The 1,012,771-nt window shown below is 46.3% G+C and overlaps 4 protein-coding genes across 6 annotated transcripts in view; 1 reads left to right on the top strand and 3 right to left on the bottom strand.

Moving 5' to 3' along the window:
• Positions 1-72,606, top strand: part of LOC136577297 (zinc transporter ZIP10-like) — a 130,601-nt gene extending 57,995 nt beyond the window's left edge. The window contains exons 6-10 of the mRNA XM_066577155.1: positions 13,716-13,839; positions 60,395-60,733; positions 67,455-67,535; positions 67,989-68,179; positions 71,777-72,606. Of these exons, the coding sequence (XP_066433252.1) occupies positions 13,716-13,839; positions 60,395-60,733; positions 67,455-67,535; positions 67,989-68,179; positions 71,777-71,935 (894 nt within the window). The 3' untranslated portion in view covers positions 71,936-72,606. The remainder of the gene's footprint in view (positions 1-13,715; positions 13,840-60,394; positions 60,734-67,454; positions 67,536-67,988; positions 68,180-71,776) is intronic.
• Positions 72,607-97,550: 24,944 nt separating this feature from the next.
• DNAH7 (dynein axonemal heavy chain 7) lies at positions 97,551-597,335 on the bottom strand. The gene is made up of 64 exons (XM_066577151.1): positions 597,202-597,335; positions 592,067-592,132; positions 589,871-589,976; positions 576,856-577,030; positions 555,998-556,085; positions 530,536-530,716; positions 528,311-528,383; positions 496,221-496,346; positions 491,877-491,996; positions 488,227-488,410; positions 483,191-483,370; positions 475,589-475,858; positions 473,226-473,353; positions 469,414-469,492; positions 459,071-459,295; positions 453,915-454,061; positions 439,714-440,399; positions 428,895-429,081; positions 412,885-413,078; positions 411,055-411,253; positions 408,468-408,608; positions 398,454-398,666; positions 377,083-377,192; positions 375,541-375,709; positions 364,323-364,425; positions 364,112-364,239; positions 355,413-355,625; positions 352,013-352,111; positions 349,463-349,711; positions 345,400-345,549; positions 341,439-341,621; positions 339,817-339,993; positions 339,140-339,271; positions 337,900-338,121; positions 333,090-333,287; positions 301,980-302,135; positions 295,900-296,068; positions 288,833-288,959; positions 283,217-283,436; positions 281,471-282,343; positions 280,054-280,283; positions 278,408-278,738; positions 273,810-274,156; positions 271,163-271,343; positions 268,788-268,973; positions 237,844-238,007; positions 217,538-217,692; positions 211,654-211,844; positions 211,078-211,211; positions 206,153-206,488; positions 201,813-201,939; positions 194,918-195,112; positions 189,573-189,665; positions 186,398-186,574; positions 175,419-175,580; positions 149,034-149,234; positions 139,806-139,967; positions 136,478-136,663; positions 132,933-133,070; positions 125,275-125,505; positions 123,858-124,010; positions 106,563-106,740; positions 100,821-100,924; positions 97,551-97,854 (listed from the first exon to the last, which is right to left on the bottom strand). Exons 1-64 carry the CDS (start codon positions 597,286-597,288, stop codon positions 97,648-97,650), a joined length of 12,102 nt encoding a protein of 4,033 aa, XP_066433248.1. The 5' UTR covers positions 597,289-597,335; the 3' UTR covers positions 97,551-97,647.
• A 17,657-nt stretch (positions 597,336-614,992) lies between these two features.
• On the bottom strand, positions 614,993-664,907 carry STK17B (serine/threonine kinase 17b). The gene is made up of 8 exons (XM_066577150.1): positions 664,823-664,907; positions 661,246-661,415; positions 655,060-655,272; positions 651,439-651,583; positions 638,305-638,428; positions 636,843-636,891; positions 630,701-630,880; positions 614,993-618,537 (listed from the first exon to the last, which is right to left on the bottom strand). Exons 2-8 carry the CDS (start codon positions 661,365-661,367, stop codon positions 618,294-618,296), a joined length of 1,077 nt encoding a protein of 358 aa, XP_066433247.1. The 5' UTR covers positions 661,368-661,415; positions 664,823-664,907; the 3' UTR covers positions 614,993-618,293.
• A 27,488-nt stretch (positions 664,908-692,395) lies between these two features.
• Positions 692,396-935,710, bottom strand: HECW2 (HECT, C2 and WW domain containing E3 ubiquitin protein ligase 2). 3 transcript variants are annotated; one of them, XM_066577152.1, is made up of 30 exons: positions 935,597-935,710; positions 901,154-901,249; positions 885,641-885,956; positions 841,239-841,346; positions 837,525-837,619; positions 835,570-835,642; positions 822,548-822,717; positions 821,440-821,582; positions 809,275-809,375; positions 806,898-808,223; positions 787,756-787,851; positions 783,676-783,826; positions 781,230-781,339; positions 771,577-771,701; positions 770,501-770,686; positions 768,656-768,790; positions 761,844-761,946; positions 759,838-759,934; positions 752,359-752,442; positions 751,794-751,903; positions 750,082-750,202; positions 747,447-747,560; positions 733,430-733,582; positions 717,030-717,128; positions 716,470-716,599; positions 704,397-704,543; positions 701,678-701,792; positions 701,270-701,355; positions 699,748-699,860; positions 692,396-698,481 (listed from the first exon to the last, which is right to left on the bottom strand). In XM_066577152.1, the coding sequence occupies exons 3-30, from the start codon at positions 885,933-885,935 to the stop codon at positions 698,370-698,372; spliced, it is 4,698 nt and encodes a 1,565-aa protein (XP_066433249.1). In that variant the 5' UTR covers positions 885,936-885,956; positions 901,154-901,249; positions 935,597-935,710; the 3' UTR covers positions 692,396-698,369. The 3 variants fall into 3 exon arrangements, with proteins under 3 accessions (XP_066433249.1, XP_066433250.1, XP_066433251.1); XM_066577153.1 differs by lacking the exon at positions 787,756-787,851; XM_066577154.1 differs by lacking the exons at positions 885,641-885,956; positions 901,154-901,249; positions 935,597-935,710 and adding an exon at positions 863,785-863,884.
• Between the last annotated feature and the right edge of the window lie 77,061 nt (positions 935,711-1,012,771).

Raw genomic sequence — 1,012,771 nt, 5'->3', positions numbered from 1 at the left:
ATCCGTCCGCGTCTATCCGTCCGCATCTATCCGTCCGCGTCTATCCGTCCGCGTCTATCCGTCCGCGTCTATCCGCCCGCGTCTATCCGTCCGCGTCTATCCGTCCGCGTCTATCCGTCCGCGTCTATCCGTCCGCGTCTATCCGTCCGCGTCTATCCGTCTGCATTTATCCATCTGCGTCTATCCGTCTATCTGTCTGCGTCTGTCCGTCTGTATTAATCCGTCTATCCGTCTATATTTATCCATCAGTCTATTCGTCCAACTCTATCCGTCCGCATTTATCCGTCTATCTTCTGTGTGCGTCTATCTGTGTGCGTCTATCTGTGTGCGTCTATCTGTGTGCGTCTATCCGTCTATCTGTCTGCGTCTATGTTTATCCAACTGCATTTATCCGCATGCATCTATCCGTCTGTATTTATCCGTCTGTGTTTATCCGTCTATCCATCTGCGTCTATCCGTCTGTGTTTATCCGTCTTTCCGTCTGTGTTTATCCGTCTTTCCGTCTGCGTCTAATCGTCTGCGTCTATCCGTCTTTCCGTCTGCGTCTATCCGCCTGCGTCTTATCGTCTGCGTCTAACCATCTGTATTTATCCGTCTATCCGTCTGCGTCTATCTGTCTGCGCCTATCCGTCTGTCCGTCTGCGTTTATCCGTCTGTCTGCATTTATCTGTCTCTCGGTCCGCGCCTATCCGTCTGTGGTCATCCGTCTATCCTTCTGTGTCTGTCCGTCTGTGTTTGTCCGTCTGTGTTTGTGCGTCTGTGTTTGTGCGTCTGTGTTTGTGCGTCTGTGTTTGTGCGTCTGTGTTTGTGCGTCTATCCGTCTGTATTAATCCGTCTATCCATCTGTATTTATCCGTCTATCCGTCTGTATTTATCCATCTGTGTCTATCCGTCTGTATTTATCCGTCTGTGTCTATCTGTCTGCATCTATCCGTCTGCATTCATCCTTCTATCAGTCTGCACTTATCCATCTGCGTCTATCCGTCCGCGTCTATCCGTCTGCTTCTATTCGTCTGTCCGTCTGCATTTATCCATCTGCATTTATCCGTCTGCGTCTATCCGTCTATCTGTCTGCGTCTGTCCGTCTGTATTAATCCGTCTATGTTTATCCGTCAGTCTATTCGTCCAACTCTATCCGTCTGCATTTATCCGTCTATCTTCTGTGTGCGTCTATCTGTGTGCGTCTATCTGTGTGCGTCTATCTGTGTGCGTCTATCTGTGTGCGTCTATCCGTCTTTCCGTCTGCGTCTATCCGCCTGCGTCTTATCGTCTGCGTCTAACCATCTGTATTTATCCGTCTATCCGTCTGCGTCTATCTGTCTGCGTTTATCTGTCTGTCCGTCTGCGTTTATCCGTCTCTCCGTCTGCGTCTATCCATCTGTGGTCATCCGTCTGCGTCTATCCATCTGTGGTCATCCGTCTATCCTTCTGTGTTTGTCCGTCTGTGTTTGTCCGTCTATCCGTCTGCGTCTATCCGTCTGCGTCTATCCGTCTGTCCATCTGTATTTATCCGTCTGCGTTTATCCGTCTATCTGTCTGCGTCTATGTTTATCCGACTGCATTTATCCGCATGCGTCTATCCGTCTGTATTTATCCGTCTGCGTCTATCCGTCTGTGTTTATCCGTCTTTCCGTCTGTGTTTATCCGTCTTTCCGTCTGCGTCTAATTGTCTGCGTCTATCCGTCTATCTGTCTGCGTCTATCCGTCTGTATTTATCCGTCTGTCCATCTGCATTTATCCATCTTTCCGTCTTTGTTTATCCGTCTTTCCGTTTGCATCTATCCGTTTTTCCGTCTGCGTCTATCCGCCTGCATCTAATCGTCTGCGTCTATCCGACTATCTGTCTGCGTCTATCCATCTGTATTTATCCGTCTGCGTCTATCCGTCTGCGTCTATTCGTCTATATACATATATATACATGCATGGAAATATATGTATATCTATATATATGTATATTTTTATACGTCTGCATCTATACGTCTGCGTCTATCCGTCTGCATTTATCCATCTATTAGTCTGCATTTATCCATCTGCATTTATCTGTCTGCGTCTATCCGTCTGCATTTATCCATCTGCGTCTATCCGTCTGCATTTATCCATCTGCATCTATCCGTCTGTGTCTATCCCCCTGTGTCTGATCGGCTGCGTCTATCCGTCTATCTGTCTGCGTCTGTCCGTCTGTATTAATCCGTCTATCCGTCAGTATTTATCCATCTGCGTCTATCCGTCTGTATTTATCCTTCTATCCGTCTGCATTTATCCATCTGCATTTATCCGTCTATCAGTCTGCACTTATCTGTCTGTGTCTATCCGTCTGCGTCTATCCGTCTGCGTCTATCCGTCTGCGTCTATCCGTCTGCGTCTATCCGTCTGCGTCTATCCGTCTGCGTCTATCCGTCTGCGTCTATCCGTCTGCGTCTATCCGTCTGCTTCTATCCGTCTGCTTCTATCCGTCTATCTGTCTGCATTTATCCATCTGCATCTATCCGTCTGCTTCTATCCATCTATCCGTCTGCTTCTAACCGTCTGCTTCTAAGCGTCTATCCATCTGCTTCTATCCATCTGCATTTATCTATCTCTCCGTCTGCGTCTCTCCGTCTGCGTCTATCCATCTATCCGTCTGCGTCTATCTGTCTGGCAGACACACTCGCATATTTGAGATGCGAGATATTGGTCTGAGTTTCTCGGGCTGATATAGTGCTCACTTGTGTAAAATCAGCCACAGAGAATGAATTTAACATCACCAAAGACATAAAGCTATACATTGCCCTCTATTGTCAGCATGCTGTTATCCTGACCCCCAAGTGTCAATGCATAATGCATCCCAAGTGGCAGCGTGCCCACCCATATCACGTCTTGTATCCAAGCTAGAGGCGCTACAACAGGGTCCTAGAACCTCCATGCCCCCCGTATCACATCTTGTATCCAAGCTAGAGGTGGACCAACAGGGTACTAGAGCCTCCATGCTGTCCGTATCACATCTTGTATCCAAGCTAGAGGCGGTACAACGGCATACTAGAGCCTTCATGCCTGCCTGTATAACATCTTGTATCCAAGCTAGAGGCGGTACATTGAGGTACTAGAGCCTCCATGCCCCCGTATCATGTCTTGTATCCAAGCTAGAGGCAGTAAAACAGAGTACTAGAGCCCCCATGCTCCCTGTATCACATCTTGTATCCAAGCTAGAGGCAGTACAAAAGGGTACTAGAAGCTCCATGCCCCCCGTATCACATCTTGTATCCAAGCTTGAAGCGGTACAACAGGGTACTGGAGCCTCCATGTCCATCCATATCACATCTTTTATCCAAGCTAGAGGCGGTACAACAGGGTACTAGAGCCTCCATGCCCTCCTGTATCACATCTTGTATCCAAGCTAGAGGCGGTACAATAGGGTACTAGAGCCTCCATGCCTCCCGTATCACATTTTGTATCCAAGCTAGAGGTGATACAACAGTGTACTAGAGCCTCCATGCTGTCCGTATCACAGCTTGTATCCAAGCTAGAGACGGTACAACAGGACATACATAAAATAAGACCAGCTTTACACAGATGTATGTAAGTGCAGTTGCGCACACTTTTGTGAACTTTTTGTCTCTTTGAGGGCAGCCGCACACGGGTGTAAGTGTATGTACGATCGCTATCATAGAGTGTACATGTCCTATGCGGTGTGTGTATAAATATTATACATATGATATGGGTGTATATATAGTTATATATTTATATGCATCTTGATATATATACACGTATTGATAAATGTATATATATATATACACTCATACAATACATTGCATGGGGAATATTCCTGTTTTTACCATGAGGAGTGACTACTGTGAAGGGCTACCGTGAGTGATTATTGTGAATAGCTGCTGTGAGATGGCAAGGAAGATCTGGAGGCCCTTGGGAAACGTTGGGTGTTCAGGACTGGGGGGAACTTACCCTCTAAAACCTCTCCCCATTAAACAAAAGACCAATACAAGTATATGCTGGCTTGTTGTGGGTAGGCCACAGCCTTTATTTAACCGTATAAAATTAAACCGATAATCCTTTCTCTTCTCTCCTTCCATGCCAAATAATAAATGTCCAATTTTAACCGAAAATTAACTGTAAAAAACGAGGCATAAGAAGGCCCATAACGGCCTGACATTCCTGGCATGGAAGTCCTAAAATTCCGCCTACCGGCTGTGACGACTTCCTGAAACCACTTTTCACCCCACCGTATTCTCTCCCCCCCCCCCCCTCAGCTCAGAGGGCGGGTGGGCGGGCGTCTTCACTCTTCTTTTCCACGGTCCAGACTGATCCTCCTCTTCCTTCTTCTTCCCCTCCACTTAATTAACCCCTCCCCTTCCCCCTGGTCGCTTCCTCTCTTCCTAGCTCCCCCCCCCCCCCCCAGTCCTCAGCATCATCACTAGTACGTTTTGCTGCTATCTAGACTGGGGGGAATTTACTCTCTAAAACCGCTCCCCATTAAACAAAAGACCAATACAAGTATATGCTGGCTTGTTGTGGGTAGGCCACAGCCTTTATTTAACCGTATAAAATTAAACCGATAATCCTTTCTCTTCTCTCCTTCCATGCCAAATACTAAATGTCCAATTTTAACCGAAAATTAACTGTAAAAAACGAGGCGTAAGAAGGCCCATAACGGCCTGACAAGCCCTTCCATTCCTCTGCTGGCATGGAAGTCCTAAAATTCCGCCACGAAGGATCCAGCATATTGCTATGCTGCACTCCGCCCCCCACATGCCAGCAAAAGAGCCGACTCTACCGCAACCTGGACAAAAAGGTGTCTAGCCCTATGTCACTAAGATGCACCCCGTCACCTCGCATCATCCCGCGCTCTCGCCTTTCCAACTCCCAATGACGTATGGCCACTCCTCCTAAAGCTTGTACGTGCTTTGACAATCTAAAATTAACGTTCTTCCGAACTCGCTCGATTGCTTCGTTGTCTCTTGCTTCCCTCCAAATTCTTCTGGCCACGATATCCGACCACACTATTATCACTCTCTTAAAAAATTGTTTGAAACGGTATATGTCTTCCTTCATCAACGCAATGAGCTCAGCTACTTTAATCTTTCCAAGATCATTTCCTCCTGCGTGTATCACCAGAATCACTCTATCTTTTGTCCAGCTGCTGATTTTTAAGACCTCCTGAAGCAGCCTGGGCCATTGTAGGCCTCTGATTCCGTGCCACCTTACTTGAACATTTAGGCCTAAATTCGCACCGATCGGCCTATTTCTGGCTCTTCTTTCAGCCCAGTATACATGAGTGGCCTACCACCCATACTGTCCAATCCGATACTGCAAATAAAATAAGAAAGAAAACAACGGAACACAAATCACAACACATTTACAACTTTTCATAAAACTCTCAGATCCGGTCAAACGTATGACCAGTACGCATCCGATCTCCAACGACCCACCTTTTTAACTCCCTCAATACCCATACCGCACTAATCGTTAGAGGGAGGCAAGACGCGTGTCTCAAAAACGTGCCCGTCCCACAATGCCGCGCTAAAAATTCTTTTATAAGTGAAACCGGGCACCACTTTGTCCCCAATTTTCCTATCCTGATCCAGTCTCCCATCCCGTATATATCAGTTTTTGATCTTCTAATACAAATCTTGATACAGTCTCCGTCAGCTACCATGTCTGCGAAAAGAAGTCCTCCGTGTCTTGCTTTACACGCCGACACTAACTCCCCTATTCGCAATGCTGCGAAAAAGGCAAGTGAAAAGGCCACGTGGAAGAGCTCCGTTTCGGAGCCCTCCGTGCAGACTGCTTCTAGCACGTCGAGTATAGCATTTAATAATTCAAAAGTAATCGGTCGCCTGCCGTCCTTGCTCGCCTTATCCTTCTTCCATCCTTTGATAATTTGACCAAAAACGAAATCCTTAGTCCCATCTCTGGAGCCAGGCAATCGTAACAAAAAGGCTATAGCCGACAGCTGTTTTTTCGCCGCGTCTGCCGACGCCCCTTTTTTCCGCATCGCCGACAGGATATCTAATGTTACCGCCCTCGCTCTCTCTTCCGCTGGAAAAGTTCCTCCCGCCGCCGCTAACCAGTCCCTCCATACGTTGCTATAAAGTTTCCATGTGGCACTAGTTACTGACGCCTTTACGAGAGCTAAGAGCTCTCCTCTATCGTCTCCCACAAGAAAGCAGGGCAACATACCCCCTCGACATCCGCTGTCGGGTGCAGCTCCCTGAAATTCGACATCTGAAAACGAGAAAGAGCGTCAGCCGTAACATTCAAATATCCCGGGACATATCTCGCTTTAAACTTAACGTTGTGCTGTAAACATCGTAAGATCAGGTGGCGTAATGCTGCCAGCACCAACGTCGACGAAGATGATTGTTTGTTGACCGCTTGTACTACCGTTTGATTGTCAGACCAAAAACAAATATTACTGTTGGCCAGCATGGGACCCCATATTTCCATAGCCACCATCAATGGGAAAATCTCCAATAATGCCGTGTTCTTTATCCATTGTCTCATTACCCATGTTCCCAGCCATGCGGCACAACACCACCGGTTACCAAAGATCACTCCAAATCCATATGAGCCAGCTGCATCCGATAGCAAACCGATCTCCTCATTTTGCCTTTCTTTATCCAGACATATAACCTGCCCGTTGAATGAACTAAGAAAAACTTTCCAGATGTGCAGGTCCAACCTCATCCCCTTCGTCACTCTGACGAAATGATGAGGTTCCCGTGCCCCTTTTGTCGCTAGTGACAACCGACGGGAAAACGCACGCCCCATAGGGATGACCCTGCACGCAAAGTTAAGTAAGCCTAACAAAACTTGTAGTTGATGCAGTGTGACCTTTCGCGAACTGCCGATCAACTCCACAACTTGCCGCAAACGTGCAACCTTGTCATCAGGCAAGCGGAAAATCATTTCCTCTGTGTCAATTTCTATTCCTAAAAAACCTAACTGGGATACGGGTCCCACCGTTTTTTCGTCCGATAGTGGAACCCCCGCTTTTTGCATTAGCGCTCGAAAAGACGAAAGTAGGAACTCACAGACCATCGAATTCGCCTGTCCAACAAACAAAAAGTCATCTAAAAGTGCAAAACCGATGAGATGCCCGTCTCAACTCTTAACATCCACTCCAAAAAGGAGCTGAAAACTTCTAAATAAAAACACGAGTATGGAGCAACCCATCGATAAGCACATATCAACAAAAAACTGACCCCCGATGCTGCATCCCAGCAGATGAAAACACTGCGGATGCACTGGCAACAGCCGGAAAGCCGATTCGATATCGGCTTTCGCCAACCAAGCGCCTCTGCCCGCCTGTCTAACCAGTTCAACCGTGCAATCGAACGACGCGTATGACACCGCAGCTTGCTCTTTCGATATGCCGTCATTGACTGATTCACCCGACGAATAGGATAAGTGATCTATAAGCCTGAACTTGCCAGTTTCCTTCTTTGGTACTAATCCCAAAGGGGAAACCCGCAAGTTCCCAAATGGCGGCTCCTGGAAGGGGCCCGCCATTCGTCCCAATTCCACCTCCTTGAGCAACTTCTCCACCACTAACTCTTTATTATCTCGCTCGGATTTTAAATTGTGACAGAAAGACACCGAGGAAGACGGGGAATGTGGAATAAAGAAGCCCTCGGCAAAACCTGCTGTAAGCAGGTTTGCTTCCGGTCTCCGGGAGTACCTGTCGAGCCACGGCTCCAGGTACCGGACGTTCACTGGCGTTCGCTCCTGCGCTGGGAACCCCGGGTGTCGCCGATGCTCGTTGACGCCGGAAACAACGCAGCCCTGCGTGCGAACCTCCGCAGATTGAACACTCGTGCCGAAATTTGCACGAGGCATAAAAACGGCAGTGGCCCTCGTTAAAGGCCCAGCATGAACCGGAGGGTTTTGGGGCCACAGGGGCCTGCTGTCCGCTGGCGCCTGTGGGCGTCCCTTGAAAAAATGGTTTTGTCGATTTCTGCGCCAATATCAGCTGGATCCACACGTCCGTCGCTTTCGACGCCCAGCTAATGTTTTTGGAACCCGAAATCCTGCGACGAAAATCTTCGTCGTATCTCCACCAAGCCGATCCACCATGCAGTTTATATGCACTGTGGATTGTGTTGATGTACACGAGTAACTCCGGGCCCTTGTGCGGATGCTGTTTGCATACCACGTGTGCTAAAATCAGGAATGCCTGAAGCCACTTCCCAAAAGTTTTTGCTACCTTAGGTTTCTTATCGCCTCCACGCTCCGCGAAACGTTCCTTATCGACTGACACGTGATCGACGGATAGTAGAGACCATATATCTACATAACATCCGCTTGTTATTTTACCCAACACCTCATCCTCCAGACCCGCGTCCAACGGGGCCACACCACAAAACAGCAAGTCTGCTAGTTTTAGAGCCTCATTCGCTCCTGCCCCCGAAGGCAGGCACCTTTGTCCTTGTAGTGGACCACCAACCTCGGGCGAGCCCGAACTCCCCGGTTGAGTATAGGACACTAGTAGTCCTTTATCCTTATCATAACACACTCCTGCCCCCGAAGGCAGGCACCTTTGTCCTTGTAGCGGACCACCAACCTCGGGCGAGCCCAAACTCCCCGGTTGAGTATAACCTTCCACCAGGGCTCTGAGAGCCGCCATAAAATCATCCTTCCGGCTAGCGCCGGGCATATTATCCCAAACTTTGTCATATTGTACCGACTCACCCGCCTCGTTGACCTCCGGCATAGCCAAGGGCAAATTGGGGGCAGGCAGTGACGATTGGCCGTAGACTCCTCCTGCCGTGTGTCGTTCCGTGCGACCATCTTGGGTGACACCCCGGCGTCTCGGACTCCTCGGTCTCGCAGCCCCGTAGGCTGAAACCCCGGCATTAGGTCTGCTCCCACTCACTCCTTCTCTAAAATCTGCGGAAGAAGCCGGTGAATGTGAAAAGCGGTGCCTTGAAAACCGAGTCTCCGACCCTCAGCTGCTCTGCCTGGCACTACGCGACACCGCTTCTGCCCGACCGCACGCAGCGAGGCCTCTCGGGACATTGCTCCTCCTACTCTCCCCTCCTTCCTCTGGGGATGATGAGCTGCTACGCTCCTCTCTCTGGCTATCCGTGTGCCTCCATTCCATTGCTGCTTGCCGCCTAAAACTAGCCTGAGCGTAATCTCTATGGCCTACGCTGCGATCGCTGGGGTGTGCTGCGCCATCCTTTAGGTGGGCCCTCTCTACACTGCTGCTAGTTGACTCCCTGTCCTCCCTGCGCCTTGCAGTAGCCCCCCCCCCCCGGAGTGCCTTGGGCCCCCCCTCGCTATGGCACGAAAATTCGCTGCCTCCGCCACCCTATCTGCATGGCCCCCCTTTTCACCCCTGGCCCGCTGCTGTCCCCCACTCCTTTGCCCCTTATTTAGGAATAAATTGCTCGTTTCCCTCCCACCCCGCCCGCTGTCCCCCCCGCTGCTGTCTTCCCACGAGGAGGGAGACGCACGTTGCGGCATCTCTCTCCTAACGGCCGCCGCAGATCTGCGGCCGGATCTACTTTCGCTGCGCATATCCCTAGGCGTGCCTGCCACTCCACGAGGGGAGCGTTCTGGGACCTCGCTCTGCTGTCAGCCGCGGGGATACCTCCCCCCGCGCCGGACTTACCCGACCTGGACCCCGCCGGACCTCCGCAGGTTGGTGCCGCTCTCCCAGCTACCTCTGTCTCCCCAACACACGTGCGACCTGCCGGCTCCGCTTCCTCCCTGCCGCGCTGCGACCGCGCAGCGCCGCTCCTCACTGGTCGTTCCGTCCTGGGGCTGCCGATACGTCCGCCTCTCTTGGCCACCGGGCTGGGGCTCAGACGAGCTGGTGGGTTTCTTCTCCGGGTCGGTCTTCCGCGGGGCTCTCCACTGCTGGGCACATCTGGCAGGCTGCTACCTGCCCCGGCTTCCACCGCTGTCGTCCCCGATAGATCTTCAGCCATCTTCACGAGCCAGTTAGTGCCCTGGGTGGCCACCACGTCCTTGATCTTCTGCATAAGCTCCTCCATTCTTCAGTTCTTCTGGGTCCGTCTTCACTCTTCTTTTCCACGGTCCAGACTGATCCTCCTCTTCCTTTTTCTTCCCCTCCACTTAATTAACCCCTCCCCTTCCCCCTGGTCGCTTCCTCTCTTCTTAGCTCCTCCCCCCCAATCCTCAGCATCATCACTAGTACGTTTTGCTGCTATCTAGGACTGAGGCAGGGAGAGACACTAGCAGATTTTGGTAGACTGCAGGCAGGACTGCAAGCTGTATTCACAGCACTGGATGGGTGGAAGTAGCTTTGTGAGGGCAGAAGTGGTCAGCACAGCAAGGGGTGCTGGGAGATGACCTTCTAGCAGGAGGGGCTGAAGATGTAAACAGAGCATGGAGGTAAAAAATGGAGCCTAGGTAAGTACTACTTCTGAAAAAAACGTTTTGTATGTGTTATTTACAGCAGGCTGTGCCGGCAGGGCGGGTTTATTGGAAAAAAATACAGATTGTAATGACAGAACCCCTTTAACCCCTTCAGTTGAATTTAATTAAGGGGGTGAAATCTGCTGTAGATCTTCACCAAAATCTGCAGGTTTGCTGTGGATTTTTTCAGCTGTGGAAAATCTGCATCAAATCTGCTGCATGTGGATTTGCTCTAAGCCCTCAAACACATGGCTAGAGGCACAACTAGGCTTGGCGGACGGAGCGTGGTGGCACCTGAACGAGGGAAATCTCTTCTCCCTCGCCAGCAGCTCAGATGGAGCCAGAGTGAAAAGGATCGCGGGGAGACCTCAGGTCTGGCCATCTGTTCTGAAGATGTGATGTTCTTCTACGGTTCATCACATTTAGGCCTCATTCGCACAATATGTTTCAGAGTTTTTTTTGAGCCAAGATCAGGACTGCGTTCAAGAAAGATAAGACCTAGAAAAGTTTCCATCATCTACGTGGATTGAGGAAGGAGCTCTTTGCTCTGAAGCACATCTCCATGACCTACGTGATTAGAAGATAGTTGTTCTGTATCCGTGTCCAGTGGGGGGGGAATTAACTGGATACTGTCAATCGTTGCAGAGGACAATCTGAGTTTTCGGTCATCTAAGAGGATATTTCAGGCTGACCTGCGTTGGGGTCTAATGAATGAGCAGACCTTAGATTGTTAGATGGCATGTTGGCTGTTGCACGCATGGCCCAGTGCACACTTGCCATGTGTGCAGGTTGCGCCTGAGGGGTTCATGCACAACTCTCATCAGAGACCACACGGACTGCTGCCCACAGGCTGTCTAATACACGGATGGCCCACACATTGACAATGCATATGCATGTCCTAATTCTCTTCCGTGATGCAGACAAAACTAGCAAAATTCTATCTCAGTACCGGATGGGAAAGGGAGTGTATTACCTGCAGTCGTTCTTCTGTCCCTCTCATTTTCTGGTTCCAGGTCTTGTTTTCAGTCATCCTAAATGGCCAAAATAATCTTCAGACTATCTAATCCCCACATTAGTTTTACAACTACTGCGGCTCTATACCTGCTCTCTGATTGGCCAGAGCTGCTCATGTGATCAGCACTAGCCAATCAGAGAGCAGTGTACAGTGTTCATTAGCTAAATAAAAAAACTGCTGAAGCTATCCAGATATCTTAAAGCAAGGCCTGATACAGATAGACTGCAGGTAATATACTCTTCTGCCCCTCCTGTCTCGGGACAAGGTTGTGTCCCAAAACCAGGGATTCATCTTAAATAATGCCTGAAAATTACAGATGAAACATTGCAGTGTGACTAAGGCCTCCTCAAACAACCCTTTTTATAGGAATGTCCCAAAGAAATAACAATTTCAGACCTGCGCGGCGAGCTTCTGCACATCATGTCCGTGAACATTAACTCCTTCCCGCTCCTGGACGTACCTGGTACGTCATGGCAGCCTGGTACTTCCCGCAACATGACGTACCTGGTACGTCCTGGAGATAGCACGGGATCACATGTGATCCCGCGCTATCCCGCAGCGGGAGCCGGCTGTCAGTCACAGCCGGCGTCCCGCTCCAACAGCCGGGGGACATCGGAGATGCGCCCGCCGCTGTTAACCCCTTCCCTGCCGCGATCTAAGTAGATCGCGGCAGGGAAAGAGTTCACAGAGGGATCGCGATCCCTGTGTGTCTCCGGCCGGAACTCGCGATGTTATCGCGAGAGCCCGGCCTGTCACCATGGCAACAGGACGCCAGACACTGGCGTCCTGTATTGCCTGTGCCTATAATCGCTGTACAAGCGATAAGGCATGGCAGAGCAGTAGCTCTGCCATGCCTTATGACAGCGATCATAGGCACAGTGATGTAAGTCCCTCAGAGGGACTCAAATAGTATAAAAAAAAAAGAAAAGAAAAGTGTAAAAAAAAGAAAAATGTAAAAAAAAAATGTAAAAAACCCCTTTTTTATGCTTTTTCTAATATTAGCATAAAAAAAGGGAAAAAAAACTAAAACCCCACATATTGGGTATTGACGCGTCCGTAACGACGTGTACAAAAAGTTGAACACGCTTTTTATTTTGTACGACAAAAAGCGTAAAAAAAAACGCTAAAAAACAGAGGCAAAATGCTAATTTTTTGCATTTTGCCTCACAAAAAATGCAATAAAAGTGATCAAAAAACCCGTACATTTCCCAAAATGGTACCAATAAAAACTACAGCTCGTCTCGCAAAAAATAAGCCCTTAAAGAGCTCCGTACATAGAAAAATAAAAAAGTTACAGGACTTTGAATGCAGCTATAGAGAAAAAAAAAAATTTCCAAAAAAAGGGGGTTTTATTGCAAAAAAGTGTAAAAACCTAAAAAAAAATATAACAATTTTGGTATCGTTGTTACCGTACCGACCCGCAGAAAAATTTTAGTGTGTCATTTATGCTGCATGATTAACGCTGTAAAAAAAAAAAAAAATCTATGGCAGAATTGATGCGTTTTCTCTCCCTGTTATCATTAAAAAAAAAAAAAAAAAAATTTACGATATTGTCTATATACCCAAAAGTGGCACCGATAAAAACTACAGATCGCCACGCAAAAAACAAGCCCTTACACGGCCGCGTCCACGGAAAAATAAAAAAGTTATGGCTTTTGAAAAATGGAGATGGAAAAATACCAAAAAATCGCTTGGTCCTCAACGCCAAAATAGGCCATGTCATTAAGGGGTTAAACAGTTACCTGACTGGCGGCGACATTCATGGCTGAAAAGTAAAAGTTTTCAAGACAGTGTTTTACGGCATCCTAATCCTGCACAAACAGGCCAGAAAGAATCGCTTGTGTATTTGGCTTCTATCTCTAAAAATTTAGGAGCCAATTAATTTTTGGGCAGCAAATTTAAAAAAAAAGGTGCTACATGAAAGTGTTTACACTAGACGGTGAACTGGGTGACAGCGGAGTTTGCAGGAAACAATAGGCTTTCCATTCTGTCTGCAGCCTCCCCTGGCAGAGCCTTAGGAGCTTACTGCCATACATGGAACACTGTATGCAGTGAGCTCACATGCTCCCCCTAGTGGCAGCTGCAGACAAGCAGAATATCATGTTTGCAGGCTGTCTATGCAGTAGTTTACAGACTCAAGAAAAAACATCAGTTAGAAGCCATTAGCTCCTAAATATGTTAGGTTATGAGCTAAATAACTAAAATAGTTGGAAATTTGTCCAAATTTCTCCAACTGGAGCCTTATGGCGTAAATCAAACAAGAACAGGCCATTTATGGTTGTATGAGACCAGATTCGCTTATGTGCTGTTTCATTTTGTTTAGGAAAGAGCAAGCGGGTTGAAATGGAAACAGAAAGTGGAGGAGTCCGCCGGGGGAAGAAAACTATCTGACCACAAACTAAATCAGCAATCAGATTCTGAATGGCTGCAATTAAATCCTTCGGCAGGTGATCTTATTTATTTTGGATTTCTGCAGGGTTACATGAATGGTTGTTGGTCTTACCCAATGCTGATGGGGAAAGAACATTTTACGATCAGATGACTGGCGTATAGCCCACATGTATGCAGCTTAATGGTAATGACTCCCAACGTAAAAGTTGTATGCCTTGGTATGTATTAGAAAGCGTGGCTGACTTCTACTACAGTCGGAGAAACACATACTACCAAGGGAACGCTCTTCCATCCAGCCTACTATAGGCTGTAGGTACTAAATGCACAACATTGCTTTATGGCTTTATGTCTGAGTTTTCATGGGGCAAAAATCAATATAAGACAGGGTCTTATTTTCAGGGAAACACAGTAGTAACATAGTATGTTAGGCTGAAGGGAGACAATGTCCCTCTAGTTCAGCCTGTTTCCACCCACCTTGTTGATCCAGAGGAAGGCAAAAAAAAACCCAATGAGGCAGAAGCCAATTAGCCCATTTGGGGGAAATAAATCCTTCCTGACTCCATAATGGAAGTCAGAATAATCCCTGGATCAACTGTTTTGATAGTTCCTACCTGACTCCAAGACCCGAATCAACAATCCAGATGGTTATTTAATGTTTATATCCTGTAATATCATAGCGTTCTTAAACTCCTCTAAGGATTTTGCCATCATTACGTCCTCCGGCAGAGAGTTCCACAGTCTCACTGCTCTTACAGTAAAGAACCCCCTTCTGTGTTGGTGATGAAACCTGCTTTCTTCTAGACGTAGCGGATGCCCTCTTGTTACCGTCGTAGTCCTGGGTATAAACAGATCATGGGAGAGATCCTTGTATTGCCCCCTCATGTATTTATACATAGTTATTTGATCACCCCTTAGCCATCTTTTTTCCAGGGTGAATAATGCCAATTTTGATGCCTCTCTGGGTATTCCAGTCCTCCCATTCCGTTTATTAATTTAGTTCCCCTTCTTTGAACCCCCTCAAGCACTGCAACATCTTTCCTGAGCACCGGTGACCAGAACTGTACACAATATTCCATGTGGGGCCTGGCAAGTGCCTTATATAGCGCTTCACAGGTATAGACTAAAAGAATATAGTTTATTAGAAACTCTTAAAAACATATACGGGCTGACTAACAGTACTAACATACATTAACACAAAAAAGAGGAGAAGATATATTTCGGTGCAAGTTTGAATTATGCATCCAATGTCTCCAATGTAGATAATGGTCACAATAGCATGGTCAGTATAAGTGGATAACTTTAGTGCATATACAGAGTTCCTGCACTGAATGACTGGTGACAGTCGTATGTAGAGGTCGCAGAGAACTACGGCTCTGAATGACTGGTGAAGTCACAGAGAAATACGGCTCAACGCGTTTCTCCGCTCGCTTTAGAGCGGTTCATCAGGAGCCACAGATGTATATTTGACCAAAAAATCTTTAGTGGGATTAATAGCGTCAATCATTTAATTGACTAAGCTATCTTCCTCTTTTAGGATATATAATCAGTAGGATTAAATTGGCAAGAAAGTAGGTTGTCTGCGAAGATGTCGCCAACAGGTATATATATATACCAGACACCGTTAGACAAAAAGCCAGCAGGGTACGATGGTATAGTGGCTACGTTGGTAAAGAAGGAAGGAGGACTCGGATAAAGAACTTATGCACTGACAGTAGTCACAAGTCAGATGCGTGTTTAGATATGTCAGCTATAAGGATCCTGTATTTAGCGCTGTATACCTATCCTCCTACAAGTGTTGCAATGTTAGCAGCACTAATGTAGAATTTCTAGTCATATGCACTGACATTAATAGAAAGTCAGGTGCATGTTCAGATAGGTCAGCTAAAGAGGATCCTGTATTTAAAGCTGCATACCTATCCTCCTAAAAGTGTTGCAATGTCAGCAACACTAATGTAGAAATGCTAGACTCCTATCAAAAGTTCAGACAACCAATCTAATATTCAAGCAGGCAGCCAAAAATAGGCTTCAACAAATTTTTCTGCTCAAACAATAGGTCCCCAAGATAAGGCTACCTAGTGTGCCAAACATAGAGTAAAATAACAAACAGATAAAGCCTGTGGCCCTGATGGTGAGCGGTAGAATAATGTTCTTGTCCCTCACCCCTATGCCTCTTTTAATGCAGCCCCAGACTTTATTAGCTTTTGCAGCAGCTGACTGGCATTGATTGCACCAGTTAAATATACAATCCACTAGTACCCCCAGGTCCCTTTCTATCTCACTTATCCCTACCAGTACCCCATTTAGTGTGTATTGGTGACGCTGTCCTAATTAATGATACCGATTAGTAGTTCTAAGCTGATCAAATTTTGCTTTACTGAAGTCTACTTTTATGGTCGCTCCCTGATAAGGCTTCTTATTGAATAACAGCTGGGAATAAACTATATTGTAGTCACTATTTCCCAAGTGTCCCTCCACCTGCACCCCCATGATTCAGTCTGGTTTGTTAGTTAATAATAAGTCCAGAGTTAATAAGTCCAGAGTGGCCCTCCCTCTGGTTGGCTCCCATACAAGTTGGGTAAGGTAGTTATCTTTAATTGTTCTCAATAATTTATCGCCCTTGAGAGATTTGCAGGTTTTGTCTTTTCATGTTATATCCAGATAATTAAAGTCTCCCATGATAATTACTTCATTGTGGTTTGACACCTCTTCTATTGCCTTAATAATAAGTTTTCAGTTTTTTCTTTTATTTTTGGTGGACTATAGAAAACCCCTATCAGAATTTCGTTATTTTTCCTGCCCTGTATTTCTACCCACAGAGATTCCACGCCTTCATCTCCTGCACCTATATCTTCCCGTAGCCTTGGCAATAAGTGGGATTTAACATACAGACATACCCCTCCCCCTTTCTGGTAACCACGGTCTCTTCTGAAAAGATTGTAACCCTGTAAATTCACTGCCCAATCGCGCTTATCATCAAGCCATGTTTCCGTTATTCCTACTATGTCGTAATTGTCTTCAAATATTCCTGCATTAAGCTCACCCACTTTACTGATCAGACTTCTTGCAATTGTTGCCTTACAATTTATCTGGTTGTTTATAATATTCTTTATATTAATTATGCTACTTATGGTCCTATTAGCTGCCCTATCTGGTCTGTCTGCACTAATACCACCCCCTACTTGACCCCCATTCCCAATACTTGGTCCCAGGTCACTGTCTACACTGTTTTCCCCCTTATTACTCTTTTTGCCCTCCCCCAGTCCATAGTTTAAACACTTTCCAACCTTCTACCCATCTTCTCCCCAGCACAGCTGCTTCCTTCCTATTGAAATGCAGCCCATCCCTACTGTAGAACCTGTAGCCGACAACAAAGTCCACCCAGTTCTCCAAAAACCCATCTTCTCTGTGAGGCTGGGTATACGTGATCCTTTTCTGTAGTTTTTATCTGAATCCTATTATGTCTGCTCAGTTCACTTCTTGAGGTTTTGTTAGCCCTGAGAGAACTCTTCCAGTGTGAAATGCTTCTCGTTCCAGTTTCACAGCATCAGGAGAGACTCATGAGATGTTGGGAAAAAATGAAGCATTTAAGAGAACAGACATTGGAGCTGCAGGAAGATCATTTGTATATTCTGTGTGCATTCTAGGAAGAGAAAAAGAATCATTGCAAGTGGGAAGATTGCTGGGATTAGCCAGGTCTAGCTGCTCGGAGGACATAGCAGACCTGTACAATTAGTAGTATCTTATAGGTTGTATATCTTTACTACAATTCTTGACTTTTAGAAGTTTGGAAGTGGACATCAACTGACAACATGGAAAAGGAGAGGAGCCATATGGTGAGCTGCAATGTATGCTATGTGTTTACAGACCTGCCAGAGGAAAAGCCAAACTTCACCATCCAGAAATGTAAGCTTGTCTCTCTACTGGAGGAAAAGGTGCAAAGTCTTCAGGACAGAATAGGTACATTGAAACGTGTTAAGGAAGGTGAAGATTTACTTGACAGAGTAGAAAAAAGTATTCAAAATGTTGAAGGAAAAGAAATGTCCAGTGTAGCTGCAGAAGCCGAGGAATGGAAGCATGTGACCCAAAGAAGCAGGAGACTCAGGAGTCAGCCAGCACCCATACTGCTTGGGAAGCGGTACCAGGTTCTCACGCAGTGGGGCCTGGTACTGGTTCCTGAGCAGGAGTAAAAGGTACAGCAAGAAATGACTCTACCCACAAAGAGCAGAGGAGAAAGAGGTACAGCAAGGAATAACTCCACCCACAAAGAACTGTGTAGTAAGCACAGAGTCCTCTGGAATGGAGAAAAAAAAGTGTTGTTGTGAAGAAGAAAAGGAAAGTGATGGTTATGGGGGATTTCCTATTGAGAGGAACAGAGGCCGCTGTCTGCAGACCTGACACCTCTCGAGAGGTGTGCTGTCTTCCAGGGGCACAAATAAAAGATGTGGCTGTCAAGACTCTTCAGTCCTACAGAACACCACCCATTCCTACGAATACATGTACGGACAAATGACACTGCAAAAAAGGACCTTACACCTATCTGCAGAGACTTTGAAGACCTCAGAAAGAAGGTGAAGGAACTAGGAGCACAGGTGCTCTACTCATCCATCCTTCCAGTGGATGGCCATTGAATAAGAAGATGGAACAGGATTCTAGAGGTGAACAATTGGCTATGTCGATGGTGCCGTCAGCAAAGATTTTGATTTCTAGACCATGGAGTGAATTACCTATACGATGGACTGATTGCTAGAGATGGGTTGCACCTTACAAAAACAGGTAGGCCGCCTGCAGACGAGCGGGTCGGATCCGGCAGCGAGAAATCTCGCCGCGCGATCCGACCCCAGAGCCTGCAGGGGCGAGCGCGTACTCACCCGCGCCTGGCGGCCCCGGCTCTTTGATGTGCCGGCTGCCGCGCAGCCGGCGCATGCGCAGACCGGAGCCGGCGGCCAGGTGAGTGCGTGCTCCGCACAAAATTAGAACATGCCGCGGTTTGTTTGCCGCGCGAGATTTCGCGCGGCCAAACCGCGGCCGTCTGCATAGGAGTGCGTATTGTAATGCACTCCTATGCAGACTTTCAGCGGCGGAAAACCCGCGGGAAATCCCGCGGCGGGATTTCCGCTCGTCTGCAGGCGGCCGTAAGCTTATATTTGGTGGGCGCCTTGCTTCATTCATTAGAAGAGCTTTAAACTACAACAATATGGGAAGGGAAGTGAAAGGCCAGGTAAAAATATACAGCTAAGTAATAAATTTGAGAACTTTGCTATTAGAAGTGGACAGAAAGAACCAAAACAAAAAAAATCAGAAGGAAAGTAGAGGAACAAGAGACACCGATCACAAACTAAAATGTTTTATAAACAAATGCACAGAGCATGGGAAACAAACAAGGAGAATTCGAGCTCCTAACACAGGAAGAGAAATATGATGTCATAGGTATCACGCAAACTTGGTGGAATGATACACATGATTTGGAATACAAGGCTTTAAGGATGCAGCATATTTATAAGAAATAGACCTAAAAAATGTGAGGTTGTATTGCGTTGTATGTTAGGAAAACATTAATCTCCACAGAGATTCAAGCTTCAGATCATGGGAGTTCTGTAGAAACTGTTTGGGTAAGAATACAAGGAGAGAACAACAGAAAGGACAGCATTGTAGGCATTTACTATATGGATGAACTCTTTCTATATCAGATGGCCAAGCTCTCAAAAAGCACAACATAGTGATCATGGGAGATTTTACCTATCCAGACATTTGTTGGGAATCTTTCTCAAGCAAAAGTAATGGATCCAACAAATTCTTATCCGCTCTTGCTGGCAACTTTATCTTCCAAAAGCTCGAAGAGAAAACAAGAGGATCTACTATCTTGGACTTAATTCTTACCAACAGGGAGGAAATGGTTGAGGAAGAGTGACTGGGACCTTAGGAGGCAGTGATCATGCTATCCTTGGATGTTGGATAAAAAGGGGAGCAAGATCTGAGAAAACTCAGACGTCAAGGATGGATTTCAAAAAGGCAGATTTTAATAAACTCAGAAAGGATAGGAAGGATCCAATGGCTGGATGTTCTTAAGGACAGAAATGTCCAAGAAGGTTGGGAAATATTTCGAAATGAGATTCTCAAAGCACATTTTTTAACAATCCCTAAAAGAAGGGAGAATGGGAAGCATTTAAAGAGACCAGGATGGATGAACACAGAACTTGCACACATGTTAAAGAGGAAGAAAAATATGTTTATCAAATGGAAAGAGGGGGGATATCTAAAGAAGAATATACTGTGGTCTGCAGAAACTGTAGCGCAAGTGTCAGAAAAGCTAAAACTGATAATGAATTGAGGCTTGCAACAGAGGCCAAAAGCAATAAAAAAGGAATTTGGGAGGGAAGGCAGGGGTTCAAAAGCAAAAGAAAAGTCAAAGATGCTATTGGATTATTACAAGATGAAAATGGTGAATTGGTTAAGAATGATGTTGAGAAGGCTGAACTTTTAAATTCCTATTTTAGATCTGTTTTCTCTCAGATGGAACACCAACTGATCTTCCCCGTGCTATTGGGGGAATAAAAGAATGCAGGCCATCTATAAGCAGAAAGATGGTGAGAGAACACTTGAATAACTCAAATGAATTCAAGTCTCAAGGTCCAGATGAATTCCATCCTAGGATACTAAAGGAAGCAGCGGAGGTAATTGCTGAGCCACTCGCCATAATTCCTGGAGAACAGGAAAAGTCCCAGAAGATTGGAAAAGGGCAAATGTTGTCCCTATGTTTAAAAAAGGGAATAAGGTGGATCCAGGAAACTACAGGCCTGGAAGCCTGACTTCTATATTGGGAAACATCTTTGAACAAATTATTAAACAGCATGTATGCAAGTACTTGGATGAAAATGGAATAATTATCCAGAGCAGCATGGGTTTGTAACAAACAAGTCATGCCAGAATTTAATTTCCTTCTATAACAGAAACACCAACTGGGTTGCTCAGGGAAATGCAGTGGATATAGTATATCTTGACTTTAGTAAAGCATTTGACAAATTATCTCATATCATACTAAGGGCTCACACCCACTTGCGTCTTTTTAAAGCTGCGATATAGCTGTATTTTTTTTTACGCGATTGTGAATCGGACTTTCTAATGTTAAAAACGCATTGCAAGATAGTGCTTTGCAATTTTGGTGCGATGCGTTTTTAATAGAGATGAGCGAGTACCAAAATGCTCGGGTGCTCGGTACTCGAGTCGAGCTTTTCGTTACACTCAAGAGCTCGTTTCGAGTAACGAACCCCATTGAAGTCAATGGGCGACTTGAGTATTTTTCAGGCTGACCGATGCTCCGCATGGGGGATGATTTATGAAACACCGGAAAACCTCAGAAAGTCATAGAAACACTACAGAAACGGATAGGGAATGGCAGGGGCAGCATGCATGGATGCATCTGAGGCTCCTGTTAGCGCAAAATTCGCTATCTTAGATATACTGTGCGTTTCCAAATTAAGATAATATGTACAGGCCTGGAGAGCCTTTCAAAGAAACACACGGCTACATCATGTGCCCCAAAAAAGCAAACTCCTTTTATTCAGCGCGGGTCAAAACTTAAATCATTTCCAACACAGGAAGTCAGGCAATTTAGCAGTTACAGTGAGCTGATAGGCCACTTCTCAGAGGGAGGTATTTGTGAGGTAGCTTGTGATCTCATCCATCTGGGAGGAACTTCAGTGAGCGCGCTCAGTTCATTCTTGAATTGGGTCTCATGAGGAGTACATCCTGTTCTCCTCTCTGTTGTCCAAGACAAAGAACTCCTACTTAGGTTTGGCCAGTTAGAACTGGTTTTTCCAGTTCTTGGGACAATAGGCCCTGCTCCTTAAATTCTTGTGGAGGTGGGGGGGCGATGTTCCTTCTCCCAGAGGTTTAAAACATTATAGACAAAATACAGTATATTCACAGTTGATAACAGAAAATATATACAAAATGGTGAACATATATGATATCTCCCACACTCCCAAGTTGCACTATAAAGCCAAATAGGGGGCACGAGCCTGGCGGTCACCCCCCTAACAATTTAGTTGGGACAGACCATCATTAGCAAGGCACACGCGCTGGCACATCTTAGCTAAGCACCACACTAACTGCAGCCAAGGCCAATCACTGCCTGCGGGGGACACTGCTGCCTCTTCTCCTGGGCTACATGCTGGCATTGCTGTCCAATCCCCTGCATGAGCCAGTGTCCACAGCGTACTCAAATTTTTCCCTGCGCAGCGTACAGCTGCCCTTATGGCACACGCTCGCTTGAAAGCCACACCACCGGAGACACACACTGCAGAGGGTTGGCAGGGTCTGGCAGCCACCCTACTTAAAAGTGTGGGCGATATCCCACAATTTCAGATGAAAATTGATGATAGATTGACGTCCGATCATAATTCCCGTGCCACCTCCGTCACAAAATTGTCAGGAGCCGCTAACGGGGGCATAAAGGGGACTCAGGTGCCAGCACGTCTACACATCTCCACAATGCAGCAATGCAGATTAACACCAAAGAATGGTTTGAAGCAGATGTCGCAAAAGTAGCCACCACATGTGCAGTGAAAGTCTCAATAAATCAGTAACGCTTCCTGTGAATGCTCCAGTCTAGTGTTACCACAGTTATCCGAGATACTAAACACGAGAGATAATACATGTCGCCCAGCGCTGATCCCCAGACCCCAAAGAGTAGGCGGAGGTGGCATAATAAGCCCGAGAAACCATGACCATGCTAGGACCCGCAATACTCCATGTGAGAAGCACGTGAGCAGGCCCAGGGTCAGGATCGGTCCCAGCCACCACCTGGTTGACCCAATGTGCTGTCACTTGTGGTTGCTTTCATCGCTCCAAAGATGGGATGAACCACGAAGAAGTTCCACAGGCTAAACCTGGCACAGTTGCCACTCACCCCACACCCCCAGAACCACGGCCTCTGCCCATACCCTCAGCAATCGTAGGCATAAAGCGGACTCGGATGCTAGTACTGCTGTGAACTTCTCATTAATTCAGTTACGCTTCTTTTGATTGGTCCAAACCAGTGTCTCAGATAACAGTGTCTCTCGTAACACGAGAGCAAATACATGTTGACCAGCGCTGATCCCCAGACCCCAAGCAGGAGGAGGAGGTGGCATAATAAGGCAGAGAAACCATGACTGAGGTAGGACCCGCAATACTCTGTGTGGGAAGCATGTGAGCCTGCCCAGGGCCAGGCTCGGTCCCAGCCTCCACCTGGCTGACCCAATGTGCCGTGAGTTACATAGCAATGGGAAATCCATGTGTCCCCAAACAGTTAATTCGGTGTATGTGTCAGATAGCTGAACAATGCAATGGGAAAGCCGTCTGTGCTCTGCACCCTACCCAAGTCATTCAGTTTATTTGTGCCTGATAGGTAAAACACCGCAATGGGAGATCTTTATGCACCCACAGCATAGGCGAGCCCCTGCAACCCAGGGACAGTACGAAATATGAAGCAACCAGAGTGCCCACACATGGCAGAGTTTCACCCCACCCAGGACCTCGGCCTCTGCCCACACACTCAGCAATCGTGGGCATGAAGCGGACTCAGATGCTAGTACAGCTGTAAACGTCTCCTTTAATCTGTTACACTTCTTTTGATTCATCCAAACCAGTGTCTCAGATAATTGTGGTAACACGACAGCAAATACCTGTCGACCACCCCAGACCCCAAGCAGGAGGAGGAGGTGGCATAATAAGCCCGAGAAACCATGACAGAGGTAGGACACGCAATACTCTGTGTGGAAAACATGTGAGCGGGGTCAGGGTCGGTCCCAGCCTCCACCTGGTTGACCCAAGGTGTCATAGCAAGGTGTCTGTAGCAAGAGTATAGATGAAACCCCTCAAACCTTTCAGTAGCAAGTGTATAGGTGAACCCCTGTAACATTTCTGTAGTAAGAGTAAAGGCGAACCCCTCAAACCTTTTAGTGGCAAGTGTATAGGTGAACCCCTGAAACATTTGTGTAGCAAGAGTAGAGGTAAACCCCTTTCAATAGCAAGAGTATAGGCGAACCCCTCAAACATCTTTGTAGCCAAAGTATAAGCAAACCCCTGTAACATTTCTGTAGCAAGAGTATAGGCGGACCCTTCAAACGTTTCAGTAGCAAGTGTATAGGCGAACCCCTGAAACAATTCTTCTGTCGCAAGACTATAGGCGGACCCTTCAATCCTTTCAGTAGCAAGTGTATAGGCGGACCCCTGTAACATATATGTAGCAAGAGTATAGGCGGACCCCTGTAACATTTATGTAGCAAGAGTATAGGCGGACCCCAGTAACATTTATGTAGCAAGAGTATAGGCGGACCCCTCAAACCTTTAAGTGGCAAGTGTATAGGCGAACCCCTCAAACCTTTCAGTAGCAAGTGTATGGGCGGACCCCTGTAACATTTATGTAGCAAGAGTATAGGCGGACCCCTGTAACATTTATGTAGCAAGAGTATAGGCGGACCCCTGTAGCATTTATGTAGCAAGAGTATAGGCGGACCCCTGTAACATTTATGTAGCAAGAGTATAGGCGGACCCCAGTAACATTTATGTAGCAAGAGTATAGGCGGACCCCTCAAACCTTTAAGTAGCAAGTGTATAGGCGAACCCCTCAAACCTTTCAGTAGCAAGTGTATGGGTGGACCACTGTAACATTTATGTAGCAAGAGTATAGGCGGACCCCTGTAACATTTATGTAGCAAGAGTATAGGCGGACCCCTGTAACATTTATGTAGCAAGAGTATAGGCGGACCCCTGTAACATTTATGTAGCAAGAGTATAGGCGGACCCCAGTAACATTTATGTAGCAAGTGTATAGGCGAACCCCTCAAACCTTTCAGTAGCAAGTGTATAGGCGAACCCCTCAAACCTTTCAGTAGCAAGTGTATAGGCGAACCCCTGAAACATTTCTGTAGCAAGAGTATAGGCGGACCCTTCAAACCTTTCAGTAGCAAGTGTATAGGCGAACCCCTGAAACAATTCTTCTGTCGCAAGACTATAGGCGAACCCTTCAATCCTTTCAGTAGCAAGTGTATAGGCGGACCCCTGTAACATTTATGTAGCAAGAGTATAGGCGGACCCCTGTAACATTTATGTAGCAAGAGTATAGGCGGACCCCTCAAACCTTTAAGTAGCAAGTGTATAGGCGAACCCCCCAAACCTTTCAGTAGCAAGTGTATGGGTGGACCCCTGTAACATTTATGTAGCAAGAGTATAGGCGGACCCCTGTAACATTTATGTAGCAAGAGTATAGGCGGACCCCAGTAACATTTATTAGCAAGAGTATAGGCGGACCCCTCAAACCTTTAAGTAGCAAGTGTATAGGCGAACCCCTCAAACCTTTCAGTAGCAAGAGTATAGGCGGACCATTTATGTAGCAAGAGTATAGGCGGACCCCTCAAACCTTTCAGTAGCAAGTGTATAGGCAAACCCCTCAAACCTTTCAGTAGCAAGTGTATGGGTGGACCCCTGTAACATTTATGTAGCAAGAGTATAGGCGGACCCCTGTAACATTTATGTAGCAAGAGTATAGGCGGACCCCTCAAACCTTTAAGTAGCAAGTGTATAGGAGAACCCCTCAAACCTTTCAGTAACAAGTGTATAGGCGGACCCCTGTAACATTTATGTAGCAATAGTATAGGTGGACCCCTGTAACATTTATGTAGCAAGAGTAGAGGCGGACCCCTGTAATATTTATGTAGCAAGAGTATAGGCGGACCCCTGTAACATTTATGTAGCAAGTGTATAGGCGAACCCCTCAAACCTTTCAGTAGCAAGTGTATGGGTGGACCCCTGTAGCATTTATGTAGCAAGAGTATAGGCGGACCCCTGTAACATTTATATAGCAAGAGTATAGGCGAACCCCTCAAACCTTTCAGTAGCAAGAGTATAGGCGGACCCCTGTAACATTTATGTAGCAAGTATATAGGCGGACCCCTGTAACATTTATGTAGCAAGAGTATAGGCGGACCCCTCAAACCTTTAAGTAGCAAGTCTATAGGCGAACCCCTGAAACAATTCTTCTGTCGCAAGACTATAGGCGAACCGTTCAATCCTTTCAGTAGCAAGTGTATAGGCGGACCCCTGTAACATTTATGTAGCAAGAGTATAGGCGAACCCCTCAAACCTTTCAGTAGCAAGAGTATAGGCGGACTCCTGTAACATTTATGTAGCAAGTGTATAGGCGAACCCCTGTAACATTTATGTAGCAAGAGTATAGGCGGATCCCTCAAACCTTTAAGTAGCAAGTGTATAGGCGAACCCCTCAAACCTTTCAGTAGCAAGAGTATAGGCGGACCCCTGTAACATTTATGTAGCAAGTGTATAGGCGAACCCCTGTAACATTTATGTAGCAAGAGTATAGGCGGACCCCTGTAACATTTATGTAGCAAGAGTATAGGCGGACCCCTGTAACATTTATGTAGCAAGAGTAGAGGCAGACCCCAGTAACATTTATGTAGCAAGAGTATAGGCGGACCCCTCAAACCTTTAAGTAGCAAGTGTATAGGCGAACCCCTCAAACCTTTCAGTAGCAAGAGTATAGGCGGACCCCTGTAACATTTATGTAGCAAGAGTATAGGCAGACCCCAGTAACATTTATGTAGCAAGAGTATAGGCGGACCCCTCAAACCTTTAAGTAGCAAGTGTATAGGCGAACCCCTCAAACCCTTCAGCAGCAAGAGTATAGGCGGACCCCTGTAACATTTATGTAGCAAGAGTATAGACGGACCCCTGTAACATTTCTGTAGCAAGAGTATAGGCGGACCCTTCAAACCTTTCAGTAGCAAGTGTATAGGCGAACCCCTGTAACATTCATGTAGCAAGAGTATAGGCGGACCCCTGTAACATTTATGTAGCAAGAGTATAGGCGGACCCCTCAAACCTTTAAGTAGCAAGTGTATAGGCGAACCCCTCAAACCTTTAAGTAGCAAGTGTATAGGCGAACCCCTCAAACCTTTCAGTAGCAAGAGTATAGGCGGACCCCTGTAACATTTATGTAGCAAGTGTATAGGCGAACCCCTGTAACATTTATGTAGCAAGAGTATAGGCGGACCCCTGTAACATTTATGTAGCAAGAGTATAGGCGGACCCCTGTAACATTTATGTAGCATGAGTATAGGCGGACCCCTGTAACATTTCTGTAGCAAGAGTATAGGCGGACCCTTCAAACCTTTCAGTAGCAAGTGTATAGGCGAACCCCTGAAACAATTCTTCTGTCGCAAGACTATAGGCGAACCCTTCAATCCTTTCAGTAGCAAGTGTATAGGCGGACCCCTGTAACATTTATGTAGCAAGTGTATGGGCGGACCCCTGTAACATTTATGTAGCAAGAGTATAGGCGGACTCCTCAAACCTTTCAGTAGCAAGTGTATAGGCGAACCCCTGAAACAATTCTTCTGTCGCAAGACTATAGGCGAACCCTTCAATCCTTTCAGTAGCAAGTGTATAGGCGGACCCCTGTAACATTTATGTAGCAAGAGTATAGGCGGACCCCTGTAACATTTATGTAGCAAGAGTATAGACGGACCCCTGTAACATTTATGTAGCAAGAGTATAGGTGGACCCCTGTAACATTTATGTAGCAAGAGTATAGGCGGACCCCTGTAACATTTATGTAGCAAGTGTATAGGCGAACCCTTGTAACATTTATGTAGCAAGTGTATAGGCGGACCCCTGTAGCATTTATGTAGCATGAGTATAGGCGGACCTCTGTAACATTTCTGTAGCAAGAGTATAGGCGGACCCTTCAAACCTTTCAGTAGCAAGTGTATAGGCGAACCCCTGAAACAATTCTTCTGTCGCAAGACTATAGGCGAACCCTTCAATCCTTTCAGTAGCAAGTGTATAGGCGAACCATTCAATCGTTTCAGTAGCAAGTGTGTAGGCGGACCCCTGTAACATTCATGTAGCAAGAGTATAGGCGGACCCCTGTAACATTTATGTAGCAAGTGTATGGGTGGACCCCTGTAACATTTATGTAGCAAGAGTATAGGCGGACCCCTGTAGCATTTATGTAGCAAGAGTATAGGCGGACCTCTTTAACATTTATGTAGCAAGAGTATAGGCGGACCCCTGTAACATTTATGTAGCAAGAGTATAGGCGGACCCCTGTAACATTTATGTAGCAAGAGTTTAGGCGGACCCCTGTAACATTTATGTAGCAAGAGTATGGGCGGACCCTTCAAACCTTTCAGTAGCAAGTGTATTGGCGAACCCCTCAAACCTTTAAGTAGCAAGTGTATAGGCGAACCACTCAAACCTTTCACTAGCAAGAGTATAGGCGGACCCCTGTAACATTTCTGTAGCAAGAGTATAGGCGGACCCTTCAAACCTTTCAGTAGCAAGTGTATAGGCGAACCCCTGAAACAATTCTTCTGTCGCAAGACTATAGGCGAACCCTTCAATCCTTTCAGTAGCAAGTGTATAGGCGGACCCCTGTAACATTTATGTAGCAAGTGTATGGGCGGACCCCTGTAACATTTATGTAGCAAGAGTATGGGCGGACCCTTCAAACCTTTCAGTAGCAAGTGTATAGGCGAACCCCTCAAACCTTTCAGTAGCAAGTGTATGGGTGGACCCCTGTAACATTTATATAGCAAGAGTATAGGCGGACCCCAGTAACATTTATGTAGCAAGAGTATAGGCGGACCCCAGTAACATTTATGTAGCAAGAGTATAGGCGGACCCCTCTAACCTTTAAGTAGCAAGTGTATAGGCGAACCCCTCAAACCTTTAAGTAGCAAGTGTATAGGCGAACCCCTCAAACCTTTCAGTAGCAAGAGTATAGGCGGACCCCTGTAACATTTCTGTAGCAAGAGTATAGGTGGACCCCTGTAACATTTATGTAGCAAGAGTAGAGGCGGACCCCTGTAATATTTATGTAGCAAGTGTATAGGCGGACCCCTGTAACATTTATGTAGCAATAGTATAGGTGGACCCCTGTAACATTTATGTAGCAAGAGTAGAGGCGGACCCCTGTAATATTTATGTAGCAAGAGTATAGGCGGACCCCTGTAACATTTATGTAGCAAGTGTATAGGCGAACCCCTCAAACCTTTCAGTAGCAAGTCTATGGGTGGACCCCTGTAGCATTTATGTAGCAAGAGTATAGGCGGACCCCTGTAACATTTATATAGCAAGAGTATAGGCGAACCCCTCAAACCTTTCAGTAGCAAGAGTATAGGCGGACCCCTGTAACATTTATGTAGCAAGTGTATAGGCGGACCCCTGTAACATTTATGTAGCAAGAGTATAGGCGGACCCCTCAAACCTTTAAGTAGCAAGTCTATAGGCGAACCCCTGAAACAATTCTTCTGTCGCAAGACTATAGGCGAACCGTTCAATCCTTTCAGTAGCAAGTGTATAGGCGGACCCCTGTAACATTTATGTAGCAAGAGTATAGGCGAACCCCTCAAACCTTTCAGTAGCAAGAGTATAGGCGGACTCCTGTAACATTTATGTAGCAAGTGTATAGGCGAACCCCTGTAACATTTATGTAGCAAGAGTATAGGCGGATCCCTCAAACCTTTAAGTAGCAAGTGTATAGGCGAACCCCTCAAACCTTTCAGTAGCAAGAGTATAGGCGGACCCCTGTAACATTTATGTAGCAAGTGTATAGGCGAACCCCTGTAACATTTATGTAGCAAGAGTATAGGCGGACCCCTGTAACATTTATGTAGCAAGAGTATAGGCGGACCCCTGTAACATTTATGTAGCAAGAGTAGAGGCAGACCCCAGTAACATTTATGTAGCCAGAGTATAGGCGGACCCCTCAAACCTTTAAGTAGCAAGTGTATAGGCGAACCCCTCAAACCTTTCAGTAGCAAGAGTATAGGCGGACCCCTGTAACATTTATGTAGCAAGAGTATAGGCAGACCCCAGTAACATTTATGTAGCAAGAGTATAGGCGGACCCCTCAAACCTTTAAGTAGCAAGTGTATAGGCGAACCCCTCAAACCTTTCAGCAGCAAGAGTATAGGCGGACCCCTGTAACATTTATGTAGCAAGAGTATAGACGGACCCCTGTAACATTTCTGTAGCAAGAGTATAGGCGGACCCCTGTAACATTTCTGTAGCAAGAGTATAGGCGGACCCTTCAAACCTTTCAGTAGCAAGTGTATAGGCGAACCCCTGTAACATTCATGTAGCAAGAGTATAGGCGGACCCCTGTAACATTTATGTAGCAAGAGTATAGGCGGACCCCTCAAACCTTTAAGTAGCAAGTGTATAGGCGAACCCCTCAAACCTTTCAGTAGCAAGTGTATGGGTGGACCCCTGTAACATTTATATAGCAAGAGTATAGGCGGACCCCAGTAACATTTATGTAGCAAGAGTATAGGCGGACCCCAGTAACATTTATGTAGCAAGAGTATAGGCGGACCCCTCAAACCTTTAAGTAGCAAGTGTATAGGCGAACCCCTCAAACCTTTAAGTAGCAAGTGTATAGGCGAACCCCTCAAACCTTTCAGTAGCAAGAGTATAGGCGGACCCCTGAAACATTTCTGTAGCAAGAGTATAGGCGGACCCTTCAAACCTTTCAGTAGCAAGTGTATAGGCGAACCCCTGAAACAATTCTTCTGTCGCAAGACTATAGGCGAACCCTTCAATCCTTTCAGTAGCAAGTGTATAGGCGGACCCTTGTAACATTTATGTAGCAAGTGTATGGGCGGACCCCTGTAACATTTATGTAGCAAGAGTATAGGCGGACTCCTCAAACCTTTCAGTAGCAAGTGTATAGGCGAACCCCTGAAACAATTCTTCTGTCGCAAGACTATAGGCGAACCCTTCAATCCTTTCAGTAGCAAGTGTATAGGCGGACCCCTGTAACATTTATGTAGCAAGAGTATAGGCGGACCCCTGTAACATTTATGTAGCAAGAGTATAGACGGACCCCTGTAACATTTATGTAGCAAGAGTATAGGCGGACCCCTGTAACATTTATGTAGCAAGAGTATAGGCGAACCCTTGTAACATTTATGTAGCAAGTGTATAGGCGGACCCCTGTAGCATTTATGTAGCATGAGTATAGGCGGACCTCTGTAACATTTCTGTAGCAAGAGTATAGGCGGACCCTTCAAACCTTTCAGTAGCAAGTGTATAGGCGAACCCCTGAAACAATTCTTCTGTCGCAAGACTATAGGCGAACCCTTCAATCCTTTCAGTAGCAAGTGTATAGGCGAACCATTCAATCGTTTCAGTAGCAAGTGTATAGGCGGACCCCTGTAACATTCATGTAGCAAGAGTATAGGTGGACCCCTGTAACATTTATGTAGCAAGTGTATGGGTGGACCCCTGTAACATTTATGTAGCAAGAGTATAGGCGGACCCCTGTAGCATTTATGTAGCAAGAGTATAGGCGGACCTCTTTAACATTTATGTAGCAAGAGTATAGGCGGACCCCTGTAACATTTATGTAGCAAGAGTATAGGCGGACCCCTGTAACATTTATGTAGCAAGAGTATAGGCGGACCCCTGTAACATTTATGTAGCAAGAGTATAGGCGGACCCCTGTAACATTTATGTAGCAAGAGTATGGGCGGACCCTTCAAACCTTTCAGTAGCAAGTGTATTGGCGAACCCCTCAAACCTTTAAGTAGCAAGTGTATAGGCGAACCACTCAAACCTTTCACTAGCAAGTGTATAGGCGAACCCCTGAAACAATTCTTCTGTCGCAAGACTATAGGCGAACCCTTCAATCCTTTCAGTAGCAAGTGTATAGGCGGACCCCTGTAACATTTATGTAGCAAGTGTATGGGCGGACCCCTGTAACATTTATGTAGCAAGAGTATGGGCGGACCCTTCAAACCTTTCAGTAGCAAGTGTATAGGCGAACCCCTCAAACCTTTCAGTAGCAAGTGTATGGGTGGACCCCTGTAACATTTATATAGCAAGAGTATAGGCGGACCCCAGTAACATTTATGTAGCAAGAGTATAGGCGGACCCCAGTAACATTTATGTAGCAAGAGTATAGGCGGACCCCTCAAACCTTTAAGTAGCAAGTGTATAGGCGAACCCCTCAAACCTTTAAGTAGCAAGTGTATAGGCGAACCCCTCAAACCTTTCAGTAGCAAGAGTATAGGCGGACCCCTGAAACATTTCTGTAGCAAGAGTATAGGCGGACCCTTCAAACCTTTCAGTAGCAAGTGTATAGGCGAACCCCTGAAACAATTCTTCTGTCGCAAGACTATAGGCGAACCCTTCAATCCTTTCAGTAGCAAGTGTATAGGCGGACCCCTGTAACATTTATGTAGCAAGTGTATGGGCGGACCCCTGTAACATTTATGTAGCAAGAGTATAGGCGGACTCCTCAAACCTTTCAGTAGCAAGTGTATAGGCGAACCCCTGAAACAATTCTTCTGTCGCAAGACTATAGGCGAACCCTTCAATCCTTTCAGTAGCAAGTGTATAGGCGGACCCCTGTAACATTTATGTAGCAAGAGTATAGGCGGACCCCTGTAACATTTATGTAGCAAGAGTATAGGCGGACCCCTGTAACATTTATGTAGCAAGAGTATAGGCGGACCCCTGTAACATTTATGTAGCAAGAGTATAGGCGAACCCTTGTAACATTTATGTAGCAAGTGTATAGGCGGACCCCTGTAGCATTTATGTAGCATGAGTATAGGCGGACCTCTGTAACATTTCTGTAGCAAGAGTATAGGCGGACCCTTCAAACCTTTCAGTAGCAAGTGTATAGGCGAGCCCCTGAAACAATTCTTCTGTCGCAAGACTATAGGCGAACCCTTCAATCCTTTCAGTAGCAAGTGTATAGGCGAACCATTCAATCGTTTCAGTAGCAAGTGTATAGGCGGACCCCTGTAACATTCATGTAGCAAGAGTATAGGCGGACCCCTGTAACATTTATGTAGCAAGTGTATGGGTGGACCCCTGTAACATTTATGTAGCAAGAGTATAGGCGGACCCCTGTAGCATTTATGTAGCAAGAGTATAGGCGGACCTCTTTAACATTTATGTAGCAAGAGTATAGGCGGACCCCTGTAACATTTATGTAGCAAGAGTATAGGCGGACCCCTGTAACATTTATGTAGCAAGAGTATAGGTGGACCCCTGTAACATTTATGTAGCAAGAGTATGGGCGGACCCTTCAAACCTTTCAGTAGCAAGTGTATTGGCGAACCCCTCAAACCTTTAAGTAGCAAGTGTATAGGCGAACCACTCAAACCTTTCACTAGCAAGAGTATAGGCGGACCCCTGTAACATTTCTGTAGCAAGAGTATAGGCGGACCCTTCAAACCTTTCAGTAGCAAGTGTATAGGCGAACCCCTGAAACAATTCTTCTGTCGCAAGACTATAGGCGAACCCTTCAATCCTTTCAGTAGCAAGTGTATAGGCGGACCCCTGTAACATTTATGTAGCAAGTGTATGGGCGGACCCCTGTAACATTTATGTAGCAAGAGTATGGGCGGACCCTTCAAACCTTTCAGTAGCAAGTGTATAGGCGAACCCCTCAAACCTTTCAGTAGCAAGTGTATGGGTGGACCCCTGTAACATTTATATAGCAAGAGTATAGGCGGACCCCAGTAACATTTATGTAGCAAGAGTATAGGCGGACCCCAGTAACATTTATGTAGCAAGAGTATAGGCGGACCCCTCTAACCTTTAAGTAGCAAGTGTATAGGCGAACCCCTCAAACCTTAAAGTAGCAAGTGTATAGGCGAACCCCTCAAACCTTTCAGTAGCAAGAGTATAGGCGGACCCCTGTAACATTTCTGTAGCAAGAGTATAGGCGGACCCTTCAAACCTTTCAGTAGCAAGTGTATAGGCGAACCCCTGAAACAATTCTTCTGTCGCAAGACTATAGGCGAACCCTTCAAACCTTTCAGTAGCAAGTCTATAGGCGGACCCCTGTAACATTTATGTAGCAAGTGTATGGGCGGACCCCAGTAACATTTATGTAGCAAGAGTATAGGCGGACTCCTCAAACCTTTCAGTAGCAAGTGTATAGCCGAACCCCTGAAACAATTCTTCTGTCGCAAGACTATAGGCGAACACTTCAATCCTTTCAGTAGCAAGTGTATAGGCGGACCCCTGTAACATTTATGTAGCAAGAGTATAGGCGGACCCCTGTAACATTTATGTAGCAAGAGTATAGGCGGACCCCTGTAACATTTATGTAGCAAGAGTATAGGCGGACCCCTGTAACATTTATGTAGCAAGAGTATAGGCGAACCCTTGTAACATTTATGTAGCAAGAGTATAGGCGGACCCCTGTAGCATTTATGTAGCATGAGTATAGGCGGACCTCTGTAACATTTCTGTAGCAAGAGTATAGGCGGACCCTTCAAACCTTTCAGTAGCAAGTGTATAGCCGAACCCCTGAAACAATTCTTCTGTCGCAAGACTATAGGCGAACCCTTCAATCCTTTCAGTAGCAAGTGTATAGGCGGACCCCTGTAACATTTATGTAGCAAGAGTATAGGTGGACCCCTGTAACATTTATGTAGCAAGAGTATAGGCGGACCCCTGTAACATTTATGTAGCAAGAGTATAGGCGGACCCCTGTAACATTTATGTAGCAGGAGTATAGGCGAACCCTTGTAACATTTATGTAGCAAGAGTATAGGCGGACTCCTGTAGCATTTATGTAGCATGAGTATAGGCGGACCTCTGTAACATTTCTGTAGCAAGAGTATAGGCGGACCCTTCAAACCTTTCAGTAGCAAGAGTATAGGCGGACCCCTGTAACATTCATGTAGCAAGAGTATAGGCGGACCCCTGTAACATTTATGTAGCAAGTGTATGGGTGGACCCCTGGAACATTTATGTAGCAAGAGTATAGGCGGACCCCTGTAGCATTTATGTAGCAAGAGTATAGGCGGACCTCTTTAATATTTATGTAGCAAGAGTATAGGCGGACCCCTGTAACATTTATGTAGCAAGAGTATAGGCGGACCCCTGTAACATTTATGTAGCAAGAGTATAGGCGGACCCCTGTAACATTTATGTAGCAAGAGTATGGGCGGACCCTTCAAACCTTTCTGTAGCAAGTGTATAGGCGAACCCCTCAAACCTTTCAGTAGCAAGTGTATGGGTGGACCACTAACATTTATGTAGCAAGAGTATAGGCGGACCCCTGTAACATTTATGTAGCAAGAGTATAGGCCTACCGCTGTAACATTTATGTAGCAAGTGTATGGGTGGACCCCTGTAACATTTCTATAGCAAGAGTTTAGGCGGACCCTTCAAACTTTTCAATAGCAAGTGTATAGGCGAACCCCTGAAACAATTCTTCTGTCGCAAGACTATAGGCGAACCCTTCAATCCTTTCAGTAGCAAGTGTATAGGCGAACCCTTCAATCCTTACAGGGGTCCGCCTATACACTTGCTACATAAATGTTACAGGGGTCCGTCTATACTCTTGCTACATAAATGTTACAGGGGTCCGCCTATACACTTGCTACTGAAACATTTATGTAGCAAGAGTATAGGCGGACCCCTGTAACATTTATGTAGCAAGAGTATAGGCGGACCCCAGTAACATTTATGTAGCAAGAGTATAGGCGGACCCCTGTAACATTTATGTAGTAAGAGTATAGGCGAACCCTTGTAACATTTATGTAGCAAGAGTATAGGCGGACCCCTGTAACAGTAATGTAGCATGAGTATAGGCGGACCTCTGTAACATTTCTGTAGGAAGAGTATAGGCGGACCCTTCAAACCTTTCAGTAGCAAGTGTATAGGCGAACCCCTGAAACAATTCTTCTGTCGCAAGACTACAGGCGAACCCTTCAATCCTTTCAGTAAAAAGAGTATAGGCGAACCCTTCAATGCTTTCAGTAGCAAGTGTATAGGCGGACCCCTGTAACATTCATGTAGCAAGAGTATAGGCGGACCCCTGTAACATTTATGTAGCAAGTGTATGGGTGGACCCCTGTAACATTTATGTAGCAAGAGTATAGGCGGACCCCTGTAGCATTTATGTAGCAAGAGTATAGGCGGACCTCTTTAACATTTACAGTTAGGGCCAGAAATATTTGGACAGTAACACAATTTTCGCGAGTTGGGCTCTGCATGCCACCGCATTGGATTTGAAATGAAGCCTCTACAACAGAATTCAAGTGCAGATTGTAACGTTTAATTTAAAGGGTTGAACAAAAATATCTGATAGAAAATGTAGGAATTGTACACATTTCTTTACAAACACTCCACATTTTAGGAGCTCAAAAGTAATTGGACAAATAAACATAACCCAAACAAAATATATTTTTTTCAATATTTTGTTGCGAATCCTTTGGAGGCAATCACTGCCTTAAGTCTGGAACCCATGGACATCACCAAACGCTGGGTTTCCTCCTTCTTAATGCTTTGCCAGGCCTTTACAGCCGCAGCCTTCAGGTCTTGCTTGTTTGTGGGTCTTTCCGTCTGAAGTCTGGATTTGAGCAAGTGAAATGCATGCTCAATTGGGTTAAGATCTGGTGATTGACTTGGCCATTGCAGAATGTTCCACTTTTTTGCACTCATGAACTCCTGGGTAGCTTTGGCTGTATGCTTGGGGTCATTGTCCATCTGTACTGTGAAGCGCCGTCCGATCAACTTTGCAGCATTTGGCTGAATCTGGGCTGAAAGTATATCCCGGTACACTTCAGAATTCATCCGGCTACTCTTGTCTGTTGTTGTGTCATCAATAAACACAAGTGACCCAGTGCCATTGAAAGCCATGCATGCCCATGCCATCACGTTGCCTCCACCATGTTTTACAGAGGATGTGGTGTGCCTTGGATCATGTGCCGTTCCCTTTCTTCTCCAAACTTTTTTCTTCCCATCATTCTGGTACAGGTTGATCTTTGTCTCATCTGTCCATAGAATACTTTTCCAGAACTGGGCTGGCTTCTTGAGGTGTTTTTCGGCAAATTTAACTCTGGCCTGTCTATTTTTGGAATTGATGAATGGTTTGCATCTAGATGTGAACCCTTTGTATTTACTTTCATGGAGTCTTCTCTTTACTGTTGACTTAGAGACAGATACACCTACTTCCCTGAGAGTGTTCTGGACTTCAGTTGATGTTGTGAACAGGTTCTTCTTCACCAAAGAAAGTATGCGGCGATCATCCACCACCGTTGTCTTCCGTGGACGCCCAGGCCTTTTTGAGTTCCCAAGCTCACCAGTGAATTCCTTTTTTCTCAGAATGTACCCCGACTGTTGATTTTGCTACTCCAAGCATGTCTGCTATCTCTCTGATGGATTTTTTCCTTTTTTTCAGCCTCAGGATGTTCTGCTTCACCTCAATTGAGAGTTCCTTTGACCGCATGTTGTCTGGTCACAGCAACAGCTTCCAAATCCAAAACCACACACCTGGAATCAACCCCAGACCTTTTAACTACTTTATTGATTACAGGTTAACGAGGGAGACACCTTCTGAGTTAATTGCAGCCCTTAGAGTCCATTGTCCAATTACTTTTGGTCCCTTGAAAAAGAGGAGGCTATGCATTACAGAGCTATGATTCCTAAACCCTTTCTCCGATTTGGATGTGGAAACTCTCATATTGCAGCTGGGAGTGTGCACTTTCAGCCCATATTATATATATAATTGTATTTCTGAACATGTTTTTGTAAACAGCTAAAATAACAAAACTTGTGTCACTGTCCAAATATTTCTGGCCCTAACTGTATGTAGCAAGAGTATAGGCGGACCCCTGTAACATTTATGTAGCAAGAGTATAGGCGGACCCCAGTAACATTTATGTAGCAAGAGTATAGGCAGACCCCTGTAACATTTATGTAGCAAGAGTATGGGCGGACCCTTCAAACCTTTCAGTAGCAAGTGTATAGGCGAACCCCTCAAACCCTTCAGTAGCAAGTGTATGGGTGGACCACTAACATTTATGTAGCAAGAGTATAGGCGGACCCCTGTAACATTTATGTAGCAAGAGTATAGGCGGACCCCTGTAACATTTATGTAGCATGTGTATGGGTGGACCCCTGTAGCATTTCTGTAGCAAGAGTATAGGCGGACCCTTCAAACTTTTCAATAGCAAGTGTATAGGCGAACCCCTGAAACAATTCTTCTGTCGCAAGACTATAGGCGAACCCTTCAATCCTTTCAGTAGCAAGTGTATAGGCGAACCCTTCAATCCTTACAGGGGTCCGCCTATACACTTGCTACATAAATGTTACAGGGGTCCGCCTATACTCTTGCTACATAAATGTTACAGGGGTCCGCCTATACTCTTGCTACTGAAACATTTATGTAGCAAGAGTATAGGCGGACCCCTGTAACATTTATGTAGCAAGAGTATAGGCGGACACCAGTAACATTTATGTAGCAAGAGTATAGGCGGACCCCTGTAACATTTATGTAGCAAGAGTATAAGCGGACCCCTGTAACATTTATGTAGCAAGAGTATAAGTGGACCCCTGTAACATTTATGTAGCAAGACTATAGGCGGACCCCTGTAACATTCCTGTAGCAGGAGTATAGGCGGACCCTTCAATCCTTTCAGTAGCAAGTGTATAGGCGAACCCTTCAATCCTTTCAGTAGCAAGTGTATAGGCGGACCCCTGTAACATTCATGTAGCAAGAGTATAGGCGGACTCCTGTAACATTTATGTAGCAAGAGTGTAGGCAGACCCCTGTAACTTTTATGTAGCAACATTATAGGCAGACCCCTGTAGTATTTATGTAGCAAGAGTATAGGCGGACCTCTGTAACATTTATGTAGCAAGAGTATAGGCGGACCCCTCAAACCTTTAAGTAGCAAGTGTATAGGCGAACCCCTCAAACCTTTCAGTAGCAAGTGTATGGGTGGACCCCTGTAACATTTATATAGCAAGAGTATAGGCGGACCCCTGTAACATTTATGTAGCAAGAGTATAAGCGGACCCCTGTAACATTTATGTAGCAAGAGTATAAGCGGACCCCTGTAACATTTATGTAGTAAGAGTATAAGCGGACCCCTGTAACATTTATGTAGCAAGAGTATAGGCGGACTCCTGTAACATTTATGTAGCAAGTGGATGGGTTGACCCCTGTAGCATTTATGTAGCAAGAGTATAGGCGGACCTCTGTAACATTTATGTAGCAAGAGTATAGGCGGACCCCAGTAACATTTATGTAGCAAGAGTATAGGCGGACCCCTCAAACCTTTAAGTAGCAAGTGTATGGGTGGACCACTGTAACATTTATGTAGCAAGAGTATAGGCGGACCCCTGTAACATTTATGTAGCAAGAGTATAGGCGGCCCCTTGTAGCATTTCTGTCGCAAGACTATAGGCGGACCCTTCAATCCTTTCAGTAGCAAGAGTATAGGCGGACCCCTGTAACATTCATGTAACAAGAGTATAGGCGGCCCCTTGTAGCATTTCTGTCGCAAGACTATAGGCGAACCCTTCAATCCTTTCAGTAGCAAGTGTATAGGCGAACCCTTCAATCCTTTCAGTAGCAAGTGTATAGGCGGACCCCTGTAACATTTATGTAGCAAGAGTATAGGCGGACCCCTGTAACATTTATGTAGCAAGAGTATAGGCGGACTCCTGTAACATTTATGTAGCAAGTGGATGGGTTGACCCCTGTAGCATTTATGTAGCAAGAGTATAGGCGGACCTCTGTAACATTTATGTAGCAAGAGTATAGGCGGACCCCAGTAACATTTATGTAGCAAGAGTATAGGCGGACCCCTCAAACCTTTAAGTAGCAAGTGTATGGGTGGACCACTGTAACATTTATGTAGCAAGAGTATAGGCGGACCCCTGTAACATTTATGTAGCAAGAGTATAGGCGGCCCCTTGTAGCATTTCTGTCGCAAGACTATAGGCGGACCCTTCAATCCTTTCAGTAGCAAGAGTATAGGCGGACCCCTGTAACATTCATGTAACAAGAGTATAGGCGGCCCCTTGTAGCATTTCTGTCGCAAGACTATAGGCGAACCCTTCAATCCTTTCAGTAGCAAGTGTATAGGCGAACCCTTCAATCCTTTCAGTAGCAAGTGTATAGGCGGACCCCTGTAACATTTATGTAGCAAGAGTATAGGCGGACCCCTGTAACATTTATGTAGCAAGAGTATAGGCGGACCCCTGTAACATTTCTGTAGCAAGAGTATAGGCGGACCCCTGTAACATTTCTGTAGCAAGAGTATAGGCGGACCCCTGTAACATTTCTGTAGCAAGAGTATAGGCGGACCCCTGTAACATTTATGTAGCATGAGTATAGGCGGACCCCTGTAACATTTCTGTAGCAAGAGTATAGGCGGATCCTTCAAACCTTTCAGTAGCAAGTGTATAGGCGAACCCCTGAAACAATTCTTCTGTCGCAAGACTATAGGCGAACCCTTCAATCCTTTCAGCAGCAAGTGTATAGGCGAACCCCTGTAACATTTATGTAGCAAGAGTATAGGCGGACCCCTCAAACCATTAAGTAGCAAGTGTATAGGCGAACCCCTCAATCCTTTCAGTAGCAAGTGTATGGGTGGACACTTTTAACATTTATATAGCAAGAGTATAGGCGGACCCCAGTAACATTTATGTAGCAAGAGTATAAGCGGACCCCTCAAACCTTTAAGTAGCAAGAGTATAGGCGAACCCCTCAAACCTTTAAGTAGCAAGTGTATAGGCGAACCCCTCAAACCTTTCAGTAGCAAGTGTATAGGCGAACCCCTGAAACAATTCTTCTGTCGCAAGACTATAGGCGAACCCTTCAATCCTTTCAGTAGCAAGAGTATAGGCGAACCATTCAATCCTTTCAGTAGCAAGTGTATAGGCGGACCCCTGTAACATTCATGTAGCAAGAGTATAGGCGGACCCCTGTAACATTTATGTAGCAAGTGTATGGGTGGACCCCTGTAACATTTATGCAGCAAGAGTATAGGCGGACCCATGTAGCATTTATGTAGCAAGAGTATAGGCGGACCTCTTTAACATTTATGTAGCAAGAGTATAGGCGGACCCCTGTAACATTTATGTAGCAAGAGTATAGGCGGACCCCAGTAACATTTATGTAGCAAGAGTATAGGCAGACCCCTGTAACATTTATGTAGCAAGAGTATGGGCGGACCCTTCAAACCTTTCAGTAGCAAGTGTATAGGCGAACCCCTCAAACCTTTCAGTAGCAAGTGTATGGGTGGACCACTAACATTTATGTAGCAAGAGTATAGGCGGACCCCTGTAACATTTATGTAGCAAGAGTATAGGCGGACCCCTGTAACATTTATGTAGCATGTGTATGGGTGGACCCCTGTAACATTTCTGTAGCAAGAGTATAGGCGGACCCTTCAAACTTTTCAATAGCAAGTGTATAGGCGAACCCCTGAAACAATTCTTCTGTCGCAAGACTATAGGCGAACCCTTCAATCCTTTCAGTTGCAAGTGTATAGGCGAACCCTTCAATCCTTACAGGGGTCCGCCTATACACTTGCTACATAAATGTTACAGGGGTCCGCCTATACTCTTGCTACATAAATGTTACAGGGGTCCGCCTATACACTTGCTACTGAAACATTTATGTAGCAAGAGTATAGGCGGACCCCTGTAACATTTATGTAGCAAGAGTATAGGCGGACCCCAGTAACATTTATGTAGCAAGAGTATAGGCGGACCCCTGTAACATTTATGTAGTAAGAGTATAGGCGGACACCTGTAACACTTATGTAGCAAGAGTATAAGCGGACCCCTGTAACATTTATGTAGCAAGAGTATAAGCGGACCCCTATAACATTTATGTAGCAAGACTATAGGCGGACCCCTGTAACATTTCTGTAGCAGGAGTATAGGCGGACCCTTCAATCCTTTCAGTAGCAAGTGTATAGGCGAACCCTTCAATCCTTTCAGTAGCAAGTGTATAGGCGGACCCCTGTAACATTCATGTAGCAAGAGTATAGGCGGACTCCTGTAACATTTATGTAGCAAGAGTATAGGCAGACCCCTGTAACTTTTATGTAGCAACATTATAGGCAGACCCCTGTAGCATTTATGTAGCAAGAGTATAGGCGGACCTCAGTAACATTTATGTAGCAAGAGTATAGGCGGACCCCTCAAACCTTTAAGTAGCAAGTGTATAGGCGAACACCTCAAACCTTTCAGTAGCAAGTGTATGGGTGGACCCCTGTAACATTTATATAGCAAGAGTATAGGCGGACCCCTGTAACATTTATGTAACAAGAGTATAAGCGGACCCCTGTAACATTTATGTAGCAAGAGTATAAGCGGACCCCTGTAACATTTATGTAGCAAGAGTATAGGCGTACCCCTGTAAAGTTTATGTAGCAAGTGGATGGGTTGACCCCTGTAGCATTTATGTAGCAAGAGTATAGGCGGACCTCTGTAACATTTATGTAGCAAGAGTGTAGGCGGACCCCAGTAACATTTATGTAGCAAGAGTATAGGCGGACCCTCAAACCTTTAAGTAGCAAGTGTATGGGTGGACCACTGTAACATTTATGTAGCAAGAGTATAGGCGGACCCCTGTAACATTTATGTAGCAAGAGTATAGGCGGACCCCTGTAACATTTATGTAGCAAGAGTATAGGCGGACCCCTGTAACATTTATGTAGCAAGAGTATAGGCGGACCCCTGTAACATTTATGTAGCAAGAGTATAGGCGGACCCCTGTAACATTTATGTAGCAAGAGTCTAGGCGGACCCCTGTAACATTTATGTAGCAAGAGTATAGGCGGACCCCTGTAACATTTATGTAACAAGAGTATAGGCGGACCCTTCAATCCTTTCAGTAGCAAGAGTATAGGCGGACCCCTGTAACATTCATGTAACAAGAGTATAGGCGGACCCTTGTAGCATTTCTGTCGCAAGACTATAGGCGAACCCTTCAATCCTTTCAGTAGCAAGTGTATAGGCGAACCCTTCAATCCTTTCAGTAGCAAGTGTATAGGCGGACCCCTGTAACATTTATGTAGCAAGAGTATAGGCGGACCCCTGTAACATTTATGTAGCAAGAGTATAGGCGGACCCCTGTAACATTTATGTAGCAAGAGTATAGGCGGACCCCTGTAACATTTATGTAGCAAGAGTATAGGCGGACCCCTGTAACATTTATGTAGCAAGAGTATAGGCGGACCCCTGTAACATTTCTGTAGCAAGAGTATAGGCGGACCCCTGTAACATTTCTGTAGCAAGAGTATAGGCGGATCCTTCAAACCTTTCAGTAGCAAGTGTATAGGCGAACCCCTGAAACAATTCTTCTGTCGCAAGACTATAGGCGAACCCTTCAATCCTTTCAGCAGCAAGTGTATAGGCGAACCCCTGTAACATTCATGTAGCAAGAGTATAGGCGGACCCCTGTAACATTTATGTAGCAAGAGTATAGGCGAACCCCTCAAACCATTAAAGGAGATGTCCCGAGGCAGCAAGTGGGTCTGTACACTTCTGCATGGCCATAATAATGCACTTTGTAATGTACATTGTGCATTAATTATGAGCCATGCAGAAGTTATAAAAAGTTTTATACTTACCTGTTCCGTTGCTGGCGTCCTCGTCTCCATGGTGCCGACTAATTTTCGCCCTCCGATGGCCAAATTAGCCGCGCTTGCGCAGTCCGGGTCTTCTGCAGTCTTCTATGGGGCTCCGTGTAGCTCCGTGTAGCTCCGCCCCGTCACGTGCCGATTCCAGCCAATCAGGAGGCTGGAATCGGCAGTGGACCGCACAGAAGAGCTGCGGTCCACGGAGGAAGAGGCCATCTTCAGCGGTGAGTAGAGAAGTCACCGGAGCGCGGGGATTCAGGTAAGCGCTCCGGTGAGCTTTCTTTACCTCCCTGCATCGGGGTTGTCTCGCGCCGAACGGGGGGGGGGTTGAAAAAAAAAAAAAACCCGTTTCGGCGCGGGACAACCCCTTTAAGTAGCAAGTGTATAGGCGAACCCCTCAATCCTTTCAGTAGCAAGTGTATGGGTGGACCCCTTTAACATTTATATAGCAAGAGTATAGGCGGACCCCAGTAACATTTATTTAGCAAGAGTATAAGCGGACCCCTCAAACCTTTAAGTAGCAAGTGTATAGGCGAACCCCTCAAACCTTTAAGTAGCAAGTGTATAGGCGAACCCCTCAAACCTTTCAGTAGCAAGTGTATAGGCGAACCCCTGAAACAATTCTTCTGTCGCAAGACTATAGGCGAACCCTTCAATCCTTTCAGTAGCAAGTATATAGGCGGACCCCTGTAACATTTATGTAGCAAGTGTATGGGCGGACCCCTGTAACATTTATGTAGCAAGAGTATAGGCGGACCCCTCAAACCTTTAAGTAGCAAGTGTATAGGCGAACCCCTGAAACAATTCTTCTGTCGCAAGACTATAGGCGAACCCTTCAATCCTTTCAGTAGCAAGTGTATAGGCGGACCCCTGTAACATTTATGTAGCAAGAGTATAGGCAGACCCCTGTAACATTTATGTAGCAAGAGTATAGGCGGACCCCTGTAACATTTATGTAGCAAAAGTATTGGCGGACCCCTGTAACATTTATGTAGCAAGAGTATAGGCGGACCCCTGTAACATTTATGTAGGAAGAGTATAGGCGGACCCCTGCAACATTTATGTAGCAAGACTATAGGCGAACCCTTGTAACATTTATGTAGCAAGAGTATAGGCGGACCCCTGTAACATTTATGTAGCATGAGTATAGGCGGACCTCTGTAACATTTCTGTAGCAAGAGTATAGGCGGACCCTTCAAACCTTTCAGTAGCAAGTGTATAGGCGAACCCCTGAAACAATTCTTCTGTCGCAAGACTATAGGCGAACCCTTCAATCCTTTCAGTAGCAAGTGTATAGGCGAACCCTTCAATCCTTTCAGTAGCAAGTGTATAGGCGGACCCCTGTAACATTTATGTAGCAAGTGTATGGGTGGACCCCTGTAACATTTATGTAGCAAGAGTATAGGCGGACCCCTGTAACATTTATGTAGCAAGTGTATGGGTGGACCCCTGTAACATTTATGTAGCAAGAGTATAGGCGGACCCCTGTAGCATTTATGTAGCAAGAGTATAGGCGGACCTCTTTAACATTTATGTAGCAAGAGTATAGGCGGACCCCTGTAACATTTATGTAGCAAGAGTATAGGCGGACCCCAGTAACATTTATGTAGCAAGAGTATAGGCAGACCCCTGTAACATTTATGTAGCAAGAGTATGGGCGGACCCTTCAAACCTTTCAGTAGCAAGTGTATAGGCGAACCCCTCAAACCTTTCAGTAGCAAGTGTATGGGTGGACCCCTGTAACATTTATATAGCAAGAGTATAGGCGGACCCCTGTAACATTTATGTAGCAAGAGTATAGGCGGACCCCTGTAACATTTATGTAGCATGTGTATGGGTGGACCCCTGTAACATTTCTGTAGCAAGAGTATAGGCGGACCCTTCAAACTTTTCAATAGCAAGTGTATAGGGGAACCCCTGAAACAATTCTTCTGTCGCAAGACTATAGGCGAACCCTTCAATCCTTTCAGTTGCAAGTGTATAGGCGAACCCTTCAATCCTTACAGGGGTCCGCCTATACACTTGCTACATAAATGTTACAGGGGTCCGCCTATACTCTTGCTACATAAATGTTACAGGGGCCTGCCTATACACTTGCTACTGAAACATTTATGTAGCAAGAGTATAGGCGGACCCCTGTAACATTTATGTAGCAAGAGTATAGGCGGACCCCAGTAACATTTATGTAGCAAGAGTATAGGCGGACCCCTGTAACATTTATGTAGTAAGAGTATAGGCGGACCCCTGTAACATTTATGTAGCAAGAGTATAAGCGGACCCCTGTAACATTTATGTAGCAAGAGTATAAGCGGACCCCTGTAACATTTATGTAGCAAGAGTATAAGCGGACCCCTATAACATTTATGTAGCAAGACTATAGGCGGACCCCTGTAACATTTCTGTAGCAGGAGTATAGGCGGACCCTTCAATCCTTTCAGTAGCAAGTGTATAGGCGAACCCTTCAATCCTTTCAGTAGCAAGTGTATAGGCGGACCCCTGTAACATTCATGTAGCAAGAGTATAGGCGGACTCCTGTAACATTTATGTAGCAAGAGTATAGGCAGACCCCTGTAACTTTTACGTAGCAACATTATAGGCAGACCCCTGTAGCATTTATGTAGCAAGAGTATAGGCGGACCTCTGTAACATTTATGTAGCAAGAGTATAGGCGGACCCCTCAAACCTTTAAGTAGCAAGTGTATAGGCGAACGCCTCAAACCTTTCAGTAGCAAGTGTATGGGTGGACCCCTGTAACATTTATATAGCAAGAGTATAGGCGGACCCCTGTAACATTTATGTAGCAAGAGTATAAGCGGACCCCTGTAACATTTATGTAGCAAGTGTATAGGCGGACCCCTATAACATTTATGTAGCAAGACTATAGGCGGACCCCTGTAACATTTATGTAGCAAGAGTATAAGCGGACCCCTGTAACATTTATGTAGCAAGAGTATAGGCGTACCCCTGTAACATTTATGTAGCAAGTGGATGGGTTGACCCCTGTAGCATTTATGTAGCAAGAGTATAGGCGGACCTCTGTAACATTTATGTAGCAAGAGTATAGGCGGACCCCAGTAACATTTATGTAGCAAGAGTATAGGCGGACCCCTCAAACCTTTAAGTAGCAAGTGTATGGGTGGACCACTGTAACATTTATGTAGCAAGAGTATAGGCGGACCCCTGTAACATTTATGTAGCAAGAGTATAGGCGGACCCCAGTAACATTTATGTAGCAAGAGTATAGGCGGACCCCTCAAACCTTTAAGTAGCAAGTGTATGGGTGGACCACTGTAACATTTATGTAGCAAGAGTATAGGCGGACCCCTGTAACATTTATGTAGCAAGAGTATAGGCGGACCCCTGTAACATTTATGTAGCAAGAGTATAGGCGGACCCCTGTAACATTTATGTAGCAAGAGTATAGGCGGACCCCTGTAACATTTATGTAGCAAGAGTATAGGCGGACCCCTGTAACATTTATGTAGCAAGAGTATAGGCGAACCCTTCAAACCTTTAAGTAGCAAGTGTATGGGTGGACCACTGTAACATTTATGTAGCAAGAGTATAGGCGGACCCCTGTAACATTTATGTAGCAAGAGTATAGGCGGACCCCAGTAACATTTATGTAGCAAGAGTATAGGCGGACCCCTCAAACCTTTAAGTAGCAAGTGTATGGGTGGACCACTGTAACATTTATGTAGCAAGAGTATAGGCGGACCCCTGTAACATTTATGTAGCAAGAGTATAGGCGGACCCCTGTAACATTTATGTAGCAAGAGTATAGGCGGACCCCTGTAACATTTCTGTAGCATGAGTATAGGCGGACCCCTGTAACATTTATGTAACAAGAGTATAGGCGAACCCTTCAATCCTTTCAGTAGCAAGAGTATAGGCGGACCCCTGTAACATTCATGTAACAAGAGTATAGGCGGCCCCTTGTAGCATTTCTGTCGCAAGACTATAGGCGAACCCTTCAATCCTTTCAGTAGCAAGTAATAGGCGAACCCTTCAATCCTTTCAGAATCAAGTGTATAGGCGGACCCCTGTAACATTTATGTAGCAAGAGTATAGGCGGACCCCTGTAACATTTCTGTAGCAAGAGTATAGGCGGACCCCTGTAACATTTCTGTAACAAGAGTATAGGCGGACCCCTGTAACATTTCTGTAGCAAGAGTATAGGCGGACCCCTGTAACATTTCTGTAGCAAGAGTATAGGCGGATCCTTCAAACCTTTCAGTAGCAAGTGTATAGGCGAACCCCTGAAACAATTCTTCTGTCGCAAGACTATAGGCGAACCCTTCAATCCTTTCAGCAGCAAGTGTATAGGCGAACCCCTGTAACATTCATGTAGCAAGACTATAGGCGGACCCCTGTAACATTTATGTAGCAAGAGTATAGGCGGACCCCTCAAACCATTAAGTAGCAAGTGTATAGGCGAACCCCTCAATCCTTTCAGTAGCAAGTGTATGGGTGGACCCCTTTAACATTTATATAGCAAGAGTATAGGCGGACCCCAGTAACATTTATTTAGCAAGAGTATAAGCGGACCCCTCAAACCTTTAAGTAGCAAGTGTATAGGCGAACCCCTCAAACCTTTAAGTAGCAAGTGTATAGGCGAACCCCTCAAGCCTTTCAGTAGCAAGTGTATAGGCGAACCCCTGAAACAATTCTTCTGTCGCAAGACTATAGGCGAACCCCTCAAACCTTTCAGTAGCAAGTGTATAGGCGGACCCCTGTAACATTTATGTAGCAAGTGTATGGGCGGACCCCTGTAACATTTATGTAGCAAGAGTATAGGCAGACTCCTCAAACCTTTAAGTAGCAAGTGTATGGGTGGACCCCTGTAACATTTATGTAGCAAGAGTATAGGCGGACCCCTCAAACCTTTAAGTAGCAAGTGTATAGGCGAACCCCTGAAACAATTCTTCTGTCGCAAGACTATAGGCGAACCCTTCAATCCTTTCAGTAGCAAGTGTATAGGCGGACCCCTGTAACATTTATGTAGCAAGAGTATAGGCGGACCCCTGCAACATTTATGTAGCAAGACTATAGGCGAACCCTTGTAACATTTATGTAGCAAGAGTATAGCCGGACCCCTGTAACATTTATGTAGCATGAGTATAGGCGGACCTCTGTAACATTTCTGTAGCAAGAGTATAGGCGGACCCCTGTAACATTTATGTAGCAAGAGTATAGGCGGACCCCTGCAACATTTATGTAGCAAGACTATAGGCGAACCCTTGTAACATTTATTTAGCAAGAGTATAGGCGGACCCCTGTAACATTTATGTAGCATGAGTATAGGCGGACCTCTGTAACATTTCTGTAGCAAGAGTATAGGCGGACCCTTCAAACCTTTCAGTAGCAAGTGTATAGGCGAACCCTTCAATCCTTTCAGTAGCAAGTGTATAGGCGGACCCCTGTAACATTTATGTAGCAAGTGTATGGGTGGACCCCTGTAACATTTATGTAGCAAGAGTATAGGCGGACCTCTTTAACATTTATGTATCAAGAGTATAGGCGGACCCCTGTAACATTTATGTAGCAAGAGTGTAGGCGGACCCCTGTAACATTTATGTAGCAAGAGTATAGGCGGACCCCTGTAACATTTATGTAGCAAGAGTATGGGCGGACTCTTCAAACCTTTCAGTAGCAAGTGAATAGGCGATCCCCTCAAACCTTTCAGTAGCAAGTGTATGGGTGGACCCCTGTAACATTTATATAGCAAGAGTATAGGCGGACCCCAGTAACAGTTATGTAGCAAGAGTATAGGCGGACCCCTCAAACCTTTAAGTAGCAAGTGTATAGGCGGACCCCTCAAACCTTTAAGTAGCAAGTGTATAGGCGAACCCCTCAAACCTTTCAGTAGCAAGTGTATGGGTGGACCCCTGTAACATTTATATAGCAAGAGTATAGGCAGACCCCAGTAACAGTTATGTAGCAAGAGTATAGGCGGACCCCTCAAACCTTTAAGTAGCAAGTGTATAGGCGGACCCCTGAAACCTTTAAGTAGCAAGTGTATAGGCGAACCCCTCAAACCTTTAAGTAGCAAGTGTATAGGCGAACCCCTCAAACCTTTCAGTAGCAAGAGTATAGGCGGACCCCTGTAACATTTCTGTAGCAAGAGTATAGGCGGACCCTTCAAGCCTTTCAGTAGCAAGTGTATAGGCGAACTCCTGAAACAATTCTTCTGTCGCAAGACTATAGGCGAACCCTTCAATCCTTTCAGCAGCAAGTGTATAGGCGAACCCCTGTAACATTCATGTAGCAAGAGTATAGGCGGACCCCTGTAACATTTATGTAGCAAGAGTATAGGCGGACTGCTCAAATCTTTAAGTAGCAAGTGTATAGGCGAACCCATCAAACCTTTCAGTAGCAAGTGTATGGGTGGACCCCTGTAACATTTCTGTAGCAAGAGTATAGGCGGACCCTTCAAACCTTTCAGTAGCAAGTGTATAGGCGAACCCCTGAAACAATTCTTCTGTCGCAAGACTATAGGCGAACCCTTCAATCCTTTCAGTAGCAAGTGTATAGGCGGACCCCTGTAACATTTATGTAGCAAGAGTATAGGCGGACCCCTGTAACATTTATGTAGCAAGAGTATAGGCGGACCCCTGTAACATTTATGTAGCAAGAGTATAGGCGGACCCCTGTAACATTTATGTAGCAAGAGTATAGGCGGACCCCTGCAACATTTATGTAGCAAGACTATAGGCGAACCCTTGTAACATTTATGTAGCAAGAGTATAGGCGGACCCCTGTAACATTTATGTAGCATGAGTATAGGCGGACCTCTGTAACATTTCTGTAGCAAGAGTATAGGCGGATCCTTCAAACCTTTCAGTAGCAAGTGTATAGGCGAACCCCTGAAACAATTCTTCTGTCGCAAGACTATAGGCGAACCCTTCAATCCTTTCAGTAGCAAGTGTATAGTCGAACCCTTCAATCCTTTCAGTAGCAAGTGTATAGGCGGACCCCTGTAACATTCATGTAGCAAGTGTATGGGTGGACCTCTGTAACATTTATGTAGCAAGAGTATAGGCGGACCCCTGTAGCATTTATGTAGCAAGAGTATAGGCGGACCTCTTTAACATTAATGTAGCAAGAGTATAGGCGGACCCCTGTAACATTTATGTAGCAAGAGTATGGGCGGACCCTTCAAACCTTTCAGTAGCAAGTGTATAGGCGAACCCCTCAAACCTTTCAGTAGCAAGTGTATGGGTGGACCACTAACATTTATGTAGCAAGAGTATAGGCGGACCCCTGTAACATTTATGTAGCAAGTGTATGGGTGAACCCCTGTAACATTTATGTAGCAAGAGTTTAGGCGGACCCCTGTAACATTTATGTAGCAAGAGTATAGGCGGACCCCTGTAACATTTATGTAGCAAGAGTATAGGCGGACCCCTGTAACATTTATGTAGCAAGAGTATAGGCGGACCCCTGTAACATTTATGTAGCAAGAGTATAGGCGGACCCCTGTAACATTTATGTAGCAAGAGTATAGGCGGACCCCTGTAACATTTCTGTAGCAAGAGTATAGGCGGACCCCTGTAACATTTCTGTAGCAAGAGTATAGGCGGACCCCTGTAACATTTCTGTAGCAAGAGTATAGGCGGACCCCTGTAACATTTCTGTAGCAAGAGTATAGGCGGACCCCTGTAACATTTCTGTAGCAAGAGTATAGGCGGACCCCTGTAACATTTCTGTAGCAAGAGTATAGGCGGACCCCTGTAACATTTCTGTAGCAAGAGTATAGGCGGACCCCTCAAACCTTTCAGTAGCCAGTGTATAGGCGAACCCCTGAAACAATTCTTCTGTCGCAAGACTATAGGCGAACCCTTCAATCCTTTCAGTAGCAAGTGTATAGGCGAACCCTTCAATCCTTTCAGTAACAAGTGTATAGGCGAACCCTTCAATCCTTTCAGTAGCAAGTGTTAAGGCGGACCCCTGTAACATTCATGTAGCAAGAGTATTGGCGGACCCCTGTAACATTTATGTAGCAAGTGTATGGGTGGACCCCTGTAACATTTCTGTAGCAAGAGTATAGGCGGACCCCTGTAACATTTATGTAGCAAGAGTTTAGGTGGACCCCTGTAGCATTTATGTAGCAAGAGTTTAGGCGGACCCCTGTAACATTTATGTAGCAAAAGTATAGGCGGACCCTTCAAACCTTTCAGTAGCAAGTGTATAGGCGAACCCCTGAAACAATTCTTCTGTCGCAAGACTATAGGCGAACCCTTCAATCCTTTCAGTAGCAAGAGTATAGGCGGACCCCTGTAGCATTTATGTAGCAAGAGTTTAGGCGGACCCCTGTAACATTTATGTAGCAAGAGTATAGGCGGACCCCTGTAGCATTTATGTAGCAAGAGTATAGGCGGACCTCTGTAACATTTATGTAGCAAGAGTACAGGCGGACCTCAGTAACATTTATGTAGCAAGAGTATAGGCGGACCCCTCAAACCTTTAAGTAGCAAGTGTATAGGCGAACCCCTCAAACCTTTCAGTAGCAAGTGTATGGGTGGACCCCTGTAACATTTCTGTAGCAAGAGCATAGGTGACCCCCTGAAACATTGGAGCACCAAGAGTATAGGCGAACATCTGAAAAAATTTGGTTAACAAGAGTATAGACTAAGCCCGGAAAAATTTGTTAGATAATAGTATAGGCGAGTGCCTGAAAAATTCGTGTACCAAGAGTACAAGTGTACCCTTGAAAAATTGCTGAACCCCGAGGACAGGTGAAACCCATAAGCATTTTTTTAAAGATACAGCTCGTTGTTGCTTAATTTGTAACAGAGCCTGGAAGCAGCCCTCTGAAAAATTTGGTTTCAGTTAAAGTGTAAAAACTTTTGAAACTTTAAAAGTTTTAAAATTTTTCAAACAGAGCCTTTTGGGCTGCAGAAAAATTGGCAATTCAGCGTGATGACATGCTGTTTTAGGAGGAGGAGTAGGAGGAGCAATAATATCCGAGAGGGATTGACAATGCTAATTCTCCCCTTTTTTGGGGTGATAGAGGATGCATTTTGCAGTGAAAAGAATCTTTAGGATCCACTGCTTTCCTCCGGTGGAGAAGAGGGGTCTGGGGAAATCCAGCCTTTGTTCATCTTTATGAGGGTAAGCATGTCGGTGCTCTCAGTTGACAGGCGGGTAAACTTATCCGTGATGATCCCACCAGCAGCACTAAATACTCTCTCTGACAAGACACTAGCGGCAGGGCAGGCCAGCACTTCCAGGGCGTACAGCGCAAGTTTGTGCCACTTGTCCAGCTTTGACACCCAATAGTTGTAATGGAGCAGAGGCATCACGGTGGACGGTGGTACAGTCGGCTATGTTCTCCCTTACCATCTTTTTACAGTGCTCCCTCCGACTCAGTCTTGACTGGGGAGTGGCGACACAGTCTTGCTGGGGAGCCATAAAACGGGCAAACGCCTTGGAGAGTGTTCCCCTGGCTGCGCTGGACATGCTGCCTGATTCCCACACCTCCCCTGCTAGTTGGCCCTCTGAACTGCGTCGTCTACCGCTAGCGCTGTCAGATGGGAACTTCAATATCACTTTTTCCACCAGGGCCCTGTGGTATTGCATCACTCTCGTACCCCTTTCCTCTTCGGGAATGAGAGTGTAAAGTTCTCCTTATACCGTGGGTCTAGAAGGGTGTACACCCAGTAATCCGTGTTGGCCAGAATGCGTTGAACGCGCAGGTCACGGGAAAGGCAGCCTAACATGAAGTCAGCCATGTGTGCCAGAGTTTCATTACGCAACACATGGCTGTCCTCACTTGGAGGATGCTCCTCTTCCTCCTCCTCCTCATGCAGCCCATACATGCTGAACAGATGAGAGGCAAGCAGCATGGGTACCCTCTGCAGTGTGGCCAGCAGTCTCTTCCCCCTCCGCCTCCAAAACACGCTGAGATATAGACGTGAGGGTGGTCTGGCTATCAAGCTCATCCGCCATCTCCTGCTTTAACCGCAAAGCGTCGGCCTTTATGCTTAGCAGCAAAGTTCTCAGCAGGCAAAGCAGCGGGATGATAACGCTAATGATGGCCACATCGCCGCTCACCATTTGGGTAGACTCCTCAAAGTTTTCGAGGACCTGGTAGATGTCTGCCATCCATGCCCACTCCTCTGTAAAGAACTGCAGAGGCTGACTACCACTGCGCCGCTCATGTTGCAGCTGGTACTCCACAATTGCTCTACGCTGCTCGTACAGCCTGGCCAACATGTGCAGCGTAGAATTCCATTGCCCGGGCATGTCGCACAGCAGACAGTGCTCTGGCAGCTGAACCGACGTTGCAGTGTCATGAGGGTGGCAGCATCTGTGGTGCACTTGTGAAAATGTGCGCAGACGCGGCGCACCTTGCTGAGCAGGTCAGACAAGTGGGGGTAGTTTTTCAGAAACCACTGAACCACCAGATTGAAGACGTGGGCCAGGCATGGCACGTGTGTGAGGCTGCAGAGCTGCCACCAGGTTACGGCAGTTGTCATACACGACCATGCCCAGTTGGAGGCCCAGAGTTTGGTCTGCTCTGTCAGACCCTGTAACAGCTCGGGGGCTGTGTGTCTCTTGTCACCTAAGCTGATTAGTTTCAGCATGGTTTGCTGACGTTTGCCCACCGCTGTGCGGCCACGTTACGTGCTACTGACTGCTGGCGACATGCTCACACTTCTTAATTGAGAGGTGGAGGTGGCGGAGGAGGAGGAGGGGGGGTTTGGAGGAGGTGGCATAATACGCCGCAGATACCAGCACCGAGGTAGGACCCACTATTCTTGGTGTGGGTAGCACGTGAGCGGTCCCAGGCTCTGACTCGGTCCCAGCCTCCACCAAGTTCACCCAATGTGCCGTCAGGGAGATATAGTGGCCTTGCCCGCCAGTACTTGTCCACGTGTCCGTCATTAAGTGGACCTTCCCAGTAACTGCATTGGTGAGGGCACGGTTAATGTTGCGGAATACGTGCTGGTGTAGGGCGGAGACAGCAAACCGGGAAAAATAGTGGCGACTGTAGACAGAGTAGCGCGGGACCACTGTCGCCATCATGTTTTTGATGGCAGCATCTCCAGGCTGATTAATTTGGCAATGTGCATGTTTAAAGCTTGTGCATGCGGGTGGGTGGCGGCGTATTTCCGCTTTTACTCCAAGACTTGTGTTAGCGACAGCTGAACGCTACACTGAGAGACATTGCTGGATGGAGTGGAGGACCGTGGAGGTGAAGGTGTGAGTGCAGGCCGGGAGGCGCTTGTGCCTGCGTCCTGGGAGGGGGGGTTGGATCTGAGTGCCAGGTTGTGGCACAGGGGAAGAGGCCGGGTGGATTCGACCCGGAGACGGTGAATGTCCTTCGTCCCACCTTGTGGGGTGCTTGGCCATCATATGCCTGCGCATGCTGGTGGTGGTGAGGCTGGTAGTGGTGGCTCACTGGCTGATCTTGGTGCGGCACAGGTTGCACACTATTGTTCGTCGGTCATCCGTGCTACCTTTGAACACCTAGTCCTCTGCACGGAGGCTTGCCGCGAGGGGGTGCTGTGGGAAACAGTTGGGGGATTCTTTGGTCTGGCCCTGCCTCTCCACCTGGCCACCCCACTGCCTCTTTCTACCTGTTCTGGTGCTGCACTTGCCTCCCCCTCTGAAGCTCTGTCTTCAGTTGGCTTAGCAAGGCAGGTGGGGTCAGTCACCTCATCGTTCAGCAGCTTTTCCTCCGAATCCTCTGTGTGCTCCTCCCTCGGACTTACTGCCCTTACTACTACCTCACTGACAGACAACTGTGTCTCATCATCCTCATCCACTAAAAGCTCTTGAGACAGTTGCCGGAAGTCCCCAGCCTCATCACCCGGACTCTGAAAACTTTCCAAATGTTGGGCATCGGTCACGACAAACTCCTCAGGTGAGAGAGGAACCGTTTTTTCCCACTCATGGCAGGGACCCGAGAACAGTTCCTGGGAGTCTGCCTGCTCCTCAGAATGTGTCATTTTCATGGAGTCGCGAGGCTGAGAGGAAGGAGAAGCAGCCAGAGGATTCAGAGCTGCAGTCCCTAGCCCAGAAGTAGAGGACTGCGTAAAAGACTGGGGGGTAGATTCATTGCTGGACGCGTTTTCTGCCATCCACGACAGGACCTGCTCGCACTGCTCTGATTGTAATAAAGGTCTACCACGTGGACCCGCAAATTATGATATGAATCTGGAGACCGTATGGACTTGGTGCTCTCCTAATCCCTCAGCAGCCGGCTGTGATTCACCACGGCCAGGAGCTTGGCCTGTGCCCACACCCTCACTTGGACGCCTGCATCAACGTCCTCGACCCTTACCCATACTCCTTATCATGTCAGATTAAGAATAGAGCAGGGCCCAGATAAATTACCCCACTGTGCAGCACTGCAACTGTGGCTTAATTTACCGCACACAGAGACTTGTAGATAGCGGAGGTTCTATGCTGTGACTTGAAAAAATTAACCCGCTGTCTTGCACTGATACATAGGGGTCATTTACCGCTCACAGAGACTTGTAGAGAAGAGAGGCTGTATGGAGTGGGAGAAAAGTAGAAGGCCAGTGGATAGTGCTGGTAACTGTGGCTACCTCAACCCCCCCAAGAAAAGGGTATTGTGAGACGCTCTGCACAGGGGCAGGAAAACTCTAAAGCCAGTGGACAGTGCTAATAACTGCGGCTATTTCACCGCACCCAAGGACAGGGTATTGTGAGATGCTCTGCACAGGAGCAGAAAACTATAAAGCCAGTGGATAGTCCGAATAACTGCGGCTACTACACCCAACACAGAGAATGGTATCTGTGAAATTCTGTTCTGCAGTGGCACAGGATATATTTGCATACTATTTAGCGATGAAAAAGCCAAAAATACAATACCTGAAGGTCTGCAAAGCAGACACGGTCGCCATAGGCACGATCGCCATAAGGCAGGCACAATCGCCGTAGGGCAGGCGCAATGGCCATAAGCCCTGAAGATATGCAGTCAGCCAGACAATAATGTGGAGGAGCAGCTTGTTCCTGGCAGGCTAATATGCAGTCACCCACTCAACCCAGCCCAGATTGGGGAGGAGTGACAGCATATACTAATAGCCTGCATATGTGAACGATGTCATGTGAACGATGCCTCGGCGCGGCCCATCAGCCTATGCGTTTTGGCCAAAATACAGTACCAACACCCGCATTTTTTCAGTATGCATTAGTACTTTTGTATGTAGTTTGCTAGTTGGTGGGGGAGCCCAAGATGTCAGCCAGTGTGGCCCACTTTAGAGATACAGGGCAACCCGCTGTTATATCAGCCAGGGTTGATATCCTGTATGGTGGGTCACCACCCATCTATGGCTGACATCTTTGGTATCGTTCACATGTGCAGGCTATTAGTATATGCAGTCACTCCTCCCCAATCTGGGCTGGGTTGAGTGGGTGACTGCATATTAGCCTGCCAGGAACAAGCTGCTCCTCCACATTATTGTCTGGCTGACTGCATATCTTCAGGGCTTATGGCCATTGCGCCTGCCCTACGGCGATTGTGCCTGCCTTATGGCGATCGTGCCTATGGCGACCGTGTCTGCTTTGCAGACCTTCATGTATTGTATTTTTGGCTTTTTCTGTGAATAATGTGTTTGTTTGTTTTTTCCTCACCTCTGTGGTTCTATTTAGCGATGAGACCTCTGCCTAAGGCCACCTGCACACGAGCGGGTCGGATCCGGCAGCGAGAATTCTCGCCGCGGGACCCGACCCGAGAGCCTGCAGGGACGAGCGCGTACTCACCCGCGCCTGGCGGCCCCGGCTCTTTCATGTGCCGGCTGCCGCGCAGCCGGCGCATGCGCAGACCGGAGCCAGCGGCCGGGTGAGTGCATGCCCCGCACAAAAATAGGACATGCCGCGGTTTGTTTGCCGCGCGAGATTTCGCGCGGCCAAACCGCGGCCGTCTGCATAGGAGTGCGTATTGTAATGCACTCCTATGCAAACTTTCAGTGGCGGAAATCCCGCGGGAAATCCCGCGGCGGGATTTCCGCCCGTGTGCAGGCGGCCAAAGGCACTGCACACATAGAACAGTATAGCTGCAATGATCTGCAGTGTGATAGGAAATATTTGCGTACTATTTAGCGATGAGACCTCTGCCTAAGGCACTGCACACATAGAACAATATAGCTGCATTGATTTGCAGTGGCACAGGAAGTATTTCCGTACTATTTAGCAATGAGAGTGAGACCTCTGCCTAAGGCACTGCGCACATAGGACCGTAGAGAAGCAATGATCTGCAGTGGCCCAGGAAATATTACAGTACTGTTTAGCATTGAGACCTCTGCCAAATGCACTGCACACACAAAACAATTTGATGCACTACTGCTCCCAGCCAGCCACAACAGTAATGCACACAATGAGGAGTAGCCCTAAGAATGACTGTTGGGGTTCTTGAAGAGAGGATCCTACTCTAACACCTTCCCCATATCAGCATCAGCATTTTCCCTAACCTCTTCCAGCATGTGCCTGAGGCGAGCCGCGGCCCCAGTTTAAGTGCTCGGCAGTCACCTGATCCTGCCAGCCACTCACTGCTGTTGGCGGGCAGAGGGCTGGCACATCACAGCAGGAAGTGGTTATGCCTTCCCCACATGTTTATTGGCTAAGAAATGGGGCTGAACATGCGGGAAGGGAAATGAAATTGACTCGAGTACCGCGTGTTGTTCGTCTCAAGTAACAAGCATCTCGAGTACCCCAATGCTCGAACAAGCATCAAGCTCTAGTTATTAACATTAGAAAGTCCCATTGACAATCGCGTTAAAAAAAATGCAAGTGGCCCTTATTGAAAAAATGACCAAATATGGGACTGACAAGGCAACTGTTTGGTGGATTCACAACTGGCTGAGTGATCGTACTGAAAGACTGGTCATAAATGGCTGCACATCCAAGTGGAAGATAGAATATATCAAGTGGGGTACCCCAAGGCTCTGTCCTAGGCCTAGTGAGAAACTGATCAAATTTGCCGATGACACAAAGCTAGGAGGGATAGCTAACACTAGGGAAGAGAGGGAGTATTCAAAAAGATCTAGAAAAGCTTGAACAGCGGGCGGCAACTCATAGAAGAAATGCAAAGTCCTATATCTGGGCAAGAAAAATGAAAAAAGCACATACAGAATGGGAGAAATTGGGCTAAGCAGCACATCTGAAAAAGACTTGGGTATACTAATAGATCATAGACTGAACATGAGTCAACAAAGTGATGCAGCAGCCAAAAAGGCAAACACAATTCTGCAATGTATTAAGAGAAGCATAGAGTCTAGATCACGTGAGGTCATTATCTCCCTCTACTCTTCCTTAGTCAGACCTCATCTGGAATACTGTGTCCAGTTCTGGGCACCCCACTTTAAAAAAGACATAGCCAAACTGGAGCAAGTTCAGAGAAGAGTTACCAAGATGGTGAGCAGTCTGCAAATCATGTCCTATGAGGAACGGTTAAACGATCTGGGAATGTTTAGCTTGCAGAAGAGAAGGTTGTGAACCTGTCCTTACTTCACAGGAGCCCCCCTACACTCACTCTCTCCTCATATACAGTATGAGCACTGGGTTCCTGACAAGCTATAAGAGATTGGGACACTATAATGTAAGAGCTTTTGTTTTACAACTTAATGATATTAAAGGGGTTGTCTCACCCCTTAAAGGGCCTCTCTGGCAAAAACATATTTTCCCATTCCTGCCCATCTCACCTGATTGCCTGTCACACTCTGAAGGTCTTCGCTATGTATCGCAGTCACTTCCATGCAGTGCAGACTGTCTGATGCGTATCAGATGCCACCTTGAGAGTGAGATTCTTTTACTTTCACATCTATCTGATGATGCATCAACACAGCATTAGCCGGGACTTTACCATTTTTGCCTGCTGAGATATTACCTTCTACAGATATATTTTTCTTCAGCTTGACTCATGATGTGCTATCAGGGTGTTTTATTTTCACTTTGATATAGGTGTATGAGATATAAAAGACGAGGGGATGGGGACATAATTATATTATCCTATTTGGTTAAGAACTGGAAAACAGAAGGAAGTGCTGCATATAGAAAAGGACATAATGGAATAGAGTGCTGTATCTAAAAAGGGTAAATAATAGAGATGAGCGAACGTACTCGGTAAGGCCAATTTTGCAATCGAGCACCGCGATTTTCGAGTACTTCACTACTCGGGTGAAAAGATTCGGGGGGCGCCGTGGGTGAGCGGGGGGTTGCTCCACCACACCACGCCCCGCCCCCTGGCGCCCCCCGAGTACGTTCGCTCATCTCTAGTAAATAACCATCCGGGCATTGGAAAAGGAAATATGTGCTGAAGCTGTGTTAAAAATGAGCCACAGACGCTGGGAGTCTTACCTTAAGGGTGTTTTCGTTGTTGTGTCCCAGCTGATAGAACGGGATTAAAAATGTGGACATGGGGCAGATACGCCTAGGATCCTCGTGTTCTCGCTGGGAGGCGGGGGCGGTCTGCACTAAATATATCGGTGGGCCACCCTACATATTTTAAACTACAGGGGCATTCAATTAAATAAATCAGATAGGATGATCCACAGTTGAGAAATGGTCTATTTTCTTTTTTCCATGTTGGATGTTGTTACAGCATTTACAGTTGCAGATTCCATACTTGTATACCCCTAAGGTGGACCTAGAGCTGGATTTGTACACACAAGGCCGTGGGCATGAGGAAACCAGAATGCTTTTGAGGTTCTGGCCTTTTCGGCATATGATCTTCGATTTGTGGGCTCTTACATTAGGAAGGTATTCCCCTTGAGGATGCCCAAAAGTTTATTTAGAATGTTTGATTCAAACCCTTGCTGTAAGCCGATTGGATCAATACATTTGGGTATCTCTTTTCTTCAAAACATTTAAATGACTTGTGAACATTATTCTGTGGTCAGTACAATTAAAGAGGGAACAAACTGACGTTTTTTTATGTTTAACTGCCTTTAAAAAGTAAATAAACATTTTAAAACAAAACTTGTTTTCCGTCGCCACATTCTGAGACCCAGGACTTTTACATGTTTTCAGTTTATATGACAGCCCTGGGAACCCATCAGCACCCCACAGTTGTCTCCCCATTGACTGGCTGTCTAAATGTGCATCAACTAATAAAAAAAACAGTTCACTGCATTTTTATTCATGTGATTTAATTTTGATCAAGACCTTTTTGTATGTATTTTGCTAAATCTATTAAACTTGATTTCTTTTCTTTTAGTCACTCAAGACCTGAATATATCTGCATCCCAGCCCCGCAGCAAAGCAGAAAGGACTAATGTGGATAGTCTCAATCGATCGCCTGTGAAGGTTGCAGTTGAAGATGCCGCGCCATATGTTAACAAGGACGGATCTTGTCATGAACATCATAGTATGGATGATGAACAGCTTGATAATCATGCAAAATCAAAGATGCCAAAACAACACAATCACAGTAAACACTCTCACCATTCACATGGCCACTCAGGAAAAGACATGAAGGATGCTGGGATTGCCAGTATAGCTTGGATGGTGATAGTGGGGGATGGAATGCATAATTTTAGTGATGGTCTAGCCATAGGTAAGTATTGCTTTACCTTTTTTGTTACTTTGTATCAGATGTCTAAAACATATTTCAAATGAGTTGGAGGACCAATGAGAAGGAAGGCTGTGTATATGGTGTCTGAGCTTTTTATTGGCGATATACATTGGGAAGATGAACATGTGTAATACATAGTTAACTCTTTATAGAGCACTCATTTTTTGGGGTGGTTACTGAGAGGTGTTTTATGGCAGCCTAGTCTAATGCAGGCATGGGTGTTTCATGTTGGGAGAAGTAGGTGCTTGGTTGTCTACTGACAGCTAGGTTCCTGCTCTGATAGCTGGGATCAGAGAAACTGACTACAGCTGTTTAAGCCCTTAGATGCCGAGGTTAATTGTAACCAGGTCATCTAGATGACCTGGTCACAATTAATCTTGGCATTTAAGGGATGAAGTGAAGTGATATAAAAGGCAGTTACCTCTATACAGCATTACCCCCGCCCAATTTACATGGTTAGGAGGTTCTGACAGGCTGCCATGGTAGCTGGAGGTTTAACAGAAGTCTTCTAAGTCTGCTATATGGTGAATTGTGTTACGCCCTGCAGTGTATTATGAACATAATGAAACAATCACATCTTAACCCCTTAGTGACCAAGCCTGTTTGCGCCTTAATGACCAGGCCAAATTTTGCAAATCTGACACGTGTCAATTTAGCATGGAAAAACACCAGAAAGGTTTTGCATATCCAAGTGATTCTGACATTGTTTTATCGCCACATGTTGTACTTCATTTAGGTGGAAAAAAAAGACCGATAGAATTTGTGTTTATTTATTAAAAGCGCCAAAATTGGGAAAATTTCCAACTGCAATATCTCAAATATGTGCAAACATAATATAGGAATTTTTGCTAAGATATATATTTCCATCCGTTTACTTTATTTTGGGCGCACATTGGAAAAACTTTCGTTTTTTTTTAACCATTTAGGAGACGTACAAATTTAACATTACTTTTCAGCATTTTGAGGAGCACTTTGTTTTCCTACACCAAGCCAAGATTGGAAAGGCTCATAGGAGTCAAAATGATAGATACCCCCACAAGTGACCCCATTTTAAAACTACACCCCTTAACGTATTCACTGAGGGGTGTCATGAGTATTTTAACCCCACAGTCAATGCAATTTAGAAGAGAAAAACTAAAATTTCATATTTTTGCAAATATGTCATTTTAAAGACAGGAATTTTTTCTATAGTACACATGAAAATGAGGATTTGCACCCCATAATAGAAACGCCTGTTTGTCCCATGCTCAGAAACATACCCATTGTGGCCCTAGTATTACGTCTGTATACACAATGGGGCCCAAAATGAAAGGAGCAACCGGTGGCTTTCGGAACAGAAATTTTGCTTGAAGGACATTTAGGCCCTATTGCCCACTTGTAGAGCCATTGAGTGACCAAAACGATAGAGAACGCCCACAAGTGACCCCATTTTGAAAAGTAGACCCCTTAATGAATTTATGTAGGGGTACGATGACTTTTTTGACTTCACAGTTTTTGAATGAATCTAAGCCAAGCCGAAGGAAAAAAATTACGATTTTCATTTTTTTGGTAATTCTGTCATTTTAAAAGCAGTTTTTTTGTACAGCACATATATGAATGAAGACTTGCACCCCAAAATAGATACCCCTGTTTGTCCTGTGCTCAAAAACATACCCATTGTGGCCCTAATCTTATGTCTGGATGCACAATGGGGCCCAAAATGAAAGGAGCAACCAGTGGCTTTCGGAACAGAAATTTTGCTTGAAGGACATTTAGGCCCTATTGCACACTTGTAGAGCCATTGAGTGACCAAAACGATAGAGAACGCCCACAAGTGATCCCATTTTGAAAAGTAGACCCCTTAACGAATTTATCTAGGGGTACAATGACTTTTTTGACTTCACAGTTTTTGAATGATTCTAAGCCAAGCAGAAGGAAAAATTTATGATTTTCATTTTTTTGGCAATTGTTTCAATTTAAAAACAGTTTTTTTTGTCCAGTGTACATAGGAATGAAGATGTTCACCTCAAAATGGTTACCCCCATTTGTCCCGTGTTCAGAAACATACCCATTGTGGCCCTAATCTACTTAAAGGAAACATGGCTAGGCCTATAATGGAAGGAGCACCTGTTGGATTTCAGGGTGCAACGGAATAAATTCCAGGCCCCATTGCCCACTTGTAGAGCCATTGAGCGGCCAAAACGATAGAGAACCCCCACAAATGACCCCATTTTGAGAACTAGACCCCTTAGCAAATTCATCTAGGGGTGTATTGCGTATTTTGACCCCACAGTATTTGAATGAATCTAAGCAAAGCAGAAGGAAAAAATTACGATTTTCATTTTTTTGGCAATTTTTTCAATTTAAAAACTGTTTTTTTTGTACAGTGTACATAGGAATGAACACTTTCACCCCAAAATGAATACCCCCGTTTGTCCCGCGTTCAGAAACATACCCATTGTGGCCCTAATCTACTTACAGGACACATGGCTAGGCCCATAATGGAGGGAATGCCCGCTGGATTTCAGGGCAGAACTGAATAAATTCCAGCCCCATTGCCCACTTATACGGAAAAAAAATTGACTTCCTAAAAATAATCCCCCCACCCCCGCCATCCCCATTTTTTGGCATTCCCTAAATATTACCTTTATCTAATAATATAAACTGTGTTTTTATGTCCGAAGACAGGGGTAATTACGGAGGCTGGTTGGGTTGGGCACATGGGGCAATAAAACCGGGTACCCTTTTTGGGGGGTATTTCGTGACCTCAGCGGCGGGGATGGGGTGTAAAAAGTGGCACTCTGTGAGACTTTGTAATCTTGCTGCGGTGCAGCTGTCTCACAGAGAAGGCGCTCAAAAAGCTGCTCCTGGAACTGCAGGAAGGCAAGCGTTCCTAGGAACTTCGTGTAAATTACGGATTACAAGTAGCGGTCTGAATAACGCCGGGCTCACGCAGAATCCGCTTGTGGAGGCCCACAGCGGATCCCAGCTGTGAGCCCGGCTGTGACCCTGCGTACGGCCACGTAATGTACTGCGCATAGCTGTCTATTCACACAGGCGGTCACGCGCAATACTTTTTTTTTTGTTTGCATTTCCCGCGCCGTCGCTTAGAGATGACCCGAGTACCCGCAGCCCGTACACAATGTATTTGCATATGGGCTGCGGGTATATCCGTGGTCATAGAGCACAATGGGCTCTAGGTCGTGGATATCCGCGGTAAAATATAGCATGCCGTGTTCTGTTTCTGCGAGTGGATTACGTAATTCCGACCCGCTAATTGGGGGGAATTGTGTAATCCAATGCATGCGATTGATCCGTGGATAACCGCTGATCAAGCGCATGCAGAACCCGTAATTCCTCTCCGGTCATGTGTGACCGGCCTAATGTTATATCGCTACTTTATCACGTGACCGGGGACCGCTCAGCGAGGCCACTGGTCACTGCTCCAAGCACTCAGCGACCGTTGGTCGCTGGGAGCAAGGAGATTTAAAATTTCCTGGGCTCCCCGGCTCCTGCGAATGTGTCCGGCATTTTGCCGGCGGGCGCATGCGCAGCAGCCGGAAGGGTCCATGGAGGATAATCGCATCTGGATTCAAATGCGGAAGCCTCCGAGAAGATGTTTCATCTCCTCTCACCGATCGCATCGGTGAGGGGAGATGAAACTGCCACTTTTTAAAGAACTTTTACGTGATCGCCATAATGCATTGGATAACGGCGATCACGTGACCAGTAACCGTATACCGCGGCTCCCCGTGACATCTCCAGGCTCTTGGCTACCTTTGGTAGCCAGCAGCAGGGAGATTTTAAATTTCTTGGGCAATATTTCACTTTTGCGCATGCGTCCGCCATCATGCTGACGGGCGCATGCGCAGAAGCTGGGGTAAGGTCCGCAGATGAACATCCCATCAGGGAACAAATCCGGGGACCTTGGGTACGTAATTTCATCCCCCCTTACGGATACGATCCGTAAGGGGAGATGAAACTTTAACTTTTTAAACTTTTAACTTTAACTTTTTAACTATATATGATCACCGTTATCCGATCACCGTTTTTAGAGCACGCCTGAAGTTCTGCGAGTCCTGGATTGCCCGGGTAGCCTTTGGTAGTGCGTTCCAGAGGACGGGTGCTGCTCTGGAGAAGTCTTGGAGGCGGGAATGAAAAGTTTGAATTAAAAAGGTGCTCAGTCTACTTTCGTTAGCAGAGCGGAGAGCCCGGGCTGGGTGATATAGGGGCATGCTGCACTGTGGAGGGCTTTGTGGATGAAGGTAGCGAGTTTAAATTGAATTCTGTATTTAACGGGCAGCCAGTGCAGTGACTGGCACAGGGCCGAGGCGTCCGAGTAGCGGCTGGACAGGAATATGAGCTTGGCTGCTGCATTCAGGATGGATTGGAGAGGGTAGAGTCTGGAGCAGGGGAGGCCAATCAGCAACGAGTTGCAATAATCAACCCGAGAGTGGATGAGGGCAACAGTAAGTGTTTTTAACATGTCTACAGTGAGAAAAGAGCAGATTATTTCGATGTTCTTGAGGTGCAGCTGACATGTTTGGGCGAGAGATTGGATGTAGGGGGTGAATGAGAGATCAGAGTCAAATATGACCCCAAGGCAGCGGGCGTGTTGTCTAGGAGTTATGGTGGCGCCACACACTGAGATGGAGATGTCAGGATGAGGTCAGTTAGTGGAGGGCGGAAATACCAGCAGGTCAGTTTTACATAGGTTTAGTTTAAGGTAGTAATATTAGTGTCTTGTCTGCTTCAAGCTTGCAATAACTGCAAACCAAAGTAATCTCTTGGCAATATACACATCACACTACCAGGAACACTAGTTATGCATAGTAAAAACAAAAGACGAGGAGCACTAGATAGTGACAGTCCCTGCCTAATAGTGGATGGCCCGCCCTGATAAGGATGCATCCACCCTCATTCCTTTGCCACTCACTAACTCTGCAAAAATGACAAATGAAGACTAGGGATGAGCGAGTATACTCGCTAAGGCACTACTCGCTCGAGTAATGTGCCTTAGCCGAGTATCTCCCCGCTCGTCCCGAAAGATTCGGGTGCTGCCGCGGGGCGGGGAGCTGCGGGGGAGAGCAGGGAGGAACGGAGGGGAGATCTCTCTCTCCCTCTCTCCCGCCCGCTCTCCCCTGCTCCCCGCCGCAACTCACCTGTCAGTTGCGGCAGCCCCCGAATCTTTAGAGACGAGCGGGGAGATACTCGTCTAAGGCACATTACTCGAGCAAGTAGTGCCTTAGCGAGTATACTCGCTCATCTCTAATGAAGACCAATTTCGCAGTTTAAAAAAAAAACAAAAAAAAAATGTCAATGGGATTTTCTAATGTTAAAATCGGATCGCACAAAAATCGCAGAAACGCAAACTTGCGACTTTAACATTAGAAAGTCCCATTGACATTTGGGGAAAAAAACGCTGTGAAATTGCAGTGAAAAAAAACCCCTAGTGGGTAAAAGCCTTATGGTCAGGCTCTTTTACTCAGGATGACCTGTTGAGTCGGACAGCCATCCCAGCTTTTACACAGGAGACTCCTCGCTCAGTGAATGGAGGAGAGCCGCCGGGTATCGTTCCCAACCGACTCTGCTGACCATCTCATCACTGGAGTTCCTCTCATGGTTGTCACTACTCTTTTCTGACCACCATTAGTCTCCAGCCCTCTTTCTCCCTAAAGTGTAGCACTTCTTCTGTCTGTTCAGCCCACTCTGCACGCTGATTTTTATGACTTGGTGGTGAGGTCTTGACGTCAACATGATGAAGTGGCATCTTCTGATTTGGCAGTGGCCTATCCAACTGTCTAATCCATCTTTCAGCTGGACGCTTGCGAGTTATCTTAGTCCTGCGATGTACTTGGGTCTGATTGCTGGCATTTTAATATACGGGCAGCCAGTATAAGTCTGGAATACACTTGTGTGTGGCTAAATTAAAGGAATTTTATCTGGATCACAAGTTATCACTTATCCAGAGGATAGCCACAGGATAGGCGATAACTTGCTGATTAGTGGAGATCTGAGACCCCTACTGATCTCACGAATGGGTGTTCCATGTTCCTCTCTTTCTCACTGTGAGCTTACTGCACCCCCCCCCCCCCCCCCCCCCCCCGTAGTGAGGAGGAGACTGAAAGGACCACTGGACACACAAATGTGCTTTCACTCCATTCACTTTCAGTGGGACTGTGGAGATGCCAAGTGTCAAGTCCTCGCATATTTCAGCATATGCACGGCCGGCGCTTCCTTCAGTCTCCTCCTTACTGCGGGTGGGGGGGAGGGGCGCAGAAAACTCACAGCGAGGAGAACCCCCGTTCTCGAGATCTTGGGGGTTTGAGAGGTGAGTCCCCCATCAATCAGCAAGTTATCCTTCATTCTGTGGATATCCTGTGGGTGGGGGAGAACCTGTGACCCCTTTAATACACCTACATACACGTTATAAGCACATTAGAGGTTGAGCCATTGATTTCTATAAAACATTATGATAAATTATGAACTCTGCAGCTGCTTCAGAACCTCTGTGAATAGGAAGATGGATGTCCTGCAGTTTGGGACTGACTTGTAGCCCCCTGGCAATTTCAACAGTAGCACATAGTGCTGAAGGGGGCAACTATATTCCCAGTAATCAGGGAGAGTTCTGGGTAAAGTCTACATTTCCAGATCTATGGGATATAACTTTGTGGATTGGTCCAATTCTTTTTGGCTTCTTCATCTGTATTATGTTTGCTTCTAGGTGCGGCCTTCAGCGCTGGCCTAACAGGTGGCGTTAGCACATCGGTAGCTGTATTCTGCCACGAGCTTCCCCATGAACTAGGTAAGCTGAGAGGCATCTTGTGTCCTTTTTTATGTGTTAAGGGGATGTGGTAACCCAGCTTGTAGGAGGGTCAGAACTCCCTCCAGTATGTGCTGCGTTCAAATGTACAACAGACTTCAAGAGAATCCTCTAAGTGGGAAGTCGGCAGCATTGTTGCACAATTATTGCCAAGTTTGCCAGGCGAGCTAGCACCACTAAGACCTACGAGTGTGCTGGGGGGCTCGCTCGGGACAGCCGGTGTAGCCACATCCTACAGCTCTCGTATAGTGTGAGGTATAGGAGGGATCCTGTCACAAATCATGTATATTACACAACACGGTCTATCATTGTGTACTGGCTGCGTGCCGTATGCTGCAGGATCCGCTCGTGTGCGCCTGGCCTACTGAAAGTAGAGCAATGACCGTTTTAGAGGACGGTAAAAGTGACTTGTAATTTGTTTGTGATCATTTGCAGGAGACTTTGCGGTGCTGCTGAAGGCCGGCATGACTGTGAATCAAGCAATAGTGTGCAATGTCCTGTCCGCAGCAATGGCTTATGTGGGCATGTTGATAGGCACAGCAGTCGGCCAATATTCCAGTAATATTACTTTGTGGATCTTTGCCGTTACGGCCGGCATGTTTCTGTATGTGGCCCTTGTGGACATGGTAAGGGACAATAATTACCTTTACGTTATATATTTGTACTAGCAGAATTATCCGGCTTCGCACGGGTCTATTTCATGTAACTATTTGTTCTGTGTGTGGCTAGGAACTTTGTTGGCTACTGATATGAAGGCAACACAATAAACATAAGCTAGTGTCTATTCACGGCGAGTAGAGACAAATGGCTGGGTTATGTGCAGAAATATGACGTTTGCCAGTGGTGTCCTGGAGATATTTTAGTTAAACGGTTTCTCCAGTTACTGGACAACTCTGCTTCAGTAGGACTCCCTGCAGTAAAATAATGACATGAATTATACTTACTCCTGCTGTGGTCCCAGTGATTGCTGAGATAGATGATGTCACAGGAAATCAGGGGACCGCTGCAGCATCACTGCTTGTTCTCCTGGCATCAACACTGGCATCCTGAGCACCATGATGCCGGGAGTTCAGAAACATGAATATAGGAGCTCCTTTTGAAGCAGGGTCGACCCCTAACCAGACAACACCTTTAATACTCGCTATTGTATTCTAATTTTTTGCAAATATTTTGAGAACAGGTCCTAGAGAGCTGGAACTCAGTCTAAAAGCCACTGGTGCAGATTAGTCCAGTCGTTTGGCCGTGTATGAAGAACAGGCAACAAAAATTTATATATATATATGATATAAACGTGTACAAACTTGCGTGCCATGTACCTTGCGGTACTGCTGCCGTCGTTTGTACTCCTATGTGTCAAATGACCCTTATTAGTAGCCTATACTGGTCTGTGTACAACAAATTGAGTCACCAGAAAGCATTTTAAATCAGTTGGGGATAAATGTTCAAAAATGTGATTTGTTCTGCCATCAGGGCCCGCCAGGCTCATTATAAATTTGATGTTTCCAATATCAAAAATTTTAATTGAACACAGTTTTGATCACTAAACTGTGTTCAATTCCATTTTTTTTGCATGGGAGACATCAAAGGCCCCCCATGCTAAACATCTGCAAGACCCATAACTTGACGATATGGCGTTGCCTTTTCTATGCGATGCCTAGTTCCTGCACTGGGTGGCTTTGTGAGATAATCTATCTATTTAAATACCACCACAAATCAGTCTTTCCAAACTTTCACAATGTCAATTTAATACCTAGGCTAATCTCACAATCCGTATCAAGAGCAATGAGACTAGAATTAGAGATTTCAACCACCAGCTTGCCATTTGTTCAACTGATTATGTCAATACGATGGGTCAAATGCCAGATTTCAGAATGTACAGTTGGGTGATCCAATATCAAGCCATTTTAGTCCCAATATCGATTGCTCATGTGCAAAAATGAAGTCTTTTTATCATACCCTCCTGCTCTTATGATATCATAGTATGGGTTTCCTAGTGTCGGAGCCTAAAAGCTAGAAAACTAGAGGCAGAATGCGGAGGCAGGCTTGTAGACCCCATATAATATATAAGCTGCAAGGCTCTTACTCTGAGGCTCAGTTTACAAAGAATAAGGGTGGTGTTACATGGGACAACCATCATCTGAATGACAGCTGGAAGTAGTTAGCACCCAAACGGTAGTCATTCGTACGCTTTACTTTCATACAGAATAATTGTTGTTCAATTTTGCAATCACTGAATGAACGAATGTTGGGAGCGTTTACACGGGCCAAAATAGATTGGGCTAGTTAGGAGGCACAAGGTACTTTGGCCAGGATGTCTCTTGGAGCATTTTCTGGGACAGAGCGAGCTTTAGGGATCCTGTGGGCTCTATCGGTGGCATATTACAATGAGGATCATGTCGGGAGCAGAGACTGAAGAAACCTGAGCACCTATTGAGGGAGATCTGTTGGAGATCTAGATTCTGCAATACCTTGACATTTGATATTATTTCTCCTTGATCTATCCTCAAGGTTTATAACTTTTTCATGCAGACAGGAAACTTTCTCTTAGAGGATTGGGAGTGTCCACTAATTCGTTATGTTCAGTGGAGAATTCACCCATTTTGGGTTTGACATGGGCTGTGCGGACGCCCAAGTGATCAATACTAAACTGCAGTTGGTGAGAAATCTCTCACATATCTCAAGATATATCTTTAAGTGACAAGGGGTTAACACATTGAGGGAATGGCTCTTAAGTACTATCTGTACCTTAGTAAGACTGCAGGTCATTTCCTGGGCATCAAGTGTGTGAGATCATGTTTTAGAGGAAGGCCACTTAGAGCAAAGGAAAGCCTGTAAGGAGTCAGGAAGACTTCCTTTAGTAACTTCTCTAGAGGCTAGATTGTTTTCCACTGCCCTGGGTGATGAAGAGGTAGTGGTATATTGCTCCGAGGGAGAGTGACGTTCATGGGTTGCCATAATAACTTTCTGTGAGTCAGTGCTACTGTCAGAATTTTCAGTAACTTTTCCAGCATTATTACAGTCAGAGGGGAAAAAGGCCGTAAGCTCTCTCAGAGCTGTAGATTTAATACGTTTTTGACCCATTAATGGTTGGAATGAACAAATTCTGTGTAAATTCATAATGCTTCTGGTGCTGGAACAGGAAAATAGTAATCCTGAGTAAAAGGCTCTTGTGCTCCATGGACCAATGAGGTAGAGGTAATCTCAAAGTACTATATAAAGAGTAGGCAAAGACTGGATTGAATGGTCATGTTGTGGGCCCCTATGGACCTACATGTGATCAGTGTTGCAATGTTTAGGCAACCATGGCTTTATGTAAGTTTGTAGTATTGATATACATAACAGACTGTAATAAATATGAACATCTTCTTGGTAGAAGCAAGAATACAGATGAAGAAGTAATAGTCCCTCGATAATATATTAGTAAATGGTTATAAATGAGTAACTGTATAGCTAGAAGATGGAACTATTAGCAATAACATTGCCTGGGTAAAATATTGCTTGTGGTGAAGACTTTTAACTGTCTAATTGTGTGTACAGCAGCCACCTTGTGTTCTATGACACATGTGGCCATGTGGCTCAATATGGCGACCAAATCCACTTTACTAATAATAATAAAATGGTGGGGGCATTTTTTTCCTGTGAACTCGTTGCTCTCGCTTCTTACAAGTTGAGAGAGGGATTATCTAATGGTACCTGCACATTGGGTCCAGTTATTGAACCTGCTGGGAAAGCACACCGCTTCTCAATGTGTCCTTTTTCAAAAAGCCGTTGTCTCTGAAGTGTGGCCACCACCCAAGAACCCCAAGCATCTTCCTCCGTGAGGGAAGTTAGGCACAGAGAGACTCCAGAGAAGATTTCCACAGTGCTGCAGCACAGCGGACCGTCGGGGATCAAGCCCCGGAGAGGACCACTGAGAGGCCTTAGTAGTCTTCCAAGGGCTGCCGCCGCAGGATGTTCTAGGTTGCAGCTGCTCCAGGAAAGCCAGGCGGTAGACACAGTTAGACACTGCTAGAGAGGTACAGGGGAGCTGGTACAGCTACTCACAGGGGGATCCGCATCTAATAATGGGCAAATGTTACCAAAATTTTCCAAAAAATCCAGGGGAGCTAGGTCTCCATGCGTCCTCTGAGCTCCGTGCCTGGCCATGCCACCATACCTCTGAATGGATTTTGTTATCTATACATTCCTCATTGTAAATGATTTTTTATCTGTTTAATTCACAGCTCCCAGACATGCTGCATGAGGATGCTGAAAATGAAGAACATGGCCATTGCCCAGTAGGTCAATTCTTCCTGCAGAGCTTGGGACTTCTGCTTGGTTTATCCATAATGCTGATCATTGCCCTTTATGAAGATAAAATGGTGCTCGACCTCCATTTCTAATAATATTCTCTTTGGTCGGATGTAAGGTTTGCGTTTGTCCACTAGCTTTCATGGCTGTAAATGAAAACCCAACAAGTGCATCGATACAGACCCAAAAAGAATTTGTAAGGAAATCATCGCTTTGCTTCGTGTTACGTGAAACTGGAGATGTTTGGAATTGTATATTTTATACACAGAGATGTTCCAAAAATTCTGAGTTTTCACTTTTTGGAAATTTGCCGGCTTCTGACACTAGTGTAGAGGTGATGAGATGGAAGGACACCTAATGACTAGAGATGAGCGAGCATACTCGCTCAGGGCAATTACTCGAGCGAGCATTGTCCTTAGCGAGTACCTGCCCGCTCGGAAGAAAAGATTCGGCTGCCGGCGGCGGGCGGGGAGCAGCGGGGAGGAACGGAGGGGAGATCTCTCTCTCCCTCTCTCCCCCCTGCTCACTGCCGCAACTCACCTCTCCCCAGGCCAGCAGCCGAACCTTTTCTTTTTCCGAGCGGGGAGATACTCGCTAAGGACAATGTTCGATCGAGTAATTGTCCTTAGCGAGTATGCTCGCTCATCTCTACTAATGACTTATTCCAGTTTTCATGCATTCTAAATCCTTGCGGTTCTAAAACCCGTAAGTAGTGTTCCTTGCTAACATGATGTATATGTCAATAAACACTACAGATTCTGGAGGTTCTGTCCGTTCTTAAGCTTCATGTGCTTTTTCAGGAACTGAGCGGTTTTCTTCACGCCGGTAGCTACAACCATCTAAATATGAAAATATTCCTGTAAGCTGGCGATATCACCATAGCTACGGAAAGCAAGGCGAACCAAACACTTTCGAAACATTTCAAAGAGCAAATCCTGTTGTCACCTGCTACATAATTGCTCTAGTAATATTGAGCCATTGGGTGGCGGTGCTAATGCAAGTTGTGCCTCAGTATTCAGCAGGACTGCAGGATCTGCTCTGGGCATTTAGGAATTTCTCCATGTGCCAGGGGTTGTGATTTAGCTTGATTAACATTTTTTATAAAGAACTAGCTTACCCGTCGCGCGTTGCTGCAAAGACAGACATACATAATTCGTTTTTATATATCTAGATAACAACCAATCACAGCGCAGCTTTCATGTTACCTCAGTGGTATAATCTATAACAACCAATCACAGCGCAGCTTTCATGTTACCTCAGTATAATATATAACAACCAATCACAGCGCAACCTTTATTCTGCTTCAGCAATATAAAAAAATAGCAACCAATCACAGCGCAGCATGCATTTTACCTCAGCAGTATAATATATAGCAACCAATCAGAACAGCTTTCATGTAGTCTTAGTAGTATAAGAAGTAGCAACCAATCACAGCACAGCTTTCATGTTCCCTCAGCAGTATAAGAAATAGCAACCAATCACAGCACATCTTTCATTTTACCTCAGCATTCTCAATATCCAGCAACTGTCTTGTGAAATGTTCAGCGGATGCATCATTTTGTAGTTGAACACTCATCCCGTTGGTCGTAATGCCTTTTACTTTCGTGCTTGAGATGGAAATCAAACGATCTTTGTCTGGGGGGCATAACTGTCGACGATGCTCGTACACGCGCCACCTATCGTAGGATAGTTGTACTATGCCAGTAATCTTCCCAGGAGTGTACTCAACAACTTCCCAAAGTTTCATGGCGATTGGATGAATGGTGTAGTAATGCATGACAGACAGACAGACAGACATTCATTCATTCTTATATATAGAGGACATCAGGAAGTGAGAGAATTAGATTCCGTACGTAAAATTTGGACGCTAATTCTTTGGCGCTTAGAATTGAATAATCGAGTTGGGACCCATTTGCTTTTCGTATTTATGACATAATCAATGCTCCTGCCAAATTTCAAGTTTCTATGACATTGGAAAGTGAGAGAAGTAGATTCCGTTCGTAAAATTTGACGCTAATTCTTTTGCGCTTAGAATTGAATAATCGAGTTGGGACCCATTAGCTTTTCCTATTCATGACATAATCAATGCTTGTGCCAAATTACAACGGGAAGTGAGAGAATTAGATTCCGGACGTAAAATTTGGACGCTAATTCTTTTGCGCTTAGAATTCAAAAATCAGATTGAGACCCATTAACTTTTCCTATTTATGACATAATCAATGCTCCTGCCAAATTTCATGTTTCTATGACATCGGGAAGTGATAGAATTAGTGGCAATTATGGAAATCGAACGATCTACGTGGGGGGGGGCGGAACTGTCGACGACGCTCGAACACGCGCCATTTATCATAGGATAGATGTACTATGCCTATAATCTTCCCAGGAGTGTACTCAACAACTTCCCAAAGTTTCATGGTGATCGGAAGAATGGTGTAGTAGCGCATAAAGGACGGACAGACAGACATACATTCGTTTTTATATATACAGATAACAACCAATCACAGCGCAGCTTTCATGTTACCTCAACAGTAAGAGAAATAACAACCAATCACAGCGCAACTTTTATTCTGCCTCAGCAATATAAAAAATAGCAACCAATCACAGCGCAGCATTCATTTTACCTCAGCAGTATAAGAATTAGCAACCAATCACAGCACAGCTTTCATGTTACCTCAGCATTCTCAATATCCAGCAATTGTCTTGCGAAACGTTCGGCGGATGCATCATTTTGTAGTTGAACACTAGAGATGAGCGAGCGTACTCGTCCGAGCTTGATGCTCGTTCGAGTATTAGGGTGTTCGAGATGCTCGTTACTCGAGACGAGCACCACGCGATGTTCGAGTTACTTTCACTTTCATCTCTGAGACATTTGCGTGCTTTTCTGGCCAATAGAAAGACATGGAAGGCATTACAACTTCCCCCTGCGACGTTCCAGCCCTATACCACCCCCCTGCAGTGAGTGGCTGGGGAGATCAGGTGTCACCCGAGTATTTAAATCTGCCCCTCCCGCGGCTCGCCACAGATGCATTCTGACAGAGATCAGGGAAAGTGCTGTCTTGCTGTAGCTGCTATAGGGAGAGTGTTGGGGTTCTTGAAGACTAAAATAACACCTAACGGTCCTTCTTAGGGCCACATCTGACCGTGTGCAGTACTGTTGAGGCTGCTTTTAGCAGTGTTGCACAATTATTTATTTTTTTGTATATCGGGCGTGCAGAACATAGCGTCCTCAGTCTGCAGTCCTTGTACATAGTATAGGGCCAGTACTGGTGAGGCAGGGAAAGAGGGAAAGGTGAAAGAGATATACTGGCTATATAGGCAGTGGGATTTTTCAAAAAAATTGGGGAAAAATACTATCTTTAGGCTGCCTGTGACCGTCTTCAGTGTACTGCGTGTCTGCTGGGGGTAGTAGTCCTAATTAATACGCAGCAAAGCGTTACAGCAGGCTTGCGCAAAATTGTTTCCTGGCTCTGCTGTGCCCGTTACATCACCGCCGTCATAGCGCCAGAGGGAAACAGTATACATAATATACGCTGCATGCAGTATCTGTCTGGTGTTTCAGCTCACCATTTAAATAAATTGAAGCAAAATACTTAAGGCCTACCACTGGCCTTTGGCCACTTGACTGCTTCTGCGCTGTGAATTCCACTAGCTCAGTCATACGCACCTACGTCTCACTACAGGCGTGCGCAAAATTGTTTCTTGGCTCTGCTGTGCGTTCCGTAAGCGAAGTCAGCCTCCAACCACAGGCCAATAAGCGGCACATTTAATTACAGTGTTCTGTTTCTGCTCTACTCGTAATACACCATGCTGAGGGGTAGGGGTAGGCCTAGAGGACGTGGATGCGGGCAAGGATGCGGAGGCCCAAGTCAGGGTGTGGGCACAGGCGGAGCTCCTGATCCAGGTGTATCGCAGCCGACTGCTGCAGGATTAGGAGAGAGGCAAGTTTCAGGGGTCCCCAGATTCATCTCACAATTATTGGGTCCACGCGGTAGACCTTTATTAGAAAATGAGCAGTGTGAGCAGGTCCTGTCGTGGATGGCAGAAAGTGCATCCAGCAATCTATCGACCACCCAGTCTTCTACGCCGTCCACAGCTGCAACTCTGAATCCTCTGGCTGCTGCTCCTCCTTCCTCCCAGCCTCCTCACTCCATGACATTCTGAGGAGCAGGCAGACTCCCAGGAACTGTTCTCAGGCCCCTGCCCAGATTGGGCAGCAATGGTTCCTCTCCCACCAGAGGAGTTTATCGTGACCGATGCCCAACCTTGGGAAAGTTCTTGGGGTCCGGGGGATGAGGCTGGGGACTTCCGGCAACTATCTCAAGAGCTTTCAGTGGGTGAGGAGGACGATGACGATGAGACACAGTTGTCTATCAGTGAGGTAGTAGTAAGGGCAGTAAGTCCGAGGGAGGAGCGCACAGAGGATTCGGAGGAAGAGCAGCTGGACAATGAGGTGACTGACCCCACCTGGTTTGCTAAGCCTACTGAGGACAGGTCTTCAGAGGGGGAGGCAAGTGCAGCAGCAGGGCAGGTTGGAAGAGGCAGTGCGGTGGCCAGGGGTAGAGGCAGGGCCAGACTGAATAATCCACCAACTGTTTCCCAAAGCGGCCCCTCGCGCCATGCCACCCTGCAGAGGCCGAGGTGCTCAAAGGTGTGGCAGTTTTTCACTGAGAGTGCAGACGACCGACGAACTGTGGTGTGCAAGGTTTGTCGTGCCAAGATCAGCCGGGGAACCACCACCACCAGCCTCACCACCACCAGCATGCGCAGGCATATGATGGCCAAGCACCCCACCAGGTGGGATGAAGGCCGTTCACCACCTCCGGTTTGCACCACTGACTCTCCCCCTGTGCCCCAACCTGCCACTGAGCTCCAACCCCCCTCCCAGGACACAGGCACGACCGTCTCCCGGCCAGCACCCACACCCTCACCTCCGCTGTCCTCGGCCCCATCCAGCAATGTCTCTCAGCGCAGCGTCCAGCCGTCGATAGCGCAAGTGTTTTTTAGCGCAAGCGCAAGTACGCCGCCACGCACCCGCACGCTCAAGCGTTAAACGTGCACATAGCCAAATTGATCAGCCTGGAGATGCTGCCGTATAGGCTTGTGGAAACGGAGGCTTTCAAAAACATGATGGCGGCGGCCCCGCGCTACTCGGTTCCCAGTCGCGACTACTTTTCCCGATGTGCTGTCCCAGCCCTGCACGACCACGTCTCCCGCAACATTGTATGCACCCTCACCAACGCGGTTACAGCCAAGGTCCACTTAACAACGGACACGTGGACAAGCACAGGCGGGCAGGGCCACTATATCTCCCTGACGGCACATTGGGTGAATTTAGTGGAGGCTGGGACAGAGTCAGAGCCTGGGACCGCTCACGTCCTACCCACCCCCAGAATTGCGGGCCCCAGCTCGGTGGTGGTATCTGCAGTGGTGTATGCTTCCTCCACTAATCCACCCTCCTCCTCCTCCTACGCAACCTCTGTCTCGCAATCAAGATGTGTCAGCAGCAGCACGTCGCCAGCAGTCGGTGTCGCGCGGCGTGGCAGCACAGCGGTGGACAAGCGTCAGCAGGCCGTGCTGAAACTACTCAGCTTAGGAGAGAAGAGGCACACGGCCCACAAACTGCTGCAGGATCTGACAGAGCAGACCGACTGCTGGCTTTCGCCGCTGAGCCTCCAACCGGGCATGGTCGTGTGTGACAACGGCCGTAACCTGGTGGCGGCTCTGCAGCTCGGCAGCCTCACGCACGTGCCATGCCTGGCCCACATCTTTAATTTGGTGGTTCAGTGCTTTCTGAAAAACTACCCACGCTTGTCAGACTTGCTTGGAAAGGTGCGCCGCCTCAGCGCAAGTCCAAGACGGGCGCCGCCACCCTGTGGACCCTGCAACATCGGTTTAATCTGCCAGTGCACAGACTGCTGTGCGACGTGCCCACACGGTGGAACTCTATGCTCCACATGTTGGCCAGGCTCTATGAGCAGCGTAGAGCTATAGTGGAATACCAACTCCAACATGGGCGGCGTAGTGGGAGTCAGCCTCCTTAATTCTTTACAGAAGAGTGGGCCTGGTTGGCAGACATCTGCCAGGTCCTTGGAAACTTTGAGGAGTCTACCCAGGTGGTGAGCGGCGATGCTGCAATCATTAGCGTTACCATTCCTCTGCTATGCCTCTTGAGAAGTTCCCTGCAAAGCATAAAGGCAGACGCTTTGCGCTCGGAAACGGAGGCTGGGGAAGACAGTATGTCGCTGGATAGTTAGAGCACCCTCATGTCTATATCTCAGCACATTGAGGAGGAGGAGGGGGAGGAGCATGAGGAGGAGGGGGAAGAGACAGCTTGGCCCACTGCTGAGGGTACCCATGCTGCTTGCCTGTCATCCTTTCAGCAAGTATGGCCTGAGGAGGAGGAGGAGGAGGAAGAGGAGGATCCTGAAAGTGATCTTCCTAATGAGGACAGCCATGTGTTGCGTACAGGTACCCTGGCACACATGGCTGACTTCATGTTAGGATGCCTTTCTCATGACCCTCACGTTACATGCATTCTGGCCACTACGGATTACTGGGTGTACACACCGCTCGACCCACGGTACCTTTCCACTCTCATACCCGAAGAGGAAAGGGGTTTCGAGAGTGATGCTATACCACAGGACCCTGGCGGACAAACTGATGGTAAAATTCCCATCCGACAGTGAGTGCTAGTGGCAGAAGGCGCAGTTCCGAGGGCCAGGTAGCAGGGGAGGTGCGGAGATCAGGCAGCATGTACAGCACAGGCAGGGGAACACTCTCCAAGACCTTTGACAGCTTTATGGCCCCCCAGCAAGACTGTGTCACCGCTCCCCAGTCAAGGCTGAGTCGGCGGGAGCACTGTAAAAGGATGGTGAGGGAGTACGTAGCCGATCGCACGACCGTCCTCCGTGACGCCTCTGCCCCCTACAACTACTGGGTGTCGAAGCTGGACACGTGGCCTGAACTCGTGCTGTATACCCTGGAGGTGCTTGCTTGTGCTGCGACTAGCGTCTTGTCAGAGAGGCTGTTTAGTGCGGCTGGGGGAATCATCACGGATAAGCGTACCCGCCTGTCAACCGACAGTGCCGACAGGCTAACACTCATCAAGATGAACAAAGGCTGGATTTCCCCAGACTTCTTTTCTCCACCAGCGGACAGCAGCGGTACCTAAACAATACGTAGGCAGCACCCGCGGATGGAAGCATCGTTCTCTATCACCATCAAAAACCGGGACCTTTTAGCTTCATCAATCTGTGTATAATATTCATCCTCCTCCTCCTGCTCCTCCTCCTGAAACCTCACGTAATCACGCCAAACGGGCAATTTTTCTTAGGCCCACAAGGCTCAGTCATATGACTTTTGTAAACAATGTTTATACGTTTCAATTCTCATTAAAGCGTTGAAACTTGCACCTGAACCAATTTTTATTTTAACTGGGCTGCCTCCAGGCCTAGTTACAAATTAAGCCACATTAACCAAAGCGATTAATGGGTTTCACCTGCCCTCTTGGTTGGGCATGGACAATTTTTCTGAGGTACATTAGTACTGTTGGTACACCAATTTTTTTGCGCCCTCGCCTACAGTGTAATCCTAGTAATTTTTATGGGCTTCGCCTCCACTCATGCTACAGCAAGGTGTGTGGGGTTGGCCCACACTTTTGCTACATAAATGTAACTGGGGCCTTGTCTATACTGCAACTACTGAAATGTGAAAGAGACTGTTATCTCCCTAAACTGCTGCAACGGGAATGTTACTGTGGCCTGTCTTGACTGCTACTACTACTGAAATGGAACTAATACTGTGCTCCCCCTATACTGCTGCTTCGGAATTGTTACTGGGGCCTGTCTTGACTGCTACTATTACTGAAATGGAACTAAGACTGTGCTCCCCCTATACTGCTGCTTCGGAATTGTTACTGGGGCCTGTCTGGACTGCTACTACTACTGAAATGGAACTAATACTGTGCTCCCCCTATAATGCTGCTAGTGATATATTACTGGGGCCTGTCCCTAATGCTACCGCTGAAATGTTACTAATTCTGGGCTCTGCCTATACCGCTGCTAATGCTATGTCACTGGGGTGTGGAAACGGAGGCTTCCCAAAGACATGATGGTGGCGAGGCCATTTCCCACCAACGCAGTTACTGTTAAGGTGCATATAACCACGGACAGGTGGAGAGGACACGTAGTGCCTCAAAAACATCCCCCTCCTCCTCCAACAATGAAAACATTCTTGCCAAATACCTTTGCTTTGGTCCGTCTGGTGGCAGTCCAAGAATTTCACCTTTACCGACACAACAAGAGAGCCCACCCACCATCCCCTTGCCACGGCCCACTTAATCCTGGCCACATTCCGAAAACCAACTAAATAAAACCACGCTACTAGGTCCGCAGTCCCCACCACATTCCCACCAACGTGGTTACTGTTAAGGTACATATTACCACTCTGACTGGGGCATGCACTGTGGGCCGAAGCACACCTGTATTGTATGTGACGTTAGCTCTGCTGAGCAGGGCACTGCAATGGGATACGTTTATGTACCGCCTATGGGTTCCAGGGAGCCACCCATGCTGTCAGTGCACAGGGACTTCACATTAGAGATTTGTACCTGCCAGTGTCTATGTATTAAAAACCCCGGTCAGACTGGGGCATGCAGTGTGGGCCGAAGACCACCTGCATTTAATCGGACGTTACCTCAGCTGTGATGGGCAAAGCAATGGGATATATTTATGTACCGCCGGTGGCTTCCTGGGACCTACTCATGCTGTCGGTCCACACAGACTTCACAATAGGGAGTTGTCCCTGCCTGTGTCTACTTATAAAAAACCCCAGTCTGACTGGGGCATGCAATGTGGGCCGAAGCCCACCTGCATTTAATCTGACGTTAGCTCTGCTGTCCAGGGCACTGCAATGGGATTGTCAGGAAACCAGGGAAAGCAGGAGTCAGGGGTCCCTGCAATGTAGCCCACAACTCCTGTCCCTGCCTACTTGCCTCCACTCCTGGCTAACCCCTGGCGGGCAACTGGGCGACGGTCCCTACACTGGCTAAGGGGATGCTGAGGAAATCCACAATCCCTGGAAACAGAAAACAAATGGACAGACAAACAGACAACCACAGCGAAGCACAAAGGGAAAACCGCAAACCAGTCCAGGAGCAAGCCAAGGTCAAGCATTAAAAGTCAGTCCGGAGAAACACAGTACAGAAGGAGGAGACAAAGTCAGGTCAGGGGAAAAGCCGAGGTCAATACACTAGAAAACAGGATTCCAAGGTAATGCTGGTGAGTGCAAGGAAGCCTAAACAAACACTGGCAGTGTCAGGAAGCCACTGCAGGGTTTAAAAGCTGTCAGAGCTCCGGCCCCAGCAGCTGATTGGGGCGGAGCACCTGACAGCAGCAGGATAATCAGAAATGCTGGGAGAACCTCCCTCAGCACTAGCAGACCAGGGTAGGTCAGTAGGGATGCAGCAGGCTGCCATGGAAACAGGGACACGGCGCCGGGCAGCAGCCGCCATGCTCCTAGCACCTCTGCGCCGTGTAGGAGTCGGGCGGCCAGGAGTGATGACCAGCGTAGGAGTCCCCCTGCGACGCGCACTCGCAGCAGGGGCGACAGCATCCACTGTGCGGGCACGGCGACCCAGATAGCCACTCATCCTGACAGGGATACATTTATGTACAGCCGGTGGGTTCCAGGGAGCCACCCATGCTGTGGGTGCACACGGAATTCCCATTGCGGAGTTGTACCTGCCTGTGACTATTTATAAAAAACCCCGGTCTGACTGGGGCATGCAGACCCCTTGACAGAATGAATAGTGTGTGGCACATGGGTTCCCCATTGCTATGCCCACGTGTGCAGCTCCTGATGGAGGTGGCACAGGATTGGATTTCTCATTGCTTCTGTACAGCATTGTGGGCTATTGCCCCGCACCTTTTAAAGAGGGTCGCTGCCTGGCCCTGCCAACCCTCTGCAGTGTGTGCCTCCGGTTCCTCCTCATGGCAGACGCACTTATAAATAGACATGAGGGTGGTGTGGCTATGAGGCCAGCGTGTGGCATGAGGCAGCTGAAGGCTGCGCAGGGACACTTTGGTGTGCGCTGTGGACACTGGATCGTGGGGGGTTGGGCAGCATGTAACCCAGGAGAAGTGGCAGCGGAGTGTCATGCAGGCAGTGATTGTGCTTTGTTGGAGGTAGTGTGGTGCTTAGCTAAGGTATGCCTTGCTAATGAGGGTTTTTCAGAAGCAAAAATTGTTGGGGGGGGCACTCTTGCTGCTATTGTGGCTTAATAGTGGGACCTGGGAACTTGAGATGCAGCCCAACATGTAGCCCCTCGCCTGCCCTATCCGTTTCTGTGTCGTTTCCAGCACTTTCTCGGGTTTTGCAGATTTTCACAAATAAAAACCTTAGCGAGCATCGGCGATATACAAAAATGCCTGGGTCGCCAATTGACTTCAATGGGGTTCGTTACTCGAAACGAACCCTCGAGCATCGCGAAAAGTTCGTCTCGAGTAACGAGCACCCGAGCATTTTGGTGCTCGCTCATCTCTATTGAACACGCATCCCGTTGCTTGTAATGCCTTTTGCTTTCGTGCTTGAGACGGAAATCAAACGATCTTTGTCTGGGGGGCATAACTGTCAACGATGCTCGCACGTGCGCCACCTATAGTAGGATAGATTTACTATGCCAGTAATCTTCCCAGGAGTGTACTCAACAACTTCCCAAAGTTTCATGGCGATTGGATGAATGGTGTAGTAATGCAGACATTAGACAGACATTCATTTTTATATATATAGATGGCATCAGGAAGTGAGAGAATTAGATTCCGTACGTAAAATTTGGACGCTAATTCTTTTGTGCTTAGAATTGAATAATCAAGTTGGGACCCATGAGCTTTTCCTATTTATGACATAATCTGCTCGTGCCAAATTTCAAGTTTCTATGACATTGGGAAGTGATGGAATTAGATTCTGTACGTAAAATTTGGACGCTAATTTTTTTGCAATAGAATTGAATAATCGAGTTGGGACCTATTAACTTTTCCTATTTATGACATAATCAATGCTCATGACAAACTTCAAGTTTCTATGATATTGGAAAGTGAGAAAATTAGATTCCGTACGTAAAATTTGGACGCTAATTCTTTTGCACTTTTGAATTGAATAATCAAGTTGAGACCCATTAACTTTTCCTATTTATGACGAAATTTGGCATGAGCATTGATTATATGTTTCTACGACATCGGGAAGTGAGAGAATTGGTGGCAATGATGTAAATCAAACGATCTACGTGGGGGTGGGGCGTAACTGTCGACGCTCACACGCGCGCCATTTATCATAGGATAGTTGTACTATGCCTATAATCTTCCCAGGAGTGTACTCAACAACTTCCCAAAGTTTCATGGCGATCGGATGAATGGTGTAGTAGCGCATAAAGGACAAACAGACACACAGACACGCATACATTCAATTTTATGTATATAGATAACACCCAATCACAGCGCAGCATTCATTTTACCTCAGCAGTATAATATATAGCAACCAATCACAGCACAGCTTTCATGTAATCTCAGTAGTATAAGAAGTAGCAACCAATCACAGCACAGCTTTCATTTTACCTCAGCATTCTCAATATCCAGCAATTGTCTTGCGAAACGTTCAGCAGACGCATCATTTTGTAGTTGAACACGTTTGCTCGTAATGCCTTTTGCTTTCGTGCTTGAGATGGAAATCAAACGATCTTTGTCTGGGGGGCATAACTGTCGGCGATGCTCGCACGCGCTCCACCTATCATAGGATAGATGTACTATGCCAGTAATCTTCCCAGGAGTGTACTGGACAACTTCCCAAAGTCTCATGGCGATTGGATGAATGGTGTAGTAATGCATAAAGGACAAAACAGACAGACAGACATACATTGCTTTTTATATATATAGATGACATCAGGAAGTGAGAGAATTAAATTCGGTACGTAAAATTTGGACGCTAATTCTTTTGCGCTTAGAATTGAATAATCGAGTTGGGACCCATTAACCCTTTCCAATCCAATTATTTTTTCTCAGCCATTCTCCCCAGCTCCAAATAAATTGGAGCTGGTGAGAATGGATGAGAAAAAAAATACATTTCCCTGCACCCTCCTGTACTGACAGAGTTCAGGAGGGTGCAGGTGCTCACTGCACCATGGGAGGGCCTGCTTACCTGACCGGCGTCTTCCACATTCTCCCTTCTGCCTCCCAGTACGGCGATCATGTGACCGCTGGGGTCAGGTAGCACCCAGCCGTCACATGATCGCCGAGCCGGGAGACAGAAGAGAGATTGCGGAAGACGCCGGACAGGTAAGCAGCCCCCTTCCCCACCCCCCCACGGTGCAGGCTCCCGGCTCCCGTCTCGGCGTTCATGTGACAGCTGGGGGTCTGGTGACACCGGCGGTCACATGATCGCCGGCCGGAATCTCCGTGCATTACATAGCGCTAATTGAGCGATATGTAATGTGTAAAGGAGAAGGCAGAAAGGGTTAAAAACCCTTTCTGCCTTCTCCTTGGGGGTCCTCAATGAGGACCAGTGCAGGAGTGTATCTGCACCCGATGTGTCTGACGATCGGGTGCAGATGCACTCCTGCACTGCAGTGTTGGGCCTGCCCCGACATCGGAGTTATGAAGGGAAATTATGATGTGGGGGCAGGTCCGACATTGGATTGGAAAGGGTTAACTTTTTCTATTTATGACATAATCAATGCTCGTGCCAAATTTCAAGTTTCCATGACATTGGGAAGTGAGAGAATTAGATTCCATACGTAAAATTTGGACGCTAATTCTTTGGTGCTTAGAATTGAATAATCGAGCTGAGACCCATTAACTTTTCCTATTTATGACATAATCAATGCTTGTGCCAAATTTCATGTTTCTATGACATCGGGAAGTGAGAGAATTAGTGGCAATGATGGAAATCGAACGATCTACGTGGGGGGGCATAACTGTCGACGACGCTCGAACGCGCGCAATTTATCATAGCATAAATGTACTATGCCAGTAATCTTCCCAGGAGTGTACTCAACAACTTCCCAAAGTTTCATGGTGATCGGATGAATGGTGTAGTAGCACAAAGGACAAACAGACAGACATACACACACTCACACGTTCAATTTTATATAGATAGATAATAGAGTCCCAGAAATGGGGGTAATGGGATAATAGACTGAGCAGAGTCCAGCGGTAATAGAGACCTCAGTACAGAAATGAACAATCCCTGAGAAATGGGAGAAACCAGCAAGCTGCTAGAAAAAGATAACAAACATCCAGAGAAAAGTTTGGGGAGTTTATTTTCAATTATGCAAACACATCTCTCAAAGCATTGATTTTCCTTGAGCTGGGATGAGTTCATGGGAAGGGGATACATGCGGGATTAGGCAGCTGATAATACATGCACTACCACTGGCCGTAAAGTTCTGGGAAGCTCAGGTCTGTCGGCATTCAAAAGGGCAGACTAGGGAGAAAGCTTAAAGGGGTTGTCCCGCGCCGAAATGGTTTTTTTTTTTTTTTTTTGCACAGGCCCCCCGTTCAGCGCAGGACAAACCCAAGGGATGTGTTGAAATTTAAAAAAAAAATTTTACTTACCCGAATCCCCTCTCTGCAACTTCTTCCTTCTTTTCCTCCAAGATGGCCGTCGGGATCTTCACCCACGATGCACCGCGGGTCTTCTCCCATGGTGCACCGTGGGCTCTGTGCGGTCCATTGCCGATTCCAGACTCCTGATTGGCTGGAATCGGCACACGTGACGGGGCGGAGCTACACGATGACGCGTAGAAGGGGCGGAGCCAGAACGCCGCTCGTGCCCAGACCGACCAGAAGGGAGAAGACCCTTCTGCGCAAGCGCGTCTAATCGGGCGATTAGACGCTGAAATTAGTCGGCACCATGGAGACGGGGACGCCAGCGCAGGGAAGGTGAGTATATAACTTCTGTATGGCACATATTTCATGCACGATGTATATTACAAAGTGCATGTATATGGCTATACAGAAGTGCTTAACTTAACTTGTCATCGCGGGACAACCCCTTTAATCTTGGTTCCAAGTTTAGAGGGATTTAGTCAATAAAACAAAACCCCACAGCTGGGCCCTGAGGAATAAATGGGTATACTCTTCCTAGAATGGTACATTTGGAAGGGACCACCAGGATCATCTGGTCCAACCCCCTGCTCAGTGCAGGATCACTAAATCATCCCAGACAGATATTTGTCCAGCCTTTGTTTGAGCACTTCCATTGAAGGAGAACTCCCCACCTCCTGTGGTAACCTGTTCCACTCATTGATCCCCCTCACTGTCTAATATCTAATCTGTCTCTCCTCCCTTTCAGTTTCATCCCATTGCTTCTAGTCTTTCCTTGTGCAAATGAGAATAGGGCTGATCCCTCTGCACTGTGACAGCCCTTCAGATATTTGTAGACCGCTATTAAGTCTCCTCTCAGTCGTCTCTTCTGTGAGCTAACTATTCCCAGATCCTTTAACCGTTCCTCATAGGACATGATTTGCAGATCGCTCACAATCCTGACAGCTCTTCTCTGAACTCACACTAGTTTGTCTTTTTTTAAAGTGGGGTGCCCAGAACATGACACAGTATTCCAGATGAGGTCTGACTAAGGAAGAGTAGAGGGGAATAATGACCTCACGTGATCTAGACTCTATGCCTCTCTTAATACATCTCAGGATTGTGTGTTGCCTTTTTGGCTGCTGCATCACATTGTTGACTCATGTTCAGTCTATTTACCCAAGTCTTTTTCACATGTGCTGCTCCTTAGCCCAATTCCTCCCATTCTGTATGTGCTTTTTTCATTTTTATTGTTCAGATGTAGGGCATTGTATTTCTCCTTGTTAAATACCATTTTGTTAGTCGCTGCCCACTGTTCAAGCTTTTCTAGATCTTTTTGAATACCCTCTCTCTCTCTTCCCTAGTGTTAGCTATCCCTCCTAGCTTTGTGTCGGCGGCAAATTTGATCAGTTTCCCATCAATTCCCTCCTCAAGATCATTAATAAAAATGTTGACTAACATTGGGTGTAGGACAGAGCCTTGTGGTTCCCCACTTGATACATTCTTCCACTTGGATGTGCAGCCATTTATGACCACTCTTTGAGTACGATCACTCAGCCAGTTGTGAATCAGTTGCCTTGTCAGACCCAGATTTGGTCATTTTTCAATAAACAATTAGATACTTGTCAAATGCTATACTAAAGTCAAGAAATACTTTATGTACTGCATTTCCCTGAACAACCCAGTCAGTGATTCTAACATAACATACTATGTTAAGCCGAATGAAGACAATGTCCATCTAGTTCAGCCTGTTTCAGTCTCCTTGTTGATCCAGAGGAAGGCAAAAAACCCCAAGAGGCAGAAGCCAATTAGCCCTTTCAGGGAAAAAATTTCTTCCCGACTCCCTAATGGCAGTCAGAATAATCCCTGGATCAACCTCAAATAGATCCTACCCGTCTGTAAGACCCGGAACAATAACCCTGCTGGTCATCTAATGTCTATATCCTGCAATATCATTGCGCTCTAGAAAGACATCTAGTCCTTCTTAAACTCCTCTATGGATTTTGCCTTCACCATGTCCTCAGGCAGAGAGTTCCACAGTCTCACTGCTCTTACAGTAAAGAACCCCCTTCTGTGTTGGTGATGAAACCCGCTTTCTTCTTGACATAGAGGATGTCCTCTCGTTACCGTCGTAGTCCTGGGTATAAACAGATCATGGGAGAGATCCTTGTATTGCCCCCTCATGTATTTATACATAGTTATTTGATCGCCCCATAGCCGCCTTTTTTCCAGGGTGAATAATCCCAGTTTTGGTGCCTCTCTAGGTATTCCAGTCCTCTCATTGCATTTATTAATTTAGTTGTCCTTCTTTGGACCCCTCCAGCACTGTAACATCTTTCCTGAGCACCGGTGACCAGAACTGTGCGCAGTATTCCATGTGAGGCCTGACAAGTGCCTTATATAGTGGGAGGATAATGTTCTCATCCCTCACCCCTATACCTCTTTTAATACACCCCAAGAGTTTATATGCTTTTGCAGCAGCTGACTGGCATTGGTTACTCCAGTTAAGTCTAGAATCCACTAGTACCCCCAGGTCTTTTTCCATCTCACTTTTCCCTAGCAGTACCCCATTTAGTGTATATTGGTGACATCCGTTTCTCCTGCCCATGTGCATAACCTTACATTTATCAACATTGAACTTCATTTGCCATTTTTTTGCCCAAGCGCCCAGCTTATCTAGGTCCGTCTGTAGCCGTACCTTGTCCTCCGTTGCATTGATTATATTGTATAATTTTGTGTCATCTGCAAATATTGATATTTTGCTGTGCAGCCCCTCTATCAGGTCATTGATAAATATATTGAACAGAATGGGGCCTAATACTGAACCCTGTGGCACCCCACTAGCGACTGTGGCCCAATCAGAGTATGAACCATATATTACCACCCTCTGCTTTCTGTCATAGAAGGAAATTAGATTTGTCTGGCATGACTTGTTTAAAAGTTCGGCGTTCTCAACACCATTCTCAACCAATTCACCATTTGCATCCTGCAAACATCCTATAGCAGCTTTGACTTTTCTTTTGCTTTTGACCCCCACAATCCTTTTTTATTGCTTTTGGCCTCTGTTGCAAGCCTCAATTAATTATCAGCTTTAGCTTTTCTGACACTTGCCCTATAGCTTCTGCAGACCGCATTATATTCTTCTTTAGATATTCCCCTCTCTTTCCATAAAGAGAGGGGAATGATACACACATGTTAAAATGGAAGAAAAATATGTTTAAGTTCTGTGTTCATCCATCCTGGTCTCTTTAAATGCTTCCCATTCTTCCTTCTTTTAGGGATTGTTAACGATTGTGCTTTGAGAATCTCATTTTGCAATATTTCCCAACTTTCTTGGACATTTCTGTCCTTAAGAACATCCAACAATTGGATTCTTCCTACCCTCTTTCTGATTTCATTAAAATCTGCCTTTCTGTAATCCTCTCTTGGGGCCCCAGCTAACAGCCAGTGCTGCCATCTACGGTGATGCCGGATAGAGGCGAGTATACCCTCATTTGTTATTTTAGGCAGAGCCTAGCTGGGAATGGGTTTTTTAATGACAAAGCCCCTTTAAGAGATGTTCTGATGTTCCAATGTGACTAAACTACTGAACCATAGGATATGCGGTGAGGATCCCACACTCCCGCAGTGGCAGAAACATGAATTAGAGTGGGAAGGGAAGCATTTGGCAAGCCTCTCCGGGGTAAGACACCATCTCATGAGGATTTTAAAGGAGATTTCTTTAATGGTATTTAAGCGAGCGATTGTATTTGTCATATCAAAAGTCTGCTGCCAAGAACAGTCTCCTGGTATGGAACCTAGTTCTTTCTCCAAGGACGTCATGTAGACGGTAGGTCTGGAGAAGAGGAGAGCCATAAAGTAAGGAAATTATGGTCTTACTTCTAGGAGAGTTATGACAGAAGACCTCAAAACTTGTGATGATGGATCCTTTGGAATATATTTAAGTGTAGACAGTATGTGGTGGATCGGCCTACACCGAGGTATTCGCTTTGGTGTATCTGAGTCCTTACACCCAGACTATTAAAGGAATGGCGTATAACATTTTCTGAGTGAATGCCATTATAAAGTAATACAGGATGTATTTGTACTATGTCCTAGTGGTAACGTGTCTCCACTTTACATAGTTCATCATTCATTGTAACATAGTTCATCATTCATTGTAACATACAAACACACAACATTAGTTTTTCTGATTTTGCCAATAAGACTCCTCAGGTTTCAACAAAGTTGTGCGCTTTAGCAGAATCCTCTTACAATTCTGTACCTTGCAGGGCTGCAAATCCTTCTGCTGTCTGCAGAAAAATGGTTCTGACATGCTGAATTCAAGCTGTCCAATCCTATTGTTTTATACAGAGATTAGTGGCGCCAGACTTTAAACAGCCAGTGGGGGATGAGTAGCTGTCATAACAGTCCTAACATTTAGCAAAACTAGACATGTTTTATATGGGGACTCGGAATGGACAGCTTTTATACTTTGCTGGAGAAAAAAAATTGATTAGCATACACAAACAAGAGAATCTCCACTGCAGCTTCTGAACAGAAATGTAGAAATTTCTGCTAAATAATGTACATCTGACAAAACTGCTGAAGATGCACACCGCAGAGTTGTGCTATTTACTGTATTTTAGCTGATTTGAAGGCATTTTGTCATGTTTTACTATTGACGATCTGTCCTCAGGACGGGTCATTCAATAGCAAATTGGCAGGGATCCCGCTGATCGCCAGGCCCACTGAACGTCCGCATTGGTGGTCAGGGTTGGAAGTGTAATAGACGGCTTCATTCTCATTGAAATCATTGTCAGTGAAGCTGTATGTTACACTTCTGCCCTAACCACCTATGTGGATGGTCAGCCCAACTGGTCAAAGGCAAAAGTGTAATAGATGGTTTCTGTCCCGTTGATTTCAATGGGAGTGAAGCCATGTATTACACTTCTAGCTCTGACCATAGATGCGGACATTGGACCCGCTGATTATTAACTATTCTCCCAGTACCTAACTGTACTATCCCTCCCACCACTTCACTCTCATTCTCTCTATTTACTCCCACGTCATTGTCACTGTCTTTCCCTCTAACTCCCAGTTGCCCTTTCCCCCAGTTCCAAGTTAAAATAATTTAAATGTTAGCTACGTTTTATTTTATTGTCGGTACTTGATGATTGGGGAGGTCTTCTCATCGGCCATAAAGACAATGGACAGGAGCAGGACCACAGACGTCTATGGGAAACTACAATAGATTTTATAGATTACATATTATTAATGCTTGATTTGACCTTTCTGCACAATATACAATCTCTTAAAGGGAATGCAGCATGAGAAAATTACATATTTTTTTTAATTTTCATTTTTATGACCAAAATATAAAATCCTAAAATCACACACTTTCAAACTGACCACTAAAACTAATCTGATACTTCCTGTTCTGTAGGGAGAACTTTTCAGCAGTCATCTCACAGACACCACAGGCAGGTCTACACTGATCATGCACAATAGGCGATGGTCACAGCTTATCTACGTCTCCTCTCTGCTCATGTTCTGTGACCTGTGCAGAGACAGGGAATTTATATAATATGATTATTACACATTGTGAATGGTAGATACTGTGTAATCTATATATGTGTTTATCTTTCATTGTAATTCCTGCCTGTGTTAATGAGATGACTGCTGAAAAGTCCTCTCTATAGATTCCAGAGTGTCAAACTACCATGAGGCTTTGTTGATCAGTTTGAAAACATAAAAAAATGTTTAACAAAAAGGTAATTTTCTGATGACACGATCCCTTTAAAAGCGTGTATTGTCACGTCCATGCGGCACACAAGCACTACGCTCAGCACGGACACAGGGTGACGTTCACACTACTGCAGTTGTAACACTATGCATTGTAGAACAGTGTGCGCCACACCAAAAATCTGAAAGCCAGTGTGCAAAGCCTGTGCAGCACAAGAGCCCCACGCTCAGCATGGCGCAGAATATCGTACACACTGCAGGAAAATAAGAAAAACCCCACACTAGATCAGTAGCACCACTCCAGGGAGGAAGGAAGCCTGACCCTAACCTAGCAGGGAGGTGACAGGTCCCTGTCTAAAGTGAAATCATCACCTCAATAGAGGCAGCCCCACAGTTTTCTTCCTGGGCCCTGATTGTCCCTATAGGAGCCCCTGGACAGATAAACTGACACAGCAAAGAAATAACAAAGAGAGAACCCAAAATACAACAGATAGCAAACAACAGCACTTATCTGTATATGTAGCAATTCACCCAGCCTAGAGGAACATCAAACTCCAGCCTTTATTCTAGGGAACTGAATAAGCAGCTCTGAGCAAAGGGAGGGTAAGAATATAAAGCTACTTAAAGGAGATGTCTCGAGGAAGCAGTGAATTTTTTTTTTTGCCCAGTCCCCCTAATTAAGCATACATTACTAATTACCCCTGTAAATGACTTTTCTAGCTGGTTTCTACTTACCGTTCCAGCGTTTCAGCAACTTATAAAAGTTTCCCCAAGATGGCCGCCGGCTTTTTTCCCGTCGCTTGCTGTAGCCCGACGTGCGCGCTCCCGAGACGCTGCCAGCTGTGTCTCCATGACACACGACGCCCCGCAGCCGCCGACCGGACCCCTGCAGTGAACACGGCCGACCAGTCACCCACCGCCAGGCAGCAGACAACCGGCGCAGCCCCCGGCTCCCCAGCGCTAGACCCTGACAGACGAAGGCCCCCTCGGCCCAGCGCTAGGTTCCGGAGCCCAGCGCTAGGTTCCGGAGCCCAGGTGAAGGCCCCGGAGCCCAGCGCTAGGTTCCGGAGCCCAGGTGAAGGCCCCGGAGCCCAGCGCTAGGCTCCGGAGCCCAGCGCTAGGCTCCGGAGCCCAGCGCTAGGTTCCGGAGCCCAGCGCTAGGTTCCGGAGCCCAGGTGAAGGCCCCGGAGCCCAGCGCTAGGCTCCGGAGCCCAGCGCTGGGCTCCGGAACCTAGCGCTGGGCTCCGGGGCCTACCGCTGTGGCCCGGGACCTTCACCTGTTAGTGAAGATCACCCCCCGACCCATCACTTACCTGGGCGGCTTCTCGGGACAGCTGGGCTGCTGGGCTGGGCTTCTCCGCTGGGCAGCTCCAGTTTCTGCACCTTCCTCTAACAGAGGATGGTACAGAATGGCCGCTCCAGCGCGCTCCCGAGCAGTGACAGCTCGTCTGCGCATGCGCAGAAGAGCTGTAGCGGGGAGCACACTGAAGCGGCTCGTGCTGAAAGGAGAAGACCGGACTGTGCAAGCGCGTCTAAAAAAGCAAGCTGCCAGCGAATTTAGACGGAACCATGGAGACGAGGACGCTAGCAACGGAGCAGGTAAGTGAATAACTTCTGTATGGCTCATATTTAATGCACGATGTATATTACAAAGTGCATTAATATGGCCATACAGAAGTGTATACCCCCACTTGCTTTCGCGAGACCTCCCCTTTAACACCTGAGCACTGGCAGAGCAATTAGAGAAGCACACCTTCAACCTTCTCCCAGGCATGACTAATCCAGCATGTATCCATGCAGCAAAGAGAGACAGCAACAGCAGACACATGGTGCATTAACCCTTGTCCTGCATGACTAGGCAACAGGACTTGGCCTGCGTCAAGGCCACCATGCGACGATGCTGTCGCGACCAACACACCGCGACATGTATATTGCATAGAGAGCTTAAAAGAAGTGTTATATAATACATTCTTGATATTATTATCTTTAGATATATACGGGGCTTTTCACTTGAAGTTCAATTCAGTAATTGAGGTATCAACTTCTGTTCTCAGAGAAGAACTGTGCAAACTCGGCCACGATTTTTTTCAGCATCACTAATGAGGATGCCATTCTGGGATGAGATTATTGAAACAAAACTATGGAGCCTCTGCTCTCTTAAAGATCTTGCTAGGGTCCTGCTACATTTATTTCTGAACTTGAAAAAATGACAACGTTGTCTAGCCAAGAGGGATTTAGTTTGAAAGGCTTGTGTATCTTTTAGTAGTTTAGGAGCCGTGATGAGTGTGAAGTGAGCAGAAGCTCCGTGGGAACATCATATAAAAGCTGCTGTATCACAGAATCTTTATTGTTTATGCTGAGTCCCAGGCCACACGAACAACCCCTGTACTACACACGTGTTAACTGCCCATACTGTGAGAGGAGAAGTATGCCCCGGTGGGGGTTCTCATCAAAGTAGTGGATTAGGTCTGCACGAATGGCCTTACTGACAACTGCATCATGATGCAAAGACTCATTCAGAAGCCAGTGCCAAGGTCTAGATAAAGTTTTGGGGGATGCCAGCTAGGTATGCAGCATCAGGAGGTCAGCATAAGTAATGGGATCAATTGTAGAGGAACAGATCTGAGAGAGATAAGCATGTTTAATTTAAAAAAAAGTAGTCAATCCTTGAAAAAATGTAATGATCTGGGGAATAATACATGTATTCTCTTTCATTTGAGTGGGCTGTACGTCAGGCATCCATTAGCTGATGTGACTGGAGGAGGTGTTTAACACAGCAAAGGCAGGGGGAAGCTGTATGAGATGTTCCTCTCAAAATATCTGAAAAGGAATCTAGTGCTAGGTTGAAGTCTCCTGCAACCAACAGGTTGCCTTCCAAGATGGCCACTGGCCAGCTGCTTGGAATTTGGTAGGTATACATTCGCAAAGGTGAAGGTACAACTCGCCAATTTTCTCTTAACAAATAAGAATTGTCCCTCCTTATCAGTGCAATAAGCTTTCAGTTTCCATGGCACCCCTGGAAAATGGAAATACTAACAGCTCTGAACCTTATTGTATGGTAACAGCTGTGGGATAGAATGCGGAGGTCGATTCCAGTTGTTCCGAGTAGGGCATCAGGGTCTGGAGGTCAAGCCGTTCCTTTTTCATTGGGGCAAAGAGTGTTGCTGCATAGAAGGTAGTGGAAAAGTCAGCCAGTCTGGTAAAGACAAGTCCTCCAAACCCAGGAATTAGGCCAGAACTGTCCGCTTGGTCTGGGGAGTGAAGATGGAATGTAGATCCATTTTTCTGTATGATAAGACGAAAAGGATGTCTCCATCCATAGGTCGCACCCAATTCAAACAGCTGATTCAGGAGGGGTTTTAACAGGTGCCTCATCCCCAAGATGCATGGGGAAACATCCAGTAGTAGTTGGACGAAGTGTTCTGAAAGGCCGTGAGACCCTGTCTCCAGGCTTGTTGCAAGATTTCTTCTTTTTCTTTGTAGAAGTGGACATCTCTTGGCATAGAAGACTTAGAGCGACGAGGGCCCATAATTCTGTGGACTCGATCTTTGGATCTTTGTGGGTGCAGATCAGGCCATGATTTTGTTGAAAATGATTGTTACAATGGTCAGAAGGAGGAATGAGCAGCGGGATTAGCGGCTGTATGTGCCCCGGCCTCGGTAGGTAGCTGCCGGTGAGTGCCACGGTGGCGGCATATTGGATTCTGTTGCCTGTCGTAGCGGGTTGTGAGGGGAGCAAAGGTACCTTGAAATACCACTGTCGGTCATAGCAGAGGCTGGCCCCACATGTCCTGTCCTTCACCCCATCGCTCTCTCACCGTGGAAGATTGCTGGAAGTGAGGAATGGCTGTGGTGATAGCAGAGCGCCCAGTTCAAAAACTTATGGTTCCATGAGGAAGCTCAATGTATGTCTAAGCCACGCTCTTTATGACCATTTGGTAAGAACTATACACACCTGTAAACCCGCTGGAGGTCATTTTGTATGGCACTATCTGTGAAACTTGACTGGGCTGGAGGTATTGACTATAAGAACAGCAGCAAAATGCAGAACGAGGGAACGTTTGGGGCCTTCTGACTCCCCATCCTAGCTGTGCATGCCTGTCATTTGCAGCATATCCTGATGTTGTCTGGTCAGGTGGGGAGAGCATGTGGGGCTTTGGGGCACTCTGGGCTGGAGAAGGAGGCAGAGCCAAAAGAGGTCTGCACCTTGGCTATACATACTGGAGCCTGCCTGGAGGGAGGGATGCCCATCCCACCCCCAGCAGCATACACAGGGCCCAACACAGCCAGCGAGGGACTAAGTAAGCATCTGCAAGCATGATGTCCTCCTTTTGTCCTCACCTCTGCAGATCCCCGGTCTGTGTGCCTGCTGCTGCTGGATTCCAGAGACGCCTGCCACTGCGTGGCTGCTGAATCATGGCACACACTGTGACAGTCAGTATCAGTAGGTAATGAGCACTGTAGCTGGCAGCACCAATAGTAGCAGTAACAGTATATTATTAGTAGCAGCCAGCACTGCCAGGCAAGCATGAGGGTTCTAGGCAATTGCCCAGTTTGCCTCACCCTAATGGCAGCACTGGCTGCAGCCAATAACAGAATTCAGTGATTGAGAGCTGAGCTCTGTCATTGGCTGCAGCAGACTGTCACATCTCATAAACAGGCTGCTGTGGTGCCAGGAGAGGTAACATAGTAACATAGTATGTTAGGCTGAATGAAGACAATGTCCATCTACTTCAGTCTGTTTCAACCCCCTAGTTGATCCAGGGAAAGGCAAAAGCCCCAAGAGGCAGAAGCCAATTAGCCTATTCGAGGGAAAAATTCCATTCTGACTCCATAATAGCAGTCAGAATAATCCCTGGATCAACGTTTGATAGTTTCTACCTGACTGTAAGACCCGCATCAACAACCCGCAGGTCACCTAATGTCTAGATCCTGTAATATCCTCCCGCTCTAGAAAGACATCTAGTCCCCTCTTAAACTCCTCTATGGATCCTGCCACCACCACGTCCTCAGGCAGAGAGTTCACAAGCCTCTGATTGGGGAGAGTGGAGCTAATTCTGGGCAGGCGGGTGCAGGTTCTGTATTATTCTCCTGTAGGTTGGGTCAGGACTAATACATACCTGCACAGTTCTATCTGGCGGGCTGCGCTCTGTCTCCGGCCCTCTTCTGGACAGTTCTATCTGGCGGGCTGCGCTCTGTCTCCGGCCCTCTTCTGCACAGTTCTATCTAGCGGGCTGCACTCAGTCTCCGGCCCTCTTCTGCACAGTTCTATCTGGCGGGCTGCGCTCTGTCTCCGGCCCTCTTCTGCACAGTTCTATCTAGCAGGCTGCGCTCTGTCTCCGGCCCTCTTCTGCACAGTTCTATCTAGCAGGCTGCGCTCTGTCTCCGGCCCTCTTCTGCACAGTTCTATCTAGCAGGCTGCGCTCTGTCTCCGGCCCTCTTCTGCACAGTTCTATCTAGCAGGCTGCGCTCTGTCTCCGGCCCTCTTCTGCACAGTTCTATCTAGCAGGCTGCGCTCTGTCTCCGGCCCTCTTCTGCACAGTTCTATCTGGCGGGCTGCGCTCTGTCTCTGGCCCTCTTCTGCACAGTTCTATCTGGCGGGCTGCGCTCTGTCTCTGGCCCTCTTCTGCACAGTTCTATCTGGCGGGCTGCGCTCTGTCTCTGGCCCTCTTCTGCACAGTTCTATCTGGCGGGCTGCGCTCTGTCTCTGGCCCTCTTCTGCACAGTTCTATCTGGCGGGCTGCGCTCTGTCTCTGGCCCTCTTCTGCACAGTTCTATCTGGCGGGCTGCGCTCTGTCTCCGGCCCTCTTCTGCACAGTTCTATCTGGCGGGCTGCGCTCTGTCTCCGGCCCTCTTCTGCACAGTTCTATCTGGCGGGCTGCGCTCTGTCTCCGGCCCTCTTCTGCACAGTTCTATCTGGCGGGCTGCGCTCTGTCTCCGGCCCTCTTCTGCACAGTTCTATCTGGCGGGCTGCGCTCTGTCTCCGGCCCTCTTCTGCACAGTTCTATCTGGCGGGCTGCGCTCTGTCTCCGGCCCTCTTCTGCACAGTTCTATCTGGCGGGCTGCGCTCTGTCTCTGGCCCTCTTCTGCACAGTTCTATCTGGCGGGCTGCGCTCTGTCTCCGGCCCTCTTCTGCACAGTTCTATCTAGTGGGCTGCGCTCTGTCTCCGGCCCTCTTCTGCACAGTTCTATCTGGCGGGCTGTGCTCTCTCTCCAGCCCTCTTCGCCATTGCAGTGAATGACACACTAAGAAGGGTTTGAGACACTCAGTACATTTCATTGTCAATAATTTTGTTGTCTTCATTATCTGTGATCAGCAAGTGACCTGTAAATCTGGTTGCTGAATGGAACATAAATCCGTCCTGCTGGTCACATGGATTATTGATGCACTCAGAGACGCCAAAAAAAATATCTTAAAAAAAAACTCATTTATTATTTTTTTCTGCAATATTTTAATGTTTGTCTGTTTACACAACCGGATAGATATGTTACTGATATTAGATGTTTTAGGAGTTCAGCTGGCAGAGCAGCGCCACGCCTCGCCCTATCCAGTGCTCCTCAGGCTCGTCGGACGGAAGGGTCATTGCAATGACAAAGTTGGTTGAATGCCCGGTGGTGGATAATATGCCTCTCCGTTCACTGGTCTTATAGACTGGGGCCAGATAGCTTGGTCGTGGGGGGATTTCTGACTTCTTACAAGGTTTGAGCCACATCTGTAACACAAGCAGAAGGGGGCAATACATGATAAATTCTGGCTTGTACGAAGGTAATAGAGGTTATGAGAAACCAGAGTCGACGACCGTTCTAGAACAACTGAGCTCAGCATCACATTGTAGTAAATGCCCCACTGCAGGCCCTACAACAGGCAGCTGCTGAACATGTGTCCCAGGTGTTATATAATACTGTAGCGCACCATACGGGGACATTAACGACAGCTAAGCTCCACTGTGTAATGGATATATATAGAGTAGGATCACCTCCTTCTCACCATCCACAGAGGAGATGTGTCCTATGCCACAGGACACAATCTCATAAAGGGGTTGTCCAGGGTTCGAAAAGCATGGCTGCTTTCTTCCAAGCACAGTGCCATCCTCGCTTCATGGTTTGTGTGTGGTATTGCAGCTCAGCTCCCATTCACTTCAAAGTAGCTGAGCTGCAATAAGAAACACAACCCGTGGACAGAAGTGGGGCATATTTCTCTAATCTTGAACAACGCTTTATGTTGTAATTTCCAAGTGGGCCGGGAATAGGACCATGTGATTGGAACTTGTTTGGAATTTAAGTATTTTAATGGGCTTAATTATTGCAATGCTGCAATTTAGCTTTATGCAAATAAGGAAGATGAAACAATACCTCTGCAGCGCCACCTATTGGATGGCTGCATTCCTTCAAATGTATGACTTTTTAACAAGTCTGTAAATGAATGATTGGGAATAGGAAACTAAGCCAGAGTCCATCCACAGACAGCTGTTTTGGGCTGCTTGCCCCTCAGCAGTGTTCAGTGGGTTTCTGGCCTGCGACGTGGGTCAGAAGGGGTCTCTCTTTGTTCCATCTTCCTTGTTTGCATATATTACCCATAGGAGCATGCATGGCCTTGTAAGTCTCCTCACCCATCTACTAGGTGTCTCCACACCCCTTCTGGATGAGAGACGACACCCCTTCTGACCCAATTTAGTTTTACTCATGTCCGGACATTTGAATAATATTTTTAGAATGTATTTTCTGTACGTTATTACACGTGTAGATATTTATGGTTAGTGCATGTCACTGTGCCCCCAGGAGTCGTCTTTTGGGAAAGCCCGGGGCTGGGTGGATTGTGACATGTTTTCAGCTGTAGCATTTTGCTTGTATATGCCATTTGTGTCCGTGAGTATGATCATTAAAGGGGTTGTTCAAGTTATCAAAGTTCATCTCACCGGATCCCTCATGCTTCGAAATAACAAACAGCTGATACTCCCCGCTCATCCCCCGCCGGGTCTCCGCTGTGTTGTTTATAGGCTGCAGTCAGCCTATGACGTCTCGTAAACCTGCCACTGCAGCCAATGACCGTGATAATCACTGAGCGCTGTCATTGGCTGCAGCAGCTTGCTTGTCGACGGCTCAGGCTGACTGAAGCCTGTAAAGATGATGTCAGCAAGCCGATGGGAGCCGCCAGTGGGGGACAAGCAGGAACAGGGGAGTACCAGATGTTCAAACTACATTCTAGGACTTCAAGCCGAAGGAACGGGGAGTCTGGGATGCTGTGCTTCATACTCCCTATGTGCCCTGTTTCAGCGCTGTGTGCATGAAGTTGGCGCATGCGCACAGTGTGACTCCTTCAGGTGGCTCTGGGCGCATGTTCTTCCATAGAGATGAATAGCAGAGCATGCACAGAGCCTTCTGGCGAGTGCCGGCTAACGGGGACACAGGAGCGCGCCACTCGATGAGTATGAAATGCTGCTCCCTGGACTCCCTGCTCTGTGATGACCGGTTCCCCTTACCGGTTCCCTTGTAGACAAAATGACTGCAGTGTATTCCTGAGAAAGTGCCTGAGACCATTCCAACTGTTGTGTTGGACGAATCTCCAAGGTGTTTCCTATGGATGGTGAGGTGATCCTGGGACTTGTAGTGCTTCTGCTTTCCATGTTGAGCAGTGAAGTGTAATTTATATAGCTTCTAGAAGAACTGACTCCAGTTTCTGACGCCACCTGTTCTGCTCCAGTATTTATATATATACTGTGTAATGGATACCTAGGTCCCACTCCTGTATCATGAAAGCCCCAAATTACTGCCCCCCCCCATAAACTTTATATAGAAGACCACAGAGGTCATTTTACAAAGTATAAGTTTGGCCTTCTCCGTCACACGTCGTACTATGAGCTACGCTCTCCATAGACTCCTTGCATTCCAGATGCCACATATAACATCCACGCTTCGTGTTCGCATCAGAGGTTCAGTTTGTTTAACAGAAATCAGAGACAGAAGTTCCAAACAGGACAAAATGACGCAGCATGCCGCACTACTTCATCCTGTAGAACTACTAATGGACGGCTGGACACCAGGTGGACCCCATGATAGTCAGTGTGGTCCATTCGGCACGGTTTGTCTCCGTCATAAGACTAATCCGTTCAGCCAGGGGTTTTTCGTTTCCTGGAATGCAGCAGGATCCCTTAGCACTGATGTAAATGAGCTCCAACCTGTATATCCTCTGGGTGCCACCGGCACATGGCCAGAATACACACAGTTTCTTCTCTAAGACCCTGCAAGCAGTTATATATTTTGAAGCGCGTGCGGTCGCGTTAATCCACGGACTTGGCCCCATTATAGGCCTATGAAGCGCTGTGCTCTGACCTTCTTTCACATTGAGTGATGGTCTGCATGAAAAATACTCGTGGCACGCCCTATTCCACTTCGTCTCAAGGCTAAAAAAAATAGGACATGTCACAGCATGCCAATGTGCTGCCCCTGCATAGACCGGACAGCATGTGGTCTTGTCCTCATGTGCTGACCAATGCCAGTTGTACCTCAGCCTCTCGGGCATGGGGTAGTGGGCACAAAGCCTTACTGGGCAGACACATAGGTTTGCACATGACCTGCATACAGAAAAACACAGGAATATCTTTTTAACCCGAGTAAAAATTCTTTCTTTTTTCTTTTTCCCCACTTTGGTGCATTATTAGCTCTACATAATTGTACTAACCACAGGAACAGAATCATAAAGTATCTTCGGGTAAGACTCTCCTAACTTCTTCTTCTTCCTGTCCCAGCGAGCGCCATCCAGGAACAAGCCATGAATATACACACCTATGAAGAGAAGATACTCGGATTATCAGGTGGCTGTAATAACTGGTGGGGTTGTCTGTAGATGTGCTGTAATACCACCAGAGTCAATGACTCTCAGAGACCTCTAACACTCTCTGGCAGTGCGGCTGCATGACGGATTTTTTGGGGGACGAGTTGCACCCTATAATGGTACCATTTGGTGATTCATGTGATTTTCTCATCACCTTCTATTTCATTTTTGTTGTGAGGCAAAATATGCAAAATTAGTGTTATGTTCAAGCAGGGTGCAAGGTGTCCCTCATAGATGTCAGCAACACGTCAGACCAATGTAATCAATGTCCGCAGTGGACCTAAATGCAAGAAACACAAGATAGGACAAATAACGGTAACAGAAATACAGAGATATGAATAATATGGGAGACGCAGCCAGAAGCAGGACAATCGTTCCGATAGGGGCGGCCCCACGTCAGGAACCTAGGCGACCTAGTCTGTGCCTAGATAGGGAACATGTTTAATGCAGATGAAGAGAACAATGTGTACAACATAATATTTGGAAAAAGTGAATTAGCCCCACACAGAATAAATAGGCACAAGTAACATAGTATGTAAGGCCGAAAAAAGCCCCATGTTGATCCAGATGGAGCCAAAAAAAAAGCAACAATAAGGTAGAAGCCAAGTTTCCCCATTTAAAGGGGTTGTCCCGCGAAAGCAAGTGGGGTTAAGCACTTCAATGCGCTTGCGCTGTCTGCTTCTTCTGTCCCGCTAAAGGGGCCGCTCGCGCCGCGCTCGCGCCGCACAGGTCTTCTGCGCATGTGCAGAAGACGTCTGCGGCGCAAGCATGCCGGAGCGGGACAGAAGAGGGCAGACAGCGCAAGCGCGTCTAATCCAGGCAGAAGAAGGCTTCGGTCAGCGCTATGGAGACGGGGACGCCAACACCGGAGGGGGTAAGTATATAACTTCTGTATGGCCAATATTTAATGCACGATGTATATTACAAAGTGCATTTATATGGCCATACATAAGTGCTTAATCCCACTTGCTTTCGCGGGTCAACCCCTTTAAGGAGAAATATTTCTTCATGGCTCCAATCTGGCAATCAGAATAATCCCTGTATCCCTGACCCTTCTGAGGCACATAGGTGACAGGAGACCGCTGCTTCACCAAACACCTTATAACTGGTGCCCAGGTAGAGGCGGGCCTGAAATACATTTTGGTTATGACTGACCAGCAAAGGGAAACACTGGAGCAATCAATGCCAGTCAGCTGCTGCAAAGGCAAATAAATTCTTGGGGTGCATTAAAAGTGGTATAGAGGTGAAGGATGAGAACATTATCCTCCCACTATATAAGGCACTTGTCAGGCCTCACATGGAATACTGCGTACAGTTCTGGTCACCGATGCTCAGGAAAGATGTTACAGTGCTGGAGGGGGTTCAAAGACGGGTAACTAAACTAATACATGGAATGAGAGGACTGGAATACCCAGAGAGGCACCAAAATAGGGATAATTTACCCTGGAAAAAAGACGGCTAAGGGGTGATCAAATAACTATGTATAAATACATGAGGGGACAATACAAGGATCTCTCCCATGAGCTGTTTATACCCAGGACTGTGTAGGTAACAAGAGGGCATCCGCTATGTCTAGAAGAAAGAAGGTTTTATCACCAACACAGAAGGGGGTTCTTTACTGTAAGAGCAGTGAGACTGTGGAACTCTCTGGGTAACCAATAATTCAGTGACCAGCAGCAGATACCCTTACATCCGATATCAGGAGCAGCGGGTGGCGTTCACTGCCTAGAAAAAGGCCGGGAGTGCAAAATGCAGAGCCAAGATGGAGGTTGGATCACATGCAACAGGAAAATAAATGTAGTCTTGGCAGCATCCAAAGTGATAAAATTAAGTCTTCCTTATTCCTCCATAAAAGTACAGTAATGAGCAACGTTTTGGCTGTTTACAGAAAGAAATACAGTCTTTGTCAAGTTTTTATGGAGGAATAAAGAAGACTTAATTTTATCACTTTGGATGCAACCAAGACTATAATTATTTTACTGTGGAACTCTGCCTGAGGACGTGGTGATGGCAAAATCCCTAGAGGAGTTTAAGAGGGACTAGATGTCTTTGTAGAGTGCTATGACATTGCAGGATATAGACATTACGGTCTTAGAGTCAGGTAGGAACTATCAAACATTGATCCAAGGATTATTCTGACTGCCATTATGGAGTCGGGAAGAAATTTTTTCCCCAAAATGCGGTAAATTGGATTCTGCCTCATTGAGGGTTTCTTGCCTTCCTCTAAACAGGCTGAACTAGATGGACATTTGTCTTTTTCAGCCTAGCATACTATGTTACCTCCCTGTCGGCTAATCAGTCCATACACCATAGAAAGCGCAGTAGCAGGGTTGTGAAGAAGGGCACATTATAAAGTCAACTGAGGAATGTCCGGCAGACGACACCTGCAATGACAGGAAGAAAGTACAAGCCAAATCCCTATCCAGACTTTCGGCTGCGTGTCTCCAACGAGACTGAGGAAGAAGCGTGTTTGCCTCGAAACGTTTTGCGTTCAAAAAAAGGCGTGCCTGCCTCAGAACGCTGTGCGCTTTTTTTGCTGGCTTCCACTTAAAGAAAATAAATCTTCCCTCAAAACTTCAAGCTCACGTACGCCTGTCCGAAAAGGTTGCATCATTACATCAGTACTTTTTCTTCTTTTCTTCTCCACGTCTACACTGGCCAACTCTAACAGGTTGCACAGTCATCGATCCAGCAGCACTAGGACTAGAAACTTACGCAACTTTTTTCACTAATTACTAAAAGACATCACCCACTGGAATCTACACTCGGCTCTTCTCCACACCGGATCATCATCAGAGTAGCTCCACCCCCTTCTTTTTTTCACCACTACATCTATTTAAGTCTGCAACGGGGTGGATAGATGCATCCTTCTTGGGAAAAATGAAAAGGTTTGAATAAAAACCTGTGAAATGCTCTGCGAGGGCAGTTGACGAACTCTATGGCATACCGTGAAGACATGACCTCCCAGGCACAGGCGTTGGAGATTTGGAAAACAAGATGAAGAGTGGTTCCCCCCACTGTTTAAGCGTAGGATTTTGTTAAGGAAGGCTTAGGAGCCTGTGGATGGGGAAGGGTTGCAGTCAGGGGGGTCGCGGTCTGAAGAAAGGTTTTTTTTCTACTGATCTTGTGTGGTGTTCTTGGTATCCATGGTACGCATCCTGGAGCGCTGAAAGGAACGAAATCAAGGACCCCTCTTTTAAGAAGACCTCGTTCGGCTAAACTTGTTCTGAGGTAGGCGAGAGCTCTTACCACTCGTGGTTTCCAAAGTAATTTTGTAAAGCCGAGCCCCGAAGAGGCGAGAACTTACAAAGGGAAGTCCAGTTAGGGACCTTTTAAACGCTGCTTTACCATCCCAGGATTTCAGCCACAAGGTCCTTTGTGTTGCTATGGAGGCCACCAAAGCCTGAGCCACTAGTGTGGCCCTATTCAGGAAGGCCTCACAGAGGTATTTGCCTACATGGCCAATTTGTTGTGCATCATCTGCAAGTTCTTCTAGGGAAGAATTAGATAAAATGCCTTGGCCCATTTGGAAGTAGCCCTGCTGACCCAAAAAGAAGCCAGAGAAGCAAAGAGGTCGAAGGGCCAAATCTACTGCCTCAAGAGATGTTTTGGACAGCAATTCTAGTTTCTTATGGTGGGCATCTGCAAAGGAAGAGTGGTGTCTTTTGCCGAGCGTGACACTGGAGGGTCTACCAATGGAGATGATGCACATTGCTTTATGGACTTCTTGGGAAAGGGGTACATGATGTCTAAGCGTTTTGGTTTAGGTAAACGCTTGTCAGGAGGATTCCATTCCCTGGTCAGGATGTCTTCAAATTCCTCGTGGGAAGGAAAGACCTTAGGAGAACGTCTTGGATGTCTGAAAGACACTTTTCCTGCAGATGCTGATGGCTAGAGGCAGTAGCTATAGCCATGGTCCAAGCTGTGTCCTCCAATTACGCAGACAAGAAAACATATTTTTATGTGTTCCTTATTTCATCCACCTTTGTTTTTACATGTAAATTAGGTTCATGTATTGATTATTTTTTTGTAGTCTGATGAACAGTTCCTATCCCCGATACATGACACGTCTCAGCTCCAGGGGGGTTCTTTGGCTATAATAAAATCATTCCAAGCTGTTCTGTGCATTGCTTGGTTGGGCAGCGCTCATCACACACATCCTGCCAGAATGAATTGTGTTGCCTGAATCTCCCCTATTGGTATCAGAAAATGAGACAGCTATAAAGATGAGAAAAATCCCCAAAATGATGTCCAAGAGTGGACGTTTGTTTGAGAAGTACTTGCAACACTTAGTAATGAAAACCCACTGAGTTCCAGAGCCCTCTTAAAGGGGCCAATCACTTCCCACAGCAGTGTCCTTCTATAGCCAGTGATTGGCTGCAGCAGTCACATGTCCTGTCAGCAGCTACCAATGAGGAAAGAGTGGCTGTGAAGCAAATTTAGGTAATGGGAAAACCCCTTTAATGTTAAATTTAGCAGAGTACCATAAGGAGGGTAAATTAGCTCACATACATGCTGAGAAGTCTAAGTGGGAGACCGCTCATTTGGTTCGCCCTACAAATATAATTTACATGTTCTAATCCATATGTGGATTCCCGTTAAAGATTTGGGCAGAAGCAGAAAAAGATTTACTTTATAAGCGAATGGAAGTGAGTAGTACGACCCCCGAGGACCCCTTATAATTATTTATAGGGGTCTTACTTCTCTGACATTGTTAGGGGGTCTCACAGCCGCGCTCTCTCTGCCTTGGATAGATGTGCGCATCTCCCTCTACTCTTTGACACTCCATTTCTCTGCTGTGGAGGGTCCTATTTGAACACTCTTCCACTGACCTCCTTCTGCACTGCTTGGGGGGACAATTGGGTGTGACATGTGATACCTCTGATTGGTCAAAATGCTTCACAATAACTCAGATTGTAAATCAATGGTAGCTACAAAAGTAGAGAGAACACCATGTAAGATGTCTCTCGTTGTACAGAGTGACCTCAGCACCACATCATGGATGGTAGCCTGCAGTGTGATGTTGTGGGTAGGAAGGGGGGGCTATGTCCCATACATGGTGAAGCTGTGCCCTAACTGGGCAGTCCTGGACCCAAGTACTTAAATTGATAGAAGCAACAACAATCAGTTTTCCTAATACATTGGTGTCTTTTCTCCTGTAAATCCTACATGTCAGTTTCCTCTGTCCCAGCACTGCAGCTCCGCCATCCTCCCGGTCTTTGCTGTGGAGCGAAAACCCTTTGACCACTGCAGCCAATCAGAGGTGATGTCCTTTTGGGAGCCATGATGCCAGGAGAACGACACTTCACTGCTGGGGCCTCTGATTGGCTACAGTGGTCAGGTGGTTTCCGCTCCACAACAAAGACTGGTAAAATGGCAGGGCTGCAGTTGCGGATCACCGGTGAGGATGGATAGCAACCCTGCTTTTATTGTTTCAACAGGCCTGGATTGATTCGTAAAAGGTTGGCTCACACTTGGACATCCCCTTTAAATACTTTAGAGATATCACAGGAGCGTGGTGACCTAGCCGTGAGCTCCGAGGCCTTCACTCAGCGCACGTGGAGATGTAGATAGAATGTTGTTCCTCACCATCTTCTGGTGCGTGGTTGTAGTTTTTATCTTCTAAAACCTCAAAGTCAAAGCCCAGCAGGTCGATGGGAATGGTGTACTTGCGGGCAAAATTCTGCTGCGCTCCGGTCAGGAATGCTTGTGTGAAAAAGAAGCCAGAGAGCCAAAACGTTGGTGGAGTCCCGTCTTCATACCAGTCCTGCAAACATGAAAGGTATATACATTATACAGAGGTCACATCGCAGGACAGACGAGCTGCAAAACTACATACATCAAAGAGAAAACACAACACAAAGTGACATCTAACAGGACTGCGACATCTGGGCGTGACTAGTCACCGCCATTAACAGGACTGCGACATCTGGGCGCGACCAGTCACCACCGTTAACATGACATCTAACAGGACTGCGACATCTGGGAGTGACTAGTCACCGCCATTAACAGGACTACGACATATGGGCGCGACCAGTCACCACCGTTAACATGACATCTAACAGGACTGCGACATCTGGGACTGACTAGTCACCGCCATTAACAGGACTGCGACATCTGGGCGTGACTAGTCACCGCCTTAAACAGGACTGCGCCATCTGGGCGAGACCAGTCACCGCTGTTAACAGGACTGCGACATCTGGGCGCGACCAGTCACCACCGTTAACATGACATCTAACAGGACTGCGACATCTGGGCGTGACTAGTCACAGCTGTTAACAGGACTGCGGCATCTGGGCGCGACCAGTCACCGCCGTTAAGAGAACTGCGGCATCTGGGCGTGACCAGTCACCGCCGTTAACATGACATCTAACAGGACTGCGACATCTGGGCGTGACTAGTCACAGCTGTTAACAGGACTGCGGCATCTGGGCGTGACCAGTCACCACCGTTAAGAGGACTGCGGCATCTGGGCGTGACCAGTCACCGCCGTTAACATGACATCTAACAGGACTGCGACATCTGGGCGCGACCAGTCACTGCCGTTAACATGACATCTAACAGGACTGCGACATCTGGGCACGGCCAGTCACCGCCGTTAACAGGACTGCGGCATCTGGGCGTGACCAGTCACCGCCGTTAACATGACATCTAACAGGACTGCGACATCTGGGCGTGACTAGTCACCGCCATTAACAGGACTGCGACATCTGGGTGTGACTAGTCACAGCCGCTAATATGACATGTCCCCATAACTGGAACACAGTCGGGTTTACAGATCTCACATCTGGGCCGCACGCACACATGCCGGATTTTTCTGTATGATTTTCAGACTAAAAAAAATCGGAATGCGGAAATAGCCGGCATTCTTGTTAATGGAGTCTGACCGCGGCGGACGAAAAGTAAATACACGATTTGTTCTTGTCTGATTTTCTGACGAAAATAGTACCTGCCAACTTGCGGCGTCCAACACATCACCAATGTGACCGTGGGTGTTCGCCACTTGGGTCCCCTTCGATCAGCTGATTACCAGCACTGCACAGGAAGCATATGGCGCTGACCATCGCGCAGCCCCGGGTTGAAGTTGCATTGAATTTAAAGGGAGCTGCACTGACAATACCAACCTGAGCTGCTGTGCTATGGTCAGAGTCATGCGCTTTCTATAGTTTTAGTTGTGCCAGTAATCCGCTGATCGGCAGGGATTCAAGTGGTGGATCCCACCAATCGTCTATACAAAAAAAGGCCCAGACAACCCATTTAAAGTCTGTAAGCACAATAGTATTATGGCCAGGGACATAACTAGAATGGGTGCAGTCAGCTTAGGCCCCGGAGGCTTAGGGCCCATATAAGGAGGCCACTACTATCAATGAAGCATTATAGTTGAGGAACCCTGTTACAGATTTACCATAAGGGCCCATCAACCCATTACACAGGTCTGCAAAAAATGTTATATAATCTATATATTGTTCGGTACGCTGAATCCGAAAATGACCTCCGCTTTGTCATAAGACATCACGTTTCCTGACAATTCAGTTATCTATGTTAAATAGGGCAATACCTCAAAATAAATGAAAATAGACTTGTAATTAAAATTAATTTTATAAGTTTTAAATGAAAATCATTTTTGAACTGAAATGAGCCACTAAAACACACTAAAATGTGGAAACTCGGTGACCAAATATGTGAAGCATTCTCCATGTCTTGGAAGTGAGTTCACCAATTTTTTCATCAATCCTAATATTATATGGAGAGGTTGTAGAAGAACTTTATGTGGAGGTCCCAGAGTTTCTCGGAGGACATTTTTTTGACCGACTATCCGCACCTTCGGCTGCCAACTCTTCTTGGTCCTGTGATTTTGTCGGTCTCGACTGTCCCATAGACACAGAAAACAAGGTATTTGGTATATCCAGCTTGTTGCCTGAGCAGCATGCACAAGACCTTTAAATCCCCACACACTTGCCAACCGTGGTCTTCATATATAAGTTTACGAAGAACCCATTCCAAGTTCTCGTAGGTTTCCCTCAAATGTACGGAATGACCTACAGGGATGGAAAAACCGCCGTTGTGGAGCAAAACGGTGTTGAGACTTCTTTTTGAAGAATCTATGAAAAGACGCCATTGTGTTGAATCATATTGGATTTTGAATTGACCCATCAAACCTTCGACATTGATGCAATAAACCCACTTGACTTCCTGGGCAAAGTAAGGAACGAACTCCTTTTCACGATGTCTGAACCATGAAAAAGACACTCCTGGCAATAATAAGTTCCTGCTTTTGAGCCTTGAACCGAGTGACTCAGTGGCATCTTTAGGAAGATTCAAGTCTCTTACAAGACCAACATCTTTTCCCAGAAGGAGATAAATGGTTTGTTATCATCTTCAAAGTCAGAACTTGATTTGTCATCTGGTTCAAGTATGACTCCACCTTCATTGGAGCTAGGTATCTCTTCCAAGGTAGCAGGGGGCTTGGGTACTGGTATATCTTTGCCATGGGGGATGGGACAAATTGCTGAGTGAAGATTGGGGTATGAAATGGAATGCTTCGTGTCACTATGGTTCTTTTCTCTCACCATACCATAGGAATCCCATAACGGAAAGCTTTTTTCTTCCCCTTGAACCAATTTCAGAGGTCCTCAACACACCATTTGCACACTTTATGAGTCGCCCAAACTTTATCCTGATCTCCAAGTTTTAGTCCTAAGTATGCGAAGTATACTTTTTCACAAAGTCTGTAATATTCAGCTGTTTCTTCAACACTGTATATTCACCACAAATGAAACAGAAACTGTCAGGCGAATTAATACACTTCTGCGGAGCCAAAACACTAACTTGGGGAAACACGATTTAAGAATGACTAGCTAACCCGAAGAGATTGTGGGAGTTACTCCCTCTCTTTCCGTTTGTCAGCGGCCACAGCAGCAGGGAGCTGCCATCACTGGCAGTGGCGGAAGATACTGAGCGGGGAAGCGAGCTATCCGCGGCCACAGCAGCAGAGAGCCGGTGTCACTGGCAGCAGTGGCAGACACTGAGCGGGGAAGCGAGCTGTCAGTGGCCACAGCAGCAGAGAGCCGGCGTCACTGGCAGCAGACACTGAGCGGGGGAGCAAGCTGTCAGCGGCCACAGCAGCAGAGAGGCGGCACAGCGGCACAAACGCGTCTTAGGAGGGAGCTGTGAGGGAGCAGATGGCCAGGGGAGATGCTCTGCGGCTTCGTAAGTCACAGTGCAAGGGCTTCGCCAGGGGAGATGGGAGGGCACAGCCTAACAGCAGGGGGATTCCTAGAGCGGCTACAGTATCACACTGTCAGCGCAGCTGCCGCCTAGCGGTTGCCACGGGGAGAGGAAGGGTGACAGCTGTTCCGGGGAGAATAATTGCTATGGCGTGCTAGGACCTTGCTCATGGCAGCCAATCAGCTCCTGGGGGCGTCAGCGCCCTGTCAAGCACACTGTATCCTGTCTCCACCCATACTTCCGGTGGCGTCAAGATACAATAGTACCACAGGCGAGAACCAAGAAAAAAAATTGAATCAAGCCCATGCGTGTCAGAGCCAGGGCGGTCAGCTTGCAGCATGTTGATGCTGGTTTCCATTAGCTCACTCTGGAAGTTCTTTTCTTTGAAACATATGTTTTTTGGCACTGTATATCTTAGATGCACTGATGGGAATTAATTAATGGTAATTTTGACTTTAAATTTAGTTAAAAACCCTAAGATAAAAAAAATACCAAAAATTGAGAAAAATTTGCAAAATTTGAAGAGAATTTTGCATTTAGTGGTAAATCCTGACGTCTAGGATTTTTTAAATTTCGTTTTGTTTTCAGCACCCCAAAATACATGGAAATTAGTAGAAAATAATCAAACAGCTTTTTAGTCAGAGATCTGTGTTATGGCCACTTGTACAAAACCATTTTTAGGCACCCATTAACACATCCCCCCCCCTCCCCAAATCCAGAGAGCCGTGAGTTCTGTTTGTGGTTGCTGTGGCTGGACGACAGCTTGTTTGGGAAGGAACTAGCTGTATGACCCCACAATGTAATCGGCTGCAGAACTTGGAGTAGTTTTCTTTAGAAGAACAAAAATATTAAAAAAAAACAAAAAAAAAAAACTACTTTGACATAATTTTTGGGGGTTCTTAACGGTGCTCATTGTGCACAATGGATGCCTTAATGACGCGGCCCATTTTTTCCCCCATTTTTGTTTTTTCCTCTCTTATATCTCCTTTATTTATCCATCGCCGTCGCTGTATAAGGACTTGTTTTTTGCGGGACGAGTTGTAGTTTTCAATGGTGCCATTTAATGTACCATATAATGTACTGAAAAACGTATAAAAAATTCTAAGTGCAGTAGAATGAAAAAAAAAAAAAACAACTACATTCTGCCATCTTTGGGTGCATCCTGTTACTACGGCGCACAAACTGCAACAAAAATGACCTGATAACTGTATTCTATGGGTCAGTGCGATTACTGTGAAACCAAACATATAGTTTTTTTTCGTTGTACTGCTTGTATTTTTTTTTCAACGATATTTGATTTTTTTAAAATTATTTTCTGCTGCCATCTTCTGAGCGCATAACTTTTTAAATTTTCTGTCGACATACTTGTGCGAGGGCTCATATCTTGCGGGACGTCCTGTAGTTTGAGATGGTCCATTTTGGAGTACATACGACTTTTTGATCATTTTTTATTGCATTTTTTCTTGGAGTCAGGGTAACCAAAAAAGCGCCTTTTTGGGGATATTTTTTTTCTGATGTTCACCGTGTGGGGTAAATAATGCGTTACTTTGATAGATCAGACTTTTACGAACAATACCAGCGATACCAATTATGTATTTTTGTTTTATTATTTATTTTATTATAAATATGGGAAAAGGTTGCTTTTTTTTATACTTTTATTTTTTTTTTATTTTAATAATTAGTAAAACTTTATTGTTCTTATTTTTCCTTAGAGCCCAGAGGGGACAACAACTTGCAATGCTTTGATCGCTGCTGCAGTATGATGTAATGCCATAGCATTACATCATACTGCGATCGGGCAGGCAGTCTATCAAGCCACCCACGGGGTTGACTTGGTAGGCATTCTGCCAAGACAGCTATGGGTCTTTTTAGAAGGCCCCCAGCTGCTATGACACCCACACAGCTCCCTGTGATCCCATTGGCCGGGGAATATAAATGTGGCTGTCAGAATTGACGCGTGGCTTATCAGAGCTGTTGCCGCTGGGTGTCGGCTGTAAGAAACAGCAGGCGCCTGCATTGTATGGGAGAAGACAGCCCCTCAAACTCCCTTCATACATACCCTGACGCCGCATGACGTAAATGTACGTCCAATAGCGTTAAAGGGTTAATCTGCACATTGTCATGGCTATTTAATATCATGGTGATATCCAATATGTAGAGGGTTTTTTAAGGTTATTACATTTTTGGCTGGAATCTTATTTGAAGGTTTTGATTTAGTTCTTTAAGCCAAAGCCGGGAGTAGATACAAGAATGCAGACAAGTATAAGATAGCCGGGAGTAGACACAAGAACGCGGACAAGTATAAGATAGCCGGGGGTAGACACAAGAACGCGGACAAGTATAAGACAGCCAGACATTTCCCCTTTATCCACCCCTGTGTTCGGTTCATAAAACTGCCACAAAAACGATGTAATTCCAGCATCCCATTTCAAGGGCATAACGATTTGATGCATCCGCCAATACAGCCTCAATCAGCTTCCGGGTTTTTCCTGGATCAGCTGTAGTTTTCAGCTTGCTAATTCTGAGCTGCACAGAACTTATTGATTCTTATTCAGGTTTTTGGTGGGTGTAGGGAGTGGGGCGGAGCGCGCGCAGAAGGGTGTAACCTTGGTTCTGCCCGTCTCTATACATCATTCAATATGCAAGATAAGTAGATTTAGTTAAAGGGATGTTCCATCTCAGTGAAACATGGCTAAGATTTAGGTAGGCGAACAGTGACAACAGTGCCGGAATTATGGAAACAGCGGGCATCCTACGCTCTTGTTGTACTTCCAGAGGCAGCACAGCGGGCTATGCTATACAGAAACAGAGTAGTTTTCGCCGCTATGCTGTTTGCTCAGCTCCCATTCACTTCTATGAGGGCTATGGAAACTTTCTAGAAAGGCCAAGTAGGAAGATGTGAGACAGCGTAGTGGTACAAGGGGGCCCCTCCTGAATGCTGTGTATGCTCAGTGTCTTTTATGTTGCAAGAATGGTGTGCATTGCATAGCTGCGGCACTGAAAGTGTTAAATGGCTGGTATGTGGATGACTGGTTTTGTATCTTTTTGTCTGTCACATGATCATGCTTGAGATATGTGTTCTGAGTGCGCGGGAAAGAAAGAGTCTGTTCTGAGTTCTGCTAGAAAGAGGAGTGCAAGGCAGCTGTCTGTGGGTACCTTCAACCCGCAGACACAGAATGGAGGAGGCCAAGAGGATGGTCTAGCAAATATGGGAACTTCTACTCCCTAGCGGTTCTAGCAAATATGGGGACTTCTACTCCCCAGCGGTTCAGCAGCGCGCTCCCGTTTGAGAATGTGAAATCGGTAGAGAGATTGAGAGAAAAGAGGAGTAGGTGCTCTTCTCTCCCCGGAATGCACCTACCAAGTTATCCCCTCTGTACCCTCACTCACTTTCCCATCATTTGAGGTACATACACTACGGCTTTTCTGCCCGCTGTCCATGCGAGTAGCAGTTATCTACCGCCCCCCCAGGTGTTCCTCGCCTGTTTCTGGACCACTTTGCTGCCTGGCTCCCCGACTTCCTATCCTGCAAAATTCCAACCCTCATCCTAGGGGATTTTAACATCCCTACTAATGACCCCATCTCCCCATCTGCCTCTCAGCTTCTATCGCTCACCTCCTCCCTCGGTCTCTCACAACTCACAGCCTCTTCCACTCACAAGCATGGCAATACTCTTGATCTGGTCTTCCTCCGTCTCTGCTCTACTTCCAACTTCACTAACTCCCCTCTCCTGCTCCCTTGCATCTCTCCAGATCCTCCTACCTACCGCACTTACAGGAACCTTCAGGCCATTCACACCCAGGACTTTGCTGAGTCCCTACAGTCCTCTCTGTCTCCTATCTCTCTCCTCTCCTGCCCCAACTGGCTGCCGCTCACTACAACAGCGCTCTCAAACACGCCCTGGATGAAGCGGCACCCCCCGTGACCCAAGCCATCCGATGCAGACCGTGGCAACCCTGGCTCACATCTCAAACGCGTTTCATCTGGCGGTACTCAAGAAGTGCTGAACAGCTCAGAACTTATAACCTTATCTTCCACCACGCCAAACAAGTTAATTTCACCTCTCTCGTCTCCTCCCTATCGCACAACCCTAAAAGACTCTTTGATACTTTCCACTCCCTTCTCAGCCCTAAACTGCAGCCCCCGGTGATGGATCTCACTGCTGTAGAGTTGGCTGCTTACTTCAAAAAGAAAATTGATGACATCTGTCGGGAAATAACTTCCCAATCTCAGACTAGCACTAACCCTAGTCTCATCAGTACTGCATCTAGTTCCTGCTCACTGCCTGTACTCAGACCAATGACAGAGGAAGAAGTCTCCAAATTGCTTTCCTCTGCTTTCCTTCATCTTGAAACTATTGGAACGCCTAGTTTACACCCGCCTTGTAAGCTATCTATCAGAAAACTCTTTTCTCGACCTCCAACAGTCCGGCTTCCGACCCCTACACTCTACAGAAACTGCCCTTACAAGGGTATCAAACAACCTCCTGGCAGCCAAATCGAGGGGAGATTACTCCCTTGTGATCCTCCTCGGCTTCTCCGCAGAATTCAACACTGTTGACCACAAACTCCTCCTCAGTATGCTTCGCTCCATCGGCCTAAAGGACACTGCTCTCTCCTGGTTCTCCTCCTACCTATCTGACTGCTCATTCAGTGTCTCATTTGCTGGCTCTACCTAACCTCCTCCTCCCTTTGCTGTTGGGGTCCCCCAGGGCTTGGTCCTCGGCCCCCTCCTTTTCTACATCTACACAGCCCCTATTGGACAAACCATCAGGAGATTTGGCCTCCAATACCTCCTCTACGCTGACAACACCCAGCTATACACCTATTCCCATGAGATCCCTGTACATTTCCTCTAAAACATCACCAACTGTCTGTCCACTGTCTCTAACACTTTGTCCTCTCTCTACCTAAAACTAAACCTCTCTAAAACTGACCTACTGGAATTTCCGCCCTCCACTAACCGACCTCATCCTGACATCTCCATCTGTGGCATCACAATAACTCCCAAACAGCACACCCGCTGCCTTGGGGTCATATGCAACGCTGATTTCTCCTTTACCCCCTACATCCAATTTATAGCCCGAACATGTCAGCTGCACCTCAAGAACATCGCAAGAATCCGCTCTTTTATCTCCGTGGACACTCTAAAAATGCTCACTGTTGCCCTCATCCACTCTCGGCTCGATTATTGCAACTCGTTGCTGATCAGCCTCCCCTGCACCAGACTCTACCCTCTCCAATCCATCCTGAATGCGGCAGCCAAGCTCATCTTCCTGTCCAGCCACTACTTGGATGCCTCTGCCCTGTGCCGGTCACTGCACTGGCTGCCTGTTAAATACAGAATTCAATTTAAACTCGCTACCTTCATCCATAAAGCCCTCCACAGCGCAGCGCCACTCTACATTGCCTCCCTTATCTCAATTCATCACCCAGCCAGGGCTCCCCACTCTGCTAACGAAACCAGATTGAACGCCCTTTTAATTCGAACCTCTCATTCCCGCCTTCAAGACTTCACCAGAGCAGCACCAGTCCTCTGGAACGCACTACAAAAGGCTAACTGGGCAATCCATGACTCACAAAACTGCAGGCGTGCTCTAAAAACGTACCTCTTCAGGGAGGCATACCATATCTCCTAAACCCCTCTGTATGCCATCTGATAACATTGCTGCCTGATCTATGGACTGCAATCCCTGCTAGCCACCATCAACTGCCCCCTGCAGTCACACCATTTCTGCCATCACACGGCTAAATGTGTGACCATTGTTAATGTGTATAGCATCCCTCACTCTCCACCTCGCCATACCGTGCACCTCTCCAGCCCCTTCACTTTATGTATCACCCCATTACTTGTAGTATGTAAGCTCGTTGGAGCAGGACGCTCACCCCTATTGTTTCCATCAACTGATTACTATGTAACCATGGTTCTGTAATTTTTGTACTTTTGTCTTTCTGTATTCCCCCTGTCTTTGTAATAGTTGCGGAATATTTTAGCACTATCAAATAAAAATTATTATTATTATCTTCCTTTTCACTCAGTTGGAAGTATTTACATAAGGTTACTACTCTTCATGAGATAGACTTCCGGGAAAGTGACAATCACTCCACTTATCTTGTGTTAATACTACCAGTCAACCCTTTATCAGTTTTGTGACTAGTAGCGGTGTGATGCTCATTTCTCTTTTCTACTAGTCCTTGGGGAGAAGAATTATGTAAGTGCCCCATGGAAATGTTAGTGTATCCTGGATCTGTCCAGCCTAACAGATTCTTGTGGTAATGGCCATACCACTTTTCCGTACACGCCGTCATATAAAAATGAATGCCAGACACAAAACGTGACGTTATAAGTAGTCTCAGTACACTTTGACGAGTAAGCTCTGAGTAGCACCGGAGGGTGAGTGGTGTTTATAGGTTTCACTTTGCACACTCAGCGACTGTGTAGGTGGTGCTTTAGAGGTCATTGTATAGGACACTGAAAACTAGTACAATTGCACTCTGATTAAGAGGTGCCTGGGTCGGCTTGTTTTTTTAATAAGGGGGGAACTGTAGTGGCCAAGTACAACAGGGCCCCTTCTTTAATGGTGTCTATGCTCAGTCTTGTGTTGTCAGTGTCTTTCATGTAGCAAGAATTGTGAGCATTGCATAGCTGCGGCACTGAAAGAGTTAAGTGTCTGGTATATGGATGACTGTCTGGTTTTGTATCTTTTTGTCTCTCACATGATCATGCTTGAGATATGTGTTCTGAGTCTGTGCGGGAAATAGAGAGTCTGTTCTGAGTTCTGCTAGAGAGACGAGTGCAATGCAGCTGTCTGTGGGTACCTTCAACCCACAGACACAGAATGGAGGAGGCCAGGAGGATGGTCTAGCAAATGTGGGGATTTCTACTCCCCAGCGGTTCTGCAGCATGTTCCCGTCTGAGAATGTGGAACCGGTAGAGAGAGTGAGAGAAAGAGAAATGTTATGACGGGCCAGGACCTATAGACAACTGTGGCTGTGGTTTCTCTCAGTGCGACACATTAACCGAGCAGCGGGTTAAAGTAGCATGCGTTGACACTGCTGCATCTGTACCTGGGTTGTCACATTTTCACAAGCAGCCCAAGTCTTCATTGGCTGCTGCTTTGCTGCTGTTTGCTCCCAGATGGAACTATCAATTCAGTTTTCCATGTAGATTTTCCTATTTTTCTGCTATCCTTCCCATTCTGTTTTGCATAGCCTTGCTCCCATCATCTGTAAGCCAGCATCTGAATGCCCATGCCTCTGTTGCATGTAGTAATTAGCAATGTCCACATGTCCCTGTTACTAGAGAAGCCAAATGTCTAATGACAGGCAGTCGATTGCAGTCCACTGTATTCTGTCTTAACGGCTATTAACACAATTTAATTTTATGCTACTTGGATTGATGGCTTATTGGACCTTCCCTTTAATGCAGGCAATTACTGTCTCCGTATAAACGGCTACATTCTGTATTAAGGCTGGCCGCAGCAAAAACCGTGAGATTTCCGCCGGGAGAAGCGCCGCGGAAAAAGCCGCGGCGGCTTTGAAGTGGCCCGGCCGCTCGCTTTTCCGTTGCGGCCGGCGCTCCCATAGAGGAGAGCGCGGCCGCGACGGAAAGAAAAGATAAACAGACATGCTGCATATTCTGAAACCGCGGCTGCGGTGGCCGCAGCTGCGGTTTCAGCCGGACTTACCGCAGCGGATTGGCCGTCCCGTGTGGACAAGATTTCTGAGAAATCTCGTCCACATGGCTGGCTAATCCCGAGATTAGCGGCCACGGGCGGATTTGCCGCAGCGAAATTCCGCGTGGCAAAACCGCGGCAAATCCGCCCTGTGTGAACCCAGCCTAAATGTCACAAGGCCTTAATATTCTGGCTTGTTTGTTTAGCAAAACCCCACTGGGCTGTGTTTTGCTTGTCAGTCATGTACAATATTATTTTCCAAAAAGACAGGCTAGCCGCCTGGTTTGCAGAAGCATAGGGACGTGGGTTTGCCTTGTCTAACTTTTAGACGCATTTATGACAGTTTTAAGTTTGTTTCTGGCCCCCCCAAAAAAGTTCTCAAACACTTAGTTGATCTGCGCTGAGACCATGCTGACCCACTCTAGAGAAGGAAGTGAATGTTCCAATGTGCCAAATTAATTTGCTGGCACGCACCAGGATAATTAATTAGTTACATATGAAAACAGCTTTTGACAATTTAAAGGGGCTGTCCGAGATGTTAAAACCATGTTCCCCATGGCAGAAAATAATAAATCCGTTAATACTCACCTCTCCCAGGCCCCTGCTTGACCCTTGCTGACAGCTCCAGGTCCCCCCTGTGACAAACTGTTTATAGGCACCAGAGCTAAGCGGCTGAGCAATGGGACCCGTGATTGGCTGCAGTAGTCTATAAATAGTACAAAAACAAAATGTTCCCCATGCACCACCTGGTTCTCCATGGTGCTCCACGTGGTCTTTTCCCCAGCTTATAGTAAGATATGGAGAAAAACTCTGGTGTCTTGGATTTTTCTCCATCTGTAAACGGAACGTCATAGGGGAACCTGGAACTGCTGAGGGATTTGTGTGTGTGTGTGGGGGGGGGGGGGGGGAACATGTTTTTAGCCTAAACACATCATCTCAGACCGTTTAAGTGAAGCAGAAACAAACCAGTAATAGTGAATCTGCCCCGCAATACGACATGCAGTATATGGAGGTAAAACTATAAATATTCCTCATCGTATTTAGATATTAAAAGCTTCTATTTTTCTCTCTGCCACAATATGTGAATTCGCACATTTTACAGGAAGAATAAGCTGAACAAATGGCCACCAAATCTCTGCTCTGGGCTGTTAATATGTGTGCCTCATTTATCCTCCTCAGCCCGGACTTCAGTTTGTGGTGGGGCGCAGTGGAGGAGATGTGACACAAGTTATTACACTGCTAATATTCATCATCTCAGCCGTGCTTTCTACCATCAGTGTGAGTAACACAGATCACCATCTGCCTTGTGTTTGGGCTTCAGCTGTTCTGTTGGTAGGCTGAAGCCCAAACAGTAAGAGCTAACTGATACTTTCATGCATCGCTAAACAAACTACTGCAGGCAACAGATGTATCAGTCAACCTCAAATATTAATACACAAAGCTATGCAGCAGCCCACATTCAGTTTCTTAAATGTAGAACTCTCTAGGCGGCACTTCACTGGGCAGCTCCAAATAAAACGTCTGTGAGGTAATAAGTTATTAAAGGATTGTAGACGAGATAGAATTCAAAATGTATCATGATAGGACAATATTACAAAATAAAAGAGTTGTCGTAGAATCCATCCATATCACCTATCCATGTCCATCCAGGTTAGCCTATTACCCCCCAAGGTTTTTGCCTTCCCCAATCCAGACAAAGGCAAAAACCCCAATGAGGTAGAAGCCAATTTTTCTCATTTAACCCCTTGAGTGGCACATCCGTAAATTTTCCGGGACGAGCTCAACTGCCCATAGTGATATAGCTGAGGAGATTTCTGGGCCATGTTTCACTATGGGACCTGCAGAGCACAATCCCATAAGCTGTGGTAGTGTGCTCTGCCTGCACAGTCCCATAGAGAACAGTGCAGGACTTTAAAAAAAGAAGCGGAAGATGGAACCGATCTGCCGGCAACTTCCTGCCTTTTAAACTCCTGCACTGCTTTGTTTACAGGTTGCCACAGAGATCATCGGCTTGACAGAAGCTGGCACATGGTCTCTGTGGCAGGGAGAGCTGGTGCTCAGCTGTCAGAGGATAGCCGGGCACCAGCTCTTACAGCAGGGAATGGAGAAAAATGATCTCTGCTGTTTAACCCTTTACATGCCGCGGTCTATGTGACCGCAGCATGTAAAAGGCTGACAGAGGGAGGGGGCTCCCACTTTCTGAAGATAACTGGACACCAAGCTCTTACAGCAGAGAACAGAGAACACCTCCGATCTCTGCTGTTTAACCTTTTACATGCCGCAGCCTATGCGAACGCAGCATGTACAGGGCTGACACCATCAGACCCCTGCAATGTGATAAAGGGGTTATGATGGGTCTCTGTGGAAGTCCCCTAAAGGGACAAAAATTTTAAAAAAGTAAAAAAAAAAAACAAAATAGTACAAAAATTATAAAAAAATTAAAATAAAAATGCCAAAACACCACCTTTCTCCTTTTACTTTGTAAAAAATTAAAAATGAAAAACAAAATTACACATGTGGTATCCCTGTGTTCGTAATGACCCAGAGAAGGAAGTTAGTACATTATTTAACCCCTTAATCACGCGGACCCCCTTTTAGTTTTTTCCACCTCTAATTTAAAAAATCGTAACTCCTTTATTTATCCATCGACGTCGCTGTATGAGGGCTTGTTGTTTTTTGCGGGACGAGTTGCATTTTTCAATGGTGCTATTTAAAGTACCATATAATGTACTGAAAAGCTTTTACAAAATTCTAAGTGGAGTAAAAAAAAAGAAAAATGACATTCTGCCATCTTTCAGTGCGTTTTGTTTTCTACAGTGCAGAAACTGCAACAAAAACGACATGATAACTTTATTCTATGGGTCAGTGCGATTACTACGATGCCAAACTTGTATAGTTTTTTTTTGCTGTAGTACTTGTTTTTTTTTGTCAAAACATTTAATTTTTTTAAATTATTTTCTGCTGCATCTTCTGCGCACAATAACTTTTTTTTATTTTTCCGTTAACGTAGTTGTGCGAGGGCTCATTTTTTGTGGGACGTCCCGTAGTTTGCGTTAGTGTCAATTCTGAATACACTCGACTTTTTGATTGCTTTTTATTGCATTTTTTTCTGGGAGACAGGGTGACTGAAAAAGTGCATTTCTGTCATTCTTAATTTTTTTTTTTTGGTACTACTTTCACCATCTTTTATGATTTAGATTTTTTTTATTATAGGTATGGTAAAAGGAGGTGATTTAAACTTTTATGACTTTTTTTTTTTTTTTTTTACAATTAATAAAATTTGATTGATCTTATTTTTACTCTTTTTTTGAGCCCCCCTGGCAGACCACAACTAGCTATGCTTTGATCGCTCCTGCAGTATGATGTAATGCTGTACGATCATAGCTATTGCCCGCTGACGCCCGTGTTGTATGAAGAGAGGTTGTGCCGCCCCTGTCCCACCACCCCCCCATTGTAAACAGTGGCGAAGGGCAGAGGGCAGAGAAGGGGCGGGAGCTCAGTGCACTGCTCCCGGCCCAACCCGCCTCCTCTCCCTGCAGAAAGGGACACCGTATATTGGCCGGGCGTGAAAACACGGCCGATATACGGACGTGAGAATAAGCCCGAAAGAAAAAAAAAATGTTTTAAATGTACAAAAATAGCAAAACATAAAAAAACTGTATAAACTTGGTATCACCGGAATAATAGATGGTAGGAGAGATCTCTGCACTGTCCCCTGATATATCTATACATAGTTATTAGAGCGCACCCCCTTGTTACAGTCCTGGGTATAATAGATGATAGGAGAGATCTCTGTTCTGACCCCTGATATATCTATACATAGTTATTAGAGCACTCCCTTGTTACAGTCCTGAGTAGAGATGAGCGAACGTGCTCGGCCACGCCCCTTTTTCGCCCGAATACCACGATTTTCGAGTACTTCACTACTCGGGTGAAAAGTACTCGGGTGCGCCGGGGGGGGGGGGAGCCCTCTCTCTCTCCCTCTCCCCCCCACTCCCCGCTGCAACCCCCCGCGCCGCCACGGCGACCCCCGAATTTTTTCACCCGAGTACGGAAGTACTCGAAAATCGCGGTATTCGGGCGAAAAAGGGGCGTGGCCGAGCACGTTCGCTCATCTCTAGTCCTGAGTATAATAGATGATGGGAGAGATCTCTGCACTGACACCTGATATATCTAAACATAGCTATTAGAGCATACCCTTGTTACAGGCCTGGGTATAATAGATGATGGGAGAGATCTCTGTACTGACCCCTAATATATCTATACATAGCTATTAGAGCGCCCCCTTGTTACAGTCCTGGGTATAATAGATGATAGGAGATCTCTGTACTGACCTCTGATGTATCTATACATAGTTATTAGATCGACCCCTTGTTATAGTCCTGAGTATAATAGATGATTGGAGAGATCTCTGCACTGACACCTGATATCTCTATACATAGTTATTAAAGCGCCCCCAGAGTATTTATTAATCCAAGTGAAAACCGTTTAGCCTGTAGAAACCTCATGTGGAGTCCTAAATGCTCTTGTGAGCGGCAGGATACAATGTTGTGCAGGTGCTGTGATCACCTTTTACCCCTATTTTGCACTTATCCCATGAGCACTGATCACTTTTTTATATATTAATACTATTGTTGTTTCCTGGATTGCTCAGCTTCTTTGTCCACCCGGTGCACCGCCGATCCCCCTCTGCCTTTTGGTGGATTTGGGAGATATTGGGTTGGTAATTCCGCTTTTTCTGTGTACACGTTATGTACGATTTTGTATATTCGTTATGGTGAGCTCTATTGTAGCTCCCTAGTATTATTCCTATTCCAGTCATTACTCAGAGCGCTGCCCTTTAACTTCTCCTTAATCATAAATCTACAATGCACACAAACAAGTGGACTTACCGACACCTGGGGACTTCTGGGAATGTGCAGATGGAGTTACTGACTGCCACTAGAATGGGTGGTGATGGAGGAAGACTTAGAGTGGATCTATAGATTAAACTCATTACTGCTGTGGGTTTAAACATAGACTTCCACGTCCCACATAAGCTGAGCTATGGTTCTGTTAGGGGACCGTCGGGGAGCTGGGGGTCTAGTTTTCATATCGCTCCCACAATCCAGTGCTATGACCTGCGGATGTAACCACGCAGCATGTCCCGTGTGCACCATAGACTTCTATAGGAGGATAAACAAAGCATCAGTTTGACAGAGCGGACTATTCCGGATGCAGCGATACAAATATGTTTTCATTTTCTTTGTTTGGAAAGTTTCGTTGTTAATACGGTAAAAAGGGGGTTAAATGTTTATATTTTCTCTAATAATTTATTTTTTTTTAACAACCATTACATTTTTTTTAGTTTCCATAGGGAACTTGGACTTGCTCATAGTAGTACATTATGCTACGTTCTGACAGGCATGTCTTGATAGGCAGTCAGTCATGGCAGCCCTAGGGGCTTTCAGAAGGCCCCAGCTGCCATGGCAACCAAACAGCAGCTTGCAATTTCATTGTGGGGGTGGGGGGGCACGTTTGGGACTCTCAAACAGTGATAGTGACATTTAAAAGGTTAGCTGTGATCAGCAGTTGTTGCAGGTGAGGGTCAGTGGACACCCACCATGTATGAAGCCGGATCAGCTGCCAGCCCTCCCCCAGCCAAAGCCTGAGTGCCCAGGATATACCGGTACACCCTGGTGCGTGAAGAGCCTAGGCATGGAGGACCCGGGAAGGACATGGCATCTGCCCATGAAGGATCTCAAGGCCTTCTAGCCCACCATGCTCTTTACATCGGAGCAGCTTTATATAACGGATGATGTGCTTCTTCTCTTACAGAGAAATTAATGATAACATTGAAATCAACGAATAAATGAAATTAATAAAAGCCGACAATCTTCCACGTTGCTTACATTCCAGTCATTCTGTATGACAAGGAACAAAGCCCCCTAGAGGACATTGGGAATCTTGAGAAGATAGAACTTAGAGCCCAAGGACTTACCTGTAAAAACTTCAGTCTGGCAAGGAAGTCATTAACGTAGCTGCCGAGAGGCTTGAGGCTCGGATAAGACTTTTTCATCCACATGGCCGGGATCTTTCCTGTGAGGATGCTCACCACCACCTCCTCCAGGTCGGCAGACATAACCACCAAGCCCTGAGTCCAACAATACGAGAAAGCATTAGTTTCACCAGCCGTAGAAAACGCTTCTAGTCTATGGACTCTGTGAGCATGACTGCAGACAGTGTGACGACATACTGCATCCCCCGCAGTATTATGGAGACGGTACTTGCTGATGAGGGCCAGCTTCACACCAATGTATTATGGCTGCCTCCATGCGTCCGTAATACACGAGGGTCCCGGCCTGAACTCAGAGCCACCTAGATTCCAATGCTGATCAGGGTTCCTGTGGACAGGCTGGGACACATGGATGCAGCAATAATATGTTCCTCTGAAGCGGGCCTAAATGGGGGAGAAGCCTCGGCTACATGGAGGTGAAGTCACTTGTCCAACAACTCCTTGTCATTGCTTGACTGAAATGGTGAACACCCAGACAGGAAGTACTCAGAAACGTGGACTATCATCTTGGCACAATGTAGAGGGAGCCTCAATAGTCTGCCAGATGGGGATGCAACTTTGCAGACAAGCTGTGAGGAAGTGGGGGAAACCTGTTAGGCCATATCACAAACATGACGGCCATTTTGAATGCCTTGGATTCAAGTCTTTCCATTGGGATGGTCGGTGTCTGATGTATCCGACTGGCAGAGAATTTCACCAGAAAAACAAGGCTGCACTTCATTTAATGTAACTTTATGTGCTATCATGTTAACATTGGGGATTGTTCTTCATTATAGGCAATGTGAATGATGGTGTTATCTCAAGCAGAATGTGTTTAAATCCCCCTTATGTCAGGTGAGTGAAGCACATGTCATCACCGCAGATTGTAATCAACGCCCCCCAACAAGACCCCCCATTACCTACAGGGCAAGGGACAAACTTTCTTCCAAATTCTGAGAAACAAGTTCTGTTGCTGATAAACCAGAATCTGCTGAATGCGGCCCGGACGGCGGTTATGACGCTTCATCACAAACTGGTTTTGGTCATCAAGATTTTGGTTTATCAATTGACAGAACTGGGAATTTGGAAAGAAGTTTGTCCCCCGCACTGTGGGTAACGGGAGGTCTGGTTGGGGGGCACTGATTACAATCTGCGGTGATGACATGTGCTTCACTCACCTAACATAAGGGGGATTTAAACACGTTCTGCTTGAGATAACTCCATCACTCACATCGTGCCGATACAATAGAGATATTTAAAATGTGTCTCACATATATGTATATAAGAAAGCTGTGTGCATCCCCAGTCTGTAAGTGGCTAAAGCTGACCAATCATACTGTAACATGTAGCCAGTGCGACTTACCTTTATTGCTTTTTGTATGTTGAGACAAGAATCTCTTATGGTGGAGATCAATCTGTTAAAGCGCCCCATCTCCTGCACTAGCACAGTGTTCATGCTCTGTGTGTAGGCGGTCGGGTATCTTCGTAGTGCCGCCTCGGTGTCAAAGTTCATGGGCAGCTTACTCAAGATGTCGCCAGATACTTCATACACGGTTTCATCGGACGATCTGCCCCCGCCTCCTGATGTTCGTGACTACACATAACCAGACAACACTTGTAGCTTAATATACATGTATGTGCAGAGAGCCGATCTCAAAATACAATACTACTCCGGCTAGTTATGGAAGACTAATAGAGATGAGCGAGCACCAAAATGCTCGGGTGCTCGTTACTCGTGACAAAATTTTCGCGATGTTCGAGGGTTCGTTTCGAGTAACGAATCCCATTGAAGTCAATCGGCGACTCGAGCATTTTTGTATATCGCCGATGCTCGCTAAGGTTTCCATTTGTGAAAATCGGGGCAATTCAAGAAAGTGATGGGAACGACACAGCAACGGATAGGGCAGGCGAGGGGCTATATGTTGGGCTGCATCTCAAGTTCCCAGGTCCCACTATTAAGCCACAATAGCGGCAAGAGTGCCCCCCCCCAACAACTTTTACTTCTGAAAAGCCCTCATTAGCAATGCATACCTTAGCTAAGCACCACACTACCTCCAACAAAGCACAATCACTGCCTGCATGACACTCCGCTGCCACTTCTCCTGGATTACATGCTGCCCAACCCCCCCCCCGCACGACCCAGTGTCCACAGCGCACACCAAAGTATCCCTGCGCAGCCTTCAGCTGCACTCATGCCACACCACCCTCATGTCTATTTATAAGTGCGTCTGCCATGAGGAGGAACCGCAGGCACACACTGCAGAGGGTTGGCACGGCTAGGCAGCGACCCTCTTTAAAAGGGGCGGGGCGATAGCCCACAATGCTGTACAGAAGCAATGAGAAATATAATCCTGTGCCACCGCCATCAGGAGCTGCACACGTGGGCATAGCAATGGGGAACCTATGTGCCACATACTATTCATTCTGTCAAGGTGTCTGCATGCCCCAGTCAGACCGAGGTTTTTTATAAATAGTCACAGGCAGGTACAACTCCGCAATGGGAATTCCGTGTGCACCCACAGCATAGGTGGCTCCCTGGAACCCACCGGCTGTACATAAATGTATCCCATTGCAGTGCCCATCACACCTGAGGTAACGTCCGATTAAATGCAGGTGGTCTTCGGCCCACACTGCATGCCCCAGTCAGACTGGGGTTCTTTAGAAGTGTACACATGGAGTTACAACTCCGTGTGGACCGACAGCATGGGTGGGTGCCAGGAAGCCACCGGCGGTACATAAATATATCCCATTGCATTGCCCATCACAGCTGAGTTAATGTCATGTTTAATGCAGGTGGGCTTCGGCGCACACTGCATGCCCCAGTCAGACTGGGGTTCTTTAGAAGTGGACACATGCAGTTACAACTCCCTGTGGACCCACAGCATGGGTGACTCCCTGGAACCCACCCGCTGTACATAAATGTATCCCATTGCAGTGCCCATCACAGCTGAGGTAATGTCATGTTTAATGCAAGTGGGCTTCGGCCCACACTTCATGCCCCAGTCAGACTGGGGTTCTTTAGAAGTGTACACATGGAGTTACAACTCCGTGTGGACCGACAGCATGGGTGGGTGCCAGGAAGCCACCGGCGGTACATAAATATATCCCGTTTCATCACAGCTGATGTAACGTCAGCTTTAATGCAGGTGGGCAAAAAATTAATTGGATTACACTGTAGGCGAGGGCCCCAAAAAATTGGTGTACCAACAGTACTAATGTACCTCAGAAAAATTGCCCATGCCCAACCAAGAGGGCAGGTGAAACCCATTAATCGCTTTGGTTAATGTGGCTTAATTGGTAACTAGGCCTGGAGGCAGCCCAGTTAAAATAAAAATTGGTTCAGGTGAAAGTTTCAACGCTTTAATGAGCATTGAAATGTATAAAAATTGTTTACAAAAATTATATGACTGAGTGTTGTGGGCCTCAGAAAAATTGCCCGTTCGGCGTGATTATGTGAGGTTTCAGGAGGAGGAGGATGAATAGAATACACAGATTGATGAAGCAAAAATGTCCCCGTTTTTGATGGTGATAGAGAACGATGCTTCCATCCGTGGGTGCAGCCTACGTATTGCTTAGGTATCGCTGCTGTCCGCTGGTGGAGAAGAGAAGTCTGGGGAAATCCAGGCTTTGTTCATCTTGATGAGTGTAAGCCTGTCGGCACTGTCGGTTGACAGGCGGGTACGCTTATCCGTGATGATTCCCCCAGCCGCACTAAACACCCTCTCTGACAAGACGCTAGCCGCAGGACAAGCAAGCACCTCCAGGGCATACAGCGCGAGTTCAGGCCACGTGTCCAGCTTCGACACCCAGTAGTTGTAGGGGGCAGAGGCATCACCGAGGACGGTCGTGCGATCGGCTACGTACTCCCTCACCATCCTTTTACAGTGCTCCCGCCAACTCAGCCTTGACTGGGGAGCGGTGACACAGTCTTGCTGGGGAGCCATAAAGCTGGCAAAGGCCTTGGAGAATGTTCCCCTGCCTGCGCTGTACATGCTGCCTGATCTCTGCACCTCCCCTGCTACCTGGCCCTCGGAACTGCGCCTTCTGCCACTAGCGCTGTCGGATGGGAATGTTACCATCAGTTTGTCCGCCAGGGTCCTGTGGTATAGCATCACTCTCGAACCCCTTTCCTCTTCGGGTATGAGAGTGGAAAGGTTGTCCTTATACCGTGGGTCGAGCAGTGTGTACACCCAGTAATCCGTAGTGGCCAGAATGCGTGTAACGCGAGGGTCTCGAGAAAGGCATCCTAACGTGAAGTCAGCCATGTGTGCCAGGGTACCTGTACGCAACACATGGCTGTCCTCACTAGGAAGATCACTTTCAGGATCCTCCTCCTCCTCCTCCGGCCATACACGCTGAAAGGATGACAGGCAAGCAGCATGGGTACCCTCAGCAGTGGGCCAAGCTGTCTCTTCCCCCTCCTCCTCATGCTCCTCCCCCTCCTCCTCAACGCGCTGAGATATAGACATGAGGGTGCTCTGACTATCCAGCGACATACTGTCTTCCCCCGCCTCCGTTTCCAAGCGCAAAGCGTCTGCCTTTATGCTTTGCAGGGAACTTCTCAAGAGGCATAGCAGAGGAATGGTGACGCTAATGATTGCAGCATCCCCGCTCACCATCTGGGTAGACTCCTCAAAGTTTCCAAGGACCTGGCAGATGGCTGCCAACCAGGCCCACTCTTCTGTAAAGAATTGAGGAGGCTGACTCCCACTACGCTGCCCATGTTGGAGTTGGTATTCCACTATAGCTCTACGCTGCTCATAGAGTCTGGCCAACATGTGGAGCGTAGAGTTCCACCGTGTGGGCACGTCGCACAGCAATCGGTGCACTGGCAGATTAAACCGATGTTGCAGGGTCCGCAGGGTGGCAGCGTCCGTCTTGGACTTGCGGAAATGTGCGCTGACCCGGCGCACCTTTCCGAGCAGGTATGACAAGTGTGGGTAGCTTTTCAGAAAGCGCTGAACCACCAAATTAAAGACATGGGCCAGGCATGGCACGTGCGTGAGGCTGCCGAGCTGCAGAGCCGCCACCAGGTTACGTCCGTTGTCACACACGACCATGCCCGGTTGGAGGCTCAGCGGTCGGTCTGCTCTGTCAGACCCTGCAGCAGTTCGTGGGCCGTGTGCCTCTTCTCTCCTAAGCTGAGTAGTTTCAGCACGGCCTGCTGACGCTTGCCCACCACTGTGCTGCCACGCCGCGCGACACCGACTGCTGGCGACGTGCTGCTGCTGCTCACACATCTTGATTGCGAGACAGAGGTTGCGTTGGAGGAGGAGGAAGAGGGTGGTTTAGTGGAGGAAGCATACACCGCCGCAGATACCAGCACCGAGCTGGGGCCCACAATTCTGGGGGTGGGTAGGATGTGAGCGGTCCCAGGCTCTGACTCGGTCCCAGCCTCCACTAAATTCACCCAATGTGCCGTCAGGGAGATATAGTGGCCCTGCCCGCCTGTGCTTGTCCACGTGTCCGTTGTTAAGTGGACCTTGGCAGTAACCGCGTTGGTGAGGGCGCGTACAATGTTGCGGGAGACGTGGTCGTGCAGGGCTGGGACGGCACATCGGGAAAAGTAGTGGCGACTGGGAACCGAGTAGCGCGGGGCCGCCGCCATCATGCTTTTGAAAGCCTCCGTTTCCACAAGCCTATACGGCAGCATCTCCAGGCTGATCAATTTGGCTATGTGCACGTTTAACGCTTGAGCGTGCGGGTGCGTGGCGGCGTACTTGCGCTTGCGCTCAAACAGTTGCGCTAGCGACGTCTGGACGCTGCGCTGAGAGACATTGCTGGATGGGGCCGAGGACAGCAGAGGTGAGGGTGTGGGTGCAGGCCGGTAGGCACTCGTGCCTGTGTCCTCAGAGGGGGGTTGGATCTCAGTGGCAGGTTGGGGCACAGGGGGAGAGGCAGTGGTGCAAACCGGAGGCGGTGAACGGCCTTCGTCCCACCTTGTGGGGTGCTTGGCCATCATATGCCTGTGCATGCTGGTGGTGGTGGCTCCCCAGCTGATCTTGGCGCGACAAAGGTTGCACACCACTGTTCGTCGGTCGTCAGGCGTCTCTGTGAAAAACTGCCACACCTTAGAGCACCTTGGCCTCTGCAGGGTGGCATGGCGCGAGGGGGCGCTTTGGGAAACAGTTGGTGGATTATTCGGTCTGGCCCTGCCTCTACCCCTGGCCACCGCACTGGCTCGGCCTGTGCCCACACCCTGACTTGGGCCTCCGCATCCTCGCCCGCGTCCACGTCCTCTAGGCCTACCCCTACACCTCAGCATGCTGTATTACCAGTAGTGCAGTAACAGAACGCTGTAATTAAATGTGCCGCTTATTGGCCTGTGGTTGGAGGCTGACTTCGCTTACGGAACGCACAGCAGAGGCAGGAAAGAATTTTGCGCAAGCCTGCTGTAACACTTAGCTGGCTGCATATGAATTAGGACAACTACCCCCAGCAGAGACCCAGTACACTTGTGGACAGGAATACAGCGGTGATGTAAGAGGCAAGACAGAGGCAGGAAAGAATTTTGCGCAAGCCTGCTGTAACACTTAGCTGGCTGCGTATGAATTAGGACAACTACCCCCAGCAGAGACCCAGTACACTGAGGACGGTCACAGGCAGCCCAAATAGATTTTTTTCCCCAAATGTTTTTGGAAAGGCCCACTGCCTATATACACTAAATATGTCTTCTGTCCCTGCCTCACCACTACTGGCCCTGGACAATGTAAAATTACTGCAGGACGCAATGCTCTGCACGGCCGATATACAAAAAAAAAAAAAAAGTGCAACAGTGCAAAAAGCAGCCTCCACAGTACTGCACACGGTTAGATGTGGCCCTAAGAAGGACCGTTGGGGTTCTTGAAGCCTAAAATAACTCCTAACGTTCTCCCTATAGCAGCTCCGGCACCAGCAGCACTGTCCCTGATCTCTGTCAGAATGCATCTGTGGCGAGCCGCGGGAGGGGCCGATTTATATACTCGGGTGACACCTGATCTCGCCAGCCACTCACTGCAGGGGGGTGGTATAGGGCTTGAATGTCGCAGGGGGAAGTTGTAATGCCTTCCCTGTCTTTCTATTGGCCAGAAAAGCGCGCTAACGTCTCAGAGATGAAAGTGAAAGTAACCCGAACATCGCGTGGTGCTCGCCTCGAGTAACGAGCATCTCGAACACGCTAATACTCGAACGAGTATCAAGCTCGGACGAGTACGTTCGCTCATCTCTAAAGACTAAATATCTAAGGTGTGCAAAATGATCATGAATGATCATCCAGTTGGATTACATGAACAGACAGAAGGATCGGAGCGAGCCGACATCCACAAAAGATCTGGGTTTAGTTCTCCAAGATGTCTGGAACAACTTCCCTGCTGAGTGCCTTCAAAAACTGTGTGCAAGTGCACGGAGAAGAATTGATGAAGGTGAAGGCCGGTCACACCAAATACTGATGAGTTACATTTCTCTGTTGTTCAGTCACTTTGTATTTTTTGTATTAACAAAATACAATTAACCCTTCAATTTCTGAAAGCATTCTGCACAGTCCTGGACATCGATAATAATAAACTCAATGGTACTTACCCATCCTCTGCCCCAGAGATCCAGCACTGCACGCCCAGTCCTCCCAGCCTTTGTTGTGGAATGGTCACTGCAGCCAATCAGAAGCCCTGGTGGTCAGGTGCTGTTCTCCTGGCATCATGACTCCCAGCATCTGAGCAGTGCTACCAGGAGAAAGGCATGTGACTGTTGTGGCCTCTGATTGGTTACAGTGGTCAGGTGCTAGTCACTCCACAACAAAGACCAGGAGGATTGCCAGATCCGAGGACGGGTCAGCACCCTGCTTTTATTTTAACACATTTGGACCTATAATTTAAAAAATCGCCAGCAATCACACAGCCCTTTTAATGGAGTCCTTCCACATCAGACATTCTACATGCTTGGCTATCCCTCTATTTATGGGACTCAGGAGCCCCATGCTCATGACCGGTGATCAGATATTGATGCCTATTCTGGCCTTCAACAATTATCACATATAATGAAGATAGTTCACCCCCCATGACTGCAGACTTATGGCCTAAAGCAGGGGGGAATCTGAATATCAAGATGGTGCCGCAACAGGCAGGAGGCTGACTGCAATACACCAAGGAGACCTGCAGAGTGCGACAGAGAAGCAGTGAGGGAAAAATGTATCTTCACTGGAGCGTTTATGGAAAGAGTTTTTGGTTTAACCCATTTTCAAATCTCCTACTGAGGCGGTCTGAGTTAGTGGAGAGAAGACCCTCATGTGGAGTGAGGAATCAGCATGTGCATGCACTACACAGATGGCACATTGTTTTCCATCAGCCCTGAGGTGGCGCTAGAGTGCAGGGTTGGTGGCGTTACAGAAGAACCGAACACTTACTGCCATCACTGGGAAAACCAACAGCCAAACACCCTGGGATTGTTTTGATTGCATCACAACCAATAAATTGTCAAAAGTGGACAATTCCCTTATTATTGCAAGTCCTGTCAAGTGCATATAAGGAAGGTTACCTGCGGATGGCGCTGCGTGGACACAAACAGTTGATGACAATCAAACTGCCTGAAGCATTTATGGAAGACGTATAACTAACACACTGCAGGGGAGGAGCCACCTCATTAATTCGCTAATGTTTAATGAGAAGGCGGAGCCACAATTAATTCATACGGAAAATGTTTAAAGTCGGAGTGTGAAGCTGATGTAACTCGGACCTGAGTCATTGTAAGGACTCACATAGGCGCTTTTATCACAGACTGTTGGTCCACGTATAAAAATTGCAGCATGTCCTAGTCTGGTGAACATCCCAGTCCAGAACCGGGCATGCAATGCAATGTCCACTGCCCGCGGGTATCGGCCAGCACACGGGTCCGTCCAATGCAACTCACCCGCTCGCATCAAAGGGGCCCAAATCCGATTTCAACTGCAGTGCGATACAATTACAGAATTTGTGACAAAGTAGAAATAACGAGCCAGAAGCTTTGCCGCTGCTAGATGTGAGCCCAGTCCTGTATCTTACAGCGCCATACCTGCGTCAGGAGAATGCTATCAAACAGGTGCTGGGTCTCCGACTGATCCTTGGTAATGTCAGCATTAGCATTCATGCCAAAGATCTCCGGGGAAGAGTTCAGAGGGAGGGTCTTCGTATATTCAATGTAATGGTTGTACTGGAAGAAAAAAGGGTCAGAACTTCAATTTATATTTATGAGACTTAAACTGTCTTTGAAGCATTATCATCATCCCATTATCTACAAGACACGGCAAAGACACATAGTCTACGGCGCTGAAGGATGAGCATTACCATACGGAGGAGTCGCCGCTGAAGCTGGGTAATTGATCTAAATAATTGAATGGAAGTCACTAGATTTGGTAATGGGATCCAGTCACGGGGCGTAAATCATGAAATAACAGAGCTGTACCATCTACTGACAGACTACGTCTCTGGGCGTTCCATCCGCCGGCAATATCATTATCTCTGTACGGCTAAAAGCTTCTTGGTTGAGTGGATCAAATGGTTAATATGACTTGTGGGCCGGTAAGGAGATGTCAGTGACGGCTGCCAGCGCACACGGCCCCCGCAGCGCTGCACAGGATACAAGAGCTGATACTCTGCACTTGTTAAAACTTTTAGCATTCTGGCCTTGTAAGTTTTCAGGAAGTCAGAAAATGACCAATTGTATAAATCACATTTTCGTGTTAAACACACTTTTTAAGAGTTTTTGGTGATATTTTTACCTTTTGGTTAAAATCTGTACTTTTTTTAAAACCCTAAAATCCTGCCTTGTTCACAATGACCACACGGCCCAATACTAGTCTGATACTTCCTGTAGACAAAGCTTTACAGCAGTCTAACATGACAGGCAGGATTACACTGAGAGGTGGACCCCTATATGCAGATAATACAGGACCCACCATTCACAATAGAGGATCAACTGTGACTACGCCCTCCCTGCACAGGTCATGCCTACAACAGTCTCCTATACAAGTCCATAGGTCCTAGGGTTGCCACCTTTGTCACGAAAAAATACCAGCCATGGTTTTAAAAAGGGGCGTGTCAGGGTAGGGGTGGGGGGTTGGGGTGTGGCTTATCACTGCATTTTTTCCCCTCCTTTATCTCCTGGATCCCGTGCAGCGTTTGTGCACATGTGCGGGATCCCATCCAGCGTGTTCTCACGACTAGATGTTTAGTGTGATTCACACGCCATCTACTCGCAAGAACATGCTGCAGGCGCTCGCATCGCATACAATCTACACATATATAATTATATACATGAGATACCCAGGTTACCCCAGCATGGGGTATATAGTGATGCTGATGTAACCTGGATGTGTCCTGTACGTAATTGTATGTACAGCTGGTATAACGTATACCACCTAAACATACAAGATTACATTCAGTACATGGTACATACCTCGTGTCGCATGTACTGCTCCTCCGCTCTCCTCCTTGGGTCCCGACACTGTCACTGCAGCGCGGGCCGGACATCCATCCTGACCCCCACACATCCATTCTGCCCCCACACACACATAGCTACGTCTATTATGGCCCCCACACACATCACACACAGCTGTACTACATCCATCCTGACCCCCACACATATCGCACACACACATAACTCCACTACATCCATCTTGATCCCCAGACATCACACAGACAGCTCCACTACATCCATTCTGACTCCCACACACATCGCGCACACACAGCTCTACTACATCCATTCTGACCCCCACACACATCGCACACACAGCTCTGCTACATCCATTCTGACCCCCACACACATCGCACACACACAACTCTGCTACATCCATCCTGATCCCCAGACATCACACAACAGCTCCACTACATCCATTCTGACCCCCACACACACATCGCACACACAGCACTGCTACATCTTTTCTGACCCCCACACACATCGCACACACAGCTCCGCTACATCCATTCTGACCCCCACACACATCGCACACACAGCTCCACTACATTTATTCAGACCCGCACACACATCACACACACAGCTCTACTACATCCATCCTGACCCGCACACACATCACACACACACAGCTCAGCTACATCCATCTTGACCCCCACACACGTCACACACAGCTCTGCTTCACTCACTCACTTACTCAATCCATCCATCCATCCATCCATCCAGAACCCCACAGCTCTGCTACATCCATTCTGACCCCCACACACATAGCACACACAGCTGCAGAGTCCTACATTTTCTTACCCTGTGTGGGAGGAGTCAGGGGCTATCACATGACATGACATCATCGGAGGCCCTGGAAGCTGTCAGCTCTGCAGGTATGGGTCTCCCCTGAGGTCAGGAGGGTTTCCCCTGCCGGAGGAGAGTTAACCGGCGCTAGGGGACAGTGCAGGCTCTGAAAATACCTGTAATAGGGCTGGTAAAAAAAAAAAATACCGGCACTGGCCTGACAGAAAAAATACCGGCCAGGCCAGTGGTTTACCGGCCGGGTGGCAACCCTAATAGGTCGCCTTCTGTCCATCGTGCAGATGGCCCATGAGGCTGCTGTAAAGAATTTCTCTAAATGCTGTTAAATGAAGCTCAGGTAAGAAGGCCGCCCCCTTAGTCATGTGCAGACAAGATGGCCGCCCCCTTAGTCATGTGCAGACAAGATGGCCGCCCCCTTAGTCATGTGCAGACAAGATGGCCGCCCCCTTAGTCATGTGCAGACAAGATGGCCACCCCCTTAGTCATGTGCAGACAAGATGGCTGCCCCCTTAGTCATGTGCAGACAGCAGAATTAAAAGTTCTACAAATCAGAAAATAAGAACAGATTAGAAAAACAGAAAATATTTCTCTGTCTGGTTTTAATTGCTAACAAATGGTGATAGGAAGTCCTCCTGTTAAGGACCATATTCTCAGCTCCCCCCTTCCACCTCGGCCCTAGCACTCCAGTTATTAGTATTACACGCTGTGCTTCTTCTCTCAGCGCCTCATTAGTTGTACATGCACATGAGCGGCCCAGTGACTCGGCTCCTGGTGTCCGTGATGAAGAAGCCACAAAAGCTTGCACATATACTCTTCTTAAGCTAGCCGATGACTGTATGGCATCACCTCTACATACATGTTACAGAAGAGTAGCTTGCACACACACCCTTCTACAGTTAGCTGTGACGGTGCGGCATCACCTCTACATACATGTTATACAAGAGTAGCTTGCACATACACCCTTCTACAGTTAGCTGTGACGGTGCGGCATCACCTCTACATACATGTTATACAAGAGTAGCTTGCACACACACCCTTCTACAGTTAGCCGATGACTGTATGGCATCACCTCTACATACATGTTACAGAAGAGTAGCTTGCACACACACCCTTCTACAGTTAGCTGTGACGGTGCGGCATCACCTCTACATACATGTTATACAAGAGTAGCTTGCACATATACCCTTCTACAGCTAGCCATGACGGTGCGGCATCACCTCTACATACATGTTATACAAGAGTAGCTTGCACACACACCCTTCTACAGCTAGCCATGACGGTGCGGCATCACCTCTACATACATGTTATACAAGAGTACTAATATCACACAAAAGGCTCACATCTCCATCCGAGGGCACGTAGTACACGCCGCTTGCATCAAACTTGTAATTGTCATTTGTAATTATCTGGGAGTCGTAGAACTTATTAAGGATGCTACGAAGCGTCCGGCGGTCCCAGTCATCCGTCACTCGTCCTCCATAGTTACACTCCCCGGTCATGTATCTCAGAGCGGCATACGGCACCTCCTGCAAGAAGAAGAGTTATTATTGCAAGAACCCTAGCAGCAGGTCATGGCAGATCTTATGACTCTATCCTGCCTGGGGTATCTCTAATATTGTGCTTGTGTCCTGCAGCCATGGAAGAAGCCTGTGATTGGCTGAGCAGTCACATGCACAATCAGTGTCACGTGACCACCCGCCGTCGTCTTCCAGGACCGGGCGCAAGCGTCGGACAGAGCAGGTGAGCATGTCATTGTTTTCTTTTATACCAGTTTAAGATGTTTTTACGTTTTGGAACCCCTTTAACTCTTTCTATCATGTAGAAGAAAAAGACTTGATAAAACTCCCTCAATCCCCCAAAAGTTACTAAAGGTTCACACCAAGGACCGTGCAACAGAAAGGCCTGCAACCTCCACTAATCCCTTCTGCTAGCACAGAACAGTATGAGCAGCTTGCACCCTCACATAGTGCCTCCTGTCGCAGTAGTTCCTGTATATGGCACTTGTTATTGCCATCTTATGCCATGTACTTAGTCTGATGACTTGTCGTTGGAATGAGCTAACGACGCCAGAGTTCGCTCGTTCGCTGGCGCAGCCTGTTTATACGGCAGAAACATTGTTGGGTCGCTCACACAAGAAATCGCTCAGTCGTCACATTCCTGTATACGTGAGAGGACTGAGTGAGCCGTATATAAACCCAACGATTAGTGAACGAGCCAACGGTGAGGTTTATGCTTTAATGAAAGGAATGATGAATGAAAAGCAAACGGTTCTCGTTCGCCGCTGCGTTTACACTGAACGAAGCCGCCAGTATGAACAACACCTTGGAACTAATGGCGCTTCTACACAAACCAATCAGAGTACAAGTTGGCAGAGTTCTGGCAATATAAAATGTATAATGTACGGTTTTTGTTAATGAAGCGATGGAATTCGAGCGGTTTTAGTATTCAGCTGGATTATGGATAACAAGTGTCACCCGCTTCTAAGCCCACAACGGCCAGCCTCCGCCCTCCGCCTGCCACCACTGGGAGTAGATACAATCACTGTGTAACTTTTATTACCGATGGAATGAAAACAGCAACATCACTTCCACCGCTGTCATTGTGGCTCTCTCCACCCCACGCACCGCGGCATCCAAGTATTGTGTTACCAATCCTTAAGGGGGAGGAATCGTACCAATAACTAAAAGGCCGTATTAAATGTTATTAAACTCACTTATCTGTCCCTCTAGCGGACTACAAGCTGCAATCGTTTGGTCGCTTACATGAGGATATTGTCTATCAGTTAAAACAGACAGGGGAAACTATTAGGCCTCCCCTGGCTCCTGCACCCCCCGGCTCCTGCGCTCGTGCCGCCACCCTGGCTCCTGCACTCCTGCCGCCCCCCTAGCTCTGGTGCCCGCGTCGCCCCCCCCCCCCCCCCCCCTTTGCTCCTGCACCCCCCTCTGGCTCCTGCGCCCATGCGGCTCCCTCGCTCCTGCGGCCCCCTGGCTCCTGCACCCACGCCGCCCCCTGGCTGTGCCATTATCTTCTACTGCAGTAAGAACACTCCAATCAGGATGATATGGTGCATCTATTTGCAAGACAGCGTTCAGTGTACTCGGGGAAGGAGAAGACAGAAAGGGTTAAATCCCTGCGGTAAATTTACAGTGCCTGGTCCTAAATGGGTTAATAGGACATGTAAACCCCTCATATATGACACCTGTCTGTGCTGCGTAGAATAATCACAGTTCATGCCTAAATTTCTGTGCAGGCTTAGAAATAAAAGCTGAACTGCAATTGGTCCAAACTAAAGTCCATTTCTTGACACTGACACGTTAAAGTGTGGCTAATTAATGGAAATATGCTGTAACAAATGTATGATTGCGTGCACCATGTCTGACAGAACTGGCCTGACATACATCACTATGGCGCGGCTCGGGAAGCAGGCTGGCCGTTGATTACTGCATGCTTTAATGACAAGTTGAACGGAACTAGGTGTTTCAGGCGGTACCGCTACCACAGAACTTGGAATAAGACTCAACTTGCCCTTAAAGCACTGCGGCATCCAATAACTGATTCCTGGGTAGGGTCACATGAAAGCTGGTTTGTCTATTGATGCAGTGTTCACCACCCATTGAACGATCCCAGAAGAGACCCCCCGGTATGCAGCCAGGCCTGTAGCTGTATGAAGTCAGGACCGGCTGAGCTCATCCTAACGAGGCGAGTGTCCAACCAGACGCGCTCTGTTCATCTAGTGGCCACCTTTCTGTGCGGGGGTCTGTGTTGGGTACAGATGCAGGTGTTCTTTTCTCCTTTGGACCTTTTTTCCATAAATGTGTCTGGCCAAGCGGTAAGCATACCCACTCTTTACTCTACTTGTACACACTGACATCCCCTAGCGCTCACGTTTTCCCAACAATCGCTGGGCGGCATCTGTAAGCGCAGCTTCTGTTAGCAACTAGCGCTATTACAGCTAATAAAAGTGCTAATTTCCAGGCGGTTCCTGTGCTCACAGGTGCTGCCCAGCAATTGTCGGGAAACCGCGAACGCTAGAGGCTGCTACTAGTGTTCGTGTAATAGCCCTAAGCTGTGCGCTCTGGAACTGACAGAGTGGGAAGTTCAAAACCCTGCAGACAAGTAAGGCTAAAAGACTTGCTAATCCTCATTACAATGCTACTTTAACTCTTGCCTTTCCAGAGTGCACAGATCAGTGAGAACGGTGCTGTACTACGTTAGACATTGATACATGTGTTTGACGTTAGTGGTGTAAGAGGCTCTTCATGCTTCACTATGTGACCCCAGACTAATGGGGACACAGTCTCTTTTACAAGAATGGCATATTTTTTGTCAGTTTTGACTCAATTGCGTTTTTTGTGGAAAAACATTTCTCCATCCCCATGTTTTCTGTAGGTCGACAGTAAAATATGAAAAGTCCTACAAACATTGCGGTTTTATGTTGTTTTTTTGCCACTGGTTTCTTTATAGAGAAAAAAAAGCCTAACGAGAAAAAAAGCCCGTCTGACCAAAGAAAGCCGCTCAAAAACCTGTAAAACACACAAGGAATTATCCGAACTGCTGCACTTTTTGTGGCTTTTTTCTGTCAGCAAAAACAGCCCAACAAAACCGTGAAGAAGAAGAAAGTGTTGGAGAGTAACGAGGCTGCCGGGACCGCACATGCTCACTCCTTACATCATATTGATTTAGAAACATCTGTAACTGTTGGACACTAATTCTCAGATCTGTCTCGTTAAATTCATAAGGAATGTTCCATCCCAGGGGGCCAAATTTCCTTCTTTCTTGCACCAACGCATGGAAGAAACACAGTCCGTAAAGCAGTTTCTTGAACTGCGCCTGAAACAGAAAGACACATTTGAAAAGAAGCTCTTTGATATAACAGTAAATACACTTGGCTTTCAATTCCCAGTCATTGTTACAAGGCCTGTATAAAGAGTCTAACATTGACTTGCAGGAATGCTGCCTTCCACTAGGTGGCACTGCAGAGGTATTGTTTAACCTCCCTTAGGCTTCTTTCACACGAGCGCATATTGTTAGTGAAAAATCTGGTGAACGGGCACACAAATTAAACGTTTGTACGCCAGTTCATATGGCCTGGAGAGGCCGGCGCAAATGCGCCAAACTCACCAGGCTATCGTCCATTTCCCCTCCCTCTCCATCGCAGGCTCACCTCTTGTTCCTCCCCGCTCGTTCTGTACATAGGAGGGGGCGGGACAGGCAGAGCTAAGCAGCGGTCTGTCACACCTCCTCCCATTGATGGCTATGGACAGGGGGCGGGGAGAGGGTGGGCACTTAGCTTCGCCCCGTCCCCTCCCATTGCACAGAACGAGCGGGGAGGAACAGAGGTGAGCCTGCACCGGGGGGGGGGGGGGGAGGAAAACAGAGGGAGGGAGTTTAGCAGCCATGCTGCTAAACTCCCTCCCACCTAGGGCTGCTGCCACAGGCTCCCATAGGAGCCCATGCAGCAGCCGACGTATTCTCGGCCCAAAACATAGTTCCAGGACTATGTTTTGGGCTTGGCGTAAAAATGCCCGGCGCTATATTGGCTTGCCCGGGTGTTTTTACGTCTCAGAAATACGCCCATGTGATCTGATGCATTGGAATCCACTGCATGAGATCACAACACATATCAGCCGATATGCGCTCATGTGAAAGAAGCCTTACTTGTAAATACATGAAAACACGATCCCGATGTAACGCTGCTCAGCGCTGTCACACACTGGAGATTACCCAAACCTGAGGATTTTAGCAGTACTTTTGATGGCGACACTCTTTATGGACCTCTCACGCAGGACAGAAGTAGTCGGCTCAGACATTTCTGCGTCACAATGTTATTTCGATGGGGCCTGACTTCTGCATCTGTTAAAATCCACAAGACTTCTCACTTCAAAACCACAAGATTAAATTCTGCAGTGGAAAAACTTTCTGCTTCAGAATTAAGAAAGTCTTGTAGAATTGTAGCAGACTTCACATTCTGCAGCTACAAACAAAATCAGCATCTGTGCTGCGTCTTGCGGGCGGTTTTGTAGGGTGTGAAGGGTTCCTTATAGATCACATAAACAAAAACACTTGGCATGCTTCAAAAACATCACTGTTAATTGCAGCACTCCTGTGGATATATGTGAATACCCCATAAGGGAGCTTTCACACAGGAGGAATGTTTCCGTATTCCACACCATAAATATGCACCGTTGTGAATTCCATACCAAAACATGTAAGTCCCGCTGCAGCTATTGATAAGGAATTGTTAGCAAAACTCAGACATTTTCATTCCGCATCAAAATCTGGTTACAACCATGCAGATTTTGGTGCAGAATTTTCTACAGCCTACAGTGCGGAATGCATAATAATTCCAGTCATGTGAAAGGTCCTTTAGGGGTGCATTACTTCATTCTCAGCAATAGACTGACGATGGTGATAAAGGGATTGTCCAGCGGGTGTCTGGAAGGACCTCTGATCCTCTGTTCTCTGGGCTTAAGTGCTTGTGCACAGAGCTGATTGCTGCAGGATCAGATAACGTAGTTTCCACTACAATGTCCAGTCTGGGTATTGCAGGCAAAGTTCCCATTCACTTTAATGCCTGCAAAACTGAGTCTGGCCACTGCAGTGGGAACGGAGCTGTCTACTTCCAGCAGAAATCAGCTTCCAGCCCAGGGAACAGCTTTTTGGTGAGGGTCCTGTGCAGTGGATCCTCAAACATCTACTGCTGGTGAACTATCTTGAGGATATACTATCAATAGTTTATAGGGCCCACTGAATATTTGCCCAGGTTTGGGAGAGGGTACATAGGCCTTCTAGTTTTTAGTAGACAACCACACCTTTTCTCCAACCCAAAAGCTAGGAGCTGCTTGGCTGTGTCAGTCGGTTGCTTTTTCATAAGCATTCTGGGCTTCCCCCGCAAGGCTTATTTTAATTCCTTCTGGTTTTCTGCTAACGCCGTCAGTCTGTGACTGACAGTCGGGACAGGGGTGTTGATAGGAAGGCCAGGAAGGAAAATCGGGTGAATCCCGTAGTTGGCATAGAATGGGCTTTAGGTGGTAGAACTGTGTTGGGAGTTACTATAAGTGAACTCCGCCAGCGATAAATAATCCAGCCAGTCGTCCTGCAGATGGGAAATGAAGCAACGGAGATACTGCTCCAGAGTCTGGTTTGTTCTTCCAGTCTGGCCGTGAGGATGAAAGGCAGATGAGAGATTCACGGTAGTTCCCAGGGCTGTGCAGAAGTGTTTCCAGAACTTTGACATGAACTGTACCCCTCTGTCAGAGACCACATCATCAGGAATGCCATGTAGGTGGAAAACGTCTTGGATCATCAACTCCGCAGTGTACTCAGCAATGGGAATTTCTTTGATGGGGATGAAGTGAGCCATCTTCATAAGTTGGTCGGTCCACAACAACAAGAATGGCAGTCATCCCTTTCAAGGAAGGTAGCTCTACAAAGAAGTCCACAGATATAGACCCCCATGGCCTGGATGGACTGGAAGGGGTTGCAGGAAACCCAGAGGGCAAGCTCGTGGCATCTTATTCTGAGCACATACCTCGCAAAAGGTGACATACCCCTTCACATCTTTCCTGCAGTCGGGCCACCGGAAGGAACAAAGCAGGAGTTCCAGAGTCTTTGTGACTCCAAGGTGACCGGTCTGCTTGGAATCGTGGGCCCGTTTGAGGATTTTGAGTTGACCAGCATCCGGAACATATAGTTGATGTTTCTTGCAACCAAAGTCCATTCTTGAAAGAACATATAGTTGATGTTTCTTGCAACCAAAGTCCATTCTTGAAAGAGAGCTTCACATCCTTAGAAGGACGACTTAGGAAAGAGTCACTTTCGTAGCTTCTTTTGAACTTTGTTAAGAAGTCCGCAGAATGCAGGATACCCAAAAGATTTTAGAGGGATAGAATTGTGTAGTCTGTATTTGACTTCTACATCCTGCACAATGCATCTGCCTTGCTGTTTCTGGCACCAGGGCAGTAGGACACAAAAAAATTGAACCTGGAGAAGAGCAGGGCCCATCGTGCTTGTCTCGCAGATAACCTCTTGGCAGTACGGAGTAATTCTAAATTTTTATGGTCAGTAAGAAACATTACTGGATGATAGGCTCCTTCCAAGAGGTGCCTCCATTCGGTAAAAGCCACTGTCAGGTTGTGCTACTGGAGTCTGTTGTTCTACAGGGTTCCAGGAGCACACCTTCACAGGGGAGGGATAGTTTAGCTGGCTGGCTGTGGTTTGCTCTTGCCAGCCAATCCCCAGGGTCTGAGCTTATATATAAATACACGTCTCTTTCAGTGTCTGTTTGGTGTCCAGGGTGAGCAGTCATGTTCCCTTCTGTGTGCAGCTTCCTGTGTGATTTGTGCCCTGTTACCTTGGTGTTGCAGCTTGCGGTGTAAACTGTGTCCTGTGCTGCTGGATCATGTGTCTCGTTAGAGTAAAGACCGTGAGACACAAGGACCCTTGATCACTGGGCTCGTGGCTTAAGTGCCTTGGCTAGTTCACAAACTAATCTCTCGTTTTTATATTTCAGCTATTCCATCTGCTCTAGTGTGTGGGGATGTTTGGCGAGTGTTATAGTTGTTTGTCCTAGGTTATGGCTGTTCTCATGCTCATACAACATACTACATAGCAAGTAATATATAGTCTCAATATCATTAGCAACTACCAATCGCATTGATACATACGTCCCAACAAATCACCTGTAGGTTAACCTGCATCCTGATGACAATCCACGTGTACCCCGTACACCACATGTCTGTGTAGTAGCGGCGTCTCTATAGAGCTACTGCGCATGTGTAAAGTAATCCTCACAACACTTTCGCTCGAAAATCGCTACGGCGCATGCGAGGCACCATTTTTTTGGAGACCAACTTGGAACAGACGCCATATAATCGATGTCACAATGTATAAATGGCAAATGTGTAGAGTAATCCCCACGACACATTCGCTCAAAAATCGCTACAGCGCATGCGTAGCGCCATTTTCTTGAAGACCAATTTGGAACAAATGCCATATAGTCGATGTCCCAATGTATGAATAGCAAATGTGTACAGATAGAGCGCCATACCAACAATGTGTGGCCATTTTTTTGAAGACCAATTTGAATCAGACACCATATTACTGGTGTCTGAATGAGTCACTGATGCATGTGCAGAATCTAAGCTCCATATCATCAATACATTTTAAACCCTTATAATTATGGAAAATATGGGAATATGGAGAAGAATCGTGTCCAACAAAATGACCTCCACACACAAGGGGGGAGTATTATAAAAATATACTCACTTACCACCTCTCATAAGAATCCATAATGAAAATATAAAAAAACAGCTAATTTAATGTGCTGTGTATATAAGGGTTTAAAATTTATTGATGATATGGAGCTTAGATTCTGCACATGCATCACTGACTCATTTAGACACCAGCAATATGGTGTCTGATTCAAATTGGTCTTCAAAAAAATGGCCACACATTGTTGGTATGGAGCTCTATCTGTACACATTTGTTATTCATACATTGGGACATCGACTATATGGCATTTGTTCCAAATTGGTCTTCAAGAAAATGGCGCTACGCATGCGCTGTAGCGATTTTTGAGCGAATGTGTTGTGGGGATTACTCTACACATTTGCCATTTATACATTGTGACATCGATTATATGGCGTCTGTTCCGAGTTGGTCTCCAAAAAAATGGTGCCTCGCATGCGCCGTAGCGATTTTCGAGCGAAAGCGTTGTGAGGATTACTTTACACATGCGCAGTAGCTCTATAGAGACGCCGCTACTACACGGACATGTGGTGTACGGGGTACACGTGGATTGTCATCAGGATGCAGGTTAACCTACAGGTGATTTTTTGGGACGTATATATCAATGCGATTGGTAGTTGCTAATGATATTGAGACTATATATTACTTGCTATGTAGTATGTTGTATGAGCATGAGGAAGGCTTCACAGCCGAAACGTCGCTGACGTGGTGATGGGCTAAATAAAGACCACTTATTATACTGCACCCGGTTATGCTGCCAGTTTTCTTTGGATGATTGCATTATACCCTGGAAGCGTTGGTTTGGAGCTTCTTCTCTGGCGACTGCATACAGGTCTGTCCCCGAATAAGGGTGGAATATTGGTGCTGCTGATGCACCTTCTATATTGAGGTTATGGCTGTCTGTGAGTCCAGTACACAGTTTGCAGTTCTCTGTCCTGTTTGGCGTTTCTGCCAGTATATCCAGTCTCTTTTCGTTTTTGGTCCCTTGGTCCTAACCCGTGTCTTTGGGTCATGTTCGTGTAGGCCCGTTGCCTATTTGCCCACATGAACGTAACAGCCACCGTGATGGCCAGAAGTTCCCTGTTCCAGACGTTGTTTTTCTCCGCAGGAGGATGCACCGGCGCTGAAGTAAATAGTCTTTAGTTTCTCCAACATGAATTTTGCCTCCGGGAGCAGAAAAACATGTGTTTTTTCTTTGCGAGGAAGGTGATGGGTGATGGGAGACTTTTGATAAGTCCTTGATCAATCCTCTGTAGAGGTTCATGATCAGACGCTGTACTTCCTTCACGTTTCTTGGAGTTGGCCAATCCAGGATGGTTTTAATCTTGCTGGGATCCATCCTTAAGCCGTTAGAGAAGATAATATATCCCAGCAATTGCATTTAAGTCTGTTCATACTCACACGTCTTCAGCTTGATGTGGAGGCTATTCTTCTGGAACACTGCCCTCACAGACATGCTGACTTCAACAGTTTGTCTCTTGAGCATGAAAATGTTTTCTGTAGAAGTTACCACTTATTTGTTACATCCTTCTGCCAGTGCTGTGAGCCAAGACTCCAGTGTATTTATGAGATGCCGACTCCCCCTGCTCATTTGCAGCTGATCACCAACTTCCTTCCTATCCACCGTAGTAGGGAGAAATCTGTCAATCACTGCTGGTTGTCCAGGGAGGGCCTGCAGCTCATGAATACACCATTGTCCTGCCTCCCAGCGCTCTCACCATGCTGCAATGCATATATAGAAGTTCTATAAATCTAAACAATATTCTTGTAGAAGTGACTGCTGTAGTTAGCATGTCTGTCACTGCTCACATAAATAATCTGACAGGTTACCTTTAAAGGGGTTGTCCCGTTGTGAGAAGTGCATGTCAGCACGTCTGTATGGCCATGACAATGGACTTTTTAATATACATTGTGCATTGTATATGAGTCATACAGAAGTTATATACTTACCTACGGGGTAGCCCCCCCCCCCGGGTAGCCCCCCCCCCCCCCCTGACAAAAGCTTGCTGCCTGCTTCTCCACTCGTCGGGCATGCGCAGAAAAGATTGTCGGTCCGTGGATGAGCCTGTTGCAGTTCGTGCATGCACAGTATCGTGCTTGATTCCTGGACAGCCACGGCGAGGATCAGAAGCGTCCAGCAGTGACTCTGAAGCGGCGGAGGGTAACTGTAGCGCTGGCGGGAGGTGGTGGTGGTTGGTGCTGTCAATGTACTGGCCAGAGGGTGAGGGGGGGGGGGGCTGTCAATTTACTAGCCGGGAAGGGGGGGCTGTTTGGGGGTGCTAGCAGGGGTGACGCTGATGTATTGGCTGGGAGGGGGGGTTGGTGCTGTCAATGTACTGGCCGGGGGTGGGAGGGTCTGTCAACGTACTGGCTGGGGGGTGTGTGTGCTGTCAACATACTGCCGGGGGGAGGGGGTGTATGTGTGCTGTCAATGTACTGGCCGGGGGAAGCATATTACCACTTTCTGCCGCAGTTCTCCGGCGCGGCCGATTCACCCAATCAGCTGGCTGGAATCGGCACCACGTGACTACACACCGTGCACGCGGATTGCCTGCAGCAGCCGTGTGCACTACACAGTACAGTTAAGCAGCCGTGCACTACACACTACACTTAAGCAGCACGGGATTAGGTTTAGGGTTAGGTTTAAGGTTAGGGTTAACTAACCCCAACCCTAAACCTAACCCTAAACACTAACCCTAAACCTTAACCCTAAACCTTAACCCTAACCCCAACCCTAACCCTAAACACTAACCCTAAACCTAACCCTAAACCTAACCCTAAACCCTAACCCCGTGCTGCTTAAGTGTAGTGTGTAGTGCACGGCTGCTTAACTGTACTGTGTAGTGCACACGGCTGCTGCAGGCAATCCGCGTGCACGCTGTGTAGTCACGTGATGCCGATTCCAGCCAGCTGATTGGGTGAATCGGCCGCGCCGGAGAACTGCGGCAGAAAGTGGTAATATGCCCGGGGGAAGGGGGGAGGAAAAAGTCTGTCATAACTTGTTGCACAAAGGTGGAGGGGAGGGGTGGCTATCATAACTTGTCGCACGGAGGGGGAGAGGGGGCTGTCGTAATTTTTCGCAGGGGAAGGTCAGTCATAGCTTGACACATGAGGGTGTGGGGAGGGGTGGCTGTCAATGTACTGGCCGGGAACGGGGGGGGGGGGGGGGGGGTTCTGTCAATGTACTGATGGGGAAGGGGGGAGAAGATGCTGTCAATGTACTGGCCGGGGGAAGGAGATCTACTGGCGCTGCGACCAACCGACCCAGCCACCCACCCACCTAGGAATAGTGGATCCTGGGTTATCTATATATGGGTGTCACCTCTCAGTGTAATCCTGCCTGTGCAGAGAGGGGAAATAGGAAAGTCCCGCAGCACACCTAACACATGCACTTCAGTGCAGAGGTTCCAGTCTGTATATGCCAAGCCACCTGTGGGGTCATGAACCAAACCCCAAATAAATGCAATGGTATCCAAGGAGGCGGCAGCATCAACGGTGTAGAGATTATAAAAAAAAGGGTTTTATTGCTCCATAAAATGGCGACGTTTCGACTTAATCTAAGTCTTTTTCAAGCCTTGAAAAAGACTTAGATTAAGTCGAAACGTCGCCATTTTATGGAGCAATAAAACCCTTTTTTTTATAATCTCTACACCGTTGATGCTGCCGCCTCCTTGGATACCTGTGCAGAGAGGGGAGGAGGTGAGCTGTGACTATTGTGAATGGTTGGGGTGCCAACAACTGGTCGCCGCCTGGGGGTTGGGGTGCCGCATGGGGGTTGGGGTGTCAACAACTAGTCGCCGCACGGGGCTGTCAGTGTTACTTGTCGCCCTGGTGGGAGGGCTGTCAGCGTTACATGCTGCACTGGGGAGGAGGGGGGGGGCTGTCAGTGTTACTTGTCACGGGGGGGGGGGGGATGGGGGGGTATCCTTGTTTCACAGCGAGGCGGCTGCAGGAGATTTCTCTCCCTGCTCTCCCCCGCCCCTCTCCATTCACTTTACAGAGCGGCTGCTGTTTACACTGAACTCTCATTCTGAACCATGAGTGTGTATAGACAGTCTCTCCTGGCCCCGCCCCCTCTAAGTACACTGTACAGCGAGAGAACATGCCCTACTGTAGAGGGACTTAGAGGGGGCGGGGCCTGGGTAGGGAGAGACTAGACCAGTTCAATAGAGGAGGCCGTGTTGTGGGTGGGGCTAGGACGGGAGCTGAGCGGGGCCAGGGAACCCTGCTTTTTCATTTCCATTGCTGCCATTGGTAGCCCGCACACAGACAGGGAGAGCACAACGGGCATTGTGGGAAGCCAGGACAGTGGCGCCATCTTTGAAAGTTGCATTGAACATCAGATATCAGCGTAATAAACGACATTCCAGCTGCTCTGCCGGCGGTCTGACCCCTGTACGCCGTGTGTTACCATGCTTGTGAGAGGGAAGCAGCATTCTTATATAAACATTTCCCCTGCGTAGCGGACCACCCCTTTAACCCCTTTTAGGTTTTCCCCCGGGTTTCTATTTCATAAACACGCAGTGGTTAGCGGCTGTAAATGACATGTAATTACAGGAGGGGCGTGTAATGCATCTCAGGCACATATAGCAAATCACCTACAACTGCTGCCGGCCGGATCCTATAAATCTCATACAGATTACTAACCATCTTCTTGCAGCCACTGAAAAACTCGGGATCAGAGATCGGATCCATCAGGTACGAGCGCATGATGTTGGAGCGCAAGCCTTTGGGGGCCTCGTTTGTCATCTTCACTCCATTCTGCAGCACAGAGACAGGGAAATTTGGTGATGGATAGCTTGTAAGCCAGAGGCGAAAATCTGGATGTGTGGTCTCTGGATTCAGCTCCTGCGAAGTGACAACACGGTCAACGAAAACACACACTGGAATCTACATTCAACATGTCCTGAATACTTAATGCCAGTCCTGCACTAACGGCACCCGGTGAGGTCCTGATTAGCTGGCACTGCCCTCACTCACTCACAGAAGTACATAAATAAGATTATCTCTGTTAGGCTACAGTCACACGGGCGAGGATCTCGACCCGATACGGCACTGCCAGTGTGCCATCTTCACGAGTGTGATAGGATCAGATGTGTTCCCACGGCATGCGAGTGCCGCGCCATGTCCTTCAAGGTCCCATTGAATACAAGAAGGGAACGCTGAAAGATCCTGGACCCACACCGTCCCTCCTGGCTGTCAGTAGCCGACACAGTCACGTCATACGGAGCTCAGGGGAGACGACGGCTCCTACACGCACACACACTCACACACACGCACACAGCTGTATAAGGCCGAATGCACACGGGCGGATTTTTGCTGTAGAATCCGCGGTGAGCATCTGCCCACTGGTTCAGCAGCAATGTCTGTTCATAGAACGCAATGTAAAAATAATTCTTCCACACACGACCGGAAAGCACTTGTGATCTCCACGAGCGGAGGAAAAATCGCAGCATGCTCCATTGCGGTGCGTTTTTCGCATGGGCGGCTTCCATTGACGTCAATGGAAGCCGTCCGACCCGCATCCTTTCCAAAATGACGCGGGTCCTGTGACCTTTCCGGAATTGACATCACCTAGCCATGGCGTGGGGAAATCTGTACTGCACATGTGCGCTGGCAGGCCCATATACAATACAGACAAGGAAGAAAAATGTAAATGTGATTGTTCCCAGCAAGAGAAACCAGGTAATCTTGTAGATACGATACCTTTTAACCCCTTAAGGACATGGCATATTTTGGGCTTAAGGACGCAACGATTTTTGGCGGCTTTTCTTCTCCATTTATAAAAAGCCATAACTTTATTATTTTTCCGCTGTCGCGGCCGTATGAGGGCTTGTTTTTTGCGTGGCAAACTGTAGTTTTTATCGGCGTCATTTTTGGGTACATTGACTATATTGTAAAACTTTTTTTTTTTTTTTTATGATAGCAGGGAGAGAAAACGCATCAATTCTGCCATAGATTTTTTTTTTTACAGTGTTAATCATGCAGCATAAATAAGACAATCCTTTTTCTGCGGGCCGGTACGGTTACAACGATACCAAAATTCTTACATTTGTTTTAGGTTTTTCCACTTTTCTGCAATAAAATTGGAAATCCTTTTTTTTCTCTAAATCGCTGCATTCAAAGTCCTGTAACTTTTTTATTTTTTGATGTACGGAGCTCTATGAGGGCTTATCTTTTGCGAGACGAGCTGTAGTTTTCATTGGTACCATTTTGGGGTACATATGGCTTTTTTGATCACTTTTATTGTGTTTTTAGTGAGGCAAAATGCTAAAAACTAGCATTTTGGCTCAGTTTTTTAGCATTTGTTTTTACGCTTTTTTCCGTGCACAGTCAAATGCATGTGCATCTTATTTTATGCGTCGTTCCGGACACTACAATACCAAATATGTAGGGTTTTCATTTTTTTTTTTATGCTAAACTTTTTTTAACATTTTTTTTTAATTCATTTTTTTAATCTTTTTTTTTTTACAACATTTGTCTCCCTCTGGGGGACTTTCACCACAGCCCTGATGATAGCTGTGATAAGGCATGGCAGGGCAGTAGCCTCGCCATGCCTTATCGCTTATACAGCGATCCCAGGCATTGGCACTACATGACTGTTGCCATGGCGAAAGGCCGGGCTCTGGCGATAACATCGTGAGAGCCAGCCGAAGACACAGAGGGAGCGCGCTTAGATTGCGGCAGGGAAGGGGTTAACAGCAGGGGGGGGCTGATGCCGCCCCCCCCCCCCCCCCCCGCTGTTGCAGCGGGACGCCAGCTGTGACTGACAGCCGGCTCCCACTGTGGGATAGCGCGGGATCATATGTGATCTTGCGCTATCCCCAGGACGTAGGTTTACGCCCTGTTGCGGGAAGTACCCAGCTCCCAGGACTTAACTTACGCCATGGAGCGGGAAGGGGTTAATGGCTAACAAAAATACACGATGTTACAGTAAGCTTGCGAGCCGCTCGGGTTCTTCTTCAGGCTTAAATGGAATAGATCCGAAGAGGCATGAATACTTATACACATGTATGACAAGGCACAGACAAATGAAGAAGAACTTGGGAATATAAATTTATAACAACTTTTGACACCTTCAGTGGAGGATTAAACTATTGCCGAGGTTCTATGGGTGAATGGCAGGTATAAGACATTTATAGCACAGATAAGACTGCTGGCCTGACGACCCCAAACAGTAATTCAGGGACCATAAAACCTTCACTCCCTTATTAGTGCCTAGTTAACAATGTTTATGTCCCTGTTGCAGTATTCCTTATAAATGCAAACCAATCACAGCCATATCTGTGCCTTGTTATAAGTATGTATGTCATAAGTGTGTATAAATATTCCTGCCTCTTCGGATCTATTCCATTTTAGCCTGAAGAAGAACCTGAGAGGCTCGCAAGCTTGCTATAACATCATGTATTTTTGTTAGCCATTAAAAGTTATCATATCTACAAGATCACATGGTTTCTCTTGCTGGGGACAGTCACACTTGACTCTACTGGCGACACCGGACCAAGCCTTTGTTTTCATTACAGGAAAAATGCAAGTACGCAGGCATTACCGGCCGCGGTCACGGCCAGATTCTGTGCGGGATTCGCCATGCGGAATCAGTGCATGCCATGTGCATAAGGCCTATCTCCATATCGGCATGGGTTTATGAGAGATCGCTCCTGTCAAACCAACCTGATCATCTTCTACGTACATAGATAAGTTCTAGACCGGACCATGGAGAGTCACAGGATCTTGTTTATCTGGACTCTTCCAAAGTGTGTGACACTGTGCCGCATAAAAGGTTGGTATATAAAATGAGAAGGCTTGGTCTGAGGGAGAATGTGTGTAAGTGGATAAATAACTGGTCAGTGATAGAAAGCAGAGGAGGTTATAAACGGTACATACTCTGATTAGGTCATGGTTACTAGTTGGGTACCAAAGGGGGCAGTATTGGAGGAGTCAATATTACTAGTGGGGTACCACAGGGAGTAGTACTGGAGGGGTCACCGTTACTAGAATACAGAGATCTCTCGCATCATTTATTATACCGAGGACTGTAACAAGGGGGCACTCTAATAACTGTGTATAGATATATCAGGGGTCAGTACAGAGATCTCTCCCATCATCTATTATACCAAGGACTGTAACAAGGGGGCGCTCTAATAATTATGTATAGATATATCATGGGTCAGTACAGAGATCTCTCCCATCATCTATTCTACCCAGGACTGCAACAAGGGGGCTGGAGTAGGTTGGGAGTAGGTGGAGCCTTGCATTCTGAGCAGAGCTGAGCTACTGAGCAGACGTGTCTGGAGCCCTTTCCCTCTCCCTCTCCCTGGAGAGGTGAGAGGGCCTCCATGAGTGTGCAATCTAGCACATCCTCCACCGTTCCCCGGGTGAGACCAGCGGGGAATGACGGTGTGTTACTGGTCTCAGGAGGGGAGAGACTTAGAAGATCCCAGAGGCTGATGCAGCAAGACTCCATGGAGAGCGCAGGTCAACCTGGAAAGAAAGGTGAGTCTTCCCAAGGACGGGATGGTGGCGATTCCCTTATCCAGTACAAGGGGTGGGGTGAGCGCCGTCCCGGGGAGACCACCAACAAGTATAGTACCAGAATTCATCTATGTACAAATGAATTTGAGGCATGCGGTCAGAAGCTTAAAAAGCTGCAGATGGAGCTGAAATCTTTGAAGGCTCGGGCAGAGACTGCTACAAGGAGAGAGGACCGTGTCACTATATCAGAAGAGATGGGGAAGGTGAGAGAGGCCATTAAGCTTTATTCCACTAGAAAAGAATACATTTTACAGAATGCTGGTGGATTTAAAGAAAGACTGAGCAACCAAGAGAGGTTCGACAGCATGAGGAACCTCTCTGGGAAGGAGTTAGCAGTAACCTCTGTGTCTGACAGTGAGGAGGATGAGGCAGGTGTAATGGCGTCTCCAGGTGTGATGTCCTGCAGGGCGTCTCCAGATCTATCACCTGTGGAGATTTCCCAGCCCATCCCCCCAAGGCAGCCCAGCCCAAGGCTGAGTGCTTCTTACTCCTCAGATGAGGAGGAAAGGGAGGGAGAAGGTGGTTATTTAATGGCAGAAATTAAAAGAATGGAATCACCTACTAATATGTCTAATCTTTCTTTTGGGGACGACCTACCTGAGGAGGGCAAAGAAAGATCAGGAAAAGGCAAGCAGAAGAAAAACAAGAAGAAGAAGCAGTTACAGGTCGTATGCACCCGTTTTGTACCATTTCCTAGCCCCTCTGGTCAAACAAACTCGGCATCTGTGGTGGTCCCGGGAATGGATCAGAGGGAGAGAATCTTTCCCAGCGACACCCAGGGGGAGGATGGGAAAGACCCCCCCCCTGCTCAGCCGACCCCAGTACCAGTAATGGTGTTGGATGCTGAGCAGGGAGGGAAAGGTATGGCATCCGTTTTTAGTCAGGCACCTGCGGTGGGTGTTGAGACTCCCATGGACTGCACGCTCGCGGGTGGTGTGCCGTCTTCCGAGATAGCCTGCACCCCCTCCCCGGATGCCTGCGTGCTCCGGGGGGCGGGGTCTATCACCTTGTCAGAGGTGAATCCTGATGCCCGGAGCAGGCAGACATCAGCGGCGGTGTCAGAGTCTGGGCGCGGGATCGCAGCTGCTTCGGCAGCACGGGACGCTATAGTGGCAAAATCGGTGACATCAGGTCATGAAGGTCAAATAGCAGTTGGAGTGAAGAAGGCTTCTCCTGTTTCAGGGGTACTAGTGTCAACAGGGATGCAGGTGGTGGGACGTGAAAGTGCGAAGGAGGTCCAGCGGAAGGGGCTACATAAGGATGGGTATAGCATATCTACTGTGGTTGCAGAGGAGGAGGGTGGTAGTAGGAATGCTGGTAGGAGCACTGAGGATGGTAGTGGATCCGAAGTCACAGGAGGGGAGAAGAGGATGTCTGGGATAGTAGTGGCAGATGCAGTGGGAAGGGAAACCGTGAGTGATGTAAAGAGTGTGAGTGATATAAAGAGTGTTTCTTCTGGATTAGGAAAGTCAGGAGGGTGTCCGGCTGTGCAGACTAGCCCGGCCATTATAAGGGTGACCGGGGGGTCCATGCAGGGTGTAGTTGGTCCTAGATTGTGGAGAGAGGCTCAAAAACTGGTCACCTCCTCTGCCGACGTACAACAGCAGGAGTCAAGGGATGGGAGGGCGGCTTGTCCAGAAAGGGATGCTGTGGGGATGATTGCCCACCCATCTGGTGCTATGGTTAGTGGTGCTGCGTCTTCAGATGGTTTTGGTGGAGATGCTGCATTATCTACAGATAATAGGACTGGTGCCCAGGAACAGGCCAGGTCTAATGTTGCCGTAGTGGGGGGTGCGGTAGGGTGTCTGACCCATCTCCCCTCCGGGTGGTGCCTGGCCCCAAAAGTTATGCTGGAGCGGTTACCGGGGGGGGGGGAGGGCAGAGAGGCCTTTTTCCCGTGGGGCTGGACAGGGAAATTTACGGCGGCGTCTCTTGGAGGCCCTGAGGCGGGGAGAAAAGACGGCCAATATAGAGGGTGAGCAGGTTAACCTCGACTTCTGGACCCAGCGGCATGGACTTGAGGCCTTCCGAGAGAATAGAGGGAATTGGTTGCTCCCAACAAGCGGGCCATCGGGGGCCAGAAGGAATGTAGTCAGCCTTCGGCATATAGGTAGCAGAGATACATGCCCAAAACGGGGGAAGGTGGTTGAGCTCCTGCTGAATATGGGCTTCAGGGCATATGACATCTTTGCCCTGATCCATCTGTTTGGCACCTCAGAGTTTGATATCAGCTTTGTTCGGTCAGAAGGTCTTGAACCTTTCTGGTCGAATTATGAGCTGGTTCAGACTAGGCCCGACTGGCGGGATTTCGAGGTGATTCCCGTTTCCCGCCAGGACACGGTGAAGTCAGTGACCATTTTAACCCGTAATGAGTCACTGTCGTTCATTGACATCATGACCTGGATATCTCGTTACGGGGAAGTGCAGGGCAACCCCACAAAGAACCGTGACGAGTACGACATCTGGTCTGGAGCCTGGACTTTCCTGGTGAAATTGAGGCGGTCCGGAAACTCTGTTACCCACATTCCCTCCTCTGCTTTCTTGGGAAGAGATAGGATCCTGGCCTTTTACCAGGGGCAGCCGAAGGTCTGTCACAAGTGTGGTGACCCCACACATTTCAGTGCGGCATGTACCAAAGTGATGTGTACATTATGTGGGGGAGAGGGTCACCATGCCGCCTCGTGTACAGACATTCGCTGCAACCTGTGTGGTGTCCTAGGACACCCCTTCAGTCGCTGTCCTCAGCGTGCCCGTGCTGATGTTGCTCCTGATCCGACTGGGGTACCCCGGGGCAGCGGGGCCTCAGCTGGAGAGGGGGAGGGCGGAAGTAGGGGGTCTGGAGGTCCGGTGATGGAAAAAGGTGGAAGAGTGAGTAAGACCAGACAGCAGATGTCCCAAAAGGAGGCAGGGGAAGGGGGAGAATCCAGTAGGATGACCCTGGTCCCTGTTTCCCAAGGGCCAGTGACCACCTCTGAGGACATAAGGGGCAGCGATTTGGAGGAAGAGGTCAGGAGACTGGCGAGAGAGGAGGAGGAAAGGTCCAGTTCCCTATCAAGTTCCCATCCAGAAGACAGTTTGGATGAGGAGAGTAGGGAATGGCAAAAGGAAAAACGTAAAAAGGGTAAACAGAATAAAAAGAAGGGGAAAAAGAAATCTTCTCCTCCTCCAGGTCAGATGCTAAAGGAGGGCTAAACCGGCTCCCCTCTGGTCATCTTAACAAACCGCTTTCAGACTCTGGAAGGAGGCGACCCTGAATCCTCCTCATTAGAGGAGGAGGAGGGGGAGCCAAGGAATAGAGTAGTGCAGGTGGGGGACGTCGCTCCCCTCCCCCCTGGGGGGCCACAAGTTCCTCCGGGGGTTAGGGGAGACTCAGTGCCACAGGACAAAGGTGAGGGCTCCTTTCCGAATCTGGAGAGGGGTTCGCAAAAAGAAATAAACAATCATGTAAAAAATATAAATATTGTAAAAATGGATATGTCGGAGTGTTTAAAAAGGGGTGGTAGGGATTCTGGTGGGGAATCCGGTAATGTAAAGAAGAGAGCTGTCCAACTCGATCACCCTTGATGGTGGCACTCACCCCATTTACGTTGGCGACCATTAATGGCGCTAGCATTAAGTCTGATATGGCTCGCTTTATGATTTTTTATTTTTTCAGCCGCAATGAAGCTGATATTTTGTTTTTGCAAGAGACCAGGCTAACAGACCTGGCCAGCATCCATAAAGCAAAGAGGGAGTGGACTCATGGGCCCTCCTATTGGTCTCTTGCGGCCGAACCATATAGCGGGGTGGCAGTTCTTTTTAAAACCGCAGCGGTTGAATGCAGACGGGTAATCGAGGTGGAAATGGGGAGGTGCTTGGTCTTGGACGTCCTTATGAGAGGTCAAGAGCTTCGGCTCATAAATATTTATGGTCCTCAGAGCAAGAACGAGAGAAAGGACCTCTTCATAAGGATCAAGCCCTTTCTTTTTACGAGTCGACTGGTGATGTTTGGCGGAGACTTCAATAATGTCTCGAGGCTCTGTGATAGGGGAGGTGCCAGAGACAAGTTGGCTTATGACAGCATTGCTTTGAATAATATAGTGAGTGAGGCTCGCCTGGTGGATGTCCACGTTCGGCACACCACAGGCGACACGGGGTTCACTTTTTATCGAGGTAGTTGTAGATCTAGAATAGATAGCCTCCTCCTTTAAATAAAACCTGTCTCCTCACCAATTCTGGTGGTGGAGGTGGAATTCTCCGATCACTGTTTAATTATGTTTTCTCTGAATGTTTCAGAAACCCCTCGGATGGGAAGAGGTTTATGGAAGTTAAATTCGGCACTCCTGGAGGAGGTGGAAATAAGACAGTCCTTCCAGGATTTTCTGCAGAGCCAGCTTCCACTGATGGGCCTTTGTAACAGTAAGTCAGAGTGGTGGGAGATCTTCAAGAAACGGGTTGCAAAATATTTCCGTGAGCTCTCAAACCTCAGAAGTTTGACCCAGTACCGTTTATATCAAGCTTTGAGGAGGAAACTCGAGCAAATTGTCTCGACTGGGGGCAGCCGTGAGGAGGCCTCCAGGGTGAAAGCCTTGCTGAAGGGATGTCGGTATGATAGGCACACATCTTTAGTTTTTGAGAGGGATTTCGAGAAATTCCGCTCGCCCGACCCCTACAGAAACTGTAAGTTGTCAGTGAATAGTAGGTTGGTAGCGGGTCTGGTTGATAGTACAGGATCTCTGAAAAGGTCCAGTTCAGGGATCCTGGAGGTCGTCAGATCTTTCTACTCACACCTTTTGGCAAGGAAGGATCTAGATCGAGTCAAGATGTCGGCTTTCCTGGCTGATACCATCCCTGAGCAGGGGGTGGCGTCGTCGCTTGACGGAACCGATCAGGGAAGAGGAAGTGAGACTGGCCTTTGATGGGCTTGCGCTCAAGAAAACGCCAGGTCCGGATGGCTTAACATCCGAGTTTTATAAGACCTTTAAGGAGCTGTTGGCTCCCCTGTTGACTGAGATATTTAATGAATGTCTATCCTCGGGCATTCTGCCAGAGTCAATGAGGAGGTCGGCCCTGATCATTTTGTCAAAGGGTAAAGATCCATCCCGGATTGAGAATTGGCGTCCCATAGCGCTTCTCAATACGGACCGGAAGGTTCTTGCAAAGATCATTTTTAACAGGCTGGTGCATTTTGCACCCAAACTACTTTCGGGGGACCAGCACTGCTCTGTTCCTGGCCGAAGTACTTTCAGTGCTGTACTGGGTGTCCAGGAGGCTGTGGAACAGGGTAGGGCCGGTAATTGGAAAGGGTTCTTTCTGTCCTTGGATCAGGCCAAGGCCTTTGATAGGGTTGACCATGAGTACCTCTGGTCAGTCCTTCTGAGATACGGTTTACCAATAGGGTTTATTGATTGGCTTAAAGTTTTGTATGCAGGGGCTGAGAGTTTCCCGCTGGTGAACGGTTGGGTCGGGCGCCCCTTTGGGGTGGGGTCCGGTGTCCGCCAGGGTTGTCCTTTGAGCCCATTGCTATATGTGTTCGCAATTGACCCCTTTTTAAGGCGGTTGAGTGGCGGACCATTGGCGGGGGTCGGGATGGGCCTGGAGGGGCTGGAGTCTGTACTTAGGGCGGTGGCCTACGCTGACGATGTCATTGTCTTTGTCTCGTCCAAGGAGGAGGCTGGATGAGTGATGTCGGAGGTGGTTAGGTATTCGGAGGCTTCCGGATCCCGAGTCAATTGGGACAAGTGTGAAAGTCTCTGGCTGGGGGGAGGAGATCCTGATTTCAGTCTCCCGGACACTCTCACGGAGCCTCAAGAATTTGCAAAAGTTTTAGGCCTCCAATTTGGCCAGGGTGATTACCCAGAGAGAAATTGGGACGGTAAACTGAAAGATGCCAGTCAGAAGGTTAACCAGTGGAAGGGATGGTCTTTGTCCCTGAGAGAAAGGGTTAGCCTTATCAAGACTTTCCTGCTCCCGTTGTTAATCTATTTGGGCAGTGTATGTATCTTGCCGGAGCCTCTCTGGACACGGGTCTATAGTCTGTTCTTCCAGCTGTTGTGGGGGAACCGACTGAACCTAGTGAAGAGGGAGGTCACATACCGCACAAGGAGACTATGGGGGTTGTGTATGGTCAACCCCGTGGTATTCCTAGTGAATACCTTTCTTAAAACCAATATAGCAAACTTCTGGAATACAGGAAGGGCTCCTTTGTGGGTAGTCTCCTCTAAGGCATGGTTTCAGCCTTTCTTCCAGGAATGGGAGACAGGAGGGCGTGTGAAAGATTTTCGTTCAATCCATGGATATCTCCCGGCTTATGTTGCGCCGGTTCTGAAGGTCATCCGTCGCTGGGGCTTGGGGGCTGAGGAGATTAGGACTCTGTCAAGGAGGTTCCTTGACAATAGGGTTCTGGTCACCCGCTTCCAAAATCCACTGGCCCTCAGGGACTGCCCAGGTGAGGACCTAGAGGTAGGGTTAGTTTTGTTAAATTCAGTAAGGGTCCCATTGAAGTTTTGGGATTTGGCCTGGCGCTCCTTCCATGGTAAGTTGTATGTGAGGGATAACTTGAAGTACAGAAAGGTGGAAGAGAGGGACTGTCCCCGGGAGGAGTGTGGCTCTGTAGTGGAAACTATGGAGCATTTCTTACTTCAGTGTCCCTTTAATACAGAGGTCTACAGAAGGGTAGGGGCTTCCATCGGTTGGCCTAGGCTGGCTGTCCTCTCCTATCCTGAGTGGGCCTATGGGGCATTCAGAGATCTGGGTGGACGGGACAGGTGCACATTATATCTAGTTAGTCTAGTGGTTAGGTACTACACGTGGCATGCGCGGTGTTTAGTTTTGACGCGTCAAAAAATCCTCCCTGTGGATGTGGTGTGTAGGGACACCCTCGGTGACCTGGTGAAGGTGCGTTCTTTGGAGTTCAACAGGTCTTTCTTTTGCAGCGCCCTAGCCTGGGGTCTCCTTTCCCGGTGACTGGCTAATTTTATTCTATTCATTTGATAGCTTTTTGTTTTAGTAAATAGAGGAAGAAAAGAGGGCTTGTGAGCACTGAACTTGAGCTTCTTAATGGTATAAGGTGTATGGTATGTAGGGTATAACGTGTGGTATTAGTATCAACTAAGAAGAAAGACAAAAAAAATGTGTATATAAATAAAAATAAAATAAAATAAATCAAGAGGGGGAAAAAAAGGTTTATATTTCTGTGCATTATGTCTGTATGCGGGTATTTGGGTTATTGAGATATGGTTTTGTTTTTAGGTTTTATATTTAGGCTACATGGGGGAGAGAGCGGGGGGGGGAGAAGAAGAGGGGAAAAAATAAATAAATTTAAAAAATCTATATATACTGTGTACGGCAAAGTGTATTATGGTATTATGGGGAGTATAATGATCACAAATGATGTATATATTCACGGTGTAAGAGAGATGGGTCAGTGCAGCTTCTGCCGTGGCTTCTGCTACAATTTCTGTAAAACATCTTTGTGCAGCATCGGTCTTGGTGAAATATGACCTTGTTAGTAATTGTATCCTTTTCTATTCTGTTTCCGGACTAATGGTAAATACCTGAGGAACACCTGGAGTCCGAACAAAACGTCTCTAACCGGAAAAGATCTGGCTTACAAGGAAGTCTGAAGTGGGCGCATACTGGAAGTCTGATGGATACAGTTTGAAGCAAACCTGTTTCTGTTGTTTTGGACATTTCTGTTGTTTTCTTGGCTTAGTCCAAAAGGCTTGTTTTGTTATGTTTTTCATTTTTCTAATAAAATAGAGTTACAGAGACCTCTCCCATCATCTATTATACCCAGGACTGTAACAAGGGGCGCTCTAATAACTATGCACAGATATATCTGGGGTCAGTGCAGAGATCTCTCCCATCATCTATTATACCCAGGACTGTAACAAGGGGGTGCTCTAATAACTATGTACAGATATATTAAGGGGCAGTGCAGAGATCTCTTTCATCACCTTTTTTACACAGGTCTGTAACAAGGGGGCTGTGTTGATCCTCTGGATCAACAACACAGGAGGATAGACAGGCTGGGCTAGATGGACATTGTCTTCCTTGGGCCTTACAAACTATGTTACTATGTTACAAAACACTAGCAGCACACTTGTCCTGTCTCACCTGTCTGTATGCCGTTCCTGGACACAGAAGGTGTCGTCTGTGGGTGAGACCCTGTGTCTCCCGTTCTGCTCTAAGCTAGAGCTCATCACTGACGTCAGCTGGACTCCCATTGGCTGACAGTCAGGTTTAATCCCCCTAGTGAAGAACCCCAAGGGCGGGAAACAAACATACAAGTCCATATGCAAATGGGCGGGTAGAGAGAGAGATGATAAAAGGAAGTGACGCAGGGCAGTTAGCAGACTCAGCCAGGAGAGCGTAAAGAGAAGGTTGCAGTTCCGTGGCCAGAGAGGAGGAGTGTTCAGCGAGTTATTTCTAGCCAGTGAGTTACAGTTACCCGGTGAAACCAAAGCCAGGATCAGCATGTAGTCACTAGTCTCTGCTTCACAAATACACATTCAGTTAAAGCAAACATAAATCTGTTCATCTAACTGCACTAGTGGGGAAATTGTCTAATAAATCAGTCTTCAGCTAAATAATAGAGAGAGCGTTGAAAATAGATATAGGACAGGTCAGTACAGAGATCTCTCCCATCATCTATTATACCCAGAACTGTGACAAGGTGGCGCTCTAATAACTATGTACAGATATATCAGAGGTCAGTACATAGATCTCTCTCATCATCTATTATACCCAGGAGTGTAACAAGATACCCTCTAATAACTATGTACAGATATATGACAAGTCAGTACAGAGATCTCTCCTATCATCTATTATACCCAGGACTGTAACAAGGGGCCCTCTAATAACTATGTATAGATATATCAGGGGTCAGTACAGAGATCTCTCTCATCATCTTTTATACCCAGGACTCTAACAAGGGGGCGCTCTAATAACTATGTATAAATATATCAGGGGTCAGTACAGAGATCCCTTCCCATCATCTATTTATATGCAGTACTGTAACAAGGTGGTGCTCTACTAACTATGTATACATATATCAGGAGTAAGTACAGAGATCTCTCCTATTATCTGTTACAATCAGGACTGTAACAAGAAGGTACTCTAATAACTATGTATAGATATATGACAGGTCAGTACAGAGATCTCTCCTATCATCTATTGTACCCAGGACTGTAACAATGGGGGGCTCTAATAACTATACGAAGAAATATCAGGGGACAGTACAGAGATCTGTGCCATCATCTATTATACCCAGAACTGTAACAAGGGGGCGCTCTACTAACTATGTATAGATATATCAGGGGTCAGTACAGAGATCTCTCCTATCATTTATTATACCCAGGAGTGTAACAAGGGGCCCTCCAATAACTATGTATAGATATATCAGGGGTCAGTGCAGAGATCTGTCCCATCATCTATTTATACCCAGGACTGTAACAAGGGGGCGCTCTAATAACTATGTATAGATATATCCGGGTCAGTACAGAGATCTGTCCCATCATCTATTATACCCAGAACTTTAACAAGGCGGTGCTCTACTAACTATGTATAGATATATCAGAGGTCAGTACAGAGATCTCTCCCATCATCTATGATACCCAGGACTGTAACAAGGGGGCGCCCTAATAACTATGTATAGATATATCAGGGGTCAGTACAGAGATCTCTCCTATCATTTATTATACCCAGGAGTGTAACAAGGGGCCCTCCAATAACTATGTATAGATATATCAGGGGTCAGTGCAGAGATCTGTCCCATCATCTATTTATACCCAGGACTGTAACAAGGGGGCGCTCTAATAACTATGTATAGATATATCCGGGTCAGTACAGAGATCTGTCCCATCATCTATTATACCCAGAACTTTAACAAGGCGGTGCTCTACTAACTATGTATAGATATATCAGAGGTCAGTACAGAGATCTCTCCCATCATCTATGATACCCAGTACTGTAACAATGGGGCGCTCTAAGAATTATGTATAGATATATTAGGGGTCAGTACAGAGATCTCTCCCATCATCTATGATACCCAGTACTGTAACAATGGGGCGCTCTAAGAACTATGTATAGATATATCAGGGGTCAGTACAGAGATCTCTCCCATCATCTATGATACCCAGTACTGTAACAAGGGGGCGCTCTAATAACTATGTATAGATATATTAGGAGTCAGTACAGAGATCTCTCCTATTATCTGTTATAATCAGGACTGTAACAAGGTGGCGCTCTCTCTGTCTAGAGGAAAGAAGGTTTCTACATGACATGGAAGGTGTTCTTTACTGTAAAAGCAGTGAGACTATGGAACTCTCTCCTGAGCATGCGGTGACGGTGATACGATATAAGAGTCGGTGATCCGGGGATTATTCTGATTGCCAGATTGAAGTTGGGAAGGAATTTTGTTTTCAGCTTAAAATGAGGAAAATTAGCTTCTGCCTCAATGGGGTTTATTTCATCCTCTGGATCAACATTGTCTGACCTGGATGGACATACAAGTCTTTTTTCAGCCTTCCCCACTATGTTTTTATGTAAGGACACACGTGTTGTGGTCATTGGTTCACACAGTTGCATTGCACTATGCCAATCTTTGGCCATGTTCCTCCTGTCTAGATGCAATTTATCTTCTAAGAAATTATCTGTCCTCATGTGATTGGACTTAAGTTGTCCATGGTTGCACCATTGCAATGGTAATGGCTCCCAGGGCTGCCACACATACAAGCTTATTATACCCTGCCTGTGGGAGGGATTAATAGGCAACATGACCGAGTACTGAATATTGCAGTATATAGTACATGCGATCAAGTGATGACAAGTTCAAGCCAAAATTTGTAAAAATAATAAAAAAGAAATATATTAACTAAGGTTTAGTATTTCTTGTTTGCAAAAGTACAAACTGTTAAAATATTTCACTATTTCTCCTGCACAGTGAACACTGTAAAACAAGTACATAATGCAACAATTGTATTTTTTCATTTTCTTAGCCCCCTCAAAAATTGAATAAAAAAAAAAATTAAAAAAAATCGCACAAAAATATAAATGTACCCCAAAATACTACTGATAAAAACTACAGCTCATCTCATAAGACCGACCTCGCACAGTCCCGTTGGTAAAAAATACAAAAAAACTTCTGGGTGTTGGAATATGGAGATGGAAAGCAACATGATGTTTTAATAAATTATTGATAATTTTTCCAACAAGAAGTGAAAACTGAATGTGGAGGGAAACTATTTGTGATGTAGAAAAAGGTTTGTTGCTTTTTAAAAGTAGTAAAACAAAAAGCAGTAAAACAGAAACAAAAGAAGAGTTTTATAAATGTTGTACAACTAAAACAAAGGGCAGCGCGGGATGAACAGAAGAACTCCTGGTGTGACGGTCTACCCACAGCAAGGGCAGACCGACACACCGGAAGTCAGCAGCCCTCAGCAAAGATCACCGAACACAGTGAGGCGAGAGCAGACGCACGCCAAGATAGGATCTGATATAGTAGATATAAACCCCATGCAGGCGGCATAAAGGGTGCGTAGACATCTAGCGAGAGGCGTCTCCCTCCCCGGCACATAGACAGTCGCTGTCTGCCTGGGACTTATATCTACACCTGAAGTCCAAGGTAGGTTGTCAAATACTAAGATAGGCTTGTCTCTCAAGAGTTCCGATCCAGAATGGGGGTATACAGAGGACTTGACTTATTAACCTTATAAGAATACGCAGAATAACCCTAAACTAATCATAAATTCTATGACATCATACTTTTACAGCTCCTGGATTTCCTGCGCACAGACTCCCTTCCGATCAGCAGAGAATTTTTTTTTTTTTTTCATTTTTAAAGCGATGCTGACAGAAAGTAAAACAGTGCCCCCTCTGGTCAAGGACAAAAGAACGGAAATAAAACAAATCTTTGGTCTTGAAGGGATTTTTGTTCCTGGAGATGCGATGACCAAAAACTGATTATTAGCACAAATACGGTGTTGTGTATTATCTTCCCTAACGGCGCTCACCACGCAGGATAAGTACTTTAACAGGTCAGATGACTGCAGACGTGGCGACACCATAGATGGCTGTTTTTTTTATTTTTCCATGATAAAAATAGGAAAAAGGCATTTTACGAAGGACTCCAAGGGGTATTCCGGTAATTCAATGTGAAATTTATATAGTGCCGTCACTTTCTGTAATGACGACTCAATTGGTGTATTGCATTATACCACTAAATCAATCTAACATTCACAGGTTTAAGTCCCCTGTGATGACAAATAGAAAAAGTAAAATAAAATAGAGATAAAATAAATATTAAAAAAAACAAAAAAAAAAACTTTTCCCAGTTGTCACATTTAAAAAAATAAAAAAGAAAGCTAAAAATTGTTATTGTTGCATCTGTAAACGTCCATTTAAAAAAAACAACAGAAAACACATTATTAATCCTGCATGATTAACTGCGTCAGAAAAAAAAGATGCAATGGCTGGATCGTGCTTTTTTGATCATTTCATATCCACGAAAAAAATGAATACAAGCTTTCAAAAAGCTGTATGTTCCTAAAATGGTACTAGTACAACTACAGATCACCCCACAAAACACGAGCCCTTACAAAGCCCTATCGAATGAAACATATAAACATTAGGGGGGACAAAAGATGGCGACAGAAAGTAAAAAACTATATTATTGTACCTTGTCACCACCGAAAGTTAGGGGTGGTGACAAGGTAGCAGCTGTCAAATTATTTAGTAACACCCCCAGCTTCTGATTGGCTGGGGGGTGTTACTAAATGCATACAGGGCAGGAGGACAGCGGGGAGGCAGGGACTGGTGGCACAGGCAGAGCCGCCGGAGGACAAGAGGGACTGCCATTCAGCAATACCGTGTGGAGGCTGGGTGCGGCAGCAGAAACACAGGCTCCACAGCTGGCGGAGGAAATACAGCGTGGAGGCTGCAAGCGGCGGCAGAGGCGCCAGAGGACACCATCAAGTGTACCAGAGCTGGCCAGTGTAATCCTCCAACTGCCATCCTGACACCCTAGGAGGTGGACTGGGCAAGGACAGCAACAGACAGTGAGTGGGGCAATTGACGGTTGAGACGCAGGTCACAGCCGCCACAGCGGCAGCAAAAAAACTGCCTGGACAGAGCACTCACAGAGAGCAGGGGTAGGTGCAGCGTCGGTAGTGATTTTTGGCAGCCGTGGATGGTTAGGGTTAGGGGTTAGTTCACCAGTTATGCTTACATTATTAGCTGTAAATGCTGAAGCCTTACTGTAAGCCTAACTGGAAAACTAACCCCTAACCCCAACCAATCACTACCGACTCTGCTGCTAGGACCTTCAAGGACCTTACTGAAGTCACCCAATAAGGGCTAGGGGTATGACAGGAGTGTTCCTCCATGCAAGCCCTGTCAAACCCCTAGCTTCCTGGTGGTGACAAGATACAATAATACCGTAAACTATTTAAAACTACGTAATTTTGGTATCGCTGTAATCACACTGACCCACAGAATAAAGGTAACAGGTCACTTTTACTGCACCATAAAGTTAAAAAATACATAAAAATGGCTCAATTATGTTTTATTCCCCTCTTTGCCCCAATTCGTCCTGTGGAAAATAAATCATCATGTAGCACGCAATGCCTCACACTCCCTCATCATCACCATAGCATCTACACTTTCTTATGACAGCTGCCTAAAGGAAGATTCGTCTTCATTGTCCAAGGCAACCAATCAGTGCAGCTCCATTTCTTATACTGCTGAGGTAAGAGGAAAGCTACGTTGTGATTGGTTGTTGTGGACAATAAAGATTTTCTTGTAGACAGCTCTCATGAGTGCGGTGCCGGGCTGCTTTTCCGTGGCCTCCTGTACAACAAACCTCATTGGAATGTTGGTTACCAGGAAATATTTTACTTAGATCAGAATAAGAGAGAAGCCTGCGGAGGCTTGTGGTAAACTCTACAACAGTAGGCCGGCGGGGCAAGATGTAAAGGGACCTCCATGTTGGTTGGCCCTGGGTATTCTGTGTATTGGCGTTAGCCGACGTCTTTGTATTATAACGATTGTTGCTCACTTTCCTGAGCCTGGGGGGTTATATCCCTGGATCGGCCGTCTACTGGTATACTGGGACATGTGTACTTCTGGGTGTAAGACTTTATGCTTATATACAGACATTTGTATACAAGCCATTCAGACTCTTTAGAAATGTCTTTTATACTGCAAAAATAATTTCGGGGAACAAATACCCCGGCCCAAAACCTTTAATCTCTAGATAATGATACTTCTGAATGAATACAGTTGACTTTTTAACTATATTTTCCATTTCTTGGCTTACTCCGAATACACATTAAATATGAAAATCCCATTCACCTCGGATGTGGCTTAGATGTTATCAGACCCGACTCACACAAAACCAATCAATGAGAATGTTTTCAAGGACAGAGATGTGTGAAATAAGGTGAGACTTCATTAACGCCTTACACCATACAGAACCTGTATACCTCCATGCCCACCCCTATTACATCTTGTATTCAAACTAGAGGCAGTACACTGGGGTACTAGAGCCTCCATGCCTGCCCATATCACATCTTGTATCCAAGCTAGACGTGGTACAACAGGGTACTAGAGCCTCCATGCCTGCCCATATCACATCTTGTTTGCAAGCTAGAGGAGGTACAACAGGGTACTAGAGCCTCCATGCCCGCCTGTATCACATCTTGTATCCAAGCTAGACGTGGTACAACAGGGTACTAGAGCCTCCATGCCTGCCCATATCACATCTTGTTTGCAAGCTAGAGGAGGTACAACAGGGTACTAGAGCCTCCATGCTCGCCCGTATCATGTCTTGCATCCAAGGTAGAGGCAGTACAACAGGGTACTAGAGCCTCCATGCTCACCCATTTCACATCTTGTTTGCAAGCTAGAGGTGGTACAACAGGGTACTAGAGCCTCCATGCCCGCCTGTATCACATCTTGTATCCAAGCTAGAGGCGGTACAACAGGGTACTGGAGGCTCCATGCCTCACGAATCACATCTTGTATCCAAGCTAGATGCAGTACAACAGGGTACTAGAGCCTCAATACCCACCAGTATCATGTCTTGCATCCAAGGAAGAGGCAGTACAACAGGGTACTAGAGCCTCAATGCCCACCCACTAGGTCCCCTCAGCGCAGGGGCCTGGTCGCAATTGCAACCCCTGCATCCCCTGGTGGTACACCTAAGGAACATACCCCAGGGCTATAGTCACACTGCGGTTTCCTCCTTGAAAATTTCTGCACGGAATCTACCTGTATAATCGTGGCAAAAGTCTATGGTTGCTGCGCCGAAGTTTTTGTTGCAGATGTAAACACAGATTTAGCCCTGTCAATGTGCACAATCCATGTGTGGAATAAAATGTTTCTGTGCGCATCTGCATGAAGAAATGGCATGGCACGTCTTCAAGTGGATCAGCACATAAACGCTTTAAAAATTCAGCCAGCGGACTTTGCCCATTGACAGGAATAATTCCGTAATTGGATCTGCGAAAAAAGGAGCAGCGGAAGAGCCAAAATACAAAGCCGTACCAGTAAAAACACAAACCGAGGGAAAAAACGCTAAAATGGGCGAAAATGGAGCAGACAGCGCTCAAAAATCACAGCATTAGAAACGCTGAATTCGATCGCAGATCTGCAAAGCTCCATTGAAATCAATGGAGGCCTTGTACCGCGGTTTGAAAACGCCACGCTAAATCGCAATAAAAAGCGGGCTGTGTGAGAGCAGCCCAAGAGTCGCCTTGATTTCTAACAGATCTTTTCCGCACGTAAGTCCCCCTTTTCGTATCTGCTGTCAAAATTTGCGTAACAAAAATACCGTACCCAAAAAGAGCAATCCTAGGTTTAAAAGCGCAAGTCTTCAGAAAACACTGCACAAGCCCCGCTCCAGTGTATGAGTGGTGCGCAAAAAACCCACCGCCGAAATACTTCCAGCAATAATCAGCAGAAAATCCCCAGAAATTCTCTCATTCATTCATAATCTCTTTCTCATTCATATTCTCTCATCATTCTTTCTCTTTCATTGTTTTATTCTCTCATTCTTCCCCTCTTATATTCTCTCTCTCTCTCATTCATATTCTCTCATTTTCTTTTTTAAAGGCCCCTAAGGCTGCTTTACATTTTTGGCTATTAAAGGGATATTTTGGTTTGATGTCATTTTTTCAGGTTTTAACTAGAGATGAGCGAGCGTACTCGGTTCGGGTGTTTTTGCACTCAAGCACCGCTTTTTCCGAGTAACTGACTATTCGGACGAAAAGATTCGGGGGGCGCCAGGGGGCGGCTTGGTGGAGCAGGGGGAAGCAGTGGGGAACACGGGGGAGCGCTCTCTCTCTCTCCCCCCCCCACTCCCCTCTGCAACCCCCCGCATTTTTTCGTCTGAGTAGTCAGTTACTCGGAAAAAGAGGTGCGCGGGTGCAAAAACACCTGAACCAAGTACGCTCGCTCATCTCTAGTTTTCACCTATACAGTAGATGTGTGAAAACGGATAAATAAGTGGAGTTCCGACCGCTGTGACCCCCAGTGATCCCAAGAATAAGGGATCTGTGCGCCCCTTATTTCACTGTTGAGGATACAGGCTCCCATTTCTGTATTGTAGTGGGGAAATGGAGCCAGTGGTTGCACATGCGCAGCATTCCTCTCAATGAAGCAGCTGCTGCGCATGTGTAACCAGCTGTTCCTTTTCCCTACTACAATACAGAAATGGAAGCCTGCATCTTCAAGAGTGAAATATGGGGGACACAGGTCCCCCATTCTTAAGATCATTGGGGGTCCCAGCGGTTGGACCTCCACTGATCTAACATTTTTGACACATCCAGCGGATAGTTAAAAACTTGAAAAAATGACTTATGATCGGAATTCCCCCTTAGGATGTGGATATAGATATGTTTAACATGTGCTGGGAACTTTCCCGATGGATACAGAACACATGCACTGCAAACACAATGTGAAAGCGGCCTTATTGGGTCCCTCAATTTAACTGCAATTTGTCTCCAATATAGATGTGGTACAATATTTAGATATTGCATGATGTGATTAGTGTACTTTATCGCAGTATTATGTGGACCAGGGGCGTCGCTGGAGGGGGCAGGTGGGGCATGTAGGGGTAGATTCTCCTCAGTATATCCACAGAGAGGGGAGGTAGATTCTTCTCAGTATATACGCATAGAGGTGAAGTAGATTCTCCTCAGTATATACACACAGAGATGAGGTAGATTCTCTTTAGTATACACACAGGAAGGTGGGGTAAATTCTCCTCTGTATATACACAGAGGTGGGGTAAATTCTCCTCAGTATATACACACAGAGGTGAGGTAGATTCTCCTCAGTATATACACAGAGAGGTGAAGTAGATTCTCCTCAGTATATACACACAGAGGTGAGATGGATTCTCCTCAGTATATACTCAGAGGGGAGGTAGATTCTTCTCAGTATATACACACAGAGGTGAGGTACATTCTTCTCAGTATATGACTAGATTCTAGTTAGTATATACACATAAATGTGAGGTAGATTCTCCTCAGTGTATGCACGTAGACGTAAGGTGGATTCTCCTCAGTATATATAAATATAGAGGTGAAGTAGGTTTTCCTCGATATGTACACAAAGAGATCAGCTAGATTCTTCTCAGTATATACACATAGAGGTGAGGTAGATTCTCTTAAGTATATACACGTAGAGGTTAGGTAGATTCTACTCAGTATATACACACAGGTGTGAGGTAGATTCTTCTCAGTATATACACACAGAGGTCAGTTAGATTCTCCTCAGTATATACACATAGAGGTGAGGTAGATTCTCCTCAGTATATACATAGAGAGGTGAGGTAGATTCTCTTTAGTATAGATACAGAGAGTTGAGGTAGATTCTCCTCAGTATATATACACAGAGATCAGTCAGATTCTCCTCAGTATATACACACAGAGGAAAGGTAGATTCTCCTCAGTATATGCACATAGAGGTGAGGTAGATTCTCCATAGTAAATACACATAGAGTTGAGGTAGATTCTCGTCAGTATATACACATAGATGTGAGCTAGATTCTCCTCAGTGTATACACGTAGAGGTAAGGTGGATTCTCCTCAGTATATATAAACATAGAGTTGAGGTAGATTTTCCTCAGTATGCACACACAGAGATCAGTTAGATTTTCCTCAGTATATACACAAAGAGGTGAGGTAGATTCTCCTCAGTATGTACACATAGAGGTGAGGTAAATTCTCCTAAGTATATACACACAGAGGTGAAGTACATTCTCCTTAGTATAGACACATAGGGGTGAGGTAAATTCTCCTCAGTGTATACACACAGAGGTCAGTTATATTCTCTTCAGCATATACCCATAGAGGTCAGTAAGATTCTCCTCAGTATATACACATAGAGGTGAGGTAGATTCTCCTCAGTATATGCACAAAGAGGTGAGGTAGATTTTTATCAGTATATACACACAGAGGTGAGGTAGATTCTCCTCAGTATATACATAGAGAGGTGAGGTAGATTCTACTTAGTATATATACAGAGAGTTGAGGTAGATTCTCCGCAGTATATATACACAGAGAAGTGAGGTAGATTCTTCTCAGTATATATACATATAAATGTGAGGTTGATTCTCCTCAGTATATACACATAGAGGTGAGGTAGATTCTCCTCAGTAGATATACAGAGCGGGGAGGTAGATTCTCCTCAGTATATACACATAGGGGTGAGGTAGATTCTCCTCAGTATATACACACAGAGGTGAGGTAGATTCTTATCAGTATATACACACAGAGGTGAGGTAGATTCTCCTCAGTATATATATAGAGAGATGAGGTAGATTCTCCTTAACTCTCTGTATATATACTAAGGAGAATCTACCTCAACTCTCTGTATATATACTGAGGTAGATTCTCCTCAGTATACATACACAGAGAAGTGAGGTAGATTCTTCTCAGTATATATACATAGAGGTGAGGTAGATTCTCCTCAGTATATACACATAGAGGTGAGGTAAATTATCCTCAGTATATACACATAGAGGTAAGGAAGATTCTCCTCAGTATATACACAAAGAGGTAAGGTAGATTCTCCTCAGTATATACATACATAGAAGGAGGTAGATTCTCCTCAGTATATACATACATAGAGGGAGGTAGATTCTCCTCAGTATATACATGTAGAGGTGAAGTAGATTCTCCTTAGTATATACACATAAAGGTGAGGTAGATTCTCCACAGTATATACACATAGAGGTGACGTAGATTCTCCTCAGTATATACACAGAGGTGAGATGGATTCTCCTCAGTATATACTCATAGAGGGGAGGTATTCTTCTCAGTATATACATACAGAGGTGACGTAGATTCTCCTCAGTATGTACACACAGAGATCAGTCAGATTCTCCTCAGTATATACACATTGAGGTGAGGTAGATTCCCCTCAGTATATACACAGAGAGGTGAGGTAGATTCTCCTCAGTATATGCACATAGAAGTGAGGTAGATTCTCCTTAGTATATACACATAGAGGTGAGGTAGATTCTAGTCAGTATATACACATAGATGTGAGCTAGATTCTCCTCAGTGTATACACGTGGAGGTAAGGTGGATTCTCCTCAGTGTATACACGTAGAGGTAAGGTGGATTCTCCTCAGTATATATAAACATAGAGATGAGGTAGAGAAATATGTGAGAGGAGAGCGCCAAGGAAAAAATTAGCAGTAATCAATTGTGGTGGAGTAAAACAATCAATCACCGGGTGCTCAGGTGAGACCAAGCTGGAAACATAAGTCTCACCGGCACCAAAATCCTAAAAGGCGTGTATAAATATAAAACTGTATCCCTTATCCGTAGAGAGCCACACAGCAATTTTACGAGCAACACCCAAAATTATTGGGGCTCGTTATATAATCATTGACAGAAATAAAGAAAAACAATGCTTGCGCTCACGGGAAAACAGGAAAAATGATCAATTGATTATATTATAATCAATTTATTTAACATATACAATACATACGATATATCGCACATTGACTAGTAAGCCAGCCTTTTTAATCTATGTATAAATAGATCGTCTTATATTGTGTTACTTGAGCTTGAAAAAGGCGACAGAATGGTAGCAGAAACTCGTAGCTCAGTATATCGTATGTATTGTATATGTTAAATAAATTGATTATAATATAATTAATTGATCATTTTTCCTGTTTTCCCGTGAGTGCAAGCATTGTTTTTCTTTATTTCTGTCATAGAGATGAGGTAGATTTTCCTCGGTATGTACACACAGAGATCAGTTAGATTTTCCTCAGTATATACACAAAGAGGTCAGTCAGATTCTCCTCAGTATATACACATAGAGGTGAGGTAGATTCTCCTCAGTATATACACACAGAGGTGAGGTAGATTTTTATCAGTATATACACACAGAGGTGAGGTAGATTCTCCTCAGTATATACATAGAGAGGTGAGGTAGATTCTCCTTAGTATATATACAGAGAGTTGAGGTAGATTCTCCTCAGTATATATACACAGAGAAGTGAGGTAGATTCTTCTCAGTATATATACATAGAGGTGAGGTAGATTCTCCTCAGTATATACACATAGTGGTGAGGTAGATTTTCCTCAGTACATACACGGAGAGGGGAGGTAGATTCTCCTCAGTATATACACATAGAGGTGAGGTAGATTCTCTTCAGTATATACACACAGAGGTGAGGTAGATTCTTATCAGTATATACACACAGAGGTGAGGTAGATTCTCCTCTGTATATATATAGACAGACGAATCTAACTCTCTGTATATATACTAAGGTAGATTCTCCTTAGTATATATACAGAGAGTTGAGGTAGATTCTCCTCAGTATATATACACAGAGAAGTGAGGTAGATTCTTCTCAGTAAATATACATGGAGGTGACGTAGATTCTCCTCAGTATATACACAGAGAGGTGAGGTAGATTCTCCTCAGTACATACATAGAGAGGGGAGGTAGATTCTCCTCAGTATATACACATAGAGGGGAGGTAGATTCTCCTCAATACATACAGAGAGAGAGGAGGTAGATTCTCCTCAGTATATACACAGAGAGGTGAGGTAGATTCTCCTCAGTATATACACACAGAGGTGAGGTAGATTCTCCTCAGTATATACACATAGAGGGGAGGTAGATTCTCCTCAGTACATACAGAGAGAGGGGAGGTAGATTCTCCTCAGCATATACACATAGAGGGGAGGTAGATTCTCCTCAGTATATACACTCATTTTCCTAGGCATTATCGTTTTCACGCCTAGAATTGAATATTGAAGTTGCGACCCCTTTACTTTTCCTATTTATGACATAAAGAATAGTCGTCGCAAATTTCACGTTTGTGTGTTACAGATGTGTGTTATTAGTTGCATTACATAGAGGGTCACTTACTTTTGCACTTAACATTGAATAATCAAGTTGTGACCCTTTTACTTTTCCTATTTAAGACCTAAAGAATGGTCGTGCAAAATTTCACATTTGTATGACACTGGGGAGTTAGAGAATTAGTGGCGAGTCTGTCAGTCGGTGAAAATAAGGGAGATGGAATAAATCCTCCACAGTGCCACCTATTGAAAGGCAGCATTCCTTCAAGCCAAAGTCAGACTTTTTATACAAGCCTTGTTACAATGACTGGGAATTACAAGCAAAGCCAGACTCCATGTACATACAGCTGTTTCAGGGTTTTTGCCCTTCATCAGTATACAGTAGGAGTCTGGCTTTGCTAGTGAGAGGCCTGGGATGGGGGTCAAAAACACTATCTTTTCTCCTTAGGGAGAGCAACTATAAACTAAGTAAGGAGACTCAAATGGCCATGCACGCTCCTCTGGGTAATATGCAAATAAGGGAGATGGAATAAATCCTCCACAGTGCCACCTATTGAAAGGTAGCAGTCCTTCAAGCCAAAGTCAGACTTGGGTTTGCTTGTAATTCCCAGTCATTGTAACAAGGCTTGTATAAAAAGTCTGACTTTGGCTTGAAGGAATGCTGCCTTTCAATAGGTGGCACTGTGGAGGATTTATTCCATATCCCTTATTTGCATATTACCCAGAGGAGCGTGCATAGCCATTTGAGTCTCCTTACTTAGTTTATAGTTGCTCTCCCTAAGGAGAAAATATAGCGTTTTTGACCTCAGACAGTGAATGAATGAATAAGTGAGTCAGTGAGGGCTTTCACCTTTATATATATAATATCTCTGCACATTTTTACATAATGGTCCAGTGGGCGGAGCTATCAGTGATTGACCGCTGTCTGTGTATGACTGTACATGCAGGGGTAGCGGTCAATCACTGATACCTCCGCCCACTTGACTGTTCAGCTCAGAATGAACAAAGATATAAATGAATAAAGCACAAGCTCTACTGAATCTTCCCCCATAAAACCTCCTGTCCTATAACATGCTGCCTGCCATTTGGACAGTATACTCAAACTGGCAGGTTCCCTGCAAGCTTACGCCCACCCATCTACCATCTAGCAGTATACTACAGATCGAATAGTTTAAAAGTAACTTACCTCACAAAGTTTTTCCAATGTTGACATCCAGGAGGTAGCCAGGTGGCAGTTTTGAAGGACTACCCAACTCCCTTCCTTTATAGCCTTTTCTGTCATACGAAGCGCTATCGGACCTTGCCCTTGCCCAAGAGATAAAGAGCTGAGCTTTGAGCCACCAAAACCCTGAAAAGACAGCAGGTTTGTTTTTGTAATACAGGCATTATCATATATGTCTAAATTAACATTCGTGTCTTGAAAACAAAACAGCATAAAAGTGAACATTGTGTTTTGCAATGCAAGTAGAAGTAAGGCTGCGCTCACAGCAGTGTTAGAGCTCCATTCAGGGTTTCCATCTCTCTGTTCTGTTTTTCGAGGAGAAATACTGAAATCGAACAGAAAAAAAAACATCTTTTCCCCCATTGATTGAAATGAGGTTTCAAAAACCAGAATTCAATGTGCTTCTATTCTGTCAGAATTCCATTATTTTGGATGGAAAAATAGCGGTCTGCAGCATTATTAGAGAAATTTGGTGCAGAGATAACACACTGGCCTGGTGACCCCCTAACACCAATTTAGAAATCATAATACTTTCACATCCCTTATCAGTGAAATAATTATGTATTTGCTCCTCTGCTCATCCTGTATAGAACTCAGAAGCCCCTGTGCTCCAAGCGGCTGCTCTCCCTGCTGAGCCATCCAGCCTTCTGGCCAGCTCCCATGCTGAATTTTAGCCTTGTTCCTTGCTCCTGATCCAGTTCCTGTTTTTTCTCCATCCTGTTTGCTAATTGAACATGCTATAAAAGCCTGCCCCTTCCTCCAATTCCTTGCAAGATTATTGAGCTCCCAGCCTGTAGTCAAGCTCTTCTAACAGGCTGCTCCTCCTTCTGCAAATAGCTACTACCTATGTACAGACCTCTGGCTTCCCTGACTATGCTACCCGCCTGCTCCTCTATACCGCAAACTGATACCTCCCCGTCAATCTTTGGCTTCTCTGAGTACACTACTCACCCGCTCCTCTGTACTGTAAACTGATACCTACTATGCGCACCGACATCTGCTCCTTTGTACTACAAATTGATACCTATCTGAATACTGACCTCTGGCTTTCCCCGGATCGCTACATCCTGGTCTAGTATTGTTTTAAGTGCAAATTAATCCCACCATGTTGTCATGTCTGTGATTTTATATATACACATACATACATACATACACACACACACACACACACACAAATACTAAAATACTAGTATGCCTGATGAAGAATCCTAAGTAGATTTGAAAGCTTGTATCATCATCTCTGCATCATATCTACAAGGTGACCTGCTTTTTCTTCCTGAGGACAGCCACATATTGCTCTACTAACTAACCGTGTGCCAAACCTTTTTCTTTAGACTGAATCCAGCTCTTAGGGTAACATTCTCTCTTTCTGTAATATGTTGAAAACACGTGATCTCACAGCGAAGAACACATGTCCGCATGATCCAGAGAAGGCAGAAACCCCAACGACACAGAGACCAATTATACTCATTCTAGGGGGAAAAATCAACTCCAATCGGTAATCAGAATGATCCCTGAATCAACACCCATCTCCACTAATCTAGTGACTATAACATGTAATATTACTACACTCAAAAAACATATCCACATTATTTTTAGTGAATACAACATCACCACTTCCTCAGGTCTGACTCTTCTCACAGTATAGTACAGTGAAGTGTTGTTGTTCTACCCTGGTGGGCCAACCTGGATCCCCAGGAAGCCAGTACTATTGAATCCTATGGTAGAGCAGGGAATAGTGGGGTTTCCTGCCCCTCTATTCACCATTCTCCAACCTTAAAGCCATAGGCCACTTCTGGCTTCTGATTTACAGGAAGAAAAGACTACAAATGGGGCATCAGCATCCTATCGCTGGTGCAGATGCGTTCAGCAAGTGAGACTCAAAGGCTTTGCCCTCTTCAGGGTTAGGCAACTGTAGTTAAAGGGGCCCCTCAATAATGTTAAGTGTTTGTCTTATGCCATTTGTATTGCCAGTGTCTCCAATGTGTATGCATTTGATGTGTATTGCACCTCTGCAGCACTGAATGGGTTAATATCTGGGTTAGGTCTGAGAAATGTATCTTGTTGTGTGTCAGGTGATCATGCTAGATATATGTGTTTGCAAGGTGAATGCAAGTGGAGTTGTTGTAAGGTCTTCTTGCAAAAGAAAGTGTGGAGTGAAGTCAGTCTGCAAGTTCAGGAGTGACACTGTGCCTTGTGTTAGGAGGACCCCAAGATGGAAGAGGCTGAGTGATGGCCGACTACTTGCCCTGGGCCCACTTCATCCAGGAAGCATTGGTATGACTAAGCCATACTTAGAGTGAGAGAGGAGTCACCACACAACGCTGAATGCAACTTCTAAATGTGAGTGTGTACTGGTAGAGAGCTTGAGAGAGAGAGAGTGAAGAGAGTCACGGGGAGCAGAACCCCACAGATAACTGGGACTGTGGCTTCTTCTGTCATCCTGAGAATCCTCCCTGTCACACCACTATTATGATTGGAACCGGTGTTATGTTGGCTGATGTAAAGTTTATGGACTGTTCATTACTTTATACAAGTAAACCAACTCTACCAGCCTTTCCCGCAGAGGGCAGAACAGAGGTGTCATTGCGGATTGTTTTTCTCCTGTGAAACTCCCCCAGCAGTAACTTGGTTGGGTCCCATGCTACCCCCAGGGGAGGAGATAGTAGGGCCCCGTGACAAGGCCTTATCTACCCCGTTATCTCCTCGGCTATGGGTCCGCTCCTCGGACGCTGCACAGATATAGGCATTTTCTTCCCTATTGCTTAAAGGGGTTGTCCCGCGCCGAAACGGGTTTTTGTTTTTTTTTTAACCCCCCCCCCCGTTCGGCGCGAGACAATCCCGATGCAGGGGTTAAAAAAACAACCCGCACAGCGCTTACCTGAATCCCGGCGGTCCGGCGTCTTCATACTTACCTGCTGAAGATGGCCGCCGGGATCCTCTGTCTCCGTGGACCGCAGGGCTTCTGTGCGGTCCATTGCCGATTCCAGCCTCCTGATTGGCTGGAATCGGCACGTGACGGGGCGGAGCTACACGGAGCCGGCATTCTACACGAGCGGCCCCATAGAAGACTGCAGAAGACCCGGACTGCGCAAGCGCGGCTAATTTGGCCATCGGAGGGCGAAAATTAGTCGGCTCCATGGGAACGAGGACGCCAGCAACGGAGCAGGTAAGTATAAAACTTTTTATAACTTCTGTATGGCTCATAATTAATGCACAATATACATTACAAAGTGCATTATTATGGCCATACAGAAGTGTATAGACCCACTTGCTGCCGCGGGACAACCCCTTTAAGTTACTGTTTGAGGGCCCTATAATTTTTAAGGGGAAACTCAGAGCATAATTACCATCAAAAAGGCACTCAGGAGCCATTATCACTTCCAAGGGAGCATTATTATTTTGTAATAATTGCTATCATTGTGTTGTTACAATGTGAAAGCACAAAAGGGTTATTACTACAGAGTGGGCACACAAAGAGCAATGTGAAGTTGTGCAGTATTAACCCTTTCCAATCCAATTTGTATCCTGGTTTTCCTAGGGGGCTTACTCCTTTTCTGCCATTATACAACCGCGCTTTATGCTGGCTAAAGCCAGTACTGCATGAGGTGACACAATGGATAGGCTCTGACAGCAGAGAGGCTGGCAATATATAGTAAGAGAACCCCAACGGATATCTTCCAACATCAGAACTGTACAGCCTTAACCCTTTCCTATCCAATTTGTATCCTGGTTTTCCTGGGGGGCTTACTTCTTTTTCTGCCATTATACAACAGCACTATAGGCTGGCTAAAGCCACTACTGTATTAGGTAACACATTGGATAGGCTCCGACAGCAGAGAGGCTGGCAATATACAGTAAGAGAACCCCGATGGCCGTCTTCCAACATCTGAGCTGTACAGCTTTAAATCATAATTAGAGATGAGCGAACGTACTCGGATAAGCACTACTCGTCCGAGTAATGTGCTTTATCCGAGTACCGCTGTACTCGTCTTGAAAGATTCGGGGCGCTCCGCTGCTGACAGGTGAGTCGCAGCGGGGAGCGGGGCAGAGCGGGCGGGAGAGGAGAGAAAGATCTCCCCTCCGTTCCTCCCCGCTCTCCCCTGCAGCTCCCCGCTCCGCAGCGCGTCCCGAATCTTTCAGGACGAGCGGAGAGGTACTCGGATAAAGCACATTACTCGGACGAGTAGTGCTTATCCGAGTACGTTCGCTCATCTCTAATCATAATGTCTTCAGAGGTCAGACAGTGGATTGAAAAGGGTTAAGAAGCAGACTATTACTGTGTGGGGTACTGAGAAGATCACTATTACTCTGGGGTACAAAGATAGCACTATTACTGGGTGGTGAACTATTACAATTTGCGGTACAATCTGAAGCAGTGTTTGGCATTATTATGATTAGGGGCACTAGCTATCTGATACTATTGTTTTCAGAGATGCTGTCTGTTTGGCAGCATTCTTTTGGAGTGTGGTAATTATAGTCCTACCAGCATTATTTCTGAATGGCAGTATTTGAGGGCACCATGCTACACAGCAGGTACAGTAATAGGGCAAGATTAACAGCATTGGGCACATAATTGGTGGGTGGGCTGGCAGCCAGATGCAGACTTTCCATAGGTTGGGAGAAAGTAAGGGTGAGTGAAAAGTAAGGCGCCAAAAATGTCTATGTTGCAAATTTTTCATAGAGAAGTCGTGGCTGGAATAAGTCATCATGGTGGCCTGGGCTGGATGGTAAAGACAGGAAAATTGAATAATTTCAGTCACAGCGATCACCGCCTTTGGGTTACTGCATACTGTATTGTTTAATATGGTCTGTGGATTGCCTGTCTAGTATTTGCATAGTAATTGGCATCTACTGCTATAAGGTCACTGTATGCTGGTAATATTGGTCTTTGTATAACCACTTTTATTGGTATGCACCTCTGCAGTTGTGAACATGCATCACCTGGATTGGGGGTCGACTCAAGATGTTTTACCTCCCCCCCCCCCCCCCCCCAATTCACTGAATTTCTACCTATACTTCTGGAATAAATGGATTTTGGATTCTGAATTGACCAATCATTGATTTGTTGTATGACATCATAATAATAGTGCCTTGATTTGTAATATAGCGTGCTTTAATAAGTGGTGCGTTACATGCAGAGACAGATATACTGGAGATCCAGATCTCTCTTCACATATTCTGGCTGCCTGGACAAGTGCGGTATATGGAGATAATAAATACTCGTTACAACATTAGCCGAGTTATAGCACACAATTCCTTACAGAGCGAGAGCTTCACCTTTATTTTAGGGTGTATATATATATATATATATATATATATATATATATATATATATACACACGGTTTAAAGCCGTAGTAGATCGCAGCACTCAAGCACCAAAAATTATTCAGAACATTAAAACAGCAAGTGCACAAGCTGGAAGCCTTTAGGCCAGGCAGTTGGCCCTTACAGGGAGCCCGTCGCTATCAGACATGGCCAGCAGCTAAGTTATGGTGCTGTTTGGGGGTGACAGGGAGCTGGGGATGTACTGTACACTCACCTTATTCCGCGTTCCTGCGGTGTCTGCGCCTTCAGATTGCTGTGCCCACGCACTCCCATTGAAGTGCTGGTATTTATCTTTCTTCTACTGGTTAGTGACCTGTTGCCAACATGGTATTCTGTATTTTCGTGCACCCAGTGAATAGAGTGAACACCTATAGACTAGTGGGGTGAGCTGATTCACTATACAATGCATTCGGAAAATGTTCTCACTTTTTATATACTTTCTTTCTATTTTTTTCTAACTTAAAACCTTCCATCTAGTATTCGCACCTTCTACGCAGTACTGGCTGTAACTACTTATGGCACCTTTGGCACTAATTCCAGCCTCCAGTCTTCTTGGGGATGATGCTACAAGGTTTGCACATTTGGATTTGGGGATTTTGATATATCATGTTGGATGGGGGCCGTCTGTGGACAGGTCTCTGAAGGGATGCTCCATTGAGTTCAAGGCTCTGGCCGGGCCCCTCAAGGACATTCACAGAGTTGTCCCCCCTCCTGTGTTATCTTGGCGGTGTGCTTAGGGTCATTGCCTTGTTGGGCTCTGAGCCTTTAGCCCAGTCTGATCAGGTTTACATCAAGAATATCTCTGGATTTTGCTTCATTCAGATTTCCAGAAACCTTGATCAGTCTTGCTGTCCCCCCCCCGGACCCCCCCCCCCCCCCCCCCACACACAGCAAAATGACGCCACTGCCGTGCATCTCGGTTGGGATGCTGTTAGGCAGTTCCATCATCGGAGCTGTTAGCCCTTTAAATGCCGCTGTCAGTTCTGACAGCAGTATTTTAATCCCCTGAACGATGTTCCTGGGTCCCATACGCACCCCCGTGATCAGCTTGCAGGGAGCTGTGCAGGTGTCATGGTAGCTGGGTGGCTTGATAGACTGCCTGTAAGATAGCAGTATGATGTAATGCTATGGCATTATATCATACTGCAGCAGCAATCAAAGCACCACACGTTTTTGTCCCCTTTGGGGACTAAGAAAAAAGTGAACACAAGAACAATAAAGTTTTACTAATTATTAAAGAAAAAAAAGTAATAAAAGTCAACCTGTTTACTTTTTATTTATTTATTTATTTATTTTTTAATCAGAAAGTCGTAGGGTTTCCAAAATGGTACCAATGGAAACTACAGGGCATCCTGCAAAAAATGAGCCCTCACACAACTATATCGAAGGAAAAATAAAAAAGGTTAGTGCGCTCAGAAGACGGCGGCAGAAAATAATTTAAAAAAATTAAATATCTTTGAAAAAAAATAAAGTAGTACAGCAAAAAAAAATAAATAAAACAATATACATTTGGTATCGTAGTAATCGTACTGACCAGTAGAATGAAGTTATCAGATCATTTTTGTTACAGTTTATGCGCTATAGAAACAAGACGCACCAAAAAATGGCAGAATTTCGGGAATTTTGTATTTTACTCCCCTTGGAATTTTTTTAAAGCTTTCAGCACATTATATGCTACATTAAATAGCACCACAAAACACAAGTGACTTTTTAAAAGGGGGGGGGGGGGGGGGGGGAATGGAAAAACAGAAAAAAAGCTTGGTCACTAAGGGGTTAAGCCAGGATCAACTAGACTCAGTTAATGCCCCAATCACCAACCAAGAAATTTTGAAGAAAATTAATGCCACCAAGAAGACAAACCGCAGGCCCTGACGGGTTTACAGAAGAATATAATCGCATTTTTAGAATGATCTGTCCCCAGACCTATCTGAGGTCCTTAATGAAGCCATGACCCGGGAATACCTCCCATATGAAATGCTGCAGGCCACAATAATGGAATCCCCAAACCGGACACAGATCCCACTTCCCTGGCAAATTTCAGGCCCATCTCCCTAATAAATAGTGACACCAAAATACACACAAAAATCCGAGCCCAAAGTTTACTCAAAATAACACCAACAGTGGTACGCAGTGATCAAGTGGGTTTCACAGAGGGTCGACGGGCCTCAGGCGGCACAAGAAGGATCATAGATTTGATGAATCAGGCCAGGGACCTTCGGTTGCCTTCTCTGCTCCCCCCGTTGGATGCGGAGTAGGCATTCCACTGGATTCATTGGTCCTGTAAAGAGCTGGTGTTCACTGTAATATTTTCAGAGCGATTAAAGCCCTCTACTGTACCCCATCTGCTAGAGTATCAGTGGATGATGTTCTGTCCAGCCATTTTAACATCACACATGGCACCCCTCCTATTTGTACTGACAATGAAACCATTCGCTGAAACAATACAAACTGATGCTGATTAGGGGAGTGCCCCTGCCCTTTCACCAACATACGTAGGTCTCTTTGCAGATGATTTTGTACTGTTACTAACCTATCCTCTACCTCCTCTACCCTCAAAGAACTTATAAAAAAGAATGCCCTTACTCATGGGAAGCAGGGAGGTATTGTATTTGGGTATACAACTTCCCCTTCCTCTCAGTGGTATGCCTGCAGCTAACCTAATCTCTATATTCAACACACTTCAGGCAGAATTCACTAAGTTTGCCAGAGAAGAACCCTCGTGGTTGGGCAGAGTAGTTCCATATAAAATGATGCTACTCTGACACTACTATGAGCCTACCTTGCCCGCAGAGCTACCTAAAAGCACTTTAAAACCAAATGCTGTCCTTCACTTGGAAAGCCAAGAAACCAAGGATAGCAGCTTCAATATTATACTCCTTGAGAAGGAAAGGAGGAATGGGAGTCCCAAACCTCACAGCTTACTATAGAGCCAACTTAGTACAACTTTTTTCTTTAAACTTCACCAGTTGGCCAATGATTGAACAGCGTTTAGGAGGAGACCGATGTCTTCGGACGCTGTTACTAGTGCCTCACTTAACCCAAAATTACAACTTCCATCTTGCTCTACTATTAGGGCGTCACAAGAAGCTTGGATCCACTTAGTGTATTTATCTCAATTTCACTCCCCTAGACATCAAGGTCCTCTCCCAATATGAGCTCTAGAGTTCCTCATCTCTAATCTTTCAACTAAACATTGGAAGAAGAAGGGAATTCTTCTCATCTGGCATATACTCGTACAAGTCACTTCTAAATGAAAATCCTTTGAAACAGTACGCAAAGAAACACACATCTCTAGCTGTGACCTATTGCTTTATGTCAACCCAAGCACCACTGGTACTGTCCTTACCTACCTACTTATATACTCTTCTTTAAGCAGAATATACATGAAATGTGATTGAAGTTGCTATGGGACATATTTAATGGGGAAGCCAAAGAGGAGGAAAACAAATTTGAAAAAGTCCACCTCATTAATTGGGAAAAAGATCTGAAAACAAGGCATGACCCGTCACAATGGTCCAAAGCATTTACATGGGTGCACAAGAGCACCTCCTGCGCAGGCTCACTGGAAGGTCACCATAAAGTGGCAACTACCGGTAGATAGACTCTTCCCAGGGTCCTCCAGCTCTTGTTGGAGAGCATGCGGACACAGATAGGTTCCCTTTTCCACATTTTTTGGGAATGCCCCCCTATCCTCTCTTCGGTCTGTGTTCACACTAATTCACAAGATGACAGGAATAAGGATCAAACCCAACTCACAACTCACCATTGTACTGTTAGGTACAGAAAACATTCCTCTCCAGTTATTCCACATACCCTGCTTATTGTAAAGCTTTTGGAGTTCCCCCAACCCTCCCTTCGTAACATTATCACTAGGACCTCGGAACATGGCTCATGTGAAAAATGATTTGCTTTTTGGCAGGACAGATTGCTTTATTTCAGGGAAGCATGGCAACCTTGGTAAAATTACATAAGGGGTTAATATACCCATCAGGCTTAAGATTCATTCATCCTTAAGGTATTTATCCTTAAGGTTTCCCCCAGGCCTGATAGCCATTTCCTTCCTCTGTATAACTTACAATGGTTCTGAAATGGAATATCGTATCCCTCCATCCCCTTTATTTCCCATCTCCCCGATTCAAGTCATAATTGCATAGGAAAAGAACTGCTATAGACATTGTACCTTACTGATTCTTCGCATGTATTAATGTTTTGTACAAACTTACATTTCTATGACAATTCATACAAAAAAGAGAAAGTTGCTATATGTAACTGTTGCAGCATTTTCCCCAATTCCAAAGGGTTACTATAAAAGAGACCTTCAACAGTGTAAAGAGCCCAAACGATTCCTCAGGTGAGCACACGTATACATAGCAGCATAGAGTTGGGATGAGAGTGTTTGCATTGCAGCTCTTCATGATGCCAGCCTTGTGGGAGGCCGGCGCAGCAGGAGAGATCACAACTCTGGTTGTTTATGCCAAGGGAGAGTTATGGGAGACTCGTGGACCAGAGGAACAAGCGGGCGCTGCATGAAGAGCCCCACACACAACATCTGTGACAACCTTGTAGACACTCACAAAACATGCAAGTCATTAGCCTATTAGTAGGAATTTGGTTTCTAGAAAAAGTTTTTACTTCTTTTATAGTAACCTTGTATAAATGATAACAGGTAGAGATTTAAAGGGCCACTTCAGTCCATTTTTATCTAGTCCCCCAGTATATATAAATCAGCTTGTATTTCCTTTCCATCTGAATCTCCCGGCCTCCTCCTCAGGTGGGTCATGTGATCTCATTTTGACTACTTAAAGGATTACTTGGCTTCAAATTAGTCAGTTTTTCAGTCAATATAATTCCTGTGTGATGGACCCTACCACACAAGCTCTTTAAAGGGGGGATACAAAACCCTATCACAGTTACAACTTATGATTAGAGACTTCTGCACACAGTTATAATGAGAAAAGATGACAGCTCATCCTCCGGGCTGTATACTTATTTAATAATATTCACAATGTCCTCTCTGTAGGTAGAGATGGTACTGGCTCTAGCTGGTCATGTAATATTGTGCTGGGATAGATAGCCCTGAAGAGTGAAAGAGAAAGCAGGGGGAAATCTACAAATGAAGATGTTCCTTGATAAGCATCAGACAGGAGGCTGCACTGCCTGGCAGTGCAATATACAGAGGAGACTTCCAGAGTGTGACAGTCACGTGACGAGTGCAGGAATGGAGAGGCCCTTTAAGATATCATAAGGTTCAAACTGAAAACGTGCTGAAATTGGTTGGCACTTGCTTTATAAATATGGTGGACGTGTTGCAACATTTTCAAGTTGTCATATGTTTTTATAGGTATGCTGCATAAAATCAGTTTTGGTCCCTTCTGTGTTAGGCAGAAACTAAACCAGCATTTCGAGAATGACAGGAAGAAGTCGGCTTATTTTTCACAGCGAGCGCCAAACTCCCAACGGTCTCCTCACCGCTTATATGAAGATGTATACATGCGCACATCTCACCCATCCGAAGCGCTCCACACCAGTCACTTTGGAGAGCTTGTGCTACCGGACGCCCTCCAATAGAACTAACTTTATTGGTATATACAGTATGATGCAGATTCTGTCCTACCTGATCATCTGCAAACTTCAGTAATGCAGCCATTGGATCGGCACCAGGAGACAAAACAAAGATCAGCGTGGCGCAGCAGTGGCTATCACCAAAGGCCTTGGACAGATCAAATGGAGGGGGTTCAATAAACGGACGCCCCAAATTCTCCGTTACGAATTCTTGAATCATTGGAATGACCTAGATAGAGAGATGTGTGTTACTGTTCTCATTCGGTGCGGTGACCTGGGAGCATGCCTTTCTGTACAACACAACTAGCGGACAGTTATTCTTTAGCAGAAGCAGATTTACGGTATTTCTACAAAATGTTACAACTTCTGAGCCAAGCTGGAACTACGGCAATCATTCCACAGATCCCATCTATAGTGACTATTCCTGCTTCAATGCCCCTCAGTGCTATAAGCTAGGCTAACTTCACACGGGTGAGGGCGCTATCGGGCTGTGAATCACGGCCCAATATCGCACTTGCCAGCAAGTGAAAGCCTCGTGGATGCAAGTAGTTTCATGTGGAAACAGCCTGGCATCTCTTCGGAGATGAAGGGGATCCCCCGCCGTTGCTGTCACAGCCGCAGCAGAGGATTGTGGAGTTCTCCCATTGCTTTCTGAGGGGCAGGCGCTGCTGCCGCCGCTACCCCTGTAAACACTGGACTGCGATGCGAGAGCATGCAGCCAGACAGAAAACATGGCTCCTGTGTATGACCCCAAGGATGGGGTTCTTGTTTGTGTGAGATCTTCTCGGTGGTGTGAAGCCGGCCTAAGACAACACCAAGTAAAGCGGAATGCCTATCCCTGGGGCAACAGCAAGGCTTTACACAACAGATCTGTCAGGAAGGCTTAGCCTAGATGTGACTGGTGTTGGTAATCACGGGCATTAAGCATCGTGGCCCTCTTTCCAGCCGGTTGTGGCCGTGTGCTTTAGGAGCCAACAGGCGCACATCATAGTCTAGCGCGGCAATCGAATGATCGTCTCGTTTTTTCTTACAAAATCTCCGTATACAAGCGAGGCTAGTGTAGTTGGTGAGATGACAGCGATTGCTAAGAGCAGCTTGCATGCACACAACCCTGCGGAGCGAGCACCCGCATAAACAATGTCTAGCCAGCCACTTAATATTAGCAATACTCAAACGTCATTTTTGCAATGTGTATAAATTGCACCATCCTGTGGGAGAAATAGTGCAATATTTCAATAGTTCAGACTTTTACCAGCATGGTGATACCAAGTGATTTTTTTTTTCCATTTTTCAAAATTTTTATGGGAAATATGGGAAAAGTTTTTTTTTAAATAACTTTTAATAGCTTTTTCTTTTTACCATTTAAAATGTTTTACTAAAACCCTTTTCTACATTTTGTTATTTCCCATAGGGGACTTTGTAGTCACTTGATCGCTTGTACAGTATACTGCAATACTTCAGTATACTTCAGCATTGCAGTACACAGGGGATGAGGGGTAATGTTTCCATAGCCCTGTCCCCTCAGATATAAGTTATCACATTATATTCTAGGGGGGAGCTGTAGCATCCCAGTGTGTACGGTTTCTTCCTTTGGCATCTTGTTTTAAGAGGTGGGGGGTGGCGGCTCATATCGACCCTAGTCTAGTTCCATTTGGAGCACATACAGAATATATCTGGTGGTATTGACTATACTACCCTTGTTCAAGGCTTGTGTGGACTACGAGCGATACCATCCAGTGCTGCTGCCCTGGGGGTAATATTCTGTGTTCTGCTCCAGATTTCTGTGGCGCTTTCCCTTAGTATTATACAGCACCTTTTTATTGTAGTGGATACAAATAATACTTGAGGTATCTGGAAGTCTGAAAGTGAATATATCACAGAAAACGATGTCACATCACTAGGATATACCAACATCACTTTCTGATCAAGGGGGCCAACTCCTAGGACCCCAAAAAATATGGGGTCCTAGGAGTTGGCCCCCTTGCTGTCCACTAGGGGTCTCCCTTCTAATTTGCTGTCTGCTGCCTGTTGGCAAGTGACCCCTGTCTCTAGTAACAGAGATAACAAGATGGAATAGAGGAATTGGAGGTGATGCCCGTATTGAGAGGGAAGAATAAGCTGCTGGAGGGAGAGTCACGCAGATGTGTCTGCAGTTAGTATTAAAGGGGTATTCTGAGACCCCATCATGCGACAGATGTAGTGGCCAAATAAAGCTGTTCACTGTTCATGCTGTAGCTTATTCAACTCCGATCCCTGCTTCTGAGTGCCCATCCCCTGGTCCCCATCCACATAGCACCGCCGCGTCTGCTGACGTCAGGTTATTGCTGTCCGTATCCTCTCACTTGCGGCCTGCCAGCTTGTTAGATGGGCAGGACCAGATAGGTCATTGATTCTTGAGCATGCGCAGTCACATCTGCCACAGTGTCAACCAAAGAGAGTGATGTAAACAGATGAGGCGTGTGATGACCGCAGCATGAGCACTCGGGAGCAGGTGAACCAGTCAGACAACATGGCGGGCATATGTATTATTGTCATAAGTAATTATATATAGTGATCACCTTTAAGTGCCTGGAATCAAATCTGCACTGCTCTACTATTCTCCATCATGCTGTGTGACAAGGAGCAGAATCTGCAGTGTCCCTGTATGCAGTGCCTAACTGACTCCTATCACTAGCTCAGAGAGAAATGAAGATCAGAGATGCAGCCTGCAGAGGAGGAAAACTGGTGGAAAACGCAGGACACAAGTCACATAATGGCTAGAGATGGTGCTATTCCTTATGTGCACACACATAGCAGCTTATTCGGAATAGTTAGTTGTGCTTTGTGCGCAGAGCATACAATACTGGGCTCCTATGGAACCCATCAGACTGGAAGAAAGCAGCTTGTCCCTGGGCACATCTTTCCTGCTTAGATACACTGCACTGTGTGTACAGATAACAGCATCATTATCCTGCTGCTGGCATGTCCAGGGTAAATGATTATGGCTTCTGAGAGACAACGAGTGCCCCTATGTATTAAATTCATGCTCCGACTTGTGAGCTTTGCTGAGCTTAAACTAATATATTCTAGTAATAAGGAAGGGAAAACAAGTGTTGCATATTTGCCGTTCTAGCTTTCCGTCATGCTCCATTACATTCAATATGCAATGTTGGTTGTTTATCTGATTTCAAGGCACTAAGTCATCAAAGCCGAGGATGATAAGACTGTTAAATTGCCACCATACTTACTTTGTCAGGCCTCAGGCACCGGATGAGGAGCATCCTTTGGAACTGACCCACTTTTTCTTGCCATTCAGAAGGGAAAGCCTGGTGGTGCGGTTCCTACACGTGCGGACACAGAAGGCTGACTTTATTTAATTTGTCACTTTTCATACCAGCTACAATCGTTAGAGCCGACATGGCGGCACGTCTGTAAATAATGCCTCAAATAAACAGTTATTTCACAAAGAGGAAGGAAATAGAAAATATCCGTTATCAAATTAAGATGGGCCTTTTCACAGAAAACACAGAGCCTTCGTATCATAATGAATAATAAACGGCCATCTTTAACCCTTTAGTGATGCGGCCATTTTGGTCCTGAAGGTGCAACAATTTTTTTAGTATTTTCATCTCCATTTTTTTAGAAAGCCATAACTTTTTTATTTTCTGGCGCCGCGGCCGTATGGGTGCTTGTTTTTTGTATGGCAAGCTGTAGTTTTCATTGGTACCATTTTAGGGTACATGTGGCTTTTTTGGGAGGAGGTAAAATGAACCAAAAAGCATTTGGGCCTTTTCTTTTACTTTTTTTATAACGTTTGCCATGTGTTCAACCTATTTTAGGGGTTGTTACGGATTCAGCGATAAAAAACATTGGATTTTTATTTACCTTTTTAAACAAAAGAGTGGAAGTGCATTAAATAGTTTTTTTAAAAATATTTCTGTAAATTTTTTTCACTGTTTTTATTTTATATTTTTTATGTCCCTGTGGGGACTTGAACTTGTGTTGCTATGATGACTGATATTTGATAATACTCGTATATAGCAGTACTTCTGTACAGTGTTGTATTATTGCTTACCCTAGCGATTACATGCCATGGCGGACCCAGATGCCATTTACTGGCTTCCAGTTGTCATGGCAACCCATCAGCCATACATAATTACATATAGTTACAATAACATTGCAGAGAGAGCTACCTCGCTGTGTGAACTTTTTGATCATAGCATGTAAGGAGTTAACAGCAGGGATTGGCGTTGCAGCAGGAGGCCAGCTGTCAGTCACAGCCGACTCCCGATGCATATTGAAGTGAATAGGGCTCAGCCTGCAGTAACAGTCTGGGCCACAGTGCAGTGTCTGGAGCTGTGTGCTTCTTGCAGCAAAACTGCTAGAAGTGGAACAACCCATCTAATCCCTTCCCGATGACGCACATCGGATGTCATTGTATGGAGTGAGCACATTCAATACACGGTAGGTGTCAGCCATCCTTCACAGCCAACATCACCTCACAACAGCTGTGATCGGTGATAATACTGATTGCTGCGGTCAACCCTTTAAATGCCCCAATTAGCATTTGGGGGTCCCAAATGGCCCCTACTGGGTTAAGACTGCAGGGACTGGTTTGGGTGTCATGGCAATCGGGGGGCCTTTTAAAGGCCTCCGGGACTGCCATAAATGATCGCCTATCAAGACATGCCTGTGGCACGGTCTTAATAGCTTTGTCAGACAGAATACGCATGGGAGTAATCTTGCAGGCAATGAGGAAGACACTATGCTAGAGTAAAACAGGAGGTCTTGCAAGCACTAGAGATTAAGAGCTTTTTCCAGGGAAATACTATTAATGACCTATCTTCATCAATAGCTGATATGCTGGGGTCCACCCCTGACCCCAGCCGATCAGGCGCCCGCTGCCATCGCCACTAAGCACAGGGGTACAGAGCAGAAGCTGCTTCTTCATCTCCTGTGTATAAGTCAGTGCTTATAGGTGTAGTGGTCATTGATTTTAATGAGACCCTAGCTTGCAGTTACAAGTGTCGGCCACTACATAGGTCAGAGCAGCAGCTTCTGTTCTGAACCTGTTTGTTGCAGTAATGATAGTGGGCGCCTGATCAGATGATCGACTGGGGTCTCGAGCAGCTCACCCAAGTCCATCAACTATTGACCACCTATCTTTATCAGTATTTCATTGGAAGATGTGGGGAGGGATCAGATTCTACCATATATTGCAAGCAAGACTTGTGCTGCTAGAAAACTGAACACCTACTGCCAGTTCCCTCATAGATTACACATGGTCTCTCGGGAAGGGGGCATCTTATTATTAGGGGACCCTTCTAGGAAAAAAGATTCTCCAAAGAGGATATTCGCATTATAAGGGCTTCCCAGATAGGTCATCGATATTATATTATTTGGGTTCAGACACCCACTACCCCAACCTATAAGCTAACAGAAAGGGTTGCTCCAGCGAATGCTGTATCCCCTTCATGGTTTACTGGGCACATCACTATACATTTCACTGCAGCTCTTGCCTGCTCAGTCCTATTCAAGTGGATGAACACACGGAGCCATGCCTGGTAAACAATGAAAGAAATGTGGAGCGTCTCTAAGCATTGCCGATTGGTGGGGGTGGCCGGAGTTAGACCCCTATTGACCTGATATTGATGACCTATCCTACAGATGGACCATAAGGATCAAAGTCCCAGAATACCCCTTTAATGTCAATTTATTAATGAAGTTAAATCTGTAGTGTAAAGGTAAAGCTTCTAAATAGACAATGGATGTTTGTAGCAAGCTTGTATTCGAGAGACCCAAGGCCAGAAAAGGGTATATTTTTTGATTTGCTCTTGTTTTTTCGAGGTGGACAAAAGCTTTTAAGAACTCCTTTCTGCCTCAATCAGGTTTGACGGATACAAAAATAATACAGAGAATGATTCCTTCCTGATGAAACCAGAGAGGGTCTGTCTACTAATCGCTCGTCTGCTAATAAACATGCAGCATGAAAAAGTGGCAGGAAGTTACTAGAAGCTGGTTTATTGTAGTGGCAAAATCCTAACTTCATGAATTATAAAGTACTCTGTACGAAAATGCTGGAATCTTCAAAATATCCTCTAAAATCTGTTCTGGGAGGGAAGAACTCTAAACAAAGAGGTATACGAGTCGTCTGCAAAGATGGAGGAAATGTCTTCAGCATTTACAGTGGGAGACATGAAGAGCTTCACGCTGGGTGTATGAACATACCTGATGAGCTGCTGGCAGGTAATGACAAACATGGCGCCATCCGGAGGCAGAAGAAAAGAAACTACAAATCATTCTGTGTGTAAGTGTTAGCCGGCCACAGGCGGCGGCCGCAGATGACACCATCTGACGTCTACACAATTATACAATATTTTCACCATTATATAGATTTTGTTAAATATAACATGTCAGAGGAGAAAATGAGGGAACATTCCACATACCTGGTAATAAATCCTAGTAGTTGTAAAAGACAAACCCGCCAGAGACATGAAACGTGTGACAAACCAGCCAGGGACATGGAACGTGTGACAAACCAGCCAGGGACATGGAACGTGTGACAAACCAGCCAGGGACATGGAACGTGTGACAAACCAGCCAGGGACATGGAACGTGTGACAAACCAGCCAGGGACATGGAACGTGTGACAAACCAGCCAGGGACATGGAACATGTGACAAACCAGCCAGGGACATGGAACGTGTGACAAACCAGCCAGGGACATGGAACGTGTGACAAACCAGCCAGGGACATGGAGAGTGTCCTCCAGCCAGGGACATGGAACGTGTCCCCCAGCCAGGGACATGGAACGTGTGACAAACCAGCCAGGGACATGGAACGTGTGACAAACCAGCCAGGGACAGGGAACGTGTGACAAACCAGCCAGGGACATGGAACGTGTGACAAACCAGCCAGGGACATGGAACGTGTGACAAACCAGCCAGGGACATGGAACATGTGACAAACCAGCCAGGGACATGGAGAGTCTCCTCCAGCCAGGGACATGGAACGTGTCCCCCAGCCAGGGACATGGAACGTGTGACAAACCAGCCAGGGACATGGAACGTGTGACAAACCAGCCAGGGACATGGAACGTGTGACAAATCAGCCAGGGACATGGAACATGTGACAAACCAGCCAGGGACATGGAAAGTGTCCTCCAGCCAGGGACATGGAACGCGTCCTCCAGCCAGGGACATGGAACGTGTGACAAACCAGCCAGGGACATGGAACATGTGACAAACCAGCCAGGGACATGGAACGTGTGACAAACCAGCCAGGGACATGGAAAGTGTCCTCCAGCCAGGGACATGGAACGTGTGACAAACCAGCCAGGGACATGGAACGTGTCCTCCAGCCAGGGACATGGAACGTGTGACAAACCAGCCAGGGACATGGAACGTGTGACAAACCAGCCAGGGACATGGAACGTGTCCTCCAGCCAGGCACATGGAACGTATCCTCCAGCCAGGGACAGGAACGTGTGACAAACCAGCCAGGGACATGGAACGTGTCCTCCAGCCAGGGACATGGAACGTGTGACAAACCAGCCAGGGACATGGAACGTGTCCTTCAGCCAGGGACATGGAACGTGTCCACTAGCCAGGGACATGGAACGTGTGACAAATCAGCCAGGGACATGGAATGTGTTCTCCAGCCAGGGATATGGAACATGTGACAAACCAGCCAGGGACATGGAACGTGTCCTCCAGCCAGGGACATGGAACGTGTCCACTAGCCAGGGACATGGAACGTGTGACAAACCAGCCAGGGACATGGAATATGTCGTCCAGCCAGGGACATGGAACGTGTCCACTAGCCAGGGACATGGAACGTGTGACAAACCAGCCAGGGACATGGAATGTGTCATCCAGCCAGGGACATGGAACGTGTGACAAACCAGCCAGGGACATGGAGCGTGTGACAAACCAGCCAGGGACATGGAGCGTGTGACAAACCAGCCAGGGACATGAAACGTGTGACAAACCAGCCAGGGACATGGAACGTGTGACAAACCAGCCAGGGACATGTGTTATGAAGACACATAACACTTTGTACTCTAATATATAATCATATCTAACGGTTCACCATGAATCCACTTACCTATACGACCCCTTCATGCTGCCCAGAAGAAATAACTGTGCAGCGCCAGCTGGTGGCCAGGCTGGGAGCTACAGAGATCCCGGCCACCCTGAAGGTCACATAGGGAGGTACACCGGCCACCTCCGCTCCACAGCAGAGTCGGTCAGTTCCTCTAGCGACGAGCATTAAACAACTGGAAGGAAGCGTGACGCATTGCAGGAAAATGTCGCATTTTCAAAAGAAGAATGTGGTTAGTAAGCGCTTTACTTTCACATTTCCAATGCATTGAAAGGTGATTCCTGAGAGGAGAATGGCCCTTTAAGGACTAGAAACTGCTACAGTATCTGTAGACACAGACGCTACTTACAAACAGATTGTTGGTAGCAGCATTCTGACTTCAATACATTTCAAGTCCAGTAATAATATTATTCTTCATATATTTGTATTATATTGCACTACTGGCCAACCTCCTGTACACCTCCTGTACACCTCTCACAATGGAAGCTTACCATGCTATCATATACGGTTTTCCATCCGTCCTTAAGTCTCATAAAATCCTTCCGAATTCCTTTGAACCTAGGAACAGAATCAAGGCGGCATATTTCATCCCATGACTTCTGGGGTAACCATGTGCATGGGTTGGAGTGTGGATTGTCCAGTCCCAGGCCACCGGTCAGCAAGAACATCCACTCTACGTCATCAACCTAAAACATCAAGAACATTACTGAGGGCTCTTCATAGAAGTAAGTGTTCTGCTGCTGGACCCTTTAGGTTCGCTGACATCTGCACTAAGGGGTTCCGTTAGGGGAGCGGTAAACCAGACCCCCCGTACTGATGGCACTGAACGCTGAAGGAACCTCACTGGTTAATGGGGTAGCTCGGTTTGCATCCGGCTGTCTGGCATTTTACAGGATGACCATTTTGGCCTGTATTTTAGCAGAATTCAGCAGCAGAGGCTCTGAATGAAGTGGACTGACCCTGAAGCCGGCTTCACATTGGTGTATAGTGTGCACAATACACAGTAAGTACAACCCATTGATTTCTATGGGTCCATTCACATGTGTATTTATCCTGTGCAGCATGCTCTATTCTCCTGCACATTTGCGCACAAAACTTCCACCGTATAAGTCAATGGGGATATGCAAATGCGCACGTAAAAAGCTAAGAAATGCGTGATACACTGTAATTGCAGGAGAAAGAACACATCTCAAACTCATTACAGGTAACAGATAGAAAAAGGCAATAATTATAGTGCAAAAAAGGAGGTAAAAGAGCAAAGAAGAGAAAGAAAAACAGGGAAAATCAGTCAGTCGTACAATAAAGCGTGACGCCCTGTAATAGGAGACAGCAATACAGTAACAATGTAATATCAGAACGTGTGCTATTACTTTAGTGAGGCCGGCTGCACACCAACGGTGCGGGGTCCGAGCCTGCGCCCGGCCGGTGACTCCGCGTAACCTGTCTTCTTTAACTCTACTGTGAATGGTCCGCACGGCTCGCCATCGGACATGCACAGTACAGATTTTCCAGCTCTGTCGTTCGGTAATGATGCAAATCTCCGCAACGTTAGCGGCAATGGAAGCCGTCCATGCAAACACCTCACAAAAATAGAGCAAGCTGCGATTTTACCTCCACAAGCGGAAAATCACAGTTGATTTCCATTCATGTGCAGGAAAAAGCACTTTCCCATTGCATGCTATGGGCGGTATTTGCTGCGGAACGCAGAGACGGACACCCGCACCGGGTGCCATAATGCAAGTATATCCGTGTGCAGACGGCATTAGAGAACAATCAGACCACATTTTTTAGTAATTAGTGTAGAAATCCAGGTAATTCCACGGTGTTCAGTGACTTTTTCTTTTAGTCAGGGTTTTGAAATCTACATATTTTGACTGAAGAAACACAAAATACAAAACGGACATTATTCTGCGGTATTATTCTCACAAAACGGAATTGTTTTTAGCCAAATCTAGAAGTGGATCCAACAATTGTTTTGCTGATCTTTTCCTTATGATCGACTTCTGGCTTTACCTACCAACAAACTGCATCAACAGCCAGAATGAAGCCAGAATGAAGTGCTTGTACAGTGCAGCCTCTGCCTTTACCTCCGCGGTGGAGCGCCGTCTAGTTAAGGCTTCCGCACCGCCATCTAGTTGGGACTTCCGCACCGCCATCCAGTTAAGGCTTCCGCACCGCCATCCAGTTAAGGCTTCCGCACCGCCATCCAGTTAAGGCTTCCGCACCGCCATCCAGTTAAGGCTTCCGCACCGCCATCTAGTTAAGGCTTCCGCACCACCATCCAGTTAAGGCTTCCGCACCGCCATCCAGTTAAGGCTTCCGCACCGCCATCTAGTTAAGGCTTCCGCAAGGCCATCTAGTTAAGGCTTCCGCAAGGCCATCTAGTTAAGGCTTCCGCAAGGCCATCTAGTTAAGCCTTCCGCACCGCCATCTAGTTAAGGCTTCCGCACCGCCATCTAGTTAAGGCTTCCGCACCGCCATCTAGTTAAGGCTTCCGCACCGCCATCTAGTTAAGGCTTCCGCATCGCCATCTAGTTAAGGCTTCCGCACCGCCATCTAGTTAGGGCTTCCGCACCGCCATCCAGTTAAGGCTTCCGCACCGCCATCCAGTTAAGGCTTCCGCACCGCCATCCAGTTAAGGCTTCCGCACCGCCATCTAGTTAGGGCTTCCGCACCGCCATCTAGGTAAGGCTTCCGCACCGCCATCTAGTTAGGGCTTCCTTCAGTTGTGCTTCTGGTTTATTTTATAAAATCGCCCGTGGTTTCCTAATGGTACACGTTGTGATGTTTCGTGTCGGGGTTGAGTGTGTGGCGTCTAAAAGGAGATTTCTTTAATGGCGTCTTTCACATGAAAAGTCTTGTGATTTAAGGATCATGTAACTCATATTCCTCTTTGAATCACATGATGCTGAATGTGGAGGAACCACAAAAAACAAAATATACATTTAGGCGTGAGGAACAAAGAAAAAGCCTGGGTAGTTCTACGGGAAGATAAACACAAAATACCTTATAAGTTGGGAAAAAATGCCAAAGAGAGCAAAACAAGCAAGACGAGTGAAGGAAGATGCCAGAGAGGAAAAAATGTGCAGTTTGAAGAGTTTTAATAAGTATTTCTCTCTTGACTTGGACCCAACACATGACTAAGAAAATGCAGCGGAAAAAAAAGTTAAAAACACTGCAAAAAAAATGTGGAGCTTTGACACAGAACACAGTGTGTGACACCATCCTTAGAGGTAACACAGTAGGTTAGGCTGAATGCAGGCAATGTCCATCTAGTTCTACCTATTTCAACCTTCCCCGTTGGTCCAGAGCAAGGAAGAAAAAAACATCAAGCCAATTGAGCTCATTTGGAGGAAAAAAATTCCTTCCCGACTGCCTAATGGCAGCTAGAATAATCCCTGGATCAACCTCTGATAGATCCTACCTGACTGTAATACCCGGATCAACAACCCGCTGGTCACCTAATATCTCTTGAAATAGCTCTTGAAAGACATCTACTCCCCTCTTAAACTCCTCTATGGATTTTGCCATCACCACATCCTCAGGCAGAGAGTTCCACAGTCTCACTGCTCTTACAGTAAAGAACTCTGTTTCTAGACGTAGCGGATGCCCTATCGTTACCATCGCAGTCCTGGGTATAAACAGATCCTGGGAGAGATCCTTGTATTGTCCCCTCATGTATTTATACATAGTTATTTGGTCGCCCCTTAGCCGTCTTTTTTCTAGAGTAAATAATCCTAATTTTGATGCCTCTCTGGGTATTCCAGTCCCGTCATTCCATGTATTAGTTTAGTCGCTCTTCTTTGAACCCCCTCAAGCGCTGCCACATCTTTCCTGAGCACCGGTGACCAGAACTGTGCGCAGTATTCCCCGTGAGGCCTGACAAGTCCCTTATATAGTGGGAGGATAATGTTCTCGCCCCCCGCCCCTATACCTCTTTTAATGCACCCCAAGACTTTATTAGCTTTTGCAGCAGCTGACTGGCATTGGTTACTCCAGTTTAGTCTACAATCCACTAATACCCCCAGGTCTTTTTCCATCTCACTTTTCCCTAGCGGTACCCCATTAAGCGAATATTGGTAACATCCATTCTTGCTGCCCATGTGCAGAACCTTACATTTATCAACATTGAACTTCATTTGCCATTTTTCTGCCCAAGCCCCCAGCTTATCTAGGTCCATTTGTAGCTGCACATTGTCCTCCCTTGCATTAATTATATTGTATAGTTTTGTGTCATCTGCAAATATTAATCTTTTGCTGTGCAGCCCCTCTATCAGGTCATTGATAAATATATTGAACAGAATGGGGCCTAATACTGAGCCCTGTGGCCCCCCACTAGTGACTGTGGTCCAATCAGAGTACGAACCATTTATTACCACCCTCTGCTTTCTATCTCTGAGCCAATTCTTTACCCAGATACAGATGTTTTCACCCAATCCGAGCTGTCTCATTTTATACGTCAGCCTATTATGTGGCACGGTGTCAAAGGCTTTAGAGAAGTCCAGATATACGAGATCAATAGATTCTCCCAGGTCCAGCCTAGAACTTACCTCATCGTAGAAACTGATCAGATTGGTAAAACGAAAAAAGGTTTGGTACGGTGTTAGCCAGTAGAGCAAAGCGTGATTGTTCTCAGTGAGAGAAACCAAGTCATCTTGTAGATATGATACCTTTTAATGGCTAAAATACATCATGCTACAGCTAGCTTTCGGGTCTTCTATCGACCTTTCATCAGGCTCAAAAGAAACTGGTTTGGATGGGGCACATATATTATATATAAAGCAGAGAGGACACCCCTCTTGATTGAAATACAAATGTTCACGCACAGAAATTTGAGATTGTTTTGCATTCAAAAATTAAAAGAACAGCGAAACTGGGCTGAGAGATAAATACCATCAGGAATGTGATGGTTTTATGATGTGTCTTATCTCTCCTTCAACCTGCACATGGAAGGAAATACAGCACCACCTATTGGATGGCGACATTCCCAGGGATGTTCCGTTAAATCAAACTTTATCCTTACATAAAAGGCAAGGTGTATTGGTGATGATGTATGCAGGAGTATGTGTGTATCACTCCTAATAATGCTTTGATACTGTAAAAGATTCAATTGTCCATGAACCAGAGCAAAGAAAATAACTAAAAATTTTTTTACAAAAAACGACATACAAACAAATGGAAAGGTAAAAAAGCACTCGAGGGTCCAGTGTCAGTCACTGTACACGGATAACGAAATAAAAGGGGGTGTGGACCTGGTAGAAAGATTATACAGTAAAATATCAATATTTGCAGATGATATAAAACTATGTAATGTACTTAGAGAGGACACAAGGCAGTTGCAAGAGGATCTCGTTAAGTTTGGGGTTTGGATAGAAAAGTGCCAAATGAGGTTTAACACTGATAAATGTAAGGTTCCGCGCACGGGCAGGGAAATACATGTCACCATTACCACAATGGGAAACCACTGGGGAACACTGACATGGAAATGGACTTGGGGATTCTAGTTAACTGTAAGCTTAACTGGAGCACCCACTGTCAGGCAGCTGCTGCCAAGGTAAATAGCATCATGGGGTGCATCAAAAGTGGTCTAGGGGCAGATGAGGAGAACATTGTTCTTCCTCTTTACAAGTCACTAGTCAGACCAAACATGGAATATTGTGGACAGATTTGGGCACCGGTACTCAAGAAGGACATATCAGAGCTTCAGTGGGTACAAAGATGGGCAATTAAAGTAATAAATGAATTTGGCGGACTACAATACCCAGAGAGGTTATCAAAATTGGGATTATTTAGTTTTAAAAAAGACAGCTGAGGGGTGACCTAAAAACTGTGTATACATATATCAAGGGTCAATACAGAGAACTCTCCCATCATCTATTTATACCCAGGACTATAACAAGGGGGCGCTCTAATAACTATGTATAGATATATAAAGAGTCAGTACAGAGATCTCTCCCATCATCTATTTATACCCAGGACTATAACAAGGGGGCGCTCTAATAACTATGTATAATATATCAGGGGTCAGTACAGAGATGTCTACCATCATCTATTATACCCAGGACTATAACAAGGGGGCATTCTAATACCTATGTATAGATATATCAGGGGTCAGTAGAGAGATCTCTCCCATCATCTATTATACCCAGGACTGTAACAAGGGGCGCTCTAATAACTATGTATAGATATATCAGGGGTCAGTGCAGAGATCTCTCCCATCATCTATTATACCCAGGACTGTAACAAGGGGGTGCTCTAATAGCTATGTATAGATATATCAGGGGTCAGTACAGAGATCTCTCCCATCATCTATTATACCCAGGACTGTAACAAGGGGCGCTCTAATAACTATGTATAGATATCAGGGGACAGTACAGAGATCTCTCCCATCATCTATTATACCCAGGACTGTAACAAGGGGCGCTCTAATAACTATGTATAGATATATCAGGGGACAGTACAGAGATCTCTCCCATCATCTATTATACCCAGGACTGTAACAAGGGGGCGCTCTAATAACTATGTACAGATATATCAGGGGTCAGTACAGGGATCTCTACCATCATCTATTATACCCAGAACTATAACAAGGGGGCGTTCTAATACCTATGTATAGATATATCAGGGGTCAGTACACAGATCTCTCCCATCATCTATTATACCCACGACTGTAACAAGGGGGCGCTCTAATAACTATGTATAGATATATCAGGGGTCAGTACAGAGATCTCTCCCATCATCTATTATACCCAGGACTGTAACAAGGGGGGGGGGGGGCGCTGTAATAACTATATATAGATATATCAGGGGACAATACAGAGATCTCTCCTATCATCTATTATACCCAGGACTGTAACAAGGGGGCGCTCTAATAACTATGTATAGATATATCAGGGGTCAGTACAGAGATCTCTCCCATCATCTATTTATACCCAGAACTGTAACTAGGGGGTGCGCTTTATATCTAGACCAAATAAGATTTCTACACAAGATAGAAGGGGGGTCTTTACTGTAAGAGCAGTGAGACTATGGAACCTTCTGCCTGAGGACGTGGTGATGGCAAATTCAATAAAAGGGTATAAGAGGCGTCTGGATGCCTTTCTTGAGTGTTGCAATATTACATGTTATACCACTGATTACTTCAAAAGGGTTGGTGATCCAGGGATCATTCTGATTGCCAGATTGCCTGCTCTTAGTTTCAGACTTTTGTCATGTGGGCGTGGCCCTCCCAGTAACACGTGTCGAATGTCAGTTCCGTGCGTCCAGAAAGCTGCTGTCTCCTCTCCCTTGTTCTGACACATTGATGCTGACTGATTCCAACCCCCTACCCCCCACCCACCCAAGTGTCCTCTCCTCCCGCTGCACACTCTCATAAATATTGCTTACCAACTTTTCATGCTTCAACAGGTTCACTGTTAAGCAGAAAGAAAAGAGAAGCTTGTCCTTTTCCAACAGAGAACGGCATACATTTGTGTACAGAGAATACGTGAAGTGATCCTTCAGTATCTGCAACCTTGAAAAAAGAAGAAATTCAGTTTACTATAGAGATGGTACAATGGTGGGATTATAAGCAGAAGGTATTGTCTGTCTGATGGGAGAGTGCAGCTGTAGAAGTACGGCCATTTGTGGTTGGGGCTGGCCGCCTATCCTCCGCTCTACAGAGATGGTCACGTGACTGATACTAGTGACAGATACTGCATTCTCTTCTTGAGACATTTCATTTCCGTATTTAAAGGAGTTGTCAAGCCTTAAAGTATTAATGGCCTAACCTGAGAATAGGCCATCGATAGTACTGCAGATTGTCCCAGGTCTGCCGCCAGGGACCCCCACTAATCGGCTACCTGCTGGCCAAGTGCACTCGTACATGGAACTGATATCTGCAGGAAGCACACAACTCCATTCTCAATGTCCCAGCTTGGTATTTTCAGGCCAAGTTTCCATTCACTTCATTGTAACACTAAGTCGGGCTACTTGCACAAGGACATCAGCCTGGAGAACAGCTGATCATCGAAAGTTCTGCGTGGTGGATGCCAGTCTACCTACCATTGACAAAGGCTAACATTCCCATAAGCCAACAGCCATGAAGTAAGAGACCATTTGCACTGCCTAGTTGCTGGGATAGGATCCAGCCATTCTCCACAACAACAGCTGGTTCACAGAATTGGGAAAAGCCAGGATGCTGATCTAGCGCTCCTTGTCTGAAGTCTATTGTATCTGCATCCTTAAGACAGAAGTACAATTGACTATGGCAATGATGTTACATGTTCATCGCCTGCTCCTTCGCATGGCACCTTCTCTGTGATGTAATGATGTCATTGTGCCACCAGCATCATTCTGCAGCTTCTGGTCGAGTACTAACAAGATGCCAGGATGGTGGATGAAGGATGACCTGGGAGCATGAGGGAGGCGGGCCTATTAATTACTTTAAGAAGTCAGCCTCCCCCATTAATTACAGTCTAGCTTATTCATTATTTTAATTACTCAATGGCACAGTATGACTTGTTACATATTGAGGGGCACAGTGGAGCTTGTTAAACATTCAGGGGCAGTGTGTACTATAACACTATTACATCCAGGGGGCACTGCATGTGGCACTACTAAAGGTCTTAATATAGGAGTTAAGGATATGAAAAAGCAAGTCAAAAAGCAAAGAACCAAAGACATTTATGTGGTAACTTCTGAAAAGACAAGTCACTGCTGGGAGAACTTATGGTGGTCTGGCCCAGAAAGAGAAGAAAAGGGGAGTGATTCCAATTAGGGATGACACTGCCTGTGAGTCACTCAATGTCATTGTTTATCCTGCCATTAAATATGTCCGATCAGGTCTGTAGTCACAGTATGGGCAGCAGAATAATAATGGGGGTGGGGGGTGGGGGTGTCTGGTGGGTGAATCAGACTATTTTGGCACTCCAGCCTTATTGCTGGCAATCTGGTTGTATGTATCTACGTGGGTGTTGTGTAAAGCTTAGGTACATATTGGATACACATATGTGGTTCACCCACTGACTTGTATCTGCAGTGTCTCATATGGTTTTTATGAAGGATGCACCTATAAAGATGGATTGTTTAGAATCATTTTAGTGTGACACAAGAGGTCTACTGGTTGTCTGATCGGTGATATAGACTTGCTACATTACAGCCTGGGCTATCCCTATTAATTTGGGATATGATCCAAGTAGTTTGGGGTCATTGGGGTAGGACTACAGGAATGGTTTGAGTTCACTGCAACGCCTTGTTTTATTGCACTGTATTTTACTTTTGGGTAAGGGCTAGAGATGAGTGAACGTGCTCGGCCACGCCCCTTTTTCGCCCGAATACCGCGATTTCCGAGTACTTCCGTACTCGGGCGAAAAAATTCGGGGGGGGCGCCGTGGCGGCACGGGGGGGAGCAGTGGGGAGTGGGGGGGGAGAGGGAGAGAGAGAGGGCTCCCCCCTGTTCCCCGCTGCTACCCCCCGCACCGCCACGCCTCCCCCCGCCCCCCGAATCTTTTCACCCGAGTACTGAAGTACTCGAAAATGGCGGTACTCGGGTGCGTAAGTACTCGAAACGAGTACGTTCGCTCATCTCTAGTAAGGGCGCATGACCGATGCGATATGGTAAGGGAGCATAACTGATGCGATATGGTAAGGGGGCATGACTGATGCGATATGGTAAGGGGGCATGACTGATGCGATATGGTAAGGGGGCATGACTGATGCGATATGGTAAGGGGGCATGACCGATGCGATATGGTAAGGGTGCATGACTGATGCGATATGGTAAGGGCGCATGACCGATGCAATATGGCAAGGGCGCATGACCGATGCGATATGGTAAGGCCGCATGACCGATGCGATATGGTAAGGCCGCATGACCGATGCGATATGGTAAGGGAGCATAACTGATGCGATATGGTAAGGGCGCATGACCGATGCGATATGGTAAGGGCGCATGACCGATGCGATATGGTAAGGGAGCATGACCGATGCGATATGGTAAGGGAGCATAACCGATGCGATATGGTAAGGGGGCATGACTGATGCTATATGGTAAGGGTGCATGACTGATGCGATATGGTAAGGGCGCATGACCGATGCGATATGGTAAGGGCGCATGACCGATGCGATATGGTAAGGCCGCATGACCGATGCGATATGGTAAGGGCGCATGACCGATGCGATATGGTAAGGGCGCATGACCGATGCGATATGGTAAGGCCGCATGACCGATGCGATATGGTAAGGGGGCATGACCGATGCGATATGGTAAGGCCGCATGACCGATGCGATATGGTAAGGCCACATGACCGATGCGATATGGTAAGGGAGCATAACTGATGCGATATGGTAAGGGGGCATGACCGATGCGATATGGTAAGGGCGCATGACACATGCGATATGGTAAGGGAGCATAACCGATGCAATATGGTAAGGGGGCATGACCGATGCGATATGGTAAGGGTGCATGACCGATGCGATATGGTAAGGGCGCATGACCGATGCGATATGGTAAGGCCGCATGACCGATGCGATATGGTAAGGGAGCATAACCGATGCAATATGGTAAGGGGGCATGACCGATGCGATATGGTAAGGGTGCATGACCGATGCGATATGGTAAGGGCGCATGACCGATGCGATATGGTAAGGCCGCATGACCGATGCGATATGGTAAGGGCGCATGACCGATGCGATATGGTAAGGGCGCATGACCGATGCGATATGGTAAGGGTGCATGACCGATGCGATATGGTAAGGGAGCATAACTGATGCGATATGGTAAGGCCGCATGACCGATGCGATATGGTAAGGCCGCATGACCGATGCGATATGGTAAGGGCGCATGACCGATGCGATATGGTAAGGGCGCATGACCGATGCGATATGGTAAGGGCGCATGACCGATGCGATATGGTAAGGGTGCATGACCGATGCGATATGGTAAGGGAGCATAACTGATGCGATATGGTAAGGCCGCATGACCGATGCGATATGGTAAGGGTGCATGACCGATGCGATATGGTAAGGGCGCATGACCGATCCGATATGGTAAGGGTGCATGACCGATGCGATATGGTAAGGGTGCATGACCGATGCGATATGGTAAGGGTGCATGACCGATGCGATATGGTAAGGGAGCATAACTGATGCGATATGGTAAGGGGGCATGACTGATGCGATATGGTAAGGGAGCATGACCGATGCGATATGGTAAGGGCGCATGACCGATGTGATTGTCAGATATTGCACCTGAAAAGAATAAATTGCTTTTAATGTCTTAAATCACATGAGTGATTTTTCTTGCAGACTGATGATCCAAGATTGAAAACTCACTGCATATGTTATTATTTCCTATGGCGGCAAGAAAAAAATGACATGAGTGAACAATCATGGCTTCTGTGTGAAAGCACTGAAGTGATAATGATTAGAACGGCTGTTGGGCCCTTAAATCCCCAATAGTCATCCCGTGTAAAAGTCCCCTGAAACTGATCAACCCCCAACAAATCCCAGGAACAGGAGGGATAAAGTCAGTATTATTCAGGGTCGTGCATATAAAGGACAGAAGCTCCCCCGCTTTGTATCCCGTCTGCGCGGTTGTCAGTGTTAAACCTGCAGGATCCATTGGCTATGAGGCAGTGTTATGTGGCAGGGCGCCTACCCTGTGCCCTCCCGGAGGGTAGCCAAGAGGCGCTGCACCACACATCTCTCTTCAGTAATACAGAGGCGATGCACAGACGGTAACCTACCTCATCTGCAAGTGTTCGGACTTCTCCGAGTTGTCTATTGACATAATGAACAGAGTAATAAACCAGGCCAGAGAGTACTGGTACATGGGCTCAATGTTGGCTAAGTCAGCAATGGAAAAGAACAGAATTGAAGAATGGATGGAGATGGGGCGGTAGCCCATCCTTGTGGAATCAATCTTCTTCTCTGTTGCCTCAGCAACTGTTTGCTTCTCAGAAATCTCATTTGCTAGAGCCTTGGAGGAAGACAATATTTTAATGGCAGTTTCATCTTCTAATATGTTGCCTTCTGAAGTTGAAAGTACTTCTAAGATCTTGTCCTCAATTTCTTTTAGCTGCCTAGAAAAATAAAAAGCACAAGAGCAGAATTAATGCTGCGAGACGTGAAACAGCATGAACAAGTCTATAGAAGCGACTAATTGTAACGCATATGATAAGACTGCCTCTATGCTGCCTGAGGCGAAGTGTGAAATAGTGCCCCCCCAACAAAACACTGATTGTACAGGTATTGAAAGCACCAACACATATTTCAACTATTGAGACCTGTCTAAAGTGACAGTGCAACAGTGACCCCAATAGTAATAGTGACTCCCATAGTAGCCTCAGAAATAATGGCCCAAGTAATAAAATGACCATCATATTGGCCCCAGTAGTAGTGTTCCCACAGCGGCCCCAGTATTAATCGTGTCCTCCATAGTGGTGGCCAGAGGCATAAAACGTCACCGATTTATTTTTTATACGCCGCAATAGAGGTGCAAAGCCCTTGATAAATTCCCCCTATACATCTAACCAGTCACTGAGTTCACAGGATAAGGATAGGTTCACATCTGCATCAAAGGTTCTGCTTGGAGCAAACAATCCTAGACAGAATAGCGCAGCATGGGGAAAATGCTGGAAGCGGGAGGAACGCCATCATAGTCAATGGGGTCCATGTGGTGCTGCCCGGGCTGGCCAGGTGTGAGTGTGCCCTACAGCTACGGCCTGTTCCTCAGTGTACTGCTGCTCTACACAGACATTAATTGTTGAAGACCAATCTGCCTACCAAGCACAAACTCACTGAAACTATTCGTTTGGGTGTCTGGAAGTGAATGTAGCAAAGTTTAACGTGACTGAGTAGAACGGCTTTCTGTGCCACGCGGTTTACTCTTTCAATTGGTTTACACTGGATTTGGTGTGTTAAATTAATAAAAAAAATGTTTTTTCAATGACTTGAGGCCGCCTGCACACAGCAGAGCCGCGTGTTCCTGCCTCTTTTCTTCTTCACCTGTATTGCGGATGGCCGCGGTGAGCCGCCGGCAGACATGTGCAGCACAGATTTTTTTTTCAAATCTTTTTTTTTTCCCCCATGCCGTGGCTAGGCAATAATGCGAGTACCCATGACCTATCTGCAATGCCAAACGGCTTCGATTGACTTCCATGGAAGGCGTCTGTGTGCAGCCCGCACACAAATAGAACATGCCGTGATTTTGTCTCCACTTGCAGACGCCACAATTGGTTTCCGGGTGTGTGCAGGGAGCAGCGATTTTCCATAGAATGTAATGAACGGTATTTGGTGCGGACGCCGACCGCGGATTCTGCAATGCAGATCCGTTTGTGTGCAGCCAGCTTAAAATAACATTTAACTGTTTTTACTGAAAAATAGTAAGTAAATCATAAAGGATGATAAGAGCTTCCCAACACGTAAAGATACAGCTACTGGTCCGCAGATGTTAAACTTCACTTCCTCTTCAGCATCTCTCTTACCTTCCTTCAGCCCCCTGAGTCTTCTGTACGGCCACGTGGGTAAGGCAGGAGACCTTCATGGAGTTTTACACGACACTCAGAAATCTGTCAGCTGAAGCTCCGAATCTGTCCACCGCCCCCCACAATGTATGCTAGAAATGATTTAGAGGTCCAGCTGCGAGACGTCCGAATACTCTTCGGCACATTTAGGGGTTGTGTCAAGTTCTAAAGTTATCCCCTATCCTCAAGATAGGGGGTAACATTATAATCGGTGAGGGTTCGACTACTGGTACCCCCACTTATCCTGAGAATCGGGGTCCAGTGGGTCCCCGGGTGAATAGAGCTGAGATTGCATAGACGCACCACTGCTCCATTTACTTCAATGACAGTGCTGGAGGTTGCCGAAGCGCTTGAACTCAGTAATCTCCAATGCTGTCATTGAAGTGAAGGGAGTGGTGGCGTACCTGTGCTACCTTTACTCCATTCCCTACAGAACCAACTGGACCCCTTTTCTCATTATAGGTGGGAGTCGCAGGGGTTGGATCCCCACCAATCATATATCCCATGGTCAGGGAAAAACTTTATAACTTTGCACAACCCCTTTAAAGGGATTCATCCAAAGCTTTAAACTTTTCATATGAGATAAGTGTCTGATTGGTGGGAGTCTAACCAGTGGCAATCTCACGAGAATGGGGGTCCCATATCCTTTCACAGGAATGGAGTGGTTTCCAAGCAAGTGCAATGTTGCTCCATTCATCTCTGTTGCTTTGCCGAATGAAAGCTGAGTACAGCAAAGGTCAATCTCTAGCAGTCCAATAAAGAATGAATCAGCAATGCAGATGCTCAGTCGCTACTCCTTTCATGGGGGATGGGGGGGGAGAACCCCCTTTCTTGAGATTTATGTTGGTATCCGTGGTCGGTCTCCCATTAATTTAAGGTAGCCTTACAGCACCACTAAGAAGAGCTGACTGCAGGAGGACATCTGCAGCTTCCACCCAACAGTAAGATGCACTTAGCACTATGGTTGGAAGGAGGGACACAGGGGATCGATAACAGAACACTAGAGCTCTAAATCCTACAAACATATATTATGAGATTTCATGCAGAAGCATTTTAAGGTTTTATCTGCTGGATCGCATACAAATTATGACACGCACCACGGGATTTCACTTCTACAAGCATTGCTTCTTGGGAAGACTAGCTTTGTACATAGCGCTCCCAACGTAACAGGATACACACGGAGGCAGGCGGATCTGTCTGTGATGGCTCGGTGGATGCGGTCCTGGCACACGGCTCTTGACAAGTTTATACAATTATGACTTTCACACAAATAAATAAATTACACTAAATATCTGGGTTTTGTACATGTACGTCCACATCCTTCCTGTACTGTGAAATGGTGCCTGCTTGTTAACCCCTTGAAGCTGCATCCAGTTTTGGTTTTCATGACATGGCCATTTTTTAAAACTGTTTTCATCCCTGCCGAAACACCTATTTCTGGCCCCTCCATAATTGTCATACATGCCATGTATTTAATGTGGATGCACTGTGCAAAGTGTCTTGTCTGCTGTTATATGTATTGCACAGCTGCAGCATGCAAGAGGTTAATGTCTGAAAGTGGCTGGGATATGTCTGGGAAAGTATCAAAATCTGTCTTGTCACATGATGTCTGTACCCTATAAATGTGAGTGACTGAGAGCAAGGTGTGGTCTTCTGTCATCTTCAATGGTTGTGAAAGGACAGAGAGTGTCGGCCACATGGGGGTACCTTTAACCCTCATGTTGTGAAGTGATGGAGGAGGAAAGGTATCCCGAGTCCTTCCATGCCAGGAACCACCTCTGAGGAGAGAAAGGAGTAAGCAGTCTGCTGTGCAGAGTCGTCTTCAAGCGTTCTGAGTGAGTGTCAGCGGAGTGTCGTGTTTCTCCTCCGAAGTAATTCAGAGTCCCGGAGAGTGTGTGTCCAGGAGTTCTTCTCCCTGGCCGATCACCAATAAGCTGACTTTCCAGCACGTGCAAGTAACCTTATTTGTATGCAAATTATACAGTAAAGTACGCTGGTCAGTAAAGATTGCCTGTTCCCAGTGACTGAGTTATCAAGTTACAATCGTGTGTGTGGACTCTCTTTATTGAACCACCAGATACTCAACGGTGTGAAGGAACGGTGGTGTCATGCGTGACAACTTCAACTTCACCACACTTATACAGGTAACCGCTGTCCCAGTGTTGCCTGGTAGAGGTCTAGCGGTGCCTTGGCGGAGGTTCCATACTTCCCCCCAGGGAGGACTCTGCTAAGAGTCACCGTGACAAGCGACACCCCTGCCAGATCCTCAATGTGGGCCTCATGTCTTGCTCACCGTGGGGTACCACACCTGCCTTGTAAGAGCCAAAACTTTTCTTATTTTCAGCTGCCATCTTTTACCCCCAGGTCTTTTACTTTTCCAGTCATGGGGTTGTGTGAGGTCTTGTTTTTGCAAGTTGTGTTATTATTGATTTTTGGGGTACCTACAAATTTGCTAACTCTTTATTTCATTTTTTCTTAGGGTGATCAGAAAGCCACAATTCTGGCATTGCAATGTTTTCTGATAGCGTTCGTCACACAGGATTACTGATGAGAGATGTCAGATGCAGCAATACCAGTTTCAAAATTGCTTCTATTTTGTTTTTCAGTGGAACAATGGCTTCACTGGAAGCGGGATGATTGTCTATGAATGCCTTTTTCACTTTTTTCGACAGACTTTGGCACTTGTGGGTGAAATGGCATAATACTATTATAGTTGGGTTTACTGTGGATGGGGTGACACAATTATATATAGGGTTTTTTTTGGGGGGGGGGGGGGTCATTATTTTTCCAATAATAAAGGACTCCCTGTCAAAAAAGGTTGATTTTTGCTTTACTTACATTTTTCCCAAACTCTTTTTCTTTACATTAATTAACTTTTTTCTCTGACGGCTCCTGTATCGTTGTGTATTATGCCTGTCAGGCATACTATTGGGGGTCTCCAATGTTGGCAGCTTTTGTAGATTGTCAGTTGTAGTATACACAGCCCCTGAGCCATCCCAACACGTACCTTTACAGCGGATGTGAGACGTACCTCCCAGCAGTGCTGTATATATGAGGTGGATGTCAGGGCGTAAATGAAAGCATGAAATATTGATATTATATGCATGACTAATCAGAGATTATCACGAGGATATCATTATGGCCACCTCTTGTTCTCGGCTCCCTGCAGAATAAGCGCCTGCTTCTCTTCCTCCAGATCTGGTCTTTCTCGAGCGACCACAATGCCCAGCAGCTGATCCTGCATTCCTTCAGGGGTGATCATAAAATTCAGCAAGGTGACCTACACGATAGAAATGGCGCTGGAATGTAAATATTCGCACATATTTTCCAATTTAATGAAGCAACACAATCAACCCTTTGTTTTGGGAGAAGGCGCGATGTCTGACCTTTCAGTAGCGATATTTCTAATTTGTTCACAAAGAGCACAGCATTTAAATGTGAACTTTAAGGCGAGATAAGCATCAGGCAAACATACATCAGCAATAGGGAGATATCTGAGGAAACATCAACCCAAAGCCGTTTACTACAGCAAAACCGTCTACAAAGAATAACTCAAAAACAGGATTTCTGCCAGACCACTAATCTGCCAGAAATATCACATTAGAGAATGTAAACAGTAAATCAGATAGTTCATCTGAAGCCATTAGTGTAACGGAGATGGTTGGGGGCCAGGAAACAGAACAAAGTTTGGGGGGTTTGTTCAGAGCCCCCTCTTAACTGACCTTGACAGACGTCTCCGGCAAGTAGTGAGGATTTCTTAGTTTGGTTGTAATGTAGAATCGGAAATCAGGAGCGTATTCAATTGTGGAGTCCCCGAGACGAATACACATGCTACCTCCTTGCTTGAAGGTTTGCTTCAGGAGAAGAGGCTCCAGGATGGGATCTAGTTCTTCGCCAACATTTTCCAGTAATACTAAGAGAGATGAAGCAGTAATATGAGATGGGCAGATGTATCACATACAATGAGCGCAGTAGTATATCATTGTAGACGTGATGCTATGTCTTTAAGAAACAAAGCGTGGAGCTGAGAGTGGAGGTCTTGTTGTGAGGGGGGGGATCTCCCCAGGTTTTCTTGTACTTCCAGTGGAGTGGCCTAAGGCCACTGAAGACAAAGGGACAGAGAGTAGGATGCTGACGCTCTTCTACGGGGCCCACGCAGATACTCTGAATCAGTGCCTGGTGGGCAGCTTCGCATCTGAAGAGGGGCCCAGTTTCCTAGGGGGTATCTGTCAAGAGAAATGCTGAGAGGAGGAGCGCTTGGTGGGACGCTCAGAACACTGACTCAATGCAATGTAAGCCTGAGGAAACAAGACCCTGTAAATCCATTGAGACGGTCTCTCTTGCCACAGTCAGGAGTGAAGTGTAACTTGCCAAGTGGACCACTGCCATGTAACCACTGCCCAGTCCTGGTACTTCCAGTAGGAAGATGTTGTGTAGCTGAATTGTAGCTGTGTAACACGTGGAACCCACCGGGGCACCCAATTACTACATTCTTTATCGGGGCATAACATGCTAAACTGACGGGGTAACCCTGACGCCCTGCCCTTGGCCTGCTGTCCACATCACCTTCCCCACCAGGCCAGTCCATTGCCTCTTATATAATCAGGAATACACCCAAACAAAGACATGCTGGAGGCATACTCGCAGTAAAGGGGACCGTGGTTGAAGACCTGGGGGGGGGGGGGGGTGCATTTGGATATTGCACAGCTTCTGCTCATTCAACTTGCTGGCTCCCGCCCCACCAATCACGTCATACAAAAGCCCCAGTCCCAAAGCTCCTAACCCGACCCAATTTCCAGCTTCAGTAGAGCCAGCCCCGCCCCTCGCAGGTCCTTCAACCACGGTCCCCTATACTGCCAGTAAGCCCATGCTGGATGCTTCAAATCCCATTTGGTGCTTTACAAGATGCGTGTATTTAATGTAAAAAAAATAGATTAAAGCGCTGAGGAATAAGTTGTGGCTATACAAACAAAGATTATTATTATTAACCCCTTAGTGACCAAGCCTGTTTGCGCCTTAATGACCAGGCCAAATTTGGGAAATCTGACATGTGTCACTTTAACATGAAATAACTCCGTAAAGGCTGACATTTTTTCGCCACATATTATACTTCATTTAGGTGGCAAAAATAGAGCGATAGAACTTGTGTATATTAATTAAAAGCGCCAAAATTGGGGAAATTTTTATTTTTATTTTTTTTCACATTTTCAATTGTAATATCTCAAATATGTGCAAACATACTGTACAAATTGTTGATGAGATATACATTTCCATTTGTTTACTTTATTCTGGAAGCACATTTGAAAAACTTTTTTTTTTTTTTAACCATTTAGGAGATGTACAAATTTAACATTGATTATCAACATTTTAAGGAACACTTTGTTTTCGTACACCAAGCCAAGATTGAAAAGGCTCATGGGTGTTAGAATGATAGATACCCCCACAAATGACCACATTTTAAAAACTGCACCCCTTAATGTATTCACTGAGGGGGTCAGGAGTGTTTTGAACCCACAGTTTTTTTTTTCATGAATTAATGCAATTTAGAGAAGAAAAAAATAAAATTTCAAATTTTTGCAAATATGTCATTTTAAAGACATGTTTTTGGTTTTTTTCCTATAGTGCACATGAAAATGAGGATTTACACCCTAAAATGGATCCCCCTGTTTGCCCTGTGTTCAGAAACACAGCCATTGTGACCCTAATCGTCTGTCCTTATGCACAACGGGGTAGAGATGAGCGAGCACGCTCGGATAAGTCAGTTACTCGAGCAAGCCTCGCTCTTCTCGAATAACTGCATCCTTGTCCGAGCGTGCTCAGGAGGAGGAGGAGGAGCAGCGGCGGGGGTCACTCTCTGCGCCGCTACCCCCCTGCCGCCCCCCCCCCCTTCCCCCGAGCACGCTTGTACAAAAATGCAGTTACTCGAGAAAAGCGAGGCTCGCTCGAGTAACTGACTTATCCGAGCGTGCTCGCTCATCTCTACAACGGGGCCCAAACTAAAGGAGCCGCCGGTGGCTTTCAGAACAGACATTTTGCTTGAAGGTGATTTAGGCCCAAAGTTTTTTTTTGTACAGCACACATATCAATGAAGACTTTCACCCCAAAAAGGATTCCCCTGTTTGTCTGTGTTTAAAGACATACCCATTGTAGCCCTAATCTTATGCCTGTATGTACAATGGGGCCTAAACTGAAAGGAGCATTACACTTCAACTGTTTTTAACTATTACGTGATCGCCATTATCGATTGGATAATGGCAATCATGTGACCTCAGACCACTCACCACGGCGCTCGGTTACTGCTCCAGGCTCTCGGCTACCTTTAGTAGCCAGGAGATTTTAATCTCCCGAGCCCTCCCAAGCTTCTGCGCTTACGTCTGCCATTTTGGTGATAGCGCATGTGCCGAAGCTGGGGAAAGGTCCGTGGATAAATATGTGGGAAAAAAATCGCTGGAGGCCTTAGGTAATTTCTCCTCCCCTCACGGATCGGATCCGTGACAGTAGGTGAAAGTTTTTTCTTTTATTTTTACGTGATCGCTGTTATCCATTGGATAATGGCGATCCCATGACCAAGAACCGCGTACAGCGGCCCCCGTGAGATCTCCAGGCTCTCGGCTATGTTTAGTAGCCAGATGCGGGGAGATTTTAAACTACTCTGGCAATCTGCGGCTATTGCGAATGCGTCTGCCAAGTCAGCAACAGATGGGTGCGCTGAAACCGGGGAGAGGATCATGAATAAATCAGTGGGTCTTAGGTGAGTAATTTCATGAAACTTAAACTTTTTTTTTTTACTTTAAATGATTGCTGTTCTCCATTGGATATCTCCCTGTTCTCAGCTACACATGCTAGCCGGCAGCAGAGGAATTTTAAATTTCCTGGGCTGCGAGTCCTTACACGTACACGTCTGACATCTGGCTCGCATGCGCAGAAGGCGACATCAGGTCCGGAAAGGACCAGAACGTCGCAGGGCATTGCGGAGGACTGGGGTAAGTACTTTTTAAACTTTTATTAGCTTTTTTTTTAACACTTGTATGCAATTGCGTGACCGGAGGTGGTGGGGAACTTTTTGCGGCCACTCATGACAGATCCATGTTGTCGGCTACCTCTGGTAACCCAACAACATGGAGCTGTCACGTCCACAGCCCACAGGGCTTTAATGCCCAGAGTGAGCGTGTTTTTACGGTCCTGGGGATTAAAGCCCACTAAATCAGGATGTAAAAAGTTTATGGGGTGGTCACTTAGGGGTTAAATTTTCAAAATGTGAAAAAAGTACAACTACGCCCCTTCCCCTCATCCACACTCTCTCGCCCATTACTTAGCTGAACTTGAGGACATCGTGTGTGTCTGTTATCAACCATATTATCGAACAATGCATATCAGAATCAGGTTTTCTCTCCTAAACGCTTTAACAAGTTTTTATGTACACAAAGAAAATGCAGATTCATCAGATATAAAAGATTCTAATAGAGCAGAGATGGTTTACTGGTTTACTGAGGAGGAAGACGTCTGAGCATTAAGGTGCACTGTGATAGAAGAAACCCCAACTGGAAGATCGGCAGAATTAGAAGGAAATAAAACTGTTACAAAGGTAGAAGAACATCGGGAAACACTGAAGCCAAGGCTGCCACACTGGATGCTAGTTGTGTACTTTCATAGACCCGCTGTTCAGAGATTACATGTATTACAGCACTTATGGAAGGAGACGTGGGAGGCCTCCGATTCCTGGCTAGTAGGAGCTTGGAAGATAATAGAAGGTCAGAGGTCCTGCATGACAGGGTTGTTAGGAAGTGGAATAGGCAGGATAGGGTTAACAAGTTGCTAATGTAAACTAGAAAGAAGCGGGGGGTGTAGGGTGAGTGGGTTATTTACGTTTAAGTTGATTGGTAGGGGTTTAAGTAATGGGAAGGGTTATTGAGCCCATAAAAAGGGGAGTTTGGGCGGGAGCGCCATTTTAGAACCTGTGAGAACTGAGTCCCACCCACCCTCCCTTGATATATTTAGTTATACAGAAGTAATTATAGTAGTATCTAAGCTTAGGTAGTACAACGGTGAATTGGTGCAAGAGGATAAGTATATGACATGTCGTGGCAGCCGTTGGCGGACAGGGGGGGGTCCTTGGAGGCTGAGTTGGTATTTTGGGTGAAAGGAAGTCTTGGTGGGGACGGCCTCACCGGTATGATCACCCTGGTGTTATAGTGTTTGGGGCTGGTGTGTGGGAGAAGGCCAGGGAAGGGATCCCGGGTGGCCTTAATCTATTTTGTTTTCTAGCATCCCAGTGGGGGGGCTAGTGGTGTCTCCGAGCCAGGTTACGGTTGGAGGCAAGGTACGGTTTTAATTTGATTAACACCAGACCCCTTGGTATTTTTTGGTTGTCTCCAAGGGCCTCCTCTCGTATATAAAAGGTTAAAAGAATAAAATTCTATGTGGTTTTTGTTAAATAAAGTTGGCTGCTGTGGCCAAAAATTTCCAAAGAGTTTGGTCTCAGTGGATTATTTTAGATAAGTAATGGGAGGGGCATGGGTAGCAATATGGGAGCGAGTCTAACATACCCGGGTCAAGGAGGGAGGACAAGACTGAAGCGCATCCTCTCCGAGGTCCCTGGGGTGACTGTTCTGGACAGCCGCATATTGTGGACTGTATCTTAGAGGAAAGGAAGCAGCAGGGAAGATATCTCAAGCCGCAGACCTCAAACCTGTATTCTACTGCCCCCGTTAGTGTTACGCTGATCAGTAAAGACATGTTTGCAGCACCGATGCGTTATATAGCTATTCCTGATTAACTCCATCCCAGCTGGGAGTCTATTACAGCCTGCAGCCCCTGAACCCATTCCCGCTCTCAGACCCTGGGGATAAAACGCTACAGGTGGGACACATTCAGGAGGGGGTTGGCGGTTTAGTAAAAGGCTTTGATAGGTTGCCAGACACATAGTATGTACAACCGATAAGACACCTGTCTATCCAGTTCAGCCTATTACCCCCCAAATGATTACACCTGGTTACGGACCCCGGACCCCCCAGCCAGACTGCTTCCTGATGACCACGTGTGACGATAACCTCAGTCTTCTGAGATTCTTCCCTGCTGGATGTATAGTGATGACATCACAATACACACTTCTGGACGGTTTCTTGAAGACCCTCTAACAGCTCAAGAAAGCATCCAATAAGAGCCCGGAGCGCCGGCCCCCCGTAATGATGTCACTGTAACAATTCTAGGTTCTTTCATCTCGATTTCATTGTAGTTTGTATTCTGGATTTATTTGGACAAGGAAGTGAAATAAATCAGGGATATCACCACTGTCCTGCCACATTTATCTCTCTGCCATTGTAGAAAGTAGCATTTTTTTTCAGCCAAAAACTAAGCTCAGAAAAATCAGCTTTTTAATGACTACATAAATATGCCGCGCCGCACAACTAGAGGAGCTCATTAAACACCAATGAATCCCTCAACCTGCTGGCAATACAGCAATTACAGATATAATGTGATTAATGATCAGTAGAGAACGAAATGCAAGAAAGACCCCCCGTCATTGTGGGGGACTCCGGGCTTAACTCTTTACTGTCTGAATACAAGCTAGCAATTCATATTCATTTATCATGGTTGATATCTTACCTGGAGTCCCAAATTGGATGCAATTTTCCAAAGTCCGCACAAAATCAGGATCACTTAGCTTGATAATATGTAAGCTGTTGGCCTTCTCCATGTTCTTCACCCATTTATTTGCCTGACCCTGAGGATCAATCATCAAAGGCCAGCGTCTTGCATTTCTGAAATGACAGTTGTGTACATATTTAATGCTCATTATATAATGCATACTGTATATGTTTAGTACGAAGTCATCCTACGAGCCCCGGGAGCAGTGTGCTGCAGCGCAGCTTGCCCCAGTGTACCGCACGGTCTGCTGACTTTGGTCATGGGGAAGGGAAGGCAGGTCTGGTTGGAGTGAGAACTCGGAGGGCGTCAGTCACTCAGTGTTACTGAATACAAAGAAGATACAGAAAATGTGCAGAAAGCAGGGAAGGAAACCGAGGCTCTGAGCTCCGCCCCTAATCACATGACAGTGGCATCATCACAGCTCCTGTAAGCACAGGGCTGCTGTCAGGCTCTGCATGTTTTAGAACCTGTGATGACGTCACCGACGTGATCAGGGGCGGAGCTCAGAGCCCCGGTGACTGATCACATGAAGGTGACATCATCGCATGTAACTCACACATTCACTCACAGACAAGTGGTCATTAGTATTTTGTTTTATTTGTGGTGTGACGGTGAAAAAGTTTCAACTGGTTGTCTGCGTTGTAGGTTTTCACTAAAACCCCTTTCCATGTAGGAAAATAACCATCACATATCCCCCTCCCCTGGCTGTGTCCCGCACCGCTGCTCAGGACCTCCCCTCTGACATCACAGTTACAGGCCGCTCCAGCCTCTTTATGGGATGTCACAGACATTGCAGGCAATGGACGAACTCTGTTATTGGCTGCAGCGCCTGTGACATCCCTTCAACCAGGCAGGACTGCAGGTGTAAAAACAGCATCGGATGACCACACGGGACACAGCAGCAGCGGGGAGAGGTGAGTATATGCCAGAGAGAGGTTTTACTGCACGGGGAACGGGGTTTTGGTGAGAACCTACAATTCTGACAGGACTGGGGTGGTCCTGGGCCTTAAAGTGGTTTTTGAAGACACCAACAAATTTAAGCTAGAAATTGTTACAAAATAAGTCTGAAGTCTAACTGACTCTGCCATCGCTCCAGTGCTGTACGATGTATGGCACACCGCAGATTACAGGTCCTCTTCTTTTGCAAGACTTACACAAAAATAGGACACGCAGCAATTTTTCATAGGAGTGAAAAATCCCTCATGTACATAAAGCCATTCAAATTAAGGGGTTACTTTCCGTGCAAGCTCCTGACATATCACATGTGGATATCACCTGTACTACAGCCGCAGTAAAACCTCATCCACTGGGCTGCTACTATAAAGGTCGCCGATTATTCACATGCAATGTTAATGTGGAAAATCCACCCCGTTTACGCTGCATGTGAACCGACCATTAACCCCTAACAGTCACTTTAAAATGAGAAAAACCTCCTGAAAACGACACTTTTTTATTGTAGACTAGCTTACCCGTCGCGCGTTGCTGCGAAGACAGACATACATACATACATTCGTTTTTATATATCTAGATAACAATCAATCACAGCGCAGCTTTCAAGTTACTTCAGCGGTATAATGTATAACAACCAATCACAGCACAGCAGCTTTCATGTTACCCCAGCAGTATAATATATAGCAACCAATCACAGCACAGCTTTCATGTTACCTCAGCGGTATAATATATAGCAACCAATCACAGCACAGGTTTCATGTTGCCTCAGCAGTATAATATATAGCAACCAATCACAGCACAGCTTTGATGTTACCTCAGCAGTATAAGAAACAGCAACCAATCACAGCATAGCTTTCATTTTACCTCAGCAGTATAAGAAATTGCAACCAATCACAGCACAGCTTTCATTTTACCTCAGCATTCTCAATATCCAGCAATTGTCTTGCGAAACGTTCGGCGGATGCATCATTTTGTAGTTGAACACGCATCCCGTTGGTCGTAATGCCTTTTGCTTTCGTGCTTGAGATGGAAATCAAACGATCTTTGTCTGGGGGGCATAACTGTCGACGATGCTCGCACGCGCGCCACATATCGTAGGATAAATGTACTATGCCAGTAATCTTCCCAGGAGTGTACTCAACAACTTCCCAAAGTTTCATGGCGATTGGATGAATGATGTAGTAGCGCAAAAGAGACAGACAGACAGACATACATTCCTTTTTATATATATAGATGACATCAGGAAGTGAGAGAATTAGATTCCGTACATAAAATTTGGACGCTAATTCTTTTGCGCTTAGAATTGAATCATCGAGTTGGGACCCATTAACTTTTCCTATTTTTGACATAAAATTTGGCACGAGCATTGATTATGTCAAAAATAGAAAAAGTTAATGGGTCTCAACTCGATTATTCAATTCTAAGCGCAAAAGAATTAGCGTCCAAATTGTACGCACGGAATCTAATTCTCTCACTTCCCAATGTAATAGAAACTTGAAATTTGGGACGGGCATTGATTATGTCATAAATAGGAAAAGTTAATGGGTCCCAACTTGATTATTCAATTCTAAGCGCCAAAGAATTAGCGTCCAAATTTTACGTATGGAATCTAATTTTCTCACTTCCCAATGTCATAGAAACTTAAAATTTGGCACGAGCATTGATTAAGTTTCTATGACATTGGGAAGTGAGAAAATTAGATTCCATGCGTAAAATTTGGACGCTAATTCTTTGGCGCTTAGAATTGAATAATCAAGTTGGGACCCATTAACTTTTCCTATTTATGACATAATCAATGCTCGTGCCAAATTTCACGATTCTATTACATTGGGAAGTGAGAGAATTAGATTCCGTGCGTACAATTTGGACGCTAATTCTTTTGCGCTTAGAATTGAATAATCGAGTTGAGACCCATTAACTTTTTCTATTTTTGACATAATCAATGCTCGTGCCAAATTTCAAGTTTCTATGACATTGGGAAGTGAGAAAATTAAATTCCGTATGTAAAATTTGGACGCTAATTCTTTTGCGCTTAGAATTGAATAATTGAGTTGGGACCCATTAGCTTTTCCTATTTATGACATAATAAATGCTCGTGCTGAATTTCAAGTTTCTATTACATTGGGAAGTGAGAGAATTAGATTCCGTACGTAAAATTTGGACGCTAATTCTTTTGCGCTTAGAATTGAGTCATCGAGTTGGGACCTATTAGCTTTTCCTATTTATGACATAATGAATGCCTGTGCCAAATTTCATGTTTCTACGACATCGGGAAGTGAGAGAATTAGTGGCGATGATGGAAATCAAACGATCTATGTGGGGGGGGGGCGTAACTGTCGACGACGCTCGCACATGCGCCATTTATCATAGCATAAATGTACTATGCCTATAATCGTCCCAGGAGTGTACTCAACAACTTCTCAAAGTTTCATGGCGATCGGATGAATGGTGTAGTAGCGCATAAAGGACAAACAGACAGACAGACACACAGACATTCAATTTTATATACATAGATTTTGAATTTATGTCTTAACTAAAAATATTTGGAGTAGAACTCCGTCATCTTAAAGGGTTGTCAAGCTGCAAACTATTGATGGTGTAGCTTCTGAGCTCTGCTTCCTGCCAATATCAGCTCACTGAATGAACACACTGGCTGTGGCGGGCAGTTGTTTGGTCGTGCGTGACCAACCCACACCGATCCAGTATGGATTACCTGTCCATTAAGTGTATTTTTAATCCCTTTAGTGGCATAACATAGTAATGTAGTGGCCCGAAGGGTCCTCCAGAAGAGTCATCATCAACTTTAGTCCTGTCACACCTGTCCATGCGTTTCCCTTACAAATTGAAGGTGTCACGCGTCAGAGAGACCCTGTTTCTCCCATTCCTAAGCTCAGAGTTTAGCGCTGACAATATCTGGTTGCCTATTGGCTTTATGTCATGACTCCTCTGATTGGTGAGCGTGTCCGGAGCGGGAAAACCTAATCATGAGTCCCTATGCAGAGTGGGTGGAGAGGAGAAAAAATGCAGGAAGCAAGGGAGGAAGTGAAGGAGGAGTCAGTTTAGAGGAGACAGAATAAGGAGGAGAGCAGTCGGAGGAGAAAGGTGTGTGCAGCAAGTTGTGGTCGGAGAGGAGGTGTGTTAAACACAAGTCAGCCGTGGGTGCAGTGAGGAGATCTGAGTTAGAGGCCGGCGTTCCACAAAACAGTGAATAAAACTACCCGGTGAATTCAAAGCCAGGATTAGTTCAGCGGCCATTTTCAACTAACATCCAACACCTGCATCGCACACGCCCAGTAAGCCCACCAGCTATTCAATACTGAGGAAAGACATTACTGAGTAACTTCTAGGATAGTAGAGGGAGAGCGTTGAAGAAATTGTTGTCCAAAATACAAATCTACTGTTTTCAACGTGTTCAATTACTGCTTCATTGCCGGCTCTGCTACATCCTTAATGCTGCAAAGGTGAACAGTATTTCATCTGTATTGACCAAAGCTTCAGCACACCTGCATGCTCACAGTTTACTAGAACAAGCTACTGCACTCGTCTCAAGTTATTTCACCACCTCTACACTTGGGAGTTCAGGCTGGAGCACTGGCGTCACCAGTGACAAAACAATTGTTTATTTCAAACGTATCGTCACGTTTTTCTTGCCACTGTGCAACCACTGAGCAGAGCCCTGTTATTGCCACTGTCGGGACGAATTACAGAGCCACCTATGACAACCATTTTATAATCCCTGTGGTCTCACCCACTTTGGCGTGCTCAGCTTGGCCGTTGCAGTAACATAATATGGAAAGCCGAAAAAAGTTCATCCAGGTCATCAGCCTATTACCCCCAAATGTTGATTCAGAGAAAGACAAAAAAAACACCCAATGAAGTAGAAGCCATTTTTCCCCATTTAAGGAACGAAATTCCTTCTCGACTCCAGTCTGGTAATCAGAATAATCCCCGAATCACGGACCCTTCTGAAGTTAATAATGATTATAACCTATAATATTGTAACATTGACGAAAGGCTTCCAGACCCTCTTATACTCTTTTATCGAGTTCACCATCACCATGTCCTCAGGCAGAGAGTTTCATAGTCTCACTGCTCTTACAGTAAAGAACCCCTTCTATGTTTTGTACAAACCTTCTTTCCTGTAGACACAGATAGTGCCACCTTGTTACAATCCTGATTTGATTCCTTAAAACATAACATTTAGGCCCCCTGTCCACGGGCGTTCCGGTATCCCGCGGCGAATCTCAGCCGCGGGAGCCGCCGCCCGGTAGCAGGAGCCAGCAGATGGTTCTCCGCAGGTCAGCCTATCTTACAGATAGGCTGACCGCGGAGAATAGGGGCAATTCACAGCATGCTGCGAATTGCTGGCCGCGAGCGGAGAATTGCAATTATTCTCATGGACACAGGGCTGGCGCTTTCCATAGCAACGCTATGGAAAGCTTTAACCGGCGTGATTCGCCAGCGATTTACCGCTGGCAAAATCACTGCCCTGGACAGGGGGCCTAAATATAGTCATTTAAAATAGACGGCTTCAAGACGGACAAACACAAAGAAATACAAAAAACCACCCTTCCCCGAGGAGGGATTTATGAATGGATTAATTCCCACTTTTTCCTGTTAGGTCTGGACCATAAAACCAATTGCCCAACCAAGATAGTATGTTCTCCAGTGTATGTTCTCCTAACCCTAAACCTAACCCTAACCCTAAACCTAACCCGTAACCCTAAACCCTAACCCCCCGCGGGTCTCGTGAAGTGGCACTCGTGCACATCTTCAAAGGGAGGTCTGTGCACGGCTGCTTAACTGTAGTATGTAGTGCATGGCTGCTTAACTGTAGTGTGTAGTGCACGGCTGCTTAAGGCAATCCGCGTGCACGCAGTGTAGTCACGTGGTGCCGAAGAGCCAATCAGGTGGCTCTAATCAGCTTAAGTGTGGCTGAAATACCAAATATGCCTCCAGGACAGCATCTCTTAGAAACTTTTCAAACATTTTACCCACAATAGAAGTAAGACTTACCGGCCTGTAGTTTCCAGGCTCACGTTTTGAATGTCGGCACCACATTGACTATGCGACAGTCCGGTGGAGTAGACCCTGTCACTGTAGCGTACTTAAGTATACAAAACAACGGTCTGTCTATCACATTACTTAATTCCCTTAGAACCTGGGGGTTTATCCAATCAGGGCCCGGCGATTTGTCTATTTTGATCTGCACTTCTTCCTGAGTTAATGCCCATTTAGACGGGACGAATGTTGGGCAAACACGCGTACCTGCACGTACTTGATCCTGTGCTGCTGCATGGAAGCTAGTATCGCCTCTTCACAACAGGGAGGCTGTAGGAGATTTCCACCCTCTTTCCTCTGCCCCTCTCCATTGACTTAACATAGCGGCTGTTCAATACTGAATGCTGCTATTTACACTGAACACTCATTGTTCAGCTGATCATCCATCGCTTATGCTGCATAGGGAGCTGGATGAGGAGCTCATCACTGACCATTCAGTGTAAATAGCATCTGTTCAGTATTGAACGGCCACTATGTTAAGTCAATGGAGAGGGGCGGGGGAGAGTGAGGAATGAAATCTCCTGCAGCCTCTCTGAACCCTGCTGGCCGCTTTGTGAGTGTGCCAGTGATACCAGCTCCCATGCTGTTGTGGGACAAGTGTCTGGCATTGTTTGCCCACAACATTCGTCGCATCTAAATGGGCCTTCAGACTGTCGATATTTAGTGAAGAGCTTACTTTATCACTCTGCACCTGATCTAACATTTTATTTTCCTCCTCTCCACTGGAAAAAAGCAAATCTATTAAACAGTTTTTCTCCTCATCACCCTCTACAATTTTTCCTTCATTATTTATTAAAGGGCCAACACTTTCAGCATTAGTCTTTTTACTATTTATATAATCGAATAACAGTTTTGGGTTAGTTTTATTCTCTTTGGCAATAAGTATTTTTGTCTCCATCTTTGATGCTTTTATCTGATTTTTACATTATTTATTTTTTCCTTATAGGTTTATAGTGCTTCTTCGCTGCCTTCTTGTTTTAGTAGTTTAAACGCTTTCTTTTTACTATTTATTGTCCCCTTTACGTCTTTATTAAGCCACATTGGTTAGCCTTTTACTCCTGCAAGGTATGAACTGCTCACAGTAAGTAATTAGGATGTTTGTAAACATTTCCCATCTGTTGTTTGTAGTCTTATTTTTGAGCACTTTGTCCCATTCAATAAGGTTAAAGGCATCACTAAGCTGATTGGACTTCCTAAAGTTTAGTATTTTCGTAGCTCACCTTTAAAACTCTCTCCTGAAGGACAAGTTGAAATGTATTATATTATAGTCATTATTTCCCAGGTGACCCCCGACCTGCACCCCCATTATTCGGTCAGGTCTGTTGGATAATATTAAGTCCACAATGGCCGCCCCTCTAGTTGGGTCCTGTACACGTTGGGTAAGGTAATTATCTTTATTAATTGTGACAGGACAGGAAGTTGTCACCGTTATGAGATCCGCAGTTTTCAGCTTCCCAGTTTACATCTGGATAGTTAAAGTCCCCCATAATAATTACCCCATTGAGATTTGCTGCTTCATCTATTTGCTTCAGTAATAGATTTCCGTTGGTTTCTGTTATATTTGGTGGCCTACGGAAAACCCCTATGACAGTGATTCCCAACAAGGGTGCTGCAGCTCTCTGGCTGGGAATCACATCGGTAGTGGTGTGTCAGGGAACAGAGTATACCCCGGCTCCCAGGGGACATGCAAGACACTGATAAAGCAGCTGGAGGAATGCTTCCAGGAGCAGAGACTGAGCAGAGGCACAGCCCCGCTCCCAGGGGACATGGAAGATGCAGCTAAAGTTCCTTCAAGGACCTGGAGGAATGCAGCCAATGGGGAGCTAGTGGCGTTCCTACATCCCTGCCCTGTCAAACCCCGATCTTCCTGGTGACGTCTAGATACACCAGTACCAGGAGGAGGTAAGTATATGGGTCGGGGGTATTAATGTTATTACTGGGGAAGGGGGGGGGGTTAATGTTATTACTGGTAGGGGGGGGGGTTAATGTTGTTACTGGGGGAGTAATGTTACTACTGGGGGGGGGGTACTGTTATTACTAGGGTGGGTTAATGTTATTGCTGGGGGGAGGTTAATGTTATTACTGAGGTGGGGGTAATGTTGTTACTGGGGGGTGTAATATTATTACTGGGGGGGAGGGTAATGTTATTACTGGGGGGGCGGGTTGATGTTATTACTGGGAGGTTGATGTTATTACTGGGGGGTGGTTGATGTTATTACTGGGGGGAGGTTGTTGGTTCTACTGGGGGATTGATATTATTACAGGAGGGTTGATGTTATTACTGGGGGGCTGATATTATTACTGGGGGAGGGTTAGTGTTATTACTGGGGGGGCGTTGATGTTATTACTGGGGGAGTGTTATTACTGGGGGGTTAATGTTATTACTGGGGGGGTTAATATTTTTGCTGGGGCTACTGGGGGTTAATATTACTACTGGGGCCGCAACAGGGGTCACTATAACTACTGGGGTCGCTACTACTACGGGTGGCTGCAATAGGGGTCGCTATTACTACTGGGGCAGCAATGGGGGTTGCTATAACTACTGGGGTCGCTATTACTACTGGGGCCGCAATAGGGGTCACTATTACTACTGGGGCCACAATAGGGGTCGCTATAATTACTGGGGCCACAATAGGGTTCACTATTACTACTGGGTTCACCTATTACTACTGGGGCCGCTATTACTGCCGGGGATGCAAAAAGGGTCACCTATTACTGCCGGGGACGTTCTAGGAGTCATCTATTTACTGCCGGGGATGCAATAGGGGTCACCTAGTACTGCCGGGGACGCAATAGGGGTCACCTATTACTGTTGGGGACACAATAATTACTACCGAGGAAACTGAGGGGGTCACTATTATTAACGGGGCCACCAATATAGGGGGTTGCCATTACTACCAGGGCCACCAATATAGGGGGTCGCTATTACTACTCGGGCAGCAATAGAGGTTGCGATAACTACTGGTGTCGCTATTACTACTGGGGCCTCAATAGGGGGTTGCCATTACTACAGGGGTCACTGATATAGGGGATCGCTATTATTACCGGGCCACCAATATAGGGGGTCGCTATTACTACCGGGGCCACCAATATAGGGGGTCGCTATTACTACTCGGGCAGCAATAGGGGTTGCTATAACTACTGGGGTCGCAATAGGGGTCGCTATTACTACTGGGACCACAATAGGGGTCGCTATAATTACTGGGGCCGCAATAGAGTTCACTATTACTACTGGGGTCACCTATTACTACCGGGGCCGCTATTACTGCTGGGGCCGCAATAGGGGTCACCTATTACTGCCAGGGACGCAATAGGGGTCACCTATTACTGCAGGGGACGCAATAGGAGTCACCTATTACTGCCGGGGACACAATAATTACTACCGAGGACACTTTGGGGGTCCCCATTACTACCGGGGCCACCAATATAGGGGGTGGCCATTACTACCGGGACCACAAATATAGCGGGTCGCTATTACTACCGGGGCCACCAATATAGGGGTTCGCTATTACTACTGAGGCCACCAATACAGGGGGTCGCTTGTACTAGTGGGGTGTCCAATATAGGGGGTTACTATTACTACTGGGGCCAGCAATATAGGGGGTCGCTATTACTACTGGGGCCACTGACATGGGGGGACACTATTACTACACGGGGCGGATTAGTTGTGAAATTTAGAGTAGCTGTAGCAGAAAAAAGGATGAGATTTTGAAAATCATCCACTCTGTGTGAAAACAATCTGCACAAAACCCGTGTGGACGCTGACATGAGGGGCGGGATTTAATTCTACCACATGTTAATTTTAAATATAAAGTATATCAATAGCCCACCCAGCGCTCTTCCCTGTGAGTATTTTTAAACAGCCCTGTCCTTTTTATAATGAGGGAGGTAACAATTATATGTCGTAATAAGCCACACCCCAGCCACGACCCCTGACCACACCCTTTACCACCACCCCTATTTAGTAGGGGTGCCGCGCCATAAATAAATTTTAACAGGGGTGCCCCAAGGCTGAAAAGGTTGGGAAACACTGCCCTATGAGGATTTTATTACTGTTTTTCCTTCCATGTACTAGGGAAAAGTGATATGGAAAAGGACCTCGGCGTACTAGTGGATAGTAGACTAAACTGGAGTAACCAATGCCAGTCAGCTGATGCAAAGGCAAATAAAGTCTTGGGGTGTATTAAAAGAGGTATAGGGGTGAGGGACGAGAACATTATCCTTCTACTATATAAGGCACTTGTCAGGCCTCACATGGAATACTGTGTACAGTTCTGGTCACCGGTGCTCAGGAAAGATGTTACAGTACTGGAGGGGGTTCAAAGAAGAGTGACTAAACTAATACATGGAATGAGAGGACTGGAATACCCAGAGAGGCATCAAAACTGGGATTATTTACTCTAGAAAAAAGGGGCGATCAAATAACTACGTATAAATACATGAGGGGACAACACATGGATCTCTCCCAGGATCTGTTTACACCCAGGACTACAACGGTAACAAGAGGGCATCCGCTACATCTAGAGGAAAGCAGGTTTCATCACCAACATAGAAAAGGGTTCTTTACTGTAAGAGCAGGTAGACTGTGGAACTGTCTGCCTGAGGACGTAGTGATGGCAAAATCCATAGAGGAGTTTAAAAGGGGACTTGATGTCTTTCTGGAGGGGAAGGATATTACAGGATATAAATCTTAGGTTAATTGTTAATCCGGGTATACAGGCAGGTAGGAACTATTAGGGGGTTGATTCAGGGAACAGTCTGATTGCCTAGGGAGTCGGGAAGGAATTTTTTTCTCCAAAAGGGCTAATTGGCTTCTGCTATTGGTTTTTTTTTTTTGCCTTCCTCTGGATCAACACAGGAGGATAGACAGGCTGGACTAGATGGGCATTGTCTTCATTCAGCGTAATGAACTATGTTACTATGTTACATCCACCCATAAAACTCCACAAGTTCATCTCCCTCACATATATCTTCCCGTAATGTGAGATTTTACATAGGGACAAGCCCCTGCCTGCTTGTCCCCCGCTGTTACTCCACTGGTCTGCGGACTGACATGGCAGCTGTAAATTCAGTATTCCCCACCCCACTTCAGAAGGCTGTAGCTCCAGTTCTATCAGTGATACTGAAATGCCCAAGATTGTGGGCTTTAAAAAGACACCAGAAGCATGTTGCTAGCACTGATAGAACCAGAGCTGAACAAGCTCAATATGTCTATAAGTGTAATGTCCTTTTCCTGCAGAATGAGCTGTGTTCCTGGTAAAATGTAAAGGTGTTGAAGGGGTCGTCCCACTTCTAGATGTTTTGCTGCAGGAAGCAGACAGCTCTGTACATTGCACAGTGGCCCAGTCTGGTACTGCAGGCTGAGTACTATTGAAGTGAATGGGATTCAGCCTGCAGTACCAACGGGGGCCTCTGTGCAACGTATGGAGCTGTCTGCTTCCTGGAAAAAAACAGCTAGAAGTGGGACAACCCCTAATTAAATATTCAGATGAAACCTACGTAGTTGGGGAAATCAACATAGACGCATATTGCAGTGTTCACCATAAATACCTTATTTCCACTGCTTTCCATTGACATTACTTCTGTCCGTAGCAATAAATTAATGAATGCAATAAAAAGCTACGAATAATGAGGGCAGTAGAAAAAGTAAATGAAATGCTACTATAATTCTGTAATCACAAACTAAATATAAAATGATAATTGCTGTTTGCTTTATGATTTTAATATCCATTTGTGTCACTGCGGTGGCTAGAAGTGAGTGCATGAACCTGTTTCAGAAGGATAATAGGACTGGCTAGCGCCAAATCTGTGACTGATCTGCTACTTGCCTGCATCTGAATCTGGCTTTATTGCTTGATTAGTTCCACGGTCTCTCGTTTGTGCTATAAGGAAGCTCATTTGCAATAATATGAAAATGAGGAGTCCAATGTATTTTCCAGCACTGCCAAGTTATATCAAGTAGTTTTCCATGAGCCCCGAGGTTCCCGATACAATGGTGAAACATTTGTAAGGATGCTATTATGTGAGCAGTTCAGGGCCAATTGCTGGGCTACACCTGCGGGCGCTAGTGACACCCGATCGTGTATGACATCACTTCAGTAGTTAGGTCTAAGGCTTGAATCAGACACACAGTGGCTTATTTACTAATACTGTCTGAGGGACCTTTCACACAGGACGGAATATTCGGCAACAGCGTTAAAGAATACGCCCTCCTGTGGAAGATTCAGCCTCACAATCTGCATGGCTAATGTCTACATTTTGGTGCGAAATTGAAAACAGCAGAGGTACAATTGTATTATGTCTTCCCCACAAGTATGGGTGCAGACCTAGTAATAGGCTGTATCCACCCACGAGCTACTGATTGGCTGGCTGGAGCAAGGTCCTAGCAGCGTGGGGACTGAGGTTTGCCTTGGATGGAGGGTTAGGGTTAGTTTAGGTGTTAGGCTTACATTATTAGCTGTAAATAGTCTCACATGGAAGTATTTACAGCTAATAATGTAAGGGGCTCCCACACACTTGCATTGCGTTTTTTGTTAACGTGATTGTCAATGGGACTTTCTAATGTTAAAAACACAGTGCACCAAAAATGCAGTTGCGTGCGTTGCGTTTTTTTACAATAGAAAGTCCCATTGACAATCGCGTTAACAAAAAACGCAATCGCAAGTGTGTGGGAGCCCTAACACTTAAACCAACCCTAACCGCTGGACTATTTAGTCCAAAACACTTTCTCCAAGCTGCACGCACACGCTGTTTCTCGGGACCCTGCTATCGTGAAGGCAGCCGCCTGCTACTATGGAGGAGGCCACTCCCCTCTACTCTCCGCCAATGCTCTTCCTCCGGACCCTGCTGTCTGGACACTGCCCGCCTACCACTGTGGAGGAGGCCGCTCCCCACTGTGTCCAAGTTAGGAGCGCCATAAAGCGCGGGGCGACCTAGACATGTCACAGCCAGCGGGGGACAGGAAGAGAGACAGAGCGTGTCAGCCTTCAGCCGCAGTGTACTACCGCCAGCACAAACAGCTTTTATGGCATTCCGCGGAGTGGGCAGGGCCATGACCCGGGAGGGGAGAACAGAGAGTGGCTGCAGGGGTCACTGTCAGAGCTGGAGCCAGGAGAGTAGAATGGAGACTGGTTGCAGGGATCACTGTCAGCACTGGAGACGGGAAGGGAGAATGGAGACTGGCTGCGGGGGTCACTGTCAGCGCTGGAGCCGGGAGGGGAGAATAGAGACTGGCTGCGGGGGTCACTGTCAGCGCTGGAATCGGGAGGGGAGAATGGAGACTGGCTGCGGGGTTCACTGTCAGCGCTGGAGTCGGGAGGGGAGAATGGAGACTGGCTACAGGGGTCACTGTCAGCGCTAGAGCTTGGGAGGGGAGAATAGAGACTGGCTGCGGGGGTCACTGTCAGCGCTGGAGCCAGGAGGGGAGAATGGAGACTGGCTGCGGGGGTCAATGTCAGCGTTGAAGCCGGGAGGGGAGAATAGAGACTGGCTGTGGGGGTCACTGTCAGCACTGGAGCTGGGAGGGGAGAATAGAGACTGGCTGCGGGGGTAACTGTCAGCGCTGGAGCCAGGAGGGGAGAATAGAGACTGGCTGTGGGGGTCACTGTCAGCACTGGAGCCGGGAGGGGAGAATAGAGACTGGCTGCGGGGGTAACTGTCAGCGCTGAAGCCGGGAGGGGAGAATAGAGACTGGCTGTGGAGGTCACTGTCAGCGCTGAAGCCGGGGGGAACAACAGAGACTGGCTGTGGGGGTCACTGTCAGCGCGGGAGCCAGGAGTGGAGAATGGAGACTAGCTGCAGGGGTCACTGTCAGCGCTGGAGCCGTGGGTAGAGAAAGGAGACTGGCTGCGGGGGTCACTGTCAGTGCTGGAGCCGGGAGGGGAGAATAAAGACTGGCTGTGGGGGTCACTGTCAGCGCTGGAGCTGGGAGGGGAGAATGGAGACTGGCTGCGGGGATCACTGTCAGCGCTGAAGCTGGGAGGGGAGAATAGAAAATGGCTGTGGGGGTCACTGTCAGCGCTGGAGCCGGGAGGGGAGAATAGAGACTGGCTGTGGGGGTCACTGTCAGCGCTGGAGCCAGGAGTGCAGAATGGAGCCTGGCTGCAGGGGTCACTGTCAGTGCTGGAGCCGGGAGTGGAGAATGGACACTGGCTGCGGGGGTCACTGTCAGCGCTGAAGCCGGGAGGGGAGAATAGAGACTGGCTGTGGGGGTCACTGTCAGCGCTGAAGCCGGGAGGGGAGAATGGAGACTGGCTGCGGGGGTCACTGTCAGCGCTGGAGCCGGGAGGGGAGAATAGAGACTGGCTGTGGGGGACACTGTCAGCGCTGGAGCTGGGAGGGGAGAATGGAGACTGGCTGCGGGGGTCACTGTCAGCGCTGGAGCCAGGAGTGGAGAATGGAGACTGGCTGCGGGGGTCACTGTCAGCGCTGGAGCCAGGAGTGGAGAATGGAGACTGGCTGCGGGGGTCACTGTCAGCACTGGAGCTGGGAGGGGAGAATAGAGACTGGCTGCGGGGTTCATTGTCAGCTCTGGAGCAGGGACGGGAGAATGGAGACTGGCTGCGGGGGGTCACTGTCAGCGCTGAAGCAGGGAGGGGAGAATGGAGACTGGCTGTGGGGGTTACTGTCAGCGCTGGAGCCTGGGAGGGGAGAATAGAGACTGGCTGCGGGGGCCAATGTCAGCGCTGGAGCCGGGATCGGAGAATGGAGACTGGCTGCGGGTTCACTGTCAGTGCTGGAGTCGGGAGGGGGGAATGGAGACTGGCTGCGGGGGTCACTGTCAGCGCTGGAGCCAGGAGGGGAGAATGGAGACTGGCTGTGGCGGTCACTGTCAGCTCTGAAGCCGGTAGGGGAAAATAGAGACTGGCCATGGGGTACACTGTCAGCGCTGGAGCCGGGAGGGGAGAATAGAGACTGGCTGCGGGGGTCACTGCCAGCACTGGAGCCGGGAGGGGGTAATAGAGACTGGCTGCGGGGGTCACTGTCAGCGCTGAAGCCGGGGGGGACACATTAGAGACTGGCTGTGGGGGTCACTGTCAGCGCTGGAGCCAGGAGTGGAGAATAGAGACTAGCTGCGGGGGTCAATGTCAGCGCTGGAGCCAGGAGTAGAGAATGGAGACTGGCTGCGTGGGTCACTGTCAGCGCTGGAGCCAGGAGGGGAGAATGGAGACTAGCTGCGTGGGTCAATGTCAGCGCTGGAGCCAGGAGTGGAGAATGGAGACTAGCTGCGGGGGTCAATGTCAGCGCTGGAGTCGGGAGTAGAGAATGGAGACTGGCTGCGTGGGTCACTTTCAGTGCTGGAGCCAGGAGGGGAGAATAGAGACTGGCTGTGGGGGTCACTGTCAGCGCTGGAGCCAGGAGTGCAGAATGGAGCCTGGCTGCAGGGGTCACTGTCAGTGCTGGAGCCGGGAGTGGAGAATGGACACTGGCTGCGGGGGTCACTGTCAGCGCTGAAGCCGGGAGGGGAGAATAGAGACTGGCTGTGGGGGTCACTGTCAGCGCTGAAGCCGGGAGGGGAGAATGGAGACTGGCTGTGGGGGTCACTGTCAGCGCTGGAGCTGGGAGGGGAGAATGGAGACTGGCTGCAGGGGGTCACTGTCAGCGCTTAAGCCAGGAGGGGAGAATAGAGACTGGCTGCGGGGGTCACTGTCAGTGCTGGAGCCGGGAGTGGAGAATGGAGACTGGCTGCGGGGGTCACTGTCAGCTCTGGAGCAGGGAGGGGAGAATGGAGACTGGCTGCGGGGGGTCACTGTCAGCGCTGGAGCCGGGAGGGGAGAATGGAGACTGCCTGTGGGGGTCACTGTCAGCGCTGGAGCCTGGTAGGGGAGAATGGAGACTGGCTAAGGGAGTCACTGTCAGCACTAGAGCCTGGGAGGGGAGAATAGAGACTGGCTGCGGGGGTCAATGTCAGCGCTGCAGCCGGGATCGGAGAATGGAGACTGGCTGCGGGTTCACTGTCAGCGCTAGAGCCTGGGAGGGGAAAATAGAGACTGGCTGCGGGGGTCACTGTCAGCGCTGGAGCCAGGAGGGGAGAATGGAGACTGGCTGCGGGGGTCACTGTCAGCGCAGAAGCCGGGGGGGGGGGGGGGGGAGACACAATAGAGACTGGCTGCGGGGGTCACTGTCAGCGCTGGAGCCGGGAGTGGAGAGTGGAGACTGGCTGCGGAGGTCACTGTCAGTGCTGGAGTCGGAAGTGGAGAATGGAGACTGGCTGCGGGGGTCACTGTCAGCGCTGGAGCCGGGAGGGGAGAATGGAGACTGGCTGCAGGGGTCACTGTCAGCTCTGGAGCAGGGAGGGGAGAATGGAGACTGGCTGCGGGGGGGGGGGGGTCACTGTCAGCGCTGGAGCAGGGAGGGGACAGTGGAGACTGCCTGTGGGGGTCACTGTCAGTGCTGGAGCCTGGCAGGGGAGAATGGAGACTGGCTAAGGGAGTCACTGTCAGCACTAGAGCCTGGGAGGGGAGAATAGAGACTGGCTGCGGGGGTCACTGTCAGCGCTGGAGCCGGGAGGGGAGAATGGAGACTGGCTACAGGGGTTACTGTCAGCGCTAGAGCCTGGGAGAGGAAAATAGCGACTGGCTGCGGGGGTCACTGTCAGCGCTGGAGCCAGGAGGGGAGAATGGAGACTGGCTGCGGGGGTCACTGTCAGCGCTGGAGCCAGGAGGGGAGAATAGAGACTGGCTGTGGGGGTCACTGTCAGCGCTGGAGCCAGGAGTGCAGAATGGAGACTGGCTGCGGGGGTCACTGTCAGTGCTGGAGCGGGGAGGGGAGAATGGAGACTGGCTGCGGGGGTCACTGTCAGCGCTGGAGCCGGGAGGGGAGAATAGAGACTGGCTGTGGGGGTCACTGTCAGCGCTGGAGCCAGGAGTGCAGAATGGAGACTGGCTGCGGGGGTCACTGTCAGTGCTGGAGCCGGGAGGGGAGAATGGAGACTGGCTGCGGGGGTCACTGTCAGCGCTGGAACCGGGAAGGGAGAATGGAGACTGGCTGCGGGGGTCACTGTCAGCTCTGGAGCAGGGAGGGGAGAATGGAGACTGGCTGCGGGGGGTCACTGTCAGCGCTGGAGCAGGGAGGGGAGAATGGAGACTGGCTGTGGGGGTCACTGTCAGCGCTGGAGCCTGGTAGGGGAGAATGGAGACTGGCTAAGGGAGTCACTGTCAGCACTAGAGCCTGTGAGGGGAGAATAGAGACTGGCTGCGGGGGGTCACTGTCAGCACTGGAGCCGGGAGGGGAGAATGGAGACTGGCTGCGGGGGTCACTGTCAGCGCTGGAGTCGGAGCGGAGAATGGAGGCTGGCTGCAGGGGTCACTGTCAGCGCTGGACCCTTTTAGGGGAGAATGGAGACTGGCTACGGGGGTCACTGTCAACGCTAGAGCCTGGGAGGGGAAAATAGAGACTGGCTGCGGGGGTCACTGTCAGCGCTGGAGCTGGGAGTGGAGAATGGAGACTGGCTGCGGGGGTCACTCTTATTGCACAGGGATAAATCCATACAGGACATTTACCAAGACCATCAGCCAATCATAAGCTAGGGGCGTAACAGGGGGTGTCAACTCCAGCTAAGGCCGGTCAGCCGCTAGCTTTCGGTGTCTACAAGGTACACCAGTACCAACTGCAGAATCTTGCTGGCAATTCCGCATCAAACCTGCAGTTAGCGGTTTGCGTTTTGGTGCGGCATTCCTGGACTGCATGTTATACAACGCTGTTGCGAAATATTCCGACCCATATGAAAGGCTCGTCTGGGTACATTTACAAGGGAGAGTGCAATATCAGTCTATGAAACTCGCTCTAATGTGACAAAATCCTATTGCACTCACATCACTGCCCATCACTTACAGCGTAAAACGCCTCCATTGATTTCAATGGGGCTTTTCAGATGAGCGTTTGATCTTGGAGTTACTAACACCATGATTTGTGAATGCTGTCTGCTCGATTTTATTGTGTTTCAGCGATTTTCAGAGCACCTCATCACCCATTGCAATATTGGTATGTGTTAAAAAAGCGCTGTAGAACGTGGTGGTTTTACAGACGCCTGTGAGAGCGCAGCCTCAGACCGCTTTCACATAGCCGTGAAACTCACAAGAGTTTTGTGCATTGCGAGACGCACGAATCTCCCAAATATGTACCCCATTCATTGAATGAAGCCATATACCGGCTCTATCTCTTTACCTTCCTCGGGGGTCATCGCCCATTGTTTTCAGTGGGACAGTAAGGCACATCGTGCGGTGTACGAGGCACACGTGAGTGCGATGCGAGGTTTCCCATTGAAAACAATAGGAAGCACTTGCCGATCCTCCGACGCGGCTGATAGCCTTACTGGACGATCGCTACTTCACACAAGTGATGGGAGGCGTTGTTGTCCAAAAAACACCTTGCATCGCTGTGAAAATGCAAGATGGCAAGTGCGATAGTCGGCCTCATCTCTCGGCACGATATCGCATTCGCCCGTGTGGAGGAAGTCTTAACCCTTTCCAATCCAATTTGTATCCTGGTTTTCCTAGGGGGCTTACTCTGTTTCTGCCGTTATACAATGGTGCTATATGCTGGCTACAGCCAGTACTGCATGAGGTGACACGTTGGATAGGCTCCGACAGCAGAGAGGCTGGCAATATACAGTAAGAGAACCCCGACAGACGTCTTCCAACATCGGAGCTGTACAGCCTTAAAGGGGTTGTCCCGCGAAAGCAAGTGGGGTTATACACTTCTGTATGGCCATATTAATGCACTTTGTAATGTACATCATGCATTAATTATGAGCCATACAGAAGTTATTCACTTACCTGTTCCGTTGCTAGCGTTCTCGTCTCCATGGTGCCGTCTAATTTCAGCGTTTAATCGCCTGATTAGACGTGCTTGCGCAGTCCGGTCTTCTCCCTGGTGAATGGGGCCGCTCGTGCCGGAGAGCTGGTACTCGTAGCTCCGCCCCGTCACGTGTGCCGATTCCAGCCAATCAGGAGGCTGGAATCGGCAATGGACCGCACAGAGCCCACGGTGCACCATGGGAGAAGACCCGCGGTGCATCGTGGGTGAAGATCCCGGCGGCCATCTTGGTAAGGTAAGTAAGAAGTCGCCGCAGCGCGGGGATTCGGGTAAGTACTAAACGTTTTGTTTTTTTTTAACCCATGCATTGGGTTTGTCTCGCGCCGAACGGGGGGCCTATTGAATTTTAAAAAAAACCGTTTCGGCGCGGGACAACCCCTTTAAATCATAATGTCTTTAGAGGTCAGACAGTGGATTGGAAAGGGTTAAAGTGACTCTCCAATCTGAAGACAGAATTTTGTCCCTTAATAGGGGATATTGGGAGTTTATTACCTGGACTTGTAATTTTCTATCGGTATTCAAAGACCCCTGACATTGTTGTTTCTTTGCCAGCGGTGCTGTGGAAGGTTTTTTTTGAGGGATGAGTTGTACTTTTTAAAAGCACCATTTGTTGATCCGTGCAGCATACTGATCCCTTTCTATTCCATTTTTCACCATTTTTTTTCATGATGTGCATTGTGCGGGTTTACTTTTTTTTCGGTCACTATGAATGCAGTGATACCTTATATGTGATTTTTAGCGGTTGCACTGATCACGGCATGCAAAAGGTTAAACACTCAAAGGTTCCTTCAGTCCCGGCTGTTAGAGCAAGTGCCAGGCTTTCATCTGACAGCCGAGCCCTCGCTCCCTGGCACAGGAGACCCGCACCAGGCATCTGATGAAGCTGCGGTCAAATGATGTATGGACAGTGTTTAAGGGCTTTCTGGTTTATATAAACTCTATGAAATTTTCTGACTGTACAGCTTGTGAAACTCACAATCACCATCTCCTTTTATTAGCATGTAAATAGGGGATGGGAAAGTACCTTTTCATCACTTATTTGCATACTTTTCCCAGGGAGCATTGCACGGCCTGCGTAAGACTCCTCATGCCAACTGGGCACTCAACAAGGAGAAACTTTAACTCCCCAGATCCTTCTATAAGCTAGAATGTTCTAGCATACGATGCGCCTCACAGAGGTCACTGGGAGTTGGGCTGGTGTAGAGGCTTCCCCCAGGTAATGGCTAATTCACAGATTCCAGCACCACACCCTCCCACCCACCCCAAGCAATCAGTTTTATCTACAGACAAAGATGGTCCAAACTAGTCATGTGCCCCAAAACCCGGGGCAAGCCTAATGCTATACAGTGTATAAGTGCCATCACGGAGGGCCAGGGTCACAGAGACGCAGGGTTACAAAGTCTTCTGTGCTTAACAGGGTAAAGACAAAAACTTACGAAATGATGATTCCATTGTCAATGGAGAAGCTGTCGGAGGGCAGACCGGCGATGTTCCACGCTCTCACTTTCACAGGCTCGCCCAGAGTGCCGGCGAGGGAGTAGTCGTCGGAGCAGGGGATGTCTTTCTGCTTGCACATTAGGCTCCATTCTTTTGTTTGCATCTACAATATCAAATGGTAAACAGTCACTAAACTCAATACACGTTGCAGAGATCAGCAGCGAATACATCCATATATATGACCTCAGAAGAACGCTTCTCTCTCCACCTAGGGTAACTTCACATGGGCGAAGGCGTTATGCAGCCGTGAAGCCCACCCCCATATCGCTCTCGCCATCCGAGGATGCCGGGAGTGTTCATGTTTAAATAGCCTCGCTTCATTTCGGGGATGAAGGGATCCCCCATATAGGCCGCGCTAGGGGATCACAGAATTTCTCCCATTGCTTTCAATGGGAGACCTCGCATCACCTTGTGTGCACCTAGCATGTGGCATCCATTGAAAATAATGGGCGGTGCGATGCGAGAGCATGCAGCATAATAGAACTAAGCAGTCTCAAGATCTCAAGCCTATGGAAAACCTTTGGATGGAGTTGAAAGTCCGTGTTGTCCAGCGACAGCCCCAAAACATCACTGCTCTTGAGGAGATCTGCATGGAGGAATGGGCCAACATACCAGCCACAGTGTGTGCCAACCTTGTGAGGACTTACAGTAAACGTTTGACCTCTGTCATTGCCAATAAATGGATATATAAGTGTTGAGATGAACTTTTGTTATTGACCAAATATTTATTTTCCACCATAATTTGCAAATAAATTTGTTAAAAATCAGACAATATGATTTTCTGGATGTGTTTTCTCATGTTGTCTCTCATAGTTGAGGTCTACCTATGATGTCAATTACAGGCCTCTATTATCTTTGTAAGTGGGAGAACTTGTACAATTGGTATCTGACTAAATACTTTTTTCCCCACTGTATACCAAGAACCCTGCATTATTTAATGACGTTACAGTATGGATTATAGGCATGTATACTCTGATAGTAAATATATTATGAGTGCTGTTGCCGTTTTTTGGTTTTGCTTTTATGAGAGATATATTTCCATTTGTTCACTTTATTCTGGAAGCACATTCAGAAAACTTCTTTTTTTTTTAACCATTTAGGAGACGTACACATTTAACATTGATTATTAACATTTTGAGGAATATTTTGTTTTCCTTAGCCAACATTGCAAAGACTCATAGGTGTTAGAATGATAGATACCCCCACAAATGACCCCATTTTAAAAACTACACCCTTTAATATATTCACTGAGGGGTCAGGAGTATTTTGACCCCACAGATTTTTTCAGGAGTTTATGCAATTTAGAGGGAAAAAAATTACATTTCATATATTTGCAAATAAGTCATTTTAAAAACAGTTTGTTTTCCTATAGTGCACATGAAAATGAGGATTTGCACCCTAAAATTGATCCCCGTTTGTCCCGTGTTCAGAAATATACCCATTGTGGCTCTAATCTACTTACAGGACACATGGTTAGGCCTGTAATCGAGGGAACACCCGTTGGATTTCAGGGCACAACTGAATAAATTCCAGGCCCCAGTGCTCACTGGTGCAAAAAAAAAAATGGACTCCCTAGAAATAACCCCCCCCCCCCTCCTCTACGCCCTTTTTGGCGTTCCCTAAAACTTAGATAAAAGTAAACTGTGTGGTATGTCTGAAAACAGGGGTATGTACGGGGCCTGGTTGGGATGGCCACATGGGGCAATAAAACGGGGTATCCCTCTCCTTCCATGTTTTTTTTGGGGGTATTTCCTTCTTGACCTCAGCGGCAGGGATGGGGTGTAAAGTGGCGCTCAGTGAGTCTTCGTAAGCTTGCTGAGGTGCGGCGGTCTCATACAGAAGGCACTCAACAAACCGCTCCTGGAACTGCAGGGAGGCGAACGTTCCCGGGGCTTCTTGTAACTTACGTATTACAGGTAGTGGTCTGAATAACGTCCGGATGTTGAATCCGCTTGCAGAGGCTGCAGCGGATCCCAGCTGTGAGCCCGGCTGTGAACCGGTGTACGGCTGTGTAATGTACTGCGCATACATAGTAACATAGCAACATAGTATGTAAGGCCGAATGAAGACATTGTCCATCTAGTCCAGCCTGTCTATCCTAACTGCGTACTCACACAGGCGGTCATGTGCAGTACACTTTTTTTTTTTTTTGCATATGGGCTATAGGTATATCAGCAACCAGCGAGCACAATGACAACGCATTTTTCTTGGTGGAAGAGAGCAGCAGAGCTACCATGAAAGCCCTAATCTTTTTCGCTGCTCCCCACCTAGGTCTGGCCCAGCTCACCACACTTATCACTCTATTGGCTCCATAGCAGGCGAGCCGCCTGTACGAACAGCTGATGGCTGAGCACACGGCTGCTCCCCCACCTTCACCAATCAGTTGTCCGTATGGGCTGCTCTGCTCTCCTGCTACTCCTGTGATGGATGCGTCTATGGCTGGCAGCTGTGTTAGAAGGTCTTTTCAGCTGCCGGCCGAGTCCGAATTTCGGCACGTTCGCTTTATAAGTCGCACTGACTCTTCCCCGCGCACACACGCACACAGTTTGGGAGGAGAAAAAGTGTGTCCTATAAAGTGAAGAATATGGTAAGTAAAAAAATATATATATATAGAAAACACTTCTAGTCATGCTGCAATAGTATCTAATTTACTGTTTAACCCCTTAAGGACACAGCCTGTTTCCCACCCGGCTTTTGTTTTTTCCTCCACCCTTTAAAAAAAATCCTAAGTCTTTCATTTATCCATTGACATCGCTGTCTGTGGGCTTTTTGTTGTTTAGGGGGACGGGTTGTATTTTTCAATGTTACTATCTAATGTACCGTATAATGTAATGACCAAAGTACGGTGCGGACAGCGCCTCCTTTGGTTGTAGGCAGGAGATTGGCAGAGAAAACCTAGAACAGTCTCTTGCGTAAAGGCCGAAGAGTGAGAGCAGAGGATGTGTCATAGGTGAGGAAACCCTGTCCCAAAGGGACATCCAAGTGGAGTGAAATGAAAAAAAAAAATGAAATTCCGCCATCTTTGGGGGTGTCTTGTTTCTACGGCGTACAAACTCCGACAAAAATGATCTGATAACTTTATTCTATGGGTCAGTTCGATTACTACGATACCAAATTCATATAGTTTTTTTTTTTTTTATTCCTTTTTTTAAATTATTTTCTGCCATCTTCTGACCATCATAACTTTTTTATATTTCCATCGACATAGTTTTCAGATAGCTCATTCTGTGCGGGACGTCCTGTAGTTTACTTACTACCATTTTGGAATACATACGGCGTTTTGTTCGGTTTTTATTCCATTTTTTTTTGGAGATTGAGTGACCAAAAAAAGCGCAATTCTGGCGTTCTTTATTTTTTTTCACAACGTTCCTCGTACAGGGTAAATAATGCGTTACTTTGATAAATTGGACTTTTACGGACGCAGCGATACCAACGATGTATTTTTGTTTTATTATTTAGATTCTTTTATTATAAATATGATAAGTGTTTTTTCAAACTTTTATTACTTTTTTATTTAAATAATTAGCACAACGTTTTTAAACTTCTTTTTACTGGGTTTTTTTTTAACCCCATGACAACTGCACGGCAACCTGCGATTTCATCGCAGGGGGCATATGACACCCCCGAACATCGGTCGGGGAATTTAAAGGCTGTTGTCAGAATTGATAGCAGCATTTAAAGGGTTAATAGCTCCAATGAGCGGCACAGCTTATGGGAGCTGTTGCGGGCGGGTGCTGGCTGTAAGAAACAGCCGGCACCTGCATTGTATGGAGTGGACTTGACTCGCGATCCCCCTCTATAAATACCTTGAACCTGCAGGACTAAACTGTACGCCCTGTAGCATTAAAGGGTTGATACTATGCCTCTGACAGCAAGGCAATACCAACTCTCTATACATACCAAAGTGTATCTGGAAACCATAGAAACAAGCACAGAAACACAGTAAAATGACCATTGTTCCATCTAGCTGCCATTCTATCATCCCTCTCTTAGATCTATGCTCACCCTAGCCAGCTTGCATTCATTTACATCTTTCAACCACGTCTGCTCGCAGTTAGTTTCAAATATCTTCTAGTACTTCAGTAAATTAAAGATATGGGCCAAGATTAAAAATTCTCCCCATCCACAGGATATCCACAGGCTAGGAGGTAATTTGCTGATCCCTGGAAGTCTCACCGCTGATACCCCCACTGACCTCAAAACAGGGGTCCCATGTCCAGTTGCTGCCTCTCCCCGCAGTGACGTCAGAATGAATGAGCTGGCCGAGCATGCGCGGTCGGTGCTCTGTTTAATTCAAAGGGACTGAGTGAAATATCCAAATGCTTGCATCTCGGGTATCTCAGTAGTCCCACTGACAGTGAAGAGCGTCAGCACACTTGTGCAACCAGCATTTCGTTCAGTCTTCTCCTCGCTGCAGGGGATGAAGTAACTCCTGAAGAGGACGGGGGCACAGTACCTGTTTTCGAGATCGTCAGAGCATCCCGGAGGTGAGACCTCCACTGATTAGCAAGTTATCTCCTATCCTGTGAATATTTTGTAGATAGGGGAGAACAAATAATCTTGGTACAACTCCTATAATATATATAATAAGATTTCCATCATCTACCCCTTTCCCTCCTCCCCTGTCAGATATACAAGGGTTTCCATTATATTCCCCTCTCCCTTCTCTCCTCCGGTTACATATATAAAGGTTATTATCATGTCCCCCTCTCCCTTCTCAATTTCTGTAACATATATAAAAGGTTTCCATCATGTCCTTCCTCTCCCTTCTCTCCTACTGTAACATATATAAAGGTTTCCATCATGTTCTTCTCTCCCTTCTCTATTTCTGTAACATATATAAAAGTTTCCACCATGTCCCTCTCTCCCTTCTCTCCTCCTGTAACATATATACAGGTTTCCATCATGTCCCTCTCTCCCCCTGTAACATATATAAAGGTTTCCATCATGTCCCTCCTCTCCCCTCTCTCCTCCTGTAACATATATAAAGGTTTCCATCATGTCTTCACTTCTGTAACATATATAAAGGTTTCCATCATGTCCACCTGTCCCTTTTCTCCACCTGTAACATATATAAAGGTTTCCATCATGTCCTCCTCTCCATTCTCTCCTCCTGTACCATATATAAAGGTTTCCATCATGTCCTCCTCTCCCTTCTCTGTTTCTGTAACATATATAAAGGTTTCCATCGTGTTTCCCTCTCTTTTCTCCTCCTGTAACATATATAAAGGTTTCCATCATGTCTCCCTCTCCCTTCTCTCTTCCTTTACATATATAAAGGTTTCCATCATGTCCTCCTCTCCCTTCTCTCCTCCTGTAACATATATAAAGGTTTACATCATGTCCCCCTCTCTTCTCTCCTCCTGTAACATATATAATGGTTTCCATCATCTCCTCCTCTCCCTTCTCTCCTCCTGTAACATATACAAAGGTTTCCATCATGTCCCTCCTCTTCTCCTGTAACATATATATGGGTTTCCATCATGCCCCCCCCCCCTCTCCCTTCTCTCCTCCTGTAACATATATAAAGGTTTACATCATGTCCTCCTCTCCATTTTCTCCTCCTGTAACATATATACATGTTTCCATCATGCCCCCCTCTCCCTTCTCTCCTCCTGTAACATATACAAAGGTTTCCATCATGTCCTACTCTCACTTCTCTCCTCTTGTAACATATATAAGGTTTCATCATGTCTCCCTCTCTCTTCTCTCCTCCTGCAACATATATAAAGATTTCTATCATGTCTTTCTCTACCTTCTCTCCTCCGGTTACATATATAAAGGTTTCCACCATGTCCCTCTCTCCATTCTCTCTGCCTGTAACATATATAAAGGTTTCCATCATGTCCCCCTCTCTTTTTCACTCTTGTAATACATGTAAAGGCTTTCATCATGTTCCACTCTCCATTTTCTCCTCCTGTACCATATATAAAGGTTTCAGTCATGTCCTTCCTCTCCCTTCTCTCCTCTAGTAACATATATAAGGTTTCCATTATGTCCCCCTCTCTCTTCTCTCCTCCTGTAACATATATAAAGGTTTCCATCATGTCCTCCTCTCTCTTCTCTCCTTCTGTAACATATATAAGGTTTCCATCATGTCCTTCTCTACCTTCTCTCCTCCAGTTACATATATAAAGGTTTCCACCATGTCCCTCTCTCCATTCTCTCCTCCTGTAACATATATAAAGGTTTCCATCAGGTCTCCCTCTCTCTTCTCTCCTCCTGTAACATATATAAAGGTTTTCCTCATGTCCTCCTCTCTCTTCTTTCCTCCTGTAACATATATAAAGGTTTCCATCAGGTCTCCCTCTCTCTTCTCTCCTCCTGTAACATATATAAAGGTTTTCATCGTGTCCTCCTCTCCCTTGTCTCCTCCTGTAACATATATAAGGTTTCCATCATGTCTCCCTCTCTCTTCTCTCCTCCTGCAACATATATAAAGGTTTTTTATCATGTCCTTCTCTACCTTCTCTCCTCCGGTTACATATATAAAGGTTTCCACCGTGTCCCTCTCTCCATTCTCTCCTGTAACATATATAAAGGTTTCCATCATGTCCCCCTCTCTTCTTCACTCCTGTAATATATGTAAAGGCTTTCATCATGTTCCCCTCTCCATTCTCTCCTCCTGTACCATATATAAAGGTTTCCATCATGTCCTCCTCTCCCTTCTCTCCTCCTGTAACATATATAAAGGTTTCCATCAAGTGTCTCCTCCTGTAACATATATAAAGGTTTCCATCATGTGTCTCTCTCTCTTCTCTCCTCCTTTAACATATATAATGGTTTCCATCATGTACCCCCTCTCTCTTCTCTCCTCCTGCAACATATATAAAGGTTTCCATCATGTCCTCCTCTCCCTTCTCTCCTCCGGTTACATATATAAAGGTTTCCACCATGTCCCCCTTTCCCTTCTCTCCTCCTGTAACATATATAAAGGTTTCCATCATGTCCTCCTCTCCCTTCTCTCCTCCGGTTACATATATAAAGGTTTCCACTATGTCCCCCTCTTCTTTCTCTCCTCCTGTAACATATATAAAGGTTTCCATCATGTCCTCCTCTCCCTTCTCTCCTCCGGTTACATATATAATGGTTTCCAGCATGTCCTTCTCTACCTTCTCTCCTCTGGTTACATATATAAAGGTTTCCATTGTGTCCTCCTCTCCCTTCTCTTCTTCTATAACATATATAAAGGTTTCCATCATGTCCCTCCCTCTCCCTTCTCTCCTCTTGTAACATATATTAAGGTTTCCATCATGTCCTCCTCTCCCTTCTCTCCTCCGGTTACATATATAAAGGTTTCCATCGTGTACCCTTCCTATTCTGTCCATGTAATATATAAAGAGGGGCTCCTGTTCTAATGGATGTTGCATGTGCATTTCATTGTAAGCCTATTATGACTGCTGGGGTTTTTTCAATGGTACTACATAATGCCAAACATATAACAATCAGGGCATCAGATGTTTTGTAGCAAGGTTGTCCAGATGGGACAACGCTTTAAAACCGATGAAAGCCATTGAAGTGGACAATGGCTAACTATTAAGCCCCATTTAGACACAACGATTATCGCTCAAAATTCGCTCAAAAGCCATCTTTTGAGTGATAATCGTTGGGTGTACCTGCACTGACATCGTGCAGTTTTCATCATGCCGCCGCTCATCCTGGTGTTTCAGTGTGCTGAAAGACAACGATGAGCCTCATCAGGAATTCACAGCTGGATACACCTGATACTATTGTTTCAGCTGTATCCCGCTCCCTGAACACAGGCTGGGTATGAAGAACAGAGCGGTCCAGCTGTGTTCTCCATACCCCGCTCAGAGCGCCTGGCTGTATAACAGCCGGGCACTCCTTGCAGAGAACAGCTGGATGCAGAAGACAAGCGGCCCGCTTGTCTTCTGCATCCCCCGGTCGGAGAGCAAGGTGATCGCTCAGCGTTTGAGCAATCACCTTGCGCTGTAAATGGACACAACGATTATCACTTAAAAGACATCTTTAGAGCGGTGATCGTTGTGTCTAAATGGGCCTTTAATTCCAGGTTAGTTTGGTTGGTTCCGACCTCTCTGTCCGTTAATGTAAAAATAGAAATGGACAGGAAAAACCAAGGCAATCCATGCAATCTAAATGTTTAGAAGCTCTGAGAACCGCTGAATCACACCTCATAAGGAAGAAGTAGGATTTTAGAAATAAAGCCAGGCAATTCTATCTCTATGCAGATAATTACTGCTTGTAAAACACTGATCTCGCAGTCATGTGATCATATAATAAGATTGGGTCAATCTCTTGAGGTGACTGTAAAAGGAAAATCAAGGGAACTGTAATTTATATATTCATAAACCAAAAGAGATAAGACTGTAATCATTCCAGACACGGACGTAATGTGATTACGGCACCAACTGGGATAAATTAATTTAATGTTTAATTATAAGGTACCTGATTATTTTTTATGTTCTCCTTGCTTGTTAATTACCCATGTATTTTCTAACAGAAATCTTGCATTATAGGGCTAATGTTGCCAATTTGCTTGCAGTTAGAATCAATGTACAGATGTAGCAAATATTAACTTGGCATTTAAGGGAATATAACTGAACTACAATGTACAATAATGATGTCATTCAGGTTATCACTATGTGCAGGTCATGGTAATGATTACTACAACTGCCCATACGGTATACATGTGCAATTACAGGGAATTCTAGCGCTAAAATTTGCTCAAAAGCCATCTTTTGAGTGATAATCACATCTAAGGGCGCTGTCATTGTGCGCTGTTCGTTCAGGCTAGAAATCAACGATGACTCTTATCAGCGCTGCATGCTGATTTTCTCAGTGGGCGGCACTGATAGCATTCTTTCAGCATGTATCCCGTAGCAACTTCCTTGTGGGATACCAGCTGATAGCTCCGAGAACAAAGGAGCCATAAGCATTCCTGCTGCATCTAGGAGCTGTCAGCTTAGCGGGACACAAAACAGCTGCTTTGTTCTCGGAGCTATTGCGACGATATCCCGCTGCGCTTGCTTTGATTCTTAAGTAGCTAATTAGCTTCTTAAAGTAATGCAAAGATGATCGCTCAAAACTGTCACTCAAACGATCAGTCTAAATCCCCCTTAAAATGAAGCTCCTCATTTGCAGTCACTTGCATAAAAAAGAATTCCATTGTTATAGTAACTACTCATTTAGCCAATAGGTCAAGAACTGTGGAGGGTCTTCAAATTCTTCTTTAAGCAACTAGAATACATATTGTTTTACAACTCATCAAAAGAAAACCTTACATATCACAGACATGGCTAGAAGGTCTTGGGCCCCAATTCAACATCTTTTAACACGGCCCCCACCATGTGCCATTTATAATACTGGGACTTCTTATGTGATAGAGGGAGCTATGAGTCTCCTAGGGCTCCAGGGCCTGGAAACAACTACTACCTCTAAAACCCCTATAGCTACACTCCTGTCAGACAGTACAACTACACTACATGGGACTGGAGTTCAGCAGCTGCTCCATATATTTTGTATATACTTATGCTCCCTATATTGGCATCTCAAAAACATCTGCAGAATCTGCCCTTTTCAAAAACTCTTATTGCTGCTCTTATCCGCTCTCTGGTTGCTGTAACTCACTACTGATCCACTCAATAAACTGTCCACTCCATCCAGAATGCAGGAAACAGGTTTATATTATTGTCCAACTGTTACACTGATGGCTCCACCCTGTGCCAGTCACTACACTCATGGCTCCACCCTGTGCCAGTCACTACACTCATGGCTCCACCCTGTGCCAGTCACTACACTCATGGCTCCACCCTGAGCCAGTCACTACACTCATGGTTCCACCGTGTGCCAGACACTAAACTGATGGCTCCACCCTGTGCCAGTCACTACACTGATGGCTCCACCCTGTGCCAGTCACTACACTGACGCCTCCACCCTGTGCCAATTACTAGACTGATGGCTCCACCCTGTGCCAGTCACTACACTGATGCCTCCACCCTGTGCCATTCACTACACTGATGCCTCCACCCTGTGCCAGTCACTACACTGATGCCTCCACCCTGTGCCAGTCACTACACTGATGCCTCCACCCTGTGCCAGTCACCACACTTATGCCTTCACCCTGTGCCAGTCACTACACTGATGACTCTAACCTCTGCCAGTCACTACACTGATGACTCTACCCTGTGCCAGTCACAACACCAATACTTCCACCCTGTGCCAGTCACTACACTGATGACTCTACCCTGTGCCAGTCACTAACTACACCAATACCTCCACCCTGTGCCAGTAACTACACTGATGGCTCCACCCTATGCCAGTCACTAAACTGATGCCTCCACCCTGTTCCAGTCACTACACTGATGACTCTACCCTGTGCCAGTCACTACAACAATACTTCCACCCTGTGCCAGTCACTACACTGATGACTCTACCCTGTGCCAGTCACTACACCAATACTTTGACCCTGTGCCAGTCACTACACTGATGACCCTAACCTGTGACAGTCACTAATTACACCAATACTTCCACCCTGTGCCAGTCACTACACTGATGACTCCACCCTGTGCCAGTTACTAACTACACCAATACCTCCACCCTGTGCCAGTCACTACACTGATAGCTCCACCCTGTGCAAGTCACTACACTGATGGCTCCACCCTGTGCCAGTCACTACACTGATGCCTCCACCCTGTGCCAGTCACTACACTGATGGCTCTACCCTGTGCTAGTCAGTACACTGATGCCTCCACCCTGTGCCAGTCACTACACCAATACTTCCAACCTGTGCCAGTCACTACACTGATGACTCCACCCTGTGCCAGTCACTAACTACACCAATACCTCCACCTTGTGCCAGTCACTACACTGACGACTCTACCCTGTGCCAGTCACTACACCAATACTTCCAACCTGTGCCAGTCACTTCACTGATGACTCCACCCTGTGCCAGTCACTAACTACACCAATACCTCCACCCTGTGCCAGTCACTATACTGATGCCTCCACCCTGTGCCAGTCACTACACTGATGCCGGCACCCTGTGCCAGTCACTAACTTCACCAATACCTCCACCCTGTGCCAGTCACTACACTGATGACTCTAACCTGTGCCAGTCACTATCTACACCAATACCTCCACCCTGTGCCAGTCACTACACTGATAGCTCCACCCTGTGCCAGTCACTACACTGATGGCTCCACCCTGTGCCAGTCCCTACACTGATGGCTCCACCCTGTGCCAGTCCCCACACTGATGGCTCCACCCTGTGCCATTCACTACATTGATGCCTCTACCCAGTGCCAGTCACTACACTGATGCCTCCACCCTGTGCCAGTCACTACACTGATGACTCTACCCTGTGCCAGTCACTTCACTGATGACTCTACCCTGTGCCAGTCATTACACCAATACTTCCATCCTGTGCCAGTCACTACACTGATAACTCTACCCTGTGCCAGTCACTACACCAATACTTCCAACCTGTGCCAGTCACTACACTGATGACTCCACCCTGTGCCAGTCACTAACTACACCAATACCTCCACCCTGTGCCAGTCACTATACTGATGCCTCCACCCTGTGCCAGTCACTATACTGATGCCTCCACCCTGTGCCAGTCACTACACTGATGCCGGCACCCTGTGCCAGTCACTAACTTCACCAATACCTCCACCCTGTGCCAGTCACTACACTGATGACTCTAACCTGTGCCAGTCACTATCTACACCAATACCTCCACCCTGTGCCAGTCACTACACTGCTAGCTCCACCCTGTGCCAGTCACTACACTGATGGCTCCACCCTGTGCCAGTCCCTACACTGATGGCTCCACCCTGTGCCAGTTCCTACACTGATGCCTCCACCCTGTGCCATTCACTACATCGATGCCTCTACCGAGTGCCAGTCACTACACTGATGCCTCCACCCTGTGCCAGTCACTACACTGATGACTCTACCCTGTGCCAGTCACTTCACTGATGACTCTACCCTGTGCCAGTCACTACACCAATACTTCCATCCTGTGCCAGTCACTACACTGATGACTCTACCCTGTGCCAGTCACTACACCAATACCTCCACCCTGTGCCAGTCACTACACTGATGCCTCCACACTGTGTCAGTCACTACACCAATGGCATCACCCTGTGCCAGTCACTGCACTGATGACTCTAACCTGTGTTACTCACTACACCGATGGCTCCACCCTCTGCCAGTCACTACACCGATGACTCTACCCTGTGCCAATCACTGCACTGATATCTCTACCTTGTGCCAGTCACTAAACTGATGACTCTAACCTGTGTCACTAACTACACCAATACCTCTACCCTGTTCCAGTCACTATACTAATGCCTCCACCCTGTGCCAGTCACTACACTGATGACTCTAACCTGCGCCAGTCACTACACTGATGACTCTAACCTGCGCCAGTCACTACACTGATGACTCTAACCTGCGCCAGTCACTACACTGATGCCTATAACCTGTACCAGTCACTGCACTGATGAATCTACCCTGTGCCAGTCACTACACTGATGCCTCCACCCTGTGCCAGTCACTACACTAATGACTCTACCCTGTGCCAGTCACTACATTGATGACTCTACCCTGTGCCGGCCATTACACCAATGGCTCCACACTGTTCCAGTCACAACACTGATGCCTCCACCCTGTGCCAGTCACTACACCAATGGCTCCACCATGTGCCAGTCACAACACTGATGACTCTGCCCTGTGTCAGTCACTACACCAATACTTCCAACCTGTGCCAGTCACTTCACTGATGACTCCACCCTGTGCCAGTCACTAACTACACCAATACCTCCACCCTGTGCCAGTCACTATACTGATGCCTCCACCCTGTGCCAGTCACTACACTGATGCCGGCACCCTGTGCCAGTCACTAACTTCACCAATACCTCCACCCTGTGCCAGTCACTACACTGATGACTCTAACCTGTGCCAGTCACTATCTACACCAATACCTCCACCCTGTGCCAGTCACTACACTGATAGCTCCACCCTGTGCCAGTCACTACACTGATGGCTCCACCCTGTGCCAGTCCCTACACTGATGGCTCCACCCTGTGCCAGTCCCCACACTGATGGCTCCACCCTGTGCCATTCACTACATTGATGCCTCTACCCAGTGCCAGTCACTACACTGATGCCTCCACCCTGTGCCAGTCACTACACTGATGACTCTACCCTGTGCCAGTCACTTCACTGATGACTCTACCCTGTGCCAGTCATTACACCAATACTTCCATCCTGTGCCAGTCACTACACTGATAACTCTACCCTGTGCCAGTCACTACACCAATACTTCCAACCTGTGCCAGTCACTACACTGATGACTCCACCCTGTGCCAGTCACTAACTACACCAATACCTCCACCCTGTGCCAGTCACTATACTGATGCCTCCACCCTGTGCCAGTCACTATACTGATGCCTCCACCCTGTGCCAGTCACTACACTGATGCCGGCACCCTGTGCCAGTCACTAACTTCACCAATACCTCCACCCTGTGCCAGTCACTACACTGATGACTCTAACCTGTGCCAGTCACTATCTACACCAATACCTCCACCCTGTGCCAGTCACTACACTGCTAGCTCCACCCTGTGCCAGTCACTACACTGATGGCTCCACCCTGTGCCAGTCCCTACACTGATGGCTCCACCCTGTGCCAGTTCCTACACTGATGCCTCCACCCTGTGCCATTCACTACATCGATGCCTCTACCGAGTGCCAGTCACTACACTGATGCCTCCACCCTGTGCCAGTCACTACACTGATGACTCTACCCTGTGCCAGTCACTTCACTGATGACTCTACCCTGTGCCAGTCACTACACCAATACTTCCATCCTGTGCCAGTCACTACACTGATGACTCTACCCTGTGCCAGTCACTACACCAATACCTCCACCCTGTGCCAGTCACTACACTGATGCCTCCACACTGTGTCAGTCACTACACCAATGGCATCACCCTGTGCCAGTCACTGCACTGATGACTCTAACCTGTGTTACTCACTACACCGATGGCTCCACCCTCTGCCAGTCACTACACCGATGACTCTACCCTGTGCCAATCACTGCACTGATATCTCTACCTTGTGCCAGTCACTAAACTGATGACTCTAACCTGTGTCACTAACTACACCAATACCTCTACCCTGTTCCAGTCACTATACTAATGCCTCCACCCTGTGCCAGTCACTACACTGATGACTCTAACCTGCGCCAGTCACTACACTGATGACTCTAACCTGCGCCAGTCACTACACTGATGACTCTAACCTGCGCCAGTCACTACACTGATGCCTATAACCTGTACCAGTCACTGCACTGATGAATCTACCCTGTGCCAGTCACTACACTGATGCCTCCACCCTGTGCCAGTCACTACACTAATGACTCTACCCTGTGCCAGTCACTACATTGATGACTCTACCCTGTGCCGGCCATTACACCAATGGCTCCACACTGTTCCAGTCACAACACTGATGCCTCCACCCTGTGCCAGTCACTACACCAATGGCTCCACCATGTGCCAGTCACAACACTGATGACTCTGCCCTGTGTCAGTCACTACACCAATGGCTCCACCCTGTGCTAGTCACTACACTGATGCCTTTAGTCTGTGCCAGTCACTACACCAATACCTCCACCCTGTGCCAATTACTACACTGGTGGCTCCACCCTGTGCCAGTCACTACACTGATGACTCCACTCTGTGCCAGTAACTACACTGATGACTCCCCCCTGTGCCAATCACTGCGTTGGTTGCAGGTTAAATAAAGAATCCAATTCAAAAACATCACTCTCATCCTTAAAGCTCTCCACAGTGCTGTGCCACCCTCCATCTCCTCCCTTGTCTCTGCCTACCACACTACCTGTGCTCTGCACTCTGCTAATGACTTTACACTATGTATCCCTTTAATTCAAACCTTCCACTTCCATCTCCAAGATTTCTCCAGAGTGGCACCAGTTCTGCAAAGTTTTACCCCTGCCAATAAGCTTAATCACATAACCTACAGTTTTAAGCATGCCCTCGAAACACATCTACAAGAGGCTTCTCCCCGCATATCATTACGTTATTATTTAGTGGTGTAATTTATTACTTGTTAGACTGTTCAACACAATTGTTGTATCCGATAAGCAGATAGGCGGCTCATAGTAACTTTACTGCGCTGCATTCAATTATGATATCAGTTTTCACCTGCCTGTTATGGAAAATAATGTAATCCAATTGTCGCTGTACTTTATTTTTGGGAAATCGGCCTATACAATTATTCCAGTCGGCTCGCCATTAACCTGCTTAATAAAAGGAATAACAAAAGTGATTGAGCAACTATTTTGCAATCATTGTTACACACCGCGCACCGACTGATTACTAGAAGGTCTCCTGCACACTGGCAAGAGAGATATCACCCTCGCAATCCTTCTGAACTCCCCTGGATGTGAGATGTTTTGACATGGAAAAAGCCTCCCATCACTCATCCTCATATACCAATATATTACACAGACGACCTCCTCCTCATATACTAATATATTACACAGACGACCTCCTCCTCATATACTAATATATTACACAGACTACCTTTCTCCTCATATACTAATATATTACACAGACAACCCCCTCCTCATATACTAATATATTACACAGACGACCTCCTCCTCCTCATATACTAATAAATTACACAGACGACATCCTCCTCCTTATATACTAATATATTACACAAACGACCTCCTCCTCATATACTAATATAACACAGACGACCTCCTCCTCCTCATATACTAATAAATTACATAGACGACATCCTCCTCCTTATATACTAATATATTAAACAGACGACCTCCTCCTCATATACTAATATATTACACAGACTACCTTTCTCCTCATATACTCATATATTACACAGACAACCTCCTCCTCATATACTAATATATTACACAGACGACCTCCTCCTCCGCATATACTAATAAATTACATAGACGACATCCTCCTCCTTATATACTAATATATTACACAGATGACCTCCTCCTCATATACCAATATATTACATAGACGACCTCCTCCTCCTCATATACTAATAAATTACACAGATGACATCCTCCTCCTTATATACTAATATATTACACAGACGACCTCCTCCTCATATACTAATATATTACACAGACGACCTCCTCCTCATATACTAATATATTGCACAGACTGCCTCCTCCTCATATACCAATATATTACACAGACGACCTTCCTCCTCATATACTAATATATTACACAGACGACGTCCCTCTTCATATACTAATATATTACACAGACGACCTCCTTCTCATATACTAATATATTACACAGACGACCTCCTCCTCATATACTAATATATTACACAGACGACCTCCTCCTCATATACTAATATATTACACAGACGACCTCCTCCTCATATACTAATATATTACACAGACGACCTCCTCCTCATATACTAATATATTACACAGACGACCTCCTCCTCATATACTAATACATTACACAGACGACCTCCTCCTCATATACTAATACATTACACAGACGACCTCCTCCTCATATACTAATATATTACACAGACGACCTCCTCCTCATATACTAATATATTACACAGACGACCTCCTCCTCATATACTAATATATTACACAGACGACCTCCTCCTCATATACTAATATATTACACAGACGACCTCCTCCTCATATACTAATATATTACACAGACGACCTCCTCCTCATATACTAATATATTACACAGGCGACCTCCTCCTCATATACTAATATATTACACAGACGACCTCCTCCTCATATACTAATATATTACACAGACGACATTCTCCTCATATACTAATATATTACACAGACGACCTCCTCCTCATATACTAATATATTACACAGACGACATTCTCCTCATATACTAATATATTACACAGACGACCTCCTCCTCATATACTAATATATTACACAGACAACATTCTCCTCATTTACTAATATATTACACAGACGACCTCCTCCTCATATACTAATATATTACATAGACGATCTCCTCCTCATATACTAAAATATAACATAGACGATCTCCTCCTCATATACTAACATATGACAGATACGACCTCCTCCTCATATACTAATACTAGCTGATATACCCGGCTTCGCCCGAGTTAATTTGGTACTGGTATTTATCTGGTGTTTACACGGAAAATCTTATGAAGTCGTGGTTACTTTAGAGATACCGAGGAAAACACTACGTTACCCAGGAAACACTACGTAGAGGTAACCATGCAATGTTTCCTTTATACAAAATGACATCAGGAAGTGAGAGAATTAGATTCCGTACGTAAAATTTGGACGCTAATTCTTTTGCGCTTAGAATTGAATAATCGAGTTGGGACCCATTAGCTTTTCCTATTTTGGACACAATCAATGCTTGTGCCAAATTTCAAGTTTCTATTACACCAAGAAGTGAGAGAATTAGATTCCATACGTAAAATTTGGACGCTAGTTCTTTTGCGCTTAGAATTGAATAATCAAGTTGGGACCCATTACCTTTTCCTATTTCTGACATATTCAATGCTCGCACCAAATTTCAAGTTTCTATGACACCGGGAAGTGAAAGATTTAGATTACGTTCGTAAAATTTGGACGCTAATTCTTTTGCGCTAAAATTAAATAATCGAGTTGGGACCTATTAGCTTTTCCTATTTATGACATAATCAATGCTCATACCAAATTTCAAGTTTCTACGTCATCGGGAAGTGAGAGATTTAGATTCCGTATGTAAAATTTGGAAGATAATTCTTTTGCGCTTAGAATTGAATAATCGAGTTGGGACCTATTAGCGTTTTCTATTTATGACATAATCAATGCTCGTGCCAAATTTTACATTTCTATGACATCGGGAAATGAGAGAATTAGATTATGTACGTGAGAGAATTAGATTCCGTACGTAAAATTTTGCTGATTCTTTTGCGCTAGAATTCAATAATCCAGTTGGGACCCAAATTCTTTTCCTATTTTTGAGCCCCTATTCATATTTTTTTAAGTTAAAAAGTTATCTACTATTGTGCTCTCTCTGTTAAAGTTGGCATTTTCTTAAAGTCAATGTATATATTATAAGTATTGTCTAGTCATATAGAAGTAGTGTTTAATATAGAGCAGTCAGTGTTAATGATAAGTTAATGTGAAATAATTTAGTACAAATAGTTAATATAATAATTTAATATAATGTAAAGTTATAATAATAAGTAATGCTAATGGATAATAAGTAATGCAAAGTAGTTACATAGTAATATTATGCAAATTGTAGTAATATAATAGAAAAAATAAGTAATTCAAAATAGTTACTTAAATATAGGTACAATCGCCTCATCAGCCCGTGTGACAAAGTATATATATATATATATATTGCCCATTGCAAGCAGTGGCGTCCCCGGACAGGATTCATTTATCTGTAACTTGCCCGTTGCACATTAGTTACTTGTGTCAGCATAGAGGTTTCATCCCCGCCATGTGTCTCAGTGAGCAGCATCCACCTCTCTCCAGTCACCTCCATAACCCAGTCCAACATGTTTCCATCTAACCCATTACAGACGTCTATAACGTCATGCTCTAGTGGTCACTTTGATATCTGCTCTCCTACAACAGATTATCCCCCAGCTATAGCATCACCACATTATCTTGTTCTGTACTCGCATCGGCATTCAGTTTTTGTCTTCTTCTCGGTATTACTGTATGTTCCTGGCTAACAAGGTCCAGAGACTCGTTTGTTGGCACCGGTGTGATTTTCACAAATACTGTATCAAGATTTATTAATAGTATACAATTAATGAATGCAAATGCTTAAACCAATAACAATGTGTGATTTTTAAAAGCCCGTTACAGGGTGATCCGGGACCGTCCTAACAGCAGGACTTCCATCATAGCAGACTGAATCCCTTCCGCCACCGTCGTGAATTACACAAATGAATTCCACTCACAGCAACACAGCAGACATCCAGCGGGGCACGGGGCATTAGTGGGGCGCTGCCTCAGCTCAACCTCGTCTGGTGCAAAGAACCATATACCAAATTTAATGTCATATTTACAGGTTTAATTTGAAGTTGCTACGGGAAAGCACCCCAGCTTCTGGCTAGATAAAGATTATATACAGGGTGCCTCAAAAGTGGAAGCCATATCGAATGAAAACGGTTAGGCAGATGGGGATCTAAGTTTACATAAAAGCTGCAGGACATTGGGGAGGCCATCTCACCAATATGACGGCCATCTTGAATTTTGGATTTAAGTCTAATTTTCCCAATGGGAAGGACGGTGTGTCGGTATCAAACCGGCAGACAATTTCACCAATGGTGCGCTTCCAATCCAACTTGTATCCTGGTTTTCCTAGGGGGCTTACTCTTTTTCTGCCATTATATAACGTCGCTATATGTTGGCTAAAGCCAGTACTGCATGAGGTGACACGTTGGATAGGCTTCGACAGCAGAGAGGCTTGCAATATACAGTAAGAGAACCCCGAAGGACGTCTTCCAACATCGAAGATGTACAGCCTTAAATCATAATGTCTTTAGACGTCAGACAGTAGATCGGAAAGGGTTAATATAACTATTTATTCTCAAGCAACACAGTGATTTTTCTTCATTACAGGCAATGTGAATGATGGTGTTATCTCAAGTCAGGTGAATGAAGCACATGTGTCATCACCGCAGATTTCAGTCAACGCCCCCAAGCAGACCTCCCGTCAGCCGCCACGCAGCTGCTAATTTTCTTTCCAAATTCAAAAAAAACGCTCATATCGCTGGTAAACCACTAAACCATTATTCATGAAGCATCAGCAGCGTTTCTGGTCCTTCAGATTTTGTTTTGTCAGAAATTGAAAAGACGTTTGGCGGCTGCTCTGTGGATAGAAACTAGTGTGAATCACATCAGAGATCCTCGTCAGTTCTTCTCTGCCGTAGATTAGTCCGTGGGGGCCGAGCTGCACCTAACAGATAAAGAGGCTCCTCATTAAATGCATTGTGTGCCGATGCTGGGGATATTAGGGCAGTGGATGGAGCTCTTCATATATCCATTGTGTGCCGATGCTGGGGATATTAGGGCAGTGGATGAAGCTCTTCATATATCCATTGTGTGCCGATGCTGGGGATATTAGGGCAGTGGATGGAGCTCTTCATATATCCATTGTGTGCCGATGCTGGGGATGTTAGGGCAGTGGATGAAGCTCTTCATATATCCATTGTGTGCCGATGCTGGGGATGTTAGGGCAGTGGATGAAGCTCTTCATATATCCATTGTGCGCCGATGCTGGGGATGTTAGGGCAGTGGATAAAGCTCTTCATATATCCATTGTGTGCCGGTGCTGGGGATATTAGGGCAGTGGATGAAGCTCTTCATATATCCATTGTGTGCCGATGCTGGGGATGTTAGGGCAGTGGATGAAGCTCTTCATATATCCATTGTGCGCCGATGCTGGGGATAATAGGGCAGTGGATAAAGCTTTTCATGTATCCATTGTGTGCCGATGCTGGGGACATTAGGGCAGTGAATGAAGCTCTTCATATATCCATTGTGTGCCGATGCTGGGGATATTAGGGCAGTGGATGAAGCTCTTCATATATCCATTGTGTGCCGATGCTGGGCATATTAGGGCAGTGGATGAAGCTCTTCATATATCCATTGTGTGCTAATGCTGGGGATGTTAGGGCAGTGGATGAAGCTCTTCATATATCTATTGTGTGCCGATGCTGGGGATATTAGGGCAGTGGATGAAGCTCTTCATATATCCATTGTGTGCCCGTGCTGGGGATGTTAGGGCAGTGGATGAAGCTCTTCATATATCCATTGTGTGCCGATGCTAGGGATATTAGGGCAATGGATGAAGCTCTTCATACATTCATTGTGTGCCAATGCTGGGGATGTTAGGGCAGTGGATGAAGTTCTTCACAAATGCATTGTGTGCCAATGCTGGGGATGTTAGGGCAGTGGATGAAGCTCTTCACGAATGCATTGTGTGCCGATGCTGGAGATATTATGGCAGAGGATGAAGCTCTTCATATATCCTTTGTGTGCCGATGCTGGGGATATTAGGGCAGTGGATGAAGCTCTTCATACATCCATCGTGTGCCGGTGCTGGGAATATTAGGGCAGTGGATGAAGCTCTTCATATATCCATTGTGTGCCGATGCTGGGGATATTAGGGCAGTGGATGAAGTTCTTCACAAATGCATTGTGTGCCAATGCTGGGGATGTTAGGGCAGTGGATGAAGCTCTTCACGAATGCATTGTGTGCCGATGCTGGAGATATTATGGCAGAGGATGAAGCTCTTCATATATCCTTTGTGTGCCGATGCTGGGGATATTAGGGCAGTGGATGAAGCTCTTCATACATCCATCGTGTGCCGGTGCTGGGAATATTAGGGCAGTGGATGAAGCTCTTCATATATCCATTGTGTGCCGATGCTGGGGATATTAGGGCAGTGAATGAAGCTCTTCATATATCTATTGTGTGCCGATGCTGGGGATATTAGGGCAGTGGATGAAGCTCTTCATATATCCATTGTGTGCCAATGCTGGGGATGTTAGGGCAGTGAATGAAGCTCTTCATATATCCATTGTGTGCCGATGCTGGGGATGTTAGGGCAGTGGATGAAGCTCTTCATATATCCATTGTGTGCCGATGCTGGGGATGTTAGGGCAGTGAATGAAGCTCTTCATACATCCATCGTGTGCCGGTGCTGGGAATATTAGGGCAGTGGATGAAGCTCTTCATATATCCATTGTGTGCCGATGCTGGGGATATTAGGGCAGTGAATGAAGCTCTTCATACATCCATTGTGTGCCGATGCTGGGGATATTCCATAGTTGAAACACATTCCTATATTCAGGAACCGTGTAAGTGATGGATGTGCATGTAAATGAGGTTTTCAGAAGTAATTAACCCCCGCTTTGTCTGCTTGCACAATTCCACATCAATGTCTGCACATCTATGACAAGATAACACATGATCTTATCTAATAAATCTCTTCACTTTGGCTTATTTTGCTGAGGTACACGGAAGATCAGTGAAGACACAGATCAAAGAATGAACTGAAACTTAAACTCTGGAGCTATTTCTATGCCTGGATAAGTCACTCCTCAGTCAGGACCAACAGTGACATCTAGAGGAAATCAGCAGAAACTGCACACATCTACTCGCTTCAAAGACGCACTGAAAACATTAGCGCATACCCGCACTTGCTGATGACTTTCTGCATAAATTACCACGAGAGGCAGCAGTATTTCTGGCCATCCTATGACTTGTAGCCTTCATTTTCATATGCTCTAGCTGCATATCTAGGTGGGGTGACTTTCCCTCCCCTCTACTCTCCATAGACTTCACAGGGCTGCATATGTCATCGCCCTTCATATATCCATTGTGTGCCGATGCTGGGGATATTAGGGCAGTGGATTAAGCTCTTCATATATCCATTGTGTGCCGATGCTGGGGATATTAGGGCAGTGGATGAAGCTCTTCATATATCCATTGTGTACCGATGCTGGGGATATTAGGGCAGTGAATGAAGCTCTTCATACATCCATTGTGTGCCGATGCTGGGGATATTAGGGCAGCGGATGAAGCTCTTCATACATCCATTGTGTGCCGATGCTGGGGATATTAGGGCAGTGAATGAAGCTCTTCATATATCCATTGTGTGCCGATGCTGGGGATATTAGGGCAGCGGATGAAGCTCTTCATACATCCATTGTGTGCCGATGCTGGGGATGTTAGGGCAGTGGATGAAGCTCTTCATATATCCATTGTGTACCGATGCTGGGGATGTTAGGGCAGTGGATGAAGCTCTTCATATATCCATTGTGTGCCGATGCTGGGGATATTAGGGCAGTGGATGAAGCTCTTCATATATCCATTGTGTGCCGATGCTGGGGATATTAGGGCAGTGAATGACGCTCTTCATATATCCATTGTGTGCCGATGCTGGGGATATTAGGGCAGTGGATGAAGCTCTTCATATATCCATTGTGTGCCGATGCTGGGGATATTAGGGCAGTGGATGACGCTCTTCATATATCCATTGTGTGCCGATGCTGGGGATATTAGGGCAGTGAATGAAGCTCTTCATATATCTATTGTGTGCCGATGCTGGGGATATTAGGGCAGTGGATGAAGCTCTTCATATATCCATTGTGTGCCGATGCTGGGGATATTAGGGCAGTGGATGAAGCTCTTCATATATCCATTGTGTGCCGATGCTGGGGATGTTAGGGCAGTGAATGAAGCTCTTCATATATCCATTGTGTGCCGATGCTGGGGATATTAGGGCAGTGGATGAAGCTCTTCATATATCCATTGTGTGCCGATGCTGGGGATATTAGGGCAGTGGATGAAGCTCTTCATATATCCATTGTGTGCCGATGCTGGGGATATTAGGGCAGTGAATGACGCTCTTCATATATCCATTGTGTGCCGATGCTGGGGATGTTAGGGCAGTGGATGAAGCTCTTCATATATCCATTGTGTACCGATGCTGGGGATGTTAGGGCAGCGGATGAAGCTCTTCATATATCCATTGTGTGCCGATGCTGGGGATATTAGGGCAGTAGATGAAGCTCTTCATATATCCATTGTGTACCGACGCTGGGGATGTTAGGGCAGTGGATGAAGCTCTTCATGTTTCTTCATCTAGTTTTATTCTTTCTTTTCCAATCTTCTGTGTTTTTTCAGCATAAACTGCCACATGCAGACATTTGCTCCGATTATGTTGTGGCCTGGTTTTCTCCCTTTGGTGTGTTTTTTGGGTCCACGGTGTTTGTTTTTAATTGTAACATGTTCTGGTATTTCCCAGACTTCTCTATATAACAAAGATAGTAGACAAAATATCTATGTATGACCAAAGGGGGCCACAAGAACGTGCAGAAGAGCAGAGCGTCCAAAAATCTCACGTAACTTCTATTGTTGGTTTTTTTTATAAAAGGAAAATGCTATAAAAGAGCCTAAAGAATGCTTGAATAAGACCGAAAACATACATTTTGGCAACAAGCCTATTAGTCTGTCCCAGCCTCTGCATTCATATTAGAGTACATCTACCCGTATCAATGAGATAATCAGCGGTAACATCCAGCGCCGCGCCGCGATCCTAAGTGGGAATGACATTCCTTTTCTTCAAATGATTGCAATGCAATGAACAGTAAAATCTGTCATCTTTATTTGAACTGTCAGATTTGATCCCCTATTAAACAGAGCAGTGTTTTCAGCGCTCCACAGCAACAGGTCGATTCCGGGAGAAGACACAAAGCTGCACGGCTCTTCTGTTAATGCCGATTATAAGGAATTCCATAGTAGAAACACATTCCTATATTCAGGAACCCTGTAAGTGATGGATGTGCATGTAAATGAGGTTTTCAGAAGTAATTAACCCCCGCTTTGTCTGCTTGCACAATTCCACATCAATGTCTGCACATCTATGACAAGATAACACATGATCTTATCTAATAAATCTCTTCACTTTGGCTTATTTTGCTGAGGTACACGGAAGATCAGTGAAGACACAGATCAAAGAATGAACTGAAACTTAAACTCTGGAGCTATTTCTATGCCTGGATAAGTCGCTCCTCAGTCAGGACCAACAGTGACATCTAGAGGAAATCAGCAGAAACTGCACACATCTACTCGCTTCAAAGACGCACTGAAAACATTAGCGCATACCCGCACTTGCTGATGACTTTCTGCATAAATTACCACGAGAGGCAGCAGTATTTCTGGCCATCCTATGACTTGCAGCCTTCATTTTCATATGTTTTCCACTATGCAAACTGTAGTTGTAATTTTCAGGTAGCTCTAGCTGCATATCTAGGTGGGGTGACTTTCCCTCCCCTCTACTCTCCATAGACTTCACAGGGCTGCATATGTCATCGCCCTTCCTGTGTTCCGTCTAGCCAGCACTTAAAAGATTTTTCAGCAGAGAATGTCATCTTAGGTTATAAAGTGAACTTCCCTTTTGCTAGTTATCACACTGACGTCGCATCGGCACAAGTTGTCTCACAGTACAGTGACCATTTACATGTCAAGCTAGAATTAGAAAACAAATCAGCAATGTACGTCACACAAAAGGAATAACTGTTTTTATGGCTTTTTCATTGGTGTTTTAAACTGTGTTTTAGTGGAATGTTGAACTTCATAGAATAAGTATTTAAAAATGACAAAAAAATTGGAATCAGGCATATGTCAAAGCCAAGTGCACAGAATATGGGGACAATACAGAGATCTCTCCCATCATCTATTATACCCAGGACTGTAACAAGGGGAACACTCTATTAACTATGTATAATATATCTGGGGTCAGTACAGAGATCTCTCCCATCATATATTATACTAAGGACTGTAACAAGGGGGCGCTCTAATAACTATGTATAACATATCTGGGGTCAGTACAGAGATCTCTCCCATCATATATTATACTAAGGACTGTAACAAAGGGGCACTCTAATAACTATGTATAGATATATCAGGGGTCAGTACAGAGATCTCTCCCATCATCTATTATACCCAGGACTGTAACAAGGGTGTGCTCTAATAACTATGTATAGATATATCTGGGGTCAGTACAGAGATCTCTCCCATCATCAGTTATCAAATCAAAAATCAAATCATGGTATTTGTATAGCGCCAACTTATTCCGCAGCGCTTTCAGGTAATTATTATTTATTACCCCCCACCAAGCTGGGTTCTCATTTTACCGACCTCGGAAGGATGGAAGGCTGAGTCAACCTTGAGCCGGCTACCTGACGCATGTGGGGATCGAACTTGCAACCTTCAGGTCGTAGGCGAGAGCTTACACTCTGCACCACACGAGGCTCCGTATACCCAGAACTGTAACAAGAGGGCACTCTAATAACTATGTATACATATATCAGGGGTCAGTACAGAGATCTCTCCATCATCTATTATACCCAGGACTGTAACCAGGGGGCGCTCTAATAACTATGTATAATATATCAGGGGTCAGTACAGAGATCTCTCCATCATCTATTTATACCCAGGACTGTAACAAGGGGGCACTCTAATAACTATGTATAGATATATCAGGGGTCAGTACAGAGATCTCTCCTATCATCTAGTATACCCAGGACTGTAACAAGGGGGCACACTAATAACTATGTATAGATATATCAGGGGTCAGTACAGAGATCTCTCCCATCATCATTTATACTCAGGACTGTAACAAGGGGTGCTCTTATTACTATGTAAATATAACAGGGGTCAGTATTCCTTTTGGCTTTATGACTGGATTCAATCTTTTTGGGTCGGTGTCTATCAGTATGGCACCTCTTGACTTGACAATATTTGCCCACTCTTCCTTGCAACAGCATTTCAAATCTGTCAGATTGTGAGAGCATCTCGTGTGTAGCGCCCTCTACAGATCAACCCACAGCTGTTCAAAAAGATTCAGGTCTGGGCTCTGGTTGGGCCATTTCAAAACTTTGACCATCTTCTGGTGAAGCCATTCTCTTGGTGATTTGGGGGTCTGCTTTGGGTTGTTGTTGTGCTGAAAAGTGAAATTCCTCTTCATCTTCAGCTTTTCAGCAGAGGCCTGAAAGTTTGGGGCCAAAATGCACTGATATAGGGAAATGTTCATAATACCATCCACCTTGATTAAAGCCCCAGTTCCAGCAGCAGAACAGCCCCCCACATAATGCTACCTCCACGATCTTCACTGCGGGTATGGTGGTCTGTTGGTGACCATAACACATTCTTCAAAAGACTTCTGGCAGACTTGATGGAGGTTTTGGTAAAACATAGTTGGGCTTGGATGTTCTTGTTGGATAAGGTTTCCTCCCTCAGCCCAGACATATGGAGAACACGGGGGATGGTTGTCACATGCCCTACATAACAAGTACTTGCCAGAAATTCCTGCAGCTCCTTTAATGTTGATGTTGGCCTCTTGGAGCCTCCGAGAACAATTTTCTTGTGATCCTTTTATTAATTTTGAGGGCCGTCCAGTTCTTGGCAATGTCACTGTTGTGTCATTAATCTCCTTCTTGCTGACAGTCAAATGTAATGCCTTGGACATGTCTTGACCTCTTCCCCTGACTGACACCTGCCAACAATCAGCCCCCTTTGATGGGCTGTAAGATCAACAAAGAAAATGTCCGGAAAATCCTCTTAGAAGAGTCGAACCTTTTATGGGGAACCGAGAATCCCTGTAATATCGGCAGCGGAGTGCTGACTACTACTTGCTTTGCGTGTGTTGCTACTGCACAAAATATGCTGCAAAGGCTCACAATCGCTGTACAATGCTGCATTCCTACAAGGGCTTGTGTGAGAGAGGCCTTAAAGATGGGCTTATTTTCCAATGGGATTGTACAGATAACGGGTCACGTGGAAAGTAATCAGAAATTATTCAGTTTTGTCATATTTTTTAGCATGACACAAGCCTGGCATCTGATCCGCGGTGTGCAGAGTGTTTATATCCGCTGTACTTGATGGAAAGACGTTTGGTGACACCACCGCAGATACTGTATGAACCTTTGATCTCCGAGACAACAGCTCATTAGCAGGGAGAGCAGATAATAGAAGGAGCACAAATAAGGCAAGATAAAAGACACAAAAAAAGAAAAATGAAGTTCTTCCTAACATTCCTTTCTGAAAAAGATCCTCTGTCTTAAAAGAACAAGTACCGATGAAAAATGATTTCAGCACTAAGAGTGAAAAGAAACCTTCCTTCACAGCACACGCAAATGAAACTATGACCGACCAATAGCATTTGCTGCAATGGTTTGCCATTTTGGGCAATTATAATGAACTAAAGGAATCATTCTACAACCACTCCTATGTTCAAAAAGAAGATGGGACAATACCTCTGGAGCGCCACCTATTGGAAGGCAACATTCCTGCAATACAACATCAAACCTTTTTACAGGCCTTATGATATGGCAGGAAATATGAGACAAAGCCAGAGTCTTCTCCAGAAGGAAAAGATAACCGTGTACAGACTGTGCATGTATGGCTTATCTTTTCCCTTTGTAGAAGACCCTTGTTATAGTAAGGATATATGTATTATTTTCCTGTGTTTCTCATATCAACCTATGTGAACACGTATATATATGTCTTCCTTCTTTGTAAATAGCAGCAGCTAAATGGTTAACTTGTGCAAAATTATACACCAGTATGTATTAAATTCTTGTTCTCTCTCTCCTAGGTATGGTTCCTGAAAACAAAGGGTTGGGAGGAGCTGCTCACCCCCCACCTTTGCATTCCTTAAGCCAAGCAGTGATCGTAATAAGTTTATTCTCCGTTAGTTTTGTTTCTCTTTGCTTCTTGGAAATCACACGTTTTAATAGCAACATACACCTTAAGGTGTTAACATATGTTAATAGATAGAAACTAGAATGTATCCTGAGTTCATATGACTTTAAGAGTATGTATCTCTAATGATACGTCACTTTGTGCATGTAAGGTAACCAATTAGACGTAAATACGATTACCCTTCTGTACACGCCTCTCTTGTGATACAATGCTTTGTCTGTAAAAAGCTATGTTTTTTACCTGATAACGAACAGAAGTATATTGCCTTTTGATACTACAGGTTGGGGTCTCATGGAAATCAACGCGAGCCATGCCTGCAGTTTCAAGCACTGGCCAAGACACAGAGGTCGGCGCAAGAACATCTGCTGCTTCCGCTCTGTGTATTTGTGGCGCTGACAGTATGCGTTCGCTCAGCTGATCGGTCGGGGTCCCAAGTGAGAGACCCCAGCTGATCAACTATTGATGACCCATCCTGAGTTGCCTTAAGTTGCCAAATGAAAATCAAATAATACAGAAAATATACAAATAAAAAAAAATTACAAAGTTGGATGTCACTGGTCCTTAAACTGAAGCATTTAGAATACAATTATGGGGGGATTTGCTCTCCATTATCACCAAAAATGGAAGGGATTCACAAGCTGCTGGTTTATTGCAGACACTTTGTGAGTTCTAGGATAAGTTATTTTAAAGATTCCTGCAGAGATATCCTATAAAACATTGAGTAAAATGTTAAGTTGCATCATGTTAGGGACTGTCAGCACAGACTCTGAACACCAAGAGCTACATAAGCCCAAGCGATACGGCAGAGCAAACAGAGGAAGCTGTCAATCAGTGGCTGAAGTGTGGGAGAAGCCTGCGTCTCATGAACACATTGGAGCCCTCATTCACAGCACTAAGGTTTAGCCAGAAAACACATACTGATTGCACAAAACCCATCGGGCTGCATCCGGCGTACCGGATAATACTCAGAGGGCAGCAGAAATATCCTGGCAGGTTTCCTTTAAAAGTCTGAGGAAGTATAAGAAGATACATATGATGAAAGAGTGGAACAGCTCTAGGAGGCGTAAACTGACTATGAGCACAAAACTGGAGGGAGGAGCCGTAGTGGCAGGCAGCAGCGCTCATCCTGCTTGCTAGCCAGAGATGAGTTGCTGTGGGCCACGACAGTCTGGTGGGAGCGTTATAACTGCGGAAGCACAATAGCTTTGTAACAACACAGGAGGACGCTATAACTTTGTAAGACAATATCGTTTTGTTTGGGCGTAGAGAAAGGCACTATAACTTTGGGTCATGGATGAGGCACTACGGCTTTTTCAGGGCACATACTGGGCTCTATAGCTCTGTAGGGGCACATACAGGGCACTATAACTTTGTGGTAGCATAGATGGGTACTAATCTTTTTTGGAGACACAGAGAGGCACTATAAATTTTTGGGGCACAAAGTGCAAACTATAACTTTGTGGGGGCACAGAGGAGTACTGTTACTTTGTGGGGGCACAGAGGAGTACTGTTACTTTGTGGGGGCACAGAGGAGTACTGTTACTTTGTGGGGGCACAGAGGAGTACTGTTACTTTGTGGGGGCACAGAGGAGTACTGTTACTTTGTGGGGGCACAGAGGAGTACTGTTACCTTGTGGGGGCACAGAGGAGTACTGTTACCTTGTGGGGGCATGTTAGGAATATTCCAACTATGTAGAGGCACAGAGAGGCAATATTATTTTATGAGGAAAAAAATGCTCATTATCTCCTTGTGTGGGGCACAGAGGGAAGCACTCTTCGCAAGCGGGGCACTGAAAGCCACATTGGAGGTAGCAGTAGAATGGGGAGACTACACAGAGATGAGTCATGAAGAAGTCTTCATGCTGATCTTTGCTTGAATAGAGAAGAAAAAGGTAAGGAAATGACTAATCAGAGGACACATCATCTGTGATCACTGGAGGTAACTGCACTGCAATCACTATCACTGTGTAGAACTGGTATCTGACCAATATATGGTGACTGCAGTATATAAAGGTAAACTATCAAACATAGAGCGGAGCCACTGAATCTAAGTCTGCTGTGTTATAAAGGTGGTCTAATAAATAAGCGGTCTCTTGTATATAGATTGATTTATTGGGGGGGGGGGGGGGGGCATAATGCATGTATGTTGAGGCTTCTGCCCCATATCTTTCAAGACTCTAGCGATGTTCCTGGCTGGTAGTGCTGCATCAATGCACCTCTTAAGAGACTCATCAACGCAGCAGAAAGTTCCAGGCGGGCCACGGCCGGCAGCCATAAACAGTAGTTGGGGGGCCCTAAGCTGAACTTTCACATGGGGCCCGTGAGCCTTTAGCTTCACCCCTGCTCTGAAATCTATACATCATATCTTATTTTCAGCTTACTTGTAAATGCTGAGAACTTAGAGACTGAAAGAAACCATTAGGTTATCCACAATGAGATCGATCACCGGTGATATTGGTTTTACCTGCAGTCTTTAGTACCCAGCTGAGGCGCCTCACCAGTAAATCAAGGAAATGAGGACCATTATATGTTTTTGGTAAAGTTGGCGGTCAAAAATATTTTTAATTTTAGGGGCACCTGTCGGTAGCTTGATGTGAAGGCTCCTTGGTAAGCCACGATTCCTGAAGATACAAGGATATCTCCTGTCAGGTTGATGTAAAGTACCCCAAGTTCTAGAGCGGTTTGACTCCATCTTGTTTTTTCTCCGCCTAGTCCTCCAATCAGCTGCTCTGCTCGATCCAGTTTTTTGCTGCATAGATCAACCTGAAAACAATTAGATCCTTAATGTACAGATCAATAATTAGATCATTAATGCCTGATTATATTACTGAACTGTGTGCTGCATACTGTCATTTACAGCGATGAGCGCCTCGCATTATAGGGCGCCGTCAGACCGGAATATTCCGCAAGACGCGGATTTATCAGATGGACTTATAATGACTTCATCCTGCCAACATCCGCATGTAGACATGTGGCTTTTGGTGCAGACTTTGATATTGGATTATTCCGCTGTGTCTTGTGGAATATTTGGGTGTGTGAAGGCGGCCCAGTAATGCTCAGTTCTTGAAGCTCTCTGGGGGATAGGCACAGGGGCGCAATCTGCATGGAATAATTGGGTGGTGGATTTGCCTCCTAGTCCCCGGCTTAGTTGTGGTTTTCTACCTAGAATTTGCAGATGTTGCCACAGATCCTCATGCAGATTAGCTACTTTCAATGGGGTCGATCCGCATATGGATTTCCTGATGTGAAACCTGTTTTTAAAAGGGCTGTACCAGAATCAACTTGTATCACCTATTCCTAGGATAGGTGATAAAAGTCTCATCGCTGGGGGTTCCTGTCTCCTCGTCTCCTAACTGCAGTGAGAAGGAGATTGAACGCAGCGACAGTCACACATGACCGCTGCCGCTCCATCCATGTTCATTGGAACTGATAGCCAAGTACAAAGGCTCAGCTATTTCCATCAGCCCCATTTAAATGTACTGAGCGGTGGATCCTGCATCAAGAAATGTCACTGTAGGTGGGAGAAGAGACCCCATAGTGATGAGAAAAGGCTGATCTAGTTCTTGGGATTGGTTGAGGTCTTGGTAGTGAGGCCCCCAGCCATCAGTCTTTTCTCACCTATCCTATGGTAAATCATACAAGTTCATTCTATTACAATGCACGCTGTCTACACTATGGCACAGATTTCCATTCAGATAAATGGTGCACTTATGAATGTGGATTTTGGCGCAGATGTGATGTAGAATGCGGCAAAATCTCATCATTAACGTTAAAGCAAAGTTGCATTGCAAAAAAAAAATGTCCTAATTTCTTGACGCATCAGAAAACCCGCATGTGGATTTGTTCCATTGAACTGCGGTGGGACCGCATAGGGATCATGGCTGCAATAAGTGCAGATACCCAGCGGTGATCTGCATGGAGCGCGCAGAAAACCCCAGGAGCCACACGGCTAAATGCAGATATTGATGCAGAATTGAAAATGGCAGGACTCTGGCAGCATTTCCACGACTATGTCTTCCCATGTGAAGGCGCCCTTACACACCAGGTTCAGCATTTACAACACATTATTTTCTGCATCAGCCTGGTGCCAACGTGTGTGAGGCTCCCAAAATGTGGAATAGCTTCAACATTGTATTCATTCATCAGCGGTAAAACCATGCAGTATTCTGGTATGAAAGAGTACAACAGTAGGAAGCACCGGCAATGAGAACGAACCCCCCGGCACAAATAAATATTCCCCTTTATTGAAGCTCGCCAATCGCTCCACGCAGAGGAACATAATTGATGTGCTGCTGTCAGAAGGTGATGCGGTGCTCATCATGTCGTAGAGGAAGGCCGCTACTCATCATGTAGAACAGACAGCGCTATTATATCGTCCTCGCTACACTAGGGGGGGGTCACATCATCTCAGGGCCCCCAGTGTGCTGCTATGGCAGTGTTCACACCTCCGCTTTCACAGGGACGGGGCATCTGGTCTGCCCTGAGGAGCGGGGAGTGTACAGCAGGAGCTCCCTGACGAGAGTGACGCCACTATGACACTTCCGGGCCTAACGGCCGATGACGACGTCCGGCTGCACTGACAGCTGGCGGACGATCAGCTGATCGTCAGGGATCCCAAGCTGTGGATATCCATCAATCAACTATCTAGAGGGGAATTCATCATTTGTAAAAGCCTGGAATACTCTTTAATGGACATTTCACACGAGACGGAATAAGCCGCATGCCGCACCGCAAACCGCAGTGAATTCCGCACCAAAAGCCTCAGGCGACCTGCAGATTGTGATGTGAAATTGAAAATGGCTTCAAACTTGCCTGCAATTCTGCATCATAATCAGTTAGACCTGCAGATATGGTGCAGAATTCAGCAGCTTTGGATTTCCCTGCGTCCCGCGACGTAAATCCCTCCTGAGTGAAACACCCCTTCAAAGCTTAAATTCCCAGCTTAGACTCACCTGGTTCTCAAGATCGGCTTTTCTTTGCTTGTTCTTCTCCAGCTGCTCCTCCAGTTTGGCCAGTTTGTCTTGCACCTCTTTCAAAGCCGCTTGCTTCTTCCTCAGACCATCCATAGCGATCTTCAGCTCACTTTCTGCTTGGTTCAACTTCACTTTTTTAGGAGCCACAATCTTGGCGACCCTAGCCAAACAGCAAGATGTCCTATCAGTGTCACGTGAACACCTACCTTGGGGGGAAGCCATAGTCGGCGACTACACAGCAGGCGCTTTACCAACCGGTAAATGAGCTGTTCTACTGTGCATCCTGGATGATTATGGCCCACATAGCTGAACGCCTCTTGGCGGAAGAGTCTTGATACACGCCATGTCATTGACAGGTGTGAAGCCGTCTTGTAGCAGCCAATCACAGTTGTTGTGCCTTAACCCCTTTAGTGGCACGCCCAGAAAATTTTCCGGGGCTTGCTGCACTGACCATGCAGTTAAAGTTGTTATAATGAATTCTTTCAATACAAAACAATGTTGCAATGTGATTGTTGTGTTCCTTAATAAATACTTGCGACATTCAATTGCATTGTTGACTCATTTAAAAAACCAGGCCTGTGAGGCGTGACATGGTGATAATAAACCTGCCACTGAAGGGGTTAAGGACCAAGCGATTGTCATTGTCACGCTGTCACAATATACTCACTGTATATTGTAATGACACCACTCTGCGGTCCACATACTGTTATGGGGGGCTTGTATTACATTTTTGGAGGGGAGAGGGATAGGGATAGGGATTTTGGGTTTCGTTTTTACAGCGTTCACCATTCGGTAAAAACAACCTGATAACTTTATCTGATCGGCACGATTTCGGCCACAGCAGGTTACAGAGATTGATTTTTATTTTTTACTACTTTTACATATTAAAAACATGTTTTTAAAGAAAAACAATTGACTCTGCATCGCCGCATTCTGAACATTGTTATTTCCCGGCAGCGGAGCTCTGAGGGGGCTTGCTTCTTGCAGGAAGACTTGTAGTTTTCATTGGTACTGTTTGGAGTTACATGGGTCTTCTGGATTGCTTTTTATTGTGGTTTTCAGAAGGTGAAAAAAATAAAAATAGTCATTCTGGAATTACTTTTTTAAACTATTTTTGCAGCATTGACCATGCAAGAGAAATAACAAAATATTTTCATTGTTTGGGTTGCTATAAATGCAGTAATACCTATAATGTGCTGCTATTCAAAGCATTTTTGTGGTATTTTATCCATTTAAAATGGGTTTTGTGGGGAAAATGGCTATTTTTTATAGATTTTTTTTTACATCAAATTAAACTTTATTGAACTTTTTTGACACTAGGTTTTAGTCCCTTAGGGGGGGTTGAAGATGTGAACACTCGATCGCTTGCATAGTACACTACTTTACTTATGTAGTGCATTCTACTAGACCTATGAACACCACCTATTAAATTCTGTTGGAGGCGGACATGGAGGACTTTGTCAGGCTGCCATAGGAATCCAGTGGTACCTTGCAAACGCACATATAGAGATAGATATGAGCGAGACATAGATAGATAGTAGATAGATAGATAGATAGATAGTAGATAGATAGATAGATAGATAGATAGATAGATAGATATGCAATAGATAGGTAGATAGATAAATAGATATATATTAGATGTGAGATAGATAGATAGATATGAGAGAGATATGAGAGAGATAGATGAGAGAAAGATGAGAGATAGATGAGAGATAGAGGTGAGAGAGGTGAGATAGAGGTGAGATAGAGGTGAGATAGAGGTGAGATAGATAGATGTGAGATAGATAGATGTGAGATAGATAGATGTGAGACAGAGGTGAGATAGATAGATGTGAGATAGATAGATGTGAGAGAGATAGATGTGAGATAGATAGATGTGAGAGAGATAGATGTGAGATAGATGTGAGATAGATAGATGTGAGATAGATAGATGTGAGAGAGATAGATGTGAGATAGATAGATGTGAGAGAGATAGATGTGAGATAGATAGATGTGAGAGAGATAGATGTGAGACAGAGGTGAGATAGATAGATGTGAGATAGATAGATGTGAGAGAGATAGATGTGAGATAGATAGATGTGAGAGAGATAGATGTGAGATAGATAGATGTGAGAGAGATAGATGTGAGATAGATGTGAGATAGATAGATAGATGTGAGATAGATAGATGTGAGATAGATAGATGTGAGATAGATAGATGTGAGAGAGATAGATGTGAGAGAGATAGATGTGAGAGAGATAGATGTGAGACAGAGGTGAGATAGATAGATGTGAGATAGATAGATGTGAGAGAGATAGATGTGAGATAGATAGATGTGAGAGAGATAGATGTGAGATAGATAGATGTGAGAGAGATAGATGTGAGATAGATAGATGTGAGAGAGATAGATGTGAGATAGATGTGAGATAGATAGATAGATGTGAGATAGATAGATGTGAGATAGATAGATGTGAGATAGATAGATGTGAGAGAGATAGATGTGAGAGAGATAGATGTGAGAGAGATAGATGTGAGATAGATGTGAGAGAGATAGATGTGAGAGAGATAGATGTGAGATAGATAGATAGATAGATAGATAGATAGATAGATAGATAGATAGATAGCATCATACATAATATTTTCTTACTTATCATAGGAATCCATGGCAATCACCCATTTACACAAGCCCTCAGCAGCTGTAGATGCATTGCGGACTTTGTCTGGAACAAACTCAGCACTGGTAATATATTGCTTCCTTATGATACTCATGTAAGCAGATGGAATATTGTCCTTATCATAGTCATGTAGAGACTGAAGAAATTTCATATCACCGAGTACTCTTTTTGCTGGCCCCCAGAAATCTTCAATTTTTCGTCCAGAACCAGTGGGATCAGGAATTTTGTCAGGTTTAACTCCTTTCAAAATGCAAATGGCCTCCATGACAAGCTTTACTCCAGCAGGGGGGCTTTTCATAGATTTCACCACTGTAATATCCTGTTACATGACAAAACATAACATAATATAGATACCAGTAGACAGACAGATCGATAGATAGATAGATATGAGATAGATAGATAGATCTGAGATAGATAGATAGATAGATAGATAGATAGATAGATAGATAGATAGATAGATAGATAGATAGAAAAAGGGAAGGAAAACGTAAGCAAACTGAGACCTTAAAGTTGGTTTTGCAGAAAGGCAGATTTTAATGGCTGGATGTTCTTAAAGGGGTTGTCCCGCGGCAGCAAGTGGGTCTATACACTTCTGTATGGCCATATTAATGCACTTTGTAATGTACATTGTGCATTAATTATGAGCCATACAGAAGTTATAAAAAGTTTTATACTTACCTGCTCCGTTGCTGGCGTCCTCGTCTCCATGGTGCCGACTAATTTTCGCCCTCCGATGGCCAAATTAGCCGCGCTTGCGCAGTCCGGGTCTTCTGCAGTCTTCTATGGAGCCGCTCGTGCAGAATGCAGGCTCCGTGTAGCTCCGCCCCGTCACGTGCCGATTCCAGCCAATCAGGAGGCTGGAATCGGCAATGGACCGCACAGAAGAGCTGCGGTCCACGGAGACAGAGGATCCCGGTGGCCATCTTCAGCGGTAAGTATTGAAGTCACCGGAGCGCGGGGATTAAGGTAAGCGCTCCGGTAAGCTTTCTTTACCTCCCTGCATCGGGGTTGTCTCGCGCCGACCGGGGGGGGGGGGGGGTTGAAAAAAAAAAAAAAACCCGTTTCGGCGCGGGACAACCCCTTTAAGGATAGAAACGTCCAAGAAGGTTGGGAAATATTGTGAAATGAGATTCTCAAAGCACAATCGTTAACAATCCCTAAAAGAAGGAAGAATGGAAAGCATTTAAAGAGACTAGGATGGATGAACACAGAACTTGTACACCTGTTAAAATGGAAGAAAAATATGTTTATCAAATGGAAAGAGGGGGGAAATATCTAAAGGAGCATATAATGGGGTCTGCAGAAACTGTAGGGCAAATGTCAGAATAGCTAAAGCTGATAATGAATTGAGGCTTGTAAGAGAGGCCAAAAACAATAAAAAAGGATTGTGGGGGTCAAAAGCAAAAGAAAAGTCAAAGATGCTATTGGATGCTTACAAGATGAAAATGGTGAATTGGTTAAGAATGATGGCCGAACTTTTAAATTCCTATTTTGTATCTGTTTTCTCTCAGAAAGTATATGGAACATCAGCCGATCTTCCCTGTACTATTGGGGGAATATAAAAAGCAGACTATCTGTAAGCAGAGAGATGGTGAGGGAACACTTAGCTAACTTACATGAATTCAAGTCTCAAGGTCCAGATGAATTACATCCTAGGATACTAAAGGAAGCAGTGGAGGTAATTGCTGAACCACTCGCCATAATCTTTGAAAATTACTGGAGAACAGGAGAAAATTGGAAAAGGGCAAATGTTGCCCCTATCTTCAAGAAAGGGAAAAAGATGGATCCAGGAAACTACAGACCTGTGGGCTTGACTTCTAGACTGGGAAAGATCTTGAACAATTTATTAAACGGCATGTATGCAAGTACTTGGATGAAAATGGAGTAATTAACCAGAGCCAGCATGGGTTTGTAACAAACAAGTCATGCCAGACAAACCTAATTTCTTTCTATGACAGAATCACCGACTGGGTTGATCAGGGAAATGCGGTGGATATAGTATATCTTGACTTTAGTAAAGCATTTGACAAAGTATCTTATACCATACTTATTGAAAAAATTACCAAATATGGGACTGACAAGGCAACTGTTAGGTGGATTCACAACTGGCTGAGTGATCGTACTCAAAGAGTGGTCATAAATGGCTGCACATCCAAGTGGAAGAATGTATCAAGTGGGATACACAAGGCTCTGTCCTAGGCCCAGTGTTGGTCAACATTGTTATAAATGATCTGGAGGAGGGTATTAATGGGAAACTGATCAGATTCGCCGATGACACAAAGCTAGGAGGGATAGCTAACACTAGGAAAGAGAGAGCATTCAAAAAGATCTAGAAAAGCTTGCACAGTGGGCGGCGACTAACAGAATGGTATTTAACAAGGAGAAATGCAAAGTCCTACATCTAGGCAAGAAAAATGAAAAAAGCACATACAGAATGGGAGGAATTGGGCTAAGGAGCAGCACATGTGAAAAAGACTTGGGTATACTTATAGATCATAGACTGAACATGAGTCAACAGTGTGACGCAGCAGCCAAAAAGGCAAACATAATTCTGGGATGTATTAAGAGAAGCATAGAGTCTAGATCACGTGAGGTCATTATTCCCCTCTACTCTTCCTTAGTCAGACCTCATCTGGAATACTGTGTCCAGTTCTGGGCACATTACTTTAAAAAAAGACATAGATAAACTGAAGCAAGTTCAGAGAAGATTTACCAAGATGGTGAGCAGTCTGCAAATCATGTCCTATGAGGAACGGTTAAAGGATCTGGGAATGTTTAGCTCACAGAAGAGAAGGCTGAGGGGAGACTTAATAGCTGCCTACAAATATCTGAAGGGCTGTCACAGTGCAGAGGAATCAGCCCTATTCTCATTTGCACAAGGAAAGACTAGAAGCAATGGGATGAAACTGAAAGGGAGGAGACACAAATTAGATATTAGAAAAAACTTTTTGACAGTGAGGGGGATCAATGAGTGGAACAGGTTATCACGGGAGGTGGGGAGTTCTCCTTCAATGGAAGTGTTCAAACAAAGGCTAATTCTGCAGTGAACAGGGGGTTTGGCTCAATGACCCTGGAGGAATATATAATGGTCCCTTCCAGCTCTACTATTCTATGAAAAAGATCATCTGGTCCAACCCCCTGCTCAGTGCAGGATTCACTAAATCACCCCAGAAAAAAATAGATAGATAGACAGAAAGAAATAGATAGATAGACAGACAGTAGAGATAGGCCGCCTGCAGACGAGCGGAAATCCCGCCGCGGGATTTCCCGCGGGATTTCCGCAGCTGAAAGTTTGCATAGGAGTGCATTAAAATACGCACTCCTATGCAGACAGCCGCGGTTTGGCCGCGCGAAATCTCGCGCGGCAAACAAACCGCGGCATGTTCTAATTTTCTGCGGGGCACGCACTCACCCGGCCGCCGGCTCCGGTCTGCGCATGCGCCGGCTGCGCGGCAGCCGGCACATGAAAGAGCCGGGGCCGCCAGGCGCGGGTGAGTACGCGCTCGTCCCTGCAGGCGCTCGGGTCGGATCGCGCAGCAAGAATTCTCGCTGCCGGATCCGACCCGCTCGTCTGCAGGCGGCCATAGATAGATAGATAGACAGACAGTAGAGATAGATGGATAGATAGATAGATAGATAGATAGATAGATAGATAGATAGATAGATAGATAGATAGATAGGAGAAAGTTATATAGATATGAGATAGATAAGATAGATATGAGATTGATATATATGAGACAGTTAGAAAGAGATGAGATATATAGATAGATTGATATGAGATGGAGAGATTGATAGATATAAGACAAATGTGTTAACTATCATGTATATATCTATCTCTCTCATATCTATCTATCCATCTCATATTTATCCATCCATCTATCTATCGCTTCTGGTCTAAGCAATATATAAATGAGTTGGTCTGGGCTGATCACACCCCTCCTGATCAAAATCAGGCATAAACTGCTTGAATTTTCCCATAGATCCTCATTAGCTCCATATTACAGCCCACAAATTAAAATACACTCATCTGGACCAGGCCTAAAGATCACGCCCCATGTTATATCGCTAATATTGCAAAATGGTTCAATATTAGGACTTTTTCTTTTAAATAACTGAAGCCCAGTGGTTGGTGGGACGAGTCTGTACGTGTCTCCACATTATGGCTTCTGTGTATAGAATAGAGAAGGAGTGAAGGAAAGAAGGTCACTGAACCCGGCCAAAGGCCATAAAGGGGCTTCATATTAGAGCGTGTTTGATAAAAACAAATTCTTCACGGTGACAACGGCTTCCTACAATACCAATGTGAGTCTTTGTACCAAAATCCAACTCATGTGACTGATTGCTACACTACATACAGTGCAAATATCCCACTTATTGGATATAGCAGTAGAGAAACTGGGAAGGAGCCGATGTGGCAGCTGACAAACGCCTGGCTGTTGGTGATCTGAAGACTAGTACAAGCAGTGTCGGCTGTGGCTTCCAGCCCTGCGGCGACAAGCCATGAGGTGTTGTGTGCTTGCTGGCATTAATGTTGGCGCATCTGAGGAACCAGGAGGTAGAATTAACATACCTGGGGAGTAAGAGTGTCCAATGCAGCCAGAGCGGATTCCAATATGGGCAAGGCTTGAGCCAGATCGCTATCACATTCATCCTTGATTGCTTTAGCAGCCATTGCTTGTTCATTTGCCACAGCTTCATCGGCTTTGACTATCTTCTCTGTCTTGGCCACCTCGACTGACTCTCTCTCGATGACAACCATCATCTCATCCACCTCTCTGCTAGCAACCTTCAACTGTGGCTGAAGAGCCTCTAGCTCACTTTGCATGGTGGCGACTTGTGACGATGCGGACTGCAGTTTCTCTAATCCCACTTCATACCTTCTTTTCATTTTCATCACTTCTCTGTTAAGGAGAACAATGTATCCTCATATTGTGTGGAACGTCACTACATACCTATGTACCATGATTGCAAGCTGAATGTTCTACTGACGCAGAGATGACATCAGCCAAGCATGGAGTGCTTCGTCAGAACCTTGATGGAAAGTGCAGTGAAGAGCAACTATAGAAGGGATTCTAACTTTATTGGGTCTGTTACTTAAGAAACAAGCGTGGCCTAGTGCACAGAAATACTACTGCACATGCAGGTGATAAATGAGTAAAAGGGGAAAATAAGGGCCATGAAGGCGCTTTCACATATCGGCACAACCCGCACCTAATGACGCAGCTTCATCTGCTGCTGCTGCTGATTTCCGCTCCACAACCCGCTTGCCTACGTGTGGATTTTGGTGCAGAATGTTCTGCGTCTTTATGTGCGGATTGCGGCAATGTTCCAGTCATGACAGCAGCCAAGGGAATGTTCACAGGTAGCGCATTAGTCTGTGTTCTCCTTCTAGATTACTGAGCTGATAATCTGCAGCGTATTACAGTAGCCACAAAGCTAATGAGATGGTAACAAATCTCATCCGGAAACGATGAAAAAACCCAGCACAGAAACTGACTGAGGCGTGGGCGGGATCATAAATCCTTCTGCAGATTTCACTCATTGCAATCCTGAAGCTCTGCGGCATTTCACAAACAATACACTTAGAAGTTTGGAGCGAGCGGTCAGTCTTCATGCTGCGGCGGGGAGAGAGAGACCCTGCACTGAGCAGGCGGTCAGACCTGATGACCCTGGAGGTCCCGAGTCACAAAGGCGGCCACGCTACATTGTCCCAGCATGCACCATGCAGACTGATAACTCAGAGTCAAACCTCATAAACCCGGTGACAGTATCCCTTTAAGGCGGTTTTATACTATATGCTAGCAGTGTTAAATAGGGGCAGGGTGCTCCTCCCAATATGCTTCTATACAGATAGGGATAATACTTCCAATTCAGGAACTGTTCACCTCCTGCAAACACAAACTTGTCCCCAAAGATCACTGTGCAGACAGAACAGGAGCGTGTGTGCATTAAATGACAGGATCTAGAATCTGTTTGGAAAATCTGTCTGTGCTAAAATATTTAGAAATAGACATTCCTGAAGACGCCATGAATCTTACTGATGCATCATTAGAACAGCTCCAACAATTCCATATAGCTTCAGACGTTACTGATCATATGATGGAAAGCGTTGGGGACCACTAGGAAGTGCTATGATATGATGGTCCGGTATACTGCAGCCGCCATTGGCATTGACAGGACATTCGTAGGATTAAACATGAACAGTAAGACACTTACGACCGCTTCTTCTTCAGTAAAGTTTTAAAGGTGGAGATGAGTTCCAAATAAGATGTAGGTGTTACATAATTATATCTTTGTAGCTCGGTGCCAAACTTCTCAGACAAGGCTATGGTTGATGTGTGGAAGCTCTTACACATATCAATACATCCATTTCGGATTTCTTCTGACACTTCAATATCTTCTAGGAATCGTGTAGCAACAGCTTGGAGAGCGTCTTCGGGCCATGACTGGTTGGGATGTTTAAAAAACAGAAGAAAATGAAAGAACTTCAGCCCAATTCTGAACATTTACAGAAATATTCATAGGATTCTGGCAAACAAAATAATTTATGGTTCAGGAAGTCAAAGACAGACAAGTATAGAAACACGTCCGTCATACGAAGCGCTATGAGGGGTGCGTTACAAAAGACGTGACATCCACATGGCATCAATTTGTCCTCCTTATTTGTGTCCATATTATTATTATGTTCTACAGGGCAAATATTGATGCACAGAAAAAATACAAATACGGGGGCAAATAATAGATTATGCTGAGTTTTCAAAAAACAGCCATAAAAATACAGCCAAGTGATTATCCCTATTTACATCCGTATAGATTTATAGCCCTATAGATTTACAGCCCTATAGATTTATAGCCCTATAGATGTGTAGCCCTATAGATTTACAGCCCTATAGATGTGTAGCCCTATAGATTTACAGCCCTATAGATTTGTAGCCCTATAGTTTTACAGCCCTATAGTTTTGTAGCCCTATAGATTTGTAGCCCTATAGATCTACAGCCCTATAGATTTGTAGCCCTATAGATCTACAGCCCTATAGATTTGTAGCCCTATAGATCTACAGCCCTATAGATTTGTAGCCCTATAGATCTACAGCCCTATAGATTTGTAGCCCTATAGATCTACAGCCCTATAGATTTGTAGCCCTATAGATTTAAAGCCCTATAGATTTGTTGCCCTGTAGATTTGTAGCCCTATAGATTTGTAGCCCTATAGATTTGCAGCCCTATAGATCTACAGCCCTATAAATTTGTAGCCCTATAGATTTACAGCCCTATAGATTTGTAGCCCTATAGATTTATAGCCCTATAGATTTGCAGCCCTATAGATTTATAGCCCTATAGATTTATAGCCCCATAGATTTATAGCCCCATAGATTTATAGCCCCATAGATTTACATTTCCTCTGTATTACAATCAAAACATAGTCCTAAAGCAGAGCAAAAATGCACTTGCCTGAAAAGGGCCCGACTCCAAGCGGCCACTGAAGCTTCAGCCGATGCGGTTTATGCCCCACACTGGGTGGTAGTGCCAGGCTAACTTACTCATCATGTTTTATTATATAATATAGTAAACATTGTATGAACAATCTGAAGAAGTGACAAGCTCCTGTATTTAATAATAATATAAATATTACCTGGAACCAATCAATAGTGCAGCAATTAACAAGTGCTGGGAATTTTCTAAGGCGATTCCGGAAAGCGTCTCCGATAGGACTCATAGCAAGTACAATATGGAGCTGATCTCGGCATCGGTCGATAAACAAGTTGAAAAGAGCAAGGGGACTGCCATCAGTCTGTTTAGATTTATCCCGCTGTCTGTCTATTTGTCGCATTCTTTCACATATTTCCTGCCTTTCATCGGGTGCAAACAGATTTGGAACCTCTCCTGCATTGAGTAAATTGTTGATGTCTTCAAGGAAGGATTCCTTCTTAATCTGGGTATCCGTAAAGAGAAAGACTCCTTGCATTTCCCCCTCAGTAGACCGACGTAGAATTTGTTTCAAGTCTTCACGCCACTCGGAAGTACCATAACTCTTTGAAATTTCCACCTGAAAGAGTCCTTGGTCAGCCATGTGAACAGCCAATCGAGTGACAGACTGACGGCCGCTTCCACCAACACCAACAAGCAGGGCATGGCTACGCGGCTGTTTCAGAATCCGAGAGATTCTGCATATGTGTTCAATTGCAAATCTGAACAAAACTAAGTTCATAGGTTTTTTACTGATGTTGTTGAATTCTTCTAAATGACCTTCCACAACTAAACGCAGCTTATCAACATCACGTATCTCTTTATAATTTCTGTCTTCCCTTTTAGGGTCATGAAAATCACAGAACATTAAACTACGTAAGTCATCCTCCTCTACTTTGCCATCACCATTGAAGTCTAGATGTTGAAAAAGGTGATGGAAGTCTTCTCTCATGTGACTCTTCACGACCTCCTCAATACAGTCCAGAAGCCAAGATTGATCTTCATTGTCTACAAGGCGATCATAGTAAACTCGAAGAACCTGAAGGAGCACACAGACAGCCCATATGAAAACTACAGATGGAGGAACGGTGCAGCTATTAACATCATTCTTACCTTGTTAGAAGTAAATCATTTACAATCTGTAGTTTACAAGTCATAGGAAAGTCTACGAAGAGATTCAGTAGGACTTACATTCCATAAGCTGGTCTAACACTGAAGATTCTTCTAGTGAAATGCACCAAATTTATGAAGATGTGCACACTTTGTAATACATTTAGCGTACCTTAGGCCGCACTTACACCACAAGATTAAATCTATGTCTCCCATGAGCGGGCGTAAATTTGCGTGACAATTAGCACAAATTGGTAGCATAGATAATGGTAGATCTTCAAGTCCACGGGAGACTCTTCTCCTCCTAAGCCTTACTCACTTCTCCATATTTTTTTTAAAAATGGCAAGAGGTGTGAAAAATTGATTATTATAGCTTAAATACAGTATATATGCCGTATGACTTTTCTACACCACAAAAATATTGAAAGTCTTTGCTGAAACCCATCCTATTTATATATGGTTTTTCTTTGTTTTTTATATATATATATATATATATATATATATATATATATATATATATATATATATATATATATATATATATGCACTGAACAGACACTGTGCAAACAGCCTTAGTCCATCGGGGTACAGCTTGTTAGGGTTTGTTCCCTAGTTGTGGACGATCCGTTCCTTCCATCTGACCGTGGCTGTTCTGCCGCCGGTGCGTGGGATGTTTTTAAAGAAATTTGAGCAGCAGAAATGTACTGATCTGTAGATAAGAGTGGACCCCCAGTAGGCCTGCAAATGGTTCAATGTTGCTGAAAAAAACCAAACAGTCGTGTATTTGATAAAACGTGCGTACCTCATGAACCCACAGGCGCTTTATCAAGAGGGGAGAATCTGACGTCTCGGGACGCGATAAACAAATGCCTTGAATCACGCGAGAGAAATCCCGAAGGTTGAATAAGTAGTGAGATTTGGTTGGAGTTGGCAGCAGGTTTTTCATTGCTTCTTTGTACACAGCCATGGTGCTGTGTACTATCTGCGGGGTTAATACGGCATATTCACTTGGGAAGTTATACCTAAAGAGTAAAACAACCAGTAATACGTCAGTGAATGTAATCCATAAAACATACAAATTGGGTCTAGATTTTCACCACAGGTAACTTTTTGCAGAGCTGTACACAGAGCGGACGGCTAGTAACCTGCAGGTCATGATCACGCGTTCTCATACTGTGAGAGTTTATGTACAGCACTGTTAAATGTAGGCTCTGTTCTGTATTGGTAGTCTCCTCCTCAGCCATTACTAGTCTCTACTCCACCATTTTATGGAATTGTAGTTTTAATTTCAGTTAGTGAATTTAGCTTACAATCTTCTAAGTAAAGTTTAGATAAGGATTTTCCAGGCGTCCAGCAAAGGTCGCCAAAATGTAACAAAACCAAGCCGTCAATATGTTCTCATGAAATACATACATAACTGTCAGCAATTTATAGTTTAATTATAATTTCTTGTTATGATTTCTTTGTATTATTACCTTGAAACTTTGCAATTGTGTATATGATAAGATGTTATGGTCAGTGCTTGTCAGCAACTATCACTCACAGTGAACAGCATGACTTATGTAAGCTTTTTGGAGTAAAGCCATAATGCTCCCTTTTCTTTCTATAAAAACCCTGTGTTTGTATAACAAATTTAGAATGCGTTACACATAGCATCATGGTCTGTGAGTGTCTGCATCCTCCTGACCGGTCAGTTACCTCTATAATTTGGAGCCCGACAGCATACCAGGAAACCGTTGAATTTTCTTAACAAGCACCCCTTCCTAAACGACTTATTCTGCTGACTAAAGTTAACCCAACTTCTGCAAGCAGCACAATTAACATGGTTTTCCAGTCAGCATCCACTGTCAGTGCTGGGATACCCCAGGAGTGAAAGCTGCTGCTTCAACCATTGTGTAGCGGCCAGCATTCAGAATTGCAGGCTGGGATCCTATTGATTTCAATGAGAAATGCACCTGCAATTATGATCGCCGGTCCCTACACAGGGGTTAAAGCAGTGACTTCCACTCCGACTCAGGTGCATCCCGGCATTGACAGCGGGCGCTGATGTCTTCATGCATGTCAGTGGAATTGGCACAAAGGAAAGATATTTGAAGAGCAAAGCAGACTAATATTGCTCAAAAGTAGGGATTACTCCATCAGAATATACATCAGTAATAAAGTAGAATCATAGTACTATCAATCAAGTACTATGCAAAAGTCAGAAACCATCAATGTCACACCACCATTGCAGGCAGACCATGCCGCTGCTGTGGAGCCTGTAGGACAGGGGGGCCTGGGGCCATTCCACCTCCTCTCCCAAGTGAAAGGGTAGGCGAGTAAGTGAAGGTCTGGCCGGCAGCACGACACTACGCAGTACATCTCTAATACTAACATTCTAACTAGTCGGTGCTGTTCAGCGGTCAGTGTAGCAGGCTCCCCCCTTCTCTCCAGCACTAGTACAGCGAGAGCAGGAGAGGGAGGTGGCAGCCGCCGAAGCACCAGCACCAGCTAGTTACCGAGAGGCGGCAGCTGGCACAGCACCCGCACCAGCTAGTTACCGAGAGGCTTAGTGTTAGAGGCCGACTGCTTAGCGTGATGCTGTTTGCTGGACAGTAGAAGAAGAGGAAACACAAAGAAGGAACTAAAAGCTTCAGGTGCCACAGAGGGGATGCCAGTAGTATGTGGGGGTAGCAGTAAGATGGGGAGAGAGAAGAATAAAGCTCTTTTTTACATTTTTGTTTTTCTTCTCCACTTTTAAAAAATCCTAATTCTTTTATTTATCTTCCAAGGTAACTGTCTGAGAGATTCTTGTTCTTGGCATTTAAAGGGTTGTTGCCGGTGGGTGTCAGCTGTCAAAGACAGCTGGTACCCACCATTTATGGAGTGGGAACGGCTCCCAATCCCACTCCATACAGACCTCGACACTGGAGGGCTGTCCTAATTCATGGTGGCATTTAAAGGCTATGTTCACACAGGGCGGATTTGCTGCAGAAATTCGCTGTGGCAAATCCACCTGCGGCCGCTAATTCTGAGTTTAGCCAGCCACGTGGACAAGAATTTGCAAAAATCTCATCCACACGGGGCGGCCAATCCATTGCGGCAAAGCCGGGCAGAACCGGCGTTGCGGCGCGGATTTAGAATATGCAGCATGTCTATTTTTTTATTACGCTGCGGCTTCGCTCCTCTCTATGGGGATTGAAAGCTGCAGCAGAATGCCAGCGGCCGAACAGCTCCAAAGCCTGCGGTGAAATGCAGCGGCTTTTGAAGCTACGCTTTTCCAGCGGAATTCCTGTGTTTTTTCGGTGCAGCCAAACTGTGGGAATTCCGCTGGAAATCTGCCTTGGGTGAACCTAGCCAAAGAGTTAAACAGCTGCGATCAGTTGGAATGCTGATTGCAGCTGTTGTGGGCGGGTTTTGGCGGTAAGAAACAGACGGCATCTGCACTGTATGACCCCCAATCCCCCTCCATACAAACCCCGAACCTCCATGGCGTAGCTCTACATCATGGAGTGTTAAGGGGTTAAAGGAGTTTTCCAGACAAATATATTATTGATGACGTGTCCTCAGGATAAGTCATCAATAGTTGATCCGTCGGGGTTTGACGCTCGAGATCCCGGGCAATCACCTGAGTGGGTGCATGCTGTCAGATCAGCTACACACAGGGGTTGGAGTGGAAGCTTAGCTTTGCTTGGACAACCCCTTTAAGCTTCATGGCAGCACTTTGGAGTGGTTCAGTATGACAATGCGGCCCTCGGCCCAGTAAGAGTTGTGCATCCCTGCTTGATAACATGCAGGTGGTAATTCGTTAGGAGAAGCAAGATGCCCGTCATCTAGACACCCAACACTGATTCCCAGCAACCGCTGGAATGCATCAACAATCCACTTGACATTTACATTCATTAAAGCAATTTTAATATATTACTAGGAGATCGTTAAAAGTAATGATGGTGCTGATGAGACTGATTACAAAACATACACTTACATTAAAAAATAATTTCCTGGTTCACAAAAATATACTCAATTAATGATGCCTAAATTAATGGGATGCAAAGTGTATCTGGAGATAAAACCAGGAAACACTTTCATCTAAAAACTCTAATGTAGCTTGAGAACTGTTTACGGATGGGGTGGGCTGCACACAGAGGCAGCGGTGAGTCCCAGGGTGGGCTGTAGACAGAGGCAGCGGTGAGTCCCAGGGTGGGCTGTAGACCGAGGCAGCGGTGAGTCCCAGGGTGGGCTGTAGACCGAGGCAGCGGTGAGTCCCAGGGTGGGCTGCACACAGAGGCAGCGGTGAGTCCCAGGGTGGGCTGTAGACAGAGGCAGCGGTGAGTCCCAGGGTGGGCTGTAGACAGAGGCAGCGGTGAGTCCCAGGGTGGGCTGTAGACAGAGGCAGCGGTGAGTCCCAGGGTGGGCTGTAGACCGAGGCAGCGGTGAGTCCCAGGGTGGGCTGTAGACCGAGGCAGCGGTGAGTCCCAGGGTGGGCTGTAGACCGAGGCAGCGGTGAGTCCCAGGGTGGGCTGTAGACCGAGGCAGCGGTGAGTCCCAGGGTGGGCTGTAGACCGAGGCAGCGGTGAGTCCCAGGGTGGGCTGTAGACCGAGGCAGCGGTGAGTCCCAGGGTGGGCTGTAGACCGAGGCAGCGGTGAGTCCCAGGGTGGGCTGTAGACCGAGGCAGCGGTGAGTCCCAGGGTGGGCTGTAGACCGAGGCAGCGGTGAGTCCCAGGGTGGGCTGTAGACCGAGGCAGCGGTGAGTCCCAGGGTGGGCTGTAGACCGAGGCAGCGGTGAGTCCCAGGGTGGGCTGTAGACCGAGGCAGCGGTGAGTCCCAGGGTGGGCTGTAGACAGAGGCAGCAGTGATTCCCAGGGTGGGCAGTAGACAGAGGTAGCGTTGACTCCCAGGGTGGGCTGTAGACCAAGGCAGCGGTGAGTCCCAGGGTGCGCTGTAGACCGAGGCAGCGGTGAGTCCCAGGGTGGGCTGTAGACCGAGGCAGCGGTGAGTCCCAGGGTGGGCTGTAGACCGAGGCAGCGGTGAGTCCCAGGGTGGGCTGTAGACAGAGGCAGTGGTGAGTCCCAGGGTGGGCTGTAGACAGAGGCAGCGGTGAGTCCCAAGGTGGGCTGTAGACCGAGGCAGTGGTGAGTCCCAGGGTGGGCAGTAGACAGAGGCAGCGGTGGGTCCCAGGGTGGGCTGTAGACAGAGCCAGCGGTGAGTCCCAGGGTGGGCTGTAGACAGAGGCAGCGGTGAGTCCCAGGGTGGTCCCAGAGCCAGGAGTGTCCTCTCACCCCCCCATCGTACTAGTGGCACACGGCACAGCGCACTCACGGCACTACATACAGAAGGCTCCCCAGAGTTAGGGATCTCCCGCACGGTTGAAGTGACACAAAAACTACTCCGATACCCAGCTTTACCACATACTGGCATGACTTCCAGAAGGACTGCTGATGAGCTGACAGTTATGGGGGTAAAATTGCGGCTCACTCACAGAATTATGCAGCCATTATAAATTAATTGACTTGCAGGAATGCTGACTTCCATTAGGTGGCGCTGTAGAAGCATCCTTCCATCTTCCCACTTGCCTGAATGCAGTTTTAGCAAATTTTAGGCTTAAACAAAAGTAGATCTTAAAAGAAGAGATTTCTACTTCTCCTCTTTAGTCCCCTCAGTCCCAGTAGAGTCACAAACAAATGCATAAAGCCCGCACGGCGGGGTCATATAGTGCAGACGCTACTGACAAATAGTGGAATGCTGTGGCACCTCTTTTATGCATTACTGCTTACTGAAGCCGTTGTATGATCAATAAGACCTTGTAATATTATTTGTTGAAGGGACACTCCAGCAAAAACCAATTTTTCCATCCCTGCATCCCTCACCTAACTGCCTGTCACACTCTGGATGCCTATTACATACTGCAGTCACTTCCAGGCAATGCAGCATCCTGTCCTAACATATTAGGCACCATCTTTGAATTTCTCCCTACATTCTCTTCCTCTGTGCTAGTAATCCCCTGATGCCTCAATAACATAAAATATGAGCAGCTAGAGATAAGACCATCTCTGCCTGCTGGGAGGAAAGTGTAATCATTACCTTCCACTTAAATAAGCTGTAGACCATAAGTATACACTCATGTTTGAAGAGTCTGTATAGTACAGGTCATGTAATATCAAACAGGAATCCTGGTATCTGAAAAACTGATTTCTTGAGAGAACATGAAGCTAAGTAATTGTCAGATGGTCAGAATGAGATCACATGACCCACCTGAGGAGAAGGACTCCGGGGATTTCCAGACAGAATACACACATATATATATATATATACACACATACATACACACACACATCCATACATACCTAGGGGCCTCGTTACATGGTTAAAAAACATTTCAGCGGAGTGGCCCTGTAAATAAATACATGTGTTTTGAGATGGCAGATGGACGGTGCCTACCTTATGGAGAAATGCCATTCCAGTATCCTGGAGAATATGGTGTACATTGAGTTGTCATCAAATTCATTAATTGTTATAGTATTAAAATGCCGGAGGAATCGTGGGGTTATGACATTTCTTCCACCACCTAAATAGCAAGAAAATATGATCATTTTAGTATCTGTAGGCTAAAGCACTGAGCCAATGACTTCGGCCAACATGAGAGGAGAAAACTGACAGTTTTGGGCTCAGAGTGTCAAGGGGATTTGTAGATTTCTTTTCTGTAATATCCTATGTAACGAGTATGCTGCCTCCATTCACTCTCAGTGGGACTGCCAGAGATAGCCGAGCGCCAAGTGCAATGAATGGAGCAGCAAGCAGGCCTGCTCGGCCAGCGCTTCCTTCATCCTGACAGTGATGTGTGGGCATGGGGAATGCGGTGGGGGGCAACCCCGCAGTAACAAGCAGAGGGGACACAGGACTCCCTGGTAAGGCTCATGTCTATAGGTGATAATTTGTGATCCTGGTACAACCAGATTGTCAGTATTACAATACTAGTAATTATTAGGAAATCATAGTCACAGTGTTTCTGGTGGTGCAATGTGCCACTTACTAATACAATATAGTGAAAGGGATTGGCGTTCTAAGCACACAGAAGCTGTTTAAGGACCTGTGATGATGTCACCATCCCTACGTCTCTAGGGTGTTTAAAATATAATAGACAACTCTGCTACATGCACGTTACACACACACACAGCTCTGCTACATGCACATCACACACACAGCTTTGCTACATGCACTGTCCAACCGCCCATACACTTTAGAAAGCCGGTGATTACACACTTGTGCAGACAGCTTATACTCCCAATATCCATTGCTCTGCTCTTTTGAGTGTGTGTTTATTATAGTAAGGAGAGAAGAATAATCCACTGTCAGAGGAGTCTTATCTGCCACAGGAACAAAGAAGATGAAAGAAGGCTGAAATGTAAGACCCTTCTTACCCCCCCAACATCTCCCATCAGAGTTGGAAGGCCTCCATGCACATTAGATTGAACTCAGTCAGTTAGTCTGATGGCTCAACAGCTGCGACAGGGATGTAGTATACCAGCTCCGATGCAGAAACAAACTGGCGGTACAAGGTAACCCCTTTGTTACGTCAGCCTGGACCACTAAAGAGCCACTCCTTCGAACGAATGTAAGCATGTCCTTACTAATCAGGGAACGTGGGGCACCCCTGTCTAAAAGCGGGGTGATTGTCCCGATAAGGTCGGCCCCACTGTCTTTATCTGGGACCTAGCTATCCCTGATTAGGAACCTTGAAAGATGCACCAAAAACACAGGACACGACACTGTTCACACACTCTGAACAGGACTGCACATAATGCACGTGTCTAGTCACCTGCACAGACATAACACACGCCTCTGCTCACACCAACATACCAGGTTGTGCATACAACATAGAGCACAGAACAGGACTGCACATAGAGCACATCTGGCCACTTGCGCAGACATACCACACACGTTGCTGCTCATACCAACATACCAGATTGTGCATACAACATAAAAATGGAACCCCACCCAGAGCTCACATGCATACAGATGGTAACCATAGCCAGTCCATGTGTCCTCACACCAGGGGAATAGAGAGTCCGCCACCGTGCTGACATAGGGAACAGTGTCAGGCATCACCCATTTGACACACACACACACAGGACATTAGACGTATGGAGGCCGCACCTGCCCAGGGGTAGAGAGAAACCTGCGGGCTGCTTACACCTGTATGGTCACTGTACCAGACACTACACAATGCACGCACCCCATAACACAAGGAGGGGAGGGACAGCAGTGCCCAGACCGTCTTCAGGGGAGGAAAGACGGACACTACAGACAAGCATGCAAACACCAGCTCTGAGCGGGATTTGTACAGAGATACAATAAAGCACTAAAATGACCAGCAATCTCTCTCAAGAGCTTGCTGGTACTTATCTGCTGCAGACAAGGGGGATTGGCTGGTGGAGAATACCACACCCAGCCACCGCAACTAACCCCTACCTGTGAAGGTGTGCACAAGGAAGCCTGTAGAACCACAGGTCCCAGATGCACAGCCCTAACACCCTTGGGTTTCCCCGTCAATGATAAACGGTCATTGGGAATATAGTAACATAGTAACATAGTTCGTAAGGCTGAATGAAGACAATGTCCATCCAGTCCAGCCTGTCTAGCCTCCTGTTTTGTTGATCCAGAGGAAGGCAAAAAACCCCAAGAGCAGAAGCCATGTTGAATTTCCTCAAGGTGGCTTGTCTTTTCCTAGGCTGGCCAATCTAGTTGAGAGGGGGGTTTATATTTCTACCCCGACTTTTAGAAGTTACGGATTATGCCGGTGAAGTTGGTTTACTCCTTTTTTCCTTGGTGCTGCTGTCCGGGTGAAGCTCGTAGTTGGTATATTGATTATGTATATCTTAGTGTTGTTCCTGCCATTGCTCCTACTACCATTAGTTTTTACCACCTAACTGACATGTAAATGTCTTTCTCTCGGGTCAGTATAGGTGCCGTAGGTTCGGGTGGATCGCCCCACTATAGGCAGGGGTATGTTCACCCCGTGGGCTGGTAGGACTAGATGTCCCATCTTTTCCCCTCCTTTGTATTTGGTGGTGGTTTTAGTGTTTTACGTGGGAATTTCTGGATTTTATTTGCCCCATGTGAACACTGTCTTGCATCCGTGTTGGGCTCGGTGCGTTACTGCTCTTCATGGATGTAACATGGCCACATATAGGGTTGATGGATGCAAGGAGACCACTACCTAAAGGAATGCATAGTGTCTACTGTAAAATTGGGTTTGGTCCCTTATTTTGTGTGACATGCAATATTAAAGGGATGTTCACATCCCAGACTTTTACAGCTTGTACTCAGAATACGCCATAAACGCTCTATGAGGGCTCATTTTTGCATGATAAGCTGTGGTTTCTAGTGGTACCATTTTGGGGTACATAAGGCTTTTCTGATCTCTTTTATTGCCTTGTTTTGGGAGGCGAAATGAACAAAATAGCATTTTGGTTCCATTTTTTAGTTTTTGAGTTTTTTTTTACAGTGTTTGCCATGCAGGATAAAAGTTTGTTCAGCTCAATCTATGGCGTGCTACCGATGCAACAATACCAAGCGGGGTGTTGGTTTTTTTTTTTAAATAAAATAAAGGAAAGTGTACTAACAGCATTTTTTTAACCCCCTTAGTGATCGCCCCATAGTCTTTTTACATCCTGGCTTTGTGGGCTTTAATCCTGCTGCGGGGGCTGTGGATGTGACAGCTCTCTAAGGCCAGTTGCCGGAGCAGTCATTGGGGGCCGCGGGGAGCGATCCCCGATCACGTGATCGCCGTTATCCAGTAGATAACGAAGATTGCATGGAAGTAAATAAAAGTTAAAAAAAGTTAAAGTTTTAGCTCCCGTCACGGATCGGATCTGAAAACAGGAGCTGAAACTACTCACCTCCAGCCTCCGTGATGTCCCGCGGTGCTCTGGTCCTTCCATGCTCACCAGACGTAAAATATGAGGTGCATGCACAGAAGGCCGGGCAGCCCGGAAGATTTAAAATCTGCTTGCTCCCAGCTAGCATGCATAGCTAAGAGCAGGGAGATGTTAACGGGAACCGCTATATGTGGTTCCCGGTCACATGACTGCCGTTATCCAATGGATAATGACGATCACGTAAAAGTTAAAAAAAGCTGTTTTATTCTCCCCTCACCGATGCGATCGGTGAGAGGAGATGAAACTTCTTACCGTAGGCCTCTGCATTTGAACCCCGAAGCTATCCTCCTCCACGGACCTTCCCCAGCTTCTGTGCATGCGCCTGCCGGCAAAATGCTGGACGCATGCGCAGAAGCCAGGGAGGAGTCAGAAAATTTAAAATCTCCTTGATCCCGGCGATCGAAGGTAGCGGAGAGCCTGGAGCAGTGACCGGTGGCTTAGTTGAGTGGTCCCTGGTCACGTGATAAAAAGGTAGCGATCTAACTTGGGACGGTCTCACGCGATCAGATAGAAATTGCAGATTCCACATGCGTTTGATCCGTGGTAATATGTGGATCAATCAATCGCACTGGATTACACAATTCTGCTCACATGAGTGGGTTGGAATTACGTAATCCACTTGCAGAAAACAGAACGCAGCAGGTTCTATTTTACCACTGATATTCGCGACATAGAGCCCATTGTGCTCTGTGGTTGCAGATATACCCGCAGCCCATATGTAAGTACAGTGTGTACGGGCTGCGGGTACCTGGGTCATCTCTAAGCGACGGTGTGGGAAATAAAACAAAAAAGGGTGTACTGCTCATGACCACCTGTGTGAGTAGGCAGTTATGTGCAGTACATTACGTGGCCGTACGCAGGGCCACGGCCGGGCTCACAGCTGAGATCCGCTACAGGCCCCCACAAGCAGACTCCGCATACGGCCGTGTGAGCCCAGCGTTATTCAGATCACTACCTGTAATACAGCACAGTTTACATTATTACTTTTATATATGATTTAGGGAACTCCGAAAAGGGCAGGTGGGGGGGGGGGGGTTATTTTTAGGGAGTCAATTTTTTTTCTGGACAAGTAAGCAATGGGGCCTGGAATTTATTCAGTTGTGCCCTGAAATCCAACGGGCGTTTCCGCCATTATAGGCCTAACCATGTGTCCTGTAAGTAGACTGGGGCCACAATGGGTATGTTTATGAACACAAAACAAATCAGGGTATCCATTTTAGGGCTAACTCTTCAGTCATATGTGTGCTGTACAAAAAAAACTGTTTTTAAATTGAAAAAATTGCAAAAAAAATGAAAATTGTAATTTTTTCCTTCTGCTTCGCTTAAATTCATTCAAAAACTGTGGGGTCAAAATACGCAATACACCCCTAGAGGAATGTGTTAAGGGGTCTAGTTTTCAAAATGGGGTCATCTGTGGGGGTTCTCTATCGTTTTGGCCGCTCAAGGGCTCTACAAGTGGGCAATGGGGCCTAAATGCCTTCAAGCAAAATCTCTGTTCTGAAAGCCACCGGCTGCTCCTTTCGGTTTGGGCCCCGTTGTGCATACGGACAGAAGATTAGGGCCACAATGGTATGTTTCTGAACACAGGACAAACAGGTGAATCCATTTTGGGGTGTAAATCCTAATTTTCATGTGCACTATAGAAAAAAAATCCTGTCTTTAAAAAATGACATATTTGCAAAAATATGAAATTTTATTTTTTCTCCTCTAAATTGTATTAACTCCTGAAAAAAAAAACTGTTAAAATCCTCCTGACCCCCTCAGTGAATACATTAAGGGGTGCAGTTTTTAAAATGGGGTCATTTGTGGGGGTATCTATCATGCTGACACCTATGAGCCTTTACAATCTTGGCTTGGTGTCACCTAAAATGTTACATATCATTTTAGGCTGAAGGGAGGCAATGTCCATCCAGTTCAGCCTGTTTCCAACCCCCATCCCCACCCCACCCCACCTTGTTGATCCAGAGGAAGGCAAAAAAGAAACAACGAGGCAGAAGCCAATTAGCCCACTTGGGGAGAAAAAAATCCTTGTAGACTCCAAAATGGCAGTCAGAACAATCCCTGGATCAACATTTATGTTGATAATTAATGTTAAATTTCTACCTCTCTTAGGCCCCCTGCAGACGGGCGGAATTTCCGCCCCTGGAGGCTGCCATAGGACTGCGTTAACAAACGCAATCCTATGCAGACGGCCGTGAAAATAATGTAAGCAGATGAAAATATTTACCTTCTGAAAACTGTGTACAATATGTTTGCACATATTTGAGATATTGCAGTTGAAAATGTGAAAAAAATATTACATCTTTTCAGGATTTTCCCAATTTCGGCACTTTTAATAAATATACACAGGTTCTATCGGTCTATTTTCACCACCTAAATGAGGTACAACATGTGACGAAAAAACAACGTCAGAATCACTGGGATCTGCAGAGCCTTTACGGAGTCAGAATCATTGGGATCTGCAGAACCTTTACGGAGTTAGGGCTCACACACACACTTGCGTTTTTTAACACTGCAGTATCACTGCATTTTTTTCATGCGATTGCCAATGGGACTTTCTAATGTTAAAAACACATCGCACAAAATCCACAGAGCACCAACTTGTGATGCGTTTAACATTAGAAAGTCTCATTGACAATTGCGTTTTAAAAAATGCAGCGAAATCGCAGCGTTAAAAAAGTGGCTAAGAGCCCTTATTCTATGTTAAAGTGACACGTCAGATTTCCAAAACTTGGCCCGGTCATTAAGGCACAAACATGCTTGGTCACTAAGGGGTTATTGCTTTTTTCTTACATTATTTATGTCCCTGCATGGGACCTGAACTTATGATGCTATGATCACTGATAATATACTGAAGTACTTCTGTACTGCAATGTTTTATCACTAATAATAGCGATCATAGGTCATGGCAGACCTGGACGCCATTGTCTGGTGTCTGGTAGCTATGGCAACACATCAGCCTTCCACAACTACATAGTAGAGGGTCAATGATGTCACAGAAGGAGCGGCTTCCTTTTGTGAACCCTTTACATGCTGTGATCAACAATCATTACGATGTTGGTGTTCTGAACACTGCAGGGGTTGGTGTACTCACCGATCCCCGTTTTGGCAGCGGAGGCCGGTTGTGGATGGCACAAGATCAGCTTCTAAGCTGTTGCTATTCATAGAACAAAAGCAGTTAAGACCACGACCATTCTAATGGACTCCTCAGGATAACATACAATGTCATGGGTTTCTTAATTAACCGCCCACCTAAGAAACAATTTCCCTCTTGCTTTTTGAAGTCTTTATTAGCCCTTTCCTGATGGCCCCTCCACCTCCTGGTAATTAACCTCTGGTTTGACAGGCTCTCTGGGTAATCTACGGATTTATTGATGGCACAACAAGAGATTAAAAATAGCTTCTTGTTCCAATTTGCTCTTAATGCGGGAAGGGGAGGAGCAGTTCTACTTACGTGTTTTATCACTTTGTTAGGATGTAATATCCTTTTACTGTAATTGTCTATTCTGTTATATTATAAAGGAATCTGTAGCAGATCTACATGTAGTGTTCGGAGTAGGACATTACCTGCTGGCCCCATAGCGCAGACGATCTGTATATCAATTAACTTGATCATGGAGCAGTCCTTCAGATCATACCAGTTCCAATGATCCAACCACTGGCGAAGTAATTCTACGGGGGGTTGAGCACCATAAACTTCTCTGGCAGGCATGTTCACGTCATCTACAAAAACCACCTAGAAACAAATAGCATGTGATTGCTGAATGGGTGCGACTCAACACATTCATTATGAGGAAGGAGAGGACCTGAACAGTTTTTAAAGTGCATTTCTACTTTCTAAACCCATTTCAGAGTTAGCAGCTGGATACTTTCTGTCTCTTAATGGATTCGGAGCCATGTACAGAACTGACTGCCATTAAGATACACAGCTGTAAGAAAAGGAACCGTTTGGTATAAATATGCATTGATTACTAATAAAATAATGCTCTGATTGTTAACTAAGTCACAATTAAGTGGCTCGGTGAACAAAATGTTGAATTTTGGGTCCATATCCATGAAATTCCCCAGATCCCAATACCATGAAGAACCTGCAGTCAATCCTCATAAAGTGGGTGGACAAACAAAAACACGGAAATTGAGATAAACTGCAAGCCACATTATAGAAGAGCCACACCCTGTAACAAGAGAGCTACAAAGTCCCCGTTATGTAGAACATCCCAGACATATGGGATCAACAACAGGGACTGCAGCATAAACTCCCTTATAGGAATTAAACCAAATTGTAAGTGGAAAATCCAACATGCTTCATGGTTTGGCAGCGCCTCTCTGCAATCTACACCTCCTCTACGATTAGCATCACCTGAAGCTGAAGAAATGGGTGATGCAACAAGACAACGCCATAAAATATACAAGTAAATCAACTGAAGAATGGTTTAAAAGTATTATTTGCAGTTTGGAACCCCAAGTCAAAGTCCTGATCTGAACGCTATTGAGATTCTGTGACATACCCTGAAGAAGGCTGTGCACACAAGGCATTCCAGAAATACTGATGAACTGAAATACATTTGCATAGAGGAATGGTCAAAAATTCCTCATCAACATGAGCTACTGGAACCGTCTGATGGAGGTAATCACTACTACAGTGGATCTAGAGCTTATTAATTCAAGGGTTCACTTGCTTTTTATCCCTGCACTGTGGATTCTGCACTCCATGTGCTCAATAAACTGCACAACTGTTTGTGTATTATGAGTGCGGTAAGATTGTTTATCTATAGCTGTGACTGAAATAACAGACCACATTATATTAGAAATAAATGCAGATATCTAGATAGGTCTGAAGGGTTCACTTACTTTTAAGGCTCTTTTACACACAAAGACAAATCTTTCAAATGATTGAAAGATTGACAGTTCTAGGGATCATTTTGCTTAAAGTGCTAATGGGCACTGATCCCATTAGCACTTTATTACCTTAATTTGCATATGAATGAGCCTCCAAGAGCTGCTTGCATAACACAGCAGGTGGTCTGAGCACTGCAATCAGCTTCTTTGTTCTTGCATGGGCTGTTAGCTGAATACAATGTAATCAACTGCTACCATGTGGTCTGTGTTATCTACTCTCCATCTGAACAATGGATTTTAGGCTCACATGTGGTCGTTTGAATACATTTTGAGCGATAATTGTTGTGTGTAAATGGGGCTTTACTTGCAACTGCATTACCAAATAATAGAGCACAACATGGTGTTGATGGGTCGACATTTAGTCTAAGACTTCTGGGAATTACTATCCCATTCTGCAGCCTTATTATTGCCAGATCATCTCCCATTTATAAAGTACTGGCAAGAAAGTAGTCAAAGAATTCAGACAAATAAACTCTAAAGACTGGTTTACTATTTACATTAGGCTCTGTTCACGTCCTGTTTGAGCCTCCTATTAGGTGCGCATGTAAGTACCTTAAACAAAATAGCTGTACAGTGGCATAAATCACCTTTGGTCCCAGTCTTAACCCTTTCGCGACTGCCAACGGTAAATTTATGCCGCTGCTGCCTGGGCTCTGTGCAGCGGTGACGTAAATTTATTTCAGCCCCTCCATCAGCAATTGCCTAAAATCTTTAAGCACTTTTGATCTGACTTTTCTGTAAGGAATAAATACAAACGGATACACTTTAGTTCTAGGTTTAGAAACCAGTAACTAAACTGGACTGTTAACCCTTTCCTGACCGAGGCCCTTGATGCATAATGTCCGCATCAACATTTCATATTTTTAAAGCAATACAGTCTAAAGGTTAATATGTTTTATTTGATGCCTAATTTTTTTGTGGCATGGTTTGGGCTTTATGGTACCAAGACAGGGCCAGCACTCTATAGAGAGAAGAATGGCAGAAATACAATTCAAATTTTCTTCATTTTTTAAAATGTATAATTTAGTGTAATAAATTGAAGAAAAAAAAAACCAAACAAACAGATTATAGATTCCTAAAAACCTTCTCACAATCCTGAGTATATACCAAATAGGTGCACTGTGATCAGCTTCACTGGAATACTTGCAAACAGGCGTTGTGGGTATGTCCTGCCATTAGATGGAAATTTGACTTGCTTTGCCTACTACATGTTTCACTGCTCAAGAAGGCTAATACCTATTCCTGAAAATTGCAGTGGGTACTAAAATTTACACTTTTCCTAATACTTATTTTTCCAATCAAGCCCAGTTCTTCTTTGGAACCCGACTGCTGGAAGCACTGATGTAATTCGCTGCAGGCTCAGGCATAATCCTTGGAGGGCACTTCACCCTGTGCCTAGAGCCGCTGTTGGATTCATCCATGGGCAAGTCTGGTGTCTCCTCTGCCGCAACACTAAAACTGAAGAGAGATCTCTCGACACTGAAACTCCTTGACCTCTAGAGGGGGTTTACATCCCGGGGCAAGGATTTTAGCCATCACTCAGTGGCGCACAATAGTTACAGTTGAATAGACTACTTGTTTATTTCACACAACCTACTAGACTACAACCCCTCCTGCTCCATAGGCGTTTTCTTGTGGTCTGACCGTGCCCTGGTCTGTAGCACCCTAAATAATGCTCCAGGATTTAGGGGGTACAATCCATGGCGACTCAATGACAACTTACTAAATGACACACTAGCCCCCCCCCCATCCCACCCCCACACTCCCCCAGCCTACAGAAGCTGGGAAAGATCCTTCGTCGTGTGGCAATTTCCAGCCCATATCCCTGCTCAAAGTAGACACACAACTATACGCCAAGATATTTGCCCCTCGTTTGACACACATCATCCTGTCCTTGATCAGCAGAGAGCAGGTAGGCCATGTCTCAGGCCGTGAGACAAGAGACGACACTTTAAAATCGATAGCACTGATTTTGCAGGCTTGAATCTCTAGGGATCCCCTTTGTTTACTGTCAATAGACGCAGAGAAATCCCCCCATCTGATAGGGTCCATAGAGGTTCTTGGAGGCAACCCTGCAAGAGACAGGCATGGGCCCCCGATTCCACAGCTGGAATCAGCAAGGATCTGAATTAACGGAGCTCTTTTGTCACAACTAGAAATCAAAAACAGAACCAGACAGGGATGACCCCTGTAACCCTTACAATGGAATTACTAGCGAATGCACTTAGGAAAAACCCCAACATCCAGGGAATTAAATGTGGACTGCATGAACACAAACAGCCACAATTTGGCTGTTGACAAAGGCTACTACAGCCGAAACGCGTTCAGCACGAACCTGTGAGCTGTATGCTTTTTTTATTCAATAAAGAAAGAAATTTTTTTTAACGGTAGCAGCTCCTCTCCACTCCTATTTTTGTTTATATGAACACAAATGAGCTCTACTTGTGGACGACTTGTTAATGTATGTATCCAACCCGAGGATCGCACTGCCAACCGTCCGGAAAGAATCGGAAAAGTTCGGTAGAATTAGTAATTTTACAGTAGAAATCCAGAAATCTGAAATACTTAATAAAACCCTCCCTAAAAATGAAGCATCTCAATTCAAATCCATATTCCACTACACCGATGCGAAGAAGCCATTAAATACTTAGGGATTTCTCTATTGGCCGACCCAAAACAACCATTCGCCCTGAAATACAAAGAGATGCTCTTGGCATTCGAAGCAGATTTACAAACGTGGCGCCCCCTTACGCTTTCCGGGTTCAGCAGGATTAATGTGCTAAAAACGGATTCCCTCTTCCACTCATCCCTGACCTTTTCACCAGAATTGGCTCTTCTTTTATTGCTTCCAGGTTCTATGGCGCAGACTTAAAAAAGCCCACTCAGTTTTGTTCCTCCTAGCCATGTGCGAGCTTATTCCCAAATGATGAAAAACTACTTCACCTGCCACACGGTTATCATAGATAGAGGCATTATATGAAATAATGGCATGGAGGAGCTTGGTTCGAATGTCCACAATAAACATGCTTCTAACACTTGGGCAGCTTGGATAACATTTTGCGGCTCCTCTAGGCGGGTACTGGTGTATCCTGGACGCCCCAGTCACAGCCCTAGCTCCTGATTGGCTGAATAGCTGAAGGTCCTAGAAGCTGGGACAGTGGATTTCCCTGTCTGTTAGCCGGTGCTCTGCTCCACCGCAGTTACCCACCTGTCCCTCGGCCCTGTGGTGTCCCTGCAGTCCTCATCCTTCTGTCTGCACTATCGGTGACATTCCCTCAGCTACCCGCCTGTCCCTCGGCCCTGTGGTGTCCCTGCAGTCCTCATCCTGTCTGCACTATCGGTGACATTCCCTCAGCTACCCACCTGTCCCTCGGCCCTGTGGTGTCCCTGCAGTTCTCATCCTGCTGTCTGCACTATCGGTGACATTCCCTCAGCTACCCACCTGTCCCTCGGCCCTGTGGTGTCCCTGCAGTCCTCATCCTTCTGTCTGCACTATCGGTGACATTCCCTCAGCTACCCGCCTGTCCCTCGGCCCTGTGGTGTCCCTGCAGTCCTCATCCTTCTGTCTGCACTATCGGTGACATTCCCTCAGCTACCCGCCTGTCCCTCGGCCCTGTGGCGTCCCAGCAGTCCTCATCCTGCTGTCTGCACTATCGGTGACATTCCCTCAGCTACCCGCCTGTCCCTCGGCCCTGTGGTGTCCCTGCAGTCCTCATCCTTCTGTCTGTACTATCGGTGACATTCCCTCAGCTACCCGCCTGTCCCTCGGCCCCGTCGCTGTGGCGTCCCTGCTCTCCTTTTCCTGCTGTCAGCGTTATCACTCACAATGCCCCGCTCGGTATAGGCTCCCTGGTGTCCTCATGCAATGTGCGGGGTCCGCATGTAACAACGTGTCCTGCTCCGCTGCCGGCTCCCTGTGCGGCCGCCATCTTGCAGTGAATGTCCGGCCGCCATTGTGTCCTCCCTGCTGCTGACCGCGCTATTGGCCACTGGTGGCAATGCCGCTTCACGGCAGTACACTGAGGGGGATGCCGCCTTCTGTTCCGCCGGCGGGAAAGGGACTTTAAGGTGGAGCAATGCACGGCTGCTGCAGGGTGCCATTCGTGGCAAGTCATGGAGGTGCAGGTCATTTCACCTGGGGCAACGCGCGGCTTAGCTTAGTGCCCTGCCAGGATCTGCTGCCGAGCAAACTTTGCACCCAATCACGTACAGGGGGCGTCACCCCCCTGTCAATCTTGTCTCCACCAGTACTTCCTGGTGGCATCAAGATACACCAGTACCACCTAGACGTTTGGTTGGTATTGGGTATTGTGGCTATATAAACACAAAATTAATGTATTCTCCATACTTCATACTTCTCAAAATATTACTATAAGACGCTTAGGGACTCCAGGCTGTCGGGCGATTCCCCCTTCCCTTCCACCTCCTATTAAGCCATGTCATAGGGTTAAGGTCTGGACGCGCCTGGCTATTTTGTTGTTAATGCTGCTCACGCTTCATAAAACAGAGGAATAATATAGGGTGAACCTAATAAGGAATTGTATCACTCAATTGTATCACTCATATAATGAAAGTACCATGTAAGTTATCCAATAAAATACCTTTGGACCATAAAGAGGAGGACTTTACATATATTATATATCCTAGCTGCATGGTGCATCAACAATTTGGACTTACATATACAGATGGTGGACATGATGGGGTTAAGCTACATGGACATTGGTATAAGTGAACGATGTAATAGTTACCGTTTTCTTTCCTAGCGGAGGACCAAACACTCCTTTCCTTCTTTTGTCAAGCTTGGACATGATGATGTTCTGAGTTTGAGCTGCTGAAGTCTGAGCTGAGAAGTTGATCATCAACGGTTTGTAGGTCTCTTTATCCAAATTATTTAACAAGAAATCCTAGAAATTAATAAGAATTACAAAAAGCATTTTTATTTATTTCAAAATTTTGCAAAACGGAGACGCCTGCGTTACACTTCAGTTGAACAGTGTAAGGATTAGGAAGGCTCACAGATTTGGGGGGAACTTTTCTTGCATCCCCTTGTTACTTAAAGTGGTTTTCCTATGACTTAAGATTGCTTCACAACCATTCTGTCCTTCCTGGTTGCTGCTGATCTGGACATGTGACTGCTGCAGCCAATCACTGGCCACAGCAGTGACCTTCTATAGCCAATGATTGGCTGCAGCAGCGACAGGCCCTGGTCAGCAGCAACAAGGAAGGACAGAAAAGCTGTGAAGCAATTAAAAGGGTTGAGCAGTTGTAAACTATGGATGGGACATACTTAGGATTGATCATCAATAATAGATTGACAGACCCTTGCCAATCAGTTGATCTCTTGACTGGGGTGCTTGTGCACTGAGCTACTACAGTGGTCAAGCTCGGTATTGCAGGCCAGGTTCTTATTCATTTCAAGGGTAACAGTACATGCAGTACCAAGACTGGCCACTACAGTGTGAATAGAGCTTCCTGCAGAAATCAGCTCAGCGCAGGAGCACACCAGCCCAGAGAACAGCTGATTGGTGGGGACACTGGTCAATGAACCCCTGCCCATAGGCGTATCGTGAGGGGGAGCAGGGGTCGCCGTTGCAACCCGGCCCTTGCTCTGCAGGGGGCCCAGAAGCCCCGCCATATTCAAAATGCACACTTGTGCATTCTATAGAAGGCGGAGCAGGGCGACCGGCATTACACTGGCAGCCGCGTGATTGGTGCGGCTGGGGTGTGTGGCTGCTGGAGGGGAGGGGCGAGGCGAGGCAAGGCTGACTTTGCCCACGTAGAGAACACTGCAGACGTGGCTCCTCTCGGGTTACTTCTGCTCCCGCAGCGTGTCGGCAGCCACCAGTGAGACGTCCCGGGAACAAACAGGCTTCTCTCTGGGTCTGTAAGCATTCGTTCTTGAAGTAAAGTCCCGATTGGCTCCTCCCACAGGCTGGTCACATGACTGGCCACATGAGTGTGACATCAGAGGTCCTTGACAGACAGCACCCACCCGCACCCGGCTCCTGGGAGGAGGACCCCTCTGTCTGCTGGGAGTCCCCCAAACTATTGCAGATTTACATGCAGTTCACCCAACAACCCTCCATCTGTAACCTCACTGACCAGCAGTGAATGCCCGCAGTTAACTCCTTCATGACTGACCTGGTTTAAGCAATAATGAGCAAACAGTTTTTCAGTCTTTATTTTTGTGCATTATTAGGGTCAGAACTATTTTTTTTTTCTTGTTGACATGTTTGTTTTGAGGACTTGTTTTTGTGTGAAAAGTTGTTTATTTAACCCCTTCCCGCCCCATGACATAAGGGTACGTCCTGGCAGCGAGGTACTTTCCACAAAATGACGTACCCTTACGTCATGGGGATAGCACAAGATCATAGCAGATCTCGCGCTATCCCGCAGCGGGAGACGGCTGTCACTAGTAGCCCGCCTCCCGCTGCGACAGCGGGGAGCATCAGAGATGCGCCCCCCCCCCCCCCCGCGCTGTAAACCCCTTCCCCGCCGCGATCTATGTAGATCGCAGCAGGGAAAGGGTTCACAGAGGGAGCGCGCTCCCTCTGTGACTTCAGCCGGCTCTCGCAATGTTATCGCAGAGCCCTGCTGGTTGTTATGGCAACAGGACGCCAGATACCGGCGTCCTGTATTGCCAGCACCTAAGATCGCTATAGTAAGCATTTTAGCATTTTGCCTCACAAAAAAATGCAATAAAAGTGATTAAAAAAACGTATGTACCCCAAAATGGTACAAATAAAAACTACAGCTCGTCTCGCAAAAATTAAGCCCTCAGAGAGCTCCGTCCATGGAAAAATAAAAAAGTTATAGGACTTTTAATGCAGTGAGTTTAGAAAAAAATAATAATTTCCAAAAAAGGCTTTTTATTGTGGAAAAACCTAAAAAAATATAAGAATTTTGGTATAATTGTAACCGTACCATCCCGCAGAAAAAAATGTAGTGTATCATTTATGCTGCATGATTAACGCTATAAAAAAAAAATCAAAATTCTATGGCAGAATTGATGCGTTTTCTCTCCCTGCGATCATAAAAAAAGATGTGATACGGGCGGGCATGGAGGCTCTAGTACTTTGTTGTACCACCTCTAGCTTGGATACAAGATGTGATACGGACAGGCATGGAGGCTCTAGTACCCTGTTGTACCACCTCTAGCTTGGATACAAGATGTGATACAGGCGGGCATGGAGGCTCTAGTACCCTGTTGTACCATCTCCAGCTTGGATACAAGATGTGATACGGGGGAGCATGGAGGCTCTAGTACCCTGTTGTACCATCTCTAGCTTGGATACAAGATGTGATATGGGGGGCAATTGAGGCATACATGTTCCATATGGTATTATGTGTCCACATTTGCTGTGACTGAGCCTCTAGATCATACAAACTTCTAGGCTGTGGGAGTTGCCGTCCTAAATGCGCAGACCGGTGCCAGCGGCCGGCGAGTGACGTTTCTGTGTGGGGCTCTGCGATCCCCGCACAGAAATAGAGCATGCCGCGGTTTGTTTTCCACGTGTGATTTCGCGCGGACAAAACGCGGCCATCTGCCTAGGATTGCGTTTTCTAACGCAATCCTATGGCAGTTTCCATGGGTGGAAATTCTGCGGGAAATCCGGCAGCGGAATTTCTGCCCGTGTGCACGGGGCCTAAGGCTGCTCTAAGACGTGCGTTCAGAAAACACAGCTTAAAGTCGTGGTTTTTTTACCTCAATTTTGAGCAGCATTTTTGAACGCATGGTAAAGCGGTTTTAATGCACCTCATTATTGTGATGGGTGGGGAGGTGCGTTAGAAAACACAAATACAGGACAGATAGCGCTTAAATATCACTGCTTCCGAGCTCACGTCTGACTAATCGCATTCAAATCAATGGAAGTGGTGTACCGCGATAAAAAGTGATGTGTGTGTGAGAGTGGCCTAAGGGGCTACAAATAAATGTTCATCTAGTGCAGGAAACGCGTTAATAGGGCTAATTCATGTATGGAAATTCGTTTTGCAGCTGTATGCAGCATGATTTAGGTATGGGTACGCAGTGAGAAAGGGAAGGGGGGGGGGGGGGGGGGGGGCTCTGAGCTGAACTTTTGCACCCGGGCCCTTGAGCCTTTAGGTACGCCCCTGACCCTGCCATTCTATTATTGATGACCTATCCTGAGGATAGGTTATCAGAAGTTTAGACAACCATTTTAAGTTGTTGGAAAACCCCTTTAAAGTGTTATCAAGCTGTTTAAACACTTCTGGCATATCATAGTGACATCTCAGTTTTGATTGTTGAGGTCCGGGTGCTGAGTCCGCCACTGACTGCTAAAATGAAAGGGGAGACGCTCGTTTGAAGCACCATAAAAAACCTCAAAGTGCTTTCTCGAGCCTTGTAAATCTTGTTACAGTCACAGAGCTCCTCATATGGGTTACCTGATGCAAGCAGTCCTAAAGCACTAAGGCCATGTTCACACATATATAGCAGATAGGTGTGTGGCCATCACCTCTAATCTGAGCTCACACTGCTTTTGGGTTCTTGTGTTTTGGCATTTTCCACTGCCTTTTCTCCATATACTCTTGAACCTGATGCTGTTTTTGTAATGCACCATGAGTTTTCAGTCCTATTGTTCCCAGAACCCATTTTTTTTCAATTTTAAACAATTCAAACTATTGATTAACAGAAAAATATCAGGCAGTGGAACAAAACGTACAGGTTACACATCGACCTAATAAATGCGCAGGGCACATAAACGATGGCTGTGACAATAAGTACAAGCAGAAACACATGGCAACAGCGCTCATACACACCGAATAAAGCTGCATAACTCGTGTATGTGCTAACCACATAATAATGCAACTTTATTAGCACATGTTTGATGTGGGCCCATCCACCACATCCAGGTGACCATGCTTACGGACGGGTCCGAACACTAACAAATACCTCTCTTTTCAGCTTGAGCCTCCAATTGACTCTTGGTAGTAGGATACTAATCCAGCCACATGGTTGTGTTATCAACTAAACACAGCATTCGTAACACAGGGGGTGGAGAAAGGCGTGGTGACCTACCCCACCATATACCACCAACATACTTCATGGATTTTATCGAAAACACGTTTGAAGATGTGCAGGAAGGTGGCCCGCCAGGCTGGAAACCATCTACAATGTCACCAGGAAGATCAAGTAACTCAGGGGTTTGTCACACAGACAGAGGAAACCATCCGGGTTTTGGCTCGCTGCTTGCCCGCACTTTACTAAAAACCATAAAATTGGAACCTAGAACGTGCGTGGAATGAAGATCGGCAAACTAGACATTATAAACAATGAAATGCAACGATTAAACATCGACCTTCTGGGGATCCGTGTACTTCACAGGACCGGGACACTTTACCAGCAGCGATTTCACGGTTTACAGCTCAGGAAATCAAAACATCTGATGGAACGGTGTCACCTTCGTCACAAACAAGAAGATTAGTAAAGCTATCCATGGTTTCACTGCCACACGTGACAGAATCATGACCATCCGCACCGACGGAAAACCTCATGCCAATCCGTAATACAAGTTTATGCCCTTCCACTGACGCAACAGATGAACAAATCTTATGAGGGCGTCCAAGAAACCTTGCGGCAAATCCCAAAAAAGGACATTGTTGATGTCATCGGCGATTGCAATTCAAAAATTGGTGTAGAAGAAGAAGCAAAAACAACAGTAGGGAAATTTGGCAGAGGGGTACAAAACAATATATGAAAACATTGTTTACACAACTAAAACGTTGCTTGTACAGCTTGACGTCTGCTAACGGAGTTCACTGCAATCACATCGATCACATATTTTACCCCAGTATACACACTATAGATTCTCCTCAGTATATACACACACAGGTCAGTTAGATTCACCTCAGTACAGACACACAGAGGTAAGGTAGAGTCTCCTTAGTATATAGACAAAGAGGTGAGGTAAATTCTCCTCAGTATATACACACAGAGGTGAGGTAGATTCTCCTCAGTATATACACACAGAGGTGAGATAGATTCTCCTCAGTATATACACACAGAGGTTAGGTAGATTCTCCTTGGTATATACACAGAGAGGTGAGGTAGATTCTCCTCAGTATATATACACAGAGGTGAAGTAGATTCTCAGTATATACATGTAGAGGTGAGGTAAATTCTCCTCAGTATATACACACAGAGGTGAGGTAGATTCTCCTCAATATATACACATAGAGGTGAGGTAGATTCTCCTCAATATATACACATAGAGGGGAGGTAGATTCTCCTCAGTATATACACATAGAGGTGAGGTAGATTCTCCTCAGTATATACACACATAGAGGTGAGGTAGATTCTCCTCAGAATATACACACATAGGTCAGTTAGATTCACCTCAGTATAGACACACAAAGAGGTAAGGTAGATTCTCCTTAGTATATACACAAAGAGGTGAGGTAAATTCTCCTCAGTATATACACAGAGAGGTGAGGTAGATGCTCCTCAGTATATACACAAAAAGGTGAAGTAGATTCTCCTCAGTATATACATAGAGAGATGAGGTAGCTTCTTCTAGGTATATACACATAGAGGTGAGGTAGATTCTCGTTAGGATATACATAGGAAGGTGAGGTAGATTCTCCTCAGTATATATACACAGAGGTGAGGTAGATTCTCCTCTGTATATGCACACAAAGGTGAAGTGAATTCTCCTCAGTATATACACACAGAGGTGAGGTAGATTCTCCTCAGTATATACACACAGAGGTGAGGTTGATTCTCCTCAGTATATATACACGTAGAGGTGAGGTAGATTCTCCTTAGTATATACACATAGAGGTGATGTAGATTCTCCTCAGTATATACACATAGAGGTGAGTTATATTCTCCTTAGGATATACACAGGAAGGTGAGGTAAATTTTTCTCAGTATATACACACGGAGGTGAGGTAGATTCTCCTCAGTATATATACACATGGAGGTGAGGTATATTCACCTCGGTATATACACAGAGGTGAGGTAGATTCTCCTTAGGATATACACAGGAAGGTGAGGTAGATTCTCCTCAGTATATACACATAGAGGGAAGTAGATTCTCCTCAGTATATACACACACAGGTGAGGTAGATTCTCCTCAGTATATACACATAGAGGGAGGTAGATTCTCCACAGTATATATATAAAGGGGAGGTAGATTCTCCTCAGTATATACACATAGAGGTGAGGTAGATTCTCCTCAGTATATACACACACAGAGGTGAGATAGATTCACCTCAGTATATACACACAGAGGTGAGGTAGATTCTCCTCGGTATATATACAGAGAGGTGAGGTGGATTCTCCTCGGTATATACACAGAGAGGTGAGGTGGATTCTTCTCAGTATATATACATAGAGGCGAGGTAGATTCTCCTCAATATATACACATAGAGGTGAGGTAGATTCTCCTTAGTATATAAACATATAGGTGAAGTAGATTCTCCTCAGTATATACACCTAGTGGTGAGGTAGATTCTCCTCAGTATATACACAGCGGTGAGGTAGATTCTCCTCAGTATATATACATAGAGGGAGGTAGATTCTCCTCAGTATATACACACAGAGGTGGGGTAGATTCTCCTCAGTATATACACATAGAGGTAAGGTAGATTCTCCTCAGTATATACACATAGAGGGGAGGTAGATTCTCCTCAGTATATATACATAGAGGTGAGGTAGATTCTCCTAAGTATATACACATAGAGGAGAGGTAGATTCTCCTCAGTATATACACATAGAGGTGAGGTAGATTCTCCTCAGTATATACACAGCGGTGAGGTAGATTCTCCTCTGTATATGCACAAAAAGGTGAAGTGGATTCTCCTCAGTATATACACACAGAGGTGAGGTAGATTCTCCTCAGTATATACACACAGAGGTGAGGTAGATTCTCCTCAGTATATATACACGTAGAGGTGAGGTAGATTCTCCTAAGTATATACACATAGAGGTGAGGTAGATTCTACTCAGTATATACACATAGAGGTGAGTTATATTCTCCTTAGGATATACACAGGAAGGTGAGGTAAATTTTTCTCAGTATATACACACAGAGGTGAGGTAGATTCTCCTCAGTATATATACATGGAGGTGAGGTATATTCACCTCGGTAAATACACAGAGGTGAGGTAGATTCTCCTTAGGATATACACAGGAAGGTGAGGTAGATTCTCCTCAGTATATACACATAGAGGGAGGTAGATTCTCCTCAGTATATACACACAGAGGTGGGGTAGATTCTCCTCAGTATATACACATAGAGGTAAGGTAGATTCTCCTCAGTATATATACATAGAGGTGAGGTAGATTCTCCTCAGTATATATACATAGAGGTGAGGTAGATTCTCCTCAGTATATACACATAGAGGTAAGGTATATTCTCCTCAGTATATACACATAGAGATGAGGTAGATTCTCCTCAGTATATAAACACAGAGGTGAGGTAGATTCTCCTCAGTATATATACATGGAGGTGAGGTATATTCACCTCGGTATATACACAGAGGTGAGGTAGATTCTCCTTAGGATATACACAGGAAGGTGAGGTAGATTCTCCTCAGTATATACACATAGAGGGAGGTAGATTCTCCTTAGTATATACACAAACTGGTGAGGTAGATTCTCCTCAGTATATACACATAGAGGGAGGTAGATTCTCCCCAGTATATATATATATATATATATATATATATATATATATAGGGGAGGTAGATTCTCCTCAATATATACACATAGAGGGGAGGTAGATTCTCCTCAGTATATATACATAGAGGTGAGGTAGATTCTCCTCAGTATATACACATAGAGGTAAGGTAGATTCTCCTCAGTATATACACATAGAGATGAGGTAGATTCTCCTCAGTATATACACATAGAGGTGAGGTAGATTCTCCTCAGTAAATACACCTAGAGGTGAGGTAGATTCTCCTCAGTATATACACAGCGGTGAGGTAGATTCTCCTCAGTATATATACATAGAGGGAGGTAGATTCTCCTCAGTATATACACACAGAGGTGGGGTAGATTCTCCTCAGTATATTCACATAGAGGTAAGGTAGATTCTCCTCAGTATATACACATAGAGATGAGGTAGATTCTCCTCAGTATATACACATAGAGGTGAGGTCGATTTCTCCTCAGTATATACACATTGAGGTGAGGTAGATTCTCCTCAGTATATACATAGAGAGATGAGGTAGCTTCTTCTAGGTATATACACATAGAGGTGAGTTATATTCTCCTTAGGATATACACAGGAAGGTGAGGTAAATTTTTCTCAGTATATACACACGGAGGTGAGGTAGATTCTCCTCAGTATATATACACATGGAGGTGAGGTATATTCACCTCGGTATATACACAGAGGTGAGGTAGATTCTCCTTAGGATATACACAGGAAGGTGAGGTAGATTCTCCTCAGTATATACACATAGAGGGAAGTAGATTCTCCTCAGTATATACACACAAAGGTGAGGTAGATTCTCCTCAGTATATACACATAGAGGGAGGTAGATTCTCCCCAGTATATATATATAAAGGGGAGGTAGATTCTCCTCAGTATATACACATAGAGGTGAGGTAAATTCTCCTCAGTATATACACATAGAGGTGAGGTAGATTCTCCTCAGTATATACACACACAGAGGTGAGATAGATTCACCTCAGTATATACACAAAGAGGTGAGGTAGATTCTCCTCGGTATATATACAGGGAGGTGAGGTGGATTCTCCTCGGTATATACACAGAGAGGTGAGGTGGATTCTTCTCAGTATATATTCATAGAGGCGAGGTAGATTCTCCTCAATATATACACATAGAGGTGAGGTAGATTCTCCTTAGTATATAAACATAGAGGTGAAGTAGATTCTCCTCAGTATATACACCTAGTGGTGAGGTAGATTCTCCTCAGTATATACACAGCGGTGAGGTAGATTCTCCTCAGTATATATACATAGAGGGAGGTAGATTCTCCTCAGTATATACACACAGAGGTGGGGTAGATTCTCCTCAGTATATACACATAGAGGTAAGGTAGATTCTCCTCAGTATATATACACGTAGAGGTGAGGTAGATTCTCCTAAGTATATACACATAGAGGTGAGGTAGATTCTACTCAGTATATACACATAGAGGTGAGTTATATTCTCCTTAGGATATACACAGGAAGGTGAGGTAAATTTTTCTCAGTATATACACACAGATGTGAGGTAGATTCTCCTCAGTATATATACATGGAGGTGAGGTATATTCACCTCGGTAAATACACAGAGGTGAGGTAGATTCTCCTTAGGATATACACAGGAAGGTGAGGTAGATTCTCCTCAGTATATACACATAGAGGGAGGTAGATTCTCCTCAGTATATACACACAGAGGTGGGGTAGATTCTCCTCAGTATATACACATAGAGGTAAGGTAGATTCTCCTCAGTATATATACATAGAGGTGAGGTAGATTCTCCTCAGTATATATACATAGAGGTGAGGTAGATTCTCCTCAGTATATACACATAGAGGTAAGGTATATTCTCCTCAGTATATACACATAGAGATGAGGTAGATTCTCCTCAGTATATAAACACAGAGGTGAGGTAGATTCTCCTCAGTATATATACATGGAGGTGAGGTATATTCACCTCGGTATATACACAGAGGTGAGGTAGATTCTCCTTAGGATATACACAGGAAGGTGAGGTAGATTCTCCTCAGTATATACACATAGAGGGAGGTAGATTCTCCTTAGTATATACACAAACTGGTGAGGTAGATTCTCCTCAGTATATACACATAGAGGGAGGTAGATTCTCCCCAGTATATATATATATATATATATATATATATATATATATATATATATATAGGGGAGGTAGATTCTCCTCAATATATACACATAGAGGGGAGGTAGATTCTCCTCAGTATATATACATAGAGGTGAGGTAGATTCTCCTCAGTATATACACATAGAGGTAAGGTAGATTCTCCTCAGTATATACACATAGAGATGAGGTAGATTCTCCTCAGTATATACACATAGAGGTGAGGTAGATTCTCCTCAGTAAATACACCTAGAGGTGAGGTAGATTCTCCTCAGTATATACACAGCGGTGAGGTAGATTCTCCTCAGTATATATACATAGAGGGAGGTAGATTCTCCTCAGTATATACACACAGAGGTGGGGTAGATTCTCCTCAGTATATTCACATAGAGGTAAGGTAGATTCTCCTCAGTATATACACATAGAGATGAGGTAGATTCTCCTCAGTATATACACATAGAGGTGAGGTCGATTTCTCCTCAGTATATACACATTGAGGTGAGGTAGATTCTCCTCAGTATATACATAGAGAGATGAGGTAGCTTCTTCTAGGTATATACACATAGAGGTGAGTTATATTCTCCTTAGGATATACACAGGAAGGTGAGGTAAATTTTTCTCAGTATATACACACGGAGGTGAGGTAGATTCTCCTCAGTATATATACACATGGAGGTGAGGTATATTCACCTCGGTATATACACAGAGGTGAGGTAGATTCTCCTTAGGATATACACAGGAAGGTGAGGTAGATTCTCCTCAGTATATACACATAGAGGGAAGTAGATTCTCCTCAGTATATACACACAAAGGTGAGGTAGATTCTCCTCAGTATATACACATAGAGGGAGGTAGATTCTCCCCAGTATATATATATAAAGGGGAGGTAGATTCTCCTCAGTATATACACATAGAGGTGAGGTAAATTCTCCTCAGTATATACACATAGAGGTGAGGTAGATTCTCCTCAGTATATACACACACAGAGGTGAGATAGATTCACCTCAGTATATACACAAAGAGGTGAGGTAGATTCTCCTCGGTATATATACAGGGAGGTGAGGTGGATTCTCCTCGGTATATACACAGAGAGGTGAGGTGGATTCTTCTCAGTATATATTCATAGAGGCGAGGTAGATTCTCCTCAATATATACACATAGAGGTGAGGTAGATTCTCCTTAGTATATAAACATAGAGGTGAAGTAGATTCTCCTCAGTATATACACCTAGTGGTGAGGTAGATTCTCCTCAGTATATACACAGCGGTGAGGTAGATTCTCCTCAGTATATATACATAGAGGGAGGTAGATTCTCCTCAGTATATACACACAGAGGTGGGGTAGATTCTCCTCAGTATATACACATAGAGGTAAGGTAGATTCTCCTCAGTATATATACACGTAGAGGTGAGGTAGATTCTCCTAAGTATATACACATAGAGGTGAGGTAGATTCTACTCAGTATATACACATAGAGGTGAGTTATATTCTCCTTAGGATATACACAGGAAGGTGAGGTAAATTTTTCTCAGTATATACACACAGATGTGAGGTAGATTCTCCTCAGTATATATACATGGAGGTGAGGTATATTCACCTCGGTAAATACACAGAGGTGAGGTAGATTCTCCTTAGGATATACACAGGAAGGTGAGGTAGATTCTCCTCAGTATATACACATAGAGGGAGGTAGATTCTCCTCAGTATATACACACAGAGGTGGGGTAGATTCTCCTCAGTATATACACATAGAGGTAAGGTAGATTCTCCTCAGTATATATACATAGAGGTGAGGTAGATTCTCCTCAGTATATATACATAGAGGTGAGGTAGATTCTCCTCAGTATATACACATAGAGGTAAGGTATATTCTCCTCAGTATATACACATAGAGATGAGGTAGATTCTCCTCAGTATATAAACACAGAGGTGAGGTAGATTCTCCTCAGTATATATACATGGAGGTGAGGTATATTCACCTCGGTATATACACAGAGGTGAGGTAGATTCTCCTTAGGATATACACAGGAAGGTGAGGTAGATTCTCCTCAGTATATACACATAGAGGGAGGTAGATTCTCCTTAGTATATACACAAACTGGTGAGGTAGATTCTCCTCAGTATATACACATAGAGGGAGGTAGATTCTCCCCAGTATATATATATATATATATATATATATATATATATATATATATAGGGGAGGTAGATTCTCCTCAATATATACACATAGAGGGGAGGTAGATTCTCCTCAGTATATATACATAGAGGTGAGGTAGATTCTCCTCAGTATATACACATAGAGGTAAGGTAGATTCTCCTCAGTATATACACATAGAGATGAGGTAGATTCTCCTCAGTATATACACATAGAGGTGAGGTAGATTCTCCTCAGTAAATACACCTAGAGGTGAGGTAGATTCTCCTCAGTATATACACAGCGGTGAGGTAGATTCTCCTCAGTATATATACATAGAGGGAGGTAGATTCTCCTCAGTATATACACACAGAGGTGGGGTAGATTCTCCTCAGTATATTCACATAGAGGTAAGGTAGATTCTCCTCAGTATATACACATAGAGATGAGGTAGATTCTCCTCAGTATATACACATAGAGGTGAGGTCGATTTCTCCTCAGTATATACACATTGAGGTGAGGTAGATTCTCCTCAGTATATACATAGAGAGATGAGGTAGCTTCTTCTAGGTATATACACATAGAGGTGAGTTATATTCTCCTTAGGATATACACAGGAAGGTGAGGTAAATTTTTCTCAGTATATACACACGGAGGTGAGGTAGATTCTCCTCAGTATATATACACATGGAGGTGAGGTATATTCACCTCGGTATATACACAGAGGTGAGGTAGATTCTCCTTAGGATATACACAGGAAGGTGAGGTAGATTCTCCTCAGTATATACACATAGAGGGAAGTAGATTCTCCTCAGTATATACACACAAAGGTGAGGTAGATTCTCCTCAGTATATACACATAGAGGGAGGTAGATTCTCCCCAGTATATATATATAAAGGGGAGGTAGATTCTCCTCAGTATATACACATAGAGGTGAGGTAAATTCTCCTCAGTATATACACATAGAGGTGAGGTAGATTCTCCTCAGTATATACACACACAGAGGTGAGATAGATTCACCTCAGTATATACACAAAGAGGTGAGGTAGATTCTCCTCGGTATATATACAGGGAGGTGAGGTGGATTCTCCTCGGTATATACACAGAGAGGTGAGGTGGATTCTTCTCAGTATATATTCATAGAGGCGAGGTAGATTCTCCTCAATATATACACATAGAGGTGAGGTAGATTCTCCTTAGTATATAAACATAGAGGTGAAGTAGATTCTCCTCAGTATATACACCTAGTGGTGAGGTAGATTCTCCTCAGTATATACACAGCGGTGAGGTAGATTCTCCTCAGTATATATACATAGAGGGAGGTAGATTCTCCTCAGTATATACACACAGAGGTGGGGTAGATTCTCCTCAGTATATACACATAGAGGTAAGGTAGATTCTCCTCAGTATATACACATAGAGGGGAGGTAGATTCTCCTCAGTATATATACATAGAGGTGAGGTAGATTCTCCTAAGTATATACACATAGAGGAGAGGTAGATTCTCCTCAGTATATACACATAGAGGTGAGGTAGATTCTCCTCAGTATATACACCTAGAGGTGAGGTAGATTTTCCTCAGTATATACACAGCGGTGAGGTAGATTCTCCTCTGTATATGCACAAAAAGGTGAAGTGGATTCTCCTCAGTATATACACACAGAGGTGAGGTAGATTCTCCTCAGTATATACACACAGAGGTGAGGTAGATTCTCCTCAGTATATATACACGTAGAGGTGAGGTAGATTCTCCTAAGTATATACACATAGAGGTGAGGTAGATTCTCCTCAGTATATACACATAGAGGTGAGTTATATTCTCCTTAGGATATACACAGGAAGGTGAGGTAAATTTTTCTCAGTATATACACACAGAGGTGAGGTAGATTCTCCTCAGTATATATACATGGAGGTGAGGTATATTCACCTCGGTATATACACAGAGGTGAGGTAGATTCTCCTTAGGATATACACAGGAAGGTGAGGTAGATTCTCCTCAGTATATACACATAGAGGGAGGTAGATTCTCCTTAGTATATACACAAACTGGTGAGGTAGATTCTCCTCAGTATATACACATAGAGGGAGGTAGATTCTCCCCAGTATATATATATATATATATATATATATATATATATATATATATATATAGAGAGAGAGAGAGAGAGAGAGGGGAGGTAGATTCTCCTCAATATATACACATAGAGGTGAGGTAAATTCTCCTCAGTATATACACACAGAGGTGAGGTAGATTCTCCTCAGTATATACACACACAGAGGTGAGGTAGATTCTCCTCGGTATATATACAGAGAGGTGAGGTGGATTCTCCTCGGTAAATACACAGAGAGGTGAGGTGGATTTTTCTCAGTATATACACATAGAGGCGAGGTAGATTCTCCTCAATATATACACATAGAGGTGAGGTAGATTCTCCTCAGTATATACACATAGAGGTGAGGTAGATTCTCCTCAGTATATACACCTAGAGGTGAGGTAGATTCTCCTCAGTATATACACAGCGGTGAGGTAGATTCTCCTCAGTATATATACATAGAGGGAGGTAGATTCTCCTCAGTATATACACACAGAGGTGGGGTAGATTCTCCTCAGTATATACACATAGAGGGGAGGTAGATTCTCCTCAGTATATATACATAGAGGTGAGGTAGATTCTCCTCAGTATATACACATAGAGGTAAGGTAGATTCTCCTCAGTATATACACATAGAGGGGAGGTAGATTCTCCTCAGTATATATACATAGAGGTGAGGTAGATTCTCCTCAGTATATACACATAGAGGTAAGGTAGATTCTCCTCAGTATATACACATAGAGATGAGGTAGATTCTCCTCAGTATATACACATAGAGGTGAGGTAGATTCTCCTCACTATATACACCTAGAGGTGAGGTAGATTCTCCTCAGTATATACACAGCGGTGAGGTAGATTCTCCTCAGTATATATACATAGAGGGAGGTAGATTCTCCTCAGTATATACACACAGAGGTGGGGTAGATTCTCCTCAGTATATACACATAGAGATGAGGTAGATTCTCCTCAGTATATACACATAGAGGTGAGGTCGATTTCTCCTCAGTATATACACATAGAGGTGAGGTAGATTCTCCTCAGTATATACACATAGAGGTGAGGTAGATTCTCCTCAGTATATACACATAGAGGTGAGGTAGATTCTCCTCAGTATATACACATAGAGGGGAGGTAGATTCTCCTCAGTATATACACATAGAGGTGAGGTCGATTTCTCCTCAGTATATACACATAGAGGTGAGGTAGATTCTCCTCAGTATATACACATAGAGGGGAGGTAGATTCTCCTCTGTATATACACATAGAGGAGAGGTAGATTCTCCTCAGTATATATACATAGAGGTGAGGTAGATTCTCCTCAGTATATACACATAGAGGGGAGGTAGATTTCTCCTCAGTATATACACATAGAGGGGAGGTAGATTCTCCTCTGTATATACACATAGAGGAGAGGTAGATTCTCCCTCAGTATATACACATAGAGGTGAGGTAGATTCTCCTCAGTATATACACATAGAGGTGAGGTAGATTCTTCTCAGTATATACACATAGAGGTGAGGTAGATTCTCCTCAGTATATACACACAAAGGTGAGGTAGATTCTCCTCAGTATATACACAGCGGTGAGGTAGATTCTCCTCAGTATATATACATAGAGGGAGGTAGAGTCTCCTCAGTATATATACATAGAGGGAGGTAGATTCTCCTCAGTATATACACACAGAGGTGGGGTAGATTCTCCTCTGTATATACACATAGAGGTAAGGTAGATTCTCCTCAGTATATACACATAGAGGGGAGGTAGATTCTCCTCAGTATATACACATAGAGGAGAGGTATATTCTCCCTCAGTATATACACATAGAGGTGAGGTAGATTCTCCTCAGTATATACACCTAGAGGTGAGGTAGATTCTCCTCAGTATATACACAGCGGTGAGGTAGATTCTCCTCAGTATATATACATAGAGGGAGGTAGATTCTCCTCAGTATATACACACAGAGGTGGGGTAGATTCTCCTCAGTATATACACATAGAGATGAGGTAGATTCTCCTCAGTATATACACATAGAGGTGAGGTCGATTTCTCCTCAGTATATACACATAGAGGTGGGGTAGATTCTCCTCAGTATATACACATAGAGGTGAGGTAGATTCTCCTCAGTATATACACATAGAGGGGAGGTAGATTCTCCTCAGTATATACACATAGTGGTGAGGTCGATTTCTCCTCAGTATATACACATAGAGGTGAGGTAGATTCTCCTCAGTATATACACATAGAGGTGAGGTTGATTCTCCTCTGTATAAACACATAGAGGAGAGGTAGATTCTCCCTCAGTATATACACATAGAGGTGAGGTAGATTCTCCTCAGTATATACACATAGAGGTGAGGTAGATTCTCCTCAGTATATACACATAGAGGAGAGGTAGATTCTCCCTCAGTATATACACATAGAGGTGAGGTAGATTCTCCTCAGTATATACACATAGAGGAGAGGTAGATTCTCCTCAGTATATACACATAGAGGTGAGGTAGATTCTCCTCAGTACATACACCTAGAGGTGAGGTAGATTCTCCTCAGTATATACACAGCGGTGAGGTAGATTCTCCTCAGTATATATACATAGAGGGAGGTAGATTCTCCTCAGTATATACACACAGAGGTGGGGTAGATTCTCCTCAGTATATACACATAGAGGTAAGGTAGATTCTCCTCAGTATATACACATAGAGATGAGGTAGATTCTCCTCAGTATATACACATAGAGATGAGGTAGATTCTCCTCAGTATATACACATAGAGGTGAGGTCGATTTCTCCTCAGTATATACACATAGAGGTGAGGTAGATTCTCCTCAGTATATACACATAGAGGAGAGGTAGATTCTCCTCAGTATATACACATAGAGGAGAGGTAGATTCTCCTCAGTATATATACATAGAGGTGAGGTAGATTCTCCTCAGTATATACACATAGAGGTGAGGCAGATTCTCCTCAGTATATACACATAGAGGAGAGGTAGATTCTCCTCAGTATATACACATACAGGTGAGGTAGATTCTCCTCAGTATATACACATATAGGTGAGGTAGATTCCCCTCAGTATATACACATAGAGGTGAGGCAGATTCTCCTCAGTATATACACATATAGGTGAGGTAGATTCTCCTCAGTATATACACAGCGGTGAGGTAGATTCTCCTCAGTATATACACATAGAGGGGAGGTAGATTCTCCTCAGTATATACACATATAGGTGAGGTAGATTCTCCTCAGTATACACACAGAGAGGGGAGGTAGATTCTCCTCAGTATATACACATAGAGGTGAGGTAGATTCTCCTCAGTATATACACATAGAGGAGAGGTAGATTCTCCCTCAGTATATACACATAAAAGTCAGTTCTATTCTCCCAATGACCTTTTCCTTCTGGAGAGTAATAATCTTTATTTATATAGCACCAACATATTCCGCAGCGCTTACAAAACAGGGGGAACAGAAACAAAAACACAGTTACATGAAGTAATCAACTGATGGAGACAGTAGGATGAGGGGCTCCAACGAGCTTCCATACTACAGATAGTGGGGGGATACAGAAGGTAAAGGGCTGTGGAGGGCTTTATGGATGAAGGTAGCGAGTTTGAATTGAATTCTGTATTTGACCGGCTTTTAGTGCAGTGACTCTGGTTTAGGCTCCTATTCCGAGTCTCCATCTACACAGCCCCTACTGGACAAACCATCAGGAGAATTGGCCTCCAATACCACCTCTATGCTGACGACACCCAGCTATACACCTCTTCCCGTGAGATCACAGCGCTGGTCCTCCAGAACGCCACCGACTGCCTGTCTGCTGTCTCTAACACTATGTCCTCTCTATTCCTAAATCTGAACCTCTCTAAAACTGACCTGCTGGTGTTTCCACCCTCCACTAACCGCCCTCATACTGACATCTCCATCTCGGTGTGTGGCACTACCATAACTCCCAGACATCATGCCCGCTGCCTTGGGGTCATACTTGATTCCAATCTTCCCTTCATCCCCTACATCCAATCTCTCGCCCGAACATGTCAGCTGCACCTCAAGAACATCGCAAGAATCCGCTCTTTTCTCACAGTGGACTCGCTAAAAATGCTCACTGTTGCCCCCATTCACTCTCAGCTTGATTATTACAACTCGTTGCTAATCGGCGTCCCCTGCTCCAGACTCTGCCCCCTCCAATCCATCCTGAATGCAGCAGCCAGGCTCGTCTTTCTGTCCAGCCGCTACTCGGATGCCTCTGCCCTGTGCCAGTCACTGCACTGGCTGCCCGTCAAATACAGAATTCAATTCACACTCACCATCCTCATCCACAGCACCACGCCGCCCTACACTGCATCCGTCATCTCACTACACTACCCAGCCTGCACCCTCCCCTCCACTAACAAAATCAGACTGAGCGCCCCTTTAATTTGAATCTCTCATGACTACATGTAACCGTGGTTTTTGTGTTTTCGTACTTTTGTTATTCTGTATCCCCCGGTTTTTCTAAGCGCTGGGGAATATGTTGGCGCTGCACAAATAAAGATTATTATTAAAGGGCTTGTTAACAGGTCTGACACTGACTTGCAGGAATGCTGCCTTCCAATGGATGGCGCTGTAGACACATTCTCACCGAAAAGAACCTTATTGATTATTTAAAATTTAACCTTTATTTGGTAATCCTTAAGAGAACTAGTATGCACAAACAACAAACGAAAATTTAATGCTAAAAAATACCCCCTCTTCGGATATAAAGGGGAGAGAGTGTTTATGTAAGGACAATGGCGCCCTCTCATTAAACTGTATTTTTTCAAAGCCACAGACTAACGTTTATGAATATTTTTTACGGCGATGAATAATTGCCTCTTTATTATATATTGTCGTGGCTTTGATTTATCACTCTGTATTCATCAAAATATCATTTAGGTCTCAAAGACACTCAAAAGCGGTCATTCAGATGCTCTCCTCTGCCGCTTTACTGATAAACCCACTTAACTAAGTGATGCTTATATATAGACGACACCTTTCGTTAGATTCTCTTAACAAGGCCGTCTATATTGCACTCTGCAAATGTCTAGAATTGCTATTTCGATCGTACACGCATCTGATTTTATTCATATCTGATCCTCATAGAATTGAGGTTACTAATTCTCATACTTCATTTATTTTATTTATGCCTTCTCAATTATCCCATCGACGCGTTTCCATGACACCCATCAGTGTGTCACTTCATCAGGATGGATGTCTATTGTGGCACTTCCAACCACATTACATGAAGTCCCATACACCGCGTTAATAGCCCTTTATTTATTTGGGCTATAACACGTTCCTTCACTATGAGTACAGAGTGTCTATATTAATCTAAATAGACACCAACTATGTGCTTCAATCCGCCCCAGTGTGATCTCCCAGGCAATCTATTTGAAATGACTGCCAAGACGTCACACAGCTAGGCTCTTGTTTACAAATGAGCTTGACTCTTGGTTAGCACATGATTACCATTCCGCTCTTGTTATCCTGAGCTGGATGGATAGATAAGTAACGTGTCTATGCTGATATAGATAGACAACAAACATGTGCTCAAATTTACCTCAGTGTGACCTGTCAGGCAATCCGTGGTAATAAATTGCCAGCATGTCAAAACACCTCGGTTGTTATTTAGTTACAGAGTCTAACTTTTTTATAGCACATATTAACCTATGGCCCTTGAGTTTGGGCAAAAGGTTAAAGAGAAACTACTTAGAGACCCCGTTTTTTTAGGGGGACAGATGCAGGTAACGGCTTTCTTAGTTGCCGCTTTGATAAATCAGCAGCCAACCTGGCCGCAACCATATGGACAGAGCTGGTCAGTGGGTCTGCCGCTCGTTCTTTTGTATTGATAGCTCCTCCCATTCACTCACTGGGGATTGATCCCATCGCTCCAATCAGCTGGCCGTCTCTCTTCACACCCCCAGCATAATCTCGCGATTTCGTGACGTCACCACGTCGTGACGTCACCGCGTTGTTACGTGCCGCTGTCACATGACTCCATCCCGGTCATGTGATGCTTACTCGTCATCCTTTCGTTGTTTTACCGATTGCTATAGCAACCGGGATGCTTTGAGCCCACGCCTGCGCACTCCTAGTAATTAACTGACTCTCGCTCCATACACATTCAGGCTCAAAAGAGCCCTCCAGACCCGATTTCTACATACAACGGATCGGTGTGGATATACCGAATGCTCGAGTCAAGAAATTGTAGTTACAACCATATGATGATTTATAATCGCTATTAAAGGGGTTGTCCCGCGCCGAAACGGGTTTTTTTTTTTTCAATAGCCCCCCCGTTCGGCGCGAGACAAACCCGATGCAGGGACCTAAAAAAAAATCTGCACAGTGCTTACCTGAATCCCCGCGCTCCGGTGACTTCTCACTTACCGGCTGAAGATGGCCGCCGGGATCTTCTCCCTCGGTGGACCGCAGGGCTTCTGTGCGGTCCATTGCCGATTCCAGCCTCCTGATTGGCTGGAATCGGCACGTGACGGGGCGGAGCTACACGGAGCCGCTCTCCGGCACGAGTGGCCCCATTAGGAAAAGAAGAAGACCGGACTGCGCAAGCGCGTCTAATTGGGCGATTAGACGCTGAAAATTAGACGGCACCATGGAGACGGGAACGCTAGCAACGGAACAGGTAAGTGAATAACTTCTGTATGGCTCATAATTAATGCACAATGTACATTACAAAGTGCATTAATATGGCCATACAGAAGTGTATAACCCCACTTGCTTTCGCGGGACAACCCCTTTAAGCTCAGTGCATTATATTAGCAGCATCTCCTAGCCCAGGGTATTCAGGGAGACGGTTTTTATGGAGATTTCATGATGTATCCCCTAGGTGCTGATAAGGACAGCAAAGTCAGGTAAGTAACCAGGCACTGTATTAGGTCAACACATCCACACACAGTGGGGTATATAACAGTCAAATACTGCTTAGGAAATTTCAGTCATATACGTGACCCCTTTGGAGTGACTAGGGTGGCATCATATATCTATCTGGATACTATACATGGAAATTCCGTTAAGATTGATACGGCGACATATTATGGACTGCTTATTATCCGTATGATATTTTTTACCGTGTATTGCACCTAGGATTCTGGTGATGCGATTGCTTATTTCATTTTACATCATTTCCAAGTTCCCAGGCATGTTATTAATTTAACTTATACCTCTAATTTATTTTTTGAGAAGTCAATCGAGGTAAAGCAGATTGTATATCATAGTATATCATAAGTTCATTTGGAACATTAGATAAAAGATGCAAATGATAAACATTCATTTAATCCTTTAGGTACGCACGTATCCAATCTGTAGATCCAACTACATTCTTTCTGTAGGAGTTTTTTAGCCGTGTCCCCTCGTCTACCATTGTTTCTAATCAACTCAATCCCCCGAAAGGTGACCAACTCGGGGTTGCCACCATGCTTATCTCTCATATGCAGTGCCAAGCTGGTGTGCTCGTTGCGATTGATATTTCCTATGTGCGCAAGTATTCTGTGCCGTAGCTGTTGCCTCGTTTTACCTATATAGTCCTTTGGACAAGGACAAGTCGCCATATAAACCACTCCACATGTTCTACAGTTAATGAAATCTCGTATATCATATTCTTTCCCCGTTGCAGAACTCGTGAAAGTCCTGCAGCGGCGCATGTATTTACATGCCTTGCAGCTTGAACAGGGGTAGGAACCTTTAGTAGGTTCTCTCTGGAGCCACGTGCCTACTGCTGATATTTGTGGCATATGACTATGCACTAGTCGGTCTTTTAGGTTCCTCCCACGTCTATACGTTACCACGTAGACATATTGTTCCATCTTCCCATTTGCATATTTCCCAGAGGAGCATGCGTGGCCTTATAAGTCTCCAGCTGCTCTCCCTAAGGATACCCTTCTTGATTAACAGTGTTCTATAACACAGATCTGGGAGTATAACACTTCACCAGGAGCAGGCTGTGATAGAATGAGGATCTCTCTAAGAGATGTAAATGTGCAGGTTCCAAGCCCCATATCATTAGTCGGTCTGCTATAGCACTGCTCCACAGATAATGTGTGCTACTGTAAGAAATCACATCCAATGATGTCAGTATAACTACCGGACTGGCAAACAAAACTCCCGGTAGCGATAAACTTATTTAAGATGGAAACATAAAAGCCCACACAGGGGATGTAAGATGTCTAACGGTAACAATATGATTGATTGAATTTTTAGAACCCCTCTAATTAAAACAGAAGAAGATAAGCATGTACAATGACACGAGGCACCAGGGACTACTTAGACGATTGTGAGCGAGATCATCGGGGCATTATTGCTCAAATAAACATTTCATTGCTTGACGCTGCTTGAAAGATGAATGAGTGAACCTCCCATCGATGGATCTGGGAATCGTCAGAAATAATAAACAATATGAAGCGATAATAAAAAATAGAAGGAAAGATAGTAAGATTTAACGCATGGCTGAGACTGCAGAATGTATCCATCTTACTAAGTGTGAATGCAAGGGAATAGGACCCATTCATTTCATTTCATTTCTAGGTGGGTGTTGTGCAGTGTAGAAGCCTATTGAAATCAGGCTTCCCCTTCGACCCCGATGTATTCAGGGGGTGCACAACCAGCTGACCGGCGGACCCCAGCTGATCCACTACTAATGACCGATCCCGAGGACAGATCATCAATAGAATTTTCCCCTTTAAGCCCTTTAAGCCATAACCCTAACACTTTGGAGTCCACCAACGTCAAACACCTGAGTTGCATGTATTGCGGCTTGTTGGTCGCGACAACGTCGTGGCATGGTGGCCTCAACACAGGTAAAGACCTGTTGCCTTGTTAAGCAGGTCAAGGGTTAATGCACCGTGTGTCTGCTGGTGCTATCTGCCTTTGCTACATGGTGTGAGACAGTGACTGATAAAATGCTGGAGGGTGGATATGTGCCACCGAGCGGCCTGGGCTCGGTGGAGGAAGCCAGCATTTCTGTGTCAGTAACGCTATGTTACTGACACATTGTAGTTTTGAAAGTGGCTCCAAGCCGCATAGTCCGGGCCGGCTTTTCCTGGAGTGACCAAAGTGAAGGGTGGGATGGTCACTCCCACGTACCAGGAGGGGCTGGTACCAGGCCTTATAAAGCCTGGGCCTGCAGGTTAGAGAGAGAGCGTCTGGCTGAGAGCCAGAGGGAGCATCTGGCTGAGAGCCAGAGAGAGGGCTCTGCAGAGCAAGGAGCCCGGCTAGCCCAGCGTATGGGCTGAGAGAGCCAAAAGGCGAGGTTGACAGGGTGACGCCCCTAACCTCAACACCCCGGAGGGTGTGGTGAGACCTCCACAGGTCTGAGGACCGGACTGGCTGTGTGCAGCAAGCAAGAAGTATTCTGACAGTGAGTAGTCAGAAACAAGCACATGTATAGTGAGTGCTCAGACGAGCAGGTGTTTATTTCCGTTTTGGTTTTGTTTCTGCTGCAATAAACCCAGGCAAAGCCTGGACTAAAGAACGTTGTTGCCCGGTGTCACTGTCTCTGGCCGTGGATGCCCACGCTGCTACTGCCCCTAAACGCTAATCCCTCACATATGGTGTTTGGATGCGGGCAGCGGTCTTAAAGAGACATACACCAATTAATAGACATTTTGCTGCAGCAGCTGGAGAACCGTTGCTAAGGGCAACCGCCCAAAGAGAGATTGTCTGAGCGTGCCATAACCCCATGTCCCGGGTGGACGCTGCAACGGCGCAGCACCCAGATACAGCCAGTATGGAGGAATGGATGAAGCAATGGATGCCAGAGATAGTGCTGCAACAGGAGACCATAGCTCCGCAGCAGAAAGCACAACAGGAGGCCATGGTTCAGCAGCAGGAGGAAAGGCAACGCCTAATAAAGCAGTTGGCTACACTGACAGAGTCACTCAGGACTACAGGGAATGAGCCCCTTATACAACAAACTGAAACGGATCACACGGCTGTGTTGGGAGAACAAGCCCCTAAGTGTGAAAAGTTGAAAACACAGTTTGAGAAAGAAAGTAGTCTTCAAGAGGTGGAACAGCTGAAAACAAAAAGTGCAGCTCTCTTAAAGGAGAAGGAGCATTTTGAGAGGTTGGCTAAGGAGGAAGCTGATCGCCGAGTGTTGCTGCAACAGATGAATGTTCAGTATGAACAGCGCTTAAAAGAGATGAGAAGTAAGAAAGAAAAGTTTAAGGAATATCTTTCATCAGCCCATGAAGAGATACAAGACCTCAGAGATGTAGCCAGAGATGAGGCTGACCGCAGAGTATGTCTGGAGGCACAAGCTGCGCAGTATGAACAGGACTGTAAGAAACTGCAAATGAAAACCCAAGAGTTGAAAATGCAGCTAGCCAAGAAAAATGGTGACTGGGAGGGCCAAGTAAGTCAGCTCAAGGAAGAGCTGGAAATACAGAAATCTGCATGCAGTAAGACCAAAAAGCAAGCAGAGTTCTTGGAAGACTTACTGGGTCACAAGGAAAACCAGGAAGTGCTGCTTGAGAGACTGGTGTCCCAGCTACAGATGAGCTTGGATGAGGAAGCTGAAGTACATGGAACCCAAATCCAGGAGCTGGAACAGAGTCATGCTGTAGCTGTGGGGAAACTGTCCAAGCAGTTGAAGCAACTTGAAAAGGTGAAAGAAACATTGGAAAATGAGTGTCTTGAGCTGTCCCAAAGAGTGAAGGGGTTGTTGGAAGACAAGTATGCATATGAATGCAAGAAAGACATAGTAGAGATGCAGCTTCAAGAGCTACAAATAAAAATAGCCGAAGGTGACAGTGTGCAGACCGCATTGTCTGAGCAGGTGAGCAGGCTGCAGGAGAAGCTGGAAGCTCAGACTGAAGAGTCTCAGAAGTTACTGCAAGAACAGAAGCAGCAGAAGCTTGGTCTCAGTGCACACCTGAAGGCTATGCAAGATGAGAAAAATGTGCTCCTCAAGCAAGTAGGGGAGGATGCAAAAGCTAAGAGAAACCTATCAGAGCAGATTGCAACACTTCAGGCTGAGGTGGTGGATCTGGAAGATAGACTGGAGAAGAGTGCTTTGTGTCTGGTTTCTGTGGAAGAGCAGAAAAGAGAAATACAAGGAGAATTAGAAACTACAAGGCAGCAGTATGTAGAGAAGACAGCTGCTTGTGACAAGCTCGAGAAGGTTAAAGTACATCTTCAGCAAGAGATAGAAGGTGCTTCTGTGAAGCTTGGTCTCCAAAAGGACCTTGTATCCAAACTAAGAAAGACACAGCAACTATGTGAACAGCAGCTCACAGAAGAGAAAATCAGGTCGGCAAGATATGTCACTGAATGTGAGCGTGCTGAAGAAAGGGTCTGCATGAAAGAGGCCGAAGTGTTAACTTTAACGCACACCCTGAAAATGATGTCAGAGAGGGAAGAAAAACTGTATGAGAACCCTGCATGCTGGGTCACGGTTGAAGAGCAAGACAGTGAAATCCTAGAAGTGGAAGCGCTAAATCAGCTGTTTTGTCTTCAAACTGATGTCTATGATGAACTTGAGAAGTTTACAGTGAGTCTTCAGCAGGAAGTAGAAGACATTAGTGTGGAGCTTGGTCACCAATGTCAGATGGCATCCAACTGGGAGAAGAAACAAAAGAGGTGTGAACAGTGGCTTCCTGAGGAGAAGTCAGTGTTTCCTAAAGTTGCAAAAGAAAGGTGTAACAAGCTTGTGCACACTGAAATGCAAGGCTCGATTAGCACCAAGACAGATGCTAAACAAAGAACCCTGATACGAGAAAAGCTAAAAGGTGTGTTCCAACGACCGGTAGCAGAAATGGAGATCCTGCTGGAGAATATTAAGAAAGAGACTGAAGCGCTAACCCTGAAGCGCCCCCTAAAAGTAGTGTCAGAGAAAAGAGCAGAGCTTCAGCAGTTCTCAGAGAAGTTGCGCATGAAGATGAAATGCTGTAAATCAGATAGCCAAGCGGCTGAAAGAAGTGTTCTGAGACCAGACATGTCTAAAACCCAGTTCAGACAGAAAAGAAAAAAGGGGATTTTGTTAAAGAATCTGAAAAAGTTACAAGTAGTAAAGAGTGCCAATTTATGTTTACAAAAGGAGACTACTGAGGCTCAGAAGGTCTCACACGTGGATGCAGAAGTACTGGAAGAACTGCAGCAAAAGAATAGTGTCGTACAAAAGCAAACCCCAAAAGTGAAGAAAGTGTTTGTCCAAGTGGTAGAAGCCTATCACAGGGATGCTGGCTCCAAGGACCAGCTCATCAGTGAACTGAATACTACCAAGAAAAAGGCAGAGTCAGAGGTAAAAGAACTGGAAGAACCCAGAGACAAGGTTCTGGCACTAGAAAGAGACCCCCGAGCCTGGAGCTTTGACCCTGGAGGGCCAAGAAGAAAAGACTTTGAGCGTGGGACCAAGGCCCAACACCCAGGCCTTGTCGAGGACGCATTTCAGGACAGCTAAGTGTTCGAACCCACGGGCTCGAACAGAGGGGGAGGGTATGTGAGACAGTGACTGATAAAATGCTGGAGGGTGGATACGTGCCACCGAGCGGCCTGGGCTCGGTGGAGGAAGCCAGCATTTCTGTGTCAGTAACGCTATGTTACTGACACGTTGTAGTTTTGTAAGTGGCTCCAAGCCGCATAGTCCGGGCCGGCTTTTCCTGGAGTGACCAAAGTGAAGGGTGGGATGGTCACTCCCACGTACCAGGAGGGGCTGGTACCAGGCCTTATAAAGCCTGGGCCTGCAGGTTAGAGAGAGAGCGTCTGGCTGAGAGCCAGAGGGAGCGTCTGGCTGAGAGCCAGAGAGAGGGCTCTGCAGAGCAAGGAGCCCGGCTAGCCCGGAGAGACAGAGAGAGAGCGCCAAAAGGCGAGGTTGACAGGGTGACGCCCCTAACCTCAACACCCCGGAGGGTGTGGTGAGACCTCCACAGGTCTGAGGACCGGACTGGCTGTGTGCAGCAAGCAAGAAGTATTCTGACAGTGAGTAGTCAGAAACAAGCACATGTATAGTGAGTGCTCAGACGAGCAGGTGTTTATTTCCGTTTTGGTTTTGTTTCTGCTGCAATAAACCCAGGCAAAGCCTGGACTAAAGAACGTTGTTGCCCGGTGTCACTGTCTCTGGCCGCGGATGCCCACGCTGCTACTGCCCCTAAACGCTAATCACTCACATAGGATACATGCTAGATTAGTCATGCCTGGGAGTAGGGTGGAGGTGTGGTTTTCTATTCACTCTGCCAGTTTTCAGATGCAGAGTGGCTATATATGGTCACCCCTCTTGGTGATCAGCGCTGCTTATTCCGTTCCATAGGGGAGAACTTGGAGTTTGGAGCTCTGCTGTGCTGGGTGGTTTTTCTACTTGCAGATAAGTTGCTGCGGGTTCCTTTTCAGTTGTATAGTTGCTTTTCATTTCTGTTTTGCTCTGCTGTTCAGTTCATCTCTCTGAGGGTCCCTTCAGGAACAGTCAAGGCCCAGGAAGAAGACCGTGGGCCGTCTCTATTGAAATGAATACACTGCTTCTAGGTAGGGACCCTTCACCTCCCCTGCTAGGTTAGGGCCAGGCTTCCTTCTCCTTGGAGTGGTGCTGCCTTTCAGCATAGCTTGGTGTGCAGCTATTTTCTATCATGTGTACATTCCCTATCAAGGCGCTGAGTGTTGTACTCTGGTGATGCACAGGCCTTGAATCTGGGTTACGTAAGTCAGTTGTGGTGCGCACTGTTCTTCAGTGAAATAGTCTTTCAGCTACTGTAGTTGTTATCATCACCCTGCGTCCGTGCTGAGCGTGGTGCTCATGTGCTGCACGGACGTGACAGCATGAAGTCCACCAACGTCTGACACCTGACTTGCACGGAGGCCACCAACGTCTGACACCTGACTTGCACGGAGGCCACCAACGTCTGACACCTGACTTGCACGGAGGCCACCAACGTCTGACACCTGACTTGCACGGAGGCCACCAACGTCTGACACCTGACTTGCACGGAGGCCACCAACGTCTGACACCTGACTTGCACGGAGGCCACCAACGTCTGACACCTGACTTGCACGGAGGCCACCAACGTCTGACACCTGAGTTAATACATCCGATTCCAGGATGTATTAAGAGAAGCATGGAGTCTAGATCACTGTGGTGCCCAGAACTGGAATACTGTGACCAGTTCTGGGCACCGCACTTTAAAAAAGACATAGACAAACTGGAGCAAGTTCAGAGAAGAGTTACCAAGATGGTGAGTGGTCTGCAAATCATGTCCAATGAGGAACCGTTAAAGGATCTGGGAATGTTTAGCTTGCAGAGGAGAAGGCTGAGAGGAGACTTAATAGCGGTCTACAAATATCTGAAGGGCTGTCACAGTGCAGAGGGATCAGCCCTATTCTCATCTGCACAAGGAAAGACTAGAAGCAATGGGATGAAACTGAAAGGGAGGAGACACAGATTAGATATTAGACAGTGAGGGGGATCAATGAGTGGAACAGGCTGCCACGGGAGGTGGTGAGTTCTCATTCAATGGAAGTCTTCAGAGGCTGGACAGACATCTGTCTGAGATGCTTTAATGATCCTGCACTGTGTGGGGGTTTGGACCCGATGACCCTGGAGGTCTCTTCCAACTGTACTATTTTATGATTCTATGACTTGCATGAAGTCCAGCAACTTCTGACATTTGTGAATAGGTATTCCAGGCCAGGAAGACTGGACTACATCCCACAGCACTGCTGCATGTTTTAGTTTTGCCTCATATACCACATTTTTGAGGTCACCCGACATTTCTTTATGTGGTTGAGGTCAGGGGATCGGGCCAGACACTCCATCACCTCAATCCTGTTTGTCTGTAAACCAGGATGTTCACTTACTGGTGTGTTTTAGTGCATCGTCATGTTGAAACCCCCATTTCAAGGGCATTTTTTCTTCAGCATAGGGCAACGTGATATCTTCAAGTATTTTGATATATTCAAACTGATCCCTGATCCCTGGTATGCGATAAAAAGGTCCAACATCCCGGTATAAGAAACATCCCCATATTGTGATTTTTGTCACCCTCCTCCCTTAAGATTGGCTGCACAAGGGCATGTTTGCATTGCGTAATCCGAGCCTGATGTCCGCCGCTAGGTTCTGCAGCAAATACCGCCAATAACATGCGATGGAAAAGCAAATTTTTTTTTTTTGCATGAGTGGAAATCAATTGCAATTTTCCACTTGTGGAGGAAAAATTGCAGCTCCATTTTAGTGCAGTGTCCCCACGGAAAGCTTCCATTGAAGTCAATGGAAGCCATCCAACCCGCGTCTCATCTGCAATTAACCTTGCGGAAAGGTCAAGGGAACTAGTGTCATCGCCTAGCAATGAAGCAGAAAAATCTGTACTGCGTATGCCCGACGGTGAGCCGTCCGGAGCATACGCAGCACAGAAAGATAAATAAAGGCAAGTCTGTGGGGTCACCTGCTGGGGACAGGAATGGACTGCAGCACGGGATTCCGCTTCCGGAATCCGATCCGGTTGTGTGCAGCCAGCTTAAATAAGGGCCAAAATTAACCCTTGTTGTTCCACAGAACTAATGACTTCACCAACTTAACTGCTCACAGCCCTTTCAGTTACTGATTTGGAGGAGAAAGTGGTGCCGACGTCCGACTCGTTGGCGCTGTTCTCTATTACTCTACTTCACTTACAAGTAAATTACCAGAAATATCACTTCTACCAAAACCAGTGACTTACCCGCTTAGTGATGTTGGACTGCCAGGTTTTGAGCACCACTGTACACTTTAGCACCTTTCAGACAATAGTTGTGTTGTGTAAGGGCTTGTTCGCAGTGATTTACATTGGGGTATTAAGATGAAACCACATATTCACTGTGTGTTTGTGCTCACAACAACGGGCCCTGCTTATTGATGGGCAATAATATCCGCAGACGGGCCAAAATACTCAAGGAATAGGCATTTTTTGATACGTGAATGTGCTGTGTATTCATGGACAACAATATGCTTTCGCCCGTGTGTACTGCCGCCCCAAGGGCTTCTTGACACGGGCGTGAATATGCTCCATGCGGCTCACAGTGCGGAATCCCCATTGATTTGCATTGGGGTATTCAGACCTTTGTAATTACAACACATGAAGAGAAGCAACATGCCCTATGTTGGTCCGTATTACTGAATCATGGGGACAGATGACTACGCAGCGCACGTACAACACATCTGTACTAAATCAATGAACCTGCCTGCATTGTTTTTCTTTTTTTACAAATGTGAAAAACGCTGTAAATACAAGTATAAAATCAATGCAAACAAGGTCAGATACGCAGGGAATATACATTGCTTCCATCTGTGAAAACTGCGCCCACCCGTGTGGTATGAATCCTTTGGGGCGGCTTCACAGGGGTGCATTTTACTGCACTGCTTGCGCTCGCATGGCATGGTAATTTGCGCACAGCAGATGAGCATGCCTCGACTTAAATGGCTATTTAGTCTAATAAGGTCCGCATGTGTTCTTTGTCCAGCGGAGTTGTGCAGCGCTTCACGCATCTCCTTGTGTAATACTCGCACATTGGTGCAGCCCTATAGACTTCTATGGGGACCTTTGGTGCACGCATATGAACAGAAGCAGAGCAGCTTCTATTTTTTTGTGTGTGTGAGAAATGTGAGTGTAAATTCGGTGTGCAAAGCCATTGGCATCAATGAGTTCAATTCTCTGTGTATTGTGCCAGCAAATATGCTCGTGTGAAGCCGCCCTTAGAGTGTCTAGATTACTTGTTCTGCTACCATCTGTGTATAAATAGGATTAGCCATCACAACAAGAAACACAATAATCCCACTATCCACTGCACAAAGGAAAACAAGGTAAAGGAGTAGGATCATGCTTACAATAATGTAAGTACTTTTCCCAGTACCGGTCAGACCCACGAATACAGAAGGCTTCTGGTGTGTCGTCAGCAGCTCCATCAGTGCTGTGTAGCGAATCGTGTCCAAGGTGGGGACAATTATCTCGTTAAACATCATATCGCGTGGTATCGGCGGCACAGAGCTCAGGTCTTCTGTCCACAGCTCCCATCTTCCGACACCCTACAGAGGAATATGTGACATCTTTAAGTCATTCTGTATTCCAGGCTGTGACATTATTGGCTACTGAAGCCCACAAGCAGACTAGATGCACTCGTTAAATATAATAATGCTTATCAATGTAACCCACCAATATATCCCTTTACACAATGTATATAACCTCTAGGAAGAAGAGACAATGTAACACAATGTATGTAACCTCTAGGAAGAAGAGACGATGTAACACAATGTATGTAACCTCTAGGAAGAAGAGACGATGTAACACAATGTATGTAACCTCTAGGAAGAAGAGACGATGTAACACAATGTATATAACCTCTAGGAAGAAGAGACAATGTAACACAATGTATGTAACCTCTAGGAAGAAGAGACAATGTAACACAATGTATGTAACCTCTAGGAAGAAGAGACAATGTAACACAATGTATGTAACCTCTAGGAAGAAGAGACAATGTAACACAATGTATGTAACCTCTAGGAAGAAGAGACAATGTAACACAATGTATGTAACCTCTGGGGAGAAGAGACAATGTAACACAATGTATGTAACCTCTAGGAAGAAGAGACAATGTAACACAATGTATATAACCTCTAGGAAGAAGAGACAATGTAACACAATGTATGTAACCTCTAGGAAGAAGAGACAATGTAACACAATGTATGTAACCTCTAGGAAGAAGAGACAATGTAACACAATGTATGTAACCTCTAGGAAGAAGAGACAATGTAACACAATGTATGTAACCTCTAGGAAGAAGAGACAATGTAACACAATGTATGTAACCTCTAGGAAGAAGAGACAATGTAACACAATGTATGAAACCTCTAGGAAGAAGAGACAATGTAACACAATGTATGTAACCTCTAGGAAGAAGAGACAATGTAACACAATGTATGTAACCTCTAGGAAGAAGAGACAATGTAACACAATGTATGTAACCTCTAGGAAGAAAAGACAATGTAACACAATGTATGTAACCTCTAGGAAGAAGAGACAATGTAACACAATGTATGAAACCTCTAGGAAGAAAAGACAATGTAACACAATGCATGTAACCTATAGGGAGGAGAGACAATGTAACACAATGTATGTAACCTCTAGGGAGGAGAGACGATGTAACACAATGTATGTAACCTCTAGGGAGGAGAGACAATGTAACACAATGTATGTAACCTCTAGGAAGAAGAGACAATGTAACAATGTATGTAACCTCTAGGAAGAAGAGACAATGTAACAATGTATGTAATCTCTAGGAAGAAGAGACAATGTAACACAATGTATGTAACCTCTAGGGAGGAGAGACAATGTAACACAATGTATGTAACCTCTGGGAAGAAGAGACGATGTAACACAATGTATGTAACCTCTAGGGAGGAGAGACGATGTAACACAATGTATGTAACCTCTAGGAAGAAGAGACAATGTAACACAATGTATGTAACCTCTAGGAAGAAGAGACAATGTAACACAATGTATGTAACCTCTGGGGAGAAGAGACGATGTAACACAATGTATGTAACCTCTAGGGAGGAGAGACAATGTAACACAATGTATGTAACCTCTAGGGAGAAGAGACAATGTAACACAATGCATGTAACCTATAGGGAGGAGAGACAATGTAACACAATGTATGTAACCTCTAGGGAGGAGAGACGATGTAACACAATGTATGTAACCTCTAGGAAGAAGAGACAATGTAACACAATGTATGTAACCTCTGGGAAGAAGAGACGATGTAACACAATGTATGTAACTCCTAGGGAGGAGAGACAATGTAACACAATGTATATAACCCTCTACTGCCACAGTGTGCCATCTGTCGCTGGAAGTGCACTTTGGCACTGCCATCCTTGCTCCCATCTTACATGCCGCATTCCTCCTGCTTCTACCTGTAGGGCTCCCTTGCGCTTCTGCTTCTACAGTGTGCGCTCCAGCAAGGTGTCCCCCTCCAATCTGCTCCCAACTATATTAGGCATCTAACCCCCAAGAGTAGATTCCAAAGCAATTGGTTTCATCAGCCATTGTGACAAAGCCCCAGTAAGTGTGTATTGTGGTTCTGACTCCTGCTCTGACTTTTGACTATTCTGACTTCTGTGCTCCCTGACTTTGGCATTGTTTATTGGATGTTGGTATTGCTTGCTGTCTGCCCTGACCATTTGCCTGTTTTCCTGTTACGTACCTGTTCCCACTATCAGGGACCACACCTCGACCCGGTGCAGCGTCAGCAGTCACTCAACCAGGACTGTTGGTGCGAGTAACTGCTTGGGGACCGCGCAAAGGCCATATCCCACTTGGAAAGGTCAAGACTGAAAATTGGAGTTACCCACTCACTGTCCTCTGAGACAGCCCAAAGTCAACCGGTGTGCGGGAAGACAGATCCACATCTGCCTGTCTGACAAAATGTTGCTAGTGATACAGCTGGCACCATGGGAAGTACACAACCATTCTTGCCTCAGTTACTCCAGAAATGCATATAGGTCACTCTGTAAATCATCTCTTTATATAATCCCAATTGTGGCACAGAAAGGTATTTGGAGTACATGACATGAAAGGGATCAAGAGTCTGCAATGTCATGATAGTCGAGTCTAAATCTAAAGTGTATGTAGTATCCCAGAGTTGGAGGCCCTCAGCATTAATATCTGCTACCTCATATTAACTGTGTGTGTGTGTGTATATATATATATATATATGTGGAAAAGGTGTGTGTTTGATTGTAAATGGTTAATAATGGGTTAATGTCTGATGCTCCTACCACCTAACACTGCATGACTGTGCATAGTACACCCTAACCTGCTCTCACCCTTGGCAGTCACCCCTAGCTAGATTGGGGATTGGCTAGTTAGCTTTCCCTTAGCTCAGGATTGGTAGACAGAAAAGGTATAAAAGACAGAGAGTGGGCGGGGTTTGCCAGTCTAGTCCTGGCCTGGAGAAAGTCTAGTCCAGAGGAACCAGAGATAGAGACGAGGGAGAAAAAGGCAACCATCTACTCTAGCCAATGTGGTGGAAAGAAGAACATCAAGTGTGAGTTCTAAAGAGAAAGAGAGAGAACAGAGGAGAAAATTTAAAAAATCAACTTTATCCTGGAGTGTTAGGAGGAAAGAGAAATAGAAACACGTCATCAGTTCACCCTGTCCAGTCATAGCCCACTAACTGAATCTATAGTGAATGATGCACGTGGAGCCTGTGATTTAAGTCCTGACAACGTAATAAGAATAATGTAACTGCTATTGGGACGAAAATACTCACCTAATAAAGCTTGGAATGATTTCATCCAAAGTTTGCTTCCTGAAGTACTTCCCATCACCTACAACAGCTGCACTGAGTTACCACACGCCACTACATGAGTGCAAGGACTACTACCCCCATTTTTGTTTAGTTCTCAACTTTTTGTAGTTTTGATTTTTGTCCAGAATGGTTCCCTACCCATGCACGGATTCGCTTCACGACCAATTAACATCTTACCCTGTCTGCCTCCGTGGGTAGCAGGCCATAACAGCTGCCTATATATTATTTATTTTTATCACTTTATTTTAGTTGTTTTGACCACTCTGGCATGTGGCCCAACGGCACAGAGCACAAATCCCCACGTTGGAGGGAAGCAGCAGAGCCACTGCTGACAACCATCCTATTCCCCACTGCTTTACCTATGTCGTTGATCTGCACTCGGCCTGGGTCACTGCATGTGCCTGTTGGTTCAGATGACTTTTTTGAATAAGATGTAATTTGTTGGTATATGAGGAGTAGCACCATTTCTGGCCATTGTATGAATTAAGTATGGCATTTTTCACCAATCTTCCCCTCTACCAGGCTCCATAGCCAATTGTCAGTGTTCCCTGAGCTGCGTAGAGGCTAGCTAATATGATGCCTTTCACACACTACACACAGAGAGGAGATTCTTATCCTCTTTCTCCTATGCAGAGAAGCAGCAGCTAGGAAGACATTATACAGCGGCACTGCACAGTGTACCACAGATGTCCTTCCAGTAGCTGTGATGCAGTAAAACACTTACTATCAGCTACACTACATGTCTGATTCTCTCTCACATGGTCCCTCCTTCTCTGCAGCTTAGTTTATCAAGATGGATTTTAGCAGATTTTCAAAGTGTGTGAACAGCAGGGGGCGCAAGATACGGTATATTACAAAGCTTCTTACACAGCATGATTCAGACAGAATGGCACAACAGTAAAGCGGACTTCTTCCTCCATGAACTGACATACAGCATCCTGAATGACATGACAAGATGGAAGAACTCAAGTTTTTAATGCACCTTACAGATGTAGGTGGGCGCTGTCGGTGACACTAAACAACCTTAAACAACGCATCTCTGCTGCAGTGGAATCGATAATAGGATACGCCGGGATGGGCAGAGCTGGACTACTGGCGTGACAGCTGCTGTGCCACCAATGGAGCCCGCATGGAACATAAGGCACAATAAAAGAGTTCTGTCCATCTTCTCATGCCAGTCCATGTGTCAAGAAATAATGGACATCACCCATACTGGTTCGCCCGGGGCTGTGGCCAAGTGAAATAAACTTGTATGGGACTGCACTATTACTGATGGCGTCCCCCGGGACTCAGGCAGGTGTGTAATGAACTGTGGATGGAAGAAATACCTCTTTCACAAATCGGTAGTCGTAGACGGTGTTTTCCTTGGGAATCGGAACTGTAAAAGGTTTTTCGGGTGGATCAACAGGCTGTAAAATTTTAAATTGGGTTCTTGTTTCTTCACTAAGTGGCCCTTCTATTATTTCCTTCAGGAGTTTGTCAAACTTCAGCCGATCATCTTCCTTACAGCTTCCTCCAATTGACCAAACCAGAGAAAACAAAAATATGCCCTTGGAGAAGAAAGCAATACTTTAGATTAATAATGGAGGTCCAATATGGTTCTACTTCATCACTATGTAGGGGACAGCCCACAAGGGGATAGCACAGCCTCTATGATGTGGTAAGCCCGCCCCACCACAGATCCTCAGAGTTTCACTAGCAGTTCCACAAGTTATAGGAGACATGGTGACCATGTCACAAGGAGAGACCAGGAGGTGTGGGCCGCTGGGAAGGAACGCCATGTCTGTGCTGGGCCTATATTCTGCAGCATACACAGTCCAGGCGATTGAGGCCCACAGCATTTGCGATAGAGGAACTTCAAGTTGCTGGGTGGCGTCTGCTGGTGTCGCAGAGCACGGATGGTGTCGCAGCCGGCAGATGGGGATACAAGTGCTGGAGCAATCAGGCCCTGGGATAGTGGACTGAGTAAATTAAGATCAACTACGGACTATGTGGACAACCCTTCTTTCTCTTGTACTCTATAAACAGTTAGTAAGGTCGACCTCCATAAAGCTAGTGGATGTGCACATTCATAGGGGCCGAGTCAGTGTAACCGGTCCTGTATATATTTACGTTGCATGCATTATTTCTAAAAAGAACATCGCTTGCAGATCATGGGCAGAGACCAAACGCGGCATAGCAATGAGAGCTATAATAGGAAGGACGCTGAGTGCGGATTATTATACTGTCAGTAGGACCTTTCCTCAGGACTCCTGATACTTAGAACCTGTCCATTATACATTTCTGTGTTATACGTTAATATTGTGTTCCTACTGCCGCCATTGTGCTATTGCCGTGTGAACAGAGATGGTGCGGATGGCATTGGGCCACTACAGAGGGAAATTCACATTGCCTGTTCTCATACGAAGACTTATTCCAATTCTGTCTTCACAAATAAACTCTATACATGAGTTTTGGTGCTCTGCGGTCCGCATTGTATTCCTGTAACCGGAGTCAAATTCACCACCGACGACAACTATGTGGATTGATGAACTATAAAACTCCTGTGCTGCTGAATGGTGTGCGTACCTCTAACCAGGAACAAATGTCCCTCTCACTCATGCTATGAATTACAGATTCATCGGAAAACTCATCCAGCATACAGTCCATCAGATTCATAAGAGATCGGACTAAATTCGTATCAAAAGTTGGTGACAATTCCTAAAATGGAAAAAAATAAGAAAGAAACAATGAAAAATTAACATAATTCTAGTTGCTTCAAGGAGTTTTCCAGGACTATACTATAGAGGACCTACCCTGAGGATTGGTCATCAATACAGGATCGAAGGGCCATGATGCTTGGACACTTAACCCAATCAACTTATTGAAGTGACAGCAGTACTTGGGTGTGTGCAGGCATCACTGCAGTCCATACTAGGCACAGCGCCATACACTGTATAGTGGCTGTACCTGGTATTGCAGCTCAGTCCCATTCACTTGAATAAGCTGTTCTAAGGCCATGTGATGGAAGAGGCTGCAGAACTTTCTATCCACTCACTAGTTGGTATCCTGAGTGGTGGACCCCTGCTGACCAACTATTCATGCTCTATTCTGAGGATAGGCCATCAGTAGTCACAGAAAACCCCTTTAACATTTTTTAATCTAAAATTCCATATAACAATCAGCTATGTAGCAGATGACATCTATCACCAAGTACATACAGTATATGTTGAGAAATGCATCTTGCTTCATGGGTTTATAATTACCTTTGCACATTTTCGAATCATCTGAAGGCATGGAGGAACCATCCTGTCAAACAAGCCTTCAATAAAACTTTTATGCATGTTGCTGAGTCCAGAAGGTAATAGGTTGAGCCAGGATACCATAAGTGGTCTCCAACCAAGCATGGTGGGCTCCATGTAAATCATTCCACATCTAGATACCTGTGGAGAATACAACAATTAAAGCATTTTGCAGCAGTTTGCTTACAGAGTGCAGCCGACAGTGGAATCGCAGAGGTAACATGCTGGCTTACAATCACACCGGGGTCTCTGATGGAGACAAACACTGTTAGGAACAGATACATGTGCTATTGAAACATCCCCTTTAAACCCTTAAGGACCAGGCTGTTTTGGTCCCAGAGGACAAGATACTGTTTAGTGATTTTACCCCATTTTTCTTCAGCCACCAAAATTATTTTTGCGTTATTTCCCCCCCATGAAATATCGGGCTATTTTTAGATATTTTTTCACGGACCTTTTTCTCAGTTTTTTAGTTTTATTAAGAGGTAAATTTCACTGCGGATCCTTCTAAAATATAACTTATTAAGGTGCAGTCCAAAAGGGAAGCACCTGCCTGTATGAACCCCAGAAAAAGAATGAACCAAAGACAAGAATTATTATGAACAAGCAGATGTATAGCGGATCCCAGAGGTACTAATGAATGATCCGCCATATCTTAGAAGAAGCCTCAATGACATCTATACAATAAGATCGGTTCTTCACTGCCACACGGAGGTTAAAAAGATAACAAAAAGGAGGGTTTTTTTTCTATTTATAGTTGTTTATTTTTAAAATTAGTATATTTATAAAGTACAGGAACGGGTTCCTCATTATGCTTTGGGCGTTTTGATATAGAATTTCTTACAGTTTGGGATTACAGACTGCATATTGTGACGGATTTGGTTGGCGTCGGGTCATTTTCTTTTTTATATACACTTTTTATTTTATTCTGTAATTTCTTTTTACTTATATTTGTAACTACGTTTTTACCATCTATGCCCCCATGACATCATATAAGACATTTGGGGGTCATTCACATGTTCTTTTTTTTTTTAATTATTATTTTTTTTTATTTCATACTTTTCTACCGTAGCTGAGGCATCCATAGGAGCCACAGTTACAGGGAAAAACATCCCCCTAGTGTGACAGTAGTTACAAACAGGGCTGGTCAGGGGTCTGCTAGAACCCTGCCGCTCTGCCTTGGCAGGGGGCTACCGGCGGTAAATAGCAGCAGTAATACTTTGCTTTCTCTATTCACTACGAAGTGCTCATTGATTGCTGTGCAGCCTGTCTTCTCTGGGTCCCCATCTGTGACTAAAAGCCGAGGACCCGACCTGTTCCTGCTACATTGCAGGAGCTTTATTTCTGTGCTGTATTTTTTTTTTTACTATCGGCCGGGATTAAAGCCTAAGACCAAGCACCGTAAATTTACTGCGTTTGGTCCTTAAGAGATGAAGTATGATTTAGGTAAATGCATCTCAAAAATGACAGAGGATAACAAAATGTTAAAAACTCCTTCTAATATTATATTGTGGGATAGCATAAACAACACTACCCCCCCCCCCCCCCCAAATAAATAAATAAATAAAATGGCTATGGCTACTTACTGTTGCAGGAGATGCTACTTCTAAATCCATAGGCTCAAATATGAGGCTCATTTGAGGAGACATCTGAATAATCTCTCCACTCATCAAACACAACTTTTTATTGTCATCTAGTACTGTATTCATGTTTTCAATCCAAACAGCATCAACCGGTCCATCAAAAATGAGCCATTTTCTATCTGGGGTCTAAAATGAAAAAAAATATATATATATAAATAAAAAATAAACCCTTAAAACTCCAGTTTTACTGCACAGCAAAATGTAGATAGACAGATATGGACCCGCTGTAGCGGGTATGATCGCGTCCTTTGGTCAGGGGGGACACATCAGGGAAAACCTGATGGTGTGTCACCAGGTCTACCATCTCCTCCCAGTGCATCCAAAACTCTGCTGGCCCAGCCACGGACATGCCCAGCTGCTGGCCCAGTAATAGCAACTGTGCTAAACAAATGTATTACTTAACTGTCAACGTGACGTCAGTGCCTCTTCCAAGTGATTAAACACAATTTTTCCTTTACAACAGACTTCGGCATAACAGTTAAGGCACATTTTTCTTTTTCCGGAATATACCACACATTTGCATCTAGAAGACACTCTTTTCACCCAACATATCAACATCCCCAGTTTCAGTTATCTGGTGAAGGGAAGGGAGGCGAGGGGGGGGACCTGCCATGTATTTTTACATTCATTTTGTTACAGACTCTTATTTCACTGTTACAGTAGCGCTCAATGATCTGGTCGCTTACACCCAACTCGTACTCTGTACTGCAGTAGGTAAGCAGGGAAAATATATAATCACCATTGCCGTCTTCTGCGACAGGATCCAAAACTCAACACTCGATTCCCCAGAGGGGATGTTTTCCATGACAAATGAGATAGGCCTGAGGCAGCAACATCAGAGCTTCAGCCTCCTGCTCCTATGTCCTCCTCCACCGACTACATTTTATACAGACCTCTCTTCCCGCAAAACTCTGCCCCAAAGTTCCTAACCAACCCAACACGTCAAAAACACATTAGGTTGGGAAGATGGTAAATGGTAAACAGTATTGCTGCAAAACCATATTATACATAAAAATTATCTTTATTAACAAACATTTAAAACATGGAGAGGGTGAGTAGCCATATGGTGAGCTGCAATGTATTCTATATGTTAACAGACCGACCAGAGGAAAAGCCAAACTTCACCAGCCAGAAATGCAAGCTTGTGTCGTTACAGGAGGAGAAGGTGCAAAGCCTTCAGGAGAGAATAACTAGATTGTAACTCAGATGCCAAAACACATCAAAGGCAAACACAATCCTGGGATGTATTAAAGGTGTTGTCTCGCGAAAGCAAGTGGGGTTAAGTACTTCTGTATGGCCATATTAATGCACTTTGTAATATACATCGTGCATTAAATATGAGCCATACAGAAGTTATTCACTTACCTTCCCTGCGCTGGCGTCCCCGTCTCCATGGCTCCGTCTAATTTCAGCGTCTAATCTCCCGATTAGACGCGCTTGCGCAGAAGGGTCTTCTCCCATCTGTTCGGTCCGGCACGAGCGGCATTCTGGCTCCGCCCCCTTCTACGCGTCATCGCTTGGCTGATTGGCTGGAATCGGCACATGTGACGGAGGCGGAGCTACGCGATGACGCGTAGAAGGGGGCGGAGCCAGAATGCCGCTCGTGCCGGACCGAACAGATGGGAGAAGACCCTTCTGCGCAAGCGCGTCTAATCGGGAGATTAGACGCTGAAATTAGACGGAGCCATGGAGACGGGGACGCCAGCGCAGGGAAGGTAAGTGAATAACTTCTGTATGGCTCATATTTAATGCACGATGTATATTACAAAGTGCATTAATATGGCCATACAGAAGTACTTAACCCCACTTGCTTTCGCGAGACAACCCCTTTAAGAGAAGCATAGAGTCTAGATCACGTGAGGTCATTATGATCCCCCGCTACTCTTCCTTAGTCAGACCTCATCTGGAATACTGTGTCCAGTTCTGGGCACCCCACTTAAAAAAAAAAAAAACTACCGTGAGTTCAGAGAAGAGCTGTCAGGATTGTGAGTGGTCTGCAAATCATGTCCTATGAGGAACGGTTAAAGGATCTGGGAATGTTTAGCTTGCGGAAGAGAAGGCTGAGAGGAGACTTAATAGCGGTCTACAAATATCTGAAGGGCTGTCACAGTGCAGAGGGATCAGCCCTATTCTCATCTGCACAAGGAAAGACTAGAAGCAATGGGATGAAACTGAAAGGGAGGAGACACAGACTAGATATTAGACAGTAGTATTAGTGTGTCTTGACACCACCAGGAAGCCCTGGTGGAGCCAAGATTGACAAAGGGGTAACGCCCCCTGTAGCTGATTAGATGGAGAGCAGGCTGTGCTGTAGGTCCTGGAAGGCCACTAAAATTAGCAGAAAAGCGCATACCGCAGCCACCCCAAGAGGCTTCCTTGCTTGGGAGGCAGAAGGTGGAACCCCCTTGAGTATGAAGCACCGTCTCCTGCCGCACCAACGCTGCCCCACAAGAGCCCCCCCACCAGCTCTCCCAGCTGATGTCACGTTCAGGGCACAGCAGGGAGGCCACAAGGCCAGCGCCACACACACGTGGAGCCGGCGGCTCCACAGTGCAGGAGTACACGCCGGGAACGAGTGACAACCGGCCACTCCTGGACCTTTTAAATGGGCGCCGCTGCAGGGAGGCCAGAAGGCCGGCACCACACATACGTGGAGCCGGCAGCCATACAGTCCAGGAGCACACGCCGTGGATGGCCGATAAGCTGCCACCCCTCTGGACTCTCGGACCTTTTACATGGGTGCCGCTGCAGCCAGCCCAAATGACCGGCAGGAGACAGTGTCAGAGCCGGGTGACGAACACTCCTGCAGCAGACACAGTGGCCAGGCCAGAAGTGGCTAGACCTTCAGTCCCCCACCCAATGTAAATTTGTCATGGGCGCCGCTGCTGGGAGGCCAGAGGGCTGCCGGCACATGCACTCCCTGCTACCGCGCACAGCGTTCACGAGCAGTGCACCGATTACACTGCTTCGCCGAAGGCACCAAACGGCAGCAGAAGAATAATAGAGAGCCATTCCTGCAGGTTGCAGGACCTTTAGCTATTGCGCCAATAGGGAGCTAGGAGTGTGAGAGGAGCGTTTCCCCTGTCAATCCCCTAGCTTCCTGGTGGCGTCAAGATACACTTATACCTTAGACAGTGAGGGTGATCAATGAGTAGAACAGGTTACCACGGGAGGTGGTGAGTTCTCCTTCAATGGAAGTCTTCAGAGGCTGGACAGACATCTATCTGGGATGATTTAATGACCCTGCACTGAGCAGGGGGTTGGACCTGATAACTTCAGGGGTCCCTTCCAACTCTACTATTCTACGATTGTATAGGTTAAATTGGGTGTTTTTTAAATGTTTAATAAATAATTTTTATATACGATATATCTAGCTCTGCAGTGATATTCAATATAACTGCCTCTATTAGACCTTATCCAGATGGGCACGTGTGATTTTGGTCAATGAAGAACCAACTGATCACACAGTGGATGTACAGGCATGTTATATCACTGTCTGCATGTTTATAACACCGGTGCCATCTGAGTGCAATCTGGTTTTCACATACATGGAAAAAAGTGGAAAGTGGCCCAACTCATGTCACGTAAAACTCCAATTGAAATAAATCGGTGAATGGAAAAACAGTGTATTGCCCTTGTATGCCATGCGAGTGCATTGGTTTTTACCGCACCTATTGACTGGAGTGGGCGATCCCGGGTGCGACAGAATAAGACAGGCTGCCTTGTTGTTGAAACTGAAAGAACTCATACACAACTTGGAAAGTAAAACTGTCCAAGTGAATAAGCCCTCACATCATGTGTGTTCAAAGACAGATAGCAAAGTCATTTCAGAGGACCATTAGCCACGTTTATACTATAATAGGACTGGTTCACATGGGTTGGCCTGATAGTCGCAGTAACTTACCATTGAAGAAGCAAAGGCTCTGAAGCTAACAGCCAGTATTCCATCCGACCATTCGTGGGACACCGGATCAAACTGCCCGTAGAGTTGGCCCATAGTTATAGATTTCGGATTCAATACTGTAATCTGCACTTTATTCTCATCTGAAAGACCCTGCAAAAGTCCCATATTAAAGTGATGGTATAATAACAGCAATGCTATAAACTGTAGGACAAGACACTAATGGTCAGCAGAAAGCGGATGTCTGTAAATACTGTGGGGCAATTATTGAAATAATGGGGTTGGGAGCGACTGGCCCGACTTACAGAAAGTAATTGTCAATCAGGACTCCCAATTCCAACTTCCATGAAAATCAATAGGAGAAATCAGGTTCTCTAGTTTGGCCTCCTTGAACAATAGTGGAGGTGGCGGCAGCGGCCAGAGGTGATCAGACTGCAGTGGTGGGGCCTCAGGCTCACATCTCCATCAAACCCAGAACTCCAGCACTGCAGGACAGCAGCGCTAAACTAGCAAACCGTACTTTCTGCTCCAAACGGAGAGGCACAATTTTTCTTTTTTGCTGAAAACTGAATTGAGATGATATAACCAGAGCAAATACCCAGATTATATGACCAGAGCAAACAGCCATATTATATGACCAGAGCAAATACCCAGATTATATGACCAGAGCAAATACCCAGATTATATGTCCAGAGCAAATACCCAGATTATATGACCAGAGCAAATACCCAGATTATATGACCAGAGCAAATACCCAGATTATATGACCAGAGCAAATACCCAGATTATATGACTAGAGCAAACAGCCATATTATATGACCAGAGCAAATACCCAGATTATATGACCAGAGCAAATACCCAGATTATATGACCAGAGCAAATACCCAGATTATATGACCAGAGCAAATACCCAGATTATATGACCAGAGCAAATACCCAGATTATATGACCAGAGCAAATACCTAGATTATATGACCAGAGCAAACAGCCATATTATACAATATGAGAAAAGCAAGTACCCATATTATATGACCAGAGCAAATACCCATATTATATGACCAGAGCAAACAGCCATATTATATGACCAGAGCAAATACCCAGATTATATGACCAGAGCAAATACCCAGATTATATGACCAGAGCAAATACCCAGATTATATGACCAGAGCAAACAGCCATATTATATGACCAGAGAAAAAAACCCAGATTATATGACCAGAGCAAATACCCAGATTATATGACCAGAGCAAATACCCAGATTATATGACCAGAGCAAACAGCCATATTATATAACCAGAGCAAATACCCAGATTATATGACCAGAGCAAACAGCCATATTATATGACCAAAGCAAATACCCATATTATATGACCCGAGCAATTACCCATATTATATGACCAGAGCAAGTACCCAGATTATATGATGAGAGCAAATACCGAGATTATATGGCCAGAGCAAATAGCCAGATTATATGACCAGAGCAAATACCCAGATTATATGACCAGAGCAAATAGCCAGATTATATGACCAGAGCAAATAGCCAGATTATATGACGAGAGCAAACAGACAGATTATATAACCAGAGCAAATACCCAGATTATATGGCCAGAGGAAATACCCAGATCATATGACGAGAGCAAATACCGAGATTATATAACCAGAGCAAATATCCAGATCATATGACGAGAGCAAACAGCCAGATTATATGACGCAAGTAAACAGCCAGATTATATGACATGAGCAAACAACCAGATTATATGACCAGAGCAAATATTCAGATCATATGATGAGAGCAAACAGCCAGATTATATGACCAGAGCAAATAGCCAGATTATGTGACCAGAGCAAATAGCCAGATTATATGACCAGAGCAAATAGCCAGGTTATATAACCAGAGCAAATAGTCAGATTATATAACCAGAGCAAATACCCAGATTATATGACCAGAGCAAATAGCCATATTATATGACCAGAGCAAACAGCCCGAATATATGACCAGGGCAAATAGCCAGATTATATGACCAGAGCAAACAGCCAGATTATATGACCAGGGCAAATAGCCAGATCATATGACCAGAGCAAACAACCAGATTATACAACCGGAGCAAATACCCAGATTATATGACCACGGCAAATAGCCAGATTATATGACCAGGGCAAATAGCCAGATTATATGACCAGAGCAAATAGCCAGATTATATGACCAGAGCAAATAGCCAGGTTATATAACCAGAGCAAATAGTCAGATTATATAACCAGAGCAAATACCCAGATTATATGACCAGAGCAAATAGCCATATTATATGACCAGAGCAAATACCCAGATTATATGACCAGGGCAAATAGCCAGATTATATGACCAGAGCAAACAGCCAGATTATATGACCAGAGCAAACAGCCAGATTGTATGACCAGAGCAAATACCCGGATCATATGACCAGAGCAAACAGCCAGATCATACAACCGGAGCAAATACCCAGATTATATGACCACGGCAAATAGCCAGATTATATGACCAGAGCAAATAGCCAGATTATATAACCAGGGCAAATAGCCAGATCATATGACCAGAGCAAACAGCCAGATCATACAACCGGAGCAAATACCCAGATTATATGACCACGGCAAATAGCCAGATTATATGACCAGAGCAAATAGCCAGATTATATAACCAGGGCAAATAGCCAGATTATATGACCAGGGCAAATAGCCAGATTATATGACAAGAGCAAATAGCCAGATTATATGACCAGAGCAAACAGCCAGATTATATGACCAGAGCAAATAGCCAGATTATATGACCAGAGCAAATACCCAGATCATATGACCAGGCAAATACCCAGATCATATGACCAGGGCAAATACCCAGATTATATAGCGAGAGTAAAATCTACACTCAGTGGAGATTAAAGGGGTGTCTAGGACTTCGGGTATTTTTTATTTTCTACTGACGATCTATCCCCAAGAGGTCATCAATAGACGATTATCAAGGGTCTGGCGCTTGGAATCCCCACCAGTCTGCTGATTCCTGCAACACTATCAGTACATCGCAGGAAGTGGAACATGTTGGCCATACTGCGCTAGCCCTGGTTGGCACAGCCCTTAATTATTTCAATGCAATACCAACCAGCCGCGATCAGCTACCAGCGTCGTCCATACTGACTCTGATGCCAGGAATCAGCTGATCGGAAAGGGTCCTGAGCAGTGAAGCCTTGCTGATCATCTATTAATGACCTATCCTGAGGGTACATCATCATTAGAAATAGCCTGACATCCCCTTTAATACAAAGTGTAATCTTTAACATATATGTCAGCCAGAGTTGTAGCTCGTGAAGTGTTATCGGTGAGAGGCTTTGTAGATCCACGTTACTAAACACAATATCATCTCCTATTTTCTTGGCTTGACTGGTGAACGTTCAGCAACTTCCCAACATGGGGAATCCATGTTCTGTGGCTTGGTGTAAGTGTACAATTCTACTATATACTGCCTGAATACATATATACTTCTAGATCTATATTATGTCATAATGTATCCTTCTGAAGGTTTGAGTCCTGAGCAGCAGTTACAAAACCTTCCTCCATCAGTCCTCTGCAACTATTGATCCATGGCATTCTTACACAGGCCAAGATTTGGGCATGATGCAACGCGCACCGATCGACGCACGCTGATCAAGCTCATTTCATTGCTGTCTTCTTATTCCTACGGGTCGGCTGTTCATCTGCCTGTTCACACAGTGAAACGTCCGGCTGAGCAGCAAGCGTTTGTCCTGTTCACATAGCGGATCAGCCAACGAACAAGTGTTTGCTCACTCATCGGCTGACCCTTTGCCACTTTATGCATCCCGGTTGTCGGGTGAATTGGCATTTTGAGGAAGAACCATCAAACTATACGGTGCTGCCGTCCGGCTTATCTCTCTAGTAGCAACCCGACGTAAAACAATGGGTTCCACTCCGGCCTTGTCTATGCTACACAGCATCCAGTACAGCACTGAGGGATTACATACAAACCCCCCCAGCTGGCCAAGTGGACACAGTATTGGGGGTAATTGTGGTGTTCTGGCAATACCTTTTCACAAATGTCATTGAGCGCCGCCGCAAGGACTCGGTAGGCTGAAGTCTTGCCACCGAACGGTTCTCCAACAATCATAAAGCCGTGGCGCACGATCATCATTTCATATATCTGCAAAATTTTTTCTGCAAAGAAGTGGGTCATCTGCAGATTCATCCGCTGACAGTTTTCTTGTATTGCATCCATGAATATCTTATAATCGGCTGTAGGGAGTCTTACACCAGGAAACAGATCAGATGTTATGCCCTAAAGACAAAAGTAAGATGTATTCATCATCAAAGACTCACATATTTATTACACATGGCTTCTTCACAAGCCCTTGGACAAACAGATGATGCCGTGTATAGGCACGCCGACATGAACATATCTCCGCAACCGGAGTCCCGAATACATTCTTTCACCTCTTCCATAAAGTGCACTTCAGCTATACAGTGGGCCGTGTGCAGAATGTTCTTCCTGCCCAATCACTATGTCTATAGTAACTAGGGTTGCCACCTTTGTCACAAAAAAATACCGGTCATGGTAAAAAAAAAAAGAGGTGTGTCGGGGGCGTGCCTTGGGGGTGTGGCTTATCACAGCATTCCCCCCCCTTTATCTCCTGGATCCCGTCCAGCATTTGTGCACATGTGTGGGATCCCGTCCAGCGTGTTCTCGCGACTAGATGTTTAGTGTGATTCACATGTCATCTACTCGCGAGAACACGCTGCAGATGCTCGCATCGCATACAATCTACACATATATAATTATATACATGAGATACCCAGGTTACTTCAGCATGGTCCATATCACTGTATACAGGAGATATACCTCCCCTGTATATAGTGATACTGATATAACCTGGATGTGTCCTGTACGTAATTATATGTACAGCTGGTATAACGTATGCCACCTAAACATACAAGATTACATGCAATACATGGTACATACCTCGTGCCGCATGTACTGCTCCTCCGCTCTCATCCTCGGGTCCCGCCACTGTCACTGCAGCACCGGCCGGACATCCATCCTGACCCCCACATCACATACATACAACTCCACTACAGCCATCCTGATCCCCAGACATCACACACACAGCTCCGCTACATCCATCCTGACCCCCACACACATCACACAAACAGCTCCGCTATATCCATCCTGATCCCCAGACATCACACACACAGCTCCGCTACATCAATCCTGACCCCCTCACACATCACACACATAGCTCCACTACATCAATCCTGACCTCCACACACATCACACACACAGCTCCAGTACATCCATTCTGACCCCCACACACATCACACACAGCTCCACTACATCCCTCCTGACCCCCAGACATCACACAAAGCTCCGCTACATCCATCCTGATCCCCACACACATCACACACACACAGCTCCACTACATCTATCCTGACCCCCTCACACATCACACACAGCTCCACTACATCAATCCTGACCCCCAGACATCACACACAGCTCCGCTATATCCATCCTGATCCCCACAAATCACACACACTCTACTACATCCATCCTGACCCACACACATCACACACACACAACTCCACTCACTCAATCAATCCATCCAGAACTCCACAGCTCCAACACACACACAGCTCCACTACATTCATCCTGACACACACACAGCTCCACTGCATTCTTACACACACACACAGCTCCACTACATTCATCCTGACACACGCACTCACACAGCTCCGCTACATCCACCCTGATCCCCACACATCACACACACACAGCTCTGCTACATCCATCCTGTCCCCCACACACATCACACACACACAACTCCATCACTCAATCCATCCATCCAAAACCCTACAGCTTCACACACACACACACACACACACACACACACACAGCTCAACTACATTCATCCTGACACACACACACACAGCTCCACTGCATTCTTCCTGACGCACGCACACAGCTACAAAGTCCTACCACCGCTGCAGTCCTACATTTACTTAGCCCCCGTGGTCATGTGATCCCTGACTCCTCCCACACAGGGTATCACATAACATGACATCATCGGAGGCCCTGGAAGCTGTCGGCTCTGCAGGTCTGTGTTTCCCCTGCCGGGGAGGGCATATATCTTTATTACTCCCCAAATGCACACCATTCGCAACCTGATTGGTTGTTTGGATTTACTCATTCCCGGTTATTGGTTATTTGGGATGCCTGGTTCACGGTGATTGGTTGTTTAGGTTGGCTCGTGTAGAAGTGGGGAGTAATAGGCTAATATGCTGCCGGAGGAGAGTTAACTGGTGCTAGGGGGCAGTGCAGGCACTGAAAATACCGGCCTGTAATAGGGCCGTTAAAAAAAAAAAAAATTACGGCCAGGCCGGTGGTATGCCGGCCGCATATATCTATATTACACTCAAGTTCGGCAGTATGGAGCAATTCCAGCGGCCCACCCCGTGACTTGGAGCTTAGCACTCATGAGGTGAACGGGCGTCTTTGTCATCAGTTTCATACAGCCCGTTGTTCTACCGATGACAGAATCCTAACGTTTGTAAACATAAACACAATGTAACATTTTACAAGTCTTACCTCAAAGAGAGGAAGATCGTGGGACAAGAACTTAGGCAGATTTACATCAATTATGGATCTAAGGAGCAAAATCTCTTCATTTTCATTTGGGTATTTAAGCTGTAAAACATGAATAACATTTAATGCACAGACTGTTACACTGAGGCTGAATGTGAGAGACAGAAAGAGGAATGATTATCTAAGTATATACTCCACATTACTTCTAATAACCGTCAAATCAGTTTAATCCCTAAAAGGGGATGTTTAGGACTAAAATATTCCCAGAAACTTGTGGACTAGTTTAAAGGGCCACTTCAGCGAGAACACGTTTTCCATCCCTGCACCTCTCAGCTGATTGCCTGTCACACTCTGCATGTGTCCTATGTATATTACAGCCACTTCCATGCAGTGCAGCACCCTGTCTGATACTTATCAGGCACCATCTTGATTTGTAAATTTCTCCCTGCTTTCTCATCCTCTATGTTGTGCTGGCAATCCCATGATGCATCAGCGCAGCATCATATGACCAGCTAGAACAATACCATTTCTGTCTGCTGAGAGGACCTTCTATATTCACCTAAATAAGCTACAGATTCTAAGCATACAGTCAGGAGGATGTGCGGTGATCTCTGTTATTATAACCATGTAATAAGGAGCCTCTAGTCATCAGCAGCACTGAAGAGTCTGTGTGGTACAGTCCATATAACTGCATCATGCAGAAGGTCCTGGTGACTGAAGTAGTGACTCCTGGACAATACATAGAGAAAGTAAATCTCAGGTGGTCAGCATGAGATCACATGACCCAAACTACTGTCTGTTGCAGGAAGAACACCATTTCTCTGACACAAAATGCATAGAAGGACTAAATAACAGGGCAGAATAAAGTTGAAACACTGCACACGGGAAGACACAATGTCGCCAGACAGGGTGCAAGGGGCTACTGACTCCTCCCAAGAGTGTAGTGCCAGGATTGCAGGAGGGCTATTTTCTGTGGGGTTGCTTTTCATCCAAGGGAGTAGGTTCACTCACAGCCTAAGAACACAGCCATCAATAAAAACCAGGATATAAACCTCCTCCAACAGCAACGTCTCCAAACCGTCCGGGAGCAACGTCTCCAAACCGTCCGGGAGCAACGTCTCCAAACCGTCCGGGAGCAACGTCTCCAAACCGTCCGGGAGCAACGTCTCCAAACCGTCCGGGAGCAACGTCTCCAAACCGTCCGAGAGAAACTTCTCCCAACCATCCAGGAGCAACTTCTCCCAACCATCCAGGAGCAACTTCTCCCAACCATCCAGGAACATCTTCTCCCAACCATCCAGGAACAACTTCTCCCAACCATCTGAGAGCAACTTCTCACAACCATCCAGGAGCAACTTCTCACAACCATCCAGGAGCAACTTCTCCCAACCATCCAGGAGCAACTTCTCACAACCATCCAGGAGCAACTTCTCCCAACCATCCAGGAACAACTTCTCCCAACCATCCAGGAGCAATTTCTCCCAACCATCCAGGAGCAACTTCTCCCAACCACCCAGGAACAACTTCTCCCAACCATCCAGGAGCAACTTCTCCCAACCATCTGAGAGAAACTTCTCACAACCATCCAGGAGCAACTTCTCACAACCATCCAGGAGCAACTTCTCACAACCATCCAGGAGCAACTTCTCACAACTATCCAGGAGCAACTTCTCACAACCATCCAGGAGAAAATTCTCACAACCATCCAGGTGTAGTTTGTGCTGAACAATGCTTTTTTCAGCATGATGGAGCACCGTGTCAAAAGGCAGAAGTGATTGCTAAGTGGCTCGGTTTACAAAACATTAAAAAATTTGGGTCTAATGTCAGGAAACTCCCCAGATCTCAGTCCTGTTGAGAACCACTAGTCAATTCTCAGAACGTGGGTGGACAAACAAAAGCACAGAAATTGTGATAAACTCCATTAGTCAGGATTTAGCCAAGAAGTTGATATCCAGCATGCCAGGGCGAAGTGCAGACGTCTTGGAGGGTCAGCACTGTAAATTGTGAGTCATTGCCTAAACATGACATATTTGTCAATAAAAGTTAAAAAACTCGTGAAATACTTAAAATTATACTTCAGTAACCATAGAAACATCTGACTAAAGGATCTAAAAACACTGAAGCGGAAAACCGTGAAAACCAAAATTTGTGTCAATCTCAAAAGGTTTGGTCACGACTGTGGAAAGGAATAACTAATCAAGGTAATACTAGCTGAGTTATATATATATACTGAGGGTCTAGTTACATAATTCATTAAAAAGAAAATCACAGGAAGTAGCCCTTTAAGGAAATTAAAGCTCCATTCATTTACAAACAATGGGGAACTCTACTAAGCTCAGGATTTCCTGCACCAGGCTTAAAGTCCATTTAGACACAGATGATCGCTCGAAAGATAGCTTTTGAGCGATCATTTTGCAGAATCTGCTAATTGGTACTAATGCCTATTAGTACCAATTAGCAGCATGTGAGCCGGAGCTGAATTTATTCAGAGGATCATTCACTGTTCTCTGAATAAATTCCTTTTGTTCTGCGCGCGGGGCTGACAGCTGAGAACAGCTCAGACAATGCAATCAGCTGTTATCAGCGCTTCCCGGGCAGAGCACAGCGTGCGGTCTTTCTTATCAGCTGTTCTGCTGAACCATGGATTTCAAGCTGAACTGAGAACCATCGTTTGGCAGACAACTGAAACATGGGCACATTTAGATACAACGTTATCACTCAAAAGATGGCTTTTGAGCGAATTTTGAGCAATAATCGTGGTGTCTAAATGGGCCTTTAGTAAGATTTCCCCCAGTGCACGGTGTGCTGATACATGAAGAGGCGCTCGCTTGTTCTTGCAATCAACGCATCCCCAGCACCTTCATGCGCCTTTACAGAAATGTACGCTCGGTCCTGACCAGGTTACATTTCAGGCATGGTTTACAATGGTTTGTGGCATAAATTATACATAATGGTGGTTTGAAAAACTAACGGGATCGGGGCAGGAGGAAAAAAAATCTCAAAACACATGTAACTTTTCTGCCTACGTATTCTGTAATAGTCAGTAAATCTCCATCTATGTGGTCGACTACATATTCACAATCATCATGCACTTCAGTAGCTTCTTTTGTTCACTTGTCGACATTTTGGGTGCTGCGATGTCATTAATGAGCCGCCGTGTATCTTACTATGTGCCTCTTTATTTTTGCTTTCACTAAATAGCGGACGGAATATCCTGAGATCTTTGGAAAGAGTGCCATACTAATATATTATTGGCCCTCGGGACCGATGACTAACCTTGGAGTTGTCTGCATCACGCTGAGGCGCTTGCAGAGGTCAGCAATTGTCTACTACTTACCTGTATGCATCTTATATCTGTATAGTATGAGGTATGCAGAACAAACCTATCCACACGTATCTGTACCTTTAGATTTCCCGCTGCCGTCAGGACTGATTTAACAGCTCTCATTCCGTAGTCATAGTGATGCTGGGAAGACAGCTGCTCAGAACATAGACGATACGTCGCCACGATTTTCACCGATAATGGTCGGGCTGTTACAAAGCCGCAGGAATATAGGACTATCTCAGCAATCATGGCATAATCGGGTACCATCATGGCAACGGTCCTGAAAAGAGCCTGTTCAAAACACGGAATTAGGACTTTGATTACATGTTTGACGATGTAAAGTACAGTACAGCTTACGATGGCTGCTAGGGGGCGCTATAGATGCACAGACACAAAGGTAGTATCAATGGCTGATATCAGTATCACACGTGACACAACAAACAACGACATTGCTTCTCCTAGGCTCGGTTTCCACGCTACATTAAAGGGGTTGTAACAGAATTTCAGATTATCCCCTGTTCACAGGAAAGGGGATAACTTGCTATCGGTGGGGTCTCACCGCTGAGATCCCCGTTGATCTTAAAAGCGAGGGTTTCCTGTCCCCTTTGGGATCACTAGCGAGGCGGTGACTGGATGGAGTGTTCGCCACACAGTCTTGAGCTGCATTCCGAGTCAAAGAATAACGTGTTTATTCTGAAACGCGGCAGCCATTGATAACATCTACATGCGGACCTGTGCCTATCTCTTCTGGGCTCATGCCGCCTTGGTTCAGGCTGAATGAACCCGGTGACAGGTTCCCTATAAAGTGACTGCGCCTCGTAATAACTCCATTTACAGCACTGTAGTGAAATCATCCTAGCATGTCAAATGCCGAACTAACATTGGCTCCACCAGTACGTCCATCCAGTTCAACCTATTATCCTGTAAAGTTTATATGGGCAACGAGGCCTTTTTATTTTCTATAGGGGTTTCCTCACGGCACAAAGGCCCTTTTTTGGAAACAGAAGCCATCCCTGTGATCAGCTGATCAGTCGCTCTATTTCCTCTAACTTCCGTCAGTTATCGCTGGGCAAATCCTCTCAGTATTATATGGCCAACTATCTGATAGACGAGGGGTTATAGTCATCAGGGCTGCTCTTTGTGAGGGATTTCGAAAGGTTGTTTTAGAAGGCAATGTCCAATCCCATAGACACAGGAGTGTGGGGATACACATTAATGAACATCTCTGATAGCCTGAAGACAGGCCTCAATATCTCTGAGGGGTTTATGGCAGATGTGATGCAGAGATAGTGGGGGCCCCGGGGCTCTGAACTCATCATAATATAGAGACCACTACAGTCCAACGCCTTTATCTGTGGACTAATTAGGGATTCACCCTCCAAGCAATCACCACTCTATTATTCTGTTATCTTATTATTCACGTTTCTTCTGTCTCGTGTGCTTTTTTTAAGGTATATTTTGTTATACCGGCCCGGTATAGTCCAAGTAGACTGAAAAACTATGAAACGACATTAGTTACATAAAGCAATGTGAACATAGGTCAATATGTATCATGTGGATGGGAAAGGGTTGGGGTGTGTGAACAGAGAGGATCGGCTGTAACAAGCTTGGATCTTTGCTATGAGTAAGCGATAAGTTGTCTCAAAATGCTTAAGGGGCCCCTCTTGTTTTTATGTTTCATCCCTCCAGATTGTTTTTATCTTGATGCAATAAACTATTTTTTAATCCAAACCATATGTTGGAGTGCTGGAGAAGGGGTATAGAGAACGGTTATGGGTAAGGGTTATAGGTAAGGGTTATAGAGAAGGGTTATAGAGAAGGGTTACAGAGAAGGGTTACAGAGAAGGGTTACAGAGAAGGGTTACAGAGAAGGGTTACAGAGAAGGGTTACAGAGAAGGGTTACAGAGAAGGGTTACAGAGAAGGGTTACAGAGAACGGTTACAGAGAACGGTTATAGAGAACAGTTATAGAGAACAGTTATAGAGAGCAGTTAAGGAGAACGGTTATAGAGAACGGTTATAGAGAACGGTTATAGAGAACAGTTATAGAGAACAGTTATAGAGAACAGTTATAGAGAACTGTTATAGAGAACTGTTATAGAGAACTGTTATAGAGAACTGTTATAGAGAACTGTTATAGAGAGCTGTTATAGAGAACGGTTATAGAGAACGGTTATAGAGAACGGTTATAGAGAACAGTTATAGAGAACGGTTATAGAGAGCAGTTAAGGGGAATGGTTATAAAGAACCGTTATAGAGAACGGTTATAGAGAACGGTTATAGAGAGCGGTTACAGAGAGCGGTTATAGAGAGCGGTTATAGAGAGCGGTTATAGAGAGCGGTTATAGAGAACGGTTATAGAGAACGGTTATAGAAAACGGTTATAGAAAACGGTTATAGAAAACGGTTATGGAGAACGGTTATAGACAATGGTTATAGAGAACGGTTATAGAGAACGGTTATAGAGAACGGTTATAGAGAACGGTTATAGAGAACGGTTATAGAGAGCGGTTAAGGAGAACGGTTATAGAGAACGGTTATAGAGAACGGTTATAGAGAACGGTTATAGAGAACGGTTATAGAGAACGGTTATAGAAAACGGTTATAGAAAACGGTAAGGAGAACGGTTATAGACAATGGTTATAGAGAACGGTTATAGAGAACGGTTATAAAGAACCGTTATAGAGAACGGTTATAGAGAACGGTTATAGAGAGCGGTTACAGAGAGCGGTTACAGAGAGCGGTTATAGAGAGCGGTTATAGAGAGCGGTTATAGAGAGCGGTTATAGAGAACGGTTATAGAGAACGGTTATAGAGAACGGTTATAGAGAACGGTTATAGAGAACGGTTATAGAAAACGGTTATAGAAAACGGTTATGGAGAACGGTTATAGACAATGGTTATAGAGAACGGTTATAGAGAACGGTTATAGAGAACGGTTATAGAGAACGGTTATAGAGAACGGTTATAGAGAGCAGTTAAGGAGAACGGTTATAGAGAACGGTTATAGAGAACGGTTATAGAGAACGGTTATAGAGAACGGTTATAGAGAACGGTTATAGAAAACGGTTATAGAAAACGGTTATAGAAAATGGTTATGGAGAACGGTTATAGACAATGGTTATAGAGAACGGTTATAGAGAACGGTTATAGAGAACGGTTATAGAGAACGGTTATAGAGAACGGTTATAGAGAACGGTTATAGAGAACGGTTATAGAAAACGGTTATAGAAAACGGTTATAGAAAACGGTTATGGAGAACGGTTATAGACAATGGTTATAGAGAACGGTTATAGAGAACGGTTATAGAGAACGGTTATAGAGAACGGTTATAGAGAACGGTTATAGAGAACGGTTATAGAGAACGGTTATAGAAAACGGTTATAGAAAACGGTTATGGAGAACGGTTATGGAGAACGGTTATAGACAATGGTTATAGAGAACGGTTATAGAGAACGGTTATAGAGAACGGTTATAGAGAACGGTTATAGAGAACGGTTATAGAGAGCAGTTAAGGAGAACGGTTATAGAGAACGGTTATAGAGAACGGTTATAGAGAACGGTTATAGAGAACGGTTATAGAGAGCAGTTAAGGAGAACGGTTATAGAGAACGGTTATAGAGAACGGTTATAGAGAACGGTTATAGAGAACGGTTATAGAAAACGGTTATAGAAAACGGTTATAGAAAACGGTTATGGAGAACGGTTATAGACAATGGTTATAGAGAACGGTTATAGAGAACGGTTATAGAGAACGGTTATAGAGAACGGTTATAGAGAACGGTTATAGAGAACGGTTATAGAGAACGGTTATAGAGAACGGTTATAGAAAACGGTTATAGAAAACGGTTATAGAAAACGGTTATGGAGAACGGTTATAGACAATGGTTATAGACAATGGTTATAGAGAACGGTTATAGAGAACGGTTATAGAGAACGGTTATAGAGAACGGTTATAGAGAACGGTTATAGAGAACGGTTATAGAAAACGGTTATAGAAAACGGTTATGGAGAACGGTTATGGAGAACGGTTATAGACAATGGTTATAGAGAACGGTTATAGAGAACGGTTATAGAGAACGGTTATAGAGAACGGTTATAGAGAACGGTTATAGAGAGCAGTTAAGGAGAACGGTTATAGAGAACGGTTATAGAGAACGGTTATAGAGAACGGTTATAGAGAACGGTTATAGAAAACGGTTATGGAGAACGGTTATAGACAATGGTTATAGAGAACGGTTATAGAGAACGGTTATAGAGAACGGTTATAGAGAACGGTTATAGAGAACAGTTATAGAGAACAGTTATAGAGAACAGTTATAGAGAACGGTTATAGAGAACGGTTATAGAGAACGGTTATAGAGAACAGTTATAGAGAACTGTTATAGAGAACTGTTATAGAGAACTGTTATAGAGAGCTGTTATAGAGAACGGTTATAGAGAACGGTTATAGAGAACGGTTATAGAGAACGGTTATAGAGAACGGTTATAGAGAACAGTTATAGAGAACAGTTATAGAGAACGGTTATAGAGAGCAGTTAAGGGGAATGGTTATAGAGAACGGTTATAGAGAACGGTTATAGAGAACGGTTATAGAGAACGGTTATAGAGAACGGTTATAGAGAACGGTTATAGAGAACGGTTATAGAGAACGGTTATAGAGAACGGTTATAGAGAACAGTTATAGAGAACAGTTATAGAGAACAGTTATAGAGAACGGTTAGAGAACGGTTAGAGAGAACGGTTAGAGAGAACGGTTATAGAGAGCAGTTAAGGAGAACGGTTATAGAGAACGGTTATAGAGAACGGTTTTAGAGAACGGTTATAGAGTACGGTTATAGAGAACGGTTATAGAGAACGGTTATAGAGAACTGTTATAGAGAACTGTTATAGAGAACTGTTATAGAGAACTGTTATAGAGAACTGTTATAGAGAACTGTTATAGAGAACTGTTATAGAGAACTGTTATAGAGAACGGTTATAGAGAACGGTTATAGAGAACGGTTATAGAGAGCAGTTAAGGGGAATGGTTATGAAGAACCGTTATAGAGAACGATTATAGGGAAAGGTTATAGAGAACGGTTATAGAGAACGGTTATAGAGAACCGTTATAGAGAACGGTTATAGAGAACGGTTATAGAGAACGGTTATAGAAAACGGTTATGGAAAACGGTTATGGAGAACGGTTATGGAGAACGGTTATAGAGAACGGTTATAGAGAACGGTTATAGAGAACGGTTATAGAGAACGGTTATAGAGAACGGTTATAGAGAACGGTTATAGAGAACGGTTATAGAGAACAGTTATAGAGAACAGTTATAGAGAACAGTTATAGAGAACTGTTATAGAGAACTGTTATAGAGAACTGTTATAGAGAACTGTTATAGAGAACTGTTATAGAGAGCTGTTATAGAGAGCTGTTATAGAGAACAGTTATAGAGAACAGTTATAGAGAACTGTTATAGAGAACTGTTATAGAGAGCTGTTATAGAGAGCTGTTATAGAGAGCTGTTATAGAGAGCTGTTATAGAGAGCTGTTATAGAGAGCTGTTATAGAGAGCTGTTATAGAGAACGGTTATAGAGAACGGTTATAGAGAACGGTTATAGAGAACAGTTATAGAGAACAGTTATAGAGAACGGTTATAGAGAGCAGTTAAGGGGAATGGTTATAGAGAACCGTTATAGAGAACGGTTATAGAGAACGGTTATAGAGAGCGGTTACAGAGAGCGGTTACAGAGAGCGGTTATAGAGAGCGGTTATAGAGAGCGGTTATAGAGAACGGTTATAGAGAACGGTTATAGAGAACGGTTATAGAGAACGGTTATAGAGAACGGTTATAGAGAACAGTTATAGAGAACGGTTAGAGAACGGTTAGAGAACGGTTAGAGAGAACGGTTAGAGAGAACGGTTAGAGAGAGCAGTTAAGGAGAACGGTTATAGAGAACGGTTATAGAGAACGGTTTTAGAGAACGGTTATAGAGAACGGTTATAGAGAACGGTTATAGAGAACGGTTATAGAGTACGGTTATAGAGAACGGTTATAGAGAACAGTTATAGAGAACGGTTATAGAGAACGGTTATAGAGAACGGTTATAGAGAACGGTTATAGAGAACAGTTATAGAGAACTGTTATAGAGAACTGTTATAGAGAACTGTTATAGAGAACTGTTATAGAGAACTGTTATAGAGAACTGTTATAGAGAACTGTTATAGAGAACTGTTATAGAGAACTGTTATAGAGAACTGTTATAGAGAACGGTTATAGAGAACGGTTATAGAGAACGGTTATAGAGAACGGTTATAGAGAACGGTTATAGAGAACGGTTATAGAGAACGGTTATAGAGAACGGTTATAGAGAGCAGTTAAGGGGAATGGTTATAGAGAACCGTTATAGAGAACGATTATAGGGAAAGGTTATAGAGAACGGTTATAGAGAACGGTTATAGAGAACGGTTATAGAGAACGGTTATAGAGAGCGGTTATAGAGAGCGGTTATAGAGAACGGTTATAGAGAATGGTTATAGAGAGCGGTTATAGAGAGCGGTTATAGAGAGCGGTTATAGAGAGCGGTTATAGAGAGCGGTTATAGAGAACGGTTATAGAGAACGGTTATAGAGAACTGTTATAGAGAACTGTTATAGAGAACTGTTATAGAGAATTGTTATAGAGAACTGTTATAGAGAACTGTTATAGAGAACTGTTATAGAGAACTGTTATAGAGAACGGTTATAGAGAACGGTTATAGAGAACGGTTATAGAGAACGGCTATAGAGAGCAGTTAAGGAGAACGGTTTTAGAGAACGGTTTTAGAGAACGGTTTTAGAGAACGGTTTTAGAGAACGGTTATAGAGAACGGTTATAGAGAACGGTTAGAGAGAACGGTTAGAGAGAACGGTTAGAGAGAACGGTTAGAGAGAACGGTTAGAGAACGGTTAGAGAACGGTTATAGAGAACGGTTATAGAGAACGGTTATAGAGAACTGTTATAGAGAACGGTTAAAGAGAGCGGTTAAGGAGAACGGTTATAGAGAACGGTTATAGAGAACGGTTATAGAGAACGGTTTTAGAGAACGGTTTTAGAGAACGGTTATAGAGAGCGGTTATAGAGAGCGGTTATAGAGAGCGGTTATAGAGAACGGTTATAGAGAACGGTTATAGAGAACGGTTATAGAGAACGGTTATAGAGAACGGTTATAGAGAACGGTTATGGAGAGCGGTTATGGAAAGCGGTTATGGAGAGCGGTTATGGAGAGCGGTTATGGAGAGCGGTTATGGAGAGCGGTTATGGAGAGCGGTTATGGAGAGCGGTTATAGAGAACGGTTATAGAGAACGGTTATAGAGAACGGTTATAGAGAACGGTTATAGAGAGCGGTTATAGAGAGCGGTTATAGAGAGCGGTTATAGAGAGCGGTTATAGAGAGCAGTTATAGGGAGCAGTTATAGAGAGCAGTTATAGAGAGCAGCTATAGAGAACGGTTATAGAGAACGGTTATAGAGAACGGTTATAGGTAGCGGTTATAGGTAGCGGTTATAGGTAGCGGTTATAGGTAACGGTTATAGGTAACGGTTATAGAGAGCGGTTATAGAGAGCGGTTATAGAGAGCAGTTAAGGAGAATGGTTATAGAGAACGGTTATAGAGAACGGTTATAGGTAGCGGTTATAGAGAGCAGTTAAGTGGAATGGTTATAGAGAACAGTTATAGAGAGCAGTTAAGGGGAATGGTTATAGAGAACCGTTATAGAGAAGGGTTATAGAGAAGGGTTATAGAGAACGGTTATGGAGAACGGTTATGGAGAACGGTTATGGAGAACGGTTATGGAGAACGGTTATGGAGAGCGGTTATGGAGAGCGGTTATGGAGAGCGGTTATGGAGAGCGGTTATGGAGAGCGGTTATGGAGAGCGGTTATGGAGAGCGGTTATGGAGAGCGGTTATAGAGAACGGTTATAGAGAACGGTTATAGAGAACGGTTATAGAGAACGGTTATAGAGAACGGTTATAGAGAGCAGTTATAGAGAGCAGTTATAGAGAGCAGTTATAGAGAGCAGTTATAGAGAGCAGTTATAGAGAACTGTTATAGAGAACTGTTATAGAGAACGGTTATAGAGAACGGTTATAGAGAAGGGTTATAGAGAGCAGTTAAGGGGAATGGTTATAGAGAACTGTTATAGAGAACGGTTATAGAGAACGGTTATAGAGAACGGTTATAGAGAACGGTTATGGAGAACGGTTATGGAGAACGGTTATGGAGAACGGTTATGGAGAACGGTTATAGAGAGCGGTTATAGAGAGCGGTTATAGAGAACGGTTATAGAGAACGGTTATAGGTAGCGGTTATAGGTAGCGGTTATAGGTAGCAGTTATAGGTAGCGGTTATAGGTAGCGGTTATAGATAGCGGTTATAGAGAACGGTTATAGAGAACGGTTATAGGGAACGGTTATAGGGAACGGTTATAGGGAACGGTTATAGGGAACGGTTATAGAGAACGGTTATAGAGAACGGTTATAGGGAACGCTTATAGGGAACGGTTATAGGGAACGGTTATAGGGAACGGTTATAGGGAACGGTTATAGGGAACGGTTATAGAGAACGGTTCCATGCACCTATTGTCCTCACTATGGGCCCCTGAGGTGTGACAGCGGGGAGCTGGTCATTATAGATTTCTGAATACCTGGAGGAAATCCACTCCAACAATCGGTAATTACAGCTTTCATTTCCATAAAAATCATTAGATATGAAACAAGCACAATGTGAAGACCAGTCCAGGTGATACCTTCAGGTTGTCCGGGAGCTCCGAGCGCCCAGCGTAGCCGGGATTCATGGTAATAAACACTGCACATGTGGGGTCCAGTTTTAGTTCCGTCCCCTCAAATACTAGACGGTTTGATCCTGTATTGATACCTGAAAATATATCAATCGTTATGTAATAATAATACTCCGCACTTCTGGGATGAAAGCACATGATCAGGTATATGAAGACGTACCTCTTTGTATTGTAAGGATCTGCTGTGCAACCACTGACAGCACTTCTAAATCTATTCTGTTGAACTCATCGAAGCAAGCCCAGGCCCCGCAGGAGAGTAACCCCTGGCAAGAGAGGAAGAACGACACGTTAGATCTACATACACCCAGCCCATTGCCTTAAGGGAAAACCTTAGCCTTAGTCCCGAGTAAGACCTTTTGGGCTCCAACCAATGTATGACTGTGATGGCGGAGGGATGTAGCCCATCTACTCAACCGCAGTATGGACAAGCGGCATGCAGAGAAATCCCACAGCACCCACCATGCCATATAGTGTGATGGGAATCTGAGAAGCACCCCATACAGGACTTCTGATGCCTGGGGCCACATCCCCGCCAGCTTCTCATCACGGCTGCTTCTGATTTTAGTCATAAAGAATGTGCAAATATACAATGCCAAGAATTAGACTCTATTCATATCAGAGACTCCGGCACAGACCCCGCACGAGACGCCGGACAGGCGCAGGAACCGAATGGGCTGCATAATAGTCAGTGGGGTTGGTTCGGCACGCATCCGTCCAACAGCAGGGCAGAACTGACTGCCTAGCGCAGCCGTGAGTTCAGCTGAGAGGGTTCACTCCAGGATAAGAGTAGGCAGGTAACCCCCGCAGCACCGGGACAGTTTCTGTTTTTCTCAGCATTTCATCAACAATCATACATATATATATTGTGAGACGGTGACCGGCAAGGTGCTGGAGGGCAGGTATGTGTCGCCTAGGATGCTCTCCTATGCTGCCTTGGGGAGCGCTTGGGCAGATGCGTGCCACCGAGCAGCCTGGGCTCGGTGGAGGAAGCCGGCAGTATAGTGTTAGTAGCATTAAGCCACTAACACGTTGTAGTCTGTAAGTGGCTCCAAGCCACATAATCCGGGCCGGCTTTTCCTGGAGTGACCAAAGCGAAGGGTGGGATGGTCACTCCCACGTACCAGGTGAGGCTGGTACCAGGCCATATAAAGCCTGGGCCTACAGGGCCAGGAGGAGAGCTGAGACCTCTGCAGGTCTGAGAGTTCTGGCTGGCTGTGTGCAGGAGCCATTTTGTTACCAGTGTGTAGACAGGGACGCTACATGTATAGTAAGTGCTCAGACGAGCAGGAGTTACGTTATGTTTGCCTGATGTTAAGGCCTGTATTTTGCTTTTGTTTGCTTGGAAATAAACCCAGGCAAAGCCTGGCCTAAAGACTTTATCCTATGTGTCACTGTCTCTGACTGCTTATGCCCAGGTTGCTACCGATCCTAAACGCTAATCCCTCACATATGGTGTTTGGATGCGGGCAGCGGTCTTAAAGAGACATACACCAATTAATGGACATTTTGCTGCAGCAGCTGGAGAACCGTTGCTAAGGGCAACTGCCCAAGAGAGATTGACTGGAGAGTGCTGTAACCCCCATGTCCTGGGTGAAAGCTGCAATGGCACAGCCATCAGATACTGCCAAGATGGAGGAACTGATAAAGCAGCTGGTACAAATGAACGTGCAGCAACAGCAAGCGTTGGCCCAGCAGCAACAAGTGACGGCGACCCAGCAAAAGATCCATGAGGAGGCCATGAGAGCTCAGGCCGAGACTAATGCTCTCCTGGCGCAAGGTGTGCAGAGGTCGTCTGGTTCGCTCCCCACCACCCGTACCGCGGTACAGACGGCCTTACAAAAGATGACGGCCACCGATGACATCGAGGCCTATCTCGCGGTCTTTGAGAGAGTGGCCGAGAGGGAGAAGTTACCGGCGCCTCAGTGGGCTGAGGTAGTAGCGCCTTTCCTGACGGGAGAACCCCAAAAGGCCTACTTTGACCTCGGTGAGCAGGATGCCAAGGACTATAATAAGCTCAAAGGTGAGATCCTGGCACGCTTGGGCGTGGACACCCATGTGCGGGCCCGACGCGTACACGCCTGGACTTTCAGGGACGACCTACCAGCTCGCTCCCAGATGTATGACCTGTTCCACCTGGTGAGAAAGTGGCTGCAGCCGGAGGAGTCGTCCCCGGCAGAGATCGTACAGAAAGTGGTTCTGGATAAGTTTATACAATCCAGCAATCCAGCGCTGGGTGGGACAAGTAGGTCCCCAGGACGTGGACCAACTCGTGAGCGTCGTGGAGAGGTATAAAGCCACGGAGGACTTACTGCAAGCCGTGCCTCCTGGACATTCCAACCCCGGGAACAGCAAGTCGGCTGGAGCCCTTGGTAAGACTGTTCCATATGTAAGGGGTGTCAAAAGTGTCCCAAGGGGAGGCGGCTCAGAGGGGGATCGTTTGGGGCAGAGGAGGAGCCCCAAATGGACATTCGGGTCCCGGGTAGAACCCCAAGGAGACCGGGCCCCCATACGATGTTGGCGCTGTCATGAGCCCGGGCATCTTGCTGCCAACTGTCCACTTACCGTGGAACCAATGGACTGTGACTCTGCCCGGCGGAGGTCGATGTTCGCACGGCCAGTGTGTTCTGCAGAGACTGCGTCAGAGACTGATCGACCATTATGTCACCTAAAGGTGAATGACTTTGCGGTGACAGCTCTACTGGACTCAGGGAGCTTGGTTACGCTGGTGCACTCCAGCCTGGTCGATCCCACAACCTTCACCAGCCGTCGCATGGGGGTTGTTTGTGTGCATGGGGACACCAAGGAGTATCCTATTGCCCTTGTACGACTTGATACTCCGTGTGGACTTGCCACCCATGAGGTGGGCGTCGTAAAATCCTTAATGCACACCGTGATCCTCGGGAGAGACTTTCCCCTATTTTGGGACTTGTGGCGACACCGAGGGTCGTCTGCAAATAAGGTTCATGATAATGCAAATGTGTATGATGTGTGTCCAGAACCGTTTGACCCTGAGGGTACAGTTCCAGCAGTAGGGGTGACCCAAGAGAATGGGGATAACTTTCCCTTAACAGTACTAGCGGGTGAGACGGAGGTACAGGACGAAGTGGTTGCTATGCCTGACTTAGAGGTCTCATGTGCCAATTTCGGAACTGAGCAGCTCCGAGACCCCACCTTAGTAAAAGCTAGGGAAAATGTTAAAGTAATAAATGGGGAGCCTCAATTCCCAGGGGCTGATACTGTGTTTCCACACCTTGCAGTCAACCAAGAATTGTTGTATCAGGTTGACAAGGTCCGTGGGGAGGTTGTGGAACAGCTGGTGTACCTCAGTCCTATCGTAGGATGGTCTTAGACCTGGCGCACAAGCATGTGCTGGGAGGTCATCTCGGGAGCGAAAAGACTAAGGAACGCACCCTTCAGCGTTTTTTCTGGCCTGGGGTACATGGTGATGTAAAACGGTACTGTGAGTCGTGCCCAGGGTGTCAAATAACAGCTCCTATGCCCCATTACCGGAACCCCTTAGTGCCCTTGCCCATCATAGAGGTGCCGTTCGAGCGGATCGCTATGGACCTAGTTGGGCCTTTGGTAAAGTCTGCCCGGGGTTACCAACATATATTGGTGGTTGTAGACTACGCCACCCGTTACCCCGAAGCCGTTCCTTTACGCAATACGTCATCCAAGGGTATTGCAAAGGAACTACTTCACATGTTCTCCTGCACGGGCATACCTAAAGAGATCCTAACGGACCAAGGAACCCCCTTTATGTCAAAGGTCATGAAGGAATTGTGTAAGCTGCTGAATATTAAGCACTTACGGACGTCTGTGTACCACCCACAGACGGATGGCCTGGTTGAGAGATTTAATAAGACCCTAAAAAGCATGCTAAAAAAGGTAGTCAATAAGGATGGGAAGGACTGGGACTGTCTGCTGCCATATTTAATGTTCTCAATCCGTGAAGTCCCACAATCCTCCACTGGGTTCTCTCCCTTTGAATTAGTTTATGGTAGACATCCCCGAGGGCTCCTTGATGTAGCTAAGGAGACCTGGGAGCACGAGTCCACCCCCTACAGGAGTGTTATTGAACACATCTCCCTCATGCAAGATCGAATTGCGGCGGTCATGCCCATTTTAAGAGAACATTTACAGCAGGCTCAAGAAGCCCAAAGCCGGGTATATAACTGGTCCGCCAAGGTGAGAACCTTCAACCCTGGGGATCGGGTACTAGTGTTGGTGTCCACCCTAGAAAGTAAATTCCTAGCAAAATGGCAAGGGCCCTATGAAATAATTGAGAAAGTCGGAGAGGTAAATTATAAGGTATACCAGCCAGGTAGGCGGAAACCAGAACAGTTGTACCATGTAAACCTAATTAAGCCATGGAAGGACAGAGAAGCCCTGACTGCAGTGAGCACCCCCCATGGTGGGGTCCCAGAGGTGTGTGTATCAGGGTCCCTGTCCAAATCCCAACAACAAGAGTCGAGTGAATTTATACAACGTAACTCAGATGTGTTCTCTGATATACCAGGGCGTACTGGTGTCATAAAACACGACATTATAACTGAACCAGGGGTAAAGGTTCAGTTGAAACCGTACAGGGTTCCAGAAGCCCGCAGACGAGCCATCTCAGAGGAGTTCAAGAAAATGCTAGACCTCGGAGTAATTGAGGAGTCGAAAAGCGAATGGTCCAGCCCTATCGTGCTGATACCAAAACCTGATGGCTCTCTGCGCTTCTGTAACGACTTCCGGAAGCTAAATGACGTGTCAAAATTTGACGCATACCCAATGCCGAGAGTGGACGAGTTAATCGAGAGACTGGGTCATGCCAGGTACTTTTCCACTCTCGACCTTACTAAAGGCTACTGGCAGGTTCCCCTTACAGAGAGCGCGAAAGAAAAGACTGCGTTTGCCACACCAGAAGGGTTGTTTCAGTACATCTGCCTACCCTTCGGTTTGCATGGAGCCCCAGCAACCTTCCAAAGATTGATGGATATCATACTCAAACCCCATCGTCAATATGCGTCAGCATATTTAGATGATGTCATCATCTTTAGCGAAGACTGGGACAGCCATCTACCCAAGGTACAGGCAGTACTGAACTCCCTTAGAAAAGCAGGGCTCACAGCAAACCCAAAGAAGTGCGCCCTGGGTCTTTAAGAAGCACGATACCTGGGGTATATAATAGGTAGGGGTATTATAAAACCCCAGGTCAATAAAGTTGAAGCCGTTCAGAACTGGCCACAACCCACAACTAAAAAGCAGGTGAGAGCCTTTTTAGGCATTGTAGGGTACTATAGGCGGTTCGTACAAAACTTTGCTAGCATAGCAGCGCCCCTAACAGACTTGACCAAGAACAGTAAGTCAGTCATGGTCAAGTGGAACCCTGACGCAGAAAAGGCGTTCCAAGAATTAAAACGGGCCCTCTGTAGACGTCCAGTGTTAGTCACACCCAATTTTAAAAGGGAATTTATTGTCCAAACAGACGCGTCCGATGTGGGACTGGGAGCAGTTCTGTCCCAAGAAGTAGAGGGAGAGGAACATCCCGTAATTTATCTGAGCAGGAAGCTCACGCCACCGGAAAAAAATTACAGTATCGTTGAGAGGGAGTGCCTAGCCATCAAGTGGGCTCTGGAATCCCTAAAATACTACCTGCTAGGTCGGCACTTCAGGCTGATCACAGACCACTCCCCCTTAACCTGGATGTCACAGGCAAAAGAAAGAAATGCCAGAGTCACTAGATGGTTCCTGACCCTTCAAAATTTTAGCTTTTCGGTAGAGCACAGGGCCGGAAAGCTACAGGGCAATGCCGATGCCTTATCAAGGACGCATTGCATGACGGCGAAAGGTGTCCAACCCCACAGGCTCGAACAGAGGGGGAGGGTATGTGAGACGGTGACCGGAAAGGTGGTGGAGGGCAGGTATGTGTCGCCTAGAATGCTCTCCTATGCTGCCTTGGGGAGCGCTTGGGCAGATGCGTGCCACCGAGCAGCCTGGGCTCGGTGGAGGAAGCCGGCAGTATAGTGTTAGTAGCATTAAGCCACTAACACGTTGTAGTATGTAAGTGGCTCCAAGCCACATAATCCGGGCCGGCTTTTCCTGGAGTGACCAAAGCGAAGGGTGGGATGGTCACTCCCACGTACCAGGTGAGGCTGGTACCAGGCCATATAAAGCCTGGGCCTACAGGGCCAGGAGGAGAGCTGAGACCTCTGCAGGTCTGAGAGTCATGGCTGGCTGTGTGCAGGAGCCATTTTGTTACCAGTGTGTAGACAGGGACGCTACATGTATAGTAAGTGCTCAGACGAGCAGGAGTTACGTTATGTTTGCCTGATGTTAAGGCCTGTATTTTGCTTTTGTTTGCTTGGAAATAAACCCAGGCAAAGCCTGGCCTAAAGACTTTATCCTATGTGTCACTGTCTCTGACTGCTTATGCCCAGGTTGCTACCGATCCTAAACGCTAATCCCTCACAATATATATATATATATATATATATATATATATATATATATATATAAAACATTGCTGTCACTATAACCAGGACCACATATCACCACCTCAGCAATTATATCTAATCAGTATGTGGTTATTAAATAGCATCACTATGTACAGACCAATATTGTCAATGAGACCACCACAAAAGGTTTAAATAGTACCTCCACACCATGACCACTACCTAGTGACTGAATACTACTACCTAGTGACTGAATACTACTACCTACACAAGGGCGAGCGCGATATCGGGCCAGGAAACACAGCCCACTATTGCACTCGTTAACCTGCGTTTTACCGGCAGCTGATATTTCCCTCCATTCATCCTGCAAACATCCGGCTAGTTCTCTCACAGAAGATGCATCAGGCCGTCTACAATGGTACAAGGAGCATCAAAATTGGACAATTGAACAATGGAAGAACGTTCTATGGAGTAACGAATCACAGTTATAGCATCCTTAAATCAGTTGGATGTTCCTGCGTGTGGAGGAGCCTGAGGAACACCTTGTGTCTGAATGTGTTGTGCCAACAGTACGGTAGAGGTTCCTTTATGGTCTGGAGATGCATTACGTGGCATGGTCTCGGAGTGTTGGTTGTAGTGACAAGAACCATAAACAAACACAGAGGTGTACCCTGGCATTCTAGACAGTAATGTGCTGCCAACAGTGTGACAGCGCTCTGGTCAGCCACACTTCAAACAAGACAAGGTGTCTTGTAACACATCTGTGTTACGTTGGTTTGAGGATATGGATCTTCCATGATTGGCCTCGTCTGCACAGAGTCCTGACCTGAACCTAACTAACATCTTTGGGACGAACTGGAACATCAAGTCGGGAAATATGAACAGCGTCCATTTGCTTTGAAAATAATTGCAGGACAGTTGCAGGATGAATGGAGGGAAATACCAGTTAAAGTGTATCAGAGGTTAGTAGAAGTATGCCAATGTCATTAGGCCCCACTAAGTAATAATGTATATTAATACTACTCGCTGAGGTGTCCCATTACCGATATTACCAGCATATGGGCACCATATGGCAGTATATACCAGATCTATACATGTGCTCTGCAGACCATATCACAGTAGTCATATCCAGTAAGGTGACATTCACAGGTTTCATTCTCTTGGACTGGAGTCATTCACTGTTCCCATCTTTTCATCCAGCTGAGACGTTTATCATTACTTCTGCTGGCCATGAGTTGTCTATGCAGACCCTGCACCACTGACATCTTTGTTTCCTCACTCCAGAGGAGTCAGCTACCTGCTGAGCTGTCACTTCACATGCCTGCCAGCAACCACTCTGCACTTTGAGGATTGCTCTTTAAACTGGTAAAGTTTGCCTTTGTTTTTCTGGGTTGGCAGGGTGGGGGAGGGGCTCGGGGTTACTGGTCATCCAGGGCACACGCCCCAAATCCAGGACTTAGTAACGACCCTGTATCAGTTCATATCTTCAGCTTTTTTATCGGCACGGCGGTTTGTTGGACGGTTTATGTGCAGCAAGCTGTAATTTTTATTTGTACCATTTTGGGTAAATTTAATGTATTGTACAACTTTTATAAAAATGTGGGAGCGCTGGGAGAAAAAACACCTCAATTCTGCCATTATTATTTGTTTACAGAGTTAATCATGTAGCATAAAATACATGATGATTTTTGGTGGCTTCATATGCTTACAGCAATACACAATTATTTTTAGTTTTTTTTAAATTTTTAATGTCCATGTAGGGCAGTGGTGGCGAACCTATGGCACGCGTGCCAGAGGCAACACGCAGAGCCCTCCCTGCTGGCACTTGCCGCTGTCAGCCGCTCACCACGTTAGTGAATACCAGCTTCACTCAACAGCGCTGATCCCAGCATGCAGCCGGGATCCTCGCTCCTCTCTCTTGACTTCTACTTGGTTCCGCAAAAGCAGGTGAGCAGGCATTCGGCAGCACACACTGACGTGATAGGGTGCACCTGGAATCAGTGCCAGCAGCAGCGCTGAACAGAGGAGCAGCGGCTCTTCCACGAGGAGCAGGGGGTAAATATATGGGTCTCATGAGGGACACTATTACTACTGGGGCCACAGTGGGATGTCACTATTACTACTAGGGCCACTATGGGGTGTCACTATTTCTGTTGGAGGCCGCTGTGGGATGTCACTATTACTAATGGAGCCGCTATGGAGTGTCACTATTACTACTGGGGTTGCTGTGGGATGTCACTATTTCTACTGGGGCTGCTGTGGGATGTCACTATTTCTACTGGGGCTGCTGTGGGAGGTCACTATTATTACTGGGGCCCGCTGTGGGATGTCTGTCACTATTACTACAGGGACCGCTGTAGGGTGTCACTATTACTACTCGAGGTCACTGTGGGGTGTCACTATTACTACTGGGGCCGCTGTGGAGTGTCACTATTACTATTGGGACCGCTATGGGATGTCACTATTACTACTAGGGCTGTTGTGGGGTGTCACTATTACTACTGGGGGCCGTTGTAGGATGTCACTATTACTACTGGGGGCCACTGTAGGATGTCACTATTACTACTGGGGCCACTGTGGAGTGTCATTATTACTACTGGGGCCACTGCGGGATGTCAGTATTACTACGGGGGCTGCTTCGGGATGTCACTATTACTACTGGGGCTGCTGCGGGATGTCACTATTACTACTGGGGCTGCAGCGGGATGTCATTATTACTACTGGGGCTGCTGTGGAATATCACTATTACTACTGGGGCTGCTGTGGGGTGTCACTATTACTACTGGGGCTGCTGTGGGGTGTCACTATTACTACTGGGGCTGCTGTGGGGTGTCACTATTACTGTTGGGGTACAGTATGTTTACACGTGGCAGAAATGCTGCAGAATGTACTCAGCGGAAATTTCTGTGGAAAATTCTGCAGCATTTCTGCATCCAAAAAGCAGTCAAAATCTGCACCCGGTCTATTTTGAAACAGCCCTTTCCTTTTTGGAACGATGGTGGTAAAATCATACGTCATGATAAGCCCTCCCCCTTGACATGTTGGCACTTTGAGATAAATAAGTGGGTTTTGGGTTGCAGTTTTGGCACTCTTTCGCTAAAAGATTCGCCATCACTGATGTAGGGGATTTGAACATGCAATGGCATGATCTCAGAAGTACTGCAATATGTTACTGTTTATCAAAGCAATCACAGCCCATGGCAGACCCGGATGCTATTGACTGGCGTCTGGTTGCCAGAGCAACCTATAGTAACATAGTTTGCAAGGCCGAATGAAGACAATGTCCATCTAGTCTAGCCTGTTTATAAGCCCTACGTGATGATGTCACAAAGGGAGTGCCCGCCTTTTCTGAACCCTTTACATGCCGCAGTCCACATTGATCATAATGCGTAAGGGGTTAACAGAGTGGATCGGTGTTCTCAGTCATAGACGACTTCCACTGAGGATTGCACGGGCTCAGCTTCAGAGACTACAGCATCCGTAGGACGTCCATTTGCAAGAACCCCTTCCCAGACAAGGCGTAAACTTACATCCTAGGTAGGAAGGGACTAAAGGGGTATTCCCACAAGTGACTTGTATGACCTATCCACAGGATGGTGATAAGTCTGATTGGTGGATGTTACCCTCCCCATCGTTCCCCGCGGTGAGAAGGAGCATGCACGCGATCACTGCGTCCAACTGGATATGAACAGCCAGTGATACTCGGCTATCTCCAGCAGGTCCACCGAAGTGAACGGAGCGACCGCTTGTCTGATCGTCCGCCACTCCATGCAAGCTTCTGCTCACTAAAAGTGGGTGAAGGGGAAAGCCACACAAGACCCCCATTCTTGTATCGCCTATCTTGTGGGTGGGTGATCAGTGTCACCTCTTTAAGGAAGATGGCCTACTGTACCCATAGAACATGTTTATCCACACATGTGTGTTAATATGGATCGGGGACTGGGACCCCACAATATTTCCAGGACAACAAGGGGGGCGCCCTCACACTGGTGATAAAGTCACGCACTTTTTGAGTGATGCGAGAGTGAAAACATAGAATTATGAAACCAATGATTTGCAATGGTTTCCTTTACATTTGCGATGTTTTCACTCATGTGATGTTGCGAGGAAAAAAAATTGTTGCATGCCTGATCTTTGTGCGTTTAGGGTTTTTTTTTATCTCCCATGTTCCCCTATGGAGCCAGGAGCAGCACAGTCTTAATTTGAGCCTGTAATTCCAAGCAATCATTTTCAGCACACAAGTAAAGTAAACATACTTTCACATCTAATGCACAGAATCGGCTAATCCCTTTAAGCCCGCTAGCATATATGGATTTGGCCAATTATGCTTTAATTAAAGAGGCACTCATTTTTTTCTATTTAGGGGAAATCCATCACAATATCAGTGACCTCTGCATCCAGGTGTGTAACTCGTCCCCTCTAGGCTGTGTATAGTGCACCGTACTTCTGGCCTCCAGTCACATGACCAGCACTCTGACAATGCTCTGTGCCCTGCAGTTGATGGGGCAGATTTCTTTCCCATAACACATCACAGTACAGCTTTCATTTTGAATAGCAGAATACAAAAGCAAAAGACATTTTTTTCTTAAGGCAGTTGATACAAATCTGCCCCATTAACTGCAGGATGCAGAGTGTTGTCGGAGTGCTGGTCATGTGACCTGGAAGCCAGAAGAAAAGTGCCAAATGCACAGCCTGGAGGATGAGCTGCAACACTGAATTCTTCACAGTAAAGTTCGGTAATCTGATGGATTTCCCCACAATAAGAAAAATCCAGAGTGCTTCTTAAAAAATAATGCCCATGAGCGAACAGTACTACATACTTGTCACATGATAGTGCTAATCTCATCACTCCATTAGTTCACTGCACTGACATGATTGTACCACATAGTGTATATTGGGTCTGTGTTGGTGGGCTCCTTACAGTAATAGACGTGATACCTTGAAAAACTTTCCTAATGCAAGGTAATCCAATCCATCGGAACAGTTGAAAACAACACATTGCTTAGCCACAGCTTTTGCCAAATCCTTGGTAGTTTCTGTTTTTCCTGTGCCGGCTGGTCCTTCAGGAGCTCCTCCCAAATGAAGATTGAGGGCCCCAAATAAGGTTCTGTTATAAAGACAGAGGTGATTTCTAATAATTGTTTTCATTACAGAAATTATAATCCACAGAGATTGAGTTTAAATACGGAAATACAACGAAAAAAGACAAAATTGTAATGTTAGAAAAACATATATATGTATATTGTAGTAGTGCAGTACACAGAAGGGCCTGTAGAGGGCTGCAGGCAGGACTTCTGGTGCTAGGGTTAACACCAAGGGGTGGAGCAGGAACTATATAAAAGCTCAGTTTCTAACAATCTCAGGGGGAAGTTACAGCTTGGCAGTGCAGGACAGACTGCAAGCTGAGGTCCAGTGTGGACCAGTTGGGTCTGTCACCTGGTCGGACGGAGGAAGATGCCCTCCCGACGCCCCAGGAGGGGTTAGTGACAGAACCCTGTGGGTTGTGAGCTCTAATACTTATTTTTGGACTGTCTATGTTTACGTTGTTATGTGCTGTGAATAAAGGCTGGCAGGAGCCAGATTTAAAGAGAATCCACACCTCTGGAGCATTTCTGCATGGCTGGTGGCCATTCCTGTACCAAAGGTGGGCGATCCCATGGCAAGCAGACCCCAACTTGTTACAATATATAGAATTTGTTAACACTCCACTTGTGGAATCATGAGTACTAAGAGTAGAGTTGGTGCCTCTTGCACCTCTAACAGCCTGTTCTCTTTTTTATTACTCCATGTTACCCCTTTAAGGCAAATGAATGTACAAGTATGTCATTGGTCGCCGGGTGGGCATCGAGTAGGCTAAGACCTGACAATCACCCACAAAGGCCACGATCAGTGCTCGCTCAGATTGGCCATAGGTCCACTTGGAAGCCTTGGTTCCATTCAAACTTGTATATTTGTACATATGTTACGCATGTAAATAAACTGAGCAGGGTCTATGTTACCAAGCATTATGTGCGTACAGCCCTTTTGTTTTCTATGGGTACATTCGGAACGTAGTACATACGCAATATCATCACGTTTGTACGGCATTTGTTACGTATGTTGCTAAGAAACAAGAGAAGAAAGTTAAAGAAAAAAAAAGTAACTAGGAAGCCGGAGCAGGACAGCATGTGGAAAAAAATGTGTTCATGCACAGACAAAACAGCGACAATACGCAGTTCCTTGGGCCGGTAAAATGTATTACTGCACGGTGGTGTGAGGCCGGCCTGATGTGCAGTAGAATAATGTCCTATACACCAGCCCTACTGCAAGGGGTCATCACAGCGCACATTCACCGACTGCTGCAGACATACTACCATACGATGATCTTCCGGCTGGAGAAATGTCTCTTATGTAACACGCAGATTGGGGATTTCCTGCAGGAGATATCTGACCAGACCCCCGGTCACCAACTGCTTCCCCTCATTCTAGATGCTTTATTACCTGTAGCATCTGTCCGTTAGTGGCGTGATCACCAGGCGGGGTGTGTTGCCAAGATACTCATATCCATATTGTAATCCAGCATTGATCATTCTTGTTTGCAGATGTCCTTCCTGCGTAGAAGTGAAACACATGCTTTAGAATATGCAGGGTGACGTTTGTATAAAACCTCATGTGATATTGTAGTTATTGCACTGTGCAGTGTTGGTGGTAGCGCCCCGACTCACACAGACCCTTACTGAATAGACGTGTGACAAACTCGAAAATTCTGATTCCAAATGTCAACTACTTGTTGTCCTCCTGTTGGTAATATAATGCTGAGCTGTTTCGGACCATCATGGTAGATACATCATTATTCGCTGTCTAGCCATGTCCAAGTCACTTACAGCAGGTCCAAAAAGTTTTTACACTTTATTACATTTTATGTTGTGGTCTTGTGCAAAATAAAAACATATTCCAGTTGTTCCCCATCATTCTGCACCTAATACTATATAAAGTGGCTACAGAATGTTAGTTTTTTCCTTTTTTTCAAAAATTCATGAAGATTTCTAACATTTTGCAGTGACCTGAGTACAGGGGTGTGAAGTATTCACACCCCTGTACTCAGGACTTAGTTGAAGTCCCTTTGGCAGAGCTTACGGCCTCCAGTCCTCTTGTAGATAATGCCACAAGGTTTGCACACCTGGATTTGGGGATGTTCTGACATTCCTCTCAAGCTCTGACAGGTTGGATGGGGGCCGTGTGTGGACAGCCATTTTCAATTCTCCTCAGAGATGTTCTATCGGGTACAAGTCAGGGTGGTGGCCGGACCACTCAAGGACATTCACAGAGTTGTCGCCACGTCCTGAGTTGTCTTGGCTGGGGTCCTAGGGTCACTGCCTTGTTAGAAGACAATGCTGCCTTCTACCCAATCTGAGGTCCTTTGCGCTCTGGATCGGGTTTTCATCATCTCTGTACTTTGCTCCATTCAGCTTTCCATCCACCCGACCAGTCCTCCCTCCCCCAGCATGATGTGTCACCACCAAACGTCACCATAGGGATGGTATTGAGCAGGTGATGAGTGGCGCCTGGTTTCCATCCACCCTGACCAGTCTCCCCTCCCTTAGCATGATGCTCCAACTCTAGGCCTCACTGTAGGGATGGTATTGGGCTGATGATGAGCGGCGCCTGGTTTCCATCAACCCTGACCAGTCTTCCCCTCCCCCAGCATTATGCGTCACCACGAGACGTCACTGGTGGAGGGGATGGTATTGGACAGGTGATGAGCGGCACCTGGTTTCCATCCACCCTGACTAGACTCCCCTCCCCCGGCATGATGCTCTACCACCAGGCTTCACTGTAGGAATGGTATTGGGCTGGTGATGAGCGGCAGCTTGTTTCCATCTACCCTGACCCGTCCCCCCTCCCCCACATGATGCTCCACCACCAGGCCTCACTGTAGGGATTGGGCAGGTGATAAGCGGTGCCTGGTTTCTTCCAGACAGAACACTTAGAAGCCTAAAAGTTCCATCTTGGGGTCATTAGACCAGAGAAGCTGGTTTGTCGCAGTCTGAGGGTCTTTTTTCGTAACTCCAGGCAGCTTTCATGTGTCTTTTACTGAGGAGGCTTCTTACTGGCCGCTCCACCATAAAGCCCAGATTAGTAGAGGCTGCAGTGATGGTCGACCTTCTGGATATTTCTCCCATCTGCACACAAGATCTTTGGAGCTCAGCCAGAGTGATCATTGGGCTCTTGGTCACCTCTCTTACCAAACCCCTTCTCCCCCTTAGTTTGGGGGTCGGCAGCTCTAGGAAGAGTCCAGCTTGTTCTTCCATGTAAGTATTATGGGGGCCGCTGGGCTCTTGGGAACTTTCAGGGTAGCAGAAATGTTTTTGTAGCTTCTCCAGATCGGCGCCTCCACACAATTCATTCTCTGAGCTCTGCAGGCAGTTCTGTCCTCCTCACAGCTTGGTTTTGGCTGTGATATGCATTATAAGCTATGAGAACTTCTATAGACTGGGGGAGGGGGGTATTTTAAAATTACATCCAATCAGCTGAATTTCCCACAGGTGACTCCAATCAAGGTGTAGAAACATCTGAGACGATCAAGAGAAATAGGAGACCCCAGGGTGTGGATACTCAGGTCACTGGAAAATGTTAGTTTTTATTAAAAAAAAACCAAAAACACAAAGATTTCTAATATTCTGTTGTTACTTTGTCATTACGGGGTCCTGAGTGCACAATGATGGGGAAAACAAGGCCACAACATAACAACATGTTAAACATAAAAGGGTCTGAAGACTTTCCAGCCCCCCTGTACATTTGTAGCCATTCATGTTCCACCTCCTGCAAGCCTATACCAGACTAAAGAAATAACATTTCAGAACATGAATTTCCCAGCAGCTCCAATACAGACGGGCAACTTTAGTGAACTGCTCCATCTGGACCTGTTTCAGATCCACACACATCTAGCAACCCCATTGTCGCCCTGGTGCTACATTGATACAGATATATGTTAGCTGCTTATAGATACTTGCACTCTACCCATACCTTACTCCCTACCTATCTTTATGTCTCTCGCTTGGTCTGAGATCCCTCCCATGGTGCACCGTGCACCAAATACATTAAAGTATGTTGGGCCGTGTAATAGATTACTCAGTATATTCTGTATAAATCGTGCCCCTGGCCAGGCTCCCATTGTCGATAGTTGGATGCATTTACCTTCTCAAGGTGATTTTATTACCCAAAATTCAATGTTATCCATTAATTCCCTATATACTTCCCTCATGGCGTATTTAAGAAACTTAACTACTGTATTCTACATTAATTTACAAGCAGGCAAAACCAGCTTGGCTAATTTTACAGAACCCATGGGACTATGGGGGTATGGCAGTCCTGGACCCCCAACTTTATTATTTAGACCAACTCAGCCAGATTCTATACCAAGATGAATGACAGAGTTGCAGACAGATGCCTCATATAACTGACCCTAGGTATGACTGTGTCTACCCTTTCCAACAAGCACAACCACCACATGACTCAGGCCTGGCAAATATGGACCAGAATTAGGACCCACTTTGGGGACACCAAACTTTATTCATAACCTCCAATATGGTACAATTCCATACTGTCTGAATTTTGGAACCTGCCCAGTGAAACCCTATGACTGTCATATGGCATTCTCTATCTGGGCCAAATAAAGTCCCTCACTGGACTTAACCCTTTCCAATCCAATTTGTATCCTGGTTTTCCTAGGGGGCTTACTCTTTTTCTGCTGTTATACAACGGCGCTATATGCTGGCTAAAGCCAGTACTGCATGAAGTGACAAGTTGGATAGGCTCCGACAGCAGAGAGGCTGGCAATATACAGTAAGAGAACCCCGACGGACGTCTTCCAACATCAGAGCTGTACAGCCTTAAATTAAAATGTCTTAAAGCAGCAGACAGTGGATTAGAAAGGGTTAAATTGTTCTGATACTGAAAGGATAAAATGCTAAACCCACTCTCTTCCTAACAATATGCTCTTCAGATAGTTCAAGCTTCACCATGCCTGCCGCATGTAATCTAGTCCCTTGTCCACTGAATGCCCAGATTCTTCTGTTCCTACACACATAAGGTACCATGTACAATGTTTTCTTATGTATTGATGGGAGAAGATTGTAGATTGGAGCAAGTCCTGCTGGGAAATGTATACAGGAGCCCTTCTTCAGAAGAGTGGGAGGAGGCCTTGAAGGTTCCTACGCAGCTATCTCCTTGATACCCAACAGGAACTATGCAACTATATCCTTCACCATTCATATGTGTCTATAACGAGTGTAGATAGAGACAATATATGCCTCAAATGCCACGAGGATTTGGGCACTTTGTATTGCTTTATTTGGCTATGCCCTCAGATTCAATGTTTCTCACCCATACCCCCAGCCCCAAGGGCTGTTTACTTGGCATATATTTAATATACCTCATCTGTCATCGGCTCAACACATATTGCTACATGACACTTTTTCAGGCCAGAAAGTTAATAGCTAGATAGTGGATGAACAACCAAAGGCCACATTGGTCCAACGAATCAGTGTTATGAATTCATCCCCCCATATTTAGTTACTGCTATACATGCACCATGGTACCGGCAATAAATTCTGTAAGATTTGGGATCCCTGGCATTCTATCTCAGTACAGAAGGCCTTTTGTCCTCTTTGTGACCCATCATGACATGTAGGCTCTTGCCTTGTCCCATGACCCCACTCATTATATCTGTCCTAGGTCCCATAGGGTCAATGTTTCTATGCAATATCACTACATGAGCTATGTTGTTTCTGTAGTATTTTGTTATAGAACTTGCTACTAATATGGGATACTGTATTCCATTTGAGATGTCTAGTTCCAATCTCTGTCTCAAGCATTTCATTTCTAGTCTGGACTTTATACTACATCACATGAAAGGAGACAAACTGCCAAATGCAACTTCACCGGTGTGAACTGTCCTTTGCATCAGATAAGTTACGGCACACCAGTTTTTGTACGTATTACTACCTTTGCCGGCTCCTGCTCCTGGGCGGCTGAGCGGAGATCAGTTGCAGAATACTGCCACGCCTGTGGACAGGCAGTTACTCTAAAAAAGGCATTTGTTGAAGAAAAAACAAGTGCAGCTCATATAAACAAGAGTGTATTCACACTGATTGTAGGCACGCTGGAGGTATACCTCGCGGGAAACCTCAAATACATGACGGAAGTCACCATTTGGACATACAGTGGAATCCACTGCCCATGTTAAAAACCGAAAACATATAATGTAGCAAGAATAGAGCCCCGAGGCTGCCCACGCTATCCCATCCAGCACAGAGGACGTATATTTGCAGTACTGGCCAGCGGAGTAAAGCTACACCCTTGGCCCACCTTGGCTGAATGGGAGCACGTGGATAAGTTTATCGTATGTGCCAAGAAGAGCATGAGTATACCCTAAGGGCTCCTTCACACGGGCAATCATGATTTTGCGGAGAGAACATCGTGGCAAAATTCTGATTTTTAACCGCGATCTTTGAGCATCAGCGCTGCTTTTCTTGCAAAAACATAGCTGAAACTTGCGAATTTTCTCACACATTTTTCCAAGTGATTTTGCAGCAATTGTTTAGCGAAAAGTCAATAGGACTTTCTAATGTTAAACACAAAAATCATCCCTAGCTGGTGAAAAGAACAAAGAAAAAATCTTTACTCACCTATCCGCCGCTCAGACGCGTCCTCCGGCTGGCTCTCCTGCACTGCTGTCCAGCACTTTCAGCAGGTGGGGATTTAAACACCCCAGCCTCCTGAAAGGGCTGTGCTGATTGGCTGAGTGCTCAGCCAATTACAGGCAGCCCTTAGCTATTCATCAATGAATAGCCAATTACAGGCAGAGCTTAGCTATTATTCATCAATGAATAGCTAAGCGCTGGCTGTAATTGGCTGAACGCTCAGCCAATCAGCACAGCCCTTTCAGGGGGCAGGGATTTATAAATCCCCGCCTGCTGAAAGTGCTAGACAGCAGTGCAGAGGAGCCAGCGGGAGGACACGTCTGAGCGGCGGAGAGGTGAGTAAAGTTCTTTTTTGTTTGTTTGTTTTTTTTTACCAGCTAGGGATGATTTTTAGGGAAGGGCTTATATTTCAAGCCCTTCCCCGAAAATCATGCTGCGGGGGTTGCCTAAAAACCACTGCTTTCACTGGGGGCCGGCAGCAGCAGCACCAACCCCATTGAAAGCAATGGGATAGCATCCTGGACTTCTGCCACAGGGGATTCCTTCAGCCCCGTGGTCCCTGCGGGGATGAAGAAAACGTCTTCCACAGCTGTGGCAGAAGTCCGCGATATATACTCCATGTTTTCGATGGGGCTAGTACTACTGCCGCTGGCCCCATTGAAAACACTGGCGATATTGCAGCGTTTTTTTGGCGCTGTGAGTGTTTTCACTCACTCTCGCAGTGCAAAAAATAAAAACGCCAGTAGGTGTGAGCCCTATTGCAGAATGCTAGGACACACCACCATTTTTTTCCCCCGCAACATCGCATAAGTGAAAACATCGCAAATTTGAAGAAAACCGTTGAAAATCATCGGTTTCATAATTCTGCATTTTCACTCACCATAGCATCGCTTAAAAACGTGCCATTTTCTTGCCAGTGTGAAGGCGCCCTTAGGGTGGACACCCACTTGCATTTTTCTTGCGCGTTTTTTTCACGCGATATCGCTGTGTTTTTTTAATGCGGTTGTCAATGGGACTTTCTACTGTTAAAAACACATCACAAGTTTGTGTTCTGCGATATGTGTGCAATGCGTTTTTAACATTGACAATCAAGTAAAAAACGCGCAGGAAAAACGCAGGTTAGTGTCCACCTAAAAAGAGCATAATATGTGAGATGGTGTAAACAAGGAGCGTATGAGTGAGGCTGCAAGGCGGAGGTATGGGGTCTGCCTTTTGCCCCAAACTTTTAAAAATGTAATAAAATACAACCACGGTTTAATAAAAAAAACAAAAAAAAAAAACATTGTGGCAAAATTGCATCGCAGTCGTTACATGAGGACTCATCCGGAGGCACTACTTATAGTTTACATTAATAGGACTCATCCGGAGGCACTACTTATAGTTTACATTAATAGGACTCATCCGGTGTGACAATGTTGTGGAGGCTTTCTGTGACCCCCTTGTGTGTGCGGCCGAGCATTATCCTGCTGGAAGCCGCCATAAGAGGAACATATGTCACTGCAGGATGTCTTGAACATATATCGCTGAGCTGTCATTGTCCCTCGTACCACTACTAGGGGGGAGTGACTGTTGTAAGCGATGGCCCTCCAGACCATCATGCCAGCAGGGGGCAATGTGCTGCGCCACAGCAAAGGCAGGATTGAGGATGGACCCTGAGGTCTCCAGAGATGACCACGGACGTTGTCAGCGCCCAAATTAACCCTGGATTCATCTCTGAAGATAACCCGTTTCCGCTCCGTAGCGTCCAGTTTCATCGTTCACGTTATCACTGCAAACGGAGGGGACGGTGGGGGTCACAGGCCATACATGTAATGGGGGCGACGGTGGGTGTCAGAGGCCATACATGTAATGGGGGCGACGGTGGGGGTCAGAGGCCGTACATGTAATGGGGGCGACGGTGGGGGTCAGAGGCCGTACATGTAATGGGGGCGACGGTGGGGGTCAGAGGCCGTACATGTAATGGGGGCGACGGTGGGGGTCAGAGGCCGTACATGTAATGGGGCCAGGCAACCAAATGTCCTTCCGCCAAGCACCTGGAAATGGTTCCAACAGACACAGGGGTGTAATGATGGCACCCCCTGTCTCTGGATGGTGCCCCCTATCTCTGGATGGGGGACAAGGAAACAGTCGGAGCTGCTGGTGCTTGTCGGACAATTAGATGCTCCTCTCTACTGGTGGTCAGTCAGGGGGTCCTGAGCCCGGTCACCTTGTGTGCCCTCACACATCCACTGGCCCCAACACTTCGTAACAGTTTGGTCAGACGCTCCTCTCTACTGGTGGTCTGTAAGGGGCGTCCTGAGCCCGGTCACCTTGTGTGCCCTCACGCATCCACTGGCCCCAACACCTCCTAACAGTCTAGTCGGACACTCCTCTCTACTGGTGGTCTGTAGGGGGCGCCCTGAGCCCGGTCACCTTGTGTGCCCCCATCCACTGGTCCCAACACCCCCTAACAGTCTGGTCAGACGGTCCTCTCTACTAGTGGTCTGTAGGGGGTGTCCTGAGCCCAGTCACCTTGCGTGCCCCCATCCGCTGGTCCCAACACCCCCTAACAGTCTGGTCAGACGATCCTCTCTACTGGTGGTCTGTAGGGGGTGTCCTGAGCGCGGTCACCTTGCGTGCCCCCATACGCTGGTCCCAACACCTCCTATCAGTTTGGTCAGAACGGCCCAGTGGGGGACAATTCATGGATACGACCATCCAGCTTCTCCCATCCTAATAATGCGCCCCCCTCTGGTAACGGGGTGAAATTTCTTCTCTGCATTGTAGAGGCGTCTAGTGGTCAACAAGCGGAATAGGAAGTCACTACACACAAGAAGCCTCCGAGAGCCTCTTATAGGCCAAGGAGCCACTTTTAGGGCCTCCGGTGACAAGACCGATCATCTAATCACCACAACTCTCATCCATCTACATATCTGCCTGAGATGGAACTGCAGGACGGGTTTAGCAGCAGGATGACAAAAAGTGTATAAATGATAATAAATTTTGCTAACGTGCTAGAATGTATAGAATCAGCAAATCCTCCAGCTTATTATCCTGTAGTCTAATTAATAATGTATAAATTGCCTTATTAAAAGTATTCCTTTCAGCTGCATCAAAACAAAATCCAGGCTGTCTATGAGTGCTGCGCTGGCTGGATGCGGCATAATGAGCGGTGGCCAGTGACAGGACTGTGACAGCTGGAATAGATTCTGATGCTAATCATACTACACCGTTATCTGAGCTGTTTATATAAGCCCATGCTATAGCGCTTAGTGCGGACGTGATGTCATCAATTACAAGTTTTTTTTAAAGTATATCTATATTTCGGCTTTTATTCCGAAAAGGACGCTTCAGTTTGCAGCAGTTATTTTCTCACTGCTCAGACTCCGGCTGTCAGTATGCGGTTTGCCGAGATACATGGAAAAACTCCAGATAGGCGACTTCACTCATATTCACTGCCACCAACGCCACAGAACTATCTGCAGCTCTTTGCTTCACAATCACAAGCCTGGAACGGGCGCTGGCGCAGTTACGTGAGCATTTGCACTGCGTGTTTGTGCATGCATGTGCGCGCTTTACTGTATTTTTTGCCTGCACCATTCATGCACGTTTGACTGAGCAAAAAACACACAACCGCACCCCATTCACTGGAACGGGCAATTAGGGGTTTCCCCAAAATAAGCCCTAGTTACATTTCAGAAGAAAAAGAAAGTCAATAGGAATACATTACCCAGCAGGCTCAGCCCAGGTCCCCCCGCTGCTCTCCAGGGACCGACGCAGTTCCCACAGTCCTCAGCCGCCCGCACAGAGTCACTTCCTAGTTATGGGATACATAAATCCTGCCTCCCCAAAGCGATGGCTGTGATTGGTTTTTCGGGCACAGCCTTCACTTAGAGGCAGGATTCATGAATTGTGAACTGAGTCAGTTTATAAATCCTGCCCCCACAAAGCGATGGCTGCGATTGGCTGAGTAGTGTTCGAAGTACCAATCACAGCCATTGTTTAGTGTAGGCAGGATTTATGAATCCCATAACCAGGAAGTGATCATGTGTGGGCGGCCGAGGACCATGGTAATCGAGTCAGGGATCTGCAAACCAGCGGAAAGGACCTGGACCAAGCCTGCTGGGTAAGTAAAATAAGACAGTCCAAGAAACCAAGCCTAGTACCTCCTTAAAGGCAAAAATTTATAAAAGACTGTCTTATTTTCAGGAAAATACAGTCGTTTAATATGTGCTAATGCACAGGAAACTAGAGCATGCACAAGTGAAATAGACAATATAAACAAACTCTTTGAAATCAAAGCGCTGTGCAAATACGTTTATGTGACACAGGCCTTAGAGTGATAACAAATGTTCCCTCATGGGTGTGGCCTTCCTTTTTTTTTTCCACTTTTTCCTCCCCACTTTCAAAAAATCATAACTCTTTTACTTTTCTATTGACGTGGGACAGATTGTATTTTTTAGTGGTATTATGTAATGTATCCTATTATATATGGAATAACATTTCTAAATGCAGTGAAATGGTAAAAAATTATTATTTTGGCGTCTTTATGGGGGGGGGGGGGGGTATGGTGAACAAGCTGTAGCAAAAAACCAAATGATAAATTTATTCTGTGGGTCAATGTAACTATGACAATAAAAAATTCAGAATTTATATAGTTCATTTATTTTTTGCTGTGTTACTAATAATATATATATGTTTTTTTCTGTCGCTATCTTCTGATCACCATCAAAATACTAACGACAACCTGTCTGTCCCTGCATGAATGAGTAGGTTTTTATGAGGGTGTAACATGATGGTGACATCATCACAGGTCCTGTACGCACATGGCTGCTGTCAGGCTAGGTGTTCGTTAGTATTCCATAGCAACTGAGGCCGCAGAGGGTGCATATTAGCCTTTTACTCTCCAGCTCAGTATTAACAACCAATCAGGTTGAATCAGAAAACCCAAACAACCAATCAGGTTGCTGGAATTGCTCCATAGTACTGAGCTGGAGAGTAAAAGACTAATATGCACAGGGGGTTTATAGTCCCCCTGTTATCTGCACAAGGAAGCAGGACCTTGGATGATATCACTGTCATGTGATAAGAGGCGGAGCATGTAACTCCCTCACTGGCAATGAAGGACCTTTGATGACATTACCGTCATGTGATCAGGGGGCGAAGCATGCAAGTCATTCACTTGGGGTGAGCATCACCGTCATGTGATGAGGGGTGGAGCATGACAGTGATGTCATCACAGGTCCTTCATCTCCAGTGCTGTGCTGCTTCTGATCCTGTGTGTGTGTGACAAGCAAGTAGCACAGCTGTGTGACACATTGCACCACCAGAAACATAGGTACTATAATTTCCTAATAATTACTAGTCAACGACCACTTGTCCGTGAGTGAGTGAGTTACATGCCCCACTGCTGATCACATGATGGAGCCATCTTTACAGGTCTTTCATTCCAGCCATGATTTCTGCTTAGTGAGCAGCTGAGTCACTGCAGCTCTGAGCTCCGACCCTGATCACATGACAGTGGCGTTATCACAGGTCCTTCCCTATTCTGACCAACTCCAACTGTCAGTGAATTAGATGTGATGATGACATTCACTATATTATATTATAAGTGGTGCATTTTGCCACCAGAAACACTAGTACTATAAATAATACTAAGAACTAGTAACTTGTTTATACTTCAGTTGATAGGGTTGTGTAAGGGCTTGTTTTTTACAGTACATCCTGTAGTTTCCATTCCCACCATTTTGGAATATGTACAATTTTTTGATTGTTTTTTAGAAAAAAAATTTTTGGAGACAGGTGAACAAAAAAAGAGCGCAATTCTGGTGTTGTGTATTGTTTTCTGCACGTACTGTGCAGGATTAATTGTACTTTTTGTTTTCATTTTCTAACTTTTAATAACCTTTTTTAAAATAATAATAAAATACTTCATTTTCCACTTATTTTTACTCTTTTTTTAGTTTATATATATTTAACCTTCAGATTTGCAGCATATGTTATTTCTGCCGGTATTCTACTAGGTAGAAATACATGGCAGCCCTAGGGCCTTTAGGAGGCTGCCATGACAACCAAACAGCAGCTTGCAATTTCATCACGGGGGTGCAGCTCGGAACCCCCAAACTCTCATCAGAGCAATTAAATGCCACTGAAGAAATGACAGCAGCATTTAAAGGGTTGTTGCTGGTGGGTGTCAGTTGTCAAAGTTGTTTGGTCCTGGGCCGATAGTAAAAATATGGTGCAGGATTAAAGCTTCTGCTCCTGTAATCAAGTAGGAGCAGGTCGGGGCTTGGGCTGTCAGACATAGCTGCGTACCTGGAGGGCAAGAGAGAAGAGGTTATTAACAGCTCCTGCTTTCTCCTTCCCAGACTACACAGCGCTCAATGAGTGCTATGTATTAAAGAGTGAAAGTGGACGTGTTACTTTCAGTATGAGCCCCAGTGATCATGTGACCCCTCTCACAGCAGGGCTGCAGGGTCGTAGCAGCCCCTGATTAGCTCTGCTAGTGACCACTGTCACTACAGTTGATGTTTTCCCCTGTAACTGGGACTCCTATGGATGCTCCAGCTACAGAGGAAAAGTATGGAATAAAAAAAAAAGGCCAAGTGAATGACCCCCAGAGGTCTTATATGACGTCATGGGCGTCATAGATGGTAAAAAAAAATGTTACAAAAATAAGTTTAAAAAAATACAGAATAAAATAAAAATATATACGGTACATAAAAAAGGAAATGACCGACGCCGACCAAAGCAGTCGCCATATGCACCCAAACTATACAAATTATATATTGAAACGTCCAAAATAAAATGAGGAACCTATCCCCATACTTTATTTTAGTGTTAAAAAAATATATATATATATTTAGCTTTTTACCCCCAATAAAACCAAAAAGCGAGAAAAAAAGTCAGTGAAAAAAACAGCCCTATGTGTGACAGAAGAAAAAAACTCAGTCTTATTTTCAGGGAAACAGAATTTTGGCTGAGTAAGAATTTCCAGGAGTTTTGAGGACGCAGCATGATTAATCCGGATTTTTAAGGGATGCCTGAAATATAAGCCCTACTCCAACAATGAGCCTTAACTCTTTTGGAGCAAAAATTTATATAAGACCCTGTCTTATTTGGGGAAAACCGGGTCATTTTGGTAGCTGAAGAAAAATAAATAGGGCAGTAAAACCACCGCATGGGTGGTTCCCTAAACAAAGTCTCGTCCTTTAGGACCAAAACACCCAGTCCTTAAGGGTTAAAATGGATCAGGGTAAGCAGTGTATATAAATTGGTGAACTTCATATTAGTAGAGTTCCAATACCTGTAAGAGTATAATAAAAGGGTATTCCTAGGTCATTAATGGCATATCGCTAGCATATGACATCACTCGGTGACCGGTGAGCGTCCAACCTCTGGAAACCCAACAAGCAATGAATTCTCTACACATTGGTACCCCAGCCACCTGATGTCCGGGGGAAGATGGCGATGGTGCCAACAGCACTCATGCCTTTCATTCTCAGGGTCAGTGGGGGACCCCTAGCGATATGCAATCACTTTATAAGATGGTAATGCCTCTATAAGAAAATAATGGCTAAAATCTGATGCCTCTATTTGTGACATGACCATGCAAATGGCAAGTAGACATTTGTGCATAGACGTACCATCAGGGGTCACTGGGGTTGCAGTGGTGACCAGGCCCCTGTGCTTCGGGGGCCCACAGGCCATCCTCCATTATATACATACGCACATTCAATGCATTACCTGCTGGTTGCTCTGTTTGCAGCATCGCACCGATCACGCAGCAGGCAGTGTGGCCAGCCTGAGAGGAAGCAGGGAAGAATGGGGAGGAGGACGGAGGCAGTCACACGGACCAGCAGGGGGTTGAGTGCTGCCCCTGCATCCTGCTGGACAGTGTCTGCCTGTCCTGCCGCTATCACATGGAGAAGTGGTCTGGGGTATGTGTACGTGTGTGTGTGTGTATATATATATATATATATATATATATATATATATATATATATATAAACGAATCATGGCATGTCTTATTTCTTGCTGGAAGGAGGTGAGCCGCGGTGGTCACTGCAGGGGCACGGGTCGGATCTGACCTGGCCGTCTGCAGGAGGCCTATCACTGGTATAAGTTATATATCTCCCTGGATTTACTGTATATAATTTCACACTTTACACACAATTAAAAAACACATCCGAAACCCATGCAGTTATTAATAGTGTCTGCAGATTCTTAATAATGCCTGTGGTGTTTAAGTACCGGATGCAGGTTTTTTAAGTATTTTTCTTATTTGTGGTTCTAAAGTACAACAAAAACATTAAGACACCCAAGGTAGCTCGCATACGTGCGTTCAGAAAACGCAACTTGAAATTGTGGCATTTTTACCGGGAGCAGTTTTTGAATGCACGGTACAGCATTTGACAGCGCTTTTTAATGCACCCCATCATTGTGATGGGCGAGGGGGTGCGTTAAAAAACACAAACACACTAATCGCAGTGTTAGGAACACCACGTTTAAGCGCAGCTTTGAGTAACCTCATTAAAATGAATGGGAGTGTTGTACCGCGATTAGTAAGGTGCTCGGGACGCCGCCATAATAGTGGTCAAAAACGGTGTATGTGAGAGCGGCCTGCGGGGCTACAAATTAATTTTCATGTAGTGCAGGAAATGCGTCATGTTTGGAAAGATTACACCAAGGGGCAGATCATCTATGTAGCATGATCTAGGTATAGGTAGAGGGGGGCCGAGCTGGGCTTTTGCACCCGGGCCCCTGAGCCTTTAGGTACGCCCCTGCATCTGTGCCGTTCCATGCAGAGGATTCATTTGCAGGAATTACTGCAGCTGAGAGCTTTATAAGTAAATGGAAACAGCGATTGCCGCAGTGTGTGTGTTGATCTAAACTGTTTTGTGTTGTAAGTGAGTGACTTGAGATTAACCCCTAAGGACATGGCACCTTTTTTTCCCCCATTTTCATTTTTTCCTCCCCCCTTTTAAAAAACTTTTATGTATCCATAGTTTTTCGCGGTCTGAGTTGTATTTTTTAATATACCGTATAATGTACTGAAAAACCTTTAAAAAAATTCCTAGTTGTGTGAAACGGTAAAAAAAAAAAAAAGAAATTCCGCCATCTTTGAGTGCATCTTGTTCCTATGGCGTACCCAGTGCAACAAAAATGACCTAATAACTTTATTCTATGGGTCAGTACAATTACTGCGATACCCAACATACATCGGCTTGGTTTTTTTGCTGTTATTTTCTGCTGCTCTCCTCTGGCCGCAGTTACTGTTTTATTTTTCCAAGTACATAGCTGTATAGAGGACTCGTTTTGCGCGGGACGTCCTGTAGTTTCCGTTGGTACCCTTTTTTCATCCATACGACTTTTTGAACGCTTTTATAACATTTTTTCTTGAAGATGGGGTGACCAAAAAAGCACAGTTTGGGCCCCACTAATTAGAATGTACCCCATGATTGACAATGCTATCCATGCACGCAGTCCTTGACCGGCCGTCCGAGGGTGCTGCTGCTGTACGAGATGTGTGCTTGTTGTATGTTTGGAGGTCCTGGGTCTAAATGAGCAGCTTGTAACACTGAGAAGATAGAAAGGAGTTTGCTGCCCAGACACTTGTGAGGAAGATGTGGGAATGCATGGTAGTATGGAAGTGCAGCTAGCTGGGTGATAGGAGGAGGGGTAGAGGGAAGAGACCCAGGGGGCCTAGTCCTGAACTGACACACACCAACAAGTTTGTAGAGTTGGCAGATAATAAGATGTCATTTCAGGTTTAGCAGTACTACAGCATGACATGTCCTCTGCTGGCCAGGAGAAGAAGAGTGCAGAGAAGGCTAGACGGGGGCTTATAGTGGGGAAGTTACTAGGGGCCAAGAAAGGGCAATCTATCATGGAGACTGAGATAACTGAGCAATGAATTGTCTTCCTAGAGCTCAAGTTCGATGCATTGTGGATCAGGTTGACAGATTACTGGAAACGGCTGGTGAGGATGCAGTGGTCATAGGGAACACTGGCACTAATGACAAAGTTAGAGGTAGGTGGAAGGTCATAGAATGTATAGATATATCAGGGGTCAGTACAGAGATCTCTCCTATCATCTATTATACCCAGGACTGTAACAAGGGGGCGCTCTAATAACTATGTATAGATATATCAGGTGTCATTACAGAGATCTCCCATCATCTATTATACCCTGGACTGTAACAAGGGGGTGCTCTAATAACTATGTATAGATATATCAGGGGTCAGTACAGAGATCTCTCCTATCATCTATTATACCCAGGATTGTAACAAGGGGCGGTCTAATAACTGTGTATAGATATATCAGGGGACAATACAGAGATCTCTTCTATCATCTATTATACCCAGGACTGTAACAAGGGGGCGCTCTAATAACTATGTATAGATATATCAGGGGACAATACAGAGATCTCTTCCATCATCTATTATACCCAGGATTGTAACAAGGGGCGGTCTAATAACTGTGTATAGATATATCAGGGGACAATACAGAGATCTCTCCTATCATCTATTATACCCAGGACTGTAACAAGGGGGCGCTCTAATAACTATGTATAGATATAGATCGGGGACAATACAGAGATCTATCCCATCATCTATTATACCCAGGACTGTAACAAGGGGCACTCTAATAACTATGTATAGATATATCAGGGGTCAGTACAGAGATCTCTCTTATTCTCTATTATACCCAGGATTATAACAAGGGGGCGCTCTAATAACTATGTATAGATATATCAGGGGTCAGTACAGAGATCTTCCCTATCATCTAAAATACCCAGGACTGTTACAAGAGGGTGCTCTAATAACTATATATAGCTATATCGGGGTCAGTACAGAGATCTCTCCCATCATCTATTTATACCCAGGACTGTAACAAGGGGGCACTCTAATTACTATGTATAAATATATCAGGGGTCAGTACAAAGATCTCTCCCATCATCTACTATACCCAGGACTGTAACAAGGGGCACTCTAATAACTATGTATAGATATATCAGGGGATAGTGCAGAGATCTCTCCCATCATGTATTATAGCCAGGACTGTAACAAAGGGGCGCTTTAATAACTATGTATAATATATCAGGGGTCAGTACAGAGATCTGTCCCATCATCTATTATACCCAGGATGGTAACAAGGGGGCGCTCTAATAGCTATATATAAATATATCAGGGGTCAGTACAGAGATCTCTCCCATCATCTATTATACCCAGGACTTTGACTGTAATAAGAGGGTGCTCTATACGTCTAGAGGGAAAAAAGTTTCTACTCCACATAAAAGGAGGTTCTTTACTGTAAGAGCAGTGAGACTATGGAACTTTCTCCAGTGATGGCAAACTCACAAAAAAGAATTCAAGAGGAGCCTGGACACCTTTTTGAGTATAAGAATATCACATCTTATGGTTGCTAGCTTACTTTAGATGAGTTGTTGATTCACAGATTATTCTGATTGCCTAAAATGAGGATCGGGTTCTACCTCATAGGTATGTTTTGCCTTTCTGTAGATCAAGATTGCAGCATAATAGCCTGAACTGAATGGACATAACACACTATATAGGGCTTAAAAAATCCCCATGTGAATTGGGGGTGGGGATACAGTTTCTCCTTAGGGCTCATGTCCACGGGCAAAATGACATTTAAAATCCGCAGCGGATCTCCCGCGCGCGGATCCGCACCCCATAGGGATGCATTGACCACCCGCGGGTACATAAATACCCGCGGATCGTCAATAAAAGTGATTTTAAAAAAAATGGAGCATGAAAAAATCTGGACCATGCTCCATTTTCATGCGGGTCTCCCGCGGGGACGGCTCCCGCGGGCTTCTATTGAAGCCTATGGAAGCCGTCCGGATCCGCGGGAGACCTAAAATAGGAATTTAAAGCATTTACTCACCCGCAGCGGGCCGCGAAGCTCTGCGCTTCCTCACGGCTGCATCTCCCTTGCTTCGGCTCGGCGGATGTGCCCGGCGCATGCGCGCGGCACGTCGACGACGTGCCGGCGATGTGCCGCCGGCGTCAGGAATTCATCCGCCGGCCGAAAATGAAGATCCGGCCGTGAGGAACAGCTGATCTTCGCCGTCCGCTACGGAAAGGTAAATGCTTTTAAATTGCTATTTTCAGCGCTCATGTCCGCGGGGCAGGAGGGACCCGCTGCAGATTCTACATGTAGAATCTGCAGCGGATCTGATTTTCCCCGTGGACATGAGGCCTTAGGGAGAGCAACTAGGTGTGGGGAGACGTATAAAGCCTTAACTTTTAATGTTTCCGTTATATGAGGGCTTGTTCTTAATAGCATCATTTTTACGTATATACAGGGTGTTGTAGGAGTTTTCTAAAATAATGTTTTAGGGGGATCGGAGAAGCAAAATCCTGCCTTTGGATTTCTATGGTGTAAAATAGGTCACATTATTCCCCAGTCAGCACCATGCTGCCGACACCAAGTTTATATGTTTGGTTATTTTAATGTTTTGCTTTTTTTCGGACACAAAAAAAACCCTTTTTTCATTTTTTTCAGATTTGCTTTTGTGTCGCCGCATTCAGGAGCCGTAGACTTTTTATTTTCCATCTTCGGAGCGCTGTGGGAGTTGCTTTTTGCGGGATGAACTCTAGTCTTCATGTATTCAATTTTTGGGAACATCTAACATTTTGGTTGCCTTTTAGTCCATGTTTTTTCTAGAACCAAAAATCATACAATCTGCAATTCTGGGATGTTTTTTATTTTTATTTTAAACGGCATTCAGCATGCAGTGAATAATACGTTAAATTCATTCTGCCGGCCGACGAGTCCGTCCATACCAAATTTATATAATAACATTTTTCTGCCAACAGTGCTGTGAAAGGGCTTTTTTTTGCAGGATGAGTTTTCCTTTAAATGGTACTATTGTAGATCCATGCGATGTTTTGATCACTTTCTTTTCCGTTTTTTTTGTAAGACAAAATTAACTATTTCCACAGTGTTTTTGTATTTCTGTTCAAGTAAAATAACGTAGTAACTTTTTTCTCTGGGTCATTACGAGCGTAACGATACTACATGTGTGATTGTGTGAGTTTTTTTTCTACATAGTAAGGCCTCGTTCACACGAGCATGTGTTCGCGTGTACATAGGTGCGCAGAAAACCACACATCTATTTGAACCATCAGTTTCCCTATGCTGTGTTCGCATGTCCGTGCTTTACAGGCGTGCAAACGCACACACCTGCGAAAGATGGGACATGCGTGCACCGCATAGGTCCATGGTACGTGTAAATATTCCCGCGGGGAGTCCCCTCAGCACTGAACACTGTGACAGCAGTGGAAGGATCGCAATGTTCTCCCATTGAAAGCAATGGGCTGCCGGCAACCACTGCAGTGAGTTTTCGGAAAAGGGCTTTAAATATAAGCCCTTCCCTGAAAATCATCCATAGCTCGTGTAAAAAAATAAAAACTATATATTACTCACCTCTCCCCCGCTGTGGGGCTCAGCCGCATGTAGCCACTTCGTCCTCCTGAAATTTTCTGAAGCTCTTTTAGCAGGTGTGCATTTAAAATCCCTGCCTGCTAAAAGGGCTGTATCTGATTGGCTGAGCACTCATTCAATGAATGGCTGAGCACTGTCTGTGATTGGCTGAGCATTCAGCCAATCAGATACAGCTCTTACAGCAGGCAGGGATTTTAAATCCCCGCCAGCTGAAAGAGCTTCAGAGCACTGCAGGGAAACAAGTGGCTAGACGCGCCTGAGCCCCAGCAGCAGCGGAGAGGTGAGTAATTTAAAAAAAAAAATTTTTACACATGCTAGAATGATTTTCAGGGAATGGCTTATATTTCAAACCCTTCCCTGAAAAGCACTGCAGTGGTTGCCGGCAGGCCATTCCTTTCAATGGGGCAGCCAGCAGAAGCGGTGGCCCCATTGAAAGCAATGCTATAAGAAGCTTTATTCATGCGGGTTTTTGTACATATGTGGATGTGCAGTTTTGTGCGCACCTATGTACACATGAACACTTGCTCGTGTGAACGAGGCCTAAGGGGAAAAGGTGGGATTTTGATGTTTATATATTTTCTTATACTTTATTTTTGTCCCACTAGGGAACTTGAATATCAGCATCTTTTATCATATTTCTAATACAGTGCTATAGAATATTATAGCAGTGTATTACAAAGCCCATGAAGCTCAAACAGTGATCACATCGCGAGCGGCCGATGAGTGAGAGAGGGAGTCCCCTCACTCTGTCAGTATTTTACACACCATGATCACGCTGACCATGTCATGTAAAGGGTTAAAGAGTAGCTGAGCAAAGTGTAGTGGCCTAGAGTTAGTGGGGCCCCTCCATAATGTTCTATGTCTGTCTCGTACCATCGTCTTGTCAGCGTCTTGTTTGTGGCATGAATTAGATTTATGTGGATTGAATGGTTGCAGGACTGAGAGGGTTAATGTCTGGTATGTTTTGTCCTGTCTGAAAAATGTATCGTTTTTAGTGTATCGTATGTGTGTGTGTTTGCAAAGATGGAATGAAAGGAGAGAGTCGAGAGTCAGGGAGCCGAGTCTAGCAGTCGAGGAGGCTAGGAGAAGTCTGGCCACACAGATATCGAACAGATCGGTCTGTGTGTGGGGCATGGAGACTGAGTGACTTCCACATGCTCCGTCTGGACTCATTCAACCCAGGAGGCCTTGGCGCTTCAGCTGAATGCTGAGAAAAGGACCAACCGCTTTATAGCGAGAAGAAGAGTGAGAGAGAATGTGGAGAGAGAGAGAGAGTTTTGCCAGGAGAGGAATTTCACAGATAACTTGGACTATGGATTATCCGGATGCCCCAAGAATCCTCCTGGTTGCACCACTGCGACTTGCTGTTTCTGTAAAAAAAGACTGTTCATTTGGATCTAAGTTCAATAGTTTTCAGTAAATTAACAGAATTGACTGTTCCCGGCTCTTGTTCAGAAAGTTACCCTGTGTGTGGACTACTTTATTACATCTGAGAGATCCGCTACAGAGGACGGAACGGTGGCGTCACGAGTGACAACTGGACTTAATGTAACCCCTGGTTACAACCCCCGTGATCCCCCCCACCAGTAACGTGGTCGGGTCTCGAACTACCCCCAGGGAAGGAGATGGTAGAGCCACGTGGCAAAGCCTTTCTCTACTTCGATGTCTTCTCGGCTGTGGGCCCCCTCCTCAGACTCTGCAAAAGGTTTCTGCAGTCCCCGTTGTTTGAGCAGGTGTCAGGAGATTAAATAACAGCACTCAAGTTAAACTTTGCTAACTCTGTCATATACACAACAGCCTGCAATCGTCTGGCCAACCCCCAAGGGAAATGCCTTCCCTATTCTATTTTCGAAACGTTTTTGGAGAAGTTCTACAAGTGATGGTGAACAGACATTGTGACTTCTCTATCTACATCAGAAATATGGAGCATTGGCAACTACTTATGGCAATGTCTGAGTGGTTGTAACATTAAAATATATAGGCCCATACATTTTGATGTTTATGTTTTATTTCTTAGGTGGTTTATGATGCGCCGAATAAAATCTGAAAATAACCAATCAGGTAAGGCGAATACAAGACTGCATTGACTTGGTACCTGCGTACTCACAACTGAACATCAGGCCTATTTTTAAGGTCTGGTCATTTGCAGTCTAATGGGCACAGTCCCATTTTCATTTTGTATGTTTTTGTGTAAACCAAAATAAACATCTTCACTTACAAAAAAAATTGTTGACTGAAGTTATGAAAAAGCGGAAACAATAATTGTAATTAAAATGTATCTGCACATTCCTGCATTAATGACTGAACGTGGCGCTGTGTAAATAACAGAGATTGGGTTTTCTCCACATAATTTCTTACAATCTTTCATCATCTATTTTTAAACACCGCTTTCAAATGAAGAAGCGAAGCAGACGAGCGGCGGGCGGGCGAGATGACTTCTGAAATAAATATCACAGCAGATTTGCATTTAATAAAGAATTGTGACAAGAGAAACAAAGTGCCATTTGAAGGCAATTTGGCTTAATTATTTTTTTAATTGGCTTCCTCTGTACTGGATTCTCAGTTCTTGAAATAATCATGCAAGCGATCAAGCTCCAGTTCTGTGTTTTCAGCATTTTACGACGGTACGAGGATCATTACTCCCCGCGAGCACAGAGATTATTGTTTAACTGGAAATACGAATAGAATGATCTGGAATCCTCGTCACTCACCTCCCAGTAGTACCGCAGCTGGCTCAACCACTCAAAGTCATTTCCATCACTAACGTGTTTATTAACGAGAGCTGCCAGAACATCCCTGGCATGGACGTCCAGGACCACCAGGGCCCCCAGAGTCACGCGGTTCTGCTTCGATAATGTCCCACGCACCAGAGTGACGATATCATCAATCTGTTTATTGTTTTGTTCCAGGTAATCTTCAAGTGCCTAAAGACATTGGGGAATAACCAGAATGGGATGTTACAGCATGTCATTGTATTAGACGTGTTCCCACCACAGTAAGTGGGGATAACTTGCTGATGAATGGGGGTCTGGCCGTTGGTACCCCACCAATGCCAAGAATACAACCCTGGTGTGTCCTGAAGTGTGAAGGCACAACACTCTAAGCTAAGGCTAAGGCCTCGTGTCCACCGGCAGATCGGAGCCCACAGAGGTATCCAACCCTGCCTGCGGCCGAGGACACTGCGTACCTGCCCGGGTCTTCTACTTTCTTCACTGCAGATGTGTGCAGAAGTGCCGGCCGCCACGCCGCCGCACATGCGCAGTGGATTTTTTTATTTTTTTTTTAAACTTCTGCTTTCCCGCGAAATCCGCGGCCCATCCACAATTTGAATGGAGCTTGCTGCAATATGTCTTCCTGTCCAAAACATCCGCAGAACGAATCTGCATGCTTTAATTCATGTGGGGACGCCTATGCTTCCCAATGGGCGGCTTGATTTGCAGGTGACCTGTACGGATTCTGCAAATCAGATCCGACCATTGGGCCTTAAGGTCCAAGGTGTGGTAGTGAAAGCACTTCTCCTGAAGCACGTCTTTCCTCCCGGTCTCCTTGTCACATACAGGACTTCTGACACATCCAAATACCTTTTGGAATCGTGTTACCCCCTCACTAACGGCCCGTGCCCGGTCGGTGACCCCTGCATCCCCTTCCGGATCTGTCTTGCAGATGTGCCGGGCAGCACATGCACAATACAAACTATGACGTGCCATCGCTATGTGATGGCGTGGATTCTGCAGCCCGTCTGTAGTGTCAGCTGCAGATAGGCCGTGGATCGGACGCCTTCCATTTTCAATGGAGGCTGCCTGCGCGTCATCTGCGCCAAAATAGAACATGATGCGATTTTCCCACTGTGAGCGGAAAATCACAATTGATTTCCGCTCATGGATAGGGAAAAGCAATTTTCTATAGCATGTTACGGGCGGTATTTGCTGCGGAATCCGGAGGCGGACACCCATGTGCGTTGGGCCGCACTATCCTCCAGTTTTATCCTTCTTCCTCCATGACAGCTAATATACTGGGAGAAGTTTAACATCTGGGGAATTTGTGATGCCTTCTCTAGATCAAAGATGCAACACATGTATCAAATGTTGCATCTTGAGCCATGTCTAGAGATGTGTAGTGTCCCTTGTACATCACCCAGCTACTGCACTGGGATTATGCAAAAATTCTACCACTTTTTAAAAAGTTGCATATCACTAATGCCTCGTAGGCCGCGCTCACACGGAGCAGACATATCTGCAGCGTTTCTGTGGGTAAAAAAATAAAATCTGTGCCGACTGCTGTGGATTAGTCGCATCTGATGCTGTAGATGATTATCTGCGTATGCTTCATGCTGCAGATTGTTGCTTCAACCTGCTATCCGAACGCCCGGCTACTCTGACAGATTTCGGCCACTCCATTGAAGTCTACGGCAGAAATCAACAAGTTTCTTTACTAAACTAAAATAGACATGCTTCGGGCTTTAGTTCCACACTGATGGAGCGCAGAGGTTTTTCTCTACCATGGAAACAAGTTTTTGAAACTCTCATCTACATTGCTGATGATGCAAATATTCTATGTGGACAATCCTCAGTGAATCTGCTCTGTGTGAGCATGTGATAGACATGATGATTATTTATAAAATGTCTATCGTTTAATATAACCCAAATGTATTTTGCTATTGTAATGACTTTTAGCTCAGGAGTTTAAAGGACACACACACAATCTAATCATAGTATTTGCTAGACAATGGATGTCTGATCTAATGTTAGTTAAGTACATAGAAGTTACACAAGTTGCACAACCAGCTTCTAAGAGTTAAGGGCCATAGTCTCTGTGTATATCCTTATATCCTGTGTTTAATACTGAGTGTTTGTCTAGCCCCCTTCCACTCCTCATCCTGAAGCTAGGTAAACAATGAGTCATCACTACACGGAGATGACTTCAGCTAGAGGACGAAGTCCATACCACCTCAACACTTGGAGGGGGTGGGCAGAGAGGTGGGGGATTCTGTATGATCCGACAAATGAGAATCTTATATGTTACTGATGTAATCTGTTGCACGCCCATTGAAGGGCGGTTGTCATGTGTTATAATAAAAAGCCTGAGCCTCTACACATGGTAGAGACTCTCTCCCGGTTTTAGACCAGCATTTGTGTCTGATTCTGGTTCGATGATGTGTGCACACGACACTCAATTCGGAAAGCGACAAAATACCCCAAAGCCTGCTGGAGAAATCATAATCCAGCACAATTGGCGTCTCCTGGGTGGACCGAGTTAAGAGATTTTGATTTCTTTCATTCTGGAAAAATACAGAGATCGGCAGACGGCACGCAGAACTCAGGGGCCCGAAAATCTACAGAACACGGTAAGATTGCTTTATGTAAATCTACCGATGTGATCTGGGTTCTGACTGCTTTTCTGCCTGTTCCTGATCCAGAGTGATAAATCAATGAAAGGCAGGTAATATAGTTCTTTCTTACTCGGAAAAAAGACCACCGTTTTAACCTGCTCAAGGGGTATTTTGTATGCTGTGTATATTATGTCTGAGACGGTTAAAAATTGTGTATACAAGACCAAGAGATAAATTCTGTGAGGGTTAATGTGTCGGGAGGGCGGACTCGGCTGTTTAAGTCTGAGGGAACACGCCAGTGACACGTGCTCCTAGGTAAAACTAGTGTGAGGTTAGGAAGATTTATGATACGTATACTTAACTTTATGATTGAGCGTGTTATGTTCTCATATGTGGAAAGGTATATACTGTGAAGTATAGCCGTGCTTTGTGACGGCTGATTTCTCCAGAATATTATTGAGGTTTTGGTCATTGAAAATAATCGTCAGTCTCTGTGTATAGCTAAATGTCCTGTCTAGGACGTGTACAGGAAGTGCTCTTCGGGATTGCTAGTAGACCTTGGGTTGAAATAAAGGTTGATGAGATATATATATACCTTGAGCCGTTGTGGGTATTCTCCAGTAATCCCGTCTGTCTGGTATTATAGAAAGAATGTGCAGTGTTTATTGTTGGGGGGAGGGCTGCTGATAAGAGTGAGCTGAAAGCTTTTTCCAATTAACCCTTTCTGTTTACTTTGTCGTTCCCTGTGTTTTGTAGAATTAATGTGCATTATAATTCTGAGTGGGAAAGAGGTTATATGGAAAGGATTTGAAGAAAGCAGATTTTACAAGAGAAACACTATTGTGTCCAGAAACTTTGAATAGAATAGAATAAGCAGGTAGCATAAAGTTGAGCAGATTGAGAAGGTTCAGGCATAGACGCAGGTTGTTTAGAGAATGGGGAGCAAAGTGAGCAAGGACAAAGGTCATAGAGCTTGTGATTTGGTTACTGAACAATGGGAAAGGATCAGGAAAAGTTGCAGAAAGAAATGCCAGGTTATAGACAGATAAGATAGACTGTAGAAAGTTTTCAGAAGATGAGCAGGAAGCCTAGCAGAAAGAAATGTGTTTTTAGATTGCTAGAAGGAGGTATAACATAGTTGAGAGATTGAAGAGGGGAAAGCATGTAGGGGGGTATGTGTATTGCTTATGAACAATGTAATGTCTTTGTGTTGACTGCGGCCCCTCCCTGTAATGGCGGCCGTGCTTGCAATGTTTACAATCCAACATAGTGTGACTCTGCAGTAAATGTAGTGAGGCCTGCCCCCACCCTGAAGTTACTTCCCCCCATGTGCTCACTTTCAGGGTGTGTGATGTTACTTCCGGTCCCTCCCCATCCGGGACAGGACCTGGCCCCGCCCCTTCCTCCTCCAGCAGCCATCTTGCCTCACCTGGAAGTGCTGCTGCCCCTGGCCCCGCCCGTTCCTCCGGCAGCCATTTTGCCTCACTTGGGAGATTTGTAGCCCCGCCCCTTTCTGCCTCTGGCGGCCATTTTGCTGCGTTTGGGAAGCCTATATTTCCCAATGCCACTGTATCCAGTGCTAACATCATGATTGTCTGAACAAAGGTTTTGTTTGACCAGACTTTGTTACGCTCCAAGATGTGGCCACTTTGGATGTGTGATAAGTTCAGGGAAACAAACCTTTGTGGAGATGCAGCTTGGGACATAGTAGATGACTAAGCTGGTTTATAGTGCATGGAAGATTGGAGTTGATGCATGGGGGGCAGAGGCCGGGAATACATGACAGGGGACGCTCTCTCATGTTCCCAGGGGCTCTGTTTTCCACTGCCCGCTTCTCCAATGGATACTCAGACAGATGATGTTATGGAAGGCTCCTACAGATGGAATAATTTCACTATAGTCACCCAGCAAACTTTTTCATGCAATTTGGTGAAGTAATTTTACTTTTTATGTGAAGAAAGAGGGACTGAATTGCTCAGAGTAGGATGTTAATTCATCCGTATTCTTTAGTTTTTCTTTAAGTCTTTTGTATATTCTAGTGTCAGTTTACACTGAAGCTATAATTATATTCCGACAGGAGAGTAAAAGCTAAACGCTGGCCATACCCTGAAATACTATTACACTGGGTGACGTAAAATTTTACTTGTGTTGCGCCCCCTTGTGTTAAAAAATGCTAACTGCGACCTGAAATTAAAAAAAAAATTTTTTTTAAGGAGATTTTCGCTCAGACTTCGCTGCATACAATGTCACCTTGACCTACAAAGTGCTTGTTTTTGTGCCTCTTGGTTTACTAGTTTGAACGCAATGACTCTTTTTCCATTGAGTATTGCGGTTCAAAAGGGGGGAGGCATAGGTGATCTGGGTCATAGATGATCTAGGTGTTGTAGATCAGCTATTGGGTTTGAAAAAAAATAAATAAATGATTTTGTGCTACAAGATTCCGAGCCATGTGAAATAGAACATCAGAACGATTATTTAGTACTAATTCAGTAAGAAACTGCAGATATGCAAACAGTTATCAGAACCTCTGTTGATAATGCATATGTTGAGCTTTTTGCAGATGGTACCAGGGTGAGGACTGATGACTCCACATCGGATATGCAGTGGTCACACAACAAGATGTCCTAGAAGCAGAAGCTCTGCCTCCGCATGTCACAGTACAATAAGCGGAATGGAAGGCCCTCACTGAGGCGTGTAGAGTGGCGAGAGGTAAGACCGGCAATCCTTTACACTGACTCCTGGTATGCATTTGGCATAGCTCATGATTACGGCCCAATATGGAAGGCCAGACAGTTTTTTACCTTAGCAGGACAACCAATTGAGAATGGTGCAACGGTACAGAGTCGCATGGAGGCCCTACTTCTACCTGACAAAGTTGAGAGTTCGCACCGATTCCTACACTGGAGAGGCGAGAGACGACACACTCGCTGACAGCGCAGCAAAAGCAGCGGCCCTCAAGCCGTGGAAGAAAGAAGAAAGATACTGACAGCATGAGTCAGTGGTAAAAAAAACTTTGGACATTGACAAAACTTTGGACTTTGATATGCTAAAGACTTTTACAGTTACCAGCCAGCAAGGAAGGAAAGAATAAATGGACTAATATGGGAGCAGCAGAAACAGGACAGCGTGTGGTGAACAGTCAACAGCACTTGCCCACCACAGTTCCTGTATCCCATGATGGCCCAGCTGATGGACGCAAAGACCCACCTAGTAAAGCAGTAATGACGACGACGCTTGAAAGAGGTTGGGCGACTTCTAGGTTCTCTGTAGCTGCTGCATCATTTGTCCGGTTTAGCATGATCTATGCCATGGGTAAGTCAGGGCAGAAGTAAATTTGCCACATCACACTTGCCGGGACCACTCTACCCATTTCAGGGATTGCAAATTGACTACGTTCAGCTCCCACTTGTTGGGAAGTATGACTACGTGCTTGTTGTTGTTGATGTCTTTGCAGGTTGGAGGCCGACCCTGTTACCAAGGTAAACAAGTAGGTAACCGCAAAGAAGCTCATGAACGAGGTAAACTGTGAATATGGGGTACCAGAGGTGATTCAGAGTCAGACAGAGGTATAAAACTTCGCAGGTGAATGTAACATGTCATGTCTGCTCTGGGTGTATCCCAGGCCTTTTACATACTCTACCATCTTTAGAGTAGTGGAAAGGTGGAGAGACGTAGTGGCACGCTAAAAAGTAAGATACTTAAAAAATGACGCCACTTTGGAAAGACTGTCCTCCAATAGCCTTATACAGTGTTAGATATGAACCCAGGGGGGATTATACATTGTCTCCCTACGAGATTGTTTGGGCTAGCCCCAAGGCTAGGTCGTTACTATCCTCAGTGGTTACAATTACAATCTGATGTGTTGACTGAGTATGTGATTTCCGTTGTTAAAGAACTAACCAAAGCCTATGCACAGGTGTTCTCTTCCAGACTCAGAGGCAGACACTGGGACACATATCTTGCAGCCTGGGGATTGGGTGTGCGTCAAGAAGTTCCCCAGGAAGCACCCTCCTGAGCCCCGATTTGATGGCCCCTACCAGGTGCTTCTGACTACTGCCACAGCTGTGAAACTAGCCGAAAGACTTACATGGATCCATGCTTCATACTGTAAGAAAGCTTCAGATCCGGGAGACCAGTCTTAGTTGTGCCAAAGACGTTACTCTGGTTAGGGCTAGTGAGAGAGGAAGGTAGCAACTGGAATCCTTAGTCGGAAGAATATGGGGGTATGGTTACCTTCTAGTATAACTCGTCCAATGCTCAAGTAGCTGCATATTCCTTCGACTATTGTACTGTGGTCCCGTGTCTAGGCGCAAGATCCCACCGCAGGCCAGATTTAGCTCAGTCCAGCTGGTTATATGACTTATATACCCGGGGAATACAATATGTTTGCGCCACTGATAACGTCTGGGGAGAAGACTGCCGTTATTGGGGATTAGTGGGATGGAACGCAGGAACAGACTAGTCCTATAAACCGCGAAGTGCCTTAAATAAGAAAAATAAGAGCGGGGAAATCCCTAATTAGTCGTATAACCCTCCTTGAGAATAATAAGGACAGCAGGTATTGGAAGGCTGAACTTAGTATGCTGCTTGGTTTTAATGCGGTTGTTACACTAACCATGGAAGATCCAAGCCCGGGGGACGGGGAGACTTATAGTCTGGGGACATACCGGTACGGGAGGATAGATCCCTTAGGGAAGTTTAAAATAAGGGATATGGTAGATGCAGCCGAATGGAAGCCTTCACTTAGTCCCGTGCCCATAATTAACCCCCTCCGCCGTAAGATAAAGACCTTGACGAACATGATGATCATAGCCGACCCTACCTTTTGAGGACACCTTGACAGTAGCGACTGGCTACTCTGACCAGAATCTCTGGTTGGAGTTGATGAGGTACAATGCTAACAGGAGCAACAAGTCTAACTGTTGCGTGTGCGGTAGTGCCCGACCACACTCGGGGATGGTCCCCCTAAATCTCCCGGTAGATGCTGAAGAGTGGTTTATTAGTCTCTTCACGAACATTTCCGCTAATTACACTGTCCGTGAGAAATGGAAGAAGGAATACTCTATAACTACTTAAGTGTTTTGCACCGGAGAGAGTATTACTGACTACCCTGGAAACTACACCTGCCAGGCAAATAGGCAGGGTGGAGGGAGATTTTTGGGGAACTCGCCAACGGGTATTGCTCCTCCTACAGTATGATAGGAGGGGAATAGATGCAGAATCAGGTCCAGTCCTTAGGAGACGTTTACTGGCTTTGTGGAGACATGAGGTAGAGGACCCACCTGGAGGGTAATTGGACAGGGGAGTGTGCCTTAGTAAAGCCCTTATGCTCCTCCACATCCTGTCAGACACCAACGTTTCCCTTGTTTGAAAAAGATGAAGAGCCAGTTCCGATAATGCCAAACACATACGCTACCAAAGAAAAAGGAGAAATGTACTAGTACTGTGCCTGCCCCGATCTCCTAAGATGGATTGTCAGTGGAATTCCCATTTGCCTAGGGATAGTGCAGAAGACCTTAGGTTCCGGCGAGGGCACACCCTGTGGGGTGTTAACTTGTACAGATAGAGGGTATGGATGCCCGGAAATGAGCCCAGGGAATCCATGGCCTCCCTCTGAGGTAAGGTAGGGATCCCCCCCCCTCCTAGGAGTAGGGACTTACGGGCAGTGGGAAAGCCCTGACGCAAGGGTGAGGCGACTTGGACGTGTTCACCATTAGGACTATCTCCAGGAGGGACACTGGTGTGGGTGAAGATTAGGGAGTCCCACGCCGTGCGTACCTGTGTACGCTACTAGTATTGTAACATTATGCTAGAGCGAGAAGAGAGACCCCTGGTGGTAGTTTTGATCTACACGTATACATTGACATCATAGGATAGCCAAGGGGGGTACCTGACGAGTTTTAAAAATTAGAGACCAAGTTAAAACTAGATTCGAGTCCATTTTCCTGATCATTAGGGTAAATAAACGTTGACTGGATTAATTATGTTTATTATAATTAGCAGTGGTTTATAAATTATACTAGAGACGCCTTATAGGGACTAGTCGACCAATAGGACCTACCTCGACTATGACTTTTTTAAAAATAGAATGGCCTTAGAGACGACTTTAGCTAAAAAGGGGAGTGTCTGAAAGATGATAGGGGAGACTTGTCATACCTACATCCTAGACGACACGTGACCCGCGGGTAAAGACGCAGTTGCTATTAAGAAGCTGACCACACTAACTAAAAAGAGCCAACTTTTGGGACCAGCACTCGCCATGGATGAGCGGGTGGTAAAGGATCCTGGCACAGACGGGCGTCGCTGTTGTATGTGAACTGATGGTTACCTTTTCTGTTCTAGTCTGCTGTGTTATCCCCTGTGTCAGAGAGACCTGTGAAACTGATGCTGGAAAAGCCGCTCCCACCATGAGTTTGCTGAATGCATCCCCAGAAGGAGTGGACAAGTCCTACACCCCCTTGAAGACCCTAAAACGAACCTTCAACGCGCTCCGGTTATAGGCTCATGCGCAGAAGACTGTGAAAATTAGATAAAGAATTAGAGGATAGACATTTTAAGGGGGGATTGTGATAGACATGATGATTATTTATAAAATGTCTATCGTTTAATATAACCCAAATGTATTTTGCTATTGTAATGACTTTTAGCTCAGGAGTTTAAAGGACACACACACAATCTAATCATAGTATTTGCTAGACAATGGATGTCTGATCTAATGTTAGTTAAGTACATAGAAGTTACACAAGTTGCACAACCAGCTTCTAAGAGTTAAGGGCCATAGTCTCTGTGTATATCCTTATATCCTGTGTTTAATACTGAGTGTTTGTCTAGCCCCCTTCCACTCCTCATCCTGAAGCTAGGTAAACAATGAGTCATCACTACACGGAGATGACTTCAGCTAGAGGACGAAGTCCATACCACCTCAACACTTGGAGGGGGTGGGCAGAGAGGTGGGGGATTCTGTATGATCCGACAAATGAGAATCTTATATGTTACTGATGTAATCTGTTGCACGCCCATTGAAGGGCGGTTGTCATGTGTTATAATAAAAAGCCTGAGCCTCTACACATGGTAGAGACTCTCTCCCGGTTTTAGACCAGCATTTGTGTCTGATTCTGGTTCGATGATGTGTGCACACGACACTCAATTCGGAAAGCGACAAAATACCCCAAAGCCTGCTGGAGAAATCATAATCCAGCACAATCATGGCTCACCTCCCTAAGGAGAAAAGAGAGCGTTTCTGACCCATGGCTTAAGGAAACCAATGTTTTTTTTTGCCTCCCTGCGCCCCCCTAACAGCACCCGGACGTAGTTTATGGTGTTGTGGAGACGGCACAGATTCCCCAATATAAAAAAGACTTCTAGAAGGACATTGGGGAAATGTTGTCACACGTACCTTCTGGCCTTTCTCTATAGACAGCTGCACACAGTTCGTCCAGAAGCATTGGGATGTACACAAGACCGTTTGCCCCGGCCATTCCCTTACCCAATCAGTGCGTTGTGTTTTTGGATAGGCTTCAATAGCTTCACCGATCACCTTAAAGACAGATTTGTTTGATAACAATGTGTTTGTCAGCGCATTCTTCAATGTCATCAGCTAGGCACGGTATTCTGTTCATTACTTGATATCTGCTGCAGGACAATCAGGGGGAATCCAAACATGTGAAGTAGCTGCAGGGCGCTGCTGTGAAGTAGCTGCAGGGCGCGGCTGTGAAGTAGCTGCAGGGCGCGGCTGTGAAGTAGCTGCAGGGCGCGGCTGTGAAGTAGCTGCAGGGCGCGGCTGTGAAGTAGCTGCAGGGCGCGGCTGTGAAGTAGCTGCAGGGCGCGGCTGTGAAGTAGCTGCAGGGCGCGGCTGTGAAGTAGCTGCAGGGCGCGGCTGTGAAGTAGCTGCAGGGCGCGGCTGTGAAGTAGCTGCAGGGCGCGGCTGTGAAGTGCCTGCAGGGCGCGGCTGTGAAGTGCCTGCAGGGCGCGGCTGTGAAGTAGCTGCAGGGCGCGGCTGTGAAGTAGCTGCAGGGCGCGGCTGTAAAGTAGCTGCAGGGCGCGGCTGTAAAGTAGCTGCAGGGCGCGGCTGTAAAGTAGCTGCAGGGCGCGGCTGTAAAGTAGCTGCAGGGCGCGGCTGTAAAGTAGCTGCAGGGCGCGGCTGTAAAGTAGCTGCAGGGCGCGGCTGTAAAGTAGCTGCAGGGCGCGGCTGTAAAGTAGCTGCAGGGCGCGGCTGTAAAGTAGCTGCAGGGCGCGGCTGTGAAGTGCCTGCAGGGCGCGGCTGTGAAGTGCCTGCAGGGCGCGGCTGTGAAGTGCCTGCAGGGCGCGGCTGTGAAGTAGCTGCAGGGCGCGGCTGTGAAGTAGCTGCAGGGCGCGGCTGTGAAGTAGCTGCAGGGCGCGGCTGTGAAGTAGCTGCAGGGCGCGGCTGTGAAGTAGCTGCAGGGCGCGGCTGTGAAGTAGCTGCAGGGCGCGGCTGTGAAGCAGCTGCAGGGCGCGGCTGTGAAGCAGCTGCAGGGCGCGGCTGTGAAGCAGCTGCAGGGCGCGGCTGTGAAGCAGCTGCAGGGCGCGGCTGTGAAGTACCTGCAGGGCGCGGCTCGTTCTAAACACATTGCATAGCTTTTTAGTAATCCTGAGTTACACCCAGTTTTAATGCAGAGCTGCAATCACAATTCTGCTGATTGTAATTGGACAAAGCTAATAATAAAAACACAGCTGATGCCCCTTTAGATGAGCCAATTCTCTTTGAAGGAACGGGCAAGTGAGATACGTCACCGCTAACCCTTTGGCACTCGTACGGCAGATCATCGCTGAGAATCGCTCCACTCTCCTACGTAAACACAAAGCGGGGGTGTTTAAACGTAACGAGAAGTGAGCGATCCAACAAGGACTTGTAGTCCTGCTGAAATTGAACAGCGAATAACAAGTGCACGATTCTCTTTTGTCGCGTGGTCGCTGATTATCAGTCACTTTCACTCAGTGTAGTAACTTCTGTTTGAGCGCTGATCGTTCCATCTGAGCGCAGCACGACAGCTGAGCTCCAGGAATGTGAGGGACATCAGATAATTGTAGAAGTGCCTCATGTAAAGAAACTGCTTTTTGCTTTCCACATACTGTAGCTGGGGCTTATTTCCAGGGTAGGTCTTACTTTTGGAGAACCCCGGTATATGACTGTAAGGGTATGTTCACATGGCAGAATCACTATGGGAGTTTTTGCAGCAATTTCCGCCTCAGAAAACCGTGTTAAAATGTGTGGCTTTCAGCCCCGGTTTTGGTCCGCATACAAACGATTTGCCTTCTCATTGGGTAAAATCCGCCTGCTGACATCTGATCTGGAGAATTGTGCTTCTGCATCAAGAAGTAAGGCTTCCTCTTTGGAATCCCGCACATTATTGCTCATTCACAGGGTGAATCCCACGGTGTGAACGTGCCCTGATAGTTGTTTAGGGCATGCCCGCACGTTGCAGATCTCGTGTAGGTCTACACCAAAAACCTGCACCAAAATCCATTCCATTGGGTGTGGACTTTGATGTTTTGTGCGGCAGACTTCACCCCTTTAATTTAAGGGGTGCATTCTGCTGCGACTCTACACTAGCTGGAGTTGATGCGGTTGGTGTGGATTGTCCGCTGTGTATAACCATACCGTACAGGCGGCTCCTGGGACCGGGCCTGGGGATGGGATGATGTCCTGTGGACCAGTAAATGTCAGAGCTGCAAACTTTTTTTTCTGGACAACTTATTAGAAAAATCATGGGCAACCAACAGTTTTTTATGGATAAGTAAAAAAAAAACCCACAATCAGTGATAAAGGGATATATGTGTACAAGTCAGGATACGGTTATGAACTCATGACTAGTATTAACAGGGACCTGGAAACCGCTGCTCACGGCAATAATAGCAATCTGCACCCCCAGATTCCAATCATGGACTCAGCTTTTTTTTTTTTTTACAGACACTGAAAAGAATCTATTTTTCTGGATTGTCCGGGATTGGAGAGTCAGACATACCTTATGCACAGACTTAATCATTGCAGACTCCAGCTCTAGAAGCCACTTCTCAACCTGGCCTCTGGCTTTGGATGTGGAGATGGTACTGACCAGTTGGACCACCTCTCCTTCGCTGCTGTTCATATGGGTGATGTCTAGAACATCCGTAAATTCTACTTTAGCGATTCCTTCAAAGCATTTCTTCAGGTGAGGTTGCACTCTGGAAGGAGATTGATGCACATGAGCATTAAACCATATCCACCTGTTACAGTATCACTATCAGGGCTCACACCCACTTGTCAGTGGGACTTTCTAATGTTAAAAACACATCGCACAAAAATCGCAGAGCACCAACTTGTGATGCATCCCGCTGACATTCGCATTAAAAAACGGCAAGTGAGTGGGGGCCCTTAGTAAGCACCCTGTTCCTTCTGATTAATGGGGGCAGAGATATGTGCCGGCTGGCACTGAGATAATGGCTTCAATTACAAACGTTACACTTCTGTCAAGTCATGGCATCTATGAAGAGGCGGTGTCTATGTGACCTAATCCTTTTACATATGAGCATCATTCCACTGATCTAGACAACCTAGTCACTAGGGGTCTCACTCTCGGGGTAATTAGCCCTAAACAGCCAAAATATTTTGGTGAAGACCATCCTATCTTTTATCCCCTCCCCAAAATTCACAAAGATCATTTTCCTCCTAAACTTAGACCCGTCATTGCCAGCAGGGGTTCCCTCTTTGAGAAACTATCAGGATGGCTGGATAGCCGGCTCCAACTGCTGGTCACTTGGGTTCTGGGCTTCCTTAAGGACACTACATTTTACAGGTTCTTGACAAATTGCAATGGAACTATTTTTTTCATCAATACTAGCGAAGTCCAGGGCTTCAGGTTTCTCTGTACATCCTTTTGGATTATACATGTCCATCAAACTACTAACGACCCCTTGTCAGTTAGTATGTGAGTGCTTCTCATGCCCCGCCCCTGGTGACATCATTGCAGGTCATACAACATATATAAAACATAGAGCCTGATCGACAGAAGAACAACACAGTTAGGGCTCTTGGAAGGGGAAGACAAAAATAACACAATGAGAAGCCGTTATAAAGCCGTTACTAAGCCGTTATTATCTGGCATAACTCAGCAGTACTGACAGAAGACACCAACCTACCACCAACATAGAGATCGGGTGGGCTGAAGGACATGCGGTGACATCACTACTGTGCGAGGAGCCATTCTGGAGTTTGGTAAAAGAGATATGGTGAGCTGAAGGACCTGCAGTGACATCACTACTGTGGGAGGAACCACTGTGCTGAAAGTACTGTATACTGGATAAACCGACAGCAGCTACTACCAGGACCTGTGATGTCACCATCATGAGATCACCGGCGTGGGGGAAGTCAGGAATCAGATTTACATTCATTCTGACCCCACACATTACACACACAGCTCTGCTACATCCTGACCCCACACATATCACACACAGCTCTGCTACATCCTGATTCACACACATCGCACACACACAGTTCTGTATTCCACACATCACCAGACTCTTGGATACAGTGATCACTCATGGTGTATCCAGGAGTCTGGTGATGTGTGGAATTACAGAGCTGTGTGTGTAATGTGTGGGATTCAAGATGGATGTACTACAGCTGTGTGTGGCATGTAGTAGAGCTGTGTGCGTAATGTGCTGGGTCAGGATGGATGTACCATGTAGCAGAGCTGTGTGGCGCATTGCACCACCAGAAACACTGGTACTATAATTTCCTTATAATTACTAGTTTTCAAAAATATACATGAGCTGAGCTGAACCCTTTTCTGTGTTTCACATTTTTTAACACTTACCTGGTTGGATCTTTGGTTTCTGATAAAATTTCAAGAAGCTCATCATTAGACAAAAAGAAAAATCGAGGAAAAAACAGTCGTTTCTTTTCCAGGTAGTCATTGAGGCCCTTTAAAATAAGCTCCAACAACTCATTTGACTTTTTGAATTTTTCCAGCATTTTTTCTATCATAACCACAGAAAGTACATGCTTGTCCTGGGGAAAAAAAAAAATATATATACTTTTTTTTCTGGTTGTTGTTTACTTTAATTAAATGGTATCTCCAGTGAAAACACGTTGCCCCCATCACCTGATTGCCTGTCACACTCCAGATGCTTCATCTATATATGGTCAGTAGCTTATTTAGGTGAATCTATAGTGTAGTGATAATCATACTGTCTTCTCTGCAGGCAGAGATGGTACTGTCTCTAGCTGGTCATGTGCTGCTATGTTGATGCATCAGAAATAGATAAAATGATGAAACAGCGCTCGGTTAGTTTCAATTTCAATATGAAAAAGGTGATATATAGACTCACAAGGTACCTGGTGGGACACACCTTGCCCAAGGGGATCCACCGGCACCTAACATCCAAGTACGCATATAAACATAATCCCGATCCACGATCCAGTGGGGAACTGGAGAGCCAGCTCGAATCAGTTAAGACTTCACCAGCCGCTAGTCTTCACATAACCAGGGATTAGTTGAGGAAAAAAGGATTCAGCGCTCACGGGATCCGGGGTAGATAATCCAATGGTCCAGTATAGAAATGGTATATAAAAATATAAAAGTTGGTATATTATATACCGTTTCTATGCTGGACTATTGGATTATCTATCCCGGATCCCATGAGCGCTGAATGCTTTTTTCCTCCCCTAACCCCTGTTGATGCATCATGGGATTGATAGCAAAGAATAATGAGAGAGCAGGGATAAATCTCAACCTCAAGATGGTGCCTGGTAAGTATTAGGCAGGAAGAGAAAGAAGGACCGCGGAGGTGGGATTGCGGCTGCTATGTACACTGAACGATCAGTGATCATCTCGCAGTCCAGTGTCATATGCTGCATAAACGATGGACGATGAGCTGATTGCTGATCGCTCAGTGTAAATAGCAGCCAGAAGGTACTGAACGGGCGCTGTGTTATGTCAATGGAGAGGGGCAGGGGAGAGCGGGGAGTGAAATGCCCCCCAGCCGCCCCACTGTGAGCCAGCGATACCAGCTCCCGTACAGCATACTTTTGTGACAAAAGTATACTTCCCATACTTTGGACTAAAACTTGGAGATCAAGATAAAGTTGGGGCGCCTCATAAAGTGTGCAAACGGTGTGTTGAGGACCTCCGAAATTGGTTCTAGGGGAAGAAAAAAGCTTTCCATTATGGGATTCCTATGGTATGGTGAGAGCAAAAGAACCATAGTGACGACTGTTACTTTAGTTCATGCGATGTGAAAGGGTATAATTCCAAATAGAAGCATTCCATTTCATACCCCAATCTTCACTCAGCAATTCGTCCCATCCCCCATGGCACAGATATACCAGTACTAGAGATGAGCGAACGTACTCGTCCGAGCTTGATGCTCGTTCGAGTATTAGCGTGTTCGAGATGCTCGTTACTAGAGGCGAGTACCACGCGATGTTCGAGTTACTTTCACTTTCATCTCTGAGACGTTAGCGCGCTTTTCTGTCCAATAGAAAGACAGGAAGGCATTACAACTTCCTCCTGCGACGTTCAAGCCCTATACCACCCCCCTGCAGTGAGTGGCTGGGGAGATCAGGTGTCACCCGAGTATATAAATCGGCCCCTCCCGCGGCTCGCCACAGATGCATTCTAACATAGATCAGGGACAGTGCTGCTGGTGCCGGAGCTGCTATAGGGAGAGTGTTAGGAGTTATTTTAGGCTTCAAGAACCCCAACGGTCCTTCTTAGGGCCACATCTAACCGTGTGCAGTAGTGTGGAGGCTGCTTTTTGCAGTGTTGCACATTTTTTTTTTTTGTATATCGGCCGTGCAGAGCATTGTGCCCTGCAGTAATTATACATAGTCCAGGGCCAGTAGTGGTGGTGAGGCAAGGACAGAAGACATATATTTATTGAATATAGGCAGTGGGCCTTTCCAAAAACATTTGGGAAAAAAAATCTATTTGGGCTGCCTGTGACTGTCCTCAGTGTAGTGGGTCTGTGCTGGGTGTAGTTGTCCTCCTAATTCATACGCAGCCAGCTAAGTGTTACAGCAGGCTTGCGCAAAATTATTTCCTGGCTCTGTGTTGGCTGTTACATCACCGCTGTATTCCAGTCCACAGTGCAACAGTCTGCAGTTATTTTACATACTGCAGGGCCAGTAGTGGTGAGGCAGGGACAGAGGACATATATTTATTGAATATAGGCAGTGGGCCTTTCCAAAAACATTTGGGGAAAAAAATCTATTTGGGCTGCCTGTGACTGTCCTCAGTGTACTGGGTCTGTGCTGGGTGTAGTTGTCCTCCTAATTCATACGCAGCCAGCTAAGTGCTACAGCAGGCTTGCGCAAAATTATTTCCTGGCTCTGCTGTGCGTTCGGTAAGCGAAGTCAGCCTCCAACCACAGGCCAATAAGCGGCACATTTAATTACAGCGTTCTGTTTCTGCACTACTGGTAATACACCATGCTGAGGGGTAGGGGTAGGCCTAAGGGCGTGGACGCGGGCGAGGACGCGGATGCCCAATTCAGGGTGTGGGCACAGGCCAGGGGTAGAGGCAGGGCCAGACCGAATAATCCACCAACTGTTTCCCAAAGCGCCCCCTCGCGCCATGCCACCCTGCAGAGGTCAAGGTGCTCTACGGTGTGGCAGTTTTTCACAGAGACGCCTGACGACCGACGAACAGTGGTGTGCAACCTTTCTCACGCCAAGATCAGCTGGGGAGCCACCACCACCAGCATGCGCAGGCATATGATGGCCAAGCACCCCACAAGGTGGGACGAAGGCCGTTCACCGCCTCCGGTTTGCACCACTGCCTCTCCCCCTGTGCCCCAACCTGCCACTGAGATCCAACCCCCCTCTGAGGACACAGGCACTACCGTCTCCTGGCCTGCACCCACACCCTCACCTCCGCTGTCCTCGGCCCCATCCAGCAATGTCTCTCAGCGCAGCGTCCAGACGTCGCTAGCGCCACAGTTTGAGCGCAAGCGCAAGTACGCCGCCACGCACCCGCACGCTCAAGCGTTAAACGTGCATATTGCCAAATTGATCAGCTTGGAGATGCTGCCGTATAGGCTTGTGGAAACGGAGGCTTTCAAAAGCATGATGGCGGCGGCGCCCCGCGCTACTCGGTTCCCAGTTGCCACTACTTTTCCCGATGTGCCATCCCAGCCCTGCACGACCACGTCTCCCGCAACATTGTATGTGCCCTCACCAACGCGGTTACTGCCAAGGTCCACTTAACAACGGACACGTGGACAAGCACAGGCGGGCAAGGCCACTATATCTCCCTGACGGCACATTGGGTTAATTTAGTGGAGGCTGGGACCGAGTCAGAGCCTGGGACCACTCACGTCCTACCCACCCCTAGAATTGCGGGCCCCAGCTCGGTGGTGGTATCTGCGGCGGTGTATGCTTCCTCCACTAAACCACCCTCCTCCTCCTCCTCCAACGCAACCTCTGTCTCGCAATCAAGATGTGTCAGCAGCAGCAGCACGTCGCCAGCAGTCAGTGTCGCGCGGCGTGGCAGCACAGCGGTGGGCAAGCGTCAGCAGGCCGTGCTGAAACTACTCAGCTTAGGAGAGAAGAGGCACACGGCCCACGAACTGCTGCAGGGTCTGACAGAGCAGACCGACCGCTGGCCTGCGCCGCTGAGCCTCCAACCGGGCATGGTCGTGTGTGACAACGGCCGTAACCTGGTGGCGGCTCTGCAGCTCGGCAGCCTCACGCACATGCCATGCCTGGCCCATGTCTTTAATTTGGTGGTTCAGTGCTTTCTGAAAAGCTACCCACACTTGTCATACCTGCTCGGAAAGGTGCGCCGACTCAGCGCACATTTCCGCAACTCCAAGACGGACGCTGCCACCCTGCGGACCCTGCAACATCGGTTAGTCTGCCAGTGCACCGACTGCTGTGCGACGTGCCCACACGGTGGAACTCTACGCTCCACATGTTGGCCAGGCTCTACGAGCAGCGTACAGCTATAGTGGAATACCAACTCCAACATGGGCGGCGTAGTGGGAGTCAGCCTCCTCAATTCTTTACAGAAGAGTGGGCCTGGTTGGCAGACATCTGCCAGGTCCTTGGAAACTTTGAGGAGTCTACCCAGATGGTGAGCGGGGATGCTGCAATCATTAGCGTCACCATTCCTCTGCTATGCCTCTTGAGAAGTTCCCTGCAAAGCATAAAGGCAGACGCTTTGCACTCGGAAACGGAGGTGTGGGAAGACAGTATGTCGCTGGATAGTCAGAGCACCCTCATGTCTATATCTCAGCGCGTTGAGGAGGAGGAGGAGGGGGAGGAGCATGAGGAGGAGGGGGAAGAGAGAGCTTGGCCCACTGCTGAGGGTACACATGCTGCTTGCCTGTCATCCTTTCAGCGTGTATGGCCTGAGGAGGAGGAGGAGGATCCTGAAAGTGATCTTCCTAGTGAGGACAGCCATGTGTTGCGTACAGCTACCCTGGCACACATGGCTGACTTCATGTTAGGATGCCTTTCTCGTGACCCTCGCGTTACACACATTCTGGCCACTACGGATTACTGGGTGTACACACTGCTCGACCCACGGTATAAGGAGAACCTTTCCACTCTCATTCCCGAAGAGGAAAGGGGTTCGAGAATGATGCTATACCACAGGGCGCTGGTGGACAAACTGATGGTAAACTTCCCATCCGACAGCGCTAGTGGCAGAAGGCGCAGTTCCGAGGGCCAGGTAGCAGGGGAGGCGCAGAGATCAGGCAGCATGTACAGCGCAGGCAGGGGAACATTCTCCAAGGCCTTTGTCAACTTTATGGCTCCCCAGTCAAGGCTGAGTTGGCGGGAGCACTGTAAAAGGATGGTGAGGGAGTATGTAACCGATCGCACGACCGTCCTCGGTGACGCCTCTGCCCCCTACAACTACTGGGTGTCGAAGCTGGACACTTGGCCTGAACTTGCGCTGTATGCCCTGGAGGTGCTTGCTTGTCCTGCGGCTAGCGTCTTGTCAGAGAGGGTGTTTAGTGCGGCTGGGGGAATCATCACGGATAAGCGTACCCGCCTGTCAACCGACAGTGCCGACAGGCTTACACTCATCAAGATGAACAAAGCCTGGATTTCCCCAGACTTCTCTTCTTCACCAGCGGACAGCAGCGATACCTAAGCAATACGTAGGCTGCACCCGCGGATGGAAGCATCGTTCTCTATCACCATCAAAAACGGGGACATTTTTGCTTCATCAATCTGTGTATAATATTCCTCCTCCTCCTCCTGCTCCTCCTCCTGAAACCTCACATAATCACGCCGAACAGGCAATTTTTCTTAGGCCCACAAGGCTCAGTCATATAATTTTTCTAAACAATTTTTATACGTTTCAATGCTCATTAAAGCGTAGAAACTTGCACCTGAACCAATTTTTATTTTAACTGGGCTGCCTCCAGGCCTAGTTACCAATTAAGCCACATTAACCAAAGCGATTAATGGGTTTCACCTGCCCTCTTGGTTGGGCATGGGCAATTTTTCTGAGGTACATTAGTACTGTTGGTACACCAATTTTTTGGGGCCCTCACCTACAGTGTAATCCAATTAATTTTTTGCCCACCTGCATTACAGCTGACGTTACATCAGCTGTGTTGGGCACTGCAATGGGATATATTTATGTACCGCCGGTGGGTTCCAGGGAGCCACCCATGCCGTGGGTCCACACGGAGTTGTAACTGCATGTGTCCACTTCTAAAGAGCCCCAGTCTGACTGGGGCATGCAGTGTGGGCCGAAGCCCACTTGCATTAACCCCTTGAGTGGCACGCCCGGAAATTTTCCGGGACGAGCTCCACTGCCCATAGTGATATACCCCGGAAGATTTCCGGGCTATGTATCACTATGGGAGCTGCAGAGCACAATGCCACAAGCTGTGACAGTGTGCTCTGCCTGCACAGTCCCACACAGAGCAGTGCAAGGGCTTTGAAAACCAGCGGAAGATATTGCCGACATGTCGGCAATGTCCTGCTTTGTTTACAGGTTGCCATAGAGACCATCGGCTTGTCAGAAGCAAGCCGATGGTCTCTGTGGCAGGGAGAGCTGGTTGTTAGCTGTCAGAGGACAGCTAGGTACCAGCTCTTACAGCAGAGATCAGAGAAAACCTCCGATCTCTGCTGTGTTAACCCTTTACATGCTGCAGTCTATGTGACTGCAGCATGTAAAGAGCTGTCACTGAAGCATGTAAAGGGCTGTCACCATCGGACCCCCGGAATGTGATCAGGGGTCCTGATGGGTCCCTGTGGAAGTCCCCAAAAGGGACAAAAAAAAATAAAAATTAAAAAAAAATTTAAAAAAAAAAAGGAAAAAAATTATTAAAAAAAATAAAAAAAAAACACTTGTCTCCCTTTACTTTGTAAAAAATCAAAAATACAATCACACATGTGGTATCCGTGTGCGTCGTAATGACCCAGAGAAGGAAGTTAATACATTATTTAACCCCTTAATGACATGGCCCCTTTTTTTCTTTTTTCCCCATTTCTTTTTTTCCTCCCCCCTGTTTAAAAAATCACAACTTGTCCCGCAAAAAACAAGCCCTCATATGGCCATGTCAATGGAAAAATGAAAAAGTTATGGCTCTTGAGACGCAACTGCAAAACTAGTTGAAATTCAATGATTAGACCATTTTAAAAAACCTGCCCTGGTGGGCACGACAGGGTGGTAGGAAACCTGCCACTCAAGGGGTTAAACATGACATTACCTCAGCTGTGATGGGCAATGCAATGGGATATATTTATGTACCGCCGGTGGCTTCCTGGCACCCACCCATGCTGTCGGTCCACACGGAGTTGTAACTGCATGTGTCCACTTCTAAAGAACCCCAGTCTGACTGGGCATGCAGTGTGGGCCGAAGCCCACCTGCATTAAACCTGACGTTACCTCAGCTGTGATGGGCAATGCAATGGGATATATTTATGTACCACCGGTGGCTTCCTGGCACCCACCCATGCTGTCGGTCCACACGGAGTTGTAACTACATGTGTCCACTTCTAAAGAACCCCAGTCTGACCGGGGCATGCAGTGTGGGCCGAAGCCCACCTGCATTTAATCGGACGTTACCTCAGCTGTGATGGGCACTGCAATGGGATACATTAATGTACAGCCGGTGGGTTCCAGGGAGCCACCCATGCTGTGGGTGCACATGGAATTCCCATTGCGGAGTTGTACCTGCCTGTGACTATTTGTAAAAAAACGCAGTCTGACTGGGGCATGCAGACACCTTGACAGAATGAATAGTGTGTGGCACATAGGTTCCCCATTGCTATGCCCATGTGTGCAGCTCCTGATGGCGGTGGCACAGGAGTATATTTCTCATTGCTTCTGTACAGCATTGTGGGCTATCGCCCCGCCCCTTTTAAAGAGGGTCGCTGCCTAGCCGTGCCAACCCTCTGCAGTGTGTGCCTGCGGTTCCTCTGGCACACGCACTTATAAATAGACATGAGGGTGGTGTGGCATGAGTGCAGCTGAAGGCTGCGCAGGGACACTTTGGTGTGCGCTGTGGACACTGGGTCGTGCGGGGGGGGGGGGGTTGGGCAGCATGTAACCCAGGAGAAGTGGCAGCGGAGTGTCATGCAGGCAGTGATTGTGCTTTGTTGGAGGTAGTGTGGTGCTTAGCTAAGGTATGCATTGCTAATGAGGGCTTTTCAGAAGTAAAAGTTGTTGGGGGGGGGGCCCACTCTTGCCGCTATTGTGGCTTAATAGTGGGACCTGGGAACTTGAGATGCAGCCCAACATGTAGCCCCTCGCCTGCCCTATCCGTTGCTGTGTCGTTCCCATCACTTTCTTGAATTGCCCCGATTTTCACAAATGGAAACCTTAGCGAGCATCGGCAATATACAAAAATGCTCGAGTCGCCCATTGACTTCAATGGGGTTCGTTACTCGAAATGAACCCTCGAGCATCACGATAATTTTGTCCCGAGTAACGAGCACCCGAGCATTTTGGTGCTCGCTCATCTCTAACCAGTACCCAAGCCCCTTGCTACCTTGGAAGAGATACCTAGCTCCGATGAAGGTGGAGTCATACCTGAACCAGATGACGAATCAAGTTCTGACTGTGAAGATGATACAAAACCAACATTTTTTTCCCAGAAGCACATGAATAATTTGGTAAGAGACTTGAATCTTCCTTAGGATGTTCCTGAGTTACTCGGTTCAAGGCTCAAAAGCAGGAATTTATTATTGCCAGGAGTGTCTTTTTCATGGTTCAGACATCGTGAAAAGGAGTTTGTTCCACACTTTGCCCAGAAAGACAAGCTGGTTTATTGCATCAATGTCGAAGGTTTGATGGGTCAATTCAGAATCCAATATGATTCAACGCAATGGCGTCTTTTCATAGATTCTTCAAAAAGAAGTCTCAACACAGTTTTGCTCCACAACGGCGGTTTTTCCATCCCTGTAGGTCATTCCGTACACCTGAAGGAAACCTATAAGAACTTGGGATTGGTTCTTCGTAAACTTATATATGAAGACCACGATTGGCAAGTGTGTGGGGATTTAAAGGTCTTGTGCATGTTGTTCGGGCAATAAGCTGGATATACCAAACACTTTGTTTTCTGTGTCTATGGGACAGTCAAGACCGACAAAATCACTGGACTAAGAAGAGTTGGCAGCCGAGGGTGCTGACAGTCGGTCAAAAAAATGTCCTCCAAGAAACTCTGGGACCTCCACATAAAGTTCTTCTACAACCTCTCCATATAATATTGGGATTGATGAAGACATTTGTGAAATCCCTTCCAAGAGATGGAGAATGCTTCAAATATTTGGTCACCGAGTTTCCAGGCCTCTTGGAGGTAAAATTGAAGGAAGGTGTGTCGGTCGGACCAGACATTAGAAGGCTTATAGCTGATCAAGAGTTTGTCAATACCAGGACAGATTCTCAAAAAGAAGAGTGGATTGCATTTAAAGAGATCGTAGAGAAACCTATAGGCAATAAGAAAGATCCTGACTACAAAAAGATCGTCGGATGAATGCTGAAGGCATCTCAAGCTTTAGGTTGCCTGGTGAGTTTGAAAGTGCATTTCCTCCAATCCCAGCTTGACTACTTTCCTGAAAACGCAGGAGCTGTGAGTGAAGAAGAAGGTGAACGATTCCACCGAACATTATAGAGATGGACAGAAGATACCAGGGAAGATGGAGCGTTACAATGATGGCAGACTACTGTTGGATGCTTCAGAGAGACATTCCCAATGCTACTCACAAGCGTAAATGTACCAAGAGGAGCCTCACAGGGAGGAAGGAACCATTTTAGTGTGTTTTAGTGGCTCATTTCAGTTCAAAAACGATTTCCATGTAAAATCTGTAATTAAAAATTAATTTTAAAAGTCTAATTTCATTTATTTTGAGGTATTGCCTTAATAAACATAGATAACTGAACTGTCAGGAAACGTGATGTCCTATGACAAAACAGAGGTGATTATCGGATTCAGCGTGCCGAACAACATAAAGATTACGTGGAATAACCAAAACAGCTCTTAACATTCTTTTTTGCAGACCTGTGCTGTCTAACTCCTTTAGATAGAACTTTCTTGCCAGCATTGATGCAGATGCACATGGAGTACAGAGTAAGACTGTTGTGCTCCCGTGCGTGGTCTCATTAATCCTGGGTTTCAGTCATAGTCAGAGTTAGGCGACTCTACAGTAGAAGGTAAACTACGTGCTTAGTAGCGCTTTACTCTTCATAAATAATTATTTTTTAATATTGCCCATTTTTATAACACCTTCTGCACTGTCTCCCGAGTCTGCATCGTCATCGCACCCCCCGCCGCAGTGCAAACATACGGACGAACAATAGATGTATCCTTTTTCTCATATTAGTCTGTAATGACAGTGCAGGGACTCTCCAGAGAATGAGGACCCCTGACGTGGGGTGCGAACTTTGTGTATTTTGGAGAAAACATTGACCAATACCTTGTATTTAATGGCAATAATTGCTATTTGTTCAGAAAGCAGCCTAGGTGTAACATGCTGGGGGAGCCCAGGGTGGCCGCGCCATTGTGGGTCACCTGTGCGGTGCAGGACAGCCAGCCGGACAGACGTATCTGTGAGCCTACATGCAGTACATGTATCGGTGCGAGTGGCACTTTTTCTATTGCTTATCTACATGTATGGCCTCCTGCACAAGGGCGGCAATTCTGCAGTGGGATTTCCTGCAGAATTTCCGCCCGTGCCCGCTGCAATGGGATTGCATTAGATATTGACTGCGTGAAAACTGGCGCGGTAAACAAATCGCGGCATGTGCTATTTGTGTCTGAGCCTCGCAGAGGCCATCACAGAAATGTCACTGCTGGTGTGCTGGCTCTGGTCTGTGCATGTGCGGGTGTGCGCCAGCTGGCACATCGCAGTGCAGAGAGAGAAGACGCCGGGCGGGTGAGTATACCGAATGGTCAATACCAAATGGAGAATTCTCGCAGCGGGATCTGACCCGGCCGTGCAGGCGGCCTAAGTATAATGCTAAGCAGCCCCCCAATACGTGTTTATCGGTATATAGCAGGCTGCCGACCTGCATGCCGCTGCCCTTGTATCAGTATATCAGGAAGGATGGCTGGTGGCAGCGATTTGTTTGTTTTAAACAGACACGTCCTTTTTATGTGATTCCTTTTTTTTTAACTTGGAATTTATTTCTTTTACCTTTTTTCCCTACATCCTGGTGTATTATTGCCTGTTACTGTCTCTGACACATGGACCCCACCCACCCCAGATGACTGTGGCATCTGAGGGGTTAAACAGCTGGGATCAGCGTTATCCACGACATATACTACCTCACAGACAGATCTAGATATACAGCTATATCATATATACTGTGGCAGGGATGGGGGGTATGTGTTGCAGAGTTTGCTCAGTCCGTAGCGGAATGCAGCCCTGGCAGTGGTGGCGTCCACGCGTACCTGCTTCTTTTCTTCGTCTGTTTGCGGATGGTGCGCGCAGCTCGCCGTCGGACATGCACAGTACACATTTTCTTCTTTAAACTCCCGCTTTTCCCACGTCATCGCGTAGTGATCATGCGGAATCCGTGACCTTTCCACAATGTTAATTGACTTCAGTGGAAAGCGTTCGCGTGGAATCTGTGCAAAAATGGCGCATGCTGCGATTTTTTTCTCCGTGAGTGGAAACCGCAGTTGGTTGTTCACTCGTGTACATGAAGAATCACATTTCCATAGCATGCCATGGATGGTATTTGCTGAGGAGCCCAGAGGCCAACGCCCACCTTGGATCCCGCAATGTAAATCTGCCCGTGTGCGCCGGGCCCTAAAAGGAGGCGGTCTGTAGAGGAGAGAGGAGGCCTGGAAGCCTCAGAAGGAAGGTGGTGCCCCCTCTCCCTGCTACCACAGGGCCAAGACGGGGCTGTCTGATCATTGCTGGCTGCTGAGGGTCAATTCTTCCGTTTTCTGGAGTTCCAGTTGCTTACGTTAAACTAAACATGAACGGGATCTCGTTGTTTGCCTGCTATTTAACCCCGGAGGTCTACAACACACTGTAATAGCAGGGCATGGGAGCCGGGACTTACCATTACAGCACCAACGGGTGAAGAAACCTTCCCCTTCTATAGAGGGACTTCTCCAGGCTGTAGACTACCCTGGTTGTCACCCTAGATCTGCTCCGTCCGCTACTTCTAGCCGCAGGGCAAATATACAGCATGGTGGGCTGCAGCGTCCCAGCAATACCAGATGATTGCCAGTAGTTTCTGCTCATGCCCAGGGTGGCTACAAGAAAAATGTGCATGACACATAGCATAGCTGGTAATGTTACACCCATAGCCACATTTTTACAGAGTCACGCCAGCAAAACTCTCTCCCCCCCCCCCCCTCACCCAACTGCCTATCGCACTCTGGAGGTCTCCTCTGTGTATTGCAGTCACTCCCATGCAGTACAGCCCCTTGTCTGATGCTTATCAGGCACCATCTTCACAGTGAGATTTTTTTACTTTCACTTTAAAATCAATCCCATGATGCATCAAGACAGCATTAGCTGAGACTATAGCATTTCTGCCTGCTGGGGGGACAGTTTAATTCCCATTGCCTTCTATATTCACCTACATAAACTACAGACCATAAGTATACGGGGGGCTTTATTATCGGTGCGATTATCACACAGTTTATATGGCGTCGGAGACAGATAATCCCATGTTAGATCCTGGACAGATAATCCCATGTTAGATCCTGGACAGATAATCCCATGTTAGATCCTGGACAGATAATCCCATGTTAGATCCTGGGGCTGCAGTTTTCCATAGGATGAAGATATGTTTCATGGGTTGAATTGTATATTGCAGCACACTGTATATATTGCTTTACTTAAGGGCCTGTTTACTGTAAAAGCTGTTTTCTGTATTCGCCTTTTGAGAACATAACTCCTCTGCCATTACCCACCAAGTTTTCCGCTCTTGTATTTTAGCAAACAGGAAATACACATTTTTAAGTAGCAATTATTCATAATTACCCCAGCAGGTTAGACGCTTGAAAGATCACATTTGCATTACCTTTCATCCCCAAATGCTAAGAGCTAGTCCGCATTATCATGGAAATAGGAGCTAGCGAAGCTCATTCTGTGGATGGGGGGGGGGGGGGGGGGTCGCCGCCGCTGTTTGATGCTCAGATTCTCTTTTCGTTAACAAATTAATTTCTTAGCTGAATGGCAGCGCCATCTTGTGGAGGTTTACAGTAAGAGCGCTGCAGGGAACGGCCATGTATCTATTGGCACTGTAATGTCATCACCTCCTCTCTATCCCTCCCCTGAGTCCCATCATCCAGCTATGTTACATGTCATCTAGTTGAGAGGGTGTGGTGTCCTTATCAGTGCCAGCCCAGGTTGCATGGCATCTTATGCCCCCAATGATCTTATATTGCACTGGTAAGCAGTCTGTCCATATTCGGTTTTTGCAGAAACATACCTGCACCAGAACACCTCATTGAAAGAAACGGTACCAGAATTTATCTCACAACATAAATAAAGCCCCAGATCCAAGCTCAATACATAAATACAGCACCAGAACCAAGCTCAGTACATAAATACAGCACTAGAAACAAGCTAATAACATAAATACAGCACCAAAACCAAGTTCATAACATAAATACGGTCCAGGAACCAAGCTCAGTACACAAATATAGCCCCACGATCCAAGCTCCTAACAAAAATATAGCCTTAAAACAAAGCTCAGTACATAGATTTAGCCACAGAGAAAATATCAGCACATAATTGCAGTCCCAGAACCAAGCTCAGTACAGAGATGTAGCCACAGAACCAAGCTAAGTAAAAAAAAAACGCAGCTGCAGAACCAAGCTCATAACAGTGCAGTTAACACAATAAGGGCTCATGCCCGCAAGTGTCACTGGATACACCACGGGAGTACCGCGATTAAAAACAAAAAGTGCCTGCTGGTGACCGTGGGATTCCGCGTGGATTTCCACGGTCTCCATTAATGCTATATTAATGTAGACCTCCCGTGAGGTAAATCCGCGGCAAATAGAACATGCCACGATTTATTTCCCACTATGGAAATCCGGTGTAGTATTCCGCATGTGAGCATTGTCAGGCAGAAGGCTATAAGGTTCAATAGAGCCTAATGGCTGTGGAATTCAGGCGCAGATTTCCACCGCAGGATACGCAGCAGACATCTGTCCGCGGGTGTTCACCCATAAAAGTAAATAAATGCGATCTATACACACAGTTAACCTGCTAGCAGAAAGCGCTGCGGCGTACGGATGTGGGATGTTGGTAGGTCAGACCTAAATCATGTGGATATGTGGGAGTATCAAAGAAGGGCACAGAAGACCCTCATGTAGCGGGTGCCGGTTGTGAGCCGTAATTGGGATTCTAGACAGTTGGAAAGTAAGCCAGGGGTCCCAGATGTGTGTATATTGAGCGCGTGGTCAGCTCCTCTGGTTGGCTAATTCCTCTACTTGCTGCACTGAGGGCCAATCATGGTTCCTCCAGTGTGATGGGACTAAACATTGTGCTGTAGTCAACATCTGTGTGGCCGCATGTCCCCATTTGGCATGGGGTCTGTGGGGGCACCAAGAAGGATCTGTGAGGAGACTCCGGATGGTAAGTGCCATTAAGGACCTTTCACGCAGGACAGAATATTCCGCAGCGGCCTGGTGAGATATAGCGTGCCTGAGTTCTGCACCAAAATCGGTATGGCTAACTGCAGATTGTGAGGCGGACCTGCTGGCAGAATTACGTTATTTACAATTCTACATCATAATCCCCACATAAGCAGTGCTGAATATTCTGCAGGCCGGTGGGCATATTTCTTTTTTCAGCCGCATTTAAGCAGCGCTGCTGATTAGAGCCTCCTGATTGGCTCTTCGGCACCACGTGACTACACAGTGTGCACGCGGATTGCCTTCAGCAGCCGTGTGCACTACACACTACAGTTAAGCAGCCGTGCACTACACACTACACTTAAGCAGCACAGGGTTAGGGTTAGGGTTACCTAAACCTAACCCTAACCCCAACCCTAAACCTAACCCTAAACCCTAACCCTATACCTAACCCTAAAACTAACCCTAAACCTATACCTAACCCTAAACCCGTGCTGCTTAACTGTAGTGTGTAGTGCACGGCTGCTGAAGGCAATCAGCGTGCATGCTATGTAGTCACGTGGTGCCGAAGAGCCAATCAGGTGGCTCTAATCAGCAGTGCTGCTTAAGTGCGGCTGAAAACAGAAATATGCGGCCGGTGGAGTACCCCAGAGCCGGGTGCTCCAGCCTTTCCTGTGGTGACTACAGTGTTAAATCAGGTGTAATGTCAGAGGTTATGATGTCATGTGTTCATACTTCTCACTAAATGATGTGTTCTGGTAATATTCTCCAGCCCATGGGGTGCACAGGTCACCAAGCAACAGTAAGGGGAGTGGTAAGTCAGGCTTAGCGAAGAATAGAGAGCCTAGGATTGGTAGCTTAGGTCCCCATTACAGGTTAAGCTAATATGGCAGTATAAAAAAGAGGAGTGGGCAGAGGTAAGTCAGTCTTTTAGGTGCAGAGCTAGGCTCAAGCTTGAGAGAGGCCAGGGAGGAACAAGGAGAAAGCCAGTGCAGTGGGAAGTGGAACATCTAAAGTGTGAGTACTCAAGAGCAAGAACATTTTAGTAACAGAGAGGAGAAGGAGATCTAAGTCAGTCATACATAGGCACAGGCAGAAAAGAAACCAAGTTGGACAGAGATAAACCCAACCAGGGAGCGAAGCTATAAGGTAAATCACAGAGGATAAATATAGTTCCCTGTATTAGGCCCCTAGGAAACTGCAGAAGTGCTTAATGCCTGCAATTGTAACGGTCTCTTCTAAAGTCATCCAACGTGAATTGTATGCAAGACGTCAAGTTAAAGCCTCATCTGCTCTTGAAGAACAAAACTGTTTTGGTTTACTCTTACTCCCGACTCCTGGAGTCCCTTCCCACCATTGACGCCATCTACAACATCTGCACTGAGGTATAATACTGCACGCTCCAGAGGCAAGGACTACCAGCGCCAGTTTTGTTCAGTTCTCCACCTTTTTTTTAATTAGTTTTGTCCAAAACGGGTGCCTACCCCTTCCAGACTCTGCGGGCAGCACTCAATAAGAACTGCCAAATTTACCACTGCAGTGGCACCACGTCTAGACCTTCCAGGAGGAGCAGTAGAATACTCTGTGACTACCATCTTATTCCATGCTGCTTAACCCTTCTAGCCCTGGTTCGCTACAATGGCATATTCTGCAACACTGTTGTGGGATATTCTGTCCATGTGAAAGGCTGTCAAAAGGTATTTTAGGGCTGTCAACCCAAATAAGAGACATTATATTACTCAGATGGGAGTAGCCTACTCTCATATAAGTTTGGCACATAATCTGAGGTATGATTCCTGTGGCCACTTACCAACATTACCAGCTTCATCAGGTCTCTCCAGGTCTTATCTACAGTTGAGAAGCGCCTTCCTTCTTCTGGCATCTGGGCCATTATATCTGGAGAACTGAATATGGGTTCCAAGTACAACCATGTAGCCTGGACTTTTAGCCACTCATCCAGAATCTCTTGCAAAAGCAATAATTTTCTTTCCCACTCTCTGTAAAAAAAAAAGCGCAGGGTTAACGGACAGAAAGGAGATATACAGTAATAGGGGAGTAATACCAAGATGAATGATGTCACCCATAGAACCCTCTGGGGCATTATTGTACAAGAGATGACTACAACATAGACAACTTCCAGCATACACTGCAGGACTCTGGGTTATGGTGGCATTCTCTAGTGCCCCATTATTACAGCAGGACTCTGGGTTATGGTGGCATTCTCTAGTGCCCCATTATTACAGCAGGACACTGGGTTATGGTGGCATTCTCTAGTGCCCCATTATTACAGCAGGACTCTGGGTTATGGTGGCATTCTCTAGTGCCCCATTATTACAGCAAGACTCTGGGTTATGGTGGCATTCTCTAGTGCCCCGTTATTACAGCAGGACTCTGGGTTATGGTGGCATTCTCTAGTGCCCCATTATTACAGCAGGACTCTGGGTTATGGTGGCATTCTCTAGTGCCCCATTATTACAGCTGGACTCTGGGTTATGGTGGCATTATCTAGTGCCCCATTATTACAGCAGGACTCTGGCTTATGGTGGCATTCTCTAGTGCCCCATTATTACAGCAGGACTCTGGGTTATGGTGGCATTCTCTAGTGCCCCATTATTACAGCAGGACTGTAGGTTATGGTGGCATTCTCTAGTACCCCGTTATTACAGCAGGACTGTGGGTTATGGTGGCATTCTCTAGTGCCCCGTTATTACAGCAGGACTCTGGGTTATGGTGGCATTCTCTAGTGCCCCATTATTACAGCAGGACTTTGGGTTATGGTGGCATTCTCTAGTGCCCCATTATTAGAGCAGGACTCTGGGTTATGGTGGCATTCTCTAGTGCCCCATTATTACAGCAGGACTTTGGGTTATGGTGGCATTCTCTAGTGCCCCATTATTACAGCAGGACTCTGGGTTATGGTGGCATTCTCTAGTGCCCCATTATTACAGCAGGACTCTGGGTTATGGTGGCATTCTCTAGTGCCCCATTATTACAGCAGGACTTTGGGTTATGGTGGCATTCTCTAGTGCCCCATTATTACAGCAGTGTGATGTAATACTCGCAGAGCTTCTTCATCACTCTCTGCTCTCACTAGAAGCCCCCTTCAGATTGTCATAGGGGCTGAACAACAAAAGCCGACCCACCCTTCTGACACGTGCCATAACAGCCCCAGACGACGCTCTACGTCATCCAAGAAGCTGTGCCAAATCTGTGGCGCCACCAAAACCAAAATGAAGGTGACCTTAGTGTAACATCCATCCTGACCTCACAAGAGAGGCATTGGCTGACAGGAGTATACTTCCCATATACTAATGTAACTAACAGCCACCCTGGGGTATACAGTAGCAGCCGCTCCATTGGCCAAGCCAACATTTCCTCTTGTAATTTATCATTTGTTTCTACTAAAGTATCATTGAAATCGATGAATTCCACAATATAACTGAAGGAAATATGAAATCATGTACTGAAAAAAATAATCAATAGATAGACAGTCAGAGATATCTCTATCTATATATCTATCTCATATCTATCTATCTCATATCTATATTTATCTCATATCTATATCTATCTCATATCTATCTATATCTATCGCATATCTATCTATCTCATATCTATCTCATATCTATCGCATATCTATCGCATATCTCTCTATCGCATAGCTCTCTATCTCATAGCTCTCTATCTCATAGCTCTCTATCTCATAGCTCTCTATCTCATAGCTCTCTATCTCATAGCTCTCTATCTCATAGCTCTCTATCTCATAGCTCTCTATCTCATATCTATCTCATATCTATCTCATATCTATCTGTCTGTCTGTCTATCTATCTATCACATACACACTCATACACTCATTGTCAGTCGCCTAGTAGTCGTAACTTTGATATAACTAAGTGATTACAATTTCACTGCAAAAGAAACATTTATTATGGAGAACTGACCTCTTGTAGGGAGGCTCTAGTACCCTGTTGTACCACGTCTTGCGTGGATACAAGATGTGATACGGGTGGCATAAAGGCTCTAGTACCCTGTTGTACTGCCTGTAGCTTGGATACAAGATGTGATACGGGAGGCATGGAGGCTCTAGTACCCTGTTGTACTGCCTCTAGCTTAGATACTAGATGTGACGGCGCAGGCATGGAGGCTCCAGTACCTGTTGTACCACCTCTAGCGTGGATACAAGATGTGATACGGGTGGCATGGATGTTCTAGTACCCTGTTGTACCACCGCTAGCTTGGATACAAGATGTGATACGGGAGGCATGGAGGCTCTAGTACCCTGTTGTACTGCCTCGAGCTTAGATACTAGATGTGACGGGGCAGGCATGGAGGCTCCAGTACCTGTTGTACCACCTCTAGCTTGGATACAAGATGTGATACGGGGAGCATGGAGGCTCTAGTACCCTGTTGTACTGCCTCGAGCTTGGATACAAGATGTGACGGGGCAGGCATGGAGGCTCTAGTACCCTGTTGTACTGCCTCTAGCTTGGATACAAGATGTGATACAGGGAGCATGGAGGCTCTAGTACCCTGTTGTACCGCCTCTAGCTTGGATACAAGATGTGATACAAGGAGCATGGAGGCTCCAGTACCTGTTGTACCGCCTCTAGCTTGGATACAAGATGTGATACGGGGAGCATGGAGGCTCTAGTTCGGATACAAAATGTGATACGGGGAGCATGGGGGCTCTAATACCTGTTGTACCTCCTCTAGCTTGGATACAAGATGTGATACGGGAGGGCATGGAGGCTCTAGTACCCTGTTGTACCTCCGCTAGCTTGGATAAAAGATGTGATACAAGAAGCATGGAGGCTCTAGTATCCTGTTGTACCGCCTCTAGCTTGGATACAAAATGTGATACAGGGAGCATGGAAGGCTCTAGTACCCTGTTTTACTGCCTCTAGCTTGGATACAAGATGTGATACAGGTGGGCATGGAGGCTCTAATACCTTGTTGTACCAGCTCTAGCTTGGATACAAGATGTGAAATGGGTGATCATGAAGGAACTAGCTGCCCTGCTGTACTGTCTCTAGCTTGGATACAAGATGTGATACGGGCGGCATGGAGGCTCTAGTACCCTGTTGTACCGCATCTAGCTTGGATACAAGATGTGATATGGGGAGCATGGAAGCTCCAGTACCTGTTGCACCGCCTCTAGCTTGGATACAGGATGTGATACAGGGAGCATGGAGGCTCTAGTACCTGTTGTACCTCCTCTAGCTTGGATACAAGATGTGATACGGGGAGCATGGAGGCTCTAGTACCCTGTTGTTCCGCCTCTAGTTCGGATACAACATGTGATACGGGGAGCATGGAGGCTCTAGTACCCTGTTGTACCACCTCTAGCTTAGATACAAGATGTGATACGGGGAGCATAGAGGCTCTAGTACCTGTTGCACCTCCTCTAGCTTGGATACAAGATGTGATACGGGGAGCATGGAGGCTCTACTACCTGTTGTACCTCCTCTAGCTTGGATACAAGATGTGATACGGGAAGCATGGAGGCTCTAGTACCCTGTTGTACCGCCTCTAGCTTGGATACAAAATGTGATACGGGGAGCATGGAGGCTCTAGTACCCGGTTGTACCACCTCTAGCTAGGATACAAGATGTGATACGGGGAGCATGGAGGCTCTAGTTCAGATACAAAATGTGATGCGGGGAGCATGGGGGCTCTAGTACCTGTTGTACCACCTCTAGCTTGGATACAAGATGTGATACGGGCGGCATGGAGGCTCTAGTACCCTGTTGTACCGCATTTAGCTTGGATACAAGATGTGATACGGGGAGCATGAAAGCTCCAGTACCTGTTGCACCGCCTCTAGCTTGGATACAAGATGTGATACAGGGAGCATGGAGGCTCTAGTACCTGTTGTACCTCCTCTAGCTTGGATACAAGATGTGATATGGGGAGCATGGAGGCTCTAGTACCCTGTTGTACCGCCTCTAGCTTGGATACAAAATGTGATACGGGGAGCATGGAGGCTCTAGTACCCGGTTGTACCACCTCTAGCTAGGATACAAAATGTGAGACAGAGGGCATGGAGGCTCTAGTAGCCTCTTGTGCTGCCTCTACATTGGATACAAGATGTGATACGGGTGGGTATGGAGACTCATGTACTGTGTTGCACCACCTCTAGCTTGGATACAAGATGTGATGCAGGCGGACATGGATGCTCTAGTACCCTGTTGCACCGCCTCAAGATTGGATTTAAGATTTGATGCAGGCAGGCATGGAGGCTCATGTACCCCTTTGCATCGCTTCTAGCTTGGATACAAGATGTGATACAGTGGTGATGGAGGCTCTAGCACCGTTGTACCACCTCTAGCTTGGATATAAGATTTGATACAGACAGGCATGGAGGCTCTAGTACCCTCTTGTACTGCCTCTACCTTGGATATAAGATGTGATTCGGGCAGGCATGGGGGCTCTAGTACCCTGATGAGCAGCCTCTAGCTTGGATACAAGATGTGATACGGATGGGCATGGAGGCTCTAGTACGCTGTTGTACCACCTCTAGATTGGATGTAAGATGTGATATAGGTGGGCATGTAGGCTCTAATACCCTGTTGTACCGCCTCTAGCTTGGATACAAGATGTGATACAGGTGGGCATGGAGGCCCTAGTACCCTGTTGGGCCACCTCTAGCTTGGAGACAAGATGTGATATGGGTGAGCATGGAGGCATTAGTACCCTGTTGTACTGCCTCTAGCTTGGATATAAGATGTGATACAGGCGGGTATGGAAGTTCTAGTTTCTGTTGAGTCATCTCTAGTTTGGATACAAGATGTGATACAGGCAGACATGAAGGTTCTAGTACCCTGTTGTACCGCCTCTAGCTTGGATACTGTATGGATCCTGCAGCATATAGATTCACATTTGGTGTAACTGAGTCTATAGATTATACATAACTTGTAGGCTGTGAACGTTGCGTCCCAGATGGCACAGGTTCAATTGGTGATAAATCTGGCAACTGGCCAGCCACAGAAGTGTGACAATATTGTGAGGGCTTCCTGTGACCCCCTTGAGTGTGCGGCCGGACATTATCCTGCTGCCTCTTCAATGCCCAGCTTCTACAGACAGAAAGAGAGAACGATAGAGAGACAGAGATAGTGATAGAGAGACAGAGAGAGAGAGAGCAATGAGACAGAGAAACAGAGAGAGAGAGAGAGAGAGATTGATTGAGATTGAAAGACAGACTGGTCCGTAACTGGTAGAATACAAAGCGACTGATGTATAAGTCACATGATAATAAACAATACGAGCCGTCAGGTGTCACAGTACAAACTGGTAAAGTACAATATGATATATCAACCGGATAAGATGTAAGAAATCACAACATGATACAATGTTGAGTGCAAGATATTAAATCCAAAGCAATTAATACATATCTAATAATGGTAAAATCCCAGATATTACGCAAAACACTAATATGCCACCTAATCAATAACATGCCATAACAAACTACCAGCTCATCAGGGGCAACAGATGACTAGATGCAAGACTTCAATAACATACTGTGATAGAGGTTACCAATAATATTGTACTGCACCAATAACTGAACAATCCCCACCATTACATAATGCCCAGGGTTATTCATACTTATATCATACTGTACAGATACATATTGTACTGCACCAATAACTGAACAATCCCCACCATTACATAATGCCCAGCGATATTCATACTTATATCATACTATACAGATACAAATATACTGAATGAATATTGTACTGCACCAATAACTGAACAATCCCTACCATTACATAATGCCCAGGGTTATTCATACTTATATCATACTGTACAGATACATATCGTACTGCACCAATAACTGAACAATCCCCACCATTACATAATGCCCAGGGTTATTCATACTTATATCATACTGTACAGATACATATTGTACTGCACCAATAACTGAACAATCCCCACCATTACATAATGCCCAGGGTTATTCATACTTATATCATACTGTACAGATACATATTGTACTGCACCAATAACTGAACAATCCCCACCATTACATAATGCCCAGCGATATTCATACTTATATCATACTATACAGATACAAATATACTGAATGAATATTGTGCTGCACCAATAACTGAACAATCCCTACCATTACATAATGCCCAGGGTTATTCATACTTATACCATACTGTACAGATACATATTGTACTGCACCAATAACTGAACAATCCCCACCATTACATAATGCCCAGGGTTATTCATACTTATATCATACTGTACAGATACATATTGTACTGCACCAATAACTGAACAATCCCCACCATTACATAATGCCCAGGGTTATTCATACTTATATCATACTGTACAGATACATATATACATAAGGAATATTGTACGGCATCAATAACTGAACAATCCCCACCATTACATAATGCCCAGGGTTATTCATACTTATATCATACTGTACAGATACATATTGTACTGCACCAATAACTGAACAATCCCCACCATTACATAATGCCCAGGCTTATTCATACTTATATCATACTGTACAGATACATATATACATAAGGAATATTGTACTGCACCAATAACTGAACAATCCCCACCATTACATAATGCTCAGGGTTATTCATACTTATATCATACTGTACAGATACATATATACTGAATGAATATTGTACTGCACCAATAACTGAACAATCCCCACCATTACATCATGTCCAGGGTTATTCATACTTATATCATACTGTACAGATACATATATACTGAATGAATATTGTACTGCACCAATAACTGAACAATCCCCACCATTACATCATGTCCAGGGTTATTCATACTTATATCATACTGTACAGATACATATATACTGAATGAATATTGTACTGCACCAATAACTGAACAATCCCCACCATTACATCATGTCCAGGGTTATTCATACTTATATCATACTGTACAGATACATATTGTACTGCACCAATAACAGAACAATCCCCACCATTACATAATGCTCAGGGTTATTCATACTTATATTATACTGTACAGATACATATTGTACTGCACCAATAACTGAACAATCCCCACCATTACATAATGCCCAGGGATATTCATACTTATATCATACTGTACAGATACATATATACATAATGTATATTGTACTGCACCAATAACTGAACAATCCCCACCATTACATAATGCCCAGGGTTATTCATACTTATATCATACTGTACAGATACATAAATACATAAGGAATATTGTACTGTACCAATAACTGAACAATCCCCACCATTACATAATTCTCAGGTTTATTCATACTTATATCATACTGTACAGATACATATATACATAATGAATATTGTACTGCACCAATAACTGAACAATCCCCTCCATTACATAATGCCCAGGGTTATTCATACTTATATCATACTGTACAGATACATATATACATAAGGAATATTGTACTGCACCAATAACTGAACAATCCCCACCATTACATAATGCTCAGGGTTATTCATACTTATATCATACTGTACAGATACATATATATTGAATGAATATTGTACTGCACCAATAACTGAACAATCCCTACCATTACATAATGATCAGGGTTATTCATACTTATATCATACTGTACAGATACATATATACATAAGGAATATTGTACTGTACCAATAACTGAACAATCCCCACCATTACATAATGCTCAGGGTTATTCATACTTATATCATACTGTACAGATACATATATATTGAATGAATATTGTACTGCACCAATAACTGAACAATCCCTACCATTACATAATGATCAGGGTTATTCATACTTATATCATACTGTACAGATACATATATACTGAATGAATATTGTACTGCACCAATAACTGAACAATCCCCACTATTACATAATGCCCAGGGTTATTCATACTTATATCATACTGTACAGATACATATTGTACTGCACCAATAACTGAACAATCCCCACCATTACATAATGCCCAGGGGTATTCATACTTATATCATACTGTACAGATACATATATACATAACTAGCTGATATACCCGGCTTCGCCCGAGTTAATTTGGTACTGGTGTTTATCTGGTGTTCACACGGAAAAGCTTATGAAGTCGTGGTTACTTTAGAGATACTGAGGAAAAAAAATATGTTCACCATATTGCATAGTTCTCTGCGTTACCCAGGAAACACCACGGGGAGGTAACCATGTGACATTTCCTTTATATAAAATGACATCAGGAAGTGAGAGAATTAGATTACATACATAAAATTTGGACACTAATTCTTTTGCGCTTAGAATTGAATAATCGAGTTGGGACCCATTAGCGTTTCCTATTTTTGACATAATCAATGCTTGTGCCAAATTTCACGTTTCTATCTCACCGGAAAGTGAAAAAATTACATTCCGCACGTAAAATTTTGACGCCAATTCTTTTGCGCTAGAATTGAATAATCGAGTTGGGACCCATTAGCTTTTCCTATTTATGACATAATCAATGCTCGTGCCAAATTTCCTGTTTCTATGACACCGGAAAGGGAAGAAATGACATTCCGTACGTAAAATTTGGACGCTAATTCTTTTGCGCATAGAATTGAATAATTGAGTTGGGACCCATTAGCTTTTCCTATTTACGACATAATCAATGCTCGTGCCAAATTTCACGTTTCTATGACACCGGAAAGTGAAAAAATTACATTACGCACGTAAAATTTTGACGCAATTCTTTTGCGCTAGAATTGAATAATCGAGTTGGAAACCATTAGCTTTTCCTATTTATGACATAATCAATGCTCGTGCCAAATTTGACGTTTCTATGACACCGGAAAGTGAAAAAATTACATTCCGCACGAAAAATTTCGACGCCAATACTTTTGCGCTAGAATTGAATAATCGAGTTGGGACCCATTAGCTTTCCCTATTTATGACATAATCAATGCTCGTGCCAAATTTCCTGTTTCTATGACACCGGAAAGTGAAAAAATTACATTCCGCACGTAAAATTTCGACGCCAATACTTTTGCGCTAGAATTGAATAATCGAGTTGGGACCCATTAGCTTTCCCTATTTATGACATAATCAATGCTCATGCCAAATTTCCCGTTTCTATGACACCGGAAAGTGAAAAAATTACATTCCGCACGTAAAATTTTGACGCCAATTCTTTTGCGCATAGAATTGAATAATCGAGTTGGGACCTATGAACTTTTCCTATTTATGACATAATCAATGCTCGTGCCAAATTTCCTGTTTCTATGACACCGGAAAGGGAAGAAATTACATTCCGTACGTAAAATTTCGACGCTAATTCTTTTGCGCATAGAATTGAATAATTGAGTTGGGACCCATTAGCTTTTCCTATTTATGACATAATCAATGCTTGTGCCAAATTTCCTGTTTCTATGACACCGGAAAGGGAAGAAATTACATTCCGTACGTAAAATTTCGACGCTAATTCTTTTGCGCATAGAATTGAATAATCGAGTTGGGACCCATTAGCGTTTCCTATTTATGACGTAATCAATGCTCGTGCCAAATTTCCCATTTCTATGACACCGGAAAGTGAAAAAATTACATTCCGCACGTAAAATTTTGACGCCAATTCTTTTGCGCTAGAATTGAATAATCGAGTTGGGACCCAATTACTTTTCCTATTTTGGAGATAATCTATGCTCGTGCCAAAATTCATGCTTCTACGATATCGGGAAGTTGGGGAACTTTTGGCGAGTCAGTCAGTCAGTGAGTCAGTGAGGGCTTTCAGCTTTATATATATAGATGTATATTGTACTGCACCAATAACCGAACAATCCCCACCATTACATAATGCCCAGGGTTATTCAGGAATATTGTACTGCATCAAAAAGAACCAAATCATCCAAAAACAAGTGTTTATTGGTACGGTGCAATATGTAATTTATACAGCACACTATTATTAATAACCTCTATAGCAGAAGTATACAAAGGTGAGTCAAAAATTTTCTGCATTCTGGCTGTAAAATTCATTTTAATTGACTTTCAGAAGAGACAAATACATTATTTTTCGCCATAACCTCCCTGCTTCTCACTACACTTTGTCCATCTGCCAACACGCGTTTATATTCCCTCATTAAAAGATGTTTTAGGCTGAGCTGCGAGCCATGGACACACCACTGTGGTTCAACCTCTTCATCAGACGTGATCCTCCATCCTCTTAGGGCTTCTTTCAGGGGAGCAAACAGGTGATAGTCCGATGGGGCAAGATCAGGACTGTGATTGGCTGGCGCTCGATCCAATCACAGTGCTTACTTACACAGCTCTGACAGCGGGGCAATTCAAAGCCGAGCAGGGAGATGACAGTGGGGACAATTCTCAAGCAGCTTGCCACACCGCTGGGGAGAGCGTTGCGCCGGGGACACAGACGCCGGCTGGGAGGTGAGTATTGCTTTCTTTTTACCTAGTATATACTCAAGTGTAGCTCGTCTTATACTCGAGTCAATAGGTTTTACCATTTTTTGTGGTAAAACTTATTGACTCAGCTAATACTCGAGTATATACGGTATATTATATACACACAGTAGAGACGTGAACACACCAGCACCAGTTATATGGCCGTGAATTAGACATTTCCTCCCGATTAGAGCCCACAATAAGGCGCCACACACAACATTGCTCTTTACCTGATTTCATTTTCAAAGGCCTTGATGAACGGGGAGCCTCTCATAGTTTGCGTCTTGACGATGTGATCGTCTAGCAGCATCTGTATGTCATCCACAGATGATAAAATGTAGGTCCCGCTCTCACGATACTGAAGCAACGTGAACTCCATCTGATCCCACTCCGAAATCATCTTCTCTATTGCTTTTTCTAGCGAGTATTCTTTGCTTGCCGATTCACTGATGCCTTCAAATTTGTCCAAATAGGGCTGGAGTTTCATATCTAAGAACTGGCCAACACTGGTGTCCTCCTGGTGCTTGATGGAGTAGCCGACTACAGCAGACATGGCCTCCCAGTGTCTCTCCCGTAACCCTGGATTACAGACTATCTGAATGAGAGGGGTGATTTCTTTAAATTCCCCAACTTTCTGTTTGATTACCAGTGTTAGAGAATGAGCTTTGGGAGAATTAGTGAATGTCCTCTCCAGCTTGTACAGCAATCTCCAGTAATTGCCCACATCTTGCTCTACGAGATCAGGCGTTACTGCAGTATAAGGACCTTCCATCCAACTTGTATACTTGGTGTTAAACTCCACGATAATTTCATAGAGTCTGAGATAAGGATTCAGAGAATCTTGGATCTTCTTCCGTTGTGGATACTGTGAAGCTGTCCAGCCGAAGGCTTCCTCCTCCAAGTTAAGCTGATCAACCTGAAATGTTAAATATCTCAGTAAATGTCAAACTATTAATGTCAAAATCTACCTAACGAATGAACTTCAAAGCGTTAGACTTAATTGTATGGTACTTGAAGGTCCAAGACAACCTAGGGACAGTGGGCGCTGCGAATGAGCTGCGTAATAAAGGAGCTGCAGGCAAATAACAGCAGCGCTCTGGAGAATATAGATAAATATTGTACGCAAAATTGTACTGAAATAAATACCAAAAAGAATCAAACATATGAAAAGCAATAAAGACACACAAATGGATAGGTGACTACTGCAGCCGGGAAAGACCACACAAAAAATAAGTAGTGCATCAATGGTGGCTGCACAAGTAACCCAAAGCATGTAACGAGGTAATAAATATAGTAAATAGCCACTCGCACACATAAAGACTCGCTCAGAGTGCGGGAAGTAGCAGAACGATTGCTGAGGAGGTGCCACCAGAATGAGAGGTGAAGCAAGGGTCTCCCTAAATAGAGGAATAAAGGCTACATGTGGTCAACCCACTCTACGCATAGTGCCAGCAGATGCCTGGCTTCATCAGGGGTGGCATAGAGTGTACAAACAAGAAGGTCCTTAGAAAGGAAGTAAGAGGAAGATACAGCTTGAGAATAATAACCCAATTAAACTTAACCAGTGGACGTGGAGTCCAATGTCGGGGCGCAGGTAGACGACATCAGCAAAGAAGGCACATCACTTAGAGATGATGGAGAGCCAGGGAGGGCACACCAAAAAGGCCTGGGCAAGAATGTATGGAAGTGGGTAAGTAATTGGTCAGTGATAGAAAGCTGATTGGAGAGGAGGGGGCCGCGGACCGAGCCCTGTGGGACCCCGACAACAAGGGGAAGAGGAGGGGAGGGGGCCGCAGACCGAGCACTGTGGGACCCCAACAATGAAAGGAAGGGGGGGGGGGAGACAGCAAAGGAGATGCTGAAGGAGAAGTCAGATAGGTAGGAGGAGAACCAGGAGAGAGCAGTATCCTTTAGGCCGATGGAGCGAAGCATACTGAGGAGAAGTTTGCGGGCCACAGTGTCAAATGCTGCAGAGAGATCGAGGAGGATCAGTAGGGAGTAGTCACCCCCTGATTTGACCATCGGGAGGTCATTTGACACTTTAGTCAGGACGGTTTCTGAGGGGGGAGAGGGACTGGAGGAGGTGTGAGGTAAGAGGGTCACTAGCGCAGGTGGTGGAGCGAGCAGAGGAAAGCAATCTGGAGACTTCTTCCTCTGTCATTGGCCTGAGTACAGAGAGTCAGCAGGAGCCAGATGCAGTACTGACGAGACTAGGGTCAGGAGATTATTTCCAGGCAGATGTCATCGAATTTCTTCCTGAAGTAAGCAGCCAGCTCTTCAGCACTGAGATCCATCACCAGGGGCTGCAGTTTAGGGCTGAGAAAGGAGTGGAAAGTGTCAAAGAGTCGTTTAAGGTTGTGAGAGTGAGGAGACAAGAGAGGTGAAGTAGACTTGTTTGGCGTGGTGAAGGGCGAGGTTGTAGGTTCGGAGCATGAATCTGAAGTAGAGAAAGTCTGCGGACGATTGTGACTCTCTCCACAGCCGATCAGCACATCTAGAGCACCGCCAGATGAAGTACATTGGAGGCGTGAGCCATGGTTGCCATGATCTGCATCAGATGGCTTGGGTCACAGGGGGGAGGGGGGACAGGAAGAACCGGTCAACAGCAGCACAGAGGAATTGAGCAGAAGAGTTTAGTAGAGTAGGTTTCGAAAAAAGATGGCTGAAGGGCGCTCTAATAACTATTGTGAGACGGTGACCGGCAAGGTGCTGGAGGGCAGGTATGTGTCACCTAGGATGCTCTCCTATGAGGCTTTGGGGAGCGCTTGGGCAGATACGTGCCACCGAGCAGCCTGGGCTCGGTGGAGGAAGCCGGCAGTATAGCGTTAGTAGCATTAAGCCACTAACACGTTGTAGTGTGTAAGTGGCTCCAAGCCACATAATCCGGGCCGGCTTTTCCTGGAGTGACCAAAGCGAAGGGTGGGATGGTCACTCCCACGTACCAGGTGGGGCTGGTACCAGGCCTTATAAAGCCTGGGCCTACAGGGCCAGCAGGAGAGCTGAGACCTCTGCAGGTCTAAGAGACCTGGCTTGCTGTGTGCAGGAGCCATTTGTGTTACCAGTGTGTAGACAGGGACGCTACATGTATAGTAAGTGCTCAGACGAGCAGGATTTACTTTATGTTTGCCTGATGTTAAGGCCTGTATTTTGCTTTTGTTTGCTTGGAAATAAACCCAGGCAAAGCCTGGCCTAAAGGCTTTATCCTATGTGTCACTGTCTCTGACTGCTTATGCCCAGGTTGCTACCGATCCTAAACGCTAATCCCTCACATATGGTGTTTGGATGCGGGCAGCGGTCTTAAAGAGACATACACCAATTAATGGACATTTTGCTGCAGCAGCTGGTGAACCATTGCTAAGGGCAACCACCCAAGAGAGATTGACTGGAAAGTGCTGTGACCCCCATGTCCTGGGTGAAAGCTGCAATGGTGCAGAAATCAGACACTGCCAAGATGGAAGAACTGATAAAGCAGCTGGTGCAAATGAACGTACAGCAGCAACAAACGTTGGCTCAGCAGCAACAAATGAACATGCAGCAACAACAAACGTTTGCTCAGCAGCAACAAATGAACGTGCAGCAGCAACAAGTGACGGCGACCCAGCAAAAGGTCCATGAGGAGGCCATGAGAGCTCAGGCCGAGACTAATGCTCTCCTGGCGGAAGCCAATCGGTTAGCCTTGCAGGAGCAACAGCGGGTTAACCAACAGCTGCAAGAGCAACTCCTGGCGGTGGCGCAAAGTGTGCAGAGATCGGCTGGTTCGCTCCCCACCACCCGTACCGCGGTACAGGTGGCCTTACAAAAGATGACACCCACTGATGACATCGAGGCCTGTCTCGCGGTCTTTGAGAGAGTGGCCGAGAGGGAGAAGTTACCGGCGCCTCAGTGGGCTGAGGTAGTAGCGCCTTTCCTGACGGGAGAACCCCAAAAGGCCTATTTTGACCTCGGTGAGCAGGAGGCCAAGGACTACACTAAGCTGAAAGGTGAGATCCTGGCACACTTGGGCGTGGACACCCATGTGTGGGCCCGACGCGTACATGCCTGGACTTTTGCTGACCACCTGCCAGCTCGCTCCCAGATGTACGACCTGTTCCACCTGGTGAGAAAGTGGCTGCAGCCGGAGGAGTCATCCCCGGCAGAGATCGTACAGAAAGTGGTTCTGGATAAGTTTATACGCTCGCTGCCCCCCCGCAATCCAGCGCTGGGTGGGACAAGGAGGTCCCCAGGATGTGGACCAACTCGTGAGCCTCGTCGAGAGGTATAAAGCCACGGAGGACTTACTGCAAGCCATGCCTCCTCGACGTTCCAACCCCGGGAACAGCAAGTCGGCCGGAGCACCGGGTAAGACTGTTCCGTATGTAAGGGGTGTCAAAAATGTCCCAAAGGGAGGCGGCTCAGAGGGGGATCATGTGGGACAGAAGAAGAGTCCCAACTGGACAGTCCGGTCCCGGGTAGAACCCCAAGGGGACCGGGGACCCATACTATGTTGGCGCTGTCGTGAGCCCGGGCATATTGCCGCCAACTGTCCACTTACCGTGGAACGCATGGACTGTGACTCTGCCTGGCGGAGGTCGATGTTCTCACGGCCAGTATGTTCTGCAGAGACTGTGTCAGAGACTGATCGACCATTATGTCACCTAAAGGTGAATGACTTTGCGGTGACAGCTCTACTGGACTCAGGGAGCTTGGTTACGCTGGTGCACTCCAGCCTGGTCGATCCCACAACCTTCACCGGCCGTCGCATGGGGGTTGTGTGTGTGCATGGGGACACCAAGGAGTATCCTATTGCCCTTGTACGACTTGATACTCAGTGTGGACTTGCCACCCATGAGGTGGGCGTCGTAAAATCGCTAATGCACACCGTGATCCTCGGGAGAGACTTTCCCCTATTTTGGGACTTGTGGCGACACCGAGGGTCGTCTGCAAATAAGGTTCATGATAATGCAAATGTGTATGATGTGTGTCCAGAACCGTTTGACCCTGAGGGTACGGTTCCAGCAGTAGGGGTGACCCAAGATAATGGGGATAACTTTCCCTTAACAGTACTAGCGGGTGAGACAGAGGTACAGGACGAAGTGGTTGCTATGCCTGACTTAGAGGTCTCACGTGCCAATTTCGGAACTGAGCAGCTCCGAGACCCCACCTTAGTAAAGGCCAGGGAAAATGTTAAAGTACTAAATGGGGAGCCTCAATTCCTGGGGGCTGATACTGTATTTCCACACCTGGCAGTCAATCAAGAGTTGTTGTATCAGGTTGACAAGGTCCGTGGGGAGGTTGTGGAACAGCTGGTGGTACCTCAGTCCTATCGTAGGATGGTCTTAGACCTGGCGCACAAGCATGTGCTGGGAGGTCATCTCGGGAGCGAAAAGACTAAGGAACGCATCCTTCAGCGTTTTTTCTGGCCGGGGGTACATGATGATGTAAAACGTTACTGTGAGTCGTGCCCGGAGTGTCAGATAACAGCTCCTATGCCCCATTACCGGAGCCCCTTAGTGCCCTTGCCCATCATAGAGGTGCCGTTTGAGCGGATCGCTATGGACCTAGTTGGGCCCTTGGTAAAGTCTGCCCGGGATCACCAACATATATTAGTGGTTGTAGACTATGCCACCCGTTACCCCGAAGCCGTTCCTTTACGCAATACGTCATCCAAGGGTATTGCAAAGGAACTACTTCACATGTTCTCCCGCACGGGCATACCAAAAGAGATCCTGACGGACCAAGGAACCCCCTTTTTGTCAAAGGTCATGAAGGAATTGTGTAAGCTGCTGAATATTAAGCACTTACGGACGTCGGTGTACCACCCACAGACGGATGGTCTGGTTGAGAGATTTAATAAGACCCTAAAAAGCATGCTAAAAAAGGTAGTCAATAAGGATGGGAGGGACAGGGAGCAGTTCTGTCCCAGGAAGTAGAGGGAGAGGAACATCCCGTGATATATCTGAGCAGGAAGCTCATGCCACCGGAAAAAAATTATAGTATCGTTGAGCGGGAGTGCCTAGCCATCAAGTGGGCTCTGGAATCCCTAAAATACTACCTGCTAGGTAGACACTTCAGGCTGATCACAGACCACTCCCCCTTAACCTGGATGTCACAGGCAAAAGAAAGAAATGCCAGAGTCACTAGATGGTTCCTGACCCTTCAAAATTTTAGCTTTTCGGTAGAGCACAGGGCCGGAAAGCTACAGGGCAATGCCGATGCCTTATCAAGGACGCATTGCATGACGGCGAAAGGTGTCCGACCCCACAGGCTCGAACAGAGGGGGAGGGTATGTGAGACGGTGACCGGCAAGGTGCTGGAGGGCAGGTATGTGTCACCTAGGATGCTTTCCTATGAGGCTTTGGGGAGCGCTTGGGCAGATACGTGCCACCGAGCAGCCTGGGCTCGGTGGAGGAAGCCGGCAGTATAGTGTTAATAGCATTAAGCCACTAACACGTTGTAGTGTGTAAGTGGCTCCAAGCCACATAATCCGGGCCGGCTTTTCCTGGAGTGACCAAAGCGAAGGGTGGGATGGTCACTTCCACGTACCAGGTGGGGCTGGTACCAGGCCTTATAAAGCCTGGGCCTACAGGGCCAGCAGGAGAGCTGAGACCTCTGCAGGTCTGAGAGACCTGGCTTGCTGTGTGCAGGAGCCATTTGTGTTACCAGTGTGTAGACAGGGACGCTACATGTATAGTAAGTGCTCAGACGAGCAGGATTTACTTTATGTTTGCCTGATGTTAAGGCCTGTATTTTGCTTTTGTTTGCTTGGAAATAAACCCAGGCAAAGCCTGGCCTAAAGACTTTATCCTATGTGTCACTGTCTCTGACTGCTTATGCCCAGGTTGCTACCGATCCTAAACGCTAATCCCTCACACTATGTATAGATATATCAGAGGTCAATATAGAGATCTGTACCATCATCTATTCTACCCAGGACTGTAACAAGGGATCGCTCTAATAACTATGTATAGATATATCAGGGGACAATACAGAGATCTCTCCAATCATCTATAATACCCAGGACTGTAACAAGGGGGCGCTCTAATAACTATGTATAGATATATCAGAGGACAATACAGAGATCTCTCCAATCATCTATAATACCCAGGACTGTAACAAGGGGGCACTCTAATAACTATGTATAGATATATCAGGGGACAATACAGAGATCTCTCCCATCATCTATAATACCCAGGAATGTAACAAGGGGGCGCTCTAATAACTATGTATAATATATCAGGGGTCAGTACAAAGATCTCTCCCATCATCTATTATACCTAGGACTGTAACAAGGGGGAGCTCTAATAACTATGTATAGATATATCAGGGGTTAGTATAGAGATCTCTTCCATCATCTATTATATCCAGGACTGTAACAAGGGGGCGCTCTAATAACTATGTATAGATATATCAGGGGTTAGTACAGAGATCTCTCCCATCATCTATTTATACCCAGAAATGCAACAAGGGGGTGTGCTCTAATAACTGTGTATAGATATATGAGGGGTCAGTAAGGAGATCTCTCCCACCATCTATTATACCCAGGACTGTAACAGGGGGTGCTCTAATAACTATGTATAGATATATCAGGGGTCAGTACAGAGATCTCTTCCATCATCTATTATACCCAGGACTGTAACAAGGGGAGTCTCTAATAATGATGTATAGATATATCAGGGGACAATACAGATATCTCTCCCATCATCTTCTATACCCAGGACTGTAACAAGGGGGTGCGCTCTAATAACTGTGTATAGATATATCAGGGGTCAGTAAGGAGATCTATCCCATCATCTTGTCATTGAATTTCTTCCTGAAGTAAGCAGCCAGCTCTTCAGCACTGAGATCCATCACCAGGGGCTGCAGTTTAGGGCTGAGAAAGGAGTGGAAAGTGTCAAAGAGTCGTTTAAGGTTGTGAGAGTGAGGAGACAAGAGAGGTGAAGTAGACTTGTTTGGCGTGGTGGAGGGCGAGGTTGTAGGTTCGGAGCATGAATCTGAAGTAGAGAAAGTCTGCGGACGTTTGTGACTCTCTCCACAGCCGATCAGCACATCTAGAGCACCGCCAGATGAAGTACATTGGAGGCGTGAGCCATGGTTGCCATGATCTGCAACAGATGGCTTGGGTCACAGGGGGGAGGGAGGACAGGAAGAACCGGTCAACAGCAGCACAGAGGAATTGAGCAGAGGAGTTTAGTAGAGTAGGTTTCAAAAAAAGATGGCTGAAGGGCGCTCTAATAACTATGTATAGATATATCAGAGGTCAATATAGAGATCTGTACCATCATCTATTCTACCCAGGACTGTAACAAGGGATCGCTCTAATAACTATGTATAGATATATCAGGGGACAATACAGAGATCTCTCCAATCATCTATAATACCCAGGACTGTAACAAGGGGGCACTCTAATAACTATGTATAGATATATCAGGGGACAATACAGAGATCTCTCCCATCATCTATAATACCCAGGACTGTAACAAGGGGGCGCTCTAATAACTATGTATAATATATCAGGGGTCAGTACAGAGATCTCTACCATCATCTATACACAGGACTGTAACAAGGGGGCGCTCTAATAGCTACGTATAATATATCAGGGGTCAGTACAAAGATCTCTCCCATCATCTATTATACCCAGGACTGTAACAAGTGGGCGCTCTAATAACTATGTATAGAAATATCCGGGGTTAGTACAGAGATCTCTTCCATCATCTATTATATCCAGGACTGTAACAAGGGGGTGTGCTCTAATAACTGTGTATAGATATATGAGGGGTCAGTAAGGATATCTCTCCCACCATCTATTATACCCAGGACTGTAACAGGGGGTGCTCTAATAACTATGTATAGATATATCAGGGGTTAGTACAGAGATCTCTTCCATCATCTATTATACCCAGGACTGTAACAAGGGGAGTCTCTAATAATGATGTATAGATCTATCAGGGGACAATACAGATATCTCTCCCATCATCTACTATACCCAGGACTGTAACAAGGGGGTGCGCTCTAATAACTGTGTATAGATATATCAGGGGTCAGTAAGGAGATCTATCCCATCATCTATTTATACACAGGAACGTAACTGTAACAAGGAGGTGCCCTCTACGTCTAGAAGAAAGAAGGTTTCTACACAACACAGAAGCGGGTTCTTTACTGTAAGAGTATTGAGACTATGGTACTCTCTGCCTGAGGATGTGGTGATGGCAAATCCGATAAAAGAGTATAAAAGGGGCCTGAACACCTTTCTTGAGTGATACAATATTACGTGTTATATCACTGATTACACAGAAGGGTCAGTGATCTATGGATTATGCTGATCACCAGATTAGAGTTCGGAAGGAATTTCCCTTAAATGAGGAAACCTGGCTTCTATCTCATTGGGATTTTTTGCCTTCCTCTGTATCCACAATGGGGAGGTAACAGGCTGAACTGGATGGACAAATGTATTTTTCCGGCCTCACATACTATGCTACTGCTAATAATGCACCTCACACTATATCAGTTGAAGGGCAAAAAATACCACCCTTGACTGTATCAAAGGACTGTACCTCACATTCAGGTCAGGGCCAGGTGAAAAGTTGGGCATTCTATATATATTTAAATGGACACTAACTTTTCACACATTGGCTCATCTAATAGCCTAGGTCTCTTGTGTAGTGAAGTAAGGGGTAAAGTCCTGGATGGTGTGTATATACCACGGAGACTACTAAACTCCAGGATATAACTCCGGAGTTTGCATGAGGCAGGGGCTGTCCAGGTCACACGTATATTCCAGTACAGGAAGTACCTGAACCTGGAACTCAGCTGAGACAGAATTGGAAAAGGAGCAGGAAAAGCTCAGTAAGAGAGAGATTGTGGCAGAGTGTGTTCAGCCAGACCAGAGAAAGGACAGACTGCGTGCAGAGTCCCTGGAAAGCCAGGTGAAGAGAACCTGGAGAGCTGAGGGAAGCAAAACCCTGAGGAAAGGGTTGGGTGAGAATCCCTGCATCTGATTACCAAGACTGTTATTTTGGGTGTCTTATGGACATTATATGGCTGGAGAAAGCCTGTGTTTGTTTATGACTGAGAGTTTGGCAATAAACCCCCCTGCTTTACCATCACCGGCCTCTGCTGCCACCTGACCTCCTACAGAGGAAACATACCTGTTGTGGATCCTGCTTACACTTGCAATATACTTGCATATACTTTCTTTTTGTTTTGCCACTGAAAATCTAGTTTTGAGTGCCCACCAGTAGGGGCCTACTTTCTTCTGCAATCCACTGCCTGTCATTAGGCAGTTGGCTTCTCTAGTAACAGGTACATGGGGACACTGCTAGTTACTACATGCAACAGAGGGGCGGGCATTCATATGCTACCTTGCAGCTGATTGCAGCAGGGTTACACAAGACAGCATTGGAGAATAACTGAGGAGAATATACCTCACCTCTGTGTGTATATACTGAAGAGAATCTACCTCACCTCTAATGTGTATATACTGAGGAGAATCTACCTCACCTCTAATGTGTATATACTGAGGAGAATCTACCTCACCTCTAATGTGTATATACTGAGGAGAATCTACCTCACCTCTAATGTGTATATACTGAGGAGAATCTACCTCACCACTAATGTGTGTATACTGAGGAGAATCTACCTCACCTCTATGTGTATATACTGAGGAGAATCTACCTCACCTCTAATGTGTATATACTGAGGAGAATCTACCTCACCTCTAATGTGTGTATACTGAGGAGAATCTACCTCACCTCTATGTTTATATACTGAGGAGAATCTACCTCCCATCTATGTTTATATACTGAGGAGAATCTACCTCCCCTCTATATGTATATACTGAGGAGAATCTACCTCCCCTCTATGTTTATATACTGAGGAGAATCTACCTCCCCTCTATGTGTATATACTGAGGAGAATCTACCTCACCTCTAATGTGTATATACTGAGGAGAATCTACCTGACCTCTAATGTGTATATACTGAGGAGAATCTACCTCATCTCTAATGTGTATATACTGAGAAGAATCTACCTCACCTCTAATGTGTGAATACTGAGGAGAATCTACCTCACCACTAATGTGTGTATACTGAGGAGAATCTACCTCACCTCTAATGCGTGTATACTGAGGAGAATCTACCTCACCTCTAATGTGTGTATACTGAGGAGAATCTACCTCACCTCTAATGTGTGCATACTGAGGAGAATCTACCTCACCACTAATGTGTGTATACTGAGAAGAATCTACCTCGCCTCTAATGCGTATATACTCAGGAGAATCTACCTCGCCTCTAATGTGTATATACTCAGGAGAATCTACCTCGCCTCTAATGTGTATATACTGAGGAGAATCTACCTCGCCTCTAATGTGTATATACTGAGGAGACTCTACCTCGCCTCTAATGTGTATATACTGAGGAGAATCAACCTCACCTCTATGTGTATATACTGAGAAGAATCTACCTCGTCTCTAATGTGTATATACTAAGGAGAATCTACTTCACCTTTATGTGTATATACTGAGGAGAATCTACTTCACCTCTATATGTATATACTTAGGAGAATCTAACTGACCTTTGTGTGTATATACTGAGGAGAATCCACCTCACCTCTGTGTGTATATACTGAGGAGAATCCACCTCACCTCTGTGTGTATATACTAAGGAGAATCCACCTCACCTCTGTGTGTATATACTGAGCAGAATCTAATTCACCTCTATGTGTATATACTGAGGAGAATCCACCTCACCTCTATGTGTATATACTGAGCAGAATCTAATTCACCTCTATGTGTATATACTGAGGAGAATCCACCTCACCTCTGTGTGTATATACTGAGGAGAATCCACCTCACCTCTGTGTGTATATACTAAGGAGAATCCACCTCACCTCTGTGTGTATATACTGAGCAGAATCTAATTCACCTCTATGTGTATATACTGAGGAGAATCCACCTCACCTCTATGTGTATATACTGAGGAGAATCTACCTTTATTCTGTGTGTATATACTGAGGAGAATCTACTGCACTTCTATGTGTATATACTGAGGAGAATCTACCTCAGCTCTGTTTGTATATACTGAGGAGAGTCTGCCTCACCTCTACGTGCATATACTTTGGAGAATCTAACTGACCTGTGTATATACTGAGGAGAATCTACCTCACCTCTGTGTATATACTGAGGAGAATCTAACTGACCTCTCTGTGTATATACTGAAAGGCTGTAAAGTACATAAGGAAGCGACAATGGACTGCTGGGATGTAGCATGCATTTAAGGTTAAGAAGGGGCTGCAGCCTCTAGTCTGGAGTTTTATTTGAATAAAAAGGGAGGAGAATGGGAAGTGTGGTACATTCTGCAGAAGGACATCAGTACATGCAGTCTGAGGATAATCTAACGCTCTATGTGTATACATATTTTATTCCTCAGTTCCTCTGAAGTAAACATGAATTCATAAAATTTTCTACGCGAACAACAGGTAAACACCTGTAGCAAATTAACTTGGATGAAGCCGGGTACATCATCTTGTATAATCATATATTTAACAAAATTAAAAATACTTCTGTAGTGGAGGGTGACATTTACATAACCAGGTTTTTTATGACAGTTTTTGTTTTGAAAGATATTCACACATAGGCATCAACTTCACTATTTTGATTTGCCTGAAAAAACTGCCTATAAAAAGGGGATGATCATACATGATCTTGCAACAAATAAATTCTACTGCATTCCCACAACAAGTAGAGCATGCTGCGGACCTGAACCTCCACAGCACAACTATTTTACTGCTACAATGCTGTGAAATTCCAGCTATCATTCTGTATACATATTTCTGCAGCAATGCCGTTGTGTATGAACTCTATAAATGTCCATACATGCTGTGGATAATCCACAATACCCACATGCAGACTACTGCCTATTGCAGGATAGCTCCTTGCCTACTGAAACAATAATGAGCAATGGTGCAGCCCAACAATTAGCTGTAACCAGCGTGCAGTTATTGTGGCATCCACCGTTGTGTACGGCCACCTTTAAGCATTTAAGTATGAGCCCTTAGCTCAAGAAAGACAGACATTTGGTAAAATGTGTCCCTACTTTGCTCTGTAGAATTGTTGTTTCATTAAAGTGAACTTGAGTTTTCAACAAGTTTTCTAAGATACCCTCAGGTTCTCCTCACCCTCATTTGCTGCAGTTTGCATCCTGTTTCCTGTCTGGGACTTCTGATTTTCAGACGGTCTTCCCCATTTTTCTGTTGCCCTGTTAGTTGTAATGCACTTTCATGCCAGGGGCATGTAGCAAGACTAGCATTCTGCCAGTAGTTCACGGTCCTACACTTCCTTGCCATTACTTCACATGCAGCACTGCACAGTCTGTAGTCCAATCAGCAGGGGGATTTCTAAATTCCTGCTGCAGACAGAACCCCCCCCCCCCCTCCACAGGAGAGGCAGAGATTGTGGAAAGTGTTATCACAGAGTCTGCAGATCTGTCAGCCTGCAGCTTCTGAATGGAGTGCTCTTGTGAAGATAGTTCCTCATTCAATTGATAAGGTACTGTCCCTGTGTCCTTGTTACTACAGAAGCTCTGCACCTAACAACAGACAGTGGATTGTAGAAAAGTGGAAAGGGAGACCTCTAGTGGCAACCATTTCAAATGTGATTTACAGGAGTAAAGCAAGAAAATGTTTAATGCAACTATATTGCAGAAATGATAATACTAACATAAGCTAGTAGATGAGCAGAAGTTGTCTGAAAAGTTAGGACTCTAAAGGAGTTTTCCAACTTTTTTTTTTTTGTGTGTCCCTTCAGTACTCCCCTGCTCCAAACTACAAATGAGCAATGTGCTTACCGTTCTGGTGCTCGGATGCTATGGTGTATGTCCTGTGACTTCACCGGGTCTTCTGGAATGGTGGCGTTCTGTAAACCAATCATGTGGGATTCTAATGTGGAACCTGTCCTGTTTATGGGATGCCAACGATGACATCCTGTGTCAGGGACTCTTCGGGGCTGCAGGGGTCATGTGCATAAACAAAGACTTGAGCACTACAGAGGGATCAGAGGACAGGAGCGGTGGGGAAGCAGTGCTTTAGTGGAGAGCTATTATTTATAATTATTTAATTCCCCTATTGCCACTTATGTATTTATTGGAAACCCCCTTTAGTATTTTACATGTTTGTTTATATGGATTGTGATTGAAAGTACAAAAACCCGTCCCGACATCTGCCGCACTGTAACTATAAAGAACAAGGCTGCACTAAACAGACAATTGTGACACAACAGGTCCGCTGATGACAACACACGTCTATGGGGAAATGACCAGCAGGAAACAGAAGGTGAATTCAGGGAGTGATTGTTCCTATGAAGCACTACTGCACTGTGTCAACGGGAAGGAGACCGGAGCACTAATATGTAACCCGGCAGACGGGGATCCGGGGCTTCACAGGAAACCAACACGCTACTGACCTTCTCAATGGCTTGATCCAACTTGGCATTCAGTGCCTGTGCTTTCTTGAGGTATCTGTTCACCTCCTGGATATCACCATACGCTTGAAATTCTTCAACTTGCTTGCTGAAGCCTTCTAATTCCTCAATAAATCTTTCACAGCGCAACTGCATGATGATTATAGGAAGTGCATAAATGTAAAGCAAGCACTGAGCCCCCCACAAGATGCCCCACAGGGGATGACAACAGAAAACAGTTCATACTAATGTAAACATCGCTGGGGGTCTTACAGAGTGTGGGGGGCTCCCATCATTAACTATGGTGTTCTAGTATAGACATAGGGGGTTAACAGTGAACAGTCAGCTCCTATTGGACCTAGGGTGTCCATTCAAATAATGGTGCAAGCACATAACTTCAGATCTTGCCCATACACAGCACGGCTGCACATACATTGCACATGCACACAGCACATACAGCTCTGCTACTTGCACACACACAGGTTTGCTACATACACTCCCCAGGCTGTATCAGCATACTGCTGGATCATTAAGGCAGCAGTCAGACCCTCTGGATGCTTAAGGGGAAGTCTGTCGCCTTGAGCACACTGTCCAAGCTGCAGAAATGATGTTACAGAGCAGGATGAGCTGAGCAGACTGATATATAGTTTATGGGGAAATTCTCAGTAGAACTTGTATTATAGTCATTTATATCTCTGCACATTTTGAGCTGAACAGTCCAGTGGGCGGAGCTATCAGTGATTGTCACCTACCCCTGTATGTACAGTCATACACAGACAGCTGCCAATCACTGATAGCTCCGCCCACCGGACTGTTCAGCTCAGAATGTGCAGAGATATAAATGAATATAATGCAAGTTCTACTGAATCTTCCCCCATAAACTATATATCAGTCCGCTCGGCTCCTCCTGCTCTACAATATCATGTTTGCAGATTGGACAGCATGTTGCGGCTGACAGACTCTTTAAGTGCTGCTTTATGCCACAAATTTGCACTAAAATCTGCTGAGGATCCACACACAGATCACCCTCATTCCGTGGGGCTAATCCACAGATGGAAAACCCAAAGCAGACTCCATGGGGAACCCACATCAAGGAGCAACAGGTCATTGATTTTTTTACGCATACAGGAAAAATCTGCACAGCAATGATCATCAACATGTTTTTTAGCACAACAGGCTTTATTAGTGGTGCTATTATAATACAATAGGGATTGAAAGTTTGTGAACCCTTTAGAATTTCCCTTATTTCTGCTTATATTTGACTTAAAACTATATTGGATTTTCGCACAAATCCTCAAAGAGAACCAAATCAAACAAATGAGTCAAAAAATGTTAAGGCTGCGTACAGAACTCCCGGAAATACTGTCCTCAATAACGTGAAGAATGCTTCACTATATATAGTCCTTCAGCTTCCTCTCCCATCTCACTGTGGGAAGCACATATGGTTATGCTCCCCGAAGCCCATATCCACATATCGGCCAAGCCCAAGAGAGAACGTCTTGCTCAGCAATTAGAACTAGAACAAAAAGTCCTGCAGTTGGAAAAAGAGGCCAAAAAGCACCCATTGTGGGAAAACCTGAGAGTACTGTCTCAAGGAAGGACACAACTAGATGTATGCATAACGGAGAGTATTGAGTGCAAACTACCATGGTCCCGCAGGTGTTTGTATATATCACACTATAAACCATCTACACCTTTAGCACAGCCCATTTTTGAAACTCTGTACTAAACACGGCGCAGTCATGGCCAACCCATCAACAATAGTATCAGAGTTTAGACAAGTTTTGGCTAAACTCTACTCCCAACCACACCATTCATCTCCGGAGCAGTTACATTTATACTTTTGAGACACTACACTCCCCAAACTCTCTGATACATTTTTGGAGTATCTGGCAGCAAAACTTACCCAGAAGAGGTCACAGGCACAATACAAACACTGAGGCTAATAAATGCCCAGACCCGGGCGGCTTTTCTCCCTCCTATAATAAAAAACTCTCCCCAATCTTACAAACTACTTCAATGCTATCCGAGAGGGACACCAAGTGGGACAAACGTCTGTCATGGCAGCGATTTTAATGATTCCAAAGCCTTAGAGAGTCCCATTGGATAAACAGAGATACCAGCCTATTGCTTTAATTAACGTAGATGTAAAGCTTCTCAATTAAAATATTAGCCTCGCGTTTAACCATTGCTCTACCATTAATGATAGGAAAAGACTAAGTAAGGTTTGCCCCCAGCCGCCAGGCCCCAGACAGTATCCGTCGAATAACTCTCCTCACACACATCTGCCAAACCAGGGGCATCCCTGTGATGTTGCTCTCGCTAGACGTCTAACAAGACCTTCGACACACTAGATTGGTCGTACCTGTTTTCAGCGTTGGAACACTGGAAGTTCCCTGCTGAATTTCTGAGATGTTGTGGATTCTATATACTTCCCCTACGGCCATTGTCCGCTACAAGGGTTTCTGATTTGAGAAATTTCTGATACGGTGGGGAACAAAGGAGGGTTTGCCAACTGTTTCCCTTCCTATTTATCCTAGCCATAGAGCCACTTCTAGCAATAAAAATTCAGAATAACCCCGACATCAAGGGAATCAAAGTTGCTTAGATCATCCACACCTCTCACCACACTACCAACCGCAACCTTATGGTGGAGTTGTCCAGGTTCAGGACACTCTCAGGCCTGACAATTAATAACACAAAGTCACAGGCTTTTAACCTTACACTACCCCCCCCCCCACACACACACACACACACACACACACGGTCTTCCTGCTTCAATCCAACTTCCCATTTACATTAATAAATGGGTTGTAGGACTACATGTGTGTGAAAACTTGACAAACTCATACGCCTCGTTATATGCACAAAACTGCATCCCACTTCTTCGCAAACTCAGACTACTTCTTAAAAGTCGGGACCGATACCACATCTCATGGATTGGAAGAGTGGATTCTCTGAGGATGACATTTCTCCTGTAGCTCCATTACTTCTTTAGAGCTCTTCTGGTACATATACCTGGGCATATCCTGAAGACACTTCAGCAGGTGACCCTTATCAGGAATAACTCCATTCCTAGGATGTCGCTATCCACTTTGTTTAGACAGAAATTGTAAGGCGGATTGGGGGCCCTGACCCTATTAAAATACTACCAAGCAGCCCAGGTAGCCCAGCTAGCCTCCCTCCACTACACAAGTAATGGCCCTCTGTGGCTTGCCCTGGAAGCTATGGAGATACATCTGTTCACCGTAGATCCAATCTTATTGATCACCCAACCTATAGGCCCACAATCTCTAACCCCGTTATAAAGCAATCCCTTAAAGTTTGGGATTCCATTAAATACTCTGGAAAAATGATCTCCCCTCATTTACCCCTCTTACCATTCATGCATAACCCTCTATTTCCACCAGGCCTTGACCCCCCCCCCCCTTTCCTTTAAGATCTGGACAAACAAAGGCATTTCCAAAATATACCACTTACTCATATTGAATGGCATGGTAATATTCCCCACCCTTCAGGAAAAATACGACCTACCGCCTTCCGAAATATTTCATTACCTACAACGTAAGAATTTTGTATCCTCTCTTCTCCGAAATACAAACTCCCCATTAATCATAACCCTCTTCGAAACATTCTGCCTTAAATATCCACTCGAGGCTAGTGCATACCTCATACTGCACACAACTACAATATGTATCTAGATGGGACCAATATATAGGTAATACCTTACAGGAGGATGGGTGGTCCCAGATATGGAGATCGACCAACTGTGGCGCCCGGAATACATTAATGTTGGAAACATCATATAAAATTCTACTGCGTTGACATTTAGTTCCTACTAGAATAGCACATGCGGTTCCTGGCTCCTCCAATGATTGCTTCCAAGGGTGCTTCTCCCCAGGTGACTTGTTCCACATATTGGTGGCCCTGCCCTCGAGTCAAAAGACTCTGGATTAGGACATATTCCTTAATTTATTCAATAACCTATCATAAATTGAGAAAAAGTCCATGGGAAGCCCTGTTAAATAAGAGGATCGAAAATATACCCCCACCCTCCACAAAACGAATCTCGTTTTAAGCCACAAAACAAACTATCGCCTAATCTTGGCGTAAGGTTTCCTTGGACTTCTCTGAGGTTAAGCACTCTATGAACTGGTATGTAATCAATTAAAAACTAACATTGATAATAGAAAACAGATATGATAGAGTATTTGGACCCCATGGATAGATTATGCCCTCCCTGCAATGGGGGTTGGCCCAACAACATCTCTACAAGTCCAAAACCCAAAACATAGTCTTACAGCCCTTTTTCTTTTTAAATTTAGAATTTTTTAAAGGTTTTTTTAGTATATTATATGGTACATTAAATAGCACCAGGAAAAAATACAGCTTGCCCCACAAAAAACAACAAGCCCTCATACAGCGACGTCGATGGATAAATAAAGGAATTATGATTATTTTGAAAGGGGGGAGGAAAAAACGAAAATGGAAAACAAGGGGCTGTGTTATTAAGGGGTTAATAATACACCAACACCATTTTTCATACTGCTATTCTTTTGTATATTGGAAAACTTTCAATTAAATTGTTGCTTAAAGAAAAAAGTTAAAGTTTTGGAATGAGCAAGTCAAAGTCTTGACCTTAATCCAGTAGAACTGTTGTGTACAGAGGAACGGGCTAAAACCCCTCCAAACTGATGTGCAGAACTAATCAGCAACTACTAGAGGGTCACATTACATGCTGAAAACAAAGGTTCACATACTTTTGCACTCAGACGTGATATTAGATCATTTTCTTCAATAAATAAGTGACCCGGTCTAATAGTTTTGACTCATTGATTTAGTTCTCTTTATCCACTTTTAGGACTTGTGTGAAAATCTGATATAGTATAAATATCAAAAATTCTGAAGGGTTCACAAACTTTCAAGTACCACTATATATTGTGAAATAATGAAATAGACTGCCAATAAAGACAACTGGGAAGGAATTTTCCCCCAGAATGGGGTAAATTGGCTTCTGTCTCATTGGAGTTCTTTTTTCCCCTTCCTCTGGATCAACAAGGGGTGGGGCTGGGAGAGGGGTGGAGACAGGCTGAACTGTATGGACATTTGTCTTTTTTCCACCTAGCATACTATGTTAATAAAACCTATATCCGGCTGACCTTTAGTCCTTCCTGATACTGCTCAGTCTTCTCTCTTATTATCTTCCGGTGCTCCTCAAACACTTCTCCCATTCGGCCGTGCCACTGGAAGGTGCTGTTGTTCAAGCGAATGTCTGCAGGGGACAAAGTAACAAAATCCACAAGGAACAGGAGGTGGTTTTTGGCTTCTATAAGCTTGGTCTCCATCTCCATCATATCCTGATCTTCCACTTTCTTAATGTATTCCTGGAGAAGAAACAATAAAACCATTAACATTGCCTATACTAAATTCCAAAAACCAGTGTTCTTCGTTAAGAAGCCTACAGGGGCCGACACTTGGAGGAGGCAGACAACTCTTGGTTAGCCGAAACACTTAAGAGGAAAATGCTGCTCTAGAGAGTTGAACCATGGTCACTGATGACGAATCAGTATAGTATATTCTCACCACCACAGTTCCAAGAAATAATAAAGGTATTGCTACAATCAGCAGGAAACCTCCAGCTAGTTTGTTGTTGGGGCAGTTGTAATGTAGCTGCTGCATAGCTGATCGATAAGATTGAAATAAGGATACTTTCATGCCTACGGGAGCGACCAAACAACATCTTTAGTGTGGGGACTAAAAAAAAATGAAAAAAAATCAGTTTTAAAAAGTTTTGTTAATTATTTGAGATGAGCGAGCATACTCGTCCGAGCTTGATACTCGTTCGAGTATTAGGGTGCTCGAGATGCTCGTTACTCGAGACGAGCACCGCGCGGTGCTCGTCTCGATTAAACGAGCACTGACCATTGAATTCAATGGAGCCGGCAATACAGCCAGCTCCATTGAAAGCAATGGGCTGCCGGCGAGCGCGGGATGAATTTTCAGGAAGGGCTTAAAAATATAAGCCCTTACCTGAAAATCATCCTAAAATGTGTAAAAATAAAAAAAAATATATACTCTCCTTGTCCCAGCAGAACGATGTTAGCCCATTGAATTCAATGGAGCCGGCAATACAGCCGGCTCCATTGAAAGCAATGGGCTGCCGGCGATCGCACAATGAATTTTTGGGAAGGGCTTAAATATATAAGCCCTTCCCTGCAATTCATCCAGAAATGTGTAAAAAAAAAAAATATATATATATACACTCACCTGGTCCTGGCAGACGGAGTTCAGCCGCGTCTGGCCGGCAGTTCTCCTGAACTGCTCTCTGTAGTATTCAGCAGCCGGGGATTTAAAATCCCCGCCTGCTGAATGAGCTGCCTCTGATTGGTCACAGCCTGACCAATCAGAGGCAGCTCTCACTCACACCCATTCATGAATTCATGAATGGGTGAGTGAGTGCTGCCACTGATTGGCTCAGCTCAGCTGTCATTCAGCTGAGAGCTGCCCCTGCGCTGAGCCAATTAGAGGCAGCACATTCAGCAGGCGGGGATTTTAAATCCCCGGCTGCTGAATACTACAGAGAGCAGTTCAGGAGAACTGCCAGCTGGCTGCAGCTGAACTCCGTCTGCCGGGACCAGGTGAGTATATATATTTTTTTTATTTTCACAGATTTCTGGATGAATTGCAGGGAAGGGCTTATATATTTAAGCCCTTCCCGAAAATTCATTGTGCGATCGCCGGCAGCCCATTGCTTTCAATGGAGCCGGCTGTATTGCCGGCTCCATTGAATTCAATGGGCTAACATTGTTCTGCCGGGACAAGGTGAGTATATATTTTTTTTTTACTTTTTACACATTTTAGGATGATTTCAGGTAAGGGCTTATATTTTTAAGCCCTTCCCGAAAATTCATCCCGCGCTCGCCGGCAGCCCATTGCTTTCAATGGAGCCGGCTGTATTGCCGGCTCCATTGAATTCAATGGGCTAACATCGTTCTGCTCTGCCACAGCTGTTACAGCTGTGGCAGAGGAGAACAATCGTTATGCTGACAGTGCGGGGGGGGGGGGTGTCTCACTCTTGCCACTATTGTGGCTTAATAGTGAGACCTCGGAGCCCGAAATGCAGCCCTGCATGTTGCTCCTCGCCTACCCTATCCATTTCTGTGTTTTTTACATGACTTTGGTGATTTGCTAAGATTTTCACAAATGAAAACCTTAGCGGAGCACCTGTCATATACAAAAATGCTCGAGTCGCCCATTGACTTCAATGGGGTTCGTTACTCGAAACGAACTCTCGAGCATCACTGAAAGTTCGACTCGAGTAACGAGCACCCGAGCATTTTGGTGCTCGCTCATCTCTATTAATTATTTTTTTAAAAAAGCCTTTTGTCATATTTATTATAAAACGTTCTAAAAAAAAAAAAAGAACATATTTGGTATCGCTGCATCCACAAAAGTACGATCTATCAAAGTAGCGCATTATTTACCCCGCACAGTGAACATTGTTAGAAAAAAAACACACAACACCAGAAATGCACTTTTTTAGTTACCCTGCCTGCAAGAAACAAATTTAACAAAAAGGAATCCAAAAGTCATATGTACTCCAGAATTGTACCAATAGAAACTGCCGGACACTCTGCAAGGAACAAGCTGCGCACAGCGAGGTCGATAAAAAAATAAAAACGTTGTGGCGGCAGAAAATAATTGTGTTTTTTTTTTTCCCGAAGATATTTTATTTTTTTTAAAGTAGTACAGAAAAAAATACCCTATAAATTTGTTGTTATAGTAATGATACCGTGAGTCATGGGGGTATCAGAGCGCGGACGATACTATTAGTACCTGGGAAACACGCAGGCTGGACCAGGTCCATATAAACTAGTACAAAACGCCAATACCAGATTATCAGATTCTAGTTGCCATGTTTCTATTCTAGTTGCCATGTTTGTAGTGGGTTGAAAATGACACCTTGTTACAAGAGTTATCAAGTTTAAAGAAAACAAAAACTTAAAAAGAGTGCAAATAGGCTAGAAAACACTACTTAACCACTGCCTGTCCTAGAGATACTGTGTGACCACAGCAGCCAGTCACTCTACTGACATCATGGCTCAGTGGTAGCAGCGATTGCAGTATAAACAGCTACATAAAGTGCCCCCCCAACTGTCCAGTATCAATCAGCTGACGTTCAGGACACTAGGAAAGCTGAGCTGACATCCTTTCCCCCTACTAGATATATATTAGATATGTAGATAGATACCAGAGTGATAGATAAAGATATGAGATTGATAGATATGTATTGTGTTGTGGAGGTTGTAGTCTGTCAGTCATTTTGTATAGTTTACAGAAAGAAGGGTCATAAAGTAATGATCCGCGCCACCCAACAGCCAATATTAAAATGGACTCACCTGGTGCATAGCGGGGCCCCTAATGTGAAAGGGGACATCCCGCCTGCACCGATGATCCAGAAGTGTACGTATTCGGCCTAGGTAGTGCAGCGCATGCTCCTTGGATTCACTTTCCTCCGCAGGCGAGGCTCTTTTTGCATTGTAATACAGAACCAGCAATCCTTTTTCTTTGTACAACCTATCGTTGTACAGAAAATACTTATATCTTCCGCATGAACACTTTTTCACCTCATGGCCTGAACGAGGTTTTGGAAAAGGTTTAGTTGCAGCATTTACAATATATGTCCGATATTAGCAATAAAATACCCGCTACATGCTATTATATGTTTAAAAAAAAAAAATTCATATTCAATATGCAAGATTTTAATGAATTTCATATTTATAAGTATTTTTTGTAATAACTATGTTGATATTTATTATAGGAGTTATTTTTATGCCTTTCTAACTCCATCTACGATGTATTTTGTTATAAATGTAGGTGTCAAATAGAAGGTAATCAATTGTGCTTCAAATCTAGATTATCCAAGTAATAGGGTAAAATAACACACATGCTAGAATGTTTTATATATGTGTTTTATCTCTCTCTCTCTATATATATTTAAAATTGATTGTCTGTCTGTTTGTCCTTTACGCGCTACTACACCATTCATCCGATCGCCATGAAACTTTGGGAAGTTGTTGAGTACACTCCTGGGAAGATTACTGGCATAGAACATCTATACTATGATAAATGGCAGGCGTGCGAGCGTCGTCGACAGTTACGCCCCCCCACGTAGATCGTTCGATTTCCATCATTGCCACTAATTCTCTCACTTCCCGGTGTCGTAGAAACATGAGATTAGGCACGAGCATTGATTATGTCATAAATAGAAAAAGTTAATGGGTCCCAACTCGATTATTCAATTCTAAGCGCAAAAGAATTAGCGTCCAAATTTTACGTACGGAATCTAATTCTCTCACTTCCCGATGTCATAGAAACTTGAAATTTGGCAAGAGCATTGATTATATCATAAATAGGAAAAGCTAATGGATCCCAACTCGATTATTTAATTCTAAGCGCCAAAGAATTAGCGTCCAAATTTTACGTATGGCATCTAATTCTCTCACTTCCCCATGTAATTTGGCATGAGCATTGATTATGTCATAAATAGGAAAAGTTAATAGGTCCCAACTCGATTATTCAATTCTAAGCGCAAAAGAATTAGCATCCAAATTTTACGTACGGAATGTAATTCTCTCACTTTCCAATGTCATAGAAACTTGAAATTTCACAAGAGCATTGATTATGTCATACATAGGAAAAGCTAATTGGTCCCAACTCGATAATTCAATTCTAAGTGCAAAAGAATTAGCGTCCAAATTTTATGCATGGAATCTAATTCTCTCACTTCCCAATGTCATAGAAACATGAAATTTGGCAAGAGCATTGATTATGTCATAAATAGGAAAAGCTAATGGGTCCCAACTCGATTATTTAATGCTAAGCGCCAAAGAATTAGCATCCAAATTTTACGTACGGAATCTAATTCTCTCACTTCCTGATGTCATCTATATATATATAAAAATGAATGTATGTTTGTCTGTCTGTCTTTTATGCATTACTACACCATTCATCCAATCGCCATAAAACTTTGGGAAGTTGTTGAGTACACTCCTGGGAAGATTACTGGCATAGTACAACTATACTACGATAGGTGGCGCGCGTGCGAGCATCGTCGACAGTTATGCCCCCTAGACAAAGATCATTTCATTTCCATCTCAAGCCAAAAGCAAAAGGCATTACGAGCAACGGGATGAGTGTTCAACTACAAAATGATGCATCCGCCGAACGTTTCGCAAGACAATTGCTGGATATTGAAAATGCTGAGGTAAAATGAAAGCTGTGCTGTGATTGGTTGCTATTTCTTATATTGCTGAGGTAACATGAAAGCTGTGCTGTGATTGGTTGCTATATATTATACTGCTGAGGCAACATGAAAGTTGTGCTGTGATTGGTTGATACATCTTATACTACTGAGGTTACATGAAAGCTGTGCTGTGATTGGTTGCTACATATTATACCACTGAGGTAAAATGAATGCTGCGCTGTGATTGGTTGCTATTTTTTATATTACTGATGCAGAATAAAAGTTGTGCTGTGATTGGTTGTTATTTCTCTTACTGCTGAGGTAACATGAAAGCTGCGCTGTGATTGGTTGTTATATATTATACTGCTGAGGTAACATGAAAGCTGCGCTGTGATTGGTTGTTAAATATTATACCACTGAGGTAACATGAAAGCTGCGCTGTGATTGGTTGTTATATATTATACTGCTGAGGTAACATGAAAGCTGCGCTGTGATTGGTTGTTATCTAGATATATAAAAACAAATGTATGTCTGTCTGTCTTCGCAGCAATGCGCGACGGGTAAGCTAGTATATATATATTTAACGATAGGTTGTAGAAAGAAAAAGGATTGATGGTTTTGTATTACAATGCAAAAAGAGCCTTGCCTGCGGAGGAAAGTGAATCCAAGGTGCATGCGCTGCACTATACCTACGCCGAATACGTACGCTTCTGGTGTACACATGCGCAGTTCGGTTTGTTGGCTGAGTAACTGTGGCCACCTGATGCTTATGGATGACGTCAGTATAGAATCGACCAGCATCTTGTATGATGTGCCTGGATCATCGGACTCCTACAGGTGAATACTTCTATTTAAAGAGTATCAAGTGAGGGATATACTATACTTGAGGAGGGTGTCTTACAGTACGCCGAAATGCGTTGCATCTATTTAAAGTTGTTTTTGACTTTATGTCAATGTCTTTTATTGCCGTAAGCAAAATAAACGTCTCTTTGGGAATTGATCTGAGAGATTTTGTGGGAACACATCTCCCCTGATATAGTCTACAGCAGGAGCGCGGACATCACATAATTTTTATTTCACCTCTGGTTTGTAGAAAGAAGGGTTAGATGCCTTTCCGCATATAGGAAAGCTGAGTGCTGTAGGAAGCTTTGAGCAGCAGGCTTCAAAGAGCCTGTCACATCCCTCCAGGGGGTCTCTGATGTCCTACAGCCCCTCTGAAGCCAGAGCCAGCAAATGTTTATATTAGGAGATAAGGAGAGGAAACAGGCTTCACCCCCCAGTAGCTCTTTCCCTCCCTTACTGGTCCAAATGGTCATAACTGACCTGATAACGTCTGGAGGCAAAGTTAACAAAAGAACGCGCCCTTAAGATAAAGAAAAATGTAATTTAAAAACTATGAAAGATCTGTATGTCACAGCCCGCTGGCGAGGATACTTTGTGGAACGTGGCATCCCCGCAAATAAGATGCAGGGACTCCCATATTTGCACGACGCTCAGGAACCGAGAATTGCGTATCTTGGACCAGATGCGTCCAAAACTACTCATGTGTGGGCTCAAAACACACGTGAAATCACAACAGAAAAGATTGTTGTCATATTTTCATGGTGGGTCACACCACGGAGCTATAAGGGAAATATGTATTTCAGGGAATTATGTGCCACCAGATAAGCCATCCCACACGGGGGCTGGAAGGAACTAAATGGGAGTCACTCCAGCGAGAGCTTAAAAATTGCACACGGACGGAGGTCACTTGGAGGTCAGTATACGTGAGGTCTGGTCCGCAGTTCTGGCGCGACTCCACGCCACAGAATGGTAACACTCTTGCTTTAATCCCTGTTATTTTACTGTCTGTATTTTTCTGTAAATAAGCACTGCTCTTTTCTTTGAGAATTAAACATTAAATTAATCAGTGCACCTCGTCCGTGTTAACAGGAAACCAGATTCTCTGAAGATTGTATTCATAAATCGGGTTCCAATTTACCGTAACGAAATTGGTGGTGGCAGCTGTATGCATACTGTAGAGCTCTGGAGTGCGTTAGAAGGGATCAGGTGGATGATTTGAGCTTACGCTTCGCATGCGTGCAGAACCCTGGGAAAGCTGGGTACAAATCAGCCTGTATTCTAACAACTGCCAGCTTGCAATACTGCAGAGTGTTTGAGGACCAGAGGCAGGATCGATAGGTATCGTCCCTTCCCCTCTCTCCTCTTGTCCAGTGAGGGACAAATTGTTTTACAGTGCAGGGCCAAGTGGATTGCTGTAAGGTTGTGGCTGTGGCTCTTGGTCACTTTTCAGGAGTCTGGAAAGTTGGGTACCAGGCACTCCACAATCTAAGAGCCTTTCCTCCTCTCCCTCACCCTGCTACGTGACAGCGATGTTGTCATGAGCATGTCATGTGACTGCTAAGGCCACTGCTGGCTACAGAGTAGTGTGGCACCATGGGAGCTGCAATCTTGCTGACCATTGTGTTTGTTTGTCTTTTTTTTTGTTTCAGCCATTACTTTTTAACCAGATAACCCCTTTAGGCCTGCTTGGCTAGCTGACAGCTGTGGACAATGTTTAGTTTGTCACTGCATACCAAGTACCCTACAGGTAAGAGCTGAAAATCCAGTATTTGCCAAGAGCCGATACAAACTCCACCACCTAAGGCTGCCTGTCCACGGGTGTCGCCGCAGGGGAGCAGGAGTCACCTGACAGATCTCTGCGGACTCACCGCGGAGAATCATGGAAATTTGCAGCATGCTGTGATTTGCCGTCCGCTCGTGGACTGGGGGTTGCGCTTTGCATAGCAACACTATCTAAAGCGTGCATTGCGTTCCCCGCGGCCAGAATATCGCTGCGGGGAACGTAATGCAAAAACGCCCACGGACAGGCAGCCTAAAGCTTAACTTTTATCTTTCCTGCTAATTCAGAGATCACACAAGATGGTCTTCCTGCTATTGCAGAAGCACTTGTCATGGTAGCTGGAGAAGATCACTGCTCTGGACCCGACTCCACTAGCAGGCTGTAAAGGCCCATTTAAACAGAGTGAGGATTGCTCAAACGACAGTATGAGTGACAGCTTTGAGCGATCATTTTGCATAAACTATTAAGTAGCTACTTAATAGGAATTTAGTGTGCAAAAGAAGTGCTGCTCTTATCTGCATTCAGCTCCTTTGTTCTCTGATGGGAAGCAATGCTATCACCACTACTCGTGGAGAACTGCTGATAAGGCTGAACGACGATTTTTAGGTTGGCCTGAATTTAACGATCAGCTAGCAGTGCACGAAAAGTGCACGATGGCTGCGCGTTTAGATGCAAAGATGAGCGCACAATCGATCGCTTTTGAGCGATTTTTGAGCGATCATCGCTCTGTATAAATGGGCCTTTAGACAGCCCTTGGATTGGCAGAGTAGACGTTTCTGAACAAAAGCTTTCAAATAGTGACTTGTAAGTAAAGCTGAAGTCAGGGACTATCACATGGGCGATTTTCACGTGCAAATTCTGTGCGATGAGAGATGCTGTTAGATAGAAAGGTCGCACCGGGTCCTATTCTGTTGACGAATCGCCCATTCTTCCCTATGATAGAAAAAGAACGGCACCGCGCTCACTCGTAGATGCGCTTTGCGTGTGAGTGCAATGACATTTTTTATGTTTCCTATTGGAACAACATGTAATTATCACATGAGAAACACGTGAAGATTGCGTGTGCTGCAGGACATCACACTCACATGAAAAACTACTGGTTTGCAAGAGTGATACCGCACTCGCCCATGTGAATGCACCTTTAGGCCCCCCTCACACGGGTGCTTTTTACTGCGTTTAGCGCTGCGCTTTCAGCGATTTTCGAGCGGTGCATGTTCTATTTTGCGGCGTTTCAGCGGTTTTAAACACTGTACGTTGCCCATTGAAATGAATGGGCAGCATTTTCAGCGCTGCTAAAAACAAGGCACAACTCAGTACCACATTTTTGGCAGCACTAAATGCCCTGCTCCCACAAGCCTCCCAAGCACTTGACAGCACCAACAGAGCATCTATTGCTGGTAACGGGGATTGAAAAACCCGCCTCCAGCAAGAGATTGCTCCGATTGGTTCTTGAGCGCCGGCTCAGCCAATCACAGTCATTTATTGTGCAGCGCTGAAAGCGCAGCCAAAACGTTGTCAGAAACGCATGACAATGCTTCTGAAACCGCAGTACACGCAGCATTAAAAAACGCAGTTTCTGCAAATGCTGTGTGAGGGAGGCCTTAGCGCGTCAAATTTAATTAATAATAGATTTTTTATGATTTTTTTTTTTTTTAACTAAGAAATTGCCATGGTTTCCATTCTGTTGCAGAAGAGACAACAGAACAGAATCCAGCGCCATATTTGTTGTCACTCTCGAGTTTAAAGGCTATAAAACGTTTTGTAATTTATTTTTTTTTAATCAATGTGTTTTTGGAAATAAAGACTTTCTGTAATTGTTTTTCATTAAAAAATTCTGATTGCTTTCTATGCTTGGATTATTTTCCAAGGCGCTGCAAGCTGAAGGACTGAAATCTTAGCAAACAGCTCCTCCCCTAGCCTATTCCCTGTTGTGAGCCTGCATACACTGCCTTACCACTGAGCTATTAGAGGGCTGTATGTCAGTGCAGTGGGATGGTGGAGGAGATCAGGAGGACAGAGAGCGGGGAAAGCTACTACTCACTCCTAGTGAGTTTTCTGCATTTATTAGCAGTGAGGGGGAACAGACCAGCAGTTACTGAGAGAGAGAATGAGATATACAGAGATACAGCTGTATAGCATTGAGTGGGAACCAGGAACCAACTTGCAGTCCAAGTATGAGGCTTTCTGAATACATGAGAAGGAAAACGCAATGCAGCAAACAGATAAGTGTATCATTTTTTTTCTGCAAGGACTTAGTAAGATATGTGTGTATTGATTGCCATGCAAAAATGTTTCTATAGCTTTTAGTTCTCAGTTAATGATCACCAAGAGTCACATGCTGCATTCTATCTATAGCGCAATGGTTGGTCATCAGTTATGGAGAACCTATCTGAGGATATCAGTCCATCCGGTGGAGCCTCATGTTTTCATGTGTGAAGAAAAATCTAAGAAACTGTGACTTTGTTCGTAATTCCTCATTTCTGAGGCGTCAGGACTTCTGTTTTATTTCCTATATTTTTAGAGCCAATATGGATATAACGGGTCTATTTTGTAAAAAGATACTGCAGGTCTCATTGCGTTTTAATGGCACTTTCAGGTTTGCGTTCTTGAAAGAAAAGTATAGGTACAGATACCTTTAATTCCATGAGTTCTTGTGTATTCGGAGGAGTGCTGAGAGCCTTCTCTGCAATCTTTTCAAATTCATCACACAGCCTGAAAAATAGATTATATGGTTTACTTAGATGTTGGGGGAAAACAATCTCATAAAGCTATGTAACAGCTCAACATAATGCATGTTATCTGTACATATCACTAATATTAGTTATTGGAGTGCAATCCTCTGGGCCTCACTTCTCTCAGAGCTGTCCGAATCCGGTTGGTGTCCTCTCTGACACTCTGGTACTTCGATGCCATGCAGTATTATACTGCGACATCTTACAGTATTGCATCAGGACAATGCTGAGAGACCCAGGAGGCACAAAATGGTGCTAGGAAGAGGCCTAGGTCAGGTAAATCACTTCTCAGGAGAAAATCCACATGCTATTTGGAGTGCATCTGTGTATAGTGGATTTTCTCTATACCACGATGTGTGAAAATAGCCTTAAAGGGGCAGTGAAGTTCCAGACAACTTCTGCTCATTAACTTGCACTAAACATTTTGTTGCTTTATCACTGTCAATCATGTTTAAAGTGACTTGCACTAGAGGGCATCCCTTCCAACTTCTCTGCAATCCACTCTGTGTTGTTAAGTACAGAGCTTCTGTAGAAACAATGACACATGGATGTTTCCTTAGCAACAGGGTGAGGGACTATCTTCACAGGTAGGTCCTGTGCACTCTGAAGCTGCAGGCTGACAAATCTGCAGGCACTGTGATAACGATCTCCAGTTTCTGCTCCTCCTAATGTTACAGTGTGTGCACACATTACACATGCATTTTAGTGGGTTTACTAACCATTTGACCAAAATGGCTAGGAATGCCTGAATTGCCCTGGGAGAACAGAGGGGCGGGCATTCAGATACTGCATTCCTACTGATTGGACCACAAACAGCAATGCAACATGGAAAGTAAAGACAAGGAAATGCAAATGAAGGGCAGCGCAGTGAACTACTGGCAGAATGTTAGGCTTGCTACGCACTACCTCCCTAAAAGTGGATTATAAACAGCAGAAAAATGAAGACGACCTAAATATCAGAACTTACAGACATGAAAGAGGGTGCAAACAGTAGTGAATCAGAGTGTAAGGGGAACCTGAGGGATTTTAGAAAACTTGTTGAAAAATCAGGTATGCTTTAAATTTAAAGTGAAAGTTTAAGTATATTTTCAGAATTATTACAATGGACCTACTAGGGTCATTTGATACACAGAGCCGATCAGTTTTGTTTGTTTGTGTCAACCAAATGTAAGTTCCCAAGGTGCTCCGTACACTATTGTTCCTTAATACCACATGCAGATAACATATATTGCTGCGGGTTACTCGGCTATACAGGGGGAGTTGCCATAATGATGCCCGCTTCTCTGACATCTCTCAAGACTCTGTAGCTATTGGCTGTAGCGGTTCCTGGCCAACGTCCTGCTCCCCACCCTCTACATGCACTTCACATATGATGATGTTAATACTGGGAGCTCTAAAAAGATATGCATAGAAATACAAGGACTAGAGAGACGACGATTTGAGCTCCTTCCCAACTATCTTCTTTCTTGGATACATCCACGGCCTCCATAGTACATTCACATACTTCAGTGGAAAATTAAATATCCTATAAATATATGAGATCTTGTTCTTGGGAGATCACAGGTAATGCTGCAGGAACTTCAACAGACGCCTACAGGATGAACAATATTCAGCTTAACTCTACGAAATTGTATAAATCTGCTCTCAGAACTAGAATAATTTAGCAAATCTCTGAACAAGAGATGAAGCTCAAGAATGTTCATCTTGGGGCTTATTTACTATTCCACAGCTTTCCATTGCAAGTTGCGCCAGAAAACCGTTGAACATGATTTGCGCCACATTTACTACAACTGCAATTCCAAAAATGTTAGGACGCTGTGTAAAATGTAAACTAATGTAAGAAAAGAAGGATGCAATGATTTGGAAATCTCATCGAAGCATATTTTATTCACAATATAACAGAACACGGATCGGAGGGGGCATGTTTCCATTTGATTAAAACAAAATAACTCATTTAGAAACTGATGGCGGCAACACGTCTCACAAAAGTTGTGTCAGGACTAGGGATGAGCGAGTATACTCGCTAAGGCACTACTCGTCCGAGTAATGTGCTTTAGCGAGTATCTCCCTGCTCGTCCCTAAAGATTCGGGGGCCGCCACAGCTGACAGGTGAGTTGCGGCGGGGAGCGGGGCAGAGCGGGCGGGAGAGAGAGATCTCCCCTCCGCTCCTCCCTGCTCTCCCCCGCAGCTACCCGCCCCACGGCGGCATCCGAGTCTTTCGGGACGAGCGGGGAGATACTTGGCTAAGGCACATTACTCGAGCGAGTAGTGCCTTAGCGAGTATACTCGCTCATCCCTAGTCAGGACTAACAAAAGGCTGGAAAAGTAAAATGGTACTAATGACAACCAGCTGGAGAGTCAATTGTCTACTAAGTCGCATTGATGTGTATAAGAGCACATTAGAGAGGCAGAGTCTCTCAGAGGCAACGATGGTCCGAGGTTCACCAAATCGGGGAAAAACTGTGTTCAACTATTTCAGGAAAATATTCCTCAAGGTAAAATTGTAAAGACTTTGAATATCCCATCATCCACAGTACATAATATCATCAAGACATTCAGAGAATCTGGAGAAATTCATGTGCTCAAGAGACGAGGCTGGCAGTCAATATTAGATGATTTATGGGCCCTCATAGATTTAATAAAGTGGCACTTTATAAAACCAGGCATGATTCTGTACTACAAATCACTGCTTGGGCTCAGGGATCCTTCCAGAAATCCTTGCTTGTGAACATAGGTCACTGTGCAATCTATAAATGCAAGTTGAAGCTATATCATGCAAAGAAGAAGCCATATATCAACACAATCCAGAAACGCCGGCGTCTTCTCTGGGCCAAAGCTCATTTAAAATGGACTGAGGCAAAATGAAAACTGTTCTATGATCGGATGAATCACAATTTGACATTCTTTTCGGGACCGAGGACTGCGGAGCAGCCAGAATCCAACATCAGACAAGAATGGGGCAGCATTCCTCTCCCAAAACTCCAGCAGTTGGTCTCCTCACTTACCAAAAGAGCCGATGCTACACAATGGTGGACATGACCCACCCAACTTTTTTGAGATGTGTTGCTGCCATCAATTTCTGAATTCGGTAATGTTTTAAAAATGAAATGGAAAAATGTCTCCCTTCCCCTTCTGAAATGTTCTATGTTCAACTGGGCATAAAATATGGTTGGATGAGGTCTCTAAATCATTACATTCTTTGTTCTTTACATTTTACAGTGGCCCAACTTTTTTGGAACTGGGGTTTTATGTGTTTAGACACTTTTGTGCTCTTTTGTGGTGTGTCCGATAAAGGGATGTTCCTCTGTAGAAAAGGGCCTAAATGTGACACCGTGTGCCAAAAATTGTGCCAAGAAATTGTGCGATGTTTGTCATGAACTAAATGACCATTTATATGAGATGATTATCACGCAAAAGGCGTTCAAATGAATGAGAATGCACGGTAATCATTACGCATTCTGCACTGTCCGCTAACTGTTGGTTTGTAGCTCAGTTTCAACCAGCATAAAAATCATTACTGGTTCACTTACTTCTAGCAAGGAGGTCGGCCAAGTGAGTGAATCCTAGCGATGATCTGCCTGTCTAACCGTTCTTCCCGAGAGCGGACAACTGGCTATGACGTCATCCCCTCGGTCAGATGGTTTAGACGACAGTTGTCCGGGGTAAATGGGGCATTAGACGGTATTAGTAAATCACTGCAGTCCACAACTCACCTCCTGTTGTTATCCTGGTGTTCCTTAAACATTTTTCCTATTAGTTTTCCACAAATTGACTCCGTCCGTTTGGCCAGTGCTCCCATGAGTTCATCACAGTGCATCTCAAACATTCCTAAACGGATGATCTAACAAAGCATTAAAGTATGAGGTACAAGCTTATACAAAGTGCGCACCTATCACTAATGCCTTCTTAAATATACTGTATACCTTCACACGTTGTTATAGACAGGTTACACGAAGGACTACACACTGGTTTGTGAATAAATCACCAATATTGTAATCGCAGGTCAGTGTCATTCGTGCACCCCAAGCGACCACTAGGGACCCCACGGAGGGTGGTCTGGATACAAGACTGTGGCTTCCCTCCACATGGTTACTAATGTAGAGGTCTGTGCCCAGTGTGTTCACAAGGGAAACTCCGTTACACGTCAGAAGTGTAATAATTGACTTTTATTACCAATCCACAGGATAAACGATAAACGTCTGATCAGTGGGGATCTCACCGCTGAGAAGCCCTCAGATCCTGAGAACGGGGCTCCCGTGTCCCACACCATAGTGACACGGAGACTGAATGTAACAGCGGTCACACTTTCACCGCGCTGCTCTATTCATTTCAATGGGGCTGACGGGAATAGATGAGTACAAGCACTCCGCCATCTCCGACAGAGAACCGCTGAAGCAGAACCATGCATGTGCGACCGCCGCTCCATTCAGTCTCCTTCTCACTGCGACGGTTGCTGTAAGCCCACAGTGCAGACAGGTGGACACAGGACCCTTAGCAATGAGACTCTCACCAATCAGCAAGAGAATAGCTAATAGTCTTGGTAGAACCCCTTTAACCCCCTACAGAAGATGTACGATCAACTAACAATAGAAACTCACCAATGACACTCACATTTCACTTAGGGTTCTCCCCCCCTCCCCCCCGTTATGCCCAATGGTCACATGACTGTAAGACCGCAGCAATTAAAGGGGTTGTCCCGCGCCGAAACGGGTTTTTTTTTTTTTCAACCCCCCCCCCCCGTTCGGCGCGAGACAACCCCGATGCAGGGAAGTAAAGAAAGTTTACCGGAGCGCTTACCTTAATCCCCGCGCTCCGGTGACTTCAATACTTACCGCTGAAGATGGCCACCGGGATCCTCTGTCTTCGTGGACCGCAGCTCTTCTGTGCGGTCCACTGCCGATTCCAGCCTCCTGATTGGCTGGAATCGGCACGTGACGGGGCGGAGCTACACGGAGCCGCTCTCTGGCACGAGCGGCTCCATAGAAGACTGCTGAAGACCCGGACTGCGCAAGCGCGGCTAATTTGGCCATCGGAGGCCAAAAATTAGTCGGCACCATGGGAACGAGGACGCCAGCAACGGAGCAGGTAAGTAAAAAACTTTTTATAACTTCTGTATGGCTCATAATTAATGCACAATGTACATTACAAAGTGCATTATTATGGCCATACAGAAGTGTATAGACCCACTTGCTGCCTCGGGACAACCCCTTTAATAGTTTTGGCAAGACGTCTTGCGATCATGTGATCTCCTCTCTGGTTTGTGCCCCACTCCTTAGATGGAGGATCATTCATGACGCAGCTGTAGGAATCAGGAATGCAGAGGCTTTCCTATAGACAATCTGCCTGCTCGTGTCTATGATGCAAGCGCATACGCCGGCTACAGACATGAACGGGCAGTTAGTCTACGTCATATTGCTTGCTCACTGTTACACCAACTTACCCATACAGGTAGCTGTGGCAGACATACTTCACTCCTCCCTCCACAATACCTGGCTCTGGTGTCTGCTCTGGCCCTGGCAGAAGACGCCTTTCGAAGGTGCCCGAGTATTGTGGTCTTTTGTTTTCGCTCAAGGTGCTATTATTTTGCCCTGCTTCTCTCATTCCCGACAAGTATCCGTCTTCCCTCCTGACCCTGATTACATTTCCGTCAGCCGCCTGCCCTGACTTCTGGCTTGCTTTACCCTGCTTTAAATGTTCTCTGTGACCCAACTCCAGCTTGTTCCTCGTGTTTTGCCCCCCCCCCTCCCACCCCCCCACGATTGTTTTTCACACTCTCAGGTATAACATCTTGGTCTTAAAGTAGCATTACTGACACTACTTCCAGTGTAATGGCCTGGGGACCTCGCAGCTAAGCCCACAGATTAAAGGGTGCAGACCGGGTTCCTCAGGTGTCGCCTCTGGATTTGACCCAAAGCCTATCCAATGTGTGGCACCGCCTCACGGCTGACTCTGACGCTCCCAATATGTAGCTCATGTGTTATCTGCTCACACATTGTGTGTCTGCGCTTCTATTGGACAGACTAGATGCTCATGTATAAAAGGTGTCATGTACAACTCCGTAGTGAACAAGCATTACCTTTCGTGAATTATACTGGATTTCATCTGTCAGTTTTTCATATTTCAGAACCTCTCTCATAATTTCCTCAAACGTGTGTGTCTCCGCTAAGAACTGCTGGACGTCCACCTCGGCCTGCTTGGTTATAATAAGGCTGTACTTATCATACAGCTTCACGTGTTCCTTAGGCAGAAGGCCCTCCCGAGCCACACATTCCTGCACTTTTCTTTTGTGTTCTTCCAGAATCTCTTCAGGAACAATTGGCTTTAAAGTTACATTTGACTGCTGATCCTGTTTTATATAAAGAAGGGACATATAATATATACAATTTAATCTTTAATACATAGAATTCAATTTAAATTCACTACCTTTATCCACAAAGCCCTCCACAGTGCAGCACCCCCCTATATTGCCTCCCTCATCATAATCCATCACCCAGCCCGGACTCTCCACTCTGCTAACAAAACCAGACTGAGCGCCCGTCTTATTCGAACCTCTCATTCCAAAACCTCCAAAACTTCTCCAGAGCAGCACCAGTCCTCTGGAATGCACTACCAAAGGCAACCCGGGCAATCCAGGACTCGCAGAACTTCAGGCGTGCTCTAAAAACACACCTCTTCAGGGAGGTATACCGCATACCCTAAACAAACCCCTCTGTACTCCGCCTGATAACATGCTCCCTGACCTACTGGCTGCAATCCCTGCTAGCCACCATCAACTGCCCCCTGCAGTCATACCGATTCTGCCACACACGGCTTAATGTCTGGCCATTGTCTATGTGTATAGCATCCCTCATTCTCCATCTCGCCATACTGGGCACATCTTCAGCCCCTTCATCTGTAGTATGTAAGCTCGTTGGAGCAGGACCCTCACCCCTATCCCTAATCAACTGATTACTATGTAACTGTGGTTCTGTAATTTTTGTACTTTTGTCTTTCTGTATTCCCCCTGTCTATGTAAGCGCTGCGGAATATGTTGGTGCTATACAAATAAAGATTATTATTATATACAAGTGATATGACTGACACCCCCTGAGGAGCTGCTCTCCAGCTAAAAGGTAGAATAGAAGTACAGCGCTGCAGCAACACTAGAACAATGAAGGGACAACGAGGTACGTGCATATAGGTAATCTGCCTACACGAACGAGGAAATAATGAGCATGCCGGTCAGTGCTTGATCCTTCCATCCACATGGGCAGGTTACTTGTTCTACCGGGACGATCAGCTGCTCACCTCTCTGTTTACACAGGGAGATAAGTAGTCCATTCTTTGCCCACAGAAACTACTTGTTTGTCAGCTGACAGTTGTTGGCTTTACACAGCCGGACTGGACTATAGCAAACACACTGCCAGGGTTCACCACTTTTCTATGTCTGTTCACAACTTACTACTAGAGCCCCCCCGATCCTGGAGAAACAATTGCTTCTCTGACCTCCTGATGTGTTAGAACTAGAGATGAGCGAGTATACTTGTTAAGGCTAACTACTCGAGCGAGTAGTGCCTTAGTCGAGTATCTGCCCGCTCGTCTCTAAAGATTCGGCGGCAGGCGGGGAGCGGCGGGGGAGAGCGGGGAGGAACGGAGGGGAGATCCCTCTCTCCCCCATGCTCACTCCCGCAACTCAGCCGAATCTTTAGAGACGAGCGGGCAGATACACGACTAAGGCACTACTCGCCGAGTAGTTAGCCTTAGCGAGTATGCTCGCTCATCTCTAGTTATTACGCATCGGCAGCCTAAGACCATACATATTGCTAGACACCTCTACGACGCAGAGAAGAGATGTCACCCTGTTACCAGAGTCTGAGAGGGGCGCATTATTGGGATGTTGATTGCTCCGCCTTCCTTCTACTGAATCTGCTGTGAAACCTTTCATTTGTCATAATCTGTGTTCAGTGGTATGTCCCATTGCTTTATATAAACTGCTTTGACTCTATTTGTTACCATATGTATTTTCCTCATCACCTCCCCCAAATAGCTTTCTCCCTGTCTCATCTTAGTGTTGCTGGACACAGTTTGTTTATGTAAGAGGGTAATAAACCCCCCATCTTGTTCATTAGCCATTTAAAGGTGGGTCAGCTGGTTGACTAGTGAAATGTAACAAGCCACTCCCAGCTGAAGTCCTGTAGCCAGAACTTTAGAGCCAGTTCTATCCTCCATGCCTCACCAGAGGCTGCCTCTCCTGATGTGTCCAGCACTAAGTGTCCAGAAACAAGTGTCTTATGCTGTCGAATGATGCAGTTATACAGCACAGTTCGACAGAGCAGGAGACACGTAAAATCCACAACTGTCCAAAGTCTGGAGGAAAATACTCTGCTCTTTGCACTAATCTCCTTCAGTATCCTCTTTTCAAGCCTTAACACTTTCTTCCAACGCCCAGCCCCAACACACTCCATCCACATCAGCCCCTCCCTCCTCTCCTCACCCATGTATGGCTCCCATACACTGTTCAACTTCCTAAGACGCCTCCAACCCCCCAATACCGCAAAGAAACACCTCAGCCACCCACACAAATCCCCTAACCATGCACTCACCCTTGCTACCCTGCTACTCCTAGCCGCAGGGGACATATCCCCCAACCCAGGCCCACCCTGTACTGTTCTCTACCAAAATGCACCCCCTGCCCTATTCAAATGCGCCCTATGGAACTCCCAATTTGCGTGTAACAAACTCACAACTATCCATCACCTCTTCACTAGTAAACACTTGAACCTGCTCGCCCTCACGGAAACCTGGATACAGCAGTCCGATTCTACCTCCCCCGCTGCATTGTCCTATGATGGCCTGCAGTTCTCCCACACCCCTAGATCAGATGACAGACGCGGAGCCGGAGTAGGCATCATCCTCTCCCCAAACTGTACCTTCCAGATCATTCCCTCAGCTCCCTCGCTTACCTTCCCCTCCTTTGAAGTCCACACCCTGCGACTCTTCCGCCCACTGCCTCTGCGTGTCGCAGTTATTTACCGCCCCCAGGTCCCACCCGCCTGTTCCTAGACCACTTCACTGCCTGGCTCCCCCACTTCCTATCCTGTGAAATCCCAACCCTCATCCACCAGGATCGTGGTGGGCGTGCACCGTTATACCAAGGATAATCCTTCCCTTTGATACAAGGTGATGTGTGTGCTGTGACAAATTGGCTATTATCCAACCCTCATCCTTGGTGATTTCAACATCCCTACTAACGACCCCAGCTCCTCATCTGCCTCCTGGCTGTTAACACTTACCTCCTCCCTTGGCTTAGCAGTAATCTCTGACTCCCCCACTCATAGAGATGGTAACACTCTCGATTTAGTTTTCCTCCGTCTCTGCTCTGCTTCTCACTTTACTAACTCCCCACTTCCACTCTCAGATCACAACCTTCTCTCTTTCTCAATCAGGCACCCTAGCATCTCCCCTGACCCTCCTATCTATCGCACCTCTAGGAACCTCCAGTCTGTACGCACTAAACAGTTTGCTGAAACTATTCAGTCCTCCCTATTCCCTATCTCTCTCCTCCCCTGCACTAACCTGGCAGCCGAATACTACCATACCACCCTCAGACTTGCCCTGGATGAAGCGGCACCGCCCCTGACTCGAGCCGTCAAACGCAGACCACAGCAACCTTGGCTCACGTCCCAAACGCGCTTCATCCGGCAGTTCTCTAGGTGCGCCAAGCAGCTGTGGAGAAAGTCAAAGCTGCCAGCAGACTTCCTCCACTTCAAATTCATGCTTAACACTTATAACCTAGCCCTTCACCATGCCAAACAAGTTTATTTCACCTCCCTTGTCTCCTCACTATCCCACAACCCCAAACAACTCTTTGAGACCTTTCACTCCCTCATCAGCCCCAACGAATAGGCCCCTCTGACAGACCTGACTGCTGGAGAACTAGCTGCCTATTTCAAAGAAAAAAATCGACAACATCTGAAAAGTAATCTCTGAAAGCTGCATGGTTAGCCCCGATCCCAGTTTCATCAGCACTGCATCCAGCACCCACTCACTATCTACATTAAAACCAACGACAGAGGAAGAAGTCTCCAGGCTCCTTTCCGCTGCCCGCCCCACTACCTGCGCTAGCGACCTTCTCCCCTCTCACCTCCTCCGTTCCCTTTCCCCAGCTCTCATTACTCACCTCACCACAATCTGCAGCCTCTCCCTAACCTCTGGCACTTTCCCCTCCTCATTCAAACACTCCATCATATCCCCTCTGCTTAAAAAAACAACAACCCTGGACCCAACTGATGCAGCCAACTACCGACCCATCTCAAACCTCCCCTTCATCTCCAAATTACTGGAACGCCTGGTCTACTCCCGCCTTACTCGTTTTCTCTCTGACAACTCATTCCTCGACCCCCTCCAGTCTGGTTTTCGCTCTCTACACTCGACCGAAACTGCCCTCACAAAAGTAACAAATGACCTGATGACTGCAAAGTCGAGAGGGGACTACTCCCTACTAATCCTCCTTGACCTGTCTGCTGCATTTGACACTGTCGACCATACCCTCCTTCTCACTATGCTCCGCTCTCTATTGGCCTAAAGGACACTGCTCTCTCCTGGTTCTCTTCCTACCTCTCTGACCACTCTTTCAGTGTTTCCTTTGCTGGTTCTATCTCCGCTCCTCTTCCTCTTGCTGTTGGGGTACCCCAGGGCTCGGTCCTTGGTCCCCTTCTCTTCTCTATTTATACTGCCCCAATTGGGCAAACCATCCACAAATTTGGCCTCCGATACCATCTCTACACTGACGACACCCAACTATACACCTCCTCCCGTGAGATCTCTGGACCATTCCTCCAAAATATCACCGACTGTCTGTCCGCTATCTTTAACACTATGTCCTCCCTTTTTCTCAAACTAAACCTTTCTAAAACTGACCTCCTTGTCTTTCCACCTTCTAACCGACCTCCCCTCAACATCTCCATTCCAGTGTCTGGCACCATCATAACCCCCAGACGGCATGCCTGATGCCTTGGGGTCACGCTGGACTCTGACCTCTCCTTTACCCCCCATATCCAATCTCTGGCCCAAACATGCCACATGCACCTCAAAAATATTGCTAAAATACATCCATTCCTAACCACGGACACGCTAAAGACACTCGTGGTTGCCCTCATCCACTCCCGGCTTGACTACTGCAACTCTCTACTCATCGGCCTCCCCCGCACTAGACTCGCTCCACTCCAATCCATACTAAATGCAGCAGCTAGGCTCATTTTTCTATCCAGTCGTTACTCAGGCTCCTCTGCATTATGCCAGTCGCTGCATTGGCTGCCCATCCACTGCAGAACTAAATTTAAACTCCTCTACCTCACTCACAAAGCTCTGCATGGTGCTGCGCCACCATACATCGCCTCCCTCCTGTCGGTACACCACCCAGCCCACTCACTCCGATCGGCCAATGCACTCAGACTAAACACCCCTGTAATACGAACCTCACATGCTCGCCTACAGGACTTCACCAGAGCAGCACCCATCCTCTGGAATGCTCCACCCCAAGGCATCCGGACAATTCCCGATGCACGAAATTTCAGACGTGCCTTAAAAACGCACCTCTTCAGGGAAGCATACCAACTCTCCTGACCTAGTCCCTCGCCCCTCCTTGTTTGCTTTCTAATAAACGATATGTACATGAAATTTCCTATTGCCTGTGTTCCCCACCCCCTGCACCTCCTGTACCACCCGCAACCCACTTGTGTCTAACCCAATGTACCTCACATTGTAATTGTTGTATTGTTTTGCATTTATCCATGCCTGAAAGTGCTGTGGAATAAGTTGGCGCTATACAAATAAAGATTATTATTATGTTAGAAGATGGATGGTCAGATCGATGAATTGTCCCCCACTGGGCGGTTCTGACTGTTAGGAGGTGTTGGGACCAGTGGATGTGTGAGGGCACACAAGGCTGCCGGGCTCAAGACGTCCCCTGTAGACCACCAGTAGAGAGTAGCGTCTGATCGTTCAACAAGCACAAGCAGCTCTAACTGTGTCTGTCGGAACTATTTCCAGGTGCTTGGCTGAAGGACAATTTGGTCTCATGGTGCCCATTACATGTACATCTGTTGACATCCACTTTCGCTTCTGTTTGCAGTGGTGTTGTGAACGATGAAACTGGACGCTACGGAATGGAACCGGGTTGTCTTCAGTGATGAATCCAAGGTTAGTTTGGGAACTGACGATGGCCATGTTCATATCTGAAGACCTCGGGGTGAGCACCTCAATACTGTCTTTGCTGTGGAGCGGCACACTGCCCCCTCCTGGTGTGATGGTCTGGGGGCCATCGCTTACAAGAGTCACTCCCCCCTAGTAGTGGTACAAGCGACAATGACAACTCAGCAATATGTTCAGGACATCCTGGAGCCACATGTGTTTCTCTTATGGCGGCTTCTAAGAGGCAGCAGGATAATGCTCAGCCGCACACACAAGAGGGTCCAAGGAAGCCCCCACAACACGGTCACACTTCCATAGCTGCCCGGTCATCAGATGTATCCCCAATAGAATGTTTTAGACCATCTGGGATGCTAACTTCAGCAGCCTACGAGTTTATACGATCTGGAGGCTCAGTTACAGCAAATATAGAGAGATAGGCTGCAGGATACCATATGGAACCTGTATGCCTCCATGTCCCCCGTATTACATCTTGTATCCAAGCTAGAAGCAGTGCAACAAGGTACTAAAGCCTCCATGCCCGCCTGTATCAGAGCTTGTATCCAAGCTAGAGGCAGTACAACGGTGTACTAAAGCCTCCATGCTCGCCTGTATCACAGCTTGTATCCAAGCTAGAGGCGGTACAACAGGGTACTAGAGCCTACATGACTGCCAGTATCACATCTTGTATCCAAGCTAGAGGCAGTACAACAAGTACTAGAGCCTCCATGCCACCTGTATCACATCTTGTAGCTAAGCTAGAGTTGGCACAACAGGCACTAGAGCCTCCATGCCTGCCTGTATCACATCTTGTATCCAAGCTAGAGGTGGTACAACAAGGTACTAGAGCCTCCCTGCCCGCCCAGATGTCATGTTGTATCCAAGCTAGGGGCAGTACAACAGGTACTAGAGTCTCCATGCCACCTGTATCACATCTTGTATCTAAGCTAGAGGTGGCACAACAGCCACTAGAGCCTCCATGCCTGCCTATATCACATCTTGTATCCAAGCTAGAGGTGGTACAAGGTACTAGAGCCTCCCTGCCCGCCCAGATGTCATGTTGTATCCAAGCTAGAGGCAGTACAACAGGTACTAGAGCCTCCATGCCACCTGTATCACATCTTGTATCTAAGCTAGAGGTGGCACAACAGGCACTAGAGCCTCCATGCCTGCCTGTATCACATCTGTTATCCAAGCTAGAGGTGGGACAACAGGGTACTAGAGCCTCCCTGCGATATAACCTTTTTTATGTGTAGGGAACTTCCTTTTAAACATCTGAAGAGTTCTTCTATCTCTTCCGGTCATTCTGGCTGTTTACCGGCTGTGCTTCTGCACCTGCTTTCTGAATCACCCAGCAGAGCTCTTGGGATCTGACTTTTCTCCATCTCTGGCCATAAGTGCACAAGTATGGCTGTCCGTTCCAGAAACTACCTGCGGCCACTATCCTACATGATGTGGGAGGGGTCAGCAGTGTATGACGTGCGGTGTAACACAACTGTAAGACACTCACCGCGTCAGCATACAGCTTTGTTTCCACTCTTGGCACCAGACTGACTGCTTTAACCATCACATCATAAACATTGAGCAGCACAACTTCATAATCATTCAAGTCCGGTTCAAATTTAATGGAAACGTTGTCAAGAATGAGTCTCAGTATAAAGCCTGGATGTTCATAGGTGCGGACCGAATCCTGGAAAATAGGAGATAAAGAACAGGGGTTTAGAAATGGAATACCCAGTTTACTAGAATACATTGTAATACAAGCAGCACACGATTGGTCAGATTCCATGTCCTTTCTGTGCATTATACTCAGATACCCTGAGGCTTTCTAACCCTAAACCCCCACTTGTGTTCCTTACAGGGGGTTTCTGGGGGCTGTAACACTGATGGCCTATCCTTAAGACAGGCCATTAATATTAGATGGGCGGAGCGCTTTACTCCTGGGACCCGGTGGATTAGCGGGCCGGGGCTTCTTCACGCTGCAGGGGCTGCGCTCTAACCTCGTCACATAAACCTACACACCACTAATTACAATGAACCTATTAAGAATTCTGTTTCCGTAGATGAATACAAACATTTGATAATCTATCACTGAATGTAGTAACAGTGCTGCGAACCGCAAATGGCGCTACCCGACCCGGAGGATTAGCACTGGATTTTTATTTAGTTTTTTCATTATTTTATTAGTATTTTGGATATTAGTTTTATTTACACTATTTGATACATTACAGTCATTTCGAACACTCTGTATATATTGACCACCACCATCTTGCACCTTGCGGAGCACGTGGGGCTCACTTTCATATTTGTGGACTTTTACATACCGACTTTAGGTACTTGTAACTTAATATTAGCACACGTTATAATGGCGCTAGCGCTTTGTACTGATCTGTGGGGGTACATTCGCACTTAGGGCTCTTCCACACTTGCGTATTTCTTCACACGATATTGCTGCATTTTTGTAACGTGAATGTCAATGCTAAAAACGCATCACACAAAAATAGTAAGTTTGTGCTTTGTGATTTTTGTGCAATACATTTTTAACCATAGAAAGTCCCACTGACATTAACGCTAAAAAAATAATAAAACGTGCAAGAAAAACGCAAGTGTGCAGGAGCCCTCAGCCCATGTCTAGGTTTGCATTGTATACTCACCTTACACATTACTGCATTGTATTCATGCCCCTAATGGTGTACCACAGGGGGCAGTACTGGTGGGGTCACCGTTACCAGTGGGGTACGACAGGGGCAGTATTGGAGGGGTCATTTTAAGGGGGGGGGGGGGTATTTTAAGGGAGTCATTTTTTTCCCCCCACAAGTGAACAATGGGGCCGGGAATTTATTCAGTTGTGGCCAGCAATCTGACAGGTGTTCCCTCCATTACAGGCCGAGCCATGTGTCCAATAAGTATATTGCGGCTACAGTGGGGTATTGCTGAGCACAGAAGAAATAGTGTTATAAAATTTGGGGTGCGTCTCCCCAGTTTTGTCTGCTTGAAACACAGAAGACGGTCATGAAAATGTCAAATTTATGAAAGAAATTAAATGGTAATAATTTTCTGCAAAAAACCATGGGGTCAGACTGCTCAGTACACACCTAGATAAATGGGATAAGGGGTCTAGATTTCAAAATGGGGTTACTTGTGGGGGGCGTTTTATCGTTTTGTCACCTTGATGGCTACGAGTGAGCAATGGGGCCTGGAATTTATTTAGTTGTGGCCTAAAAGCCAAAGAATGTTCCCTCCATTATAGGCCTAGCCATGTCTCCTGTAAGTAGATTGGTGGTACAACGGGTATGTTTCTGAACACGGGACAAACGGGGGATCCATTTTGGGGTGCAAGTCTCCAGTCATGTATCTGCTGTATAAAAAAACCCTGTTTTTAAAATGACACAATTGCAAAAAATGACAATAGTTTTTGTTTCCTCCTGCTTTGCTTAGATTCATTCAAAAACTGTGGAGTCAAAATACACAGTACACCCCTAGATGAATTCGTTAAGGGGTCTAGTTTTCACAATGAGGTCAATTGTAAGGGTTCTCTATTGTTTTGGCTGCTCAAGGGCTCTAAAAGTGGGCAATGGGGCGTGAAACACCTTTAAGCAAAATTTTTGTTTTGAAAGTTATCGCTGTGCATAGAGACATAAGATTAGGGCCACAATGGCTATGTTTCTGAACTCAGGACAAACAGGGGGATCCATTTTGGGGTGCAAATGCTCATTTTCATGTGCACTAAAAAAAAAACAAAAAAAAACAAACCTTTTTGCATTTTTTTTCTCCATTTCTCTCTAAATTGCATCAACTCTTAAACAAAAACTGTGGGGTCAAAATACTCCTGACCCCCCTCAGTGAGTACATTGAGGGGTGTAGTTTTTAAAATGGGATCATTTTGGGGGGTTTCTATCATTCTGACACCTTTCTTTTCAGGAATTAATGCAATTTAGAGTACAAAAAATAAAGTTTTATATTTTTACAAATACATAATTTTTAACACAGGATTTGTTTTCTATAGTGCACATGAAAATGAGGATTTACACCTCAAAATGCATACCCCCGTTTGTCCTGTGTTCAGAAACATACCCATTGTGGCCCTAATCTTCTGTCCGTATGTACAATGGGGCCAAATCCGAAAGGAGCAGCCGGTGGCTTTCATATGAGACATTTTGCTTGAAGGCGTTTTAGGCCCCATTGTTCACTTGTAGACCCCTCGAGCGGCCAAAACGCGGAGGACCCCCACAAATGACCTCATTTTGGAAACTAGACCTCTTAGCGCATTAATCTAGGGGTGTACTGTGTATTTTGACCCAACAGTTTTTGAATGAATCAAAGCAAAGCAGAAGTAAAAAATTATGATTTTTGTTTTTTTTTATCAATTATGTGATTTTAAAAACTGTTTTTTTTGGACAGCAGACATATGAATGGAGGCTTTCACCCAAAAATAGATACCCCCGTTTGTCCCGTGTTCAGAAACATACCCATTGTGGCCCTAATCTTCTGTCCGTATGCACAATGGGGCCCAAACCGAAAGGAGCAGTGGGGGGTTTTCAGAACAGACATTTAGGTTGAAGGTGTTTTAGGCCCCATAGCCCACTTGTAGAGGTCGTGAGCGGCCAAAACGAGAACGAAACACCACAAATGACCCCATTTTAAAAACTACACCCCTTAACGCATTAATCTAGCGGTGTACTGCGTATTTTGACTCCACCGTTTTTAAATGAATCGAAGCAAAGCAGAATGAAAAAAATTATGATTTTTGCTTTTTTGGCAATTGTGTCATTTTAAAAATAATTTTTTTTGTACAGCAAACATACCCATTGTGGCCCTAATCTTCTGTCTGGATGCACAACCGGGCCCAAACTGAACTGAGCGTCAAACTTTAACTGTCTTTTAACTTTTACGTGATCGCCATTATCCATTGGATAATGGCGATCACGTGACTGAAGACCGCTCACCGCAGCGCCCCGTGACATCTCTAAGCTCTTGGTTACTTTTAGTAGCCAGGAGCAAGGAGATTTTAAATTTCCTCTTGCCCTCCCCAGCTTCTGCGTTTGCGTCCGCCATTTTGGCGACGGGCGCATGCGCCAAAACTGGGGAAAGGTCTGCGGATAAGGATCCCGTCAGGGGACCTCGCTGGTGGCCTTATTTAAGTAATTTCACCGATCCGCTCCCTGACGGGAGGTGAAAATTGAGCTTTTTTTTAACTTTTACGTGATCGCCGTTATCCAATGATTGGGAAACGCGTAGCATGGCACCCCATGAAATCTCCAGGCTCTTGGCTACATTTAGTAGCCAGGTGCGGGGAGATTCTAAATTCCCCTGCCAATCTGCGGCTTTTGCGCCTGCGTCCGCCATTTTGGCGACGGACGCGTGCACAGAAGCCAGCAATGTCCGCAAAAAAAATCTGAGGGCTTTAGGTACCTAATTTCATCTCCCCTCATGGATATGAACGTTTTTTCTTTTTTTTTTAACCCTTTTTCAACTTTTTAAAATTTTTACATTTAAAATTTTTACATTATGTGACCGGGAACCGCAAACAGTGTCTGGCGCGCATGCGCAGATGCCAGCAGCGGGTCCAGGGAGAAGAAGGAGGATGCCGGACAGTGCGGAGGACCGGAGGTGAGTACTCTCAGCTTCCCTTACTGATCTGATCCGTAAGGGGAGCTGAAACTTTTCTAAACTTTTCATTGACTTTAACGCAATCGCTGGTATCCGGTGGATACCGGCGATCACGCAAACGAAGGTGGGGCTCCGTGGCCCTGGATGACAGCTCCATACTGTCGGCTACCTCCGGTAACCGGCAGCATGGAGCCATTACGTCCTGAGCCTGCAGGGCTTTCATTCCCAGAGGAGGCATGTTTTTACGCCCTCTGTGAATTAAGCCCAGCAGGCCAGGACGTAAAAAGGCAATGGGGCCGTCACTAAGGGGTTAATGGACAATTTGTACTGTATTTTTGCGAAAATTTTACCTAATAAAAACAGATTAAACATAAAACGGTGAGCAGCGTTCTATTCATGCATTAAAAGTTTATTCCCGGGGAGGGAGGGGTAAGTGGCTTGGACAAAATCTGATGTGTACCTATACTCTAAATGGCCTCTTCTGCCCTCCATAACTCTTACTGATTAGGTGGGGTTTGTGCAGGGAGGAGAAGCATGAGATAACACCAGTATACCGTTGCTTCAGACCGAGCCCTCCTCTTGTGTGTGCTCTATCCATGTGCGGAAGGCTTTTCACCGTGTGCACTGGGGTTTCCTCTGGTCTTTACTCGAACAAACTGGAATTGGCCCTGGATTTATCGTAGACATTCTTTCTCTATAGTGCACCTACTGCCCGGATGGTCTACATACTGGATCTAAACTTTATAACCAACGCCGGTGAGCTTTTACTATACGTTTCTCAGCCTTGAACATAAAAACGTGATCCGTAGAAGAGGTAATTGTTCGATGACATTCCCTTTAAGAGTGCTAATGTAATCTAAACCAGAGAAGTGATTCCCAGCATAAACCAGTATTAGTACCGTCAGTGGTGGATTAGCAGGTAATGATGCTACTCACTGCGGGTTGTACAATCAGGTCGGTATAATCCTGCATGGACGCTAGAGCGAGGCTCTGCAGCTCTTCTGTCATTAATGTAGCGGCACAATTAAAAAACAATTGGAGTTTCTTATAGTTACTGTTGCTGGGGATCTGCTTTCTCTTGTTTCCTTGGTAATAGATGTTCTGAATTTCTGGAAACCATCTGAGGAAATAAATGGATTGCAACATCATTATTTCTGTTACGCAGAGATCATTCTGTACCGATAGTGGGAGTAGTCAGTAAAAAAACCAGTGTGGTATGGCGGGACCATATTTACCCATCCTAAATAGTGTGGGGGTCACTCCTACTACCAGGACTACTATAGAGGTCACTACTACTACTGGGGCTACTACAGAGGTCACTACTACCGGGCTACTATAGAGGTCACTATTACTATCGGGGCTACTATAGAGGTCACTACTACTACCGGGGCTACTATAGAGGTCACTACTACTACCGGGGCTACTATAGAGGTCACTACTACTACCGGGGCTACTATAGAGGTCACTACTACTACCGGGGCTACTATAGAGGTCACTACTACTACCGGGGCTACTATAGAGGTCACTACTACTACCGGGGCTACTATAGAGGTCACTACTACTACCGGGGCTACTATAGAGGTCACTACTACTACCGGGGCTACTATAGAGGTCACTACTACTACCGGGGCTACTATAGAGGTCACTATTACTACTGGGGCTACTATAGAGGTCACTACTACTACTGGGGCTACTATAGAGGTCACTACTACGACTGGGGCTACTATAGAGGTCACTACTACGACTGGGGCTACTATAGAGGTCACTACTACGACTGGGGCTACTATAGAGGTCACTACTACTACTGGGGCTACTATAGAGGTCATTACTACTACTGGGGCTACTATAGAGGTCATTACTACTACTGGGGCTACTATAGAGGTCACTACTACTACTGGGGCTACTATAGAGGTCACTATTACTACTGGGGCTACTATAGAGGTCACTACTACTATTGGGGCTACTATAGAGGTCACTACTACTACTGGGGCTACTATAGAGGTCACTACTACTACTGGGGCTACTATAGAGGTCACTACTACTACTGGGGCTACTATAGAGGTCACTACTACTACTGGGACTACTATAGAGGTGACTACTACTACTGGGGCTACTATAGAGGTCACTATTACTACTGGGGCTACTATAGAGGTCACTATTACTACTGGGGCTACTATAGAGGTCACTATTACTACTGGGGCTACTATAGAGGTAACTATTACTACTGGGGCTACTATAGAGGTCACTACTACTACTGGGGCCACTATAGAGGTCACTACTACTACTGGGGCCACTATAGAGGTCACTACTACTACTGGGGCCACTATAGAGGTCACTACTACTACTGGGGCCACTATAGAGGTCATTACTACTACTGGAGCTACTGTAGAGGACACTACTACTACTGGGGCTACTGTAGAGGTCACTATTACTACTGGGGCTACTATAGAGGTCACTACTACTACTGGGGCTACTATAGAGGTCACTACTACTACTGGGGCTACTATAGAGGTCACTACTACTACTGGGGCTACTATAGCGGTCACTACTAATACTGGGGCCACTATAGAGGTCACTACTACTACTACTGGGGCCACTATAGAGGTCACTACTACTACTGGGGCCACTATAGAGGTCACTACTACTACTGGGGCTACTATAGAGGTCACTATAGAGGTCACTACTACTACTGGGGCCACTATAGAGGTCACTACTACTACTGGAGCTACTATAGAGGTCACTATTACTACTGGGGCTACTATAGAGGTCACTACTACTACTGGGGCTACTATAGAGGTCACTACTACTACTGGGGCTACTATAGAGGTCACTACTACTACTGGGGCTACTATAGAGGTCACTACTACTACTGGGGCTACTATAGAGGTCACTACTACTACTGGGGCTACTATAGAGGTCACTACTACTACTGGGGCTACTATAGAGGTCACTACTACTACTGGGGCTACTATAGAGGTCACTACTACTACTGGGGCTACTATAGAGGTCACTATTACTACTGGGGCTACTATAGAGGTCACTACTACTACTACTGGGGCCACTATAGAGGTCACTACTACTACTGGGGCCACTATAGAGGTCACTACTACTACTGGGGCCACTATAGAGGTCATTACTACTACTGGAGCTACTATAGAGGACACTACTACGACTGGGGCTACTGTAGAGGTCACTATTACTACTGGGGCTACTATAGAGGTCACTACTACTACTGGGGCTACTATAGAGGTCACTACTACTACTGGGGCTACTATAGAGGTCACTACTACTACTGGGGCTACTATAGCGGTCACTACTACTACTGGGGCCACTATAGAGGTCACTACTACTACTGGGGCCACTATAGAGGTCACTACTACTACTGGGGCCACTATAGAGGTCACTACTACTACTGGGGCCACTATAGAGGTCACTACTACTACTGGGGCCACTATAGAGGTCACTACTACTACTGGGGCTGCTATAGAGGTCACTATTACTACTGGGGCTACTATAGAGGTCACTACTATTACTGGGGCTACTATAGAGGTCACTACTACTACTGGGGCTACTATAGAGGTCACTACTACTACTGGGGCTACTATAGAGGTCACTATTACTACTGGGGCTACTATAGAGGTCACTACTACTACTGGGGCTACTATAGAGGACACTACTACTACTGGGGCTACTATAGAGGTCACTACTACTACTGGGGCTACTATGGTGGTCGCTATTACTACTGGGGCTACTATGGTGGTCACTATTACTACTCAGGCCAATATAAGAGACACTGTTACTACTGGGGCCACTATGGGTGTCACTTACTACTATGGACACTATGGGGGCCACTACGGTATTACTACTGAGGCCACTGTGGGGGTCCCTATTGGCGCTTATTCTCATGGACGTAAGCACATTCCAGTTGTGCAAATGCGATATGTTTTTGTACAACCATAAATTGCTTGCGCCCGTGTTTTTCGCCTGCTCTGGCGTATTTTTAAGTGCACAAATACACTGCATATTGGCTCATGAAAACAAAACGTAGACGGGCTCATTGAAATGGTGTGCAAATAAGCAGGCTTCCTGCGTACTCACTGAGTATCTGTGCCCGCCCATTCACTTCAGTGGCTTATTGCAGTGTGTAATACGCCCCAACAAGGTCATGCTGTGAATTTTATCACGCGATTGTACATCATGCAAAAAAATCGACTCATGTGAACGAACCCGCTGAGGTCAATGGGTTCTATTCACTGCATATTACATACAAGACATGTCAGTCATTGAAGCCCGTTACAAAGGGAAGTACAATCCGAATATGATGGGCGACTTCTGCAGAGGGTAAGTAATGTTTCTTACAGGAGGAAGTCACCAAATCAGTGAATAGTAATATTACGGCGCGCCAGAGCTGCTATCATCTTAAATAAAGGAAACAGTACGTAACTTGAAAGTGAGACGTTTTCATTTTACAGAAACATCAATTACTTTGGGGTAATGAAAATCAAACAATAGCTGCAGAGTGTTTGCATCCAAGGGGCTGGATGAGAACATCTGAGTCACCCCAAATCATTCATATTCCTCCTTACTTCTTAAGCAGTTTCTCTTTGGCTGAGTCAATATGTCTCATGACAAGATTTTGGAAAATGGAGAGCTCCATCGACTCCTGGCGGCTGTGAAACTCATCTGTATCAATGAGGCGTAATTGCCTTTGGAAACAAAAAAGGATAAAGCTTAAAACCGAACAATGAAAACAAAAAGTGAGCACAAAGTATAAAAGTATATACACCTACAAAGATAAGAACTCGCCAACTACCTGCATACTACAGCAAACTTTATGGCCTCATGTCCACAGGTGGATTTTTGCTGCGGAACCCGGAGCATCCGGATGAAAAATTGCAGCATGCTCCATTTTACTGCGGTTCCCATACGGGCGGCTTCCATTGAAGTCAGTGGGGGCCTTACAACCCGCAGCGGACGGGCCACGGATTCCAGAGGAAGAGTAGGACAGCACATGTGCGCTGGAGTGACAGCCAGCACATCCGCACACATCAGCAGTGCAGAAGAAAAAAAGGCACGGACAGGTAAGCAGGGTCGCCAGCCGCGGGTATGGGCGGATTACATGCGGGATGCCCCATGCAGAATCCGAGCATGCCGTGGACATGAGGCCCATTTCATATATAAAGAATACACAAAAAATGGCGTAGATACTCGTGAATAACAGACAGAAATCCACTGCTCAGTATAATGATAGAAATGGTTAATTACAGAAGGTAACCGCCACTAATTATAAATCCATTAAAGAGTAACAGAATTTTCAACAAGTTTTCTAAAATAGCCCAGGTCCTCCTCATCCTCATTTGCTGCTGTTTGCACCCTATTTCATGTCTTTAAGTTCTGATTTTCAGGTGGTCTAACCATTTATCTGATGCTCTGCTGTTTGGAGTCCTGCACAGCGACGCACATTGCTAAGAACTGATGGTTCTTTCTCTCGTCAGTATTACACATTATGTAGTGATCTATAGTACTGGTTTTACTCTAACGAGGTAATTAGCACCCACTGTCTCTATTATGCTGGCTGCCTATGGTAATCTATATATATAAAATTGAATGTATGTCTGTCTGCGTGCGTGCGTGTCTGCGTGCGTGTCTGTTTGTCCTTTATGCGCTACTACACCATTCATCCGATCGCCATGAAACTTTGGGAAGTTGTTAAGTACACTCCTGGGAAGATTATAGGCATAGTACAAATATCCTACGATAAATGGCTCGCGAGCGTCGTCGAAAGTTACGCCCCCCCCCACGTAGATCGAATAAGGAAGCCACCTGCTATTGTGATGTCATCACTGATGTCATCAACATCGGACGCCCTTGAACATGCCCCAACATGTTCTATAAAGCTGCATTGTGATGTCATTAAGGCTCTATTATGACACGTACAGCTTGGAACCACTAGAGCACGCTAGCCAATTACCATTGGAGTTGGAAGTGGGTAAACAAGTACTAGGATATCTTCCTAAGAAGCCACAGCAGCCGGATAAATTGTATGTTCCACCCAACGGCTATTTTATTTAGCCCGCAAGGGGGAAGCAGCGGCCTACAAAATCTCATTCAGGTAGGTAGGTTCAGTTCTTGGAGGTTGGGGAATGCTTATGGGCAAGGCCTTATGTCTCATCCCAACTCGATTATTCAATTCTAAGCGCAAAAGAATTAGCGTCCAAATTTTACGTACGGAATTTAATTCTCTCACTTCCCAATGTCATAGAAACTTGAAATTTGCACGAGCATTGATTATGTCATAAATAGGAAAAGTTAATGGGTCCCAACTCGATTATTCAATTCAAAGCGCCAAAGAATTAGCGTTCAAATTTTACGTACGGAATCTAATTCTCTCATTTCCTGATGTCATAGATAGATAGATAGATAGATAGATAGACTGTACGCAATAACCCAGATAGATAGATAGATAGACTGTATGCAATAACCCTGATAGATAGATAGATAGATAGATAGATAGATAGATAGATAGATAGACTGTATGCAATAACCCTGATAGATAGATAGATAGATAGACTGTATGCAATAACCCTGATAGATAGATAGATAGATAGATAGATAGATAGATAGATAGATAGATAGATAGACTGTATGCAATGACACGTACAGCTTGGAACCATAAATACTAGAGCACGCCAGCCATTTACAGTCAGTCTCCATTGGAGTTGGAAGTGGGCAAACATGTACTAGACTATCTTCCCAAGAAGCCACAGAAGCCGGATAAATTGGATGTTTCACACAACGGCTATTTTATTCAGCCTGCAAGGGGGAAGCAGCGGCCTACAAAACCTCAGTGGTCGCTGCTGCCGTCATCTAGATATATAAAAACGAATGTATGTATGTATGTCTGTCTTCGCAGCAACGCGCGACGGGTACGCTAGTCTATATATATAAAATTGAATGTATGTCTGTGTGTCTGTCTGTCTGTTTGTCCTTTATGCGCTACTACACCATTCATCCGATCGCCATGAAACTTTGGGAAGTTACGGAGTACACTCCTGGGAAGATTATAGGCATAGTAAAACTATCCTACGATAAATGGCGCACGTGCGGGCGTCGTCGACAGTTACGCCCCCCCCCCCCCCCCACGTAGATTGCTTGATTTCCATCACTGCCACTAATTCTCTCACCTTCCGGTGTCGTAGAAACATCAAATTTGGCACGAGCATTGATTATGTCATAAATAGGAAAAGTTAATGGGTCCCAACTCAATTATTCAATTCTAAGCGCCAAAGAATTAGCGTCCAAATTTTACGTACGGAATCTGATTTTCTCGCTTCCCAATGTCATAGAAACTTGAAATTTGGCACGAGCATTGATTATGTCATAAATAGGAAAAGTTAATGGGTCCCAACTCCATTATTCAATTCTAAGCGCCAAAGAATTAGCGTCCAAATTTTACGTACGGAATCTAATTTTTACACTTCCCAATGTCATAGAAACTTGAAATTTGGCACGAGCATTGATTATGTCATGAATAGGAAAAGCTAATGCGTCCCAACTCGATTATTCAATTCTAAGCGCCAAAGAATTAGAGGTCCAAATTTTACGTACGGAATCTAATTTTCTCACTTCCCAATGTAATTTGGCACGAGCATTGATTATATCAAAAATAGGAAAAGGTAATGAGTCCCAACCAATTTATTTAATTCTAAGCGCCAAAGAATTAGCGTCCAAATTTTACGTACGGAATCTAATTCTCTCACTTCCCAATGTCATAGAAACTTGAAATTTGGCACGAGCATTGATTATGTCATAAATAGGAAAAGTTCAAGGGTCCCAACTCGATTATTCAATTCTAAGCGCCAAAGAATTAGCGTCCAAATTTTACGTACGGAATCTAATTTTTACACTTCCCAATGTCATAGAAACTTGAAATTTGGCACGAGCATTGATTATGTCATAAATAGGAAAAGCTAATGGGTCCCAACTCGATTATTCAATTCTAAGCGCCAAAGAATTAGCGTCCAAATTTTACGTACGGAATCTAATTTTCTCACTTCCCAATGTCATAGAAACTTGAAATTTGGCACGAGCATTGATTATGTCATAAATAGGAAAAGTTCAAGGGTCCCAACTCGATTATTCAATTCTAAGCACCAAAGAATTAGCGTCCAAATTTTACGTACGGAATCTAATTTTCTCACTTCCCAATGTCATAGAAACTTGAAATTTGGCACGACCATGGATTATGTCATAAATAGGAAAAGCTAATGGGTCCCAACTCGATTATTCAATTCTAAGCACCAAAGAATGTGTCCAAATTTTACGTACGGAATCTAATTCTCTCACTTCCTGATGTCATCTATATATATATAAAAATGAATGTATGTCTGTCTGTTTTTCCTTTATGCATTACTACACTAGATATATAAAAACGAATGTATGTCTGTCTGTCTTCGCAGCAACGCGCAACGGGTAAGCTAGTGCATTTATAATTTGTGGCATATACCTTTTGTAATGAGGCATTTCTAGCATTATAGCGTCCAATGATACGTTGCCGGTTCTTCACGAGTGCGGCTGCCCGTTTAATGTGTATTAATCATATATGAAATCACCTTTGTTCTATTTTTATGCATATATTGGGTGTGTGTTTATGTTTGTATTGTATATATGTGTATATCTACGTTATGGTAGATACATGTTGTTTATTGAATAAGCCCTGGCCTGCGGATCACATGCGCTGCGGCTGATGCAGTGATGCTGCCCAGGTCCTAATGTAACATATAAGGTAGAACGACAGTATAGAAGATAAGCATACACTATAGTGGGGTGACTCTGTTCACTCGCTGCAGTTTTGGCCAAAATATCAATCTTTTCAATGTATGCCACATAAAAGGAAGGAGCGCCTGAGTGAAGCCTGTGCTGTGACTTACCTGAATGACGAATGCCATAAATCTAAAACAGCGGCCATTGTTGGGTTTATGGTGTTCAAATTCTCCTTGATGAAGTTGCAATTTGCCAGAAATGACTTCTTCCAGGGTTTTGGCACGACTTCCAGTCTAGAACATAAACAGTATTACAAGTTGCGTTAGGCGGGTTCCACATGAGTTTATTATAGTTGGTTGCATTTCCTCCATGACGAGAGTCCCTGAGCAGCGGCAGGTCTATTGGCCGGAGCACAAAGCAGTGGAGACACTTCTAATGCTGGAGTTGGGGTCAGTAGACGCGCCTTCGAGCCGGGACGCTCATCCTTACATAAAGGCAAGCGACTCTTGTGAAGGAGGTTTAACCCCTTCAGCCTCAATGATCAGGCCTGATTTTGGATCTCTGGCATTTGTCACTTAAACAGACAATCACTCTGCAGAAGTTTTACACAGTAAATCCAAGTAATCAGGATAGTGTTTTTGTCACATGTTGTACTTTATTTAGGTGGTGAAAGTGGACTGATAGGATTTATGTAGATTTACTAAAAGCGCTGAAATATGTACGTACATATTGTACTAATGTTTTTTCAGGGATACAGGGGGTAGACACTGTCAAAAAATCAACCAATCCCTCGCCTTGAAGTTGTTGGGACGAAGCTTTCTCTGCGTGATTATAACGTTGATATAAGTCGGTGATTCCCCACCGGGGCGCCGGGGCTCGGTATTATTGTATCTTGCCTTCACCGGTACTACTGGTGGAGACAAGACTGACAGGCCGGTCACATGCCCCCTGCACCTGATTGGTTGGAGAGCTGGGTCCTGTGCAGGTCCTGGCAGGGCACTAAGCGTGTCCTACAGCGTGAAGTCTGCTAGCGCCGGCAGTGGCAGGAGAGCACCAGGATCGAGAGCCAGCAGCAGGGGACGACAGTGGCCTTGGAGCGCCGGAGGCAGCAGGACGTCCACAGCATCCAGAGGCAGCGGCAGCAGATCCAGTGACAGCCGGAGCTAGGAGATCCAGAGGCGGGGGAGCCCGAACTGCAGCGGCAAGCCTAGGAGCGGCAGTGGCGGCAGCAGACTCATCGGCAGCGGTGCCAGCACACCAGAAACAGCGAAAGAGTAGAGGCACTCTCTCACTGCAGGGGGATTCCTCCTGAGGACCTAGGTCAGACAGTGAGCGTAGGTGGCGCCTACCGGTAGCCCAGGGAACATGGAAGGGGAATGGCAGCATCTGTATACATTCAACCAAGAACAGGCAGGTTAGGGTTCATTTTCATGTTAGGCCTAAAATATTAGCTAATAATGCTTCCATGGTAGCGATGTCACTTGGAAGTAGTTACAGCTAATAATGTACGCCTCACATCAAAAAGAACCCTAACCTTGCAGCCGTGGCAAAAATCTCTACACACACTGGTGCTGGGACCTTACTGAAGTCAGCCAATCAGGAGCTAGGAGTGTGACAGGGGAGTTCCTCCATTCAAGCCCTGTCAAATCCTTAGCTTTCAGTTGCGTCAAGATACAATAATACCCCGCGGCTCTCTGGCTGGAAATCACGTCATTGGTACTGTTGTATTATGTCGCCATCAGGAGTTAGGGGTGGCAACATAATGCAGCAGTATTGACAGTGGGTCATGCCCCCCCGCTTCTGATTGGCTGGAGGCATCTCACCTCCCAAGTGCCATCCGGCACGGAGATCTCCCTCATCGGCCGTGGGCAGCAAAGCGCTGCAGCGAGGTCCTCACGTGGCAGTCAGTCAGGTAACACAGCAGCACCCGGAGAATGGTCCTACAGAGCGCACCAAAGCGGGGGACGCAGCATTCAGGGACAGGGCAAAGCCAGCGGCTGGGACACAGTGAGGAGCACACCGAGTGGAGAACGTAGCTGTTAGCGGCGGGACAGAGCCAGCGCCCGGGACAAAGTGAGGAGTGCACCGAGGTGGGGACGCAGTGACAGAGCCGGCGGCCGGGACACAGTGAGCGCAGGACTGCATGGAGGAGGTAAGTATATGGGTTAGGGGTTAATGTTATTACTGGGGGGGAGGATTAATGTTATTACTGGAGGGGGGGTTAATATTGTTATTACTACTACTGGGGCCGCAATAGGGGTCGCTATTACTACTGGGGCCAAGAATACAAGGGGTCGTTATTACTACTGGGGCCAGCAATATAGGGTGTCGCTATTACTACTGGGGCCAGCAACATAGTGGGGGTGGAGGGCACTATTACTACATGGGGTGGATTAGTTGCGGAATTTATAGTAGCTGTAGTAGAAAAGTGGATGAGATTTTGAAAATCATCCACTCGGTATTGAAACAATCTGCACAAAACCCGTGTGGACGCTGACATGAGGGGCGGGATTTAATTCCACCACATGTTAATTTTAAATATAATATATATCAATAGCCCACCCAGCGCTCTTCCCTGTGAGTTTTTTTTAAACAACCCTGTCCTTTTTATAACGATGGAGATAAAAATCATATGTCGTAATAAGCCACACCCCTAACCAAACCCCCTTTTGGTATGGGTGCTGAACAGTAAAAAAATGTTCCCAGGGCTGCCCCAAGGCTGAAAAGGTTGGGAAACACTGATATAAGTGATTACAATATCAGAGCAAAAGTAGCATTTATTGTGAAAAATTGACCCCCTTGTATGGAGGCTCTAGTACCCTGTTGTACCGCCTCTAGCTTGGATACAAGATGTGATACGGGTGGGCATGGAGGCTCTAGTACCATGTTATACCGCCTCTAGCTTGGATACAAGCAGTAGATGTACTTCCTTAAGAGACATCCCATAAACATAAGCCTGTCTGCCCATATAGCCCCAACAGAAGGTTCAAGCTTGATATAACAGTTCCGGATCTGTAGTCATTAGTAATGCCGTCTGTATCAGTTCTGGATCTGTAGTCACTAGCAATGTCGTCTGTATCAGTTCCGGATCTGTAGTCATTAGTAATGCCGTCTGTATCGGTATTCATTAGTAATGTCATCTCTGTCAGTTCTGGATCTGTAGTCATTAATAATGTCGTCTCTGTCAGTTCCGGATCTGTAGTCATTAATAATGTCGTCTCTGTCAGTTCCGTATCTGTAGTCATTAGTAATGTCGTCTCTGCCAGTTCCGGATCTGTAGTCATTAGTAATGTCGTCTCTGCCAGTTCCGGATCTGTAGTCATTAGGAATGTCGGCTGTAACAGTTTCGGATCTGTATTCATTAGTAATGTCGTCTGTATCGGTTCCAGATCTGTATTCATTAGTAATGTTGTCTATATTGTTTCCGGATACGTATTCATTAGTAATGTTGTCTGTAACAGTTCCGGATCTGTAGTCATTAGTAATGTCGTCTGTAACAGTTCCGGATCTGTAGTCATTAGTAATGTCGTCTGTATCAGTTCCGGATCTGTAGTCATTAGTGATGTCATCTGGATCAGTTCCGGATCTGTAATCATTAGGAATGTGGGCTCTAACAGTTCCAGATCTGTATTCATTAGTAATGTTGTCTATATTGTTTCTGGATATGTATTCATTAGTAATGTTGTCTGTAACAGTTCCGGATCTGTAGTCATTAGTGATGTCGTTTGTATCGATTCCGGATCTGTATTCATTAGTAATGTTGTCTGTAACAGTTCCGGATCTGTAGTCATTAGTAATGTCGTCTGTATCAGTTCCAGATCTGTAGTCATTAGTGATGTCATCTGGATCAGTTCCGGATCTGTAGTCATTAGGAATGTCAGCTGTAACAGTTTCGGATCTGTATTCATTATTAATGTCGTCTGTATCGGTTCCAGATCTGTATTCATTAGTAATGTTGTCTATATTGTTTCCGGATACGTATTCATTAGTAATGTTGTCTGTAACAGTTCCGGATCTGTAGTCATTAGGAATGTCGGCTGTAACAGTTCCGGATCTGTAGTCATTAGGAATGTCGGCTGTAACAGTTCCGGATCTGTAGTCATTAGTGATGTCGTCTGTATCGATTCCGGATCTGTAGTCATTAGTAATGTCGTCTGTATCAGTTCCGGATCTGTATTCATTAGTAATGTTGTCTATATTGTTTCCGGATCTGTAGTCATTAGTAATGTCGTATCTGCCAGTTCCGGATCTGTATTCATTAGTAATGTTGTCTATTTTAGTTCCAGATCTGTATTCATTAGTAATGTCGTCTGTAACAGTTCCGGATCTGTATTCATTAGTAATGTCGTCTATATCAGTTCCGGATCTGTAGTCATTAATGATGTCGTCTGCATCAGTTCCGGATCTGTAGTCATTAGTAATGTGGGCTGTGTCAGTTCCGGATCTGTAGTCATTAGTAATGTGGGCTGTAACAGTTCCGGATCTCTAGTCATTAGTGATGACGGCTGTAACAGTTTCGGATCTGTATTCATTAGTAATGTGGGCTGTAAGAGTTCCAGATCTGTAGTCATTAGTAATGTCGTCTATTTCAGTTTCGGATCTGTATTCATTAGTAATGTTGCCTGTATTAGTTTCAAATCCATAATGAATACAGATGACATCACTAATGACTGCAGGTCCGGAACGGTTACAGCCGACATTACTAATAAATACAGATCCAGAAATAATATAGACGATATTACTAATGAATACAGATCCGGAACTAAAATAGACAACATTACTAATGAATACAGATCCGGAACAGTTACAGGCGACATTACTAATGAATACAGACCCGGAACTGTTACAGCCGACATCACTAATGACTACAGATATGGAACTGTTACAGACAACATTACTAATGACTACAGATCCGGAACGGATACACACGACATCACTAATGAATACAGATCCAGAACCGATACAGGCAACATTACTAATGAATACAGATCCAGAACTGTTACAGGCGCCATTACTAATGACTACAGATCTGGAACTGTTACAGACGCCAATACTAATGACTACCGATCTGGAACTGTTACAGACGCCATTACTAATGAATACAGATCCGGAACTGTTACAGACGACATTACTAATAAATACAGATTCCGAAACAATATAGACAACATTACTAATGACTACAGATCCGGAACTGATACAGACGACATTACTAATGACTATAGATCCGGAACTGTTACAGACGCCATTACTAATGAATACAGATCCGGAACGGTTACAGACGCCATTACTAATGAATACAGATCCGTAACTGATACAGACGACATTACTAATAAATACAGATCCCGAAACAATATAGACGACATTACTAATGAATACAGATCCGGAACGGATGCAGACAGCATTACTAATGAATACAGATCGGGAACTGACAGAGACGACATTACTAATGACTACAGATCTGGAACTGATACAGACGACATTACTAATAAATACAGATCCGGAACTGATACAGACGACATTACTAATGAATACAGATCCGGAACTGTTACAGACGACATTACTAATGACTACAGATCCGGAAACAATATAGACGACATTACTAATGAATACAGATCCGGAACTGATGCAGACAGCATTACTAATGAATACAGATCCGGAACTGATACAGATGACATTACTAATGACTACAGATCCGGAACTGTTACAGACGACATTACTAATGAATACAGATCCGGAACTGTTACAGCCGACATTACTAATGACTACAGATCCGGAACTAAAATAGACGACATTGCTAATGAACACAGATCCGGAACTAAAATAGACGACATTACTAATGACTACAGATCCGGAACTGATACAGACGACATTACTAATAAATACAGATCCGGAACTGACAGAGCCGACATTACTAATGACTACAGATCCGGAACTGACAGAGCCGATATTACTAATAGATACAGATCCGGAACTTACAGAGCCGACATTACTAATGAATACAGATCCGGATCTGATCCAGATGACATCACTAATGAATACAGATCCGGAACTGATACAGACGACATTACTAATGAATACAGATCTGGAACTAATACAGACGACATTACTAATGACTACAGATCCGGAACTGGCAGAGACGACATTACTAATGACTACAGATCCGGAACCGATATAGACGACATTACTAATGAATACAGATCCGGAACTAATACAGACGACATTACTAATGACTACAGATCCGGAACTAATACAGATGACATTACTAATGACTACAGATCCGGAACTGATACAGACGACATTACTAATGGATACAGACCCGGAACTGACAGAGACGACATTACTAATGGATACAGATCCGGAACTGACAGAGACGACATTACTAATGACTACAGATCCGGAACCGATATAGACGACATTTCTAATGAATACATAATAATCACGGTCGCAGAAAAGCTCCCTTTTCAAAAATAAATAATATCTCTGTTACCGAAGGGAACCACTAATTGTTAAAACATAACTTTTATTCAAATAAATACTTAATAAAATTTTTGCGTGATATAATTTATGTCTTTAATCTCTCTTATGGGTTACATAAACCGATATTGATGTTTCCCCTGTGTTATCCTTTACTGTCTCCTTTTGATGATTATTATCTGAGATACAGTCCCTTTAACATTATTACTTTCTTTTCATCAGAGTTGTGACTTAAATTAAAATAATAAATTTTATTAGAATTATTTATTTAAAAAATACAACATACACTTGGCACAACACAAACATAACATTAATCCAAGTTGCGGTCTTGTTGGCACAGCTTGGAGTTTTTGACACTCAGCGTGTATTTATGATATTGCTTTCTTGTATAACACTCCACAGGGGGGTTGCTTCAGATGAGAGACTTTTGGAAGCATGACTTTTGGATAGCCCTTGTATTTCCCACCAACATCTCACGTATTCCCTATATACTTTCGTTAATTCTTTGAAAACCGTCTGAATCGAGATGTTACTTAAGTTTGGGGTATAGCCCTCTTCAGAAAAAAACAGTGTTTGCTTCAGATAACCATTCCGTTGTACTAATGTTTCGCGAGAGGAAACCTGCCATTAGTATTCAAATAATGAATTCACAGAGGGGGCAGCTTAAGTCAAACAAGTGTGTAAAAGCCCTATTCACAGACGTGACTTAAATTAAAATAATAAATTTTATTAGAATTATTTATTTAAAAAATACAACATACACTGGGCACAACGCAAACATAACATTAATCCAAGTTGCGGTCTTGTTGGCACAGCTTGGAGTTTTTGACACTCAACGTGTATTTATCATATTGCTTTCTTGTATAACACTCCACAGGGGGGTTGCTTCAGATGAGAGACTTTCGGAAGCATGAATAGTTTACAACATGCCGGAGAATGATACTCCCAGTAATGCCTCTGATTTGCTGATGATTTATCCTGTCTATGATAAATTCAGAACAGGAATATCATACCAAATCTGGAGTGTTATTTCTCAAGTATAAAGAGACAGTGCTCCACCTGAACTGTTCAGTACTTATGATTGTACTTCAAATACGGTAAACCGGAACAATAGTGTCCAGCTTAAGACGGTGCTCCTGCTAATTAGTACTTCTACTCAATTAGTACTTCTACTCTACGCGTTTCACCACTGTGTGTACGTGGATCCTCAGGAGACTCAGTACTTAAGACTTAGATATAGAGATGATAGTATACAGATTGACTATCACTCTAAAAGAGAGAAATCCCAAATGGGAAGTATTTTTCCATACAGGATCAGAAATTGGCAGACGAACTGGGTTTAGCCATCTCTGACATCCCAGCAATAAGGGACCTCCAAAATCTGGAAGATGAGACTGCATTGCCCGTAGCGTTTACCGACTGTAAATTAAGAAACAAATCTAACCCACCGGTTATCAATTGTCCAGAATTGGATCTTTTTGAAAAACTCGTTCTAAAAGATTTGAAGAAAATCCAGCCAAGATATGTGAAAGCTCCAAATATGACAAGACTAGAGAAATCAGCCTTAAGAACTCTTGAAAACAATGAGAACCTCGTTATTAAACCATCTGACAAAGGGGGTAATGTGGTCCTATTGGACAAAAGCAATTACATCCAGATGTGCATGGACCTCCTCAACGATAAAACTACATACGCTATACTTAGGGAAGACCCAACAACTATCTTCCAAACAGCACTAAACAAGATCTTGTGTGCTGCGAAAGAGTCAAAATGTATTAGCGAGTCTGAATTCAAATTTATGACCACAACGACCCCTAGAATAGCAACCTTTTATGCCCTACCTAAAATACATAAGGGCATCAGTCCCTTAAAAGGACGTCCAATTGTGTCCGGCATTAACAATCTTACCCAAAACTCTAGTATCTATTTGGATCGAGTGCTGAGACCATTTGTCTCAGCCCTACCATCATTTGCACAGGACACAATGGACGTCCTACGCCAACTCGAAGGGATCTCAGTAAGCCCAAATACGTGGCTGGCGAGCCTTGACGTCGAGGCTCTTTACAGCTCGATCCCTCATGAAGTAGGATTACGAGCTATTGCGTATTTCTTGTCCCAAAGGGGAACCTTCTATCAGGCACAGAATGAATTCATCCTACAACTCTTGGATTTCATCTTATCACACAACTATTTCCTGTTTAACAGGAAATTCTTCCACCAGCTCAGGGGCACCGTGATGGGGACGTCATGTGCCCCTACTTACGCAAATTTGCTCCTGGGCTGGTGGGAAGAGAAATGTGTATTCTCCACCGAAAATCTGGATCAGTCAAAAAACATCCTGACATGGATCCGATACATTGACGACATCTTGATCCTTTGGACAGGCACTGAACCTCAGTTCCAAGAATTTGTGACCTGGCTTAATATCAATGATCTGAATCTCAAATTCACAGCTGACATTAATAAATCGTCGATGACATTTCTAGACATAAGCATTGAAATTCAACCGGATGGAAGAATTTCTTCTAATCTGTATCGGAAAAAAACGGCAACAAATAGCCTACTCTCCTGGAATAGCTTTCATCCCCAACCACTCAGAAAAGGCATCCCCAAAGGGCAATTTCTAAGAATAAGAAGAAATTGCACAGAAGAGAACACCTTCAATATCGAATGCCAAAAATTACAAGAAAGGTTTCAAAAAAGAGGCTATTCAGCTCAAATCCTTGATCAAGCTGAACAACACGCACGTGCCTGTAGAAGAGATGAGTTACTCATTCCAAAAAAACGTGACGATACAACAGAAATGCGCATTGTAGGAACATACGATACTGGGCAACAGAAGATCCTCGAGATATTGAGATCCTACTGGGACATTCTCCAGAATGACAAAGATGTACGAACCTACATTCCTCCCCATCCGAAAGTTACATACCGACGCGGCCGGAACATTAGGGACCATTTGGTTAAAAGCTTTCTCAAACCTCCAAAACCACAGAGTGATTGGTTATCTCAATCTGTCCCAAATGGGACTTTTGCATGCTCTAACTGTAAGGCGTGTAAGTTTATTAAAAAAGGGAGTACCTTCAAGTCCAACTGTACAGGGAAAGAATATGCAACACGAGATTTCATAAACTGTTTATCTATGAACGTGATCTACCTTATCACCTGTGTGTCAGAAGCAATATATAGGCAAGACCCGCCAACAATTCCGCCGCAGAATCCTTGCACATATTGGCAATGTCGAAAGAAATGAAAGCACCTCAGTAGCCACCCATGTTTGCCAACAACATGGCGGCAATCCAAACTGTTTGGAATTCCAAGGGATGGAAATTATAAGATCTGATGGGAGAAGAGGGGACATGGACACCCTGCTTCTACAAAAAGAAGCTGGGTGGATATTCCGCTGTGAAACCCTTCAACCAACAGGTTTAAATGAACAACTGTCATTCAACTGCTTTCTCTAGGGGCCACTAGAATTTACAGTGTTTTGCGTGAAACTGATGATCTGATGTTTAAATCACTTCTCATTTTAATAATCATCTAGAGACATCAAAGATACTCATATACCTATACTTATGTATTGGCCATTGTTACTAATATCATCAATCAGGTACAGGACTTGGTCCCACTGAAGGACAGGTAAACTATACGTCCAATGTGACCATAGTATTTCAACTTATTGATACTAGATTTCAAACTAGAAATGTACCCCACATTTAATGATGGCTAAATACTTAAATCCAATATAGGTACATCATCAAACACCCTGGACTAACAATCTAAAGAGAACCTATTAGGGTATCACCTTTATGAACTAATCAGCAAAGCGTTATGCTTTTGAATACTTTATAACGTCGTCCAGCGCTTTCAGCTCTTGGAGATGACGACCTTGCCACGCCCCCCGCAGTCATTGGTGTTCAAATTACACCCCCCCCCTATCCATCATTAACGTCCCTCCATCCACAGTTCATCAAGGACACACCCCCGGACTTATGGCATCCGCCCCTGGATATGTCATAACGGCCCTGAAGTGCTGAATGCATGCCGCACATCGGGGAACCTGACGACACATGACGCGGTGACGTCAGACGCACCACGTGTCGGACGCACAGCGTGATGACGTCAGACCGGCTGAAACGCCTGCCTGACGCGCCTCTCTCCGGTAGGGATACGGGACTCTATATTCAATCGAGATCTGCATTTACTCATCGGGAGGTGAGAGTCTGGCAGTCTTACCTCACACATGCAGAGGTAATAGGACTCGGATCTGATCTGCATGTTTAGATCCGGCCCTATAATGCTGTCTGCCCCACATGGCTATTGTTTCCGACTCTAAGGAACACGATTGGTTAATTAAAAGGGCCAACCCATCAGGAGGCGTGGCCAAACGATATATAAGCAGCCCTTTACCTGGCGGCCCTCACTCCCTAGCCTACCATCAAGACGATGGGAACTATATTCTGTCATGCTCTTTCCTTCTGAGCTATCAATTCTCTATGGAGGTTCTTAGGGGTGCACTGATTTAATCTACGCATAGAGGGAAAAGAAAGGAAAAAAGGGGAGAGATAAAAAGAGACGAAAAAACTTTTTGCTAATCGAAACTCCTTTATTGAGCAATAGGAGAGCAAGCTCAAATCTCTGATAAGTCAGTCCGTTCCTAACTAAACACTGCACCTCGGTGCATTGGAACAATTGATCTTGGGTTAAAGACTACACTTATGTCCTTACCCGATCTCAACTGACTTAATTCTGCTATTGGGACATCAAACCAATTCCAGACCCTTGAACTATGCGCCTAACGTGCTCCCCTCCCCCACAGAAAAAGCCTAGTTGACCTATACACTGGATATATTCAAGAGATAGACAAAAAAAAAAATGAGGGTCAGACATCCAGAGTACATTCATCTATGCTACTGACTAACTCTGTCATCTGTACGAATGCTGAGAGCTTACTTCCCATTTGGGATTTCTCTCTTTTAGAGTGATACTCAATCTGTATACTATCATCTCTATATCTAAGTCTTAAGTACTGAGTCTCCTGAGGATCCACGTTCACACAGTGGTGAAACGCGTAGAGTAGAAGTACTAATTGAGTAGAAGTACTAATTAGCAGGCGCATCGTCTTAAGCTGGACACTATTGTTCCGGTTTACCGTATTTGAAGTACAATCATAAGTACTGAAAAGTTCAGGTGGAGCACTGTCTCTTTATACCTGAGAAATAACACTCCAGATTTGGTATGATATTCCTGTTCTGAATTTATCATAGACAGGATAAATCATCAGCGAATCAGAGGCATTACTGGGAGTATCATTCTCCGGCATGTTGTAAACTATTCATGCTTCCGAAAGTCTCTCATCTGAAGCAACCCCCCTGTGGAGTGTTATACAAGAAAGCAATATCATAAATACACGCTGAGTGTCAAAAACTCCAAGCTGTGCCAATAAGACCGCAACTTGGATTAATGTTATGTTTGTGTTGTGCCCAGTGTATGTTGTATTTTTAAAATAAATAATTCTAATAAAATTTATTATTTTAATTTAAAGGGGTTGTCCCGCGAAAGCAAGTGGGCTTATACACTTCTGTATGGCCATATTAATGCACTTTGTAATGTACATCGTGCATTAATTATGAGCCATACAGAAGTTATTCACTTACCTGCTCCGTTGCTAGCGTCCCCGTCTCCATGGTGCCGTCTAATTTCAGCGTCTAATCGCCCGATTAGACGCGCTTGCGCAGTCCGGTCTTCTCCCTTCTGAATGGGGCCGCTCGTGCCGGAGAGCTGCTCCTCGTAGCTCCGCCCCGTCACGTGTGCCGATTCCAGCCAATCAGGAGGCTGGAATCGGCAATGGAACGCACAGAGCCCACGGTGCACCATGGGAGAAGACCTGCGGTCCACCGTGGGTGCAGATCCCGGCGGCCATCTTCGCAAGGTAAGTAAGAAGTCACCGGAGCGTGGGGATTCGGGTAAGTACTATCAGTTGTTTTTTTTTAAACCCCTGCATCGGGTTTGTCTCGCGCCGAACGGGGGGGCTATTGAAAAAAAAAACAACCCGTTTCGGCGCGGGACAACCCCTTTAAGTCACGTCTGTGAATAGGGCTTTTACACACTTGTTTGACTTAAGCTGCCCCCTCTGTGAATTCATCTTTTCATCAGAGTTGATCACTTATATATGTGATTCCTTCCCCCACTGTATTGATAGATGCTTTGTCACAGTGGGATAACCAAGTTCATGTCTTTTGTATATTTTTAGTATACTCGGGTTCAGACACTAAGCTTGGAATATATGATAATTATGGACAGTATGGCTGTTTAATTTTTCTCTCTTTGCAGGTCCTATGAGAACGATTGTCTGGATAGTTGGCCATTCGTTTGTTTTCTGGGCTAAGCAGCGTGCTGCGGAGCGTTGTTATTCCGAGCTCTTGGGACTGAACAATGAACTTTTCGTTATTTATTGGGCCGGACGCCGAGGTATGCGTTGGGGCTCATTGATGTCAGAGCTGATTCAAAAGCAAGCTATTTGGCCTGTACCTGATATTCTGATCATTCATTTGGGAGGTAACGATGTTGGAAAGGGCAGCACATTAGCGCTGTTAAGGGAAATGAAGTTGGGGTGGGGGAGGGTTAGGGATAGGTTCCCTAGTTCGGTTTTGGTTTCTTCAAAAATAATTCCGCGTTTGTTGTGGACATTGCCGGAGTTTAAGTACATTGAGAGGATCCGAAAAAGAGTGAATCATGCCATGGCAAGGTTTTTAGGTAGTTTTTCAGGGTTTTCTTTTAGGCATACAGAGCTTGAGGGATTCATTGCCGGTCTGTTCAGGGACGATTTAGTCCATTTGTCAGACATTGGTTTGGACATTTTTAATGCTGATTTACAGGAAATGGTTGAAAAGGCTGCGCTGTCTGTGGGGGGGGCCTTGTCATTGGTTATGACATGGCCTGTTGGGGATTTGTAGCCCGCATTAGGCGGGTGGGCAAGGGGACTTGGGGATTGTGGTTGGTTTTAGCGCGTCTTAAAGACGGTATTTATTATTAATGGTTTTGATTCATTTGATCCCCAAGTGTTAATAAAATCCCATCAATAAAGACCGCGGCCTTTTTGTTCCAACCTGGTTGTCCGTGTTTTATTTATCTATTATTAAAGGGTTAAGTTGGTGAGGATGTTGTAGCAAAGGTAAGTTAAGGAGAGCGTAAGATTGCATGTACGGATCGAGTGATGCTCAGGAGGGAGATCCGCATGGGATCTGGGAGCGTTCTGGTGTTATACAATAGGTTTATGTGGGACCATAATGTATACTGCTATGGTGATTAAAAGGTTAATGAACTTGGCTCTCAGGTCATTCGGTCAGGTAATAGTTGGTGATGGTCTCCTGCTGTGATTGGCCGGGGTGTCGTTGCCAGGCTGTTTTGAGGTAAAGCTGGCAGCGGGCATTGATTGGTGGCCTAAAAAGAGTGGGAAGCTCTGCCCGTTGCTGGGCAGGAGTGGTGTGGTGGAAGCCTATGTGATTGGATAACGGGAGTGGAGGGGGCAGTGAACAGAGGGCATTTAGGTAATCAGCAAAGAGGTCCCGGGCATCTTTGGCTGTAAAGCAGCTTCCCTCCCACCCTCCCTGTAGGCTGTCGTGGTTGATTGATGGGGATTTGTAGCCCGCATTAGGCGGGTGGGCAAGGGGACTTGGGGATTGTGGTTGGTTTTAGCGCGTCCTAAAGACGGTATTTATTATTAATGGTTTTGTTTCATTTGATCCCCAAGTGTCAATAAAATCCCATCAATAAAGACCGCAGCCTTTTTGTTCCAACCTGGTTGTCCATGTTTTATTTATCTATTATTAAAGGGTTAAGTTGGTGAGGATGTTGTAGCAAAGGTAAGTTAAGGAGAGCGTAAGATTCCATGTGGAGTGTTATACAAGAAAGCAATATCATAAATACACGCTGAGTGTCAAAAACTCCAAGCTGTGTCAACAAGACCGCAACTTGGATTAATGTTATGTTTGTGTTGTGCCCAGTGTATGTTGTATTTTAAAAATAAATAATTCTAATAAAATTTATTATTTTAATTTAAGTCCCGCCTGTGAATAGGGCTTTTACACACTTGTTTGACTTAAGCTGTTTGACTTAAGCTGCCCCCTCTGTGAATTCATCTTTTCATCAGAGTTGATCACTTATATATGTGATTCCTTCCCCCACTGTATTGATAGATGCTTTGTCACAGTGGGATAACCAAGTTTGTGTCTTTTGTATATTTTTAGTATACTCGGGTTCAGACACTAAGCTTGGAATATATGATAATTATGCTTTTCCTTTCATATATTATCCAATTTGTGCAGACCCTTTATATTGTGGTACACTCTGATGAACGTAATATGTATCAGGTTATCTGTACATTCACTTCGGACAGATACCAGAGAAACATATATATTGAGATAGTCCTGGTATGGCTAGATACTGCTGTGTCTTGCTCGAATAATATTGCTGTCTCAGATAGATAGCCACTCTATTATGTGGTACTTAGTCATGCGTGGCTATTTGTTAGCGGGTTTAAGGAGCAAACTAGTTTTCTTTGTTTCAATATTGTTTCCCCTTTGTAGGTATAAAACCCCTTTTCAAGTTCCTGTCACCATCGACGCGTTTCTGCAACATTAGTTGTTAGTGTTGCGTCATCAGGATGGTATATGTCTAAGACAGGTCCGAACAGCTCTGGCGGCTGTGTATAAATGAGCATAGATGGTCAGTTACCCATTCTTCAGGGCTTAAATACCCTAGTCCACGCCTCCCTGGGCTGGGGGATCGTCTCCGTTGCTCCAATGAGCACTCCCTGCTGGTCGCACCTTCTTACTGAGATCTCACGATGGAACAGCGATCCCGCGCATGCGTACTGTCGCCCAGGGTCCGTGCCGCCATCCGCTGCCATCCAACAGCGCTGTCTGATGACGTGGTGGCGTCCAAGTCCCATGGCAACAGTGCCCTGCGGGAGGCTAGTGATTGCAGTTTAGCGGGAAGAAGACTTCAATTACCCCAGATGGGATGATGGTTACGTAACTTTGAAGGCGTCTAATTCTGAGTCTATATAGATGTTTGCATTCTCCTGTTAGTTTTTGATCTTTGATAGCCTCATTAGATATTTACCGGGATTTTAACTGCCATATTTTCAGCTAAAGAACGGACCAGTATCCAGTCTATTATATATGATCCACCATACTGATAATTATGGTAAGTGGATTCTTCTGATGTCAGTATATTTATATAAGTGATATATATAAAGGTGAGTATAGATAAATAAGAAGGTTCTCATCACAATAGTTATTTCACTTCCTTTATGTAAAGTTAACTACAATAGGTTGTTATTATTGCATGTCCCAGGTACTATTATTGATTCCATTTTAGACAGAGTTATCTACCATAGGTTACTGTTATTGCATGTCCCAGGTTAATAATTCCATTTTAGACATGATGGTATGCAATAATGCATGTCACAATTCCTATATGCCTATTTATTTCACCAATTCCCTGATATGAAATTGCCTCTTATTAACCATTAATATTGTAGGTGTTGTTGTTAAATCCATTTTTGGAATAATAGTCTACAATAATACCTTTATCATTTTTTCACATCTAATTCTGTCCTGTCTTATTTATCATTGTTTTTATGTTATTTTCTTCCTGGATTCTGGTCCTGGTGATGGTAGTTAAATAAATCCAGCAAATGAGAGATTCTCGTTTAGACCTTTGGGAGTACAACAATCGAGTCTATAAATCCACCGGACTTCCTTTTGTAACAGTTTGCGGTCCACGTTTCCTCTTCTCCCATTCTCCTTGATTATCTCTATTCCCTGAAAGCTTAATACTTCAGGGTTGTTGTTAGGTTTCTCTCTCACATGTGTCGCTAGACTAGTATGCTCCCCTCGACTAATGTTGCCTATGTGGCCCAGCACTCGTCTACGAAATTGTTGGTCTTTCCAACATAGTCAAGGGGGCAAGGGCATGTTGCTTTGTAAATTACTCCGCTCGACCTACAATTAATGAAGTCCCTTATTTGGTACACTTTGCCTGTTGATGAGCTAGTGAAAGTCGCTCCACGACTCATGAATTTGCAGGCTTTACATCCAGCACATCAGTATGAGCCCTTTGGTCGTTCTGATGTTAACCAGGTATTTACTGATTGTTGTGATGAAAAGTGACTATGTACCAATCGGTCTCGTGGGTTTCTGCCACGCTTGTATGTGATCCGAGGTTTGTCTGGGAGGTGTTTTACGAGGTCCGTGTCCCTCCAAAGGATGTCCCAATATTTATCCAAGAGGTTTCTTACTTCTTTTGCTCTATCGTCATATGTCCCTATCACTCTCATTTTCCCGTCTCCTTTGGTCGTTTGCTTAGTTTTCAGGAATTCCTCTCTTTTTGAGCCTTTTGAAAATTCATTAGCTCTTCCTACCACTTCTCCGGATATCCTCTGCTTTTGAACCTCAGGATCATTTCATGAGATTTCACTAGGAAATCTTCCTCGGCGGAATAATTTCTTCTTGTTCGGATGAGTTGGCCCTTCGGAATACCTCGCTTGAGGGATGTGGGATGATGACTATACCAATGCAGAAGGGTATTGGTAGCCGTGGATTTGCGAAATATTGTTGCCTCTAGGGACCCATCTTCAAGTTTTGATATTTGTAACTCCAAGAATGTGATAGTTTGGGGATCGATTTCTGCTGTAAAGTATAGGCCTAGATCATTGTTGTTTAAGTGGCCTACAAATTTATAGAAATCTTCTGTTTCACCGGTCCACAGTTTTAATACGTCATCTATGAACCGGATCCAGAGATACACAGATGTCGTCCATTTTTCATTTTTCTCAATAAAAACCGATGTCTCCTCCCACCAGCCAACAGGTTGGCATAGGTGGGGGCACAAGGGCTCCCCATCGCTGTACCCCTGAGCTGGTGGAAGTGTTTCCCCTCGAAGAGGAAGTAGTTTCTCGTGAGAACAAATGATAAAAATCTGAGTAACATGTTGTTATGTTCTCTCAGATGTGTACCCCTTTGGTTTAAGAAGAACTCTACAGCTTTCAATCCTCCAGAATGTGGTATTGAACTATACAGTGCCTCCACATCCAAACTAGCTAGTTTGGTGTTGGAGGTCACTGTTACACCATCAAGCCGTTTGAGTACATCAGTGGTGTCCTTTATGTATGCCGGGAGGGCTTCCACAAATGGTCTTAATACCACATCCAAGTACTTACTGATCCCCTGGGTGAGGCTATCGATCCCTGAAACTATTGGATGACCTTTTAAAGGCTAAGGCCTCATGTCCACGGGCAAAATAGGATTTAGGCCTCATGTCCACGGGGAAAATCAGATCCGCTGTGGATTTGGGCTGCGGATGCAGTGCGGATTCACTGTAATTGTCTTTTACTTTTCATGCGGGAGATCAATTGAGCTATGTGCCCTATGAGCTCCCGCACGCGTGAGCCACACTAAAATAGAGCATGTCTTTTATGCTCCAGAAATGTTTTAATTCACTTTTAAGGCCTCATGTCCACGGGCAAAAGAAGAATTAAAATCCGCAGCGGATTTTAACTCTTCTCCTGCCTGCGGATCCGCACCCCATAGGGATGCATTGACCACCCGCGGGGAGACAAAAATCGGAATTTACTCACCCGCTCCGGTTCTTCCCTTCGCCGCGGCTCCATCTCCTCTCCGTCGCGGCCAGATCTTTTTTCTTCGGGCCGGCGCATGCGCGGGGCACGTCACCGACGTGCCCTGCGCATCCGCCGGGCCGAAGAAAGAAGATCTGGCCGCGACGCAGAGAAGATGACGCCGCGGCGAAGGGAAGATCCAGAGCAGGCGAGAGGTGAGTTTATTCTTATTTTTATGCCTCATGTCCGCGGGGCAGGAGGGACCCGCTACGGATTCTCCATGGAGAATCCGGAGCGGGCCTGATTTTCCCCGTGGACATGAGGCCTAAATACCATCCGCGGGTATTTATCTACCCGCGGGTGGTCAATACATTCCTATGGGGCGCGGATCCGCGTGCGGAAAAAACGCTGCAGATTTTAATTCTTATTTTCCCCGTGGACATGAGGCCTTAGAATCTGCAGCGGATCACCCGCATGCGGATCCGCATCCCATAGGGATGCATTGACCACCCGCAGGTAGATAAATACCTGCGGATGGTCAATAAAAGTGATTTAAAAAAAAAATGGAGCATGAAAAAATCCGGACCATGCTCCATTTTCGTGCGGGTCTCCCGCTTCTATTGAAGCCTATGGAAGCCGTCCGGATCCGCGGGAGACCAAAATCAGAATATAATCACCTGCTCCGGATCTTCCCTTCTTCGCGGCTTCATCTTCTCTCCGTCACGGCCGGATCTTTTTTCTCCGGCCCGGCACATGCGCGTGGCACGCTACGACGTGCCGTGCACATTCACTGGGCCGAAGAAAGGAGATCCGGCCGCGACGGAGAGAAGATGAAGCCGCGAAGAAGGGAAGATCCGGGGTGTGCGAGAGTTGAGTTTATTCTTCTTTTCAGCGCTCATGTCCGCGGTGCAGGAGGGACCCGCTACGGATTCTCCATGGAGAATCCGTAGCGGGCCTAATTTTCCCCGTGGACATGAGGCCTAAGGCCTTTGTGGATTTTTGGAACTCTGTAAAATGTCGCCACCTGTGGGGTGGACGGGTACAAATAACGAAATTCTCCGTCATCTATTAGTGAATCCTCTTTGGCTATGAGTAGTATGTTCCTTAATTCACTGGAAAAAGTTTCTGTCGGGTCATATGGAAGAGTCTCATAGCTGGATTTATCGTGCAAGATGGAAAGACACATCTCACGGTACGTGTCACGATCCATCATCACTATATTGCCCCCCTTGTCGGAGGGCTTAATGACTATGCTTTCATCTTTTTCAATGGCCACCAGAGCCCTTTTTTCTGCAAGGGTCAAATTCTGATGCTTTAATTTCTTCTCTTGTGCTAGTTTTTCTAGCTCTCCATTGACCATGGTCTCAAAGATTTCACCTGTAACAGTTCCGGATATGTATTCATTAGTAATGTTGTCTGTATCCGTTCCGGATCTGTATTCATTAGTAATGTCGTCTGCATCCGTTCCGGATCTGCAGTCATTAGTAATGTTGACAGTGTCAGTTACGGATCTGCAGTCATTAGCAATGTCGTCTGTATCCGTTCCCGATCTGTAGTCATTAGTAATGTCGTCTCTGTCAGTTCTGGATCTGTAGTCATTAGTAATGTCGTCTCTGTCAGTTCCGGATCTGTATTCATTAGTAATGTTGTCTGTATCAGTTCCAGATCTGTAGTCATTAGTCATGTCGCCTGTATCGGTATTCATTAGTAATGTCGTCTCTGTCAGTTCCGGATCTGTAGTCATCAGTAATGTCGTCTCTGTCAGTTCCGGATCTGTAGTCATTAGTAATGTCGTCTCTGCCAGTTCCGGATCTGTATTCATTAGTAATGTTGTCTATTTCAGTTCTGGATCTGTAGTCATTAGTAATGTCGTCTCTGTCAGATTCGGATCTGTAGTCATTAGTAATGTCATCTCTGTTAGTTCCGGATCTGTATCCATTAGTAATGTCGTCTCTCTCAGTTCCGGATCAGTAGTCATTAGTAATGTCGTCTCTGCGAGTTCCGGATCTGTATCCATTAGTAATGTTGTCTATTTCAGTTCTGGATCTGCAGTCATTGGTAATGTCGTCTCTGTCAGTTTCGGATCTGTAGTCATTAGTAATGTCCTCTGTATCAGTATTCATTAGTAATGTTGTCTCTGTCAGTTTCGGATCTGTAGTCATTAGTAATGTCCTCTGTATCAGTATTCATTAGTAATGTTGTCTCTGTCAGTTCTGGATCTGTAGTCATCAGTAATGTCCTCTGTATCGGTATTCATTAGTAATGTTGTCTCTGTCAGTTCTGGATCTGTAGTCATTAGTCATGTCGCCTCTGTCAGTTCTGGATCTGTAGTCATTAGTAATGTCGTCTCTGTCAGTTTCGGGTCTGTAGTCATTAGTAATGTCGTCTCTGTCAGTTTCGGATCTGTAGTCATTAGTAATGTCATCTCTGTCAGTTCCGGATCTGTAACCATTAGTAATGTCGTCTCTGTCAGTTTCGGATCTGTAGTCATTAGTAATGTCGTCTGTATCAGTTCCGGATCTGTAGTCATTAGTAATGCCGTCTGTATCGGTATTCATTAGTAATGTCGTCTCTGTCACTTCCGGATCTGTAGTCATTAATAATGTCGTCTCTGTCAGTTCCGTATCTCTAGTCATTAGTAATGTCGTCTCTGTCAGTTCCGGATCTGTAGTCATTAGTAATGTCGTCTCTGCCAGTTCTGGATCTGTAGTCATTAGTAATGTCGTCTCTGCCAGTTCCGGATCTGTAGTCATTAGTAATGTCGTCTCTGCCAGTTCTGGATCTGTAGTCATTAGTAATGTCGTCTCTGCCAGTTCCGGATCTGTATTCATTAGTAATGTCGTCTATTTCAGTTCTGGATCTGTAGTCATTAGTAATGTCGTCTCTGTCAGTTTCGGATCTGTAGTCATTAGTAATGTCCTCTGTATCGGTATTCATTAGTAATGTTGTCTCTGTCAGTTCTGGATCTTTAGTCATCAGTAATGTCGTCTCTGTCAGTTCTGGATCTGTATCCATTAGTAATGTCGTCTCTCTCAGTTCCGGATCTGTAGTCATTAGTAATGTCGTCTCTGCCAGTTCCGGATCTGTATTCATTAGTAATGTTGTCTATTTCAGTTCTGGATCTGTAGTCATTAGTAATGTCGTCTCTGTCAGTTTCGGATCTGTAGTCATTAGTAATGTCCTCTGTATCGGTATTCATTAGTAATGTTGTCTCTGTCAGTTCCGGATCTGTAGTCATCAGTAATGTCGTCTCTGTCAGTTCCGGATCTGTAGTCATTAGTAATGTCGTCTCTGCCAGTTCCGGATCTGTATTCATTAGTAATGTTGTCTATTTCAGTTCTGGATCTGTAGTCATTAGTAATGTCGTCTCTGTCAGTTCCGGATGTGTAGTCATTAGTAATGTCGTCTCTGTCAGTTTCGGATCTGTAGTCATTAGTGATGTCGTCTGTATCGGTATTCATTAGTAATGTCGTCTCTGTCAGTTTCAGATCTGTAGTCATCAGTAATGTCATCTCTGTTAGTTCCGGATCTGTATCCATTATTAATGTCGTCTCTGTCAGTTCCGGATCTGTAGTCATTAATAATGTCGTCTCTGCCAGTTTCGGGTCTGTAGTCATTAGTAATGTCGTCTCTGTCAGTTCCGGATCTGTAGTCATTAGTAATGTCGTCTCTGTCAGTTTCGGATCTGTAGTCATTAGTAATGTCCTCTGTATCGGTATTCATTAGTAATGTCGTCTCTCTCAGTTCCGGATCTGTAGTCATTAGTATTGTCGTCTCTGCCAGTTCCGGATCTGTATCCATTAGTAATGTCGTCTCTCTCAGTTCCGGATCTGTAGTCATTAGTAATGTCGTCTCTGCCAGTTCCGGATCTGTATCCATTAGTAATGTTGTCTATTTCAGTTCTGGATCTGTAGTCATTGGTAATGTCGTCTCTGTCAGTTTCGGATCTGTAGTCATTAGTAATGTCCTCTGTATCAGTATTCATTAGTAATGTTGTCTCTGTCAGTTCTGGATCTGTAGTCATCAGTAATGTCCTCTGTATCGGTATTCATTAGTAATGTTGTCTCTGCCAGTTCCGGATCTGTATCCATTAGTAATGTTGTCTATTTCAATTCTGGATCTGTAGTCATTGGTAATATCGTCTCTGTCAGTTTCGGATCTGTAGTCATTAGTAATGTCCTCTGTATCAGTATTCATTAGTAATGTTGTCTATGTCAGTTCTGGATCTGTAGTCATCAGTAATGTCCTCTGTATCGGTATTCATTAGTAATGTTGTCTCTGTCAGTTCTGGATCTGTAGTCATCAGTAATGTCGCCTCTGTCAGTTCTGGATCTGTAGTCATTAGTAATGTCGTCTCTGTCAGTTTCGGGTCTGTAGTCATTAGTAATGTCGTCTCTGTCAGTTTCGGATCTGTAGTCATTAGTAATGTCCTCTGTATCGGTATTCATTAGTAATGTCGTCTCTGTCAGTTTCGGATCTGTAGTCATTAGTAATGTCATCTCTGTCAGTTCCGGATCAGTATCCATTAGTAATGTCGTCTCTGTCAGTTTCGGATCTGTAGTCATTAGTAATGTCGTCTCTGTCAGTTCCGGATCTGTAGTCATTAGTAATGTCGTCTCTGTCAGTTCCGGATCTGTAGTCACTAGTAATGTTGTCTCTGTCAGTTCCATATCTGTAGTCATTAGTAATGTCGTCTGTATCAGTTCCGGATCTGTAGTCATTAGTAATGCCGTCTGTATCGGTATTCATTAGTAATGTCGTCTCTGCCAATTCCGGATCTGTAGTCATTAGTAAAGTCGTCTCTGCCAGTTCCGGATCTGTAGTCATTAGTAATGTCGTCTCTGCCAGTTCCGGATCTGTATTCATTAGTAATGTCGTCTATTTCAGTTCTGGATATGTAGTCATTAGTAATGTCGTCTCTGTCAGTTTCGGGTCTGTAGTCATTAGTAAAGTCGTCTCTGTCAGTTTCGGATCTGTAGTCATTAGTAATGTCCTTTGTATCGGTATTCATTAGTAATGTTGTCTCTGTCAGTTCTGGATCTGTAGTCATCAGTAATGTCCTCTGTATCGGTATTCATTAGTAATGTCGTCTCTGTCAGTTCTGGATCTGTAGTCATCAGTAATGTCGCCTCTGTCAGTTTCGGTTCTGTATTCTTTAGTAATGTCGTCTCTGTCAGTTTCGGATCTGTAGTAATAACTAATGTTCTCTGTATCGGTATTCATTAGTAATGTCGTCTCTGTCAGTCTCGGATCTGTAGTCATTAGTAATGTCATCTCTGTCAGTTCCGGATCTGTATCCATTACTAATGTCGTCTCTGTCAGTTCCGGATCTGTAGTCATTAGTAATGTCGTCTCTGTCAGTTCCGGATCTGTAGTCATTAGTAATGTCGTCTCTGTCAGTTCCGGATCTGTAGTCACTAGTAATGTCGTCTGTATCAGTTCCGGATCTGTAGTCATTAGTAATGCCGTCTGTATCGGTAGTCATTAGTAATGTCATCTCTGTCAGTTCCAGATCTGTAGTCATTAGTAATGTCGTCTCTGCCAGTTCCGGATCTGTAGTCATTAGTAATGTCGTCTCTGCCAGTTCCGGATCTGTAGTCATTAGTAATGTCGTCTCTGCCCGTTCCGGATCTGTAGTCATTAGTAATGTTGTCTCTGCGAGTTCCGGATCTGTATTCATTAGTAATGTCGTCTATTTCAGTTCTGGATCTGTATTCATTAGTAATGTCCTCTGTATCGGTATTCATTAGTAATGTTGTCTCTGTCAGTTCTGGATCTGTAGACATTAGTAATGTCGTCTCTGTCAGTTTCGGGTCTGTAGTCATTAGTAATGTCGTCTCTGTCAGTTCCAGATCTGTATCCATTAGTAATGTCGTCTCTGCCAGTTCCGGATCTGTAGTCATTAGTAATGTCGTCTCTGCCAGTTCCGGATCTGTAGTCATTAGTAATGTCGTCTCTGCCAGTTCCGTATCTGTATTCATTAGTAATGTTGTCTATTTCAGTTCTGGATCTGTAGTCATTAGTAATGTTGTCTCTGCCAGTTCCGGATCTGTAGTCATTAGTAATGTCGTCTCTGCCAGTTCCGGATCTGTATTCATTAGTAATGTTGTCTATTTTAGTTCTGGATCTGTAGTCATTAGTAATGTCGTCTCTGTCAGTTTCGGATCTGTAGTCATTAGTAATGTCCTCTGTATCGGTATTCATTAGTAATGTTGTCTCTGTCAGTTCTGGATCTGTAGTCATTAGTAATGTCGCCTCTGTCAGTTTCGGGTCTGTAGTCATTAGTAATGTCGTCTCTGTCAGTTTCGGTTTTGTAGTCTTTAGTAATATCGTCTCTGTCAGTTTCGGATCTGTAGTCATTAGTAATGTCCTCTGTATCGGTATTCATTAGTAATGTCGTCTCTGTCAGTCTCGGATCTGTAGTCATTAGTAATGTCATCTCTGTCAGTTCCGGATCTGTATCCATTACTAATGTCGTCTCTGTCAGTTCCGGATCTGTAGTCATTAGTAATGTCGTCTCTGTCAGTTCCGGATCTGTAGTCACTAGTAATGTCGTCTGTATCAGTTCCGGATCTGTAGTCATTAGTAATGCCGTCTGTATCGGTATTCATTAGTAATGTCATCTCTGTCACTTCTAGTTCTGTAGTCATTAGTAATGTTGTCTCTGTCAGTTCCGGATCTGTAGTCATTAATAATGTCGTCTCTGTCAGTTCCGTATCTGTAGTCATTAGTAATGTCGTCTCTCTCAGTTCCGGATCTGTAGTCATTAGTAATGTCGTCTCTGCCAGTTCCGGATCTGTAGTCATTAGTAATGTCGTCTCTGCCAGTTCCGGATCTGTAGTCATTAGTAATGTCGTCTCTGCCAGTTCCGGATCTGTAGTCATTAGTAATGTCGTCTCTGCCAGTTCCGGATCTGTAGTCATTAGTAATGTCTTCTCTGCCCGTTCCGGATCTGTAGTCATTAGTAATGTTGTCTCTGCCAGTTCCGGATCTGTATTCATTAGTAATGTCGTCTATTTCAGTTCTGGATCTGTAGTCATTAGTAATGTCGTCTCTGTCAGTTTCTGATCTGTAGTCATTAGTAATGTCCTCTGTATCGGTATTCATTAGTAATGTTGTCTCTGCCAGTTCCGGATCTGTAGTCATTAGTAATGTCGTCTCTGCCAGTTCCGGATCTGTAGTCATTAGTAATGTCGTCTCTGCCAGTTCCGGATCTGTAGTCATTAGTAATGTCGTCTCTGCCAGTTCCGGATCTGTATTCATTAGTAATGTTGTCTATTTCAGTTCTGGATCTGTAGTCATTAGTAATGTCGTCTCTGTCAGTTCCGGATCTGTAGTCATTAGTAATGTCGTCACTGCCAGTTCCGGATCTGTAGTCATTAGTAATGTCCTCTGTATCGGTATTCATTAGTAATGTTGTCTCTGTCAGTTCTGGATCTGTAGTCATCAGTAATGTCCTCTGTATCGGTATTCATTAGTAATGTCGTCTCTGTCAGTTCTGGATCTGTAGTCATTAGTAATGTCCTCTGTATCAGTATTCATTAGTAATGTCGTCTCTGTCAGTTCTGGATCTGTAGTCATCAGTAATGTAGCCTCTGTCAGTTCTGGATCTGTAGTCATTAGTAATGTCGTCTCTGTCAGTTTCGGATCTGTAGTCATTAGTAATGTCCTCTGTATCGGTATTCATTAGTAATGTTGTCTCTGTTAGTTCTGGATCTGTAGTCATCAGTAATGTCGTCTCTGTCAGTTCTGGATCTGTAGTCATTAGTAATGTCGTCTGTCAGTTTCAGGTCTGTAGTCATTAGTAATGTCGTCTCTGTCAGTTTCGGATCTGTAGTCATTAGTAATGTCCTCTGTATCGGTATTCATTAGTAATGTCGTCTCTGTCAGTTTCGGATCTGTAGTCATTAGTAATGTCATCTCTGTCAGTTCCGGATCTGTATCCATTAGTAATGTCGTCTCTGCCAGTTCCGGATCTGTAGTCATTAGTAATGTCGTCTCTGCCAGTTCTGGATCTCTAGTCATTAGTAATGTCGTCTCTGCCAGTTCCGGATCTCTAGTCATTAGTAATGTCGTCTCTGCCAGTTCCGGATCTGTAGTCATTAGTAATGTCGTCTCTGCCAGTTCCGGATCTGTAGTCATTAGTAATGTCGTCTCTGCCAGTTCCGGATCTGTATTCATTAGTAATGTTGTCTATTTCAGTTCTGGATCTGTAGTCATTAGTAATGTCGTCTCTGTCAGTTCCGGATCTGTAGTCATTAGTAATGTCGTCTCTGCCAGTTTCGGGTCTGTAGTCATAAGTAATGTCGTCTCTGTCAGTTTCGGGTCTGTAGTCATTAGTAAAGTCGTCTGTCAGTTTCGGTTCTGTAGTCATTAGTAATGTCCTCTGTATCGGTATTCATTAGTAATGTCGTCTCTGTCAGTTTTGGATCTGTAGTCATTAGTAAAGTCGTCTCTGTCAGTTCCGGATCTGTAGTCATTAGTAATGTCGTCTTTGTCAGTTCCGGATCTGTAGTCACTAGTAATGTCGTCTGTATCGGTATTCATTAGTAATGTCGTCTTTGTCAGTTCCGGATCTGTAGTCATTAGTAATGTCGTCTCTGTCAGTTCTGGATCTGTAGTCATTAGTAATGTCGTCTCTGTCAGTTTCGGATCTGTAGTCATTAGTAATGTCGTCTCTGCCAGTTCCGGATCTGTATTCATTAGTAATGTCGTCTCGGTCAGTTTCGGGTCTGTAGTCATTAGTAAAGTCGTCTCTGTCAGTTTCGGTTCTGTAGTCATTAGTAATGTCGTCTCTGTCAGTTCCGGTTCTGTAGTCACTAGTAATGTCGTCTCTGTCAGTTCCAGATCTGTAGTCATTAGTAATGCCGTCTGTATCGGTATTCATTAGTAATGTCGTCTCTGTCAGTTCCGGATCTGTAGTCATTAATAATGTCGTCTCTGTCAGTTCCGTATCTGTAGTCATTAGTAATGTCGACTTTGTCAGTTCCGGATCTGTAGTCATTAGTAATGTCGTCTCTGTCAGTTCTGGATCTGTAGTCATTATTAATGTCGTCTCTGTCAGTTCCGGATCTGTAGTCATTAATGATGTCGTCTCTGTCAGTTCCGGATCTGTAGTCATTAGTAATGTCGTCTCTGTCAGTTCCGGATCTGTAGTCATTAGTAATGTCGTCTCTGCCAGTTCCGGATCTGTATTCATTAGTAATGTTGTCTATTTCAGTTCTGGATCTGTAGTCATTAGTAATGTCGTCTCTGTCAGTTCCGGATCTGTAGTCATTAGTAATGTCGTCACTGCCAGTTCCGGATCTGTAGTCATTAGTAATATCCTATGTATCGGTATTCATTAGTAATGTTGTCTCTGTCAGTTCTGGATCTGTAGTCATCAGTAATGTCCTCTGTATCGGTATTCATTAGTAATGTCGTCTCTGTCAGTTCTGGATCTGTAGTCATTAGTAATGTCCTCTGTATCGGTATTCATTAGTAATGTCGTCTCTGTCAGTTCTGGATCTGTAGTCATCAGTAATGTAGCCTCTGTCAGTTCTGGATCTGTAGTCATTAGTAATGTCGTCTCTGTCAGTTTCGGATCTGTAGTCATTAGTAATGTCCTCTGTATCGGTATTCATTAGTAATGTTGTCTCTGTTAGTTCTGGATCTGTAGTCATCAGTAATGTCGTCTCTGTCAGTTCTGGATCTGTAGTCATTAGTAATGTCGTCTGTCAGTTTCAGGTCTGTAGTCATTAGTAATGTCGTCTCTGTCAGTTTCGGATCTGTAGTCATTAGTAATGTCCTCTGTATCGGTATTCATTAGTAATGTCGTCTGTCAGTTTCGGATCTGTAGTCATTAGTAATGTCATCTCTGTCAGTTCCGGATCTGTATCCATTGGTAATGTCGTCTCTGCCAGTTCCGGATCTGTAGTCATTAGTAATGTCGTCTCTGCCAGTTCTGGATCTCTAGTCATTAGTAATGTCGTCTCTGCCAGTTCCGGATCTCTAGTCATTAGTAATGTCGTCTCTGCCAGTTCCGGATCTGTAGTCATTAGTAATGTCGTCTCTGCCAGTTCCGGATCTGTAGTCATTAGTAATGTCGTCTCTGCCAGTTCCGGATCTGTATTCATTAGTAATGTTGTCTATTTCAGTTCTGGATCTGTAGTCATTAGTAATGTCGTCTCTGTCAGTTCCGGATCTGTAGTCATTAGTAATGTCGTCTCTGGCAGTTTCGGGTCTGTAGTCATTAGTAATGTCGTCTCTGTCAGTTTCGGGTCTGTAGTCATTAGTAAAGTCGTCTGTCAGTTTCGGTTCTGTAGTCATTAGTAATGTCCTCTGTATCGGTATTCATTAGTAATGTCGTCTCTGTCAGTTTTGGATCTGTAGTCATTAGTAAAGTCGTCTGTCAGTTTCGGTTCTGTAGTCATTAGTAATGTCCTCTGTATCGGTATTCATTAGTAATGTCGTCTCTGTCAGTTCCGGATCTGTAGTCATTAGTAATGTCGTCTCTGTCAGTTTCGGATCTGTAGTCATTAGTAAAGTCGTCTCTGTCAGTTCCGGATCTGTAGTCACTAGTAATGTCGTCTGTATCGGTATTCATTAGTAATGTCGTCTTTGTCAGTTTCGGATCTGTAGTCATTAGTAATGTCGTCTCTGCCAGTTCCGGATCTGTATTCATTAGTAATGTTGTCTATTTCAGTTCTGGATCTGTAGTCATTAGTAATGTCGTCTCTGTCAGTTCCGGATCTGTAGTCATTAGTAATGTCGTCTCTGCCAGTTTCGGGTCTGTAGTCATTAGTAATGTCGTCTCTGTCAGTTTCGGGTCTGTAGTCATTAGTAAAGTCGTCTGTCAGTTTCGGTTCTGTAGTCATTAGTAATGTCCTCTGTATCGGTATTCATTAGTAATGTCTTCTCTGTCAGTTCCGGATCTGTAGTCATTAGTAATGCCGTCTGTATCGGTATTCATTAGTAATGTCATCTCTGTCTGTTCTGGATCTGTAGTCATTATTAATGTCGTCTCTGTCAGTTCCGGATCTGTAGTCATTAATAATGTCGTCTCTGTCAGTTTCGGATCTGTAGTCATTAGTAATGTCCTCTGTATCGGTATTCATTAGTAATGTTGTCTCTGTTAGTTCTGGATCTGTAGTCATCAGTAATGTTGTCTCTGTCAGTTCTGGATCTGTAGTCATTAGTAATGTCGTCTGTCAGTTTCAGGTCTGTAGTCATTAGTAATGTCGTCTCTGTCAGTTTCGGATCTGTAGTCATTAGTAATGTCCTCTGTATCGGTATTCATTAGTAATGTCGTCTCTGTCCGTTTCGGATCTGTAGTCATTAGTAATGTCATCTCTGTCAGTTCCGGATCTGTATCCATTAGTAATGTCGTCTCTGCCAGTTCCGGATCTGTAGTCATTAGTAATGTCGTCTCTGCCAGTTCTGGATCTCTAGTCATTAGTAATGTCGTCTCTGCCAGTTCCGGATCTGTAGTCATTAGTAATGTCGTCTCTGCCAGTTCCGGATCTGTATTCATTAGTAATGTTGTCTATTTCAGTTCTGGATCTGTAGTCATTAGTAATGTCGTCTCTGTCAGTTCCGGATCTGTAGTCATTAGTAATGTCGTCTCTGCCAGTTTCGGGTCTGTAGTCATTAGTAATGTCGTCTCTGTCAGTTTCGGGTCTGTAGTCATTAGTAAAGTCGTCTGTCAGTTTCGGTTCTGTAGTCATTAGTAATGTCCTCTGTATCGGTATTCATTAGTAATGTCGTCTCTGTCAGTTTTGGATCTGTAGTCATTAGTAATGTCGTCTCTGTCAGTTCCGGATCTGTAGTCATTAGTAATGTCGTCTCTGTCAGTTTCGGATCTGTAGTCATTAGTAATGTCGTCTCTGTCAGTTCCGGATCTGTAGTCATTAGTAATGTCGTCTTTGTCAGTTCCGGATCTGTAGTCACTAGTAATGTCGTCTGTATCGGTATTCATTAGTAATGTCGTCTCTGTCAGTTCAGGATCTGTAGTCATTAGTAATGTCGTCTCTGTCAGTTTCGGGTCTGTAGTCATTAGTAAAGTCGTCTCTGTCAGTTTCGGTTCTGTAGTCATTAGTAATGTCGTCTCTGTCAGTTCCGGATCTGTAGTCATTAATAATGTCGTCTCTGTCAGTTCAGGATCTGTAGTCATTAGTAATGTCGTCTCTGTCAGTTTCGGGTCTGTAGTCATTAGTAAAGTCGTCTCTGTCAGTTTCAGTTCTGTAGTCATTAGTAATGTCGTCTGTATCGGTATTCTTTAGTAATGTCGTCTCTGTCAGTTCCGGATCTGTAGTCATTAGTAATGTCGTCTCGGTCAGTTTCGGGTCTGTAGTCATTAGTAAAGTCGTCTCTGTCAGTTTCGGTTCTGTAGTCATTAGTAATGTCGTCTCTGTCAGTTCCGGTTCTGTAGTCACTAGTAATGTCGTCTCTGTCAGTTCCAGATCTGTAGTCATTAGTAATGCCGTCTGTATCGGTATTCATTAGTAATGTCGTCTCTGTCAGTTCCGGATCTGTAGTCATTAATAATGTCGTCTCTGTCAGTTCCGTATCTGTAGTCATTAGTAATGTCGACTTTGTCAGTTCCGGATCTGTAGTCATTAGTAATGTCGTCTCTGTCAGTTCTGGATCTGTAGTCATTATTAATGTCGTCTCTGTCAGTTCCGGATCTGTAGTCATTAATGATGTCGTCTCTGTCAGTTCCGGATCTGTAGTCATTAGTAATGTCGTCTCTGTCAGTTCTGGATCTGTAGTCATTAGTAATGTCGTCTCTGTGAGTTCCGGATCTGTAGTCATTAGTAATGTCGTCTCTGTCAGTTTCGGGTCTGTAGTCATTAGTAATGTCGTCTCTGTCAGTTTCGGGTCTGTAGTCATTAGTAAAGTCGTCTCTGTCAGTTTCGGATCTGTAGTCATTAGTAATGTCCTCTGTATCGGTATTCATTAGTAATGTCGTCTCTGTCAGTTTTGCATCTGTAGTCATTAGTAATGTCATCTCTGTCAGTTCCGGATCTGTATCCATTAGTAATGTCGTCTCTGTCAGTTCCGGATCTGTAGTCATTAGTAATGTCGTCTCTGTCAGTTTCGGATCTGTAGTCATTAGTAATGTCGTCTCTGTCAGTTCCGGATCTGTAGTCATTAATAATGTCGTCTCTGTCAGTTCCGTATCTGTAGTCATTAGTAATGTCGTCCCTGTCAGTTCCGGATCTGTAGTCATTAATAATGTCGTCTCTGTCAGTTCCGGATCTGTAGTCATTAGTAATGTCGTCCCTGTCAGTTCCGGATCTGTAGTCATTAATAATGTCGTCTCTGTCAGTTCCGTATCTGTAGTCATTAGTAATGTCGTCTTTGTCAGTTCCGGATCTGTAGTCATTAGTAATGCCGTCTGTATCGGTATTCATTAGTAATGTCATCTCTGTCAGTTCTGGATCTGTAGTCATTATTAATGTCGTCTCTGTCAGTTCCGGATCTGTAGTCATTAATAATGTCGTCTCTGTCAGTTCCGGATCTGTAGTCATTAGTAATGTCGTCTCTGTCAGTTCCGGATCTGTAGTCATTAGTAATGTCGTCTCTGTCAGTTCCGGATCTGTAGTCATTAGTAATGTCGTCTCTGTCAGTTCCGGATCTGTAGTCATTAGTAATGTCGTCTCTGTCAGTTCCGGATCTGTAGTCATTAGTAATGTCGTCTCTGTCAGTTCCGGATCTGTATTCATTAGTAATGTCGTCTCTGTCAGTTCCGGATCTGTATTCATTAGTAATGTCGTCTCTGTCAGTTCTGGATCTGTATTCATTAATAATGTCGTCTCTGTCAGTTCCGGATCTGTAGTCATTAGTAATGTTGTCTCTGTCAGTTCCGGATCTGTAGTCATTAGTAATGTCGTCTCTGTCAGTTCCGGATCTGTAGTCATTAACGATGTCGTCTGTTACAGTTCCGGATCTGTAGTCATTACTAATGTTGTTTGTTACAGTTCTGGGTCTGTAGTCATTACTAATGTTGTCTGTATCAGTTCCGGATCTGTACTCATTAGTAATGTCGTCTGTACCAGTATTCATTAGTAATGGTTTCTATTTCTCTACTGGGCAAATAAAACCAGTGAGAGTAAATATGGAGGCACATACCAATGACACGTCTACATTACGGCCGTCGCCTTAGAAAACATGACTTACTCTAAACGATGTGGTTCCAAAACGGCTTCTTTATTCTCACTCTTCTCCCTCGGATCTTGTAAAACAAAGTCGACTACAATAATAAAAGAGAAAGCAGTTTTTCTTACAGAACATAATGTATTTGCTTAGTATTTGGGGCACACGGTGACCGATCTACATCTACAATAGATCCTCCCAATCAGCCATTCTGTAATAGATTCCACGCATCTTGTCTAGTTATGGTCTTCTTTTTATCTCTCCTGTGCCCCTTCCGCCCAAGTAGCTCCGCTTCCTCGGATGTCTTGTTCACACCTACTGCCTCCACCAACCGGCTGTGGGCAGTGCATGATGGGAGGAGAGGGGCGGACAGCGGTAGAAGTCTGCGTTGTACTGCTCACGCACAGGTCAGAGCTCTGGAAGGTTCTGTCTGCCGGCTTTAGTTCTGAGGTCAGCCTCATACCCCATGACCCACAACGCACCAGTCAGAGAGCAGGAGATTATCCCGCATGTCTGTGATTGTTATGCCACTTATGTCCATGAATAAACGTTCTATAACTATAGATAACTTCCTGGATTTCAGCCAATGTTAGGAGTTATTGATGTGGGAGGGAGGGAGGTTGGTGCCAGTAAGTTGTAGGACCTGTGCGCTGTGGGCGGAGCTACAGTGGTGGCTGGGAGACCAGCTCTATGCATGCTGTGTTACTGCGAAGTGATGCATGTAAACATAGACTGCAAGGGATGAAGAAGACAGTCCAGGGCGGCGATAAAAGGTACAGGCTGCCATTACTTCGCTGCACCTCCTAGATTTAAGCATTTTCAGATTTTCAATTTTGGGCCTGGAAAATCCCTTTAACCATCCATTTTTATTACGTCATCACCACCCGTTATTCATGCTGTCGGATATTCCTTCCAGTATAACCAGAAAACATATTTATTGCATTTTAAATAACGTGAAGGGTTCTATTAAAAAGGGGTTTCTGAGAGTTAAAGGAGATGTCCCGCGCCGAAACGGGTTTTTTTTTTTCTCAACCCCCCCCCCCCCGTTCGGCGCGAGACAACCCCGATGCAGGGAAGTAAAGGAAGCTTACCGGAGCGCTTACCTTAATCCCCGCGCTCCGGTGACTTCAATACTTACCGCTGAAGATGGCCGCCGGGATCCTCTGTCTTCGTGGACCGCAGCTCTTCTGTGCGGTCCACTGCCGATTCCAGCCTCCTGATTGGCTGGAATCGGCACGTGACGGGGCGGAGCTACACGGAGCCGCTCTCTGGCACGAGCGGCTCCATAGAAGACTACAGAAGACCCGGACTGCGCAAGCGCGGCTAATTTGGCCATCGGAGGCCGAAAATTAGTCGGCACCATGGAGACGAGGACGCCAGCAACGGAGCAGGTAAGTATAAAACTTTTTATAACTTCTGTATGGCTCATAATTAAAGGAGATGTCCCGAGGCAGCAAGTGGGGTTATACACTTCTGCATGGCCATAATAATGCACTTTGTATTGTACATTGTGCATTAATTATGAGCCATACAGAAGTTATAAAAAGTTTTTTACTTACCTGCTCCGTTGCTAGCGTCCTGGTCTCCATGGTGCCGACTAATTTTTGGCCTCCGATGGCCAAATTAGCCGCGCTTGCGCAGTCCGGGTCTTCTGCTGTTCTCTATGGGGCTCCGTGTAGCTCCGTGTAGCTCCGCCCCGTCACGTGCCGATTCCAGCCAATCAGGAGGCTGGAATCGGCAGTGGACCGCACAGAAGAGCTGCGGTCCACGAAGATAGAGGATCCCGGCGGCCATCTTCAGCGGTAAGTATTGAAGTCACCGGACCGCCGGGATTCAGGTAAGCGCTGTGCGGGTGGTTTTTTTAACCCCTGCATCGGGGTTGTCTCGCGCCGAACGGGGGGGGGGTTTAAAAAAAAAAAAACCCGTTTCGGCGCGGGACATCTCCTTTAATGCACAATGTACATTACAAAGTGCATTATTATGGCCATACAGAAGTGTATAGACCCACTTGCTGCCGCGGGACAACCCCTTTAAAAAATGGGTAAATGCTGCATATAGCTAAAAATAAAATCTAGGCACATCCTCAGCAGCATCCCCACGGCTCCTGCCGTTCCTCCGCCCCCGACTAGTTTTGTGGAGGGGTGGGGTATTTGGAGGGGGACTATGCACCTACACCTACTTCAGTTCTATACTGGGACTATCATACGGATACATTACCAGCCACACTATGGGAAAGAGGACAAGCTCACCGATCGCTTTCTTTACACTAAGGAGATAATCTTCTTTCATTTCATCGGACAGCGTGTGAATACTGTCCGTGTAAACCTTTAAGTGTTCCGGAACCAGATGTAAGACGTTTTCCAGCCATGAATCCTCCATGGATGCTACATGTTCAGTGTCAATCCCATGGCTTATATAGTAATTATACCTCTGATGGGAGAAAAGAAAAAGCTATTAACGAACCATGCTAAATACTACTGTAGGCGGTACTGCAATCACAGCTTACAGCGAGTCTGACCTCATGGCTTCTAGAATGATTGGTGACAGGCAGGGTCATAAGGGTATTGTACAGATGGAACAATACCTCTACAGCGCCCCCTATTGGAAGGCAGCATTGCTGCAAGTCAGTGTCAAGCCTTATAATATGACAGGGGATATGAGCCGGAGTCTTCCCCAGAATGAGATCAGCGGTATTGGCCCCTGATCAGTATGCAGAGAAGCATGCATGGCCTTCTAGGTGTTCTCCCTAAGGAGACATGATCCTCTTCCGGACGCGTCTATAGGCCTCTCACACAGCCAGGAGCTTACTACACACTGATGAGGGGTGAAAGCACCAAAGCAGTCTGTCTGTACCCGGAACACTCGGGCTCATATCCACAGGTATAGTTACAAGGCTGTTAACATGTCTGACACTGACTTGTAGGAATGCTGCCCTCCAATAAGGGGTGCTGTAGAGGCATTGTTCCATCTTCACATCTGCATAAATTTCCCAGAGGCGCGTGTCTGGCCTTATAAGTCTCCTCACACCTCCGAGGTGCTCTCCCTAAGGAGACCCTTCCTGACAGCTGGATCCATGTGAATACACCTTAGGGTTATTTCACACAGGGCACAGAATACAACACAAGGCAAGTGGATGAGGTGGGGGTGCAACGGTAAAAATGACATGTTGTCTTTATTCTGTGGGTCAGTACCTTTATTCTGTGGGCCAGTACCATGGGTCAGTACCTTTATTCTGTGGGTCAGTACCATGGGTCAGTACCTTTATTCTGTGGGTCAGTACCATGCGTCAGTACCTTTATTTTGTGGGTCAGTACCATGCGTCAGTACCTTTATTCTGTGGGTCAGTACCATGCGTCAGTACCTTTATTCTGTGGGTCAGTACCATGGGTCAGTACCTTTATTCTGTGGGTCAGTACCATGGGTCAGTACCTTTATTCTGTGGGTCAGTACCTTTTTTCTGTGGGTCAGTACGATTACAACAAATTTAGAGATTCTTTTTATATAGTAATACCTAAGAAAAAAAACCTGTAAAACAAAATGATCCTGCTGCCATAACTTTATTTTTCCGTTGATGGGGCTGTGTGAGGGCTCATTTTTTTTTGCGGGGTGACTTGAAGTTTGTACTTGCACCAATTTGGGAAACATATGACTTTTTGATAGATATTTAGTCAATATTTGTCATAGAGATAGAGTGACCAAAGAAGTGAAATACCGCCATTGCATTTTTTCTGACAGAATTAAACATGTTGGGTTAATATTTAATAATATCGACTTTTATGGATCTACAAATAACAATTTTTAGATTTATCTTTTTTAATGTCTTTTTTTTTTTTTTTTTGATGCGGCAATCGGGAAATTGGGTTTTTTTCTTACTTTTTAATTATTATAAAAATAGAAACTATAGAAAGTCTTCATTTAACTCCTTTTTATTAGTCTCCATAGAGACTTGAACTTATGACCGGTTGATAGCTTATCTATCTATCTATCTGACGAAATCCCTCACTGACTGACTGACACACTGACTGATCGCCACTAATTCTCCAACTTCCCGATGACCTAGAAACATGAAATTAGGCACAAGCATAGATTATGTCCAAAATAGGAAAAATAATTGGGTTTCAACTCCATTATTCAATTCTAAGCGCAAAAGAATTAGCGTCCAAATTTTATGTACGTAATCTGATTCTCTCACATCCTGGTGTCATAAAAACATGAAATTTGGCACAAGCATTGATTATGTCATAAATAGGAAAAGCTAATGGGTCCCAACTCCATTATTCAATTCTAAGGACCAAAGAATTAGCGTCCAAATTTTACGTACGGAATCTAATTCTCTTACTTCCTGATGTAATTTTATATAAAGGAAACGTTTCCTGGGTAACGTAGAGAACTATGCAAAATGGTGAACATATTTTTTTCCTCGGTATCTCTAAAGTAACCACAACTTTATAAGATTTTCCGTGTGAAGACCAGATAAACACCAGTACCAAATTAACTCGGGCGAAGCCGGGTATATCAACCAGTGCTGTATAAGGTAATACTATGGTGTTGCATAATACTGTATTTTTAACAGGCTGCCTATTAAATACATGCCACAGGCACATCCTTAACCGGCAAGAGATGATTGCATTCCTGGGGGACTTCAGAGGGCCCAGGCTGCTGTGACATGTGGATCTTGGAATCTCAGCATTGGGGGTTGAGGGAAAAGCAGATCAGGACATTCAAATGCCACTGTCAAAACGGACAGTGGCATTTACAGGGTTGACAGATCAGAGTTATCTCAGAGTGGGCTCCCAGGCCTGCTCCATACACGACTATGGATGTCCGCACCACACGGCGTATGTAGCTGCATGGCTGATGTGAAGTGTAAAATGTGACCACCAAAGTACAATGTCTCCACTTGCTGCAGTGCAGAGTGATGAGGACGGCCAGCCGCCGCAGTACTGGTAATGGTCTAGAAGCACATCCTTCCTTCAGCCCTTCTGTCGTTTGTCACAAAGTAGTCGTTAAACACAATGTATGAGAAAGTTCTTCTGGCCATTGGTGCCCTCGCATCCTTCCCTCACAGGTCGACAACTTGTAAAGACCAATGAAATCATGGACCCCAGATGTGCTGGCACTGATCCGGACTGCATCCCAAATCCTTAGGCTCACCTGATTGATAAGGCTACAATACCCGTTATCACCTAATTACTGTAACAGCCTCGCTCTACTACTTGTTGGTGAACGGACTTTATGGTGGCATGCTGTGCCCTACTGGCAATGTGCGTACATGGAGATGGCATGGAGGTGAACTTTTTATGCACCTGTTTGCAATGAGTCTGGCTGAAACACCTGAACTGAATAATTAGGAGGGGTTCACATATTTTGGGCCAATTAGTGTCCATGTGGTAACTTCCCATTGTAAATGTTTGAGATGCTGTCCAGTCAGATGCGCTGGCTGGGCTGCAGGATATCGGGACGGTTGTGCTGATCGGAGCTCTCTGTCACTTATTAGTTTTACAATTCTTACTTTTACAACTTAGCAGGGCTGAGCATATTCATATATGTACGTGCTGCCCTCCAGATGCTGTTTGGCAGGTGCTTCTGTGTTACTGTGTATACCAAACAACCTGCCAATATGCATCTGGAAAGCAGGGGGAGCGTACATATATGGATAATTTGTATGACCTGCATTAACATGCATACATATATGGATATGCATGACGTGCATGTAAGGGCGCACATATATGGCTATACATGACCTGCATGTACGAGCGTACATATATGGATATACATGACCTGCATGTACGAGCGTACATATATGGATATACATGACCTGCATGTACGAGTGTACATATATGGATATACATGACCTGCATCTACGAGCGTACATATATGGATATATGTATGACCTGCATGTACAAGCGTGCATATATGGATACACATGACCTGCATGTACGAGCGTGTATATATGGATACACATGACCTGCATGTACGAGCGTACATGTATGGATACACAGGACCTGCATGTATGAGCGTACATATATGGATACACATGACCTGCATGTACAAGCGTACATATATGGATATATGTATGACCTGCATGTACGAGCGTACATATATGGATATACATGACCTGCATGTACGAGCGTACGGATATGGATATACATGACTTGTATGTACGAGCGTACACATATGGATAAACACGACCTGCATGTACGAGCGTACATATATGGATATACATGACCTGCATGTACGAGCGTACGGATATGGATATACATGACTTGTATGTACGAGCGTACACATATGGATAAACAAGACCTGCATGTACGAGCGTACATATATGGATATACATGACCTGCATGTAGGGGCGTACATATATGGATACATGTAGCACCTGCATGTACGAGCATACATATATGGATATACATGAGCTGCATGTACGAGCATATGTATATGGATATACATGAGCTGCATGTACGAGCGTACATATATGGATACACATGACCTGCATGTACGAGCGTACATATATGGATACACATGACCTGCATGTACAAGCGTACATATATGTATACACATGACCTGTATGTACGAGTGTACATATATGCATATATGTATTACCTGCATGTACGAGCGTACTTATATGGATACACATCACCTGCATGTACGAGCGTGCATATATGGATATACATGACCTGCATGTACGAGCGTACATATATGGATATGCATGAACAGCATGTACGAGCGTACATATATGGATACACATGACCTGCATGTACGAGTGTACATATATGGACATACATGACCTGCATATACGAGCGTACATATATGGATATACATGACCTGCATGTACAAGCGTACATATATGGATATATGTATGACCTGCATATACAAGCGTACATGTATGGATATACATGACCTACATGTACGAACATACATATATGGATACACATGACCTGCATGTACGAGCGTACATATATGGATATACATGACCTGCACGTACGGGTATACATATATGGATATACATGACCTGCACGTACGAGCATACATATATGGATATACATGACCTACATGTACGAGCGTACATATATGGATATACATGACCTGCATGTAAAGGCGTACATATATGGATATACATGACCTACATGTACAAGCGTACATATATGGATATACATGACCTGCATGTAGGGGCGTACATATATGGATATACATGACCTAGATGTACGAGCGTACATATATGGATATACACGACCTGCATGTACGAGCGTACATATACGGATATACATGACCTGCATGTACGAGTGTACATATATGGATATATGTATGACCTGCATGTACAAGCGTGCATATATGGATACACATGACCTGCATGTACGAGCGTACATATATGGACATACATGACCTGCATGTACGAGCGTACATATATGGATATAAGTATGACCTGCATGTACAAGCATACACATATGGATATATATATGACCTGCATATACAAGAGTACATATATGGATATACATGACCTACATGTGCGAACATACATATATGGATACACATGACCTGCATGTACGAGCGTACATATATGGATATGCATGACCTGCACGTACGGGCGTACATATATGGATTCACATACCCTAAATCTACGAGCGTACATATATGGATATACATGACCTGCATGTAGGGGCGTACATATATGGATATGCATGACCTGCACGTACGGGCGTACATATATGGATTCACATGACCTACATCTACGAGCGTACATATATGGATATACATGACCTACATGTACGAGCGTACTTATATGGATATACATGACCTGCATGTACGAGCGTACATATATGGATAAATATGACCTGCATGTACGAGCGTACATATATAGATATATGTATGACCTGCATGTACAAGCGTGCATATATGGATACACATGACCTGCATGTACGAGCCTGCATAAATGGATATACACGACCTGCATGTACGAGCGTGCATATATGGATATACATGACCTGCATGTACGAACGTACATATATGGATATACATGACCTGCATGTACGAAAGTACATATATGGATATACATGACCAGCATATACGAGCGTACATATATGGATATACATGACCAGCATTTACGAGCGTACATATATGGATATACATGACCTGCATGTACGAGCGTACATATATGGATAAACATGACCTGCATGTACGAGCGTACATATATGGATATACATGACCTACATGTACGAGCGTACATTTATGGATATACATGACCTACATGTACGAGCGTACATATATGGATATACATGACCTGCATGTACGAGCGTACATATATGGATATACATGACCTGCATGTACGAGCGTACATATATGGATATATGTATGACCAGCATGTACAAGCGTGCATATATGGATACACATGACCTGCATGTACGAGCATACATATATGGATATATGTATGACCTGCATGTACGAGCGTACATATATGGATACACATGACCTGCATGTACGAGCGTACATATATGGATATACATGACCAGCATGTACGAGCGTACATATATGGATATACATGACCAGCATGTACGAGCGTACATACATGGATATACATGACCTGCATGTACGAGCGTACATATATGAATATACATGACCTGCATGTACGAGCGTACATATATGGATATACATAACCAGCATGTACGAGCGTACATATATGGATATACATGACGTGCATGTATGAGCGTACACATATGGATATACATGATCTGCATGTACGAGCGTACATATATGGATATACATGACCTGCATATACGAGCGTACATATATGGATATATGTATGACCTGCATGTACAAGCGTACATATATGGATACACATGACCCACATGTATGAGCGTACGTATATGGATACACATGACCTGCATGTACGAGCGTACACATATGGATACACATGACCTGCATGTACAAGCGTACATATATGGATATACACGACCTACATGTACGAACGTACATATATGGATATACATGACCTGCATGTACGAACGTACATATATGGATATACATGACCAGCATATACGAGCGTACATATATGGATATACATGACCTGCACGTACGAGCGTACATATATGGATATACATGACCTGCATGTACGAGCGTACATATATGGATACACATGACCTGCATGTACGAGCGTACATAAATGGATATACATGACCTGCACGTACGAGCGTACATATATGGATACACATGAACTGCATGTACGAGCGCACATATATGGATACACATGACCTACATGTACGAGCGTACATATATGGATTTACATGACCTGCATGTAGGGGCGTACATATATGGATATACATGACCTGCATGTAGGGGCGTACATATATGGATATACATGACCTACATGTACGAGTGTACATATATGGATATACATGACCTGCATATACGAGCGTACATATATGGATATATATATATGACCTGCATGTACACGCGTGCATATATGAATACACATGACCTGCATGTACGAGCGTGAATATATGGATACACAAGACCTGCATGTACAAGCGTACATATATGGATATACATGACCTGCATGTACGAGCGTACATATATGGACATACATGACCAGCATGTATGAGCGTACATATATGGATATACATGACCAGCATGTACGAGCGTACATATATGGATATACATGACCAGCATGTACGATCGTACATATATGGATATACATGACCTGCATGTACGAGCGTACATATATGGATATACATGACCTGCATGTACGAGCGTACATATATGGATTTATGTATGACCTGCATGTACGAGCGTACATATATGGATATACATGACCTGCATGTACATGCATACACATATGGATATATGTATGACCTGCATGTACGAGCGTACATATATGGATACACATGACCTGCATGTACGAGCGTACATGTATGGATACACAGGACCTGCATGTATGAGCGTACATATATGGATACACATGACCTGCATGTACAAGCGTACATATATGGATATATGTATGACCTGCATGTACGAGCGTACATATATGGATATACATGACCTGCATGTACGAGCGTACGGATATGGATATACATGACTTGTATGTACGAGCGTACACATATGGATAAACACGACCTGCATGTACGAGCGTACATATATGGATATACATGACCTGCATGTACGAGCGTACGGATATGGATATACATGACTTGTATGTACGAGCGTACACATATGGATAAACAAGACCTGCATGTACGAGCGTACATATATGGATATACATGACCTGCATGTAGGGGCGTACATATATGGATACATGTAGCACCTGCATGTACGAGCATACATATATGGATATACATGAGCTGCATGTACGAGCATATGTATATGGATATACATGAGCTGCATGTACGAGCGTACATATATGGATACAGATGACCTGCATGTACGAGCGTACATATATGGATACACATGACCTGCATGTACAAGCGTACATATATGTATACACATGACCTGTATGTACGAGTGTACATATATGCATATATGTATTACCTGCATGTACGAGCGTACTTATATGGATACACATCACCTGCATGTACGAGCGTGCATATATGGATATACATGACCTGCATGTACGAGCGTACATATATGGATATGCATGAACAGCATGTACGAGCGTACATATATGGATACACATGACCTGCATGTACGAGTGTACATATATGGACATACATGACCTGCATATACGAGCGTACATATATGGATATATGTATGACCTGCATGTACAAGCGTACATATATGGATATATGTATGACCTGCATATACAAGCGTACATGTATGGATATACATGACCTACATGTACGAACATACATATATGGATACACATGACCTGCATGTACGAGCGTACATATATGGATATACATGACCTGCACGTACGGGCATACATATATGGATATACATGACCTGCACGTACGAGCATACATATATGGATATACATGACCTACATGTACGAGCGTACATATATGGATATACATGACCTGCATGTAAAGGCGTACATATATGGATATACATGACCTACATGTACGAGCGTACATATATGGATATACATGACCTGCATGTAGGGGCGTACATATATGGATATACATGACCTAGATGTACGAGCGTACATATATGGATATACACGACCTGCATGTACGAGCGTACATATACGGATAGACATGACCTGCATGTACGAGTGTACATATATGGATATATGTATGACCTGCATGTACAAGCGTGCATATATGGATACACATGACCTGCATGTACGAGCGTACATATATGGACATACATGACCTGCATGTACGAGCGTACATATATGGATATAAGTATGACCTGCATGTACAAGCATACATATATGGATATATATATGACCTGCATATACAAGAGTACATATATGGATATACATGACCTACATGTGCGAACATACATATATGGATACACATGACCTGCATGTACGAGCGTACATATATGGATATGCATGACCTGCACGTACGGGCGTACATATATGGATTCACATGACCTACATCTACGAGCGTACATATATGGATATACATGACCTGCATGTAGGGGCGTACATATATGGATATGCATGACCTGCACGTACGGGCGTACATATATGGATTCACATGACCTACATCTACGAGCGTACATATATGGATATACATGACCTACATGTACGAGCGTACTTATATGGATATACATGACCTGCATGTACGAGCGTACATATATGGATAAATATGACCTGCATGTACGAGCGTACATATATGGATATATGTATGACCTGCATGTACAAGCGTGCATATATGGATACACATGACCTGCATGTACGAGCCTGCATAAATGGATATACACGACCTGCATGTACGAGCGTGCATATATGGATATACATGACCTGCATGTACGAACGTACATATATGGATATACATGACCTGCATGTACGAAAGTACATATATGGATATACATGACCAGCATATACGAGCGTACATATATGGATATACATGACCAGCATTTACGAGCGTACATATATGGATATACATGACCTGCATGTACGAGCGTACATATATGGATAAACATGACCTGCATGTACGAGCGTACATTTATGGATATACATGACCTACATGTACGAGCGTACATATATGGATATACATGACCTGCATGTACGAGCGTACATATATGGATATACATGACCTGCATGTACGAGCGTACATATATGGATATATGTATGACCAGCATGTACAAGCGTGCATATATGGATACACATGACCTGCATGTACGAGCATACATATATGGATATATGTATGACCTGCATGTACGAGCGTACATATATGGATACACATGACCTGCATGTACGAGCGTACATATATGGATATACATGACCAGCATGTACGAGCGTACATATATGGATATACATGACCAGCATGTACGAGCGTACATACATGGATATACATGACCTGCATGTACGAGCGTACATATATGAATATACATGACCTGCATGTACGAGCGTACATATATGGATATACATAACCAGCATGTACGAGCGTACATATATGGATATACATGACGTGCATGTATGAGCGTACACATATGGATATACATGATCTGCATGTACGAGCGTACATATATGGATATACATGACCTGCATATACGAGCGTACATATATGGATATATGTATGACCTGCATGTACAAGCGTACATATATGGATACACATGACCCACATGTATGAGCGTACGTATATGGATACACATGACCTGCATGTACGAGCGTACACATATGGATACACATGACCTGCATGTACGAGCGTACATATATGGATATACACGACCTACATGTACGAACGTACATATATGGATATACATGACCTGCATGTACGAACGTACATATATGGATATACATGACCAGCATATACGAGCGTACATATATGGATATACATGACCTGCACGTACGAGCGTACATATATGGATATACATGACCTGCATGTACGAGCGTACATATATGGATACACATGACCTGCATGTACGAGCGTACATAAATGGATATACATGACCTGCATGTACGAGCGTACATATATAGATACACATGAACTGCACGTACGAGCGCACATATATGGATACACATGACCTACATGTACGAGCGTACATATATGGATTTACATGACCTGCATGTAGGGGCGTACATATATGGATATACATGACCTGCATGTAGGGGCGTACATATATGGATATACATGACCTACATGTACGAGTGTACATATATGGATATACATGACCTGCATATACGAGCGTACATATATGGATATATATATATGACCTGCATGTACACGCGTGCATATATGAATACACATGACCTGCATGTACGAGCGTGAATATATGGATACACAAGACCTGCATGTACAAGCGTACAAATATGGATATACATGACCTGCATGTACGAGCGTACATATATGGACATACATGACCAGCATGTATGAGCGTACATATATGGATATACATGACCAGCATGTACGAGCGTACATATATGGATATACATGACCAGCATGTACGATCGTACATATATGGATATACATGACCTGCATGTACGAGCGTACATATATGGATATACATGACCTGCATGTACGAGCGTACATATATGGATACAGATGACCTGCATGTACGAGCGTACATATATGGATTTATGTATGACCTGCATGTACGAGCGTACATATATGGATATACATGACCTGCATGTACATGCATACACATATGGATATATGTATGACCTGCATGTACGAGCGTACATATATGGATACACATGACCTGCATGTACGAGCGTACATATATGGATATATGTATGACCTGCATGTACGAGCGTACATATATGGATATACATGACCTGCATGTACATGCATACACATATGGATATATGTATGACCTGCATGTACGAGCGTACATATATGGATATACATGACCTGCATGTACGAGCGAACATATATGGATATACATGACCTGCATGTACAAGCGTACATAAATGGATATACATGACCTGCACGTACGAGCGTACATATATGGATACACATGAACTGCATGTACGAGCGCACATATATGGATACACATGACCTACATGTACGAGCGTACATATATGGATTTACATGACCTGCATGTAGGGGCGTACATATATGGATATACATGACCTGCATGTAGGGGCGTACATATATGGATATACATGACCTACATGTACGAGTGTACATATATGGATATACATGACCTGCATATACGAGCGTACATATATGGATATATATATATGACCTGCATGTACACGCGTGCATATATGAATACACATGACCTGCATGTACGAGCGTGAATATATGGATACACAAGACCTGCATGTACAAGCGTACATATATGGATATACATGACCTGCATGTACGAGCGTACATATATGGACATACATGACCAGCATGTATGAGCGTACATATATGGATATACATGACCAGCATGTACGAGCGTACATATATGGATATACATGACCAGCATGTACGATCGTACATATATGGATATACATGACCTGCATGTACGAGCGTACATATATGGATATACATGACCTGCATGTACGAGCGTACATATATGGATTTATGTATGACCTGCATGTACGAGCGTACATATATGGATATACATGACCTGCATGTACATGCATACACATATGGATATATGTATGACCTGCATGTACGAGCGTACATATATGGATACACATGACCTGCATGTACGAGCGTACATGTATGGATACACAGGACCTGCATGTATGAGCGTACATATATGGATACACATGACCTGCATGTACAAGCGTACATATATGGATATATGTATGACCTGCATGTACGAGCGTACATATATGGATATACATGACCTGCATGTACGAGCGTACGGATATGGATATACATGACTTGTATGTACGAGCGTACACATATGGATAAACACGACCTGCATGTACGAGCGTACATATATGGATATACATGACCTGCATGTACGAGCGTACGGATATGGATATACATGACTTGTATGTACGAGCGTACACATATGGATAAACAAGACCTGCATGTACGAGCGTACATATATGGATATACATGACCTGCATGTAGGGGCGTACATATATGGATACATGTAGCACCTGCATGTACGAGCATACATATATGGATATACATGAGCTGCATGTACGAGCATATGTATATGGATATACATGAGCTGCATGTACGAGCGTACATATATGGATACAGATGACCTGCATGTACGAGCGTACATATATGGATACACATGACCTGCATGTACAAGCGTACATATATGTATACACATGACCTGTATGTACGAGTGTACATATATGCATATATGTATTACCTGCATGTACGAGCGTACTTATATGGATACACATCACCTGCATGTACGAGCGTGCATATATGGATATACATGACCTGCATGTACGAGCGTACATATATGGATATGCATGAACAGCATGTACGAGCGTACATATATGGATACACATGACCTGCATGTACGAGTGTACATATATGGACATACATGACCTGCATATACGAGCGTACATATATGGATATATGTATGACCTGCATGTACAAGCGTACATATATGGATATATGTATGACCTGCATATACAAGCGTACATGTATGGATATACATGACCTACATGTACGAACATACATATATGGATACACATGACCTGCATGTACGAGCGTACATATATGGATATACATGACCTGCACGTACGGGCATACATATATGGATATACATGACCTGCACGTACGAGCATACATATATGGATATACATGACCTACATGTACGAGCGTACATATATGGATATACATGACCTGCATGTAAAGGCGTACATATATGGATATACATGACCTACATGTACGAGCGTACATATATGGATATACATGACCTGCATGTAGGGGCGTACATATATGGATATACATGACCTAGATGTACGAGCGTACATATATGGATATACACGACCTGCATGTACGAGCGTACATATACGGATAGACATGACCTGCATGTACGAGTGTACATATATGGATATATGTATGACCTGCATGTACAAGCGTGCATATATGGATACACATGACCTGCATGTACGAGCGTACATATATGGACATACATGACCTGCATGTACGAGCGTACATATATGGATATAAGTATGACCTGCATGTACAAGCATACATATATGGATATATATATGACCTGCATATACAAGAGTACATATATGGATATACATGACCTACATGTGCGAACATACATATATGGATACACATGACCTGCATGTACGAGCGTACATATATGGATATGCATGACCTGCACGTACGGGCGTACATATATGGATTCACATGACCTACATCTACGAGCGTACATATATGGATATACATGACCTGCATGTAGGGGCGTACATATATGGATATGCATGACCTGCACGTACGGGCGTACATATATGGATTCACATGACCTACATCTACGAGCGTACATATATGGATATACATGACCTACATGTACGAGCGTACTTATATGGATATACATGACCTGCATGTACGAGCGTACATATATGGATAAATATGACCTGCATGTACGAGCGTACATATATGGATATATGTATGACCTGCATGTACAAGCGTGCATATATGGATACACATGACCTGCATGTACGAGCCTGCATAAATGGATATACACGACCTGCATGTACGAGCGTGCATATATGGATATACATGACCTGCATGTACGAACGTACATATATGGATATACATGACCTGCATGTACGAAAGTACATATATGGATATACATGACCAGCATATACGAGCGTACATATATGGATATACATGACCAGCATTTACGAGCGTACATATATGGATATACATGACCTGCATGTACGAGCGTACATATATGGATAAACATGACCTGCATGTACGAGCGTACATTTATGGATATACATGACCTACATGTACGAGCGTACATATATGGATATACATGACCTGCATGTACGAGCGTACATATATGGATATACATGACCTGCATGTACGAGCGTACATATATGGATATATGTATGACCAGCATGTACAAGCGTGCATATATGGATACACATGACCTGCATGTACGAGCATACATATATGGATATATGTATGACCTGCATGTACGAGCGTACATATATGGATACACATGACCTGCATGTACGAGCGTACATATATGGATATACATGACCAGCATGTACGAGCGTACATATATGGATATACATGACCAGCATGTACGAGCGTACATACATGGATATACATGACCTGCATGTACGAGCGTACATATATGAATATACATGACCTGCATGTACGAGCGTACATATATGGATATACATAACCAGCATGTACGAGCGTACATATATGGATATACATGACGTGCATGTATGAGCGTACACATATGGATATACATGATCTGCATGTACGAGCGTACATATATGGATATACATGACCTGCATATACGAGCGTACATATATGGATATATGTATGACCTGCATGTACAAGCGTACATATATGGATACACATGACCCACATGTATGAGCGTACGTATATGGATACACATGACCTGCATGTACGAGCGTACACATATGGATACACATGACCTGCATGTACGAGCGTACATATATGGATATACACGACCTACATGTACGAACGTACATATATGGATATACATGACCTGCATGTACGAACGTACATATATGGATATACATGACCAGCATATACGAGCGTACATATATGGATATACATGACCTGCACGTACGAGCGTACATATATGGATATACATGACCTGCATGTACGAGCGTACATATATGGATACACATGACCTGCATGTACGAGCGTACATAAATGGATATACATGACCTGCATGTACGAGCGTACATATATAGATACACATGAACTGCACGTACGAGCGCACATATATGGATACACATGACCTACATGTACGAGCGTACATATATGGATTTACATGACCTGCATGTAGGGGCGTACATATATGGATATACATGACCTGCATGTAGGGGCGTACATATATGGATATACATGACCTACATGTACGAGTGTACATATATGGATATACATGACCTGCATATACGAGCGTACATATATGGATATATATATATGACCTGCATGTACACGCGTGCATATATGAATACACATGACCTGCATGTACGAGCGTGAATATATGGATACACAAGACCTGCATGTACAAGCGTACAAATATGGATATACATGACCTGCATGTACGAGCGTACATATATGGACATACATGACCAGCATGTATGAGCGTACATATATGGATATACATGACCAGCATGTACGAGCGTACATATATGGATATACATGACCAGCATGTACGATCGTACATATATGGATATACATGACCTGCATGTACGAGCGTACATATATGGATATACATGACCTGCATGTACGAGCGTACATATATGGATACAGATGACCTGCATGTACGAGCGTACATATATGGATTTATGTATGACCTGCATGTACGAGCGTACATATATGGATATACATGACCTGCATGTACATGCATACACATATGGATATATGTATGACCTGCATGTACGAGCGTACATATATGGATACACATGACCTGCATGTACGAGCGTACATATATGGATATATGTATGACCTGCATGTACGAGCGTACATATATGGATATACATGACCTGCATGTACATGCATACACATATGGATATATGTATGACCTGCATGTACGAGCGTACATATATGGATATACATGACCTGCATGTACGAGCGAACATATATGGATATACATGACCTGCATGTACGAGCGTACATATATGGATACACATGACCTGCATGTACGAGCGTACATATATGGATATACATGACCTGCATGTACGAGCGTACATATATGGATACACATGACCTGTATGTACGAGCGTACATATACGGATATACATGACCTGCATGTACGAGCGTACATATATGGATATATGTATGACCTCCATGTACGAGTGTACATATATGGATATACATGACCTGCATGTACGAGCGTACAAATATGGATATACATGACCTGCATGTACGAGCGTACATATATGGATACACATGACCTGCATGTACGAGCGTACATATATGGATACACATGACCTGCATATAAAAGCGTACGTATATGGATATACGTATGGCCTGCATGTACGAGCGTACTTATATGGATACACATGACCTGCATGTACGAGCGTACATATATGGATATACATGACCTGCATGTATGAGCGTACATATATGGATACACATGACCTGCATGTACGAGCGTACATATATGGATATACATGACCTGCATGTACGAGCGTACATATATGGATATACATGACCTGCATGTACGAGCGTACATATATGGATATACATGACCTGCATGTACGAGCGTACATATATGGATATACATGACCTGCATGTACGAGCGTACATATATGGATATACATGACCAGCATGTACGATCGTACATATATGTATATACATGACCTGCATGTACGAGCGTACATATATGGATACAGATGACCTGCATGTACGAGCGTACATATATGGATTTATGTATGACCTGCATGTACGAGCGTACATATATGGATATACATGACCTGCATATACAAGCGTACATATATGGATACACATGACCTGCATAAACGAGTGTACATATATGGATACACATGAACTGCATGTACGAGCGTACATATATGGATATACATGACCTGCATGTACGAGCGTAGATTTATGGATATATGTATGACCTGCATGTACAAGCGTGCATATATGGATACACATGACCTGCATAAACGAGCGTACATATATGGATATACATGACCTGCATGTACGAGCGTACATATATGGATATACATGACCTGCATATACGAGCGTACATATATGGATACACATGACCTGTATGTACGAGCGTACATATATGAATATACAAGACCTGCATGTACGAGCGTACATATATTTATACACATGACCTGAATCGAACTTAAAGCCAAGGCTACGGGAAGATATAGCAGTAGGAGAAGAACAGGTGGAATCTCTGTGGGTAGATGTTGCAGTACTGGAGGGGGTTCAAAGAAGAGTGACTAAACTAATACATGGAATGATGGGACTGGAATACCTAGAGAGGCATCAAAACTGGGATTATTCCCCCTGGAAAAAAAACGGCTATGGGGTGATCAAATAACTATGTATAAGTACATGAGGGGACAATACAAGGATCTCTCCCAGGATCTGTTTAGACCCAGGACTGCGACGGTAACAAAAGGGCATCCGCTACATCTAGAAGAAAGCGGGTTTCATCACCAACACAGAAGGGGATTCTTTACTGTAAGAGCAGTTAGACTGTGGAACTCTCTGCCTGAGGATGTAGTGATGGCAAAATCCATAGAGGAGTTTAAAAGGGGACTTGATGTCTTTCTGGAGCTGAAGGATATTACAGGATATAAATCTTAGGTTAATTGCTAATCCGGGTATACAGGCAGGTAGGAACTATTAGGGGTTGATCCAGGGAACAGTCTGATTGCCATTAGGGAGTCGGGAAGGAATTTTTCCCCAAAAGGGCTAATTGGCTTCTGCTCTTGGGGTTTTTTGCCTTCCTTTGGATCAACACAGGAGGATAGACAGGCTGGACTAGATGGACATTGTCTTCATTCGACTTAACAAACTATGTTACTATGTTACGAGCGTACATAAATGGATATATGTATGAACTGTATTTACGAGCGTACATATATGGATATACATGACCTGCATGTACAAGCGTACATATATGGATATACATGACCTGCATGTACGAGCATACATATATGGATATATGTAGGACCTGCATGTAAGAGCGTACATATATGGATATATGTAGGACCTGCATGTACGAGCGTACATATATGGATAAATGTAGGACCTGCATGTACGAGCGTACATATATGGATAAATGTAGGACCTGCATGTATGAGCGTACATATATGGATATACATGACCTGCATGTACGAGCGTACATATATGGATATACATGACCTGCATGTACGAGCGTACATATATGGATATACATGACCTGCATGTACGAGTGTACATATATGGATACACATGACCTGCATGTACGAGCGTACATATATGGATACACATGACCTGCATGTACGAGCGTACATTTATGGATATATGTAGGACCTGCATGTACGAGCGTACATATATGGATATACATGAGCAGCATGTACGAGCGTACATATATGGATATACATGACCTGCATGTACGAGCGTACATATATGGATATACATGACCTGCATGTACGAGCGTACATATATGGATATATGTAGGACCTGCATGTACGGGCGTACATATATGGATATATGTAGGACCTGCATGTACGAGCGTACATATATGGATAAATGTAGGACCTGCATGTACGAGCGTACATATATGGATAAATGTATGACCTGCATGTACGAGCGTACATATATGGATATACATGACCTGCATGTACGAGCGAACATATATGGATATACATGACCTGCATGTACGAGCGTACATATATGGATACACATGACCTGCATGTACGAGCGTACATATATGGATATACATGACCTGCATGTACGAGCGTACATATATGGATACACATGACCTGTATGTACGAGCGTACATATACGGATATACATGACCTGCATGTACGAGCGTACATATATGGATATATGTATGACCTCCATGTACGAGCGTACATATATGGATATACATGACCTGCATGTACGAGCGTACATACATGGATATACATGACCAGCATGTACGAGCGTACATATATGGATACACCTGACCTGCATGTACGAGCGTACATATATGGATATATGTATGACCTGCATGTACGAGCGTACATATATGGATATACATGACCTGCATGTACGAGCGTACATATATGGATACACATGACCTGCATGTACGAGCGTACATATACGAATATACATGACCTGTATGTGTGAGCGTACATATACGGATATATATGACCTGCATGTACGAGCGTACATATATGGATACACATGACCTGCATGTACGAGCGTACATCTACGGATATACATGACCTGCATGTACGAGCGTACATATATGGATATATGTATGACCTCCATGTACGAGTGTACATATATGGATATACATGACCTGCATGTACGAGCGTACAAATATGGATATACATGACCTGCATGTACGAGCGTACATATATGGATACACATGACCTGCATGTACGAGCGTACATATATGGATACACATGACCTGCATGTACGAGCGTACATATATGGATACACATGACCTGCATATAAAAGCGTACGTATATGGATATACGTATGGCCTGCATGTACGAGCGTACTTATATGGATACACATGACCTGCATGTACGAGCGTACATATATGGATATACATGACCTGCATGTATGAGCGTACATATATGGATACACATGACCTGCATGTACGAGCGTACATATATGGATATACATGACCTGCATGTACGAGCGTACATATATGGATATACATGACCTGCATGTACGAGCGTACATATATGGATATACATGACCTGCATGTACGAGCGTACATATATGGATATACATGACCAGCATGTACGATCGTACATATATGTATATACATGACCTGCATGTACGAGCGTACATATATGGATACAGATGACCTGCATGTACGAGCGTACATATATGGATTTATGTATGACCTGCATGTACGAGCGTACATATATGGATATACATGACCTGCATATACAAGCGTACATATATGGATACACATGACCTGCATAAACGAGTGTACATATATGGATACACATGAACTGCATGTACGAGCGTACATATATGGATATACATGACCTGCATGTACGAGCGTAGATTTATGGATATATATTTATGACCTGCATGTACAAGCGTGCATATATGGATACACATGACCTGCATAAACGAGCGTACATATATGGATATACATGACCTGCATGTACGAGCGTACATATATGGATATACATGACCTGCATATACGAGCGTACATATATGGATACACATGACCTGTATGTACGAGCGTACATATATGAATATACAAGACCTGCATGTACGAGCGTACATATATTTATACACATGACCTGAATCGAACTTAAAGCCAAGGCTACGGGAAGATATAGCAGTAGGAGAAGAACAGGTGGAATCTCTGTGGGTAGATGTTGCAGTACTGGAGGGGGTTCAAAGAAGAGTGACTAAACTAATACATGGAATGATGGGACTGGAATACCTAGAGAGGCATCAAAACTGGGATTATTCCCCCTGGAAAAAAAACGGCTATGGGGTGATCAAATAACTATGTATAAGTACATGAGGGGACAATACAAGGATCTCTCCCAGGATCTGTTTAGACCCAGGACTGCGACGGTAACAAGAGGGCATCCGCTACATCTAGAAGAAAGCGGGTTTCATCACCAACACAGAAGGGGATTCTTTACTGTAAGAGCAGTTAGACTGTGGAACTCTCTGCCTGAGGATGTAGTGATGGCAAAATCCATAGAGGAGTTTAAAAGGGGACTTGATGTCTTTCTGGAGCTGAAGGATATTACAGGATATAAATCTTAGGTTAATTGCTAATCCGGGTATACAGGCAGGTAGGAACTATTAGGGGTTGATCCAGGGAACAGTCTGATTGCCATTAGGGAGTCGGGAAGGAATTTTTCCCCAAAAGGGCTAATTGGCTTCTGCTCTTGGGGTTTTTTGCCTTCCTTTGGATCAACACAGGAGGATAGACAGGCTGGACTAGATGGACATTGTCTTCATTCGACTTAACAAACTATGTTACTATGTTACGAGCGTACATAAATGGATATATGTATGAACTGTATTTACGAGCGTACATATATGGATATACATGACCTGCATGTACAAGCGTACATATATGGATATACATGACCTGCATGTACGAGCATACATATATGGATATATGTAGGACCTGCATGTACGAGCGTACATATATGGATATATGTAGGACCTGCATGTACGAGCGTACATATATGGATAAATGTAGGACCTGCATGTACGAGCGTACATATATGGATAAATGTAGGACCTGCATGTATGAGCGTACATATATGGATATACATGACCTGCATGTACGAGCGTACATATATGGATATACATGACCTGCATGTACGAGCGTACATATATGGATATACATGACCTGCATGTACGAGTGTACATATATGGATACACATGACCTGCATGTACGAGCGTACATATATGGATACACATGACCTGCATGTACGAGCGTACATTTATGGATATATGTAGGACCTGCATGTACGAGCGTACATATATGGATATACATGAGCAGCATGTACGAGCGTACATATATGGATATACATGACCTGCATGTACGAGCGTACATATATGGATATACATGACCTGCATGTACGAGCGTACATATATGGATATATGTAGGACCTGCATGTACGGGCGTACATATATGGATATATGTAGGACCTGCATGTACGAGCGTACATATATGGATAAATGTAGGACCTGCATGTACGAGCGTACATATATGGATACACATGACCTGCATGTACGAGCGTACATATATGGATATATGTAGGACCTGCATGTACGAGCGTACATATATGGATATACATGACCTGCATGTACAAGCGTACATATATGGATATACATGACCTGCATGTACGAGCATACATATATGGATATATGTAGGACCTGCATGTACGAGCGTACATATATGGATATATGTAGGACCTGCATGTACGAGCGTACATATATGGATAAATGTAGGACCTGCATGTACGAGCGTACATATATGGATAAATGTAGGACCTGCATGTATGAGCGTACATATATGGATATACATGACCTGCATGTACGAGCGTACATATATGGATATACATGACCTGCATGTACGAGCGTACATATATGGATATACATGACCTGCATGTACGAGTGTACATATATGGATACACATGACCTGCATGTACGAGCGTACATATATGGATACACATGACCTGCATGTACGAGCGTACATTTATGGATATATGTAGGACCTGCATGTACGAGCGTACATATATGGATATACATGAGCAGCATGTACGAGCGTACATATATGGATATACATGACCTGCATGTACGAGCGTACATATATGGATATACATGACCTGCATGTACGAGCGTACATATATGGATATATGTAGGACCTGCATGTACGGGCGTACATATATGGATATATGTAGGACCTGCATGTACGAGCGTACATATATGGATAAATGTAGGACCTGCATGTACGAGCGTACATATATGGATACACATGACCTGCATGTACGAGCGTACATATATGGATATATGTAGGACCTGCATGTACGAGCATACATATATGGATATACATGACCTGCATGTACGAGCGTACATATATGGATACACATGACCAGCATGTATGAGCGTACATATATGGATATACATGACCTGCATGTACGAGCGTACATATATGGATATACATGACCTGCATGTACGAGCGTACATATATGGATATACATGACCTACATGTACGAGCGTACATATATGGATATACATGATCTGCATGTACGAGCATACATATATGGATATGCATGCCCTGCATGTACGAGTGTACATATATGGATACACATGACCTGCATGTACGAGCGTACATATATGGATATACATGACTTGCATGTACGAGCGTACATATATGGATATACATGACCTGCATGTACGAGCGTACATATATGGATATACATGACCTGCATGTACGAGCATACATATATGGATATGCATGCCCTGAATGTACGAGCGTACATATATGGATACACATGACCTGCCCTGCATGTCTCTCCGGTCCGGCCCTGCAAAGTAAGATATCAAACCGACTAAGCCAATAAGTGACACCAGTGGGGCTATTATACTAATAGACAGCACAAGCTTAGACTAGACAGCCTGTAAATGTCGCTCTACTGAATGACTAATCGGTCAAATTATAAGGCTGGGTTTCCACACGGCGTATTCCCAGAGGAAATTTCGCGATTTGGCTGCAGCGAAACAACGTGAAATTTCCACCGGGAAAGCGCTGCTTCAAAACCCGTGGCACCTAGCCAGGGGTTTTGGAGCGGCTTGGCCGCACACTTTTCCATTGCAGCTGGCGCTCCCATAGAGTAGAGTGCGGTCGCAATGGGGGAAAAAAAAAAGATTGGACATGCTGCGGCCGGCGATTTCTGTGAAATCTCGTCCACATGGCCGGCTAATCTCGGGATTAGCAGCCGCAGGCGAATTTGCCATGGCGAAATTCCGGACAGAATTTCCGCGGCAAATCCGCCCTGTGTGAACCCAGCCTAAGACTATTTAGTCTTCTACTTTATACCAACTTTATGTGGCTTAGTTTATGACAAAAAACGCATCACTTTTTGTGCAGTTTTTGGCGCATTGTGTTGCATTTAGGGCTCATGTCCACGGGCAAAATGAGATTTAAAATCCGCAGCGGATCTCCCGCGCGCGGATCCGCACCCCATAGGGATGCATTGACCACCCGCGGGTAGATAAATACCCGCGGATCGTCAATAAAAGTGATTTTTAAAAAAATGGAGCATGAAAAAATCTGGACCATGCTCCATTTTCATGCGGGTCTCCCGCAGGGACGGCTCCCGCGGGCTTCTATTGAAGCCTATGGAAGCCATCCGGATCCGCGGGAGACCTAAAATAGGAATTTAAAGCATTTACTCACCAGCAGCGGGCCGCGAAGCTCTGCTCTTCCTCACGGCCGCATCTCCCTTGCTTCGGCTCGGCGGATGTGCCCGGCGCATGCGCGCGGCACGTCGACGACGTGCCGGCGACGTGCCGCCGGCGTCAGGAATTCATCCGCCGGCCGAAAATGAAGATCCGGCCGTGAGGAAGAGCAGAGCTTCGCCGCCCGCTACGGATAGGTAAATGCTTTTAAATTGCTATTTTCAGCGCTCATGTCCGCGGGGCAGGAGGGACCCGCTGAAGATTCTACATGTAGAATCTGCAGCGGATCTGATTTTCCCCGTGGACATGAGGCCTTAGGCCACGCACCTTTTCTAGAAAGAAATACACCTTCGATAAACACAGCAAAAAAACTGTCCAGATGCCTAAAGGGCGGGTAAATGAGTGTTTGACAGCTTGCTGGCTGATTTGCACCAGAAAACTGTAGAATTTCCAGTAGTAAACCAGCCCCAGGGTGTCTGCCGGCAGCCCGGACAGCTTAGGGGGCCTGACAGCTTCCCTTAGGCCTTTCTCACACATGCGCTTTTTACTGCAATTGAACGCTGGGGTAATCATGGTAAAACGCTCCCATTGATTTCAATGGGGCCTCGCAGACCGGAGCTCCAGCGGGAACTTCCTAATGCAATGATTTTCAAGCGCAGTCTGCTTTTTTTTTTGCACTTTTTGCTTTCTAAAGCACCTCATCAGCCATCACAGTGATGGGCGGCGTTAAAAAAAACCCTTTTGGATGCTGTGCGAAAATGGCGGTAAAAATCGCAGTGTATTTGTGCCAATGTGTAAGAGTGGCCTTAAATATATGACTGCAGTTGTGGGCCAAAGAGGAACACGTGAACTGAATGCATCTTACCTTTTATTTTGCTGAAGTACATAAATATCTCCTTACCAGAATGTCTTTATCTAACGGAGATGAGCCAGAAGATGAGCCGACTTGGTCAAATTGAAAAGATTGCACTGTGGCAGCATCGTTTTTCCTGAAAAAGGTAATAAACAAAAAAAAACACAAATTGATGCAAAGTAGTCTACTTATCACTGGGATATGCCTGAAGGCAAATGGAAAACTTAAAGGGGTTGTCCAGGATTTTGGGGATCTTTGCCATTGCTGATCGGTCCTCATGATCGGGATCTCACCAATCAGCTGATTCCTGGCACCGCACTCTTACAAGCAGCGTAGGAAGCAGATTGTGCCGCCCGTATGGCAGCGGCTCAGGTTCGTATTGCTTTCAATTTAATAAGAGCTATGCCTGTACTACCAAACCGCGTCGCCACAACACAGATGGCGCATCCCTGAAGTCCCGGACCACCTCTTTAATGGGTACCTGGCATTTCATTAAAGGGGTTTTCCTAGTTATTTATTTCCATGAAGTCTGACTGCCATTTCAGCGGTCCAGCACCACCACATCTGTCAAAAGGCCCGGGGACATCCTACGTCTCGGCAGGTTTACGGGACAACATCAGGCCTGTCGGGCCTTCTATTTGCTGCAGTGGTCACATGGGTAAATGACCCACGGGACCACGGCAGTACCTGTTGAACAGAAGACCGGAGTGGTAGTGAGTGGTGGCACATCAAGGCAGCACAAAGTGAGTATGGTGGGGTTTTCATGTCCAGTGCCACCATAAACTGGAAACAAATCCATGGGCTTGTAGTGTAGGGTGATTTGGGACACATAACCGTGTTATTTTCCTCAGAAGTGCCCCACAGCAGCTGTTTTATTTTTCCATCGTTATCGCTGTCGGAGGACTTGTTTTTTTTTTGCGGGACGAGTTGTATTTCTCAATGGTACTACTTAATGTACTATAAAATGTACTGAAAAACTTTTTGGAAATTCTAAGTGGCGTTGTGGTACGAGGGCATAGAAAAATTAATGTACTTTAACTGCTATTGCTTCTCTGTTACCAGCCAGAGAACTGGAGTATATTGGAAGTCTTCTCTGCTCACACTGTTGTAATTGGAAACCAAAATAGCCCAATTCCAAAGCAACCCCCTTATGGAATTCTTTCTGCCTTAGATCTTCCTTAGTGTTAACCAAATCTGTGATTTAAGCCAGCCCACACTGTATAAGGGTGTTAGAAACTTTCTGTATAGTCACTCTGGGTGAAAGATGTGAATCGACCCGGGTCTGTGTGCACATAAAACAAACACCATTTCCTGAGGAGATCCCGGGTTGTCCTGTCAAATGTCATATATCATCTGGGGGACTTGTCCGGGATTTGATGGCTTTTTACCACCTGACTCCCCTGGGAGGCGTTACAGAAATATTTCCGCAGATATGACCGCCATGGCGCCACTCACAGATTTCTCTGGAACAACGGAAAACTCTGCTCAGATATGCCCGTCTACCTCCCAGCGGGGTAATGGAAACTGAGAAGGATCTCAGGAAATGGATGGTGTACGGTGACGTACGTTTGAGGGCAACTACAAAGGATGAGCCAGCATTTTGAGATAGTATATTGTGAGATAGTATGGTAACGATGCTATAGAGGCCATCGCTAGTAAACAACCTGCCCCGTATGGACAGAAGTAGGACCCTGGCCACACCCTAGACAGATAGACCCTAGTAGCTTGATGGGAATTCCAAGTGAAGATGTCTTGAGTAATAATTATGATTGGAGGCCATCGTAATACTGTTCGTAGAAATTTGCTAATGAACTCTGCTGGTCTGAAATAAGTAAGGTTCGTAAATGGGATTTACCAAGGATTTTAATACTATCTTTGGAATGTATGTCGCAGAATTTCAGTAAACGGCATTGTACAGTTAGTGATGTAAACGTAGACAACAAAAGGTAGCCTTTTATCCGTACGGGGTTACGCTGACTCTAAAACTGATGTAGATGGGATGTTCACAGCAGAAGAACTAGTGCCAGCTGTTGCAGGTAGCAGGCATGTGTAGAGAATGAAGAGCTTGACAGAAAATTGCGCACTGTTGTTTAGATGAAAAGGTTTGAAAAAACGTGTTAGATGATAATGGGGGAATTGTGGCTGATAAACGATGGCTGAAATTTGCAGTAATCACAGCTGCAGGGGGATCAGTAAACTTATTCATTAATTTCACAGACTGAAATCCTTTAGAAATTAAAACGTAACTTTTAATTATACTTTCATAAAATATTATGTAAAGGAAGATGGTAATAAAGGTCATTTATTTATTTCTTAATTATGCAATTGCTTAGAGGATGATAATGAAAATCACATCTACTTTTATGCAATTGACTTAGGTCCTTCAAAATGGTGGGATACATGTAAATGTTCCCTAATGGTTATAGTACCCATTGTTGATTAACATGATGCCGTATAAAGGCAATTTGGTATGGGGTGCTTAATGGACGTTTATAGGGTAGTTTATAGATGGTAGCTCAAACACTGGATCTTGAGCCTAGATGAGTACTATAGGGCATTCTTAGTACATCTTCTTAAGGTTGGTTGTACCAACCTCAGGGATCACAGGGTCAGAATATAGAAAGAAATTGAGGTTGAGGCAGGACAACTCTATACCCTGACATACATAACTGTGTTTTATACCCTGAAAAGCCTTTATAATCAAACTGGCAGCATTGGCTTAAGGTATCCGGGTTGCAGATACTTATATCATTTTGTTTCTGTAAGCCGGGATAGCCATTTCTGATAATTACAGATGGTCGTCATCTTATCCAGCATTTTTTCGGTGTACGGTCTAGAGATCTCCATTACGTATAGACACACACCTGAATGCTGTTTTTTTACACTCGTGGTGTATTGTCTATGGATAATTTCCGTATTATATGGACATACACCCGAGCGTTTGATCTCTTATACATCTGGTTCTATCTATGTATATGGCTCCTGATGAATCGCGAAGGCGATAGAAACGCGTTGAGCTGAGTTTATATAGAGCCTAGAAATTGGACGATAAACACATCCCTTCAATTATTTATTCTAACTATACACTAAGGATCATAGATGTTGGTATGCACCATTGTACATTAAAACCGGACAATTAAACTAGCATTATTGCTACGTTAAAACTAGTCTTGGCTATTGACGAAATTCCCTTTTTTTGGGACACTGGGCTAAAGACAGACTCTGTACCTGGTCCTTGAATAGACCCGGTGGGGCGCCTAACCAGATACACGAAGGTGCATAACGGAACGAATCATCTGTAAATCTGAAGTTGTTTTTATGAGGCCCTCTTGCTTTGCACTGAAATTTGCAGAGACCCGGCGAAGAATGTTTAGATAGGGGATGAAAAGTAAAAGATAGCTGAAGTTACAAGATGGCGACTGTCACATGTGCTTTGTGTGAAAGACAAAGAAGGCCAGACCTTCCTCACCATCTGAGAGCTCCGCCCTGGAGTGTCACGGATGATGTTTACTCCCTATTGCCCTGCCCCTGGATGGCCGTGTTGTTGATGTGGCCAGTAGCAGTCTGCATACCTCAATACGTGTTTAGTGTGCAGACCCACCACCTACCATTGCCCAGTCAGGCCATGCCCCCGATGGCCATTTCAGCGCCAGTCATTGCCCAGCAACCATTTTTGAATATGCTGTAACAATACCTTAGACAGCTACCCAAGCGCCATCTTAGCTCCACAGCAGGAACAGGCTGGCTTCTCACCTCTCAGTGATGTACATTTTACCTGGCATCCCAATGCTTCCACTGGTAGTGCAATGATGGGTGCCTTCTCTGAATTGCATAGGAATATTCAGAACCCCCGATTATCTGCCCTGCAGCCTGTGTTAACACCCACCTTATGCCATTCTGCCCAGTATTGTGCTTAAATTGCCCGCACATATAGTTGTTGCTGAAAAGATTGCAAGGATCTTTCCAGCTCCTGAAAGGGGAGGAGAAATGGGGAAAAAGGGGGGAAATGTAGGCTACACTAGAATGGAATGCAGTTGCATTTACAAATGGCTTGATGAGATACAGGCTCTGTATACAAACGGTTAAAAGAATGCTTGATTCTCACAAACCTCTGATAAAGTTGAATTCCACCTTCAACCACCCCTCCTTTACAGCCCAGACAGTTCAGTGAGAGAGAAGGGGTAAGTGTGTGTTGACCTTCTAATGTAAGACTTCTGGCAGCGGTACTCGCTTTCGTGAATGGAATAGAAACTTGTAATGAAGTGAATTACACTGTCTTTATTATAAGCGTATGCAAATAGGAATGTTAATTAAAAATTATCAGAAAGGGGACTGTCCATACCTTCTTCGTATTCTGTTTAGTATTGAGGAATGTTGCTGTATTGACACAAGTTTTTGGGTGTACCTGACAGAGCATAATCACACATGACATAGCAAATACAGCTGCTCACATAGTTGCTATATATCCTGATGTCGACCCGAGCTGGGATGCTAATAGTGACATTAGAAGAAAGTTACAGCGTACAAAGGACTGTTAAACAATGAAAAAAATGGTGGACTTGTTGGCTGCAGCAATCCAGTCAAGATAAGCCCCCACCTCTTTACAGCGCCTGAAACAACCCACATCCTTCATATGTACAGAAGGGTGGCCCCCAACACCGCCCCCTTGATGGAAACCAATGCAGAAGGTGTAGGAAGCATGGTCACTGGTGTAGAGACTGCCCCCTCACTTCCTCTGCTCATACAGGAAGAGAAGGAGGAAGGGGCTAGGCCCAAAATGGCTGCTATAAGAAATGAACACACGACAGAGCCATTCAGGCCCGCCCCCACAACCTCCATCTTGGTTTTGCTGCTATTGTTCCACTGTAGGCAGATAATACTGAATGAGGATGACCAGGTTCCTATCTGCTGGGCCCCCAAGAACCTATGGTCTGAGTAAATGTATGGGGTCATTCTGTGAACTTTATGGTTGATACCAGAGCTGAATATTCAGTTATAACCCAAAGAAGTCACTCATCAATTCCTGTATCCACCAGACTGTCTAATACTAAAATTGGGACAGGATATGATAAGAAAACTACAGACCCAAGTGTCCTTTGAACCGGACGGACAGATGCCTTTGCAACTTGAAAAAGATGCCCCAACTCCCACCCCCATCCTCTCACTCACAGTGCCTCAGGAGGAAGAATGGAGATTGTTTGCTGTCATTCATGAGCCAGATCACTCACGTCTCACTCTAGACCTAGACCTGAAGCTGCTAGGAGTATGGGCGGAAGATAATCCACCAGGACTAGCTCAGAAGTGTATGACACCTTGTGGCTGCTGCTTCTACAGTGATCTCTGTTGCTACTGAACTCCAGTCTGCTGTAGCTATTTGCAACTTGTGTACCTTCCAGGTTCTCTGTTACCTACTCTCACCCTCGACCTCTATTCCTGCTTAGTATGACCAGTTCTAGTGTTAGGGTCATGACAGAGTAAGTCAGCACCCAGGTTCCAGCTCAGGGCCGTCCTTGTCAGGACGATGACCCTGCTCTCTGTTAGGTAGGGATTTCATATTCCTCACCAGTGTAGAGCTGGCTCAGTCCTAGTTTCCACCTCGTACCAAGCTACACGCTTAGGAGTGAGGATCCGGTCTCTGGGTTAGCTGTCAGTTTCACCAAGTTTTTCCTGCCCAGAGGGACGACACAGTGGTTCCACACCAAACTATGTAACAAGAATATATGATCTTGTGCTATACCAAGGACGTAAATGTACGTCCTGTTGCGTTAAGTACCCCTCTGCCAGGACATACATTTATGTCCTGTCGCAAAAGGGGCTAAACTGATCTTTACATGTTTTTTAGTCCCCATAGGGAACGAGCTTATGATGGTTTGATCACTCCTGCATTATGATGTAATGCTATAGTATCATGCCACAGACATTGCTTGATAGGCAGTCTGCAATGGCAGCCCTGGGGGCTTTCAGAAGGCCCCCGGCTGCCATTGCAACCGAACGGCAACCCATGATCTCATCCAAGGAGGTCGTTCAAAACCCCCGAACATCGATCGAGGCATTTAAATGCCACTGTTAGAACTGAAGGTAGCATTTAAAGGGTTAACAACCCAGCTGTGTAGGAGTTATCCATATACACTGGCCCCAAGCCTGGATAAATTCCATAGGATTAAGAAAGGTGCTCCATTGAGAAAATCTGACACCTCTAAAATCCCCCAATTATACACTACTGATGAAAGTCATGGTGGCACCGCTCTGCATCTCTGATGACAGAGCGGCCTGACACAGCATTATACAGTGGTAAATTTAGGCTACACCTTGGCAGTTTTCTCTAAGGTGCTACCCGCGGAGTTGGGTAGGGCAAGATGCTGTTTTGTCATGACGCCAGTCCGTATGTAGGCCAAAACCTACTCCAGACAAAACAATAATAAAAAGGGAAAATAAGATAAAAATGTTCTTTTCCTCCTGGAGTACAGTGCGGTACCCCAGGGCAGATGTTGTAGGTGGTGGAAAGGGACTCCAGGAGGCAGGATTCGGTGGTAAAAACAAAACTATTGGACACTCTACTGGCAGAGAGACAGAGTTCTTTACTGTGCAGCAATTATACAGATGAATAGATTTAAAGAAGGCCACCTGCCCACAGGTATAGCTTTTTCCTGCATCGGATTGCCGCTGCGGGAGAACACTAAAGTCACCGCAATTTACCTATCATTAATGATAGGTTCATCACGGAAAATTGCAGCCAAATTGTGGCGTACCACAATTTTTATACACAAGCGGAAAATCACTGTGATTTTCTGCTTGTGTACATTGGGCTGCGCTTTCCATAGTTATCCTATGGAAAGCGTCCATTGTGATACCAGCAAGCAGATTATCGCCCTGGATAATGCAATGATTTATCGCCAGTGGACAGGAGGCCTAAAAGAATCACTTTTTGTACATTTGAGAGCTTTGGGTTGGAATACCCCTTGATCCACTTTTCTTTCCATTCAAGCTTTACTTTCTGGTATTGATTACAAAGATTCTCTTTCCTCTCCCTTGGTTACTTTCTCTGGCTTCTTGCTGCAATTACTTCCCTCTAGCCCCTCTCCTACTTCTTTCCTCTTCTCTGCAAACTATCTGTCCATGATACATAAACTGAGTTTGGTATTCACACTTTTCTTTTGCTCCTTCCCACCGCACTGGCTTCTTTTTAATCTTCCTTCTTATGCTCACTGCAACTCCTCTCCTAGACTCGACTGACTTAAGCTCCAGCCACACTCCCTTTTTAAACCATCACCCTAGCCCAAGCCATGCAGAGGACTCATCTCCCAATCGCAGGCCCTCTTGCTGCCCGCTACCTGACTAAACATTCCCCAGGCTGTTGCTAGGTGACCTGAAACCCAATGGGGATGGGAAAACCTGTCAGCGTACAATACCCAGTGGTAAATGGAAAAACACAATAAAAGCAGATAATTTAACTTCTGACATACATATTCATAATCATGACTTCAACCATAAGTAGAACAGAGAAAAGGGTTCTTTACTGTAAGAGCAGTTAGACTGTGAAACTCTCTGCCTGAGGATGTGGTGATGGCAAAATCCATAGAGGAGTTTAAAAGGGGACTTGATGTCTTTCTGGAGAGGAAAGATATTATAGGTTATAAATCTTAGGTTAATTGTTAATCTGGGTATACAGGCAGGTAGGAACTATTAGGGGTTGATCCAGGGAACAGTCTGATTGCCATTAGGGAGTCGGGAAGAAATTTCTCCCCCCCCCCCCCCAAAAGGGCTAATTGGCTTCTGCTCTTTTTTTTGCCTTCCTCTGGATCAACAACACCGTAGGATAGACAGGCTGGACTAGATGGACATTGTCTTCATTCGGCCTTACAAACTATGTTACTATGTTAAGCACAGAAGTGCTATAGTGACCCTAATCCATGACCCTAATTACTATATATAGGAGAGGAGGGGGTGGTATACTACTTCACAAGACACAGAGTATAGAATCTGAGGAAAGCAGGAGGGCAGGCTGTATTACACCAAGCCCCCTCATGCTAAGCCCTGCCCTCCACTTCCTGCAATCTGCCTGTGACTAGAGAGACAGGCATCACTTGACAACAGGGAGCGTACAGCATATTAGAAGGAAGGGAGACCCCTAGTGGCCAGCACTTTGAAGTAATTTTTCAGGCAGAAAATGTCAGTTCGTGTAAATACAATGAATTTTCCTAGTTAACACATTGGCTATAAATCCGTAAAGCATTTAGAATATGGCAGATTTCTTAAATATGCGCAAAACTTTTTCTGCATAACATACTGGTGTTCACAAGATTGCACCGACTAAACGTGAAAGGAATATGGCAATGCTGTTACAAGAAACAACAGTCATTAAAGCGGTCGTAGAAACAACGACTTATTACATATCCACCTGATAGATGATAAATATCTGATTGGTGGAGGTCACACTGCTGAGAACTGCACCGATTCCGAAAAGAGGGACCCATTGTCCCCTCTTCTTGTCACTGTGGGCTCACTGAACCCTCTGCATTGGTGAGCATGCACGGCTGGTGCTCAGCTATCTCCTGCAGTCCCATTAAAGATGAATGGAGGGGCACCACGCATGACTAACCACCGCTCCAAACTTTAATGCGGTGAGACCCCACCCATCACACTATCAGCTGTCCTATGGATGGGAGATAAGAGTTGATTTTTTTTTAAAAATTCGTTTTGTTTATTGAAAGATTTGCAGAGTACAGAGTCAAAGAACAACTTTGTTAGGTACATGTCAATAGATACATGGTTATTAAACTGTGTATGATTGAATACAGTAGTTGCTACCGTACACCTTGAATAGGTTGTTTGAGCATTTATTACTGTAAGCTTTCAACTTTTTAACTTTTCTTACAAAAAAACAAACAAAAGAACAAATAAAACCGTTCTGTTCTGTCTAATACTGAGAAAGAAAGAGACATATTACAAGTCTTGAAGCGCTTGTTGGTAAAAAGAGGGGGAGGGAAGTGAGGGGGGAATGGAATTGGGGGCTCAGGGTTTATTCTGTAGACAAGGTGGAATGAGAGTCCAACCAGGCACCCCATACTTTTTGAAATTTGCTCGGGCAGCCTCTGTTCTGAAAAATAATTTTTTCATAGGAGACTCCGGTATTTACTATTTGAATCCAGTGTAGAGTTGTAGGGGGGTTCTGTAGCCATCCATTTCATGGCTATCACCTTACGTGCTAAAAATAGCACCTTCTCGAGAAATGTACGAGTGTAGTATGGCCACTCCTCCTCCTCCAGTAAGCCAAACAACACCATCTTGGGGTCCAGATTAACAGTAAATGGGGGAGGTAGTAGTGAATTTATGAGGTCAATAGTTTTGGACCAGTATTCATTGACAGGGGGCATTCCCACATCAGGTGCCAAAAGTTGGCCTCTGGCTGGCGGCATCTATGGCAGGAGTTTGAGGATATATTGCCCATTTTGTGAAGACGGCTGGGGGTGAGATATGCTTGATGCATTATGTATAACTGAATCAGTTTGTTATTTATGGCAGGGGAGACCGATAGGTGAGATTTAGAGATATCTTGCCAGTCTTCAGGTGTGAGAGATGGAATGGTTTGTTTCCACCTGTCATATCCCAAAAGTGGGTTGTGATCTATTTTGGCCGAGAGAAGATGTGTGTAGAGAGCCGAGATTAGCCCTTTGGGTCCTTGTGATTTAAGGATGCCAATTGTAGGAAATCTGGATATTCGGGTTGAAGTGGGTGGAAATTGGGAATATGGCGCATGTCTCAGATGGAAAAATCTGAATAATTGGAGATGTGGGGATTGTAGCCTATCGCGTAGTTGAGTGAATGTAGGGAGTATCTCGTCCGTATATATATCGTCCAGTGTATTTATCCCCAGAGACACCCAATACTGTGGGTCTGGGACCGATTGTAGTGCAGCGAAACCAGGATTGTTCCATAGGGGAAGATCAGGTATTACGTTTTGGTATCTTTGAAGGGTTTTAACTTCCCTCCACACACCAAGGGCTAGTTTGTGAAGCGGGATTACGTCGGAGGAATTTGTGCATTCTGGAAACTCTAGGTAATTTAGTAAATTATTTCCTTTTACTTGTTTCGCAAGCTGTTTGTCTGCTATGAGCATTTCTTTGTCCAGGACCCAGGCTCGAATATTTCTCAGTTGCCCTGCTAAGTAATAAAGCCGGAGGTCCGGGAGGGCCATTCCGGGTTGCTCTTTAGGTCTTTGTAGTATTGATAAGCTTAGTTTAGAGCGGGAAGAGTTCCATATAAATGAAGTTATGAGGGAGTTTAGGGACTGAAAAAAGCGCTTAGGCACGCTTACTGGTATGTGTTGTAATATGTATAAGCATTTTGGTTGGATGACCATTTTAACAAGATTTATCCGCCCTGCCACAGAGAGCGGCAGCTTGGACCACCTCTTGAGCTTATGTTTTATATCCTCCAGTAATGGGCTGACATTATCCGCTATTGCTCTGCCATGGTCGCAGGACATAATCATCCCCAAGTATTTAAATGTTAAAACCGCTTTTAGTCCATATCTAGCGACACACGGATCATTTTTTGGGTGGAGGTCTGTGTATAGGATTGTGGATTTGGACCAATTAACGTGCAGTCCTGAAAATTGAGAAAATCTGTCTATATGGATCATAGCTTGGGAGTTTAATGGGTCTGATAAGAAAAGAATTGTGTCATCTGCGTATAATCCTAATTTACTCTCAAGGTCTGCCCATCTGATTCTGGTTACGTTGGGGGTGTTTCTCAGACGGATTACCAGTGCTTCAATAGCGATGGCGAATAGGGCTGGGGACAAAGGGCATCCCTGCCGGGTGCCCCTTGCCAGTTGAAACTCCGCTGATGGGATGCCATTTACGATCACGTTTGCGTTCGGGGATTTATATATTGTTTTAACCCATTGCCGAAATTGAGGACCAAATCCGAAACGGATCAGACAGGTCTCTAAAAAGACCCACTCCAAAGAGTCAAAAGCTTTTGTCATGTCTAGCGAGACCAGGGCCCAGGGCATGTTGTATTGTTTTCCCAATTGAATGGCTGTTTGGACTCTACGAATATTTATTGTTGTGGATTTCCCTGGCATAAAACCTGTCTGGTCGGGATGTATTATGGATAAGATTACCTGATTTAGTCTGGTGGCCAGGATTTTAGTTAAAATCTTATAGTCTGCGTTCAACAGTGAAATGGGGCGGTATGAGTCGCATTCTATAGGGTTTTTCCCAGGTTTCAATACCACTACTATGGAGGCTTTGTAAAATGAGGGTGGGAGTGCTTTATCTATTTGGGCCTGGCATAGTGTCTCTAGTAGTTGCGGGGCCAGTTCGCTATATTACGATATGCCTCTATTGGGAGGCCGTCCGGGCCAGGAGATTTGTTAAGAGCCATGTCTTGAATTGTTTGCTGGATCTCTTCCAGAGTGATTGGAGCTTCCAGGAGCTCGACCTGTTCTGCAGAAAGAGTTGGGAAGGTCAAGTCAATTAGGTAGTTTAGAGTATCTGCCACAGTTTTTTGGGAGGAAGAACTGTACAATTTGGTGTAGAATTCCTTGAAGCAGTTTGTAATAGCTGGAGCGTCAGTCAGCTCCGCTTCACATTGGTTTTTAATCTTAAGGACTGTATTGGCTTGATTTTCCCGTCTAATCAAATTGGCGAGTAGGTGGCTGGATTGATTTCCCAGTTCAAAATAATATTGCTTGGTGAAGAATAATTTGCGTTTGGCCTTAGCATGAATTTGGTGTTTATAGAGTCGGAAGAGGCTAAGCCAGGCTATTTTGTTAGCATCTGTGGGATTAGATATGTATAGTTTTTCGGCTTCCATAGTTTGGGTTTCTAGTTCTTTGTCGGCCTGGGATGTTGACTTTTTAATATGTGTAATAGCGGATTTGAGGAATCCTCTAATGTAGGCCTTGAGGGTGTCCCACTTTAGGGCGGGGTGGGTGTTGTTGTTATGAGCGTCTAGGAATAGGGATATATGGAAGGGAGTTTGGTCATCTGTCCCCATAAGCTTGAGCCAGAATGGGTGCAGTTTCCATACAGGTATTATCTCGTGCTGAGGGAACTTTAAGGTTAACAGTATGGGGCTGTGGTCAGATATGCCTCGCAGACAGTGCGTTATATTGGAGAGGAAGATCGCCAGCTCCGTGGAACTGAATATATAATCTATTCTCGCCAAGGCATTATGTCCTGGGGAGTGACAGGTAAATTCTAAAGTTTCGGGGTGATATAATCGCCAGAGATCAACCCAGCCAACACCTTCGATCAATTGCCTCAAGGGGGAGTTTGAAGTGGAGGTAGTGTTAGGGGATGTATGGAATCTGTCCTTGGTTGGATCCATTACTAAGTTAAAAACCCCTAGGCAAATCACCGCCGCCGAAGGGTATTGGTGCGCAAATGCTATGGCCGTTTGTAGAAGATAGAGGTTGTTGTGGGGTGGGTTATAGATAGACAGAATGACATAGGGTTTGGAATCAATTTTCCCGTGTATGAATACGAATCTTCCTTCGGGGTCTCTGCGGATGTTAATGGGGTTCCATCTCAAAGACTTGTGGATAAGCAAAGAAGACGCCTCTAGAGGAGGAGGTGTGGAAGGAGTGGGCCATCCATTGGACCCATGGTTTTCTCAGGGTGTTGACCTTGTCTTTAATTAGGTGGGTCTCCTGCAAACTTATAATGTGTGGATTAATTTGCTTAAAGGGGTTGTCCCGCGCCGAAACGGGTTTTTTTTTTTTCAACCCCCCCCCCCCCGTTCGGCGCGAGACAACCCCGATGCAGGGACTTAAAAAAAAACCGCACAGCGCTTACCTGAATCCCCGCGCTCCAGTGACTTCTTACTTACCGGTTGAAGATGGCCGCCGGGATCTTCTCCCTCGGTGGACCGCAGGGCTTCTGTGCGGTCCATTGCCGATTCCAGCCTCCTGATTGGCTGGAATCGGCACGTGACGGGGCGGAGCTACACGGAGCCGGCATCCTGCACGAGCAGCCCCATTGAGAAAAGAAGAAGCCCCGGACTGCGCAAGCGCGGCTAATTTGGCCATTAGACGCCGAAAATTAGTCGGCTCCATGGAAACGAGGACGCTAGCAACGGAGCAGGTAAGTGAAAAACTTCTTATAACTTCTGTATGGCTCATAATTAATGCACAATGTACATTACAAAGTGCATTAATATGGCCATACAGAAGTGTCTAGACCCACTTGCTGCCGCGGGACAACCCCTTTAATATATGAGAAGACTGCCCCGCACATTCCAACTAAGGCATGTTAGAGACATTGGTATTTACGTAGGCATGGAATTTACCCTTTTTATCTATATCTATCGAGTATAGGAAAGGGGAAAGTATTGACGGGTATTGAAAAACGAGTTGTGTCAACGCAGACTTGTTAAGAATATTGATAAGGAACAGATTAAAACATCTTAAACAATTAACCTTTGACATCTTGCTTAAATTTTCGCGTAGCTGTCAATCGAAAACGGAGTAGAAAGAGAGAAATAGATGAAAAAAGAAAAAATACAAAACAATTTAGCTACAATCTATCTAGAAGTAGCAGATGTTATTAGGAGGGGATATCCCGGTAGCCTATAGAGGGCTCAGTCCGACCGCTAGGCCTTGACTGTGATTTGAGTGCCACAGCCGTTCAGTTCGCCATCTATAAGTCAGAGGGGTATTGGCAATGCAAATTATGACTGGGTTTAGAGTCCCGTCGTAGCTGTAACAGGATCAAACGTCTCTCGGTGACTCTGGATGCATATCAAGCCACTCGAGGGCCTCAGCGGGAGACTGCAGAAAGACCGCCTTTCCTTGTGCCACGATGCGCAAACGGGCCGGGTATGCCATTGAGTAGGGGATATTTCTTTCTTTAAACTTCCTCTTGACTTCCATGAAGGTGGCTCTTTGTTTTTGTAATTCGGCAGAAAAGTCAGGGAATATGGAAATTGTTGTGTTGTTATATTTGAGTGGGCCCTTTAGTCTGGATTGACGTAATGCGGCGTCTCGGTCCCTGCAGTTCAAGATCCTTGCTAGGAATGGGCGCGGGGGGGCTCCCGGTTGTGGCGGTTTTCCTGGGACCCGGTGGGCTATTTCCACTGTGAAGTGAGCGGAGAAGGTATCGTTGCCCAATAGAGATTTCAGCCATGTCTCGGCAAATATTTCTGGGCGGGAGCCTTCTGATTTTTCCGGCAGGCCTATTATGCGCAGATTATTACGGCGTGACCGATTTTCCAGATCATTTGTTTTGGATTGACAAATTTCTGTTATTCTTATGGCTTTTTTTACTGCCGCAGAAAGTGGGCGTAGGGAGTCTTCTGCGTTGGAGATGCGGTCTTCCATCTCCTGCATTCTGCCTCGCATATTCTGTAGGTCTTGTCTTAGCAAGGAGACGTCAGTCTTTATCTCTTCTATTTTGTTGGTGAGAGAGGATTTGCAGGTGTTAATTGCTTCTAGAAGCTGTCGCATGGTTGGTTCCGGGGGTTGCCCCATGTCGTCTTCTAGTTCTCTCATCTGGATAGGTCGCGGCGTTCGCGGGGTATGATCAGAGTTTTCGGTGTGGGCGAATTCTTTTAGTTTCTCTGCTGCAGAGCCGCTTTTGGCACGTGTACTCATGATAGATGGCGTTAGATTAGTATGGTACTTAATAGAGAGAAGGAGTTTTCCTTTGTCTTTTCCCCCTGCAGTAGCCTAGTGTAAGCAGCTTCAGGCTCTGTTACTTGCGGAAGATGTTGGATGGTAGTTCTAAAGATTTGATGCCACTCTCACAGGATTTAGATGCTGTAGACTGTAAAGTCTTTTGTAACTATGCAGTTACAATAGTTGTTAGAGGGTAAGGGTCCAATAGATTGGATCACAATTATACAGGAATTGTCCATATCTTAAACTGGTCGCGGTGGCAAGAGTGGGAGGTGACAGTAGCTTCGCGTGGCGATGGTGCCTGCTAATGGCTATAGATTTCTGTCTTTGGAGCTTCAACGTCGTAATTTGGAGTAAGCAAAGAAATTAATGTTTTCTGTGGGACTAAGAGCCTGTCCGGCAGATAGATCACTGCCCGCGTGGGAGTTATATCTTGGGGCAGTCTCCCGTTCTCTCTCCCGGGCGCTGCTGTCTAGCGGTGTGGGCAGCGAGGGGTGCTTTTCAGGGGTGGTAAGGAGGATTTTACTATGGGCTGTTTGCCCAGGTTTATATTTCCATGAACTGGCTTCGCGGGGCAAATGTGTTGTCCCCCTGCCCCCACTTGTTACTCACAGTTCGTTGCCGGCTCCGCAGGGCCGGGACCGAGAGGGGGAATTTTCCAATTCCAGCGCTCCAGGGGGACGCCGAGTGTCTCTGTCCGTCCGGCTCCAGTGGATCAGCCCAGATGCGGGCCGCAGGCAAGACGGACGGGCCAGCCGCGGCTCCGATCCCCCTGCCTCAGAGAGGGGTCTCTCGCTCTCCTCCTCTTTCAAGCCGCGATCAGCGCTTCACAGGGTGTCTGGCACCGCCGGCGAGCGACAGCAGGATGTTGTGCAGTGGCGGGGCGGGCGAGCGGTACAGTATCCCGCTGGTTCCCCCAGCAGGCCGTCGGCTTCAGAAGCCTGAAGACGGACCGCGCCCCCCGACCGGTGAAGGATCGGATGTTCGGCGGCAGGGGACGGTTCCCAGGTGAGCAGGAGCGTTAGCAGATCGCGGCTCCGGTCGGGACCTTGCCGGAGGTACTTCTTGTGAAGATGGGTGCCGGAGGCTCGCGGTTCTCGAGGTCAGGTCCGGGTCGGCTGCCGCTGGGCGCTGCAGGCAAGCGGCAGCCGAAGGTTTTGAGGTGGCAGAGTGTGGGGTGTCACAGGCAAGTGGCGGCCGGAGGTCTTGAGGCGACCGGAGCGGCAGGCGGACCGCAACACCCGCTCAGGTCCTGCAGCGGCGGCGCGGCTCCAGTGGCGAGGATCTGGAGGGTCCCTCTCCATTCGGGCCACAACCGAACACGGGTCGCCGCCCGGCAGAAGAGGCAGACCAGCAAGCCACAGGTCTCGAAAAGGGGGATTTTTGCCGGGTAAGGGAGGACGGGGCACGCAGACCTCGGTTCAGCCTGCCGGCAGGTGGGTCAGACGAGTTGGCGCCAAATGGGGAGCGGGAGGGAAGCAGGGCGTTGGCGCCGCTTCTCCTCTGCCTCGGCCAGCGGTCCTGCTGTGGGTGTCAGGAGGCTGTTATTGGTCCCAGCTGCGGTTCGATTCTTTCCTCAGGATCTAGAAGTCCTTTAGCGGTGTTATGGGCATCAGGAGTCAGGAAAGGCCAGGATTTTATGCGGTTTCTAGACTTTCCCCTGGGGAGCTCTCCTCACATGCGACTCTCCATGTTGGTCGCTGGCCACGCCCCCGATAAGAGTTGATTTTGGTACAGCCTCTTTAACACAGAGTCTAAACCTAATGTTCAAAGCATTCACACATCAGCCTGTAATTAGTCATCCATTGGAGTACGGTCTATGGAGAAGGCATGAAGCCCCTTATACACGGAACGATGAGCGTTCAGTAAATGCAGCCACCGCCGGAATGACGAATGAGAGATCATTCACTTTCCATTCATTTCCTGCAGGTCTAAACATCGTTGTTGGCTCAATCATTAATCGTTGGGCTTAACCCCTTAACGACTGCCCCATTGGGAAACTACGTCCTCAGCAAGTGGGCTTTAATCCTAGAGGACGCAGTTTTATGCATCCTCTTTGGATTAATGCCCACTTGCCTGAGGACGTGACAGCTCCATGCTGTCGGTGCCTGCAGGTAGCCGACAGCATGGAGCTGTCATCCCAGGATGCGGGCAGTCCCCCCCGGCATTGCAATCGGCGCTATCCAATGGATAGCGCCGATTGCAAGAAAGTAAATAAAACAGTGAAAAAAAAGTAAAGATTCAGCTGCCCTGATGGATCGGATCCATCAGGGCAGCTGAAAATGCTCACCTGCCTTCTCCGCGCTGCCCCCGATGAATCTGGTCCTCCCAGACCCCCCGGCGGTCTTCTGCGCATGCGCGCCTGACGATGACGTCACGCGCATGCGCAGAAGCCCGGGAGCCCCCGGCAAATTTAAAATCTCCTGGCTCCCGACTCCTGAAGGTAGCCGGGAGCCAGGAGGTGTTACCGGGGACCGCGGTGAGCGGTCCCCGGGCCCGCAATCGCCGCTATCCATTGGATAGCGGCGATCGCGAAAAAGTTTTTTAAAAAGTGTCCGTTTCACCTCCCCTCATGGATCCGATCCATGAGGGAAGGTGAAAATACTCACCCCCGGTCCTCAGCGGTATCCCGATGTTCCGGGACCTGAAGTCCCCCTCTGCACATGCGCGCCCGATGATTGACATCGGGCGCGTGCACAGAGGGGCTCGAGCCCCGGGAAATTTAAAATTCCTCTGCTCCAGGCTGCCATGTGTAGCCAGGAGCAGAGAGATGTCACCAGGGATATGATCACTGTCATCCAATGGATGACAGTGATCATGTAAAGTTAAAAAAAAGTGTAAAAAAAGGGTAAAAAGTAAAAAAAAAAAAAAAAGTTAAAAAAAGTTTAAAAAAAAGTTAAAAAATCTTATGTCTCATCACCCCCCACGGATCATATCCGTGAGGGAGGATGAAATGATGTACCTAAGGCCCGCAGATTTATCCGCGGACCTTACCCCAGCTTCTGCGCACGTCGCCAAAGTGGCGGACGCATGCGCAAAAGCTGTGGATTGCCAGGATAATTTAAAATCTCCCTGCTCCTGGCTACAAAATTTAACCGAGAGCCTGGAGATTTCACGGGGGGCCGCGGTAAGCTGTTTCTGGTCACGTGTTCGCCGTTATCCAATGGATAATGGCGATCACGTAAAAGTAAAAAAAAGGTGAAGCTTCATCTCCCCTCACTGATGCGATCGGTGACGGGAGTTGAAACATTTTACCGGAGGCCTTCGTAGGAGACAGGAGATGGGGAGCCCAGGAAACTTAAAATCTAATTGCTCCCAGCGACCAACGGTCACCGAGAGCCTGGAGCAGTGGCGGGTGGCCTCGTTGAGCGGTCCTCTGTCACGTAATAAAAAAGTAGCGATCTACCTTTGGCCAGTCTCACATAACCGGATAGGAATTACGGATTCCGCATGCGTCTGATCCGCGGTAATACGCTGATCAATCGCATTGGATTACACAATTCCGCTCACATTAGTGGGGTCGGAATTGTGTAATCCACTCGCAGAAAAGAGAACGCCGCAGGTTCTATTTTACTGTGGATATCCGCAACATAAAGCCCATTGTGCTCCGTGGTCGCGGATATACCCGCTGCCCATACGCAACTACGTTGTATACGGGCTGCGGGTACCTGTGTCATCGCTAAGCGACGGCGCGGGAAATACAAACAGAAAAAAATGTACTGCGCATGACCGCCTGTGTGAGTAGGCAGTTATGCGCAGTACATTACGCGGCCGTACGCAGGGTCACAGCCGGGCTCACAGCTGGGATCCGCTGCGGGCCTCCGCAAGCGGATTCCACCTACGGCCGTGTGAGCCCGGCGTTATTCAGACCGCTACCTGTAATACGTAATTTACAAGAAGCCCCGGGAACGCTCGCCTTCATGCAGTTCCAGGAGCAGCTTGTTGAGTGTCTTCTGTGTGAGACCGCCGCACCTCAGAAAGCTTACGGAGACTCACAGAGCACCACTTTTTACACCCCATACCCGCTACTGAGGTCACGAAATACCCCCAAAAAGCATGAGAGATGGGGGGATACCCGGTTTTATTGCCCCATGGGCCCATCCCAGTGAGCCTCCGTAGTTACCCCTGTCTTCGGAAATACTACACAGTTCACATTATTACTTTTATCTAAGATTTGGGAAACGCCGAAAAGGGCGTGGAGTGTGTGTGTGTGTGGGGGGGGGGGATTTTTAGGAAGTCAATTTTTATTCCGTACAAGTGGGCAATGGGGCCTGTAATTTATTCAGTTGTGCCCAGAAATCCAACAGGTGTTCCCTCCATTATGGGCCTAGCCATGTGTCCTAAAAGTAGATTAGGGCCACAACGGGGATGTTATGGAACACGGGACAAACGGGGGTATCCATTTTGGGGTGAACGTCTTCATTCCTATGTACACTGTACAAAAAAAACCTGTTTTTAAATTGACAAAATTGCCAAAAAAATGAAAATTGAAAATTTTTCCTTCTGCTTTGCTTAGATTCATTCAAATACTGTGGGGTCAAAATATGCAGTACACCCCTAGATGAATTCATTAAGGGGTCTAGTTTTTTAAATGGGGTCATTTGTGGGGGTTCTTTATCTTTTTAGACGCTCAATGGCTCTATAAGTGGGCAATAGGGCCTGGAATTTATTCCGTTGTACCCTGAAATCCAACGGGTGCTCCTTCCATTATAGGCCTAGCCATGTGTCCTTTAAGTAGATTAGGGCCACAAGGGGTATGGTTTTGAACGCGACAAACAGTGGTATCCATTTTTGGGTGAAAGTCTTCATTCCTATGTGTGCTCTAGAACAAAAAAAAGTTTTTAAATTGATACAACTGCCAAAAAATGAAAATTGTAATTTTCTTCCTACTGCTTTGCTTAGATTTATTCAAAAATTGTAGTGTAAAAATACACAGTACACCCCTAGATAAATTCGTTAAGGGGTCTAGTTTTCAAAATGGGATCATTTGTTGGGGTTCTCTGTCGTTTTGGCCGCTTAAGGACTCTACAAGTGGGCAATGGGGCCTAAATCACCTTCATGCTAAATTTCAGTTCTGAAAGCCACCGACTACTCCTTTCGTTTTGGGCCCCGTTGTGCATCCAGACATAAGATTAGGGCCACAATGGGTATGTCTCTGAACACGGGAGAAACAGGGGTATCCATTTTGGGGGCAAGTCTTCATTCATGCGTGTGCTGTACAAAAAAAGCTGTTTTTAAAATGATTGAATTGCCAAAAAAACGAAAATCACATTTTTTTCCTTTTGCTTTGCTAGAATTCATTCAAAAACTGTGCGGTCAAAATAGGTAGTACACCCCTAGATAAATTCATTAAGGGGTCTAGTTTTCAAAATGGGGTCATTTGTGGGGGTTCTCTATGGTTTTGGCCACTAAAGAGCTCTACAAAAGTGTTATGGGGCCTAAAACGCCTTCAAGCAAAATTTCAGTTCTGAAAGACCACGACTACTCCTTTTATTTTAGGCCCCGTTGTGTATCCAGACATAAGATTAGGGCCACAATGGGTATGTTTCTGAATACAGAACAAACAGGGGGATCCATTTTGGGGTGTAAAATGACGTATTTGCAAAAATATGACATTTTATTTTTTCTCCTCTAAATTTAATTAATTCCTGAAAAAAAACGGTGGGGTCAAAATACTCATGACAGTCCTCAGTGAATACATTACGGGGTGTAGTTTTTAAAATGGGGTCATTTAGGGAGGGTATCTATTATTCTGACACTCATGAGCCTTTGCAAACTTGGCTTGGTGCAGGAAAACAAAGTGTTCCTCAAAATGCTGAAAAGTAATGTTAAATTTGTACGTCCTCTAAATGGTTAAAAAGAACACAAAAGTTTTTCAAGTGTGCATTCAGAATAAAGTAAACAGATGGAAATATATATCTTAGCAAAAATTTGTACAGTATGTTTGGACATATTTGAGATATAAAACAATTTTTTCAAAATTTTCCCAATTTTAGCGCTTTTAATAAATATACACAAATTATATCGGTCTCTTTTTACAACCAAAATGAAGTACAACATGTAGCGAAAAAACAATGTCTGAATCACTTGGATATGTAAAGCGTTTACGGAGTTATGCTACGTTGAACGTCAGATTTCCAAAATTTGGCTCCGTCACTAAGGCGCAAACAGGCCACTTCGTCACTAAGGGGTTAAATACCGGTTGTCAGCGGGGAGGGGGGGGGGGGATGAGCGGACTGACATGGCCCAGAAGATACATGGTCTGTGCAGCCGGACTTACATGATGATGTCCACAAGGGCGCTCCTGAACTGCTCGCGGTCTCTCTTCGGGTGGGAATAGCTGCTTCTCATATTCAGGGGGGCGCCGGATGAGAACTCATCGGATTTTGAAGGTCTTTGCTTTGAACTGGAGTTCAAGACTGTGTTTCTTTTGTGCTTCGGGCCGCCAGGAAAACCTGAAATGTACAACATAATAAACGTGTGACAAACCCTTAAAGGGACGGGGTCGTCAGAGGATGACCTGCTGTGAGAGACAAGTTTTCATGCTAAACATAATTTTATAGTTTTGTTTTTCTTATTTTCCCTTATATTTTTAAAATTCCTAATACCCTGCAGTTCTCAGCAGAGGAAAGTCCAAACCAAACTTTGCACCATTGCCACAAAATATGATGCAGACGCACAGCAAACGCCATGCCTTAGGGCAGTGGTGGCGAACCTGTGGCACACGTGCCAGAGGTGGCACGCAGAGTCCTCCCCACTAGCACACGCCGCCATCGGCCGCCACCACTTGTGAATACCAGCAGGGGCCGCGGCTCCCCTGCCGGCACTAACAAACAGCTAGCCGCGCTGATTCTGGCACACACTGTGACTTCAGTGTGCAGCCGGGATCCTCCTCCCCCCTCCCCCACTACTTGGTTCCACGAGAGCATCCGGGGGAGGAGGCATCCAGCAGAACACTGACGTCACACTGTGTGCCCGGGTGCTTGCTGGATTTACTGAATAGTGCTGAAGTGGGGCTGAAAATAAATATATGCGTGCCCGTAGCATATTAACTTTTTCTTCCCCACTTCTGCCGCAATCAGCAATTCCCAGAAACCTAATTGGTTGTTTAGGTTGGCTGATTCACCAAACAACCAATCAGGTTGCAGGGAATTGCCTATTGATTCAGAAGTGGGGAAGAAAAAGTTAATATGCATGCGCCAACAGAAGAGGAGATGAGCTTCCAGGAGGAGTAGGAGGAGCAGGGGGTGAGTATGTGGGTCTCGGGAGGGGCACTGTGGGGTGTCACTATTGCACTGGGGGCCGCTGTGGGGTGTCACTATTGCACTGGGGGCCAGTGTGGGGTGTCACTATTGCACGGGGGGCCAGTGTGGGGTGTCACTATTGCACGGGGGGCCAGTGTGGGGTGTCCCTATTGCACTGGGGGCCAGTGTGGGGTGTCCCTATTGCACTGGGGGCCAGTGTGGGGTGTCCCTATTGCACTGGGGGCCAGTGTGGGGTGTCCCTATTGCACTGGGGGCCAGTGTGGGGTGTCCCTATTGCACTGGGGGCCAGTGTGGGGTGTCCCTATTGCACTGGGGGCCAGTGTGTGGTGTCCCTATTGCACTGGGGGCCAGTGTGTGGTGTCCCTATTGCACTGGGGGCCAGTGTGTGGTGTCACTATTATACTGGGGGTGTGTCACTATTATCGCTAGGGCCGCTGTGGGGTGAGGGCCACTATTACCACTGGGGACGCTGTGGGGTGGGGGTCACTATTACCGCTGGAGCTGCTGTGGGGGGAGGGTCACTATTACCACGGGGGACGCTGTTGGGTGAGGGTCACTATTATCGCTGTGGGGTGGGGGTCACTATTATTGCTGTGGAGTGGGGGTCACTATTACCGCTGCGGCCGCTATGGAGTGGCGGTCACTATTACCGCTGGGGCCGCTGTGGAGTGGGGGTCACTATCACTGTGGGGTAGGGGTCACTATTATCGCTGGGGGGTGTCACTATTATCACTGGGGGGTGGGGGGTCACTATTACCGCTGGGGCTGCTATGGAGTGGGGGTCACTATCACTGTGGGGTGGGGGTGACTATTATCGCTGGGGCCGCTGGGGGGGGTGTCACTATTATCACTGGGGGGTGGGGGGTCACTATTACCGCTGGGGCCGCTATGGAGTGGGGGTCACTATTACTGTGGGGTGGGGGTGACTATTATCGCTGGGGCCGCTGGGGGGGGGTGTCACTATTATCACTGGGGGGTGGGGGGTCACTATTACCGCTGGGGACTGGGGGTCACTATTACCGCTAGGGCTGCTGTGGGGTGGGGGGCACTATTATCACTGGGGGTCACTATTATCGCTGGGGCCGCTGTGGGGGTCACTATTACCTCTCACATCAGAGGGCTGTCCTGTGTAGTGTAACATTAATATGCAGAACAACCTCCAACATCGGAGCGCTGTCCTGTGTAGTGTAACATTAATATGCAGAACAACCTCCCACATCAGAGCGCTGTCCTGTGTAGTGTAACATTAATATGTAGAACAACCTCCCACATCAGAGGGCTGTCCTGTATAGTGTAACATTAATATGCAGAACAACCTCCCACATCATAGCTCTGTCCTGTGTAGTGTAACATTAATATGCAGAACAACCTCCCACATCAGAGCTCTGTCCTGTGTAGTGTAACATTAATATGTAGAACAACCTCCCACATCAGAGCGCTGTCCTGTATAGTGTAACATTAATATGCAGAACAACCTCCCACATCAGAGCTCTGTCCTGTATAGTGTAACATTAATATGCAGATCAACCTCCCACATCAGAGCGCTGTCCTGTATAGTGTAACATTAATATGCTGAACAACCTCTCACATCAGAGCTCTGTCCTGTATAGTGTAACATTAATATGCAGAACAACCTCCCACATCAGAGGGCTGTCCTGTATAGTGTAACATTAATATGCTGAACAACCTCCGACATCATAGCTCTGTCCTGTATAGTGTAACATTAATATGAAGTATAGTCTCTGACATCGGCATGCTGTCCTATATTGTGTAACATTAATATGCAGTACAGTCTCTGACATCGGCAAGCTGTCCTGTATAGTGTAACATTAATTATGCAGAACAACCTCCAACATTGGAGCTCTGACCTGTATAGTGTAACATTAATATACAGAACAACCTCCAACATCGGAGCGCTGCCCTGTATAGTGTAACATTAATATGCAGAACAACCTCCCACATCAGAGGGCTGTCCTGTATAGTGTAACATTAATATGCAGAACAACCTCTGACATCAGAGCGCTGTCCTGTATAGTGTAACATTAATATGCAGATCAACCTCCAACATTGGAGCGCTGTCCTGTATAGTGTGACATTAATATGCAGAACAACCTCCCACATCAGAGCTCTGTCCTGTATAGTGTAACATTAATATGCAGAACAACCTCTCACATCAGAGCGCTGTCCTGTATAGTGTAACATTAATATGCAGAACAACCTCCCACATCAGAGCGCTGTCCTGTATAGTGTAACATTAATATGCAGAACAACCTCCCACATCAGAGCTCTGTCCTGTATAGTGTAACATTGATATGCAGAACAACCTCTGACATCAGAGCGCTGCCCTGTATAGTGTAACATTAATATGCAGAACAACCTCCCACATCAGAGCTCTGTCCTGTATAGTGTAACATTGATATGCAGAACAACCTCTCACATCAGAGCGCTGTCCTGTATAGTGTAACATTAATATGCAGAACAACCTCCAACATTGGAGCGCTGTCCTGTATAGTGTGACATTAATATGCAGAACAACCTCCCACATCAGAGCTCTGTCCTGTATAGTGTAACATTAATATGCAGAACACCCTCCCACATCAGAGCGCTGTCCTGTATAGTGTAACATTAATATGCAGAACAACCTCCCACATCAGAGCTCTGTCCTGTGTAGTGTAACATTAATATGTAGAACAACCTCCCACATCAGAGCGCTGTCCTGTATAGTGTAACATTAATATGCAGAACAACCTCCCACATCAGAGCTCTGTCCTGTATAGTGTAACATTAATATGCAGATCAACCTCCCACATCAGAGCGCTGTCCTGTATAGTGTAACATTAATATGCTGAACAACCTCTCACATCAGAGCTCTGTCCTGTATAGTGTAACATTAATATGCAGAACAACCTCCCACATCAGAGGGCTGTCCTGTATAGTGTAACATTAATATGCTGAACAACCTCCGACATCATAGCTCTGTCCTGTATAGTGTAACATTAATATGAAGTATAGTCTCTGACATCGGCATGCTGTCCTATATTGTGTAACATTAATATGCAGTACAGTCTCTGACATCGGCAAGCTGTCCTGTATAGTGTAACATTAATTATGCAGAACAACCTCCAACATTGGAGCTCTGACCTGTATAGTGTAACATTAATATACAGAACAACCTCCAACATCGGAGCGCTGCCCTGTATAGTGTAACATTAATATGCAGAACAACCTCCCACATCAGAGGGCTGTCCTGTATAGTGTAACATTAATATGCAGAACAACCTCTGACATCAGAGCGCTGTCCTGTATAGTGTAACATTAATATGCAGATCAACCTCCAACATTGGAGCGCTGTCCTGTATAGTGTGACATTAATATGCAGAACAACCTCCCACATCAGAGCTCTGTCCTGTATAGTGTAACATTAATATGCAGAACAACCTCTCACATCAGAGCGCTGTCCTGTATAGTGTAACATTAATATGCAGAACAACCTCCCACATCAGAGCGCTGTCCTGTATAGTGTAACATTAATATGCAGAACAACCTCCCACATCAGAGCTCTGTCCTGTATAGTGTAACATTGATATGCAGAACAACCTCTGACATCAGAGCGCTGCCCTGTATAGTGTAACATTAATATGCAGAACAACCTCCCACATCAGAGCTCTGTCCTGTATAGTGTAACATTGATATGCAGAACAACCTCTCACATCAGAGCGCTGTCCTGTATAGTGTAACATTAATATGCAGAACAACCTCCAACATTGGAGCGCTGTCCTGTATAGTGTGACATTAATATGCAGAACAACCTCCCACATCAGAGCTCTGTCCTGTATAGTGTAACATTAATATGCAGAACACCCTCCCACATCAGAGCGCTGTCCTGTATAGTGTAACATTAATATGCAGAACAACCTCCCACATCGGAGCGCTGCCCTGTATAGTGTAACATTAATATGCAGAACAACCTCCAACATCGGAGCGCTGCCCTGTATAGTGTAACATTAATATGCAGAACAACCTCCCACATCAGAGGGCTGTCCTGTATAGTGTAACATTAATATGCAGAACAACCTCCAACATCGGAGCGCTGCCCTGTATAGTGTAACATTAATATGCAGAACAACCTCCCACATCAGAGGGCTGTCCTGTATAGTGTAACATTAATATGCAAAACAACCTCTGACATCAGAGCGCTGTCCTGTATAGTGTAACATTAATATGCAGATCAACCTCCAACATTGGAGCGCTGTCCTGTATAGTGTGACATTAATATGCAGAACAACCTCCCACATCAGAGCTCTGTCCTGTATAGTGTAACATTAATATGCAGAACAACCTCTCACATCAGAGCGCTGTTCTGTATAGTGTAACATTAATATGCAGAACAACCTCCCACATCAGAGCGCTGTCCTGTATAGTGTAACATTAATATGCAGAACAACCTCCCACATCGGAGCGCTGCCCTGTATAGTGTAACATTAATATGCAGAACAACCTCCAACATCGGAGCGCTGCCCTGTATAGTGTAACATTAATATGCAGAACAACCTCCCACATCGGAGCGCTGCCCTGTATAGTGTAACATTAATATGCAGAACAACCTCCCACATCGGAGCGCTGCCCTGTATAGTGTAACATTAATATGCAGAACAACCTCCCACATCAAAGGGCTGTCCTGTATAGTGTAACATTAATATGCAGAACAACCTCCCACATCAGAGCTCTGTCCTGTATAGTGTAACATTAATATGCAGAACAACCTCCCACATCAGAGGGCTGTCCTGTATAGTGTAACATTAATATGCAGAACAACCTCCCACATCAGAGCTCTGTCCTGTATAGTGTAACATTAATATGCAGAACAACCTCCCACATCAGAGGGCTGTCCTGTATACTGTAACATTAATATGCAGAACAACCTCCGACATCATACCTCTGTCCTGTATAGTGTAACATTAATATGAAGTATAGTCTCTGACATCGGCACGCTGTCCTATATTGTGTAACATTAATATGCAGTACAGTCTCTGACAGCGGCACGCTGTCCTGTATAGTGTAACATTAATATGCAGTACAGTCTCTGACAGTGGCACGCTGTCCTGTATAGTGTAACATTATTACGCAGAACAACCTCCAACATTGGAGCTCTGACCTGTATAGTGCAACATTAGGTAGAGCAGACTCCAACATCAGAGCGCTACCATGTATAGAAATATACTGTAATATATTAGTAATATAGTGTAACATTAATATGCAGAATAACCTCCCACATCAGAGCGCTGTCCTGTGTAGTGTAACATTAATATGTAGAACAACCTCCCACATCAGAGCTCTGTCCTGTATAGTGTAACATTAATATGCAGAACAACCTCTGACATCACAGCTCTGTCCTGTATAGTGTAACATTAATATGCAGAACAACCTCCCACATCAGAGCGCTGTCCTGTATAGTGTAACATTAATATGCAGAACAACCTCTCACATCAGAGTGCTGTCCTGTATAGTGTAACATTAATATGCAGAACAACCTCCCACATCAGAGGGCTGTCCTGTATAGTGTAACATTGATATGCAGAACAACCTCTGACATCAGAGCGCTGTCCTGTATAGTGTAACATTGATATGCAGAACAACCTCTGACATCAGAGCGCTGTCCTGTATAGTGTAACATTAATATGCAGAACAACCTCTCACATCAGAGCGCTGTCCTGTATAGTGTAACATTAATATGCAGAACAACCTCCCACATCAGAGCGCTGTCCTGTATAGTGTAACATTAATATGCAGAACAACCTCCCACATCAGAGCGCTGTCCTGTATAGTGTAACATTAATATGCAGAACAACCTGTCACATCAGAGCGCTGTCCTGTATAGTGTAACATTAATATGCAGAACAACCTCCCACATCAGAGGGCTGTCCTGTATAGTGTAACATTAATATTCAGAACAACCTCCCACATCAGAGGGCTGTCCTGTATAGTGTAACATTAATATGTAGAACAACCTCCCACATCAGAGCGCTGTCCTGTATAGTGTAACATTGATATGCAGAACAACCTCTGACATCAGAGTGCTGTCCTGTATAGCGTAACATTAATATGCAGAACAACCTCCCACATCAGAGCTCTGTCCTGTATAGTGTAACATTAATATGCAGAACAACCTCCCACATCAGAGCTCTGTCCTGTATAGTGTAACATTAATATGCAGAACAACCTCCGACATCATACCTCTGTCCTGTATAGTGTAACATTAATATGAAGTATAGTCTCTGACATCGGCACGTTGTCCTATATTGTGTAACATTAATATGCAGTACAGTCTCTGACATCGGCACGCTGTCCTGTATAGTGTAACATTAATATGCAGTACAGTCTCTGACAGCGGCACGCTGTCCTGTATAGTGTAACATTATTACGCAGAACAACCTCCAACATTGGAGCTCTGACCTGTATAGTGCAACATTAGGTAGAGCAGACTCCAACATCAGAGCGCTGCCATGTATAGTAATATACTGTAATATATTAGTAATATAGTGTAACATTAATATGCAGAATAACCTCCCACATCAGAGCGCTGTCCTGTGTAGTGTAACATTAATATGCAGAACAACCTCCCACATCAGAGCGCTGTCCTGTATAGTGTAACATTAATATGCAGAACAACCTCTCACATCAGAGGGCTGTCCTGTATAGTGTAACATTAATATGCAGAACAACCTCTCACATCAGAGCGCTGTCCTGTATAGTGTAACATAAATATGCAGAACAACCTCCCACATCAGAGCGCTGTCCTGTATAGTGTAACATTAATATGCAGAACAACCTCCCACATCAGAGGGCTGTCCTGTATAGTGTAACATTGATATGCAGAACAACCTCTGACATCAGAGCGCTGTCCTGTATAGTGTAACATAAATATGCAGAACAACCTCCCACATCGGAGCGCTGTCCTGTATAGTGTAACATTATTACGCAGTACAGTCTCTGACAGCGGCACGCTATCCTGTATAGTGTAACATTATTACGCAGAACAACCTCCAACATTGGAGCTCTGACCTGTATAGTGCAACATTAGGTAGAGCAGACTCCAACATCAGAGCGCTGCCATGTATAGTAATATACTGTAATATATTAGTAATATAGTGTAACATTAATATGCAGAATAACCTCCCACATCAGAGCGCTGTCCTGTGTAGTGTAACATTAATATGCAGAACAACCTCCCACATCAGAGCGCTGTCCTGTATAGTGTAACATTAATATGCAGAACAACCTCTCACATCAGAGGGCTGTCCTGTATAGTGTAACATTAATATGCAGAACAACCTCTCACATCAGAGCGCTGTCCTGTATAGTGTAACATAAATATGCAGAACAACCTCCCACATCAGAGCGCTGTCCTGTATAGTGTAACATTAATATGCAGAACAACCTCCCACATCAGAGGGCTGTCCTGTATAGTGTAACATTGATATGCAGAACAACCTCTGACATCAGAGCGCTGTCCTGTATAGTGTAACATAAATATGCAGAACAACCTCCCACATCGGAGCGCTGTCCTGTATAGTGTAACATTAATATGCAGAACAACCTCCCACATCAGAGGGCTGTCCTGTATAGTGTAACATTAATATGCAGAACAACCTCCCACATCAGAGGGCTGTCCTGTATAGTGTAACATTAATATGCAGAACAACCTCCCACATCAGAGGGCTGTCCTGTATAGTGTAACATTAATATGCAGAACAACCTCTCACTTCAGAGCTCTGTCCTGTATAGTGTAACATTGATATGCAGAACAACCTCTGACATCAGAGCGCTGTCCTGTATAGTGTAACATTAATATGCAGAACAACCTCCCACATCAGAGCTCTGTCCTGTATAGTGTAACATTAATATGCAGAACAACCTCTGACATCAGAGCTCTGTCCTGTATAGTGTAACATTAATATGCAGAACAACCTCCCACATCAGAGCTCTGTCCTGTATAGTGTAACATTAATATGCATAACAACCTCCCACATCAGAGCGCTGTCCTGTATAGTGTAACATTAATATGCAGAACAACCTCTCACATCAGAGCGCTGTCCTGTATAGTGTAACATTAATATGCAGAACAACCTCCCACATCAGAGCTCTGTCCTGTATAGTGTAACATTAATATGCAGAACAACCTCCCACATCAGAGCTCTGTCCTGTATAGTGTAACATTAATATGCAGAACAACCTCCCACATCAGAGCTCTGTCCTGTATAGTGTAACATTAATATGCAGAACAACCTCTCACATCAGAGCCCTGTCCTGTATAGTGTAACATTAATATGCAGAACAACCTCCCACATCAGAGCTCTGTCCTGTATAGTGTAACATTAATATGCAGAACAACCTCTCACATCAGAGCTCTGTCCTGTATAGTGTAACATTGATATGCAGAACAACCTCTGACATCAGAGCGCTGTCCTGTATAGTGTAACATAAATATGCAGAACAACCTCCCACATCGGAGCGCTGTCCTGTATAGTGTAACATTAATATGCAGAACAACCTCCCACATCAGAGCGCTGTCCTGTATAGTGTAACATTAATATGCAGAACAACCTCCCACATCAGAGGGCTGTCCTGTATAGTGTAACATTAATATGCAGAACAACCTCTGACATCAGAGCTCTGTCCTGTATAGTGTAACATTAATATGCAGAACAACCTCCCACATCAGAGCTCTGTCCTGTATAGTGTAACATTAATATGCATAACAACCTCTCACATCAGAGCGCTGTCCTGTATAGTGTAACATTAATATGCAGAACAACCTCTCACATCAGAGCGCTGTCCTGTATAGTGTAACATTAATATGCAGAACAACCTCCCACATCAGAGGGCTGTCCTGTATAGTGTAACATTAATATGCAGAACAACCTCCCACATCAGAGCGCTGTCCTGTATAGTGTAACATTAATATGCAGAACAACCTCTCACATCAGAGCGCTGTCCTGTATAGTGTAACATTAATATGCAGAACAACCTCCCACATCAGAGGACTGTCCTGTATAGTGTAACATTAATATTCAGAACAACCTCCCACATCAGAGGGCTGTCCTGTATAGTGTAACATTAATATGTAGAACAACCTCCCACATCAGAGCGCTGTCCTGTATAGTGTAACATTAATATGCAGAACAACCTCTCACATCAGAGCGCTGTCCTGTATAGTGTAACATTAATATGCAGAACAACCTCCCACATCAGAGCTCTGTCCTGTATAGTGTAACATTAATATGCAGAACAACCTCCCACATCAGAGCTCTGTCCTGTATAGTGTAACATTAATATGCAGAACAACCTCTCACATCAGAGCGCTGTCCTGTATAGTGTAACATTAATATGCAGAACAACCTCCCACATCGGAGCTCTGTCCTGTATAGTGTAACATAAATATGCAGATCAACCTCCAACATTGGAGCGCTGTCCTGTATAGTGTGACATTAATATGCAGAACAACCTCCCACATCAGAGCTCTGTCCTGTATAGTGTAACATTAATATGCAGAACACCCTCCCACATCAGAGCGCTGTCCTGTATAGTGTAACACGGATATGCAGAACAACCTCTGACATCAGAGCTCTGTCCTGTATAGTGTAACATTATGTAAAGCAGCCTCCAACATTTGAGTGCTGTCCTGTATAGTGTAACATTGATATGCAGAACAACCTCTGACATCAGAGCGCTGTCCTGTATAGTGTAACATTAATATGCAGAACAACCTCCCACATTAGAGCGCTGTCCTGTATAGTGTAACATTAATATGCAGAACAACCTCCCACATCAGAGCTCTGCCCTGTATAGTGTAACACTGATATGCAGAACAACCTGACATCAGAGCTCTGTCCTGTATAGTGTAACATTATGTAAAGCAACCTCCAACATTTGAGTGCTGTCCTGTATAGTGTAACATTGATATGCAGAACAACCTCTGACATCAGAGCGCTGTCCTGTATAGTGTAACATTAATATGCAGAACACCCTCCCACATCAGAGCGCTGTCCTGTATAGTGTAACATTAATATGCAGAACAACCTCCCACATCAGAGCGCTGCCCTGTATAGTGTAACATTAATATGCAGAACAACCTGACATCAGAGCTCTGTCCTGTATAGTGTAACATTATGTAAAGCAACCTCCAACATTTGAGTGCTGTCCTGTATAGTGTAACATTGATATGCAGAACAACCTCTGACATCAGAGCTCTGTCCTGTATAGTGTAACAGTAATATGCAGAACAACCTCCCACATCAGAGCGCTGTCCTGTATAGTGTAACACTGATATGCAGAACAACCTCTGACATCAGAGCGCTGTCCTGTATAGTGTAACATTATGTAAAGCAGCCTCCAACATTAGAGCGCTGCCCTGTATAGCGTAACATTGATATGCTGAACAACCTCTGACATCAGAGCTCTGTCCTGTATAGTGTAACATTATGTAGAACAGCCTACAACATCGGAGCTCTGACCTGTATAGTGTAACATTATGCAGAACAACCTCCAACATAAGAGCGCTGTTCTGTGTAGTGTAACATTAATATGCAGAACAGCCTTCAACATCAGAGCGCTGTCCTGTATAGAGAGACATTAATATGTAGAGCAGCCTCCAACATTGGTCCACTGTCCTGCATACTGTTAGAAACACGTGTCGCCCCTCATCTGACATCGGAGCTATGCAGGGAGATCTTAATGTCAGACGAGGACAGACACTGGATTGGAAAGTGTTCAGGGGGTTTTCTGAGATTTTGAAAGAACAGGCATGAGCGGATAAAGGTGGAAAATGCTGAAATCCACTTTCCAAGAGCCTCCCTTCCTCAGCGCCACTGGAACTGACTGCGGCAGTCACATGACATGCCGTACATCGCTCACATGACTACTCACCAATTAAGTGCATCCAGCATAGAGATCACGTTATAAGACTTTATTGCATAGTATTAAAATCCATATAACAATCCTGTGAAATGACGCGGCTTGTGCTTTTCAAATGGAAGAACTCATTCTGCGCTACTTTTTCTGATGAAAAGCCAAACATTACAACGGAATCCAATGGATCCATCCCCGCTATGGTGAAGCCGACCAACAGGGAGGTGGTGGGGATACACGCTGATGTCAACATGGCCTTGATACTGAAATCCAAACTCAGGGGTGTCCCGAGGTTTTATGCTAACTGTGGCAAAATATGAATTGTCCCCTCCTCCGCCCCCTGCTTTGCCACAAAAAAACCCAAATGCATTGAAAGTAGCAATATACAAAATACCCACTACATATTTGAGCTATTGAAACTTCTCTGAAGTGACAGAGTAATCGTACCTCTAGTAGTGGAAATAGTGACCTCCTTGATGGCCCCAGTAATAATAGTGATCCCATTAGAGGCCCCACTTTTAAGAGTGTCCCATAGAGGCCCCAGTAGTGAGTGTCCCTCAGAGTGACCCCGGTATTTATAGTGTCCCCCATAATGGACCTCCAGCTGGACAGTAACCCCACAATCTCTGTCCACAGCTCCCATTTGCTGTAAACAATCTATGACCCCTGATTGCTTTCCCCGGGAACACAGACACTGGGGAAGGGGTCACAGACCGATTACAACAGAGGTGGCTGACAGATGGGAGCTGCGGAAGGAGTAAAGTGCTTGGCAGGTTGCAGCCTGTCAGGCATAGAGCTAGCAACTATTTTTTTTACCTACCATTAAAAAATAAAAATATTCTGGGCCAGTCACATATCAGCCGGATGGCAACCCTAGCATTGCCCCTCTGAGGTCCTGCAGACTGCTGCTTGAGGCGGCAGTCTCAGGGCATCTCATGGTAAGGGCACTCCTGGCAGTCTCACCGCCTCACCACTGTACGCCTTGCCTCCACTTCACCACCTTATCTTGGCACCGGGCACATAATTCTTGCTCCTGGTTTTCCCTCTTGGTAGGCATGACTAAGCATCCCCGTCCGGCCACCTGTATGTAAAGGTTATAGGTGATAACGTTTTGGAACTTACTTTGTGACAAGCTGTAAGGATCATGGACATCTTTGGATTCATCTTCGTTCTCCACATTCAGAAGGAAAGACGGTGGGGCCTTTCTCCACTCAGGTTTGGAGCTAACCTAAAAAATATATTACTTTTAACCTGCGTGTCCTGCTGTTTCGAAGTCCATCGGTGCTGCTGCAAGGTATGTGCTGTCTTACGTATGCAGAGACCTCAGTACCGGGTATGTGGGAGCAGTTTAATTGGATACATTACAATTATATACACAGGTGGAGAAGCAGTTCGAAGACAAACCCTGAGCGCTGGGCTCCCCATATTACATAAACTAAGTGCTGTATAGACCCTCTAGATCGGGATCTCTCCAACTCCAGTCCTCATGACCCCCTACATGCCAGGATTTAGTAAGAACACCAGTGGCAACACCTCATGCACTGCCAACAAGGGCATCACCTGTGCGATACTGAGGAACTCCCCAAAACATGGCCTGTTGGGGAATCCTGAGGACTGGAGATAGGAAACACTGAACTAGATCCAAGGTGCTCAAGCTTTACTGTCCTAAGTGGCCATAAAACCTAATGCCTTCAATGACGCAGACTGTTTTTTTTTTTCGTTAATGTTTTTTGCTTTTCCCCATTTTTAAAAAATCGTAACTCTTTAATTTTTCCATCGACGTCGCTGTCAGAGGGCTTGGTTTTTGTGGGCCGAGCTGTATTTTTCAATGATACCATTTATATGTGAGCCCAGACCCGGGGGTTTGGCTAGCAGGAAGAACCGCACCCAGCCAGCTCAATCATTAACCCTGAAAGTGCTGTGCTGCTGGAAGCACAGTAGTACAACATGTCTCAGCAGCACACGTAACAGTTATTCTCCAGGAAAGTATGAATGTAGTTTATGTTTTGCTATACTGCTTCTAAAAAATAAATTCTTACATTTTTCTCTGAGACAGGGCGACCAAAAAGCGTAATTCTGGCGTTGCATATTGTTCTCCTTACGACGTTCAGGGCTATTTCAGACGACCGTATATCGGCTCGGTTTTCACGCCGAGCCGATACACGGTGTTCTTGTCTGCAGGGGGGAGGAGGATGGAGGAGCCAGGAGCAGGAACTGAGCTCCAGCCCCTTCCCCTTTCCGCCCCTCGCCACTATTTGCAATAGGAGGGGGCTAGACGAGGTGGGGCTAAGTACTGGCGTTTAGCCCCGCCCCTCATATTCAGTTCCTGCTCCTGGCTCTTCCATCCCCCCCCCCCCCCCCTGCAGACAAGGACACCGTATATCGACTCGGCGTGAAAACCGAGCCGATATACGGTCGTCTAAATAAGCCCTCACAGTGTGGAATAAATATTGTGTTACTTTCATGGATTCGACTTCTACAGATGCAGCGACACCAAATATGTTCCTTCTTTTTTTGTTTTGATTTATTTTTGATTATGAATATGGGAGAAGTTTTTTTTTGTTTTTTTTTACTTTTTTTCCAATAATTAATAAAACTCTTTTCTTACTAATTTCTGCAGCCCTTTTTACTCCCCATAGGGGGCTTGAACTTTCAATCATTTGATCGCTCATACAGCATAATACAATACCATAGTATTGCATCCTACTGCAATCTGACAGGCAGACTATCAAGACAAGCCACGGGCAATGAGTCATGGCAGCTCTGGGATCCTTCAGAAGGCCCGAGACTATCATGGCAACCAAACTGCACCTCACAATCTCATGATGGGGAAGCAGAGGGCATTTGGACTCCTGAACACTGATCGAGGCATTTAAATGGTTAATGGCCATGCTGACTGTCATAGGTGGTCTGACCCCGCTGCTCCCAGGACACAACTGTACATCCTGAGGTTGTATTTCCCGCCATGCCGCTTAGAGAAGTTACAGGTGGCTGTAGTCTATACACAATGGTAATTGTGTATGGGCTGCGGGTTGGACGGCTTCCATTGACAACAATGGAGTCCATCCACCCGGATTACGTGGCAAATAGAGCATGCTGTGATCTTTCTTCCACTGGCGAAATACGCAATTCCTATCTGCGAGTGTGAAGGAACAATTGAAAGTTCATGCCTTTCAATGCCTGCGTTTTCTGCGGATCATCTGTGCGCATGGCGATCACGGAATCTGCAATACAAATCCGGTCGCGCGAGACCCGCCTAAAAGAAGTCAAGCAAAAATAACACTAAAACATACAATAATGGTGAAATGCCAGTATTACCTGAGGCAGCTGGGGCAAGAATCTCACGGGAGTCTTTGGGAACCTTCCGGCCTTGTGGGTGGCCGACTGCAGAAATAATAGGATTGTTATAGTCATTCAGTGTTTGCATAAAGCCAAAACATTCCCACAATGAGCTGCCAACGTGTACGAGGAGGGCCGTGATGGGAAGACTGCCCCCCTCAGACATAGGCGGGCTTCTACACACACATGATATTCTCGGCGGCACACATCCCATCCATGGGGCACATGTAGTCCTCACATGGACTGTGTTCATCCCAGATCGGACAAAAATAGGACATGCTGGAACGTTTATTACTCGGACTGTTCATCCTGGTACAAGGGAGCCCGCGCGGCCCCGCCTGTCCCAACGGAGGGAGCCCGCGCGGCCCCGCCCGTCCCAACGGAGGGAGCCCGCGCGACCCCGCCCGTCCCAACGGAGGGAGCCCGCGCGACCCCGCCCGTCCCAACGGAGGGAGCCCGCGCGACCCCGCCCGTCCCAATGGAGGGAGCCCCTACTGTCGTGGATTTACTTTGTGTCCAACAACTTATTCAATTAGGAATGTTTACACCCTTCCATATTAATTCTGAATTGATAATGCGCATAAGAAGTTTTCACACTGACACAGGTTCAGCATGTATAAGCTTCCTCAATTCAGAATTAATATGGAAGGGTGTAAACATTCCTAATTGAATAAGTTGTTGGACACAAAGTAAATCCACGACACTGCGACCACACCCGTCCCAATAGAGAGAGCCCGTGCGACCACACCCGTCCCGATGGAGGGAGCCCGTGCGACCACACCCGTCCCGATGGAGGAAGCCCGTGCGACCACACCCGTCCCGATGGAGGGAGCCCGTGCGTCCACACCCGTCCCGATGGAGGGAGCCCAGGCGTCCACACCCGTCCCGATGGAGGGAGCCCAGGCGTCCACACCCGTCCCGATGGAGGGAGCCCGTGCGACCACACCCGTCCCGATGGAGGGAGCCCGTGCGACCACACCCGTCCCGATGGAGGGAGCCCGTGCGACCACACCCGTCCCGATGGAGGGAGCCCGTGCGACCACACCCGTCCCGATGGAGGGAGCCCGTGCGACCACACCCGTCCCGATGGAGGGAGCCCGTGCGACCACACCCGTGCCGATGGAGGGAGCCCGTGCGACCACACCCGTGCCGATGGAGGGAGCCCGTGCGACCACACCCGTGCCGATGGAGGGAGCCCGTGCGACCACACCGGTCCCGATGGAGGGAGCCCGTGCGACCACACCCGTCCCGATGGAGGGAGCCCGTGCGACCACACCCGTCCCGATGGAGGGAGCCCGTGCGACCACACCCGTCCCGATGGAGGGAGCCCGTGCGACCACACCCGTCCCGATGGAGGGAGCCCGTGCGACCACACCCGTCCCGATGGAGGGAGCCCGTGCGACCACACCCGTCCCGATGGAGGGAGCCCGTGCGACCACACCCGTCCCGATGGAGGGAGCCCGTGCGACCACACATGGAGGGAGCCCGTGCGACCACACCCGTCCCAATGGAGGGAGCCCGTGCGACCACACCCGTCCCAATGGAGGGAGCCCGTGCGACCACACCCGTCCCAATGGAGGGAGCCCGTGCGACCACACCCGTCCCAATGGAGGGAGCCCGTGCGACTACAGCCGTCCCAATGGAGGGAGCCCGTGTGAATACACCATTTAACCGAATTGAGATGCTGCGGTATAACATGAAGAGGGTTGTACATACAAGGCATCCTAGAAATATTGATGAACTCCTCGAAGTACTAGAGCCCCCTGCACCCCCCCTCCTATGTCCCTGTAAAGTATTATATACTGCACTCGTGCCCCTGGAGAGAACTATAGCCCCAACTGTACCATTGTAAAGTATTATAGCCCACCCCTGTGCCCCCGTAAAGTACTAGAGCCCCCCTGTACTCCTGTAAAGTATTAGCGCCCCCCCCCCCCCCCCCCCCCGATGCCCCTGTAAAGTATTATAGCCCACACCTGTGCCCTGTAAAGTATTAGAGGCCCTCAAATCCCTGTAAAGCACTAGAGCCCCCCCCCTGTACCCCCGTAAATTATTATAGCCCTCCTGTACTCCTGTAAAGTGTTATAGCCCACCCTTGTGCCCCTGTAAAGTATTATAGACCCCCTGTAAATTACAAGTCTTCCCTGTATCCCTGTAAAGTATCAGAGCCCCCCCCCCCATGTGCCCCAGTAAAGTATTAGAGCCCACCCTGTGCCCCTGTAAAGTAGTAGAACCCCCCCCGTAAAGTAGTAGAGCCCCCCCCCATACCCCATAAAGTATTATAGCCCACTGCGCCCCTGTAAAGTCTTAGAGCCCCATGTCCCCCTGTAAAGTAATTGAGATCCCCCCCATGTCCTCCAGTAAAGTAATAGAGACCCCTCCCCCCCCATGTACCCCTGCAAAATAATAGCGCCCACCCTTCCTAGATACACTTCCTGCTGCAGTGTCTGACCGCTTGTGTTCTTCGTAGATACACTCGCTGCCGCAGTGTCTGACCGCTTGTGTTCTTCATAGATACACCCTCTGCCGCAGTGTCTGACCGCTTGTGTTATTTGCAGATACACTCCCTGCCGCGGTGTCTGACCGCTTGTGTTATTTGCAGATACACTCCCTGCCGCAGTGTCTGACCGCTTGTGTTCTTCGTAGATACACTCCCTGCTGCGGTGTCTGACCGCTTGTGTTCTTTGCTGAAACACTCCCTTACCGTGGTGTTTCACCGCTTGTGTTCTTCACAGATGCACTCCCTGCCGTTGTGTCTGACCGCTTGTGTTCTTCATAGATGCACTCCCTGCCGCGGTTTCTGACCGCTTGTGTTCTTCATGGATGCACTCCCTGCTTTGGCGCCTGACCGATTGTGTTCTTCATAGATGCACTCCCTGCCGCGGTGTCTGACCGCTTGTGTTCTTCGTAGGTACACTCCCTGCCGCGGTGTCTGACCGCTTGTGTTCTTCGTAGGTACACTTCCTGCCGCGGTGTCTGACCGCTTGTGTTCTTCGTAGGTACACTTCCTGCCGCGGTGTCTGACCGCTTGTGTTCTTCGTAGGTACACTTCCTGCCGCAGTGTCTGACCGCTTGTGTTCTTCATAGATACACCCTCTGCCGCGGTGTCTGACCGCTTGTGTTATTTGCAGATACACTCCCTGCCGCAGTGTCTGACCGCTTGTGTTCTTCGTAGATACACTCCCTGCTGCGGTGTCTGACCGCTTGTGTTCTTTGCTGAAACACTCCCTTACCGTGGTGTTTCACCGCTTGTGTTCTTCACAGATGCACTCCCTGCCGTTGTGTCTGACCGCTTGTGTTCTTCATAGATGCACTCCCTACCGCGGTTTCTGACCGCTTGTGTTCTTCATGGATGCACTCCCTGCTTTGGCGCCTGACCGATTGTGTTCTTCATAGATGCACTCCCTGCCGCGGTGTCTGACCGCTTGTGTTCTTCGTAGGTACACTCCCTGCCGCGGTGTCTGACCGCTTGTGTTCTTCGTAGGTACACTTCCTGCCGCGGTGTCTGACCGCTTGTGTTCTTCGTAGGTACACTTCCTGCCGCGGTGTCTGACCGCTTGTGTTCTTCGTAGGTACACTTCCTGCCGCGGTGTCTGACCGCTTGTGTTCTTCGTAGGTACACTTCCTGCCGCGGTGTCTGACCGCTTGTGTTCTTCGTAGGTACACTTCCTGCCGCGGTGTCTGACCGCTTGTGTTCTTCGTAGGTACACTTCCTGCCGCGGTGTCTGACCGCTTGTGTTCTTCGTAGGTACACTTCCTGCCGCGGTGTCTGACCGCTTGTGTTCTTCGTAGGTACACTTCCTGCCGCGGTGTCTGACCGCTTGTGTACTTCGTAGGTACACTTCCTGCCGCGGTGTCTGACCGCTTGTGTTCTTCGTAGGTACACTTCCTGCCGCGGTGTCTGACCGCTTGTGTTCTTCGTAGATACACTCCCTGCCGCGGTGTCTAACCGCTTGTGTTCTTCGTAGATGCACTCCCTGCTTTGGCGTCTGACCGCTTGTGTTCTTCGTAAATGCACTTCCTGCCGCGGTGTCTGACCGCTGTGTTCTTCGTAGGTACACTTCCTGCCGCGGTGTCTGACCGCTTGTGTTCTTCGTAGATATACCCCCTGCCGCCATGTCTGACCGCTTGTGTTCTTCGTAGATACACTTCCTGCCGCGGTGTCTGACCGCTTGTGTTCTTCGTAGCTACACTTCCTGCCGCGGTGTCTGACCGCTTGTGTTCTTCGTAGGTACACTTCCTGCCGCGGTGTCTGACCGCTTGTGTTCTTCGTAGGTACACTTCCTGCCGCGGTGTCTGACCGCTTGTGTTCTTCGTAGATACACTCCCTGCCGCCATGTTTGACCACTTGTGTTCTTCATAGATGCACTCCCTGCCGCAGTGTCTGACCGCTTGTGTTCTTCGTAGGTACACTCCCTGCCGCGGTGTCTGACCGCTTGTGTTCTTCGTAGATACACTCCCTGCTGCAATGATTGTTCAGTCGAGCCAGTGACAGACCGCAGCAGTAAGCAACTCGGAGATGTAACTACACGCCCCCCCAAGGACCCTCGCGCCCCCCGACTAGTCAATGAATGACATTTCAGCCATGTAAACACTCCCAACAATTCGTTCTATGATGGCGCCCGTGAACAATTGCGCTGTGCACGAGCTTAAGAGTCACTCATTTGCTTCAGCAATGAGGCGGGGAGTACAGAGGGACATGGGGGGAGTAACTGTGACAGGGGAGCATGGGGAAGGTGGGGGGGAAGTACGTGCGGCGGGGGAGCATAGCGGAGGTTGGGGTAATGCGTGCAGCGAGGAAGCACAGGGGGACGTAGGGGGAGTTTATGCGGCGGGCGAGTACGTGCGGCGGGGAAGCATAGGAAGGTGGGGGGAAGTATGTGCAGCGGGGGAAAACAGGGGGACATAGGGGAGGTGCGTCGAGGGAGGACAGGGGGACATGGGGGGAGTGTGTGTGTGGGGGGGTGACAGGGGGACATGGGGGGGGAGTGCGTGGGGGGGTGACAGGGGGACATGGTAGGAGTGCGTGGGGGAGCACAGGGGGACATAGGAGGAGTGCGTGGGGGAGCACAGGGGGACATGAGCGACTTGTGATTGGCTCCCTGCTTCAGACTTACTTCTTTGCCGCCCGCCGTCCCGCTTCTCTCTGCTGACATGGTGATCGCACCGCTAGTGACACGGAGCCGCCGAGCCTCGTCCGCCATTACCGCTCACCTCCTGTCAGCCCCGGTGCAAGTGTTGCCGCGGGAGCCGCGTCTGCTGGTTGCTATGGCAGCACCAATCACCGCTGCGGGGAGGGCTGAGCGGCAGTTGTGGAGCGGTTGCCAGGGGGGACGGGGCGGCCGCAGCATGTTGTGTCCCGCCTGCCCCGCGCAGGAACCCTGGCATGTTGCCGCCGCTCCTTACACCGGGCCGAGGGTCCCTCCTCACACCGGGCTCAGGGTCCCGCAGCGGCGTCACCTCACACCGGGCTCAGGGTCCCGCAGCGGTCCCTCCTCACACCGGGCTCAGGGTCCCGCAGCGGCGTCACCTCACACCGGGCTCAGGGTCCCGCAGCGGTCCCTCCTCACACCGGGCCGAGGGTCCCGCAGCAGCGTCACCTCACACCGGGCTCAGGGTCCCGCAGCGGCGTCACCTCACACCGGGCTCAGGGTCCCGCAGCGGCGTCACCTCACACCGGGCTCAGGGTCCCGCAGCGGCGTCACCTCACACCGGGCTCAGGGTCTTCGCAGCGGTCCCACCTCACACCGGGCTCAGGGTCTTCGCAGCGGTCCCTCCTCACACCGGGTTGAGGGTCCCGCAGCGGCGTCACCTCACACCGGGCTCAGGGTCCCGCAGCGGTCCCTCCTCACACCGGGCTCAGGGTCCCGCAGCGGTCCCTCCTCACACCGGGCTCAGGGTCCCGCAGCGGTCCCTCCTCACACCGGGCTCAGGGTCCCGCAGCGGTCCCTCCTCACACCGGGCTCAGGGTCCCGCAGCGGTCCCTCCTCACACCGGGCTCAGGGTCCCGCAGCGGCGTCCCCTCACACCGGGCTCAGGGTCCCGCAGCGGTCCCTCCTCACACCGGGCTCAGGGACCCGCAGCGGTCCCTCCTCACACCGGGCTCAGGGACCCGCAGCGGTCCCTCCTCACACCGGGCTCAGGGTCCCGCAGCGGCGTCACCTCACACCGGGCTCAGGGTCCCGCAGCGGTCTCTCCTCACACCGGGCTCAGGGTCCCGCAGCGGCGTCGCCTCACACCGGGCTCAGGGTCCCGCAGCGGCGTCGCCTCACACCGGGCTCAGGGTCCCGCAGCGGCGTCGCCTCACACCGGGCTCAGGGTCCCGCAGCGGCGTCGCCTCACACCGGGCTCAGGGTCCCGCAGCGGCGTCGCCTCACACCGGGCTCAGGGTCCCGCAGCGGCGTCGCCTCACACCGGGCTCAGGGTCCCGCAGCGGCGTCGCCTCACACCGGGCTCAGGGTCCCGCAGCGGCGTCGCCTCACACCGGGCTCAGGGTCCTGCAGCGGTCCATCCTCACACCGGGCTCAGGGTCCCGCAGCGGCGTCACCTCACACCGGTCTCAGGGTCCCGCAGCGGCGTCGCCTCACACCGGGCTCAGGGTCCCGCAGCGGTCCCTCCTCACACCGGGCTCAGGGTCCCGCAGCGGTCCCTCCTCACACCGGGCTCAGGGTCCCGCAGCGGCGTCACCTCACACCTCCTCACACCGGGCTCAGGGTCCCGCAGCGGCGTCACCTCACACCGGGCTCAGGGTCCCGCAGCGGCGTCACCTCACACCGGGCTCAGGGTCCCGCAGCGGCGTCACCTCACACCGGGCTCAGGGTCCCGCAGCGGCGTCACCTCACACCGGGCTCAGGGTCCCGCAGCGGCGTCACCTCACACCGGGCTCAGGGTCCCGCAGCGGCGTCACCTCACACCGGGCTCAGGGTCCCGCAGCGGCGTCACCTCACACCGGGCTCAGGGTCCCGCAGCGGCGTCACCTCACACCGGGCTCAGGGTCCCGCAGCAGTCCCTCCTCACACCGGGCTCAGGGTCCTGCAGCAGTCCCTCCTCACACCGGGCTCAGGGTCCCACAGCGGTCCCTCCTCACATGCCATCCCAACGAGCCCAACGCTGCGGGTTTGACTGTATTTGATGCAGACCCGCTGTGGAGACCCGGCAGCTCTTCCACTAGGTGTGAACAAGCCCTAGACTAGAAGGACGCGTGACAACATAACGCAGGCAGGTGAAGCCAGCTCTGAATGGCTCTATGTACATCCAGGGGGTTTACGAGTGTAGGAAATACACGGGTTACACCGCCAAAGTAGGTTGGCGTCAGCCCCCAAGGTGAAAACCAGCCTGGGAAGATGGGGCCTACGGTTTGGGTGTGTGGCTGACCACAAGCGCCCTCTTAGTGGCCCCAAAAATAACAGTACCCCCAGTTGTGGCCCCAATAGTAATATTCCTGATGGTTGACGCAGTAGTAATAGTAGCCCCACTATCAACCCCGGTAGTAATAGTAGCCCCACTATCAACCCCAGTAGTAATAGTAGCCCCACTATCAACCCCGGTAGTAATAATAGACCCACTATCAGCCCCGGTAGTAATGGTGTCCCTGCTATCGGCCCCAGTAGTAACAGTAGCCCCATTATCAGCCCCAGTAGTAATAGTAGCCCCACTATTGACCCCAGTGGTAATAATAGCCCCACTATCAGCCCCAGTAGTAATAGTAGCCCCACTATTGACCCCAGTAGTAATAGTAGCCCCACTATCAACCCCGGTAGTAATGGTGTCCCTTCTATCGGCCCCAGTAGTAACAGTAGCCCCATTATCAGCCCCAGTAGTAATAGTAGCCCCACTATTGACCCCAGTGGTAATAGTGCCCCCGTTAGTTGAGCCAGTAGTAATAGTAGCCCCACTATCAACCCCGGTAGTAATGGTGTCCCTGCTATCGGCCCCAGTAGTAACAGTAGCCCCATTATCAGCTCCAGTAGTAATAGTAGCCCCACTATTGACCCCAGTGGTAAGTGCCCCCGTTAGTTGAGCCAGTAGTAATAGTAGCCCCACTATCAACCCCGGTAGTAATGGTGTCCCTGCTATCGGCCCCAGTAGTAACAGTAGCCCCATTATCAGCACCAGTAGTAATAGTAGCCCCACTATTGACCCCAGTGGTAATAGTGCCCCCGATAGTTGAGCCAGTAGTAATAGTAGCCCCACTATAAACCCTGGTAGAAATGGTGTCCCTGCTATCGGCCCCAGTAATAACAGTAGCCCCACTATCAGCCCCAGTAGTAATAGTAGCCCCGGTAGTAATGGTGTCCCTGCTATCAGCCCCAGTAGTAATAGTAGCCCCACTATTGACCCCAGTGGTAATAGTGCCCCCGTTAGTTGAGCCAGTAGTAATAGTGCCCCCATTACACCAGGGAGATAGTGACGTACCCCAAAATGCAGACCCCAGCCTCACACCTATGACTGAAATTATAGCTCTATTTTCCAGCAACTGTGGTGACATTTCCCAGCACTTCCATCATTACATGCCGTTTTTTATCTTCCTGGAAAATAAGACCCTGTCTTATATTAATGTTTGCCCCCCAAAAGTGCTAGGTCTTATTTTTGAGAATGTCTTATTAGCAGACTCGATCCAGGTCCCTCCCACTGCTCCCTGCAGCTCCAATGCTCTTCTTGTAGTCCTCGGCCGCCCACAGATCACTTCCTAATTACGGGATTCATAAATCCCGCCTCCAGGAAGTGAGCAGCACTTGAGAACCAATCAATGCAGTGCTCGATAACCCAAAGTGATGGCTATGATTGGTTCATTGAATGCTACAATCATTTCCTGAGCAGCGGTCGAAGAACCAATCACAGCCATCACGTTCTGGAGGCGGGATATATGGATTGGCTGCACCATGGCATTGATTGGCCAATTCACAAATTCCGCCTCCACAGTGAGTTCGAGGACCAATCAGAGCCATCGCTTCCTGGAGTTATGAATCTTGTAACCAGGAAGTGATCTCCTGTGGGCGGCCAAGGACTGCAAGAAGTGTGTCAGAGCTTCGGAGAGCAGCGCGAAGGGCCTGGACTGAGTCTGCTAGATAATGTATTCTATTTTTTTTTTCTTTAATGTAATGGTGCTAGGGCTTATTTTCGGAGTAGGGCTTGTATTTTAAACCTCCCCGAAAATCCTAAAAAAAAAAATCAGGGCAGGGCTTATTTTCAGGGAAACAGAGTACTGACGACATCCACAGTTTTGAAGGAGCTCTGGGATACGGCAGAAGGCACAATGTGACATTTGTGGATTTCCCTTAACGAACTTGTCATTAAGCATCACTTTGAGGGCGGAGTTCTTGACAATGGCCTCCAGGAGTAAAGTCCTCGAGTGACTACAGTTATACACATCACAGAAGGGGACAAAGCTATTCCAAAGTCACTGAAAAAGCCCCAGGATACAAGCCTCACCTGTGTGTATCACGCGGGGCTTGAGGGGTTAATTCTAATAAAATCAGTCTGCATGTAAATGTATCAGTCTGGCATGTAGTATGAGGGAAGCTATAAATAGGAGAGATTGAGAGCGGGAAAGGGTCCTGATCTTCAACCTGTGTTCTTCCATTTGGAATTCCACCAAATACAGAGCCATATGGAAGCACCTTCAGCTTCCTTGTGGTGAAGATGGAAGCGGAGGAGAGATTTCCTGTGCTGATTGTGTGCTGGATGTGAGTGGAGTGAGCTCCAAGAATAAGAGAGAGCATTTGTAAATAATCCTTCAAGACGAGGCCATAGCAGAGGTACCAAGCAATTCTTTTACTGTCCGAATTTCCTACGTGGCTATCCGGAGCCAGGATCACCACGTAGAGGTACACCCTTTACTGTTACACCAATGGGGTGGAGGTACTGCAAGAAAATAGTTTTTACTATGTCTGAAAGTCATTTCCCTGTACTGTAATATCTCTGATTAAACTGCCTTGTATGATTAGTTTGAAGTTTACAAGTAAAAGTTTATGCCATGCCCTAATCGTTCCTAGGGACCCGTGGTACTGAGAGACTGTTTCCATCTGTGATTATTCTCCGCTGAAGATCATTCCGGTGTGTGGGAACGGTGGGATCACCGTGACAACTACAACCCCCATCCTCCTGTTTATTGGCATTCCCTATCTTAGGTGACCTGCAGTTATACTCTACACTTGGCTGCGTGTTACCAGACTCCCTGAGGGATAAGTGCCTCCATGACAAGCCATCACTAAACCGTCCCAGCTCCTCACGTATGTCAGGTGTCCAGGGTCTCGTTATGGGATGCTGCAGTAACCTGTTCTACTCATTGATCACCCTCACTGTCTAATATCTAATCTGTGTCTCCTTCCTTTCAGTTTCATCCCATTGCTTCTAGTCTTTCCTTGTACAGATGAGAATAGGGCTGATCCCTCTGCACTGTGACAGCCCTTCACATATATGTAGACAGCTATTAAGTCTCCTCTCAGCCTTCTCTTCTGCAAGCTAAACATTCCCAGATCCTTTAACCATTCCTCATAGGACATGATTTGCAGACCGCTCACCATCTTGGTAACTCTTCTCTGAACTTGCTCCAGTTTGTCTGTCTTTTTTAAAGCGGGGTGCCCAGAACTGGACAAAGTATTCCATATGAGGTCTAACTAAGGAAGAGTAGAGGGGATCATTACCTCACGTGATCTAGACTTTAGGGCTATAGAGGCATTTGTACTAGCTCTTATTTCCATATTAAATGTCTCAGAGGAAGAGCATCTAGGTGTGAGAAGACTTATAATGCCACGCATGCTCCCAATTAAGAACTATACCCTTCCTGACACACACCGCAGGTCTCTCACCCAGCCAAGCCAGAAACCTACTGTGCAGGGATAAGAGAACTTTCAAAAGTTTGGGGTGGCTGGCTCCCTGAATTTCATCAAAAAGTTCCGTTTGGTCTGAATTAGTTTTAACTAGACATGAGCGAACGTACTCGTCCGAGCTTGATGCTCGTTCGAGTATTAGCGTGTTCGAGATGCTCGTTACTCGAGACGAGTACCACGCGATGTTCGAGTTACTTTCACTTTCATCTCTGAGACATTAGCGCGCTTTTCTGGCCAATAGAAAGACAGGGAAGGCATTACAACTTCCTCCTGTGACGTTCCAGCCCTATACCACCCCCCTGCAGTAAGTGGCTGGCGAGATCAGGTGTCACCCGAGTATTTAAATCTGCCCCGCCCGCGGCTCACCACAGATGCATTCTGACAGAGATCAGGGACAGTGCTGCTGATGCTGCTGCTGCTATAGGGAGAGCGTTAGAAGTTATTTTAGGCTTGAAGAACCCCAACGGTCCTTCTTAGGGCCACAACTGCTGTGAGCAGTGTTGCACTTTTTTTTTTTTTTTTTTTTATATATCGGGCGTGCAGAGCATTGCGTCCTCAGTCTGCAGTCCTTGTACATAGTATAGGGCCAGTACTGGTGAGGCAGGGAAAGAGATATACTGTCTATATAGGCAGTGGGCTTTTTCAAACAAATTTGGGAAAAATACTATCTTTGGGCTGCCTGTGATCGTCTTGAGTGTACTGCGTCTCTGCTGGGGGTAGTAGTCCTAATTATTACGCAGCTAAGTGTTACAGCAGGCTTGCGCAAAATTCTTTCCTGGCTCTGCGTTGCCCGTTACATCACCGCCGTCATCCCGTCCAGAGGGAAACAGTATACATATATACGCTGCCTACAGTATCTGTCTGCTGTCTCAGCTCAGCCTTTAAAAAAATAGAAGCAAAATACTTAAGGCCTACTAGTGGCCTTTGGACATTTGACTGCTTCTGCGCTGTGAATTCCACTAGCTCAGTCATACGCACCTACGTCTCACTACAGGCTTGCGCAAAATTCTTTCCTGGCTCTGCTGTGCGTTCCGTAAGCGAAGTCAGCCTCCAACCACAGGCCAATAAGCGGCACGTTTAATTACAGCGTTCTGTTTCTGCACTACTGGTAATACACCATGCTGAGGGGTAGGGGTAGGCCTAGAGGACGTGGACGCGGGCGAGGACGCGGAGGCCCAAGTCAGGGTGTGGGCGCAGGCCGAGCTCCTGGTCCAGGTGTATCGCAGCCGATTGCTGCGGGATTAGGAGAGAGGCACGTTTCTGGCGTCCCCAAATTAATCTCACAATTAATGGGTCCACGAGGTAGACCTTTATTAGAAAATGAGCAGTGTGAGCAGGTCCTGTCGTGGATGGCAGAAAGTGCATCCAGCAATCTATCGACCACCCAGAGTTCTACGCCGTCCACTGCTGCAACTCTGAATCCTCTGGCTGCTGCTCCTCCTTCCTCCCAGCCTCCTCACTCCATTACAATCACACATTCTGAGGAGCAGGCAGACTCCCAGGAACTGTTCTCGGGCCCCTGCCCAGAATGGGCAGCAATGGTTCCTCTCCCACCGGAGGAGTTTGTCGTGACCGATGCCCAACCTTTGGAAAGTTCCCGGGGTCCGGGGGATGAGGCTGGGGACTTCCGGCAACTGTCTCAAGAGCTTTCAGTGGGTGAGGAGGACGACGACGATGAGACACAGTTGTCTATCACTCAGGTAGTAGTAATTGCAGTAAGTCCGAGGGAGCAGCGCACAGAGGATTCGGAGGAAGAGCAGCAGGACGATGAGGTGACTGACCCCACCTGGTTTGCTAAGCCCACTGAGGACAGGTCTTCAGAGGGGGAGGCAAGTGCAGCAGCAGGGCAGGTTGGAAGAGGCAGTGGGGTGGCCAGGGGTAGAGGCAGGGCCAGACCGAATAATCCACCAACTGTTTCCCAAAGCCACCCTGCAGAGGCCGAGGTGCTCAAAGGTGTGGCAGTTTTTCACTGAGTGCAGACGACCGACAAACTGTGGTGTGCAAGGTTTGTCACGCCAAGATCAGCCATGAAGCCACCACCACCAGCCTCACCACCACCAGCATGCGCAGGCATATGATGGCCAAGCACCCCACAAGGTGGGACGAAGGCCGTTCACCGCCTACGGTTTGCACCACTGCCTCTGCCCCTGTGCCCCAACCTGCCACCGAGATCCAACCCCCCTCTCAGGACACAGGCACGACCGTCTCCCGGCCTGCACCCACACCCTCACCTCCGCTGTCCTCGGCCCCATCCACCAATGTCTCTCAGCGCACCGTCCAGCCGTCGCTAGCGCAAGTGTTTGAGCGCAAGCGCAAGTACGCAGCCACGCACCCGCACGCTCAAGCGTTAAACGTGCACATAGCCAAATTGATCAGCCTGGAGATGCTGCCGTATAGGCTTGTGGAAACGGAGGCTTTCAAAAACATGATGGCGGCGGCGGCCCCGCGCTACTCGGTTCCCAGTCGCCACTACTTTTCCCGATATGCCGTCCCAGCCCTGCACGACCACGTCTCCCGCAACATTGTACGCGCCCTCACCAACGCGGTTACTGCCAAGGTCCACTTAACAACGGACACGTGGACAAGCACAGGCGAGCAGGGCCACTATATCTCCCTGACGGCACATTGGGTGAATTTAGTGGAGGCTGGGACCGAGTCAAAGCCTGGGACCGCTCACGTCCTACCGACCCCCAGAATTGCGGGCCCCAGCTCGGTGCTGGTAGCTGCGGCGGTGTATGCTTCCTCCACTAAACCACCCTCCTCCTCCTCCTCCAACGCAACCTCTGTCTCGCAATCAAGATGTGTGAGCAGCAGCACGTCACCAGCAGTCGGTGTCGCGCGGCGTGGCAGCACAGCGGTGGCCAAGCGTCAGCAGGCCGTGCTGAAACTACTCAGCTTAGGAGAGAAGAGGCACACGGCCCACGAACTGCTGCAGGGTCTGACAGAGCAGACCGACCGCTGGCTTTCGCCGCTGAGCCTCCAACCGGGCATGGTCGTGTGTGACAACGGCCGTAACCTGGTGGCGGCTCTGCAGCCTCACGCACGTGCCATGCCTGGCCCACGTCTTTAATTTGGTGGTTCAGCGCTTTCTGAAAAGTTACCCACGCTTGTCAGACCTGTTCGGAAAGGTGCGCCGGGTCAGCGCACATTTCCGCAAGTCCAACACGGACGCTGCCACCCTGCGGACCCTGCAATATCGGTTTAATCTGCCAGTGCACCGACTGCTGTGCGACGTGCCCACACGGTGGAACTCTACGCTCCACATGTTGGCCAGGCTCTATGAGCAGCGTAGAGCTATAGTGGAATACCAACTCCAACATGGGCGGCATAGTGGGAGTCAGCCTCCTCAATTCTTTACAGAAGAGTGGGCCTGGTTGGCAGACATCTGCCAGGTCCTTGGAAATTTTGAGGAGTCTACCCAGATGGTGAGCGGCGATGCTGCAATCATTAGCGTCACCATTCCTCTGCTATGCCTCTTGAGAAGTTCCCTGCAAAGCATAAAGGCAGACGCTTTGCGCTCGGAAACGGAGGCGGGGAAAGACAGTATGTCGCTCGATAGTCAGAGCACCCTCCTGTCTATATGTCAGCGCGTGGAGAAGGAGGAGGGGGAAGAGACAGCTTGGCCCACTGCTGAGGGTACCCATGCTGCTTGCCTGTCATCCTTTCAGCGTATATGGCCTGAGGAGGAGGATCCTGAAAGTGATCTTCCGAGTGAGGACAGCTATGTGTTGCGTACAGGTACCCTGGCACACATGGCTGACTTCATGTTAGGATGCCTTTCTCGTGACCCTCGCGTTACACGCATTCTGGCCACTACGGATTACTGGGTGTACACACTGCTCGACCCACGGTATAAGGAGAACCTTTCCACTCTCATACCTGAAGAGGAAAGGGGTTCAAGAGTGATGCTATACCACAGGACCCTGGCGGACAAACTGATGGTAAAATTCCCATCCGACAGCGCTAGTGGCAGAAGGCGCAGTTCCGAGGGCCAGGTAGCAGGGGAGGCGCAGAGATCAGGCAGCATGTACAGCACAGGCAGGGGAACACTGTCCAAGGCCTTTGACAGCTTTATGGCTCCCCAGCAACACTGTGTCACCGCTCCCCAGTCAAGGCTGAGTCGGCAGGAGCACTGTAAAAGGATGGTGAGGGAGTACGTAGCCAAATCGCACGACCGTCCTCGGTGACGCCTCTACCCCCTACAACTACTGGGTGTCGAAGCTGGACACGTGGCCTGAACTCGCGCTGTATGCCCTGGAGGAGCTTGCTTGTCCTGCGGCTAGCGTCTTGTCAGAGAGGGTGTTTAGTGTGGCTGGGGGAATCATCACGGATAAGCGTACCCACCTGTCAACCGACAGTGCCGACAGGCTTACACTCATCAAGATGAACAAAGCCTGGATTTCCCAGAGTTCTCTTCTCCACCAGCGGACAGCAGCGATACATACAGTAGGCTGCACCCTAAACAATACATAGGCTGCATCCGCGGATGGAAGCATCGTTCTCTATCACCATCAAAAACGCGGACCTTTTAGCTTCATCAATCTGTGTATTATATTCATCCTCCTCCTCCTGCTCCTCCTCCTGAAACCTCACGTAATCACGCCGAACGGGCAATTTTTCTTAGGCCCACAAGGCTCAGTCATATAACTTTTGTAAACAATGTTTATATGTTTCAATTCTCAATTCAATAAAGCGTTGAAACTTGCACCTGAACCAATTTTTATTTGAACTGGGCTGCCTACAGGCCTAGGTACAAATTAAGCCACATTAACCAAAGCGATTAATGGGATTCACCCGCCCTCTTGGTTGGGCATGGGCAATTTTTCTGAAGTACATTTGTACTGTTGGTACACCAATTTTTTGGGCCCTCGCCTACAGTGTAATCCTACTCATTTTTAGCCCACCTGCATTAAAGCTGACGTTACCTCAGCTGTGCTGCGCACTGCAATGGGATATATTTATGTACCGGCGGTGGGTTCCAGGGAGCCACCCATGCTGTGGGTCCACAGGGACTTCACATTAGGGATTTGTACCTGCCCGTGTCTATGTATTAAAAACCCTGGTCAGACTGGGGCATGCAGTGTGGGCCGAAGCCCACCTGCATTAAACCTGACGTTACCTCAGCTGTGATGTGCACTGCAATGGGATATATTTATATACCGCCGGTGGGTTCCAGGGAGCCACCCATGCTGTCGGTCCACACGGAGTTGTAACTCCATGTGTCCACTTCTAAAGAACCCCAGTCTGACTAGGGCATGCAGTGTGGGCCGAAGCCCACCTGCATTAAACCTGATGTTACCTCAGCTGTGATGGGCAATGCAATGGGATTTATTTATGTACCGCCGGTGGGTTCCAGGGAGCCACCCATGCTGTGTGTCCACAGGGACTTGACATTAGGGATTTGTACCTGCCAGTGTCTATGTATTAAAAACCCCGGTCAGACTGGGGCATGCAGTGTGGGCCGAAGACCACCTGCATTTAATCGGACGTTACCTCAGCTGTGATGGGCACTGCAATGGGATACATTTATGTACAGCCGGTGGGTTCCAGGGACCCACCCATGCTGTGGGTGCACATGGAATTCCCATTGCGGAGTTGTACCTGCCTGTGACTATTTATAAAAAACCCCGGTCTGACTGGGGCATGCAGACACCTTGACAGAATGAATAGTGTGTGGCACATGGGTTCCCTATTGCTATGCCCATGTGTGCAGCTCCTGATGGAGGTGGCACAGGATTGGATTTCTCATTGCTTCTGTACAGCATTATGGGCTATCACCCCGCCCCTTTTAAAGAGGGTCGCTGCCTGGCCGTGCCAACCCTCTGCAGTGTGTGCCTGTGGTTCCTCCTCATGGCAGACACACTTATAAATAGACATGAGGGTGGTGTGGCTATGAGGCCAGCGCGTGGCATGAGGGCAGCTGAAGGCTGCGCAGGGACACTTTGGTGTGCGCTGTGGACACTGGGTCGTGCGGGGGGAGGGGGGGGGGGTTGGGCAGCATGTAACCCAGGAGAAGTGGCAGCGGAGTGTCATGCAGGCAGTGATTGTGCTTTGTTGGAGGTAGTGTGGTGCTTAGCTCAGGTATGCATTGCTAATGAGGGCTTTTCAGAAGTAAAAATTGTTGGGAGGGGGGGGGGGCACTCTTGCCGCTATTGTGGCTTTATAGTGGGACCTGGGAACTTGAAATGCAGCCCAACATGTAGCCCCCTCGCCTGCCCTATCCCCGTTGCTGTGTCGTTCCCATCACTTTCTTGAATTTCCCAGATTTTCACAAATGAAAACCTTAGGGAGCATCGGCGATATACAAAAATGCTCGAGTCGCCCATTGACTTCAATGGGGTTCGTTACTCGAAACGAACCCTCGAGCATCACGAAAAGTTCGTCTCGAGTAACGAGCACCCGAGCATTTTGGTGCTCGCTCATCTCTAGTTTTAACCAAACTAAAAGTTCATAAAAGCCCCTAAAACTGGTCTATAACACTGAGAGCCATAAAGTGTTAGATGGAAGACCCTCTTCCCACTTTCAAACACTCACATTTATAACCTCCTCTCACACCGCGTGACATTACACAACCGATACATTTACATGCAGGCTTTGGATTTTATTAAACATTTAACCCTTCTAGCGCTGCAGCTGTGCATCACACATACTGGAATAACAAGACAGGTTTGCACAGTGCATCAACATAGGACAAACATGTATGGCATTTATGGAGAGAACCAGGATGAAGTACAGGGTCACTACAAGCCGACCCCGGAGCCTCCAAAACAGAGTGTATAAATGCGGAGTCGGGGCATATTAAGTGTATTAATTCCATCCCCTTTGAGAAATATCTGCACAGGCACCGACAGGGCAAGGCGAAACCTGTAAACACAACTCCTACCCCTGGTCAACTATATGTGAGGGTGTATCCACTCCCAGTGTACTATGACTAAAAGAAGTGTCATTTCTGTGTGTGGCTTTTTTTATTTATGACAGCATGTAAGGGCTTTGACTTGCAAGTATATTTGTAAGAATCTACTAGGCTGAACTGAATTCAAGGGCACTGGTATTGCTATGGAGCTTCATACATAACTCTTTACTCCAAAGGCTAGTAAGATAAGATCAGTGAAATGAAGACCACTGTCTTTTCAGAGAATAAAACATACTGTTACTAATACAAAAATATGAAACGGTGACTGGCAGTAAAAAGAACAAAAAGATCAGCGGCTCAGGAAGTAGCTTAAGTCAATACCGCTGTCCGTGATTGTGAGAAAGGTGAAAGGAAGGCCCCGCCCCCTGAGACAGGCTAGAACGGGCTGCAAACACGAAGACAGGACTTAGGGGGACACAAGAAACCTCCAGTCATCCACAGGTATCATTCACACCATGCATGCGGTTTCATGCATATGGTGGCATTGGCTACATTAGCATTTTTAAATTAGCATTAACATATTTGAATTAATCATATTTAAACTAGACATATATGCATGGCAAGAATAAATTACTTTTAATAAATTGATTTGAGAGCATGAGCAAATGAGAGAATAACAAACAAACACTATTTTATTCCCCCTGCACATAACGTTGCATCAATATAAAACTTTCCATATGGACAACAGTTAATAACGGGGGAACATACTTTAAAGTCTTTTCTTTATAGGGGCCTAACTGGGGTAAAGAACAAGGTCTCTTACACAAAGTCTATTGTGGCCAACGTCCATTTTGATATTTGCATTGCCGGATTACTTGCGACACATACATTTCTCCTTCCTCTTCTGTGCCTGTGGATTGGCCAGAGAGTGAAGCAGCACTGCTCCAGGAGAATACTCCCAATGACACTACAGAAGAGAGACTATCCGGGCCCCTCGTGTGCCGGGTCACTGTCATGGGCGGCGTGGCAGGGGAAAGTTCCTTTAAAGTAGCTGGCTTGGTAAAGAGAAGGCTCAACTCTTTCCACAGAAGTAGTTCTTTCGGGCACTGAAATAAACCTGCACACAGGGATCCTTAAAGTCCCGTACGTAGGGGTGCAACACCGGGGGCATCGAGTGCGGGCCATCCGATTGTCTCGATGGACCACAATCCAGGGAAGGAGTATCTTTTTCCCTGCATGGCCACAGTTGCGGCGATTACCTGGGCTGCATGGTGTCTCCGGATAGGACTGCTAGCCAAAAATTAGAGAACCCCACCATGTTGCTGGTCCTCCTAGGCCTAGCAGTCTGTAGCGGTCTCAGCTTAAGTCACCACTTAGAGGGCCGTGCATTCTCCCTCTTATCTTCAGGAGGAACGCCTAATCTTTGCAGATTCACCGCATCACCCCCGTAGAACCTGGGGGCTTTCGGCGGGTAGCCATCAGCTACTCCGCGGATCACTGGACTGCTGTAGCTGGCCGGGAGAGACATCTTGTTCTCGGGACAGCTGGTAGTGTTCTGGCCTAAGGAGTCTACAGCAGCAGATAACTCCTCCCCTTTCGGGTTTTTGCAAGTCACTTGAGTGGGGAGTGTCCTCCCCCTACTTTGCACCTTGCCAGGGTGTTGTCTATTTGGCACCAAGGACTTAAGCTGGAACTTCTTGGCAGGAGTGAGTGAGTAAGCTATAGAGAAGCCTTGTGGAATGGGCGCCATTTTGGTTAGCCCAACCAAAATGAAGTAATAGTCCATTAAACATGAGTGGCACAGCAGCTCTGATCCTGTTCCATGTGACACTAGAATTTGGGGGTCCTGCAGTGTTGGCTTGTCACGGTCGCACTTACCAGGCTCCTTCCCGGAGCGACACACATAGCCAAGGCCAGAGTCTCACTGCAGGCCACCTGGCACAACCCCCTAGGATAGGGAATGCGAATTAAACAGTACAGGGAATTAATTGTCACGGGTGACACCACCGTTCCTTTACACACCAGTATGACCCTCGGCGGATAGGAAATTTAGTCACAGACAATTCTTGTGTACCATGGGTCTCTAAGAACAGACTTTAGCACGTACCACCTCACATGGCTCTCATAAGCTCAAAGGCGCACATGTGTGAACAGAGCATATCACCAGGTGTAGAGCTGACAACACGGTCTGGCAGTGGCATGTCACCAGGTGTAGAGCATTTAATATATGAACCTGGTATGCTGTCACTCTTTCCAGATACAGATCTTTGCACATGAGTCTTGGGCTCAGACTCCTCAGTGACGGGCATTCAGGATCTAAATAATCCAGCTATTGAAATACAAGCCAAGGAAGTGCTGCAGGCTAACTATGTTTGGATAACGAGGTGTCGAGCTGACAACGGGGTCTGGCGGTGTGGTGTCACGAGGTGTAGAGCTGACAACGGGGTCTGGCGGTTGGGTGTCACTAGATGTAGAGCTGACAACGGCGTCTGGCGGTGGGGTGTCACTAGGTGTAGAGCTGAAAACAGGGTCTGGCGGTGGGGTGTCACTAGGTGTAGAGCTGAAAACAGGGTCTGGCGGTGGGGTGTCACTAGGTGTAGAGCTGAAAACCGGGTCTGGCGGTGTGGTGTCACGAGGTGTAGAGCTGACAACGAGGTCTGGCGGTGTGGTGTCACGAGGTGTAGAGCTGACAACGGGGTCTGGCGGTTGGGTGTCACTAGATGTAGAGCTGACAACGGGGTCTGGCGGTTGGGTGTCACTAGATGTAGAGCTGACAACGGCGTCTGGCGGTTGGGTGTCACTAGATGTAGAGCTGACAACGGCGTCTGGCGGTGGGGTGTCACGAGGTGTAGAGCTGACAACGAGATCTGGCGGTGTAGAGCTGACAACGAGGTCTGGCGGTGTAGAGCTGACAACGAGGTCTGGCGGTGTAGAGCTGACAACGAGGTCTGGCGGTGGGGTGTCACGAGGTGTAGAGCCGACAATGGGGTCTGGCGGTGGGGTGTCACGAGGTGTAGGTGCTGAAAATGGAGTCTGGTGCGTGGTCACCAACCAATCAGTATGTCCGGCAAACCCTTAGACCCCACAGGAATGCGAGGCTGTTTCCACGTGGAAACGCCTCTCATCTAGGGGTTTCACATGGATTGCAAGGGCAATAATCGGGCTATGAAACATGACCCGATATCACCCACACCAGTATGTAGCTGGCCTTAGGGAGACCTCGTAAACTGACAGAACGTGGACAACGAAGCCTTGTGCGAGCTGTGTAGACATCACACACTGTCTGTCCCCGTTTAGTGGGTCTCACAAGTCGTTGGAACATCCATTTGTTCCAGAACCCTCCGTAGGGAACGGCGTGTGAAGAGTTACCATGGACGAGCGGCGGTACACATCACAGCAGTGAATGCACAGTGGCGCCTGCGATGGGGCTTGGAGCAACAGACTGTAAGTGAGAGGAAGCAAGTGTTGTGTACAGCTGATTCACAGTACACCATCTTCCCATTGGATGGCAGCACTTGGGTGTGGCGGGTGGCTGGGGAGCGGTTTCTACATGAATGCATCGTCCCAACAGTGAGGTTTGGAGGAGGTTCTGTTATGGTGTGTGTGGTTCTGCTGGGAAGAACTAGGACCATTGGTTATAGTGAAGTCCAACCTCCCCACCAATGGGTACAGAGACATCCCAGACAATGTGGCATCACCTCCCCTGTGGTATTACTCTGGTACAGCTCTGTGTCTCTACCAACATGACCAAGTACCATGTGATACGGCATAGTGTGGAGAAGAACAACGTGTGCAAACTTCATTAGCCGGCCCAAAGTCTGGATCTCAAACCCATTGATCATCTTCAGGCAAACTGGAACGCCGTATCCGTGCATGCTGAACACGGCGGCACTTGCCCGTGGCACTAGCTGATGTTCTCCAGGAAAGAAAGCAAATCCCTCCACACATCTATGGGAATTTTGTGGGAGGCAGCCATGGAGAATTACTGCACTTATTGAGGCTAAAAGAGCCAAAATCCGGATGGAAAAATTATAATCCAATCTAATGCCCTCCCTTTCTATGTGCGTTCAATATTTCTGTCAATATAGAACATGTCCTTTAAATTCTAAAGGGTGTTCTATACTTAATACTTTACCGACACAGGATCTAAGGTAACATCCTGCATGTTCAGGGGGGTGTATGAAGGGAGATCATGGGGCAATCTCCCTCTATACAATTCAGGTGTCGGCTGTTTCTTACAGCCAGTGGTCGTCCTCAAGATCACCGATAAACAGCACGGTTCATCGGAGATGTTAACCCTTTAAATGCGCCATAGTCAATTTAAATCCCCCGACAAATGTTGGGGTGAGGGGGGATCCCATACGGCCCCCAACTAATGTAACTGCAGGAAGCCGTGCGGGTGTCATGGCAGCTGGGGGCCTTCTGAAAGGCCCCAAGGCTGGCTTAGCAGCATGCCTATCAAGCCAAGCCCAAGGCATGGCTTTATAGAATGCGTATTAGAACACGATATGATGCAGTATGACGTAATCATACTGCAGTAGCGATCAAGGCATGGCAAGTTCTTGCTCCCTCTGGGGACTAAAGAAAAAAAATTAGGTTTAAGAAAGTTTAACTATTAAAAAAAAAGTAATAAACAACAAAAACCCTTTTGCCATATTCATAATAAAAGAATCTAAATAAAACAAAATTACATATTTGGCATCACTGCGTCCGTAAAAGTCCGACCTATGAAGGTAACGTATTATTTACGTTGCATGGCAAATATCAGAAAAATAAATAAGCGATCGAAAAGTCCATGTACTCCAGAATGGTACCAAACGGAAACTATAGGACGACTCGCACAAAAGGAGACGCTGCACAACTAAGTAAATAACAAAAAACTTATAGCTGTCAGAAGACGGTAGAATAGAATTTTAAAAAAAATGTAATACCTTTGAAAAAAAATTAAAAAGCATCACAGCCAAACCATATAAATGTGTATCATAGTAATCGTACCGACTCATAGGATAAGGTTATCAGGTCACTGTTGTTGCAGTTTGTACGCCGTCTTTTCCATTTCACTCGTCTAGGATTTTTTTTTAAAAGTTTTTCAGAACATTATATAGCACCATTGAAAAACAGCTCGTCCCGCAAAAAAACAAGCCCTCTAACAGCGACGCCGATGAATAAATGAGTTATGATGAAAAGGGTTAAGGACCACAGACTTAAATCTTGAACATACTCTGACAATTTCTTAAATACTTTATTCATTACATATTTTAAATATTCGATATATTGAATTTAGATTGGTCCTGGATCCGTTATCCTGACAATTTACAAATTGCATTAGTACAATATATAACAAACTCAAGCGAGAGCAGCTCTCCTGCGGTAACAATCTACTAGGAACACAAAGTACAGATGTATTTAGTAATGGCAAGCGGTTCAGCAGCAGCTACACGAGAAACAGGATTTATCAACTCCTAGATAAAATTCACAAACAGACATTTAGAGCAGGCAGCTGCAGAGTCACAGCTTTCAGGCACCCACCTGGCCTTAATCATTGCTGGTTACACAGCTGCAGCTGAGTAGCCTGTATACATTGTCTCACTGCCAGCTGAAGGTAATTCCCTTATTCATCATCCCTGATGCTGCAATTCTATCCCATTACCACACAAGTATAACAGCCTAAAACACTGAAATGTGACTTTTACAAATGTTACAGTGAAAGAAATTGTTTCCCTTTACAAACTGCTTAAAGGGGTTGCCCGAGAGGTTTTTTTCTTCTCTCCTAAAACCATGTTCCCCCTGCCATATACTCGCCTCTCCTCGCTGCATCCAGCACTTCCTGGGTCTCCCCCATGATTACAGGCTGCAGCAGCCCATTACAGATCATCACAGGCTGCTGCAGCTGATGACAGAGCTCTGTTTATGATTGCCGAGGCCCGATACAGCCTGACTGCAGCCTGTAAAGAAGCACCAGGCATGGGGCCCGAGCAGCAGGAGATGCGAGTACACTAGTTAGATGGCAAGCGAAACGGCAATTCTCTGAAAGAAAGCAAAATAATATTGGTACATAATGACTTGTGATTTCTGATCTGTAGCCCCACAGAGTATCCTGCAAGCAGATGGGAAATGGTTTAGTAGCTTCCAAGTAGGTGGATTACATTGTGCAGCAATGTGCCTTACATGGTCACTGCACGTTGACAGAACTAGCAAAGGTGCAAACCACTCTCATTTACCTAAAATTACATGCTTGTGTTGAAAACTAGCTGTATGGTGCTGCCCACTAGGGCGCAGGGAGTTAGGGCACTTAGTCTGCTGTATGTAGACCTCATAGCAGCAGGCTCCTCTCAGCAGCTCAGAGAGAACTACAATTAACTGGTGCCAAATACATATGATGGTGAGAAATGGGATTCCTCATATACAGACACAAGGCAGCTTATTCTGGAAGCGCAGGTATGCGGGTTGTCATCTCATTTAAAGGGGTTGTCCCACTTCTAGCCGCTGTGCCGCAGGAAGCAGACGGATCTGTACATTGCACAGTGTTGCTACTGTAGTCTGGGCCCTATTGAAGTGAATGAAACTCAGCTTGCAGTACCAACCCGGGCCACCATGCAATGTATGGAGCCATCTGCTTCCTGCAGCAAGACAGCTAGAAGTAGGACAACCCCTGTTTCTACGCACTAATCAGCTATCTGTTTCTACGACCATTGCCATTCAATTTCAATGGCCAGACGCACTACACAAATGGCATAGCCAGGCTTCGCTCACGCTAACGTGATCTGCGTCATGTTGCTTCATCTGTAGCTAGCATTAAAAAATCCCCCAAAAGAAACAGAACTCCCGGCCTACGTTCCAAGTCCTGCATGACTATTTGGTCCACAAAACAGAACTGTTGATCCATGTTAAGCAAGCAGGGCTAAACACTTGGCGTGCACAATGGGCACGGCTGACGGGGATCATTACTGCTACAACAAAGGCCTGCCGGGTTGGTTTGTTCTCAGACGCGCCGGCACTGCAGTCCGGTATTTCCAGTTCTCCCAATAAATACATCTTTAGACCCGGGCACGAGCCATTGGCAACGACTTAGAAAGTAAATACAAGTAACTTTTTACAATTGGATTTAACGCTTTGAAGAGAAGGTCATTAAAACATACAAACGTTTTGTAGGCATTTCTGTGATTTTCTATCAGTATGTAGTAGGGGAGCGCTCAGCCCTCAGATGACCAGTGATCAGCACAGGGCTGAGATAACCAAACACTGCAGCATACCCCCAGACAGTGCTGTCAGGAACTGCTCCAATGGTCCCTACTGCAGCTTCTTCCAGGAGCAGTGTTGTCACCTTGATGGGATGCCAGATAACCAAGTAATGTTCCACATACACAACTGCTAACACTCAAGCCATTTAAAGGGAACATGGAGTCGGGGGTGTACTTCTTAGCCTTACCCAGCTCCTCATCCCTTGCCGTCACCCCTAAAGATGGGCGCTCGGTCTGTGAGAGTGACAGTGTGAACACCCGGGTGTAAGAAGTAGACTTCAGGACTTCCCCTGCCCCATAACTTAGTTTATGGTGGGAATCAGACGGTCCCTTTGAGTAGAAGATTGTACATGGCAGTTTGTATCCAAACCCAATCTCCATGAAACCACTGCCCTCCACAGAAGAGGCGACTGTGGTCATGGGAAGCTCCCCTTGGGCGGGCTTAGGGTCACTTTTACACAGGATGACCGTCATCGGAGTTCAATAAACTAAACCAAGCCCCGCACTAGAGTTGTTGCCTCCCAAACTTATCTTATCTGTGTTTATAAATACAAACCGGACGAGGAATCCTGGCTTAAAAGGGTCGTGCCCCACCTGCAAACCCGGTAGAGCGATCCGGTGGGCAGATTGGACAGTCTTGCCAAAATTCTTGCCAATCTGATGTGAAAGACATATTCGATGTCATCCATGCAACGCTGCCAAGTCTTATACAGGCACCGCAAGTCTATCTGCCAAGGCTGCTGTTCTGCCATGACACAATCTGCGCCTGCACCACATCAGGAGAGGAGATGGGCGGACCGTTTGGCAAAAACCAGAAGCCAGGCTAGACGGTCTGGCCCACTCTTGTGGCGCAGCACTTCTGGAGTAGGATTCCTCCTCTGCTATGGATTGCTAAACATATAGGTACGTTTGAGAAGGACGGCCACCATTCCAGGCTGGTCTTGGTTTAGTTTGTTGAAATCTGATGACCGGTTCCCTTTAAGCGCCCCCTGTTGGCCGGTATAAAAGAACCCTTGGCGTTCAGCCGGCAACATCACCAAACATACCTCAGTATAAAACCTTTTGACATTGTTAAACGTGCAACAACGGGACGGTTTCTCATTTTATTGTGGCGGGTCTCCTGTAAATCCTCCGTGGTCAGACAGCGTCTGTGTCCCAATATTCATCCCATTGTACCGCAGGAAGGTCACTAAGTAACGCAGCAGGAACAGAAGACATAGTGCAAATAATCCGGATATATTGCTGGACAATACTAAGAGGAGATAAGACGTGCGAGGAGCCGCTTAGTAGTGTTGGGTGTTGTCTAACCGCAATCTCTTGGGGACCGTTTCACTGCCGTCGGGTATGTTCTCTTTGTCCTCCTTACGGCCCCGGCTCAGCCGATGGCACCCACACTTCAGTTTAACATTATGGGACCTATTCACACGTTCTTCTCGAGGTGAATTGGAGCGCCTTGGAGCACAAATATTCGTCTCCACTTGATGAAGCCACGGGTGAGCCAGACAATCCTCAGCTGTAGCTCTGTCCCTGCAAGTAGTTTATCATAACTAGTCACTGGGGCAGAAGGGGTGCAAACACAATGTCACAAGTCTCTACAATATGAGGTGTGTAATCTGATGAGGAAAGTATCCACAGCCACAATACAAACACGTGTCCCATTAGGTTCTCCTCGTCCCCTTGACCTGAAGTTCTTGCTCCGTGGCCACTAAATCTTCTGACTCGGCTCTATGGCACTACCCGTATTGTGTGTCCACCCGTTTTGGTTCTATATAGTGTAGAGGGTATTATGTATTTCTAGGTCTAGTTGTTTTCCTTGTGTATTGCACTTCCTGAAACAGTGATAGTGAAACATGGCTTTTTTTTTCTTTTTAAATAAATAATTTAAAGGGGTTGTCCACTTGGCGGCCATTTTTTTTCAGTCCAGGCTCAAATGCATAAAAAACAACAATGTTGACCCAATGTTTGTTGTGGAGCGGATACCACCTGACCGCTGTAGCCAACGAGAGTCCACAGCAGTCAGGTGACGTTCTCCTGGCATCACCGTTCAGATGATGGAAGCCATGATGCCAGGAAAAGGGCATGTGAAAGCTACGGCCTCTGATTGGCTGCAGCAGTTAGGTGGTATCCATTCCACAACAAGGACCAGGAGTAGAGGACGGGTAAGTGCCCCTGCTTCTGATGGTAATGCATATTTATAAAAAAAAAAAAGTGTTCAACATTAATCTCTATAAACAGCACATTGCAATAAGATGAGCTTTACTTGAACTCCACCTTTACAAAGTCTCCGCAAGTTATGTCTTCGGTTTACTGCATTAGTGGAGCGCACAGCATTCTGGGAGTCGTGGCGATGTAAATGCTTGGAAGGATCTCTCCGGTTAAAGTAACGCCGATGTGTGAACACAATAACAACTCAAACTCTTGCCTCTTTAATTTATTACTAAACTGAAGTTGTTTTCTAGGTTTTAAAAGAGTTGCCCGAATTATATAAAAAGCCCCCTCACCCCCATGGTGTAAGATACTAATCCCCGATCCCCCTCACCCCCATGGTGTAAAATACTAATCCCCTACACCCCCATGGTGTAAGATACTAATCCCCGCGCCCCCTACAGCCCCATGGTGTAAGATACTAATCCCCGCGCCCCCTACAGCCCCATGGTGTAAGATACTAATCCCCACGCCCCCTACAGCCCCATGGTGAAAGATACTAATCCCCGCACCCCTACACCCCCATGGTGTAAAATACTAATCCCCGCACCCCTACACCCCCATGGTGTAAAATACTAATCCCCGCGCCCCCTACACCCCCATGGTGTGAAAATACTAATCCCCGCGCCCCCTCACCCCCATGGTGTAAAACACTAATCCCCGCACGCCCTCACCCCCATGGTGTAAGATACTAATCCCCGCGCGCCCTCATCCCCATGGTGTAAGATACTAATCCCCGCGCGCCCTCACCCCCATGGTGTATAATACTAATCCCCGTGCGCCCTCACCCCCATGGTGTAAGATACTAATCCACGCGCGCCCTCACCCCCATGGTGTAAAATACTAATCCCCGCGCGCCCTCACCCCCATTGTGTAAGAAACTAATCCCCGCGCGCCCTCACCCCCATGGTGTAAAATACTAATCCCCGCGCGCCCTCACCCCCCATGGTGTAAAATACTAATCCCCGCGCGCCCTCACCCCCATGGTGTAAGATACTAATCCCTGCGCGCCCTCACCCCCATGGTGTAAAATACTAATCCCTGCGTGCCCTCACCCCCATGGTGTAAAATACTAATCCCTGCGCGCCCTCACCCCCATGGTGTAAAATACTAATCCCCGCTCCCCCTCACCCCCATGATGTAAGATACTAATCCCCGCGCCCTCTCACCCCCATGGTATAAAATACTAATCCCCGCGCCCCCTCACCCCCATGGTGTAAGATACTAATCCACGCGCGCCCTCACCCCCATGATGTAAGATACTAATCCCCGCGCGCCCTCACCCCCATGATGTAAGATACTAATCCCCGCGCCCTCACCCCCATGATGTAAGATAGTAATCCCCGCGCCCTCACCCCCATGATGTAAGATACTAATCCCCGCACGCCCTCACCCCCATGGTGTAAAATACAACTCCCCGCGCCCCCTCACCCCCATGGTGTAAAATACTAATCCCCGCTCCCCCTCACCCCCATGATGTAAGATACTAATCCCCGCGCCCCCTCACCCCCATGGTGTAAAATACTAATCCCCGCGCCCCCTCACCCCCATGGTGTAAAATACTAATCCCTGCTCCCCCTCACCCCCATGGTGTAAAATACTAATCCCTGCTCCCCCTCACCCCCATGGTGTAAAATACTAATCCCTGCTCCCCCTCACCCCCATGGTGTAAAATACTAATTCCTGCGTCCCCTCACCCCCATGGTGTAAAATACTAATCCCTGCTCCCCCTCACCCCCATGGTGTAAAATACTAATCCCTGCTCCCCCTCACCCCCATGGTGTAAAATACTAATCCCTGCTCCCCCTCACCCCCATGGTGTAAAATACTAATTCCTGCGTCCCCTCACCCCCATGGTGTAAAATACTAATCCCTGCGTCCCCTCACCCCCATGGTGTAAGATACTAATCCCGGCACCCCTACACCCCCATGGTGTAAGATACTAATCCCCGCACGCCCTCACCCCCATGGTGTAAAATACTAATCCCCGCACGCCCTCACCCCCATGGTGTAAGATACTAATCCCCGCGCGCCCTCACCCCCATGGTGTAAGATGCTAATCCCCGCGCGCCCTCACCCCCATGGTGTAAGATGCTAATCCCCGCGCGCCCTCACCCCCATGGTGTAAGATACTAATCCCCGCGCGCCCTCACCCCCATGGTGTAAAATACTAATCCCCCGCGCGCCCTCACCCCCATGGTGTAAGATACTAATCCCCGCACGCCCTCACTCCCATGGTGTAAGATACTACTCCATGTGCGCCCTCACCCCCATGGTGTAAAATACTAATCCCCGCACGCCCTCACCCCCATGGTGTAAGATACTAATCCCCGCGCGCCCTCACCCCCATGGTGTAAAATGCTAATCCCCGCGCGCCCTCACCCCCATGGTGTAAGATGCTAATCCCCGCGCGCCCTCACCCCCATGGTGTAAGATACTAATCCCCGCGCGCCCTCACCCCCATGGTGTAAAATACTAATCCCCGCGCGCCCTCACCCCCATGGTGTAAGATACTAATCCCCGCACGCCCTCACTCCCATGGTGTAAGATACTACTCCCTGTGCGCCCTCACCCCCATGGTGTAAAATACTAATCCCCGCGCCCCCTCACCCCCATGGTGTAAAATACCAATCCCCGCGCCCCCTCACCCCCATGGTGTAAAATACTAATCCCGGCGCCCCCTCACCCCCATGGTGTAAAATACTAATCCCTGTGCACCCTCACCCTCATGGTGTAAAATACTAATCCCCGCGCCCCCTCACCCCCATGGTGTAAAATACTAATCTCGGCGCCCCCTCACCCCCATGGTGTAAAATACTAATCCCGGCGCCCCCTCACCCCCATGGTGTAAAATACTAATCCCGGCGCCCCCTCACCCCCATGGTGTAAAATACTAATCCCTGCTCCCCCTCACCCCCATGGTGTAAAATACTAATCCCTGCGTCCCCTCAGCCCCATGGTGTAAGATACTAATCCCCGCACCCCTACACCCCCATGGTGTAAGATACTAATCCCCGCGCGCCCTCACCACCATGGTGTAAGATACTAATCCCCGCACCCCCACGGTGTATCTTACACCATGGGGGTGAGGGCGCGCGTGGATTAGTATCTTACACCATGGGGGTGAGGGCGCGCGGGGATTAGTATCTTACACCATGGGGGTGAGGGCGCGCGGGGATTAGTATCTTACACCATGGGGGTGTAGGGGTGCGGGGATTAGTATCTTACACCATGGGGCTGAGGGGACGCAGGGATTAGTATTTTACACCATGGGGGTGAGGGGGAGCAGGGATTAGTATTTTACACCATGGGGGTGAGGGGGCGCCGGGATTAGTATTTGACACCATGGGGGTGAGGGGGCGCCGGGATTAGTATTTTACACCATGGGGGTGAGGGGGCGCCGGGATTAGTATTTTACACCATGGGGGTGAGGGGGCGCCGAGATTAGTATTTTACACCATGGGGGTGAGGGGGCGCGGGGATTAGTATTTTACACCATGAGGGTGAGGGTGCACAGGGATTAGTATTTTACACCATGGGGGTGAGGGGGCGCCGGGATTAGTATTTTACACCATGGGGGTGAGGGGGCGCCGGGATTAGTATTTTACACCATGGGGGTGAGGGGGCGCGGGGATTGGTATTTTACACCATGGGGGTGAGGGGGTGCGGGGATTAGTATTTTACACCATGGGGGTGAGGGCGCACAGGGAGTAGTATCTTACACCATGGGAGTGAGGGCGTGCGGGGATTAGTATCTTACACCATGGGGGTGAGGGCGCGCGGGGATTAGTATTTTACACCATGGGGGTGAGGGCACGCGGGGATTAGCATCTTACACCATGGGGGTGAGGGCGCGCGGGGATTAGCATCTTACACCATGGGGGTGTAAAATACTAATCCCTGCTCCCCTTCACCCCCATGATGTAAGATACTAATCCCCGCGCCCTCTCACCCCCATGGTATAAAATACTAATCCCCGCACCCCGTCACTCGCATGGTGTAAAATACTAATCCCTGCTCCCCCTCACCCCCATGGTGTAAAATACTAATCCCTGCTCCCCCTCACCCCCATGGTGTAAAATACTAATCCCTGCGTCCCCTCACCCCCATGGTGTAAAATACTAATCCGCGCACCCCTACACCCCCATGGTGTAAGATACTAATCCCCGCGCGCCCTCACCCCCATAGTGTAAGATACTAATCCACGCGCGCCCTCACCCCCATGATGTAAGATACTAATCCCTGCGCGCCCTCACCCCCATGATGTAAGATACTAATCCCCGCGCGCCCTCACCCCCATGATGTAAGATACTAATCCCCGCACGCCCTCACCCCCATGGTGTAAAATACAACTCCCCGCGCCCCCTCACCCCCATGGTGTAAAATACTACTCCCCGCTCCCCCTCACCCCCATGATGTAAGATACTAATCCCCGCGCCCCCTCACCCCCATGGTGTAAAATACTAATCCCCGCGCCCCCTCACCCCCATGGTGTAAAATACTAATCCCTGCTCCCCCTCACCCCCATGGTGTAAAATACTAATCCCTGCGTCCCCTCACCCCCACGGTGTAAAATACTAATCCCTGCGTCCCCTCACCCCCATGGTGTAAGATACTAATCCCCGCACCCCTACACCCCCATGGTGTAAGATACTAATCCCCGCGCGCCCTCACCCCCATGGTGTAAAATACTAATCCCCGCGCGCCCTCACTCCCATGGTGTAAGATACTAATCCCCGCGCGCCCTCACCCCCATGGTGTAAGATGCTAATCCCCGCGCGCCCTCACCCCCATGGTGTAAAATACTAATCCCCGCGCGCCCTCACCCCCATGGTGTAAGATACTAATCCCCGCACGCCCTCACCCCCATGGTGTAAAATACTAATCCCTGCTCCCCCTCACCCCCATGGTGTAAAATACTAATCCCTGCTCCCCCTCACCCCCATGGTGTAAAATACTAATCCCTGCGTCCCCTCACCCCCATGGTGTAAGATACTAATCCCCGCACTCCTACACCCCCATGGTGTAAGATACTAATCCCCGCGCACCCTCACCCCCATGGTGTAAGATACTAATCCACGCGCGCCCTCACCCCCATGATGTAAGATACTAATCCCCGCGCGCCCTCACCCCCATGATGTAAGATACTAATCCCCGCGCGCCCTCACCCCCATGATGTAAGATACTAATCCCCGCGCGCCCTCACCCCCATGATGTAAGATACTAATCCCCGCGCGCCCTCACCCCCATGATGTAAGATACTAATCCCCGCGCGCCCTCACCCCCATGATGTAAGATACTAATCCCCGCGCGCCCTCACCCCCATGGTGTAAGATGCTAATCCCCGCGCGCCCTCACCCCCATGGTGTAAAATACTAATCCCTGCGCGCCCTCACCCCCATGGTGTAAGATACTAATCCCCGCACGCCCTCACTCCCATGGTGTAAGATACTACTCCCTGTGCGCCCTCACCCCCATGGTGTAAAATACTAATCCCGGCGCCCCCTCACCCCCATGGTGTAAAATACTAATCCCGGCGCCCCCTCACCCCCATGGTGTAAAATACTAATCCCTGTGCACCCTCACCCTCATGGTGTAAAATACTAATCCCCGCGCCCCCTCACCCCCATGGTGTAAAATACTAATCCCGGCGCCCCCTCACCCCCATGGTGTAAAATACTAATCCCGGCGCCCCCTCACCCCCATGGTGTAAAATACTAATCCCGGCGCCCCCTCACCCCCATGGTGTAAAATACTAATCCCGGCGCCCCCTCACCCCCATGGTGTAAAATACTAATCCCGGCGCCCCCTCACCCCCATGGTGTAAAATACTAATCCCGGCGCCTCCTCACCCCCATGGTGTAAAATACTAATCCCGGCGCCCCCTCACCCCCATGGTGTAAAATACTAATCCCGGCGCCTCCTCACCCCCATGGTGTAAAATACTAATCCCGGCGCCTCCTCACCCCCATGGTGTAAAATACTAATCCCGGCGCCTCCTCACCCCCATGCTGCAAAATACTAATCCCTGCGCGCCTCCTCACCCCCATGGTGTAAGATACTAATCCCGGCGCGCCTTCACCCCCATGGTGTAAGATACTAATCCCGGCGCGCCTTTACCCCCATGGTGTAAGATACTAATCCCGGCGCGCCTTTACCCCCATGGTGTAAAATACTAATCCCGGCGCGCCTTTACCCCCATGGTGTAAGATACTAAACGTTCCCCCCTATCACCCCCATGGTGTAAAATACTAATCCCCGCGCCCCCTCACCCCCATGGTGTAAGATACTAATCCCCGCGCCCCCTCACCCCCATGGTGTAAGATACTAATCCCCGCGCCCCCTCACCCCCATGGTGTAAGATACTAATCCCCGCGCCCCCTCACCCCCATGGTGTAAAATACTAATCCCCGCACCCCCTCACCCCCATGGTGTAAAATACTAATCCCTGTGCGCCCTCACCCCCATGGTGTAAGATACTAATCCACGCGCGCCCTCACCCCCATGATGTAAGATACTAATCCCCGCACGCCCTCACCCCCATGGTGTAAGATACAACTCCCCGCGCCCCCTCACCCCCATGGTGTAAAATACTAATCCCTGCGCGCCCTCACCCCCATGGTGTAAAATACTAATCCCCGCGCCCCCTCACCCCCATGGTGCAAAATACTAATCCCGGCGCCCCCTCACCCCCATGGTGTAAGATACTAATCTCGGCGCCCCCTCACCCCCATGGTGCAAAATACTAATCCCGGCGCCCCCTCACTCCCATGGTGTAAGATACTAATCCCGGCGCCCCCTCACCCCCATGGTGTAAGATACTAATCCCGGCGCCCCCTCACCCCCATGGTGTAAAATACTAATCTCGGCGCCCCCTCACCCCCATGGTGTAAAATACTAATCCCAGCGCCCCCTCACCCCCATGGTGCAAAATACTAATCCCGGCGCGCCTTTACCCCCATGGTGTAAGATACTAAATGTTCCCCCCTATCACCCCCATGGTGTAAAATACTAATCCCTGCGCGCCTTTACCCCCATGGTGTAAAATACTAATCCCCGCACCTTTACCCCCATGGCGTAAGATACTACTCCCTGTGCGCCCTCACCCCCATGGTGTAAAATACTAATCCCTGTGCACCCTCACCCTCATGGTGTAAAATACTAATCCCCGCGCCCCCTCACCCCCATGGTGTAAAATACTAATCCCGGCGCCCCCTCACCCCCATGGTGTAAAATACTAATCCCTGTGCACCCTCACCCTCATGGTGTAAAATACTAATCCCCGCACCCCCTCACCCCCATGGTGTAAAATACTAATCCCGGCGCCCCCTCACCCCCATGGTGCAAAATACTAATCCCTGCGCGCCTTCACCCCCATGGTATAAGATACTAATCCCCGCGCCCCTTCACCCCCATGGTGTAAGATACTAATCCCCGCGCGCCTTCACCCCCATGGTGTAAGATACTAATCCCTGCACCCCCTCACCCCCATGGTGCAAAATACTAATCCCTGCGCGCCTTCACCTCCATGGTATAAGATACTAATCCCCGCGCGCCTTCACCCCCATGGTGTAAGATACTAATCCCCGCGCGCCTTCACCCCCATGGTGTAAGATACTAATCCCCGCACCCCCTCACCCCCATGGTGTAAAATACTAATCCCTGCTCCCCCTCACCTCCATGGTGTAAGATACTAAACCCCGCGCACCCCCTCACCCCCATGGTGTAAAATACTAAACCCCGCGCACTCACCCCCATGGTGTAAAATACTAATCCCCGCTCATCCCTTGCCGGCGCTGGTCTCCCTGACAATGCCCAAGTTGCTGCAACCAATGCCAGCCCTCCGTGACCAGCACTGAGCACCATCATTGGTTGCAGCGACGGGTTTACGGGACGTGACTGCAGGCTGTAGACAGAACAACTGCTGTAACCCCTTAGTGACCAAGCCTGCTTCCGCCTTAATAACCAACTCATTTTGCTATTTCTTCCCCATTGCGTTCCCCAGCCATGACCCGACAGCTTGTGGGGGCGGCTGTTTTGCAGGACAAGTTGTATTCTTTAATGCCATCATTTTGGGTACATATGACTTATCACATTTTTAGGGAGAAGAAAGGAAATTCTTGCATTCTGCTTGGATTTCATTTTTACGGTGTTCAGTGTGAAATACCCAACCTTATTCTCGGGGTCGGTATAATTCTGGTGACACCCGGTGTAGAAGGGTTTTTCATGTTCTGTTTTTTTGCTTTTATGACGCACGTTCCAAGCACCAGCGCATTATCATCTCTGGAGCTCTGGGGGCTCAGGGTTTTTGCAGGATGAAATATCCTCTTCATTTATCCAGTTTTTAGGAACACAACATTTTTATCGCTTTCTAGTCTTTTTTTTTTTTAGAGGCAAGATTAACAAATCTGAAATTCTGGCGTTTTTTATTTTTATCGGCATTCACAGCGCCAATGTATATACACGTTACATCAGTTCTGCGAGCCGGTACACGGGGGTGGGGGGGGGGGGGGAGGCCTGTACAATAATGTTTATCGCAGTCAAAGCCCCCCCCCCCCCCCCCCCCCCCCCCCCCCCCCCCACATCTCCTCTTTTCCTCAGTGCTGGGTGCGGTTGCAGGAGATGTACTCTTTAATAGCACAAGTGGTTGATCCATGCGACATTTTGATCACTTTCTCTTCTGGAGAGCGCAGCAAAGATCGGCCTTTTCGCCATGTTTTTTATGCCGTGCATTGTGCAGGTTACACGATATACTAACCTTTTTCTCTGGGCTACAAACGCAGCGATACCACACCTGATTTTCTTTTTTTTTTTTTTACATAGTAAAGGGGTAAATATGGTGCTGCTCTCTCCGTCTATGCATCACAGGCGGCAGCTGTTTATTACAGCTGACACCTGCAGGCAACAGCCCCTGTTGCCAAGAATAAAATCTAATAAAGTGCAATCAAAAAGTCGTATGTATTCCAAAATGGTACCAACGGAAACTACAGGACGTCCCGCACTAAATGAGCCCTCGCACCACTATAGCGACAAAAAGATTTTAAAAAATTTATTGTGTGCAAAGATGGAGACAGAAAATAATTTCAAAAAATTAAAGGGGTTGTCCCATGAAAGCAAGTGGGGTTATGCACTTCTGTATGGCCATATTAATGCACTTTCTAATGTACATCGTGCATTAAATATTGGCCACAGAAGTTATACACTTACCTACTCCGGTGCTGGCGTCCCTGTATCCATGGCGACGATCAAACTTCTTCTCTGGTCGCACGAACAGTCGGGCTTGCGCAGAGAGGAATCCCCTTCTGCAAGGTCCTTGCTCACGAGCTACATCCTGGCTCCTCCCCTTTCTCAGCGTCATCGCGTAGCTCCGCCCCGTCACATGGTGCCGATCAGCCAATGAGGTGGCTGGAATCGGCAATGGAGCTCAGACAGCAGAAGAAGATCCACAGTGCACCATGGGAGAAGACCCGTGGTGCATCGTGGGAGAAGACCAGCGGCAGCCATCTTGGAAAGAAGATTTTTTTTAAAGTTGCTGAACGGGGATTCAGGTAAGGGAATTTTTTTTTTTTAATAACACCTGGCAGCAGTATTCTTTTACAGGTACTGGGGGACTGGACAAAAAAAAATTTCACTTTAGGCGCGGGACAACCCCTTTAAATATCTTCGAAAAAAATAAGTAGTTCAGCAAAAAAGAAAAACAAAAAAAACAAAAACATACAAGTTTGGTATCGTAGTAATCTCACTGACCCATACAATAAAGCCATCATGTCATTTTTATTGTAGTTTGTGCGCTGTAGAAACAAGACGCACTGAAAAATTGCGGAATGTCTTTTTTTCCATTTCTCACCACTTAAAATTTTTAAAACGCTTTTCAGTACATTATACGGTACAATAAATAGCACCAGTGAAAAATACAACTCGTCCCGCAAAGAACAACCCTCATATAGCGACAGCGATGGATAAATAAAGGAGTTACGATTGTTTAAAAGGAGGGTGGGGTGGGAGAAACGAAAATGGAAAAAAGTGTCACTAAGGGGTTAAGGACCGTCAGCCACTTAAGGGCTGTTACCCACCTGGAGGTTTTATGGCCCCATGACTTTTATCTTCAGCTTTCTGCAGCTGTAACATACAGTTACAGGGAAAATATCCCCTAGTAGTGATAGCAGTCACCGGCAGAGCAGATCTAAGACCCTACAGCTCTGCCGTGCCAGGGGGCTCCTGCCATCACATGAAGATATCCCCTAGTAGTGATAGCAGTCACCGGCAGAGCAGATCTAAGACCCTACAGCTGTGCCGTGCCAGGGGGCTCCTGCCCATCACATGAAGATATCCCCTAGTAGTGATAGCAGTCACCGGCAGAGCAGATCTAAGACCCTACAGCTCTGCCGTGCCAGGGGGCTCCTGCCCATCACATGAAGATATCCCCTAGTAGTGATAGCAGTCACCGGCAGAGCAGATCTAAGACCCTACAGCTCTGCCGTGCCAGGGGGCTCCTGCCCATCACATGAAGATATCCCCTAGTAGTGATAGCAGTCACCGGCAGAGCAGATCTAAGTCCTACAGCTCTGCCGTGCCAGGGGGCTCCTGCCCATCACATGAAGATATCCCCTAGTAGTGATAGCAGTCACCGGCAGGGCAGATCTAAGACCCTACAGCTCTGCCGTGCCAAGAGGCTCCTGCCCATCACATGAAGATATCCCCTAGTAGTGATAGCAGTCACCGGCAGGGCAGATCTAAGACCCTACAGCTCTGCCGTGCCAGGGGGCTCCTGCCCATCACATGAAGATATCCCCTAGTAGTGATAGCAGTCACCGGCAGAGCAGATCTAAGACCCTACAGCTCTGCCGTGCCAGGGGGCTCCTGCCCATCACATGAAGAGGCACTTCCATTTTCTCCATTTTCTTCATAGTGCCAAGTAGCTTGCAAAAGAGAAGGCACAAGTGGTTAAAAACCTTTCTCCTCTGAGAACCCAACATACTAGATATCAGGAGCTTCAGTTCTGCGCTGTATTTTTTACCATTGGCCGGGATTAAAGCTCAGAAGCAAGCGTTGTATATTTATGGTGCCTGGTCGTTATTGGGTTAATTACCATCTTTAGCAGGTTTTCATTTGAAAATAGTCTAAAAGGCCATCCTAGTATTATGGGTGATGCAACTCATAGAATGGTAGAGTTGGAAGGGACCTCCAGAGTCCTCTGGTCCAGCCCCCTGCTTAGTGCAGGATTTACTAGCTGACCATTGCCAAGTAGAACTTGTATCCAGCTGCATAGATGCCAAATACAGCAACTCGTTATCAGGGACTGATCCTTCCTAGCGTGCCCACTCCAGACCGCAGCCCAACGCACGGTGCCTCGTTGCATCTGGTATCTCCAGCACAGAAACAATGTATTATGGAGATACTCGATGCAAGAAGAATACATGTGACAGATACTCAGCCGCATATTCCGTGCCCGTTCTAGCCGGACATCATAGGACACAAAACTTACCTCGGATTCTTGACGAATATGGACTTGATAAAATCCACAGCTCCCTGCGATACTGAAGCGAAGGTCTCCTCTGAGTAATCCACCCTCAGCTGGGAAATATTCAGGTAGGTTTCCTGGTTATCTTCACCGGCAAATGGGGACTCCCCGGTAAGCAGCATGTAGCAGATGACGCCGATACTCCTGCAGAGATAGAAGGGCGCCGGAGGGTCATGTGACCCGACCGGCATCAGCATTACTTACATACTTCTGAAGGGAGATGTATCCTTGAGCTGGGGTTCACATACTTTTACTTTGAGGACTTTTACTATTGCAAGTTGAACAGTTTTCTAGCAAAATCTGCCCAAATACTGTTACATACCTTGAACTAACATTTAATGCGTGTTTTAGACACTTTGTGTCTCTTCACAGAGGGGGTGTGGCTTAATGAGAAAGGGGCAGGACCGAAATGAGTCATCATGCGCAAAACGTGTGGCACAAAACTAGCAAAAACTAAGCTGGCGGTGTAAAGCTAGACCCCTGCATACATCCATAGGGGCGCGAAGGGGTTCCTGCAGAACGTCGTACATTCATGACATATAGATGATGTGGTCGTCGGCAGTCAGATACAGGAGCTTGCTGTGACTGACTGCATACGTCCTGCTGTAATGGCGGGGATCGTCGACAACTTCACGGTTAACTCCCTACAGGCCGTGATCAATGTTGATTGCAGCATGTATGGAGTTAACAGAGGGAGGGCGCCCCCCTGACTTCTATGGCCTTCCATAGAACAAGAATTTAAAAAAATAAATAAAAATTGTTCAAATGAGTAAAAGTGAAGGATAATCGTTCAGTCCTAAATACAGCGAACAATCAGGCAGCCAATTATAAATTGTTCGCATATTATTCTAAAATCATTGTTGGCTCCTTCACCAAGGGCCGACCAACGCCCCCCACACCTGTGTACACACACGTACACACACGTACACACACACACACACACACCACACGGTAGGGCCGGCCGACGCCCCCACACACACACACAGCGGGGCAGATGATGCCCCCAACACCTGTACACACACACACACACAGCGGGGCAGATGACGCCCCCACACCTGTACACACACACACACACACACACACACAGACGGGGCAGATGACGCCCCCCACACCTGTACACACACACACACAGCGGGGCAGATGACGCCCCCACACGTGTACACACACACACACACACACACACACACACAGCGGGGCAGATGACGCCCCCACACGTGTACACACACACACACACAGCGGGGCAGATGACGCCCCCACACCTGTACGTACGTACACACACGTACACACACACAGCGGGGGCCGCCCGACGCCCCCACACCTGTACACACACACACAGCGGGGCCGGCCGCCGCCCCCACCCACACACAGCGGGGCAGATGACGCCCCCACCCACACACAGCGGGGCAGATGACGCCCCCACACGTGTATATACACACACACACACACACACACACAGCGGGGCAGATGACGCCCCCACACCTGTACACACACACACACACAGAGCGGGGCAGATGACGCCCACACACCTGTACACACATACACACACAGCGGGGCAGGTGACGCCCCCACACCTGTACACACACACAGCAGGGCCGGCCGACGCCCCCACAACACAACTGTACACACACACACACACACACACACACACAGCAGGGCCGGCCGACGCCCCCACACCTGTACACACACACACAGCAGGGCCGGCCGACGCCCCCACACCTGTACGTACGTACACACACACACAGCGGGGGCCGCGAGACGCCCAGACACCTGTACACACACACAGCGGGGCCGGCCGCCGCCCCCACACACACACACACACAGCGGGGCAGATGACGCCCCCCACACCTGTACACACACACACACAGCGGGGCAGATGACGCCCCCACACGTGTACACACACACACACACACACACAGCGGGGCAGATGACGCCCCCACACGTGTACACACACACACACACAGCGGGGCAGATGACGCCCCCCACACCTGTACACACACACACACACACACACACACAGCGGGGCAGATGACGCCCCCACACCTGTACACACATACACACACAGCGGGGCAGGTGACGCCCCCACACCTGTACACACACACAGCAGGGCCGGCCGACGCCCCCGCACCTGTACACACACACACACACACACACACACAGCAGGGCCGGCCGGCCGACGCCATCACACCTGTACGTACGTACGCACACGTACACACACACACAGCGGGGCCGGCCGCCGCCCCCACACCTCTACGCGCACACACAGCGGGGCCGGCCGCCGCCCCCACACCTCTACGCGCACACACAGCGGGGCCGGCCGCCGCCCCCCACACCTCTACGCGCACACACAGCGGGGCCGGCCGCCGCCCCCACACCTCTACGCGCACACAGAGCGGGGCCGGCCGCCGCCCCCACACCTCTACGCGCACACAGAGCGGGGCCGGCCGCCGCCCCCACACCTGTACGTACGTGTACACACACACACACACACACACACACACACACACACACACACACACACAGCGGGGCCGCCCGCGGCCCCCACACCTGTATACACACACATAGCAGGGCCGCCCGCCGCCCACACACCTGTACACACACAAAAAAGCGGGGCCAGCTGACGCCCCCACACCTGTATACACACACATAGCAGGGCCGACCGACGCCCCCACACCTGTACACACACAAAAAAGCGGGGCCGGCCGACGCCCCCACACCTGTACACACACACACACACACACAGCGGGGCAGATGACGCCCCCACACCTGTACACACATACACACACAGCGGGGCAGGTGACGCCCCCACACCTGTACACACACACAGCAGGGCCGGCCGACGCCCCCGCACCTGTACACACACACACACACACACACACACACAGCAGGGCCGGCCGGCCGACGCCATCACACCTGTACGTACGTACGCACACGTACACACACACACAGCGGGGCCGGCCGCCGCCCCCACACCTCTACGCGCACACACAGCGGGGCCGGCCGCCGCCCCCACACCTCTACGCGCACACACAGCGGGGCCGGCCGCCGCCCCCACACCTCTACGCGCACACACAGCGGGGCCGGCCGCCGCCCCCACACCTCTACGCGCACACACAGCGGGGCCGGCCGCCGCCCCCACACCTCTACGCGCACACACAGCGGGGCCGGCCGCCGCCCCCACACCTCTACGCGCACACACAGCGGGGCCGGCCGCCGCCCCCACAGCTCTACGCGCACACACAGCGGGGCCGGCCGCCGCCCCCACACCTCTACGCGCACACACAGCGGGGCCGGCCGCCGCCAGCACACCTCTACGCGCACACACAGCGGGGCCGGCCGCCGCCCCCACACCTCTACGCGCACACACAGCGGGGCCGGCCGCCGCCCCCACACCTCTACGCGCACACACAGCGGGGCCGGCCGCCGCCCCCACACCTCTACGCGCACACACAGCGGGGCCGGCCGCCGCCCCCACACCTCTACGCGCACACACAGCGGGGCCGGCCGCCGCCCCCACACCTCTACGCGCACACAGAGCGGGGCCGGCCGCCGCCCCCACACCTCTACGCGCACACACAGCGGGGCCGGCCGCCGCCCCCACACCTCTACGCGCACACACAGCGGGGCCGGCCGCCGCCCCCACACCTCTACGCGCACACAGAGCGGGGCCGGCCGCCGCCCCCACACCTCTACGCGCACACAGAGCGGGGCCGGCCGCCGCCCCCACACCTCTACGCGCACACAGAGCGGGGCCGGCCGCCGCCCCCACACCTCTACGCGCACACAGAGCGGGGCCGGCCGCCGCCCCCCCACACCTCTACGCGCACACAGAGCGGGGCCGGCCGCCGCCCCCACACCTGTACGTACGTGTACACACACACACACACACACACACACACACACACACACACACACACACACACACACACACACAGCGGGGCCGCCCGCGGCCCCCCACACCTGTATACACACACATAGCAGGGCCGCCCGCCGCCCACACACCTGTACACACACAAAAAAGCGGGGCCAGCTGACGCCCCCACACCTGTATACACACACATAGCAGGGCCGACCGACGCCCCCACACCTGTACACACACAAAAAAGCGGGGCCGGCCGACGCCCCCACACCTGTACACACACACACACACACACACACACACACACACACAGCAGGGCCGGCCGACGCCCCCACACCTGTACACACACACACACAGCAGGGCCGGCCGACGCCCCCACACCTGTACGTACGTACACACACACACAGCGGGGGCCGCGAGACGCCCAGACACCTGTACACACACACACAGCGGGGCCGGCCGCTGCCCCCACACACACACACAGCGGGGCAGATGACGCCCCCACCCACACACAGCGGGGCAGATGACGCCCCCACACCTGTACACACATACACACACAGCGGGGCAGGTGACGCCCCCACACCTGTACACACACACACAGCAGGGCCGGCCGACGCCCCCACACCTGTACACACACACACACACACACACACACACACACACACAGCAGGGCCGGCCGACGCCCCCACACCTGTACACACACACACACACACACACACACACACAGCAGGGCCGGCCGGCCGACGCCCCCACACCTGTACACACACACACACACACACACACACACACACAGCGCAGGGCCGGCCGACGCCCCCACACCTGTACACACACACAGCAGGGCCGGCCGATGCCCCCACACCTGTACGTACGTACACACACACACAGCGGGGCCGCCCGCCGCCCCCACACCTGTATACACACACAGAGCGGGGGCCGGCCGCCGACCCCCCGCACACACAGAGCGGTGGCCGGCCGCCGCCCCCGACACACGGCCCCGCCCCCACACCTCTACGCACACACAGAGCGGGGGCCGGCCGCCGCCCCCGGCACACGGCCCCGCCCCCACACCTCTACGCGCACACACAGCGGGGGGCCGGCCGGCCGCCCCCACGCACACACAGCGGGGGGGCGGGGGGCCGGCCGGCCGCCCCCGCGCACACACAGCGGGGGCAGATGACGCCCCCACACACACACACAGCGGGGGCAGATGACGCCCCCACACACACACACACAGCGGGGGCAGATGACGCCCCCACACACACACACACACACACACAGCGGGGGCAGATGACGCCCCCACACACACACACACACAGCGGGGGCAGATGACGCCCCCACACACACACACAGCGGGGGCAGATGACGCCCCCACACCTGTACACACACACACACACAGCGGGGCCGGCCGGGACACACACACACACAGCGGGTCGATCGGGACACACACACACACACACACACACACACACACAGCGGGTCGACCGACGCCCCCACACCTGTACACACACACAGCGGGGCAGATGACGCCCCCAACACCTCTATATATTCAGGCTGCATGACACTTGAGCGATACAATATTACATATTATATCACCGATCACTCGAAAGGATGGGTAATCCGGGAATTATTCCGATCGCCAGAATAGATTCAGGAAGGAATTTTTTCCCCTAAAGTCACTTTCAGATTTGAGTGTTGTGAGAGACACAAATCTCACGCAGATATGAACCCCATTCCTTTGCATGCGAGCAATGCAACTTGTAGGGAGGTGGGGGGGGGGGGGAGAATAGGGTTATTGGCCTATCTTTGGGCATTCATCGTAACGCATTGACCAATGATTTCAATCAGACCCTGAAAGCCTTGCACGGCTCTCGCAGGCCGCCTGATGTGCGTGTGAATGCAATGCGAGGTTTGCCATGGAAATCAATGGGAAACACTTCTGATTCGCTCTTGGGCGTGAAAATCGCGCCAGAAGATAAGAATCTTACAAATGTGAGGTGAGGCATTTGTGGGTGACATGCAGGTTGCCGAGTGCAACATTGAGGTGTTGGTGCCCTAAAGTGCGGAAAATTGGCTTCTACCTCATTATGGGTTTTGCCTTCCTCTGGATGAACATTGCAGGATAACAGGCTGAAAAAAGACCTGTCCCTCCAGTTCAGCCTCACATCTTACTATGTAACCACCGACAATAGGAGATGCCCTTATAGGAATACAAATGTTCTACATAACTCAAAATATAGGCCACAGTCTTACCATATATCGGTGGAGGTGGTTATGGGCTCATAGTCCAGAACTTCAGGAGCTAGTTGGAAAAAAGAGATATAATGAACGGAGTACATCCTGCAGCGGGACCCCGGGGACCCCACTGGCAGAACAGTAGAAGAGCGCCAGCGTTTGTCCATTACATGGCAGCACCTCTATCAAACAGGCTGGCACCTTCCAAAGTAGAATGGGTGCCAACTATACAACAAGAGATTTTGCTAACGGTCGCCTAAAAGCGCTAGTTTATGTGTCCATGTCCCATTACATATATGGGTAAAAAACGATTGTGAGTCACATGTGGTTGAAAATTGGCTCTGAAATTCCAGGCGAGAGAAGCCATTACCATGATGAAAGGAGGGTGACTGGCACAGAAAGATATTGCAAGTGGGGAACTCAACCAATGTCTCAAGTCCTTCACCGTATATCCAGAGAGGTTCAACAACTCATTGTCATCCGCACCCCTTTTGTAGACCTCCTTGCGCAGCTGTCCACTCTTACTTGTACAATAGAAATGGACTTGTCTATATTAAGTAGGATATATACTTTGCACCAATGCTTGTTGCTGTATACGGAGGGGGTTGGGGGGAGGGGGGTCCCTTATGTCATGTGAGATGTGTATTTATGCCGCATACATGATTGTATCCTTACCAGTTGAGTGTCAGCTGTCAAGCACACCAGTGAACGCTTCCGGTGGACTACTTGGTCGCACACATATATTAGGTGCATACGAAGCGGTCCTCCCATTCTATTTAGTCGAGTTTTAGAGCTGGCAGAATATAAAGCGCCCATCACTGGACTGAGCACGGCAGCTACTATGAGTCAATAAGATTATCATAAAGCTCTAAGTAGCTGACAGAGTCTCTTTAAAGGGGTGTTCTTACGACTAAAAACTCCTCCAGCAGCTGGAATTTGGGGACGTGATGCTGTGTCTTCCGATTGGCCGCCATTGTCAGGTGCTTCCACCTGGCTGTCCACTTGAAAGCCAAGGCAATGTGAGCCGCTCAGCTCCGCTCCCAGGGTCCGAGGAGGGGCGAGATTGGTCTATCTCATAAAAGACCCAGCTACTAGAGAAGTTTTTATAATCTTGATGGATCCCCATTTAAAGGGATCTGGTCATCACCTATTAGTACCATAGACTTAGGGGCAGCGCCCAGAAGGGGGGCCTTTATTTTTTATACTTACCTGGCTCCCCGGTCCCTCACTGTCAGCGTGCAGTCCATGCCTTGAACTCATCTCTGCGTCCACACACAGACCGAGCGCTGGCTTCCAGGGCTGACCGTAAGAGAACAGGAGGCCAAGTATTAGAAACACAAGGAGATCCGCAGCCTCTGTCCTATAAGCCCATATACATAGTCCGGGGGCTTATAGGTGATGACACGTTCCCTTTAAAGGGCTACAGTCCTTCAATGGTACTCAAAACCAAGTTTATTAGTACAGAATAAAAAATAGTTACCTAAATATTCAGTTGTGCCCATTATTTCTCGGATTTCAGAATTTCCTATTTTTCGTGACATTCCAAAATCAACTATTTTGACGTCACCAGGAGGTTCCAGGCTGCTAAGAAGAATATTCTGGAGCTAGAACATAAAAAAGGGAAAAAACGACATTTAAAAATGTAGATGAACACACTTTTATGCATTCAAAACTGTGAGAAAGTCAATAGTGAGGGCACAAAGAACTATATCAACAATGATATAAATTGTACTTCACAGCATGGAATCTATATGATTGGATGTGCTCCATGCAATCTCCACTATGTGGGGGGTACTACAAGAACACCGAGAACGTCTAAGGCGGAGAACAAACACAGGTCCAGGGAGTTCAGCGGAAAAGCAGGAGGGAAAAAAATCAAGACATTTGAATTCTATGGAATAAAGCAAGTAACTAATAAAAGGAGAATTCAAAAGGTCAAAATATGGCGTTCAGGCGTGAAGCCTGCGGGAGGTTATATGTGGACACAAGATTCCCCAACGACTAAATATCAGAAGTGATTTACTGCATGTATATTGGAGTGTGAGACGGAGGATAAAATAGTATGCATTAGGAAAAAGCGATTAAACACCTAAACCTGAGGATACAAAGGGGGTCAGCATGAGGCAATCCGAAGAGAAGTAACAAATCTATATCCAATAGAGGAGAATATTTATATAAAATAGGAAATGAGAAATAAGATATAGAAAATAATAAAATGTGTGTGAATGAGTCTTATGGTTGTAGACATGAATATGTTATGTATACAATTACCGTATTATTACACATATGAAAAAAAAAAAAATTATATATATATATATATACACACATATACACACACACACACACACACACACACACACACACACACACACTACCGTTCAAAAGTTTGGGGTCACATTGAAATGTCCTTATTTTTGAAGGAAAAGCACTGTACTTTTCAATGAAGATAACTTTAAACTAGTCCTAACTTTAAACAAATGCACTCTATACATTGCTAATGTGGTAAATGACTATTCTAGCTGCAAATGCCTGGTTTTTTGTGCAAAATCTACAAAGGTGAATAGAGGCCCATTTCCAGCAACTATCACTCCAGTGTTCTAATGGTACAATGTGTTTGCTCATTGGCTCAGAAGGCTAATTGATGATTAGAAAACCCTTGTGCAATCATGTTCACACATCTGAAAACAATCTAGCTCGTTACAGAAGAAAACTGACCTTCCTGTGAGCAGATTGAGTTTCTGGAGCATCACATTTGTGGGGTCAATTAAACGCTCAAAATGGCCAGAAAAAGAGAACTTTCATCTGAAACTCGACAGTCTATTCTTGTTCTTAGAAATGAAGGCTATTCCATGCGAGAAATTGCTAAGAAATGGAAGATTTCCTACAACGGTGTGTACTACTCCCTTCAGAAGACAGCACAAACAGGCTCTAACCAGAGTAGAAAAAGAAGTGGGAGGCCGCGTTGCACAACTAAGCAAGAAGATAAGCACATTAGAGTCTCTAGTTTGAGAAACAGACGCCTCACAGGTACCCAACTGGCATCTTCATTAAATAGTACCCGCAAAACACCAGTGTCAACATCTACAGTGAAGAGGCGGCTGCGGGATTTTGGGCTTCAGGGCAGAGTGGCAAAGAAAAAGCCATATCTGAGACTGGCCAATAAAAGAAAAAGATTAAGATGGGCAAAAGAACACAGACATTGGACAGAGGAAGACTGGAAAAAAGTGTTGTGGACGGATGAATCCAAGTTTGAGGTGTTTGGATCACAAAGAAGAACGTTTGTGAGACGCAGAACAAATGAAAAGATGCTGGAAGAATGCCTGACGCCATCTGTTAAGCATGGTGGAGGTAATGTGATGGTCTGGGGTTGCTTTGGTGCTGGTAAGGTGGGAGATTTGTACAGGGTAAAAGGGATTCTGAATAAGGAAGGCTATCACTCCATTTTGCAACGCCATGCCATACCCAGTGGACAGCGCTTGATTGGAACCAATTTCATCCTACAACAGGACAATGACCCTAAACACACCTCCAAATTGTGCAAGAACTATTTACAGCAGAAGCAGGCAGCTGGTATTCTATCGGTAATGGAGTGGCCAGCGCAGTCACCAGATCTGAACCCCATTGAGCTGTTGTGGGAGCAGCTTGACCGTATGGTGCGCCAGAAGTGCCCATCCAACCAATCCAACTTGTGGGAGATGCTTCTAGAAGCGTGGGGTGCAATTTCACAAGCTTACCTCAACAAATTAACAGCTAGAATGTCAAAGGTGTGCAATGCTGGAATTGCTGCAAAAGGAGGATTCTTTGACGAAAGCAAAGTTTGATGTAAAAACAATGTTATTTCAAATACAAATCATTATTTCTAACCTTGTCAATGTCTTGACTCTATTTTCTATTCATTTGACAACGCATGGTGGTGAATAAGGGGGACTTTTCATGGAAAACACAAAATTGTTTGGGTGACCCCAAATTTTTGAACGGTAACACACACACACACGCACGCACACGCACACACGCACGCACGCACACGCACGCACACACACGCACACACACGCACGCACACGCACGCACGCACACACACGCACTCACACGCACGCACACGCACTCACACGCACGCACACGCACGCACACGCACGCACGCACACGCACGCACGCACACACGCTGATATACCCGGCTTCGCCCGAGTTAATTTGGTACTGCTGTTTATCTGGTGTTCACACGGAAAATCTTATGAAGTCGTGGTTACTTTAGAGATACTGAGGAAAAACATATGTGCACCATTTTGCACAGTTCTCTGCGTTACCCAGGAAACACCACGTGGAGGTAACCATGCGACGTTTCCTTTATATAAAACTAGCTTACCCGTCGCGCGTTGCTGCGAAGACAGACATACATACATTCGTTTTTATATATCTGGATAACAACCAATCACAGCGCAGTTTTTTTAGGTTACCTCAGTGGTATAATATATAACAACCAATCACAGCGCAGCTTTCATGTTACCTCAGCTTTATAATATATAACACCCAATCACATTGCAGCTTATATGTTACCTCAGCTGTATAAAATATAACAACCAATCACAGTGCAGCTTTCATGTTACGTCAGCAGTAAGAGAAATAACAACCAATCACAGCCCAACTTTTATTCTGCCTCAGCAATATAAAAAATAGCAACGAATCACAGCGCAGCATTCATTTTACCTCAGCGGTATAATATATAGCAACCAATCACAGCACAGCTTTCATGTTACCTCAGCAGTATAAGAAATAGCAACCAATCACAGCACAGCTTTTATTTTACCTCAGCATTCTCAATATCCAGGAATTGTCTTGTGATACGTTCGGCGGATGCATCATTTTGTAGTTGAGCACGCATCCCGTTGATTGTAATGCCTTTTGCTTTTGTGCTTGAGATGGAAATCAAACGATCTTTGTCTGGGGGGGCATAACTGTCGACGACGCTCGCATGCGCGCGCGCCACCTGTCGTAGGATAGATGTACTATGCCAGTAATCTTCCCAGGAGTGTACTCAACAACTTCCCATTAACTTTTCCTATTTATGACATAATCAATGCTCGTGCCAAATTTCAAGTTTCTATGACATTGGGAAGCGAGAAAATTAGATTCCGTACGTAAAATTTGGACGCCAATTCTTTTGCGCATAGAATTGAATAATCGAGTTGGGACCCATTAACTTTTCCTATTTATGACATAATCAATGCGCGTGCCAAAGTTCGAGTTTCTATTACATTGGGAAGCGAGAGAATTCGATTCCGTACGTAAAATTTGGACGCTAATTCTTTTGCGCATAGAATTAAATAATCGAGTTGGGACCGATTAGCTTTTCCTATTTATGACATATTCAATGCTCGTGCCAAATTTCGAGTTTCTATGACATTGGGAAGCGAGAAAATTAGATTCCGTACGTAAAATTTGGACGCTAATTCTTTTGCGCATAGAATTGAATAATCGAGTTGGGACCCATTAGCGTTTCCTATTTGTGGCATATTCAATGCCCGAGCCAAATTTCAAGTTTCTATGTGAGAAAATTACATTCCGTACGCAAAATTTGGACGCTAACTCTTTTGCGCATAGAATTGAATAATCGAGTTGGGACCCATTAACTTTTCCTATTTATGACAATCAATGCTCCTGCCAAATTTCACGTTTCTATTACATTGGGAAGCGAGAGAATTCGATTCCGTACGTAAAATTTAGACGCTAATTCTTTGGCGCATAGAATTGAATAATCGAGTTGGGACCCATTAGATTTTCCTATTTATGACATAATCAATGCGTGTGCCAAAGTTCGAGTTTCTATTACATTGGGAAGCAAGAGAGTTCGATTCCGTACCTAAATTTGGACGCTAATTCTTTTGCGCATAGAATTAAATAATCGAGTTGGGACCGATTAGCTTTTCCTATTTATGACATAATCAATGCTCCTGCCAAATTTCACGTTTCTATTACATTGGGAAGCGAGAGAATTAGATTCCGTACGTAAAATTTAGATGCTAATTCTTTGGCGCAAAGAATTAAATAATCGAGTTGGGACCCATTAGCTTTTCCTATTTATGACATTCAATGCTCGTGCCAAATTTCAAGTTTCTATGACATTGGGAAGCGAGAAAATTAGATTCTGTACGTAAAATTTGGACGCTAATTCTTTTGCGCATAGAATTGAATAATCGAGTTGGGACCCATTAGCTTTTCCTATTTATGACAATCAATGCTCGTGCCAAATTTCATGTTTCTACGACATTGGGAAGTGAGAGAATTAGTGGCAGTGATGGAAATCGAACGATCTATGTGGGGACTGTCGACGACGCTCGCACGCGCGCCATTTATCGTAGGATAGTTGTACTATGCCTATAATCTTCCCAGGAGTGTACTCAACAACTTCCCAAAGTTTCATGGCGATCGGATGAATGGTGTAGTAGCGCATAAAGGACAAACAGACAGACACACAGAGACACACAGACACGCATACATTCAATTTTATATATATATATAGACTAGCTTGCCCGTGGCGCGTTGCTGCGAAGACAGACAGACATACATTCATTCGTTTTTATATATCTAGATAACCAATCACAGCGCAGCTTTCATGTTACCTCAGTGGTATAATATATAACAACCAATCACAGCGCAGCTTTCATGTTACCTTAGCAGTATAAAATATAACAACCAATCACAGCGCAGCTTTCATGTTACCTCAGCAGTAAGAGAAATAACAACCAATCACAGTGCAACTTTTATTCTGCCTCAGCAATATAAAAAATAGCAACCAATCACAGCGCAGCTTTCATGTTACCTCTGCGGTATTATATATAGCAACCAATCACAGCGCAGCTTACATGTTACACCTCAGTGGTATAATATATAACAACGAATCGCAGCGCAGCTTTCATGCAACCTCAGTAGTATAAGTAGCCACCAATCACAGCACAGCTTTCATGTTACCTCAGCAGTATAAGAAATAGCAACCAATCACAGCACAGCTTTCATTTTACCTCAGCATTCTCAATATCCAGCAATTGTCTTGCGAAACGTTCGGCGGATGCATCATTTTGTGGTTGAACACTCATCCCGTTGCTCGTAATGCCTTTTGCTTTCGTGCTTGAGATGGAAATCAAACGATCTTTGTCTGGGGGGCATAACTGTCGACGACGCTCGCACGCGCGCCACCTATCGTAGGATAGTTGTACTATTCCTATAATCTTCCCAGGAGTGTACTCAGCAACTTCCCAAAGTCTCATGGCAATTGGATGAATGGTGTAGTAATGCATAAAGGACAAACAGACAGACATACATTCATTTATATATATCAGGAAGTGAGAGAATTAGATTGCGTACGTAAAATTTGGACGCTAATTCTTTGGCGCATAGAATTAAATAATCGAGTTGGGACCAATTAGCTTTTCCTATTTATGACATAATCAATGCTCGTGCCAAATTTCAAGTTTCTATGACATTGGGAAGCGAGAAAATTAGATTCCGTACGCAAAATTTGGACGCTAATTCTTTGGCGCTTACAATTGAATAATCGAGTTGGGACCCATTAACTTTTCCTTTTTATGACATAATCAATGCTCCTGCCAAATTTCATGTTTCTACAACATCGGGAAGTGAGAGAATTAGTGGCAATGATGGAAATCGAACGATCTACGTGGGGGGGGGGGGGGGGTCGTAACTGTCGATGACGCACGCACGCCATTTATCATAGCATAAATGTACTATGCCTATAATCTTCCCAGGAGTGTACTCAACAACTTCCCAAAGTTTCATGGCGATCGGATGAATGGTGTAGTAGCGCATAAAGGGCAGACAGACACGCAGGCAGACACGCAGGCAGACACGCAGGCAGACACGCAGGCAGACACGCAGGCAGACACGCAGACATTCAATTTTATATATATAGATGACATCAGGAAGTGAGAGAATTTGATTACGTACATAAAATTTGGACGCTAATTCTTTTGCGCTTAGAATTGAATAAATCGAGTTGGGACCCATTAGCTTTTCCTACTTATGACATAATCAATGCTCGTGCCAAATTTCCCGTTTCTATGACACCGGAAAGTGAAAAAATTACATTCCGCACGTAAAATTTCGACGCCAATTCTTTTGCGCTAGAATTGAATAATCGAGTTGGGACCTATTAATTTTTCCTATTTATGACATAATCAATGCTCGTGCCAAATTTCCCGTTTCTATGACACCGGAAAGTGGAAAAATTACATTCCGCACGTAAAATTTGGACGCTAATTCTTTTGCGCATAGAATTGAATAATCGAGTTGGGACCCATTAGCTTTTCCTACTTATGACATAATCAATGCTCGTGCCAAATTTCACGTTTCTATGACACCGGAAAGTGAGATAATTAGATGCCGTACGTAAAATTTGGACGCTAATTGTTTTGCGCATAGAATTGAATAATCGTGTTGGGACCCATTAACTTTTCCTATTTAGGACATAATCAATGCTCGGGCCAAATTTTAAGTTTCTATGACATTGGAAAGTGACAGATTTAGATTACATACGTAAAATTTCGACGCCAATTCTTTTGCGCTAGAATTGAATAATCGAGTTGGGACCCATTAACTTTTCCTATTTTGGAGATAATGTATGCGTGTGCCAAATTTCATGTTTCTACGACATCGGGAAGTTGGAGAGCTGGAGAGCTAGAGCGCTAGAGAGCTATGGAATGGTGCTTCAATACATAGAGATTGGATATAATAAATTACTGGCATGAAGAAAAAGCAAATAGGAGATTAAACAAATATACGTGGACAATCTATGCAGAGGGACCCTGCATCCGGATCGGCGAGACCCTTCTCTGCTTAGTATATTTTAACCTGTTTGAGAAAATCTAAGAATAAAACATCTGTATTAGGGCTCATGCCCATGGCCGGATTCCCACCGTGTAAAACGCAGCGGGAATCCGCGGCGTTTCACTGCAGTTACAGCCGTGGGCATGAGCCCTCATTTCATACATATTTTTGTGCATACTATTCTCTCGCAATTTCCATACATTTTAGACGCTCTAATGGCGGCATATGAGTAGTTCATTGGTATGTGCTTTAGAGTAACAGGACAAACGTAATATGGTAAAGGGTTAACAATCATGTGTGGAATGTTAGTTTTTAATTAGCTACATGTACGTAAAAGGAAGTGGAAACCGACAGCCTAACAAGGTGATCAAGACTCCGTGCCGGAGTAGAAACGCGTCCTCCTTACATTTTACTCATTTGTATGGCACTTTAAAATAAAGGCTTTGGATTTTATGGCACGACCAGCAGTATCCTTGTGGATTCTTCACTTTTTCTATACCTGCTGGAGCATATCCAAATTAGGGCTTGGATGGATCTCCTGTTTCTTCTGAGGTTAACTCTGTTTGGTTCTATCTCCTCAGGGTAACTGGGAGAGTCCTGCCTCCCTGTATTCCTTGAATCCAATAGACTGTTGAAGACCGGCAACAAGTAGGTCTGCCTCCTACGGAGACTAAGCTGAAACTGGTTGGCTTGGTGCATGCAGGAGGGGTATAACAGGAAGGAGGAGCTAACACTTTGTCTGCATTGTGTCCGCCTCCTAGTGGCAGCAGCTATACCAAGGGTCCAATCTGTGTCCCCCAATGATACAGATAAGAAATCTGTCTTCACCTCACTGCATAGCAGTGGAGGGCACTCCGGCTGTGTCAGTCACAACAGTTACTTTATGCAGTACTAGTATATTAATAAACGTCTCCATTTTATTTTATGTATATGTCTTCCTGTGCCTCCAATCTGTCCCACCACCACTGGTGCTTCATTAATCCCCATCCGCTTCTGTGTTGCAGATAGCTTCTCCCTTCACAGCACCTTTGCTGACAGGGCTCTCAGTGCATCAGGGTGTGACATAGACTACTACACACCCAATGTGCTGAGCCTGTCATCACCCTCTGCTGCTGTGTAGTGAGGTGATGACAGATTCTTCAGCCCTATCTTTACCTCGCTGCACAGCAAAAGAGGGAGGGGTATTGTAAGAAAAACAAACTGCAGCACAGAAAGTAGTCATGTTACACTTTACTGACTTTGTATTCTGTATACAGTGGATATAAAACGTCTACCCACCCGTTACAATGCCAGGTGTTTGTCATGTTAAACAAAGATGAATCATTGCATATTTATTTCCACCCGTTATCTGGACAATTCCATAGAAAAACAAACAAGTCTTTTAGGGTGGAAAACATAAAAACTAACATAATGTGGTTAGATAAGTAAAACACAGCCTTAATTATATTGGGATTTCTCCTGTGAATGTATTGTTCTTTCTGATGCAGCTAATAAGATATTTTTGAACCATAAAATACCCCCTAAACCTAAAGGCCCATTTACACCAGCCTATGATCGCTTCAAAAAAATAAAAATAAAAAAAACGGTAATCATTGCGTGTAAATGTGCGCCTATCGTGCACTTTTCGGGCACTGCTAGCTGATTGTTAAATTCAGTCAACCTAAAAATCGGCATTCACTCTTATCAGCAGTTCTCCACGGGGCGTGCCGATAGCATCGTTTCCCCATGGAGAACAAAGGATCTGAGCGCAGATAAGAGCCCTCGGGCTATTAACTATGTTCAGAGAAGGCTGCATATGCATACCTAATTGCTCTTAAGTAGCTGATTAATTACTTAATAGTTTATGCAAAATGATCGCTCAAAGTTGTCACTCAAACTGTCCTTTGAGCGATCATCAGCCAGTGTAAACCAGCCCCAATACTTTGATGCCCCCTGTGACTTTGTGTCAGCACTCAGTCTTTTTGGGTCGGTGTCTATCGAGATGGCACATCCGCTCTTCTCCTTGCAGCAGCTCTAAATCTGTCAAATTGCGAGGGCATCTGGTGTGTAGCGCCTAGAGCTCTTCAGTGGGGTTCAGGTCTGGGCTCAGGCTGGGCCATTTCAAAAATGATCATCTTCTGGTGAAGCCATTCTTTTATTGATTTGGCGATCCGCTTTGGGTCATCGTGCTGAAAGGTGAAATTCTTCTTCATCTTTTCAGCAGAGGCCTGAAGGTTTTGGGCCAACATGGACCGATATTCGGGACTGTTCATAATCCCCTCTACCTTGACTAAAGGTTTATTTACACGGAACGATGATGGCTTAAAAATTGTCAAACAACAGTACGAGGGACAGCTTTGAGTGATCTTTTTGCATAAACTATGAAGTAGCTACTTAATAGCTTATTAGCATGCAAATGAAGCCTTTAGCTGAATGCAGTTAATAGCCGGAGGGCTTTTATCTGCTTTCAGCTCCTTTGTTCTCCAAAGGGTTAAATAGCTGAAACAATGCTATCAACACTACCTGCTACTCAGCATGCGGTCCTGATAAGACCACAGAATGATTTTTAGGCTGGCCTTAATTTAATGATCAACTAGCAGTGCACGAAAAGCGGACGATGGCCGTGTGTTTAGACGCAACGATTATTGCTCAAACGATCGCTTTTAAGCTATCATTTCTCCGTGTAAATGGGCCTTAACCCATTCCCGCTCCAGGTAAAGTTTACGTCTTGGGAGTGGGGTACTTCCCACAACAGGGCGTAAACTTACGTCCTGGGGATAGCGCGAGATCACATATGATCCCGCACTATCCCGCAGCGGGAGCCGTCTGTCAGTCACAGCCGGCGTCCAGCTGCAACAGCGGGGGGGGCATCGGAGATGCGCCCTCCGCTGTTAACCCCTTCGCAGAGGGAGCGCGCTCCCTCTGTGTCTTCGGCCGGCTCTCGCGATGTTATCGCCAGACACTGGCGTCCTGTGTTACCAGTGCCTGAGATCGCTGTATAAGCAATAAAGCATGGCAGAGCAGTAGCTCTGCCATGCCTTATCACAGCGATCAGCAGGGCTGTGGTCAAAGTCCCTCAGAGGGACACACATGTTGTAAAAAAACAAAGATTAAAAAGATGAATTAAAAAAAAATATGAGTAAAAAACCCATTTTTTAATGCTTTTTCTCAGATTAGCATAAAAAAAAAAAAAGGTAAAAAAATAAAATAAAACCCACATATTTGGTATTGTCGCGTCCGTAACGACGCGCACAATAAGTTGCACATGCTTTTGACTGTGCATGGAAAAAAGCGTTAAAAAAAAAAACGCTAATGCCAATTTTTAGCATTTTGCCTCACTAAAAACGCAATAAAAGTGATTTAAAAAGCCGTATGTACCCCAAAATGGTACCAATAAAAACTACAGCTCGTCTCGCAAAAAATAAGCCCTCATAGAGCTCCGTACATCAAAAAATAAATAAGTTACAGGACTTTGAGGGCAGCGATTTAGAAAAAAAAAAAAATTTCCCAAAAAAGGGTTTTTATTGGACAAAAGTGGAAAAGACTAAAAAATGTAAGAATTTTGGTATCGTTGTAACCGTACCGGTCCGCAGAAAAAATGGAATGTCTTATTTATGCTGCATGATTAACACTGTAAAAAAAGAAGAAAAAAAAAAAATCTACGGCAGAATTGATGCGTTTTCTCTCCCTGCTATCATAACAAAAAAAAATATTAAAGTTTTACAATATAGTTAATGTACCCAAAAATGACGCCGATAACTACAGTTCGCCACGCAAAAAACAAGCCCTTACACAGCTGCGTCGACGGAAAAAAAAAAAAAAAGTTTTGACTTTTGATAAACGGAGAAGAAAATCCGCCAAACATTGTTGCATCCTTAAGCCCAAAATAGGCCGTGTCATGAAGGGGGTAAAGCCCCAGTTCCAGCAGCAGAACAGCCCTCCATATAATGCTGCCCCCACCATCATCACTTAGGTCTGGGGGTCTTCTGCTGATGGCAATGTTGGCTTTACACTAAACATCCCTTCTGGGATTCTAGCCAACAAGTTCCTCTCGGTCTCAGACAACAGGTTCTCAACAGAATCCCTCCAAATACTGGCAACGGAGTGCTGACTACTATTTATCAGGAGGTTACATGTGATTGGCTAATTCTAAACACAATCACACCCCACATGAAGGTATTAATACTTAAAGGGGTTGTCTCGCGGCAGCAAGTGGGGTTATACACTTCTGTATGGCCATATTAATGCACTTTGTAATATACATCGTGCATTAAATATGAGCCATACAGAAGTTATTCACTTACCTGCTCCGTTGCTAGCGTCCCCGTTGCCATGGTTCCGTCTAATTTCGGTGTCTTCTTGCTTTTTTAGACGCGCTTGCGCAGATGCATCTTCTCCCTTCGGCTGGTCTTGGAAGCATTGGCGTTTTGGCTCCGCCCCCTTGTACGCATCATCGCGTAGCTCCGCCCCATGACGTGTGCCGGTTCCAGCCTCCTGATTGGCTGGAATCGGCACATGACGGGGGCGGAGCTACGCGATGACGCGAAAAGGGGGCGGAGCCAAACGCCGATGCTTCCAAGACCAGCCGAAGGGAGAAGATGCATCTGCGCAAGCGCGTCTAAAAAAGCAAGAAGACACCGAAATTAGACGGAACCATGGCAACGGGGACGCTAGCAACGGAGCAGGTAAGTGAATAACTTCTGTATGGCTCATATTTAATGCACGATGTATATTACAAAGTGCATTAATATGGCCATACAGAAGTGTATAGACCCACTTGCTTCCACGAGACAACCCCTTTAAGCAATCACATTGTCTTAGTTATGTTATTTTTGTTTTGCCACCCTAGAAGATTTTAGTTTTTTATTCTTTCTATGGAATTGTACAGATAAAGGGTCACATGGAGGGGGGAGGGGGGGTTAGAATAATAATATTTTTTTTTTTTTAGTATTGCCGCATTGAAAAGACCCATTTTTTATTGCAGTGATAGCTTGTTTTTTTTAGTACCCTTTTGGTCGCATATGATTTTTTTTTACATTTTTTTTTGGAAGGCAAGATTAACAAAAAAATTAAAAAATATATATTTTGGCTCCTTTTTTATGCATACAATGGGGTTTGCCGTATAGGATATAAAACGTGTGTTCAATTCATAATACAGGTTGTTACGGATGTGGCAATACCAAGTATTTTTTATTCATTTTCCCTTAAACAGTGGGCATAAAAAAGGGGGAATTTGACTTATTTTCTTAAAACACACTTCTTTAAAAAAATGGGCCTATAGGGAACTTGAATCTATGATCTCATGGTTACTCAGATAATACACCGCAGTACTTTCACTATTATCACTATTTCTGTCTAAGAAAAGCCATGGCAGACTCAAAAGCAGTTGACTGGCCTTCCCTTTGACCACCTTGCACGTTTTTTGATCAACAATAATTGCAGCATGTAAGGGGTTAACAGCAAGGATTGGTAAACCTGACAGCAAGACCCGGGCGGTCAGTCATAGCCAGCTCCTGCTGCAGATGGCTTGGGCTCAGCCTCAGAGCCATCGCCATTCTACATGCTGTCATGGCATGTCACCTCAATCCCCTCCTTCCGATGACAAGCATGGGCAGGAAGGGGTTACAGAAACATTAGTTAGAAGCTACATATTTGCCAGATTCTACTCCATTCCATTAGGGTATCAGTTGGCAGGTACACATCAGAGAACGGAGCCCCACCCCAGGAAGGAAACGTTAGTGAAGAGCTGGCAGGTAAGTAGCAGTCCATCTCCACTTACCTCCCAGCCTATTACATGTACCTTAAGATCAAGGTGAACAACATTGTTTTCATGCAGGAACTTCACGCCTTCGATGATCTGACGGAGCAGTCCGATGATCTGTCCTTCAGAGATGTTGTCATTTCGGTCTGGTGCACAAAGGTTAAATATCTCTCCGCCTGCCGCACTGCGGTTACAAATACGCAGATATTGTGAACTGAAGATACACAATTTACTAAATAACACTAACGGCTGTTCACACCACTTTTCAGAATTCGTCCCCAGGTCTGTCCGGCATGTCTTCCAGACGGAAACCTGGATGAACCCGTAAGCTTCCATCACCGAATCAGAGACCATTATTCTACACCATGGTCACCGGATGTGAACAGAACCGGCCTCACCTTACTGGGCCACGTTCCACTAATACAAGCCTGTGATGATTTCCAACTGGATGACGTGTTTTGGCGATTTAGGCAGAAGTCTGACAGAACCCGGGGACGGAGCCTGAAACCACGTGTGAACAGTCCTTACAGAACATACAGATATGACAGAACGGGGTGGAGTGTATTTAGAGGCACAAACCGCCAGTGCTAAAGGGGTTAGTTGGCTTCTAAAAACAGATGGCCCATCCTCAGGATCCATGGAATCTTGCCCGGGCCTCCCACTGATCAGCCGGTTGTACAAGTGCCGCGGCTCCTTCCAACTATAGTATGGCGGTCCGAGTATGAACAGGATTGTTCTCACATATAACTGCTGATCGGCGGGGGTCCCGGGTAGCAGATATTCATTGCCCACCCCGAGGCTAGGCCATCAGTCTTTAACAGCTGGATAACCCCAATAACCCCTTAGAGATTAGAGTGCTTTGCTTTACCCCTGTGGTGGTTTTATAACCTGATTATTTTTTCCTGACTTGTCAAAATTATTTCTGCCTCACAAATAGGGACATTTTTTAATACCATTTTTACTAAATTTATTATTATTATTATTTTTTTAATTAGGGGTAAATTGTACAAAAAGTAAAGACCAAAGATTACTTACCGGAAATCAGCTTCGCATGACCCCATGACAACACGGACGAGCCCGCCTTCCCCTGGACAGGAAACAGGGACCTGACCGATCTCTAAACACCCTCCCCCTCCTCAGTTTTGGAGCACGATCCAAGGACTAACGGAGGCCGATTCCTTATTTACATTTATATGTGAAAATTAAGTCAGTCAGTATATATATATATATATATATATATATATATGTGTATGTATGTATGTATGTATGTATGTATGTATGTATGTATGTATGTATGTATGTATGTATGTATGTATGTATATATAAGTATATATATATATATATATCTAAATGCGGCAGCCAGGCTCATCTTCCTGTCCAGCCGATACTCGGACGCCTCTGCCCTGTGCCGGTCACTGCACTGGCTGCCTGTTAAATACAGAATTCAATTTAAACTCACTACCCTCATCCACAAAGCCCTCCACAGTGCAGCGCGCCCCTATATCGCCTCCCTCATCTCAATCCATCACCCAGCCCGGGCTCTCTGCTCTGCTAATGAAACCAAACTGAGCGCCCCGTTAATTCGAACTTCTCATTCCCGCCTCCAAGACTTCTCCAGAGCAGCACCGATCCTCTGGAACGCACTACCAAAGGCTACCCGAGCAATCCAGGACTCGCAGAACTTCAGGCGTGCTCTAAAAACGCACCTCTTCAGGGAGGCACACTGCATTCCCTAAACAAACCCCTCTGTACACCGCCTGATAACATGCTCCCTGACCTACCGACTGTAATCCCTGCTAGCCACCATCAACTGCCCCCTGCAAACATACCGATTCTTCCGTCACATGGCTAAATGTCTGACCATTGTCTATGTGTATAGAATCCCTCACTCTCCACCTCGCCATACTGTGCACATCTCCTGCCCCTTTTGCTTCTGTATCACCCCATTACTTGTAGTATGTAAGCTCGTTGGAGCAGGCCCCTCACCCCTATTGTTTCCATCAATTGATTACTATGTAACCGTGGTTCTGTAATGTTTGTACTTTTGTCTTTCTGTATCCGCCCTGTCTATGTAAGCGCTGCGGAATATGTTGGCGCTATACAAATAAAGTTTCATTTATATATTATATCACACACACACACACACACAAGCCCTGACTCCCTCACTGGCCACTAATTCACTAATTCTAAAACTCCATAATAACCCCCCCCCCCCCAACACTAATTCAGGGACCATAAAACCTTCACTCCCTTAACAGTCACTATTTAAAGAGGTCTGTATTTCTGTTGTGGTATTCTTTCAATTGTAAATTAATCCCACGTGTGTGTGTGTGTGTATATATATTATACATACATACATACATACATATATACACATATACACACACACATATACACAAAAGCCCTGACTGACTCACTACTAATTCTCCAACTTCCCGGTGTCGTACAAACATGAAATTTGGTACGGGCATTGATTATGTCATAAATAGGAAACGTTAATGGGTCCCAACTTGATTATTCAATTCTAAGCGCCAAAGAACTCGGGCGAAGCCGGGTATATCAGCTAGTGTGTACACACACACACACGTACACACACACGCGTACACACACACGCGTGTACACACGCACGCACACACGTACACGCACACACGTACACGCACACACGTACACGCACACACGTACACGCACACACGTACACACACACGCACGTACACACACACGCACGTACACACACACGCACGCACGTACACACGCACGCACACGCACGTACACACGCACGCACACGCACGTACACACACGCACGTACACACACACGCACACGCACGTACACACACACACGTACACACACACACGTACACACACACACGTACACACGTACACACACACGTACACACACACGTACACACACACACACACACACACACACGTACACACACACACACACACACACACACACACACACACACGTACACACACACGTACACACGTACACACGTACACACGTACACACGTACACACGTACACACGTACACACGTACACACGTACACACGTACACACACACACGTACACACACACACGTACACACACACACGTACACACGTACACACGTACACACACACGTACACACACACGTACACACACACGTACACACACACGTACACACACACGTACACACACACGTACACACACACATACACACACACGTACACACACACGTACACACACACGTACACACACACGTACACACACACGTACACACACACGTACACACACACGTACACACACACGTACACACACACGTACACACACACGTACACACACACGTACACACACACGTACACACACACGTACACACACACGTACACACACACGTACACACACACCTTCAGATCTATTCCACAGCCTGAGGAAGGAGGAGAGGTTTGAAAGCTCGCTATAGCATCATGTATTTTTGTTAGCCAATAAAAGGTCTCACATCTACAGGATTACTTGGTTTCCTTTGCTAGGAATAAATAAAAACACATTTTGCTCTACACCGTACTAAACTTTTTTAATTATACCTAAGTGATCATGCATTTACGGTGGTGGATAGGTAATTGTGTTTGTGGACAACCCCTTTAAGGAACAGCTGTAATGTAAATAGAATAATTGGTACTTACTATTCTAAGATGACAATAATCTCATTGGTAGTTTCATAGACGTCATGGAGATCCACGATGTGTGGGTTTGGCTTCGCCATTTCAAGTACAGCAATTTCATGGATGATCTCCGCTCTGCAGTCTTTCCCTCGTCTTCTCTTTTTAAGAAATTTGGCAGCAAACTCTCTCCCGGTGGCCTTCTCCGTGCACCGGCGGACCACGGCAAACCTCCCCCTAAACACCAGACAAGGATGTATCATAACTGACCTACTACAGATGATCGCTCCGCAGGGCAGGGCCTCCGACACGCTGACAGCGCACAGACCCTTACTACTCAATGAGGTTGCGGACTGCATGAGAAACTCATCACACGTCCTATTGTCCATACCAGACGATTATTAGGACATGCCAATGCACATCAATGTGCCGGCCATGTGCTGGTAGGCTTTAGGCTAGTTGCACATTTTATTTTTTTATACCGTGTGCTGCTCCATATTTGGTCTGTGTGTCATGAGAAACAAAAAAAGATCCATGTCTGGTAATTCTTTAGAAGATCCAGAAAGAATACCTCGGCATAGCTGCTAGCCCATTCAGTAGATGCCTTACTGACCCAAGGATACATGATAGCTACACTCCTAAGTTTAGTGACGCTTCATTCCCTGTTCAGGACTTCCTCAAACGCTTCACGATGAGTTTGGACACCTTTGGAGAACACTTTGAACATCTAAATGAAAAAGACACCGCTGATGTAGTCGATTCTGAGACTTCAAAGGTATTCCTTATGGAAACTATCAGACTACCCACCATACTGGAACATTTCAAACCTGTTCTTCATACAGATGAGAATCAGAAGGGGATTTTGTCCTTTAAAAAAAAAAAAGAGAAAATCTATACCCTCCTATTCCTTCCCCCAAGTCTCCTTACCACATCTCCTGGCTGAGCTTCTGCAGTATCCCGGAGTCACCTCACCGCACGCCGGCCGGCTTGTTATGAAGCCTGCATTCCTCACATTCCTCCCAGCTGGGTCAGTGAAGGTCAGGTCCCTGGGCTGTAGCTTCACTGCCTAGGAAGGATGAGCAATCTCTAAAGCAGATAGGCAGTCCCCCTGCGAGCCTGTGAGCTGTGACGTAACGTACATTGCCGGGCAGGCAGAAGACTGCCAACCAATGTAACCTCACAGGAAGGAGAAGAATAAGGCAGCTGGAGGTGAAGTGACCCCACCGGACTGCAGGAAGCAGGAGAAGATGGGGGAGGTGAAGATCTGGTAAGTAGACTGACGGGGGAGGAACAGGGAAGTATAGAATTTTTCTTTTAATGACAGAACCCCTTTAAAGAATTCACCCACAGACTGACTAATTTCTCCAGAGGGAGGCTGGGATTTCAGTTCAGGATTAACTGACCGGGATGGTGATGCAGGAAATGTAGACAACTGCTTTGAATGCGAGGTTCTCGTTCTCTTCCGTGGTCTACCACGGGCAGAGTCCTGCATAACTAAGTTGTCTGCATCTGACGTATAGCGATAAAGGCCCTGCTATGGTCCATGATTGTCTGGGATTGTGCCCATTCTGGTTCAGCAGTTTGTATAGAGTAGGCAGGAGAGATGCCAGTAGTTGGTTCTCCAGTCGCCTGCTGCTATGGAATACAGAACAAAACAGTTTAAACTGATCGCATGTAAACTAAGTATTACAGTGAGCATACACGCATGGCATGTAGTCGGACATGGCGCTAAAACAGCACTTGTACAATTAATGCAATATAGCCTACTGCAAGATGTACTGCAGGAGAGGCAATAGAGCAGGGGAGACCGCCGCCGGGCAGAGCCTACCGGCCCGGAGACCAGCGGACCAGAGACCGCGTGGGATAATGTTGTCAAAACAGCCCAGGAAAAAAGCCTGCGAAGATGTGAATCCAAGATGGATGTGACTGGTAGTAGTCCAGGACAGGAAGGGAGGGGAGATACTAACCTCTATACTAGATAAGAGGAGGGAAGGACAACAACTGGTAGGAGGAGCTAACACTTTTTCCGCTTAGTGCCCGCCTCCCAGTAGAGGTAGCTATACACACGGTCCAAGCCATGTCCCCCAATGATATGGAGGAGACAAAGACATCTGGTCTTTAGAAGGTCTTACAAATAGGTAAATACAACCTCTTATGAACAGCAACACATGACAGATTACACAGTATTAGTATTTAACATAAACTAGGTCAGAAGGCAGAAGCAGCATGTGAAAATCTACGAGGTAAGTAGCAGTCAGATGCTGCTAATCAAATGCCCTCCATTACTTTATCAGCAGCAATTCTGACAACTTCTAATAAAAGGAGACGTTTTGTCAGTTTGCTGGTCTGGAGCACTCAGGCATGTGTTAACACAACAACAAGGGGGAAAGATAACAGCAATGGTCTAAGAGAAGCAATTGTTGCTTCCCATCAATCCGGGAAGGATTAGAAGGACAAACTGTTTAATGTCCAACATTCACAAGTGGAAAACATTCAAGGCAGCTGACAATCTTAACCTCAAGGTCAGACCCTGCAACACTCAGAAACTGCAAAAAGCCCAAGAGCTCCGGCTCTGAAGGTCTCAGTGTGTGAAATGCTCACGTTCATGACAGAATATAGTTAAAGGTATTGTCTCGCGGCAAACCTCAAAATTTTACCTTACCCCATTCCCCCTGTCACCCCCTGACATAAAATAGCAAATTAAAGCGGTTTTTAACCCGCTTGCTACTCACCGATCCGACGAAATAAGGACTTCTCCCAAAGATGGCCGCCGGTCCTTTCCCAGGGATGCACTGCGGTTTTCTCCCATGGTGCACCGCGGGTCTTCTCCCATGGTGCACCATGGGCTCTGTGCGTTCCATTGCCGATTCCAGCCTCCTGATTGGCTGGAATCGGCACACGTGACGGGACGGAGCTACGATGACGACGCGCTGACCAGCTCTCCGGCACGAGCGGCCCCATTCACCAGGCAGAAGACCGCACAGCGCAAGCGCGTCTAAAAAAGCAAGACGACATCAGAATTAGACGGATCCATGGCGACGGGGACGCCAGCAACGGAGCAGGTAAGTGAATAACTTCTGTATGGCTCATATTTAATGCACGATGTATATTACAAAGTGCATTAATATGGCCATACAGAAGTGTATAACCCCACTTGCTGCCGCGAGACAACCCCTTAAAAAGACTGAAGCTTGTTTGGAAGGGATGCCAGGAGAAAAAGAACATGGCAGCACAGCTAAGGTTTACAAAGCTGCATCTGAACAAGTGACAAGGCTTCTGGGACAATGTCCTCAGGATAGAGGAGACCAAAGTGGAGATGTTTGGCCAAAATGCCCAGTGCAACGTTTGGCATAAACCAAACCCAGCATATCAGCACCAACACCTCATGCCAACTGTCAAACACGGTGGGAGATGATTTGGGCTTGTTTTGCACCCCCAAGACCCGGCAGCTTGCAGGTATTGAGTCAAACCATGAACTCCTCTGTATTCCAAAGTATTCTAGAGACAAATGTGAGGCCATCTATCCAGAAGCTTGGCCTAAACTGGATCTTGCAAGGGGCAATGATCCCAAGAACATCAGTAAATCTACATTGAAATGGCTGAAAAACAAAAGGGCCGAGAGGTTACAATGGCCCAAAGCCCAGGCCAAAATCCAATTAAAATGCTGTGACGGGACAGGAGCTGTTGTAAACTATTGATGACCTATTCCTAGGATAGGCGATCAATAGTAGATCGATGGGAGTCTGCCACTTGGGACCCCTACTGGGCCCTTATGCTCATGCACTGAGCTGATTTCTGAAAGAAGCAAACAGCTCCGTTCTCATTGCAGTGGCCAGGCTTGCTACTGCGAGCTAGGCTCCCAATCACTTCAAAGGCTGCCATACCAAGCCTGGCCACTGCAGTGGAAGTGGAGCTGTTTGCTTTCTGCAGAAATCAGATCAGTGCATGAGCACAAAGACCCAGATACAGCTGATTGGCAGGGGGTCCCAGGCGGCAGGCTCTCCCCCTTTAAGAGAGCCGTCCGTAAACTAAAGCCTACAAACCTCAAGGAATTGAAGCAATGTTGTAAAGAGAAGCAGCCTAATATTCCTCCAGAATGAAGCGAGACATACTGCTGCTAACGGTGGTTCTATAAATCCTTATGGGTTGTACTTCCTTTTTCACACACTGCTTCAGCATTTAGGCCAGGTTTCTGTTAATATGACAGTTTAGTTTGTCAAGTGTTCTATTTATCCAAGGGCCAGATTATGTCCTGAAAGGTAAATGATTGAATTTAAAGGGGCTGTACTTTGTTTTTCTCATGACGGTGTGTGCGTGTTGTAGCAACCCGGGAATCATTCACTCACATCACAGGTAGACACCAATGGGTAACACTCCAAATTCCTATTTATTTTCCCCTTCACAGCAGTATCAGTAAATGTCCTTTTGTTTCATAAAGTTCAATAAACAGTCCAACTGTGGTTCTCACCCGCTCTCCAGGGCAGCTTCACCCAGTTGTGTTCAGCTCAGGACTCACTCTGCTTTCCTCAGGAAGGTTTCACCCCAACTTTCCTGAGACACACGAATAGTCTCTTTAGTGTTCAGGTCTCTCCCCAGACCTCTTGTTCCCAGTCCAGGTCTCCCCCTGGACCTGTCTCGGGCTCTCACAGCCCAGGTCCTTCTCACTGGACCTGTCTCCGGCTTGCAGCCCACTTCACCTCTGACTGTAGCAGGAATGAACACCTTTATCCTACTTACTGACCACACCTGTGGGTGTTTTCCCCTTGTCTCAGGCACCAGACTGCCTGTCTGTTGCGCCCTACAGGCCATTCTCTGTAGTGCACCTCTACAGTGTATGTATACTGAAAATAAGCCCTAGCCTAATTTTTTTTTTCAGGATTCTTGAAATGTAAGCCCTACTCCATAAATAGGCCCTAGTTACAGGTTATAAAAAAAATCTATTTAAATAGTGTCCAGGCAGCGATACATGTAAAGACAGAAAATCTTTTGGAGCAAAAATGTAAGACCCTGTCTTATTTTCAGGGAAACCGGGTGTATTGTATTAGATTATACGTATACATATTACATTAATACTGTGTGTGTGCGCGTATGTAGAACTGCCAGAGGCGCTTCTAGGAGCTAGCCGCCCTGGCCTGCAGCGGAACGCCAAGAGTCATTTTAAAAAGCTGCCCTGCCAGGACATGGAGCAATCACAGCACCTAGGAGCAGTTGCGGCCGCTACAGAACTGCCGAAGCCTCTTCAAGTAGCTTGCCAACTGTGAGCTGGATGCAGCAGCCGCCGCTGGGTGCCCATGGGCAGTACCGCCCGCTACTGGACTGCCAGAGGCGCTTCCACTAGCTACGTGGAGCAAAAGCGGCAGCAGCAGAACAGCTGTAGCAGCTTCCAGCAGTATGTCTTCCTTGTCAGCGGCGGTGCTGCTGGAGGAGGCGGAAGGAACCGGAGTTGTGGAGCTAAGGAGGGCACGTCTGCAGCAGCCAATCAGCAGCTGGGGGCATTTCCTTTTACTCAGGACTGCCAACTGATGTCGCCACCCATTATTTTGGTGGAGACATGGTAAACTAATACCCACAACATGTGATACACAGCTGCACTCTACCACTCATCCGCCTGATTATAGCACTTTGTTCGCCTACGCTGATACGACGGGCATGTGAGACTTATCGTCAGCCCTGCGCTACATTTGCAGTATATAATATGACAATAAGTCACAAGTGTCATCTATAGCATCGTTCATCCTACATTCACCAACTGGAAGGTCTCGGCACCCGTCAAACGGCGCCAAATACCACCCTGTAACATAACGTTCCCTAGACGCCAGCAGATTTATTGAGGGAAAATTCAGGTTGCTCACGGAAGGAACGCACAAAAGTGTCACCGACGTATTCGAGAAGCATATTGCAAACAGGCACTGCCATACCAGAGCGTGGCAAGATGGGCAGCAACGTATAAGGAAGGACGTGAAAGGGTCAGAGTGCCACAGCAGGCAAGTTGGAGACGGCCACAGATGAATCTTACAATGCTCAAGCCCTTCTGTTGCGATACTGGCCTGAAGAGGTGAGAAGCTGCTAGCAAATGGGCGCCACACGAGCTCTCCGAGGGTGAAGCGTGGGCACATGGCAGGGATATCTGAGGGGGTGTAAGAGATTCCCTACCATCCAAATACATATATAGTTGCAAACAACTCCCACTGACCCCCGTGTGCGACTTACCTCCCCAGAAGCTTTGTGTCCACAGAGTAGACATAATGGAAATTCTCCGTCTTGATGGATGTGCGACTTGCAGAGTATAGGCCGACTCGGGGACTCTCTGCTTCCAATTTACTCCTCAGCATGGTGACTGCACAAACGGCAGGTGGCGCGTTACCTCAGCCTGGTAGAGCCTGGTAAGACACAAATAAATCCATATTCAAGGAAATCTATCAGCAGGCTGGTGCTACCCCACCCACGGGCAGCAGGAGATCAGGACATGGGTACACAGCGCCCAGTGCTACTCCACCCACGGGCAGCAGGAGATCAGGACAGTGGTACATAGCGCCCAGTGCTACTCCACCCACGGGCAGCAGGAGATCAGGACAGTGGTACATAGCACCCAGTGCTACTCCACCCATAGGCATCAGCAGCTCAGGACAGGGATGCAAAGCCCCCGGTGCTACTCCACCCACAGGCAGCAGGAGATCAGGAAAGGGGTAAATAGCGCCCAGTGCTACTCCACCCATGGGCATCAGCAGCTCAGGACAGGGATGCAAAGCGCCCAGTGCTACTCCACCCATGGGCATCAGCAGCTCAGGACAGGGGTAATAGCACCCAGTGTTATTCCACCCACAGGTAGCAGGAGATCAGGACTGGGGTACATAGCGCCCAGTGCTACTCCACCCACAGGCAGCAGGAGATCAGGACAGGGGTACAGAGCGCCCAGTGCTACCCCACCCACGGGCAGCAGGAGATCAGGACAGGGGTACATAGCGCCCAGTGCTACCCCACCCACGGGCAACAGCAGTTCATGGCAGGGATGCACAGCGCCCAGTGCTACCCCACCCACGGGGAGCAGATCTGGACAGTCGTACATAGCGCCCAGTGATACCCCACACACGGGCAGCAGCTCAGGACAGGGGTACATAGCGCCCAGTGCTACCCCACACACAGGCAGCAGCAGCTCAGGACAGGGGTACATAGCGCCCAGTGCTACCCCACCCACGGGCAGCAGCAGCTCAGGACAGGGGTACATAGCGCCCAGTGCTACCCCACCCACGGGCAGCAGCAGCTCAGGACAGGGGTACATAGCGCCCAGTGCTACCCCACCCACGGGCAGCAGCAGCTCAGGACAGGGGTACATAGCGCCCAGTGCTACCCCACCCACGGGCAACAGCTCAGTTCAGGGGTACATAGCGCCCAGTGCTACCCCACCCACGGGCAGCAGCAGCTCAGTTCAGGGGTACATAGCGCCCAGTGCTACCCCACGCACGGGCAGCAGCTCAGGACAGGGGTACATAGCGCCCAGTGCTACCCCACGCACGGGCAGCAGCTCAGGACATGGGTACATAGCGCCCAGTGCTACCCCACACACGGGCAGCAGCTCAGGACAGGGGTACATAGCGCCTAGTGCTACCCCACACACGGGCAGCAACTGAGGACAGGGGTACATAGCGCCCAGTGCTACCCCACCCACGGGCAGCAGCTCAGGACAGGGGTACATAGCGCCCAGTGCTACCCTACCCACAGGCAGCAGTTCAGGACAGGGGTACATAGCGCCTAGTGCTACCCCACACACGGGCAGCAGCTCAGGACAGGGGTACATAGCGCCCAGTGCTACCCCACCCACGGGCAGCAGCTCAGGACAGGGGTACATAGCGCCCAGTGCTACCCCACCCACGGGCAGCAGCTCAGGACAGGGGTACATAGCGCCCAGTGCTACCCCACACACGGGCAGTAGCAGTTCATGGCAGGGATGCACAGCACCCAGTGCTACCCCACCCACGGGCAACAGCTCAGTTCAGGGGTACATAGCGCCCAGTGCTACCCCACCCACGGGCAGCAGCAGCTCAGGACAGGGGTACATAGCGCCCAGTGCTACCCCACCCACGGGCAGCAGCTCAGGACAGGGGTACATAGCGCCCAGTGCTACCCCACCCACGGGCAGCAGCTCAGGACAGGGGTACATAGCGCCCAGTGCTACCCCACCCACGGGCAGCAGCTCAGGACAGGGGTACATAGCGCCCAGTGCTACCCCACCCACGGGCAGCAGCAGCTCAGGACAGGGGTACATAGCGCCCAGTGCTACCCCACCCACGGGCAGCAGCAGCTCAGGACAGGGGTACATAGCGCCCAGTGCTACCCCACCCACAGGCAGCAGCAGCTCAGTTCAGGGGTACATAGCGCCCAGTGCTACCCCACGCACGGGCAGCAGCTCAGGACAGGGGTACATAGCGCCCAGTGCTACCCCACGCACGGGCAGCAGCTCAGGACATGGGTACATAGCGCCCAGTGCTACCCCACACACGGGCAGCAGCTCAGGACAGGGGTACATAGCGCCTAGTGCTACCCCATACACAGGCAGCAGCTCAGGACAGGGGTACATAGCGCCTAGTGCTACCCCACACACGGGCAGCAGCTCAGGACAGGGGTACATAGCGCCTAGTGCTACCCCACACACGGGCAGCAGCTCAGGACAGGGGTATATAGCGCCCAGTGCTACCCCACCCACGGGCAGCAGCAGCTCAGGACAGGGGTACATAGCGCCTAGTGCTACCCCACACACGGGCAGCAGCTCAGGACAGGGGTACATAGCGCCTAGTGCTACCCCACACACGGGCAGCAGCTCAGGACAGTGGTACATAGCGCCCAGTGCTACCCCACCCACGGGCAGCAGCTCAGGACAGGGGTACATAGCGCCCAGTGCTACCCCACCCACAGGCAGCAGCTCAGGACAGGGGTACATAGCGCCCAGTGCTACCCCACCCACGGGCAGCAGCTCAGGACAGGGGTACATAGCACCCAGTGCTACCCCACCCACGGGCAGCAGCTCAGGACAGGGGTACATAGCGCCCAGTGCTACCCCACCCACGGGCAGCAGCTCAGGACAGGGGTACATAGCGCCCAGTGCTACCCCACCCACGGGCAGCAGCAGCTCAGGACAGGGGTACAGAGCGCCTAGTGCTACCCCACACACGGGCAGCAGCAGCTCAGGACAGGGGTATATAGCGCCCAGTGCTACCCCACACACGGGCAGCAGCAGCTCAGGACAGGGGTAAATAGCGCCCAGTGCTACCCCACACACGGGCAGCAGCAGCTCAGGACAGGGGTAAATAGCGCCCAGTGCTACCCCACACACGGGCAGCAGCAGCTCAGGACAGGGGTAAATAGCGCCCAGTGCTACCCCACACACGGGCAGCAGCAGCTCAGGACAGGGGTAAATAGCGCCCAGTGCTACCCCACACACGGGCAGCAGCAGCTCAGGACAGGGGTAAATAGCGCCCAGTGCTACCCCACCCACAGGCAGCAGCAGCTCAGGACAGGGGTAAATAGCGCCCAGTGCTACCCCACACACGGGCAGCAGCAGCTCAGGACAGGGGTATATAGCGCCCAGTGCTACCCCACCCACGGGCAGCAGCTCAGGACAGGGGTACATAGCGCCCAGTGCTACCCCATACACAGGCAGCAGCTCAGGACAGGGGTACATAGCGCCGCACCGGGGTTTTGAGTTTCATTTGACAACGTTGTATATTTTTTCTCCACTCGGGGTTTTACAAGGAAGCGCAAGGGTTAAGCGGTGTTGTTGCCATGGTGATACCTGTAGAGCGCCGTGCACACCTCCGTCCTCCGCCCGCTGCTCCGGTCACTGGCGCGCCGGTTACAGTTTGAACAGAGCGGCGATGTGACGTCATGGCACGCAGGAATACAACTCCGCCCACAAACACCATGCACCAATCGCTGCTCAGTCCCGGGTCTACCCGGCGCTGATTGGCTTAGCAAAATGCCCATTGCGTCGATAAGCCCGTATCCATGGTAACCGCCCTGTGGAGGAGCTGGGGGGAAACAGTGCTGAATACCTGACTGACTGCGTGTCGGGAGCCTCCTAATACACCGACCGCTCCCGCAGGAGTCCCGTGCACCTGACCGCCCCCTCATGTGTCCCGTGTACCCGACCCGCCCTGCAAGTGTCCAAGCACCTGACACCCCCTGCAGGTGTCTGTGCACCTGACCGCTCGTCGCAAGTGTTCCGTGCACCTGACCCCCTCCCCTCCACCGCAGGTGTCCCGTGCACCTGACCGCCCCCTCATGTGTCCCGTGCACTTGCCCCCCCCCTGCAGGTGTCCTGTGCACCTGACCCCCCCCCCTGCAGGTGTCCTGTGCACCTGACCGCCCCCTCATGTGTCCCATGCACCTGACAGCCCCCCTGCAGGTGTCCCGTGCACCTGCCCCCCCCCCCTGCAGGTGCCCCATGCACCTGTTTGCCCACCGCAGGTGTCCCGTGCACCTGTTTAACGCTCGCAGGTGTCCCGTGCACCTGTCCGCCGTCCCCCCTCGCAGGTGTCCCGTGCACCTGTCCGCCCCCCCCCCCCTCGCAGGTGTCCCGTGCACCTGTCCCCCCACCCCCCCCGCAGGTGTCCCGTGCACCTGCCCCCCCTCCACCACAGGTGTCCCGTGCACCTGTCCGCCCCTCCCGCAGGTGTCCCGACGGCCCCCACAAGTGTACGTGCACGTGACCACCCCTGCGGGTGTCCTCTGACACCTGACTGCCCCTGTACCTCGTTATGTAATTGTACCTGTAGGGGGTCTTTTCAAAGGAGACCAAATGCTAATGTTGCCTGGGTCCAAATTAGTATAAGCAATCAACGAGCGCTCGTCGGAGAAGACATACGCTGACTACACAGACAGAGTGTGTGATCAAAATGACTTCTAGTTTATTCAAGAAAATACATTGGATTATATAGACCATAGACCACTGTCCAGGCAGGATATGCTTATCTCGCGGTCAGCATATAATTGCAAGAATACATTCCTTCTTAATGAGCTATTGAGAAGTGGAAACTGGGGCCCAGGACATCCTGTGAATGTACCACAGATAAGGAAAAAACCTTGAACAACTCAGAGGAGTCTTTTCCCGGCCACCTGGTCCTTATTTTTCTTAACCAAAGCACATTTTGTATTTCAACTATTTATTCGTATTTTGATAGCTTAGCAACTAAATTAACCCCTTACATCTCCCCCATTTTGGACATAGGGTCCACCATCATGCGAGGCACTCCACCCGAGTGGTGCCGGTTCCTGCCAGATTCCCTAGAGTCATGTGGTGGTCCCAAAGTCCATCTGGGTTAGAGTTTAGCCTTTTCACTACATTTGTTAACACATGAGCTTACAATTTTTATGGCTATATACATGCATAATAAAATCATCACAATTTGTAATATACTTTGTAGAATTCCCATGAACCACCCCCCTAAACCAGAGAACCAATTGGCAGGGTTCAAGGAACTAAATGTGTTACCCCACCAGCTATCTCTGGTTTCTGAGTTTTCATTTGTCCATGCAAGCAGTTCTTTCGATGGAACAGGAACAGCCAGGAAAGGAAGACTAGTGGCACCAGGTGTGTGTACAAGTCCAACAGTCTTTCACCTGTGAGGTGTTCAGTCCATCTACCAGTATTTGGTGGTGTCTAACAAAGTGGTTCTGGGCATTGTCTTTTTGCACCCTCTCATAAGGGTGAAGCATGGAGTGAGGAGTCCAAAAAGTCCATCAATAAACAAAATGTCTTTAGTGAGGAGTCCAAAAGTCCATCAATAGACAAAATGTCTTTCATTTTTCCTTCTCATGGGGGGGCAAAGTAGGGCGTGAAAAAGTCCATTAGTCCCAAGACAAGCAACAGTTCCTTCAACTTTCACCGAAGTAGGTGTGGTCAGCAGGACTTGATAGGGCCCCTTGAATCTGGGCCCTAGGGATTTCCGGACACGCCTCTTTACGACCACCCAGTCTCCAGGTTGTAGGGAGTGAGATCCCCCTAGGTTGCCTGGGTCTGGAATGGGAGAAAAAGACTAGATTCTGGGTTACTGTTAGCTGGTCACATAGGTGCTTTACATACCCGGCTACTATGTCATAGCCCTGCTGTAGGGCCTGTGGATGATACAGCCCCAATCTTGGCATAGAGCCAAACAACACTTCTTTTAACTTAAGCGTACCATTTAGTCTTTTAACTTTGTCTAAACTCTGCAGGTGGTATGGAGTGTGAAACGCTTGTTCCACCCCAAGGGCTAACATCACCTCTCGCATCACTTCACCTGTAAAATGTGTACCTCTGTCGCTCTCAATTGTCTCTAGTACCCCGTATCTGCGGATTACCTCATTCATGAGCTTCTGTGCGGTTACCTACTTATTTACTTTGGTAACAGAGTAGGTCTCCAACCTGAAAAGAAATCAACAACAAGCACATATTCACACTTCCCAACAAGTAGGAGCTGAGTGTAGCCAATTTGCAATCCCTGAAATGGGTAGAGTGGCCCCGGCAAGTGTGATGTGGCAAATTTACTTCTGCCCTGCTGCGCAAAGATCATGCAAAATTGGACAAATGATGCAGCAGCTACAGAAAACCCAGGAGCCACCCGTCCTTGTTCAAGCGTCCACGTCATTGCTGCTTTGGGAGGTGCATCTTTCCGTGCGTCAGCTGGGCCATCATGGGGCACAGGGACCGTGGTAGGCAAGTTCTGTTGACTGTTCGCCATACGCCGTCCCATTTCTGCTGCTCCCATATTTAGTCCATTTGTCTTTTTCTTCCTTGCTGGCTTGTAACTGTAAAGTCTTTAGCATATCAAAGTCCAAGTTTATATCAAAGTCCAAGTTCATATCAAAGTCCAAGTTCATATCAAAGTCCAAGTTTATATCAAAGTCCAAGTTTATATCAAAGTCCAAAGTTTTTATCAAAGTCCAAAGTTATTGTTAAATTCTTCTTTTCTTCCACGGCTTGAGGGCCGCTGCTTTTAGGGTGTCGTCTCTCGCTTCTCCATTGTAGAAATCGGTGTGAACTCTCCATTGCCAGGTAGTAGTAGGGCCTCCATGAGACTCTGTACTGCTGCACCACTCTTAATTGGTTGTCCTACTGAGATAACAAGCTGTCTGGCCTTCCATATTGGGCCGTAATCATGAGCTATGCCAAATGCATACCGGGAGTCAGTGTAAATATTTGCCGTCTTGCCTTTTGCCACTCTACACGCCTCAGTGAGGGCCTTCAGTTCCGCTTCTTGTGCTGAGACATGCGGAGGCATTCTGCTTTTAGGACATCTTGTTGTGTGACCACTGCAAAGCCTGATACAAACCTTCCCTCTTCATTTAGGTATCTAGATCCATCCACTAACAGCTCAAACTGGGGGTTCTGCAGGGGCTTGTCTGTGACATGCGCAAACCCAGCCGTTTCCTGGGCCATGAGGGCCACACAGTCATGCTGGTTGCCGATGTCAAATGCCTCCTGTTTGTCAGTCAGGGAGTTGTAAAACAACTGATCCCCTGTACTTACTCCCCCATTTGAATCTACGTCACCTAATGGAAGTAAGGTGGCTGGATTCAAGGCGGTGCACCTTTGGCTTGAGATGTTCGAGGAGGAATGCACTGCGAATTCCATTGTATCTGTCTGGCAAGAGACAGATGTCTACGGCTTACCTGAGTCAGGATACCATGTATGTCATGTGGGGTGTAGATCGCCATGGTGTGATCTAGGACAACGTCAGAACTTTTGTCCAGTAGCGCCTGGACTGCTAGAACCGCTCGGATGCATGATTGAGACCCTCTAGCCACCGCGTCAAGATGGGCACTGTAGTATGCTACAGGTCGCTTTTTTTTTGTCACCATGCATTTGTGTCAGTACAGCGGTGGCGCGTCCCGCCATCTCAGTGACGTACATCTGGAAAGGTTTGTCATAGTCTGGCAGCTCCAGTGCGGGTGCACTGGTTATCTGTACTTTCCCTGCGGGGTCAGGGCAAATGGCCGTGAACCCAAACAGTCGTACAGAGACTGCATGGTCATGGAGGCAGAGCGTGTCCACGACCGCCAGTATGAGTCCAATCCCAAAAAGGTACGCAACTGAGCATGGGAGGTGGGAAGTTGCATGTCACTTACCACCTTCGTGCGCTCCGGCGTCAGGTGTTTAGTACCTGGACCTAGGCAGTGGCCCAGGAACACTACATGAGATTTGCAGAACTGAAATTTGTCTTTGCTAGCTTTGCAGCCATTCTACTCTGATGGAGGAAACACAAAAGGCTTAGTGATGCATTGAGGCAATTATTTGGGTCAGGAGCACACAAAAGTAAGTCATCAACATATTACAAAAGGGCGGTGCCCTCGGGAATTGGCCAGGCGTCTAATACCAGCTTCATGCATCTGGTGAACTGGTTTTAGGCTATTCTGTGCCCCTTATGGCAGTACTGTCCAACAGTACTGCTTTCCTCTGAAAATAAATGCAAACAATTACTGACAGTCTGGCTGGCCCTTTAAACTCTTTCTCTTAATAGGGAACAAAAGGGGTATTGGCTGGGAAGACACATTCCTTAAGGGCCTTAAGTTAACATAAAGGAGAGACAGTGTCTGCAACTGCATCTTCCTGGACATGTGCCAGGGGGTACTGACGGACCAAGGGGCTAAGAGCTTGTTCCTGTGCGTGCGTAAGAGTGAGGACAGGGAGAGGTGTCGCTTGGTCTGCTGCCATCCGACATAAGGTCGGGTGACTTTCAGACCCGGGGTGTATACGAGCCTCACCGGACGGGTGAAGTTTGATACAACATCCCAAGGGTCCCATCACGTCAGTTCCCAATATGCTTTCAGGACCTTCCAGCACAAGGAAGCGCGTGAGCATCGTGGCCCTTTAAACATTACCTCAAGCGGTTCAGTTTCTGCCAGCTGAATTGGCACTCCTGAAACCCCTTGCACCGATTACCGCTAGACAATCAGGCTGGTATTCTATTTCAAAAAGATCAGAACCTTGTTGCAAAAAAAAAAAAAATTAAAAATAGCTGACCTGCAACACCTAGATCACCTATGCCTTCTCCTCCCCCCTTTGAACTAGGGTACTTAACCCCTTAATGACATGGCCTATTTTGGCGTTGAGGACCAAGCGATTTTTTGGTATTTTTCCATCTCCATTTTTCAAAAGCCATAACTTTTTTATTTTTCCGTGGACGCGGCCGTATAAGGGCTTGTTTTTTGCGTGGCGATCTGTAGTTTTTATCGGTGCCACTTTTGGGTATATAGACAATATCGTAAAATTTTTTTTTTTTTTTTTAATGATAACAGGGAGAGAAAACGCATCAATTCTGCCATAGATTTTTTTTTTTTTTTTACAGCGTTAATCATGCAGCATAAATGACCTTCACAGATATAGACAAAATTAAAATAAATAACTTTAATTAATGACTTGTTTAAAATTAGGGCCACATAAATCATATAACAAACACTAACAGACGTGGACTGACAACATGGATCGTACTGTGTGACTCAGTGACCGGATGGAATGAGGGTCTCAATTCCCCTCGGGTATCCAGTCGGGTTAACCCCTATTGACAAAATTAGGGGACTGGGTCACTAGTTTATAGCGGTATGTCACAATAGGAAGTAGGTCAAAAAGATATTAGGTTTCCGATCTAGCGTGGCTGTTGATAGTTCATAGCTGGAAACCCCTCGACCATTATTATCGCTATTTTCAAATAAGGATCATATGGTTAATCAGAAGTCTATGTTACACCATACTGGATAGATCGTCACTCGTGGTTCATATATTTCCACGTTAATGATAGGGGAATTATACCCCACAGTGGATAATCACTCAGATATTAGTGTAAGTGTTCCAACGTTAGTACCCGAGTAGTCACTCAATAATCACTCAAGCATTCTTTTCATGTCTTGAGGGTGAGATAATTACTCAGCAAGTAGGTGACTACTAGGGTGTCTTTCAATGTTTCAGCACTTTTTGACGTATTAACTCAGAGTTGTGTATTGATTTCACACAGTGAGTGACTGCTCAAGTATTTAGTGTACATATTTCGAATAGTCACTCAGTGATCACTCAAACGTTCATCAGTTTGAAGTAGCGGAATAGTCGCTCCAGAAGTAAGTGATCACTTCAGTGGCTATTCGTTCAGATATTAGCTCTATTTCAAAATTAATTTCCTTTAGGGATAGGACATTAGCTCAACGCGTTTCTCCGTCCCTGTCTGGGGCGGTTCTTCAGGAGCAGGGCCGAGAATTGCCCTAAAATCTATGTGATAATCCCTATGAATCCTATTATGGTGAATAAGACCCTTGTTGGTAGTCCTTGTTTTTATTGGAAGGAAATAAAACAAAGTTCTCCTCCTATTACTTCCCCCGTCTCGGCTCAGAGACTTAGTGTGAAGGGTCGCTTTGCTAGATAAAATAGCAGACGGACCGATGAAAGCCTATAAGTATATGGCTAGCAACTTTACTAATTGCAGTGAGACCAGTTGTCATATATGGGTCTCGCGGCAAGTAGGAGAAAGTTAAATATCTCAGCTCCCCGTTCTCAGAAGGAATCTCCAGAGACAATTCCTTCAAAGGCGCGATCTGAGTCGTGCCCCAAAAAAGATAATAAAGGGCTAGGCACATAGACCCGTATGTCCAAGTCTATAGGTACTGGACCGATGCCCTATTACAGCCTGTAGCCTGTAAGGAGTAGTCTAATAGGGTTGGATCAATCATCCAATGCGCCAAAGATAGGTAAGCAGTGTTGCCCCAGATGCCGGACAGGGCTGCGCAGCCCTACTAGTAAGGGGAGGTAAGTTGCGGGAGGAAGAAAGGAGAAGAGGTATAGTGCCTGCGGCTCTGATGGTGAGCGGCTGGCAATGAAGTCCCAGAGCTCACAGCAGGGATTAAGAAGGGATATAGCTCCTCCTAGTTCCGGGGGCCTGTCAATAATTAGCCAATGAGTTCCCTTGTGGGGCGGATTTGCACTTGTCAGGGTAAATGGCAGTGCACTCAATCCGTCACCACACTGCCTGTGTCATCTGTCATAGTGCAAATTGTAGTCCGGATCCTAGCGCTGCTAGCCGAGTATCTGCAGCAACCTAGCGATTCTTTAATATGAGGCCGCGATCGGCAGCATAGGCAAACGTGCAGCACTTCCGCGTTCCACGCTGGAACGCATGCACCGTTGCCTGGTGACGTCATCACGCACCGTACACCCCCATTGGACGGGAGGACGGCGCCACGATGTCGTCAATTGGATGCTGTATCAGTGGGCGGAGCAAGTACTGGGAGAGGTGCGTCACTCAGGCAGCCTGGGAGTGGTAAACCCACTCTGTCGCTGCCTCCACGAACGGTGCAATGACGCTTCCGCGTTCCAAGCTGGAACGCATCCTCCGTTGCGGAATGACGTCATCGCGCTCAATACACACCGCTTACCCGAGGGGGCGGCAGCGCGATGTCGTCATTGGCAGACTGAATCCGTGGATGAAGTATACAGGTAAGAGGTATATTAAAGACACAGGCAACGTGGGAGTGGTTGCACTGCTGTCTCTCCGCCCCCAAATGCTCGGTGTGTAAAACCGGTGGCAAATGGGGCACCGTTCAGATCCAACAGGTAATAAAGATCGCGATGTCCGGAATTAGCCTCCTTAAGAGGGGCAGTGATGGTGAAGTCTGCATTAGGTTGCTATGAGTAACGGACTACTCATGATAGGGAGCTCAAAGTATATATATTTCCCATGTAGTGATAGTTTCTGGGATGTTAATTATATCAAGTATGTAAACCCCAAATATAATAAATTTTAATGGTCAGAGTTGTAATTTCAACATATAGGTAGGGGGAATCAATGTACAACAGCACAATATATCACTACCAGTATGCAAATCTAAGTCAGGCGGGGAGACTGTCATGGCCAAGAATAACATGCGAGAGATTTATCGCATATTGTTCTGGAAGATGCTAGAAATATATAGAAATGATCCCCTGTTTAACCCACGATAGGGCGGGAGTAGATCCGACATGAGTCAGGAGTACCAAGAAAATGCAGAAGAGGCTATCAATTTTAAAGGAAGTTGAGAATCTCGCATCAGCGATACCGAGTCTAGAGGAAACAATTGAAGTTTAGGGTCGCGTTTAGGCCCGCGGGGGTTACCGTATTTAGCCTAAAGATCCAGGCCGCTTCTTTTCTGAGGAGCATCTTGTCAATGTTGCCCCGTCTGGCGTTTGTTCGTAAGTTTTCAATTCCCTGGAATTTCAAGTCAGCCAGATTGCCGTTGTGCACTGCTAGGAAGTGGTCCGCCAATGGTGTTTTTTCCTGGCGTCGAATATTTCCCACATGCCCCAGGATACGACGCCGGAATTCCTGAATAGTCTTACCGACGTAGTTCCTGGGGCACGGGCAAGACGCCATGTAAACGATATTTCGTGTTTTACAGTTAATAAAACTCCTGTTGGAGTAGGTTCTGTTGGTACTGGCACTTGTGAACGTCTTGCTCTTTAATATAAAGGTGCACGCCTCGCAGTCGTGGCAGGGAAATGTCCCACATGGTTTTAGGCTGCCCAACCAGTTTTCCTTTAGACAAGGGGTTAGATGGCTCTTGACAAGATGATCCCTAAGGTTATGACCCCTCCGGAACGTTATCATCGGGTATGTTGGTATAATGTCTCTCAGGTCAGGGTCATTGGAGAGGATGGTCCAGTAGTGTTCCAGGATGTGCCGAACCTCTCTCGTTCCTGTATCAAAGGTCCCGATGATCCTTGAGGATCTCGAGTTGTTACGTTGTCTAGGGACTAAGAGATCTCGTCTCGGCTGTAGTTCTGCATGTTTCAGTGCGTCTTCAATTATATTGCTTGGGTAGTCTCTTTCCAAGAAACGTTGCTTCAGTCCTTCGCTCTCTCTCTGGAAATCTTGCTCCCTCGAGCAGTTCCGTTTAACTCTGAGGAACTGCCCTTTTGGGATTCCTTTCTTTAAGGTAAAGGGGTGGTAACTATCCCATTTAAGGAGGCTATTCGTAGCCGTTGCTTTACGATGCAGTGTCGATGTAATTGATCCATCGATATTTTTCTGAATCGATAAGTCAAGGAAGGCGATTGATTCGCTATTGATTTCCGAGGTGAGTTTGAGATTTAAATTATTGGTATTAAGTGTTTCAACGAATCTATGGAAGGATACCTCAGAACCTCTCCAGAAGACCAAGATATCATCAATAAAGCGCAACCAGAGGGTGATGTTTTCAGACCATTCTTCATTTGGGTATATGTACTTTTCCTCCCACCAGCCCAGGTAGAGATTGGCGTACGATGGGGCACAAGATGTCCCCATCGCAGTCCCCCTGAGCTGGTGGAAGTACTGGGTATCGAACAGAAAGAAATTGTGGGTCAAAATAAATGATAGAAAATTCAGAACGCACTGATTATGTTGCAGAAACTGTGTCCCCCTTTGTTCCAGGAAGAACCGTGTAGCCATTAGACCTCCCTCATGGGGGATGGAACTGTACAAAGATTCCACATCTAGTGTGGCGAGGAGTGTATCAGAGTCGACAGAAATCCCATCAATGATTTTGAGAACATCCATGGTATCTCTAACATGGGATCGCAGGGATGTCACAAAGGGGCGTAGTATCTCATCTACGTAGGTACTCATGTTCTGTGTAAGGTTCCCAATGCCAGACACAATGGGTCTACCACGCAGGGGGTTCGTCCCTTTGTGGACCTTAGGTAAGGCGTAGAAAGTGGCCACAATTGGATGTGTTGGGTTCATATATGTGAATTCATTTCTATCGATGCCTTCTGTCTCTCGGGCCTTATAGAGGAGTTCCCTTAGTTCCCTCTGGAAGTGTGTTGTTGGATCCGTAGTGAGGACTTTATACGTAGCAGGATCACCAAGCAGATGGTGACACATCTGTTTATAATCGTCCCTGTTCATAACAACGACATTACCCCCCTTGTCCGCTGGTTTAATTATTAGGTCTTCATTTGCTTTGAGTCTTTGTAGTGCTTCACTCTCCCCTCGCGATAAATTGGGGTATTTTTTGTGGGGCTTAATAATCTTCAGGTCCGCCGTGACTAGGCGCTCAAAAATATCAATCTCTGGACATGGACATGCCGGAGGATTTGAGGTGTTAGGTGCCTTAAGGTCCGTAAAGGGACCGGTTCCTATTTCTCTCATATTTTCTTCCTCCAGGGCTTGAAGTGTGTCCAGGCCAGGTAGGTCTGTGACAGCGAGCCCCAGTTCTTTAGCGCGCTCTCGGTTTTTAGTGCTGAAGTATTTATGCCACCGCAACTTACAGGTGAAGAGGGAGATGTCCTTCGCCCACACGAACGGATTATATTGCGTCGTGGGGACGAAGGACAGCCCCCTCTCCAAAACTCGTTTTTCGTCCATGGTGAGGTGGTGGTCTGATAGATTCACCACCTGTAGTTTGTTTGTAGGTGTGATCCCCACTGCGTTAGAGCCCAAAGGGGTGGTGGGTCGGTGTTGTGGTGGTTTCCTACCAGTTCTAGATCTATTCGTTACTTTTCTAATCACTGATCTCTCCTCCCTCTCAGGAAGTATTGAGAGATCGGTTGTTCTAAAAAACCGGCAGGTTGTGTTGGTCTCCCACGTCTCCTTGATTGTTGTGCGAATGAGCCTCGTCTTTGTGGTCGTGTGGGTCGTCTGTTGCTGTTTCTCTCACTATCTGATTGCTCAGGCTCTGAAGAGCTAATGTCTGTCTCAGGGAATCTGCCCCTATCCGTATAAACCCGATTTTCACGAAAATCCTGTAAGTCTCTATTAAATTGTACGTGTTTACGTTCTTTAATTTGTAGAGTGAATTTCTCAATATTGGTCTGAAGAGTTCTTTCCTTAACTGGAAAGTCTGGGTCTGAGGAAAATGTTTTGGTTTTAGCTATCAAATCATCCAATTTTTTCTGATTAATTGCTAATGTAGTTTTTTCCTCTTCCAATAATAACTTGATTAGTTGAAGGGAGAATGCAGTGGATTCATTCTCCCATTTCTTAATGAATTCTGGGTTCTTAATACGTTTGGGGGGTATAATTGGATTTCTGAGTCCTCTAGGTATAATTTTATGCTCTTCGTATCGCTGAAGTCCCTGCACCTCCCACCAGTTTCTGGTGAACTCCCGGTACAAGGCCGTCAACTCCTTAAAGCATGAATTAATGGAGTTCTCCTGAGATTGTCGGCTAAGTTCTCCTTCCGAGAACACTGCACCCGCATCTGACAGCCACTGAGTGGCAGTAAGGTCCCTCGAAAGGAAACCAGCCATACCAAGCGCAATTGTAACAGAATTCACAGTGGTATTCCAAATCTATATAACCTTAGAGATGCCCTTCACAGATATAGACAAAATTAAAATAAATAACTTTAATTAATGACTTGTTTAAAATTAGGGCCACACCTGCAACACCTAGATCACCTATGCCTTCTCCTCCCCCCTTTGAACTAGGGTACTTAACCCCTTAATGACATGGCCTATTTTGGCGTTGAGGACCAAGCGATTTTTTGGTATTTTTCCATCTCCATTTTTCAAAAGCCATAACTTTTTTATTTTTCCGTGGACGCGGCCGTATAAGGGCTTGTTTTTTGCGTGGCGATCTGTAGTTTTTATCAGTGCCACTTTTGGGTATATAGACAATATCGTAAAATTTTTTTTTTTTTTTTTAATGATAACAGGGAGAGAAAACGCATCAATTCTGCCATAGATTTTTTTTTTTTTTTTTTACAGCGTTAATCATGCAGCATAAATGACACACTAAGTTTTTTCTGCGGGTCGGTACGGTTACAACGATACCAAAATTGTTATATTTTTTTTAGGTTTTTACACTTTTTTGCAATAAAACCCCCTTTTTTTTGGAAATCTTTTTTTTTTCTCTATAGCTGCATTCAAAGTCATGTAACTTTTTTATTTTTCTATGTACGGAGTTCTTTAAGGGCTTATTTTTTGCGAGACGAGCTGTAGTTTGTATTGGTACCATTTTGGGAAATGTACGGCTTTTTTGATCACTTTTATTGCATTTTTTGTGAGGCAAAATGCTAAAAATTAGCATTTTGCCTCTGTTTTTTAGCGTTTTTTTTTACGCTTTTTGTCGTACGAAATAAAAAGCGTGTTCAACTTTTTGTACACGGCGTTACGGACGCGTCAATATCCAATATGTGGGGTTTTAGTTTTTTTTCCCTTTTTTTATGCTAATATTAGAAAAAGCATAAAAAAGGGTTTTTTTTACATTTTTTTTTGACATTTTTCTTTTTTTTACACTTTTCTTTTCTTTTTTTTATACTATTTGAGTCCCTCTGAGGGACTTACATCACTGTGCCTATGATCGCTGTCATAAGGCATGGCAGAGCTACTACTCTGCCATGCCTTATCGCTTGTACAGCAATTATAGGCACAGGCAATACAGGACGCCAGTGTCTGGCGTCCTGTTGCCATGGTGACAGGCCGGGCTCTCGCGATGACATCGCGAGAGCTGGCCGGAGACACACAGGGATCGCGATCCCTCTGTGAACTCTTTCCCTGCCGCGATCTACTTAGATCGCGGCAGGGAAGGGGTTAACAGCGGCGGGCGCATCTCCGATGTCCCCCCGCTGTTGGAGCGGGACGCCGGCTGTGACTGACAGCCGGCTCCCGCTGCGGGATAGCGCGCGATCTTATGTGATCCCGTGCTATCTCCAGGACGTACCGGTACGTCCTTTTGCGGGAAGTACCAGGCTTCCGGGACGTAACGGTACGTCCTGGAGCGGGAAGGGGTTAATCGGAAGAAGAATAGCCGGGTTCAAGGTAGTAACAACAGTGAAAAGAATGACAAGAGCATATTGTAGCTGGATTTGACGGGCCAGAAATAAGTGCTTGGGTTGCACTTGCGTGTATATGCTCCGGGTGTCATGGGGGGGTGAGGACCACTAGGGGTAGTTCAATACCAACTCCAAAGATTTGTCAACCATTACCTGTACTGCTGCCACTGCACAAAAAAGGTGCGGAGTTTGGCAGCAGGTGTAAGTACAGGTATGGCCGTTTGCGCGTTTCTCCTACAGAACATTCTCTCAAAGATAGTATAATTGTGGCTTGTTGGCAGGCTTCCAAATTATCAGCACACAGCGCCTACATGCGGTGGGTGGCTGACTAACACCTCATCAGCACACAACACCTTCATCACATATTTTACATTCATTACAGTCTGAACACGGGTCATTAACTCTCATCTGTTCATGCGGTCAAGTCTCATTCAAATGTTAGTAAGAGTTCACACAGGACATAACGCGTATGATGCAACTATCCTCATCTTGCAAACAAATGCATTCAATCACTCCCACCTCCCCCTGGAATCAGTCAAACTTTAACTGTTTGTAACACTAGAGAAGTATACCAGATTCCACAACAACCACTTTGTCACTAATATTTTCCAAAAAAAAAAGGAACACACATTTAGCAATCATGCGCACATCCAACCAATCACAGAACTGACATTTACATAAAGAGCAAAAATATACCTTAAAATCCCTATATATTTTCTATTTTTAAAACCATATAATTCACGTAATTCATTACAAGTTTCTTATTTCATCAGCGTCTCTTTCTTCTATGATTTTGAATTTTATCTCTCTATGAAACAGATTTTTGGAAAGCGGCCAGAACATTCAGACTTTACACAACATTAACCATTAGTAATTGTAAGAGGTATATTTCTCTGCACAGACTATCAAACACAGACGGCAGGGGAATAGTTAAACACATAGAAGAGACAACATGCTAAGCGCTTCTAACAGCGCAACATTTTTAACTCTTGTTATTCTTAAAAGCCCCCACCAACGTGAGTGGGGTATAACTTTCTTACACTTTCTTGTAGAAGACTAAGACGTATAACAAAGATTAGATTACATGACATCAAGACATACAAGACAAACAATATTGGTTATTTGTCACATAATTATCCACAGATTCTGTATGAACTTGCTTTATGTCCCAAAGGAACACAAACTATAAAGGATTCCCTTTCTCTGATAACTGCCGTATCTACACTTGCCTCAATCCATCTATCTAACATACTTTTATTCAACCTTTGACTATCTCTGAATCTTTCCCAAACTTCCTAGTTGAAGATACCCAAAATTCTAAAACACCTGCTTTTCTCAACAATTCACTACATTCTTTCCCCACGGCTAACTTGCTTTCTCTGACCTTTGCTATTTCTCTAGCTGTTCCCATATAGGCATACATACCCGACTGCCTATGCAGGTCTCCCGTGTACCAGACCGCCCCCCGCAGGTGTCCCATGCACCTGTCCCCCCCCCGCAGGTGTCCCATGCACCTGTTTGACCCCCGCAGGTGTCCCGTGCACCTGTCCCCCCCCCCCCCGCAGGTGTCCCGACGGCTCCCACAAGTGTACGTGCACGTGACCACCCCTGCGGGTGCACCCCTGGCTGCCCCTGTACCTCGTTATGTAATTGTACCCGACTGCCTATGCAGGTGTCCCGTGTACCAGACCGCCCCCCGCAGGTGTCCCGTGCACCTGACCCCCCCACAGGTGTCCCGTGCACCTGACCCCTCCTGCAGGTGTCCTGTGCACCTGACCGCCCCCTCATGTGTCCCATGTACCTAACCCCCCCGCAGGTGTCCGTGCACCTGACCGCTCGCCGCCGGTGTCCCGTGCACCTGACCGCCCCCCGCAGGTGTCCCGTGCACCTGACCACCCCCGCAAGTGTCCCGTGCACCTGTCCGCCCTCCGCAGGTGTCCTGTGCACCTGTCCGCCTTCCGCAGGTGCCCCGTGCACCTGTCCGCCCTCCGCAGGTGCCCCGTGCACCTGTCCGCCCTCCGCAGGTGCCCCGTGCACCTGTCCGCCCTCCGCAGGTGCCCCGTGCACCTGTCCGCCCTCCGCAGGTGCCCCGTGCACCTGTCCGCCCTCCGCAGGTGCCCCGTGCACCTGTCCGCCCTCCGCAGGTGTCCCGTGCACCTGTCCGCCCTCCGCAGGTGTCCCGTGCACCTGTCCGCCCTCCGCAGGTGTCCCGTGCACTCGACCACCTCCCGCAGGTATACTTGCACGTGACCACCCCTGCAGGTGTCTTGTGTACCTGACTGCCCCTGTACATCCTTATGTAATTGTACTTGACTGCCCATGCAGGTGTCCCGTGTACCAGACTGCTCCTGTACCCTGTTGTGTAGTTATACCTGGTATTAGTGTATCTTGACGCCATCGGAAGCTAGGGGTTTGACAGGAGGAACGCCCCTCTCACATCCCTAGCTCCAGATTGGTGAAATGCTTGAAGGTGCTAGCAGAATCTGGATTTATTTTTGCCTGCCATGGCCGGTTAGGGTGAGGGTCTGTTGTCCACTTAGGCTTACATTATTAGCGAAAAAGCTAAGCTTAACTGCAGAATTAACCCTCAGCTTAAGCGGTGACGGCAGGCAAAATGACATCTGGACGCTGTAGCTGTCACTCACATCCCGCTGCGGATCCGGCTGCTGCCGATTCTGTGGTGCTTGTTGGCCAGCCTCGGTGTAGTCCGTGGCAGCTGTCTCTTCCCTCCCTCCCCTCAGCCAATGTTTCCGCTCACTGAATGTTGGCTGTCGATGTTCCTCTGCCGCCGCTGCTGCGATGTTGCGTGCTCTATCCTCCTCGGCTGTAATAACGGCACGTGTGTGTGTGTTGGGGGGGGGGGGGGGCACTGGCAGCTTTGCCACTCTCCTCCATTCCCTCTGCCTGAGCCAGCAGTCGCGCCGCTCCTATGCTCCGCGCTCTCCTCCGGCAGTCTACTCTCCGTAAGGCACTCTGTGTGCTGTGTGTCCACCGCTCCATCAATGTGCGACGCAGGCAGGCCGCAGGAGAAGGCTCTCTGCCAGCGCCAGTCTCTCTCTGTCCGTTGCAGGTGGCCACTGAAGTGAGTGGGCCGACAGAGAAGAAGGCGCTGTGCCGCTGGTGAAGCCACTTTAGCTGCGGGTAAGCCTCCTTTATTAAATGTGTGCCGCTAGATCCGGCTAATGCTCCTTTACTGACTTGCAAGAGCTGAGAGAAGGGTGTGGCCGGCCCATCAAAAATCCTGTATCTTGTCACCACCCACACTTCTGGTGGTGACAAGATACACTAATACCATAGGTAGGTACATAGGCAGGCAGGTAGGTTCAGTTCTTGTAGGTTGGGGAATGCTTATGGGCAAGGCCTTATGTCTGAACAGTGGCGCATGAAATGGCAGAGAGGCCCGGCCCTGTGCATTCGCTGATTATTGCCGTCAGCGGCTGTCTGCTCTGAAGCATGAATCAGGGGCTTGCTACTTATCAACTGGCTTTGATTGTGGGTCACGCAGGTTGGTTGCAATGCCCTAGCATGAACGATACCTGGAACACAAGCCAGTCCTCAGGATGTGTTCTAACTAAAGAGCACGATGACGTTGTGCTTGACCAGTGTTTCCACCTTGGGTAATAATAGCACAGTCCTAAGCGATATGGAGTGGAGTTGGCATATGAGCTGGTCTGTGGTTTGGCTTCCAATAGTACCTACCGCACGTGGATGCTCGGTGGATACAATGTTGCGCGCTGGGGAAAACCCCTAGAATAATCCACGGCAGGCAGGCAAGCAAAGTGTAAATAAGGGGATTGGTTAGCTGCGCTGGAACTCTTGCTTGTACCCGAAAAAGGTTTTGCCTGCAACCCGGCCTTCTACTGATTGAGGCGATGTGACATTAACCCACAAGGCACAGGCCCCGGCAGCTTTATGCGGGCACCCACAATGCAGCGTTGCATTCTTCAAACCTTTTCATTACCCTTTTTCCTAAAATCAGGAAGATTCGCTTAAACCTCTTGTGGCGTATTATAGCCTTCTCCTGGGAGAACATTAATAGGCATACTGAGAAGAATAAAGAGAAAAAGCTTCACAGGCTGAAGAAAGTCTACACATGGAATGTGTGTTTTCAGCCTTACATGACTATATATCTATATATGTGTACATCCATATATTTGGGTAGATATCCATAAAAATGTATATCGATATTCATATATTTATATAGATATGTATCTATACACAGAGACCCCTAATCTAATTCTCTGACTTCCCATTGTGGTACAAACATGAAATTTGACATTACAATCTAACTTACCTCTGTGTGTATATACTGAGGAGAATCTACCTCGCCTCTGTGTGTATATACTGAGGAGAATCTACCTCACCTCTGTGTGTATATACTGAGGAGAATCTACCTCACCTCTGTGTGTATATACTGAGGAGAATCTACCTCACCTCTGTGTGTATATACTGAAGAGAATCTACCTCACCTCTGTGTGTATATACTGAGGAGAATCTACCTCACCTCTGTGTGTATATACTGAGGAGAAGCTACCTCACCTCTGTGTGTATATACTGAGGAAAATCTACCTCACCTCTGTGTGTATATACTGAGGAAAATCTACCTCACCTCTGTGTGTATATGCTGAGGAAAATCTACCTCACCTCTGTGTGTATATACTGAGGAAAATCTACCTCACCTCTGTGTGTATATGCTGAGGAGAATCTACCTCACCTCTGTGTGTATATGCTGAGGAGAATCTAACTCACCTCTGTGTGTATATACCGAGGAGAATCTACCTCACCTCTGTGTCTATATACTGAGGAGAATCTACCTCACCTCTGTGTGTATATACTGAGGAGAATCTACCTCACCTCTGTGTGTATATACTGAGGAAAATCTACCTCACCTCTGTGTGTATATACTGAGGAGAATCTACCTCACCTCTCTGTGTATATACTGAGGAGAATCTACCTCACCTCTGTGTGTATATACTGAGGAGAATCTACCTCACCTCTGTGTGTATATACTGAGGAGAATCTACCTCACCTCTGTGTGTATATACTGAGGAGAATCTACCCCACCTCTCCGTTGGGGTTTCGGGCCACATGTTCTTCACTTCCCGTCTGTTGCCCGGCCCGGTTCTAACAAAAATTGCCATTTTAGTGGAACCTTGTGTTGATTTGTCTGTGGATTCCGTTCCTGCCGACGTAAAGCCAAAAGCAGTGGAATTTCTATTGCGTGTTGCCCGGCAGCTCTGTCTAGCCGTTTTGATGACATGGGTTCCATCCCTCGTTGTCTGCCAGTTGTACACTCGTCCTTCATCATGGTTATCAAGATCACAATACCATTTCATGCTTTTCGTTGTTTCAATTTCATCCTGGCACTTCTGTAAAGACACCTCCATTTTCTCAAAAACTGTCCCCAATCATCCTGAGACATTTTTGAGTTGATCTGCGTCTCAATGTCCATAGTTTGAGCTGAGGATGCCGTAGCTTCTCCCTATAGATATTCAATGTTCAACAATGTATCCAGCGAGAATCTATTACAGATATTTTCAAATTTATGGCAAAATGCAGAATTATCTGGCAGCAAGGTTGGTCACAGATGGGAACGTAGTCCTCGTGGGATACGCTGTACCTTGAAGCACTCGGAGAAGGGCACCATGTGCAGATTCATGGAGAATGGTGTGGGGTCTTAGCAAGTTGTTGCAGGCCTGTCGCTGGCCCAATGGCGGCGGATTTCTCTGGGTGAGAACAGAGCTCTTCTGAGCAAGTCCTCCAGCTGGTAGGCCACAATTCCATCTCCTACCCGCCTTATTGAAAAAATGACCAAATCTGGGATAGACAAGGGGACTGTTAGGTGGATCCACAACTGGCTGAGTGACCGTACTCAAAGAGTGGTCATAAATGACTGCACATCCAAGTGGAAGAATGTCTTAAAGAGGTTGTCCCAATGTGTGAAGTGGGTGTGTGCATTTCTGTATGGCCATTACAATGCACTTTATAATATACATTGTGCATTGTAAATTGGCCATACAGAAGTTATATACTCACCTTGGGGTGCTGTCACATTGACTTGTCACTGTTGAGTGCTGTCACATAGACTTCTTGCGGGGGGTGGGGATGCTGTCACAAAGACTTGTCGCTGTGGGGTGTGCTGCCACATAGACTTGTCACAGTGGGGTGCTATCACATCGACTTGTCACTGTTTAGTGTTGTCACATAGACTTCTTGCCGGGGGTGGGGGTGCTGTCACATAGACTTGTCGTTGTGAGGTGTGCTGTCACATAGACGTTGCTGTGGAGTGTGCTGTCACATAGACGTGTCACTGTTGAGTGCTGTCACATAGACTTGTTGCCGAGGTGGGGATGCTGTCACATGGACTTGTTGCCGGAGGTGGTGGTGTGCTGTCACATAGACTTGCCACTGCGGGTGTGCTGTCACATAGACTTGTAACTGCGGGTGTGCTGTCACATAGACTTGTAACTGCAGGTGTGCTGTCACATAGACTTGTCACTGTTAAGTGCTGTCACATAGACTTGTTGCCGGGGGTGGGGGTGCTGTCACATAGACTTGTTGCCGGGGGGAGGTGTTGTCACAGTAATTTGTCGCTGTGGTGTGAGGGGGGTCAGTGACAATAATTTGTTGCGGGTGGGCGGGGGCTGTCACAGTAATTTGTCACATGGGGTAATCCTGCCTGTGCAGGGAGGGGAGGAGGTGAGCTGTGTCTATTGTGAATGGTGGGTCCTGTGTTATCTATATATAGGTGTCACTGTACTTGTGGGAGGAGGGGCAGGGGGTGCTGTCAGTGTATTTGTGTGTGGGCACGGTGGGGGGGACTGTGTGGGGGGCACTGTCTGTGGGCACTGTAGGGTGGCACTGTGGAGGGGGATACTGTGCAAGGGGGCACTGTGGAGGGTTTATTGTGGGGGGGAGACTGTGGAGGGGCACTGTGGTGGGGGCACTGAGGGGGAGTACTTGTGGGGGGATGCACTGTGTGTAGGCACTGTGAGGGGCACTGTGGAGGGGGGCACTGTTGGGGAACACTGTGGGGGTTTATTGTGTGGGGGGAGGGCACTGTGTGGGGGCAGTGTGGAGGGGGACACTGAGGAGGGGGCACTGTGGGGGAGCACTGAGGGGGTGTACTGTGGAGGGCACTGTTGGGGGGTCATTGTGGGGGGGTGCACTGTGTGTGGGCACTGTGGAGGGGGACACTGCGGAGGGGGGACACTGGTGGAGGCAAGGGGGACTGCGGGGGGGGGGGGGGGGTACTGTGTAGAGCACTCTAGGGGAGTGAGGTCATTGTGGGGGGCATGTGCATGTGAGGGCATGTTTGGTGCTTTCACTTTCAATTACTTTCAATGACAGAGATCATGATCTCCTGCTACTGCTGTGACAGCTGTAGCAGGAGAGCCCTTCATCCCCACAGCATGTCCCCTCATCACTGGACACTGACAGCACTGTCACATCATTGTCCCAGTGTCCAGTGATGGGGGGACATGCCGGGGAGATGAAGGAATCTCCTGCTACAGCTGTCACAGCAGTAACAGGAGATCACCCTGCTCTCCTATTGCTGTGAATGGCTCCCGCCGGCTGCCGGCTCCACTCAAAGCAGTGAAGAAACTCCCGGAGGGGGAGAGCCATATCAGGCCGTCACTCACAGCCCAATATCGCTCTCCCCATGACAGCGGGCGTCTCCATTATGACGCCGGTCTTCCAGGCATGTGACCGGCGTCATCGGGAGCGTGCATGCTGAGGAGAGAGAGGCAGCAGTGCATCATGGGAACTACCCAGCAGCGCCATCTTTGAAAAACTCTTCAGGCCGGCTTTATAAGGGGAAGAAAAGGAATAAAAAGGTGAGCAAAATATGGATTTTTATATGTAATGCTGTAGTGTGTGATGCTTTTTACTCTACAGGGCATTAATGGGGAAAAACAATTCAGTTTGGGCGGTGGGACAACCCCTTTAAGGACCATAAATGCTTAATGGAAAAGGAGAAAATAATGGACTGTGGGCGCAACCCTTGTAATGCAAAGTGCATAAAAGCAATTCTTTTTTACTGGGTATTCATGTCTTGTACCTCTTTCCTGGCCTGAGTGACACTATAAATGACTTCCTATCACATCACTCTACAGATCCTTCCCCCTTGCCAACTCAATGGGAAGCATTAAACTGCGTTATGTGAAGGGTCCTTATTAAGCATGGGGCCTTCCTCAAAAGAGAGGGATTGGCCAAATTAATGTTCTTGTTATTTAAAATTACAACATTTGAGAAGCGGAAGAACTCAGACGGTCCTGAATGAGCTCCTTAATACGAAGGAGGAGCTGGAAAGTCTTTTAGATCAGATGTATCTGTGCTCCCAAGATGAACTGAAATGTCACTCTTAGGAAGATGCCAACAAGTGTGGTTGTTCTGTTGCTCATTATCTTCACACTGAAGCAGGACATACCTTCATCCCTCATACAAAAGATAAATCAGGCAGGGGGGTGCGAGATCCGAACGCGATAACAAAGGCTTTTCATCATTATTACCATGATCTATATAATCTTAAAAGCCAAATGAGAACCTGTATGCCCGAATGGCCTCTTATACAAAAGGTTAAAGCACTTATTTTCTCCCCTGCCCTCCTGCACACAGGACCTCCGACACATCCAATACATCTTTGGAGTCGTGTCACCCCCAGGCATCCTGTTGTCCTATCCAGCCGAACTGACGAAGGGGTTCTTCCCCGAAACGCGTATTCTATTGCTGGTTTTTAATTTGTGAAAAAATAATAAAAAAGAAGTGCTTTCACCATCACACATTGGACTTTGATCTACATCTTCTAGTAGCTTAGAGGGTTGCGCCTCCATACCAGTTCTTTTCACATCTTTTTCGCTACACTCACGCCCACACTGGTGGAGCGTCATCTGGTTGGCAGCACCTCCACCATTCAAAATACTCAATCATTGAAAACTCTTTGCACTCCATAAATATTCCACCACCCTCACTGGGTCTTGTTCCACCCTCCTTTTTCATTTCTTTTACTCACTCTTATACAAAAGAGACAGCACTGCCTACTGGATCCGGGTCCCTCAGGGGCTCACTGAAAGATGATATTACTGAAGAAGAATTAGCAAAGTCATCAAGACACCTCCGGCGGGTAAATCCCCAGGTCCAGATGGGTTCACGCCCAGGTTCTTTTAAAACCTCCAGCGAGATCCTTACCCCTATATCAACAGCCACTTTTAATCTCACCATCCAGTACGTTCCCACATCAATCTCCCATAGCATCCTTATGCACAAGCTATCATCCCATATATTTGATCCATGTGGAAATTACACTTTTCTCTAAAGTTTTGGCCAATAGCCTTGGATCCATTCTACCAGAGGCTATTTATAAGGATCAGGAGAGCTTTATAAAGGGGAGAGAGGCGAGGGATAATATGAACTCCCAAGCAAAGCTAAAACCTTGAACAAGCCATTCTGCCTTCCTTCAGTAGACACAGAAAAGTCCTTTGATCACATAAATTGGTGTTTCCTCCACTCTTCCCTAAAACAAATTGGTCTGGGTCCTTATACAGTGATCCCTCAGATTTGCGTGAATGGTTGGCCTCCTCCTGTCAGGGTTATTCTGTATTAGGAACAGCACCAGGCAGGGATGCCCATTGTCCCCACTGTGATGGAGCATCTGGCACTGTTGAGGAATAACCCTGACACACATGTTCTACAGGATGGCCCTCAATCATGTAAGTCAGCACGACCCTCTTAATGTACGTGTCTAAGCCCCTGATATCTTTTCGGAGAATTCTCCATCAATTTGTGAGATTTGGGCACCTAATCAATTTTAAAGTGAACCATGGCAAAACTGAAGCCCTAAATGTGTCCCTTACCGCTGGAGAACAGGATAAAATGAGTAAACAATATCCATTGCTCCAGGGAATATGACCGGATGTTTGCAGAAAGTAGAAGTAAGGAAAATTAACTTACTTTGCAGGAGGGTCTCAGTTGAGAGCACCACCTAATCCTGGTAGGCAATGTGCCACAATGGTGTTATCAAGGACTTAGAATCATCGATGCACCGGAGATAAGGTTTCAGGGTTTCTGCATAAAGTAATACCTGAGCCTAAAAGTATTAATTCATTATAAGAATAAGATAAGTAGTTAAGGAAAGTGTGCAACGCGTTTCGGAGGGTAGCTTTACCTCCCTACTCAAGCGCATACCAGAGTGTCCAGCCAGGTGATATATTTATAAGAAAAAAAGACTTTTATCCCACCATTTAATATTGGGACAAAGGATTAATTGATATAATTTTATGTATCCAATCTGCTTATATATGAAGAGATTGAAACTGCATATGGAGATTAATTAGGTTATTGCTCAATTAGTTTATGCAAGTTAGTATATATAGAGGAGGTCAGTTTTAACATTCCTGCCCCTTGGGTATATCTGGTATTCAGCGTTAGTATCCAGAACGCCTCTCTTCTAAACACTCGTGCCTGGCTGACCACACCCCCTCTGTTACCATTAGTAACTTGCTCTATCCCAAAACATGTAAAGCTATTCAAACTCCCTGATGTGTCTCCAGGAAGTGCTTTGCTGCTCCTGAACTATTGGTGTTGCCATTTTTGATGTATCGCACATGTTCCACAATGCGGGTTCTAATTTTGCGTGTCGTACAACCAATGTAGTTCTTATTACATTCTGTGCATGAGATTACATAGATTGCATTACTGGTGTTACAATTCATGTAGGTTTTAATTTTATATTCTTTATATCCCTCACTATCCATGAAGCTAGTTTTTCTGTTATCAGCCAGATGACATATGCTGCATCGAGAGTTACTACACCTAAAAAAAAACCATTGTTTTTCAAATTACAGCCATTGTGTTTTTTTCATTCCTGATTTGAAGGTGCTTGGAGACAGCAAGTCCCCTAAATTCCTGCTTTTTTTAGACACGACCATAAACCCTTCATTTAAAATACTATCTACTGTATCATCTTGACGCAGGATTGGCAAAAATTTGAAAAAAATATTTTTTATTTTATAAAAATCTCGACTATACGCTGTGGAAAAAATTAAACCTTCTTTCTTTATTTTATTTTCATTTCTCTTATTATTGAGTAAGGTCTCCTTTTCCATTGTATCAATTCTGTTACAGGTTTTTTTCAAAGCTGATTTTTTGTAACCTCTTTCCCCTAATCTCTCTATAATCCCATTTTTCGTTTTGTCATATAGATCCTTACTGGTACATGCTCTTTTTGCTCGTATCATTTCCCCTCTTGGAATAGCCCTCAATGTATGTCTGGGATGACTGCTGCTAGAGTGCAAAACAGTATTCCCCGCTGTTTCTTTCCTAAACAAACATGTCTCTATTTTGCCAGTGGAGACATTACCTCTTAGGGTTAAATCTAGAAATGGAATTTCTATATCATTTCGTGTAACCACAAATTGTAGGTTGACCAAATTGTCATTGATGTATTCAACAAATTCTGATATATCAATTGTATCATTACCCAAGTCTGTACTCTTATACCAGATGATAACTAGGTCATCAATAAATCTAGCATACCACACCATGCGGCCCGCATACGGATTTCTGTGGTTGAAAATAAAAAAATGCTCCCACCAGCTCAACATGAGATTTGCTATGGATGGTGAAAATTTGGACCCCATGGGGCTCCAGATATCTGTAAAAAAAAATTCATTATCAAAGGAAAAAAAATTGTGTTTCAACAAAAATTCCGTAGCCAAAACAATGAATTCCTTCAACTCATCGCTGTAATTACTAAAGGACTGTAAATGACATTGAGCAGCTTCCAATGCCGCATGGTGTGGTATGCTAGAATATAAGTCTTTAACATCACATAAGACCCACTGGTAACTACTTCTCCATTCAACCTGTTGCAATTGTTGCATTACATGTTTACTGTCTTTTAAGAAACCCGGGACTCTACAGACTAATGGTTGCAGGGATCGATCCACCCACGAACTAAGACGTTCACAGGGTGAATCGATCCCTGCAACTATGGGGCAAAGGGGTAGTGGAAATACCCCTTTATGAATCTTGGGAAGACCATGGAATACAGCCATAACTGGATGTTCTGGGCATAGATATGATTTTTCCTTCTCATCTAGGATACCTAGTTGTGACCCCGTATGCAACAATCTATTCAGTTCCGCAAGACAATCTAGTGTTGGATTATTTTTGATTACTCTATACACCTTGGTATCATATAATATTTTTCTGATGAGTGTTGCATACAGATCACTGTCCATCAGGACTACATTACCACCTTTATCTGACTTCCTTATTGTCACATTCTTATTTGACATTTGACCTTCAAATCAGGAATGAAAAAAACACAATGGCTGAAAAACAATGGTTTTTTTTAGGTGTGGTAACTCTCGATGCAGCATATGTCATCTGGCTGATAACAGAAAAACTAGCTTCATGGATAGTGAGGGATATAAAGAATATAAAATTAAAACCTACATGAATTGTAACACCAGTAATGCAATCTATGTAATCTCATGCGCAGAATGTAATAAGAACTACATTGGTTGTACGACACGCAAAATTAGAACCCGCATTGTGGAACATGTGCGATACATCAAACATGGCAACACCAATAGTTCAGGAGCAGCAAAGCACTTCCTGGAGACACATCAGGGAGTTTGAATAGCTTTACATGTTTTGGGATAGAGCAAGTTACTAATGGTAACAGAGGGGGTGTGGTCAGCCAGGCACGAGTGTTTAGAAGAGAGGCGTTCTGGATACTAACGCTGAATACCAGATATACCCAAGGGGCAGGAATGTTAAAACTGACCTCCTCTATATATACTAACTTGCATAAACTAATTGAGCACAAACCTAATTAATCTCCATATGCAGTTTCAATCTCTTCATATATAAGCAGATTGTATACATAAAGTTATATCAATTAATCCTTTGTCCCAATATTAAAATATCGATTAATCATTATAAAAATGTTTATGGAATCACATCTGATAAAAATAATGGATGGCTAAAGCGCTTCTGCACATTTATAAATCTGATCTGTTTCCATGTAACAATTAACATGCAGGGATTCTTTTTCTATTATAAGATATTAACCAGTTATCCTACAAATATTTATGGAAACATATGTGTATATTGTAGTGAGGGGGAGGATAGCATTGACTGCTGTCTTGTCAGTTCTTATGGGGAGAGACTGACAGAAAGATTTAGTCTGGCTACTAGGCATATTAAGGGTTAAAATTCACAGTTTGGTTTTAATCAGTTAATTAAGCCTAAGGCTTTTTAAGGCTGCATTCAGACGAACGTATATCGGCTCGGTTTTCACGCCGAGCCAATATACGTTGTCCTTGTGTGCAGGGGGGGGGGGGGGGGAGGATGGAAGAGCCAGGAGCAGGAACTGAGCTCCCGCCCCCTCTCTGCCTCCTCTCCGCCCCTCTGCACTATTTGCAATGGGGAGAGGCAGGGCGGGGCTAAGTTCCGAGAATTAGCCCCACCTCTTCCAATTGCAAATAGTGCAGAGGGGCGGAGAGGAGGCAGAGAGGGGGCGGGAGCTCAGTTCCTGTTCCTGGCTCTTCCATCCTCCCCCCCCCCTGCGCATGACGACAACGTATATCGGCTCGGCGTGAAAACCGAGCCGATATACGTTCGTCTGAATGCAGCCTAGAGGTTTGTGAACAGAGTGCATGTAAAGGTGATCAAGGCTCTTGACAGTTGAAACCGGTCCTTGTTTTTCTGTGAATATGCACAATTTTTAAACAATAAAGCAGCAAGTTTCTCACACCAGTGCCTCCCCGACTATGGAACTTACTTGTGAAATATTTATAAGATTTAGACACCAGGAGGTATGTATTACCGTGTTTCCACGAAAATAAGACACTGTCTTATATTAATTTTTGCCCCAAAGGAGGCACAATGTCTTATTTTCAGGGGGGTTATACTCACCTGGTCTGTGGTGTCCCAATGGTCTCCGGTGGAGCTGCGGCAAACTGCAGAGTCTTCCCCGTCTGCCATCTCAGCTTCTTCTGGTGACGGGCTTTGAATAAGCGAGCGCTGTGACTGGCTGGTCGAGCGCCAGCAGCCAATCACAGCCGGGGCTCGATGAGCCAATCATAGCCACTCAGTGAATGACATCATTTATATTATGAAAGTTACATTTGTAACTATATATAAAAATTAAGATAATGTTAAAAGAAAGGAGAAAACCATTAACACATCCGAAAATAAGCTAAGAAATATATAATAAAAGCCTTAGAGATGGAGGCGCTCGGAGACGGACTGATGAAAACCTCTTCCCGCTTCTGTTACAATGTTTTCCCTATTTGGTTCTAAAGCAATAACTGAATATATATGGCGATCTCATGTTGACGATCCGCTTCCCGGAGGGTTACCTCAAACACAATCCTTCTTCACACACCGCTTACATTCTGGTTTCTGGAAGGATCATACTGGACTCCAAAGGAATTCTCTTTATAGACCATGAGATTGTTGCACAAATCCCGGCTTTACTTTAACTGCACGCAATTGTATTTTTTCTATTTTGTGTCATAAATAACAGATGAAACATAATATCCGTTAATTGAAGAAAAAACCCACCAAATATTAGAGAAAAAAAGCAGATAAAAACCCTTTTTATTGAAGGTGCTAAATAATTGATACAAGCACAATATGCTGTTATAGAAATGAAAACGTCTTCTTAAATGTTTCTTAACATTTCAAATATTCTCTTGTAAATCGTACAGTAGCGTATAAAAATAACCAAATGTGTTTTCTTCGTATGGCAATGCATTTCGTTGTCACGGTAACAGCATACTGTTTACGCTCTACTTTACGGTAATTACACCATTACAGATGAAAGCGGATCATCTTCAGGAAACAGCCACTCAAATGAAGGTTTATAAAATTTTGGAAACAACACTGCTTTGTGCTTCGTGAGAGAAAATGTGTATAAAGTCCAGATAATAAGCAAAATGATTCAAATCATACAAAAACAAAGTCCATCTGCCCTGTCACAGCACCGGACTTAGATAAATAAAGTAAACCTGTCATTTCAGGTAACTTTTCAGAGCGAGCCACCATAGTGTGTCCATGAGGAATAGCAGGATTTATATTACTTCTTTCCTGCATTTATCACCAGTTTTCCCCTCCGCAAGCTTCATGTATAATTGTCAGTTATCCTTGAACTGTGATCCAGAGTGGGCAGGCTAGCTGCTATGATGTTTCCCCTACACTGCACACACAGAGAAGAGGAGAACCTGCTCCCCTTTGCTCTCTGGTGCACACACAGAAGCAGCAGCATGGAGGACATTATACAGCAGCACTGGAGACAGTAAAACATTTACTACAAGCAGTCACAGTGTCTCTGTGCCTCCCTCCTTCTCCTCCTCCTCTTCCCCACTCCATAATCTGTAGACAGCAGCTGTTACTTTAATCATCTGCAAAGCTAAAAGTCTACTTTCTGAAGATGAATTTTAGGAGTGACTTGAGAGTGAATGATCAGCGGCTGACGAGTGGAGGAAGAGGCATTCTTCTGCAATAAGATCAATGATACTTTTTATAGTTGATGGTATTATTTATTGGTGCAGTTTGTTGAAACGACAGTGACTGTTTAGGGTGTCCATACACCTTAGATTGTTGGTTTGTCTGACAGCTATTTCTATTAATTGCGTGTACACAAGCTCGGCCAAGTGGGCATCGTTAATAAACACCGCGGCCTTCTTTATCCAATATTGGTGCATGTGTCGGTTATTTATAAGAGTTTGGTAAGGTTTTAATACAGCGTAAGATCCCATGTCAATAGGCGAATGTGGAATAAGCCTCGATCAGACACTCTGTCAGAGGCTTATCTCCTGAGAACAAAAGATCGGACATGCTGAAATCCAACATGCCCAATCCTTTCTTCCCCCAACATCTATGATTGGGGAAGAGTGGGACATCCCCACACACATAAGATGCCCTGCCAGTGCTGCCAAAATCGGGAGCTTCGGTCAATATTTACCTAATGTGTACGATTACCTTCAGAGTGGTCTTAGATATAGGATAAACCGCCAACCCGTAGTTATCAGTCCTGATTCCAATATAAAAGGGTTATTTCAGGACTTTAATATTGATAGCCAATCTTCAGGTTAGGCCATCAGTAACAAATCAGTTGGGGTCTAACTCCTGACACCCCTGTCAATCAGCTGAGGCACAGCACTTTAGTGAATGAATTGTCCCCTTCATTCACAGTTCTGTACATTTGGTAGTGACTGTGCCTGGTACTATAGTTCAGTCCTATTCATTTGAATTAGACTGAGCTGCAATACCAGGCACAGCCACCACCAAATGTCCAGAGCTATGAAAGGGATGCGGTGCTTGCTGATTGGTGGGGGGATCGCAGAGGTTAGACCCCACTGATCTGATATTGATAGCCTATCAAAGTCCTGGAAAACCTATTCAACATTTACATTTGGCCTAATGTGACTATTTTTTTTCACCTCTGGTGATGCCAACCTCTGGGATAAACAAAAGGAGTGAAAAGTTGGATGCTTGCTCCTTTCCTGGCATCCTCCTGCCTGCTGGCACATATTGTCAAAATCAGTTGGATCTACCAACTAATGCTTGGCCTCACAGAAACAAATGCCAGTGTCTGTTGCAGCATTAGGCGATTTTTGGGTATCTTCAAAGACACAAGTTATGCATTGTTGTAATAGAACTAGCGGATTGAGACAAGCATCACTAAGCACAGATCTACGCAGCTGACAGCATGTAGTACCGGCTTCACAATCCGCAGCTGGCGACATTCTGCAGCACGTATGAAGGAGGCTCCGATGTCAACAATTACACTGGAAGATTGCTAAGGCAGGTTGGCAGTCAAACGGTCTATTGTGAAGAATGCCCCTCACAGTGCGCCATCGTCGTGCATGCTTGGAGTGGTATCTCGGCAGAGCTATCTGGCATGATGAATGCAAAGGGTGGTGTTCATCGAGGGATCAAAATCCTGTCACAGCAATGACGATGGCTGAATGAGGATCTAGAGGTGACAGCAATTGGGCCAATCTTTTCTTTATTTGGAGTGCCACAGAGCTCACCAACGTGGAGTCATGGTTTGGGGTGCCATCAGCATCCACACCCGATCACCTCTTTTACGCACAAGGGCACACTGGCTGCATGCTGTTATGTTAATGAGGTGATCAAGCCCATCTTACTGCTCGGGACTGGATGACATACCCAACATCATTTGTCCACAGGATAACACAAGGCTCCACACACTGACTATCAGCAGGCGGCTCTGCAAGGTGTCCAGGTGATTCCTTGGCCGGCACGATCCGCAGATCTCTCTCCAATGAAGAAACTGTGGGACATGATTGGATGTGGAGTGAATGCTCCCCCACCGCCTTGCAATGAAGATGAGTTGTGGACTACGGTCAACACCGCATAGTCATCACCACCCAAGAACATTATACCAGCACTCAGTCAATACCACGGCAGGTTACCGACTGCACCACCGAACATGGTGGCCCCACTACTTACTAGTCACCCTGTCATCGGGCCACAAGAGACATGCCTTTGTTTAAAGTGTTCAGAACTCAACCCTCTGTGTGATGAGTTTAGTCTCATGTCAAGCATCCTTCATAGTGTGGCGTTTTCACCATAAGCAGGAGTAGGATACTAGCTAATGGTAGTAGTGGAGGCGCAGTTAGTACGGCCTACTGAGGGTCTTTTTTACGACTGTTGGGCACTTTAGCATCTGACAGTCATCCCAGCGGTAATCGCTCGGGTGCTTTGCCACAGTAGTGACGACTGGTCAGTGAATGGAGACGAGGGGGTTAGAGGTCACATCGCCCGCCTCCTTTCACAGCAAACAGGCAGTCGTTCATAGATGAGTGATGACCTGTTTATACTGTCTGATCGTCGTTTCCTTTTTATATCTGCCAAAACTGAACAGTGAAGGAAATATCGTTGGCCATTGGGTCACTGCGGTCATTTTACACTGAAGGTCTATCGCTCAGATCCCGGCGGTCCAGCGAGAATCTGTGTATCATTTGGCCCTTCGCACGGCTCACACGTCTTTGTCACCGTAGAGATCGGCTGCCCTTTACGAACAATGTACAAAGGTTTCGGACACATTCCGGATATCTGCTGAAGCATTCCCCAGTAATTCTGCACTACGATGCGGTGTGCGGACCCCAGAATGAAATGCCTCACAAGCCTCCTGAATGACGTCACGGTCACAGATTTTAATCTCTCAAGTTTTCCTTTTTTCTTAACAATTTTAAAAATATAGTAATAATGCAAAATGTTTTTTTTAATTAATTACAAAATATATTCAGGAAATAAATAAGAACAGAATGAATGTAATGGAAGGACCATCATGGAGTTACATTGTAGTAAAGGGGGTCTCCAGCCTCACAGACCTATATGACACACCCGGCCCCCTTATACTTTGGAGCTGGCAGACTTGTGTAATTGGTGATAAAATGAATCTCTCTATCCACTCCATCCTCGGCCTATGACCAGCAGAGTCTATGGGGAGGCTTGAGAGTTCACCGGCCCAAATGGGCAGTAGGGGATCGCATGTAGCATGACTACTGTCCGGGCGGACCTTACGTCTGCAGACCCTGGTATGGAGTCTCCATCGCTGCCCTGACGCCCATGACAGGTGCCGTTGATGTCCGCCATGTGACAGATCCGTTACATGACCGACATGAAAGGACATAATGCCCAATCCATATGTGACCAATGCTGAACAGAACAACTGCCATCATTGTAACAATCCAGCGCCGCTTGCATTTTACTGCAGAATTTTAAGAAATGAGTGGAGTTCCTACTGGGGCAACACTGCCACTTTTTCTCTTAAAGGGATTGTCCAGGGCTAAGAAAACATGGTTGCTTTGTTCCAAATAAAGCGCCACCCTTGTCTGTGAGTAGTGTGTGGTATTGCAGTTTAGTTCCAATTCAATTCAATAGAGCTGAGCTGCAATACCACACATAACCCTATGGACAAGGGTGGTGCTGTGTTTCGATGACAGTAGCCATGTTTGCCTAACCCTGGACAATCCCTTTAAATGGTTCTTAAATTATCAGGACACATTTACCTAAGAAAATGTGACAGGTTTTTGGCACAAATTGCACCACAAAAATGGTCTTACAAGTATTGCGCCACATTTATGATGTATTTTAGACACTTTTTTTATCACGCTTGAAAAAAGTTTTTTTCAGGAAAAAGGCCACTACTTTGGTGCAAAAAGTGGCTTAAAGGGCCACTCCAGTGAAAACACATTTTCCATCCCTACCGCCTCAACTGATAGCCCGTCACACTCTAGAGTTCTCCTTTGTGTATTGCAGCCATCTCCCAGCAGTGCAGCCCCCTGTCTGATACTTATCAACCACTATTTTGAGGCTGAATTTTTTTTACTTTCCGTTTCACATCTATCCCATGATGCATCAGTACAGCACCAGCTGAAGCTATACTATTTTTGCTTGCTGGGAGAACAGTTCAGTTATCATTAGCTTTAGTAGTCTTCTAAGTAAGCTACAGCCCATAAGTATACAGTCAGGAGGATGAGTTGTGATCTCCTTTATTATAGCTGTCTGACAGGAGTCTCTAATCATCATTAGTAACTGTGAGAGGATGTCTGTGACCCCCTGTAGACAGTTTCTATGGTGGATCCCTGTAACAGCATCACACAGACTGAGAAATTGACTAGAAAATGAATTCATAACCCATTAAGCAATCACCGGAGCGGCCCTCAGCCAACTAAGAGGTGGCATAAAGTTAAGCATAGTTGCCTAATAATGAGCCAGCAGAGTCACTGTGATAAATCTGCTGTGATTCCAGACTGTCTAGCATCTGCCCCAGTATATTCACCGGAAGACCAAGCGTAAGGCTTTCTGTAGCGCCCACTACAATAATACTGCGTCCTTGATCCCGGCTTCTTGATTCATCGCATAATTTAGAATGGCCATAAGATTCAGGACATTAAAAGACATAAAGGGACGGCGTGGCCTTCAGACGCCACGAATAAATAAACTATGGTACAATACATTATTCATAGTGCTGGCATGTGAGTGTAAAAACTGTAGAACAGACTTATGTGTAGAAAGCAAGAACACCGAGGAACGATACTCTGATCTACAGGATGTGCAGGCCTTTTTTGCATGTGTTAGATCAGCTCGATCTGATATTCCACTAGAAGAGGTTGTAGATATAAACATGCATAGGTTTGACACATACTAAGTAGTAAATTAGTCTGACCCTCAAAGAGTGAGCTCGGCTAGTGTAACAAAAAGTAGGATGCGTACCATGCAAGCACCTCAACATTACCTGTAGAAACTGGAATGCATTATATAAGTGTGTGACTTATGTCTTATGTCCATAGATCGCACTGTGCCTTAGATTACATGTAGACTGTAAGGACATTCATCCGGATGCCATCGCTCCTTCTTGGGAGATCGTCTTGGTCAATGGCGTCTTCTACATATTCTTGACACATTCTTGATACATTTGTGGTCATGTCCACAGAAATTAATGTATTTCAACTTAACCCATTTGAAAAGTTCTGTTTTTGTTATAAAATGAGTGTCACGTTGATGTTCATCGTGATTCTGCAACATCTGTAGGACTACTCAAGGCCGAAGGTACTTGTCTCCTCAACAGCTGTTAAAAGCTTCTCATACAGCATAGAAAAGGAAGGATATGGAGGAAGATCGAGGCGATTGAAACACGTATGGGCTCTGCAAAAAGAGAAACAAAGAAATATTCACACCCGCCGGTTTACTGCTGTACGTTGTAATCACCCCCCCCCCCTAGAAAATTAGTTCTTTTAGCAAATTTTGTAACTTTCAGCTGAACCATTTACAGAGCGCAACACAACTAATATAACCGGCGGCTTCTGCAGATTCCCCACAAGATACCGCTGTCACTGACTAGGATTATCCTCCCCCATGACCCGCGTCTTTAGTACTTAGTAGACCGGCTGCAGACGGGATGTATAGACAGACGTTCCTGAGGAGTCTCACCCCCCTCCTCATGGACAACGGTCGTCAGCTCACTAATATTCTTGGTCTTGTATGCTGCAACCTCCTTCACATCCCACCAAAGGTTTTCTATGGGATACAGGTCAGGAGACTGACCGCTACCTCCAGTCCTGGGACAGAACTTGGCCTGAAACTGGAGGGTCACTTCAGGGACTGTAAAGTATTCTGATCTGCGCCTCGCCTCTAAGGGCGCCTACCCACTGGCGATTTTTTTTCCTTTGCGTTTTTTCTGAAGAGCAATTAGTATAGAATATGTTCTTGTCCATTTGCGGGTTTTTTTTCGGTCCGTTGCAATTTTTCACATAGGAACTGTCAGTTGCATATGTGTCCTTATTTTTCTCTTAATGCACCCATGAATGTCAATGGAAATTAACGGAAAACGCGCAAAAAACGCTGCGAAAAACGCGCCAAAAATGCTGCGTTTTTCACGCACGAAAATCGGCAACGCCAGTGGGTAGGCGCCCTCATAGATAAGACGCCTTCACCTCACAAGACCCGACACTATGGCTATAAAATGTCTCATTGGATAATTTAGCAGAAATATCAAGAAATGTGATCCATTGTTTAGAAGTTCACTGCAGACAACGGCGGGGGGTCTACCAACAGTGGTGCTGGTGCCGGCTACTCTCGGCCTCTGGGGCTGCCGAGCATGGACTCCCCCAGACTGATTTCCCACGTACCACGGATACTGAGTATAGCGCTATTCTGCACTATCTGTATATGCTGTTTGTATCTTTTGATCGTACGTGTCTCTTGATGATATCTTGGAGGTCTTCCTGATGTGTCCTGATCACGTTACGTAACCTTTACTGCTATTTGGCATGTGTGTATGTGAACCCATTTGTTCTCGCCATAAAACAACAGCCACACAAGATCTTGGCTGTGAGCCGCGGGACCTGCGGTAGAATCTATTAATGTCCAGTAGGCGCTATTCAGCAAATGCACTTATTCCATAATGTTTACCTGGGAAGAGCTGTTATCTTCCCCCATTTCTCCACACAGAATCGCCGCGGCCCGTTGCTGCCTCTCAGAGATGCGAAGCCTTCATACGGGATACTGGAAGTACCGGTAACAAACTGCCAAAAATGAGGGAAGAATTACAAATCTGTCATAAAAAGGCTAAAAGAAAGCTGATGATTATGTGCAGCAATCAGCCACAACGTGACGAGCCTCGTCTACCTCTCTGTCAGGGTCTACTAGAAAGAAGTGATCCTCACCGATCCTCAACGCCCGTTATTTACATGGTGACACAGGAGAATAAAAAATAATCAGGTGAGATGAATAACCTGGACCGTCTCCAGACACCGGCAAGGGGGGTAGATCCCGGGGTGAAGGCCTGTGGGGGGGAGAGGGTGGTGGTCTCAGTATGCAGCCGTTAGTATCTACAACCAATGAGCCAGCGACAGGATCGTGGACATCCAAGCGTCATCATTGATGTGTATGAGAACAAAGACTGTCTGGTTGATCCTATGAAAGCACTGTAGCACAATTGCTGAAAAAGTGAAAGGAGCTGTCTGGTTACTGAAGACCCTCCTCAATGGGACCCTCTATGAAAATAATAAGCACAGAGCTACTTACCCCTCCGCGGGGCCCGGGATCCACTGCCTGCAATAAGCCATGGAGGCTCTAGTACCCTGTTGTACTGCTTCTAGCTTGGAAACAAGGTGTGATACGGGCGTGCATGGAGGCTCTAGTACCCTATTGTACCGCCTCTAGCTTGGAAACAAGGTGTGATACGGGCAGTCATGGAGGCTCTAGTACCCTGTTGTACCGCCTCTAGCTTGGATACAAGATGTGATACGAACAGCCATAGAGGCTCTAGTACCCCGTTGTACCGCCAATAGCTTGGATACAAGATGTGATATGAGCGGGCATGGAGACTCTAGTACCCTGCTGTACTGCCTCTAGCTTGGATACAAGATGTGATACAGGTGGGCATAGAGGCTCTAGTACCCTGCTGTACTGCCTCTAGCTTGGATACAAGATGTGATACAGGTGAGCATGAAGGCTCTAGTACCCTGTTGTACCGCCTCTAGCTTGGATACAGGATGTGATACGGGGGTAATGGAGGCTCTAATACCCTGTTGTACCGCCTGTACCTTGGATTCAAGATGTGATATGAGCATTATGGATGCTCTAGTACCCTGGAAGCATACAGACTCCGAATGTTATCCTGCGATACCACCATCCAGCTTCTCACATCCCAATAATGCGCCCCCTTCTGGTAATAGGGTAAAATCTCTTCTCTCCGTCGTAGAGGCATCAAGTGGCCAACAAGCTCCACACAAGCGGTACATTACAGACCAGGACTGTAATCACATATCAGCCTGACACATACCTGCAGGCCCAGTTGTGCAGCGATCCAACATTTCTGTCTGGGTGCATTATTTCTTGTTGCCCAATTGTCTATCTGAGTGGCCACCTAATGTCTCCAGTTTACATACAGGTTTACTGAGGACTGTCACTTACTATATAGCAAACTTACCTGCAGCAAACGCAGGCGCTGCTCATTATTAAATCTTTCAACGGCAGCCCAGAACCATCTAATTACAATGTGGTTGTCATGGTAACCTACGGGCAATAAATAGGCAAGATGTCAACATCATCAAGTGCAATTACATCAATGGGCATTTGTAGGTATTTTTCCCCAAAACATCCCTGCGAATGCTGAAGTTACATTTTGTAAGGGCATAAATAGGTGTTCCCAAAGACAATGCTACTATTGGAACGGCTCCATGTGAATAGCAGCAGGCAGAGGGAGGTCTTCCTGCAGCGGCAGGCGTCTGTGCCCCTCCAATTACGGAGACAGTCTGATAGTATCGCCACATTCTAGAAGTGTTATTATACAAGTCCCTGATATAATCTCCAGCACAGCTCCACCAGGACATGTTACCTCCTCTATACTCCGTGTTGTTTCTCCAATCACCCAGATCGATCTCCGCAGTTCCTGCGATAACTAGCTCAAGTTCCCTTGCATCAAAAACAGATACTAGTCGAGCGTCCACAACCTGCAGGAAGCAAGGAAAGGGAAAACGTCATTCGGAGGCCTTTTGAAATCTTGCGTATTTTAAAGGGTAACTAAAAACTTTTTTGAACTTCTGACATATGAAAGTGACATTCGAAAAGTTTTGATTGGTGAGACCCCCACAGAAGCGCTGTGCCCATTCAGCTAGCAGTGCACACACTCACAGACTTTCTATGTAGCGCATACACAGCTTATCGTGGGGGGGGGAGTGCTGAATGAGCCCAGTGCTCAGATGAGCGCTTCTGCCTGTGATTGGTGGGGGGATCAGGCCCGGGAGCGCACTAATCAAAACTTCTGAGAAGTCACTATGACATGTCAGAAGTTTGTCAGAAAGTTAGTTACACTTCAACAAGTGAAATAAATAATTCAGAAGACATTCCCCGCTGTGCGGCATAGAAAGCGTCTCATCACACTCCTGCAAACAGCTGATCATCTGCATACTTCCTTAGAGCACCTACTGCGGGTGCGGAGTTGGGGCTTCTTCCTTAGAGCACCTGCTGCGGGTGCGGAGTTGGGGCTTCTTTCTTAGAGCACCTGCTGCGGGTGCGGCGTTGGGGCTTCTTCCTTAGAGCACCTGCTGCGGGTGCGGCGTTGGGGCTTCTTCCTTAGAGCACCTGCTGCGGGTGCGGCGTTGGGGCTTCTTCCTTAGAGCAGCTGCTGCGGGTGCGGCGTTGGGGCTTCTTTCTTACGCACCTGCTGCGGGTGCGGTGTTGGGGCTTATTCCTGAGAGCACCTGCTGCAGGTGCGGAGTTGGGGTACTTCCTTAAAGCACCTGCTGCGGGTGCGGAGTTGGGGTACTTCCTTAGAGCACCTGCTGCGGGTGTGGAGTTGGTGTTTCTTCCTTCGAGCACCTGCTGCGGCGTTGGGGCTTCTTCCTTAGACACCTGCTGCGGGTGCGGCGTTGGGGCTTCTTCCTGAGAGCACTTGCTGCGGGTGCGGCGTTGGGGCTTCTTCCTTCGAGCACCTGCTGAGGGTGCGGCATTGGGGCTTCTTCCTTAGAGCACCTGCTGCAGGTGCGGAGTTGGGGCTTCTTCCTTCGAGCACCTGCTGCGGAGTTGGGGCTTCTTCCTTCGAGCAGCTGCTACGGGTGCAGCGTTGGGGCTTCTTCCTTAGAACACCTGCTGCGGGTGCGGCGTTGGGGCTTCTTCCTTAGAGCACCTGCTGCGGCGTTGGGGCTTCTTTCTTAGAGCACCAGCTGCGGGTGCGGCGTTGGGGCTTCTTCCTTAGAGCACCTGCTGCGGGTGCGGCGTTGGGGCTCCTTCCTTAGAGCACCTGCTGCAGGTGCGGCGTTATGGCTTCTTCCTTAGAGCACCTGCTGCGGGTGCGGCGTTGGGGCTTCTTCCTTAGAGCACCTGCTGCAGGTGCGGCATTGGGGCTTCTTCCTTAGAGCACCTGCAGCGGGTGCGGCGCTGCGGCTTCCTCCTTAGAGCACCTACTGCGGGTGCGGCGTTGGGGCTTCTTCCTTAGAGCACCTGCTGCTGGTGCGGCGTGGGGCTCCTTCCTTAGAGCACCTGCTGCGGGGGTCGGACATTGTGCAGAAAGGTTTGCAGTTGTCCCGTGTATCTGAACGGGGTTCGCTGAGATCCGGAGGAACGCCATTCAGAAGTATGGAAGGGATATCTAGTCTAACAAATCTGCTGCATGCCGACATACTCTTCCTTCATTATGGATCCCCTCCTAGTGTTGGCTTTAACCCCTTGGTGACTCAACGTTTTTTCGTTCTAAGCACACAACGATTTTTGGGGATTTTAATCTCTATTTTTCAAAATCCATAAGCTTTATCTTTCCGTCGGCCGTATGAGGGCTGTCTTTTGTGTCGGGCTGGAGGGCTCATTGGTGCCATATAATACATTGTGTAACTTTTACAAATTATTTTTGGAGGGCAGAGAGAGAAAACACACGAGGCCCGCCGTTGTTCTTTGCGGGTTTTATTTTACAGCGTTAATCATGCAGCATTGATGACAAGATGATGTTTTTCTTCGAGTCGGTACGATTACGCCGACACCAAAATTGTACGCCTTTTTAGGTTTTTCCGGGTTTGCAGAATAAAAGTTTTTGTTTTCTTTTTTTTTAAATATATAGAGATTTTTTTAGCATTAAAAATCCCCAAACGTTTGTATTTTCCCGGACGGAGCTCTGTGGGGCCTGTGTGTTTCTTGCGTGATGAGCTCCAGTTTTATTGGCACATTTTTGGGTACATATGGTTTTTTTGATCACTTTTGTTGCAATTTTTAGGGAGGCGTAGTGAACAAAAAAGCACGTCAGGAAATAGTCAATGTGTAGCATCCTGCCAATCAGGTAGACATGGACTGTTTGCTGACTCAGTATCTGTATGGGTATCAGACTTCTATCTACATATAGGTTAAACATTATATATATATATATATCTGCCTGTACACATATATGCCCTCCGTTCTCTCCCATCAGTAATCGTTTTATACTTTTCATATTGTAGGTGTGTTGCTTCGCCTGTTTTATGATTGTTTATACACACAATATAATATGTGATTTTAGTCCGGGACGGCGTTCCTTTTTTGTACAACGGTCCATTGTAAGAACTTGAATTTACATATTGAAGCCAATCTACCTCATAGAAGCCGCGCACCAGGCTCTCCGTCTGCTGGACCACTCCTCTTTCTATCCTCCATTTCACCATTTTTTCGATGTACTCCTTCTTATTCTTCTCGGTCACTACGATGTTCGCGCCTCCTGGCTTCAGTTCGCGCTCTGTAATCTTGGGAAAGAAATATTTTGATGACATATTTTGGAATATACATCATATTTACGCAGATTGTATCCCATTACTTGTCACTATATAGACTGTCCATCCAAACTGGGGAAACCAAACAGAGGAAAGAAGTTGTTGGCCAGCAGCTGGGAACTAATATGGCTGACAGCTTCCAGAAGCAGCGGTGACGTACCGGGCGTAGCATTCAGCTGGACAGTAAGGGACCCTACACACCTCCTGGAAATACGCCTTGTGTGAGTCAGTCCAATGGCAGCCATTATATTGTAGACCAGCTTCACACACACTATTTCCACATGCTCTCAATGTATATATATATATCCTACACGCTGCTCTACTGCGTAGTCACAAGACAGCACCGTGTACGAGTTATACTTCTTCCACTATTATACATTTTGATATATACAGAGTCATTCTGTTTCATTCAACGCCATGGCCATCCTCAACTTCACATGACACCCATTGTCACACAGGACGCCGGCCACCAGCTGGTAGTGGGGGACACAGGGCACATGTAGGCTGGATGATGTTTTACCATCATTTTATGGAGCTATGAGTCATCTCCCTTCTAGCATTGCCTCCTTCCCTGTGACGTCCCAAGGTACCACTGTCAGTCCATTACTGTCATCACAACAAAAATGCTTAGTTCAGCTACTCTATGTATGTTGTGTTCTTGGTTCTGGTGCTGTATTTATGTATTGAACTTGGTTCTGGTGCTGTATTTATAACTGAGCATGGTTCTGGTGCTGTATTTATGTAGTGAACTTGGTTCTGGTGCTGTATTTATGTAGTGAACTTGGTTCTGGTGCTGTATTTATGTAGTGAACTTGGTTCTGGTGCTGTATTTATGTAGTGAACTTGGTTCTGGTGCTGTATTTATATACTGAAATTGGTTCTGGTGCTGTATTTATATAATGAAAATGGTTCTGGTGCTGTATTTATATACTGAGCTTGATTCTGGTGCTGTATTTATGTACTGAACTTGGTTCTGGTGCTGTATTTATGTAGTGAACTTGGTTCTGGTGCGGTATTTATGTACTGAACTTGGTTCTGGTGCGGTATTTATGTACTGAACTTGGTTCTGGTGCTGTATTTATGTACTGAACTTGGTTCTGGTGCTGTATTTATGTACTGAACTTGGTTCTGGTGCTGTATTTATGTACTGAACTTGGTTCTGGTGCTGTATTTATGTACTGAACTTGGTTCTGGTGCTGTGTTTATATACTGAGCTTAGTTCTGGTGCTGTATTTATATACTGAGCTTGATTTCGGTGCTGTATTTATGTACTGAAATTGGTTCTGGTGCTGTATTTATGTAGTGAATCTGGTTCTGGTGCTGTATTTATGTACTGAACTTGGTTCTGGTGCTGTATTTGTGTACTGAACTTGGTTCTGGTGCTGTATTTTTGTAGTGAATCTGGTTCTGGTGCTGTATTTATGTACTGAACTTGGTTCTGGTGCTGTATTTGTGTACTGAACTTGGTTCTGGTGCTGTATTTGTGTACTGAACTTGGTTCTGGTGCTGTATTTGTGTACTGAACTTAATTCTCGCGCTGTATTTATATACTGAGCTTAGTTCTGGTGCTGTATTTATGTACTGAACTTGGATCTGGTGCTGTATTTATATACTGAGCTTGGTTCTGGTGCTGTATTTATATACGGAGCTTGGTTATGGTGCTGTATTTATATACTGAGCTTTGTTCTTGGGCTGCATTTATGTACTGAACTTGGTTCTGGTGCTTTATTTATGTACTGAACTTGTTATTGGTGCTGTACTTATATACTGAACTTGGTTCTGGTGCTGTATTTATATACTGAGCTTGGTTCTTGTGCTGTATTTATATACTGAACTTGGTTCTGGTGCTGTACCTCTATACTGAGCTTGGTTCTGGTGCTGTATTTATTTACTGAGCTTGGTTCTTGTGCTTTATTTATGTACTGAACTTGGTTCTGTTGCTGTATTTATGTACTATACTTGGTTCTGTTGCTGTATTTATGTACTGAACATGGTTCAGGTGCTGTATTTATATACTGAACTTGGTTCTGGTGCTGTATTTATATACTGAACTTGGTTCTGGTGCTGTATTTATATACTGAACTTGGTTCTGGTGCTGTATTTATATACTGAACTTGGTTCTGGTGCTGTATATATATATACTGAGCTTGGTTCTGGTGCTGTATATATATATACTGAGCTTGGTTCTGGTGCTGTATTTATGTACTGAACTTGGTTCTGGTGCTGTATTGAGCTTGGTTCTGGTGCTGTATTTATATACTGAGCTTAGTTCTGGTGCTGTATTTATATACTGAGCTTGGTTATGGTGCTGTATTTATATACCGAGCTTGGTTCTGGTGCTGTATTTATGTACTGAGCTTTGTTCTTGTGCTGTATTTATGTATTGAACATGGTCCTGGTGCTGTATTTATGTACTGAACTTGGTTCTGGTGTTGTATTTATATAATGAACTTGGTTCTGGTGCTGTATTTATATACTGAACTTGGGTATGGTGCTGCATTTATATAGTGAGCTTGGTTCTGGTGCTGTATTTATGTATTGAGCTTGGTTCTGGTGCTGTATTTATGTATTGAGCTTGGTTCTGGTGCTGTATTTATGTACTGAACTTGGTTCTGGTGCTGTATTTGTGTATTGAGCTTGGTTCTGGTGCTATAGTTATATACTGAGCTTGGTTATGGTGCTATATTTATATACTGAGCTTGGTTCTGGTGCTGTATTTATGTACTGAGCTTGGTTCTGGTGCTGTATTTATATACTAAACTTGGTTCTGGTGCTGTATTTATGTATTGAGCTTGGTTCTGTTGCTGTATTTATATACTGAACTTGGCTGTGGTGCTGTATTTATGTATTGAGCTTGGTTCTGGTGCTGTATTTATGTACTGAGCTTGGTTCTGGTGCTGTATTTATATACTGAGCTTAGTTCTGTTGCTGTATTTATGTACTGAGCTTGGTTCTGGAGCTGTATTTATATACTGAGCTTGGTTCTGGTGCTGTACTTATATACTGAACTCGGTTTTGGTGCAGTATTTATATACTGAGCTTGGTTCTGGTGCTGTATTTATATACTGAGCTTGGTTCTGGTGCTGTATTTATATACTGAGCTTGGTTCTGGTGCTGTTTTTATGCATTTAACATGGTTCTGGTGCTGTATTTATGTACTGAACTTGGGTATGGTGCTGTATTTATCTACTCAACTTGGTTCTGGTGCTGTATTTATAAACTGAGCTTCGTTCTGGTGCTGTATTTATATACTGAGCTTGGTTCTGGTGCTGTATTTATATACTGAACTTGGTTCTGGTGCTGTATTTATATACTGAGCTTGGTTCTGGTGCTGTATTTATATACTGAACTTGGTTCTGGTGTTGTTTTTATGTATTAAGCTTGGTTCTGGTGCTGTATTTATGTATTGAACATGGTTCTGGTGCTTTCTTTATGTATTGAGCTTGATTCTGGTGCTGTATTTATGTATTGAGCTTGGTTCTGGTGCTGTATTTATGTATTGAGCTTGGTTCTGGTGCTGTATTTATGTATTTAACATGGTTCTGGTGCTGTATTTATGTACTGAACTTGGTTCTGGTGCTGTATTTATATACTGAGCTTGGTTCTGGTGCTGTATTTATGTACTGAACTTGGTTCTGGTGCTGTATTTATGTACTGAACTTGGTTCTGGTGCTGTATTTATGTACTGAACTTGGTTCTGGTGCTGTATTTATGTACTGAACTTGGTTCTGGTGCTGTATTTATGTACTGAACTTGGTTCTGGTGCTGTATTTATGTACTGAACTTGGTTCTGGTGCTGTATTTATGTACTGAACTTGGTTCTGGTGGTGTATTTATATACTGAGCTTGGTTCTGCTGCTGTATTTATGTACTGAACTTGGTTCCGGTGCTGTATTTATGTACTGAACTTGGTTCTGGTGCTGTATTTATATACTAAGCTCAGTTCTGGTACTATTATCACCGTAGCAGTAGAATCCTTTTAAATTTATTGAAACTGTCACCGAAAGGACCACAAATCTTAAGTTTTATTAATTTCTAAATAATTAAAAGGCGTACTCTTATTGTCTCATATGTGTCAAAAGTCACACAATAATTAAAATCAATAGGGCTCAAGTGATGAGGTGGGTATTGCTCTATCACAATAAACAATATAGTAGGACCTCTGTTCTATATTGTTGAGATTCTTTTCTATCTACCACTTTCACATCTCCTGATGTCTTTCCTATCCAGGGGTGATTGAGTGCCTACTGTCAATGACTCACGCCACCAGCGCTTGTTAGAGAGTGGTAAAGCACTTGCTGTCAGTGACTTAAGATCAACAATTGTCACTGATAGTTCTGTATCTAGTTGTGCTCATCTATACATCAATATCCCTATATGTTTCAACACCTCTTATTCTATGTCTAAAGGTAGATCGGACATCTATAGTTGTTCTTATTCTCAAGTTGGTCACGGTACAAAGGTGTTTATTATTTAGGGTCAATAGACCATTGTCCTTATTGTTGTTCCTGGCAAACACATTTATTTTTATTGCCACCTCTAGGTATCATTTATATTGCCACCTCTAGGTATCATTTATAACGGTTGCTCATCAGTAATTGCTGAGGTAATGTATGTTCTTTTTAGGACGGTGTTTAGGTGACTGGTTTTTCTTTCAAAAGTCACCTCGATGTATCACCATTAGGTGTCGAATCTAAAGTGTACTTTCTTACAACTTGATGTATCAAGCTTATGTTCGCTTAATACTCTATGACACTTCCTTATATCTGTAACCCATCACGTGGACTATTCATTTCTTGTAGCTCATGCAATTGTACACAGATGATGAGTGCAACCGAATGAAGCCATTAATGGCTATCAAGGGTACAAATAAGTTTTTCCAGATGATGATGTCCTTTAAATATGTTATCTCTCATACTTATAAGTAGGCGATGTTCAGGAGATGTATCGCTGCCACTTATATAAACAATTAGTATAGAGAGAGCATATATAAGGTGCAGGGGGATAGTAGCTGAATTTAATAGAACAGCCTAATTTTCATTTATAAGCTATATTCATCCCTTTGGGGTTAAAGAGCCGGGGTTGAATACACACAGAAGGTTTGGTAGTAGCCTAGAATTAGTTATAGGCTATCACCTACATCAATGCCCCTTCAGGTAATAGTCTCTGTCTCTATATATGCAGTCTGTTGTGATAGACTAACAGCTGCCAGCTAGATTGATGATGATCGTCTCTATTTTTTATTTTTCATGTATATAGGTAGGTTGCATTATGATAGATACACAACCACCATATAGATTAGTTTTTCAAGAAGAGAATCGGCCCATGGAGCCTATCCCTCCATCTCCATCAACGCGTTTCCACAACCTTGGAGATGGTTGTTTCCTCAGGATGGAGCTAACCTAGCATAACCAGCCTCTCAGGCTGTCAGTGTCAAATGAGCAGAGATGGTATGTATTGCTATTCCAAGGGTTCTTATACCCGAGGCTCCGCCTTCCCATGGGCGGCGCTTGTCTTGTAGGAGCCAATCAAACTGTAGCCTGTCATGTTTCGCATTTGCATAGCGCTCATTTGTATGTGCATGTTTAAACGTTGCCTCCCAGCCGTCTGATCACGTACTCTATTGACGTACCATGGAACGCAGCGTACACCGCTCCGTCCTGGCAGCCCGATCACGTGATACTGTGACGTGCGGGGGGTGTGTTAACCTGACTGTCCGGTCCCATGATCCTGTGAGATACAGAGGGTGTGTATATATTCACCCAACTGTCACACAGGAATATGCCAGGGATCGCAGCGCACAGAGGGTGTGTATGTATTCACCCGACTGTCACATAGGAATATATCAGGGATCGCAGCGCACAAGGATACGTTCTGGCCGTTCAGTCACATGATCCTGTGACGTGCGGGAGGTGTGTACACCCGACTGTCCAGTCACATGATCATGTGACGTGCGGGAGGTTTTTTATGTTTACCCCACTGTTATATTCGTCTCAGAGAAACTTCTAACGAAGTGTGTCATCCCAAGCGGCCGGTCCCTTAGTCCGGTAGCATTCTAGGGGGTATGTCGCGCGAAGCACTCCGATCACATGACTTATTTGTATGTCGAGTTATGTGTTAACATAGCAACTGGCATACTATAGACTACAGCATGAAATTATAATGGATGCTACAAGGCCTTATTAGTCCACCGCCTCATTTCATGTATGGCAAAACATTTTCTCTGTGTTTTTCTATATTTCTCAACATCGCACTTATGACTATACAGGGGATTTTCTCTCCAGGTAGGAACGTTTCATTCATTCATCAGAAGTAGTATTTGGGATCAATGTCTCATATGCATAAGGAGATTTATTTGTGCAATCCCAAGATAGTGTTATGGAAGCACATACCTTATAAATATTGAAGTACATTGCTGTGTTCATGTCATTAATTTTAATGAACAAATAGAATTAAACTTCATGTCAACTCTTTTTTGGAGGTGACTTTGGTCTCCTCTCTCTTCTCCCAAACGGGTCAATGGGAGACATAATAAGATGTATTGCTCATTATTTGGAGGAGAAAAGGTTATTTTGATCTTAATAGAGAATCTGCTTTCTTGCTGGTAATGATTCATATTTTCTATTCCCTATTTGTGAATAGCATGTAAAAATGTCAGTAAATTACTGATTTTGTGGCATGTAATATCACTTAACAGTTAGCCCATAGATTTTCGCAGATCGCTATGATCTTATTTATTACATGATTTTTACAGATTTAATAATAAACTCATTTCCCCTTATTTAATAATTCCATTCCAGTTTCCATTATATTATATCATAAGTCTCCAAACACCACCTGTTCATTATGGCTTCATTTTTATTATATTATATTATAATGGCTCAGACAAAGGATGCGAATGAAAGACATTCATTCATGCCTTTAGGGTGGATGGTTTCCAACCTATATATCCATCCGCACTCTTTTTGTAAAAGCTTTCGGTCCAGGTTTCCTCTCCGTCCATTTGGCTTGATCACTTAAATCGCCCGGAAGGTAAGCGCATCTGGGTTATTTCCATGCTTGTCCCTGATATGGTTTGCCACGCTAGTCTGCTCCCCCCGATTTATGTTCCCTATGTGCGCTAATACCCTCCTGCGCAATTGTTGGGTTGTTTTCCCTACATAATCGAGGGGACAGGGACACGATGCTACATAGACAACACCACTAGTCTTGCAGCTGATGTAATCACGTATGTTGTATACTTTCCTAGTTGCCGAGCTTATAAAAGATGATCCTCTTTGCATATATTTGCATGCCTTACAGCCTGAGCATCTAAAGAAGCCTCTTGGTGGATTACCTGTTATCCATGTTTGAAGTGGGTTTGGTGTTGATAAATGGCTCCTGACCAATCGATCCCTTAAGTTCCTACCCCTTTTAAAGGTTATCAGGGGTCTTTCGGGTAGATATTGCACTAAATCTTTATCTTTCAAAAGAATTCCCCAATGTTTGTTTAGGATTTGTCTAACTTCAGCTGAATGGTCGTCATAAGTACCGATTACCCGTATTTTGCCGTCTCCTTCTTTACTATTCTTCTGTTGTAACAAGGTTTCCCTATCCAGGTTTCTTACGTGATCACTCGCTGTTGAAATCACTTCCCTTGGATAGCCTCTCACTTCGAAGCGACGTGCCATCTGCTGTATCTTTTCCTGAAAGTCTTCCTCCTGGGAACAATTCCTTCGGGTTCTAATCATTTGCCCCTTTGGAATTCCCTTCTTCAGGGGTATTGGATGATGACTGTTGTAATGTAACAAGGCATTCGTTGCGGTGGACTTTCAAAAGATTAGATTGTTTCTAATGTCCCTCTTTCGGTTTTTTCAATGCGTAGATCCAAGAAATTGATGGATGTTGAGTTAATCTCTGCCGTAAAAAACAAGTTCAAGTTGTTACTATTCAGGCGTTGGACGAACTCCAAAACTTTTCTTCGGATCCGGTCCACAGTATAAGGACGTCATCTATGAAGCTAATCCAAAGGTCCACAGATGACGTCCACTCCTCATTCTCTTCGCTGAAGACAGTTGTTTCCTCCCACCAGCCCAGGTACAGATTTGCATAGCTGGGGGCACAAGGGCTCCCCATAGCTGTGCCCCTGAGCTGGTGGAAGTGTCTCCCTTCGAAGAGGAAGAAATTTCTTTGCAGTACGAATGAGAGGAGTTGGAGTAGCAGATGGTTATGAGGTCGGTACTGTATCCCTCTTTGGTCAAGATAGTACTTGGTGGCGTAGAGGCCCCCCTCATGGGGTATCGAGCTGTAGAGTGCCTCTACGTCCAAGCTAGCTAGTTTGGTTTCAGATGATAAGGACAACCCTTGTAATTTTCTGAGGACATCTGTCGTATCCTGAATGTATGTAGGTAAAGCCTCAACGAATGGATTAAGTATCTTATCTAGGTATTTACTTGCTCCCTGTGTGAGGCTATCAATACCTGACACAATCGGTCTACCTTTTAACGGTAATAGGCCCTTATGCACCTTGGGCAAACTGTAAAAGGTAGCCGTTTGAGGGTTTTGAGGGTAGAGGGCCTGGAACTCTTTCTCTCCCAGCAGTCCTTCTTCCTTTGCTGATGTTAAGATGTCCTTCAGTTCGCTTTGGAATCTATCTGTTGGATCCCCTGGTAGAATCTCATAATTTTGTCTGTCCTTTAAGATGTCCATACACATTTTCTTGTACTTCTCCAGGTCCATTATGACAATATTGCCCCCCTTATCGGAGGGCTTAATGATAATCTTCGTGTCACTAGGGCCTTTTTTCACAGGTAGTCAGATTCTGATATTTAAACACCTTCTCCTTACCCAGTCTTGCCAACTCCTCATTGACCATCCCCTCAAATAGATCAATAAAGGGGGTTTCACCTATTGGTGCTGGGTTGCTGTTTTTGGGTCTTAAATCTGTGAAGGGTCCACTACCAGGGATCCTGGTGTTTTCATCCTCAAGAGCTTCCAAAGTCCTAAGGGCTTCCAAATCACTGAAGTTTAACCCTAGCTCTTGACACTTTTTTCCATCTTGTAATGAGAAATACTTCCTCCAACGCAATTTGCGTAGGAATGATGATATACCGCGTGTCCAGATGAATGCATCATATTTATTCGTTGGAATAAACGTTAATCCCTTTTTCAGAACAGACTTCTCGTCCTCCAATAGTTCTCTCGATGACAGATTCATTATTTGTAGTTCTTCCTCCCCTGAGGATACTGGTACTCCTGGTGGGGATATGGTATTTTCATTTGAACCATTAAGTGATGCTACTCTAGTGGTCCCCATATTAATTGCTGTCTCAGTCGGTACGGGTGGTACATTAGATGAGAGTCTTGGCGGTAGTGACGGTCCAGATTTTAAGGGCACTTTGGGCATGTTGTGTATAGTCCTATTTATTGCGGGGGAATGACTCCTGTCCCACCTCTGTTTCTGGTCATATACTGTATTATAGGTTGCCCTAAAAAATGCCTTTCATTGGAACGATTTCTGCCTCTACCGCGTGCCCTTCCTCGACCTCCCCCTCTCGCTTTGCCCCTATTTGAGAAGACACCCCTCATGGAGCGTTCGCTGCCTAATGCCTCCCCTTCGGACGAGCTCATTTCCGATTCTGTATACGTTCTTATTTCAAAGGCTCGATTGTCGGTAAAAGTCTTTTAGATCTCTATTGTACTGAAAGTGTTTTCTCTCTTTCAGGAAGCCCGTATATTTGTCTATCGTTATTTTTAATGTATGTTCCCTCTTTTCAAATTCTGCTTCCCCGCTGAATTTTTGTACCTCCTTAATTTGATCATCCAGACTGCTCTTGTTCTTTTCTAAGTTTAATTTCTCTTCTTCAAGTAGGAGGTTCATCAGTTTTAGCGAGCTCTCCACTGATTCCTTGTGCCACTTCTCCATAAAGGGACCATTTCTCAATCTAGGGGGTGGAGATATTTGAATTTGTAGGCCTCGGGGTACGATTTTATTCTCTATATAATTTGACAGCCCCTGGACTTCCCACCAGGACCTTACAAAGTCCTTATATGTCTTAGTCAAATTCTTAAATGCTTGATTAATGGAGTTCGTGTGTAGATGTGCCTCCATATTTTTGTCAGAGAATACCGTTTTGCCTCCGCAAGCCAGGGGGCGATATCTATGCCTCCTGTCAAAAAGCCTGCCATTATAGATCAAAATTATCACCGTAGCAGTAGAATCCTTTTAAATTTATTGAAACTGTCACCGAAAGGACCACAAATCTTAAAGGAGATGTCTCGAGGAAGCAGTTAAATTTTTTTTTTGCCCAGTCCCCCCCATTAAGTACACATTACTAAGCCCCCCTGTAAATGACATTTCTAGCTGGTTTGTACTTACCGTTCCAGCGTTTCAGCAACTTATAAAAGTTTTCTCAAGATGGCCGCCGGCTCTTTCCCCGTCGCTCGCTGCAGCCCGACGTGCGCGCTCCCGAGACGCCGCCAGCTGTGTCTCCATGGCAACCGGACGCATCGCAGCCGCCGACCAGACGCCCCGCAGCCGCCGACCAGACGCCCACCGCCAGGCAGCAGGTAACCGGCGCTAGCCCCCGGCTCCCCAGCGCTAGACCCTCAGCCCAGGTGAAGGCCCCGGAGCCCAGCGCTAGTTCCCCCGGCCTGGCGGCAGCCCCCCCCGGCCTAGCGGCAGCCCCCCCCGGCCTAGCGACAGCCCCCCCATCGCAGCGACAGCCCCCCCGGCCTAGCGACAGCCCCCCCCATCGCAGCGACAGCCCCCCCGGCCTAGCGGCAGCCCCCCCCGGCCTAGCGCTAGTTCCCCCGGCGCAGCGCTAGTTCCCCCGGCGCAGCGGCAGCCTCCCCCCGACCCATCACTTACCTGGGACGCTTCTCGGGGCTGCTGGGCTGGGCTTCTCCGCTGGGCAGCTCCAGTTTCTGCACCTTCCTCTAACAGAGGAAGGTGCAGAATGGCCGCTGCAGCGCGCTCCCGAGCAGTGACAGCTCGTCTGCGCATGCGCAGAAGAGCTGTAGCGGGGAGCACACTGAAGCGGCTCGTGCTGAATAGAGAAGACCGGACTGCGCAAGCGCGTCTAAAAAAGCAAGCTGCCAGCGAATTTAGACGGAACCATGGAGACGAGGACGCTAGCAACGGAGCAGGTAAGTGGAATAACTTCTGTATGGCTCATATTTAATGCACGATGTACATTACAAAGTGCATTAATATGGCCATACGGAAGTGTATAACCCCACTTGGTTTCGCGAGACCACCCCTTTAAGTTTTATTAATTTCTAAATAATTAAAAGGCGTACTCTTATTGTCTCATATGTGTCAAAAGTCACACAATAATTAAAATCAATAGGGCTCAAGTGATGAGGTGGGTATTGCTCTATCACAATAAACAATATAGTAGGACCTCTGTTCTATATTGTTGAGATTCTTTTCTATCTACCACTTTCACATCTCCTGATGTCTTTCCTATCCAGGGGTGATTGAGTGCCTATTGTCAATGACTCACGCCACCAGCGCTTGTTAGAGAGTGGTAAAGCACTTGCTGTCAGTGACTTAAGATCAACAATTGTCACTGATAGTTCTGTATCTAGTTGTGCTTCATTTGTGTGCTGAGTTCGGTTATGGTGTTGTATTTATGTGCTGAGATTAGTTCCGGTGCCGTGTTTATCTAATGAGCTTGATTCTGGTACAGTATTTATTCACCGAGCTTTTCTCGTGTGGCTGTGCTGTTTTCTTGCTGCTTTCGGCATAAACAGAATACAAGCAGACGGTGTATCACTGTAATATCGTATATAGTTTTCTCTTCTGATAGGGTGCAAACAAAGTTCTGAACGAGACTCCATCGAGCCGACGGCCAGCACCGTGCAACTCCTATATAAAATATCATTAAATAACTATGGATTTTAAGAACTTCTTTACCTGACCAAACACTTCCTCATTTACGGTGAAAGTAAGATCGAGTATATCATGAATATCATTATCCTTCATCCACTGTAGACTCTGATGGAACTCCTCATCAAGATACTCTAAATCACTCAGATCACAAAGTCTGAAATTATAAAAAGTCCCGACAAATAAATGTACCGACTGACAGCAGGAACCCCCTGCCCCCCCATCTTCATCCTAATAAAACCCCTCATGAAAACAGACATGTTCATTTCTATTGCAGGAAAACAACAGATAACCCCCCCTTCCCGGACCTCCCGCCTCTTCTGGATCCACGGACGTAGTTCATGCATTCTCATATACAGTATAAGCATTAGGTTGTATTCAAGCTTTGTGGTAGAAACACTTGTGATCGGTCTCATGTTGGAGAAGGCACGTGCAGTTTCCCTTCCATCAATAGAAGTGTTGCCACCAGCCTTCAGGCTCAGGCTACACAGATCAGCTAACAGAGGGGTTTATTCCAGATGTTAACATTCCTCTGCAGTGAAGCAGAAATTACAGTCATATTACAGAATACCTTGTAGGAAACTTACATTCGAAGAAGGGCTTTATAAAAGGGACGCGTGAAAAAGGCGTCCAACAAGTACTGATGTATAAGAGCGAGTCCCAGGATACGACCACTGAATCGAAACCTGGAACAGAAGCCAATGTAGGGGTTCATTGAAAGGAAGCACATTGTGTAAAGAATCAGGGTAATAAATGAGCAAAACATTCACATGCATCAGATCAGTCTATCTGTTGTAATACCTAAGAGTACTAAATAAATTGCATATTGTAATTTTTTTTTTAATAGGGAAACTCCAGACATACAATTTGAAATTAATCACTCCAACGACCTGAAGACTTAGTGGCTAACCAGAATTTAAATGATATTATAAAGCAGGACAGTTACATTATTTAAAATATTGGGTATCAAATAAACTCTTACCTAATGCTGAACAACATGTGATACTACTCTTCCTCCATCCCTACCTAACAACACTTAATACAACTCTTTCTCCACCCTTCTTCAACCCCTACATAGAAAATAGGGGTCACGGAGAGCGCCAACACACTATGTAAATGTACCACAAAGGTGCTCGTGTGGTAACTCACCTGGTGCAAGGCATATCACCCTCAGGTGATTATGCCTGCACCTGACATCCTGGTGTGCTTATAAAGGTTACTTTATCCAGGGTATACCAAAGACAGATAAACAGGAAAATCCAGAATTTCTGGAGAGCTGCGGGTCACAATGTAACTCCGTTCCTCCTAGGAGGTCGGATGAATTCAAAGAAACTACAGAAAAAAGCTGTGGACCTGCGCTGCTTAAAATGCCAAATCAATTGTGCATGTCTCAATAATCAATGTTTCCAAAAGAGACAAACAAAACACTTTTTATTTTATACGAGTAAAAGAAATGAGGTAACAACCTCCTCAGTTTGATATATAAAAAAATATACTTGCGGGATCCTAATACATGCGACGCGTTTCGGCGCAATATACGCCTTTATCAAGCATACAAAAACATTGACAAACATGGGTATAAATAGGACTAAGCAAATTACATACCTATTGCAAGGTATCATTCATCAAGTGTGGGTGGATTGCAGATCTTGGCGCCGTTTTGGCCAGGAAGGATGACGCATTAAGCATCTCCACGCTCAGTACGGCGCTCCGGATGTGACGTATGCGGCCGGCATCAGAGATCGTAATGTCTCTAATGTTGCTCCGGACCCCGCCTCCCTAGGTCTCATTAAGCTTAGCTCATTTCTAGCTAGGGACGCACGCCGTCATGACGTGGCTCCGTGATTTTCATCATGAAGCACAACGTAGCGCTCCCTAGCTCCAGTACGTGCCGTGATGACGAGGCTCAAGAATTGCCGAGATGGAACGCAACGCTGCGCTCCAGGGGGCGTGGAGACGGCCGATCATGTGACTTGTCGTAGCGCTATGTGTTTAATATATACATGACTATTTAAATAGAGCTACAACTTTTAGAATTAAATGCTTCATGCGGCTGATCATGAAACTTATAATGGCACTATATGCGGAGTATACATGGAGCTATTGGATGAAACTAAAACAATTTAAATTAATTATTTCATGCGTATCTTAATTTAAATCCTTTGTTATAATGATATATCAGGTTAATATGCATGAAACCAAATACCTATATAACTACAAAAAACCTAAATTATCATCATCACTTGGTGAGCATACATTACATATAAATTGTTCATAACTAACATTCATAAGATAATAATTATTATGTACATATTATAAGCCATATATAAATAAGGGTTCCTATTAATATACAAAAAACTAGCAATAATTAATAATCCGATAAAACTAATGGTAATCATTATATCCTATGATAATCTTCTAAATAGTGATATAAAATTAACTCTATACAGTAGGGTATTAATTACATATTCACATAAAATATTAATAACCAATATCATTATCTTCAAGAATAACAATTATTCAGAGCTCATCAAAAAATGCAAATCGAATAAGAAAACTCCCCATTAATATATCTATACAAAAAACATAATTATATATAAAAGTTATATCAAAATATTTTCTCCAAAGATTCATTTAAGCCTTTGGGAAACAAAGTGTCCAGCCGGAAAATCCAGAACATTTCGCGGGCTTTTAGGCGAGCAAAAGAGGCAGAAGTTATCATTTCTAATGGAGTTACTCTCAATAGAGATGCATTCTTATGGTGTCTCTCCATAAAGTGACGAGAAACGCTATGCTTTTGAAAGCCTCTCTTGATATTATATCTATGCTGGTTTATTCTGACTCTCAAAGGTTTTGTAGTCCGCCCTATATATTGTAGGTCACACGGGCATTCCAACAAGTATATCAAGAACGAAGAACTACAATTCAGAAATTGATTAATCCTCATCACCCTATTTTCCCGTTTCAGTACAATATCTTTTTTACCTTGTACCAATAGTGGACAACATTTACACCGAGTTTTCAAACATTTAAAGGTGCCTATCAGCCTATTCGGGTGTATTGGTTTTTGTTCGGCACCCCTTAATCTTTTAGGGTATGAAGGAGCCAGTATATTTTGTAAGGTCTTGTTTTTGCGATAGATGACCCTCGGTTTATCCAGTATATCAAGTTGGAGAAAGGGGTCCTGTTTCAAAATAGACCAATGTTTTCTCATGGCCTTTTCAATCTCCTTATGTTGTGTGTTATACTTTGTGATAAATAAAGGTTCTCCATTTCCAAATGTTTTCTTTGTTTTTTTTATATATATATCACCATTACTTATGTCTGGTGTTGCCCAAGGCAACTCTTGACGATTTTTTTCATATGCTGCCCTAACTAATTCTTGTGGGTAACCTTTTTGTTTAAATTTAGCTGTGAGGATCTTTGACTGTTTTTCGTAGTCTGTCAGTAACGAGCAATTTCTTCTTATTCTCTTAAATTGTCCCTGAGGTATGTTTAATTTCCAGCTTTTCTGGTGGCAACTGCCAAAATTCAGGTAGCTGTTGCAATCAGTAGGCTTAAAATGTGTCTTTGTGCTTATATAGCCATTTTTTGATGATATAACCAAATCTAAAAACACTATCTCTGTGTCATCGATATGATATGTAAAATTTAAATTAAAATCATTCTCATTCAATTCTCTAATAAAAATCTCTAGATCGCTTATTGCACCGTCCCAGATCAGGAGAATATCGTCAATAAAACGTCTATGTAAAACAATGTGATCATTCTTAAAAAATTTTTGCTCAAAATAGCCCATTAATAAATTTGCGTAACTCGGCGCAAACTTAGTACCCATGGCCGTACCGCTCGTTTGTTGGAAAAAAGTCTTATTATACATAAAATAATTGTTAGTTAATATAAAATATATTGCATCTAATAAAAAATTTTTTTGTTGTGGTGGCATCAAGGGATCCTGCTCCAAAAAATATTGTACTGCTTCTATGCCCTGATTATGGCGAATATTTGTGTACAAAGCAGTCACATCCAGACTACACCATATATAGGTACACTTCCACGGTATTTCTTTGATTGTTGCCAAGATATGGCTTGTATCTCTAATATAGGTGGGTAAAGATGTAACAAATTTCTGTAGATGTGAATCTATAAAATGCGACAAATTGCTTGTAATTGAATTAATGCCTGCAATTATTGGACGCCCCGGAGGTGTATTAATGTTCTTATGTACCTTTGGTAAAAAGTAGAAAAAAGGTACTTCGGGATTAGAAACACAAATATAATCCCTCTCTTTTTTCGTTAAGCAATTATTACCCACTGCTGCATCCACAAATGTACGTAATTTAGAAGAAATAAATGACGTGGGGTCTTTGTCCAATTTTCGATAATAAGTACCTAGGGGTCTTCGAGTTAATATAGGACCAGCATTTCAAGGGGATAGTACCTTCTCAGGAGAATGGCAATTGATGTTAGGCACGTTTACTGATTTAATCTTAGCAAAGATTTTGGCGAAAAGAAAAAGTTTGATTATTGATGCCTTACAAAGAGTAGTATTCTTAGCAGATTTCTGTAATGATGAAGATTTTAAGTTTACCTTGAATACACTAGAAGGTTTAGAAAAGAATATTCTTTATAGGAAATTTAACAAACTAGGTCGTGATGCATTTGATTATGCACAAAAAAGATATTTTGCATGGGAATGCAAAAAAATAAAAGCAGATTCTAAACCAAAGAAAAGGCATCATAACTTTAACCAAAATTATAACAAATATCATTACCATAATCCTGCATATAGGAGGGAGGAAAGAAATCAGGGTAATATCCCGGACATATCAGATATTAGGAGTGATACATCACAAAGCAATTCATTTGGGAGGAACTGGTCTGGAAAAACCAGTATTTTCACTAATCGATCACATTCATACACTAGAAAATCTAATAATAGTGGTTTTAAATACCTAACCCCTGATAAGTACAGAAATAAGAACGAGGATAGAAAGAAAAGCCACAATAATCTTATTGATAACAGGCAGACCAAGGATAATAATAATGATAAAGATAAAAACAGTGAGAAAAATCATGATGGGAACCACATTACCATTAATGAGAGTCGGGGGCCTCACCCTACTTCAGCTAGACAGTTGAAGGTGAATAAATCAACTCAGGTTACAAGAGTATCACGACTCTCAAGTATCCCTGAAATGATAGAACCTAATTTGAATCAAGAACTACCATTGATAGATCTATCAAATCAGAGTTCCCTCTGTCTATCACCTATGATGAGGACCCCAATACCCCCCAAAAATTCAAATACAGGGGATGAAAATTTTGGTAAAAAAGAAAAGGTTTACTCTATTGATGCGGTGGACCTCGAAAGAGTCCTCCTAAGATCCCCTTTGGCGGACTCCCCACCAGACTTTATAGATCTGGTGTCAGGGAATCTTTCTACAGAGAACCAAATAGGAGAGATACAAAATAATTCAAAAACCCCTAGTAGAATATATGCAAGTAAAGATTCCCTTTTTCCCTTTCTGGAGCCCATGACACCCCGAGTGGTACACTCCCAACATACGATCGGGGCAAAGAGCAAAATTTTCCAATTTTATCAACCACTTCCAGTTGCCAAGTCTTCGAGGAAACGAAACCTCGAAGACGTAGAGGCAAAAGAGGGGGAAGAAAATCAAAGTCTAAATCAGAAAAATACCTTGAAGAAACCAAGGAAGATCAATATGACCCAGTGATTGATAATGAGCAAGCTAGGTTGTTGGGTATCTTCAATATTTCTAATCACATTTTGAGGATAAAAGAGGCGGAGGTTTTGGCTAAAGGTTTGTCGTTTAGCCCGTCAGTAAATGCAAATTTGTTTGATCTTTTCGTTGATCTCAACCATTTTATAAGGAAATTAACTGTCACTCGTTTCTTCTCCATCCAAAAATTAAAAAATGAATATAACGATAAAGAAAAAGAAAAAGATGCAATTGGAGCCTTTAAATTTGAGGACCCTATATTAACAGATCTGAAAGCACCTAGCAATTTTTTCCCAATAGAGAGCAAAGGGAACCATATAGATTTATTTTACCAAAATGTACTACATGAATTTTCCACACTCTGCGCTAAAGACAAAGGTATGAAATATAATCTGGATAGAAAACACCACATAGCAATAAAGAGTTTGGTAGATAACCCCGATATTGTTATAAAAAAAGCAGATAAAGGGGGGGGTATCGTTATTATGAATTATGATTATTATAACGACGAGTCTCTACGTATCCTAGAAGATTCTACTTATTATCGAAAATTGGACAAAGACCCCACGTCATTTATTTCTTCTAAATTACGTACATTTGTGGATGCAGCAGTGGGTAATAATTGCTTAACGAAAAAAGAGAGGGATTATATTTGTGTTTCTAATCCCGAAGTACCTTTTTTCTACTTTTTACCAAAGGTACATAAGAACATTAATACACCTCCGGGGCGTCCAATAATTGCAGGCATTAATTCAATTACAAGCAATTTGTCGCATTTTATAGATTCACATCTACAGAAATTTGTTACATCTTTACCCACCTATATTAGAGATACAAGCCATATCTTGGCAACAATCAAAGAAATACCGTGGAAGTGTACCTATATATGGTGTAGTCTGGATGTGACTGCTTTGTACACAAATATTCGCCATAATCAGGGCATAGAAGCAGTACAATATTTTTTGGAGCAGGATCCCTTGATGCCACCACAACAAAAAAATTTTTTATTAGATGCAATATATTTTATATTAACTAACAATTATTTTATGTATAATAAGACTTTTTTCCAACAAACGAGCGGTACGGCCATGGGTACTAAGTTTGCGCCGAGTTACGCAAATTTATTAATGGGCTATTTTGAGCAAAAATTTTTTAAGAATGATCACATTGTTTTACATAGACGTTTTATTGACGATATTCTCCTGATCTGGGACGGTGCAATAAGCGATCTAGAGATTTTTATTAGAGAATTGAATGAGAATGATTTTAATTTAAATTTTACATATCATATCGATGACACAGAGATAGTGTTTTTAGATTTGGTTATATCATCAAAAAATGGCTATATAAGCACAAAGACACATTTTAAGCCTACTGATTGCAACAGCTACCTGAATTTTGGCAGTTGCCACCAGAAAAGCTGGAAATTAAACATACCTCAGGGACAATTTAAGAGAATAAGAAGAAATTGCTCGTTACTGACAGACTACGAAAAACAGTCAAAGATCCTCACAGCTAAATTTAAACAAAAAGGTTACCCACAAGAATTAGTTAGGGCAGCATATGAAAAAAATCGTCAAGAGTTGCCTTGGGCAACACCAGACATAAGTAATGGTGATATATATATAAAAAAAACAAAGAAAACATTTGGAAATGGAGAACCTTTATTTATCACAAAGTATAACACACAACATAAGGAGATTGAAAAGGCCATGAGAAAACATTGGTCTATTTTGAAACAGGACCCCTTTCTCCAACTTGATATACTGGATAAACCGAGGGTCATCTATCGCAAAAACAAGACCTTACAAAATATACTGGCTCCTTCATACCCTAAAAGATTAAGGGGTGCCGAACAAAAACCAATACACCCGAATAGGCTGATAGGCACCTTTAAATGTTTGAAAACTCGGTGTAAATGTTGTCCACTATTGGTACAAGGTAAAAAAGATATTGTACTGAAACGGGAAAATAGGGTGATGAGGATTAATCAATTTCTGAATTGTAGTTCTTCGTTCTTGATATACTTGTTGGAATGCCCGTGTGACCTACAATATATAGGGCGGACTACAAAACCTTTGAGAGTCAGAATAAACCAGCATAGATATAATATCAAGAGAGGCTTTCAAAAGCATAGCGTTTCTCGTCACTTTATGGAGAGACACCATAAGAATGCATCTCTATTGAGAGTAACTCCATTAGAAATGATAACTTCTGCCTCTTTTGCTCGCCTAAAAGCCCGCGAAATGTTCTGGATTTTCCGGCTGGACACTTTGTTTCCCAAAGGCTTAAATGAATCTTTGGAGAAAATATTTTGATATAACTTTTATATATAATTATGTTTTTTGTATAGATATATTAATGGGGAGTTTTCTTATTCGATTTGCATTTTTTGATGAGCTCTGAATAATTGTTATTCTTGAAGATAATGATATTGGTTATTAATATTTTATGTGAATATGTAATTAATACCCTACTGTATAGAGTTAATTTTATATCACTATTTAGAAGATTATCATAGGATATAATGATTACCATTAGTTTTATCGGATTATTAATTATTGCTAGTTTTTTGTATATTAATAGGAACCCTTATTTATATATGGCTTATAATATGTACATAATAATTATTATCTTATGAATGTTAGTTATGAACAATTTATATGTAATGTATGCTCACCAAGTGATGATGATAATTTAGGTTTTTTGTAGTTATATAGGTATTTGGTTTCATGCATATTAACCTGATATATCATTATAACAAAGGATTTAAATTAAGATACGCATGAAATAATTAATTTAAATTGTTTTAGTTTCATCCAATAGCTCCATGTATACTCCGCATATAGTGCCATTATAAGTTTCATGATCAGCCGCATGAAGCATTTAATTCTAAAAGTTGTAGCTCTATTTAAATAGTCATGTATATATTAAACACATAGCGCTACGACAAGTCACATGATCGGCCGTCTCCACGCCCCCTGGAGCGCAGCGTTGCGTTCCATCTCGGCAATTCTTGAGCCTCGTCATCACGGCACGTACTGGAGCTAGGGAGCGCTACGTTGTGCTTCATGATGAAAATCACGGAGCCACGTCATGACGGCGTGCGTCCCTAGCTAGAAATGAGCTAAGCTTAATGAGACCTAGGGAGGCGGGGTCCGGAGCAACATTAGAGACATTACGATCTCTGATGCCGGCCGCATACGTCACATCCGGAGCGCCGTACTGAGCGTGGAGATGCTTAATGCGTCATCCTTCCTGGCCAAAACGGCGCCAAGATCTGCAATCCACCCACACTTGATGAATGATACCTTGCAATAGGTATGTAATTTGCTTAGTCCTATTTATACCCATGTTTGTCAATGTTTTTGTATGCTTGATAAAGGCGTATATTGCGCCGAAACGCGTCGCATGTATTAGGATCCCGCAAGTATATTTTTTTATATATCAAACTGAGGAGGTTGTTACCTCATTTCTTTTACTCGTATAAAATAAAAAGTGTTTTGTTTGTCTCTTTTGGAAACATTGATTATTGAGACATGCACAATTGATTTGGCATTTTAAGCAGCGCAGGTCCACAGCTTTTTTCTGTAGTTTCTTTCAACCCCTACATAACAACACTTGATACTACTCTTCCTCCACCCTTCTTCCACAACTAATTAGCAACACTTGATATTACTCTTAATCCACCCCTACATAACAACACTTGATATTACTCTTCCTCAACGCTTCTTCTACCCCTACCTAGCAACACGTGATACTACTCTTCATCCATCCCTACCTAGCAATATTTGATACTACTCATTCTCCACCCTTCCCCTACTTAACAACACTTAATATTACTCTTCCTTCACCCCTACTTAACAACACTTGATACTACTCTTCCTCCACCTTTCTTCCACACCTACCTAACAACACTTCATACTACTCTTACTCCACCCCTACCTAACAACACTTGATATTACTCTTCCTTTACCCCTACAAAACACTTGATATCACTCTTCCTTCATCATTCTTCCACCCCTACTTAACCATACTTGATACTACTCTTCCTCTACCCTTCTTCCACACCTAACCCCAACTAGCAACACGATACTACTTTTCCTCCACCACTACCTAACACTTGATTTAACTCTTCCTCCACGATTCTTCCACCTCTACCTAACCTAACAAAGTTTGGTACTACTCTTTCCCCACCCTTCTTCCATCTCTATCTAACAAAGCTTGATACTACTCTGCCTCCACCCTTACCTAAAAAGACTTGATACTACTCTTCCTCCACGCTTACCTAACCACACTTGATATTACTCTTCCTCCACCCTTCTTCCACCCCTACCTAACAACAATTGATACTACTCTTACTCCATCTCTACCTAACACTTCATAGCACTCTTCCTCCACACCTACCTAACAACACTCAATACTAGTCTTCTGCCACCCCCACCTAACAACACTTGATATTACTTTTCCTCAACGCTTCTTCCAACCCTAACTAGCAACACTTGATACTACTCTTCCTACACCCCTATGTAACAACACTTGATATTACTCTTCCTCAATGCTTCTTCTACCCCTACCTAGTAACACCTGATACTAGTCTTCATCCATCCGTACCTAGCAATATTTGATACAACTCATCCTCCACCCTTCTTCCACCCCTACCTAACAAAACTGAATACTACTCTTCCGCCACCCCTACCTAACAAAACTTGATACCACTCTTCCTCTACCCCTACATAACATCACTTGATATTACTCTTCTTTTACCATTCTTCCACCCCTACTTAACCACACTTGATACTACTCTTCCTCCAGCCCCACCTAAAAACACTTGAAAATATTCTTCCTCCATTCTTCTTCCACCCCTACCTAATAACATTTGATTTTACTCTTAATCCACCCCTACCTAACAACACTAGATATTACTCTCCCTCAATGCTTCTTCCACCCCTACCTAGCAACACTTAATACTTATCTTTTTCCACCTTTCTTTCACTCGTACCTAACAACACTTGATACTACTCTTCCTCCACACATATCTAACAACACTTGATATTACTATTCCTCTAGCCCTAACTAACAGTTGATACTACTCTTCCTCTACACGTACCTAACAACACTTCATACTACTCTTCCTCCACACATATCTAACAAAACTTGATATTACTCTTCCTCCACCCTTACCTAACACTTGATATTAATCTTCCTCCACCCTTACCTAACACTTGATATTACTCTTCCTCTACCCCTACCTGACAAGACTTCATACTACTCTTACTCTATCCCTACCTAACAACACTTCATACTACTCTTCCTCTACCCTTCTTCCACCCCTACCTAACAACACTTGATACTACTCTTACTCCATCCTTCTTCCACACCTACTTAACAACAATTCATACTTTTTCTCCACACATATTTAACAACACTTGATGTTACTCTTCCTCCACCTTTCTTCCACCCCTACCTAACAACACTTGATACTACTCTTCCTCCACCTTTCTTTCACAGCTACCTAACAACACTTTAAACTACTCTTCCTCCACCCCTACTTAAGAACACTTTATATTACTCTTCTTCCACCCTTCTTCCACCCCTACCTAACAACACTTGATACTAGTCTTACGCCATCCCTAACAACACCTCAAAGTACTCTTACTCCACCCTTCTTCCACACCTACCTAACAACACTTCATATTACTCTTCATCCACTCATACCTAACAACACGTGATATTACTCTTCCTCCACCTTCCTTCCATCCCAACCTAACACCACTTGATATTACTCTTAATCCACCCCTACCTAACAGCACTTGATATTACTCTTCCTCAACGCTTCTTTCACCCCTACCTAGCAAAATTTGATACTACTCATTCTCCATCCTTTTTCCACCCCTACCTAACAAAACTGGATACTACTACTCTTCCTCCAACCCATACGTAACAACACTTGATACTACTCTTCCTCTACCCCTACATAACACCACTTGATACTACTGTTCCTCTACCCCTACAAAACACTTAATATCACTCTTCCTTTATCATTCTTCCACCCCTACTTAACCATACTTGATACTACTCTTCCGCCACCCCCACCTAACAACACTTGATATTACTTTTCCTCAACGCTTCTTCCACCCCTACCTAGCAACACTTGATACTACTCTTCCTACACCCCTATGTAACAACACTTGATATCACTCTTCCTCCACTATTCTTCTACCCCTGCCTAACAAAGCTTGATACTACTCTTCCTTCACCCCTACCTGACAACACTTGATAATATGCTTCCTCCATTCTTCTTCGACCCCTACCAAACACGTGATACTACTTTTACTCCATCCCTACCTAGCAACACCTCATACTACTTTTCCTCAACCCTTCTTTCACACCTACCTAACAACACTTTAAACTACTCTTCCTCCACCCCTACCTAACAACACTTGATATTACTCTTCCTCCACCCTTCTGCCACCCCTAACTAACAACACTTGATACTACTCTTCCTCCACCCCTACCTAACAACACTTGATATTACTCTTACTCCATCCCTACCTAACAACACTTGATATTACTCTTACTCCATCCCTACCTAACAACACCTCATACTACTCTTCCTCCACCCTTCTTCCACACCTACCTAGCAAATATTCCAAACACCTTTACATAAATTAGCCATTCAAATATGGGATTTAGCAGTAACAGGAAATCAAGAGCTCCATCTGAAACCCCCTTGTGGAATAATAGAAGCCTTCCTCATATTTTTAATTTTCCCAGCTCTGACTATTGGGCTAAACATGGAGTGATGTCATTATCAAATTTATGTATTCCAGAGACCTTAACCCTTTCCTATCCAATTTGTATCCTGGTTTTCCTAGGGGGCTTACTCTTTTTCTGCTGTTATACAATGGCGCTATATGCTGGCTAAAGCCAGTACTGCATGAGGTGACACAATGAATAGGCTCCAGAAACAGGAATAGATTCCCAGCAGCACTGCAACGATCCTCCAATAGAGTCAGGCAATAGAGATGCAGACGCCAGTAAAGGAGCCCAAACCAGACGGGCTCCACAAATACAGTCCAGACAAAAATAGTAGCAACCAGCAGCAGACAGGAATGTTGAAAGATGCAAAGCGTTTATTTACCCCATTACAGCAAAATGTAGCGACGTTTCGGTCAAAATAGACCTTCCCCAAGCTAATGAGGAAGGTCTTAGCTTGAGGAAGGTCTATTTTGACCGAAACGTCGCTACATTTTGCTGTAATGGGGTAAATAAACGCTTTTGCATCTTTCAACATTCCTGTCTGCTGCCGGTTGCTACTATTTTTGTCTACAACGAATAGGCTCCGACAGCAGAGAGGCTGGCAATATACAGTAAGAGAACCATGACGGGCGTCTTCCAACATCAAAGCTGTACAGCCTTAAATCATAATGTCTTCAGAGGTCAGACAGTGGATTGGAAAGGGTTAATATTCTTCGATCAGATTTACAATATACTTGATCACACCTTTACAGGTTTCCACAACTTTGTCATGCGGCCACCATGTGTGTCACCATTACTACTGGCGTCACTATGGGGATCACTATTACTACTGGGGCAACTATGGAGGTCACTATTACTACTGCGGCCACTATGGTCATCAGTATTATTACTGGAGCCACTATGGGCGTCACTATTAGGGTGGGTTGACACAGGCATAAGCACAATTCCGTTGTGCAAATATGTTCAACCAAAAGTTGCTTGCACCCACTTTTTTGCCAGCTTTAGCGTGTTTCTATGTGTGCAAATTTGCACATACAAAAAAGAACATATACAGGCTCATTGAAATGGTGCAAACACGCCCTGAATATGCAGGTTTCCTGTGTATTTGCTGCATATTTGCCCCAACCCATTCACTTCAATGGCTGCTAGATGAAAATGGAAAGTATTAGGAGGATATTAATGGGGTATTCCAATCATAGCATTATTGATGACATACCAGTAGTAAAAACCATCGTGTGGCATTTTGTTTGCCCAGTGCCACTCTAGTTCACAGGATATGAAATAAATAGGTGCCAGCATCCATTTGTATAGTAAATGCCCCGAATTACCCCCAAATGTTTATCCAGAGGAAGCTAAAAGATCCCAAAAAGGTAGAAGCTAATTATCCTAACTTTTGGGGGAAAAATTAATTCCTGACTCCAATCTGGCAATCGGAATAATCCATGGATCACGGGCCCTTCTGAGTAATAGTGATAGAACATGTAATATTGTATTGCTCAAGAAAGGCATCCAGAACCCTCATATATTATCACTACCACCATGTCTTCAGGAGAGAGTTCCAAAGTCTCACTGCTCTTACAGTAAAGAACCCCTTCTATGTTGTGTAGAAACCTTCTTTCCTCCAGACATAAAGAGTGCCCCCTTGTTACAGTCCTGAGTATAATAGCTGATAGGAGACAGCTCTGTACTGTCCCCTGATATATCTATACATAGTTATTAGAGCGCCCCCTTGTTACAGTCCTGGGTATAATAGCTGATAGGAGACAGCTCTGTACTGACCCCTGATATATCTATACATAGTTATTAGAGCGCCCCCTTGTTACAGTCCAGGGAATAATAGATGATGGGAGAGATCTCTGTACTGACCCATGATATTTCTATACAGATAGTCCCCTACTTGCGAACAGGTTCCGCTCCAGGAGCCCGTTCGCAAGTCCATTTGTTTGCAAGTCTGAACAAATGGTTGTATGGAGGGAATCGCGGGTGGATCCCGCTCCATACAACGTCGGGTGCAGGCTGTTCTTACAGCGGACACCCGACGGCAGCAGTTCCGACGAGCTGCGCCGCTTGTCGGAACTGTTAACACTTTAAATACCGCTGTCAGAGCGGTATTTAAAGTGTTAACTGCTGCCGCCGGGTGCCCGCTGTAAGAAACAGCCTGCACCCGACGTTCAGGGGGCCCGTACAGCATCCCACGATGAGATCACGGGGCACTGTGCGGTTGCTAGGCACCCGGGGGCCTCCTAAAAAGCCTCAGGGCTGCCTATGCAGACTGCCTATCAAGCGCACGGCTTGATAGGCACTCTGCATAGGCAGCCCTGGGGCCTTTCAGAAGCCCCCGGCTGCCTAGCAACCACACAGTGCCCCGTGATCTGACCGGACAGGCTTCTATCAGGCTTGATAGAAGCCTCTCTGGTCCCTGCACAGCATAATGTAATGCCATAGCATCATGCTGTGCAGGACAGATTGTTCGCTTCTTGCAAAGTTCGTAAATCGAACGATCGCAAGTCGGGGACTATCTGTACATAGTTATTAGAGCGCCCCCTTGTTACAGTCCTGGGTGTAATAGATGATGGGAGAGATCTCTGTACTGAACCCTGATATATCTATACATAGTTATTAGAGCGCCCCCTTGTTACAGTCCTGGGTATAATAGATGATGGGAGAGATCTCTGTACTGACCCCCTGATATATCCATACATAGTTATTAGAGCGCCCCCATGTTACAGTCCTGGGTATAAATAGATGATGGGAGAGAGCTCTGTACGGACCCCTGATATTTCTATACATAGTTATTAGAGCGCCCCCTTGTTACAGTCCTGGGTATAATAGCTGATAGGAGACAGCTCTGTACTGTCCCCTGATATATCTACACATAGTTATTAGAGCGCCCCCTTGTAACAGTCCTGGGTATAATAGATGATGGGAGAGATCTCTGTATTGTCCCCTGATATATCTATACATAGTTATTAGAGCGCCCCCTTGTTACAGTTCTGGGTATAAATAGATGATAGGAGAGATCGATGTACTGACCCCTGATATATATCTATGCATAGCTATTAGAGCGCCCCTTGTTACAGTCCTGGGTATAATAAATGATGGGAGAGATCTCTCTACTGACCCCTGATATATAATACATAGCCATTAGAGCGCCCCCTTGTTACAGACCTGGGTAGGCCTTATTCACATGGGCTACAAAATCGTGCTACTTTGTAGCGCTACAAAAACGCATGTATGCGTAAGCCCATAGTTTCCAATGGGTTCTTTCAGGCTACAAAACATCTCTCATGTGAATGAACCTATTGGAAACCATGGGCTTCACATACATGGATTTTTGTAGCGCTACAAAGTAGCGCAATTTTGTAGCCCATGTGAATAAGGCCTAAATGAACGATGGGAGAGATCTCTGTATTGTCCCCTGATATATCTATGCATAGTTATTAGAGTGTCTCCTTGTTACAGTCCTGGGTATAATAGATGATGGGAGAGATCTTTGTACTAACCCCTGATACATCTATACATAGTTATTAGAGTGCCCCCTTGTTACAGTCCTGGGTATAATAGATGATGGGAGAGATCTCTGTACTGACCCCTGATATATCTATACATAGTTATTAGAGTGTCCCCTTGTTACAGTCCTGGGTATAACAGATGATGGGAGAGATCTCTGTATTGTCCCCTGATATATCTATACATAGTTATTAGAGTGTCCCCTTGTTACAGTCCTGGGTATAACAGATGATGGGAGAGATCTCTGTACTAACCCCTGATATATCTATACATAGTTACTAGAGTGTCTCCTTGTTACAGTCCTGGGTATAATAGATGATGGGAGAGATCTCTGTACTAACCCCTGATAAATCTATACATAGTTATTAGAGCATCCCCTTGTTACAGTCCTGGGTATAATAAATGATAGGAGTGATCTCTGTACTGACCCCTGATATATCTGTACATAGTTATTAGAGCGCCCCCTTGGTACAGTCCTGGGTATAATAGATGATGGGAGAGATCTCTGTACTGACCCCTGATATATTATACATAGCTATTAGAGCGCCCCCTTGTTACCAACCTGGATACAATAGATGATGGGAGAGATCTCTGCACTGATCCCTGATAGTTTTATATATAGGTATTAGGTTGCCCCTCAGCCGTCTTTTTTCTAAACTAAATAATCCATACTTTGATAACCTGTATGGGTATTGTAGTCCGCCCATTCCATTTATTACTTTAGTTGTCCGTCTTTCTACCCACTCAAGCTCTGATTTGTCCTTCTTGAGTATCGGTGCCCAAAACTGTGCACAATATTCCATGTGTGGTCTGACCAGTGACTCGTAAAGAGGAAGAACAATGTTCTCATCATGTGCTCCTAGACCTCTTTTGATGCACCCCATGATCCTATTTGCCTTGGCAGCAGCTGCCTGACACTGGTTTGCTCCAGTTAAGTTTACAGTTATAAAATCCCCAACATGAAAGCTTACCATTCGTGGTGATTGTCAACAAATGCAGACATTGGACTTATTTGTACGGTGTAAGTGTCATTTGCAGAATACTCAAATAAACCATAATATGGATTAAAAAGTTCTCTGGACACAAGGAAGAAAAATTCTCTGGATGGTCCGCTATAATCCAACCTGTCATGGAAAAGGAAAAACATTTTAGTTGTTTTGTGTAATGACGGACAGTACAACAGATTTCTCTACCAGCAATAGCGGCTGCATGTAGGATCTCCGCGGGATCTGTGTTACATCTACTTGTGACTAGAATCAATTACAGAAAAATGCCAGAAACCGTGTGGATCCTGAGAGCAGCAGAACTTCTGGAATAATCAAGTAGATTGGTTGCTTTAACTCCTACTCAGCTTCTCCAATAGTTGCTGGTGACAGTCCAATGTTTTTGCACTTAGGTGTTGATTTTGGTTCAACCTCAAAGTCTGATTGGTGTGTTATCAATGCTGAGACCCCCAACGGGGTAGCTGTGCCCCCTCTCCTCCTTACTGTGGGTTCTCTGCATCCCCCATAGCCTGTGCCTCTGCTAGCCACAAGGCCTCACCCTGTGCCTCTACTAACTACAAGGCCTCACCCTGTGCCTCTACTAACTACGAGGCCTCAGCCTCGTACCTTGTACGCAACCCCCCTGAACCAGATCTAATGCGGAGACAAATGTCTGATCGGCTGCTCTCTGTTATTCAGTCCTCCACCGTAGCCCTCACAGGTAAAATAGAGCAAGTAAAAGTGGATGTTGCCCGGCAGCGACAGGATCTCCAAAAGCGGAGAGGAGGGTACACCTATTTTAGTTGACCCTACTCAGGGCTGTGCGACACCCTCAAATCCTATTTATGGGGCTGCCTTAAATCCTCTATCTTCTTTGTAAAGAAGGCCAGGGCCAGATATGAGGGACAGGTGGGCATACGATGTGCTGACCTGGAACGGGCTTTTGTCTCTGACCCAACGGGTGATAATAAAACTCACTGGTTAATGGCAGGCAGGGAATACCTGCAACTATTGAAGAAAAAGGCGCAATGCCGCCTCTTCTTCTGCAAACACTTGTCCTTTGAACTAGGCAACAATCTAGTAAATTATTGGCATATATGGCTTGTCAGCATTCATCTTCCCAGATTACGTATACTATTGAGGAACTGCGAGGTTACCTGGATACTATCAGATTCCCACGACTCCTCGAAAACCATACATCCTTACAAGACTCCCCCATTACCGCAGATGGGATTGAGGAAGCTCTACTGACGCCAGGAGCAGCAGCACGAGACGGAGGCACGAGCGGGGGGCTGAAGGGGACAGCGGAGCAGCTCAGCAGCCGATACCGGCGCCGAAGCAGGTGCGGGGGCAGCAAGGAGAGACCGGAGCGCAGCAGCCGGCGCCAAGAGGCCACCAGGAGTCCAGCGCCAGCAGCAGCGGAGGGGACCAGAACGGAGCAACTGAGACAGGAGGGCAGAGTGAGCGGCCGCCGGGACAGCGGGTGACGTCACCAGGAGGAGTGGAGGAGCTGATAAGTATCTTCTGTGTGTGTTTGTGAGCTAAGTGTGTGTCTTCTGTGTATCTGGTTAGTTGTGTCTTCTGTGTGTGTGTGTGTCTGGGGGTCTAAGTGTTTGTGAGGGGGGTTGCGCGAGAGCGGCAGCGTGTGAGCGCTTCCAGCAGAATGAGCAGTTGAGCGGTTGCAGCAGCGTGTGAGGGGTTGCAGCAGCGTGTGAGGGGTTGCAGCAGCGTGTGAGCGGTTGCAGCAGCGGGTGAGCGGTTGCAGCAGCGGGTGAGCGGTTGCAGCAGCTGGGGTGAGCGGTTGCAGCAGCTGGGGTGAGCGGTTGCAGCAGCTGGGGTGAGCGGTTGCAGCAGCTGGGGTGAGCGGTTGCAGCAGCTGGGGTGAGCGGTTGCAGCAGCTGGGGTGAGCGGTTGCAGCAGCTGGGGTGAGCGGTTGCAGCAGCTGGGGTGAGCGGTTGCAGCAGCTGGGGTGAGCGGTTGCAGCAGCTGGGGTGAGCGGTTGCAGCAGCTGGGGTGAGCGGTTGCAGCAGCTGGGGTGAGCGGTTGCAGCAGCTGGGGTGAGCGGTTGCAGCAGCTGGGGTGAGCGGTTGCAGCAGCTGGGGTGAGCGGTTGCAGCAGCTGGGGTGAGCGGTTGCAGCAGCTGGGGTGAGCGGTTGCAGCAGCTGGGGTGAGCGGTTGCAGCAGCTGGGGTGAGCGGTTGCAGCAGCTGGGGTGAGCGGTTGCAGCAGCTGGGGTGAGCGGTTGCAGCAGCTGGGGTGAGCGGTTGCAGCAGCTGGGGTGAGCGGTTGCAGCAGCTGGGGTGAGCGGTTGCAGCAGCTGGGGTGAGCGGTTGCAGCAGCTGGGGTGAGCGGTTGCAGCAGCTGGGGTGAGCGGTTGCAGCAGCTGGGGTGAGCGGTTGCAGCAGCGGGTCAGCGGTTGCAGCAGTGGGTCAGCGGTTGAGCTGTTGTAGCAGCGTGGGAGCGGAGTGTGAACAAGTCTATCTTCACTACTTCCACAAGTAAATTGTAGATCCCCATTAGGATGAGCTCCATGCCTGGCAATGTCATCCAGTGTGCTACTTGTGCAATGTATGCGGTCCTTGATCAGCTGATCGAGGGTGCATACTGTTGCGCAAGATGCGTGCACGTTGCAAATTTAGAAGCCCAAATTCTGGATCTAAATGAGCAACTAGCAACACTGAGAGCCATTGACAACATGGAAAGGAGTTTGCTGCTCACTGAATTTGCAGGGGTACAATCTCTTCAGAAGAGACCGAAGGAACCAGAAAGGGGGAGGGGTATGTCTGTACGTCAAATCGAACTTGAAGCCGGGGCTACGGGAGGATATAGGGGTAGGAGACGAACAGGTGGAATCTCTGTGGGTAGAAATACAGGGAGGAAAAAATAACAAAATCCTGATAGGGGTCTTCTATAGACCACCAAAAGCAACAGAAGAAACTGAAAACTTACTACTAAGGCAGATAGAAGAGGTGTCAAACCGCAACGAAGTAATTATCATGGGGGACTTTAATTATCCAGATATAACATGGGAGAAGGAAACCTGCAAATCTCACAGGGGTGATAAGTTCTTGAGAGTAATTAAAGACAATTACCTGAACCAACTTGTGCAGGAACCAACAAGAGGGAGAGCCATTCTGGACCTAGTACTAACCAACAAACCGGAACGTATAAAGGGGGTGCAGGTTGAGGGGCACTTGGGGAACAGTGACCACAATATAATCAACTTCCAGCTGTCAATCAATAGGAAGCCTTATCAAGGAGCGACAAAGAAACTAAACTTTAGTAAAGCAAAATTTGATCAGCTTAGAACTACTATCGGTAACATTAATTGGGACAACATCCTCAAAAATAAAGGTACAGAGGACAAATGGGAAAAGTTTAAAAGGATCCTAATAACCTCATGTGAGCAGTTCATTCCCTTTAAAAATAAAAGAAACTCAACTAAAAGGAAACCAATGTGGCTCGACAGGACGGTAAGAGGGGCAATAAATGAAAAAAAGAAAGCGTTCAAACTACTAAAGCAAGATGGCAGCGAAGAAGCGCTAAAATCATACAGGAAAAAAAAAATATGCAAAGATACGATCAAAACTGCCAAGGAGGAAGCAGAAAGACGGATCGCCAAAGAGAGCAAAAACAACCTGAAGCTATTTTTCAACTATATTAACAGCAAAAGGATTTGCAGGAAGAGCACTGGCCCTTTAAAAAACAATGCAGGAGAAATTATTGATGATGACGAAGGGAAAGCAAATCTACTAAACAGTTTCTTCTCAAGTGTATTCACAAACGAAAAGGAAATGCCACACGAGATGCAGGGGAATAAAATAAACCCATCACAAAATATCTCATACCTAACGCAGGAGGAGGTGCGGAAGCGTCTAAAGAAAACTAAAATTGATAAATCGCCGGGCCCAGATGGATTACACCCAAGGATACTAAGGGAACTAAGTGACGAGATAGCTAGGCCGCTATACCTAATATTTCTAGACACTATCAAGACCGGTGTTGTACCATTGGATTGGTGCATTGCCAACGTGGTTCCAATTTACAAAAAAGGGAGCAAAAGTGATGGTAACTACATGTCCATCTAGTCCAGCCTGTCTATCCTACTGTGTTGATCCAGAGGAAGGCAAAAAAAACCCAAGGCCAGAAGCCAATTAGCCCTTTTGGGGGAAAAATTCCTTCCTAACTCCCTAATGGCAATCAGACTGTTCCCTGGATCAACCCCTAATAGTTCCTACCTGCCTATATACCAGGATTGACACTTAACCTAATATTTATATCCTGTAATATCTTTCTTCTCCAGAAAGACATCAAGTCCCCTTTTAAACTCCTCTATGGATTTTGCCATCACCACTTCCTCCGGTAGAGAGTTCCACAGTCTAACTGCTCTTACAGTAAAGAACCCCTTTCTGTGTTGGTGATGAAACCTACTTTCCTCTAATCGTAGCGGATGTCCTCTTGTTACCGTCGTGGTCCTGGGTGTAAACAGATCGCGGGAGAGATCCATGTGTTGCCCCTCATGTACTTATACATGGTTATTTGGTCGCCTCTTAACCTTCTTTTTTCTAGAGTAACTAGTCCCAATTTGGATAGCCTCTCTGGGTATTCCAGTCCCGTCATTCCATGTATTAGTTTAGTTGCCCTTCTTTGAACCCCCTCAAGCACTGTGACATCTTTCCTAAGAACACCGGTGTCCAGAATTGTACGCAGTATTCCATGTGAGGCCTGACAAGTGCCTTATATAATGGAAGGATAATGTTCTCGTCCTTCGCCCCTGGTGGCAGAGTGATTGGGCCCTGGCGTCTCTAGACGTCACTAATGGCCTTACCTGTTGCAGGTGCTGCTCTGTTTCAGGTTTGGTGATTCCTTTATTAAATTGGTTTCCCTTATGTACGGCATGCCAGTTGCTACAGTCTGTGAATGAATTGCTTTCTACGCCTTTCCCCTTGAGCAGCGGTACATGACAGGGTTGTCCCCTTTCACCCTTTTTGTTTGTGATTGTTATGGAGCCCCTTGCTTTAATTGTTTGGTAGGACCCTTCAGGTACTGGCATTGGACCTAGGGAGGACTCCACCAGGCTTTATACAGACGGCAGGATACTATTATTTATCTAACCACAGGAAGTCCATACACCATTTCACTTATTTATAGTTTTGGTAATTTCTCTGGTCTTCAAGATAGTGTCTAGTTTTAAATACCTTGATACATACTATGATACATACGATTCAAATGCCGAAACCACCTGATTATCAGGGCTCAAACCCATGAGCTCTTGCATACACAATTTCAGTTGGCAGCTCTCTCCGCTAGGCTATCCAGGGCTTGGACAATTCTCTTGCTGAAACCTAGCCTTGTTCTGTAACCTTGTTCCTGCCTCCTAGCCCAGGGTTTCCTATATCAATGCAGATATATTTCCAGATGCAGCCCACCTTGTTTACCTCCTCACAAAAAGAGTTTCACAGGAGATACCTAGGGAAACCAGCACCCGGGATGTCCGGAGGCCATTCTCAAAGAGGGGGGCTACTGTCAAGGCTCGAAACCACAACCTCTTGTGTTCCTAGTTCCTGCCTCCTGGTCTTGACCCTGCCCCTGTTCCTGATTGCGCTTACTTTATAAGCCTAGCCCTGCCACTCCTTTAGTGCATGATTATTGTGTTCCGCCACCTTGATCAAACTCCTCTTCCTCCTGCTCCTCCTCAAGCATACCGATACCTCCTGCTGCTAACCATAGGCTTCCATTGACTAGGCTTCTGTCTCATCTATTTGTACTGCATATAACGACTCACGGCTATTCTGACTACTCTCCAGTGACCGGCTCAGCTACTACACCTGTGGCTCTAATACAGCATCGGTAAGACGTGACACTGATGCACTTCCTATCCAAAATATGCTTCGGTCTGTGCTGGAACACCGGATTAGTACACTAGACAACTATATATAACCTATAAGTAACCTAGCTGCCCACATCTGACAATGGGGACAACAGATGAGATGGTATTGAGGCCCCGCTCTCAAGACTCAACTTTGGGGAATAAATTTCTTCCCCAACTGTTAAATCTCCCAAACAAAATACTGGGTGGTTATGGACTCGCCTCTCTAGAACATTTATACGTAAATCGGGGATTCGTCTCTTTTTAGCAATTACAACAAACGCATCAGATTCCCAGATCCGTTTTTTATCGATTTTTGCAGCTTAGACTTCCGCTTCATGCTCAGTTTCGGAGCCCCCGCAGCCCATCTCTACATAGCACTGATGGGTATTCTGCGCACACCGGGGCCTACGGGGCTGATCTCTACTTTGTATAACCATCTTATTCAATGGAAACTGGTTTATATACTGTATGCCTGGGTGTTGTGGACAAATGGAGGGCGCTCACTCCTTCTCCTCACTGATAAGGACTGGACCACTGGACCACAGCTATATTGTTGAGATTGCTAGCTGACAAACAATGGCACCATCATACTCACATACTCCTTAATGAGGTACACCTCATATTCCTTAATGAGGTACACCTCATGGATAGGCGACCTCCTACACTCTTCCACTATGGTGGATACAATACTTCTCTATATAAGAATAGGAGATGTCCTGATAAATTCTCTAAAATATGGGATACTTGGTGCGACTCACCAGCCACGAGCCATAGGCAGAATGCATTCCAGCATTTAATGGACTTACTACAGTCTGCAACTTCCCCCACAGACTCAGCTAGATCAATTTAAACTGAATGTTACTAGAGATGAGCGAACACCAAAATGTTCGGGTGTTCGTTATTCGAAACGAACTTCCCGCGATGTTCGAGGGTTCGTTTCGAATAACGAACCCCATTGAAGTCAATGGGCGACCAGAACATTTTTGTATTTCGCCGATGCTCGCTAAGGTTTTCATGTGTGAAAATCTGGGCAATTCAAGAAAGTGATGGGAACGACACAGCAACGGATAGGGCAGGCGAGGGGCTACATGTTGGGCTGCATCTCAAGTTCACAGGTCCCACTATTAAGCCAGAATACCGGCAAGAGTGGGCCCCCCCCCCTCCCAACAACTTTTACTTCTGAAAAGCCATCATTAGCATGGCATACCTTTGCTAAGCACCACACTACCTCCAACAAAGCACAATCACCGCCTGCATGACACTCCACTGCCACTTCTACTGGGTTACATGCTGCCCAACCGCCCCCCTCCCCCCCACAGCGCACACCAAAGTGTCCCTGCGCAGCCTTCAGCTGCCCTCATGCCACACCACCCTCATGTCTATTTAGAAGTGCGTCTGCCATGACGAGGGACCGCAGGCACACACTGCACAGGGTTGGCACGGCTAGGCAGCGACCCTCTTTAAAAGGGGCGGGGCGATAGCCCACAATGCTGTACAGAAGCAATGAGAAATAGAATCCTGTGCCACCGCCATCAGGAGCTGCACATGTGGGCATAGCAATGGGGAACCTATGTGCCACACACTATTCATTCTGTCAAGGTGTCTGCATGCCCCAGTTAGACCGGGCTTTTTAATTCATAGACACAGGCAGGTACAACTCCCTATTGTGAAGTCCCCGTCGACCGACAGCATGGGTGGCTCCCTGGAACCCACCGGCGGTACACAAAAATATCCCATTGCATTGCCCAACACAGCTGAGGTAGTAATGTCGTGCGTAATACAGGTGGGCTTCGGCCCACACTGCATGCCCCAGTCAGACTGGGGTTCTTTACAAGTGGACACATGTAGGTTACACTCCGTGTGCACCTACAGCATGGGTGGCTCCCTGGAACCCACCGGCGGTACACAAAAATATCCCATTGCATTGCCCAACACAGCTGAGGTAGTAATGTCGTGCGTAATACAGGTGGGCTTCGGCCCACACTGCATGCCCCAGTCTGACTGGGGTTCTTTAGAAGTGGACACATGTAGGTTAAACTCCCTGTGGACCCACAGCATGGGTGGGTGCCAGGAAGCCACCGGCGGTACATAGAAATATCCCATTGCATTGCCCAACACAGCTGAGGTAGTAATGTCGTGCGTAATACAGGTGGGCTTCGGCCCACACTGCATGCCCCAGTCAGACTGGGGTTCTTTACAAGTGGACACATGTAGGTTACACTCCGTGTGCACCTACAGCATGGGTGGCTCCCTGGAACCCACCGGCGGTACACAAAAATATCCCATTGCATTGCCCAACACAGCTGAGGTAGTAATGTCGTGCTTAATGCAGGTGGGCTAAAAATTTATTTGATTACACTGTAGGCGAGGACCCACAAAAATTGCTGTATCAACAGTACTAATGTACATCCCAAAAATTGGCCATGGCCAGCCAAGAGGGCAGGTGAAACCCATTAATCGCTTTGGTTAATGTGGCTTAAGTGGTAACTAGGAATGGAGGCAGCCCAGTGTAACGAAAAATTGGTTCAAGTTACAGTTCCAACGCTTTTAAGCGCATTGAAACTTTTAAAAATTGTTTAGAAAAATTATTTGAGTGAGCCTTGTGGCCCTAAGAAAAATTGCCCGTTCGGCGTGATTACGTGAGGTTTCAGGAGGAGGAGCAGAAGGAGGAGGAGGAATATTATACACAGATTGATGAAGCAGAAATGTCCCCGTTTTGGATGGTGAGAGAGAACGTAGCTTCCATCCGCGGGTGCAGCCTACGTATTGCTTACGTATCGCTGCTGTCCGCTGGTGGAGAAGAGAAGTCTGGCGAAATCCAGCCTTTGTTCATCTTGATGAGTGTTAGCCTGTCGGCACTGTCGGTTGACAGGCGGGTACGCTTATCTGTGATGATTCCCCCAGCCACACTAAACACCCTCTCCGACAAGACGCTAGCCGCAGGACAAGCAAGCACCTCCAGGGCATACAGCGCTAGTTCAGGCCATGTGTCCAGCTTCGACACCCAGTAGTTGTAGGTGGCAGAGGCGTCACGGAGGACGGTCGTGCGATCGGCTACGTACTCCCTCACCATCCTTTTACAGTGCTCCCGCCGACTCAGCCTTGACTGGGGAGCGGTGACACAGTCTTGGTGGGGAGCCATAAAGCTGTCCAGGCCCTTAAAGACTGTTGCACTGCCTGGGATGTACATGCTGCTCGATCTCCGCACCTCCCCTGCTACCTTGCCCTCGGTACTGCGCCTTCTGCCACTAGCGCTGTCGGCTGGGAATTTTACCATCAGCTTGTCCGCAAGGGTCCTGTGGTATAGCAACACTCTCGAACTCCTTTCCTCTTCGGGAATCAGAGTGGGCAGGTTCTCCTTATACCGTGGATCGAGCAGTGTGTACACCCAGTAATCCGTTGTGGCCAGAATGCGTGCAACGCGAGGGTCACGAGAAAGGCATCCTAACATGAAGTCAGCCATGTGTGCCAGGGTACCAGTACGCAACACATGGCTGTCTTCACTAGGAAGATCACTTTCAGGATCCTCCTCCTCCTCCTCCTCCTCAGGCCATACACGCTGAAAGGATGACAGGCAATCAGCCGGTGAACCGTCAGCAGCGGCCCAAGCTGTCTCTTCCCCCTCCTCCTCATCCTCCTCATGCTCCTCCTCCTCCTCCTGTACGCGCTGAGAAATAGACAGGAGGGTGCCCTGACTATCCAGCGGCATACTGTCTTCCCCCGCCCCCGTTTCCGAGCGGAAAGCAGCTGCCTTTATGCTTTGCAGGGAATTTCTCAAGATGCATAGCAGAGGAATGGTGACGCTAATGATTGTAGCATCGCCGCTCACCACCTGGGTAGACTCCTCAAAATTACCAAGGACATGGCAGATGTCTGCCAACCAGGCCCACTCTTCTGAAAGGAATTGAGGAGGCTGACTCCCACTGCGCCGCCCATGTTGGAGTTGGTATTCGACTATAGCTCTACGCTGTTCATAGAGCCTGGCCAACATGTGGAGCGTAGAGTTCCACCGTGTGGGCACGTCGCACAGCAGTCGGTGCACTGGCAGCTTAAAGTGATGTTGCAGGGTGCGCAGGGTGGCAGCGTCCGTGTGGGACTTGCGGAAATGTGCGCAGAGCCGGCGCGCCTTTCCGAGCAGGTCTGACAAGCGTGGGTAGCTTTTCAGAAAGCGCTGAACCACCAAATTAAAGACATGGGCCAGGCATGGCACGTGCGTGAGGCTGCCGAGCTGCAGAGCCGCCACCAGGTTACGGCCGTTGTCACACACGACCATGCCCGGTTGGAGGCTCAGCGGCGCAAGCCAGCGGTCGGTCTGCTGTGTCAGACCCTGCAGCAGTTCGTGGGCCGTGTGCCTCTTATCTCCTAAGCTGAGTAGTTTCAGCACGGCCTGCTGACGCTTGCCCACCGCTGTGCTGCCACACCGCGCGACACCGACTGCTGGCGACATGCTGCTGCTAACACATCTTGATTGCGAGACAGAGGAGGAGGAGGAGGAGGAGGAGGGTGCTTTAGTGGAGGAAGCATACACCTCCGCAGATACAACCACCGAGCTGGGGCCCGCAATTCTGGGGGTGGGTAGGACGTGAGCGGTCCCAGGCTCTGACTCTGTCCCAGCCTCCACTAAATTCACCCAATGTGCCGTCAGGGAGATGTAGTGGCCCTGCCCGCCTGTGCTTGTCCACGTGTCCGTTGTTAAGTGGACCGTGGCAGTAACCGCGTTGGTGAGGGCGCGTACAATGTTGCGGGAGATGTGGTCGTGCAGGGCTGGGACGGCACATCGGGAAAAGTAGTGGCGACTGGGAACTGAGTAGCGCGGGGCCGCCGCCTCCATGATACTTTTGAAGGACTCCGTTTCCACAACCCTATACGGCAGCATCTCAAGGCTGATGAATTTTGCTATGCGGACGGTTAACGCTTGAGCGTGCGGGTGCGTGGCGGCGTACTTGCGCTTGCGCTCAAACACTTGCGCAAGCGACGGCTGGACGGTGCGCTGAACTACACTGGTGGATGGGTCCGAGGACAGCGGAGGTGAGGGTGTGGGTGCAGGCCATGAGGCGGTAGTGCCTGTGTCCTGAGAGGGGGGTTGGATAGCAGTGTCAGGTTGGGGCACAGGGGGAGAGGCAGCGGTGCAAACCGGAGGTGGTGAATGGCCTTCGTCCCACCTTGTGGGGTGCTTGGCCATCATATGTCTGCGCATGGTGGTGGTGGTGAGGCTGTTGGTGTTGGCTCCCCGGCTGAGCTTTGCGCGACAAAGGTTGCACACCACTGCTCGTCGGTCGTCAGGAGTCTCTGTGAAAAACTCCCAGACCTTAGAGCACCTCGGCCTCTGCAGGGTGGCATGGCGCGAGGGGGCGCTTTGGGAAACAGTTGGTGGATTATTCGGTCTGGCCCTGCCTCTACCCCTGGACACCGCACTGCCTCTTGCAACCTGCCCTGCTGCTGCCCCTGCCTCCCCCTCTGAAGACCTGTCCTGAGTAGGCGTTGCACACCAGGTGGGGTCAGTCACCTCATCGTCCTGCTGCTCTTCCTCCGAATCCTCTGTGCGCTGCTCCCTCGGACTTACTGCCCTCACTACTACCTGACTGCAAGACAACTGTGTCTCATCGTCATCGTCCTGCTCACCCACAGAAAGTTCTTGAGACAGTTTGCGGAAGTCCCCAGCCTCATCCCCCGGACCCCGGGAACTTTGCAATGGTTGGGCATCAGTGACGATAAACTCCTCTGGTGGGAGAGGAACCACTGCTGCCCAATCTGAGCAGGGGCCAGAGAACAGTTCCTGGGAGTCTTCACGCAGCTGAGCAGGTGTCATTGTAGTGGAGTGAGGAGGCTGGGAGGAAGGAGGAGCAGCAGACAGAGGATTCTGATTTGCAGCAGTGGACGGCGCAGAACTGCGGTTGGACGATAGGTTGCTCGAAGCACTTTCTGCCATCCAGGACAGGACCTGCTCACACTGCTCATTTTCTAATAACCGTCTCCCGCGTGGACCCATGAATTGTGCGATGACTGTCGGGACGCCAGAAACGTGCCTCTCTACTAATCGCGCCGCAGTCGGCTGCGATACACCTGGATCAGGAGTTTGGCCTGTGCCAACACCCTGACTTGGCCCTCCGCGTCCTCGGCCGCGTCCACGTCCTCTAGGCCTACCACTACCCCTCAGCATGCTGTATTACCAGTGATTTGATTTCACAGGCAGGAAATAAATTGGCGCAAGACTGCAGGCCAAATATAATTTTTTCCCTTTTTTGAAAACGAAAGGCCCCACTGCCTCTAGTGAATGAATAATCTAAGTTTAATAACTGTGCTGTGTCCCTGCTAATGTGTCACAGAACGTGAGGGTAGCAGAGTTATTATAACTCTGGCAGAGCAGGTATTTTTTTCCCAATTAAGGAAAGCAAATGGCGAAGCCAGGAGTAAAACGTAGCTGGGTGCGTCTGATTTTTAAACGTTGCACACGCAGCCGACACGTGTCCACCGCCCTTAGGACGGACAGAGGCAGGACAAATACAATTTTTTTCCACCAAAAGGCAGCACTGCGTATATTCAATGAACATGAGAAGTTTAATAACTGTGCTGTGGCCCTGCTAATGTGGCACAGAACTTGAGGGTAGCAGAGTTATTATAACTCTGGCAGAGCAGGTATTTTTTTTCCAAATTAAGGAAAGCAAATGGCGAAGCCAGGAGTAAAACGTAGCTGGGTGCGTCTGATTTTTAAACGTTGCACACGCAGCCGACACGTGTCCACCGCCCTTAGGACGGACAGAGGCAGGTCAAATAGAATTATTTTCACTTGTTTTACAAGCAAAAGGCCGCACTGCGTATATTCAATGAATAATAACTGTGTTGTGGCCCTGCCTACACAATTCTTTCCCTGCAGTATCAATGGAGGGTGCAATGCTCTGCAGAGGCGATTTTGAGAAGAAAAAAAATAGGCAGCACAGCTAACAGCAGCCAGCACAGTACTGCACACAGTTAAATATGGCCCTAGAAAGGACCGTTGAGGTTCTTGAAGGCTACACTCACTCCTAACACTCTCCCTGCCTATGCAGCACTTCTGTCCCTAATGCCGGGTGCAACGCTCTGCAGAGGCGATTTTGAGAAGAAAAAAAAAAATGCCACTGCTAACAGCAGCCAACACACAGCTATCAGTGGCCCTAATAAGGACCTTTGGGGGTCTTGAAGCCTACACTAACTACCAATTCTTTCCCTACAGCAGCTCCGGTACAAACAGCACTGTCCCTCATCTAACTCACAAGGCATCTGAGGCGAGCCGCGGGAGGGGCCGACTTTTATATTAGGCGGACACCTGATCTCGCCAGCCACTCACAGCAGGGGGGTGGTATAGGGCTGGAACAACACAGGGGGAAGTTGTAATGCCTTCCCTGTTTTTCAATTGGCCAGAAAAGCGCGCTAACGTCTCAGGGAAGGAAGTGAAAGTAACCCGAACACCGCATGGTGTTCGTTACGAATAACGAACATCCCGAACACCCTAATATCCGCACGGATATCAAGTTCGGACGAACACGTTCGCTCATCTCTAAATGTTACTATTAATGCTGGTGTTAATATGAAAATCTCTCTTTGAATGTGATTGCTTTATTCTTAGATTCATATTGTTTTTTATGCTTCTCCACCAACCATTACAAACTTTGTACAAACACATCTGTAATATATTTATTCTTCAAGAGTTTTATTGTATGTGCCATTTTTCAATAAAGCAAGTTAAAAAAAACAAACTATTGATGGCCTTTCTTCATGGTAGGTCATCAATACTAGATCATTGCCTGTAATACTGAGCCCGGCCACTGCAATGAGAATGGAGCTGTCTGCTCAGTGGACAAGCACAAGCACACTGGCCCGACAAACAGCTGATCAGCGGAGGTCCCCGGTGATAGACCCACATAAAGCTACTATCCCAAGGACAAGCCATCAATAGTTCAGAACTGGACAACCCCATTCATATTACCAACATTGCTGGGACACACAGAGTCGTACAGAGCTGTGATGAAAATGCAACCTGTATAAATGTGTATACATTTGGTGTAACCAGAGTCCATTTGGCTTGCTATTTGACCTGGACTGTATCAGCTACATATATTCTGCATGGACACATATGTATTCGGCGGGTGGCACTTACCCCTCCTCCCCAACAAAAGTCACATACAGCTTATTTCTTTGCAGATCTTTTCTTGAATACCCCATGATTTGGTTGAAGGCGTCTTCTAATAAATGATCTCTCCGTATTATTAATCTGTGGAGACAGAAGAGGCCCCGGCTAGAGTCATGCAGGAACAATACTTTCATGTATTCAATAAAGAAACACAATGACATTTTGCAAGTTTTCTTCTCCTTTTTTTGAAAACTGTAGACATAAGTAACATTTTAAGGGGGGTTACACCACAATTACAAGTTAACTACGGGATAGGGAATATCTTGCGGAACGGTGGCCATCTCGCGTCTGAGACCTCCAGCAATCTTGACAACGGGCATGCCATGTCCCACTCTGACTGTCACTGCGGGTATTGCCTCTCCCTGCCCAGTGGCATCACTGTGAACGGAGCGCTGACCAAGCATGTGCAGTTAGCGCTCCATTTATTTCAATAGGGCTGACTGAATCAATCAGTCTCCTCCTCACTGTGTAGCATGCAGTAACCCCGCAGTGAGGAGGATGGGGGGCACAGAACCCTCATTCCTCAGATTGGCATGTGTCTTAGCAGTAAGATACCCACGGATCAGAAAGTTATTCCCTATGCTCTTACCCCAGAGGCTGCTCTGAAGCATAAACAGTAGTGACAGAGAGTGTTGTGTGCATGTGCAGCAGTCACTATGCAAGGAGGGGGAAGAGGTGAGATATACCCATCACCTGTTGCTAATAGTGCAATCCTGTGTTAGCTTCCTGTAGCTTAAGGGCAGAGACATGCAAAGTGACCACAGCATGGCCGAAACGTGACTGAAAATCCCGCTTATATGAGGTTTTACTGCAAATCAATGTGGTTTTCATTTTTATTATTAAAGCACACCTAAAATTTCAGGTGACTCTTTAGAATAAGCTGTCATGTGGACACAAAGAATAATACTATTTCTAGTGTTATATGACTTGTATATGTTAATTATCACCAGATTTTCCCTCTACAGCCTCTACCAGTAGACTGCTGCTCTGATGGCTCCCATACACTGCACACAAAGTATATCTTCTTCTCTTTCCCTCCTCAGCATGGAGGACATTATAGAGAGGCATTGAGCAGTGTAGATGTGAATCCAATACTGAGCTGAAGTAAAACACTTTCTAGAATCTGCAGCAGTGTCTGTGTGAGTCTGCCTGCCTCTCTTTCCCTCCAGCAGCTTTCTTCTTCTCCCCCCCTTCCATCTTCTATAGATACAATGAGACAACAGCAAGCAAAGACCTCCTTATTGCCTGAAATCAGTCTCTGCTGCTAAAGATGCATTCACAAGACAACAGGCAGTGGACAACAAGCTAGAAGGAAGTGAAACCCCTAGTGACCCGCATTGTAAAGCCATTTCTAGAGCACAAAAAGATAATTTTAGATAAATGAACTGATTTGCATTTGTTATTTATGACATGTACTATCACATGAGCACAAAGTTAGTGGCTGTTTAATGTGCACACGGTTAGAGGTAAAATGGATGTTTTCCTGCAAAACCACGGAGACCTTATCAAGGAATTTAAGACCCCCGGAGTTGTGGGAGAACCACATGCGGGCAGGTTCTCTGCTGCCCGCTGGGCACTACGTGTGTCTCTATCCAAATAAAGCTGTATTCTCTCCTGTCTGCTTTCAATGGAGGATGGACACAAACTATTCCGTTTGGACTTCAGGTTATTGGAACTGTTTAAAGGGATCCTCTCACCACCTAGAAGCACCATAAACTAAGTAATGGGCACCATAAACTAAGTGATGGGCTCATAGGGCAGGTCCAGAGGATATACTCCTGCACTGTGGCGTGCGGATAGTGCAGCAAACCCTGTGAGCTGCGTACAGCTATAGAGATGAGCGGGAGTCCGCTGCACTGTCCGCACACGGACTGCCAGGGGTGACAGCGCAGGAAGTGGGAGTCCACCTAACTTTATGGTGCTCATAGGAGGCGGCAGCTTCCCTTTAACGCTAGTGACACGAAGAAACACCAATATGTTTATTGCAAGAAAGCTGCTAAAGTGACAGGTGACTTTCAGATGTGCATTCCCTGCAGGCTGGACGGAGGGTCACGGCTCACTTGTAGATCCGTCAATAACACAACATGCAATGAATGACATCCTCAGCACTAATCACTGTATGATTTTTTCCTTATTAGCTTTTTGCTGCTCTTTTACATTAACCCCTTCAGGACCCGCCTGCTTATGCCTTAATGACAAGACCAAATTTTGGAAATCTGGCCTGTGCCACTTTAACAGAGAATAACGCTGCAGAGGTTTTACACATTCGAGTAATCCTGATATTGTCTTTTCATCATATATCGTAGACTAATGGGACTTGCTTGTATTTATTAAAAACACCAAAATTGAAGAAAAATGTAAAAAATTGTCATTTGTTGACCTGAAAGCGCTGTGGAATAAGTTGGCGCATTACAAATAACAAGAAATGGCACTTTTTTTAGGGTTATCTAATTAGATTATAGTAACAGTCAGCAGACTGTACTAATTAAAGCAGCCAGATAAGACACTGATACTTGGTCATATCCGCCTACATCTCTGTTGATGCGACACAAAACAAATCATTTACTGTCACTCTTCTGATTGTTTAATAGAAACATCTCACTTTAATTTCCCGGGACCTTGACCATAACCTTTAGTCTCCAGTTTGCGGTAGAAATTTCGTAACTTTGCTTCAAAGTCTCTTTTGTAAGGTGCTGGTGCTCTGGCGTTGGCCCGCTGGGTACCTGCAAGAGTCAGATGATTATTCGTCATCCTCCCATCCATCCGTAAATACCCTGTCACTTACAGAGGAGCTCTGACGCCACAGACATCCTCCGCGACCGACTGCAGACCAAAATATACAACCTTTCTCAAGAGTCTACTTTATTAGGAACATTCTCTAGTTTTCGGTCGGCTCACACGCAGCAGATTTTGCCACAGATCCGCAGCAGACTTCGCTTCTTCAACTGAAAGGGCCAAAATCTACAGCAGCTCTGCGCCAAAGACCTGTGTAAACGCACGGATCTACATGCTCAGCGGTTTGCACAATACGCAGTAAACAGAACCCATTGATTTCAACGGGTTTTTTTTATACATAAGTGTATTTTGCGTGCGCATTTTGTTCACGCAGAAAAATACACAGCACATTCTATTTTCCTGCACATTTTCGCACTAAAACAGCACAGATTCACCTAATTAACTTAATTACCCATTTCAATGAATGGGAGCATAATTGGCTGTTTTATTGTAAAATTACACAGTGCAAATGCTGCATAAATGCACTTACGCCCACGTGACACTGACCTAAATCCACACCAAACGCTGCGGATAGTGCTTATCGCTCTGCTTAGGGGGATCCCTCACATGAAGATACCGCTTTTACTTGCCAGAGTGATGGTACTTCACCGCGGACCAACAATCGCCTGAGTAACCAATATAAAGGGTGATTACGGGTGACTGCCGTCCCTTATGAGCTCCGGGCTCCACAAGGCGAGTTGTACTCACTGGGTTTCCAGCTCACCTAAAAACCAAGCGATGGTCGTCCCGTGTAGACAGGTTCATCTATGAGACAGACGGGCCGGTACAACCCCCGACTCGCTCCGCCTCCACTCACTGAGCGATTATCACTTCTGTGATAAGTGTTGGCACGGCCGTCGGGCACTGAAGCACCCAACAGTTGTCTCATGTAGAAGTACCCTAACGTCAGGTTCACACAGGGCGGATTTACCACGGAAATTCCCTGCAGAATTTCACTGCAACAAATCCGCCTGCAGCCGCCAATCCTGAGATTAGTCAGCCATGTGGATGAGCTTTGTCAAAAATCTCGTCCACACGGGATGGGCAATCCGTCGCGGCAAAGCCGGCATTAGCTGGCGCTGCAGCACAGATTCCCAGGACGCAGCATGTCAATTCTTTTTTTTTTCCCGTTGCGGCCTCGCTCCTCTCTATGGGAGAGCAGGCCGCAACAGAAAAGCATGAAGCAAAGCCACTCAAAAACCCGCAGCCAAGTGCCGTGTGTTTTGAAGCTGCACTTGTCCCGCAGAAATCTCGCAGTTTTTTGCTGCGCAAAAGAGCAAGATTTCCCATGGGAATACATCCTGCGTGAGCGCAGCCTAGCAGCTCCAAAGCACTGGTGGCCCGGAGACACAAACCCAGGGAGAGCTACGATCTGAGGTGACGACAAGTGACTTTACACCCAACCGGAAGAGCCGATGCAGGTGAGGACGGGTCCTACAACTCAACCTTTTATTTTAGGAAAAATGTAAATATAAGTAGAACCTGCAGAAGTTTAACATTCAGTCGTTCCTTATTGTATATTAGCAGAAGATACTGTACCAGGAGAGTTCTGCGGAGAGGACACCGGGGACCCACGGGGGGACTGACAGTAGCTGGGATGAAGTAAGGCATGTGGTGGAACGTAGGACATGATTTCTTCTTCAAAAAGGCTGGTTCAAAGAAAAGAAAAAGATATAGCTACTTGAAGAAATTGTTGTAACCACCTAAACCGCCATCGTGCCGCAACAGAGGGCATTACAAAGCTTCTAAACGTGCCGAAATAAGAGGTGATCCAGCAAATGGAAGAAAAAAGCAGCATACATCTGGAAAGGGGCCTTCCATCTATATTCGACTTCTCTATTGCCCATACATTTAGTTCTTGAGCATTGCCTGCTCCACGGCTTTCAGCTTCATCAAGTGGGTGCTGTGAAAATGTTCAGTATTTTAATATGTATCACCCCCCCAATCTCCCTTCCCAATTACTCCCTGCAGGACATGGAGGTTCCTGATAACAATTTTGCAGGAAGCCAAACAAGTCAAACCCATTTTGCATTAAAACGGATAGTAAAAGTTAAATATTTAACAAACAAGCGAAAAATAAATTGTTGCAAAATGCGAAGATTACCTCAGCAGAATAACCAGATCTGCATCACCGGAGAGCCGGACGAGTCCTGAGGGCCCTTCTGCTCGAATAAACTGGATCTTTTCCCTGCATTAGAAAGAAGCTTCACATCAGTACCTTATGTAACATTGGATATAACCATCACTTACTGTACAGCAGCAGCCTTGCTTCACAGACTGGAGCGCCCCCTCTAGAAGTACACCGGCGGTGCAGTCTGGTACACTCACTATTGCAGGACACTGTTGTGTAGTCTGGTAAACTCACTATGGCAGGACACCGGCTGTGTGGTCTGGTACACTCACTATGGCGGGACACTGGTGTATAGTCTGGTTCACTCACTATGGCAGGACAATGGTGTGCAGTCTGGTACACTCACTATTGCAGGACACTGTTGTGTAGTCTGGTAAACTCACTATGGCAGGACACCGGCTGTGTAGTCTGGTACACTCTCTATGACAGGACACTGGTGTATAGTCTGGTTCACTCACTATGGCAGGACACTGGTGTGTAGTCTGGTTCACTCACCATGGCAGGACACTGGTGTGCAGTCTGGTACACTCACTATGTCAAGACACTGGTGTGTAGTCTGGTACACTCACTATGGCAGGACACCGGTGTGTAGTCTGGTACACTCTCTATGACAGGACACTGGTGTGTAGTCTGGTACACTCACTATGGCAGGACACCGCTGTGTAGTCTGGTACACTCTCTATGACAGGACACTGGTGTGTAGTCTGGTACACTCACTATGGCAGGACACCGGCTGTGTGGTCTGGTACACTCGCTATGGCGGGACACTGGTGTGTAGTCTGGTTCACTCACTACGGCAGGACAATGGTGTGCAGTCTGGTACACTCACCAGGGCAGGACACTGGTGTGCAGTCTGGTACACTCACTATGGCAGGACACCGGCTGTGTAGTCTGGTACTCTCGCTATGGCAGGACACCGGTGTGTAGTCTGGTACACTCTCTATGACAGGACACTGGTGTGTAGTCTGGTACACTCACTATGGCAGGACACCGGCTGTGTGGTCTGGAACACTCGCTATGGCGGGACACTGGTGTGTAGTCTGGTTCACTCACTACGGCAGGACAATGGTGTGCAGTCTGGTACACTCACCAGGGCAGGACACTGGTGTGCAGTCTGGTACACTCACTATGGCAGGACACTGGTGTGTAGTCTGGTACACTCACTATGGCAGGACACTGGTGTGTAGTCTGGTACACTCACTATGTCAAGACACTGGTGTGTAGTCTGGTACACTCACTATGGCAGGACACCGGTGTGTAGTCTGGTACACTCTCTATGACAGGACACTGGTGTGTAGTCTGGTACACTCACTATGGCAGGACACCGGCTGTGTGGTCTGGTACACTCGCTATGGCGGGACACTGGTGTGTAGTCTGGTTCACTCACTATGGCAGGACACTGGTGTGTAGTCTGGTACACTCACTATGGCAGGACACCGGCTGTGTAGTCTGGTACTCTCGCTATGACAGGACACCGGCTGTGTAGTCTGGTACACTCACTATGGCAGGACAATGGTGTGTAGTCTGGTACACTCACTATGGCAGGACACCGGCTGTGTAGTCTGGTACTGTCGCTATGACAGGACACTGGTGTGTAGTCTGGTACACTCACTATGGCAGGACACTGGTGTGTAGTCTGGTACACTCACTATGGCAGGACACCGGCTGTGTATTCTGGTACACTCACTATGACAGGACACTGGTGTGTAGTCTGGTACACTCACTATGGCAGGACAATGGTGTGTAGTCTGGTACACTCACTATGGCAGGACACCGGTGTGTAGTCTGGTACACTCACTATGGCAGGACAATGGCTGTGTAGTCTGGTACACTCGCTATGGCAGGACACCGGCTGTGTAGTCTGGTACACTCGCTATGACAGGACATCGGCTGTGTAGTCTGGTACACACCCTAGGACAGGACACTGGTGTGGAGTCTGGTACACTGACTATGGCAGAACAATGGTGTGCAGTCTGGTACACTCACTATGGCAGGACACCGGTGTGTAGTCTGGTACACTCACTAAAGCAGGACACTAGCTGTGTAGTCTGGTACACTCACTATGGCAGGACACTGTTGTGTAGTCTGGTACACTCTCTATGACAGGACACTGGTGTGTAGTCTGGTACACTCGCTATGGCAGGACACCAGGTGTGTGGTCTGGTACACTCACTATGGCGGGACACTGGTGTGTAGTCTGGTACACTCACTATGGCAGGACACTGGTGTGTAGTCTGGTTCACTCACTATGGCAGGACACTGGCTGTGTAGTCTGGTACACTCACTATGGCAGGACACCGGCTGTGTAGTCTGGTACACTCACTATGTCAAGACACTGCTGTGTAGTCTGGTATACTCACTATGGCAGGACACCGGCTGTGTAGTCTGGTACACTCACTATGGCAGGACACCGGCTGTGTAGTCTGGTACACTCACTATGGCAGGACACTGGTGTGTAGTCTGGTACACTCACTATGGCAGGACACTGGTGTGTAGTCTGGTACACTGACTATGGCAGGACACTGGCTGTGTAGTCTGGTACACTGACTATGGCAGGACACCGGCTGTGTAGTCTGGTACATTCACTATGTCAAGACACTGCTGTGTAGTCTGGTATACTCACTATGGCAGGACACCGGCTGTGTAGTCTGGTACACTCACTATGGCAGGACACCGGCTGTGTAGTCTGGTACACTCACTATGGCAGGACACCGGCTGTGTAGTCTGGTACACTCACTATGTCAAGACACTGGTGTGTAGTCTGGTATACTCTCTATGACAGGACAGTGGTGTGTAGTCTGGTACACTCACTATGGCAGGACACCGGCTGTGTAGTCTGGTACACTCACTATGGCAGGACACCCGTGTGTAGTCTGGTAATCTCCCTATGACAGGACACTGGTGTGTAGTCTGGTACACTCACTATGGCAGGACACCACCGGCTGTGTATTCTGGTACACTCACTATGGCAGGACAATGGTGTGTAGTCTGGTACACTCACTATGGCAGGACACTGGCTGTGTAGTCTGGTACACTCACTATGGCAGGACACTGGCTGTGTAGTCTGGTACACTCACTATGGCAGGACACTGGCTGTGTAGTCTGGTACACTCACTATGGTAGGACACCTCCGGCTGTGTATTCTCGTACACTCACTATGGCAGGACAATGGTGTGTAGTCTGGTTCACTCACTATGGCAGGACACAGGTGTGTAGTCTGGTTCACTCACTATGGCAGGACACTGGCTGTGTAGTCTGGTACAATGACTATGGCAGGACACCGGCTGTGTAGTCTGGTACACTCACTATGGCAGGACACCACCGGCTGTGTATTCTGGTACACTCACTATGGCAGGACAATGGTGTGTAGTCTGGTACACTCACTATGGCAGGACACTGGCTGTGTAGTCTGGTACACTCACTATGTCAAGACACTGGTGTGTAGTCTGGTATACTCTCTCTGACAGCACACTGGTGTGTAGTCTGGTACACTCACTATGACAGGACACTGGTGTGTAGTCTGGTACACTCACTATGACAGGACACTGGTGTGTAGTCTGGTACACTCACTATGACAGGACACTGGTGTGTAGTCTGGTACACTCACTATGGCAGGACACCGGCTGTGTAGTCTGGTACACTCACTATGGCAGGACAATGGCTGTGTAGTCTGGTACACTCACTATGGCAGGACACCGGCTGTGTAGTCTGGTACACTCGCTATGACAGGACATCGGCTGTGTAGTCTGGTACACACCCTAGGACAGGACACTGGTGTGGAGTCTGGTACACTCACTATGGCAGAACAATGGTGTGCAGTCTGGTACACTCACTATGGCAGGACACCGGTGTGTAGTCTGGTACACTCACTAAAGCAGGACACTAGCTGTGTAGTCTGGTACACTCACTATGGCAGGACACTGTTGTGTAGTCTGGTACACTCTCTATGACAGGACACTGGTGTGTAGTCTGGTACACTCGCTATGGCAGGACACCAGGTGTGTGGTCTGGTACACTCACTATGGCGGGACACTGGTGTGTAGTCTGGTACACTCACTATGGCAGGACACTGGTGTGTAGTCTGGTACACTCACTATGGTAGGACACCTCCGGCTGTGTATTCTCGTACACTCACTATGGCAGGACAATGGTGTGTAGTCTGGTTCACTCACTATGGCAGGACACAGGTGTGTAGTCTGGTTCACTCACTATGGCAGGACACTGGCTGTGTAGTCTGGTACACTGACTATGGCAGGACACTGGTGTGTAGTCTGGTACACTCACTATGACAGGACACTGGTGTGTAGTCTGGTACACTCACTATGACAGGACACTGGTGTGTAGTCTGGTACACTCACTATGGCAGGACACCGGCTGTGTAGTCTGGTACACTCACTATGGCAGGAGAATGGCTGTGTAGTCTGGTACACTCACTATGGCAGGACACCGGCTGTGTAGTCTGGTACACTCGCTATGACAGGACATCGGCTGTGTAGTCTGGTACACACCCTAGGACAGGACACTGGTGTGGAGTCTGGTACACTCACTATGGCAGAACAATGGTGTGCAGTCTGGTACACTCACTATGGCAGGACACCGGTGTGTAGTCTGGTACACTCACTAAAGCAGGACACTAGCTGTGTAGTCTGGTACACTCACTATGGCAGGACACTGTTGTGTAGTCTGGTACACTTTCTATGACAGGACACTGGTGTGTAGTCTGGTACACTCGCTATGGCAGGACACCAGGTGTGTGGTCTGGTACACTCACTATGGCGGGACACTGGTGTGTAGTCTGGTACACTCACTATGGCAGGACACTGGTGTGTAGTCTGGTTCACTCACTATGGCAGGACACTGGCTGTGTAGTCTGGTACACTCACTATGGCAGGACACCGGCTGTGTAGTCTGGTACACTCACTATGTCAAGACACTGCTGTGTAGTCTGGTATACTCACTATGGCAGGACACCGGCTGTGTAGTCTGGTACACTCACTATGGCAGGACACCGGCTGTGTAGTCTGGTACACTCACTATGGCAGGACACTGGTGTGTAGTCTGGTACACTCACTATGGCAGGACACTGGTGTGTAGTCTGGTACACTGACTATGGCAGGACACTGGCTGTGTAGTCTGGTACACTGACTATGGCAGGACACCGGCTGTGTAGTCTGGTACATTCACTATGTCAAGACACTGCTGTGTAGTCTGGTATACTCACTATGGCAGGACACCGGCTGTGTAGTCTGGTACACTCACTATGGCAGGACACCGGCTGTGTAGTCTGGTACACTCACTATGGCAGGACACCGGCTGTGTAGTCTGGTACACTCACTATGTCAAGACACTGGTGTGTAGTCTGGTATACTCTCTATGACAGGACAGTGGTGTGTAGTCTGGTACACTCACTATGGCAGGACACTGGTGTGTAGTCTGGTACACTCACTATGGCAGGACACCGGCTGTGTAGTCTGGTACACTCACTATGGCAGGACACCCGTGTGTAGTCTGGTAATCTCCCTATGACAGGACACTGGTGTGTAGTCTGGTACACTCACTATGGCAGGACACTGGTGTGTAGTCTGGTACACTCGCTATCGCAGGACACCGGCTGTGTAGTCTGGTACACTCACTATGGCAGGACACTGGCTGTGTAGTCTGGTACACTCACTATGGCAGGACACTGGCTGTGTAGTCTGGTACACTCACTATGGCAGGACACTGGCTGTGTAGTCTGGTACACTCACTATGGCAGGACACCACCGGCTGTGTATTCTGGTACACTCACTATGGCAGGACAATGGTGTGTAGTCTGGTACACTCATTATGGCAGGACACTGGCTGTGTAGTCTGGTACACTCACTATGGCAGGACACCACCGGCTGTGTATTCTGGTACACTCACTATGGCAGGACAATGGTGTGTAGTCTGGTACACTCACTATGGCAGGACACTGGCTGTGTAGTCTGGTACACTCACTATGGCAGGACACCGGCTGTGTAGTCTGGTACACTCACTATGGCAGGACACCACCGGCTGTGTATTCTGGTACACTCACTATGGCAGGACAATGGTGTGTAGTCTGGTACACTCACTATGGCAGGACACTGGCTGTGTAGTCTGGTAAACTCACTATGGCAGGACACTGGCTGTGTAGTCTGGTACACTCACTATGGCAGGACACTGGCTGTGTAGTCTGGTACACTCACTATGGTAGGACACCTCCGGCTGTGTATTCTCGTACACTCACTATGGCAGGACAATGGTGTGTAGTCTGGTTCACTCACTATGGCAGGACACAGGTGTGTAGTCTGGTTCACTCACTATGGCAGGACACTGGCTGTGTAGTCTGGTACACTGACTATGGCAGGACACCGGCTGTGTAGTCTGGTACACTCACTATGGCAGGACACCACCGGCTGTGTATTCTGGTACACTCACTATGGCAGGACAATGGTGTGTAGTCTGGTACACTCACTATGGCAGGACACTGGCTGTGTAGTCTGGTACACTCACTATGTCAAGACACTGGTGTGTAGTCTGGTATACTCTCTCTGACAGCACACTGGTGTGTAGTCTGGTACACTCACTATGACAGGACACTGGTGTGTAGTCTGGTACACTCACTATGACAGGACACTGGTGTGTAGTCTGGTACACTCACTATGACAGGACACTGGTGTGTAGTCTGGTACACTCACTATGGCAGGACACCACCGGCTGTGTATTCTGGTACACTCACTATGGCAGGACACAGGTGTGTAGTCTGGTACACTAACTATGGCAGGACACAGGTGTGTAGTCTGGTACACTCACTATGGCAGGACACAGGTGTGTAGTCTGGTACACTCACTATGGCAGGACACCGGCTGTGTAGTCTGGTACACTCACTATGGCAGGACATCGGCTATGCAGTTTGTAGTCCCCTAAGTGGAACAGACTTTACTGCCATACAGCCATTGTTGGGGAAGAACTGGACTATCCAAACCTAGGGCAGCTTATAATTTGTTTTGCAATCTATATAATATAATATATATATATATATATATATATATATATATATATATATATATATATATATATATATATATATATATATATATATATATATATCAGCAGGCAGATTATCCCAGGTGTTATATAAGGAAGAGAAAACATTTCAGGTTTGTTGTGTCATAAACACCTGGTCTAAAAGTGCTCGAATTAGTGGTTGGTAGCTAATATTCCTGGCACTCCAGAAGGTATTAAAGGTTAGCCCCATCCCATAGTTTTCGTTTTATTCTTCCGCACACACTTGGCCAGCGCTCCATTCGCTCTGACGTCACTGCGAGTGGGAGAAACATCCCCGCAGAGACAAAGAGTGGGGGGACACGGGCCAGCAGCGAGACCCCCAGCGATCTGCAAGTTACTCCTTTAACAAAAATTGTAATTAGAGATGAAAGCAGCGAATACCTGAGTGCATGATTCCTGCAGAGCTCATGCTGGCGCTCCTGGAGAATCTCAAAGATGTTTGGCTGACGCAAAAATGCAACAATTTTCTCATTGTAACCTGTGTAGAAGACAGAAATCCAATGGGAAGAGGGGGTGGCAGAACGGATTCAGTAAAAGCATATGGCTAGAAAGCAGACATTACAACTACCTGAGGGATGCAGTGTAGAGTAGAACTCAATGTAGCCTCTTATACAAGCTACACAGCAGAGAAACCCCCTGGCCTTCAGGCTGGTCACCATTTCATATCTATGGTCACCTTCAGAGTTGCCAGCACAAACAATGCTATAGACAATGGGGGACACTGAGGGTTAATAGGCTTAACTGGATGGACATGTCTTTTTTCTGCAATTATTTTCCATTCAGAAAAGTTTTTCTGCCACTATCTGGTGCAAAAGTTGCAAATTTTTGCATAAGTGGGAATTTGCACAAAATTAATGACTTTTTGCTATCTGCACCACCATCCGCCACTTTTTCTAAAAAAAAAATAAAAAATACAGCTTATTAGGAAGGAGCATGGCCATCCTGGACTAATACATTTATGTGTAACTTACCCCCAAAACTAGCATAAATTATACCAGAAATAAGAGCCAGGACGGATGTGGCATACAATTCTGCTTAAGAGGGGCTGAGATGCGACTAACACATGAAGGGCCGTGCACCTCTTCATCAATCAGACACATCAGGGAAAAAGAGGCGCACGCATGTATCAGTCCCATCTCAGCTCCTCCGTGCGCCAACACATGAATCTATGCCCGGAGTCAGCGTAGAGTTCTTCTATAATTAACGCCAGTTTCTGCCATAAATAATACATCAATGTGTCAGTTCAGAGTGGCCATGCCTCCTTCTGAAAGCCCATAGACGGCAGTCAGGGCAGTCACAGAACAAGCCGTGGTTAGGATAGGTAAAATCCAGAAAACTGGGTGAACAGACTGAGGTCAAACAAGAATCAAGAAGCAAACAATAGCACCTCTGCAGAACCTAATGGAACCTATTGCCACGGTCCCCAGCAGTGGAGGAGGGTGGGTTAGATAACCTGGGAAGTGTCTGCACTGGTTGGGGAAGGGCCTGTGCACATGTTGGTCCTTCAAGAGTTCAACCAAACACGCACACGCTCCCTACAGGCAGAACACAGCGGGATGGAGAGAGGATGCCAATGGCTGTGACTGGTGGAGGAGGAATGAGGTGGAGTGATGCACTGCCAGCCATGACTGTTGGCTATAACACTGATGTCCTTCTGTCCATCCTCTAAAGATGAAAAATAAGGTTCGGGTGTCACATGACACTCTCCTCCTAGAGATAACCCCCAAGGTCCGGTTTCTGCTAAACCCACAGCCCAACCTACTATAAAAGCTCCTAGCCATCTCAAACAGTGGTGCGTCTCCACAAAATCAACCATATGGAAGCCACCTATCTATCTATCTACAAAGGTGAAAGTCCTGCCTGCCTTACTGACTCACCACTAATTCTCTAACTTCCCGGTGTCATACAAACATGAAATTTGGCAGGAGAATTCTTTAGGCCCCAAATAGAAAAAGTAAAGGTTTTACAACTTAATTAGTCAATGCTAAGTGCGAAAGTATTGGCACCCCCATGTAATGTACCTAATCTAATTCTTTAACTTCCCGATGTTGTACAAACATGAAATTTAGCATGCCCATTCTTTATTTCCTAAATGAGGGGAGTGGGAGGGGTGGCACATTCTGCAGAAGGACATTGGTACATGCAGCCTGAGGAGAATCGAACGCTCCTCTATATGTATACATATTTTATTCCTCGCTTACTCTAAAGAAACCTTGACTTCATAAAATTTTCCATGAGAACAACAAGCAAACGTCTATATCAAATTAACTCGGACGAAGCCGGGTATATCAGCTAGTCACCACATAAAAGTATGTGTCATTGGTCATTAAACTAGTTGCATTATCAAGTTATACTTAGATTATTGTAAACAGCTTAACACGACTTACCGACCGGCATCATATCTTGGTAATGACTTCTAGTGACTGTATTAAAAGTGCTAGATGGCCTTGGTAATATGGGAGGACCTGAATGACGTGCATCTTCTCCAACCTATAGGCGTAAAACGATGAAGAACAGATAAGCGGATATAAAGAAAACACAGATGTGCAGAAGCTGAAAGGTTTAAAATGTCACCAGCATAAATCTGTTCAACTGATGTTGGCCTATGCAAGACCACATTATAGAGAAATGCTGAAGAGGTAGTCATGGTAGAAGACCACGTTATAGAGAAAGCTGTGGATGTAGGCATGGTAGAAGACCTACGTTATAGAGAAATTCTGTGGATGTAGTCATGGTAGAGGACCTACGTTTTAGAGAAATGCTGTGGATGTAGTCATGGTAGAAGAGAAATTAAGAAATTCTGTGAATATAGAAGATCTAAGTTGTGGAGAAATGCTGATATAGTCATGGTAGAAGACCATGCTATAGAGAAAAGCAGTGGATGTAGTCATGGTAGAAGAACTAAGTTATGGAGAAATGTCATGGATGTAGTCATGGTAGAAGACCTAAGTTATAGAGAAATGCTGTGAATGTAGTCATGGTAGGAGGCCTAGGTTATAGAGAAATGCTGTGGATATAGTAATGGTAGAAGTCCACATTATAGAGAAATGCTGTGGATGTGGTCATGGTAGAAGACCACACGAAAGAGAAATGCTGTGGATGTAGTCATTGTAGAAGAAAAAAGGAGAAATGCTGAAGATGTACAAGACCTACGGTATGGAGAAATGCAGTGCATGTAGTCATGGTAGAAGACCTAAGTTATAGAGAAATGCTGTGGATGTAGTCATGGTAGAATACCACGTTGTGGAGAAGTGCTGTGGATGTAGTTAATGTAGAAGACCACGTTATAGAAAAATGCTGTGGATGTAAAAGACCTAAGTTATGGAGAAATGCTGTGGATGTAGTCATGGTAGAAGACCTAAGTTATAGAGAAATGTTGTGGATGTAGAATACCCAAGTTATGGAGAAATGCTGTGGATGTAGTCATGGTAGGAGACCTACGTTATGGAGAAATGCTGTGGATGTAGTCATGGTAGGAGACCTAAGTTATAGAGAAATGCTGTGGATGTAGTCATGGCAGGAGAGAAATGCTGCAGATGTCGAGGACCTAAGTTATGGAGAAATGTTGTGGATGTAGTTATGGTAGAAGACCACATTATTGAGAAATGCTGTGGATGTAGTTTATGTAGAAAACCACGTTATAGAGAAGTGCTGTGGATGTAGTCATGGTGGAAGACCTAAGTTATAGAGAAATGCTGTGGATGGAGAAGACCTAAGTTATGGAGAAATGCTGTGTATGCATTCATGGTAGAAGACCTAAAATATAGAGAAATGCTGCGGATGCAGTAATGGTAGAAGTCCACATTATAGAGAAATGCTGTGCATGTGGTCATGGTAGAAGAAAATAGGAGAAATGCTGTAGATGTAGAAGACCTAAGTTATGGAGAAATACAGTGGATGTAGTCGTGGTAGAAGACCTAAGTTATGGAGAAATGCTATGGATGTAGTCATGGTAGACGACCACGTTATAGAGAAATGCTGTGGATGTTAGTCATGGTAGAGGACCTCAGTTATAGAGAAATGCTGTTGATGTAGTCGTGGTGGGAGACCTAAGTTATGGAGAAATGCTATGGATGTAGTCATGGTAGAAGACCACGTTATAGAGAAATGCTGTGGATGTTAGGCATGGTAGAGGACCTTCGTTATAGAGAAATGCTGTTGATGTAGTCATGGTAGAAGACCTAAGTTATGGAGAAATGCTATGGGTGTAGTCATGGTAGAAGACCACGTTATAGAGAAATGCTGTGGATGTAGCTGTGGTAGAAGACCTAAGTTATGGAGAAATGCTGTGGATATAATCATGGAAGAAGGTCTAAGTTGCGTCACGGTAACAGCCTTCCTTTAAATATTTCACAACAGAAATGGTGAAAAACCTCAAGAGATCTCTAAAGGTACAGAAGATGTGAACATAGCCTCAGGGAGTACCTTCAGATTACACCACAGTCAGTCGGCGAGCGAAGACCGTTAGACTAAGATCAAAGAGAGCGCTAGCAAGAGCAGAGACACAATTGATCTATATGGTGCATTAATTAATGTGGGCACAAAGCTTTTGAGTAAGCACTGTGTAAGAGATTCTGAGTTACAAACATCCAATACATCTCCACACAGATGCAATCAACGTTATATTCAGTTCCTCACTTTCCCAATCTAATATCTTGATTTAATTAACGTGCGCTCCCTAAAAACAAAAAGCCAAGGAAATGTAAGTTCTTCAGTTGTCCTCTTGTGTGAAATACTTCAACGCGATTGTCCGCTTCCCTTTTGAATTACAAGGCCTGTATTAAAGTAGCAAGCTGACAAGTACCCCAGGCCGCAGCCGCCAACATCCAGTGCTGCAGCTCGCTGTGGCCCCGGTGATTGTTGTGATATATGATGTCACAGGAAATCACCTGACTGCTGCAGACAATGAGAGGCTGCAGCGTCACCGCTTGTTCTCCTGGCATCAGAGTTCATATCTTGTGTGCCAAAATGCCAGGAGTCCAAGAATGTGAGGCTGCAGCGGTCACATGTTTCTCTGTGACATCATACGTCATAACAATCACTGGGACCACAGTTATTATAATGCAGCAGTGCTATTGAAAAGGGAACCAGACAACCCCATTTACCGTCATAACCAGCTATCTCTAACTTTTACCTACTTTATTTCTAGAAAAACAAGTTGGCAATAATAAATATAAAGATCTTAAAGGGGTTGTCCCGCGGCAGCAAGTGGGTCTATACACTTCTGTATGGCCATATTAATGCACTTTGTAATGTACATTGTGCATTAATTATGAGCCATACAGAAGTTATCAAAAGTTATTCACTTACCTGTTCCGTTGCTGGCGTCCTCGTCTCCATGGTTGCCGTCTAATTTTCGCCGTCTAATGGCCAAATTAGACGCGCTTGCGCAGTCCGGGTCTTCTTCTCTTCTCAATGGGGCTCCGTGTAGCTCCGCCCCGTCACGTGCCGATTCCAGCCAATCAGGAGGCTGGAATCGGCAATGGACCGCACAGAAGAGCTGCGGTCCACGAAGGTAGAAGATCCCGGCGGCCATCTTCAACCGGTAAGTAAGAAGTCACCGGAGCGCGGGGATTCAGGTAAGCGCTGTGCGGTGTTCTTTTTTAACCCCTGCATCGGGGTTGTCTCGCGCCGAACGGGGGGGGTGTTGAAAAAAAAAAAAAAACCTGTTTCGGCGCGGGACAACCCCTTTAACCCCTTAATGACGCATCCTTTTTTCCCCAGTTTTTTCCTTCGCACTAACATTAAATCATAACTCTTTTATTTATCCATCGACATCCCTGTTTGAGGGCTTGTTGTTGTTTTTTGTAGGACTAGTTGTAGTTTTCAATGGTGGTATTTATTGTACCACATAATGTACTAAAAAGCATTTATAAACTTCTAAATAAAGTGAAATAGAAGAAAACTGCAATTTTGCCTTTTTTGGGGGTGGGGGTCTTGTTTCTATGGTGTACACACTGCAGCAAAAATGACAACTTTATTTATTTACATATTTATTTTTCTGTACTTCATTCAAAAAATAAAATATCTTTGGAAAAAAAATTAAAATTATTTTCTGCCAGCGGTGGTCTCGCTGCTTAGACCTCCACCGATTCAAAGAACAGGGGTCTTATGCGGCCCCCTTCTTGTCACCCTTGCACTCACCCGCAATATTGTTGGATTGAAAGGAGCAGTGGCTGCATGTGTGCCGCTCCATTCACTTAATTGCGGCTGATGGAATTAGCCATGTAGAAGCAATCGGCAATCTTTGGCAGTCCTACTGAAGATGAAGGGACCGCACATCCACTGCAGCAAGGAGGAGAGGGGGACACGGGATCGGTGGGGGTCTCAACACTAAAATCCCCACACATCAGCCTTATCACCTATCCTACGAAACTATATACATAGTTAGAATTCTGGGTATAATAGATGATGGGAGAGATCTCTGTACTGAGCCTTGATATAACTATACATAGTTATTAGAGCGCCCCCTTGTTACAGTCCTGGGAATAATAGATGATAGAAGAGATCTCTGTACTGTCCCCTGATATATCTATACATAGTTATTAGAGCGCCCCCTTGTTACAGTCCTGGGTATAATAGCTGATAGGAGACAGCTCTGTACTGACCCCTGATATATCTATACATAGTTATTAGAGCGTCCCCTTGTTACAGTCCTGGGAATAATAGATGATAGAAGAGATCTCTGTACTGACCCCTGATATATCTATACATAGTTATTAGAGCGTACCCTTGTTACTGTTCTGGGTATAATACATGATAGGAGAGATCTTTGTACTGTCCCCGGATATATCTATACATAGTTATTAGAGCACCCCCTTGTTACAGCCATGGGTATAAATAGATGGAGGGAGAGATCTCTGTACTAACCCCTAATATATCTATACATAGCTATTAGAATACCCCCGTGTTACAGTCCTGGGTATAATAGATGATGGGAGAGATCTCTGCACTGTCCTCTGATAGGTCTATACATAGTTATTAGAGTGTCCCCTTGCTACAGTCCTGGGTATAACAGATGATGGGAGAGATCTCTGTATTGACCCCTGATATATCTATACATATTTATTAGAGCACCCCCTTGCTATAGTCCTGGATATAAATAGATGGAGGGAGAGATCTCTGTACTGACCCCTGATATATTATACATAGTTATTAGAGCGCCCCCTTGTTAGATGATGGGAGAGATCTCTGTACTGACCCCTGATATATCGATACGTAGTTATTAGAACGCCCCCTTGTTACAGTCCTGTGTATAATAGATGATAGGAGAGATCTCTATACTGACCCCCGATACATAGTTATTAGAGCGCCTCCTTGTTATAGTCCTGGGTATAAAAGATGATCGGAGAGATCTCTGTACTGACCCCTCATATATCTTACACCTGGGCAAGAAAAATGAAGAAAGCACATACAGAATGGTAGGAATTGGGCTAAGTAGCAGCACAAGTGAAAAAGACTTGGGTATACTAATAGATCATAGCCTGAACATGAGTCAACAATGTGATGCAGCAGCCAAAAAGGCAAACACAATTCTGGGATGTATTAAGAGAAGCATAGAGACTAGATCACGTGAGGTCATTATCCCCCTCTACTCTACCTTAGTCAGACCTCATCTGGAATACTGTGCCCAGTTCTGGGCACCCCACTTTAAAAGAGACATAGACAAACTGGAGCAAGTTCAGAGAAGAGTTACCAAGATGGTGAGTGGTCTGCAAATCATGTGCTATGAGGAACGGTTAAAGGATCTGGGAATGTTTAGCAGAAGAGAAGGCTGAGAGGAGACTTAATAGCTGTCTACAAATATCTGAAGGGCTGTCACAGTGCAGAGGGATTAGCCCTATTCTCATCTGCACAAGGAAAGACTAGAAGCAATGGGATGAAACTGAAATGGAGGAGACACAGATTAGATATTACACAGTGAGGGGGGGTCAATGAGTGGAACAGGTTGCCACGGGAGGTGGTGAATTCTTTTTCAATGGAAGTGTTCAAACAAAGGCTGGACAAATATCTGTCTGGGAGCCTGGAGGTCCCTTCCAACTCTACCATTCTAGGATTCTATGATATATCTATACATAGTTATTAGAGCGCCCCCTTGTTACAGTCCTGGGTATAATAGATGATGGGAGAGATCTCTGTACTGACCCCTGGTATATTATACATAGTTATTAGGTCGCCCCTCGGCCATCTTTTTTCTAAACTAAATAATCCCAATTTTGATAACCTCTCTGGGTATTTCAGTCCCCCCCATTCTATTTAGTACTTTAGTTGCCACCTTTGTATCCGCTCAAGCTCTGATATGTCCCTCTTGAGTACCAGTGGTTTCTCCAGTTAAGCTTACAGTTAACTACAATCCCCAAATCTTTTTCCATGTCAGTGTTACCCAGTGGTTTCTCATTTAGTGTGTAATGATGACATGTATTTCCCAGCCTATTTGCAGAACTTAACTTTACGGTGCTAAACCTTATTTGTCACTTTGCTGCCCCCAACTTATCTAGGGTACTATTGTATCTTGTCACCACCAGAAGTAGGGGTGGAGACCTTCAGTGACAGCTAAGGGGTATGTAACACCCCCAAATGTCCTGATTGGCTGGCTCCTGGAAGGTCCTAGCATCTCTTACCCGAGCCAGAGTGCTGAGCAGAGTACGATTCCCCCACTGTAAAGCTTTTACCCGGGCCTGAGTGCTGGGCAGAGGACAACCCCCCCTGCCGCAAAACTCTTACCCGGGCCGAAGTGATGAGCAGAGGACGCGCCCGAGGACGGTGGCAGTGGCAGCAGAGAAGGCCGGAGTGCTGAGCAGAGAACGTGAGTCTGAGAGCAGACACCGGAGTGGTGAGTGCCATGACCTGTAAGGCTAAGGAAGGGGAGCCAGCTGTGCAGCCAATCAGGAACAGGGGGCGTCATCAGCCTGTCAATCTTGTCTCCACTTCTACTTTCGGTGGTGACAAGATACAATAGTACTCTTATCTAGACCCGTATACAGGTCTATATGTACCCATATACTGCCCTATCTTGTGTTAATTACTTTACATGTAAAGATCACTGCCACTTCATTTGAAGGAGTCGCCAAGTGAAGGTTTTGGAGGATGTGAGCATTGATCCCGCTAAGTGAGCACTCTACCATTTGAGCTAATCCTGCTCACCCAAACTGGCAGCAACAAATGTTGTAGAACAGTACATAGACGCAACATGACTAACCTCTCCAGCACTATGGCTGCGCTGCCGCGTTAAATGCTGCCGATGAAGCAATGCACTAGTTGGTCTGCTGCTTTGTAATGGAAGACGAGGGTCAATAAAAGTAGTGCTCCTAGAATTATGATCAACAAAGAAAGGCTGGGAAAAAAGTAAAATACAAACTATAATTAGTTGCTTAACACAAAGATAACAGGCATATAACTAATTGGATGTAAGCATACACGTAAATAACCCAGCTTATGTTCACATCCGCACTTGAGGCTCCTTTCATCACAAAGTCTGTCAATTCTGATGGAAAATAACACTTCATGCATCAAGATTCTTCATTCAAAAGATGGAAACTGTGATGCAACCCAATGGACCCAATAGAAGTCAAAGGGGTCTTGTCGGGTGCGGGTGGGACCCATTCTACAACGGAATTGACACTGTGCCACAATGCAAGTACGATAAGTTTTCTTATAATGGAAACCATTTGTCATCATAGAGAGACAGAAATGTTGACATGTGTTACCGCAGCCCTGGAAGCCTCATATGTAGCAGCCGACTCTGCAGAATGCAAGGTCTGAAACCACTCTCAGCTAAATAACTTCTTGAATTATTTCCTGATCCATGTAAGCTTTCCACAGAAGTCTCATTACAGGACACAATTGTATGGCATTCATTTAGTTAAACGGTTTCCCCTAAATGAGCATTGCTGATATTCCTTAAAAATGAGACGGAGCAGAGCCTCCTTAACAGATAATGAGAAAGCTATAGCTTACAACTGATGGGAAAATGGCAGTAAATTGCCTCATTGGATAATCATCCATGGTATATAATGTTACCTTACACAACGGCAGGTGGATCTTGGTGAATCTACTTCCAACCTCTGGGGTGACAGATAGTGACACAGTTCCCATCAGACTGGAGTTCACACATGTATCCTGTATGCTAAGTAATATATTCTTTTGCTTTTCCATGTCTTGCTTTTTGTATCCTTTGATCTTGTAGGTCTCATTTAATGATATCTTGGCCAATGAGAGGAACGACTACTTGTAGTGGTTCCTTATCGGCACAGATGATAAGCAGTTTCTTACGCTCTTAGTCGGATGTACTTGGAAGCCCACCAGATCAAACCAGACATTCCTAGCTGAGATAAATGGGGATTGTGCTCAGCGTATGGCTACCCTCTTTTCACTTTAAGATAAGGGGATATGTCTATAATCCAAGTCATATGCTGAGGAGTTTTTAGCAGTCAGTTGTACAGTGTTCCTCTTCTACTCTGGGCTTATACTGGAGTTCAGCATCATGTTTGGAGTTTCATTGAAGGAGGAATTCTATTTTTCCAATATTTGGGTGCTCTCATGGACTTGTATACTTTAGACTTACTAGACCGGATGACTGAGATAAATAATTGCATTCGTCAGTGCTATTCTTCTCTGGTGCCCGTACAGACCACTGGGCATACCTGGTTGATGAGTTGTTACCCCTTGAGTACCACCTTAATTAAGGGATTACTCGAACAATATCTCCCGCCCCAGGACAGAATTTTGTTTTACAACTGGAGGGTGACAGTAGACTGCTGACAGTCAAAATAAGTGGTCTCTAATCTGTATGCAACGTGTAGGAGCGGACTAACAAACCACATTGTACATTTCATTTAATTGTGCTGCAAGCTCGTACATCCTTCATGATAGGACTAAACTTGAGGCGTGTGCACTAAGAGCCACTGAGAACTTCTTGGAATTACACGATCATGGATTTCCTGTAACCTCTGGTTTCCTTCAAAATCACCTCTGATTGCCAAATTGCAAAACTCCTATCAATACCCGTTTTACTGGGTGGCAGTAACACTCATTGTGCCCATACCTTGCTTTGATGATCGTGTTTCATTTCCCAGCCCCTTGGTAACTCCAGTTGTTTATTGGCAAATAAGTTTAAAAATCCCACCAGATCCCGATTATGTTGATAGCGCTCAAAATGGTGAGTATCTCTGCGAACTTTGGTGATCATATGCTTCAGACAAGTGTTATTTGTAAACATGCGATAGGCACTCTAGAAACACAGAAGCGGATATTGGTTAAAAACTAGCCGTGACATAAGAGTAGGTCATCAGTAACGCAGTACAAGGCAGTGATCTCTCATCGCCGGATACCGCTCGCCCTTCTATCAGCAACATCATGGTTATACAGAGGTCTTATGACACTAACAATAGTAGAGATTATTTGTAACATACCATTTTCAGCTGTTCTTAACGTCATTTACATCCTTACATGGCGGATAATGGTAATCTAGAACATCTGTATGCACATGATCGGGGCGGTCGGTAGCCAGAATGTGGCACTCACAGAGGTCTAATCTGATATAAATCATTGAACAGGAACTAAAAACTAACTTGTATTAGTATCCATTAAAGGGAGAGTCAATGTCAGACGGTGTGCATTAGGCTTGGATGAACAGCCACAAACCCGGGTTATGCACGAGAGCTCTATATCTATTAGTCTGTTCGCCAATTACATTAATAAAAGTTAGTTTTTGATCAGTGATTTATTCTTTCTAGTATACAAGTCTTCTTCTGCCTCTGTGACTTATTAAAAATCTAATATACCTTCATTGTAAAATAAACAACCCCGCCCCTGGAAGAAGTGGTCGTTTTGCTGCCAAACTCGTCCTGCAGTTCCATCTCAGGCAGATATGCAAATGGTTGGAGTTGTGGTGTTTAGATGAGCCGTCTTGTCACCGGCGGTCCTAAAAGGGATTCCGCCCTTGGCCTATCAGAGGCTCAGTTTTCAGGCGCTGTTGGGTTTTGTGTTTACAAGGGACGACAATTGCCCGGTATTGCTCCTTTGAGTGATTACTCCGGTGGTTATCGGCCGGTGATTATCGGCACTCTAGCACACTGCATGATTAAAGAGCTATAACAATAAGTAAGCTTATTTACTTACAGGGTTTGAATGCAAAACTGTAAAGAACTCTGGACTAGTAAGAAATTTCACCGGCGGGGAATTGAGCAGTAAACTGAGCCTGGACCTTGAGGTAGAATGAGGAAGCGCATTCTCCCTCCGGAAATCTGCCAAAAAAAACACAGCATTCAATAAGCTTATTCAGGTAACTTGTGTCTAGTCTTAGAAGCTATAATAATGGTGGGACACTAGATCACATGTTTGTATCAAAGTGTGACCAAATGGCAACACGTTACGTGGCTGCACACCGGAGCCGACCGAGGCAAAGAGTGTTCATGAGGCCCCAAAGATTTATATTAAAAAAACGCCTTACTGCGTATATCACATAAAAACGAAGAAGAAAGAGCAGAGCACCACAGGTAGAAAAACCGAGTCAGAAACCGGAATCCCCAAATGTGAAACAAATCCCCAAATAAATAATGAATGCATCGGGCAAAGATTCTATCAAATGCAGGTGCAAAATACATGTATTACATAGCTGATGCATTACATGTATTGGTGTACACATATGATGTAATACATGTATTACATAGCTGATGCATTACATGTATTGATATACATATATGATGTAATACATGTATTACATAGCTGATGCATTACATGTATTGATATACACATATGATATAATATATGTATTACATAGCTGATGCATTACATGTATTGATATACACATATGGTGTAATACATGTATTACATAGCTGATGCATTACATGTATTGATATACACATATGATGTAATACATGTATTACATAGCTGATGCATTATATGTATTGATATACACATACGATGTAATATATGTATTACATAGCTGATGCATTACACGTATTGTTATACATATATAATGTAATACATGTATTACATAGCTGATGCATTACACGTATTGTTATACATATATGATGTAATGCATGTATTACATAGCTGATGCATTACATGTATTGATATACACATATGATGTAATACATGTATTACATAGCTAATGCATTACATGTATTGATATACACAAAAGGTGTAATACATGTATTACATAGCTGATACATTATATGTATTGATATACACATATGATGTAATACATGTATTACATAGCTGAAACATTACATGTATTGATATACATATACTGTGTAACATATGTATTACATAGCTGATGCATTACATGTATTGGTGTACACATATGGTGTAATACATGTATTACATAGCTGATGCATTACATGTATTGATAGTGAGTCAGGTAGCCGGCTCAAGGTTGACTCAGCCTTCCATCCTTCCGAGGTCGGTAAAATGAGAACCCAGCTTGGTGGGGGGTAATAATTACCTGAAAGCGCTGCAGAATAAGTTGGCGCTATACAAATACCAAGATTTATTTTTATTTTATTTGATGCATTACATGTATTGATATACACATATGGTGTAATACATGTATTACATAGTTGATGCATTACATGTATTGATATACACATATGATGTAATACATGTATTACATCGCTGAAACATTACATGTATTGATATACATATACTGTGTAATATATGTATTACATAGCTGATGCATTACATGTATTGGTGTACACATATGATGTAATACATGTATTACATAGCTGATGCATTACATGTATTGAAATACACATATGATGTAATATATGTATTACATAGCTGATGCATTACATGTATTGGTGTACACATATGATGTAATACATGTATTACATAGCTGATGCATTACATGTATTGACATACACATATGGTGTAATACATGTATTACATAGCTGATGCATTACATGTATTGGTGTACACATATGGTGTAATACATGTATTACATAGCTGATGCATTACATGTATTGATAGTGAGTCAGGTAGCCGGCTCAAGGTTGACTCAGCCTTCCATCCTTCCGAGGTCGGTAAAATGAGAACCCAGCTTGGTGGGGGGTAATAATTACCTGAAAGCGCTGCAGAATAAGTTGGCGCTATACAAATACCAAGATTTATTTTTATTTTATTTGATGCATTACATGTATTGATATACACATATGGTGTAATACATGTATTACATAGTTGATGCATTACATGTATTGATATACACATATGATGTAATACATGTATTACATCGCTGAAACATTACATGTATTGATATACATATACTGTGTAATATATGTATTACATAGCTGATGCATTACATGTATTGGTGTACACATATGATGTAATACATGTATTACATAGCTGATGCATTACATGTATTGAAATACACATATGATGTAATATATGTATTACATAGCTGATGCATTACATGTATTGGTGTACACATATGATGTAATACATGTATTACATAGCTGATGCATTACATGTATTGACATACACATATGGTGTAATACATGTATTACATAGCTGATGCATTACATGTATTGATATACACATATGGTGTAATACATGTATTACATAGCTGATGCATTACATGTATTGATATACACATATGATGTAATACATGTATTACATAGCTGATGCATTACATGTATTGATATACACATATGGTGTAATACATGTATTGCATAGCTGATGCATTACATGTATTGATATACATATATGATGTAATACATGTATTACATAGCTGATGCATTACATCTATATATATAAAATTGAATGTATGTCTGCGTGTCTGTCTGTCTATTTGTCCTTTATGCGCTACTACACCATTCATCCGATCGCCATGAAACTTTGGGAAGTTGTTGAGTACACTCCTGGGAAGATTATAGGCATAGTACAACTATCCTATGATAAATGGCGCATGTGCGAGCGTAGCGACAGTTACGCCCCCCCCCCCACGTAGATCGTTCGATTTCCATCATTGCCACTAATTTTCTCACTTCCCGATGTCGTAGAAACATGAAATTTGGCACAAGCATTGATTATGTCATAACTAGGAAAAGTTAATGGGTCCCAACTCGATTATTCAATTCTAAGCGCAAAAGAATTAGCGTCTAAATTTTACGTATGGAATCTAATTCTCTCACTTCCCAATGTAATAGAAACTTGAAATTTGGCACGAGCATTGATTATGTCAGAAATAGGAAAAGCTAATGGGTCCCAACTCAATTATTCAATTCTAAGCGCAAAAGAATTATCATCCAAATTTTACGTACGGAATCTGATTCTCTCACTTCCCAATATAATAGAAACTTGAAATTTGGCACGAGCATTGATTATGTCATAAATAGGAAAAGATAATGGGTCCCAACTCAATTATTCAATTCTAAGCGCAAAAGAATTAGCGTCCAAATTTTACGTATGGAATCTAATTCTCTCACTTCCTGATGTCATCTATATATATAAAAATGAATGTATGTATGTCTATCTGTCTGTCCTTTATGCATTACTACACCATTCATCTAATCACCATGAAACTTTGGGAAGTTGTTGAGTACACTCCTGGGAAGATTACTGGCATAGTACAACTATGGGTGTTATATATTATAAAGCTGAGGTAACATGTAAGCTGCGCTGCGATTGGTTGTTATATATTATACCACTGAGGTAACACAAAAAAGCTGCGCTGTGATTGGTTTTTATCTAGATATATAAAAACGAATGTATGTATGTCTGTCTGTCTTCACAGCAACGCGCGACGGGTAAGCTAATGTATTGATATACACATATGATGTAATATATGTATTATATAGCTGATGCATTACATGTATTGATATACACATACGATGTAATACATATATTACATAGCTGATGCATTACATGTATTGATATACACATACGATGTAATACATATATTACATAGCTGATGCATTACATGTATTGATATACACATACAATGTAATACATGCATTACATAGCTGATGCATTACATGTATTGATATACACATACGATGTAATACATGTATTACATAGCTGATGCATTACATGTATTGATATACACATATGATGTAATACATGTATTACATAGCTGATGCATTACATGTATTGATATACACATATGATGTAATACATGTATTACATGGCTGATGCATTACATGTATTGATCTACACATATGATGTAATACATGTATTACATAGCTGATGCATCACATGTATTGATATACACAAAAGGTGTAATACATGTATTAAATAGCTGATGCATTACATGTATTGATATACACATATGATGTAATACATGTATTACATAGCTGATGCATTACATGTATTGATATACACATATGATGTAATACATGTATTACATAGCTGAAACATTACATGTATTGATATACACATATGGTGTAATACATGTATTACATAGCTGATGCATTACATGTATTAATATACACATATGATGTAATACATGTATTACATAGCTGATGCATTACATGTATTGATATACACATATGGTGTAATACATGTATTACATAGCTGATGCATTACATGTATTAATATACACATATGATGTAATACATGTATTACATAGCTGATGCATTACATGTATTGATATACACATATGGTGTAATACATGTATTACATAGCTGATGCATTACATGTATTGATATACACATATGATGTAATACATGTATTACATAGCTGATGCATTACATGTATTGATATACATATACGATGTAATATATGTATTACATAGCTGATGCATTACATGTATTGGTATACACCTATGATGTAATACATGTATTACACAGCTGATGCATTACATGTATTGATGTACATATATTATGTAATACATGTATTACATAGCTGATGCATTACATGTATTGATGTACACATATGATGTAATACGGCTAAATGTCTGACCACTGTCTATGTGTATATCACCCCTCACTCTCCACCTCGCCATACAGTGCACATCTCCTGCCCCTTTACCTTCTGTATCACCCCATTACTTGTAGTATATAAGCTCGTTGGAGCAGGAGCCGCACCCCTATTGTTTCCATCAATTGATTACTTTATAACCGTGGTTCTGTAATGTTTGTGCTTTTGTCTTTCTGTATCCCCTGTCTATGTAGGCGCTGCGGAATATGTTGGCGCTATACAAATAAAGTTTATTATTATTATTAATACTTGTATTACATAGCTGATGCATTACATGTATTGATGTACACATACGATGTAATACATGTATTACATAGCTGATGCATTACATGTATTGATGTACACATATGATGTAATACATGTATTACATAGCTGATATATTACATTGTATATGTGTATCAATACATGTAATGCATGTATTACATAGCTGATGCATTACATGTATTGATATACATATACGATGTAATATATGTATTACATAGCTGATGCATTGCATGTATTGATATACACATATGATGTAATACATGTATTACATAGCTGATGCATTACATGTATTGATGTACACATATGATGTAATACATGTAATACATAGCTGATGCATTACATGTATTGATGTACACATATGATGTAATACATGTATTACATAGCTGATGCATCACATGTATTGATATACATATATGATGTAATATATGTATTACATAGCTGATGCATTACATGTATTGATGTACACATATGATGTAATACATGTATTAGATATCTGATGCATTACATGTATTGATATACACATATGATGTAATGCATCAGCTATGTAATACATGTATTAAATGTATTGATATACACATATGGTGTAATACATGTATTACATAGCTGATGCATTACATGCATTGGTGTACACATATGATGTAATACATGTATTACATAGCTGGTGCATTACATGTATTACATAGCTGATGCATTACATGTATTACATAGCTGATGCATTACATGTACTGATATACACATATGATGTAATACATGTATTACATAGCTGATGCATTACATGTATTGATGTACACATATGATGTAATACATGTATTACATAGCTGATGCATCGCATGTATTGATATACACATATGATGTAATATATGTATTACATACCTGATGCATTACATGTATTGATGTACACATATGATGTAATACATGTATTACATAGCTGATGCATTGCATGTATTGTTATACACATTCTGTAATATATGTATTACATAGCTGATGCATTACATGTATTGATATACAAATATGATGTAATGCATTAGCAGTGTAATACATGTATTACATGTATTGATATACACATATGGTGTAATACATGTATTATATAGCTGATGTATTACATGTATTGCTATACACATACAATGTAATGCATCAGCTATGTAATACATGTTTTACATGTATTGATATACACATATGGTGTAATTCATGTATTACATAGCTGATGCATTGCATGTGTTGATATACACATATTCTGTAATATATGTATTACATAGCTGATGCATTACATGTACCGGTATTGATATACACATATGATGTAATGCATCAGCTATGTAATACATGTATTACATGTATTGATATACACATATGGTGTAATACATGTATTACATAGCTGATGCATTACAAGTATTGATATACACATATGGTGTAATACACGTATTACATAGCTGATGCATTGCATGTATTGATATACATATATGAAGTAATACATGTATTACACAGCTGATGCATCACTTGTATTGGTATACATTTATGATGTAATACATGCATTACATAGCTGATGCATTACATGTATTGATATACATATACGATGTAATATATGTATTACATAGCTGATGCATTACATGTATTGATATACATATATGATGTAATACATGTATTACATAGCTGATGCATTACATGTATTGATATACACATATGGTGTAATACATGTATTACATAGCTGATGCATTACATGTATTAATATACACATATGATGTAATACATGTATTACATAGCTGATGCATTACATGTATTGATATACACATATGGTTTAATACATGTATTACATAGCTGATGCATTACATGTATTGATATACACATATGATGTAATACATGTATTACATAGCTGATGCATTACATGTATTGATATACATATACGATGTAATATATGTATTACATAGCTGATGCATTACATGTATTGGTATACACCTATGATGTAATACATGTATTACACAGCTGATGCATTACATGTATTGATGTACATATATTATGTAATACATGTATTACATAGCTGATGCATTACATGTATTGATGTACACATATGATGTAATACGGCTACATGTCTGACCACTGTCTATGTGTATATCACCCCTCACTCTCCACCTCGCCACACAGTGCACATCTCCTGCCCCTTTACCTTCTCTATCACCCCATTACTTGTAGTATATAAGCTCGTTGGAGCAGGACCTGCACCCCTATTGTTTATTGTTTATTGTGTATTGTTATTGATATACATATATGATGTAATACATGTATTACATAGCTGATGCATTACATGTATTGATATACATATATGATGTAATACATGTATTACATAGCTGATGCATTACATGTATTGATGTACACAAATGATGTAATACATGTATTACATAGCTGATGCATTACATGTATTTAGAGATGAGCGAATATACTCCCCCCGCCTCCCGGCGCCCCCCGAATCTTCCCCCCCTCCAGTACGGAAGTACTCGAAAATCGCGGCGCTCGCGCGAAAAAGGGGTGTGGCCGAGTAGGTTCGCTCATCTCTACATGTATTGATATACACATATGATGTAATACATGTATTACATAGCTGAACAGAGTAGGTCCGTGCTATAAAATGACTGGCATTAATGTGATAAAAGTTCATATGTAAAGTGCAAAGTAAAACCAAACACAATGCAGCCAAATATCAGAACTTCTCCAGCACAAAGTACTAAAGAATCCGTCCCAAATAGGGAATATTTACTTACTTGATGGGTTGGGGACTCCGTTTTTCTACCTTGCTGCTCAGCCTTTTATCATTAGTGCTATATGATATCCACAATGAAGCATTTCTTACTGACGCTCCCCCTGCGTCCTGCAGGGTTTCTCTGTTTCGGTCTTGTTGTACTTTACAGTACATTTGTGTAAACCCCTTGAAGAGCTCACCTCCCCGCACAATGTCCTAGATGTCACTTGAGCATTGCCGTTAGTACTCTGCATGCTTCATCGGGACGGATCCTCTCAGTGCGCCATTGTGTCTGACGATACTTATTCAGACGTATTTGTTACCTTTACAGGTAAGGCTCGGCGATTTATCAAAAATGAAAAGCTCAATTTCATTGTCACTCTCTTCTCAAGGTTTGATTGTACATGGGAGCGGTCAGCGCTGCCCTTAAGGGCCTTTAAACCCAATGATTAGAATTTAAAAAATGCTGAATCATGTGAATTTGAACGGAAATCATTCAGTGTAAACACGGCCAACAATCAAACAAGAATTAGTTTGCTTATCGTTCAGCATTCATTTTATGTGGCATGTAAATTGGGTAGAGGGGTCCTAGTGGACGGGCTGGACTGCCTCTCTTCTCAGCAAGCTTGGCCCACAAGCCCATCCCACAGGGGGCAGGGCTAATCCTAATTTCATAACTCTGACAAAAATTTGAATTGTGCCTCAGCAAAATGGTGATTAATCAAATTGATTGAATTGCCCAACCCTAATTATAGGTACATCCTATTCAGGAAATAGCACTGCATAAACTCCATTAAATGGGTGCCTTTTGCACTTAAAAGAAGGTACACAAGCTCCAAATTGGCAGAAGTATTAGAAAACCTTCTAATATGCTTAAAGTGTACCTAAGTATTCAACAAGTTTTCTGCAATACCCCAGGTCGCCCTTATTCTCTCATTTGCTGCTGCTTGCACACGGTTTCAGGTCTATAAATTCTGATTTTTAGATGGCCATTTCCATTTTTCTGTTGCACTGCTGTATGCAATCTACTTTCAGGGAGGGGAGGTGTAGCAAGACTAATATTCTGCCAGTAGTTCACTGTCCTGACTTCCTTGCCCTCACTTCCCATGCTGCATTGTACTGTCTCAGGTCCAATCAGCAGGAAGGCAGTATCTGAATACCCGCCCCTCTGCTTTCGCAGGATGGTCAGGCATTCAGATACATTCTGGCCAAATGGTTAGTAAACCCACTATAGTGTGTGTATATCAATGGGTGGCTAAGAATATATAATAAAGAATTATCATCCATCCATGACATCATTCAGGTTTTTCAGCAATACACTATTATAATAATACAAAAAAGTAATGTATAACTAGCATGTCGATTACTGCAACTACCCTGGTAACAAGCCTGAGCCACCTGATAACAATTCGCAGGACCACCCTACTGACTCATCAGCTAACTGTAGATTGCCCTTTAGGACAACCAGTGCTAGTTACACAAACGCAATGCAGGGCGTTGTAGAAAGCTGCAGGTAACCAAGTACTAACAGCTCTAAAAAAAAGTTTTCAAATTGACACAAATTTTGGTCTGCTTCAGTGTTTTTAGATCTTTTAGTCAGATGTTTCTATGGTTACTGAAGTACAATTATAACACTTTTATCGACAAATACAACAAGTTTAGGCCAAGATTCAATATTTACGGTGGTGACCCTTCCAGACTTCTGCACTTCGCCATGACATGCTGGATATCAGCTTCTGGGCCAAATACTGACTAATGGAGTTTATCACACTTCTGTGCTTCTGTTTGCCCACCCGCTTTCTGAGAGTTGACCAGCTCAGGTCTGACTTTTGCTTACAAGATAAGAAAATGGAAATTAATTGACCTGCGTTTGAATGATGATAATCAACATCATCCCCCGCTACTGCTCCCTCAATCGCCTGTGGCACTTCCTCTGCCTGATCGTTGGTCATTGTCCGTCGGATGCTCTGATACCTGTCATTGTCAAAGCAAATACAAGGATACATTATTTATCTGCTGATCCCCAGCAGCACATTCAGGAGGCAGGAATATCGGAGAGCCAGAAGAAAGAACAAGAGTCACAGTAGTATCATCACTTCTTCTTCTTTATATGTTGGGCTAGTGCCCGTCATTACCAGGGTCGGGAGGCGGGTGCCATCTCACCGCAGCTATGGAAGGGGCGCAGTTTTATTGAAAATAGAAAAATCTTGTGTCTACCTTTATAAACAAAGAACATGTCCATCAGTGATGGAAGCACTATAGCTACAAGAGGCCTGGGGGGGCGGTGATCTGGTCTACCGTATCACTCACAGCTCCTCTGGGTGCTTCGCTGTGCTACGCCCTGACACAACTTATTGCCCGAACACAGTGTGCGGGCAGCAGCCTTCTGTCTACATCCAGCATGTAGCCCGTGGTCATCCTCTCTGGAGTCCTCCCCTGCCCACACTGGCCTTACCCTGTGCTGAGACTAGGTACTAGGGCCTCGGTACAGTAGATGATATCAGCCTTGAGACCTTAGGAGCTAGAAGCAGTTTTGCTGTGGGCATCTATCTATCTCAAACAGGAGTGTGAATGAACTGTAGCAGCTAAGCGGTAGCAGACTTTTAATTAAGACTATTTGGAAAGTTGCTTAAAAGGCTTGTCAAGGGAGTCAAAGCTTTAGCATAGAATATATGGTTGTAGACGCAATCCCTTATCTTAAAGGGGGCGAGGCGTATTTTTAAGCTCAACTCCTGTTTCTATTAACAACTAATCCAGCATAGAGTGGATGCGTTTCGGGGCCGTTGCGCCTCTTCCTCAGTATTTTAGCTGAGGACACACTGAACATGTGATTGGGAATTCGTGACAAATAGGTGGGTAATTACATGAAATTAAATTTAGAATTATAAAACATAGTTTAAAAGAAATAAGAAGTAGAAGAATGAAGAATACAAGCAGACAAATAATTAAATAATTAGGTACATCGCTTTCCATCTGATAGTTTGGCTAGTTCTAGGTTCACATTTATAGCAATACAATTAGATGCATGGGATAACTGCATAGGCTCAGTGACTTCTTGTAAATAATAAGCCTATACTATACAGACTAGACTTGCCTGAGTTTTCACCTCCGGCTCACCGATCCCTCCAGTGTCCACCCTCTTCCCGGTAGCTAAGTCACAAGACCATTTAAGTGGATGACAACTTTGGTCTGTGGTGACCAGAGCCTTCCGCCTCAGAATACTATTACTACTGGGGCCACTATGGGGAACGCTATAACTAGTGGGGCCACTGCGAGGTAACTATCACTATTGGGACCAGTAATGGGATTAATATCACTAAAGGGGCCATTAAAGGGGTCACTATTACTATTGCGGCCACTAAGGGGGACATTTACTATGGGGGCCACTATTACTTTGTCACTTCAGACAAATCTCAATGGTTCGAATGTGTGTGCGGTATCTTGTGCATTGGCACATTCCATGTCTGTAAAATTAATGTTTGTTTTTTTTTGCAGGGGGAATTGCGCCATTCCACACTTTGCCTTAGAAGCTTGAAGACTTCTGGCGCCCCTGGCTTCGGCCAATCACTGGCCTCAGCTGTTACCAATGCTGAGGCTGGGGATTGGTTGCAGTGGTCACATGCATAGACATCACATGACCAAACTACCCAGTGGTAAGTAGAGACCCGGAAGACTGGAGTGCCGGAGGTGATAGACAAGATGGAAATACTTATCGGACCCACAGCTACAGTAAATAACAGATGTGGATCCCATAACACCCCTGTCCTAACGGATGAGGTGGGGGAAAAATAGAGCAAACATGTTTGGCTGTTTACATAACTCCCAAAGAAGTGAATGGAGAGAGTTGTGCTACTTTCCATTCCAGATATTACATTTCCTTTCTTACTACTTGGCTTCTGGTTTCGCCCATGCTGCAATATGGAGTGCTTTCTTTTTATGCCATTTGCTGTTATGTATTGGTGTCCGGGAGCAGCCAGACGGGACTGAGAGGGGTTCCTGCACATCCGCATGGAGCGGCATCCCCACAATGGGCAATCTACAGATCCACATCTGAATCCCCGTGATACATGCAGATTTTGGTGTGCTTTCGCTGCGGAGTTTCCCCCCCCCACTTTAAGGGGTTATATCCGCTCCTGGCTTGATGAAGGGCTTTACGGCCCGAAACGTTGCTCGGATATATCAGGAGCATCTGTGACAAAAGGATTCATGAATTTTCGCAAACTGAAGAAGTGTGTCTTCTGTGAACAGGTCTAACATGATCCCAACCCGCAGATCTTCTCACTGAAACCAAACATCGTCTACATGCTTACCGTCTGTTGAGTTGCTCCATTTGCTGAATAGAGTTTGATCTCTGTAGGATCTGTGGAGCTGGAGGAGCGGTCGGACGCTGCCATGTTGTTGTACGGTTTACATGATCAACATAAAATATTCGACCGTGACTGTCAATCCGCGCTTCCCAATCTAAAAGCAAAACATATCTACATTGCAACTTCTCAGAATAAGCAAAACTTTCATTCTTCTCACAAACAAGTTTGTTAAAAATGGAGATCTGCGTTATGGACAGCGTCTCCACACGTTGAAGGGGTCATCCAGCGTCACTTCTGTCCAAGGGCCAAGTCTGGTAATGGTGAAACTACTGTACCAGCCATATCCCACCGACAGTGCTGGTCCTACAATCCCCTTTACGGACCCGGACAAGCCCCCTACAGGTTAGCTGTCTCTTTGCTTTTTAAAGTAAATGTTTCCTAGAAGTCATGGAGACACTAAAAAATATATTATTGATGGGGTCTTAGATAGAGATGAGCGAGTATACTCACTAAGGCACATTGTTGTTGAGCTATTTAAATAGTTTTTGTTCAAAAGGTTTTTTTTGTTGTTGAAAAGTTTGTAGATTTGGCAAATAAACATGATTTATATTGGAGGTAGAATAATCTTGTTTGTAATTGTATATTCTAAGACTAGAGATGAGCGAGTATACTCGCTAAGGCACATTACTGAAGCAAGTAGTGCCTTAGCTGAGTATCCCCCCGCTCGTCTCTTTAAAGATTTGGGGGCCGGCGCCGGTGACAGGTGAGTTGCGGCGGCGAGCAGGGGGGAACGGGCGGGAGAGAGGGAGATCCCCCCTCCGTTCCTCCCCGCTCTACCCCGCCCCCCGAATCTTTAGAGACGAGCAGGGAGATACTCGGCTAAGGCACTACTCGCTCGAGTAATGTGCCTTAGCGAGTATACTCGCTCATCTCTAGTCTTAGAATATATAATTACAAACAAGATTATTCTACCTCCAATATAAATCATGTTTATTTGCCAAATCTACAAACTTTCAACAACAAAAAAAACCTTTTGAACAAAAACTATTTAAATAGCTCAACAACTAATATAACAGGCGGTTTCTCCACATTCCTCACAAGATACCGCTGTTACTGATTAGGATTACTCCCCCCCCCCCCCTCCTGGGAGTCTTACCCCGTTCCTTATGGACAACAGCCTCCAGGTCACCAATATTATTGGTCCTGTATGCTGCAACCTCCTTCACCAAAGATTTTCCTTGGGGTTCATGTTAGGAGACTGATGGCAGCTCCGGAATCTTTCAGCCCTTCTTGGTGGACTGTAAGGTCTGCTGGGGATCAATGTCCTGTTGAAAGTGTAGTGGCCCGAAGTCTATATATCTGGCCCCTCCATAATTGTCATACATGTCATGTCTTCAATGTGGATGTACTGTGCAAATGTCTTGTCCTTAGTTATGTGTATTGCACAGCTGCAGCATGCAAGAGGTTAATGTCTGAGAGTGGCAGGGATATGTCTGGGAATGTAACAAGTTTGTCTAGTCACGTGGTGTTGAATGATATAAATATGAGCTAGCGAGGGATGTTTGTGGTCTTCTTTCTGCATCAACGGTTGAGAAAGTGAAGTGAAGTGAGTACCTTCAACCCTCATGTGGTGAAGGGATGGAAGCTGAAGAGAGGTATCCTGAGGTCCCCAATTCCAAGAACCATCTTTAAGGAGTGATAGAGGAAAAGGAGTCAGCCATGCAGCCAGTAAGTTACTTATTCTCGAGTGAGTGTCTGCGGAGTGTTGTGTCCCCTCCGGAGTTATCCTGCATTCCGGAGTGTGTGTGTCCAGGAGCGGAGTCATACAGAGAGCAACTGTAGGCCTGATTTCACCCAGTGTCCTCCTCCCTAACCGCCTTTTAAACTGTCTTTCCTGCACTGGCGTGTTAACCTGTGTTCTACAGATGAGAAGTCAAGTTGTCTAGTCACTGTTGGTTACCAGTGATTGAGTTTCCAAAGTTAGCCGTATGTGGACTCTATTATTTCTACCACCAAGGAATCAGTGGTGTGAAGGAACGATGGCGTCACAAGTGAGAACTTCTCAAGTCCACCACACATCCACAGGTAATTGCTGTCCAGGTGTTACCTGGAAAAAGCCTAGCAGTACCTTGGCCGAGGTTACGTGCATCCCTCCGGGGAGGAGTCTGGTAGAGCCACCGTGACAAGTGCCATCTCTATCTCGCCAGCTGCTCAGCATGGGCCTTGTCTTGGTCGCTGTGGGACGTTGCAGAAGGTCCAAGCTTCAGCTTCCTCACAGAAGACATAATCCCCTAGGACCTCCTGATACATGATGGAATCCAACTTGTCCTCCACGCGCTGCAGGTTTCCAGCCCCAGAGCATCACCAGGTCAGTGGAGGATTTTTGACCAACTGGTGGATTCTGGTGGCAGCCAGCGATAGTGCCCTCTTTCTGCCACATCTATGTGGTGTAGCCAGCGTTCCTTGAGCTACTTTTAACTTGTGAACTGCTTCCTATTGTCTCTCTAGGACCATTCAGTGTTTTTGCTATATTGTTGTATCCCTTTCCTTTGTACAAGGCAATGATCTCTTCTCTTAACTTTTTGAACCCCTCTCTTGGCTTGGCTATATCTTTTAACCTATTACCAAATGTCAGTCCACAAAGCCTTCGGCAGTCCAGGTGTCTGATGTGTTTTATCTCAAGCAAACTTGATGGAACTTATGGTCCCTTTACACGGGACGGGCTGTCAGGCAAATGATGTCCGACACTCGTCCTAGTGATGCTGTTACACAGGAGCAAGTATAGCTGGCATCACTCAGAGCGCGGTCAGCATGGAAGTGGAGCGGCCGGGGAGCGTTCTCACCCTCCATTCACAGTAAGCAGACAGTCGTTCAGAACTGAATGACTGCTGTATACACTGAACGACACGTCACTCAGTTCTTTGCATGCAGAAAACAATTCCCGTTCAGTCGCTGCATGCATGTATACCGTATAATTATTGTTCAGATTCACATAATGAAGCCCTTGATTAGTTGCATCAGGTGTGCTTAAGATAACAGCTGATTTGCAAATGCATGTGCTATTCAGAGGGGTGAATAATTCTGAGACGGCAGTAGTCATTAGAGGTATCATTTTGCAATGAATTTGGAGAAACCACTTGTTGGGCCCAATGTCCACGGGCGGGTTTGATTTGCGGAATCCACGCGGGGCACCCGCACAGAAGATCCGTAAAGCAAGCCACCCATAGGGAAACATGGGCGTCTGCAAATGAAATAAAGCATGTGGATTCGAAGTGCGGGCCTTTTGGTTCAGGAAAAGAAATCGCAGCATATTCCATTTCAGTACGGATCTCGCACAGACAGCTTTTATTAAAGTCAATGGAAGCCATCCGATCCGCAGCCCATCCACAATTGGATGGGGAAGCACGAGTTTAAAAAAAAGTACTGTGCATTTGCACCAACTGGCGCTTCTGCATGCATCTGCAGACCAGGAAATAGAAGACCCGGACAGGTAACGCAGTGTCCTCAGCCGTGGGCAGGCTCGGATTCCGCTGCGGGCTCCGATCTGCCCGTGGACATTGGGCCTTATATTAGTTAGTTATGTTAAGTGATTTAAATTCTTGTTATGTGATGTTTTTTTTTAATTTTGCAAACAGTTGAAAGTTAGTAAATTTGGCAAATAAACCTGATTTGCAGTGGGGGGTGAGGGTGGTGGGGGGAAAAGGGGGGGGGGGAGGTGAACACTAGCCCCAATCATTAACTATGTATGGGAGTCTGAATTCCACTTCCTGTTTATCAGTCAGCCATTTTTAGTTCCCCAGGAGGAGCTTGCACCCAGTTTTCTTAGACTCATTTGTTGTAGGTGTAATTACAAGACTGTTGAAGGATTGACACCACACTTTCCCAGATGGGATAAGCCAACGGCTGGTGACTTTTGCGCAGAGGGGTCCACTTAATATATCCCCTTTAGCAGCCAGTAAACATAATAAAAAATGAATCACACAAGAGGAGAAATGCAGATTTTTCTGTCATGCCTCTAGCGCCAACACTAACATACCTAAAAAAGGAAATAAAAAGTGAAATTGGAAAGAAAGAATGTCTCACTAGGCGGTAAAGCTTCATCTATCCTCTGGTATCTGCTGACATCTTGTCGGACTGAAGGAAGTGACCGCAATGGTTGATGGCCGTTCACTTGGGAACCTGCAGCACAACAGAATACTCAAGAGATGTCCCGTTCAGAAGTACAACGTCTCTAACATCATCGGGTTAGTCGGGACAGGCGCCCCCTCATGTGTATGTGCAATTACATGATCTTCATAAATCAGTCATACGTAAAGGGGTCGGACCACAACTGAAAGTTATCCCCTACCCATAGGATATCCACAGGTTAGGGGATAACTTGCTGATGGGTGGTGGCCTTACCGCTGAGACCCCCCGCCAATCTGGAGAAAGAGGGTCCCGTGTCTCCCGCACTGTGGACTGAATGGAGTACGGGTCGCAAAAGAACACTAGGGCTCCATTCACTTTCAGTGGGACTCTCAGAGATACCACGATGCTACCCACTTGGGTATTTCTGACCGTACATGCTTGACAGACGCTCCATTCTAGTGACGTTCCTGTGGGGGGGGGGGGGAGAAATGACAGGCAGAACGTTTGGCGGTGAGACCCCCACGCATCAGCAAGTTACCCCCTAACCTGTGGGCATCTTGTAGATAGAGGATCACCTGTAGTTGTCGTCCAATCCCGTGTGTGCAGGCCAAACTACTAAGCAAAACGGCAGAGAAAAACATTAAGTCATGAAGAAAAGAATTAAAAACCTTTATGTTAAAGGGGTTTTAGTGATTGATGGCCTAGCCTCAGGACTGACTATCAATAGCAGATCAGAGAGGGTCCGCCACTCAGGATCCCCACGATCACTCCATTGAGCGCTGCTGTCACTTCAGTCCGTGCCAGGTAGAGCCGGGTCCCTGCAATAAGCGGCTCACATGGCTGGAGCGTCGTATTCTGAGCTGCTGGATGCACGAAGCATTCCCAGTGCTGAGGCCCGGCTCGGTATGGAGGATAGGCCATCAATAGTTCAAAGCTGGGCGACCCAGCAGAAAGATGCCCTCAATCCAGTAAATGAGACGCTGGCCACATTTTACGTGATCTGGGATTGTTCAAACCTGGAAGCAACTAGAACAAGAGGAGAGAATTAATAGGGTTGTGCCAAGAATTAAGCTCTGGTTCATATGCGTAAATATGAAAATCTACGGGGGAAACGGAAAGCCGCTCCATAAGAGAAGGAATGGTTGTGATCGAGTGCACCCTATACCCAGTGGTGCCCCATACCCCGCGGTGCCACATACCCAGTGGCTATCAGCGGTTTCTGATAGTTGACAGCTGCTGGTTCTATAAGCCCATAAACGTAGTACATAGTGCTCATAAAGACCAGTCATATCAAGTTATCTCCTATCCACAGATAAAACACTTACTAGAATTTGCAGCAGTGTCTCTGTGCCCCCCACCCCCACCCCTCTGATCTTTTGGTGTAGGGGCTTCTGTTTACGGATTTTGCCAGTAAATTCAGAGAGAGTGATGAAAGAAGGGAAGGAGAAATGGCTTTAAGTGGAGAGAGAGGCGTTGCTCTACAATAAAATGTTTTACGAACCTTCATTTGTACTACTGATTTATGAAAAAAAAATTAAAAGGGTATTCCCATCCCATCCACAGGTGACGTCCGCTGTCACAACAAACATGGCTGCATCGCGGCGGCAGGGGACAGGTAAGTACTGCTGCTTTTCTTACTTTAGCACAGGGGGCCACTAAAGGGGGCATGTAGTCCAGCAACTAAACAACCCCTCGACAAGCTCTTCAACATTTCATTGTTACCATGTTCTATGCGAAAATAGCAAAAATGAAACCCAAAAAACATGGCAGGATTGTTTTTTTTTTCCATTTTACCCCATTTAACTTTTTTTTTCAAAGTTGTTCAAAACATGATGCTTTGCACCTTTACAGGAAATACAACTCCTCGACAAAAAACAAGCCCTCATGTGGCTACATCGATGGTTAATAAAAAAGTTATAGCGCTTGGAAGGCTGTATGCAAAAATGACAATGACAATGGCTGCGATGGGAAAGGGTTAAAGGGGTTTTCCGGGACTTCAGAGAAACATTTTTCAGGCTTAAGATAGGGTAAAATAAAATAGAAGCATATACTGCCCCGCAGCAGCGGTGGTCACGTGTCATGCATCGTGTGACCCCATCTATGGAACCATCCCCCTGAAGCTGGCTGAGGGCTCACACAATGTCCGGCATGTGACCGCAGCCATGGAGCCATCCCCCTGGAGCCTGTGGCTGGCTGAGGGCTCACACAATGTCTGGCATGTGACTGCCCCCTGGCTTCTACTAGGCTCTGAGCAGGCTGCTGCAGCGCTTGATGGAGAGCTGTTGCAGCGGTGCTCACATGTCATGCATCATGTGACCGCAGCCATGGAGCCATTCCCCTGCAGCATGTGGCTGGCTGAGGGCTCACACAATGTCCGGCATGTGACCGCAGCCATGGAGCCATCCCCCTGGAGCCTGTGGCTGGCTGAGGGCTCACACAATGACCGGCATGTGACCGCCCCCTGGCTTCTTCTAGGCTCTGAGCAGGCTGCTGCAGTGCTTGATGGAGAGCTGTTGCAGCGGTGCTCACATGTCATGCATCATGTGACCGCAGCCATGGAGTCATCCCCCTGCAGCATGTGGCTGGCTGAGGGCTCACACAATGTCCGGCATGTGACCGCAGCCATGGAGCCATCCCCCTGGAGCCTGTGGCTGGCTGAGGGCTCACACAATGTCTGGCATGTGACTGCCTCCTGGCTTCTTCTAGGCTCTGAGCAGGCTGCTGCAGCGCTTGATGGAGAGCTGTTGCAGCGGTGCTCACATGTCATGCATCATGTGATCGCTGCCATGGAGCCATCCCCCTGGAGACTGTGGTTGGCTGAGGGCTCACACAATGACTGGCATGTGACCACCCCCTGGCTTCTTCTAGGCTCTGAGCAGGCTGCTGCAGCACTTGATGCAGAGCTGTTGCAGCGGTGCTCACGTCATGCATCATGTGACCGCAGCCATGGAGCCATCCCCCTGCAGCATGTGGCTGGCTGAGGGCTCACACAATGTCCGGCATGTGACCGCAGCCATGGAGCCATCCCCCTGGAGCCTGTGGCTGGCTGAGGGCTCACACAATGACCGACATGTGACCGCCCCCTGGCTTCTTCTAGGCTCTGAGCGGGCTGCTGCAGCGCTGGATGGAGAGCTGCTGCAGTGGGGATTTATTTTCATTTATCCAACACCATTTTTAACCCTTAAAATTTTTTAAGTCCCAGAAAACCCCTTTAAATCACCGACCCTCTACTGACCTTGTCCCAATCTACAGAGCAAGACTGACTTACAGAAACAGGAAGCGTCAGTCCAGAACTGATCTGGGGCTCAGGATGACAACTGCAATATTACAAGATCTTTCTTAATAGATATTAACATGAAAATAAAAATCAGATAAAAATAAGAACACAAATTTTAAAAAAATCCCCAAACAACATTAAACAGATTTAAAATAAAAGCCTGATTTAAATAATATCCTTTATTTGATAAGATTCCATTTAAATCCTGCAGAAAGAGGTTTCTATAGAGCTTGGGGGGGATTATTTAAGAAAATGGTCCCATTTTCTTCCAAATCTAGTGGTTTATAAGGCACATTTTTCATCCTTGCACCACTCACCTGATTGTCTATCACACTCTGCAGTTCTCCTCTGTACATTGCACTCGCTTCCATGCAGTGCAGCCTCCTGTCTGATACTTATCAGGCACCATCTTGATGCTGAGATTTCTCCCTGCTTTATCTCCTCCATGCTATGCTAGCTCTCTCATGATGAATCAGCAGAGAATCACGTGACTAGCTAGAGCCAGTGCCATCTCTGCCTGTAGGGAGTACAGTGTGATTATCACTACTCCGTATATTCACCAAAATAAGCTACAGACCATAAGTATAGAGTCAGGAGGATGAGCTGCGATCTCCTCCATTATACTGGTGGGACAGGAATCAGTAAGTTTCTGTGTCTCTCTCTAAAGAGTCAACATATTACTATCACACAGGAAAAGTTGACTTCTTCTTGGGGGTTTCAGATCGAAAAGGAATAACTAAGGTAAAACCAGACACTTTAGGGCCAATTCATACCAGCGGTTTCTTTTGGGGAACAGAAAACGGGTAGAAAATGTTTCAGTTTTGCTGCCCATAGAAATTTATTTACGGAAGACTTTCCGTTTCCATCAATTTCTGCGTTTCCCGCCTCCATTCTGTTGATAACACTGGAATAAAAGCGCAGATTGCAGCACTTCAAAAACTGAAGCTAGACGGATCCATTTATAATTGCATTGTAGTCAATGGGAGAGAAATGAAACTGCAATGCAATTTGGTGGTGCCTCTTCAATGAATGTGGCTCAGTGGTTAGCACTGTTGCCTTGTAGTGCTGCAGTCCCAGCTTCAAATCTAATCAGGGGCAACATTTGTGTGGACTTTGAAAAACTCTATACAGGTGTCACCCTAGGTTGGATTTGAACTTAGAGCCCCAGCACTGCAAGGCAACAGTGCTAACAACTGAGCCACCATACTTGTTCTTTGCTCTTTCGTCTCGTGTGGAGGAGAACAACAAGAATGATTACAAATATTACATACAAAGTCCATACAGATGTCACCCTTGGTCAGATTTGAACCTGGAACTCCAGCACTGCAAGCACTCAGCCACCACACTTGTCCTTCCTTCTTCCAACATCGCCAGAGGAAGAAATAGTTAGGGATAGCGCTTTGGGAGGTGCCAAAAAGTTGGAATGGTTTAATATATATATGAAAGGGACATTATTTAATAGAGTCATGATTCATTATAGAAATTCATATTGTTATTCATACATTATAATGAATTTTAGAAAGAACTCCATTTTATACAAAATTAATTTTATATTATTTTAGAAAAACTAATTCTATATATTTCCCCTCCACAATTATCCCGCTGGGTGATAAAAGGGAATATATTATATAAACTCTTCATGAATAATGGGTATATGGGACACTTCTTGTTTGTGCTTTGATTTTTAGCCTATTTTAATGATAATTTCCTGATAATGATAGTTTCTGTATAAGACTATGTTTTTGCATTTTTGTCCCTTTTTCCCCCATATTCCTACCCTCCATTTTTTCTTTTATTTTCTATTTCAGATATAATGTTATTATTGTTTATCATGTGCAATGCCTTTTCTCCTTTGTCTGCCAGTGGTGCGTCCAGGGAACTTTATCATGTCCTCTGGAACACATCGACAGCGGGATTATGTCATTCTGATGCCGCCATAGCGCCTGATGGACCACAAGTAGAGTGCAGCGTCGCTCCCTACGTCATCCTGTGAGGGTATATGTATATATTGCCAAATGTTTTTTATGTTTTTATACCTGTATGCAAGTTCTATTCAAAGTTAAAATGAGAAAAACTTATATGTCGCTTTACATCAGATATTCCAAAAGTTTGCAAGGCTGAGAGAGATGTGTCCAGAAATTCAGAGATAATACAGAGCTGAACACGAAGGCCGCGTGCTTGGCTGTTTTCCCAGAGGCGCCGTATCAAGATAACGACTGTTCAACTACGTATATAACTTTCACTGTCTCAGGCCGGAAACCCGGACTTTACATATATGGTTATGCGGTGAATTTGAGCCAATGAGCCCATCACCCATTCCTAGTGATGAGACCAAAGGGTATAAGATCCCATGTAATCTGTAATAAAGTGCGCAGTCATGTCCCCGTGTGAGAAACTATACCAGACCTCCGTGTGTGGTGTCTCTTCTTTACCGCCGGCAGCGGGGCATTGGGGTGGGCCTGATTGGTGCTGTACGCAGAAATTTCCCTGACAATCCTGTGATGTCACCCAGGTGCGCCAGCCCCCGGGAGGCGTTACTGTAGCCCTACTGTAGGCTTCTCACTAGCAAAGCCAAACTCCTGCTGTACACTGATGCAGGGCAAACACCCTGAAACAGCTGTCTGTACATGGGGTCTGGCTTTGCTTTTAATCCCCAGTCATTGTTACAAGGCATGTATAAAGAGTTTGACTTTGGCGTAAATCGAATGCTGCCTTCCAATAGGTGGCACTGCAGAGGTATTATTTTATCTCCCTTATTTGCATATTACCCAGAGGAGCATGAATGGCCTTTTGAGTCTCCTCACTCACCGTCTAGGTGCTCTCCCTAAGGAGAAAATATAGCATTTTTGACCTGTAGTCCAACACACATGAGACCCAGCGTCGCTCCCTGCGTCATCCTGTGACGTCACTTGGGTAACCCAGCCCCGGGGAGGCGTTACTGTAGTTCTACACACATTGTGCCCAGCGTCACTCCCTGTGTTATTCTGTGACATCACTTGGGTGACCCAGCCCTGGGGAGGCGTTACTGTAGTTCTACACACATGCAGCCTCGCGTCGCTCCCTGCGTTATCCTGTGACATCCCTTGGGTGACCCAGCCCTGGGGAGGCGTTACTGTAGTTCTACACACATGGAGCCCAGCGTCGCTCCCTGCAATATCCTGTGACATCACTTGGGTGACCCAGCCCCGGGGAGGCGTTACTGTAGTCCAACACACATGGGGCCCAGTGTCGCTCCCTGCGTTATCCTCTGACATCACTTGGGTGACCCAGCCCCGGGGAGGCTTTACTGTAGTCCTACACACATGGAGCCCAGCGTCGCTCTCTGCACCATCCTGTGACGTCACTTGGGTGACCCAGCCCCGGGGAGGCGTTAGTGTAGTCCTACACACATGGAGCCCAGCATCGCTCCGTGCCTCATCTTGTGACAACACTTGGGTGCGCCAGCCCTGGGGAGCTGTTACTGTAGTTCTACACACATGGAGCCCAGCGTCGTTCCCTACATTATCCTGTGACATCACTTGGGTGACCTCGCCCCGGGGAGGCGTTACTGTAGTCCAACACACATGGGGCCCAACGTCGCTCCCTGCGTTATCCTGTGACATCACTTGGGTGACCCAGCCACGGGAGGCATTACTGTAGTCCTACACACATGGAGCCCAGTGTCGCTCCCTGCGTTATTCTGTGACATCACTTGGGTAACGCAGCCCTGGGGAGGCGTTACTGTAGTCCAACACACATGGGGCCCAACGTCGCTCCCTGCGTTATCCTGTGAAATCACTTGGGTGACCCAGCTTCGGGGAGGCGTTACTGTAGTCCTACACACATGCTGCCCCGGGGTCGCTCCCTGCGTTATTCTGTGACATCACTTGGGTGACCCAGCTTCAGGGAGGCGTTACGGTAGTCCTACACACATGGGGCCCCACGTCGCTCACTGCGTTATCCTGTGACATCACTTGGGTGACCCAGCCCCAGGGAGGCGTTACTGTAGTCCAACACACATGGGGCCCAGCGTCGCTCCCTGCATTATCCTTTGACATTACTTGGGTGACCCAGCCCCGGGAGGCGTTACTGTAGTCCAAACACACATGGAGCCCAGCGTCGCTCCCTGCGTTATCCTGTGACATCACTTGGGTGACACAGCCCCGGGGAGGCGTTACTGTAGTCCTACACACATGGAGCCCAGCGTCGCTCCATGCGTCATCCTGTGACATCACTTGGGTGCTCCAGCCCTGGGGAGGCGTTACTGTAGTTCTACAAACATGGAGCCCAGCATCGCTCCCTGTGTTATCCTGTGACATCACTTGGGTGACCCAACCCCTGGGGAGGCTATACTGTAGTCCAACACACATGGGGCCCAGTGTCGCTCCCTGCGTTATCCTGTGACATCACTTGGGTGTGCCAGCCCCGGGGAGGCGTTACTGTAGTCCTACACACATGGGGCCCAGTGTCGCTCCCTGTGGTATCCTGTGACATCACTCTGGTGACCCAGCCCCGGGGAGGCGTTACTGTAGTCCTACACACATGGAGCCCAGCGTCGCTCCCTGCGTTATCATGTGACATCACTTGGGTGACCCAGCCCCGGGGAGGCGTTACTGTAGTCCTACACACATGGAGCCCAGCGTCGCTCCCTGCGTTATTCTGTGACATCACTTGGGTGACCCAGCCCCGGGGAGGCGTTACTGTAGTCCTACACACATGGAGCCCAGCGTCGCTCTCTGCGTTATCCTGTGACATCACTTGGGTGACCCAGCCCAGGGGCGGTGTTACTGTAGTCCAAAACACAGGGGGCCCAGCGTCGCTCCCTGCATTATCCTGTGACATCACTTGGGTGACCCAGCCCTGGGGCGGTGTTACTGTAGTCCAACACACATGGGGCCCAGCGTCGCTCCCTGCATTATCCTGTGACATCACTTGGGTGACCCAGCCCCGGGGAGGCGTTACTGTAGTCCAACAAACATGGGGCCCAACGTCGCTCCCTGCGTTATCCTGTGACATCACTTGGGTGACCCAGCCCAGGGGCGGTGTTACTGTAGTCCAACACACATGGGGCCCAGCGTCGCTCCCTACATTATCCTGTGACATCACTTGGGTGACCCAGCCCCGGGGAGGCGTTACTGTAGTCCAAGACACATGGAGCCCAGGATCGCTCCCTGCGTTATCCTGTGACATCACTTCGGTGACCCAGCCCCGGGGAGGCGTTACTGTAGTCCAACAAACATGGGGCCCAACATCGCTCCCTGCGTTATTCTGTGACATCACATGGGTGGCCAAGCCCCGGAGAGGTGTTACTGTAGTCCAACACACATGGGGCCCTGCGTCGCTGCCTGCAATATCCTGTGACATCACTTGGGTGACCCAGCCCCGGGGAGGCGTTACTGCAGTCCAACACACAGGGGGCCCAACGTCGCTCCCTGCGTTATCCTGTGACATCACTTTGGAGACCCAGCCCCGGGGAGGCTTTACTGTAGTCCTACACACATGGAGCCCAGCGTCGCTCCCTGCGTTATCCTGTGGTGTCACTTGGGTGCCCCAGCCCCGGGGAGGCATTACTGTAGTCCAAGACACATGGAGCCCAGCGTCGCTCCGTGCGTCATCCTGTGACATCACTTGGGTGCTCCAGCCCTGGGGAGGCGTTACTGTAGTTCTACACACATGGAGCCCAGCATCGCTCCCTGTGTTATCCTGTGACATCACTTGGGTGACCCAACCCCAGGGGAGGCGTTACTGTAGTCCAAAACACATGGAGCCCAGTGTCGCTCCCTGCGTTATCCTGTGACATCACTTGGGTGACCCAACCCCAGGGGAGGCGTTACTGTAGTCCAAAACACATGGAGCCCAGCGTCACTCCCTGCGTTATCCTGTGGTGTCACTTGGGTGAGCCAGCCTCGGGGAGGCGTTATTGTAGTCCAACACACATGGAGCCCAGCGTCGCTCCCTGCGTTATCCTGTGACATCACTTGGGGGACCCAGCCCCGGTGAGGCGTTACTGTAGTCCAACACACATGGGGCCCAACGTCGCTCCCTGCGTTATCCTGTGACATCACTTGGGTGACCCAGCCCAGGGGAGGCGTTACTGTAGTCCTACACACATGGAGCCCAGCGTCGTTTCCTGCTTTATCCTGTGACATCACTTGGGTGACCGAGCCCCGGAGAGACGTTACTGTAGTCCAAAACACAGGGAGCCCAGCGTCGCTCCCTGAATTATCCTGTGACATCACTTGGGTGACCCAGCTTCGGGGAGGCGTTACTGTAGTCCTACACACATGGAGCCCAGCGTCACTGCCTGCGTCATCATGTGACATCACTTGGGTGTGCCAGCCCTGGGGAGGCGTAACTGCAGTTCTACACATATGGAGCCCAGCGTCACTGCCTGCGTTATCTTGTGACATCACTTGGGTGCGCCAGCCCTGGGGAGGCGTTACTGTAGTCCCACACACATGGGGCCCAGCGTCGCTCCCTGCATCATACTGTGACGTCACTTGGGTGACCTAGCCTCGGGGAGACGTTACTGTAGTCCTACACACATGGAGCCCAGCGTCGCTCCGTGTCATTCTGTGACATCACTTGGGTGTGCCAGCCCCAGGGAGGTGTTACTGTAGTCCAACAGACATGGGGCCCAGTGTCGCTCCCTGCGTTATCCTCTGACATCACTTGGGTGACCCAGCCCCGGGGAGGCGTTACTGTAGTCCTACACACATGGAGCCCAGCGTCGCTCCCTGCACCATCCTGTGACAACACTTGGGTGCGCCAGCCCTGGGGAGGTGTTACTGTAGTTCTACACACATGGAGCCCAGCGTCGTTCCCTACATTATCCTGTAACATCACTTGGGTGACCAAGGCCCGGGGAGGTGATACTGTAGTCCAACACACATGGGGCCCAACGTCGCTCCCTGCGTTATCCTGTGACATCACTTGGGTGACCCAGCCATGGGAGGCATTACTGTAGTCCTACACACATGGAGCCCACTGTCGCTCCCTGCGTTCTTCTGTGACATCACTTGGGTGACCCAGCCCTGGGGAGGCGTTACTGTAGTCCTACGCACATGGGGACCCACGTCGCTCCCAGCGTTATCCTGTGACATCACTTGGGTGACCCAGCCCCGGGGAGGCGTTACTGTAGTCCAACACACATGGGGCCCAGCGTCGCTCCCTGCATTATCCTGAGACATGACTTGGGTGACCCAGCCCCGGGGAGGCGTTACTGTAGTCCAACACACATGGAGCCCAGCGTCGCTCCCTGCGTTATCCTGTGACATTACTTGGGTGACCCAGCCCCGGGAGGCGTTACTGTAGTCCAACACACATGGGGCCCAGCGTAGCTTCCTGCATTATCCTGTGACATCACTTGGGTGACCCAGTCCCGGGGAGGCGTTACTGTAGTCCAACACACATGGGGCCCAGTGTCGCTCCCTGCATTATCCTGTGACATCACTCGGGTGACCCAGCCCCGGGGAGGTGTTACTGTAGTCCTACACACATGGAGCCCAGCGTCGCTCCGTGCGTCATCCTGTGACATCACTTGGGTGCTCCAGCCCTGGGGAGGAGTTACTGTAGTTCTACAAACATGGAGCCCAGCATCGCTCCCTGTGTTATCCTGTGAAATCACTTGGGTGACCCAACCCCTGGGGAGGCTATACTGTAGTCCAACACACATGGGGCCCAGTGTCGCTCCCTGCGTTATCCTGTGACATCACTTAGGTGCGCCAGCCCCGGGGAGGCGTTACTGTAGTCCTACACACATGGGGCCCAGTGTCGCTCCCTGCGGTATCCTGTGACATCACTCTGGTGACCCAGCCCCGGGGAGGCGTTACTGTAGTCCTACACACATGGAGCCCAGTGTCGCTCCCTGCGTTATCCTGTGACATCACTTGGGTGACCCAGCCCGAGGGAGGCGTTACTGTAGTCCTACACACGAGGCCCAGTGTCGCTCCCTGCGTTATCCTGTGACATCACTTGGGTGTGCCAGCCCCGGGGAGGCATTACTGTAGTCCTACACACATGGAGCCCAGCGTCGCTCCCTGCGTTATCCTGCGGTGTCACTTGGGTGACCCAGCCCCGGGGAGGCGTTACTGTAGTCCAAGACACATGGAGCCCAGCGTCGCTCCCTGCGTTATCCTGTGACATCACTTGGGTGACCCAGCCCCGGGGAGGCGTTACTGTAGTCCAACAAACATGGGGCCCAACGTCGCTCCCTGCGTTATCCTGTGACATCACTTGGGTGACCCAGCCCCGGAGAGGTGTTACTGTAGTCCTACACACATGGAGCCCAGCGTCGCTCCCAGTGTCATCATGTGACATAACTTGGGTGCGCCAGCTCTGGGGAGGCTTTACTGTAGTCCAACACACATGGGGCCCAACGTCGCTCCCTACGTTATCCTGTGACATCACTTGGGTGACCCAGCTCCGGGGAGGCGTTACTGTAGTCCTACACACATGGAGCCCAGCGTCGCTCCCTGCGTCATCATGTGACATCACTTGGGTGCGCCAGCCCTGGGGAGGCGTTACTGTAGTCCTACACACATGGAGCCCAGTGTCGCTCCCTGTGTTATTCTGTGACATCACTTGGGTGACCCAGGCCTGGGGAGGCGTTACTGTAGTCCTACACACATGGAGCCCAGCGTCGTTTCCTGCGTTATCCTGTGACTTCACTTGGGCGACCCAGCCCTGGGGAGGCGTTACTGCAGTCCAACACACATAGGGCCCAGTGTCGCTCCCTGCGTTATCCTGTGATATCACTTGGGTGACACAGCCCTGGGGAGGCGTTACTGTAGTCCAACACACATGGAGCCCAGCGTCGCTCCCTGCGTTATCCTGTGACATCACTTGGGTGGGCCAGCCCCGGAGAGACGTTACTGTAGTCCAACACACAGGGAGCCCAGCGTCGCTCCCTGAATTATCCTGTGACATCACTTGGGTGACCCAGCTTCGGGGAGGCGTTACTGTAGTCCTACACACATGGAGCCCAGCGTCGCTCCCTGCGTCATCATGTGACATCACTTGGGTGTCCCAGCCCTGGGGAGGCGTTACTGTAGTCCAACACACATAGGGCCCAGCGTCGCTCCCTGCGTTATCCTGTGACATCACTTGGATGACCCAGCCCTGGGGAGGCGTTACTGTAGTCCAACACACATGGAGCCCAGCGTCGCTCCCTGCGTTATCCTGTGACATCACTTGGGTGTGCCAGCCCTGGGGAGGCGTAACTGCAGTTCTACACAAATGGGGCCCAGCGTCACTGCCTGCGTTATCTTGTGACATCACTTGGGTGCGCCAGCCCTGGGGAGGCGTTATTGTAGTCCTACACACATGGAGCCCAGCGTCGCTCCGTGTGTCATTCTGTGACATCACTTGGGTGTGCCAGCCCTGGGGAGGCGTTACTGTAGTCCTACACACATGGGGCCCAGCGTTGCTACCTGCGTTATCCTGTGATGTCACTTGGGTGACCCAGCCCCGGGGAGGCGTTACTGTAGTCCAACGCACATGCGGCCCAGTGTCGCTCCCTGCGTTATCCTCTGACATCACTTGGGTGACCCAGCCCCGGGGAGGCGTTACTGTAGTCCTACACACATGGAGCCCAGCATCGCTCCCTGCACCATCCTGTGACGTCGGGTGACCCAGCCCCGGGGAGGCGTTACTGTAGTCCTACACACATGGGGCCCAGCGTTGCTACCTGCGTTATCCTGTGATGTCACTTGGGTGACCCAGCCCCGGGGAGGCGTTACTGTAGTCCAACGCACATGCGGCCCAGTGTCGCTCCCTGCGTTATCCTCTGACATCACTTGGGTGACCCAGCCCCGGGGAGGCGTTACTGTAGTCCTACACACATGGAGCCCAGCATCGCTCCCTGCACCATCCTGTGACGTCGGGTGACCCAGCCCTGGAGAGGTGTTACTGTAGTTCTACACACATGGAGCCCAGCATGGCTCCCTGTGTTATCCTGTGACATCACTTGGATGACCGAACCCCTGGGGAGGCGTTACTGTAGTCCAACACACATGGGGCCCAGTGTCGCTCCCTGCGTTATCCTGTGACATCACTTGGGTGTGCCAGCCCTGGGGAGGCGTTACTGTAGTCCTACACACATGGGGCCCAGCGTCGCTCCCTGCGTTATCCTGTGACATCACTTGGGTGACCCAGCCCCGGGGAGGCGTTACTGTAGTCCTACACACGGAGCCCAGCGTCGCTCCCTGCGTTATCCTGTGACATCACTTGGGTGACCCAGCCCCGGGGAGGCGTTACTGTAGTCCTACACACATGGAGCCCAGCGTCGCTCCGTGCGTCATCCTGTGACATCACTTGGGTGCGCCAGCTCTGGGGAGGCGTTACTGTAGTCCTACACACATGGAGCCCAGCGTCGCTCCCTGCGTTATCCTGTGACATCACTTGGGTGACCCAGCCCGAGGGAGGCGTTACTGTAGTCCTACACACATGGAGCCCAGCGTCGCTCCCTGCGTTATCCTGTGACATCACTTGGGTGACCCAGCCCCGGGGAGGCGTTACTGTAGTCCTACACACATGGAGCCCAGCGTCGCTCCGTGCGTCATCCTGTGACATCACTTGGGTGCGCCAGCTCTGGGGAGGCGTTACTGTAGTCCTACACACATGGAGCCCAGCGTCGCTCCCTGCGTTATCCTGTGACATCACTTGGGTGACCCAGCCCGAGGGAGGCGTTACTGTAGTTCTACACACATGGAGCCCAGCGTCGCTCCCTGCGTTATCCTGTGGTGTCACTTGGGTGACCCAGCCCCGGGGAGGCGTTACTGTAGCCCAACATGTGATTGTTCTCAGCAAGAGAAACGACGTAATCTTGTAGATATGATACCTTTTAATGGCTAACAAAAATACATGATGTTATAATAGCGAGCTTTCGTACCAACGCAGGGTACTTCTTCCGGCTAAAATGGATTGGATCTGAAGAGGCATGCATATTTATACATACTTATAACATACATACTTATGACAAGGCACAGATATGGATGTGATTGGTTCGCACTTAAAAGGAGTTCTGCAAAACAGAAAACAAACTTTTTTTGTCTAGGCACTGATAGCGGAGTGAAAGTTTTATGATCCCTAAATTACTGTTGGAGGGGGGGAGGTCAGCAGGCTTGACTTTCTACAAGAGATACACAAACATTTTTAGCTAAATACTGATAAGGGAGTGAAAGTTAATGGCCCCTGAATTACTGTTGATGGGGGTCTTATCTGTGCAATCAAGTCTCACACTTCCCATTCACGCATAAATCCTGGGGAATAATTTAACCCAGTATTCAGCGTGTCAAAGGTTGTTATCAATTTATACTCCCAAATTCTTCTGTGGTTTTGTGACTTGAAACCACCCTTCAATATCAAAACTCTCATATCTCCTATGTCATGTCCGTGGTTAGAGAAGTGTTCGGCCACAGGTAATTCTCTTCTTCTGTGTTCAATCGTGTGGCGATGAGATCTCATCCTGGCTTTGAGTTTCTGTCCTGTTTCTCCAACATAAAGACCCCCAACAGGACATTTACTGCACATGATCAGGTACACAACATTGGACGAGGAACATGTAAATGTCCCTGGGATCTTATAGTCCTGCTGTGTGTTGGGAATCCGTATCCTGTCCGCAGTCAGTATATGTGAGCAGGTCTTACAGCTCCTTACATTACAGGGATAAGTTCCTTTTTGTGTGTCAGAGGGTAATGCACTCCTGATTATAAAGTTCCTCAAGTTAGGGGGTTGCCTGTAACACAGAAGCGGAGGGTCCGGGAATATGGTTTTCAGACGGTCATCCTTGTGCAGGGTATGGTGGAGTTTTCTTGCGGTTTTCCTTAGTACCTCTAGTTGCGGATTGTAGGTCACTACTAGAGGCACACGATTGTTTCTTTCCTTCTCCTTGTATTGGAGTAGTTGACTTCTGGGTATCCTGGTGGCTCTGGTGATTTGGTCATCAATTGAGGTGGGATGGTAGCCCTGATTTATAAATGTTCTTTTAAGATGGTACAAATGTTCCTCTCTGTCTGTTGGGTTGGAGCAGATCCGGTTGTATCTGATGGCCTGGCTGTAGACAATGGACTTTTTGATGTGTTTAGGATGGAAACTGTCCCATCTGAGGTATGTAGGCCGATCAATCGGTTTTTGGTAAAGGGATGTCTGTATTGAGTTATTTGAAATCTTTATGGTGGTGTCCAAAAAGTTGATTTCTGTATGCGAGTAGTTTAATGTCAGGTTTATAGTGGGGTGGAATGCATTGAATCTTTCATGGAATTTTATTAATTCTTGTTCGGTGTTGGTCCAGATGATCATGATGTCATCAATGTAGCGGAAGTAGGCCAGTGGTTTGCTGGGGCAGGAGGCCAGAAAGTCACTCTCCAGTTTTGCCATAAAAAGGTTGGCATATTGCGGTGCCATTTTACTGCCCATGGCAGTCCCTGTGAGTTGCAGGAATTTCTCTTTGCCAAAGGAGAAATAATTGTGTGTGAGAATGAATCTTGTGAGTTGTAGCACTGCATCAGAGGCGACCCCATTGGCCTCAAGGTGCGCCTGGCAGGCAGTCAGTCCATCCTCGTGTGGGATGTTGGAATACAAGGATTCCACATCCATAGTGGCCAGGATGGTGCCATTGGGGAGGGGACCTACAGTTGACAGTTTGTTCAGTAGGTCCGTGGTGTCTTGCAGGTAGCTGGTTGTGTTTCTCACCAGTGGTTTGAGGATGCCTTCCACCCATCCTGAGATTCCTTCAGTGAGGGTTCCCACACCTGAGATAATCGGTCTTCCTGGGTTGCCAGCTTTGTGTAGTTTTGGAAGCATGTAGAATGTCCCCACCTTGGGGTTCTCCGGTATCAAGTCCAGAAGTTTTGTGGAGCCCACAGACAGGCTTCTAATGACCCTTCTCAATTCCCTCACATATGTCTGAGTCGGGTCTTGATTCAGTTTGGTGTAGTATCTGGTGTCCGTCAGCTGTCTGTTTGCTTCCTTTTTGTAGTCCGATGTGTTCATGAGGACTATAGCACCACCCTTATCTGCAGGCTTAATTGTGATTTCCTTGTTGCTCTTAAGTGCATGGATGGCCCTTCTTTCCTGCATATTGATATTAAATGTTTCACTTCCATGCTTGTCCAGTATAGTGGATTGCACTGCATGCCTAAAGGAGTCTATGTATTTGTCCAAAGTGCGACTCCGGCCAGGAGGGGGCGTCCAATCAGACTTCTTTTTGGCCCCAAGTTTATCCTGTGTTTGTGTGCTTGAAAGGCCTGTGTCCTCTTTATCATGAAAGAATTCTTTCAGTCTTAGTCTTCTGAAATATTCCTCCATGTCACTACAAAGTTCCGTTTTGTCAAGTGTTTTAGTGGGACAGAATGAAAGTCCCCTGGAGAGGACACTGAGCTCCACCTTACTGGGGTTGTGAGATGACAGACATGGAGCCGAACGTCGCTCCCTGCGTTACTCTGTGACATCACTTGGGTGTGCCAGCCCCGGGGAGCGGTTACTGTAGTCCAACACACATGGGGCCCAGCGTCGCTCCCTGCGTTATCCTGTGACATCACTTGGGTGTGCCAGCCCCGAGGAGAATATATCTATATTACACTCAAGTTCGGCACTATGGAGCAATTCCAGCAACCTCATTGGTTCTGATTCACAATTCCAGCAACCTGATTGGTTGTTTGCATTTCCTGATTCAACCTGATTGGTTGTTAGTGCCGAACTTGAGTGTAGTATAGATATATGCCCCCGGGGAGGCGTTACTGTAGTTCTATACACATGGATCCCAGCGTCGCTACCCGGCCGCTGTGTGACGTCACTCACGTGCCCACAAGATACTGTCACTGCTCCATTTATTGAAATGAACCTCCACATATAAATGTATGCTCGAAGAAGAGCTTTGTGATGCCCCGAAACGCCTTGCATTGATGACTTGTATCATTGCACATCTCCCTGTATACTCCTAGTTGGTCTGATTGAAGAACTGTTTGCTGGCTACAATTTCAGTTTAAGGGGGAAAGGGGGGGGGGGGGTCTCAAGGATATGAGACTTCCCTCCGAAGGAAGTCAGCTGTCAATTTTGATTTGCCACCCTTTCTCCTTATGTTGGATCTTTCTTTTTACATTCACTTACACCTCCAGAGGAGAAGGAAAAGAAGACGAATGTGAAGGAGAAGAAACTTAAGGAAGAGGAGAATAATAATAAGTAAAATAAGGAGGAGCAGGAGAGAGGGAGAAGAAGAATTTGAAGATCATCTTCCTCTCCTTTGGAAAAAGAAACAGCAGGAGGACGACAAAGGAAGAAGCTTGGTGGCTTAGTGGCTAGTAGTGCTGCTTTGTAGTGCTGGAGTTCTCGGTTCAAATCCGAAAATGGACATCATCTACATGGAGTTTGTATGTTTTCTCCTTATATTCCTCTGAAGTAGGGAGAAGGAAGACGCAGCATGGTGGTTTGCAGTGCTGGAGTTCTAGGTTCAAGTCACTATGGAGTTTTTTTTTGAGTCTTAGGTTTAAATCTCTTCCTTGATGAGAATTGAACCTAGGACCCCAGCACTGCAAGGTGACAGTGCTAGCCACTGAGCCACATTCATTGAAAAACATTCACTCACACAATACTTTTGCGATCTTTGCTAAAATTCATGTTGGGATGACCTAATTTTAAGGTTCAGGCACTAAGTTGTAGCCTCAGGTGTAGCAGCCGCAGGTCTGGAGAGTAGTCAGGTAAGATCCAGGGGTCAGCAACGGGAGGTCTTGTGTCGCAGTACAAATGGAGAAAGCGGGTAGTGTTGTCAGAAGAGAAGCCAGAAGTCGGTATCAGGAGGTCTCAGTTTAGATAGCAGAGGAGCAGGCAGCAGTGGTTCAAGGTCTGTGTAGCACAATAATCATGCGCTGGTGCAGTGGCAGGCTTTTATAATGAGCCTAATTGGGAACAGAGGGCAGGGTTAGGAACGGAGCTGGGTTTGCAGCATCTGGTAACAAGACAGAGAGTAATGCAGGGGAAGTGTCCAAAGACTGGATTGATCAGTAGTAAGACCTACTGACTGGAGTGCAGGAGGTCCCCGGTTCGATTCCTTGCATCAACCCTGTTTTGCAAAAATTGGCCTGATTTTATTGCTTATAGTGAGCAGTCCGCTGAGCAACATTCATTGAGGAGCCAACACCAGCACACAAAAAAACCTTGTCTAGCAGGCTGCAGAAGAAAACAGATTTGTTTTAAAGGGCTTGTCCAGTTGTAAACTACTGATGGTTTATCCTCAGGATAGGTCATCAATAGTAGATTGGCGGGCGTCTGCTGCATAGGACCTGTTCTCTAGACTGGTGTGTAAATATACTGAGCTGATTTCTAAAGAACGCAGACAGCTCAGTACCCACGGTAGTTGCCAGACTTGTTATTGCCGACACTGAAGTGAGTGGGAACTTTGCCTGCAATACCAAGCCTGGCCACTACAGTGGAAATAGCGTACTGGGCCAGAGAACAGCAGATCAGAAGGCATTCCAGATGGCAGACACCCACCGATCTATTACTGATGACCTATCCTGAGGATACACCATCAAAAGTTTACAACTGGACAACCCCTTTAAATGCTGAAAAACGGACACTGAGTGGAAAGCATTTATCTTTTTATTTTGACGGATCCATTTTATAAATCTGCCAAAAAAATGTGAAGCTTTTATGTTTCACTTCCATTTTTCTGATCTCCGTTTTTAGTTAAACTGGATCAGAATAAAAAAAAAGAAAAAGTTAGTGTGTACGTAGCCTTATATATACCGGGGGCTAGTTACAAAACAAACCAAAAAAAGCTCATTTTAGTGGCCCTTGATCAATTATTGGTTATGACATGTCATTGCAAAGTCAAATGACTTACCTGCAGTGGCACCTTCACTTGGCAAAGTGCTCTGTAAAGTATCCCTTGAGGTTGCCTGTGCTCCACCAGAGTCCTCGTCCTGAGGGTGGTGCCTACTGGTAGACCCGGATGGTATGTTTCTTCTCTGCCAGATTTCCTCGGTTTCGTCTCCTTCACATAACACTTCTGCTCCACTATGATCTCCCTCTTTATTTCTGCTGATGTTCACATTTGGAAGGGAACAAGGGCTGAAGAAGGAAGCCTGCACCTCTAAATCACTTGAAGGCCCAGATTCGAAAGCAGATGCCCCATATCCCTCAAAGTTTGAGCAAAGGGCGGGGCTCTCTGAACTGTCTACAGACGAAGAACATGTACTTTGTGTAAAACTTCCAGAAGAAACATTAAAATTAAAAATATTACCCCTCCCCTCATTCTCTGTCCGTTCCTCAACACCGCCGCTGGCGTCACAGGCGGCTTCGCCACTAATTAAGCTGTGTGCTCCTATTTCAGATGCTACCTGAGAAGGTGCACATAATGTAGTATCAGACACATTGGTATCAATGTCACTTATGCTGAGTTCACTTGTTTCGAGCACCTCATGGTTTGCATGTGAGGGTTCCGGTGTTCCCTCACAGATACACAACGTAGTATCTACCTCCTCAGTAACATTGTTACTGACTGCCGTACTCTCAACTTCCTCTGCAACCGCTCCCAACGTTGGTTGTGGTTGTGCATCTAACGTCTGAGCGTCACCTCCTGAGTTATCGGACATTTGTGAATTCGGCTGTGCACTTTCAGCGCTGCTTTCTTCCTCTTGACTTGAAGATATATTTAAGCAACTGTCATTTTTTGCATTTATGCTACATTTTAAAACAAGTCCACCCTCTTCCAGTAATGGCGAATGACACATCACATCTTGCCGAAATTCATGATCTTCTTCGTCTGAATCAATGTGGAGCATTGCATTGAGTCTCGTATCGGTGGGAAAACTGCTCCGAAGCTTTGGTGAAGCTCCAAGTGGACGATCACAAGTGACGGCGGCGGTAGCACAAGTTCTAGCGTTATTATTATTCTGTTCAAGGGCATCAAGGTAATCATTAAGAGAGTCCTGGCGATTTCGAATAGGCGATGTCCTTGAAGAAGTGCTAGTTGCCTCATTACAGTCTGCTTCAACAGTGATGCTTGATCTCATCCCATCCAGTAAAGATTCTGCATGTAGAGGGCCATTGGAATATGCAGAAGGTGAATCTTGACCTGCAGGGCTATCTTCATCATCGGAAGGTGTACCGAGATCTCCATTAATATTGTGAGCAGCAAGTAGGGTGCCGACTGCCTCGGGCGAAGCATCTGTGAAGACATTGAAAAAGAGAATACTACAAATGTTACATACAGAGATGCACCAAGCCTCTATGCTGCCTGAGATGAAGCGTGGAATACCTCCACTCCTTGTAACTCCCCGCAGGCAATGAAAGTGTCCACACATAACAGATATTTTAACCACTGAAACTTGTCGGAAGTGACAGACCTAAAGTGACTCCAGTGGTGTCGCAAATAATTAGTGTCCCCCTTAGTGCGCTCCATAAAAACGGTCACCCCCTTAATTGCCCCAGTATTGTAATAGTAACCCAGTTAGCGGCCCAAGTAGTAATAGTGATATTGTGGGCCGCAATAGTAATAGTGACCCCCACAGTGGCCTCAGTAGTAATACTGAGCACTAAAGCCGTCCCTGTTGTAATAGCAACCTCCATAATGGGTTCAACAGTAAAAGTGGCCCTCACTGTGGCCCCAGTAGTAATAGTGTCCCCTATATAGGCCTCAGCAGTAATAATGGCTCCAGTAGCAATAGTGTCCCCCACAGTGACCGCAGTTGTAATAGAGACCCACATAGTGGCCCCAGTAGTAATTGTGTCCCCCACAGTGACCCCAGTAGTAATAAAGACTCACACAGTGGCCGCAGTAGTAATTCTTTCCCCCACAGTGGCCCCAGTAGTAATAGTAACCCACATTGTGGCCCCAGTAGTAATAGTGACCCCCATAGTGGCCTCAGTAGCAATAGGGCCCCCTATATTGGTCCTATTAGTAATAGTGACCCCCATAGTGGCCTCAGTAGCAATAGGGCCCCCTATCGTGGTCCTATTACCAATGATGACCCCCCCATAGTGGCCCCAGTAGTAATGGTGCCCCTCACAGAGGTGCCAGTAGTAACAGCGTCCCCCATAAGTTTACTGAAAGAACTCAGACAGCCCTGTAACTTGTGAGCACTGTGTGGCAGTCTAATAGCCTGTAAAGCGGACTTGGAACTGGGACTAATGAATCGCTGACTACAATGGCGTGTAATACACTATAATGGCATTATAGACATCCAGGTAAAGGTCACCTGCTCATCAGATTTGCTTACCATCGTGAATTGATGATGTTATTTCAACTTTGAACTGTAAATATCCGCTTACATGATCAGTTGGAAGTCTTCTTCCCAGATTATAACTTAGGACCTGGTCACTGAAAGCAGACAAAAGGTAAGTACTCAGGTGTGTCTGTGCTCCCAAGTACCATTAACAACTACAGAATCCAACTAAATACATGTACAGCTTAAATCCACACACACTTTAATTCTCTTTTCTATGTTTAGGGTAGTTCTAGTGCTGGTTAAAGGGGTTGTCCAGTTGTAAACTATGAATGGCCTATCCTGAGGAGAGGCCATCAATAGTCGATAAGCGGGGGTTCCCTTCCTGGGGCACCTGCCAATCAGCCGTTCGTCTGAGCACTGAGATAATTTCTGCAAGAAGCAAACTACTCTATTCCCAGCCAGCCATGGTATTACAGGCACAGTTCCCATTGAAGTGAATAGGAGCTTTGTGTGCAATACCAAGCTTAGCCACTGCAGTGAGAATGGAGCTGTCTGCTTCCTGCAGAAATCAACTCTGTGCAGAATCACACCATCCCAGAAACATTGAAGCGTTTACATGGCAGAAATATTGTTTATTGACTACTTTGGGGGCGCAAGGGTATTTGGAGGGCGGATAGTTGGAATTTCTACCCCACCAGAATACACGCTTATTGGTTAAAAGTCCACTGAACGTAAAAAATACGTGTGAATGCTCGCTGCTGCGGTCTCTCGCTGAACAGTTGTTGCAGAAACAAGTGTATCTTCGAAAAATACAAGCACTCAGACACCGCATCAGCGAGTGTATCTACAAAGAACACAAGCGGTCAGACACCGCGGCAGGGAGTGTATCTACACAGAACACAAGCGGTCAGACACCACTGCAGGGAGTGTATCTACAAAGAACACAAGCGATCAGACACCGCGGCTGGGAGTGTATCTACGAAGAACACAAGCGGTCAGGCACCGCGGCAGGGGGTATATCTACAAAGAACACAAGCGGTCAGATACCGCAGCAGGGAGTTTATCTACAAAGCACACAAGCAGTCAGACACCGCCGCAGTGAGTGTATTTACAAAGAACACAAGCGGTCAGACACCGCGGCTAGGAGTGTATCTACGAAGAACACAAGCAGTCAGGCACCGCAGCAGGGGGTGTATCTACAAAGAACACAAGTGGTCAGACACAACGGCTGGGAGTGTATCTTCGAAGAACACAAGCGGTCAGGCACCGCGGCAGGGGGTGTATCTACAAAGAACACAAGCAGTCAGACACCGCGGCAGGGGGTGTATGTACAAAGAACACAAGTGGTCAGACACCGCGGCAGGGAGTGCATCTACGAAGAACACAAGTGGTCAGGCACCGCGGCAGGGAGTGCATCTACGAAGAACACAAGTGGTCAGACACCGCGGCAGGGAGTGCATCTACGAAGAACACAAGCGGTCAGACACCGCGGCAGGGAGTGTATCTATGAAGAACACAAGCAGTCAGATACCGCAGCAGGGAGTTTATCTACAAAGAACACAAGCGGTCAGACACCGCGGCTGGCAGTGTATCTACGAAGAACACAAGCAGTCAAGCACCGCGGCAGGGGGTGTATCTACAAAGAACACAAGTGGTCAGACACAACGGCTGGGAGTGTATCTACGAAGAACACAAGCAGTCAGGCACCGCGGCAGGGGGTGTATCTACAAAGAACACAAGCAGTCAGACACCGCGGCAGGGGGTGTATGTACAAAGAACACAAGTGGTCAGACACCGCGGCAGGGAGTGCATCTACGAAGAACACAAGCGGTCAGATACCGCGGCAGGGAGTGCATGTACGAAGAACACAAGCGGTCAGATACCGCGGCAGGGAGTTTATCTACAAAGCACACAAGCGGTCAGACACCGTGGCAGGGAGTGTATCTATGAAGAACACAAGCAGTCAGACACCGCGGCAGGGAGTGTATCTACGAAGAACACAAGCGGTCAGATACCGCGGCAGGGAGTTTATCTACAAAGCACACAAGCGGTCAGACACCGCAGCAGTGAGTGTATTTACAAAGAACACAAGCACTCAGACATAACGGCTGGGAGTGTATCTACGAAGAACACAAGCGGTCAGATACCGCGGCAGGGAGTTTATCTACAAAGCACACAAGCGGTCACACACCGCCGCAGGGAGTGTATCTATGAAGAACACAAGCGGTCAGATACCGCGGCAGGGAGTGCATCTACGAAGAACACAAGCGGTCAGATACCGCGGCAGGGAGTTTATCTACAAAGCACACAAGCGGTCAGACACCGTGGCAGGGAGTGTATCTATGAAGAACACAAGCAGTCAGACACCGCGGCAGGGAGTGTATCTACGAAGAACACAAGCGGTCAGATACCGCGGCAGGGAGTTTATCTACAAAGCACACAAGCGGTCAGACACCGCAGCAGTGAGTGTATTTACAAAGAACACAAGCACTCAGACATAACGGCTGGGAGTGTATCTACGAAGAACACAAGCGGTCAGATACCGCGGCAGGGAGTTTATCTACAAAGCACACAAGCGGTCACACACCGCCGCAGGGAGTGTATCTATGAAGAACACAAGCAGTCAGACACCGCGGCAGGGAGTGCATCTACAAAGAACACAAGCGATCAGACACCGCGGCAGGGAGTGTATCTACGAAGAACACAAGCGATCAGACACCGCGGCAGGGAATGCATCTACGAACAACACAAGCGGTCAGACACCGCGGCAGGGAGTTTATCTACAAAGAACACAAGTGGTCAGACACCGCGGCAAGGAGTGTATCTACAAAGAAAACAAGCAGTCAGACACCGCGGCAGGGAGTGCATCTACGAAGAACATAAGTGGTCAGACACCGCAGCAAGGAGTGTATCTACAAAGAAAACAAGCAGTCAGACACCGCGGCAGTGGGTGTATCTAACAATAATAATAATAATAAACTTTATTTGTATAGCGCCAACATATTCCGCAGCGCTTACATAGACAGGGGATACAGAAAGACAAAAGTACAAACATTACAGAACCACGGTTACAAAGTAATCAATTTATGGAAACAATAGGGGTGAGGGTCCGGCTCCAACAAGCTTACATACTACAAGTAATGGGGGGATACAGAAGGTAAAGGGGCTGGAGATGTGCACTGTATAGCGAGGTGGAGAGTGAGGGGTGATATACACATAGACAATGGTCAGACATTCAGCCGTGTGACGGCAGAAACAGTATGACTGCAGGAGCGGTTTATGATGGCTAGCAGGGATTGCAGTCAGTAGGTCAGGGAGCATGTTATCAGGCGGAGTACAGAGGGGTTTGTTTAGGGAATTCGGTATGCCTCCCTGAAGAGGTGCGTTTTTAGAGCACGTCTGAAGTTCTGCGAGTCCTGGATTGCTCGGGTAGCCTTTGGTAGTGTGCTCCAGAGGACCGGTGCTGCTCTGGAGAAGTCTTGGAGGCGGGAATGAGAAGTTCGAATTAAAGGGGAGCTCAATCTGGTTTCGTTAGCAGAGCGGAGAGCCCGGGCTGGTTGATGGATTGAGATGAGGGAGGCGATATAGGGGGGCGCTGCACTGTGGAGGGCTTTGTGGATGAAGGTGGCGAGTTTAAATTGAATTCTGTATTTAATGGGCAGCCAGTGCAGTGACCGGCACAGGGCAGAGGCGTCCGAGTAGCGGCTGGACAGGAAGATGAGCCTGACTGCCGCATTCAGGATGGACTGGAGAGGGTAGAGTCTGGTGCAGGGGAGGCCGATCAGCAACGAGTTGCAATAATCGAGCCGGGAGTGGATTAGGGCAACAGTAAGCGTTTTTAGCGTGTCCACAGTGAGAAAAGAGCGGATTCTTGCGATGTTCTTGAGGTGCAGCTGACATGTTCGGGCCAGAGATTGGATGTAGGGGGTAAAAGAGAGATCAGAATCAAATATGACTCCAAGGCAGCGGGCATGTTGTCTAGGAGTTATGGTGGCGCCACACACTGAGATGGAGATGTCAGGAGGAGGTCGGTTAGTGGAGGGTGGAAATACCAGCAGGTCAGTTTTAGAGAGGTTTAGTTTTAGGTAGAGAGAGGACATGGTGTTAGAGACAGCGGACAGACAGTTAGTGATGTTTTGGAGTAAAGGTACAGAGATGTCACGGGAAGAGGTGTATAGCTGGGTGTCATCAGCGTACAGGTGGTATTGGAGGCCAAATCTCCAGATGGTTTGTCCAATAGGGGCTGTGTAGATAGAGAAAAGAAGGGGGCCGAGGACAGAGCCCTGGGGGACCCCAACAGCAAGGGGAAGAGGAGGGGAGGTAGAGCCAGCAAAGGAGACACTGAAAGAGCGGTCAGATAGGTAGGAGGAGAACCAGGAGAGGGCAGTATCCTTTAGGCCAATGGAGCGTAGCATACTGAGGAGTTTGTGGTCAACAGTGTCAAATGCTGCGAAGAGGTCGGTAGGGAGTAATCGCCCCTCGATTTGGCTGTCAGTAGATCATTGGATACCCTTGTAAGGGCAGTTTCTGTCGAGTGTTGAGGTCGAAAGCCAGACTGTAGGGGGTCTAGGAGAGAGTGCTCTGATAGGTAAGCTTACAAGGCGGGAGTAAACCAGCCGTTCTAGTAGTTTGGAGATGAAGGGGAGGTTTGAGATGGGTCGGTAGTTGGCAGCATCAGTCGCGTCCAGAGTCGGCTTCTTTAGCAGTGGGGATATGGTGGCGTGTTTGAAAGAAGAGGGAAAGATGCCAGAGGTCAGAGAGAGGTTGAATATAGTGGTGAGATGGGAGATGACCACTGGGGAGAAGGAACGCAGGAGGTGTGAGGGGAGGGGGTCGCTAGCGCAGGTGGTGGGGCGAGCAGAGAAGAGCAATTTGGAGACTTCTTCCTCTGTCGCTGGTCTGAGTACAGACAGTGAGCAGGCGCTAGATGCAGTGCTGACAAGACTAGGGTCAGGGCTAGTCTGGGATTGGGAAGTTATTTCCTGACGGATGTCATCAATTTTCTTTTTGAAGTAAGCAGCCAGCTCTTCGGCACTGAGATCCGTCACCGGGGGCTGTGGTTTAGGGCTGAGAAGGGAGTGAAAAGTATCAAAGAGCCGTTTAGGGTTGTGGGATAGTAAGGAAACTAGAGAGGTGAAATAGACTTGTTTGGCATGGTGGAGGGCAAGGTTGTAGGTTCTGAGCATGAATTTGTAGTGGAGGAAGTCTGCGGACGTTTGCGATTTCCTCCACAGCCGTTCAGTATCTACGAAGACCACAAGCGGTCAGACAACGCGGCAGGGAGTGTATCTATGAAGACCACAAGCGGTCAGACACCGCGGCAAAGAGTGTATCTACAAAGAAAAAAAGCAGTCAGACACCGCGGCAGGGAGTGTATCTACGAAGAACACAAGCAGTCAGACACCGCGGCAGGGAATGCATCTACGAACAACACAAGCGGTCAGACACCACGGCAGGGAGTGTATCTACAATGAAAACAAGCAGTCAGACACCGCGGCAGGGGGTGTATCTACGAAGAACACAAGCAGTCAGACACCGCGGCAGGGAATGCATCTACGAACAACACAAGCGGTCAGACACCACGGCAGGGAGTGTATCTACAATGAAAACAAGCAGTCAGACACCGCGGCAGGGGGTGTATCTACGATGAACACAAGTGATCAGACACCGCGGCAAGGAGTGTATCTACAAAGAAAACAAGCAGTCAGACACCGCGGCAGGGGGTGTATCTACGAAGAACACAAGCGGTCAGACACCGTGGCAGGGAGTGTATCTACGAAGAACACAAGCGGTCAGACACCGCGGCAGGGAGTGTATCTACGAAGCCCACAAGCGGTCAGACACCGCGGCAGGGAGTGTATCTACGAAGACCACAAGCGGTCAGACACCGCGGCAGGGAGTGTATCTACGAAGAACACAAGCGGTCAGACACCGCGGCAGGGAGTGTATCTACGAAGACCGCAAGCGGTCAGACACCGCGGCAGGGAGTGTATCTACGAAGAACACAAGCGGTCAGACACAGCGGCAGGGAGTATATCTACGAAGACCACAAGCGGTCAGACACCGCGGCAAAGAGTGTATCTACAAAGAAAAAAAGCAGTCAGACACCGCGGCAGGGAGTGTATCTACGAAGAACACAAGCAGTCAGACACCGCGGCAGGGAATGCATCTACGAACAACACAAGCGGTCAGACACCACGGCAGGGAGTGTATCTACAATGAAAACAAGCAGTCAGACACCGCGGCAGGGGGTGTATCTACGAAGAACACAAGTGATCAGACACCGCGGCAAGGAGTGTATCTACAAAGAAAACAAGCAGTCAGACACCGCGGCAGGGGGTGTATCTACGAAGAACACAAGCGGTCAGACACCGTGGCAGGGAGTGTATCTACGAAGAACACAAGCGGTCAGACACCGCGGCAGGGAGTGTATCTACGAAGCCCACAAGCGGTCAGACACCGCGGCAGGGAGTGTATCTACGAAGACCACAAGCGGTCAGACACCGCGGCAGGGAGTGTATCTACGAAGAACACAAGCGGTCAGACACCGCGGCAGGGAGTGTATCTACGAAGACCGCAAGCGGTCAGACACCGCGGCAGGGAGTGTATCTACGAAGAACACAAGCGGTCAGACACCGCGGCAGGGAGTGTATCTACGAAGAACACAAGTGGTCAGACACCGCGGCAGGGAGTGTATCTACAAAGAAAACAATCAGTCGGACACCGCGGCAGGGGGTGTATCTACGAAGAACACAAGTGATCAGACACCGCGGCAAGGAGTGTATCTACAAAGAAAACAAGCAGTCAGACACCGCGGCAGGGAGTGTATCTACGAAGAACACAAGCGGTCAGACACCGCGGCAGGGAGTGTATCTACGAAGAACACAAGCGATCAGACACCCCGGCAGGGAGTGCATCTACAAAGACCATGAGCGTTCAGACACCGCGGCAGGGAGTGTATCTACAAAGAACACAAGTGGTCAGACACCACAGCAGGGAGTGTATCTATAAAGAACACAAGCAGTCAGACACTGCGGCAGGGAGTGTATCTATGAAGAACACAAACGGTCAGACACCGCGGTAGGGAGTGTATCTATGAAGAGCACAAGCAGTGAGACACAGCAGGAGGGAGTGTATCTACGAAGAGTACAAGCGGTCAGACACCGCGGCAGGCTGCGTAACTACGAAAAACACCAGCGGTCTGACACAGCGGCAGGGAGTGTATCTATGAAGAGCACAAGCAGTCAGACACCGCGGCAGGGAGTGTATCTATGAAGAGCACAAGCGGTCAGACATCGCGGCAGGGAGTGTATCTATGAAGAGCACAAGCGGTCAGACATCGCGGCAGGGAGTGTATCTCTGGATTCTGGAGGGGGGGGATGTCACAAGGTGTAGAGCCGACAACGGGATCTAGTGGGGAACATCACCGATGTAGAGCTGACAACGGGGTCTGGTGGGGGGATGTCACCAGGTGTAGAGCTCACAACGGGGTCTGACGGGGGGATGTCACCGTGTGTAGAGCTGACAACAGGGTCTGGCGGGGGGGATGTCACCAGGTGTAGAGCTCACAACGGGGTCTGGTGGCGGGACGTCACCAGGTGTAGAGCTGACAATGGGGTATGGTGGGGTAATGCCACCGGGTGTAGAGCTGACAACGGGGTCTGACGGGGAAGGGGGGTCACCAGGTCTAGAGCTGAAAACAGGGTCTATCAGGGGAATTTCACTAGGTGTAGAGCCAACAACAGGGTCTGGTGGGGGGATGACACCAGGTGTAGAGCTGACAGCGGGGTCTGACGGGGGGGATGTCACCAGGTGTAGAGCTGACAACGGGGTCTGGTGGCGGGACGGCACCAGTTGTATAGCTGACAACAGAGTCTGGCAGGGGATAGTCACCAGGTGTACAGCTGACAACGGGTTCTGGTGAGGGGATGTCACCAGGTGTAGAGCTGACAACGGGGTCTGGTGGAGGGATGTCACCAGGGGTAGAGCTGACAACGGGGTCTGGCGGGGGGGGGGGGGGGGGATGTCACCAGGTGTAGAGCTGACAACGGGGTCTGGTGGCGGCATGGCACCAGTTGTAGAGCTAAAAATGGGGTCTGGCAGGGGAATTTCACTAGGTGTAGAGCCAACAACAGGGTCTGGTGGGGGGATGACACCGGGTGTAGAGCTAGCAACTGGGCCTGGCGGGGGGATGACACCAGGTGTACAGCTGACAACGGGGTCTGACGGGGGGGATGTCACCAGGTGTAGAGCTAACAACGGGGTCTGGTGGCGGGACGGCACCAGTTGTAGAGCTGACAACAGAGTCTCGCATGGGATAGTCACCAGGTGTAGAGCTGACAACAGGGCCTGGTGGGGGGATGTCACCAGGTATAGAGCTGACAACGGGGTCTGGTGACGGGACGTCACCAGGTGTAGAGCTGACAATGGGGTATGGTGGTGGGATGTCACCAGGTGTAGAGCTAACAACGGGTCTGGTGGCAGGACGTCACCAGTTGTAGAGCTGGCAACAGCGTCTGGCGGGGGAATGTCACCAGGTGTAAAGCTGACAACGGGGTCTGGTGGGGGGGGGGGGTGTCAACAGGTGTAGAGCTGACAACTGGGTCTGGTGGTGGGATGTCACCAGGTGTAGAGCTGACAAGGGGGTCTGGTGGAGGGATGTCACTAGGTGTAGAGCTGACAACGAGGTCTGGTACGGGGGATGTCAAAAGGTGTAGCGCTGACAATGAGGTCTGGTGAGGGGATGTCACCAGGTGTAGAGCTGACAATGGAGTCTGGTGGTGGGATGTCACCAGGTGTAGAGCTGACAATGAGGTCTGGTGACGGGACGTCACCAGGTGTAGAGCTGACAATGGGGTATGGTGGTGGGATGTCACCAGGGGTAGAGCTGACAACGGGGTCTGGCGGGGGGGGGGGGATGTCACCAGGTTTAGAGCTGACAACGGGGTCTGGCGGTGGGATGTCACCAGTTGTAGAGCTGACAACTTGGTCTGGTGGTGGGATGTCACCAGGTGTAGAGCTGACAACGGGGTCTGGTGGCGGGAAGTCACCAGGTGTAGAGCTGACAATGGGGTCTGGCGGGGGAATGTCACCAGGTGTAGAGCTGACAACAGGGTCGGGCGGGGGGATGTCACTGGGTGTAGAGCTGACAACGGGGTCTGGTGACGGGACGTCACCAGGTGTAGAGCTGACAATGGGGTATGGTGGTGGGATGTTACCAGGTGTGGAGCTGACAATAGGGTCTGGTGGTGGGATGTCACCAGGTATGGAGCTGACAACGGGGTCTGGTGGTGGGATGTCACCAGGTGTAGAGTTGACAACGGTGTTTGGCGGGGGGGTGGGGGGATGTCACCAGGTGTAGAGCTGACAATGGGGTCTGGCGATGGGATGTCACCAGGTGTAGAGCTGACAACTGGGTCTGGTGGTGGGATGTCACCAGGTGTAGAGCTGACAACGAGGTCTGGTGGGGGAAGGCCCCTGGTGCAGAGCTGACAACGGGGTCTGGTGGTGGGACGTCACCAGGTGTAGAGCTAACAACGGGGTCTGGTGGCAGGACGTCACCAGTTGTAGAGCTGGCAACAGCGTCTGGCGGGGGAATGTCACCAGGTGTAGAGCTGACAACGGGGTCTGGTGGGGGGGGGGGGGGTGTCAACAGGTGTAGAGCTGAAAACTGGGTCTGGTGGTGGGATGTCACCAGGTGTAGAGCTGACAAGGGGGTCTGGTGGAGGGATGTCACTAGGTGTAGAGCTGACAACGAGGTCTGGTACGGGGGATGTCAAAAGGTGTAGCGCTGACAATGAGGTCTGGTGAGGGGATGTCACCAGGTGTAGAGCTGACAATGGAGTCTGGTGGTGGGATGTCACCAGGTGTAGAGCTGACAATTGGGTCTGGTGTTTCATCCCATCGTATGGGATGAACGAGAAAGCCATATTTGTCTCCCCAACACACCCATCTTCCCTTGCATCACTATCTGAAGCTCCTCAGGTAATGGAGGCAAATCCCTCAACACATCTACGGGATCTGGTGGGCAGCGGCCGCGGACGCTGACTGCAGTCATTGAGGCCAGAAGGGCCAAAATTGGGATGTAAAATAGGAATAACATCTAATTTCATGGCCTTCTATGTGTCCCAGTACTTCTGCGAGCACAGGTTACGTACAGACCACACGGGTACATCCTGCAGATGTGAACACAGCTTTGCATGGATCCTATGCAGGAAGCTTTTTGGATGCTTCTTTAGAGCCATTATCATCTGGCCCGGAGATTTGGCGGGATATGAGGGGACGGAAGAGCTTCATCAAGGGCTTTTCTGGTTGAGTTGCTTTGTTCTCCTCCTTTGTAACACAAAAACATGCTTCAAGCACTGCTAACAGATTTTCTGCTCCGATGACGACTTCTACTTCACAAAGCCGGCACCGTCATCATGGAGGAGCGCGGACATGGCACTGCATATAGTAGCAGTGCAGTGCAGGGGGAAACACAACAGGCCACCACCAACTGCTGAACAGAGAATGAAGTACTGGCATTCTGCTGCTCACACAGGACACCTCTGACCTGGTCAGCTGCACCAATTTATGTCCACCATCTGTCCTGCTCAGGTGTAACTCCGTGAGGAACGAACCGGATCTGCATAACGGATGCTAGTAACCTCCGCGATATATACCTTCCGTCCCTCACTTCACCTCTCACCCTGCCACAATATATATGTGCAGGGTAGTCAGATAATTGATTTAAAGGGGATTTCTCAATGGGTGAAGTCAACGAGGTGGGCTGATCCCCGGTTTTGCTTCTATACTTATCTCCCATCTGAATAGGCTTTTCTCTAGTCTGGCTCCGTGAATATGTCAAGTGGGTGGTCCTCACCGCTCACTCTCTCAATGGGTAACAACAGACTAGACTGACAGTCCTATGTGACTTATAGTTAACAACACCCTCATGAAAACCTTCGATGTATCCAAAATGACACGTGGCAACGCCGAATGAGCAGCCCCTAACAAACCGAAATGTAATATGAGGGTAAAGCCTGCGATGGGATCTCTAAGAGCCATTCCTATACACAGTGTCACCGTAGATGTAAGCAGCTACGAGGCGGCCAGCAGTGGCAGCACCATGGAGATCTACCGCCTTATTATCAGCATATGGGTGCATTCACACGGATGAACGCGACATCGGTCGGAGAAACTTCTACCAATAAGGAAGCTTGTAAAATTGCGAAGTTTGCTGCGAGCATGTAGAGATTTGTGAGAAAATCGTATCGCTGTACAACATCAGTCCAGCCTGCGAACAAGTCACTGCACCAGAATTGGAGGCGTTACTCAGCAAGAAAAGGAAGGGGACCGCTGACAGAGGCGGACCGCCCATCGGATGGTCTGCAGCTCATTAGCATAGTATATGCATATGGCGCGGGAGAAACTTATTGGCCGATATCTTGACGTGGGAGACTGGCAATAAATAAGGTAACGCTGATGTGCCAGCGGGTTTGTAGCATTACAGTAAGCCCACGGTGGGCAGCAGATGTACGTGCAGTAAGAGACCGCCACCAGATGGATCTAAGAGACCGCCGCCGGATGGATCTAGGAGACCGCCGCCGGATGGATCTAAGAGACCGCCGCCGGATGGATCTAAGAGACCGCCGCCGGATGGATCTAAGAGACCGCCGCCGGATGGATCTAAGAGACCGCCGCCGGATGGATCTAGGAGACCGCCGCCGGATGGATCTAGGAGACCGCCGCCGGATGGATCTAGGAGACCGCCGCCGCCGGATGGATCTAGGAGACCGCCGCCGGATGGATCTAAGAGACCGCCGCCGGATGGATCCGAGGAGCTCGAGGGATTCCATAGACTCATACTGAGAGACATAGGCTAGCTGAGGCGTAATGGAGGAGGCTGTGCCCCTGCTGTCCCCACATGTCTTCATCATCTCCTGCTCCTCCATAAGATCCTTGACTGCCTATTCTCTCCCCTCTGTCAGGCCAGTTATGGGCATGGTAGACAGGTGGGCATGAGTGGGTAGTAAGCACTATGGGTGCCAGCATGTGTAGGGCTGGGGGCTGTGGAGCTGCGGAAGGGCCCCCAGATGGCCACCGAACTGCCCATAGGTGAGCTAATAGAACCCCCCAATGCATAAGTCAGGAGGTGCTCTACACTGGAAACCCACCCTTGTACCAGCAGTGCAGGAGCGCAGCGCATCACCAGCACATTCGTTAAGGAATATTTACCCAATTGCATGTCTTTCCAAGAGCCTCTGCACCGGAATGGTCAATTTTCCCAGAAATCTTTTGATGATCGGACGACTTTTGGCAAATTTATCTTTTAGTTCAACTTCCAAAACATCCGTCAGAAGAGCAACAAAGGAGTATTTCTGAAGAAAACAAAGAGCGAGATTAGACAGGAAAACCGCGTACATTGAGCGCACCTCAGTCAAGCCGTGTACGGGGAGCGCACCTCAGTCAAGCCGTGTACAGGGAGCGCACCTCAGTCAAGCCGTGTACGGGGAGCGCACCTCAGTCAAGCCGTGTACGGGGAGCGCACCTCAGTCAAGCTGTGTACGGGGAGCGCACCTCAGTCAAGCCGTGTACGGGGAGCGCACCTCAGTCAAGCCGTGTACGGGGAGCGCACCTCAGTCAAGCCGTGTACGGGGAGCGCACCTCAGTCAAGCCGTGTACGGGGAGCGCACCTCAGTCAAGCCGTGTACGGGGAGCGCACCTCAGTCAAGAGTATAACATATAGAACATAACAGGGCATTGACCTATAATCTATACTTCGGACAACCCCTTTAAATGACCACATTTTCTTAACCCCTTAACCACAGTGGACATACATATATGTCCTGTGTGTTGAGGGTTTTTGTGGAAGGGGTCGGGAGCCGATCAATGCGGGTGCTGGCTGTTTGTCACAGCGAACACCAGCCGGGTGAACGCTGGACACAGCTCTTTAAATACCGCTATCAGTTCTGACAACGGCATGTAAATCCCTCGATCGAAGTTTGGGTATCTGGAACGCCCCCTTCCCACCATGATGTGATCTTGAGGACTGTGGCTGATAGCCTGGGAGGCCATAACTGTGGCGTGACTGACCGCCTGTCAGAGAGCGACATAATGTAACACTGTGGTATATAAACAGGGGGGGCCATCTCCACATGACCCCTTTAAGGTTGGACCCCATTCCTGTTATGCTGACCAGAGAAGCACAGCCTTTCGCCAGACGCCTAGTCAGCTAGTTGGTGTTTCAAAAAGGTGCCTTTTTGTTGATGCCCGTGCACAGCACCACTGTGTGATTTGTACCGTGGTGTAGGTGGTTTGTGTGTGCTTTGTTCACTTTTAATACCTCCCGATGCCAAACTGGATTTGTAGTGTTCGCAATAATTGTTGATCTCCTTTCTTGACCATGATGGGCAAAAGTTGGGAATGTGCTCTTTTTCCCAGGCCGAATGGACATCTTTAGATAAGGGTCCGGATTAAAAAACATCCCTTTCTTCAGCCCCACAGCTCTAATATCTGAAAGATAGAGTAAAGCGAGTAATAAACATCTCATAATATAAAAAAAATTGTGAAGCAGTAAGATAAGCGGGCCGGATTTGTCAAAAACATCTTGGGGACACATTTCCTGCAGTGCTAGATCTGTACTAACTGGGTGTTTACCGGATGCCCAACAACACTGCTACATTGGTAGGGTTGGGGTCCAGGAGAATGGTTAGGGGACCTCAAACTATAATGTTCCACAACATGTCTGATACCGGCGCCTGGACCCCCAAACGACCCAAAGACTGGGCCACATAGTGCTGCCAGTAGGCGCCGTCTGTAATTCTCAGTCATTTCACTGCTCTTGCATATGGCCTTCTCCCCACAGACAAAAACCAAAAAAACAAGGAAAACAAAGCCATTGTGTAAAACCTTGAAAGGCAAAAAAATGAAAAGGCAAGTCAAGGCACAACTCCATGGAGTACGTCTGAGGTCTTCCAAGGAGGAGGGGGCTCCTTTCCTTTCAGCTATATGACCCCTGACATCTATTAAGTCCAAGGCATGAGGTATGAGGTCCAGTGTTGGAGTGCTGCCCAATCTCTCCATGTTTTGTTTTAGATATTTTGTGGATTTTACCGTTGTTCCATTTGTGGGCTGTTTCTTCAAATAATTATCAGATCTCATTCAAGTAGGCAAATCATGTGGTTCGGTCCGCTAGCGGGCGAGTGCAACGCACCATACATGTGTAGCGGGAAGAAGGCACAGGAGCGCAGTCCTTGCCACTAGCAGCAGGTGTCAGATGTACATTACAAAGGCTCCCAAAAACCATTCTACATGCGTGCTCCAGAAGCCAAGTGGCGCTCTATCCCTTCTGAGCCCCGCCATGTGCCCAAACAGAACTGACGGACCAGAGGATCTTGCTGCACCCTATATTGTGCAACAAATTGTGTCCTGTTTGTTCTACTATCGCCTCTTGAGAAAATGAAAAGTTCCATGGATTGGGGATAACATTATATTGTGGCACAGCTTCTTTACAGGGGATATGTAATCAGAAAATGACCTGTTGTAGAAGTCACTTCGGGGGGCTTCTGCTCAGTCGTTCATATACACACACACACACACACACACACACACTACCTAGCTGATATACCCGGTTTCGCCCGAGTTAATTTGGTACTGGTGTTTATCCGGTGTTCACACGGAAAATCTTATGAAGTCGTCGTTACTTTCTCTGCGTTACCCAGGAAACACCACGTGGAGGAAACCATGCGACAATTCATTTATATAAAACTAGCTTACCCGTCGCGCGTTGCTGCGAAGACTGACAGACATACATTCATTCGTTTTTATATATCTAGATAACAACCAATCACAGCGCAGCTTTCATGTTACCTCTGCGGTATTATATATAGCAACCAATCGCAGCACAGCTTTCATGTTACCTCAGCAGTATAAGAAATAGCAACCAATCACAGCACAGCTTTCATTTTACCTCAGCAGTATAAGAAATAGCAACCAATCACAGCACAGCTTTCATTTTACCTCAGCAGTATAAGAAATGGCAACCAATCACAGCACAGCTTTCATTTTACCTCAGCATTCTCAATATCCAGCAATTGTCTTGCGAAACGTTCGGCGGATGCATCATTTTCTGGTTGAACACTCATCCCGTTGCTCGTAATGCCTTTTGCTTTCGTGCTTGAGATGGAAATCAAACGATCTTTGTCTGGGGGGCATAACTGTCGACGATGCTCACACGTGCGCCACCTATCGTAGGATAGTTGTACTATGCCAGTAATCTTCCCAGGAGTGTACTCAACAACTTCCCAAAGTCTCATGGCAATTGGATGAATGGTGTAGTAATGCATAAAGGACAGACAGACAGACATACATTCATTTATATATATCAGGAAGTGAGAGAATTAGATTCCGTACATAAAATTTGGACGCTAATTATTTTGCGCATAGAATTGAATAATCGAGTTGGGACCCATAAGCTTTTCCTATTTATGACATATTCAATGCCCGTGCCAAATTTCAAGTTTCTATGTGAGAAAATTACATTCCGTACGTAAAATTTGGACGCTAATTCTTTTGCGCATAGAATCGAATAATCGAGTTGGGACCCATTAGCTTTTCCTATTTATGACATATTGAATGCCCGTGCCAAATTTCATGTTTCTATGTGAGAAAATTACATTCCGTACGTAAAATTTGGACGCTAATTCTTTTGCGCATAGAATCGAATAATCGAGTTGGGACCCATTAGCTTTTCCTATTTATGACATATTGAATGCCCGTGCCAAATTTCATGTTTCTATGTGAGAAAATTACATTCCGTACGTAAAATTTCGACGCTAATTATTTTGCGCATAGAATTGAATAATCGAGTTGGGACCCATAAGCTTTTCCTATTTATGACATATTCAATGCCCTTGCCAAATTTCAAGTTTCTATGTGAGAAAATTACATTCCGTACGTAAAATTTGGACGCTAATTCTTTTGCGCATAGAATCGAATAATCGAGTTGGGACCCATTAGCTTTTCCTATTTATGACATATTGAATGCCCGTGCCAAATTTCATGTTTCTATGTGAGAAAATTACATTCCGTACGTAAAATTTGGACGCTAATTCTTTTGCGCATAGAATTGAATAATCGAGTTGGGACCCATTAGCTTTTACTATTTATGACATATTCAGTGCCCGTGCCAAATTTCATGTTTCTATGTGAGAAAATTACATTCCGTACGTAAAATTTGGACGCTAATTCTTTGGCGCATAGAATTGAATAATGGAGTTGGGGCCCATTAGCTTTTCCTATTTATGACATAATCAATGCTCGTGCTAAATTTCAAGTTTCCATGACACTGGGAAGCGAGAAAATTAGATTCCGTACGTAAAATTTGGACGCTAATTCTTTTGCGCTTAGAATTGAATAATCCAGTTGGGACCCATTAGCTTTTCCTATTTATGACATAATCAATGCTCCTGCCAAATCTCAAGTTTCTATGACATCGCGAAGTGAGAGAATTGGTGGTAGTGATGGAAATCGAACGATCTACGTGGGGGGGGGGGCGTAACTGTCGACGACGCTCACACGCGCGCCATTTATCGTAGGATAGTTTTACTATGCCTATAATCTTCCCAGGAGTGTAATCAACAACTTCCCAAAGTTTCATAGCGATCGGATGAATGGTGTAGTAGCGCATAAAGGACAAACACACAGACACACAGACACGCATACATTCAATTTTATATATATAGATGACATCAGGAAGTGAGAGAATTACATCACATACGTAAAATTTGGGCGTTAATTCTTTTACACTTAGAATTGAATAATCAAGTTAGGACCTATTAACTTTTCCTATTTATGACATAATCAATGCTCGTGCCAAATTTTAAGTTTCTATGACATCGGAAAGTGAGAGAATTAGATTAAGTACATAAAATTTGGACGCTAATTATTTTGCGCTAGAATTGAATAATCGAGTTGGGAGCCATTAGCTTTTCCTATTTATGACATAATTAATGCTCGTGCCAAATTTCATGTTTCTATGACACCGGAAAGTGAGAGAATTAGATTCCTACGTAAAATTTGGATGCTAGTTCTTTTGCGCTACAATTGAATAATCGGGTTTACTCTTTACTTTTCCTATTTAGGACATAATCTATGCGTGTGCAAAATTTCATGTTTTTACGACATCGGGAAGTTGGAGAGTTAGTGGCGAGTCAGTCGGTGAGTGAGGGCTTTCGTCTATATATATATTATACACACATACATACATACATACACACGCTAGGGGTCAGTACAGAGATCTCTCCTATCATCTATTATACCCAGGACTGTAACAAGGGGGCACTCTAATAACTATGTATAGATAGATATATCAGGGGTCAGTACAGAGATCTCTCCTAACATCTATTATACCCAGGACTGTAACAAGGTGGAACTCTAATAACTACGTATAGATATATCAGGGGTCAGTACACAAATCTCTCCCATTATCCATTTATACACAGGACTGTAAAAAGGGGGCGCTCTAATAACTATGTATAATATATCAGGGGTCAGTACAGAGATCTCTCCCATCATCTATTATACCCAGGACTGTAACAAGGGGGCGCTCTAATAACTATGTATAATATATCAGGGGTCAGTACAGAGATCTCTCCTAATATCTATTATACCCTGGACTGTAACAATGGGGCACTCAGTAGTGACCCCTGATACATCTATACATAGTTATTAGAGTGCCCCATTGTTACAGTCCAGGGTATAATAGATGTTAGGAGAGATCTCTGTACTGACCCCTGATATATCTATACATAGTTATTAGAGTGCCCCATTGTTACAGTCCAGGGTATAATAGATGTTAGGAGAGATCTCTGTACTGACCCCTGATATATTTATACATAGTTATTAGAGATCGCTCCCATCATCTGTTATACCCAGGTCGATAACAAGAGGGCGCTCTCTACGTCTAGAGGAAAGAAGGTTTCTACAACATAAAAGGGGGTTCTTTACTGTAAGAGCAGCGAGACTGTGGAATTCTCTCCCGACGATGCGGTGATGGTGATATGATATAAGAGGGACCTGGATGCCTTTCTTGAGCATTACAATATTACATGTTATATCACTGATTACTCAGAAGGGTCGGTGATCCGGGGATTATTCTGATGACCAAATTGAAGTCAGGAAGGAATTTTTCCCCTTAAAATGAGAAAAGCTGTCTTTTACCTCATTGGGGCTTTTTGCCTTCCTCTGGATCAACATTGGTCGGGGGAGGGTAATATCCGGTACTAGATGGATGTGGGGCTTTTATCAGGCTAAGATACTATGCTACTATGGTATTGAAGAGTAGCTGTGCCTTTAATAGGGGCATCCTCAGGCCCGGGGCCTCGGGCAGCATGAGCTGTATATACCGCCCCGACTACAGTCATACTGAGGCGTAACATGTTTAGTATTCTCATCACTTCTCCATTAATAATACTGTCACCTGGAATTCTATGGAAACACACGGCTTTGATATGCAGATTTGGTTTCATAAAAAGAACCAAGGCGTACTTTCCAGAGCCCCTTGTGTGTCAGTAAATGATGCCTCCAGTAGATGTATATTACAGGTTACATCAGCATTTCACTCTTTAACTTCAGAAGTAAATCTCCTACTCTCTCAATATTAAAGGAAACTGGGGTCCTTATTAGTGGGGTGTACAGGTGGGACTCCAGGTCAATGTACAGTGATGCAAGGTGTCCCAGGTGGGGTCCTTATTAGTGGGGTGTACAGGTAGGACTCCAGGTCAATGTACAGTGATGCAAGGAGTCCCAAGTGAGGTCCTTATTAGTGGGGTGTACAAGTGGGACTTCAGGTCAATGTACAGTGATGCAAGGAGTCCCAAGTGGGGTCCTTATTAGTGAGGTGTGCAGGTGGGACTGCAGGTCAATGTACAGTAATGCAAGGAGACCCAGGTGGGGTCCTTATTAGTGGGGTGTGCAGGTGGACTCTAGGTCAATGTACAGTGATGCAAGGAGTTCCAGGTAGGGTCCTTATTAGTGGGGTGTACAGGTAGGACTCCAGGTCAATGTACAGTGATGCAAGGAGTCCCAAGTGGGGTCCTTATTAGTGAGGTGTGCAGGTGGGACTGCAGGTCAACGTACAGTAATGCAAGGAGACCCAGGTGGGGTCCTTATTAGTGGGGTGTGCAGGTGAGACTCCAGGTCAATGTACAGTAATGTAAGGAGTCCCAGGTGGGGTCCTTATTAGTGGGGTGTGCAGGTGTGACTCCAGGTCAATGTACAGTAATGCAAGGTGTTCCAGGTGGGGTCCTTATTAGTGGGGTGTACAGGTGGGACTGCAGGTCAATGTACAGTAATGCAAGGTATACCAGGTGGGGTCCTTATTAGTGGGGTGTGCAGGTGGACTCTAGGTCAATGTACAGTGATGCAAGGAGTTCCAGGTAGGGTCCTTATTGGTGGGGTGTGCAGGTGAGACTCCAGGTCAATGTACAGTAACGCAAGGTGTTCCAGGTGGGGTCCTTATTAGTGGGGTGTGCAGGTGACTCTAGATCAATGTACAGTAATGCAAGGGGTCCCAGGTCGGGTCCTTATTAGTGAGGTGTGCAAGTGAGACTCCAGGTCAATGTACAGTAATGCAAGGTGTCCCAGGTAGGGTCCTTATTAGTGGGGTGTGCAGGTGACTCTAGGTCAATGTACAGTGATGCAAGGGGTCCCAGGTCGGGTCCTTATTAGTGAGGTGTGCAGGTGAGACTCCAGGTCAATGTACAGTAAGGCAAGGTGTCCCAGGTGGGGTCTTTATTAGTGGGGTGTGCAGGTGGGATTGCAGGTCAATGTACAGTGATGCAAGGTGTCCCAGGTAGGGTCCTTATTAGTGTGGTGTACAGGTGGGACTCCAGGCCAATGTACAGTAATGTAAGGAGTCCCAGCTGGGGTCCTTATTAGTGGGGTGTGCAGGTGGGACTCCAGGTCAATGTACAGTAATGCAAGGTGTTCCAGGTGGGGTCCTTATTAGTGGGGTGTACAGGTGGGACTGCAGATCAATGTACAGTAATGCAAGGTATACCAGGTGGGGTCCTTATTAGTGGGGTGTGCAGGTGGACTCTAGGTCAATGTACAGTGATGCAAGGAGTTCCAGGTACGGTCCTTATTGGTGGGGTGTGCAGGTGAGACTCCAGGTCAATGTACAGTAATGCAAGGTGTCCTAGGTGGGGTCCTTATTAGTGGGGTGTGCAGGTGACTCTAGATCAATGTACAGTAATGCAAGGGGTCCCAGGTCGGGTCCTTATTAGTGGGGTGTACAGGTGAGACTCCAGGTCAATGTACAGTAATGCAAGATGTCCCAGGTAGGGTCCTTATTAGTGGGGTGTGCAGGTGACTCTAGGTCAATGTACAGTGATGCAAGGGGTCCCAGGTGGGGTCTTTATTAGTGGGGTGTACAGGTGGGACTCCGGGTCAATGTACAGTAATGCAAGGTGTCCTAGGTAGGGTCCTTATTAGTGGCGTGTACAGGTGAGAATCCAGGTCAATGTACAGTAATGCAAGGTGTCCCAGGTTGGGTCCTTATTAGTGGGGTGTGCAGGTGGGACTCCAGGTCAATGTAATAATAATAATAATAATCTTTATTTGTATAGCGCCAACTTATTCCGCAGCACTTAATGTACAGTGATGCAAGGAGTTCCAGGTGGGGTTCTTCTAAGTGAGGTGTGCAGGTGGGACTCCAGGTCAATGCACAGTAATGCAAGGAGTCCCAGGTGGCGTCCTTATTAGTGAGGTGTGCAGGTGGGACTGCAGGTCAATGTACAGTAATGCAAGGTGTCCCAGGTGGGGTCCTTATTAGTCGGGTGTGCAGGTGGTACTCCAGGTCAATGTACAGTGATGCAAGGAGTTCCAGGTGGGGTCCTTATTGGTGGGGTGTGCAGGTGGGACTCCAGGTCAATGTACAGTAGTGCAAGTTGTCCCGGGAGGGGTCCTTATTAGTGGGTAGTGCAGGTGGGAATCCAGGTCAATGTACAGTGATGCAAGGTGTCCCAGGTGGGGTCTTTATTAGTGGGGTGTACAGGTGGGACTCCGGGTCAATGTACAGTAATGCAAGGTGTCCTAGGTAGGGTCCTTATTAGTGGGGTGTACAGGTGAGAATCCAGGTCAATGTACATTAATGCAAGGTGTCCCAGGTGGGGTCCTTATGAGTGAGGTGTGCAGGTGAAACTCCAGGTCAATGTACAGTAATGCATGGTGTCCCAGGTGGGGTCCTTATGAGTGATGTGTGCAGGTGAGACTCCAGGTCAATGTAAAGTAATGTGAAGAGTCCCAGGTGGGGTCCTTATTAGTGGTGTGTGCAGGTGGGACTCCAGGTCGATGTACAGTAATGCATGGGGTCCTGGGTGGGGTCCTTATTAGTGAGGTGTGCAGGTGGGACTCCAGGTGGGGTCCTTATTAGTGGGGTGTACAGGTGGGATTCCGGGTCAATGTACAGTGATGCAAGGAGTTCCAGGTGGGGTCCTTATTGGTGGGGTGTGCAGGTGGGACTCCAGGTCAATGTACAGTAGTGCAAGTTGTCCCGGGAGGGGTCCTTATTAGTGGGTAGTGCAGGTGGGAATCCAGGTCAATGTACAGTGATGCAAGGTGTCCCAGGTGGGGTCTTTATTAGTGGGGTGTACAGGTGGGACTCCGGGTCAATGTACAGTAATGCAAGGTGTCCTAGGTAGGGTCCTTATTAGTGGGGTGTACAGGTGAGAATCCAGGTCAATGTACATTAATGCAAGGTGTCCCAGGTGGGGTCCTTATGAGTGAGGTGTGCAGGTGAAACTCCAGGTCAATGTACAGTAATGCATGGTGTCCCAGGTGGGGTCCTTATGAGTGATGTGTGCAGGTGAGACTCCAGGTCAATGTAAAGTAATGTGAAGAGTCCCAGGTGGGGTCCTTATTAGTGGTGTGTGCAGGTGGGACTCCAGGTCGATGTACAGTAATGCATGGGGTCCTGGGTGGGGTCCTTATTAGTGAGGTGTGCAGGTGGGACCCCAGGTGGGGTCCTTATTAGTGGGGTGTACAGGTGGGATTCCGGGTCAATGTACAGTAATGCATGGTGTCCCAGGAGGAATCTTTATTGGTGAGGTGTGCAGGTGAGACTCCAGGTCAATGTACAGTAATGCAAGGTGTCCCAGGTAGGGTTCTTATTAGTGGGGTGTACAGGTGGGACTGCAGGTCAATGTACAGTGATGCAAGGTGCCCCAGGTAGGGTCTTTATTAGTGGGGTGTGCAGGTGGGACTCCAGGCCAATGTACATTAATGCAAGGAGTCCCAGGTGTAGTCCTTATTAGTGGGGTGTGCAGGTGAGACCCCAGGTCAATGTACAGTGATGCAAGGAGTCCCAGGTGGGGTCCTTAGTAGTGAGGTGTGCAGGTGGGACTTCAGGTCAATGTACAGTAGTGCAAGGTGTCCCGGGTGCGGTCCTTTTTAAGTCAGGTGTGCAGGTGGGACTCCAGGTATTCCCCGATATAAGGAATCTAAGCATCTGATGGAAACAAGGTCACGCCAAAGAAAAGGCCGAAGCGCCAGCTGCTCCGAGGACAAACAGATGCCAGGGATTAGTCAGCAGCAAATGAAGTCTGACCGTGCAGCGCTGCAGCCTCATCAGGATGGAGGGTCCCACGTTCTGATGCTGCACCGCTTAGTCATTACCTCCAGGCTACAAGCACACCCGGCAGGAATCTCAGGACAGTTGTAGGCGTTGCGAGGCGCACACAACTCGCGTGAATACGAACTCCATTCGTTGGACTAGGGTCCTACACATGAGTGATGCTGCGAGCTGAAAAATCTTTGCAGTTCCTATTTTTTCGCGTCCCTCGGAGCGCATCGCCCGTTGTATGCGTGAGATGAAGACAATGGGAAACACTTGCCGAGCAATAAAACAGGCGCCGGGGATCAGAATTCCAGAGAAGTTATGGGAGGTGTTACTGCAAGAAAAATGCCTCATGCCTGCGAGTAGAATGCACGCTGATGAGAGCAATAATCGGGACGGTTTCTTGGGGCAATATCACGCTCACCCGCATTAACACACAGCAGTACAGGCTGCGCGGACTCCACATATGCAGCGTATTTACTGCGCACTGACTATTTTACGCGTGTAACACGCGGGCCATATACTGCGTGCGGCGCCCTTCTTCCTCATCGCTACGGCATTGGCCAACGGAGGGGAGATGTTCACACTTGTAATCTTGTTGGTACACATGGTGTGGTCCACCATGAGGACGCCCGACCCTCTTATTCTGGGAGTTGTTGCCTGTTCTGGGAGGCGGTCATCTTTCCCACCTCTATAAGTGAAGATCTGTGCGCTCGTCGCTGATGCCTCCTAGGGATCCGCTGGAGGGATCCAGAATGGGGCTGCCATCAGCCGAAGCTCTGCTACATGGTTATCTTCTGCTATGTACGTCAGTTTGCGGATGGAAGATGGTAAGGAACGGTTCTCACAGCTGACCCGGTGCATATTTTGGTCTGTGACTAAATAGCGTGTTCACGACCAATAATTGCCAATTCATTGCGTATTTCAGCCTTTTTTGCATAAACTTTTTTTATAACTGGCGGGAATATGCAGAAGAACTGGACGCAAATGATCGTGGAAACCGTCAACTGCAAACAGAAACACCAACAGAATTAGAACCTGATTTCCATGGGGATGCGGTTGAGTGGGCACCGAATCAGCTACCAAATCAGAAAGCCTCTGGAATCAATTGCATACCTGCTGAGCTGCCCGAGCCTTGGCCGGCCAGGCGCCAACAGCAGGAAAACACATCATGGCAAAAAGATTGGCAAGGTCAGTTTTTGTCCTGCCTCCCAAAAAAGGCGATCTGAGAGAATGTTCAAACTACTGCATGATAACCCTAATATCGCATACAAGCAAAACGCTACTGAAGAGTATACAAGAAGACATGACGGAGATGGTGGAACAGGAGCTCCCTGATGCAAAAGACGGAAGAAGAACAAGAGACCAAACTGCAACTCTCCGATGGATCATGAAAAAGGCTCGGCATACCAGAAGGAGGCGTACATGTGCTTTATCAATTACAGCAAAGCCTTCTATTGCAATGAACATGACAAGCTGTGGCCATGCCCAAGATAAATGGGAGTCCCAGGACATCTCAAGCGACTCATACAGTCGTTATATGCGAACCAAGACCCCCAACGGTAACACAGAGTGGCTCATAATAGGTGAAGGCGTACGCCAAGGCTGCATCTTAATCCCTGCAGTGTTCAATCTATATGCAGAGGCAATGAAATGTAGACAAATCCAACATTTCAGTCAAGATAGGTGGAAGAAACCTCAACAATCCCAAATCTGCTGATGATGCCACCTCGCTGGCAGAAAGTCGGGAAGATCTTAAACAACTGATACTAAAAGTTAAAGACGGAAGTGAAGAAGCCGACCGGTACTGGAATGCCAAGAAAACTAAGCTCAAGACAACAGCCGGCAACATCAACAATGAGATCGAAGCGGGTTGATACTTCATGTTCTTCAGATCGAAAATCACCTACAATGGAGAATCGGGACTGGAAATAAAACGATGAATCATGCTAGACCACAACACAAGGTAAAGTATGGAGAAGATCTGGGAAAACAAAGACATAAGCATCGCAACAAAATGCCAGATAGTCAGCGCAATCCTCAATAACAACCTATGGCTGCAAAGGTTGGCCACTAAAGAAACCGGAAAGAGGAAGATTGATGCCTTCACACCTTGGTGCTGGACGCACACAGGGGTGAGAGCCCTGTGTATGGTGGTACTGATAGCATGTGCCCGCTTAGCTGATCGGCAGACCTCATCCAATCAGCTGTTGATGACCCATCCTGAGGACACGTCAGCTTCCATATGTGCATTAAATGTATTCCAACGTCTACTTGCCAAACTGCGTATCACTATGAACAGCTTTTATTAATTGCAACAAAACGGAAAGGAAATTTGTACACAGCGCCTAAAGTGTTAAAGAAGTTTTGCAAGATCAGCAAAAAAGGAAGGAGGAAATGGCATAAAAAGAACCAGTTAAAGGGGTTGTCCCGCGGCAGCAAGTGGGGTTATACACTTCTGTATGGCCATATTAAAGGGGTTGTCCCGAGGCAGCAAGTGGGTCTATACACTTCTGTATGGCCATATTAATGCACTTTGTAATGTACATTGTGCATTAATTATGAGCCATACAGAAGTTATAAAAAGTTTTATACTTACCTGCTCCGTTGCTGGCGTCCTCGTCTCCATGGTGCCGACTAATTTTCGCCCTCCGATGGCCAAATTAGCCGCGCTTGCGCAGTCCGGGTCTTCTTCTTTTCTGAATGGGGCTCCGTGTAGCTCCGTGTAGCTCCGCCCCGTCACGTGCCGATTCCAGCCAATCAGGAGGCTGGAATCGGCAATGGACCGCACAGAAGCCCTGCGGTCCATGAAGACAGAGGATCCCGGCGGCCATCTTCAGCAGGTGAGTATGAAGACGCCGGACCGCCGGGATTCAGGTAAGCGCTGTGCGGGTGGTTTTTTTAACCCCTGCATCGGGGTTGTCTCGCGCCGAACGGGGGGGGGGGTTTAAAAAAAAAAAAAACCCGTTTCGGCGCGGGACATCTCTTTTAATGCACTTTGTAATGTACATCGTGCATTAAATATGAGCCATACAGAAGTTATTCACTTACCTGCTCCGTTGCTAGCGTCCCCGTCGCCATGGATCCGTCTAATTCTGATGTCTTCTTGCTTCTTTAGACCCGCTTGCGCTGTGCGGTCTTCTTCCTGGTGAATGGGGCCGCTCGTGTCGGAGAGCTGGTCCTCGTAGCTCCGCCCCGTCATGTGTGCCGATTCCAGCCTCCTGTGGACCGCACAGAGCCCACGGTGCACCATGGGAGAAGACCCGCGGTGCATCGTGGGTGAAGATCCCGGCGGCCATCTTGGTGAAGGAAGAAGAAGGAAGACGTTGCAGAGCGGGGATTCGGGTAAGTAATAAATTTTTTTTTTTTTAACACATCCTTTGGGGTTGTCCTGCGCCGAACGGGGGGCCTATGGAAAAAAAAAACCCGTTTCGGCGCGAGACAACCCCTTTAAGCTTGTTTAATCCCCTCCAAAGTTCCCTGCCAGCCCTTACTTACCGTGCCACCGTCATGACGTGCCTGTCGACATGTGACTGCTGCAGCCAATCACTAGCCTCAGTGGTGTAGAGAACAAGGCCAGTGATTGGCTGCAGCAGTCACATGTGCAGACAGGCTGCAACATAGTAAACACAGAGCAGTGGGCAGTGGGGATTTAACAGGTGAGGGATGGCTCTTATTATTTTATGCCCCCCCCCCCCCCAGTCTGTTTTAATTAATAAAAGCAGATTAATGGTAAAATCTATCAGTACCTGATAACGTGAAGCTAGCCAGCTTTCGACATTGCTGAGAAGCAGAAAATCCATCCATGCCATCTGCACCCATCTACAAAGAAAGGACACATAAATGTCTGATGAGGTATGACGCATACTAAATAATAAAGTAGTAAGACAGTACTGAAGGCAGCGGGCGTCAATCTAACTCTACCACTAGGTGGAGGTCTCAGAGGGGGGTCCCGCACCCACCGGGGGGTGTATGCCATATGCTGCGGAGACGCATTAAAAGAGGTTGTTCAGCTGTAAACCATTCATGGCCGATCCGCACATCAGGCAATCAATGGTGGATTGAAGGGGTTGGATGCAACATGATGCTGTGCAGGAAACAAATGGCGGCATGTTTTATCTTGCTGCGTGCTCTCACACCACAGCACCAGTTGCTTTTAATGGGGCCGGCGGCAGCAGCACGCCACATGCTGGGTGCCCGCGATCCAAGGTCTCTCATTGGAAACAATGGGAGAAACTCTGCGATCCTCCGAAGTGATGTAAGGCTGTTTTGACATAAAAATGCCTCTCACTCTTAGGGAATTGACATGGTGGGGAGCGCGATATGGGGGCTGATTCGTCGCCCCTGTGAAGTTAGCCTGAAGGGTTACAAAGCTATTGTTCTCTTATCTCAACACAACAAAATCTATTGTAAAGTAATTAAAAGTGTAAATAAACCACCCAGATATCACCTTGTACTAAAGGGAAATCCATCTGTACGCGGGCGTTCCCTTTGACTCCTGCAGTTTAGGAAGAGCTGTGTTGGTTCTGCAGGAAAACAATATTGCAGCTTTGGACAAGTAGAGCTCAATCTACTTTAAACAGCTGTAGCTCCGGCTCTATCAGGGCTAGGACTCTGGGCTAAAACATGACGTACAAACCTTTACAGAACTGGAGCTGCAGCCATTTGAAGTGGGGTTGGGAATACTGAATTTACAGTTGTCATTTTTTAGACAGTGTGCGTAGAGTAAAGGGGGAGAGGGAGGGGAGACAGGCAAGAAGCAGAGAAGATCTTCTCCTGTCTCTCCCTGGTCCCAGGGAAGGGGGTGGCATGAATTTTAGTTCATGTTATTACCCCTCCCCCATTAAATCAGAGAGCTTACTTGCTCCTCTAATCACTCATCTACACCATTTAACCCCGTAATCATTGTTGACTTGGCCATTTTTACTGAAAAAAATGTAAAAAACTTTTTTTCCTTACACAAGGCTTTATATATAAAAAAATAAAATGAATTTAAAAAATTGCACAATTGTTATCGCCACATCTGTAGAAACACGCACTATACAATATTACTGTAGTCATCCCACACAGCACATTTTATAACTGAAAAAAATCTTTAAAAAATGCTAAAATAGCTGTTTTTTGATCATTTTGCTTCCCCAGAACAGGAATAAAAAATAATTTTTAAAGTCGTATATACCGCTAGATGGTACCAGTTGCCCCATGAAAAGCCAACCCTCATAGAGCTCCGTCGACTGACAAAACTGCCCTGGTCTTGGAATGTGGCGCCACAAAAGTGTTTATATTCTGCAAAAGTGGTAAAACACAATAAAACCTCTCTAGATTCGTGTTGTGACAATCTGAATGCGAACCTAATATTTATATCGCACTCGTGTGACTGCTGGAGATCGATAACTTTGAGGCCGGAGCTGCAGTCACTCCACAGCCCTATTATATTCCTGACTGCCCACCATGTAATACCGCACTTCTCCAGCAAGTGACAGGAGCGCACAGCCATGGCAGCCGGCCCCGGGCCCCTCAGAAGATGTTATTATCCACAAAACTGGCTGCACTACAGCTCACTAAAGAAAAGTGTGACGTCCTGGCAAAGTGTGAATAACGTGAAAGGGCCCGCTCTCACCCCAGTAACTGCAGAGAATCATTCTGAGGTCACTGCTGCTCCAACAAATAAACACAAACATATGTTATGCCGCAGTAAGCTTACCACTACCGTGGGGTTTTTCACAGTGATGCAAGGAGTCGTCGCTCTCAGAGATCCGCTGATACCATGATAATACTTAAAACAAATCTTTATTTCAGCTGAAAACAAAGAACAGGAGATGTGATCAGTGGTGTTCTAAGGGTTAATAGAATATGGCCTGCGTGGACATCGTCTGGGTCTCTGGGATGTGGTGGACTGCAGATCCCTGCCTCCAGAAGCCCGGGAGATGCATGCTGAGCCTTACCTGTGTATAGTCTCGCCATCTCTCCTTACTTAGGCCTCATGTCCACTGGCTAATTCAATTTACAAAATCTGCGCCCATAGAGATGCATTGGACGCCTGCAGGTAAGTAAATACCTGCGGATGTCATTTTTCCCTGTCGCGCGGATCGCATGTGCGGGAAATCACCCGCGGCATGCTCCATTTTCTGCGGGTTTCCCGCACGGACGGCCCCCGCAGGCTTCCATTGGAAGCCGTCCAGAGCCGTGGCACACCCGCAGCGTGGGAGTGCAGGAGAGAAGGAGTTAAAAAAAAGAGAGAGTATGGCGCATGCGCACGGCACGCTGCTGACGTGCTGAGCACATCCGCCGGGCCAAAGAAAGAAGATCCGGCCGCGACGGAGGGGAGATCCGCAGCATCCGGACAGGTAAGTAAATCTTATTTTCAGGCCTCATGTCTGCGGTAGGGAGGAGGGACTTGTTGCGGGATTCTGCATGGAGAATCTGCGCGGGCCCGAACTTCCCAGTGGACATGAGGTCTTAAAGTGTACTGGAGTTTTCAACAAGTTCTCTGCAATCCCCAAGGTTTTCCTTCCCCTCATTTGCTGCTGTTTGTATACTCTTTTGTATCTGTAAACTGTGATTTTCAGGTGGTCTTCCACATTTTTCTGTTGCCTTGCTGTTTGTAATCCACTTTCAGCGAGGGGGCCTGTAGCAAGCCTAGCATTCTGCCAGTAGTTTACTGTCCTACACTTCCTTGCCTTTACTTTATATACTGCACTGCATTGTCTCTGGCGCAATCAACAGGGAAACAATATCTGAATGCTCACCCCTCTGCTCTCCCAAGACAATCAGGCATTTAGAGACATGTAGCACACCCACATGCTGTAACAGCAGGAGAGGTAGAGACTGTGGAGATCATTATCACAGTGTCTGCAGATCTGTCAGCCAGTTGCTATGGAAATGTCCCTATGTCCTTGTTACTAAGAAAGTTCTGTGTCAAATGACAGATAGTAGATTGCAGAGAAGCTGAAAGGGAGACCCCTAGTGGCAGCCACCTCATATGCGATTTACAATGGTAAAGCAACAATATTTTTAATGCAAGTATATTACAGAAATGATGAAACTGACACAAGCCAGTGGATGAGCAGAAGCTGTCTGAAAGTCACTGCCCCTTTAAAGTCCCCACACACAATAGTATTTGGTTGTCCCAACAACTCTCTAATGTGCTTCAAAGATGGCACAACTTCTCCTCAGCAGATGATGTCGGGGAAAACAAGGATCGTGGACATTGAATGTCAACCCCCAATCCTTTTTGTTCTCTGGAAGATACAGGGAGATAGAGGATCTGGGGAAAGCAGAAGCTCTATGGTCCCATCTAGGCTTCCAACAGTCTAACAGAGTCATTAAAGGGGTTGCCTGATTGTTGACTACTGATGGCCTATCCTCAGGACAAATCACCAATAGAAGTCAGTGGAGATTTGTCGCTGAGGACAGACACATGCTGATCTGTTTGCTAGGCTGGAACTCTCATGCACTGAGCTGGTTTCTGCAGGAAGCAAACAGCTCCATTCTTACTCCAGTGGCCAGGCTTGGTATTGCAGGCCAAGCTCCTATTTGTTTCAGTGGAAATTTAGCCTGCAGTACCAAGCCTGGCCACTGCAATAATAATGGAGCTGTCTTGCTTTCTGCAGAAATCAGCTCAATGCACAAGAGCACCAGCCTGCAAACAGCTGTTTGACATGAGTCCTAGCTACAGACATATCCCTACTGATCTACTATTGATATTTTGAGGATAGGCCAACAATACTTTACAAGTGGACAACCCCTTTAACTCTCCAACCCTCTAATGAGATCAATCTGTTGTCCTGTAGGTATAGCAAAGCTGAATACGGAGCAACAGAAGATATCTGCTTCTTGTGACTGCTCTGATGGTCGGAGTGAAAACTGGAATGTTTCAAAAAAATTATGCAAATAGTCACAGAAAAATGTCCTCCAAAATGAAAAAAGTTTATAAAAACTGATTTATATAATATGTCGTTTCTCACTTAAATCATCATATGGAATCAGCTGACACCAGCTACATGGCGTCCACATATAGCAAAGCCAAGACAGCTATGTCAGCTTCTGGGTTCTCCGCGTTCCTATTGTGACTTTGGTAATACTGATGTAGTAATAGCACCAAAATAATGGTTTTATCAATGGAACAGCAAAGAAAAAAGTGTGAGCAGGGCCTTATTGACTCAGCCAACGTTTACATGTGCGTTGTGATTCCCGCCCGGAGGCGCCATCACAGATGTGGCTGCACGCAGAGCTTTTCCTTCCACCAAAAAAGTCGCGGCTGGGTGGCAAGCAGGTGGACCCCATTATAGTCAATACGCCCGGCGATGTTTGGTGGGGATTGCTCTTTCTTGCTTCCCAAATGGAAAGCGGAATCTCCATCGCAGGTGTGAAAGCCTTACAAACAGCAATGTCCTTTGTGTGAAGCCCTTGTGATGTGACGTAATGATCACTGCATGGATTTCCCTGGAGGTAACCCTGGTTAAGAGTAGAAGACAATGATTTCAGGTCCCAGCCCCCTTTTATAGCAGCCAGGGAGCTCTTATACTTCAGTCAGTATGACGGAGTGCTATCAGCTGCCCCATCCTCCTTAACCCTTTCTCCTGAGCCAACGGGAAGATCACTGAAATGATGTCAGCAGCTCATTTTGTGGCAGGCCTGAAATTCAGTGGAAACGGGGTATTGTGTGATTTAGGGCTACCACACACTTGCGTTTTTCGTTAACGCGATGGTCAATGGGACTTTCTAATGTTAACAATGCAACGCATCCAAAAAAAATAGAAGCCTGTAGGAGCCGTCCCCGCGGGAGACCCGCACTTAAATGGAGAATGGTCCGGATTTTTTCATGCTCCATATTTTTTCTAATTCACTTTTATTGACCATCCGCGGGTATTTATCTACCCGCGGGTGGTCAATGCATCCCTATGGGATGCGGATCCGTGTGCGGGTGATCCACTGCGGATTTTAATTATTATTCTGCCCGTGGACATGAGGCCTAATTATCTGAACCCTTTATAACAATCTAGACTTAATGCAAACTGCCACTATAACAAATTAAGCAGCAGAATCTGCGAGGACCAAACTTTGTGTCAGTCTCAAAACGTTTGCCAACAACTGTACAAAATCTCCGATGTAATGCATGTACGTCCGGTTTCAGATCTACGTCCAGAAGTTCTGTGCCGATCCAGCTGAAAACACCACAAGAAATAGTCCTGCATGCAGCCGGGTGGAAAGTGGGCAGACCCTATTATAGTATTATAGTCAATGGGGTCCGTCCAGCGCCAGAACCGTTGGGCCACACAGATTCCCCTTTCCTGCTACACTAATGGAGCAGGTAAGCAGAATCCCCAGCGCAGATGTGAAACCACCGCAAGAAATACAAAAACCCCACTTGTATTTTACCAACTTACAATCCCCAATAATTACAAGGATTACTTACGTTCCATAAAATAGGGACCGGCTTCGATTCTCCAGACAATTTGTCCTTTCTGAGTTCCAGTTACACCTCGATTCTTGGAATCCCAAAAGTTTGCAGGAGAATTTTCATCTGAAAAGGAAATATAAACAGTAACAGGATCAAAAGTTACCATAAAAATAAAAGCCATGTTTTGGAGAGCTGTGATAGGTCCGGCCAAGTAACATGTTCTCAGCATTAGAGATGAGCAGCATACTCGCTAAGGGCAATGACTCGAGCGAGCATTGTCTTTAGCGAGTACCTGTCCACTCGGAAGAAAATATTCGGCTGCCGCGGAGAGCGGCGGGGGGATAGGAGGGGAGATCTCTCTCTCCCCCCGCATCTCCCTGCTCACTCCCGCAACTCACCTGTCACCCGCGCCGACACCCGAATCTTTTCTTCCGAGCGGGCAGGTACTTGCTAAGGACAATGCTCGCTCGAGTAACTATTGCCTTGAAACACACACTTGCTTTACTGATTGTACAGAACAAGGTCAAGAGCCGCTACAACATTCGGGGAACCCATCAACAGTATAAACGCTATTCACCAGGAAATCGGGACTGATGTTCGCTTTCTGATCTCCGCACTACGTACTTTGCAAAACTATAGACAGGAAATAAAGTATTCTTAAAGGAGATGTGACAACACAGAGATTAAAAGTCTTTTCCCCACCAGAAACCCAGTATTTATTGCATATCGTAAGTACGCTCCACAAACACCTGACCAGGAAATGTCCAACAACTGGGAGCAACACTGAAGCAGCTGAGCGCCATAGAAGAGCAGACGGCAGAAAAAACACACAGGGTCCATCTAGTCTTATGTTATTTCCTTTTTATTTGTTTCGTAAGATGACAAACGGACACAGACAGACAGACAGACAGAAGAGAAACATAGAAATGTAAAGTCCTACATCTGGGCAAGAAAAATGAAAAAAAGCACATACAGAATGGGAGGAATTGGGCCAAGCAGCAGCACATGTGAAAAAGACTTGGGTATACTAATAGTTCATAGACTGAACATGAGTCAGCAGTGTGATGCAGCAGCCAAAAAGGCAAACACAATTCTAGGATGTATTAGGAGGAGCATAGAGTCTAGATCACGTGAGCTCATTATCCCCCTCCACTCTTCCTTAGGCTTCATGTCCACCGGGAAAATCAGGCCCGCTACGGATTCTCCATGGAGAATCCGTAGCGGGTCCCTCCTGCCCCGCGGACATGAGCGCTTAAAATAAGAATTAACTTACCCGCAGCGGACCGGGCAGTTCTTCTCTTCTTCACGGCCGGATCTTCTTTCTTCGGCCGGCGGATGTACTCGGCACGCCGGCAGCGTGCCGTGCACATCCGCCCGGCCGAAGAAAGAAGATCCGGCCGTGAAGAAGAGAAGAACTGCCCAGTCCTCTGCGGGTAAGTTATTCTTATTTTAGGTCTCCCGCGGATCCGGACGGCTTCCATAGGCTTCAATAGAAGCCTGCGGGAGCCGTCCCCACGGGAGACCGGCACGAAAATGAAGCATGTCACGTTTTTTTTCATGCTCCATTTTTTAAAATTCCCTTTTATTGACCATCCGCGGGTATTTATCTACCCGCGGGTGATCAATGCATCCCTATGGGATGCGGATCCGCATGCGGGTGATCCGCTGTGGATTTTAAATCCTATTTTGCCCGTGGACATGAGGCCTTAGGGTTCCTACCCACTTGCATTTTTTTTACGATGTGATACCGCTGCGCGAGTGTCAATGGGACTTTCTACTATTAAAAACGCATCGCAAGTTGGTGCTTTGCGATTTTTGTGCGATGCGTTTTTAACATTAGAAAGTCCCACTGACAATCGTGTGAAAAAAACGCAGTGATATCACAGCATTTAAAAACCGCAAGTGGGTAGGAGCCCTTAGTCAGACCTCATATGGAATACTGTGTCCAGTTTTGGGCACCCCAATTTAAAAAAGACAGACAAACTGGAGCAAGTTCAGAGAAGAGTTACCAAGATGGTGAGCGGTCTGCAAATCATGTCCTATGAGGAACGGTTAAAGGATCTGGGAATGTTTAGCTTGCAGAAGAGAAGGCTGAGAGGAGACTTAATAGCTGTCTACAAATATCTGAAGGGCTGTCACACTGCAGAGGGATCAGCCCTATTCTCATCTGCACAAGGAAAGACTAGAAGCAATGGGATGAAACTGAAAGTGAGGAGACACAGATTAGATATTAGACAGTGAGGGGGATCAATGAGTGGTACAGGCTGCCACGGGAGGTGGTGAGTTCTCCTTCAATGGAAGTCTTCAGAGGCCGGACAAATATCTGTCTGGGATGATTTAGTGAATCCTGCACTGAGCAGGAGGTTGGACCTGATGACCCTGGAGGTCCCTTCCAACTCTACCATTCTAGGATTCATAGATTTGAGATAGATAGATAGATAGATAGATAGATAGATAGATAGATAGATAGATAGATAGATAGATAGAGACATGTGACGTATATAAACATGTAGATAGATATGAGATAGCTAAACTGATAGATAGGAGATAGAAAGACAAGAGAGATAGATATGGAATATATAGATAGATATGAGAGAGAAAGATAGATATATATGTGATAAATAGATGTGAGAGGGAGAAAGACAGATCGAAAGACAAATATGAGAGAGGTGGACATGTGTAAGATATATAGACGTATAGATAGATATGAGATAGATAAACAGATAGATATGAGATAGAAAGATATGAGAGATAGATAGATACGAGATACCTTAGATATGAGATACATAGATAGATATGACAGAGAAATTGATATCAGATAGATAGATATAAAAGAGAAAGATAGATAGATAGATAGATAGATAGACAGATGTGAGAGAGAGAGAGAAATATAGATATGAGGTAACATAGTAACATAGTAACATAGTATGTAAGGCCGAATGAAGACATTGTCCATCTAGTCCAGCCTGTCTATCCTACTGTGTTGATCCAGAGGAAGGCAAAAAACCCCAAGGCCAGAAGTCAATTAGCCCTTTTGGGGAAAAAATTCCTTCCCGACTCCCTAATGGCAATCAGACTGTTCCCTGGATCAACCCCTAATAGTTCCTACCTGCCTATATTCCAGGATTGCACTTAACCTAATATTTATATCCTGTAATATCCTTCTTCTCCAGAAAGACATCAAGTCCCCTTTTAAACTCCTCTATGGATTTTGCCATCACCACTTCCTCCGGTAGAGAGTTCCACAGTCTAACTGCTCTTACAGTAAAGAACCCCTTTCTGTGTTGGTGATGAAACCTACTTTCCTCTAATCGTAGCGGATGTCCTCTTGTTACCGTCGAGGTCCTGGGTGTAAACAGATCGCGGGAGAGATCCATGTGTTGTCCCCTCATGTACTTATACATGGTTATTTGGTCGCCTCTTAACCTTCTTTTTTCTAGAGTAAATAGTCCCAATTTGGATAGCCTCTCTGGGTATTCCAGTCCCGTCATTCCATGTATTAGTTTAGTCGCTCTTCTTTGAACCCCCTCAAGCACTGTGACATCTTTCCTGAGCACCGGTGTCCAGAATTGTACGCAGTATTCCATGTGAGGTCTGACAAGTGCCTTATATAGTGGGAGGATGATGTTCTCGTCCTTCGCCCCTATTCCTCTTTTGATGCACCCCAAGACTTTATTTGCCTTTGCAGCGGCTGACTGGCATTGGTTACTCCAGTTTAGTCTATTATCCACTAATACCCCCAGATCCTTTTCCATATCACTTTTCCCTAGTGGTACCCCATTAAGTGAATATTCGTGACATCCGTTCCTCTTGCCCATGTGCATAGTCTTACATTTTTCAACATTGAACTTCATTTGCCATTTTTCTGCCCAAGCCCCCAGCTTATCCAGGTCCGTTTGTAGCCACATATTGTCCTCCGTTGCATTAATTACATTGTATAATTTTGTGTCATCTGCAAATATTGATATTTTGCTGTGCAGCCCCTCTATCAAGTCATTAATAAATATGTTGAACAGAGTGGGGCCTAATACTGAACCCTGTGGCACCCCGCTAGCGACTGTGGTCCAATCAGAGTACGAACCATTTATTACCACCCTCTGCTTTCTATCGTTGAGCCAATTTTTTACCCACTTACACACGTTTTCGCCCAGTCCGAGCTGCCTCATTTTGTATATTAGCCTATTATGTGGCACGGTGTCAAAGGCTTTAGAGAAGTCCAGATATACAAGATCAATAGATTCTCCCTGGTCCAGCTTAGAGCTTACTTCATCGTAGAAACTGATCAGATTTGTCTGACATGAGCGACCCTTCATGAATCCATGCTGGTGAGGAGTTATTCCCTTAATCTCCTTGAGGTACTCATTGATGGCGTCTCTCAGAATCCCCTCGAAAATTTTTCCCGTTACTGAAGTGAGACTTACTGGCCTGTAGTTACCAGGCTCACTTTTACTCCCTTTTTTGTAGATTGGTACCACGTTGGCAATGCGCCAGTCCAATGGTACTACTCCAGTCTTGATAGTGTCTAGAAATATAAGGTATAGCGGCCTAGCTATCTCGTCACTTAGTTCCTTTAGTATCCTTGGGTGTAATCCATCTGGGCCCGGTGATTTATCAATTTTAGTTTTCTTTAGACGCTTCCGCACCTCCTCCTGCGTTAGGTATGTGATATTTTGTGAGGGGTTTGTTTTATTCCTCTGCTCCTCGTGTGGCATTTCCTTTTCTTTGGTGAACACACTTGAGAAGAAACTGTTTATTAGATTTGCTTTCCCTTCGTCATCATCAATGATTTCTCCTGCATTGTTTTTTAAAGGGCCAGTGCTCTCCCTGCAAATCCTTTTGCTGTTTATGTAGTTGAAAAATAGCTTCGGGTTGTTTCTGCTCTCTTTTGCGATCCGTCTTTCCGCTTCCTCTTTGGCAGTTTTAATCGTATCTTTGCATATTTTGTTTTTTTCCCTGTATGATTTTAGCGCTTCTTCGCTGCCTTGTTGCTTTAGTAGTTTGAACGCTTTCTTCTTTTCGTTTATTGCCCCTCGTACCGTCTTGTCGAGCCACATTGGTTTCCTTTTAGCTGAGTTACTTTTATTTCTGAAGGGAATGAACTGCTCACATGAGGCGATTAGGATCCTTTTGAACTCTTCCCATTTTTCCTCCGTACTGATATTTTTGAGGATGTTGTCCCAATTAATGTTACCGATAGTAGTTCTAAGCTCATCAAATTTTGCTTTACTAAAGTTTAGTTTCTTTGTTACTCCTTGATAAGGCATCCTATTGATTGACAGCTGGAAGTTGATTATATTGTGGTCGCTGTTCCCCAAGTGCCCCTCAACCTGCACCCCCTTTATACGTTCCGGTTTGTTAGTTAGCACTAGGTCCAGAATGGCTTTCCCTCTTGTTGGTTCCTGCACAAGTTGGTTCAGGTAATTGTCTTTAATTACTCTCAAGAACTTATCACCCCTGTGAGATTTGCAGGTTTCGTTCTCCCATGTTATATCTGGGTAATTAAAGTCCCCCATGATAATTACTTCGTTTCGTTTTGACACCTCCTCTATCTGCCTTAGTAGTAAGTCTTCAGTTTCTGCTGTTGCTTTTGGTGGTCGATAAAAGACCCCTATCAGGATTTTGTTGTTTTTTCCCCCCTGTATTTCTACCCACAGAGATTCCACCTGTTCGTCTCCTACCCCTATATCCTCCCGTAGCCTCGGCTTCAAGTTCGATTTGACGTACAGACATACCCCTCCCCCTTTCTGGTTCCTTCGGTCTCTTCTGAAGAGATTGTACCCCTGCAAATTCACCGCCCAATCGCACTTATCATCAAGCCATGTTTCAGTAATTCCGACCATATCATAGTTTTCATCAGTCATTCTCGCTTCAAGCTCGCCCACTTTACCGATCAGACTTCGTGCATTCGTGATCATACAATTTATTTCATTTTTTTTGTTTTTTAAATTTGTTTTGTTGCTATTCGTACTTATGGCTGATCTGTCAGTTCTAACTGTACTAACCCCACCCCCTGCTCGACCCCCATTCCCTTTGCTTGGACCCGGATCGCTAGTTACACTGACTACCCCACTATTTCTCATTTTACCCTCCCCCCCAGTCCCTAGTTTAAACACTCCTCCAGCCTTCTAGCCATCTTTTCCCCCAGCACAGCTGCACCCTCCCCATTTAGATGCAGCCCGTCCCTACGGTAGAGCCTGTAGCCGACCGCAAAGTCAGCCCAGTTCTCCAGGAACCCAAATCCCTCCTTCTTGCACCAACTCCGGAGCCACTTGTTTACCTCCCTAAGGTCCTGCTGCCTTTCTAGTGTGGCTTTAGGTACAGGTAGTATTTCCGAGAAAACTACCCTGGAGGTCCGCGCCCTGAGCTTGGACCCTAAGTCCCTGAAATCATTTTTGAGGGCCCTCCATTGACCTCTAATTTGTTCATTGGTGCCAACGTGCACCATGACCGCTGGATCCTCACCAGCCCCTCCCAGTAACCTGTCAATCCGATCCGCGATGTGTCGAACTCGAGCGCCAGGAAGACAACACACCGTTCGACGATCCCGGTCTTTATGGCAGATTGCCCTCTCTGTCCCCCTAATAATTGAGTCCCCCACCACTAGAACCTGTCTAGCCTGCCCTGCGCTCCCCGTCCCTGTCTCACTGGAGCAGTCATCCCCCTGGCGTTCAGAGGGCGTGTCGTGCTGCAGCTAGACAGAATATGAGAGAGATTGATATGAGATAGATAGATATAAGATATAGATAGATAAGAAATAGATAAATATGAGAAATAAAGATATGAGATAGATAGATAGATATTATATAGATAGATATGAGATAGATAGATATGAGACAGATAGACAGACAGATAGATGTGAGAGAGAGAGAAAGATAGATATGAGATAGCTAGACAGAATATGAGAGAGATTGATATGAGATAGATATAAGATATAGATAAGAAATAGATAAATATGAGAAATAAAGATATGAGATAGATAGATAGATAGATAGATAGATAGATAGATAGATAGATAGATGACCACTAAGGGTCTCCCTTCCTTCTAATTTGCTGAGTGTGATTGTTCTCAGTGAGAGAAACCAAGTAATCTTGTAGGTATGATACCTTTTTAATGGCTAATAAAAATACACAATGTTACATCAGGTTATCAGGTCTTCTATCGATTCTTTATCAGGTTAGAATGAAACTGGTTTGGAAAGGGCACATATATAATATACAAATGCAGAGAGGACACCCCTCTTGATTGAAACACAAATCTTCACACGCAGAAATTTGAGACTGTTTTGCACTTAAATTGAGCTGAGCCATAAATACTTAATCAGTCCACTGAGCTTCGGAATGTGACAGTTTTATGATGTGTCTTATCTCTTCTTCAACCTGCACATGGAAGGAGATGCGGCACCACCTATTGGATGGCGACATTATTAGAAATCAAGTTCTACATTTTTATGAAGTTTAAAAAAAAAAAAAATGGGAAGAGGACCTCCCTCTCGACCTCCTTCAGATCTTCCATATTTTCCACTTATGCAAGAATCCCGGGCTGAGGTTCATTCCATTCTTGAGGGTATCAAACATGGCCATAAATTTGTACTCCCAAAATTCTTCTGTGATGCCGTGACTTGAAATTGCCTTCAGTATAATAACTCCCATCTGCTCTATGATGTGTTCCTGACCACAAACATGTTTTGCCACAGGTAGTTCAGTATTTCCCTCTCTTATTGAGTGGCAATGAGATCTCATCCTGGCTCTCAGTTTTTCACACATATAAAACAATCACATTCCTGAGCTCAGTGGACTGATTAAGTATTTATCTCTCAGCTCAGTTTGGCTGTTGTTTTAAGTTTTGAGTTCAAAACAGTCTCAAATTTCTTCGTGTGAACATTTGTATTTCAATCAAGAGGGGTGTCCTCTCTGCATCTGTATATTCTATATGTGCCGCATCCAAACCAGTTCCATTCAAACCTGATGAAGGATCAATAGAAGACCCAAAAGCTTGCTGTATCATCATTTATTTTTGTTAGCCATTAAAAGGTGGTATTAGTGTATCTTGACGCCAGCAGGCACCGCTGGTGGAGTCAAGATTGACAGGGGGCTGACGCCCCCTGAACATGATTGGCTGCACGGCTGCTTGCCCTGTTGGTCCTGGAAGGACACTAAATGATTGGCAGCAGCGGGAGCCCCGAGCCGGCGGCAGACAGCACATAGGTGTTAGGATGGCTAGCGGGACACAGCAGAGACTGGCTGGCCACCCGCCTGGATCATCGGCGAAGCGCATCCTGCGGCCGCAGAAATTTAGACTGGACAGCAGGGGAGCTGACCATATGGAGCCCTGAGGCGGCGGTCCGCACGGAGGTGACAGGCGGATGCCGGGACACAGCGGACAGACGGCGGGTGGCTGTCTGCTGCGGAAAGAATAGGAGCGGTGATCGGGGGTGCAATGGGCGTTAGGGAGCACAGCCGGAATCCCTGCGGCTTCTGTGTGTGCATTGATTAGTGCCTGGGCTGCTGGTGCAGTAGCCTCAGCTTGGGGGTTACTTTCCTTCGGAGCCTTATATTATTAGACATTAATGCAGGCCAAAAATGGCAACATTAACATCTAATAATGTACGTCTGCAAAGACAAGTAACCCCCAGGCTAAGGCTACTGCAGCAGCAGCCCAGGCACTAATCAATGCACACTGTGCAGTTAAGACTTTCCCGTCTTGAGCCAATTAGGAGCTAGGGGTGTGAGAGGGGCGTTCTCCCTGTCAAACCCCTAGCTTCTGGTGGCGTCAAGATACACTAATACCTTAAAAGGTATCAAACCATTCATATAGAAAGGTTTCCATCATGTCCCCCTCTCCCTTCTCTCCTCTGGTAACATATATAAAGGTTTCCATCATGTCCTTCCTCTCCCTTCTCTCCTCCTGTAACATATATAAAGGTTTCCATCATGTACCTCCTCTACCTTCTCTCCTCCTGTAACATATATAAAGGTTTCCATCATGTCCCCCTCTCCCTTCTCTCCTCCTGTAATATATGTAAAGGCTTCCATCCTGTCCCCCTCACCCTTCTCTCCTCCTGTACCATATACAAAGGTTTCCATCATGTCCCCCCCCCCCCCTTCTCTCCTCTGGTAACATATATAAAGGTTTCCATCATGACCTCCTCATCCTTCTCTCCTCCTGTAACATATATAAAGGTTTCCATCATGTCCCCCTCTTCCTTCTCTCCTCTGGTAACATATATAAAGGTTTTCATCATGTACCCCCTCTCCCTTCTTTCCTCCTGTAACATATATAAAGGTTTCCATCATGTCCTTCCTCCCCCTTCTCTCCTCCTGTAACATATATAAAGGTTTCCATCATGTCCCTCTCTCCCCCTGTAACATATATAAAGGCTTCCATCATGTCCCCTCTCCCTTCTCTCCTCCAGTTACATATATAAAGGTTTCCACCATGTCCCTCCTCTCCCTTCTCTCCTCCTGTAACATATATAAAGGTTTCCATCATGTCCCCCTCTCCCTTCTCTCCTCCTGTACCATATACAAAGGTTTCCATCATGTCCCCCTCTCCCTTCTCTCCTCCTGTACCATATATAAAGGTTTCCATCATGTCCTCCTCTCTCCCGTCTCTCCACCTGTCTTTCCTGAATTTTTTTATGCCTAAAACCTTCCAGTATTTTGGGAGCCTGTCTTTGGACATATTCTATATTATCAATGAGTTTTTATTGGCAAGGTCTGCAGAGCTGAACGCCATGCTCAATACACTTTAAGCAGTCCTTTAACCCTTTCCAATCCAATTTGTATCCTGGTTTTCCTAGGGGGCTTACTCTTTTTCTGCCGTTATACAATGGCGCTATCTGCTGGCTAAAGCCAGTACTGCATGAGAGGACACGTTGGATAGGCTCCGACAGCAGAGAGGCTTGCAATATACAGTAAGAGAACCCCAACGGATGTCTTGCAACATCGGACCTGTACAGCCTTAAATCATAATGTCTTTAGACGTCAGATAGTGGATTGGAAAGGGTTAATACAACTACATTATTGAAGTTTAGAAAGTCTAATTTCAAGGAAGTGGGTGAGTGTTAGGGTTGAGTGATTAATGAAATCAAATAAAAATGTGCAAATTGATATTAGTTTCACCCATGCAGGTGGGGCCAATATTGGGCATAGTACACACAGCAAGGAGTGGAGAATCCCATTGCTGCATAGAAATCTAAAGGTGGTATTACAGTGTCAATATGGGTAGAAACATGAACTAACCCAGGGCTTCAATCTGTAGCAGAACAGATACACAGATATAGATCAGCCTCAGTATTAATATTGTCCCATATATTGTCCTCAGTAGTATTAGTGTCCCCTATATTTGCCCCAGTAGTAATAGTGACCCCCATTGTAGCCCCAGTAGTAATAGCATCCCCTATATTGACCCTGATAGTGACCACCATTGTGGCATCAATAATAACAGCATCCCCTATATTGGCCCCAGTAGTAATAGTGTCCCGTGTATTAGCGCCAGAAGTAATAGCATCTCCCTATATTGACCCCTATTGTGGCCTCAGTAGTAATAGCCCCCCCTATATTAGCCCCAGTAGTGATAGTGTCCATTATATTAGCCCCAGTAGTAATAGTGTCCACTATATTAGCCCCAGTAGTAATAGTGTCCACTATATTAGCCCCAGTAGTAATAGTGTCCACTATATTAGCCCCAGTAGTAATAGTGTCCACTATATTAGCCCCAGTAGTAAGTGTCCTCTATATTAGCCCCAGTAATAATAGTGACCCCCTATATTAGCCCCAGTAGTAAATGACCCCCTATATTAGTCCGAGTAGTAAGTGACCCCCTATATTGGTGGCCCCAGTAGCAAAAGTGTCCCCTATGTTGGCCCCAGTAGCAATAGTGATCCCCACTGCAACCCCAGAAGAAATAACGTTCCCTATATTGGCCCCAGTAGTAATAGCGTCTTCTATACTGGCCCCAATAGTACAATGTCTCCTACATTGGCTCCAGTAGTAAAAGTGACCCTTATTGCAGACCCAGTAGTAATAGGCTCCCTTACTATGGCCCCAGTAGCAATAGCGCCCCCCATGGCCGCCCCAGTAGAAATAGGGTCCCTCGTTGCTGCCCAATCGGTTTTAGGGTCTCCCATTGCCACTATGCTCTTCAGATGCAGGTAGAGGTTTAGCACTGCAGATTACAATAGAGGCGACTGGAACAACCGTGGGCCCTTTTAGAGGCTTAGGCCCGGGGCGGTTGCCCCAATTATAATCCGCCATTGGTCCCCACTTTACGCGGATCACATGCCTGGAGCCAGCCACCGGTCCTGCATGCTCATTTCCTCATTACAGGGTGTCCGGACACCACTACAGCGGTGAGTAGAGCGAGGACCTAGACCCTCCGTCGGAGCCCCTGGCAATCACTCACGGAGCCCCAAGGGTTCTGCTGAGCACACTTTGGGGCACCCCGCTTTAGTACAGTACATAGACTTCAGGGAACAGCTGCATCCATGTGTAGAAGAGAAGAGTGATGCATAACTAATATGTGTACCCCCCAAAGTCAATGCCATATCAAATTATATTCAAAACAATACCAAATATAAAAAACAGCTAAAACCACATATATGGGCCCCCTGCACACGGGCGCAAATTCCACGGCGGGGTTTCCCACAGAATTTTCGCCCGTGCCCGCTTGCATTAGATAATGGAATCCTATGCAAACAGCCACGATATGTCCACGTGAAAACACGCGCGGAAAACAAATCGCGGCATTTCCTATTTCTGTGCGGGTCTCGCAGTAGTGATAGCCCGGCTCGGCTCTGCGCATGTGCCAACTGGGCAGCGGCGGCACATCACAGAGCAGAGACGCAGGGAGCGGGTGAGCCGCAGGGCTGTGCAGGGGCACGGGTCTGCATCCCGCTGCGTGAATTCTCGCAGCGGGATCCGACCCGGCTGTCTGCAGGCAGCCATAGGCCGAGCCAAGGGATAGTAGTCCGCCTCTGATCCGGCACCACACCCGCTGGAGGAGGCCGCAACCCTGTCATCGAACCTCAGCAGTATAAGAAGTGAAAGTTGCACTCTGATTGGTTGCTCTGGGCAACAAGGACCGATTTTCTTTTAGCCAGCTCTCATAAATCTGCCCCTGTGGCGCAACAGCGGGCAGATGAAATATACAAAGACGACAGGGACACTGCAAGCGGGATGAACTGAGGCGGCCCAAACTGATGGACGACAGGGACACTGCAAGCGGGATGAACTGAGGCGGCCCAGACTGATGGACGACAAGGACACTGCAAGCGGGATGAACTGAGGCGGCCCAAACTGATGGACGACAGGGACACTGCAAGCGGGATGAACTGAGGCGGCCCAGACTGATGGACGACAGGGACACTGCAAGCGGGATGAACTGAGGCGGCCCAGACTGATGGACGACAGGGACACTGCAAGCGGGATGAACTGAGGCGGCCCAGACTGATGGACGACAGGGACACTGCAAGCGGGATGAACTGAGACGGCCCAGACTGATGGACGACAGGGACACTGCAAGCGGGATGAACTGAGGCGGCCCAGACTGATGGACGACAGGGTCACTTCAAGCGGGATGAACTGAGGCGACCCAGACTGATGGACGACAGGGACACTGCAAGCGGGATGAACTGAGACGGCCCAGACTGATGGACGACAAGGACACTGCAAGCGGGATGAACTGAGGCGGCCCAAACTGATGGACGACAGGGACACTGCAAGCGGGATGAACTGAGGCGGCCCAGACTGATGGACGACAGGGACACTGCAAGCGGGATGAACTGAGGCGGCCCAGACTGATGGACGACAGGGACACTGCAAGCGGGATGAACTGAGGCGGCCCAGACTGATGGACGACAGGGACACTGCAAGCGGGATGAACTGAGACGGCCCAGACTGATGGACGACAGGGACACTGCAAGCGGGATGAACTGAGACGGCCCAGACTGATGGACGACAGGGACACTGCAAGCGGGATGAACTGAGGCGGCCCAGACTGATGGACGACAGGGTCACTTCAAGCGGGATGAACTGAGGCGACCCAGACTGATGGACGACAGGGACACTGCAAGCGGGATGAACTGAGGCGGCCCAGACTGATGGACGACAAGGACACTGCAAGCGGGATGAACTGAGGCGGCCCAAACTGATGGACGACAGGGACACTGCAAGCGGGATGAACTGAGGCGGCCCAGACTGATGGACGACAGGGACACTGCAAGCGGGATGAACTGAGGCGGCCCAGACTGATGGACGACAGGGACACTGCAAGCGGGATGAACTGAGGCGGCCCAGACTGATGGACGACAGGGACACTGCAAGCGGGATGAACTGAGACGGCCCAGACTGATGGACGACAGGGACACTGCAAGCGGGATGAACTGAGGCGGCCCAGACTGATGGACGACAGGGTCACTTCAAGCGGGATGAACTGAGGCGACCCAGACTGATGGACGACAGGGACACTGCAAGCGGGATGAACTGAGACGGCCCAGACTGATGGACGACAGGGACACTGCAAGCGGGATGAACTGAGACGGCCCAGACTGATGGACGACAGGGACACTGCAAGCGGGATGAACTGAGGCGACCCAAACTGATGGACGACAGGGACACTGCAAGCGGGATGAACTGAGGCGACCCAAACTGATGGACGACAGGGACACTGCAAGCGGGATGAACTGAGGCGGCCCAGACTGATTGCTAGCAACAGAGACTTCAGATCTTAGAGGAGCTGGAAGCAAAGTCTTTCAAGATTTCCCCAAATTACATGAATCCACTTTGATGTTGTGTTAAACAGCGAGACGTTCTCTCTGCATTATTAATACCCAGCGTCTCGGCTGAGACAGCCTGACAAGGTAAATGCATGAAGTGGATTGGTTGTGGGGTGTGTGCACCCTATAAACGCCGCACACATCTACAAACAGCGGGTCACTCCTGCATACGCCGTATGTCCGGCACTTATAGATGGCTGCGGTATTCACATAACATACAGCTCACGACTCAGAAATCACAACGGCATCAGGATATGGTTGCTAAAGCGTCGCCAACACAATTTTACTGGGAAGCTGCTCTTAGTAGGATATCACCTGCCAACGTGTATGTATAACTAGTAACATAGTATGCCAGGGTGAAAAAAAGACAGGCTCAGCCTGTTTCTGTCCCCCCCCCACCACCTTGTTGATCCAGAGGAAGGCAAAAAACCCTAATCAGACAGAAGCCAATTTACCCCACCCTGGGGGAAGAAATTCCTTCCTGACTCCGTAATGGCAGTCAAAATACACCCTGGATCAACGCTCTTCAGAGAAAAGTTCCTTCCTGACTCCAAGTCCGACAGTCGGAAGATTCAGCTAACAACAACCCATTCTGACTATTTAATGCCTATATTCTATGTCCTAAGACAATTAAAAACAAAGGAGTAGGTGGCTGAACTAGATCTGGAGTATGTCCATAGAGGAACTAAGTGTATGTTAGCTAGGCAAGCTGAAAGGGAATGCTACAACAGTGTGAGTTAATAGAGGTGCTATGCGAGCAGCCTGATTAGAAGTGTCCTAGGTAAGCTGAAAGGGCCGTCATTTATAACCACTATCATAGTCACACAGCATGCAGTCCTCAGGCGAGGGTAGCCAATACTGGGACTGCAGGCAGCCAATACTGGGACGCACCGGGTGTTAGCTGATGAAGATGCTATAAGAAGCAGCCACAATATAAGATTCAGGACATTGCTATGCTAATTATGTCTTAATCACAGTTGTGGCATAAGCTGGAAATATCAGAGAGATTTGTGTATATGGCTAAGGACACTTTTGGGGAGAACACTTAAGTGCATGTATTTTGGGCTGACAGTAATTTTTGTAATAGGGTTGGATGGAAAATTGTTGCCCTTTGTCTTCTGCAGCTTCTACATATCCCTGTGTGCAGACACCGCAGTCTAATCTGTTCTCACACAGGCGCTCCTTACAGCATTTTAGCGTTTGAAACACCAGCTAAGAACGTTGTACTGAGCCTCCATTGATTTCAATGAGACTTCTCAGGCGACGGTTTTAGTGCAGTGTTACTAAAGCCGCGCTGATCAGACGCTGCCTGTTCTATTTCAGTGCGCCACACTGCTTTTATCGCATTACATCACCCACTGTAATGCCATTAAAAATACTGTTTACAACACATTTTTACAGACGCCTGTGTGAGACCGGCCTGAGTCTGAGCAGGAGATCGGGGAGTGTGCTGGGCTGAGTCTAAGCAGGAGATCGGGGAGTGTGCTGGGCTGAGTCTGAGCAGGAGATCGGGGAGTGTGCTGGGCTGAGTCTGAGCAGGAGATCTGTCAGTGTGCTGGGCTGAGTCTGAGCAGGAGATCTGTCAGTGTGCTGGGCTGAGTCTGAGCAGGAGATCTGTCAGTGTGCTGGGCTGAGTCTGAGTAAGAGATAGGGGAGTGTGCTTGGCTGAGTATGAGCAGGAGATAGGGGAGTGTGCTGGGCTGAGTCTGAGCAGAAGATAGGGGAGTGTGCTGGGCTGAGGTATTGGTTTACCTCTGTGCTATCATCTCCTGAATGCACTCATCAGCTAATTCATCACCACCACAAAGTGCATCATAAATTAGTGGACAAGAAGTGCGGAAGAGGAGAAATAAAAGCAGAAACCAAGCAGTCAGTCCAGCTTCACTGACAGATGAGACTTAGGCTGCGGTGTCCATATAAAGCGATAGGTAGAAGCTGCAGAAGACAAAAAGTGCAAAAGGTTTATTGCAAAAATTTTCAGGACAAAATACATGCAATTAAAGGGCAACTCTGGTGAAAACACATTTTTCCGTCTCTGCCCCCCTCACTGATTGCCTATCAATTCTGCAGGTCTCCTCTGTGTATTGTAGCCACGTTCATGCAGTATTCCATATACAAGTCCCCCAGTCCCAAGTACTTACACATACAAGTCACCCAGTCCCAAGTACTTACACATACAAGTCACCCAGTCCCAAGTACTTCCACACACAAGTCACTCAGCCCCAAGTACTTCCATATACAAGTCACCCAGTCCCAAGTACTTAGGCATACAAGTCACCTAGTCCCAAGTACTTAGACATACAAGTCACCCAGTTCCAAGTACTTAGGCCTCCTGTCCACGGGGAAAATCAGGCCCGCTCCGGATTCTCAATGGAGAATCTGCAGCGGGTTCCTCCTGCCCCGCGGACATGAGCGCTGAAAATAAGAATAAATGAGAATAAACTCACCTCCCATCCGCTCCGTTTCTTCTCTTCGCTGCGGCGTCATCTTCTCTGCGTCGCGGCCGGATCTTCTTTCTTCGGCTCGGCGGATGCGCATGATGACGTCGGTGACGTGCCCCACGCATGCGCCGTCCCGAAGAAAAAAGATCCGGCCGCGACGGAGAGAAGATGGCGCCGCGGCGAAGAGAAGAAACGGAGAGTGTGAGTAAATTCCGAATTTTGTCTCCCGCGGGTCCGGACGGCTTCCATAGAAGCCCGCGGGAGCCGTCCCCGCGGGAGACCCGCATGAAAATGGACCATGGTCCAGATTTTTTCATGCTCCATTTTTTTTAAAATCCCTTTTATTGACCATCCGCGGGTATTTATCTATCCCGCGGGTGGTCAATGCATCCCTATGGGGTGCGGATCCGCGGGCAGGAGAAGAGTTAAAATCTGCTGTGGAGCCCTAAGACATACAAGTCACCCAGTCCCAAGTACTTCCATATACAAGTCACCCAGTCCCAAGTATTTCCATATACAAGTCACCCAGTCCCAAGTACTTCCATATACAAAAGTCACCCAGTCCCAAGTACTTCCCCATACAAGTCACACAGTCCCAAGTATTTCCCCATACAAGTCACCCAGCCCCAAGTACTTCCCCATACAAGTCACCCAGTTCCAAGTACTTCCACACACGTCACCCAGTCCCAAGTACTTCCATATACAAGTCACCCAGTCCCAAGTATCTCCCCATACAAGTCACCCAGTCCCAAGTACTTCCATATACAAGTCACCCAGTCCCAAGTACTTCCATATACAAGTCACCCAGTCCCAAGTACATCCATATACAAGTCACCCAGTCCCAAGTACTTCCATATACAAGTCACCCAGTCACAAGTACTTACATATACAAGTCACCCAGTCCCAAGTACTTCCATATACAAGTCACCCGGTCCCAAGTACTTCCATATACAAGTCACCCGGTCCCAAGTACTTCCATATACAAGTCACCCGGTCCCAAGTACTTCCCCATACAAGTCACCCGGTCCCAAGTACTTCCATATACAAGTCACCCGGTCCCAAGTACTTCCATATACAAGTCACCCGGTCCCAAGTACTTCCATATACAAGTCACCCAGTCCCAAGTACTTCCCCATACAAGTCACCCAGTCCCAAGTACTTCCCCATACAAGTCACCCAGTCCCAAGTACTTCCCCATACAAGTCACCCAGTCCCAAGTACTTCCCCATACAAGTCACCCAGTCCCAAGTACTTCCCCATACAAGTCACCCAGTCCCAAGTACTTCCCCATACAAGTCACCCAGTCCCAAGTACTTCCCCATACAAGTCACCTAGTCCCAAGTACTTCCCCATACAAGTCACCTAGTCCCAAGTACTTCCACATACAAGTCACCCAGTCACAAGCACTTACACACACAAGTCACCCAGTCCCAAGTACTTACATATACAAGTCACCCAGTCCCAAGTACTTCCATTTAAAAGTCACCCAGTCCCAAGTACTTACATGTACAAGTCACCCAGTCCCAAGTACTTCCATTTACAAGTCACCCAGTCCCAAATACTTCCATACACAAGTCACCCAGTCACAAGTACTTCCATATACAAGTCACGCAGTCACAAGTACTTCCATTTACAAGTCACCCAGTCACAAGTACTTCCATTTACAAGTCACCCAGTCAGAAGTACTTACATATACAAGTCACCCAGTCACAAGTACCTACATATACAAGGCACCCAGTCCCAAGTACTTCCATTTACAAGTCACCCAGTCCCAAGTACTTCCATATACAAGTCACCCAGTCACAAGTACCTACATATACAAGGCACCCAGTCCCAAGTACTTCCATTTACAAGTCACCCAGTCCCAAGTACTTCCATATACAAGTCACCCAGTCCCAAGTACTTCCCCATACAAGTCACCCAGTCCCAAGTACTTCCCCATACACGTCACCCAGTCCCAAGTACTTCCCCCATACAAGTCACCCAATCCCAAGTACTTCCGCATACAAGTCACCCAGTCCCAAGTACTTCCCCATACAAGTCACCCAGTCCCAAGTACTTCCCCATACAAGTCACCCAGTCCCAAGTACTTCCCCATACAAGTCACCCAGTCCCAAGTACTTCCCCATACAAGTCACCCAGTCCCAAGTACTTCTCCATACAAGTCACCCAGTCCCAAGTACTTCCCCATACAAGTCACCCAGTCCCAAGTACTTCCCCATACAAGTCACCCAGTCCCAAGTACTTCCCCATACAAGTCACCCAGTCCCAAGTACTTCCCCATACAAGTCACCCAGTCCCAAGTACTTCCCCATACAAGTCACCCAGTCCCAAGTACTTCCCCATACAAGTCACCCAGTCCCAAGTACTTCCCCATACAAGTCACCCAGTCCCAAGTACTTCCCCATACAAGTCACCCAGTCCCAAGTACTTCCCCATACAAGTCACCCAGTCCCAAGTACTTCCCCATACAAGTCACCTAGTCCCAAGTACTTCCCCATACAAGTCACCTAGTCCCAAGTACTTCCACATACAAGTCACCCAGTCACAAGTACTTACACACACAAGTCACCCAGTCCCAAGTACTTACATATACAAGTCACCCAGTCCCAAGTACTTCCATTTACAAGTCACCCAGTCCCAAGTACTTCCATTTACAAGTCACCCAGTCCCAAGTACTTACATGTACAAGTCACCCAGTCCCAAGTACTTCCATTTACAAGTCCCCCAGTCCCAAGTACTTCCATACACAAGTCACCCAGTCACAAGTACTTCCATATACAAGTCACGCAGTCACAAGTACGTCCATTTACAAGTCACCCAGTCACAAGTACTTCCCCATACAAGTCACCCAGTCCCAAGTACTTACACACACAAGTCACCCAGTCCCAAGTACTTCCCCATACCAGTCACCCAGTCCCAAGTACTTACACATACAACTCACCCAGTCCCAAGTACTTACACACACGTCACCCAGTCGCAAGTACTTACACACACGTCACCCAGCCCCAAGTACTTCCCCATACAAGTCACCCAATCCCAAGTACTTCCATTTACAAGTCACCCAGTCACAAGTACGTACACACACAAGTCACCCAGTCCCAAGTACTTACATATACAAGTCACCCAGTCCCAAGTACTTTCATTTACAAGTCACCCAGTCACAAGTACTTCCATTTACAAGTCACCCAGTCACAAGTACTTACATATACAAGTCACCCAGTCACAAGTACTTACATATACAAGTCACCCAGTCACAAGTACCTACATATACAAGTCACTCAGTCCCACGTACTTGCATATACAAGTCGCCACATCAGTACATGCATTGTTCTCCCTCAACTTTTCAATGCATGTTAAATTGTATACACTACTCGTAAAAAGCTTTACAACACCTCAGTTCTTTTTGTAACACAGTTTAAGTCCAACAAATAATGTGAAATGGTTCAAAAGTAAAGTTAAAAACATAAAAATATTATGAAATGTTAACCTGAAACGCAACAATAGTCTGAATGTATAATTTTAACTAAAGGGTTTCTCCAGGGAATTCATCAAGGATGGCTACTCTGCAGCCCCGATGACAAATGATGGTTTGGATGCAAACTATTCCTACCGGTGTCTCAACTTTTGCAGATGACTTTCAAACCCGCTGACTCTATATAAGCAGTGCTGGAACAGACTGCATCACACCCTCCAGGGCAGGATGTGGACAGTTTTGCTCTTCAGGACAGAACACATTGTTATCATAACGGCAAGAAAAAGGAAATTAAGCAAAGAAGACAGACAATTATAACCCTTAGACATGTTGGTCTGCTCTACACAAAAATTACCAAGACAGCCAAGGTGGCCGTCGTTTCTTATACCATCTAAAGGCACGTAGTTACTGGAGGAAACTGACAGTAAGACGTCCGGCTGACCAAAGGCAACTATGGTATTAGTGTACCTTGACGCCACCGGAAACTAGGGGTTTGACAGGGAAAACTCCCATCTCACATCCCTAGCTGCCGATTGGTTCCATAGGTTAAGATCCTGCAACCTGCAGGAATAGCTGACTGGCTGAAGCGGCTTAGCATGTAAGTCATGCGAGCTACCTCTGTGTCTTACCTGCCTCACTGTGACTGTCCTGCAGCGGTAGGCTTCCGTCTCTCCAGGACGAGCGGTGCATTTGCACGTCCACCAAGTACGTGGGGTAGGTTGTGCACAGTGTCATGACAGGTGTGCTCCCGGACACTACTTGTGAAGGGGTGGCCGCTTGGGGACCGGGGCCAGCGTGTGTTTCAGGACAGTGCGGCTGGCGGCTGTCACTGTGTCTCCCGGCGGTCATGTGGGCTCCCTGCTACAGCGCACATGTGAAAAGTGGGGAAGTCACCGCTTCTCGGCTGGGGCAGTCCTGTGTTCAGGCAGTGTGCCGCAGGCGGCTCCCACTGTGTCTGCCGGCGGCCCTGTAGGTCTCCATGCATGGCCCTGAAAATTACATCGGCTGCGACAGGCGTGGGGAAAGGGGGAGGGAGTGGGGGTGTCTCTGGGGGGCCAGCGGCGTCGAGGCACGAGCAGTCACTTCTTACTCACGGAGGTTCCAGCTTCTGGGTCCCTAGATAGGAAGCCCCCTGCATCTGCTGCTGTATGCACGTTTGTGGTACTTTTAGTGGGCTTCCAGGACCTACAGTCCCGCCTGCCTTCATCCAATTAGAGACAGGGGGACGTCGCCCCCCTGTCAATCTTGACTCCACCAGGACTTCCTGATGGTGTCAAGATACACTAATACCGGCAACTACTTGGTGATCGGCGTCTCACAGCACAAAACCTTCAAGCGTGGCTTAATGCAGCAGAAAACACACAAGTTCCCATTGCAGCTGTGAGGAGAAGACTTCTATCTGCAGGTCTGACTGGTGGAGGAGCAGGAAGAAGACACTGCTAAGATTGTAGCACAAAAAATACTTGTCTGGCCAAGCAGAAGCCCCAGTTGACTACGGACGAGCGGAAGAAGCTCTTATGGACTGATTTGACATCTTTAGTACATCACGTAAGGTCTTTGTACGCCATGGAGTAGGTGAAAGGATGGTTCCCAAGTGTGAGACATCAACTATCAAACATGGAGGTGGTAGCATGAAAGTCTGGGGCTCTATTGCTGGATCCAGTGTTGCAAACTTCCAAAGGCTGACCAGCACACTAGATGAAGAGGGCTACCACAGCATCTTGATATGCCATGCAATACCCTCTGGTGTACGCCTAGTTGGTCAGCGGTTCATATTACAGCAAGATAATGATCCAAAACATTTCTAAGTTATGTCAGAATTACTTAAGACTACAAGAATAAGCTGGCGGGCCTCAAAGAACGGAACGGCCTGCAGTCTCCAGACTTAAGCCCCACTGAGCCTCCTTGGGATGAACTGGACAGAAGGGTGAAAGGAATGAGACCTCCAAGTGCAGCACATTTGTGGGAACTTCTGCAACAATATGAGTTCAATTGTAGAAAGAATGCCTGGATGGTGTGGAGCTCCCATATCAGCTGGAGGGGGCGACTGGGAAGGGTCAAAGACCCAGATTAAACAAGAAGTTACTCCATTATCATTCATCTTAACTTGTTCTCTGCTTTCATTTCAAAGTACATTTTACACATTAAACTATAAATATCAATAAGAACTGAAAACAGATCCGCACCAAGATATGCCATGCGTGACTATACTCTAAGGAACATTCACATAGCAGAAGTTTCTGTGTCAAGAGGTAACCTATTTCTTGACGCTAATTCTGTGTGCAAATCCACGCCAAAAATGCGGCAGAAGGCGGCAGATTTTGAGGTGTTTTTTTGAGGTGGAGTTCACTAGTGAATTTGGCTGTGTGAACAGATCCTCAATTCTTCATAGTTTCCGTGTCTTTCCGCATTAGATTTATGCTTGTGGATTTTGCCCATTGCAAGGGCAAATTCAGCATGTTGGTCAGCGCCAAAAGCAACGTCAGAAAGCTGCAGATTTTGATGTGACTTTAAGAGGTGGAATTCACACGGAATTCTTCTTCGCAGCCGATTTCAGCAGCTGTCCCCCTCACCTTGCGGTACTCGCGGCCATATAATGCTGGTTACCACTGCAGGCTGCATTATGAGCCAGCTATTCGGATCCATATTGCAGACCCCATGAACTTATAAAAGGGTCTGTCAGTTCTGGTATTTTTGACAGCAAGAATAAAGAATACAGCTGCAAACTGCATCACTCTTGCTGGCAAAAATACCCAAATCCCTGTTTAAAATCCAGCTGATAGCTGAAGAGGCGGCTGCCTAATGCCATGATATTATCCATCAATCAGAAGGATGGCGAGAGCGAGGGCATTCCGTTTACTTGCACTTACCAAGTATTTCCAGACAAGCTATTTCCCATTAAGCTGCGATGTTCTCACATACGGGTTAGATGTGAAGGTCAACATGTTAGAGGTCATTTAACATCCTGGGCATTTTGGGTCGTCTTTGGTTCTCTCTGACTTCCTCCACAAATCGGAGGCCTCGCCATGGTCCTACTGTATCCTGTATACCAACCGAAGGCAACCACTACCCCACGGGCTCTACAGTCCTGCCGCCTCAGCTGGGTGACATACAAGAACGTTTAGATATACAAGGGGTTTTATTTTAGGTCTAACACTCATGAACATCGTCTATGTCATTTCCTTAGATAAAGCGTGTATGGACTCCGCTTCATCCCTGGCACAGGATGTAATAGCCCATCCTCTCAAAATTTCCTTCCTCTGCCATGTGAGAACATGAAGGGCTATTTGTACTGTGAATCATTACAGCGGTGACGTCGCTGTCCGGCAGGACACTTTGTATGGATACCTTTTAGGACTGTTGTCTGCTATTCGATGTTATCAGAAGCTTACGGACCGTTCATTCTTCAGCACAAACTAGGCTTTTCTGTATTATGAATCATTCATTGGATTTATTTGCCAAGTTTACACTCTTTCAGCTGTTTGCATAAAAACAATTAAACAAGAAGAATTAAAATAGCTCAACACAACTAATATAACAAGTGGTTCCTCCAAATTCACCACCAAATGCCACTTTTACTGACCACTGCAATCTCAGAATTATTAACCCTCCTAATAGAATTCTTCATTTGCAAATCAGCTGTTGTGTCAAGTACATCTGGTGCAGGTAATCAAGGACTTCATTAGTTACATCAGGTGTGCTTGAGATAAAATACAGCAAATATCTGAACTGGAGAGGGTTTTGTTGGATGTGGCGTCTGATTGCAAGTTACAAACATGGCCAAGCTAAGAGAGGGGTCCAAAAAGTTACATTGTCATGTACAAACAAGGAAAAGGATACAAAAGGATAGCAAATGCCTTCAAAGTTCCTAGGGATACAGTTTGAAGCAGTTCACAAGCTCTAGGTTAAATGAATACTGGCTACACTACAGGGATGTGGCAGAAAGAGGGCGCTATCACTCGATTCTTGAGAAGGCAGGTGATCAATAACCCTCCAGTGACTGCAAATGACCTGCAGCAAGCTCTGGTGACAGCTCTAAGGTTTCTGTTCACACAGTAATGTGCATACCAAACACTGAAGGTCCAAGATGTCCACCTCTACTGACCCAAAAGGAAGAGTCCCCTTCAGTATGCTCCAAACCATACAAAACGACAAAGGTTTTGGGATTCTGTTTTATGGAGTGATGAAACAAAGCTGGAACTTTTCTGGCCTCTGGATCAGCGGTGTGTCTGGAGGAGGACAAATGAAGCAGATGCTCAACAGGACCCCCTGGCTACAAGGAAGCATGGTGGGAACTTGGTGGTGCTTTGTGATTGTAACATTGTCATAAGTGATTACAATATCAGAGCAAAAGTATCATTAATTGTGCAAAACTGACCCCGTGTAGGGAGGCTCTAGTACTCTGCTGTACCACCTCTAGCTTAGATACAAGATGTGATACAGGCAGGCATGGAGGCTCTAGTACCCTGTTGTACCGCCTCTAGCTTGGATACAAGATGTGATACAGGGGCATGGAGGCTCTAGTACCCTGTTGTACCGCCTCTAGCTTGGATACTGTTACCATGCAGGGTGGCGCTGGGTCCCGCGGCCGGCGCACGGCGCTCCGATGTCGGCTCCGGCGTCCCGGAGCTCTGCTGTCGGGGCTCTCCCGGCGGCGTGGAGCAGCCAGCGTGCAGCGGCGTGGGCGTGTCCACCCGTAGGGTGCCGCCCGCTCTCCTCCACCTTCCATATGCAACAGTGGGAGAGTCGGCTCCTCCCACTCTCCGCCCCTGGGCGGAGGCTTTAAGTTAAAAGGCTGGCAGTGACCTGAGCTCACTGCCAGTTATTGGTTCTGCTAGCCTCTAGTCAGGTCTGTCTCAGTCTGCTCTAGTTGCTCGTCAGTATCCTGTAAGTTTGCCTGTGAGCTCCATCTCCAGCCTTACTCTGCTTAGTAAGTTTTGTTGGTCTGTTCCACCTGCCTCTTCTGTCGGCACTCTGTCCCCCGTTAGTGAGTTCCATCTAGGTAGTCGCCAGGTCCACAGCCAGCGCAGGGACCGCCGCCCAGTTGTCCGCCTGGGGTTAACCAGGGTCGAGGCGAGTAGGCAGGGACAGTGGGGTGCGGGAAGATCAGGGCACCCCACCTGGCGCTCGGGGGGGCAGAGTGCCGTAACATAATAACTGGCCCTTAAAACCTGTTTGTCATGGAGGCGATCAGTTCCCTCACGAACCAGCTGCAGGCCCTGGTGCCTGTGATCCAGGATTTATCCGCCCGCATGGTGGCCCAGGAGCAGCGGGGGGTGTCGCAGGGGTCGGACGCCGCAACCAGCCCCGAACCCAAGTGCCCTCTTCCCGAGTTTTTTTTTGGGGAGAGGAACAAGTTTTTTGTTTTCCGACAGGCGTGTCGCCTGTTTTTTCGGATGCGTCCCCGTACTTCTGGGTCGGAGGCTCAGAGGGTCGGGCTGATAATGTCCCTGCTGCGGGGCTCTGCCTAGACATGGGCCTTTTCCATCCCCGAGGGTTCCTCCTGCCTGCAGTCTGTGGACTCCTTTTTTCAGGAACTCGGGGGTATCTTCGACGAACCGGACCGAGCGGGGTTGGCGGTTTCGCGGTTGTTGGCGCTGCGGCAGGGGTCGTCTTGTGTGGAGGACTATTGCTCCAACTTCAGACGCTATGCGGGGGATACGACATGAAAGACGTTTTTCTACAGGGCTTCTCGGACGCAGTTAAAGACCTGTTAATTTCCCATCCCGTTCCTGGGTCCTTAAGGGAGGCTATGGAGCTAGCGGTGAAGGCAGATAGGAGGCTCAGGTCTAGGAAGCAGGACAGGCAGACCCGTAGAGTCAGGGAAGTCGGTTGCCCTGGTCCCTCTTCCTCCTTACCATTCCCAGTCCCCGAGCCGATGGAGGTGGATCCGCTGGACCCCAAAGAGCGACGCCGGATCCGTTTGTTGCATCGTCTCTGCCTCTACTGCGGGAAAGCTGGACATCGGGTGATAACCTGCCCACTGAGGTCTCAACGCTCGCAGCCGGAGTCCTAGGCGATTGCAGGGAGGAACGCCTAGGACTTCAGGTACTTCCTAAACTTTTGGTACCATGTCATGTTAGATTCCGGGACTTTTCCCGATCAGGGTGGGCGTTTATTGATTCTGGAGCAGCCGCCAACTTGATAAGTCTGTGTTTTGTCCGTTCTCTGATGGCAGAATTTGCTGAAGACGCCAATTCATTTTACCAGTATTGATGCTACCCCCCTCTCTACAGGCCTGGTACGATGGAGGACCCCAACATTACAGTTCACGGTGGGGATCCTCCACTCGGAAGAACTGCCTTTCCTGGTTATGGAAAAAATGTCGGTTGATGTGGTGCTTGGTATGCCCTGGTTGGCACTGCACAATCCCCAATTTGATTGGTCCACCCGGGAATTGACTCATTGGGGATCATCCTGTTATAATCACCTGTCTACCATAGCTGTGTGCTCCACAGATACGGTGCTCATTCCGGAGTATTTGTCAGACTTTCAGGATGTATTCTCCAAAAAACTGTCTAAGGCTCTGCCTCCTCATAGGGAGTGGGACTGTGGCATTGATCTGATTCCCGACAGTCCCATCCCTAAGGGAGCCATTTTCAATTTGTCAGGCCGTGAGCATGAAGCCCTCAAGTCCTATGTCTCGGAGGCTCTGGCCAACCGACATATCCGGCCGTCCAGGTCCCCTGCCGGGGCAGGTCTCTTCTTTGTAGAGAAGAAGGACGGGACACTAAGGCCTTGTGTGGATTATCGGGCCTTGAATAAAATCACTGTGAAGAACCAGTGCTCCTTGCCCCTAATTCCTGACTTGCTGAATCAGGTGGTAGGGGCCCACTGGTTCTCCAAACTGGACTTGCGGGGGGCTTACAATTTAATTAGCATTAGAGAGGGAGATGAATGGAAGACGGCGTTAAACACCCCATTAGGACATTTTGAATGTCTGGTCATGCCTTTTGGACTTTGTAATGCCCCCGCTGTTTTTCAGGGTTTTATGAACGCGGTCTTCCACGACTTCCTGGGGGTATTTCTGGTCATCTATCTTGACGACATTCTGGTGTACTCGCCTGACTGGGACTCACATGTGCAGCACCTGAGGTTGGTCCTGACCCGTTTGCGTGAGTATCAACTTTTTGTCAAGTTAGAGAAATGTACATTTGGTTCCAAACAAGTATCCTTCCTTGGCTATGTAATCTCGCCCACGGAGATTCAGATGGAGTCTGATAAAGTAGCAGCAATCTCCCAATGGGTCAGACCAGACAACCTCAAGGCTCTCCAGCGGTTCTTAGGTTTTGCAAATTTTTACCGCAAATTCATTAGGAATTATTCAGTTATTGCTCAACCTCTGACCGACCTGACTAAGAAGGGGGCCGACTTGGGTAAGTGGTCGCCTGCAGCCCTTGAGGCCTTTAGCCGTCTAAAAAAGGCATTCACGACTGCCCCAGTGCTAATACAGCCGGACGCACTACTACCCTTTTTTATTGAGGTAGACGCGTCTGAAGTGGGGAGAGGAGCAATATTGTCGCAGGAAGTCAGCGGGAGGTCTGGGTATAGCCCATGTGCGTTCTTTTCGCGGAAGTTCAATTCTGCAGAGCGCAACTACGACGTGGGTAACCGCGAATTATTGGCTATCAAATGGGCTCTGGAAGAGTGGCGACACCATCTTGAGGGTGCTAGACACCCAATTACTGTATATACTGATCACAAGAATCTGGTATATCTTGCCAATGCGAAAAGACTCACAGCTCGTCAAGCCAGGTGGGCGTTGTTCTTCGCCAGGTTTAATTTCGTCATGACATATATCCCAGGAGAGAAGAACGTGAAGGCGGACGCCCTGTCACGGAGTTTTGGGGTTCTGGATAGTGAGACCATGACTCCCGAGAATATCTTAGCCCCCGGCGTGGTGGTGGCAGCTGTGGAGTCTAACTTCATCCCTCAACTACAGGATGCTCAGCAGGACGCTCCTTCGGGGGTGCCGGAGGGCAGATGGTTTGTGCCAGAGACCCTACACCCTAGAGTCATGGATGAGTCTCACTCGTCGGTTCTCGCCGGGCATCCAGGGTTCCAGGGGACCCTGAAGCTTTGTTCCAGACACTTCTGGTGGCCAGGCATGTCTCAGGAGATCGGCAACTTTGTGAGGGGTTGCTCGGTCTGTGCTCGCAATAAGAGTCGGCGGCGTCCTCCGGAGGGTCCCCTGAGACCGCTACCGGTTCCTTCCAGTCCATTGTCGCACCTATCAGTAGATTTCATCACTGACCTACCAGAATCCCAGAAGTGCACCACTATCTTAGTGGTGGTCGACCGGTTCTCAAAGATGGCACATTTTGTGGCGTTAAAAAAGCTACCCTCGGCAAAAGAGTTCGCCACGATTTTTGTAAAGGAAATAACTCGCCTACATGGGGTTCCCCAAAATATTGTATATGATCGCGGGGTTCAGTTTGTGTCGCAGTTTTGGCGTGCCTTCTGCAGAAACCTGGGAATGTCGCTTTCCTTCTCTTCAGCGTTCCACCCGCAGACTAATGGTCAGACTGAGCGGAAGAACCAAGATTTAGTGCAATATTTACGGTTGTTTGCTAGCAAAAAGGCTCATCAGTGGGCAGAGTTCCTGCCGTTGGCAGAGTTTGCACTAAACAACCGCCTTTGTTCTTCCCCTGGGGTGTCTCCATTTTTTTGTGTATACGGTCAGCATCCTCGCTTCCTTACAGCAGTCCCTACTCCGTCGGTCTGTCCTGCAGCTGATGTCGCCACAGATACGCTTCGGGGGGTATGGAAAGAGGTACAAAGAAACTTGGAGGCAGCGGGGGCCCGTATGCAGTTGCGTAGTGGGAAGAGTCTGTCTGTGTCTGAACCTTACAGGGTGGGACAGAAGGTATACCTGTCTTCTAAAAATCTCAAATTGCGGGTCCCGTCCTTGAAGCTGGCGCCACGTTACGTGGGGCCGTTTGCCATCACACGTGTGGTGAACCCACTCACCTACGAGCTGGGGTTGCCAGCCACATGGAGGGTTCACAGGGTATTCCATAAGTCGCTATTGAAACCTTTTGTCCCTTCGGTGATGCCCACCTCCGGTCCCCCTCCGCCCACCCTGGTCCGGGATGAAGTTGAATACGAGGTCCAGGAGATACTGGATTCTCGTCGGTGTCGAGGAACCCTACAATATTTGGTGGCCTGGAAGGGGTTTCGACCAGAAGATCACTCCTGGGTGGCCGCACGTGATGTTCACGCTCCTGTGTTGGTACGGCGGTTCCACCATCGTTTTCCGGATAAGCCCGGTTGAGTTTCCGGGGGCCCGGAGGTCCCCCGTCAGAGGGGGGGTAATGTTACCATGCAGGGTGGCACTGGGTCCCGCGGCCGGCGCGCGGCGCTCCGATGTCGGCTTCGGCGCCCCGGAGCTCTGCTGTCGGGGCTCTCCCGGCGGCGTGGAGCAGCCAGCGTGCAGCGGCGTGGGCGTGTCCGCCCATAGGGTGCCGCCCGCTCTCCTCCACCTTCCATATGCAACAGTGGGAGAGTCGGCTCCTCCCACTCTCCGCCCCTGGGCGGAGGCTTTAAGTTAAAAGGCTGGCAGTGACCTGAGCTCACTGCCAGTTATTGGTTCTGCTAGCCTCTAGTCAGGTCTGTCTCAGTCTGCTCTAGTTGCTCGTCAGTATCCTGTCAGTTTGCCTGTGAGCTCCATCTCCAGCCTTACTCTGCTTAGTAAGTTTTGTTGGTCTGTTCCACCTGCCTCTTCTGTCGGCACTCTGTCCCCCGTTAGTGAGTTCCATCTAGGTAGTCGCCAGGTCCCTAGCCAGCGCAGGGACCGCCGCCCAGTTGTCCGCCTGGGGTTAGCCAGGGCCGAGGCAAGTAGGCAGGGACAGTGGGGTGCGGGAAGATCAGGGCACCCCACCTGGTGCTCGGGGGGCAGAGTGCCGTAACAGATACATGATATGATACAGGCAGGCATGGAGGCTCTAGTACCCTCTTGTACCACCTCTAGATTAGATACAAGATGTGATACAGGCATAGAGGCTCTAGTACTCTGTTGTACCACCTATAGCTTGGATAGAATATGTGATACAGGGGGCATGGAAGCTCTAGCACCCTGTTGTACCACCTATAGCTTGGATACTAGATGTGATACAGGCAGGCATGGAGGCTCTAGTACCCTGTTGAATCGCCTCTAGCTTGGATACAAGATGTGATACAGGGGCACAGAGGCTCTAGTACTCTGCTGTACTGTGTCTAGCTTGGATACAAAATTTGATACAGGCAGACGTGGTGGCTCTAGTACCCTGTTGTGCTGCCCTTAGCGTGAATACAAGAGGTTAGGGAGTACTGCTGGGATCTGTTGTTCTACATGGGTTTCCAGCAGCGCAGCCTCACAGGTGGAGTTGGCTGAGCTGGCTGGTTGTGGATCTCTTCAGCCAGCCAATCGCCACCGGTCTGCTGCTCATGTATACCAGCTGCTCTGTTACAGGTTGCTGGGCTCTGCTCTGTTTGCTGCATGCAAACAGTGTTATGTTCCTGTGTGCCGGATGTGTGGTGTGAATATTCCTGTTCAGGTTGCATGGTGTTCTGTGTTTTATGCAAATCCCTGGCGTGTTGGTGTGAGCTGTGTTCAGTCCTGCTGTGTTTCATGTATCATCTAGGTCTAGGTAAGTCCTTAGGTTCCAGTGTGTGGTCGTCCTTGTTAGGACGATCACCCTGCATGCAGACAGGTTTCATGTGGAAGTTGTCGCGTGGTTCCCTACTCTATCGAGACAACTTCCACAGGAAACCTGCCAGCATACCAGTGGACATGGAGGCTCTGATACCCCTGTTGTACCGCCTTAGACCGATGTTACTGATAAGAATGCGATATCGGTCCATGTGAGCACGTGTTTTTGTGAGAAAAGTGCAGTACATACAATTTTCACACACATTTTATGCTCAAGAAAATTGAATGTTACTTCAATAGCAAAAAAATAAATAACAATCACATCTGCGATATCGGCAAAAAATTGGGTATGTTGCAACGTTGCAGCGAGAATGCATGCATCGGTGTAAATTAACCCATTGGAGATAATTAGTTAATACATTGCATGAGTTCTGTGCGCCACGCAAACACACAGAAGTTGCGCGTTTTAATCGCAGCTGTTTATAACCCTGAAGACAGATAATCTCTCCTGAAGGTAAATCGTGCCGTGTCTGCAGGTATCTTCAGTACATCATATGGGATCACTGGACACATCGGCAGTGACACAACCCTTTTCCAGTGAGCCCCTGCTTTACCCACCCAGAGGCATCCGAGTGCGTTCACACCTAGCAGAACCCGCAGCATTCTACAGTAATAGCGGCAGGGCCAAAATATAATGAAATCTACTTCGCATCAGATACTGATGCCAGGCCATGACACTTTGCGCTGCGGACTAGCCAGGCCATAGTATGCTAGGCTGAATGAAGACAATGTCCATCCAATTCAGCCTGCCCCACCTTGTTGATCCAGAGGAAGGCAAAAACTACAACGAGGCAGAAGCCAGCTTAGCTCATTTGGAGGAAAATATTCCTTCCCGACTCCATAATGGCAGTCACAATAATCACTGGATCAACGTTTGAGTACCTACCTGACTTCAAGACCTAGATCAACATGGTCATCTAATGTCTATATCCTGTAATATTATAGCGCTGTAGAAAGACATTTAGTCCCTCTTAAACTCCTCTATGGATCCTGCCATCACCAGGTCTTTTCCCTAGCACTATTTAGTGTATACTGGTGACATCGGTTTCTCCTGCACATCTACATAACCTTACATATATCAATATTGAACTTCATTTGCCATTTTTCTGCCCAAGCCCCCAGCTTATCTAGGTCCGTTTGTAGCCGCACATTGTCCTCTGTTGTATTAATTACCTTGTATAATTTTGTGTCATCTGCAAATATTGATATTTTACTGTGCAGCCCCTCTATCAGGTCATTGATAAATATATTGAACAGAATGGGGCCTAATAAGCAATGGTGGCCCAATCAGAGTACGAACCATTTATTACCACCCTCTGCTTTCTATCTCTGAGCCAGTTCTTTACCCAGATACACATGTTTTCGCCCAGACCAATCTGTCTCATTTTATATATCAGCCTATTATGTGGCATAGTGTCAAATGCTTTAGACAAATCCAGATAAACGAGATCAATAGACTCTCCCAGGTCCAGCCTAGAACTTACTTCATCGTAGAAGTGGTTCAAATTGGTCTGTTATGATCGCCCCCTCATGAACCCATGCTGGTGAGGAGTTATTCTGTTGTTCTCCTTGAGGTATTCTAGGATGGCGTCTTTCAGAACCCCCTTGAATTTGTTTCCCCAATTATTAAAGTGAGACTTACCGGCCTGTAGTTACCAGGCTCTCTTCTTTACCCCTTTCTGTATATTGGGACCACACTGGCAATGTGCCAATCTAGTGGTACAACCCCCATTTCAATCATGTCCCTAAATATAAGAAATAGTGGTCCATCTATCACTTACTTAATTCCCTTAGAACCCTTGGGTGTATTCCATCTGGGCCCTGCGATTTATCGATTTTGATTCTCTTTAACCAGTTCTGTACTGCCTCTTGTGTTAGGCATGCAATATTTTCCGGAGGAGGTGAGGGGGGGGGGGGGGGGGTTATTCCCCTGCATCTTTTGTGGCATTTCTTTTTCCTTCATGAATACACTTGCGAAAAAGCTATTTAATAGATTTCCCTCCCCCCCCCCCCCCATCATTTTCTATGATTTCTCCTGCATTATTTGTTAAAGGGCCAGCGCTCTCAGTGCAAATGCTTTTACCATTTATATAATTGAAGAATAGTTTCGGGTTGTTTTCGCTCTCTTTGGCAATCAGTCTCTCTGCCTCCTCCTTGGCAGTTTTGATTTTTTCCTTACATATTTTGTTTTTATTTTATTTTTGCCTGTAAGCCTTTAGCGCTTCTTCACTACCTTTTTGTTTTAGTAATTTAAAAGCTTTCTTTTTTACGCTTATTGCCCCCCATACTGTCTTGCTGAGCCACATTCGTTTCCTTCTATTTGTAGTTCTTTTGTTTTTAAAGGGTATGAACTGCTCACATGATGTAATTAGGATGTTTTGAAACTTTTCCCATTTGTCCTCTGTAGTGTTATTTTTGAGAACATTGCCCCAATTAATGTTACCAATAGTAGTTCTGAGCTGATCAAAGTTTGCTTTACTAAATTCTAGTTTTTTTTGTCGCTCCCTGATAAGGCCTCCTATTGAATGACAGCTGGAATTTAACTACATTGTGGTTACTATATTTCCCGAGTGTCCCTGAGCCTGCACCCCCATGATTCTGTCCAGTTTGTTAGTTAATAATAACACTAGAGTGGTCCTCCCTCTAGTTGGCTCCCGTACAAGTTGGGTAAGGTAATTATCTTTAATTGTTCTCAAAAACATATCCGCCTTATGAGATTTTGAAGGGTTCGTCTTCCAATATTATATTAAGATAAATTCTCCCATAATGCTTACCTCATTGTGGTTTTACACCTCTTCTATCTGTCTTAATAATACATTTTCAGTTTCTTCTGTTACTTTTGGTGTCCATGTCACTTTGTGCTGTGGACTAGCCAGGGCATGTCACTTTGTGCTGTGGACTAGCCAGGGCATGTCACTTTGTGCTGTGAACTAGCCAGGGCATGTCACTTTGTGCTGTGGACTAGCCAGGGCATGTCACTTTGTGCTGTGGACTAGCCAGGGCATGTCACTTTGTGCTGTGGACTAGCCAGGGCATGTCACTTTGTGCTGTGGACTAGCCAGGGCATGTCACTTTGTGCTGTGGACTAGCCAGGGCATGTCACTTTGTGCTGTGGACTAGCCAGGGCATGTCACTTTGTGCTGTGGACTAGCCAGGGCATGTCACTTTGTGCTGTGGACTAGCCAGGGCATGTCACTTTGTGCTGCGGACTACTCATGGAGTTTTCTCATTGAAACGGAAAATAAAGAGACACAACAAATTCTTGAGGATTTTGCTGCAAATTTTGTGTGGATCTGCAGCGCAATCCGTAAGTAGGGACATCTGTAAACTGAAAAAAAAGTAGTGGAGGAACAAGAAGCTGTCGATGAAGACCAGCAGTGACGGACTTTACAAGGCGCCGAAAACGCATGAGTGCTGCTTTATTACTGTTCACCTCTTTCCTAAAGGCTTAACTCTCCCCCAGCAGTTGCAGAGGTGCGCTGCACATTCTGCAGGAAAAAGACATTACAGTTGTGAATGACTACTTTAACCCCTTAGTTACCAAGCCTGTTTGCCCCTTAATGACTAACTAATTGTTTTTTCATCGTTGCATTCCAGGAGCCATAGCTTTTTAATTGTTCCACTGACGGCCGCATGAGGGCTTGTTTTTTGCAGGACAAGTTGTATTTTCTACTGGCAGCATTTTTGGTTCACATCATGGATTGTATGACTTTATTATTTTTTTAAGGCCAATTGGGGGAAAAAAGAAATTCTGCTATTTGTTTTTTGGATTTCCGTGTGCAAAATAAATACTGTAGTAACAATATTCTCCGGTCAGCGCGATTCCGGGGTCACTGACTTTATGCAGTTTAATGCTTTGCTATTTTTGTACATAAATACCTTCTTTTCAAGGCTGGGTTCCCACAGATGGAAATCCTGCAGAAATCTTGAGGAATGTCTGCAGTGGGACCGCATGGAAATTCTGTGAGATTTCCGCAGTGAAAAGGCTGCTTTTCCGCCTGTATTCTGCTGCAAGAATCTCTCCCCATAGAGAGAAGAGAACCCACAGCCGACAAAGCGATACGATTGACATGCCGCTTATTTGAATTCCACGCCGCATGTCAGTTTCCACGTGGCTTGTCCGCAGTGGACTGTCAGAAGTGTGTGAACGAGAGGTTTGCAAATCTCATCCACTTGGCGGTTTAGTCTCAGGTTTAAAAATGCATATGGAATTTCCATGCGGAATTGCCGGCCCCATTGAAATCAATGGGAGAAGATTGTGGAAGAGCTGTGGAATCCCCCACTGCAGGGAGAGAGGGGCGGGGCTACAGGGGATCTCTTACATATCCCCCCATATTTGGAGAGATAGGAGACAGGTCTAGAGGGCTTTCCCGGGCTTCCCCGAGAGCGGGGCGATATAGCAGATGTTTTTTATCACAACTTGGCATGAGTGAAAACATCGCAAACGAGAATGAAACCATTAAAAGTCATTGGTTTCATTATCATGCATCTTCACTCCCTCGCATCGCAGGACAGTGTATCGCCAGTGGGCCAGAGCCCAAAGGATTTGCTTTTCTGTCGAGTGGTTTTCCAAGAGCCATGACAATAATATTTTTCCATCGGTGGAGTGCGGTGTTTTCATTTATCCCATTTTTTGGAACATAACATTTTCATTGCTTTTTATTCCATTTTCTAGAGGCAAGAGTAACAAAACTTGCAATTCTGGCGTTTTTTTAATTGTTAATGGCATTGACCGAGCGCTATAAATAATACGTTACATTAAATCTGCAGGCCGGTATGATTACACCAATACCAAATTTATATAGGTTTTTTTAAAAATATATATATAATTTTTTTTTTATGGCGTTCAAAGACCTGTACATTTTTTCTTTTTTTGTGCTATGCGAGGTGTTTTTTTTGCAGGATGAGTTGTTCTTTTTAATGGTCCTTTTTTTTTTTTTTTTAAATACTTTTTCAACTTTATATTTTTTCCTCCCTTGGTGATTATCCCTCTTGTAATGCAGTATATACATCAGTTCAGCAGTGTATTACAAAGCCCATGAAGTCACCAGAGACTGAGCCTCACAGCAGACCCCGAGCCTCCAAGTGCCATAACAACCCATCGGGACCCCGAGATCACATTGCAGGGGTTCAATGGGTGACAGAGGAAACCCCTTCCTGGTTCTGCTTTTTACATGCCATGGTCACACCAACCGTGGCGTATAAAGCCTAAGTAGCGGGAATGGAAGGCCTCCTCGGTTCTCGCGGTTCGAGGAAGTGTCCGGCCGTCACCCGACAGCTGAGCACCTGCTCCCCAGGCTTCTGGCGCTGCAGATTAAAGCTCCTTAATGGCCGCCATCAAAAGACGTTTGCGTGGTCATTAAAGCCACCTGCAGACGGGCGGAAATTCCGCAGTGGGATTTCCGCTGCTGGAAGCCTGTCTCGCACGGCAAACAAACCGCGGCATGGCCTATTCCCCGCACAGAAACTTCACTCACCAGCCGCTGGCTCCGGTCTGCGCATGCCGGCACATGAAAGACCCGAAGCTGCGGGGCGCGGGTAAGTACACGCTGCTCTCTGCAGACGCTCGGGTCGGGTCCCGCGGCGAGAATTCTCGCTGCCGGATCCGACCCGGCCGTCTGCAGGCGGCCTAAGGGGTTACAGTTACTTCTGTGTTACCAACATATTTTTGGTGTCATTTTAAAGCAATGATTGACCCCAAAATGGCAGCCAAAGCAGGTTGGTGACACAGATAGAAGCGGAGCTGCGGCTGTTAAACCCCACAGATGCTGCAGTCATTGCTGATCGCGGCATGGAAAGGTTTTTACAGGAAAAAAAATGAAAAACTTTTCACCTTACACTAGACTTTAAATATTAAAAAAATAAAAAGAACAAAATCGGTATGAGCACACCCCTAACTAGAACATCCTGCAAGCGCAGACAATTATATTCAAAATGGCCAAAAGCAGCCATATTCTGCCCATTGCGCTTTGTGTAAACCTAGTAAATACGCCAGAAGAAGCAGGCCTGACGCCGCGCCATCGACGGAAGGAGAACTACGGCGCAGGCACGGGCGCCACACAAAGTATATTCCAAAGCACGAGAAAGCCTCCGTAAATGTGTCCTCAGAATCGTAACGACCCGTAGAATAAAGGTGACACAACATTTACACCGCACTGTGAGCGCCATGAGACAACGAGCTTCTCCCCATCACCCCACTTGTGGAATTCATGATATGGACCCAAAACTGGTTCCTACAAAAACTGGAACTCGTCCCACAAAATAACATTAGTCCTACAGCGACAGGCAAAAACATGACAAAACGCAAACGGGGAAACGACTTACTGGTTAAAATGATTTACATCACTAAGGGGTTAAAATACACTTCAGACGACTGAATTCTGCGCCAAATATATTTATACAAGGCAAATTCTAAATCTACAATTAAAATAAGTGACATTTTTGGGAGGGTTTTCTTATTTTAATGTGACTGCTAAGGGGTTAAAAGGGTAATCGCACCACGGGCATATGTGTAAAACTCCACGGGTCTACCACAGTGTCACCGCAGAGACCGCGTACGGCATATAGCATGCCCATGTATCACACATGTGCAGTGAGGCTTTTCTTTATAAATGTATTGCGCATGAACATTGAGCATACTAGGTATGGGGCTCACGCTGCGCGGTTCGCCGAGAACTACAGCGTAATGCCGTCTAGGTCTCTTGTGTATGGATACGCAGCGTCTGCACGCCGGTGCGCATGGATCAGTGACAGTCCATTGACTCTGACTTCAATCACTACATATCACGTGTCCGTGCAACACGCACGCAATATGTGCTGAAGCACATGCTGCACCCAAGATTTTGCAAATGGCAACAAGAGTTTCCATTCGTACTGCTGGTCACCCCTTGAAAGCAACAGCAGACGTCGTGGAGCCCCAGCAGCGGTAAGGATCAGAGCCGCTGAGCAAGGCTTTGGGGATGTGTTAAAGATTTAAGTGGCTGCGTTCCCAGATGGTCCTACTAAATAATGTACAAGAGCCGCAGCCATAACAGACAGTCCCACAGCAAGGAGCAACATGTTGGTTGTCAGTGGGCCTCCGGCTCTGTAGGCTCTTCACAAATATATCCTTACTAAAGCCCACCATCCTCAGGCTAGGTCATCAAAGCAGATGGACTGACAGCCGGCCTGCCGCTGCAGCAGCAGGGATCGGTGACAATACAATCACCGCTGTTAACCCCTTACAGTGTTGATCAAGCATGTAAAGGATTCACAAAGTGAGAGCGTCCCTCTGTGACATCATTGGCCCTCCACCATGTAATTGCAGAGGGCCAATGGGTTGCCACGTCAGGCAGATACGAAAGAATGGCATCCGGGTCTGCCATGGCCTGTGATTGCTATGAATAGCAATAATGCATTGAAGTACAGAAGTACTGTACCAGAGCAATCATAGAATCGGAGGATCAAGTCCTTACAAGGACATAAAAAAAAGTTTAAAAAAATAACAATGGTAGAAAAAAAAAACATGTAAAAATGTACAGTGGGCATTTTCTCAACCTCATGCTTCTGCAGGATTTTCTCTGATGATGTAAATGACTTCTGTTCCGGCACAGTCGCCCTTCATTTCTGACCCAGTTTGCCAATTCCTGCCATTTATCCATTTTTCTGTTCCCGACGTCATATGTGGTATTGTTCTATGTACCCCATAAGCTATACAGAGGGTGAGATAGTGCGATAGGGTGTAACAGAGGATGACATAGGGCGATAGAGTATAACAGAGGGTGAGATAGGGCAATAGGGTGTAACAGAAGGTGAGATAGGGTATAATAGAAGGGGAGATAGGGTGTAATAGAGGGTGACACGGGGCGACAGGGTATTACAGAGGGTGAGATAGGGCAATAGGGTGTAACAGGGTGAGATAGGATGATAGGGCGATGGGGTGTAATAGAGGATGACACAGGGCGACACGGTATAACAGAGGGTGAGATAGGACGATGAGGTATAACAGAGGGTATTCTAATTTTTGCCAGCTGGGCATGTAGAGCCTGTGCCAGGAGGACCCCGGTATTCCATCACTGTACATACAGAACGGAAAAATGTGTAATGAAGTCACCCAAATACAAGCAGATATTACTGAGCATCACCGCCATACAATATGGACATAGTAGAAGTGACGGCATACGGCGACGGGGGGGGGGGGGGGGGAGTCAGGGGTGACGCCGATACCTTCAGCACTAAGCAGCTTTCTGCATGAATGGATCGCGGCTCTCGGCAACATGCTTAATAAAGAGGTTTTGTGTTGGATGTCAAATCCATTTGCAAAAGCTTGCAGTAAAGTTTGTGCCTCTTAGGAACAAGCGGCCATCTGAAGCAGAAGGGATTGTTGCCACTAAAGGAGCACCGAGAGGAGATCGCCTAAAGGAAGAGCAGCAATAAGGAAGCAGGGGGCCTATTCAGAAAACTGGCAGCGTGTAGCAAGACGGTTAGAGGGGCGTCTGGGACGTAAAACATCTGTCATGAAGGAAAACCACATACAGTGCCGCGGCTCGGACCCCGGAGGACAACGACAGTCACAGTCTCCCGCCGTCCTGGAAGAATCACCACGAAAGCCTGTGATTGGCTGAGCTGTCATCTGCGTAATGGATGGCACCTGACTGCCAGCTTCTTCCATGTCCCAAGTGGTGGGGACCACGGCTCCAGAACTGTTCCAGGCGCCGCTGGAGAAAGTGGATGTGTGTTTTCATTATTTTATACAGGGTCTTAAACGCAAGGAAGCACCCACAGAAAATGAAAACAGTTTGGCGGATGATGATCCAAGTTTAGACACAAGTTACGGAGAAAGTGATAAACCCATTAGGACAAGTCATCAGCATAACAGCCATTTTAACCCCTTAATGACGCGGCCCTTTTTCTTTTTCCAATTTCGTTTTTTCCTCCCCCCTTTAAAAAAATCGTAACTCCTTTATTTATCCATCGTAGTCGCTGTATGAGGGCTTGTTTTTTGTAGGACGAGTTGTATTTTTCAATGGTGTTATTTAAAGTACCATATAATGTACTGAAAAACTTTAAAAAAATTCTAAGTGGAGTAAAATGAAAAAAAAAAAGACATTTCACCATTTTTTAGTGCGTCTTGTTTCTACGGCGCACGAATGGCAACAAAAACTACATGATAACTTTATTCTATGGGTCGGTACGATTACTACGATACCAAACTTGTATAGTTTTTTTTTACTATACTCCTCTTTTTTTTTTTCAAAGACATAAAATTTTTTTCAATTATTTTCTGCCGTCATTTTGTGCGCGCAATAACTTTTTTATTTTTCCGTCGACGTAGTTGAGCAAGGTCTCATTTTTTGAGTAATGTCCTGTAGTTTCTTATAGTACCAATTTGGAATGCATACAACTTTTTGATCGCTTTTTATTCCGTTTTTTCTGGGAGACAGGGTAACTAAAAAAATGCATTTCTGGCGTTCTTTATTTTTTTATTCGGACGACGTTCACCGTGCGGGAAAAATAAAGGGTTACTTTGATAGGTCGGACTTTTACGGACGCGGCGATACCAAATACATATTTTTAATTTATTATTTTGATTTTTTAATAATAAATATGGCAAAAGGGGGGTGATTTAAACTTTTTCAACTCAATTTAAAAAAACTTTATTGATTTTTTTTTTTTTACATTACTTTGAAGCCCCCCTGGGGGGGACTTTAAGATGCGATGCTTTGATCGCTCCTGCAGTATCACGTAAAGCTATAGCACTACGTCATACTGCTTTTTGACAGGTAGTCTATCAAGCCACCCCACGGGGATGGCTTCACAGGCAGTCTGTTAAGGCAGCCCTGGGGCCTTTCATTAGGCCCCCGGCTGCCATGACACCTGCACGTCTCCCCCGATCTCACCGCGGGGGGGCCGTGCGGGACCCCCGAACATCGTTCGGGGGATTTAAATGCCGCTGTCAGAACTGACAGCGGCATTTAAATGGTTAATAGCCGCGATCGGCCGCGCGGCTATTGCCCGCGGGTGTCAGCTGTTTTAAACAGCAACCTCTCTTCATACATGCCCCGCGGCTCCATGACGTAAATGTACGTCATTGGTCGTGAAGGGGTTAAAAGTCACCATCTTGGATTTAACTTCAGTTTTTCCAATGGGAAGGCAGGTGTGGGAGGCATCAAAGTGGTGGAGAATTTCACCCGAAAACCAACTGCTTGGTGGCAGCAGAAAGTTATAACAGAGGTCCTTATTATGTGACTGATGGCGTTACCCGCCCTCCGGGACGTGTTGAGATCGCCAGTGAACAAAGCCCACGTGTCCTTGCAGAAGATTTCAACTAATGCCACCCAAACAGCTATTACCCACAATGCAGCTGGCAAACCTCACTGTGGATAATAGGAGCCCTGTACATAATACAAACCCCCGTTTTAAAAAGGGGATGAATAACGTTCTGCTACCAAACACACAATTGTTTTCAGGTGAGATTGTCTACTGATTTCATGTGTCAAACACCTACCATCCCATTGGAAAAACTGAAGTTAAAACCAAGATGGTAGCATTCAAAATGGCCGTCATGCCGGTAACTTGTCCTAATGGGTTTATCATTTCCTCCGCAACTTGAGTTTAAACTGGGATCCTCATCCGCCACCCCGTACATTTCTGTATTAAGTCCCAGAAACCCCTTTAAGGCTGATTTATTTTGGGATAATTCCTCGTCCCACTCGTACTGTGAACCACTAATGGTCATTGAAGGTTGTTGTCCGAGACCTAAGCCAAGCTTCACAATAGTCAGAACTCCTCCCACAGCCCATCTATTACTCTTCAGTCTGAGGAATCCACTGTTGGCGGTTTGTTTACATCCTGTTCACAGACTTCCTGTCTGCTTCTTCTACTACGTTTCCCATAATCCTCTTGGCTGCACCTCAGACAGTATAGCATTCTCCTCCCACATCTCATGCTTGCTAGTCCCACCCACCACACAGATGATTGGCTCTCTACTCTCATTCCTCTGTAGTATATTGTGGGAGTATCAAGTATTCTGCGTTGGGCCGGGCTCACACGCACGGGGCGGATTCTGGCTGCGAGCCCGGTGACCCTGCGTATAGCACTAACCTCAATTGTGTATGGTCGCCTAGATTTTTCTTTGTTTGCATTTCCCACCCCATCGCTTAACGATGATGCGGGTATGCAGAGCCCATACACTATGCTAATTGCGGATAGGTTGCAGGTCGGATGCCTCCATTGACTTCAACGGAGGCTGTCCGCGCAGATTCCACGGCAAAATAGAGCATGCAACGATTTTTTTCCGCTCACGGAATACGTAATTTGTATCCGCAAGTGTGGAGGAAAAATCTAAACTACATGCCTTTCAATGCCTGCGTTTTTCCTCAGAAATTCCGCCCGGACGGCAATTGCTGATTCCACAATTACAATCCAATCGTGTGAGGCCCCCTTACACTTGTTATTCAAAGGGTTAATACAGATTAGTCCTAAACTCATGAAGATAGGGCGATGGGGTAGAACAGAGGGTGAGATAGGGCGATTGGGTAGAACAGAGGGTGAGATAGGGCGATGGGGTAGAACAGAGGGTGAGATAGGGCGATGGGGTAGAACAGAGGGTGAGATAGGGCGATGGGGTAGAACAGAGGGTGAGATAGGGCGATGGGGTAGAACAGAGGGTGAGATAGGGCGATGGGGTAGAACAGAGGGTGAGATAGGGCGATGGGGTAGAACAGAGGGTGAGATAGGGCGATGGGGTAGAACAGAGGGTGAGATAGGGCGATGGGGTAGAACAGAGGGTGAGATAGGGCGATGGGGTAGAACAGAGGGTGAGATAGGGCGATGGGGTAGAACAGAGGGTGAGATAGGGCGATGGGGTAGAACAGAGGGTGAGATAGGGCGATGGGGTAGAACAGAGGGTGAGATAGGGCGATGGGGTAGAACAGAGGGTGAGATAGGGCGATGGGGTAGAACAGAGGGTGAGATAGGGCGATGGGGTAGAACAGAGGGTGAGATAGGGCGATGGGGTAGAACAGAGGGTGAGATAGGGCGATGGGGTAGAACAGAGGGTGAGATAGGGCGATGGGGTAGAACAGAGGGTGAGATAGGGCGATGGGGTAGAACAGAGGTTGAGATAGGGCGATGGGGTAGAACAGAGGGTGAGATAGGGCGATGGGGTAGAACAGAGGGTGAGATAGGGCGATGGGGTAGAACAGAGGGTGAGATAGGGCGATGGGGTAGAACAGAGGGTGAGATAGGGCGATGGGGTAGAACAGAGGGTGAGATAGGGCAATAGGGTATAACAGAGGGTGATATAGGATGATAAGGTATAGCAGAGGGTGAGATAGGGCAATAGGGTATAACAGAGGGTGAGATAGGGCAATAGGGTATAACAGAGGGTGACATAGCGCGATAGGGTATAACAGAGGGTGAGATAGGGCAATGGGGTATAACAGAGAGTGAGATAGTGTATAACAGAGAGTGAGATAGGTTGACAGGGTAGAACAGAGGGTGAGGTAGGTTGACATGGTATTATGGGGGGTAAGCTGGACTCAAATGTCCTTGATACTTGGAGGGAAGTCTGAGTGTTTCCTGAAGACCGTATTTAGTCATTGTATTCGCACTAAGACTTTGTAATGACTTGTTACGTTTAGGGAGTTGTCTCCTGTGATTGGACACTATAGCTTTCTTTGTTCTATTTGTGCTATTAATAAAGCAAACACTGGGCTGAGACTATCAGAAAGAGCACAGTAGTGACTTCACACAGTGGATGTCTCCTGTTTTTTTCTCTGATAACCATCACTAATTAATTTGGACACAATTTGGTAGCCTTTTTTGCCAATTCTAAATTTAAAGGAGCACTCCAAGACATGATAGTGAAGATTAATGCAGTCCTGCATGACGTTTCTATACTGAGAAATCAGATGCAGCCATCTGGGGTGTTATGTGACATCATTCATAGGCTCCATGTGGTGCTCCATGCTGCCTGTCATCCCTGCTAAATCTCTTACATCTAGTTCAAATGTCATGACTATACAAACGAAACGTTCCCCCAGCAAATAGATGAGGGGGTACCCTGTGGTAGGTGTCCATCCCTGGCACAGCAAAGGTAATTTTCAAACAATAGAGCGGTTGTAAGTCAAGTAATTGCCTACAGCATTCTCTGAAGTAAAAGCAGTTATAACATGAATTGGTGTTTCCAAAATGAGTGGTTGCCAGTCGAGCAAATGGCCTGCAGCAGCATGCACAGCAACGGGTACTTCGCTTTAATGATAAAGCTGCCGGATGGTCAATAGTAAAATCAATGGCGGTCTACCACCCAGGACCCCCACCGATTAGATTTTTGCAAGGCTGGTATGCTTATGCGCTCAACTGATTTCTGCAGGAAGCAGACAGCTCCATTCTTATTGTAGTGGCCAGGCTTGATATTGCAGGTATTGAAGTAAATGGGAACTTTGACTGTAATACCAAGCCTAGCCACCACAGCGACAATGGAGCTGCCTGCTTCATGCAGAAATAAGCTGAGTGCATGAACCCACCGGACGAGAGAACAGCTGATCAGAGAGCATCCCAGGTGTTATACCTGCGCCGATCTTTTGGTGATAGACTATCCTAATGGTAAGCTATCAATAGTTTACAACTGGAATACCCCATTAATTCACTAATAAAAAGAACTCCCACAATACCGCCTTTAACCCTTCTGTGGTCTACAACATTCTTTAATGATAAAATGGTAATATTTAACCCCTATACCCACATATTTTCTAAAGGTAGACAACTGGCACATTGTGAAAATACTACTGGGCACTGGGCACTCATGGGCGTCTCCATGCAATGTTGCATCAAAGTCTAAACGTTTGTACAAAACAAAAAGTTGGCTTAAAAGTAAGTTCCTGCAGATTCCATGCAGGCCACTTAATCCTACATCTACAATCCACACTTAATAACCCCAACTCAGAAGTAATCGCTCCAGTCCAGAAGCCAGCAAGCAGTGTCAGTGCCGGGGAAGGGCCACTGCTCAAGTTTTATTCAACACTGTAAACACTGAAATCCTTGTTGCCACTTACCAATGTGATAAAGTCCAATCCAATCGGTGGGATCTACTTCTTCCTTTATATCCCAGAAGATGATAAGTTCCTGAGAGTGGCCCAATACATACTCATACATGCTGGCGGTGAGACTGGATCGACTATCAGAAGTCACTAAGTCGGTGTCACTATTGGCCCGCTGAAAGTTCAAGTTCTCTGTCATTGTGTTTTGGGACGCAAAACTTTGAAGATTCTCTGGACTTAAGGTATATCGCAGCTGAGGGTTACGTCTCCGAACAAAGAGTAGATGATCCCGAGCCGAGTTGGCCATCATATATACTGAAGCCACAGAGGTCTGCAAAGTCAAAAGCACAAAGAAGTGATCAGTATTTCAATGACTAGTCATCTAATACAAGTACTACTAACGCAACACAATAAAAGATATGGACTGCAGGTACAATGGGCAAGAGAAAAATACACCTTCTAGGTCACCCGAAGAAGAGACTAGCTCCTTCCTGATTCACACCTCTGGGCGTCTCACCAGAAACTACGGCACGCCGATGAGGGATAGATACCCCAATATGGCTGTCTGTCTAGGGCTGGGTCCATCTCTTCCTTCTGGAGAAGACTCTGGCTTTGGCTCGTATTCCCAGGTATTGATATCTCTTTATCCATGTAGTTGGGTCCGCCTCTCGGACACTTTATGGATCGTTCGGCTCCACGTGGTTCCGTTTTGTACGGCGTCTCTCAGTTTGATTATTTGCATGTTGGTGTCGGCTTTGATAGTAACAAGCTGGCACATTCGTTGGCGGACGGGTCTTCTTATGCCGCTGACCACTCCAAGCATTATTAATGTTTCTAATGCATTAGCTCACATTACACGACCGACGTATGAGAGTCACCGTTTGGTAATTTTTTCCCTCCAATGAAAGCTTCGGTTTGATCAGTCTAGGACTAGGCATCTTCCTCCAGTCAGTTGTCTTCAGTGTTCCACATTCACAGCCGTAAGTCATGGTTACAAGGCTTGTTAAAAGGTCTGATACTGACTTGGAGGTATGCTGCTGTAGAAGCATCATTCCATCTTCCAATTTAGATATTTCCCAGAGAAGCCTTATAAGTCTCCTCCCACTTTTTAGGTGCTCTCCCTAAGGATAAATTATACCCTTCCTGATCCGTCTACAGGTTTCTCATCAGCCACCCAGAGACCCGCTGTACACTGACGAGGGGCAAATGCACGGAAAAGGTCTGTTTGTACATGGTTTATTTTTTCCTTCAGGAGAAGACTCTGGCTTTGGCTCATATTCCCAGTCAATAACCTGTTAACAGGTCTGACATTCATTTACAGAAATGCTGCCTTCCAGTAGGTGGCACTGTAGAGGCATTGTCCTATTTTCGGATTTGCATAGAGGAAAAATAGATCAACGTTCAAGATCAACATTTATTTGTTTATATCTACAGTATGTCAGAAAGAGTTTTCAATTGGCTTGGGGCTCCTAGGCTATATATTACAGCTCGGGGCTCATAGGCTATATACTACAGCTCAGGGCTCATAGGCTATATATTACAGCTCAGGGTTCATAGGCTATATATTACAGCTCGGGGCTCATAGGCTATATACTACAGCTCAGGGCTCATAGGCTATATATTACAGCTCAGGGCTCATAGGCTATATATTACAGCTCAGGGTTCATAGGCTATATACTACAGCTCAGGGTTCATAGGCTATATATTACAGCTCGGGGCTCATAGGCTATGTATTACAGCTCAGGGCTCATAGGCTATATACTACAGCTCGGGGCTCATAGGCTATATACTACAGCTCGGGGCTCATAGGCTATGTATTACAGCTCAGGGCTCATAGGCTATATATTACAGCTCAGGATTCATAGGCTATGTATTACAGCTCGGAGCTCATAGCCTATATATTACAGCTCAGGGCTAATAGGCTATATACTACAGCTCGGGGCTCATAGGCTATATACTACAGCTCGGGGCTCATAGGCTATATACTACAGCTCGGGGCTCATAGGCTATATACTACAGCTCGGGGCTCATAGGCTATATACTACAGCTCGGGGCTCATAGGCTATATACTACAGCTCGGGGCTCATAGGCTATATACTACAGCTCGGGGCTCATAGGCTATATACTACAGCTCGGGGCTCATGGGCTATATACTACAGCTCGGGGCTCATGGGCTATATACTACAGCTCGGGGCTCATAGGCTATATACTACAGCTCGGGGCTCATAGGCTATATACTACAGCTCGGGGCTCATAGGCTATATACTACAGCTCGGGGCTCATGGGCTATATACTACAGCTCAGGGCTCCTAGGCTATATATTACAGCTCGGGGCTCCTAGGCTATATATTACAGCTCGGGGCTCCTAGGCTATATATTACAGCTCGGGGGTCATAGGATATATATTACAGCTTGAGGCTCATAGGCTATATATTACAGCTCGGGGCTCATAGGCTATATATTACAGCTCGGGGGTCATAGGATATATATTACAGCTTGAGGCTCATAGGCTATATATTACAGCTCGGGGCTCATAGGCTATATATTACAGCTCGGGGGTCATAGGATATATATTACAGCTTGAGGCTCATAGGCTATATATTACAGCTCGGGGCTCATAGGCTATATATTACAGCTCGGGGGTCATAGGATATATATTACAGCTTGAGGCTCATAGGCTATATATTACAGCTCGGGGCTCATAGGCTATATATTACAGCTCGGGGGTCATAGGATATATATTACAGCTTGAGGCTCATAGGCTATATATTACAGCTCGGGGCTCATAGGCTATATATTACAGCTCGGGGCTCATAGGCTATATATTACAGCTCGGGGCTCATAGGCTATATATTACAGCTCGGGGCTCATAGGCTATATATTACAGCTCGGGGCTCATAGGCTATATATTACAGTTCGGGGCTCATAGGCTATATATTACAGTTCAGGGCTCATAGGTTATATACTACAGCTCGGGGCTCATAGGCTATATACTACAGCTCGGGGCTCATAGGCTATATACTACAGCTCGGGGCTCATAGGCTATATATTACAGCTCGGGCCTCATAGGCTATATACTACAGCTCAGGCCTCATAGGCTATATACTACAGCTCAGGGCTCATAGGCTATATATTACAGCTCAGGGCTCATAGGCTATATATTACAGCTCAGGGTTCATAGGCTATATACTACAGCTCAGGGCTCATAGGCTATATACTACAGCTCAGGGCTCATAGCCTATATATAACAGCTCAGGGCTCGTAGCCTATATATTACAGCTCAGGGCTCGTAGGCTATGTATTACAGCTCAGGGCTCGTAGGCTATGTATTACAGCTCAGGGCTCGTAGGCTATATATTACAGCTCAGGGCTCATAGGTTATATATTACAGCTCAGGGCACATAGGCTATACACCACAGCTCAGGGCTCATAGGCTATATACTACAGCTCGGGGCTCATAGGCTATATACTACAGCTCGGGGCTCATAGGCTATATATTACAGCTCAGGCCTCATAGGCTATATACTACAGCTCAGGCCTCATAGGCTATATACTACAGCTCAGGGCTCATAGGCTATATATTACAGCTCAGGGCTCATAGGCTATATATTACAGCTCAGGGTTCATAGGCTATATACTACAGCTCAGGGCTCATAGGCTATATATTACAGCTCAGGGCTTGTAGGCTATATATTACAGCTCAGGTCTCATAGGCTATATATTACAGCTCAGGGCTCATAGGTTATATATTACAGCTCAGGGCTCATAGGTTATATATTACAGCTCAGGGCTCATAGGCTATATACTACAGCTCGGGGCTCATAGGCTATATATTACAGTTCAGGGCTCATAGGCTATGTATTAGAGCTCGGGGCTCATAGGCTATGTATTACAGCTCGGGGCTCATAGGCTATGTATTACAGCTCGGGGCTCATAGGCTATGTATTACAGCTCGGGGCTCATAGGCTATATACTACAACTCAGGGCTCATAGGCTATATACTACAACTCAGGGCTCATAGGCTATATATTACAGCTCAGGGCTCGTAGGCTATATACTACAGCTCAGGGCTCGTAGGTTATATATTACAGCTCAGGGCTCATAGGTTATATATTACAGCTCAGGGCTCATAGGTTATATATTACAGCTCAGGGCTCATAGGTTATATATTACAGCTCAGGGCACATAGGCTATACACCACAGCTCAGGGCACATAGGCTATATATTACAGCTTGGGGCTCATAGGCTATATATTACATCTCGGGCCTCACAGGCTATATATTACATCTCGGGGTTCAAAGGTTATACACTACAGCTCAGGGCACATAGGCTATATATTACAGCTCAGGCCTCATAGGCTATATATATTACAGCTCGGGGCTCATAGACTATACTCTACACCTCAGGGCACATAGGCTATATATTACGGCTTCTTAGAATTCATAGCAAGCCCAATCAGATACCATATGAGAAGAGGCATCCTCTGCACATTCAGCAGCCGACAGCCCATATGGCCTCTGTGTACTGCCGGACAGCCTTCCCGCACGCGGCTCTGCCCAGTGCGTGCCCCCTATAGATGCTACTGCATTCCAAGAAAATCAATAATCCACATCCACCCCGCCTGAACGACATCATAAATTAATAAGGAGTCCAGAAATTACTAAATAGTATTGAACACTATTGAGCAGTTCTTTTTAATGGGCTCTCAAAATATCTATGAGTACTCGAGATACATTGAAAGAAATTGGATGCATCTGGGAATAAAAAAAGCAACACTTTTGCATTTTTTAAAATAAAATTCTACCAAAAATTCAGATTAAGAAATAAACAAAACTTGCTTACTGTATCTAACATCTGCAGTGCCCACTGCACGCATGTTAATTTCAGCGCAATATACAGTTGCAGTCAATCCCCCACTGCAAATCAGGTTTACTTGCCAAATTTACGGTGTATGTCCGCGGCTTAATAACTCAGCTATTAGGTTCTATTGAACCTAATAGCTCAGTCCTCACATGCGGGATTCTGTCGCAGATTTACGCCGTGGGAAAGAAATCACGGCATGTTTTATTTTAACTGCGTTTTTCCATGGCAGGAGGTCTCCATTAATATAGTGTTAATTGAGACCATGGTAAAACGTGGTAAAAAACGCAGTTTTCCATAATCGCCAGCGAGGACTTTTTTTGGTCATTCCCGCGTGATTCCTGTGGCTTAAAACCGCAGGCGTATCCCGCTCCGTCCGTGGGCATGAGCCCTAGGTAGAGCAGCTTCTGGCAGACGTGGTGTACAGACAGACAGCAGCTTTTGGCAGCATTTCAGAGAGACTCAAAAAGTCCATCGGTCCATAGAACAGATTCCAAAATCTTCCGTGGTTCATTTATATGGTGCTGAGTTTACTAGAGTTGGGTTTTCTTATGCTTTCGGGTGAGTAGAGTTGAACATCTTGGCCTTTGGGTATGAAGACCTTCAGCATTTACTATGTGGAAACCTCAGTGCTGCTGCAACCAAATATTGCTGCCGGTCTTTTGCAGTCACTCAAAATGTTTTGACCACCTGCCTCCTCAGGATTCTGGTGGCAGCCGGTGATAGCACCCTCTTTCTGCCACATCTATGTAGTGTAGCCAGTGGTCCTTAACTTTGAACTTGTGAACTGCTTCCTATTGTATCTCTAGGACCATTCAGCCTTTTTCTATCTTTTTGTATCCTTTTCGTTTGTACAAGGCAATGATCTCTTCTCTTTTTAGACTCCTCTCTTGACTCAGCCATATTTCTAACACGCAATCAAACATCACAGCTAACAAAGCTCCTGCCAGTCCAGGTATCTGATGCGTTTATCTCAAGCACACCTGATGCAACTAATGAAGCACTTGACTAGTTATATCAGGTGTACTTGAGACATTTTCTAATGTGTGCTGTTATGAGGGATTCTATTCAGGAGCCTGGTAATTCTGAAACTGAAGCAGTCAGTAATAGTAGCATTTTATGCTGAAAATAAAGAAACCACTTGTTAGATGATGCAGTCATTGCTGACCGTGGCATGTAAATGTTTTTACAAAAAAACGTAAACTTTTTTCCCCTTACAGAAGACTTTAAATATTGAAACAATGCAAAAAACAAAACTACTCATGAGTGGTATCGCCACATTCGTAACCACCCGCACTATAAAAAAGTACATTATCTAAGTAGCATGGTAAATTCAGTTAAAAAATAAATGCTAAAAACAAGACTTTTGTACTTACCATGAAATCTCTTCTTTGTCTCGTTCACTGGGGAAAAAGACATTGGGTATAGCTACTGCAACTGGAAGGCAGCCATTGAGCAGATAAAGTGTTAGCTCCTCCTATTAGCCATACCATTCTAGCTAGTTTGTATGCAAGCAGTAGAAGCAGCCAAGTAGGATACACAATTAATAGTCCTTCTGACCACATAACAATAACATTATTTAAAACCTGTAACTCACTGTAGCACCGAGGAGGAAAATATCAAATAAAATACTAATAACGGCATGGAAGGGTGCTGCCCCCCAATGAACGAGACGGAAAAGGGATTTTATGCTAAGTACAAAAATCTTATCTCTTGTCTGTATCATTGGGGCATACAGATGAAGACCGTGGGACGTTACAGAACAGTCCCTCGAGGGTGGGAAAATTATAGGAGCTGCTTGTGAAACTCTTCAACCAAGTGAGGCGTCCGCGGAAGCAAAAGTATGAATCCGGTAAAACTTTGCAACGAGGTCCCCTTAATGGCCTTACACATCTCCATAATGGAAGCCCCATTTCATACCGCCCACGAGGCACCCACTGCCCGAGTAGAATGCACTGTAAGACGGAATTGAGGCATTTTGCTTTTAGCATGTTATGCCTCTGTCACCATTGATCAGATCCCGTGAGAAATAACTATCTTGGAAGCTGTAAGACCACGTCTTGGGTCATCAGGAATCACGAACAGTGAGTCAGAGTGTCTAAAGATGCTTTTTGAGAAGGGTAGATCCACAAGGCTCGCATGGGATCCAGTTTGTAAAGAGTGGGTTCTCTCGTATGAACTGCGAATGGACAAAATAAGGGCAGAACAATGTTTTCCTTGATGGGGAATGCCAATACCAACTTAGGTAGGAAAGAAGGCATAGAACGAAGGACCACTTTATCCTGATGGAAGACGGTGAATAGAGGCTTGACCAACAAAGCTGTGAACTCTGAGACCAATCGGAAATAAGTGACCGTTACCAATAAGGCCACCTTCCGAGTCAACAAACAAGCTGGAAATCCCTTATGATTCGAATAGATGAAACTGCAACTCATCCAGTACAAGATAAGGTTCCCAGGAGGGACAAATGAACGGAATGGAGGAGCGGCACAAGCGACCCCCTGTAGAAAAGTACAGATTGCCGACTTTGAGGCCAGTGGGCGTTGGAAAAGTATGGACAATGCGGGTACCTGATCCTTTAAAGAACTCAGACTCAAACCCATATTCAGATCCTCCTGCAGGAATAACAGGAGAAGGGATAAAGAGAAGCGCATAGGATGAAAAGTACGTTGTTCACACCAGCGAAATACATTTTTAAAAACTCACTTATAACCATGAGAAGAGGAGTGTTTCCTAGCCTTCTGGGTGGTTTGAATGACAGGTTCTGCAAATTCATGGCTCTCAACACCGCAGCTTCACATAAATTACCACACTGTTATATAAATTGTAGGCAAATTCGGGTGAAAGAGGGGACCCTGTAAAAGGAGATGTGGAAGAGGGAGACATCACGAAGAGTTGACGAGCAGGTCGATGAGCAAAGCATACCATGACCTGCGAGGCCAATCTGGGGTGATAAGAATCACTAGAAGGCCTTCCATCTTTATCTTGTTAAGAAGTCATAAGATTAGTGGGAATGAGGGAAAAACGTATGGAATGGGTATTCTGTTAATGGAACTACTAGAGCATCCCATGCTCGAGCTTGGGGGTCCTGAGACCTGACTAGACCTGACCCCAAAGATTGGCAGCTTGTGATTGATTCTAGACACCATAAGGTTGATGTCCGGATGACAAAGTTCCTGAAAGATTTGAGGATGTAATTCCCATTCTTCCAGTTTGTCTGTCTCTCTGCTGAGGAAGCCTGCTTTTCAGTTGTCTATTCCCGGTATGTGGACTGCCAAAAGCGCTGGAAGATGAGCCGCAGCCCATGTCAAGTTCTTTGTTGCTATTTTCATGCCTTGATGATCTATGTACGTGATGGCCATGGCGTTGTCGGTTTCGACCTGCACTGATAATTCTGTCAGCAGGAGTGTGAAGTGACAAAGGGACTAGAGAATGACCCAAAGTTACAACACAGAAAAGCTGGCATCCCTGGTAAGTACTTGCCATTGGAAGGTCAGAAACGAACATTCCAGATGGACTCCAGCCATCAAACTTGAAAGCACTGAATGCACGTAGGTAGTTGGATCTTCCGATCGAGGGACATCACAGACTTGTCCCATTTTGAGAGAATCGTTTACTGACAGGCTGTGCATGGAATTGCCTAAAAAGAATTGCCTCGAAGAAAAAGATGATCAGCCCCAGCACCCTCAAGCAGTGACGAATAGTCCCAGGTTTCCGATTTTGCAAAGAACGTACATGTTTATGAATAACAAGTATTTTGGGAGTCAGCAACAGTACATGAGCTTGATCCGCGTCGAAGGATAGACCCAGAAAATCCATCCGTTGTGATGGTGTTAGAAAAAACATGGGATAGTTGATGATAAACCCAAACCTTGACAGTGTGTCCAGAGTGATGTGGAGACTCTCCGGGTTGGCTAATATAGTATTCTAGTGAGAGCACGCCTAGCATGTAGCTCTAGCCTGCCCCTGTTGGGAGTCTTCCGGTCTGGAGTCAGACATGGCACTAAAACAATAGTTGTACAATTACTGCAATATAGCCTACTGCAAGATGTACTGCAGGAGAGGCAATAGAGCAGGGGAGAGCGCCGCCGGGCAGAGCCTACTGGCCCGGAGACCACGTGGGAGAGTTGTAACTTCCTAAGAGAAGCATTTGGTACTACAGGTCCCAGCTACACCTTGTGAAGAAAATAAAGTTGAAGGACCTTGAGATAGGAAATGAGGGTGGGACATGTACTCCCAGAACAGGGAGGACGGCTGTACAGGCATTGGTGAAGAACAGATGAAGCCCTGCCTCCATTGTTTCCTGCCTGCATACTAGTGATTCCTACTCCCCATACCCTGGCAGGAACTCACACCCAGCGAGTATCCTGCCCAGGCCTGAAGCCAGGACCTACATTTTTAACTCTGGTTGTGAAGCGCCAGAAACGATGTGCGGCAAACATTGCCACTGCGAACAAAACTCCCACTGACCACACCGGGCTCAATAAACAGATTCACGCAGATGATGACATCCACATGGAACGTTTGACCTCATTTCTAAGTTTTCTGTCTGGAGGAAACCAGGACCCGCTCATCACCTGCCCGGAACCATCCCTTTGGAACCTATTTAGTCTGCAGTACTGCTATTTGCAAGGTTGCTTCCTTTTTTGTAATTTTGGGTGCATTGTTGCTGTCTGATGCACATCTGGCTGTGAGCACGCTGCCCATGCCATTCTCCTCAGGGGTATTACAGTGTATTACTCTACCTTTATGCAGAGGGTTTCATCATAGGACCCGCCTATTAGAAGGGTTTAGGAGTTATCCCGCTGATCCCGGAGTCCGCTTCTGACTGGATGTTTACTTGGAGGACTCATTTACCAGACAGATATTTTGCCCTACATTATGGGCGATAATGACATGCTGATACGTGGGGAGGCTTCAGTTCTCATTTTCATTAATCTTGTAACAAAGCCAAATTTCAGAATAGAATTCCATGTAAGAAGTTTAGTGCTATTAAGCTTCTGAACAACATATGATCGCCTCGACATATAATGCGCCCATTGTCAAAACCAATCCCCCCCTGGAAGGAGTATGTGTGTGTGTGTACATATTGTAAGCAGGATCCACAACAGGTATGTTTCCTCTGTAGGAGGTCAGGTGGCAGCAGAGGCCGGTGATGGTAAAGCAGGGGGGTTTATTGCCAAACTCTCAGTCATAAACAAACACAGGCTTTCTCCAGCCATATAATGTCCATAAGGCACCCAAAATAACAGTCTTGGTAATCAGATGCAGGGATTCTCACCCAACCCTTTCCTCAGGGTTTTGCTTCCCTCAGCTCTCCAGGTTCTCTTCACCTGGCTTTCCAGGGACTCTGCACGCAGTCTGTCCTTTCTCTGGTCTGGCTGAACACACTCTGCCACAATCTCTCTCTTACTGAGCTTTCTTGCTCCTTTTCCAATTCTGTCTCAGCTGAGTTCCAGGTTCAGGTACTTCCTGGACTGGAATATACGTGTGACCCGGACAGCCCCTGCCTCATGTAATCTCCGGAGTTATATTTTGGAGTTTGGTAATCTCCGTGGTATATACACACCATCCAGGACTTTACCACTTACTTCACTACAATATAAATAAATAATATTATATATATATTTATTAATTACACTCATTGTCAGTAACATACCTCCCCTATAAGTTGTTGGAATGGGTGAAACTTTCTCTGTGTGATTGTAACGTTAATTTGAGTGATTACAATATAAGAGCAAAAGCATCATTTATTGTGGAGACCTGACCCTGTGTAGGGAGACTCTAGTACCCTGATGAGCCGCCTCTAGCTTGGATACAAGATGTGATACAGGTGAGCGTGGAGGCTCTAGTACTCTGTTGTACCGCCACTAGCTTGGATACAAGATGTGATACAGGTGAGCGTGGAGGCTTTAGTACCCTGTTGTACCGCCACTAGCTTGGATACAAGATGTGATACAGGTGGGCATGGAGGTGCTAGTACCCTGATGAGCCACCTCTAGCTTGGATACAATATGGGATACGCATCGGCATGGAGGCCCTAGTAGCCTGTTGTACCACCTCTAGCTTGGATACAAGATGTGATACAGCCGGGCATGCAGGCGCTAGTACCCTGATGAGCAGCCTCTAGCTTGGATACAAGATGTGATACAGGCAGGCATGGAGGCTCTAGTACCCTGTTGTACCGCCTCTAGCTTGGATACAAGATGTGATACGGGTGGGCATAAAGGCTCTAGTACTCTGTTGTACCGCCTCTAGATTGGAAGTAAGATGTGATACAGGTGGGCATGGAGGCTCTAATACCCTGTTGTACCGCCTCTAGCTTGGATACAAGATGTGATACTGGCAGTCATGGAGGCTCTAGTACCCTGTTGTACTGCCTCTAGTTTGGATACAAGATGTGATACAGGTAGGCACAGAGGCTCTAGTACCCTGTTGTACCATCCCTAGCTATGATACAAGATGTGATACGGGCGGGCGTGGAGGTTTTAGTACCCTGTTGTAGCACCTCCACCTTGGATACAAGATTTTATATGGGTGCACATGGAGGCTCTAGTACCCTGTTGTACGACCTCTAGCTTGGATACAAGAGGTGATACAGGTGGGCATAGAGGCGCTAGCACCCTGTTGTACCGCCACTAGCTTGCATACAAGATGTGATATGGGCAGGCTTGGAGGCATACAGGTTCCATATGGTATCCTGCAGGATATCGCTCCACATTTGCTGTATCTAAGCTCGAGGACTGTATCAACTCGTAGGCTGTTGACGTTGGCGTTCCAGATGGGGAAGTGATGAGGGCGCTTCCTGGGACCCCCTTGTGTGTGAGGCCGAGCATTATCCTGCTGGAATCCGCCATGAAAGGAACACACGTGGCTGCAGGATGTCCTGAACATATCGCTGAGCTGTCTTTGTACCTAGTGATGACCCCCCCGAAGACCATCACACCAGCAAGGGGCCCACCCCAAGGTCTCCAGACATTGACACCGCCGTAGTCAGCGCCCAAACTAACCCTGGATTAACAACCTGGTTTCCCTCCGTAGCGTGTAGTTTCATCGTTCACAACACCACTGCAGACGGAGGCGACGGTGGGGGTCAGAGGCCGTTCATGTAATGGGGCCACGAGACCAAATGGCCCTCAGCCATGATGCGCCTGAAATTGTTCGTGTGAGACCGGCCTTAGCCAGTTGAAAAAAAATGTTATTGCTCTCCGAAAGAGAAACAAAAAATTCTTGCAAGTGTCTAACAAAAATCTAAGACATGATGTGAAACACCAAGATTTACAAGATTACTTAGGTTGTATTTACACGGGTGTGAAAAACACGAAGTTCTGGACGACTGCGAGACGTACAGAACGCGCTCTCTGTAATAACCCTTTACTTACAATGGATGTCTTCACATGGGTGGCTTACTTCTCGCAGGTATGCTGGGACGTTGGAGAAAAGCTCACATCGCATCCTCGAGCAGAGCGAATTGTCGCAGGACTTAAAATCACATGTACAGGTTTACAAGCGCAACATCACGCTCGCCCATGTGAATACACCGTCAAAGGGGTTCTGGCATTATTAGAAGAAAAAAAATCAATGCTCACCTATTCCTCCCCGTCAGTCTTCTTAATGCATCTTCTCTTCACCAATCTTCTCCCGGCTCCCCCAGTCCCCCGGGTCACGTCCTCCAGCCGTCCGGATCCTCTTCTTCCTGTGATGAAGGCTACATCCCCGGCATTCTCCTTCCGGCAGGTCGGTATACCCGGTCACTGGTGACGTAGCATTCCCTGCCTAGCAGGAAATGCCGAATACTCGCAAGCCTTACTTTAGCGCAACTGCGCATGCGCGATATCTCTCTGTTAGTGTTTCACATACGCTTCATCACAGGAAGAGGATTCGGCCGGCTGGAGGTGAGGTGATCCAGGTGACTGGAGGAGCCAGGAGAAGATGTGGTAAGAAGACTGTGGAGGAATAGGTAAGTCTTGATTTATTTTTTTCTAATGGCAGAACCCTTTTGGCGGTGTATTCACAAGGGCGAGCGTTATCTCGAGAAAAGAGGTCCCATCTCCCCCATGCTACCCACTGTGGCGTTAATGCAACCCCTCCACCCCCACCCCACATTCAGGGGAGACTGACTAGAGCGCTGATCTCACGAGCGCAAGAATGCTTCATTCACTTTCAATGGGACTGTGGAGATACCCAATTGGGTGCTGCTTGGCTATTTCTGAGGGGGTGAGTCTAGTCACTATAAGAACCCCTCTAGTCCCGCCCCTCACCTCCGCTCTCGGAGAAGGTCTCGGAAAGTTCTCTAGCCCCGCCCCCTACCTCTTCAAAATATGAGGAGAAATGTAAAGGCCCATTTAGACACAACGATTCTTGCTCAAAATGTGCTCAAAGCCATCTTTTGAGCGAGAATCGTTGGGTCTAACTGCACTGACATCATGCAGTTTTCACGCACAATTCTTTCCTTGCTCAGTTCTAGAAAACTCATATTAGCGGTGCAGGCTGTTATCACAGTCGGCAGCACTGATAAGATTCTTTCAGCTTTTGTCCCGCTAGTAGTTCACAGCTGGATGTGAGCTGTAAGCGCGGAGAACAATGCAGCAGTTTGCTTATACAGAACAGCTGTACTGTTCGCTGAGCGATAGCGGCAGTGTCCTGCTCCACCTGCATAGCTCTTAAGTATCTACTTAGCTACTATTGACTATACAAAGATGATTGCTCAAAACAGTCACTCAAACTGTGGTTTGAGCAACTTTGAGCGATCATCTATCAGTGTAAATGGTGTCTAAGAGATCGCCTGTAGTCCCACCCGTCTCCCTCCCTGCAGTGGGGGATTTCACAGCTCTTTTGCGATCTTCTCCCATTGACTTCAATGGGGCCGGCGCTGTTGCGATATCGCAGATTTTCTTAAAGTGAGTGAAAACATCGCAAGTGAAAATGGAATCATTGAAAATCATTGGTTTCAAACTCCTGCGTTTTCACTCCCTCACGCATCGCAGGAAAATCCTACGGCCACTGTGGACGAGCCCTCACTGCGAGATCGAACTATATTGCTTTTTAATGCAGTACTACTAAAAAAAACTAAAATACTTTTTAAAAAAGAAAATGACTTTCTCCATCGTTTGTTGGTTTTTGCGTTGCTGCATCGCTGTGAGCGCCGTTTCTCTTAGGCATCCTGCAGTTTTGGGATACAAACTACTTTTTGAAGGTTTTAATACAATTTTTTCCTGGAAAATGGGTCACTAAAAAAAAAGCACAATTGTGGTATAGTTTGCTTCCTGAGACCTCCACCGTGCAGAAATAGTAACGCAGCAATATTATTACCTTTTAATCTTTTAGTTTTATATACGACGACTGAAAATAGATTATTTTTTTTTAACTTTAACCCCTTAAGGACGCGGCCTATTTTGGGCATAAAGACGCAACAATTTTTGGCGGATTTTCATCTCTATTTTTCAAAAGCCATAGCTTTTTTATTCTTCCGTCGACGCGGCTGTAGGAGAGCTTGTTTTTTTGCGTGGCGAACTGTAGTTTTTATGGGTACCTGAGTTTTCAAAAACTTTTCAAAAGCTGCCCAGGCTTTCATTGGCCTCCGCTCTGCTGCTGTTACGCCCAGTGTGAGCTCTTATCAGTTCACTTTTCCTTGTAGATTTTCCTATTTTTCTATTGCCCTCCTGTTTGCAATCCATTAACAGGATGGGGGCGGATCCTAAACCAGCCATTCTGCCCCTACTGTGCTGGCTGAGACTTCCTCCCCCACACTTACAATGCTGTCTTGTGTAACTCTGCTGCAATCAGCTGCAAGGTAGCATATGAATGCCCGCCCCTCTGGTGCATGTAGTAACTAGCAGTGTCCCCATGTCCCTGTTACTAGAGAAGCCAACTGCCTAATGACAGGTAATAGATTGCAAATAGCTAGAAGGGAGACCCCTAGTGTTCAGGACTTTAACTTGATCCTCAGTGTTATAACAAATGAATGCAAGTATATTACAAGACTGATGATACACGCAGGCTGATAGATGAGCAGAAGTTGTGTGCAAAGTTACTGCCCCTTTAAACTCATGTCTATTTGGAGGTCTGCATTAACAAGACAGAACGCCATCTGCTCTACATTCAGATACGGCATGGATACATACAGAATACAAAATTAATCAGCAAATAATTTACAGCCCATAAAAAGTGGTGTTCAGGGTGGACATTTAGGCCGCCTGCACACGGCCGGATCGGTTTCCGGAAGCGGGATCCAACCCTATGCCCAGCCAATGCCCCTGCGTGTCCGTCTTCTTTTCTTATCTGTGCTGTGTCTAGTCCGGATGGCTCGCCACCCGACATGCGCAGTGCAGGTTTTCCCACGTCGTCGCTAGGCGATGATGCCGAATCCGCGACCTGTCTGCAATGTTAATTGTGGACAGGCCGCCAGTAACACAGCTTCTATTGACTTCAATGGAAGCTATCCATGCGGACACCGCACTAAAATACAGCATGCTGAGGTTGTGACTGGAAAATCGCAATTGATTTCCGCTTGTGCACAGGAAAAAGCACTTTTCCATAGCATGTTAATGGGCGGTATTTGCTGCGGAACCCGTAGGCAGGCAGACGCCCGCTCCGGAATCCGCAATGCAAATATGCCCGTGTGCAGGCGGCCGTACCCTAAGCCTCCATGATGGTGCAGTGTATTACCTCTCAGCAGCATCGGTACATCTTTTCCCTTTGGCCTTGCAGAGCATTGATGTTATGGTGATTTTGGCCTGATACTCTTCTGAACTGCTGATGAACCTGAAGATACAGAAACAAGTATTACATTATCCAGTATTTCGTAATAAAGCAAAGATTCATGAAATTCTGCTAGAATGAGTCTGCTGTAATTCCGGGCCCCTACAAAGTAGCAGCCCAAGCTCCTACAATCACAAAGCCATGCTGTACCAAAGGGGCCCCAAGCCACCAGACACCCTGAACCACCCAGCCGGACCACCCAGCACCGCCTCACAAAAGCCGAAATGAAGAGTATATCATTGACTGGAGGTATAACATAAGAGCATTCCAGAAACTGACAACATACCAAGAGGGACTACAGAGGAACTACAGACTGGTCCCATATCTGGACATTCTACCGCACCCCAGGGGGCACCAGATCCTGAGCCACTCGAACTGATGGTTCAAGTTTGAAAAATTGCTGCCTATCCTGTTCTTGTCCAATTCTGAGCTGAGATTAGAACATGTAGTGTCCGGCACATCAGACAGGGGGCGCCGTGTGATGTGAGCTGTGCTTGAGAGTGTTGGGTGCAGCTCCCAATCGCCCAAGTAAATACAGCCTAAGGGTGCGTTCACATATAGCGGATATGCTGAGGATTTCAGAGAGGTGAAAAAAATCTGCAGCAAATCTAAACTATTTGGTGCAGATTTTGACATAGATTCAGAAAAGCTGTGCTGAATAGCTACATGTAAGCGCATCCTTAAAGGGGCGCTCCACCATGTCCTTGTTCCCCATGCACTGACATATACTCCCAGCTTCCTGGCCTACAGGCTGCCCCAGCGACCTCCCATTGGCTGCAGCAGCCTGTGATGTCCCATAAACTGATGGGACTGCAGAGTCTATAGGAGCAAGCAGCCGAATATAAGACTGTACAGAGACAATACAACTCGGACAACCCCTTTAAGAAGGCCTCATCCTTCTTGCAGGCTTCCGGCAGCATTTTTGAGTTTCAGATGTTTGTTACAAACATCTTTTTGGATGACAATTTGTATTTTTCACCCACATCCATTCTCTCTTCCTATAGAGAAGCCTGTTGCTAACTTCATACAGGACCCCGCCATGTGAATTCTCGGAGAATGCGAGGCGTTTAAATGGCAGAGCAGCCTTGCATCACTTCGTGGAGCTTCCCCCATTGTATTCATCGAATCGCCTGCAGCTAACACAAGCCGCGATGCTACAGCCCCCCCACTGAAAACAGTAGTCGCAGCGATGCGAGAGCACGCGACAAGATAGGACATGCGGTGTCCCGCGGGAAACTGTCGCTCATGTGTATGACCCCATTCAATTCAATGGGGTTCATATTGGTGCGTCTCACAACGCACAAATCTATTGTGATTTTGACCCCCGTGTGAAGGCGGCCTAAGGGACATTTCACACGGGACGGAGTAGTCAGCACCAAAATCTGCCCTGCTAACTTGCGGATTTTCATGCGATCACAATCCGCAGTCAGCCGCGGGGATTATATCCCACAACGCCGTAGAGCACCCAGCAACTGCCTGCCGACCCCACGAAGCATCCGGATGCTGGTTTGTACTGACTACAAGATACGCGGACGGTTTAATGTGACGTAAGGGACAAACATTGCTGGAGAAGCCATGGGTGGGAACCGAATGACTTCCTCACACTTCCTGGCTGAAGACAAACAGCCGACGACAGTCCGGTCATTAGGGGGCTACTTGGAAGTATCCATAATTAGCCTCAGGACACTCTACAAGGTGAAACTGCCAATACGGGGGCGACGTCCCCAACACCACTTATAGCATTACTGGGAAATTATTCCAGATGTGACCCCCACAACACCCGCTTAATGGCCCCCATACACAGACATGTGTGCTTAATGGAAACAGAAATTCAAAAAGTTTCAATTAGCAAAACAGTCTAAGAAAGCCCTCGTCCAGAGCAACCAATCACAGCGCAGCGTTTATGTGTGAAGCTGCTGAGGTAAGATGAACGCTGCGCTGTGATTGGTTGCTGTCGCCAATGAGGACGTCTTACTGGCAGACCGTTTTATGAAATGAGACCCAGAAAGTTTTATTCTCCTGTAGTTGTCGTTAGTTGGATGTGGGACAAGATGGCTGCCAACGTAGACAGGAGAGCGCTTGATGCCCTTGATTTTCACGTCAGTCTGTTATTGGTGAGCGTCATTTAGAATGTGGTCTGGTGGAGCTCCGCCCAGCGGGCGCACAATCTGTACGCAGAACTCCTAATTTAAAGGTTGCATCTGTAAATCCGTAGGTCCAGCAGAAACCGTGGAAACAGCGGAGCGTCCGGGCAAGTGTCACACGAATCCTCAGAAATCAGAGGGAGCAGAAAACTGGACGTCCCACCGCCGACCGCAGGGAAGATGCTGCGCAAACATCTACGGTGTTATCCCTACTGATTGCCATTGTTATCCTGAAACCGGAGGACGGAGCGCGGCGGTGGTGGTCTTCCTGCGACAGTCTGCAGACTGTAAGGGGAAGCGATGGTTTCATGGAGTCTTCAGTGTTTAGTGATGAAGCCACCTGCCACCTTCCAAGCAACAAACTTCAGTATGTGGGGGAGGGGAACCCACCTGTCTACATGGACCTATGGGAGACCCCTCTAAGGTGAATGTGGGGGAGGGTAACGCACCTGTCTACATGGACCGTATGGGAGACACCTTTAAGGTGAAACTGGGGGGGGGGGGGACCCACCTGTCTACATGGAGCGCATGCAGACCCCTCCAAGGTGAATGTGGGGGAGGGGAACCCACCTGTCTACATGTAATGTATGCAAACACCTCCAAGGTGAATGTGCAGGAGGGTAACCCACCTCTCTATATGGAACGTATGGGCAACCCCTTCAAGGTGAATGTAGGGGAGGAGAACTCACCTGTCTACATGGAGCATACGGGGAATCCCCCGCGGTGCATGTGAGGCAGGGGATACCACCTGTCTACATGGAGTGTATGCACGACCCCTTCAAGGTGAATGTGGGAGAGGGGAACTCGCCTGCCTACATGGATTGTACGAGCAACTCCCCGAGGTGAATGTGGGGATGGGGAACCCACCTGTCTACATAGAGTATATGTACGACCCCTCCAAGATGGATGTGGGCGAGGGGAACCCACCTGTCTACATGGAGCGTACGGGCGACTCCCCCGAGGTGAATGTGAGGATGGGAAACCTATCTGTCTACATGGAGTGTATGCACGACCCCTTCAAGGTGAATATGGGGATGGGGAACCCACCTATCTACATGAAGTGTATGCACAACCTCTCCAAGGTGAATGTGGGGGAAGGGAAACCCACCTCTCTACGTAAGGGGTACAGGTGACCCCTTCAAGGTGAATGTGTTACGCTACATATATGGCTTGTGCTGCAGCCAGAACAGTAAGAACCAACAGGACCTCCCCGCCCCCCCTTAATCACAATGAGGTCAGACGTGAGCGGTGACTACAAGACAGATAGATTGGCCGTGCCGGCGGTGATGATGGTGGACTTGATACATAACACAACGTTCTCTTCATCTGGTTAGTAAGTAGTATTTTCCCCGGTTTAGCGTGAAGGTTCTCAGGTGCTCCGGCTGACCGGGAGTCAAACGGCTAAAATACCAACAGCAAGGCCCAAAAGCGGATCCTTACAGACACTTCTTGTATTCCATGTGGCACCATGTTTACGGCAGGCGCGTCTCCAAAGGCACTTCTCTCTTATTCACAACTAAAGTTTAGCGGATAGAACATTTCCGTGTCTGAGCGCCAATAACCTGGAGTTCAGGGGGTCTCACATATACTGATGGCAACAAGTCAGGGTTTATGTGTCCATCCTCCGTTAACGAGAAGAACCAGTAGAGAACGATGACAGCTGGAGGGGCACAGCGCGAGAGCTCCTGCCCTGCCCTCCAGCATCCAGCAGGGGGCTCAGCATCAGACTCTGATCAATACCTAAAAACAGGGTTTGTTTTTCTTAGTTTTTGCTTCGTAATAAATTTACAATAAAATAAAACATCTAATATGAACCAGCAAGTCCTTGTAGTGAAGGTGTCAGCGGAAAATCGTGAAACAATGTCAAGAGCGCAAACCAAAAACTAACGCAAGGATTGTTAAAAAATATACAGGGGGGAGAACTCCAGATCCAATATCCAACTAACAACCAATTCACCTATTAAATGTCCCTGCGGTCCAAAACCAGTCACCTGCCATTCATCAGCCAATCACTGGCCTCCACTGCCCCCTAGGAAAGTAAACTAAGACCAGCGAGCGGTGAGGAATGTAACAGCTGAGTAACATTTTATAACATTCCCTACATGGGGTCTCATTCCTTATTTTGCGCAGCCCCTTTAATGTACTGAGAACACCTACAGCACCGCCTAAATGTGTCGCCATACAGCTGATATTATCAGTTCCAAGAAACAAGGTTAAGCCGAGTGGTAGAGCCGCTGTCCCATTTCCTCTTTTAAATCATGCATGTATTTCTACTGCCTGCAATGAATCATTTATGAGGGAATATCAAGATGAGATACTCAGACCAAAGAAGAAAGAGCTTAGGAGCTCAGCGCTATACTCTAGCTGCAGGAGAAACCCTACAAGCAGGAGAAGTAACTAAGATGGATACAACATGGAAACAATCCCACCCCTAGAAGTTATCGTTTTGCTGCAGACCCCGTCCTGCGGTTCCATCTCAGGCAGCCATGTAATTGCTGAGAGTCGTGGGGTGATTAGATGAACAGTCTTGCACCGGAGGCCCTAAAAATGGTTCCCCCTTGGTCTATAAGAGACTCTCGGAGGCTCCTTGTGTGTAGGGACCTCTTCTTCCGCTTGTGTGGAACTTGTTGACCACTAGACACGTCTACAACGCAGAGAAGAGATTTCACCCCGTTACCAGAAGGGGTGCATTATTGGGATGTGAGAAGCTGGATGGTCGTATCGATGAATTATCCCCCACCAGGCTGTGTTGGAGGAGGTGTTGGGACCAGTGGATGGGGGCACACAAGGCGACCGGGCTCAGGACGCCCCCTACAGACCACCAGCAGAGAGGAGCATCCGACCAGACTGTTAGGAGGTGTTGGGACCAGTTGATGGGGGCACACAAGGCGACCGGGCTCAGGACGCCCCCTACAGACCACCAGCAGAGAGGAGCATCCGACCAGACTGTTAGGAGGTGTTGGGACCAGTGGATGGGGGCACACAAAGTGACCGGGCACAGGACGCCCCCGACAGACCAGCAGCAGAGAGGATTGTCTAATTGTCCAACAAGCATGAGCAGCTCCAACTGTTTAGTTGTCCGCCTTCCAAAGACAGGTGGCGCCCCTGTGTTTCTCAGAACCATTTCCAGGCACTTTGCTGAAGGACATTTGGTCTCAGGGTGCCCCTTATTTGCACTACCGTTGTCACCCACCATTACCTGCATTTACAGTGGCATTGTTAACAATGAAACTGGAGGCTACAGAGTGGAACCGGGTTGTGTTCAGCAACATATCCAGCTTTAGTTTGGGCATCAACAACAGCCATGTTCGTGTCTGGAGACCTTGAGGTGAGCGCCTTAATTCTGCCTTTGCTGTGGGGCAGCACACTGCCCCCTGGTGGTATGATTGTCTGCGGGGCCATTGCATACGATAGTCACCCCCCCCCCCCCTAGTAGTGGTGCGAGGGACAATGACAGCTCAGCGATATGTTCAGGACATCCTGCAGCCACATGTGTTCCTCTCATTGCGGCTTCCAGCAGGATAATGCTCGGCCGCACACACAAGGGGGTCACAGGAGCCCCCACAACATTGTCACACTTCTGTGGTCTGCCCGGTCACCAGATTTATCGCCAATAGAAGATGTAATGGAAATGGGGCAGAGCGGTGGGAGTGCAGTACAGAACTGGCAGATTAGTTAATAGGAATAGACATAAATTATAAAATAACCGGAACCTTCTAAACTGTAAGGGGACTAATGCTAGAAGTCTGACCAATAAAGCAGGCAAACCGGAAGTAATAATGTCTGCGGACAACTACGACATGATGGGAGTAACTGAGACCTGGTTGGATGAAAGCTGACACTGGTCGTTGAATTTACAGGGCTACAGTCTGTTCAGAAGGGATTGTAAAAACCAGGAAAGGGGAGGGGTTTGTCTTCATATAAAATCTTATATAAAGCCGACAATTCTCTTCGCAGCTTTTTAAGTCCCTGAAAATAAAATTCTTCCGACTGCTGGTCAAACCATTCATGTGCAGCATTAGTTGGCTTCAAAACATTCCCAAATCATTGCCCCTTTATGTGCTTTTTGAGATTGGGGAACAGATTGCAGTCAGACAGAGCCAGGTCAGGCGACTAGGGTGGATGGGGCATCAGCTGAAAGCCAAAAGGAGGTTATTTTTGCACTATTGGCCTCTGCAGTGTGTGACGAGGCATTGTCATGCAACAGGACAACACCTTTGGGAGTTGCTGCTGCTCTCCAGAGCTCCAAGTAGGCTGAAGGGCACTTGTCAGTGCTGATTGCTGGTGATGGGGATTGAAATCCACACCTTTGGCAAGAGAATGCTGTGATTGGTTCAGGAATGCCGACTCAGCCAATCAGAGCCCACTCTCGATGCACCAATCACAGCCATTCATTTGAATGACATCATTGAATGGCTGTGATTGGTTCATTGAGCGCTGGCTCCGATTGGTTCAGGAACGCCGACTCAGCCAATCACAGCAATCCCTTGCGGGAGGCGGGGATTTTAATCCCCATCACCAGCAATAGATGGTCTGTCAGTGCTGACAAGTACCTGGCGGCCTGCCTGGAGCTCCGGAGAGCAGTGGCGGGGACACCAACGGCACCAGCTAGGTGAGTATTACTTTTTTTTTCAGCTACTTGGCTGCATTTTCAGCTGCACTGAAAATGCAGACAAAACACTGGCAATATGCATGCCAGCACTGCTGAAACCGCAGTAAACGCAGCATTTAAAAAACGCTGCGTTTCTGCCAACGCCTGTGTGAGGGAGGCCTCAGGCTTGGCTGTTGACTGTGATTTTGGAGAAAGGCAATCCAAAGCTAATCCTGCCACAATGTGTATGCATTACAACTTGACTGATTACTTTGGGTTTTATGTTCAGGGATAACATGGAGGATCTGGCCGCAGTCACTGATTTACCTGCCCGGCCTCATGGAGATAGGAAATATTTGGAGGTTGTAACCCAACCTCTTTCGCTGTTTTACATGTTTGTCGGCGCGGCTGCATGCGGGGTTGTTTGTTGCAGGCACCATTCTTAATGGCACATTTTGGGGTATGTATAATGTGAGAGATGTAAACAAAAAAAACTGAAATTACACCATTCTCTTTTGTTCTTTTGCCGTCCACCTTGTGATAAAAAATGACCTTATTTTGAGCCCGATAACGGTGACACAAAGATCAAATAGGTATTCTTGTGTTACTACTAAAACACTTACAGAATAAAATCAGGTCTCTGTCGCCCAGCAGATATGTCTCCATTGTAGAAGCTGTAGAACAAGCTGGAATCCTTATTGGTACCATTATGGACTATGGATCCCTCTTTATTTGGCTTTTCACAGGTAGTAGTAAAAACAACGATGCTAGAATAGGAGTTTGCATGTTTGCTGCGGAATAAGTTGGCGCTATACAAATAAAGATTATTATTATTCTTATGGCGTTCGCTTTGTGGCATGAAGTAACTTCTTTCCTCACTCTACAGTTCAGTAGGATTACACTAACATATTGATGCTGGTTTGGGTTTTTTTTTTACTACTCTTACATAATAAAATCTTTGCACAAATGAAAACTGAATTTGTATCGCCGAATGCCGAGCCCCATAAAAATGTTTAATTCTCCATCTACCAAAGTGACTAAAGAGAATAGAGAAGTCCTGCTGCTGCTGCTGATGTTCTCCATTTACGGGGCAATCTCAATCTTGGGTCGTCATGTTCATTGACACCATTCTGAGTTACATACAACTTTTTGACTACTTTGTATTACATTTTTTTGCGAGGCAAACAGATGAAAAACAGCAATTCTGACATTTTATTATATTATTCTTTGCGCCATTCACTGTACATGATAAATAACTAAATATCCCAATTGTTCTTGTTACTACGAACGCAGAATACCTATTATGTATTTTTTTTCTCAAATTTTTTGTACTTCCATAATGCAGTATGTTACGCATATGCTCTTAGCCAATCAGCCTCTGTCGGAGGTGGGGTCTGATAACGGAGATACTGGCAGACATGGGGAGCCTGCTGCTGCCATGATAACCCATCACCCATTTCCGTGTCACAATTGTTTTTGATCGTGGCATGCAGGGAGTTAAACAGTCAGGAGAAGACGCCCGACTGTTCCAGTAGTTGTTCAGCACTTGCATGTTGCTTGAACATGGCCCCATAGGACCTGGATCGTGGCGCTCCTCTAACTGGCACACTGCTGATTATGCTACATATAGGACGTGGATCGTGGCGCTCCTCTAACTGGCACACTGCTGATTATGCTACATATAGGACGTGGATCGTGGCGCTCCTCTAACTGGCACACTGCTGATTATGCTACATATAGGACCTGGATCGTGGCGCTCCTCTAACTGGCACACTGCTGATTATGCTACATATAGGACCTGGATCGTGGCGCTCCTCTAACTGGCACGCTGCTGATTATGCTACATATAGGACCTGGATCGTGGCGCTCCTCTAACTGGCACACTGCTGATTATGCTACATATAGGACGTGGATCGTGGCGCTCCTCTAACTGGCACACTGCTGATTATGCTACATATAGGACCTGGATCGTGGCGCTCCTCTAACTGGCACACTGCTGATTATGCTACATATAGGACCTGGATCGTGGCGCTCCTCTAACTGGCACGCTGCTGATTATGCTACATATAGGACCTGGATCGTGGCGCTCCTCTAACTGTCACACTGCTGATTATGCTACATATAGGACCTGGATCGTGGTGTTCCTCTAACTGGCACACTGCTGATTATGCTACATATAGGGCCTGGATCGTGGCGCTCCTCTAACTGTCACACTGCTGATTATGCTACATATAGGACCTGGATCGTGGTGTTCCTCTAACTGGCACACTGCTGATTATGCTACATATAGGGCCTGGATCGTGGCGCTCCTCTAACTGGCACACTGCTGATTATGCTACATATAGGGCCTGGATCGTGGCGCTCCTCTAACTGGCACACTGCTGATTATGCTACATATAGGACCTGGATCGTGGCACTCCTCTAACTGGCACACTGCTGATTATGCTACATATAGGACCTGGATCGTGGCGCTCCTCTAACTGGCACACTGCTGATTATGCTACATATAGGACCTGGACCATGGCGCTCCTCTAACTGGCACACTGCTGATTATGCTACATATAGGACCTGGACCGTGGCGCTCCTCTAACTGGCACACTGCTGATTATGCTACATATAGGACCTGGATCGTGGCGCTCCTCTAACTGGCACACTGCTGATTATGCTACATATAGGACCTGGATCGTGGCGCTCCACTAACTGGCACACTGCTGATTATGCTACATATAGGGCCTGGATCGTGGCGCTCCACTAACTGTCACACTGCTGATTATGCTACATATAGGGCCTGGATCGTGGCGCTCCTCTAACTGTCACACTGCTGATTATGCTACATATAGGGCCTGGATCGTGGCGCTCCTCTAACTGGCACACTGCTGATTATGCTACATATAGGACCTGGATCGTGGCGCTCCTCTAACTGGCACACTGCTGATTATGCTACATATAGGGCCTGGATCGTGGCGCTCCTCTAACAGGCACAGTGCTGATTATGCTACATATAGGGCCTGGATCGTGGTGCTCCTCTAACAGGCACAGTGCTGATTATGCTACATATAGGACCTGGATCGTGGCGCTCCTCTAACTGGCACACTGCTGCTTATGCTACATATAGGGCCTGGATCGTGGTGCTCCTCTAACTGGCACGCTGCTGATTATGCTACATATAGGACCTGGATCGTGGCGCTCCTCTAACTGGCACACTGCTGATTATGCTACATATAGGACCTGGATCGTGGCGCTCCTCTAAATGGCACACTGCTGATTATGCTACATATAGGACCTGGATTGTGGCGCTCCTCTAACAGGCACAGTGCTGATTATGCTACATATAGGGCCTGGATCATGGTGCTCCTCTAACAGGCACACTGCTGATTATGCTACATATAGGACCTGGATCGTGGCGCTCCTCTAACTGGCTGGCACACTGCTGATTATGCTACATATAGGGCCTGGATCGTGGCGCTCCTCTAACTGGCACACTGCTGATTATGCTACATATAGGATCTGGATCGTGGCGCTCCTCTAACTGGCACACTGCTGATTATGCTACATCTCTTCATTTGGGCACTGCAGCTCCATTCATGCCGAGAACATTGGGACCCCCCATTCTTGGGATCAGTGGGAAGTGCAGTAGTTGGCCCCTCATTGATTATAAAGCCATTTCCTAACCTGCGCCCCCTCTCAGACTCTGGTAACAGGGTGAAATCTTTTCTCTGCGTCGTAGAGGCGTCTAGTGGTCAACAAACTCTACACAAGGGTTGGAAGAGGTCACTACACACACGGAGCCTCCGAGAGCCTTTTATAGGCCGGGGGGGGGGGGGGGGGGAGACGGGACTACTTTTAGGGCCTCTGGTGACAAGACCGATTATCTAATCACCACAACTCTCAGCATTTATATCTATGACTCAGAAACACGCTGTCAGTAAACTGATCTTCAGTATCCTGTGGTCCCAGCGTTCCTCCTTCAGCAGCATGGATTGTTTTATCCATTCAATCAAGACCTGCCGCCGGTACTTGCATGGAGTTGGCTGCAGCTGTATCATGGGCATTTCTGGTTGTTGTGCCCAACTCAATGCCATCAGGTGAGTGCATTATTTTATATACTATTTTCAATTTTACAGGGAACCCAGCACATTGGTTCTCTAATCTATGTCAGCACCGTGTAGTGGAGCATTACACAGTCCACATGTTGCCTCCACCAAAAAAGCCATTCAGCGGGAACTGGAAACCTTACTTTACATTCCGCACGCCATCAGCCCTCTATGTCAGCGCATCACAGATGAAGCCTCTTCTCCGTCTCGCTGGCGCCGGCATTCCTAGTACTGAAGTCTTGCGCACTCCCTGCACCCCTTCTGCCGTGTTTTCTGGCATGTGCGCAGCGCGTCGGCGAAGACGAGGTGTATACACTGGAGAAGAGCTTTAAAATGTATATTGTAGTGACAGGTTCCCTTTAAGAGCCTATTCCACAGCCTCAATATCAGGCAAAACGTTGGCGCATCAGCTAATAGTATCGTTCACGACAACATAAACATCCCCGCTGGTCAGCAGCACAATGTCCTGTGTAAACAGAGCGATGCGCAACCAAAGTCAACTATATGGGAAAGAAGGATCTTTCGCCTCATAAAAAGCCTGAAATGGCCTGTGCAGACTCGCCCATCTAGGGAAGCACATTGCTCCATCTGATAAACGGACAACAGTCAGTAAGAGAACCTTCTGGAATGACCTGATTAGTAATAAAATGTGGTCTGATTGTTCTGCAAGTCAAAGTTGTAGTCTAACCGCATCTAAGATGCCAACACCCCCATCGTTGTACTGTGGGGTCTTCAAGGCTTCTGTCATGCAGCACCTTTGTTTACGACGAGGCTTTCCATCATGCGGTTCAGTCTGAATTGCTGAAAATGGTATTCGGATGGAACGGCGAACTGAACCATAGACCTTAATGAGTTAAATGGAGACCCAAGCCGCCTTCATCGGACATGCTTTCCATTTGTTTCAGTCATTTCTGGAGGGCAGAACTGCATAGTCGACTATACAGGAGTTGCTATAACTTCTGCGTTGGTGGGTCGTGGTGGCGTTAGGGAGCGGCGGTGCCAGGAGGAGACGGAGGCAGAACTTATACTATACAAGACGTCGGTCCATCACGTCGCTTCCTAACTACGTTCGCTTACATTTTAGCACCCTCGAAAACCGGTAGTCCATAACCATTGCATCATATATAACTACAGTCCCTCTAGGGAGGAACTCCCACAGTCCGTCATAGTCCCTAGTGTGCGCACCCTAAATGTGTAGCACTGCCTAGTAATATACCCATCATCCCCTCATTCCTGCCACTGCTGTCTGACAGGGTAGCAGGGACTCAAACTCCACTACTCCTCTTAACCTCCTCCATCCCAACCCGGCAGAGGAGCCTCTCACAGTGCCTGAATGCTCTGCTTCCTCCTCTCTGGCCACATCTTGCATCGGGAAGGGATGGGGCTTAGCTTGGCTCTTAGGCCACTTCACTACATAATAGGGAGCGCTGTCAGAGTGACCCCCTTACCCTGAGGCACAGTATAGGTGTATGTTGTGATGCAGTCAGAGCCAACAGCATGCTCTCCTTGGCATCGGCTGCACCAGTTGTGATGTTGGTGGTGTTTGTGTCCAGCTACATAGACCAGACGTGCACAGGATGTAACCAGCCGTGTCCGGCGCAGCTTTCCTGCAGGTCCTATACTGAGGGTATCCTATAGAATAGTATAGAGGTGTAAAAGCCACAGGCTTTAAGATATGAAGTTAAGCCATAGCTCTCCTAATGAGTTTTTAGTTATTTAACCCCTTCTGTGCAAAATAATGAGTTCCATGTTTAGATGAGAATTTAAATTAAAAGGTGGGCGGCTGCTGAATGCCATGTGTATACCGCTCGCCAAAAATCAGAAAACAGAAACCTCCTTTGCAATGGCTAAATGAACCCGCTTAGAAAAAGGCTTCTCGGACGCGATCCTCAGTGCTTTCCGCTAGGATCGGAATATATTTTATGTACATTAATGACCTAAATTACAACAAGCTCCGATGCACTTTATTAGCTAATGAAAAACATGCGACAGTATACATCAGTGTGCAAGGGTGTAAGAAGGAACCGTAGGGGCCCCATAGCAAAAGTTGTAATAGGGCGCCAATCCAGCAAGACCTAATGATAACACACTCACAGTTACGTCACAGCAGAAGGATAATGACACACAATCACGTCAAAGTACAGGAATAAAGCACACAGTGATGTCAGGGGCCAAGGATAACGCTCACAGTGAGGTCACGGGCCCAGGATAACGCGCACAGTGATGTGACGGGCCCAGGATAACGCGCACAGTGATGTGACGGGCCCAGGATAACGCGCACAGTGATGTGACGGGCCCAGGATTAAGCGCACAGTGATGTCACGGGCCCAGGATAACGCGCACAGTGATGTCACGGGCCCAGGATAACGCGCACAGTGATGTCACGGGCCCAGGATAACGCGCACAGTGATGTGACGGGCCCAGGATAACGCGCACAGTGATGTCACGGGCCCAGGATAACGCGCACAGTGATGTCACGGGCCCAGGATAACGCGCACAGTGATGTCACGGGCCCAGGATAACGCGCACAGTGATGTCACGGGCCCAGGATAACGCGCACAGTGATGTCACGGGCCCAGGATAACGCGCACAGTGAGGTCACGGGCCCAGGATAACGCGCACAGTGATGTGACGGGCCCAGGATAACGCGCACAGTGATGTGACGGGCCCAGGATAACGCGCACAGTGATGTGACGGGCCCAGGATAACGCGCACAGTGATGTGACGGGCCCAGGATTAAGCGCACAGTGATGTGACGGGCCCAGGATTAAGCGCACAGTGATGTCACGGGCCCAGGATAACGCGCACAGTGATGTCACGGGCCCAGGATAACGCGCACAGTGATGTCACGGGCCCAGGATAACGCGCACAGTGATGTCACGGGCCCAGGATAACGCGCACAGTGATGTCACGGGCCCAGGATAACGCGCACAGTGATGTCACGGGCCCAGGATAACGCGCACAGTGAGGTCACGGGCCCAGGATAACGCGCACAGTGAGGTCACGGGCCCAGGATAACGCGCACAGTGAGGTCACGGGCCCAGGATAACGCGCACAGTGAGGTCACGGGCCCAGGATAACGCGCACAGTGAGGTCACGGGCCCAGGATAACGCGCACAGTGAGGTCACGTGCCCAGGATAACGCGCACAGTGAGGTCACGGGCCAAGGATAACGCGCACTGTGATGTCACGGGCCAAGGATAACGCGCACAGTGATGTCACGGGCCAAGGATAACGCGCACAGTGATGTCACGGGCCAAGGATAACGCGCACAGTGATGTCACGGGCCAAGGATAACGCGCACAGTGATGTCACGGGCCAAGGATAACGCGCACAGTGATGTCACGGGCCAAGGATAACGCGCACAGTGATGTCACGGGCCAAGGATAACGCGCACAGTGATGTCACGGGCCAAGGATAACGCGCACAGTGATGTCACGGGCCAAGGATAACGCGCACAGTGATGTCACGGGCCAAGGATAACGCGCACAGTGATGTCACGGGCCAAGGATAACGCGCACAGTGATGTCACGGGCCAAGGATAACGCGCACAGTGATGTCACGGGCCAAGGATAACGCGCACAGTGATGTCACGGGCCAAGGATAACGCGCACAGTGATGTCACGGGCCAAGGATAACGCGCACAGTGATGTCACGGGCCAAGGATAACGCGCACAGTGATGTCACGGGCCAAGGATAACGCGCACAGTGATGTCACGGGCCAAGGATAACGCGCACAGTGATGTCACGGGCCAAGGATAACGCGCACAGTGATGTCACGGGCCAAGGATAACGCGCACAGTGATGTCACGGGCCAAGGATAACGCGCACAGTGATGTCACGGGCCAAGGATAACGCGCACAGTGATGTCACGGGCCAAGGATAACGCGCACAGTGATGTCACGGGCCAAGGATAACGCGCACAGTGATGTCACGGGCCAAGGATAACGCGCACAGTGAGGTCACGGGCCAAAGATAACGCACACAGTGAGGTCACGGGCCAAGGATAACGCACACAGTGAGGTCACGGGCCAAGGATAACGCACACAGTGAGGTCACGGGCCAAGGATAACGCACACAGTGATGTCACGGGCCAAGGATAACGCACACAGTGATGTCACGGGCCAAGGATAACGCACACAGTGATGTCACGGGCCAAGGATAACGCACACAGTGATGTCACGGGCCAAGGATAACGCACACAGTGATGTCACGGGCCAAGGATAACGCACACAGTGATGTCACGGGCCAAGGATAACGCACACAGTGATGTCACGGGCCAAAGAGAACGCGCACAGTGATGTCACGGGCCAAAGAGAACGCGCACAGTGATATCATGGGCCAAAGATAACACACACAGTGATGTCATGGGCCAAGGATAACGCACACAGTGATGTCACAGGACGGGGACAATGTGCAGTGATGTCACAGTTCATGCAGTTTGGGGCGGAGAGGGGTGTTCGTATTCGGTCACAGTTCATGTAATTGGGGATGGGGAGGGAGTCTGCCTGGCTTCAGTTCATGTCATCTATCTCAGGTTTCTAATTGTAGGGGGGGTGGCTACAGTTCATATGATTAGAGGGGTGTCCAGCTACAGTTCAAGTGATTGAGTGGATCAGAATGTGATTATACTGCAGGGGATAGCTCTGGATGTGTACACTAGGTTGTGGTACTGTGTACTTGAAAAGTGGGGCCCCTAGGTGGTATCTGGACCCTGCACAGATTTGAAGAATAAGTGTCTTACTTCAGCAAATATTTGGCCTGGTTGATCTACAGAACTCTACCAATGATAAAGGGACATTGTCTTTTCCCCATGGTGAGGGCTATGGCACATGTATCTGTACTTCTGCTCCTGGAGCGTATGTCTGGAAGCGAGCGGAAGTACAACTGTGTAGCCTTGAAGAGCGCGGTCTGTTGGGAGGCAATGAAGGAGGCAGCCATAATGCTTCAGAACTTCATACTATTAGTATCTGTAGGGCCTGACTCGCTGAGGACAGTCTCTGTGCTTTAGAGGTGGGCTACACAAGTCCGAACAGAGTTTGTGATCTAGTCGCTCTTCATCGAAGGTGACAACTGCACAGTGAAGCCCTTCAGTCGCAGGAAACCAGCCTCCGATGTCAAGGCGGCTGACACATAGTCCTCATGGTGGCGGAGGAACGCTCGGCCAATCACAAACCGTCTACAGCTGAGAACCGTCGCTCCAAGGCTGCAGGATACCCCACAATAGTGAGGAGTCTCTAACAGCCGGAGATTCTTCAGGCCATAGGCCTAACTTACATGAGGCCGTGCCAGTGGGCCTCATCCAGTACCCAACAGGTAGCCGTTGTTCCTATTACATCTGGCGTGAGCCACACCTGTTGGAACATAGGTTCATCCATATAGGATGCATAGGTGCCACAGATGTCCTGATGACCCATGTAACCATCTGCAGCCAATAAGGAAGCACACAGAACACAAGATAGACAGAAAACAATGATTAACAACCAGTAGGGGGCGCTGCTGCATAGCAACATATTATGTCATAATAATAACAGAGACTGAAACGTTCCAACCCAAAACAGCGTGCAGAGAAACAAGCCCCCTCGTTACGACACAAACCCATGGGAGAAAGCATGGCACAGGCGGGCACATACTTATATTATACATGGAGAAGCAATGCGCTTGCCTAGAGGAGTGTTTGGAGTGATCTTAGGAGGGATTGTCCAGGACTTTGGGGATTTGAATTCACTAGGATCTGCGCCTGCAATACCAACATGGGCTGCTGCAATGTGATCTGCTTCCAGCGCTATCTGTACTGACAGCGGTGCCAGGAATCAGCTGACTGGCAGACATTCCAAGGGATGGACCCACGCTGATGACCTGAGGTCATCCATAGCAAAAATCCCAGAAGTCAAGACCACCCCTTTAAATACTGACACATACTTACCTGCTGCGGATACTTCCACAAGCCCAGCTACCTTATAACATACAGTTGGGCAGGACGGCACATTTTATGCCTGGTCTATAAATCTATCGATGCTTTCTGATAGCAGTCAGGTCACAGACATCCTGGACGTGTGGGGACTACATACTTCCAGTAGTCCGATTGGCCATGTGACACGCAGTGGATGAATTATGTTACGAGATGAACTGAAATCAATAGCAAATTTCAGTGCATTTCACCTATGGCATAACAATGCAAAAATCAACGCAGGGGCGCCCCTAGAGGCGGCAGGTAATTACTTCTTACTGTACAATAATGGCTGGTAAAAACCCACCAGGCATTTCACTCACCCAGCCGCTGCTGAGTGTGTGACCTCTGACCTCTCCTCCCAGTGTCTGCGCTACCTACAGGATGAAGCCTGCAGACACTGGGAGGGAGGTCAGAGATCACACACTCAGCAGTAGCTACCGCTGCCAGACCAGAGCTGCAGGCTGGGTGAGTGAAATGCCTGTTTGGTTGCTGCCCAGCCAACCAATAAGGGGTAGACTATAACTATTGGGACTACTATGGGAGACACTATTATTACTGGGGCCACTATAGGGGACCCTAACAAAGTCACTATTACTACTGTGGTCAGTATGGGGAACACTATTACTACTGGGGCCACTATTACTACTGAGGTAACTATAGGGGAACCTAACAAAATCGCCATTACTACTGGGGTCACTATGGGAGACCCTAACAAAGTCCCTATTACTACTGTGGTCACTGTGGGGGACACTATTACTACAGGGGCCACTATTATTACTGCGGTCACTATAGGGGACCCTAACAAAGTCACTATTACTACTGTGGTCACTATGGGGGACACTTACTACTGGGGGGCACTATGGGGGACACTATTACTACTGGAGCCACTATGGGGGACACTATTACTACTGGAGCCACTGTAGGGGACCCTAACAAAGTCACTATTCCTACTGGGGTCACTATGGGAGACCCTAACAGTCACTATTGCTACAAGGGCACTATATATATTTGCAGCATGTGGCCAATCCCTGATTTCTTGCCTCTAGTGTATGGAGGGATCCGTATACATAGTCCAGTTGTGTGCAGAACGCTGCAGCACCCAGGTACAGACAAACAACCCGAGTGTGCTGCTGCAGCATGCTCCGTGGGCTGTCAGTCAGGTGATGCCAATTCCTTCCGGGCGGTGTGGTGCGCTTCTGGGACTGGTAGCATGTAGTATTCCTAGGTGAGAGGAGCGGCGCTGCAGGCTGAAATCAGCTTCTAGGCCTGTCAAAGGGCAAAATCCACGGGCGGAATCCCTACACAGACTGCCACGTTGCAGCTTGGAATCTTGCATTTGGATTTTACCCCTTGGCAGAGACAGGTCTGCACATGGGTCTGTGCTAAAAACCATGGATTTTAGATGCGGAATTTATGCAGAAATTCTTACGGTGAACTCCGCCATTAAGAACCTCCTTACAGCTTCTGGCACGTGGACAATATTCTGTCGTATGTGCGGACTGAAGAACTGGTCTGAGAATCGGTCAGAATTAGCGCCCATCCATCTTGAGGGGCAGATGCACGCGGTTTGTTTTTACTGGGATGGAAAGGCTGATAATAATATGGCAGCGTGCCCTATGCTGGTCCGATGTGCGTTGGCCCTTACTGCGGGCAGGATGCCCATGTGCTGCCCGATCACAGAACCTGCGGCACATCAGTGTGAAAGTAGTCCGACAGCTAAAAACTATCCACAGCTGCGTCTGCACGCTCCGACGCCGAATTTGGTGCAGATGCGGATTTTACCACCTCGAGGGGTGAAATCTGCTGCTCCTCTGAAAGGAAATTCACCTGAAATGTGTCAGTAGATGGCACGGATCCATGAGCTGCGAAAACCCCGCAAATGAACGCATGAAACCGAACCCAGCCACCCGGTAAGGGCCCATGGGGGCCGCAGCAGGGCTCTGTGCAGGGGCTCCACCACATCAAGGACCTCATTCATGTTCCCTGAATGCAGACGGGTTCTGAATGCTGCCGACAACTGCAGAAAGGTATATAAATCTGCTGTAGCACTTCCAGACCGCAGCGATGCATCATCTCCAGTTAGTGGTAACGGATGTGGTGGGAAGCTGCAGCGGCCATTGACTACATACTTGTAGTTATTCCCCCCGGACACAACCTCATTGATCTCTGTAGCTGATGGAAGCACTCTAGAAACCTGCAAGACGGGTGTCCATGATTTAGACACTGCGCCTTTAAGAGGTAAGTCGTCACGTCTAGAAGGAGAGAGGAAACAGACGAGTTTTCGTATAAATAGTTAGGAGTAGAAGCCAAAAGATAAACCAGAAAGGATCTCCCTGTCACCTGTGGGCCGCGCAGACAAGGGCGGCCATGACACTCCACCAGTAAGACTCCCACAGGGAAGACCAAGAAGCTGCTAAGGATGGCGGTTACACAGAAGTAGCAAGAAGAAGACTAGAGACTCTAGCACTCAGAGAGTCAACCTCTAGAGTTGGGGGCTTACTTGAGAGGGGGTCTGATGGACGCCCGGACCCCTTATAATCCCAGAATGCAGTATAATAAGCTCTAGGTTGGTTACAGGAGTTACTGGACTGGCTCCATTTAAGTGTCAAAAGAATTATTTATTAAAAAACAACAACAAACATGGTGGACTGAGGGACGGTTCAACTTTCTAGAGCACATAAAATAACAATGACGTCACACACACACACACACACACACACACACACACACACATATATGAATGACACTGTGTCGGAAGGTCGGAGTTGTATAAGATTAGCGTGCGCTTTTAAGAGAAACATGGCGTCTAGGCGTGCGCTTCAATGAAAAGGCACCAACGTCAGGAGTGCGTTCCAACGACCTGCATTGCCATAATAAGCGCACGTCCACCGTGTGCAGCTTGATGACCTAATGCGTGCGTATGGCATCCACATACCGGAACTGGACGCAACCGTGCTGCTACAACTTTATATGGACTTCAATATGAACAGGACAAACACAAAAATAGGCCAAATGCATAAAACTTCATACAAAAGAAAGGAAAAACAATCAGAATCCAAGGGGATTGGTATGCAAATGTTATGAAACAGTCAGTTGGGTCTGGGGTATTGGGTTTAACCCCTTAATGCTATGTGATGTAAGTTTATGTCCTGGCAGGATGGTACCTAATGCACCAGGACATTAACTTATGTCATGTGGATGTCGCAGGATCAGAAGCTGAGCCCACCATGCCATCCCACAGTGGAAGCCAGCCGTTAATGACAGCCAGCAGCGGGAGTACATAAGGACAGCGATCCCCGCTGTTAACACACTACATGCCACGATCTATGTAGATCATGGCATGTAAAGGGTTCACAGTCGGAGCGCGTTCACTTTGTGATGTCATCAGCCCTCTGCGATGTAATCACAGCGGGCCAATGGGTTGCCATGGCGACAGGAGCCAGATAAAGGCATCTAGGCTTGCCATTGCCTGCAAGTACCGTAATGCATTATCAGAGCAATCATAGCTTTAATGGTTCAAGTCCCCTACAAGAAAACAAAAAAAACATAACACCCCGTACAATAAACTGAACACAGTATTAATCCTGCACGGCAAAAACTGGAAAAAAAACAAACCCTCATTGCTTGTAAACATGGTTATCTTATGTCTGTAAATGTTTGATATATATGTGAAAACTCAATAAAAATTATTGAAAGAAAAAAAAATAACAACAAAAGTTGTACAATACATTATATATACTCAAATATGGTACCAATAAAAAATAAAGTTGGCCATGCAAAAAACAAGCCCTGCACGGCCGCGCCGACGGAAACGGAAAAAACGGATGGATTTTGAAAAGGCAAGATGAAAATTGCTGCATTCTTATGGCCAAAATAGACAACGTCCCTAAGGGGTTAAATAGGAAGAAAAGTAAATATGAAGGCGGTGCCAGCATTATAGCATAGCAGATATACAACTGACTGCAGATATCAGGCAAGGAGCAAGAGGCGACCTGTAAACTGTACCGTAAGTGTGGATAACGGTGGAGACGGCGAGAGAGGAGACTCGCGGCCGCAGTGCACTCACATCCACTCTGACAAACTTAGATGGACACACAACTCTGCCATGCTTGGGGGGGCCTTTCTCTACGGCGCACACAGAAGCAGAAGCGTGTTACTAATTGTCTTCTATGGGTCGGTACGACTATGACCCCGACTTTAGATGGACATACTGTTTTTGCTGTACTACTTTTAAAGAACAGAGTAAGGGTAAATGCACATGGGCAGATTTCTCACAGAATTTCCGCCCGTGCCCGCTGCCATAGGATGGCATTAGATAATGCAATCTTATGCACACAGCCGCGTATTTCTGTGTGCGCCTCGCAGAGGCCTGCACACAAACGTCACCTCTGACACGCCAACTCCACTCTGCGCATGTGCGGGTGTGCACCAGCGGGCACAGCAGAGAGAAGACACCGGAGGAGGTGAGCCGCGGGGGTCACTGCAGGGGGACGGCTCGCATCTCTCGCAGCGGGATCCGACCCAACCGTCTGCATTCACCCTATCACCGCCACCTCTTCTGACAGCCCAGGTGTCTTCTTCCTCCATTAGCAGAGCGGCACGAGGGCTCACTTTTGTGAAACGTCCTGAAGTTTCTGTTCCATTGTTTATTGTCAATAGCCTTGTGCTTGTCTGATCGATCCTGCGGTATGACGGAATACAATATTAGATCATACCGCGATCTGACAGGCAATCAGAAGCCCCCAGGCACCATCGCACACAGAAGGCACCTCGTGATTGCATTGCGTTGGCTATGGAGGCCTTCAGGACCTCCAGACTTCAATCAGGACATTTAAATACCGCTGTCAGAACTGACCGTGCCATGCGAGGGTTAACAGCAGCAAGCAGCGTCCATGTTGATCACAGCTGTAAGAAACTGCGGATACCCGCATAGTATAGAGCGGGATTGGCTCCTGGTCACCCTCCATACAAACCCCGTAAATGTACCTCCTGTGTCTTTAAGGGGTTAAAATAATGCTGTTTTTTATACTGCGTATCTTCAGTGTTTACATGCAACGTTGCTAAGCAACAAAGCGGGAAAATAAATAACAAGAAAACCGCGAATACTGATCATTACGGCATGCGCGAGGTACTGGTGGTGTGCGCAAGGTAATGGCAGCGCGCACAAGGTACGGACGGCACGTGCGAAGTACCAGCGGCGCGCGTGAGGTAATGGTGGTTTGCGCGAGATACTGAAGGCGTGCGCAAGGTAATGGTGGCTTGCGCGAGATTACAGCGGCGCGCACGAGATCCTGAAGCCGTGCACGCGATAACATTTTGCTCCTCATCATGCCGGTGTTGAGAGGACTGTAATCTACAGCGTTCATCACTGGATGTATTTTTTGTGCGTTTGCCTCCATGTTTGTCATCGTTTCTTTTGGGTAAAACCAGATTTACACAATAGAAATAATACAAATCTGGTAACAAACCCGGATGGAAGTCTGATGCCCACGGGCGCCTCCGGTGGCAGCCTGTACGACGGATACTGGATCAGATGCAGATATGGAGCCGAGCGGACGTTCTCCATGTTGCTGTATATTCGGCTCTGTACTATACTTTGCATCTGATCTTTTGGGTCCGTCCTGCTGCCTTTCTGGATAGCACGAGCGGCATCGGTACATTGGAACGGCGCTGCTATTCTGGTCCTACTAGCACAGGGGGCCGCCGGCTCCCGGGGTCTCCGTGCCGCGCAGCTTCTAGGAATCTGGGACAAGGAAATGAATTCTGCATTGTGAAACCACTGGGCATTAACCCGTTAGTGGCTGGTGGTTGCCTGTAGCAGCGGGACAGCCATCAGGCCTCATCTCTCCGTCACGGGGGTCAGCTGGTGCTCCTGGTCACACTGGCGGGGGTAGATGGATTTGGCTGACTGTTGGGTGGACTAGCCCAGTCAGCCAATGACCGCGCGTTTGTGCATATATACTGACTCTCCGAAGGAGTAGAATATATACACACAGTCATTGCCAGTAACATCCCTCCCTGCTGAACCTAGCCTTGTTCCATCATCCTGTGTATCTGGTTCCCGCCTTCCAGTCCTGGCCCCGACCTGCTTATCAGGCTCACTATAAAAGCCTGACCCAGACACTCCTCCAGTACGTGTACCCTGTTGTACCGCCTCTAGCTTGGATACAAGATGTGATATGGGGGAAGGCATTGAGGCTCTAGTACCCTGTTGTACCGCCTCTAGCTTCGATACAAGATGTGATATGGGCGGGCATGGAGGCTCTAGTACTTTGTTGTACCGCCTCTAGCTTGGATACAAGATGTGACACATGCAGGCATGGAGGCTCTAGTACCCTGTTGTAGCGCCTCTAGCTTGAATACAAGCGGTGATACGGGAAGTATGGAGGCTCTAGTACCCTGTTGTACCGCCTCTAGCTTGGATACAAGCTGTTTATCTATGTTTGGTCAAAGTCCTGTACTGTTTGTGCTAGCCACCCGTCCGAATGGTGTTTGGATGCCAAGTACAGTTTCTTGCTACCCTTTGTGAGTCCAGTTGTGGTTCCTCGGTCTGGTGGTGGTTGGACATCTGAGGCATTTCTCCTGCCTGAACTCAGAGTACCTATTCTACATGACCTTTGTTTAGGGTTGGAACACCGACACAAAAATATCGATATAGTCGATAGTATCGACTGTCGCTGAACAAACTATCGATTATAGAAAGATATCGGTGGAAAACTATCGATTTTTCGATATATCGACTTGTTTAAATGCTGTATAAAGATAAACCAGGTCATGGGGTAATAAAAAAAAGGTTTTCTTTTAAAACTTTAAACTGTTGAATTTCTTATTAACTTCAAACAATTAATAAGAGGAAAATAGATTAGAGTACAAATGAAACTAAACAATGACAGATGAAACATAATTAATATGAGGTCTATGAAGAGAAGTTTATTATCACTGGCCCCAACAGTCATTATCTAATGAGCCAAAAAGTATTAATTTGCTGGCCTGCTCTTCCTTCACATGGCCGGGAGTGCAGAAAGGTGATTGGGGGTAAACACCCTGAAACAAGGTCCTGCCAGCGACAAGGAAGCCAGAAGCTGGCCGCTGGAGCTGACGGATGTGAACGTGATCTCTGTGTGTTTGTGGGGCTGCGTGCCCTGCACTTTTTCAAGTTGCCGCTGAGGTAGCAACGGTCTCCATGGCAACTTGTAAACAATGCAGGGCCTGGTAACGCGAACGCGGTGCCCCGAACACAATTGCAATTGCGTTGGATGGGTCTACTATCTTTTCTATGGGCACTGCGTTCGCGTGAGACGCTGAACGCACGACATGGCACGTCTTCTTTCCTGGACGTTACCTTTGTGCATTCAGCGCAGCCCTCCATCTTTTTTATTTAGAAAGCATTGCCCACAGCCATTGTGTTAGATGCCTGCGTCTAACGCCATGAACAAACGCATGTGGAGGAGGGGCTGAAGACCCCACTATTCGGAGAGTTGTTCTGCCTGGAGCAAACCTTATTGGTGACAAAGAGTCACCTCACACTTTACAGAAGTTTCTAGAACTTGTTTAGAAGTTTATTGGTGCCTCGAGCAAAACTACATCCTGTGCCAACACAAAGGAAGGGGCAGAATGTAAAGAAAGAACATCCGGTCACCGGACCACAAGACAAATCGATATTATATTGCCTTAAACTATCGATGTTACCGATATAGCGGACATAACAATATCGATGACAAGTATCACCGAAGCATTAGCCATATAGCGATATTTCGATTTTCGATGTCCCGACCTTACCCGTGTTCCGACTACCGGTCTGCACTTTAGAGCTGTCTGCACATTTTCTTCTATAGGCGTTCTGGGATATGACTTGCATTAGTCTGTCTATCTGCTCAGCTGGAGTATTCTAACACAGAGGTCCCCAACTCCAGTCCTCAGGGACCACCAACAGGTCATGTTTTCAGGATATCCTATGGTAACAACACCTGTGGCAATGTCTGAGGCACCGACAATAATTACATCACCTGTGCAACACTGAGGAAAACCTGAAAACATGACCTGTTGGCGGTCCCTGAGGACTGGAGTTGGGGAACCCTGTTCTAACACATGGTTCTGTATATATGTACCCTCTGTGGCACAGCCGCCTGCCACTACAAGGAGAGAGACAGGGCTGGCCTAGGTTCCTGAGGTGCAGCCGTCATTGAGACGATTACTCCACTTGTATGCAGTTCTTCCCTTCTCTGTTAGGCCAGGGTCAGATCCCTCTTTGTGGTTCAACTTATGAAACATAGTTATCTTCGCTTGACTAATAAAGTATGCACATGTTGGATTAACCGTGGTGGTCATGGTTTTTATGTCCTGTTACTCACTGTCCTAATTGGCGTGCGCCCATGCAGGCGAAGCGCGTTGAAGTTCTGAATGTTCATAATAGGAGTCCTTCTGGGATATCTTATGCACGCTCATGTAGATGTGAAAAAATAGGCTTGACACAAATGTGACAATTTATGCATTATTACAGTATTTTTGTGTCAGATGGGACTTTTGTATAGCAATGACATTTATACAAATAGTATTTACTTGTGTTGAAGCATACAGAAGTTTTTATCAAGTTTTTTTTAAATGCTCCAGGTTCTCCTGCCCCTCATTTACTGCTGTTTGCACCCTGTTTTATGTCTGTAAATTATGATGTTTAGAAGGTCTAGCCATTGTTCTGATGTTTGCAATCTACTTTCAGGAAGGGGGCATGTACAAGTCTAGCATTCTGCCCGTAGTTCACTGTTCTGACTTCCTTTTCCTCACTTCCCATGCGTCACTGCACAGTTTGTGGCCTAATCAGCAGGGAGGCAGTATCTGAGTGCCTGCCCTTCTGCTTTCCCAGGGGGATTCAGGCATTCACAGATCACTCCCAGCCACCCACCTCCGTTCACAGTAAACAGGAGTCATTTATATATTGAGAAACTCCTGTTTACACTGAGAAGCCGCTGTGTAATGACTATTGAGTGACTTCTCGCTCAGCGCCCTGTTGGGGTACAAAGTGTACACGTGCCGACAATCAACCACAATCTCTGCTTTGAGCGATTATTTGTGACTATTGGCCTGTGTAGAGCTACAATTCAAACCTCCAACTCCCATCTCCAAGATGTCTCCAGCTGCACCAGTTCCCTAAGAACACACACCTCTTTAGGCAGGCCTATCACATTCCCTAATTTAAGGGCCCTTTTACACGACAAAATAGAATTCATTCGCTTACTGTTGCCTTTCATGGCTGCATAAAATTACCATTCAATCATTTGAATATAGATACGTGCAAGAAGCGATCAGTCATTCCCATTACCTGGCACATTTCCTGAAGGACCAGCGATCGAGTGATTGGGCCAATGACGCATGTAAACGGACTGCATTTTAAAGCAAATAACTTGTTCACTTGATCCAACAAGGACTTACTCCACTTTATCCAACACGATCCCCACAGCCCGTGCACTTCAGATCAATGGACAACACCCTCTCTCCTATTTCCTCATAGATTGTCAGCTCTTGTGAGCAGGACCCTCTCTCCCATCTCCCCAAAGACTGTAAGCTCTTGTGAGCCAGAGCCTCAACCCTATTTCCCCATAGACTGTAATCTCTTGTGAGCATGGTCCTCTCTCCTATTTACCCATAAATTGCAAGCTCTTGTGGACAGGACCCTCACTCCTATTTCCATATACACTGTAAGCTTTTTTGAGCAGGACCCCCACTCCCATTCCCCCAAAAGATTGTAAGCTCTTGTGAGCAAGACCCTCACTCCTATTTCCCTCAAAGATTGTAAGCTCTTGTGAGCAGGACCCTCACTCCTATTTCCCCATAGACTGTAAGCTCTTGTGAGCAGGGTTATCTCTCCTATTTTCACATAGATTGTAAGCTCTTGTGGACAGGACCCTCTCTCCTATTTCCACATAGATTGTAAGCTCTTGTGGACAGGACCCTCACTCCCTATTTCCATATACACTGTAAGCTTTTGTGAGCAAGACTCTCACTCCTCTATTTCCCCAAAGACTGTAAGGTCTTGTGAGCAAGACCCTCACTCCTATTTCCCTATAGATTGTAAGCTTATGTGAGCAGGACCCTCACTCCTATTTCCCTATAGATTGTAATCTCATGTGAGCAGGACCCTCACTCCTATAACCCCATGGATTGTAAGATCTTGTAAGCAGGTATCTCACTGCTCTTTCCCCATAGATTGTCAGCTCCTGTGGAGGACCCTCACTCCTATTTCCCAATAGATTGTCAGCTCCCGTGGGCAGTACCCTTACTCCTATTTCCGCATAGATTTGTGACTTATGGCCTGTGTCAAGCTACAATTCAACCATCTTGCCATGATGGTTCTCATCTTTTTGTGGAGTCTTTAAAGGGAAACTGTCATTAAGGGCTCAAAGGTGAGGAAACGGGGAGTGGTGTTTCAAATTCACCGGGTGCCCCGTTCCTGCGCTGTGTCCCCATGGAGTTGTCATGCACAAACAGTGTGACTTCTGAGTTGTCTCCTTGGGGCTGCATCCATCCGGGGCAGCACCCGTGGGACGACCCTGGTTCCGGGGCTGCACCCGTGGGACGACCCTGGTTCCGGGGCTGCACCCGTGGGACGACCCTGGTTCCGGGGCTGCACCCGTGGGACGACCCTGGTTCCGGGGCTGCACCCGTGGGACGACCCTGGTTCCGGGGCTGCACCCGTGGGACGACCCTGGTTCCGGGGCTGCACCCGTGGGACGACCCTGGTTCCGGGGCTGCACCCGTGGGACGACCCTGGTTCCGGGGCTGCACCCGTGGGACGACCCTGGTTCCGGGGCTGCACCCGTGGGACGACCCTGGTTCCGGGGCTGCACCCGTGGGACGACCCTGGTTCCGGGGCTGCACCCGTGGGACGACCCTGGTTCCGGGGCTGCACCCGTGGGACGACCCTGGTTCCGGGGCTGCACCCGTGGGACGACCCTGGTTCCGGGGCTGCACCCGTGGGACGACCCTGGTTCCGGGGCTGCACCCGTGGGACGACCCTGGTTCCGGGGCTGCACCCATGGGACGACCTTGGTTCCGGGGCTGCATCCATGGGACGACCTTGGTTCCGGGGCTGCATCCATGGGACGACCTTGGTTCCGGGGCTGCATCCATGGGACGACCTTGGTTCCGGGGCTGCATCCATGGGATGACCTTGGTTCCGGGGCTGCATCCATGAGATGACCTTGGTTCCGGGGCTGTATCCTGGGATGACCTTGGTTCCGTGGGCTGTATCCTGGGATGACCTTGGTTCCGTGGGCTGTATCAATGAGATGACCTTGGTTCCGGGGCTGCATCCATGGGACGACCTTGGTTCCGGGGCTGCATCCATGGGACGACCTTGGTTCCGGGGCTGCATCCATGGGACGACCTTGGTTCCGGGGCTGCATCCATGGGACGACCTTGGTTCCGGGGCTGCATCCATGGGATGACCTTGGTTCCGGGGCTGCATCCATGGGATGACCTTGGTTCCGGGGCTGCATCCATGGGATGACCTTGGTTCCGGGGCTGCATCCATGGGATGACCTTGTTTCCGGGGCTGCATCCATGGGATGACCTTGGTTCCGGGGCTGTATCCTGGGATGACCTTGGTTCCGTGGGCTGTATCCTGGGATGACCTTGGTTCCGGGGCTGTATCAATGAGATGACCTTGGTTCCGGGGCTGTATCTATGGGATGACCTTGGTTCCGGGGCTGTATCTATGGGATGACCTTGGTTCCGGGGCTGTATCTTCCGTAAAAGGACTACCGTCAGGACGACGCATGAGTTGGCTAAAAATCACGCTGTGTGAGCATGCCAACTTCACAGGGACATAGCGAAGGAGTGGGGCACCCGATGAGTATGTAACTCCACTCCACAGATTCCCCATTCCCTCACCTTTGAGCCCTATAATGTAGTTTTTTGGCCAAAAGGTCATGACAAGTTCCATTTAAGTAGAGCTATTAAGACTTCTCATCTGTCCAGTGGACCTCATACATTATGGCATCATAATGACCAGCTGGTCGGACGACTGAGGCCAACAGCTCTGACCTAAAAAAAGAGTCGGTCATTGATTTTGCAGGAATGCTGCGATCCAATAGATGGCGCTGCAGCGGTGTTGTTCCATCTTCCTTATTTGCATATATCTTCCAGAGGAGCATGCATGGCCTTATAAGTCTCCTCACTCACTTTCTGTGTGCTTTCCTCAAGGAGAAACAATACCCGAATCACAGTATTTGCCAAACACTCCAGTCACAACTCTGTAAATCTTACAAAAACGTTATCCAATAAGATTTGCCACCAAATTGTTTAACCCTTTAGTGACCACCGCATAGGTTTTTTACCTCCTTGTTCGTTGGAATTTAATCTCCAGTCTGTAAAAACATGCTTCCGCTGGGGATTTAAGCCCTGCAGGCTGTGGACGTGACAGCTCCATGCTGACAGCTACCGGATGTAGCCGACAACCTGGAGAGGTCATGGGCCCCACCCCCACCCCACACCCCGGTCACGCAATCGCCGGTATGCACCGGATACTGGCGATCCAATTAAAATGAATACAAAGTTAAAAAAGATGGGATCCGTAAGGAGAGCTGAGAATACTCACCCCCATCCTCCGCCGCGATGTTCCCCGACGTTCTGGTCCTCCAAGACATGGTACTGGCGTCTGTGCATGCGCGCTAGGCATCACTGCATCACACTCAGAAGCCCGGGAAATTTAAAAACTCCTTGCTCCTGGGTAGTATGAGTAGCCGAGAGCAGGAAGCTGTCACCGAGGACTGCATACAGCAGTTGCCGGTCACATGATCGGTGTTATCCAATCTATCCAATGGATAACAGCGATCATGCAAAAGTTAAAAAAAATAAAAAAATTCTCTTTAAAAGTTAAAATAAAAGTTAAAGTTTCACCTCCCGTGACAGATCCGATTTGTGAGGTGTAGTTTTTAAAATGGAGTCATTTGTGGGAGTCTCTATCATTCTGACATCTATGAGCCTTTACAATCTTGGCTTGGTGAAGGAAAACAGGATACAGATCCCCAACACACAGCAGGACTATAAGATCCCGGGACATTCACATGTTCCACGTCTGATGTCGTGAACCTGATCCGGGGCAGTAAATGTCCTGTTGGGCAGCATTATATCGGGGAAACAGGACAAAAACTGAGAGCGAGGATGAGGTCTCATCGCCACTCGATTAGAGGGACTGAACTACCTGTGGCAAAACATTTTTGTGGTCAGGGACATATCATAGAGATGATGAGAGTTATCATACTGAAGGGCAACTTCAAGTCACAGCATCACAGAAGAATTTTGGAGTACAAATTAATGGCCATGTTTGATACTCTCAAGAATGGAATGAACCTCAGCCCGGGATTATTGCATAAGTGGAAAAATATGGAAGGTCTGAAGGAGGTCAAGAGGGAGGTCCTCTTCCAAATCAATTTTTTTATTTCCTTAAAACTTCATAAAAATGCAGAGCCTGACTTGTAATAATGTCGCCATCCAATAGGTGGTGCTGCTTCTCCTTCCATGTGCAGGTCAAAGGAGAGATAAGACATCATAAAACTGTCCTGAGCTCAGTGGACTAATTTACAATATACGTCTCAGCTCAGTTCGTCTGTTTTAAGTTTTGAGTGCAAAACAGTCTCAAATTTCTGTGTGAACATTTATTTAGATCAAGAGGAATGTACTATTTTACCACCTAAATGAAGTACAATATGTGTTGAAAAAACAATGTCAGAATCACTTGGATATGCAAAACCTTTACAGAGTTATTCTATGTTAAAGTGACACATGTCAGATACCCAAAATTCGGCCTAGTCATTAAGGGATTGCAGCCGTGCAGCTAGGACATCACTGGAGGCCCCATTTGTACTGCTCTGAAGACTGGCCAGGTAGCACTTCCGTAATCAGCCTTAGCTATGCGTGATCCGTATAGTCACACAGGGCACAAATCATCAGCTTGTAAGGGGCAATCTCTCCCCATAGGTCCACCGAGCCACATGAATTATCCTTCTCCTATCTCTATCTCCTCCCCTCTGATGTTCCAAGGCATAGCTGTCAGCCCATTGGTGTACTGGCAGTACAGCTGTTTAGTTTTCCTACTGCATTTACATTATAAGCTTGATTTTGGGGCTCTACCTATGCGCTGACCTTGGTGCCCGGGGCTCTACCTATGCGCTGACCTTGGTGCCCGGGGCTCTACCTATGCGCTGACCTTGGTGCCAATGAGCTTGATTCTGGTCCTGTATCTATGTACTTGGTTCTAGGGTGGCATTTATATACAAAGCTTGGTTCTAGTGCTGTATTTATGTTATGAGCTTGGTTCTGGTACAATATTTATTCACTGAGCTGATCTGCTATGTCTATGCTGCTATCTCGCTGCTTTCTGCACAAGCACAATATAGGCAGGCTGCCCATCAAAGCACTACAAAGGGGCTGCAAAAATATAAAGGTTCCACACAGGGAGCCATCCAACCCAGGGTGATATCGGGCACATGTGAGTTGTGGAAAGCGCATTCCCATCCACATGATGACCTAAGACAATTTGTGGGAAACCCCTTCAGTACATGTCCCAACAGTGTCAGGACCACCCAACACAGGGTATCTTCTGTCAGAGTAGCAGTACCACTGGCTCGACAGCTCTACACCAGGCATCTCCCGTCAGAGGACCGCCGTCAGGACTCTCCTACCCTGGGCATTTTCCGAAATGGAGCCGCCATCAGGACTGCCCTACCCCGACAGGGGACCGCCGTCAGTACTATCCTACCCCGGGCACCTTCCGACAGGGGACCACCTTTAGTACTGTGCTACCCCGGGCACCTTCCGACAGGGCACCGCCGTCAGGACTGTGCTACCCCAGGCACCTTCCGACAGGGCACCGCCGTCAGGACTGTGCTACCCCGGGCACCTTCCGACAGGGCACCGCCGTCAGGACTGTGCTACCCCGGGCACCTTCCGACAGGGCACCGCCGTCAGGACTGTGCTACCCCGGGCACCATCCGACAGGGCACCGCCGTCAGGACTGTGCTACCCGGGCACCATCCGACAGGGCACCGCCGTCAGGACTGTGCTACCCCGGGCACCATCCGACAGGGCACCGCCGTCAGGACTGTGCTACCCCGGGCACCATCCGACAGGGCACCGCCGTCAGGACTGTGCTACCCCGGGCACCATCCGACAGGGGACCGCCGTCAGGACTGTGCTACCCCGGGCACCTTCCGACAGGGGACCGCCGTCAGGACTGTGCTACCCCGGGCACCTTCCGACAGGGGACCGCCCTCAGGACTGTCGTACCCCGGGCACCTTCCGACAGGGCACCGCCGTCAGGACTGTCGTACCCCGGGCACCTTCCGACAGGGCACCGCCGTCAGGACTGTCGTACCCCGGGCACCTTCCGACAGGGCACCGCCGTCAGGACTGTCGTACCCCGGGCACCTTCCGACAGGGCACCGCCGTCAGGACTGTCGTACCCCGGGCACCTTCCGACAGGGCACCGCCGTCAGGACTGTCGTACCCCGGGCACCTTCCGACAGGGCACCGCCGTCAGGACTGTCGTACCCCGGGCACCTTCCGACAGGGCACCGCCGTCAGGACTGTCGTACCCCGGGCACCTTCCGACAGGGCACCGCCGTCAGGACTGTCGTACCCCGGGCACCTTCCGACAGGGCACTGCCGTCAGGACTGTCGTACCCCGGGCACCTTCCGACAGGGCACCGCCGTCAGGACTGTCGTACCCCGGGCACCTTCCGACAGGGCACCGCCGTCAGGACTGTCGTACCCCGGGCACCTTCCGACAGGGCACCGCCGTCAGGACTGTCGTACCCCGGGCACCTTCCGACAGGGGACCGCCGTCAGGACTGTCGTACCCCGGGCACCTTCCGACAGGGGACCGCCGTCAGGACTGTCGTACCCCGGGCACCTTCCGACAGGGGACCGCCGTCAGGACTGTCGTACCCCGGGCACCTTCCGACAGGGGACCGCCGTCAGGACTGTCGTACCCCGGGCACCTTCCGACAGGGGACCGCCGTCAGGACTGTCGTACCCCGGGCACCTTCCGACAGGGGACCGCCGTCAGGACTGTCGTACCCCGGGCACCTTCCGACAGGGGACCGCCGTCAGGACTGTCGTACCCCGGGCACCTTCCGACAGGGGACCGCCGTCAGGACTGTCGTACCCCGGGCACCTTCCGACAGGGGACCGCCGTCAGGACTGTCGTACCCCGGGCACCTTCCGACAGGGGACCGCCGTCAGGACTGTCGTACCCCGGGCACCTTCCGACAGGGGACCGCCGTCAGGACTGTCGTACCCCGGGCACCTTCCGACAGGGGACCGCCGTCAGGACTGTCGTACCCCGGGCACCTTCCGACAGGGGACCGCCGTCAGGACTGTCGTACCCCGGGCACCTTCCGACAGGGGACCGCCGTCAGGACTGCCGTACCCCGGGCACCTTCCGACAGGGGACCGCCGTCAGGACTGCCGTACCCCGGGCACCTTCCGACAGGGGACCGCCGTCAGGACTGCCGTACCCCGGGCACCTTCCGACAGGGGACCGCCGTCAGGACTGCCGTACCCCGGGCACCTTCCGACAGGGCACCGCCGTCAGGACTGCCGTACCCCGGGCACCTTCCGACAGGGCACCGCCGTCAGGACTGCCGTACCCCGGGCACCTTCCGACAGGGCACCGCCGTCAGGACTGCCGTACCCCGGGCACCTTCCGACAGGGCACCGCCGTCAGGACTGCCGTACCCCGGGCACCTTCCGACAGGGCACCGCCGTCAGGACTGCCGTACCCCGGGCACCTTCCGACAGGGCACCGCCGTCAGGACTGCCGTACCCCGGGCACCTTCCGACAGGGCACCGCCGTCAGGACTGCCGTACCCCGGGCACCTTCCAAAAGGGCACCGCCGTCAGGACTGCCGTACCCCGGGCACCTTCCGACAGGGCACCGCCGTCAGGACTGCCGTACCCCGGGCACCTTCCGACAGGGGACCGCCGTCAGGACTGCCGTACCCCGGGCACCTTCCGACAGGGCACCGCCATCAGGACCACCGGCACAACGGCCCTGCACCGGGCATCCTCTGGCAGAGCACCACCGGCACAACGGCCCTGCACCGGGCATCCTCTGGCAGAGCACCACCGGCACAACGGCCCTACACCGGGCATCCTCTGGCAGAGCACCACCGGCACAACGGCCCTACACCGGGCATCCTCTGGCAGAGCACCACCGGCACAACGGCCCTACACCGGGCATCCTCTGGCAGAGCACCACCGGCACAACGGCCCTACACCGGGCATCCTCTGGCAGAGCACCACCGGCACAACGGCCCTACGCTGGGCATCTGCCATCGGACGGCCCAACACCGGACAGCAGAGACTATTCCCCAGAGTCCCGGCTCCCTACATACCTGCCCGCTCCCTCCCTCCCGTGGCAGCTCCATCCATTCCGCAGCAGTGTAAGCTGCCCCGTATCTCCCCGCCGAGGAGATGACTGACACGACGGCAGGGGCTCTACAGCTCTCCCCACACGGCTCGGCGCAGGGTGAGGGACAACACACCGGCCGTCATGGATAATGCACCTACCTGCGAGGAGCTCGTCCACAGCCGCGGGCACACCGGACGGGCATTCAGGGGGAAGCCGAGCGCTGCCCCGACGCCTGAGTCACCGGGACAGTCCGCAGCATCCTGACCGCTCGCTGACGGCGGCTGTCAGGGTGGAAAGCGCGCAGCCATTGGCCGCCAGCAGCTGCCTCCACATTGGCTGATCTCTCTGCCGCCGTCATTGGCTGCGCCGTCCTCCGGCAGAGTGTGAGGAGTGCCGGGAACACAGCGCTAGTCACCGGCTGCCGACCCGCTACACCGAGCTGCTGCCGGCGGGGAGAGGAAGGGTGATGCCTGGGAGAACCGGGCCCTAGTACCCCTCACTGCGGGAGACATGTCCTCTTCACGGGAAAAGGAAGGGTGATGCCTGGGGGAGCCGGCCGCTAATACCCCTCATGGCGGGATACATGTCCTACTCACAGGGGAAGAGGAAGGGTGATGCCTGGGGGAGCCGGCCCCTAGTACCCCCCACTGGGGAAGAGGAAGGGTGATGCCTGAGGGAGCCAGCCCCTAGCACCCCTCACTGCAGGAGACATGTCCTCCTCACGGGGGAAAAGGAAGGGTGATGCCTGGAGGAGCCGGCCCCTAGTATCCCTCACTGCGGGAGACATGTCCTCCTCACGGGGGAAAAGGAAGGGTGATGCCTGGAGGAGCCGGCCCCTAGTATCCCTCACTGCGGGAGACATGTCCTCCTCACTGGGGGAAGAGGAAGGTTGATGCCTGGAGGAGCCGGCCCCTAGTACCCCTCACTGCGGGTGACATGTCCTCCAGGGGCCGAAGAGGAAGGGTGATGACCAGAGGAGCCGGCCTGTAGTACCCCTCACTGTGGGAGACATGTCCTCCTCACAGAGGGAAAAGGAAGGGGGGAGCCGGCCCCTATTACCCCTCACTGCGGAAGACATGTCCTCCACGGGAAAGGCTGTAAAGTACAAAAGTACATTCTGTGGGGTGACATTATCACATACAGTCTGAGATAAATCCCTTTCCTATCTGCCTATACATGGAGAGGAATCTATCTGATCTGTGTGTTATGAGCAGCGTGTGTGAGGTGGACATTCTGTGGGGTGACATTATCACATACAGTCTGAGATAAATCTCTCTCCTATCTGCCTATATACTGAGAGGAATCTATCTGATCTGTCTGTTATGAGCAGCGTGTGTGAGTAGGACATTCTGTGGGGTGACATTATCACATACAGTCTTGAGATAAATCTCTCTCCTATCTGCCTATACACTGAGAGGAATCTATCTGATCTGTCTGTTATGAGCAGCGTGTGTGAGGAGGACATTCTGTGGGGTGACATTATCACATACAGTCTGAGATAAATCTCTCTCCTATCTGCCTATACACTGAGAGGAATCTATCTGATCTGTGTGTTATGAGCAGCGTGTGTGAGTAGGACATTCTGTGGGGTGACATTATCACATACAGTCTGAGATAAATCTATCTGCCTATACACTAAGATGAATCTATCTGATCTGTGTGTTATGAGCAGTATGTGTGAGTAGGACATTCTGTGGGGTGACATTTTCACATAGAGAGATTTATCTCAGACTGTATCTGCCTAAACACTGAGAGCAATCTATCTGATCTGTGTGTTATGAGCAGCGTGTGTGAGGTGGAAATTCTGTGGGGTAACATTTTCACATACAGTCTGAGATAAATCTCCTATCTGCCTATACACTGAGAGGAATCTATCTGATCTGTGTGTTATGAGCAGCGTGTGTGAGGTGGACATTCTGTGGGGTGACATCACATACAGTCTGAGATAAATCTCTCTCCTATCTGCCTATATACTGAGAGGAATCTATCTGATCTGTCTGTTATGAGCAGCGTGTGTGAGTAGGACATTCTGTGGGCTGACATTATCACATACAGTCTTGAGATAAATCTCTCTCCTATCTGCCTATACACTGAGAGGAATCTATCTGATCTGTCTGTTATGAGCAGCGTGTGTGAGGAGGACATTCTGTGGGGTGACATTATCACATACAGTCTGAGATAAATCTCTCTCCTATCTGCCTATATACTGAGAGGAATCTATCTGATCTGTGTGTTATGAGCAGAGTGTGTGAGAGGTGGACATTCTGTGGGGTGACATTATCACATACAGTCTGAGATACATCTCTCTCCTATCTGCCTATATACTGAGAGGAATCTATCTGATCTGTGTGTTATGAGCAGAGTGTGTGAGAGGTGGACATTCTGTGGGGTGACATTATCACATACAGTCTGAGATAAATCTCTCTCCTATCTGCCTATACACTGAGAGGAATCTATCTGATCTGTGTGTTATGAGCAGCGTGTGAGAGGTGGACATTCTGTGGGTTACAATTTCAAAAAAACTACCTTTTTAGTTTTAATGAGGAATTATTTCCTTTTAGAATTCAATTGTTTTCTTATTTGTTTTTCACAAATTTTTTTAAATTTTATTTTATATACGTTGCATGGTTACCTCCACATGGTGTTTCCTGGGTAACGCAGAGAACTATGCAAAATGATGAACATATTTTTTTCCTCGGTATCTCTAAAGTAACCACGACTTCATAAGATTTTCCATGTGAACAGCAGATAAACACCAGTACCAAATTAACTCGGGCGAAGCCGGGTATATCAGCTAGTAGTATATATAGAAGGAGTGGGCACATTATACACTGAGCTCTGTAGTATGTATAGTATATATAGCAGGAGGGACACATTATATATAACAGGAGGGGGACACATTATACATTGAGCCCTGTAGTATGTATAGTATATATATAGCAGGAGGGGCCATATTATACACTGAGTCATGTAGTGGATATATAGCAGGAGGGGACGCATTATGCATTGAGCCCTGTAGTATGTATAGGATATATAGCAGGAGGGGGACATTATTCACTGATCCCCTGTAGTATGTATAGTATATACAGCAGGAGGGGACAGATTATACACTGAGCCCTGTGGTATGTATAGTATATATAGGAGGAGGAGGACACATTATACACTGAGCCCTGTGGTATGTATAGTATATATAGGAGGAGGAGGAGGAGGACACATTATACACTGAGCCCTGTAGTATGTATAGTATATATAGCAGGAGGAGGCACATTATGCAATGAGCCCTGTAGTATGAATAGCAGGAGGGGACACATTATACACTGATCCCTGTAGTATATATAGCAGGAGGGGACACATTATACACTGAGCCCTGTAGTATGTATAATATATATTGCTGGAGGGGGCACATTATACACTGAGCCCTGTAGTATGTATAGTATATATAGCAGGAGGGGGACATTTTACACTGATCCCTGTAGTATATATAACGCTGGAGGGGACACATTATACACTGAGCCCTGTAGTATGTACAGTATATATAGCAGGAGGGGACACATTATACACTAAGCCCTGTAGTATGTATAGCATATATAGCAGGAGGGGGGACATTATGCACAGAGCCCTGTAGTATGTATCGCTGGAGGGGGCACATTATACATTGAGCCCTGTAGTATGTATAGTATATATAGCAGGAGAGGGAATATTATACACTGAGCCCTGTAGTATGTACAGTATATATAGCAGGGGGGGGGGGCACATTATATACTGATCCCTGTAGTATGTATAGTATATATAGCAGGAGGGGGCACATTATACACTGATCCCTGTAGTACGTATACTATATATAGCAGGAGGGGGACACATTATACACTGAGCCCTGTAGTATGTATAGGATATATAGCAGGAGGGGACACATTATACACCGAGCCCTGTAGTATGTATAGTATATATAGCAGGAGCGGGACACATTATACACTGATCGCTATAGTATGTATAGTATATATAGCAGGAGATGGCACATTATACACTGATCCCTGTAGTATGTATAGTATATATAGCAGGAGGAGGACACATTATACACTGAGCCCTGTAGTATGTACAGTATATATAGCAGGGGGGGGGGGACACATTATACACTGAGCCCTGTAGTATGTACAGTATATATAGCAGGAGGGGGACACATTATACACTGATCCCTATAGTATGTATAGTATATATAGCAGGAGGGGGACACATTATACACTGAGCCCTGTAGTATGTATAGTATATATAGCAGGAGGGGGACACATTATACACTGAGCCCTGTAGTATGTATAGTATATATAGCAGGAGCGGGACACATTATACACTGATCTCTATAGTATGTATAGTATATATAGCAGGAGATGGCACATTATACACTGATCCCAGTAGTATGCATAGTATATATAGCAGGAGGGGGACACATTATACACTGATCCCTGTAGTATGTATAGTATATATAGCAGGAGGGGACACATTATACACTGAGCCCTGTAGTATGTATAGTATATATGGCAGGAGGAGGACACATTATACACTGATTCTTGTAGTATGTATAGTATATATAGCAGGAGGGGGACACATTATACACTGAGCCCTGTAGTATGTACAGTATAAATAGCAGGAGGGAGACACATTATACACTGATCCCTATAGTATATATAGCAGGAGGGGGACACATTATACGCTGATCCCTATAGTATATAGCAGGAGGGGGACACATTATACACTGATCCCTGTAGTATGTATAGTATACATAGCAGGAGGGGACACATTATACACTGAGTCTTGTAGTATGTATAGTATATATAGCAGGAGCGGGACACATTATACACTGATCCCTATAGTATGTATAGTATATATAGCAGGAGGGGGACACATTATACACTGAGCCCTGTAGTATGTATAGTATATATAGCAGGAGGGGGACACAATATGCACTGAGCCCTGTAGTATGTATAGTATATATAGCAGGAGGGACCATATTATACACTGAGTCATGTAGTATGTATAGGATATATAGGAGGAGGGGGACACATTATACACTGAGTGCTGTAGTACGTATAGTATATATAGCAGGAGGGGACACATTATACACTGAGCGCTGTAGTACGTATAGTATATATAGCAGGAGGGGACACATTATACACAGAGCCCTGTAGTATGTATAGTATATATAGCCGGAGGGGACACATTATACACTGAGCCATGTAGTATGTATAGTATATATAGCAGGAGGGGACACATTATACACTGAGCCCTGTATTATGTATAGTATATATAGCAGGAGGGGACACATTATACACCGAGCCCTGTAGTATGTATAGTATATATAGCCGGAGGGGACACATTATACACTGAGCCCTGTAGTATGTATAGTATATATAGCAGGAGGGGTACACAATATGCACTGAGATTTGGGAATAGTTCTGAGTTTAGCCGGGTGTAGCTCTTTGAACGACATCATCAGACCAGAACTCCATGAAGATGATTTACATATTTATGGCGAATTGTTTATCCAAGACTAGCTGCTCAGAGGACATTGCCAGGCCAGAGATTGGAGCTCAATAAAGATAATTTGCAGGGACATTTACATGTTCCTCGTCCAATGTTGTGTACCTGATCATGTGCAGTAAATGTCCTGTTGGGGGTCTTTATGTTGGAGAAACAGGACAGAAACTGAAAGCCAGGATGAGATCTCATCGCCACACGATTGAACACAGAAAAAGGGAATTACCTGTGGCCGAGCACTTCTCTAACCATGGACATGACATAGGAGATATGAGAGTTTTGATATTGAAGGGTGGTTTCAAGTCACAAAACCACAGAAGAATTTGGGAATATAAATTGATAACCTTTGACCCGCTGAATACTGGGTTAAATTATTCCCCAGGATTTATGCGTGAATGGGAAGTGTGAGACTTGATTGCACAGATAAGACCCCCATCAACAGTAATTCAGGGACCATAAACTTTCACTCCCTTATCAGTGTTTAGCTAAAAATGTTTGTGTATATATTGTAGCAATTCAAGCCTGCTGACTTTTCCCCCCTCCAACAGTAATTTAGGGACCATAAAACTTTCACTTCGCTATCAGTGCCTAGACAAAAAAAGTTTGTTTGCTGTTGCAGAATTCCTTTTAAGTGCGAACCAATCACATCCATATCTGTGCCTTGTCATAAGTATGTATGTTATAAGTGTGTATAAATATGCATGCCTCTTCAGATCCAATCCATTTAAGCCTGAAGAAGAACCCTGCGTCGGTTCGGAAGCTCGCTGTTATTACATCATGTATTTTTGTTAGCCATTAAAAGGTATCATATCTACAAGATTACGTCGTTTCTCTTGCTGAGAACAATCACATTTTGATAATTTGCATATAATGCTGGTTCATTTGTGGAGGAGTGCTGGTGTTACCCTGGTGTAGCTGCTCAGATAGACATTGGAGCTCTAGTAAGATTATTAGCAAATTACCGCTGCATTCTGTGAAGAGTAAAGATTCCCTGTGAGCGGGAACATTGCTGGGTATAGCCGAGTCTCGCTGCTGGGAGGATGTTGCCAGACCAGAGATTGGAGCTCCAGGAAGATAATTTGCATATTCCCACTACATTCTCTGGAGGAAAGATAAGGAAATGGACTGGAATGAGCGTTGCAAACAACTTAAAGCAGAAGCCATGAAAAAATATAGGCAAGGCCTATTATCACAGGTCAAGATGGCCTGAAAAACTTTCATGGCACGCAACAGCACAGTCAGAGGCAAAAATGGGAAGCAACTGAATGACCAACAGTGTATCAAGGATAGGTGGAGGGAATACTCAGAGGAACTATATGCTGCAACCACATACCTGGACAGGATTCAGAGTTGCAGCAGTGGACGGTGTAGAAGACTGGCTGGTCGATAGATTGCTGGATGCACTTTCTGCCATCCACGACAGGACCTGCTCACACTGCTCGTGTTTTAATAAAGGTCTACGACGTCGACCCAAAAATTGTGATATGAAGTTGGGGACCCCATAAACTGTCCTCTCTCCTACTCCCGCAGCAGCTGGCTGTGATTCGCCTGGACCAGGAACTCGGTCTATACCCGCACCCTCACTTGGAACTCTGCGCCCTCGCCCGCGTCCTCTAGCCCTACCCCTACCCTTCAGCATGGTAGATTAAGAATCGAGCAGAGACAGAGCGGTGTAAAAAATTTTTGAATTATTGCCGCGCAGTTGGTGCCTGCCAACGGTTATACAACGCTAAATGAAGCCAGAGATAAATTATAAGGAAAATGCAAGCAGGACTAGCTGTGCACTATGCAGTTGAGATTCAGCTCAAGTCCCACAGACCACGCAGTAATGTGCACTGGGTTACAAGCAGACGTAAAAAAGGATTCCTTTTTTAAAATTAGTTTTTTCCCAATGCAATGCAGGCAATAGAGCGTGTATTGGACTTCCCTCTATGGCTGTCTGGCCCCGTACACTGCGCCAGCAGCTGACTGGTAACACAGAGCGGTGAAAAATATTAGTGCTTTCTTGGCGTGCACTTGGAGGCAGAGAACGCTTGCGTTACGCTAACTGCCCGCAGTAAAAAATGTAACTGAAGGCTGAACGCAGGCCTTGCAGTGCAATGCTGAGGTACTACAACTCCCAGCAACCACGGAGTTAAATGCACAGGTAGCCCTAAGAAGGAGCGTTGGGATTGTTGTAGACAGGATTCCAGACTAACACTGTCCCAGCCTTCTGATTGGCTGGAATCGGCACATGTGCCGGGGGCGGAGCTACGCGATGACGCGTACAAGGGGGCCGAGCCAGAACGCCGCTGCTGCCGAACCGAGCTGAAGGGAAAAGACCCATCTGCGCAAGCGCGTCTAATCGGGCGATTAGACGCTGAAGTTAGACGGCACCATGGAGACGAGGACGCTAGCAACGGAGCAGGTAAGTGAATAACTTCTGTATGGCTCATATTTAATGCACGATGTATATTACAAAGTGCATTAATATGGCCATACAGAAGTGCATAACCCCACTTGCTGCCGCGGGACAACCCCTTTAAAGGCGAACTTGGTGGAACTAGATGAAAGGGCGACACATATTGAAAACTAAATGGGAGAGATCACATACTCTCACAATGAACTGATCGATTCCCACTATGCTTTGACAGAGGAAGTAGGTGCGCTCAAGATTAAAACGGCAGACATGGAGGATAGAAATCGTCGAAACAACATTAAGTTCAGAGGAATTCCAGAGAATATCCCGGCAACGGGTATTATTAACAACTAATCCCAGCCGTACTCCCTGATGCCAGCCCTATGGACTTGTCTATCGATAGAGCTCACAGACTACCTAAGCCCAAATTCATTCCGGATTCTGTCCCTGGGGATGTACTTGCACGGCTACATTTTTTCCATATAAAAGAAGCCCTCATGCAAACAGCCCACAAACTAAGCCAGCTTCAGGCACCTTTTTCAGAAGTCCGTCCATAAGTAGATCTATCACAAGCCACACTCCAGGCCAGAAAGAAATTCCCTACAATTACTAACGCTTTACGCCAAGCAAAAATCCCATATAAGTGGGGCTTTCCACCAAAACTTGTGATCTACAAGGATGGCGTAAACCACGTCTTTTCGATGCCAGAGGACGTGGCCCCAACTTAGAAGCTTTGGAACATCAACCCTACCATGGAGACACCTTCACTCCTAACCAGGAGACCCAGGGTTCAAGAAAAGAACCAATCAGCAAACAATCCGAACTGCTGAGACACGAAAAGCATCCTAATCGAGTCAATTGAGAGCCTGGACGTCGCTCTCATCTAGGTGAACTCTCCACCCCCCCGGATGAACAAGCCCGCACACTGTAAGGACTTGTTGCTTTACTTCGTTCTCTTACTTTATGCAGCAACCTTATTGATTAAGTTGATATATTTGTTTTTCCCTCTCACTGTTTTAAGAAGACATCTTGCAGATTCCCAAGCATATTTTAGCTAAGTATGTGTTTTAAATGACGGTTAAACTTTTATCTATAAATGCTAACGGGCTAAACTCTCCGTTCAAGCGCTCGTCCCTATGGAGGGAAGCTTTGTCTAACCATGCTGATATACGGTGTGTTCAGGAGACCCACTTTGCGGCCTCCGCATGTCCAAAAAGCTCACATAAAAATTTCCATTTATTTGGCGTGTGCGCAAAACAAAAAGGCAGGATTACCGATTGCCTTTAGGGACTCTGTCCACTTGGACATTAATTCTCAGGAAAAGGACCCTAAAGGGAGATATATAATTCTTACAGGTAAACTAAACTCGTCTCCCTTTACAATTCTGCGCAAATTCATTTCTTAAACAGAACCATAAAAAAGATGCGGAGGCGTGAAGTGGGTAAACTAATTATTTGTGGAGATTTCAATTTAGCACCAGACAGACAAATAGACTCCCCAGCTAATCTAACGAGAGGTGCCCCTTCCCTACTTCCCTGGCTCCAGAAGGAGGCAGTATATGACACGTTCAGATGCCTGAGTGCCTCCTCAAAAGAATGCAGCTTTTCTTCAGCGCGTCATAGATATTTTTCCCGTATAAACTTGATTTTTGTTGACAGAGCGACTTTACCATCTGTTACAGAAGCAAAAATTAACATAGCCACTTGGTCTGACCATGCTTCGATCTACGCTACCTTTCTGTGGGGGCATCCTGGGGAGGGAGCCAAAGTATGGAGAAACAATCTTTTCCTGATAGGATTGTCTCATAACTTCAAAATAGTTTCAGATGCCATGAAAGAATATTTTGAACTTAATGCAAATCCAGAGGTGTCCTCACTATCTATAGGGAATGCACATAAAGCTTTCATAAGAGGCATTCTTATTCAAATAAATGCCAGGCATAAAAGAAAAAAAAGACAGCTGAACTCACAGATACCCTCTTGCAAATGGCCACCACTAAACGCTTACTCCGAGATAGACCATCCAATAAAAATCATGAAAACCTTTTTGCTTAAGACAAAAACTACGCACTCTTCTCATGGAAAGTTTTGACAAAGCAATGAAAAACTCTCGGATTAACTACTATAATTCAATTAACCAACCCTCCCGCTTAATGGCAAACCTAGTTAAAAAGAAAATGACTAAAGCAAAAATTCCTTTTATAGCTAACCCAAATGCTAACAATGGAAAAATTTCTCACCCCAAACAAATAGCCGAGACATTCCGTCAGTTCTACGAAAAATTATATAATCTTAAAGATGATGATGCTACCCCACAACCCTCCACACAAAAAATTTTGACTTTCCTCCGGGCCCTAAATCTCCCCCACCTCTCTGAAGCCCATTCAGAATATTTAAATGAACCCATCGCAACTATGGAAATTCTAGATACAATAAAAATACTAAAACTTCAGAAATCACCAGGGCCAGATGGGTTCACAAACGAATATTACAAAAGATTTGCTCTCACACTAGCGCCTCATATGGCTTTTGCCTTTAATCAGGCCCTAGCCCAAAGCAAACTCCCGGAGGAAATGCTTGAAGCAACAATAGTTACAATTCCGAAACCTGGCAAGCACCCCTCCACACCAGCAAAATTTAGGCCAATATCTCTTTTAAATTGCGACACAAAAATGTACTCAAAACTTTGGCCCAAAGATTTCATAAACTTCTACCCGAATTAATACATTCGGATCAGGTGGGCTTCACAAAAGGAAGACAGGCGCCGGATGGTCCTAGAAGGGTGCTGAATCTCCTGGACAAAATGAATGCTTCCAAATCCCCATCAGTTTTACTAGCTATAGACGCTGAAAAAGCGTTCAACAGACTCCATTGGGGTTTCACATTTATGGTTCTCAAAAAATTTGGCTTCAGAGGTAGTATACTCTGAGCAGTTAAAGCACTATACACATCCCCAAAAGCTAGGGTGTTAGTCAAAGGGACTTTATCAGAATTCTTTTACATCACAAACGGCACATGCCAAGGATGCCTACTCTCACCACTAATTTTCACCTTAGTGATGGAACCCCTAGCAGAGCACATAAGATTAAATACACATATTCATGGAATCCATGCAGGAATGCGACAACATAAAATAAGTTTGTTCGCGGACGATATACTGCTAACTCTATCAAAACCTATGTCTTCCATCAGAGCAGCTTACACGATTCTCTCTCAGCTTTCAGAAGTCTCCTACTACAAACTAAATATTTCCAAATCCCAGATTTTAGGTGCCCACATCAGTGAAAATTTAAGAAAAGAAATACAACTAGAGTTTCCCTTCCAATGGCCAACGACGTCTATCCCATATTAGGTATACATTTAGGCCTTCCCCTTTCCAACCTAGCCACCATAACTTATACTTCACTACTAAAAGACTTACAAAATGACCTAAACAATTATAAGAAACAGCAAATTACCTGGCTAGGACGGATTATTATATACAAGAGGATGATCCTTCCCAAACTAATGTACTACTTCCGAACGCTGCCAATACCGACACCTAAACCTATTCTACAAAAATTTCAAAGACAATCATCCATCTGATATCTGGGAAGGAAAGCCTCCCCGAATCTCCTTATCTATCTTAGCACTTCACAAATCTCAAGGTGGCGTGGCTCTCCCAAATCTTGAAGCATATCGGTGCGCCACCACTTTAAATCAATCTCTATCCTGGTTTAAAACATCCTCTTCTATTAGCTGGCCAAGTCTGGAGGCAGAGCAAGTTGGATCCAAATCTTCAATCTCTCTAATCTAAGCAAAAATCCTAACAGCCATATCACCTCCACTAAATTCAACACTTAAACTCCCCTCCCTAACCCTACCAATGCAAGAAACCGGAGAGCCATGGGGCAAACTAACATCCCTCATACTAAAAAAGATCCCAATTGATACGCTTGAGTGTTTCATTCCAGAGCTCCAGCTGTCCCAATGGTTTGGAAGAGGGCTGAGATGTGTCTCGGACCTATTTACTGATGGCACATTTAACCCATTTGTCTCTTTGATGAGCGACTTTGGGATCCCTCCTACAGATACTTTCAAGTGCCTCCAGATCAAATCTTTTCTCCAAACTTTTCAAATACATAAGATATGAGTACCGGAGGCAGTCTACATGGCCTTACAAGACTAACACAAAGCAACAACTCAAAAACCCGCTTCTTCTATAACTCTATAGCAGGTTAAGGGGTGGAAAGAAATGTCACCTATTAAATTGGGAAAGAGATCTTGGTTTGAGTATTTCGTCTGAAAGTTGGACAGAATCCTTTAAATGGGCAAATCAAGCAACCAGATGCGCAAACATGATAGAAACCCACTTGAAGGTACTCACAAGATGGTATCTTACACCATGCCAATTTAAGGCCCGCCGTTTATCAAACGACGCATGCTGTTGGAGAGGATGCACGCAGGTTGGCTCACTCTTACACATATTCTGGTCCTGCCCCTCTATTGTACCTTTCTGGAAGGAGGTCTTTGCTTTATCAAAATCTGTAACAGGAATGAAGGCCCCTTTCTCTCCAGATACAGCTCTTTTGCTTTTGAATTTAAAAGTATTTCACTCCCGACCAAACAGTTATTAGGTCATATACTCCTAGGGGCAAAATGGCTAATTGCAAGAAAGTGGCGCACACCTAAGAGTCCTCTGATTGAAGATTTAATCCACATGGTCTCCGAACATAGCATATACAAAAAGGTTTTGGCCCTTAGACACAACACATTAGATAAACATGAACACATGTGGAATCTGTGCCTCAAAAAATTCCCAACTTGATGTCTTCTCTCCCGTTTTACCCAGTTTAAATGTTATGTGACGGTTAAAGTTTGCTACACTTTTCATTTCCTGCTTACTGAAATATTCGTGAGACTTACCGTAGAAAATCTGGTTCACAAAGAATATATGAACAGTTGATATGTTGTAAACAAACTTTATAAACTATTTGTATTAATGAATCTGTGAAAAATTAATCAAAACGACTATATGAACAAATGTTATAATGAATGTACATTCTCAAGGCTTTGCACCATTGACTCTGTACGAACTTCATTCTACTACAACATGTGTGATACCAATAAAAACTGATTAATTTATAAAATGCTGAAAAGTAATCTTAAATTTGTATGTCTCCTAAATGGTTAAAAAACATAAATGTTTTTCAAATGTGCGTCCAGAATAAAGTAAACAGATGGAAATATGTATCTTAGCTAAAGTTTGTACAGTATGATTGCACATATTTGAGATATTACAATTGAAAATGTGAAAAAACGACAATTTTTTTTAAATTTTCCCAATTTTGGCACTTTTAATAAATTTACACAAATTATATCGGACTATTTTCACCAACTAAATGAAGTACAACATGTGGCGAAAAAACAATGTCAGAATCACTTGGATATGCAAACCTTTACGGAGTTATTCTATGTTAAAGTGACACATGTCAGATTTCCAAAATTTGGCCTGGTCATTAGGGTGCAAACAGGCTTGGTCACTAAGGGGTTAAGGAACAGGCTGTTTTGTACCTTAAGGACCTGACACGTTTTATGGATTTTACCCCTGTGGTGGTTCCACTACCTTATTTTTTTGCCTTTACCTACCAGAATTATTTTTGATGCGTTTTTTCCCCCCTGACAGATAGAGCTACTTGTTTAATATCTTTTTCACTGAGTTTTTTGTTTTTTTTAGTTTTATTGGGGGTAAAAGGCTAAAAAAAATATTTTTAACATTTATACTTGTTTTTTTAATTAATAAATTTACATTAAAATAAAGTATGAGAACGGGTTCCTCATTTTGATTTGGATGTTGTCATATATAATACTAGCTGATATACCTGGCTTCGCCCGAAGCTAGGAGAGCCATCTGCTGGATACACCTGTAATATACTGCAGTTTTCCACTCTTATATATAGAAGCTAGGAGCGACATCTGCTGGATACACCTGTAACACACTGCAGCTCCTCACCCTTATGCATAGAAGCTAGGAGCGCCATCTGCTGGATACACCTGTAACACACTGCAGCTCCTCACCCTTATGCATAGAAGCTAGGAGCGCCATCTGCTGGATACACCTGTAACATTGTGCAGCGCTCCACTAATATGTATAGAAGCTAGGAGCGCCATCTGCTGGATACACCCGTAACCTCCTGCAGCTCTCCACTTTTATGCATAGAAGCTAGGAGTGCCATCTACTGGAAACACCTGTAATATACTGCAGCTCCTCACCCTTATGCATAGAAGCTAGGAGTGCCATCTGCTGGATACACCTTTAATATACTGCAGTTTTCCACTCATATATAGAAGCTAGGAGCGCCATCTGCTGGATACACCTGTAACATTCTACAGCTCTCCACTGCTATGTATGTGAGCTAGGATCGCCATCTGCTGGATACACCTGTAACACACTGCAGCTCCTCACCCTTATGCATAGAAGCTAGGAGCGCCATCTGCTGGATACACCTATAACATACTGGAGCTCTCCACTGCTATGCATGTGAGCTAAGAGCGCCATCTGCTAGATACACCTGTAACACCCTGCAGCTCCTCACCCTTATGCATAGAAGCTAGGAGCGCCATCTGCTGGATACACCTGTAACATTGTGCAGCGCTCCACTCCTATGTATAGAAGCTAGGAGCGCCATCTGCTGGATACACCCGTAACATCCTGCAGCTCTCCACTTTTATGCATACAAGCTAGGAGCGCCATCTGCTGGATACACCTGTAACACACTGCAGCTCCTCACCCTTATGCATAGAAGCTAGGAGTGCCATCTGCTGGATACACCTGTAACATTGTGCAGCGCTCCACTCCTATGTATAGAATCTAGGAGCGCCATCTGCTGGATACACCTGTAACATACTGCAGCTCTCCACTGCTATGTATGTGAGCCAGGAGCGCCATCTACTGCATTCACCTGTAACATACTGCAGCTCTCTACTCACTCAGATAAATCACGTTCATGGATAGGCAATTGATAAAATCCTGTTTCTCGTATTTTTTACCGGTTATTGTGGATTCGAAGGAGCTAGCCTTTTAATATATTTGCAGGCCATATAATTGGAGCATGCAAAAGTTCCTACGGGTATAGAACGGGAGAGCCAGTCGCTTTGTGATCTTGTGGACTTTAGGTGGCTTTTACCGACCTCGTCGGTAAGTGACCTTCGGATAAGCTGGAATATAAGTCTGGATATCCTTATCATTCTGAAGGATATCCCAGTGGGATCTCAGCATCTCATCTCATCGTATTTCTGCAGTATTTTCTCGTTGTTTTGGGATCAGTAGGTCGCTTCTCTCACAAGTGCGTGCATGTTGTTCAGCCATATTGAGTACTTGGGTTGGATAGCTTCGTTGTTTGAATCTCTCTCTTAATTTCTGACATTCGGTGTTGAAGGAATTTTATTCTGAGCAGTTTCGTCTCACTCTCAGAAATTGTCCCTTAGGGATACCTTTTCTGAGGGGAAGTGGATGGTAACCATCCCATGACAACAGACTATTCGGGGCTGTTTTTTTCCGAAAAAATACGAGATACGGGATTTTATCATTTGCCTATCCATGAACGTGATTTATCTTATAACATGTATCTGCGGGAAGCAGTATATAGGCCAAACCCGACAACAATTGCGGCGTAGAATCCTTGCCCATATCGGGAATATCGGGAGAGAGGAAGTGACCTCGGTGGCCACCCACGTGTGGGAACAATACGTGGGGATTCGGAATGTTTGAAGTTCCAAGGAATGGAAAGGATTAGATCGGACGGTAGAAGTGGAGATATGGATAACTTGCTCCTCCAGAAGAAAGCTGGTTGGATTTAGCGATGTGAGACCATCCAAGCAGCGGGCCTAAACAAACAGCTATCATTCAACTGTTATAATATAATGTAAATTCAAGCAAATATACAGGAAATACAGTGTCTGCCCCACGACGCGCCCTTTGAAACTACGTTATCGTTAGCCAGCTCCTCCTTTAATTATGTTGCAGTTTATGGCCAACAACATCGGCGAGAAATTGTAACGATCAAGGTTACACAAAAAATGGTTTGATGCTTCACAATATTTTAATTTGCAAAGAGAAAAGTGAAGTTACCTCTGACAAAAAAAACCCCCATTAATATTGGATCAAAGCTTCCCACACATATATATATATATATCCTTCGCCATCTATATGATTGGCCATAAAATCTGATTAATATGCAGATCTAAGGGCACATCCTATGTCTATGACAATTGTAGCTAATAATGAAGATGTTTCTCGACAATAAGAACATCAATAATAAGGATCCTTTCCGGACACCTGCTCTTATTTGGGATTAGTTCTGCATCACCATCCAATTCTTTGCCCCAGTCTGAGGATAACCAATAAGTGCCACCCTAGCACCCTCCCTTCATCTCCTGCCCCTCCCTGACGTGAATCGCATCTATTCCCAACCGCATGATGATAAGAGGCGGGGCATTACCATCTGGAAGCCAATCCCCCTATCCCCGCGTCACACGCATAATGACGTAGGCGCGTTACATGACGCACCACGTTGACGCGCAGGTTCATGATGTGGCATGAACGTGATGACGCGCATACGTCTAGCGTGCTGACATCAGGCGTCACGAGGATCCAGCGGATTTCGGACCCACCCTGGCTCCTTCCAATTGGCTAAAGCAAGTAAGCAAACACACCCTCTTCTGACTACTGTGGCTAAATTTGAGTAATCGCAGCTGGCGATTATCAATCGGAAGATGAGTATTCATCCCCCAAACTGCGATTTTATTTGAGGACTGTTTGATTCTAAGAGTGGGTCTACATACAGGCTCACAGTAGCACATGGGCTCAATGTTTATGGACAGAGCTACCATAGGATTGGACAGTGTAACTTGGTCAACCCCTTTGGGGGCGGTCCCGAGGACTATAAAGGCAGGTCAGATTCGGGCGGCTCTTCATTCCCTGGCCTACCATCTGGGCTACGGGTGCTACTCTTTGTTATTTTACTTAGGCTATTCCCTATGCAATAGGGAACTATTCTAATTGCACGCTCGGAGATCCGACTGAGATATTGGGCTCTCTCCATGAGCTTGTATTGAGTATCTGGAAACGCATACAAGAGAACTATAGGAGGATTGGCTCCTTATTCTCAATAGTAGCCTTATCAGCCAGATCTCTGCTGTCTATATATCAAACAAATAGACAGTGGAGTATTGGGAGATTAGGACATCGGTTCAGAGTTAGTTCATTAATCAGAACTTTTTGCTCGATGTCTATCTCTGCTTCCCTAGCAAAGCAAAATTGAAAAATTGAATAGCGTATTCCTCTTTTAGGACACAAATTATTCTGCTCCTAATTAAATCTGACCAAGCTCGATCTATGTAGACTCCGGATAAATCCACTTCTCAGTACTAATTCTCCTGAAGATCCACCCAACGTAGTGGTGAAACGCGTTGAGTAAAGTAGTGAATAACAATTAGATCACTACGGACTGATAGTGATCTATAAGAACTGCTCCAGTGAGGGTCTGTTGCTTCAGCCATGACCAACTACACAATTGCTTGATAGGCTCTCTTCCAAGCAAAAAACACTGGAGCAGACCTACTTGAGGAGTATATTATGTAAAAGTTATCACATGAGCATTATGTGACTATGGAACTGAATACCACTGTCTGAAAATATTTATCATTGAGTTCCCACCTATTAAATAAAACACGAGGGACTTGGGGTATATAGGCGATAGCCAAGCCTCTTTTCCCTAGGGGACTCCCATTCTAAGTGAGCCATCTATGGTCATTGCACTTAGGGGTAACCATACTCACCCAACTAGCATCTTAGCTTTATACTTTTGCACATTATTGTGCTTCTAAGAAATAATAGATTGCTACTAATAAGTAGACAAGAAGTAATGGTGTAGCCCCTAGACCCTTGGTCCAAATTAGTTGTGTGATATCCTTCCAACACGGATAACATATTACCATCATTTATAGGTGGTGGGGACGAAAGCTATATGTGATTCGTCTATGTCTCTCCTAAATTAGTTAGTTGTGCCGCTTATTAGTTTTTGCGACTCTAGTCATTTCTTTCAATTTGGGTTCTATGTTGTGCCCCTGTGTGGTTTTTAACAATGAATAATAAAATTGATTATTTTATTCTAAGTCTTTACTGTGATAGGGCCTATGTATAGAAGCTAGGAGCATCACCTGCTGCATGCACCTGTAACATTCCACAGCTCTCCATTCTTATGTATAGAAGCTAGGAGCATCACCTGCTGCATGCACCTGTAACATTCCACAGCTCTCCATTCTTATGTATAGAAGCGAGGAGCGCCATCTGCTGGATACACCTGTAACATTCCACAGCTCTCCATTCTTATGTATAGAAGCGAGGAGCGCCATCTGCTGGGTACACCTGTAACATAATGCAGCTCTCTACTGTCTCTCTCTCTCTCTACACCATCTGCTGGATACACCTGTAACATACCGCAGCTCTCCACTCTTATGCATAGAAGCTAGGAGCGCCATCTGCTGGATACATCTGTAACATACGGCAGCTCTCCACTCTTATGCACAGAAGCTAGGAGTGCCATCTGCTGGATACACTTGTAACATACTGCAGCTATCCACTCTAATATATAGAAGCTAGAATCGCCACCTGCTGGATACACCCGTAACATACTGCAGCTCTTCACACATATGTATAGAAGTTAGAAGCGCCATCTGCTGGATATTCCTGTAACATACTGCAGCTCTCCACTCTTATGAACAGAAGCTAGAAACGCCATCTGTTGGATACACCTGTAACATACTGCATCTCTCTACTCATTCAAAGAGGCTAGGAGCGCCATCTGCTGGATACACCTGTAACATACTGCAGCTCTCCACTCTTATGTACAGAAGCTAGGAGCGCCATCTGCTGGATACACCTGTAACATACCGCAGGTCTCCACTCTTATGCATAGAAGCTAGGAGCGCCATCTGCTGGATACAATTGTAACATACCACAGCTCTCCACTCTTATGCATAGAAGCTAGGAGCGCCATCTGTTGATACATCTGTAGCATACTACTGCTCTTCATTCTTGTGTATAGAAGCGAGGAGCGCCATCTGCTGGATACACCTGTAACATACGGCAGCTCTCCACTCTTATGCACAGAAGCTAGGAGCGCCATCTGCTGGATACACCTGTAACATACCGCAGGTCTCCACTCTTATGCATAGAAGCTAGGAGCGCCATCTGCTGGATACAATTGTAACATACCGCAGCTCTCCACTCTTATGCATAGAAGCTAGGAGCGCCATCTGTTGATACATCTGTAACATACTACTGCTCTTCATTCTTGTGTATAGAAGCGAGGAGCGCCATCTGCTGGATACACCTGTAACATACGGCAGCTCTCCACTCTTATGCATAGAAGCTAGGAGCGCCATCTGTTGATACATCTGTAACATACTACTGCTCTTCATTCTTGTGTATAGAAGCGAGGAGCGCCATCTGCTGGATACACCTGTAACATACGGCAGCTCTCCACTCTTATGCAGAGAAGCTAGGAGCGCCATCTGCTGGATACACCTGTAACATACCGCAGCTCTCCACTCTTATGCATAGAAGCTAGGAGTGCCACCTGCTGGATACACCTGTAACATACTGCAGCTTTCCTCTCTCATGTATAGAAGCTAGGAGCGCCATCTGCTGGATACACCCGTAACATACTGCAGCTCTTCACTCTTATGTATAGAAGCTAGGAGCGCCATCTGCTGGATACACTGGTAACATACTGCAGCTCTTCACACTTATGCATAGAAGCTAGGAGTGCCACCCGCTGGATACACCTGTAACATACTGCAGCTTTCCTCTCTCATGTATAGAAGCTAGGAGCGCCATCTGCTGGATACACCCGTAACATACTGCAGCTCTTCACTCTTATGTATAGAAGCTAGGAGCGCCATCTGCTGGATACACCTGTAACATACTGCAGCTCCCCAGTCCTACGTATATAAGGTAAGCGTGCCATCTGCTGGTTACACCTGTAACTTACTGCAGCTCCCCATTCTTATGTATAGAAGCTAGTAGCGCCATCTACTGGATACACCTGCAACATACGCCAGCTTTCCAATCTTATGCATAGAAGCTCGGATCGCCATCTGCTGGATACACCTGTAACATACTGCAGTTCTCCACTCTCATATATAGAAGCTAGGAGCGCTTGCTGAATACACCTTTAACATACTGCAGTTCTCCCCTTTTATGTATAGAGGCCAGGAGCGCCATCTGCTAGATACACTTGTAACATACTGCAGATCTTCATTCTTGTGTATAGAAGCTAGGAGCGCCATCTGCTGGATACACCTGTAACATTCTGCATCTCTCTACTGCATCTCTCTGCACCATCTGCTGCATACACCTGTAGCATACTGCAGCTACCCACTCTCATGCATAGAAGCTAGGAGCGCCATCTGCTGGATACACCTGTAACATACTGCAGGTCTCCACTATTGTATATAGAAGCTAGAGCGCCATCTGCTGGATAGATCTGTAAGATCAGGGCCCTTTTTTGTCCTTCATTTCAGCTCTCTGGTTATTAGGTCTGCTTCAGTGGCGCCCCCTGTGCTGCTCCACACATTTGGACAGCGCTGCTGTTAACATACATTGGCCGCCGCCAGTCACTGGCTCACTGCTGTGTCTCTGCTGGGCTCTCCAGCGCACTACTAGACAGCCCTCCTTCAGCTATGTAACACTCTGCAGACTTTCACATGCTGCTGCTCTCTGTGTCCTCTTGTGATACAGCTGTAATCACTTATGTGGTCAAGATGGCCACCATGACCTCATCCGGGGGTGTGGCTTTGTCGACATTCACAGTTCCAGCACAGAGGCGTCCTAGTGAGTTCCATCACCTCTTCTCCAGGGGCCAAAGATCTTTAATACTCCACAGCCACAAAATTACAATAATCGTGTGACCTCAGTCTATGAAGGGCCTTGAACATATAGAAGTCCACCATATACAACCAAGAACAGCAAATAGGTTTTAACTCCTTACATTTAATACATATAGAACATAGCAAGCACAGCGCCGTACATTTCATAATGTGTCCGCCTGGTATTGCAGCTCAATCCCATTCACTTGAATGGGACTGAGCTGTTCACAGGCTATGTGACCGATGAATGGGACATCATAGACCTATAGTGCCCCAGAGGTGGACTCCACATAAGGTTTATTTGGTGATCTTTGTATTGATGGATATGTGTAGAGATGAGCGAGCACCAGAATGCTTGGGTGCTTGTTGCTCGAGTCGAACTTTACGCGATGCTCAAGAGTTCGTTTCGAGTAACGAACCCCATTGAAGTCAATGGGTGACTCGAGCATTTTTGTATATGACCCATGCTCCGCTAAGGATTTCATTTGTGAAAATCTGGAAAACCCAAGAAAGTGATGGAAACGACACAGAAACGGATAGGGCAGGCGAGGGGCAACATGCTGGGCTGCATCTCAAGTTCCCAGGTCCCACTATTAACCCACAACAGCAGCAAGAGTGCCTTCCCCCCACCCCTCTAACAATTTTTACTTCAGACAAGCCCTTATTAGGAAGGCACACGTTAGCTAAGCACCACACTACCTCCAACCAAGCACAATCACTGCCTGCATGACACTCCGCTGCCACTTCTCCTGGGTTACATGCTGCCCAACCCCCCCCGCACAACCCAGCGTCCACAGCGCACACCAAAGTGTCCCTGCGCAGCCTTCAGCTGCCCTCATGCCACACGCTGGCTGCATGGCCACACCACCCGCATGTCTATTTATAAGTGCGTCTGCCATGAGGAGGAACCGGAATCACACAGCAGAGGGTTGGCAGGGCCAGGCAGCGACCCTCTTTAAAAGGGGCGGGGCGATAGCCCACAATTCTGTACATAAGCAATGAGAAATCCAATCCTGTGCCACCTCCGTCAGGAGCTGCAAACGTGGGCATAGCAATGGGGAATCCATGTGCCCACACAGTATTCATTCTGTCAAGGTGTCGCATAGCTCAATCGACACTGCAAGGGGAAATCCATCTGCACTCTGCCCCCTACCCAAGTCAGTCAGTGTCTTTGTGCCAGACAGGTCAAACACCGCGATGGGAACTAAGTGGGCACCAACAGCATAGGTGGGTCCTAGGCATCCCAAGACATGAACAAAAAATAAATCTGAGCGGCCAAACATGGCAGACTTGCACCGCGCCCACGACATAGGCCTCGGCCCACAGCTTCAGCAATCATAGGCAGAAAGCAGACTTTTACTGCACCCAGGATATAGGCTTCTGCACAAACCCTCAGCAATCGTGGGCCTAGAGCAGACTCCAATGCTAGCGTAGCTGTGAACGTCTCATTAGCGCTGTATTACTCTTGTAGTTTGTCCCAATGCAGTGCCCTGGACAGCAGAGCTAACGTCAGATTAAATACAGGTGGCCTTTGGCCCAAACTGCATGCCCCAGTCAGACTGGGGTTTTTTATAAATAGTCACAGGCAGGTACAACTCCCCTATGTGAATTCCATGTGCACCCACAGCACGGGTGGCTCCCTGGAACCCACCGGCGGTACATAAATACATCCCATTGCAGTGCCCAGCACAGCTGAGGTAACGTCAGATTAAATGCAGGTGGGCTTTGGCCCACACTGCATGCCCCAGTCAGACTGGGGTTTTTATAAGTAGACACAGGCAGGTACAACTCTGTGTGGACCGACAGCATGGGTGGGTCCCAGGAAGCACCGGCGGTACATAAATAAATCCCATTGCAGTGCCCTGCACAGCTGAGCTAACGTCAGATAAAATACAGGAGGGCTTTGGCCCACACTGCATGCCCCAGTCAGACTAGTGTTTTTTTATAAGTAGACACAGGCAGGTACAACTCCCTATGGGAAGTCCGTGTGGACCCACAGCATGGGTGGGTCCCAGGAAGCCACCGGCGTTACATAAATAAATCCCATTGCAGTGCCCTGCACAGCTGAGGTAACGTTAGATTAAATACAGGTGGGCTTCGGCCCACACTTCATGCCCCAGTCAGACTGTTTTTTTTTTATAAATACAAACAGGCAGGTACAACTCCCCTATGTGGAGTCCCTGTGGACCGACAACATGGGTGGGACCCAGGAAGCCACCGGCGGTACATAAATAAATCCCATTGCAGTGCCCTGCACAGCTGAGGTAACGTCAGATAAAATGCAGGGGGCTTCGGCCCACACTGCATGCCCCAGTCAGACTGCGGTTTTTAATAAGTAGACACAGGCAGGTACAACTCCCCTATGTGAAGTCCCTGTGGACCCACAGCATGGGTGGCTCCCTAGAACCCACCGGTGGTACATAAATAAATCCTATTGCAGTGCCCTGCACAGCTGAGGTAATGTTAGATTAAATACAGGTGTGCTTTGGCCCACACTGCATGCCCCAGTCAGTCTGGGTTATTTTTTTTTGGGCCATGTACGTGGAACACCTCGATGGGAACACTTAGTGCACCGATAGTATGCACAGACCCCTGTAATACTCCTATAGCAAAGGTATAAGCTGACACCACTAACAGTTATGTTGCAGAAGTCTTGGGAGACCCTATTAACACTTCTGTAGTAATAGTATATCCAGACCCCAGTAACATTTCAGTAGCAGCAGTATAGGCAGAGCACAGTATCAGTTACATTTCAGTAGTAACAGTATCGACAGACCCCTGTAACATTTCCGTTATAGCAGTATAGGCAGAGCCCAGTATTGGTGGGATTTCAGTAGTATCAGTATAGACAGATAGACAACACCTATGTGGAAAAGCTAGTATTTTCTAAGACAAGAGAGCGGCATTTGATTGCAATGGAAAGGATACTCAAGGTACTGAAAGTCTGCACTCCTCCTCATCTCAAGCTGGAAAATGGAAAGGCATTATTCAGATGGTTTCAGTTGTCCATTTCAAAGTGTGAGCAAATAGCAATCCAAGTTTCCGGCTACTACCACGCATCTTTCTTAGGAATTACCAAAGATGATCACAAGTAAAGGCCTCATCATCGGTCAGTCCAAAATCATTCAGGGAGTACGTGGTTCTCTGCTGGCCTGCTTCCATTAAGGATCGGAACCTGCTGCAACTCTGTCCCTTGCCCTGCAGGGATGCTGTGTTCTATAGTCACCTGTATTCCGACCTCATCTGTACGCTTATCTTTGGACTTAGCAGTACCAACAAGTTGGAAGCCACCATTGCTTTACCAGTCGGCTGAAAGCTTCAGCTAGGGATAACGGAATACTACCGTGGTTTTACTTAGTTGGTTTTCGGAATGTAGCCAGGATTAAGTGCGCCGTGGTGGGAGGGGGGGGGGGGGGGCTTTCTTATTGTGCCGTTTAAGGTGAAATTCTTGGACTGCCGCCAGACAGACCACTGCGAAAGCATTTGCCAAAAATGTTTTCATTGTTGGTAGAGGAGGAGGGGGATGTTTTTGAGGCAGTACGTGTCCTGTCCACATGTCCGTGGTTATATGCACCTTCCCAGTAACCGCGTCGCTGAAAAATTGTTGCGCCTGGGGACCTAGTAGCGCGGCCTCGCCACCATCATCTCTTTGGGAAGCCTCCTATTCCACAACCGTGTAACATAGCAGTAGCAGCAGTATATCAGCAGAGCCCAGAATTAGTAACATTTCAGTGGTAACAGTATGGGCAGACCCCAGTAACATTTCATTTGCAGCAGTATAGACAGACCCCAGTAACATTTCAGTTCCAGCAGTGCAGACAGACCCCAGTAACATTTCAGTAGTATCAGTAGGACAGGCCCCAGTAACATTTCAGTAGTAGTAACAGTATAGACAGACCCCTTAAACATTTCCGTAGCAGCAGTGTAGACTGATCCCAGTAACATTTCATTTGCAGCAGTATAGACAGACTCCAGTAACATTTCAGCAGCAGCAGTCTAGGCAGAGCCCAGTAACTTTTCAGTTGTAACAGTATAGACAGACCCCAGTAACATTTCCTTTGCAGCAGCATAGACAGACCCCAGTAACATTTCAATTACAGCAGTATTGACAGACCCCAGTAACATTTCAGTAGTAGTAACAGTATAGACAGACCCCTTTAACATTTCCGTATCTGCAGTGTAGGCTGACTGCAGTAACATTTCATTTGCAGTAGTATTGACAGACTGCAGTAACTTTTCAGTTGTAGTAACAGTATAGACAGACCCCAGTAACATTTCCGTAGCAGCAGTATAGGACGAGCAGCACATTAACATTTCCGTTGCAGCAGTATAGGCAGAGCCCAGTATTTGTAACATTTCAGTAGTAGCAGTATAGTCAGACCCCAGTAACATTTACGTAGAAGCAGTATGGGCAAAGCAGCAGATTCACATTTCCCTTGCAGCAGTATAGGGAGAGCACAGTATTTGTAACATTTCAGTAGTAGCAGTATAGTCAGACCCCAGTAACATTTACGTAGAAGCAGTATGGGCAAAGCAGCAGATTCACATTTCCCTTGCAGCAGTATAGGGAGAGCACAGCATTTGTAACATTTCAGTACTTGCACTATACACAGGCCCCAGTAACATTTACGTAGAAGCAGTATAGGGAGAGACCAGTTTTAGTTACATTTCAGTAGTAGCAGTATACACAGGCCCCAGTAACATTCATGTTGAAGCAGTATGGACAGAGCTCAGTATTAGTTACAATTAAGTTATAGCAGTATAGACAGGCCCCAGTAACATTTCCGTTGAAGCAGTATGGGCAGAGCCCAGTATTAGTAACATTACAGTAGTAACAGTATACACAAACCAAGGTAACATTTTGGGAGCAGATGTATCGGCAGACCAAAGTTACATTTCTGTTGCAGAAGTATAGTCAGACCCCTCTAGCATTACTGTGGCTGAAGAATAGGTAGGCAGAACAGAGTTACATTTCTGTAGCAAAAGTGTAGGCCAACCCCAAACATAGTGGTGTACCCTGAGTGCAGGCGAAGCCCATAAAAATTACTTGGATTACATTGTAGGCGAGGGCCCGAAAAATTGGTGTACTGACAGTACAAATGTACCCCAGAAAAATTGCCCATGCCGAACCCGGAGGGCAGGTGAAACCAATTAATCGCTTAGCTTACTGTGGCTTAATTTGTAACTAGGCCTGGAGGCAGCCCAGTTAAAATAAAAATTGGTTCAGGTGGAAGTTTCAATGCTTTAATGAGAATTGAAATGTATAAATATTGTTTAGAAAAGTTATATGAGCCTTTTGGGCCACAGAAAAATTGCCAGTTCGGGGTGATTATATGAGGTTTCAGGAGGAGGAGCAGGAGAAGGAGGACGAATATCATACACAGATTGACAAAGGTCTTTAGGTACCGCTGCTGTCTGCTGGTGGAGAAGAGAAGTCTGGGGAAATCCAGGCTTTGTTCATCTTTATGAGTGTAAGCCTGTCGGCACTGTCAGTTGACAGTGATTCCCCCAGCTGCACTAAACACCCTCTCTGACAAGACGCTAGCCGCAGGGCAAGCCAGCACCTCCAGTGCATACAGCGCGAGTTCGTGCCACGTGTCCAGCTTTGACACCCAGTAGTTGTATGGAGCAGAGGCGTCACGGAGGATGGTAGTACGATCGGCTACATTCTCCCTCACCATCTTTTTACAGTGCTCCCTCCAAGTCAGCCTTGACTGGGGAGGTGTGACACAGTCTTTCTGGGGAGCCAGAAAGCTGGCAAAGGCCTTGGAGAGTGTTCCCCCTGCCTGCGCTGAACATGCTGCCTGATCTCCGCGCCTCCCCTTCTACTTGGCCCTCGAAACTGCGCCTTCTGCTACTAGCGCTGTCGGATGGGAAGTTTACCATCAGTTTGTCCACCAGGGCCCTGTGGTATTGCATCATTCTCAAACCCCTTTCCTATTGGGGAATGAGAGTGGAAAGGTTCTCCTTATACCGTGGGTCGAGCAGTGTGTACACCCAGTAATCCATAGTGGCCAGAATGCATCTAACGCGAGGGTCACGAGAAAGGTATGCTAACATGAAGTCAGCCATGTGTGCCAGGGTACCTGTACGCAACATATGGCTGTCCTCACTAGGAAGATCACTTTGAGGATCCTCCTCCTCCTCAGGCCATACACGCTGAATGGATGAGAGGCAAGCAGCATGGGTACCCTCTGCAGTGGTCCCAGCTGTCTCTTCTTCCTCAGGCTCCTCCCCCTCCTCTTCCTCCTGCTCAACGCGCTGAGATATAGACATGAGGGTGCTCTGACTATCCAGCAACATATTGTCTTCCCCCGCCTCCGTTTCCGACCGCAAAGCGTCTGCCTTTATGCTTTGCAGGGAACTTCTCAAGAGGCATAGCAGGGGAATGGTGACGCTAATGATTGCAGCATCGCCGCTCACCATCAGGGTAGATTCCTCAAAGTTTCCTAGGACCTGGCAGATATCTGCCATCCAGGCCCACTCTGAGAATTGAGGAGGCTGACTTCCACTACGCCGCCCATGTTGGAGTTGGTATTCCACTATAGCTCTTTGCTGCTCATACAGCCGGGACAACATGTGGAGCGTAGAGTTCCACCGTGTGGGCACATCGCAAAGCAGTCGGTGGACTGGCAGATTAAACCGATGTTGTAGGGTCCGTAGGGTGGCAGCGTCCCTATTGGACTTGCGGAAATGTGCGCTGACACGGCGCACCTTGCCGAGGAGGTCTGACAAGTGTGGGTAGCCTTTCAGAAACCGCTGAACCACCAAATTAAAGATGTGGGCCAGGCATGGCATGTGCGTGAGGCTGCCGAGCTGCAGAGCCGCCACCAGGCTACGGCCCGTTGTCACACATGACCATGCCTGGTTTTAGGCTCAGTGGCGAAAGCCAGCGGTCGGTCTGCTCTGTCAGACCGTGCAATAGTTCTTGGGCCGTGTGCCTCTTCTCTCCTAAGCTGATTAGTTTCAGCACGGCCTGCTGACGCTTGGCCACCGCTGTGCTGCCGCGCCACGCGACACCGACTGCTGGCGACGTGCTGCTGCTGACACGTCTTGATTGCGAGGTTGCGTTGGAGGAGGAGGAAGGTTTAGTGGAGGTGGCATACACCGCCGCAGATACCAGCACAGATCTGGGGCCCGCAATTCTGGGGGTGGGTAGGACATGAGCGGTCCCAGGCTCTGACTCGGTCCCAGCCTCCACTAAATTCACCCAATGTGCCGTCAGGGAGATATAGTGGCCCTGCCCGCCTGTGCTTGTCCACGTGTCCGTTGTTAAGTGGACCTTGGCAGTAACCGAGTTGGTGAGGGTGCGTACAATGTTGCGTGAGACGTGGTCGTGCAGGGCTGGGACGGCACACCGTGAAAAATAGTGGCGACTGGTGACAGAGTAGCGCGGGGCCGCCGCCGCAATCATGTTTTTGAAAGCCTCAGTTTCCACAAGCCTGTACGGGAGCATCTCCAGGCTGATCAATTTGGCTATGTGGACATTTAGAGCTTAAGCATGCGGGTGCGTTGCGGCATATTTGTGCTTTCGCTCCAACGATTCTCTTAGCGACAGCTGGACGCTGCGCTGAGAGACATTGCTGGATAGGGCCGAGGACAGCAGAGGTGAGGGTGTGGGTCCAGGCCAGGAGACGCTCGTGCCTGTGTCGTGAGAGGTGGGTTGGATCTCAGTGGCAGCTTGGGGCCCAGGGGGAGAGGCAGTGGTGCAAACCAGAGGCGGTGAACGGCCTTCGCCACACCTTGTGGGGTGCTTGGCTATCATATGCCTGCGCATGCTGGTGGTGGTGAGGCTGGTAGTGGTGGCTCCCCAGCTGATCTTGGCGTGACAAAGGTTGCACACCAATGTTCGTCGGTCGTCCGCGGTCTCAGTGAAAAACTGCCACACCTTAGAGCACCTTGGCCTCTGCACGGTGGCTTGGCGCGAGGGGGTGCTTTGGGAAACAGCTGGTGGATTATTTGCTCTGGCCCTTCCTCTACCCCTGGCCACCCTACTGCCCCTTTAACCTCTCCTGCGGCTGAAATTGCCTCCCCCCTCTGAAGACCTGTCCTCAGTTGGCTTATCACATCAGGTGGGGTCAGTCACCTCATCGTCCATCGGCTCTTCCTCTGAATCCTCTGTGTGCTCCTCCATCGGACTTACTGCCCTTACTACTACCTCACTGATAGACAACTGTGTCTCATCGTCATCGTCCTCCTCACCCACTGAAAGCTCTTGAGACAGTTGCCAGAAGTCCCCAGCCTCATCCCCCAGACCCCGGAAACTTACCAAAGGTTGGGCATCAGTCACGACAAACTCCTCAGGTGGGAGAGGAACCATTGTTGCCCCATCTGGGCAGGGGCCCGAGAACAGTTCCTGGGAGTCTGCCTGCTCCTCAGAATGTGTCATTTTCATGGAGTGAGGAGGCTGGAATTAAGGAGGAGCAGCAGCCAGAGGATTCAGAGTTGCAGCAGTGGACGGCGTAGAAGACTGGCTGGTCGATAGATTGCTGGATGCACTTTCTGCCATCCACGACAGGACCTGCTCACACTGCTCGTGTTTTAATAAAGGTCTACGACGTCAACCCAAATATTGTGATATGAAGCTGGGGACCCCAGAAACTGTCCTCTCTCCTACTCCCGCAGCAGCCGGCTGTGATTCGCCTGGACCAGGAACTCGGTCTATACCCGCACCCTCACTTGGAACTCCGCGCCCTCGCCCGCGTCCTCTAGCCCTACCCCTACCCTTACCCTTCAGCATGGTGAATTAAGAATCGAGCAGGGACAGAGCGGTGTAAAAATTTTTTTAATTATTGCCGCGCAGTTGGTGCCTGTCAACGGTTATACAACGCTAAATGAAGCCAGAGATAAATTATAAGGAAGATGGAAGCAGGACTAGCTGTGCACTATGCAGCTGAGATTCAGCTCAAGTCCCACAGACCACGCAGTAATGTGCACTGGGTTACAAGCAGACGTAAAAAAGGATTCCTTTTTTAAAATTAGTTTTTTTCCAATGCAATGCAGGCAATAGAGCGTGTATTGGACTTTCCCTCTATGGCTGTCTGGCCCCGTACACTGCGCCGACAGCTGACTGGTAACACAGAGCGGTGAAAAATATTAGTGCTTTCTTGGCGTGCACTTGGAGGCAAAGAGCGCTTACGTTACGCTAACTGCCCCCAGTAAAAAATGTAACTGAAGGCTGAACGCTGGCCTTGCAGTGCAATGCTGAGGTACTACAACTCCCAGCAACCACGGAGTTAAATGCACAGGTAGCCCTAAGGAGCGTTGGGATTGTTGTAGACAGGATCCCACACTACCACTGTCCCTGCCTCACCAATACTTTCCCTATACTACGTAGTACAGACTGCAGCCTGAGAACGCTATAGCTGTAATGGGGCTGCACGCCCGATATGCCAAAAAAAAATAAATTGCTCTCAGCACCAACAACAGTAGTGCACTAGGTGAGCTGTGGCCCTAAGAAGGACCGTTGGGGTTCTTGAAGACGCAAACAGTAGCCTAACACTCTCCCTATAGCAGGAACAGTACTCTCCCTAATCTCTGCCAGCGTGTGTCTGAGGCGAGCAGCCGGTGGGGCTGCCTTATAAATTCGGCGGTCACTTGATCTCGCCAGCCACTCACTGCAGGGGGGTGGGATAGGGCTGAAACGTCACAGGAGGAAGTTGTAATGCCTTCCCTGCATGTCTATTGGCCAGAAAATGGCGCTAACATTTCAGGGAAGGAAATAGAATTGACTTGAGTACCGCGTGGTGCTCGTCTCGAATAATGAGCATCTCCAACACCCTAATACTCGAACGAGTATCAAGCTCACATCTCTAGATATGTGTCTTTAAACCCTTATTACTGTTTCTGTGTGATAATCAGTCAGTGGTATAGAATCTGACTTTCATCTGTCCTGTTCCCATTGGCCATTCTACCATATGGCACCTGCAATGGGATTGGTTGCTGATGAGTACGGTTACAGTGGAGGCCCATGATTGTAACCCCTGTAGCATACTGCAGCTCTTCACTCTTATGTAAAGAAGCTAGGAGCGCCATCTGCTGGATACACTTGTAACATACTGCAACTTTCCACTCTTATGTATGGAAGCTAGGAGCGCCATCTGCTGGATACACCTGTAACATTCTGCAGCTCTCCACTCTTATGTATGTGAGCTAGGAGCGCCATCTGCTGGATACACCTGTAACATTCTGCACCTCTCCACTCCTATGTATGTGAGCTAGGAGCGCCATCTGCTGGATACATTTGTAACATACTGCAACTTTCCACTCATCTGTATAGAAGCTAGGGGCGCCATCTGCTGGATCCACATGTAACATACTGCATCTCTCTACTGTCTCTCTCTACACCATCTGCTGGATACATGTGTAACATACTGCAGCTCTCCACTCTTATGTAGAGAAGCTAGGAGCGCCATCTGCTGGATACATCTGTAACATACTGCAGCTCTGCATTCTTATGTATAGAAGCTAGGAGCGCCATCTGCTGGATACACATGCCTCTTCAGATCCAATCCATTTAAGCCGGAAGAAGTACCCTGCGTTGGTACGAAAGCTCGCTATTATTACATCATGTATTTTTGTTAGCCATTAAAAGGTATCATATCTACAAGATTACGTCGTTTCTCTTGCTGAGAACAATCACATTTTGCTCTACTGGCTAACACGGTACCAGATCTTTGTTTTCTGGATACACCTGTAACATTCTGCACCTTTCCACTCCTATGTATGTGAGCTAGGAGCGCCATCTGCTGGATACATTTGTAACATACTGCAGCTCTGCATTCTTATGTATAGAAGCTAGGAGCGCCATCTACTGGATACATCTGTAACATACTGTCTGCATTCTTATGTATAGAAGCAAGGATCGTCACCTGCTGGATACACCCGGAACATACTGCAGCTCCCCACTTTTATGTAGAGAAGCTAGGAGCCGCATCTGCTGGATACATCTGTAACATACTGCAGCTCTGCATTCTTATGTATAGAAGCTAGGAGCGCCATCTACTGGATACATCTGTAACATACTGTCTGCATTCTTATGTATAGAAGCAAGGATCGTCACCTGCTGGATACACCCGGAACATACTGCAGCTCCCCACTCTTATGTAGAGAAGCTAGGAGCCGCATCTGCTGGATACATCTGTAACATACTGCAGCTCTGCATTCTTATGTATAGAAGCTAGGAGCGCCATCTACTGGATACATCTGTAACATACTGTCTGCATTCTTATGTATAGAAGCTAGGAGCGCCATCTGCTGGATACACCTGTAATATACTGTAGCTCTTCACGCTTATGTAAAGAAGCTTGGAGCGCCATCTGCTGGAAAAACTTGTAACATACTACAGTTCTCCACTCTTACATATAGAAGCTAGGAGCGCCACCTGCTGGATTCACCTGTAATATATTGCAACTTTCCACTCCTATGTATGTGAGCTAGGAGCGCCATCTGCTGGATGCACTTGTAACATACTGCAGCTCTTCACTGTTATGTATAGAAGCAAGGAACACCATCTGCTGGATACAACTGTAACATACCGCAGTTCTTCACTGTTATGTATAGAAGCAAGGAACACCATCTGCTGGATACAACTGTAACATACCGCAGTTCTTCACTGTTATGTATAGAAGCAAGGAGCGCCATCTGCTGGATACACCTGTAACATACTGCGGTTCTCCATTGTTATGTATAGAAGCTAGGAGCGCCATCTGCTGGATACACCAGTAATATACTGCAGCTCCCCACTCCTATGTATGTGAGCTAAGCGCGCCATCTGCTGGGTACAACTGTAACATACCGCAGCTCCCCATTCCTATGTATATAAGCTAAGGGCGCCATCTGCTGGATACAACTGTAACATACCGCAGCTCCCCACTCCTATGTATACAAGCTAAGGGCGCCATCTGCTGGATACACCTGTAACATACTGCAGCTCTGCATTCTTATGTATGGAAGCTAAAAGCGCCATCTGCTGGATAAATCTGTAACATACTGCAACTCTTCATTCTTGTGTATAGAAGCTACCCTGTTTCCCCGAAAATAAGACGCGTCTTATATTAATTTTGGCTCCCAAATATGCGGTATGTCTTATTTTTAGGGGGTGTATTATTTCGCTGCGGCAAATCCGTCTGTGGCCGCTAATCCCTCAATTGGCCAGCTTTGTGGACGAAATTTCTCAGAAATCTCATCCACATCGGACAGCAAATCTGTCACGGCAAAGGTGGGAGAAGCCGGTGTTGTGGTGCGGGAGGGGAGGAAGATTCTCCTCACCATAGACGCCGAGAGGGGAGGAAGATTCTCCTCCCTATATACGCCGAGATGGGAGGAAGATTCTCCTCACTATACACGCCGAGAGGGAAGGAAGATTCTCCTCACTATATACGCCGAGAGGGGAGGAAGATTCTCCTCACTATATACGCCAAGAAGGGAGGAAGATTCTCCTCACTATATACGCCGAGAGGGAAGGAAGATTCTCCTCACTATATACGCCGAGAGGGGAGGAAGATTCTCCTTTCTATGCGCGCCGAGAGGGAAGGAAGATTCTCCTCACTATGCGCGCCGAGAGGGGAGGTCGATTCTCCTCACTATGCGCGCCGAGAGGGGAGGAAGATTCTCCTCACTATATAAACATAGAGGGGAGGTAGATTCTCCTCACTTCATAAACATAGGAAGGGGAGGTAGATTCTCCTCAGCATATACACAGAGGGAGGGGAGGTAGATTCTCAGTATATACACATGAAGGACAGGTAGATTCTCCTCAATATATACACATAGAGGTGAGGTAGATTCTCTTCAGTATACACACAGGAAGGTGGGGTAAATTCTCCTCAGTATACGCCCATAGAGGTGAGGTAGATTTTCCTTAGTATATACACACAGATGTCTGGTACATTCTCCTTAGTATATACACAGAAAGGGGAGTTAGATTCTGCTCAGTATATACACAGAGAGGGGAGGTAGATTCTCCTCCGTATATACAAAGAGAGGGAGGTAGATTCTCCTCCGTATATACACAGAGAGGGGAGGTAGATTCTCCTCCGTATATACACAGAAAGGGGAGGTAGATTCTTCTCCATATATACACAGATGTGTAGTAGATTCTCCTCAGTATATATACACAGAGAGGGGAGGTTGATTCTCCTCAGTACATATACACAGAGAGGGGATGTTGATTCTCCTCAGTACATATACACAGAGAGGGAGTTAGATTCTCCTCAGTACATATACACAGAGAGGGAGGTAGATTCTCTTCCATATATACACAGAGAGGGGAGGTAGATTCTCCTCCGTATATACACAGAGAGGGGAGGTAGATTCTCCTCCATATATACACAGAGATGGGAGGTAGATTCTCCTCCATATATACACAGAGATGGGAGATAGATTCTCCTCCGTATATACACACAGAGGGGAGGTAGATTCTCCTCAGTATATACACACAGAGGGGAGGTAGATTCTCCTCAGTATATACACACAGAGGGGAGGTAGATTCTCCTCAGTATATACACACAGAGGGGAGGTAGATTCTCCTCAGTATATACACAGAGAGGGGAGGTAGATTCTCCTCCGTATATACACAGAGAGGGGGAGGTAGATTCTCCTCCGTATATACACAGAGAGGGGGAGGTAGATTCTCCTCCATATATACACAGAGATGGGAGGTAGATTCTCCTCCATATATACACAGAGATGGGAGATAGATTCTCCTCCGTATATACACACAGAGGGGAGGTAGATTCTCCTCAGTATATACACACAGAGGGGAGGTAGATTCTCCTCAGTATATACACACAGAGGGGAGGTAGATTCTCCTCAGTATATACACACAGAGGGGAGGTAGATTCTCCTCAGTATATACACAGAGAGGGGAGGTAGATTCTCCTCCGTATATACACAGAGAGGGGGAGGTAGATTCTCCTCCGTATATACACAGAGAGGGGGAGGTAGATTCTCCTCCGTATATACACAGAGATGGGAGATAGATTCTCCTCCGTATATACACACAGAGGGGAGGTAGATTCTCCTCAGTATATACACACAGAGGGGAGGTAGATTCTCCTCAGTATATACACACAGAGGGGAGGTAGATTCTCCTCAGTATATACACACAGAGGGGAGGTAGATTCTCCTCCGTATATACACAGAGAGGGGAGGTAGGTTCTCCTCCGTATATACACAGAGAGGGGAGGTAGGTTCTCCTCCATATATACACAGAGAGGGGAGGTAGATTCTCCTCCGTATATTTACACAGATGTGTGGTAGATTCTCCTCAGTATATATACACAGAGAGGGGAGGTTGATTCTCCTCACTATATAAACATAGAGGGGAGGTTGATTCTCCTCAGTTCATATACACAGAGAGGGGAGGTTGATTCTCCTCAGTTCATATACACAGAGAGGGGAGGTTGATACTTCTCAGTACATATACAGAGAGAGGGGAGGTTGATTCTTCTCAGTACATATACACAGAGAGGGAAGGTTGATCCTCCTCAGTACATATACACAGGGAGGGGAGGTTGATTCTCCTCAGTATATATTCACAGGGAGGGGAGGTTGATTCTCCTCAGTATATACACACAGAGGGGAGGTAGATTCTCCTCAGTATATACACACAGAGGGGAGGTAGATTCTCCTCAGTATATACACACAGAGGGGAGGTAGATTCTCCTCAGTATATACACACAGAGGGGAGGTAGATTCTCCTCAGTATATACACAGAGAGGGGAGGTAGATTCTCCTCCGTATATACACAGAGAGGGGGAGGTAGATTCTCCTCCGTATATACACAGAGAGGGGGAGGTAGATTCTCCTCCATATATACACAGAGATGGGAGGTAGATTCTCCTCCATATATACACAGAGATGGGAGATAGATTCTCCTCCGTATATACACACAGAGGGGAGGTAGATTCTCCTCAGTATATACACACAGAGGGGAGGTAGATTCTCCTCAGTATATACACACAGAGGGGAGGTAGATTCTCCTCAGTATATACACACAGAGGGGAGGTAGATTCTCCTCAGTATATACACAGAGAGGGGAGGTAGATTCTCCTCCGTATATACACAGAGAGGGGGAGGTAGATTCTCCTCCGTATATACACAGAGAGGGGGAGGTAGATTCTCCTCCGTATATACACAGAGATGGGAGATAGATTCTCCTCCGTATATACACACAGAGGGGAGGTAGATTCTCCTCAGTATATACACACAGAGGGGAGGTAGATTCTCCTCAGTATATACACACAGAGGGGAGGTAGATTCTCCTCAGTATATACACACAGAGGGGAGGTAGATTCTCCTCCGTATATACACAGAGAGGGGAGGTAGGTTCTCCTCCGTATATACACAGAGAGGGGAGGTAGGTTCTCCTCCATATATACACAGAGAGGGGAGGTAGATTCTCCTCCGTATATTTACACAGATGTGTGGTAGATTCTCCTCAGTATATATACACAGAGAGGGGAGGTTGATTCTCCTCACTATATAAACATAGAGGGGAGGTTGATTCTCCTCAGTTCATATACACAGAGAGGGGAGGTTGATTCTCCTCAGTTCATATACACAGAGAGGGGAGGTTGATACTTCTCAGTACATATACAGAGAGAGGGGAGGTTGATTCTTCTCAGTACATATACACAGAGAGGGAAGGTTGATCCTCCTCAGTACATATACACAGGGAGGGGAGGTTGATTCTCCTCAGTATATATTCACAGGGAGGGGAGGTTGATTCTCCTCAGTATATATACACAGGGAGGGGAGGTTGATTCTCCTCAGTATATATACACAGGGAGGGGAGGTTGATTCTCCTCAGTATATATACACAGAGAGGGGAGGTAAATTCCAGTCAATATTAATACACAGATGGGTGGTAGATTCTCCTTATTATACAGACACAGAGGAGAGGTAGATTCTCCTCAATAAATGCACAGAGAGGCGAGGTAGATTCTCCTCAGTACATGCACAGAGAGGTTAGGTAGATTCTTCTTGGTACTTGCACAGAGAGGAGAGGTAGATTCTCCTCAGTATACGCACAGAGAGGGGAGGTAGATTCTCCTCAGTACATGCACAGAGAGGGGAGGTCGATTCTTCTCAGTACTTGCACAGAGATGGGAGGTAGATTCTCCTCAGTACATGCACAGAGAGGGGAGGTAGATTCTCTTCAGTATACAGACACAGAGGGGAGGTAGATTTTTCTCACTATATGCACAGAGAGGGGAGGCAGATTCTCCTCACTATATGTACAGAGACTGGAGGTAGATTCTCCTCAATATATGCACAGAGAGGTGAGACAGAGTCTCCTCAGTATATACACATAGAGGTGAGGTAGAGTCTGCTCAGTATATACACAGAGAGGGGAGGTAGATTCTCCTCAGTATACAGACACAGAGGGGAGGTAGATTCTCCTCAGTATATGCACAGAGAGGGGAGGTAGATTCTCCTCAGTATATGCACAGAGAGGGGAGGTAGATTCTCCTCAGTATATGCACAGAGAGGGGAGGTAGATTCTCCTCACTATATGCACACAGAGGGGAGGTAGATTCTCCTCACTATATGCACAGAGAGGGGAGGTAGATTCTGCTCAGTACATGCACAGAGAGGGGAGCTAGATTCTCCTCACTTTATACACTGTAGAGGTGCACAACACAGAAGGGCTTGTAGAGGGCTGCAGACAGGACCTCTGTTGCTAGGGTAACACCAAGGGGTGGAGAAGGAACCAGATAAAAGCCAGTTCCTGCAAAAGCAAGAGAGAGGACCAGTGTAGCATAGTTAGGTGCTGCAGCCTGGTGGCCTAGCAGAGGCCAGAATCCGACAGGGGCAACAACCGTGGACCCACAGCCAAGTGGGGTGCATATGGATGGTGTATATTGACAATGGCTGATATTGCTGTGTTTTGTGATTGCGGTGATGACAAATAAAGGCTGTCAGGAGCAAGATAAAGAAATCCACATCTCCTGAGCAGTTTCTACACGTGTGGTGTGCCGTTTTCATGTGCAAGAGGCCGGCGATCCGCAGGCAAGTGTACCCAGCTTGCTACAACACATAGAGGGGAGGTAGATTCTCCTCAGTATATACACATAGAGGGGAGCTAGATTCTCCTCAGTATATACACATAGAGGTGACGTAGATTTTCCTTAGTATATACACAGGGAGGGGAGGTATGTTCTCCTCAGTATATATACACAGATGTGTGGTAGATTCCCCTCAGTATATACACAGAGAGGTGAGGTAGAGTCTCCTCAGTATATACACACAGAGGGGAGGTAGAGTTTCCTCAGTATATACACACAGAGGGGAGGTAGATTCTCCACAGTATATAAACCTAGAGGGGAGGTAGATTCTCCTCAGTATATAAACCTAGAGGGGAGGTAGATTCTCCTCAGTATATAAAACAAGAGGGGAGCTAGATTCTTCTCAGTATATAAACCTAGAGGGGAGTTAGATTCTCCTCAGTATATAGACCTAGACGGGTGCTAGATTCTCCTCAGTATATAAACCTAGAGGGGAGCTAGATTCTCCTCAGTATAAAACCTAGAGGGGAGGTAGATTCTCCTCAGTATATAAACCTAGAGGGGAGGTAGATTCTCCTCAGTATATAAAACAAGAGGGGAGCTAGATTCTTCTCAGTATATAAACCTAGAGGGGAGTTAGATTCTCCTCAGTATATAGACCTAGACGGGTGCTAGATTCTCCTCAGTATATAAACCTAGAGGGGAGCTAGATTCTCCTCAGTATAAAACCTAGAGGGGAGCAAGATTCTCCTCAGTATATAAACCTAGAGGGGAGGTAGATTCTCCTCCGTATATATACACAGATGTGTGGTAGATTCTCCTCAGTATATATACACAGAGAGGGGAGGTTGATTCTCCTCACTATATAAACATAGAGGGGAGGTTGATTCTCCTCAGTTCATATACACAGAGAGGGGAGGTTGATTCTCCTCAGTTCATATACACAGAGAGGGGAGGTTGATACTTCTCAGTACATATACAGAGAGAGGGGAGGTTGATTCTTCTCAGTACATATACACAGAGAGGGAAGGTTGATCCTCCTCAGTACATATACACAGGGAGGGGAGGTTGATTCTCCTCAGTATATATTCACAGGGAGGGGAGGTTGATTCTCCTCAGTATATATACACAGGGAGGGGAGGTTGATTCTCCTCAGTATATATACACAGGGAGGGGAGGTTGATTCTCCTCAGTATATATACACAGAGAGGGGAGGTAAATTCCAGTCAATATTAATACACAGATGGGTGGTAGATTCTCATTATACAGACACAGAGGAGAGGTAGATTCTCCTCAATAAATGCACAGAGAGGTGAGGTAGATTCTCCTCAGTACATGCACAGAGAGGTTAGGTAGATTCTTCTTGGTACTTGCACAGAGAGGAGAGGTAGATTCTCCTCAGTATACGCACAGAGAGGGGAGGTAGATTCTCCTCAGTACATGCACAGAGAGGGGAGGTCGATTCTTCTCAGTACTTGCACAGAGATGGGAGGTAGATTCTCCTCAGTACATGCACAGAGAGGGGAGGTAGATTCTCTTCAGTATACAGACACAGAGGGGAGGTAGATTTTTCTCACTATATGCACAGAGAGGGGAGGCAGATTCTCCTCACTATATGTACAGAGACTGGAGGTAGATTCTCCTCAATATATGCACAGAGAGGTGAGACAGAGTCTCCTCAGTATATACACATAGAGGTGAGGTAGAGTCTGCTCAGTATATACACAGAGAGGGGAGGTAGATTCTCCTCAGTATACAGACACAGAGGGGAGGTAGATTCTCCTCAGTATATGCACAGAGAGGGGAGGTAGATTCTCCTCAGTATATGCACAGAGAGGGGAGGTAGATTCTCCTCAGTATATGCACAGAGAGGGGAGGTAGATTCTCCTCACTATATGCACACAGAGGGGAGGTAGATTCTCCTCACTATATGCACAGAGAGGGAAGGTAGATTCTGCTCAGTACATGCACAGAGAGGGGAGCTAGATTCTCCTCACTTTATACACTGTAGAGGTGCACAACACAGAAGGGCTTGTAGAGGGCTGCAGAGAGGACCTCTGTTGCTAGGGTAACACCAAGGGGTGGAGAAGGAACCAGATAAAAGCCAGTTCCTGCAAAAGCAAGAGAGAGGACCAGTGTAGCATAGTTAGGTGCTGCAGCCTGGTGGCCTAGCAGAGGCCAGAATCCGACAGGGGCAACAACCGTGGACCCACAGCCAAGTGGGGTGCATATGGATGGTGTATATTAACAATGGCTGATATTGCTGTGTTTTGTGATTGCGGTGATGACAAATAAAGGCTGTCAGGAGCAAGATAAAGAAATCCACATCTCCTGAGCAGTTTCTACACGTGTGGTGTGCCGTTTTCATGTGCAAGAGGCCGGCGATCCGCAGGCAAGTGTACCCAGCTTGCTACAACACATAGAGGGGAGGTAGATTCTCCTCAGTATATACACATAGAGGGGAGCTAGATTCTCCTCAGTATATACACATAGAGGTGACGTAGATTTTCCTTAGTATATACACAGGGAGGGGAGGTATGTTCTCCTCAGTATATATACACAGATGTGTGGTAGATTCCCCTCAGTATATACACAGAGAGGTGAGGTAGAGTCTCCTCAGTATATACACACAGAGGGGAGGTAGAGTTTCCTCAGTATATACACACAGAGGGGAGGTAGATTCTCCACAGTATATAAACCTAGAGGGGAGGTAGATTCTCCTCAGTATATAAACCTAGAGGGGAGGTAGATTCTCCTCAGTATATAAAACAAGAGGGGAGCTAGATTCTTCTCAGTATATAAACCTAGAGGGGAGTTAGATTCTCCTCAGTATATAGACCTAGACGGGTGCTAGATTCTCCTCAGTATATAAACCTAGAGGGGAGCTAGATTCTCCTCAGTATAAAACCTAGAGGGGAGGTAGATTCTCCTCAGTATATAAACCTAGAGGGGAGGTAGATTCTCCTCAGTATATAAAACAAGAGGGGAGCTAGATTCTTCTCAGTATATAAACCTAGAGGGGAGTTAGATTCTCCTCAGTATATAGACCTAGACGGGTGCTAGATTCTCCTCAGTATATAAACCTAGAGGGGAGCTAGATTCTCCTCAGTATAAAACCTAGAGGGGAGCAAGATTCTCCTCAGTATATAAACCTAGAGGGGAGGTAGATTCTCCTCAGTATATACACACAGGGAAGGAAGGTAGATTCTCCTCAGTACATGCACAGAGAGGGGAGGTAGATTCTCCTCACTATATCCGCCGAGAGGGGAGGAAGATTCTCCTCACTATATACGCCGAGAGGGGAGGAAGATTCTCCTCACTATATACGCCGAGAGGGGAGGAATATTCTCCTCACTATATACGCCGAGAGGGGAGGAAGATTCTCCTTACCATATACACAGATAGGGGAGGAAGATTCTCCTCACTATATACACAGAGAGGGGAGGTAGATTTTCCTCACTATATACACAGAGAGGGGAGGTAGATTCTCCTCAGTATATACACAGAGAGGGGAGGAAGATTCTCCTCACTATATACACAGAGAGGGGAGGAAGATTCTCCTCACTATATACACAGAGAGGGGAGGAAGATTCTCCTCACTATATACATAGAGAGGGGAGGATGATTCTCCTCACTATATACACAGAGAGGGGAGGAAGATTCTCCTCACTACATACGCCGAGAGGGGAGGAAGATTCTTCTCACTATATACGCCGAGAGGGGAGGAAGATTCTTCTCACTATATACGCCGAGAGGGGAGGAAGATTCTCCTCACTATATACGCCGAGAGGGGAGGAAGATTCTTCTCACTATATACGCCGAGAGGGGAGGTAGATTCTCCTCACTATGTACGTCGAGAGGGGAGGAAGATTCTCCTCACTATGCGCGCCGAGAGGGGAGAAAGATTCTCCTCACTATGCGCGCCGAGAGGGGAGGAAGATTCTCCTCACTATGCGCGCCGAGAGGGGAGGAAGATTCTCCTCACTATGCGCGCCGAGAGGGGAGGAAGATTCTCCTCACTATGCGCGCCGAGAGGGGAGGAAAATTCTCCTCACTGTGCGCGCCGAGAGGGGAGGTCGATTCTCCTCACTATGCGCGCCGAGAGGGGAGGTCGATTCTCCTCACTATGCGCACAGAGACGGGAGGTCGATTCTCCTCACTATGCATATATTGAGGAGAATCTACCTCCCCTCTCTGTGCATAGAGAGGGGAGGTCGATTCTACTCAGTACATGCACAGAAAGGGGAGGTAGATTCTACTCAGTACATGCACAGAGAGGGGAGCTACATTCTTCTCAGTACATGCACTGAAAGGGAAGCCAGATTCTTCTCAGTACATACACTGAAAGGGGAGCCAGATTCTCCTCAGTACATACACAGAGAGGGGAGCTAGATTCTTCTCAGTACATGCACAGAGAGGGGAGCTAGATTCTCCTCACTATATACACTGTAGAGGTGCACAACACAGAAGGGCTTGTAGAGGGCTGTAGACAGGACCCCTGCTGCTAGGGTAACACCAAGTGGTGGAGAAGGAACCAGATAAAAGCTAGTTCCTGCCAAAAGCAAGAGAGAGGACCAGTGCAGCAGAGTTAGGTGCTGCAGCCTGGTGGCCTAGCAGAGGCCAGAGTCCAACAGGGGCGACAACCCTGGACATACACCCAAGTGGGGTGGATATGGACAGTGTATATTGATGCTGGATGATATTGCTGTGTTTTGTGATGGCGGTGATGACAAATAAAGGCTGTCAGGAACCAGAGAAAGAAATCCACATCTCCTGAGCAGTTTCCACACATGTGGTGTGCCATTTCCATGTGCAAGATTGGTCGGCGATCCGCAGGCAAGTGTACCCAGCTTGCTATAACACATAGAGGGGAGGTAGATTCTTCTCAGTATAAAAAAAAAAGGGGAGGTAGATTCTCCTCAGTATATACACATAGAGGTGAAGTAGATTTTCCTCAGTATATACACAGGGAGAGGATGTAGATTTCCCTCAGTATATACACAGGGAGGGGAGGTAGATTCTCCTCAGTATATACACACAGATGTTTGGTAGATTCTCCTCAGTATATACACAGAGAGGTGAGGTAGATGCTCCTCAGTATATACACACAGACGGGAGGTAGATTCTCCTCAGTATATAAACATAGGGGGGAGGTAGATTCTCTTCAGTATATACACATAGAGGGTAGGTAGATTCTCCCCACTATATAAACATAGAGGGGAGGTAGATTCTCTTCACTATATAAACATAGAGGGGAGGTAGATTCTCCTCACTACATAAACATAAGAAGGGGAGGTAGATTCTCCTCAGCATATACACAGAGGGAGGGGAGGTAGATTCTCCTCAGTATATACACATGGAGGAGAGGTAGATTCTCCTCAATATATACACATAGAGGTGAGGTAGATTCTCTTCAGTATACACACAGGAAGGTGGGGTAAATTCTCCTCAGTATACGCCCATAGAGGTGAGGTAGATTTTCCTTAGTATATACACACAGATGTCTGGTACATTCTCCTTAGTATATACACAGAGAGGGGAGTTAGATTCTGCTCAGTATATACACAGAGAGGGGAGGTAGATTATCCTCCGTATATACACAGAGAGGGAGGTAGATTCTCCTCCGTATATACACAGAGAGGGGCGGTAGATTCTCCTCCGTATATACACAGAGAGGGAGGTAGATTCTCCTCCGTATATACACAGAGAGGGGAGGTAGATTCCCCTCCGTATATACACAGAGAGGGGAGGTAGATTCTCCTCCATATATACAGAGATGTGTAGTAGATTCTCCTCAGTATATATACACAGAGAGGGGAGGTTGATTCTCCTCAGTACATATACACAGAGAGGGGAGGTTGATTCTCCTCAGTACATATACACAGAGAGGGGAGGTTGATTCTCCTCAGTACATATACACAGAGAGGGATGTAGATTCTCCTCAGTACATATACACAGAGAGGGAGGTAGATTCTCCTCCGTATATACACAGAGAGGGGAGGTAGATTCTCTTCCGTATATACACAGAGAGGGGAGGTAGATTCTCTTCCGTATATACACAGAGACGGGAGGTAGATTCTCTTCCATATATACACAGAGAGGGGAGGTAGATTCTCCTCCGTATATACACAGAGAGGGGAGGTAGATTCTCCTCCGTAAATACACAGAGAGGGGGAGGTAGATTCTCCTCCGTAAATACACAGAGAGGGGGAGGTAGATTCTCCTCCGTATATACACAGAGAGGGGAGGTAGATTCCCCTCCGTATATACACAGAGAGGGGAGGTAGATTCTCCTCCATATATACAGAGATGTGTAGTAGATTCTCCTCAGTATATATACACAGAGAGGGGAGGTTGATTCTCCTCAGTACATATACACAGAGAGGGGAGGTTGATTCTCCTCAGTACATATACACAGAGAGGGGAGGTTGATTCTCCTCAGTACATATACACAGAGAGGGATGTAGATTCTCCTCAGTACATATACACAGAGAGGGAGGTAGATTCTCCTCCGTATATACACAGAGAGGGGAGGTAGATTCTCTTCCGTATATACACAGAGAGGGGAGGTAGATTCTCTTCCGTATATACACAGAGACGGGAGGTAGATTCTCTTCCATATATACACAGAGATAGAGGGGAGGTAGATTCTCCTCCGTATATACACAGAGAGGGGAGTAGATTCTCCTCCGTAAATACACAGAGAGGGGAGGTAGATTCTCCTCCGTAAATACACAGAGAGGGGGAGGTAGATTCTCCTCCGTATATACACAGAGAGGGGAGGTAGATTCCCCTCCGTATATACACAGAGAGGGGAGGTAGATTCTCCTCCATATATACAGAGATGTGTAGTAGATTCTCCTCAGTATATATACACAGAGAGGGAGGTTGATTCTCCTCAGTACATATACACAGAGAGGGGAGGTTGATTCTCCTCAGTACATATACACAGAGAGGGGAGGTTGATTCTCCTCAGTACATATACACAGAGAGGGATGTAGATTCTCCTCAGTACATATACACAGAGAGGGAGTAGATTCTCCTCCGTATATACACAGAGAGGGGAGGTAGATTCTCTTCCGTATATACACAGAGAGGGGAGGTAGATTCTCTTCCGTATATACACAGAGACGGGAGGTAGATTCTCTTCCATATATACAAGAGAGGGAGGTAGATTCTCCTCCGTATATACACAGAGAGGGGAGGTAGATTCTCCTCCGTAAATACACAGAGAGGGGGAGGTAGATTCTCCTCCGTAAATACACAGAGAGGGGGAGGTAGATTCTCCTCCGTATATACACAGAGAGGGAGGTAGATTTTCCTCCGTATATACACAGAGATGGGAGATAGATTCTCCTCTGTATATACACAGAGAGGGGAGGTAGATTCTCCTCCGTATATACACAGAGAGGGGAGGTAGATTCTCCTCAGTATATACACAGAGAGGGGAGGTAGATTCTCCTCAGTATATACACAGAGAGGGGAGGTAGATTCTCCTCAGTATATACACAGAGAGGGAGGTAGATTCTCCTCCGTATGTACACAGAGCGGGGAGGTAGATTCTCTTCCGAAAATACACAGAGAGGGGAGGTAGATTCTCTTCCGTATATACACAGAGAGGGGAGGTAGATTCTCTTCCGTATATACACAGAGAGGGGAGGTAGATTCTCTTCCGTATATACACAGAGAGGGGAGGTAGATTCTCTTCCGTATATACACAGAGAGGGGAGGTAGATTCTCTTCCGTATATACACAGATAGGGGGAGGTAGATTCTCCTCCGTATATGCACAGAGAGGGGAGGTTGATTCTCCTCCGTATATATACACAGATGTGTGGTAGATTCTCCTCAATATATATACACAGAGAGGGAGGTTGATTCTCCTCAGTACATATACACAGAGAGGGGAGGTAGATTCTCCTCACTATATGCACACAGAGGGGAGGTAGATTCTCCTCACTATATGCACAGAGAGGGGAGGTAGATTCTGCTCAGTACATGCACAGAGAGGGGAGCTAGATTCTCCTCACTTTATACACTGTAGAGGTGCACAACACAGAAGGACTTGTAGAGGGCTGCAGACAGGACCTCTGTTGCTAGGGTAACACCAAGGGGTGGAGAAGGAACCAGATAAAAGCCAGTTCCTGCAAAAGCAAGAGAGAGGACCAGTGTAGCATAGTTAGGTGCTGCAGCCTGGTGGCCTAGCAGAGGCCAGAATCCGACAGGGGCAACAACCGTGGACCCACAGCCAAGTGGGTGCATATGGATGGTGTATATTGACAATGGCTGATATTGCTGTGTTTTGTGATTGCGGTGATGACAAATAAAGGCTGTTAGGAGCAAGATAAAGAAATCCACATCTCCTGAGCAGTTTCTACACGTGTGGTGTGCCGTTTTCATGTGCAAGAGGCCGGCGATCCGCAGGCAAGTGTACCCAGCTTGCTACAACACATAGAGGGGAGGTAGATTCTCCTCAGTATATACACATAGAGGGAGCTAGATTCTCCTCAGTATATACACATAGAGGTGACGTAGATTTTCCTTAGTATATACACAGGGAGGGGAGGTATGTTCTCCTCAGTATATATACACAGATGTGTGGTAGATTCCCCTCAGTATATACACAGAGAGGTGAGGTAGAGTCTCCTCAGTATATACACACAGAGGGGAGGTAGAGTTTCCTCAGTATATACACACAGAGGGGAGGTAGATTCTCCACAGTATATAAACCTAGAGGGGAGGTAGATTCTCCTCAGTATATAAACCTAGAGGGGAGGTAGATTCTCCTCAGTATATAAAACAAGAGGGGAGCTAGATTCTTCTCAGTATATAAACCTAGAGGGGAGTTAGATTCTCCTCAGTATATAGACCTAGACGGGTGCTAGATTCTCCTCAGTATATAAACCTAGAGGGGAGCTAGATTCTCCTCAGTATAAACCTAGAGGGGAGGTAGATTCTCCTCAGTATATAAACCTAGAGGGAGGTAGATTCTCCTCAGTATATAAAACAAGAGGGGAGCTAGATTCTTCTCAGTATATAAACCTAGAGGGGAGTTAGATTCTCCTCAGTATATAGACCTAGACGGGTGCTAGATTCTCCTCAGTATATAAACCTAGAGGGGAGCTAGATTCTCCTCAGTATAAAACCTAGAGGGAGCAAGATTCTCCTCAGTATATAAACCTAGAGGGGAGGTAGATTCTCCTCAGTATATACACACAGGGAAGGAAGGTAGATTCTCCTCAGTACATGCACAGAGAGGGGAGGTAGATTCTCCTCACTATATACGCCGAGAGGGGAGGAAGATTCTCCTCACTATATACGCCGAGAGGGGAGGAAGATTCTCCTCACTATATACGCCAAGAGGGGAGGAATATTCTCCTCACTATATACGCCGAGAGGGGAGGAAGATTCTCCTTACCATATACACAGATAGGGGAGGAAGATTCTCCTCACTATATACACAGAGAGGGGAGGTAGATTTTCCTCACTATATACACAGAGAGGGGAGGTAGATTCTCCTCAGTATATACACAGAGAGGGGAGGAAGATTCTCCTCACTATATACACAGAGAGGGGAGGAAGATTCTCCTCACTATATACACAGAGAGGGGAGGAAGATTCTCCTCACTATATACATAGAGAGGGGAGGATGATTCTCCTCACTATATACACAGAGAGGGGAGGAAGATTCTCCTCACTACATACGCCGAGAGGGGAGGAAGATTCTTCTCACTATATACGCCGAGAGGGGAGGAAGATTCTTCTCACTATATACGCCGAGAGGGGAGGAAGATTCTCCTCACTATATACGCCGAGAGGGGAGGAAGATTCTTCTCACTATATACGCCGAGAGGGGAGGAAGATTCTTCTCACTATATACGCCGAGAGGGGAGGAAGATTCTTCTCACTATATACGCCGAGAGGGGAGGAAGATTCTCCTCACTATATACGCCGAGAGTGGAGGAAGATTCTCCTCACTATACACGCCGAGAGGGGAGGAAGATTCTCCTCACTATACACGCCGAGAGGGGAGGAAGATTCTCCTCACTATATACGCCGAGAGGGGAGGAAGATTCTCCTCACTATATACGCCGAGAGGGGAGGTAGATTCTCCTCACTATGTACGCCGAGAGGGGAGGAAGATTCTCCTCACTATGCGCGCCGAGAGGGGAGAAAGATTCTCATCACTATGCGCGCCGAGAGGGGAGGAAGATTCTCCTCACTATGCGCGCCGAGAGGGGAGGAAGATTCTCCTCACTATGCGCGCCGAGAGGGGAGGAAGATTCTCCTCACTATGCGCGCCGAGAGGGGAGGAAAATTCTCCTCACTGTGCGCGCCGAGAGGGGAGGTCGATTCTCCTCACTATGCGCGCCGAGAGGGGAGGTCGATTCTCCTCACTATGCGCACAGAGACGGGAGGTCGATTCTCCTCACTATGCATATATTGAGGAGAATCTACCTCCCCTCTCTGTGCATAGAGAGGGGAGGTCGATTCTACTCAGTACATGCACAGAAAGGGGAGGTAGATTCTACTCAGTACATGCACAGAGAGGGGAGCTAGATTCTTCTCAGTACATGCACTGAAAGGGAAGCCAGATTCTTCTCAGTACATACACTGAAAGGGGAGCCAGATTCTCCTCAGTACATACACAGAGAGGGGAGCTAGATTCTTCTCAGTACATGCACAGAGAGGGGAGCTAGATTCTCCTCACTATATACACTGTAGAGGTGCACAACACAGAAGGGCTTGTAGAGGGCTGTAGACAGGACCCCTGCTGCTAGGGTAACACCAAGTGGTGGAGAAGGAACCAGATAAAAGCTAGTTCCTGCCAAAAGCAAGAGAGAGGACCAGTGCAGCAGAGTTAGGTGCTGCAGCCTGGTGGCCTAGCAGAGGCCAGAGTCCAACAGGGGCGACAACCCTGGACATACACCCAAGTGGGGTGGATATGGACGGTGTATATTGATGCTGGATGATATTGCTGTGTTTTGTGATGGCGGTGATGACAAATAAAGGCTGTCAGGAACCAGAGAAAGAAATCCACATCTCCTGAGCAGTTTCCACACATGTGGTGTGCCATTTCCATGTGCAAGATTGGTCGGCGATCCGCAGGCAAGTGTACCCAGCTTGCTATAACACATAGAGGGGAGGTAGATTCTTCTCAGTATAAAAAAAAAAGGGGAGGTAGATTCTCCTCAGTATATACACATAGAGGTGAAGTAGATTTTCCTCAGTATATACACAGGGAGAGGATGTAGATTTCCCTCAGTATATACACAGGGAGGGGAGGTAGATTCTCCTCAGTATATACACACAGATGTTTGGTAGATTCTCCTCAGTATATACACAGAGAGGTGAGGTAGATGCTCCTCAGTATATACACACAGACGGGAGGTAGATTCTCCTCAGTATATAAACATAGGGGGGAGGTAGATTCTCTTCAGTATATACACATAGAGGGTAGGTAGATTCTCCCCACTATATAAACATAGAGGGGAGGTAGATTCTCTTCACTATATAAACATAGAGGGGAGGTAGATTCTCCTCACTACATAAACATAAGGAGGGGAGGTAGATTCTCCTCAGTATATACACATGGAGGAGAGGTAGATTCTCCTCAATATATACACATAGAGGTGAGGTAGATTCTCTTCAGTATACACACAGGAAGGTGGGGTAAATTCTCCTCAGTATACGCCCATAGAGGTGAGGTAGATTTTCCTTAGTATATACACACAGATGTCTGGTACATTCTCCTTAGTATATACACAGAGAGGGGAGTTAGATTCTGCTCAGTATATACACAGAGAGGGGAGGTAGATTATCCTCCGTATATACACAGAGAGGGAGGTAGATTCTCCTCCGTATATACACAGAGAGGGGAGGTAGATTCTCCTCCGTATATACACAGAAAGGGGAGTTAGATTCTCCTCAGTATATAGACCTAGACGGGTGCTAGATTCTCCTCAGTATATAAACCTAGAGGGGAGCTAGATTCTCCTCAGTATAAAACCTAGAGGGGAGCAAGATTCTCCTCAGTATATAAACCTAGAGGGGAGGTAGATTCTCCTCAGTATATACACACAGGGAAGGAAGGTAGATTCTCCTCAGTACATGCACAGAGAGGGGAGGTAGATTCTCCTCACTATATCCGCCGAGAGGGGAGGAAGATTCTCCTCACTATATACGCCGAGAGGGGAGGAAGATTCTCCTCACTATATACGCCGAGAGGGGAGGAATATTCTCCTCACTATATACGCCGAGAGGGGAGGAAGATTCTCCTTACCATATACACAGATAGGGGAGGAAGATTCTCCTCACTATATACACAGAGAGGGGAGGTAGATTTTCCTCACTATATACACAGAGAGGGGAGGTAGATTCTCCTCAGTATATACACAGAGAGGGGAGGAAGATTCTCCTCACTATATACACAGAGAGGGGAGGAAGATTCTCCTCACTATATACACAGAGAGGGGAGGAAGATTCTCCTCACTATATACATAGAGAGGGGAGGATGATTCTCCTCACTATATACACAGAGAGGGGAGGAAGATTCTCCTCACTACATACGCCGAGAGGGGAGGAAGATTCTTCTCACTATATACGCCGAGAGGGGAGGAAGATTCTTCTCACTATATACGCCGAGAGGGGAGGAAGATTCTCCTCACTATATACGCCGAGAGGGGAGGAAGATTCTTCTCACTATATACGCCGAGAGGGGAGGTAGATTCTCCTCACTATGTACGTCGAGAGGGGAGGAAGATTCTCCTCACTATGCGCGCCGAGAGGGGAGAAAGATTCTCCTCACTATGCGCGCCGAGAGGGGAGGAAGATTCTCCTCACTATGCGCGCCGAGAGGGGAGGAAGATTCTCCTCACTATGCGCGCCGAGAGGGGAGGAAGATTCTCCTCACTATGCGCGCCGAGAGGGGAGGAAAATTCTCCTCACTGTGCGCGCCGAGAGGGGAGGTCGATTCTCCTCACTATGCGCGCCGAGAGGGGAGGTCGATTCTCCTCACTATGCGCACAGAGACGGGAGGTCGATTCTCCTCACTATGCATATATTGAGGAGAATCTACCTCCCCTCTCTGTGCATAGAGAGGGGAGGTCGATTCTACTCAGTACATGCACAGAAAGGGGAGGTAGATTCTACTCAGTACATGCACAGAGAGGGGAGCTACATTCTTCTCAGTACATGCACTGAAAGGGAAGCCAGATTCTTCTCAGTACATACACTGAAAGGGGAGCCAGATTCTCCTCAGTACATACACAGAGAGGGGAGCTAGATTCTTCTCAGTACATGCACAGAGAGGGGAGCTAGATTCTCCTCACTATATACACTGTAGAGGTGCACAACACAGAAGGGCTTGTAGAGGGCTGTAGACAGGACCCCTGCTGCTAGGGTAACACCAAGTGGTGGAGAAGGAACCAGATAAAAGCTAGTTCCTGCCAAAAGCAAGAGAGAGGACCAGTGCAGCAGAGTTAGGTGCTGCAGCCTGGTGGCCTAGCAGAGGCCAGAGTCCAACAGGGGCGACAACCCTGGACATACACCCAAGTGGGGTGGATATGGACAGTGTATATTGATGCTGGATGATATTGCTGTGTTTTGTGATGGCGGTGATGACAAATAAAGGCTGTCAGGAACCAGAGAAAGAAATCCACATCTCCTGAGCAGTTTCCACACATGTGGTGTGCCATTTCCATGTGCAAGATTGGTCGGCGATCCGCAGGCAAGTGTACCCAGCTTGCTATAACACATAGAGGGGAGGTAGATTCTTCTCAGTATAAAAAAAAAAGGGGAGGTAGATTCTCCTCAGTATATACACATAGAGGTGAAGTAGATTTTCCTCAGTATATACACAGGGAGAGGATGTAGATTTCCCTCAGTATATACACAGGGAGGGGAGGTAGATTCTCCTCAGTATATACACACAGATGTTTGGTAGATTCTCCTCAGTATATACACAGAGAGGTGAGGTAGATGCTCCTCAGTATATACACACAGACGGGAGGTAGATTCTCCTCAGTATATAAACATAGGGGGGAGGTAGATTCTCTTCAGTATATACACATAGAGGGTAGGTAGATTCTCCCCACTATATAAACATAGAGGGGAGGTAGATTCTCTTCACTATATAAACATAGAGGGGAGGTAGATTCTCCTCACTACATAAACATAAGAAGGGGAGGTAGATTCTCCTCAGCATATACACAGAGGGAGGGGAGGTAGATTCTCCTCAGTATATACACATGGAGGAGAGGTAGATTCTCCTCAATATATACACATAGAGGTGAGGTAGATTCTCTTCAGTATACACACAGGAAGGTGGGGTAAATTCTCCTCAGTATACGCCCATAGAGGTGAGGTAGATTTTCCTTAGTATATACACACAGATGTCTGGTACATTCTCCTTAGTATATACACAGAGAGGGGAGTTAGATTCTGCTCAGTATATACACAGAGAGGGGAGGTAGATTATCCTCCGTATATACACAGAGAGGGAGGTAGATTCTCCTCCGTATATACACAGAGAGGGGCGGTAGATTCTCCTCCGTATATACACAGAGAGGGAGGTAGATTCTCCTCCGTATATACACAGAGAGGGGAGGTAGATTCCCCTCCGTATATACACAGAGAGGGGAGGTAGATTCTCCTCCATATATACAGAGATGTGTAGTAGATTCTCCTCAGTATATATACACAGAGAGGGGAGGTTGATTCTCCTCAGTACATATACACAGAGAGGGGAGGTTGATTCTCCTCAGTACATATACACAGAGAGGGGAGGTTGATTCTCCTCAGTACATATACACAGAGAGGGATGTAGATTCTCCTCAGTACATATACACAGAGAGGGAGGTAGATTCTCCTCCGTATATACACAGAGAGGGGAGGTAGATTCTCTTCCGTATATACACAGAGAGGGGAGGTAGATTCTCTTCCGTATATACACAGAGACGGGAGGTAGATTCTCTTCCATATATACACAGAGAGGGGAGGTAGATTCTCCTCCGTATATACACAGAGAGGGGAGGTAGATTCTCCTCCGTAAATACACAGAGAGGGGGAGGTAGATTCTCCTCCGTAAATACACAGAGAGGGGGAGGTAGATTCTCCTCCGTATATACACAGAGAGGGGAGGTAGATTCCCCTCCGTATATACACAGAGAGGGGAGGTAGATTCTCCTCCATATATACAGAGATGTGTAGTAGATTCTCCTCAGTATATATACACAGAGAGGGGAGGTTGATTCTCCTCAGTACATATACACAGAGAGGGGAGGTTGATTCTCCTCAGTACATATACACAGAGAGGGGAGGTTGATTCTCCTCAGTACATATACACAGAGAGGGATGTAGATTCTCCTCAGTACATATACACAGAGAGGGAGGTAGATTCTCCTCCGTATATACACAGAGAGGGGAGGTAGATTCTCTTCCGTATATACACAGAGAGGGGAGGTAGATTCTCTTCCGTATATACACAGAGACGGGAGGTAGATTCTCTTCCATATATACACAGAGAGGGGAGGTAGATTCTCCTCCGTATATACACAGAGAGGGGAGGTAGATTCTCCTCCGTAAATACACAGAGAGGGGGAGGTAGATTCTCCTCCGTAAATACACAGAGAGGGGGAGGTAGATTCTCCTCCGTATATACACAGAGAGGGGAGGTAGATTCCCCTCCGTATATACACAGAGAGGGGAGGTAGATTCTCCTCCATATATACAGAGATGTGTAGTAGATTCTCCTCAGTATATATACACAGAGAGGGGAGGTTGATTCTCCTCAGTACATATACACAGAGAGGGGAGGTTGATTCTCCTCAGTACATATACACAGAGAGGGGAGGTTGATTCTCCTCAGTACATATACACAGAGAGGGATGTAGATTCTCCTCAGTACATATACACAGAGAGGGAGGTAGATTCTCCTCCGTATATACACAGAGAGGGGAGGTAGATTCTCTTCCGTATATACACAGAGAGGGGAGGTAGATTCTCTTCCGTATATACACAGAGACGGGAGGTAGATTCTCTTCCATATATACACAGAGAGGGGAGGTAGATTCTCCTCCGTATATACACAGAGAGGGGAGGTAGATTCTCCTCCGTAAATACACAGAGAGGGGGAGGTAGATTCTCCTCCGTAAATACACAGAGAGGGGGAGGTAGATTCTCCTCCGTATATACACAGAGAGGGGAGGTAGATTTTCCTCCGTATATACACAGAGATGGGAGATAGATTCTCCTCTGTATATACACAGAGAGGGGAGGTAGATTCTCCTCCGTATATACACAGAGAGGGGAGGTAGATTCTCCTCAGTATATACACAGAGAGGGGAGGTAGATTCTCCTCAGTATATACACAGAGAGGGGAGGTAGATTCTCCTCAGTATATACACAGAGAGGGGAGGTAGATTCTCCTCCGTATGTACACAGAGCGGGGAGGTAGATTCTCTTCCGAAAATACACAGAGAGGGGAGGTAGATTCTCTTCCGTATATACACAGAGAGGGGAGGTAGATTCTCTTCCGTATATACACAGAGAGGGGAGGTAGATTCTCTTCCGTATATACACAGAGAGGGGAGGTAGATTCTCTTCCGTATATACACAGAGAGGGGAGGTAGATTCTCTTCCGTATATACACAGATAGGGGGAGGTAGATTCTCCTCCGTATATGCACAGAGAGGGGAGGTTGATTCTCCTCCGTATATATACACAGATGTGTGGTAGATTCTCCTCAATATATATACACAGAGAGGGGAGGTTGATTCTCCTCAGTACATATACACAGAGAGGGGAGGTAGATTCTCCTCACTATATGCACACAGAGGGGAGGTAGATTCTCCTCACTATATGCACAGAGAGGGGAGGTAGATTCTGCTCAGTACATGCACAGAGAGGGGAGCTAGATTCTCCTCACTTTATACACTGTAGAGGTGCACAACACAGAAGGACTTGTAGAGGGCTGCAGACAGGACCTCTGTTGCTAGGGTAACACCAAGGGGTGGAGAAGGAACCAGATAAAAGCCAGTTCCTGCAAAAGCAAGAGAGAGGACCAGTGTAGCATAGTTAGGTGCTGCAGCCTGGTGGCCTAGCAGAGGCCAGAATCCGACAGGGGCAACAACCGTGGACCCACAGCCAAGTGGGGTGCATATGGATGGTGTATATTGACAATGGCTGATATTGCTGTGTTTTGTGATTGCGGTGATGACAAATAAAGGCTGTTAGGAGCAAGATAAAGAAATCCACATCTCCTGAGCAGTTTCTACACGTGTGGTGTGCCGTTTTCATGTGCAAGAGGCCGGCGATCCGCAGGCAAGTGTACCCAGCTTGCTACAACACATAGAGGGGAGGTAGATTCTCCTCAGTATATACACATAGAGGGGAGCTAGATTCTCCTCAGTATATACACATAGAGGTGACGTAGATTTTCCTTAGTATATACACAGGGAGGGGAGGTATGTTCTCCTCAGTATATATACACAGATGTGTGGTAGATTCCCCTCAGTATATACACAGAGAGGTGAGGTAGAGTCTCCTCAGTATATACACACAGAGGGGAGGTAGAGTTTCCTCAGTATATACACACAGAGGGGAGGTAGATTCTCCACAGTATATAAACCTAGAGGGGAGGTAGATTCTCCTCAGTATATAAACCTAGAGGGGAGGTAGATTCTCCTCAGTATATAAAACAAGAGGGGAGCTAGATTCTTCTCAGTATATAAACCTAGAGGGGAGTTAGATTCTCCTCAGTATATAGACCTAGACGGGTGCTAGATTCTCCTCAGTATATAAACCTAGAGGGGAGCTAGATTCTCCTCAGTATAAAACCTAGAGGGGAGGTAGATTCTCCTCAGTATATAAACCTAGAGGGGAGGTAGATTCTCCTCAGTATATAAAACAAGAGGGGAGCTAGATTCTTCTCAGTATATAAACCTAGAGGGGAGTTAGATTCTCCTCAGTATATAGACCTAGACGGGTGCTAGATTCTCCTCAGTATATAAACCTAGAGGGGAGCTAGATTCTCCTCAGTATAAAACCTAGAGGGGAGCAAGATTCTCCTCAGTATATAAACCTAGAGGGGAGGTAGATTCTCCTCAGTATATACACACAGGGAAGGAAGGTAGATTCTCCTCAGTACATGCACAGAGAGGGGAGGTAGATTCTCCTCACTATATACGCCGAGAGGGGAGGAAGATTCTCCTCACTATATACGCCGAGAGGGGAGGAAGATTCTCCTCACTATATACGCCAAGAGGGGAGGAATATTCTCCTCACTATATACGCCGAGAGGGGAGGAAGATTCTCCTTACCATATACACAGATAGGGGAGGAAGATTCTCCTCACTATATACACAGAGAGGGGAGGTAGATTTTCCTCACTATATACACAGAGAGGGGAGGTAGATTCTCCTCAGTATATACACAGAGAGGGGAGGAAGATTCTCCTCACTATATACACAGAGAGGGGAGGAAGATTCTCCTCACTATATACACAGAGAGGGGAGGAAGATTCTCCTCACTATATACATAGAGAGGGGAGGATGATTCTCCTCACTATATACACAGAGAGGGGAGGAAGATTCTCCTCACTACATACGCCGAGAGGGGAGGAAGATTCTTCTCACTATATACGCCGAGAGGGGAGGAAGATTCTTCTCACTATATACGCCGAGAGGGGAGGAAGATTCTCCTCACTATATACGCCGAGAGGGGAGGAAGATTCTTCTCACTATATACGCCGAGAGGGGAGGAAGATTCTTCTCACTATATACGCCGAGAGGGGAGGAAGATTCTTCTCACTATATACGCCGAGAGGGGAGGAAGATTCTCCTCACTATATACGCCGAGAGTGGAGGAAGATTCTCCTCACTATACACGCCGAGAGGGGAGGAAGATTCTCCTCACTATACACGCCGAGAGGGGAGGAAGATTCTCCTCACTATATACGCCGAGAGGGGAGGAAGATTCTCCTCACTATATACGCCGAGAGGGGAGGTAGATTCTCCTCACTATGTACGCCGAGAGGGGAGGAAGATTCTCCTCACTATGCGCGCCGAGAGGGGAGAAAGATTCTCATCACTATGCGCGCCGAGAGGGGAGGAAGATTCTCCTCACTATGCGCGCCGAGAGGGGAGGAAGATTCTCCTCACTATGCGCGCCGAGAGGGGAGGAAGATTCTCCTCACTATGCGCGCCGAGAGGGGAGGAAAATTCTCCTCACTGTGCGCGCCGAGAGGGGAGGTCGATTCTCCTCACTATGCGCGCCGAGAGGGGAGGTCGATTCTCCTCACTATGCGCACAGAGACGGGAGGTCGATTCTCCTCACTATGCATATATTGAGGAGAATCTACCTCCCCTCTCTGTGCATAGAGAGGGGAGGTCGATTCTACTCAGTACATGCACAGAAAGGGGAGGTAGATTCTACTCAGTACATGCACAGAGAGGGGAGCTAGATTCTTCTCAGTACATGCACTGAAAGGGAAGCCAGATTCTTCTCAGTACATACACTGAAAGGGGAGCCAGATTCTCCTCAGTACATACACAGAGAGGGGAGCTAGATTCTTCTCAGTACATGCACAGAGAGGGGAGCTAGATTCTCCTCACTATATACACTGTAGAGGTGCACAACACAGAAGGGCTTGTAGAGGGCTGTAGACAGGACCCCTGCTGCTAGGGTAACACCAAGTGGTGGAGAAGGAACCAGATAAAAGCTAGTTCCTGCCAAAAGCAAGAGAGAGGACCAGTGCAGCAGAGTTAGGTGCTGCAGCCTGGTGGCCTAGCAGAGGCCAGAGTCCAACAGGGGCGACAACCCTGGACATACACCCAAGTGGGGTGGATATGGACGGTGTATATTGATGCTGGATGATATTGCTGTGTTTTGTGATGGCGGTGATGACAAATAAAGGCTGTCAGGAACCAGAGAAAGAAATCCACATCTCCTGAGCAGTTTCCACACATGTGGTGTGCCATTTCCATGTGCAAGATTGGTCGGCGATCCGCAGGCAAGTGTACCCAGCTTGCTATAACACATAGAGGGGAGGTAGATTCTTCTCAGTATAAAAAAAAAAGGGGAGGTAGATTCTCCTCAGTATATACACATAGAGGTGAAGTAGATTTTCCTCAGTATATACACAGGGAGAGGATGTAGATTTCCCTCAGTATATACACAGGGAGGGGAGGTAGATTCTCCTCAGTATATACACACAGATGTTTGGTAGATTCTCCTCAGTATATACACAGAGAGGTGAGGTAGATGCTCCTCAGTATATACACACAGACGGGAGGTAGATTCTCCTCAGTATATAAACATAGGGGGGAGGTAGATTCTCTTCAGTATATACACATAGAGGGTAGGTAGATTCTCCCCACTATATAAACATAGAGGGGAGGTAGATTCTCTTCACTATATAAACATAGAGGGGAGGTAGATTCTCCTCACTACATAAACATAAGGAGGGGAGGTAGATTCTCCTCAGTATATACACATGGAGGAGAGGTAGATTCTCCTCAATATATACACATAGAGGTGAGGTAGATTCTCTTCAGTATACACACAGGAAGGTGGGGTAAATTCTCCTCAGTATACGCCCATAGAGGTGAGGTAGATTTTCCTTAGTATATACACACAGATGTCTGGTACATTCTCCTTAGTATATACACAGAGAGGGGAGTTAGATTCTGCTCAGTATATACACAGAGAGGGGAGGTAGATTATCCTCCGTATATACACAGAGAGGGAGGTAGATTCTCCTCCGTATATACACAGAGAGGGGAGGTAGATTCTCCTCCGTATATACACAGAAAGGGGAGTTAGATTCTCCTCAGTATATAGACCTAGACGGGTGCTAGATTCTCCTCAGTATATAAACCTAGAGGGGAGCTAGATTCTCCTCAGTATAAAACCTAGAGGGGAGCAAGATTCTCCTCAGTATATAAACCTAGAGGGGAGGTAGATTCTCCTCAGTATATACACACAGGGAAGGAAGGTAGATTCTCCTCAGTACATGCACAGAGAGGGGAGGTAGATTCTCCTCACTATATCCGCCGAGAGGGGAGGAAGATTCTCCTCACTATATACGCCGAGAGGGGAGGAAGATTCTCCTCACTATATACGCCGAGAGGGGAGGAATATTCTCCTCACTATATACGCCGAGAGGGGAGGAAGATTCTCCTTACCATATACACAGATAGGGGAGGAAGATTCTCCTCACTATATACACAGAGAGGGGAGGTAGATTTTCCTCACTATATACACAGAGAGGGGAGGTAGATTCTCCTCAGTATATACACAGAGAGGGGAGGAAGATTCTCCTCACTATATACACAGAGAGGGGAGGAAGATTCTCCTCACTATATACACAGAGAGGGGAGGAAGATTCTCCTCACTATATACATAGAGAGGGGAGGATGATTCTCCTCACTATATACACAGAGAGGGGAGGAAGATTCTCCTCACTACATACGCCGAGAGGGGAGGAAGATTCTTCTCACTATATACGCCGAGAGGGGAGGAAGATTCTTCTCACTATATACGCCGAGAGGGGAGGAAGATTCTCCTCACTATATACGCCGAGAGGGGAGGAAGATTCTTCTCACTATATACGCCGAGAGGGGAGGTAGATTCTCCTCACTATGTACGTCGAGAGGGGAGGAAGATTCTCCTCACTATGCGCGCCGAGAGGGGAGAAAGATTCTCCTCACTATGCGCGCCGAGAGGGGAGGAAGATTCTCCTCACTATGCGCGCCGAGAGGGGAGGAAGATTCTCCTCACTATGCGCGCCGAGAGGGGAGGAAGATTCTCCTCACTATGCGCGCCGAGAGGGGAGGAAAATTCTTCTCACTGTGCGCGCCGAGAGGGGAGGTCGATTCTCCTCACTATGCGCGCCGAGAGGGGAGGTCGATTCTCCTCACTATGCGCACAGAGACGGGAGGTCGATTCTCCTCACTATGCATATATTGAGGAGAATCTACCTCCCCTCTCTGTGCATAGAGAGGGGAGGTCGATTCTACTCAGTACATGCACAGAAAGGGGAGGTAGATTCTACTCAGTACATGCACAGAGAGGGGAGCTACATTCTTCTCAGTACATGCACTGAAAGGGAAGCCAGATTCTTCTCAGTACATACACTGAAAGGGGAGCCAGATTCTCCTCAGTACATACACAGAGAGGGGAGCTAGATTCTTCTCAGTACATGCACAGAGAGGGGAGCTAGATTCTCCTCACTATATACACTGTAGAGGTGCACAACACAGAAGGGCTTGTAGAGGGCTGTAGACAGGACCCCTGCTGCTAGGGTAACACCAAGTGGTGGAGAAGGAACCAGATAAAAGCTAGTTCCTGCCAAAAGCAAGAGAGAGGACCAGTGCAGCAGAGTTAGGTGCTGCAGCCTGGTGGCCTAGCAGAGGCCAGAGTCCAACAGGGGCGACAACCCTGGACATACACCCAAGTGGGGTGGATATGGACAGTGTATATTGATGCTGGATGATATTGCTGTGTTTTGTGATGGCGGTGATGACAAATAAAGGCTGTCAGGAACCAGAGAAAGAAATCCACATCTCCTGAGCAGTTTCCACACATGTGGTGTGCCATTTCCATGTGCAAGATTGGTCGGCGATCCGCAGGCAAGTGTACCCAGCTTGCTATAACACATAGAGGGGAGGTAGATTCTTCTCAGTATAAAAAAAAAAGGGGAGGTAGATTCTCCTCAGTATATACACATAGAGGTGAAGTAGATTTTCCTCAGTATATACACAGGGAGAGGATGTAGATTTCCCTCAGTATATACACAGGGAGGGGAGGTAGATTCTCCTCAGTATATACACACAGATGTTTGGTAGATTCTCCTCAGTATATACACAGAGAGGTGAGGTAGATGCTCCTCAGTATATACACACAGACGGGAGGTAGATTCTCCTCAGTATATAAACATAGGGGGGAGGTAGATTCTCTTCAGTATATACACATAGAGGGTAGGTAGATTCTCCCCACTATATAAACATAGAGGGGAGGTAGATTCTCTTCACTATATAAACATAGAGGGGAGGTAGATTCTCCTCACTACATAAACATAAGAAGGGGAGGTAGATTCTCCTCAGCATATACACAGAGGGAGGGGAGGTAGATTCTCCTCAGTATATACACATGGAGGAGAGGTAGATTCTCCTCAATATATACACATAGAGGTGAGGTAGATTCTCTTCAGTATACACACAGGAAGGTGGGGTAAATTCTCCTCAGTATACGCCCATAGAGGTGAGGTAGATTTTCCTTAGTATATACACACAGATGTCTGGTACATTCTCCTTAGTATATACACAGAGAGGGGAGTTAGATTCTGCTCAGTATATACACAGAGAGGGGAGGTAGATTATCCTCCGTATATACACAGAGAGGGAGGTAGATTCTCCTCCGTATATACACAGAGAGGGGCGGTAGATTCTCCTCCGTATATACACAGAGAGGGAGGTAGATTCTCCTCCGTATATACACAGAGAGGGGAGGTAGATTCCCCTCCGTATATACACAGAGAGGGGAGGTAGATTCTCCTCCATATATACAGAGATGTGTAGTAGATTCTCCTCAGTATATATACACAGAGAGGGGAGGTTGATTCTCCTCAGTACATATACACAGAGAGGGGAGGTTGATTCTCCTCAGTACATATACACAGAGAGGGGAGGTTGATTCTCCTCAGTACATATACACAGAGAGGGATGTAGATTCTCCTCAGTACATATACACAGAGAGGGAGGTAGATTCTCCTCCGTATATACACAGAGAGGGGAGGTAGATTCTCTTCCGTATATACACAGAGAGGGGAGGTAGATTCTCTTCCGTATATACACAGAGACGGGAGGTAGATTCTCTTCCATATATACACAGAGAGGGGAGGTAGATTCTCCTCCGTATATACACAGAGAGGGGAGGTAGATTCTCCTCCGTAAATACACAGAGAGGGGGAGGTAGATTCTCCTCCGTAAATACACAGAGAGGGGGAGGTAGATTCTCCTCCGTATATACACAGAGAGGGGAGGTAGATTCCCCTCCGTATATACACAGAGAGGGGAGGTAGATTCTCCTCCATATATACAGAGATGTGTAGTAGATTCTCCTCAGTATATATACACAGAGAGGGGAGGTTGATTCTCCTCAGTACATATACACAGAGAGGGGAGGTTGATTCTCCTCAGTACATATACACAGAGAGGGGAGGTTGATTCTCCTCAGTACATATACACAGAGAGGGATGTAGATTCTCCTCAGTACATATACACAGAGAGGGAGGTAGATTCTCCTCCGTATATACACAGAGAGGGGAGGTAGATTCTCTTCCGTATATACACAGAGAGGGGAGGTAGATTCTCTTCCGTATATACACAGAGACGGGAGGTAGATTCTCTTCCATATATACACAGAGAGGGGAGGTAGATTCTCCTCCGTATATACACAGAGAGGGGAGGTAGATTCTCCTCCGTAAATACACAGAGAGGGGGAGGTAGATTCTCCTCCGTAAATACACAGAGAGGGGGAGGTAGATTCTCCTCCGTATATACACAGAGAGGGGAGGTAGATTCCCCTCCGTATATACACAGAGAGGGGAGGTAGATTCTCCTCCATATATACAGAGATGTGTAGTAGATTCTCCTCAGTATATATACACAGAGAGGGGAGGTTGATTCTCCTCAGTACATATACACAGAGAGGGGAGGTTGATTCTCCTCAGTACATATACACAGAGAGGGGAGGTTGATTCTCCTCAGTACATATACACAGAGAGGGATGTAGATTCTCCTCAGTACATATACACAGAGAGGGAGGTAGATTCTCCTCCGTATATACACAGAGAGGGGAGGTAGATTCTCTTCCGTATATACACAGAGAGGGGAGGTAGATTCTCTTCCGTATATACACAGAGACGGGAGGTAGATTCTCTTCCATATATACACAGAGAGGGGAGGTAGATTCTCCTCCGTATATACACAGAGAGGGGAGGTAGATTCTCCTCCGTAAATACACAGAGAGGGGGAGGTAGATTCTCCTCCGTAAATACACAGAGAGGGGGAGGTAGATTCTCCTCCGTATATACACAGAGAGGGGAGGTAGATTTTCCTCCGTATATACACAGAGATGGGAGATAGATTCTCCTCTGTATATACACAGAGAGGGGAGGTAGATTCTCCTCCGTATATACACAGAGAGGGGAGGTAGATTCTCCTCAGTATATACACAGAGAGGGGAGGTAGATTCTCCTCAGTATATACACAGAGAGGGGAGGTAGATTCTCCTCAGTATATACACAGAGAGGGGAGGTAGATTCTCCTCCGTATGTACACAGAGCGGGGAGGTAGATTCTCTTCCGAAAATACACAGAGAGGGGAGGTAGATTCTCTTCCGTATATACACAGAGAGGGGAGGTAGATTCTCTTCCGTATATACACAGAGAGGGGAGGTAGATTCTCTTCCGTATATACACAGAGAGGGGAGGTAGATTCTCTTCCGTATATACACAGAGAGGGGAGGTAGATTCTCTTCCGTATATACACAGATAGGGGGAGGTAGATTCTCCTCCGTATATGCACAGAGAGGGGAGGTTGATTCTCCTCCGTATATATACACAGATGTGTGGTAGATTCTCCTCAATATATATACACAGAGAGGGGAGGTTGATTCTCCTCAGTACATATACACAGAGAGGGGAGGTAGATTCTCCTCACTATATGCACACAGAGGGGAGGTAGATTCTCCTCACTATATGCACAGAGAGGGGAGGTAGATTCTGCTCAGTACATGCACAGAGAGGGGAGCTAGATTCTCCTCACTTTATACACTGTAGAGGTGCACAACACAGAAGGACTTGTAGAGGGCTGCAGACAGGACCTCTGTTGCTAGGGTAACACCAAGGGGTGGAGAAGGAACCAGATAAAAGCCAGTTCCTGCAAAAGCAAGAGAGAGGACCAGTGTAGCATAGTTAGGTGCTGCAGCCTGGTGGCCTAGCAGAGGCCAGAATCCGACAGGGGCAACAACCGTGGACCCACAGCCAAGTGGGGTGCATATGGATGGTGTATATTGACAATGGCTGATATTGCTGTGTTTTGTGATTGCGGTGATGACAAATAAAGGCTGTTAGGAGCAAGATAAAGAAATCCACATCTCCTGAGCAGTTTCTACACGTGTGGTGTGCCGTTTTCATGTGCAAGAGGCCGGCGATCCGCAGGCAAGTGTACCCAGCTTGCTACAACACATAGAGGGGAGGTAGATTCTCCTCAGTATATACACATAGAGGGGAGCTAGATTCTCCTCAGTATATACACATAGAGGTGACGTAGATTTTCCTTAGTATATACACAGGGAGGGGAGGTATGTTCTCCTCAGTATATATACACAGATGTGTGGTAGATTCCCCTCAGTATATACACAGAGAGGTGAGGTAGAGTCTCCTCAGTATATACACACAGAGGGGAGGTAGAGTTTCCTCAGTATATACACACAGAGGGGAGGTAGATTCTCCACAGTATATAAACCTAGAGGGGAGGTAGATTCTCCTCAGTATATAAACCTAGAGGGGAGGTAGATTCTCCTCAGTATATAAAACAAGAGGGGAGCTAGATTCTTCTCAGTATATAAACCTAGAGGGGAGTTAGATTCTCCTCAGTATATAGACCTAGACGGGTGCTAGATTCTCCTCAGTATATAAACCTAGAGGGGAGCTAGATTCTCCTCAGTATAAAACCTAGAGGGGAGGTAGATTCTCCTCAGTATATAAACCTAGAGGGGAGGTAGATTCTCCTCAGTATATAAAACAAGAGGGGAGCTAGATTCTTCTCAGTATATAAACCTAGAGGGGAGTTAGATTCTCCTCAGTATATAGACCTAGACGGGTGCTAGATTCTCCTCAGTATATAAACCTAGAGGGGAGCTAGATTCTCCTCAGTATAAAACCTAGAGGGGAGCAAGATTCTCCTCAGTATATAAACCTAGAGGGGAGGTAGATTCTCCTCAGTATATACACACAGGGAAGGAAGGTAGATTCTCCTCAGTACATGCACAGAGAGGGGAGGTAGATTCTCCTCACTATATACGCCGAGAGGGGAGGAAGATTCTCCTCACTATATACGCCGAGAGGGGAGGAAGATTCTCCTCACTATATACGCCAAGAGGGGAGGAATATTCTCCTCACTATATACGCCGAGAGGGGAGGAAGATTCTCCTTACCATATACACAGATAGGGGAGGAAGATTCTCCTCACTATATACACAGAGAGGGGAGGTAGATTTTCCTCACTATATACACAGAGAGGGGAGGTAGATTCTCCTCAGTATATACACAGAGAGGGGAGGAAGATTCTCCTCACTATATACACAGAGAGGGGAGGAAGATTCTCCTCACTATATACACAGAGAGGGGAGGAAGATTCTCCTCACTATATACATAGAGAGGGGAGGATGATTCTCCTCACTATATACACAGAGAGGGGAGGAAGATTCTCCTCACTACATACGCCGAGAGGGGAGGAAGATTCTTCTCACTATATACGCCGAGAGGGGAGGAAGATTCTTCTCACTATATACGCCGAGAGGGGAGGAAGATTCTCCTCACTATATACGCCGAGAGGGGAGGAAGATTCTTCTCACTATATACGCCGAGAGGGGAGGAAGATTCTTCTCACTATATACGCCGAGAGGGGAGGAAGATTCTTCTCACTATATACGCCGAGAGGGGAGGAAGATTCTCCTCACTATATACGCCGAGAGTGGAGGAAGATTCTCCTCACTATACACGCCGAGAGGGGAGGAAGATTCTCCTCACTATACACGCCGAGAGGGGAGGAAGATTCTCCTCACTATATACGCCGAGAGGGGAGGAAGATTCTCCTCACTATATACGCCGAGAGGGGAGGTAGATTCTCCTCACTATGTACGCCGAGAGGGGAGGAAGATTCTCCTCACTATGCGCGCCGAGAGGGGAGAAAGATTCTCATCACTATGCGCGCCGAGAGGGGAGGAAGATTCTCCTCACTATGCGCGCCGAGAGGGGAGGAAGATTCTCCTCACTATGCGCGCCGAGAGGGGAGGAAGATTCTCCTCACTATGCGCGCCGAGAGGGGAGGAAAATTCTCCTCACTGTGCGCGCCGAGAGGGGAGGTCGATTCTCCTCACTATGCGCGCCGAGAGGGGAGGTCGATTCTCCTCACTATGCGCACAGAGACGGGAGGTCGATTCTCCTCACTATGCATATATTGAGGAGAATCTACCTCCCCTCTCTGTGCATAGAGAGGGGAGGTCGATTCTACTCAGTACATGCACAGAAAGGGGAGGTAGATTCTACTCAGTACATGCACAGAGAGGGGAGCTAGATTCTTCTCAGTACATGCACTGAAAGGGAAGCCAGATTCTTCTCAGTACATACACTGAAAGGGGAGCCAGATTCTCCTCAGTACATACACAGAGAGGGGAGCTAGATTCTTCTCAGTACATGCACAGAGAGGGGAGCTAGATTCTCCTCACTATATACACTGTAGAGGTGCACAACACAGAAGGGCTTGTAGAGGGCTGTAGACAGGACCCCTGCTGCTAGGGTAACACCAAGTGGTGGAGAAGGAACCAGATAAAAGCTAGTTCCTGCCAAAAGCAAGAGAGAGGACCAGTGCAGCAGAGTTAGGTGCTGCAGCCTGGTGGCCTAGCAGAGGCCAGAGTCCAACAGGGGCGACAACCCTGGACATACACCCAAGTGGGGTGGATATGGACGGTGTATATTGATGCTGGATGATATTGCTGTGTTTTGTGATGGCGGTGATGACAAATAAAGGCTGTCAGGAACCAGAGAAAGAAATCCACATCTCCTGAGCAGTTTCCACACATGTGGTGTGCCATTTCCATGTGCAAGATTGGTCGGCGATCCGCAGGCAAGTGTACCCAGCTTGCTATAACACATAGAGGGGAGGTAGATTCTTCTCAGTATAAAAAAAAAAGGGGAGGTAGATTCTCCTCAGTATATACACATAGAGGTGAAGTAGATTTTCCTCAGTATATACACAGGGAGAGGATGTAGATTTCCCTCAGTATATACACAGGGAGGGGAGGTAGATTCTCCTCAGTATATACACACAGATGTTTGGTAGATTCTCCTCAGTATATACACAGAGAGGTGAGGTAGATGCTCCTCAGTATATACACACAGACGGGAGGTAGATTCTCCTCAGTATATAAACATAGGGGGGAGGTAGATTCTCTTCAGTATATACACATAGAGGGTAGGTATATTCTCCCCACTATATAAACATAGAGGGGAGGTAGATTCTCTTCACTATATAAACATAGAGGGGAGGTAGATTCTCCTCACTACATAAACATAAGGAGGGGAGGTAGATTCTCCTCAGTATATACACATGGAGGAGAGGTAGATTCTCCTCAATATATACACATAGAGGTGAGGTAGATTCTCTTCAGTATACACACAGGAAGGTGGGGTAAATTCTCCTCAGTATACGCCCATAGAGGTGAGGTAGATTTTCCTTAGTATATACACACAGATGTCTGGTACATTCTCCTTAGTATATACACAGAGAGGGGAGTTAGATTCTGCTCAGTATATACACAGAGAGGGGAGGTAGATTATCCTCCGTATATACACAGAGAGGGAGGTAGATTCTCCTCCGTATATACACAGAGAGGGGCGGTAGATTCTCCTAAGTATATACACAGAGAGGGAGGTAGATTCTCCTCCGTATATACACAGAGAGGGGAGGTAGATTCCCCTCCGTATATACACAGAGAGGGGAGGTAGATTCTCCTCCATATATACAGAGATGTGTAGTAGATTCTCCTCAGTATATATACACAGAGAGGGGAGGTTGATTCTCCTCAGTACATATACACAGAGAGGGGAGGTTGATTCTCCTCAGTACATATACACAGAGAGGGGAGGTTGATTCTCCTCAGTACATATACACAGAGAGGGATGTAGATTCTCCTCAGTACATATACACAGAGAGGGAGGTAGATTCTCCTCCGTATATACACAGAGAGGGGAGGTAGATTCTCTTCCGTATATACACAGAGAGGGGAGGTAGATTCTCTTCCGTATATACACAGAGACGGGAGGTAGATTCTCTTCCATATATACACAGAGAGGGGAGGTAGATTCTCCTCCGTATATACACAGAGAGGGGAGGTAGATTCTCCTCCGTAAATACACAGAGAGGGGGAGGTAGATTCTCCTCCGTAAATACACAGAGAGGGGGAGGTAGATTCTCCTCCGTATATACACAGAGAGGGGAGGTAGATTCCCCTCCGTATATACACAGAGAGGGGAGGTAGATTCTCCTCCATATATACAGAGATGTGTAGTAGATTCTCCTCAGTATATATACACAGAGAGGGGAGGTTGATTCTCCTCAGTACATATACACAGAGAGGGGAGGTTGATTCTCCTCAGTACATATACACAGAGAGGGGAGGTTGATTCTCCTCAGTACATATACACAGAGAGGGATGTAGATTCTCCTCAGTACATATACACAGAGAGGGAGGTAGATTCTCCTCCGTATATACACAGAGAGGGGAGGTAGATTCTCTTCCGTATATACACAGAGAGGGGAGGTAGATTCTCTTCCGTATATACACAGAGACGGGAGGTAGATTCTCTTCCATATATACACAGAGAGGGGAGGTAGATTCTCCTCCGTATATACACAGAGAGGGGAGGTAGATTCTCCTCCGTAAATACACAGAGAGGGGGAGGTAGATTCTCCTCCGTAAATACACAGAGAGGGGGAGGTAGATTCTCCTCCGTATATACACAGAGAGGGGAGGTAGATTTTCCTCCGTATATACACAGAGATGGGAGATAGATTCTCCTCTGTATATACACAGAGAGGGGAGGTAGATTCTCCTCCGTATATACACAGAGAGGGGAGGTAGATTCTCCTCAGTATATACACAGAGAGGGGAGGTAGATTCTCCTCAGTATATACACAGAGAGGGGAGGTAGATTCTCCTCAGTATATACACAGAGAGGGGAGGTAGATTCTCCTCCGTATGTAAACAGAGCGGGGAGGTAGATTCTCTTCCGAAAATACACAGAGAGGGGAGGTAGATTCTCTTCCGTATATACACAGAGAGGGGAGGTAGATTCTCTTCCGTATATACACAGAGAGGGGAGGTAGATTCTCTTCCGTATATACACAGAGAGGGGAGGTAGATTCTCTTCCGTATATACACAGAGAGGGGAGGTAGATTCTCTTCCGTATATACACAGATAGGGGGAGGTAGATTCTCCTCCGTATATGCACAGAGAGGGGAGGTTGATTCTCCTCCGTATATATACACAGATGTGTGGTAGATTCTCCTCAATATATATACACAGAGAGGGGAGGTTGATTCTCCTCAGTACATATACACAGAGAGGGGAGGTAGATTCTCCTCACTATATGCACAGAGAGGGGAGGTAGATTCTGCTCAGTACATGCACAGAGAGGGGAGCTAGATTCTCCTCACTTTATACACTGTAGAGGTGCACAACACAGAAGGACTTGTAGAGGGCTGCAGACAGGACCTCTGTTGCTAGGGTAACACCAAGGGGTGGAGAAGGAACCAGATAAAAGCCAGTTCCTGCAAAAGCAAGAGAGAGGACCAGTGTAGCATAGTTAGGTGCTGCAGCCTGGTGGCCTAGCAGAGGCCAGAATCCGACAGGGGCAACAACCATGGACCCACAGCCAAGTGGGGTGCATATGGATGGTGTATATTGACAATGGCTGATATTGCTGTGTTTTGTGATTGCGGTGATGACAAATAAAGGCTGTTAGGAGCAAGATAAAGAAATCCACATCTCCTGAGCAGTTTCTACACGTGTGGTGTGCCGTTTTCATGTGCAAGAGGCCGGCGATCCGCAGGCAAGTGTACCCAGCTTGCTACAACACATAGAGGGGAGGTAGATTCTCCTCAGTATATACACATAGAGGGGAGCTAGATTCTCCTCAGTATATACACATAGAGGTGACGTAGATTTTCCTTAGTATATACACAGGGAGGGGAGGTATGTTCTCCTCAGTATATATACACAGATGTGTGGTAGATTCCCCTCAGTATATACACAGAGAGGTGAGGTAGAGTCTCCTCAGTATATACACACAGAGGGGAGGTAGAGTTTCCTCAGTATATACACACAGAGGGGAGGTAGATTCTCCACAGTATATAAACCTAGAGGGGAGGTAGATTCTCCTCAGTATATAAACCTAGAGGGGAGGTAGATTCTCCTCAGTATATAAAACAAGAGGGGAGCTAGATTCTTCTCAGTATATAAACCTAGAGGGGAGTTAGATTCTCCTCAGTATATAGACCTAGACGGGTGCTAGATTCTCCTCAGTATATAAACCTAGAGGGGAGCTAGATTCTCCTCAGTATAAAACCTAGAGGGGAGGTAGATTCTCCTCAGTATATAAACCTAGAGGGGAGGTAGATTCTCCTCAGTATATAAAACAAGAGGGGAGCTAGATTCTTCTCAGTATATAAACCTAGAGGGGAGTTAGATTCTCCTCAGTATATAGACCTAGACGGGTGCTAGATTCTCCTCAGTATATAAACCTAGAGGGGAGCTAGATTCTCCTCAGTATAAAACCTAGAGGGGAGCAAGATTCTCCTCAGTATATAAACCTAGAGGGGAGGTAGATTCTCCTCAGTATATACACAGAGAGGTGAGGTAGAGTCTCCTCAGTATATACACACAGAGGGGAGGTAGAGTTTCCTCAGTATATACACACAGAGGGGAGGTAGATTCTCCACAGTATATAAACCTAGAGGGGAGGTAGATTCTCCTCAGTATATAAACCTAGAGGGGAGGTAGATTCTCCTCAGTATATAAAACAAGAGGGGAGCTAGATTCTTCTCAGTATATAAACCTAGAGGGGAGTTAGATTCTCCTCAGTATATAGACCTAGACGGGTGCTAGATTCTCCTCAGTATATAAACCTAGAGGGGAGCTAGATTCTCCTCAGTATAAAACCTAGAGGGGAGGTAGATTCTCCTCAGTATATAAACCTAGAGGGGAGGTAGATTCTCCTCAGTATATAAAACAAGAGGGGAGCTAGATTCTTCTCAGTATATAAACCTAGAGGGGAGTTAGATTCTCCTCAGTATATAGACCTAGACGGGTGCTAGATTCTCCTCAGTATATAAACCTAGAGGGGAGCTAGATTCTCCTCAGTATAAAACCTAGAGGGGAGCAAGATTCTCCTCAGTATATAAACCTAGAGGGGAGGTAGATTCTCCTCAGTATATACACACAGGGAAGGAAGGTAGATTCTCCTCAGTACATGCACAGAGAGGGGAGGTAGATTCTCCTCACTATATCCGCCGAGAGGGGAGGAAGATTCTCCTCACTATATACGCCGAGAGGGGAGGAAGATTCTACTCACTATATACGCCGAGAGGGGAGGAATATTCTCCTCACTATATACGCCGAGAGGGGAGGAATATTCTCCTCACTATATACGCCGAGAGGGGAGGAAGATTCTCCTTACCATATACACAGATAGGGGAGGAAGATTCTCCTCACTCTATATACAGAGAGGGGAGGTAGATTTTCCTCACTATATACACAGAGAGGGGAGGTAGATTCTCCTCAGTATATACACAGAGAGGGGAGGAAGATTCTCCTCACTATATACACAGAGAGGGGAGGAAGATTCTCCTCACTATATACACAGAGAGGGGAGGAAGATTCTCCTCACTATATACATAGAGAGGGGAGGATGATTCTCCTCACTATATACACAGAGAGGGGAGGAAGATTCTCCTCACTACATACGCCGAGAGGGGAGGAAGATTCTTCTCACTATATACGCCGAGAGGGGAGGAAGATTCTTCTCACTATATACGCCGAGAGGGGAGGAAGATTCTCCTCACTATATACGCCGAGAGGGGAGGAAGATTCTTCTCACTATATACGCCGAGAGGGGAGGAAGATTCTTCTCACTATATACGCCGAGAGGGGAGGAAGATTCTTCTCACTATATACGCCGAGAGGGGAGGAAGATTCTCCTCACTATATACGCCGAGAGGGGAGGAAGATTCTCCTCACTATACACGCCGAGAGGGGAGGAAGATTCTCCTCACTATACACGCCGAGAGGGGAGGAAGATTCTCCTCACTATGTACGCCGAGAGGGGAGGAAGATTCTCCTCACTATATACGCCGAGAGGGGAGGTAGATTCTCCTCACTATGTACGCCGAGAGGGGAGGAAGATTCTCCTCACTATGCGCGCCGAGAGGGGAGAAAGATTCTCCTCACTATATACGCCGAGAGGGGAGGAAGATTCTCCTCACTATGCACGCCGAGAGGGGAGGAAGATTCTCCTCACTATGCGCGCCGAGAGGGGAGGAAGATTCTCCTCACTATGCGCGCCGAGAGGGGAGGAAAATTCTCCTCACTGTGCGCGCCGAGAGGGGAGGTCGATTCTCCTCACTATGCGCGCCGAGAGGGGAGGTCGATTCTCCTCACTATGCGCACAGAGACGGGAGGTCGATTCTCCTCACTATGCATATATTGAGGAGAATCTACCTCCCCTCTCTGTGCATAGAGAGGGGAGGTCGATTCTACTCAGTACATGCACAGAAAGGGGAGGTAGATTCTACTCAGTACATGCACAGAGAGGGGAGCTAGATTCTTCTCAGTACATGCACTGAAAGGGAAGCCAGATTCTTCTCAGTACATACACTGAAAGGGGAGCCAGATTCTCCTCAGTACATACACAGAGAGGGGAGCTAGATTCTTCTCAGTACATGCACAGAGAGGGGAGCTAGATTCTCCTCACTATATACACTGTAGAGGTGCACAACACAGAAGGGCTTGTAGAGGGCTGTAGACAGGACCCCTGCTGCTAGGGTAACACCAAGTGGTGGAGAAGGAACCAGATAAAAGCTAGTTCCTGCCAAAAGCAAGAGAGAGGACCAGTGCAGCAGAGTTAGGTGCTGCAGCCTGGTGGCCTAGCAGAGGCCAGAGTCCAACAGGGGCGACAACCCTGGACATACACCCAAGTGGGGTGGATATGGACGGTGTATATTGATGCTGGATGATATTGCTGTGTTTTGTGATGGCGGTGATGACAAATAAAGGCTGTCAGGAACCAGAGAAAGAAATCCACATCTCCTGAGCAGTTTCCACACATGTGGTGTGCCATTTCCATGTGCAAGATTGGTCGGCGATCCGCAGGCAAGTGTACCCAGCTTGCTATAACACATAGAGGGGAGGTAGATTCTTCTCAGTATAAAAAAAAAAGGGGAGGTAGATTCTCCTCAGTATATACACATAGAGGTGAAGTAGATTTTCCTCAGTATATACACAGGGAGAGGATGTAGATTTCCCTCAGTATATACACAGGGAGGGGAGGTAGATTCTCCTCAGTATATACACACAGATGTTTGGTAGATTCTCCTCAGTATATACACAGAGAGGTGAGGTAGATGCTCCTCAGTATATACACACAGACGGGAGGTAGATTCTCCTCAGTATATAAACATAGGGGGGAGGTAGATTCTCTTCAGTATATACACATAGAGGGTAGGTAGATTCTCCCCACTATATAAACATAGAGGGGAGGTAGATTCTCTTCACTATATAAACATAGAGGGGAGGTAGATTCTCCTCACTACATAAACATAAGAAGGGGAGGTAGATTCTCCTCAGCATATACACAGAGGGAGGGGAGGTAGATTCTCCTCAGTATATACACATGGAGGAGAGGTAGATTCTCCTCAATATATACACATAGAGGTGAGGTAGATTCTCTTCAGTATACACACAGGAAGGTGGGGTAAATTCTCCTCAGTATACGCCCATAGAGGTGAGGTAGATTTTCCTTAGTATATACACACAGATGTCTGGTACATTCTCCTTAGTATATACACAGAGAGGGGAGTTAGATTCTGCTCAGTATATACACAGAGAGGGGAGGTAGATTATCCTCCGTATATACACAGAGAGGGAGGTAGATTCTCCTCCGTATATACACAGAGAGGGGCGGTAGATTCTCCTCCGTATATACACAGAGAGGGAGGTAGATTCTCCTCCGTATATACACAGAGAGGGGAGGTAGATTCCCCTCCGTATATACACAGAGAGGGGAGGTAGATTCTCCTCCATATATACAGAGATGTGTAGTAGATTCTCCTCAGTATATATACACAGAGAGGGGAGGTTGATTCTCCTCAGTACATATACACAGAGAGGGGAGGTTGATTCTCCTCAGTACATATACACAGAGAGGGGAGGTTGATTCTCCTCAGTACATATACACAGAGAGGGATGTAGATTCTCCTCAGTACATATACACAGAGAGGGAGGTAGATTCTCCTCCGTATATACACAGAGAGGGGAGGTAGATTCTCTTCCGTATATACACAGAGAGGGGAGGTAGATTCTCTTCCGTATATACACAGAGACGGGAGGTAGATTCTCTTCCATATATACACAGAGAGGGGAGGTAGATTCTCCTCCGTATATACACAGAGAGGGGAGGTAGATTCTCCTCCGTAAATACACAGAGAGGGGGAGGTAGATTCTCCTCCGTAAATACACAGAGAGGGGGAGGTAGATTCTCCTCCGTATATACACAGAGAGGGGAGGTAGATTTTCCTCCGTATATACACAGAGATGGGAGATAGATTCTCCTCTGTATATACACAGAGAGGGGAAGTAGATTCTCCTCCGTATATACACAGAGAGGGGAGGTAGATTCTCCTCAGTATATACACAGAGAGGGGAGGTAGATTCTCCTCAGTATATACACAGAGAGGGGAGGTAGATTCTTCTCAGTATATACACAGAGAGGGGAGGTAGATTCTCCTCCGTATGTACACAGAGCGGGGAGGTAGATTCTCTTCCGAAAATACACAGAGAGGGGAGGTAGATTCTTTTCCGTATATACACCGAGAGGGGAGGTAGATTCTCTTCCGTATATACACAGAGAGGGGAGGTAGATTCTCTTCCGTATATACACAGAGAGGGGAGGTAGATTCTCTTCCGTATATACACAGAGAGGGGAGGTAGATTCTCTTCCGTATATACACAGAGAGGGGAGGTAGATTCTCTTCCATATATACACAGATAGGGGGAGGTAGATTCTCCTCCGTATATGCACAGAGAGGGGAGGTTGATTCTTCTCCGTATATATACACAGATGTGTGGTAGATTCTCCTCAATATATATACACAGAGAGGGGAGGTTGATTCTCCTCAGTACATATACACAGAGAGGGGAGGTTCATTCTCCTCAGTTCATATACACAGAGAGGGGAGGTTGATTCTCCTCAGTACATATACACAGAGAGGGAAGGTTGCTTCTCCTCAGTACATATACACAGGGAGGGGAGGTTGATTCTCCTCAGTATATATTCACAGGGAGGGGAGGTTGATGCTCCGCAGTATATATACACAGGGAGGGGAGGTTGATTCTCCTCAGTATATATACACAGAGAGGGGAGGTAGATTCTCCTCAATATTAATACACAGATGTGTGGTAGATTCTCCTCATTATACAGACACAGAGGAGAGGTAGATTCTCCTCACTATATACGCCGAGAGGGGAGGTAGATTCTCCTCACTATGTACGCCGAGAGGGGAGGAAGATTCTCCTCACTATGCGCGCCGAGAGGGGAGAAAGATTCTCCTCACTATGCGCGCCGAGAGGGGAGGAAGATTCTCCTCACTATGCACGCCGAGAGGGGAGGAAGATTCTCCTCACTATGCGCGCCGAGAGGGGAGGAAGATTCTCCTCACTATGCGCGCCGAGAGGGGAGGAAAATTCTCCTCACTGTGCGCGCCGAGAGGGGAGGTCGATTCTCCTCACTATGCGCGCCGAGAGGGGAGGTCGATTCTCCTCACTATGCGCACAGAGACGGGAGGTCGATTCTCCTCACTATGCATATATTGAGGAGAATCTACCTCCCCTCTCTGTGCATAGAGAGGGGAGGTCGATTCTACTCAGTACATGCACAGAAAGGGGAGGTAGATTCTACTCAGTACATGCACAGAGAGGGGAGCTAGATTCTTCTCAGTACATGCACTGAAAGGGAAGCCAGATTCTTCTCAGTACATACACTGAAAGGGGAGCCAGATTCTCCTCAGTACATACACAGAGAGGGGAGCTAGATTCTTCTCAGTACATGCACAGAGAGGGGAGCTAGATTCTCCTCACTATATACACTGTAGAGGTGCACAACACAGAAGGGCTTGTAGAGGGCTGTAGACAGGACCCCTGCTGCTAGGGTAACACCAAGTGGTGGAGAAGGAACCAGATAAAAGCTAGTTCCTGCCAAAAGCAAGAGAGAGGACCAGTGCAGCAGAGTTAGGTGCTGCAGCCTGGTGGCCTAGCAGAGGCCAGAGTCCAACAGGGGCGACAACCCTGGACATACACCCAAGTGGGGTGGATATGGACGGTGTATATTGATGCTGGATGATATTGCTGTGTTTTGTGATGGCGGTGATGACAAATAAAGGCTGTCAGGAACCAGAGAAAGAAATCCACATCTCCTGAGCAGTTTCCACACATGTGGTGTGCCATTTCCATGTGCAAGATTGGTCGGCGATCCGCAGGCAAGTGTACCCAGCTTGCTATAACACATAGAGGGGAGGTAGATTCTTCTCAGTATAAAAAAAAAAGGGGAGGTAGATTCTCCTCAGTATATACACATAGAGGTGAAGTAGATTTTCCTCAGTATATACACAGGGAGAGGATGTAGATTTCCCTCAGTATATACACAGGGAGGGGAGGTAGATTCTCCTCAGTATATACACACAGATGTTTGGTAGATTCTCCTCAGTATATACACAGAGAGGTGAGGTAGATGCTCCTCAGTATATACACACAGACGGGAGGTAGATTCTCCTCAGTATATAAACATAGGGGGGAGGTAGATTCTCTTCAGTATATACACATAGAGGGTAGGTAGATTCTCCCCACTATATAAACATAGAGGGGAGGTAGATTCTCTTCACTATATAAACATAGAGGGGAGGTAGATTCTCCTCACTACATAAACATAAGAAGGGGAGGTAGATTCTCCTCAGCATATACACAGAGGGAGGGGAGGTAGATTCTCCTCAGTATATACACATGGAGGAGAGGTAGATTCTCCTCAATATATACACATAGAGGTGAGGTAGATTCTCTTCAGTATACACACAGGAAGGTGGGGTAAATTCTCCTCAGTATACGCCCATAGAGGTGAGGTAGATTTTCCTTAGTATATACACACAGATGTCTGGTACATTCTCCTTAGTATATACACAGAGAGGGGAGTTAGATTCTGCTCAGTATATACACAGAGAGGGGAGGTAGATTATCCTCCGTATATACACAGAGAGGGAGGTAGATTCTCCTCCGTATATACACAGAGAGGGGCGGTAGATTCTCCTCCGTATATACACAGAGAGGGAGGTAGATTCTCCTCCGTATATACACAGAGAGGGGAGGTAGATT

The sequence above is a fragment of the Eleutherodactylus coqui genome, chromosome 8 (genome assembly GCF_035609145.1).
Source record: "Eleutherodactylus coqui strain aEleCoq1 chromosome 8, aEleCoq1.hap1, whole genome shotgun sequence".
Taxonomy (NCBI): Eukaryota; Metazoa; Chordata; class Amphibia; order Anura; family Eleutherodactylidae; genus Eleutherodactylus; species Eleutherodactylus coqui.
The sequence above is the reverse complement of the archived record's forward strand: the minus strand, read 5'-3'. Positions and strand labels throughout refer to the sequence as shown.

Coding starts and splice junctions, on each gene's coding strand:
- DNAH7 (XM_066577151.1), bottom strand. CDS start 597,288: ATGGCGGACGAGGCTCGGCGGCTCCGTGTCACTAGCGGTGCGATCACC. Junction 288,960..295,899: donor CTGCGCTATGGGGCCAGCAG/GTAATGTCCTAC, acceptor CTTGCTATTTAG/GTGGTGGAAGAAATGTCATA. Junction 124,011..125,274: donor ACATACAAAAAGCAATAAAG/GTAAGTCGCACT, acceptor TGTTGGACTCAG/GGCTTGGTGGTTATGTCTGC.
- HECW2 (XM_066577152.1), bottom strand. CDS start 885,935: ATGATGGCCAACTCGGCTCGGGATCATCTACTCTTTGTTCGGAGACGT. Junction 761,947..768,655: donor GCAGCCATAGTGCTGGAGAG/GTTAGTCATGTT, acceptor TTACGCCTATAG/GTTGGAGAAGATGCACGTCA. Junction 751,904..752,358: donor GATCTGGTTATTCTGCTGAG/GTAATCTTCGCA, acceptor TCTTTGAACCAG/CCTTTTTGAAGAAGAAATCA.
- STK17B (XM_066577150.1), bottom strand. CDS start 661,367: ATGCTGAGGAGTAAATTGGAAGCAGAGAGTCCCCGAGTCGGCCTATAC. Junction 638,429..651,438: donor TTGTTCACCTTGATCTTAAG/GTACATGTAATA, acceptor TTTATGTTCTAG/CTCCAGAATATTCTTCTTAG. Junction 618,538..630,700: donor ATATTCGTCAAGAATCCGAG/GTAAGTTTTGTG, acceptor AACTACTTGCAG/GGACAGAGCTACAGCTGAGG.